Consider the following 1002330-nt stretch of genomic DNA (forward strand, 5'->3'; position numbering starts at 1 on the left):
TAAACAGGGACGCTCACTTAACGGATAAATTATATTTTCATAATCGAGAATCGGTTATTTCTGTAGGCCATTTCACATTTGCGACAGGACAGCTCAAACGACATGAATGTTTAATAAAAGGCCGGGACTAGGGTGAGGCGAGGGAGGCGCCCAGGGCACAAAATTTAGGGAGGCAGGACTCCGACCCTGAGAGCGCCTCCCTCGCCCACCTGCGGCCCGGTCCTCCGTGGGTACATGTAATAGGGAGTGCGACGGGCCTAAGGGGTCTGGACGGTCTTCCCAAGGGTCCGACGCCGTTAAGCCACTCACTCCAACCAACCTAGCAGCGGTTACAAAGTAGGAATTTGTTCAACAGAAACTGCCAAGGCAAACACTGTCCTATCAAATTCCGTCCTGACGTGACCGGCGTTGCCTCCGGAGGGGAGCCACCGAAACCTAAGCGAACACCGGCCCGTCAGCGCCGGCGTTGGGCAACTCGTCAAGCCCCAAGTCCCGAAGCCAGGTAGGCAGAGACCTCCCCTCCCCCGAGGGACACCCCGCGTCCCTTCCGCGTACTCAACCACCCGGCCCGGCCCGGGAACGCGCGGAGTGTCAGCGGCGGAAACTAGGACTCCGCCCCCAAACTCTAACCACCCGCGCCCCCGCCGCAAGCGTTCGCGGGAAAGGACGTTGCGCCTCGGCCAGTCGCCGGTTTCGGGAGCCGCGAGCCGCGTCCTCAGGCGGCCGGTTTCCGCGCTCCGCCGACTTGCAGCCACAGTGAGGACCCGGCCCTGCGAGTGAGAGGGGCGGCCGTCGCCCGCGCGGCCCTGGAGAGCCGGGGCCCTGAGGAACCCCGAGCTGTCGGCGCTGCGGGCCGGCAGGCAGCTCCGGGGGCAGCCCGCATGCTCCAGGACCCTGGCGGCGGCGCGGCGCGGCGCGGCGGGAACCGGGAAGTTTCAAAGCGCAGTGGTGGAGCTGCTGCGGGCCGCCGCTCCCGCGACATGAAGCTACACTGTGAGGTGGAGGTAGTGAGTCGGCAGCTGCCGGCTCTGGGAATGAGGAACCGGGGTAAGGGCGTCCGGGCGGTGTTGAGCCTCTGTCAGCAGACGGCCCGAGGTCAGCCCCGGGCTCGGGGCGAGCGGAGCGGCCCGCACCTCACCTGCCTGTTTATCTCCACCCTGAAGGACAAGCGCGGGACCCGCTATGAGGTGCGTGGACCCAACTGGCCCCGCGGGAGTCGGCCTTCGGCTCCTCCCCTCCGGGCCTCGCCCGCCCGCCCGTTGCCGAGGCTGGAGCCGGCCTGCGGGGTGCCTGAGCCCCACCACCGCCCCGAGCCCTGGGCGTCCGTCCGTCCGTCCCCCTGTGGACCCGAAAGAGGAAAGCTTTTGAGAGCGCACCTTCTCGTTTATTTTTCTCTCCCGTTTCTTTGGCTTTAAACCGACAGCCTTTCTTTTTACTGATAGATAGTAACCCTGCCCTTTTAAGGCGTCTGGAAACTCGGCCTGCGTGAAAGGAAACTTTAAATGAAACGACGATCCAGTTTAGGGGGCCAGTAAAGTAATCGCACTTTCGTTCAATAATTTTTTTTAAATCATTTTTTAAATCAATTATTTTATTCGTTGATTAATTTTTTAGGAATTTATTTCTGACTTTTTAATTTTTTTTCCTCCTACAGTTTTTTCGCTAGCTTTTTGTTTTGTTTTTAAGACTTTAAGGGGTGGTCTAAGGTCGCTAGACCAGATTAGTACAGCAGTAAAGCAATAATACTTCAGGTTGCATATTGATGTTTTTATCCATGTTACTGCATCTCTTTTCTCTTTTCTTAAATGTTTAATTTCCTAAGACTTGATTTTCTAGGGCTAGGACTCTTTCTCATCTGCACAGCAGTAGTAAGCTCTCTAGAAGGTGTTGGAAGTTGAAATAGAATTTTCAAAGCACAGGTTTTATAAAATCCTTTTCCCCTCATTTCATCAGGCACTGTTATTTTGTAGAAATGACTGGAATACCCTTGTGTCTACTATAAATAAAGTTGAGGGGGCAGCTCATCTCCCACCCTTGCATCTGAGTTTTGTCTGGATTTTGTACGGTTTCTGGGATTATTTCCCTTATGGTGGTGTACTCCACAGTGAATACTCTTAACTTGAGGGAAGGGGCTATTACCATCTCATTCAGAGACACTTTGTAATTGATATAGGCATTTGAAAGTATGCATAATTTCTCCCTCTTCGTGGAATCAACTCATACAGTCTTTCAACTTGAAAGAACTTCAGCAGTCACCCAACATTTTATAAGAAGTCTGTAAGATGACAGAAGCAAACTCAACAAGAGTTTTGTCTGTCTTTTCTTCACCGTTGTCTTCCCCAAAACCTCTTTCATGCCCAGCTCAGGTACTGTCTATTTTAAAAGTCTGTAATGATTTCTTCCTTAAAACTTAAGCTGCATTAATAATTGTAGGTGGTAATTCTAATCAAAATTTTATTGTGAACTGTGAGTTGAAGGTTTACTGTGTGCAAGATGCTATGCTAGGTACTGTGGGAGAATAAACTTGGTTTAGTCACTATCCTTACAACACTGGGAAGAAATAGAAGTAGAAACCGGTGCTTACAATACAAGTTGGACTATGATAAATGTTATAATAAAGGTAGAAGAAGAATAGTTTCAAAACAAAATGAGTTTGATTACAGAGGCTTGAGGAAGTTGTTATAGAAGAGGTGGTGCCATAGGGCTTGGGATGACATAGTAGGTACTCCATAAACATTTGTTGAATATATTAAAGTGGTGTTGACCCTGGGCCTTGAAGACAAGGTATTAGTGCTAGTATGGGAAGTACTTTAGGGATCTTTCGTAAACCAACTTTTCCATCCCATGATTCAGCTAGTGCCCATCTCACTGTGATTTCCAAGTCTGTATCTTTGGCTAGTCCTCTCCCTTAGTTTGCAACTTGGATCTTTTATAAATTGGAAATCTTCACTTGGATGTGTTGTAGCATTTCAAACTCAAGAAAATCTAAAAATTAATTTTCTTTACCACCTATAAACTTCCTCTTCTGTAATTCATTAAATAGTGCTCTGCTCTTGGGGCACCTGGGTGACACAGTCAGTCAGTTGAGCATCTGCCTTAAGCTCAGGTCCTGATCCCAGGATCCTGGGATCCAATTTTGGAGTCAGGCTCTGCAGAGGGTCTGCTTCTCCTTCTCCCTCTGCTCCCCACTCCCCCCGCCCCATGCTTTCACTTTCTCTCTCAAATAAATAAATAAAATATTTTTTTAAAAAAAATAGTGTTCTCTTCTATCCGGAAACCTTAAGGCTTTTGCATTCCCACATCTAAAATGTTGAATCCTTTTAATTCAACCTCCTACATTATCTTTCAGATTTTCATACCTCCTTCTGTCCCAACTGCAGTCTAAATTACCATTACCCCTTGCCTGGCTAGTCTCTTAAAAGATATTCGTATCTCTACCTGCCTCCATCCCCTCTCCCTTGCCCCAAAGTTCATTCTTACACTGTAGTTAACAGGAATTTATCAAAATATCGATCTAACTATGTTCCCAGCTTCAAGTCATTCAGTGGATATTGTTTGTAGAATAAAATCCAAAATTCTTTTTTTATTTTTTTAAGATTTTATTTATTTATTCATGAGAGACAGAGAGAAGCAGAGACCTAGGCAGAGGGGGAAGCAGGCTCCCTGCGAGGAGTCTGGCTTGGAGATTGGATCCCAGGATCCTGGAATCATGACCTGAGCCAAAGGCAGACACTCGACCACTGAGCCACCGAGGCAGGCACCCCCAAATCCAAAATTCTTGACATAGTTTACAAAGTCTTTCGCCATTCAGTCTTTGCCTGTCCAGGTTCACCTGCCTCTTTTCACCGAATCTTTCAGCCATACTGAACTTCTTTCAGCTGCCAACCTCTCTTGCCTTCAAGGCTTTGCACACATTTTTTCTTTTTGGTATGCTATTCCCTCTTTCCCCAGTACCTTCACTTGCCCAATATCTCCTAATCCTTCAGTTCTCACCTTCAAGGTCACCTTTTCCCTTGACCAGGTAAGGGATATCCATTTGCTCTATGATATGAGGTCTTAGAGCAACCTGTACTTCCCTTATCTTAATATTTGTTAGGCTTGTAATTATTTAATAATCTCTCATCAGACTGACAGCTTTGTAAATACCACGTTGGTTTTCTTTACTACAATTGTTTTAAGCCCCCTATCATAGTAACTGGTACCGAGTGAGTGCTCATCAGTAGTTGAAGTCTAAAGCAGAAGCAACATCAGTCATTAAAATTTTTTGAGCACCTATTATATATTGGCCACTATTGTGGCTCCATGGATACAGTAGTGAACAAAGGAGACAAGATTCTGCTTTCAAGGAGTTTATAATCTTGTGGGAGGTGTATCGACTTGAGAGTAATGAACTCAAGTTAAGAAAGCAAATAACTACTATTGGCAGTTCCTATTATGGCCACATAGTTGGAATGGGACTAAAGGAGCATTTTCCCAAACAGGATTCACAGGTAAGAGTTACTGGGCTAATAAAACAGTAATATCTACCATAAGCTAGATAAGAAATGTAGCTACCCAAATGCTAAAAGAAAAAAACCCAATGAAATTAAAACTAAAAACCACAGAACACCCAGACTTAAGGAGTAAAAGTCTGGCAACGTAACTGGCACATTCTAGTTGTAAATAATATTTATTAACTATTAATTATATTATCTAGTAATAAACATTACTGAATAATAATACCTGGTTTTGTCTTTTTTTTTTCCTTTTTTTTTTTCTCATTGGTTTTAAGTAGCTAAAGGAAAACATTGAGCAATTCTTCACCAAATTTGTGGATGAGGGGAAAGCTACTGTTCGGTTAAAGGAGCCTCCTGTGGATATCTGTCTAAGTAAGGTATGGTCTTTGTCTTTTTTAAAGATTTTATTTATTTATTTATTTGAAAGAGCACAAGCTGGGGGAGAGACAATGGCAGACTCCTTGCTAAGCGAGGAGCCCAACACAAGACTCAATCCTAGGACCCTGGCTTCATGACCTAAGGCAGATGCTTAACAGACTGAACCACCTAGACACCCCTAAGTAAGGTACAGTATTAAAAACATTAATGATTAGGTTGGTTGGCTGTATTTTCTTTATAGAAGAGTCTAAGCATCCTGATATCCCACATAGCTGACTAGAGTTGGATACTTGGCAGGTATGTTTGAAGAAGCAATAGCAGCTTCTTTGGCATGCTGGCATAGCTCTAAAAGTGAAGAGAGCCTGGTAAGGCTATGCAGGATGAGGAGGAAGGAAAATGACTTGTTTCTGTGTTCCAGGTGGAGTCTTAGGGTATTCTTAGAGGGAAACTCTAAGGCCAGGGGCACAAGTCTGCATTTTGTGAGCATAACCACAGTTTACAAATCTAAATTTAGTGTAAAAAAAAGATCAAATACAATTAGGATCATTTTAGGAGTACTTTATTTATTATTATCTTTTTAGAAAATACTTAAACCACTGAAATAAAACTTTGCTGTGCCCTATCTCCCCTTCTCCCGACCCGCTCCCAGAGGGTAGAAGCAAGATCTCATTCAACCTTGCATTATCCTCAACCCAAAGTGCTTTGTAAATAAGAAAGTTTGATGATAATTTAAGGTATTTGTAGTGAATGGAAACATTTTGTTCTACCTCCTTTCTTGCAGGTTTTCATTTTCTCTTGATACTCAGCCTTCCTTCTATTCCCTTCTACCTAAAAACAAGCTGAGGTCTTACCAAGTAAGAAAATAGAATAGACAAATTTCTAAAAAGACAAGGCCAAATCCATTGCCTCCACTTACTATCTCCTTTTCACTTTTGTTTTCAGTGGTTTATTCAAAACACTGTCTCAGAGATCACTGATGTCCTTCCTATTTGCCAATCACATTACCATTATTATTATTTTTTTTTAATTTACTCATGTGAGACACAGAGAGAGAGAGAGGAGGCAGAGACAGAAGCAGGCTCTCTGCAAGGAGCCCAATGTGGAACTTGATCCCTAGACTCGGGGATCACGCCATGAGCCAAAGGCAGATACTCAACCACCAAGCCACCCAGGCATCACACGTAGCCATTATTTTTCATCCTTTTTGAGCTCTGTAGAATTTGACACTGATGACTACTCCCTTCTTAATAAAACTTTCTTTTCCTAGCATCTGTGACAGGGCACTATTTTGGTTTACCTTTGGTTTTTCTTAGCCACTCCTTTGTCTCCTATCTCTGGCATCTTTTTTCCTATCCCCCAATTAAAGGCTTTATTCCAGTCCTTTGCCTTTTCTCTACCATACCTGCCTTCCATTCTCATAGCTCAGTCTTTGTCACTTTGAAATCTTTAAGCCATCACCCTGTACTAGACCTACTTGACCCAGGTCTCCAAACTTACCTCACACTACTTCACTGTGTATACTGCTGCTGAAATAATATTTAGCCTTGTCATGTAATTCTCATGCTTAAAGTTCTTCAAAGATTTCCCACAACCTGATCGTTCCATGCTCCTTACTTGATAACAGGTTCATCTATACCATCCCCATACTGTATTTTACATTTCTACAAAGCTCCTACGTTCCAACCAAATGAGATCACATACTGTTCTCAGACTTGCTACAAGTTCACTAGTCCTTCACATCTAAACTCTAGGAAACTTCTATAATATACTGCAAACATTAGTTATTTCTATTGATAACTTAGTTCACATATCACTTTGTTAGTGGTTTTTCTGTCCAGCTGGAAGCCATATCTCTTGCTTTTCATGTTTTCTAGCACTTGTTACAGTGCTATTTGGCTCTGCTTTTGACAGCGTTGTTGCTTTTCATAATTCCAAGTTTTTGTGTGAATGGCAGCCCTGGGTATTTTGCAATGCACAGCACCATATCAGTTTATCTCAGAGGCACTGGAGATTTGCCTTAGTTCATCTTTTTTTTTTTTTTTTTTTTTTAAGATTTGTTGATTTTAAAGAGAAAGTAAGAGAGCACGAGCAGGAGGGGCAGGGGGAAAGAAAGAGAATCTCAGACTCCACACTGAGTGCACAGCCCAACATGGGGCTTGATTTTACGACCCTGAGATCATGACCTGACCCAAACCATGAGTCAGATGCTTAACTGACTTCACTACTGACACACCCCTAAAGGTTTTGTTTTTAAGCAATCTTCTCACCCAACGTGGGGCTCGAACTCACAACCCTGAGGTCAAGAGCTACACACATCACCAAATGAGCCACCCAGGTGCCCTGTCTCAGTTCATTTAAACCCAAGTCTTAAGTAGAATCTTTTCATACTTTCCATCTTATTTTATACTCTTTTGGTTTCCCTTCGAATGGTTTTATTTAGAGTGTGTCTTTCAATATAATCTTTTTAAAAAAACTTTCAACATTTTTTGCATCTATATTGAAATTTAATGAAAGTAAAATACTAAAAAATTTATTTTTACAGCCATTTCCAAGAAATTATTGCATCATTTTGCATGTATAACTTTATAGAATTCATTACAGGATGAATTAGCATGCATATATTATCTAAAGTGGAATTTATAATTGTACAACTTATTTTTATTTATCTAGGCCAATTCCAGCAGTTTAAAGAGTTTCCTTTCAGCTCTGAGACTGGCTCACAGAGGTTGTGATATTGAAGCACCGCTTTCAACCTTCGCACCAGTGAAGACTTCAGAATTTGAAAAATGTAAAACTAAAATGGTTATCACATCCAAAAAGGACTATCCTCTAAGCAGGAACTTCCCACCTTCTCTGGAACATCTTCAGACTTCTTATTGTGGGCTTATCCGAATTGATACGCGTATGCTTTCCTTAAGAAACCTTAGGAAATTAGACTTGAGTCACAACCATATAAAAAAGCTTCCAGCTACAATTGGAGACCTCGTCCATCTTCAAGAACTTAACCTGAATGACAATCACTTGGAGTCATTTAGTGTAGCCTTGTGTCAATCTACACTCCAGACATCACTTCGGAGTTTGGATCTCAGCAAGAACAAAATTAAAGCACTCCCTGTGCAGTTTTGCCAGCTCCGAGAACTTACAGATCTGAAACTTGACGATAATGAATTGATTCGATTTCCTTTCAAGATGGGACAGTTGACAAACCTGCGTTTTTTGTCGGCAGCTCGAAATAAGCTTCCTTTTTTGCCTAGTGAATTTAAGAATTTATCCCTTGAGTACTTGGATCTTTTTGGAAATACTTTCGAACAACCAAAAGTCCTTCCAGTTATAATGCTGCAAACGCCATTAAGTTTACTGGAATCCTCTGCACGAGCCATATTATATAATAGGTAAGACTTTAATAGTCATAAAATGTGATATCTTTGTTAGCATTCTAGTATTTTCATCATCCTTATTGTTTTTGTTTGTTTTAAGATTTTATTTATTTATCTGACAGAGAAAGAGCATGAGCAGGGGAAGTGTCAGGGAGAGGGAGAGCAGACTCCCCGCTGAGCGAGGAGCTGGATGCAGGGCTGGATCCCAGAACCTTAGGATCGTGACCTGAGCCGAAGTCAGACACTTAACCTACTAAGCCACCTAGGCGCCCCTCATCATCCTTGTAATCACGGTCTTTAACATAGTTTACAGTGCTGTGCACAAATTGACCCTTGCTCCAGTGACCTTCTTGGTGTTCCTTACCTCTGCTTGGAGTGCTTTTCTTTTCTTTTCTTCTCTTTTCTTTTTTTTTTTTTTTTTTTTTTTTATATATTCATGAAAGACACAGGCAGAGGGAGAAGCAGGCTCCATGCAGGGAGCCCAATATGGGACTCGATGCCGAGTCTCCAGGATCAGGCCCTGGGCTCAAGGCGGCACTAAACCGCTGAGCCACCCAGACTGCCCTTGGAATGCTTTTCTTCCAGAAAGTTCCATAGCTCACTTTCTCACTTCAGTTCTCTTCCAGTGGCACCCAGAAAGGCCTTTTCTGACTATTTACAGTTTGGGGCAGCCCTTTACATAGCTTGACTTTTTTTGTCACAGGATTTGTTATGTGGCATTACATATATATATATATTTTTTTGGCATTACATATTTTTTAACATTTGTTTTCCTGTCAGCTTTCTCCATTAAAATGTAAGATCCATGAGTGCATAGGCTTTGTCTTGTTCTCCACCGTACGTTTCCCCAGGGTCTAAAACATGATATTCCCCTGTTCCTGCCATATACTTGGCACTTAATATTTGAACGAATGAATGGCAGTTGTTTCTCAAAATGTAATTCCCTGACCAACAACATCAGAATCACCTAGGAACTTTTGAGAGATTCGAGGTTTGAACTCCACTACAGACTTATTGAATCCGAAATTCTGAGGGTGAGATCCAGCCATCTTTTTTAATCAGTCCTTCCAGATAGTATTGATGCACTTTAAAGTTTGAGAACTCAAATCTGGCATAGAGGTCAGGTGTGGTCTTTGGAGTCATTCCTGGCTTCACCCCTTAGTGTGACTTTAGCAAGTTATATAACCTCTTTGATTCAGTTTTCTCATCTGTGAAACAGGAACAATAATACCCACTTTACATGGTTGTGAAGATAATGGAGCTAGTGTAATGCCAAAGCATTTGGCATATAGTAGGACTTAATATCTATTGGTTCTCTTCCTCTTGTCTTTGAACACGAACTGCACTTAGTTTCATGAGACACCAAACTCCAGTTATTCATTTGGTTCATGCTTCTTTCATAGAGGAGACTAAGATGTGGATGAAATTATTATCAAGTACCTATAAAATAGTAGGAACACCATATTTCAAAGATAGGATTGGCTTTTTAGTGGGGAGAGAAGGTCTAAAAAAAAAAAAAAAAAAAAAAAACCGGCATTATGGGCCTGGAAAAATATGCAGAATTTTGCATACAACTTTATAATGCTCATGGACTGTCATTGAAATTCAGTCCTCCCTCCTCATTTGTATCTAAGAGTGCTTAGCTTAAAGCGGTGATTCTCAAATTTTATTTCATATTTGGAGTCACCTGAGGAGTTTCTAAAAATTGTGATGATTCAGGGTACCTGGCTGGCTCAGGACTGACATTCAACATAGAAAAGTGCAATGGTGGAAGGAAAAAATAGGTAATCAAAATGTAGGGAAGGTAGAAAAATATTTTGTGCTGAATGATTTAGCGTTGTAGTATTGACATTGTTTTTTAAACTTGACCTCTACTAATATTAGGTTCTTGTAAGGCGACCTTAACTTTTACTTTGTATGTTTTTAGACCAACTTGTTATAAAAAGTGTAGAGATCCAAAGCTATGAGAATAATTTCTGTTACCAAGCTCTTGGTAAATTGTCCCAACTACGGGTAACAAACATAAGGTTATGGTCTATTAGAAAAATATGTGAGAATTTAAATTAGTAGGTTTTATTTATTTGTTAAAAAAGATCTGAACACCTATTATATGCCAGCCTAGGCTAGGACTAGAGAACAAAGAATAGACTCTGGAAGACAGACAAAGTGACTTGGGGCATGGTGAGTTTGGGGGAAGGAGTTGGGCAGTGAGCAAGCAACCTCAAGAGACCAGCTTATAGTGACTCATAGATGAGGGTAAAGAGTTTGACTTGATTTTAATTGCATTGGGCACCATTGAAGTTTTAAGTAGGAGGATAAGTGATTAAGCGAGGTGAGGTCAGCCTCAGACAGAAAGTAAAACAAATACCCCAAACAATATATGTTTTGAATCTATTTCACAGTTTAAAAGTCCCTTTTAACAGTGGATGCCTGAGAGAGTATTTGGATTTATTTATATAAATATTTCTTCACGGGGAGAACTCCATAATTTTCCCATTACCGATATGAGAATTGTGTAACAACTATGTATTTAAATGATCATTTTATATTGGTCAGACAGTATAGATGTAAAGGACAGATGACTTTTCATTTTATTCCATGGGTTTTGCTATTAAGTGACAGTGCTAAAAGATACTTTATGTGGTAGTATAGATCCTTTTAGGTTTATAACATCATATGGTATTTTTAGTATATTTTTCCCACTCTTAACTGTTTGGAAGAGAGGACAATATATGAGCCCCTTACTGGAGTAATCTTATCTTTCCATGGTTACAATTCAGTGTCCAGTAATTCATGATTTTTTACATGAATTTCTGAATCTAGTAGCATATTTAAACAGTATTTTTTTAAACTTTTTTTTTCCATTAGGATTCCGTATGGCTCTCCTATCATTCCTTTGCATCTTTGCCAAGATTTGGATACTGCAAAAACCTGTGTTTGTGGAAGATTCTGTCTAAACTCTTTTATTCAGGGAACTACTACCATGAATCTACACTCTGTTGCTCACACTGTGGTCTTAGTAGATAATATGGGTGGTACTGAAGCGCCTGTTATCTCTTACTTCTGTTCTCTAACATGTTATGTAAATTGCTGTGATATGTTAAAGTAATAGGTGATACCACAAAAAGAAATTCCGTCTAGTTACAGATCAGTTTGGGATTCATTTATGGTTTAACTGTGTCAGATTAGAGAAAGGGAAGCCTTTTGTATACTTACTTGAAGGGAAGAATGTGTTACTCTAACATTTTCAATCATTTGACTGTAAAACCTTAATTTCATTAAGACCTATATTATTTTATTGTGAGATAAACTTTTATTAGTTTATTGCACTTGTGCTGATATTTCCAGAATGGGTTGTGGAGTTATCTTTTTTTTTTTTTTTTTTTTTGGTTATCTTTTAATGTTAAACAGAAGTTGATGCCTACCACTCCAGTCATAGAATTTTCTTATCAGTTATATTCTTGAATTTCAATTAAAGAAATTGAGTTTCTGTATGCAAAAAATATACCTTGAAAGACTAAGATAGTCTAAATTTTAGTGAGAACTTCTCTGGTATGAATCTATGGTATACCATTTTTTGTGTTTTTCAGGTATATTCTACATATAGAAGTCTGTATTCAAGCATAAAGTTGGAGTTGCTTTGGGATAAACAGACATCAGCTTTTATAAGTTTTATAATGTAATTCACATAATCTTTGTTGTGATTTCTAAGTTTTTTAACTTTTAGAGTGGGAACAAGATTTTAGGGTTGGTTAGAAGGAGCAGAAAATTGCTACATTTTACTGACTACATTCTGTATTCAAGGGTTGTTCTTTTTTCTGTTTATTATTTTAGTCACTTAATATTTTTGTATTTTTAATTTAAAAAGTGGTAGTGATACACCGGCAAAACTATGATGAGGATTTGAGATAAGGCGAGGGAATGGAAAACGAAGCTGCTTGAAAAAATTGTGGAAAATGGAACCAGTAGAACTGTTCTATTCGGTTCATTCCCACTCCTCTTCAAATCAGCCTCTCTTTTACATCATTGAAATAGCTTCATAACTGGTTTCTGGGAACAAAGGAGGTGAAAGATTAAGAGTTACTGGAGAAAACCCCTCTCAGGTATTAGCATTAACCACTGCTGTTTTGGGCTTGGAGTTAGAGGTAATCTGTGTAAGACTATTTTTTAAGGCATAGGTAACTACTACTTCCTCTGTCCTCCTAAAATATTTATTTGGAGCATCCTATTCTTTTTCTGAAAATACAACTATTCCTCAGTAAATACTGTTTTAAATGTTAAGATTTTTTTATTAAAACTTTATGTATATGATCTCCAAAACATCTCTTCTTCTTAGAGCAGATTCTTTGATCCAGAGGAGTAATTCTTGGCTGACTAAATTTGCATTGCTTGTTGTCAATTAAATTCTTCCTGCAAAAGATTTCTATATAACTTCTAGTTTTTCATTTAAAAAATCACATATATAAAGCAAACATGGCTTAAATAAAAAGAGCTGCCATTTAACTACATCTTGTTCCAGGTGTTTTACATACATTATTTGATTTAATCCTCACAAATTACCCTAGGAGGTACTGTGAACCCAGATCAGAGATTTTAAGCCCAGGTTTTATATTGCCTTCTAAAGTTAATTCATTTTTATTCTTTAAAACTAAGAATTCTAGGGCGCCTGGCTGGCTCAGTGGTTGAGCACCTGCCTTTGGCTCAGGTTGTGATCCCACAGCCCTGTGATTGAGTCCCACATCAGGCTTCCCACAGAGAGCCTGCTTCTCGAGATCTTTGCCTATGTCTCTGCCTCTCTCTGTTGTGTCTTTCAGGAATTCTTTTAAAAAACTGATTTGCTGCGTATTTAACTTGTATCGAATTTTTTTTTAAAGATTTTATTTATTCATGAGAGACACAGGGAGAGGCAGAGACACAGGCAGAGGGAGTAGGCTCCATGCTGGGAGCCTGATGTGGGACTAGATCCTGAGTCTGCAGGATCACGCCCTGCACTGAAGGCGGTGCGAAACCGCTGGGCCACCCAGGCTGCCCGTGTATCCAATTTTTACATGTTCTTGTAGAAAGTTATTTTAAGTGGAGTTTTTAAATTTTAAGATTTTATTTATTTATTCAAGAGAGACACAGAAGCAGAGGCATATAGGCAGAGGGAGAAGCAGGTTCCATGCAGCAAGCAAGCCCTTTGTGGGACTCCATCCCCAGACTCCGGGATCATGCCCTGAGCCAAAGGCAGACGCTTAACCGCCGAGGTACCCAGGCATCCCTAGAAAGTCATTTTTCATCATCAACAAATCAAATATATCTATGTTGGGACAAAGTGCCAACCAGCTGTTACCCTTACCCCTTGCCCTTTGCCTTTGCATTCTTATTCATCTATGAGCCATCCCATGTAAATATCTTGGCCAAATTAAAATCTTTGTACAAAATGCAGAATTTTTTTCATAACCCATACGCTTTGTCACTTTTTTTGATACTCATGTTTTACCTCCCATGGGTTACAAGGCTCACTTGATTTTCAGCCTTCCATTCAATTTTCAGTGGTTTACTGCTTACTTTCTCAAACCTGTGACCAAGAAGTTGCAACATTTGAGTATCTCCCAAAATGATTTCTAAAAAATCTAGTTTGTGCCATCATGGACTCACATTTTTTTCATAGCTTCAGAATCTCTTGCTTTATTATTTTTTTAAAATTTTTTTTAATTTATTTATGATAGACACACAGTGAGAGAGAGAGAGAGGCAGAGACACAGGCAGAGGGTGAAGCAGGCTCCACGCACCGGGAGCCCGACGTGGGGGTTCGATCCCGGGTCTCCAGGATCGCGCCCTGGGCCAAAGGCAGGCGCTAAACCGCTGCGCCACCCAGGGATCCCCAGAATCTCTTGCTTTAGAACTGTTTTGAATTCCTGCCTTACATTCAGGACCAGTCTAAAAGGGTGCTATGGTGCTGTCCCAAAAACTATGATGGAAAGGTTATCTGTGTTGTCCAGTAGGGGTAGCCACTCAGCATGTGTGGCTGTTGAGCACTAAATGTAGCTAATGTAACTAAGCAAGTGCATTTTTAATTTAAATACCTATATATGGCTAGTGCCCCCCGTAATTTGCAAGTCAGCTTTTTATACCTCAACTTGGATACTCTGCCCCAGTCAGCTATAGGCAGGCCTAATTTATCCTCTTCATTTACTCTTTTCAAAATCTGATTTGAGACCTTTCCCAGCAGCTCATCAGTCCTGATTACGAATTCATCTAACACATAAATGAAATTGACCAGAAAAAGTAAAGAAAATAGTTTTTTTCCCTGCTAATGTGATTTATCTCCATAACCTAGCTGTAAAGTTGGGAGGTGGGATTCCTGTATTCTTTATATATAAATGCAAATTTCCAATTTTGTGGAACTAAATCTAAGAATTTGAGAAGAGGATAAATCTTAGTTCATTGACAAATTTGCTATCATTTCCCTAATTATGAATCACGTTAGGCATGTGATTCTATTTGGATTTCAAGAAAACACAACATATTTGAGTAAAAGTATCACTGCATTTATTTTCAAATGCGTAATTCTTCTACAGCGTCAACATTTTCCTCTCAAAATCGCAAAGCTTAGAACTGGATCACTTGGCCTTTTCTCTTCTTATCTCCTCCCAGTTCGAAATGCTTGCATCTCTTAATGGCCAGCATCCTCTTGGACCTGCAGTTAGGTTCAACGCATTCAAGCCTCAGCACAATCTTCTTTGTGGTTTTAGCCTTCTTCCGGAAAATTGGCTTTGTCTGCCCACCATAGCCACTCTGCTTCCGATCATAGCGCCTCTTTCCCTGGGCATAAAGGGAATCCTTGCCCTTCTTATACTGGGTCACTTTGTGAGGCTGATGCTTTCCACACTTCTTACAGAAAGTCCTTCGGGTTTTGGGAACATTGACCATCTCTGCAGTGACGTTGTCTGCACGACGAAAACTGGTGAAACATTTAAAATTACAGTAACAAACGTTAAACATTTTGAATAAAGTGCTCTAAGAATTTAAGAACACATTAATCAGTAATGTATAAACCCACCAAGTACTCCTTTTACATAGGAGTCAATACATAAACATAAGAGTGCACGCCTTTTGGGAATGCTTGGGGCATTAATGGAATTAGATTCACTAAAAATCCGCACGAGCAGCAGCACAGGGGCGCCCAGGAGACAGCTCCCCCTACAACCCGGGTCCTTCGGAGCTTGAGTGGTGGCGGTTGCCCAATTTTCTCTCTCGGAGACGGCCGCCGTGGTGGACTCTTCCTCGCAGCCCCTTCCTCCCTGTTCTAGCTCCTGCGTGGCCCGGCCCGGCCCGGCTCGGCCCGGGGGCGGGAGCGCTGCGGCCCGCCGCAGTTCCTTCTTCGGCAGCTGCCTCGTCTGGTTTCACTTTCCCCTCCGAAGCGCCGTCACCCGTCAGCAGCCCTGAAGGCTGACGTGTCCTTAGTGTCTCCGGCCCACTGGCCGCCATGCGTGAGGAGCCCCTTCCGAGGGGAGACGCCAGTCCCCTCAGTACCAGGCCAAGGCGGCAGGTGGGGCCCACCCCAGACTCCGAGCACCGGAGGCTCCCGCGGAGACCCCGGCCCTCCCGCCCCAGCTTACCGGGAAACTCGGCGTCCACCCGCCTCACCGCTTCGCTCGCGCCTCACAGGAAAGGGAGGACGAAGCGGAAGTAGGAACTGGGCGTGAGCGACAGCGCTACGGCCCAATAGGCAGCAGGCAGCGGCGGCCTGGCGTCTCCGGACGCGTCCGGGAAGCTCCAACCAGCGGCCCCAGGGGCGGGCCGGAGGGGTGTGGGCCCGAGGGCCGCGGCGCTCGGCGGGCCAGTCGCGGGTTGTCAGAACGGTCGCCGGCGGAGTGGGGCGAGGCTGCGTCGCTGGCTCCCGGCGGCCTGGGCCCGCGTAAGGATGAGAGAGCGGAGGACGCAGGGCCGCTGGAGGCGCAGGTAACCCCGCGGGGGTGCGGTGGGGCCGCGGCGGGGCTTCTTCCGGGACCCGTGCTGAATGGAGAGGACCGAGGCGACGCCGAGCCGCGGCTCCTAGCGGCGGGGCCGCTGCCCGAGCTGCCGCTGCCAGGCGAGGATGTGGGGAGCCTGGGCGGCTCGGGGGAACTGAGACCCTTCGGGCCCCAGGACCCCCGGGACCCGAGATGAGTTAGCTGGGGCAGCCGCGGGGGCCAGTACCGACTGCTACAGGCCAAGGCGACGGCCACCACCCGCCCGCCCCTTCTGTGCAGAAGCCGCTAGCTCCTTTTCGCGCCCGCCCGCCCGCCCGCCCGCGCTCCCGGCCCTGGAGACCATGAGGTTCCGCATCTACAAGCGGAAGGTGCTGATCCTGACGCTCGTGGTGGCCGCCTGCGGCTTCGTCCTCTGGAGCAGCAATGGGCGACAAAGGAAGAACGAGGCCCTCGCCCCGCCGCTGCTGGACGCCGAGCCCGCGCGAGGTGCGGGCGGCCGGGGCGGGGACCATTCTGCGGTGTCCGTGGGCATCCGCCGGGGCTCCAACGAGTCGGCGGCTCCTCTGGTCCCGGCGGCCCCGCAGCCCGAGGCGGACAACCTGACGCTGCGGTACAGGTCCCTGGTGTACCAGCTGAACTTCGACCAGACGCTGAGGAATGTAGATAAGGCCGGCTCCTGGGCACCCCGGGAGCTGGTGCTGGTGGTCCAGGTGCATAACCGGCCCGATTACCTCAGACTGCTGCTGGACTCACTCCGAAAAGCCCAGGGCATTGACAACGTCCTCGTCATCTTTAGCCATGACTTCTGGTCCACAGAAATCAACCAGCTGATCGCTGGGGTGGATTTCTGTCCGGTTCTGCAGGTGTTCTTTCCTTTCAGCATTCAGTTGTACCCCAACGAGTTTCCAGGCAGCGACCCCAGAGATTGCCCCAGAGACCTGGAGAAGAATGCAGCTTTGAAGATGGGATGCATCAATGCTGAGTATCCCGACTCCTTTGGCCATTATAGAGAGGCCAAGTTCTCCCAAACCAAACACCACTGGTGGTGGAAGCTGCATTTTGTATGGGAAAGGGTCAAAGTTCTTCGAGACTATGCTGGCCTCATTCTTTTCCTAGAGGAGGATCACTATTTAGCCCCAGACTTTTACCATGTCTTCAAAAAGATGTGGAAGTTAAAGCAGGAAGAGTGTCCTGAGTGTGATGTTCTCTCCCTGGGGACCTATACGGCCATTCGAAGTTTCCATGGCATTGCCGACAAGGTAGATGTGAAAACTTGGAAATCCACAGAGCACAATATGGGTCTAGCCTTGACCCGGGATGCCTATCAGAAGCTGATTGAGTGCACAGACACTTTCTGTACTTATGATGATTATAACTGGGACTGGACTCTTCAATATTTAACTGTATCTTGTCTTTCAAAGTTCTGGAAAGTGCTGGTTCCTCAGGTTCCTAGGATATTTCATGCTGGAGACTGTGGTATGCATCACAAGAAAACCTGTAAACCGTCCACCCAGAGTGCCCAAATTGAGTCACTCTTAAATAGTAACAAACAGTACTTGTTTCCAGAAACTCTAATTATCAGTGAAAAGTTTGTGGCAGCCATTTCCCCACCTAGGAAAAATGGAGGGTGGGGAGATATTAGGGACCATGAACTCTGTAAAAGTTATAGAAGACTGCAGTGAAAAATCACAATTACAAAAGCAAAAGTGACAGTCTTCTATTTTTGATATTTGTCCAAACAGAATATACAATTGAATAAAAGGGTTTAGAAACTGGTTTCTGCTTTAATACGGAAAAAAAAATTATTGTAAAAGGTGTCCAAATATGGTAATCTTTTCCTTCGATGTCTGATTAAAATTTAAACACAAGTTTTCGAGAGTTGGGTTTTAAAGTTCAATCTGTATCTGCTAAAGGTAATCATTGTTAATTGGTAAAAGAAAAATTTTATTTAAATTGCATCTATTAATCTTTTTATCTGGAACTTTGTACACTTTTCGACTTTCAAAACTTATTTTAAGTACAGACTTTAAAAGTGTCTTAGCAGTAAAAAGTATTACAATGGAATTATTAGAGTATTAATGGAACAAAGCCCAATTTCACTCAACACGGTTACTAGGAAGGGATTACTTCACTGGTTTTATAATTCAAAAGTTATGTTTGTTAAACACCCTAACAGAAAAGACATTTTCAGTATTACAGATTCCTGTATTATTGTGTTAAGATTTGCCTGTGCTTTGGAACCTTCATAAAACACACTTTCTTTTGGAATGTATTTGATTGATAAGAAAGTTTAAACACTGTTTTCACCTCAATGTAGAAATACAGTGGGTTTTTTTTTTCCTTTAGTGCTGCCAAAATAAAATACTCATTTTTGCATAAAAAGGTTCCCAGTTATTTTGCAGAATAAATTTTGTTGACTCTTTACACCAAAATTCAGTGAAGGTATTCTAGAAGTTTTAAAGTTTACATCTTCATATGAACTATTTGTATATCATATTCATATAAACTGCGTTTGAAATAAAGAAAACCCCACTCTTGACAATGCATTCCCTTTGGAAGAAACTGGCTTTCAAATTGGCCAGGCACAGATAATGAACAATAAAAAGCTGCTGTGTAAGTGAATACAGACTAAATTGTTTTCAAAAGCGAGAAATGATAGAAAGTTCAGTCATGCCAAAGTGAAACCTATTCTAGTGCCAATTTATTTTTAACTGAAATCATACTTTTTAAAAGGACATGGTAAATAGGGAACATGCTTAATATTTATTCCATATTTAATGTGGAAGTTTAATTGCTTGCATTCAATCAGAAATTACTCAGAGTCTAATTTCTGTGTAGCTATGACATCATTTCAGTCTAAGAATATTGTGTATTAAATGGACAATTTTGAAATTATTTCATCAAATAAGAGTCCTGTTATGGTTGAGAAATGCATATGGTCGTTGTAGGTGGAACAAATAATTCTTTTGCTTTATGAGCTACCTTTATATTCCCCTCACAGCCCAATCTCGTTCCAGATTTTATAGGGGTTATAAATGTAAATCAGGATGAATTGCCAGGCTTTGTGCTAACTTTTGGTGCTCTGAAAGAGCTAGTTCAAAGAACTAGAGAAATTAGTTAATTTCCAGGACGAACTTAGGCCAGAAGTTTGAATTAGTAGCTCTTTTGAATCAGAAATAGGTGAGTCAGCTCATGGCTTTGGGGTCAGCGATTAGATCAACAAAAAATTTCCTTTCTACATTTCCTTTCATGCTGCACTAAAAATTTTTGTGAGAAAAAGTCTATTTGGATTTTCTCCTGGCCTCCAATAAAAATATTAACTTAGCCACTGTTAAGATATATTATCTGCTGCCCTTTCTTAGATATTACAAAAGAAACTGATGAAAACACTGGCTTTTTTTGTCCATTTTCATGTTCTAAAATTCATAAACGTAGGGGTGTCTGGCTGGCTCAGTCGGTGGAATGTGCAACTCTTACTCTCAGGGTTGTGGCTCAGTCGGTGGAATGTGCAACTCTTACTCTCAGGGTTGTAAGTTCGAGCCCCATGTTTGGATGTAGAGATTCCTTAAAAGCTTTTAAAAAATTCATAAATGTATTCTGTAAAACCAAGAAAGGTCTTAATACTGTAACTTCCAAAAACATCTTTCAAGAAGTTGAATTTTCAAAGGCATCACTATATAACTTATATTTTATTTGTGTGAGCGTGACACACATAATACAGTTGAAGCAAAAATACTAAATATTATTCATTGTATTTGTATTGTGATTGGATGGTTAGTATTTGTTAGTAAAGTTCTAAGAACCTATTTCAAGCATAAATATATCCTATTTAGTGAAACATAAATGCACAGTTTTGAGATTCTACCCCCTACACACACATACTGATTTCTAATTAATTGCATTCTTGAGAATTACTTTTTGTAACACACACAACTTAGCGAATATTTACTTTGAAACTTTATTAAAGTAATGGTAAACAAAAGAAGCCAAAAACAAACAAGCAAATATATACAAGTTGTATTAAAACTAAATGTTTAACTGTCCATTAGAAAAAATATACATCAGAGGAATCACAAAAATCCCTGTAATTAAGGAAACTTTGTATAAACTCTACATGCAAAAAAATAAGTATCTCCAGTTTCCCCATTAGAGTCAAAATTGCAAATTTTAATTTTATATTTTCTTGAATACTTCAAGATAGTAGTTAACAGAAAGATCATCTATTTTAAGTCTAAAAAATTTTTACTCGTAACTTTTAAGCTCTAAAATTATATAGAATTAATCCAAGTCATATAGCAAAGAATTATGAAAACTGAATGCACATTGAGTCACATGATCTTTAATAAACTGCACACTACCGTCCTGTGTATTGGTTTCTCTTATGTTACTGAGACCAGGTAAATTGTGCACTGTAGTTTTGTTTAGTAATGAAGATCGGTCATCTCCATTTAATTCCTTCTCTTCTGTTATTACTGGTTCTTTTAAATCATCTTTTTCCTCATTTGGGTAAACAAGACTTTTTTCTTTCATAAATTCAGGTTCCATTTTTGACTCAGGTTGCTGAGACTTTCCAAATACCATGTGAGAAACATCAAGAGATCCTTGTTGCAAGCATACAACCGAACTACAACTGTCTGTTTCTAGTACTTTATCTGCTATAGATGAATCAGAATCAGTTGTTGAGGTGGCAGGATGTTCTCTATTTTCAGTTAGATGACTTCCTTCATTGACTTTTTCATCCTTTTCATGAAGCTGCTCAGAGTTACTACATTCTTGCAACTATGTCAAGAGAAACAACAAATTAAGAATCTTTGAAAAAAAATAGGAAATTAAATTGTAGTACTCCCTCGAAATAGGTTTGTTTTTTTTTTTTTTTAAGTTGTGAGGTGCTTGAGTGGCTCAGTGGGTTAAGCATCTGCCTTCGGCTCAGGTCATGATCCCAGGGTCCTGGGATTGAGCCCCATGTTGGGCTCCTTCCACAGTGAGGAGCTTGTGTCTCCCTCTCCTTCTGCCCTACCCCCTGCTCATATATGCTCGCTCTCGCTCTCTGTCTCTCATAAATAAATAAATAAGTAAATAAGAAAAAAAAGGTGTTAGGGAACAATGCTTGCAGATCTGCAGATAGGCTTCCAGGCTTCCCCCTCAAAGTCCTCTTCCAGATGCTGCCAGTTCTTTTTTAACAGTACAGACAGTGCAAACCTGGCACTAATTCTTGATTAATTCCTTTCAATGACTTCTTATCTCTTTCAGAATAAAATAATCCTGGCCTATAAACCCTTTAGTATTCATTCTTATAAAGACATTCTTGAATTTCTTAAATTTTCTTAAATTTCTGTAATTCTCCAGAGCCACTCTCCTCCCCAATTCATATATATAAGTCAATTGTGCTAGTTAGTAAATAATTTCTGTGTCCAATACTGAAGACTAAAAATAACCAAACTTAAGGTTCAACTAGAAAGAATGAGCAAACTGAATCACATAGCTCCTTCCCATGGTTTGAGAGTCAAAAAGCCTTGTCCCTAAAGTAGGACTCCAACTTCCCAAATGTTAGTTTCCCTGTTCCTCAGTGGAAAGTTATTTCCAGATTTAATGAGATATTTGAGAAAATGAACCACAAAATTTTAGCACATAATAAAATACATGCAAAAAAGGTCTTTACTCCTCTTGTCTTCCCAGCCATTCTGTACATTTTTTTCATTTTTAATATATTTTAAAAAGATTTTATTTACTTATTCATGAGAGACACACAGAGAGAGTCAGAGACATAGGCAGAGGGAGAACCAGTCTCCCCGCAGGGAGTCTGATATGGGACTTGATCCCGGGATCCCAGGATCACGCCCTGAGGCAAAGACAGATGCTCAACCACTGAGCCACCCAGGTGTCCCCATTCTGAACATTTAATTTCACTGAGCCACCCAGGTGTCCCCATTCTGAACATTTAATTTAAAGTTATGATATAAAGAAATCAAAAATTTTCTGTCAGGCTTTAACCTTGTCCTAAATCACTACAAAGGCCACCAAATCCTTACCTTAGCATGAATATGAATCTTACTCTCAGTAACCTCAAGAACTTCAATTAATGGTGGGGTTAAAGTCATTGGCTGATCAAGTGGAGGGCTCGGGACCTTTTCAAGAACCTCATCGACATTTTCTTCATTGACAAATAGCCTTTCCTAAAATAAAAAGAGACAAAATATTCTGCTTTATAGGTCATTCTTGACACAGTTGATCTAAAAACAGCTCATACAAGTTCATACTTCAGGATTATACTTTGAAAATATTTAATGTTATTCTGATGCTGTCTTGGCAGAAGAAAACTGTATTGTACAGAGCAGTAAGAATAGCAATAGTATATATATATATGAGCCTAAAAGAAAAAAGTCTTAGTTCCTTCTGTTAAGTCTTTGTTAACAATCTGATATAATCGTACTTACAAATGGTATTTTCCTCTCCTTTTTTTCTCTTAATATTTTATTAGAAGAATAACATCACCTCTAGAGCTATAAATACAGTTGCAGATATAAAATGTAATTTAATTTTAGAATACTTCCTAATGAGATAGCTAATAAATATATACGACAGAATTCATTCAAATCTTGTGACCAGATTGCCTTTTAGTTCTTAGCCAGTTAAGAGCCAAATATACTATTTAAGAGATGTATATTCTATTTTTACACATTGAGATAATCCATTGTGACACTAGCATATAGCTATTTATAAGAATGAAGCAGATTTCAAGAGGATGACATGGAAAGATTTCCAAACTATAATTAGGAAACGCATAAATCACTTTCGCCAGATTCCCAAACACAAACCAACTTGTGCATATTCATGTCAAGTGAATATAGGTATATAGTTAGGATGTTGAAGGGATAACCATATTTAAAATTCATAAAATCAGTTTAATATTGCCCAAAATAAAAGTACTTCCATAAAAATAAATTACCAAATAGTTCATCATTTAGTCCAAATAGGAGGGCAAAATCAGAAAGAGACAAGTTTAAGGTTCTCTTACATTAAACAGTATTTAAACTTAAGAACACCTACTGTGAACGCTGGGTACAGAAAAATCTTAACATTTGGAGTAATTTCCTCGCTATTACTTTAAAGTCCAGAATAACTGTATTAGAGAAATATCCCCCAATTAAATCATTTCTAAGGTTCCTGCCTGTGGAAAAGACACATTAATTGCACAAAAATAACCAAATACTTTGGTTTTTAGTTAGCCCAAGGAAAAATGATGTTTATAATGGAAATGGTTATGATTAAAACAAAGTATTTGCATAAAGTTGCCTATCCTGATGACTGATTTTACTCTTAAAAGATTCTGAATTTAGTGGTCCTAAAGCTCTAGGAAAATTTCCAGTGAATATTTAGGACTTTATAAATCTATTTTGTTGTTGTTGTTGTTTTATAAATCTATTTTGTACTTGTTTAGGTGTAAAGTAACAATTCTGACCTTGACAGTCACAAATCAGTCTCTTTAAAATTATTTTCATATAATGCATATAATCATTATATATGTCTATCCACCCATTACTCTTGTGATTTTTTTAAAATTTTACTTTAATATTTAGATCCTACCATGAAATATAAAGACAAATAACTGATTATTATGGTCCCATCAGCCTTACCAAATGTGATGATTAATGAAGTAATTATAAACCTATTTCAGGTATCAAAGATAGAAAACACATTTTCCCTAATCCCATTTTGGTCTAGTTTCTTTGGTAAAATAAGGTTAGTCTTCTAGAAAATCAAATTAAAATAATAGCCTTTAGGTATTCTTTCAACTGCTTATCCATAAAACTTTCTTCCCAGTTTTAAAGTTATTTTTACATTTATTAAAACAATTACAGGGGCACCTGGCTAGCTCAGTCCAAGGAACATGCAATTCGATCTCCCATAGTGAGTTTGAATCCCATGATGGGGAGAAGGGTAGAGATTACTCAAACTTTAGAAATAAATAGATAAATAAAACAATTCTAGAAAATGACTGCCCTTTCCTAAATTTCCCGCTTCTGATAATATAAACAGATAGTCAACTTCATATTCTCACAAAGTATCTTACTTCATTCACCCTGGCTATTTATTTTACCATTTGGGAGAGTTTCAAATTAATCACTTCTCACAGAATATACCCCTCATAAAGTGGAACTTATTATCAAGTATCTAAGAAAATCACAGGAAGGAGTGAAAATTTCTTGCAAGTTAAAGCCCAAGGCTAAAAACTTAATTCTCAACATATATATAATCTGTGCAACTAGTTTCATTTCTGGGAACTTAACCCTTGAATCTGTTAAAAGCTAAAAAAAAAAAAATTACATGTAACTCTGATACATATCTCAATGAAAACCACCAATTGTTAATTTATGAGTTTTAAAAAGTTTCTTAGAACTTAAAATTCACAAAGTTTTTTTTTTTTTTTTTTTTTTTTTATGATAGTCACAGAGAGAGAGAGAGGCAGAGACACAGGCAGAGGGAGAAGCAGGCTCCATGCACTGGGAGCCCGACGTGGGAATCGATCCCGGGTCTCCAGGATCGCGCCCTGGGCCAAAGGCAGGCGCCAAACCGCTGCGCCACCCAGGGATCCCAAAATTCACAAAGTTCTAAAAAAAATTATCAACAGTGGTGCCTGAGTGGCTCAGCAGGTTGAGGCACTGACTCTTGATTTCTGCTCATGTCCAGGTGTCTAGTCCTGGGGTGAGCTCAAGCTTAGGCTCCTGCTCAGCAGGGGACGTCTGCTTCTCTCTCTCTCCCTCTGCCCCCCTCCCTTTAAAAAAAATTTTTTTAAGATTTTATTTATTTATTCATGAGAAACAGAGAGAGAGAGAGAGAGAGAGAGGCAGAGACACAGGCAGAGGGAGAAGCAGGCTCCATGCAGGGAGCCCGATGTGGGACTGGATCCCGGGACTGGATCCCGGGACTCCAGGATCACGCCCTGCGCCAAAGGCTGGCGTTAAACCGCTAAGCCACCCAGGGATCCCCTGCACCACCACCCCCTTTGCATCAATCAATCAATCAATCAATTCTTTTGAAAAAGTCAACAGTACTGGAGTACTGAATCTGAAATTCAAGAACTCCAATAACCTAAAAATTATAGTAGCAACTAAAATAGAACACACTATTCATGCAAATTATGTCCTAAGTAAACTAGGTAATGCTCAGCCCTAAGTTCTGGAGTACCTGCCCACAGAGATGTGGCTGATCTTGATGTTAACGTTAACAAGTATGTATACAGTTGATCTCTCAACAACAGAGGGTTTAGGGGAACCGACCCCCACAGTTGAAAAATCCACCTACAACTTCTGACTCCTCCAAAGCTTAACGACTAATAGCCTACTGCTGACTGGATGCCTTACCTATAACAGTCCATTAACGCATATTTTGTACGCTGTATTATATACTGTATTCTTATGTGTAGAGAAAAAATGTTTTTAAGAAAATCATGAGAAAATACACTTATAGTATTGTCCTGTATTTATCAAAAAGTTCTGCTTATTTAGTGGATCCAGGCAGTTCCAACCTGTGTTGTTCCAGGGTCGATTGTAAGAGCAAATTTTAAAAGGGGGGTGGAATCTTTAAACATAGTTTAAAGAGTCTAGAAAGAACTGTTACCTCCAAAGAATCCTTGTTTAAACCGTAATACCACTCTCTCCAAGGTCCACGGCACTCTGGAGATTTGGCCAGTTCTATCACCGCATTGTTTGGAGAAATACTAGCCACAGGTTCTCTGGTACTCAATTTGTTCTCCGGAGCGAATTGCAAAAAGAAGGAATAATAAACTAAGTCCTGGGTGGAGAAGCATAATTTGTACCGGCAGGGGCTCACATCCCCTTGAAGACTTTGCGGCTGGATCCGAGGCACTTGAATTAGCAGGGTCAGGGATTCTTCATCCTGATTACACTGCAAAGGAGGACACAGAGGTTCCCTGCCGCGGGTCCCAGGCCCACCCATGGCTCGATCCGAGGGCTCCCGGGCCGCGGCCTCCCCGATCGCGCGCGTCTCGGCCCTGAGAGCTCCCGGCGCGCTGCCCCTTCCTGCGGAAGACCCCCTGTCACGGTTCCCAGGCGCAGCCCGAGGGGAGCCTCCTCCACCGTGCCCGGGGGCGTCTCCTGCTACGGAAGGCGGCTCCTCCTCGATGCCCGCGGTCCGCCCCGCTCGCGCGTCCAAGTCCCGCTCCTCGGGCTCGGAGGCAGGCCCCTCCGCAGCGGCGCCCGCGGCCCCCGCAGGCCTGCAGTCGCCGCCGCAGCCGCCGCAGCCGCCGGCACCAGCCCCCGCCCCCGCCGGGCCCCCCGCCCCCTCGCGAGCGGAAGCGCACGCCGAGCCGTCAGTTCCGGCCGCGCAGACGGCCTCTTCCGGCGCTGCGGCGGGCTCCGGGCGCGCGGCGGGGAGCGCCACGGGGAGCGTGACCACCAGCTGTCGCCGGGCCTTGTGGAACTGCGCCCTGCCGCGGCTGTCGTCCACCGGGTACGGGAGCGACAGCCGCAGCCGGTAGTCCGGCTTCCTGGAGTCGAGGCACAGCCGCTTTCCCGTCACCTCGAGCGCCGCCTGCTCGGCCGAGCGCAGCAGCGGCAGCTCGATGGTGACCACCAGCTCCCGGGGCACCGGGCTGGGGGCCGAGTCCCGGCAGCAGCGGTAATCCTGGAGGTCCACGTGGTGGCGCTGCACCACGCTGTAGCGAGGCTCCGTGGGGGCGGGGGGCAGGACCGCCTCCGGCGGGGAGGGCGCCCGGGGCCGGGGGACCTCTGAGCTCCCGGCCACCGCCGGGCTCCGGTAGGGGTAGGGGAAATCGGGGAGAGGGCTCTCCGGCTCCCCCTCGGGCCGGGCCGGGACGCCCCCGGGGAGGGGCGTGCGCAGCACGGCGGCCTCCGGAGTCCCCTTGTACTTGATCTTGAGGGTCTTGGCATTCCTGCGGTCCAGCTTCACCGCGAACTGCTTCTCGACGGCGTCCAGGGCCGTGGCGTCCAGCATCTGGCGGAAGCGCTCGTGGCGCCGGGCCAGCGCGAGCGCACTGGGGTGGAAGACGACGTCGTAGACCATGTAGCGGGTGCCTCGGCCCCCCGCGTACTCGCGGCCGGGAGCCAGGCTGTGGGGCAGGGACCACTGGCTGCCGGCCGCCGCGCCGCCGGGGCCCGGGCGGCCGCTGGGCGCGCCCACCAGCGCGTTGCTACACACGTTCACGAAGCAGCGCCTGGCGCCGTCGAGGCTAGTGCGCAGGACGTGACCCGGCTGCGGGTGCACGAACCGAACGTCCACTCCGCGTTCACGCTCCAGCGCGGTGATCTCCGCCTCGTAGCGCCGCCGGTTCTCCGGGTCCGTGAGCTCCTCGGCGTACTCGGTGAACATTCGCCGGAACTCCGGGTCCTGGAAGGCCGAGGTGAGCCGCCGGACCTCCTCTCCGCTCAGGTCCAAGTCCTCCAGCGGCGACGAGGCTGCCGCCTTGGCCATGCCGCGCCCGGGCCGGGGGGAGAGCGACCCGAGACCAGCTGGATGGGACGCGTCGTGGAGGCGCTGCTCTGCGGAGAGCGGGGCGGCCGAGTTCCGTAACCGCCGGCGAGAGCAGCGAGCTTAGGGCACGCGTGGGCGTTGCCATAGTGACACCGCCAGCAGCAGGGAGGAGGGGCGGGAATTGGAGAGGGATGGTGAAGGGCCACAACAGCCGAGTTTCCTCAAGTCAACCAACTACTCTACTCACCGCGTTCTTAGACACCTGTGCCACGGGGCAATTACTTTTGCAGAATCACTGTCGTAATAACTGTAATTTCCAGCATTTATGAACGTTATTCACCAGCTGGAACTCAAGTTTAAGCTTGCCTACGCTTTTTACTTTACCAAACCAACATTTCAGTTTTCTGGCCATTTCACCAATTTGTCCTATAACAACTCACATTTGGGGCAAGGGATATGGGCAGGCTATTCATAAGTAACCAATGATTAATAAACATACAAGGCATTTTTTAAAGTTTATTCTTTTTAGTAATCTCCACATCAAACCTGGGGCTGGAACTCAGGACCCCTGAGATCAAGAGTTGCATGTCTCTGACTGAGCCAACCAGGCACCCTGAGACTTTAATAATAAAAATGCAAATGTAAGATCCGACATATTACCTATCTGAATGGTAAAGGCTGTTTTTACAATTACTGTATTTCCTTGGTGGTAGTATATCCTTCCTAGAGAATAGTTTGCTATTCTTTAGAAGCTACATGCTTCTTTCATCTAGCAATTCCAAGTCTAAGACTGTGCTCAAGGCAACATTTCCCATGATTCTAAAGGCTTGGGAAAAATCCAAGAATTCAGTAATGGGACTGGGTGAGCAGATTTTGATACAGCCACACAGTGGGATTTTATGCATTCAGAAGTGATGTTCTAGAATAATATTTATTGACTAAGGTAGTTATTAATTGGTACTTGTTAAATACAGTGATTGTTTTTCTGTTCTCACTTTGTTGAAACTTTCATCAGCATTGCACACCGTTGATGTTGGCATTACCTCAGTGACAAGACACTTTGCAGGTTTCTCTCCTACTTCTTCAGACACTAGACACTATATAGTCTGTTTTGCAGGTGTCTGCCTCTGTTCCACTTCTAAGTGGAACTGCCTCAAGGCTGGGACCCTATCTCTTCTCCATGTACAGTCTCTGATCCTTCACAAATATATTTATACTCACAAATACCAGACCTATATATCAAGTTCTAAATTCCAGGCTGGTATCTCCAGTTGCCCATTTGAGGTCTCCATTTCAATGATTGAATGTTTATGTCCTTCAGGTTTGAAGTGACCAAAACTCTAACTCCTTTCCCAACCTCTGCCCTCCTCTTATGATCTCTTGGCTGAATTCAAAACAGTTGACTGCCCCCTCTTTGAAACATACTGTACTCTTGGTTTAAAGAACTCCATCCATGCTCTCCCATTTTCCTCCTTTCCTTGTTCCTCTCCTGCCAGTTCTCTAAATGTAGGAGTCACCAAAAGTTTGTTCATCAGCCCTCCTAATTGTATTTCTTCCCAGATGATCCTATTCAGGCTCACAGCTTGAAATGCCATCTAAGTTCAGATTCATTCTTCCATCAGATACTGCACATTTGCTGCATCTACTACCTATATAGGTAAGCCACTATTTTAGGCACTGGAACAAAACAAAATCATTGTGTTCCAAGGATGTAAAGCAGCTGGTGCTCTCGAATGCTGGAAGTGTCTATTGGATGGATCACTTTAGAAAACTTCTGTTGACTTTAGTGTGTATCTCATAACTAAGAAATTCTACTCCTAGATACATAGCCAGTAGAAACATATACCCCAGGCATCTGAATGGCTCAGTGGTTGAGTGCCTGCCTTTGGCTCAGGTCATCCGGGGGTCCTGGGATAGAGTCCCACATCAGGCTTCCTTCAGCGAGCCTGCTTCTGCCTCTGCCTGTGTCTCTGCCTCTCTCTAGGTCTCTCATGAATAAATAAACAAAATACTTTTTTTAATAAAACCAAAACACATATCCTTGTCAAAAGACATATGCTAGCATTTGCATATTTACAGTAGCACTATTTGTAATAAACTGTAGAAACTACCCAAATTTTCATCAACAGTAGGATGGACAAATAAAATGTATACATCCACAAAATGGACATGAATGAAGTGTGGACAAATGTTACTAACAAGGTTGTATGAAAGAAACCAGATGCAAAATAATACACCTGTATGGTTCCATTATACAATACGCAAAGCTTGTCAAAGTAAATCTGCTAGAAATCAGGTTAGTGATTATCCTTTTGAGGGGGGTGTGCTATTGTGATTGGAGGGCAGCAGGAGCAAGCTGCTGGGGTGAGGGTAATATTCTGATTCTTAATCTTGGTATTGCTAATAGGATGTGCGGTTTGTGAAACTTCATTGAGCTGTATACACTGATGATAAGGGACTTGTATGAATGTATCTTATAATTCAGTATAAAAGTCTTTGAATGTACTTGTAAAAAAAAATCCTTGCCTTCATGGATCTCATGTGGGATGAGCCTAGTGACTCCAAAATTTTATCTCCAGTCACACCTAACCTCTGAGCTCTAGGCTCATGCCATTGCCTACTAGATACCTCCACCTGGATGTGTGAGGTATCTAGTAGGCAAAGTACTTCAAATAGAAATTTTTTTTTTAAGATTTTATTTTTAAGTAATCTCTACATCCAGCGTGGATCTGACTCTAAACCCAGAGATCAAGAGTTGCAGGCTCTCTTGACTGAGCCAGCCAAGCACCCCTCCAAATAGAAATCTTGATTTTTTTTTCCCCTTTCAAACCTGTTATTTCCCCAGCCTCAGTAAATACTACAGTCCACCCAGCTGCTTAAGCCTAAAACCTGTGTGTCATCCTTGATTCCTCTTTCCCCCACCCTGCACCACTATTCAGTTACCAAGGCTTGTGGTCTCTTGTTACACACCCCAAATACATCCCCAGCTTCCATTTCTGGTCTGGGCCCCTGAATTGTCTCCATCGCAGACTTCTGTAGTAGTTTCTTGATTCGTCTCTTCAGCTCTTCCCTTCTTACAAGCTCTTCTCCGCACAGTAACCTTAGTGATCTTGAAAACCAGATCTGCTGAATGCCTTTCAGTAGCCCCACATCCCAATTTCTTAGTTGTGCCTATAAGGCCATCATTGATCCCTAGCCCTGTCCATACTCACCCCCTGGATCATTACACCTTAGCCTCCATGACAACTTCCATTGCTCCTGGGGAGCCTGTGCACAAGCCCTTGAATCTCAAGAACCTAAATGTCACTTTAGTGGCTCTCTGTGACATCTCTCTCCCATTTCCAAATCCCCATCTAAATTTGCCCATTGTTTTTATTTTCATCATGGTTCACATTTGCTGTTTGAAGGTACACAAATGACCTTGCCTTTCTTATTTACCACTGGATTCCTCCCTACCTGGAACATGTTAGGTCCTCATATATTTAATGAATGAATATAATACAGTAAATAAAATAAGTTCAGTATGTATAGTATGATTCCAAATTCTTTTTTTTTTTTAACCCAAGATACTTTTTTAGGAAAAAATGTATTTGTAGAGAAAAATATGGAAGGATACATACCAAAATAGTAACATTATCTCTGGTGGTGGAACTGCAGGTCGTTAAAACTTTTTATGATTACTTGTATCTCTTAATTTTTCTAAACTATGAACTTGTTTATTAATAAAAAATTTAAAAATAACCTGTCAGGTCTCAAAGATTTATATCTGAAGTGGCTTTGAGGCATAAAGATGACTTCTAGGTCTTTAAAACATGTGACAGATGCATAGAATTGCATCCTTCTCTATTAATCCTGATGGTCAGTGAACATAACCAGTGATTGGTTTCAGCATAAGTTACCTTTGTAACCGCAAAGTTTCATCCTAAAGGCATTTCCAAATATAAACACATCATAGTACACATATGACAACAGACTACACCTGGCTGTTTAGAAATGAGAATGACCTTCAGAGTTCCTGAACCCCGTGAAATTATGTGTGTCCGTGTGCTCCTATATGTGGATTTTTCTGATTAGAGGTCCCTCCCTTAAGCTTTCATTAGATCTTCTAAGAAAGGTTCATCCCCCATGACCCACTCCCCACCACCCCACTGCCAAATTTTACTTTTGTGACAGTCCCTTTCCCAAAAGAAGCTACTTGATAAGACAGTATGGCATTGTGGAAAAGCCCTGGTGCTCAAAACACATCTCTTGACTAAAATATAGGAAAGGCTATCCTTATTAAATATGAATGCCTTTTGGGTGAGAAGGATGTGAATATTCAGGCCCATAGTTCTTTATCTTATTTTTCAACAAATACTGCAACTGGGATTTTTTTTTAAAAGCTTTTATTTATTTATTCATAAGAGATAGAGAGGCAGAGACACAGGCAGAGGGAGAAGCAGGCTCCACACAAGGAGCTCGATGTGGGACTCGATCCCGATCCTGGGATCACACCGAGGCGAAGGCAGACACTCAACTGCTGAGCCACGCCTCCCCTCCCCCCCCTTTTTAAAAGTAAACTCTCCCCCCCCTTTTTAAAAGTAAACTCTACCCCCAACATGGGGACTCCGACTCAGGACGCCTAGATCAAGACTCTCATGCTCTTCCAACTGAGCCAGCCAGGTGCCCCACAACTGGGATCTTTTTAAATGCCAGCAAGAAGACTTCCCTTTGGGAAGTAGAGGTCCAAAGTGGATGGCCTAACAGCTACTGAAGTGAGACAGCTCTGATAGAACATGCCAACCTCTGACTGGCACAGAACGGAAACAACAGTATCCTGAAGCAATACTTAACACTGGAATTTTCTGTCTGCTATGACCTATTAATTTTAACCCACTGATGAGTTCAACCGTTAGTTTCAAACAGAGGTCCAGGGATCCCCAGGTGGTTTAGCACCTGCCTTTGGCCCAGGGCATGGTCCTGGAGTCCCGGGATCGAGTCCCGCGTCAGGCTCCCTGCATGGAGCCTGCTTCTCCCTCTGCTTCTCTATTTCTCTCTCTATGAATAAATATTTAAAAATAATAGATAGATAGATAGATAGATAGATAGATAGATAGATAGATAGATAGAACAGAGCTCTAGATAGATGATCTTGTATAGCTTCCGTAACGTGGTACAAGAATTACTGTTCAGTAAGGAAATGGAGAGGAGACCATATGAGATATGGAGCCAGCTTGGCTCTGACCTATACCAGCTGTGTGACCTTGGCAACTTATTTAACCTCCCTGTACCTGTTTTCTTCATGTACAAATTAAAGGTAATGGTGACCCAGTGGGGATTAAATTGCACAGTGAATAATCAACACTTAGCACAGTGCCTAGCATGGTAAACATTAACGGTACATTAAAGCATTAGAGCAGGGCAGCCCAGGTGGCACAGCGGTTTAGCGCCGCCTGCAGCCCAGGGCGTGATCCTGGAGACCCAGGATAGAGTCCCACGTCAGGCTTCCTGCATGGTGCCTGCTTCTCCCTCTGCCTGTGTCTCTGCCTCTCTCTCTGTGTGTGTCTCTATGAATGAATGAATAAAGCATTAGAGCAGTGGTTTACAACCTCAGTCCAAACCTGACCCTCTGTTTTATTCAGAAGACGGGTCTAAAAATGAAGCCCCAAGTATCAAGAACAATAAAAGTGGAGCCTTACTGGTTGCATATCAAGGGTGGCCTACACAGAAAACATGATTGTGCACAGGGTCAGTATAGAAACATTCTGAGGTTCCTGGGGTGGCTAAGTGGTTGAACGTCTGCCTTTGGCTCAGGTCATGATCCTGGGGTCCCCAGACTGAGTCTCACATGGGCTCCCTGCAGGGAGCCTGCTTCTCCCTCTGCCTAAGTCTCTGCCTCTCTCTCTGTGTCTCTCTCATGAATAAATTTAAATTAAAAAAAAAAGAATCGAAACATTCCGTTTTAATCTTACCTGTCTGCTCTGAGCATTCCCTACCATTAGAAGAGGACATAGAACATTACACAACAGATTTTGGTGAATGATTGGGACTCAACTCCTCTTACTTAATAGGTATATTTTATAGAACGAAAGATTGAGTTCCTGTGCTTATAAGGCAGAGAAAGCAATTTTTGTGGGCACAGTCCAGACTGTAATCATGTCTTCATTAGTACAGATTGTGATTTAAATCATCACTAAATGAAAAGTTAGGATGCTTTACCTCAAATTCAGATTTCTCCAAAATGGTCACCTAGGCTGGGCTTCCCACATGACTGACTGCAACTGGCTGAAGCAGAACAGCAGGCCCGTGGGTACACCTGTGTTCCAGTCTGCCCTTTCGTGCACCTGTGTGTTCCAGTCTGCACTTCCTGTGGTTTCCCCATATGAGACCAAGTATTGGTTTTCTCACAGTAGAGAAATCTGACCCACGCCTGTCTCCTTGTGTGATCCACCTGGACCCTGTTGTAAGGTGCACCTTCATGACAGTGCCTCATACTCATATTTCTGGCAGTGAGGTCAGCCATGCTACAGCTGATTAAGCACCAAGTCAAGGAACATACCACCTCCCTGATTTTCCCCAAAACAGAAGTGCAGGATACCCTCCCAGCGCTGCTCCTCTGCTGCCCCATCTTTTAGACTTCTGCTTTTCATTTCCGGACGATGCAGATTCCCACTCGGTTCTAGTTCCTGTCTTAGTCTAACACTTATTGCCTGGTCCTGGGAACTTACCTGCTTGTAGTTGACTGCCTCGCTTCATTTTCACTTCACCTTGCTAAGTCTTAAATGCACCCTGTCTTTCTAGCCACTAAATACAAAAAGATCTAAAATAAGCTCATCTTGAGAAACAAATCATTGAGGGGAACACTTTGTATCAATTTCCATTTATAACTCCTACCCGTCATCTTTCATATTTAGCTCTGGTTCTCATAACTGGGCCAACAACCTTGAAATGTTTATTTCACTACCACTTTCTAGGCCCAGATTGTAAATTTTCCAAGCAACATAGCTTTTGAACTTATGCCTTGATTTCATCTTTAACTGTTTCTAGGCTATTCTTGAAATTAAAGCTCAGTCTTGCTCTTGCAACATCAGAACTAATGTTCTCCCCAAATTTTCCATCTTCAAACCGCTTCTCAAATTACCACTTCACCCTTAACTAATTCACTTATCACTACATTCAGATTAAATTCCATTGAGAAATCTTCCCTTCAATATGTCATTTTTATTTCTTATCAGTCTCTCTTCCCCCAAAAAGCTAATTTCCTTTCAAAGATATGTCTTCCAATCCAGGCTCTTTGTAATAATAAGATTACTCCTACATTTGAAACATTCTTTGTACCCCTAACAACTTCTGTCTGTCATTCAGTTTCATTTTAGGCTATTACTACAATGCTGTAAACTAAAAGACAAGGGGATGGTATTAAGTAATCACATCCAAATAGCAAAACATGGTGCTTCAAAATAAACTGTGTCTACTAAATGTAAAATCAATGGGGACTCTGTGTTCTTAAATCTCCAGTCCCAAAAGATAATTAGGAAATGATTAGCTTAGTAATATCCTGACACAAAGGTTTTCACTATCACTAGAATAAATTCTGTGACTTGAAATTTAAACAGTTTGAAAATTGCTGAATTAGGATTCTTATGGTGATAAAAATCTAAGTCAGACTAAAATAAGGATTCAGAAAATCTTAAATACTTGTATTTTTCTTAAAATGAATATTAACATATGGCTAATCTAGAAATAATGAAACTTCAGTTTTTAAACATAAATGTATAATCAGAAATAGACCTTCATGCATACTTTCTATTAAGACAATGCAGAGAATATTTTTGCTGTAAAACTTTGTAGTGTACCATGTTTATTATAACTTAATACCAAAATTTCATAAAATACAGATTTAAGAGCATTCTAGAGTTTATCATACTTTTATTGGAACTTCTCAAAATCACATAAATATAAAATTAATTAGAAACTGATGAATTTTCTTTCTTCAGATACTCTAACAAGAATCTCAAAAACCTTGAAGTTTGCTGAAAATAAAAATTCATAAAATTAAATCTATTGGAAACCTAAGTTATTGTACATTTCTAAGTACTTAGTTTTAGTTAATTTTAAAAATAGGTCATTGCATGCATATTGTTCCAAATTCAAAAGGGGACAGTGTGAAAAATAAGCCAGTCTCACACTCTATTTCTGTTCCTGGAAGCAATTATTTTTCCTTATAAAGACAATCTAATCATCTAAAAGCACATACTGGGGGGGGGGGGGGCGCGGCGGTATATGATTTAAAAACACATACGTAAGTGGTAGAATACAATGAACACTATTCTATATCTTTTTTCAATTAATAATAAATATATTTATAATTTTTAAAACTAATCCTTTCCTTTATGGCTTTGAAATTTAAATATACTCGAAAAGTTCTGAGTAAGTACACACATTTAAATGGGTACCCACTTATTTTTTTAAAAAGATTTATTTATTTTAGAGTATGGGAAGACAGAGGGAGCGGGCAAGTCCCAAGAGACGCCACCCAGAGCCGCCCCCCCCCGCCCCCCCCCCCCCCCCCCGTAGGGCTCAATCTCATACCATGAGATCGTGACCTGAGCCCAAACCAAGAGTCAGATGCTCAGCCAACTGTGCAACCCAGGCACCCCTAAATAGGTACCCATTTAAACTGTTTGTTTTGCTATTATACAAACTACAATAAAAATACCTGTAGCTTTTATGCATAAGCCCAAGTTACTTGTAGGATAAATTCCTATAAGTGGAATTGCTGGCATATCCAGTCTAGGTCTTAAGAAATCCTGTCAAGTTGCCCACCATAAAGGTTTTTACCACATTTTATTCTGACCAACTATGTGTGAAAATGGGTATTTCTCCACTACATCACCAATACTGTGTTTTAAAATAAACAACTCTATGAGAGTCCCTGCTGAAACAGGGCTAGGCTTATCCACTTTGACTATGTTTTTGTGATTAACACTACAATGTGATTTCACAAATAGTCTACCACAAGATTTCTTCTTTGGAGAAATTACACAGCAGTAGGACCAAACAATTCTAATAAATCTTGAAATTGTTTCCTATTCTCTCAAAAAGAAACTTACATCAATCTGTTTGATCAAGCACTAAAAGATTCCTTCAATTATCACTACTAAATTATAGTTTGGAAATCATGTGAAGGCTTTTCAGCATCTGAGTCTATACAAGATAAAGGAATTTATCTTTTAATTTCAGCTATTCTTATAATTCCAGGTATTTCAACTCCATGAATGGTGAGCATCAACTCAAGTCAAGGGCTATACTAGAAGCTTTTAAGGAAGATGGGTACACACATGACTTCTAATATAATAATGTTGGGAACGATCATAAAATTCTGTAAAAAGTGCTTAGAACACAAACAATTGTGTATAGGAATCAGGCAATATTACCCGAAATGTAACTGAAGTGTCTTGTGTATCATAATTAATAAATCAGTTAATATCCTATTGTGGTTTACTTATTTATATCCCAGCTCATTTTATTTTATTTTTATTTTTTAAAGATTTTGTTTTTACATTTGACAGAGTAAGAGAACACAAGCAGGGGAAGCTGCAGAGGGAGTGGTAGAAGCAGGCTCCCTGCTGAGCAGGGAGCCCAATGCGGAGCTCAATCCCAAGACCCTGGGATCACGACCAGAGCTGAAGACAGATACTCAACCTACAGAGCCACCCAGGCACCCCGTATCCCAGCTCATTTTTTTAAAAGAATATAAAATGATTTGCAGAGACAGATGTAATAAAGATAAAAGTGAGGAAATTCAAGTAATGGGAAAATATAGTTCAGAAAATAAAGATGAAGCCAGGGTAATTCCTCTGCAGCTATAGAAGTGGGAGGCACATTTAGTTGTGCTTCCTAGCAGCTAGAGCAAAGGGAGTTTATTAGAGGATTCACAGTCTCCCTGAAGATAAAGAGTTGCTTGGGATAGATACAGAATCCTCTTGTCCTGAGACCTGCTAAAAGTTCCCAGTATTGGTTTTCCTAGCAGAGTAAGTTTCATATCAAATTGCAGTTCAGTAAGTCATTCTAAAGGTGGTTAAAATATGTTCCAGGCAGACAGCCCTCAGTAATCCTGGGGTCACAAAATCAAACACCCTCAGGGGCATCCAGGTGACAACAGGGAGCTGTGAAACGAGATGAGTGCTTGCTCTTACCTAAGGGCATTCCAAATCAATTTTGGTTTTATAGGATTCAGTGCGGGCTAGGTATAGTCCAACACTTTTGGGGCTTATAGAAAGGACTAGAATATCCGCAACCTTAATGAGGTTCTGGTCTGGTTATATTTATTCCAAAAACTAAGCAGTAAGTATAGAGTATAGTAAGAATCAAATATATGTCAAATGAGTGAATTCAAGATGAAAATTTACCATATCATAAAGTAAATGGACTTAGAATACTCCATGAGTATTGAGCAGCAAAAACAATGCGTAATTGTTTCTTCAAGAACTATCTATGGGCACCTGGGTGACTCAGGCGGTTAAGTGTTCATGATCTCAGGGTTCTGGGATTGAGCTCCGAGTCCCGCTCCAGGCTCAGCCAGCAATCTGCCTGAGGGTTCTCCCTCTCCTTCCCTCTGCCCCTCCCACTGCATAAAGGTGTGCTTTCTCTCTTCTCTTTTAAATAAATCTTAAAAAAAAAAAAAAAAAAAAAAAAAAAATATATATATATATATATATATATATATATATATCTCAAAGAAACTGTTATTCATGGTTTCAGGGTTAGGAAGCAAATGTATTTTTCCTTCTCAATTTTATACTTTAAGCATTATTTGAAATTTTCGTCATGTACTTGCATTCATTTTTATTTGAAGGAGTATGTTAATTACCAAAAAATAAAGACCACTGGGCTGTGTGTTCAAGATTAATTCTCTGACAAGAACCTGGAAGGCATTTATTTGGCCACTTGTTCTTATCTGAAGGTGGGAGCTTTTTCAAAATATAATTAAGAAATCATATGTTAGGATGCCTGAATCCAAGAGAAAGAGTGTCAATAATGCATATTCCTGGGCCCTACAACTAACTAGAGAGTCATCTGGTATGTCTGGAATGAGATCCTGGAATTTAATATTACCCCCACCCCAGGGGAGAGCACAAACACAGACCCTCACTACCATAAATTATGCAGCTAGATTTCCCACATTTGGGGGAATCGCAGGGATCAGCATGTATGGAGTGCAATGGATAAGCCTTGCTCTGGGAAAACCCACTTTCGTGACCATGGTATCTCCCCTGCCAGGGTAAGTGAGAAACTTAACATTTTTAACTAGTATCCTAGAGAATTCTGATGAGGGTGGTCTATAGATCACCCTTTGAAAACTGCTAATCCCCGGGTAATTATTCTTTTTTCCCAAGATAACACCCCAACCCCCCCCATCATCAGTACACTAACACCCTGCCCTGCCTGCACACACTTCTTTGCTACCAATTTAAGGCAGACTGCCTATCTTTTGAGAATTAAATACATGGAAGGTGGGGCTGACCTCTCAGAATAACAATGTTATCAGGAGTCAGCCTATAAAAGAACTAGCCCACTTCCATGGCTGGTCTGAGATAACCCTCAGAAAACACTTCTTCATCTTTTTTATCACAAATGTGCCATCAAATACATACAATTCTATATCCCACAGCATGACCAGAAGTTCAGCCTAGATCATTTCCAATGGACCACTACTGATATTTTTAAAAACCTCAACAAACCTACAGGGCACCTGATTTTCAGCCATACAACGCCAAAAGACAGGTCCTCGCTGTTTCTGGGGGTACACTTACCTATCTTCTACTGTCTTGTTGGATGGATAAAAAACTTTGAATGAAAATCCACTTCTTGGAAAAGAGCCCTTTGGGGAAAAAAATACCTGTAAGTGAATACTCAACTTTTATTTTTAAAATTCCTATTTTTAAGATCAAATCCCTTGGTCATGACTTAAAAATAAATGTATAAGGTGTGACTATAATGAGACGGATTTTTTTTCATCTTTATAGAGAGAAAGTGTTACTATTAAGTGTCTCCACTTGAAGCAAAAGTCTTTCAAAGTTGACTAGACAGTCACACTAACAGATCTAACTGGAAATGCTTAAGAGTAGCTCTACTCAGTGTACGAATAAACAGTACTGTGCAATGCTACATATGCACGTAAGACACTTGAATATCATGTTCAAGAAAGATTTCCTTCCTGTCTCTCCAGTGAAAAGCTATGTTGATGGCCCTCTGAGGTGCCCCCAAAGCAACTGAGCAGTAGCCATGCAGTGGTCGGTCTACTACTAAACTCTAGGGCAGAGACGGTCTTTTCCTTTCAGTCTCTGTATCCCTGGCACTAATTCAATGTCTGGCCCATTGCAGGCATTCATCAGTGTAAGTAACAAGATGAGATGAAGAGGGGTGCCTGGGTGGCTCAGTCAGTTGGGCATCAGACTCTTGATTTTGGACTGGGCAGTGATCTCATGGGGGATTGGACCCTCCATCAAGCTTCGTGCTCAGTGGGGAATCTGCTTGAAGATTCTCTCCCTCTGCCTCTTCCCCTCATCATGTTCTCTCTCTTCCTCTCTTTCAAATAAATAAATCTTAAAAAAAAAAAAAAAATGAAGGGATGAAACAATGTGAAAAGTAAGTTTTGGGCTTGCCCAAAAGGTGGTGCTTTACTAGCCCACAAAAAAGTAGAAAAATTCAGAAATAAGATGTTATCAAAAAAAGCATTAACTGTGAAACGCCCAAAGAGTTAAGTTTAAATAAAGAGGGTGCCTGGGTGACTCAGGCAGTTGAGCGCCTCATGCCTCATGCCTGGGCACTCATGCCTGGGTGACTCAGCAGTTGAGCGCCTGCCTTTGGCTCAGGGCGTGATCCTGGAGTCCCCGGATGGAGTCCCACATCCCTGCTTCTCTCTCTGCCTATGTCTCTGCCTCTCATGAGTAAATAAATAAAATCTTTTTAAAAAAATTTTAAATAAAGAAATGGCCTTATTATGAAAGAATATTGGAAAGTGAATAAAGATTCTAAAGAAATCAGGCCACACATTTCAAACCGTGAAACCAAATCCAGTGACTGTGCTCATCCTTTGAGCAGTTCTCAACCACAGAAAATTTTGTCCCCCAGGGGACATTCAGCAAATATCCTAAGACATTTTTGATTGTTACAACTGGGGGCTGCTACTGGAATCTAGTGGGTAGCCAAAGATGCTGCAAAACACCCTACAATGCACAGGATAGTGCACCATGACAAAAAATTATTTGGTTAAAAATGTCAATAGTTCCACTGTTGAAAAACCCTGTCTTAGAGGAAGTTGAACAAAATAAATGAGTATCTGAGGAAAGCAGTAACCAGTAGTAAGTCATGATGTTTCTAGAAATGACCTAGATGAAACAAAAACAGTATTAAGGTCTAAAATACACAAGAATCAAGGAAGCATAGATTAAAAATCACTAATGAAGATATTTTGTTTCACATCAACAGTGTTTATGCAGTAATATTTCCTAAACTTGAAAAGGCAATCATACTTCTGTTTAAGAAATTGTGTCTTGGTAAGAATTTCCACACTCATTGGGTTTAGATTTCTAGAACTTGTATGAATTTCCAAAACTCAAAATCATTCCACAAAGGACATTAATATATTTAAAGAGAATGAAATAGAAATTCTGAAAGCAATTCCCAGAAAGGAATCCCAAGGCAGTTACTTTAAAGGGGAAAATACTTATTTGGATTTATGAGCTTTGGTGTATTTTTTTTTTAAGTCACATTACTTTACAGTCACATGCTGTCTTGAAAGTTGAAGAACTGTGTGTACCAAATTGATTCAATGTTTTATCAAATAGTATATTTTTATACAACAGTAATTTTACTAAATATATATATATTAAATTTAAAGAAATAACACTCTAATCTTGACAAACTATGACTATATAATATATAAACTATATTCTTACAGGGTTTATGCAGAGGCATTCTGTATTGGTCAGAGTGAAAGGATCGTATTTGTCTGCGATGACAAGGAGATCAGGCACCGGGTACACTCTCAAAGCATAGTCATACGCCCAGTATACCGGGCTGACATAAAGGGGTAGAGGAGTCAGGTGTCCTTGGGATAAGATAGTCTTTACAAACTACAAAAGAATGATAGAAAACAACCTTCAGTTTATTTGTAAAAATTAAAATTGCTAACAAATCATTTAAATGAAATATCAAGTGCCAAAAGGATTCAGAAAATTTAAGAAACAATTAGGAGGACTTTGAATCACAGAGCTTTGGGAAACACTGATATGAAATGAAATAAGGGGCGCCTGGATGCCTCAGTTGGTTAAGTGTCTGCCTTCGGCTCAGGACATGATCTCAGGGTCTTGGGATCAAGCCCCTCGTCAGGCTCCCTGTCTGCTGCTGCTTCTCCCTCTACCCTCCCCACTGCTGCTTCTCCCTCTACCCTCCCCACTGCTCACTCTCTTTCTCTCAAATAAATAAATACAATCTATAAAAAAAAAAAAAAAAAGCAATAAAATGAACCATCCTGTACTTTAAGGAAAATCTGTAAGTTTTCATTTAGTATCATGTATCATAAAGCTACTCCCCTAAATGGTCATATTGGAACAACTGTACTTACAGCTGTATAATAAACTCAGTTACTAATTCTGTTCACCTAAAAATAATTCCATAGCTTGAGTAATGCCAAAAATAGATATGTAGCCTACATAAACTTTAAATATTAAAAATACTAAAAATGCTCTGTATGATCTACTTCCACATTTCCCAAGGTGGTACATGAAGGTACATATAGCCAGGGATTGATAGGTTTATATCAGGGAACCTTGAAGCTACAAGATAAAGACTACACACCCTCCTAATGTGGACATATCATATAAAATACTGAATGTTAGGAACATAAATATTTTTTAAAATAAATATATATTTTGAAGTATAATATAAGATTTATGAGTTTTAAAAGCAAAATAGGAAGCTTCAAAGAAATTTCCTGTTCATTCTAGGTTTTCCCCTGCCCAATAGGGGATACTTCAGTGAGAAAGTTGAGAAACACTCAGTAACAAAAATTAACTTACTGACAAAAATATGTTCAAGTTATTTTGAACCATAAATATAAAAGGGCAAATTATCAAGTGGCTTAAAACATTTTTATATAATGCAACACTTAAGATAGTTTAATGAGGAAGACTCTTAACTTACATGATTAGGAATATCCAAATTGCTACTAGGAAAGCGGACACAGTTTCTGCACATTTTATTCACTAAGTCCTCACGAAAGACAATAATTTCTTGTGTGCAATACTGAATTCTGAAATGAAAACAGTAGCTGAATTTGACTTCCTCAGGAAAAAAATATGAGATAGTTTAAAAGGTTAAAATGTTTTACAATACAAAGCCATTCCCACTTCCCATTGTTTACCACAACAAAAATGCAGCTAGAGTCTATCCACTAATCCATTCATTTGACAGTAATTTATTGAGTTCCCCATATGTGTCTGGCACTGTTCTACGGATGAATGAACTAAACAAAAACACCCCACTCCTCATGCAGTTCATATTCTAAGGATAGGGTAGGGCAGTCAGAGAAAGTAAACAATAAACACAATAACTATGTAAGCAGACTGAGAGATGATTAAGTGTATGGGGAAAAGAAAAACAGGCTATTAGGGATCATTTGTGAGAAAAGAAGGGCCAGAAAGCTAGAATATTAAATAGAGTAATCAAAACAGGTAGAGCTGATAATGGAGTCTGCCTTGAGCACAGACTTGAAGGAGGTAAGAGAGTTAGTCAAGCAGATATGCAGAGGAAGAACACCATGCAGGCAGAGAGCACAGGTACTGCAGAGGCCCCAAGATGGAGCATGTCTGGCATGTTAGAGGAACAGAAAAGAGACTGCAGTGACTGGAATGAATGAGAAAGAAAGATCAGACAGGGAATAGGAGGCTAGATCGTCCAGGGCCCTGACTACCACTGTAAGGCTGTGGGCTGTTACTGAATGGCACAAAGGGGATCTCATCTTTCAGAATCAGTAAGAAGGATGTGATATGCCTTTGTGTCAAAGGATTGCTCTGACACATCATTAAGACCAGACTACAGGGCAGCTCGGGTGGCTCAGCAGTTTAGCGCTGCCTTCAGCCCAAGGCCTGATCCTGGAGACCTAGGATCGAGTCCCACGTTGGGCTCCCTGTGTGGAGCCTGCTTCTCCCTCTGCCTGTGTCCCTGCCTCTCTCTCTCTCTCTCTCTGTGTGTCTCTCATGAATAAATAAATAAAATCTTAAAAAAAAAAAAGACCAGACTACAGAAGGAGGGCAGGGGTAGAAGCTTGAGACCATCTAGGAGGCTGTTACAGTAATCCCGACAAGAGAAGATGGTAGAGGGTCACAGAGGAGAGATTGTGAAAGGCAGCCAGATTCTGCATATATTTTGAAGCCTTCCTTCAAATTTTTGAAGGACTTCCTGAAAAACAACATGTGAGAAAAACCCAAAAGTTTTTGATCTAAGTGACTGGAAGGATAAAGGTGGCATGAACTCTGACAAGGAAAGGTACAGAACAGGTTGGGAGCTGACAGGCAATACACAGATGGTACTGAAAGCCTTGGGAGTGGATAGGTCACCAAGGAGTGAATATGGGCACAAAAGAGAGGAGAACCAAGGACTAGTGTACAGCCTATGATGACAGTGAGCAGCACATGCAGTAAATGCATCATCTTTTCACTTTTCCATTGCAACTTTTCTTAAAGGATGTGTAATGATTCTCAATTTTTAAATCTCCACCTGGTTTTCAGCTTCTCAATTCATTATTAGTGAATTAAATAGTGTTAAAATATTTGTAAAGTTTTAAGAAACCTAAAATAGAAATTTTCTCTTTATATTTATCTCACAATCATCAAAGTTCAGATACAGTTTCAGAATCAAGTTAATTTTGAAATAAAAGGGAAAAAAGTGTAATACAAAATGGTAATATTACCTGCAAGGATTAGTAGTAAAAACTGAAAATGGTACTCTTTGTCTGAATTCATTAGTGATGCTTTCAGCAATTGGTGGCCTAAAAAAACAATTTATGTAGTACAGAATATATTTTTGAATCATATAAAATTTTTTTTACTGTTAGAAAAATCTAAACCAAATTTACCTTGGTAAGATGGAACCAAATCCAGGATCCTCTGGTCCAGGTATAAATACAAAACGACTACTGTAGCAAAATTTAACATAATTCATTAAAAAAAAAATTATTGCAACACTATCCAATAGATTAAAAGCAAGTTACTGCCTTTAGTGAATTTTAAATATTGTTTTAAATTTTGTGCATTTTAATAAATTAATTACTACAAATCTCCAGATTAATATAGTCCAACAGCCCTTTCTACAGTGATGGAAATATCTGTATCTGCACTGTTCAATTACTGGGTGCTTGAACTAGTGTGAGTGAATTTTAAATTATATTTAACTTTAAACAATTTAACTTTAAATTTAAAGAGACACATATGGCCAGTGAGTATCATGTTGCAAAGTGCAGCTCTAGATACTTAAGAGTAATGTCACCAAAAATTCAAAATATAGTTGAAAGTATTGCTCTTCCTTTTAATATTTTCACCATGAATCTCTAGTACAGTGTAACATACATTATCATGATGTGAGGATAATTTTATCTCTTAGCATACTAATTTTCTCAAAATATTTTCCATTTATTTATTAATAATCATGGATACTAAACTTACAACTTATTTTTTATTAAAAAAAAACTGTTAAAAATACAGCAGTAGTTGGGGCACCTCAGTGGCTCAGTCAGTTAAGCGTCTGCCTTTGGCTCAGGTCATGATCCCAGGGTCCTGGGATGGAGCCCTCCTGCTTCTCCCTCTCCCTGCCATTCCCCCTTCTTATGCTCTTTCTCTCTGTTAAATAAATAAATAAAATATTTTAAAAATATATATATAGCAATAGAAATCATTACCTTTGGTGGATATTTGGATATTCACATATTATGTCTGCCAAAGTTTTTAAGGAATCTAAAATTTTAAAAAGATACACAATTTAATTTGCATATAATACAACCAAAAATCAAATTGTATTTGAATAGATACCACCCACATCTTTTGAACGAAATTAAAATATTATAGATCATTTCTTATCAGTTTAGTTTATATAAATGTAAAAACAATTATTTAATAGACCTTCAATACCTTTCAAAGCTTGAATCTGACTTTTTCCATATGGTGCAGATGAAAAATTACCACACATAATAAAGCAGGTTGGAGGTGCTGGTGAATAACCTAAAAATAAGAGAATAAAATGAATACCACCTTTTGAGTCTAGATATCAGATTAAAAGCCCTTTAACTATGAGGGTTTTTTAAGTAAGTCCTAGGTCCAACATTGGAGCTTGAACTCAGGACCCTGAGATTAAGAGTTGCATGCTCCACCAACTGAGCCTAACCATGAATTTTTAATAATAAAAACTTGCTAGTTTAATAACAACTCATTTTAATAACTATTATTTTTAAATAATAGTAGCAATGCTCCCCATTCATTGAGCATTTATTATAAACTAGGCCCTTCAATGGCTTGATTTTCATAAAATCCCAATAAACTGAGAGATTAAGTAACCTGCCCAAGGTCTCAGGCTGCAATTTCAGACTCCGAAACCCAAGATCTTATCTATTCTTATACTCTACTTAGGACTAATTCTTATTTCTTATGAATACACACACACACACACACACACACACACACAGATATACACACAGTCATTTTTCAAATGTAAAAATTTAAGTCTTTAAGATGGACTCATTTAAAATATTTCACTGCTAAAAAAACATTTACAAGAAAATAGACTACTCAAAAAAAAAGAAAAAGAAAAAGAAAAAGAAAGAAAAGGGACTACTCAAAATGATACATTTTTTAACAATTTAGTTTTAAGACCTGATCCCTTGTACTGAGTTCAAAAGAGTAGAAAAGAATGGCACCCACCAGAAAACATGGTGTGAAGTTTTCTCAACACTTCTCCTTGGTCTAACCAAACATCAGATATAAACACAAACATGGCATCTTTATTCTCCTCTTCTAGTTGTTTTAGTTTTGCAGAAGTCTTCACAGATGTATTAGAAGGCCCTCCAAAAAAGTTCACATTTCCATAGTATGCTCTAGATAATTATGACATAATATTAGTTTCTATCCTAATTGGAGATGTTTTTCTTTCTCTTTTCTTTTCTTAAAGATTTTATGTTTAAGCAGTCTCTACAGATCAAGAATCACATGCTCCACTGACCAAGCCAGCCAGGTGCCCCTTGTTGGAAATATTTTTCTAATAATTTTTCAAATTTAGCTTCTTTCTATCTAATGAGGTTATTTTCCCCCTCGGTGTACATAGTACCATGAAAATACACTATTTGTAGCACGTAAAAAGCAAACAAGTTTATTTAAGTGTCCTAAAAAAAAGAAATACAAAAATAGTACATACTTAACAAGCTATATCTGTGTCTTTTAAAAATGACTAAAGCAAATATTCAAATGGATCAGGAATGTGGGTGGCTCAGTGGTTAAGCGTATGCTTTCAGCTGAGGGTGTGATCCTGGAGGGTACTAGATCGAATCCTGCAACAGGTTCCTTCTGCCTCTCTGCATCTCTCTCTCATGAATAAATAAATAAATCTTTAAAAAAAAAATCACAATTTTCTATGTAGTTGAAAGTTGGAGAAATGGGTATTTGATTTAAACAATATCTAATAAAAGAGACTTTTAAACTAAAAAAAGGGACACCTGGGTGGCTCAGCAGTTGAGCATCTGCCTTCGGCTCAAGTCATAATCCCAGGGTCCTGAGATCAAGCCCCACACTGAGCTCCCTACTCAGCAGAAAGCCTGCTTCTTCTCCCTTCCCCTCTGCCTGCTTGTGTGCTCTCTCTGTAAAATAAATAAATAAAAGCTAAAATTAGAAAAGAAAAACAGCCCAAAAAATGTACTAACCATTTAATGGAACGATTCCACTTCTAGAAATTTATTCTAAGGGATTAAAGAGGTCTACAGAGACTAATCTACATCCCAGGATTGTGAAAATTTGGAGGTTACAAGCAAAGTATGCGTCCCTTTTTAATATTAAAAAAAAAAAAAGATACAGATCTGTGCATTCTTTTTTTTTTTTTTTTTTCAGATCTGTGCATTCATGCTTAAAAGAAACTCTCTCCTTGGATGGATGGATGGATGGATGGATGGATGGATATACATGTGGTTCCTAAGTAACATATGTACATATATAAACGCATCTCAGGTTATAGTCTTAAATCCTAAAAGAAACCTCATCTTGGTTGATTCTATTTTCTTTATTTTACAAAAGAGAAAACCAGGTTCAGGAGTGTTAAGTGATTTGCCTGTGGCCAGTTAGCAGGGGCAAGTGTCAGAGAGCCAGTGCCTGAGCTTCTTGCACTACTCCTGCTCTGCCTTCTATCAACCCCCTCATCTGGTGGCTCTGCATGAGGCTGACACAGAATGGTAATACTCATGGCCAGCTTCCTTGATTTTACCTCTCATTCTAGAGTAGTAATTTTGAAGCATATATGAAAATAAAATGCCCAAACAACACCAATCTTTCTTTAAATAAATTCCAAAGAAAACCTGTGTTGTAAAAAGCCACAAACTGGAACTAAATGCACTCACTTAAAAGTGAGCTGGCTTGATGAGGTCTTGTGCTCTCCTGAGCATAACCAGCACTTTCCCGTGGACTGCGCCCAACAGGAAGAGAAGCTGCCCTTCCAGTCACTCCCTGCCAGCAAACATGGCCTTTCCACCCTGCGTTTATATAGGTACACTCGAACTCAAATCTTAATCCTTAAAATTCTTGAAATCTTCACTGTCATCATAAATAGAAGCTCAAGATTAGAAGGCAACATTCATTCCCCCAGACATGGCAAACACAGCAACCACCTTAGGCAGCAACCAGCAGAGGCCTCGTAGGTAAGGAGCGAGGGTGCATGCCCCTGCCCTGCCCCAAGCAGCCAGTTCCTGCGGCAGAGTGGTAGCCAGGTGAGTAAGAATTCAGGTGCCCTGTTGCCAGATCTGGTTGTTTAAGGGAACTCAGAAATCTAGACTTGTATTATGAGAAATCTCCTAGTTTTTAAACATTGGGAACAAACTGTGTTTTAATACTTCCAAGGGAAAAAAAGAAGGGTCTATAGATTATATCTAACCCACAAGCCAGCAGCTACAACTTTTACACCATTATTTAGCCTCTGCTCAAATAACTGAGTGACAGGAACCTCTCTCCTCTCAGAAAAGGTCCTTTTGGAATAACTCTAATAGTTGATGCTTTTGCTTATATTAAAGAGCTTTATAATCTGCCTCCTATAACTTTTAATCATTAGTAGAAAACAAAAAAAAGGCTTTAAATTAACATGAAAATTATATTCCTCTAAGTGTTTTCCTATCTCTTACCTCAGGTGAACTTCCAATCATAGATAACTGATAGAGGAAGACTACAATCTTTCCCATAAAAAGCCAAGGTAAATGTGCTTTCAGTGGCATACACAGCCCAGTCTTCTAACTCACTATTACTCTTTGCATTGTGCACAAAGCCTGAGGCCTTATAATAACCAAGATATGACATCCTATCTTGCATTCATTAATGCCAGTATTAAAAGATTCCCATAGAGCTGCAGTCAAACATTTTATACCTAGTAGTGCTTGAGGGTTCCGTGGGCGGAAATCCGAAGGCATTGACGTGAAACACCCGATCTTCAAACCAACCTGAAAAAGAGAAGTTAACAAATCACTTTCATTTGTCCAATTCTTCTTGTTTGAAAGAAAAGAAACTGTGGAACACAAAGTAGAAAGCTAAATTATTGTCTCATCCCCTGTCAACTAACACAGAAGCTGCCACTCCCACCGACCAACGTAAAAGCTTTAGATCCAAAAAGAATCTCAGTTTTATCTACAAAAAGTCATGAAATAGAAATAGATTCCAAAGTAAAACTTTTCACTTCTCAATTTCATGATGCATGTTAGAGTCAGGGAGAGATAAGGTACAGAGATTAGAAAATGTTTCATTTTATGATCCTATGTAAAATCTAGGGTTTTTTTCAACTTTATTAAGCTATAATTCACGTATCCTTATGCTTTACACTTTATAAAGTATGTAATTCAGTGGGTTTTAGTATATTCACAAGTTGTACAACCATCACCACTTATTTCAGAATATTTTATTCACCCCAAAAAGAAACTCCAGGCCCATTTAATGTTGTCAAAAGTATGTTCTTATAAGCAATGTTCTCAAATTATGTCAAGCTCATATATTTTAACCAATGTAAAAACAGTTTTATTGTAGAATGATGAGGACAGGAAAAAAGTATACTAACTTACCTTCTGCTAAAACAAAGCATGACTCTGTGTATAAGCCACTATGGAACTGGTACACAGCAGCTGAGGAAAATATTTCTATACTTGAGGTGGTGATAAAGTCAACAGACATTCTAAGCCCAAAGCCCTTCTAAATAATACATTCAAAGACTTCACACTTGAAACTGAAGAGATCATGGCTTAAAAAATTTTAGGTTTAATGTCCCATGTCTGATTCTAAGATGTAGCTTAGTAATAATGACAGTATAGATTATTCTTAGCATGCTCTAGACTTCCTCAGTGATTTCTTTGGCTTCTCTAAAGAAGGGAGAATTAAAAGTTTTTTTTTGTCTCTGGCTACGATTATGTCTTGATTCCTACATCATCATCATCATATGTAAGTTACAAGGGGAACCCAAATAGGTTAACTTGAGAATGATATATAATCAATATCCCCAACTCATGCAACATAGATTTAAAAAAATAAAAATGAAGGATATAGCTTTACTAAGATCCAGTTGTACTGTGCCTGTAGGATCTTCCAGAAAAAATTTTCCCTAAAAAAAGTGAAAAGAAGTCAGTCTGTATTTGTGTAAAAATGAATACTAGAACGAAATCATTAAAATACAACTCTGACAACAGAATACAGTATAATACAGTGGGTTTTTTTTTAAAACGAGGAATTCCTAGTCCAGGCCTTTCCATTTGCTAGTCTGGTCGCCTCAGATGAATCACTTGATTAAGACTGAGACTCTTTATCGGTACACAGAGAATGACTACTGCAAATGAAAAGATGGCAAGACAGATGCTCATGGGCTGCCACAGGGCCTCACCAGGTGCCTCCGCCTCAAGAGTCTTCAATGTCTCTGACAGAGCAGGATGTGGTCTGCAGACTTGCTGGTTCAGAACCTCAGAACTCTCAGTTCAACCAGACACCACTGGGCTAATTTCAGGCCATGCAGACTGGTGGCCTGTATGAAACACTCCTTCCCAACATCTCCTCAGGAAACTGAATGCAGAGGCAAAGGCTACTTGCCAATTGAGGCAGGAGCCTTCCCTGGAGAACATGGCCCTGGATCCTCTGCAGGATTGCTAGAGTAACTGCCATTTCATCAGTCTGAAGGCTGAAAACAACAGTCTGAAGCTTATTAAGTTTAACTTACCTCTTTTAACTGGGTTATCATTCCAAGAACAATCACATCTCCAATTTTGGCTGTACTGCCCAGGAGGGTTTCTATTGTTTTAAGCTTAAAATAAGATAAAATAAATTCTTAAAGACTGAAAACACATTTTTTGAAGAAACTAATCTTTTTATGAATAAGTAAATTTTGAGTGTGAATTTTCTACTTTATAGTAGAAAATCAAATCGAACTCAGGAAATGTAATTTATCCTATAAGAAGCTAAAGTACTAACTCAGGCTCTTAGCAATGACTGTAGTCTCATACCATATTACAGCAGGTTCCCCCTTATCCACAGTTTCATGTTTCATGATTTCAGTAATCCTGTCAACCGCAGCCCAGAAACAGACAGTCCTCCTGAGGAATCGTCAGAAGGTCAACAGTAGTCTAAAGTTATATCATAATGTTTACATCATTCACCTCACTTCATCGCATCACGAAGGCATTTTATCATCTTAGTTCATCATAAGAAGGGTGAGCACAATATATTAAGATATTTTGACACAGACTACATTCACATAATTTTTATTACAGTTTATTGTAAATAATTGTTCTATTTTATTACTAATTACTGTTGTGACTCTCTTACTGTGACTAATTTATAAATTAAGCTTTATCGCAGGTATGTATGTGTAGGAAAAAACATGACACATACAGGTTTTGGTACTATCTGTGGTTTGAGGCATCCACTGGGGGTCTTGGAACATATTCCCCATGGACAGAGAGTGACTGCTGTGTTCTGAATAATGATAAGTGCATTTACCTTTAAAATACAAAAAAGAATATAAATTTTATTTATTTGGTCAGTATATGTTAATACACACATATATAATTTATAATCATACAGTTTTTGTTGTATTTGCAAAGATTAAGCCATATTATTGTATTATTATACAACTTAATTTTTAAAATTTAATGTCTTAGAAATCATTCCATTTAACTATGAATAGATATACTTCATTCTTTTCAATGAATGGAGATTACCTATTTTTTATATATATATAAAAATATATATTTTATACATATATATATATATACAATAATTTATTTTACCAAATTCCTATTAAAGGACACTTAAGTTGCTCCCAGTTTTCTGATAGTAAAACCAGTGCTTAATATTTCTTGCACCTCTCTTGGCCTACTGCATGGGTAGAACTGTTGGACAAATTTCTACAAATTCCAGAAACAGAACTGCTAAATAAAAAGGCATATAATTCTTCATTTTTATAGTAATTACAAGTGAAACTTTTATCTATACCATCTTATGTTTCTTATTACAAATAATGCCTGTTTACTATAAAAATTTTTAATATAAAACAATAAAGTCAAAAAAAAATAAAATAAAATAAAACAATAAAGTCATATATAATTGCATCAACCCATAGTAATCACTAACATTTGATATTAGATTTCCTCTTAAAAAACATGAACCTAACATCAAAAGGGGTAGTACAATGTACATGTAAAATAATTTTAAAAAATGAAATAATTAGGGATAAATCTGAAGAAAACAAAAGATATGCAACACCTGTATCCTAAAAACTGGGTTAAACAGATTTCTTAGAAACAAAACCAAAAATATGATCCATAAAAGCAAAAAATTAAGTTGGACTTTTAACAAAATTATGACTTAGGTTCTCTTCTTATTGAGAGAATAAAAGGACAACTGGGGTGCCTGGATGGTGTAGTCAGTTAATCATCCAATTCTTGGTTTCAGCTCAGGTCCTCATCTCAGGGTTGTGGGATCGAGCCCCATATCTGGCTCCACACTAAGCATGGAGTCTGCTTGGGATTCTCTTCCTCTGCCCCACCAACTCTCACTCTAAAATAAATAAATAAATCTTTCCTTTTTTAGTTTTAAGACTTTACCTATTTATTCATGAGAGACGCACAGAGAGAGACAGAGACACAGGCAGAGGAAGAAGTAGGCTCCATGCAGGAAGGCCGATGTGGGACTTGATCCCGGGACTCCAGGATCATGCCCTGAGCCAAAGGCAGACGCTCAACCGCTGAGCCACCCAGGCATCCCAAAATAAATCTTTTAAAAGAGAGAATAAAAGGACAACTTATAGACTGGGAAAAATATTGCAATTTACATTAAACAAATAAATAATTTACATTAAATAAGTAAGCAAAGCAGGAATACAAAGCTGTAACAAGTATTCCTGAGGACACAATTTTTGCAGTCAATAAAGGGAAATTACCATGTAGGTACCATACATAGCAGTTTAAATAGGTAAAGTTACCAACAGGAATACAGAATTAAAACAGCTTGGAAAGATTGAAAAGAACATAAATTACATAGATAAGTCTTAAAGTTACTAAAGTCTGGCAAAAAAAAGAGAGGAGAAAGAATGCTTCTGTGCGCATCTGAGTTGCCATAGGAAACCTAATATACATAAGAAAACATATAGATGGTCTTTGGTCAGGAAATAGAATGCCAATCTTCTCTAATAAAAATTAAAAGCAGAAACTATAAATGTTTTCTCATTATGGTGCTACCACCCAACAGTGTTACTGTTTTAGTATTTACCAGACTACTCATCATCATGACTTCTCATCTTCTGCGGCAGAGAATGTAACCTTACAAGAGGCTAGGCCTCTTCTGAACCTGTATGGAACCTCAGAGAAATGGCAGGGTCTAGAAGTAGCAGAAGACGTCCCCCAGCGGGGCTGTGTATGCTGAGAAGAACAAAGCCACAGACAGGCTGACAGTGACTAGGTGCATTGTGTGAACAAAAGTGAACAAAGGGTCTAAGAATATAAAAGTGGAAGGAGTACAGGTGACAGAAAACATTCTTCTCACCTCTTCCCCAGGCCCCAACAACCCTGTGGCCTGTCTGTGCTGTCTCATTTATCCTGTAAATGTTTTCCTTAGTGCCTCAATAAACTTTTTACTTCAGTGGACAGAGCACACTTTAGCTGAGTAAGTGTGTGGTGGTCACTAGAGGAGGCCTGGAACAAGGACTAGGATTTTGGAGTGTGAGTGAGGGGAGGACACTGTCTTTCTGATAGCTGATCAGAAAGCCAATGTCATACCCAGCAAATAGACCAAGAGGACTAGAGATCTGTGTTGATGGCCAGAAACTGTCAGGGGGCTACCATAGTCTCAGGGCCTGTCCCAAAGATGGAATCTCTCTTTTTTTAAAAAAAGATTTTATTTATTTATTCATGAGACAGAGAGAGAGAGGCAAAGACACAGGCAAAGGGAGAAGCAGGCTCCACGCAGGGAGCCTGATGTGGGACTTGATCCCGGGTCTCCAGGATCACACCCTGGGCCCAAGGCAGGCACCAAACCACTGAGCCACCCAGGGATCTCAGATGGAATCTCTTTTAGAGATTTACAGGACCCAGGACACAGGGCATCAACTTTATCAACAGGGAGCATGAACAGGTCAATTAGCCAGTTAAACAGCTTTCAGGGATTCATTTTCACTTAAATTTCAATAAATTAGAATTAAGCAATAAATATTTAACTTGTATTCTTACACCCCCTAAATAACTTAACCTAGTTATTAACATTAACATTAACCTATGTTCTAACCTGGAATTTGCTTCCGGTTTCATCAGGGTGAGAACCTATTACTGGAGGAGTAAATAATTCATGTCTGTGGGTCCTCTATAAAAAAAAAAAAGAAAGAGTCACATGAATTACTGAATCAGACATCTTAAACTAAAATTCATTACAATAAAATTTAAAAATTCATTGAAGTACTCTGACAAAACACCTTTAAACTAATGTTACTATTGCCTATTCTCAACAAATTTGAAAGCCGACATATCTTAATATACAAATATATAAATTCTAGGCAAAAATGTAATTCTGAAAATAAAAAAAATATTTAAAAGAATTTTTTTAAAGAGAAAACTCTTGTGTAGCTGACAGCAGTGCAGTCTCGGTTGAGGATATGAAGACTACAAACCAAGTATCATCCTCAGAGCACAGGGGTTTATGAGAGACAAAAGTCAAAGGCCACCATACAACAAAGCACCCCAGAGATAAGGGGGTATTTAATGAGATCCTAAACACAATAAATAAGACTTTGCTAGTAAGAAACCAAAAGAGACTGAGACAAGACTTTTCAGGGAGAGGGAGAGATGTGTCACAAGAGAGTTATGAGAGTAAGAGTATTTGGGAAGTGATGGGAAGTTTAGTATAGTTGGCTCATGAGGTGTACAAAGCAGAATGTTATACAAAGTAAGAGATTAGCTGGAGCCTCTGTTTGGGGAACCATCTCCCTCGTCTCACTGTGGTCTATAGTTTAGGCAGGGCTGTTGTCCTTTCCCCCTTCTATAGAAGACCACTAAGGCTAAGTGAATCAAAGTATTCCACCCTTAACCAGTGAATGGTTCAGGGTTGAGCAAGTGCCCCAAGCTAAGAGCTGCTAAGAGGCTGTTGCTAGGAGCACTGGAAGAGTGGAATTCTCTTTCCAGGTGCTGTTGAGGCTACAGGGGCCTCTGTCATCTCATAAAGAGAACTTGTTTGAGAGTAAAATCAATTTTTAAAAATTGCTAGGAGATGGAAAGAGGAAGAAGCCTCATGACTTGTGATATCCTGGAACCAGCCATGCTTGAAACTGGTGGACTCCTAGACCTTTCCACAAACCAATAAATGTCTCTGTTTTAGTCAGTCTGAATTTCTGTAATCTCCAGTAAAAGAGCCCTGACAATATAGACTTTGTATGCCAAGCCAGGAAATTTATCTTCCAGGCAATGGAAAGCAGATATTGAAGTAGAATAATAATAAAATCAGATCTGCTTTCAGGGAGATAACTGCAATAAAAATGTGAATGGACTAAAATTCAACCCTTTTATTTCACAGAGAAGAATAAATGAGGCAAAAAAAAATTTTAAATGAGGCTCAGAAGGGTTAAGTGACACACCCAAAATAATATAATAGACTTTAAAATGTAATTTATTTTTAAGGGGCACCTGGGTGGCTCAGTCCATCAAGCACGTGTGACTCTTGATTTCAGCTCAGAGTTGTGAGATCAAGCCCTAAGTCAGGCTCTGCCTTCAGCACAGAGTCTACTTGTCTCCCTCCTCCTGCTCCTCCCTCCATGTTCTCTCTCTCTCTCTCAAATAAACAGATTTTTTTAAAAGATTTTTATTTATTTATTAATGAGAGACACAGAGAGAGAGAGAGGCAGAGACACAGGCAAAGAGAGAAGCAGGCTCCATGCAGGGAGCCCAACGTGGGACTCGATCCTGGGTCTCCGTGATCACACCCTGGGCTGAAGGCGGCGCTAAACCACTGAGCCACCAGGGCTGCCCAAACATTTCCTTTTTGTTAACATATTATTCTACTGTCCTCCTCACTCAGACTCAAAACCATAATCATCCATTAGTCTTCATGCTCTCCCATCTCCTTCATATCCACTCAGTCACCATGAATGGTGGCTCCCACTGCTCCAGTGTGGTCCCATCTATAACCCTTGCCACTTCCTTCTCCCTCAGCTGTCACTTCTGTCAGGACTAACACTAGAATCCCCTAAGTGTTCTCTCACATTCATAACTCTTCCCCAAATCTGCTGGTAGAGAAGTGCTCACAAAATCCAGCTGTGATTGAAGCTCCCTGGTATTCTAAGGCTCCTTATACCAAGAAACTAGAATCCCAACTACCAAGAATATCATCCAAGGCTCCCATGATCTGGCTCCCACTTGCCTTTCCAAACCCATCCCTTGCCATTCCTTCTCATGAGCCTTCCTCTACACACAAAATGAACCAACTGCTCATCTTTTCCTCCAGAGTTCATTCTTTCCCTTGGCTGTGTCTTTGTTCAACACTGTTACCACCACCTTTTCCCCATTTCCACAAGATCAAATCAAGCAAGGCCCATCTCAAGGCTTTCCCAATTTTCCCAATGAATACATTCTGTTTGTATCTCTTTTACAGCACATATAAAATTCTACTTTATATTTTGTTTGTGCAAATGTCCTTAACTTCAAAGATTGAAAGCTGCCAGAAGCCAGTTTAGTATAGTAGACAAAGGCTGGGCTCAAGTCAGACACACTGGATTCAAACCCTGTGTACATTTACAGTATGTGATCTTTGGTCAAGTTCCTAAACTTATATAGGTCTCAGTTCCTCATCTGTAAAATGAGGATAGTAGTGGAGCATCTGGGTGGCTCAGTCAGTTAAGCATCTACCTTCAGCTCAGGTTATGATCTCAGGGTCCTGGAATCAAGCCCTGCTTCTTCCTCTCCCTCTATCCACCAACCCCAGTTTGTGCTTGCTCTTGCTCTCTCTCAAATAAATAAATTTAAAAAAAAAAATGATGGAAAAAGTGAGGATAATAGCATTTATACATACACTGATATTGTAATGATTAAATGAGGTAATGTCCATACACGCTAAACAGAGTACTCAGTATACTCAAAGCAGGCAATAAATGTTAGCTGCTATTTTTATCATTACAATTGTTTTCATTTCTGTTTCCCTCCATATGGTCTCAAACATAGACAGCCCAATGAGAGTCTACTGAATGACAAAAACTGGACTAGAAAATCCCATTCTTTAATTAACCCTGAGTCTCATCTAAGTTTAAACAGTCTCATTCCCTTCTCCCTGCTCAGCTTACCTGGTGTAAAATGGTATATCGTTCAAGAAACAGCTCTGCTTTATCCCTTGCTGTTCCAAATAAATTTGGTGCAGGGTGGTTGGTCATTAATAGACTAAAAAAAAAAAAAAAAAAAAAAAGGAATGCCTATTTATAACTATCTCAATACATAAAGGTAGGCCAAAAATGAATCATGGCTATATGCCTTCTGAAAGAAATGTACATATGAAATTAGCTTAAAATCAATAGATGGTATACTTACGGAAGAAATTTTTTTCTTTCTGAACTGTACACAAAGCGTGGAATATCAAATGCTCCTATGATATTGAAAATATGTTCTCTGAAAAACAGCCCACAAAACACAGACCTGATTTACTGAAACATAAGAATTTTAGGTGAGCACAAAAATTTGTATTATAATCTTATGGTATATAAATGTACTTTCCACGGGTCGTATACATAATTTCTTAGAGTGTCTTAATCTGGGGGTAAAATATTCCTCTCAGAGACAAGAAAGCATTGCCAGTACTGTCAAACAAAAATCATCATCATCATCATCAAGTTAACTTCTAATTAAGGATGTCATCTGTTGAAAAAGAACATATATGTATAAAAAATTATATCCTGAAAGAAATCTCTCCCCATGGGTACTACTTTTATGAGCTGTAATATTATTAAAGAATATGATTCATTTCCAACAATTTTTTAATCCAAAATATTATACGAAAGTGTCCCAGGAACCAGGTATAAAATAGAAAAAGAACTCCCAAAATACTGGCCATATTCTTGATACTTACAGTGTTAGAGGAAGAAATTCAACAAAATAACTTACTTTTAAACACTATTAATAACATATTCATGTTTGAATGAAGTTTTTTAAAAATTTACAGCACTACTGCATAAATATTGCAAGCTAGAAAATCTTCTCTAAAATTTTATCTGTTTATCTCCCAAATTGAATATGGTAAAAATGTTCTTGCTACCCTTGTGGTAGCACCTATTATAGAGTAGCAGAGAACCAGTAGATTTGAAGAAAACCTGGATTCCAAGTACGGTTCCACCATTTTCTAGTGGATCAATCTTGACAGGTTATTGGACTTGTCATGCCACTTCTTCATCTATAAAAATGAAAGCCTCTCTTATGCCATAATATAATAATTTTCTGACAATTGAAGTTGCAAAGACTGTTTACCATTCAGTCTCCCTGGACCTCTGCATTGGCTAACTGTGGCATAGAAAGAAATAGTTAACATTAATCCCTACTTTATGATTATTATCCTTACACTTCCATACAATCATTTTGAATTTCTATTGATGGCTTTAGGGATATGTCATTGTACCCTAGTATCTTAAATAGTGTGTTTGCAAAGTTAAAATTAAAATTTTCTTCAATTTTCCTATTTACTCAGCAGCTATCATATGGCAATGACCCCTATCAGTGATCCCCATTGCCCCCAAAGAGGAAAAAAACTACTAAAGTTAATACTTTCTGTCCATTTTCCTTGTTGTCTTCCTCCCAGTTAAACTTTGTGACTTTTGGGACGCCTGAGTGGCTCAGTGGTTGAGCGTCTGCCTTCAGCTCAGGGCCTGATCCTGGAATCTGAGATCAAGTCCCACATCAGGTTCCCTGCAGGGAGCCTGCTTCTCCCTCTGCCTGTGTCTCTACCTCTCTCTCACTCTGTGTCTCTCATGAATAAATAAATAAATCTTTAAAAAAATATAAAAATAAAAATAAAATAAACTTTGTGAATTTGGAAAGAAGTATCATATTCAAAAGAGGAAAGGAAAGAGGGACACTTGGAAATAAAACCCAGAAAAATTATTGCCATATAAATTTCTAAGTTCCCATAGTTTAAGTTAGTGGAAAGAATCATAAAGGTTCTACCCTCTTTGCCATTCACCATGTGACTCAAAGTAAGTACTGAACTTCTATGGACACCACACTTTCCTAAGAGCAAAAGCAAAATATATTTCTGAATATTCAATTCAATTTATTGGCAGCATACAAAATATAAAGTCATATCCAGTGGGTAGTGGCAGAAGGTAGTAATGGTATAAACAACACTGTAATCTCAAATCCCCAGGAAAAAATAGTAAAGATGAGCCACTGAATAATGAGGTTTATAATGTATTAATATTATATAATAAGAAACACTAAAAAATAACCACTGTAAAAATACTGACCATTAAATATTTCCCCAAGAAAATCACTTAAAATAAGCACTTAATAGGGACGCCTAGGTGTCTCAGTGGGTGAGTGTCTGCCTTTGGTTCAGGTCGTGATCCTGGGATCCTGGGATGGAGTCCTACATCAGACTCCCCACATGGAGCCTGCTTCTCCCTCTGCCTATGTCTCTGCCTCTCTCTGTGTGTCAAGGAAGGAAGGAAGGGAGGGAGGGAGGGAGGAAGGAAGGAAAGAAAGGAAGGAAAGAAAAGAAAGAGAAGAAAAGAGAAGAGAAGAGAAGAAAAAAGAAAAGAGAAAAGAAAAGAAAGAAGGAAGGAAAAAACTTAATGTCTCCAACAGAGGAGAAAAATTCATTTTATCCACATACATAGTTTCATCTACCAACTGACTGCATTCCTGGACTGCCGCTTCCACTACAGATCGTTCGATCATGTTTGATGACACTGAAAAGAGAATTTCAAAGTTCAATTTTAGAAACAGGCATAAAAATCACTTATTTCCACAGATAGCTTTTTTCCTAAAAATAATCTGTAAATACTAACTCTGAGATTCTCATTATATAGTTTTTAGGACCAAAAAAGGGTTGGGCCAGAACAATAACAAAAGCCATATCTCAAAAACCTTAATCTTCTACACTCAAATACTCTTGTAATATCTTAATACACAGCCAAATGGCTTACATTTCTAAATATTGTTTAATAATATAAATTCAGTTATATAAACGCTTCTGTAAACTCCTAGGTTTAAGAAGCTTACATTAGTATAACTTTCTATCATAAATGCTATGTTTCCATAGGCATGATAGTAACAGATATAACAGCTACCACTTCTTAAGCCCTTAGTAAATGTGTGACACTATGCTCAATACTTCACAAGCATTATTCCATTAGATTAGATGTCCTTACAGATAGATTGTTATTCATATGATAATATCTTAAGGGTGCAACTTTGAGAGACTGAATAAATTGCCCCCAAGAAAACAGCTGCAAAGTATAAATGGCAACACAAACCCAAGCCTGATTCCAGAGTGGGCACCCTTGAATACTTTATGTTCTCAGGCAGAACACCATGTGCCATCTTAAATGAATATATACTACTTTTCCACAATTCATGATTTTCCAAATTTTCAACTATAAAGCAATTTTTAAAAGCAAAGGTATATTTAAAATTCTGCCTTTAGAATAAAAAATGAAACGTAATGGTAATTTCTCCTGTATCATAGAACATGTTTCCTACATAATTGAAGAAACTAGCATCGATACAACACCTGAGAGCAAGCCACACCTGCTTCTATCTTTCAGTGTTCTAGAAACACTGGCCATCTGTACTTAGAAGAACTAGAAGAAGAACATTTCTCTTTTGTGGCCCATGTTTGCAGTAAAAGTTTAAATATTTAACCAAAAGATCCCCTCAAGAAAGGCTGGAGCCAGAAGGGAGAATTGGCCCTGCTCATTTACTCATTTCCCCCACCCCCCAAACTTTCAGGAGTACAGAACCCAAGTAAGACAAAGTAGTAGGCATGCTGAGAGACAAAAGTGACCATAAGGAACAGATGAAAATCAGAAGTCAAGTGCAGGATAGGTGGCAATGAGAGCTCCATGAGGGGGAAAAACTTTAAGAGTCTCTGGAGAACATCCCAAAGTTCTAACAGAAGCAGAGATTACCCGTTGGGAAGAAGTGCAACCATTAGTATGTCTCATAACGCTGGAATATCTCAATATGGAACTTCCACTTAAATCTATAAATCTAACTGAGGATGTAGAACAGGTTTTTTTTGTTTTTCTTTCTGAGGATGTAGAACAGTTTAAGAGCTATCAGAAAATGTTACTTACAGGGTTGCTTTTCAACTGCATCGATGATTTTTTCCAGTGCATCCTCAAGCTCTACTTCACTGATAGACTCAAGAGCTTCTGTCAGGTACTTAATGGCTTCACTGGGATGGAAAGAATAGGTGAGGCAGGTCATCGGTAACTGAGGCTCAAAGTTTAATGCCCCAAACTGGCACTCATCAATTTGGCATTAAAATTAGGATCTATTCCCTCTTCACTGTAAGCAGTGCTCACCCCTCCTGCCCTTTCTGAACAAATTCTTCTTTCTATTCTCTGCCAACATAAGCATTCTTAAAGCCCCCCAAATCACATCTTTCTTTTAGGAAGCCTTCCTTGACCAGCCCTACCTGCTGCAACCTTCTCTTCCTTCTGGATTATTAAAATGCCTATACACCTCAGATCTGATACATCACAATAGCCTTTTACCATTTATCACCTTACATTTAAGTCATGACTTCATCTGCTTCAATGTGCTGAAGATAATGAATATTTAAGTATATATTTATTGATTTGACAATGCATTTGCTTAAAGTAAACTTTAGTAATTTCATTGTTTTCAATTTTAAAATCAGAAAATTAGACTAGGAAAAATTATGACATATGGATATAGTCACAGAAGCAACACTCACTGAAACCACAAGAATCCCCCTGCTCCAAAAGAACTCAATAAAGCTGAACTTAAAAAAAAAAAAAAAAAAAAAATCTGGCCACATGCAGAAGAATGAAACCAGACCATTTCCTCACACCTTACACAAAAATAGACTCAAAATGGATGAAAGACCTAAATGTGAGACAAGAATCCATCATAATCCTAGAGGAGAGCACAGGCTGCAACCTCTTTGATCTTGGTTGCAGCAATTTCTTGCTAGACACATCTCCAAAGGCAAGGGAAACAAAGGCAAAAATGAACTATTAAGACTTCATCAAGATAAAAAGCTTTTGCACAGCAAAGGAAACAGTCAACAAAACCAAAAGGCAACCTACAGAATAGGACAAGATATTTGCAAATGACACATCAGCTAAAGGGGTAATATTCAAAATCTATACAGAACTTATCAAACTCAACACCTAAAGAACAAACAATCCAATCGAGAAATGGGCAGAAGACACGAACAGACATTTCTCCAAAGAAGACATACAAATGGCCAACAGACACATGAAAAAATGCTCAACATCATTCAGCATTAGGGAAATACAAATCAAAATCACAATGAGATACCACCTCACACCAGTCAGAATGACTAAAATTAACAAGTCAGTAAATGACAGATGATGGAGAGGATGCAGGGAAAGGTACACTCTTTCACACTGTTGCTGGGAATGCAAGCTGTTGCAGCCACTCTGGAAAACAGTATGGAGTTTCCTTAGAAAGTTGAAAATAGAACTACCCTATGACCCAGCAATTGCACTACTGGGTATTTACCCCAAAGATACAAATCTAGTGATCCGAAGGGAAATCAGCACCCCAATGTTTATAGCAGCAATGTCCACAATAGCCAACTATGGAAAAGAGCCCAGATGACCATCAACAGATGAATGAATAAAGATGTGGTATGTACATACAATGGGCTACTACTCAGCCAACAAAAAAAAAGAAAAAAGAAATCTTGCCATTTACAATGACATGGATGGAACTAGAGAATATTATGCTAAGTGAAAGAAGCCAATCAGAGAAAGATAATTATCATAATCTCACTCATATGTGAAATTTAGGAAACAAAAGAGGACCATAGGGGAAGAGAGGAAAAAAAAAAAAAAAAAAAAAGACGAAATCAGAGAGGGAGACAAACCAGAAGAGACTCTTAATCATAGGAAACAAACTGAGGGTAGGGGTAGGGGAGGGGATGGAGGGTGGGGTAACTGAGTGACAAAAAATAAGGGGAGGGGATGGTGGGACAGGGTAACTGGGTGACGGGGAAGGGATGGGGGGATAGGGTAACTGGGTGATGGGGAGGGGATGGGGGGACGGGGACCGAGTGATGAAAATTAAGGAGGCCATGTGATGTCATGAACACTGGATGTTATAAAAGACTGATGAGTCACTGACCTCCACCTCTGAAACCAGTAACACATTATATGTTAATAATTGAATTTAAATAAAATTTAAAAAACAAAAAATAAATTTTAAAAAATCCACACGAATTGCTGATTTAGATACCAATAGGGCTCAGAATGAACACTGTCTAAATAATTAGCTAATTGCATGCCATTCTGTTTGTAGCACACAACTTCACACTTCACATCAATGTTATTGTTATAGTCATCACACTAATTGTTCTTAACTTAGGTTGCTTATTGATTGTTCCATGTGTAGGTATTACATCTCTCCAATTTATTATGAATGATGCACCTTGAAAACTGGAATCATGCCATCCTCTGCAGAGTGCCAAGCATTCTGAAGGTGGTCCATAGATATATGATGATTAAGTCTCTAAAATCACACACATTTTAAATGAGTAAATGGTGGGACAGCTCTTAGGACAGATCAAAGCCTATAGACTTATATAGGATCTGCCCCTGCCAAATCTCATAAAGCTTCTTGAGGGCTCTCCTGCCTCAGGGCCTTTATACGGTCATTTCTCCCCATTCTTTTCTTCACCTACAAAAGTCCTGTTCATCCTTGAACAGTAAGCTCAAACCACTTTTTTTAATGAAACCCTCCTTTAACTCCAAAGTAGTCACCTTGTTATACATTATCAGAGCGCCTCTATCCTGAGATCCTTTTCACAAGTGAAACTAAATAACTGTGAACTACTTAATACCAAGGTAGACAGACTTCTAAAAAAACCCCTAGTAATCCATGCTTCCTGGTATTCACATCCTGGCTACATCCATGTGTAGCCCTTCCCCTTGGTTATGGGGTGGACCTAGTAACTTGCTTCTAACAATGGACTATAATTAAAAAAAAAAAAAAAAAAAAAAAAGTAATGGATCATTTTACTGTACTGTAATTTGAAAAGTAAAATTTTTAAAACAATGAGATGTCATTTCCTTGATTAGGTTACAAAAGATTGTGACTTGGGTCTTGCTAATTCTCTCTTTTGCTGGCTTTGATGAAGGAAGCTGCCATGTTGGAGAGGACCACATGGTAAGGAACTGAGGGTGGCCTCCAGCCAACAGCCAGCAAGGCCTCAGGCCTCGAGTCCAAGTGTCCCAGAAAAACTGAATCCTGCCAACCACTGAATGAAGTTGGAAGCAAATCCTGCCCAACTGACATGTGAGATAACCCCATCCTGACTGCAGCTTTATAAGAGACCCTGAAGCTGAGAACCCAGGTAAGCCTACCTGAATTCCTGATCCACAAAAAACATGATAGTAAACGTGTGCTGTTTTAAACCTCTAAGATTTGGAGTAATCTGTTACACAGTAATAAATAACTAATACACTATCTGTTCCCCAATCTCCAGTGTCTTCCTTTCTCTTGTACTCCTTGCCCCTGCACAGTGATCTTAGAATAGATCAAAGCCTGTAAAGCTATACATGATATGGCCCAGATCCTGTTAAGACAGGATCTCAGTGTATTTCTGACTAAATTAATTAATGAATGACAGTTGAATACTAGGTCAAATTCTAGGGGAAAAGAAAGAAAAGTTAATTGATCATCTGCTCATATTTTCAAAATGTCAGGGATCAGTGGAACAAAATTCATTATTTTCTCCCAGGGCATATCCACTCTTGCCCTTGTTCACCACTAAGCCAAAAGCAAAGTTAAAGCACTCATAAAAATCATTATTTCAAAAATAAACAAAAACTCTCCGCACTGAGCAAGAGCAATTACAACCTAGTACCAAAAAAAAAAAAAAAAAGTATATTCCATATTTAAATATGTACCAAAACACTATTGTATTCTAAAAAACAAAACAGATTTAGAGAGAAAAATCTTAGAAAAGTGCTTTCTGTAAGTACAAGAAAATACGATTATGGCCAGGAAACCTATTAGAGAAGTTCTAAAAGGAATGTTTAAGGAGGGAAGTGGAGGGAGACCTAGGAGGTCTAGGAATGTGCTTCAAACTTACCCACTTTTTAACTCTATAGGAATTCTCACTCAGGAATAACACCTGATCCAAATCTGAAAAAGGGGAGGGCTCACAATTTTCACAAAATAAGGTGACAACTACTGACACGCCTCTGGGCTTTCCCAGGTCGCCCACCTGATGACTCACTAACCACGTGAAGTTGCGCTTATTCCCATTCTGCTAAGGCAGAGGCTTGGGGGCAGGGGGAGCTGAGAGCTGCCCAAGTCACAGCGCCCGTAAGCCGCTGCTGCGACACAGGTCGCCGCTTCTCCGGCTCAACGTGGCACACGCAGGAGGAGAGCCATACAGCACCCGAGAGAAACGTTTCGACTCCGCGCGAAGGTCGCGGAAACCTGAGAAGATACCGCAGCCTTTAGACCCTACAGACCCTACCAGATCTGTTTCGTTTCTTAAAGCTTTTTAAGGGTCTCGAACTTAAGGCCGAGCCACCCATGGGCGCGCGGCGCGCACGGCTGCCTGGCGCGGTCGCCTGGCCCCGGCTCTCCCGCTCCGTAAACTACCCCGCGGAGACTCACCCGCGGAGAAGCAAGCCGCGCAGCTTGAAGGCAGAGACCATCCGGCTTCGCAGCCGCTCCGGCGCCATGTTCGCGTTTTGGCGCCACGGCCGCGGCCCCGCCCCTTCCGGGACTTGCCCCGCCCCTGCCCCGCCCCTCCGTCCCGGATCGCCCCGCCCCCTAACCCCGACCGGGCTGGTGACCCTGAGGCCGGGTGCCTGGCGGTCTGTACCCTGCAATCCTGTAGGCTAAAGGAGGAAACGATACCGCACTCTTGTTGCCCGAAGACTGAAAGGCGAAAGCGTCTTTTCCTGGCCTGTGGTTGGGAATGTGCTTGTCTATCCAACGCATCACTGACCTACCGTCACATCGCTGTCATCTTCAGGGACTCCCGTCCCGGCTCATCCCGAGCCCGGGGCCCCTATGTACTCCTGTTCTCTACTTCACACAGGCTCTGGAAATATTGTGGCGCCACAGGGTTTCCCTGACATTCCCTCGAAGTTGCTACAAATCCCTACCATTCCCACCCACCCTGCTTTGTATTTAAAGCTTCCTTTGTTCCGTGTGATGTCATAAGTGCTTGAAATGTATGAACTCTTGTGCTGCTTATAAAACCGAATGAGTTGTGTGCTATTTTTTCAACACCCTCATTTTACAGATGAGAAAACAGATGCAAAGACAGTAGATGTTTCCATCAAGATGAAATATTGAGTAAATGATGTGAATTTACTCTAATTCCAGCAAGTGCACTGTTAATCTGCCGCACTTTAAAAACGCTTGCTTCAGTGAATTGAACAAAACCATGGAGTGTTTATAAGTGAACATGCAGCCTTATAAAACATGAGGACGATTTCTAAGTACTTTCAGCTTACATGATTGAGTTTTAAAAAGCATGGTAAAGGAGAGGACCTAAGAATACACACATGTATATGTATTTACTTGGGTTTGTATTTTTAAAAACCTGAGTGTGATACTAGACACTGAAAAAACCGCTAACTGTATCCATTTTTTTTTTTTTAAAGTAGGCTCCATGTCCAGCATAGAGCCCAATGCAGGGCTTGCAGAAGGTACTCAGGACCCTGAGATCAAGAGTCAAAGGTTTAACCAGCAGAGCCACCAGGTGCCCAAAAAAATGGCTAACTGTAAAGGACTGGAGAGGATAAGGATGAAACTGAGGCTTTCTTTGTAGTAAAACTTTCTTTTCTTTAACATTTTATTTATTTATTCATGAGAGACACAGAGAGAGAGAGAGAGAGAGAGAGAAAGAGAGAGAGAGAGAGGCAGAGACACAGGGTCCATGCAAGGAGCCCGATGCGGGACTCGACCCCAGGTCTCCAGGATCAGCCCTGGGCCAAAGGCAGCGCTAAACCACTGAGCCACCCGGGCTGCCCTGTAGTAAGACTTTCAACTGTAGGCCTATTTATATGTTTTACATACTCAAGCAAATAGAAAAGAAAAACACAAATGTAAAATTGAAAGCACACTCAAATCAACACACCTACCTGTGCATTAAATTGGAAATATAACATCATAGAGAAAACTGATTATTGAACACGGTTCTCTATATATTTCCAGTGAACTATATTCTTTTTTTTTTTGGTATATTTTTTATTGGAATTCTATTTGCCAGTATATAGTATAACACCCAGTGCTCATCCCGTCAAGTGCCCCCCTCAGTGCCCATTACCCAGTCACCCCATCCCCCACCCACCTCCCCTTCCACTACCCTTTGTTCCTTTCCCAGAGTTAGCAGTCTCTCATGTTCTGTCACCCTCTCTGATTTTTCCCACTCATTTTGTCTTCTTTCCCCTATAATCTCTTTCACTATTTTTTATATTCCCCGTATGAGTGAAACTATATAATGATTGTCTTTCTCCAATTGACTTACTAGTGAAATATAATATGAAGACAAAAATTTTGAAAGGAAAATTTGAACTTATATGTCAGAAAGGTGAGGAAATATGGATCCCTGAGTGTCTCAGCGGTTTAGCGCCTGCCTTCGGCCTGGAGCGTGATCCTGGAGCCCTGAGATTGAGTCCCACATTGGGCTCCCTGCATGGAGCCTGGTTCTCCCTCTGCCTGTGTCTCTGCCTGTCTCTCAGTCTGTGTCTCTCATGAATAAATAAATGTAATCTTTAACACACACACAAAAAAGCTGAGTAAATAAAAATAGACATACAGTCTGATTCTCACTATTTGAAATAGTTATGTTCTATAAAGTCACCACCAACGCTGCATTAGTAATTACTTAGTCATTGCTACTAGAGGAAATGTAGGGTTAGGTTCTTGTGAGCCTCTGATCATAACATTTTCATCAACTAACCAATACATACCTTTGTTTTATGGAGTTTCTATTCCAAGACACCCTTACTATATGTCATTGATTTATTAACATTGAACTCAAGACCAACAGCACTATTATTTATGCCTGAAGGAAGCTTACACATGTATTTTCTTCTTAAGGCACATCAGTCCTCTCATGCCTTGGAACACTAGAAAGAACTTTAGTTCTATGTTTTAAACAACAAAATCACTATCAAAAATCATAAAAATTCAGAAAATGTGGTATTAAATGTACCTTAAAGAAGACACTTATGTATAGTAAGAGAGATGAAGAAAGAAATCAGTGTCACCTTGCTCAACCTCAGCCACAAACGTATGATGGGCAACTAAGATGTTTCACTGTTTTGTGCCTGTCTTCAAATAATTGTGACAGCCCCCAATATGATTTGAGAGTTACAGATAATTTTTATCAAGTAGGTAAAATTACAAACATGGAATGCACAGATAATGATCATTGACTGTATCTACTTAACCACTAGAAGAAACAGGAAACAAATGGTAATCTGTATGGAGTTAAGTGAAGGGAATAGGGTTATAAAATGTTAAAACCATCAGGTAAGAGTTTTAGGAAACAGATATTTGTGCAGTCCCAAAGTATTACCCTCCAGGTTACTAGCTGATAATACAAAGGAGAGAACTTACTTTTACAATGAGTCATTCAGAGGTAACCAAAAATGAGATTTAGCATCACTAAAGCAGGCTAATTTGAAGTTTTGTTACTGTTGTAATGCAATATGACATATACAGTGTCACCTAGGAATTATGCTTGCCAAAAATGTTAAGCTCAATTTAATCAAACCTAGATCTAACTTCTGGCTTAAGGGAACATGGAGGAGAGAAAACTAACTTAAATTACAACATGAGGAAAAAATCAGACAAATCCAGAATGTGGGACAATCTAAAAGCCCAGTGTCAATGCACCTGGATGACTTAATCGGTTAAGTGTCTGCCTTCAGCTCAGGTCATGATCTTAGGGTCCTGGGATTGAGCCCCACATCAGGGTCCTTGCTCAGTGGATAGCCTGCTTCTCCCTCTCTCTGCTGTTCTCTCTCTCTCTCTCTCTCTGTCAATTAAATAAATATATTCTTTAAAAAAAAAAACTGGCCTGTTCTCTTCAAAAAGTTAGTTGCATGGGAGGACAACAGATGGAAGCAACCATCCCGATTGTGGTAGCCAGCCTCTAAGAGAAATAGCCACCAATGATTTTTTATTCCTGGTGTTCATAACTTGTGTACTCCCCTCCTACTTTGAATATTACTGACCTGTATAACCAATAGGATATTGTAGAAAGAACTGGTCATAAAAGACATTGCTATTTCTGTCTTGCTCTCTCCTGGGTCACCAGCTCTTGGCGAAGCCAGCTGCCCTCAAGTAGCTTTATGGAAAGGTCTAGGTGTTATGATATCAAGGTTCCTGGCAACAGCCAGCACCAACTTGCCATCCAAATCTCCTTCACCTGGCTAGCTCATTGAGTCCTAGTATAACTCTGTGCTGATGACTCCAACATCTGTATTTCTAGCTCCTATTTCTCTCTGCTTCAAATCCAAGTCAATACGCCCCCAAATGAACTCACCATAATCCCTCCCAAATCTGTTCCTTCTCTCATGTTCACTACCCTAATTCCTCACCTCTTTACCCATTGACCAGGCCAGTAGGCTAGGCAGCATCCTTGACTCCTCTCTCTCCTTCCTTAGGTTCTACTCTTTTTTTTTTTTTTAAAGTAATCTCTATACATAACATGGGGCTCGAACTCACAACCCTGAGATCAAGAGTTGCATACTCCACTGACGGAGTCAGCCGGGTGCTCTGGATTCTACTTTTTAACTGTTTCTCAAACCTGTCCACTTCTCTCTGTCTTCATGACTAGAGGCATCACTCAGGACACCAGCCTCTCTAACCAGCAGTGCCTGACCTGCCAACTGGTCTCTTTATCTCTAGTCTTCTCTCAGAATAAACTTTCTAAAACATAATTCTTATGTCACTTTCCAACTTGAAACACTTCAAAAGCTCCCTAACGTTAGGATAAAGTGAGCAGGTTGTCTCTTTCCTCCTCTTCTTCCGTTTGCCAGGAACACTTCCCTCTCTTTCCCCCTCCATTTGCCTGAACAACTTCCACTTATTCTTCAGTTCCCAGCTCAAATATTACATTCTCTCAGGAACCTTCCCTCTGACTCTCCCAAATCTGAGTTAGGGGCTTTCCTGTGCAGCAGTAAGGTGCCCTGGACTTTTGCTGTCATCACACTTTCTACATAATAGGATAGTTGTCTATTTGGTGCTCTATAGTGACCACTAGACTTTCAGGCCCAGGAGGACAAGTGGACCATGTCAAAAATATAATATCAATATTACTACCAACAAGAAAATGATACAATAAGGGTGTTTTAAAAATATTTTTATTGAGGTATAATTTACTTTGCACATATTGGAAGAATGCAGTTCAATGAGATTTTTTTTAAGATTCATTATTTGAGAGAGCCTGCCTGTGCATGCACAAGCAGGGGGAGAAGCAGAGGGAGAGGGAGAGAGAATCTTAAGCAGGCTCCACACCCAGCACAGAACCCCAATGCTGGGCTCGATCTCATGGCCCTTAACCAAAATTAAAAGTTGGATGCTTAACTGACTGAGCCACTCAGGTGTCGAGTAGGTAAATCCCTTCTTTTCTTAAGACTGAATAATATTCCATTGTATATATATTTATATATCACATTTTCTTTATCCATTCATCCTTTAAAAATTATTTATTTATTTGAGAAAGAGCAAGAGAGAGTATAAGAGGGAGAGGGAGAAGCAGGCCCCCTGTTGAGCAGAGAGCCTGATGAGGGGCTCGATCCTAGGACCCGATCATTACCTAAGCTGAAGGTGGACACTCAAACGAGTGATCCACTCAGGTGCCCCTCTACTCTTCCATCAATGGACACTTACATTGTTTACATATCTCAGCTATTGTCTAATAATGCTGTAATGAGCATGGGAGTGCAGAGATAGCTCTTTGAGATAGTGATTTCATTTCCTCTTGATATATACCTAGAAGTGATATTGTCGGATCGTAAGATAGTTCTATTTTTAATTTTCTGAAGCACCTCCATACTGTTTTCCATAATGGCTATACCAATGTTCATTCCTAACAACCATGCAGAAAGGTTCCCTTTTCTCCACACTCTCACCAGTACTTATCTTCTGATGTTTTGATAACAGCCACCCTACTAGGTATGAGGTGATGTCTCATTGCAGTTTTGATCTGCATTTCCCTGATGATGATGATGAGCACCTTTCATATACCTGTTCTCCATTTGTGTGTTTTCTTTGGAAAAATATCTATTCAGGTTGTCTGCACATTTTATAATCAAGTTATTTGTTTTTTGTTTGTTTTTGTAATTAACTTGTATGAACTCCTCAGATATTTCACACATTAACCATAAAGGTTATATATTTTGCAAATATTTTCTCCCATTCTGTAGGTTGCCTTTACATTTTATTGTTTCCTTTACTGGGCAAAAGCCTTTTTGTTTGATGTAGTCTTAGTTGTTTATATTTGCCTTTGTTGCCTGTGTTTTGGTGTCATCTCCAAAAAAAATCACTGCCAAGACCAACATCAAAGAGCCCTCCCACACCTTTTTTTCCTAAGTTATACAGTTTGGGGTTTGTGTTTAAGTTTAATCCATTCTGAGTTGATTTTTGTGCATGGTGTAAGGTAAGGGTCCAGTTTCACTCTTTTTCATGTGCTGTTCAGTCTTCCCAATACTGTTTATTGAAGAGAGACACTTTTCCCATTGTATATTCTTGGCTCCTCTGTCATACATTAATTAACCATATATGTATGCATGGGCTTATTTCTAAACTCTATTCTGTTCCACTGATCTATATAACCATTTTTATGCTAATACTATATTGTTTTGACTATTATAGCTTTATAATATAATTCAAAATCAGGAAGATATACTTTTTTATAGTCATCAGATTGGCAAAATTAAAAAGATAATATCAAGGATTAAAAGCAATTGAACTTGTTATCCATTGATGATGGGCATATAGATTGTTACAATTGCTTTGGAAAGCAACTTGGTATTATCCAGTAAAGTTGAAGATGTTCATACCTTATAACCCGACAAGTTCAATTCTAGGAATATTTTGTAGATTGAGGACTAGTTAATTACAGTTTTGAGCCAAATGTGGCCCACCACCTGTTTTTGTACCCCTCAAGAGCTAAGAATTATGGTTGTTGTTTTTTTTTTTTTTTTAAGCGGTTAAAAAAAATCAGAAGAATGTTTTGTGGCACATATAAATTATATGAAGTTCAAATTTCAGTGTCCATAAATAAAGTTTTATTGGAACATTGCCAAGTTTGTTTGTGCATTGTCTTTAGCTATTTTCATGTGACAAAGGCAGCACTGAATAGTCCTAACAGATACTTTGTTGTCCGCAAACCCTAAAATATTTACTAATAACCTTGCTGTTATAGTAACAACTAGGAAGAACCTAGGTGACCTTCAACAGTACAAAGGATAAATATATTCTGAAATGTTCATACAATAAAATGTGACAGCAATTGAAAAAACAGATTTACACCCCTTCGCAAGCAAGTTAATTTCAGGCATATGTTGAGTGAACAAAAGCAAATCTTAGAAGAATATCTACAACATGATTCCATCTTAAAAAGTTCAAAAACGATCTATGTGGTAAAACTATGGAGAAGAGCTGGGGAATAAGAGCCTAGTGATTACTGCTGGGGGATGAGGGGGATGAGGGCAAAAGGCTGAGAAGAAGCAATGGCAAAGGGGTTATCCTCTTTTTTTGAAGGAGTGTGGTGAGTACAGAGGTGCTTGTTTTGTCCTTATTCCTTTTGCTTTATTTTTTTTTAAATATTTTTTTTAATTTTTATTTATTTATGATAGTCACACAGAGAGAAAGAGAGAGAGGCAGAGACACAGGCAGAGGGAGAAGCAGGCTCCATGCACCAGGAGCCCGATGTGGGATTCGATCCCGGGTCTCCAGGATCGCGCCCTGGGCCAAAGGCAGGCGCCAAACCGCTGCGCCACCCAGGGATCCCTCCTTTTGCTTTAAAATATTGTTTGTCCTTCCTTATTATGAAATACAAATCAATAAAAAAAACTGCAACAGCTCTGAAGGGAAAGTTGAGGCTTGCTCATGCCTTTCTGTTGTCTAATATTGATGGCGTTAAGACAAGAAGAAATGCTCTTAGATCTGAGTTGGGGAGTTTGGGATAGGAGTTGGGTAGCCTGAGTTCCTCTGAATGATAGAGAAGAATTTAGCATTCCTTGGGGACAGTCTTGGAGGGATAGAATAATAGAGAAGAGTCAGCAAAAGGTTCTGAGACTGGGGACTAAGGAGAGAAGACCAATGCAAAGGTGACCAAGACTCTCTTCTTGACCAAACTCAAGTCATGCTCTCCTGAGCACTCCTCTCAGCTGGGCCGCAATCACAAATGATTTTATCCCCCATGCCTTCCATGTACACACACTTAGAGACATGAACATTAGCACAGTTTCTAACAGCTCAAGGCCCAACCTCTAGAACAACCCCAGGACCCCTTAGAGTTGCCTTCCTGAGAAAGCTTAATGCTGCCAGGAGAATTTGGTTTGTTCCAGTCCCAGCTCTGGTAGGGAGATAGATCCCGAGCCCCCTCTTACAGCAGTTACTTCAGAAAGTTTGCAATTATAAATACTTTCCCTGCCTTTGAGATGTAAATCTACCACTCCAAGCCGTTTCTCTGAAGATGGGAGAGCTGTCTTTTGAATGTTTATTCAGGGAGATAGGCTCTCAATCCCAGTTCCTGAGTGGGAAGATAAAGGCTCAACTTTGGTAGATGCCTTGCTTTAATTGCACCACCAGCTCTGGTCATAAAGATAGAAGTTTGCTTCTTCTCTGGTTAGGCTCCAATTAACAAGCCCAGATGGCTTAGTCACAAGGATCACCCCCGCCCTTAGCACTCCTCGGTGCCTTCTCTTAGCACATCCCTGCCTTTCAAAAGTCTCCAGCTTTCTGTTTCCATGAAGTTGATTTCAGGTCATACTGGACCCTCTTCCTTATTGCAGTAGTTCACTACTAAAAAAAGAAACAAACAAACAAACTGCCCTCACCTCTTCAACTTGTGTCTGACTTTATATTTTTGACAAAAGCTGCAACAATGGGGTGGCTAATGGAGTCTCAGGAACAAGGGTATACAATGTTCTATTTGAAATTATTTTCTATGATATAAACCCTTTCTCTGTCATCTTTTTACTTTTATCTTTTATTGCAGTAAAACTTAGTAGATATGCAAATTACTTTTAAGAGTGGGTTTTAAAAGAAAATATGGTACGCCTCTGAGTTTCATGCCTGGAGTGATGCATCAGAGAAGGGATCTAGCATGCTCCATAGGTAGAAGATCCATAAATCTGTGAGTGGAATTTTGCCAGTAGCAGTAGGAGTTTTAAAGCCAGGGTGACTATGAGATTATAATCCTAAAAACTCACAGAAATCTTGGAGAGGGCTTTGGAATTCTACTGCAGGTGGAAAGGGGGTTCCTGAGTCAAAGACCCAGAGTGCACATGTAGGTTACATATATTAATAACTACTACTAGTGCTACCACCATTTACTGAGCACCTACTTTACACCAAACCTATGCTGGGTGCTATCCATCTTTCTGTCTTAAGCCCCACAATCCAAAGTAAATGTTTTAATAATTAAGTTACATTATTTCCCCCCCAGTTAAGACCATTTGGCCTTAAAGTGTAGACTCCCTGGCATAATGAACAAGGCTGTGTGATTGCTGTCCCAAGTTTATCCTGGTTGTTCTCTATAAGCATTCTAGTCATACTGAACTATCTATATGACTTATAAGTAGACTCAGGTGTCTCTCTTTGTGCATCCCCTTCCTCAATAGAGCACATCTTTCCTTCCGATTTTTCTGCTGTATTTTGTCCACATTTCTACTATATCACTTCTTATCCCACACTGCATGTATTTATATATATCTTCCCCTCTAACTGGATTTTGAAGCTTCTGTGGTAGAACTGTCTTATTTGTCTTAAAATTCACTTTGTTATTTAGTCAACAAATATTTATTTGCCATCTATTTGGTACTAGGTTCTGGGAAGTCAATACTACCTGATTCCTTCAGAATTTCCAGTCTAACAGAACCTGAGAACAGACTGTCTGCATTAACCAGGTACTTAATGTGTACTGAGTACATGAATGAGTGAACTTATTCTGAGTAATGGGCAGCCACAATCTTCAAAGAATGACTCCGGACAAGCACATTTACAGACACTGGTAGAATTATTATTTTCCTTCCTGATCATAGTTTGACTTCATAGCATCGTATAATGACAAGAGTTCGCCAGCTTTGTCTGTAGAGGGGCCAGATGGTAAATATTTCTAGCAGTGTGGGCTATCTGGTCTTTGTTGCAACTGCTCAAGTCGGATTACTCAACCCGATGGTTGTGTATAAGCAGCCTTAGTCAACACTTAAACGAATTAGGGTGGCTGTGTGCCAATAAAACTTCATGTTACGATGAACTTTGGATTCTTTTCATTTTCATGAGTCACAAAACAGCATTCTTCTCTTGATTTTTTTCAACCATTTAAAAATGTAACACCGGGCAGCCCTGGTGGCTCAGCAGTTTTAACTGCGCCGCCTTCAGCCCCGGGGTGTGATCCTGGAGACCCGGGGATCCAGGCTCACGTCAGGCTCCCTGCATGAGGCCTGCTTCTCCCTCTGCCTGCGTCTCTGCCTCTATCTCTGTGTCTCTGGTGAATAAGTATATAAAATCTTTTAAATAAATAAATAAATAAATAAATAAATAAATAAATAAACAAACAAACAAACAAAGAGGCAAACAAGAATCACCAGGGTGCGAGGCTCTGGGATACCTGCCTCTCTAAAAAAAATAAAAATAAAAATGTTAACACCGTTCTTAGCTTGCGGGCCGTGCAAAAACAGGCGGCCGACTGACTTTGGCCTCCTGGCCATTTGTTGGAAGACGTCTTTGAAAATTCCTATTCATATATAACATATAGTTTCTATTAAATACACACCAACATTCTTGTGGATAACCATCTTTGCTGGAGGTTGAATGGAAAAGGAAACCCACACAAAGCATGAATTAATAGGTTGATTACGTCACAGCAGCATCAACACTGTGGACCACAAGTCTATTTGTCCAGCGAATAAGACAAAGCGGATAAAGAGGTGGGTTGTACTATTGCTCAAACCACGCGATCCCGTGGAAAGAAATCAGCAGGTGGCAGGGTTCGCACGCCGAGGCACCTCCTCCCTCCCGGCTGCCTCCCGGCTCCGGCCCGGCCCGAGCATCCCTCACCGGCAACGCCAGCCTGGGCCGGGCTTCCCGGGCGGGCTGCAGGACGGCGCAGACGCACTCGTTCCGCCTTCCCACCAATCTCGACCCTCGACGCGTTCCGTTCGTGCGTGGAGGAGCCCGGCGGGAGGAGAGGCCGCTCCGTGGGCAGGGGCTGCGGCGCGCCCAGCGGCTGGACCCGGCGACGGCGCGGATGGCGGACTCGCAGCCGTTCTGCGTGGCGGAGGAGCGCAGCGGCCACTGCGCCGTGGTGGACGGAAACTTCCTCTACGTGTGGGGGGGCTACGTGGTAAGGGGAAGAGGCGGGACGGGGCGCGCTCGCGCCGGGAGCCCGCCCGGCCTCTCGGCCCGAGCGGACGCCGAGCGCCCGCCCACACCCGGCCCGAGGCGGGGGCCGGTCCGCGGCCCGGGCGAGGCGCGCCCGGCGCCCCCCGCCCCCCGCCCCTCCGCCGTCGGCCGCTGTCCCAGCCGCGCCCGGGCTTGACGCCGCCCCGCCGTTGCTTCCACTCTGAAAGCCTTCAGACCCGCCTTCGGGGCTCTGGCCACTCCCCGGCTCCCCCGACCCCCGCCGCTGTCCAGTAACCCCCGGTCTGACCGACACTAAGTCCGTCTCTGCGCGGTTAATGATCTCTAAATGCTTGCGCACAACTTAAAGGCGCAACGAGGACGCCGCGCTGTAGTTCGTAAATAGTTGTTTATTGCCACAGCGCGATTCGGAGTATTGAGATCACGGAAGAATTTGAATTTCTAAGAGATGTTTAGTGGCATTCCTTTATCAGTGGGTGACCTCGAAGTTCTTTCGAGTCTCAAAGTAGACTCCTATTAGCGGTACACTAAAAATTGCTTAAATGCTTATTACAGCGGAGGTTTGAATGTGTGTATTTTTGTTTCCATAATCCTGGGATTATAGAACCAAGGATTCTAAAGCCGGGAAACAGTTCAGGAATATATGCCCACCAACTCCAGTTTACAGGGGTTTTTTGTTTTTGTTTTAAAAAGCAAGCCATCTGGAAGTTCTGTTGGAAATAGAACCTACATTTCCTTCTTTTTTTTTTTTTTTTTTGTTTTGTTTTTACTGTCTCGATACTATTATGTGACAGATGTAACATGACTGAATCACTCACTGAAATAAAGTACATACAATCTATGTTAAATGATTCTCAGATCCAAGTCGGTTTTTGTTGTTGTTTTGTGTGTTTATTTTTAATTTGGTGCAGTATCAGGACGGGAAAATTAGAACTAACCTTTGAGTGCCTACTATACCTGGCATGTGCTAGGAACTTTCATATCCCTAACCTTACGTAATCTTTACCATACCTGGTAAGGTAAGTAATATCTCATTAAAAATAAGGATGATGAGTCAATGAGAATGAATAATGGCCTTTTGACCTAAAGGGCAGGAGATTCCAACCCGAGTATTGGATTTCCAAAGGCTTTTTTCTATGACTAACAAAAAGTAGACGACTGTGCTTTCTTAATGTGTAATATTTCCACCGTTTGTTCTTTATGGAAAAGGAGACTAGATATAATGATGGTTTTATGCAGAAGAAACATTTTGATTGTTTTTGAGCTCTGCCACTTGAAGATGTAGAAGTGTCAAACTCCCTTTGCTATACTGATTCTTAATACTGTAAAAGTTAAGTGAAAAAAATCTCATTTAAAATAGTAATCTGCAATATCTCGGATCTGATGACAGTGTACATTTATTTTGGGCCTACAAATGAAATGTCTGAATATTTTATCTCATTGTAATCTTGAAAATCATGTAAGTGATAAGATTCCAGGTGTTCAGGTGGCAGTCAGTGAATAGAATTACTTAATTTTCTACTGTTCATTGATCCAGAGAGTAGACTGTTACAAGAACCACTCTTAAAAGTGCCACACAGCTTTGGATATAGTTGGTTAGTAGGCATACCTTGGGTGTTGCAGGTTTGGCTCTAGACCACCAGGATAAAACTGGTCAAATGATTTTTTGTTTTCCCAGGGCATGTAAAAATTATGTTTACACTATAGTGTAGTCTATTAAGTGTGCAATGTCATTATGTTTTAAAAATGTACAAACCCTAAATTAAAAATACTTTATTGCTAAAAAATGCTAACCATCATTTGAGCTTTCAGCAGGTCATAATCTTTTTGCTGGTGGAGGGTCTTGCTTTGATGTTAATGGCTGCTGACTCATCAGGGTGGTGGTTGCTGAAGGCTAAATGGCTGTGGCAATTTCTTAAAGTAAGACAGTGTTGAAGTTTGTGTCATCGATTGACTCTTGCTTTCATTAATGATTTTTCTGTAGCGTGTGATGCTGTTTGATAGCATTTTACCCACAATAGAACTTCTTTCAAAACTGGAGTCAATACTCAAACCCTCCTGCTGCCTTATTAAGAATAGAAAATGTCATATTGTAAATCATTTGTTATCATTTCCACCATCTTCACAGTCTCTTCCATAGGAATAGAGTCCATCTCAAGAAACCACTTTGTTCATGTGTAAGAATCAATTTATCCACTGAAGTTTTTTTCCTCAGATTGCAACAATTCAGTCTCCTCTTTAGGCTCTACTTCTAGTTCTCTTGCTATTTCTACCACATCTGCAGTTCCTTCCTCCACTGAAGTCTTGAATCATCCATTTGTAAAATCGCAGTATCTGTGAAGCACAGTAAAGTGAAGTGCAATAAAACAAGGTATGCCTGTACTTTTTAAACTCCAGGGATTATCAGCAGCTAAAATATGTCTAAGGCATGAGTGGAAGGAAAGAGAGTGGGAGGCAAAAAAAGAAGACACAGCATATGAGAAAAAGAATCCTTTCGACAATTGTTTTATTCAGATCCTTCTGAACAGAAGATAGCTAAAAGGCTTTGGAATCTGGAGGTAATCCAGTAGTCTGTAGTTAAGAATAATGATCAAATAATTCCAGATTGTATGTTCTAATCACAGTTTCCTTCCTTATTAACAAAAACCAATGTGTATTAAAATTCACAACCATCCATCCATTCTAGAGCTTGAATGGCCCACAGATAACTCTCTAAATTACTCATTACTCTATTGTCAGACATACTCTGTAGGATGTTGCTCTTAAAACAAATCTACCTGTCTCGAGGTAAAAGTGGAAGTGCTGGAAAAAGTAAGAATATTCTTTTACTTATGGTTCTTCCATATCCTTTCAGTATTTCGGAACTTCATGAAAACTTTAGCACTGCTACTAGGAACGTTGAAGGGTTCAGAGTAGTTTTCCCAAATTTTGAAGGAAAAGCACAGGGGGCTAACATGTTTGTAGGTGGAATGCTTTCCTCATAGTGCTTAATAATTTGAACCGCTTTATTGCCCTGAGCTTTTCCTTATAGAAAATATCTGCATAAATGTGTTTACTTACATATTTCTGTTTTGGATATGGACTTAAAGGGAAGAAGGATCAATTTAGAATGTGTTTGAAAAGAATCAAAATGAGAGGCTTACAGTGCCAGGTATTAAAACATATCACAATACTGTAATAGTTAAATTGGTGTTCCTGATGCAAGATGAGATAGGATAACGTATTGGAATGGAAAAGAAATTTCAAACAGCTAAGTGTACCAGACTATTTTATATTTAAAATGTAGCATTTTAATTCTGGAAAAACAATTATCCAATAAATGGCCTGGAGATAACTAGAGGAAAATGATAGTGGAGCCTTAGGATTGAAGAGTTAAATGTAGGAAAATTAAGCTATATCATAACAGAAGAAAATATGTGACTTTAAAATCTTAAGTTGAAAAAAAATAAAAAATAAAAAAAAATAAAATCTTAAGTTGAGAAAAAAAATGAATTGGGTAAAACTATGAAAGAAAAGATTAGTAGATAAAACTTCTAAAAAATGCTTTTAGACACCATAAAGTGAGAAGGCAAATGACAAACTGGGGAAAATATTTACTATATATGGCAAAAATAAAGATTAATATCTATATAAATAAAAGTTAATATCTACATTGAAAACTGAGCAATGGATATGTACAAGCAACTTACAAAAGAAGAAATATAAATCAGAAACTCCCAACTGAAAATCAAATTTTCCTTCTTCAATCTGCAAATATTAAAAAGAATCTTTGAGAAGAGCATGGAGAAATGAATTAGTCCGGTAATGGAACTTAAATCTGTGTAACTTTTTAAAAAAGATTTTATTTATTTATGCATTAGAGGCACAAAGAGAGAGAGGCAGAGACATAGAGGGAGAAGCAGACTCCATGCAGGGAGCCTGATGTGAGACTCCATCCTGGGACTGCGGGATCATGCCCTGAGTCAAAGACAGACACTCAACCACTGAGCCACCCAGGCATCCCTTATGTACTTCTTAAGGAGAAGTTTAGTGATGTGTATCAGAAGCCTTAAATGTGTATTCTCTTTCACCTAATAGTTCTGCTGTACATATTTTTAGATGGTCATATGGGTCATTCATGTTATAGTCATTTATTCTTTTTAGATGCCCAAAATTTGAACCTCCTTTCTCTAATGTAGTATGGCCCACCAGACAAGTCTTGTATTTATTGTAGTTGACTAACTTCTACTTACCTCCAAAGAATGCAAATTCTGTGAAGATAAAGAATTTGTCCCCTATCATATTCCTAGTATCTAGAATTGTGAATAGCTTATAGGAGGTGACCTATAAAAAGAACCTAAGTTCTGCATATTCATTTTTCCAGCTTCCCTTGCAGCTATAGGCTGTGGGCAAGTGGCTTTGATTTGTTTAGAGGAATCTGTGCTAGATTTGGACTCAGAGCAAAGATGTCAAAATGAGGATCTGAAGAGGATTCTTATCCAGCAATAGAATCTGTAGGAAGATCAAGGTCCCTGGCAGTACTACAAGCTGCAGCGTATGGCTCCCTAGTGACAGCAGTTAGCTCACCAGACCTGTTCTATGGCATGATTTCAGAACTTGCTCTTCCTTACGAAGATCAGAGGCTGGTTCTCCAGGTTCCTTGATGATTTTGTGACTTAATACTCATTTCTGTAAATTTTATTTTCTTAATTTTATAATTCAAAATGTATGTACAAGAAGAATATTATAAACTATCATTTAAAAGTAAACATGTTTAACTTCCAGATTAATGAATTGATTAGAACCATACCTTAGAAGCTTTCTATTTGTCTTTCCCTGATTATAATGCACCTCCCGTCCCTACTTGATTTCCACTATCTTGGGTACCACTATCTTGATTTCCAGTAAATATTTTCTTTATAGTTTTGCCACGCACACATCTATTTCTAAACAGTGTGTTATTTGGTTTTGGAATCATAGCATACGTTTTCTTTTGTGACTTAATTTTTAAGTAAAAGTATGTATTTTAGACTCACACATTGCTTGTTTTCAGCTGGTGTGCCCTTGCATGGCCGTACCTGTTTTTACTTGGATGTCCATTCTGATTAGTCAGCTTCTGTACTGCCTGGTTATTAAATATTTTGAAAATCATCCCTGGATTTATTCATTTGATGTATGTCCTGTATAATATTCTGTTGTGTGAATTTACTGCAATTTATCAATTCTGCTATTGTTGAATATTTGAATATTTCTGGGGGTTTTTGGTATTGTTAAACAATGCTACACTGAGCATTCTTATAAAATGTCTCCTTCTAACAAGCACAAAGGCTTGCACGCTCTTAGGGCACATACCAAGGAATGGACTGCTGGGTCACTTGGTATACATATCTCCAAATTTACTTGGAAATGTCACTGTTACCAAAATATATGTATCAATCTACACTCCCATCAGCCTCCTCCTTGCTCTACATCCTTGACAACATTTGGTACCATCTGGCCTTAAATACTTCGCTAATATAGTAAGTGTGACATGATATTTCATTGTGGTTTTGTTTGCTTTTCCGTGGTTATTAATAAAGTTAAGTGACTTTTCATATGAACTATTATGAACTATTTGTGTTTCCTCTTCTGTAAAAATGCTGGTTCATGTCTTTTGCTCATTTGTCTATTGGATTGATTTTTTTCTAACTGATTTATAGGAATTCTTTAAAGCATATACTTGTATGAGTTGAATATGTCTTCTCAGTTTGTAGCTTATCTTTGTGCTTGCTTGATGATTGTCTTTTGTGCAATACAAGTTCTTCATTTTAATATAATTTCAATATTTTTCTTAATGCTTTGTGCTTTCTGCATCTTTAAACTTTCCCAATATGGAGACCATAAAATTTTCTATATTCTAAACAATTTTCAGTTTTGCCTTTCATGTTTAAAACTGTCTTTAATCTGAATTTTTTTGTTTAATTGGTTTAAGATAGGGATCTAGTTTCATTATATCTCTATATGGATAACCAGTTGTCCTTGTGTCATATATTAAATACTCCTTTCCCTGCTAACCTGCAAACAGTCCATCACACATCAAGTTTTCATTTATGTGCAATCTGTTTCTAGGTCATTTATTATGTCCAACTGGTCTGTTTATTCTTTTGACAAAACCACATTATGTAAATTACAAAAGCTTTATTTTAAGTTTAAATGTTAAATTAGAAGTTTAAATACTCTATCTGGTTCTTCAGGAATATTTTGGGATTTTTTTTGGAGCCTTTTGTGGGTTTTCTAATTTTCTTTATTTTTATTTTGTAGTAAAATATGTAAAACTTATTATTTGTCATTTTAACTATAGTTTAGCATACAATTCAGTGGCATTAATTACATTCACAGTGTTGTACAATATTACCACTATCTAGTTCATTTCTCTGACAGAAACTCTATACCCATTATGCAATATCTCATATTCCTTTCCTCAGTCCCTGGTAAATTCTAATCTTACTATCTTTGTGAATTTGGCTTTTTTCTAGATATTCCAATTAATTGGAATAATATAATGTTTGTCTTTTTGAGTCTGGTTTATTTTACTTACCACAATGTTTTCAAGATTCATCTGTGTTATAGTGTATATCAGAACCTCATTCCTTTTTATGGCTGAATAAGATTACATTGCATTATATACTGCATTTTGCTTATCCATTCATCTGTTGATAGAATACTTGGGTTGTTGCCATCTTTTGTGTATTGTGAATAACGCTGCTATGAAATTGGCATACAAATATTTGAGCCCCTATTTTCAATTCTTTTGAGTACCTAGGATTTGAAATGCTGGGTCATATGGTTATTCTACATTTAACTCTTAGAGGAACTGTGTAATTGTTTTCCACAGTGCTTCCTCATTTGTATAAACTTTAAAGTGAGATTATCAAATAAAGTACTCTGTTGGGAATTTATGTTACTGTATTCAATCATTAGATCATTTGAGGGTGACAGACATGTTATAAAATTGAGTCTTCTCCGATTATATAGTATATCTCTCTATTCAGAATTTTTTGTCTTGATAAAGTTTTACAGTGTTTTCATAGGGATCTTGTACATCTTTTGTATTTCTTAGCTTCTTTGTATTTTTTATTTCTATTGTTAAGTTTTTAAAAACTAAATTTCCTGATTGTTGCTGGTGTTTTGAAATATAATTGACTTTGAATACTTTTGAGTCTGGCAAGCTTTCTTAATTTACATTAATTCTCATAATTCATCTGTTACTTTTCTTTTTATTTTCTATGTAGATAGTCATATAATCTGCAAGTGATAACAGTTTTGTTTCTTCCATTCAAATCTTATTCCTTTTATTTTTCTCTGGTGGACCCGAAGTACAATGTTAAATAGAAGCTGTTTTTTTCTTGTTCTTAATCTCAAAGGATAGTTTTCAACTATTAATCATTAAGTTTGATGTCTGTGTTTTATTTGTAGATAACCTTTTTAAAATTGAAGAAGTTTTCTTCCATCTAATTTCCAATGATTGGGTGTGGAATTTTGGGGAGTGATTTTTCTGCATTATACTGAGATAATCATATTTTCTCCTTTAGTCTCATAAAAGGATAATTTATAGTGATAGTATTATGCTAAATTGATATTTCATTTTCTGGATTCAATGTAAGTTAGTATATTATTTTTCTTATACATTACTAGATCCTGTTTACTAATTATTTATTGGGAGGGAGAATTTTTACATCTGCGTTTGTAAGTAGACTGAGTATTGTTCTTTTATTTTCGGAGATGGTTTTTGTAAGATTGAATTAGTTACTCTTAGAATGTTTGGAAGACCTCATCTGTAAAACCATCTGGTCCTTACTTTGTAGGGGAGGTTTTAAATATGTGGCTCAGGGGATCCCTGGGTGGCTCAGCGGTTTAGCACCTGCCTTCGGCTCAGATCGTGATCCTGGTGTCCCAGGATCGAGTCCCACATAAGGCTCTTTGCGTGGAGTCTGCTTCTCCCTCTGCCTATGCCTCTCTCTTTCTGTGTCTCTCACGAATAAATAAATAAAATCTGTAAATAAGTAAGTAAGTAATAAGTGGTTCAGGGCAGCCCGGGTGGGTGGCTCAGTGGTTTAGCGCCCCTTCAGCTCGGGTGGTGATCCGGAAGACTAGGGATCCAGCCCCCACCTACGTCAGGCTCCCTGCATGGAGCCTGCTTCTCCCTCTGCCTGTCTTTGCCTCTCTCTCTCCCCGTGTCTCTCATGAATAAATAGATAAAATCTTTTAAAAAAATTTCTGGTTCAATCTATTTAAAGCCATAGATTGTTGAGATTTCCCATTTTTTTTTCTTGAGTCAAGTTTGGTAAGATTCCCTCACCCCCACCACCAACCTCAGGAGTCTATCCATTTCATGTAGGTTTTATTTTATTATTATTATTATTTTAGGTTTTATTTATTTATTCATGAGAGACAGAGAGAGGGAGAGAGAGACACAGGCAGAGGGAGAAGTAGTCTCTACACAGGGAGCCCGACTTGGGATCCGATTCCGGGACTCCAGAATCATGCCCTGGCCAAAGGCAGGAGCTAAACCGCTGAGCCACCCAGGGATCCCCTCGTGTAGGTTTTAAAATTTCTTGGCATAAATCTAAGTTGTCCATAATACACTCTATTTAATCTCTCTAGTAGCTTTAGGAATGTCCCTTTTTCCATTCCTAAAATGATTTAATGGTATCTTCCGTTCTTTCCTTTTTTGAATAATTTTGCCAGAGGCTTATCAGCCTTCTGAAACACAAACTTTTGGTTTACTTGATTCTCTCTGTTGACTTTTTAAAATTTCATTAATGTCTGCTTTTTATTTTCTTCTACTTTCTTTAGGTTTATTATGTTGTTAGTTCTTGAATTTCTGAAGTTGGATGCTTAACTCCTTCTTTTTGAGACTTTTAAATACTTGTGTGTAAGGCTGTACTTTTTCTTCTAAATACCTCTTTAGCTGTCTTCTTTGTTTTAATAAGCAGTATTTTGTTATTTTACAGTCCCAATATTTTATACTTTCCACGATTACTTCTTACTTGACCCATATGTTGTTTGGGAAAATATTTTAAATTTCTATGTTATTTTTATAGTTAGGTTACTGTTACTAATTTCTAACTTAATTGTGTGGTATTCTGAATGTGGCTTATGTCTATCTGTTGCCAGTCCTTTGGAATATGTTGAGGTTTGCTTTTCGGACTAGCATGTGATCATTTTCATAAAATATACCTTAGTACTTTTTAAAAAAAGATTTTATTAATTTATTTGACAGCGAAACAGAGCACACGAGCATAAGCAGGGCTGGGCAGAGGGAGAAGGAGAGGGAGAAGGGGAAGCAGGCTTAGCAGGAGGCCTCATATGGGGCTCTACCCCAGGGTCCTGGGATTATGACCTGAGCAGAAGGCAGATGCTTAAGCGACTGAGCCACCCAGGTGCCCCTGTACCTTAGTTCTTATAGAGAGTATATATACAAATTATCAGGTGAATATATATGTCTATTTTATCAATCAATCTTGCTGATTGTGTTGTTCAATTATCCTATATTCTTTTTTATTTTTTAATTTTCTGTTCTATCAATTACTGTAACAGGCATTAAAAACTACTACTACTCTGACTTTAGATTTGTTAGTTTCTCCCTGTGGTCCTGTCAGCTTTTACTTTAATATATTTTAGGCTACCTTTTTATGTGTATGTGAATTTAGAATTATGATATCTTTCTGGGTAATTGAATATTTTATTATTTTGTAATGATCCTTTTAATCCATAGTATATTACTTGCCTTAAAATCTGTTTTCTCAATATTTCTATACCAGCATTCTTTTGGTTGATATTTGCATGGTGTATCTTTTTCTATCTCCTGATGGAAACTTTGTATATCTTTATATTTTAGATGCATGTATTATAACCTGAAAATACCTAGATCTTGTTTCTATCTAGTCTGATACTCCGTATATTTTATTTGAAGGGTTTAGCCTATTTATACTTAATTTGATTCTGATATACTATTTTCATCAGATGTGGAGTTTTTAGAGAGAGAGAGGGAGAGCATGAGCTGGAGGGTGGAGCAGAGATAGAGAGATCATCTTAAGCAGGTCCCATGCCCAGTACAGAGCCTGATTTAAGGCTCTATCTCACCACCCTGAGATCCTGACCTGAGCCAAAATCAAGAGTCAGTCGCTTAATGAGCCACCAGGCACCCCAGGTTGTGTTTTATATTTGCCTCTCTCTGTTTCTCTTCCTCTTCCTTCTTAACTTTCTCATTTCACAGATTTCTTAATTATTGATTATATGATTTATTTCTAACCACGTAGTAGCTATTCTATTTTAGAACGAATACTTTGGGGATGCCTGGGTGGCTCAGTGGTTGAGCGTTGCCTTTGGCTCAGGTGGTGATCCTGGGGTCCTGGGATAGAGTCCTGCATCAGTCTTCCCCCCGGGAGCCCCCTCCTCCCTCTGCCTATGTCCCTGCCTCTGTGTTTCTCATGAATAAATAAATAAAATCTTAAAAATTTTTTTTAAGAAACCCAAATACTTCACAAAGTTCAGAGTTTTAATAGTTTTCCTTCTTCCCAGAGAGTTCAAGTACTTCAGAAAGTTTAAAATTCAATCACCCCCTTTCCCTAGGTGATTCTATTCTGTTTCTCTCCCTTTAAATTAGGCATCAAAGAAAAAGGTTAGCCCTTTTTATGTGTTTAAATTTACCCACACATTTACTAATATTTTGCGTGCTGTTTCTTATCACATTTCAGATCTTTAATCAGGTCATTTTCCTTTTGTCTGAAATGGCACAGCTATTATGATTTCTATAAGTGAAGGTTGATTACCAACTGTTGCAACTTTTTGTTTGTCTGAGAATTCTTTATTTTACTTTGGTTCTTAAAATACTTTTTTTTTTTTTTTTAACTGAGTATAGGATTATAGGCTGACAGTTACTTTCATTAAACACGTTGGCTAATACTTAGTCTTGATTGTTGCTAATAGGAATTCAGTCATTAGTTGCCATTTGTTTGAAGGTGATTTGTTTATTTATTTTGCAATTTTTAAGAGTACATATTTTTCTTTGATGGTCTGTTGTTTTATTGATGTGGCTTGCTATGGATTTCTATTAATTTATCCTGCTTGGAACTTGTTAGGACTTCCTAGATCTCAAGGTTTGATAATGTTCAACAATTTTGCAAAATTCCCACCCTTTGGGATCCCTGGGTGGCGCAGCGGTTTGGCGCCTGCCTTTGGCCCAGGGCGCGATCCTGGAGACCCGGGATCGAATCCCACGTCGGGCTCCCTGCATGGAGCCTGCTTCTCCCTCTGCCTGTGTCTCTGCCTCTCTCTCTCTCTCTCTCTGTGAGACTATCATAAATAAATAAAAATTAAAAAAAAAATTCCCACCCTTTGTCTCTTCAAATATTACCTTTTCCTCATTCTATTACATTCTCATGAAACTGTAATTAGACTAAGTTCTTCTCTTTCTCCATGTATCTTAACTTCTTGTTTATATATTCCATCTTTCTGGGCCATTTTTTTTTCTGGGCCATATTTTCAGATAAATCAGTTAACTAATTCTCTCCTTAAGAGTCATCTCAACAGAGCAATTTTAGTGGAATGATGGGCTCAAAAGCCAGATTAATCTGGCTTGATGAGAGAATGAGAAGTGGAACCAGTGGGGACATTCATTATAGTTAGTATGGAGTTTTGTGTGAAGGGAACTGAGATATAGAAGGATTAAGGGAGGGTTTGTTTGTTTTAAAGGTGAGTGATATTAAGGCACATTTGGATATCTATAGGAATGATCTAGTAGAGAAGGAAAACTTGTAGGAAAGAGGGGATGATTTAGGAATGAAATCTCTCAGAAAACAAGTAGGAACTAAGTCCAAATTTTTCAATTCTTTGATTCGTTTGTGTTTTTGTACCACCCTATTTAAAGATTAGTGAAAAGGATTTTTTTTTAAATCAGGCTGAGGTGAGCCTGCAGTCAATTTAACAAGTATTATTCAACTTATCCATTCACTCAATCAATCAACAAGCATTACATTTGGCTTTTATGTGTGGGGCACTGTGCTGGGTTCTGGGAACAGAATTATAACAAGAGAAACATGACCCATGCACTCATGAAGCCAATGGGTTAGTGGTAGTGGGTGGATGTGATACAGACAAAGGACTTGGAAGGGGAAGCACATTACTGTGGGAAAACATTTAATAGGGACTTTAATCCTTTATCCTTATTCTGGGAGATTAGAGAAGCAACATTTAAGCTGCTTTCCAAAGAATGAGTAGTTAGGCAAATTTTGGGAGAGCATGCCAAGAAGAGAGAAGAGGCAGATGAAGTCCCTGTTGGAACAAGGAATTTGCAGAAAATTAGGAACTGAAAGAAGACTAGAGAATAGCGAATGAAAGGGAAGATGAGCTTTGGAAGGATAGCAGGTGCCATGTAGTACAGAATCATAAGAATTTGAGACTATTCTGGGAGCAGTGGGGAAGCATTTGAAGGACTTAAGGAGAATAGTGACAATCTATTTTCATAATATTTCTGTTACAAAGGTGTGTACATGAGGCTGCTGGAGCCTGATGCCATTAAACCTTAGAATCATACAGTTATCACACTCATTACAATTATATGTTACTTATCCATCTAATATGACTTCCACAGTCGGACATGAGTGAAAGTTTCCTTGGAATTAATGGAATGATTTTTTGCTCTGGGTGTGTGGGTATGGGTGTGGGAGAGAGGAAGAGAGACAGATGGTAGGGGTCAGATACTTGGTAGTCAAGATACTATTTTTTTAAATTTAACAAACCAAAGAAAAAATTAACCAACTCTAGCGTGTTAATAATGTATGCATCCTACAGTCTTAGAAATTCTTAAACTGCTTTCTTTTAAAACTGTTTTTGAATTATTTTACAGACTCTAATAAATTATGATGAATTTGTGTAAGGATTTGTTTTAATACCTAAAGTTTTAGACTTAAAAGAAATGATTCTTTTTTCTTATTTCTCTTTTCATCAAAAATGTCAGAATGTGCTATTCTTTTTATGTTATCAGCTTCTTTAGAGATTATTCAGATTCTGAGTTGTCATTTTGACTAAATTTATCTTGATCCTTAGAGTCTATGTTTAATGAACACCTAACACTATGCCTTGCACATAGTAGGCACTCAAAAAATATGCTCAGTAAATCAAGATATCCGATACAGTGCTCTTAATATACCTTGTAAAAATTTCTTCCTTAATTGCTTCCTTTCACCCAAAACATATTGCCCTTTTTTTGTATTCATTTTCTCTTGACTTTGTAGTCTTCAGTATTCTACTCTGAATGTCATTATTTTTGCTATTTTACCTTATTCAGGATCCCTTTTTTAAGGTTCAATTGCCCCGAGTCTTTTTCTTGAGACTCATATATTTGCTATTTTGTATTCTAAACTTTTCTTATTTGCCCACTTTCTCTTAGAAAATGTCTTTTTTCCCTTCTTTTTAAATCTATCTTAATTTAAATTTAAAAACCCATCTTGGAGCCTGTTTCTGATTTTGTATTTTGCAGCATCTTAATCGCAGTTTTCCCATCCTGAGGAACTATTTAATTGTTACTGCGTAATTGATAAACATAACTTTATGTATTCTGTTTTTAGTCTATTGAAGACAATGAAGTATATTTGCCTAATGATGAAATTTGGACCTATGATATTGATAGTGGGTTGTGGTAAGTAATTTTAAATTGCAGAATGTCCAATCTTAATATGTTTTAAATATTTTCGTAGACTACAGGGAATTTAAGACCAAACTTAGAACATACTGCAACATTTATTGTCTTCCTTTCCTTTTCTTTGAATGCTTTATTCTCTCTGGCTCTTTCTTTCCCCTACTTCCTTCCTCTGTTCTTTGTCATTTGGCATTCCTCTCGAGCTAAGGCTGTCCCAGAAGACTTTGCTTTGTTCTACCAATTAATTCTCAATTCTAGTGATACATGAAGATTCTGCAATTTTTTTCCCAATAGGTTAAAAATCTTTACCATGGATCTTAGAGTTTTTACAGTGTTGGCTACCATTGCATTTCAATTGTAATTATCAGTGACAATTTTCATTGAAAGAGCACTCATGGAGTTCAAAGGGAATTTTAATTTGCCTTTCTGAAAAGTCACGGAATTCCATGTTATTCTTGCTGCAGGACCATGCACCTCATGGAAGGAGAACTCCCTACCTCCATGTCAGGAAGTTGTGGTGCTTGCATTAATGGAAAGCTGTACGTTTTTGGAGGATATGATGACAAAGGATACAGCAATCGAGTAATACTTTCTTTCAATTCAGGAATGCAGAAAAATGTATTATTTAGTGCATCTCACAAGTTTACAAATATTTAAAAAAGAAGAAATAAGTAGAAAATCTTGAGCTTACAAGGTTTTTAAAAATAGAGTGACAATGCAGCCATTGTGTTCTTCTCTTCTTCCACGTCTTTCTGCTTCTGAATTAGCTCCATGCTTAGTTGGTGTCTGTAGGGCAGAGCATGATGGGACAAGATCCATTTCAGTATGTCTTATATGTCATTTTTCTTCTAAAACACAGTCTCATTTTTATTAACTTTACAATGAAAAATTTTACCTTTTAAAGAGAAAAAAGTAGTATTATTAGTTCTTGGATCATATATCCCTCAGACACAGACTTAATTTTTAAATGGCCTATCTGCTAATGGTGTTCTCCTCTTTTAAAAGCTTTATTTTGTTAATTTGCGAACAAGAGATGGAACCTATGTTTGGGAAAAAATCACCAGTTTTGAAGGACAACCGCCCACACCACGTGATAAACTTTCTTGCTGGGTATATAAAGACAGGTAATGTATCAAAGTCATCTCATTAACTACACTTAAGTAAGGGTCATAGCTTGTGGCCTAAATGGAGAAAACTTGAAAGTCTGGATTTTTCAAGGTATAATTACAAACTTTTGACTCTGTCAGTAATGGCAGTTCTGCATCCTGGATAAGAGCCATGTCATAAGAATAAACATTGTGGAAGCAACTATTTGTTTTTCAAAATAAATTTATTATTTAATTAAACTTTCTGAATAGTTAACACATTCACATGGTTCAAAATTCAAAACCATATCAAAAAGTTGATCGTGGGGCAGCCCGGGTGGCTCAGCGGTTTAGCGCCGCCTTCAGCCTGGGGCCTGATCCCAGAGGCCCGGGATCGAGTCCCACGTCAGGCTCACTGCATGGAGCCTGCTTCTCTCTCTGCCACGCGCTCTCTCTCTCTCATTAATAAAGAAAATCTTAAAAAAAAAAAAAAAAGTCGATAGTGAAAGGTCTGCTCCCACTCCTGTCCCCATCCACTCTGTTCCCTCCCACCATGCACAAATAACTACTTCTACTACTTTCTTTTGTATTGTTACAGTAGTGGTTCCCAAACTTGGAATTCCCCTATAGGAATCACCTGTGGATTTTTTAAAAATTCCAAAGCCCACGTAATACTTTACACTAATTAAATGATAATCTCTGAGGTTATGATATTTTGAAACTCCTCAGGTGATTCCACTGGGCCATTTCATATTTCCACTGGTAATGTACACAGGTTCTAATTTCTCCACATCCTTACCAATACGTTCTCTTTTCTGTTTCTTAATTTCTTTCTTCTTTCTCTTTTTAAAAATAATAGCTATCCTAGTGGGTATGAAATGGTGTTCATTATGGTTTTGATTTGTATTTCCCCAGGCACTAATGATGTTGATCATTTTTTTTAAATTTTTATTTATTTATGATAGTCACACAGAGAAAGAGAGAGAGAGGCAGAGACACAGGCAGAGGGAGAAGCAGGCTCCATGCACCGGAACCCGATGTGGGATTCGATCCCGGGTCTCCGGGATCGCGCCCTGGGCCAAAGGCAGGCGCTAAACCGCTGCGCCACCCAGGGATCCCTGATTATTTTTTTCATATACTTACTTGACTATTTGTAAATCTTCTTTGGAGAAATGTCTGTTCAAGTCCTTTGCCCATTTTTAAAAATTGAGTTGTCTTTTTGTTGTTGAGTTGTAGGAGTTCTTTACTTATTCTGGATCTTAATCTCTTATCAGACATATGTAGAGTTTTTTGTTCTAACGTTTTGAGTTGGCTGGCCTAATAGAATGAGTTAGAAGTATTCTTTTTATTGGGGTGGGGGACAACTTCAAGAAGGTTGGCATTAATTATTCTGTAGGTGTTTGGTATAATTTACCACTGAAGCCATCTGGTCCTGGACTTGTCTTTGTCAGGAAGTTTTTTGTTTGTTTGTTTGTTTGGTTTTTGTTTGTTTGTTTGTTTGTTTGTTTTTTGGTCAGGAAGTTTTTTGATTACTGACTGAATTATATAGGTTTATTCAGTTTTTCTATTTCTTTATAAGCCATTTTTTAAAAAAGATTTTATTTATTTATTCATGAGAAACAGGGAGAGAGAGGCAGAGACACAAGCAGAGGGAGAAGCAGGCTCCATGCAGGAAATTTGATGTGGGTCTCCATCCTGGGACTCTGGGATCATGCCCTGAGTCAAAGGCAGACACTCAACCGCTGAGCCATCCAGGCGTCCCGCCATTTTTTTTCATTAGCCATTTTTGATAATGTCTTTCCAGAAATTTTTCTATTTTATATTTTCTACTTTATTTCTAACACCCGATCTGTTGGTATAGTTTTTATAGTATTCTTTTATAATCCTTTTAATTCCTATACTGTTGATAGTAGTGTCGCCTCTGTCATTTCCAGTGTTGGTGCTTTGAGTCTTCTCTTCCTTTTTCTTTGCAACCTAGCCTAAGATTTGTCAATTTCGTTGATCTTTTCAAAGAACCAACTTTTGGTTTGTTGTCTTTATTTTTCTGTTCATTGTTTTGCTTATTTCCCCTTTATTTTTCATTATTTCCTTCCTTCTGGGTTTATTCTTCTCTTTCTGATTATTTCTTAATGTGTACAGTTATGTTACTGATTTGAGATGTTTTAAAAAATTGTAGGCATTTATAGCTATAAAATTCACTCTGAGCACCTCCTTCACTGCATATCATAAGTTTTGTTTTATTGTATTTTCATTTTTATTCATTTCAAGGTAATTTTTATTATCTCTTGTAATTTTTCTCCATCTGTTGCCTGATAGTTTTTTTTTTGTTTGTTTGTTTTTTGTTTGTTTTTCTTTTTTGTCTTTCAGCACTTTAAAGATTTTACTACCTTGCTTTTGGCCTCCATTTTGCTGGTGAGAAATTCACTCTCATTCATGTTTTTGTTCCTCTGTATATGTCTTTTTCCCCTGGCTTTTAAAAACTTTTAAAATTTTTGCTTCTCATTGATTTGATTAAAATGTTCTTACTTGTAGTCTTCTTTGTATTTAACCTCTTGGAGTGTGCTGAGCTTCTTAGGTTGGTGGGTTTATATCTTTCATCAGTTTTGGGAAGCTCTTAGTAATTATCAGATATTTCCTTTACATGTTTGTCTCTTCTCCTGTGATTCCTGTTATATATACATTAGACCATTTGATATTGCTCCACAGAGCTTGGGCTACCTGAGTTTTCCCCCTCATCTCTTTTCTTCTCTTTGTTTTAATTTGGATACTTTTTATTAACCTCCTGACCTGTCTTCAAGTTCCCTGGTCTTCCCATTGCTATGCCCAGTCTACAGTGAAGCCTATTTAATCAGTTTTTTATTTCTGACATTTTTTTCCATTTTTAGCATTTGCATTTAGCAGTTCTTTTTCATGGTTCCCTATCTCTGCTGAAATTGCTCTGTTCTTCCTGCATGTTATCCACCTTTTACAAACTAGGTCTGTTAGCAGTTTATCATAGTTATTGTAGATGCTGATTAAATAATTAGAAAAATATTTATAGCTTAATTGGTAGGTCTTTGGGTCACTAGGGAATTCTTATTGTTCTCCAGTCCCACCTTTTGCTTTCTCTACCTTGGGAGATCTTTTTCAGCCTTGTACCTCCTCCCTTGGGCTTTTGAAGGCAACCATCCTTCAGATCTCCTATCCTGGTTTCAAACTTTTGTAGTCAAAAGCTCATATTGCTTCAAGGATGTTTGCTTAGTTCTCTTCTGCTTCCACCTGTTGGAGACTGACCCTGAGCCCTCTAAAGACCACATGAAAGACTTGTTGAGTGGATTAAAACTCCCACTGTGGCTGATTTTCTTAAGATTCTAATTTGCTATGCCAGCCTACAAATGGCTGTTAAAATTTTGGGTGATTTCTTTAATGAACCCTATCTGTCCTGGATTCCTCCTCCTCTTATTGTAATACCAGGAATGAAAGCAACCATGCCTAGTCTCTTCCCTTCTATTGAAATTTCATCACTTTCTGGAATTAGTTCATTTAGATTTGTTTGTTCCTTTCTCTCTTTGATTTTTTTTTTAACTATGTTGTTTTTAGTTTATTTGCCTTGTTTAGGTTTTTAGGGTGAGAGAGATGATCTCTTTCAACTTTCAATGAACAGACTGGAAATAGAACTTCTAAAGTGTGTTCTTTTGTTCTTGTTTTTCAGATTAATATATTTTGGTGGCTATGGGTGTAGGAGACACAATGAACTCCAAGACTGTTTTGATGTTCATGATGCATCTTGGGTAAGAGAGTAATCACTGTTTACATTTTCCTCTAATTTATTTATTTAATTTTTTATTTTTAAAGATTTTATTTATTTATGTATGAGAGACACAGAGAGAGAGGCAGAGACAGGCAGAGGGAGAAGCAGGCTCCTTGCAGGGAGCCCGATGTGGGACTCGATCCCGGGATCCCGGGGTCACGCCCAGAGCTAAAGGCAGATGCTCAACCACTGAGCCACCCAGGCGTCCCCCTTTTCCTCTAATTTAGTATCAACTGAAAGTCTTTAGAAATAATGAGCCCAATCTTTCTCAGTTTAACCTGCCATAATTGACACTATGAAAAAAATGTATTTTCTCATTTTTGGATTTAGATTCAGTTGGAGGAGTTTCTCTTACCTAGTAGTATTAGCCTTCGTGGCTACTGGCAGAGTAATTGCTTACCTTATTAATCACTTACATCTGCTTCTGTTAGATAAGTAGAGGTTTTAGGACAATTTGGAAAAACTTCATTCGTAGACAACCAGAATGGCTGTTGCTTAGGTATGTCCACCAGAACTGTTCATAGCTCAGGCTGACCTCTGTATGACAGTAAGTTGGTAGTGATATTACCCTTCCTATTTATTCTTATTGGTTAGCTAATAAATTGTTAACTAATGAAATAAGACATGACATAAAAACAAAAATCTTTTAAAAGATAACTTTAAAAACCATTGATCCCAGCACCAAGATACATAGTAGTTCTCTGGTTTTACCTTCTACTAGCATATATTATTATTGCACATTATAATGTAAATATATATGTACATTTCATGTGTATCTTTTTATATATGAGTATTTGAAAAGATTGCTGTGTATTTACATGGTTTCTGAGTTTTTAGAACAAAATATCTTTAAAGTTTTGCTACTTACAGTATTACTGATAATTTTCAGAAATATAAGTTCCCATTACTTACATCTACATATTTTTATTCATTCTTTTTCTCCCCTAGTACAGTTAGGCTAAGGATCATGTCCTGAAGTTTCTGGTATACAAGTAGATTTTTTTCATTTATATTTTAAGCTAAGTGAATTGTTTAGTTTGTTTGACTTGTTTGGCAAGTTCTGACAAAAATGAATGATGTATTAGTGGCATAGAACATAAAACTGACACAGGTGTAAGTAAAGTAGTAATAGAGGATTTCAACAATCCAGAGAGGCTAAATATAGTATAATTGCTAAGTGGTTGCCTTGCTAACAATTTTGTCTCTTTGAAGACAAAGAAGAGTGAGCACAAGTTTGACCTCTAAGAACAAATTGCTTGGTTAAGTTGAAGTAATTGGAACTTTTTGGAAAAAGGAACCTTGGTCCCCTAAAGTTCCTAATTGAAACGATTAGGAATTCTGAGCATGTACTCTAGGAAAACAGATTGCAAAATAGAAGTGTCATTTTGTCCTCTACAATTTTAAAAGAGACAATTCCTTGAGGGAATTGGAAGATTATCAACAAGTTATGACTCACTGCAAACAATGCTATGAGAAGAGACGTTGCCAGGTGGTGGCTGCTACTACTGGTTAGAGGCCACACTTTGTGAGTCACTAGTGTATGCATTAGCTTTATGACTATGGTAACACTTAACACTATTTTTTTAATGATGTCTATTATTCTACTGGTAAATATGCAATGAAATTTATTACAATAACCTAAAAATTAAAAAAGCTTAAAATATTCTAAAAATTCCTGTTTTAGGAAGAACAGATATTCTGGGGATGGCATAATGATGTTCATGTATTTGATACAAAGACACAGAACTGGTTTCAACCAGAAATCAAAGTAAGTATTGTAAAAAGTTACCTTTATATTTATATATTCATTGATACTTTAAAAGGATATTTTTTTGCTGTGTTATTTGGATTTTAGCAATCAAGTTTATGACCATATAATCCCTTAAGTACTGTCACTAATACTTTTTTTTTAATCACCTATTTTTCTCCAGGTTAGCTAAGGTTTCTAGAAAAATTTTCTGAAGATGGTACCGTCACCATTCTTTACCCACAAGTGTGACATCCTGATTCAATGATGGCACTTTTAAAATATCTTTTTATAATCCAGTCCACAATTTTGAAAAGCCCATATTTCATAAACTCTTGAAATCTACGTGCAGTTAAAGCATGACAAAAATACATTATTATACTCTTTCATGTGCTGGTGAGCAAACACAAGTTCAAATTAGCTTATGCAATAATGAATTTTTACATAGAGGCAAGGTATATTTTGGAGTGGCTCACACAGTGGAAAGCTGCAGGGACTAGGGCCTAAGGAGCTAGAGCAAGTTACTGAACATCATCACAACATCTTGCATCTGTCTTTGTAACTAGTGCACAATGTGATGATCTCAGAGACTCTAAAAAATTACATCTGCCCTCTCAAACTCTTGGTGTCTCAAATTCCACAGTAAGAACTTCACTCGTGCCTTAAGCCAAACAGTGCTTTATCACTTATTAAAACTCTTCCATTAACTGATAGCACTTTCCTATACTTTACTTTGAATAAATATAGCAGTTCTTTTCTCTAGAGAAGTTTTGGGTTGGTGGGAAAAGAGAATATAATGGGTTGATGAATGAATGAGATCTGAAGGAAACATCTGCATAATTTCCATATGTTCATGGTAGGTGCCTTTGCATATGCATTTCATTCCAAGTTCTGAAAGAACTCTTTAAACATTTTCAGTGCATTGGCTACTGAATGTGGGCATAGGAAATTTAAGCTCTACATCCAATATCACAACTTTTCAGGATTACTTGAATGACTGTCCTGAAGCCAAGACAGTAAGAAATAATTTAGATATTACCAATTTAATACTTAAATAAGTGAGAGAGAACTTTCTGAAATGTGGTTCCCAGCCATCTGGCAAAACACAATTTTTATTATTACTCCATTCCTGATCTGAAATTTTGGAAAAATTATTCTACTATATACACATTTATTATAAAATAAATATTGACCTTCTATCAAATGCATTTAATAGCTACCTAAAGCTTCTGAATAAGCTGAGTTCATGAAATAAATAAATAAATAAATAAATAAATAATAAAGCTGAGTTCATGTAACTCCAAACAAAAACAAAGAAATGGCATTTGTGTTAATCCATGTGTCTAACTGCCTAAATAATGCACAATGCTTATTAAGTTGCTTGAAATACTGAAAATAACTCAAGGATCTCTATTACTAATACATTGCTCTTAAGGGGTAAAAATCCCATGTAGGAAAAACACTTTCAACACTTCCATTTTATAGATGACACACTAAATGTCTTTCTAAAGTACACAGCTCTTTTAGGACAGAATTAGAATGCAAATCCATTTTTTTTCCAACTTTGACATCAACTGGTACACTCTACTATGCTGCCTTGTCTTTTGATGCTGATATTTGAGAATAATAAAGTACTTTAAGAATGTCTCTAAAAAATGAATAAAGTGGATTCCAGCTACAACTAGTCAGATAAACTTTTGGATAAAATATAAATAATATAAGAACTTATTTGAAGAAATCACCAGAGAAATTACAGTGAAAATATTGGTAAATGCAAACTAAAATAGGGTCAAGTGTATGTGAGACTGTTGGAGGGGGCTATGGACTGAGGTAAGAAGAGAAAGGAGTCAGAGAAAGACAAAAAGTAAAGATCAGGATGAGTAAATTTCATTATTTTTTAAAGGATTTATTTATTTATTTGAGAGAGAGAGAGAGAGCATGAGTGGGGTAAGGAGAGGCAAAGGGAGAGAAAGAAGCTCAAGCAGACTCCCCGCTGAGCTCAGACCCATGGTGGGACTAATCTACAATCTTGAGACCATGACCTGAACCAAAATCAAGAGTCAGGTGCCCAACCAACTGCCCATAAATTTCATTCTTGAAGAATGGTATTTGTCTGTAATCATTACTATTTATTTTTTTAATATATATTTTAAAGATTCTATTTATTTGAGAGAGTAGAACAAGTAGGAGGAGCAACAGAGGGAGACAGAGAAGCAGACTTTCTGCTGAACAGGGAGCTTGATGTGGGTCTAGATCTCAGGACCCTGAGATCATTACCTGAGTGGAAGGCAGATGGTTAGCCAACTGAATCACCCAGGTGCCTCTATAATCATTACTATTTAGAATGAACTTCTGCGTTAGGACTTTTATTGAGTTACAGAGGCAATGGTGGTTTGGTAGTCAGGCATTTCTTATACTCAGCATAGGAGTGTGACTTCCTTAGACTTCCTTAGAGATGTTTCAAGGCTTTGCCCTCTGTTTTCGCATGTCTTCTTGCAGGGTGGAGTTCCACCACAGCCACGCGCCGCGCACACGTGTGCAGTTCTTGGGAATAAGGGCTATATCTTTGGAGGACGTGTTTTGGTTAGTGTTTTTTAATGGATATGATATTTTTATATGTGATTCTTCTTAAAAAATTATTTCCTGATTTGGGGGAACAACTGAATATTCAAATTATCTAGATACTAAATTGCCATTTAATAACTATTATTTATTTTTAATCTCCTAAACAGACTATAACAAGTAATCACAGATGATTTATAAATCATATTTTAATGAGAGAATCCTTCAATGCATAACCAGAAAAGTTTAACTTAATATTTAAATCCTGTTAGTTTTTTTTTTAAGATTTTATTTATTCATTCATGAGAGAGAGAGGCAGAGACATAGGCAGAGGGAGAAGCAGTCTCCCTGCAGGAAGCCCAGTGTGGTACTGGATCCTGGGACTCCAGGATCACGTCCTGAGCCAAAGGCAGATGCTCAATCACTGAGCTACCCAGGCATCCCAAATCCTGTTAGTTTTCTTCTTTTCCCTTTGACACATTAATTGGGTAGCTCTATATTAATTTTATTAACCCTTAACATGGTTTCCCAACATGCAAACTTCTGATGTTAAGTAAAATGGAGATGGTCTATTTTTAATCTGAACTAATTTTAAAACTGAAATTTTAGCCCATAAAAGATGTAAAACACAGACTAATAACACACTTTTGTTTTAGCAAACTAGGATGAATGATTTGCACTATCTGAACTTAGATACCTGGACTTGGTCTGGAAGGTAAGTTTGAGATTTAAGTATATTTTAATCGAAAGGAGTGTGTGTGTGTGTGTGTGTGTGTGTGTGTGTGTGTGTGTGTGTTTGGGACTGTAATCCAAATTTAAGTCTATAAAACTGAACTAGTATCATTTTCTTCAGATTATATATCTAATATAGGAATATACAGATTTAAATTCAGAGTTTGTTCTTTAACCAAACCATATAAAACTTGAGAATACCAGCAGTTGAAAAGTGACTATGTAAAAGTACTGGTTTTATATTAAATATTCTTGAGAACTGGTCAGTAGAAGAAATAAAGGAACAGTTTATTGGGATCATCACAAGTAAACAAAATGAAGTTGGTAAAAGTCAGATTTTATTTGTAGTTCAAAATATATGTTTAACAATAGAACAAATCCATTTAGCTATCATTTCAGCTGTTCATGTAATGAGATGGAACCATAGCTATATATTATTCCAAAATAAAAATACTATTAAAAATGAAACTGTGAAAGTGCCAGAAATGAAGATAGCAGATTGTGTTTAAAATCTTGGCATAGAGAAAGTTTTTCTAAAGATGGTATAAACCCAGAATTCATAAATGAAAAGACTGTTAAGACCACGTAAGAATTAAGTTTTTCTGTATAGAAAACTATATCAAAGTTAAAAGGCAAATTGGAAAATTCAAACAAAAAACAAACTGGAAGTCATATTTGCAGTATTTTTAACAGAGCTCAAACCCACAGGAACTCAGAAAATCAGTAAGAAAAAGACAATCCAACAGAAAAGTGGACAAAGAACATAAATGAGCAACTCATAGAAGAAATACAAATGGGCAAAAATTATTTTAAAAAGATGTTCAACCTTAAAGACAATCAAAGAAATGGAGCTAAAAATAATAGTTTTCACTTACCAGATAAAGAGGATTACAAATGACCAGTGTGCTAGGTTGTAATAACACAATTAGTGGGAGTATAAATTAGTACAGTTTTTCTGGAAGATAGTTTGACAGTATGTTTAAAATGTAAAATCAAATTTCTACTTTCATCCAGAATTTCTCTAAAGACAATAATTGTGTGTGTGTATGAGTGCGTGTATTACAACATTATTATAAAAGCAAAAGCTAGAGGTCATCCCTCATGTTCACAAGCAGGGATTCTTTAAACCCTGGTTCATTTGCCCAGTGGGCCACCATACTTCCATTACCAAAGGAAGTTACACTCATAGAAATATTCTAAAGTATTAGTTGAATGAAAAAAGTTGCAAAGCAGAATATATGATCTCATTTATATATTTTTAATAGGCTAAATGTACATTAAAGCCTAAAGAGATATATACAAAATTATTACTATTTCCTATTGCTAGAGGACAAGATTATAAGAGCATGCTCCTTTTTAAAAATACTTTTGTGGTTGTTGAACATTTTGTAACCAAAATAATTCTTATAGTCAACACAAACAGTAAAAATAATTCCATTTTGGAAAAAATAATTTTATCTTTCACAAATGGCCCAGATTATTCTGGAACATTTCAGAATGCTGGAGAACGATATTTTCTCACCTCCTAAATTAAACTTTTGTACTTATGTTTGTTTTTTTTTACTTTATTTTAAAGATTTTATTTATTATTTGACAGAAAAAGAAAGAGACAGTAGAAGCAGGAAGGAATAGCTGAGGGAGAGGGGAAACAGGATCCTCTGCTGAGCAAGGAGCTAGACATGGGGCTCAGTCCCAAAACCTTGGGATCATGACCTGAGTCAAAGGCAGACACTTAACCGACTGAGCCACCCAGGCGCCCCATGTTTTTATTTTTTTTTAAGAATAAGGCAGTATTTTTTGAAATCTTTAGAGATTTATCCTGGATCTGGAATGGCTTATACCTTTATTTTGAAACTAGAATAGCTAGCATTTTCAGGTGAAGAAGCTTTGGGAAATTATACAGCAAGTAAACCAAAGTAAAAGCAACAACACCCAAATCCCATAATGTCCTTGAGGAAATCAACTGAATATACAAAATTGAACATCGGCCAACAGTAAAAAGTTACAGACATGAAAATAATTATGTTGAAAATTTGAGGAAGTTATATGGATTAAACAACAAGAAACTTATGAAATATGCCCTGGGAATTAACTGGGAATTCGCTTTGTAATTTTCAGTCTGTGTTCTGTGACCAGGTGGAATGGACGCTAAATAGAAAGATTGTTTTAAATGGAAAGATTGTTTAAATTCACCTAAGCATTTAAGAATGTTTTTAAAATCTTAATGGAAGTGAAGATAGTAAAATCAGCTTTTTAAAAAAGTTGTGAGGGCAGTTTTTTATCTGAGATGATCAAAAACCTTTTCTTTTTACTAACATAGTAAGTAGATTTATATATATATTTTTTTCCCCTTGCCACAGGATTCCTGTTAATGGAGAAAACCCCAAACATCGGTCATGGCATACTTTAACACCAATAGCTGATGATAAACTTTTTCTATTTGGTGGACTAAGTGCAGACAATATTCCATTAAGTAAGTCAATTAAAGTTTAGCCTACAATTATTATTTCATTCTTTTTTCTTAATCATATTTGATACTTAAGATGTCTTTCTTTTTATTTTTTTATTTTCAACTGTATGCTTGCATTAAGAATTAGAAGACCCCTTTGCTTTATTTAGTACCTTTGGCTCTCCATGTTCTCCTGTTTCCTAGGTATATAGAAAAGGAAGGGTGGTTGAACCTAGATGAATTAAAGCCCCTTTCATCTATAATATTCTGTGATTCTGTGCCTTCCTGATTTTTGATCCAGATTCTTACACTGTAGGCTGGAATGGGGATTAGAAGAACAGTCTTCCCCAGAAGGCTCTGGAAATATAAGGTGGGAAGGCCAGTTGCTTCTCTTTTTGTTCCAGAACTATAAAGGAAAGTGCTTAGCCAGAATCTTTAAACTCCTGTCATTGCTGATTCCAATGGCTAGGTTTTGTAATGTGGGTTTTTTTTTTTTTTCCCAGCAGTAAAATTGTGACATCAGTATAGACACATGACCAAGAGTATCCGTTTCTTAGTTTGGTATGTTAGATGTTTTGTGTTTTCTTAACCCAGAAATTTTCCATGACTAGAGATGTGTTCATAAGGGACTCATTTATATAATTCCATATAGGATCTGGAAACAGTGACTTATTTTTCAACAAAAATTGAGCATCAGCTGTGCATCTGGCAGTCTGCTGGGCAACAAACTCCAGAGGCTGGTTAGAGAAACAGGAGTTTCTAGTAGTGGATGTTAGTTACTGCGGATTGTTATGCTTCTCCAATTTGAAGGTTTTAATTAAAAGAGATTTGGAGTCTAATAAAAAACATCTATTTTTTTTTCAGTAGGGCTTGTTTAATATCATGTCTTTTTGAGCTCTAATGTTTTTAATTACAATTTGCTGTTTTGGGTCATTGATATGTGGGAAATTCCATGTCCTAACTCTTAGTCTAGTTGGTTTCCTCCTGTACAGACTCAGCCTAACTTCTGGCTAGTATGTGAATTCTTTTAATTTTGTTGACTATGATAGTAGCATTGTGGTAATGAGATAATGGCATTGTGGTTCTGTAAAAAAATGTATTTTTTAAAGCGATATTTACTGAAGTATATATGGGGAAAATGACAGGAGATCTAGGATTTGCTTTAGAGTAATTGAGCCACAAGAATAACAAAAAAAAAAAAAAGAGAGATAAACTAGGCACATGTGATAAAATCTTGGTAGTTGAATCTGCAATATGTGAGGGCTCATTGTCATGGTCACTCTACCTTTGTATATTTCTAAAAATTTTTTTGAGTAAATATGCATACATACAAAAGATAGTTGCATAAATGTAGCATTATAAATTGGGGAAATTTTAAATTTTATCCCAAAGACCTAATCTGAATTTCTGAACTGTCATAATATTGCAGGTGATGGTTGGATTTATAATGTCATAACAAATGGTTGGAAACAACTTATTCACTTACCTAAAACAAGACCCAGGTAAGTCTAGAAATTAATGAATAGTAAAATAGTTAAGAATTTCTGAAGTATTAAAATATAGCACTGATTTTATAGTGTTTGCCATTAAAATCATAAATCATCAAGAAAGATCTTTCAAATAAGCTTGATGTTACCTAAATGATTTAATTATCATTTTAATTATATCTGATTGTTAGAAATGATCTATTCTGTTTTCTTTTCTTTTTTTTTTTATTCTGTTTTCATCTATGTTTAAATATTTGAAAATGTTACTCTTTTAGGTAAATGTATAATCTTTCCTGATAAATATGAAAAGGCTAAGAAATTGGAAGTATCATATGTTAATTTTTTTTGATAAGTAGACAAGAATGAGTTTGGCTTTAGTAGTTATTTATTTTTGGAAGAGGTTTATTTCAATGTAATGAGAAAATTACTTTCATGTTGATCAAATAGATGGCAGATTGTTATTTTATTAACTGATGTATTCATTAATATAAATTTTTTGAAAAAGAAACATGTTATTTGTGGTATATTATAGAGTGAAAGTTGTAGAAACAATATATTTTTAGACCACAATTGATCCTTGAACAACATGAGTTTGAACTGCATGGATCTACTTATTATATGGATTTTTAAAATAAATACAGTACTGTAAATGTATTTTCCATATGATTTTCTTAATAAAATTTTATTTTTTAAAATATGAGTCTAGTTGACATACAATGTCAGCTTCACATGTACAACATGGTGATTCTACAACTCCATACATTGTCCTATGCTCCCCACAATTGTAGGAAACATCTGTCACCATACAATGCTACTACTGTGCCAGCAAGTATATTCCCATGCTTTACCTTTTATTTCCTTGAGTTATTCATCCATAACTGGAAGCCTGTATCTCCCAATACTCTTCACCCATTTTGCTAATCACTCCATTACCTTTTCCTTTCAATCATCAGGGTGTGTTCATAGATCTCATTTTGCTTTTTATTTATTTGGTTTTTTTTATAACATTTTCTTTTCTCTAACTCACTTTATTGTAAGAATACAATATATAATACATATAACATACAAAATATGTATTTATTGACTTTATGTTATTGGTAAAACTTCTGGTCAACAGTAGGCTAGTAATACTTAAGTTTTGAGGAGCCAAAAGTTATATGTCAATTTTCAACTCTGGGAGGTATCAGCATCCCAACCCCTACGTTGTTCAAGGGTCAACTGTACAAAGAAAACCACATTGGTATTGTAATTCTTTTTATTCTAATTTAAGTGAGTAGTATAATAAAAATACATTCATAAGAAATTCAGAGTCAGCACGTTATAATCATTAGTAATTTTACTCTTTTCCTTGCTATGTATTTCAGAATTTTTTTGCTATAGATTATGTATAGTATGAAGTCAACTTAATGGTATGCATTTCAGAAGTTTAATAAGTAGCAATGAAGCAACTTACTTGAGAAAAAGGCCTGAAAATTTTTGTATATATTTCAGTGCCTATATCTATATTAATATGCACGTTTAGAGTTTATCATATCTACATATGTGATTCTTATATTTTCATGTGTAAAAATTCATTGGAGTGTATTATTTTAGCAATTTGGATCTTTTGAAATGCATTTTTTAATTTAAAGAGTTTTATATTAAGATATGGGAGCCCAGAGTTCTAGTCCTTGCTCAGCCAAGTCACTTAATGAAACTGAGCAATAATTTCTTCATCCCATGAAATGAGGGAGTTGGACTAGAGAAGCTCTTAGTTCTCTTGCAGTTGTTTGAACAATCAATGAATTCTTCAATTAACGAATGCATTAATTTTGGACCAAAGTGATAGTAAGAATATGTTTAATTTTTAAATTGCTCCTATTTTATAATTCAATCCTTAATAAGTAATTAGAGCAACACAACTATTATCAATAATATATTAGTTAGAACTGAGCTATGTAAAGAGATTTCTTTGAATTCAGCTGATATGTCATGTAAATAATATGCTTTATTAGAATGTTTAGGTGATAAGTTTAGAGCAGCTGTGAGAGGACATAAACTATCAGTCTAGAGACAAAACATCAGGTTGCAAGCTAGATGTCACCAAAATCAAGGCAGGAAAGGCTTTCCAGTGTTCTTCGATGATGAAGTCCAGGCCAGAGTTTCCCTAAGGCAGATAAGACAGAGGCAAATCTATCTTCAGGTATGAGGTGAGGAGAAGAACAGGTGGGATACAGTTTAGTGTAAGGAGAACATATATATGTGTATGTGTACTAATTTTTTATGAGTGAGAATTTACTTAACATCTAAATACATTTTGTACAAATTGTTCCAAGTTTTGAAATGTAAATGGCCCAATTCTCCTCTTGTAATTCCACAGCAGGATTTCTTGACCTCGGCACTATTGGCATTTTGGACCAAATTATTCTTTGTTATTAGGAGTGTCTTGTGCACTGTAGGATGTTTAGCAGCATTTTTGGCCTTTATCCACTAGATGCCAGTAGTACTGCCCCCCCCCCCCCATACCTGGAATTATGACAACCAAAAATATTTCAGATATTGTCAAATGTTCTTTGGGGGCCAAATCTGCCCTGGTTGAAAACCACTGTTCTATAGCGTGGCACTCTTTTCTCCAGGTCTCACCATAGTTGGAGCAATGCTTGGTTGAAAGGCCATCTATATAGCTATATCTCATTGCCTGTAAAAGTGGCTGTCAGCAAGGACCCTTTTTTTTTTTTTTAACGTGTCTGTAAAAGAAGTCCAACAAAGTGTTGACCTATGGAGCCTCAGGGACTTCCTGTTGGATCCCATTACTATTGCTGAAGTTATACATGGCCTTCTCACCCTGGAAATTTAGCATTCCTTGTATTCTCTTCCTTTTATCCAATCCCCCTCCCCAAGCCCACATCATAATCTGGATGTCATGAAGACTTATATCAATTCATGTTCTACCATATAAGTTGGAGAATTGGGCAGAGTATTTCCTAAACAAAATCCCTTAAGACTCAGTTCTATCCTGGGTCCTGAGTGCAACTGTCGTTGGGTGTGTGAGCGATTGTTTGAGGAAAGTATTTAATTTAACACATTGTGCATAATCCTACTGTTTGCACTTGTGGGAGTTAAGTGAAAAGGTTAAATGTACTAAAAATAAGTTACGTGGTAATAAAATAATGTGTAATGAGGTGTCTTTTGCTTCAGCAATTTGGTCTGTTAAGGAAAGTCATCAAAATTCTCTCAGAGTCAGAGCAATGACTTTGTAAAATTCTTGATTTATCTTTTAAAATTGAGAAATTTACATGTACTTTTTTTCCTGAGAGTGAGAGCTCCCAGAAATATTGAATTTTATGAAACATAAGATTATTCTTTGTAAATAATGTGAAATTGGAGATGAATATGAGCTATTAGATCATTTCCACACCATGCTCTATTCTTATGAGATAATTTATTTAATAATTTAATTAAATATGGTGGTTTTGTATTTCCTTTTGTTAATTAGACTTTTTGAGCACCCACTGGATGCAGAACACCATATTTAGGCATTTTTAAAGAGAAGCATAAAATTAGATTACTCAAGTTCCAGTGGTGTGCTGGTAAAGGGTTAACAACTGCTTTCCAGGAAAAACAAAACAAAAAAGCCCTAATTTGTAGTGTTACTGTGGTCAATTTCAAGCTACCTATGTGATGGCACTGAACATGGATTTGGCAGAATTTATTTTAACTACCTGGTAAGCTACTTCCAGCACACCATTGTCAAATTTTGATCCAAGGATCTCATATGTGGACCTTTAGAAGATCCACACATCAAATAATTAAAGTAGTATATAGAACAGTTTATCTTCAAATGTAAGGCAGAAGATTATAAAATGAGCACATAAATGTTCAAAGGTGCTAACCAGAGAGGAAAGTAGAGCCAGTTTGTTTGGGTATTTTGACACTTCCTGGGGATTTTGAACCTGTGTTAAAGGCTCTGAAAGAATGATTTCTCATCCTAAACATAAGACACAGGGTGAGCAAAAGCCTACAGATAGATAAGCTTTTCTCTTAGGAGACACAAATAAATGAACTTGATTGGAGTAGAGGGTTAATTGCAGGGGGAGGAAGCTAAGAATTAAGAATTATGGGAAAAAGAAATAATGGTTTTCTTTTTAAAGAAATAATTGTTGATCGTGATTATGAGCCTAAGAAAAATGGCACAGTTGCTTCCTGATCAGGACATGCTCATGGTTAAAAACATGTGAAAAATATTATTTGTCAGCTAAATATAGCTGAGAGAGAGTAGAGACAGAAAAACCAATAATAATTCTGGTATTCTGTACCCAGAGTGCTAAGTAGTGTGACAGTATAAATGTGAAGGGATTGCCATGTTGGGTTTGTTAGGTGTTGGGGAACAGAAAACAGGAAAGAAAATTCAAAAGTGATTAAAAAAAAAAAACCAGTAACATGGCAGATCATAATAAGAAACTTGGGAAAGGGGACCATTTCACCAATAGGCTGATCAGTTTCTTTTTAATTCATTTTATTTCAGTGATAAAGTCTATGAGATAAAGAGGTTAGAAAAAGGTTGGGGAATATAATAGAAAAGAGTTATTGGGAGTTACCTCCTTAATTGACATGATTTAATGAGAATCTAATCTTTTAGTGATTCTAGAGGAATCTTCAAAATCTAATCTCTTTTAGGATATGCCAAAGGTTCAAGTTCAATCATGCCCATTTTGAAATAGATTAAAAGTGAAAATGTGCAGTTTAATATGGATTTATATGTCACATACAGTTTCTTTCTTCATAATATTTTACTCTGCTTATAATTTTCAATTATAGGTTATGGCATACGGCCTGTTTGGGGAAAGAAAATGAAATAATGGTATTTGGTGGGAGCAAGGATGATTTACTTTCCTTGGATACAGTAAGAAATTTTCATATCTAAATATTTCCTCTGAGTAGTTTTGTTAATCAAACTAAATGGCTGTTCAGTAAGATTGTTGATATTCCCACATTGCAAAATATGGAAGAATATTAAATGTTACTCTGTAGTGTGATTAATCTTCAGAATGAGTGGCTTTTGTGAAGCATTTAAGGATATTTTGAGTTTACAAGTCAAAATAGGTCTATTAATCTCATTAGTCAAATTATTAAGAAGATTTTACTTATTTATTCATGAGGGATACAGAGAGAGATAAGCAGAGACACAGGCAGAGGGGGAGAAGCAGGCTCCATGCAGGAAGCCCGATGCAGGACTGGATCCCAGGACCCCGGGATCACGCCCTGAGCCAAAGGCAGATGCTCAACCGCTGAGCCACCCGGGTCTCCCACGAAGAGGTTTTAAAGGAGGACTCTTCCTTTCCTCTTTGAGCCTCATCATAGTATGGGTGTTTTTAATTTTTTGAAATTAAAATATTTGCAAATTATAGATATTTCATAAGAATATATATAATGTATATATAAACTAAATAGAGTAATAAATACCCATGAAATTTGATGCCTCACTTAATAACTAGAACACCAATGCTAGCTTCTCCCATCAAGAGGAATGCAGTTTGAAATTTTTAAGTGTATTTTTCTTTTTATTCTATGTGTCTTTTGCCATTGCTTTACCCATTTTATATTTAAGATGAAAGCATTCCAGTTTTAAAATTCGATAAAACTAAGGTCAAAGAAATAAATTAATAACTTTTGGAGAGCATCATTCTTTCACTTCTAGCACCTCGGCCAATTCAGAGCAAGGTAGTCATGCCCATACTGTGTTGTGATGGGACAGGAGCTCAGGATCGGTTGCCCTGGTTTGTATAGGGCATTGGGAATAGCTGGCCTCTGAGCTGGCAGGGATAGGGTGCACCAGCCAGAATCCAGCCACCTTGGCGCCAGCTCACTGACACATGATCTCCAGAGTTGTGCCTGCCATGTGGCAAACCGTGAAATGAGCTGGCTTATCTCCAGGGAATTTGGTTTACTTTTAGTTTTGAAGCCTCTGATTTAAACACTACATACATTGAAAGTTTTAGAACTTTTCTTTGGCTGAGAATTCAGTTTTTCAACAAAAGATTAAAACCACGACTTTGCATTTAATTAAAAAGCAAATTTTGTGGTTTGTCTTCTTTTTCTTGGCACTAGAAATCAGTAGGATACAGAGTTTATCATTAAAACAGGAATTCTGGGATGCCTGGGTGGCTCAGCAGTTGAGCGTCTGCCTTTGGCAGGGTGGCATGTTCCTGGGGTCGGGCTCCCTACATGGAGCCTGCTTCTCCTTCTGCCTGTGTCTCTGCCTCTCTGTGTGTGTATCTCTCAGGAATAAACAAAGTCTTAAAAAAAAACAGGAATTTTGATTAAAATCATGATCATAAATTATGAAATTCTACAGACTTCTCTGAAAGGATTAGGGACATTTTCTGCTGATTCTTTGACACTAACTTTTAGATGAGAGAATCATTATTCATAAAATCTTCTGGATCTTTTGGAAGTAGATTTCCAAATGAAGATTCCCAGGATTTGGAAAAGAGAAACAAGATAAAGAAATTTTAAATAAGAGTCATTTGGAAGAGAAAGTTCTGCTTAAAAAACAAAAAAGCTTGAAAACCACCACTTTTCTCATTTTGAACTCACTGTTCTAAGAGAAGAACATGCATCTGAGTTTAAATTTGCAATTGTATAGTTTGTGATTAGGTAAAAACTTAGTCACTGAGAAATGGTAGCAATGTACCCAAAGTTTTTGTGGCTAGCAGGTGTGTGTATGCATATGTATGTTGTGTGTGCGTATGTGTGTATGTGAATAACTAGAGGGAGAGAGTTTTATTTGCTGCTTTACATAATTTCTTTTACATTTATAAAATAAAAAATTCAATTATTAATGCATTTTCATTCTTTTAAACACCTTGATAATTCTTTTTTTATGTTGATTAGGGCCACTGTAATGATTTATTGATCTTTCAAACACAGCCTTATTCACTACTCAGGTAAGTGAATTCATTATATATGTATATATATATATATACACTATTAATATATAATTTCTTTCATCTTTTTGGGAAGTGTGATAATTTTTCAAATAGTTTATGATTTGAATTTAAGAAAATGTTTACATCTTCCTAAAAGTATAATCAAATTTATAGTAGTGAACCACATACCAACAGGACTTTTAAAAATTAAAATACACAATACAATCATATTTTTATTTGGTGCATAAAATTGCATTTAGTTCACATGGGGAGTATTAAACATACTGTATTTCCTTGATTCTAAGCCTGAATTTTTTCATATTTTAACTTTTCTGAAATCAATGTGTGTCCAGTAATAGACACACATATATGTGCACTTAATTTAGTAAAATTTTTTTTTTTACCACCAAAAATGTTACTAAATTGGTGGTATGACTTATGGTATCTTAGCTCATACACTTGTGCTCTAAAAAGAATATATTCAAGGTTCAGTTGAAAGATTGTGGAAGAAGCCCCTGTTTCTGCCTGTGAGGGTCAGGAGGAAGGGTTTGAGTGAAGTAGAAGTTGCCAAGTGACCAACTGTAGTTATTTATGCAGGGGGAATAACACGGGTGAAGGCATGTGAGAGAGAAGCTGACATGCTAGATGTCAAGGAGTAGTCTAACTTCCAGACATTCTACAGCTTGAACTACTTGAAAACCACTGGACCAGCTCAAATTGGACCATCCTAATGGCTTTCTTAACTGCTCCTTCTGTTATTGTAGTGGTTCCTTCGGTTACTGCAGGTTAGAATCTCAGGGAACTTCAAAAAGTACTGATGCCTGTGTTCCATGCCCACATGTTATGATTTAATTGGTCTGGGATGTAGCCTGAACTTTGGAATTTTTGGAAGACCCCAACATAATTCTAACATGCAGGCAGTTTGGAAATTGCTGATGTCATGATTATTGCCTTGTATTGTTTCTTAACTTTTGCTGTGAACATAACTACTTTCCCTAAGTAGATTGCAAGTTCCTTATATTCAGGGATAATACAGTATTTGAGTGCTTACCTTGGGAAAGCACTATGCTATGAAGTGAAAAGTCATGTTCTTTTCCTTAAATTGCTAGTAAAATAGAAGGCAGGTTTTCAACAACTCTAAAAGAAAAATAAAATTGTTTAAGAGAAACCTATACAAAGATAATGAGACTGGCAAAGAAGACCCTCTATTCATGTGGTTAAGATGGAGAGAGTTAGGGGACTCTTTGCAGAAGAGGAAGAGTTAGAGACAATTTGCTATGAACATGCGTTGCAAGGGTGTTTGTACAAGGTATATGAGTATGGTATGTTCTGGAAACTGAATTCTTGAGCATTCCTAGACATAAGCATGAGATATGGAGTAGGAGAAGAAATCAGAAACCTTGTATCAATTAGAGCTTTTGTGTTTCATGCAGATGAGTTTACATTATCTTGTGGGAGATCAAGAACCACTGAAAAATCTGGAGCAGAGGAATAAGCTGATCATATTACAAATTAGAAAGCTCCTTTGAGAAGAATGTGGTTAAGAGATTGGAGGGATATGTGACTGGGTAATGAAAGTTAATAGAGACTTGCAGGGATCCCTGGGTGGCGCAGCGGTTTGGCGCCTGCCTTTGGCCCAGGGCGCGATCCCAGAGATCGAATCCCACGTCCGGCTCCCGGTGCATTGGGCCTGCTTCTCCCTCCGCCTATGTCTATGCCTCTCTCTCTCTCTCTCTGTGACTATCATAAATAAATAAAAATTTAAAAAAATTTAAAAAAGACTTACAGTGGTCAAGCATAAAGTGTGGGGCTGAAAAGTGGAGTTGGAGAAGGGCTAGAGATAGAATGGGCTTGGTAGGGGAAGGAGAGTAAAGAATAATAGTCTATGAAGAAGGAAGTGAGGGCAGCCCGGGTGGCTCAGTGGTTTAGTGCCGCGTTCAGCCCAGGGTGTGATCCTGGAGACCTGGGATCGAGTCCCACGTCAGGCTCCCTTCATGGAGCCCTCTCCCACTGCCTGTGTCTCTGCCTTTCTCTTTCTCTGTGTCTCTCATGAATAAATAAATAAATAATCTTAAAAAAAAAAAAACCAAAAACCTATATTAAAAAAAGAAAAAGAAGGAAGTGAGTTTGAAGGTGGGACGGCATAGAAAGATGAATTTGGTTTGGGGCCTTTTGAAGTTGAAGTACTTACAGTGTCTTTAATGGAGCTATTCATTAACTAGTCAAATATATGGAGAGATGTCTGGGCTAGACATAAAGATTTAAGAATCATAGTTAGGGGCTCCTGGGTGGCTTAGTTGGTTAAGCATCCAACTCTAGATCTCAGCTCAGATCTTGAGCTCAGGGTCATGAGTGCAAGCCCCATGTTGGAATCAACACTCCAGCTGGGATATAGAGCCTACTTAAAAAAAAAAAAAAAAAGGATCACTGGAGTATAGATTGGAGTTTTGAGAGCAAGGATGAAGCCAACAACTGAGCGCTAGGAACTCATAACATCTGAGGAGTTAAAGAAGCACAAGATAATGAAAGACGAATCAGGAGATAATGGGAATGCAAAATGGAGGGAGGAGAGAACTGAAGATGGAGAGACTAGTTGCTGGAAAGAGGTCACAGAATATCTGGATTGCAAAGTGCCATGGATAATTTCTGGGGAGCAGCACTGAAACCACAGGAAAAGTAAGGATACAGTTGACCCTTTAACAGCACCGATTTGAACTGCACAGTTTCACTGATATGCAGGTTTTCCCCGATAAATCCACACAGCACTGTAAATGTATTTTCTCTTCACTAGGATTTTCTTAATAGAATTTCTCTTTTCCAGTGCACTTTACTGTAATAATATGGTATATAATACACAACATACAAAATGTATGTTTATGGACTATGTTATGGGTAAAGTTTCCAGTCCACAGTAGACCATTAGTAATTACGTTTTGGGGGAGTCAAAAGTTAGGTGTGGATTTTCTACTGCATGGGGAGCCGTGGTGCCCCTAATCCTCAAGCTGTTGAAAGGTAATGGTTTATATGCTGAGAAGCTGCTACCAGGTTTTGGAAACAAGAAAACAAAGGAAAAATTGTCAGAGCAGGATCTTGAGGTGGATTTTAGTGAACAGGTAACTGAATTAGTTGTTGAGAAGAATACTTTAAAATAATGGGGAAAGTCGGAAGTAGGGATATAAAGGCAGAGGAATTTGTTGGCTGGGAGGGGTACAGGGAGAGGGCGCTGAGCAAGTCTTACTTGGTAGTGAGGTCATGGGGGGGAGAAAGAGGAGATGTGAGGATATGAACTGCGAGGGTTGAAGATCGGAAATCACTGCCTCAGTGGCTTCGAGAAGATAGAGACGAGGGCTGTGTAGCACAGCTGAGCACTGGGGAGGGGGTGGAGGGCTGAGACCAAGGAGAAGGGGGCAGGGACGGCCCGTCTGCCCAGCAGGCCTTTCTGCGGCGGCTCCGAGCAGCCAGGTGGCCCGGTCCACCGGGGGTCGGAGAAGGACGGCGGCCAAGGGGGGTAGAGTTGCTGGAAGAGAATGAAGCGCAGACGGCCCGGGCTGGGCAGGAGAGGAAGCTGAGGCTGGAGGGGCCGTTGTGGCTGGAGAACCGGGAAGCGAGTGCGCGTGGGCCCGGACGCGAGGCCACGGTCCAGGAGGGGCGTGTGCACGGGAAGCTTTCGGGGGTGGAGCTGCAGAGTGCGGCTCTCAGGGGCAGACGCGGAATCAAGGACGGGGGAAGGGGAGGGGGGGGGAGCCGGCGAAGTGACCGCAGCCCCGGAGCCTCAGGGCCGCGCTCCCCACCCGGCCGCGCCGTCAGGGAGGGGAACCGGGATGGGATGGGGCGCTGCCCCCCACACAAACGACGGACACCGATAGGCCACACAGGACGCGCTTGGGTCTGAGGTTGGGGCCGAGGCCGACGGCCGGCTTCGTGGCAGCGCCCTTTGCCCCTAGTGTGGCGCTTCTGGGAAGGTGCACACAGTGTTTTAAGGCTGAGCGAATTTCGATGCAACAAAGGGAATATAAAGGGCGCCTGGCTGGTTCAGTCGGTTAAGCCCTGTCTTCAGCTCGTCAAGATCTCCGTGTTCTGGGATCGAGCCCCACGTTCGGCTCCCGGCTCAGCGAGGAGTCCGGTCTTCCGCCCTTCCTTCTCTCTCTCAAATAAATAAAAGCTTTTTAAAAAGGGGTTGAAATGGAAGTTTTCTCAATATTGGGCTGCTTCCTCCTAAATAGTGCACACGAATAAGTATTTGTTGAATCAGTGAATGAATAGTAACAACAGAGTCCATCTCCCCATCTGACTCTTCCTTCCCCCATGTGGAAGGGGCACAGGAGCTATCGTGCTACCAGGGCAGCAGAGTGAAGTTGACATCAAGTGTAAGATTCGTGTCATTTGCTTGTACTTCTCCCCTATCTATGTAGAACGTTTTCATTTTTCATTCTCCTTCCTTAGACTTCCCAGAGTACAGAGAAAAGGCTTCATGAAAGTATGGAAGAAGATGCAAATATCTAGAGTGTATTTGTAAAAATGACAATGGAAGTTAATGACAGAATCAAGTGAATCTATCTTTAAACCTTTTTAAAAAGATTTATTGTTTAAAGTTTATCCGTTCAAACAGATGCTCTGATAGTTTTTTTTTTTTTTTTAAGATTTTATTTACTTATTCATGAGAGACACAGGAGAGAGAGGCAGAGGGAGAAGCAGGCTCCATGCTGGGAGCCCGACGTGGGACTTGATCCTGGGTCTCTAGGATAAGGCCCTGGGCTGAAGGCGGCGCTAAACCGCTGAGCCACCCAGGAATCCCCTCTTTTGATAGTTTTTTTTTTTTTTTAAGATTTATTTATTTATGATAGACATAGAGAGAGAGAGAGACAGAGAGAGAGAGACAGAGAGACAGAGAGAGAGAGAGGCAGAGACCCAGGAGGAGGGAGAAGCAGGCTCCATACACCGGGAGCCCGACGTGGGACTTGATCCCGGGACTCCAGGATCGCGCCCTGGGCGGAAGGCAGGCGCCAAACCGCTGAGCCACCCAGGGATCCCCTCTTTTGATAGTTCTTAATCAATTTTCTTTTGGTTTTAAAATCCAAAATCCTCTTCAAAGTAGCTGAAGAAAAAAAGGGAATTGTATTTGAAAGGACACTAGTCTCCAGGAGACTCAAAGGGGAAAAATGAACAGAGGGGAAAGCGGAGAACCTCAAGTGGTCTCTCATTGACTCTTCCTTTATTGCTGCTCCATTCCTCTCTTCAGACCTGCTGTCTCTGGGTCAGTGTAAGTCAAGGGTGCCAGTGCACTGAGTTACAGCACGGGAATGGGGAGGACCGGACCATATGGCATAAAAATGGATGTTAGATACTTCATCTTGGGGCAATGGAAGAAAAAGTTCTCAAGAAGATTAAGTAGTTTTTGGACTGGAAGGATAAACGAAAAAAGATAGACTAACCTGCTTTGAAATCAAGTCTGAATTTTTTCTGCTTAAATAACACGAGCCTTCCCAGATGGCTCAGTAGTTGAGCATCTGCCTTGGGATCAAGTCCCGCATTGGGCTCCCTGCAGAGAGCCTGCTTCTGTCTCTGCCTGTCTCTCTGTGTCTCTCCTGAATAAATAAATACAATCTTTTTTTAAAAATAGAAAAATAGGGGATCCCTCGGTGGCGCAGCGGTTTGACGCCTGTCTTTGGCCCAGGGCGCGATCCTGGAGACCCGGGATCAAATCCCACGTCTGGCTCCCGGTGCATGGAGCCTGCTTCTTCCTCTGCCTGTGTCTCTGCCTCTCTCTCTCTCTCTCTCTCTCTCTCTCTCTCTCTCTCTCCCCCCTCTCTGTGACTATCATAAATAAATAAAAATTTAAAAAAAAGAATCTAAAAAAAAGAAAAAGAAAAATAACATTTTGTGTGGTGCATGGTGAGTTGTAATTTTTGTTTCCACTGGATTTTGGTCACAATATGCTATGCTATATATGCTCCATGCTATAAAAATATATAATTATTGTGGTGCTCTGGGAAGAACATGTATCCTATCATGTTCCAAACAATACAGAGGAAATACATTACCATTTAAACATTTTATGATGATTTTTATTAAGAATACTTACCTGTAAATATTTTATGATTCAGGTTCAAAAACCAATAATTCTATTATGTTTTATTTACAGGTCATGCCTTGACTGCATTGGCAAAAATGCTATAATTTTAGAAAGTCAGATATCTTTATTACCTCCTAAACTTCTGCAACAAGTACTCAAAAAAATAACATTTTGGACTGCAGCTAATCACCGAGAAGAACAAAGAGCCCAAAAAGAAGAAACAGAAAATAAGTATCAGTGGATCATTAGCAATTAAATTGTCATATACTCTATATATTTAATATGTGTAAACATTTTAATCAGACTGTATATTTACCCCCCAAATTGGAGGCTTTATTTAGAAGATAAAAATTGAAACAAAAATGCTATGTTAAAGTGATTATATGTCATGAATATATGGGAATTAGATGTTAATGGAAGATTATATTTATATTTGTAAACTAATTTCCTAATAAGCTGCGGGAAGAAATATACTTTCTGAAAGTAAGAACAGTTGTAAGAGATTTTAACTCACTGTGTACTCTTTACTGGAAAGTTTACATGAATTTGAGGAGAATAAGAAATTAACCCAAGGACTTTAGAAATCCCCCAACATAATAATAGATAAAAGCATTATACATCAACTTTCAGGAAGAATGGATGTTCTCAAGCCACTTTAAAATTAAAGCTTCTCATTAAATAACCCAGTTATTTATAAAACTTCTCCTTAAATAACTGATCCAGCTGGGCAAAATGATAAAATTGGCAAACACTGATGTGTGTTTAGTACCGGCCTCCTACCCTTCTGCACTTACCTAGCAAAATCTTGTTAAGCATCGTCGTAACTTTTCCTCACCTTTATTTAAGGAGCGGAATACATGTCTTCAATTGTCCATTACTCCTAAGTTATTAGTTTGTCCAAATTTATATATATATATATAATATATATATATATATTATATATATATATATAAAGACCATGTTTTAAAGTGTCTAAAGTGGAGGTTTGCTTATCATACAGGCTTTGAAATATTGAGAAGCAGTAGATGTATTAACTTTTCAGACACATTAAAAAATACTTTTGCTTTGGAAGAGTGCTTCTAAAGCAGTTTTTGTAAGTAATGAAATGGGATGATAACCTAGTAATTTGCCTGTATAGAAACCCTGCTATTTGGCCCACACCACTCTACAGAGCTGGTACTCAAGACCCACGAACCTGGAAATATGTTCTCCTCCCACTGATGGTCAGTATTAACTGCCTCTACGGAAATGGCACACTGTATTTATCTTTATATTCCTTAAACTAGTACTTTTGCCATAATTAAGAAATTACTCATATTATCGGTTATACCCTTCCACTGAATTATTAATAACAATGAATTATTTAAAAGTTCAGTATATGAAATTATTCTCCATAATACCACCATTCAGGTTATCTCTAAAATTTAAAATGTTAGAGAGAATATATTTCTATATTGAAAAATATATGTAATTTATAATATAGTAGCTTATACTAGGTCATTACATTTTACAGGTATATTTTATATATGTACTGTATTTTGGATGTGTAAAGCTTCTATTTATGTATTGAAATACTTTGTGCTTACATTTTATTTATTATATGAACCATATATACTATTTTCCTAGTTTTGTTAGTGTGAACCAGTCATTAGAGTTGATTGTGCAAATAATATTTCAGTGTAAGTTTTATTTTTTACTACGTTTAGGCTGATTAACAGATATAGAAAATGAATCTCACAGGTAATATACATCTTAGAAGTAATTATTACATGAATTTCTGTTATCAGCATTTTTAAGGGAAAAAATATCAAAACCTATTGGACAGTGATAGATGACATTGAAGGAAATGAACATCTTTTAAAATGTGAATTATGTGAATTTAAATTCTAGATTATGTGAACACTTTCCCTAGCCTCTTAGAAAAGTGCTTCTGATTTTAAATGGTTTACTTAGAATGTGAAAAGTTGGGAGTAGCCTCCTCAAAATACACTATCATTTAGGCTTCAACAGAAATCTGTGATCTGTGGCACACAAAACTTTTGACTTAATACACTGTGCTGCCTCAGGAACCTGTATGTCCTGAGCAGTAGCCCCATGGTTGGAGTGGCAGGAAATTCTGATCTTTACCTTTAAGCTCCAAAAGTTGGATTAAACCGAGCTTGGCTTGTCTGCTATTAGAAATTCTTGGAGTCTGCAAAGCCTGTGTTGAAGTCTCAAAGCCAAATAGTATTAATTCCTCACTTCCCATCAGCTGATGGTTTGCTGTCAATTTTTGTGCTGCTGACCTGCTGACCTCCACAGTACAGAGGAACCCAAGACAGTAATAGCCCCATAACTTTCTCTCCGAGCTCCCCTCACAGGTGCTCTGTTTGAAAAATGACTCTACAAGGGTTGACAGTCTTTTTCAGATGGTTCACAGAATAGGTTTCCAGTCTGGTTCTCAAGGAAAAAGATTTCTGGCCATCTTTATTATGGTTATTCTCAATATATTCTTCCCGTTGCCAGGAAGAATTCTTTTGAGTATTATCATTTTTAGTACGATATAGTCAGTAACACATCACAGTTAGGGTACATTTTTTTCCAAATCACATCTTTGCACACGTAAAAAGTGATTAGCCTTTGGCTAGAAGCATATCCAAAGAACTTTATACCTTCTGTCTAGGCACTAAAGTGATGCTTTCACTAATACATTATTTATATTGTATGTGTGTGTGAGAAAGAAATAATAGAAACTAAGAGAATAATTTTCAGGATAGTACACACTGACAAATATTTTTTGACATTAGAACACTTCAAAAGAAAAGCAACTTTGAGAAACATGTAATACTCCCTCCCTGCTTTGTGCGTGTGTGCGTGCACATGCGCACACAGTCACACACACATGCCTGTTTTTCATTTTATTAATGTGATTGTATTGGCATTTCAAGTTGTTGAGGCTATCATACAGTCCAGTGTGGGAACAGCAAGAACATTTTTTATCATCCTGTTACAGACTGAATGTTTCTGTTCCCCCCAAATTCATATATTGAAACCCTGATCCTCAATCAATGTAGTAGTATTTGGAGGTGGAGTATTTGGGAGGTAATTAGGTTTAGATGAGGTCATGAGGGTAACAACCCCACGATGGGATTATTGTCCTTATAAGAAGAGGCAGAGACCAGAGCTCATTCGCTCTCTCACCTGCCACGTCAGGGTGCAATGAAAAGGCAGCCATCCGCAAGCCAGGAAGGGGGTCCCCACTTAAATCTGCCAGCACCTTGATCTTGGACTTTCCAGGCTCCAGAACTGGGAGAAATAAATGTCTGTCATTCAAACCATCCAGTCTGTGGTACTTTGTTATAGCAGTCACACTAAGACACACCTAAAGTCCAGAGTTTACATTAAGATTCACTCTTGATGGCATTTATCCTATGGGTTTAGATAGATGTGTAACAATATGTATCTACCATTATAGGAGCATATAAAATAGTTTCAGTCTCCTAAAAATCATCTGTGCTCTGTTCATTCATTTCCCCCACCCCACTAACCCCTGGCAACCATTGATCTTGTTACTCCATAGTTTTGCCTTTTCCATAAGTCATATACTTGGAATGATGGAGTATGTAGCCTCTCCAGGCTGGTATATTTCAGTAGTTAGAAGCATTTAAGTTTCCTCGGTATGTTTTCATGGCTTAAAAAGATAAATCACTTCTTTTCAGCACGGAATAAAATTCCATTGTCTGGATATTCTTTATCAAGTTGAAGAAGTTCCTCTGTACTCCCTAGTTTGCTGAAATTTTTTAAAAGATTTTATTTACTTATTTATTTTATTTACTTATTTATTTATTTTTATCTGAGAGGGAAGAGCATGAATAGGGGAGGAGTAGAGGAAGAGGGGCAAGCAGACTCTGCACAGAGCACAGAGCCCAACATGGAGTTTGATCTCAGGACCCAGAGACCATGACCAGAGCTGAAACCAGGAGTTGGATGCCCAACCAGATGACCCACCCTGGTGCCCCTTTCCACTTGCTGAGAGTTTTTATCCTGAATAGGTGTTATATAATTTTTCTGCTTCTATTGATATGATCATTTGATTTTTTTTTTTTAGCCTTTTGATATGGTAGATTCCATTAGCTGCTTTTTGAATGTTGAACAGTCTTGTATACTAAGGATAAGTTTTACTTGGTCATGGCGTATAATTCTTTTAAAAAATTTTAAAAATATTTTGAGAGAGAGAGAGAGAGAGAGAGACGGAATGAGCAGGGTGAGGGGCTGAGGGGAAGCAGACCCCCTCTTGAGCAGCGATCCCCAATCAGGGCTAGGACCCTGGGATCATCATGACCTGAGTAAGCTGAAGGCAGGCGCTTAACTCACTGGACCACCCATGTGCCCCTCAAGTTGTCTAATTCTTATGTGAGTTTTGGCAGATTGTGTCTTTCAAGGAATTGGTCCATTTCATCTAGGTTATCAAATATAGGGGCAGAGTTGTTCATAATATTCCTTTTAATGTTATGGAATCTGTAGTGCTGTCCCCTATTTCATTTCTGACATCATTAGTAATTTGTGTCCTTTCTCTTTTTTCCTTAGCCTGGCTTAGAGGTTTATTGATTTTATTGATCTTTTCAAAGAACCAGCTTTTAGTTTTTTTTGCTAATTTCTTGTTTTCTGTTCTTTTTCTGTTTGTTTGTTTGTTTGGTTTATTCATGAGAGACACAGAGAGGTAGAGACATAGGCAGAGGGAGAAGCAGGCTCCCCCAGGGAGCCTGATGTGGGACTTCATGCGAGACTCCATCCCAGGACTCGAGCCCAGAACTCTGGGATCACTACCAGAGTCAAAGGCAGACGCTCAACCACTGAGCCATCCAGGTGCTCCTTATTTCTGGTTTTCAATTTCACTGATATGGCTGTAATTTTTTTTTTAAAGATTTTCTTTATTCATGAGAGACACACACACAGAGGCAGGTTCCATTCAGGCATCCCATGTGGGACTTGACCCCCGGCCTCCAGGATCACACCCTGGGCGGAAGGCAGGCACTCAACCTCTGAGCCGCCACCCGGGCGTCCCAGCTCTAAATTTTTATTATTCTTTTCTTCCACTTGGATTTAATTTGCTCTTCTTCGGTTTCCTAAGATGAACACTTAGATGACTGATTTTAGATCTTTTTTTTTTTTTTAAGATTTTATTTACTCATGAGACACACACACACACACACACACACAGAGGCAGAGACACAGGCAGAGGGAGAAGCAGGCTCCATGCTAGAAGCCCGAAGTGGGACTCGATCCCGCGACTCCAGGATCATGCCCTGGGCCGAAGGCAGGCGCCAAACCGCTGGGCCACCCGGGCTGCCCTCTTTCTTCTTTTCTAATATATGCAATTCAGCGCTGTAAATTTTCACCTAAGCACTGCTTTCACCCATCCTACAAATTTTGAAAAATTATAAACATATAGGCAGTGACTAGGGAAGAAAATGAAAGGAAGGAACTAAGGGAGGAAATTTTCGGGCTATGAAAATCTGAGCCCGGAAAGCCTTTGTTACTGTTCCAAGTATTCCTCCCAAGCAGCGGCCCCAGCATGAAGATGGGGAAGAGGCCAGATAACAAAGCGGACTCCTCTCAGCAAACACGTCCAAGTACAGAGACACCATTGCGTTAGGGATTTAAGATGTATTCTGGCCCAACCCTATTTTACAGGTGAGGAATTCAAGTTTAGATGACAATAATTCCTAATTTTCTGACCTAGTTGAAATGTATCCTATAAAATATAAAAACTATTTGCCAGCCTCTCTTACGGGCGGGCGGTGAGGGTTTCTGAAGTACTTTCGAGTACGGTTTTCCAGACCGGGGGAAGCTCGCCGCGCTCAGGTCCCTGCTGAAGCGGAAGAGCTCACCGAGCGGAGGCGCCAGGGACCGCTCTGCAGGCGCCGGGCGGCACCGGGCGGCACCGGGCGGCACCGGGCGGGGAGCCCGCAGCGCCCGCGCGCGAGCAGGCGGCCTGGCAGCCGGCGGAGGCCCGGCGCCGCGCCTCGAGGCCCCGGGAAGACGGGGCAGAGACGTCTTTCTGCCTCTGAGACCAGAGACTACTGAGCAACGTCCCTACCCCTTTCCGGACCGTGAACCCTCTGAGAACATTCCTCAATCACCGAGGAGGAATTCTCAGTTTAAAAAAAAAAAAAATTATAATTTTCCGCGAGAATGTGGCCACGATCCTCCCCTCCTTGGGCGCCCGCAGGCCAGGCGGTCGGAGCGTGCTTGCAGCCGGACCGCACTCTGTCTCGCGGCCGGCGGGGGCGGGGGCGGGCGGCGGCGGCGGCGGCGGCGGGAGGACCCGGCGCTGGGGGCGCTGAGCGCCGGCCGCGCTTCCGGAGCCCGGCAGGCGGCGTCAGCGGAACGGGCGGTTCCGACCGTGGCGTAAACAAGGGCCGGCGGCGGCGGGCGGCGAGAGGCGAGCTGGAGGCGGGGCGCGCGCGCTGGAAGCCAGTCCCGGCCGGCCGCAAGTGGACCCCCTTCCGCCCTGCTCCCGGCGGGGCCCCGCCGCCGCCCCCGGCCCGACCCCGCGGCGCAGCCCAGGCGGCGGAGACGCTGTCCTCGCTGAGGAGGGGCTGGGAGGGCGCGGGCGGCCAGCGGCGGCCTTACCGCCGGGCCCTTCGCCGCCGCCTTCTGCTCGCCTCTCGCCGCCGTGCATTTCTCTCCTTTTCCTTTGTCTCTCCTGCCCTCGCGGGTGTGAGGATTGTTGGTGAACAGACGTGCAGCCTCAAGATGGCTGATGGCAACGAGGAGCTGCGGGCGGACGACTTGCCGGGGCCAGCCTACGAGAGCTATGAGTCCATGGAGCTCGCCTGCCCCGCCGAGCGCAGCGGCCACGTAGCCGTCGGCGACGGGCGCCACATGTTCGTCTGGGGCGGCTACAAGGTCAGTGGGCGGCCGGCCGCGGCGGGCGTCGCTCGGCTGCCCCCGCGGCGCCTTTGCTGGCGGGCGGGAGTCTCCTCAGCAGCCCCAGCCGGTCCCGACGCTCCGGGCTGCCCCCGCCCCCCCCGCCCCGCGCCCGCCGCGGACCCGCCGCTGAGGGGAGCCGGAGCGTTACTGAGGGGAGGGCGCGCTGGGCGGCTTCGACTCCGGGACGGGTTTTATTTTAAAAGGTTGCGGTGTGCGTGTGTGTCCGAGAGAGAGAGGTGACGTCGCGTGATGTCACTCGTAACCGTTTATCAGGCCCCTTGGGAGCCCAGGGCCCTCGGACGCCGTGGCCCGGTTATGGGGTGACCCGGCGCCCCGGGAGCGCCTTCTGCAGCCTTCCCGCCTCATCAGGAGTCCTAGCTGCACCTGTGCGGAGGGCCGGCGCCCTGATCGGAGCACTTCAGGGCTGGTTTCCTTTTGGTTTCAGCTGAGAAAGGGTTGACGTTTTGCAGAAAATTAACGGTAAAGCCTCCACCAGTAACCAAAAAACCAGCAGTATCAAGTGTAACTACCAAGTCAGCTCTTTGACCTCCAATCATAAGCCGTGTGATTAGTTCCCGTCCTCGAGCCAGCTGCATTCCTTGTTCCCGGGCTGGGGAATCCTACCCAGGTGTCTATTTAAACCTTGTTTACTAGTTTTCCTGCCCTTTTGCTATTAGAGCGTCCCAGTAACGCTCCACATTCTAGAATTGGCACCTTTCATTTGCTGAGGTGGCTCTGATCCATTCCTTCCAAAAATACTTTTTTGTCCCTTTAGGTTTTAAAGTTTATCTCCCCACCCCCAGGTGCTTGAAATTTGGTCCACTACATCTGTGCCTTTGAGGACTTACTTTGTGACTCTGGTCATAGATTTTTGCTTCTGGCGCAATTGACCTGATCATAGCTGATGACTGTCCAAAAAGGGCAGATGGAAGAAACTGTTGTGGCTGTCCTGACGAGCTCATTTAGTTTAACCACAGAGCATGGGGTTTTTTGTTTGTTCATTTTTGGCCAGTTCTAATTAATCTCTAATATTTTCCTCAGGCTCCAATGAACAGGTGTTTAGAGGAGGGTACTTACTTGGTAGGAAGAAAGGGCTGGCTGGTGTGTAGAAACGCTTATTAAAATATAAATAATTCCATTGGAGACATTAACCTGTTAGTCAATCACATTTTGGTCTAAACTGCTTATTCATAATTCTGTTTGTAAAAATCAGCAGCATTGAGGGAATGGAACTTTATGTTGGGGAGGGGGAGAAGGAGTGTGGTCAGGAATATTTTTGATGGTGATTTTTTGAGGGCCTGGATGTCTAGGACTTAGGGAGGTATGATCAGTGAAGTGAGTTAGTGGTTGCAAAACAGGCTGTTCTCAGTATTTTGGCTAGCACCCCGAGAAGCCCTTGCAGATTGTATTGATGGCAATAAACCTGAGCTTCCTACACAGTCGTCCATTTTCCCCTTCAAGTGAGGCTGGTCTGCTCTGGGTCAGCCTGCTGTCTTGCTTCCAGCCTTTATAAGTGGTGGACTAGAAAATGTTTACGTGGCCACCTCCCCTCTTCCTGTATAACACTTATTACACAGGCTTATTCCATTCTGACATCCATTCTCCATGAACTTCTGTTGTTGACATTGTTCAAAAAGTGACCAGCAAGGTTCAAAGGCTGGAGAGGTCGGGCTGTGACTGAAGTTGCAAATTCAGGGAAAGGAGGGTAGAATCCTGATTCCACTGTTACTTGCAAAGTAACCCTGGCCAAATTATTACCTCTCTAAAAAAAACCTATTCTCTTGTAATAGCAACTGCTTTTTAGGGTTGTTGAGAGGATTAAATAAAATAATCCACTGAAAGTGCTCAGCTAGTTCTGGCATGTGGTAGGCTCGCTCTGTTAAGAATTATTACCTGAAGGGAAATAGAGCAGAACGGGGAACTTAGTTTTGCATATGGACTTAATTGCCCCTGCTGTTTCTTGGTAGAGGATGGATGGATGACAGGAGAAAATGGCTAGAAAACGACATCGTGTTAGTGTGGGCCAGGCACTTACACAGTAGACGTGTCAGGGAAGCGCTCCTGAAGTCATGCCACTGAAAGTTGGTGCATGGTCTGTTCAGGATCAAGTGGCCTTAGAGATTTTTCTGGAGATCTCTGAACTTCCTGCATCATCACAACTGCTGTATCAAAAACTTGAGTTAAATGTCAGGTTGTCTAAGCATTACCTTGAGTATGGGACAGGGAAGATTGTCCATTTGATAGACCTGAATTGTAAGACCTACTTCTCATTAACTCTCATTAGTATCTCAAGATGGGGAAAAAACACATAGTGCCTCTTTAGAATGCCAATTATTTTTATATTTGCTTTTTTTTTTTATTCTTAGAGTAATCAAGTCAGAGGATTATATGACTTTTATCTGCCTAGAGAAGAACTATGGATCTACAACATGGAGACTGGAAGATGGTAACTGTGGATATTATGAGGGATTCTAAAAAGTTCAAATAAGATTGCAGATAAACTCTGGGGGTACCTGGTGGGTGACTCGGTCAGTTAAGCATCTAACTATTGGTTTCAGCTCAGCTCATGATCTCAGGGTTGTGAGATGGAGCCCCAAGTCGGGCTCCATGCTCTGGAGGGAGTCTGTTTTAAGATTCTCTCCTCCACCCATGCTCTCTCTAAAATAAATCTTAAACTCTGTAAAGCCCTTTCTAATATAATAAAAATATCTTAACAGAAAATGCAAAGCTAAAAACAATGTTCTAGTTCAGTTTAGCTGCTAAGCTTAGATACATTAACAAGTCTGCAGTAGTTCCGTAATTACTCAGTACTTTCATGACCTTTGAAGAAACTTCTATTCAGGGCTCTGTAAAGTATCGCTGTAATATTAAAGAAGTAGAGGCTTCATCCTGAAATGGAAATACAGTAAAAGTTCTCTGTATAATTTTTTTTCAAGATGTTTATATTTTCTGTTATATGGTAAATGAGAAAAGAATTTCTAGATTTTATCTGCTAGAAATAAAGGTGGTATTCTAATGAGCTCTAACAAAAATTACAGTGCATATCTCTTTAAAATAGGGTTTTTTTTTAAAACAAATTAACCAAAATTTGCCTTCCATACACCTGGGGATGTTCTGAAAAGACCTTTTGCCAGTCTCCTAAACAGTGGAACTCAAAAGAGTATGTTCTTGGCAGAATTAATGTGGTTTTCAAAATGCTGGGTTAGCATGCTTGGGGGTTTATAAAGTAGTCTCCATGGTTCGCTTTGAAAAACTCTGCATTTTGCATATTTTGCACATTCTAGATCACAGAACAAGGAGAGTAGTGGTCCCACCTGATTTAAGGGTTCAACTAAAGGACGCCTGGGTGGCTGAGTGGTTGAGCGTCTGCCTTTGGCTCAGGGTGTGATCCTGAGGTCTGGGATCAAGAGTCCTACATCAAGCTCTGTGCGGGGAGCCTGCTTTTCCATCTGCCTGTCTCTGCCTCTCTCTGTGTCTCTCATGAATAAATAAATAAAATCTTTAAAAAAAGAAAAGTTCAACTAAAAAGTCAAGATATTTCTGTACATAGCAAATCAGTTTTATCTGAGCTGTTTGCTCTTTTTTAAAAAAGAATTGGAAACTTACAGTATTTCTTTAATAGGGGAATTCTAGATTTTTAGAACATTCAGTCCCAAGATTTGTAAAAATAAGCCTACTAAAACTTAAAGTTTAGCATATATAAAGAGAATGTGGCCTACCGTTAAGTACCAGATATCTTGTAGTTTTACCTAAGGTGTGAATCCAATTCATTTGAATGACTAAAAGGTGACTGAATAAAAACACTTACCGAATTAAGCTGTCAGTAGTGGTATGACTCCTTTCCTTTTGGGTTCCTGGCCCCATAAAACCAAAAACAAAATAGCCACTGATTAGGTCAATAAAGAGCAGTTTGAGAAACACAAAATGGTATGCTCCTAGGATCACACAACACTGAGGCTTCAGAACTTCTTTCCTGCCTGTGTGCAGCACCAGCTGGCCCTGCCTGGGTAACCGGTGAAGAGGAGAAACCACATTCTGTGGATTAATTTTAGAGCTAGATGAGACCCCAGAGGTTATCTAGCTGGCCAGTCTATTTTATTTTTTCCCTTTATTGTGGGAATAGAAGAAAAATGAATAACCTTTACATTTCTTCCCTTTTGGGAAACATTTACATTCAGAGTTTTTTTTTGCCCCCAGGAAAAAAATTAACACAGAAGGAGATGTTCCTCCTTCCATGTCAGGAAGCTGTGCTGTGTGTGTAGACAGGGTGCTTTACTTGTTTGGAGGACACCATTCAAGAGGCAATACAAATAAGGTTAGTGTTTCTAAGGATTATGGTTTAAGGCAATTTTACTCTTTTTCAGACAACTTCAGATTTCTAAGGTTACCCCATACTCCTGTCCCAGTTAAAAAATATATGTATGTGATAATGGTGTGTATGTGCATTTTAGTATTTGTCTACCAGTCTATATTTATGTAGGCCTTTGGTAAAATCAACTTTGGTTGATAACTTGTGTGCAGAAATTTTCTAAGTGGTTTTGCTTTGTGCTCTCTGCAACTGCTTGGTCTCTTAGAACCCAGGGGTGTTAGAGAAATATTAGTAAACCAAATGAAAACAAGATGTAATCACGAGGGACAGGGTAAAAATTAACAGACCACCACTCAACTATAAGGATGAATTAATACTGACATTTTATATACTGATATTCCTATAATATGGCACATAAGATACTGTTGTTCAGACATTGTTTTTTTTTTTCCAAATAGGAAAAAAAGATAAGTTCTCTCAAGCCAGTAAGACGCAAATGTCAGTCAGGAAGGTGCATATGATTTAGGGATACTCATAAATTTATTTACCAACTTAACACCTTAAACGCTAAGCACTTGGTTAGACATTGGAGACAAAGAGATGAATGATACAGTCCCTGCCTCTGGGAACTCACATTCTAAAAGGGACACAACATAAGAAGTAGACAATTTCAGTAGCATATAACTAGATACATAGAGCTGGCTCATAGTATAATAGCTCAGTAAATATTTTTAAATCTGAAAAAGAATCCTTGACATTGTGTTTGGCAGGATGGAGGAACAGAATAAGGAAAGTCTTCACCAAAGAGGGTGAATTGAATCATAATTGGAAGGGGTAGCCAAGATACAAGTATCAAGAGGCAGAGGTATAAGCAAATATGTCTTATTCGTGGAAATGCCAAGTGGTTTGGTGTGGATGGAGCATATGGCTGACATAATTTCAAACTGTACTTCTAGGAGCTCTAGGGATTTCTTTGGCATGCCTTGGGCCACCTATGAGAGGAGCATAATTGGGCAGGGTCCAGACCACCTGTCCTGCCTCCACTTTAACAAGTGTAGCTCCACTTTGGTTAAGCTTTTGCTTAAGATTTTGTTTGAAGGGTTCTGTGCCTAAAAGATTTTGAGGTCTTGCTGTAGTGGAGCCATGTGTTGTTTTTCAGAGCCAAGGAGGAGAAAGATACTTCGAAGCGACATGAAGCAGCTTGGGAAAGCAGCTGTGGCTTTAGGGCTGGACAGAAGAATGGGAGTAGTTGCTATATCAAACAGCTAGCTTTGGTTATTTTAAGTTTGATCAAATGGAAGCCTAGGAGTCTTAAGAGAAGTAAAACGGTATATATAATGGTCAGATTTATTCAAGTACCTGAATGAGAACCCTTTGAAAGACCAGTACTTAACTGTAGCAGCTAAGGATAAATCTTAAAAAGATTAAGTAGGCACTTAAGATCTGTTTGTTAAATTTGAAGGTGAAATTGCGAAGTTCATTTTTTTTTTTTTTTTTTGGTAATGCCATACCCATAAATTAGATCAGTACAACTCCAAGTGCCCATGTAAGGTACAGAATGAAAATCCACACACTTCTATTCCTTCATCAAAAAAATGTGGCTGTTGGAAAAAAATGAGCTGAACAGGGTGCCTAGTGACTTAAGGAATTTATGCCAGAATGTAAATTACCTATGTAGACTCAGACCAGTTAAGTCTATAATTACACTTTTAGGAGAACTGAATTAAATGACATTCCTATTATCATTAAATCACAATAAAATTAAATGCCAAAGTTGAATTTCTTTAACATAACCAAATCTAACTGAAATCACTGCTTCTGACAGTTCTACATGCTGGATTCAAGGTCTACTGACAGAGTATTACAGTGGGAAAGGATTGACTGCCAAGGAATTCCTCCATCATCAAAGGACAAACTTGGTGTCTGGGTATATAAAAACAAGTAAGTTAGCAGCCCCACACGTTTGGGTTTTTATGTACAAAGTGGTTTGCCATTCAAGTACCCTTAGATAATAACCACTGTAACCTTAGAACATACCTTCTAGGGTCCATATGAGGGTTAAGTGAATTAATACATCAAAGCACTTACCATTGCACCTAAGACATAATTAGCCACAGTAGCCATTACTATGTGAGTAAATACTTTCATATATTCAGGTATGCCTTCTCAATTTGTAGCATAACAAAAGGAAAACTTGTATCTTCCTAACCTGTGGATGTTTGAATTTTTAGTGTCTTGTCTTTTTTTTGTCAAACAGGTTAATATTTTTTGGAGGTTATGGCTATTTACCTGAAGATAAAGTATTGGGAACTTTTGAATTTGATGAAACATCTTTTTGGGTAAGTTAGGTTTTGTATTTGTATATGGCCTTCTTGGTATATTGAAAATAACATATTTGCTAGTCTTGTTCATTTTGGCTTATTCATAAACCAGACAAAGCTATACAGACATTTGTAAAATAACCCAGATTCTTAATTTTCTGTAGAATTCCAGTCACCCAAGAGGATGGAATGATCATGTACATATTTTAGACACTGAAACATTTATCTGGAGTCAGCCTATCACTACTGTGAGTTACTGAAGAATACTGAATTATTAAAGCAAGGCTCCTTGGAGAAGGGTAGTTGGGAGGTGGTTAAAACTGATAGATCACTCATTTTTCTGGTGAGAGAAGATCCATTGCTGTCATTATTCTCTAAGGAGTCCATACCTCAGAAACAATGTATGGACTAACCCAGCATCTGTTATCTAATAGATGTTAAGTGTTACTGTTTGTAACTAAATAAATGACCTAGCACTGGATTATTCTTTGACACAGGTGTCACAAAATGCGCTACCTTTTATTTTAAAAGATAAAAATAAAACAAGCATTGTATTAACTAGTACATTCAGTAATACACCTAAAAAACATAAAATTATAGTTCCCAGTTTTAGTATTGCTGTTGACTAGACATCTGCACACTTTAGCTTAAAAGCTCAGGTGTCTTGCATGTCCTCATCCCATACCCAGAGATGACTCTGGTATTTATTTTAAAAGATTGCTTTTATGACTTCTGTAGGGTAAAGCACCTTCACCTCGTGCTGCCCATGCCTGTGCAACTGTTGGAAACAAAGGCTTTGTGTTTGGAGGCAGATACCGAGTAAGTGTATGAACAGTTTCAAGGACTTGCTTTTGAGTCATTCAAAGGATAATTACTTAAAATTACCCTTTTTCAGGATGCCAGAATGAATGATCTTCACTATCTTAATCTGGATACATGGGAGTGGAATGAATTGTATGTATCACTTAGATAATTTTTGTTAGTTTTTTTTTATTCTGTTATCAGTATATAATGTATTTGCTTAAATTTTCTATAACTGAGAATTTAAATATGATGACTAGATCCCTAAAGGTTTTTTTTTTTTTTAAATTGCCTGTTTCCAGAACTGTATCTGGCACCCAGCTTGTGCTCAAGTGTTTGTTGAAAGGTCTTCTAAGAACATAGTTCTAAAGCTTGTAGCTATTAATACCAAGAAGTTTTTTTAAATTTAAAGTCTTTTTCGTAATTCTATATGAACTTTAAAAACTTCTTCAGCATTTTTCTGTATTCAACAGTAGCTACTTTTAAACACAGATATTGGGGATCCCTGGGTGGCTCAGCAGTTTTGTGACTGCTTTTGGCTCGGGGTGCAGTCCTGGGGTTCTGGGATCGGGGTCCCGCGTCGGGCTCCCGGCATGGAGCCTGCTTCTCCCTCTGTCTTTCATGAATAAATGAATAAATAAATCTTAAAATAAATAAATAAATAAACACAGATATTGTAACCTAGCTGGTTTTTTTTTTTTTTTTTTTTTTAAAGAATTCCACAAGGCATATGCCCAGTTGGCCGATCGTGGCACTCACTAACACCAGTTTCTTCAGATCATCTCTTTCTCTTTGGAGGATTTACCACTGATAAACAGCCACTAAGTAAGTTTTAAAAAAATGTAAGAAATCATTATATATCATTCATATGTGATATATAGCTAGAAAAAAATCAGTCTCTTTTAGATGTATCAGAGCGCTGTAGGGTTGGTTGGAAGGTTTGCTATTAATTTTGATTCCATAACCTCTAATTGTTTTTATACTAGGATATCCATTCTGTCCAGTATAACCCTTAAAAGCCCTACTGAAGGGCTGTAACAGGCAAAGGGCTTACTTGGTTAATTGCAGAGAAAAAAAAAAAAAAAGGATATATACTTCCTGTTTGTACTCACGGTCTCATTTATTACTTCTCTTGCTAAAGCTGTGCCCTTTAAGTATCAGTGTCCTATCGACAAAATAACATACTTCATTTCATGGCTCTTCTTTTTTTGCTTCAATCAGGTGATGCCTGGACTTACTGCATCAGTAAAAATGAATGGATACAGTTTAATCATCCCTATACTGAAAAACCAAGGTATGAACTATTTAAAAAATAATTCCTGTACTGAATAATTGAGGGCCATAAAGATGTACAGTACTGGTAATGAGAGGAAATTGTGGCTGCATTAAATCTGTCATTCTTACAAAAATCCTAGCATTCACTAAGGTTTCACATCAAAAGAAAACCAATGTTATCCTATTATTGAATGCTTTCTTTCCTGTCACTGTGCATAAAAAGCAGAGCTGGACTTTGACTTTTGCTGCAGCTTTTATCATAAAATTGATGTAGTTAAAATTTATAATCAAGGTCTTTACTCAAGTGAATTGAACTGCTTCTAGGTTTGTCATTTAAAATAACTGGAGGGACACCTAGGTGGCTGTCTTAAGTGTCTACCTTCAGCTCAAGTCATGATGCCAGGGTTCATGGGATGGAGCCCCTCCTTGGGCTCCCTCTCAACGGGGAATCTGCCTCTCCCTCTTCATCATCTTCTCCCCCTACTCATGTGCTCTTTCTCTCTCAAATCTTAAAAAAAAAAAAAAAGTAACTGGAAAGGAGAGAATTCCAAAACCTTAAATCAAGAACTTTCTATTAGATTTGCAGTAGTGCTGTATAATAAATATTAAGTCAAATCACCACCACCACCCCAAAAAAGTTTTTTGTTAATCTCAAAAAGAATTGTTACAAAAATTGCTAAAGGATATGATATAGTCACAACTGGTATTCAGCACATTTAAGTAGGTCAGCCTGCATTTTTTCCCCCAAGCTTCTAATTTAAGTACACTTATGCACAAAGGCTTCATTTGGCACAAAAGTTTTTCCCATAGAATTACCAGGCCTGATACTTTGAGTATCTCAGGCAGATTCAGCATTCTTCAGATGTTTTGTATAAGGTCAACTGGCCCTACTATGAAAAGAAGATCGAGAGGGCATATACCACACATCTCCCATAAGATTTTTTTTTTTATTGCTAACAAAGACCTAGAGAACAGATCCAGTTCAAACCCCTCATTGCATAAATTAGGACTGGACCAGAGAGATAAAATGATAACATCCAGATAAAACAGACATTGATTTTTTTTTGCCCCCCCCCTAGCTTTTGCTATTTAAGATAATTGCTTCTCAACGTGTTTCTGGTCTATACTAAAGATCTCTAGTCTTTATTTCATCATTCTGGTTCTTTAGTATAAATTATCAATTTGGTGTTTGGGTAACTTCAAACTCAAGCTTTCATTTTAAACATAGATTATGGCATACAGCTTGTGCCAGTGACGAAGGAGAAGTAATTGTTTTTGGTGGGTGCGCCAACAACCTTCTTGTCCATCACAGAGCTGTAAGTATACTACACCTTATGTTAAAGGACACTTTATAATATTTCTGAAACTTACTTGTGGAGTACTTACTTTTTAATGTGTTCTTCTCTATTTTTCAGGCACACAGTAACGAAATACTTATATTTTCAGTTCAACCAAAATCTCTTGTAAGGTAAGTAACTTTTTACTAGGTACTTCATTTTAAATTAATCCTTTTGAAAAACCAGGTTTATAGATAAGGGCAATAACAAGCTTTCATTGATATAACTAACCAGTTCCTATTAAAACCTTTAAAGAAAGTGGGTTTGTTTTTTTTTTTGGGGGGGGGTTATAATTCTTCAAGTTAATGTGCTTCTAAACAGTAAAACAAATTATTTTTCTCCTCTACTTTCAGGCTAAGCTTAGAAGCAGTCATTTGCTTTAAAGAAATGTTAGCCAACTCGTGGAACTGCCTTCCAAAACACTTACTTCACAGTGTTAATCAGAGGTTTGGTAGTAACAACACTTCTGGATCTTAAGGCTTCGTAGATAATGCCTCTGATCACCTTGCATGGACAGCAATTCTGTAAACATCAGAGAGTGGCATTGTTTGTATAATCATATGCATTGTTGTAGTTTGCAGCTTTTTGGTTTTAATGTGCATGTGAATGGCCTAGAGAACCTATTTTTGTGTCTAAAGTTTACAATAAATGTATTTAACACCAGTAACTGTCTTCTGTTAAAGCAAAAGAAAACTAATATTTGGGCTTTTTACCCTAAAGAATGGTTATTATTATATTTCCTTTTTAGTAACTTCAGATATATAGCTGTAGAAACATTATACTAATTATTCCTACCACTATCAAAATGGTGACGTTATCTTTTTAAGTTAATAGTTTAAGTGGCAAGAGTAATCTATTGTATTTACAACACTAGGCTGTATTACAAAGTTTTCTTTTTTTTTTTACATTTAAATGGAAAAATATTCTCAATAGGACTAAGTTTGGAAGGACCACCAGCTTCAGTACTTTGACCTTAATGCTTTGGTACAGGGGCAGGGCAAGTGGTCATATTGACTGTAGGTAGCTACCGTCTAATCATTTAAGAAGTAAAAATTTTAAAAGAATGGAATTTGATGTATGACTTAATTCTCCATTCTGTTAGGAGATAGAAGAGGAGGAGCTGGGTCAGGAGTCTTTAGTGATAAGCCTGAAAAAGTGCACTTATGATATCTTAGGTTAAGATACTCTGTAACATGCTGATAATTACTAGAGGTAGAAAATAAAATGATACAGAACTGAATGAGATTACACAGAAGAAACCAGGATGAAAGTGAAGTATAAATGCATGGAAATGATCAATACCAATTTTTTCTAGGTGTTCTTTCTTAGGCTGAATTATGTGTATTTTAAATCTGGTCTAATATATTTTTGACAAGTATAAGTAAAGGCAGAAGCTTTCCAAGACTTAATCCTAAACGTCTACCCCCCAACCCCACCACACTGGGGAAAAGAAAAAAAAACCTTGTGACTGGCCCATAAGAGATATATTAGACGTTATATACGGTAGACTACCAAGTCAACAGTCTAAGCAATTGAGCCACTTCACTGTTCAGTTTCTTTACAACATGAAATGAAAACTTAGTATTAACCTCCCAAAGTTCAAGAAAATGTAGGAGAATAACTACAGATGTATACAATTAGCATTTAACTGTCCACAAATATTTTAGGAAATCCTATCATAGTGTTTCCTCTCTAAAAAACCAGAGGGGGGTTGGGGGGAAGAAGTCCTTTTGGCGAATATAGCAAGGCAATGTTTAGTTCATTTTTAAATGCGGAAGTCTTGTTACATGGTGTTTTCATCTCTGAACTTCCAAAAGGCTATAAAATTGGCTCTTCTCAAATATTTTAGGATTTCATTTCGGCTATTTCCTTTTTACATTCAGAAGATTGGGTGCAGACACTTTGACTTTGCCAGGAATGTTTCTTGATAAATCCGTGTCCTAAAAAAAGAGAATTGCTGAATATTTTCACATTCTATATAGTGGTCATGTATCTTTTATGACAGTTTGTGTCCTCTCTTGTCAAAAGAAAGGCATTTCCAAAATTTTCAACTGAAATGATTTTAATTGTTTTACACTTGCTTCTAGTAAGACATTTTCTACCAAAATAATAGCTGCAGCATGCATCTACTGAATAAAGAACTGAAAGTATAAAGTTGCAACTGCTAACATTTTTAACTACACCACCGATCTACAGACTTCCAGAGAAATACTTTACCTTTACACTGCGAAATAAGTCTTTTTCTCTTGCTGTTGCTTCTTTGGAATGCATGAAACTATTCAAAGCTGTTTTTGCAGCTGTAAATAGAAAATAGAAGAATCTACTTCTGTCCAGTAAAAAAAATGTTCAAAATCATAATTCAGAAGAATTTTAAATACCTTTTCCCTTTTTCTGAACTCCAGGAGTAAGTTTCACTTTGTATCTTTAAAGAGGAATTGCATGTGTTACTGAACAAAACTTGACACAATAGTGACTTATGAATGGTTTTGTAAACTATAGATGACTTACTTATAGTTTGTCATGGTGGTGTAAGGGGCACATATTGGAATGGCAAACAGTAATACATCTTCAGGATGTGGCTGCCCTGTCAAAGAGTCAAAGAGATTTTCCTAAAAAAGGGAAAACAAAAACAATCAGAAAATTCATACCAGTCCTAAAAAAGGAAAAATCTAATATCTCAACATATTTTTATCTTTTTCTGATAGACCTATATAGTTTTCAGCTCTGCTTTATATTTATAGCTCTAAAGAGTTTAAGACCAATGGTGTTTATATTCCTTACTGCTATAATTTTGTACAGCATAATGAGAAATAAAAATGATTTTCAAAAATGATCTTTGTAAATACATTTAAGAAAAGGGAGAAAAAAAATGGATATTTCTCATTGCAGAAAACTACTATGGATTAAAATGGTGTACAATAATGACCACAAATACATTTCCATTGCCTGGAAATGGGACTGATACTTTGGCTAGACCAGCAGTTCTCAATGAGGGGGATTTTCTAGGCCTCTCCTCCCCTAGACATCTGCCTATTCTTAAGGAAGTATCTTCTTACAGTTGCCCTTCGGTGGGCTGCCTACAAGATTAGCTTAGCAACATGAATACAACTCAGACAAGATGCTTGGTGCTGAAGTAGTGTTTACTATGTGCCATGGACTTTTCTAAATGCTTTATGTACATTCTCAAAACAACACTCTCCTGGTAGGGTCCAATCATCCTCACTCCTCAATGAGGAAACAGAAGCACAAAAAATAATGCTTCAGGGTTGCAGTTAGATGTAGCAAAGTTGGGATTCAAACCGAGAATGTTGGACTCCAGAGCCTGTAATCTTGTTTTAGAAGTCTTAGGTAGTTAGAAATTGTATATCAAATATTCTGAGACCTAGACTGTAGTCAGTGTCATAGTAGGGACCCCCAGCACAAAATCATACCTCATTACCCTGTTGATCCAGATCTTGCTCTTCCTGCTTGAAACAAAAATTTAAAAGTCAGCTATAACATAAATTGAAATTCCACATGATTAAAAACTATGAGGAGAAAAAAAATAAGACTATCACATCTAACCAACAGGTTATGGACCCTAAAACTGTGTTCTTCAGTGTCCCAAAACTCTGAATTAATTTGTGCATCTACTACTTGAGAGAATAATGCCATTCAAAGAGAAAAAGCACTTATTTGAAGTTTAAAAACTAAAGCTTTCATATGGTATACATGCTAAAATAGGGAAATTAAAACAGCGATTTTCAATGTAAAATGATAATTTAAAATGACAGCTAAATTTGATATGTTTGCCAAAGGAAAGTGGAGAATCCTGGTAAATAGAACTTTTATTTTTTAGTCTCTGTTCAATAGTTCTAGGATAAATTTTTCACATATTAAGGTAAGTTTACTTTTGTTTGCTCTTCTTAGATTATCTCTAAATAGATTTTTAATGTATGATTCATAACACCTCAATATCTGAGTCTATTTATAGAATAAATCACAGATATGAGAATAGTATAAAAATTTGAGGATCAGGGATGCCTGGATGGCTCAGGGGTTGAGCATCTGCCTTTGGCTCAGGGTGTGATCCTGGAGTCCTGGATCGAGTCCCACATTGGGCTCCCTGCATGGGGCCTGCTTTTCTCTCTGCCTGTATCTCTGCCAGCACCGGATTCTAACCAAAGCTTTAACTGCTATAAATACAAATACAGGTAAGGCCAATTTTTTTCCAATTTTATGAATAAATCCTCTGGATTTCAAGATGATATACTAAGAGCTGTGTTTGTTGTATTCAGTTGATACAATAATTAGGCAACTATCTTAACTGGATAAATGCTAACTTCTCGCTGGTTTTTCAACAAGGGCACTTGAACTGAATAGGCCCTTATATAACATAATACAGGCACATATTCCTATAGAAAACTCTAGAGAAGTGCAAATTTACTTTCTACTCATTTTTAAGACAATCTGAATTGTCTTATAACTAAGTTCCCACTAGAATCAAATAAAACCTCTCCATAAAATTATTTTCTAAAGGCTTGTAAAAAACTTACCATCTATGAACACAGCCATTTTTACACTTCTATCCTGGAAATTTAGTCTTTTAGGTTGTATTTCTAAGATGACCTTCCATTAACAATAAGGTTACCACTTGTCCTGCTTTTAGCACTGTAAGCCTCATGTCTTGGGAACCCTAATTAATGAAACAAAAGCCTACATACATATGTGTGGTAGCCCTACCTTGTCATCGTGTGGATCATCTACAGCCAAGTCTTGTAACTCATGAGTTACAACCTCAAGGGAAGGAGTTTCTTTCTTTATGCTGTCTGAAGCCCTTGGTCCACCTCTAGGTTTCTGGGGCTGTTTCTTCACAGGTTCATCCTTTGTTTTTCCTTTCTTCCCCTTCTTCCCTTTTTCTTCTTTGTTTGAACCTGCAGACTTTAATTCATAAAGGTAAAATGATGTCAACATGTCCAATATTGTCAATATTTTAACAAAAATGTATTAAATCCTAGCATATAATAGACAATAGTCTGGATGCCCCTCAAAAAGCAAAAGAAGGGGATCCCTGGGTGGTTCAGTGGTTTGGCACCTGCCTTCAGCCCAGGGTGTGATCCTGGAGTTCTGGGATCAGTCCCACTTGAGGCTCCCTGCATGGAGCCTGCTTCTCCCTCTGCCTGTGTCTCTGCCTCTCTCTATGTCTCTCTCGTGAATAAATGAAAAAAATCTTAAAAAAAAAAAAAAAAAAGCAAAAGATTTTTTTAGATGTTGCTTACCCCTAGCAATTTCATGATGAGTTCGCGTTCTTCTTCATCTTGGTCTTTATATTTTTCCTTCATTTTTTTCATCTTACTCTACAAAATCAAAAGATTTTCATTGGAAAAAATCAGCAGTTAAAAGCAACAAACGTTTGTAAAGAAAAAGTACTTCTATGCTTACTGAGATGGTACCATTATAATAAACAATATGGAAACTAAAATGATGAATAAACCATAATCCTCAGCCTCAAAGAATCTACCAAATTCTAAATACCAATTTAGAAAAAGAAGACACCTGTAAGAATAAGGATAAATTAACGTAACATACTCTAAATGCAAACATTTCGAAGATAATGCAGAGATTTCATTCAGCTTAAGCAAGAACTGTGGGGAAGAAATAAAGTACAACTTGAAAGTCTTAAAATAAGTAAATTTTATACTATCAGGGAATATAGGAAAAACAGGATTGTAAGGTAAAGACAGGACAGCATAGTAACAGCAAGTCCCTGTGTTTGGTTGAAGTCAGGATCTATATATAGAGGAAAAACAGGAAACAAGACAGCAAAAGCTAAGCTGGACAAAGGCTTTTAAGACTTTGCATTTTGTCAACTAAACTGGTGAGCTACACATCCAAATTACCTAGTAATTTTTAAAACTATAGACCTCTAGGCCTCACCTCCAAAGATTTTTGTCTTTATTAATCTTAGCTGGGGCCCAGGTAACGAATTTATAAACTTGAAGATTTCTTTAAACAGGACACAAGAACTCCTAACTATAAATGACTGATAATTCAGACTTCTAAAAATCTATACTTCTAATTCCTCTTCTATGTAAAATGAGAGCTTCTATCTAGATGATCTTAAAGGGACACAACACTGATCTCTATGTTCCACATAGGATTATTTTTTTGTCTACATCTTTTGTTTCACTTTAAAAAATTAAGAACCTCACAGCTTCATTTGTGAACTAAAGAGTACTAACTTAACAGTTCACCTTGAAGTTTTATTACCTTTTGTCCTCGTTTCATTGGCTGCACAGCTGGGATACTTTTGCTTGTGTTCTGATGAGTATCAATGTGTAGAGTATTTTCTTTTTCTTTGTCCTTTCCCTCTATCACTTCTAAATCCCCTGAGTCACTTGGAAGCTTTTTCTTCTTCATTTCCCTAAATAGAAATGAAATGGGAACATCTAATTCTTAGTGCCCTAAAATATTACATGATAAGGGGAACATGTACAATATGTAAAAGATCATGGCTTCTGCTTAACTTCATAATCACCAGGCTACAGTGTAAAAGCACAAATCAGCATATAGGTAAAAGCTGCAAACTCTTCTCACATGGATTTATCATTTTTTCTGTCATCCAGGCTTAACATTCTGTCAACACCTGACTTATCCTTACTCAGTAGCCTCGACACCTTGATGGCCAGGCACTGGGATTTGTAGTCTTTGTATCAGCATGGCCTTGGCAGATCTTAGGTATTCAATAAAATGTTGAGAGGTTAGCTGAATAAATAAATGGATAAAGATACACAGATTAAGGAGGAGGGGGAAACCCTATTATGGTGGGTGGTATATTTTATGTGCAGTCTCTTCTATTCTCAGTGCCACTGCCCTAGCCCTGGTCCTCATCACTTATTACCCAGACCTTCCTCCTGTATTTCCCCAGAAACTGTTCTACATGAACATCTAGATTTATCTTCCTTAATTGTTTACCTATCTTAGGTTCCCATTTAAAATTCTTCTAAAAGTGCTCCTCACATCACTTTCAGGATAAAGTCCTAAAATACTTAGCTTATCATTCTAATCACTTCTCCACTTTTGGTCCAAGTTCACTTTCCCAATCTTAACATTTACCAGTTCACGAACATGAACTTTTTGTTCCTTTCACCTCATTCTACTTTTCATTTCCCCCAAACACTATGCATATTACTTCCAAATCCCTGCCCTGCTTTGTTCATGCTAATTCTCCTTGGAACCTTTGACCTTATCTTCATTGACCTAAGTCCTAATAGATCTATAAAGTATACTTCTGATGGTATTTCTCAAAACACCTGAAATCACAGCAATTTCTTACTCCTGAACTACTGTATTCCTTCTGTTTGGCTCTTTCCTAAATCCAGGACTCAAAAACTCCTTTAAAAAGCACAGACTTTATTGTATCTTACATCTTTGTATATTCAGTATCTAGCACAGTGCCATGTCCTTAGAGAGTTTGCTGAAAATGTTTAATGACGATCTTTCTCAAATAAAAGGGTTTATTGTCCATTCCACTCTAGAGTTTCTTCCTAGACTCCTTTACTAGCTTTATAGCCTATTTTATCCTTTACTGGTTGTCTCACTTGTCCCTTTCCTTCGGCTTCTGCCTTTATGTTTGCCTCCTGAGGCCTGCTATGTTATAGTAAAAAGTATTCTCCTATTTTTTTTCAAGTATTCTGTTTATTCCTGCCAATATTATCCTAGAACCAGCCTACTTAATGTACTGCAATCCCTAATGCACTTATTTATCTAACAAATGGTCTGTCTCATGTTACTTGACCTATCTCATTGACTGTAGTGACAGACTAGGGTCCTAAAACAGAAAAACCTATTAGAGTTGAATTTTAAGAACTAAACAAGATTTATGCTAAATATTAGTAATTTTAATAAGGGAGGTCTTTAGAACAGCCAAGTCATCTGTCATAACTGAATCATCACTAACCAAAAAAAAAAAAACAAAACAAAAAAAAAATTTACATGCTTTCCAGTTAGATAACACAAATATGTTTACCTTCTTTCCTTGGCCGACAAATGTCTCCGGCTCTGTAATTTACTGTCACTCTATTAAAATTAAAACAAAAAAAAACACAAGCAAATACAAACAATAACATCACTACTATTAATTTTTCAGAAAGTAAAATTAAAAGCAGAAAATGATTCATTGAGAAAGACATGATGTTCTTCACAAAACTTTGAAAATAGCTTACCATATTAGAAGATTCCTCTTTTGAAGCCAATTTCTGGAGGGACCTATGAAAAACAGAAAGAGACATCTACTAGCCTGTAAAAGGGACTCATTTACAAAGTCCACATTGCCATAACATATCCTTAATTACTTAATTGGCAATCTACAAATTTTCAAATACTGATAAAATCTTTAAAAATCATATTGCTCACCTCATACTTTTAAACAGATCCTTAAATAGTGGACATGTACTAAACACCTATGTGCCAGACACTGCCAGGTGCTTTATATATGTATAATCTTCACCAAAACCCTATGAAGGGGGTTAACATTCCATTTTCACAGAGAAAGAAACTGAAGCTCAGACACAGAGTGACTTGCCCAAGGACACCCTAAGACTCAATTCTGGTCTGACTCCTAAGCTATTTTTAACTATTCCAGTGATAAAGCTTTTAAAAATATGATATTGTTTACTTGGTGATTGGTAAGACTTTAAAGATTAAAACACTTAAATTTTTTTAGTGGAATTGCCTCTCTTACATTATTGGCATTTAGAGTCATGTACTTATTTCTGTTTTGACCTACTTTGGCCACTTTTATGTTTTTGTTTGTTTTTAAAGATTTTATTTATTTATTCATGAGAGACACACAAAGAGAGGCAGAGACATAGGCAGAGGGAAAAGCAGGTTCCCTGCAGGGAGCCTGATGTGGGACTCGATCTTGGGACCCCAGGATCACAACCTGAGCCAAAGGCAGACGCTCAACCACTGAGCCACCCAAGTGCCCCCACTTTTATGTTTACTTTTATGTTTTATGTTTAACACTTTTATGTTTACTATATTTTTCTACCGTGGGTCCTGGAAATTTCTTTAGAGAGATCTACCTGCCCCTCCCATAAAATGGTGAAAAGATAATAAGACTGTAGAACTACAGAGAGTGAAAGTATTAAAGTCAATTTTGGTATTATTTTGGAAGGATTAATTCTTCCATCACTACCAGCTATAAAATGATAGTTTTTAATTACCTTTGGGATTGAAGGTGGGACAAGTCAATGGTAGTATCAGGATAATTTAATGTTTCTTCCCCTTCATCCTTCATTTCACCAAGAGGTTCCTGATCTTTTACCACATCTTCAGATTCTCCTTCATCTTCAGAGCTTTCTTCCTGAATTAGTTCATCATTTAGTTCATCTCCACCACTCTGAATAGTAATATCCTCTTGGTCAACCTGAGTCATGAGTTCCACTTCCACAGGAGTTTCATGTGATTCCTCTTTATCTTCCTCACTGCTACTGTCACCTCCATCTGTAGAAGTATTGAAAAGAAAGTCAGAACAATACCACTGTTAACAAAGCTAGATGATTATCTTGAAAACTTCCAAAAAACATTCTGTTGACTCTGTTTCTCCAAAAGATCACTCTCTCTCTCTCTCTCTCTCTTTCACAGAAACACACACACACATACACACACACACATAGCTGATCATCCTCAAAGAGTACTCAGACAAAAGGATACTTTTGTATCATAAACTTTTTGGAATAAATGCTCTCCAAGATACTTTACCACAATAAATTTCTTGGACATTGCAACCACTGCTACAATGAAAACTTTAACTTGTCTTGGTTAGGTATTTCCAAAAAGGAGGACAAGAGAATTAATTCCATAAGTTCTGCTGTTATTGTAACTTGCACATGTATAGTGAAACGAGACAATACATGTAATATAACTGGCACACAGAAGGTATTCACATTTTTGCAAAAGAAACCCTTTTTAGTAGTAATAATATACCTAGCTGCCTCACCTATAAAAGTAGATGCCATCACTATCTGACAAAAATGGTTGTGAGAATTCCATTAAAAATAATGTAAATAGAGAACTTTGTACAGTATTGGGAACATGGTAAAAATAATAATAATAAAAAAAGTCTGGTAATGCAACAGTAGTCATAAATGAAATAATGCAGTATTAGTCCTAAAAAGCAATGACCTCCAGGAAAATAACTGTAAAAATAATATAGAGGGCATACTTTCCCTAGTTCTTTTAGGTAGGTGGGTAAATTTATTCCAGCAACCACAGTTCCTTTCCACTTAAACCAAGTATATTATTAAATCAAGGAAAATTCTCATATGAGAAATTACACTTGTTATAAACTCATCTTTGTATCACTTCTAATTCTTAAATCTAAAATTAAATGCTGATTTGTAAAAACCTGAGTCTATTTCTGCTGAACACATTTACATTTGACCCATTAAATACCAAGGTTTTACTATATATGCTTATATAGTACATTAGTTACAGATCCAATTAAGTACTTTATAATTCATTTGACACTTCCGAAAACAATATTCAGTAAAACTGACAGCAAGTGTTGTTTTCAAATTTCAATTACCCCAAAGTAGATACAATCTTTTAAAAATTTAGAAGATAGGGGATCCCTGGGTGGCTCAGCGGTTTAGCGCCTGCCTTTGCTTTGGCCCAGGGCGCGATCCCAGAGTCCCGGGATCGAGTCCCACATCAGGCTCCCGGCATGGAGCCCGCTTCTCCCTCTGCCTGTGTGTCTCTGCCTCTCTCTCCTCTCTCTATGACTATCATGAATAAATAATAAAAAAAATCTTTAAAAAATTTAGAAGATAAACTAGACAAAAGGAAACACTATAAGCTACTTTATTAAAATCTGTAAACTACCTAGTTGTTCCATTTCTTCCGATATGAGTTCACTTGTGCAACTTGCCAGTGTTTCCATGTCTTCATCCTGCACTCTGACTTTTCGTTCACCCCGATGTCTCCAAACGCAAGACTCGTCTACCTATGGAAATAGTTCTTTTTCACTGATGGAACTTTAGAGAAGACTAATGAAAATCAGAAAAAAATAACAAAGAAGCTGAAGAATACCTTAAAGAGGAAACTAAACCCCATCATTAGATATGAGGGAGGAAGGAAATTCTTTTTTCCTATAAAAGATAATAAACAGAAATGTTAAAAATTCATTTTTTCCATTTTATGCTTGTAAATTATCTGACACCAGTGGTTATATTATTTTGTCATTTCTCTGTAATGAAGGAACATTTCCCATTCACAGAATTTGGCACTATGTATAGGAACAGGAATTAAACAAGCAAAAATATGAATATTTGCTCTCATCTTTAGGTTAATCAAGCCCTGACTATAATCTATTTTTAGAAAAAAGGTCATGCTATACATTCTTACCCTTATAACTGTATGTGAAAGAACATTCTCATCAAGAAAAATACATATGGAGAAGACATGACAAATGATAAATTTGCCACAGAAGTGCAAAAGATTCCTTATTTCATATATGAAATCAGAATAGCTTCCATTCTTGAAAATATTAGTAATGTCTCCATAATTTACCAACAAGCCGTTACCTCTTATCATGAAGCTTCCTGTTGTCAAATATTCTCCAGTTGGTGCTGTTTTAGACACCTGAAGAATACAACACCACATTATACTACTGTCTTAAGAAATATGTTATTTTCATTTAAGAAAGTCAAATCATATTCAAATAAACAGCACTGTCTCTTAAAAAGTTTGTAATTTAGTAGAAATTCTCAATGCTGAAATATCTTTTCAAAGGCAGGTATACCTTTGGCAGTAACAAAAGAAATAATGGATACACTACACCAAAAGTTTTCAAATGCAATGGATTAGAGTCAGGATTTGTCCACACGTTTCCTCTGGTTTGAGATGTAATGAGAAAAAGAAGGGTAGTTTAATAAGCTTATATCATAAAGCTATATTTTCTAAAACTATATCTATTAAATAAAATCCTTTCCTGAGATACTATTTTTGGGGGCAGTAAATAATCTTCCATTTTAGAAAATAAAGAAGACAGTAGATTTTTAAAAATATATTCTAATTTGGCAAAATAAGATAATTGCCAAATATTAATATTTAATGTTATCTGTGAAATATTTAATATTTTATGTTATCTGTGAAACTCCCAAATCTGAGAGTACCTTTGTTATAGTTACTGGATGGAGTAAAAGCACACTAATTTCACTCTTAAAAAACCTATTCAATAAAAGAATTAAAACCACATTTATAATAGTACTGAGGCAAAAAATATAATCTCAGAAATGATATTAATTTCCTGAAAATACATTATCACAGCACAGCAGAAAATAATGCATATAAATAGATGTAAAATGAACCTAAGGGAGGATAATGTATTGAATTCTTTATCTTGCTGCATAGCTTTAGGGCCTTGTAAAAGGACTGAAGTGTGGAGTGAATTGTCATCAAGTAAAATAGCATTAACCACAAAGAAGGATAATTACTAAAACCAAGTGAATAAAAAAAACACCGGATATAGCTATTTTCCAGGAAGGGTTAAAGAGAGATCAGAAAATTCCAACAAAGATGAAGAGGAGAAAGATCTTTTCAGTATGCCAGTCATAATTGGAACACTGGTCAGGTCATCTTGTGTAACTGCATGAATTATTCGCTCTCTTCATTTAGGTATCTGCTCAAATCTTACCTTCCTAGAAAGGCCTCTTGTGATACTTCATTCAAAATAGTAGCCCCTATCACTCTCTACTGCCTACTCTGCTTTAAAGAAAAAATTTTACAGTGCTTGTTACCAGAAGGTATTTTTCTCCACCATCAAAATGTTAGCTCAATCAAAGTAGGTACTTTGCCTTGTTCACATCTATATCCTCAAAATTTTGTACACAATAGCTCTTCTATTTCTTATTTTTTGGGAGCCCAATGTGGGGCCTGAACCCACAACTCTGAGATCTGTGCAGAGATCAAGAGTCAGACGCTTAACCTACTAAGCCACCCAGGTACCCAGTACACAACAGCTCTTAATAAATTAAGAAAAAGGACGACAGCCCTTATTACCTGATGATGGTACACCCACCAAGCACTGGTGATGACTCGTGCATCCCAAGCAGCACTGTAGCAAAGTGCCATTGTGCCTGCTTCTGTCAAGGTCCGAGGGGGAATGGGTTCGCCTGTGAAAACATTACAATGCTTCAGTACCTAAGTACAGACTTCCTACAGAGCAAGATATGAAAATCACATGCAGCATGACAGATCTGATCCTCTTACAATTTGAACACTGATACATTTTAATTTCAGTATTACATAGTTACTATTTTTTAATTTTATTATTTTTAATTTTATTTTTTAAAAGATTTTTTATTTATTTATTCATGAGAAACAGAGAGAGAGAGAGAGGCAGAGACACAGGCATAGGGAGAAGCAGGCTCCATGCAGGGAGCCTGACGTGGGACTCGATCCTGGGTCTCCAGGATCAGGCCCTGGGCTGAAGGCGGTGCTAAACCACTGAACCACCTGGGCTGCCCAGTTACTATTTTTTTTTATTAACAATGTGTTTACAACATCATTCACCATCAGGGAAATGTAAACCAAACCACAATGAAGTACCACTCACACCTGTTAGAATGGCTAAAATCAAAACCACAAGAAATAAGTGTTGGTGAGGATGTGGAGAAAAAGAACTCCTCCGCATTGTTGGTGGGAATGCAAACTAGTACAGCTACTGTGGGAAACAGTAGGGAGGTCCCTCAAAAAAACTAAAAATAAAACTAACCTATGAACTAGTAATCATACCACTAGGTATTTACCCAAAGAAAATGAAAACACTAATTCAGAAGGATATATGCCCCCCAGGTTTCTTGTAGCATTATTTATAATAGTCAAATTATGGAAGCAGCCCAAGTGTCCATCAATAGATGAATGGACAAAGATGTCATGTGTATATACATAATGGAATATTATTCAGTTACGAAAAAGTGAAATCTTGCCATTTGCAAGAACATGGATGGATCTAGAAAATATAATGCTAAGCAAAATAAGCCAGAGAAATACAAATACCATATGATTTTACTCAGACATGGAATTTAAGAGACAAACGAACAAAGGAAAAAAGGGAGACAAACCCAAAACAGACTCTTAACTATAGAGAACAAACATGGTTACCAGAGGGGAGTTGGGTATAGGGACGGGTGAAATAGGTGAAGAGGATAAGAGTACACTTATGTTAATGAGCACTGAATAATACACAGAACTGTTGAATCACTAATTGTACACCTGAAACCTACATAACACTGTATGTTAGCCATACTAGCATTAAAATAAAATTAGATAAAAAAAATAAACCAACAACAATAATATATTTACAAAGCAGGCTTCTAAATAGTCTAAGTGAATAAGTCAGAGAAGAAAGACCCTCTCACTTATTACATCAATAACTCTAACTTCATTCCAGAAAGAATAGTTTAGAGAAATCTATTCAAAGTTTGAAGACTTCCAGAATTACTAAAGATCACCTAAATTGTCAAAATGAAAAGCACATTAATAATATATCCCTACAGTTAGATTTCCCTTTTTTAAAAACATTTTATTTATTTATTCATGAAAGACACAGGGAGAAGCAGGCTTCCCATGAGGAGCCCGATGCAGGACTTGATCCCAGACCCCGGGATTACAACCTGAGCCGAAGGCAGATGATGCTCAACCGCTGAGCTACCCAGATGACCCTCTATAGTTAGATTTCAAATATCTTTTAATTGGGATATATAATTTACACACCATAAAATTCACCTATTTAAAGTATATAATCCAGTGGTTTTTAGTATATTCATAAAGCTATATAACCATTACCACTAACTCCGGAACATTTTTATCCCTCAAAGAAATCCTGTATCTTTTAATAGTCATTCCCCACTTTTCCAGCCCCTGATAACCACAAATATACTCAGTCTCTATGGATTTGCCTACTTTGGAATTTCATATCAACAAAATCATGTGTGTCTGGCTTCTTACTTGTTAGAGCAATTATCTGTACTTCATCTCTTTTTTAAGACTGAATGATATTCCATTCTCCCTCTGCTAGTGTCTTTGCCTCTCTATGTCTCTCATGAATAAATAAAGAAAATCTTAAAACAAAACAAAAACCAACCTAGGAGTGGAATTGCTAGGTCACATGGTAAATTCTATGTTCAACTTTTTGAGGAACCACCAAACTCTATTTATTCTATAGCAGCTGCATCATTTTCCATTTCTACCAGCAGTATACAAGGGTTCCATCTCTACATTCTTAGCAACACTTGTTTTGTATATTTTTTCATTATAACTATTCTATTGGGTATGAAGTTGTATCTCATTGTGATTTTTATTTGCATTTCCCTAACGAATGATGCTGAAGATCTTACCATGCGCTTATTAGCCATTCTTATATCTTTGGAGAAACATCTATTTGAACCCTTTGTCATTTTTAAATTGTTTTTGTCTTTTTTCCTTCTATTGTTCAGACTTAAGAGTTCTTTGGATACTGGTTTTTTAACAGATAAATGATTTGCCAATATTTTCTCTCATTCTGTGGGTAGTCTTTTCATTTTCTTGATAGTGTCCTTTGAAGAAAAGCTTTTAATGTTAAGTCCAATTTACTTGTTTTTCTTTGGTTGTTTATGCTTTTGATGTCTAAGAAATGATTTCATGATTCATTATGAAATGTATGCCTTATTTTCTTCTAACAGTTTTATAATTTTAGTTTTTAAGTTTAGGTTTTTGATGCATTTGAGTTAATTTTCATAAATGATGTGAAGCAGGGGTCTAACTTTATTCTTTAGTACATGGATATTAGTAGTCCAAGCACCATTTGTTGATAACATTATTCTATCCCCATTGAATGGTTTTCATATACTTGTTCAAAGTCAACAGACTATAAAAGAGGAAACTCAATTCTCTTCAGTGATCTATTTGTCCCTCCTCATAACAATACTTCACTGTCTTTATCACTATTGCTTTGTAGGTTTTGAAATCAGGAAGTATAAGTCCTATAATTTTGTTCTTCATTTTTAAAAATTTTTATTTTTGTTTAGTTCTTCATTTTTAAAAATGATTTGGTCAACATAGGTCCTTTGCATTTCTGTGTGAGTTTTAGGATCAACTTATCCATCTCTGCAAAAAAAAAAAAAAAAAAAAAGTATCTGGAATTTTGAGAGAAATTACATCAAACCTATAGATTAATATGGGAAGTACTGCCATTAGAACAACATTAAAACTTCCATAAATACTAAAAGTCTTTCCATTTATTTAAGTCTTTTAAAATTTCTTTCAGTGATGTTTTTTGTTTGGAGTATAGGTCTTACATTTCTTTTTGGTAAATTTAAGTATTTTATTCTTTTTAATGCTATTATAAATGAATGTTTTATTAGTTTACATTAGTACTGTTCACTGTGAGTGTACAGAAATACAGTTGACTTGAGGCACCTATGTGTCTCAGTTGGTTAAGCATCTAACTCTTGGTTCTGGCTCAGATCATAATCTCCTGGGTTGTGAAATCAAGCCCTCCATTCAGCTCTGTACTCAGCAGGGACTCTGCTTGAAGATTCTCTCACTCTGCTCCTCCTCCCACTCATGTGTGTGCACACTCTCCCTCTCTCAAATAAATTAAAAAAAAAAAAAGAAATACAACTGACTTTTATATGTTGACCTTGTATCCCAAACATTCTAAACTTGTTTATTAACTAATAATTTTTGGTGGGTTTCTTGAGGTTTTAAATATATAAGATCAAGTCACCTGCAAATGGAGATAGTTTTACTTGTTCTTTACCAATGTAGATATATTTTATTTCTTTTTATTGCCTAACGGCCTATTTAGAACCTCCATAAAAGGTTGAAAAGAAATGACAACAGACATGTTAATCTTGTTCCTGACTTTAAGGGGAAAGTTTTCAGTCTTTCACTATTAAGTTTGATAACAGCTGTGGGTTTTTCATAAATGCTCTTTACCAAATTGAGAAAGATCCCTTCTATATCACAAATGGATGCTGGATTTTTGCCAAAGGCCTTTTCTGCGTCAGTTGAGATGATCATGTGATTTTTGTCCTTTACTCTATTAATGCGCTCTATTATATTGATTAATTTTCATATATTAAACTAACCTTGCATTCCTGGGATAAATCCCACTTTGTCATGGTGTACAATCCTTTTAATATACTGCTGGATTTGGCTTTCTAATATTTTGTGGAGGATTTTTGTGTCTATTCATAAGTAATATTGGTCTATAGTTTTCAATTCTTGTGATGTCTTTGTCTGGTTTTGTTATTAGAGTAAAACTGGCCTTATAGAATGAATTAGGAAGTTTTCCCATCTCTTCTATTTTTTGGAAGAGTTTGTGAAGGATTTGTGTTCAATCTTCTTTAAAAGTTTGGTAGAATTCACCAGTGAAGCTATCTGGGCCTAGAATTTTCTTTGTGAGCAAGTTTTTTGTTTTGGATTTGTTGTTTTTTTATTATTACTCTTTCAATCTCATTACTTGTTATAGGTTTGTTTCGATTTTCTATTTATCCTTGAGTCAGTTTTGGTAGTTTGTTTCTTTCTAGGAATGAACCTGTCTCATCTAGGTCATTTAATTTGTCGCAATACAACTATATGTATAGCATGCCCTCACAATCCTTTTTCTCTTTAGCAAATGCGACTTCCAAAGATATTTAATAAATGCTCCAGATATAGACTACAGATCTAATTTTTATCACAGGGAAAAGTTCCTTCTTCAGTTAAAGAAGCCACTTTAACATTTAACATTTCCATATATCTGTGATTTTTTTTTTTTAATTTTTGAAATTTATTAGTGGTTTCTAAATGCACTCCATTATGGTCAGAAAGCTTACTTTGTGTGATTTCAGTAGCTTTAAATTTATTAAGACTTGTCTTATAAACTATTACCTGGTCTAGCCTAGAAAACACACCAGATGCACTTGAGAAGAATGAGTAAGTCTATTTTTGTTAGGGAAGGATACCGGTGATATGTGTTAGGTCTAGTTAATCTACAGTGTTGTTTGAATCTTCTATTTCCTTGTTGATCTTGTATCTAGTTATTCTATCCATGATTAAAAGTTAAGTATCAAAGTCTTGAATTATTACTGTTGAACTATTTCTCCCTTCAATTCTATCAGATTTTGTTTCATGGCTACTTCTAGGGCTCTATTGTTGGTTGCATATATGTTTATAATAGTTATATCTTATTGATGAATTGACCCTTTTATCATTATAAATTGTCCTTTATTAACAATTTTTATCTTATACTAAAAATATTTTAAATTAAGGAATTAAAGTTCTGAATAATAAAGAGAAATATATTACCTGTTGGATTCTTAATTACACAGCTAGTAGCTCCATGAAGATCAGCATGTACATAAATGTCCCCTTAAAGACAAATGAGAAATAATGCTTTAAGCCATGTTTCTTTCTTTTTTTTAATGGATTTTATGGGTTCAAAATCCAAAGAGTATAAGAAGGCATAAGTGAAAGTCCATTTTCTACCCCTAGGAGAGCTCTTACAGGCTTCTGTATAAGAAAGCCATGCTAATATGGTAGATTACAAAAATGGTCAGTTCCTCTCTTCCTTGTTATCCACACTTCTTTGTTCTATGAGCCTGAAGCTTCTCTTCAAGAGGTGGAGTCATTTTCCCATCCACTGAATCTGAGCCTGCACCATGACCTGCCTTGGCCACAACGTAGCAGCTGTGACCAAGTGCCAGTTGCGCCACCCAGGGATCCCCTCAGTCTAGGTCTTAATAGTCCTGTGTGCTTCTTCTCTTTCTCTCAAACTTGCTGAGTTACCATGTAAGCCAGTCTAGGCCTTTCTGCTGGAGGGTGAAAGACACATGGAACAGAGGAGTCATCCTAGAAAATGTAAAGGTCCTGAGGACCAGGGATGTTTGACATGTATGAAGAGAAGCAGTCAGAAGGGAAGACTGTTAAGAAATTAGGCTAGAAAAGAAGCCAAGAGGCTTGTAAGCCACAATGAGAGCTTCGAGTTATATTCTAAGTGTGTAATACCAAAGAATAACCTAATGAACAAAAAAATGCAGAAGTGAGATCTTTCCTCTTTTTTTAAGGGAAAAGTAAAGTACATGATTCCTAACAGGTAAAATGAGCAGCCACTGCTTGCCATGACAGTTTGTATGGGGTTTGAAACTCAAAAAAGAGAAAAACTCATACTACTCCAAGAAAGGCTCAGCTCACAATAAACAGTGCTATAGAAGACAGGAGACCAAGCTCTGAGCACCATGTAATAACTGGATACCTGTTGCTTCCTTCCTGGTTTGGGATGTTCAGCGGATTCAAATTAGCTCTGACTATTGATTTCAGATACCCACACTGAGGGTTCAACCACAATGAGGTATCAGCAAACAAAAATAAATGAGAAGTCTTACACCAAAGGGCTTAGGTCCTATTTCTAAATGTGAAAAAAAAAAAAAAAAAAAAAAAAAGTTTAAAACTTCAGCAGCACTAAAAAATTAAGCCTTTAAAATTTTAGGTACAATGACTTTGGAAGATTGAAAGCTATTTTGTTAATGTAGCAGAGACTCAAAAGTCTAATACCACAGATTAGTTCAACAGTACTACTTTAGGACTGTTCACTTAAAATGAGAATTAAGCGTCAAAGCACAAATTCAACAAACCATAAACCATCAAGATGAAACTCTTTCTACCAATTAAAACTGTCAAAGGAGTATAAGATGAAAATCCATATGTCATATTGAGATAACCGATCCAATTACTTATAAGAAAATTCTTTAAAATTTTAATCTTACTTACCTGTTGTCAAGTATCTTTTCACAATTATTTCATTTTGTTGTTGATCTCGTCCACCTATTATTAGATAGTTCTCTGAGCTAATGAACCACAGAAATTTCTCAAACCTACCAAATTCAAAGAAAAAAAGTTAATATTCTTTTCCTTTATAGTCACCTGAATTCACATCCTTTTGCAAACAAATAAACCCAGTGAAGCTATTCTACCTGCATGTATTAAGACAAACTGATGGTTTAATTTCTTAAAGCATCAAATTGAATTTTACTGAACTCTTGTAATACAAATTGCCCTAGGATATTCTTTAGAAGTAACTAAATTCAATGATTAAGAAAAGTATGTTCTCTCCTTATCTCACGCTCATACAGATCCTTCTTAAATTCAAGGATAATACAACAATGAATTACACAAAGCAAAAGCATAAAATGTCATATGGTCCCTAAGTTTAGCTTTCTTTCAGCAGGGTACTGGCTACGTTTTGGGGCTATTGATAAGAAAGAAGTTTCCCCATTTTGTTTTCAATTGAATGTTTACATATATGATATTCTTTACACTTTTTTTTTATAGAGCAAAAATTACCTTTGGAAGTATAAAGTTACAACTTTTCTCAAGGACAAAGTAATTTGGGTTTTCATGAGTAATATGTACCATCATGATAAAAACTAAAGAGTGTATATTACTATGACATTTAGAAAAAGACATAAAATAGAGATGAACAGAAATATTTCCTATATTACACATGACTATCAAGATAATATTTATGAAATATACAATTTAAAAACTTCTGGTTAAAAATGACAAATCAAGCATAGGCATTAAACTAAACTCTTTGATATCTCCCAAAATTATTCCTGTTTCCTAATCTGATTTTTTATTAATACATATACATGGTTCAGAAATTTTTAAAATTATGTAAAGGTATAGTCAGAGATCCTGAATCCCCTTTCACTTCCCATTACCACTACTAAACAGGAATCCATTGTTCTCAGCTTTCTGTGTATTCCTCTCTGAAGTTTCTTTACATATACAAAAGCTAAAATAAAATGCCTATCCTAAACCTTTTCTTTTAGACACAACACACACTATTCTGAAAATTGCTTTGTTTTTACTTAAAAATGTCTTCTTGGGGCACCTGGTTGGCTCAGTTGGTGGAGCATGTGACTCTTGATCTCAGGGTTGTGGGTTCGAACCTTACTTTGGGTGTAGAGATAACTTAAAAATACAATCTTAAAAAAAAGTCTTCAATACTGAATGGATGTACTATACTTATTTAACAATTTCCTATTGATGGTAAAGAGGTTTCTAAAATGACACAAAGCCACAAGGACAGAAAATGAGAAACATACGGATGTCTTTTGTAATCATCCTAGTAAAGGAGCATATAAATAACAGGAAAAAAAAATCAAAAGGCAAAAAGGCAAAAAAGAGTAAAGAACAAATACGACAAATAGAAAGCAAATAGTAAAATGGATAGATTTAAACCCAAATATATCAGAAATCGTGTTAAATGTAAATGTAGTCGATTCTCCATGTAAAATGCAGGGTGTCAGACTGGAAAATGATATACATACTCCTTTAAAATATAAGAATATAAAAAGATTGAAATACAATGATGGAAAAGATACATTATGCAAACACTAACCAAAAGAAAGTTGATTTACTTTTTAATACTTCACATAGAAGGGAAAAAGAAATTACAAGCTAAAAGAACATATGATTCCAGTTAATAAAAAGGCTCAATTCAACAGAAAGATAACAGGTCTATATTTTTATCACCTCATAAATAAGACAAAAATTAGTGGAAGTAAATGAGAAACAAATGCACAACTATGTGATTCTTTTTTTTTTTTTTTTTTACAACTATGTGATTCTTAACACAACTCTCAGTAATTGAGAAAATAATCATATAAAAAAATTAAAGATGCCAAAGATTTGAACATGATTAACAGATCTGACCTAATTGATATTTAGAGAAATGCACTCAATGACTATAGAACAGCACTCTCTTCAACATATGAAATATTTGTAAATAAAGTGGACCACAAATATGCTGGACCATAATGGAAGTTTCAATAACAAATGTTAAAAGGTTAACTCAGAATGTCATCTCTGAACATTATGTAAATTAAGTTAGAAATCAATGACAAAAATGGAACCAGAAAAGCTCCGTAGGTTTGGAAATTAATAAACACAATTCTAAATAACACACAGGTGAAGAAATCACATGAAAGATAATGAAATTACAACATAATAAAACTTTTTATTTTTATTTTTTAAGGATTTTTATTTATTTATTCAGGAGAGTCACAGAAAAAGAGGCAGAGACATAGGCAGAGGGAGAACAGGCTCCCTGCAAGGAACCTGATGTGGGTCTTCATCCCAGACCCTGGAATTACACCCTGAGCTGAAGGTAGATGTTCAACCACTGAGCCACCCAGGTGTCCCACAAAACTTTTTAGATATAGTTAAAGCCAGGCTTAGAAGGAAATTTACTCCCTGAAATACATATTAGAAAAGAAAAGAGGCTGGGAGAAAAAAAAATCAATGCACTAAGTTTCCACCTTAAGAAATCAGAAAGGGAAATGCAAATGAATTTCGGTGAAAAGTAGAAAAAGGAAAATAAAATAGAGAGCACATACATAACATAGGAGATCAACAGTCAAAACTGGTTCTTGAAAGATTAACACAAGTGAAAATCCTCTGGTCAGACTCATCAAGAAAAAGAGATGGCACAATGACAACTATCATAAATGAAAGGGGAGGGGAGCCTGGGTGGCTCAATGGTTGAGTCTTTGGCTCAAGCTGTGATCTCAGGGTCCTGGGATTGAGTCCCGCATGGGGCTCACTGTGGGGAGCCTGCTTCTCCCTCTGCCTATGTTTCTGCCTCTCTCTCTCTCTCGTGTCTCTCATGAATAAATAAAATCTTTAAAATAAATAAATACATACATACATAAATGAAAAGGGAGGGGATATTAAAGATGTTACGGGTGTTAAAAAGTTAAGAGGAATATTAAAACTTTATGCCAGTATTCCAAACTTTAGAAATAGACAAAGTCTTAGGAAATACTATCAACCAAAATTAGACAATCTGAGTTGTCCTTGTATCTACTAAAGAATTTGAATGTATAGTGAAAAAGTTGCCCATAAAGAAAACTTCAAGACTAGTTAGCTTCAGAGGTGGAATTTTGTCAAATACCCACGAACAACTGATAAAGGAACACTTCCCAATCTGTTTTATTGAGACCAGTACCTATGAAGAACATTATGAGGAATGAAAATCCTACTCCTCAACAGAAATGTGAGGAAAAGAAAGAAAGGAAAAAGAAAGAAGAAAAATGCAAGAACATTTTAAGAAATAGAAAAATCAATGGACAAGTGAAGGAAGTCAAGAAGCTGAAATCTAGGCTGACAAAGGAAAAAGCCAAGAAACAAATCAATCTCCACTGTGTAACCCATAAAAAGCTTAAAATAGCAGCACAACATGCTGCTAGAAATAGTTTAAGATGGGGTTAAAAACAGAAGAACTGGTCGAAAATCAGATCAAGAAGCAGTTACCTCCCTAGATCTCTTTAGTTCTGAACATAGTAGTAAGCTGCTCCCTCTTCCACATCCTAACAGAAGGCCAGAAGTTAAGGGAAAAGTAGCAGTTATAAGTAGAGGTAACATGTAAAATAAGGCAATTAAAGTACATGTATGAATTACTGGATACTAAGCCTCCCCAGTCTATTATTCTCACTGGGCTTCCAAAATTATAGCCAGGTCTTCACTTTCCAAGCAGGGGGAAAAAAATGTTTCCTGAAGAACGAGACCAGCTGAAGAGTCAAAAAGCTAAAGACATTAATAGTTCCATATAAAATGGCCCATGTACATCATTTTATAAGCCCAACTACCCACAGAGAACTTCCAATAATCATTTTATACTCTACAATAAAACGTAGAACAGACAATTCAGGATTATCAGACATTAATAAAAGTCTTTTACAAAAACTGAAGACAGGGATCCCTAGGTGGCGCAGCGGTTTAGCGCCTGCCTTTGGCCCAGGGTGCAATCCTGGAGAGCCGGGATCGAATCCCACATCGGGCTCCCGGTGCATGGAGCCTGCTTCTCCCTCCGCCTATGTCTCTGCCTCTCTCTCTCTCCCTGTGTGACTATCATAAATAAATAAAAATTAAACAAAAACAAAAACTGAAGACAAACTCAACAAATAAAACAAAACAGAATCAAAACCCAAAAACCTTAGAGAAGACCTACGAGAAAAGAATACTTTTAAATAAAATTAATACATCAAAACTATTCTTAGTATAAAGAAAGTGGAACAGGAAATTAATAAAAAACCAAAAATAGATGAAAATTAAAAACATGATAGCAAGGAATAAAACATGTAAAAATTCAGGGGAAGAACTGCAAGATAAAGAAATCTCTCAGGATATAGAACATAAAGAGCTGAAAAACAGAAAATGCAAGAAAACTGGAGGACCATTCAACGGGTCTCATATTTAATAAATAAGACTTCCAAAAGAAAAAGAAAAAAAGAAAACCAAAAAGAAAAACACAATCCACAGAGAGCTAAGAAATATTTATAAGAAAATTTCTCAGAACTACAGGTTTCCAAATTAAAAAGACTCACAGAATATCCAGCATAATAGATTAAACCATCCTCACAGATCTACAGGTTTAGAGAAAGGCAGAAACAAATTTTCAATAAAATAAAAACTATCAAAATGACATCAGACTTTTGGAGATCAAATCTGAAAGTTAATACAATGAACAATGACTTTCAAAGTCTGAAGAAAAGATTTTTAAACTAGAATTCTATACCCAGCCAGCCAATTAGGCATAAGGGAAAAAATGTAAAAATACATATAAAAATAATTTTTTATATATTGAGGACCTCAAAAACTTTACATCTTATATACACCTTCTCATGCAGCCTCTAGAGCAGAGAAAGGAAAAGGAAGTATGAGATCCAGGGACAGAGAATCCAACACAGAGAGGGTAAAAAGAACTTCTGGGATAAGAATAAAAGGAGATCTTAAGATGTTAAGAGTAACTGATCTAGAACAAAGTAGGTCAAAAAGCTCAGGAGAGACTTCTGCAAGATGAAACTGATTGAATTCCAATGTGTCTGAACGCACTTGGAAGAGGAGGGTAAATGAAATGACAATTATCACCTTTAGGGAAGACAAAAAGCTAAGCAGGGAAGGAAAAGAAACTAATTAAAATATTAATATAATATTAATGCTGAATATCAACTGTGACAAATTATGCTATACTTTTGTTGAGAGGCTAAGTGGTATATATGTGTGTAATGGAGCACAAGTGGAAAGAATAAAATCTTCACCTTGCACAGTGGGAAGTCATTAATAGATTATAAAATAAAAAAATTAAGCAGCAGCAATATAAACATATTAGTAAGAGAAAGGGAGGTATATACCAAAAGTAATTAGCTAAAAGAGCTAAAAAATAGTTTCTATGGAGAGAAGGCAATAAGAGTAGGGCTAAAATATTTAAGGGCTACTGGTGTTTGTAACAAGCTTTATAGAAGTGTGGATTTTCTAAACAATGTACATGTATAATTTTAATAAAAACAAAAAACTATTTCTAGGGGCTCCTGCGTGGCTCAGTCTGTTAAGCAACTGCCTTCAGCTCAGGTCATGATCCTGGGGTCCTGGCATTGACTGCATGGAGCTCCCTGCTCATCAGGGAGTCTCTGCCTCTCCCCCAGCTCATGCTGTCTCTCACGCTCTCTCTCTCAAATAAGTAAATAAAATCTTTAAAAACTATTTTTAAAAGGTATAACACTTACCAATACACTTTTCTTGCTTTCTGAATAGAGGTAACTGTTTGGACTTCTTTTAAGGTTTGCTTTGTTTTCTTTTCTGCTGATTTAAATGCCTATTCATAAGAAGAAAAGTTTTTAAATAATTTGTTAAGATCATATTTAAATAACATGAAGGGCCACATGGGTGGTTCAGTTGGTTAAGCATCTGACTCTCAATTTCAGCTCAGGTCATGATCTCAGGGGTCGTGAGATGAAGCCCCACATTGGGCTCGACGCTGAGCATGGAGCTTGCTTAATATTCTTTCTCCCTTTCTCTCTGCCCCACCTTCCCCCAACCCCGTGGGCACAGGAGTGTACACGTTCTCTCTAAAAAAGTAAAATATAAAGTAACAAGTAAATGGTAGGGCAAGAAATCATTTTTTAAATGTCACAAAATTGCACCAATTACACACATACTCCATACCCACATGAAATTAATGAAGAAAAGATTTTTGCCTTAAATATTAAAATAATTTAAGTCAAAGATTTACCACATAAAATATTTTCTTAAGACCTACAAATTACAGAAAGTATCATCTGTTTACCAGATACTGAGTATCTATCACATAATAGGTTCTGGACTAGATGCTGGGACACACAAGTGAACAAGACAAAGTTCTCACCCCCACTCCACCAAGGGGTCTAGGAGAAGATATAAATATAAAATATATTAATTCAAATAAATGTATGTTAAGTGTATCTATGGATGCTGTGAGAGTATACAAAGATAACCTAATTTATAACTTTATGGTCAAAGAAGGTATTTCTGAGGAAATGACATTTAGGCTGAAGTCAGAAGGGTAATGGAATTATCAAGACAAAAACAGGAAGAAGAGCCCTATAAGCAAAAAGAAAAGGACACCTTGATCAGAAAGTAGTGATCACAACAAGGAAAAATGTCAAGAAACGAGGATGGAGAGGCAGACAGAGGCCCAAGTCATAAAGGTCACTTATTTAACAGATATTATATGTTACTATGTCCCAGGAAATAATTCTAGGGGCTGGGACAAAGCAATAAACAAAACAAAGATCCTACTTTCATACAATCTACATTCTAGAGAGAAGACAGAAAAACATGTTGGAAAGGGTATTTTTTAAGAAGAAAAATAAAGCAAAGAGAGTGCCTGAGGGTAGTACTATTTTCGGTAAGAGTGGTCAAGAAAGGCTTCTCTTGTAAAGTCTTATTTTAGTAGATAGGCCAATGAATGGAGGGATCAAACCATGGAAATTTTGAGGGAAGAACAATCTCAGTAGAAAGAGCAGCAAAAGCACAAATGCCCTGAGGAGGCACCACAGGTCCCTGTTGCTGGAACAGCTAAGATCGCAGTGTAGCTGGAAAGAGTATAGCAAGAGGAATGCAGGTGATTAGATGGGAGGGGAGTGGATCATGTAGGACCTTATAGGGCAAGAGAAGGGCTTTGAACTCACTCTCTCTTTTTTTAAGATTTATTTGTGAGAGATGGCAGGTGGGGGTGGGGAGCAGAAGGAGAGGGAGAGAAACCCAAGCAGACTCTGTGCTGAGCGTGGAGCTCTCAACACAGGGCTCGATCTCATGACCCTGAGATCATGACCTGAGCCAAAACCAAGAGTCAGATGCTTGAGTAAGATGGGAAGCAACTGGATTTTGAACAGAAAGAAATAACCTCATTTTTTATTTAAAAGGATCATTAAGGCTGCTGCATGAAGAACAGACTGCAGGGGGAAAAGGGTAGAAGGAGAGAGACCCAGGAAGAAGCCACTGTTACAATCCATGTAAACAGAGATGATGGGGGCCTCAACTAATGAGTAGTGGCCAGATTCTGGTTATACTCTATAGGAAAGCTATGATATGCTGATGATGGACTGGAAATGGTTTAAGAGGGTAGAGTCTAGGATGAGCCCAACATTTTTAACCCAAGCAAAGGGAAAAAGGAAGGTGCTATTTACTGAGACAGGCAAGATTGGGAAGGAGGTTTGGGGAAGAAAATAAATACTGGCACACATATATTTAAAGCAAAATTAAATTTGAAAGATATATCTGAATTAGAAAACCTCACTTAAACAGAAGAAATAATTAAGGCCATTAAGTGAAAGCAAAGAAAAACAATTCACATTCACTCTAAGAAATATTAAGTACCTTTTCAGCAGCTTCAACAGTCTTTTGTGTTTTCTTAGCAGCATACCTCTTGTGATCATAGTATCTAAAAAAATATGTTTCTCTTAATTTTAAGTAAAATCTTTATTCTTTAGCTTTCTTATGTTATTTCTAATTTTAGATTCTCAAATCATATGGAACAAATTTTGTGCATGATGCAATTTTATGTTCTCTATGAAAACAAAGTTGTATAATGTACTACAAAAAGATTTAAAAGGTGTTTTCACCCAAAAGCACATATATATGTAATATGTATATATTACACCCAAACACACAAATATTATCTTTAATATTTTAATTGGTTTATTGCAGGTAATATTTTACCTACAATTCATACTTAAATTTAACACTTACTTTTTGGCATTGGCATATGCTGACAAGCTGAGATCAACATCAACAAGTAATGGCCTATTTTTCTGAGGCTTCTGCAGCTGTTTATTCTTTTGCTTTTTCTTTTTTCCTTTTGGTAGTTCGGTTTCATTTTTCTCAACACTGATGTCACCATCAACATCGTCATCTTCCTCCTCTGATAACAAGTATGGATTTCTATTAAAAATATTCAATAGTATTTCACTAATGTCAATGACATCACATTTTTTCAATTTTTTCCTCAGTGACATCATAGATTGTTTACTGTATTTAAATAGGTGCATTATTATGGGGCACCTGGGTGGCACAGTTAAGTGTCCAACTCTTGTTTCTGGTTCAGGTCATGATCTTAGGGTCATGAGATCGAGGCCCATGTTGGGGTCCACACTCAGCATGGAGCCTGCTTGGGATCTTCTCTCTTTCTCCCACTCTGCCCCCACCTGCCCCATGTGCACTCATGCCAGTGCTTGCACTCTCTCTCTAAATAAATAAAATCTTAAAGAAATTAAATCAACAGTTGCATTATTTAATGTAAATTATTTTTTCCTGTATCTGGAGGATAAATTTCCAAATAAAAAAGAAAAAGTTTTAAATGAATACAGTTGACAATTAAATAACAAAATAAAAACAAACATAAATTGCTTAACTAAGAATCAAACTTACCTTAGTAGCATTGTAACATGATTTGTTTGCAGTTTTAATTCTTTAATTGCATTTGCAACAGGGTCTCCTTGAGCCTGGGCTTCTTTCACAATTAATCCGATTTCTGTCCAATCTATCTGGTTGGCTAAAGCACTTCGAACAACCTGAATGGCTCTGTCAACTATCTGTAGGTTCATTTCTATGAGCTCTCCTTTAAGTTTGTCTATTTCCTTAAGAAATAAACAAAAATGTTTACTATAATGCCAGTTAAAGTTACCATTTTTTTAGTCTTTATTTTAATTCCACTTAGTTAACACGTAGTGTTATATTTAAAGTTACCATTTCTGAAATTTGAAAATGCTAAACATAATACCTGAGCCTGTTGAAGAGCTTCTAATCGGTTTTCATGATCCTTCCGGACATTATCTAATTTCTTCAATGCTTGTTTTTCCTTTTGTAGGCAAAACAGATTTTTTGAAAATTAGATTTCTCCTGCCTCTTGGAACTTTTCTCTCTTATGTCACTACCCCACTTCCACTTCAACCCTCTCAATGTTATCACCTCACTAGCTAAGGTTCCCATAGTCAGCCTCCCAGGTCTGTCCTACCCCAAAGTGTTTCATGCTCTCAAATTACCTCTCCCGACTACCTACCTCTCATTCCCTATACAGGAAGGTATTTTGATTACAGGTTACATCCTATGCAATATATGCCCCTAATGTCCTTGCATTATTCAAGCAGGCAGAATTCAAGACCTTGTCTTCCTATCACATAAAAGTGCTTTTGGGGAAATGCATTCTTAACATAAATTACCAAAATAGCTTTTTATTTTATTGCTGCTTTTAATTTTCTCAGCATCATTTCTACAGAATACTCTTTTTTCTAAATTAAACCCACAAAGGCTCATGGTAATTTACCTTCTATATAGCATTTTATCATATATCATTTATACCTTCAAGGTTATTGATTTGGAGCAAATTTTCTAACATTAGTAATAGCATCATCAATTAATGACTAAATGCTAGATGTAATATTTAAAAGATCTGAATTATAAGAATGATGACTATTAAAAGAACGCACAGTGATCACTAAAATAATTCATAGATATTCTGATGCACATAAAAACATGCAATTCAATGTTCCCACTAAATATCTGTTTACTAGTTCATGTGCTGCCACCATGTGGCAGTCACACTATTTAATTCATCCAACCCATCTGCTTTGAAATTGTGCTGTTAATTTTTTACAACACGGGGCAGGGATTCACATAATTTCAAATTCTTTCACACATATTTTAAAACTTAATTAATATTTTTTGAAAAATCAAATCCCCTTCAAATTAATAGTGACTGTGGCTAATTTCTGAAAGTGTTCTACAGCAGTGCTCCAAAAGCATGGTCATATGTGCTGGGGAAACAGTGCATACTCAACTCTCCTGTGGAGGTGGAAAGCCCACTTGAAAAGAAGAAGCAGTTTAATTATAAACAAATATGATTATTTGTACAGAGAGAACATTTCCCTCTCTGTTGGCCTATTTAAAAATCTCCTTGGAACAATATTCCCTTAACAGCAAAGTCTCAGAAACTTTGGGTTCCTGTAATAGCACAAACACTAGGGAAAAGTACCAGGCCTTATCTTCCCACTGTATTTTCCATTTTAGAGAGTATCTAACATACTGATGGAACAAATGAGGGAATCCTTTTGAACAATGAGACCTCTCCTGGACCTTTATCAATAAACCAAGGGATAATGGCATTCCCATACTAATTCTGAAAGGCTGCCCATCCCTATAATGAAAGCATCATCTACACAGCAAACCACACTAAGGCTAGTTGTTTTAATATAAATGCTTTTAGCAATACCATACCTGTTGTAAAGCTTTTAAATCTATTTTCTGACCTTCTATCTTGGAATAAAATTCATCCACAGCCTTATTTTAAAAAAAGAAAAAAAAGAAAAAGATAGTAACTAGTTTAAAAAAACAACAACAAAAATGTGGTCTTTACTTCAACTTACACACACAGAATTTTAGAGTCCATTTTGTTTTATAATACTACTCAAAGAACTTGAACAGATTCTTAGTAAATGTATTATATAGCTAAACAGCCAGAATCAAATTAAGTTCAAATCTTTGACTCTTCATCTTAAAATAAAATGCATTAATCTTTAATGCTCAGATTCACTGATTGTAAAACAAAAATATTTTCAAATTATCAATCAAAGCAAGTTAGTATTAATTTAATACCTCATACATGCTAACTGGTCAAAATGCAGAACTGGAAAACCCACCTTGTCAAATGATTCAAATTCTATATATGGACATTGTGAATGTTGAGAAAACAAGAAAGGATGAAATTCCTCATACCTGCAAAACATATTTATTATATCATTCAAGAACAATAAAAAACATCCAAAGCAAATTGACTCATGCCTACATGCTTACGTGAGTATGTCTTCAGTTGGTTTATCTACTTCCAAGCTTGGTTTTACTTCTCTTTTCTGAATGATGTATCCCTACAAAAATCCAATATTAAAACTCTTTCTTAAATCAATCAATCAATAAAATAAAACTCTTTCGCTTCATAGTTAACAGATTTACTCTCCATGACCGATACAAATCTTATTAATTTAACTTATAAAAGTATTCCAGGTTTAAATAATCTACTGCATTTGTTTATTGATTGTATCAATTCTCAAATGACACTTCTAGGCTAAGTATTATTAAAGAATACTGTTTTTTTCATATGGACAAGAAAAAATAAGGAATAAAGAAAATGAAAACTAGTGATTTAATAAAGTGGTGAGACTATACAGGTGCACTATGCTTTTTTCTTTCCATTTTTAGATGTTCTTCAACTTAAAAAAAACAAAAGCACTTTACTTCCAGCAGAAAAAGTCTTAGATTCACTTGGTAGGAAACTTTCACTCATTTAAAAAATGGGGCAGGTATATTTGCACTGAATTTAAGTAATCATAACTTTTTCTGAACTTCTGTTATAAATAAAGTTATACTTCGAACAGGGAAGAAAAAGAAAGTATGAGAAAGTAGGAAATTTTCACTCATTTAACAAATGGGGCAGGTATATTTGCACTGAATTTAAGTAATCATAACTTTTTCTGAACTTCTGTTATAAATAAAGTTATACTTCAAACAGGGAAGAAAAAGAAAGTATGAGATACAGAGGATGTTTACCTATTAGAGTGATATAAAAGAATGGGAAGAAATGAGAGAGAGCAAACCATGAGAGACTTAAACTTAACTATGGGAAAGAAACTGAAGGTTGCTGGAGGGGAGGTGTGTGTGGGGATGGGGTACCTAGGTGACAGGCTTTAAGGAGGGCATGTGATGTAATGAGCACTGGGTGTTATATGCAACTGATGAATCACTAAACTACCTCTGAAACTAATGATGTTCTATGTTGGCTAATTTAAATTTTTTTAAAAACTGAAAAAAAATTTAAAAATAGAGTGATGTAAATCACCAACTTTTAAAAAAGTGCTAGTAAATTAAAACGCGCTTCTCTATCTGAAAATCACCCTTTAAAAAAGTGCTAGTAAATTAAAATGTGCTTCTCCATCTAAAAATCACCCTAAGAGGATAGATTTTCAAATCCCTCAACTCTCCTGGTGTACCAATAATGATATGACTGGTACTTTCAAAAAAAGAAACAGAGGAAAAATTATAAACCCCACACCAATTAAAAAAATTAAATTACCTACAATATCACCGATGTTGAATTTCCAAATTACAACAAAAAACTTACATGTAGTAATCCTTAAATGAACTTCAAATTCTGAAAATTTAAATAAATAAAACCATAGCAATATACAATAAGTAAATGTGGTGCTACCTTTCCACTGAAGTTGGATGTTGTTTTCATATAGTCTTCTGCTTTCTGCAGACAGACAAGCACTTTTTCAATATCTAATAGAATAAAAATGGGAAAAAGGAGTGTCAATCAAGTGTCAACTACTATTAAACAACCATGTAGAAAACAGAAAAGTGCTGATGAAACGGTAAAAAATGTTCAAGAAAATTAGATATAGTTATATCAAGTTTATAATCAGTACACGTAAGTAAGAATATTTTTGGGGGGCGCCTGGGTGGCTTGGTGGTTGAGCATCTGCCTTTGGCTCAGGTCCTGATCCCAGGGTCCTGGGATCGAGTCCCACATCAGGTTCCCCACGGGGAGCCTGATTCTCCCTCTGCCTATGTCTCTGCCTTTCTCTCTGTGTCTCTCATGAATAAAAAAAAAAAAAAAAAAAGAATCTTTTTTGGCCAGCTTGTGATCTCAGTAACATTTTACTCTCATGTTATTTTTCTTCTCATGATCTTAAAGGTACTTTGTTCATACACTATATTCCCTTAATATATTTTAACTATTAAAGGGTTATATTCTCCATCATTACCATTCTTTTCCAGACTTTTCTGAATATTTTCACTTGCTTTTATTCCATAAGAATATCAGATTTGAAACAAAACACTACAATCGCAAAGACAATACCACCTGTTGGCATTTGATCAGGACTGCACTAAATTAGTATTTCAAATACTAAATCACTCACTACAACATTTAAGTTACATTTTTATTTTTATTTTTTAAGTTGTATTTTTAAACGTAAAAACATTTATAGCATAAAAATTACTCTCCCTAAACCGTAAATTATATATAATCCTAAAATATAAACATGAAGAATGATTTCTTTAGAATTTTACATGAGAATCTGCAGATAAATTTGTCAAAGACTAAGTCTTCCATTTCCCTTATATTTCCTCTAATTTTTTATTATCTTAATCTGGCAATTTAGTTAGGTTCTCTTAAGTAATTACAAAAGCATCATAAATCTACCCTACAGTTCTTACAGAATTAAAATGCATGAATATCGCTATTTCTAAAAGCACTCCAACTTCCTAGTCAGAAGGTGAATAATTCAACTCCTTCAAGCCTATACCAGAGACTATCAAGTTTGGTAACCACCTCAAATATTTAGAGAGAGGAAGAGAGAATATTCTAAGATTGATAGGTAATAAGGTAGAGACTGAACTGTGAATTACTAGGGATCATATGCCACATTGGAGGGGTGCCTGGGTGGTTCAGTTGGTTAAGCATCTGCCTTTAGCACAGGTAATGATCCCAGAACCCTGGGATCAAGACCCTGGGGTCAAGTCTCACATGGGCTCCCTGCTCAGCGGGGAGTCTGCTTCTCCCTCTGCCTCTGCCCTACCCCTAGCTCATGTCCACTCTCTTGAATAAATAAAATCTTTTAAAAATTAAAAAAAAGAAAAAAGTGCCACATTAGAGCAGGAAGCCAAGAATACCATATGGATAGAACATTCATAGGTCAATGTTTTTAAGTTTACAACTACCTGCTCACTTTTATTATTTTCCCAGAATTAATTTTCATAGTCTTTAATAAAGGAAATAAATGAAAGTGGACAAATCTTGTAGCGTGCAGGCATACCTTTGCTTTCAAATTTTTCATCCACTTTGACATTGCCAGAGAATCCATTTTCTATAAGACAGTGTTCAATGAGAGCTGGTCCATAGGCTATAAAAGCAGAAGGTTTCATTTTTTAGTATTTACTATAAAATTTAACATTCAAAATACATCCAAAATATATATCCCAGTATGAATATCTACTAACAGAAGACAGTGAAAACCATTTACTTATTTTGCTTTTTAAGATTTTATTTTTTTTTAGTTTACTTATTTTGAAATGATATTAGAAATAACAATTCAAGTACTTATAAAAATTTAAGGTTTTTTAAAGGCTACAATACAATTGTAGAAGTCCGTGTATAAGTTATAGAAATTTAATGGAATTGAGCCACATATAATGGACTATAAATCAGAAATGAAGGATTGTTTTAACCTTCAAAAACTGGTTAATGCAACACACCATGTTAATAGAGTATATTATTAAAAAGTCCAAACTTGGGATCCCTGGGTGGCGTAGCGGTTTGGCGCCTGCCTTTGGCCCAGGGCGCGATCCTGGAGACCCGGGATCGAATCCCACATCAGGCTCCCGGTGCATGGAGCCTGCTTCTCCCTCTGCCTGTGTCTCTGCCTCTCTCTCTCTCTCTCTGTGACTATCATAAATAAATAAAAAAATTAAAAAAAAAAAAAAAAGTCCAAACTTACAAATTTATCTGTGCTATACTAATAGTTGGAAAGTTGTAAAGATAATTTTTTAATGCCTTCGAATTTCAGGAGAGGATAAGTAACTCCCTAATGCTCAGTAATTGAGGATATCTCCCTGCTCGTATGTCCTCTCAAGATTCTTTACAGGGATGAATGATGATTTCTCAAGTTTATTGGATTATCTTTATCCTGATCAAAAGTACCTGGCAGATTCTGGGATGCCCCAAAACCCACCAGTTAAAAAACAAACAAACAAACAAATTCTAAATGGTTATTAAACCAAAGATTCAAGTGAAAAAAAAAATTCTCAGAATACTACAGTGGCACTAAAGTGATAGATAACATACTATTTGTTTACATAACTGTATTGCTCTTAAATAAAAGTTATTGGATAAAGGTCAAACTTTATGTGGTATAACAACTTTCTCTTTCCTTAAAAATAAACTCTTACTCAAAAGATAATCTTCAACTCTTTTCTATATTATCAAGTTGTTCTAATATTCTCCTGAGTTATAAAAGATTTAAATATATTCCTGAAAACTACATTTTCTTGCAAACACTTCACTGCTCTATTTAGGATTACTCACGAAGTAATGGGTTAAGAACTCTCTTCAGTAGTTCGCCCTTAGGTGCACTGGCTATTATTTCAGTCAATCTGTGAAAACAAAATTGACACACCTCTTACTAACTTATATTTAACAAATCTTACAGCAAAATTCATATTCACAATACTTTCATATGCATCAAATTGCCTGATCATCACTATACTCTAAAATACAAGAGGGATAACTTCACTTTGTATGTAAGAAAATGGGTTGTAAAAGTAATTTATCCAAGGGTAATAGGTTCCTAGCAGCAGAGTGGCACCCAAAACCAAGTATTCTAAGAAAAATCAATACTTTCTCAACTAAGTCATATTGCTTGTCATCATGCTCATCTATGACAGGAAAGTGATGTCTTTATGTAACAGGTAAACGTCTATAGGGCCTGGTGATATATCTTAATACTTGGAACGGTTTTACTTAACTATGCATCTAATAAGAATTCTTAACAATGCTGTGGGCCACTCTGGTCCCCAGATCAGCAGCATCAACATAACCTGAGAACTTGGTAGAAATGTAAATTCCTGGGCCTATACCATATCTGCTGAATCAGATTCTGGAACCAGGAGCAGCAATCTATGTTTTATCAAGCCTTCCAGGTGAACGTGATGCATGCTACATTTTCAGAACCTCTGCTATAGCTATTAGCCAGCAAAACCTTCCAGCTAAAAGAGTACAACTACAATTAGCACCTTATCCCACAGTATTCCCTTTTCCTAGCTAAACCATTTCCATTTGCACTCTGCCCAAGATAGCTGTCTTCTCACAGAAGAGCTAGTAAGTCCCCTCACTTTACCAAGAAATCATAAACATCTGAATTAACACCAGACTTAGATTAAAAAGATATACTTTTGCTACTTGCAAATGAAGCTTAACTGATTACATGCACATTTATGTAGTTCAAGCAGTCCAAATTTAGTTACTGTATGCCAGTAAATAAAATATTCTGTTACAGTTCTTTCATATCGACATATGACCTATTTTATCTTCTAATACAATATGAAGTGAACTTATAAACAAATATGTTACCTTTCCAAGGTAAGCAAAGGCTCAGCAGCTCTAGCATGATCAACTGGATAGCGTTCACGAACAGCAAATTTAACATCATCTGACTCATCAGTTCGAAATCTTAGGATATTCAAAATTAGGTACTCATAATCTGTAAGAACAATGTTTCCCTGTAATAGAATAAAATATGACTTATTGCTTTTCCCAAATCATTCTTGAAACTTCTTAAAAAGTGAGAAAATGTAGTCTCTTAAAAACTTAAGGCTACAAAAATGAAGTTATGAACAAAACCCATTTGAGTCACATCTAAACACTGCTCTTCGCATTTGCCCAGTACAGACTCTGAAATAAGATGAGCAAATAAAGGACCCCAGATTTGAAACATAATGAAGGAATATAAACCAACTTTAAACTCATTGTCTAATGGTTCTATAAAAGTCACTCATAGAAGCACAATACAATTATCCCCCAGTTTTCAAATCTTCTTTTTCATAAAAGACCTACACTAGTACCTGTTTTCACTAACCGAAAGAAATTTGAAATGGATTTTCATTTTTATGAAAAAAAAAAAAAAAAAAAAAAAGACAGTGAAAGTAGCCCCAAACTCAGGTTGGGGATGATAAGTTGCAAGATAAGTGGCTTCAGTAGATGGGGTCACCATTCACCTTGATTAGAGATACAGATAACCAGAAGTTATCAGGTGTTGAAAGAGTAATACCTACTGCTAAAAGTTCTGACTTCAAAGTATTCATGCATTTAACTTAACACAAAAGTTAACTGGAGAAAGAAAGCCGGGAGCTTTGGAAAACTGTCCATATAGCATCTAGTTCAGGAATATGTGATTTGGAAAACAGACCTGGCCACAGAGCCTGACACAAAGAAGGTGCTCAGTAAATGTTTGTTAAATTAAAATGTGCAGATATCAAGAACATCTGGAAAATTCCAGTAAAGCAGTTACTTCCCTGAAGTGTTTTTTTCCTTAGATCAAGTTTCCCAAAACTATTCTGTAAAATGGTTTCCCCTAACCCCATAAAAAAAGAATTCTGTGATCAAGTAAGTTGTAAATTTTAAATCACAAATCTCCATCTCTAGGAGATGTTTAAAAATCTTAAAATATAAATAAATAAAGGTACTGATAAGTCCTAGAGTTAAAGAATTTTTTAAAAATCTTACTTTATTCTCAAAGGTCCTCAAACTTTAATGGTTATGGGACCCATATTTCTAGGTACACCTATTAGCTATGGCAGGTGGTATCTAAGAAACATACTTTGGGAAATACTGTGTTTAACTCTGATATACTTAACAAACTATTTTCTGATCTTAACTTACTTTCTCCAGAGTCTCTTTACTGGAACTTTATTACAAATTAATAAACTTTCAAGATTTTATTTATTTATTCATTAGAGATACAGAGAGAGAGATAGGCAAAGACACAGGCAGAGGGAGAAGCAGTTTCCCTGTGGGGAACCCAATGTGGGACTTGATCCCAGGACCCTGGGATCGTGCCCTGAGCCAAAGACAGACGCTCAACCACTGAGCCACCTGGGCATCTCAATAAACTGACTTTCTTAAATGAATTTGAGCAGCAATCACCCCTTTACCTAAGGTCTGATCTGCTCTAGATACACCAATACATCAAAATTCCAGACCTGAAGGCTGGGAAATCAAACCCTGGTATAAAGAGAGAAGAGAGCAATCTTCAAGATCCACTGTAAGCCTACCTCTCTTAGATGCCACAGTGACTACTGAAAATTCCCAAGCACATATTCCCATGTACAAAATCCTTAATATCTATTTCCAACTCATCAATAACTGGATGTCTGAAATCTCACAGTATGCATGCCAATTGCTCAAACCCTTCAAAATAGAAAGGCCCTAAATGCAATGGGGTATCCTGGATTGAATCCCAGAACAGAAAAGGGATTAGTACTAGAAAAACTGGTGAAATCTGAAGAGTCTACAGTTTAATAGTAATGTGTCAATGTTAATTTCTTGGTTTTGACACATGGACTGTGATTATATAAGATGTGAGATGTTAATGTTCCTATAAACTAAATGAATGATATACAAGAACTTTCTGTATTATCTTTGCAACTTTTCTATAAACCTAAAATCACAAAATCTAAATCTATTATAAATCTAAAATTATTACAAAATAAAAAGGCTGTTTAGATTTTTAAAAAATCATACTAAAGATACACAAAGTCATCATATGGAAAAAAATTTTAAGTATCATCTAGGTCTAAATTAAATTGAAAAAGAAAAGGGGTGCCTGGGTGGCTTAGTTGGTTAAGTGCGTGACTTTTCATTTCAGCTCAGGTCTTGATCTCAGGTCATTCCTGCATCTGGCTCTGGCTCAGGTAGTAGAGTCTGCTTGGGATTCTCTCTCTCCCTCTGCCCCTCTCCCATCCACCCAACTTCCACCCGCATGCATTTTCTCTCTCAAATAAATAAATCTTAAAAAAAACCAAAAACGCAAAGGCCCATATCTGGTATAAGATTAAACTTAGAATGCATGCGTACTGAAGAAAACCTAAGCATGCCTGCAATTAGTTACATTCTAGAGATTTTCCCCTCCAAATGAAAAGAAAAGGGTTTTTTTGGATGATGGTGAGGAGAGGGAAAGAGATCATAAAGAGAACAACAATCATAACAGTGGTTACCTTGAGATGAGGAAATGATTTAGGCTAGGAGTGGTAAGACCCTCCATTTTAATTCTATGTACTTCTGTGTATACTGAAAATGTATTAATGTACTACTTATATAAACATGTTTAATTTAAATGGTAGTCTAGGTAATTCCAACCACTGTCCTACTGAGAAATAGAAAAACTGGACAAAATATACAAAACTCATCTTTTAAGAAAAAAAAATGCAAGCAAAACAGTAAACAGAACCAAAACCTAGGAGAAGAAAACTCAGAAAGATGAGTCCCACACTTGGGGCTAATTTTCCCCTAGGATCATTTGTCTAAGAGTTAAGAAGCAGCTGATGGGCTGAGAAGCTGAGCATAAATTTTGATAGACTTACAGGACAACTAAGGGGAATAAAAACTAGAGTTCAGAGTCCAAGTGAAAGGTGAGTTGGGAAGGGAGGGAAGTCTAGCTCTGAATAGTGAGTAATAAAGGCTACATCACAGGGGATGAGGCAAACCAGAAATATACCAGTTTTTCGAGGCCCAGCTTCTAACCAATTCAATGCTTGATTAGAGTGAAGTGATCTGGGGTTATTTGTACCCTTAACCACTTGTCAAAAGCAATTTTCTTTAAAGGAAGACAACATCATTCCAGATCTCACAATATAATTATTGTTTTTCCTACTCAATGCTTGGCACACAATACAATAATTAGGCATGTGAGGAGACAATATAATTAAAATCAAAAGAAACAATAGACTATAAAAACAGACACTGAAAGCAATTCCAAATGATTCTTGTCTGATAGCAATAAAATTAGTGAATAGGAAGATAGGTCAAAGAAAATATGGCTGAATTTCCCAAAACTGATGAAAAACATCAACTCAGTTCTAGAAGCACTATTAACTCCCAAAAGATAATTACAAATAAAAACTCAACTGGGCACACCACAGCAAAACTGAAAACCAAACAGGAAGAGAAAAAAATTTAAAGCATCTAGATAAAAAGGCCAGATTACCTTCAAAAGAGCTGACATTGATTTCAATAGAAACAATGGTTGACACAAGACAATATACTATTTTTGTAACTGTAAAAAATTTCATAAGAAAACCAACTAGATGGTAAAATTGGTTGTAAGAGAAATGAAATAAGTGAAATATTTAGAGTGACTGAGAGAATGATTGTATAAGATTGCCAATTCAGGGCAGTAAGATAAGACTAACCTTTGGAGATATCTTTTCTCTGGACAGATACAATTTTAATCTCTACTGAATGCAACTATTTTCATTGTACGAGGCAAGAATTATTTGTATTGCTCTCAGTTTTCTACAAGTTAAAAATCTACCTTTCTAGAGTTAAAAAACCTAATCAATAGTAAATAGCAAATCAAAGAGATATACATCCTTAAAATAAAAAATAATCCCCTGGAGAACCTGTTAGATAGCAGTTGGCAGGATACTAAAATGACATTTTGTCCCTTTTGCCTCTTTCCAAATTTTGATATATATATATATATATTTTTACAGTTCCCTTTCATGAGTGTAACATCTAAAATTACTGATGACAAATGTATACACACATAAGCTACTGCATCTTGGCCTGATTTATTTACATAGGTACAGCAAGAAATGTTAATTAACATAAACAAATCTCCTTGTACTATAGTCAGCAAATCTAGAGCCACAAGGTATGAAGCAATTACTAAAGCCATAAGTACTGCTACCTGGAGAATTCACAAGAAATCTGGGATTTTATTTTTGAAAGTTTCTGTTTTCCCAAAAGAAAATTAGTCTTTGCTTCTAATTCAAAGCTATGAAACCAAATGAAACAAACAAACAAACAAAAAAATCACTATTCATTGTGTCTGTAGCATACCTATAAAACAGGTAAATTCCTCTTTATTTTTTATTTTTTTTTAATTTTTATTTATTTATGATAGTCACACAGAGAGAGAGGGAGGCAGAGACATAGGCAGAGGGAGAAGCAGGCTCCATGCACCGGGAGCCTGACGCGGGATTCGATCCCGGGTCTCCAGGATCGCGCCCTGGGCCAAAGGCAGGCGCTAAACTGCTGCGCCACCCAGGGATCCCTAAATTCCTCTTTAAAGTTATTAAAACCTACAGATGTAACCTTCCTTACTACCAACAGGCTAGGATCCACAAAATAGGTAGAAAACCAGTTTCTCAAGGGGAATTTGTGGACATTGCTTCTGCATACAAAACATAACCTTTGTTCCTTAATGATGAGCTTGTCATCCTACTTAAATGAGACTTATTCTCAAATATGATAACCAAAGTTTGACTTTAGTTGCACAATCAATTTGTCTAATTTTATCTTGGTAAAAGAAAGGACAAATTCTTATCAAACCTATGTAAATATACACATTGCCATTAATAGTAAAAAAATCAAACAAACAAAAAAAAACTCAGTAAAAGATATTTGTTCCTAAATTCTAAGGGATCAATGATAGCAAGTTACCATTTAAAGAATATATCACTTCCATTTGCAGTAGTATAGACTACTAAAGATCAAGAGAAAGGTAAATGGCTTTATCATACACTACCATAAAACATTCATCATAAAAAAACACCAACAATATTCTGAAAAAAAAAATTAACCACACTTAGATTCTCTCCAGTTTATTAAATCCCTTGTGATTAATTCTGATCATCCTAGATCACAGGTTGGCACTTGATTTTCATGAAAGCATCTGCTCCTAGATTAAAGTAAGTCTTATAAATGCTAAATTAGTCCCCTGATACATTTTGGCATTTACCTAAGCAGTATTAGCTCAAATAATATGAGTCTATTATATTAGAGCAGGGTCAGCAAACTTTTCTACAAAGCTAACTCTGTAAAAGGTAAGACAATAAATATTTTAGCATTTGTGGCCACATATGGTCTCAGCTGCATTTTTTTTAAAGAGCCCTTTTAAAACAGAAAAACCATTCTTAAGCTCACAGGCTTTATAAAAACGGACCACAAGCTGCATCACAGGGGACGATCAACTCCTATTTAAAAGTATCTGATATGTCCTTTCCACCAAGGTTCTGTAACTGACTCTTTGTTGAAGACTCAATACAATGACAAAATTATAGAGACAGAACAGGTTGGCAGTGTCAAGAGGTAGGGATGGTGGGAGGAAGAGGGGTGGATAGGTAATATCATAAAGGTGTATCACCAAGAAGATCTCTGTGGTAATGGAAAATCCTATAACTTAATTGCAGTGGTGGTTACATGAATCTACAAAGGTGGGAAAATGCACAGAACTAGATGCATACATTGTACCAAAATCAATTTCCTGATTTTGATATTGTACTATAATTATGTAAAATATAACAACTGAGGGACACTGACCTCTCTCTTTGCAACTTCCTATGAATCTATAATCATTTCAAAACAAAAAAGTTTTAAAAAAAACTTTTAAAAGAGGTTATCATACAAATTTTAATTGACCACTACCTGAGACTACCCATTTCAAATGGGCTGCAGCTGCTGTTGCCTGCAGGGAAAGGATAGAACGTTCCCTGTCCATGTTTTACAGTACACTATTACACAAATACTTAAAGATAAATTATCCGTCATCTCATCTCCAAAATTTACTTACCCTATCATAGAGCTCAATGATTAAGTGATAAGCAGCTTCATCACTTCCAAACTGAAAATCTACAATTCTATCCACACCAAGCTGTTTTGCACTGACCAATCGCCGACTCTTCAAATGTTTTCGGCACTAGTAAAAAACAGAAGAAAAAGGTATTTATGTAAAAGTGAATTCCTAATCATTTGATAGTGGTTTGTAAATAATTTTCCTCTTTTTATTACCATCAAGAATAACACTTAAAAAGTAGTAAACAAAAGCTTGTGGATGATAATCAAAGGAAAAACACTTTATTGAGAGGACTGACTGCTAACTCTGAAATGGTATTTTATACTTTTTTAAGACAATAACATACCTATAGAGAAATTTACTTTGTTATTTATACCAGTAAGTCCCTTTTTCTTACCCTATGACCTCACTCAAAACTATAACCTTTTTTTTAAGCCTCTTTCTAGTCCCATCTTTTAAGTATCTCCAATTTCCTTTGTGTTCAAAATTAATTGGTGGTTTCCACTAATCTTCCATTTCAAATACAAATTCTGAACTATGAGCTTATTGGTATTCTATAAGTTAGTTCCCTATAACACCCAATTACCTTCTATTCCCACAAATTTAGTAATACAACCGAGACAGAATTTTTCTGGTACTGTCTCCAAAGCTTTTGATCAACCTAGCTCAAATCCAAATGTATTAACTTTCATTCCTTATCAAATCTCATTCTTCTTATCCCTAGTTATGATGTTCTTATTAGCAAACTAAAATTAACATTTTTATATCCAAATACAAATTACTTGGTACTTGATACTTCAGTCTATGTACACCCTTTAGTACAAATATTTAAGTATAACATGGGTCAAAAACAAGACTACTCTGTAGTGCCTAAAAATCTTCCAATTGTTTCTAATTCTTGAGTTTAAAAGAGCTCTTAGTCACAACCAGTAAGACAGAATGCTTTCAAGACTTAAATTCAAGACAAATTTTACAGAGAAGTTAATATAAAGTCACCTTTAAAAAAAAAGAAATACACAATCACTCTTAGAATGCCATCTCTTTCACAACCAAGACTCCTCCAGATTTGATAGTTTAAATTGACTAAAATTCTCATTTTATGTACTTATATATTCAGGCAGATATAATAACAATTTTCAAACTACTAACAGTCTCCCTTTCCTATATTCAATAGTTCTGACTTAGGAGTGGTCTATAATGATTTTGATTTAAACAGTGACCTACCTATAGGGCTATTTTTTTTAACTCCCCAGGGGAAAATCGCAATCCTTCCAGAGTTCCCTAGTAGTATTTTTATTCAAGAAAAAGTTCAAAATGGAGATAAAAGGCATACTTGAAAGGAACTAGAAATTCACACCATGGAATGGAGAAAAGGGAAGAGTATTTATCATGAGCACAGATGGGCATACAGCACATATGTTGTGCTTATTTTATTTCCCTATTACCAATTTGATGAAAACTGTCAGTGCCATAAAGCATTAACTGGCATCCCCAAATATGAGAATGAGGAACAATCTCTGTGACTTACCACAAACTGAGCATGACTGTGCCATATAACAGTAGCAGTTCTTTATTTTAAATTATTTATAATCTGTTTAACATTTTTTGCTCCATTGGAGAGCATCTCTCTATACATTCAGATTAATATATACACCTAACTCATAAAATTCTCTTTTTAGAGTGTTTAGCTTCCTATTGGTGTAGCCTGATTTGGGGATTTTTATCCCAGTATCATAAAACTTATCATCTGTTACATGATCTGTAAAACTAAAATAACTGTTCTTCATATTCACAGATATATTAAACAACTTAAAATAAACATTATCCACTTATTTTGAAAAGTGCTATACAAACACCAAGTGTCACCATTATTAAGGATAATTCCCAAAAGAACCATTTGGGGTTATTATTAAGTATATTAAACTTTTAAGAGTTTGATAATTTTGTGACAGGCCTTGTGATTTGGGAAACACTTACCTAACTTGTAATCCAAAACAGATTCTAAGTTGCTGGGGATAAGATTCTTCTCTGTAAAGCCTCTAATGAAATAACACAATGCCAAAACAAATAAATTTCTGAAGGAAAGTGAGGAGGAGAGGAAGAAGGAAATTAATACATATGGAGCCCTAATATGTGTCAGGCATTGTGTTAGGTGCTTTACATGTTACTTCAATTAATCCTCACCAATAACCCCATGAGGGAGGTATTATCCACATTTTACATTTAAATAAACTAAGTTTCAAGAGGTTAAGTAACTTTTCAGGGTTATCAAATTATTTAGCGGCAAAATCATTAATTCAAAGTTAGGTATATTTGATTCTAATGTCTTTCCTCTGTACCACATAATCTTTTAGAGTATCTGTTATGTCAACAAATGGATAGGTAACACGTCCACAAATGCAGAATCTCAGTTTTAATAGAAAAAACAAAAGCAAAGAGAGAAGTGAAAAGTAAAGATATGACTGGTAACAAACTAACATCACTGAGTATTTCAACAAAATACAGATCAGTAGCTCAAAGGTGAGCTGCAGAAAAGTAGGAAGGAGGGGGTGGGGCATATCATGGAAAGCCAAGAATAACAGGATATAGGATATGGATTCAGAAATTAGAGAATCATAAAAAGGTGAGAAAATGATGAAAGTAAGGCTTTAGAAAAATTCACCTTGGCCTAACACAATTGTTTTGATAACAAGAAATACACTGTAATTAAGGAACTGTAAGGGAATGTTATAAAAGCTTAAACTAGAGTAGTGACTGTGGGAACAGAAAGATTTGGAGCACAATGGGGTGTGAAGGGTAACAGGGAGAAGTCAATAAACAGCTACTGTATTCATCCCATTATCTATCAACTACTCTATTTTATCTCTACTTTATTCATAACAGTCAGTGAAGGAAAACCAAACATTTTAAAACTTAAATCGTTAGTGACCAATATCAGGGCCTTAAAATTTAGCTTCAAGTATAACTTAAAGTTACCTTCATGGCAAAACTAGAGGGCATCATATTCTTAGGCCACTCAAATTCTGTTGTGTGAATTCGTATGCCAGATTCAAGTAAAAGTGTAGCTTTAAAGTCTGGCCTGTAGAAGAAAAAAGTTAAATTTTTCTTTAGGGCATTTGTCAACGCTCAGTAAAACAGACTAAAAGTGCAAGTAAAAAAAAATTAATAATCTCATATTTAATTACCAAAGGTAAAACAAGCCTGTAAAATGCTCTTACTTTTGAAGACGAATAAGATAGGTCTTATTATCCACATCATAAACATTGTTTACTCTCATTCCTATTAAGCTGCGAAGAAAAAGGAAACATGTAACAACATTTGAAATACAAAACTTCACAGAATTTAAAGCGGCAGGCGGAAGCAGAGCCTTCGAAGGGGGGGGATCTTCAACTCTAAGGATATGGAGTCAACCTGGGATCATCAGTCTGAAGGCCATCAGGCATTCCACCCAAAACTTAATTTTAACTTTTTAAGAACTAGCGTTGTATACGAGCCCTAGGAAAACCATGCAATGCCCTTCGTCCTTGAAATGACCCAATATTTAAGGAAACATAGAAAAAGTCCAATACACTTTATTACAAAAGAAAAAAAAAAAAAAGAAGGCAAAATGGCAAAAATGGCAAAATTCACACTGCTTAATAGAAACCAGACTAGAATCTGTTACTTGCAGCTAAAATGCAGGTATTCCCTCTCCCAGAAGTAAGGAAGAGTGTCAAAGAAATCAGGCCTCCGGCCTGGAAACCCCCCGAGGCAAAAGACTACTGGAGCATCCCGGCGTCCACCCGGTGTCTCGTGTTCTACTCAACGTTTGCTGCCAGACCCGGGCAACTCGGGCCAACAAGGCAAGCGCTCGGTGAGGGCCCCGCCAAAGCCTGACACGAGACCTGGTGAGACAAGCAGCCCGCGAGAGCAGGGTGTGGGGCACGCGGCCGCTGGGCTCCCCCAGGTGTCCTGAGGGCCACGGGAAGGATGTCCCGCACTCGCCCACCCAGGCCTATGGCCAGGTCCGCAGAAGAGCGCTGGGGGGATGAAGGGGAAACATCAGGCTGGTCTTTCTTCAACCTTGGGGCACCGGCCTCTGGCTTCTGCATCCCCCGCACGAGCCTGGTCCCCTACCGCTCAGTACCTGGCATTCAGCTCCGCGAGTATCGCGCGGAGGTCAATGGTGCTAAAACGAGTCTTCATGGCGAGGTCTGAGGGTCGCTACCGCAGTTTTCTCCACGGACTGCCTGACTCAACGCCGCTACTCTAACGCGCAGGCGCACTTGGCCGACATCTACGGCCGCGCAGAAGACCCAATATTCCTCGAGGCGAACGTGTTTGCGTCACTTTTCCAAAGCTTTGAACTATCAAGTCGCCGTCATCAGGCTTTTCGTTATACCAAAACAATTCGCAATAGATCCAAACTATTCTCTTGAAACTGCATTTCTTCCTGAAAAGCTGACAGGCTACCCTTTCCCTCTTGCGTTCCGGGATTCAAGACCGACTCCCTAGCGACCCCTGCTGGTGGTAAAAATTTATGAGGCGCGTCCTGGGAGGATTTCCCCTGCATGGGCGGTAGGGCTCGGTGTGCAAGAGTAAGAACCCCTCTCCACTCGGTTAACTTGGACGAGCAGATTTTGAAATGTGACGAAGCGGAACTGTTTCATTCGCCCTACAAGTACCCTCAGCAATAAAGGTGAAGCAACGCTCAAAAAGGAGTTCCTGTTTTGATGGGCCCCGCTCTCAGAGGACTATTTTGCGATGTTTAGTAGGATTCTCATCTGACCTTGATCATGGCATCCCTTGCCTCAGCGTAGTACCTGGCATACAATAGGAACTCCATCAACTCTTGGCAACCTGAATATTCAGGTGTTTCGCTAGATAATCAAAAAGTAGGACAGAATAAGAGAAGACTGCCCCACCATGGGGGGGGGGGGGCGGGTAATAGGAAATAGGAAACCTGCCGTGCAAGAATAGAAGTATGCCCCTTTTCGTTGTGTTCAATATATACTATGGGAAGAAAGGATACTTTCAAGGTGAGAACTCAAAAGAGACGGGGTCTCGCTATGTTGCCCAGGCTGGAGTGCAGTGGCTATTCACAGGCGCGATCCCACTACTGATCAGCACGGGAGTTTTGACCTGCTCCGTTTCCGACCTGGGCCGGTTCACCCCTCCTTAGGCAACCTGGTGGTCCCCCGCTCCCGGGAGGTCACCATATTGATGCCGAACTTAGTGCGGACACCCGATCGGCATAGCGCACTGCAGCCCAGAACTCCTGGGCTCAAGCGATCCTCCTGCCTCAGCCTCCCGAGTAGCTGGGACTACAGGCGCGCGCCACCGCGTCCGGCGAGGATCCGGAGCTTGGGAGGATTCTCCAGGCTGCCGGCGGCGAGTCGTCAGAATTCCCACCAGCAGAAGGCGACTGTTTGTAGATGCTAAGGTGGGGGCTGCTATAGGACACAGGGCAGACAGCATTCATTGCTGCATCGTAGGGCACAGTGAACCATGCAGAATAGCTCAAAATGTAAAATAAACCATTTTGAGAGTTTAGGAAAGTGGGAGACAGCTATCTGTGGTCCTAACTGCAAAAAAAAAAAAAGAGGTTCCATCGGACATAAACAGTACTAAGGTTATTATGTTAGCCCTGAAGGCATTCCCAAAATATTGCCTAAATATCTTCCATAAAAGCATCCGAGTAAAACTCCACATTGAAAAGGACAACACTCAGGCGTTTCCTTAAAAACAAAACCTGAAATACTCATAGTAAAACTCCCAACTTAGGGCACTAGGCCAAAGGAATAGCAGCAGGAATAGTGATTTAAGTTCTACAGTGTACGGCTGCCTATCAACTAACTCATACATTACTTCTGCTTTGTCAAGGAAAGTGGGCATCAGAAAGAAAATGCAAGAAAATACCTAAGGGGAAAGGTAGATCAAGATAAGTATGAAAATTACCAGAGAACTGGATGATTTACTACTGAATTCGATCATTTCTCTATTTTGAGAAAATTCTGAGACAGGGTTACTTGAGGACTTCTGGGAAAATAAGAAGCAACAGGAGGTGAGCAAATCATCTTCTGATTTTCGAAGAGAAAAGTGACTATTTGAAACCACAGACAGGTACTATTAACATTTGGCACAACCAAAAATTTATTTTTTAATATTTCATTTATTTATTCATGAGAGACACACAGAGAGAGGCAGAGACACAGGCAGAGGGAGAAGCAGGCTCTATGCAGGGAGCCCAATATGGGATCAATCCCGGGAGTCCAGGATCATGCCCTGAGCCAAAGGCGGACGCTCAACTGCTGAGCCACCCAGGCATCCCACAACCAAAAATTTAGAGAAAATTATTAAGGAGTGACTTACAGGCACCTAGAATTATGATTCTCAAACTTTAGTGTGCACTCAGTAATTACTGTAGAGATAATTAAAGCAAATTCCTGGGCACCACACCCAGAGTAAATTTATTAACTTTGGCTCAAGATATCTGGATTTTTAACTACCAAGATGAAAGTGACCTATGGCCCATAATTGAAAGTTGATTGATTGCTAGAAGATGAAGTGGTGATCACTAGGAACCAATGTAGTTTCATTCAAAATAAGATATAATTAACCTTATTTTCTCTTCAACTCATAGAAATATTCTATATGTAGTTTTTGAGATTTTTTTAAAATATTGAGGTAAATTCACATGACATAAAATTCACCATCTTAACCATTTTAGAGTATACACTTCCATAACTCTTAAAATATTTACAGTGTTGTGCAACCATCTCCACTGTCTAGTTCCATAAAATTGGGGTGTATTTGTCATTTAAGACCTACTCACCCACCCTGGAAGTTTCCAGTGGACACACTTTTCACCAAAACAGTGAGAAATAAATTTGTGAAGGGAGCCTCAGCATCCTTGAAGGGCTCTGCAATCATCTCTCTGTAGGCCAGAACTTACAATGGGAACTGCTGCCACTGAATTGAGAAACCTAAATGCAATGAGAATAATTGGATGGTGAAGTGGCAGGGTCCAAATGGCAGTACTCCATCCATCACTAAAGGCAAACTGGGTATTGTTACCATAATGGGCAGCAGAGTCAAAATAGCAATCAAATAGTCTGACTTCTGGAGACCTGTGATGCTGGCTCTTTATCATGGTGTTCCTAGAAGAAAAAATATATGGGAAGCCCACTAAATTCTCACTTAATTTGTACAAGAAGAGTTCTAGCTCAAGTGAAGAAAAATCTAACTTAAATCATAAAAACAGAGTCGTAGCCCTTCAATCAATTTCCAGACTTGAGCCAGTTTACAGACCAGGAGCCCCTTGAATGAAAGGGAGACCATGTCTCCTTGAGGAAGAACCCTAATCCACTTCCAAATATTTATACTGTTAATCTTTCTCTTAGTCTTCCCCAAAGGGACCAATGGCCTTTTACCAGGGTAACTGTGCTTTGGGGAAAAAGGAAATGATCGGTAAATCATAAAAATTTTTAAAAATCCCTTTAGCAGGTTGCTGGACACTGACTCTGACCTGACACTAATTACAAAAGACCCAAAATGTCATGTTGATCTGCCAGTCAAAGTAGGGGCTTATGGAAGTTAGGTGATAAATGGAGTTTTAGCTCAGATCTGCCTCACAGTGGTCCCAGGATATCTCCAAACCCATTTTATTTTGTTGTTGTTATTATTTGAAGGGAGGGAGGGGGTAGGGAGAGGGACAGACTCTGCACTGAGCACAGAGCTGGACACAGGGTTCAATCCCATGACCAGAGACCTGGGCTGATACCAAAAGTTGGAAGCTTAAACAACTAAGCCACCCAGACGCCCCTCCAAACTCATCTTGTAGTTATTTTCCCAATGCTGGAATGTATGATTGGAATAGACATACTCAGCAGCTTTCAGAATCCCCACACAGGTTCTCTGGCCTATGGAGTGAGGCTATTATGGTGGGAGAGGTCAAGCCACTAAAACGGATTCTATCTAGGGAAATAATAAACCAAACACAATACCACACTCCTGGAGGGGTTGCAAAGATTAGTGTTACCAGGGGACAGCCAAGTGACTCAGTCTGTTGGGTAACGGACTCTTGGTTTCCACTCAGGCCATGATCTCATGGGTCCTGGGATCAAGCCCCCCACTGGGTTCTGCATTGAAGGCAGAGCCTCCTTGAGGATTCTCTTCCCTGTACCTCCCCCTCTAAAATAAATAAATAAATCTTTAAAAAAAATTAGTGCCACGATCAAGGACTTGAAAGATGCAGTGGTGGTAATTCCCCCCATGTTCCATTGAACTTGGCTATTTGGTCTCTGCAGAAGACAGATCTTAGAGAATGACAGTGGATTACTGTATATTAGACCAAATGGTGACTTCAGTTGGAGTTGCTATACCAGACATAGTTTCATTGCTTGAGCAAATCAACATACCCCCTCGTACCTGATATGCAGGTATTGATCTAGCAATGTTTGTTGTTTATTGATCTCCATCTTTGTTAATAAAGCCACCCACACCAGTTTTCTTTCAGCTGAAAAGGGTATCAATACACTTTTACTATCCTTTTTCAGGGGTATCAACTCTCTAGCCCTATGTAATAATTTAGTTCACAGGGATTTTGGTTGCCTTTCCCTTCTACAAGATATCACACTGTTTCATCACATTGATGACATTATGCTGACCGAAGCTAGTAAACAAGAAGTAGAAACTACTGTAGACTTATTGGTAAGACATTTGTGTCAGAGGGAGGAAATAAATCTGACAAAAAATTCGAGAGATCTACCTCAGTGAAATTTCTAGGAAATCCAGTGACACGGGATATGTCAAGATATCCCTTTTAATGTGAAAGATAAGTTGTTGCATATGGTCCCCCTTACAACAAAGAAGAGCCCACAATGCCTAGTGGACTTTTTTTTTTTTTTTTTAGGAGACAGCATATTCCTCATTTGTGTGTACTCCTCAGGTACATTTATAGAGGGACCCAAAAAGCTGCAGTTTTGAGATACAATAATGATTCCATTAAACTGAAAGTTTAGACAGGTGCCTAGTCACTTTGGGCTCCTCATATCTCTAAATCAATAGGCAAGAAGGAAGTTCTTATGCTTACTGGGGTGATTGGTCCTGACTACTGGGCAGAAATTTGCTACTCCACAATGGAAGTAAGGAAGAGTGTGTCTGGAACATAATAGATCCCTTAGAGAATCTCTTAGCATTACCACGCTCTGAGATTAATAAGTCAATAGAGAACTACAACAATATGATCCCGACAAGACTACTAATGGCTTAAACCCTTCAGGAAAGAAGGTTTGGGTATGGACCATGTTAAAGGATCAGTTAAAGGACCATGACCATTAGCTGAGGTAGGAGAAGCTAGTTATAAATACCACTTACAACCACATAATCAGTTACAGAAACAAGAACTGTAATTGTCATTATTTCTTCCTTATTTTGTATGTATATTTGTGTGTCTTGCTATATATATATCAAGGAAATATATTTGTTTATGTCCCTTTCTTATTTCTTTTTTATATAACATAAGATGTAATGATTTTATATCATAGCGTTTAAGGATTGTTAATTTTATATCATAGTATTCAAATTATGAGATATCAAGGAGAAGAGCAATCATCACCCGACAACTTTGCATTCTTTTTTGGGGGAAAATGTAGTGCATTTTTAGTTGCACACAGGATAGTTATATCATGTTAGGCAGAAGTATGACCTTGTTATTGCCTTTATTTAGAAATTAAGTATGATTTAAGAAGAAGTATGTGAGTATCTAGTTGACAAGCAATGGACTTGTGATAGTTGATTTTATATGTCAACTTACCTGGGCCACTGTGCCTACATATTTGGTCAAATGTTTGTATTATTGTAGTTGTTGTTTGTATAGTGAACTAAACACTTCAGGGTTGTTGTTTTTTTAAAGATTTTATTTATTTATTTGAGAGAGACAGAGAGAGCATGAGTGGAGAGTGGGAGAAGCAGATTCCCTGCCGGGCAAGGAGCCTGACTTAGGGCTTGATACTAGGACCCTAAGATCATGACCTGAATCAAAGGCAGACACCTAACTGACTGAGCCACACAGGCACCCCTGAGGTTTTTTTTCTGAACTTTTTTTTTGCACTTTTTTATTATGGTAAAACATACTCTATAGAAAATTTACCCTCTTAATTATTTTAAGGGTACCATTCAGTGGTATTAAAATACATTTTGCATTAAGTACATTTTATATTAAATATATAATGTTATAAATCATCACCACCATTCAACACCATAGCTCTTTTTGTCTTGTAAAGCTGAAGCTCTATACACATTAAACAATAACTAACTCCCAATTTCCACTGTCCCCAGCCCCTAGAAACTTGCAATCTACTGTCACTTCATTTCTGACTACTATAAGTACCTCATATAATTGAAATCATACAATATTTTGTCTTTTGTGATGGGTTTATTATACTTAGCATAGTGCTTTCGATTCGTCCATGCTGTAGCATGTTAGAATTTCCTTCCATTTTAAGACTGAATAATATTCCATTGTATATATATGCCACATTTTGCTTATCCATTCATCTATCAATGGACACTTGAGTTGCTACATTTTAGCTGTTGTGCATAATGTTGCTATGAAAGTGGGTGTACAAGTATCTCTTCAAGACCATGTTGTAAATTCTTTTGAATATATAGCCAGTAGAATTGCTGGATTATATGGTAGTTCGATTTTTAATGTTTTGAAGAACCACCGTACTGTTGTCCATAATGGCGATACTGTCTTACATTCCCACCAAGAGTGCACAAGTATTCTAATTTCTCTAGATTGTCACTAAGGATTGTCATTCTTATTTTCTGTTTTTTTTTCAAATACATATATGCCATTATAATGGATATGAAGTGATATCTTATTGTGGTATTAGTTTCCATTTCTCTAATGATCAATGATGTTGAGCAGCCTTTCATGTGCTTATTGGCCATTTGAATATCTTTTTTGGATAAATGTCTATTCAAGTCCTTTGAAGTAGAAATTTCTAATTTTCCTCATATATGCTTTTGAATGTCCTAGTCTTTGATATCTGTCTCTCAAAAGAAGAAAAAGAAAAAAAAAATGAGACAGGAATAAAAGGGTACTGACCCTTTTAATCCCCTGGAAGTTAGCAGTGGCTTCCAACACTAGTGTGAGCTGCAGCCACAATGGCCACCTGCCTCTTTGCACCTCTGTGACCAGAAGTTGTAGTCATTAATTAGAGCATAGACACTCAATATTTGGAAAATAGGATTTTTTTTTGCCCAATCTGACAGCCAAAAGCTATGTACAAGCTGCTTCAGGAACATGTACCTATCTGCCTGCTTTGGGGCTCAGAGCTGAAATTGACAAAAGTTAACCACAATTTACCATACAAGACTTTTTCTGGAATTTGCAGACATTCAGTGGACTCAGAATTCCAAAACAGGTATCCCAGACAGATTCTGCGAGCTGTCATCGGCAATTCTGCAATTATTGTCTAGAGTGATGTCTTTGGGGGTGAGTTGCTGTCCTGCTTTACTGGGCTCTGAGCTGGGTAGAGAGACAGATTCCTGGTGCTACCTACTCTACCATCTTTCCAGAATTCTCTCTCTGTGTACTAATTTTGTAAAATCTTTATTTGTTGTTAGTGTCCCCTGATGTCTCTATTCCACTAGAACAATCTGCCGCTAATGGTTTGATAGAGATTTCCTTAAATGCTTGTACCAACCAACCAACCAAACAACTGAAATAATTCTCTCTGATTTTGCAGAGTGGGCTATGTTGAGGCACTTCAACATTTAGCATGGCAGTTTAGGACCCTGCCTTAGCCTTCATTTCCTTCTTGTTCTGAGCCTGAAGGTCAGCCAGAGGTGAGAGCTTAGTCTTCTCAGGTCTCTTCTGAGCATGCATTTCTGACCTGGAAATGTGTGTGACCTTCTAGATTTCCTGGAATGTAGGAGAGCTTTCATAGTCTATATTCCTCTTATTATATCCTTTCTCAGCTTCTTTCTTCCTAGCCTTTTTGATCTATGTCTTGACCTGACTATTATCTCTTGTCCCAGCTGGCAGGAACTATACATTTGCCTTTAACTGCTTTCAGCAATTACTGCCTGTGAAGGCTTCCCAACCCTGGAAAAGACTTGTTAGTCAAAACAAAGACAAATTCTTCAACTGATCCTTTAGGGAGCCACCAGACAGTTCACAGCAAACTACAATTTTTTGAGAATTATGTCTGTACTTTAATTTCTTTCTTTCTTTCTTTCTTTCTTTCTTTCTTTCTTTCTTTCTTAGAGAGAATATAAGCAGGGAGAAGGGACAGAGTGAGAAGCAGACCCCTCACTGAGCAGGGATCCTGATGCAGGGCTTTATCCCAGGATCTTGGGATCATGACCTGAGGTGAAGGCAAATATTAACCAACTGAGCCACCCAGGAACTCCTGTACTGCTCCTTCTGCTGTCAGCACCTTGCACCAGGAATATAAACCAAAAAAAAAGTAGCGTTAGGAACAGGAAATTATTGCTTTGGAGAGATTATAGTATTTTAAAATCAGCAACATGTGTACTTTAAAAATAAAAGAGTTATAAACATTAATATGACTATTTACATGTTCTTGAGATGGGTGAGACCCTTCAAAATAAACACTAAAAGCAAAAACCATAAAGGACAAGACTACTAGGTTTGAACACATAAAATTTTAAAGTTACTGAATGTCAAAAATATTACACCATTAACACAAAGTCTTTTTTTTCAAAGATCATTTATTTATTTATTTGACAGAGAGAGAGAGAGCACAAGCAGGGAGAGCAGCAGGCAGAGAGGTAGAGAGAGAAGTCAAGTCCTTGCTGAGCAGGATGTCCAATGCAGGGCTGGACACCAGGACCCCAGGATCATGACTCAACCTGAAGGCAGAATCCCAACTGACTGAACCACTCAGGTGCCCAACACGAAGTCTTAAGAAAAAAAGTATGGTCAACTTCATGATATACTGAACTTCTTTCATGGATAGTGTAGGAAATTGAAAAGTATAACCCATTATCAGTGGCTGGTTGAAATTGACATTGTCTAATGGTGTTGAGTAAATGCCAAAGTGAATTTGTAACTTGCCTTAACACAGGAGAGAGTTTTTGGAATTGGAGATTTTAGGCATGCAGGAAGCTAATGAAATAAATATGGTTGGCAGAACGTCATGAGAACACTAAAACAATTTACATGGCTCATTTTAAAAAGATAGTCTCCTCATTCTCAACTAGACCTGAAGCTCTATAAAGGCAAAGACTTGTCTATATTGTTTCTGCTTACCTAGCATCAATACATGATTTGGTAAATATTTGGCACTTAAAACATTTTCTTAAATGGGTAGATAGATGAATGAAAGGATGAATTTTCAAAATGTTATGGTTTAAAGAAACACATACAAGAAAAATATAAACCCTAAAAACTTGTTTAAGATGAAAAAGTTCTGGAAAAAAGTACAAGTAAACTAAAGAAGGCAGTTACTGGAATGATTCCTTTCTGACCTCATGGGAGTTTTTCAGATACAGACTAACCTTGATAGGTCTCATGTATTTTCATGTGTTTTCTATTGCTACTGAAACAAATTACCACAGATTCAGTGGTTTAAGCAACACATGTTTATTATCATACAGTTCTGAAGGTCAGAAGTCCCACATGGGTCAGCAGGGCTGCATTATTTCTGGAGGCTCTAGGGGAGAATTGGCTTCCTTGCTTTTTCCAGCTTCCAGAGGCTGCCTACACTCCTTGGTTGGTTACATTGGAGCCACTGGGATATTCCAGGATAATCTCCCCATCTCCAGATCCTTAGTTTACTCATATATGTAAAATTTCTTTTACCATGTAAAGTAACACATCATAGGTTCCACATAGTAGGATGTGTACATCTTTGGGGAGGGGTCATTATTTTATTTATTTATTTATTTATTTATTTATTTATTTATTTATTTATTTATTTATTTTTATTGGTGTTCAATTTGCCAACATATAGCATTACACCCAGTGCTCATCCCATCAAGTGCCCCCCTCAGTGCCCATCACCCAGTCACCCCCACCCCCGGCCCACCTCCCTTTCCATCACCCCCTTGTTCGTTTCCCAGAGTTAGGAGTATCTTATGTTCTGTCTCCCTTTCTGATATTTCGAGGGGTCATTATTCTGCCTACCACACCTCAGTTCCAGAAAGAAGTTGAGAAGTTCTCCTAGAAGTGGTGGAAAAGATTGAAGCATAATAGAAACTGAAACCCCAAAGCTAGTGGAGGTGGCAATTGAAATGCAGTCCTTAGAGTCACAGCTAAGTCATTCTGGGCCATATTCAGGAATCTATGTAGTGAAGGGGGCAGGGGGAGAGATGCCTAAAGTATTTCCCTCCTATTTTCTGAGTGGAGGGGGGTAAAGATTAAAAAAGTAAAAAACTATCTTCGTGTATTTCCATTTAGTGGAAATGTATTGATTTGGAGGTGACTTTCAAATTCTTTAAACTTTGTCCTGAAGAATCAGAATAGGACTTATTCCATGCAGCTGTGGAAGGCGGACCCAGAATCATCAGAGAAGGGCCTTTTTTGAGTTACCTGTGTTCAAACGGAATGAATCACCTCAAAGAAACTGAATACAGTTAGCTTTATGAAAAGCTTACTATTTTGCCCCCTTTCCTTGTCATTTTACAAGTGGTAAAATCTGTGCTTAGTGCTTAGGGTCTTGAAACTCTCAATAGATAATCAGATTAATGTTAAGATCGATATGAATATTTGATCAACCTCTGTTGCCCCTCCAGTGTCTGAATTTAAAAGGGAATCCTCTAAAATAGTTCTTAAATCAAGGTGAGATCACGGTCACAGACAACCAAGAACTTCTGACAATTTGAAGCATTCTACTCTTTCATACCGTGTTCATTTATTTCCTTTTAAAAATGAGATAAGGACACGAGACTTGATGCGGCTCGGTCGGGGGCGCTCAGGTCTTGCTCTCTGCCAAATTGGGTTCAAGACTCAGCCGTGCACTGGGTGCTCTGAATTTCCTGCGCCCCATCCCATCCCATCCCATCCCATCCCATCCCATCCCATCCCATCCCATCCCATCCCTAACGTTGGCTGTTGGCAATCCAAGAATCCAGGGGGAGGGTAGGTGACGGCCTTCTGTCACCCTGGCCCCTCACCTCTGCTCTCACAAAGGCGTGTGGGCGCCTCATAAGTATTGTTTTGCCCCTTCAAAGAGGGTACCCCGTCGGATGCTCAGCCCTGTTGGGTTAACAAGTGGAGCGCAAGCACTGGGGTGCAAGACTCATTTGCCAGATCCTTCTTCGGCAACATTTGAAAGCAAAAACCTTGACCTGACAGTAGTGAAAGAAGGTAACATTTCCCGGCAGGAGGTGGGGAGGAAAGGTCGGGGGAAGCAGCGGTCACGGAGCAGCGCGCCGGGTGCCGCGGGGAGAACGCGGCCATCTCCACCAGGCGCTAAACGAGCAGCCCCTGTTGGCTGCGAGGGTGATAACAGCCCTTCGCAGGGGAGTTTCGAGGATGGCCCGGTAGGGGTCAGTGGTGAGGCGGCTTCTAAACGCCGAATATCCTGGCTCCCGGTCAGCTTTGACCCCAAAGGAGGCGCAAAATAGGCAAACACAGCAGGGGGGAGACCCAGGAAGAGATCAGTTATATCTCACCTACTGTTAGTGCACTATGAGTAGGCTCCCGAGTGAGTACATAAAAGATGTGGGCAAACGTGGCGTTTTTGTGTGAAGGCTGCAGGGAGGCTCCTCTATCTCTACATCCGGGAGAGGCAAAAGAGACGGGGTCTCGCTATGTTGCCCAGGCTGGAGTGCAGTGGCTATTCACAGGCGCGATCCCACTACTGATCAGCACGGGAGTTTTGACCTGCTCCGTTTCCGACCTGGGCCGGTTCACCCCTCCTTAGGCAACCTGGTGGTCCCCCGCTCCCGGGAGGTCACCATATTGATGCCGAACTTAGTGCGGACACCCGATCGGCATAGCGCACTGCAGCCCAGAACTCCTGGGCTCAAGCGATCCTCCTGCCTCAGCCTCCCGAGTAGCTGGGACTACAGGCGCGCGCCACCGCGCCCGGCGCTCGGAGGGCCGGCGAGGAGCTACTAGAGGCTGAGCCGCGATGACGCGCCCTGGGGGCGGAGCGAGGGCGGGGCTGCGGCTCTCGCCGGGGGAGGCGCCCGATGCGAGGCGCTGCGGAGGCGAGGCCCGGGGACGGCTTCGGGGGCGAGCTGCGGGCCGGCTCCCCTGGGCTCTGAGCCGGGGAAAGCCGTTTTCGCTGTTCCGGCCTCGGCTCTGCGAGTTTTGCTCCGAACGCGGTGTTCTTGTATTAAACCACGCTTCAGTAACGTGCTGCAACTTTGGGGGGGAAGTTACTTAGGAGGGAGCCATCTGACCCTAAAAGTCTCCTTGGTCCAGCAGGCAGGTGCCTTTATCGTACCAGGTATATAACCTTTAGTAGCCAGGGGGTTGGGGGTCTGCAAAAACATCGCAGGCCCACTCAGTTTTCACTATTGAAATGAAGCTTGAGGGAGTGGTCTACTTTCGTAGCCTCCGCATATTCGTTGCTGGTTACTGTAGGAAAATCTATCTAGGTAGGTAGGTGGGCGCAAGGATTAGGATTTGGCAGCCTGGAGTCTTTTTTTGGGACAAGTTTGGGTTAGGAGGGGGTAGGAGGAAAAAGGGAGCAAGGATTTCCAGCCATAGCGGATCTGCAACCACCAGACCTTTTATCTGTCCCGTCCCCATCTCTTTTCTCCTAGAACATAGTCCAAACTCCCCCCTCCACCTCCTCTGTTGCATCACATAACTTTGCTCCCTCCTTCATAGATAAATCAAGGCCATCAGAAAAACTCTAGCAAGTCCTTGTTACTCCCTCCTCTAAATTTGTGCTTACATATTCAAGAAGGGCAACTCTCGTAGCTTCCTATCTCAAATCCAGTGGGTAAAAATTTATCATTTCCACGTCCATCCTATCTCTTTCTCTTACTTGTTTAAAGAGATGCTTTCTTTTATCTTAACTCTCCTTTAACCTTGCCTCTCTTTCCAAATGAAATGTGTTTTGTTTGCATGGCTGCTTTTCTTGAAAGCTTGTTCTACAAATACTACATTCACTTTCTAACATTCTGTCCTCAGTCCACAGTCCACTGACCCACTAAAACTATTCTACTAAGACTTTCATATCTAAGGTCCTAACTCGCACATCTAAGGGACTCTTTAAGACCTATGTGATATAATTTATCACCCCCTCATCTGATCATTTGTGACCACTACCTCCTCCCTGAAATTTTCTTCTCCCTGGTTCTTGTCGACAGTCTCTGATAGGTCCTCCCAAGCTTTGCCAGTCTCTCCTCTGCCAACTCTAAAAATGTGTCTGTTCCTTGTAGGTCTCTTCTAAACCTTATTTTCTCGCCATGCTCTTCATAAGTGATCTCATCAATTCTCAAGGCTCTCAAATCTATAGCTCTAATCTGGTGCTCTTTCCACAACTCTAAAGCCATATTTTTAGGAGTCTACTGGATATCATCTTGAAATCACTCAAAATTGAACTTGAAATCACTTTGAACTGTACAAGCAAACCTAACCATCTTCTGATCCCTACCTATAAACTTGCCCACCCAATTTCCCATTCTTTACCAATATATTTAGTTGGACATTTCAGAACTCTCTCAGTCATCCTTGACCACTGTTTCATCCATTTACCACCAGCTATTTCTTTCTTACCTATCCAATGACAAGCTGTGTGCTAGATGAGAGAGACATTTGGGGGGGACAAACAAAAACACAGCAATATGTATATGCTGTGATAAGTGCCATTCAATAAACAAAGTGCTGAGAGAAAAACAATGATGGCAGGAATGGGGGAGCGACATACTTTACAAAAAGCAGACAGGTCAGACTCCTTGAGAAGGTATCTGTTGTGCTCAAGATTACATATCTGAGAAACCACCAAGGAGCCGACACCGATGCAAACACACGAGGGTTTATTTACAAGCTTGAGCTTCGGTCCAAGTATACTCCACACAGCAGAGCAGGGGCTTGGACCCTGAAGTGGGTTACAGCTGGTTTTTTTTTATGGGCTGGTCTAGGGGATTTTCAGAAGGGGTGGAGGAAAATTTTTTCCATTCCAATATGGGGGAAAGGGTGGGGGAGTTTCTTAAGATCTGATATGGGATTCTCTGCCGAGGGCATTCTGCAGTTTTTGCTGTAAAGTTCAGCTCTTATTCCCAGGGGCCTAAGATGGCTGTACTTGTGCTAATGCTAAACTTGAGGTGGAATGGCCTTAATTTTTCTCGGCCTCCACAGTATCATTTGAACTAGGGCTTAAAGAATGAGACATCAGTTAGGATACTTCAATTGCCAGAAATAAGGGCTATGTGTAAACTGAAGTAAAGGAACTCCTCTTAAGAAAGAACTGGGGATCCCTGGGTGGCTCAATGGTTTGGCGCCTGCCTTTGGCCTGGGGCGTGATCCTGGAGTCATCAGGCTCCCTGCATGGAGCCTGCTTTTCCCTCTGCCTGTGTCTCTGCCTCTCTCTCTCATTGATAAATAAATAAAATTTAAAAATAAATTTAATTTAAAAATAAATTAAATATTTAAATAAATTAAATTAAAAATTAAAAATAAATAAAAAAAAAGAAAACTGATTGGAAGACAGTGGGGCAGATGTGGCAGAATGGTAGTTGTCTGAGTCTGTTCTCACCTTTTACTACACTAATAAATTTTTAGTCGGGCAGATCAAGCCCCACCCAGAGACAGACATGATTTGATGTGGGGTCCAAGAGCAAATGGTCAAGAAAGAATTCTTGAAATGGTTGTGATGCAAAGATGGCAGTTTTATTAAAGCACGGGACATGGATCCATAGGCAGAAAGAGCTGCCCTGGGATTGTGAGGAGGGATTGGTTATATACCTTTAAGTGGGAGTGGAGGGTAGAAGCAAAGGAAGTTTCCAAAGGGATTTTCATTTGTTAAAGAACACTTACAGGATCCCAGAGGCCTAGCTATTGTCAAGCTAAGGTTGCCTTTTTGCCACCAGCAAAGCGTTAATATTTAAGATGGTTGGGAGTTCCTGGAGGAATGTCATGCTCTGCCTGTATCAAGCCCATTTGTCAATGGGCTGCGAGTTGTAAGGAAATTTAAGTTTAGCTACATCTCCTTTTGCCCTTGCTGTCCAAGTCAGAGACCACATTTCCCAGTTTCTCTTACAATCAAGTGTGTCCAAGTTCTCACCAATGGAATATGAGTGAAAGTGATAGGTGCAGCTTCTGCATCACTTGCTTAAAAATAAATCCTTTGTCCTCTACCTCTGCTTTTGCCCTTCCCTAGAGCTAGATGGCGCTAGGGCAAACCCACAGCAGTGCCCCGGCTTTGACTATGCAAATGAAGAAGATATCCCAGGCTATACCAGAGCTTCAAGAAGAAAAAAACCGAGTCCATTTAATTACTTAATGGAGCTGAGCCACCCTGCCAGCCCTGGCCACTCCTACCTCTGGACTGTTACAGGAGAGATAAAGTTCTGTTTCATTTAAACTGCTGTATTTGTGGGGGGAGGGTCTCAAGTTATTTATTGTAGCATACTCAGTACTCTAAACTATATAGGCAAGCTCACAGAGGAAACCCCTGACTAACCAGAACTCAGAAAGGTCAGGAACCAAAAGAGCTACAGGAATCTACAGCTCACCCTAATTGGATAAATCAGACTCAACCTCCTATAAGAAGAGTCTGGTTTTCTAGTTTGAGTCCTGTGTCCTCCTACACTCTCTACACTCTCTACATTCATATCCATTTTTATCATAATTATGTTGTAAAAACTTCTATGTTGTTTTTCTTTGTCACTATACTTTTAGTAGCAGCATGAGCCTCTCAATTTGATGCATACCTTATGATGATTTAAATTGAGCTCCTGTCGATTACACTAAGCAACTCATCATTCTATACACTTTACCTGCATTGTTTTATGAATTAGTGATATGCATAATATCCAATGCTAAGTCAGTTATTCACAAGCTCAAATCAATGTTTGCTTTTTTTTTTTGTTTAGGCTCTGCGACTTCTTCTTCTAGCTTTATTGAGGTGTAATTTACAAATAAAATTATAAGCTATTTAATGTGTACAACATGATGATTTGATATACATATATATTGTGAAAGGATTCCTTCCATAGAGTTAACACATCTATCACCTCACATATTTACTTTTTTCTCTCTTCAGTAAGAACATTTAAGTTCTCTTAGCAAATTTTAATTGTACAATACAGTGTTGTCAACTATAGTCACCGTATTAGACATTAGATCACAGACTTTTCTCATCTTATAACTAAAAGTTTGTACCCTTTACCAACCTCTATTTCCTCCACCTCCCAGCCCCTGCCAACCACTTATTTTTTATGAGTTTGACTTTTTTTTAAAAAGGTCTGACATATAGGATCCCTGGGTGGCGCAGCAGTTTAGCGCCTGTCTTTGGCCCAGGGTGTGATCCTGGAGACTCAGGATTGAATCCCACGTCGGGCTCCCAGTGCATGGAGCCTGCTTCTCCCTCTGCCTATGTCTCTGCCCCTCTCTCTGTGACTATCATAAATAAAGAGCAACTCCATATTAAAAAAAAAAAAGGTCTGACATATAAGTGATACCATGCAGTATTTTTTTCTATCTAGCTCATTCCACTTAGCATATATCTTCCAGTTTCATCCATGTCACAAACAAGATTTCCTTCTTTTTAAAGGATGAGTAATATCCCATCAAATTATATACATACATACATACATATATACAATACATATTTTTTTCTTTATTCATTCATTGATGGATACCTTAGGTTGTTTCCATACCTTCACTATTATAAATAATGCTGCAATGAACATGGAAATACAAATATCTTTTCCAGATAATGGTTTTGTTTCCTTTGGATATACATCCAGAAGTGGGATTGCTGGATCACATAATAGTTCTTTTTTTTTTTTCTAGATTTTATTTATTAATTCATGAAAGACACAGAGAGAGGCAGAGACATAGGCAGAGGGAGAAACAGGTTCCATACAGGGAGCCTGATGTGGGACTCAATGTGGGACTCGATCCTGAGACTCAATCCCAGGACTCCAGGATCACATCCTGAGTGGAAGGCAGATGCTTAGCTGCTGAGCCACCAGGCACCCCGACATAGTAGTTCTATTTTGAATTTTTTTTAGGAACCTCCATTCTGTTTTCCATAGTGGCTAAACCAGTTATATTCCCACTAACAGTGCAATATGGGTTTCCTCTTCTCCACGTCCTGGCCACTATTTATATCTAGGTTTTTTAAACCTGTGTGTGTGTGTGTGTGCATTTTTTAGAAGTTTATTTTTATCTAAGTAATCCATACATCCAAAATGAGTCTCCAGTTCACCACTCTGAGACAGGAGTCCATGCTTTTCTGAAGAGCCAGGCGCCCTTAGGTTGTTTACTTTTTATTAGTTCAGTAAATTAGGTCATGTTTGGCTATATAAGGTTTTGTTTCTTCAAACCGTAACCTGAATGGCAGTTAATATTGAGGGGCCTAAACATTGGAATAGATACTACTACACTCATCCTAAATGGTATGTCTCACTCTGTCTGAAAAAATCCATTCCATGTTGCACATGACCTTTATACATTAAGCCTTCTGGAACACTAAACGACGAAGAGCGTGGGCTCAGACGAAGAGGCTTTCTGCCCAGGTCTGGGAGAAAAGCTGGGTCTGAGCTTGCTTCCTCGGCATCCATCAGGCAAGAGCACCAGACAAGGCTGAGGCTGGCCGGGACTGCAGGGGCTCTGGAGAGGACATCCGAAGAGGAGGCTCCCTGCGGCAGAAGAAAGAACGACTCAGAGGTCACAGAGCGAGAATCTAGTGCGGGCTGGAGATTGTTGCCTGCCAGGACCGCCACTCCACTCCGAGAGCGCAGAACAGGCGAGGAACTTGGGTGGGGAGAGGCGGGGCCACCCTCGGAAAGGCGGGGCCTCCAGTAACGAGCCAGACGCGAGAAGGGCAGGGGAGGGGAGGGAAGGGGGCGACCAGGGGGCGGCACCTGACGCGGGTGGGAACGCCCAGGGGAGGAAAGGGAGGCGAGAGGCGGGGTCACCCCGGGGAAGAGAGGCACGGCCGGAAAGGGGAAGGGAGCGGGGCCGCCAGGGGGCGAGGCCGACAAAGTACTCACCCTGACCTCCGTCCAGCTCGTGGTGCAGAACAGGGCTGCATCCTCCCGCCCTTTGACACAGTCTGTTCGCCGCCGCCCACCGCAGGGGGATCACTTGTTGCTGCCAGCAGGATTTTCATCACGCTAGGTTATTTGCATTTCACAGACATGCCCCTGTGGGCTAACCCTGATTCTACTGTATTTAATAAGCGAACAATGCATTAACCAGAATTAGCATTTTGACAGAGTAAACGTTTACTTCTTGGCCATGCCTTACATGGAAGAAGAGCCTTTAATATGGTTAATACACAGTATCTCATTGATCCAGAAATTCATTTCTTGTGGCAGGTTTAAAAATACCAGAATTACCCAGTGTCATGCAGCTGGGCCTATAAATAGAAGTTAAATGTGTGTGTGTGTGTGGGGGGGTATTTTCTGTAACTTGAAATCATTTTGACTTTCATCTGACAGTTCTGAGGGAATACGTTAACATTTTAGAACTTAGAACTTTAGAACATCAGAGCATGGCTGTTTATTACATTGATTCTGATTTGACGTTGAATAAATCACATCCCCAAACCAAAACTTCACACATTAAAATCCTGATATTTAACACTTAGCCGCAAATATTGATTCTATCTCTTTACACCAGTGTGGCAAAAGCTTTTTGCTGCATTTAATTTATTCCTTTTTAAAGTGTTAGAATCCACTAGAATGTTTCACATTCATCAGATAACGTTTAAAAGAGTGCTTCCTTTGTTTGGGGACTCCTTAGACTTAAACTAATGTCACCTCAGACCAGAATAATACACAAATTGACTTACTTTTTTGTGACTTTCTATTCTCAAGATTAATTATTTGCCCAGGTTAATATATGGGAACAGCCTTGCTTTTGGTAGCAAAATACTTTAAATTGCATACAGCTTTCACTGACTAAGGTGAGAGAGGATCAAGATAACATTCTTTGCTTAAATCACTCTCATCCAACAAATATTTATTGAGCACCTGCTATGTGTTAGGTGTCCTGAAGTGTTAACCATTAGTTAATATTGGGGATAAAGGTTAGTTTTGAGAATAAAAGTGTAAACAGGGAAACAATGAATCTGCTTGACATGAAACAAATAGTCTAATACATAGGCTTATGTTTATTCACCTTGGACCCTGAGGAAAGGGCATAATTTCTGAGAGGAATGACTGGAAAAGTGTCTAATTTCACATGACTGTTGGCTCCAAGTATGACGAATATAAAAATTCTATGGCTTTTCCTACGTGGAGGTAGTGAGGAGGGTAAAATCTTCCCTAGATCTCCTCCCCTTATCATGAATCGGTGGAGTAACATTGAGGCCTCCTAAGGTTCAACCTATTTTCACTTTTATTTTGGAGGGGGAGATTTCAAGCTTTTCTCTGAGTGGCTCAGACAACTTTTCAGTATTACTTACTGAGATTTTATGATGTAATGGTTGAATATATAGTACCAGGCATGCTTGCTAGGGGATACTTTATAAATACATTGTTACCACAATTCACATCATTAATACTTAAAAATATATCAGATTACACTCTGGTTTCTGTATACGATGATTTACAATCAAAGTGATTCATGATTTCCTCAGGGAGTGCTTTTAGGGCTAATGTACCCTGAAAGTATCTCTTTTTACAGAGAATACTGAAGGCACAGGCTGCCTGTGCTTGTTCAAATGAACCCTCTCACTGTACAATGACAGAACTATAATTCATTTTATGGCATAGCTCATTTCCCAAGAAGGGCTAGGCCTGGCATGTGGCAGGAAAGAAGGAAAAGACAAAACCATTACACATGAGTTGCAACATTCTCTTAGTGGAGATAATTTATAGTCACTATGATGTATGGATAAACTATATTGTATATTACTAAAAGGGTATAATCAAGGCAAACATACAAATACTGAGGTATGATTTATCATTATCAAAACTAATGTTAATACTCCTATGCATTGACATAATTATAATATAAACTAGAAGAGTGATTTACCCTCTAATGACAATTTTTATTAAAATAGTAAGGCCCAGGGCCCCTGGGTGGCTCAGTTGGTTAAGTGTCTGCCTTCAGCTCAGGTCATGATCTCAGAGTCCAGAGATGGAGTCCCATGTCTGGCACCCTGCTCAGTGGGGAGTCTGCTTCTCTCTCTCCCTCTGCTTTCCCCCTCAACTTGTGCTGCCCACCCAAAGAAATAAATAAAATCTTAAAAAACACACAGAAAAATCCCCATTAAAAAAAAAAAAACCATTATGCTAAGTAAAATGAGCCAGACACAAAAAGACAAATATTGTATGACTCCACCTATATGAAATACCTAGAAAAAGCAAATGCATAGAGATAGAAAGCAACTTGGGGAAATTGATCCTTGTTTTTTAGGGCATTAACCGCAAATAGGTGCTGAATTTTGACAAATACCTCTTCTGCATTGATAAGTATAATTGTGCACTTTCTTCTTTAGCCTGCTAATATGATGGATTACATTGACTTTTCAAATACTGAGACAGCCTTGCATCTCTGAATAAACTCCACCTGGTCATGGTGTATGGTACATGTTTGGTGTATGATTTAAAAAAATACATATATATAGTTGGATTTTATCTAACATTGTTTTAAGATTTTGCATCCTGGGACGCCTGGGTGGCTCAGTGGTTGAGCTTCTGCCTTTGACTCAGGTCATGACCCTGGGGTCCTGGGATCGAGTCCACATTGGACTTCCTGTAGGGAGCCTGCTTCTCCCTCTGCCTATGTCTAGGTCTCTCATGAATAAATAAATAAATAAATAAACCTTAAAAAAAAAAAAAGAATTTGTCTTTCACTTAAGTTGTCAAATGTATGGGATCCCTGGGTGGCTCAGCAGTTTAGCACCTGCCTTTGGCCCAGGGCATGATCCTGGAGTCCCGGGATCGAGTTCCGCGTCAGGCTCCCTGCATGAAGCCTGCTTCTCCCTCTGCCTGTGTCTCTGCCTCTCTCTCTCTCTCTCTCTGTGTGTGTGTTTCTATGATGAATAAATAAATAAATCTTAAAAAAAAAAGTTGTCAAATGTATATGTGTAGAGTTGTTTGTAGCATTGTATTATTATCATTTTGTTACCTGCAGGGTCTATAGTGATATCTCATGGTTCATTTCTGATATTGGTAATTTGTGTCTTCTTTTTTTTGTCAGTCTTGCTAGAGGTTGTCACTTTTCTTTTTTTTTAAAGCAGGCTCCACGCTGGGCTTGAACTCATGACCCTGAGATCAAAACCTGAGTTGAGATCAAGATGCAGATGCTTGCTTAACTGATTGAGCCACCCAGGTGCCCTAAGATTGTCATTTTAATCAATGTTTCCAAGGAACCAGCTTCTTTGTTTCACTGATCTTCTCTATTATTTTTCTGTTCTCAATTTTGTTGATTTCTGCTCTTTAGTATTTCCTCCTTCTGTTGCTTTGGACTTATTTTGTTCTTTTTCTAGCTTTTTGAGATGGTAACATGGATTATTGATTTGTGACTTTCCCTCTTATTCTAAGGTATGCATTTTAGTGTGATAAATTTCCTTCTCAGCACTGTGTTAGCTGGTCCCCCAAATTTTGATAATGTTACATTTTCATTTTCATTCATTTCAATGTATTTTTCTCTCCCTTGAGACTTCCTCTTTGATCATGGATTATTTGGAAGTGTGTTACTTAGTTTCCAAGCATTTAGAGATTTTCCTGTTACTTTTCTGTTATAAATTCCTAGTTTGATTCCATTGTAGTTGGAGAACATACTTAGTATGATTTCATTCTTTAACATCTGCTGAGATTTGGGATGCCTGGCTGGTTGAGTTGGAAAAACATGTGACCTTTAATCTCAGGGTCATGAGTTGAGCCCCACATGGGGTGTAGAGATTACTGAAATAAATTTGAAAACTTAAAAAAAAATTGCTGAGATTTGTTTTATGGTCCATGATCTATTTTATGATCTATTTTAGTGTATGTTCCATGGGTACTTGGTAAGAATGTGTATTCTGTATTGTTATGGGAAATATTCTTTTTTTAAAAAAATATTCTATAAATGCCAATTATATCCTGTTGGTTGATGCCACTGTTGAATTTTTCTATATCCTTGCTGACTTTCCAACTAGTTTGTTCTATAAACTGTTGAGAGGTATTGAAATTTCCAATTATACATCTACAATCTATAATTGTAGATTTATCTATTGACCCTTCCAGTTCTATCAGTTTTTGCTTCATATATTTTTGTTGCTTGCTTATACAATGGTCTTTAATATATTTCCTCTATATACATTTAGAACCACATCAGATAATATTATAAAATTTTGATGCAATTATCAATGTAATTCAGAAAATTGAAGAAGGAAACTCTATTGCATTTACCTATATTTTTGCTTACTACATTCTTTCTTCTCTCCTGATGTTCCAAAGTTCCTTTAAAAAAAATTCTTTCTGGGGCACCTGGGTGGTTCAGTAGTTGAGCGTCTGCCCTTGGCTCAGGTCCTACATCGGGCTCCCTGTGGGAAGCCTGCTGCTCCCTCTGCCTATGTCTCTGCCTCTCTGAATAAATAAATGAAATCTTTAAAAAAAATTCTTTCCTTTCTGTTTAGAGAACTTCCAACTTCTGTTGGGCATTTTTTAGTCTAGGTCTTATGGTGAAATTCTCTTAGTTTTCTTTCATCTGAGAATGTCTTGATTTCCCAGAAAATATTTTACTGGATATAGGATTCTGAGTTGACAGTTTTTTTCTTTCAGCACTTAAAAAATGTTATGTTACTTACTCTTGGACTCTTTGTTTTCTGTTAAGAAATCCACTATTGTTTAAATTGTTTTTTTTCCCTTGTAAGTAAAGGGCTGTTTTTCTCTGGTTGTTTTCAAGATGTTTTTGCCTTCAGTTTTTAGAAGTTTGACTATAATGTGTTTTGATGTTTGTATCCTTAGAGTACATTTATCCTATTTGGAAGTTCATTCAGCTTCTGAACTATGTAGGTTTATGTTTTTTTGCCAAATTTGGGAAGTGGCTATCCATTACATATTAGGGGACTTTTTCAGCCCTACCTTTTCTCTCCTCTCCTGAGACTCCAGGGATATGAACATTAGAAGTTTTGTTACAGTTCCACAGGTCTCTGAGGCTCTTCTTACTGGTTTTTTCTTTCTTCTTTCTTCTTTCTTTCTTTCTTTCTTTCTTTCTTTCTTTCTTTCTTTCTTTCTTTCTTTCTTTCTTTCTTTTCTCTATTTTCTGTTATTCAGATTGGGTAATTTCAACTGCTATATCTTCTAGTCCACTAACTTCTTCCTCCATCCTTGTTATTCTGCTGTTGAGCCCAGCCATTGAGCTTTTTATTTTCGGTTCTAAAATTTCCATTTTGTTTTTCTTTATGTCTTCTATATATTTGCTGAGACTTCCTATTTCTTTGATGAGACTCTATTTTTTCAGTTGTTTCAAGTTCACAATTGCTCATAGAAGCAATGTTATGATGGCTGCTATAAAATCTTTGTCAGATAATTCTAACATCTTTGTCATACTGGTGTTGGCATTTATTAACTGTCTCTTCTCATTCAGTCTCATATCTGGTATGATTAGTGAACTTTGGTTGAGATCTGAATATTTTAGACATTATAAAACTCTGGACCTTATTTAACTTTCTGTTTTAGCTGGTTTCCTCTAACACTTCTCCAACAGGAACAGTGGAGCACCAACTAATTACTACCAGGTAGAAGCAGAAGCTCAGGTTCTTTACTGAGCCTTTGTTGACAACAAGGGGAGGCTCCTTGTTACTGCTGGGTCAGTGGGTGGGGGGAACTGGCTCCCCACTAGGCTTCATTTGGAAGGAGTAGGAATACCTCATTACAGCTCTCCACATGGTTTTCACTAATACCATACCACAAGGGATGAGGAATGTTGGGGAGAAGTGGGGTAATGGTGGGAGAAGGGGTGAGACTTCTTACACTGAAAATAACTGACTCTCCAATAGGCCTTTTCTGACATTACCCCAGCAGAGAGGGGGAGGGATACCTCCTAATTGTCAATGGAGGTGAAAGTCTAGGCTTTCATGCAGTGTCCATTGACACCAAGTGTTTGGGTAAGGTTTGTTTCCACCTGGTAGGGATGAAAGCCCCTATTTCCTATTCCACCTAGTGAGGAGAAACTCACTCAGAGTTCAGCAAAGGTGGAGGGTCACCTGGGTGGCTCAGTCAGTTGATTTTGGCTCATGTCATGATCTTGGAGTTCTGGGATCAAACCTCATGTCAGGCTCCATGCTCAGCAGAGAGTCTGCTTGAAGATTCTCTCTCTCCCTCTCCCTCTACTTCTCTCCCTGCTTGCACACACATGGTCTCTCAAATAAATACATAAATCTTTTTTTTTAAGATTTTATTTATTCGTGAGGGACACAGAGAGCAAGAGAGGCAGAGACATAGGCAGAGGAAAAAGCAGGCTCCCTATGGGGTGCCTGATGCAGGACTTGATCCTAGGTCCTGGGATCATGCCTTGAGCGGAAGGCAGATGCTCAACCACAGAGCCATCCAGGCATCCCAAAAAATAAATCTTAAAAAAAAAAAAAAGAGTCCAGCAAGGGTGGAAATCTAAGCTACTACCCAGCATTTGCCACCATGGGTGAATATGGGGTCACAGCTTTTTCTTTGGCTGGAGTATGGTGGTTATTTCCTGAAGTTTTCATCTTGCTAGGTTGTTCCTTTCAAAATCCTTTGGCTAAAGAGAGCATTCTTTTGTTAGGACCTTTTTTTTTTTTTTTTTTTTTAAGATTTTATTTATTCATTCATGAGAGACTAGAGAGAGGCAGAGGCATAGGCAGAGGGAGAAGCAGGCTCCCTGTGGGGAGCCCAACGTGGGACTCCATCCCAGGACCCTGGGATCATGCCCTGAGCCGAAGGCAAATGCTCAACCACTGAGCCACCAAGGTGTTCCCCCCCCCCTTTTTTTTTAAAGATTTTATTTATTTATTCATGAGAGACAGAGAGAGAGAGAGGCAGAGACACAAGCAGAGGGAGAAACAGGCCCCACGCAGGGAGCCCGACACGAGATTCAATCCAGGGACTCTAGGATCATGCCCTGGGCCGAAGGCAGGTGCTAAACCACTGAGCCACCCAGGTGTCCCCCACAGCCTAATTCTAATGGTGGTTTTATTTTTTAACAGTAATGTATTTAATTATTATGTATTAGGTATTAATATATCATATATAATTCTCCATAAAGCATTAAAGTCTGTGTCTTTGATACATTTACTTTGTTAAAATTTTGTTTTGCTTGCATACTATTTTATATTGTCATATTTTGTAAAGTTAGCATTTTTATTTGTAAGTAACAGTAGCCCATTGGAGCTTGCTTTAACAAAAAGAAAAGTAATTTTATATAAAGACACAAGATGTCTCATGAAACTCAAAGGTTGGTATGCAGACAGACCCCAAGAAGGGCCTGGAACTGTGGATAGAGCCTAGGAAATAATCTGTCTCTTCTCCTTTCTGTACCTCTGTTTTTTATTTTCTCCCTGAAGACTAACTTCTGTCTGCCACCCAGTACTCAAAATAAAATACTATTTAGTATCCTACTTAGTAGGATACAGATCCACTGGGAAAAGACACACTAATATGGCCTTCCTTCAAATATGATTTTAAATTCTCAGGAATGAGAATCTGATTAGCCAATTAAAATAATGAGTGTACCTGTGGTCCAATTGGTATGACCAGACATGTGTGTGTTGAGCAGTCACATGATGCCAGGAATCTACTCCTGTATTCCTATGGATGGAAGGTAGTTGTTTCCAGAGACATCCTAAAAGTGTCAAATATATTGGGTGACTTGTTCTACTGCTACAATCTTTGATATACTGTTAAGAATGTGTCCAGATCAAAATTGTTATTATGTCCCAGCTTAACCTTCTTATATAATCAATGTTACTGCTGGGTAAGCACATTGAATTCACAACTTATAATGTCAAAAAGATAGAATAAACAGCAGAAAGACCCATGTTTACATTTAAAAATGAAGTCCAACATTAGAAACTACTTTATTTTTTTATAAGTATTTTTTTACAAGATTTTATTTATTTATTTATGAGAGATACACACAGAGAGAAGAGGCAGAGACACAGGCAGAGGGAAAGCAGGCTCCTCACAGGGAGCCCGATGTGGGACTCTATCCCCAGACCCCAGGATCACACCCTGAGCTGCTGAAGGCAGAGGCTCAACCGCTGAGCCACCCAGGCGTCCCTAGAAACTACTTTAAAGACTTTAGAACATTTCTTTTTCAGCAATAATTAGCTTAGGAAGTCAGTACACAGGGTAGCTGATCTTCCTACCACAATGAAGAGAGCAGAGTAACTGTTGCCCTAGTTCACCAGAGAGCGTCCTAGCAACACAGACTCCAGTGTGTGAAATTGTAATGTTACCCCTGAAGCCAGATTTTGGCTCAGTAGGTTTATGTTTTCTATTACTGTGGACATATAATTCAGTAGGTATCTTCTAAGTTATTGGAACATTAATCTTTCCTACTTGAAATGGAAACAAGCCCATAAATTTTGCCCAACTAAGCCAGTGTTAAACTGGTTATAGTGTAATATTTACCTAGGGTTTTACAACTATTTCCACACTTACAAATCTTGGACACTATGCTCAAAAATTGTATTTTGGAGTAGGACCTACTACATATAATTGTATACTGACGGTCCAAAGGTACTCAACAGCAAAAGCTGCTCCCTTGTTTGTTCTTGGTACACATGTTACATGTGCATAAAGCAAAGTAAAAAAAGGTTATGGAGGAAGAAATCTCACATAAATCTACCTGGTTATGCTCTTCTATGGAATCTTTCCTTTCCAACCCCAAGCTAGGTTTTGGATTAGGTTAAGGTATCAGTTTACAAGATTGCCAAACTCTATTTTTCAATACAATTATCTCCTTTTTTCCTTTAATCCTTCCTTTTTTTCTCTCTTCCCATCTTGCTGCTGCTTCTTTCTCACTCACTTTTAAATTTATTCTTTTATTCTCTGTCTTTGAAGCAACACTGTGTGGCATTTATAATCATTTTATTTATTCAGTTTCTAATCCATAATCATTTTTAAATTTACTGGCTTACTACCTTTTCTTGAGATTTGGAAGATTCATTCTTTTCTCTGGGTTCTGTAACATGGAAAGTTCTTTTACCTTGCTTTTACCATCAACTTGGCCATTAGAAGGATCTCCTTGGGAAGCGAATTCCCTACCAGTAAGTCAGGAAGTAGTATTCAAATACAGAATACTATGCGAGAGGGGGAAAGAAAAGTAATATAAAGAGCTAAGACTGAATAATGTTTTAAATTAGTAAATCTTTTTGTTTAGTGCCATTATGACTCATTCATCAATCAGAAGTCAGTATTGTGTTTACATGCCATTTCCTTCATATATCTCTAACCACAGGAGGAAACAAAACAGAAACAAAACAAGATAAAGCAAAAAACAGAACCTATAAATTAAGAGATTTAAAGCTGGAATGACTATATAGACAGAACAAGGTTAATTTTAGCCCTCCATTTTTTGGTGTCCCTTGAATATCTTCCTGAAGAGCACACTATCCACACCAACACACAGCTATGTAATAACAACATATCTGAGCAACTGATAGTACAGAGCCCGACAACTCTTACTGTAAACATTACACACAAATTGTTTTATTACTTAATTACAAAGCTTGCAGGATTCAGTTAATTAAGCAGTCTTAATGCTTTAGCTTCTCTGTTCTTAAAAAACAAAATTCTTTTTCAGAAAATCAATATTGCAGTCTTGTCAGTTTAGAGAGAATAATCTTGTTTTAGCTTAAAAATACTTTTCTAATGTTAAAAACCAAATTTCTGACATTATATGCTTCTTTTTAAACAGCAAATGTTACGGTTATCACCAGGATATGAAATGTTTCCCATTCCAACAATTATAGTGATTCAAATGGTTTATATAAAAATGATACATCTGCGGATCCCTGGGTGGCTCAGCGGTTTAGTGCCTGCCTTTGGCCCAGGGTGTGATCCTGGAGACCCGGGATCGAGTCCTGCATTGCGCTGCCTGCATGGAGCCTGCCTCTCTCTCTCTCTGTGTCTCTCATGAATAAATAAATAAAATCTTTTAAAAAAAAGATACATCCGGGACAACTGGGTGGCTCAGCAGTTGAGTGTCTGCCTTTAGGCGAGGGTGTGATCCCAGAGTCCCAGAATCGAGTCTCGCATTGCGCTCCTTGCATGGAGCGCGCGTTCTCCTTTCTCTGCCTGTGTCTCTGCCTTTCTCTCTCTCTGTCTCTCATGAATGAATGAATAAATAAAATATAAAAAAAAATAAAAATGATACATCCATGTAATTTCATGAGAAGGAACGTAATTTTAGAAGGTTGGAAATGATTCTAGAATTCTACTTGTCTGACTCCATTTCCAAATGATCACCTAATGGGAAAATTACTAACTTAATCAGATCTTGTGATTGGGTACTTGTCCTAGTAACTCTGTAATTTTGAATCTCTCAAAATTCAAAGCCTGTAGTAGGACATTGATGAATTAATTGGCTGAGCCCAGTTCATTTACCTAAATCTTAGCTACTGGGGAAATAGGAAAAGGAATATGTCTATTTGCCCACCTTCATCTTTCCTTCTACCTACTTTGGGATTACATCAAATAGGAGAGGTATTTGCATACTGGGCAGCTATATGGCAAGTATCCACAGACAAGTTTTAATCTAAAGCTTACAAGTTTGATCATGCTATAGTTGCCAAGTATTCCATCTTATTCTTTTCATTGAATGGCATTGACTAGTGGATAGTGGTTCTATTAATAATTCAATAAACTTAGTTATAATTATAGTATGTTTTTAAAATACTTTTTTACAAGAATCTCAGAAAGATTTATGCCTTTGTCTGACAGGTCTATTGTCTTGGTAAGTTATCCCAGTGATTAAGGTATTATTGCACTAAACTATGCAAGAAATTGTGTGTGGAGGTATGTATTTTGGGGAAGAGAATAATAAAATTAGTAGAGTTCAGAATTCATAGACTTTTTAACATGAAGGGAAGTTAGCAATTAGTTCAGTGGTTCTTAATTTTAGCTACATTAGAATCATTCAGGGAGGCCTTAAAAAAATACTGGTGGGTAGAACTTCTACCCTAGATATTTTAACTTAATTGATCTGGGTTGGGGCCCAAGCATTTATGTGGTTTTAAAATGCCCCAGGTGATTTTAATGTGTAGCCAGGGCTGAACACCATTATCTAGTCATTTACTGAGTTCACACAATCATTTGTTACGATGGAGAAAAAAACAACAGGTTGGATTTTTTAAAAAATCTTAATTTGAATCTCTTTTGTACCATTTTATTGATCTTAAGAAAGTAGCTTATCCTCTCAGTGTCTCAGCTTTTCGAATTGTAAAGAATACTATATACTGCCCTAGTCAATTAAAAGAGATTTCTCCAGGGATGCCTGGGTGGCTCAGCGGTTGTGTCTGCCTCTGGCTCAGGACCTGATCCCAGGTCCCGGGATTGAGTCCCACATTGGGCTCTCCACGGGGAGCCTGCTTCTCCCTCTGCCTATGTCTCTGCCTCTCTCTGTGTCTCTCATGAATGAATAAATAAAATATTTAAAAAAGAGAGATTTCTCCATTGCAGGAATAGAAAAAAATGATCACTGAGGATGAATAACTTACCCAAACCTAATCACAAAATGTTGGGAGTAATTTAAGGATGTCATTTAGCTTTTTATATTCACTTGTGCCACTAGACTATGTTGCCTCTGTTTATGTTTATGGTCCGAAGCCCTATTAAACAATTTGCTAAAATGTCAACTATAATTCAATTTGTTTTTAGTTTTATCATTCCCACTTTTAATATTGCTAAAAATGAAGTCTTCATTCTCAGGCATAATTAAAGTAATTATTAAGGTCTTGATTGGGATATGACTTTCTTTTTTTTATGGTTAAACAGACGATCTAGAAAGTGGTTCCTTATCTGACACAGAAAGAGGACAAGGGAGTGAATGATTAATTTGGTTCATGGTGTCCCTTTAAATATTTTTAAATATTGGAATTCATTAAAGTTACCAAGAATATTTACAAATTAAAATTGTGTTTCCATTGTCTTAATTTGATTTTTTTAGTTTTATTTTTGAGTCTCCATCTTCACTGTATTATCATCAAAAAATATTTGCTACTTTACTACATGCCCTAAGGTGTGCTAGGGACTAAGGATTCAAAAATGAAAAGAACATGAAAACTTTCTTAGAGAGCTTATAAACAAATAGGTATAATACCAGGGGAGGGCTAATTCTCCCACCTCAGTGTTTCAGTTGGAAAAGATTAGAAAATTTTCTAACGATATACTTTATAATAGTTTCTTATTTGCTTTTTATTTCTACTGCTAATAGGTTTCCTGGGGCTCTAGGCTTCTTTCAACTAGATAGAGCTCCATGCTGGCTAAGTAGACTAAGGGCTCAAAATGAAGCCATAAACAAGGGATGGTACCTTCCTTAAACAGGTATATAGATTGACCACCTTTCTTCCCACATGGTCAGAACTGTACTTAGTGGGGCGCCTGGGTGGCTCAGTTGGTTAAGCATCTACCTTCAGCTTTGGGAGATGATCTTCGAGTCCTGGGATGAGTCCCGCACCAGGCTCTCTGGTCAGTGGGGAGCCTGCTTCTCTGCCTCTGTTGCTCCCTCTGTGTTCTCTCGCTCACTCTCTCTCAAATAGTCTTAAAAAAAAAAAATTGTCCTTAGCACAGCATGGGATAAAAAGAAATATATGACATAGTCATACAAAATGAATAAGAGCTTTAGGAATTTAGAAATAGGGGTAAACAGAATGAGGTGCTATTGTTAAAGACTTGTTCATTTCATTTTAAGAGCAAAAAGCTAAGCCATTTTTTTAGAATATTTTATTTATTTATTCGTGAGAGACACACACAGAGAGAGGCAGAGACACAGAGGGAGAAGCAGGCTCCATGCTGGGAACTGGATGTGGGACTCGATTCTGGGACTTCAGGATCAGGCCCTGGGCTGAAGGCGGTGCTAAACCGCTGAGCCACCAGGGCTGCATCTAAGCCTTTTTTTTTTTTTTTTTTTAAGATTTTTTATTTATTTATACATGAGAGACAGAGAGAGAGAAAGAGAGAGAGAGAGAGAGAGAGAGGCAGAAGGAGAAGCAGGCTTCAGGCAGGGAGCCTGATGTGGGACTCGATCCCAGGTCCCCAGGATCCCACCCTGGACCAAAGGCAGCACTAAACCTCTGAGCCACCGGGGCTGCCCTAAGCCATTTTTTAAAGTAAATATTTTTCCTATAACATAGAATTTCAGTCAGGAATATCAGAAGATAATATATGTGGCTGTTCAGCAGATTGGAAATTATGGTGTTTTCTAAAAGGGAGCCTGGTTTCATGTTGGAGAAATCTTTTTATTTATGGGCTTTAAGTTAAAAAGCAGAGATTTTTAATATAATTTTTATATAGTTTTGGAGCTTTCATTTGTGTTTGAAGCATAAAACAGTGAAACAGGGTACACTGAGAAATATAGTATTTTGTTTCATAAATGCAAAATTTAGTTTATCTGTAAAGTATTTCACAGAATGGAAATATTTTTAAATTTATCAATTTTGAATGAACTTTCAAGAAATCAAAAAAATGATCAGTGGTATGATTTAGTAGTTGCCTAAACTGTTACTTTTTACAGACATTTTGGTTTTATTGAAATTCACTTACTTCTCAACTGCTATGACTATATACAAAGTTAAATTTTTTCACTATCTGTATTTTAAGTTTCTGGCAATTATTTTGTTTTATGATTATTACTTAAAATAATTTATTGTATGATGAAACACTCTAGATATCCAATATTCTAACCCCAGACAAAATTAGTATGTCCCTTTCCTTTTCCGTTTGATCTTATTTGTAGTATAAGAGGCATTCATTCATTCAAATAATGATGTAACTTACATTGACAAGTCTCTGCCTCTATGAAGCCTGCATTCTGGGGGAATATAAACAGAGGATGGCTTTCAAAAATAAACTTTTTAGACCTAACACAGTATCAGTGCCAGGTAGACGCTGTTAGGTGCTTCCAGCTGCTTCTGTTTTTCATTATATTACTCCTTCCACTGAAAAATAAATCCAAGCCCAGCAGATCAATCTCCATCTACTTGGAAAAACTGGAATCTGCTCTGAGAAAACTATTATGTTGGTTATGTTGGAATGCAACAAAATATAATACCTCTATATGCCACATATAAAAAAAATTCCTACCTCAAATACAATAATAAGTACTATGGCACTTTATAAACCACTTTGAGATTCCAAACCACTGTGAGGTAGTCAGGGAGATACCATCATTAGGGGGCTAAGAGGAGGAGCTGCACATTTATGATTTAATCTCAGCTCTGTCACCCTCAAAAAACACCTTAACCTCTCTATTGATATGTAAAATGTTAATGCTCAAAATTACTTCATATGATTGCTGTGAGGATTAAAAATAGATTTAAAATATTTAGTACAGTGTTTGCCATTACAAACAACAAATGGTGACTATTTTTTTTATGAGTGATATTATCCTTCGTCTGATTTTACAGATAAAGAAAATGAAGATTAGGAAGGTTGAGGCCTAAGGATTCACAGCCATAAAACGGACAGGCAACACTTTGAACCCTAATCTTCTCACTCCAAAATCCTTCCTTCAGTTTTATGACAGTGGAAAGTAAGATGGATCAAGGCAGATGGAAAGTAAACTTGGATCAGTCAGAATATTAACAACTCCAGTAAGTTTATTTCAGCTGAAGCTTATAAGGTTATCACCTGACCCATCTACCATTATCAAATATTCTTATATTATGAAACAAGTATGTTATCATATGCTTCTATAGCATCTTCCTTAAAAAATAACAAACCCTATTTCCTGTTTTTCCTCCCCTTGGTTCCTTTATTTTAGGCTTCGCCTTACTTTAAGTCTAACTTGATCTCTAACTATTTGCTACAAAAAAGTTTCCGAAAGTCTTCCACAAACATTTTGTTATTTACTCTGAAACGGAGTACACAGAGCAAGGTCGGCACTACACTCGGTTTACACATGAGATAACAAACTTAGCAAGGTTAAATGCCTTAGATCCAGGTCACAAAAGTAGTCAGGCTTTCTGACTCTAAACCCTATGCTAAGATTATTATTGTCTGGGATTTTTTAAAAAATATTTTATTTATTCGTTCGTTCGAGAGAGAGAGAGAGAGAGAGAGAGAGAGGCAGAGACCCAGGCAGAGGGAGAAGCAGGCTCCACGCAGGGAGCGCAATGCGGGACTCGATCCCGGGTCTCCAGGGTCACGCCCTGGGCTGAAGGCAGGCGCTAAAGCGCTGGGCCGCCCAGGGATCCCCTCGTCTAGGATTCTTAAAGAAAAGCTAGGTGGTTAAGTTACTGCTCAACACACTAACTTAAGTATGAAAAGTTATCACCTTAAAAAGTTGAAAACGCAGCAAGGGACTGGAACTCTGGTTAACACTGTCATTTTTGAGTAACAGGGTCTGGTCCCGAAGAGATGTGTAAAGACAGGGCTCGAACACCGAAAAGCGGGGTTTCCTGGCAAACCCAAGCCTGGTAGAAGCGCCGCACTGCTTGGCCGACTCCACACCAAACTCGGGCCTCCCACGTGTCTTTCAGGAAATGCACAGAACACGCGGGATGAGGGAGGCCAAGGAGGGGCTGGGAGAGGTACAAACAGCATATAGGGCTTTCCCGGGTGACTGAGGACGCGCGGAGGCTGGGGCGGGCCCAAGGGAACTCGCTGAGCACCTGGCGGGCACCGACGTCCGGAAGCAGCCTGGGGGAGGCTTTCACCGCGGGAGAGGGCTGGCCGCGGGCCCCGCCCTCGGGAGCTCCCCAGTGGATTTGCTGCTCCGGTTCGAGAGGGCTGGGGGAGGCGAGAGCGCGCCACAGGGACGCAGAAAGTCCGCGTACAGCGCCAGGCGGGCACGGGTCAGAGTCCGAGTTTCGCGGGTCTGGGGCCTGACCGCAGCCGCGAGGCCTCCAGGCCGCCGTAGCCCCGCCCCCTCGCGCGTGGCGCCCATGACGCTGGGCGCGCGGGCCGCGCTCCTTACAGAGCTCGCTCTCACCGAACGGTCGGCCTTGCTGCGCCTGCGTGATCGGGAGGGGAAGTGAGGCGGTTTCTTCGGCGCCTTTTCCGGCGGCGGCGGCGGCGGCAGCGGCAGAGCTGGGAGGAGGCGGTGGAGGCCAGAGGGAGCCCGCGCTCAGGGCGGCGGCTTGAGGTAACCTCGCGAACTGAGCTGGAAGGACGAGTCACCTGGGCCTCCGCTCCCTCCTGGCCTGCCGGCAGTAACTCCCTTCTTCCTCTCTGTGTCTCTGCAGGCGGCGCACCGGATTCCGGCGAGGATCAATGACCTGACGAGGCGCCGCAGCCGCGCTGACTCTCGGGTGGCCTGGGTCGGTGGTGAGCCCGGTGCTCGTGGACCGGCGGGTGGGCCGGAGGGCTTCGACCTCCCGCGGCCGAGTGAAGAGAAGGCGGAGGAGCGGGAACCGCGGCGGCGCTAGCGCGGCGCTTGCGGGGGGAAGGGCAGTTCCGGGCCGGGCCGCGCCTCAGCAGGGCGGCGGCTCTCCCGGCGCAGACTCAGGGCCCCGGCGGCGGCGGCGGCTGGAGGAATCAAGTTGTGCGGTCGGTGATGCCCGAGTGAGTGGCGAGCCTGGGCCTCTGCCCCGAGGAGGCAACTCCCACGCAGGCCGCACGGGCGCCCTCGCGGCCGGGAGGCTTCGTTTCGGTTTCGCGGCGGCTGCGGCGTAGTTGGCTGAGGGGACCCGGGACACCTGAATGCCCCCGGCCCCGGCTCCTCCGACGCGATGGGGAAGGTGCTATCCAAGATCTTCGGGAACAAGGAAATGCGGATCCTCATGTTGGGCCTGGACGCGGCCGGCAAGACAACAATCCTGTACAAGTTGAAGCTGGGCCAGTCGGTGACCACCATTCCCACAGTGGGTTTCAACGTGGAGACCGTGACTTACAAAAACGTCAAGTTCAACGTATGGGATGTGGGCGGCCAGGACAAGATCCGGCCGCTCTGGCGGCATTACTACACCGGGACCCAGGGTCTGATCTTCGTAGTGGACTGCGCCGACCGCGACCGCATCGACGAGGCCCGCCAGGAGCTGCACCGCATTATCAATGACCGGGAGATGAGGGACGCCATAATCCTCATCTTCGCCAACAAACAGGACCTGCCTGATGCCATGAAACCCCACGAGATCCAGGAGAAACTGGGCCTGACCCGGATTCGGGACAGGAACTGGTATGTGCAGCCCTCCTGTGCCACCTCAGGGGATGGACTCTATGAGGGGCTCACATGGTTAACCTCTAACTACAAATCCTAATGAGCATTCTCCACCTATCCCCCGGAAGGAGAGAAATCAGAAACCCATTCATAGGATTATCGCCACCATCACCTCTTTCAATTGCCACTTTCTCTTCTTTTGAATTTGAACTCTGGAGTTACTGTTCTACGGTTGGGGAGGGGGGGGGTTTAGGGGTTTCCTTTTTTGTTTCTCTTTCTCCCCCCCCCCTTTTTTTTTTGCTTTGCATTAGGATGCTCCGATCTGACATTTGACATGACCACAAAGTGCTAGATGCTCTTACTGACTTCCAGCAAATGGGATGGGGGAAATATAGCAGTTTTTGGTAAAGTCCTTTATAATAATGGTTTGATTTTTTTATTTCGAGAGAATCTTTTTTGCAATGTATGCTTTTTTCCTTTTTGCCCAGTTTCCTTATCACTTGCTGTAGATGGCTTATTTTGCATTCATGCAGACTATGTTGCAAGTCTGTTTCATCTAGTAAACTGAAAATTATTGCTTAATCAAACTGCCGTTTGTCTTTTATATTTAAGGCCTTTACTCCTCCCTTATGAGTTTTACCTTTAACTTAGTAATTTCAAATGTGACCTTTTATATCTAAGACCAGTATAGTAAACTTAGCCTACAGTGGCAAATAATGAGTAATATCATTGTAATATGTTCCAGTTGCACATCAGTATGTTAAACAGGTAATGTAAGAAGTTCTTTGAAATGTCAGCTATTAAGTTCTGAAACATACATCATGCATGAGTAGGGCTAAAACGCAAGTTCCTTATTACATAGCTAACTTACACTGCATAAAAAGATGAAAGTGTAACCCGTCAACAGATTTTTTTTCACTGCAAAAGTTAGCAACTTTGCTGTGTTTCCCTCTTTTTTAACTTTAAAAGTAGACTCTTTCCAGAAAATGGAGCAATAATGGTGTAGGCCACACACAGATGAGATATCTGTAGATATTTTCAGTGACTTTGGGGCAAAACTGGAATATATACTTTTACCACATTTCAAATGTCTAAGACCAATAGTTTAAAAATTACTAGAATGTTTACTTTGTTCATTAATAAAAGCGTTTAACAATTCAAATTATACACATTTTCTACCTAGTTGAAAGAATACACATTCCTGTTTTCACATTAGAGCAACTGATTAAGCTGAAGATAGAAGTTTTTTTATAATTGAGTGATCCACATCTCCATTAATTAGAACACTGGAAAAGATGTTTTATAAAAAAGGTATTTAATTCTGTTTGATTGTAGGATTAACTCATACAAATAGATCTCCTGTTGGTTCATTAATACACTATCTCCTTTAAGGAAGGAAATGTGATGAATGAATGATGTGTAGACTTGAGAAATGACAAAGGGGAAGTAGGATGAAGAAAGAACCTACAGATGACAATGAATGTAAACTTATTTTTCTTCAAGGGTAAGCAGTGTGCTCACTGGTGATATCCAGATCCTAGCAAGATTACTTGCTTAGCTTGTTAGGACCCGTAACTAGCTTATCGAGACCACTATGATGATACCTTGAACCAAATGTTAATGCTTGATACAGAATTGTGAGCAGCATCTGGTTCTCATATAGCCTTAAGGATTAATTTTAGAGATCCTCAAGGAATTAAACGTAGGGAATTTAAGAAATGTAGACTGCAAAGGCAGTATACAGGAAAAGGTGGAGTGGGTTTTGTTCAGGAGGGTGTCTGAAAACTAAAATGGAGCGGGATATCATGGTACATAGTTGGACAGTATTGGTCCTTCGTGCTTTGGCCATATTGTATAATGGAGCTTTTACCAAAGATGTATGAGAAGCATAAGGTATAAAAAGTTAACTATTGAAAGTAAAACTCTGACACATTTTACTTAAAGCAGATGAGAAAAGGTGCTATGTTGTAGGCTCCTGATGGTGCAGAGGGATTTTTTAATACAAAATGCAACTAAGGTATAGAGTTCTCAGTTTTGCTTTAGAAGTATTTCTAGAAATGAAGCTGACAGACCCATCCGAGAACATTTTAGTTGCTTTTAAATTTCCCAAAGCTCCACCATAAATCTAATTCTTAGTGTTTTAAATGATTGCATTTTAAGGTATATAAACATGGGTTATACAAATATCAATGCTATAGTAACATCTTTAGACAAGACAAGCACAAAGGTATAAATGCCTAAACTGGAGGAAACTTGAAACCCTCATCTTAATTCCTAAATGTAGTATTTCTAACTTGTGACAGATTGATAGGCAGCCATTTTTTTGTGTTTTAAAATAACTGGGAGCATAGTTAAAATTTTATACATCAAGTGATTGCTATTGAATGTTGCAGGTGAGATGTGGTTATTTTTAGTTTATTTGAAATGTCTAACTGAAGGGGGGTGGGGGGAGCAAATATTTGAAATTTGGAAAACCCTAAACTTTTGGTAAGAATTTGTAATATTCATTTACATTTTCTTTAAGGATATACAAGGTTGGTAATTGATGTAGTTAAATTGAACCATAACCATTGGTGGTCATGGGGCAGGTAATTGTAGCCTGCAGAAAAAGTTATAATCTAGGAATTTAAAAAATAAGATCCTGAAGTTTTTGTTTAATTGCATCAATTTCTGTGTTTATGTGAATTTATAAACTGCAGTAAGTTTTGAATGAGGTTAATCTTGTCTAATATAAGTAAATGAGTCTGTAGACTTGTGATCTCCCCAAACTAAAAAAGTACAGTACTTGGAATTGTGTTCTTTATGGTTGTAGTGTTGGTAAAGCACTAATATGCAGAAAATAAAGGAATTACACAGTGCAGTTTCTCACGTTATGTTACTCGTTTGGACTAGATTAAGTGGGACATGTGTGTTGGGCCGTTATTCTCCAGGGATGTATGGTATAAAGTGACTCGATTTGGGAGTCACCAAGCTTTTATAAGAACAAAAAAGAATTTGGTTCTTACAGTCCTGGGTGTATAAGAAGTCTTTGTACTGATTTAGTTCCACCAAGCTTAATCTGATTTTATGATAACTTAGGACACAAAAGCAGTTGAAAATAATTTTTAAAAACTAAGGTTCTAAATAGTTTCTATCGTACCATTTTTCCAAAATCACAAACCTTACTGTTTTTAGGAATAGAATTTTGTCTCTAAAGAATTGGCCCACAGAGTTGTCTTAACCCTTGACAATTGACTTGGCAATTTTAAAGTTTGTCTTCTAAAAGCCAGTTGCTTGTCTCATAAGAATGACAGAATTGTAGCCACTTAGAAAACAAAATAGTTGAAGAATACTTTGTTGGATAAAAGGGTTTTTAAAAACATGTTCCCTTTTTTTATAAGCATTCCCCCTTGAATCAGCAATTTTTGCAACTTGATTTTAGAATGTCTTAGTGTGTTCTCTAATAGGATTTAACCCCCACATTGATGTTCATATATATATTTAGTACCGTGATTTGCTAATGGCAATCAAGTACCAATTTATCAGTGATAGGAGAAGATATTTTACTCTTTAGTGGGTTTTTATGTTTTTCATATGTTTATAAATACAGTAGTTATAATTTGAATGATGGTGGAGCTTCCTAAATTCCCAGTTATGTCCTCAGTACCTTCCTAAATTCCCAGTTATATTCTCAGTATATGTCAGGGTGTGGTAAGGTAAATACTGTCTCTTATAGGTAAAAATTGTAAAACATACATAGCAGTTAAAAAACTTTTAAGTCTGACTAATCACTGAGCAGAAAGTATTTGGAGCAGAACATTTGATAGAATATAGCTTCTTGTTTATACTGAATGGTAGACAAAGTAGGAAAGATCACAATATTAGGAAATTTATAAAAAGTAATGGTGGGACATGGAGCTGCAGAAGAGGTAAAGTAACTTTTCCCTGATTTGCTAAACTTTTAAAGTTGCCAAACTAGATTAGTGAGTTTCATAGACAAGGAATACATACAAGTGAGATCACAGAGGTGGAACAAGTCTGTAGAGAGGTTTAGGAATGGCAATTGAAATTTGTTATTAAATAAGCTAAAGTAATAATAACCTTCCTGGGAATTAGTCTGTAAGAAAAACCACTTTGTGGGACAGTAAGAAAATGCTTTAATTTTGAACATTTTTTTTCTCTTTAAAATGTTTTATGACTACTTGAAACAATTTTAAAAGGAAAGTATTTGTCAGCCTTGTCCTTAAATACTTTACCACTTGTTACATTATTTCATTTGGATATATAGCTCTTCCATAGTGTTTGTTTTATAACTGCAAGAATAGATTTATTTATTGAGAGCCTAAAAATACACCTTGCACTATTCTAGGTATAGGTGATCCATCAGTGAAGAAAAAAAGGTCTGCCTTCATGGAATTTATGCTGGTGGGGATGAGGGGGGAAGAGAACGACAAAGATCAGATGATGAATAAAGATATGTTAGGTGATGTACTATATTACATACTATGTTATATATATATATGGACAGGTAGGAATATCTTCAGAGGACTTACTGAGAAAGTGACATTTGAGCAAATACTTGAAAAATATCAGTGGAAGTGACATAGGAACAACAACTATATATATATATATATATATATATATATATATATATATATATATATATATATATTTAGTGTAAAGCAGGGGTGGGGCAGGTGGCCTAGGGCAAATCTGGCTATGACTTGTTCTTATAAGGAATGAGCTAAGAATGGTGCTTACGTTTTTAAAGACTATGAAAATACAAATGTGATTATGTGACACAGTATTTAGCCTGGAAAACCTAAAATATTTACTATCTGGCCCTTTATGAGAAACATTTGCTGACCCCAAGTCTAAGGCACAGTTGCTAAAATATTACCAAAATATATAGGAAATCCAACAAACCAAAGTAAAGACCATGGTTAATAAATGTTTTATCAAAACTTTAGGTAACAGTGGCTCATACAATTTACCACATTTGAACATTTAGTGATCCTTGAGACTTGTTATTGAGTAGTTTAACGGATTTTTTCCCCCCCTAAATATGTTTAAATGTGTGAAGTCAGTAGTTTTTCAGGTTGAATGTTAACATTCTTTAAGATCTTGTGAATCATTTCATTAAAATTATTTCCCTTATCTTTATGGTAGTTTTACTGATTTTTGGATATAAGTTAAATGTGTTTCTCTGTACAAGTGCCTTTTCCTCCAGATAACCTAGATTAGTTTGGAATAGGTTCAGCTAACCTCATTGAACTGACTTTTATTCAGTTAGTATTACTGTAATCAAGTCCTGAGTCTAGCATTTTATATTATGAAATTTTGTAAGAGGAAGTGTTTTGTTGACTTGGAAACTAACATGTTGCATGATATTTGGTTTCTTGTAGTGTTAGGAATATAAAGCAATATAAACTAGGAAATTCACGCATGAATTATTTCTTGCATGGAGAGTTGTTCTATACTTACTTACATGGTAGAATGTGAGAATCTGTAAATATCCTAAAAGAAACTAAAGAGTAATTTGACAAGAGTTATGGAAGTAAGTTTTATGGAGGACATTTACTGATGGGCTTTAAAAAAATAAAAGCACTTGTAATTCATAGAAAAATCTGTGTGAAACTGAATATTCATGACCACAAAAACTGTTTCCCATTATAGCCAAATAGGCTGGCCTAAGAAGGTCATAGCATTATGAGAAAAGAAAAAAACCAAACCAAAACACAACAAATTTAAGGGAGTTACAGAAGCAGAGATTTAGATCTTTGACGTTTATTCTAATTTGGCATACCAAGTGCTTTCTCTATACCTGTTTCTAAGTCAGTTTTGTGAATAAATCCTAGGTTGGAGCTACACCTAGAGATATCAGACTGGGAAACATTATGAGAATAATAAGAGCATAATTTGTTTACCATGTGCCAGGTATTGTTCTAAGCATTTCATGCATATTAATTCTCTTCATCTTCACAAAAACTTGGGAGAAAAGGCCCCCATTTTATAATTGAGAAAACTGAGGCCTAGAGAGGTATACATTATTAATAAGTAGCAGAGCCAGACTTTGGACTTGAGTAGTCTACTATACAAGGTGAACTAGTGGTTAACCATATACTTAATATTTTGTGTGTATTGCTTACAAAAAGGTCAGTTTGAATAATATCCTGTAATTTTCTTATATGATCATCACATGATTTTGAGTCCCTGTATAATTTGAGCCTTCTGTATAATGGAGAGCATGGTATTAGACTCTGTTTAAGAATTAGTTTTTTTCTGTAAAAATCACATGTGACCACTTGATTGTGAATTTTATGGATCATCATGAAAAAATAGGAAAAGTTAAAGTTTTTACAATGCTGATTATTTGCATGCTTAGAGAAAAAAGTTTTAGAAAATTCGGAGTATACACTTTATATTTTGTTTCTGATAAATTCATAACTACAGACATTTCAGGTATTGTTTAATAAGTGAATTTCTTGCTTTTTAGATCCTATTAGAGCTCACTTTTTATAAGTGAGGTTTACTTAAAGAACACTATATCCTCACGTCAGCAAGAACACGGAGTTTAAGGTCAGCTAGAGTGCTTTAATCATGTACTTAGGTGTTTAAGCAAGGGCTTAAGAGTAAAAGTCGATGATTTTGTTAAAATGCAAATGCCTTATTTAAATCCTATTTTGTCAGTAATTTCTATATGAGGTAGAAATAAAAGACTAGGTTAAGGTAAACACATGAAATGTTCAAGGTCAGTAATCAAGGGGTCTATCAAATACTAGACAGTGCAAAGAAGTATTATGTTGTGGGCTGGAATGGGCTAGAGAAGGCTAGTGGGAATTGAGTTGGACCCACAAATGCAGGGGTATTACTGTATTGTACTAGGCGTTGTTCTACGCTCATTGCTTGCATTATCTCACTTAAAATCTGTGAGTAAAGGTGCATGGCTAGTAATCTACATATAGTATTTGGGAGATAGAAAATAGACTTGTCTGTTAGGGTTGCCAGATTTAGCAGATAAAAATACAGGTGAAAGAGAGTGGGACGTACAGGCTTCCAGTTACCAAATGGCTATGTCACTGGGTTGAAAAGTGCAGTGTAGGGAATATAGTTAATGGTATTATAATAGCTTTGTATTGTGACAGATGGTAGCTAGACTTGTGGTGAGCGTAGTATAACATATGGAGTTGTCAAGTCACTATGTTGTACACCTGAAACTAATATAACATTCAATTAAAAAAATTCAGGGTGCCCAGTGAAATTTCAATTTCACAATTTTTAGTACAAGGTTTATCTCATGCAATATCCTAAAATTATATATATAAAATTATTGTTGGGGTGCCTGGCTGGCTCAGTTGTTTAGGTGTCTGCCTTTAGCTCAGGTTGTGATCCCAGCGTCCTGGGATAGATCCCCACTTTGGGTTCCCTGCTGAGCAGGGAGCCTACTTCTCACTCTCCCTCTGCTGCTCCTCCTGCTTGTGCTCTCTCTCTCTCTCTGTCAAAATAAATAAATAAAAAATTGTTAAAAATGATTGTTTATCTAAAATTAGAATTTAATGTCTTATCTGCAATCCTATGTTTGACTTGAGTGTTTGTTGGGGGAGATAACGGTTCAAAATAAGAGCTGAAAATGAGGCTTTTAGAAGGCCTCAAGAGGTAGAACAAGTAGTTTGGATATTATTGGGTATGTGATGGGAACCACTGAATTTTTAAAATTTTCATATAGCAGGAGAGAGTCACAATGTTTAGAAACATTAATCCAGTAGTTTTGTATAGAATCATGGATCAGGTCGTGGATGGATAGGGGCGGGAAGTCCTTACAAGAGACTTAATTCAAGTGAGAAAATGACAAAGAATACCATAGGGAAAATGAGAAACAAGTGAGATAAAATAAATTGGTGGACATACGTTACTTGTGGAAGGAGGGGCACCTGGGTGGGTCAGTTGGTTAGGCTTCCGACTCTTGATTTCAGCTCAGGTCATGATCTCAGGGTTGTGAGTTAGAGCCCCACATCGGGCTTCACAATGGAAGTAGATCTGCTTGGAATTCTCTCTCTCCCTCTCTCTCTTAGCCCCTCTCCCTTTCTCTTTCATAAAAAATAAGAATTAAAGGATTTTGATCCTCAATTCTTTTTTTTTTTTTTTAAGATTTTATTTATTTATTCATGAAAGACACACACAGAGAGGCAGAGACACAGACAGAGGGAGAAGCAGGCTCCATACCAGGAGCCCGATGCGGGACTGGATCTCAGGTCTCCAGGATCAGGCACCCAGCGAACTCCTTGATCCTCAATTCTTATGTAAAAGATAATCACATCATTGATAGAAACCAGGATATTCAGCAGTTTTGGATAGAGACACTTTGATAATTGGATAAAGCACCTCATTTGCAATCTTGAAAAGAGAATCTGTTTAGGCATACTCTATTTTGTAACTATTCTGTCTTAGAGCATTTTTGTCCAATATAAATGTAATGCAAGACACATAAGTAATTTTGTATGCTTTAGGAATCACATTTTAAAAAGTAAAAAACAGGTAAAATCAATTTTATTTTTATTTATTTATTTTTTTTTTTAAATTTTTTTTTATTTATTTATGATAGTCACACACACACACACACAGAGAGAGAGAGGCAGAGACACAGGCAGAGGGAGAAGCAGGCTCCATGCACCGGGAGCCCGACGTGGGATTCGATCCCGGGTCTCCAGGATCGCGCCCTGGGCCAAAGGCAGGCGCTAAACCGCTGCGCCACCCAGGGATCCCTAAAATCAATTTTAATACTGTTTTACTTTAAGATGTTATTTATTTATTCATGAGAGACACAGAGAGAGGCAGAGACATAGGCAGAGGGAGAAGCAGGCTCCATGCAAGGAGCCCGATGCAGGACTCAAGCCCAGAGCCCCAGGATCACACCCTGAGCCGAAGGCAGATGTTTAACTGCTGAGCCACCCAGGCATCCCGATAATGTTTTACTTAACCCAATATATCAAATATATTACCTCAATGTCACCAATATAAATAATTATTAATAAGATACATTCCTTATTTCATGCAAAATTTTTAAGAGCCAAGTGTACATTTTACACTCAAAACACATCTTAATTCAGACTAGCCACATTTCAGTGCTCAATAGCCATATATGGCTGGTGGCTATTACGTTGAACAGTTCATTCTTAAGGAATGATTATTTCTAATACCATGCCTACAATTTCAGAAACTGCACTAGAAGATTTTGATCTTGTTAAGATTATTGCGATGTGATGAACCATTTAGGCCAGGGATTCCCAAACTGTGGTACACGAGCCAAATTTGGCCCACTGCCAGTTTTTGTAAGTTTTTGTTGGAACCTACCATGGTCATTTATTTGTATATTGCCTAATGGCTGCTTTTTCACAGCAACACCAGAATTGAGTAGTTATGACAAGAGACCATATGGTCCACAAAGCATAGAACATTTACTATCTGGCCCTTTATAGAAGTTTGCCAACACCTTTCTAAGTCCTGAATTTTCAGGAATTTCCTAAGTTTCAGGAATAAAACATATATATATACATATATATATATATATATTTTAAGATTTTACTTGTTTATTAGACACAGAGAGAGAGAGAGAGAGAGAGGCAGAGACACAGGCAGAGGGAGAAGCAGGCTCCATGCAGGGCGCCCGACATGGGACTCGATCCCGGGTCTCCAGGATCACACCCTAGGCTGAAGGTGGTGTGAAACCGCTAAGCTACTGGGGCTGCCCTACTTTATATATTTAAATGAATTTTCAGAAATAGTCTTGAAGTAGTTAAAAGGTAATGTATATATTGATCCATTTGTTTACCAAGAATTTATTAACTGGGTTCTAGGCAACGTGGTAGGCCCCATAAACAGGAATAAATAAATGTCCTTAATCTTCAAGAAGGTCACAGACTAGTTGAAAATAAAGAAGTAGGGACACCTGGGTGGCTCAGCGGTTGAGCGTCTGCCTTTGGCTCCAGGAGTGATCCTGGAGTCCTGGGATGGAGTCCTGTGTCGGGCTTTCTACATGGAGCCTGCTTCTCCTTCTGCTTGTGTCTCTGCCTCTCTCTCTCTCTTGTCTCTCATGAATAAGTAAGTAAAATCTTTAAAAAAAAAAAGAATAAAATAAAGAAGTATACATAGATAATTACGAAGATGTACTAAAGCAGATGGTGCATTGAGTGCCAACCAGTGAGATATCTTCCTTTGGCTGGGGAATGGGAGGTAGTCAGAAGAATGGAAGGCTTCAGAAGAATAGGTCCATTTGAGGTGAATTTCATTTTAGGATTTATTTATTTTAGAGAGAGAGTGCATGAGCAGGGAGAGAGGCAGAGGGAGAGGCAAAGAATCCTCAAGCAGACTCCTGGTTGAGTGCAGAGCTTGACAGCAGCCTCAATCTTAGGACCCAGAGATAATGACGTAAGCCAAAATGAAGAGTCTGACGCTCAACTGAGCCATTCAGGCACCCCCACAGTTAATTTTAAAAGATGAATAAGATTTATTCAGATAGGAGGTAGAGGACATTTTAGGCAGCAGAACAGTTAGTTATGAGCAAAAGCCAGAAGGTATTAGCATACCACCATCAGGAATTGACAGCTAGCTTATTATGCCTGGATCATAGAGTAGACTGGTGTGAGATGAAGATGGAAAGGTGGTCAGAGGCTGGATCATGAAGTGCCTTTGTTTTTTTTAAGGAACTTTGGATGTTAAAATTGGGGTACTGGTACTATAATTCAGGAAACTCTATTTTAGATACAGAATCAACAAGTTTTGGCCAGTTGAATGAGAGGGAACAATGGGAAAAATCTGCAGGAATGACTACTAATGAAGATTAAATTTATAAAGATACAAATTATATGGGAAAAGAGCAAGTTTAAAGGGAGGAGGCTGTTTTATCAGCAAGTTTTAGGTGCCTATGGCATGGACATCTACATGGAGATAGATATGTAGTAGAGAGATCAGGAGACATCTGGTCTACAGAAAGAGGTTTACGAGAGAGCTTCTAAATGGTTTTTGAAACCACAGATGGTAGTGAGATTTTCGGGCACCTGGGTGGCTCAGTGATTGACTGCCTTCGGCTCAGGCTATGATCCTGGGGTCCTGGGATCGAGTCCCACATTGGGCTCTCTGTAGGGAGCCTGCTTCTCCCTCTGCCTATGTCTCTGCCTCTCTATCTCTCTCATAAATAAATAAAATATTAAAAAAAAAAGAAATTTTCTGGGAGTGAGAAAAGAATAAAGGGCAGAGAATGGAACCTCTCTGGAGAACACTAATGTTTAAGGGGTGGCTAGAAAAAGGTATTAACAAGAAGGACCAAGAAGACATGGGAGAGAATATCAATGATGTCATATCTTACGGAGAGATCAAGAAGGTTGAAGTTCAAAATGCTTTTTTTAAAAAAATATTTTATTTATTTGAGAGAGAGAGAGAGAGAGCACAAGTGGGGGGTGGGGAGCAAAAGGAGGGGAAGAAGCAGACTCCCCACTGAGCAGGGAGCCTGATGTAGGGCTCCATCCCAGGACTCTGAGATCATGGCCCAAGCTGAAGGCAGATGCTTAACTGACTGAACCACCCAAGTGCCCCTAAAGTGAATTCTTTAGAACTAATATTAGAAAGTCATCAGGACCTTTCTTAGATAAGTTTGAGTGAAGTGGCCAGAAATTAGTTTGCAATGAAAGAGACTGGAGGCAGTACAGAAGTTGCTAGTGAAGTGTTCCAAAAAGCTGGAGATGAAAGTACAATAGTAGATGTTAAGGATGTGATAGTAAGAGGGAGATGTGTGCAGAAGTTTATGAAGATACTTTAATACAGCAGGCTCATTTAATTTTCAAAACGCTGTTCAGATATGAGTGATAGATATTTGTTGTTGAGGGTAGGGTAGGAAATGAGGAACATGTGCTCCCTACCACCAATTTCCTAGAGGTAAAGAAAAATTGGAAAAAGAATTCATTTGAAAAATGGGAATCTTAATTCCTTAAAGCTGCTCCTTGTGCATAGTTAGGGCTCTCTTCCTAGAAACACCTACAAGGTCCATGCTCAAGTAATTCTAGTCCCATTACAACTACAGATATGGATAGTGGCATCCCTATCTCACAAATGTAGAAGATAAGCCACGGTGGCTATGACATACCCAGTAAATCATAGAAATTAGTGATGTAACTTGAAACTCAAAATTTCTCTGCATTTATCACTTACATAGTCATGGAGTAAAATTTAAAAGAATTTCTATTATGTAAGCATCATGCCGATTAACTTAACCCCTATTTAACTAAAATATAGAATTACCAATTTACTATAAAGTTTCTTTTAAGATTTGCACAGTGAGGTTTAATACTTGCTGTCACTATCAGTTCTGAACTTTGGGATCCTTTCTTCCACAATGATTTAGGGTTAGAGGGAAAAAAATCTATAGGATGACAAAATCAAATATAGAGTTAAATAGTAGCACACTTTATTGTGTGTCTGCCAATGTGCTACTGGCTTTAAATGTAATCCTCACAACAGACTAGCAAAATAGGTGGTATTCTCTCCCATTTTACAGATAAGAAACTTAATGCACAAAAATTTAAACAATTTGTTTATGACACTGCAACTATTCCATAGGAGAGCCTATATTCAAACCTGTCTTGTTGACTCCAAAAGAATAGATTTTTGGAGTCAACAAACTGTAATAATTTTTTAAAAAAGATTTTATTTATTTATTCATGAGAGACACAGAGAGAGAGAGAGAGAGAGAGAGGCAGAGACACAGAGGAAGAAGCAGGCTCCATGCAGGGAGCCAGACGCAGGACTCAATCCCGGGGCCTCCAGGATCACACCCTCTGCCGGAGGCGGCTGTAAACCACTGAGCCCTGGGTCTGCCCAATAATTTTTTTTTTTTTTTTTAATGTTGAATCCAGCAAGACATGGTGGTTGTGATCCAACAGATCTGTCTGTCATCAATCCAATTTATCAGGAGTCCTTGTGTGTGTTCCTGGAGACAAAGCAATTTTTTAAAATATTTATTTATTCACGAGAGATACACAGAGAGAGATAGGCAGAGGGAGAAGTAGGCTCCTCACAGGGAGCCGGATGTGGGGCTTGATCACAGATCCTGGGATCACGCCCTGAGCCAAAGGCAGACGCTCAATCCCTGAGCCACCCAGGCGTCCCCAAAGCAACATTTTTGAAGGGACAGAAACTTATTTGGAATGTTTGAAGAACATGCTTCCGTCCAATGAGTGAGAGAGTTGGCAATTTTAAATAACTCCTGAACATTCTTCTTTATATAGACACTAAAACCTGAGGGCCTGGTTGACAAGAAAGCCTTTGGGTAAGGGGGTGGAGCACAGATCCACGAGGAGAAGGAGGCGTTCTTCTCTCCTGTCCTATGTTAGATGAAGTGACATCAAGTTAGTTTGAACTATATTTCTATATGTCCTTGACCAGGGGATGGTTTGCAAGTTGCTCTTTTTCAACAATAGCATCAGGACACATGATTTCTGAACTCTTTCTAGCTAGATCTTGTATTGCTTTTACTTGGAGAGAAGGAGCCAGATGTATTTTGTATTCTGCTGTGCATTTGGCCAGGAATTATGGGCATGTGTAGACATGCCTTGGTGTATTTTTGTTTAATTCTCCTAATTTGTCTTTGTTGGTCTGGACTTTGTATTAGGTAAATTCATGAATTTATTCATAAAGAACTCAACATTTGAGATATATAAATATTTAAAGAATACATGGAAAAACAAGGTGAAGCACAGGCTTATTTTCAAAGTTTTGTGCAGGGTAGCAGAAAAATACACATTTTAATGAAATCATCTTTGTGCCAGTGACAAGTTAACTGTAAAAATCCCTGAATGTTTTCAACAACTTTTAGAAAAATCCATGCAACACGTATGAGTTTGATTTACCGTTAAATTATACCATTGAATTATATAATAGAACTTCAATATCAAAAGTGTATAAAAGCTTATAGAAAGTTTATTTAAAAGATTATGATGTGGTAGTACAGGAAAGCTAGTTTTATAGTATTAGTGGTTTATTTCCCCCAGTACTGAATTAAAATTTGAAGGGAGAGAGGAAGGCAAGGCAGTGTTAAAGCCAGGAGGTTGAATCATCTAAGGAAATGAGTCAGTGGCTATGAACCATAACTTTCCTTTTTCTGAGGCTTTGACTTTGAGAACTTAACATTGAATTATTTAAAAAATCTTTTTGCTTGTTATCAGTAAATTGAAAATAGAATTTTTTTTTAGAAATTTAAAGGTAACTAGAGATTCATTCATTCTTTCAACAATATTTAGTAGAAATACAGGGATTTAAAAGCAGTAGTTACATGTTTGGCTCTAGGCAACCAATACTGATTCTTTTTTTTTTTTTTTAAGATTTATTTATTCATGGTAGGGGGAGGGACCAAGAGAAATGGAAAGAGAGATTTTCAAGCAGACTCCCCCTGAACGCAAAGCTGAGCTCCACACAGGGCTTGACACAGGACTTGATTCCAGGACCCTGGGATCATGACCTCAGCTGAAATCGAGAGTTGGACGCTTAACAACAAATGTTGGAGAGGATGTGGAGAAAGGGGAACCCTCTTGCACTGTTGGTGGGAACGTGAACTGGTACAGCCACTCTGGAAAACTATGTGGAGGTTCCTCAAAGAGTTAAAAATAGAGCTACCCTAGGATCCAGCACTGGGTATTTACCCCAAAGATACAGATGTAGTGAAATACCAGGACACCTGCACCCCAATGTTTATAGCAGCAATGTCCACAATAGCCAAACTGTGGAAGGAGCCTCAGTGTCCATCGAAAGATGAATGGATAAAGAAGATGTGGTCTATGTATACAGTGGAATATTCCTCAGCCATTAGAAACGAGGAATACCCACCATTTGCTTCGACGTGGATGGAACTGGAGGGTATTATGCTGAGTGAAGCAAGTCCATTGGAGAAGGACAAACATTATACGATTTCACTCATACGGGAAATATAAAAAATAGTGAAAGGGATTATAAGGGAAAGGAGAGAAAATGAGTGGGAAAAACAGAGAGGGTGACAGAACATGAGAGACTCCTAACTCTGGGAAAAGAGCAAGGGGTAGTGGAAGGGGAGGTGGGTGGGGGGATGGGGTGACTGGGTGACGGGCACTGAGGGGGGCGCTTGACGGGTGAGCACTGGGTATTATGCTATATGCTGGCAAATCAAACTCCAATAAAAAAAATACCAAAAAAAAAAAAAAAAAAAAAGGAATCGGACGCTCGACTGACTGAACCACCCAGGCGCCCCCAAACAATAGTGATCCTTAATCAGCTTTTAAAACAAGATTTTTGAGGTTAATAATTGGTGACTCATTTATAGGTTTAATAGAACAAACCTGGGATGCTGGTAGCTATTGACACATATTTCTATGTGATACACTTGAGCTTTCTCCTAAGCCATGAATTGTTTCTTTGGAACCTCTAGCCCATAACTGAAATGAACACATTGCATTATGGGATATTTTTGAAACTTTAAAAATCTGAACTGTAATTATCAGGTTTGACAGTAAAGAGAGATAGATTATCTCAAAGTAAATACTAGTGGTATTATATGAAAACTTTCAGCTTTTTGTGGTTGATTGTTTGAGTTAAACTTTTTATATGACTAGATTGCATTTTTTATTCTTTTTAATTCATGAATTCTTAATTTAAGGTAGTGAATGCATTTCACATAAGAACCTAGTATTTAGAAAACTTTGTGAGGAATCTTAAGTCTTGTTTTTGTCACCCAGACAAACGTGAACTATAGAACAAAACAATAAATCTTTATTTTTTTATTTTTATTTTTTTGCTTTGTGTAATAATATGCTAGTGGCATCTTGGAGAATATATTTAAGTAAATGTTAATAGGTATTCTTTTATTATTTGTGGGATATGTCATTGAATGGAGATTTTAGACTAGTATGACAAAACTTCTAAATTACATCCTGGGTAACAAATCTTCCTAATTAGTAAGGTTGGCAGGGCTATTGTTTCCAAATGCTTTGACATGTAGATTTTTCTCCTTTCATACCTTTGGTGGTATCTAGGCTTTTTCTTTTCTTTTTCTTGCTGCATGTCCCATTCTAATAAAACCTAAATCATGTTGCCTGCTGGTACACCTCAGAGTCCATGTTGCTTTGCTAGGTGTCAAAACAGTAGGTTAATAAACCCTGTGACTTTTGAATTCTGAATTATGGTATTAGAAATACTAGAGAAATCAGGGTCTGGAAATATCCTGTGTATCATGAGTGAATGCCATTCATAGCACAGAGGGAAGACTGAAGGTAGAAGAGATCCCCCTTTCCTCAAAGTATCATATAAAACACTTCCTATCTTTTCACAGACATTTTAGTTCCCTGCCTGCCAGGGTTGATTTGGGGAAAGAGCAGAAAGGGCATAGGGCTTCAAGTAAGACAGACCTAGGTTTGGATCCCAGCCCCACTGCTCAATAGCTAAGTTGACATTTCAAAATTTATCTCGTTATCTATTTTCCTTTCTAAAAAATGGAAATAGTAATGTTCGCCCTGCAGGATGTGATCACCAAAAGCAGTAATTTAGGAGAAGCTCTCTAGCATGGTAAGCATTCAACAGAAGTTTTATTCTCCTTTTCCCCTCCAGTTTAATAATTAAAAAAAAACCAACAATAAACAAAAACAAAACTAAAGCAGAAATAAAATTCAAGATATATGCTAGCATCATTGAAACATTTAAAGATGAAATTATACGACTGGGGTTTATATTCAAATAATCTGGGAGTGGGATTACAGATGAAAATCTATACAATTGCAATTGTTCAAGTCGAGTGAATAGGTACATGGGCATTCATCATTTGTTTGAAATAATCCATAATAAAAAGCTTTAGGAAAAAAAAAGCTTTAGGGGCCCTTGGGTGGCTCAGATGGTTAAGCTGGGGTCATGATCTCAAAGTCCTGAGATGGAGCCCAGTGTCATCTCCAAGCTCAGCACAGAGTCGCCTTGAGGATTCGCTCTCCTGCTCTTGCCCTGCCTCCTCCAAAATAAATAAACAAATCTTTTAAAAAGAGTTCTAAAAACTACACTGTATATAAAGAAAATATTCAGGGGGTGCTTGGGTGGCCCAATCACTTAAGCATCTACCTTTGGCTCAGGTCATGATCTCAGGGTCCTAGGATTGAGCCCCTTATTGGACTCCCTGCTCGGTGGGGAGTCTGCTTCTTCCTCTGCCCCTCCCCCTGCTCATACTCTGGCCCCCACTCTGTCTTCCTCACATGTGCTTGCGCGCGGGCTCTCTCTCTCTCTCTCTCAAATAAATAAAATCTTAAGAAAAAATATTCAGCGAACAAAGACTTTGTCTGGTGATGAGGAACCATCTATTTGTTGATTGGACCTCTTTAAAGTTGATGATTGAGAACAGGCATTACTGATTTATGAATGGTGGTAGTTTTTTCCTCTCAACTACACAAAATGAATAGTTCTTTGACTAAGAAAAAGGAATGTCAAAAGGGAAGCCTGAAAAATCCTGAAGAAGTTTAAATGCTTTTGTCTAATTATCTGAGTCATTCCTCAGGGTGGAGGTGCTGTGGCATGGCTCACAGCCAACATAATTTTCAGCTGGAGAAAGAGAGCAGTTAGGCCAAGAAGCACAGTAACCAAAATGACTACTATGATATGGGAACCAACTTTATATACTGACATTTTCTCTGTTCTCTTAGGATAATAATGGAAATGTAACAGCATTTCTTTCTCTGAACCATATTAATTTTCTAAGAATGAATGTATACTGAATTACAAGCATAATTGAATAAATTCCAGAGAGCTAACAAATGTGGACTACTTACTCACACGGATATGACTGTTCTATAGAGCATTGAGATGTAAAAGAAAAAAAGTATGATTTTCATAGGTTTAATGATTGTTTAAAGGCACATTGATTACCACAGACAGCTAAAGATCTACTTAAAAAAAAAAATCCCTGCAAATCTTGTTAGGGTGAATTCTAGAGACTAATGCATTTGAGAAAACTGTTCCTGGAAAAAGAATTGCCATTGATATATTTAAACAATTGGCATTCATAATATAGGAATATAATTAATGTACTCTATTTTAATAAAACTTAATGTTCTTGACCACTAATTACTTATTTTTAAAGAACAAAATTAGAAGTCGTGTCAATATATAGAGAACAAGAACTTTCACTTTCCTGATCTTCATTTATAGAGTAATTATTTATTTCTTTAAGCTTTCTTAAAGACAAGGTTGTTGATATCCTCACCATAACTTGGTGTAGTAAACTAATATTTAAATAACTTTTCAGGGACGCCTGGGTGGCTCAGCGGTTTGGCATCTGCCTTCAGCTCATGGCGTGATCCTGGAGCCCCGGGATCGAGTCCCACATCGGGCTCCCTGAAGGGAGCCTGAGTTTCTCTCTCTCTGCCTATGTGTCTGCCTCTCTCTGTGTCTCTCATGAATAAATAAATAATAATTTAACAATAAATAAATAAATAACTTTTCATTAAAGTCTCAATTCAGGAATTATGATCATTCAACAATGACACTCACCTACAGAATATTACTATGAAGGAGGATGGGCACCGGAAGTGCTATGGGCACCCAAAAAGTTAATTGAATTCTAATAGGGTTGAGGAGTAGTGAGTGAAGGAAGAGACCTGGAAGGGAACCAACATTTATTGAAAATTTACTACTGTGGGTACAAAATCCTTTTATGAACTTTGTCTTATAAGAACTGCTTTGACATTACTTAAAATTAAAAGCAATTGTTACAGAATCAACGGCCTAGCTTCCTATCCTGATACATGAGACCTTGGGAAAAATTGCAAGTGACATCATTATTCTTTTCTTATCTGAAATTTTAAATTTAACTGAGTGTCCTTTATTTTATCTGACATCCTTATCACAGGGGATTAAGTTAAGGAAATCTTAGAAATTACCAAGAACAGTGCCTGTGCATGTAAGTGCTCAATACATATTAGTCTTTATTTTTGGAGTTATCCTGTCCCATTAGTGATGGAAAACTCAGGTTAAATAGTCTGCATTTTGTTCCATAGATACAAAGTACTTTACCTAGATTACAAAATTCTGCAGCCACTTTAGAAGAACAGTTTGCCAGTACCTCAAGATGGTAAACATCGAGTTACCAAATGACCTGGCAACTAATCCAGCCCATGCTCTAGGGGAACAGATCACACACCATAAATATGGAGAGGTGTGGGCACCTGGGTGGCTCAGTGATTGTCTACCTTTGACTCAGGAATGACCCCAAGTCCTGAGATGGAGACCCACATTGGGCTCCCCGCAGGGAGCCTGCTTCTCCCTCTGCCTGTGTCTCTGCCTCTTTCACTGTATCTCTCATGAATAAATAGATAAAATCTTTAAAAAATAAATATGGAGAGGTGTGGACCCAGGAGGCCATCTTGGAGGAAGTCTCCCATGGCATAGAATGGACATCTGTCCACCTCAGGACAGAGGATATGGCAATACCCTGTTCTGAGGGGTTGCCCATCACTTTTTAGAGGGAATACAGAAAGTTAAAATATAAAAATCTGAGAATTTAGAACTCCCTTTGCAGTTGCAGTAAAGGTGAACTAAACACTTATAGAATAACTTCAACATATTGCTATTGAAGAACTGAAACTCTCCCCTTAACTAATACAGATTAAGGATTTAATTGTTGGCTCTCCTATATTCTATGACTTTCAGAGAGAGTAGCTGCTGCAGAAAACCATAATTGGTGGACATAATATGTGACTATATATATTAGCCAGCTTTTTATTAGATACCTGTTTGAACTATGAGGTGAATGTTAATTTTTGTGCATAGATTTATTGGCTATTAGAGTATGTTACTATTTGAAAATATATAATGTGAGCATACCGTGCATATCAATTTGGAATATCTTCTGCAACAGCAAACAGCAAACAAACAAGACAGACAACTGTAGCCTAAAAAATTTGGGTCTTATTTTCTCCCATAGTTTAAGTGTAGATGTGGGCGGTCCTGGCCTGGCATAGACAAGGGATAGAATCAAGGACCCAGGAATCTGTGTTTTACCACCTGTAATCCTTAGTGTGCTGACTTGTTGATTAACCATCCCATAATGGCTGCTGCAACTCTAGATACCTGTGCCCATTTTTAAGGCAGGAAGAAAAAGAAAGCAACGCCATATGGCCTTTCCCTGTTCTAAAGGAGGCTCAGAAAAAGGGCACTGGACTTCTCCAGCCTCTCTACTAGAAGAGGACAAGGATGAAGAGGGTCAAGAATGGTTGAGTTAGCTTTATTTAAGGTATTATGGTCAAAAAGTTGACAAATGCTGCATTAAATGTTCATCAGGATTTGGATAAGTTTAGAGGAGGAAATTAAAAAGTAGAGGTATAACATGAACCAAGAATTGATTGAACACTGTATGTTGGTTCACAGTTCACTGAGAAGCCCAGTCCTAGTAGGTGGAGAATAATGTTGAGAAGTGATAGAATTGAGTGTGGGCTTAGGTTGGCTGTAATAATTAATAGGATACGACTGAAGGATTTTGAGCAGGGAAATAACATATGAAGAAGGACGTGAGAAATATTTGCCAATATGGATTAGAAGAAGGTGCGCTGAAAGGTAAGGAAGCCAGGAAATTTCTGTGATGATGCAATTGTGAAATGCCAGTTATTAAGAGTGAATCACATGTAATTCCAATATTCAACCAATTTTGACCCACAGCATCATTAGATTCATTCACATTTGAGGAGATGGTAGGATGTTCAAATGGAGAAATCTGGTAAGTGAAGGAAAATGGAGGACACAGACTTTCTGAGAGTAAAGTATTAAAGAAAAATGTGAGTATCTAGATAGAAGTAGGTACTTTCCATTCTATATTTCCTGGATGATTTCATTTCCTTTCAAGGCTGAAGCTATCACTTGTTAACGGCTTTAACCCTCACATTTATTTCTAAGCTCCACACTCTTATATGCAACTGCTCACAGGACCTCTGCCTTCAGATATTCCAATGGACTCTTTCAACACATCATGTCAAAATAGGTATAATTTTTATTCCTTCCCTTTGCTTCATCCCTTTCATACTTCCCTCATATTTTTTGTTTCGTTTAGTGATATCAACATTCAACTTGCTGACTATGCTAAAAAATTTGAATTTGTCTTTGATTGATCTTTCTCTTTATCCCCTCCATCCTTTTGTTCATAGACCAGATCAATTCTGCTTCTTGAATCCATCCTTCCTCTCCAAATCCTCTCCATGGAAGTCAGGGTCCCATGAGTTCTCTTCTGGATTATTAAAATGACTTTACTTGCTTCAGTCTTTGCAGGAGAACATCAAACTGCTACCCAAGGAACCATTTTAAGATACATATATGACCTTGTCTCTTTCTTGCTTAACCCTTTTTAATGGCTTTCAGTACACAATGAATAAAATCAGAACTTATCACCAGGGCTTGGAAGAAATCTCCACAACACTCACTTTATCTCCAACTTTGCTTGAACCCCTTTAAATTCCTTCACACCAGATTTCTTGTCCTTTTCCAAAAGTGCTGCACTGTGCCAAAATTCCATGCCTCTGCGCTTAACTACTCCCTTAGCCCGAAATTGTCATGTCCATGTTTCAACATTTTGGTCATTTTTTACTAGTATCTCCTTTTGCAAAGACTTCTCAGATGTCAGTCACACTCTTCTTTTTTCTCCCACGGTAATGTGCACTAAGGGCTTATCGCACTGTGTTGTCCTTACTCAAGTGTTTTCCTCTGGCTCAAGGACAGTATGGTCTTGGAGTGTCCTGGTGTCTTGAACAGTCCTGCCTCAGAGTTGGTGCTCAATCAATATTAGTTCAGTGCGTTGCCAGAATGTGGATAAGTTGTCCCCAGAAGAAAGACTGGGACAGAGGAGCAAAACTGATCCAAGGGGATGCTCATAATTAGAGGATGGAGAAAAAACCAACAGGATCAATCAATGAGATTATGCAGGAAGTATGCTGGTGTGTTAAGCTGGTGATACATTTGTTATGGCTTAGCTTTGTCTCCCGGTTACAACCAATCAAGATATCTAAAGCCAGACTTTTCGCTGATACTTTGATTTATAGTTTCGGAACAGCCTTTACAAGTCCTGTCATATTTCCTTAAAGGAACTCAACCTATAGGTTTTGGTACTGAAGTACAAATTAATTTTAATTTGGTGAGGAGACAAAGGGAAAATGCTTCAACCTAAAAATTCCAGAAGCAGGGATCCCTGGGTGGTGCAGCGGTTTGGCGCCTGCCTTTGGCCCAGGGCGTGATCCTGGAGACCCGGGATCGAATCCCACGTCGGGCTCCCGGTGCATGGAGCCTGCTTCTCCCTCTGTCTGTGTCTCTGCCTCTCTCTCTCTCTCTCTGTGTGACTATCATAAATAAATAAAAATTAAAAAAAAATAAATAAAAATTCCAGAAGCAAGTTCCTTCCTAGACACTTGCCAAGTTGACACAGTTCCTTCTTCACATTTTGAAATTATACACTTTCTAGGAATGTTATCCCCTATACTCACCATTGGTCTCCTGACTGCACTCAACAACCAAGGAGTGAAAGTAAGTACCAAGGATGACGTTGAATCCCTTCTTATGCTCACCAACCACTGAAGTGACATTACCATATAAAATCTCATTTGAGGTGAAACTGACAATTCTGCTCTAAATATTAATTTCCAATTATTTATAATCTAGTGCTTATACTGCATTGTATATGTTTTTGTAGTCTATTGATTGCCCCCAAATATGCATACTGTAGCAACACCTACACCGACCTACACTAGCCTTCCCATCCCAGATGTTATTTAGGTGATCACTATGTTCATATATTCTCTTCTGTTTCATTTTTTACTTCCTATTGGCCTTGACTTCTAGGACTCTTTAAACTATTCCTGTTGGGTTTGTGCAATAATATGTTTGATTATTTCTTTCTTTTTAAAGATTATTTATTTATTTATTCATGAGAGACACAGAGAGAGAGAGGGAGAGAGAGAGCAAAAGAGAGGCAGAGACATACGCAGAGGGAGAAGCAGGCTTCCTGCAAGAAGCTTGATGCGGGACTTGATCCTGGATCCTGCGATCACACCCTGAGCCAAAGGCAGATGCTCAACCACTGAGCCACTCACATGTCCCTGTTTGATTATTTCTGGATCCAGTTTTCCAAGTCATAGCCTCAGCAAACTGCTTCTCCTTTCAATAGCCTGTCTTACTGCCAACATCTGCTCTTGATCAAGCTCCAAGCTACTCACAAGAGATCCTGGCTTATTTAGCTTATTCAAAGTCACCCACTTGAATATTTTCCTTAATTTTCTTCATTCTTTCTAAAATTTCCTCTTAGATTTTTACTTTCTTTAGTCTTTCATTAAGTTTTTAAAATTATGGAAGTGAGCTATGATCTGTATGGAAAATTAGGAAAATACAAAAACAAATGGGAGGGAAGAGGAAAGCAGTTTATAATTCCACCATCCAAAGAAAAAACTACTAACATAGACATTTCTATTCTTTTTCAACTTTCTCTTAGCATGAAAATATATTTCCCCACATCACAAACACTTACAAATAATTTGTAATAGTACTATATGTTCCACTTTCAAGATTACGATGTCATTATTTTCTGTTAGAATTTTAAAAAATCAATTTGATATTTAATCACTGACATAATACCAAATTGATTTTTAAAAAAGATTTTATTGGGCAGCCCGGGTGGCTCAGCGGTTTGGTGCCGCCTTCAGCCCGGGGCATGATCCTGGAGACCCGGAATCGAGTTCTGCATCTGCTCCCTGCATAGAGCCTGCTTCTCCCTCTCTGTGTCTGTGTCTCTCATGAATAAATAAATAAAATCTTTAAATAAAAATAAAAAAAGATTTTATTTATTTATTTGAGAGAGAGACAGAGCTAGCAACAGAGAGCACAGGTGGGAAGGAGAGGGAGAAGCAGGATCTCCCCTGAGCAGGGAGCCCAATGTGGGGCTTAATCCCAGGATCCTGGGATCATGACCCCTAGCTAAAGGCAGACACTTAACCAACTGAGCCACCCAGGCACCCCTTGAAATTGCTTTCAAAGGGTATTAAACCAATGTATGCCCCAAGAATAGTATGTGAGTGCCAAACTTTTTGCATTTTTTTCCAGTATTGAATGTTATTATACTAATTTGATAGGTGTAATTTTTTTTCAATATTATCGAAGCCCTAAAAAACAACACCAAAGAACTTTTATAGCTCATAGAGTCAGAATGTAGGAGTCAGAGGGATCTACAGAAGCCATCTAGTCCAATTCCCTCAGGTATGGGGTATGGAGCCAGAAGTGTGCCCTACACAGATATTCAAGATGTTCTGTATCTCTTATGATCTCCAAATAAACTCAGCCTTAGTGATTTTTTAAAGAAGAGTTTCTGTTATGTTAGCTTCTAGAAGACCTGGTACCTCAATAATACTGGTGCCAACACACATTTCACCAGCTTGTTGCCCTCTTTTCATTTCACTAGTTTGGAATTCAGTAGCCTAATAGGAAAAGAGTGTGGGTTGTGGGCCATCTTTGTCTCAGAAAAGGCCAAGTTAAGCCAAAACCATTCCATTTTTTTTCCTCTCTGAAGTTTAGTTGTTGTTTAAAGATTTTTATTTATTTATTCATGAGAGACACAGTGAGAGAGAGAGGCAGAAACACAGGCCAAGGGAGAACACAGGTTCCTCGAAAGGAGCCTGATATGGGACTTGATCCTGGATCCCAGGATCACGCCCTGGGCCAAAGACAGATGCTCAACCGCTAAGCCACCCAGGCGTTCCTCTGAGGTTTACTTTTGATTTAGCACATATTGACCATGAAGGTCAAAAAATAGAGAAAGGTCAGTCAGTTGGGATGGCTGAGGTGCCCAGTGACTAGGTCCTGGAGGATATGGAGGGTGGAGAAGAGAACCCAGCTGATGAAAATGTAAGGCAGACTCTTTCCTAAATCAAATTTAAAGGGTGCCTGGGTGGCTCAGTTGGTTAAGCACTGGCCTCTTGGTTTCAGCTCAGGTTATGATCTCAAAGTCATGAGATGGAGACCTGAGTCAGGCTCCCTGCTGAGTGTGGAGTCTGCTTAAGAGTCTCTCCATCTCCCTCTGCCCCTCTTCTCATGTGTACTCTCTCTTTCTAAAAAAATAAATAAATAAAATCTTTTAAAAATTAAATCTACCAAATTTAAACTCCTGTTATGACCTACTTCCAAGAAGAGGAAAAGTAGTTGATGAAAATCTTATGCTTCAAAGCAGGTGGACTTAGCCAAAGAAGAAACCTTTGAGTGATGGAGAGGTAATGCATAATAAAGAAATTCTTTAAGTTGTAGAAATTACATTGTCTGATTCTTAAATATGAAAAACCCCTCATAAACCACAGATATCTTATTTTTCATAAATAGGACTTTGTGTTGCTCACCATAGCGTATGCTCTGGGTTTAGTGTCCCAGAAAGATAGTCCTCTCTCTCTCTCTCTCTTGCTCTCCTCTATGGAGTGCTAAAGCAAGCCAAATCCTGCTTATCTAGAGTTTATAATCTAATGAGGGAAGACAGTGAATAAAGAAATGAACAGAAGGATATTTTGGAAGAGTAAACCACTTCCATTGAATGGTCATGGGAAGCCTTTCAGAAAAGGTACTATTTGAACTGAGAGCCAAACATGGAGGAGGAATCAGCCTCGGGAAGATCTGGGAGCAAAGTGTTTCATGAGAACCCAGGAAGAATAAAGACTCTGAGTGGGGAGAAGAGCCAGTGTGTCCCCATTATGCAGCTTCGGGATTGAGTAAGAGATAGTTGTTACATTAAGAAAGTATCCATCTACTCATATTTTAGGGAGGGTTGTTATCAAAAGGTGATATTGCATTTTTATCAAATTCTTCAATAGCATCTATAGAGATGACTATATATATGGATTTTCTCCCTAGATCTATTGTGATGAGTTACATTAATAGATTTTCTTTTTTTTTTTTTTCTAAAAGATTTATCTATTTATTTGAGAGCGAGAGAGAGCATGCATGCATGAGCACATGCCAGCCGGGTTGGGTATGGGGGCGGGGGTAGGGGCAGAGGGAGAGGGGAGAGAAGCAGACTCCCCACTGAGTGTGGAACCCAACCTGGGGCTAGATCTTGTGACCCTGAGATCATGACCTGAGCTGAAATCAAGAGTCGAGCTCAACTGACTGAGCCACCCAGGCACCACCCATAAAGAGATTTTCTAATATTAAACGAAACCAGCATTCCTAGGGGGAAATCTACATGTTGTATTATTTTAATGCGTTGTTGGATTCTGTTTGCTGATAGTCAATATAGGCTTTTTGGCATTGATGATTATTAGTGCTATTGGTGGGTAGTGGGCTTTTTGGTGCTATTTTTGTCATATTTTGGTGTCAGTGTTGTAGTCATTGATATTATTACAAAATAACAATATTAATAATATTATAAGTTAATTATTAATTATACTTAATTACATTTATCAATTAATATACAAAGCAATACTGTCAGTAATAATATTAAAAAGTAAAAATTTACTTTGTAAATTGTTAACAATTAAAAATTTCCTTTATTTTCTACACAAAGGAGCAGTTTAATAGCATCATACATGTCTTTGACAATTTGTAGTTTTTAACCTTGGCTGCAAACTAGAATCACGCAGGGAGCTTAAAAACCACTGATACCTCCCAGAAATGTTCATTTAATTGGTTGGGGACACAGCCTGGGCTCCTAGATGTTTCAAAAGCTTCTCAGGTGATTGTAATGTACAGCCAAAGTTGAGAGCCTCTGGTTTAGTAGAACTCTTCCAGTGAAACCATCTGGGTTGTGTGCTTTTTGAGTGGAAGCACTGTTTGACCACTTTTTCTATTTCTTCTTTTTTTAGGATTTTATTTATTTATTCATGAGAGACACAGAGAGAGAGAGAGACAGAGACATAGGCAGAGGGAGAAGCAGGGCCTTGGCAGGTAGTCTGATGCAGAACTTGATCCCAGGACCCCAGAAGCAGACGCTCAACCACTGACCTACCCAGGTGTCTCACTTTTTCTATTTCTCTCTATAGTTTATCTGCTTAGATTTTCCTTCTCTCCTTTAGAAGTTTAGTTAAATTACACTTCCTTAGATAAGGATTCGTATCATTAAGATTTTTTCAAATTTCTTTTTTTACCTTTTTTTTTATAAAGCTTGCAATCATTATACTAAGTCTTAGTACTTTATTATTTTATTTTTAAAAAATATTTTATTTATTTATTCATGAGAGAGAGAGGGAGGGGGAGAGGGAGAGGGAGAGGGAGGGAGAGGGAGAGGGAGAGGGAGAGGGAGAGGGAGAGGGAGAGGGAGAGGGAGAGGGAGAGGGAGAGGGAGGGAGAGGGAGAGGGAGAGGGAGAGGGAGAGGGAGAGGGAGAGGGAGAGGGAGAGGGAGGGAGGGAGAGAGGGAGGGAGAGAGAGAGAGAGAGAGAGAGAGAACAAGAAGGGGGAGGGTCAGAGGGAGAAGCAGACTCCTCCCTGAACAGGGAGCCGGAGGAGGGGCTCTATCTGGAAACTCTGGGATGGTGACCACTGCTGAAGGCAGAGACCCAACCTACTGAACTACCAGGTGCCCCAAGATTTTTCAGATTTCTTTGAAAAGTTGAGAAAAGTAAACTTATGTGAATATTTTAATTTCTTCTGTATCCGTGACAATTTTCCTTATGTTTAATTTATTTTGTATATTCAATATTTCTTTTCTCCCCCTTGATTTATTAGATAAGATTTTATGCCTTTTTGGCTTTTAAAGCTTCAGCTCTTGGGATTTATTTCTATTTTTTCTCTGGTTTTTAATTAATTAATGTCTACTTTTATCTTTATTACTTTATTTTTTTCCTTACAAAAGAAACAAACCAAGATAAACCTAACATACTGAGTTGTCAGAGCATAAAGTTTTCATTTTTTATTTTCTTTTTAGGGAAACATAACTATTATCCAAGACTATGAGACTCTGTGGGGCCACTGTTTTAGTTGTATCCCTACGATCTAATTTGGAGTGTTTCATTGCTGTAATAATTCAGATATTTTTTGATTCAAGAATTATCTTTTAAGAATGGTTGATACAGGGCACCTGGTTGGCTCAGTCAGAAGAGTATGCACTCTCTTGATCTTGTTAGGGTCCTGAGATTGAGCCTTATGCTGGGAATAGAGATTACTTAAATAAACTTTTTAACAGAGTTTTTTTTTTTTTTTTAAGATTTTATTTATTCATGGGAGACACACAGAGAGAGGCAGAGACACAGGCAGAGGGAGAAGCAGGCTCCATGCAGGTAGCCTGATACCAAACTTGATCCCAGGACCGTGGGATCAGGCCCTGAGCCGAAGGTAGACACTCAACCGCTGAGCTAACCAGGTGTCCCTTTAAAAAATATTTTATTTATTTATTTGAGATGTAGAGAGCGTGTGCACAAGTAGGAAGGAGGAGAGGCACAGGGAGAGGGAGAAGTAGGCTCTCCACTGAGCAGGGAACCCTATATGGGGCTCCATCCCAGGACCCTGAGGTCATGACCAGAGCCAAAGGCAGATGTTTAACTAACTGAGCCACTCAGGTGCCCCTTAAATAAACTTTAAGAAAGGATCATTGGTATTATTCCGAATCCTCTATTTTCTTTAGCTGATGTTTATGCTCTACTAGGAATAATGATGAGATTTTTTGTTTCCTCTTTATCTCTCTTCCTTTTCTTTTACCACAGAATTTTAGCTATATTATCTATTATCCATCATCATATTATTATAAAAAAGATTGTGTTAATTATGCCTATATTCTCATTAATTAATTTCTCAGTTTATAGAAAACTTTTGGCCACGGGTATAAAAAAATAGAGAAATCAGTATTCTTTAACTTCCTACCTTTTCACCATTCCCCTCTCAGCTTCCTTATGCAAATTGTTTTCACTTTGTCAGAGTTCACAGCATTTGCATTTGGTTCTGTAATCCTAACTCCCATTTTGTTTTAGTTTAAGTCCAACAATTAAATAGATTCAGTGCTCACAGGCAGCTCTCTGCTGTAGGTTTTCCATTTGTCTTGGTTGACTGAAATTTGTCCTCTGATAGTCTCGTCAGAAAGAGCTCTGGGAACAATATTCCCTGAGTGTTTGCACGTTCAAAATAGTTGATTGCTTTTAGAAGTGAATGACAGTTTGGGGTATGTATTTTCTTTCTGGGAGACATTGCTATCCTCTCTAACAGTAAATGTCATTGTGGAGAAATCTGAAGCTAATCTGGTTTTTCACCTTCATAAATGACTCGATTCCTCCCCCCTCCCCCCTTCCCCCTTGTCTGCCCAAAGCATCTTTATTTTAAAGTAACCTTTTATCCTCAAAGTCCAGTAAACTCTCTATGACTATAGTGAGTTGAGATTTTTGAGGGATAGGGTATGCCATTTCAATCTGTAGTTTCAAGTCTCCCTATATATCCAAGAGAGGTTTTTTGAGGTATATCTTTAAACGTTCTCTTCCTTTATTCATGCTGTCTTCTTTAAGTCCTCTTATTTTTTTGTGCGCTGAATTGCCTACTCCTGCTTTTATATTTATAAATTTCTCCCTGGGTACCTTTGCTTGTATTTACATTTTGTTCTGTACCTTTTTTTCTCACTTCTGAGCCCTAATATTCCATAGCATGTATTTTTCTTTTTTTATTTTATTTTATTTTATTTTATTTTATTTTATTTTATTTTATTTTATTATTTTATTTTATTATTTATGATAGTCACAGAGAGAGAGAGAGAGGCAGAGACACAGGCAGAGGGAGAAGCAGGCTCCATGAACCGGGAGCCCGACGTGGGATTCGATCCCGGGTCTCCAGGATCGCGCCCGGGGCCAAAGGCAGGCGCTAAACCGCTGCGCCACCCAGGGATCCCTAATTTTATTTTTAAGCAATCTCTACACTCATTGTGGGGCTTGAACTCCCATCCCCGAGATCAAGAGTTACACTCAATGGACTGAGCCAGCCAGGAGCCCCCCATACTGTATTTTTACCCTTGCCCTGCTGTCAGTTTTGCATACATCTCTCAATGGTTTTCTTTTTTCTTTTTCTTTCACTTCTTTCCTCTGTCAGCTTAAATTTTATCTCCCTTAGTCATATCACCCCCACTTCTCTGAGTTGTTGTTTCTTTGTTTTGTCTTTTCTCTGGGAACAATGGCTTTGTTATATTAAAATTTTTTAAAAGATTTTATTTATTCATGAGAGACACTGCGAGAGAGGCAGAGACACAGACAGAGGGAGAAGCAGGCTCCCTATGGGGAGCTCGATGTGGGACTTGATCCCAGGACCTCAGGATCACACCCTGAGCCGAAGGCAGATGCTCAACCACTAAGCCACCCAGGTGCCCACACTTTTAAAAATTTTAAGACAAAATGTATGTTCAACATTTTCATCTGCTCTGAGGTAACATTTTCATGGTGACTTTTCATCTGCATTTGTTTTTCATTTTTGTCTTTATGCCTTTGTTGGTTCCCTTTTTTATTGCTCATCTCTGAATAAGGAGAGTTTTTCCTAGATTCACTATTTACAGGACGTTTGTTAGTCCCACTGCCTCTGCTGCTAATAACCAAACCTGGTCCAGGGAAACTCATGCTACCAGCTTACACATTTGTATTACATAGCTAGGGCTGACATTACAAAGTACCACTGACTAGGTGGCTTCAAACAAATATTTTCTCTCACAGTTCTGGAGGCTAGAAGTTCAAAGGCAAAGTGTTGGCAGGTTGGTTCCTTCTAGAAACTCTGAGTGAGAATCTGTTCCATGCCTCCATCCTAGCTCCTCGTGGCTGCTGACAACCTTGGAGTTTCTTGTCTGGTAAATGTATTACTCCAACCTCTGTCTCCATCTTCATATGGTCTTTTCCTCTCTGTATCTCCCATGTGCAGATTTCTGTCTTTTTTATGAAGACACGAGTCATTCCATTCGGCCCCACACTAATTCAGTATGACCTCATTTTATCTTGATTCCATCTGCATACTCTATTTCCAAATGAGGTCAGAGGTACCAGGGGTTAGGACTTCAACACATCCTTTCAGGGGACACAATTCAACTGATAATACCACCTCATTCTCATTGTTGTACAAACAGAACTATTGATTTTTCATCTCAGTATATGCATCTCATGAGATATGTAGCCTTGGGTGCCCTCTCTCAGCTCCCATCCATGCCTTTGCTCAAACTCCACTGCTTTTGGTATTCCTTCTACCTGTTCTATGGTTAAGAGCCTCACTTGTTCTAAACTTTTTATTGAAGATGAGGTTTTTATTCCTGTCCCTGTTTCCTTTGTTTTTTGTTAGGTGGTTTCTGAGAGATGACGGAAATGCCAATTTTATGTGACATCTTCAAACTGGAAATGCCTTGGGTGTCCCTCATTCTTCAGGGGTCAGCGACACATTGAGTTGAATAAGAAAAGAATGTACGCTATTTTTAGTACTCGTTTAATCAAAATAACCTTTTAGTCTCAGTCTAGCATGCCAATTCTACCAACAGTGCCTCATAGATAGGAATTAATAATATTTACTTATGTCAAGACTTACAAGTATTTCATAAGGATCATATTGAGCAGATATACAATTGTAATTATTTTTTACTTTTATGTAACAGTGTTACACACTTCTTTAATTATATGATAGCCAGTTAGGAAGTTAATATTTATTTTTCTCAGTGTATAAAAACTCTGTGTTGTATCTTTAGAACTATATAGTGTTGAAAGGTTTTTTTTTTTAAGGTTTAGATTATTTTTACTCTAGTTGAACCTTTCTAAAAATAAACATTTTAAGAAATCTAAAACTATTCTGTCAACTTAAGGGATTCATTTCCAGGAATAGCCACTTACTTATATATAGAATACTTTAAAGATTCTAAGCTCCAAAATATTGCTGGAATCTGCTGATTTATTGAGATTTATTCTTGTAATACTTTCTACTAAGTCTACTAAATATTTGATTCCATTAAATGCTAATAACAGGTCTGACTTTTCAAGTCTCTCCAAGCTTGTCAATTTTGAATTATTACTACTTCAGCTTCGTGTGATTCTTCTGAATGGCGATGTCAGCAGTTACCTTCTGCTAGGTAATGGAGGCACTCAACATACAGAACTGCTCAGAATTACAGAACACAAAGCAGCTCATTTTAACCATTTGACTGCTCAGGACTAGGAGAGGTATAATGTAGTTACACAAGTGATTTTTACCAGAGTTAGCATTTGGTGAAAATGTTTGCTTTTTGACTAACAACACTCTTGGCCTACCATTAACCTAATCATGTGAGAGCTAAATTTAGCACAGTATTTAAGGATGTAGACTTGGAGCCCCACTAGCAGGTTTCAGATATTGGCCCTCAAAGCTGTGTTAACTTGGGCAAGTTTCTTAACCTCTCTGTGCCTCAGTTTCTTTGCCTGTAAAATGAGGACTGGTGTTGCATTAAATGGATTAACATATGGTTATGTATAACATATATACATATGCATATACATATATACATGTATATATACATATGTGTGTATATATATATGCATAACATATATATATGTATAACATAATATATATATTCCAGCACTTTGAACTGTGCCTGGCCCACCTTGGGCGCTGTATGTTAGATATCGAGACAAACGTTAGTTATTGTCTTCATTTTCTCCCCGGAGCTGCAGCCAAACCAGGAGTGTAACAGCTACTGACGAACTACACTGACAATCATTAGCCTACTTATTAGTAGGTGTTCAGAAACCACGGTTGAAACAAGTCGCTGACTGGAGGAGTTGTGTGTGAAAGAGGGATACCAAGCTTGAACGCTCACCTCAGTATCTGCCAGACAGGGAGTTGCATTCAAGAAGTAAAGTGCCTCAAATCCCCAAGAACAGTGTGTGGTACCTGGGTGCTCTGTAGCTGTCAGGGGATCTGAAGAGTTAATGATCCTATTTCAAAGTGGGAATGTTTAAGCCCCTCATTCCAACTACAGGGAAGGAGGGGTAAGGTACTGAACACCCAGGAATGGATAATTTCTAGAGGAAAGAAAGAAACTCGTGACTCTGCAAGCATAGAAAAATTGTTAGTCCAGGAAATAAGCAACCAGATAAGATGAAAGATTAAGTAATAAGATTAAATTGCCCTATCTGCTCTGTTCTGTATTTTAACTCTTGTGGGTAAAACTTTTTCCTTTTAATTCTACAAACTTAAGACTTTTTAGCAATTAAAGTTCTGGGTAAGGTGTTTGGCTTCCATTTCCATCTGTGTAGAGAAGGCTAATATATGGCAGTTGTGACTGTCTATCTCCTCTATATCCCCAATCCCTCCCACAGACCTCACCTCATTGCTCCTTGTGAGATATTTCAGTTTTCTTGGGAGAGGACAAAGACCTGTAAAGCTTTGTTGGTACAAGTAATAGGAGGTCTTGGGATCAGATGGAAAATAAAAGCCCAGGTCTTATAGGTCCTTTAATAGGCCAGGTGGTATTATAAGAACAAAGGTTTTGGAGTTATAGATTGAGCTTCCAATCCAGGCTCCAGGATTTACAAACTGGTGATTTCAGGCAAGTTATTTAACCCTTTTTAAAAAGAAATTAATTAGTTAATTACTTTATTTATTTATTTATTTATTTATTTATTTATTTATTTATTTATTTAAAGTAAGCTCTACACCCAATGTGGGGCTTGAACTCGTAACTCTGAGATGAAGAATCACATGCTCTCCAGCCAGGCACCCCTCAAGTTACTCCATCCTTTTGAACCACATTTTCCCTATCTGAAAAATGGGGTTAGTATTATCTTCTGAGGCTGTGCTAAGGATGAAAGATAATCTCTGTAAAATGGTAGGTACAAAATAGGCCCTCAACTAATAGTAGTTTTCTCATTATTAACTGAAGACAGGAGCATCTGACCTGATCATATTTAAGCCAGCTTGGTATTTTCTGTCTCCTGCAGTGAGGTGAAAACTAGAAATAAGTTTTTTTAATATACATATTCTATCCACGATCTCTATGCATTATAGAATGATGGAAGAGCTATATTTTTAGAATATTATCCATTATAGCAAAGGATTAGCAATATTAGCATCCACATTTGCTCACAATGAAACAAATGAGTTTTGATGTTAGCTGCTTAGTGGTATGAAGTAAGATTTAGGTTCTGTGGGCGGAAACTATCTTCTTCAGGATTCCCGGAAACAGCTGCTCTTGTGTGGGGTACACAGGAAATGCTGAAAAATGCTTGTTAAGTATTTTATTAAAGTGTACTTTATACATATTTATACACACATACATTTTTATAACTCATTTCTGTACCTTTGAGAATGAATCTTAAAATAAAAAATGTAGTCAAGCAAAGCTTTTGCACAGATTGCCAAGACTAGGCTTGAACATCGATTCATCCTTTCTCATTGTCAAGAATTCCTAGTGCTTACAAAACAAGCTAGCCTGGGTAGCAAAAAGATGGGAAGGAGGTAAACAATGTGAACTGCCTGGACTTCAAGTAAGTTTTTTTACCTATGTTTTGATTTTAATGAACATATTACTTTTACAGTTTTAAAACTCTGATTTTTTTCCTCCAATCATGGACATATAAACATGGGTGTGTTCCTACCTCTCCAATATACATACTCTCTTTTTACAGCTACATTCTTGGCTAGGCTGAAGCTAAACTAAACTAAACATTAAATATAGAACTAAGGACTAAATGCAAGGGTCCTTGTTCTCTTGAGATTTAAGTACTGATGTGCTAGGGCTAAAGCAATTTGGTTCTTATATATACAATTTGGTTCTTATATATCCTTTATATATGTTACACACATCCTTATATAAAGGATGGATTTAGAACCCATCCTTTCGTCCATAATCTTAAATTTTTATGTTGGTTGAGGAGTCCAGAAAATATCATCGTACAATAGATTAGGATTTTTAAAATCAAAGTTGTATGAGTATATAGTATAGTGTGAAATCATTTTTGATGCCATTATCTATGGCTGCATAACAAATTACCCTAAAATTCAATGGCTTAAAACCATGATAAACATGTATTATCTCACTATCTGTGGGCCAAGAATTTGAGACAAGCTTATTTCTGGCAGTTCTGGGGTCTTTCAGGGTCCTTCATGAGGTTGTAGTCAAGGTATTGACCATGGCCACAGACATCTGAAAGCTTGTCTGAAGCAGGAGGATCTACTTCCAAAGTGGCTCATTCTCATGGTTGGCAAGTTGGTGCTGGATATTGGCAGGAAGTCTCAGTTACTCCCCTGTGGACTTCTCCATAGGGCTGCTAGTGTATCTTCACACATGATAATTGGCCTCTCTCAGATCAACTGAGCAGGGTGGAAGCTGCAATGTCCATTATGACTGAGCCTCAGAAGTCACATTTCACACAATGTTCTAATGATTACACAAGTCAGGCGTATTCATTGTGGAAGGGGATGACACCAGACAAGAATTTTCAGGATCACCTTGGAGGCTGGCTACCAGAGTTCTACAAAGTTTGATACATGCCCATACAAATCTCTCACATCTGTGGAGTGGAGGTGGGGTTGAGGGAGTGTGTGTTGGGGGGAGGGCAGATTTCTTCCTCTCCTGAGATAATTTTTTAAAAAACACTTTATTCATTTTTATTTGAGTGATTGAGAGAGAGAAAATGAGTGAGTAGGGGGAGAGGTAGAGAGAGAGAGGGAAAGAAACCTAAGCAGATTCCATGCTGCATTTGGAGCCCACTTTGGGGCTCAATCCCATGACCCTGAGATCACAACCTGAGCCGAAACCAAGAGTTGGATGCTCAACCAACAGAGCCACCCAGGCGCCCTTGAGATAATAATTTTTGATTTTTAGCTGATTTTTTTGGTATGCTTACTTTTGGTATAGATTTTCTCTCTTCAATTTTTTCACCACCCCACTCCATGTATCTATTTCTAAGATGCTCTCTCTACTCTTCTCATTCATATTCTAATCTACTTGGATTTGCAAGCAAATAAAAGGTATGGGGTGCTGATAAAGGGACTGAGGTGCTCTTCTCTGAGTGAAACATTTAAATTTCAGGGAAAGATTTCTCTGCAATGATATTTAAAACAAAACACAAATTGGACTGGTGCTTAAAATGAGGATGTACAACTCGTTCACCACAGAAAGGAGTAAAATTCATTCTCTGTATAATAAAGACGTTTTGGTATCAAAGACATCATGTGATTTGGTATCAATCACATCATCAGTTGTGATTCCTGGCCTCAACACCACTGACTACGGAAGAGCCAAGAGGAATTTAGATATTTGTGAAGACAGTTTGATGATTGCATATTCATTAAAAGTATATATCTACTTAGTTCCCATGTAAGCTTTTTGGTAGATTTACATTTGCCAACTCTACGGGGCTGTGTGCCATCCCTAGTGCCCTGGAAGACCCACTTCATGTGAAGATATCATCCTGCAGAGTTCACAGAAGGAGAGCTCCTTACTCTGAGGGCTGTCTGTGAATCGGTCAATGAAGAGCCATGGGAAGGGTGGACTCTGGACACCTCAAGAGTTCCCATGTCTTCCATTAACTGTTTCCAGGCTCCTTCTAACTCTACCAATTATCTCTCACCACTTCCTGGGGTCAGCTTTCACCTCACAGTTGCTTCCAAGTTTTTATTCCTTCAGAATTACTGTGGACCAGGAAGCAAAATAATCAAGCAGTATTTGATTTGAGTCTAAAAATTAGTATTAATACAGTTAAAAAAATGAGACATTTAATGCTGCTCAGTCAGGGACCACCCGGGATCCAGCTGTAGGTTGGAGGGAATCCAGTGCTGCGTAGGTCAGAGTAGCCAAACTGTGAGCTAAACCAGGGAAAATTCTGACCTCCTAGTTTGGGTTACTGGTGCAGAGCAGCTGCAAAGGCAGCATCACTGGGGCATTTCCAAGAGGCAAATGTCTGGTCCCTAGTGTGTGGGTGGGGGAAGGGGTAATAAGAAGGGCCTTTGAACCTAGTCAGTGCAGTTGCTTCAGCTTACTAGCTGTGTGACCTTGAGCAGATGATTGATTGTACCTCTTGAAGTCTTAACATCACTTCTTAAAAATGGGAGATAAAAAGTACCTAGCATGTAAGGATATTGTCAGAATCAATGAAAAATGTTTAAGGTGCTTAGCACACGGCCTGTCATATGATTAGCATTCAAATATTAGTGTTTGTTAAAAAACACATATATGCACCTTGGATCCTCACTGTATTTTCCCCTTGGGAGCCCGTTTTTAATAGGTAGGACATTTTAAAATGAGGATCCTCTTTTTTTTTTTTCAACATTTGAAACTTTTTGGTTATGGGGTGCCTGGGTGGTTCAGCTGGTTAAACATCTACCTTCAGCTCAGGTCATGATCCTGGGGTCCTGGGATGGAGTCCCATATTGGGCTCCCTGCTCAATGGGGAGTCTGCATTCCTCTCTCCCCTCTGCTCATGCTCTCCCTCTCACTCTCTCTCTCAAATAAATAAAATCTTTAAAAAAAATACTTCTTGGTTAAAGAGCAATGTTAGAGCAAAAATAGGTCTTATGGAATAGCACTTAGGTTGTGATTATGGGATGGAAGGCATCCACATATGCATACATTGAAAATGCTAGGTCTTTGGAAGGCATGGGTTACTATAGGAAGGGTCTCTTTAAGAGTTAGATTTTGACCTGAGTTTAAAGGGCTGGTGGGGAGAGTATGGAAAATTTTATACAAAGACCAAAAAAGGGCAGCCCAGGTGGCGCAGTGGTTTAGCACTGCCTTCAGCCCAGGGTGTGATCCTGGAGACCCAGGATCGAGTCCCATGTCGGGTTCCCTGCATGGAGCCTGCTTCTCCCTCTGCCTGTGTCTCTGCCTCTCTCTCTCTCTCTCTCTCTCTCTCTCTCTCTCTCTCTCTCTCTGTCTCTCTTGAATAAATAAATAAAAATCTTAAAAAAAAATACCACCAAAAAGAAGGAAGATAATCATCTAAGTAAGTTAAGCAGAAGCTGAGAAGGGGATGAGGTTAGGTGTTCATTAGTAGGGAAGCTTTCAGGGAAAGAACCACATCCTATGTAGCTTAAGCCCAAGCAGGACTTGATTAGATTAGCTCACGGAAGTGAAATCCAGGCTAATCTTGCTTGGCTCCAGCCAGGGCTGGATCCAGGGCTCAAATGGTGTGGCATGGGAGGGCCCCTACCTCTACCTGTTGGACAGATTCTCTGTAAGTGGTGAGCAAGACTCATATTCTTTAAACTCAGTGACTCAGGAGAAAGCCTTTTCTGAGAACCCAGTTTTCAAAGAGGTCTCTGGCTTGACATGGGTCGCTGATCCAACTCTCTCCGAGTGGCTGTGGTTACAGAGCAATTGGGGTACAGTGGAGGCTCAGCTGACTGAACCACATGGATGGGTTCACCACCACCAGAAGAGTTTTGCTCCCAGAAGACAGGGCAAAGGATGCTGGGTAGGCAAGAGGAACACAGCCAGCCACAGCAGGTAGTGCCATGCCTAGCCTCCCACACCATCTGCCCTTGCCTCATGGGCATACATACTTTCTGTTTCAGCTTGACACCAGCCTCCTGAGCCAATAGGACCCCCTGAGATGATTGTGGAGTCATGTGATCACATGGGTTCCTGGAAATCCCATCTTATAGCCATTAGTTGTCAAGAGGACTGGGTGTAGAAGGTTCTTTTGTTCCAAGGGATTTGGAGCTATGACAGGATTCACTGCATACAAAGTCAGCAGAGTGAAGAGTGGACTGACACTATTTCTCAGGAGGTATTAAGTGAATGCAGCCACCAGGACATTTGGGATCTGGCTGTAGGTTGGATGGAGTCTAATGCTGAGAGGGTCATAGTGGAAGAGTTGTGACTTAACCCAGGTAACATGTGACCTACTAGTATTGAGTTACTTTGTACAGCTTCATTTCCAGTGTCCTTTCAATGTGCCATATGTGATTTTAAGTTCTTTTTTTTTTTTGATTTTAAGTTCAATAGAATATTATTCTTTCTCCCTAGTAGAGAAATCTCATGAGCAGTTTTAGAGAACTGTTTATTTACAGTAGGAATCAGCACACATCCTGTGATTGATATGCATGCTTCAAAGACTTTTGGGTGAGGAGGTACATGGGGCCAGGGCATACATCAATGGCAAGAACAAGCACAGATTACTAGAATGCTTTAGAAAGCCTTTTCTGCTTCAGATAAGTGGCTAATTAAATTTGGGGTTGGCTATTGGAAAAGTGCCAATTATGGAAACAAGCATCTGTTGATCACACTTTGCCTCAAACGTTTGGCTCCTTACTAGAGCGCTGTTGGAGAGAGAGCAGGGAACCGCTGCTAGCACCACGAGAGGAAAACATGGTAGGAGGAGTGATTCATCATATTTACTTTCAGGCATTCGTCTTGTAACAAGATTAATTCAGTAGAATTCAACTTCCAGAGAAAAATGGACCGTTTATTGTTTTAGATTCAGGCTTAGGCATAGCAGGTGGATTTTCCAAATTGCCTCATCTGACATTTCCTAGAAATATAAGCTAACATTATTCCATTTTTTGGCAACTGTAAAGTTATATTTGAACATGCTACAAGTCAGTTGGCAGGACTGGGAATTTCGAGCACTTAACTATCACTCTTGAGCTTGAGCTTGATTTTTGTCAAGTGATTTTCAACCGTGAGACAGGCCTTTTTTAAATCTGGAAATCATCTCAGAAAATTTAAGTCATTTGCCAAAGGTCACTGAATAATATACAGATTAGAGCTGGGAACTGATGAATATTGATTGTAATCCAGTTTTCTTATGTCTCAGAGTCACTTGCAGCAAGTGACTGTAACTCATGATGTATATAACTTTGTTTGCCATATGGAATCAGTGAAGATTTCTGACATCCATCTTCTTCTGGCTTTTCCCCCTGGTACTTCGAGGGCTTGCTTATTGTGATGTCTGCTCTTATCACAAGTGAGAATGGAAAGCTGTATATCATGTTTTTTCTTCTTCTGGAAGCAAACTTTCCTGCTGTGTTGGGCAGACCCAACAGGCAAATCCACTTTGCTAGCAGTGATACCATAGTCCAGGTAATGATGTCTTTTGATCTCTTTAATTGCAAATGGTAGGCCTAAGCAAATTGAATCCAAGCAAGTATGATCAGTTAATGACTTCTTAATTGTTAGACATGTCTGATCTTCGTCAGTTGTCTCATCACTTTAATTCACTATTTTAATATATTCTTCTACTCCTTTGGTGTTTCTCTATTCAATAATCCTTTAGGTTATTCTTCATCATTTTTACTTGTTTGTTTTATGGGTGTCACAGATTCCACCCATATTAATCTGCATTTTTGTGGTTATTTATGATAACTGTAGTCTTTTCTTGCTTATAGATTTCCAATATTTGAAAATAACTCTTAGCTTAATAAGATGCAGGCATTTGCCAGAGGTGGGGTTTGGGGTAAAGATGGAGTTGATGAGTTTGGATTTAGACGTGTTGATATAGGTGTTTCCAGTACACTGGGCCAGATGTTGCCACTATGTTCTTATAAATGGTTTGGAATTCAGAAGAGAGCTCAGGGCTAAAGATTTTTGGAATAATAGGTTTATAAGTAACATGCGAAGCTGTGAGAACAGATGTAAATATCCAGAGGGGAAAAAAGCTAGTGTTAAGAGCAGCCAGGTGAGGTGTGAATGGTGAAGAGAGAGAGGCCAGGGGAGTGTTCAGGACAGGGAGTGTTGTCAGTGTTTCTTAGGGAGAAGAGGAATAGGGAGAGCTTATGGCAAGGGAAAAACTGAAGAACGAAGAGAATAGGGCCTGTTGATGACTTGAGGTTTCAGGATGGTAGGGTCAGGATCGGGAAGACCGTGGTGGGCCTTGCAGAGGGGCACATGTTCCTGTAGCTGAAAGGCTGGAGGTGAGTGAGACTCTAAGTTAGGAAGTTGCAAGTAGAGAAGTTGAAAGAGTGATTAGTCCTGGTGCCCTTCCCCTTCTCAACAAGGTGGGAGGGGAGTCTGCTGAGTGCAAAAGGAGCATTGGTGGAGTTTGGGAGCATCTTTATAAATAAAAATATGATATGCCTAGATTTGGCAAAACTCATAGAATACATTTCCATATTGGAATCTGAGTCATTTTTCACTTCTTCTGAGAGCTAAAACATCATGATCAGAAGTCAATAACTTATACCAAAAGCCATGGAAGTATGAGGGTCTCCATCATGGCTTGTAAAACTCATCCTGGGAATTTCTGACCAGCCCAAGGCTTGCCTTCAGATGCAGCCTGGTGTAATATGGCAAGTCTGTGCAGACCTATGCAGATCTGAGATGTAGAGATGGATGGCTGAGTAATTTACTCCTTAACTAACTCGATAAATTGACTTACTCTTTGACAATGTTATATCTTCTTTGCAGATAGAGTAAAAACTCCTGGGGGTAGGGAGTTTCTCTGAGAAATGTTAGTGTTCCTGAAGTAATAATAGGCTGGAAGGCCTTTTATTATGGATGAGTGTGACAGCTAAGAAACGGAAAGAAATAAATGTGAGTCATAGAAAAGCCTTATTTTGTGACCTTCAACCCTTGTCAATCATATTTAGGAAGATATTGTAAAGAATATTAATATTTTATATTTTACCTAATACTTATAAATGCTATCTACTTAAGCTTCACCTCTGATGAAGAATGAGACAATTATGTAGTTTTACTTTCTTCCTCTGTTTTAACATTCTTGCTGCTGTGTGAGGTAGAAGCTTCTTTAGAAGACTGATCAACCATGAGGAAAGGAACCCGGAGGAGATGGAGGCTCTTGTGGCTTATTGGAGCCCTTAGAATTTTAAAATTTGCTTATTTCTCTTTGGGACTTCTTACTTTGGCCTCAGGTTTCTTATTTTGGAGCCTAAGCTGGAGTATACCCAGAGCAGGCTCACCCCACACATCCACAGAACTCAGTAGCAGCATGCCTGTTCTTGTCCAGGCTTTACACAGTACCTCAGGGCTGAGTACAAAGTAGCTTTCAAAACCTCCTCAGGTACAGCCACCAGAACCTGTTTATTCTTGGCCAGTGGCCAATGTTGAGGCCACTGGTGCTGTGTCTCTCAAGGTCCTGCTAACTGGCACAGTCAGTTACACACTGGCTGGGGACAGGGCAGGGAGGCACAGCCTAGGGGGGCTTTGTTCTTCCTTTGGCCAAGCTAACAGCACAAGACCCTTGAATATAGAGTGAACAATGTGACAAAGTTAAGGAAAATTAATACAAGAAGCATTGGAAAGATTTTATCTATAATTAAAATTTCCAAACTTTTTCTTTGTTCTTTATTTTTTTTAATATTATTTATTTATTTATTTGACAGAGAGAGAGAGAGCAAAAGAGCATAAGTGGGGGAGCAGGGGGGATGGGGATTGGAGGGGTAGAGAGAGAATCTCAAGTAGGCTCCATGCTGGGCATGGAACCCAATGTAGGGCTTGATCTCACAACCCTGATATCATGACCTGAGCCAAAACCAAGTCAGGTGCTTAACTGACTGAGCCACCTAGATGTCCCCAAACTTCCTCTTTTTTAAAGAAAATTAGTTAATAAGCATTGATTGTACATTGATCATTTATGGCTTGTAAATACTTTCTAAGACTTTGTAACACTCAAAACTTACTAAGACTTTGTAAACTACAGCACAGCTGTAAGCTTTAATGTGCCCTTAGATTTCATCTATTTTTTCCCTTTCAGAACATTTGTCTCCTCTGTCCTGTCCTAGATCCTGATGAACCTCTAGGAAAAAAGGAGGTTCTTTTGTGAGACACCGATCCTGAGGCTTTTTCTTCAGTGCTGTCAGATATAAGAGAGGACTCCTTTCTTGTCTCCACCTATAGCGCCGGCTCTGTCCACTCACTACGTCCATTGCCCAAAGCTGGAGAAGCAGCAAGGAGCCATCACAGATATCAGAATGATATCTTGGCCATTGTCATGATCCCTTGAATATCTTCCTCCTGGGCCCATGAATAGATTTGCAAACAGTTTGTGAAACATCATTTATCTTGTTTTTATAAAGAGTTATTAGCAGTCTGGGTGGCTCAGCGGTTTAGCGCCGCCTTCAGCCCAGGGCGTGATCCTGGAGACCTGGGATTGAGTCCCCCATCAGGCTCTGTGCATGGAGCCTGCCTCTCTCTGTGTGTGTCTCTCATGAATAAATAAATAAAATCTTAAAAAAAAAAAAAAAAGAGATCCCTGTTTTCTTCTGACTCTTCAAACACATCTTGTGTCTTACTATTTGATGTATCAAGGATAGCGTTTTCCTGCTTCTGAAGAGCTTAAAAAACAGACCATATTTCTATTTTTCTGAGAATTTAGTTCTTCTAAATGTAAGGAAATGAAAATACTTCCTAGGTCTATAGTCCTTCAGTTTATCTTCCCTCCTCAGCTTTCCCAGGAAGCCAACAAGACCCATGTGCCTCAGGGTGGAGGTAAGAGGTAAAAGGTAAAGTGAAAAGATTATTTTGAACTTAGGTGTCTGCCAAGCATTTCGGTCCCTGAGCCTGGAGGATTTGCTACAGTAATCTAAAATCAACAGAAGAAGGAATCCAGGGCCAATGAGCAAGGCCAAGTACATGGCAGGAATCAGGGTCATGAGTGACAAATTGATCTAGGAGTGAAATTATGAGCCTGCATAAAGCTTTTACAGGGCTTGATTCCAGGAAATAAAGGGAATACATTTCTAAGGTAGTTAACTTAAGGCTGGAGCTTTCAGAACTCTAACATCCTTTCGTTTTCCCTGTTTGGGAATGTGGTGGGCACTCATCCATATTATTTTCTGCTCTGGAGGGAGGTCCCCATTGCATGTAGTATTGGAGAGGTGCAATGCTCTACACTGTATTAAGGGTGATCCCGCTCTCCCTAGCTCAGACATTCCGGGTAATGGCACAGGATCTAGGCTCAGCCAGTCAGACCCTTCTCTCTGGAATTTTGAATATCAAGGGAATGAAGCAAAGATTCAAAGATTCAAGAATAGTTCAGAAGCCACTTGTGGCTGTGGACAGGAGTGGACGTGCACACTGTCCTGTGGCATGACCTTGGCTGTGATCCTTACTGCTTATTCTCTCTTGACTTCCAGCACATTTCCTGAACCTTGTTCTCCAGCCCTCCTATCCATCCTGTGAACTATTCAACATCCTTCCACTACGTTCCAGCTTAGATAAATTTCACTAGGGTTTGCTTCTATTGCCTGCAACCAAGAGTTAGATTGGGCCATCTGCTGTTCTTGCCTTCAAATCCAAAGGATGCTTCCTCTGTTCCTAGTTGGTCTCTGTTTGGAATGGTCTGGAAGTAAGCCTGCTATCCCCCTTTACATAAGAGTAGCTGTATGTAGAGATTTTAAGACAAACCTAGAGTCAAGGGTTTGGGGTATGTTCCCAGAGTGGATACAGGTAACTTAGTGTAGAGAGAAATTTTGTCAAGAATGGACTCTAAAAAAAAAGAAAGAAAAGAAGAAGAAGAAGAAAAAAAAAGAATGGGCTCTAAATACTCAGTGTTTGCAGGTGTGAATCCCAGGTCACAAATCTAGGAGGCAAGAGATACTGAGTTTTTTTCATATATTTAAATCCACTTCATTTCAACTTCACATTTTCCTAAGCAGCAAGAAGGAAATGTACTCCCAGGCACAGTTGACTTTCTCTGTGAAGCGCCCCTTCACTCCAAGGGTGGTTTAGAAGCCCAGGGTCTCAGATAGACAAGATATGGGGGGAGGCCTTCTGGCAATCAGTCATTGACCTGTATGGGTGACTGCTGAGACCATTGTCCATTGTCTTGGCTAGTGCAGTCCCTTCGATCGTGCTGTTTCTGTTTTCTCCCTGAGAGACTTGAAGCATGGGGATCTTTGGCATGGCTGCTACCTAGGGTCCTGTCTCCTCAGGTGTGCCACAAAGGTAAGCCATTGAAGATTTGGTCACCTCCTTGGGGCACTGGTATGGAGATGGCTCTGGTCCCTGATGCTTGAGGAATGCATAGAACTCTGTCCCTCTCCCTTACCTTCCAGAATGTTTTAGTGTGATGAACATTCCATTCTCTTCATGTTTCCCTTATAGGAACCCCCAACCCCAATACCCGAATCAAAGGCTTCAACTTTTGAAAACAAAAGGCAAGAAGGGAACCATCTGACCAAAAACTTATGCTTTCTGCCCTGCCACAAACCTCCTCTGAGATAAGGAAGTACAGAACCTGTTCTTTGCTCAAATAAGAGAAGGGCCAGGGGTCACCACATGGTATGGGAGGAGAATAAAAACCAAATTCATAGATTAAGAAAAAGTCTTGTCAATAACATTTAAAATTAATAAGGGGAAAAGTAAAATAGAAGAGCTAGAATGCTATCTGCTGCCAAAGAGAAGGGTTAGTTGTATTTGTGCTTGGTGTCACTATCTTCTATGATTTCTTAAAGTTTCATAAAAGATGCAATCTCATCTCTGAGCTATTCTGGTATGAATAATATCACTCCTTCCTTTCCCATTCCAATTTTTTTAGAGTCAGGAATGAGGAGTGTTTCTTGTCTATATTCTGTAAACCACATCAGCAATTCCAGCTCTAATTAATATGGGACTTCCATTCCAGCTGGAAGCAAATATTTGTGTTACAAGTGAAGTAGTGTGTAATCCATAACCAAGTTTCTTACCAAGTCCCATGTCCCTGCTTCTTTGAAGTGCTTCTTTGAATAGAATCCACTTACTATAGGCTTTCCAACCTTGGATAATAAAGTGGCATAGGTGAAGTATCTCTGGTGGTATGTGAACCTAGTAATTCACCAATATATTTAAAATAAGCATATGATAAATATTAATAACAGAAATATCATATGATCCAATAATTCTACTACTGGATATTTACCCAAAGAAAATGAAAATGCTAATTTGAAAAGATATGTGCATCCTTGTGTTTATTGCAGCATTATTTACAACAGCCAAGATATGGAAGCAACCCAAGTGTCCATCCATAGATGAATGGATAAGGAAATGTAGATGTACATTTACATGTAGATTTACACAGCCATTAAAAGGATGAGATCTTGCCATTTGGGACAACATGGATGGACCTAGAGGGTATTATGCTAAGTGAAATAAGTCAGATTGAGACAGATACCATATGATTTCATTCATATGTGGAATCCTAAAAACCAAAACAAAATAGATAAATAAACAAAAAGCAGAATCAAACCTATAAGCACAGAGAACAAACTGATGGCTTCCAGAGGGGAGGCAGGTGGGAGGATGGGCAAAATGGCTAAAAGGGAGATACAGGCTTCCAGCTATAGAATGAATAAGTCATAGAAAAGTGCACAAAAAAAAAAAAAAAAGAAAAGAAAGAAAGAAACTAAGTGCACAGCATGGGGAATATGGGAATATGGTCAATGATAATGCAATAGCATCGTATGGTGACAGACCGTGGCTACGCTTGTGGTGATAGCATAGCATATAGACAAGCTGAATCACCCTGTGGTACATCTAAAGATAATGTAACATCGTGTATTGACTATACCCCCAAAATCATAAAAAATAAAATAGTGTATGTTAATTAAAAAATTCATTATACATGCTGATTCCAAGAAGCAAAGAATCCACATTTTGGGGAATTTGCAGGTCTAGTTCGCTCTCTACAGATGAAGGCTGGATTCTGGTAAAATTGGTAAATCACTGGAAAAGGGAAGGTCAGATCTTCATAAGCCCATCACCACTTCCTGATTATCATTTATCCAATAAAACAATATGTCTTCAGTGCCTGCTCTGGGCCTGCGCTGCTATAGTCCAGGCTGTAGAGTGGTGAACAAGCAGCGGAGTCCTAGCTCCCAGGGAGCCTGCGTTCCTGTGACAGTGCTGTATCAGATATGAGTGAGGAGTCCTCTCAGCTGGAGCTGATTGCCTGTGTCTGCTCTTCTAGAACTTACATTGCCTACATAATGAAGATACAGCATTTGCTACAGGCAGAGCATTGTTCTACATGCTTAACACATAATAACTCATTTACTCTTCACAACACCTCTCTGTGAGGTTAGGAAACTTACCAGGGGTTACAAAGCTAGTAAGTGATGAGTCTGCTTCCTTGAAAGCCAGGAAAGTAAAATTTTTAACACATTCTGTTTGGGGCAAACATAAAATATTTAAACTTAAAATAATGTGAGTTCTATTACATCTATTTTTCAATGTTCAATATTTTCTCAACTACATTAATGTCCTGGGGAAAAATTGACCTTTAAAAAATACGCTGAAACATGTATATGAGGATACACATTTTTTTCTTTTGCCTCAGGCTCCAATATGACTTGGCATAGCATTTTTGGAGTCTGTCTGTATTTAAACTTCTGCTATTTTGTGCATCATGAATTTTTAAAATATTGCATTTAAATACTATTTATCTTGATTACAGAGGGGATTATTTTGGGGCATCCTTTTAAATTCTGTGCCCCAGGTGAGTGCTTCACTCTAATCCTGGCCTGAGTGGCAGAGCTGGGATTCGAACCAAGGCAATCTGGCTTCAGGATTGTATTCTTGACCATTACAGTACTCAAGTCCTAGAATTATTGATTTTTTTTTTTTTCTTTTAGAGAAGTGGGGTGGAGGACCAGAGGGAGAGGGAGACAGAGAATCTTAAGCAGGCTTCACATCCATCACGGAAGCTGACATCAGGCTTCATCTCACCATCCTGAGATCCTGACCTGAACTGAAATCAAGAGTTGGATGCTTAACTGACTGAGCCACCCAGGCACCCCTGGAATTGTTGATATTTATATCTACATCTATACATCATTGCTTTTTCTAATTAAACTAAAATATCCCTTGAGGGCACAGACCATTTATTATGCTGCCTTCTTGTATCCACAAAGTATCCAGCATGGTGTCTGTTTGGCCCATTAGGGTGCTTGGCTAAAAGAAATCAAAAGAGACTTTTCTAGTGTGCTGAAATTTACCATCATCACCAGCTACTTTTACCACAATTTATAGTTTTGCTTTAATTTCCCTCTTATATGTTGCATTTTAATTTTATGAAAATCATTAACTGAATAACTCATCTCACATAAAAATGATGAATGAACACATATAAATAAAAACATTATGAAAACAAAATGCTTTCTTCAACCCAGTGTTCTCTTTTTAAGTGAAACTCTACATTTTTTTGGAAATCTATGGCCTCTGGGGAGAAATCCTAGAAGTTTTAGTTTTGTAAGTGAACAGACCAGTGTAATAAAAAGAAGGTGGCATGTACATTGACATAATTATCAACTCTTTGGTTACAGCCTGGGAGTTTCTGAAGTACAACAGTTATGTGACTTATGCTTCCCTTCAAGCTGGGAGCTCTGCTCCTCACTCCCACACCCGGCTGTGAAATCCTCCTCACCTGTGGGTGCACCCATCTCAGTTTAGTAATGTCATGCCTGGTTGGTTCTATTTTCTCCTAGCACTACTTCTGGGAATGACAGGAGGGGGTGAGCATTTTCTCTCCTGTCACTGAACTACTAGAAATGTGGCTTTTTTTAGGAGATGGGATCAATGCGGAATGCCAAGATTGCTTCAAGATGCATTATACAAAACCCTTTGAGAGCTTTCCTCAGGGTGGGAGTCTTGAAGACAAAATAAAGGAAATGAGTAGCACTAGGGAACATTTATAGCAGGTGACTTCTCGAGGGCTCCTCCTGCAGAGCAATGTCATTGTCAAAGGTTCCTAAGGCGCCTGCGTGGCTCAGTTGGTTAAGCATCTGACTCATGATTTAGGCTCAGGTCATGATCTCTGGGGTTGTGAAATCAAGCCCCAGCCTCAGGCTTTGCACTGGGCATGGACCTTCCTTAAGATTCTCTCTCCCTCTCCTTCTGCCCCTTCCCCCACTCTAAAAAAAAAAAAAAAAAAAAAAAGGTTTTCTAAGTCAAAGATTCCTACCCCCTTCTTGCCAATCCAGTCCTGGGCTGGGTTGAAAAATATACAAATCACTTTGATTTGTTTGTCTGCATGTTAAAATCCTCTGAGCAGGTTTTTGCTCCTCTTGAGTTTTATTTTTAAGTATTCTATACTTACTAGTTTATTTACTCATTTTTCAAAAGAGAATAGAGCCAGGCAAACTGTCACTTGCTTGAAATTTGGGAATCATATGGATGCTCCCTTATGCTCTTAGGTTCTGCAGGGAACAAAATACCACACTCAGTCTAATTCCAAAATCATATTATTATAGGATATAGTGTGAAGCATTGTGTATAGGTTATAGTGTGAAGCATTGTGTAAGCATGCAAACTGCAGCTATTAAAACTTGTGTAAGGTGTGTTTCACTATGAAGACATGGGGTGTAAGGGACACTGGTTAGAATTGTTAGTTTGCTCAAAAGATAGCTTTCTGAACATCACCCCATCAGATTTGTACCCTGAAAGCCCTGCTCCAACCCTGATGCAAACACAACTTCATGTATTTGGGGGGGAAGAAGAAATGCTCCTGCAGAGCATATTATTTTCTTGGTGCTGTCATTAGCTACTGTGGGGACACCTCTATATTCATCACCTGGACCACTGTAGGTTGTCATGGGGTGGCAAAAAGCTTAAGCTTAACCAAGATTCCACTCCCCTGTAATTTCTGTTTTAATAATCTGAGAAGAGAAAATGGTCAATTAGGTCCATCCAAGTGAGGGTAAACTGGTGAGACTCTCCAAATACATGAAGGAGAGTAACAAAAAAAAGTTGATACAAAGTGAGGAAAAAAGTTGTAAAGGGTGAACAGTGGCAGGGCCCAGGGCCAAGTGTTGGTACTGCCTGTCACCTCTCTGAGTTCCCAGGGAAGGCAAGAACAGTTTGAAAATAAGGCAGCCAGAACTCCATCTGCGGTAAGCCACACATAGACAGGGACACAGCAGAAGTCAATAAGCATCTACTCATCTACCAGAGTCAAGGCTGGTTCTAAGCACAGTAGCAGAGTGCTTGACATTTAAAGATGCAGGTCTTAAAAAAAAAATACATATATAGAGATCCCTGGGTGGCGCAGCGGTTTGGCGCCTGCCTTTGGCCCAGGGCGCGATCCTGGAGACCCGGGATCAAATCCCACATCAGGCTCCCGGTGCATGGAGCCTGCTTCTCCCTCTGCCTGTGTCTCTGCCTCTCTCTCTCTCTCTGTGACTATCATAAATAAATAAAAATTTAAAAAAAATACATATATATATATATGCTTCACATTATATCCTATAATATATATATTTTAGGATATAGTGTGAAGCATTGTGTATAGGTTATAGTGTGAAGCATTGTGTAAGCATGCAAACTGCAGCTATTAAAACTTGTGTAAGGTGTGTTTCGCTATGAAGACATGGGGTGTAAGGGACACTGGACACTATATATATATATATATATATATATATATATATATATATATATATAAGACACAGGTCTTAAAAGTGATAGCTGATAGCTAATTTTAGATTTAGATGTCAAAAGATGAAGAAAATCACAAATGGGGATGTCTGGAAGGCTGTGATTCAAGGAGTGTGAGTTGAGAGCCAGTCCTGGGACCAGGGCTGGAAACCCAGACTCTTAGTTAGACATAATGCTACCCTTACAGAGCTATGCTGTATCCAGAGTCATGTGTCTCATACTCCAGCCCACAACAGGTTTCTGAGATTGAATGGTGTTAGATAAATTGCAAGTACACTTTCAGAATCATATACTAATACGTATGGAAATTATTAGTAGAAAGATCTGCAATGATAGGATTCCCTTCGCTTCCCTCACTTTAGTGGTATTGCACACACTTCCAAATATTTTTGTATTAAAGATCTCCCATGCAGTGTTTCTCCAATACCTGCCTTAACTTTTCTCCTGCTGAGTTCTGCTCTACCATACATTTGCCTCCCCAGAGAGTTAATTATATTCCTGTATTTTACTTACAACAAAAGCTTGTGTCAAAAAGCAGCACATACCTATATAGAAATTTCAAAAAGTGTAATTCCAGAACAGTGATGAAGCAATGCTCTTGAATATGTTTGCCATCCAAATGGTGGTTCAAAGAAGTTGAAATAGTTCTGGTCAGGTCTGTGCTGACCACGTGGCTGCCTAATAAGTATTTATTGAGAATAACCATCATGATGATGCAATGACCTGTTACAAGCCTGTTTGGGACATTTTCTATTTATATGAAGAGGGAGAGAATCTCTGCATTCATCAAGAGCAGAGCTTGGGTTGCAGCAGCCTTGTGGGTAAGTTCACACCTTTACAGACCCATAAAGGTTTTCACTAGCTCTTCTCTATCTTATTTTTTTTAAATTTATTTATGATAGTCACAGAGAGAGAGAGAGAGAGGCAGAGACACAGGCAGAGGGAGAAGCAGGCTCCATGCACCAGGAGCCTGATGTGGGATTCGATCCCGGGTCTCCAGGATCGCGCCCTGGGTCAAAGGCAGGCGCCAAACCGCTGCGCCACCCAGGGATCCCAGCTCTTCTCTATCTTAAGAAATAATGTTTCTGATATAGCCGTGGCTTAGAATATTTGAACGTTGGGCATTACAATTTGGGTTTTTAATCATAGCCTTTCTTGCTAATGTTACGATCTCTTTTAGGTCTTCTGAGCCAATTCTGATTTTCTGGGATGCTATTCTCACTACCTCTTCTCCATTTCACGGGGTAGAAGGTGGAAGGGGTGGGGGGAGTAGACATAGGAACAGTATAAGTGTTTATTTACCTACATCTTGGATTTTGAAGAGGAAACTCAGACCTTCTAAAGTGTCTTTTATCATCTATTCCTGGTCTAGATTTCTGTAGAGATGCGCCTCCCCTTAATTCAAAACAAACAAAATCTCTTTTTGGAGCTTGCATGCACTTTCACATTTATAGATGGAAATATTCGTGGGACTAAAAATCTTCAAAATATCTGCCTTATTGCAGATCCTTAGTTTCTGTGGGATTATGTAAAACCTTGTGTCGCTAAAAACCCTCCTTCTGTCTTCCTTCCATCTTGAAGCAGTGTTGAGCAGTTTATGAAATTGACAGCAGAGGAATGTTTTACCTGCTTGACTTGTTCTTCCAATCTTATTCGAGTTTCAGTCAAATGTTTCTACGCTGTGCTGGGCGTGGGAGGCCATGACTCACCAGGAGAGGACACGGTTTTCGAGCACGTCCAGGGTGCTGCAGAATGATTGAGGGACTTTGCATTTGGGCTTCATGCCATTCTGTTCCTTCCCTTGTTCTCTCTTGGATATTTGCTTGCTACTTGTTCCCAAGGAGAACCAGTCAGTTGAGTATTCAAATATTAAATTAATTCCTCTTTCTGCACAAGTGGCCAAGCAAGTTTTTACTGGAAATGGATACCAGTGCCTGAGGAAAAATGGGGTGGGGAGGGGAGAGATTGAGTATAAAAAGGAAAGGGACCTACAGAAAATTGCTTTTCTGTCTAATTACAAGTTTTATGACGCTTTTCCATTGTCTGTGATTTTTGTGCACGAGTAGACAAAAAAAATGTTTCAGTGAGAGCAACCTTACATTAATCAGCTTGTGTCAAGAGGCTTCCTCTTTCCTGTTGGCACCATCTGCTTCGCACATTAGAGCTCCAAGAGGGACCTGACCCCTGGCCATCTGATCCCATGAGTCACATTTTGTACATAATACCTCCTCCTTTCACCCTTTTTCAGACTAAGGACTTGCCCAGAATTCTAGTGGCTACATACTTGGTGCGACTGTGGGGGGTAGCTGGCTGAGTTGAAGCAGCCTTGGTCAGGGAAGACTAGAAGCTGCACATCAGGGTACCCTGGTTCCTCCCCAGGCTGTGATGCCCTCCTCACCCTTAGAGGCTTGCTTACCCTGAGTCCCATTTCCCTCCCTCCCTCCCATTTCCCAAGTGGGCACTTGTGGCGCTAGGTAGAAGTCATGTTTCTTGGTTATATTTCTCCTTTTGAAAGCCTCATGTTGCTAGTTTGTCAAGAGTTAATATCCAAAAGGTATTCCAATTAGGTACTTTGGGTTACTGGTTCCAAACACAACTGTATATCATAGGAAGCAGGGAGGGGGGAGAGAAGCTTCCTTAGAAACACACAATTCTAGGGCCAGATGGCTTTCGTGGTGCATTCTACCAAAAATTTAAAGAATAATTAACAATAATTCTTCTCAAGTTCCTCCCAAAAATTCTATAGGCCAACTTTACTCTAAAACCAGAGCCATAAAAAGATGCCACAAGGAGAGACAACTACTGAACAGGGTCTGTTATGAATATAAATTCAAAATCCTCAACAAAATATTGGCAAATCAACTCAGCAACATATTAAAAGGATTATATACAATTACCAAAGGGATTTATTCCCAGAATGCAAAGGTGGATCAACATATGAAAATCAATCAATGAGGGATGCCTGGGTGGTTCAGGGGTTGAGTGTCTTGCCTTTGATTCAGGTTGTGATCCCAGGGTCTTGGGATTGGGTCCTGCATTAGGCTGCCCACAGGGAACCTGCGTCTCCCTCTGCCTATATCTCTGCCTCTCTCTGTGTCTCTCATGAATAAATAAATGAAATGTTAAAAGAAACCAATGTAATACATCACACTAATAGAATGAAAGGGGAAGAAAAACCCCACAAGATCATCTCAACTAATGCAGAAAAAACATTTGATAAAATTCAACACTCAGTGAACTTGGTTCAGGTTGAAGGAAATTCCCTCAACCTAGTAAAGGGCATATAAAAAAACCCTCACAGCTAACAGTTGTGAAGGTCTGAAAGCTTTTCTCTCTCTCTCTTTTTTTTTAAATTTTTATTTATTTATGATAGTCACACAGAGAGAGAGAGAGAGACGCAGAGACATAGGCAGAGGGAGAAGCAGGCTCCATGCAGGGAGCCCAACGTGGGATTCGATCCCAGGTCTCCAGGATGGCGCCCTGGGCCAAAGGCAGGCCCTAAACCGCTGCGCCACCCAGGGATCCCTGAAAGCTTTTCTCTTGGGCAGCCCCGGTGGCGCAGCGGTTTAGCACCTGCTTTCAGCCCCGGGGTGTGATCCTGGAGACGTGTCCCACGTCAGGCTCCCTGCATGGAGCCTGCTTCCCCTCTGCCTGTGTCTGCACCTCTCTCTCTCTCTCTCTCTCTCTGTGTGTCTCTCATGAATAAATAAAATCTTAAAAAAAAAATGAAAGCTTTTCTCTTAAGATCAGGAATAAGACGAGGATGTCCACTTCTATTAAACCTAATATTGGAAGTTCCAGCCAGCACAGGGAAGCAATAGAAAGAAATAAAAGGCATTCAAATTGAAAAAGAAGGAATAAAATGATCTCTGGTCACAGATGATGTGATCTTATATGTAGAAAATCCTAAGGATTACACACAGAGAGACACAAAAACAGCTCAAGGTAATAAACAAATACAAAGGTTGCAGGATACAAGATGGCACACCCAAATCAGTGCATCTCTATACAGTAGCAATGAAAACTCTGCAGTAAGGGCTCCTGGTTGGCTCAGTCGGTAGATCAGGGATGAGACTCTTGATCTTGGGGTTGGGGGTTTGTGCCCTGCTTTGGGTGTAGAGGCTATTTTTAAAAATTTATTTTTTAAAAAATAAAATCTTTAAAAAAAGGAAAGAAAAGAAAACTCTGAAGAGGAAATTAAGAAAATAATTCCATTTACCATGATATCAAAAAGAATAAAATACTTAGGAATAAATTTTTAACCCAGGAGGCTAAAGACTCATACACTGAAAATTATAAATCATTGTTGAAATGAATTAAAGAAGATATAAATAAATGAAAAGCAATCCTGTGCTCATGTATTGGAGGACCTAACATTGTTAAGATAAAAATACTACCCAGATTGCTCTACATAGTCAATGCAAACTCTATCAGAATCCCACTTTTTTGTAGAATAGAAAAACTCATTCTAAAATTCATATGGAATCTCAAAGGATTCTCGATAGTTAAAACAATCTTCGGGCAGCCCCGGTGGCCTAGCGATTTAGCACTGCCTTCTGCCCGGGGTGTGATCCTTGGGACCTGGGATCGAGTCCCGGGTCCGGCTCCCTGCATGGAGCCTGCTTCTCCCTCTGCCTGTGTCTCTGCCTCTCTCTCTGTCTGTCATGAATAAATAAATAAATAATCTAAAAAAAAAATCTTGTAAAAAAAAGAACAAAATACTTCCTGATTCCAAAGCTTACTATGAAACTACAGTAATCAAAGCAGCACATTATTGGCATGAAGACAGACAATATAGACTGATGGAATAGAGTAGAGAGCCTAGAAGCAAATCCTTGCATATAGGGTCAAATGATTTTTGACAAAGTTGCCAAGAGCATTCAATGGGGGAAAGAACAATCTTTCTGACAAATGATGTTAGAAAACCTGGACATCCACATGCAAAGGAATGAAATTGGGCCCTTACCTTATAACTTTATATAAAAATTAACTCAAAATGGACCGAAGGGCTAAACTTAGGAGTTAAACTATAAAACTCAAAGAAGAAAACAGAAAATCTTATGACATTGGATTCGATAATTTCTTATACATGACACCAGAAGTACAAGAAAGAAAAAAATAAAACAACTGGGCTTCAACAAAATTAAAAACTTTAGGGAACTGAAAGATAGTACCAAGAGAGTGAGAAGGCAATCCACAGAGTGGAAGAAAATATTTGTGAATCATATATCTGGTAAGGGATAAATATCTAGAATACATTAAAAACTTTTATATCTCAACAACCAAAACCCAAAACAACCTAATTAAAGAGTGGACAGAAGAGGGACACCTGGGTTGAGCGTCTGTCTTTGGCTCAGGTTGTGATCCTGGGGTTCTGGGATTGAGTCCCACATCAGGCTCCCTGCATGGAGCCTGCTTCTCCCTCTGCCTATGTCTCTGCCTCTCTTGCTGTGTCTCATGAGTAAATAAATAAGTAAATAAGTAAATAAGTAAGTAAGTAAATAAATAAATAAATAAATAAATAAATAAATAAATAAAATCTTTTTTAAAAAGTGGACAAAGGACTTGGATAGACATTTCTCCAAAGAAGATATACATTTGCCAATAAGCAACATGAATAGATGCTCAAGATCGCTGATTGTTAGGGAAATACAATTCATTTATTTTTATTTATTTATTTATTTATTTATTTATGATAGTCACACAGAGAGAGAGAGAGAGGCAGAGACACAGGCAGAGGGAGAAGCAGGCTCCATGCAGGGAGCCCGACGTGGGATTCGATCCCGGGTCTCCAGGATCGCGCCCTGGGCCAAAGGCAGGCGCCAAACCGCTGCGCCACCCAGGGATCCCCCGGGAAATACAATTCAAAACCACAATGAGATATCTCTTCACACTCCTTAGGATGACTATTCCAAAAACCAAAATCCACCCAAACAACCCCCCCCACCCTGTGCCTAACAGAAAATGACAAATATTCGTGGAGAAATTGGAACTCTTGTGAATTGCTGGTGGAAAAGTAAAATGGTACAGCTGTTGTGAAACAGTTTGGTGTTCCCTCAAAAGATTAAATATAGAATTACTATATGATCCAGTAATTTTACCCCAAAGAATTGAAAGCAGGTACTGAAACTGGTATTTGTACACCAGTGTTCGTAGCAGCCTATTCACAAAAAACAAAGGTAGAAACAACCCAACTGTCCACTAATAGATGAATGGATAAACAAATTGTGATACATACATACAATGGAATATTACTCAGCTATAAGAGGAATAAAATCCATTACATTTTATGACATATATAAACCTTAAAAACTTATGGTAAGTGAAATAAGCCAAACACAAAAGGGCAAATATTGGTGATTCTATTTTATGAGGTACTTAGAAAGTAGCACAGAGGTTACTAGGAGCTTTGGGGAAGGAAGGTGGAGAATTATTTAATGGGTACAGAACTCCTATTTGGGATGATGAAAAAGTTCTAGAAATGGATAGGGATGATGATGGCTCCTCATTGTGAATGTACTTAACGCTACCAAATTGTAGACTTCAAAACGGTTGAAATCACAAATTTTATACTGTGTATATTTTACCACAGCAAGAAAAAATATGCTTAATACACATCTCGGGCCCTATTAATGAGGCCAAGTGGCTTATATAGTAAATACGAGTTGGGAACCTGGAATCTGAATTTTTTTTAAAAGATTTTATTTATATATTCATCACAGAGAGAGAGAGAGGCAGAGACACAGGCAGAGGGAGAAGCAGGCTCCAAGCAGGGAGCCCGATGTGGGACTCGATCCCAGGTCTTCAGGATCACATCTTGGGCTGAAGGCGGCACTAAACTGCTGAGCCACCAGGGCTGCCCTGGAATCTGAATTTTTAAAAAAGATTTTATTTATTTATTTGAGAGAGAGAGTGAGTGAGTGAGTGAGCAGAGGGAGAGGAAGAGAGAATCTGAGGCAGACTCCCCACTGAGTGCAAGACTGATATGGGCCTCGATCCCACAACCAGGAGATCATGACCTGAGCCAAAACCAAAGTCTGTCACCCAACCAACTGAGCCACCCAGGCTCCTCTAGATTCTTTTTTTTTTTTTTTTTTTTTTTTTTATAATGCCTTCCTGTCTTTGACAGGCATAGCCAGGCTTAGAAATTTATGATTTAGTATCTGCCTGTTCTTTCCAAGGGGACTGGTGCCAGTCTCTGAGGAAATGTTCACCAGTCCATGTGAAATATGTGTGTATTATTCGTAAATCTGAGTATATTAAATTTAAAGTGCTGTTTTGGAATCTGAGATCACCATGACCACATTGTTTTGGTGTTCAGACATCTACTCATTTATGAAGTGATGGTGATAATCGTTCAGGTTGTTTTTTAAATGCTTATACTTGGCAAAGTATAAAGATGAATAATCCAGGGGTGCCTGGCTGGCTCAGTCAGTAGAGCATGAGACTCTTGAGCTCAGGGTCCTGAGTTCAAGCCCCAGGGTTGGCCCTGGAGCCTACTTAAAAAAAAAAAAAAAAAAAGGAATCCTGTGTTAGTCTTCTCAAAATTTTTTGAAATTTTAAGGGCTTGTTAAAATTCCAAAGTCTGGGAACCTTTGCAACCACTTGAAAATAGTGTAGCAGAGACTGTTCCTGATATTAACTCATTTGTACAATAAGAAATGGAAAGGATCTATGCATTTTCCTATTGTTCATAGGATCTTTGGACAAAAGATGGCAGAATTGAAATTGACAGTATTAAGATGTTATTTCTCCTGCTGCCTGTTGCACGGTTCTTCCTCAGAAGAGGGAGGAGGCTGGTCGAGGTGAGGCCAGGACAGTAAAGAATGGTAGAACTCTTCTGGAGAACATACTGTCAGAGGAAGTTGTTGGCCTGTCCTAGGTGATGCGTTGAAGGCCCTCCCCACCTTGTAGAGTTTGGGGGCTGAGGTAGGACAGGGGCTGAGGAACACCCATTTCTAGAGGATGCCTTTGCATTCCAGAGGAGGGCAGCTGGCAGCAGGGAGTGCCCAGTCTGTGGGAGCAACGCCTGCCCCGCCCTTTAGGCGGATTAGTTAGTTATTGAAAAGTGCTTTGGAAGCACAAAGGTCTGGAGAGACTCCATGTGCTGTTGCTCAGGCCTGTGTGGGAGCTGGCATTTCTGAGATGCTGAGGCTCTTCTAGGAGGCTGTGGGACAAGAAACGGTTCTTTCCTGTTGTGGTGCAGTTCTCAGGATGTAGAGACAGTTCTAGAAACTTTATGCAGTGCATTCTGTCTCAAGAGAGAAGTTCACTTTGTGGTGGGATTTGTAAGACATTTAGATAAATGAACCACATCAGATTTCAATTCTGTTTTCGTGTTTAAATCTTTTTGTTTATATTCAAGTCATTTATATATATAAACAAGATCATTTAACATGTTATTTTCTGTGACATACTTTTTTTTTTTTTTTGCTTAACGATATTCCCTGGAGATCTTTCTGTGATAGTGCATTTAGGCTTCCCCATTTTCTTTTCTTTTCTTTCTTTTTTTTTTTCAATTTTATTTATTTATTCATGAGAGACACAGAAAGAGACAAAGACATAGGCAGAGGGAGAAGCAGGCTCCCTCTGGGGACCCTGATGCGGGATTTGATCCTAGGACTCCAGGATCATGACCTGAGCCAAAGGTAGCCACTCAACCACTGAGCTATCCAGGGGCCCAGCCCCCCGCCATTTTTTTAAATGGATATATTGCTTCCAAAGTGTATGGCCCATATTATAGTTTCTTTACCTGCTGTAGGACGCATAGGTGGTCTGCTGTTTTTCCCCATTACAAACAGTACTACAGCAAACATTCTTGTACAAAAATTTGTGTGCTTATGTATAAATATTTTTGAAAGATGTATTTCTAGAAGTGGAATTTCTGGACCAAAGGGTATGCAAATTTCAGTTTTTGGTAAATAATACAGAGGTTGTCTCTGAAAATTCTGGTCTGATTTATGTAGCTACTATGATGATCATCAACACTGGACATAATCAATTTTTTAAATGATTGTCAGCATCATGTGTGGAAAAAGTAGTGCCATTTAAAATTGCATTTCTCTGGTTTACAAGTTAGGTTATGTATCTTTTCACCTAGTGACCATTTGGGGTTTTTTGAACTTTTCTCTTGAAGAACAAAATTACAAAAAAGGTACACAAGTCATAAGTGCACTGCCAAATGAATTAACACAAGGTGAACTCTTCTTATATCCACCCCCCATGTCAAGAAATGGAATGTTATCAGACCTTTTCCCAACACCCCAAAATTAATCACTATCCTGATGTCTAACCCCTATAGATTAGTTGTGCCTGTTTTTGGATTTCATACAAATGGAATAATAAAATATGCACTTTTACATCTAACTTCCTTCAGTCAGCATTATGTTTCTGAGTCATTCATGTACTTGCTTGTAGCTATAATAAACTCATTTACATTACTTATTGTATTTCATTATATGAATACACCACAATTTGTTTATCAATGGACATTTGGGTTATTTTTAACTTTTAGCCATTTGCAAATAATGATGCTGTGAACACTGCTTATGCATGTCTTTTAGAATACATGTGCATACATTTTTGTTGGGTATATATCTAGGGATGAAATTTTGGGGTCACAAGCCATGTTCTATAGCTTCACCAATTATATTTGTGAATTTCCTATGAATATTCCTTGCACATTAATTATTGTATGGTTTGTGTTTTATTATTGATTTGTATGTGTTCTATTTATCCTGGATGTTTATTCTGTGTTATTCTATTGGAAATATTTTCTCTTGGTTTTTATTTATATTGCTTTTTATTTCACATAGTTTAAAATTCTTACACAGTTGAATCTGTAAATCTTTTTACAGCTTTTGGTTTTTTTAAAACATATATTTTATTTATTTATTCATGAGAGACACACAGAGAGAGAGAGGCAGAGACACAGGCAGAGGGAGAAACAGGTTCCATGCGGGGAGCCTGATGTGGAACTCGATCCCGGGTCTCCAGGACCACGGCCTGGGCTGAAAGCAAGCACCAAACCACCGAACCACCCAGGCGTCCCATCTTTTGGGCATTTTATCTTGCTTAGAAAGTCCTCCCCTATCTCAAGATTATAAATATTCTCTTATGTTTCCTTCTAAAACTCATTTTGATTTTTACACAGGCTTTATAATTGGTCTGAAATTTAATTTATTTAATTTATTTTTATTTTTTTAAGTAGTCTCCCCACCCAGCATGGAGCCCAAGGCGCAGCTTGAACTCATGACTCTGAGATCAAGACCAGAGCTGAGATCAAGAGTCAGACGCTCAACCAACTAAGCCTCCCAGGTGCCCCAATCAGTCTGAAATTTTAATCAGTCTGAACTCACCCTTTGTAAGGGCGAGAGATAGAGGCTAATTCATTATCTAACACTTAGGGAGATGAATAAAGTTATACCATTTGCTGCCTTGATTTTTTAAAATCATTCATTCGTAAGAGACAGAGAGAGAGGCAGAGACACAGACAGAGGGAGAAACAGACTCCCTGCTGGGAGCCCCATGTGGAACTGGATCCCAGGACCCTGGGATCACGCCCTGAGCTGAAAGCAGATGCTCAACTGCTGAGCCACCCAGGCATCCCTGTTGCCTTGATTTTTTAATATTTATTTTCAAAATAGGCAATAACATTAAAGAACTAAGAAAAGGTAAAAAAGAAATGTATTTATTTTACTTTGGAATAGTCTCCTTTAAGTTAAGCCTGAGTTAGATTCTAAATGGAGCTAATGTTCTAAGTCGATGGTTGCCATCCCAAATGCCAGGCATATAAATGGTCAATGACTATTTATTCATTTCCTGTGTATTTATGGGATTTTAAAGTGGTATTCTTATGGACTTATGGTCCAATGAGGAGGAAGAAAGACCCCATTCTGACATCCTCAAGATAGCCTGACTGCACACTGGATACAGAATCTTGGGTCAGGAAATCCATGGCAGCTTTTTTCCTCTGAAGGCCTCTCTCCGAATCTCTGTAGATGCCCCACAGTGGATTATGTGCTCTGAGCCCATCCCCAGTATAAACAGAGGCCGAGCTCCAACTTTATTGTAACTCTCCAAGGTCAGCTCCTGCTTACAGACATGACTTCCCCAGTCAAGCTGGCCACTTGATGAAAACCACTTTCTTGGCTGGCCAGGTGATTGGTATAGGATCACATAATAGGAGAAGGGGGTTTGAACCTGTGGGACTAGCAGTGTTCAGTGCTCAGCATGGAATTTTTTGGTTGTGGGCTGCCTCTCTGGTTGCTCAGTGAGAAGTAGTTTTATTCTGCTTGTTCCTCTTCTTTCCTTCTTCCTCACACATTTTTGGGAAGGCCAATAACTTGTGATTTAGTTAACATGTTATAGGACTGGAGCTTGAGCAAGGGTAAAGAGAAGCAACGTCCCCCTTAGCTTGACAGGGAGCTTGGTTTTAGGCTAGTGAGCTGAGCATGCAGCTGTGAACTGTCTGAGCTGGTTTGCTTGGAAATTGCTCTGCTGGCCAAGCTCCAGAAATGCAATCAAAAGTGGCCTAAAATCACAAGTTTTTTTTTTTGTTTGCATTCTGGGTTTCACAATTTAGGGAGTTGGCAGGTGCCTATCCTAAAAGCATGGAATTTTCTACCATTTGTAACAGATGATTTGTGTGTGCATGTGTGTGTGTATGCATGTGCAGTGAACATGGGCTTGTCTGCACAAGGCATGTTTTACAGCTAAACCGTTTATACCTACAGGCAGGGAGTGATTAAAGAACACAATGTATGGCAGATTTTCTTTGATTTCAAGCATCAAATATCTGGATTGCAGGCTAGTGTCTTTGAAGAAATGCCATGGAGGATCTTGTGTATAAGTACAACTGATCCATTAGGTACAGGACCTTACCTCAGAAATACCCGAGGATAATTTACTTAGGAGAATTCAGTGTGCCATTTTTGGAGGAACAGGTGTATTTGGCCACACATGGGGGGAAGTGAAGACCTGAGCTTTGAGGAAGTCAAGTTTGAGGCCATCGGAGGCTGTTATTTATATCAGAGTGATGTGTATTGAAAGCTGAAGACTTTCATTCCACCACTGTCACGGAACTAGTTTAGAGAAGAGGAAGGGCATGCATTTTTGCCTTGTTAAATATCTACTACACTAAGAGCTTCTGGTGTGGTTCGGAGTTTTGGTAACTTGTACTCAGGCTCTGCTATGGACAAAAGGTGCTTATACTCTCTTCCTCCAGTCTACTTTGTGGATAAAATGGCTCATTTATGATTGGTTGATAGATGTGTGACTTGATTCCTGCCCCCTTTCCCAAGATGCGAGGAGCCTGGTTTGTGTGTTTTGGGGGAGTGGAGGAACCTTGCATCTCTAAGCTCAGGATGAAGACATCGGACTCTAATAACCAATGAAAACAGTACATTAGGGACTTTTGTGTTTGCTATTATAATACGTGAAGTCTCACATAACTCGCTTCTATTTTTAGATCTTTTGAGATCTAAAGACTCCCCCCACCCCTCAGCACACCACAAGGCTCTTTGGTTATTGGAAATGAGTGTGTTTTGGGACAAACATGTCAGAATTATGAGGCAGAAACTTGGCAGTGGAGCAAACCATGTGATATGCTTGACAAGAATTGAGAAACAATACATCTCAGATTTTCTCTGTCTTTAATTTTTGGTTCAGAAATATGACCAAAAAACCACAGAAAGGGAAGCCCCATTAGAGCAGTTAGTTTTTCCTAAGGAGCCAACAGAGGGTATTTCTTCACAGAAAGATCAGGTATCTATCTGTAGGAGAACTTAGTCCAGGTGTAGGTGGAAATTGAAAAGAAAAAAAAAAGACTTATGGGTTCTTGCTCTAAATAAAATCGGGAGATATATTTCCAAAAAGCAGAATATCCAGAGTGGCCCCAATAAGGAAGTGGTAGGTAGCGGGAAACAAGAGCACGTTTTCATAATGGTTGAGATTTTTCTGGGCTTGCCTAATCCCAGTCCTTTGGAGTTGGCCTTTTACGAGGGTAAACATGGTTTAATAGTAAGCAAATATTAGTTCACATAATTAAAACCTGTTGAGTGGAACAGGAAACATTCAAGGGGAATCTGCAGGTGCCTGCAAGCAAGGGTGACACTAGAAAGATCTTGGTATGTCAGCTCCTTCTCCCCCAAGGGGAGTGGCCCTGGAATGAAGCCACCAACGACAGGAGAGGAAACATACGGCTTGCAAAAAATAGGAGCAGCGTGGCAAGATTCTGAACTTATTAATAATCTGCTAGCCCCGGGGAGAGTGTAAAAGGCATCTGGGGTATTTGCATTTTTGTTTATTGAAGGCGGAGAGGCACTTCACAACTCTCTCTCTCTAATTTATCCAGGAAGGAAATTTCTGAGTTGACTGCCATCTTAGGGTTGAGCTGTTTTGAGCTCACTCCGGGTTCCAGTGTGACTTAAAAAAGAAAAGCCAGCCTGACTCTCACAATCCGGTTTTTGCATCGTGGATGCGTTTTCCTCCTTTCCTGCCATGTGATCTCTCCCCTTCTCACCATCCTGCATTCTTTTCATTCTGAGGCCTGGTCACATCAGGACAGAAGCCCTCATCCTCAAGCTCTCGGTGATGAATGGGAGGCGTGCCCCACTCTGGCTCTGCCTTAAGAGTGGAGACAAATGGGTGTGTAACTGAACATAATCTGTGGCAAGATATGAGCCCGACCATGAGAGAAGAGTAAACAATGTGCTGATGGAAAATGGATCTTATTAGGGGAGATTTATTTGTGGTGACATCTGAAATGAGCCTGGAAAACTAGTGGGATTTTGATAGGTGGTAAAGAAGTATTATTATGGTATTCATGTCCAATAATAGCTCAATGATAGCTGAATGAATCTGTGTCTGTTTAGGATATATGGAGCTTTTATGAGCCCTGGCCTCTGCACAGTGTTCTGCTGGCAGGAATACCCCAGCTATCCTTTGGAGGATCACCTTTCTCTCCCTCTCAACCTAAGTGATTGAATGGGGCTGACCCCACCCCCTGGGTCCCTTAGGCATGTGACCCAGACTAGCTAACATGAAAACCATATTCCCTTTACCACAGTGATGGGTCCCAGGGTGGGTGTGTGACCCAAGTTGGACCAGTTCTGGAGCTTTTTCTGGAACCACAGCCTAAGAAGCATTTTCTTTCTGCTGGTAGGTAGTAATTTAGGAGCTGCAAGGGTCCTGTTTTGTTACTGCAGAGAAGAACTGGAGAAACGGAGAGATTCCTGAGCACCTGGATCCAGCCATGCCTGAAACTCTACTGTTGGAGGTTTTAGTCAGTCAAGACAATAAATTCACTTTTTTTGCATTTATTGAATTTAAAGCCATTCTGTGCTTTTCTCTTGCAAACAAAAGAAGTCCTAACTGATCCAGAAGTTTTAAGTCATCGCTTAAGCAAACACAACCGTGGGGGTAGGAGGTTTGCAGATTCACAGAAAAGTTTCTAGCAAAAAGATCTTTCTGTTTCTAACACTTTCCAGGTCAGCTTTCTAGATTCTGGTAACTAAGACATTGGAAACTTTATTCTTAAACCTCCTGGTCTGAGGCTTCTCACCAATCTAGCTGACTCCTGTGTGCTGGATATTTTTCCATGAATCAGAAGTGAAATATGCAGCGCTGTTGCCACAAAGGAATGAAAACAGTTCATTTGCCTTTTGTATCTCTCCAAGCTTTGTTTTTTCTGGGTCACACGTTGTAAGTGAAGAGTCATAATGATAATGCTGTTTGGATTTATGAACAGTTGAACAGACTATTGAGAAAAGACTCGTTAATCAGCAGAAGCAAATTCCCTGTGGAAGAATTGCAGACAGTGGGACAACTACCTTGAGCCAACTAATTTTCTACTCCTTTAGGGAAAACTGTTGGATGTTTAAGTGCCACATCTACAAATCTGAGAAAGAGAATTATTTTTATTGTGTTCTTACTATGTCCTTGGTACTAAGAACAGTATTTTGCCTACATTTCTTTCCTAATTTCATCAAGGTGAGGTTGGTCCCTGTTTTGGGACATGAGGGAATTAGGCAGACCCTACCAGTTGCTACCCAACATCCATCCTTTCCATGTCTCCTATGGGACAACTCCAAGCAGTTACTGTTTCTTGTTCAAAGTTCAGGCTCTCGGGATCCCTGGGTGGCGCAGCGGTTTGGCGCCTGCCTTTGGCCCAGGGCGCGATCCTGGAGACCCAGGATTGAATCCCACATCGGGCTCCCGGTGCATGGAGCCTGCTTCTCCCTCTGCCTGTGTCTCTGCCTCTCTCTCTCTCTCTCTCTCTCTCTGTGTGTGTGACTATCATAAATAAATAAAAAAAAAAAAGTTCAGGCTCTCTGGGCAATTACTGCAGATATTTATCATTTTGCAAACATTTTTTCATTTCTGCCCTGCAGCCATGGATAGCCATGTGATAGTGTTCTGGCCAGTGAGTTTTGAATAGATGTCTTCTGAGGATTTCTGTAAAAGTGTTGCTCTCCTGATTTGGGCATTGCCCCTTCCTCCTTGTTCATTCGTTCATTCTTTCTTTCTTAAATATTTTATTTATTTATTCATGAGAGACACAGAGAGAGAGAGAGGCAGAGACACAGGCAGAGGGAGAAGCAGGCTCCCTGTGGGAGCCTGATGTGGGACTCGATCCCAGGACCCCGGGATCATGACCTGGGCCAAAGGCAGATGCTCAGCCACTCAGCCACCCAGGTGTCCCCTGTTGTTCTTTCATTCTTCCTGCTTGGAATGTGGGTGCAAGGCAGGTGGTAAAGTAGCCATATTGTGACCTCAAGGCAACCATGGGGAGGACAGCCATATTCTGAGGGTAATAGAGCAAGAAGATAAAAGGAAACTAGAATATCCTGGTGTTGCAAAACCAATGTTTCTGTCCTGGAAGTCCTACTTTCAGATTTGTTATATGAAAAAAGACAAAAAAGCAAAAAACCACAACCATTATTTGGTTAACTCAGTGAGGTTGTCTTTCTATTACAACTGAATGTACTCCCTAAATGACACAGGGAAACTGAACTAAAGGAGTTTAAGGACTTACTTGCATTTCCATATAAAGTGATGCCTCAAAGCTGAAGAAGAGAGAATCACCCTTAAATAGTTTAAGCCTAGTTTGGGAGGCAGAGCATAAAGAAACAGTTGCCATGTAATGTTGTTAACTCAATGATAGTGATTTGTCTAAAGTATCATCGTGCTTAGGAAAAAAAGAAAATGAGACAAAAGTGGAACAAAAGTTAGCCAGACAGAGGAGATAGGTGGGAAAAGAGATTATGGCTTGAATAAAGGCATGGAAGTGAGACACAGCATAGTAGGTGCAGAAAGCCACAGGCTGGTCTGACTTGTTCAGCATAAAGTATAAGGCAGGTGGTGGTGAGCCATGCAGCAGGAGAGGTGTTTCATTTAGCTCGTGCTGCAACGGCCAGCCCCAAAACTTAGTGGCTAAAAACTATAATACTCTATCCCTTCTCATAACTGTACAATACGAGTTTAGCTGGGTGATTCTTCTGTTCATAGAGTATCTGTTGGGGTTGAAACATTCAAGAAAACTTCCTAACTCCTATGTTTGGTGCTTGAGCTAGGATAAATTGAAACAGCTGGAGCTGGCTGGGCATTTCTCTCTCTCTCTCTCTCTCTCTCTCTTTCTTCACCCTCCCTCTCTCTTCTTTTCTTTCCATTCAAGTAGCTAGGATTTCCTTGTAGTGTGATAATCTCAGAGTAGTTGGACCTCTTACATAGTTGATGGTTTCTAATTAAGAAGAAGAGGAAGCTGCCAGCGCCTTTAAGATGTAGGCTCAAAAGTACCTGAACATCATCACTTCTACTGCACTTGGTTGATCAAAGCAAGTCACAAGGCCCATCCTGAGTCAGGGAGACAAAGTAGCTTCTACCTCTTAATGGGAGAAGCAGTATGCACATACAGGAAGAGATGAATTAATAGTGATAATCTTTGGAGACTGCCTACCACAAAGATAAGAAGGGTGCAGATGAAGGACAAACTTGTCTGCTTGTCAGGTAGGTTGATGTGAACACCGGACCTGGGGGATATGCCCTGCTTCATATCTGGGATTGGAAAAGAGAATGCCTCTCAGACTGACCTGACCCGTCTCAGTAAAACAGACCAAGAAGACTGATTAGGCAGAGAAAGGGCTGGCATTTGGCTTCTCTAAACCTTCTTCCGTTTCCATTTGGCATGGACAGGACTCAGAGGTTCCCATAGGTCATGGGAGATTGTTGAGTTGAGAGTCAGAGGGTTTACTCTGAAATCTGCAATGGTGAAGGGCCAGGTGAGCCCATAGCAAAGGCTGGGTGGACCACTTAGGCCACAGGCTGGAGGGGAGACAGGCAGAGAGCCCCTGGGGTTAGAATGGTAGAGGAAGCTGAGTAGGGTGACTGAGCCCTGGCTAAGCCGAGAGACCAGAGGAGGAGTTCCCAGCCACCCTGTAGCAGAAACCAGTGAGGATCTGGAAGACATGTTATGGTTTTGAACGCCTTGTCTTCTACCCTCTCAGCCTCTAGTCATAAGGTCGTAAAGGACAGCACCTCTCCCACCCAGTGAATTACCTGGACACCATGTTAGAGAGCAACAAGGGGGAAGAAGAGACAACAACAAGGAATGTGCCCAAAGAGACTCCGTATTTCAATGAGATCATCATAGTGCTTCCTGGACTGTACCAAAACCAAAATTTACCCAACAGAAGACATTCACAAGGAAGAATAAGTTATAAGGAAATAAATAAGCCATGTTAAGTAAAATTACAAAGAAATAATAGGAATAATGACAATGCAGGATAGCAGTCACTCCTGTGGGAGAGGAGGGGCATGTGGGAGTCACCCGAAGCTTTGGCTGTTCTAGTAAGGTTTTGTCCCTAAAGTGAGGGGATGGGTACATGTGTGTTGCTATATTCCTTCTTCCTTTTTGTGGGCTTTAAACAGTTTGTAATATAACTTTGTAAAAAGCTGCACTTCTGAATAGAATTGTGAGCTCCCAACACCAGGTTTAGGTCTTGAACATGTTATATGGGGATGGGGGCATAGAGAAAGAGGCTTAAAATAAGTCAGATTTGTGTGTTAGGAAAATTACCTTGGCTGGATTTGAGGAAGACAAAAGTAGAGAAAGGGAGGAGGCTGCCATACTAATCCCGTGAGAGGTGATAGTAACCTGGCAGTGGTTGGTGTTGCTTAAGAGTTAAGTTGGCAGGACTTGGTAATTGGCAAGATGGGGTTAGGAGGGTGGGCAAGGTCACCCATTTGAGTGAGCTGGTGCATGTGAACCCCTCCATTGACTGAGATGAGAGAACTGAAATGGAGGGTGTATTTCATTGTATATTTATTTATTTTTAATTTTTTTTTAGATTTTTAAAAAATTTATTTATTCATGAGAGACAGAGAGAAGCAGAGACACAGGCTGAGTGAAAAGCAGACTCCCTGTGAGGAGCCTGATGCAGGACTTGATCCCAGGACCCCAGGATCATGCTCTGAGCCAAAGGCAGATTCTCAACCGCTGAACCACCAAATGGGGAATGTATTTAGTTGGAATGGCAAAGGGTTCAGTTAGGACAGGTTGGGTTTGAAGGGCCTGTAGGATGTCCTTGTGGGGATGAGTGGCTAGAGGGTGTGAGTCTGAGCCCCAGAGAAGAGATCTGGGAAACCTCAACATTGATGCAAATTGGAGCTGTAGAAGTAGGTGAGATGCCCTGAGGAAAACTGAGTAGGAGAGGAAAAAAGAGGACCCAGGACAGACCAGATGCAGCATCCCCTCAGCGACAGAAAGGGAAGCTCTAGCTGTCCCTGGCTCTGTAGATACCCACTTGCCATCTCTTCTGGTAAGTGGAAAGAAACACCATCCACCACTCACTACCACACTCACCACCACCCCTGCCATGAGTGCCCTCCTCTGGCCAATCCTGTGGTGGTCCTTCCCTGCCCCTGCCAAAGTGCTGTCTAGGTTTGCCTGCCTGCATGGGGGGCCTGCTTTCCTTTCTCTCCAGAATTATTAAAAGACACAGAGAGGAAGGCTTCCCTCCACAGCCCCATGAGGTCCTTACCCAGGAAACAGAAGACCCAACAACCCCACAGAGTCCAGTGAGACCCCAGATATGGGAGGCTTCTCTGAAGTATGGTCCTTAGTCTCCCAGATTAGATGGCAGTTTTCTCCTGGGGGGTCTGTTCTGTAGAAAATGACAGAAAATGAGAGGACTTTGATTCTAGGTGTGATCCTGGAGGATGAGGATCTGCTGAGTCCAGCTTGGAGACCCTTGGGTGCCTTGGTTTCTGTCAGCTTCCTTGGCCACTGGGGGTGCCCACTTTTCTGTGTGTGCCAGGAATTTCCAAGCTGATGGCCTCTCCAACTCCTTCATCTCCAGACAGACCTTTAGGGATTCCTCTTGCACTGCCACAGTGCCTTCAATTTGAACTTTCTTTCTTTTTTTCTTTCTTTCTTTCTTTCTTTCTTTCTTTCTTTCTTTCTTTCTTTCTTCTTTCTTTCTTTCTTTCTTTCTTTCTTTCTTTCTTTCTTTCTTTCTTTTCTTTCTTCTTTCGATTTTATTTATTCATGACAGAGAGAGAGAGAGAGAGGCATAGGCACAGGCAGAGGGAGAAGCAGGCTCCCTGGGGGGAGCCCGATGTGGAACTCGATCCCAGGACTCCAGGATCACACCTAGAATCAAAGGCAGATGCTCAACCATTGAGCCACCCTTCAAATCAAGGGTGATTTGAGTTTCTGAACGCAGGTCTCTGTGGAAATCTCATAGGCCCAAGTAGCCAACACTTGGTGGGATTTTCTCCTCTTGACCCCTTCCTCTTTCGAAGAAGAGCTAGGACATTTCCTTTATGATGGATTCATTGGCAGTAACAGAACATGCGGAAGTTGGTCAGAGCAGTTTGGGTTGATGGCAAGCTTAGGGGAAGTGGATATAACAAAGACTTACAGCCTGGCCAGGCCCTTCCCATGAGCCTCCCATCCCTCTTTAGTTTTTGTTATCCGGAATGCAAGACAGTGTGTATCAGCCTGTGTTTGTCCTTGTTGACAACCTGGGTGTCTTCTTTTCCAGCCTATCCTTGCAAATCTCTTTGCTTTTTAAAATTTGGGGTCTGATGTGAAGTTTACATTCTGGGTTAGATAGGGAACTGCTCTAAGCTCTAGAGAAAAAATGCTTCTGCCCCAAATTAGATGAAGAAAATTTGGAAAAAGCCAAAACAACAAAGTTGACTTCAGAAATACCAATCTCTCAAAGCATTTCTCTAAAAGTCTATTTCAATGTATTTGTAGGAAAGTTAGAGGGTTTTGGGTTCCTAAAACCAACCCTATAGGCAATACAGCTACAGAATAAGATAGTTGAGAAAGGAAAGCTTTCATATAGAAAACATGTTAATGCATCATTCCAAACCCTTGTGGTGCGTCTACTCTTAGAATGGCTTTCAGAGTGATTTGTGTGCCAGCACTTTAGAACTTACCTGTACAAACTGTAAACTTCTGGTATAAAATGTATGCCAAGAAGAAGAGGCATGTGCAAATAAGCAATATCCATTCTCAAGATCTTTATTTTCACCCTACCATTGGACTTTGATTGAACTATGTAGGAGATAGCCAAAGAAAGGTCCTTGGGTTCGTTCCTCTGCCTTGGGACTGACTCTAAGCCACTTCACATAGCAGGCAGCCACTCCCTTTCAAGGACTCCTCTGGAAACCTGCCCACTGCTTGGGATTTTGTTTTCCTTATCTTGAGCATCTGGTGATTTTTGACAAGCGTTCTAGCTCTCAGGACATTCATTGGCACCACTCTTATTCTGGGCTTGCCCTTCTGGGATGGTAGCCCTGCCCCAGACCTTCCATCTGTCCTTATTCTGGACCAGACATTAACAGCAAGCTGATTGGAACATGCTAGTGGGTTCAGTGTGGTACTTTTCCGAGGTAATATATTTGTATTTTAATAGGAATCCCCTGGATAGGGGGGTAAGTGGGGTGGAGCGAGTTAATCTAAAGAGATTTAATTTAATTTAAAGAGATTTCCAGGCTTTGGAACCAACTGGGGCCTGTGTGTGTGTATGTGTGTGTATTATGAGAGGAAGAGACAAGAGAAGGAGGAAGTGGAGGAGGAGGAGAAAGACAGTGGCTGCTATTTATCAATGTAGCAAAAACAACATAGAGAACCTTCTTTGTCCCTCCCATCCAGAGATAACTACTGCTAATATCTTGGTATATATCCTCTCAAGCACCTAGTGTTGTAAACGTGAATGAACATCCTTATCTCTAGCAGTCAAATTGAGACACTTTTCGGAAACTCCAAAGTTGCACACATGGTTTCTATGTATACCTTTTAATAATACTCCCACTTCTAGGAATCCCACTTCTAGGAATTTATCCTAAAGAAAAGTCTAGAATAAAAAGACTAGCATTAGCTATCATGTATTGAATTTAAATTGTGTACCAAGAATTTTACATTAATTGGTTCATTTAAGTCTTGTGCTGAGCCTGCAAAGCAGATGACACCATCCCTTCCCTGAGGCTGAAGAAGTGAAGGACCTTGTCCAGGGCTCTGTGCTAGCCAGCTGGTTTGGAGCTGGGGCTCAGTGTCAGGGAGGGTACTCCAGGAAAAGGCATCATTCCACCTGGATACTCTCAGCGGTGAAGGTTTCCTCTTGTCCCAGAGTCTCCCATCCTCCCCAAATGTTCCAAAGGCCCTGGGTGGGAGGAATGTGGTCCAATATCTTGCCCTCCCCTTCACGGGTGGGTGGCAGCAGGTAACAATGCCTGCTGTGCCTCCCACCTGTCTCGTCTCAGCTCTTCTTTGAAAGCTCCTCTTCTGTTAAAGCTTTCCCTTGCCTTCTCTGACCAATTCTGTCTCTCCTTTCTCTGTCCTACGTCAAAATAGCCTGGAAGATATTCTACTGCCTTCCAGCTCATCACAGTGTTTCTCAAGATGTGCTCCTAAGATCCCTATCAGAATCATCTGGGGAGCTGTGAAAAGTGCAGACCAATTAAATCAGAGTCTCTAGTGGGGGATCAGGGATGGGGGGTGGGGGGCGTGGAGGTCCAGGAATCTGCATTTCACAAGCATTTAGTGGCGCTGGTATCACGCTGGAGCAGGAGAGAAACTGCGCTGGCATTTATGTCTTTTCAGAGCTGGGACTGACGCATCGCCCTTATGTTCTCTGTGGCTTTAGCACAGTGATGTACAGCACATGGAAGTGGTGGATTCCATGCAGAGGTGCATTTCTTAGTAAGTAAACAAGAGTAGAGGAGGTGGAAAAGGTGGGATAATGGGTGCAGAATAAACGAAGAGGGTGTAACATGAGAGCTTTTACAGAAGAGTCAATGAGATGGGAAAACTCAGGGCTGATTTGGGAGGCCCACTCTTGGGGTCCTTTGAGGACTACCAACAGATACGCAGTCAACATCTTTTCCCCTCCTTTTTTTTTTTTTTTTTCTTTTTAATTCTCACAGATGCGTACTTTAGTCTCAGGAATTTTTTTGAAACCTGAACTTTCAATGCCAGCATGAGTAATTGTGTATAAAGTGGGTCACAAGGAAGTGATAACTAATGCACAGACTATTTTAACTGCTGAATCAGAAATCTCTATGCTATATTATGAAATATGCAGGAAGGAAAATAAGCAGATGATAGGAGTGGAAGGAATCCTAAAATAATATTTTCACAAACAAATTCTGGCCTACCATACACCCGGGGTGGTGGTGGTGGTGGAGCAGAGCTCTGATGATACACACTCCTGAGAGTTAAAGAATTGGAATAAAATCGCAGAGCTAGAAATCTTTCCAAGTGACATAGGACCTCTTGAGGCACATGACCACACAAACACACAGCTTGAAAGGCTTTGGCAATGTTGTGGGGGCATCTTACCCTGCTTCATAGCATAGGCAGGTGGGGCTTAGAGAAAGCAAAGACAAACAAAACAAAACCCACAAAATTGTAAAATCTGTTCTATTTGCTTTTCCTAAAACACACAAACAAAACCCACCATTTCTGATTTAATCTGTTTCATCAATATTTTTTCATTTGGTAAAATATACACAATAAAAATTACCATTATACCATGTTTAAAGGTACAATTCAGTGGCATTAATTGCAATCACAATGTTGTGCAACCATCACCACTATCTATTTCCAGAACTTTTTCATCATCCCCAACAGAAACCCTGTCCACAGTAAACAGTAACTTCCCATTCCCCCATCCCCCCATCCATGGTAACCATCATTCTACTTCCTGTCTCTATGAATTTGCCTATTCTAGGTACCTCGTATGAATGCAATATTTATTTCTTTATACAAAAATATTGCAATATTTGCTGTATTTTACTTAGCACAATGTTTTCAAGGTTCATCCATATTGTGGCATGTATCCGAATTTCCCTCCTCTTTATGGCTGAATGATATTCTATCTTATGTACAACATTTTGCTTATCCCTTCACATACTGATTGACAGTTGGGTTGTTTCCACCTTTGGCTACTGTGAATAACGCTGCTATGTACAGGCATCTGGTTCAGTCCTTATTTTCAATTTTTGAGTACCTGCCTGGGAGTGGAATTGCTGAATCCTATGATAATTCTGTGTCTATCTTCTGAGGATCCACAGGCTGCTTTACACAGTGGCTGCACCATTTAACTGTCCCATCAGCAGCGTACGGCAATTCTAGTTTCTTTCCATCCTCAACACTTGCTATTCTCCTTTAAAAAAAAAAAAAGATAGAAAAAAAAATAAAAAAATAAAAAAATAAAAAAAAAGATCCTATTGGACATAAGGTGGTATCTCATTGTAGTTTTGATAGATTTTTATTTCATTTATTTATTTATTTATTTATTTATTTTTTAAATGACACATAATATAGTTAATTTCACATAGTTTAGGTTTTAAAAGCAAACTGGAGTCATAAAAACGACAGAAAATAATACTAAAGAATTACAGGTTTTTTTTGTTTTTTAAACAAGTTTTTTCTAAGATTTTATTAATTAATTTATTTATTTGAAAGAGAACGAGGGGGGGGGTGGGGTGGGGGCAGAGAGAGAAGCAGACTCCCGGCTGAGCAGGGAGCCCAGTGCAGGACTTAATCCCAAGACTCCAGGATCATGTCCTAAGCCAAAGGCAGACACTTGACTGACTGAGCCACTCAAGTATCCCAAGAATTACTGTTTTTAATTCATCTTGTTGTACATCGTATCTTTGTGTTTGTCCTATTTTGGTAAATTTCTAAATTGCCCTCCTATATTCTCATCTTGTATATTTTTTTCTTGATAAAAATTTCACATTTTGTCTAATCTTCCAAACATAATTTTTATAGATGACATTAAAGGTATTTTAATCTCTGGTGACAATTGTTATTACTTCTGGTATCATATTGAACCAGCCTTTGAGCTTGAGCTGATTCTTTTAATTCCATTGTTATGTTATGCAGCATTTTGTAGTAATTAGGGACAAAGATAAGAAGTTGTTGCTTTGAAAATGAGCTGTGATCTTTTCTCAAAACACTGTAGTCAAATGATTGATCCAGTGTGTTGAAATACTTGTTAAATCTTAATTTTTGGGGGGTCATCACATTTGAAACACACTTGACAAAGAGAAAGAATTCGTGAACACTTGGTCAATAGATACTCGAGATCAGGTAATTGAGGGCCTACTATGAGCCAGCTCCAGTGCTGGGTGGGGTACACACAAGTGACAAAAGAGACCTTGTGGCATGTGGTAGAAGTTTGAAGAAAGAATCCTATTGCTTTTATTGCCTTCTTGACTAATAACTGAAGGGATAACTTGTAGAAGTTCAGGAATAAATCTGGCCCAAGACTAAATTGTATTTATTGGATTGATTTTACATGTCTTTCCCAAAAGGATTTGAGTTGGCTTATTAGATAATGTTAATACACAGAGAGGTAGAATCAAGACCAAGAAAAAAGAAAGGTAGTAACATATTAGAGCCCTAGGATGCTCATGATTGACACAATTGCCATCATGTAATTATTATGTTACTATGTTTGATGCAAGCTCTAGGCATGTGTTTGCTTGCGGGGGTGGGGGGGTGGGGGGGTGGAATTTAACATGGACTTGAACAAGTAGAGCTTAGCTTATTTACCTTATATATCAAAAAGCCTGAAATTTTGCAACCCAGGGCTAGCACAGTAACTATCTATCAGGCACCCAGTTTCTTCATCTTTCTGTTCTGCCATCTTTAGACGTACACCTTTGTCTTCATGCGTCATGACTATATGATCCCCAAATGGTTGCTGTATCTCAAGGCAAGAGAAAGGAGAAGGGAAGGGGCAATAGCTTTTTCCCCATTTTCCTCTGACAATCTAGATGGACCCCAGAAATGCTTGTATACCCCGTGAGTTGCCTTACAGAAGAGGATCCCGGCACTTAGGGACCCCAAACCTTATATAATAGGCAGTAGGCAGGCCCTCTTTGCTCTGGGGTGAAACATTGCTCTGTCTTCCCAGGTTCCAAGCAAGCCTTCCCTTTGCTCTGGAGAGACAGTTTGTCTGTTTTCCAAGGTTATATGCCTTTAAAACATGCTTGAGAAGATAATCTGAAACAAAAGATGGTCAGTGCCTCCAATCACAAGATATACAGAAATGTGAGACCACAGAAAATTGCTTCCCAACAATACCCTCCTTGGGGACTTTTGCTGTATGTCACTGGCTGGAACTGTATCATATGGCCACCTCTACCTGCAAGGGAGGCTATGAACTTGAGTATTTGGGGTTGGGCACATTGTTGCTCTAAAATTGTGGTTCTGTTAGTAAGAAAAGGCCAGAAGGGATGGAGCTTCACAAGAGCAAGGAAAAAACTGTGCCCAGCTGTTTTTGTGTGGCCAATGTCTTTTCCCCATTGCTTAACAAATTTTATGACACTGTGTTTTTTGCTCCTGCCAGAAATAATTTGTATGACTGAGACAAAAGAAAATTCTCAGTCAACCACCATTTTACAAATCTCAATACTATTGGTAGTTTAGTGCAGAATTTTAATGTCACAATTGTGTAATATCCAAGTGAACAAGCTCATAATTCTTAGAATTCTTCCCATTTAAGAAAAAAAATCTGTATTAGTTGTTTTGACAAGCCATTTTTGGGGGGGTAAGAGTTAAAGTTCCTTTAAGAAAATGTTGAGGTCATGACACTTCTCCCAATCTTTGAATATCTATTGCTTAAAGAACACATTCTACTTTGTGAACAGATAGGTGTTTGGTAAGAGGTTTATAAATATACCTTTTCTGGTTTCATTTATTTTAAGAGGATTTTTTCACCTCATGACAGTCATTTGGGGCTGACAATGTTACCATGGGAACCATGTTCCAAAATGCTGGTTGCCAGTGAATATTGATCCTTAGCACCTCAGCACCTTTCACTACAGTGCTCACTCCCTTACGCAAAGGAGGCTTTGCTCAGAGCACATTTAGGCCAAGGAGTCCGCACTCGGTGATATTTAGGTACTGTCACAGGAATCTACTGGATTTTTCTTCCAGGAACCAATCTAAGGATTCCAGTGAGAATCCAGGCCCACCCCACATCATTTTGGCTTGTGTTTTTACTGCAACAGGTAGAGATGGAGGTAGAGGTAAAACTTCTTTGTTTCCCCAGTTAGTTTAGAAGCTCAGTCAATACAACACAGGAGGCCTTGGGGGGAAATTTTGCACACGAATGGACACGCCTTCCCCAGAGGCAAAGAAGTTTGGAAACTACTTTTCAAAGCCCATACTATGTGATTTTGAAATAAAAAATGCTTCTCCTGAAAGAGAGGGCAATATTTTAATCTGGGCAGTGTACTAGGGACTTAAAGGTTGAGCCAAATTGGAGTCCAAGAGTGTCGTGGAGGTGACGGTTCTCAGGGCTGTGGCAGGAAAATTGCAGATGGACTTTGCCTTCTTCCCCATAAATGGGGGACAGCCCCTCCCTTCAGCAAGGTTTCGTGCCTGAGAAAGGGGAGGCTTGTTAGAAAGAGCAGCTTTGAAACTTCGTTCTCTTTGCCAAGAACTAATGGATTGTCTTCAACGTGCATGAAAATATGTTCAGCACGGTGACCAGAGAAGCCAAAATGAGGCCTCCGCAGACCTAATTTGGCATCAATTTATCTCCACGTGAGAAGATCTGGATGCACTTATTTTACTCTCTGCTGGAACTAAGAAAAAAACAAACAAACTCCGCAAAGATTCACTGAGACAGCAGTCAGTCACTAAAAAGGAATTTGAACCAAGATAACGTGAGTTACATTTTATCCACATGTTCCTGAAGCCCCAGCACTACCAGTTGAACAAACATGATTTAGCCTTAAAACTTAACCAAATCAGCATAGACTTTGTGTCATTCTAAGAATCTCCATACACAAACACATGTGCACACGCGGACATCTTTCAATACCTCAAGGATTCTGACAGAATTAAGGAGACACCAAAGACAAGGTGAGATGTTTCACTTTCTTACCATCCATCTTTGTCCTGTGTTTGGAGAGGCCAAAGTGTGTTTTCTTGAAGTGGAAATCCAGGGAGAAAAGGTAATGGAAGAAATTGCTCACCTATTTCTCGTAGCGAAAGCGAGCCTTAATGGAGCCCTGACTATGAGGCCGAGATTGCTCTTTGAGAGGATTTCGTTGTCTGCTCATTAACAGTCCCCTCAGGTAAATGTGACTGTAACGACCATTTCACAGTCATGGCGGCTGAGGCACAGAGAACTGACGCGATTTACTCAACATCACACAACTCGCGCAGGACCCATACATCTTGCGTCAGATTATAGACCCCCCCCTGCCTCCCCCCAGCTTCATGGCTCAGGGTCCTCTAAGCAAAATGCTCCAGCAGGAAGGGGAGAGGAGATCAGGCTGTGCTATATGGGGAGGGGGTGGGTTGGGGTGGACAAAGAGCAGCTCATAAAGTCAAGGCAAGCACAGCCTCTCCAAGGACAGTGCAATTTCTCCTCCGTGAAGTATCAGTCAAGTTCCCCAGCCTCAGAGGCCTGTCCAGGGTTTCTCTGCTGCCAGGGTCACATTGCTCAACCGCCTGTAGGGGTTCTACAGCCCTGGAAAGAAGCCCAGGCTGTAGGGCTGCCAGGCCCTGCTGGTCTTCCACTCAAAGACACAGGAGAATGTCATTCCTGGGTAAATTCTCCTTCAAATGACCTTTCTGAAATATGTCTTGTCTGCTTCATTGTCTGCCCTCCTTAGCGTATCTCCTCCGACTCCAAAATGACACATCCTCTGATACCCAACCACTTCCCCTGATGTGCTTGGGTACTGGTTGACCATGTGCTCCTGGGAGTTGGGGGTAGGGAGTTGGGGGTGGTAGGGTCATTCCCACTCTTGTTTTTCTGCAGTGATTCTGTCCTACTGATAGTGCTGTGACGCCTGGTACCAACTGGCTTATCAGCAAAATGTACCTCTTCTTAATTTATGCTGCTGGTTTTCCCTGAAGAATAAAGCTCCATCTCATCCAAACAATATATGGGGATTGTTTGTAACTGTGATGTCACTGTCTGTTGTTGGAAATTAAAAAGCAGAGAGGACATATGCCAACACCTTCCCCTGAGATTTCTTTACCTGTCTCTCAATATAGCAGCAAAGCCTCTTAGATCTCAGACCATTCACCACTTACCATTGGTCATTAAAAAGATGACACTCTAGCCCTAAAACATGCACTATCACAATCATTTGGTTTAAAAATATAGTTTCAATAAAAGGGATGATTAAATTAATAAACTTTTTTTTTTTTTTTTAAGACTTATCTGAGTGAGAGAGTGAAGGTGTGTGAGCATGGGGAGGAATAAAGAGGAGGGGGACTCCCTGCTGAGTGCAGAGCCTGATGCAGGGATCAACCCCAGAGTGGGGGAGCTCAACTAGGGCGAGCTCAACCCCATGACCCTGAGACCCTGAGATCATGACGCTGAGATCATGACCTGAGCAGAAATCAAGAGTTGGACCCTGAACTGACTGAGCCACCCAGGTGCTCCAATCAACAAACTTTCTGAATCCAAAGTCAAGCCTTCTTGGTTAAACCTATAATATAATAGACTTATAAGGTTTCTTAGGTTTGCTTGTTTTTGTTTTCAACAGAAAGATTCCTTCATAAGGGTGAATCTGGAAACAGAGTGCTGGAGTACAGCCTCAGTCACGGTCCCACAGGAGGCAAGAAAGGAGCAGTGAGAAGAACCAGCACATTCCAGGGCTCACGTCACACTGACAGCCAAGCCAGGGATGACTGCCACGTACCTCCCTGAAGCTCCGCCCACCTGCTACTGCAGTCAAGAACTGCATTGCTTTTAATTTGTCATTTTTGCTCATGGAAGATAAAATATACCATGATGACAGGATTTGAGCACAACAGTCTCTTTCCAGTCATGCTAGATATAGACATCCAGCTCTTGGTGAGAAACAAAAGTTCAGTTGAGTTCTCTTGCAAGGACCAGTGAGGAAGAATTTTTTCTAAATGATCTGTCGAAATATTTGTATATACTTGGAAAAAAAACACAAACCCACCAAGACAACTAACAGTCCACCCTGTGCTCTCTATCCCCAGAAAAACTAAGAATTAACACACTTCAAAATATGCAATAAAAATTGTAGTGTAATACTCAGAAGCAGATGGTGGACTTGCCAGGGTGGGCAGGGGGAGAGAAGCAGATGCTCTGCTTAGGAGCAGGGGGTGGCCTTGGAAAACTGAGTGGACATGCAGACAGAAGCATCAAGAGGACACACTGCCAGGGAAGGCCTGTTCCCTTCCGTGCTCTCTCCTCCAGGTAGGAGGCATCTCATCACCTGCATGTTGACTTCTCAGGACTGAGGAGCCTATCCCTCCCTCTCCACCCACTCTAGTGATCTGCACAGTAAATTTTGTGGCCTCTGACTAAAACAGGCGTAGGCCAAGAACTGAGGTCTAACTCTGGAGGACCCCAGTAGGCTTCCTTCAGGCTCTTCCAAGCAGGAAGTGCATGGGATGCTCACTTCCCCAGGCATCTGTGAGGCATGAAGGGAGAAGGTGAAGAAAGGAGAGGCCTGATGGCAGAAGTGACTAGAGCCACAGTGACTCTGGACCTGGCTCAGTTTTGTGGGTAAGACCTGCTGCCCCTGCCACCTTATCCTTGTGCTGAGGACAGACTGTGATAAGTCTTCACAGCTAGGAGTGACCTAACTATAGTCCATGCTGCTTCCATATGTGTATACCAATATTATTTTTACCTGGAATAAACGCAACAGATTCAGGTTCTTTGCTGTAAATGTTGGCTTTCCTGCCCTGAGGACTCTGCCTTCAGGCCCACCACCAGGCGCATGCTAGCTTGTCATCTGCCCTGCCCACCCTCCCACCCACCATGAGAAAGTGGCCCCATGATGGGCAGAGAGGATGACACACAGCACAAGAGGTGACTGGAAGGAAGGGCCACCTCACAAGACCCCTAACTCTGAGAACCTAAGGAATTGTGAAGGACTCAAAGAGGGAGCTGAGAATCAAGGTCACTGGTTTTTAACTGCAATTGAATCACTCGGACAGGATGATCTTAGTCTCCAGAAGGGACAACCTAGAAATCAAGAGAGCACTCATCATAGGAGCCCTGTCTGCGGGTCTAGTGGCGGTGCCTCAAAAGCTTGCCCCTGAACTCCTTCTGGCCACCGTGGCAGTGTAAGATCTCATAATAAGTTCCTAGCCATGCCAGGCTGGCTGCATCCTCCAACCAAACCTAGTAGTACATCAGTGGCTGTCACCACGGCTCCCATGGTATTCCATTCTGCACACCTTTGCCCATCTTCCAAGAATCCTGCCATCACTGTCCACCTGTGTCCCAGTAGCACCTCACTGGTTTCGTAGCAGTCGTCCCACACCCACTTGGGCAGTGACTGGGTCTTGGATGAACCGCTGTCACAGAAGCCTCCCCATGGGCCCGGCAGTGGTGCTTGGTGTCATTATCTTTAAAGGATGTAGCTCACTCATCGCAGCTCTAGCAGGCAGGGGTGATCTGGTCCATCAGCCAGAAATCATAGCACTGATGGGCCCGTGGCTGAGCTCAGACACCAACGGAGCCACAAAGTTCAACCCATCCAAGAGGTGCCAAGCAACACAGTGGTTGTCTTTCAGAAACGCATCCATTGCAGGCCCCACAGGCACAGTCTCGGTCTGCACTCAAGTATCCACAGGATCTTGGTTTCCAAACTACTATTGCTGGCTATGACAGACCACATCACACTTCGGACATTCGAGCGCATACCCAAACCAGGCACAATTTTTGAGACCCATCCAGGGGGAGCTGGTGGAAGCAGATGTCCTGGGCACTATGCTGGCTTCCTTGCTGTTCTCACAGCAGGCCTTGTGGGTATAAACTCAGTTGGGAGTACCTGCAGTGGCCCCTGACTTCATGAAATACTCCTTTCCTATGATTCCTGTGGTCCTTACATCCAGCCCCACAGCTGAGGCCCCAGGAGGAGCAGGAGAAGTACTCATCTGGAAAATAGGAGTTGTGTGCCATCTGGGCATGGGGTCTCACTGCTGAAGCGATTGGTCGCTCAGTGCCTTTGGGGCTTTGAAGATGGCTCCAGGGTGCCGGGGAGAATGAGTAGCGGTGCAAAGCCTGCTGAAGCCCAGAGAAGTCTGTGAGAGGCTTCTAAGTCTCGTTCCCTTCTAGTGAATGGAATGGAAGGCTTCAGAGAAGCAACCCAGCTTCCAGAACTGGTCTTGGCAAGCTTCTCTGGCACCTTGAAGGCTGATCAGAGCCCAGCAGATGAGTGTGCTCAGTGTCATGGAAAGTGACAATAGCAATGCCCGAGGAGGACAAGGGGACATCCAGGACACAGCAGGCAGGAGTAGCCATGAGCTCCTGGGTGAAGTGCTTCCAATAAGCTTCAGAGGTGTCCCCAAGGCACCCGAAGAGGTCGTTATGCATCCCACCTGCCTGAGTTCGAAGGATGGTGAGGTCTGGGGTGGCCAGGACCCTCGGCAGCAGCTGTGTTGCTTGGTGGGCTGCACCGGAGCCCCAAGGAGCCTGTTCCCTCCTGCTTTGTGGCCTGGGTCCGCACTGCCCATACTCGCACGGTGCAGGGGTCCCAGGCAGGGGAGGTTTTTAAAGGCTTCACGGCCATGAAAGAAAGTATGGTTGAGGTGTGAGACTTTCCATCACCAGTATTTCAGAAAATGGAAACCACCTTCCAGTACTGACCAGGTCTGCAGTCCAATTTCCTAGTTGTCCTCTTCACCAGTGACTGGAATGTGTCTTCTTCTCTTTCCACTTGGAGGAAACTCACAACTTTCCCAGTCGTCTTTTCCTCCTTGTCTCATCCTGCTCTTCTTTCTTCAGGAATCCCTGGACCTTGGTGACATGGTACACAGTAAGGGGGTGTTTCCCTTTGGTACCCCTCACCCCACCATGGTGAGTCCTCTCTTGCGCCCTGAGGCTCAAGTTGATCTTACAGGTCTCCCTGCACCCTCTGCTTCACTCCTGGCCCTGGTGAATGCCCCTTGGGGCCCTTGCTGGGGTCACTAAGGGGTGTGGCCTACTTGGAGTCCTATCAGCTCAGGGTTCCTCAGGTGCTCCCGCCAATGGTGCTCCTTTTCATACAGGAGACACTGCTGCCGCTGTACTCACCACACCAAAGCCAGCTTGGTCAGCCCTGCCACCGGCCTAACTTTCCTGCTACATCAGCTGGGAGTTCAGGCCTTTCTCTGCTGGAGGAGTCTGAGCACTCAGACTCAGATTAGTAAGGAAACCATCCACCGTGCAACCATCCCTGGGCTTTCCCCATGAGTGGAGACAATGGCTTTGAGTCTGAAGCCTGCATGGAATTTCCACAGGGTTCTGAACACCTTAAAACAAAACAAAACAAAACAAAACAGAACAAAACCCTTTGTTATTCTATTAGAATACTCACAAATGTTCAAATTTAAAATTTTCTGCTTCCAAAATTCTTGTATCAGCAGCAATGTTGATTTGGTTTGATCCTCTGTAAGGTGTAGGCAAATAGGTGGTCACAATGAACTTGAAAGGGTCTTTTATGTTTTGGGGAGATCTGATGGGTACACTAAGGTGGGCTTATCAGTTGGGTCTCAGCCACAAGATTTTGGTAATGAAAGAAAGGCATCAGGAGCTTTTCAATATAATCCAATCTCAAGCCAACATTTTGAGGGGACCCAGAGCACCTGGGCAAGGGCCAGGTGGGGTTCGGCAACAGTGGGGCACTGGTGGGGGCAGGGGCTGTTCCTGGGGGCACCAGTGGACCCATCCTCATCCCCATCTCTGTCTCCCTCCTCCTTCACTGCCTCCTGGGCTCCTCCTCCCTTGTTGTCAGTTGGAATCTGCTCATAGGTTTAGTTTTAAACCAGTGATTCAAAGCACAATTTAGCTGTTCCTCTGCAGACTTTAACTTAAAAAAAAAAAAAAATCCACTGGGGGATAATTGTTCACATCCGCCTAATGATGTTTCTATGTGAAAAGACATAATAGAATGTACAATTTTGAGTTACAATAGCTTTCAGTTTATAATTAAAATCAAAAGGGTAAAATTCAAGAATGAAAGAACTAGATACTTCAGAAAGGTATTCTTCATATGAGGACTCAAGGCAACATGTTTTGTTAGCAGTATCAGACTTTGATTTTTTTTCCTGATTTTTTTCTACTTTTGTGCAGGTAAGGTATGGTATGAAGGAGCAGATGTTTTGTGTCCAGCAGGACAATAATTCACTTCCTTATGACTATTTGGCTTCCCCTTGTTTGTGCTGTTCATTGCTAACAGAGGCCCATGATGCTGTCAGTGGGGTCTGAATATATGGTTTGGAGCCAGAAAGCCTTGGGAGAACTGCCAAAGAAATCATTGCCCTGGGCTCACTCAGGCACCTGTTGTCCATGAGGATTCAGAGAAACTCAGCTTTGACTGAACTGCTGTTACTGGCCACAGCCCTTGTTGCCCTGGACCCACAAGGATCTCGGCCATAGGACTGAGAATGCTAATGCTAAGCAGACACCAATGACGGAAGGTCAGGCTTGTGTTGGAAAGAACATAGCTCTAGGGCAAGGCTGGTGAATGAAGAAGGGTAAGGGTGGATAGCTCTGACTGGGGCATGATGGAGAAGTCCAAATGTGCTGACTCCAGTGAAAGACTAACATGGTCTAATCATAGACAGTAGGTGCTCAATGAATGCTTCTTAACTGGATAAATCGGAAGACGTTGGTCAGATGGTCCTGGGTGGGTTGGGCTAGGGAACCATCTGGGGTTGTTAAGGGTCTGTGGAAAGATATATTGCAGCTTGAACCAGGGGGCTTCCGTAGAGGAGCAAGCACCAAGCTACAGTGGTTTTTTTTAATATAAAAGCTGGGCTTGTTTAAGCAAGGTTGGGGTAGAAACTCCTAGTTGCCAACCCAGCATCTACTCTCACCTTTTTCCTTAATAACACAACCCATATTTTAATTCAGGTGGCAATGTGCCCAGTTGAACGATACATTCATCTGCCACATTTACAACTGGGATGGTCATTGAGGTATAAGCTTAAGCTGTTGGGTGGGTCTTCTGTGAAGATTCTCTAAGAGATGCTAGTCTACTGACATACTCCTTTTTTTCCCCTTCCCCCTTCCCCTGTGCCTTCCTGGAATAGGAAGATCAGTGTGATGGCTGGTGCTCTAGCTGCCACATTGGACCATGAATTGAATGTGAAGATGGAAGCTATATGCCAAGAATGGTGAAACAAAAAAATAGAGAGAAACTGGAACCCTGATGACACTATAGCTCCCATACCAGCCAGACTCTAGCCTTCTTTTATGTGGGAGAGAACTAATTTTCTCTCTTGTTGAAACATCTGTTGTTCTTCATTCACCTGGGACATCACAAGCCTAGCAATCCTGAGAAGACTTTTAAGAGGGAAGAATTAGGGTTTTTATTCATTTGGGAGGTTTTTTTTTTGTTTTGTTTTTGTTTTTGTTTTTGTTTTTTTTTGGTGTATTTACTTATGTTTAGTAAGCTATAAGATAAAGGTGATTTAAAATGACAAAATACAGTCTGCTTCTCTAAGCTCAGTCACAAAAAGTAACCAAGGGGTTGTGTATTATCGTGTTACATAATTTTTTGGCTTAAATAAAAATAGGCTTTCTTCTCTCATGTAATTGAGATGTCCAGAGGTCAGGTAGACTTGGGATGAGGTCCGATACTGTAGCTGAACAAAGGAATGAAGTCTCAGTATCTTTGCATGTCAGTGAAGACATTAGTCTCACCTGACCACAAAATCCCTGAAGCTTTTGGCAAAGTCTTCTTGTATCCAGACTGGGTCCCCAAGCCAATCACTGGGGTAGGATGGCTAGGACAATGGAGCCCACTAGATGATCCCCTCAGGGGATTGTAACAAGGTTTTTCCTCCTAACAGAATGGTTGGGGAAGTTTGGGACCTTGCTGGGAGGAAGGCAAAAAAGGGAATGTGGGTGAGGAGGCCACCATGTGTCCTCTACTTCTCCCGGCCATCCTCACCAGCCAGTATTATTTAAAGGAGGTCCAGTTTTTAAAAAGACAAAGGTCTTTTGCTCTCAAATGCGTTTTTGCTAGCCTGGAAGCCAGCAATAGGCTTATTGGTTTGAGATAAGCATAGATTTTCCAGACTACCTTTGCTACTCTTACTTTCATTCATTGATTCAATAGTAAATATTTCTTGGGTGCTAGTTACATGTCGTACACAGCCAGCAGGTTGTGCCCAAGAGGATAGGCACATATTAAGCCATTAGGATTGATGGCACTAGCAGACGTGGATGCTCAGACTCCTTAGGAATGTCAGAAAGCAGGCATGAGGGCATGGGAAATAGGACAGGTAAGTCTTTCTAGTGATAAGGGAAAAGGACTAGCAGTTAGGCATAGGGCGGTGCCCAGAAGGAGCGCACCTGGGCAGCCTGAGTGGCTCAGTGGCTTAGCGCAGCCTTCAGCCCAGCACCTGATCCTGGAGACCTGAGATCGAGTCCCACGTCAGGCTCCCTGCATGGAGCCTGCTTCTCCCTCTGCCTGTGTCTCTGTCTCTCTCTCTCTGTGTGTGTGTGATAAATAAATAAAGCTTAAAAAAAAAAAAAAAGAGCGCACCTATTATAGAGCCATCAGCAAGTTCCCTGGGTAGGTTGAGTTTCGTGAACCTGAGAAAGGGAAGGTTGGGGGGGTTGTGCATATGGAGACTTCAATCTGTGCTTGTTTTGCAGTCTGATCAGGGCTGGCTTGGTGATTAGGGTTCTGGATCTCCCTGGTTTGAAAATCTCTGGAGGGGGGGAGAATGGGTCAATAGTGGTTCCCGGTGTGGGTTTTGGGGGTAAAATGCTAGAAAGTAAGAGTAAATCCCTGACACTCCCAGGAAGAATTTTTCCCAATCTAGCTAATTTGCTGCTCTTCTGACCCTGGAACAGCTTGGGGGTTTTCAGTTTATCATGACACAATTCTTTTTTCCTGCAAGAGTCAGAGAATAGGGCTTCGTAACCCAAATAGTTCGCAGTATGGTATTTGTCTCTATTTAAAATCATCTCCCATGGGGTTCAATTAACAATGTACATGTCAAATTATGTCACACCTATTACTTGCTCTAATTTGGTCAGGCTGGGTCAGGCAGTCCCTGAACTGAAGAGAGCTGCTGGGCTCCCAGCAGACAGCCAGAGCGGCAGTGCCCGAGCTGTCCTTGGCCCAAGCTGCGTCAGGGTGTAACATCCCACTAGGAACTGCCAGGCAGCACTACGTGAAAGGTCAAGCTCATGACGACAGTGCTCGGTGATAAAGCCCCCTTTATCAGAGCTTTGTCCCTGGAGACTGTCGTATGTGGGTCTGAATCCTGGCTCCATCATTCAGTATGTGATCCTGGGCAAGTTCTTTAACCTTTCTGAATCTCATTTGCCACACCTGTAAGGTGGGAATACTCAGAACACCTCATTTATAGGGCTGCAGCTGAGGATTAAATGAGATAATGCATGTAAAATGTTTGGCAGAATGCCTGGCACTTAGTATAAGAACTCCGTGCTAGCTACCAGTAGTAGTAGTAAATTTTTTATCTTGTTCAGTCCCTCAAAACTGGGGCTCCTCCCAAGATGACCCACAGGAAATATTTCACCAGCCCTCCAGAAACTAAGAGTAGACAGGCAGTCCTTTCTGGAGGTTGTGCAGGGTAGCCAGAGAAGCCACAATGGTATTTTGACATCAGAATTATTAAAAAATGTGGCAAGAGCAGCCTTGACCTCTGTGCGGGTACAGAAAGCTTTTATCTCTGTCATGTGTGGCTATTCGACTGTTCTGCAGAGTTCCAAAGAAGCAGATGTAAGGGGGCCGAGTCAGTCATTCTCTCCATTTTAAATAGAGGTAAACTGAGTCAGGGAGCAGTTCACATACCCAAGTACAGTTCTTTCCCCCACTTCTCAAAGGACAAGTGAAACTGTGGTAATTATAGAGCTAGAAGCAGAAGCTACTGCCCAAATGACTTGGGACTGAGGCATCTGGGTCATCTACCACAAAGGAAGCCAATGTAGGGGAAATTATCTGGGGTTACATACACAAAAGCTATGCTTCTTACTCTCTTCCACATCCCAAATCTCTAGAGTAGTGCAGTGGCCCCTTTGTGCGTATATCCAGGAGGTGGGAGACCGCAGGAAAAGCCCTGGATTATATTCAAGAGACCTGTACTCTGACCCCAGTCCTGCCAAACCAGCTGTACGACCTTGGAAAGATTATTTTACCTCAGATTCTCCATCAGAAACGGAAGTGAAGGGTTTGGATGGCATCAGTGTTTCCCAAGCCTGAAAGCTCATGACTGTGCACTGTGTGTGTCCGGGGAAGGGTGGTGGTTGGAGATCTGAAGCCTGGAAATCTGTATTTTGCAAGTGTTCTAGGTGATTCTAAAGAGCAGTCGCCATTGGGAACTCTGGACAGATGCTATCTGAAGTGCCCCAGCTCCAATATTTTCTGACTCCAAACCCCTATTAGCACATTCCACACAATTCCACACAGTTCGGGCCACAGGTGGCCGCTCTCATGGTGAACCTCCATGAAAAAGTCAGTGTGTAAGCCCGGGGAACGGCCAACTCGGCAGAGCATCTGGCTAGGATGGTGTACGGACAAGGTGGCCGCATGTGCTGGGACTTAAGATCTCTGCCTGTTTCTTGGCCTGTTGAGTGTTGGAGGCTTCAACCTGGGCCTGCCAGGGGTCAGCAGTCCTTTGACCCTGACTGTGACCATTCATTGCCCTACTCCAAGGGCCTGGGGCCTTCCCACCATGAGGGTGTGGTCTGGAACCCCGAATACACCTGTCCTGAGACTGAAAAATACGTCAAGAATCCCAACAAGCCGGCCTTGCATCCTTGAGGCTGGCATCCTTCACATGAGCTTTTGAAATCAGTCATGTGTCTCCAGCTGTCCCAGAGTTACAAAAAGTCCCTGTTTTAATGAGGAGCTGTGGAATGCTAAGGCTAAAGCTGCCTTTAGTTCTTTCAAAAGTTTCAATTATGGGTTAATCCTGACATTCTTTGGCTTTACTAAATGGGCAGGAGGCTTTCGTTGGCGGGTGGTGGTGGGAGGGGGGAGGGCAGGAATAAATTCTGGCTCCCAGGTCTGAATTTGATCCAGGAAATGTGTGTCTAGGCATCCTCTGGGTGGCAGAGAGAATAGGGGAGTGGGGATCCATGGCAGGAGCTGTGCTGTGGCCCTTCATGCCTACAAGATACCCTAGAAGGAAGGGGATGCTGCATGGGTGCGTTGGTGGGGTAAAGGGAGGGTGTGCCTTGGCTAATGGGGTTGGCCACCACTTGCTCATGCACATTACTGCCATGCAACAATGAGAGCCTGGCGTTGCGGACGCTTCTGATTCTTGAAAAAAATTCAGAAATCTCGATTTTACCTGAATTCTACTAATTTTAAAATGCCGAAACATTTAGTCTAGAAAATTCTTCAGACCAAGTGAATCATACCATCTAGCCACAGACTGAGACTCTGAGTGGAGAGCCTGGCCTCAGGAACTGATCTAGGTGTTGCTCTAACATTCAGCTTCCAAATAAGCAGAACCCTCAAAGGAGATTCTCAAGTCTTAAGACCTAAATCCACCTCCTACTTGGCAATTTCTATTGTTGGCGGGAAAGAAGGCCCTAGCTATCTGAAGTTCTAGATATTCCCTTTCTCTGCTGCAGTGTAACACCCTACTGCAGTGCCATGGATCTATAGCCTGTACCTTCCCTCTCCCTCTGTCTGCCCTTCCTCCCAGGAACCCCCCAGTAACAGAGAACCCACTCCCTGGACCACGTCAGGTGGGTGGGACACCCAGTATACAGGCTATATCACTGTCTCCATTCCCATGCCAGGAAAAATTCAAACCCAATGAACAGAGGAGTACCTTATGGACAACCTTGAGCTATCAACTTATTTTTTAGAGGCAAAGTGCCTGTGTACTTTGGTACTCTATCAGAAACAACTTACTCATGACACATGTTATAGAGGATGAGTAGTGGCTCTAGAATTTCTATAGAGGAAAGTCTTGAAGGTAGCTTTTGTTTGGAAGCAAGGAATAGCCCAAAGGACTTTTCCTAAAACTACAATCTATATTAAACTCTCTTTGTACTTAAATTGCACATTTATTTAAAAAAACAAAGAAAACCTCCAGAAGCCCTGTCACCGTCATTGGTCAGGACATACACAAAGGCGACAAGATAGGGAGAGACATACCCCTGCTTCTACATGGGGAGGGGAATGGGCAGGACGAGGTCCCAGAACAATCCAGGTACAACATAAGCCCCACAGCTCAAGAAAATATTCAAATTGGAGGTTGAACATTTGAGCCTAGTTCCTGAAAATGTCCTGGATGAAAAGGATGCATTCTTACCAACAGGCTGAGCCATTCTGGACGAAACCAAACTTGCTCCTTGGCAAAGGTCAGTGGTAATGCCAGAATGTCCCAGACACCTGCTCCCATGGGCTTCTTCCGCCAGGCAGCCAGATGGCTCATTATGACCAACATGCAGCCCTCCAGGCCTGGTGCCCTGGCTTGTTGGCAACAGATGGCCTGGGGGACAGGGACTTAACCCCATCGCTCAGACTGTATCCCAGGGGATCCTGTCCATGGTCCCCTTCTTAGGATCAGCCAACTCAAGGACACCAGGGAAAATGTTCTTAGCATTTACTTCAGAATAACTTTCAAACTCTAGAAAAGTAACATAAAATGTAATACTCCTGACTTGCCAGGAAGTGGTCAAATTCTCTCTGTCACCATAATGCCACTATTTGGTATTATTTCAAGTAAGTGATCCATGTATAACGCAGAGGGTTTCAATATTTAAAAATAAACAGGCCATTGACCCTTCACTAAATTGGTGGCTGTCATCACACTTAATGACTGCCTCACGAGCACATCATTCCCTTCTGGAAAATCAGTCATCAGTGACTGGCAAGAAATCACACTGTTCTTGTTTAAAATTTATCTATTAATGGAAGGATTGACTTTACTTTTTTCCTTCGACTTTTTAAACAGTAGTAATTCAACACGGAAAGAAATGTGGTGTTTGTAGCTTATGTTTCTCCCCGGGGAACGAAGAGATCTCATAGGACATACACGCGGGTGTGAACCTGCCTTCACAGTTATGCACTATTAGTATTTTTTAGTTGGAGCATGTCTGAGGGATCAGGGGTCAAGAAAGCCATTTCAGCAGGGTGGTCCCCAACTGCGGCTTCCTCTGTCCTCAGCCACCGCCTTGCAGTCACCCTTGGGTGTGTTGCTGCCATCTGCCTCACTCAGCTCCCCACAGCACTTCCTCTACCACCGCCGCCGCCCCCACCCTCAGGGCAGGGAGGCCAGGAAACCCGGCCCCAGCAGAGGCTCCCAGCTGAGCATCCTCAAGGCCCCTGAGCAGGGCAGAGGCAGCCAGTGACATCAAGGACAGGAGGAGGGCTCTGGGAGGGGCTTGTGGCCGCTTGGCTGGACGATCATCTATCTTTTAACTTTTCATCTTGGTTTAGAACGCTGTTGGATTTCTTGGTCTCAAGCGCCTTCATCAGTCTGCAGGTCTCCTGGTTTGCTCTGTGTGAGTCTGCTAAACACAGATGAGAAGATGACAGATGAGACATGAGTTTTGGTAACATCAGTTCCTGGTGATAGGAGACGTAGATGATATGTGGGTACTCTTTCAACATGCATTTAGCCTGTTTAAGAATCAAAACTCACCTAAGTAAATTTCAAGATCTAATTGGCTTTATTCAACAATTTGTGAAACAGGCAGTGTCCCATCTAACAAATAGGAGGGTGCTCTGAGGAGCTGTACAAAATGGAAGGTTTTTATAGGCAGGAAAGGGACAGGACAAAGAAGTTATTAGTGAAAGAGAAGAAAGGATTGATTCAGACAAGGTCATCTTCCCTTAGGGGTAAGGGCAGGGGTCTTGGCAGATGCCCTCACTAGTGCTGATCAGGAAAACACAGGCTGATTGGTTTAAAATCCACTCCTGGGAAAAAAGACTGAAACTGTAATAAGGTTAGGTGCTAAGTCTAGAGTTGGACTTAACATAAGTGACTCCATTTTGGATCTGTAGTTTCTTTTTTTTTTTTTTTAAGATTTACTTATTTATTTTAGAGAGAGTGAGAGAGCACGGGGAGGAGCAGAGAGAAAGAGAGAATCTTAAGCAGACAGACTCCCTGCTCAGCTTGGATCCCGCCAGTGAGGGGCTTGATCTCATGACCCTGAGATCGTGATCTGAGCCAAAATCAAGAGTCAGGCACTTAACCAACTGAGCCACCCAGGCACCCCTCTGTCGTTTCTTTTTTTTTTTTTTCCCTTTGTTTCTTTTTTTAACAAGCCTAAACACTTGTACAAACAGCATATTGAGAGCAGAAACTGACTTTAATTTCTTCTCTTAGGTAATGACAGTAAGTGTTCTCAGGCAATTTGTGTTTTTTGCATTCCTATTTTCCAGCCACTACTGCAAGACCATGAAATTCAATATCAGAAAGGGACCTGAACTGAATGTGAAAGACATTCTGGCTAGCAAGTACAAACCAAATTAGTCTTCTTCTCATGGGTAGGGTCCCTATAAGCAGGGGAAAGAAACAGCCTCCTAAGGCAGGGCAAGCAGCATGGAGCCATGGGCTACACATGGTCTATATTTTCTTGGAATCAAAGGTCCTTCAAAAACCGGCTGGGAACATTAAGGTGTTTTTAATTAAAATAACCACAAACCCCTACTGTGGAATAGCATGCAAAAATCAGAGAGCCCGCCCCACCCCCCACTTGGAATCCCTCCTCCACCTGTGTCTCCTAGTGGAAAGGGGGCTGCTGCTCAGGACCAGGGATGGGGGGGGGGGCGGATACAGTGGTGGGGAGGCAGGAGGGAGCAGGGACAGTCCGAGCTGCGGGTGGGAGGAAGGGCAGAGGCACTAGAGAAGCTAAGTCCCTGTCAGGCAGAGGTATTACTGTGGAGGTCTGGAGGGCCCTAGGTTAGAGGGGGAAGCACAGAAATGCTTTGGGGAACACTGAACTTCAGCAGGGCTTCACGTTTCAGTAGTGGGGGAGAGGCAATTGCTTGGAACTGCAGATTTGGAGAAGGCCTGTCTTTGAAGCAAACCCAGGGTCCTCTCAGTGGGGGCTTGTCTGCTGTGAAGTTCTCCTCCCCTCTCCTAGGGAAGTGGGGAGGCTTGCAAGTGACTGAAGCAGAGAAGTTGCGTAGAAGAGAAAGAGCCCAAAGAGGTACCTTCTGTCCCCCAGTACGTCACCGCCAGCCACCCAGCAGGAAGCTCTGCTGAGTAACTTTGGTTTTAGTTGGAAATCTTTGGTCATGTTCCCGTTCACTCAACAGTGTGGGGGAGTGTGGTTAGATTTCCTCCTTCCTTGGGGCCGGACAGGGACGGTGGGGTGGGGGCATGAAGCAATGGGTAAGTGGTGTTTGCCTGCGGAACATGACACTGGAGATTTTAGAGAAGGGATCCACCCAGTCCTCCTGACTTGTGGCTTTAATTATCCAGTTAGTCATTGGTTTACTGTCATCCAAGTTTAATAAGCTTGACTGTGACCTGTGAGCAAAAAAGGTTGGACAGGTGGGGGGTGGGGGTGGGGCTAGAAAAGCCATTCTGGGCTGTCCTGAACGAAGGCTGAGGCTGGATTCACAGAGCCCACCAGCCCTGGGGGAGTGGGACTGCCTTCCTTTTCTTTTCTTTCTTTGCAGCAGTGATCTCGAACACGGGGTCCCAGGCACCGACCAGGCCAGCTAAACAGGAAAAATTTAAGAACCAACAGCTTCTAACTAATTGCTCAGAGGGAAGTTTCGCGGGTACAGAGCACCTTAGGAAAGCAGAACCTGATTTACAAGCCAGGGAGGGTGTGGGTGAGGTGCTGGGATCCTGACTGCTCACCTAGTTTTTACAGGAAGCAGCAGATCCCCTTGGCCCTGGCCCCTTGCCCGGGCCCTGGAGGAACGAGTGTGTTTGAGTGGCATCCTCCTGGAGGGGGATAAGTAACGTTTTGTCCCCCTGACCTTGGAGCAAGGCCTGAAGTTCAGAATGCACAGGGCCTGCTTCCATTTTGAGAAACCTGATCCTTTCGACCTGAACACACTGCTCTTTGTGTTTTGCACAACAGGACAGTCCTGCTCCTAGTTCAGCTCAGCCAATGTTCTGGCTTCCAACTTCCCTCCTGAGCACCTGGTGGCTGTCGGTTTACTGTGGTTTACTGTGCCTCACTGCCGTGATATCTGCCTAGGCTTCCATTTCCAGCATCTCACCAGAGCTTTCTACACAGAAGCTGCCAGGCCAGCAGGAGAGGAGACCTCCAATCCATCTGTCAGCATTTGAATAATTTCATCCACACATACTTCTCTTCCAACCACCGGGACTATTTTAGTTTCCCTGAACCATGCAAGCCAAAGGCGCCTGTCAGCCTGCTCCCTCTCAGAAGCAGGACACATTCCCCGTGAGTGCTCCAGGAGCCCCAGCACACTGGTTTCTTTGTGAGGTCATCTTTGCAGTGGTTTCCGGCTACTCTGGCCTCCTTCCTGGTAGCTTCACACATTCTGGTTTGCCAGAGTTCAATTCAGTAAGAACATAAGGGCCTTCGGAGGGCTCAACCCTCTGCTGCACGTGGTGGAAGATATAAAAGTCACCACAGGGCCTTTTGGGGGATATAGTGTAGTCAAGAGTCATCCAAGGTGTGTCCCAAAGAGAAAGAATTCCATTGTCAGATTGGGGAATTTTGGTAATTCAAAACACACATTTATATATTAAAGGTTCTAAGAAGTCCTGTCCTAAAGAAATCTTGTTCCCCAGTTTTAATCTACCATTTCCCCAACCCTGCATAATATTGACCATGAAACTTTGTATCACAACTGCTACATTTCAAGGAACTAATTCATGTTTTTTGTAATATATTTTAGGAAATGATGGAGCAATGGTTTGCAACCTAAGGAGGCACCTCAATCTCAAGAGTATATGATACAGGTGGGGGCATTTGGGGCTGTCACAAAGATGGGGAGGTGCTCTGGGCATTTACTGCACTGGGGCTAGCAAGGCCAAACCCCTCGCGGGGCAGCCCAGCCTGTCCTCACTGGGCCTGGGAGATTGTCCTGCCCCAAATACCACAGCGCTCGTCTCCCCCACTGAGAAGCAGTGGTTGGACAAATGCTCAGCATCTTCTTTAAAACCCTCTCCGCGGGCCCAAGCACCTCCTTGCTAACTTCCTGGCCTCCAGATTCCTAGGTTCCTTGGTTGGCATGCCTGCGAGGCTCCTGCGGGTCTTCAGGGAGTCTGGTCTGAGCTGGCGTCCACAGAGGCTCCCAGAGGGCAGGGCTCCCTGGTTCCGTCTACTCTGGAGATGAGAGAAAGGGATGTGCTCAGGGGCCCTGGGCCGGGTAGAAGGTGCGCCCACCTGCAAGTCCTCTCCCCTCACCCGGCAGAGAAAAGGGTGCCTCGGGGCTGCGGCCTCAGTGAAAACACCTGGCGCTCAGCCCGGGTCGGGGACCTGAGAGACCCAGAGAATGGCCCCACGGCACCCCCACCCGCATCCCGCCCGTCCTGCTGGAGTGAAGCCGCGAGGAGACGCGGACGTCCCCGCGGGCAGCTCCAAATCCAGGCCTTGGCGGTGCCCCCGCTTCTGTCAAAACAGAAAACGCCCCTGGCGACCGGCAAGTGTGGCCTGAAACTGCAGAGTGTGTGTTTACCAAAACGGGGGTGGCTCATTGACAGTCGCCCGGCGGGAGCTGGCCCGGCGCCCGCGAGGGGGGGGTCGAGGGGGGGGAACAGGGGGAAGGGAGCAGGGGGGCAGGGGGTAGAAGGGGCGGGGGTGGGGAGGAGAACGGGGGTAGAAGGGGCGGGGCGGGGGTGGGGAGGAGAACGGGGGAGGGAGCAGGGGGGAGCAGGGGGAGCAGGGGAGGTAGAAGGGGCCGGGGTGGGGGGAGGAGCCCGCGCGGGCAGCCCCAGAGCCGCAGCCCCTGGGGCGGGCGGGACCCGCGGGCGTTGGAGCAGAGGTGCGATGGCCTCGGGTCAGCCGCGTGTCCCTCGGTCGCCGGAACCGGGCCGTTTCCGTCCTCACCGCCCGCCGACCCGCGACGCTGGGCGGGGTTTTCGGGAGCAGATCAAAGGGTCCTCTCCCGGGTCGGGTCGGAAGGTTTGCCCGGGAGCCGCTTCTGTGCTGTTTCCCCTTCCTCTTTCTCTCTCAGGATTAGTGTGGTGAAGGGGGTCGGCGCAGTTTTTTATTTTGAAAGTGACTTGGGGCGACCGTCGTGCCAAGTGTGCAGTCGAATAGCCCCATTTTATAGATGAGGACACTGAGGTCCGGGGAGGTCAGATTTGAAGTCAGGCTGCTGGTGAGCGGCCACCCCAGGTGGAGAACCCTGGCGCTCGGGCTCCCTGGGCGTTGGCCCCCCACATTCGCTATTGGTTTCCCTTCTTTAACACCCTCTGAAGCAAAATGTCGTTGATTTTTCTCTCTTAAGAAATATTTTCAAAACTTGGCAGAGGGTGGGAGGGTGAGCAAAAAGTCCTTTCAATATTAGAGCAATGTCTTAGGCTCACCTGGGAGCCTTCTGGCTCTCTAAGGGGACGTAACTTTGACTTCATAGTTACTGTTAATTGGAGTCCAGGCATGCATAGCTCTGTAAAATTAGATGACACTGTGTAGAAACTGTTAAAATGTAAATGACTTCTCTGTTCAGTAGAGATGCAAATGATTTCTATCTGGTAGAAAAAAATAACCCTGAAGGTTATAGTTTTGTTGTCCTGTAGGACTTTGACCAGTTTTGTATGGGACTTTGCAGCCTTTTAACATGCCTTCTTGTGCTTTGAGTACACAAAATCTTTGTTCTCATATCCTATTTTAAACCAGTGTTAAAACCCTGCAGGTTTTCTCATTAATGGAGTAATTAAATCACTGGCACATACTCATCATCTCTTGCCAAGGCTTCACGTTCCCCTTCCTCCCCACTTCCTAGGCCCTCCAACCCACTATCAGCTGGAATACACACTGAACACCCACTGCTGATTTTCTGACCCAAGTGGAGCATACACATGACATCAGGGGGACCTGGGATATGCACTCACCAACTCTGCAGATTAAAAGAAATCTCTACATTGTCAAACACACTAGGACTGCCAGAAGTGTACAAACTCAACATATTATTTCAAATAATCTGTTCCCCTCCTCCTGTCTCATCTTTTTAATCATGGCATGTCTATGACTAGGGGCTGCGGGCTCTGGCCTGCAAGATACCTGCTCTGGTCTCAGTCCCACAAAAAAAAAAAAAAATCTCTGCCCACACACAGAGCTATACCTATGACCTCACCATACTGGACTGGGCACCTGGTCCAAGCAGCAGCCCACTTACTGATTGGTTGGCCAGTGAAGGCTCAGCCTAACTACGCTAACGAGATCTTCTCTCTTGGCAAACTTGACAAGGAAATCCTAGAGTGAACACTTGGTGGTAAAAGAACCAGAGAAGGCAGGCATTTGGGGTCCTGAAGCAGCTGCATAAATAGGCAGCAAGAAGAGCAGTGGCAGAGCATGAAGGCCAAGGATGGATGGAACCTGCTGCTGGGCTGGCCAGGAGCTGGAGTGTCTGTGTTTTAAAGCTGTTTGATCTTGAAAGACCTCTTGGTTCCTGACCTACATCTAGGACTCTGTCAGGCTCCATACAGGTTCTGTTGCTCCTGTTCCTCCCAATAAGTGAGCTGTGTGGCTTGTCCTGGGTTGCCATTAGGTCTGTCATTTGGTCTGTGGCCTTTGCCTTCTTATTTGTGGGTGGCCTTAAAAATAAACCCCACAACACTGGAGGGAAGCTAGGCGGTCTCTGCTCCTTCTAATCAACAGACCTTGGTTCATCCTCTCACCTTTTCTAATAACTTAATAAGTAATAGCACACGAGTCTTTATTACCTTTTGTTCAGCCAACTCTGCCCAAGGACATCAAGAATTTTCTAGGAAAGAGAAAGGTTTTCTTGGGTAGAGCTGTCCTTCCCCTTCTGCCTCCCTCCACTGATGTTTGATCGTTCATTCATTCTCTCCACAAGCACATCATTGATTCTAAAATAAATGAGGCAACATTCATGCTTTGAAAATGGATGCAACAATCTTGTAAGGACAGGGTTAAGGGACTGGGGTCAGTGCAGGAGTGAAGTGAGAGGATGGGTGCTACATGCACCCACAAGGTTGGGGTGGGGAGGGACACCCCCTGCATTAGCAGCTTCTCCTCTTGGCTCTCCCACGAACTCTGGCTTTTATGCCTCTGGCCTGGAACCACATGTAACCAAAGCCATATGTTCAACTTGGATTAATTAAATGGAGGCTTCAGCAAATTTCTGGTGCTGCTTCTGGTGCTTTTGCACTATAGTATTTTTAACATTTGTTACTATATGTTGTTTGTTATGTTTAACCCTGCGGCCCAGATTCTATTAGTCTGTAAAGTTTAAATGGTGAGAGACTTCTGGTCTTGAATTTTAAAAATTAGGAGTACTTTTTGTTTATTCCATGAGAACATGTTGTGTCTACTCCGGGTTTGACGGGAGAAATTCACAGTCCTCATTTTTCTGGGAGATGACTGTAATCTTCGTGGATTTTAGGAAATGCTGTAAGAAAAAGCTGTGCTATAAACTTAAAGTCCTGATCCTCAGTTCTTAGCCCCAAAGTGCAGAAAAAATTCCCAATCTAGTTTCTAACCATGGGTGTCCAAGCACCCAAGATGTCAGGCAGAAGGGAAAAGGAGGTGCTTTTTCTGGGAATAGGCATCTGAGGCTTGCCGCAGCCCTGGGCAGGCAGCGGAGGCCGGCAGTACTTGCTCCCTGGCCTGCAGATCTTTGCAGAGGCAATGGTGCTGCTTGTTCTGGACATTTCCCACTCTCCTACAAGGACCAATACCAGTGCTGGTGATGTGATGGCAGATTTGGTCATTTTTTATTTGGGGAAGAGTTGTCACAGTGATGAAGAGTCCCTTTACCTTGTGCAAGTCCCTGAAACTGCAGGTCAAAGTCTCAGCTTCCTCTTCTGCAGTATGAGCAAGAACGCCTGCTCTATCAGGTGACAGTGACAGGGAATGGGGGGCGTGCAAAGAGCCCATGGTGCTCACTAGTAGTATCTTTGGGAATAATTGTGGGTAAGGGGCGTTTCTGATCCTCAAATCTGTAAATGTGACCTGGGGCAACTTTCAGACACAGACAGGGCACTCTTGGGTGTGAGGCCTGGTATCTTCCTTGAGATGGGACATCTAGGCATTTCCCTGAGGCTTCTTGTCCTTTTTTTTGGCTGGGGGTGGGGTGAAGGAGGGGGTTGACAGCCCTGCTTCCCACTTTGCTGTGTGTGCCATGGGATCTAACTGCGAGTCTTACTGGGCTGGATCTACAGGAGCTGGGGTTCCCCTTGGGCCTACCCACAGCAGGCTCCTCATCCCCTCCCCCAGCTCTTCACATTCCAGCTCTTGTGTCCAGGGAGATTTAGCAGCGATTTCAAATAAGCAATTACAATTTCAGAAGACATACTTAGGTGTGGTTAGCACCCAGGCCCCTGCTCCACAGTACTAGTGGCTACTCCCTTAGCATCTCTCTTGATTAACTCTTTGTAGCTCTCAGCTTGGAAAACAAGGAATTCCTATCTGTATGGGCTCCATCTTTCCCTCCTTCTTCTGTTTCCCTTCTGGGTCTCTACCGAAGAACACTGAAATTAGTAAGTCAGGTCTGCCTCCTGGGCAGGATTTATGAAAGCCAGGTGCCCCTGGATGTAACAGACTTAAGCGCTTTGGTTTGGCTGCTCTGCACTGTCCTGATTTTTCTTGGACAGAAGGGACTGGTGACAGGTCCCCACCCAGGCTCAGGGCTGACACATGACCTCGTCCTGGCCGGTCAACATCCATCCACGTGCCCATCAGCAGTGCATTCAGACACAGGCCCCGGCTTCAGTCAGTCACCGAAGAGGCAGTTTCAGGATTTTTGCTAAGAACTGAGAACGAGGTCCTGGCTTTCTGCAGGGCTTGCTGAGCCCAAAGAAGATGGTCCTAAGGCCCCTAGTGGCTGTCTTGCCACTGCTTGGGTGGGGAGAGCTGAGAGATAACCCAGTGGCCCTGTGTAAGCCCCTGAACCCTGCTAAATGTGAAGCTCCTGGACTTCCCAGCTATATGAACTGATAAATTATTTTGCCTTAAGTCTGTTGATTTGGAATTTATATCGCTTTCAATTTAAAAAGACTTGACTGCTAGCTGGCCAAAATATAAGCTGATTTCTAGCAATCAAAGATGTGATTCCCAGGTAAAGGAGAGAAAAGAGAGGCAGAAAGAATAACAGAGAAATCTCAATGGAGAGGCTTGAGTCTGGAAAATTCTGCCTTCTGTTTTCTCATTACATACTACACCCCCGCCCCCCCCCCCCCCCCCCCCCCGCTGCCATAACCATGTAATCTGTCCCTACCGTGCTTCTTGGAACATATCCTTGAAAAGGAGGCTGAGAGACTTGCTCTGGTCCTGCAGAATTTATAGACCATAGTGAGGTTTTCTCCCCAAGGATTCTTTCTTTGAGAATCCCCTCTGGAGACTATTCTGAACTCCCACACTCACCCCAAGCAGATCTGCATCAGCCCTTTGACTTGGATCCCCCTGCAACGACTTGGAAACCAATTCTTGGAGTAAAGTGTTCCACTTACAGAAGTCTTCAAACCATCGGTGGAACAGCAGCCCCATGCCCTAGCCAGGTGCCAGAGAATGAGATTCAGTTTTTGACAACCCCACCACCCACCCCTAAATGGCTTAAACAAGACAAAATCTGTTTTTTCTCATGTGAATGAAATCTAGATGTAGGCTTCATGAAGTTGTCCAAACCCAGTATCTCCCTATCCTACCTTCTCACTGTCCCCAGCAGTGGGCATCTGCTTTCCACTACTCCCTCCCCCCTCCAACTGCCTCTCCCACCCCCCATACCACTTTCACTTTCATCATTGGGCAGGTGTAGAGATGCAACCAGCCAGGAAGACTGGAAAGGCACCCTTTACTCTGTATGCAGCTAAATATTGGAGGGGTCCACTCCTAAGGAAGAAAGGTAAAATGAAAACTGAAGGACACTAGGAGTCTCTACCATATGGGTTACCCCATGACGTGCCACAGTGAAACCCCTCACAGAAACAGTGCCACTGCTGGTGGTGCCCATGAGGGGAAAATCATTAATTCCAGATATATCAGTACAGATACCTTCCTGTTCTAAATGCTAAGAGAATGGCCTGGGACCACCTGGGGAAACCTTCCCTATCATTATCTGTCTTTGACATTCAGGGGTCACCCTGCCTTAGGGAAGAAGGTTTCCAGTCCCATCTCAGCTCCTCAAGGACGGCTGGACTAGAAATGGCATTAGAGCCCCAGAGACATCTTAGGAAACTTCCAGGGAGCCAGAGAGCAGACAGAGGAGCCCTGTCCCTACGTGACCCCATCTCAGCTGAGATTAGACAGTAGCAGCTTTCTTAGGGAAAAAATAAAGTGGGGTGTGCTTCTTGATATATCCTACCATTTGATGTGAAGGGTCCGGTTTTGAATAAGGGAACTGTGGGATTCTGTACAAGGATGTTTGATCCCAGGGCTCCTTTTGCAGCTCAGGAGAACTGGAGCCACATTGGCAGGTCACCCACAACCATGTGACAAACTATCTTTAGGGAAGGATCCCAACCTCCCCCACTCACTGCTTAACATTTGCAAAGCTCTGAGAATGCTGGTTCGTACTTGGTAGGAGCTCAGTAAATATTAGTGTAATACGGGTCTGAGTGTTCTGGGTGAGGAAAGCACTTATTATGGGGTATTTATGACGCGCCTACTATAGATAAGGGATTGGTCAAAGTGCCATGGTGGGTCACAGCGATGAAAAAGACACCATCGTTGCCCACAAGGAGTTGACCGTTCTAACAAAAGTTGTTTCAAAAGGCTGTTTATTTCATGTCAATTATCAAGACAAAGCAAAAAATAACCAACTGAAGCTGGGGGTCCCATTTCCTGCATTTGTCATTGTGTCTTTGAAGAGAGGGGTTTCTAAATCCCCATGTCTGCTCTTGGAAGAAATGATAAGGAGTTAGTGTCGTTCACCGAGACAGGGGTTTGAGGAGTCGAAGACAGAATACTGGCCTTGGAAACAGCCACCTTTTGTTTATTTCTGTCACTTCCCACGTCCTAGCTGAGCCTCTGTCTCAGTTTACCCCTCTCCAAGGTGAGAGCAGCCACATTTGTTTCTTCCCAGCTTCCCCATTCCCTTGCACTCTGAGCTGATGGAAGCAGTGATGTTTGTGAATCACATGGATCCCAAGAACAGGTTTTACATTAAATCTTTCTTGGGAGTGGAGGTGGGGGTGAAAGAGCTGTCTTTTCAGACTGGCTGGTTTGTTTTGAATTCATCTTTACACGAGCTCCTCCCAGGGTATGACAGAGTGGGGGACAGAGGAAAGGATTAAATACCCAGGGGAGAGTAAAACAAGATAGCAGAAGACCTGGGAGAAGGTCAAAGATGGGAGGGTGGCTATTTGCCCTCTAGACACCCATGTCCTCTGGACACCCTGTGCCTTGGGCAGCCAATATCCCTACCTTACTGCAGCAAGTTTGCTATGGCCTTGATCAACGGGGACTTCAAAATCATCCACGTTCATGTTACATTCACTTGGTGACTCCTTTATTCATTCTATCTCCTCATTCAATGTATATTGCGCACCGGTCGGTGCCATCTGGAAATATTACCCCCATTTGCTATCAGGAAGGGTATGTATTTGCATCAACCTTCTACACAATTAGTTTCATTTCCCAAGAGTGGTTTTGGACTTGAAAGTAGATGTTGCTCAGAACCTTTTCTGAAAGTTGGGTCTCGAGTTCTCTGAGAGGGGCCCGCTTCTCCAAAGGAGCCTTCCACATCCTTGGCCCCCGGGGAGCACCCATCTTCCTGCGCATCCTCACAGGCATTCAATCCCCGGAGCCTCTCTGCGAAGTCCTGGCACAGCTGTAACCAACAAAGACTCTTTGTGCAAATGGGGCAGTGTCACCTGACAGGTTTGAAATGTAACTTCCTCCTCTGAGCCAGGGGAACTGAATCTGAAAGACTAGAAGGATGGGCCAAAATGAAGATAAAATTTAAAGCACCAGAAGGAGAGTTTTGTGCTTTGTGATGAAAAGAAATATCTAAAGCAAGAAGGAATCCCGTCTTGTCGGAGTTGTATGTGAAATTGACGTAGAGATTTCGGTTGGCTGCAAGCTCCGTGTGAATCAAGGCTGAACTGGCAGCTGGAAACCCAAACAACCTTTGCCTGTGTTGGCAGAGTCACAGGTGTCTAGAGAGGGAGGTGGGAGCCCCCCGGGCTTGTCACAGGGCAGGCTATATCTGAAATGTTTAGGCTTAGCTCTGGGTGCACGTTTTAACACTTGAACATCCTGGCAGGATCCCCTTGGAGGATGGTATTTCATGCAGAAACCACACCACATGAGAAACCAGTGATGCTCAGTCTATAAAAACAATTTATGGTCAGAATAACTTTCTTCAAATACTTCATTGGTTAGATGGAAGAGGGAGCCTGGAGAGCTGAAGGGTTGAGAAGGGCTATGTCATTCTCAGATGATTGCAGACACCTGGTGCGGACCTCCACAGCTTTGAGCCCCTTCACCTCCAAATGTGATTTGCATCTTCGTCCATCCTTTCATTTCCTCCTGCCCCAGAAGAAGAATAGTCCCTCCTCCCTTAGGAGGTTCCCCTCATCCTCTCCCATCTCCCATCTCTAGGACACACCCTGCCAATTACCAGCCTTCCAAAATCTTTAATTTTCCCTTCTCCACTGGCTTCTTCCCACAAGCCTGCAACTATGAGGAAGATAATGACTTGGGTGCTTATTATGTGCCAGGTGCAAAGAGATTTATGTGCCTTGACTAATCCTCACACCAATCCAATGAAACAGGTGATGTCTTCTCCATTTAGAGATGGGGGAACGGAGACTTCGAGTTGTTCAGTGGCATTCCCAAGCTCACAGGGGCTAGGTACATCTCTCTCTAATACTCTGAACTGCACTTGCATTCAGGTTGTTATGCAGTCCCCTCCCTCTCCAGTGGAATTCCCTTGCAGGAGCCTCTTCTTGTGTCTACTGCTTCATCTCCCACCTGTCCCTCTGCTGATGGCTGTTCTCTGCCTTTTCCCTCTGCAGAGGCAGCTCCCCCAATGGTCATCAGTGACCTGATGGTTAATCCAACAGCCTTTCCTCAGTGGTCACTCTACTGGGCATTGCTGGCCACACTCCCCTTTCTCCCCACCTCCTCCCACATGTAGCTGAGCTTACTCACTCCCACTACTTTACTTCTCATCTTTTCATCCCCATCCAGGTCCCTCCTTCCAAGTGTCACTAGTCATCTTAAAGGATCTGAGGACTCAGCGGAAGTTGGAAACCAGGGACCTGTGAGTGAAATTTCCCTGGTATGTGTAAGGGTATGAGATGGGGTCCATGGAACTGAGCACTCCGGAGGGCACAGTTCCAATGACCTCACTCACATTGGGTGGAGTTATAGGGGAGAAACAAAGGGACCAGGAATCAGCATTGGTATAATCTCAAAAAGCAGAGAAAGCTAGGAGAGCAGAAGGCAGTGCTTAGGGAATAAGATGGTGAAGTTCAAGGAGAAAGCAAGCTGAGACCTTGGGGAAGGATGACTGTCAAGATTCCAGATTGTTGGTTGGCTCATCAAACACCCTAAAATCATGGCAGGAGATGGGTTTAACTTTCTCAACTTGGGCCTGCGTCCCATGTGAAGCTGTGTCCTCAGCAACAACAAGATTTTGTATCCCTTGGACTTGTCTTCAGTTTTTTAGTTTGCCAGCATTTGGCATTCCCGTTCTGGTTAAACAAGGCCACGAATCCAGTGCTGTGCTGAGTGGCATAACTCCAGGAGGGCCCTCTACAAGAAAACCACTCCAATAGCACAGTGCCTGGGCACTGAGGCAATTATTGAATGAACAGAGGTTGAATAAATTCATTTCCAATTCAGTTCAACAACATTCTTTGAGCACCCACTGATGTCAGGCTCTCTACGAGGGCCTGAGACCAATCAGGATAGGAAAAGTGAACAGGGACACAGCCTGCTGCCCAAGTGCTACTAGACTCACTGATTCTAAATTAGCGTGAAACCTTAGAGGCTTCCAGACAAAGCCTTAAGCTCCCTCTCCTGGGCTCAGCATTTGCAAATTTCCTTTAGAACCCCAGAAACTCTTTAGCTTGATAAAAAAAAAAAAAAAAGTCCAAGAATATTTGGCCTGTCTCAGGGAAATAGAGTCAGAATGTGTGTGCCTGGGACAGAGCTGCTGCTGGATTCTTAAGGGAAGACCCTTCAGGCTCTACCCAAGAAAGCCCCTCTGGGTTCCCTCTTCCTGGTCCCCAAACTGGGAGGGGGGGCATTTACTACTGATCCCCTCTGCTTCATCTCTTACTCATTTTATTCAGAAAGGGGTCCGAAGATCTCTTTTCATTTTCACATAGAAACAACCCCTGTTTCCCAAACTCCTGCAGTGTTTCATAGAGACCTATCTAGGGGCTGGGAACAAGACCTATCTCTTGTTTCTAACAAGAGCTAGTGCATACAAGAGTCTTCTCCTTCTGTTTCCCAGAAGGAGAGTTCAGGAAAAGAGCCTTCCAAGGAGACCCCCTAGATCCCTTCTTGCTGCTCCCATGTTCAAGTAGCTGGTTCCCCTTGCTCTGTGAAGCAGTGAGGCTTCAGTAGAGCAGGGCTGGGGATTTAGCTAGACTAGGACAGCTGCCAGCACGGCTCTGCCCTTGGAGACTTCCAAAAAAGCTTCCCACTCTGTTATTTGCCTGGGTGGTCATTAATGTTCCTGCTGCAGGCCCTGGGTGCCCAGGCTCCAGTCACATGAGCTGTAAAATCCCACGTGAAACTGGAGCATCCAACTTCTGTATGTTCAGTTTGGGCTCCAGGCTTCCTTTGTCAGCACTCCACCTCTCCCTGCCTCAAACAGAGAGACAAATACAGCCTGCAGGGAAGAAGCCAGAGAAATACAGGCACTTAGGACACTCGTGAGGACGGACCTGGTCTACAAGACATTGGGGAATCCCTCTACACTGAGGCCAACTTTGATATGGAGATGGAGCAAAGGAATCCAGAAACCCTCTGTCTGAGTCCCAGGACTCTGGTTCCATTTAGACTTCTAGGGTCGTCCACTCCAGAGGGAAACCCTGGAACTGGACCAGCTAGGGGGATAACTGGCAACCCTCAGGACACATTCATCTACAGATACATCACACAGTATCATCAGAAATTTGATCCAATCTATAATCTATAGATTGGAAGAGTTATAGATTTATGACTTCTTTTGCAGGAAAAAAACAATCAGAAGATACTGCTCACCTGGACTCTCATGGCAAAACGTGCTATTTAGAGTGCACGTCTGACAGCTCTCCGCACCCCCCTACTCTCCGTGACAGCCCTCACACGGGGACAGGGGCTGTTGACTTTGCACTTGCAATGCCATTTTTCTTTAGTAGAACAGATTTCTCTATACATCCTTAGCCATCAAAAGTGATTTTTCTGCACTTGACCTAGTGATTCCTATTGGCATTTGAATTTGCAAACCCTGATGCCAGGCACCTAGAATAGCCAAGAGTGTTGCAATTGGACAGAAAATTAATCCAAATAACTTAAACAAAAGCAAAAAGAGGGGTTGGCTGTCTTGTGCAGCTGGAAGAGTATCTGGGCAGCGACAGAAGTGATGAAGGGACTGTGGCAATCAGAGAGAAGGGCCATGCACCCCTGCCAGGATTCTCTCTCTAGCTCTTCCATCTGCTGGTCCCTGCTTGTCTTTGCATGTTGCCCTCATTCTCTTTCAGCAGAGGTGCCTTGGTCATGTGGTGAGGATCATGGCCATTAGAAGCCCCAATTTAGAAATTCCTGTAGAAAAAAGAGCTTCCTTTCTCCACTTCTGAAAAATCAATCCCAGGAAAGGATGCCAGCCTCACTTGGGTCATACACCTTAGAGCGGCAGGATGTTTTCTTTTTAAATCCAATATGTAAGTAGCTTGTCACTGTTCTCAGTAGGTCACAAATATTAACTTACTTAATCCCTGCTTTTTTAAAAAAAGTTTATGAGTTAGTCCAATTACTATCTCTATTGCAAATGAAGAAACTGAGACACAGATAAGTGGCCTTCCCAAGGCCACAGAGCTATTACTTGGTAGAACTGGGATTTGAACCCTGGTGCTCTGGCTCCAGAGTCTATATTTGTATCTTATGGTTGTATGGTTGTCCCCCTGAACTATAGTTGTGCAGATTTGCACGGCATAACTCTAGGGGAACAAACCCTGGACCGAAACAGAGCATGACCTCATAGGCAACATGGAGGACAGGGGCAATCACTGGTTGTCAGGGTTAGTGGGAGACAGACCAATGGTGGCTCATATCTGGTGGGTGTGGGGGGTGGGTGCTGTGACAGCCCCACTGGTCCACATTTACTAGGGGCAGAGGAGTTCCCCAGTGAAAGAAGCCCAGGCAGACAGTGATAACATATGACCATCTCATGAGCATCCAGGGTCAGTCATGACTATAGCATCTGCCTATCTTCCTGCTCCCTAAAGACGTCTAGGTAGCAAATAACCTCTGGGAAGGACATTCTGGCCCATGGTCTCTTCTTTAAGGAAAAAAAAAATAGAAGAAAATATTTAATCAACCAAACAATAAAAGGCAAACAGAAATAGCTCAATGTCAACAACACAAAAAAGGCTTAAAAGAAAACTCTCATAATCACCGTTAACATGCTGAGCCTTTTATAACTCCACTTTTTAATTGACCCCCCCCAAAAAAAATTACCTAACCTTTCTGAATCTCAATTTTTTCTTTCCTTTAAAAAAAAAAAAAAAAGATTTTATTTATTTGAGAGAGAAATAAAGAGAGAGCCCAAGTCAGGGTGGGGTGGGGAGAGGGCAGAGGGACAAGCAGACTCCCCACTGAGCAGGAAGCCCAGTGCAGGGCTCAATCCCAGGACCCCAGGATCATGACCTGAGCTGAAGGCAGACACTTAACAGACTGAACCACTCAGGTGCCCCTGAATCTCAATTTTTTTCATCTGTAAAGTGAGAGATAAAGCCTATCCAGGTTGTTAGGATTTGGTGAGATAAGCTGTCACAGCTCATGGCACATAGAAGGCTCTAGAAAATGGTAGCCATTAAAGAGCCAATTTTCACCTTGGCTCTCATGGGCAAGTGTCATTCAGAACCCTCTCACTTACAATCATATCTAGGGTATCCCTCTGATAATTGCACAGACTGCCACCTCTCCTAGTTTAGCCTCAGTTTCTCAGAATGAAACACAAGATATCCCCTAAGGAGCCTTGCAAAGGGCAGTGAGAGAGTCATGTGCTGGAGATGGAGTGGGAGGGAGGTGTCAGGAGAGGGTCAGGGGGGACTTGGTACAAGAGACTGAAGGAATACTAAGAGCTCTCATGATGAAATGTCGTGGCCATAAATAAGATGATACAAGAAGGAAAGGGAACAGGAAAGGGGTGGGGAATGCAACTTTGAAATAGATAATTGTGATTACTGCATTTTAGGATTAAAGGAAACTTAGGATCCAGTGAGTGGTTAGTCTTTTTTAAAAAAATAAAATCTTGCACAGAATCAAAATCTGCAAAATAGATAAAGGCGAGCCGCCCTGGATAAAATGAGAGCTCGGGGAGCAGTTGGTTTGGTTTCCATGCAGGGCTGCGAGGAACAAAGTTTGAAAACCAGATCTGGGTCAATGCAGGAATCCAACACCACCACAAATATCCACTCAGCTTGCACTTCCCAAATGAATTACCTCTTGCATTGTCCACCCCCAAACTTAGTGTCTTAAAACAACGATTTTATTTGCTCCTGAGTCAGTTGGGCTGAGCACAGCAGGGAGTCTCTAGGGGTTACCTCTGCAGCTGCATCATCTGGAGGCAAAAAAGGGGGCTGGATGGGCTAAGATGGCCTTACTCACACATCTGGTAGTTGGCACTGGCTCCCTGCTGGGCTTCTCTTCCAGGAGAACCACTCTGAGACTGTACATAGCACTGAGTTCTAAGGGGACAGGCTTAGAAGCTGGAAGTTCTTTAGAGATATGAGGTAGGAAGTCCCATAATATCACTTTTGCCACATCCTACTGGTCAAAGCAAGTCACAAGAGCAGATCAGATTCAAATTGAACGTATGGAGAAATAGACTCTTGATGGGAGGAATGTCAGAGTCACATTGAAAAGAGTTGCTTGCACAGGAATGGAATTTGGGGCTATTTTTTTTTTTTTTTTTGCAAAATACCACATCTCATTTTCTGCAACCTTTTTTTCAATAAGCTTGGCATATATCTGGTATATGAAGATGATAACTTGTAGTATACGTGGGTGAATGTGGCAAACCCTGCTATTATATAAACCCTCTCATTATTTGTTCTCCATTTTTTTCTTATTTACAGAACCTCAGTTCTTTTTTTTCCAGACTGGCCATGTGCCCAGTTACAAATATTCACCCTCCCAGATTTCCTAATAGCTGGAGTGAACACATGACCCAATTCTGGCCAGTGAATGTAATCAGTAGTCTCCTGGGTAGGGTCTCCAGGAGAGCTGTTGTTTTCTTGATCAAAGGGAGCAAGCTCTCTGGCACTTGCCTTTTGCATTTTTCCCTGCTCCCTTCCTGTCCCCCTCCTGCCTGGAACCCATGTGGAACATTTACAGGTGGAGCAGCCATTTTGAAACCATGAGACTAGATGAATAGAAACACAGAAGAAGCTTGATCTCCAATGGCATCATGAGACATCTTCTCTAGTCACGGACTCCCTATTTCTGAGCTTCTCATTCTCTGAAAAAAATAAACCCTACTTAGTTAAGTCTGTTAGAGCTGTGGTTTCTCCTATTGAAACAGGGAATGACAGTAAGATGAGACTGGGAAGAGAACAGAAGGCTGACTGACCATCAAGGCCCATGACTGGAAGACACCATCATTGCTATGCACACTGAAATGAATTTCTGCCTTTTGCTGTGCTCATGTGTGTTTGTGTGTATTTGGAGGTGCCTGAGTCTAGAGATAGATGGTTTCGGTATAGGGATGATCATTTGTATATAAGGAAATGCTGTTGTTTTTGCAAAATTTAAAATCAAATTGGAGTCCAGAGTTTGAAAGGCTGAAATAAATTGAAAGTGAAAAAATAAGTTCAGTAGTAATGACTATAAATGCTTGTACTTAGATTTTTAAAAAAGATGTCAGCATGGGAGAGCTTAGTTTCACAGCCTGAGGGTTGGAGTTGACTGCAAAGGCTTAGAATGAGCTCACAGAATGAGCTGTGAGTGCCAAAAGCTCTGGCTCACCCTCTATGATGGTTATCTAGGCTCCAGAATGCAGAGAGCAGACGTCCCTCAGCCTCTACATGGTCAGAGCATTGGAGGTGAGCATATGTCCATCCTAGGACTGACAAATGGAGCCCAGCCAGAGAAAGACCAGGATGCCATCCAGGACCTGGGAAAGTTTAGCTTGGACAAGAGAAGACGTGGAGGAGCCTGAAATGATAATAGCTGTAATAAGTCATCTATCACTGTATACAAACCACACCTAAAACTGAGTGGCTTAAACCAACAACAACCATTCATTTGCTCAGGATTCTGCAGTCTGGGCTGGAGAGATTTTTTTCTCTGCCCCATGTGGTGTAATGGGAGTTGGGCTCAATCACACACTTGCAGCCAGCTGGCAGGTTGACTGGGGCTGGAGGAGCCATGATTGCTTCACTGGCATGTCTGTCACCTCGGCTGGGATGACTGGACTGGCTGCACCCCTCTGCTTCTTGGGCCCTTTCAAACCAGTTCTCCACATGGCTGTCATCTGCAAGGAGGCAAGCCCAGGCTTCATGGCTTCTCAGAACGGTAAGAGTGAAAGTGGATGCTACAAGGCTCTTGATGCCCAAGACTGGAATTTTTGTAACATTACATTGGACCAAGCAAGTCATAAGACCAGTCCAGATACAATTTGGAAAGGGACCACACAAAAGTGTGAATTTAGGAGTGTGATTCACTGGGGGCTATTTTGTAGCAGTCTTTCAAAATAACTAATATTCAGTTTTTCTAGAGTCTGTATAGTTCACAAAGGACATTTTCTTGTCCTATTTGATCATTACAACTTCATTGAGATTATGGTAAGGGTATGGTGGTAAAAACAATAATAAATCAATAAAAGCTCTGACTTATGGCATTTGTCACTCACTTTCCTTGGTGTAAATACTCCCACCATGGCTCATTTTAAATGACCAACACAAGATCACTGAAAGCAGAAGTGAGAGGAGGGCCACTTGGCAGCTGGCTTTCACACACCACTGTATACAGTGGGGATTAGCTCTACTTGCAGATGAGGTGATGAGACTTTCTCAAAATCACACACAACCAGTAGTAGCAGATCTGGAACCCAACCCAGATCCAAACTGTATAGGGTTATAACATCACCCTATCTCATAGCAATTTTCTTAAACATCTGAAGGGCTGCTATAGAGAAGGAGTAGTCCTATAAACCTATAGTTTAGGTTGCCTCAGAAGGCAAAATAAGTGTCAATGTGAGTAAATTTCAAAGACACAGATTTCAGTGTAAGAAAGTCAGTATGAAAATGGATTCTGTAATCATTAGCCATTCAAAGAGAATGAATTACTTTGTGCCGTAGCGTTGTCCCTATCTTAAAGGGTCTGTCAGAAGCCGGATCTTTGAAGATTTCTGAATCAGAGGAGAGGTTGAAGGTTGAACTAGAGAGCCTCTAAGACCCCATAAGTCTTAGATTCTGATTGTAAGAATGTTCTTAATTCTCAAATCTAGAACAGCTCAATATCCTATTGAGACCAAAGAGTGTGAGAGAAGGGGAGAGAAGAGAAGGTGACTGTTAAATCCTGGGAGGAGCTTGGCCAGAAGAAACCTAGCAGTCCTGAGGAGATAGGTCTCCTGAATACGTTCAGGTGGGAAAATGGGTCTTAGGAGGGTAGCTCTGGTCCAAGTGACAGAACCATAGGACTCATAACACAGAAGCACAACTTTTATTTTAAAGTCAACTCAAACGACAGCCCCCAGAACTTGAGTCTGAAATGTCAGGATGTTCTCAGGGTAGCAGAATGCAGCTATTGATATCGCCTAGCTCTGTGGATAAGGCTGGCTTTCTAACTGGGCTTCTTTAATTTTTGCTGAGGATTTGGCATTTAGTCTCCGGCTCAGCCAGAACCTGCTGCTCCTGCCTGGCTGTGCTGCCCCACTTTTGCTTGGGGGTCTGGCATTCATGGGCACTTTCCCCTCAGCCCTGGGGGCTTCCTGAAGCAGTTAAAGATTCTAGTTTTATAATGAGAACCACAAAACTGGAAGCTTTCCCAAAGGAACAATTCAAAACTTGAGGCATAAATCTCAGCCATTTGAGAATACACACCTGGGATGCTTTCCGGGATGACTCAGGCATCACTGGCCATGCCAAGAAATTACTCAGGTAATCATAAATCCCAGAAGCTTCCAGGGAATGCCCAAGACCGTTACTGAAGTAGATAACTCATCTCTAAGAGCAAGTCCTTTGACTCAAAAACGTACAAGTCCATGCATCTCTGATTTTGAAGAGCTGCTATTTTCCTGTGCTAAACCCAAAGGAAGGAAGGCAAGTTGACCAAGCCAAGCCTGGTCTTGCTCCTTCAGCTGGCAGCAACCCCAAGTGAGACTAGCCCCATCAGAGACTTTCAAAGATGCTTTCACATCAAGGTTCCCAGATTTACTGAGTGACATGCTCCCCAAAGTCCAATACATCCATCACTCATGTGTAGAAGGGTCTGGAATGGCTAGGCAGGATGTGAAATAAGAAGAAACAATGGGGGACTAGTGGTAGGGAAAGCAATGATGGTCCCCAAAGCCACTTCCCTGGAGACACTTTCCTTTAGACCATAGGAACCATCATCAAAGTACACACAAACCACTGCCAGCTCTAAAAACCAGGGGAACCCTCTCCCCAGGCTCAGAGTGCCTTCAGTTATCTTTGGTTTGCTCCTGCACAGAAATAGGTCTGAAAATGTCAGCAAAACAGGGTATCAGCAATTAAATTAGAGCTTCCTGGGATGCCTGGGTGGCTCAGTGGTTGTTCCTGGGGTCCTGAATCAAGTCCCAAATCAGGTCCTGGCAGGGAGGTTTTCTCTCTGTCTATGTCTCTGCCTCTCTCTGTGTCTCTCTCATGAATAAATAAATAAATACAATCTTAAAAAAAAAAAAGAGCTTTCCATTTCCTCACTCAGCAAATGGCTGGATTTGGGCATCCATCCCGATCATGGAACTGTGGGACGCCTGGGCCTGGGGCTGAAGCCAGCTAAGGGCTCTGGTGTTGGGGCTGCTTCATGAGATCCAAGTTCCTTTCTGGGTCTACTTCTTCTCTTTTCCACTCTTCCCCTCACCAACCTCAAATCACAGACCACAGTAAACTTAAAGATCATGCTAGTTTGAGCACCTAACTTTATAGGAAAGAAAGTCCCAGGGAGGAGGAGCAGAGATGCTGACTTTTGAAGGACACTCAACTAGTTAATAAAAAAGTCTATAATCAGATGGTTGGTACCACTAATCTTTTCAGTGCATGACCCTCTGCCCCACTTCTCTCTTTCCCAAATAAGGCATGGGTGCCAGCCTCCAACATGGCAGTCACACCCTCACATAGCTCTTCTCTCATGAGAGTGGTCTGTTTAACCAATAGAACATAGCAGATGGGATGGGATGTCACTCTGAGATTAGGTTATAAAACTATGGCTTTTGCCTTGGGCTCTCTCTTTCTCTTAGATCACTTACTCTGGGGAAAGCCAAGTGCCACAGGCAGGCAGGCTATGACAGGCTCACAGGGTGAGGGAATGAAGTCTCTGGCACAACCAGTGAGGAGCTAAGGCCTGCTGACAATCACGTGGCTAAGCTCCCAAGCAGACCCTACCCCAGCTGAGCCTTCAGATGGCTGCAGCCCTGGCCAACAGCTTCACCACAACCTCATGAGAGACCATGAGTCGAAAACACCATCTGAGCCTCTCCTGGATTCCTAATTCACAGAAACTGTGAGATGATCAATGTCTATGGTTTTAAGCTGCTAAGTTTAGGAGTAATTGGTTATATGGAGTAGATTAAAAACACTGGGGTTTTTTTCTTGGCTGTTTTTCCCTCTTGGAAAGAGAGAGAACGAGAGAGAGCTATGAAGGCAAATCCCAGTTTACCAGTCAACAAGACCCTGCACTACACTATTTTAAGAGATGAAACTGTGGCAAATCAGGGAAAAAAAAGAAAAAAAAAAAAAAAGGAAGCTTCCCTGGAGGCTTGGGGCAAGAACCTCATTAGTGCAGGATTAAGTGTCTTCCCAGGCCTCAGTGAAAGAGGCTGGGCTGCTAGAATGCACCAGCTCCCTTTATAGAAGTTGTGAGCCTGTGGCACATGCAAGTGCTAACTACATTAGATGCATAATGTATAAACCTTTCAGAGCTTTTGAGACGGAGTTACTCTTTGGTGGCTATTTTGTGACTTAAGGGTGCAACCTTAAGTTAAAGATGATTTCCTGTGATTCTGGTTTCCCATCTGGGGGATGGGGTTGGGATGGAGTTTCTGTGTGGTTTTCAGAGGCTTCAATGAAGGCAGAGCCAGCACTCGTCCTCCTCACCCTATTCATTCCCAAGTGGACCAGTCCAGCCCTGTCTGCCCAATAGACACATCCAAGAGAAGCTCTTTGAAAGGTGCCTCAGCAAAAAGCATCCTACAAATGCATACATTCCACAGAATGTTGTCTCAGGGGTGCTTTCTGACAGACTTTCTTGTTGGAAACTCCAAAATCTAGGGTCCTTATGCAATAGTCTCTATCCTACGCACTCTACCCTATATGCTCAAAAGTGAGCTCCGTCTTGTTTTCTATCCAGAAAACCTATAGCTGGAAGCATAACGGGCTTTCCTGTGCCCAGAATGTGTTTCCTAAAATATAGCTAAACTAGGTTAATGCCTTTTTTCTTTTCTCTCTTTTTTTCCTTCTCCCCCCTCCCCCCCCCCCCCCGAAGTGTAGATTTAAAGCCCCTGGGAAACTTCCTAGCTTTTTATTTTAAAGATACAACAAGAACATAGCTGTACCTTCACTTACCGGAGGAATATCAAGCAGACAGACCAGAAAGGTGGGCCCTGACCAGCATTCCCAGGTCAGCCAGAAAGAGTAAAAGCTGGCCAGGACCCACTCCCCAAAGCCCTGGGGTCTCACTATATGCAGTGATAACTAATTCATTTGGTGCAGGCGGGTGGGGCGGGGGGTGTTCTGGAGGCACTTCCAGAGCTATTGTTTGCGAGCCAACAACCTTGTCTCTCCAGCTGTTCCTTAGTCTCTTCAAGAGACCAGGAAGTAGAAGAAAATGAAGAACTTGGAGCCAGAAGTCAGTCTCTGCCAACAGGAACAATGGGTGCAATTGTGCTTTTCACAAAGCAGCAACTGCTCTCCAGGAGGATGAAATGAAAGCATGTGTGTGCTATTGCAATCATGAGGATCTCAGCATGGGGACTTCCGGATGGACAATTCCAGAATCTTAGGGTGCTGGGAAGATTATCCTTCCAGAGAGATTCTATAGCAAAAGTCAGAGAGTGGCTAGTTGTTGGGTGAGCTCTCCAAGCAAGAGAAAATGCAGGTATGTGCTTTCTTCAAAACCAAGGTAGGGGAATGATGCTGCTGGACGGTCTTCATTTTAGTTCCTCCTCTTTCTTCTGTCTGTCTAGTCTTGCTTTCTCTCTTCAACGTGGTGTTTGTGTTCTGTTTCTCACAACCTGCTATATTTACAGATCAAAAGACAAATTTCTAAAAACTCACTGACCCAACTCTCTCACCTCTGCTGATGACTCTCAAGAGTCTGTTTCTAGCCCTGACCCCATTCCCAAGTGCCTGCTGAAAATCTCTAGCTAGATGTCCACCCTAAGTTCCATTTTTTCTAAAAGGCCATCCTTCTCTCAAAATGGTTCCAACTTCCAACTATGATAAGCTAGTAAATAAGGGATATGTTTTTTATTTTAAAAAAATATTTTTTTTTACTCTTCACTCTCTTTCATTCCCCATTCCAACCTGTTCCCAAAACCTGGTACATCTTCCTTTAAAATGGCTCTTGAAGTTATCTCATTCCTTTCCAGGTCTTCTCTTGCGATCCTGCTTCAAGTCTTCCTTCTCAGACATTTGGTTCCTATCCCTACTTCTCATTACCTCTTTACCTCCACCACTCTCTCTCCCATTTATTTGAACACAATGTGATCTTCCTATCAGTCAGACAAGTCTAGGCTATGCTGTGATAACAAATCACTCCATGGGCAGCTCCGGTGGCTCAGCTATTTAGGACCGCCTTCAGCCCAGGGCCTGATCCTGGAGACCTGGGATCGAGTCCCACGTCGGGCTCCCTGCACAGAGCCTGCTTCTCCCTCTGCCTGTGTCTCTGCCTTTCTCTGTCTCTCATAAATAAATATCTTAAATTAAAAAAAAAAGTTTAAAAAAACCCAAAAAAAACAAATGACTCAAAAATCTCAAGCTTAACACAATAAAGGCTAACTTCTTATTTGCATTATATATTCATCATGTACTTGCTGTAGCTCTGCTCCAAGTTGTCATTCTGGGACCTAAATGAATGGGACCTTCCCTGTTTGGGACCATGTCGTTCTCAGTGCAAAGGGAAAAGAGAACATGTGAACCATGCTACAAGCATCAACACTTTTGCCTAGAAATGGCACATATCCCTTTTATCTTTCATGGACAAAAGTGTTGCACAAGTCTGATGTTATCTAGGCAGAGATGTGTAAGCCTTTCATAGGAAAAGGAAATAAATGATTGTCACTATAGTCGGCCCCAGTACTTGTTCCTACATTTCAGTTTTCCTCTTCTCCCTAGGACTTAAATGCCATGTGTTGAAACCCCAGCCATCTCACTGTCCTGTTTACTCTCTTTGGCTCAGAGTGATTTCTCTTTTCCATGACTTTTAATTGACTTTATAATCAGTAGTCCCCTTACTGGATTTGTTTTAGGTGCCTACCTGCCCATGGCCCTTCAGGTGGTCTTGTGATCCGCTACTCCTGGCCACAGCTCACTGGATCTTCAGGTATGGCAAGTGACCCAAGGATAGCCAAAATACAGGCTCATTGAAGCCAGTGATGATGATGGCTAGGCTTCAATGATGAAGCCATCATCATTGAAGCCTAGGGCCTGGGCCAATCAAATATAGAAAGAACTACCAAACAACTACCCAAAACAAAAGGAATGTAATACCACTTGGAGTGGTTGTTAAGGCTGAAAGGATGCTTAGAGGTAGAGTCAGAGCAGGTGGGAGATCTGATTCAGTAAGCTGAGGTTAGGAGAGAACAGCAGTTACAGGAACAGAGGATGTGGCATTAGAGGGAGGAGCAGAGACACCACGAGAGGGTGCAGGGCCTTCTGTGAGAGTGGCAGGGGGGCTCGCCAGCCCCCCATCCTTCTCCTTTCCAGTGTCAAGCACATGGGCACTTACAATAAATCCTTTTTGAGACAATTTGAGGGGGTCTCTATTTCTATTAACAGCAAATAAAACCACCTTGCATTTAAAGAAACATTGTCAATTTGTTTCATTTGAGTTTAGTTTGACCTGCCCATTTAGACTTCAGGCCCTCAAAGCAAGGTGCACGTTTGTGTCCTCTGTGAGCCTGCTCTAGTGCGGCATAGGCTTCCACACACATTCTATGAGTGGCTTGCCATCCATGTCCACAGATCTTTGCCTCATTGTCATCATCATCATCATCATCTTCTTTGTAGCCAACTCTAGAAAATCAACCCAAAGCATTACTGCTGAATAAATGGGAAAGGAAATACACATTTCCTTACCCAGGAAACTGTCTCTAGGTCCACTGAGCACAAATTTCTGGGACCCTCATAGTTGACGTGCTGTGGACAGTGGGCACAGAGTGGACACTTCAGAGCTGCTGTAGTCGCGTCTCCAAGCCTCTTTCACCGCCACCCCCCCTTGGTAAGTTGCCGGATCTCAAATTAAGCCTCTTAAAAATGGGGTTACATCTGGTTATGGTGAGAGGAAAATATTAAAAGTGAAGAACTATTAGCTGAAAAGAAATGACACAGACGCTCCCTGCTCCTCACTCTGCTTAATAAAATGCCCTGTGTGCTCAAATCAGCCTGATAAAGTGAGTGGAGCCGGGAGCCAGCTCCTGGCCACTTGGACCACCCATCTGCTTCCACGGAGCCTTTGGATAGCTTTTGTTCCTCTTCTCCTATCCTTTCTGCCTTCCAAGCTCCCAAGTGGAAGGCAAAGTTGGGGAAACAGGGGCAGGAGAGTCCACAGACAGCTTTTTCATGTGTGTGTTCATGCACACACAAGAATTATTCAATCTAGAAAGCCTTTAGTTAGAGTCTGAAAAGACCATGCACCACTTTCCCCTTCCCCTAAACATTGATTTGGGGTGAAAAGGAAAAAAAAATAGATGATAGAGATAGGTAGATGACAGATGATAGAGGGATAGTTCGATCCACAACCAGCCCTCTCCAGTTAACATCAGCCCTTCACTCCTGGGAAGTGTACTTGTATGATTCCCAGGAGGTGAGCAGAAGAGGCCCTCCTGAAGGATTTGGCCCCACTCAATAAGCCGCTGGTTGTCTGCAAGTGGAGAGAGGACCACTTGGGTTTCTCTGTTAAGTGGAATGATGAAGAGAGAGACTCCAGTTGCTCTCATGGTCTTCAGAGCCTATGTGAGGCAGCAGGGAAATCAGCTGAGACCAGTGGCTGTCCCCAAGCTCCTCTGTTAGTTGACACTTAAGGGACCTTGTACTAGTTTGCTTGGGCTGTCCTAACAATGACCCACAGACTGGGTTAATTGTTAAATAGCAGAAATTTATTGTCTCATGGTTCTGGAAGCTACAGGTCAGATAAAGGGTTGTCAGTAGGGTTGGTTCCTTCTGAGGGCTGTGAGGCATAATCTCTCCCTAGCTTCTGGTGGTTTGCTGATATCTTTGGCATCCTTGGCTTGTAGAAACATCACCCTGTCTCTACCTTCACGTTCACTTGGTGTTCTACCTGTGTGCTTGTCTGTTTCCAAATTTCCCCTTTTTATAAGGACACAAAACATGTTGGATTAGGATTTACCTTAATGACTTCATTTTAACTTGATTCCCTCTGTAAAGACCCTATCTCCAAATAAGGCCATATTCTGAGAGTGGGGGTTAGGACTTCAATGTGTGTGTGTGTGTGTGTGTGTGTGTGTGTGTGTGTGATGGATTCACCATTTAACTCACACCTCATCTGACCCAGTATGTGAGGTCTGCATCCCCCCCCCCCCCCCAGCGGCCCTGAGTTTTGTAATCAGACATACTGACCTTCTCCCTTTGAGTCTTGACCTCTTGGACTCAATTAGCCAGAGGCTTCGGAAACAGGCTGATGAAGGCTGGTACTGCTTAAACAGCTCAGTGCAGGGAGGTTCCATTAAAGCACTTCCAATAATTTTTGCAGGTTTTTCAAATTGGTGCATGTGATCAACTTTGCCTGCTTTTTCTAACTCTTTAAGCTTCTTTGGAAAGGATGAGAGGGAGCCTGGAAGGCTGACTGCCTCCCTGAATTTTGTGTGACTCTGTAGCAGGACTCTCATCAGGTAGCCACTGAGGGAAGATAGCAAGAGCTCAAGAATCTTTGGGCTGTGAACTTGTCATTCATGGAGGTGGAAACACTGAGGTCAGGCCTAGCTCTGGTGTGGGACTTAGGAAAGAGAGGAGGTACAGAGGCGAGGGGAGGACAGGTGACCAGGGTGGGGGTGCAGGGGGTCAGGAAAAGAGATGTTATTTTTCCAGGCTTTTCTATAAACTAGGTAATTGTGGGTTGTGCCCTCAAAAGAGATAAACGTTCTCTTCATTGGGCTGAAGGGAAGTTGAGTGTAGTCGTTGGGATTATATTTGGCTTTGTGTAACAGAAAATCTGAAAATAATAGAGGCTTTATAAAGATTGACCTTTATTTTTTTACATGAAAGAAGCCTGGAGATAGGCAATCCAGGGCCAGTATGGCAGTCTTATGATCTTCAGGGAACAAAGCTCCACTTAATATACTGTTCCCCCAACCTTAGCATGTCTCCTCATGATCCCTGATGGCTGCTCAGCCACCGGCCATCACATCCAGATACCAGCTAGCAAAAAAAGGGCTTCTCAGAGACTCCACACAGTTCTGCCTACATCTCATTGGCCAGGTGGTCATGTAATCTTTTCTCTGGGTAGCAACATAACCACAAAATCTGGGGATTTGTTATTAGGAACAGAAGAAAGAATGTTGAGGGGCAAACAGTGGTCTCCACCACCACACTACATATGAAGAGGACCCAGTTACTACCTAAATTTCCAAGATCATCCCCCAAAAAAGGATGTTTCTGAAGCATAAATTCTTTGTGCTGGAGAATCTCATATCCCACTGAATGTGAATAATCCCTCAGGCCTCAGCGTCAGACTCAGTTTCCCCAGGAATCTTCTGGGTCCCTGAGCCTACCTTAGCCTCTTTGTCATATGCTCTCACCACACCTTGTGGTGCCCACGTCATTTTTGAATTATTGCAAGTTATCTGTGTGAGGACCGCTTTCCTTGTATGCCTGGGAGGGCAGGGGCTCTTCCTTGCTCACCATTATGTCCATAGTTGATGTAGGAGAGGAAACACTTGCCTCTCCCCTTCTAGGTTCTGTAGCTGGACCTAAGAATTAAACTGACATAGTAAGGCAGATTAACAGGAGAAAAAACACACATGTTTAGTTTATGTTTTTACATGTACCCAGGAGTTTTCAGAAGGAATATGAGGAGCTGAAAAAGCTGTTAGGCCCAAATATACTGTGGGGAGAAGATAAAGAGGTTTGGACTAGAGGTAGTAAATTGTGGGCCGGTGACTAAGAAATGTATGGGGGAAACCAATAAAAGATACTGATATTAGTATTGTTTGTACAGGACCTTTTTGGCATCTTCTTCCAGTCTCTGGTGAGAGACACCTGTCTCTTCTCAGGGGAAATTTTATGATCTGTTTTTAGGTAAAAAAAAAAAAGGGGGGGTGGGCGGTCAGAGAACCCTTCCTGGTTCTACTGTTTCTCAAGTGACTTCAGGTCAACATAATCATTAACAGTGGCATATTTTGGGGTAGCATGTTCTGAACCCCTACATAGACCTTCAATAAATATTCATTAGCTGACTGACTTTGAGTGATTAGAACAATAAAGAAGCCTCAGGTTCAAGGCCATTTCCCATGAGACTTTTCTTTAACAGATTAGCCTAGCTGAGACGGGGGCAAACCTGGATTCTCCCGTGCTGCACACCTGTCAGGTTTCGGGCAGCTCCAGCACCCACACCGATGTCTGGGAGGGATGTGCGCTGAGGCTGTCAGCCGAGCCTTTTTGAGGACTCCCATGGTAAATCTCACTTTACAAAACCAGCTCCTGGGGCACCTGTGTGGCTCAGTGGTTGAGGTCTGCCTTTGGCCCAGGTCATGATCCTGGGGTTCTGGGGTCGAGTCCCCGCATTGGGCTCCCAGCAGGGAGCCTGCTTCTCCCTCTGCCTATGTCTCTGCCTCTCGTGTGTGTCTCTCATGAATAAACTAAAAATCTTAGAAACAAAACAAACCCCAAAACCAGCTCTAGCCAGAAGCATGCCCAGGAGGGCAGTAGAACAGAGACTATAGTGGTGCGGGTGAGTTTTAGATCAGAAAATGCAACTGGCTGCTCAATGTTTTGGGAAGAAAAGCAGGTCACCTTCCTATGCTCAGTTCAATGGCAACCCCAGGCCCTAAAGGGGAAGGAAGGGTTGCGTGATCTCTGATGTCACAGGAGGCAGACAAATTTGGTCATGCTCAGCTTTATGAGAACTACCTGCCCCACCCCCTGGCCATTCTCAAGACTCCCTAAAAATCAAGAAAAAATCTGTCCAGGCTTTTAGGTCTTGGATACAGAATCTTCCCGGGGCCAAGTTTTTAAAGAAAGAGTTCATTTCAGCACCACCCAAACCAAAAGGCAGAACCCAGAATCCAGAATGGCTCCCAAACCCTCCATTTTAAGCTTGTCCAATTAAAGAAGGAGCATTCTGCATTCTGGCTTAGGATCATGGGGTTTTAAAGGAGAGAGCAAGTTTGTGGGAGCCCTGGCAGGGAGCCTCAAGAGGCCTCAGGGTGAAGCGCTGCCATGAGGCAGGCAGAGGAGAGGCTCTGTGGACAGGCCCCCTCCCGTGCCCCAGCCCATGGAGAGAGGAGAGTGAGATTGAGAAATGAAGACTGGGCTCCAGTTTGGCCAACAAAAGCTCCTGCGTCCTGTCCTTCCACATGCAGCGCTGTGATATGAGTCATAACGATCCGGTCATACTTCAACCGCTTCTCCTTCTGACGGAGAAGCTGAAAGTGATGTTCCCCCTCAGTGTGATTTGGGGATCCTCTGGGGCAGGACGGATGAGGAGGTGCTGGCGTTGGCACCCTGCGGTTTGCAAGAGCCAATTACAAAATGATCAGACCTTTTGGAGCCTCTTGTGAAACCACTGGTAACCTGAAATCTGGGGAAATCGGCAGATATCACAAATTAGGCTTTTTTTATTCCCCTTTTTTTCTCCAGAGAGCAGCTTTAGCGGCACACACTGCGTTAGTCATGAGGCAGGAGGCGCCCTGAGTGGGCCTGAGGACAGGGCGGGATAGGACTGGAGTGAGCAGTGCTGAGCGCGGGGCTGCCCCTGACATCCTGGTGACACCATCCCTCTCCATTCCATGTGCATTTCCTTGGGGTCAGTGTTTTCTCCGTGGAAACACCAAGGGCTTCCACTCCTGCTTTATCAGGGTACGGGAAGAAGTTTACTCTCACTGGCCCCTCTGCTCAAGGGCTCCAAGAGGATCATTTTCTTGCAGAAGGAGGAGAGAAGGAAAAGCTAGAGAGATGCCTCTACTGGCAACAAGTCACCAGAAAAGCAGATTATGGGCAGCATGACAGTCAAAGGCGGGCTTCCTTCATTCACATCCTCTGACAAAATCGGCAAGCCAAGGGTGCCATGAAGGCCACAGGTGACATTTCTTGTATGTGTGGATCCCTCTGCTTCAGACTCTGTTTTCAGAAGTCACAAAAGGTTGAAAAGGAAACAAATTATTTTCCTGAAAAGGATAATAAATGTGAATAGGAGGGGTATAGAAAAGGACTGTTAAATTTTATTGCACTGGCCAGCCTGGGGTAGGGGGGTGCTTGTGGAAAAAGATTTCCAGGACTTTTCTCTGAGAGGTTTAGACTCTAGAGATCTAGAGAGGAGACCAGAAATCAGTTTTTTTTTTTTTTTTTAGATTTATTTATTTATTTATTTGGTGGGGAGAGAGAGAGTGAGTATGCACAAGCCAGGGGAGGGGCAGAGGGAGAGCAAGAGGGAGAGAATCTCAGGCAGGCTCTCCACTGAAGGCGATCCCAGAACCCTGAGATCATGACTTGAGACAAAATAAAAAGTCAAATGCTTAACGGACTGAGCCACCCCAGTGCTCCTGAAAATCACCTTTGTTTTAGAGCCCTACTCCTCCTCTTTGGTCAGCTGCTGGCGGCCTCAGGACTGCACTCTGAGAAGCTGGTTAGAGATGGTCCCCAGGGGGATATATCAATGGTAGACTGATTCCTGGGCAGGACCCTCCCCAGTGCCCAGGCTCTGCATTGCCTCACATCTTCAAGAGTCATCCACTGATACGTGGGCCCAGCAGCGTGCTGGGAATTACTGGAACAGCATAAAAACACGACAGACTGTTCTCTTCTCACCACTGTGAGTGGGGAATGGGGTAGAGCCTGGGAAAAGTAGTCCTTAGGCTCTGAGAGGAACATCTGGGTTGCCGTGGTGGAACCAGTGACCTGTAAGAGAAGTAGGGACCTCTAAGAGGAATTTAATCATCCTGATTAATTAATTAATTAATTAAATCATCCTAAAGGATTATTCTGCTGAAACTCTGAGTAGTAAGGACAAAGCACTGGACGATTTGGTCAAAGTCAATGTGCCAGGCCTCAGTCTCTAAGCCCTGCCATTAGCTGCTCTCCAGCCCAGGAAGAGGCAGAGAGGGGAGTGTAGGGAAGCTCTGGGCTGTGCCCTTCACCTATAGGAGGTCAGCCCTCCAAACTCCTCTCCACCCACATTGACCACCCTGTCTGGAGCCACAATGCCCCAGGGCCACGCAGGGTGTGAGACAGCCCCCCCCCCAATACAGCCCCTTTCCCCCCAGGGATCTAGGGATGACAGTGAATTTTCATATCTCAGCATAAGTGCAAGGAAGTCCTTCCCCCATGGGCTCAGGCAACCTTCTGGGAACTATTAAAAGCTGCCAGAAGTCAGTTTTTCTGTTGGAAGCACCTCTTTATAAATGTAAATGAGAGTTTACATTTATAAAGCTTGGCAAAACTCACTCTAAGAACCAATTCATTTGCAAAGATGAGGTGAAAAGGGGCCATGGCTTCTCACAGATGGGCTCACTCTGAAGGGAAGCTCCTGATCCACAGTGGTCCCCCCCTCTGCTGTTCCCCCAGGAAGACACCCCACTCCCCATTCACATGGCCCAGTCCTGCCAGAGGACATCACTGCAAGAAAAGAAAGAAAAGAAAGAAAAGAAAGAAAAGAAAGAAAGAAAAGAAAGAAAAGAAAGAAAGAGAAAGAAAAGAAAGAAAAACGCCAATCTTCACCTTTGCCTATTGTACACCACACCACCCGAGAACTCTACTGCAGCCCTTCCTTGACTGTGCACTTTATATTTATTCGTAACCACTTCCTGTTTCCATTTCTAGGTCAGAAACCAAGCCTACAGATGCACTCAGCCAGGTGGCCCAGCTATTATCACCTGTCAGAGACCATGGCAGTCTATCAGGGATGGATCAGAGGATACAACTTGGAAGGACAAGATATTGGTTCATTCTTAGGAACACATATGAACATTCCTAGGCTTTTTGGAATGCTTCATGCCTAGGACCAGAAGGTTGGCATGCCTGGAAAATCTGTGACTTGCTTGGTTTGCATCTCTCTGCTGTGCCAATGTGCAACTCCTCAGCCCCCTGGAGGTACTAAACAAAGGCACTTTGGGAAGGCTTTTTGTAAAGACCTGGCTGCAAACCTTGTTCTCCCAAGGAGCCAGGCCTGCCAGACCATCATCAGGCAATAGCTGGTAGTCCCTGAGGAAGACATGAACAAGAAGCCGTTTGAAAGCATTATCTTCTAGAAAATAAATTTCAAAACAAGGAAGAAACCACAGCTCAGACAGACGTGAGCGGATGTTCAGTAACCTGGGTTCATGGGAAGACCATCAAGAAGAGGTTTTGCACAATTCTTGCACCTTCCCTTCACGATTGCTGAGCAGTTTACTCAACCTGATTTCACCCAGATTATTCTGATGTGACACTGAGTGCGAAGGACAAGGCACTAGATGGTTTGGTTAAGGTCAATATGCCAAGTCAGTATGAGTCGCGATTTTGGCTTCTCAATTCCACTCTCTGAACCTTTTTTCTGTGGAAATGTAAGCTGGAACCCACCTGAGATGACCCAGAAAACGCTGAGCGCCAATCTTCTCCCTATGCCTCTGAATGAATCAGGCATTCAGGGCTGTGTGGGGCCAGGGCCTTGGGGCAGAGTCCCTGTAAAGGAGAGGTCTCAAGTGACCTGTAAAGGTTGCACATGTTGCAGACTCCTGCATTACATTTTCTTCCACAGCAGGGAAGAGGGAAGAACAGGCCCAGAAAGGCCCAGAAACTCAGGCCAGCCTAGGAGATAGGGATGAGGGCTGCTATCCTGAAAGCAGTCAGGAATGCAGAGACTGGCTCTCCAGAGAGTACCGTCCTGAGTTCAGGGAGGTAGCTCCCAAGAGAGAAACATATATTCTGAGTCTAGTCATGCAGAGAAGCAACAATGCCATATGCAGCTCTACAGAAAACAGAACACAAAAAATGTCTTCCTTTTAATTACTGAGGGTGTAGGGAAATAGGAACTCACATACTCTGCTGGTGGGAATACAAACTTGGAAAAATTTGGTTGGTTGGCAACTTAGTAATGTATGTTGGAGGCAGAGACAATGCTTTGCATTCACCAAACTCTGTGTTTTCTTCCTGGATACATAGGAAAACTGCATTTCCCACCCACGGTTGCAGTTAGGAGCAGTCATGTGATCGAGTTCCAGACAACTGGAAACTGGGCAGAAGAAATGTTATGAGTCAATTTCAAGTCTAGCCCTAAAACCACCCGTGCAGTTCTCCATTCTCTCTTTTCCTTCTCCTTCTCTCTCTCTCTCCTGCCCTCTCTCCTGCTCCCTCATTTTCTCCTTCCCCTTTCGCCTATCAGCTGAAATCAGAGGATCCATTGAAGAACTCTAAATCTCTGGAAAATGGAAAGTCATCATATGAACAAATCCTGGATCCAGCAAACTGTATAGAGCTCCTTCTACCCCACAAACAGATGACCTACGCTGAACTGTAAAATAAGAGAGAAATACATTTCTTTATTGTGCTAAGCCAATGAGATGGGGAAGGGGGGGCGGTGTTACAACATTTAGCCTATCTTGACTGATGTGATATCAAAATCCTTTAAAATGTCCAGAAGCTTTGACCTGGCAGTTACATGCTTTGGAACATAGCCAAAGGAAATAATTAAGAATAGTCACTATAGTATTGATCATAAAAGAAAAAAAAAAAGTTGTAAATAACACTAACTTCCAACAATGAGAGTCATTAAAGAATAATACAACTCTGCAAAGAAATTTTATGCACTGAATATGATTGAAATACATTTGTTGACATGAAAAATTTTCATGATATGTACATGAGAAAGAACAAATAACAAAAACATGGCAAGCATGAACCTATAACCATTTATACACAGATATACACAGAAAAATGTCTGGAAATATACCACAATAGCAGTGATTATTTCTGGTAATAGGATTACAGATGGCTTTAAAAAAAAGATTTTATTTATTTACTTGAGAAAGAGAATGAGAGTGAGAACAAGAACGAGAGAGAATAAAGGAGAGAGAGAAAGAGAGAGCATGAGTGGGGTGGGGAGGGGCAGGAGGAGAGAGAGAAGTAGGTTGCTCATCCAGCAGGGAGCCTGATGTAGAGCTCAATCTCAGGACCCTGGGATCATGACCTGAGCCAAAGGCAGACACTTAACCAACTGAGCCACCCAGGCACCCCTATAGATGGCTTTAAAAAAAGATTGCTTTTTTTTTTTTTTTGCAGTTTTATGCTTTCGACAATGAGCATATATTTCTTGAGTTAAAAAAAATTTTTTTTAAAGTAGCCTGCTGGAAATGGATAGATCTCCTTCAAACTTGAAACCTGGCCTTGCTCTGAGTATAAGTGTACTGTGTGCAAGGGGAATCCAGGTTCCTTGATGCAAGACTGGTCAGGGACTAAAGCCCCACCATTTATGGGGTTAAACATCCATTTCATCTCCATCCATGGGAGAACTCTCAGGCCCTTTGCCCAACCCTAGGGTCAGTCCAACTGACAAACTGCCCTGACTTTAAGGAAGGAAACCTTTTTCCATCACAAGGTTTTCCAAAATTTCCTCAGAGAGTTGATGGGGCTCCAAACTCTCTTCTTTTTGGATCTGAGTTTGGATGATTTGGGAAAACTGTGGCCACATATTTCCCGCCCCTACAATGAGCTGGGTGAGGCAGCCTGTGCCCCTGCTGTGGGGGCCAGGGCAGGAAATTACACTCTAACTATAGGTCTTTATTCAGAAACCCAGCAGCTTCACCACAAAATCAATTTGAGAGCCCTGAAGCCTTGGCGCCCTGACCTACAAGATCAAAGAGTCTCATGCAATCTCTCCAAGTGAACTTTGAACAAAAAGCAATGTGGCAGGGTTTTGTTTTGACCTTCCCACCACCTGATCATGCCAGAATGAAGTTGTGACTGCAACTGTTTTTCTCCTGCCGAATTATCCCCTGTCCTTTTCAGCAGACCCTCAGACAGAGAGAATAAGCCACTGAGGTTTCCTGTTGAGGAAGGTTCATTGTGTTCTGTGAGGGGACCAGACATTAACACAACCCATGCATAAGTTTTTGGTGTAGTAAGAGCTATTTTAGTTGAACTTAATGACTTTTTGACAAACCGCATGTCCCCAAAATGAAGACATATGAGGAAGAGAAGACTTATTTCTGACATGAGATCCTGACGCATTGCGTCAGGAAAGGGGCTTCCCCTAGAGCCAATGAAGAGTGAAGCCTGAGGGCCTGAGAACACCTACAAGAAAGCCTTAGCAATTATTTTCCATCCCTCTCCATGACTCAGATTCCACCTGCCCGTTGAGGCCCAGCTGAAGAGAAGGCTCACAAAGGCCTCTGAAGGCAAGTTAGGCCCCACCACTCATGCTGCCTTTCCTGTCTCCAATCCCTTTCCAGCACAAAGGTTGTCCCAAGCCTGAGTGCCGTGGGCTCCACGTGAACACTTTCTGGCCCAGCACAGTCTGATTCACCTCAGTGTCCAGTTTAGGATCACTCAGGATTCCTACCCACTCCGGGTCTCAGTCCCTTGAAGATTCCTCTTTTCCTCGGGTGTTGGGAACCCACAGTGATAGCTAAGCACATAGGCGTTAGAGCTGGAGTGCTGTGTGAGCTTGAGCAAGTCACTAGCTTTCTCTGAATTTTTGTTTCCCCTGGCTCTCTGTGAAATGCTTTAATAGTTGTGAAAATTAAATGAGAGAATTCATGTACATCACACTCAAAGAAACATAGTGTTTGTTTTTAAAAGTGGCCCCCAAATTCTCTGACACACCTCCTTGAATCTGGTCTCTGAAACTGCCTGACTAGTAGAATATAGGGAAGAGATGCCACACCAGTTTCTGGCCTCAAGCTTCAGAAACTGGCAGCCTCCGTGTCCTGCCTCCCTCTTGGAACCCAGATGCCACTGTGAGGAGTCTGGCCACACCGAGAGGCATGTTCTGGCAGGAAGCCCCAGCTGAGGTATAAACCAACAGCCAGCATAAAAGTGAAGAAGCTTTTAAGATGACTCCAGCTGCAGCCACCATCTGACTGTAACCATGGAAATTGAAGAGCACAAGCCCTGAGCAAGAACCACCTCGCTAATCCCAGTCAACCCCCAGAAGCACAAGCCATGAGAATAAAATGACTGTTGTTGTTTTAAGTTCCACTGGTTTTATACTCAGCCACAGATCTCAGAAGACTCACATTGGTCCAAGCCATCCTGGCCCTCGTTGGCCGTCCTCCTTGGCAGCTGGATGCCAGTCATGCTGTTTCTTCCTCTCCAGCTTTGCCCTTCCCTGCCGACACGATTGCAGGTATCTGAAGCCAACTGTGGACCGATTCAAGTTTTCTCCCCAGAGGAAATGTCTTAGCTCCTATATAAATCAGTGCATTCAAAGAATTGCTTGGAGGAAAGGGTACTGCCCAACTCTGTGACAAAACAGCCTCCTAAAATCATGTGCTGCCTTGGTCTGTTCACTGTATTTTCCATGGATATTAGGTCTCATTTTTCCAAAAAGAATGTTAGTTTCTTTAAAAAAAAAAAAAGATTTTATTTATTTATTCATGAGAGACAGAGAGAGAGAGAGAGAGAGAGAGAGACAGAGGGAGAAGCAGGCTCCCTGTGGGGTGTCTGATATGGGGCTCGATATCAGATCCCAGGACCCTGGGATCAAGACCTGAGCCAAAGGTGGACACTCAACCACTGAGCCACCCAGGTGTCCAAAAATGTAAGTTTCTTAAGGGCAGGGACCCTGTTTAAATTTTATTTTTTTAGCAAATTGTAATTTTTGAGAAAACAGTGGTCACAGCTAATTGGAACCAGTTGAATCTATGAAAAAAAGCCTAAGTCCATGATGATGCTCAAAGGGGACAAATGGTCAAAAGTGGGCTACAGAAAAGTCACACTGCCAATATGAGTCTACTGGTGCCCAAACTCAATAAAAGAAAAAAAATGGGGATAAATTACTCTTTCATTAAGACAGGATGAAGATGGTTCATATAAATGAAAAGTCCAGGGATTGGAGAGTTTCAATTGTTTCAGACTGTTTCAATAATGTCCCCTTACTAGGTCATTCAAGTGGTTATTGTAGCCTGTCCAAGATGTTAGAACTATTTTACCTGCTGAGGTGATAATTGCAAAAACCTTGACACTTAGGTCTGGGGCTGGATTGCATGAATAGTCAGGCCTGAATGATATTCAGTGGCCACGCTGGGGGCTTGGGGGATGAAGGTGCTGCTGGGGAGTGTCATGTACTCCACATGATGGCTTATGTACAAGCCACTATCTGGAAGGATCTGACATGATGTCTCTTGCTCTGTTGGAACCATCTCTGTATCTTCCCCTATCGACTGCCAACCAAGAAGCTTAACCTGCTCTGTCCCTATTCACTTCCACTGGTCAATCAATGCCTCTCCCAATGGGACAACGCTGCACTGTACCCACCTCCATGCTGGGTGGCGGCCCCTTTTCTCTGCCCCAATGGCTTTCCCTCCTTAATTTTATCCCGATCATTACTCTTCTGTGCTGTGTCTGCATGTATACCTCTCTCTTCAACAGACTATGAGCTACTTGATGGTCCTGACAGTCATTTGTTTTTCTCTTTTTGGTTCACAGGAAGTAGCAGGACCATTCCCTGACACTAAATAAAGTTTTTTTTTTTCCCAGGATTTATTTATTTAAGAAGGAGGTGGGAGGGGTGGGAGAGGGAAAGGCAGAGGGAGCAAGAGAAGAGAGAGACTCCCAAGCCGACCCTCACTGAGCGGGGAGCCCGATGTGGAACTCAATCCCACAACCCGAGATCATGACCTGAGCCAAAATCAAGAGTCAGACACTTAACTGACTGAGCCACCCAGGCACCCCTAATAAAGTTTTAAATAACTAAGTGAATGAATTAAGTTCCCATTATTTCCTTAAAATTTCAACCAACACAGACTACCTGCTTTTTTCCTCATGTGCTCTGTTTCCTAATCTCTGAGAGAACTGTGTTTTCTGTTTCGTGAAGCTTTCCCAGCAGTACACACAACAGGGTGGCAGCAAGATCAGCTGCAAAATTTGTCAGATCCAGTGAAAAACGAAAATGCCTAGTCACAGTGTCTGTGGGAATCCTACTTCAAAAACTATTAAGAATTTCAAACATGTGACAGCAGAGCACTAAATCAAGCACAGTGTCCTAAGTACTGGGTTCCCTGTGGCTGCGGAGGTTGCATATCTATAGATGTGAGGAAACCACCTTTCCCTTTCCATGTGTCTTACACGGGACTGATGCCAACACTGCGACCCCAGGGGCGGGTGATCCTGGTCTGGTGAACGAGGGCATCACACCACCCAGGTCACGATTGGTTCAGGGATGGGCATGTGACTCCAGCTGAACCAATGAGAGCCATACCTCAGAATTTTGCTGCCCGAAGAAAGGTACTTTTTGCTGGTGAAACCAAGTTGGCAGGAAGTAAGCCTAGAGCCCCCTGGGAGTCACCCACTGGGGAAATTCTGCCTGAGATGAAGCTAATCCTGAAAATCAGAGCTGAGAAGATGGAGCAGGTAGGGGAGAGATTCTTGCCAGCATCATTTAAGTAGCTGGTTGAGCCCACTCTCTGGATTTTTCATTTTTAAAAAATCTGTATAAACCAATACATTTCCTTAGCTTAAGCTACCTGGCCTTGCATTTTAGTCACTTGTAATCAAAACAGACCTCCAACCAAAGGGTTGGAGCTTAATAAATACCTTTCAGTTTGAATAGACCAGCAGGGCTTGAAGGAATTCATTGTTTCCTTCTAACGCTTGTCCTTTGCTTGGTTCCATTTGACTTGAGAATCAGGACAAGACACAGAACAGTCCAGAGAGACTTTAACTGTGTTATTACAGTTAAAGTAATTTAATAATATGTTAAGGACTTATCTCTTATTCGTGCTCATTGTTTTGTGTCTAGTGGGGGACAGGGTTAGGAGCACGGATTTGAAGGCTTTTTTGCTTTGAAAAGACATTACATGCTTTACTTTTACAGTATGAAAGAATGTAGTTTATTATTTAAAGGATTTGAGAAGATGTAATTCAAGCCAGTTTACCTTTCCACAGCCTGGAAGGGCACCAGTCCCGTACAGGTCATGCTGACTAGACATGCTAACCTTTCATCTAAAGCCAAGTTTGTGGAGCACGAGTCCAGGCAAGCTCTGCTCTCCCTCACCCCCAGGACTCAACCCACTACTTCCTCCACTTTCTGCTCAGAAGGGCTGTGCCAGGCCAGGCGGCCTGCTGGATATGTACCAGCTTGGGCCTAACCATGCCCCACCTGCATCCTTTCACATTTCTTTTGGAATCCTGAGCAAAGGTCTCAGATTGCTGACCCTATTGCCAACAGCAAACATGATCTATCCTTTGGATATGTTGGCAGGAAAATAAAATTTTGTATTTTATTTTCAGGCTGGCCAAAATCTGAAGGCCAGTCACCTTCCCTCATGATTTCATCCAAGCCATCCTTCTCTTCTGCCCAGAGTGAGAGCCTCATCTGTGCTCTGCTTGATTCTCAGAAAGCCCAGCATTGCTCTCTGATGCCCCTACACTTGTCTTTCCTGCTGCAGCCTATTGGACAACTGCTTCCTTTGGGTCACCCTACCATCTCCGTTCCACCACCAACCATCTCTCCATCCTACCCCTGCAGACTCCTCACTGAATCCTTTTTGCCTTGGTTGAAACTAGATTTTTACAAGGACATCACCTTCCCCCATGGGCCCCTCATAATTCTCAGGTGGAAACTTCCAGTGCCTCTTCCCACTGCTGGTCCTGTCATCATCCTGGGAAAGTTTAATTTTCCTATGGGTGTCTCAGCCAGTATCCTACCTCAAGTTTGTTTACTTTCTCAATTTCAGTGATCTTTGTCCTCTACCCACCTCAGCCACATCCATATCCCGCATGTTCTCCAACTCAGAACTGAAGTGTTAAACTCCGACATCCCTAAACTTGTTAAGACAAACAACAAACAAATAAAAACCTCTGATATCCCACTTTCTCACTTCTGTTCCTTGGTAACCTGCATTCACAATGTCAAACATCGCCATCATTGCTTTATTGAGATTTCTGGTCAGTGGTCAGCTCCATCATCCCCAAATTCTTATACCCAGCAAGTATCTACTGGGTCTATGGGTACTGCCAGGCAAAGCTTGAGAAGCTTCACTCTAGTGGGAGGGGGTTTCAATTACCTCGTGCTGCATAACAAACATCCAAGACTTAGTGACTTCCAGCAATAAAATTTATTATGTCTCACAATTCTCTGGCCAGGAGTTGGGTCAGGGTTTGGTTAGACAATTCCTGCTGCAATGAGTGTCAGCAAGGCTCACTAACTCATCTACATTCAGGCATCACGACCTGTGTGTCACTGCAGTGCTCCTCCACATGGAAGCTTAAGCTTCCTTGAGGCATGGTGGTCTCAGGGTAGTCAAACTCATTACATGGCAGCTGGCTTCCAAGAGTAAAAGTGGAAGCAGACAGGGCACCTGGATGGCTCAGTGGTTGAGCATCTGCCTTTGGTTCAGGTCGTGATCCCAGGGTCCCGAGATCGAGTCCCACATGGGGCTCCTCTCAGGGAGCCAGAGTCTCCCTCTAGGTCTCTCTCTCTCTCTCTCTCTCTCTCTCTGTGTCTCTCATGAATAAATACATAAAATCTTAAAAAAAAAAAAAAAGCGGAAGCAGACAACTCTCCTAAAAGTTAAGCCCAGAATTGATACTGCATTTCTTTCTGCCACATTCTGTCAGTCAAAGCAAGAAATAATAATATTAATTATATTAATAATAATAAGAAATCAAAAGGCCAGATTCAATAGACAAAGAATTAGACCCCACCTCTTGGTGAGTGGAATAACGTGCATACAATGAGGGAAGGAATTGTTAGCCACTGTTTTTTGAGTCTATGGACTACAGAGGAGGAATAAAACAGATATATATGCAAATAAACAGGAAAACACCACATAGTAATAAGAGCTGCTAAGAGATTTGAAACAGGGTGATTTGTTAGAGAACCACTGCGTAGCTCCTGTATATTGAGGGGATTCTCAGGGAAAGTCTGAGAAAATGGTGTTTCAATTATGGCTTGAAAGGCAACAATTGCCAGCTGTGTGAGGACCCAGGCAGGAGGAGGAGCCAGCACAAAAGGACCATGTGTTAGGAGTATAGACAAGGATAGAGAGTGCAAGTGGAAATGAGGTCAGGTAAGTGGGAATGGCTGGATCAGGTGCACCTGGGAGAGGAGATTGGCTTGTATTCCAAGAGCAGTCAGTGGAAAGCCACTGAAGGGCTTTAGCAGAGAAGGGACATAATACAAGTTACATTATTAAAAGGTCCTCTGGCTGCCCTGTGGGGAACAAGCTGTGAAGTACAAACAGGAATCAGCAAGACCAGTGAGGGGCTCCTGTGGGAGTCCACAGCAGGGTAAATAGTAGCTTGTTTGGCAGCTGACTGTGGGGAGAAGAATGATGTCATGGTGTGATACTTTGTCTGTGGTTCCTAGTCACAGAAGACAGAGAATAAGCTAAGTTAGAGTAAGACAAGATGGAGTCACAGGGGCCAAAGTGAACTCCCATATTAGTTGCTTGTTAACGACCAATGTAGGATTTCGAGTGTGCCCCCTATAGATAAGCTGTGTGAGGGATAGTTAAATAACATTTGTTTGGAAACATCTGTGGAAAGACAAGTGGGACCAAGACCATGCTGATATATGGCAAAGACCATTAGGCATAACCATTGGACCCAACTAAGCAGACCCTTAAAAGAAGCAGTGGCTTCCAGGCCAATGCACCACCTGGACTGAACCTGTTCTGAGTTGCCCGCACAGAAGGTGACCTGAACGCAGCCCAGGCCAACGCGTGTCACCAGGCCCTCGCTGTTTGCCTCCTCCGCAGGTCCTCTTTGGGGTGGCTCATTAATCCTTCTAACTTTCTTGTGTGATAAAGTTGTGCAATAAACCAAGTGATTCTTGAATGGGATGTTGGTGCTAGGTGGTCCCTTGAGACCTGCGTGCCTCAGTCCCAGAACCTTACCTGGTCTGGCCATTCTTCCGGCTTCAGGAGACGTGCTAGAGGGTTGGGCCATGCAAAGTGCTTGGGGCTCGAGCCTGTTCCCTCTTGGTTCAAGTCCCCTTCAAGCCTGCGTGATCCCTGGAAAAGCCTCCTGCCTGGTCCTCACCAATGCACCCTGCACCCAGCCATCGCAGTCGACGCCCCTCCTTCACCAGGCTCCTTAGAGTTTTCCGGAGTGTTTTAAAATTCCTTATCTTTGCCTCCAGTGTGATTCTTCTGGATAGGCCCTGCTCCCCTCCCCACGCGGGCTCCTGTCCAGTCCCTGTCTGCTGTCTGTTGGTTTGATCTGATTTGCGATCCACTTGTTTATGACAAAAATGAAATGAAATTGTCTTTTACGAGGAAAGTTGTTTTAAGAGTGAAGTCAGCTGTGACAGGATGTCATCCTCTCCTCTCTGCAGCATCGCAGCCCAGCCCCCCCCCCCCCCCCCCCCAGCTTCTCAATACACACGCACTGAAGCCGCTTCTGGGGCGGGGGGCGGGGGGCACTGGGCTATAAATACCCAGAGCTTGCGAGCGCGATCTGAGCGTTCAGTCTGGCCGTGGAGACTTTGCTCATTTAAGTAGCTCTCTGAAGGCCTTGGGGCAACTAGCTCCTGCCGGTAAAAGTGCTTCTTTTACCGTCACGGGTAAAAACCGGTGCAGCAACTCCCGAAAAGCAGATCCTCTCTGAACCGTGCCCGCGTTGCCTAGCAACGTGCCCTGGCAACGGGGACTCTTAGCGCTGCGCGGGCCGCCGGGGGCCGCGGTGGGTTGGCCCGAGCTCCTGCCGCCCGAGCTGCGACCGCGGGGCAGGTGCGCACCTCCGCGAAGTTTGGACCTTCTTCCCGTCGTCTCCGCTCGCTTGGCCCAGCAGCGTGCTTAGCCCACCACTGGTTGGGAGTGTGTTATCGTTTTATTGGCCTATTAAGAGACACTATCCCGTCTGCTATTGGCCTGTGGAATTCTCCCAGTGAACCTGTGTTAAAGACCAGCTGGGTCTCCGGGCATTAATTTACCTCCCGGAACAAAACTCTGTTCCGCAGGTGCCCTGTGCTCCAGCCTAATTATTCAGTGTTCCCCGACAGCCTCCTAGTTTGTGAACCTGTGCCTGGCACGTACTGTCTTCCTAGAATGTTCCTCCTCCACCTCCATTCATCATCATCCACCAACTCCTAGTCCTCCTCCTAGATGTAACAGGTGGATCATCTCTTCCACAGAGCCCTTCCCGGAACCCCAGTTTTATGTACATGCACCCAACAGCACCACAGATGTCCAACTGCTTGTCTCCTCCAACTGACTGTGGGTTCCTTGAGGACTAGGACCTAGCGCCCGGCTTGGTAAGCGGAGAAAGCGAGAAATTTAAGATGCTATCATGTTTACTATGATTTACCCTTTGAGCCTGGAAACGTACGTGACAGGGTCCAGTCACCACAGAACGAGGATTTGCTAGATCCCCTCATCAAGTTCCTCCCGCCTCCCAGACTGATTCTGAGCAGCAAAATTCATTACTTAAAAGACCATAAGGCCTCCAAGGCATAGAACTTTCTTTCCTTTCTGCTCAAGATTCTCCAGGAAGGGTCTCTGCGTAAAGTATCAACATCATTGCTAATCAGCATACTGGAGAATTAGTACCCAAATGCCTTTTCCGCCTGCAGACGGAGTCTCTGGGAAAATCTGAAAAGCCTAATACTTGCCAATATGAAATTCATGGTGACTTTTAATGGTTAATACATCATAAGCTGCTGAGTTTCAAATCTATACTTAGGTCTGGCCTTGCAGTGAGCTTCAGACTCTCAAATCTGGTTGCCCACTGGACTTCCTTATCCAATGTCCCTCAAACTTGGGAGACTTAAAATCAAACTCCTCGTTTCTCTTGCTGGGAGTCTACCAGAAACTCACCAGTGAGTCATCAATGAATATTTCTTGAGTTCTCTCTTTTCATTTCTATTGCCAGGATCCTGACCCAAGTGCTCAGCTTCTCTGGCCTGCACAACCACATCAGCCCCTTCCTCGGGGGCCCAGCTCCTAGCTTGGCCTTCCCAGTTCCCAGGGAATCTGTGTGAAATGCAAATCTGATCTTGTCTCTCCCTTGTGTGAAACCCACAAATTGCCCAACACAGGTTGTCAAACCAGTTTGTGTCTGAATCACCCTGAGAACTTCTTAACTTTGCAGATTCCCTAGGCCTTCTCCAGAACCAATTAATCTAGGATATGCTGGGTGGGGCCCGAAGGATTCTGATAGAGCTGAAACGGGTCCAACCTGAGAAACACTGAAAGCCATGGACGGAATATAAACTGTCATTCATTTACCAGACCTTTCTCACGTGTCCCTTGCCCTCTTAGGAGAGGTCCTCCTCGCCTCTCCACCCTCATCCGCCTCACCCCACACACCCTGATCTCCATGGTACTTTTCATCTTTGACCTTTGCTTGCTACTGCCAAGAATATCATCTCTGAAAACCTCTTTCAAAGGGGGGTAATTCTTACTCCTCTTTCGTAACTTTGCTACTCAAAGCATCTGCATCACCTGGGAGCAGAATCTGGGCACCTGGGTGGCTCAGTGGTTGAATGTCTGCTTTTGGCTCAGGTCATGATCCCAGGGTCCTGGGATGGAGCCTGCTTCTCCCTCTGCCTAGGTCTCTCATGAATAGATTTTTAAAAATCTTTTAAAAAAGAAAGAAAGATGGGATGCCTGGGTGGCTCAGTGGTTTAGCGCCTGCCTTCAGTCCAGGGCCTGATAGAATCAAGTCCCACGTCGGACTCCCTGCATGGAGCCTGCTCCTCCCTCTGCCTGTGTCTCTGCCTCTCTCTCTCTCTCTCTCTCTGTCTCTGAAGAATAAATAAAATCTTAAAAAAGGAAAGAAAGAAAGAAGAAAGAAAGAAAGAAAGAAAGAAAGAAAGAAAGAAAGAAAGAAGAAAGAAAAAAGCAGAATCACAGTCATCACTCCAGCTCTACAGAATCAGAACCCAGGGGATTCCTATACATGTCAGAGAATAGGAAGCACAACTTTATAATTCAGCTCAAAAACCACATCTTCCAGGAAATCTGACACATACCCACCAAGTGTTCTTCCAAACTAATACTGGGCAGCACGACTACTTCACTTATAACCTTTCACAATTTAGGGCTCCTGTAACCCAGCCCTGGGCTGCAGCAGAAATGCCTCTTTCTATTCTTGCCCCCACCTCCCCAAGTCCTCAAACAGCGAGTGTCCAGTTCACTGCTGAATATCCAATGTGTCCTTCACAAGGTAGGAAGAGCAATGGCCTGGGAGCCAGAGGCTAGTTCTCACAAGTGGCTGTGCCACTAATTGCTAATGTCAACTTGGGCTGTGCTAATGTCACCTTTTGCTTCTTTGAACCTCGAATTCTTGGCCTATAAAGAACGAATAGTAAAACTTGCCTAGTCTACCTCACTCCTTCCATAAGGTATTTCTACTGAGTCACAACTATGCCTGGGTGTGATGTGCACATGCACGAACACACATGTGCTCACACACACACATTCACATTCACAGCCACTTGCTCTCTGTGCTGTTCATCAGACCAAATAAAACCTAGCAAAGCCCCTGTCTTTCCATGCCACCCTAATGGTGCTCATGCACGTCCAAGCAGATGCTCTCAAGGGCACCAACACCAACCAAAAGAAAGGCAAACACTAGGTTCTTTTTAGGTCATGTTTCATAGTCATGGTCCAGTTTCTAACCATGGTGATGAAGCATGATTACATTGATGAATTTGAAATCCTTGTTGGTAACAGCTGGGAAAATATTTGTGAGCCTCACAGGAGGTGAAGCAAGTGTGGAGCTCCAGTTGTGATGTGCAACTCAAAGATCTAGAAGGATGGTAGGACAATCTGCTCCTGTCCCTTCAGTTTGGTTTTATTATACTGATGATCTCAGCTGGCATTATGGATTAAAACACACAGAAGGAAAAATCCTGGGATTATTTTTCTAGGGGTGTAATACATACAAATAAAAGGTCTCAGTGGACAAGAGAGATTGAGAGAGAGAGCGAGAGCTAGAGAGAGCGCAAAGCCCTTGGTCAGCTGTCTGCCAGCTGCTGCGGAGTCCCAGCCAGAGCGCTGGGTGAGGAGGAACTCAATCCCTTGGCATCCACAAGAGTGTCTAGACTGGAGATTGTCCTGGGGCAGGCCAGGCCTCGGGTACATGTGGAATTCTCACTGAGGAGCATCCTGGAGCCATTAGCATAGGCAGAGGGACACTGGCCATCCAGGGAGCCCAACCCAGCAGAACCCCAGGCTTGCTTCAGCAGAAGAGAAAGGGACTATGGGCCCTTGATTCAGGGTGCTCACATAGGACATCTCTGGTGTCTTTATCTCTTACCAGCCGAGTGGAGAGCTAGAGGATGCTATAAACTGATACAGGGCCAGAGAACACAGGTTTTACTTTTGGAATGGTTAGAATTCTTAGGCAGTGGGGCGCCTGGGTAGCTCAGTTGGTTAAGTGTCTGACTCTTGATTTTGGTATAGGTCATGATCCTGAAGTAGAGAGATTAAGGCCCCTCCCCTCTGTGCTCAGCCATGGCATCTGCTTGAGATTCTCTGTCTCCCTCTGCCTCTTTCCCTCCCTCTACTCCAACTCTCTCTCCAAATGAAGAAATAAAATCTTAAAAAAAAAAAAAAAAAACACTTAGGCAGAGATGAGATTTGAAACTGGTCTATTCTCTCCTCTCCCCCCCAGGTCCCCATTTTGTTAGCAACAATGATTTATAACGCATCTACTATGTGCCATGCATAGCATCAAGCACTTATGTTATTTTAGTTTACACACTCTTCTAACAAAGTTAGAAATGAGGCCCAGGAGCGCATATGAGTTTTAGAACCTAAAACAGAACTTGGAGTTTCCAATTTCCAACTCCATATCACTCACGCTTTGGCTTTTCCCAAAGGGTTCTCAGTAGGATGCCAGTCAGGAAGGAGCTTCTGCAGTCAAGTGAATTTGGGACTGTTTGCATTTTGTGTCCCTTTCGGTTTCAAGATGCTTTAGCTGAACAACACAGAACAGCCCGTGGCCTCAACAATGAAGAAAGAGACCCAAGGGTTAATCCCACAGTTTAACAGCATCAGGGATTGAGACCAGCTTCTCTGAGGTGTTCTCAGCTTTTCACGCATCCAATATGACTGCAGCAGTTCCAAGCTCCTGTCTGTGCACAATGGTGTCCAAAGACAGGAAGAGGCAAGTGCCCGTATTGTCTTTGTTTCAAAAGTGAGGAAAACCTTCCTAGAAATTCCCAAGTCTGATTTGCCTTACATCCCATGGGCAGGGCTGCATCTCATGCCCACACCTCGAGTGATCACTGTCAAGGGTGGTGGGTCAGATTAACCACCATGCCTCCCGGCACAGGGAGGAGCCCACGAAACACAGGTATGTAATCAAATAAAATCCAAGTTATCAGGCAGCCCGGGTGGCTCAGAGGTTTAGCGCCACCTTCAGCCCTGGAGACCCAGGATCGAGTCCCATGTTGGGCTCCCTGAGTGGAGCCTGCTTCTCCCTCTGCCTGTGTCTCTGCCTCTCTCTCTCTCTCTCTCTGTGTGTGTCTCATGAATAAATAAAATCTTAAAATAATATATCCAGGTTATCTGAGCAAAAAAGTGGAGCAGAGAATGGTATTGAGGAGGAAACCCACAGGATTTTCCGCACGCCTCTTAAAGATTGACATTGTTCATTAGTACGCTGAAGGCTCTGCATAGTAAAGAGACCCATTTTACTTCTTTGAATGCCATTGTTTCCCAAAGTATGTTTTCCTTCGAGTTCTTATTAACTTCCTGCAGACACACTGAGAAAAACTAGATCCCCCAGGCTGCTTGTCCCCAAGACAGGACTGTCCTGAGAGCTTTTGAGCGCAGCCCCGGAGCCGTACAGAGCTCTATACAAACACAGAACAATGAGAATAGCTCAGTAATTTGAAGGAGAGTTTTCTTTGGCTCAATTAACAGGAAATAAAAGGAGGGTTTTTTTTTTTTTTTTTCTGCAGACTCATTTTCTTTTTGGCCATTCGAAATTAATAGGTCTGAGACATTACTTTTAGTTGAATTTCTTTTCACTAACCTTGCCACCAGGGAGGGAGAAAATGATGGCTTTTTTTTTTTTTTTTTTTTTTTTTTAATGATGGCTTTTAATAACGACGAGAGAGGGCTTGATGGTTAGGTCAAACCAGGACCGCGTTTCCTCCCGTTCTGCATGTGCATCAGCATTAGCAAAGCCTGCAAGAATGCTCTCCTGACTCACGGCTTCCCGTGGCCGCTTCTCCAAAGCCGAGGGCTGACCAGAAGCCTGGATGGCAGGCAAGCTGCTCTCACATCATCCTCAGCTCGGCAAACCCCTCCCTTTCCCTCCTCCTGCCTAATCCTCCTGCCTACCCCTCCTCCTTTGTGCTCCTTCCCTTGTTGGATGTTTCTTACTGGTTTACAAAAAGGAAACCATGAGGTCTCTTTGACATTGGTATTTGAATGAAAATAGAATCCCAGCTGTAGTCCTTTGCTTAGGAGGACAGCCAGGCAGGAAGGTCACTCTTTGCATTCAAGATAACTAAGGTTCAGGTTGATTTCACAGGTAAAACCACTGTTCTTTCTCCTCTTCATCCCTGGGTCCTCCTATGCTCTGGCCTGAGTTCCCATTCTCATATGTGTGTTTTAAGAGGCCAAGCCATGCAGGCGGGCATGGCAGGGAAGGACAGGCACCGTCAGCCTTCCTAAGCAGTCCTGCAAGGTGACAAGCGGAGCCCTCTAGGCTAGCATCTGGAGGAGAGACTGGGCAGGTAAGGTACAACTCCCTAGGATGTGGAGAGGAGCTCAGCTCACTCAACCTGGCTTATCCAGACACAGATCCATGCAATCAGATGCCATTTGCAAAGCTGGGGTTCCCAGACCTTGGGCTTTAGGCGGGTCTGTGATGGACCCTGCATGGGCTCTTGCTCTTCATCTTGCCTCCACTCTGCTGTACACATCTTCCTACTCTCTGACTTCAACCTCTGCCCAGTTGAACCTTCCCACTCCCTGGGCTCTTCCTTCCTTGATCTCTTTATCAACCATTTCTTTTACCCTATGCTCCTAAAACGTCTCTCATCCATCTGCTTCTCTCCCAGGACCTCTACTAGACTTGAAGTCACTATCACCTCCCACCGGCACTGGTCAGCCACATTTTCACTCCTTCACAGCCCAATCTACTCTCCACGCTGTAGCCAGTGAGACCTAAAATGTTACTCATCTGCTTGAAACCCTTTGGTAGTCTCTGACTGGATGAAGAATAAAATGCAAAGAATAAAATCTTTGCAGGGACGCACAGATCCTCTGGCATTATCTGGCCTGTGCCCCTCCTCTGCTTCCCACTACTCACTGTGATCAGTCATGATGCTGGCCTCCTCTCAGTTCTGAACAGGGTCAGCTTCATAGGCCTGAGACAAGTGCAGCCCCTTTGGGCCTTACACTCAGAAGTGGGGGTAGGAGGGTTATAGTTGGATTTTAATACCCTGTGGTCACCATCTTGAATTTTTTTTTTTAAAGATCTTATTTATTTGAGAGAGAGAGAGAGAGAGCACCAGCCAGGGTTGGGTGGGGGTGGGGGGCACAGAGGGAGGGGGAGAAGCAGGGAGCCTGACGTGAGGCTCAATCCCAGTATCCTGAGATCATGACCTGAGCCAAAGGCAGACGCTTAACCAACTGAGCCAACCAGGCTGCCATCTTGAATTTCTTAATAATTATCTTTGAATTTTTGTTTTGCAAGTGAAGCCTGATGGGTCAATGGAGCAGGCCATTTGCACTAGGCTTAGAGTCTCAACTCATCTGTCATTGTGTTTCCTACCACCTTCTGCTGCCTGGGGCCCCAGGTCCTCCTGGCCTACCTTTACCTTTTCTCTCCATGTCCTCCCTATGACCACTGCCACCCTCTGCCAGGCACATTGCCAGGGGGAGGCCCACATTCTGCTGTCATCCTTCAGCCCTGGTAACAGGCTGGGCAGGGTAGTAGGGAGGGTCAGAGTCGGGTACCTGATGTGACACCTCAGGACAGGGCACAGCAGCAACCATCTCCACTGGGGCTGACAGTCCCATGGCACATCTAATCTCTCACCTTATCTAGATCCAGGCAGGTATCATGCATGTCCTAGGACAGAGGCTGCAATCCTTTGGGGATCCCCCCATCTGCTGTAGGTTAAAGCATTAAGGCCCTGGGAGGGGGATATTGACTTTCCCACCACTGGCTGGAGGCCTGCATTTTCCTTTGTACTGGCTGGAGCCAATTATACAGCCATCCCTGATTCTGAGATTCTCTGGGCCTCTGCCCAGTTTGTTCTTCCCATGGTTGGTTCTTTCTCATCCTTCAGGTGTCAGCTCACAGCTCACCTCCTCAGATCCCTCAGCCCTGCTCCTCCTACTCGAGGTAGGTCACACCTGTTATCCCTGCTTTTCCTTCATGTCACTCATCATGATCCATAATAATGTATTTGCTCCACTGCTTGTTTTCTGTTGACCCAGGAAGTTAAACTCCATGAGGGCAGATTGCTTGTCTGTCTTGTTCACAATGACACCAATATCACCTAGCACCATCTTTAGTACAATGTCTGGCAAATAGTATATGCTCAACATATATTTATCTAGATGCAGTGTGGTGAACATGGTTCTTATTTAAAGCAAATGTGGCAAAAAAAAAAAAACAACAACAACTACATAGTGGGTCTACAAGTAAACGTTTGTTATTTTATTCTCCAAACTGTCCCGTATGTTTAAGATGATAACATTTTCAGGAAGTTTTAAAAGGAAAACTAAAGTTTTTGGGGGTGTTTATATACAAATCCTATAGGTATTATTTTCAACTCATGAATTTCCTCTCAATAAGTCTGTGGGTGTCTTTCCACATCAGTTCACATAGACCCATTCATCATTTTTAAATTGTTAAATACTTTCCCAATGTGCTTAGCAGTGGCACTCCTTATTTAGCTGTTTCCTTGTGCCTAGACAACAAGACTATTTAAATTGGCTTTTTGCTGTTGTGAGCAATGCATCCCTGCATGTGTATGAACATTTCTCTAAACCAGATAGCAGAAAGGGGACCTGCTTGGTTCCGAGGGCTTGCACATGTTTTAATGTATTAGATCCATGCCTTTAAACCTAAAAACTTGTCTCCTTGGCACAGAGGGACATCGTGGAAGACAAGGTAAGTGAGAAGATGTGTGTGGCTCTGAGCCCATTGGCTGGTGACCTTCGGTTCCCTTTCCAGACTCACACTTGCTGTTGCCTTTCCCTCCCTAATTCCTTATAGTCAATATGGGGAAGGTCCTGGTAGTAATTTATCTCTAGAAAAAAGAATGACTCCCCCCCCCCCTCCTCCCCCGTCTTTGTTTCTGCTCAGAGTCATTTCCTCTTCTCTGTGGGGTAGGATGGGAACTGGAAAGACTTGAGAAAAGTCCTTTATTTAAAAATAGTAGAGAATTGGGGTGCCTGGGTGGCTCAGGGTGTGATTCTGGGATCCTGATCGAGTCCCACATCGGGCTCCTTGTGGGAAGCCTGCCTGTGTCTCTGCCTCTCTCTGTGTGTCTCTCATGAATAAATAAATAAAAATCTTAAAAAAAAATAACAATAGTAGAGAATTGCTGCTTGGCATTTTTCCTGATTTTTATATACTGAAAAATCTGACTCTAGCTCCAATTGAGTTCAAGATTGATGGTGGAAATGTGTGGAGCCATGCCAGAATCCAGTATGCATTTATCCAAAAAGTCTGCACTGAGCACCTCAGGGGCACAGAATGGGCAATTAGGAGGTCACTGGCCCTAATGTAGAAGTGGGATTCCAGAAGCCCCTCTACTGTATGCATCAATGCCAGGATGGTTAGTGTTATGGATTGAACATTTGTGTCCCCCCCTCCCCCCCAGTTCATATGTTGAAGCTCTAATCCCCAGTGTGATGGTATTAGGGATGGGGGTCTCTGGGAGGTAAGTAGGGTAAGATGAGGTGATGGGGTTGAGACCTTGGTCCAATGAGATTAGTGCCCTTAGAAGAAGAGACACCAGAGAGTTATCTCTTTCTCTCTCCCTTTCTCTGTGGATATGTGTGTAGGGTGTGTGTGTGTGTGTGTGTGTGTGTGTGTTTGTACACAAGAAGGCAGCCATCTGCATTCCAGGAAGAGAGGCTTTGCCAGGAATCTCTCCAGGAATTGAATTGGCCAGCCCCTTGATATTAGAATACGAGCTTCCAGAGCTGTGAGAAAATACAGTTCTGGGGTGTCTGAGGGTTCAGCCAGTGAAGCACCTGCCTTCAGCTCAGGTCATGATCTCAGGGTCCTGGGATCAAGCCCTGTGTCAGGCTCCCTGATCAGTGGGGAGTCTGCGTCTCCTCCTGCTTCTGCCCCTCCTCCCACTTGTTCTCTTTCTCTCTCTCAAGTAAATAAAATATTTTTAAAAAGAGAAAAGTATCATGATATCAATGATTTATTTTCAAGTGGTTCAGGAAGAGAATGTGTACATGCATACAGAGAGAACACCAATGTGGCTAACTCGCCAACAGTTGGTAAACTGGAATTTATATATGGATGAATGTATGGGTGTTCATTGAATAATTCTGTAAACTTCCCTGTAGTTAGATTTTTTTTTTTTTTTTTAAGACAACAGGTTGGAAACAACAGTAGAGAATCCTGGTGACCCTGCAGAGGGTGAGTTGGAGAGAGGCCACAGTGCGGACTCGGGGAGGCTGAATAAGGAACTCCATCTGTTCAGGAGTTCTCTTGCCATCATTCATCAGCATGGTCTCCCATCCTGCTGTGGATGGACTTTTTCCAGGCAGCAGAGCACATGACCACAGGCCTCCCAGCTGGTAACCAGAAAGGAAAGGGATGGGGTGGTCCAACTCCCTGTTGCCACTTGAAAAATCCTGGGAAAGGGCTTTGATGGGCTTGGCTTGGGTCAGGTACACACCCTGGTCAGAAAAGGGCACCGTGGCCAGGACCCAGTACCTGCTTGTACTCCAGGTGGTGGGGGAAACTGGGGGCCCTCATGAAGGCCGTGAGGATCAGTTACACAGGGAAAGCAGGAGGAGGAGTGGAGCCAAGGAAATAAAGATGATTCAGCATTTGCTAACTACAGTGACTAGGTGAAAGTGAGGTCATTAACTAAAAGGGAGAATACAGGAAGAAAAGTCTGGAGTGTTCTATTATGAACTTGAAATCGGAAGACTTGGGGGCATCTAAGAGGAAAAACTTCATAGATTATTGGAAATATAGTTCTGGAGCTCGGAACAGTGTTGGCAGTCCCAGCCACCTGATGAAGTCATGGGCGTGCCAACTCCATACCAGAAAGGTGGAAGGTGCCACCTTGTCTGGCAGCCTAGAAGCAGAGGCCTCTCCTTGTAAGGAGGCCCCTTGGTGAGGGAGACGTTGGCTCATTACAAGGAAGGAGAGGTTGGAAGTCATTAGAGGCGCGCTATCACATTTCTGTTTAATGCCTCAGCATCCAGTGACTCAGCAGGGCCGCTCCTGCCACTTATTCCAAAGCACTGGGAGTTGTTGGGCAAATATTTGAATAGCATTCAGGTCCTAAACCTGCAATGCCCTGACTTCTCCCCCACCCTCTCTGTTGCAGAACCTCCTGCCTCTGTGTAGACACCCTCTCAGATTCTTTAAACCCAGCTACAGCAGGGGCCATTGAACCACTCAAAGCTCAAGTCTTTGAGCTTCCACAAACAGCCCCCTACCAAGGAAGATGTCACTGAGGGAAAGAAGGAAAAAAGCAGTATCACCAGAAGGTCAGGGTACTGGCACCCTTCTCCCATCCTTGTCTCCTGAAAACAGAAGGCTCTCCTTTACTATCATCCCTATCATCCTTCTGCCTTCTTATTCTATGCTTAGGAGAGGCTGGGTCTGCGGTTCAGCCTTGAGATCCAGGATTAGTCAGATGTGGGTTTGGATTCCAGTTTCTTTATCTACCAAATAGGAATAATGACACACCTTCCTCCGGGGAGTAAGCGAGAGTCAGTGAGACAAGGCAGACGAGGAGCTCTGCGGGCTGGGCGCGGGGACCCTGAGGCCAGTGTTCGCTCCTCTCTCCCACGGCGTCTGAACAAGGTCCCAGGTGGACACCTCCATCCCCTGTGCCTCTCAGCCCTCCCCCGGGACATTTCCGGTCACAAGGTCACAAAGCAGAGGAGATGCGCCTGCAATCAAGCCCCCGAGGAGGCTGTGGGGAGGGAGGCTGGGACTTCACTTGTGTGAACTGCACACCCAAAATAAGGCCAGGCAGCAGACTCTGGGAATTTCCTATACTCTTCGCTACGAATGTCCTATTTATAAAGCTGAGTCACTGCAAGCCGTTGTTCCGCAGCCGCTCGCTCGTGTGTGGAGATGGGCTGCAACAGGAAACGAGGAGCACACCCCAGGACGGCCTCACCCGGGCTTTCGGGGATGCCCTGGCTCCAGCCGGGCCTGGCTCTTCAGTGCGTGGAAGCACTTCACAGGCCCAGGCATTTGTCACTCCACCAGGCTTCTCTCCACCCCTCTTTCCATTGACAACTCTCTCTGGCTTCTTTGCTCCAGAATAGCTTCCTCTGTTTTGAGGTGATACGTCGACAAAGCAAGCCTGCCTTCTTTATGACTTGCTTCCAAGCAGAGCCAGGCCTGTCTCCCCACTGAGACCCTAAGGGGTCTGGCATCTGAGTGGGATTTGAAGGCATCTGTCTGCTTCCCGCATGAACAGACCTGTCCGGATGGCTCTGCTCCTCCCAATCTGTTAAAAGAAGCAGATTCTCTGAGGGGAGTATTCATACACTCAGGGCTTTGGGTACCAGGGGTCAGAATTCGTGAAAGTAAAGGGGCAAAAGGGGGAGCACAGGTGGGCAGAGAAGAGCTGCATTTAATGCACTCATTATTCAGTCCTGGGCGAGCCCTTGAAGGAGGGACAGGGAGGGAATGGCCTCCTCACTTCCTGCTTTAAAGTCACTCAGCCGGTGACTAAAATCAAGGTCACCAATCACAGCTGTTAACCAAGGCCTCTCCACTCTGCCTCCAGCAGCCCCATTAGATACTGTGCAGGGCAGGAGGCAGCCCCATTGCACCGTCTCTCAAGCGTGCAGAGATGTTTCCAAATCAAAGAACCCTTAACGTTCAGTATGGTTACTCGTTAAACAAGGCAGACAAGCTGCCCAGTTAAAACATTCTCGACTCCTGGACTTCCCTCAGTCAACTTCTCTTCAGTATCCATTGTAGGGTCCTCAACTTGGCTGCGCCTTATAGATCCAGCTCTGACTTGTGGGAGCTGTGGGGATGTAGGGAGATGAGACTTGGGAAAATCCCAGGCCCTCTGGCTTGGGGCTGTCGGGCCCTGTGGCTTGGCTGCAAGGGGGCAGCAATCATGGGGCAGGGCCTCTACTGGGGTTAGCATGGCTGGAGGTAGGCGGGTGGTGATTGGAGGTACTTCCTCACCCCTACATTAGGTGACCAACACCTCCCACGGCTTTTTGGTGAAACCGTGGGATGGTGGGTCTCTGGTCCAGCTACTCTTCTGGAACCAGAGATTCTTTTACCATTTACTGATTCTGCTATTTCCCAGGCCCCAGACAGATCACCGATCCTGTCAAAATGCCCCTCAAAAGAGTCTTTCCCTTTCCTTTGGCTTCTCCCTTCTTTCTAAATCCCTCCCTCTCTCTTTTGGGTGACATTCCCTCCTCTTTCCTGTTATCAGAGAACTTTTAGTAATCTTTTCTCCCACCACAGTAGTGGAGGGTAAGACTCCGAAGCTGTCAGAGTCACAGAGGACCCAGCCCTCCTATAGTGGGGGAAGAAGGAAACATTTTCCACTCCTCCCCAGTGAGTCATCCCCTTCGAAAATTATCACCACTACCTGCCACAGAAATTAAAGGCGGGGGTGGGGTGGGGTGGTGGTGCATGTGTGTTTCTTCCTGTAGCAAAGCAGAGTGTCACCTTAGAAAAAAACAAAGATACAAACAAATCAGAACTAGTAAGGTTCAGTTAAGTCTCCCAGATATAAAATCAACCTGCACAAAGCAGCGGCATCTCTCCTTGCTCACAATAGCTACTAGAAAATATTACTAAAAAGATACCATTCACAATAGCAACAAGAACTACAAAACATCTAGGTATTAGCCAAGAATACACAAAACTTCCATACAGATTTTAGAAATTCTAATAAAGGAAACAGAAAATGATCTGAATAAATAGAGCACATTCCATGCTTTTGGACTGGATGACCTAATATAGGATGACCTATCTTGGATGACTCTATAAAGACCTAATTAAATCAATGATTAACTTAAAAATTCAGTGCAATCTCACTCAAAATGCCAGCTGGATTTCTTTTTTGAGGAACTCAATAAATAAATAATTAAGTTAGTTTTTTTAAACAGGAAGAATAAAGAAGGAAGACTTCCTCAATCCAATACACTACAAACCATGGCAGTATCAGCGTGGTGCTGGCTCACGAACAGCCAGCTAGACCAGCATAATGGAACAGAAAGTTCTGTGACACACCCATGTGCTATATGTGTACAGAAACTGTACATAAAAACATACCTTCTCTATGGGTTAGGCCACAAGTTAAGGTTTTGCTGAGACATTCTGGTATACCAATATAATTGTAACAAGCATACCTGAGGAATAATGAACTATGTTTGTTGAGGTCCCTGTGTGGCTCAAGATGAGCTACCTAAAACTGTATGTGGTGGGAACAGCACTCAATGCTCTACAGGCCTAACTTTCTGGAGCTCTCTCCTGAAGTTGTAGTCAGCAGTGCATCCCCGCAGCATGAGATATAAGAAGCCAAGGCACAGAAGGCTGATGGAGGTTGGTGCACAAAGCATGGGGCACTCGGCTCCCTACCTGGAAACTGATGTGTGGCAAGGGACAGGATGAGCTCCAATGGCCAGAAGGGTGGGGGCATGGTGGGGGTGAGTCCAAGAAGGTGGATCTAGGTTGAGAAAAAAGACAAGGATTCCACAAAGCAGTTCCATTCTGAATGCTTAGCAACTTCTATATCTGCTAATTCATACAGATGTTCAGCTCTCCTGAATTCCTAAAAAGCATAAAAAACTTTAAGAAAAATATGACAGGAAAACCAAATCTCCTGAATTTCATTTCCATGCACTTCACATATCTGTCACTCCATGGCTTAACACAACTTGCTCATACTACATGTCCACCCTGTGTCTGCCAGGTTTATATTGCCATTTTGTCCTCATGGAGAGACACAGGCTTGTGAGCTTCCACTACTTGGAACATTGCTGGTTATGTGGGATGGCAGGGGAAGAACCACAGGGGAGCATTGTGATGGCTTATAAGGCTTTTGCCTGGAAGTAAAACATACGGTGCCGTTCATCTTTCATTGACAAAGCAAGTCACACAGCCATGCTCAACTTCAGTGGCTCAGAAAAATATAACCTACTATGTGGTCAGTAGAAGGAGAACAGAAATATTTGGTGACAAGCACTAATGATTTCCACAGCCCCCAAAGGGATATGCATTTGGAAATTAATTAAAGGCAGAAAGGTTTTCTGATATACACCCTAGTTTGTCCTGGTGGATTTTACCCCCAAACAAAAAATGCTCAGCTTTCTCACTTGTGATAAAACACTCAAAATTATACCAAGATTGGGAGTTCCACAATGACAGGGACAGTTTACCTGCCTTTACCTTTCCAATACAGAGCACCCGGTCGTGTCTGTACCAGGTGCAAAATCAAGATTTGCTGACCTGGGGGCTCTTGGGTGGCTCAGTCGGTTAAGTGTCCGACTCTTGGGTTCAGGTAATGGTCTTGCAGTGTGAGATCGAGCCCTGCATCAGGCTCTGTGCTCAGCATGGACTCTGCTCGAGATTCTCCCTCCCCCTCCTGCTCACTCTTTCTCTCAAATAAAAAAAAATTCTTAAAACAAAAAAAGATTTGCTGAACTGAAGAGGCATTGGAGGCAAGCAGGGTGAATTAGCAGGCATTCTCCTACAGAACTCATTGCTTAGCTTTGTTCTCCCTTCTACCAAATTCTGTCTTAGGACATTTCCGGGCAGTGCAGGGGAATGGGCCAGCGCTTTCCTAGCACCCTGGGTTATTACGGCTGTCCTAGGTGGCTAGTCTTCCTCAGCTGAGAGCCTGAGTTTGAACTTGCCCATGTCAGAAGCTCCAGAAGGGAGCCTCGGGATCATCCATCCTGAAACATGCATCTTACAGGTGAGTAAACTGAACCTAAGAGAGAGCAATGACTTCTATTTGCTTGCAGAGTCTGCCTTGGCCTTAGCATTCTCCAAAATGCTTGTGGCTGAACGAACTTTGCAGTCTCTCATCCTGGACCCCAGGGAGTATTCCGTCTGCCATATTGTACTGAGCCATGCTACACGTGTGTTCGGCAAAACTAAAGAGGGAGAGAGGGAGAAAGAGAGAGAGAGAGAGAGGAGGTTGGGGGCTGGGGGAAGAGAGCACTATTTAAATAATACAGGTAATTCTGCCTACATTTCCACTCAGTGAATGGATATGAATCTGCTGTTCCCAGTAGGTCTTGGTTTCTGCCTTCTTCTCATTGTGTAAGAACTAGCCAGGCCTGGTGTAGCATAGCCCCTGGACACAGGCCAATCCTTCACTGGGGACTCCACTGAAAAGACCATATTCTGTTCCAACACTGGAGGGATAGCTGGACCCACTGGACTTACCGGGAAATGGTTTCATGATCTCCAACATGGCAACTTCTGAGCAGATTTCCAAAGGTCATTTGGACCATCCTAACTGCCTTTAGAACCTAAGCCTGAGTAAGATGAGCCTCTGCTAGAAAGAGCAGATGATAAGCCTCTGCTAGGGTGACTGCCAGTGCAGGGGACTGGCTGCCAAGAAAGGACCCGGTCAGAACAGGGCCGTGTGTTCAATAAGCCTTTGGTGAGCTCTTGCTGGAGCATCTTGCGGGCAAGGAAGCAGGAGGAGGGTGCAAACTTGAACAAACCTACACATCGCTGGACTATAAAAATCATTAAAATATTAAAGAATTTAAAGGTTTAATGACCCAGCAAAGCTGGAAAGTACTTTCAAATGCAGATCTGAGTCATTAAAAATGCATTTACGTGCCACATTTACCTCCTGTGAAAACAGGGGCAAAACACATTTCAAGCAAGATTGCTGCAGCTCCCCAAAGAGGGTGGGCTAGAAAAGCTGAGAGTGACAGTGCTCAGGGAATGCCGAATAAGGTGCAAGTTCTCAGGTGCCCAGCCTCTCTCTCTGTAGGGGCTGGCGCCTCTGCCACCAATGAAGGCCACGCCAATTCACCACTCTAGAGACTTCCGAACTGTGCAAGATGCAGAAAGCATCTTTCTGAGTGAGATCCCGTCATAGAGAAAGATGCCAAAAAGAGTCTGGTTTGGCAGAAGCTTCGAGAGGTAAGGTGGTAGGACAAACGTATAGGGCAAAAATCACCGAGGGAAGCAACTCATCACAGAGACCGAATAAGTCTCCTACCAATGCATGGTTTGTTTTTGTTTTTTCTTACCAGACCTTAGTTTCTATATTAATTTGCTAGGGCCACTGTAACAAAGTGCCAGAGAGTGGGTGGCTCAGACAACAGAAATATACTTCCTCACAGTTTTGGGAGCTGAAGTCTGAGATGAAGGTGCTGGCAGGCTTGGTTTCAAGGCCTCTGTCCTTGGCTTACAGGGGGCCCACCTTCTCTGTGTCATCACATCACCCCCCACCCCTCTCTGGCCTGTCTGTATCCAAATTTCCTCCCCCCCCCCTTTTTTTTTTTCAAATTTCCTCTTCCTAGGAGACACCTATCATAATGGATTAGAGCCCACCCTAATGACTTCATTTTAACTTAATTACCCTTTAAAGACCCTATCTCCAAATTGGTCACACTGAGGTGCTGAGGGATTAGGATTACAACATATGGATTTGAGGGGGGACATAACAGTTACTAATTTATAATACACCCAAAGGAGACTGTGAGAGTTTTTGTTTTGTTTTAGAAAATGAAAAGTTCTTGTATGGAGTGGCTTCTCAGATGTTTGACTTAATGAAACTCCAACTCACAAGCACCCCTATTGGCATGGAAGTGAGGGGGCAAATGCCAAGGCTGTTAGCCACAAACCAGTTATGGGATCGAGATCATAGGCACATATGGACCTCGCACATACCTAGCCCTCCCAGCCTCAATCTCCTTATTTGTAAAACAAAGGAATTGAGCTGGAGAGTGTGACAAGCACTCCAACGGCCTTGTGGAGCTTTTCAGTGTGGCAGAGACAGGAAACCCAAAAACTAAACTTCCCAGATTTCTTTACAGCTAGAGTTCTGTTGATGAATTGGGTCACTCCAATAAGATGCACAGGTATGAAAGTGGGAAGACAGAAATGAAGTAGAGACTGCCTTTCTGTTGTTTCTCCTGTCAAGGCCTGCCCCATCACAAGAAAAGGAAGCAGGTGGCGGAGTTAGCATTCCAGTGTCTGTAACCAGGCCTAGGGCAGCAGCAGGAGAGTGCCTAGGAATCTTCCCCGAAGATACACTGGCAAAACATGAAAACCAGGCATTAGCATGTCTATCACTGCACTGCTATAGTATGGGACTGGCAACAACCCCAACATCCATCAGTGGAGAATTGGTTAAATCAGCTATGGTACATCCACACACACAATAGAATGTTCTGTGGCTCTATAAAGGAATAAAAAGAATATTTCCATAGGCTGCTATGGAGTAATCTTCAAGATATATAGACAAATGAAAAAAGCAAAGTGGAGAAAAAGACATAAAGTATGCTACCATTAAGAAAGGGGCGATAGGTATGCATATTTAGAAGAAATCTCAGAAGAATAAACAAAAAAAAAGAGGTAGCCCTAAAGATTTCTTTTTAATAGTAAAAAAGAAAAGGTAAAAGTAAAAATAGTGTGAGTAAGATTCCAAACTCTGGTAGTGAAACCAGAAACAAAGGGACAAGCGTGCAGGCCCCTGTTCTCCCCACTGGTTCAGACTAGAGAATGAGGAGGGAACAGATGGCCGAGGAGGCAGGGAAGGGAAATGAACATTTATTTACTCAGTGTCTGCCCTCTCCAGCACCTGGGCCAGGTGCTTCAAATACATCTTTTCCTTTAATCTTCTCTACGTTTGGTTGCAGGTAGGTAATTTTACTGTCCCCATTTTGTAAATAAGGAAAGGAGAACAAAGAGAAGTTGAACAACTTGATCAAATTCATAAAGCAAGTAGTGTTACCAAATAGGGCTTTGCGCCCAAGCCTTTGGGATCAGCGATAGCATCACTCTCTTGCTGGGTCCCCAGATGGAGTCTTTAGGCTGTAGCCACAGGGAGAGGACACCCCATTAGGACTCCAGTTTCTGTCTCCTTCCTTTACACACCCCTAGAGTGGGGTGCCAGGCCTAGCCAGGGCATCTCCCAGCTTCCCAAGCCATCCCCATCTGGCTCAGGGACAAGAGAGTGCCTCTAAGTCAATCTGATTGCATATTAAAATCACTGAGGAGCTTTCAAAAATACTCATGCTCAGGTCCTATCCCCAGAGACTCTGATTTAGTTGATATTGGGTTGCAGCCTAGACATGGGGTTTAAGGGAGTTTCCCAGGTAATCATAATGTGTGGCAAAGTTCGATAACCACTTGCCATTGGCACATGCAGTTGGGTTCAAGACCACTGGCATCAGCTGGGAGCATGTTAGAAATGAGAAACCTGGGACACCTGGGTGGCTCAGTGGTTGAGCATCTACCTTCGGCTCGGGTCATTATCCTGGAGTCCTAGGATTGAGTCCCGCATTGGGTTCCCTGCAGGGAGCCTGCTTCTCCCTCTGCCTATGTTTCTGCCTCTCTCTCTCTGTGTGTGTGTGTGTGTGTCTCATGAATAAGTAAATAAAAATCTTTAAAAGTTTTTGGAGAGGGCAGCCCAGGTGGCTCAATGGTTTAGCGTCGCCCTCAGCCCAGGGGTGATCCTAGAGACTGGGGATCGAGTCCCACGTCGGGCTTCCTGCATGGAGCCTGCTTCTCCCTCTGCCTGTCTCTGCCTCTCTCTCTCTCTCTCTCTCTCTCTGTGTCTCTCATGAATAAATAAAATCTTAAAAAGAAAAAAAAAAAAGAAATGAGAAATACTGGGCCCCACCCCAGACCTACTAAATCAGAAACTTGTGGGGAGGAAGGAGCTCAGGGAAGGAGGCAACGATCTCTATTTCCTTTTCTTTTCTTTTCATGATTCTATTTATTTGTTCATGAGAGACAGAGAGAGAGAGGCACAGGCAGAGGGAGAAGCAGGCTCCACGCTGGGAGCCCAATGTGGGACTCGATCCCAGGTCCCCAGGATCACTCCCTGGGCTGAAGGCGTCGCCAAACCGCTGAGCCACTCGGGCTGCCCAACGATCTCTATTTTCACTAGCGTTTCACGTGATTCTAACACCCTAAGGTTGAGGACCACTGCTCTAAGCAACAAGGTAGCGACAGACCATCGGGCGCTGTGGTTTATCAACTACCACACAACTGCTAAGCTTATTTCAAAGTATGATAAATTTGATGGCCCCAGGCAATGAGATTGTCCAGGCCATTCCCCCAAGAGCAAAACTTTGAGACATGTAAGAATGTGTTTAAACGTCACTTGGAATCATCCGGAACTCACTGTAGCTTCTGAGAAGGGGAACGGCAATATCAAAATAAAATCTACCAAAAGCTGCCAAAGGGAGCGTTGACAGACAAGAGAGAATAGTCCTCAAGGACAGATGGATCAAGGAGAGCAGCCGAGGTGAACCAAGAGATTGGCAATCTGTCGTACCAAGGCTTCCCAATTTGTGTGGTGTATTAATCTCTCACGGTTACTATAACAAATTACCACAAATTTAATGACCTAAAACAATAGGAATCTATTCTTTTGTCTGGAAGACAAAAGTCCAAAATCACGACATTAGCAGAGTTGGTTCCTTCTGGAAGGCCTGAAAGAGAATGTGTTCTATGCTTCTCTCCTGGCTTCTGGCAGTTGCTAACGACACTTAGAGTCCCTTAGCGTGCAGACACATTGCTCCAGATCTCTGCAGGGCTTCCCCTCTGTCTCAAATTTCTCTTTTTTCATAGGACCATCATTGGATATAGGGCCTACCATAAATCTAGGGTAGATTATTTCAAGATCCTTCACTTAATCACATCTGCAAAAATTCTATTTCTAAATAAGGCCACATTCACAGGTGTGAGGCAGGGCAGGAGGTGGTCATGGTGGTGTTAGGACTTGGACGTTACCTTTTTGAGGGCCACAATTCATCCACTACATGGAAGTGGATGAAGCAAATTTCACTTTCTTTAAGATTTTACTTATTTATTCATGAGAGACACAGAAAGAGAGAGGCAGAGACACAGGCAGAGGGAGAAGCAGGCTCCATGCAGGGAGCCCAATATGGGACTCCATCCCAGGATCACGCCCTGAGCCAAAGGCAGACACTCAACTGCTGAGCCACCCAGGCATCCCCAAATTTCACTTTCTTACAGCTACCCTCCCTGATGCTGATTCTGAGCAGAGGAGTTTCCTGAGGTAACTCAAGACAAACACGATGGGTCTGCCATACAGCACTAATTATTGTCTTCACAGAGTTCTACATTATACAAAATACTTTCATGTGTGCTCACTTAAGGCTTACTGCAAAGCTGGGATGTTTTTGTGTGATTGCATAGGAGGAAACTGAGGCATAGGGAGATTGAGTGACTCACCCAAGCTCCCAGAACTGACAAACTGTAGTCCTCCCACTCTGAATGCGCTGCCCCTTCTGTTGTGACCAGCAACTGTCAGAATCACGATTTAACCCCACTGTCTTCAAGAAAGTAGGGGGCATGGAGATCTCTTACCCAAGGCAGTGGTCTAATGAGACTCAGAATTGCACCAGCCAGTTTATCACCAGTGGTTCAGGGGGCTGGTCTGCTCAATTGCTCCTCAGTTTCCCCTGACTTTTCTCAACTCCAGTTCTACAAACAGAAAGAGCCTTGTTCATGCCAGGCTCTTGGCCTTTTGGGAGAAACTCAGCAATTGTGGATAGAATGATTTTGTTTGTTTCTGGCCCTAGCTCAGCAGGAACCTGTTTGATTGAATATGCACCTCCTCCTAGGGGTTTATCTAGGGGACCTCAGACACTCTGTCGTGTAATGATAGCAGACCAATGGGTTCTCACATCAGTCTCCTTACTCTTGTCAACTCAGAAATAGATGAAAGCCCGTAACCAAGCAGCCAGGACACTAGTGTGGGAGCCTAGTTCATGTGGTTTGGTCAGTGATGTGATGTCGGCTTCATCATTAGGGTCTTTATGCCTGAGCCCCAAGCCTCAAGTGAGCTTGCTCACCTCCACCATGGCTGCTGTTTCTCTCCCTTCTAGGAGTCCAGAGACCCATGTGGCTTGAGTAACCTTGGCCTCCCTGTTGGTGCCAGCTCTCAGCCCTTGGGTTTACAGCCACCAGTAGGACTAGCCCACGATCATTTCAAACTATCAAAAATCACCCCTGTCTTGCCCTTCTGAACTTTTTCAATCTGCTTAATGGCACCTGCTTTAATGTCTGGAAAACAGACATCATCGTCCAGCCCTCTCCTCCCCTTTCTTCTAAAGCAATCTCTGCCCAGGAGACGGGAGGCCGGGCACAGAGATCAGTAGATAAGGAAGGGAGCCAACATTTTTGAGCACCTCCCACTATGAGCCAGACCGTGCACCCTATGCTAACTCACTGAGCTCAGTAATCCAGCCAGCTGGGGCCAGTACTTCTGTCCTAAGTTTACAGGTGAAAAAAGGCTCAGAACAATTCAGGGTCTCAAGGCCACGCCACTGTAAGGCAGAGACAGAATCCAGCCCGTGCTCTCTGGCTCTACTGCGATATTCGTCCTGACTTATTCCTCCTTTGCAGACTTCCGAGTGTGCTGTTCTCCGGTTCTCCGCCTGTGCTAGTGCTACCCTAGTCCAGCCTCTACCCACTCCTTCCTGACTTGCTGGACCAGCTGCCCAGCTCTTCTCTTCTCTGCACTGATTGTTTTCTGCTCTGATTGCCTGCTTTATACTTTTTTCTCCCCCCACTTTTTTTAGAGCGAGGTGGGGTGAGGTGGGGCAGAGGGAGATGCAGAGAGAGAATCTGAAGCAGCTTCCATGCCCAGCGATTAGCCTGACTCAGGATTCCAACTCACTACCCTGAGATCATGACCCGAGCTGAAATTAAGAGTCAGACACTTAACCGTCTGAGCCTCCCAGGCACCCCCTATATTTCTTTTGTATCTCCCATATTGCCTGGCCACAGACTGGACATGGGTAGACAGCACATTTTGTTAACAGAATATGGGTGTGGCACAGCAGGAAATTTATTTTCTACTAAGTATGATTGTAGATTAGGTTAGCTGTCACCTGTAAGTATCTTGAGAGGATCACACCAGATCCGGACTAGGTTAGTAATGTGGTTGACTTATTACCATCCTTGGTCATGAAGGATGAGGGTGGAATTTACGCGGAAGTTCACAGCCAATCTACAAGGCTTACCCTGGCCGATAGCTTTCATCTCCTCCTCTGACAAGTCTGTAGCCAGCCTTGTTTCTCTACTGCTGTACAGCTACAAGTGAGGACAGAAAGTCCCAGGGCATCATGACCAACACACAGAATTCTCCAGACTAGGTGGGAGTTTGTGGAAGCCACACATCAAAGGAACTGCTGGATTCTTGGGAGACTTGAATGAACCTGACCTAGGAATGCACACTAAGATGTACATTTCAGAGGGAAAGGTGGATTTTATGGAGCTTTCATGTGCTTATCTGATGTAATCAGTAAGTGTACAAGCTTGAATCACGGATATTTCCTTTACCAACCCAGGTGAAGTCCAGAAGAGTTACGGAGTTGGGAGGTCCCAGTGAGATATGGCAAATATTCCATACAAGTCACCAGCTGCCAGACCTGAAAACCACATCCAATTTTTCTCCTTTGCCATGAAATTGTCACCGCCAGAGGTCGATCAGACTCCCACCCTCCCACTCACCAACTCAAAATATCTTGACTAAAGCACCTATTCCATTCCATATATTCATCATCGGACTTACCTGTTATACCACACAGCAAAGCTGCATTTCCTATGAGAATTGAGTCAGATAACAAGGGTGTTAAACTCAGTGTTGAAAATTTCTTCTCACTGAGAGTAAGCTGGTGCAGCCTCTTGCGGGACGATTTGGAAATATTAGAATTTAAAATACAAATATCCTCTGACCTAACAGTTCTACTTCCAGGAATTTTTTTTCCCCACAATAACAAAACCAAGGCAAAACAAAAACACATACAAGCATGGAAATAATAATTTCAGCATTATTTGTAAGAGGATGAAGATAGACAGTTATGTCCTTTAATACGGATGATGGTTAAATAAATTTGGATATATCCAAACAACGAAACTCTATGAAGTCTTGAGAAAGGAGGTGGTAAATTTTTATGTGATGATATTGCATATAGAATGTGCTACAGGATATGTTAAATGAAAAAAATAAAGGAGCAGAGGAGTGGGCACAGTGTGTGCAGCACGTTATTGCAGTATGCTCCCTTGCACATAAAAGGGGTATCAGAGGCACACCTGGGTGGCACAGGTGGTTAAGCATCTGAGTCTTGGTTTTGGCTCAGGTCGTGATCTCTGGTTCATTGGATCAAGTCCTGCGTTGGGCTCTGCTTAAGACTCTTTCTCCCTCTTCTGCCTCTCTCCCCTGTTCTCTCAAATAAATAGATAGAAAATAGATAGATAGATACAAACATACATACATACATACATACATACAGAAATGTATCAGAGCATTTATTTATTGATTTAAACTAAAATACAGCATGGGCCTCTTCTCCATGTATTACTTGGAGATTTATTGTAGATTTCTGACAACTCATATAATTTAATTTGTCCTAAGAGCAATGATATCATCTCTGAATCAGACAGAAAGGGAAAAATGGCCTCTTTATAACCTTAGGGGGGAAAATGGGGTAGATTTGCTGCTACTGCACCCTTTCCTTGTTCTCACTGAAACACCCTGCTCCCTTTCAGCTGATATTGGTGGGTTCTTGGAGGCAGGTTGATGTTTAAAAAGTTGATCTTTAAAAAAAAAAATCCAATACCGAATCCTGATACTGGCTCCTTATACCCTTTGTGGATGGAAGATCAGAGCTGGGTACTGATTTTCATCCAGCAGCATCCAGGGGTGAATACTGGAGATTATAAAAGACTCATCTATGTTTCTGGGGAATTTCCAGACCAACAGTATGGTAGGGGATGCTAGACTAAGGCATTAGGGACCATGAGATCCAGTTCCATACTCTTAACCTTGGAATAGTAATACAATGAAAAGTATATTTTAATAAGGAATGTCACAATAGTTCTAGTCTTTTACATTTGGAACCTGGGCTCTCTCAAGGTGCCAGAGCATAGTGGGTAAGAGCAAGACCCTGTAGCCAGATTCCAAGATTCAGTCCCAGTGATGCCATTTATTAGTTATTTGATTGTGAATGTTACTTTCTGGTTTTAGTTTTCTCATTTGTAAAATGGGATAATTCTGACACCCATCTCCTAAGACTCTCATGAAAATTAAACTTGTAAATATAAGTAAAACACATGCCAAGTACTCAATCCTTAGGAGCTAATCTGTTTCAGAAAAAGTCGTATTTCTGCACTGTGAGCATTAAAAACTTCAAACCCCTTACTGCCTCTTCCCTCTCCAAGCTCCCAGAGGCCAGGAATTAAGATAACAGACATGATCTTCGTCTCCTAAGTTCAACAGAGCAGTTTTTCCTAAGCCACACTGTCTAGTGCAATATAAATTAGTGTAGACTATTCGTTTTATCTCAAAATCATGTCAAACTCAGACTTGCCTTTGTGCTTAATTATTAGTTCTTCTCTCAGGAGTTGAGAATGTAGCACTTTCATTCACTTACAAGAAGTTTAAGTGCCCACGGTGGTGGTGCTGGTGTGTGAAAGGACCCAGCGGAGCTCTGCTATTGGTGTGTGAGCAACCACCTTGGTGGTTTCTAGGCTACAAGGCTGGCAGTTTTGTCACTGTGTAGGCAGGATATGGGATTCCAGAGGAGATAGCTGTGAGATCCTGAGGAAGCCCTCACCTGTCTGCATCCGAGTCTCATCATCTCTAAAACAGAAGGACTGCATTAAACAGGCTAGTGGTTCTTTCCAGTCCAAAAGACTCTAAGTAGATAGGAACCCTGTCTCAGCTGTTTTTTTTTTTTTTTTAAACTACACCAAAACACTCCCTGCTGACCCCAACATTGCCACCACATACCTAAACACACTCTCACAGTGAAATAATAACAGCTTCCCTTTTCTGAGTGCTAAACGCCAAATACTTCACATACATCACTGCGCTTAATGCTCACGATAGGCCTCTGGGGCAGCTGGTTCATTTTTCAGATACCCAGAGAGTCCAAGGTAAAGGCCAAAGTAGGAGCTGGGAGTCTGGCCCCTCCAGCCCTATCCTATTCTCTGTATATAGATCCAAGGGACTCCCAGGCCTTCCAAGGCAGCCACTGTGTGGTAAGGGTATTAGAACTGAGCAATGGGATTCCCTTGACATTTCAGGTATCAAGTGGCAGCATCATCCTTGGATTTCTACTTCCCCAATTTATTCTGTTTCAAGCTATACAGGTGTTAGGAAGCAGGGCCCAAGGGGTTCTCCTCCAGCCCTCCAGAACCCCCCACAGTGGACAGGGATTCTGTACATTTGATCCCAAACCTCCTCCCTGCACTGTTGCACTCAGGAGCAAGATGCAGCTGGGTTCCCCTCCTGTGGGCTCTCTACCTGCGTCAGACCTCAGGGCAGGGTGGGGCCCGAGCACCGGGAGGAGACCTCACTTTTTGTGTCTGGTTCAATGCACCTATTCCAATCTGACTCTCCTGCAGCTGCACACTTTCAGAGCTTTTGTCTTCCATTCCTGCCTTAAGCACTTCAGTCTGCCAGCCAATCTCTCTCTCACATGCGCTCTCTCTCTCTCTCTCTCACACACACACACACACACACACACTCACATTCTCATTCATCCTCTCTTTGAAGACATTTCATAGCTGAAAATAAACATATCAAAATGAAGACTGTGCCCTGTGACAAGAAAGCATATACAAAAGAATTAAAAGCCAGAGTTCTTAAAGCCTCAGTCATTAAGGAATGTCTCTGGAACCATCCTTCTCTTTTACAGGGTGGAGAGCCGCAATAAATAGAACTCATCAGAGACTTAGACATACTCAGAATAAGAAATGCACACATTTATTATGAGCAGCTGCATTCAGCTGAGTTCCTGGAGGGATGTGGGAGAAGCCTGGCATTCATTCACTGCTCTGGAAAAGGCTGATGACAACAGCACCCAAAGGAGCAAGTTCCTGGCACTGTGGGTGGCACCCACTGGGCAGCAGTGTCCACACAGGTGAGGTCGGCCTCATGCTGGGGCTGGGCGCATTCGGCCTCCCCGCCCCCACCCCTAGACCACCAAGGGGCAAGCCACTAACCCTTACCCTCTTCTCAGGCCTCCAGTTCCTCAGGGGTGGGGTGGGCTGTAAGGGAGAGTTTCCTGAGCAGCTTCCCTAAACCCTCCGATGACACAGTCCATCGACCCTCAGACTGTGGCCTGCCTGTGGAGTGGGAGAGAGGCAGGACCCAGCTGGGCAGCCTGCAGGCCTCTCATCGGCCCCTCAGAGATGAGAATCCTGCTATTTGTCAAAGGAAGGCACCACCTTGCTTCCCATTGTGCCTTCACTTGCGGTGGGGCCTTACCTCTGGATAAGCATCAAGCCTCAGAAATACAGAATACCCAGTCAAATTTGAATTTCAGATAACAAATAATGTTTCAGTATAAATATGTCCCAAATACTGCACGGGGCAAACTTATGCTAAAACATCTTTTGTTATTTATCTGAAATTCAAATAAAACTGCGTGTCCTGTGTTTTAGCTGGCAGCTATACCTCCCTTGCAGTCTTTCCTCCCTCTAGGCCTTCCCAGGGAGTATTTATTCTAGAGATGGGCTTTTAAGCAAAAATTCATTCAGTTCTGATTCTCCTGGGTTTGTTGATGAAAAGGAAAGACTTCAGGGCACATCTACTGAATAAAATCTCTGTGGGTGGGTCCCAGAAATGCACATTTTATCAAGTTGTTATTTAGGTGATTCTGATGCACATGTGTATTAGTTATCTTTGCTTCTGGGCAAATTATCCTCAAACACAGAGGCTGAAAATAAGCGACATTTATTAGCTCAGAGTTTGTAGGAGTCAAAAATAGGAATGGATTTAGCTCTGTGATTTGGGTTTAGGGTCTCTTATGATGCTGTGGTCATGTGTTGTTCAGGCTGCGATCATCTCAAGACTTCCCTGGTATTGGAGAATTTCTCCCAGGCTCACTTGCATGGCCTCCAATAGGTTTCGGGTCTTTGCTATTGGCTGGAAACATCAACTCCTTATCACTTCGGTCTCTCACTTCCCCCAGAGTTAGGGATCTGGGAGGTGGGGAGCGGGACTTCCTCAAGACAAATCTCAATTTAGACTATACACAGAGCGAGAGACTTTCAGAAGAGCATGAATACCAGGGGGCAGGAATCACTGGGGGCTAGCTACCCCTCCACAATATCCAAGTTTGAGAATCACTGATACAGATCAGTCCTCATCATACTGCAACCAAGGCCACCTTTTAAAAATGGGACCGACATAAATAAATAAATAAATAAATAAATAAATAAATAAATAAATAAATAAAAATGGGACCAATCCTGTTTCTATCCTTCCTCCACATCCACCCCTTGGGAATTTGAGACAACAATGGAGAAGAAATGAGGGAGAAAAAATAGTCAGAATGACAATCTTAGAATAGCAAAATGTTAAATTTTAAAATGCTTGCCAATATTGTTTGAGGAGAAGTAAATTATATGCAAATCCCATGCATATGTAACTGTCATCCTAAAAATTTTACCGCTCAATGTGGCTCCTGAGGAATCTCCTATGAGGATTTCTGGTAACATAATAAGTAGGGTGACTAGTTGTCTACTTTCCCCAGGAGTCTCCCATGTCCTGGAAAATCCTTCAGTCCCATGCAAAATGGTCTCTTTCTTTTCTATTCTCTTTTCTTTTAAAGATTTTATCCATTTATTTGAGAGAGAGAGAGAGAAAGCATGAGCAGAGGGTGAGAGGGAGAAGGAGAAGTATGACGTGAGGCTCCATCCCAGGACCCTGGCCAGAGTAAAGGCAGATACTTAACCAACTGAGCCAGCCAGGCATCCCAGTTGGTCTCCTCCTTAACAAGGAGCCAACAAGAAAGGTATCTGTCACTCTGCCCTTCTCCACAGACTGTGGGTCCATCTACCTGGTGCTGAAGTAGAGAGAGCACAGGCTTTGAATGTGTGCCCTTTGCTGTGGCCTTAAACTAAGATGGGCAGCATAAATCAGCATTAGTGAGGCTTAAATATAATGATGCACATGGGGTTGCTTCGTAAACTGAGAGGTGCTGTACAGACGATGCTCTTTAGTGCTATTCTGTAAAGAGCCACTCCTAGCATGAAAAGTGGGGCCAAAAAAATGACCCCTTCACAATGTGGCAAAGCAATCAAGCCTGACATTTTCTCTTTCAACTAGGCTGGCTTTGCTGACCTCCCTAAAAGGGAAGTGTAGCCCACAAAGGCCACATTACACAACTTAATTTTTATTTTATTTTATTTTATTTATTTTTAAGATTTTATTTTTATTTATTCATGAGAGAGAGAGAGGGAGGGAGAGAGAGAGAGGCAGAGACACAGGCAGAGAGAGAAGCAGGCTCCATGCAGGGAGCACGATGTGGGACATGATCCTGGGTCTCCAGGATCAGGCTCTGGGCTGAAGGTGGCGCTAAACCGCAGAGCCAACGGGGCTGCCCTTAAATTTTATTTTAATTTGCAATTTTGTCCCCAGATTGATTTACTCTGTTTCCTCCAGAAAACCCTAAGCTACCGAAAAGGACAGTCCTCTCTATTGGATCCTCAATGACAGGTTTCCCAGAAAATCTGTGCGAAGCCTTGATAGAAAAGACATGATTCATTTTCACAGCTCTGCTGGTGTGACTCCCTCCTCTCAGAGAGAAAACCTGTCACCAGTGCCGCTCCTTCCTTCACCCCTCCTCCACTTCCACTCCTCGAGGATTGGGAGATTTTTTTTTTTTTTGTTGGTGAGAAAAGCAGTAATCTGTAAATTGTGTTAAAGTGCTCATCTTTTCTTTTTTTCTTCTGCCTTTATCAGTCCCGTACATGGGTATGATGGGAAGTCACTAAGTCAAAATAGACAATACGATTTTTCAACAGATTCGATTTTCCATTGGGCCAATAAGCAACAATGGCCCTCGTTTACTTTTTGTCTTTCGTTCTCCTCTACTCACCCCTGTACCCTTAGACGGAATTGTGTGTCCCAGGCTCCCCAACAATAGTTCGGAATGTAAAAGAAAGACCATGTGGGTCTCGTGTTCCCTGCTGCCCTATAGCCCTATAACCTGGAACTTCTCTTACTGTCAATAAGAAGAATGATACCTGGCCTTCCTGTGGTAAGGGGCAATGAAGTATAAGGGTTTAGTTTTTCTGGAGTCCTTCCTTTGGCATGCTTTAGATGTCTGGCCCACTGAGTATTCCTCTAGGAATATTGTTTGCATTGTTTACTAGAGGAGAATTTCTACTTACCAACCTTAGCAAGCTTACCTAATAATTGTAATCATCTTAACACTGCCACACAGCTATTGCCTTATGATTTCTGTGTTATAGTTTTAACACTTAAAAGGCTGATTTTTGCCCAAGCACTTTAGGCCAGTCTCCAAGATGTGTCCTTCCCCTAATGTCCAAATGGTGAGATTTCAGTCTATGCAGAATTTAGCTTCAAGTTTCAACAACAATATAGAGTGTTATAAAAATCTATTTGTGAAGTCAGCAATTCTACCTCAATAAAATTGATTTTTTAAAAATGAACAATGCTTAAGTAAATCTTAATACAAGTACCATAATTAAGAAGATTATTAATACATTTTCCCTCTGGTTCATTAAGTTGAATGCAAGTTTATAGTTAATATATAATGAAAACATTACAACCCTATCAGAAGAAATGATGAAAAAAATTGCTCACCTCTAACCCTCCAGTCTGATACAATAAAGTAAATTGTGTCATTCCAGCATTTTTCTTCTGAAGGAAGAAAGATGGCCCGAGCAGGGCTCAAGACTCAGCCCTCTCCCATAGCCCTGCCTCCCTTTCCTAGGACATCTGAGGCCTAGGGGTGAAGTCCAGTGGCACACATAAGCTCTCAGAAAATTCTTGATGGAGCTGGGCAAAGATATTGTGATGGTGAGTCTTTTATTTGTCAACTTGGCTGGGCCACAGAGCCCAGATATTTGATCAAACCCCATTCTGAATGTTTCTGTGACGGTGTTTTTAGAGGAGATTAAGATTTAAATTGGTGGACTTTGAGTAGAGCAGATTGCCCTCAAGGTGGTAGGCTTCACCAATCAGAACAAAAGACTGGAGGGCCCAACTGAGTCCCTCACCTTCTCTCAGCCTTGATTTCCTCATCTCAAGAGCGGAAAGCACTTTGGAAACACTGCTATATAATGTCTGATGTTATACTTACTTACCATATTTTCTAAATTGATAGCAACAGCTAACATTGGAGGACTTTGTACAGGCCAGACTCTGCCAAGCACATATATTATTTTATTTAATCCATCCAACAACCCCATCTGGTGAATAGTTGTATTGTTCCCATTTTATAAATGAAAAAACTGAGGTATAGAGAAGTTAATCCACTTGTCTTAGGTCACACAGCTGGGATACAGCAGAGCTGGAACATAACGTATCTAGATCTATCAGGACTAGGGAATGTTCTCCCCAGTGATTAGCTCTGCGACCATGGGGAAGTATTTAACTGCTTTAAGTTTTGATATTCTTCTATGTACCATGGGATACCTGTCTATCTCCTCAGTCTATTTATTGTGAGAATTCAGGGAACAACATTTGGGAAGGTATCTAGCATAGTGTCTGGTGTGTGCTCAAGGAGTGCAACGAGAATTTCCATATAGACACCCCACGTCCCACACTGACAGCCCCCCTGCACCGAGGACAGCCTAATTACATGTAGAATAGGGAAAGCAGCCCAATTTGCTGCAAACCAAGGACCAATCTGCTACATTCAAACATTTAAAACAAAATCTTGTTTTAAGAAATATTCTTCCTAAAAAGAATCAATGAATTTGAACAGATTTATGTTAAGGCTTTTAAAATGTTAAATGAATATTTTCTTCTTGAATATATTTGAGGAGACTAAACTGCTCTAAAACTCAAACATTTAATACAAATCAAACATTCCTTAAAAAATATTAATGAAATATATATTATATTTTAAAATATAGTCATAACATTATCGTGTTAGTGTGTTAGGGCCACTCATAACATATTACCACAGACTGGGTAGCTCAAGCAACAGAAATGTATATTCTCACAGTTCTGGAGGCTAGAAGACCAAGATAATGGTGTTGGCTTGGTTTCTTCTGAGGCCTCTGTCCTTGGCTTGTAGATGACCATCTTCTCCCTGTGTCTTCACATCGTCTTCCTTCTGTACCTGTCTGTGTCCTAATCTTCTCTTCTTATAAAGATACCAGTCATACAGGGTTAGATCTATTTGATGACCTCATTTTAACTTAATTACATTTTTAAAAACCCTATTTCCAAACAGTCACATTCTGAGATAATGGGGGGTTAGGACTTCAACATATGCATTTTGGAAGGGCACAATCCAGCTTATAACAAATTCATATTAACTATACCCACAAGAAAAATATATTCTTCTTTGTTGGACATCTTCAGAATCATTGACTATGCATGAAGAATATATTTATACTCACTGACTATATTTGAGAAAAATATATGCATGAATATATCCAAAGAGTACTCCTTGAAACAAGCTTTGGGAAACTGGTTATTTTGGTAAATTTGACAAGTTGGCCATATGGCAAATTGACACTTTGCTGAACTGCCTCTCTGAGAATTAACAATTTGGTATACTGATCCAGAGCTGATGTAAAGTCTATATGAACCAAAATCTACTGGGACCTCCCCACCCTTTAAAACTATCACAATTATCTGAGAGAGAAAAGTACCCAGAACCATGCACACCTACTGAAACAAGAGCAACACTTAGTTGATAGGTAGCTGGCAAAGGGCATTCTGAGGGAAGAGGGGAGGTGGGGCCAGGTTAGTGGGGTACTCTCTGGGGGTTTCAGGATCCTGGTACGTGGAAGGGGGAGAGTGGAGAGGAGAGAAAGATGATCCTCGGGATAACTCTGCTTCCCAACTTTGCTTCTGCTTCCCTTTTTCTGCATCTCCCCCAATCAGGCCACATGGGCATTTCTGTGTCACAGATGGCACTTCTAAGTCACCCACCAAGGATCCTTAGCAGCATAAGCTCCTTAATCTCAGGACCTAAATCTCCTTTTTGATTCATTTAACAGTGAAAACCCAAGGACATTGGTGGTGAACCCCCTTCCCTTCGACATCCGTGTCCAAATGCAGCTTCATCTCTTTCCTTCACTCCATTAGTCTACTGAAGTAGTGACCCTCTTCTTTCCAGAATCAATCCATTTGCCTTTGTTCTGGATTGCATTCCTTCTATCTGGGATCCTCTAAATCTCACTTCATAAATTACGTAGTGTCCCATCCCCAGTAACCCCACATTATCTTCAGCCACAATCTCTCTCCCTTCACCCTCTCCTACCTGCTTTCTCTCAATCCTAAGGCTCTCACTCCTACCAAACTCTATGAAATAAGCTACTACTCTTTCTCCACTCTTACCTTGCTTTTCATCCACAACTGCTTATGTCTGTATTCCAAGGACCTAGTCACACATCATAGGTGCCTCAAGAAAAGAAAGTTGGATTATTACTAAGCTGGATAATGGAATATTCCTCCAGCAATAAGTGCAAGAATCATACAGAATGTAAGATGCTGTTCTTGTTTTTAAGGAGGGGGCCATGGAGTTAGCACGATACATGAAACAAGAAACATGAAAAAATGTCATCAAAGCCACAATGTGAACAAACAGAACAGAATCTTTAAAATGAAGGCATCTGGAGAGGCCTCTGGGCTAGATGAACACCTTCCTGTTTCCACCCAGCACTGACATAAATGCAAATCAACAAAGTCAGAATAAAGTTCAAGGACCAAAGGGGATCCTTAGCCACTGTGCCACAACTAGGGGTTTACATAAAATGAATATAATGAGTATTTTGGATTTTCGTACCCAAAGGAGGAAGGCGCCAGGGGATAAATGAGCTCTGAGCAGTGGTCAATTCAGAGCATATATCAGCATACATGGCACTTCTTCAGTGTCTAGAGGCCTAAAGCTGGAACCAGAAGCCAGCTGTTCCTGGCTCTCCCTGGTGGTATACCCCTCACTGTAACAGGTGGGGTGATGCTTTGAAGATGGGAGTATGCAAGGCAATCTCAGGATTCTCTGCCCTCTGCACGTCCTCCACCACCTTCAGGACCCACCCATCCAGGCAGCCACAGAACTTCCTTTTCTCTGAGCAAAGCTGGCAGCTGAGAGCAAACCCCAGTGGGTTCCTGCAGCTGAACCCTCCTGTGACCTTCAGCCCTGAGGAGAGCCCTGTCTGATGAACAAGGACCCGAGGGGCCTCGGAACCCCTGCAAGTCCAGTGTCTAATGCTCTGGTCTCCAATGGGCTGGAAGTTCCCATAAGACAAAGCACTGTTTATGGCCTGCCCTGGAAGTCCTTTAACCCTAAGGCTCCCAGGAACAATGAAATAAGCCACAGTGTTGACTTGAGGAGTTTTTTCATTTGATATGTTGGAGAAGCCAAAGGAAACATATTTGCAAAACCAGGCCAATCCTCTATGCTCCTATAGTAATAAGTATTTATAAAATGAGTGGCATGTATTGGGCTCTGTCCCATAGCACTTAACTCCTTTCAGGAACTAGCTCCTTTTCATGCCAGCCAGCAGCTCACAACTTGCTGGTATCCCTGGCACCTACCACAAGGCCTGGCCCACTGAACACAAATGAGGAGAGATGGCGACTCTGCCTCTCCATATCTCCTGTGAAGAGAAAAAGTGAGGGCAAAGATTGATAAGGTCTGCCGGAAATCACCTAGGGTCTGAGGGAAGAAAGCCTGAGGGACCAAGGGGAACTGATCCACAATCTATCCCCACGCCCTTCTGCAGACCCTCAGATAGGCACACCTGTTCGTTCAGAGATGAAGCAGATCCTCAGGCAGCAACTGTGAACTGAGAAAGCTAGTGGTCCTGGCAAAATGATTGTTTATTCTCAAATGTGGAGAGGGCCTGACTGAGTGGGCTGAAGAAGGAATCACAGCTTTTGTCAAAGGTGAGCCAAACACAGTAACTCACACTTCCATTCACCTTTCTTTCTTTTTTAAAGATTTTATTTATTTATTTATTTATTTATTTATTTATTTATTTATTTATTTATTATTTATTTATTTATTTATGATTTTATCTATTAATTCATGAGAAAGAGAGAGAGAGAGAGAGAGAAAGAGGCAGAGACACAGGCAGAGGGAGAAGCAGGCTCCATGCAGGGAGCCTGATGTGGGACTTGATCCCGGGGCCCCAGGATCAGGCCCTGGGCTGAAGGTGGTGCTAAACTGCTGAGCCACGCAGGCTGCCCAGATTTTATTTATTTATTCATGAAAGACACACACAGAGAGAGGCAGAGACACAGGCAGAGGGAGAAGCAGGCTCCATGCAGGGAGCCCGATGTGGGGCTCATTCCCAGGACTGCGGGATCACGACCTAAGCTGAAGGCAGATGCCCAACCGCTGAGCTACCCAGGCGTCCCCATTCAGCTTTCCAACTGACATTTGGCTCTCATATCCATTTTACTGTTTGAGCCTCTAAAGAACTCTGTGGGTGGATAGAACAAACGTCACCACCATCATCATCCCCATCTTACAGATGAAGAAACAAACTCAGATCTAGGGACTTGCCCAAGGACTCATGGCTTGTCAACAGCAGGGGTAGGAGGTCAGCCTTCGCCTTCTGGCCTTCATCTAGCCTGGAATGTTCCCACCAAGAGGTGCTGAGGCAACAGGGGCTGGGTGGTTCAGTTGGTTAAGTATCTGCCTTCAGCTCAGGTCAAGATCCTGGGGTCCTAGGATTGAGCCTTACATCAAGCTCCCTACTCAGCAGGGGGTCTGCTTCTCCCTCTCTGTATTCTCTCATCAATCAATCTATTTTTAACAAGTGCTGAGGCAAGTCTTTAGTCAGGAGAGGGACAGGCCCATCTGAGGTGGCTCTGAGTGGCTACTCTGAATCACAATCAATGCCTGGTAGCAAAACGCTCTGGAACCTCATGGGTCACCCAGAGAATTGCTTGAACTCTCCTGTGGTTAAAGAAATATTTCTGAGGAGATTCATAAGCTGGAACCATTTCGTGCTTGATGAGCAGGTCCTTGGTTCTTTCTTTACAGAAGTCTACTTTCCTTGCCAGGTCCTCATGGAAGGACAGCAAACAATGCCATTTTTTTTTTGCTCCAGAATAACAGTCACATTTTTCAAGGCTATCTGGCAAGGTGTGCCTGTGCTTTAGAGACACTGGTAAGAAAAATAAAGCTCTAGAATTCTTCCAGCTCTTTATAAATTAATTATAAACCTACTTACAGCCTTCACCCTCATACACACATACCATCATTCTCTCTGCTCACATTACACAGGTCTGGGCAGAGATCTTTATCTAAATGCAAAACTCTGAATTGCTAAGTGGCAATATTAGCTTGAGTCTTATGTTAGCCCTGATCACATTAAGCACGATCACATAAAGTAGCACTTCTATCAATTTTGACAGTCTTGAGCCCATCCAGATGCAACCCAACATTTAATCTGGTTTCCTACTGGTTGCTAATTTAATTTTCCTTTAACTATATCCAATCATCTGTCAATCATCAAAGCTGTATTTAAAATCAACTTGGGCTCTACAGTGGGAACAGTAAGTGAATGGTTGTCTGAGGTCTTTCATATACTAGCCCTTGTGAGACTCAGGGATCATTCTAGAAGCTTTTGAAATGGATGCTTTTATTTTAGATTTCTTTTTTAAAATCTCAATTTGGTTTTAGGATGCTGTATAGTCCTAACAGAAAAACATTAGAGATCCCATAAAAGAAATCACAATCTTAAAAACTACCTTACCAACTTATTTGGAGTAACATGATATAACCATGAATTGTATTGATAGTCTTGAATCTAGTAATATAAAAAAAGATTAGGCTACTTGCAATCTTTTCAATGCTTTGCTCTGGACTAGTCCATCTAAAGTCCGGGAGAATGTGTACTGCATCTGTAACATCTGTACCCCCAAGGGTCAACTCTACCTCTGTTCCAGGGCTCCCCACTGGCATATACTGGGAAAGGGGAGATTTTTATCCTACAACTCTCTGAGTGGCCAACCCAGTGTCGGTGCTTTCCTTGGTTCTTCCAGCTCCGCCCTGCCCGTCCAGACCTGTCTCCATGCAGAGGATGCTACTCCTTTCCCATGAGCATCGCCAGAGGATAATGTGGGCACGTGTGTTTCTTACACTGGCCTCTTCACTTTCTGCTACCACAGGAAGGCTATACCCAGGTGTCACTTTCCTGAAAGCTATGTAACTAAAGAGAATCACAATAAAAGAGAAATTAAAACTCCACACTAAATGTGGGCTTTTCCCATAATCCAGGCAAAAAGCAGCAAGGAAGTTTAACCTTTCTTAGATGACACTTTCCATTCCTCACTTTGCTCTCTGGACCTCAGACCTCACCACCGAAGGACCTCTCCTAATGCAAGTTGTAACCTTTCCTCCACTTTTTAGGCACCCCCTAACCTTGGGGGTTAGTGGAGCCCCAGCATCTATCCTCTATCCTAAGCAATTCATCTTCCTCACTCCTGAGTTATTCCCTTGAAATAATAATTCCAGGATGGGGACAGAAAAGTGGAGGCTTGAACATTTTCTAGGTGCAAAGGCAGTGGATTTGCTCTTCTATAACATTAAATCAAACTTCCCGCAAGTTTTTGTTTCCTTTTACTTTCTGACTAGTTTTATGATGTTCCCTTTTGTAGTTTGGTAGGTTAAGCTTTCCATAGTAGGATCAGCAACCAACACTATTCTAGAAAGCTTGTAAGTCAACTGCTAAGGTGATTGGGTTCGTATTATGGACAAAATGAAGACTTAAAAAGCAGATCACTTCCTGAGAAAAGTACTGGTTGTAAAGGATCTTAAGATAGGGGTACGGTTTGAAGAGCAGGAGAGCTTGAACACTCCACCAATTAGGACCTGCTCCACTCTGGGGAAGAGGAACCCAATCCCAAACCAAAGTTAACATGGTTATGTAACTGGGGAGTCCAGGAAGTACAGCTGGCTTTAGGCATGGTTGGTTGCAAAGGCTCAAAGTGAATCCCAGTTTCTCTCTTTGCTTCTAGACTCTGCTTTTCTCTGGGTTGACTTTTATTCTTGGAAACTCAAGGCTTATTTCATCACTAGCATTAGCTATCCTAAAAAAGAAGTGCCTCTTATCCAGAGGGCTCTGTGGGGTTAGCTTGAGTCACATGACACCAACCCCTAAATTGCAGCTGAGGATATGAAGCAATTTGGGCTGTGTTTGGCTACAGGGAGGGCAGAGGGGTCAGTGCAGTGGGTTCTTGGAAATTTGGTCTTTATCATAGACAGTTGGGAGAAGGTCTGATGGGGGACTGAAGCTATTGCTATGATTGCCCACTACATGAAAAGATCATGAGTAAAGACAGGAGCAGTAAAACACACTGTATATCCAGAAACATCTGCTTTGGCAAGAGAAAAAGAGGCAAGTAGAAGGAGATGTACTGGAAAGGGTACTGAACACCCAGCAGGCTCTGGGGATGTTTCTGACAGGATGATGAACATTTGGAACTCCAAGTTAGGAAAGTCCTCTGCCACCACTGTTTGCAGAGATGTGTGTAGAGACACACTGGAAGTGGGGGACTATGACACGAGCATAAATTAGAGGTAATGAGGCCTGAACCTGAGGTGGTAGCAGTAAAAACAGAAAGGGGAGAAGGACTGGGAGTCCCTCTGATGGGGGATTCTATACATGCTGGTTTTACGAAGGGGCAGAAGGAATTAAAGATGGTGAGAGAATGGTACCATTAGTAAAACTAGCAAGCAAGGCAGAAGAGTCTAAATGGCAGAAATTGTGCTCAAAATGGACACATTGCTGCTTGAGCAAGCTGAGGAAGACAGCAGGCAGGCAGCTAAGAGGCAAGGCCAGAGCTTCAAAGGGGTCAGAGCCAGAGGTCGAGAGAGAGTAAGAATCTATAGTGAACTTGTAGTTGGAATCATGAAAATCGTACCAGCTACGAAGGAGAGTACGTAGAGCTGAGCTGTCAAAGGACAGAAGTCTGGGGAATCGTGAGGCAGGCAACAGAGAAAGGAACAGGATGATGACTGACAAGGAACAGCCAGACTCTGGGCTGAAGGAGAAAGTCTGAACCTCTTGAAGTCAGATAGGAAGGAAGTTCTGTTCCCAAAGAGAAAATGAATCATACCCTCGTGTTCAACATTAAGACATCCAGTGTTGGTTTTGTACTCTTTATTTCATATTCTTCTTGTTCTTTTCTTTTCTTTTTAAAGATTTATTTATTTATTTATTCATGACAGACAAAGAGAGAGAGAGAGGCAGAAACACAGGAGGAGGGAGAAGCAGGCTCCATGCCAGGAGCCCGACGTGGGACTCGATCCCAGGACTCTAGGATCACACCCTGGGCCAAAGGAAGGCGCCAAACCGCTGAGCCACCCAGGGATCCCCTTTCTTGTTCTTTTCACCAGTGAACTCACAAACTAAGTCCAACAAGGAGGCAGGGAGGCTAAGATTTCCAGCTTTCTGAGAACCAGTATTTCCACCTTGGTCTAGGCTACATTAAATGTGAGACCTGAGCTTCCTATCATTCCTTTTTTGGGTCTTCTCTCATTTTTACAGAATATGAACCACATATTAAAATCATTATCCAAGCACCACTACGCTGCCCACAACAAAACTGTTGACCGGCAAGCAGCATTACTGTGTGGATTTGGGGACAGAGGTACAAAATCTAAACCTGGCCCATGAAAGGTAGGCTGGAAATATTGGTGTCTGAAGTACACACATAGGAGTTATATGACCATCAACGTATTTGAACAGAAAACTGTTTGTCCCTAAAGCCAAAGGAGAAGACATTTCCAAGATTTCTCTTTTGTTAGCTCCCTTGTTTCCAATTATTCCTTGGATTCTGATATTTCCCAGGATCTTATCTTGGATTTTTTTTTCAATCTATACATTTGGAGTTACCTATAAGACCTTACCCTTCACTATTCACCCTCTTTTCTACCCTAAACCTATATATTTAGCTATTACATTATATCTCATGAGGGCTGCAGTGTGTGGTTGTTCTGTGTACTGCAAAAAAGTGCCATTGAAAGGGGACACCATTCACATGGTAGATATTATTGTTTTGAAGTTAAAGGAAAAAAAATTAATTATAATTTGATTCCAAACTTGTACAATTTGTATACATGATGAGTTTCTGGTAGATGGCAGTAAAGTCTCTAGTTCTGATAAAATTAATATCACATTTTTCCGTAGGAAGTATTTTTTAAAAAAAGAATCCTATCTGATGTGCACAAAGACACTATGTGGGCTGTGGAGGCTCTGACTCTACCAGGATGCTCCTTGGGCACCTACATCATTTCTTATTCAGTATAGGCCCACAATGGCTCTTAAATCCATCCCTTGTTGTCCATTCTCACAAATGCTCCCTAATTTCAGACCCTTTATCCCCATCCCAACATCTCTTGGCTGGGCCATTTGTTAATACTTCCTTCTTGATCTCTTGGCCTTATATTTTGTCCCAGGACTGTCAGATGATCCTTCTAAAATGATTTGGCTCAAGTGATTTCTGTTTAATATGTCTCATTGCCCAACTTATACTCCTGAATATGGCATATAAGACTCTCCATGTTCTTCCCCTGCCCTTATGTTCCAACGACACCAGATTACCACATTTGATGCAGAGTTAACCACACCCTCCTTTGTACAGCCACTGTAGCTAATTCATACCTTTATTATTATACTTCTCCCAGAGTTGCAATTCATTTTGCATGTCTATCACATTATGGATAAGTGAGCAGCTTAAAGCTATAAGATTGCATTTTATTGATTTATTTGCCCCTAGTACCTAAGAGAGTACTAATGTGTATACTGGACACGTAGGGATACCTGTTTGCTGACTGAGTGAATAAATGTGTCAAATATTTCCACGAAGTCATGGAGGGTGGATATGATAATGGGAGAAGGGAAAATAACTTAAATGTCTTGAGGATCTTTTACATCAGTTGTTATTCTAGACACTTTAAATATGAGACCTCAGCTTCAGGTTAAATGTGGAAAAACCAGGGGCCCCTGAGTGGGTCAGTGGTTGAGCATCTGCCTTTGGCTCAGGTCATCATCCTAGGGTCCTGGGATCAAGTTCAGCATCAGGCCCCCCAGCCTGCTTCTCCCTCTGCCTACATCTCTGCCTCTCTCATGAATAAATTAACAAAATCTTTTTAAAAATTGTGGAAAAACTAACAGCAACAAGGCATATTTCATTTGCTGTCCCCTTTACAGTATTTTGAGAAGACTCCAGTAACTTCTCTGCTAAATTATGCTCTTGCCCTCTGCAGCAAGATCTTTGTGGTTTCAAGGGGGCTATTTCTGTTTTGTTTTGGTATTACATTCTACTGGGAAGTACCAAACCAATAATACCTAATATCTTATTAATGCCTTAACACAGTTTTTTTGGGTAAGAGCAACCTCTGGAGTCTTCTTCCCATGATCTCTTCCTCCCTTCCTGTGATGAAGGTGGACTCTAAAGAGGAGGTGAAAAAGTCAGAATGGGACATAAAAATAATTGATAGGCATGCTGCAAAACGGAATCCCTCCTTTTTTGACAGTTGAGGCTTTTGTTTGTTTTCCCCTGGACCACATTATGTATTGTTTACTTAGGATGACTTCTTTCACACTTCTCCATTCTGTAAGAGTTGACCAGTCTCAATTCTCAGAGCTAACAGTTGAGGCTCATGCTGGGAAATGCCTTCCTCTCTGCTCTTGTTCCATTTATTATCTGGTTTAGCACACAGTGCTAGCCAGTGTGCAGCATTCTCATTTCACAGAAAGGGACATTAACATTCAGAGAGGTCAAGTTGCTCAAGGACAAACAGCTAGATTAGGTAGTAATCAAGTGAATGATCTTCTCAAGAGAAAAACATAATGTTCAAGTTTGGGTGCATAACGGAAAGGTGACCAGACATAGAGTAGAACTGGGGCTGTCTCCCAGGGCTAATGGGGAACTCTGTTCCTACTGGCCACACTAAGCCACTACTGTGCTCTCCACTTCCTTAGGATCTCCGGTTAACAACAGACACTTCAGACAGAGAGCAACAGACTGAGTGTGGGTGTCATATATATGCTTGAGATGCAAAGAGTTTTGGAACAACGGGATTTAAAAAAAAAAAAAATCTTTGTGACAAGATTTAGAAAGAAGATAGCTATTTTAAAAGCACATTTTTGGGGGCGCCTTGGTGGTGCCCAGTCAGTTAAGCATCCTACTCTTGATTCCAACTCAGGTCACAATCTAGGAGTCATGAGGTCAAGCCCTGCATCAGACTCTGCACCGGGCATGAAGCCTGTTTAAGATTCTCTCTCTCTCTCTCTCTGTCCCTCCCCACTTGCCCCCCCTCTAATCAATCAATCAATCAGTCAAACAAAAAAATAAAGGCACATTTTTGTACCTACATTCACAGAAATCTGAAGACACTTGCTGGTTAAACATTTATTATCTGTGAGAGTGTAGACTTATATTTCCTGTTTTTAAGTTTTGGGAAACCAGGCATATGTTTGATGTAAATTATATGCCATGAGATTCTTTAGATTCATTCTGAATGCAACGGTAAAGCTTCTCATCTAAGTTTTGAATAAAATATGCTATTTATTTATATTTAGAGCACCCCAATACACAATTGTATTGTGCATGCAGTACAAGCAGGTTTTTTTTTTGAAGATTTATTTATTTTAGAGAGAGTGCAAGTGGGGTGGGAGGAGCAAAGGGAGAGGAGAGAGAATTTCAAGCAGACTCCCCACTGAATGCAGGGTCCCATACAGAGGCTTGATCTCATGATCCTGAGATCACGACTTGAGCTGAAATCAAGAGTCAGATGCTTAACCAACTAAACCACCCAGGTGCCCCACAAGTGGGTTTTCAGGGCACATTCCTAAAACAAAGTCAGGTATTGCATGTAGATACATGGATGTTTGTATTGTATACTCTTAACTCCAGCAATGATTTACCAAAGTAATGATGAGCCAACATGTGGACCTGGAACTCACACTGCTAATGCCTGGATTTTAGTAAATTAATAGATTGCAATAAAAGCTAACTTTAAAAAAAGAAATCACCCAAGAGTGTTTAAGCACTGATCCACCAGAGGCCTAAGGGACTGCTACCACTACTTCATTAGACCTAATAACATGAAGGAAATCTGCTAACTATTCAAACATTTAAGCCTATAAAAATCTACATCTTGAATAGCTCTTTTCCAAAAATCTTATTTTTGCTTTGCAAGGGAGAAACAGCAGTTTTCAACCTTGTGAATATTAAAAAGTGCAAACTTATTCTTCACCAAAATAAGTTAGTGTATTATAGGCAAGTAATAAATTTTTCTAAAAATTAAAACCAGCTATTTAGTGTTCATGACAATCTTTTCCATCCATTGAAAATAAAAAAGGCCTTGAAAATTTAATAAATGCAGGTAAGCCCATGTGCCTCTTTACATTGGCTGATGAAGAAACAGGTCCAATTCAAGGTTCTCTCGCTCTTATCTGTTGGCAGACACAGCCTGGTAGCCCAAGGCATTAGCTAAGCTAAGCTCCTGCAACCCATCATATATACTCATTACATGGTAAAAGACTGTTTATCTGGGAGGTTAACTGCTAACGTAAGTATTTTACAGTCACCTTGCTCTTTCAGGGTTGATATATCCAAACTTTGAAAAGAATTATATAGATACATCAAGTCTCATTTCAGAAAAATGACCTGCTGCTATACTTCAATACCTGCCACCTAAGTGGTCTCAGTTTTACAGAGATAAGAACCACAGAAGGAAGATCTGGCTCAAGGTCCAGGGAGGTGGAATGTTAATCCTGGAGCACCAGCCAGCAAACCCAGGCTCCTGTATTTAGAAATGAGTCTCCTGTTTCAATTGGCTTTTAAATGGCCATGGCACTTACTTAAAACCATAAAAAAGAGGGGCAAATATTTTTCTGTCACCCCATTTTCTTCCACTTTCTTAAATTGCTTACTTGTTCAAATAACAGGGGTGTAGAACAGCGTTCTCATCCTTCTTCTACTCCAGGTGCCATTCCCATCATGATGGGGGAGTGATATTTACATGGGTCCTATACTCTCAAAAAGATGCCCAGATTTTGCACTGCAATATAGATAAAAATTGATTTATATTACATACATTTTCCTAGTCCCTATTTGTATAGTAATTACACCTCTACTATAATCACATTTACTGAACACTTAATATGTGCCAGGTACCTAAGCGTATTACATATATTAAATGGATTTAATTCCTGTGGCAAATTACTATGTAGGTATTATTATGACCCTCACCTTACATATGAGAAAACAGACACAAACAGTTTAAATAACTTTCTCAAGGTCACACAGCTAGTAAATGGCAGAACTGGAATTCAAGCCCAGATAATTTGGTCTTTATGCTCTGACACGTTTTTTAGAATGCACATGAGAAAAAATTATCATGGAGATAATTTGCTCTAATACATTTTAAAGTATATTATTTGAAAATTATCTTGTTATTAACAGGGAAATTATATAAAATCTATCTCACAATTGATGACTCACTAGATCTTCACAAAACGCCAACCAATACTTAAGAACCTAAGACAGTATCTTAAATGACCCCACATATGTAACAGTTTTAACCCAACAAGTATACACGGTTTGAGAATTCACTGCTTTCTTACTCAAAATTATGTAAAGTGAAAGCTTTGCTTCTCCATTACTTGACTAATTTTCAGTAAAATTTTGTTGCCACAGTTTTTTTTTTCTGTATTAGCTTGAAAGTCTCTATTATCAATGAATCAAAAGCTCTTTCAAATCCTGATGTTCCTTGAGGAAAAAGACAAAAAGTCAAATAGATAGCCCAAGCCTACAGGACTGTGGAAAAGGCAAAGACAGAGCTTCAGTTTTTTCACGTAAAAGCTACTTATTACTCTGTAAGGAAGGTACACTGGTTTGAAAAACTACTTAAAATTAATTAGAAGTTTCGAGCGCCTCAAACATAAAACCATACATTATATAAAAGGTACTTTCATTTTCAGAACCTGACCAACTAATTTAGCCTCTTAAATGTCTTTCTCAGAAGACATCGATAGCAGAGAAATGGTTTATGAATTGCAATTTCTGTAGCTTTATGAATAATCAGATATTCAAAAGGCATATCAGAATGCAATGGACATAAAGATAAATCAAATACAATTTTATAAGAAAAAACTTCAGCTTTACCTATACTATTGTTATGATGTGAATGCTTGTGTGTCCACTCCCTGCCACCACCCTGCCAAAAATCTCATGCTAAATCTATTCCCCCAGTGTGACAGTATTTGGAGGTGGGCATTTGAGAGATGAGTAGGTCATGGGAGTGAAACTCTCATAAATAGGATCAGTGCCCTATGAAAGAGACCCCACGGCAATCCTTTGCTCTTCTACAGTGAGAAGACAGCTACCTATGAGAAAGTTGGAGCCTAGATTTTGCTGGAACTTCCCAGCCTCCAGAACTCTGAGAAATAGAATTCTGTGGTTTATAAGCCACCCAGTTTATACTTTGCTCTAGCAGCACAAACACACTAAGATGACCACGTTATACTCAAAAGCAGCTCATAAGTAGTTTGATTCTTTAAAATCTAATGCAAGTGTGATTCCATTTCAAAATACTCTATTTTAACAACTTCCTTTTTATCAAACGTCTAAAGACAAAGTCAAGCAATGCCATCTACAGGGAAACTTTAGAACAGTCCTATTTCTATAACCGACACTTCTTTAAATTAATACAGTATTTACAGTCTGAGTTAATATTGCATTTGGCATCATTTAACAAGGAAACTTTCAAGAAAAAGGTAGCCTTGTAAAAACCCCACTAACAATCTGGATTAATACTTCTTTTTTTTTTAAGATTTTATTTATTTATTCATGAGAGACACAGAGAGGCAGAGACACAGGCAGAGGGAGAAGTAGGCTCCATGCAGGGAGCCTGATGTGGGACTTGATCCCGGGACTCCAAGATCACGCCCTGGGCCAAAGGCTGTGCTAAACTGCTGAGCCACCCAGGGATCCCTGGATTAATACTTCTTAAAATAAGCAAAAATAACCTAACTTCACTCTCAAGTTCATGAAACGTTAAGATTCACAGACCCTTGGTTATGAACTGAGATTCCAAGTTATGCAATCTCAAAGATCTTTAGTTGTAACTGGTATACAGGGGAGACTCAAGTCATTGGAGACTAACTTGTAATAATTTCATTTTTCCAGCTACTGGACTCCGCTTTCCTCTTGAGTTGCATCACCTTTAACTTTCTGGCCAGGTTCTCTAAATATTCAGGTGAACAGTCAATTTCTCAACCTCAGTCTTATTTTAAAACCTGTTTCATGGGATTCCTCATTGGATTCAAAGCTCTTTCCTTCCTTACGCAGTATAGGCCTACTGTAATCATGGATGGTTTATTTCTCCTCCCTTTGCTCTCTTCTCCTTGGGAAGTAGGTGCTAGAAGAGGTTTCCTTAACAAAGCAGTTCTCAATTTAGGCTAAACAGTCAAACCACCTGGATCCCTTTAACAAAAATTCTGTGCCTCTTAATTGAATTGGGACCTGAACATGGCTTTTGTTTGCTTTTAATTTTCCAGGTGATTCCATGTGCAGCCTAGTTTGAGAAACACTGCCTTACAATGGGGGCTCCCTAATCAGCTATAACAGCATTCTGGTAACTGGTCTATGGGTTTTGTGATGCACAGTGGCAACCCCCACCTCACCTAGAGGCCTAGAAGTTCATTCCTGAGCTGTACCCCAACCTGCCCCAAGCCCTGGCAATCCCTTGAGATTGGAGCTGGCTGTTTTTTGGTTGATCCTGTCTGTGGTGTCACACCTCCCTCATCTACTGCACCTGCCTTTGAATTTCCCCATATTGCTGCCCGAGTCCTCTGACCTTCAACTCCTGTGTCAATACTCTGGCTGGCAGGACCCATCTTTCTCTCTCTGGGTGACAGTCCCCACCTCTCCCAATTTCATTCCCATGCTCTGAAATAAAAACACAGATATGCTATTCTGCTGGGTACATCCAACTAGGTGGAGGGACACCTGGGTGGCTCACTGGTTGAGTATCTGCCTTCAGCTCAGGTCATGATCCCAGGACACCCTGGGATTGAGTGCTGCATCAGGCTCCCCGCAGGGAGCCTACTTCTCCCTCTGCCTATACCTCTCTTTCTGTGTCTCTCAGGGATAAATAAAATTTTCGAAAAAAAAAAAAATCCAACTAGGTGGAGGAAATATTGGGTTCCCCTTCTTAGAAGAATCCAAATCTTGAATTGTTCTTTCACACCTCCCTTCTGTTTCTGAGTGCAGATGCCCCCTGTTCCCTCCCTCATAAGAGCCCAAAGGACTACCTACCTCCCATTCCTCAGCACTGTACTCCTCCAAAGAGACCTCTCCCAGACCTCTTTGGCTGTCTGTGAAATGGTGGTTCATGATAGGGCATGTTGCTTCAACTGGCAGCCTTCAGTAAGCCCCACAGTGCTCACTGATCCTAACTATAAGTGGTTCTCTGATCTCACAATGTGGAGACTTGGTAGCTTTTTCTAATTTGAGACTTGGTAATTTTTAATCTCTGCTTTGGCCTTATTCCAGAATAGGAAAAAAAAAAAATCCCATGATTTAATGTTACAAATTACTTAAATCTAGTCAGTAGCTTAGGTCATTTCTCCAGAACAGATGGCGATGAATGTATGCAAGTGACATATTAAGGAGGTGATAAATCAAGTAAGAGAGTGGGAATAGACAGGGAAGGGAAGCACACACAAGTATAGGGTAATTCTGGCAAAGCTCTAGAGACTGATCTCAACCCCACTCCTCCAGAGGATTTTGGAGTGTACGGCACACCTATGTAAAGAAAAAGGAGCTAGGCTTTCATATGGGAATGTCATGGGGCACTTCAGGCGGAAGACCCAGAGGTACTGAATATTAGAAGTACAGTAAAAAGAGGAGGAGGGTGAACAGGGATCTGAGCATTTGGGTGGACTACTTAGCTGGTCAATGTCAGACTTATTTTTTTAAGTTCCACAGCATTATGGAACAGGCTAGAAAGTAGTCATTTGTGCCAAGACTTAACTAGTAATTAACTGATGCTATCTGTAACTAACAAAGAATCGTATATTTAGTTTATACTGTTTGGCAAACAGCTTAATGAAATGCTAAGGGCAGCATGAACAACGTACTTTCCAAAAGAACAGCAAAACAAACTTTAAAGACTGAAGAAAGCCTGAAGGAAAGAATGGTTCTTCTGACTTGGATCTTCAATTTCTCTAAATAGGGCTGCTTTTGCTTTTTCTGGAAAGCCTGCTTTAGATGTTCATTTTCTTCAAAGCTATTTCTGAAACATTCACAAAATCACAGGATCTCAGAAACAATGTTTATTTTAATACATAAAATGTGCCACCTAGCACCAATGCCACAAGTACCAGAATTCTATTCAGTTAGTATTACTCTTCATAATTGGTATGACTGAAGTCTTAATAGACCAGTCTGCGAGCAACTGATTATCATGACATAAAACAGAAAATACACAGAATCAATTATCACTTGGTAAATGTATACAGCAATACATTTGTAGTTATTTTAAAATCTTTGTTTCATGTGAACAACGCCAGTGATTTCAGCCATTTTCCTGGAAGATATACATGAAGAAAAGTGCAAGAGCCATATAGGTGCACAAGCCTAAAACTGGACTTTTTATTATTGTTCCATTCTCCAATAAAAAAGTTTATAAAGATATCTCTTCCTCCCTCCTGATTTCTTACTTTCATTCCTACAACTCATTACAATATAATTTACTATCTGACTCACATAGACAAGAATGGTGGAGGAAAAGAATAAAACTTTGGCTAATGTAAGTATACAAAACAGTATATTCAGGTTTTCTTTTTTTTAAAGTAAAAGAACATTTAAATACAAAAGCTATCTTAATAATAGCAATAGAGTAGAAGATACATATGACAAAAACCACTGCATAATTAAAATAAAAACCAAACTTTAGATTTATCGATCTTATAGACAACTAAATTTTACTAGTTGCAACTTAAACAGAATTACATAGATGTCTCTTTAGAAACTGGACCAATTTATCTCTAGTTTTCTGAAAATAACGCCAAGTCAACCATGCCACTTCACTGTTTATTTTTGGCAGGCTTTTGGCAAACCTCAACACTTATTTTCATTTGAGGAGTGACTGATAAACAATGTTCTTTTAAGTGGAACTTGATGCTAAGCTAAAAGTAAACTAAGTTGGATTTCAAGCCCACTGGCAGGCAGGCAGTCAGTAATCATTTTTCAAATTGCAGGCAGCCCATGGTGGTTGTCAGTTATATATTGAATCTCTATGGACATGCTGGAAAAATCTGTGAACACAATCTTCCCATGCTGTATTCATATGCTCCATTCACATCTTTAGCTTACCCAGGTTGTTAGAGGCTTGGGTAAGATGGCTAAAGATTTCATGATGGAGATTTCTATAAGAAAAAAAAAATGGAACCTTTAAAGATTGATTTCTTAGGAAAAAATTAAGAATTTACTGGGTACTTGCTACTAAGTAATATGCCTAATAATGGCTAAATGCAATACAAATGAGTAACTGTACATAACTTTTAGAGATGGTTTTTTTGCTGATACCTAAAGCAAAGCAACCAAAGACAAATCAGATACACTAGACATCATCAAAATTAAAAAGCTTTGTGCTTCAAAGGACATACTATCAAGAAAAAAAAAAGAATAAAAGATAAACCACAGAATGGGACAAAGTATTTGGAAGTTACGTATCTGGTAAGGGTCTAGTATCCAGAATATATAAAGAATTGTTATAACTCAACAGAGTTGAGTAAGAAGACAACCCAATTTAAAAACAGGCAAAGTAAAAAAATTTTTAAAAAACAACAAAAAAAAACAGGCAAAGTATTTCTATAAAGATACACAAATTGCCAATAAATACATGAAAAGATATTGAACATTAATCACTTGAGAAATGAAAATAAAAACCATAATGAAATACTACTTCACATCTACTGAGATGGCTATAATCAAAAAGATAGATAATGACAAGCGTTGTGAAGCCGTGAAGAAATTAGAACCTTCAGCTGTTGCTGGTGAGAATGTAAAAATGGTACAGCAGCTATGAATTAGAGTTTGACAAATTCCCTGAAGTTAAACAGTTTCCATATGACCTAGTATTTCTACTCTAGGTATATACCCAAGAGATCTGAAAATACAAGTCACACAAAAATTCATAGCAGTATTATTCATTATCGCCAAAAAGTGAAAAACCACTGAAATGTCCATTGACTGATGAATGGATGGATAAGGTGTAGTATATCAAAAAAAATATTAAAACTGTATTTTACTTAAAAAACTATAAAAAGGAGTTAAGTGCTTATGATGTGTGCTACAACATGGATAAACCTTAAAAACACAGTGCTGACTGTAAGAAGCCAGATACAGGAAGCCACATAATGTGTGATTCCACTTCTAAGAAATGTTCAGAACAGGCAACTTCACAAAGAACAGATGGGTGGCTGCCACAGGCTATGGGGAGGCAGGACCAGGAAGTGACTGCTAATGAGTATAGGGTTTCTTTTTGGGGTGATAAAAAATATTTAGAATTAAAAAGTGGTGATGGTTGTGCAACACTGTGAATATATTAAAACCACTGAATTGTACATTTTAAAAGTGTTTATCAATTTTTAAAAAAAGAAGTGATTCTTTGAAAAAGAAAAAAGCCTTTACATTTTAGGAGACACAAAATCTTTATGCCTCATGAAAAATTCTACTTTTAAAACTACCCAGCAGTTTGAACTAAAACCAGATTCCTTAAGGCATAAAACATTTTTAAAATTTATCTTTGTATGTCTAGCACCATGCTAAATGAAAGTTAGTAGATCTGAATTGCTAATCTCACCACCTCACTTTCCTCATAGTTTTAACATCTAGCCTTGATCCCTCAAATTATAAGTAATTTGCTTTTGGCTAGAACTCACATAATCAAAAAACGTCATCACGAATAAATTCAATCAAAACAAAGATAAATAGTAACAAATGTGACTTACTAAATTTAGCATCCTTGATTCATAAATTAGATCATGTCCTTGTCTTATAGTAGTCACATATAAAAAAGGTGTTACATAATGGATGAGATATAATTCTTCCTTTCTACAGGTGCAAACTCAAGGCATACAGAGGCAACTTACATAGAATATAATTATTGTAACAGGTAATAAAGCAAGCAACAAAAAAGCGGGACATACATAAGCTCTGTGTAACTGAGTGCATTTTTATTTACTGGACAGATCTACCTTAATATACTTTATTTAAAAAAATTGAATGGTTGGACAAAGTTCACAAAAGTCAGAACTGGCATTTTTAAATCTCTGAGATTATCAGAAATGTAAAATAGCTAAGTTATTTGCCCAAGGTAATGCCCATCATAAAGCTCTATTATTTGCAGATGGGAAGGGGATCTTTATTAAAGAAGCCTGGTTTATTTTAGAGGAAGAATACAAGACCAGATAGATTAAGTGATCGAACGCTCAGAGTACCTGACTCTGGTGAGTCATCAAATGTTTCCCTACATAAAAATCAACACAATACTCCACACATTAGCCCAGAGACAATGCCCAGCTAATGAAATCTCAGAGGATAAAGAGCTGGGAATGTATTTACCGATTTTTTCTTTCTGATGTATAAAATATGAATATCCTCGCTTCGATATTCTTCATCGTGTTTCTCCAAAGGAATTTTTTCAAAGTCAAAGTCTAGCTGTAGGAGCTATAAATTTAAAAGAGATATACTTCAAATTCAAGAATAGGAAGTTTCCTGTGGGACAGAAGTCAGAACAACAGTCAACTTTGGAGGAGTACTGACTGGAAAAGGGCACATGGGAGCCTTCTGACGTCCTGAAAAATGTTCTATTTATGGAGGGTGGTTACTTGGGTGTATACATATGAAAAATCGAGTCAAGCACTTGATATATATGCATTTTACATGTGTTCTGACTCAATATAAACTGTTTAACAATATAGAATTTTCAATTATAGTCTCAAAAGTTCATTAACATTCTTTACTTTTAAGAAAAACATGAAAATTAAAAACCATTTTAGCACATATCTGAGGCAGAGTCAGGTATTTGCATTCTTATTCAAGCAAAGTAGTCTTTTCAGTGGATAAATTGCAGAGCTGTATAGATATACCCTCAAGAGGAATCACTCGTATTATGATGGATTTTTGCCATCAAAAGGGTTTTAGATGACCACTGGGGGAAGATGGATGAAAGAAACATGGGGCTCTATATACTAATTTGCAACTTCCTGTGAGTCTTTATTTAAAAAAAAAACAAAAACAAAAAACACAAAAACACCCCATCCCAAAACCAGAAAGTAAAAACATAATCACATATGTTTCTATGATGTACTTTCCAAAAGTAATACACACGTCATTAGTAAGTTCCCAAAAGCCAGCATCACGTTTAATAAAGAAACACTGAAGGATGCCTGGGTGGCTCAGTGGTTGAGCATTTGCCTTTGGCTCCCGTCATGACCCTGGGGTCCTGGCATTGAGTCTGAGTCTCGAATCAGGCTCCCCACAGGGAGCCTGCTTCTCCCTCTGCCTATGTCTCTGCCTCTCTCTCTGTGTCTCTCATGAATAAATAAAATCTTTAAAAAAGAAAAAATAACCCACTGAACACTTTCCCAGAAAGCACAAGGGTGTCACCATTATCATTTTAAATTGTTCTGTAGATACTATATCAACTAATTAGAAAAGAAAAAAGAAAGGATCAGAAAAGATGAAAAAGGTTGGTGGGGGGGCAGGATGGGGGAGCTTAATAGAATGCTGGGCAATAAAGGATTTTCTCCTTGGATTTAAGCAAGCAGAATGTGTTCTCCACTCAAAATTACCATAACATACTTGAGCACATAGTCATATAAAGCCTCGCTGAAGGGTTAGCACTACAAAACAGATCTAGTACTTACCTCAAAATATTTTTTCTCAATTTCTGGATTTTTTCCCATTGTTCGTTGTTCATAACAACATATAATACAAGTCTCAAATCCACTAAGATCTTTTAGAGTTTTCAACAACGGCTCCAAAGACTGTTCAAAAAGGAATATCACTTTTACTTAGGATTTTTAGAAATTTATATTTTTACTATAAAAAGGGGGTAGGGGAAATGGAGGGTAACTATAACTCCCCTCCATTTTATCTATTTTTGAATCAATCAACAAAGTACATGTGCTTAAAGCTCTGTAACTAATGATTGGTACTCTTAACTAATTAACCATTGTATCGATTTGTTTCCAGGTGACTACATTTTGGTATTCCCAGGGGAAAACAAATAGAATTATCTTCACTCTTAAAAAATTAATTTTATTTAATCTATTTTAACTTGGGATTTTACCGTACTTTACCATACAAAAGTGAATCTAACCCTAACTTGAACATGTTAGTTCAATGTTTTATTTTAAAAATGAGTGATGCCCACAATATACACAAACTGATATTTTAAAAAGTATCATTCTGAATCAATCTTGCCATAGAGCAATGAATTCTTTACGACGAAACTTAATTTTCAATGTCATGGTTAACACCTTCACCAAGAAGAGCTTAAAAAAACCTTAGCTTTTCATAACAGATCCAAATGACAAAACCTTTAAAAGAAGATTTTTACAGAAGCCTTTAGTAAAATGCTAAAAATGCAGGCAACACTTCTGTCAACATGTTTCACAGGTCTATATGTTTAACCTGAGTGTATGTAGTTGTTCCTGGTAAACTTTATGTTCCTTACTGTGTCATCAATTATAGGAAAACTATCCTGCATTCAGTGATGTTAAAGTGGGAAGAAATGTGCACTATGGAATCCACGAATTATAATACAACTTGTAAAGATAATGACTACTTACCTCTTCGTAGTATATGCAGTCGGCCATCAGTATGTAGTCTGGCGGAGAAGGAAAGTCTTCTATTTCTTCCCCCCTTGAAAATGCCAACAAATATTTTAACTGTTGCTTTAATAATTTATTGTTTTATAAAAAAAGTTCTGGAAAGTCCCCTTTGTATTAACTATGCTTTTAGCGAAACGCAATTTAAAGCAAACCACAAATCGTTATCTTAAAACAAGCTGAAAGGCCATACAAACCATTTCAGTACCTTGGCTTGAACAGAACCAGTGACAAGATGCTTGTTCATATTAATATTCATCTTCAGCAAGTCTTGCAATTCCTCCAGATCTGTGACCACCACATCGGCCCTATAAAATAACGTCGACTGAAGTGTAGGCACAAGCATGGTAAAGCAGGAATCCTGGTTTCCCAAACAAAGCGGCACCCCCTCCCGCCAGCTCTTACCCGAGAGTAGCAGCCATGAGCCCCACGGCCCCGGTGCCCGAGCCCAGCTCCAGCACCGACCGCCGGCTCAGAGCGTGGGGCCCATCGCCGGAAAACCCGGGCGTTTCCAGGTACTTAGAAAGAACGATGGCAGCGTCCCAAACAACGCAGCCCACGCCGCCGGAGCCATATTGCTGCAGTCGTAACACCGTGCCATCTCGCTTTTCCAAAACTCGAACAAAGTTCCGCAGCGGGTCCTCCACGGAGGACTCCACGGTAGCCGCCATCGCTGCCCGGCAACAAGATGCAGCGTGCGCAGTGACGTCACACCCACACGCGCCTCCCCACCGCGGGCCTGGACAGGGCCCGGCGCCTCCTAGTGGCGAAGTTGGCGCCATGACGCGTGCGCAAAGGCACAAAGCTGGGAAGGCAGCATTACCTGGGCGTGGTCGAGGGCCTAGCCGCCCGCTTCCCCAGAGTGTAGGTCCGCCTCACGCCTCTAAATTACAAGTGTGGCCTAACAAGCAGGCAGCTTAAATCACTTTTCCAGACAAAGCTGATATTGTAATCTGCTCTTTAAAAGCCAAAGGCAAACTCAAGAGTGTGTTTACCTGGAGACTAATTCATACGGTAGTTATTGGGCTTTAAATCCAGGCAGTTTCCAAGATCCTACCGAGAAGCAACAATCCTCTCTCATCAAGTTTCCTAGCATGCTCCTGATTTTCATCTGAATGCATAAAAATGGTTGCTGGAAGTTTGCTGATCGCGTTTTAACAGGGCAAAGTTATCCTTCTAAAATTTACATCATTTAAATTCTTTGGGATTATGTAATTTAAATTGCCCAAAATAATGACAATAATGTGGACATGTCTATGTATTTCCACAGAACTCAACAAGCTCTCCCCTTGTTACTTATAATGAAAACACGTATTTTAAAAATTAAGACTGGGGTGATTTATTAATCTTGTTAAGAACTCTGATACAAAGCACAGTTAAAAGGCCACAGACCAGTAAATAAACAACAACGTGGCTTTTGGCTATTTTACAACTGCTGCTACAGCACTATCAGCAAAACACGCTTTTTCATCACTTTGAACTCAGGAGTCCAAATGGCAAATAAAAGTTTTACTTCTCTGAATAAAAAGTTTAATAAAGCTTTAAGTATGTTTGCTGGTTTAAATGTTACCAATCTAAAAAAAAAGTATTTAAAAAAATTGTAGTTAACATGAGATTTATAGAGAAGGTTACTAGGATTTGAGGGCAAGGCAGTTGGTTCCTATGCCATAAGAAATTTTCCTCTGAATTTCTGAATTAGTAAAGTAGCAGATTGTATTATAGGCCTCGAGTCACTTAAATTTATATAGTAAGTTATTAGCATTCTTTAAATATACAATATAAACAAAACTGTACATACTTGGCATATTAATTAACTTTGTTTTCCAAAACAATAGGCAACTCATTAGCTAAAGACACCATAGTCTCCAAAAACAAAAGGCACATCTGAATGAGATACATGCCCTTTTTCCCTCCATGATTGGGTTAGGTAGTCTCTGTATACATTTTGACAAAATAATAAACAGTGCATCTATTATTTTCATTATATTTTTCATTTTTGTCTTCAGCAGCAAATTCTGGCATTTAAGACATGGCATTAAAGTTTAAGAACAGTGGGTGTTTTTCACAATTCCCCTAAATGTAAAAACTAGAAGATGGTCAAAGAGTTTTAAAAATCAGTAATACTGTACACCCCCTATATTTGTGTAAATTCACTGCCTTAAAAAGGCATCTATTACTCAAATTTGAAAAATTCCACAAATGCACTATCCCCTTTCAGTGCAATCAATGTTACTTTAAACCATATTTTAGCAGAGTCTACAGTGCAAATATAAATTCTTTATACTGGCCTTTTGGCAGCACTGAGGATCCAAGACAAGGCAATGCTACTGATCACCTGAGGATAATGATAAAGGACTTCTGTATTTTTATTTTTCCAATTTTTAAAAGCTTATTTGATCAGTAGCATTTTTGTAAGAGCATTATTCGTAAAAAGTACTAAAATACTATGCCTTTTTTGAATAAATTAAAAAAAAAAAAACCCTTTACAAATACCATTCCAGTGTCAATGACTACATATGGCTAAGGTCATTGAGGAGTTTCTGCATTTTCTAGTAAAGGCAGTCTGTATGACGGGGGGTGTGAAAGCTCCCGTTTATAAGTCTTTGGTGGCAGTTTTGGTAGGTGCGGGCTTGAGTTCTGCCTCGGTGGCACAGGGGGAGCTTGAGGATGAGCAAGGTTGTTGTGACTAGAACTGAGCAGGTAGCATCGACGTGGTACTCTTGGAGAGGGCGTGCTGGGAGGAGTATTTGGCGAATTTGGGCAGGTACTAACGTCTCTGAACCAGTCTGGATCTCTGTGCAGATGTCCTAGTGGAGGTGGCTGAAGATTAAATGGACAGTTTATAAAGTGTTCTGGAGGACGAAGGGGAACTGGCGGAGGGGTATCAGGAAGAGGATCTCTTGGTGGCGGTGGAGGTGGACTATGCAGAGGCCCATCAAATGCACCAGTAGGAGCAGGAACTCTAGGTTTTACCTTTGGAGGAGGAGGTTGTCTTGGTGGAATAGCAGGGGGGTCATCATCAGATTTCATATTTCCCTCAAAAAAAAAAAAATTAAATTATATTTCCATTCTCCTGAAAAATCTGTTAAGTTTTAAAACAATGAAAAATTCTTTTTTTTTTTTAAGAATGAAAAATTCTTATGTGTTCAGTTAAATCCAGAAGCTCCAAATAGGTTAATCTGACTTAAGCCAGATTTCTGAGTAAAATGCTCCCAGTTTAATTTGGGGCCCAGTTTAATATTTTTATATATGAGATGTTTTACTTGAAATTTTAGAACAAAAAGCCTCAGGGTATCTTGATTTATACACCTTTCAAAAATTTATGCATTTTAATTATAACAGGCAAGTGAGTGAAAGGAATACATAACTTTGTAGACATTAAAGTACATGATGTCAAGGGGACTCAATGTCCAGCTTCTGCTTTCTGGTCTTCTACTTTTACTTTCCCCAGGGAGGCTTACTGGGATGATTCTCAAAGTGTGATCCAGTAACTAGCAGCATCAGTACCAGTAGGGAACTTGTTAAAAAAAAGCGAATTCCTGGGTCCCACCCTAGACCTACTGAATCTGAAACTTGGCAATAGGGTTTTAACAAGCCTCCCAGGTGATTCTGTTTGAGAATCTGGTTTAAAGTTTGAAGAATGCTTTGACTATTAAAGTTTTTTTCCATTTCTACCAGAAAGTAAACATACTTCTGAGGATCTGTGAAAGTCTGCCCAACCTTTGTTGAAAAAAAAAAAAAAAATCAACGAGAATTAAGTGATTATTTCAAGTATTTTTTCAAATATAACAACTGAAGTGTTTAAAAACCCTAAAGGGTAGCCAATTATAATTGACAGACTTTTTATAAGAACAAGAACTATTTTGAAGATTCACAGCTTTGAGTAAGTTGAATAAGTTAAGGCAAACCTAAGTCTTATTGACTACCTTGGAATTTGAAGCATCATGATCAAACTTTTTTCGAGGAGGAAGAGGAGGAGGAATCAGTGGCTCTTCACTTAGTTTATGTAAACTACCACATGAACTGAAGAAAGACTCTGGGGGTAAAAAAGATTAGTTTAGCCACAATTCACAGTGCAATCATGAGACAAGACTTAATTTCAATCTGTGATCACTTCTGCTATAGCAAATGTCAGACTGTATTACAGTTAACTGTTGGTTTACCTATACTCTTCATTAAACTGTAAGCTTTTTGAGGGCAATGTGTATTTATTTTTGTATCCCTAAGCACTAGTACAGTGGTATTGCTTGGCATATGGCACATACTATAGCTATATGAAAACATGCAACTTAAATAAGATTAATAATGAGATTCTGCTCTCTGAAAAACCTTTTTAAGTCTAAAACAGACAAAACATATTTGTATAAACTGTAATAACTTCCAGAGAAAGATCATACATAATCAGAGACCTTGGGTTTTTGAGGCAGCTAGTATCAGATACATTTCTACACAGGTAATAAAACTTTTAAATAGGAGACCAAAAGGTAGGGCTGTATCAAATAACCCTTTCTCTTTGCAAGTTTTGCAATAATAAAGGACATGTTATATAACCACGTTACAGAGAATTTACAAAATAATATAGTATTCAGGGGTAAATTCTCTGCCAAACAGACACAGAATAAGAATTATTTTCATTTATTTTTGTTTCATATGATAAAAAAAAAATACCTGTAGTTAATGGACCAACTTTATTTGTTGACCAACACTTGTAACCATGTAACTTGTAACAACAGTAACCATGTCTTGTTTATCATTATAATAAGACTGGGTTCAAAGAAACTAGTTGGGAAAGTTGATGAGTTTAATTCTAAACACGCTGAGTATGAACGCCTTATGTGATATCCAAGTAAAGCAGCCAATCTCATTCCTCCATGTAAAAAACTGCTGTCCTGTTCATGTCACTCTGCAGTCACCATATGGGTCCTGTTAGCTCAGGGCATCAAAAGTAGAAAAAGGATTCCTATAGGGTGTTGGCAGATGGTGTGGGAGGTTAAGCAGAGAACCATCTGTTGTAGATATAGCCCTTTTGTCTGACCAGCATCTTTTGCCCTGTCTTTGGAAGCAAACCACTCCTGGTGATAGTGAATCTGTCCCATGTGGTTTAGTTGGCCAATTTGGCCCAGTGCACCCAACTTCAATCAGAGAAATAGCAAGTGCTGGTGAGGATGGTAGAGAATAGAGAACCCTCAGCACTGCTGGTGGAAATGTAAACTGGTGTACCCACTGTGGAAAACAATATGGAGACTCCTCAAAAAAATCAAAAAGAGAAATACCATATGATCTAGTAATTCCACTACTACTTACCCAAAGAAAAGTTAAACACTAATTGAAAAGATGTATGTACTCCTATGTTCACTACATGATTTACAATAGCCAAGAGATGTAAGCAACCCAAATGTCCACCAATAGATGGATAAAGAAGATATTATGGTGTGTGTGTGCGTGCGCGTGCACACACACACGCACACACACTGGATTATTCAGCCACACACACAAAAAAATGACACCTTGCCACTTGCAACTATATGGATGGGTACTAGGCTGAGTGATATAAATCAGACAGAAAAATACAAATACCATCTGATTTCACTTACATGTGAATGCTGAAAAACAAAGTAAAACAAAAGAAACAGACTCATAAATACAGATAACAAACTGGTGGCTGTCAGAGCAGAGGAGGATAAAGGGATGGGCAAATAGGTAAAGGAAATTAAGAGGCACAAACTTCCAGTTATAAAATAAGTAATTAGAGAAATAAAAAGTACAGCATAGGGAATATAGTCAATAATATTGTAAATAATATATGGTGACATGGTGACTATGCTTATGGTAAACATTGAGTAATGTAGAGAACTGTCAAATCACAATGTTGTACATCTAAAACTAATATAATATTGTATGTCAACTAGACTTCAATATAAGTATTTTTTTAAATTTATTTATTGGGGACACCTGGGTGGCTCAGTGGTTAAGCATCTGACTTTGGCTCAGGGTGTGATCCTGGGGTCCCTGGATCAAGCCCTGTGTGGGGCTCCCCACAGGAAGCCTGCTTCTCCCTCTGCCTTTATCTCTGCCTCTGTGTCACTCATGAATAAATAAATAAAATCTCAAAAAAATATATTTATTTTTTTAAAGTAAGCTCTATGCCCAACATGGGGCTTGAACTCATGACCCTAAGATCAAGAGATGCATGCTCTAACCACCAAGTCAGCCAGCTGCCCTAATAATAAATGCTTTTTATAAAGCAAAAAAGAAAAAAAAAAAAAAGAAATGGGCATTGGCCTCATTCTTCACCTTAACATGATCAGATTTTTATATACCTTCCTTTTCATGTATACAGCCCTGTGCTTCGAGAAAGCTGACCTTATCTCATAGCTCCAGAGATGGGGCCTAATTAGACCAAGTCAATCAAAGTAATCCATTCCTTTAGCCAGAGTGACTGATTTAGCTGTAGGCATGTGACCTAGTTCAGACTAGTGAAATGTGAAAGATTTGCTAGCAGCTACTAAAAAAAAGTCCACTGTCCTTCTGGAAAAGCATTCCGCCAGACTGTCTCTATGCTTCTCTCTTTACTTCTTACCTGACTGAACAAAGAAGCACATGACCATTATTGTTCCTGCCACCACTTATAAGACCTTGACGGAAAACAGTCTTACGTACAGTTGATAATTTGGACAAAATAACGAGTTGAAAAGAGACCTGGTCTCTGATAACATCGTTGAGCCACTGACTCAACAAGTCTTTATTTCCTTTTAATTTTTTAGATATTTTATTTATTTATTCATGAGAGACACACAGAGAAAGGCAGAGACATAGGCAGAGGTAGAAGCAGGCTTCCTGCAGAGAGCCTAATGCGGGATTTGATCCCAGGATCATGACCTGAGCCAAAGGCCGATGCTCAACCACTGAGCCACCCAGGTGCCCCTGACTCAACAAGTCTTAAAGCAGTCTTCCTCTAGACTTCCAATTATGTGAGTTAGAATGCTTTCTTATTGTTTAAGTCAGACTTAGATGGGTTTTCTCTTCCCTTACAGAAATACACACTCATGGAAGCAGAAAATATCTGAATGATGATGGAAAAGCTGTAAGAGTTTTTGATTATGGGTCTAACTCTACAGTCAGACCACTTGACCGCTATGTTATATCTCTCCATAGCAGGCACTCAATAACCCTTGATAAAGTGTTCACACAATTTTATTTTCTATCAAGAGCACTTATCTACAAGATGAATTTTTGTGTGCACTTTAAATAGCTTCAGTGTTCCAAACTAATAAATGTAGAATAATTTATTAAGTGATTTCTGTAATATTAGTTAGCTATGTAAGTTACTTCTAATTTTTTGACATCCGTCCATCCATTTATTCAACAAATACTGCATACTTGCCACAGTGTCACGTGCTATTCTAAACACTATAGCAATATAGTAGTTAAAAACAACAGCCAAAAATTCATGTCCTTATGGAGCTTATATTCTAGGTTGGGGAGAGAGAATGGATTTGATAATTAAGTAAAAGTATTATGGCTATAAATTAGAATATTAGGTAGGGAAGGTGGATAGGAATAGATAGGAGATTTTAAATAAGGTGACTAGGAGAGACCTCCCTTAAGTGATACTAGGCAAGGGAGCCTACAATGAGGCCAAATAGGTGAAAAACATTCCAAGCAGAAGGAATGACAAAAGCAGAAGTTTTGATGTGGTAATGTGTCTACTGTGTGCAGGAGGCAGAGTAGCTGGAGCAGAATAAGTAATGGGAGAGAACAGTAGATGATAAAGTCTGACATCAATAGAGGCTAAAATACACAGAACCTTCTGGGCCCTTTATTTATTTTTTTGTTTTTATTTTTTAAAAAGATTTTATTTATTTATTCATGAGAGAGACACACACAGAGAGAGAGAGAGAGAGAGAGAGAGAGGCAGAGACACAGGCAGAGGGAGAAGCAGGCTCCATGCAGGGAGCCCGACGTGGGACTCAATCCCGGGTCTCCAGGATCATGCCCTGGGCCGAAGGCAGGCGCTAAATCGCTATGTGGAAAACAGACTGTGGGGAAGGTGGGAAGTTAGGATGCTACTATAATAAACCACTTAAGAGATTATGGTGGTTTGGATCTCAAGGTGATAGCAATGGAGATGGTGAAAAATAGATTCTGAATGTATTTTGAGGGTCAACAAGATTTGTTGATGAATCACATATGGAGTATGAGAAAAAGAGAGAAATAAAATATAACTCTAATATTTTTAGCCTAAGCAATTAGATACAGTTTAGAACTGGGATCAGGAGGCAGTAGGAAGAACAACTTTGGAGGGAATGAAAACAAGTTCAGTTTTGGAGAGGTTAAGTTTGAGATTCTTATTAGGTATCTAAATGGAGATGTTGAATAGGTCACTGAGCATACAAGTCAAAGGTGAAGAGAGAGGTTCTATGTAGAGAAAAAAAATTGGGGAATTATTATATAGATGATATAAGACTGAATGGGCCAACTGAGTGAATGAGAAGGGGTCCAGGGACTGAATCTTGCAGCCTTCCAATCTTTATAGATTGGGATATAAAGAGAAATAGGCAAGAGAGACTAGGGAGCTGAAAGTACACTTAAGAAAACCAAGAGTGTGGGATGAACAATGTGATCTTCATGTATATGACTTCTTCCCCAAATTGGTATTTTGTATAAATGAAGGCAGAAACTTGTCTTTTTTGTTTGCCACCGAATCTATAGTACCTAGGAAGGTAGCTGGTACAATGCAAATATTCAATTTCTTACTGAATAAGTCCAAAGGGTATGAATATTTTTATGGTTTGACACGTTTACAAATTTCCTTCCAAAAGGGTCATACTAATATACTAATTTACAAGGGATAAGTAATGTATGAGAATAACTTTTAACATAGGCTTGCTCATACTTTGATGTGAACTGTCTATCAATGTCCATTGTTAATGGAGTCTTGGTGTTTTTCCCATTGTATGTGAGCAGTTTTCATACATACTATGTTCTTTCTTTCAGGATTTAGGAAAGTCAGAATTTTATGCAGTTACTCTCAACATTTTCCATTACATTTCAAAATGAACTTTTCTTTACCATATGGAAAACATATTTTACTACCATCTAAAATAATGTCTAGAACTCCTGGGTCTAAAATTGCTTGGTGTTATCATTGTGTCCCCCCAAAAGATATTCTGAAGGGCTAACCCCCAGGGACTGTGAATGTGACCCTTATTTAGAAATAGGGTCTTTATAGATATGTAATCAAGTTAGGATGAAAGTGGACCATAGTCCCGTATGATTGATGTCTTTAGAGGGAGAGGAGAAGGGACAAAGAAACACAGGGAAAAGACGGCCATCTGACAACAGAGGTAGAGACTGAAATACGTACCTAAAGGATGTCGAGGACTGTCAGCAATGGCCAGAAGCTAGAAGAGGCAAAGAAAGATTCTCTCTTACATGCTTCAAGAGGGAGCAAGGCCCTGCCAATACCTTGATTTTGGGATTTATGGTCTCCAGAACTGTGCTCTTTTAAGCCGCTCAGTCTGTGGTACTTTGTTAGAGCAGCACTAGACAAAACATAGTAAATTCATTTCCATTTTTTACTATTGCCATAGTAAAAAACAACAACAACAACAAAAAACAGAACAAGGAAAATAAGAAACATACAAACTTCAGTGAAGCCAGGAAAGATCTGAATCCTGAAGCTTCAATACATAAAGGTAGACTACAGTGTATATGAAGGAAACAAATGGAGAAGGATGAAACCCAAATGTTTATATAGTGATATTGACAAACAGCACTTAATGTGTCCCCATAGAATGAAGGGGGGATTAGGAGTTATAGCATTTGGTATAATGGAAGACATGAGTATGAAAACAGAAGACTTGATTAAATCTATATAATGAGCAATTAAAACTCTGTCGGAGACTGGGGGGTGGTTATTTTCTGGTAAATCTAAACATCAGACTGGGGCCACTAGACTGTGCTGAAAGCACAGATTATCACACTAAATGTTCAGACCCCCTAGACAGAAGATTCAACAGATCTTTCCTTGGAAAAATTAAACAGTCCTAGAAAAGAGGCCTCACAGATTTTGATATTTGGAGATTTCCCAAGTAAAAAACTTCTCATCACTATATTACTCTACAGTGAAACCTACAAGTCAACAAGCTCTGCCCATGGATATATATATACCATTTCCTATCAGTTTATACTGCCTCCCTCTAAAATGCTCTAAAATGTGGAAAGGTAAGGATACCACACAAGAAAGGAAAGCCTCCGATATGAAAGACAAGAGACTAAACTAATAGATGAAACTCAGAAAGGAAATAATACCAGAAATAAATCTTTTTCAAAACATCATAATATCCTATGGAAGATAAGACAGTGAATCCATGAAACCAGAATAACAGGATAATATAAAAAATGGCATGAACAGAGGTAACTAGAGAGAATTTCTTGGAAATTCAAAATCATGATAGATAAAAAAACAAAACAAAACAAACAAACAAACAAAAAAAACCCCAGAACAGTTGGAAGATGAAGTGAGCAAATCTTGCAGAAAACAGAACAAGAAAACAAAGAGATGGAGAAGAAGAGATAAAAGACATGAAAATTGGAGGTTCAATCTAGGATGTAAAATATAAAAAAGGAGCTCCAAAAATGGAGTCAGAGAACACGTTTGGGGGGGAAATTATACACAAAACAATTTAAGGATCACTTTCTAGAAATTAAAGACGTGAATCTCTAAATTTAAAGGGCTTAATAAGTAGACAGCAGAATTAAAGAAAAAAAATGACCCATATTAAAGCAGATCACTGTGAATGTACAGATCATCAAGAATAGAGAGAAGATTCTAAAAGTTTCTTGGATATATTGTGGCAGAAACTTCTATCTCCCAGTGTACCTTTCCTTTTCTTCCTTTTATTAATAGGATCCCATGTATGTTAGCAAGACAAAAGGCTGCCTAGCTCAGACATCTCTTAGTATCCTTTGTAGTTAAGTTTTGACCAATGGAATGAGAGCAGGAGTAATGTGAAGGAATTTCTAGGATGACAACAAAAGAAAGTTCTAGGATGGCAGCTGGGTGAGAGGCCAAGAAAGTAACCAGTCCAAACTGGAGCAGAACAAAAGGGCACCAGGAAGGAGGTTTCCAAGTTAAACGGCAAAACGAAAATCCTGACAACTGTTCTTGGTGGTCTGCCTTATGGAAAACTGTGCTGAGAAAGGGTATGAGAAGACTGAGCAATAGATGTTTAAAAAACCAATCAACAAACAAAAAAAACCCCAAGCATTAATGAATTTATCATTAACTTTGTGAAACAGAGCTATACAAGAAAGGAAGCATAATTGTAGTATTCACTTCCTGATTTAATAGTGAATAGTATTTTCCCCCAAATGTGACAAGTATATTAGCCAGAATAAAGGGCAAAATTCTCATCTATTGTAATAGGAAATCATGACAAAATATCTAAAACTAATGATTCAAAAAAGAAAAATATGAAAACACCATTTAATGTGAAAGTGTCGCTGGAGAACAAGAAAAGAAGTGGGGTGCCACAGGGTAGTGAACTGCTATTAATTTCATTTTCAATGTTTAGCACTATTTGCCTTTTAAACTGTATACATATATCATTTTGATAAAAATTTAAAAATTAAAATGTAAGATTATAAACATTTAAAAGACTAACCTTACTTTTCTCATAAGAAAGGGACCTTCTTGCTACTAAATTATATACATTTTAGTATGATAGAAGCAGAAGTCCTCCAGATCGGGAGAATTATTCCTGAAACTACTCTGTCCTCCTTGGGTTGTTTTAAACAAATGCCCATAGAAAGAAAGGTGATAGCATTTATGTCATAAATTATGAAATAACTGAGAATGGCAGAATAGTGTTTTACTTAAAGTAACTGCCTTAATTAAATAAGATCATATGAAAAAACAAGTGATTAAGGGCTTGTCTGGGAATCTCATAAACACTTAAGTATATTATCCACCTGGGAAAATGAGTTGGGATGGGAAAGAAGAGAGGCAACTGGTATGAAGTCACTGTTCATTCTGTGCCAAGTAATATGCTAGGGGCTCTACATCGTTATCTCATTTGATCCTTAACTGAGTTGGAGGTGCTAAATAATTTGTTAAGGTCACACAACTCCTAAACCATAGGTAGGTTGTAAAATGATGAAAATGAACTATTGTAAAGTTTAAATAGTACCCAATTGTAAGCAAATAACTTATTTATAAGAATTTCATTCATTTAAAAAATATTTTAATGTTGCTAAAACCCAAATACTCATGTCCAAATTTAAACAACTTGTTTGGTTTCATTAGAATCAATTCAAATCCTTACTTACTTGAATGCGGCAAGAGGACTGGAGCAAAGATGCTATTGCTGCCTATTGGAATGAGAAAAATTAATTTGAAAAGAAAGGTAATATGTATGGTTTTATTTTTAAAATATTTTTGCATAAAATAACAAATATAATAACACAAAGAGTACAGAATTTTATCCTCTATTGACATGTTAGTCTTAAAAGAAATGAACCTGGAATGTTGCCTTTGTAGCTGGCATGTTTTTCCTTTCTTAGCATAAGTAGTTCCCTATCACAGTTTTTTTTAAGTTTCCTTCATAAAACTTATCTGTGTGTTCTCTTATTCTCTATCGCTCCCTATGGAGCTGTAGTGGGGCCCAAAAGGTACTAAATATATCTTTGTTTAATGAATTAGAAAATACTATGCATAAACAATGCATAAATGATGCTTTAGTCCCCTGTGTTAATTATTATTTTCACATTTAAATGCCACTTTCCACACTAGCATAGTGTGCAAAGGATTCTATGGTTCCCTAATCAAAATGATGAGAAGAATTATCTGAAACATAACATTCCTCTTTTTATGGTTTACATCGTAAATGATTTACATCAAATACATACCACAGGAACTGTTGAGATCCACATCTAAAAACACACTAAGGTCTGAAGAAGCAGATACTGGTGGAGTAGATGGTGTATTTGGAGAGGTTGGTGCTGACACAGTTGATTCAAGATCAGTTTCAGCAATCCGACTAAAGCTTATTTTATATGGTTCTCTTTCTAACGGCATTGGATGACCTCGTAAAGTGCCTGAGGTAGAGCCATGTCGGCCTGTATTCGGCCGTATTCCAGGAGATTTTAAAGAGAAAGTTGATTTCCTAGGCTAGGAAAAGCAAACATAACTACCATTACTAATGTGCACATACTTTATTTTTGTGGCTTAACTCTACCTTATTAATTCTTAGCATATTGTTAAAAGAGTACAATAAAATCCCAATCTGCAAAACAGCCTGTAATATTCTAGTAGAATACTTGGGGATTTGATTGGCTTAATTTTAAGAGGGACCTGAATACAAGTAAACCTCTTTTCATTCTGCAGAAATAAAATTCTTGAAACTCTGTGTGAAAACTTGTTCCTCCCCAAACACTTAAACCTAAATTTCTTCAAATCATTGATATCAATTTTACATGTATTTACTGTAGACATAATACATGCAATATATGTTAGGTGCATCAGGAAAAAAAAAAAAAAAAAAAAAGAGCATTTTTTTTCTTTCTAACAGTAAATGACCAACCTCCATTAACAGCACTTTCAAGTTTTTGGAGAAAATGGTCTCTCACCCTCCACCCCCCTTTTTAAACTCTCACAGTAGTAACCTAATGAAAAAACATGGACTCAGATTTAGATAACTTGAGTTAAAATCTCAAGTGTGCTGATATCTAGCTTCGCAGCCTTAAAAAATTTATTTAATAACTTCGAGCCTCAGTTTCTATGTTTGTAAAATGAGAATAAGATCTATATCATACAACTCTTGTGGAGATAACATGAAACTATCCAGCTTACTGCTTGGCCCAATGTAGGTATGTTGTAAGTATTTTTAAAGGTTTTATTATTTTTTATTATTTATTTGAGAGACAGAGAGTGTGAGAGATCATGAGCAGAGGGGAAGGGCAAAGGGAGAAGCAGACTCCCTCCTCCTCAGCAGGGAGCCTGATACAGAACTCAATCCCAGGACCCTGGGATCATGACCCTCATGAGCTGAGGCAGACGCTTAACCACCTGAGCCACCCAGGCATCTTTATAGGTGTTTTTCATTCCTTCCACATCTTGCTTTCTGTTCAACTACTTAGAATTGGTCTTCTACTACTTCTGTTGCCACTGGAAACCCAAGAATAACTAGGACCTGTAGCAGCAAATTTTAGTGTGAAGTTCATTCTAGTGGCAACCACAGACTATGGCGCTCTAATGATAGGCCAGGCCAGAAGAACCATGATACATACACTTGCTTACTCCTTTTCCTGGTCTTTTCATTTCCTATTCCATTCCCTGGTCATTTACAGCTCTCATTTTCTGAGAACATTCCCTCTTATACCAGGAAGGCTTAAAAGCTGACAGATAAATAAATCCTACTAAGATAAAGGTTAATCCAGATTTTATCAAAAAGCTAACATTGCTTCCTATAGTACCTACCACTTTAGAAATAGTATAGTACTGCAAAACAAAGGACTGAAAAAGTTATTTGAATAAATCAGAATTTTAATAGTAATACGTTATTAAACAATGAAGATAATATTGTTTTAACACACAATTTTTCCAAAATTGTACTGAACTTACAAATCGAGGTGGCTGTTTGCAGTTTCGGGGCTCAATTTCTAGTGACTTGTTGAACAAATAATCTGTAAACTCCTTTTCAGAAGCATTTCCCATGGGGTTAAGGTTTTCAAAGAATCTCTGGAATTAAACAAATTTTCCTAAGTATATGTTTTAGATCTTACTGGAATATGTATTTCAGCAGTTTAAAACAAAAAAAAAAATATATTAACAAGTTAAAGGACTGTAATATCTGAGAGTTCATAAGAATTGTTGATTCTAATCTCTCTACTTTCAAATAAAATTGTACAATTTCTATGGGAGTTGTATATTCTAGTCTTCATTTTCTATTAAAAAGATGGACAGATTTTCATTTGTTACCATCTTAATGGTTCAATATCCCTCAATATTATCCCTAGTCATTATAGCAAGATGATTATCACCAGTAAACTTATCAAAAGTGTTGATAGTTTAACAGAATTATGGTTATAATTCACAATGAGACTTTTTTAAAAAAAAGATTTTATTTTTAAGTAATTTTTACACCCAACGTAGGGCTCGAACTTACAACCCTGAGATCAAGAGTCACATGTTCCATCAACTGAGAAAGCCAAGTGTCCACAATGACACTTTTTTTTTTGACACTTTTGATAATCAGAAAAAAAACAGAGATAAGCTGGATTAAGTTCTAGTCAGAAGTAATTTCGAGAACAATTATAAATCTATCTGTGATAGCCTCTAGTAAAATAACCCTTCTGTTTCAAGAAAAAGAAATTTTCTAACCTTGTATTTAAGTTTTTAGATTGAAAATTTAGATGATTTAGCAAAGGATAAAAAGTAATATAAATAGTAATCTCACCAACCAGAGATCTGTTACCATTTTACTCTTACAGAGTATCATTCCAATGTTTCTACTGTGTGAATATATGTATATATACAAATATTCGTTTTGTTTTTTCTTTTATTTTGCAAAATTGGGCCCACACCAGTTGTTTTTTAACCTTTTTTTAGTTTATGTTCAATATTTTCCCATGTGGTTTACTTATTTTACAAATACAAACTTTAGCTCTACAGTCTTTAATCATATGGATTTTCCAGAATTTATTTCACCAATCTCCACAGTGGTGCTTTCTAATTCTTTGTATTACAATAATAATTATATTTATTAACTTCTAGTGCATAAATTTTTCTGTACATTTTGATGATTTCCTCAGAAAAATTCTTTAGAAGCAAATTATTGGATTTAACTTTATTTAATTTTGAAGAGGTTCATAAGTATATATAAAAATAAGTACTGGGTTTTCACTTTAACGGTGGGCAAAATGAGCTATAGATTTTCTGATAAAAAATTCTCCCACTTTTCAGGCATTCTGCCAATGTCAAGAAAATTGTATTAGCTCTTTAACATTGAAACAACTTGTTCTTATATTCAAGTTAGCTGTTCATATTAAATCATATGAGCCAAGAGTAATTTAAAGACTTACAAAGTTCTAATAGCAGTGTTCTTGATTTTCTCATCCTTTACTTTTTAATACAATTCATTAGCTTGATTAACTATGGCCTGATAAGTGAATGTCCCCATACCTCCATAAAGAATGCTTTAAATGATGGCGGAAGTCTAGACCAGATCATAAAAACCTAATGGAGTTACTGAGATATGAATGTTAAAAGTACTATTTCAAAAATAAATAAATAAATAAATAAATAAATAAATAAATAAATAAAGTGCTATTTCAAATATACCCATCTATAATTTAACATGATTTTTCTGGGAAAATATATTATAAACTCCGCATCACAGAGGGTTGGCCCCATGATGAGGGAAGAGAATGACATATAGGACGACCAGCAGCTTGTCACCATTTTCTTTAGAGTAGGTAACTGTCTACATTTTCATCATGGTACACTTTAGGTCATTCTTTCTTAGGGCTTTAGAGTATTTTGTTTTAAACTGGGAACAAAGAATAGTTACCATCTTACAATTTAGGAGGGTGAGAGTCAGAGTGGCCATTTTCACTTACTATGCCTGACCTGCAGACTAAGTCTGAAAGTTGAGCACAATTTTTAATGTGACAGGTGAACTGATAAGTTATATGTTCTGAATTTCAAATAAGTATAACACAATTCACTTGACATACATAGTATCATAATTTACTATGATTTTGAAGGTATCCGACATTTTATAGTACCACAGAATCAATGTTATAAACTATTGCTCAAAATAGAATATCAGGTAGAGTGTTTAAAAAGAAATCATTTTTTGCTCTATCAAACTGACCTCCTCCTCTATTTAAACCCAGTTTTCTTATGAAGAAATTAATTATTTAATATTAGATTGGCACATGTAAAATATCTAAAATGGGTATCAACCAATGACAGTACTAGCAGTGGATTTTCTTTTTACTACATGGACAGAGAGTTTCATTCCATTTCATCATTCATTTTTTGAATCATCATTCAGTTTTATTATTGAAAGTATTACTTGAACCAGATGCATGAAGAAGCAATGCTCTCAAGAAAAAGTACCTAATAATATGTATTTTTTAAGATATTATTTTTAAGTAATCTCTACACCCAACATGGGGCTCAAACTTACAACCCTGAGATCAAGAGTTATCTGCTCTACTGAATGAGCCAGCCAGGTACCCCAGCACCTAGAAATATTCATAACTGTAGATTATTAGCACAGAATACCTAATATTTACCACTTCTATCTAATGATTAATTATTAACTTACTATATTATTTTTATAGTAAAATAAGTAGCATAATGTGTGGTTATGATATTTCTTACAGATTGCAGAGGATTTTAAGATAAGCAAAGAAAATATTTACCCTCATTTCTGGTTCTATCCGTAAACAGTAAGGTTGATTCTGATACTGCTGAATTTCTCCAGTAATTTCAGCTACTTTCCTCCTCTTACTGAAATTGATTAAATCTTTCCCTTTCTTTTTTAAAAAATCATTATTCCCTTCTTCAGTTTTCAGAATATTTGTTAAATATATTCCTAGTAAAAAAGAGTATTTGAAGAAAAGTTATAAAATTTGTTACTTAATCAATCATTTGAAAAAACAATTGATCTACTAAAGTTGAAAGACATCCTATAATCCAGCAATTCTACCCCTATAATGTTGGTAAGACTCTGATAGGCTTATTAATTAATTTTACATTAGGAATTTTTTAACATGTAAAGAATTTAAAATAAAAAGAAAATTAGGGTTTAGGAAAGGCTTAATTTATTCCTTAGACTAACAGCTTAATATAACAGGAAGGATTCATTCACAAAATCGGTGTTAAATCTGTTCTAACCATTTTAATATTTGATTATAAATATTTAATGCCAATGAACTTAAATAATGATCAATAAATTAATTTTAAACCAATTCTGGTGATAAGATTATAGATCTATAAACTAATTCTGTTTTTCCAAAGCCCACCATTTAGATAGAAAAAGAATTATTCCTCACTCTGGGACAGTAAGAAAGTTTTTAGCTCCTTTCTCATACATAATTATGGATTCATTTAAATCAATGGCTCAACTGGGGGCAATTTTGTCCCCTAAGGACTATTTGTGATCGTCTGGAGACATTTTTTATTAACACAGCCAGTGCTGCTCTTTGTGTGCGTGCATGTATGTGTGTGTGTGTATACACAGGCATGCATGTTTGAACGTTCAAAATTCCTATGTTGAAATCCTAATGCCCAATGTGGTATTAGAGATGGGACCTTTGGGAGGTGCTTGAATCCTGAGAGTAGAGCCCTCATGAATGGGATTAGTACTCTTCTAGAAAGACCTCACAGAGCTCCTTACAACAACACTTTAATTATCATAACCTCTATTTTAAAGATAAGGAAATAGAGACCTTAAAGTTTTATTTATCAATATAAACAGCTAATAAAAGTAGATATGTTCAGATATAAAAATCACGACAATTTGCTTTTAAAGGCTGGTCTCTTTTGGCTACAACAAACTATCTCAAAATATAAATATAAATCCATATTCAGTAACTTACCAAAAAAAGGCACACAAGGTGGATTGATTGACTTAAGTTTTACTAGGTATTTTTTAAAGTGATCTTGACTTAATTCCACAGCTTCATCCAAAATTCTCCTTTTTCTTTCCTGCAATGCCTTTAAAATATATAAATTGAGTGTAATTTGTTTTTTACAATTCAATCATATTTTATGAACACAAAGCTTGGAATTTTATAAAATTTTGCACGTATCCAAAAAACAATTTTTATTTTTAAACTTTTTTTTTTTTTAATTTTTATTTATTTATGATAGTCACACACAGAGAGAGAGAGAGAGAGGCAGAGACACAGGCAGAGGGAGAAGCAGGCTCCATGCACCGGGAGCCCGACGTGGGATTCGATCCCGGGTCTCCAGGATCACGCCCTGGGCCAAAGGCAGGCGCCAAACCACTGCGCCACCCAGGGATCCCCCAAAAAACAATTTTTAAAATTAAAGATGAGAAGTATTTCTTCCAGCACCTGCCTGAAATAATTTCTCATATCTATAAATATAAAACTAAAAACTTAGTTTTTTCTAATATAAATTAGAAGATTAAGCAATAAAAAATTCTTCCTTAGGACCTTATTAGTTATAAATCTGATTAGCCAGCATTTCAAATTACAGTTTATAGGAGAGGATAGAATCCTGAAGCATTCAAATATTTTTCTACTGAGAGGCCTTTTGGGGATAAGTGTAAGGTTTTGGTGAGGAGGAGATGGCTGGGGGAGGGAGAGAAAATTGAACAAAAGTTTAGTAAACCAAGTAAGCAAAGATATTTCTTTTATATTTCATTGTTACATTTTTTTGTTACAAATTAATTATTTTTAACTTGGTAAGTACATACAGATACACACACACACACACACACACACACACAGGCACACACAAATCCACAGCAAGCATTACACTTAATGGAAAACTGTCCACTGTATTTCCTTTAACTTAAGGAAAAAGCAAAAGTGATTACATCCTAACTTCTATTCAGTATTCTACATCAGTCCTAACACGGCATGAATGAGAAAAATAAAGAAAATGAAAGAAAAATTGTCAGTATTCACAGAGGATATAATAGTCTGTGAAAAAAAAAATCTACATATGGAGTGCTAATGAAAGAATTTAGCACTGTTGCTGGATATAAACCGACCAACAGGCAAAAAATCAACTGTATTTCTAGGTATCATCATCAATAAAGATAAAACAAGATCTTAAAAAATATTCTAATATAAATCTAACCAAAGAGGTAGAAGATCATCAAGAAAACCGTAACACTCTATTAAATGAATAAACAAATGGAAAGATATACATGTTCATGGTTTGGAAGACTCACTGTAAAATTGTCAGTTGTTCACCAGCTGAACCAATACAATTTATAAAACCAAAGCAATTTCTATCAAACTTTCAATAAATATATGGAAGCAACTGGCTAACCATATGGAACAAAATATGAAATTAGACTCCAACCTCACCCCATGCTCAAAACTTATTTCAGTTGAAGACTGAATGTGAAAGACAAAACATTAAGATAATAGAGGAAAACTGGTTAAACAAGGCACCAAAAAGCACAATATACAAGATAAATAAATTTGACTACTTTAAGAACTCTTGGTTCATCAAAAGACAGAAAAAAAGGTGAAAAGGGAAGTTTCAATCTGGGAAGAGGTATTTACAACACACATAACTGAAAAAGGATTGAAATCCAGTACGTAGGAGAACTCATACAGATTCAAAAGAAAAACTCAACAATCAAAAAGTCAAAAAATTTCCATAAGAAGAAATACAAAGAGCCAATAAACATTTAAAAAGAGGTTCAAACTCAGTGAAAATCAGGGGTTTATGTATCAAAACCACAAGATTGGAAAACGAAAAGAACTGACAAGATCAAGTCCTGGTGAGAATGTAAAATAACTAGAAGTCATACATTTCTGGTGGGAGTATAAACTGGTAAAATTATTTGAGGAAACAATCTGGCATTATCTAGCCATAACCTATTACGCAGTAATTCTACTTCTAGGTAAATAACTTAGAGAATTTTGTGCAATAGGATACACCTAGAAATGTTTGTGGTACTATTACTGATAATAGCCCCATACTGGAAATAATCCAAATGGCCATTAACAAACAAACAAATAAAATAAAATTTTAGTAAATTTATTCCTATAATATGATACAGCTATAAAAAAGAATGAACTATAGCAGTAAGAAACAACCTGGATGAATTTTAGGAAGATAATAATGTTGAGTGAAAAAAGTCTTTGAAGAATTATATTCATATATAATTAAGAAACATGCAAAATGAAAGAGTACATTGTTTAGAGATATAAATAAGTAAAACTATAGAAAAAAATAACAAAATTCAGAAAGGTAACTGAAGGAGTGAGGATGGAGATGGAATTGGGAGGAGTTCTTAAACTGGATACCAGGTATATCCAGTTCTTTGTATTTTTATCCTTTCTGCCTTATATATATTTTATAAATATTGTTCTGTACCCAATATTTTATGAAACTAAAACTTAACCTCTCAAAATAGAGATGCCTGGGTGGCTCAGTGGTTGAGCATCTGCCTTTGGCTCAGGGCGTGATCCTGGTGTCCAGGATTGAGTCCCACATTGAGCTCCCTGTGAGGAGCCTGCTTCTCCCTCTGCCTATGTCTCTGCCTCTCTCTCTCTCTGTGTCTCTCATGAATAAATAACCTCTCAAAATAAATACACTACTTTAGAATTTTCAAAATCAGAATTAAAATTATTAATCTGTTAAATAGATTAGTGTTTGGCAATATTCCACTATTAATATTCTTCATATATAAAAAGTTCATACAAATCAATAAAATGCAAACACCCAAATAGAAAAATACATATATAAAAACAGTTTGCCCTCCACTCTCTTCTGATCATAATCCATCAAAAGAACTAATGTTAAGAAAAGAGTATCTTTCCATACTCTTCTCAATGCTCATGCAATTCCACTAGCATGCTTAGGGTTTTTTCTGTTTTTATGTTATATAAAAACAAAATCATATTATATTCATTATTCTAAAGGCTTTTTATGGCTTTCTCCCTAAAATATCACAAATATTATTTTAAACAATACACACAGATGCTATTCGTTTTTTTTTAGCTGAACAATATTCTACACTATAGATGTAGAACAACATATTCAGTCATCCTATTCAAGGACATACAGGTTGTTTCTTGTTTTCTACTACTACAATTAAAACTGTAGAAACTACATCTTTGTACATTAACTTTACAGTCTGGCACTTTTATTTCTGGGCCCAGGAGTATGTGTATTTTGACCTTAACATATATGTTCTGTATCTTCTAAATTTTCTATAACAAATGCTAAACATATACTATTTTGTAATTTAAAAAACTTTTTTAATTTTAGAAAGATTTCTCTCCATTTACTCTTTGACTTTACACTAAAAGGTGATTAAGTTCTATATTTATATCTAAAATGTTTGTCATTTATCTGAAATAATCAGTGTGCCATTGGAAAAATCCATTTGGAACTTTATAACATTTAGGTAAACATACTAAACAGAGTCACAAGCCCCATATTCTTTGATGAATTCTAGGCACACTAGCGTATACTAAGGTATTTAAGGGAATAAGATGATTTGTAAAGGATTTAGTCAAAAGATTACTGGTAGAAGCAATTTCTTTTACCATCAATTGTATCTCCCCCAAAAAAGATGAAATATTTAAGCCTAAAACTTACCTCAAAAGTATGGTCTAGTCTGTACACTGATACTGAATTTACTGCACTGACTATCTCCAATACACCATTGAAATTATTCAAATCTTGAAAAACTTGCAGAATTTCTATAATTCTGCTTAGTATTGCCACCCGTTCTTCAAAATTTTCTGCTTCCACAATGCACCTAACCAAAGAAAAAAAAATTTCATGGCTTAAAAAGCAATTTCCTCACCTCACATAAAAAAGAAACATATTTTTAGCCAGAATTTAAGCTTATAGATGACTGAGAATTATGATTATTAAGAAGTAGTAAGACACAATAAGTAAACACTTACTTTTCAAACCAAAGGGTGAGATTCGTGGTATGGCGAATCATTTTTAATAAATTTGGAGAATTTATTTCTTTATCTTCTTTGGTCCATACACTCCCTACAAGTTCAGAAGGTTGGACTTTCCTGTGGAATAAAAAAAAAATCATGCAACTTAACCTACAAAGGATTAGCATGAAAATTATTTAAAGATCTCTTAACACTGAGTAAGACAAAGATAGCCCAAAAGATAAATGGACAAACACATGAACAGGTTTAAATCACAGAGGACTTGACTCAAATAGTCACATAAACATGAAATAATAGTTTCTCTCTTATTCAGGGAAGAGAACATTAAACCACAATAAAATCCCATTTTATTCCTGTCAGACTAATGAAAGTCTAATAGTACCAAATGGGTAAAGATGGACATCCAACACTGATGTACAAGTAAAGACTGATACAGCCATTCTGTAAGGCAATGTAGCAATATCTCATAATACTGTAGATATACATATTAGATCACCCCACCCTTCTATCTAGACACATACTCTGGAGACACCAGGTTACAAGAAAACATTTCTAAGTATATTCAGTTAAGCAGTCATTATTTCCAACAGTGAAAAAAATCACAACCTAGAAGCTCATCATCACGAGATTGGATAGAATATGGAGCATTTATTTTATTTTTTTTTTAATTTTTTTTTAATTTTTTATTTATTTATGATAGTCACACACACAGAGAGAGAGAAAGAGAGGGGCAGAGACACAGGCAGAGGGAGAAGCAGGCTCCATGACCGGGAGCCCGACGTGGGATTCGATCCCGGGTCTCCAGGATCGCGCCCTGGGCCAAAGGCAGGCACCAAACCACTGCGCCACCCAGGGATCCCTGGAGCATTTATATAATAGAATACCACACAGTAATTAAAATAAGCAAACCATACTTATATTCATCAACTTGATCAAATGCCAGAAACAATTTTAGTGCAAAACATGTTGCTGACTGATACATAAATATCAACTGTTTTAAAATCTCCAAAACAGTGTTATATATTATTTACCAATGTATGTATGTGTATAAAGACAAACATAGGAATAATAAACACCAAATACAGTGTAGTGGTTATTGGAAGAAAGTAGAATAAAATTGGGAAGAATTAGTCAGGATTTCAATTGTATTTGTAAGGCTTTTGCTGTTCATGGGCCCTCATTATATAATTTTCTACATTAAAAAAAATACCTGAATTACTCAATAAAAAATTGAGAAGAATAGATTAAATTACTGTATATAGTGAGCTAGGATACCTAATTTAAAAAATCTACCAGTGGCATACCCATCAATATCCTATAGACTTTGGCTATTAATTAAAAAAAAGTTTTTAATCAGTAGATTCAAATACAGTTTTGCTAACAGTTTTTAAAATAAGTTTTCTTAGGTGATTCTATGGTTTCACCAGAAATTTAGTTTATAAACCAATGTCAATGTTTTACATGTTACTCTTCTTCCATAATACATATATCACTTAACAAAGGTATATTCAAGATTCTTGAAAATAGAGCAGCAAATGAACATTAACGGTCTACCTGTAGAGATCAGATTCCAAAAGTGTCAGCTGACGTGCAATTTCTATTGGATGCAGTGTCATGAGATCAAATGTTTCAAACTGTCCTGGTCTGCTGATATGCCATTCAATTGGTGGAGGTGGACTTTCAAAGGTAATATTATGGCTTATTCCATTTGCCTGAGCTTGTTTCTTCCTCTTGATGATCTTAGCAATTGACTCTACCCATTTCTTCATAGCTTTTCCTAGATAAGAACACAAACAAAAATACCTTTTAGTTGACAGACATAATGGCAAAACTTTGTATTAATATTTAACAATTATCAACTCATGACCAATTTTTGTTTCACCTAACCCCACTCATGTTCTCCTTCTACTCTCTAAATTATTTTGAAAGAAATATAAATTTGGCTCAGTTGGAAGAGCATTCAACTCTTGATCTTGGAGTTGTGAATTTAAGCCTCATGTTGGGTACATAGAATACTTAAAATAAATAGTTAAACTTGAAACAAATGTCCTATTATTTCATTCATATTTAAGCATGTATCTAAAAATTAAAGACTTTTTTTTTAATTTAAAGACTTTTTAAAATGGCAATAACATTATCATACATATAAATGACAATAACTTCTTAATATCATCAAATATATAATTAGTGCTTAGATTTCCCTGACTCCTTCATAAATGTTTTCTAACAGTTGGTCTGTTTGAAATAGGGTCTAAAGAAGATCTACAAATTGCAGTCAATGTCTCAAGTCTTTTTTAATCTATAGGTTCTCCTTTTCTCTCTCATTTTTGCTCGCAATTTACTTGTTAAAATGGAATCATTTGCCTTGTGTTATTTCTCAAGTCTGAATTTTTCCAATTCTGTCCCTGTGGTATCATTTGCATTGCTTCTTGGTCTCCTATTTTTTCTCTAAATCAGACACACACAGACATATTCTGATTCAGGATCAATTTTTTGACATGAACACCTATAAGAATATAGGTATTCAACAGCAGGCATATAATGTCCAGTCGCTTCTTTATAATAGTACTAGGGAGTTGAAAAATATTGATATTCTAATTCCATCATTCCTTCTTCATTTATTAGTTAAAATACATTTATAAAAAGAAACATCCCTCAGGGTGCCTGAGCAGCTCAGTTGGTTAAGCAGCCAACTCTTGATTTCCGCACAAGTCATGATCTTAGGGTCCTGAGATTGAGCCCCACAGGGCTCTGCACTCAGTGAGGAGTCCACTTCAGGATTCTCTTTCTCCCTCTGCCCCCCCTCCACTTGCTCACTCTCTCTCTAAAATAAATAAAAAGGTTTTTTTTTTTTTTTTCCATTTTAAGATTACTTATTTATTTATTCATGAGAGACACAGAGAGAGAGAGAGAGAGGGAGAGACATAGGCAGGGGGAGAAGCAGGCTCCCTGCAGGGAGCCGGATGCAGGACTTGATCCCAGGACCAACCCTGAGCCAAAGGCAGATGCTCAACCACTGAGCCATCCAGGTGCCCTATAAATAAATAAGTCTTAAAGAAAAAAAAAAAAAGAAACTTTTCTTCACCAACTATTTAGTTATTGCGGAGGTATAACCTATTCAAGAAAGGCCTTTAAAAAAAAAAAAAAGAAAAAAGAAAAAAAAAAGGCCTTTAGACATTAACATAACCATTTACTTGTGTTATCCTAATACGTGTGTATTTTAGAAGTTTCTTAAATCATATATAGTCTAGCACCTTCATTAAGAACATAATGCAAAAAAAAATAGTAAAAAAAAAAAAGTACCATAAACAATTTTAAGGCAAACATGATAAAAATATATCTTAAACATCTCAAAGTTGAAGCAAAGAGATCACATTCTCTATTTTAAGCAAAATTCCCCCTAAGTAAGAAAACAGTAGGATGAGATAAGCTAGGCTTAAAGTATTCTTTTTTTTTTTTTTTTTTAATAGTAAGCTCCACACTGGGCTTAAAATATTCTTTTTTTTTTTTTAAAATATTCTTAATTAGTGTTTTATCCTGTCAGATAAATTTTCTTGATTCAATATACATTTGTTTAAAGGTTCATGGTCTAGAGTTTCATTTCATTACTGTGCTCTAAAATTTTAGGTAGGAAACTCCTACTTTTTAGTAGCTAAAAATATACTGAAAACTTTTATGAGAAGTAAATATTATTATTTTTAAAGATTTTACTTATTGGGATGCCTGGGGGCTCAGTGGTTGAGCATCTGCCTTTGGCTCAGGGCGTGATCCTAGAGTGCTGGGATTGAGACCCGATATTGAGGCCCACATCGGGCTCCCTGCATGGAGCCTGCTTCTCCCTCTGTCTATGTTTCTGCCTCTCTCTCTCTGTCATGAATAAATAAATAAAATCTTAAAATAACTTTTTTTAGTGTATTAAGTTTATTAAAGAAGACTTATGACTTCTTTTAAAGAAAGATTCTCCTAAAAAACTTGAAAAGGCAAGGTTCTAAGACTTCAGGTGGTTATAACATATATGAGCTCCTTAGAGTCTGTAAACTATACTGAATGTTATTATAGTTGTTTAAAAATAAAAAAGTTTAGCTTCTTAAAAGTCACAAAAATTTAAAAATAAACTCATTTGCAACATAAGGTTCAATCAAACCTTTAAATAATATACCTCTTACACTTGAAATGAAGGATTCTAGTCTTTCAAGCAACTCCAAATCCCTTTCAAAGTCATAAAAGTGGTGTTCAACCCAGTGCCGAAATACATTTAAGATCCTGAGAAAATGGAAAGAAACACATTTCAGTGAAACCTAAGCATTCAGTTATACTTCTTTTACTTCTCTAATACTATGGTGACAACTTTATATACAAGGGCGAATATAACACTCAGAGACTCCAATCTGTATTTAATTAAAACCTAAGTGTTTCAATGATGTGAAACAGATCCTGACTAATTTACCATTTAAAAATTATATTTTAAAAATACTTATAAGCATAAAAATTGTGGTCTCTTTATTTAATTACTCCCTAATGTATAGGAAAAGTAACTTTTTTGTACATATATAAAAATTCATACTTTGTATACTACAAAAGCTATTTTTAAATTCTTAAATTGAAAAAGATTTTTTTAAAAGTTGAAAACAGAGCTACTCTGTGGCCCAGCAATTGCACTCCTGGGCATTTACCCAAAAAATATAAATGTAATAATCCAAAACAGCACCTGCACCTCAATGCTTATAGCAGCAATGTCCACAATAGCCAAACTATGGAAGGAGCCCAGATGTCCATTGACAGATGAACGGATAAAGAAGACACACACATACACACATACACACATACAAAATGGCATATTACTCAGCCATCAAAAAAAATGGTATCTTGCCATTTGGAATGACACAGATGGAACTAGAGGATATAATGCTAAGTGAAATAAGTCAATCAGAGAAAGACAATTATCATATGATTTCACTCATATGAATTTAAGAAACAAAACAGAGGATTATGGGGGAAAAGAGGAAAAAAATAAAGACAAAATCATAGAGGGAGCCAAACTATAAGAAACTCTTAATTATAGGAAACAAACTTAGGGTCACTGGAGGGGAGAGGGGTAAGGGGATGGGGTAACTGGGTGATGGACAATAAGGAGGGCATGTGATGTCATGAGCACTGGGTGTTATATAAGACTGATGAGTCCCTGACCTCTACCTCAGAAACCAATAATACATTATATGTTAATTAATTGAATTTAAACAACAAAAAAAGGAAAAAAAAAGATAAAGCAAAAGCAAAAATAAAGATCTATATTGAGGGCAGCCCGGGTGGCTCAGTGGTTTAGTGTCGCCTTCAACTCAGGGCGTGATAGTAGAGACCCAGGATCGAGTCCCACGTCAGGCTCCCTGCATAGAGCCTGCTTCTCCCTCTGCCTGTGTCTCTGCCTCTCTCTCTCTCTCTCTCTTTCTGTGTCTCTCATGAATAAATAAAATCTTTAAAATATATGTATAAATTGATATATTTTTCACATAAAATGGAAAACAAAGATTAGTGTATTTGTTCCTAAATTCAAGTGCTATCATCAAATTTCTGTTATCTACAGTTATTCACATGCTCCTATTTTATTTCAAAAGACAAAAATAGTTCTCACAGAGCTATTTTGTTCTGCAGTACCCTCAAGGTGATAACTTATAACCTTGCAAGTGGAGATTTAATCAATCTGTACAAAGATAACATTCTACTATCCATCCCATTAAAGTAAATTAATTACATTAATTTTTTTTCATTATTTTAATAAATGACTATTTCTAGGTTAGCTTCCCCACCATCACTCCCAGTTGACATTAGCTTTTCTCCCAGGCTAAATACTGCAAGAATTTAAAATACTTTAAATTCCCTATCTCTGTCATGCTATCTATAATAAAACAGCCTTAAATCACTGTGTCCCTGGCACATTTGATGGCTTAGAAAATATTTCAAGATATCACAAAATTGTTAACTTCTAGTTTACACTTAGGCCAGTTTAAATAACTCTGGGGCCATTTTCTCTCCTTCCTAGTTTCTACAGCATCTAATGGAATTTAAAAATTACTGTTATGTAAAAGAAAAAAAAACCCTCATAATCAGATTCCATCAAAATTAAAAACTTCCATTTATCAAAAGACATTGTTAAGAAAATGTAAATAGACAAGCCACAGACTGGGAGAAAATATTTACAAAACTTTTTATCTGACAAAAGGCTGGCATCCAGTTCTATTCAACATACTCCTAACAACTCAATAATAAAAAGAAAAATAACTCAACAAAAAATAGGCTGAAGATTTTAACAAATTCTTCACAAAATAAGTATGAATAGCCAGTAAGAGACTATAAAAACTTCCTAACATCATTAGTCATAATAAAAAATACAAATTACAACAACATAGAGATACCACTATACCCCCACCAGTTTAGCTAAAGTATAAAGACTGATATCACAACATGTTGGTGAGGATATGAAACAACTGGAACTCTGATTCACTGGTGGTGAAAGTGTAATATAGTACAACTACTTTGGAAAAAAGATTTGGCAGTTTATTTTAAAACCAAAAATACAAATACTCAAAAAACTCAGTCATGTGAAAAAGGCATTTGAAAATATACATTCACAAAAGACTTGTAAAATAAAGCTCATAGCAGCTTTATTCATAGTAATAAAAAACTGAAAAGAACCCAGATGCCCTTCAGTGGGGAAAAAAAAGGTGGTATATTCATATTGCTACCTTAGGAATAAAATAGAACAAACAACTGATATAAGCAAAAACATGCTCAGAAGCATGATGAGTGGGAGGCCTACGTGGCTTAGTGGTTGAGCGTCTGCCTTTGACTCAACTTGGGATCCCTAGGGTCCTGGAATTGAATCCCACATCAGGCCTACTTCTTCCTCTGCCTCTCTGTGTCTCTCATGAATAAATAAAAAAATAAAATCTTAAAAGAAAAAAAAAGCATGATGAGTGAAAAAAGTCAGACACAAAAGGGTATATGAAAGAATCCATTTACATTAAGTTCTAAAACAGGTAAAACTAATCTATGGAGGAAGATGAGTACTGCTTTGGGCAATGAGGACAAAAACTGATTAGAATGGGCATGAGGAAACTTTCTGAGGTGATAGTAACATTTTATATCTTGAAAGGAGTTTAAATTATAGAGATGTGTGCATTTGTTAAAATTCAAAGCACACAGTGTTTTACTATGTACATATTTTAAGACAAAAGAATAAATACTGTGCTGTTAATGATATCCAAATTGAAGTATTTAAGGAGAAGTGCACTTTGAAATACATCCCTAAAATTAGACAATTAATGGACCAGCAGAAGAATAATAAAAGAATATATATGTAATAAAATAAATAGAGCAAAATGTTAACAGTCGATATAGGCGGTCTACTGTAAAATCCTCCCGAATTTGCTTTAGGTTAAAGATTTCATAATACAATGTTAGAAAATGTTAAAATCATTATAAAAATTACTATCATTGCTAAAAATCTTTCAATGCTTACAAGACTGCTTTAACAACTTTAAGTCCATCTTCAATTCCACCTCATTCCATATAGTTAATCTCATCTATTACTTGCAACACAATGTCTTCATTTCTGTTGAGTCAATTTCCTTACCAAATTCCTCTGCACACTATTCTTATTTCTGCTTTCTTGCCTTTGCTCATACTATTTCTCATGATCTTGAATACGTATAGTCACTTTCTGCCCACCTAAGTCCTATATACCCTTTACAGACACTCTCGTATTTCACCTCTTCCAAGATGCTTTCTCTAATTATTATAGCTTAATCTTAGCTATTCCTGAAATTTTACAGGGATGTATTTTTTTAAGCCACTTAAACATTTAAGGTAGAATAATACACAACTGTTTCATGTATCCCTTTTCCACAATATAATCATAATATCATGGTGGTAAAGATGATATTTCATGTTATTTCTATACTGAGAACACAACAAGTGCTTAGAAATAAATAAAGAACATAGGTGACTAAGAGTTTAAGATTATATTTTGCCCCATATAGCAACTTTATAAATTTGTGCCTTATGTCAAGAGGTAATGAATTTGTGGGGCACCTGGGTATCTCAGCTGGTTAAGTATTGTACTCTTGATTTCAGCTCAGGTCATGATCTCAGGGTTACTGGAATGAGCCCTGGATTGGGCTCCCCAGTCAGCATGGAGTCTGTTTATCTCCGCACCTTCCCCCTTGTGCATGTGCTCTCTAATAAATAAATAAATAAATAAATCTTTTTTAAAAAAGTTTAATCTGGGTGTAGGGGAGTATAAATGCATTGTAGCTAGTACAAAAAAAATTACTTCTGGGATTCCCTGGGTGGCTCAGTGGTTTAGCGCCTGCCTTTGGCCCAGATTGTGATCCTGGAGTCTTGGGATCGAGTCCCACATTGGGCTCCCTGCATGGAGTCTCTGCCTCTCTCTCTGTGTCTCTCATGAATAAATAAATAAAATCTTTAAAAAAATTATTCCATTATTGCTGATGGGTAAATAAGATTTTTTTTATTAAAAAAATTTTTTTAAATATCATCTTCTTATACAAAGAAAGACATGTTAAAAGTTTTGGCTGGGAAACATATCATTAATATGACAGAACTCTATCATTCCACTAAAAACTGCATTTATTTGTGGCAATTATCCTGGAAAATAAATAACATATTCAGTTCCAAAGCTGCAATTTATTAATCAAGGTACCTTCATATTCAGATGAAATATGAAAGAAAAAATATTAGATCATGTACAATTAGGGACTATAAAGAAGGCTAATGAAAGGAGCCTCCAATTTTCAATGCCCCGTGGTAAGAAAAAAAAACCACTGACTTAGAGGAAGTCAGAAAGATTATGGCTTTGAATCCTGTTCTGCTAATCACTCTGTGATGACCTATCTCAAATTACATTATCTTGCTAAGTTTCAATTTCCTCATATATAAAGTAGTAATTGTACTGTCAGTATGAGATAAAAACAATAAAAGCACTTAGGCATTCCTAACAACTAGCAGCTGTTATTATCAAATACAATTTTAGGAATTACTGGTTTTTTAGATGAATTAATAATTTTTGTGGGAGAACAGTGGGGAAAGAGCTAAAAATGCCATAAATATTATAAACTAAAAAAGTCCAGGATTACTAGATGATCACAAAGGGGGGAGGGACAAGGTTGACAGTAGGCACATGCATATGAAATTTACAATTTTTACTTAATAGGTATCCTGGTCAATAAGCATAATATATCACATGCCAGAGGTATCTGATGCAAATAACACGGTATATTTTATTTTACTTTTTTAAAGATTTTATTTATTTATTTGAGAGAGAGAGAGAGAGAGAGCGCGCGCAAAGCAGACACCTCACTGAGCAGGGAGCTCAATGCAGGGCTTGATCCCAGGACTCTGAGATCATGACCTGAGCCGAGGGAGACATTTAACCGACTGAACCAGCCAGGCGCCCCTAACACAGTATATTTTAATAATTAAATTTCTTCAGGAATTTAAGGGTAGCTTCCCATAGAACTTTGGAAGTTAGGGGCACCTGGGTGGCTCAGTGGTTGAACGTTTGCATTTGGCTCAGGTCATGATCTCAGGGTCCTGGGATTGAGTCTCACATCAGGCTCCCTGTGGGAAGCCTGCTGCTCCCTCTGCATATGTCTCTGCCTCTCTCTCTCCGTGTCTCTCATGAATAAATAAAATCTTAAAAAAAAAAAAAAAGAACTTTGGAAGTTTAACTATTATGAAGTATAACAATACCTATATCTGAATTAAGAGGTAATAACTTATGAGTTAACTATATTTCAAAAACTGAATGGTCATAAAAATATAACATTCAGGCCAAACCTAAGTTGTACTGGTTGGACATATTCCTTGCGAAACCTTTTAAGGTCTGCACTGATTGGCTGTTCGCCTTTCTCTACAGCCAATTTATCTGCTTCAGTAGGTTCCGGCTCTGGGATTTCAAATCTAAGAAGAAAAGAAGGAAAGTGAGAGAAACTTTTTGTTGTTCATACACAAATGAAAAGGATTTCAAATATAACAAAAAAAATTATATTAAGCAACCATCTTTCCTACCACTTATGTGAAAGTACAATTACTGATAAACTTCCCTTTAAAGTGTTACTTATATAGGAAATTGCCTTCTATCTATACAGTAGGAAGATTCAATATTCTTACTTTTATGAAAAATTGTTTAATAACTAGCACTGAGCAATATAGAAAAGGTCAATGGAAAAGACCTATAGAAAAAAAAATCTGTTTTCTATAAATCCCTAATATTTATTTTCTTAAAATGAAAATAAACTTCTTTAAATGAATATAAATGAATTTTAAACAATAAAGGACATAAAGTGGATAAGTTAATAATCAAAGCTTAAAAAAAAAAATGAAACCTTGCCCAATTATAGGAAAAATAGCTAAAATATAAGTCTAAGAAGTATGCTTCCCTTATTTTGGACATGGAAATACAACTAAGTAGATCTTCATAGCACATTACAGTAATTCAGTCTGGTGAACTTTAATTCATAATACAACATAATGATACAGGTCAAGATAAAATTCTGGTATTAAGTTTTTAAATGTGAACCAAAAATTACTTTGGAGCCCAGATGCTATCTAAAAAAGAAAAATTCAAAACTTAATTTTTAAAAACTAATCATAATAAAAGGAACTGTTAATTTTTTTAGGTATAATAATGAGATTGTGATTGTGTTTTTAATAAGAATACTTATCTTTTGGAAATACAAATGAAAATATTTACAGATGAAATATGTTGTCTAGGATTTACTTCAAAATAGTCCCAGGGTTAGGGTGTTGAAGACAGTGGGGAAACAGCTGAAACATGGATTGATAATTACTGAAGTTGGATGATGGTTTACTATACTCTTCTATGTTTTGAAAGTTTCCTTAATAAAAAGTCTGTTTAAAAGTGACAAGTAAAAAAGTCTCTTTTAAGGAAATAGTTTTATTGAAGAGAACAGTAATACTATTAATTTAATGCCAAGTAAATTATGTTCAAAAACTAGTTGAGTACATACTAGTACCCACCACTTTGCAAGGAACAAAATAGTTAACTTTTTATGAAACGTTAATGTAAGTAAAGTAAATATTTTTCTTACCGTTCAATCAGTAAGCTTAGCAATTCCTGTGGTTTACAAAATGAACGGTATGTAGTAAGAAAAGTACGAACAAAATTGGGATCTGAAAAGAGAGTATAAAACAAGTTGTATGTTCAATTTATTCAGTTTCTTTAATTCAAAGTAGCATATTTTGGAGGCCTTCCTTCCTTTTTCTCTTTATTCTGGTTCCTCCCACCAGAGCCTTCCCGTCAATCATTGTATTACTTGATTAAAGCGGATTGTTTTCTGATTCAAGATTCATACAATTTTTAATGAATATTTACTAATTAATGAAGTCAACAATATTATAGTGACATTTAATTACTTATTTATTCCTTTTGATTCTACAGAATTCTTTTTGTATTTCAGAGGCAATCCATTTTTTCTGTGCCTCAAGCATTTTTGAACAACCCTGAGAAGGTTTTTAGATTCTCAGCCCTAGGTAAGTAAGCACTTGGAATGAGTTTCACATACCTGCATACATATGATATGTTAATCTTTCAATTAATTTCACCACAGTTCCTCCTTTAATAATGGGAATTCCACTTCTACTTTGCAAGTTGTCTTCAAAAACAATGTTTTCCTCAGAGTCTTTTACCACAAAACGATATACTTCAGGACTTGGTAATCTCAATGGTTGCTCATTTTCTTCTTTCAATAACACTGAATCTAGCATTCGATCTAGTGTACTACGATAGTGAAGAGAAATAAGTGCGGCCATCCAATTATTTTTCTCTTCAGCCGATTTAGCAGCAAATATTATGCTGTTTTCATCTTTGGATATCAACTCAAAAGCGTGTTTGCACTCACAAGTATCTTCTTTATCACATATCTGTGTCTTCCTCATGATAAATTTTTCTTTTAATCTGTATTCTGCATTACTGTAACCTGGAAGGCGTGACTGGCTATGATTGGGCTTACAGCTAATCATTAAGCCATCAAAGAGAAAAATATGTCGTTCATGTTTAGCACCAATTCGTGTCAATGGACCTTCCATAATGAATTCATTACAACACTGTCCAATATCTTTGCCTTCCCACCCATCTATGTTTTTCTGAATTTCATTCATTTTTTTAATAGCTAGATGCTTGCTTCTTAATTGACGATTATAAAAAGGGCAAACAGGATCCCTAAAAAAAAAAAAAGATAAATTTAGCTTTTTCAATGACTGAGCAACCCAAATTTCTTTAAGTGTAAACCACCTCAAATCAAGTGAGAAAATATTAAATAACCAAACACTAGATTTTGCACATAGCATTTACTATCTTCTACTAACTTTGCCACAACTGATACATGTGTCAATTTCATTATTGTGAAAGAGAAGTACTAGAGAAACTCTGCATTTCATTCCAAATGCCATACTAACTAAAATTACAAAGAATCCTAAATTTCTTATATAACATGTACAAAACTATTAGTTATATCTTTTAAAATTTTATTAAATATATCTTAACAATAAGACAGTGCCAATTTTCTGCAACTAAGAGACCAAAAGAAAAATGTAAAACAAAAGTATAACTCTGAAGAATGCAAGTATAACTACAATAATAAATGAAGTATGCAGAAACATTCATATTTTCAACAGTTTGGAATTACCCAGGTCGGCGTCTAGGTGAATACTGCTTATAAATTCGGTCCATGCTACCCTGGAGATTCATAAGAGCTGTAATAGCTTGGTTCAAACATTCTCTGTCTTCCTGCTCTTCACTACATGCTTTCAATTGCTAAGAAAAACAAACAAAAATTAAACCTGTATTGTTCAATTCTTTTCCTTTTTTGTAGTTAGAGGAAACAGCAACAACTATTATAAACTCAAAATTTAAATATACTTAATAAAACCAGCAATAATTTTATTTAATTATGTATAACTGATCTTTCAAAACCAACTCTCTTTCTACATACGTAAATATAATACAAATATAGATCACTACTGCCAGAACAATAAAGAAAAAAAGCAACTGTGAAAACCATTTGGACATTTTCCAGATATATAGAAATAGTTTAAAATAGCAAAACATGAAGCTTACAAGTTGCTTTTGTTAGTAACTATAAGATAAACACAGAAATTATTTCATATTCTCTAATGATTAAGTTCTTAAGTTTCAGAAATGCCTAAAAGCCTCCATATCTGTTATACAATATAACCAAGTATGCTAACTTTAGCACCCAATCCATTATAAACTTTTCTGCAAATAGCATCTGTGAAATTCAGCTGATATTTTTTACAACATAAAATTCAACCATTGTAGTAAATAACAAGAAACCATGAAAGTTAATGTTCTCTCATCAGCTCTTAGAAATAAGGCTTATAAATTACATTATTAATTCTAACAACTCTGGTTTTACTGGATTTATCCAAAGGTTTCTCTTGTATCTTACTCTCAACGTGAAAGAAAATTTACCTTATAATAAGTAATTTAGATTGGATGATGCTCCAATGTTTCAATTTGTTAGAAGTTAACAGTGGAGCATCACAGAGATATTACATACAGATTACATAGATACAATATAAATACATTCATGCAAGAATATGGAAAACCTACAACCACTTATTTCTGAAAATTTTTTACCTTCTGAAAATTGTTAAAAACTTAAATTTCATGATTTTAAACTACCTTACTAGAAATTTTGTGATAAAATTTTCTTATATTCCAAGAACAGTCTGAAAACCATTCAGCAATGATTCCCTTTCCTCAGCAAGTAATTGAATAAATACTGTTTGAGTTCTAGCTCCATTACCTTTTTTTTATAAAAGATTTTATTTATTCATGAGAGACGGGGGGGGGGGGGGAGGAGGAGGGAGAGAGGGAGAGAGAGAGAGAGAGAGAGAGAGAGAGAGAGAGGCAGAGACATATGCATAGGGAGAAGCAGACTCCATGCAGGAAGCCTGATGCAGGCGGGACTCGATCCCAGGACTCCAGGATTATGCCCTGGGCAGAAGGCAAGCGCTAAACTACTGAGCCACCCAGGGATCCCCCGCTCCATTGCCTTTTTTAAAAAATTATTTTTTAGTAATCTGTACACACAACATGGAGCTCAATCCCACAACCCTGAGATCAAGAGTAGCATGTTTTTCTAACTGAACATAAGGTCTTATAGGTCCATTATCTTTCATTTATATGTCCTAGAAATTATTTTCTAGACTACAGAGCACCTGATATTTTTTGATATACATGCAGAAGTCTTGCTATCAAAAGATCAGCAATATAAACAATTAAGGTGACTCTCATTAGAAATAAAACCTTAATCTATAGATTAAGAAATAAAAGGATGAAAGGAAAAGAGGCAAAATACCAAAAGAAGTTTGGAAAAGGATCAGTGGTCATTCTGCCTTCAAATTACTAGCAAAATCATTTCTTTTGCTAAAGATTTCTTACAGAAAGATTCTTCTCAGCTCTATTCTACAATATTCCTTACAAACATGGATACTGATGATATAAAATGCTTAATTATAGGTTTTTTCTTACTAGTTTTGTTGATCCAAATTTCAAATTATCTCTAGTAAGATCCTCTCATCTATCAAAATGAGGACTTTTTTTTTTCTTTTCTTTTTGAGAGCGAGCGAGAGGGCATGCAGGGAGCCAGGGTGGGAGGGAGAGGGAGACAAAGAATCTTTTAAACAGGCTCCATGTCCAGCATGGAGCCTGACACAAAGCTTAATCTCACAACCCTGAGATCATGACCTGAGCTAATATCGAGAGTCGGATACTTAACCGACTGAGCCACCCAGGCTGCTCTCTGATAGGTGCTTTTTTATTTAGTTATATGAGGATACTAAATTTCTATGGTCTACTTGGTCTTAAGGCTGCTCAAACTCTTACATATAAATGGCCATGTTATTCCCAAATATCCATGTAAAGGCTGTCAAGGAGTGGGGGGAAAAAAAGGATATTTAAAGGATATTTCAGGATATTTAAAACAAGATTTCCTAGTAATAGAAGTATATAAAGCAGTGGTTCTGCCATAATCTTAGCCCACTAATTTGCTAAATGTTTTCTGAATTTTAATAAACACCAGATAAATAAATATTCAAGCTAATTGTCTACAGACACTTAAAATAATGTATTCAAAGCATCTTATATTAACATAGAAATTACCATACTGAACTACTTGCAAATAAGTCATGCTCTTTCATATCCCTGTGGCTTTCTACATATCTGCCTCTGGTTCTCTTTCTACCCAATGAATTAGCCTCTATGATAACTCAAATGCATCCTCTCTATAAAACTCTTCCCTTTTCTCTCCCTTCCCTTTTTCTTTTGAACTAATATCAAATTTTTACAAAAGCTATGAAAATACAAATAATTTCTGCATACCACTAGTCACCAATTTTTAACATTTTGCTACATATGCTTCATTATTCTGTGAGTGTATGTGTACCATTTTTTCTCCTGAGCTATTTGAAAGTAAAGACTTTCGGTATTCTCAGTCTTTGCTGAGGAAGGATAACAACTGCTAAATAGTTTTGAGATTGTTTTTGGAATATGAGGAAAACTCAAGTGATATACAAATTACTCTCAAAGAGATAGTATAATTTCCCTTCACTCCTTTAGTACGTCAGTAGTGTGGTCTTAGAACAAAGATACTCTTTAATGGTATAGGGATCAACTTGAAGAGATTTAACATTTATGAAGCTCTATTGTCATCTAATTTTGTGCATATCCAATTTTGTCAAATGTCCCAATAATGTCCTTTAGAGTAGTTTTCTCTCCAATACAGGATACAGACATGTTTTTATTGGCTCTCTTTTTTCCAGTTTTATTAAGATATAATTAACTGACATATAGCAGTACATAAATTTACAGTGCACAATATAATGATCTGATTTACATATGTTGTGATTTATTTTCTTTTAATCTACAATAGTTCCTCAGCATTTGTCTTTCATTGCTCCCAAACGTAAATAACATACACAACAGAATAGCAGGATAAATCCCTATATACCCAATACCCATATTAATTTTTTTCTTACTTCCTTTGACAGAGTTACTCTTGCCTCAATGATTCCATTGTACTACTTCTTAGACACTCACTACACGTATTTGTTGTAATTATTTAATATGCATCTTCTCCTCTAAGCCATGAACTCTTTATAGTCTGGTATAGGTTTTATTCATTTTTAGTATAGTAAAATGTAAAACCTGCACATGGTAGGTACCTAAAGGTAATTAGAATGAATGATGGTTGTATAAATATTCACAACTTTGTTAAGTGTTTAAACAAGTAACAATAAACATTTATAGAGTTTTTACTCTGTGCATGTTCTTGTATGCATTACCCTATTAAATCTTAGTTACAACTCTATAAAATAGGTACTATTATTAGATGAAGAAACCAAGGCACAGAGAGGTTAGGTAATTTACCCAAGATGAACAGCAGAATCTGTATTCAAACCCAGAAATTCTAACTCCACAGTCCATATGTTTTGCCACACACTACACTGCCTCTCTACCATGAAACCAGGTAATTAAGCAAAATACTGGTCTATGCCTAAATCTGGTGACCATGAGTAGAAGGGGACCCCTTCAATGTTCAAATACACTGGATAATTAAGCAGTTTAAGAAATAAAATGAAGTTGGTGTGCTTCAGGAAAGAGGTCAGAGAATAAATGCCCTTTCAATATACACCTAAATAAGCAATAAAGTGGAAGTGATCTTGCAATAGGTGTAGTACCTTATGAACTTGACTGAAGAATATATTCCTTGCTTACCTGATAATCATTCTCCTTATCTGTCTATAAGTATATCCTGCCCAAGATTTTATACTTCGTGTAAGTTTTTTCTTAACTCTGCAAGACTTCTTGAAATACTTACCATGCTTCTCTTGAATTGCTATAAAATGCTGTATCTACTGTGGATGTCTGTGTGCCTAAAGGTAAATTATAATAAATTATAAATTTGTTTCTAATTCATTACTATGGTAGTAGAGTCTGGATGTGAAATAACACATGTGCTTAAATAAAGCTCTCTCTACATTTTCATAAAAATAGCATTTTAGTAATTTGGTGGCAAATTCATCTCATTAAAACCTATCACTTTTCTTTATGTGCCACTAAAAAAAATGCATTATTATTCCTCAGGACATCCTTGAATGATTGTCAGCCCTGAAAGAGTATTTATTATGTAACAAAATACTTCTTATAGTCTTTTTCAATAGCCAGAACATTAATTTCAATAGGGACTATGACAACCTTTTAAAAAAAGATTTATTTATTTGAGAGAGAGCAGGGGGAGGGGGAGAGACAGAATCCCAAGGAGACTCCCCACTGAGCATGAAGTCTAATGCCAGCCTCAAGCCCACGGCCCATGAGATCATGACCTGAGCTTAACCTTAAGAATCAAGCTCTCAGGGCATAAGGTGCCTCATTGGTTGAGCGTCTGCCTTTGGCTTGGGTAGTGATCCCGGGGTCCTGGAACTGAGTCCTGCATTTGGCTCCCTGGAGAGAGCCTGCTTCTCCGCATATGTCTGTGCCTCTCTCTCTCACGAAAAAATAAATAAAATCTTAAAAAAAAAAAAAAAAAATCAAGCTCTTAACGTTATAATACACTCATAGGAACAAAACAGTGACAAAGCAAATGTTACATAATCTCAATTAGTGAATCCAGGTGTAGGCAGCACACTACACTATTTTAATAACTTTTCTCTATGGTTCTCAAAGTAAAAGGTAAAAGTATTACATAAAGAAACTCAACTGTCTCATATTGAAATACTGGCTTATCCTTTCCAATGAACCTCTTTAGAATTATTAATAGGTTTTCCTGTTAGGCTTTAAATTAAGAAGGATTAGGTTCTTTTGAGAAGACAATTTTTATTCTATTCATGACTAAATTTCCAAGGAATGACCAGAGTTAAAGAATATTACTTGAGAAGTGCCTGGGTAGCTCTGACAGTTAAGCAACAGACTCTCAGTTTCAGCACAAGTCATGATCTCAGAGTCCTGGGACTGAGCCTGTGTCGGGCTCCACATTCAGTGGGCATTCTGCTTGAGATTCTTTTCTCAGCACTTCCCACCACACACTGTCTCAAATAAATAAATAAATCTTAAAAAAAAAAGAGTTACTAGGCCTTGAATATGTCAATTCTCAACTGAGAGACCAGATATATTCTTATCAACAGAAGGATAAATATAGAATATGGTGGAATTTAAATGTAATAAGTATATTATAAAGTCACTTATGAATCAGGAAATGAATTGATTTTTTCTTGTTCCTCTTATATAAGGATTAAATATACATTAAGAAAAAAATCTATAATTTATCTGAGGAAGAAACACAAAATGAAAGTACTTTGTGATCAGCCTCAGAAGGATTAAATTTGAGGAATGCTTGGTGGTACAGTCGATTGAGTACCCAACTCTTAGTCGTGATCTCGCAGTAGTGGGATCAAGTCCCTTAGCTGGGCTCTGAGCACTTAGCGTGGAGTCTGTTTGAGTTTCTCTTTCCCTCTGCCCCATCCCCCTTGTTCACTTTCATTCTCTCTCTAAACTAAACAAATAAATCTTTTAAAAAGGGATAAATTTGAAAAAAACAAAAAATATATTACCCATAAGATGAACTTTAAAGTATTGCTATGAATAACAATAATTCAACAATGTACTATAAAATAATTTCAAGCAAACTGCATGTAATATGCTATAATTTTTCATTATGTAGTAATTTTTCTACCTTGTTTATCATAAATTCTGGTTCTGGGAAATAAAACTTGAATAATATTTAAATGCTGTGTCCACAAGTAAATCCTTCTTGGTATATGACTGAACAAATACTTCAGATTAAAATAGGCTTAAACCTGCTCCAGGATTGTACTTTCTATTCCCTAAGGAATGTGGCAGCCTTAAATTACATTGGTCCAGCCTTCTTTCTTACGGTTCTTATCCAAAGTAAGCTTAACATGAAATGAAATTTCTTTTGGGTGAGTACTTGAGCCAAAGAATATCACAAAAAGGCAATCTACAGAAATGGAAGAAAATATTTACAACTGATATATATGACAATATATTTATACCCAGAATATATAAAATGATAAAACCTCACAAACAACCCCCCAACATAGCAAAGGACTTAAATAGATATTTTCCCCAGGAACTTACAAAATGATTAACAAGCACATGAAAAGATGCTCACCATCACTAATCATTAGAGAAATACAAAACAAAACCACAATGAAATCTAACTTTACATCCAGCAGGATGGCTACTTTCAAAAACCAAAAATACATAAAATAACAAGTGTTGATGAGGATATAGAGAAACTGGAATGCTTGTGCATTGTTGGTGGAGATGTCAATGGTGTAGTGCTATGGAAAAAAGTACAGTGTTTCCTCAAAAAATTAAAAATAGAATTACCATTTGATTCAGCAATTCCTGGGTACATATCCAAAAGAATTGAAAGCAGGTTCTCAAGGAGATATTTGTATACCCATATTCATAGCAGCATTATTTACAGCAGTCAAAAAGTAGAAGCAACCCAAATTGTTTAGTCACATTGCATGCATAACAATATATTTAACACTACTGAACAGTATACTTAAAACAGTTAAGATGTTAAGTTTCATGTTATATATATTTTACAACTACAAATAAATTAATATTTTAAAAAACCAATAGTATCACAGTCAGAACTAATTTAAGAGTAAAAAGTAGTTTCTCATCTTCCCATGTGATAATCCATTTAGTTTGTGTCTAGAATTAGTCCTTATTTCAGTATTTTTCAAACTGCAATGATGTCATAATCCATTAGAGGATCACAATTACTTTTTAAAAGAAAGAAATGGAATAGAATAAACAGTGGACATTGTATGAAATGGTAAGTAGCATTTCATGAAAGTTTTTATTCTGTGTATGTGCATATATACATATATGTATATATATACATATATATATGATGTTAAATGCATTTCTTACTATGAGTTATTCCCACTGTATAACATAAAGACTGAGTCCCATAGTACAATAAATGCTAATAACTGGACCACATTTTAGAATATTTAGGCTCTTCTGATCCCACTAATTGAATTGCATGCTTACCGAGAACCAGTTGTATATGTTCCCAAATATGTTTATGCAAGTTGGGCTTATATTGTAATTATGTAATTTAATTACTCATTATAGAAGTCAAAGAAATAGGAGTACAAAAAAAGATATTTATAGGGGTGCCTAGGTGGCTCAACTGGTTAAGCGACTGACTCGATTTCAGCTCAGGTCATGATCTCAGGGTCGTGAAACTGAGCTCTGCATGGGGGTCTACCCTTAGGTGTGGAGTCTGTTTGAGATTCTTTCTTCCCCCTCCCTCTGCCTCGGTCCCTGCTCATGCTCTCTTCTTAAACAAGATTAAAAAAAAAAAAAGATATTTATATGAAAACTCAAGTAATTTTAAAGGCAAGCTCCATTAAAAAGGTATAAGGAAGATACTATAAAAGATTTGGAAAAATTATAAAAACCTAGGTTTCTGCACTCAAATGGTTTTACAAACATCTTTACATTCATGTATCACCTAAAAAGAAATGGGAAACAGAAATCACAGAAGACAATTTTTGTGATGTAAGCAAGAAAGATTCATGTTCAAAGAAAAGATTTTACCCTAAGTCAACAGATTAGCACATAAATACATAAAAATGTCGATCTATAGGGGCTTTGTGTTTATTAAAATAAAGTGTATATTTTTTAATGATTATTTTTTAAGATTTATGTATTTTAGAGAGAACATGTGCATGTGAGGTGAGCAAGGGTCAGAAGGAAAAGGAGAGGGATTTCTTAAGCAGACTCTCCACTTAGTGCAGAGCCTGGAGTTCAATCCCATGACCCTGAAATCATGATGTGAGCCAAAATCAAGAGTGGTCCCTTAACCGACTGAGCCACCCAGTCACCTTGATTCTTTATTTTATTTTTTAAAAAGATTTTATTTCTTTAAGAAAGAGAGACAGAGTGTGAGCATTAATCAGAGGGTAAGGCAGAGGGAGAGGGAGAGGGAGAGGGAGAAGCAGGCTTCCTGCTCAGTGCAGGGAGCTTGACAGGGGGCTCAATCCCAGGATGTTGGGATCACAACCAGAGCCAAAGGCAGAGGCTTAATCAACTGAGCCACCCAGGTGCCTCATGATTCTTTAATTAGCTGACCAACTACTAGTCCCAATTATGATTAAGAGGACACAGAGTCCAGTATTTAATTGGTGGCGAAGTAGCTAAGGCCTCAGGATGAGTTAGGCTATCATAGTTAATGTCCTGATCTTAGATGCAGACATAGTAGTTTTAAGATCAACACTGAAGATTTTAAAACCGATCATCCAGACAGGGATAAAAATAAGCTTCAATTATAAAGTCAAACCAGGATTTTTAAATGTTGGCATAGATTTGAAGGCAATTATAAGACTAATAATAGGACTTACAATTAGACATCATCCTCAAAATTTTAGAAATCCTAACATACATCTGGGACAGCCAATGTATTATTCATATGAAGCCTACAATCATTTTTATGAGTTCTTTATGGATCCTTTAGTCTCCATAGATATTCAGAATCCAGTTGTTCACCTATTTGTGCTCAAAAGCTAGTGAGTTTCAGCGTCACACATTATGGGTAATAAGGCTTCAAAAAAATTATTGATAGCTATTCATTAGAAATCACCAAATGAATTCCTTACCTGCGTGCCTACAATATACAGAATTATCCTAACTTTAATATTATTACTAAAGAGTTAGATGAAAAAAGTCTGAATGAGTCGTCTAAAACCAACAACTTGGTATCCTAAAGGAGAGGTACAAAATACTCAGGTGGAAAGATGCCTAGCTTCTAAAAACCAATTTTAAAAGTTGTAGAAGAACGTTTTACTGAGCAAGATATTTTGAAATTATGGGGCATCCAGATGCCTCAGTCAGTTAAGCATCCAATTCTTGATTTCTGCTCAGATCATGATTACAGAGTTGTGAGACCAAGCACTAAGTCAGACTCCACACTCGGCATAGAATCTGCTTGTCCCTCTTCCTCTGCTCTTCCTCTCGCTTGCACTTGTGCTCTTTCTCTCAAAGAAAATCTTTACTAAATAAGTAAGTAAGTATAAAGGGTTCAAGTTTTACCATAATATTTTGTTACATGTTGCTTGGGTCCTTGCTAAGAGAGGAAGAATACTATACTGCATTGTTTAAAAAAAAAAAAAAGTCAGACTTAAAAGTGCTTTTCTTAATAAGTTAAAACAAGATGGAAATCTAGACCACTGCTATGCATAACAGTTATTAACTACTTACATAAAGAGTTAAAACAGTGTTGCCTCCAAAAATTAAAGAAAAAAGTAAACTCTATATTAATACTTTGAAATTCTACATTATGAAATGACAGATAAAGACATACTTTTCTCTATCTACTACTCTGAAATAATATGAAGAAAATACAGGCTTTTTTCCATGGAAAAGAAGGTAAACATTTGAATTACTTTATATTTATGAATAAAAAGCATTAAAAATAATATGACCAGATCAAAAACTAGTTCTTAAGTCTCATAAATCCAAGTACTTTTGGCTCAGGAAGCCTTCACCTTACCTTTAATAATTCAAAATAGTGCCAACAATGATAAACAGGCACTAGCATAAGGCGTGGAAGGACATAACGAACTGCCTCTTTAAAACCATCAGCAATGGACTGCAAAGCAAAAAGATGTAACTGTATATCACTGGTATCAAGAATATATAATAACAATGCCTAACAGAATAACTTAAAAATACATGATACAGACTTAACCAAAACTATAATGGAAAGCATGTTCTACATGAAAATTAAAGTGCCATAAAATGAAGGGCTTTTTCCTCCTTTAAGTTATTTGATAGGTATATACATTTCATTACTTCTTTTATACAGCCAAAATAACTTTCACAGTAGTCCTATACAACTTTTCCTCAAATGTTTTGGCTTCCCCATATCCTAAAAGAATTTTGACAGCTATGTAACCTCTTGTATATTTTTACATCATCATTTGAAACGTTTTAAGTTTAAATAGTTATGAAGGATGTATTTTGGGGGATGCTGTATATTGTAGATGTAATTTAAATATGTTTCACCAAACAATGATTAAACTTCAGATCTAGCTTATTTATTTTATGAAAAATGCCTGTCATAATTACATTGACAAAGCCAATTTTCACTGTCAAAATAGAGAGCTAGATCAGACAACTTCCACAGAAAGTCTAACTTCATTCTTAAACTCAAGTATACACATTAATGTCATAGCCTAAAGTATAGGAAGCATCTGGAAGAATCTATAACTGCTTCTAACATTGTACCCCCAGGTATGAGAACTTCACAAACCTACCCTCTCCTTCATTCCAATGTCCAATGAATGATGAGGTACTTTAAAAAAAAAATTTTACTCTTGTAACAATGATCTCACTTAATCCTTTGTTTCTCAAGACATAGATTTAGATATGATATGACATTTTAGCTACTAAGTTTTTATTTTTAACATAGTTACCCCACATCCTGCTTTTAAAAACTCTTTTGCTTTGCACTCAATGAACTCTCTCCTTCAAGAGCAAGTTTTTTGTTCCCCCTGGTTGGGACCCTATAGGTTTTTATACCTTGGATTAATGCATAATGGGAAATTCAATATGGCAAGGCATAATGTGTAAGAGAAGTTGGAAAAGAGAACGCAAAAACAAACACAAGGTAGAAAGCAGGCTAGAAACTGATTTCCTTAAAGAGCTGTCTGTGCCCTTATATGACCTGGAAAACCTTTGTGTGATATCTAGGGGTAGTTATATCCCAGTTTTCAAAACTAATCATCTATAGAATAAATGATTTTCTAGAATGTGTAAGAGATTTAAAAGTCATTCATATTGATTTTAAATGCCATTAACATTGACTTATTTAAACTAGTATTTCTCATCAGATAAATAGACACAACAGTAATATATAAGGAAAGACTGTCATATGATATTTCTTAAAAGTGAGGATTCTTTTAAGAATGGCAAACACTCACATAATCCTTATAAATTGTTAACTGAAGTTAAATTATAATTTGTTCAATGGGGGCACCTGGGTGACTCAGTTGGTTAAGTGTCTACCTTCAGCTTGGGTCATGATCCTGGAGTCCTGGGATTGAACCCCACATCAGCCTCTCGGCTCAGCAGGCTGTCTGCTTCTCCCTTTCCTGGTGCCCCTCCCCATCCCCACTCATGCTCTCTTTCTCTCTCAAATAAATAAATAAAATCTAAAAAAAAAGTTGCTCAATGGACTTGTTTCCATATGTCCAGTCATTTTCCTGAAGATTAATTTTTTTTTTTTAATTTTTATTTATTTATGATAGTCACAGAGAGAGAAAGAGAGGCAGAGACACAGGCAGAGAGAAGCAGGCTCCATGCACCGGGAGCCCGACGTGGGAATCGATCCTGGGTCTCCAGGATCGCGCCCTAGGCCAAAGGCAGGCACCAAACCACTGTGTCACCCAGGGATCCCTGAAGATTAATTTCTTTCATCATTTGATTAAAGATAGTGATGCGAATCCCTCTAGATATATTTTTGTATATTTTACATATAATACTTTAACTGGAACCAAGATGAAACTTTAAAATTAAGTCTACAAAGATCATTTATATTGTTAATTGGCACTGAAATGGCTATTAAAGTGTATTCTAAAATGCTAATGAGATGTGTATTTACAGTGTAAGAACTATAAATAAAACAAGTGAATGTTTGAGTATTTTAATATATGCTAAATGTGCTTAGTGTATTCTCATTTGATATTCACAAAAACTATAATCATCATCATTTCACAAATGAGCAAACTAAGTCTCTAAGGTTAAGTGACTTGCTCTGAAAAACATAATTACTGATTGGCCTGAAGCCAGAAGTTCTCACTCCAAAGCTCATTCTCAAAGTGTGCTATGTATCTTCTAAAGAAGTTTGTTTTATATATTTTTTTAATGAAGCATTATCTTCTTCACCTCACACTAAATGGATATTTTTAAAGTTAATATAGTACAAACGAGTTTGGCATGAAAAGGGTTTTTATCTAAGTCTTTAAATTTCACTAAATGCCTGGAACAATAGTTAAATAATTAGGTCCTATACATTCAAATCCCATATTAAGAATTTCTAATAAAATAGTAATCAAATAAGAAATGTTAGTGCTTTTAATGATTATGTGAAGATCTTATAGATACATTGTCCTATTTAATCAGGATTTACTTTATGGTTTATATGAATATATAAGATTTAGCTTAAGAAAATTATTCCTTCATTGATGTAAATTTTGAAAATTAGGTATAATTTTTATTCCAAGTTGACAAGTTATTGAGTAGAGTAGAAGACAATAATGGGAATTCACAGTAAAGAAGGCAGAAAGAAGACGGTAAGTTCAGCTTTGAACATGTTACACTTAAAAAAAAAAAAAAAAAGAACATGTTACACTTGAAATGCTTGTGGGATATTCAAGTGAATTAGTTCAAGGGGCAGCTAGTTATATGAAAGTATATATACACACACAGTGCTCATAAGAGAGTTAAGGCATGAAAATACAAACAGGAAGTCACCAGCATATATGCAATATCTAAAGCAGAATGTATGGATAAAGTTATCCAAGGAGAGTACAGAGGGGCAGAAAAGCAGGGGCTGATAATAGAAATTGGAGAAGACCTGCAATTAAGGAGACAAAGAAGAAACTAAAGAAGATGAAAATTAGGAGAAAGTACCATGAGAGCTAAAAGGACAAGCAGGGCATGAACAAATACCACAGGCATTAATATGAAATCGAAATATCCACTGGACTCGGCAGTTAAGTTTATTTGCAGGGGCAGTTTTTAATGTTATATCCTGATCAGAACACAGAAGGTTGCAGTTTGATAAAGAATGGTAGAAAGTAATATGAAGATAACTGGCTAAAAATGGAAAAAATGAAAGGGGGAAAGAGAGTGAAGAAAGTTTTTATTTATTTGCTTGTGTTAGGACAATCAAGACCATGTTCCTTTGCTATGGGAGAAAAGCCAGTTGAGATGCAGGAAGTTTCCACAGCAGTAAGTAGTTAAAGATAAATGCCAACATAACTTTTGGGTGTTAATGTAATTTTGTCTCTCCACTTTCTTTCATTTCATTTAACTGTATTACTGAACTAACTAACCTGCATAGTCCCCATTAATATATTTATCTCTTTTAAATTCCAGGCCTGGTAGAGAAGTCAATATGGATAGTAAATGAGGATATTCTCCACTCTTTATGATTTCTGTTCTAGCTCCTGAAATAGCTCTGCATATTGATCTCTATATCCCAGATCTAGAACGTGCCAGATTCTTTTAGCCAATTAGTATGTGCAATAATATTCTATAAAAGATTTCTACATTAAGGAATGACTGAAAGAACTCAAAAAAACAGAAGATAATCTAATACAAGCTTCAATGAACAGATTTTGAAGGACTGGAAAATTATTTCATCATGTGCTTTATGAAAGGATTCTAGAATTTACAATTCTAGATAAGATGGTGAGATATTTTAGTTGCTTTATTAAAAAAAAGGAACATTCAATTTGAGTTTACCTGAAAGTGTAGAGCCACTGCAGGTCTGGCCATCAGCTTACTGAAATGTTCATTAAATTTTGGAGAAAGAATGTCCTGTGATAATGTTTCATAAGGATCAAATGCTTGCTCCTATTTTTTTTAAAAAAGGAGAATATGTTAGGTTTAAAAGAACATATTTTCTACTAATATGGCAGATAACTTAATGGCAGATTTTTATTCAACTCCTCAACTAATTTCACAACTTTTTGTTCTCTACTTTCAGAAGGCAAACAATAAGTAGGAAATTTTTTAAAGTGTAAGTAATGACCTTCAGTGATAGATGACAAGGTCTTAAGGTTTTAAAATAGGTCACTGAATTTGTGGTCATAAGTTATCAAATTACTAAAATGCTTATGCACATTTACTCCCAGTAAATGAAGAGTATTTATTAGTAAAACAAGGTTTGAATTTGAAATTTCAACCTAGGTAAGCCTAGGTTGAAACGAGTTTACACTTAAGGTAATTTCAAAGGAAGCAAAATCTGGTACCACTGTTTTATCCACTCTACACTTTTCAAAATTAGAAAAAGCAAAGATTAATAAACATAAAATGATAATACAGAAATTTCCCATATTTCATAAATGTTTATATCTAAATAAATTCCTATTATTTGACAATAATCAATACCCCCAATGTTTAGTTACAACTAAGGGACTTGTTTCATCTTCGTATTTTAAAAATACATTGTTTTTCAGAAAATAACAAGTATTGGTGAAGAAATAGAGAAACTGAAATCCTCATCTACTGCCAGTGGGAATATAAAATGGTGTAGCCCTATGGAAAACAGTTTGGCAGCTAAACAAAAAATTGCCCCATGACCCAGCAATTCTACCACTGTATATATACCCCAAAGAATTGAAAACAGAGAGACTCAAGCAGATATTTGTATGCTAGTGTTCACTGCAGCATTATTCACAATAGCCATGTGTCCATCCACCAAATAAATGGATAAGCAAAATGTGATATAGATATATAGATATACAATGGAATATTATTCAGCCAAGGAAATGGATGGAGTTCTGATACATACTATGATGTATGAACCCTGAAAACATGTTAAGTAAAATAAGCAAAAACAAGAGAATACTGTTATGATTCCACTTATATCGAGTACCTAGAACCAGCAAATTCATATATAAAGAAAGTAGATTAGAAGTTACCAGGTGTTAGGGAGAGGGAAGAATAGGGAGTTAATACTTAATGAGTGCAGAGTTTCTATTTGGGGTGATAAAAAAGTTTTGGAAAAAAATAGCAGTAATGGTCATATAACATTGTGAATTTAATTAATGCCACTGAATTATAAACTTAAAAATGGTTAAAATGGCAAATCTTACAAAATGTGTAATATATATTTTATCACAGTAAAAAACAAAATAAAAATTAGAAAACACATTGTTTTTGAACCATGATATCTTTAAAAGAACAGGAAACAACTAGGTTACAGATTAATACACTAAGATACAAAAACTTGCTGATAAGAATCAAGGCTGAATATTTTGCTTAGGTATCAGTAACTGTATACTGATACTATACTTCTATACTATCATTTTCATTGTCTCTAAAATGGATGTAATAAAAGTGATCTATATTTTTAAAAAATATAAGCAAAGATTATAAAACTAGGAAATCTTTTACATGAAAACTGAAGAAAGTACTTTTAAGAGTCTGTTTTCCAAAAGCAATAAAAAATGGCCAATGATTATAATACAAAGATGTTCAATATGATTAGTTTAAAAATAAAAGCTTTTTTTTTCTCATTAGACTGGCAAAAATGAATAGAATAACACCTTGAGTTAGTGAAAGGGTGGGGAAAAAGAGCAGCATATATTAGCGTTTATCTAGAAGTAAATATGGCAAAATGTTCCAAAGTTCTAAAAATTTCCTCATCTTTAAGACTACAATGCCACTTCTAGGAATATATTCTAAAATAATTATTAGACTATGAAGACAGAAGAAATATATTTGTTGCAATATTATTTACAATAACGAAAAATGGAAACAACCTACATGTTTATTAACAGTAAGGAGTTAAAATATGTTATGATGTCTCTATATAACATGGACTAATTTAGACTTCAAAAACTGTTGAAGGGAGGGGCAGAAGTGGATGAAATAGGTGAAGGGATTAGAGGTACAAACTTGTAGTGAGTAAATTACATGAAAAGCACAACATAGGGAATATAATCAATAATACTGTAACAATGTCGTATGGTGACAGATGGTAACTACACATATGGCAGTGAACACTGAATTGTTGGATTTCCATGTTACACACCTGAAACTAATATAACACTGTATGGTCAACTAAACTTCAATATATTAAAAAAGTTGTGTGGAGGTCTATTTATTAACATGAAGAATTCTCATGATATGTTGAGAACAGGAGAAAATAGTCTGTTTTGGTAAACAAACAGGTTTATATCTATAAGTAGAAAAATATATTTAAGGATTAAATAATACATGTTGTAAGGATAAGTTATCTCTGGTTGTTGCAAAATTGAGTGATTTTCATTTTATTTATATTTGCCTCTATCTTTCTGAATATTTTTACAATGAGTTATATTACTTTTACAATCACTTAAAAGACAAAATAGGGACTGCTAGGTGGCTCAACGGTTTGGTGCCTGCCTTTGGCCCAGGGTGTGATCCCAGAGTCCCGGGATCGAGTCCCGCATCAGGTTCCCTGCATGGAGCCTGCTTCTTCCTCTGCCTGTGTCTTTGCCTCTCTCGCTCTCTGTGTCTATCATGAATAAATAAATAAAATCTTTTTTAAAAAATGACAAAATGATTTTCACTTTGCGGAAAAAAAATTAAAATATAACCTTTTCAATTTTTGGAAATTAAGACAAAAATCTACAAAAGTTAAACAGCTAATGGTCAGTAAAATTTATTTTCTTTCATCTTAATGTGCGTGCATTAAAAAAAATCCTAAATGCTACTACTCAATCAACTTTCACTATAAATATTATCATAAATACACCATAAAGTAAGTGTCATTAAAAATATAGACAATGTAATTTTAGTTTGCTACTGGTTAAACCTTAAGTATTGTTTTATAGCAGTCAGCAATGTCCTCTAATTTTCACAAAGAGTATCTTACTAAATTTCTTAATACACCATTTAGGACTTTAATGAGAATTACAAAGTAGCTTTGTAAACTTACCTCTGCCAAATCTTCAAAACAGCTGCCAGCTAAGGGATGAGGACTGCTTTCATCAGTCATTTCCACTGTGTCTTCAATCAAACCTAGAAGTTTCACAGTCAATTCGTGTATATCTGAAATGTTACTGAAAATTCTGTCAATATCCTGAAAAAAAAAAGAAAAGAAAGGTTAAGACGTGAGGTTGAAGTTTAAAAAATGCTAAATATATTTTTAAAAAGGCTAAATATAGGGACGCCTGGGTGGCTCAGTGGTTGAGCATCTGCCTTTGGCTCAGGGCGTGATCGCAGAGAGTCCCGAGATTGAGTCCCATATCCGGCTTCATGCATGAAGCCTGCTTCTCCCTCTGCTTATGTATCTCTCTCTATCTCTGACTAAATTAAATAAAATTTTTAAAATGCTAAATATAACTAATGTAAGTGCTAAGGGTATATTTTCATCCAATTACATACTATTACATTCCAAGACATATAATATATTCTACAACAAAGCAAAAGTCCATCATGAATACAGAAGTGAAATTTAAAAAACCTCTTGGATTACAAACAGTAAATTTACTCAGAAATAAGACTGTAGATAGTTTTGTTCAGTAATTCTAAAATCTCATATTGTGGATAAATCTAAGCAACTCCTTACATAGAGAATCCTGGCATTTGAGTATTTTAAAATTAGCTAAGAAGCTACAAATCTTGATCAAGGTCTTATAGAGTTGGTTAATAACAAAAGCTGAGTTCAAAATCTGACTCCTCCAGATACAATCCAGTTTCACAACTTGTGGCCTTTCTCCTGAATTTGAGGAGGAATTAAGACTTCATTCAAGCTTCCATGTGTGAATTAAATCTGGATTAAGAAATGTTAAATCCTCTGGACACAGATAGACCATATGACTGATGATGCTGGTTATGGCCAACTTTCATTCATTTTTCCATCTTCATAATAGAAACATCACAGGCTGTGGAACCTGGTAGATATAAGCATGTACCTTGGCCCCACACCTGTTAGATAAATGACTCTGGATTAGGTCACTTATTAGGTCTTAGACACTATTATAACATGTTATTTCATAATAGCCTTATTAGATAGGTACTGTCATCATCCTCATTTTTACAAATGAGGAAACTAGCTCAGAGCAGTTAAGTAATTTGCTCAAGGTCACACAGCTGGTACACCAATATCTACCTTCATAAGGTTCTTAGCAGGATTAAATGAGGTGACTTCTACAAACTGTTCCTGGCATATATTAGGCCCTCCACAAATGTGAGCTTTTTGAAGACAAAGGGGTAGAGTCTAAAAGAATAAATGAAGATTAGTTTTAAATGACTCATTCCTTTATCAAATATTTGCTGAGTACTATGCTCTGATCTTAGATGGTCTCTATCTCAAAATTCATAGTCTTTTGAGACTAAAAAATACACTAAATATAGCGAATCCATATCTAAATGCTAAAAAAAGTTTACAAAGGTACAATAGAGGGACAGCCCCGGTGGTGCAGCGGTTTGGCGCCACCTGCAGCCTGGGGTGTGATCCTGGGGACCCGGGATCAAGTCCCACGTCGGGCTTCCTGTAGGGAGCCTGCTTCTCCCTCTGCCTGTGTCTCTGCCTCTCTCTCTGTGTCTCTATGAATAAATAAACAAAATCTTAAAAAAAAAAGGTACAATAGATACAAAGAAAGAAAAAAAAGGAATTCTCTCTTTCTCTTGACCGTTAGTATCATAATAGAAATTTTCTATCAAATCAGCACTAATTCAATGAAAAGAGATCCCATAAAAATTAATTCCTGAGGAATGAAAACTAATGGGACAAAGAAAAGGCAAAGAAGACAAAATCAGCTACCAGCATCTGTTAGGTTTTTATTCTTAGAATTCTCTTAGACTGTGGTATAAAAGAACTCAAGTTCAAGTTCAACCTCTATAACTAACTTACCAAGTCATAACCATTTTGTGTCAATTTCCTCACCAGTAAGGTAGAGATGATAATATCTGCCTTACCTATCTCAGAGGAGTGCTATAAGGGTGACATAAAATAGGCAGTACTTTGAAAATGACAAAATGCTGATTACTTAAAGCAGTGTGTCTAGTGGGAGTTGCTATAAAACATTAAGCTAGACATATATACAAAAAAAAAAAAAAAAAAAGGATAGAAGCCTACTAAAAAACCTTACATTATCACCGAAATTCATGCTTTTGGAAAAGAATCAAAGAGGCTAAATCACTTCCTAATCTTAAACACTCAGCCAGCTGTGTCTGCACATTCACTCATGTAATAGTTATTTGAGGGAGGAAGTCAGGAGGTAGAAAAATGGCTGAGTATTTAAAGTGAAGGGCAGACACACAGACATCTAAGAAAAAATAAATCATGGGATAAAGAAGGAAAGACAAACTTTTCTTAAAGACAATATTTGTATAGCTGGACTCCTTAAGTTGACTTTAGAAGCTGCAGAGGTTAAGAAAAAGAAGGACAAGGCTCCCATCCTATTCCCACCACTCCTAATCCATTTTCCAATAGAGCAGCTCCGCCTTTGTTTACATGGCACTCTGCATGAATTTTTTTCTCAAAAAGTTCCACTGTTAAAACTTTAAACTAGTGCCTTAAAGTACTTACCAAAAGTACTTAATGAGTGCATTAAGTCTTTCTTTTCTGGACCATACATCTTTTTCTTTTTCACTATGTTCAAACGAATGACTATAAACCTCAGATCCTGCACAGCTGAAAGATTTCATTCCAGAGTAGGCCTCCTTTCTAATCACGGCAGCTGTGTGCAATTGTGTTTGACTTTCACCGTCACTACCCTTAACATAGTATAACAATTCACATATTTTAAAAATTATAAACATTACATAATAGAATATTTTTGTTTTACATACTCTTAAAGCATAAAAAGTTACTATTTATGATTTTAAACTCCTATTTAACTTTTGGGGTACAGAATTTCAAACCAAAAAGGTACTTACAGAAGGTTTAAACAGATTTCTGTCCGAAAGAAAGGCTTCTCGAAACACTTTTATGATCATATTTAGTTCCCGTAGATATTGCCTTTCTTCTGCAATTTCAGTTCTGACAAGGTCATAGTAGTTTAATTCACCTGAAGAACTAGGTTCATCTTCACAAAGACAAACCAAACCTATGTCATCCTGATCAAACATGTCCATCAAAACCTGAGAAATATAAATCAATAAAGTAGAAATTTATTTTCTGAACTTTTATAAAATGGTCTCAAGGTACTTAGAATTAAAACATTATTAAACAATGAGAGTTGTGTGCATTACAAGCTAATTTATATAATTGAAATAAGAGAAATATGAAAGGTTGGAGGAAAAAAATGTTCAAATAAAACTAGATATGCAAACATAAATAAATATGGAAATAAAATAAACCTAATAGTGAAATATATGTGTGTGTATACATATATATGTGTGTATATACATACACACACACATAAACACACATATATAATAGCAAAAAAGAGCATACCTTTGAAGGACAACAATCTGAGCCAAAATCCCGGTTCAACCATTACTCACCTGTGATTACAGACAAGTTATTTATTCTTTTGAAAGCAGATTCCTTCTATGTAAAATGTAACTGATGAAAAAATTCAATGAGGTAATGTACATAAAATGCATACTACTATGTCTGGCAAATAGTAGGCATTCAAAATGGTATTAGTCCCTTGTCCTAGTGTAAGGAAAGGTGTATGCACTTGGGAGAAAAATATAAGGACACTATTGTAAAAGCACATGATAGAGCATAGTGTTATGTTTTTCTACTGCATATTTACTATATCAGCAAGTGCTGTGAAGCAGTTAAAGAAGGCGCTTAGACCATTGCAGGAAGAGAGGACTGTTAGGAGATTGGCTACAGGGATGCCTGGGTGGCTCAGCAGTTAAGTGTCTGCTTTTGGCTCAGGTTGTGATCCCAGGGTCCTGGGATCGATTCCCACATCGCCCCCGCCCTCTCCCCCCCACCCCCCACGCAGGGAGCCTGCTTCTCCCTCTGCTAATATCTCTGCCTCTCTCTCTGTGTCTCTCATGAGTAAATAAATAAAATCTTAAAAAAAAAAAGAGAGGTATCTTTAACCTAGCATATGATACCCATTAAAAAAAAAAAAAAAAAGATTAGTTACATACAGAAGAACTGATCAAATAAGAAAATATAGTAACAAAAATGGGAGCCAGATTTCTGTCAAACAAGGCAATTACAAATATGAAAAGGGGAGGCTAAAATGAACTCTATGGTATTAGTTTTGGATTGGAGAGATCTGTGAATTCATATAAAGATCTATAATTTTTTTTTGGTAGAAACAGGGTAGTCCTTGAGTTAGAAGCATAAGCCTGAGAGAATGATAAAGCAACAGGTTTCACAAAATTGTTCTACTAAGTCAGAAATAGGTAAATAAAATACTATCTTCTAAGCAAACTGGATTACCATCTGCCTTATAGGTCCACCTCCACCTAAATGTAGGTTGGTGCTAACTTATCACCTATGCTGGAAAATAACTTGTGAAAGTACACACCTGTATTAGTTTTCTTTGGCTGCCATAACAAATAGATAAGAAATACAGATGTGTATATATACATATAACGTATAAACACACACACACACGCCCCAATTCTGGCCTCTAGAGACCAGAACATGTACACTCTAATAGCAGTGAGCTTATCTAGCATCCAGATCTTGGTTTCTAAATACTATTCTCCACTAAAAGAAACCCAGAGTTTCTAGAAAATGACTAATCCCAGGCTTGAGCAGCATGTAAACAAAAGTTGAACCTAGAACATTTTCTGTCAAAAGAAAGTGTCCAAAGAATGATACAGACAGAGAAGCCAACTTAAAGAAGCTTCCATTGGCCAAATCTGGGACAATTTGAATATCAAAATAAGTAGTGAAATAATGGATAGCATATTAAATAAGAATGCATGAATCTATATTAAAATAAACAAATAAATTCCAAGTGCAATGAGAAACAAGATACTCACAATCCCAAAATATTCCACAAAATATTTATTAATTACATAGTACTTTAAGGCAGAGAAGCCTAGAAGACAACCCCTTAAATCAAGTGATTAAAAAGAACATCACCAGTAATGGGACATATCAAAATTGTGTGCCATGTGAGAAATACAATGAAAAGAGTACAGCATTATTTCTATGATATTCTTGGCCAAAGATCCATAATGAAAAAGAAAATATCAGAAAAAACTAAAGTAATGGACATTTTTTTTAAGTTCAATGCAGGGCTTGAACTCATGACCCTGAGATCAAGACTTGAGCCAAAATCATGAGTCTGAGTCAATTTAATCTACAGAGCCACCCAAGTGTCCCAGTAAGGGACATTTTAAATAATAACTAATGTAATCCTCAAACGTATCAAGACCATAAAAGTTAAAGAAGAATGAGGAACAATTCCAGACTTAATGATACATGACTAATTCTACACTAGATCATTTTGCTATAAAGGACATCAACTGGGATGACTGGCAAAACTTGAATGGGGTCTAAAAGTTAGATAGTATAATGTATCAAAATTAACTTTTTGGATTTTGATTGTCATATTGTGAGTATGCAGAAGAATGTTTCTGTTTGTAAACTATGTTGGCAAATTACTCTCAAGTGATTCAGGGCACAGGGGAGTACCTTTTATTGTATTTGCAACTTTTCTAAAAGTCTGAGATAGAAAAAATTTTAAAAGCATGCAATCATAATTTTAGAAGTCAAAATGGAAGTATCAAGGAATTTCTACTATGAAATTCAAGTGAAAAATCATATTTGAGACCACGGCAGAGTAGAGCAGATCTCAACCATAACTGCGTATCAGAATCACCTGGGATGCTTTCAAGATATACTGAGGCTTAGAGTCTTAACCCAGGTCAAGTATATCAGAACTTCTAGGAGTAAGATGCAAGCAAGGATCAATATTCTTTCTGGTAATTCTGATTTACAGTTGAAGTGAAGAACCACTGGCATGTGGTTCTGGGGTCATTCACCCTTAGTTGTCTAGCTTAGGCAACCTCTCTATGAAGTGTTCCTGGCTTGTCCCATGGCAGAGGTAACTACTTTCTCCATTGCACCTTTGACTTATAATAGTTTTTAATCACACTATGATGCAATTATTTTTTTTACAATATTTTTATTTCTCACTAAGATAAATTCCTTCTAACAAAGGAATTTATTATTCTAATACTATCTTGTTCAATGTTGTATCATTAATGCTTAGGACAGTGACTGACACATTGACAGATACCCAAAAATGTTGACTTGAAAAGGTAAAAAAAAAAAAAAAAAAAAAGTAGTAGTAGAAAGAAAAGAAAAGGAAGAGAGAGGAAAAAAAGGAGAGACTCAGTTTCTTCCCCAGTGGCTTACAGCCAGGAAGCAAAACAAAGTAATCAACAAAAAAAGTATCAGAAGGAAGAAACACTGGCATTGCAGTCTTTTGCTGTCTACCTCTGAAACCAATGTAAATTTTTCAAAATTACTTATACTTAAAAGTATTTGAATGCTCTGTATATATTTTCTTTATATTTTCTGTCTAAAAAGATAAAACTCAAATTATTTTTCTTAAATTGGTCTGAGGCTTTAGATGTTTCTTCTTGTAGGTAAAAGATTCTTAATGGGGGGGGGGGAGATTCCTACCATGTCATATGCTAAAAATCCTGAAAATATCATGGCTTGTCTAATAAGTCAGTATTTTTCTGTCTTCCAATACCAGGAATTATAAAATTACTAATATAAATATGTATAAAAAAGAGGTAGAAGTGACATATAATCACTATTATTCAAGTTAAGTTTAAATACCTTTTAACACTTACCTTATCTGCACACATTGATACTTTAATGTCCTGCTGAGATATTTCATAATGTCGGATATTAAAAACATAATTACCAGCCAACTTCAAAATATCAGCTGAGATATACTCTAGTACAGCCACAATATACAGGGATACGTGATAGTCCACTTTGTACCCTAAAACTTCCTGTGGAAAAAATAAGAAATTCAAAAAATGGCACTGTCAAGTATTGGTTAAACACTTAAAAAAAAGTTTATCCAACATTCTTGCTTACATAGAACTTTTTATAAGCCAAATGCTTAAACTTACAGGTATTACAGGATATAGAAAGAGCCATTGGTCCCAGTATCAGGGGCTTTTTATTTTTTTATTTTTTATTTATTTATTTTATTTTTTATCAGGGGCTTTTTAATGAGACCTCTAACAAATCAGCCTTCAGTATTAAGTAAGAGGGGATTATTGATTTTAACATAGACATCTTGGCCAGGACTTCACTGAAAACCTATTAATATATTACCCAAAACCCATTTGGCAATATCTACAAATAATGATTTATAACCAATATCCCCAAATGACAGTGGTTTTTGTCAAGGGGAGGATGTGTGCATATGAGGGGAAAGTTAGGGGAGGTCATGAAATTGCTACCAAGGGGGCATTCAAATCTATGTACACCAAATATTTTCTATAGACAAAATAATATTCCCTAGCCTTTTTTCCCCAATGTATATAAAGACATGTGTGATAAATACAAATTACTTTAAAAACCGTTCTGAACTCACCATAGCTTTTGACAATATATAGTATCTTAATGAGAGGGTGAGAATCAGTCAGGGGTAGTACTCAACAGAATATACCACAAAGATGTATTATTGCTTATCAATAACTTTTAATATTATCTGAAAGGAAATCTGATTTTTTCAGAGTACATTTATTTTCATTTGTACATAAATATATATGTATATGTACAAGTACACACACATGCACGTGCACATACTAACACACAGTGCTATATAAATACTATATAAATACACCAATACCTTATGAAGTGTTATTCATTATAAAGAACTTCCCAATGTTTTATTTTTTTTTTTTTACTACCTTCAATGAAGGATGGATTTTGTCCACAGGCAGTAAGAGAGGATTTCTTCGTTTTCGTTTTTCTATGGCAGATTGTGCATCAGCAATAGCCCATTTATCAATTGGATGAGGAAAGGTCTTTTGAACACGTTCCTGTTCAGATCACAGCAGTACTATTGTTAATAGAAGTGTTTATAACTAAAAAATTCATACAAAACTAAACTTTATCATCTTTAATGCTAGCAGGTAACAGTGATGTAACATGTTCCAATTCCTGTAATCACTAATTTTTTTAATAGGACTCTCAATATTTTTCCACATAATTCCCATGCATAAAGAAAAAGATGAACTTTAAACAGAAAGTTTTAAGCATAAGCATAATTAAGATGGAACTAGAACTAGGAAACAGTAGTAACATTAGGAGAGATTAAAACCAGCATGAAATACTCCCCAGTAATTTTACAGTAAGGTTCCTAGAGTTAAAATTATTTACATAGCAGAAATTGTTAAATCATTATTAATAATTATTATGCAGTCACTCTTCTTTTGCTAACCTTAGTTTCAAATATAGAAAATAATTTTTTTAAAAGAAGAGATGTTACGTACTTCTTAAAGGATCAAGTAGGTGACAAAGCTCAGAATGGCTTAAGGAAACACATCTCTTGGCAAAAACAATCTAAGCCTGGGACGCCTGGGTGGCTCAGTGGTGGAGTGTCTGCCTTTGGCTCGGGTCATGATCCCAGAGTCCTGGGATCGAGTCCCACATCAGGCTCCCTGCGAGGAGCCCGCTTCTCTTTCTGCCTATGTCTATGCCTCTCTCTGTCTCTCATGAATAAATAAATAAAATCTTAAAAAAAAAAAAAAAAACAATCTAGGCCTTTTAGATTACTATTATGGCTCATCTAATCTAAATTTAATCAGTGGTTAGCACAAATAATGAGAACTAAAGTGAATTAAACTCTAATTTTTAGTGGGACTTCCTGTTTTTTAAAATTACCCTTCTTTTAGCATATTTAGCTACTGAGAAGTATGCCTTTTTTTGAAGATTTTATTTATTTATTCATGAGAGATAATACAGAGAGGCAGAGACATAAGCAGAGGGAGAAGAAGAGTCCTTGTGGGATGCCTGATAGGGGACTCCATCCCAGGACCTCAGGACCATTACCTGAGCCAAAAATAGATGCTCAGCCACTGAGCCATCCAGGTGCCTCAAGAAGTATGCTTTTTAAATACTTAATGTCTTACAGCTGAGAGTAGGGAAACAAATACTTTAATCCCAGGAGTCCCTGAAAATCTTAATAGCTCAATTACTCCAAATTAAGATTTTCCTTCATACTGGAAGTTGCTGCCTTATTATAGAAACAATTTTCAAAAGAAAGGTGATGTAAACAGTATAGTACAAAAGTAATTTTTGAAAGCTGTACTAAGAGATATTTCTAAAAATCTAAAAATATTCCCACATAACTGAGCCAAAACAAATATTTTAGCACCAATTCACACAACTTTTTAGAGCTGTGTCTGTGTGTGTATTAATCAAACAGTAGATATCCTTAAGATTTTTAGTCCTTTATTGAAGTAGTATTTATATGCAGTAAAATGCACAGATCTTAAGTATACAATTTAATGTTAAAAAATGCTTTACACTTGTGTAACCATCACCTTAATAAAGATACAGAACATTTCCATCATCTCACTTTCCACCCCTCACAGGCAGCCACCACTCTGATATCACCATTAATTTTAGCTGTTTCTGAACTTCATATAAATGTATCACACCAAATGTACTCTCTGAAGTCTGGCTTCTTTTGTTCTATATAATGTCTGTGAATTATAGCTATGTTATTGCACATATCAATAGTTCATTCTCTCATTTTATTATTGAGTAGTATTCCATTTTATAAATTAACCAAAATCTGTTTATTCACATTCTTGTTGATAGAAATTTGAGTTGTTTCTAATTTTTGGCTATTATGAATAAAACTACTTGGATGTGCTAATAAGTCTCTTTGTGAACATATATTTCCATTTCGCTAAGGTTAAATACTTAGGAGTAAAACTGTTGGGTCATAGGCTAGATATGTTGGGTCATAGGCTAGATATACTGTATATTTAACTTCATAAGAAACTACCAAACAATTTTCCAAAATGGTTATAGTATTTTACACTCCCACTAGCAATGTGTAAGAGTTGTAGTTAAGCTACAACACATTTGGTGTTATTAGTCTTAATTTTCGTCCCTTAAGATGGGTGTGAAATGGTATCTCAATATACGTTTTAATTTCTATTTCCCTGTGACTTAAAAGCTTAAAGGGCACCTGGCTGGGTCAGTTAGTGGAACATGCAACTCTAGATCTCAAGGTTGTGAGTTTGAGCCCCATGATGGGTTCAGAGACTACTTAAAATAAAATGGAAAAAAAAAAAAAAAAAAAGCTTGAGCACTTTTCATGTGCTTATTGGTCAATGCCATATCTTCTTTTTACGAAGTGTCTGTTCAAGACTTTTCGCCTGTTTGGGGGAGGAAGCTGTCATTTCATTACCGATTTGTAGGAGTTAACATTATGTATAGATATCCTTTGTAAGGAATATATATCAAACACGTTCTCCTGGTTTGTGACTTACGCCTTTTTCACTTTCTCATTAATTTTACTCTTTAATACTTACTGTGTTTTGAGTCCTTTGTAAAAAAAAAAAATATTTGGTTAACCCCAGGTTAAGTAGATATTCTCCTGCATTCTCTCCTAAAACTTTATAGTTTTAGCTTTTATGCTTGAGACTATGATCTGTCTTGAATTAATTTTCATGTGTAATTAATTTCAAAGGTTTTTCTCTTATAAATTTATCCAATTATTCTAGCACTTTTTCTGAAAAACTTTACTTTCCCCATTGATTTGCCTTGAATCTTTGTTGAAAATTAACTTAGCACATATCCCACACATGACTTCAATGGTTTTAGTTTCCATAATAATATAGAATGATATAGATTTATTTATTTTTTCTTTTTTATTTTTTATTTTAGAATGATAGATTTAGATTAAAATGTTAATTTGTACAATGATTCAGTGACTTTTTGAAATATCAAAATAGTTTTTACCTCCACATCTTGAACAGTCCTTGGTTGAGCCATGCATAATTTATTAAGCAGCTGAAAAATCAGCTCTTCAATATAATAGAGAGACTCTTCATTAGCTGAGAGATTAGGATGTACTTGCTCCTGAACCTTTAAAAAAAAAAAAAGTTCTCAGTTAAAGTATAGGCAAAAACATTTATGACAAAGGTCAGTCTTATTTATAATTACTAATATTTTACTAGGCTGGTAATTCAAATACAGACATAAAACACAAAAAGTGGGGAAAACCCACCTCTAATTGGTCTTTGTAAACTTTTCTTTTTTTTTTGTAAACTTTTCTTAACCCACAGAGCAGTGTTTCTTAAACTTTTTTGTATTCTATGAAAATCTATTGAAAGCCACTGGCCCCTTTCTCCTGCTTACCACCAAAAAAACCCTATATACAAATAAAATATTCTGTACCATTTCAGAGGAATCATGAATACCATATCCTTAAATTACTTAAAGCTACTACAAGTGTCTGAACACTAGGTCATGACCCTCAGCAATGGAGAGATCTCTGAAAAACCACACTACTGCTGCTCCCTGCAGGGAACCCACTTCTCCTTCTGCCTATATCTCTGCCTCTCTCTGTGTCTCTCTCATCAATGAATAAAAAATCTTAAAAAAAAAAACAACTAAAAAGTCTGATAATACCAAGTGTTAGTGATTATGTAGAACAATGGGAACTCACACACTGCTACAGGAGTGTAAAATAAAATAGCTCAGTCGCTTTATTTTTATTTTTGGCTCAATCACTTTAAAAAACTTTGCCATTGTCTACTAAACCACAAGATATGCAATACCTTATAATTGATAATATTGTAAAAACTTTGTATGTTAACAGATGGGAATTAACCTATTGTGGAGATCACTTCATAAAGTACATACACCTGAAACTAAGAAAAATACTATATGTCAATTATACTTCACTTCAAAAAAATCAAAAATTTGTACTCTGGTTTCTCTTCAGATCAAATAAGTCTTTCGCCTTTTACTTTAAAAAATCAAAAATTTAAAAAAGACATGCATACCCTATGACCTAGCAATTCTACTGCTGGAGACATACATATATGTTTAGAGCTATGCAGTCCAACGTAGCAGACACTAGTCACGTGTGCCAATTGAGCAGCTAAAATGTAGCTCCACTGAAATAAAATGGGCTTTACATGTAAAATACATGCCAGATATCAAAGATTTAGTATAAAAAAGAATGTCAAATAGCTCAGAGTTTATACTGATTATACACTAAAATGGTTAGATTAGGCTAAATTATTAAAACCAAATTCATGAGTTTCTTACTTTTTTAATGTGGCTTTAAGAAACTTTAAAATTATATATGTGACTTACATTATATTTCTATTGGACAGCACTATTCTAGAGAAATATGCACGGAGGTTTATTAGAAGACATGTATAAGAAGGCTCATAAGTAACATTATTAGTGATCTCTCCAAACTAGAAACTCAAATATCTATCTAGAATGGAATAAATTGTAGTGTATTCATACAATGGAATACAGGAAGAAAAATGAGTAACTATAGCTACATAAAATGTGGCTATATGTTGGAAATAATGTTGGCAGAAATATATTTCTATAATATATTAAGGAATATATACAATGAAATAAATCCATTTCAAGATCTGACAAAATTAAGCAGCAATGTTTTAGGGATGCCTGTTTAAATGGTAAAACTACAAAAGAAAAAGCAAAGCAGTGATTACCATAAAAGTGGTTACCTTCTGGAGATTTCTGTTGAGAAAAATGCTGAATAAGTGTTTCTTAGGTTGTATGTTTATATTTTATGCATTTTTTATTGCTTATCACTTCACCATAAATAAGGTTTTTATTTTTTTAATATTTATTTATTCATGAAATACACACAGAAAGAGATAGAGAGAGGCAGAGACAGAGGCAGAGGGAGAAGCAGGCTCCATGCAGGGAACCCGATGTGGAACATGATCCTGGGTCTCCAGGATCATGCTCTGGGCTGAAGGCAGCGCTAAACCGCTGAGCCACCCAGGCTGCCCTAAATAAGGTTTTTAAAAGCTGGAGAATCATCCAGCAAACAGAAAATCAAAGGATAAAATTACAATAAAATAAGTCAAAAGGGCCCTCTAGTCCCTAGCTAATAAATGAAATTAAAATGTCAGAACCCTAGAGACAAAAGAATATCCTACAAGTTTAGGGTGAAGTGAAGAAGTAGGTCAAAAATAAAGTGACATTAGATTAGTTCCAAACTTCAACTGTAACACTAGAAGCTAAAAGGCAGAGATTTCCAACCTAGAATCAGATCCTAACGAACTATCAATCAAATGTCATGGTAAAATGAAGTCATGTTTAAACATAACAGGTCAAAACTTTTAACTCCCATGCACCCCTTCTCATTAAGCTTTTATAGTTCATACCACAGTAAAATTGCGTAAATCAAGAGAAAAATATAGCATATACGAAATGAAGGAAGCAATACAGAAAAAAGGCCGAAGGCGTACCCAGAATAAAGTGAAGGGAAATTATGAGAGCTGTACAATAGGCATAAGGTCACCAGTTCAGACTAGAGAAACTGTCTCAAGATGAAATTGAAGGGTGCCTGGCTGGCTCAGTTGAAGAGCATGCAACTTTTTTTTTTTTTTTTTTAAGATTTATGTATTTTAGGGCAGCCCAGGTGGCTCAGCGGTTTAGTGCCGCCTTCAGCTCAGGGTGTGATCCTGGAGACTTGGGATCAAGTCCCACGTCGGGCTCCCTGCATGAGCCTGCTTCTCCCTCTGCCTGTGTCTCTGCCTCTCTCTCTCCCCTCTCTGTGTTTCTCATGAATAAATAAATAAAATCTTAAAAGAAAAAAGATTTATGTATTTTAGAGAGAGAGGGAGAGCATGAGCAGGAGGGGCATAAGGAGAAGGAATTCTAGAGCTGACTGTGCTGAGCATGGAGTCCCATGTGAGGCTTGATCTCACAAGCCTCAGATTACCACCGGAGCTGAAACCAACAATCAGATGCTGTTAAACCGACCATGCTACCCAGGCACCCTAGGCATGCAACTCTTGATCTTATCAGGGTCACAACTTCAAGCCCCACATTGAGTGTACAGATTACTAAAATAAATAAATAAAAAATTTAAAAAAAGAGATGAAATTGATAGAGCATGTGATGGATCTAAAAATCTTAGGATATTTAGACAACTGGTAGAGAGAGCTTAAGCTTGAATTAGAAGGTACATAGAAAAATACACAAACAAGAAAACAAGACAATTATTAACTCCACTAAAAGTAAAGGGCTAGGTAGAAAACAAAAAGTGGTTTATCTCCAACAGCATTAACAGTCGTAACAACGTAAACTTTGAATATTGATCCAAACAAAACTATGATATAACCATGGCTTGGGGTGTGAGGCAGGAAGTATGCATATATGATAAGTTGTGTTTGGCTGGAGGGAGGAAATGTATATTTATATTAAAGAATATTAGGGGCTCTTGGGTTGCTCAATCAGTTAAGCATTGACTGTTGATTTCAGCTCAGGTTATGTTGTCGGGGTTGTGAGATCTAGCTGTGCTTCAGCTCAGCATGGAGTCGGCTTGAGGTTCTTTCCCTCTCCCTCTGTCCCTCCCCCTACTGTGCACACTCTTTCTTTAAAATAGATAAAATCTTAAAAAAAAAAAAAAAGAATACTAAATCCTTATCTTCCATGGTAGGAAGTTAACAGATAATGGTCAAAACAGGAAAAAAATGTAAGAATAGCAATTTTTTTCCCTTAGAGACACAGAATACTGAAATGAATCACTTTGGAAGTTAAAAGGAATTGTCTCTGGAAAGCAGAAAATTTTGTGAATGGGAGAAGGTACTGCTATTTTTTTTTATAAGCCTTATAAAGTTACTTATATTTTTATTTGCGGGAATAATTTTGATAAAATACAAACTTACAAAGAAACATAATTTGAACTGGGGAAGTGGGGAAGAGAAGGATACATAAAACTAGAAATATCAAATACTACTTTTTAAAGAACTTTGGAAAAGAAGAGTTTAAAGGAAAGCAGTTAGATATTTATAAGGGACCAATATCCAGAAAGCCAGGTTTTATATTTCTTTATAAACTCAAAATAGGTTGTAGGGAAACAAATATTTTCTCTTACATGCACTTCTTTAACATGACAAGGAAACTTAATTACATCTTACCACAGATTTCTATTAGATTAATAGAATTAAGACTTTTTTAATTAAAAAAAAAAAAAGCATTTATGTTGGAAGTTTAGCAGTGGCATTCATAAGGCTGTTTCTTATAACAACCTTCCATAAAAGCCAAGTGCCCCACTCAGTGAAACTGACTGTGCATGAGAATTAAGATAATGTCTAACTGGGATGGGTTTTTTTTTCCTGTGATTATGATTTTAAGTAAATAGCCTACAAAGTAACTTTAACATTGAGCATCAAAATTTCTTAAACCAAACCTCTTGAAGTAATTGTAAATTTGAAAAGTCATAAAAACAAATATATAATGTTAAAATCCCACACATAAACACTAATAGGACATCAAGTTGACAATGAAAGGTAACCAACCATACTTTACACTTGCACAGTATTTACTATCTTACGCCCTAAGAGACAGTAAACATAAAATTACCACATCAGAACAAACTCACTTATTTCTGAAAGACCAGTCAGAAAAAGAGCAATTAAAATAATTTTCAGTCTTTAACAGTAGATTAACAAGTCAGACCTGTATTTTAGTTACAACATATTTTCAAATTGCCAGGAGGTATTTCCTTATACACACTGTAAGAAGAATAGTCATACTATATGTAGATCCATGCATAAACACATATAAAAACATTAAACTTTACATTATTTTCTATCCAGATAAACACTAGATTTGACATGTTTCAGAAATGTTATTTCCTAATTTATATTTTTCAGTTCTCCATATTCACAATCAAATAAAAATCTTGCTAGTGCATTTGTTTAATCAATTAACATTTGAGCTCTTGGTACAATGTAGAAATAAATCTCTTTGGCTACATAGTATGACATTTATTTATGCCAAATTATTCATTCCATTGCCAAGATTTTTGCAAGGATACAAATATCTTAAACATCAATTAAGAATACTGGAAGTTTTTGTTGTCATAAAAGAATTAAAATTCCATTTAAAAAGAAAAAGCAACAAATTTCATTCTAAAAATATACACAAACAACTACAAAATATTGCTGACAGAAATTTTAAAAGGCTTGAGTAAGGGCAGCCCGGGTGGCTCAATGGTTTATCGCTGCCTTCAGCCCAGGGCCTGATCCTGGAGACCCAGGATCAAGTCCCAAGTCAGGGTCCCTGCATGGAGCCTGCTTCTCCCTCTGCCTGTGTCTCTGCCTCTCTCTCTCTCCCCCCCCCCTTTCTCTGCGTCTCTCATGAATAAATAAAGTCTTTTAAAAAAATAAATAAAAGACCTAAGTAAATAAAAAGATAAACTTTATGAGCTGGAAGACTAATAATTATATAATACCATCAAGATGTCAATTCCTTTCAAATGATCTATAGATTCAACATAATCCCAATAAAAATTCCAGCAGGTTTTTGTGTAGTAATTGACATCCTGATCCAGCCACTCTATGGTTATTACCCAAGAAAAAAGGAAATATATATCCATACAAAGACTTGTACACAAATATTCACAGCATTTTTATTTGTAATAGTCAAGATCTGAAAACCAAATGTACATAAATAGGTGAAGAGATAAAAAGTGGCATATATCCGTACAATGGAATACTGCTGAGCAATTAAAAGGCATGAACTATTATGTGAAACAAAATAAATAAATCTCAAAAATAATGCTGAGTGAAAGAAGTGAGACAAAAAAATAGTATATATTGTATATATGTAAAGAGTATATATTGTATGATTCCATTACTACGAAACTCTAGAAAAAGCAGATCAGTAATTGCTTGGGTATAAGAAATGGGAAGGAATGAGAGGGAGAATTAAAGAGAGTCAAGAGGAAATTACAGGGCTGAAGGATAAATTCAATATTTTTATTGTGATGGCTTCACTGATACATTTATATACATAAAAACTTACCAAATTGTATAAATATTTTTAGTTTATTACATCAGTCATACTCCCAATAAAGTTTACAAAAATAATATAAAAATATAATATTCTAAGGTAGCAATTTTTTTAGTAGGGTGAATAACAAAAAATTGAAACCACAGCTGTAGGACTATCAACTCTTCAATTCAGAACTATTTCTTATGCTTTTGGCTTCCTCCTATTTCCCCACCCTTTTATTTCTAATATACAGGTAACCTAGCACCATGCTTTGCATAAAGAAAGCACTCAGCAAATACTTGTTAAATAAATATATTCATGGTAGCAAACAGATTTCTTGGCCTCATTTAAATTTGGGGACTAGGAAAAATCGAGACCTCCATTAAATTTGCTTTTATTTCACATGTACCGAGAGACTCAGTTTTCCCATGTAACATTAAACATGAGGAGATTCCCACTCTATGCTCCTCTATTCCCACTGTTTTTTATTATCCACTTTTTCACATAGATTCGGCACTCTTAATTAGGGGCTTTCTTGAGGGGTTTTCAATGTAAGTTTATTTAAAAAGGAGATAAGTATAGGCCAAGAATCTTACTCTATGTAGCTTAATATTAGGTGACAGTTTATCATAAAATAATCACAACAGGGGTGCCTGGACAGCTCAGTTGGTTAAGTGTCTGCCTTGGGCTCAGGTCATGATCCCAGAGTCCTGGGATCAAAGCCCCACATCAGCAAGCTCCCTGCTCAGCAGGGAGTCTGCTTCTCCCTCTCCCTCTACTGTTCCCTCTGCTTGTGCTCTTTATCTCTGTCAAATAAATAAATAAACTCTTTAAAAAAAAGTAATCACAACTTGTAGACAATATTATAATGGAAGCTAAAATTTTTGTCATTAAAGTTTTCCTTGAATGAAATGAAATGGCACATGATCTGTAAGTACACTCTCATAGAGACAGGCCATTAACCTGTAAAGCCAAGAAAGTGCAGGCTAGAGCAATGGTTCCTGACTAGTTCCTGTGGCAAAGCATTTGGAAGTCACAGAGCTCTTTGCAGAATATGAAAATATTACAACACATATATCATCATAGAGAGTACAAGTAATATTAGTAAAATGACTGTATAAAACTGAAAACTATAGGCACTTGTTTGCAAGAAAAAACAAAAAGTATCATAAACTGTTTTTCCTATAAAGCCTCTGTATCTCATTAGCTTTACAATCTTCCATTACTCACTAGCAAGTAAACAGCACCAGGGACCACACCACAGACAAGAAAAACTTATGAGTAAAAAAATAAAATTGAAATTGAAAAACATTAATATTGGCTTTTTCCCCCTGTGAACTAGGAAAAGATCACTATTCTAAATATACTTTATTCAAAGTTTAAGACTCCCTGGGCCAAATATCCACTTCCTTCATTATACCACCAAAACTACCATATCTACTTTCTCTTAAAGAAGATCTACCACGGGGCACCTGGGTAGCTCAATTAAGTGTCTGACTCTTGATTATCAGCTCAGGTCATGATCTCAGGGTCATGGGCCTGAGCCCCATGTCCAGCTCTCCACCTAGTGGGGAGTCTGCTTAAGATTCTTTCTCTCTCTCCCTCTGCCCTTCCCACCACCCCTGTTCTCTTTCTCAAATAAAGAAATGGTTTAAAGAAAAAGATAATCTGCCCGACAAGATACCTGCACTCAAGGAGAAAACAGGCTCTTTCTCATCTCTTCTTCCCAACTGCCCTCCTCCTACCTTACTGAAGAAGGGCAGATCTATTACTTACTCTGATCTCACTAGGGTATGCTGCCCTGGGGTGCAATAAAAAATACATAATAAATTCTAGGACACTGAACAAAGAGACAACTACAAATATTTTTCATTTAAGTACCTTGCTTCTTCAATCCCGTAGCCTATCAAACAACAACAACAACAACAACAACAACAACAACAAAAAACTCACCACAGCCTTACTAAGGAGAAAAACTTATGGAAACAAAAGAAAGCATCTTTAAGAAATAGTAAAAAGTAACATTACCTTCTTTCACTCAAGAGAAGAAATTAAAAGCAAGTTTTCACACCTTAACTATTTTTCTATCTTACAATTAGAATTCAGAAGTGGGATGTTTGGCATGTTACATGTATTAACACATTCATTTGAACTGAAAAATTAAGTCAGACCTTGTCTCAAAGAAGATAAATGGGGATCCCTGGGTGGCGCAGCGGTTTGCCGCCTGCCTTTGGCCCAGGGCGCGATCCTGGAGACCCGGGATCGAATCCCACATCAGGCTCCCGGTGCATGGAGCCTGCTTCTCCCTCTGCCTATGTCTCTGCCTCTCTCTCTTTCTCTCTCTGTGACTATCATAAATAAATAAAAATTAAAAAAAAAAAAAAAGAAGATAAATGATGATGAGGGTGGCTGGCTTGACAACAAAACTTACCAATTTGGTTATGTGGTGGATACTTTACATTAAATGGATAAGCATAGTAGGCAGAATCCTAAAGTGCCCCTAGGATTCCCACCCCTTGATATACATGCTCTGTGTACTCCTCTGGAGTGTGGACAGGATCTGTGAATATGATGGGATATCATTCCTATGATCAAGTTACCATAGAAGGTGAAAGTGACTAAGGTCCCTAATCGGTTGACTTTGAATTAATTAAGATTGTCACCTTAGTTAGGCCTGACCCAAATGAGTCCTTTAAAAGATGATCTAAAAGAATGAGCTAAGAAACAGCAGCAGATGCATTCCTCCTGGCCTTGAAGAAGCAAACTGACATGTTAAAGCAGCCTCTAGGAGCTGAAGGCCTCAGACATACAACCGCAAGGAAATAAATTTTGCCAATAACTCCATGAGCTTGGAAGAGGACCCCATGCCTCAGAGAAGACGGCAGCGCCAGCCAAAACTTTGATGGAGACCCCAACAGAGAACCTAGCTAAACTGTACCTAGACTTTTAACTTACAGAAACTGAGACAAATTCGTGTTGTAATAAGCCGCTAAAGTTTGTAATAATTTGTTAAGCAGCAACAGAAAACAAATACAATGAACTAGAGATATAGTTCCAAGGATTCAATGAAAATATGTTTAAAGAATATGATAAGGTAAAATACATGTTATTAATAAATATCATCATAGTGAAGTGTACTAAACCTAACACTATTTTCATTTTCCCAAACTTTCTTTGATATGTTGGACTAAACAAAGTATCTTTAAGCAAAAAAAAGTAATAGTTATAATTACTAGTCTTTGGGCATGTCCTGGAAAAGCTAGAAAATGAAAAAATGAATAGTTTTAAAGACAGGCAACAAATCATTCTGCAAGTCAGGTGGTTTCCAATTTTTTACCTTAAAATTGCAGTAGAACCTAAATGAGCTACTGGCTTACATATCATTAAGACTAACTTTTTGATAGATAACAAAATGATTTTGGGGGGACGCCTGGGTGGCTCAGTGATTGAGCATCTATCTATCTGTCTGCCTTTGGCTCAGCGCATGATCCCGGGGTCCGGGATTGAATCCCACCCACATCAGGCTCCCCTCAGGCAGCCTGCTTCTCCCTCTGCCTATGTCTTTGCCTCACTCTGTGCCTCTCATGAAAAAAAATCTTTAAATATATATATATAGAGAGAGAGAGGCATATAATTTTAAAGAAGTTTTAAAAATAAGCTTGAGGGATGCCCGGTGGCTCAGCGACTGAGTGCCTGCCTTCTGCCCAGGGTGTGATCCTGGAGTCCCAGGATCGAGTCCCACATCAGGCTCCCTGCATCGAGCCTGCTTCTCTCTCTGCCTGTGTCTCTGACTCTTTCCCTGTGTCTCTCATGAATAAATAAATAAAATCTTTAAAAATAAAAAAAATTAAAAATAACCTTGAGTGCTTTAAATTTTTCTTCTATTTATGTTAATGAGGGTTCTCAGGGCTTATATCTCCAGAAATGGGAAACAAGAATAGAATTGATGCTGAACTGTGATTCACTCCTGCAAGACCCTATCTCATTCTAGCAATAATAGTCACCCATGAAACATGAACTAATTTAAAACCAACGCAAACAACCACATAGATGTCACTGAACAATCCATATTCAATAAAGCTTTCTAAGTACTAATTTTCTAAAATCCATGACTTTGAATTAATCAAGATTGGCACCCTAGTTAGTTAGGCCTGACCCAAATGAGTCCTTTAAAAGATGATCTAAAAGAATGAGCTAAGAAACAGCAGCAGATGCATTCCTCCTGGCCTTGAAGAAGCAAGGTCTTTTGACCAACTATGTCCTAATAGCAATTCAGCCTAAAAGAAATATATATTTTTTAAGATTGTATTCATGTATTTGAGAGTGAGAAGAGAGAGAGCAGGAGTGGTGGTAGGGGAGGGAAGAGTAGAGGGAGAAGGACAAGTGGGCTCGCTGCTCAGCAGGGGTATGGTCTCAAGACCCTAGGATCACAGCCCAAGCAGAAGGCAGATGCTTAACCAATGGAGCCACCTAGGCACTGTAGTAGAAAAATTTCAATGCTTCACAGTCACTGAAGAGATTTTTAAAAATTCAAAAAGCAGACATTTTTGTTGTTGAGGAAAGTATAATGGAAGGATCAAAGACTCTTAAGTATAAACATACTGTATTAGAATTATGCAGAGGAAATAGAAAAGTTCACAGAGAATAAAGTATAATGTAAAATTTCCAACTGTTAAAAAAAAGCACTTTGTCCCATTTGCAACGACGTGAAGTATAATGCAAAGTGAAACAAGTCAGAGGAAGACAAATATATGATTTCACTCACATGTGGAATTTAACATATAACAAATGAGCAAAGGGGAAAAATTTGGAGAGAGAGAAACACCAAGAAACACATAATTAAGAATAACAGAGAACAAAGTGATGGTTACCACAGGGGAGGAAGATGGAGGTTTGAGTAAAATAGATGAGGATTAAGGAGGGCACTTGTCATGAGCACCAGATGATGTATGGAATTGTTGAATCACTATATTGAATACCTGACACTAATATAACACTGTATGTTAACTGGAATTAAAATAAAAAAAAATTTTTTTAAAGCACTTTGTCATGTATAAAGGATCAATGGTGGATATCAACATGTTATGGTACTTAGATTTCACTGGATATATTTAAAAGACTGATGGAGGGGCACCTGGGTAGCTTAGCGGTTGAGCGTCTGTCTGATTGCCTTTAGCTCAGGGCGTGATCTCGAGGTCCTGGGATACAGTCCCACATCCAGCTCCCCGCAGGGAGCCTGCTTCTCCCTCTGCCTATCTCTCTGCCTCTCTCTCTCTCTGTGTCTCTCATGATTAAATAAATAAATAAATAAATAAATAAATAAATAAATAACTGTTTTATTTTAAATATCAGTATTTAGAACACATATAAAATTATACTGCAACTATCTGAATTTGAAGATGAAAATTTTTAGATGTCAACATAAAAACGTGCAATTAAAAAATTCTTTGGGAGATACATAACAAAAAACTAAAGAAAAAAAACCCTCTGATTTAGGAGAAAAAAATCAAGACTCAATGTTGATTAGATCTGAGCCTTATGTGAGATGGAAGACAGGATGATGACCAGATTTCTGGGTTCAAAACTGAGTATATCATTTATACTGGAGGTTTTAGAAAGTGATAATAAGCTTGGATTGGGTTTTATGGTAAACATCTATATAGGAATGTCCAGGAAGCAAGGGATGCAGTAGCTTTAAATAGGCTCCAAGAAGAGTCCTCTTTAAATGATGTTTGTCTTGGGGATCCCCGAGTGGCTCAGCAGTTTAGCGCCTGCCTTTGGCCCAGGGCATGATCCGGGAGTCCTGGGATTGAGTCCCACAACAGGCTCCCTGCATGGAGCCTGCTTCTCCCTCTGCCTATGTCTGTGTCTCTCATGAATAATTAAAATCTTTAAAAAATAATAATAAATTATGTTTGTCTGAAAATGAAGGAGGTACAGGGACATAATCTCTGGGATGGTTGTTCTAGGCAGAAGAAATAGCAAGTACAAAAACCCTGAGATTAGAATACATCTACACATTAATATGTGTCTGCAGATACAAGGAAGCCACTGTAGGGAAGGAACACAGCAAAAAAGGGAAAGTAAATGAAGTCAGAGACGGAAAAGTAAGGGGGCAGCAGTGGAGTGCAGTAACCTATTGAGAGGACTTAGACTTTTATTCTGAGAAGCAATGAGAGTTGTGAACAAAGAAATGAAAATATCTCACTTATTTCTGCTGTGTTGAGAAAAGGCTGAATGGCGGCAAGGGCAGAAGAGCCAAGACCATGTACAGGTTATTTTAACACTCAAAGAGATTAATGATGGCTTGGTCCCAGGTGGTAGAAGTGGAAGAGTAAAAAACAATGGTTGAGTATACCTACAGTTTCTGAAGTAAAGCTAAACAGATTTAGACAGATTAGGAAGACAAGATTCAAGAATAGCTCCAGATTTTTATTTGGAGTAATGAGAAGGACAAAGTCGTTAGCCATTTACTGATACAAGAAACACTACATAAGGAGCAAGTTTTGGGAGGAAGAGAAGGAGCTCAGAATTGGTTGAGATTCCTATCACACACCTATGTGGAAGTCATCCAGAAAGAAGTTGGTTATCCAAACACAGGAAAGAGGACTGAGCCAAAAATAAAAATATGGAAATCATCAGATACAGATGACATGCGAAGCCATGAGGCTGGATGGGATCTATGAGTGACTGTAAGTAGAAATTAAAGTCCAAAAACCGCCCCTCTGGGGAGGTCAGAATGATATAGTTTGGGTAGAAGAGGAGGAGGACCTAAAAGGAACAGCCAGAGAGAAAAAGCCTGCAGAGGTTGGTGTCCTGGAAGCCAAACAAGGAAAGGATTTCAAGAAAGAAGAGTTCAACTGCCAAATGCTGCTAATGGGTTATTTTTAAAAGAATTATAAAGTGCTATAGAAGAGGTAATGTTTTAGTTTACAAACTGATTTAGTGAAGAAAACAGGAAGAATCAAAACTTTACTTAGAAGAGAATACTAGAAAAAAAAAGAATACTAGTATTCATATCTAGATCTAGATGTTATTTTCATTGTTTTGCTTCATCTCCATACACTAAAATGTGAAGTGTATAACACATTACATATTTCAAAGGCTTTCTACTATTATATGTTCTTATGTGAAAGAAGAAAAGAGTTTTAGGTTGTTAATTTTTAACGTGACTACATGAGATAATGCTAAATCCATTAGTTCCATTAAAATTCCTTCCTGATTCAAATATGCAGGCTAACAGAGGATATAATCAAACTACTGTTCCCTTGAAAGAGAGGCCATGGTTAATATAAAAGACATATACTTGATTTATGTCAAGTGGTAACACAGGTAATGCTTTGGGTAGTCAGCATAAAACACTTTAATGGAATATTATTGCTCCAAATATACCATACCAAAATTAAACTGAAAATAGAGGGCGACTACTAAATCATGGCTGACAGGGAGCTAAATGCAGCAAGTTAAAATGCGTTCCTAATGCTCATCCAGTTCTGGCTGAACCCCTTGGGTCAGTTTGGGTCATTATTAGTTTGGAACAATTCCAAATGACTCGCTGGAGTTCTACTGTTATATTCAGTGGCTTTAGGAAATCCAGGACAGGCCTGACGTCACATACACAAAAATCATAGGATATCCTATTCATTTCTAGCTTTTGGTTGGAGTGATCTTTTAAAAAAGCAATTTTGATCAAGTTAATCTAATTATTTTGTTACATAAATAATACTACAAGGCTTCTTATTCTCAGGTAGAAACCTTAACCTGGTCTACCAACTAGCCTCTTCTTTTCATTTTGTCTTAGTTTTTTAAAACCAGTCAAAATTTCTCTCAGGCTCAAAACCTTTCTTACCTCCCCTTTGTCTTGTTAATTCCTATTGATCTTTCAGATAATAGTCCTTTATTGTCTGTCCTTCCCAGGCCTCTCCCACAGAGACATTTAGAATAGAAGCTTTATGAGAGCGGGGGTCTCACTACAATCTCAGTATCAAGAGTAGTGCAGGACACCCAGGAGCCATTCAATAAATACTTAAACATATCCTCCAGAACTCCGCACAAGTGTTACTTCCCTAGAGAAGTCTTCCTTGAACCTCTGATGTCAGTGACACCAATTTTATTTTCTCAAAGCACCCTATCCTTTTCTTCTGGGTCCAGAAAGATCCAGAGTAGTCTTTTAAAATGGTTCCAAGACACTGTAGTACAAAGGCAGAAACACTAAAATCTTTCAGAGTTCACAAAAACATTTTTTTAAAGATTTTATTTATTCATTAGAGAGAGAGAGAGAGAGAGAGAGGGGTAGAGACACAGGCAGAGGGAGAAGCAGGCTCCACGCAGGGAGCCTTGATGTGGGACTTGATCCCGGGACTCCAGGATCAAGCCCTGGGCCGAAGGCAGGCGCTAAACCACTGAGCCACCCAGGGATCCCCACACAAAACCATTTCTAAACCAAAACCTCCTATCCTCTTCTTCCTTGCCATAGACTGCTATTTAATTAACTCAGACATTGTCTCATACCTCTTACATTTTAGACAGATATGTAAAGGCAAACTGTAATGTTTGGGACTGGGAGTTCATATTTAACCTGAATTAGAGTCAGGAACAAAGTAATTCAATCAATCCTTTCTAAGTCTCATGACATTTGTAACTACAGATAGAAAAACGAGAGATTTTCTTTTCCACAATTAGCCTGGTGAAGAACACCTGACAGAAAAGGCATCTACAAGGAAGTATCAGGAACTAAAAAAAACTTTAAGGCATGTTTCCCATATGTAGAACGCTTACACTGATTTTTTTCAGCATATAATCAATATACCTACACAAAGTACCAAAGGCATTTCAAAGACACAGGTAATAAGCTGCATTTACAAGTATATCCCCACGCTTTTTTTCCTCCCAAGTAATACAATAACTTCAATGTTCTTGGGGAGTAGTGGTAAAGGCATTTATGTTTCTGGCTCTTTTAAGGAAGATACATAATTTAGCAGTAATGTTAACAATCCACGTATTATCTATTAGTAATGTCATTTCCCTCTGCTTTACCCTTTGTAGTTTATGTATTTAAATGCTCTACCTAAAGTTGTTTTAAAAGTTAAAAAAAAAAGTTAAATAAAAACAAAACAAAAAGTTAAGGAACACATTTCTATTTCCAAAATTATTTTTCCATAAATCTATTATGTTTGTGTTTCTATGTAGTGAAATAAATATTTAATGTTGGTGTAAAAAAATTCCCTGTATTTTCGGGGTCAACAACAGTGATTTCACCATATAACCTGATTTTCATAAAAATTAGCCAAAACTTGAAAATAAGCAAAGGATATTACAGGTGTTTTTCAGTACAATGCTGTGCTCAAACCTCTGAATACGCTCTACGGACTGGACTATTTTGCAAATCTGTAAGATTAACATTGAGATTTTTGTCTGGTACAGATACAAGTAATTTCAAATCGGTGGAAAAGACAATCCAAAACTTACTGTTTATATTCCTACAGGATATTAACTAATTTTGTATCTAACCCAGCAATCCTATCTTAATATTATTTTATTAAATTGCCTATAAATACTTACCTCCTACAATTTTCATATAGTTCCCTTATTAAATAATAAGTTGAATCAAAATCATGGACACACATTCATTTATATTTGTGTGAGTCATGATTTTAGCTTCCAGAAAATTTAAGTTTTAGAGGTTTCACCAAGATGCCCAAGTAGAATCGGATAGAACCGATTAAACTATATTGCTCTTTTCACACACACATATATTCATTATGTAACTCTGAGCTCCTAATTGCTATCTATCTCATTTATATAAACCAAAACCAAAAAGTTTAAAATCTTCTAAACACCTTTAGAGCAGGTCCCCTGCTTTTATGTATCTTTGTAATCTTAGTTCCAGCATGGTGCCTACTGCCTAAGATGTGTTCAATAAATGTTAATGTCAATTATACTTCAATTAAAAAATACAAGGATAAAAGTAAAGTTCAAGAAAAAAGAAAAAAAAAAAGCTAAATGAAGTGTCCCACATGTTTAATGGAGGAAAGAGCCAACTGGAGGAGAAAAAACCCTAGTAGTCCAATACTACTGCTACTCTACTACTACTAATCTCAGTAGTCTTTGAAATTGTTAGCTGGAAGAAGGAAGCAAGCCAAGTTCTACATGCTTTGAATGTAAAGACAGAGCCTTTCTACAAATGGTGGGATTTTTCATTGTACTAAGGTATGGCTGGCAGGTACATTCCAGAATGTAACACATCCTACAAAGGAAGAGTGAACCTTGAGCTCCTTATGAGCAATAACTCTTAGCAGGCTCCATAAACCTACGTGTTGCAATACCACAAATACCCAAATGCTACAAAACTAGACATAATCCAAATTACTAACACCAAAAATTTTCCAAAAATATGAAAAATGTCTTCCGTAGCAATATATCTCAATTCTGTAACAGTAAATTAATGAATAGAAGTTGTTTTCTGAATTCATTTCACCACAAAAGACCAAATTTTCTTAGATGTATTCCATAAGCAAAGGATCTACGAGAACTGTGGTACAAGACAATACAGATCTGTAAGACACCTGAGCTCCAGATAAAGGAGCACAGCATAAAATGCAAATTAACAGTCTCAAAGCAATGGACTAGGATGTTTGTTCTGGCTTTGTTGTCAGCCTAATCTGAAGAAGTAAATCTGTCTCTGTTCATGGGGGATTATTAGGGTCAAAGCTACCCAATGAATAAATTATGCAACACACATTCAAATACTATTTGCTACCAGAAAGTACCAATAGGTAGATACCTGCATCACACTGCCAACAATACATGCCTACCACCTTCTGCTGAGTGCAATTACTCACATCAGAGTCGGTTACTATCTAAGCATATCCCCTTTTACTTTTCAGCTCAGGCTGGTGTTCATTATCACCACTCAGCAGGCTTCCATTTCTTTCCCTCTCCTTGTAGAATCAGGCTGCCCATGGAAGTAAAGTCAATTAACTTCAACACCTAGTATGCCAGTGAAATGATAACAGCCCCTAGTTACCTCCACCAAGGTATGAAAAGGCACGACTTTGGGAAGCCCGGGTGGCCCAGCGGTTTAGCGCCACCTTTGGCCCAGGGCCTGATCCTGGAGTCCCAGGATCGAGTCCCACCTCAGGCTCCCTGCATGGAGCCTGCTTCTCCCTCTGCCTTGTGTCTCTGCCTCTCTCTGTCTCTCATTAATAAGTAAATAAAATCTTTAAAAAAAAAAAGAAAGAAAGAAAAGGTATGACTTGGTGTTTGGCCCAATGAAGGCAGTATCTCCTTGCGAGAATTATGAAAACAATGGAAAATCTGAAACTCTGAATGTATGAGGAAAATGTTCTTACCTTTAAAATATACTTCTTCCTTTCACTTATAGAAATTATACGAAGATTTATTTTCAAGTTCAGTCTTTTAAATTAATGTTTATTTTTTATTACTTTAAAATTCATTCTTGGATATTCTGCACAAAATGCAGACATACTAACCCCTTTGCATCAATGGCAATGGAAGCCCATGTTAAGCAGGATTGATGTCTAATCCTTCAGTCTCTAAATTCGTCTTGACCTCATAATAAGGTTTATTATAAAAATAATAGTATGGTTATTACCTAAATTCACAAATGAAGGCTCATCTCCAGGAGAGAGATGCACCCAGGGGATACACCCAAACTCGAAAGGTTGATTTTTTTTTTAATGGGGCGCGTTTTTGCCTCCTTAAAACATTTCAATTTCTAAAGTGCACCCACTGAAGGAACACCAAATTTCTTAAATCTCTTGTAAACAAGTAGGACACCTTTCGCAGGAAGTGAGGAAGCACTTTAAATTTCCCTCAAGAATTGTAAAACGAGTGTGTGTATCAGGGCTCCCTGACATTTCACACGTGAAACACACCGAGCGTACGAAAAAGTACTGCCTCATCAGTGGACGCTCTTGACAAGCCAAGTGCATAAAGGAACACCCCCAAAGTGCCTGATTAAAAGTAATTACCGGGCCTGGATATGAACTTTTGTTTTAGAAACTGTGTAAACACCAGCGAGACTTTCTCTTGCCCTAATCCAGCCTGAGGACAACAAATTGGCCAACGGCGGAAGTTGCCTGACGAAACGACTGCAACATGAAATCCATTTTTACGATCATAACAAAACCTTCCTTCCGGGGCCAGGCAAAAACTTGAGAAAACGTCCTTTTGGATGCAACAGGCAATTCGGAGCCCCCCAGACAGGGCCGGCCCCTGAGCAACGGCCCGGCCCGCGGGACCCGAGCACTGGGAGAACGCGCAGCTCCCCGTTAGAAGCCCGCGGGGGCCCGGGCCCGGCACCCCCGCCCCCCGCCCCCGCCGCCGCCGCCGCCGCCCGGCTCAGCCGCCGCAGCCCCCGCGGCCGCCCGGACACCAGCACTGACCTTCCGCAGGGCCGAGACCAGCAGTCCCCGCCATTTCGGACTGTTCTCTTCGCTGAAGAACTCGTACAGCTGCGGCGCCTGCTGCATGGCCCCGGCCGCAGCGCCTCCGCATCGGGGGCGGCCCGCGGACCGAGCTGGGCCGGGCGGGCGGCCTGACAGGCAGGGAGCGGGCCGCGCCGCCTCGCCTCGCCTCGCCTCGCCTCGCCTCGCCTCGCCTCGCCGGCCGCCGCCGCCGCCTCCCGCCCGGGCCGCAGCTCCGGCCGAGGCGGCTCGGGGGCGGCGCCGGCGGGCGGGCGCTCCGGGGGCGGTTTCCTCGGCCCCGGCGGCCTCGCCTCGCGCGGCGTCCGCGGAGGAAGCGCGGCGGCCCGAGGGCCCGGGCGACCCCGGCTGCGACCGAGACGGCGGCCTCCTTCCCCGGCGGCGCTGGCCCGCTCCTCGGGCGGCTCCTCCTCCTTTGTCTGGGTTCGCCCCCCGGCGCGGGGCACTGCTGACCTCGCCCCCGCCCCGACTCCCGCTACGGCGGCGGCAGCTCGTCTCCTCAGCGCCTCATCCCCGCCCTCCCGACAGGCAGCGCCGCCCGGCCCGCCCGAGTCACCTCCAGAGGGCCCTGGGGACCGAGCGGGCGTGCGCTTCGGGCGGGCGAGCCCCACTCCCGCGCACAGCGCTGGCGGCCGCCGTCGGCCCTGCGGCAGCCGCGCACCGCGCCCGGGGGCAGCCGCCGAGCTCCGGGCTCCGGCAGTCGCCGCTCGGCCCGCCCCCTGGGCCCGGCGCTCATTATCCCGGGTCGCCGGAGAAGCCCCGCACGGAGCATGCGCGCCGCGGAGCGGGCTGAGGCGCCGGCCGGTCGCGGGGTGGCGGGGCGGCGGGGCGGTGGGGGCTCCGGGGCCGGCCGGCGGGGCGGGGGGGGTCGGCCCGTGCCGGGGCCTGCCGGGGGCCCTTCTCACAGACCACCCCACTCCACTGCGTTTTACACACACGCTCCCCTCTCTCGACCTTCCCGAGACGGGCCTGATTCGATGCCACTCTCGGAGCCCCGGTGTCGCGGTCACGGGAAGAGGTTGAGGATGGAGAGACCGCGTTCGGGCCGTGTGCTCTACAGGGCTGTTGTGTGTCTAGGAGATGGTGAACTGTCTCGTCGAGTGAGGTCTCGGGGATTGAAGGCGGTGAGACGTGGGATCAGCAACCGGCAACGAGGAAGGGAAAGGCAGAGCAGGGTCGGGGCCGGGGGGCGGGGAGTCTGTGCTACACTTCACTTCCACGGTTGGTAACTAAACGATTATCCTTTCCCAAAACACAAAACACAGACCAATTTGTCATTTGGCAAAATCAGAATGGCAGAGCTGGAAAACTCATTTTTCTAATCCAAGTATCCACTGAATCACGATTTTCTTCTAATAAAGCCACAGACATCCGCATTCCGAGGTACTTGGGAAAAAAGGATAGTGAAATGCTTGCATTTCTCCAATTACTTTTTCAATCAGTGATGGCAAAGACTTTGGCTTATAGAGACTGTCTTCGCTTTTTTCTCCTTTTCCGGAACTCCAGCTGTATCCTAATGGGGTGTCAAACTATTAAACTGTGATTGTATTTTCTTATAGGAGAGTGAAGTTGTTAGCGGTAAGTTTCATTGTTGGCCAAGGATATTGGAAGCCTTCTCTGAGCCAAATCTGGCCTGAAGACACTCTGTTTATCCAAACTATATTTAAATTTTAAAACTGCTAACATTTTAAAATCAAGAGATTTTATATAAAAATGGATTTCCAGCTTCTCTTGACAAAAATCTCACAACACCGGGCCCTGCTGCACTCCTGCAAATAAATAATCATCAGGCACTGGGTTGTGGCTGTCCTCTTTAGAAAAGTACGCCATCCCATTTCCAGTTGGCTATACTCCCTACCTGGCACTCTTCACCCTTTTATATAACCTGCCTAGTCTCTACAGGCATCTGAGTTGTGATCTCTGGGCTAGGCAAACAGAAATATGATCCATGTGCATGTGGGGATAATCCAAGAATGACACCCATAAAAATCGCAACCAGACAAATGGGCCATCTAGAATAAAATGTTGGATCCGAACCCCACACTCTACACTAGGATAAACTGCAGAGTGTCAAAGACTTAAATGTAAAAAATTAAAACCATAAAATAATTTGTTAATAAGTACAAAAGACTTTTCTACTACGATATAAAATCTAGAATATTGATAAACTGACTTTAAAAATGAATGGGAAAAAATCACAAGGTAAGCCAAAAGGTAGGTGACAAACTGGAAAAAAATATTTGCAACTCATTTTCTAAATAGTTCATTTCCCTAATATCTAAGAGTTCCTACAGGGGCACCTGGGTCACCAGAATTTTAAGCATCTGACTCTTGGTCTCAGCTCAGACAGGTCTCAAACTCAAGGTCGTGAGTTGAAGCCCCTTGTGGAGCTACACATGTGGCCTACTTAAAATAATTCCTATAAATTAATTGGACTAAAACTAAAGGGAAAAATGGATAAAACATGAAAAAATGGTTCACAGAAAAGGAAATATAAATGTCTCTTAAGTATATTAAAAATGCTCAATTTCACTCATATTACAAAAAATTTACTCTATTAATTTTGTACCTATTAGAATAACCACGCACATCAAAAAGCCTGATTATATACTATCTTGGTGAGACTATGGGGAAATGGGTACTGTAATATATTATTCATGAGAGCTTAAATTGGTTCAACCTCTACCAAGGGCAACTTGACCTATCAGGAAGTTGTGCCCTTTGACCCAGCAAATTCTAATATGTCCTATCGGTATATTCGCTCACATGTGAAACGATTTAACAGCTATTCACTGCAGTACTGTGACAGCTAAAACAAAAGTACCCCAGAAATAAACAATTTAAATTATCGTCAGTAGATATAAGGACCTGGTTCAACAAATAATAGTAAATTTATAGAAAAGAAGCTGCAAAATCATTCAAAAAGAACCAGGCCAGGGATCTCTGGGTGGCGCAGCGGTTCGGCGCCTGCCTTTGTCCCAGGGCGCGATCCTGGAGACCCGGGATCGAATCCCACGTCGGGCTCCCGGTGCATGGAGCCTGCTTCTCCCTCTGCCTGTGTCTCTGCCTCTCTCTCTCTCTCTCTCTATCTCTGTGACTATCATAAATAAATAAAAAATTTTAAAAAAAACCTTTAAAAAAAAAAAAAGAACCAGGCCACTGTGTTCAGGCCACTTGAACATTATCAGAGACAGTGCAAAGTGAAAAGAGCAGGGCATATAACATAGTATGTAGAGTATCCTACCACTTGTGTAAAAGAAATGGAGGAAGAATTTTATTATATATACCTCTATGAGGCTGAGCAAGAGATATTGACAATTTTTGTTGCATCAGGAATGAGAACTAGGTGGCTTGGAGGAGAGGAGATATTTTCATTGAGTACATTTTGGGGACTTTTGAATTTTCAACCATTAATGTTGTACTTATTCAAAATGTTAAATTTTTAAATAAATTTCCAACCCCATTATAAACACTTGCTTCAAGTGTTAAAAAATAAATATTGGGGGACCTGGCTGGCTCAGACAATAGAGCCTATGACTTGATCTCAGGGTTGTGTTTGAGCCCCACGTTGGGTATAGAGATTACTTAAAATCTTTTTTAAAAATGAAGTATTAAACACAAAGATACTATACTTGATCATAAATTTGAGTTAAAATTAATATGCTATATTAATTATTTGATAAATAGTAATTTTGTCTTTTTAGAATTTAGAATGGCTTTTGGGAGATAACTTGAATAATCTAAGCACATTTCAAATTTTAAAAGGCAATGAAAATTTTACCACTAATATTCTCTCACTGAAAAGCATTTTCAAGAAGGACTTACTCAACATTTCTCCTATTTACTCTCTACTTCCTCAATTTATTTAAAGCTACAAGTGCTGCCAGTCAGAAGCAAACCAAAGCAATGCCACAGGAAACAATAAATGTCATTGTCACTCACTTTCATGGTTTGTTGCTGTAGCTAACTCTGGTCCTCTTACAGTTCACCTGCTAAAAAGAGCAAGCTCTCAGACTGATCATTTGCCCTATAACCCTTACGGGAGGCTTATACCCAGAAACCCAACCCTGTAAGAGATAGCATACCAGAATGTCTTCCTCAGAGAAACTATAATTATTTATGAAACTCCTATTTGATTGATTTATTGTCCCTTCCACCTGTAAAGCACTGTGTGTTTATATGTTACATATATATACTCTGCTATGGAACAGAAACAATGTTCCCTGGTGCTCTCCAGTATGAAGACATTGAGGTCAGCCAGATGGTGCCACCATTACCGAAAGGAAACTAAGTGGGGAAGTGCTCTACTTTTTACCTAAAATATAAACCTAATTTTTATATTATACACAAATATACTTTTTTCATTTTTTAAGATTGGCTATATAAATGATAGTTAATGAAAATATGATAGTTCATATTTCACATACAAAAAACTTACCTGAATCAGAGCTTCAATGAAACAAAAAATTATGTTCACAACACCAAGGCTCATTAAAATATTTTAATATTAATTTACATTTTTCCTCTCTCAAATACACAAAACTTTTAAATTTCATACCAGTATTACACAACAAAACCCGATTAATATAAATATGTTTTACAAACAGAATAACCTACACATTCAAAACACTTTCAATCATCTTTTTCACTTGTTTTTTTGGGGTATGATATAGACCCAAATGGAATAAGGGCTGTTTTAATTTAGAAGAGCTATTTTTGTAATTTCAGTCTTTCACAGCTTAGTATATATGCAATCTCACTGTTTATGAAATAAAGAATTGTAAAATTTTCCATCTCTTAATAGTCTTGTAATGGAACAGAAAAATATCCTGTGTGTCACATTTCTTGGAGGAATCAGTTGTTATGAAGAACCATTAAGGCTGGCTTCTTCTGTGAGTGGTTTCTGAATGCTTTCAATATGCTCATCCCAGTGTCAAATAATTGCCTAGTCTATACCTGGGATGTGCTACTTCTCGAACATGAGCTGGTGATGTAGCCTTTCAAATTAATGGCTGAGGTAGCTCAAACAATATAATCACTGAGGCTTGAAGTAAAAAGGAAGAAAACAGAAGTTTTTCCTATCAGTCAATATGCACATCCTTACTCATCTATCACACAGATTTGATGAAATAAGAAAGAATGAAGAGTAGAAGATTAATCCTGAGACAGTATATATGAGGGAATGGATGAAAATGTCTCACCTAAATAGTGGTTCTGTAATAAAAGTTTCCCCAATCAGTAGGCTGCCATAAATTCATTTATATTTCTATTTTCCAACTTTCTGAACTGCCAGAATTATTTCAACAGATACCACACATGTATATACAGTATACAGTATTGGCACTGGGCCACAATAGAAAATACTCATGAAGTATACATGAACGTAAGGCACTTTTGCGGTTTACAAAAGTGAATGCCTCAGTTAGGTATTTCTCCAAAATAAAGAAATATCGTCATAAAAGTTCATAGGATCCCTGAAAACCAAGTAGGCATGAATAATTAGTGATCTTGGCCAATATTTGAGAAAGTTGGTATGACTGAAAAACAGAGATATAGAGGTAAACAATTTTTAAAATTAGAGTTCTATATATCAGCATTCAGGATTCTAAAACTGCTCTCATAAAAACCTATCAGTTCTAAGTTCTTTTAGTTTCTCAACCACAAAAGACTAAAGAGTAGGCAATTAACCACTCATACGGTAATGCTGTTTGGATTTAGTGGTAACTGCACACTAAGTCAATTATAAAAAAAAAAAACTGGGAATAATAAAGGCTTTATGTTTCTTTTGCAAAGTCAGTTCCTGCAAATATTATAGCTAAGATAGAATCTTATTCAAACTACTTAAAAATGTGAAATTTCATATATTTCCTTTAAATTAAGAAGTTTAAATCTCCAAATACAAATACTGTTGCTCTAAATAATATGAGCTTTCCTATACTCTTCAAAATTAAAAGGTTTGCAACCTACAACACACTATATTTTTTTTGTTCAGTAGAGAAAAAAAAAGCTTAGATATTATAAAGGCAAAAAAATGAAGGGGATAATCAATTTTTTGTGCCATCGTTCCCAGAAATTCTAGAAGAGCCAAATATCTAGATCATGGTTAGTGAGGAGAGGTCAAAAACAAAAGTCAGGGATTCAGGACAGATACAACTGTACCTTGCTTCTTTATTCACAAAGTAAAAGAGCATGGACTTTAAAAAATTATAATTTCTATGTTATAGCATTCTAACAATTCAGTTATTACCTAAATGAGATACCTAAAAATGAGATTTTCAAATCATTTTCCTTAAAGAATGCAATTGGTATATTCTTGTTGCTGAATGTGGAAACTAAAATGCATATCTAGCTCCTTACATTATTTACAATTTAAATCTTTGTTGTACTTCATCTGCAATCATTCCAGAAATTGCAAGAGAAGAAGTAGCAGCAGGGGACGGTGCATTTCTCACATGAAGAATGCGATTTCCAATATCCCCAACTCCTCCATCAAATACAAAATCTTCTACCAGATTTCCATCTCTGTCCAGGGCTTGGGCTCTTACTCCAGCTGGACCTCTGCAAAAGCAAAAGTAGTAGTCAACTGACTGGAAGAAATTGGGCACTTTACAAATTGTGGGTTTCAAAGTATTCTTAAATCAATAAAGTATTCTTTTTTTTTTTTAAGATTTTATTTATTTATTCATGATAGAGAGAGAGAGAGAGGCAGAGACACAGGCAGAGAGAGATGCAGGCTCCATGCCAGGAGCCCGATGCAGACTCGATCCCGGGACCCCAGGATCGCACCCTGGGCCAAAGGCAGGCACTAAACCGCTGACCCACCCAGGGATCCCCTAAAGTCTTTTTTCTTCTAAATGCACAATTATGTGGAAACCCAACAGGTAGGTTTGTGTTTAGCCAAAGGCTAGAAGTTTGTTGCCTGTCAAATATATCCTTAGCCTAGAGCATAATGCCTACCACACAACAGTGTCAATAAATGCTTACCAAGGAATATTTACTTATAAATATGTATTTTCCCCAAAGTATCAGAGAAATCCACAATTAGAATAGATGTATTAATTTGGCTTTATAAAATGAATTTATTATAAAATCAATGGGAATAAATAAGTCTCTTCAGACTAATACAAAGCAAAAAGTAAGAGTTATGTATGTCAGTTGCATTCCTAAATATCCACTGCAGAATTGTATTAACTTTTGTACTTTGATTGTAAATTAAAATTGATGGAGAGCGGTATCTGCAAATGGCAGCAAGTTATTTTTTGTAGTTTGTTATTATTTTTTTAATTTTTATTTATTTATGATAGTCAGAGAGAGAGAGAGAGTGAGAGAGAGAGAGGCAGAGACACAGATCAGAGGGAGAAGCAGGCTCCATGCACCGGGAGCCTGATGTGGGATTCGATCCCGGGTCTCCAGGATCGCGCCCTGGGCCAAAGGCAGGCACTAAACCGCTGCGCCACCCATAGATCCCCTGTTATTATTTTCTATAGTTTACCCTTCACTATCAGGATAACCTTCGATTTAACAGAGATGATAGGAAAAGCACAAAAATGAATTAACTTGGCAGCATGTTAATACAGTAAGAGCCTTTACTACTATAAGTGCTTTATAACACTTGAGTTCACAAATTAGTTTTTTTAAAGACAGTTAAAATTTACAGATGAAATCTGAATAAAATATTTTTTTGTATATTTTTTTATTGGCGTTCAATTTGCCAACATATAGTATAACACCTAGTGCTCATCCTGTCAAGTGCCCCCCTCAGTGACCATCACCCAGTCACCCCATCCCGCTGCCTGCCTCCCCTTCCACTACCCCTTCCGTGTTCGTTTCCCAGTTAGGAGTCTCTCATATTCTGTCACCCTCTCTGATTTTTCCCACTCATTTTCTCTCCTTTCCCCTATACTCCCTTTCACTGTTTTTCATATTTCATATGTATTTCATATATGAATGAAACCATATAATGTTTGTTCCTTCTCTGATTGACTTATTTCACTCAGCATAATACCCTCTATCCACGTTGAAGCAAATGGTGGGTATTCGTCACTGAATAAAATATTTTTTAATCCAAAAGTACCTCCTGTATACAAGACCAAGCAAAGTGGTATCATATAGTGGATTCATGTGCAATATGGTGGCCAAAAAAGCCCACTTCCTAAGGGTAAGACAGGGCAAGCCTGTCCACCATGGTGTTAAACAACTAAAGTTTGCCCAAAGCCTTCAGTCTGTTGCAGAGGAGTGAGCTAGATGCCATTGTGGGGCTGAGAGTCTTGAATTCTTACTGGGTTGGCAAAAACTCCATGTACAAATTCTTTGAGGTTATCCTCAATGATCCATTCCATAAAGCAATCACAAGAAATCCTGACACCTGGTGGATCACCAAACCAGCACACCAGCATAGGGAGACATGAGGGCTGACATCTGCAGGCCACAAGAGTCGTGGCCTTACAAAAGGTCACAAGTTCCACCACACTATTAGTGGTTCTTGCTATACAGCATGGGGGATGATGCAATACTCTCTGGCTCCACCATTACTGCTAATAACGTTTGTGAAATTCTTACCTGATAAACAATTAGGACAGTTATGTCTGCTTAAAAGTGTTCTTTATTAAAATCAGTTGTCTACAGGCTGTTCCATAAATGCATTATCAAAATTATTAAAGTTAAAGTGCAATAATGTTTGAAGATTGGAAGAGATGGTGTATTTTGTTTCTGATAAACACTTATGTCTTTGCTTTATCTTATTAGGGAGTTTATATGCCAATGTTTAAAATATTGTTTGGTGTAATAGGTGTAAAATTCTGTAAAAATGGAATGCAGAAGCTAGCCATGTCATTTGTTGGTGCATAGAATAACATCTGCACTTCATTGGGGGTGATGTAGTACTCTGCTGGTTTACTCTCAAATAGCTGTTTTTAGAAGTTTGATAAGAACAAACTTTTTAAATTGGAATTTGCTTGGAAATGTGAAGAACATCTCAATCTTTTGTCATATCATATGCAGAATAATAAAGCTAACTAGGGCCCACATTTTTAGGTTGAATCCAATATTCTATTTATGTAACTGCTGTTTCTAAAAAGAATAGTTTAAAAGAATGCCACTATTTTTAGGAGAATTGACTAAACCTGTTGTAAGAGGATCCTCATACAAACGAAAATAAATCCTGCTTAACTTAAAAAAAAATTACCTCCCTTAAAACTGTTCAGAAAACAGAGTTTGAAGACAGCTGCCTTAGGAATGTCTGGCTGGCTTGGTTGGTAGAGCATGAAAGTCTTGATCTTGGGGTTGTGAGTTCAAGCCCCATATAGGGCATAGAGCTAACTTAAAAGAAAATAATAATTAAAGAAGAAAGAAAACAGCTGCCTCTAACACACCACCAAGACTCAAGAAATAAGAAAACAATGTTAAACATTTTTAATGATTCTGGGCCAATGAAGGTAAGTATTTGAGGAAGATAGAACACTATAACAGCACTGCCCTCTAATGATATTAGGATAATGATAACTATAATTTACTAAGTGCTTTCTCTGTTCTAGGAATTCTCTTTAATCCTCACAACAATGTAAGAGGCTGACACCATTTATATTTAACAACAAATAAATAACTTGCCTAAAGTTACACAGCTATAACTGTTCCTTTGTAGAGAGGCAAGGTTGAAAGCTAAATAATCTGCCCTAAAGAAGCCTGCAGGGAATCTGGGCTGGAGATGTGTAAGGTGTAAGGATTTCCAAGAAAGAATCAGATACAACACTTAGAACGCAAAGAGAACTGGACTGAAGCTAAAATTTCTTCGGGTAAGGATACAGATCAGCTGATACACCATGTTATCAGCCAGTGCGTGCTCTATTTTGCACATTCTGCACTTGTAGCTTATCTTAGCTCATCAATGCAGCATTTTCCCCCTCTTTTCCTGAACAATGCTGCTGTTGCTCTTAAAAGCATCTCTATAAATTTTCTTGTTCTCCTCCTTTTACCTGGCAGAAGGCCAACATGCAGAAGGCTGGCCAACATGACCAGCCATTGATGTTGAGTAATCAAAATAAATCTTTCCTCTCTTACAGAGGTTTAATTAGTACATTCCCTTGACTTCCCCTTCTAAGTAAATATGTTAATACTGATTAGCTACAATTACAAATGTGCTTATACTTTTTCTTACAAACGCCAATTTTCTTTTCAGGGTCCCCTCCTGCCCAAGTATTCAAAGTGTAATCCAAAGTGTAAAAAACAATATATAATATTGTTTCTCTAAAAATCCCACTTTAGCTCAAACTAAAGTTAACTATTTAACATGAAATGTTTAAAGTACAAAATTCTTCATGTTCCCTTTTCAGCACTTAATGTAACTTCACGGTTTTTCTTTGAATGATTACATATAAGCATTCCTCCCACAGAATACCTTCTCTGGACATGAGCATTATACCTTGAAATTTCAGGTAAACCATAAATTTCTTAAGGGCCAGCATCTTATACAACACCCCTACTTCACCCTCAAGTCTAGATTTGTGCCTTGTACATAGTAAGTACTCAATAAGGCTAGAAACTTTTAATTTTTTAACTTCTAATTTTTTTAAAGTAAGTGCAACAACAACAACAACAAAAATAAAGTAAGTGCAACACCCAGCGTGAAGCCCAACATGGGGCCCTAACCCATGACCCTAAGACCAAGACCTAAGCCAAGATCAACAGTCAGACGCTTAGCTAAGCCATCCAGATGCCCCTTAACTTCTAATTCTTTAAAATTCTATTTTAATACCTGAAAGACATGTTAGCAATTTTAATACTTGTGAATTCAGTTACATTGACTTGCTTAGTGCTATCTGTAGTTATGTATTTTGGTATATTTATAGCTAAATTTAATGGGAATGTAAATTCTAAACCCTTAAATATGTCTAGAAACAAAAGGTGAATATGCAACTAATGGCATTCCTTCATTTGAAAAGTGCTGTATTTATTGCTGTATTGTTCTGTGGTAGGCATTATCCTGTGAGATGGAAAAGAGCTATGAAAGGCTACAATTGACATCTTTGACTAGTTCCAAATAGCACAATTTAGTATTTTATAAAACTCACCATGGGATCTACTGTTAATCTAAAAATAGAAGTTCAAAAAAAAATAAAAATAAAAAATAAATAAATAAAAATAGAAGTTCACATGAGCATATTGTACGGGGAAAGTAAACTATTCCAACTCAATTTCCAAACATGAAGGAGGGGTATTTTTGTTACTAATCTTCACCCTAATTGCATTGACAAGAGAACATGGTTTTTCTATCCTCAGGTTTTGAATTTTCTTGAGAACTTGATTTAGGGATTAGAACTTTTTGAACCTTTGTATAGGTTTTCTGAGGACCTGAATAACAGAAGCATTCGGTAACGGGAGTTGGGGAGTTCTATACATCCATTCAGTGTTTTACTTGTGTTATTTAAATCTTTTAATATTTTACCTGCTTGATCTATCTTCTAACAACTGACAGTTCTTAAAAATCACCCACAACTGTGGATTTATTGATTTCTGCTTGCAGTTATGTCAATTTTTGTTATCTGTATTTCATGTGTTATTATGCAACAATTTATAGGGACCTTTATCGCTAACAATAGTTTTTGCCTTCAAGTATATTTTATCTAAAATGACAAGTACTGATCTTTCTTTTTTTAAAAAAGATTTTAATTATTTATTTGAAAGGGAGGGAGAGAAAGAAAGAGAGAGAGAGAGAGAGAGCAAGTAGTGGGGAGGGGCAGAGAAAGTGGTAGAGAGAGAATCCTCTCTAAGTCCCCTCTAAGCGGACTCCACATTGAGCATGGAACCTAATGCGGGGCAGGATCTCATGATTCTGAGATCATGACCTGAGCTGAAACCAAGAGCTGGACACATTCAACCAACTGAGCCAGCCATGTGCCCCCTACTCATTTTTCTTCTAATAAGCAATTTGCCTAGCACATAGATGAATTTTTTTAATCCAACATGACAATTTCTGTCTGAACTATTAAGTACACTTACATTTATTGTAATCACTGATAGGTTTGATTTCTACTATATTATTTTATGCTATTTAACTTGATTTTTCTAGGTCTTTCTCACTTCCTTTCTTGACTTACTGAGTTTTCTTTTTCTTTTTTTTTTTTTAAGATTTATTTATTTTAGGGTACCTGGGTGATTCAGTGGTTGAGCATCTGCCTTTGGCTCAGGTCGTGATCCTCAGGTCCTGGGATCAAGTCCTGCATTGGGCTTTCTGCAGGGAGCTTGCCTCTCCCTCTGCCTATGTCTCTGCCTCTCTCTCTGCATCTCTCATGAATAAACAAAATCTTTTTTAAAAAAAGATTTATTTTAGAGAGATACAGAGAAAACAAGTGCACGTGCAAGCAGTGGGGAAGGGCAGAGGGAGAGGGGAGAGAAAATCCCAAGCAGGTGCTGCTCTGAGCATGGAGCCCAACTTGGGGCTTGATCTCCCCACCCTCAGATCACAACCTGAGCCCAAGTCAAGAGAAGGACGCTTAACCATTGCGTCACCCAAGCGCCCCTTGAGTTTTCTATATTCTTTTTCCACCTGTACAGTCTCAGAAGTTGTATTATCTATTACCATTCTTGTATTTTATTTATTCAGATGGAGTTCACTGTGCATTCTATGAATTTTATGTCTTTTCATTAATTACAGGAAATTTTCAAATACTCTTCTTCAAAGTATTGCCTCTTCTCAATTTCTCTGGAAATCCTGAGATATAGCCTGCAATTTCTCATTTTCTTCTCCATATCTTTTAATTTCTATATCATGCACCTTCATTTTGTAATGTCATTCTCTAAATTATCCAGATTTACCTTTTAACTTACTAATTTTCTGTTAAGGGAGGTCTAACCAATTGTCTAACTTAGTCATTTGAGTTTTAAAATCTAAGAACTGTATTTTTCATTTCTAGAAATTAACTTAGTCATTTGAGTTTTAAAATCTAAGAACTATATTTTTCATTTCTAGAAATTCTAAGGGCACCTGGGTGTCTCAGTCGTTTGAGCACCTGCCTTCAGCTTAGGTCATGATCCCAGGGTCCTGAGATGGAGCCCTACATTGGGCTCCCTGCTCAGTGGGGAGCCTGCTCCTCCCTCTTCCTCTGCCTGCCACTCTACCTGCTTATGCTCAAATAAATAAAATCTTTAAAATAAAAGTCAAATAAATAAAATCTTTAAAATAAATAAATTAAAGTTTAAAAATTCTAATTAGGGCAGCCTGGATGGCTCAGTGGTTTAGCGCCGCCTTCAGCCCAGGCATGATCCTGGAGACCCAGGATCGAGTCCCACATCGGGTTCCCCGCATGGAGCCTGCTTCTCCCTCTGCCTGTGTCTCTGCCTCTCTCTTTCTCTCTCTGTGTCTCTCATGAATAAATAAATAAAATCTTTAAAAAAAAATTCTAATTAGTTGGTTTCCAAAATTGCTCAGATATTTTGGGGGAGAGGGTCTTATTCTTTTTCATGTTTTTTGTTCCTTTTTGTTTTGAATTTGCTGAGTTATTTTATGGTTTCTGATACTACTCTCATCCATTTAAATTCACTGGGTTACTTTATGGTTTCTAACATTACTATTAACCAAAGTTATTAGAGATCTAATTCTGGCATTTATTCTGTCTGCTTATTCTCACATGTGGTGCTTTATAACTTTTGATGGCAAGGTCCTGTTCAGCAGGACTTTATCTAGCGGTATTCAATAGATATTGGGTTGAGGTTATATCCCTCCACAGAGGTCTTACATTTGCTTCTATCTCAGGAGTATTACCATCCTCAGAGCACTTTTTTTTTAATGGAAATTTTAAAACATATGCAAAATTAAATGAATGGCATAATGAAATGCTATGTATATATTACCTAGTTTCAACAATAATCAACATGCAGCTAATTTTGTTTCATCTACATCTCCACTTACTGTGCACCTCTCTTGAACTGGATTATTTTAAACCAAATTCCAGATAGCATGTCATTTCATTTCATTCCTTTTAAAAAGATTCTTAACAATTCAAAACTAATAACTGCTTTGTGTCAACAATATTCAGTCTGTGGTCAAATTACCCTGATTGACTCTTTCTAATTTGTTTAAAGTGAGAGAGGGAGAAATCGTTAGTTTGAAGCAGGATTCAAACAAATCTGGATCTACTTTTTTTTTTTTTTTTTAAGTAATCTCTATACTCAATGTGAGGTTGGAACTCAACATTCATTAATCAAGAGTTGCTATGTTCTACGAACTGAACCAGTCAGGCACTCCTGGGTCTACTTTTTAAGCTAACTTCTCCCCTTAAAATTCCTAGATCAAGCTGGTGGTATAAATTCAAACTCCACACACTCATGAGGACAGGCACAGGCTTCTAGATTTCTAGATTTCCCCTATATACCCCATGATCCCCCTACTCCCAAGACCAGGACAGACAAAATTTTCCTTAACACTTCCTGGTGCCAAGGGCATTTTTTCCCTAGATTTCCTCTTCACTGAGTGTATAGCCTTTCAAGAGTCCCTGGCTTTACACAAGGGTCTCAGTTCCAAGTTCTTACCTTTTATAGACAAGCCTCCTTCCCCTTAGCAGCAATTAAAATATAAGTTCCTAATGTTTTATTTCTTAGTAAATACATGAGCTTACACCAAAATCCACTGAGTACTTAAGATCTGGATATTTCATTGTATGTAAATCATACATCAATTAAAAATAAAACTCAGTTATATTTGTATCAAATCAGCAAATCTACCCCACTCCCACTCAGAATAGCATCAGTACCAATTCCTCTTAGTACATAGGTTTTCAATTTCCTCTATGTTTTTCCTCCTTGGATGCCCCTTACTTTCTTGCATTCACAACCGTATACATTTCAAGGGATTTTTATATTTTCTCCAGACTCCCTAGTATTTTGTAATGTGAGGGTGACCAAATTCTCTGAATTAGTTGTTCCCAACCAAGGGAGATTTTGCCCCCTAGAGGACACTTGGCAATGTCTGGAGACATTTTTGGTTCTAACTAGTGGGTACGGCTGGCATTTAGTGAGTAAAGTTCCAGGGACACTGCTAAACATTCCATAATGAATTGGACAGTCTTCCACAACAAAGAATTATTTGGGCCAAAATTTCAATAGTGTCAATATTGGGAAAGCTTGACCTATATCACCTTAATTGTAGGAATGTTTGGCCTTCACCTTTGCCTTCCACAATGACATATTACAATCTTTACCTATCACTCGCCATGAAAATGTCTTTCCTGAAAATTTGATTTAAAATTCCCCAAATAAAACATTTTTCAAAATGAAATGTGGGGAAAAGAGGGGATCTTGGCATATGGGTCTTCATCTTCTCCACTCTCATAGTACTAACAGATAAAAACTGTTGTTGGATAAGCATGTCAAAATTAGTCACAGAAAAAAATAAAGGACTTCGGAGCTAAAATTAAGAACCTTAGAAATCAAAACTTAACAACGAGAAATTTATATACCTAACACATGTATTTGACAGGTTATAACTTCACATTCCAAGCCAATGTTCACTGGTAAATTATTGTCCCAAATGCTCTGGCTAGGCTAAGCAGTAAGGAATAAGCTGGATGCCCTTTGGTAGCAAATTTAAAAACACTGTCTTAAGCTAAACACCCCACTGAAAGTGTAGCTTCAGTTCTCTTCAACTATCTAAAACTGCTTAATATGCTTCTGCTTCAATATTAATGATAGAGCATTTATTGTTTTACTACACTGAACCACAAGACAGGCAGGACTTAAGCTTCAAAATGTGGGTAAGTCTATTGATCTTATTTTATTAATATTATTTAGTATTGCAGGCATATTATGAGGGACAGAGAATAACATAATAAACACCTATGCTCTTACCAAACACCTTAAGAAATAAAGTTCCTAGATATGACAGTTGCCCCCTACAGAACTCTGTTCCCATCCCCTTCTCCCCAGAGGTAACCACTCTCTCAAGTTAGGGGTTCATCACTCCCATGCTCTTTACTATTTTCACATGACATATATAATCCATAAACTATACACAGTATCATTTAAACTGATATAAATGGTATCAAACATATTTTCTACAACTTCCTTTTTGTTACTGATAATTTCCTTCTTTTAATAGCTATAGGAATCAAGAGAAGGAGCATACGGAATTGCTGAATGTGTTCAGCTTATGTCTCCAAAGAGAAACTCTCTGATTAGGTTGAATTTGTCCCTAAATGTACCTGTCTACAGTGCTCTGTGCCCTTTTCTACTACATGCTAATGGATCTGGAAAATGAAAATTCATAGCCTTACCTCCAGAGACAGGAATATTCACCAAAACCCAGTTCTACCATATGAAATCCACTGTTTTAAAGAATCTTCCCTTTCTACGAAAGGGTGGTAATAGAATATGGGTAGTGACTTCACTGCAATTGTTTATATACAGAATTCACTATATCTTGTTATTGTGTTTCTTAAGAAATATTAATAGCAGTAACATACCTGATTTGACCCATCTATTTTCAGATATAAAACATAAGAAGTCTGCTAAAGCAGACCACTGAAAACACAAAAACCTTTATTTATAGGTGAGCAAAAGAAAAGAAAGCCTAGATATTTTTATCCCTTCCACATCAGCAGGTGAGTAGAAGAGGTGAGAGAGATAAGAGTAAAAATATTAGCTGGGTTTTAATAGTTCTTCTAAGGATTCAAGACACTAGTCTGAGAATGATATCTTAGAGTCAGATTTAGACCATGACGCTCAGCTCCCCTAAGGGAGACAGCTGACACGATCATTGCTCTTTCCAGGCAAGTTCAGCAGCTGTTACTGAGAAGACAGATATTTAGTGCCCTAGAGATTCATGAAGGGATGGATTCATGGACAGAGAGTACTTCAAAGTACACTCCTGATTAGGCCTAACAATAGCTTGGTCAGGGAAAAAGGTGAACACCCTAAAATATCACCAAATAGAAAAAGAAAATAGTCTTGGCTAGTATTTAGGACAATGTACAGTTCAAGTCCAGAGAGCCTTTTATCCTTGAGCAAAAAGTTATCCTTCCTTTTTTTTTTTTTAAAGATATATTTATTTATTTATTCATGAGAGATACAGAGAGAGAGAGGCAGAGACACAGGCAGAGGGAGAAGCAGGCTCCATGCAGGGAGCCCGATGTGGGACTTGATCCCGGGTCTCCAGGATCACGCCCTGAGCCAAAGGCAGACGCTCAACCCCTGAGCCACCCAGGTGTCCCTTATCCTTCCTTTTTAAGTTAAGTTATCCTTCCTTGGTCTCACATCCCCAATGCATGAGGACTCAGACCATTAGCACACTACTTCTCACTTCCATCCTGCAACCAGAATCCCTGAGCAGAATAGAACCTAAGAAAGAACAAAAGAGGACGAAAGGAAGATGTCATGTATAGAAGTATGTCTAAAAGGCTGTAAAAAGTAATCAAAATATACTGTTTTCTATGTTTATTACCTAGTTAATATGGTGATCGGTGATCTTATACAGAATCAAAATCAAAAGGCTTTGCAATGACAAAAATAGACAGGGAGATTAAAAAATTTCAGGCAAGATGCTTTTATCACAAGTGATAGCTAGACAGCAAGGTGAAGGTGATATCACAATACACCTGCAGTGGAGATTTGAGTTTAATGCCATAAGGTGATCTAGAAAATTTTAAATGCACCTAGTTTCGGCACTAACAGCCATGAGACAGCAAGGCCTGACGCATGCTCTGCAAAAGGAAAGCAACAACTTGCTGGGAAAGAGAAGACATACAAAGATTCAGTAGGCACACTGATTCTGAAAGTGTGCTTATGAATCACCAAGTCAGAACCACCTCCCAAGTCACCTAGATCATGACCATATTTGCAATCCTCAGCTTTTCCTTACCTAAGTATATCACTGACAGTAATTTCAGGGATAAACTTCTGAAGGTGCTTCACTGTTGCACTGAGAAAACAGGCTTTATACATTTCATTAACTCCGTAGGAAAAATTCTGGAACACCAATTTAATCAAGCCACTGAAAATAAACAAAAAATAAAATATGAGAGAAAGGAATTCTTTATTATTACAAGAAACCTTTACAGCTCTGAGATTTTGAGAGGTGGCATCAAAGAAACATAGGCAAAATCAGAAAAAAACACCTATTAAAAGAAAATCAACTTTTGGTCAATATAAGGAGGATACTTCATCAAAGGAATACATTCCAGATTTAAATTCCCAGGGAATGCTGGTTTCAAACTGGAATTCTATAAAGCCTGCCAACAACAAGGTTTTCTTTTCTTTCTTTAAAGATTTTATTTATCTGACAGAGAAACAGCACAAGCGGGGAGAACAGCAGGTAGACAGAGAAGCAGGCTCTCTCTATGCTGAGCAAGGATCCCAACGTAGGACTGGATCCCAGGAATCTGGGATCAGGACCTGAGCCAACGGCAGATGCTTAATGCATTGAGCCACCCAGAAGCCCCACAACAAGGTTTTCTAAGGCAAATATTACATGCTTTCAAATTACATCTAAAAGTTATTAACATATCTTTAAATCAGAGCCATTAAGCAAACAGAAAATCTACCCTACTTTTCTTTAGTCAGCCAGAGGTCAGATACTCCAGATCCTCAAGCTGAGACTCTATGGAACCTCCATGTATGTATATGTATATGTATTTTTATAAGCACACACGCTAGAAGGCCCATCCTAAAATTTCTGTTTCAGAATCAGTGAAGGGTGAAATTCTAGTATAGCTTAATAAGCTTTCTAGTGATTTTAATGTGAAAACCTCTAGTGTACAACACTGTTAAACAAATAAAATACCTCACTGAGTTATTTCTTATAATAAAGAATCTGCCATCTAGGTCAATACAATTTATTGTTAGTTTTCCACAAAAGGAAACAACTTTGGTTATCAGCAATTTCTCCAGTGATTTTAAAAATAAGGTGACTGGCTTTGAAATGATCTTATCAAAGTAAGCCACTACTGATTTTGAAAGAAACTTTTTTTTCAAACTCAACTAAAAGATTAGGCAAACAAGATTTGGATTGTCAGATATGTGTTTGGCTTTTGGTCTTGTTCTTTTTGACCAAGATACTACCCTGGCTCATCACAATTTTTTTGAAGAAGTTAAAACATTATTCCACAAAGCTCTTAATCTGGATTAATTAAAAAAATCAATATACCAATCACAAATATGAGGATTTACCCAATAAACAGAACATCAAGAAAGATGAAATTTCCCATGTTAAAATATACGTGTATGAATTTTTTTATGTAAATAAAATTACCTCTTGATAATTATATCCATAACATCTCTGGCATTGAAGTCAAAGGGTTTGTAGCCCTCTCGTTTAAAGGCAAGAACTGCATTAGGTCCTAGCCAAATACTGCCGTCCATCCGCGGTGTGAAGTGAACCCCTAGGAAAGGAAACCGGCTATCTGGGACCTATGAATTCAATACAGCAAAGAGTTATTAGCTCATTTCATATTGCATTCTATTATACATGCAAACACTCAGCTGATAAAACTCTTTCTTCCAATGCATTTAAGTTGATTTCTTTTGATCTGTTACTGAGATATTCTTTTCTATATTTACACACTTCTGCCTAGAAGTGCCACACAATAGCAATGCTATTGACACCAATATACATTGTCCCATGTGTCCCTCTTTCTGGATTAAAAAGAGAGAAAGAGAGAGAACTGTCTTGGTAACGTTATTCCCCACTTCCCAGCTCCTTACCCACAAACTAGAAATGTATATGGCTGGCAAGTAAAATCAGAGCTGCCAGGAGAAAAACACACATTTATAGTGTAGGCTTTTAGAAAGTGGAAATACATTAGGTTGAAGCATATGATATGTATGTTTTTGGCACCATCAAAAACATTAAATAGCTGAATAGTGGCAATTTCATCTAGTTCAACCTAGTAGTTCCAGAGAGAAGAATGAATTCTTCGTTTAAATGTCTCTGCCTAGATCATGAAACTAGAGGGTGGCCACATTCCCTTTTCTGCACCTATCCATATTGAACTGAGAAAGACAGCTGGGTATCTGGGCATGCTATAAGGGAAAGTTCTCTTATGATTGTTCCTTCCCCCAGAGAGGGGGAAGAATTGGGTTCTTTCTTGATAGCTTTTTCCATGGAAACTCATGCTTTCTAGAGACATGCACTTGTAAGCCATTAATTACAATTTCATAACTATGATTTCAGAGTAAAGATTTAGGGATTAAATGACAAGAGAAACAGGTGAAATGCTTACCCAAAAAGCACTTCAAAATATTACTTCTGACCCAAGTAAAAGTTTTTGTTTCATTCCCCCCTCCCTTTTTTAAAGGTATTATTTATTTACTCATGAAAGACACAGATGAGAGGCAGAGACGTAGGCAGAGAGAGAAGCAGGTTCCTTGCAGGGAGCCCAATGCGGGACTCGATCCCCAGACCAGACCTGGGATCACACCCTGAGTCAAAGCCAGATGCTCAATCGTTGAGCCACCCAGGTGCCCCTGTTTCATTCCCTTTTTTGCCCACAACTAATTTTGAGAAGGGTGAGAAGGCAGAAGCTTCATTACCTACCGGATAAATATTTCCTTTTACAAGATAGCATTTTTCTGGCTTCAAGAGCAGGTAATCTCCCCGGAATGGTACAATTTGAGGATCAGGATTACAGCCACTCAACTCTGAAATACGATCTGAGTAAAGTCCTGCACATGTCACAACATACTGACACTGAACTTCCTCTCCCTAGTGCAAAAGAAAATAAGAGTAGGTAGTAGAGAGGGAAACACAGGTCAAGGGGGGAAAGCAGATGATAGAAAAGATAATAAGGGTACAGAAATGGGTCTTTTCTTATTTATTTTAAAAGAGTAAAATTAAGTACAAGTATCAGCAAAATAAGTTCTCCAGCATGCAAGGAGGTGTCACCTTAAACTTTGTACTTTAGAGGTACAATCATTGACTGTATCAGGATACTTAAATCAGACAAATATATACCCCCCTATTTTACTAAGATTTACCATGAAACTTAACTATTTGTTGTATAAGAAGCAAACTTCATTTAAATGGGTAGCCTCCGCCAATATGGCCTCCTCTGTATTTCAGACTTCTCCTGTCTTATCTATGAGCAACTATCCTGCTACTCTTAGATTGCTTCACACTCAATAATCTTGCTCAATTCCAATCCACCAACCAATTTCTCTTTCCTGATCAATATTTACTTTGCAAATCGAGGCTACTTTTGAAATTTCATCCTTTCAATCCACATTTACTGAGAACACACACTATAGAGTTAAGGCTTGCTTTAACAACTAGGAGACCACTAATCTTAGGCTGTTACATTTTCCTATAAATTTTATTTTGTGATTATCTGCATATTTTTTGCTTTACTCTGCCAGCATTAGCCAATTTGTCACCCTGTTTCCTAAATGATTTCATTTAACCCCAATTCCCTACCATGTTCTAATTTCCCTCTTTAATTCTTACAAGAGTAAACAACTAGGACCCCCTGCTCCAGGTAATTTCCTGTTCCTAGACTTCTTTCTTGGAAAACCTGTTTCTGAGACCTCAGACTTATCTGTCTCAACATTCTTTCCAGCTCTTACTGATTCAGTCTTATTCTATCTTTACATTCTATTTTGTCTAGCTACAAAGGTAAGCCTCTTTTCAAGTTATACAACTCACACTTCTGACAGAAATCGGATGGAACTTTTTCATAAAGAACTCAAATTAGCTAGGCTAAAACATGATAGTTTTAAGATCCTTGAAGTCAAAAGTGCTATGTCAACAAAAACAAAAAATGCCTTCTTCTAAATAGGCTAACATCTTCCTGTTCATCTAGAGGTATGCCACAAGTACATGAAATATTCTTATGTGATATAAATCTGCTAGTTCCTACTTGAAAGGTCAGCAATTCTTTTGTTCTTACAACATAAAATGTAAATAAGACTTATGATAAATGTAAAGATATGAGAATTTGTAGAATAGTACTAGCATACAAAAACCTAGAATTTCTCTTTTAAAAACTCAGGGAATAGTACTACAGAAAGGAATGACTAAAAACTGTCATAGGTCCCTGAAATAACTTTATAATATCCATGAAATAATAATTAAATTTAGTAACACATTAACTTCACATCCAAAATTGAAATTTAGGTAAACACACTGAATGATATATTTGTTCAAATAAAAATTTCTTTAAAAAAATAAACTATGCATCTCTACTGCTATTTCAGAAGTTAAACAGACTTTTTCCCTATATGCAATGCATTAATCTTTAGTTTGCAAATCCTCTCCCCTAAAAGTATTCTTTTTTTTTTTTTTTTTTTTACAGAGGGAGGAGAGGGAGGGGCAGAGGGAAAGGAAGAGAGAGAATCTTAAGCAGGCTCTATACCCAGCACGGAGCCTGACACGGAGCTTGATCTCACAGCCCTGAGATCATGACCTGAGCTAAAATAGTCAGACACAAACAACTCAGCCACCCAGGTGCCCCCTCGCCCCCCAAAAATTTATTCTTAATTTAACCTCTTTTAGCTTCTCATAAAAGCACAGATGTCCAATTTGGTAAGCTGACTTAAAAAATTTAATTATAAAAAATGTTTAATTATATTGAACTATATTAAAGGTAAATGCCAAAATAAAAGGCAACAGCTACAGCAACTGTGGGTAAAATACATATTCGCTGGAATCCCAGAGGCCCCTGCATATCTTCCATCACATAATGCCATACTCTAGTGAAAATGGCCCTTCGATGAGGGCAGGAACAGAAACAGACTTTTAATCCTTCTTTGAATGGAGATCCTGGATGCTCTGTCAGTCACTTGGAGCACATGACCCTGTAGATCTGATCAGGGTGTCTGTGGCAGACAGCGATGTTTTATGGAGACTTTGGTAGGTCCCTATAGGCAAATCACAACACAGAACTTTAGGATTTTGGAGGAAATTTATACCATCCTCTGCAGATAACTGTCTTCCTTTTGAGAAAGTGTATCTGGCTTTGACTCAACACTTGACCACAGGTCAGTAAGTTACCACGTGAACTACCCATTATTGATTGTATGTTGTCTGATTCACCACGCCCCAAAACTGGGTGTGTACAGCAGTATTCTGTCATCAAGGGGTAGCAAAATATATAAGATGAGGGATGTATAGGTCCTGCAGGCACACATAAGGTATAGAGGCAGGTGGCTCAAATTCCCATGACCCCTAGTCCTGCTAAATTACTTCCTCCTTCTCAAGTTGCCCTGTGGCCCTATGAGAAGTTCTCTACGATCATCTGGTCAAGGAAGAAAAAATACAGGCCTATTTTATAAATGGTTCTGCACAAATTCTGGTTACTTGAAAGTGAATAACTAAAACCAGAGCCCCACTTAGGAATGACCCTGAAGGACTGTGATGCAGGTAAAAGTTCCCAGTGGGCAGAACTTTGAACACCATACCTGTTGTTTATCTCACCTAGAAGGAAACGTGGATAGAAGTATGGATCTATATTGCTTCATGTGCAATAACTAATGCTATGGCTGGTTGGTTAGGAAAAGGAGCTCTGAAAAAAAGGTATGTGAATGGACCTTTCCAAACAAGCTCAAAGAGTGATATTTGAGTTCCATATAAATGCTCATTGAGAGTAGCCATGGCAGACGAAGATTGTGATAACCAGTAGACAAGATAACCTGCTCTATGGATGTTAATAAGCTTCTTTCCCCAAGCACCCCTGTCCTTAATGGCTTCATGAACTAAATGGCTATAGCAAAAAGGATGGAGGTGATGCCTGGGTTCATCAACACGGACTTACTTCCAAGGCTGATCTGGCTATAGCCACTGCTAAATATTCAATCTGCCAACTGCAGAGATCAGTAGAGCCACTAATATGGTCCCTGGACCACTTCAATTAAAAAAAAAAAAAAAAAAGGCCAGCACTTAGTCCTCACTGAAACAGATACTTGCTTGAATATAGATCTGTCTTCCCTGCCTACAATATTTCTGAGGAAACCACCATCTGTGAACCTACAGGATGCCTTATTCACCATTATGGTATTTTGCCCAGAAGCATTACTTCTGATCAGTGAGCTTATTTCACAACAAATGAAGTATAACAATAAGCTCATTCTTGTGGAATTCACTGATCTGACCATTTTCTCCATTGCCCTGAAGCTGCTAGGTGACAAAAAGTACAATGTGTTTTTGAAGATTCAAAACAGAATTCACTGGCTAGCAACACCTTGCAGGGCTGGGACAAAGTCTTCCAGGATGCTCTATATGATTTACATATGGTATTTCTCCCAGCCAGGATTCACAGGTTTGGAAATCAAGGGATAGAAAGGGCTAAATTTAATAGTAAATTTAATTTACTATTAAATTAATCAACTAGTGGAATTTTTGCTTTCTATCTCCACAATTTTGGACTCTGATATTTAGAAGTCTTAGTTCCCAAGGGAAATTGCTTCCATTAGAGAATAAAAAACGGTTCCATTAACCTATAAGTTGATACTGCCATACCTAACCACTTTGGGTTCCTTGTGTCAGTGAATCAACAGGCGAGAGGATTACTGTCCTGAAAGGGGAAACTGAAAATGAGTCTCAAGGAGAATTAGAGTTGCTACCACACAGAGAGCTTGAGGATGATAAGCAGAAAGATGTCCCCAATATAGATCTCCTGGGGGTTTCTCTTAGTATTTCTATGTATTGATATAAAAGTTCATGGAAAATATCACAACCCAAAATAGCCAGGGCTACTAATGCCACAGACACTGCAGGAATGAAGGTTTGAGTTATCCCACCAAACTGGAACATGACTAGTTGAGATGCTTGCCAAGGGCAAAGGAGCTATGGAATACTTAATGGAAGAAGGAAATTATAAATATCAGCTAACCATGTGATCAGTGAGAGAAATGAAGAATGTGTAGTTATGAGTATTCTTTCCTGACTTTGAAATAAATATATTTGTCTATATATTAACCAATTCTTTCTTTATCTTCATTATTATGGACTGAATTGTGTCCACCTCCCACAAGTGCATTTGCTGAAGCCCCTGCTCCTAATGTGACTGTATTTGGAGATAGAGCCTTTGGGGAGGTAATTAAGGTTAAATGAGGTCACCTAATCTGCGCTTATAAGAGTAAGGGATACTACAGACTGCTCTTTCTGCACATGTGCACGCATAGAGAAGAGGCCATGTGAGGACACAGCAAGAAGGCCACCATCCACAAGCCAAGAAGAGAGATCTCAACAGACACCAAACCCGATGGCACCTTTATCTTAGACTGCTAGCCTCTGGAACTGTGAGAAAATAAATTTCTACTCCCTAACCCATCCAGTCTGTGGTATTCTGTTGTGGTAAACAGGAAGACTGATACACCCATTTCTATGATTTCTCCATTATCTAACACAGGGTTTTTCAACCTCATTGCCACTGATGTTTGGGACCAGAAACTTCTTACTGTGGGGCCTATCTCTCACATCTAGCATCCCTGGCCTCTATCCACTAAATGCCAGTAGTGCTTACCTCCTCCACCAATTGTGACAACCAAAAATGTCTCCAGATATTGCTGAGTATCTCCTGGGTGGCAAAGTCACCTCCAGTTAATAGCTATTGATCTAATATATTTAAATAGTGGTTAGTTAGCCTTATATCTCAGTATTTAAGTTAAAGGATCACAAGGAGGGAATGTGACTCAGCTAAACAGAAATGAAAATCACAGAGATGGATTGAGTAGACTTCATATCTTTTTTGGAGAGTTAGCATATTTTCAGCTGTATATAAAAGACGGTTGCATCTTGCAAATGGAATCGTAATTTTACTACTGTGTGTATCTGGAAGTTAGATGTGGTTATAAGGGGTGTGAATGGATGCCAAGTTGAAAAGGGATGGCCTGCAGGAGTTTAACTGTCAATTTGGTTAAGCTGGGAACTATAACCGACACAATCCCTTTCCCTGTAATGGTTCTAACTTAAAGTTGACCAAAAGAGGAATTGCATATGATTTGTCAGGCATAAGAAAGGCAGCAGCCATTATTCTCTGAAGGTCATTCTAGTCCAATGGGGTGACAAAAACCCACTGCTAAGTGAATTATAGCTCCATATCTAGCTCTGCTTCCCAACTACTAATCCTACAAAGTACTGCCCTAGCCCTCTACTTGAGTGAGAGGCAAGAGCTCCCCCAGAATGCCTCATGAGCTTCCCATTTACAGTCCCACTTTAGCAGATGGACACACTTGGCTTCCCAGACTGGCTGGAGATGCCTTTGATCTACCAATTCCCCTTCTGAACTTGTGCTTCTCCAGATCACTTCACAGCTGTGTAAGATCTAATTCCTATAATAAATCCTATAACCCTCATGAATGACTCTGTTCACATGATTGAACTCTGATCATTCAGGGAATATATAGTGAATGCAATGCTCCTATGCCATTCAATAGCTCTCATTTTAGGCTCGTGGAGATGAAGGAAAGCAGTTCATTTCCTTCTGAGCAATCTGCCCTCCACCAAAGTCCTCTAACTGGTAGAGAGTTAATAAGTTAATGCAGGTAAGTAGGTGGAGCAATAAAATATTTATCAGTTTTGCCTGCAAATGCTAATAATCCTATTCTTTGCTGGCACAATCACTTCGTGACATTTCCAAGTTGATACCCTTTTAGAAAAAAAGTAAGCTTTAAATTGCTTTCAAAGAATTTCTCTCAGAATAACTTCTGCATTAGACAAAATTCACTCAAGGACATAGAAAACAACATTGTAATTAATTCAATTTTTTAAGGGAAGAGAAGAGATGAAAGTAGATAACATAGATGAAAGTAGTGTTAACAATTTTTACCTTTGTATTCCTAATAATGATTGGATATTTCATCTCTGAAAAAAAAAAAGAATTAGTGGAAGATTTATTTTTAGTAAAGAAGGCCTACATTTTTGATACACTATCCTAGTAACAAATTTAAACAATTTTCTTCTGTTGTAACTATGAGTGCCTCCTACTTTTCATTCTAATGCTCTTTACAAAGTAATAAAACTAAACTAGTTCATATTTGATAATATATAAAACATTTAACAAGGTACATTTAACATGGGGCTCAAACCCAAGATCAAGAGTCACATGCTCTTCCAACTAAGCCAGGCAGGAACCCTGAAATCTGCATTTTTAATAAGCATTTGCAAGGAATTCTGACTGTAATCTTGTAATCTACAGAATAAGCAAGTGTCTGGAGGCTAGTTTTCCATTAACAGCCTAGGCAGTTCAGGTTTTAGCATCAGTCAGTAGTGTCCAATCAATGCTAAAGTTCTATCACCACAAGACACCAGAAGCTCCGGTTCTCCCAACATCCAATCCCATATTCATCCCTTCTGCACCTGCATCCAGTTCTGCACCCTACTTTAGCCTAGCCCCTGGTGGCCCTCCTGTCAGTACCATCCCAGCCAAAAACAGTCCCAAGTTCATTCAGAAGTCAATACAAGTATTCAAAAGAAAAGATAAGGATGCCTTACCATCTTTACTTCTTGAAGGAATTTCTTTAGCCATTTCAATATCTTTTACTTCAAAATTGGTCAAGACAAAGCCACCTGCTTCTTGGAAATCCTGGGCAAATGACAAAGCCACCTGTCGATAATCCACAATGCCAGTGTATGGGCAATCAATAGCCATTAGGCCCTAGGATAGGATTATGAAAAAGTCAAGATCATACAAATAAAAATCATCGAGAATAAGTTGTTCAATAAATTTTACTTGGGACTGAATTTTTTTACTGCTAATTTTGATAGATAGCATTCATCATCATTTCAGGCAGAAATTCAGTGCCTACATGAGATGTAGGCATGATGAGATGAACACTGGGTGCTATACTATATGTTGGCAAATTGAATTAAAAAAAATTTAGGGGCACCTAGGTGGCTCAGTGGTTGACTGCCTGCCTTTGGCTCAGGTCATGATCCCAGGGTCCTGAGATCAAGTTCCCTCCAGGGAGCCTGCTTCTCCCATTGCCTATGTCTGCCTCTCTCTCAGTGTCTCTCATGAATAAATAAATAAAATATTTTTAAAAAGTAAAATAAAAATAATATAAATTTTAATAAAAAAATTCAGTGCCTAAATCTGATGTTGAATATGTCTAAGAAATAAATAATATTAGCTAAATAAGAAAATCTCTGTACTCAGGAAATAATTCTCCTCTGTAGGGGAATTAATTTTGCTGGGTTCTTCTAGCTGCTACAATGAGTTTTTCAGTTTTATTCATCCCTCATCATACCTGATTCTGACTCATATCTGAGTCAAATTCTGTATAACCAAATGATTGTTTTAAATAAACTCTACTGAGATTTTCCCAGTAGTGTATCATATGTCATGCACACTCAGTGAAGACTCAGAGTTGTTCTATTTACAATGTTGCAGAGTGCTGATTCGATTTACTACAGACTATCTTCAGGACTACAAATACTGAATGGAGATTTTATGTGGTTAACTCACTTTCTCTTCAGATAATAGAGAAATTAACAGCCTGAGCTGCTTGTTGTTATTGTTGTTATGTTGTTATTGTTGTTGTTTTGTGGGGTTTTTTGTTTCTTGTTTTGCCACTCAAGACATGCTCAAACTCTATAGATGAATGATTTATAATCATACTTATCTAATTTCTTAGAATAAATGTTGAATGTTCAGTGGCCTTCTCAAATTCTTAAGAACAGAATTTCACATACCAACTAATGACTAGACTTTGGTGAATCCTTGGAAACAGCATCATTTTTTGTTGCCTTACTATGTATGTGAGTATATCAGTTCTCCCAATCTGTTTCCCCTAAGAGGGTGGTAGACTGGATCCCAGGACAACTAATGCCCAGAAGCTATGTGTGGCTGGTAAATGCTGCCATCTTCTCGTTTGGTCAGCATGGAACTGGTGTTGTTGCAGTTTTACAATAATATCTAATAGTATTATTTTAAATGTCTCATTCTCGTAATCAGCCTCACCCCTACTCCAGTACATTTACCTGCTTAACCTTTAAAGCTTTTGACTTTGCCACCCATCCCTGACCACTAATTCCAAATGGCCAGATCACACTACAACTAAAGGCTCACAAAACACACAATAGTCTCTTGTCACAAATTGAAAGTAACATATGTTAAACTTGACCCTTGCTTCCAGAATATGAAATCATTTGCCAAACATAGATGTCATTCTGTCTTACATAGTAGATACATATTTAAGATTTTTACATAGACCTTATATTGCCTGACCACCTCCAAATTCACATGTCAATGGCTATAATCCAACTTCAAACTATAAATAGTATTTGGGGTACAATAACCTTGGAAACTAACTTAGGATAATATCAAGAGCTTAGTCACAGAAACTTCTCATCTCACATAAAACTACATGACAAATAAGATAAAAGAGGGATAAAAACATGCTGTAAAAGTGCTTATATCAATAGTTTTTTGGAATCCCAAATATCTTCCTTATTCATCTTATTTTCCTATTACCCAGCACAATGCCTGACACACAGAAGGCACTCAAATATTTACTGAATGAATGAACTTCTGAGGGCTGTCACCAAACATACTAAATTTCTCCTGCATCTAGACCTTCGCTTAAAGGTCTCCCTTCTTTCTTTCTCTTTCTAGTGTTGGTTTTGTTCCTCCTCATGAGATGCTGGTATGCCCCACTATACATGTATGTTGGGGGAATGTAGAGTGAGTCATTGCAGCTAAGCAGTCCAATGCCCTGGCCCAGGATGGGGCTGGTAGACAGGCTGGCTGTCAGCCAGGAGGCTGGGCAAGCATTGTACAGGTTAGCAGGTCAGAGCTTGAAATCTGAGGTTACTGTAGGTCAGTGGCTGGAAAAGAACCAGGCAAGCAGGACACAAAATTGGGAGTTGGAAATCAGTCAGGAGGAGAGAGAGAGGAACAGACGAACGTGTGGTTGACCAACAGCGTTAAAGAAAAGGCAAAAGGATCATAAAAGCTAAGGTGAGAGTGAGCAGTCAGGATTTGCACAAAGAGAGGACTGTTGAGAGAAATCCTCCAAAAACAAAGTTTACAAAAACTTCCAAGGTGCCCCTTTTGGGGATATTTAATCTTCTTAAAGAGATCTGGTCCAAAACACCCTTTAGAGCTGCCCTGATAAACTTTTTCTTTCTGGAGAGCCTGGAAGAAACAGAAATGAACCCATATACTAGAAATTTTGCCCCCTACTCCTGGTAGTAGTAGTAAGGTTTAAGGACCAGGAGAGGATTCACTCTAGACCTTTATGAAATAACCATACTAAATTTTCCACCATACCTTTCCACCACTAAATACACCTAGGCATAAATAATTATAATGTGGCATTATATAAAGTATCAGACAATGCTAATGTGGCATTATATAAAGTAGATCAGTTCTGCAGAGTCCTCAGAGAAAAGCAGGCTATAACTCCTTTATAAGTTACACTCCTTATTCATCTTTCAAGTGAAGGCTCATCTCAAGGCTTTCCTAAATTCCTAGATGAAGCTAAAAGCTTTCCCTTACATTGATATGACAGATTATCAGTTCTATCAAAATACTTATCTCTATATTAAAATATTTTCTGCTGCACTATACCTTTCTTTAGGCTGACCACCATATCTTACTCATCCTCATATCTACAGTATCTAACAAAGCGTTTGGCACATAGTTAAGAAGAAAATGTTGGCTGAACAGAACAGAAACAATACCAGTTCTGAATTAGATCTGAGGGCAGGGACTCTTTAGGACCTGTGTAATCGTAGGAAAGTAACTGAATCACTTTCTTCATTTATAAGACACAAAATTACATGTAGATATGTAATTTGATTATCCACGTACACATAGCTCATCTACTCATTCTGAGACCTGTGAAGATCACATGGTCAGGTACACAGAACAATACCCAGACTCATCCTTCACCTTGTGATGTGTGAGAAGCTGGTTTGTTTGTTTTTTAGGAGTCAAGCATGATTATAAAGCATGGACTCCTCTTCCTATTCCTTCCGCTCCTTAAAGCCCCTCACAGAGGTCCACAACAGACAATGACTGTTGTTCCAGCTGGCTCTTGCCCCTAAATCAAGGTGCCCTTTTTCCCATGTCCAGTCCAATTCCATCCTATGTATCAGAAACTTGATTAATTGTCCTAAATTGGCATATTTTACATGCCATTCTCCTGCCCAAATCCTTCAGTAGCTACTAAATAATCCCAACTATTTAGACCAGAGCCTGGCAATCTTTTCTGTAAACGGCCAGCCACTAAATGTTTTTGTTAAAATGGGGCTTATGATCTCTAGTGCTACTACTCAGTTTGGCTATTTGGTACAAAAGCAGCCAGAGACAATACAAAAAATAGGTGTATTCCTACAAATATCTCTGGACACTGAAATTTTAATTTCATGTAATTTTCTGTGTCACAAAATACTCTTCTTTTAATTTTCTTCAACCATTTAAAAATGTAAAGACTATTCTTAGTTCATAGGCCATAAAAACAGTTAGCAGTCTGGATTTGGCCCACAGATTGTATTGCCAACCCTGGCTTAGACTGGTAGCATTTGCCCAAAGCCTAAAAGAAACAGACAACAAAAATAAGATATTTGATGAATGTGCCTTGTTGTTGTTTTTTTGTTTTTGTTTTGTTTTGTTTTGTTTTAATTAGTCATTCATTCACCATCTCAGAGAGATATTGTCTTTGCTTATGTTTTTCAGATTTGGTATTTTCTCAAAGGGAAAGAAGAAATCAGATGTTCAGAAATGTGGCAATGCCCTCTTGTGGCTGTTACCTCACTGTCCCAGAAGTAGGGATTCTTGCTTCCTGTAAATTTACCCTCAGCTTCCATGTCACAGGACCGAGCCCTAAGTGAAAATGTCCTTGTGAGCAAGTATGTGGGGTTAGTGAATCACTTACCCTACAATATGGCTCCTTCTTCTTTATATCCTCCTGTTGGATTAGCCTCAGGCCCTGGACACCATTCTGGAGGCCTCTCTCATACAGGGCCTGAAGTCTGGGAATTTCTTCTTGTTCAACAGCTACTATAAGCTTTGAAAGAAACCCAAAACCCACAATAAGGAATATAGCAAGTTAAACATATGATCAGCTATAAAAGATAAAGTCAATAAAAATAAATAATCACATGATTCAAATTTGGTTGATTTTTATCTACTTCTTCCTTTCTTCATGACCTCAATTTCTTTCCTTCTCCATTAAAAAACAGTTGTCTTAAGAACACTACATTAGAACAAATTTTACCCAAAAATGAGATGTAGCCTCAATTTCCACTTCTGCTATCATAGTTGCTACATGAATCTTGGCAACAGCAATTGTTACTGCCATCACTCCCTCAATCCCAAAGGGGAAGGGTAACTTTGGCAGCATAGTTTTTACAATTAAAAAAAAAAACAAAAACAAAACAAAAGCCCAAAACCAACAAAAAACCAGAATGGCTTTATTTCTATAAGAGTATATAAAATATCAATATATCAGAAAGTCAGGGCAGCCCCGGTGGCGCCGCGGTTTAGCACCGCCTGCAGCCCAGGGCGTGATCTTGGAGACCCGGGATCGAGTCCCACGTCGGGCTCCTTGCATGGAGCCTGCTTCTCCCTCTGCCTGTGTCTTTGCCTCTCTCTCTAGCTATGTCTCTATGAATAAATAAATAAAATCTTTAAAAAAAAAAAAAAAAAAAAGAAAGTCAGTGGTATTCAGTATAATGGGATATCACTAACAGAAAACTACCAATTATTTTTCCTGGAATAAAGTATATATAAACAATTTACTAATGCATTCTATTGCAGAGGAAAAAAAACAGTAAATTAATCAACTTTCCTCAGGATTCTTTTTCTATTTACTTCTGGGCAAACTATCGGTTTGAGGTAGTTTCTTAACATCTACTGGCAAAGAAAAGCAACAGATGCATGTTCAAGGTACATTAGAATTCACAAATTGCTACTTTGTAGCAAGAAGTTACCAGAATTTCATGAGATAATACTTTTTTTAAAATATTTTTTCTTTATTTACTTATGATAGTCACACAGAGAGAGAGAGAGAGGCAGAGACACAGGCAGAGGGAGAAGCAGGCTCCATGCACCGGGAGCCCGACATGGGATTCGATTCCGGGTCTCCAGGATCGCGCCCTGGGCCAAAGGCAGGCGCCAAACCACTGCGCCACCCAGGGATCCCAAGATAATACTTTTAATCAAGGTGTAAAGGTTATTTAAATCAACAAACAGGGGATCCCTGGGTGGCTCAGCAGTTTAGCGCCGCCTTCAGCCCAGGGTGTGATCCTGGAGACCCAAGATCAAGTCCCACATTGGGCTCCCTGCAAGGAGCCTGCTTCTCCCTCTGCCTGTGTCTCTGCCTCTCTCTCTCTCTCTGTGTCTCTCATGAATAAATAAATAAAATATTTTTTAAAAATAAATAAATCAACAAATAACTAACCATAAAAATAGAAGTGGAATAAAAGGACACTATCAAGAAAGTGAAAAGCAACCCAAGGAATGGGTGAAAATATTCACAAATTGTATAGCTGATGTCTAATATCCAGAATATATAAAGAACATAAAAAGTGTAAATACTGTTTTATATCTTGCTTTTTTCACTTAACTCTATGTCAGGATCATTATTCCACATTATTTTTAAAAAGCTTCATAGCATCTTTAATAGCAACAAGAAATTGTTATTCTTAAAAACTACATGAAGACTTATAAGGCATTATTATGAAAAGTACATAGCAACAAATTAGATAATCTATATGAAATGGAAAAGTTCTTAGAAAAACACAAACTTCTGAAACTGACTCAACTAGAAAAAGAAAATCTGAATAGGCCTATAACAAGCAAAGAGACTGAATTAATGACTTTAAAACTTCCCATAAAGAAAAGCTCAGGCCCAAGGGCTTCCTTTACACATGAATGCTGCCAATATGTTTAAAGAAAAATTAGCTCCAATTCTGCATAAACTCTTTCAAAGAACAGAAGAAGAGGGAATACTTCCTACGTAATTCCATGAGGCCAGTAATAGCCTGATACCCAAATCAAACACAGATATCAAAAGAAAATAAATTGCAGACCAATATTCCATATGAATATTGATGCAAAAATCCTGAACACAATACTAGTAAACTAAGTGCAGTGACATATAAAAAAGATTATACACTGTGACCAAGTGGGATCTATTACAAGAATGTGAGATCAATTTAATATAACATCCAAAAGTCAATTAATGTAATATACCATATTAATAGAATATAAAAACATGATTGTTTCTCAATAGGAGCAGAAAAGGCATTTGAGAAAATCCAATACCCTTTCATGATAAAAAAAAAAAAAAAAACTGTAACAAACTTGGGGTACCTGGCTGGCTCAGTTGGCAGAACATGTGACTCTTGATTCCAGGTTGTGGGTTTGAGCCCCATGCTGGGTATAGAGATTACTTAAAAATCTTGAGAAAAACAAACAAAAAAATTTAGCAAACTAGTAATAGAAAGGAATTTCCTCAATCTGATAAAGGGCATCTACAAAAAACCGACAACTAGCATTATATTAAATAGTGAAAGATTGAATGCTTTCTCCCTAAGATCAGCAGCAATACAAGGATGTCCATTTTTACTTCTCCTATTCAACACTGTATCTGTGATTCTACCCGGAAAATTAGGCAAAAAAAAAAAAAAAAAAAAAAAAAAAAAAATATATATATATATATATATATATATATATATATATGAGGCATCCAAACTGAAAAAGAGTAGAACTATCTTATTTGCAGATGACATGATCCTGCATATAAAAAATCCTAAGGAATACACACATACACAAAAAACTATTAGAATGAATTTAGCAAGGTTGTAAGAGAAAGGAATATATAAAAAGCAATTATATTCTATACATTAGCAATGAATAATCTAAAATGAAATTAAGAAAACAATTCCCCTCACAAAAGCATCAAAAAGAATAAAATACCAAGGAATGAGTTTAACAAAAAAGTGTAACACCTGTACACTGAAAAATACAAAACACTGCTGAAAGAAATTAAAGAAGATCTTTAAAAATGAGAAGATATTCCCATTTTCATTGTTTGCAAGATTTAGTATTGTTAAAATGGCAATACTCCCCAAATTCATCTATAGATTCAGCATGATCTCTATCAAATTTCCACTGTTTTTGTTTTTGCTTTTTGGAAAAACTGACTAACCAACCCTAAAATTCATATAGAAATGCAAGGGACCCAGAATAGCCAAAACAATCCTGGAAAAAGGACAAAGTTGGATGACTCACACTTCCTGATTTCAAAATATAATAAAAAGCCATCATAATCAAGATACTATGGTATTGGCATAAGGATAGACACACATCAATGGAATGGAATTGAGAATCCTAAACATGCCCTATTACATTGATGCTCAGCTAACTTTTTAAAAGATTTATTTATTCATTTTAAGGAGAGAGAGAGAGAGCATGGAGAGGAAGAACAGAGGGAGAGGGAGACTCAACTAGACTCCTCGCTGAGCGTGGAGCCTGATGTGGGACTCGATCTAATGACCAAGATCACTTCCTGAGCTAAAACCAAGAGTCAGATGTCTGACTGCACCACTTAAGCGCCCTCAACCAACCTTTAATAAAAGTGCCAAAACAATGTAGAAAGAATAGTTTTTTTAATAAATGGTGCTGAGACAACTGCCTAGTCACATGCAAAAGAATGAAGTTGAGCCCCTTCTTCACACTATATACCAAAATCAATTTAAAAGTGATCATATACTGGAAGTACAGGTGCAGGCAGTGGAGTAGGGGACTCTGCTTCTGATGGCAGGGTCTCAGGAAAGAACAGTAGGCCAGCTGTGAAGCTGAAATAGCCAAAGAAGCAGGCTAAGAAAATGAACTAGGAAGATAAAGCACTTAAGCAGAAACAAAAAGAGAAGACATTTGAGGGCTAAAAGTGAAAGCTGCAGAAAAGGATCTTCTGGCCACAGTTGGAATTAAGAAATCTGGCAAAAAATAAGCCAGATTTGATCCCAGGCTTATGAGGCAAAGGTGATCCCTCATTCTAAATTCCTGTTTACACATCTAGATTACCTACCATATCTGTTGCCACCTACAGCTAGAATAAAGTGTCATCTAGGATCCTGTTGTACATTTAGGAATAAACTTCTGTTAAAAAAAAAAAATCAGACAGTCGCTCATCTTCTCTTTTTTTCTTTTCACTCAGTCATTTCTACCTCAGCTCTGAGTCAGAGTAAGCCCAGCCCAGACTCCTGCCAATCTACCCTAATTCTGAACCACCTGGAATTAAACCGACTCATGGGGGGAGGGAGTGTGATCATAGATCTAAATGTTAGAGCTAAGGCTATAATAAAACTCTTAGAAGAAAAAATGTATGAGTAATTTTTCAGGTTAGGCAATGATTTCTGAGACACATCACAAAAACTATAAGCAACAAAAGAAAAAAAGATAACTGGGCTTCAAAACTAAAAGCTTCTGTGCCTTAAAATATATCATCAAGAAAGTAAAAAGGAGGGCAGCCCGGGTGGCTCAGCGGTTTAGTGCCGCCTTCAGCCCAGGGCCTGATCCTAGAGTCCCAGGATCGAGTCCCACAATCGAGTCCCACATCAGGCTCCCTGCATGGAGCCTGCTTCTCCCTCTGCCTGTGTCTCTGCCTCTCTCTTTCTCTGTGACTGCCATGAATAAATAAATAAAATCTTAAAAGAAAAAAAGGAAAAATCTATAGGAGAAAATTTTTAGTATCATTTAAAATATTATTATTACTATTATTACTATTTTATTTTATACATAAAAATTTAGTATTTTTGTAATGTTTCAGTAAATATCATATAGCTAATAAGGGGCTATATCTAGAATATATGAAAAACACATACAGCTCAAGAATAGAGACAAATACCCCAATTTTTATTTTTATTTTTATTTTTTCAAATACCCCAATTTTTAAATGGACAAAAGATTTGAATAGACATTTTTCCAAAGAAGATAAATGAGTGGCCAATAAGCATAAGAAAAGATGCTCAGCACCATTAATTACTAGGGAAGTGCAAATCAAAACCACATTGACATACCATTTCACATCCACTAGGATGGCTAAAATAAAAGAGACAGACAATAACAGGTTTCGGCCAGGATGTAGAGACACTGGAATCATCATTAGTTTCTCACGGCAATTTATTTTTTAAAGATTTTATTTATTCATTCATGAGAGACAGAGAGAGAGAGAGAGAGGCAGAGACATAGGAAGAGGGAAGAGCAGGCTCCCTGTGGGGAGCCTGATGTGGGACTCCATCCCAGGATCCCAAGATCACACCCTGAGCCAGAAGCAGCTGCTCAACCACTGAGCCACCCAAGTGCCCCACTGACGGCAATTTGAGCCACCCAAGTGCCCCACTGATGGCAATTTAAAGTAGTGCACAATTTTGAAAAACCAGTTTGCCAGTTCCTAAAAATGTTAAAATTGGAGTTACCAAATGACCCAGGAATTTTACTCCTAGGTATGTATCTGAGAGAAATGAAAACAAAATAAGCCCATGCAAAATCTTGTACATAAATGTCCACAGTAGCATTATTCATAAGTCAAGTGTGGAAACAACCCAAATGTCTATCAACTGATAAAGAGGTAAACAGAATGTGGTATACCTATACAATGGAATATAAAAATGAATTCTGATTCATGCCATAAGATGAATGAACCTTGAGAACATTATGTTAAGTAAATGAAGCCAGTCACATAAGACAACATATTGTAGAATTCTATTTATAGGAAATGTCCAGAATAGGCATCCACAGAGACAGAAAGTATATTAGTGGTTGCCAGGAGCTGGGGAGAGGTAGAAATAGGAAGTGGGAAGTATTGGGAACAACCATTAATGGATACAGGGTTTCTTTTCAAGGTGATGATTATGTTCTAAAATTAGAGCTGATACTTGCACACTTTTATGAATATACAAAAAATCGAACTGAACACTTTAATAAAAGGATGAATTATATGGTATATGAATTGTATGTTAATAAATCTATGTTTAAAACTACATGGAGTTAGTCATACCACCTTTTCTAAAGTTATTTCCTAATATTAGATTTTGAAAATTACATAAAGAAAGAAAAGCCAGTTTTTAAAAAAATTCAACACTAAACATCATTACAAAAATGCTAGTTCTAAAAAAAAAAAAAAAAACCCAAAAATGCTAGTTCTAAGTCAAGGCCCTAGGAAAATGCCTTACCTTGCCACATTGCTTGTAGGAAATTCCCTTTTGCTTACAATACTCATAGATGAGGGCTGCACCTTGTACACACAATTTAGCTTTCAGAGATTCAGGTTTGTAGTAAATGCCACTATGTATGACACCACTGTTATGTCCAGTCTGGTGAACAGCTACCGGACAAGAGAAACAAGGTAAGAGAAACCACACGGTGCATAGAAAACCTACAAAGTGGAGGAACAAACCTAGCTAAAGCTATTAGAGACCACATTATTGAAAATTCCGCCTGACTTTGTTCTTACAGGCAGAGTACTGGTAACTTCTAGTAACCATGCCACATTCCCCCCAGCCCATCCTTGACTTCAGTTACAACTCTGGTACACAAACCCACCTCTCACTACAAGTAAACCACTTCAAGCATCCACTATAGCTTTGGGCATTCTGCCCCAGGGCCTTTCCTAACCAGTGAAGATGTGAGGGGAGAAAAGACTATGCCTCAACATCCCTAGGGGTAATCCTCAGACAGTAGAAACACTAGCTGATGGATAAATGTGCACAATCCCTTGAAATGTTTATGTAGCTCCTCAGAGGTCCCAGAGGAATCAAGCTCACAACAGCAACCTTGATAATGTACCCTCCTTGGCTTTTCCTCCTTTCCGGTTTACTCTGCACACCCCCTCACTCCTGCCTCCTAAACAACCTCTCAAATAAATCACCTCAAGTTCTAGTTTGAGGCTCTGCTTTATGAAGAACACAAACTAGGGTACAAACATCAACATTCAACACAAAAGATGTAGAACTGAGAAAATGAGCAGGTACTCAGGTTAGGCCCAAAGAGCAACATTGATATTATACATACCTAGATGTTTCTCTTTTTCCAGAACACCAATGGAAAGTGTTGGATGCCGCAGGATGAGTGCTCTGGCAGAGGCAAGGCCCACAATTCCGCCACCAATAATGACTACGTCAAATGAGCTTTAAGAGAAAGTCACCTTTAAAGCATATTTACTGTAGATCTCATCAAACTTCGTGTGCACAATTTTCATGATCAGTGGACGATCAAACTATTAATTTGTAATCATTAAAATCAAATATTTATTGGGCTTTATGCTATTGGCTTCTTAACAGAAAAGCCTTTAAGAATTACGGCATTGCTGGGTCCGTAGTATAACAGCTACACCCAGCAGGCAGGGTAGCAAGTTCCCCAAGCTGCTCTCAATCTCTAAATCTCCATAGCCCTCTGCCAGGACTGGCTGCATCTGCAGTTACTGTGTTAAGCATCACACTCTTCTCTACCATCTATTCACTTGAAACTCAAGTACAGGGGCACCTGGGTGGCTCAATCTGTGCTGCATCTGATTCTTGGTTTCCGAGGCTCAGGTCATGATTGTGGGTCATGAGATGAGCCCCCTCGCTCAGTAATGAGTCTGCTTGAGGATTCTTTCTCCTTCCCCCTTTGCTCCTCCCCCTGCTTGTATGCACACACCCTCTCTCTCTTAAATGAATAAATCTTTAAAAGAAAAAGATTAAGAAGGGCATGTATAGTCTACCAATTCAGCAACAAGAAGCAGAAAAGATTACCTTTAGCACCTACCTCATGGCCAACAAATCTAGTTTGATAGGAACATGGCCAATCTTGCCTTTTCAATACCCCACCTATTTCATCTCCTTCCTGCACTAAATTATTTTGATGCAAATTCTAAACATCATTAAATATTTTAATATGTTATTTCTAAAAAGCCTCTTTAAAGCATGCACATAAACCAATATTCTAAATTTTTTTAATTTTACTTTTAGTTTTTTGTTGTTTTTTAATCTTAACTGGCTCCACACCCAAAGTGGACCTTGAACCACCCTGAGATCAAAAGTCACATGCTCTACCAACTAAACATGAATCTTTGCCATTAATTGAATTTAAATTAAAAATTAAAAATAAAAAAAATAAATCTTTACCATCGTATAACACACTCCACTCAAATCAGATAATTGCTTTAGGCCTTGATGGTGGCACAACTTCCTTTGTTCTGTGCTCACTCATATGCAGGAAAAACAGATCTTTGGGCTTATATCTTACCCAATTTGGGCCACATAATTGGTCTCCCACTCTTCCTCAGGCCATTCTTTGGATTGTTGAAGATGTTAAAGGATATAATGGTCCCTTTTTTAGTCCCAAATATGGACTCCACCCATCTCAAGTCTTTCTGTAAGGGAAATTCTAACATTCAGAACCTGGATCCATGACTTCATGTTTTATACTTTCTTGGGAACCTCTGGTGTACTTTTCTTTTATAAATCAATGCTCAGTATTTCTCAATGGATATTCCTCTTATGGCCCTACATTAAAAAACATGCCTACAATGAAAAAAAATCAAGCATGTACTAACTAAACATGACTGAGCAACTACGCTGCTGGGCATCTATTTCAGAAAAATAAAAACCAATGTTCATACAAAAACCTGTACATAAGATGTTCACAGTAGCTTTACTCATAATAGTCCCAAATTATAAACAGTCCAGATGTTCTTCAAATGGTGAATGGTCAAACTGTAATACATCCATGCCATGGAACAATTAAAGGGAATACACTGTCATTATAGGCAACATCTTGGATGAATCTCAAAGACATTATGCTGTGTGAAAAGAGCCAATCTCAAAAGGTTATATACTGTGTGGCTCTGCTTATACAACATGCTCAAAATGACAAAATCTTAGAGCTAGAGAATAGATTAGTGGTTGCCAAGGGTTAGGAAGGGTGGAGAGACGGGATGTGAATATAAAGGGATTTGGTAACACAAGAGATGTCTTTGTGGCAATGAAACATTTCTTTATTTGTGGTGGCAGTTACACAAATTAACATGATTAAATTGCATAGAATCACACACAAATGAGTGCATGTAAAAACCGATGAAATGTGAACAAGGTCTGTGGATTGTGCCAATGTCAATCTCCTAATTTTGATATTGTACTATAGTTAGGTAAGATCCTATCACTGGGGTAAATTGGCTGAAGGATGCATAAAATCTGGTGAGTTTTTTTTCAATTTCCTGTGGCTCTATAATTATTTCTTTTAACAACTATAAACAAAACCATCACTAATCCTACTTCTCTTCCCTTAAGAAAAGCAATCCCAAAATAATTGTCTACGTACCCCCTTCTATGACTCACAAATTCTATGCCACTCTAATCCACTAACTAAACCACTAACACACACAGCAACCAGTCAAATTTGGAAACCTCAACATTTAATCACTCCCTATTCTTTAAAAACCCTTTAAAAGGCTCCCAATGCTCTCAGAATAAAATTCACTATGTGGCTAAAATAAAATCCCTGCTGTGATGCAGCCTCTCTCCAGGGCCATTCCACACCACCTCTGTTCCACTAAGCTCTGGTCACGCTCAGCTCGTCCACCTTCCAGTTCTTGAACTAGCCAAGAGCTTTCCAGCTGTAAAGCCTCAGCATAAGCCGTTCCCTCTACAGAGAGCAGAGAAAGACAGTGGCTTCCAAACTTCAAATGGGATCTCCATATGGGAGAGATGGGATCTCCAAACTTCAAATCACAGGACACTTACTTGTGCAGGCTTTGATTAGCAACTGCACCGCTTCTCACAGGGGCAACTCTATGCAGTGGTTGCCAGGACCTGATGGGTTTAAGAACGGTTTCAGGCCTTTCGAGCAACACCGCGCAGGGATGCCAGCTAATAAACAGTATATTTGATCGCTTGGTGTGGTAGGGCCTTGAATCCTTAAAAGGACCACCTACAGGAGAGACTAGGCTCCGACTCACAATGGAGCCTTTAAGGAGCTTAAGTGACCCATCCAAGAACTGAACAGGAGGTGCAGGGACAGTATCCAAAACCAGAGCTGCTCTGGACCTCTCTACTCCACACCGCCTTACTCTTTTCATCCGGCACACAAACACAACGAATGAATCCTAGAAGGAAACTGCTGGGATCCGAGGCTGGGATCCCAGGCTCCACCGGATCCTGACCTTCTCTCACGCCCGGGAGAGGGAAGCAGAGCAAGGGCAGAGGTCCAGCAAGGGGCGCCTCAAGGAGAAGCAGCAGTAGTAGCACAGGCGACGAGGGCAGGCCAGCGGCTACTCACCGGGTGCTGGCTCTGCGGCCACCCTGGCACAGCGGCCAGGGCCTCCCCTGCGCCGGCCTGCGCGCCGCAGAGAAGCCCCCGGGGAAGCCCCCGCGGGCCCGGCTGCAGGCTCCGCTCAGGTAACGCAGCGCCGGCACCATGGCCTGCGCCCCCTCCCCGGCCCTCCCCGGCCCTCCCCGGCCCTCCCTCGGCCTCCAGAGCCCGCCCCCGGAGCCGGACGCGGCAGAGCTCCCGGCGCCGCCTGGCCCCGCCTCCCACTCAAGGGCCAATCGAGCGCGCACCTTCGCCCCACGTGGGAGCGGCGCCAGTGGCCAATGAGCGCGCGCGGCGGAGGGCGAAGGGCAGGCCGGCGGCGCCGAGGACGCGGGGCGCGCTCGCTTCCTCCTGCGCTGTGAGTAGCGGAGCTGGGCCCTGAGCGGGGCGGCGGCGGGCGGGTGGCTGCGCTCCGCTCTGCGCTTTCCCTCTCCCGCTGTTGGGCTGGCGGGAAAGCTGGTCCGTCGACTCGCGCGTCCTCGGTCCTCGCCGCCCAGCGTCCTCGGGATTTGGGGAGAAGGTCTGGGCGTGACTGGGGTGACGGGCCCGGCGGCCTCCCCGCCAGGCCCCCCGAGGCCCCCCCACCCCCCGCTAGCTGGAGGCCGGCTGCGGGCCGCGGGCCGCGGGCGGAGGCCCACCAGGGGCGGGGCCTGTCCCTCCCTAGCTCGGGGGCGGGACGGCCACGCCGGGCAGCCTGCAGCCTCCCGGACTTGTTTTTGAGCCGCTCCTGGCGGGGTCATTTCTTGGTGCTGTAAACAGCGAGCGTCTAGGAGAACCAGACGCGCGGTCTTCGCCGTCGTGTAACTGTCTGTTTCCTTATCTTAAACGCTGGGTGGAGACGGGGTTTTAAATATGCTGTGCGGGGCTGCGGACGCGCCTCCCTGGACCGCGCCCTTCACCCGGTGGTCCTATCCGTAAGGCGAGAGACGTGGGCTACGTAATCCCTAGACGACCTCCTGACCCTAAAGCTGTGTGATTCACCGTCACCGTGGCAGTTGAACACCTGTACTCTGTGCTTAGTGGCAGTTTTTGATTTTTAGGATCAGAACAGCTGAACGCAGGGGCACCTGGGTGACTCAGTCGTTCAAGCGTCTGCCGTTGGCTCAGGTCATGATGCCGGGGTCCTGGGATCCAGCCCCACATGGGGGCTCCCCGCTCAGCGGGGCCCTGCTTTTCCTTCCCCCTCTCCCTCTGTCTGTAGCTCCCCCTGGTTGTGCTCTGTCGGTCAAATAAATACATAAAATTTAAAAATTAAAAAAAGAAAAACAGCTGAACAGAACAAAAATAGAATGTTAAAAACTTTATTGCTGGAAGGACTTTGAATTTGGTTCCAGCCCGTGGTCTGGTTGCTTGTGAATCTCATTTCACCTCTTTGCCTTAGTTCCTCCTCTGTGAACTAGGAGTAATAATGTCCCGCTTATAGGGCTGTTGTGTGGATTGCAGGAGATAAGGCTCATAGGTGTTTAGCACAGTGAAGTACAGTTGACTTTGAAGACCAAGGATTTGAACACTTAAAAGAGATATTTTTCAATAAGTCCCATACAGTAATACAAATGTATTTTCCTTGTGATTTTCTTAACATTTTCTTTTCTCTAGTTTTTTTTTTTTTTTTTTTTTTTTAAGATTTTATCCATCCCTTCATGAGAGACACATAGAGAGACAGAGGCATAGGCAGAGGGAGAACCAGGCTTCCTGCGGGGAGCCCGATGAGGGACTCCATCCCAGAACTCCAGGATCACCTGAGCCAAAGGCAGAGGCTCAACCACTGAGCCACCCAGGTGTCCCTCTCTAGTTTACTTTATAATACAGTATATAATACATATAACATGCAAACTATGTGTTAACTATGTTATTAGGCTTCTAATCAAATGGGAAGCTGTGAGTAGTTAAATTTGAGAGTCAGAAGTTATATGCAGATTTTCAACCCCTGGAGTAGGGGGCGTTTTAATCCCTGTGTTTAAGGGTAAACTATACTGGATAAATGACTACTCTTATTATGTTTAAATAATTTTACTTTCTAGACAGTTGAATACTTTATTTATGAACACAAGGTAGAATGTTACCTGCTTTTCCCATTACAAATAAAAAAAGAGACGGTTGTTTGTTAAATTCAATTTTTTTTTGTTTTGAGATCACTGTAGAGTCCCGCACAGCTATAAGGAACAATAGAGATCCTGGATATCCTTTACCCATTCTCCTCCAATGATAACATCTTGCAAAATTGTAGTGTAGTATGATAACTAGGAAATTGACATTGACACATTCCATTGATCTTATACACATTTCCCCAGTTTTACATTTTTGTATTTGGTTCTATGTAGGTTTTTTTTTTTTTTTTTTAAGGATTTTTAAAAATTTATCCATGGGAGGCAGAGACATAGGCAGAGGGAGAAGCAGGCTCCTCACAGGGAGCCTGACATGGGACTCCATCCTGGAACCCCAGGATCACACCCTGAGCCAAAGACAGGCCTTCAACCACTGAGCCACCCAGGTGTCCCTGGTTCTACATAGTTTTTATCACATATGTAGATTGTCGTGTTGCCACCACAGTCAAGCTACAACACCCATCACCACAGGGATTCCTCCTGGTGCCCTTCTATAAATACACTTCATTCCTGCAAGGCACCCCTCCCCAGTCTATCTCCCTTTCTAAAATGTTGCCATTTTGAGCATGTTCTATAAACCGAATTACAAAGTATGTAAATTTTTGGATTAGCTTTTTTTTTTCACTCAGCATAATCCCTTGAAATCCATCCAGATTGTTGCAAGTCTCAAGGGTTTATTCCTTATTGCTGAGTATAGTATTTCAAGGTATGAATATACCACAATAGGTTTAACCGTTCACCCTTCGAATGACAACTGAGTTCTAGTTTTAAGCTATTTGAAATAAAGCTGCTATGAACATCAGTATACTGCTTCTTGTGTGAACCTGTTTTTATTTACGTGGAATTAATGCCCGAGAGTCCAGTTGCTGGGTCATATAGGATAAGCACATGTTCAGCTTTGTAAAAAATTGCCAGACTGTTTTTACAAAGTGGCTGTGCCTTTATATGTCCTACCAGCAATGTTTGAGTAATCTAGTGTCTCCTTATCACCAGCAATTGGTGTTGTTACTATTTTTTATTTAACCATTCTGATAGGTAGGTAGTGGAGATGGTTATTTTTTTAGTTTGCACAAGATGTGGTGGATTTGTTATTAGGTTAAATACAGAATTATACATTTCTGTGGTCTGTGGTCAGACTTTCATGGGTCACTTGAACCGAAAGTAGTGACTTGTTTACCATATGATTTTGAGTACATGCTGCTTAGTTTAGCAAGGTGAAAAAACAATACACCTGCTCTTTGTATAAATTTTTTTTTCTGTTATCCCCTCGCCTAGGTTTGACTGTACATTAATTTGTTTCAATTAAGTGATTTCAAATCAAAAGCTCACCTTACATTCATACACCCCATGATGTCTTTAGTATGACATCTGTATTCATGTCCCTACCCTCAGCTGAATAGTCATGTTCATTTTCCATCTGTGTCAGAACCCATAAGGTGTTACTTCAATGAGCCCCCTGTGATGCTGGCCTAGGAATGACTTTGGGGAACTTTGTTTCCAATTCCTCAATTCCTAATGAATTCTTTAGTTCTATCTCACTAGACTTTACATACCTCAGGAATAAGAATTGGCATCAATATTGGGTAATCTGCAGTGAGGTGGGGCTATAATTTGGGGAAAGACTTTCCCAATTCCAATAACACCCCACCCCTCCAAATTTTATTTACCCTCAAAAACTAGTCCCCCCCCCCCTTTTTTTAAAGATTTTATTTATTCATGAAAGACAGAGGCAGAGACATAGGCAGAGGGAGAAGCAGGCTTCATGCAGGGAGCCTGATGTGGGACTTGGATTCGGGACTCCAGGATCATGCCCTGAGCCAATGACAGAAAGTCAAACCCTGAGCCACACAGGCATCCCCAAAAACTAGTTCTTTAGTTCAGTCTTTTGACCCATTTAGCCATCACTTTGAATAGCCCTGCTAAGTAAAAACAGAACTTCCACTTAAACAAAACAAAACAAAAAAAACTTACTCTTTTTATGCAAATAGGGGAACTCTCAACCAAACCTACTCAGAGACATTTTGTGTATATACTATTTTGAATTAAACCTTAGAAGTCTGGCCTCCTCTAAGTAACAAGCAAAATTGTAATTTTTAGAAATGTGCTCCAAGCCAGGTTCTGATAGTAATGAAGGAGCTTTTTAAAATGATTTTAGGGGCGGCCCTGGAGGCTCAGCGGTTTAGTGCCGCCTTTGGCCCAGGGCCTGATCCTGGAGTCCCAGGATCGAGTCCCACATCAGGCCCCCTGCATGGAGCCTGCTTCTCCCTCTGCCTGTGTCTCTGCCTCTCTTTCTTTCTCTGTGTCTCTCATGAATAAATAAATAAAATATTTTAAAAATAAATTTTAAAAATAATAATGATTTTAATTTCTGGATTATTTATTGAAAAAATAATTTAGTGGTTATTTTTCTTAACTTGCTGTTAACTTTTTTTTTTTAATCATTAGAGCTAAATTCACCAACTCACCACTAGAGGTCTCCTCTTTCCTTATAGAAACCATTCCCAGAGGTTGCTGCTTAAATTCATCTGAAATTTCTAAAATCAATTAGCACAGGCACATTTGAGAATGTAAAAACCTACCAATTAATTTTTTTCCTTTGTTGCCAAGGAAAAATTTTCTTAAATTATTTAAAATATAACATCTAATACTTTTAGAGACCATAGTGGGAATAAGGTTAGCCTTTCCTTTAAGCTGAAATATGAGGTAAACAAAAGTGAATCAAGTACTCGATTTTCACAGACCACTAATTTACCCGGTTAATAACAGTCTCTCTGATTTTGCCTTTCTCTATGGAAATATATCAACCACTGAAGACTACTAATTGGCAAATATTTATTAAATTTTTTCATTAGGGGGATGGAAATGTGCTAGGTGCTATGAAAAATGAAAATGAGTAAGATGTGATCCTTGCTCTCCTTTTTGCTCTGCATACTTTTTTTTCTGCCTAACTTGAAACCCTTAATTATCCTTTAAGCCTCATCTCAAAAGACACCTCCAGGGTGAAGCCTCTTCACTTCCTCCTCTAGGCTTTCACAGAATTTGTTCATACCTCTATTAAGACATATTGCATGCTATTTATTTGTTTATATGTTGTCTATCATACTAGACTACATTCTATGAGGACAAGGAACTTTGTCTTTCTCCTCTGTTGTTTTTTTAATCTTACCATTGTATCTCTGGCACTAAGTATAGCAGACATTCAATAAATATTTATTGAGTGAGTGAATGGATGGATGGAGATGGCATTTGAATAAGCTCTTGAAATTCCACGGGATGGGAATGGGGTGTGTGCGTGGGGAAGTAAATAGAACAGCCTAATTGGATGCTGGAAAGCTCAGATAAATGAGATTGGCAGCCAGTGGAGTTATCAGAGGTGGACATAGGTGGAGAGAGATTTAACAAAAAGCTAGGAAGGGCTGAGAACAAGAGAGTGATAGCGGGGAGGTTTTGGGAATGAAGGCAGATAATGGTGGAAAAGAGATGAAGAGGGAAGATGGTTCCAGCTTCTGTCCTCAGACTTCATCTCTCACTGTTCTAGAACCTCAACATCTTCGATCACTCCTCGGTTCTAAGGTGGTTCCCACTCAGACCTCTTTCTTGTCTCTTTATTCCCCAGTTCTAGTACCATCCAGGACTGAGGAAAAAGCCATGGACTGGTGGGAAGAAGAACTAGGTTCAAGTTTCAATGCTGCCACCAATTAGCTATGAAACATTGAGGAAGTCCTTTTAAATGTATGCATTTATTAATACCCCACCTTGTTCCAGAAGGGATTTAGAGTGTCAGCAAGTTACTTGATATCAGGGCTTCAGTTTCCTCATCCCTAAATGGTCTAGGAGGTCTAAGTTCATTCCAGTTCTCCCACTTTGTGCTTCTGATTCAAATGATTTGTTGATTATCTCCACTTAGAAGTTCTGCTAACCCTTCATATTGAGAATATGAAAAACTGGGGATAGAGGTGGGGGAAACTACAATTTGCCCTCCTGACACTGATTTGTATTAATGGCATCACCATCCAACTGGTGACCTGAGACCAAAACTTAATGTCATGATGATACTAGCTATTCTAGCCCTTGCCCCAACATCTCAGTGAGCCATGTGGAATCCACCCTGTATTGTCATTCTCACTCTTTCCCCTACTTGGTCCTTTCCCATGGCCACATGTAGTTGAAACCCTTATTAGCTGTCTTTCTGTTCTGTTCTGTTGACCCTCAATCTTGATAATGTTGCTGAAGCATAGCTCTAACAGTGCCAGTGCTCTTTGCTAAAACCTCAGTGACTCACAACTACCTGCAGAACAGTCCAGACTCCCTTGCTGATCAGGCAAGATCCTTCCTGAGGTGACTGTGTAAATTGTCTGCCTCCTTTTCTCAGGATCCCCATGTACTAACCAAACTGAACTACAAAGTGCCTTGAACATTTCTGCCTCATCTAATCACCTGATGTACCTTCTGGCATTTTGCCTATTGAAATCATGGTCTGTTCTTATTTTAATTCTTTGAGGGATTTTTCAGGTTCTATCATTTATTTTAACTACCTGGTAACTTGTTTTAGCTCACTTCACCCAGCACTAAATTTTCAGCGACTCAAAGGCAGAAACCACATTTCATTTATCTTTGTTTTCCCCTGACTTAGCACACTACTAGAGAAACTTGAACTGAAATAAATCAGATTAAGACTCAGTTTAGAAATCACTTTCTCAACTCATGGTTATAAATTTTTACAGCTGGAAATCATCTGAGCAAATCATCTTATTTTACAAGTGAGAAAACCAGGGGTCAGTGAGGTGAAGCTACTTGCCCAGTCCTTCCTAGCTTCCCTTGCACAATTCTTTGTTTGCACTATTCTGGTGATACTATGTGCAGCCTTGGCATAGAAAATTCTGTTTTCGGGGATCCCTGGGTGGCTCAGTGGTTTCGCGCTTGCCTTTGGCCTGGAGTGCGATCCTGGAGTCCTGGGATCCAGTCCCGCGTCAGGCTCCCTGCATGGAGCCTGCTTCTCCCTCTGCCTGTGTCTCTGCTTCCCTCTCTCTCTCTCTCTCTCTCTCTCTCTATATATATATATATATATATAAAATCATGAATAAATAAAATAAATCTTAAAAAAAAGAAAATTCTTTTTTCATGTCTCCTCTCCCTTCCTGGATATAAGCGTCTTAACCTCAACACATTTCTCCCTAGGTGATTTCAGTTTGTCATTTTGATGTTGGAAATGTAGACTGGGAGTAGAGCTGGTTTCAGCAAATGTGTAGGTTCACTGCCTGCATGGCCATCTGGTGGCAACACTGCAGGCTGACTCCAGTTGAGGGTTGAAGAGTGAAACTTAACATTAGGCTGGAAGGAACCTTAGGGACCGTCCAATCCAGCCCCTCTTTTCTGTAGGAAAAAAAAAAAAAAAACAGGAGTGTCTTGCTCAATAACTCTGAGTGGCAAATGACTCACCAGCTTTGCTGGCACAAGAGCATTGACTTTGAGGTTGTAAAGTAAGTTTACTGTATGTATGGGACTCTGATTGCCAGCTGATGATCTAATATGAATACTATTTTGTGTGTCTAGATCAAATGATGCTGTTTGGAAAAATTTCCCAGCAGTTGTGTGGCTTAAAGAAACTCCCATGGTCATGTGACTGCAGAAACTTCTGGGGCTGGTTGAATGCAGTGTTTAATAAGTAAGTTACTCCAGCTAAAGTGAAGAAACATGGGGATTATTACAGCTAGATGAGTTCCCAGTAGCTAATTGGTTATTTCTTGTATTTCAAATGCTTTTTTGTACAGTGTGTGAGATATGATACTAATTTGTTTAAAAACCAAACATACATAGAAACATTGAATAAAGACCAGAAAAATAGATTACAAAGTATTAATTGACCAGGTTGCAGGATTTCAGTGATTTTTCTTATTTGTCATTTTGATGCTTTTCAAGCTGTCTAAAATGAAAATATATTATTTTTTGTAACCAGAAAAGCTTACCGAATGTGATTTTAGAATATTCTCTGGCTTCTTAATTAGCCTTTTGAATACTACCAAGGGGACTCAAGTTTTTCAAAAAGCAGGTGGCATGCTTCGAAACACCATTTTGAAACTAATGGAACTAATCTCCTTGTTGCTTAATGTAGCATTAACACCACTAACTAGAGAAAACAGCATATGTAGAAATTAATAAATATCACTTAATGAGATTAATTTGAACACGGACTCAAATTATTCCCTTTTATATTTTATCATTAATAAAAACAATAACCAAGTGTGGTCATTCACTCACTACGTAGTTCCTGAGTACCTCCTGGTGTCAAGCACGGTGCTACATATGAATCAATGAAGACTCACATCTGCCTGATAGCTCATGTAAAAATAATAGGCCTTGACAAGAGTTCATTTGGAAACAAAAACAAGGTAGCAGGAAGAGCCAGCATATGTTGTTTTTTTCCCCATGGCTCTCACTAATATACTTATCTCCCTCCTTAGTCATTTGAAAGGAAAAGTTATTGAAGTGCCTTATTTATGTTGATGACTAGAGTTAATCAGCTAGTGATCACACTAAAAACTGACTGCTTTTGTTGTCCTGCCAACAGAGTGGATCACGAACGCATTCGGGATGTGGGACCCGACCGGGCAGCATCTGAGTGGCTGCTGCGCTGCGGCGCCATGGTGCGCTACCACGGCCAGGAGCGGTGGCAGAAGGACTACAACAACCTCCCCACAGGACCTCTGGACAAATACAAGATTCAGGCGATTGATGCCACGGACTCTTGTATCATGAGCATTGGATTTGATCACTTGGGTAACTACCCTGTCATTGCTTCTGGGAAATGTAGGTGATTTGCAGTGACATTTTGTTACAGTGGATTCACTGTCAGAGTCATAAGTGTGTCCTTTTTGCCCTTTCCAGTACAATCCAGTCTTTTTTCCTGTGTGTGACTTTTAAAACTTATATAGAGGTTACAAACACTTTCTTCGCTCTTCTCCTTCATTAAGCTTGTCTCTACATGCCTTTATTTCGTGTTTATTGGTTTAAAATTCAAGGCCATGTTTACCAAACTATTTTTGTCAAATTTCTGTCATCTGAGAAACCCTCAATAGTGTAAGAATTATTATACCCATACAGCTTCTGCTTGTATGGCTTTTTTCCCTCTAATACATAGGCATCTGATTACAGAATGGTCCTGTCCATCAGTACAACCTGTATAGTGAATACCTTGTATGGTTAATAGGGTCACTAATCATCCAAGTCTTACAAGGGACTAAAAGGTTTTCCGGAACATAGGATTTTCAGTCTAAAACCAGAAGAGTCCTGGCCAAACTAGTTATTTTAATAGTAGAGCAGATTCTTAAAATGTACCTTTTATCTCCCAGAGGGCCTACAGCATGTTGAAAAAATAAGACTATGCAAGTGTCATTATATTGAGGATAACTGTTTGGAGAGACTTGGTAAACTTGAAAATTTACAAAAAAGCATATTGGAAATGGAAATAATTTCATGTGGGAATATCACAGACAAAGGCATCATGGCTTTATATCACTTAAGGTAAGTGGTCAGTGCTAAAATGGAAACTTAACCATATAGGTCAAAATGAATAATTAGAATTTAAATTAAAACAATTTTTTTTAGTATATGTGCTGCTGAAGTGAGCACAAAACAAAAATTTTTAAAGTAAACTCTACCCCAATGTGGGGCTCGAACTCACAACCCTGAGATCAAGCATTGCATGCTCTTATCAACTGAGCCAGCCATTTGCTATATGCTTCCTCTCAATGTTTTAAAGCATTTTTCCCCATATTCTGACAGTAACCTCAGTATCACAGGAAGTTTGAGAAATTTTAAGTTTTTGTTTTTGTTTTTTTATTAATTTCTGTACCCATTGTGGAGCTCAAAGCCACAACCCCAAGATCAAGAGTCGCATGCTCTTACAAATAAGCCAGCCAGGAATTCCCCTCACCTTTTACTTTTAAGCTTATTTCTTTTTAGCAGAGAAATTTTAAACATTAGAACCAAAAGTGGTAGATTATCTCTTACATTAGTTGAGGCTTTGAGGTGTTATCTTTTAGTAACTTTAAGAACTTCCCTAATTTTTTTTCCTTTCTAGAGTAAGATTCATTTTTTGTATTTCTCATGCAAAGGATTTCTATGCCATAATACATATACAGTATTTGGAAAGATTCAGCTAGAATTATTGATGTAATTCAGAACGATTAAACTTCCCAAGGTCTGGCTTGGTTCCTAGCATGAATTTCATTTAAAGTAGCACTCTTAAAATGGCTGTTCTAAGAGTCATTTTGAAAGTACAGTGTGATATAAATGCATTCTGTGTGTAATTTTTTCTAAAAGCCATTAACTAGGGTTTATTTTTAATGCTTTAAGAGTAAAGGCCAAAATGAGGTCACATTTTTTTCCTTTTCTTTTTGCAGAAACCTCAAGTATTTGTTGTTAAGTGATCTTCCTGGAGTAAGAGAAAAAGAAAACCTTATCCAAATCTTTAAGACAGCACTGCCTTCTTTGGAACTAAAATTAGACTTGAAGTAAAATAATAATATTCAATAAGTGTCTTATTTCAATATAAAGTATCATTTGAAATTGTTGGTTCTAAACAGCAATAACTATTTTGTAATCATCCACAGACCGTAAGGATGTCATATCATGACATTCCAGAAGCAGAGTCCATCATGTAGAAAATAAATATTCAGACATGACTCACTGAAGGTACTAGGTTGGAAGAAAAAAAACTTATGCACATTAAGTCATTTTAAGAGAAAATGGAAACCAGGTAGCAGTTTAATTCTAATATATTCCTCATTTTATATACATATCTATATAGATATCTCTTGATGTAGATACTGACATAGAGTTCTTTAATGTGATTTAAATGTGCAACATAAATGTGCCATAAATGGGCATCTGGGTGGCTCAGTAGGTAGAAGCATCTGCCTTCTGCTCGGGTCATGATCCCAAGGTCCTGGGATCGAGCCTTGCATGGGGCTCCCTGCTCAGCAGGAGTCTGCTTCTCTCTCTGTCCCACACACTGCTTGTTCTCTCTCTCTCTCCCCGTCTCTATCTCTCAAATAATAAAATCTTTTAAAAAAATAAATGCACAAAACAGATATTCTTTATCAGAAATTTATATTACTGTTACCTTTTAAAATTATTGAAGAATGTTACTATACATGTACAGTTATGAAAAACTGAAAGCTAAATTTCAGATTCATTGGTGGAGTGAATTATGAAAGGCGGTTGGTAGTTGAAGTATTCATAATGCTTCCCAGGATTTGCATGCATTTCTCATGACCCTCATTCCTGTGTTCTTTATAACATGCACCTTTCTCTGAATGAATACTCTCTGCCTAATTTGTCTATTTTGTAAGCTTACTCTGAGGTTTTATTAAAACTAGACATGAAGACTTGACTGAATTCTAATAGTTTTGCTGACTGCAGTAGAACAGAGGAAATGATCATGAAGACCAACACAGTTACACTTATGTTTTGCTTAAATTAAAATATTGCATTGAATAGAGAATCTTAATTAGAAACTAATTTTTATTCCCCATATTTTGGATACTGCTTCCTATGAGCTCAGGGACATCAAAAAGAAGTATAAGCACAAAATTCAATTTATATCTAGAAAGCAATGACGAAGAATATCATAAACAGATAAAAACAGATCTTTATTTTTACCTGCTTGAAATGGCTCTGGTTCTTTTACTGTTAACTTGTAGATTTCTGTATGTTTGGTTTGAACATTCAGCTCTTGACTTGACAGGAAATAATTTTAAAATAAACACTGTATGATGCAGCCTTCGGATAGAAAAATGAATTTCAGTTGTGTTTAGAAGAGAGGCTTATGTAAATAGCACATACCATAAATGATATACCATCTACAAATAAAATTGCCACTGTCAACTATAAAGGCAGAAAACAGAAAATTAAAAAAAAAAAAAAAAAGGCCTAGGCTATAGACCAGTGTCCTGTGAAACAGTGGTGATTCCATGCTGAACGAAAGGTTACAGCTACAGTTAAATCAAGCATTAGTACACATTTAATACAACTCATTAGAAAAAAATGAACGCTTCCATCTCCAATTTGTTTGATTTTTGTGTGGTGAGGCAACTGATTCACTACAATTTAGTCTGGAACTACTTTTGTATTCTGAATGGTTTTCTATAGAACTACTGAATGAATTAGGCAGTTACAGTCATCTGCCTCGTCAAGTGCGTTGTTTGGGTTAAAAAGGAAAAGAGAAAATGTAAACTAGTCACAGAAGTGGGATGGCCTTCCTTGTCATTTGAATCCAAGCCCCATAAGAAGAATTAGATGATGCTAGGACTAGTCTTTAACCCATTGTCAGCTCTTTGCAAGAAGCTACATACATCAGAAGCCTTAGGATATTAAACTGGCTGGAGTAGCCAAAATGATTGAGCAGATGCCCAAGTTTGATGAGTTACTCAGCAGTAACTGAATAAAGTCAAATGCTGTCATGAAGGAAGTTACTGTAGCAGTAAACTAGTAAGAGCACAGAGGCAATGTTTTGAAGATAAAGTAAAATACACTCCCAAAACCACAGCTGGGAACCAGTAAGGGAACAGCAGTAGCACATCAACCAAAACTGGCAAGGAGCTTTCAAGAAACAGACGTGAGCTTCATGTTGCCCTTGTGTTCAAGGGACGAGGGTGAAAAGCTTTTGAAATAGGAGCGGTAGAGTAAAAGTTAATTATATGTCATCATTTTAAGTACCACGATACAAAACTAGGAATTTTGGACTACTTGTTATCAGTTCTTAGCATAGTATAAATATGTGTACACACGTATGTAGGTATGTATACTATACATACATATAGTACAAAGGTGTATTTCAGGGAAAATATCAGTTTACAACCTAACATCTTTCATGATCCAAGTAAAAACTCATAAGCAATTTCTTCCAGAACCCAGAACACTATAGTCCTGCCTCTAGATCTGTCTCTCAAGTCGGCGACTGAGCTGGAGAGAATGAAGAACTAATTACTTTCAGGCTGATAGTCTCAGTTCCCATTAAGTCTGTAGATCTTGTTCTACCCACTGACTGCCTTGGTCAGCTGCCAGGCAGGCTTCACACCATGGTTTGCAGGGGGAATTGGGTCACCTGTAGATGGGTTATGTAAACCCATCTTGCCTGCAAAAATGACGAAGATGCATCCTTTACTACAAGGTAAAGATAAAAGCATATGTAAAAATGCCTACAAACATTAAAAACATAAGCAAATAGATTTTGTTATGACAATCCATGATTTTAAGTATTTTGAACAACTCTTAAATATTCCAAAAATGTTTTAAACTATAAAAATTAAGAGAGCAAGCAGAAAATAGAATTTTAAGCATTTTGATTTCAGGAACTAAAACTCTTCTTGAATATGATGACAGTCTGAAAAGGCAGGGGATAGGACTCAAGGCAGAAGCGCTACAAGAAAAATACATAAGGGTGTTTTGTAATTCATTAACATTGTGAGTGTTTTCAAGCAAATGTACATGTTTTGTTTTCTTCAAATTACTGATGAATTCCTTTTTCATCTTCCATCTCCAAGCTCCTTAAATGTTTGGAAAATGGTAGTTAAGTTTCTTCATATTCCAGTAGTACTTCTTATTATCCAGAGCTGGAAGGAAGCCACTGCTAGTTAGCTGAGGTAGGCACTGCAACTGCAATTACAAAACACAGGATTAGGTTCAATGCCAAGCACTCTTTTCGTTATTGAGAACATCTCACAAAAGAGGTAAATAAGTCCGTTTTTCAGCACAAAAATACTTTTTCTGTACAGAATCCAGGACCTAAGGGAGGACAAAATGTTTACATTTGTTCTCTTTTTCCTTTTAAAGATTTATCTTGTTAAAAGATTGTATTTATTTGTTCATGGGAGACAGAGAGAGGCAGAGACATAGGCAGAGGGAGAAGCAGGCTCCCCGTGGAGAGCCCAATGTGGGACTGACCCCAGGACCCTGGGATCATGCCCTGAACTGAAAGCAGATGCTTAACCACTTAGCCACCCAGGTGTCCCTTAAAAATTTGTTTTATATTAAGCAAGACATGCACATTCTAGAAAATTTAGAGAATATGAAAAAGAAGGAAAAATTGACATGAACATTATTGGAAAAAAGACCTAGATTTACAGGAGGTAAGAGCCTGCTGGGACCTGAGGGATCATTTAAAGCAATGCTTGGTCTGAGAAGCAAAGAAAACTGATGCCTGGAGCACTTCAATTTGCCCCCTTACCCTTTAGTTAAAAAGGCAAAACTGTTCCCTCCATGCTCCCAGAAAATGTTTGAATTTATTGTCAAATGAAAGTAAGGAGAACATAAAAAGAAATATAATTATACTATATGGCCTTAGGTATCTGAAAAGCAGTTATTTTTTAGCATTTCAAACAGTTGTATCCTTCCAGTCCTATATGCAAGACATCAACTAGTGGGTTTCCCTTCTTTCAAGTAGAAATATTCCCACCAAGACCCTTTACTCTTGAACACAAAGGAACAGCAAGCTAAGTGGTAACTCTGGGCTTGGGGGCCATTGTCTATTCTGGCCTGTATTGCTACCTGGGTCATACACGACAGAGAATAAAACAAAGCTTTCTTAATTTTGTAACTCAGGTCTGTCTATCTTAGGACCCCACAGTTCATGCTGCCCCTGATCCGTCGGATTGTCCATCCTCTTCTTTCCTCCAAACTTCACATACATATCCCCCAGATGCCATTCAGCACGCTGCGTAGGGGGGCTGCCAAGGGAAAAATCATTTATAGAGGAAGGGCTACCTAAGCAGATCCAGAAGGGACCAGGAGTAGCCAACTCCTCTCAGTCCATTCTCAATTACTACAGCTATGGGCTTACAACAGGACACCGAATGTAAGGCTATTTTGCGGACTTCATACCAGTCCCGTTTCTCCACGGGCTGCCGTGGGCAGCGTGGACGCTCTCCTGTAAGATAGGCTGTTCTGCTGATATCACCGAGAGCACTGCTCGCCGCACCTGCCTGGCCAAGGCTGACCATTAGAAGACTGGGGGCGAAACGGTGCCATTTGGGGATGACCCTAGGAGGTGAGTCAACACTGAAAGTAATGTGATGACAGCGAGCTGCCGGGGACAAATCGGATTTCGTTCTCCAAAGTACAAAGAGCACGCTCAGCGGGACTCACGCCCGTGGACCTGCCTGAGACCTGTGCTCACGCGCCCCGGCCGCTCTGAGCGGCTCCGAGCCGCAGGGCAGGGGCGCCTTCGGGACCGAGCGACACGGGCCTCGGAGGCAGGTGCGTCTGGCGCCCTTTGTCCTCGTGCTGGGACGAGGGTGCTGGAGCTGCAAGCCGCCGCCGCCACCTCAAGGAGAGGTGCAGACTGCACCAGGTGGCCGGCGTGAGACCACTCGAAACTGCAGCCCGGGGGCTTCTGTAAAGCAGTGCCCCACTTTTACCCCAGGCAGGTGCTTTCGGCTCTGTCGTAGGGTCTTCCTTGTGGGTCTGTCAAGTTCTTTGGCCGAATCCCCCGTTTCTCTCATGCTGTCAAAATACGGGTGCTGCAACAGCTGTTCACAGGTCAGCCTCTCAGCAGGATTCATGTGGAGACAGCCCTGAAAGGACAGAGAAGTCCCCATTCTTACTTCTTTAAAATTGTATTAACTTATTCAGATCGTTTTTCTTCTTCTTTGACAGATCAAGCCCTTCAGGTGGGAACAGGAAGGGGGAAAAGTAGGAAAAACACACCAATTATGATTTCAGTTCCTCCCACAAATATTCCTAAATGGGTAACCACACAATAAGTAAATAGTTTCTAGAAATGGTAACAAAAAATCCTTTTCCCCAGGAGGCAGTTCTGTTGTGGAGGCAATTGGTGCTCTGCCCTGAGGGAGTAGGAGATGATTTTTGAGCTTGTCTCAGTATCCAACTGGAATAATCCACTTAACCAGTTTGGTCCCTTGTACATACTTTGTAAAAATTAGGGTTGTTGGTTTTTTTTTTTTTTTTAATTAGGGTTTTTATTTTAAAAAATAATACCTACATGTGGTAAAAATAAAATTCATACAGAACACAGCAAAGCCTCCTCACCACTCTAGTTCTTCCCGTTCCCCCTTCTAGATTCAGCTACTCCTTTTTCTCTGGTATATTCTTCCAGAAATAACCTATGCATTACAGGATATATATGCATGCGTGGAATGAGAGGCATAATATACATGCCTTTATATTACATCATTCTTAACCATTTGCTTTGTCATTAAGTAGGTCGTAGGGCTCATACTTGGATAGATTAAATCTCACAATTACATACCCCAAGGAACTGTCTCAATTTTTAAAATTATATTATAAAGGCATTGGTAAATATACAGTTTGAAACGGATGGAGCATGGATTGTAACTTGCACGTGTTTTACTTGGTACTCGACTTTACATAAGAGCTATATATATCTGAAAATCGCAGTTTTAAAATCAAAACCAACTTCAAATATACTAGGGGGGTTGGCTATTTAAATGGATCCTATGGCCCAACAGTTTTTGAAGAAAAGGATCCCTTGGTAAATAAAGCAAGTACTATCCTCTGAAATTTCTATTTTCTGCAAACTTAGACTTCAAATACAGAGCGTTGGGTTTATTTAAAGTGGAAAACGCCTACAGATGTTTTCCTTATAACTGAATGTGAACAAAAATTGAAAGTCCACTTTTCAAAGGAGAAGGAGAATTCTAAAAGGAACACTTTTCCATTCGTGGAAACTGACATAAATCATTCAGACTCCCCAGTGACACCAGCTACTGTGTGCTTCCTGGTCTGTTAGAAGCTATGATTTTACCTTCAAGAGCCCGAGGGCAGGATAAGAGATGTTTGGAAATTTTAATTCAAGTGGTTCCTGTTTTAAAAAGAAGAAAAGAAAAGGGGTTTTATTTACAGTATGTGTTTAAAGATAAGGTGACCTCAGACTGAATGTCTTCTGAGTGAGAAAAGCATCTTCCTGGCACCACCTTTCTTGCCTCCTCCACCCTCTGCCCACCTACCTCCCAGCTGAAACAACCTCCTATGCCTGTTTCACAAGCTCCTTCTCTCTCCACCTCCAAATTTCTCTTCTAATGTTCCTCCTCACCGCTCCCTTCACTTCCCGGAGAACTGACGCAGGTAGCAAATTATGATAGAACATTAATGAAAGAAGGAAATTCACTTTGTGTAGCAACTGTTATTTCCTTTATTCTGCCTCCATTTATGTAACTTGCCTTTCCTCAGAATAATTTTTGGTATTTATATTGGCATTTAAAAGAGCTCCTAATTTTTGCATTTATTGACAGTTACATAAAGGAAGCTTCAAAATAGATTTTTTTCCCTACTTAGGTGAACAGATGCTTCTAGGTTTTTCTGGAATAAACACTATTTCCTCCTCCCACAAGAGCCTGCTGTTTCCCTGTTCATCCTACTGTTTTTAAAAGAGTCTCCAGGGCAGACATTTGTCAATCTCCCTTTGGCCATATAAGGCTATTTTGCTCCAGTCACATGCTGGAGACAATCAGGAATCACAAGCACTATAAAGCAGGAGGAATGCTCAATGTCAGGCGGATGGACAGGCCAGTTAAAGAGATATGTCACTAACGGAGGCTAATTAAGGAGGGCAGCTGGAGTGCACTGTATGCATAAAAAGATGGCAGTTGTGAGTCCTGGCCAGAGTAACTGGCCAGGCTCATCTAACGAAATACGACTCTGGGTGCTATGCACAGAGTTATTCTGCACAGGGAACCAGCCCCCAACAACCAAATTCTGAGGGTGCACTTACTAATCACTGATGAGGGTAAGAGCTAAGAGCCTCTGTTTTAGAGCTCCCTAAGACCACCAGGAAAAAAAATCCTACAGCAGATTTGTATGAGAACCTTGAGAGTAGCCTTCTCCTCCAACCCCCACCCCCTTATCTTACATATTTCTCTTGCTATTTCTGTGTTAAATCTGACCACTGCTGGGGGATTGACATGACACTGCTGACACTGCGCTCTGCTGTCTCAGCAACAAGGCCTGGGATGAGGCCGGCTGGTTGGCTGTGATATGAGGCCATCCTGCCTGCTTAGCCGGTTTCCCGGTGCCAGAAGCCAGCAGGCCTCCCTCTAGCAGGGTGAGCGACCAGCAGAGGGCCTCAGGCACAGATGTTCAACGCGGGCAGCCCCCGCACTGCTTCTTCCTGTGTTTCTGTCAACAGGAAATCCCCTGCAGGACAACCTCTGGGAAACCTTGGGAAGCTTTTTACATGGATGAAGCCTGGGTTGTTTCTGAGTCTTCACTGGTAGACGAGAGAACAGGAAATCACTAAGGGATATTTAGTGTGGAAATGGGAATGTCCAGGTCACAAGGGAGCCAGCTGGGTCACCTCCCATATGCCAGGTGTCATTCCTGCCTCTCTGGCCCAGCATACTCCCAGCATGACCCACTTTTCCTATTCCTAGTGGTGTAGGGGAAGGAGGCAGTGGGGAGGGTGAGAGCCTCCAACTGTGGGACAAGCCAAGAGGCTGAGCGAACAGAGAGCTTGAATGGAACTGGACAGAACTTCCATCTGGAAATTGAGCAATCGGAGGCTTAGTTTCAATTCAAAAGTACCCTCCTTAGACAGTAGAAACTCATGACTTCACAAATCTTAATTATGTTCTGAAATATTTTTGATTATAATACAGCCTCATTCGAAGACATTCAAAAAATATTTTAAAAACATAAGGAAAGAAAGAAAACACACCACCACAAAGAGATACCCAGTGTTAATATTTTGGTCTATATCCTGGCAACCATTTGTTTCACAAATGTTAAAAGCTTTGCATGATTTTCCAGAAGTTGCCATGTTATTTTTTTATTTATATGTGTAAATATATGTATACATGAATTGTGTATTTATCAAACATTTGTTAATATGTTGTCAAATTATATATACTGTTTTATAGCCTTTTTTTAAAACTTAACAATACATTGGGAACTTTTTTTCAGATGAATACAAATAAATCTAATTATTTGTACTGGCTATGTGGTATTTCTATAGTAAGAATATACCATAACTTACTTAATGAATCCCCTGCTGATGGAACACTAAAGGAAATAATTTCTATTGAAGAATACCACATATTTATGCCCCTAATGGTTTCACTGCAATAAATTCTCGAAAGTGGGTTAAGAGAATGCACATTTTAAAATTTAGTTTTAAAAAAATTGAGTGTTTTCTCATAAAGACATAATGTGTCTCATAGAGGACAGGTACCCAAATGAGGCTGGCCATGAAAGTTCATCACTGTTTCCTGTCATGGTCTGGGCAGTAAGAGCACAGTGGAGTGGGGCACTTGGGCAATGCTGGATTTTCCTGGATAAGTCATTGTGTGAGCTACCTTGCTTCAACTGCTGGAAATGATGAAGAACAAAGGAGGTTAGAGCAAGAAGGTCTGCATTTCTGCATTTCTGTCCCACATGCTGGCTAGCCTCTGCTATCAGCAATTTCTTCTTCTTCTTTTTTTTAAATTTATTCATTCATGAGAGACACAGAGAGAGAGAGGCAGACATGCAGATGCAGGGCTTGATTCCAGGACCCCGGGATCATGACCTGAGCCAAAGGCAGACATGCTCAACCACTGAGCCACCCAGGTGCCTCTGCTATCAGCAACTTCTAAATTCTCACTGGAGGCAATGGTCTTTGGAGCCAATTTGCCCCACCATTCTTTCTCACTCTGAGACTGACCTTCCAAGGCAGAGTGGGCCACAGGGCTCAGGCCAGTGAATAACTACCAAAGCCTAGCTAGCCCTGCAACTCCCCAGGTAACGAGAATGGTCACCACTTACACACCCTGGTAACCTTGGCCCCAACAGGTAGAGCTCTTTTCCAAGTGAGTCACTCACCATATCTTCAGGGTCTGGAATTTTCACCCCACTGAAGTACTGATTCATGCTAAATACTTGTTGGTGCCTAGGAATGAGATCTCCTTCGGACAAGAAGAAAGAGGTGGGTAAAGTGAGATCAGTTAGCAAGTGCAGACCTATGGTTCCCCTCCATCGGTGCTGTTTCTGTATCTACAACCAATTAAGGCTGTAGTCTGCCCTTCCAGGCAGACGGAGGCACTGAGGCAGCCCCCCACAGCATGTGCTCAGACCTCAGGGGACTGAGCACTGTGTCAGGTGGACAGGAGGCAGCATGCATGGACACTGGAGGCAAGAGCTTCTTGCCCTTCAGGGGCTCACAGGGTATTTGAGGATTCCAAATGGCTCAGAGGCACATATACACACACACAAATTTAAAAAATGCCTGTTTAAAAAAATAGCGAAAATGCAACAACTACAAAGCAAAATCATATTAATTGAATTTGGATGGATCGATATGAAAGTGTTTTGGCCTAGCACTTAGAATGGTGCCTATCAATAGATGAGGAAAGAAGTGGGGTAAAGAAGAAGAGAGGAAGGAAGGAAGAGGGATGAAAGGAGAGAAGGAGGAGGAATGGAGGGATAGAGGGAAGGAGGGTAGGAGGGAAGGAAAGAGAGAGGGAAGGAAGGAAAGAAGGAAGGTAGGTAGGTCACTCAGTCAGTCATGGAAGATCTAGCTAGAAGGAATACATTTCCAAATTGGAACCACCTTTTCTTGTTTCATCAGATAGTAATCACTTGGAAATCCCATTTTATCTGCTTAGAAACTAGTTACAATTTGATTCAATGAAACAAAATAGGGATTCCTATATTCTGGGGGGTTATGTGAGGCTCACCTTTCAGCCAAATCAGCTAAAATCACCCTTGTGTAAAATTCTAGAGGTATTACACGTGAAGAGCAATTTTGTTCAGAGAATAAGGCACACCCAGGCTCTCTTGCCAAAACAAAGTGAACAACCAAAACCTCCCAACCAGAGCCCTGGAAATGCTGTGACTGGACTGGAGTTCCTATCCCAGGATATCAAATTGCCTAATTTTACTGATTGGTCTTGGAACTATATCTTTTACTGAAATCTAAAAGCTGCTGTCTTGCTCTATTTTGTACAAGTGGCCAAAATATACTCTCTCCTGCCTTGCTCCTGATCTCAGTGAGCTTCATCATGAGCACACTGCTTGTACCTTTTTTTTTTTTAATTTTTTTACACTGCTTGTACCTTAATAACTTTCTTCCATCAGGGACACCTTGGTGGCTTAGTGGTTGAGCATCTGCCTTTGGTTCAGGGCGTGATCCCAGAGTCCTGGGATCGAGTCCCACATAGGGCTCCCTGCAGGGAGCCTGCTTATCCCTCTACCTAAGTTTCTGCCTCTCTCTTTCTGTCTCTCATGAATAAATAAATAAAATCTTAAACACACACACACACACACACACACACACAACTTTCTTCTACCGGAGTGCTGGAAGCGGGGACATGAAGAAGGTGCCCTAAAATCATTGACGGAAACAGCAAAGGAATGCTGATTGCACCTGGAAGTGCTCCAAGGTGCCTTACAGGTCACTCAAAAAACCTGTCAGCAAAGACTTACAGCTTACTGTGTGCAGACACTGGTGGAGGATGTATAGAAAGTAAGACATTAGCTCATCCTCAGGTAGCTGACAGGATCTTTGGGAGATAAAAGCACAAGACAAGACAGGGTGAGGGCAGGTGCTGCAAGAGCTTAGAGGAGGAAGTTTGCTTTAAACTGGGGAGTAGTAACTTAACTCCCTTTTTTTAGGCTTTTTTTTTTTTTGAGAGAGAGAGAGAGAGAAAGAGAGAGAGAGAATAGGACGGCAAGCACATGAGCAAGGGGAGGGGGAGGGGCAGACGGAAAGGGAGAAGCAGACTCCCCACTGAGCAGGGGGCCCAATGTGGGGCTCACTCCAGGACCCGGGGATCATGACCTGATCCAAAGACAGATGCTTAACCAACTGAACCACTTAGGGGTCCCTAACCTCCCTGACTTTTGAAGGGAGCAGTCACTGCTTATATATACATCTTTTCATCGATCCCTCTCCAAGTCTCTCTTCTCCTCCTCTTCCCTTCCCCATCATATGGCAAGAATAGAAAGACAATAATTGACACCAGAAGATCCAGCCTTTCTTCCTGACACATAGAAGGTTTTAGAATCTTCTTCTATGGCATCTGAATGATACAATGTAGCCTGGCAGGCTAGTGGGAAGGATCCCCAAAGAACGAACTACTATATCATAACAAATGAAATACAACACAGTTGCATTCTGTAAACTGCTAAGCCCTTACAGAAATGTAAGCTTTTATTGTTGCTATGATTATTATTCAGAGTTTAACTTGATCCAAACTATACTGAAGAGAGAACCTTGTGTCCTTTTGGACAATTAGTATGAACTCACAATCGTTAAAATTCTTTTTATTAAAACAAATGTGAACACTTTTTAAAAGTAATCTCTATGCCCAACTCCAGGCTCAAATTCACAACCCTGAGATCAAGAGTCATGCATTCTACAGACTGAGCCAGTAAGGTGCCCCCAAATGTGGACACCTTTAATGAAATTATTTAAGTAAGGCTCCTAGAGTACCCCTCCTTCGTAACTGTAAATAGCATTGAATGAGACTGGGAACTTGGCTCTGTCCTATATCGACATGGGTAAAACTATTCAGTTTCCCAAAAGGCATGACAAAAACACTACTTACCCAAGGTTTTCCGAATCAGATAGAGCTGATCCACATCTGATTTTCCTGGCCACAGAGGTACCCCTGACAGCAGCTCAGCAAAGACACAGCCAATTGCCCAAACATCTACTGGGGGGCCATACTGTGTGTCCCCCACCAATAGTTCTGGGGAGCGGTACCACCTAGTAGCCACGTAGTCTGTGTAGTAGTCACTGGGTCCAGCTGGCCAGTGATGGCACATGGAAAATAGAACAACGGAATACTGGAATCAAAACTGAGGGGGGGAAGACCTAAGAAATCAAGCTTGTGTCCCATCTTATGGCTTTTCTAAATCAACGGTTTCTCAATACTGGTTGCACATCAAAATCAGTTGGAATACAGTATTTGTTAAATTACTAATGCTTGGGCCCCTTTCAGCCCAGTGAAACAAGAAATTTTGGGGGAGAGTCTGGGGAGGTATCAGTATAGTTTTTATAGTTACAGCTTATAGTTTCCCCAGTTGATTCTAATCCGCAGCCAAAGTTGAAAACCACTCTTCTAAAATAGTACTTCTGAGAAGTGCTAGCTTAGTGAAAAAAAAAAAAAAAAAAAAAAGGTAGAAACCAGGAGAATAATATATTTTTTAATAACCACTTTCCTGTGGTATAATTTACATATAGCATACATTTTTAAAACACTATAAGTATCTACATATTTTCAGTAATTACAAGTTGTAATTTAGGGCAAGCTCAAGCCCAAAATATATAAAAAGTAGCATTCTATAGCATCTAGAGCCTTTCTCATATAAAGAATCTTTCTGTCTTTTATAATTACTTAAGGAAACATCAGTACTTACTCAAAAGTCGGGCAAATCCAAAGTCACAAAGCTTAATCACTGAATGTTTTGTGATGAGGATATTTTCTGGCTTCACATCTCTATGTATGCACTAGTCATAAAAATCAAAACAAAAACAGATTATCAAGGAGCAACTATAATATACGGGATTATGAACTCATGAATATTTCACAGACATTTGAGAAATCATTAAAACCTCTTACTGGTCTTTTGGATAAAAGTTTTTTGGCTATTTTTGCTATTTTGCAGCCTAAAATTAATCTAATACCATATTCATTATGGCCCGAATCATCCCAAATTCCTAAAGGGCCCAGAAAGGACCAAAAAGGAAGAATGGAAAAAAATGAAAGTAGGGTAGCCCGATAAACAAGTAAGGTTTTAGTATAAGTATACCCCCATGAAGTTTTCGTGACATGTTTATACCAAAAAATTATGATGGTTTATCTGAAATTCAGATTTAACTGGTGCTTGTACGTACTCTGGTAACCCTAGATGAAAGGGAAAATGTGAAAGACTCTGGGCGAGGCCTGCATCATGGCTGCAGGAGCTGCAAGTTGATGCATAAGCAGAATTCACAGATCAGTTGTTTAAGTGAGAACAGAACACGGTCCGCCTGGTAAACAGGACAAGCCCTGGGTCTGCTGAGATAAGCTAGGGAAGAGAAGGGCGGGAACGAGGAGCTTGCCAAGAGACCTCCCTTCCAGCTCTTGACATTCGTCCTGACAAGATAAACAGAGTAGGCAGTGCTTAACCTCTGGGGAGAGTCGCTAGATGTCAGCTCTGTCCCACACACAAGTGTTCTTAGAACTACATCCACCCCCACGGGATGTGGCCCCCATTCCATAATTTAGACTCCAGTCACCTGTGGTTTCCAAACCACAGCTGACATTGTTTAACAGGCTAATGTTAGAAGAAAGTTTATGACTCTTCACATGATTTTCTTATTAAATAACAATTCTCTTGGCAAAAAACAAATCAACAACCTAATTAAAGATTACATAAAAACAACATTTGGGTCAAAATCCTGTTGAGGGTTCCTAATACTCCTTCTTCCAAGCGTTTTCCTCTCTGGAGAAGAATGTTGGATACTGCTGGAATCTGGGAGACCCTCTTCAGCTTGCAGCTAAAACCCTGGGGTATTCTTGACTTTCTAGAATTTGGAGAGAGGACAGAGGTTCTTCTTGGGCTTGGCCTACTTCTCCCTCCAAAGGACTTACAGGGTGGGAGATCAGTGACAGTGTTTTCCCATGAGTATTACTCTGGAAAATTTGGGGCAGAGACAATTTCTGAATTATTTGTTTTACTATCTATCTGGTTTTCAGCAATTAATGGCTCTGAGATCGCCATTCTTTTATCACCGGCTTCACATACTACTATAAACGGGTACACCCATGAATATCACGATGACAGACGGTCAGAAGTACTTGCAAGCTAGAATGTGTTCCAATTCTGTTCTGAGAATTCTACACAGGTTTCTGCATCCTCCCCAACATCAGTACATGTGGCTGACCAGAGCTTCAGGGACTCTCCAGGAACGGTGAGTGGTATGTGCTGTATCTGATTTTCTTCACCAGGGCCTTTATGAGGTCTCTCTTGCTCCTGAATCCTAAAACCTGCTTTCAGGAAAATGCTAACCTTCACTTGCTATAAATAGCAATGTAAGGTGTCCACATAACCTAGAATCCATGCATTTTGACCAGGATGGTAGCCTTCAGCTAGGTTGAGGCTCACTAGGGAGAAGTGCTGGCTACTTTCATATTTTCTACTTCTCAGGAGGCAGCTTCAGGAAAAAATCATTTAGAACAGCCCAGGGCAGGGGATTTAGCCCCACCAGCTAAATTGACCCTGGCAGTAGATAAGATGACATACTGCAGGCAAGCTGCCCTGGTGGCCAAAATGAAGCTCTAATATTGGAATCTAGCTTCTGTGTGCAGGGAGTGGGCAGTGTCGTACTGGAGGGAGCAGCCACCTTTCCAGTATCTGTGGCAACTCATCTCATGGGTAGCAGCTTGCTGTGCCTCCTACCCAGCCTCGCTATAGCCAGGAGTATCAGAGGTGTCCACTGGGCTGCTTTGCTCCAGACATGGTGCTCATATCTCACCAACACAGACACTAACGTTTGAGCATAGTGCTTGGGACTCCACCTACTGCAACTCAAAAGGCATGAGCCACCTGGGGTTCCCCTCCCCGATTCCAAAGCATCTTGATGGTCCCAGACCAATACAGAATTCAAGCGAATGGGATTCTACTTTAAAGCTGAGTAGTTGCTCATCAGTATAAATCTGTAACTTCTTCCTTAAAATCATAAAAACACATCTTTTATGTAACCTGAACAAGAATGGCTAGATTGGTATTTTTAGCCTCTACTGACCACAACCAGGCTTCTGAAGATTAGAGTGAAAACCTATATCCACAAAAGGAGGATACAAATTTTGTACAAAGGCTCTACCTCAGCTTAAAGGCAGCTTTCTGATTTTTCAAGGATGATCATGAGACTTACATCGTGTTTATGGCAAAAATTCACAGCTTGCAACGTCTGCCAAGTTATGTTCTTCACAAGATGTTCTGGTACCCTAATAAAAATAAAGAAGCGACACAAACACATTCTTTAGTGTAGCCATGGAATTCAGCTCAAAAATAGAAAAAAGAAAGTAAGACAAGCTTAAATAGTGACATATCCATCCAGTCATCTAAGGCACAGAGCAGGTCCGGAGTGTAAAGAACATGGGCTCAGCATACCGCTGGGTTCTAGGGACGGTGAGGTAAATACAACAGCAATACAAACATCTCCTTCTACAGGAAGAGACCATGAAGACTCATGGGGTTTCCACAAGTATTTATGTCCACCTACCTCAAACACCTGTGATGCCATCGGAAACCCGCCTGCTAATTTGAGCTTCATTTCCACAAGAAGCTTTTCATTGATGGAAAGTTAGTTAATAGATAGTATAAAAGATGTTGCTATTTTTTCTTTTTCTTTTTTTCCAAGTTGCCCAAACTAATGCCTTGAGACAGAATTCATCTTTCATGCATGGGCACATGGTTTCTCCAGACTCCCCAGGCAGCAATTTTTTAGGTAATGAAAGATTTTACTGCTGATAGAGGTCTACATTGCACACCACGTAACAAAAGTGAATAATAATTTAAAATTTACATGGGCATCTTGGTTCTTTCCCCACACTGCTTCTCTCTGGTAGCTAGGTGCATCCCACTCTCCATCTTTCTGCTCTGTCTTCGCTCACAGTGTCTAAACTTGGTGCCACTGCTCCCAGCACTTCTTCCCTGACACTCAGCTTATATAACCTAGGTAACCAATAGCCCTAGCAGATCCTTCACGTGAATTAGAAAAAGGCACCCTTATTGGCAATTGGCATGTTCTTTACCGCCTGGTTCTTCGTTTATGAGGTCACCTCCACCAAGTACACTCGGGATATCTACAAAGAGCTCCTCATCTCCTTGGTGGCCTCACTCTTCATGGGCTTTGGAGTCCTCTTCCTGCTGCTCTGGGTTGGCATCTACGTATGAGCTCCCAAGGGTTCCAACAAGGTGGCTTCACTGAACTCCTGCTTTTGTAAATTAATTTTTTTTACTATTGCTGGAAGTGTCCCACCTGCTGCTCCCAATAAAAGCAGATGTGTGACCGTCAAAAAAAAAAAAAAAAAAAAAAAAAAGAAAAAGGCACCTTGGGGCAGCTGGGTGGCTCAGTTGGTTAAGCATCTGCCGTCAGCTCAAGACATGATCTCAGGGTCCTGGGATTGAGCCCTGGTCAGGCACTGCTCAGTGAGGAGTCTGCTTCTCCTTCTTTCTCTACCCCTCCCCCTGTTTGTACACACACTCTCTCTCTGTCAAATAAATAAATAAAATCTTTTTTAAAGGAAAAGGTACTTCTTCTGGGAGCATTTAAAAAATATATTGAGCAATGAGTGAAATGACTACAGAGTATTTTTAGAACCCCCCACCCACCAGCTGGACTTACTGTTTTTATGAAATAAACATTAAACAATGGTGTTGTGATCCTCAGGCAGAACTAATAAGTAAACCAGGGAGGAAGCTCTTGGGTAGTTGTGTTAAAGTGACCAAAACAAGTCACTTCTAGGCTCTGGGAAGGGGCTACAAGGCCACTGTTGTCACAGACCAGATGTTCAGGAAATCCTTTCAAGAAGATCAGAGGACGCTTGAACAGAGGATGGGCCAACATGGAGGAAACAAAGAGGCCACTGCCAGGAAGAAGAGCTGGGACGTTTCTGGTCCAGAACCACATCCCTAGGCCTGAATTTGCTTCTTTCCAAATTCTCTCCCATGTCCTAGTGCCACACAGGTACAATGCTAGGAAAACTTACCTGTTTAGAAAGAAGGCCTAGAAAAATACAACTAAGATGAGGCACATTTTAGGGAAAATGTTTCCCCCGGCCTCCACTTCTTGTCCAGAAAAAAAAAGGAACATATTTTGATTATTTAGTGACTTAAACATTAATTTAAGGTTATCAGTGCCGGGCCACATTAGACTCTAAAAACATTTCCCAAAAGAAATTATGCAAAAGGAGCATTTAAAAGTAAATTATAATAGCATATTATTAATCCTTCTCTAAGGCTGAGCTCATTATTACACAATCCTCAAACATCAAAACCACCTAGTGTCATCCTGAGTTAGCTGCTCATTTCACTTCTTTATTACCCCGGTTCTTTGAAATGCCAGGGCCTCAGACATTATCTCTAAGATCCTTTTTGGCTGATGATGATGATGATTGGAGCCAAGTTTTTTGGCTGCTGAAGAAGGGAGTTATGAATATGGAAGGAAAAAAAATAGAATCTGTTCTGTGGTGTTGGGCTGGAATTGGATATACACATACGTACAGAAGCTACTGTGCCAGAAAGGGCACCTTCTTACACAGGGTGCTCCAGAAAGCTTCTCTGCTTAAGTCAACAACTGAAGTAGTGGTTACAGTGGTGAGAAGGGCCAAGATTGGGGCTATATTTTAAAAGTAGAGTCTTCAGGATTTTCCAAGAGATTGAATATGAGAGACAGAGAGGAATCAAGGAATGATGCCAAGGTTTTAGCTTGAGTAGCTGGTCCATGGTGGGTCCCTTTCCTGAGGAGAATGCTGAGGGAAGAGCTGGTTTTGAGAAGGGAGGGGTAGATATATTGAGATGCTTATTGAACATCCAAAGGATATCCTGGGTAGGCAGTTCTGAATTCACAAGGAAGGTAAGGTTGGAAATATAAATATGTGAAGCCTAAACATATGGATGGCATTTGGAGCCCAAGGACTGGATGAAACCACTTAAGGAGTGAATACAGAAAAAAGAGAGAAGGTCAAAGTCCTGAGGCCCTACAACAGGTAGAGTTCAGAAAGTAGAGAGAGATTCAGCAAGAGACTAGGGTTGAGCCTGGAGGAAAACACAGTAACACTCAGGAAAACAGTGTCACTGAAGCCAACAGAAGAAAGTGTTTCAAGGACTTCTGGATTAAGACGCTGGGCTGAACAAACCCATCTAATTTCATTCCATCTCCAAACCTGACTATGAATACACTGACAGATTTTTTTCTCAAGACAAAACCTACATGGCCAGAGAGAACAGGAGAAGAGGTAATAGCAACACATTTTGGAATCTGGAAAACAGGTAGATGAATGAAAACTGGCAACAGATTCTGGAAAGCTGAAACCTAAGCCAGAAGTGGAGAAAGTGGAAGAGCAATCCATTTATTCCAAAAAATCCTCCAAAGGTGCAGAAACTGGCCACCAAGATCGCTATGGAAGTGGGAGCAAAGGGGGAGTGTAGAAAATCTGTTTTGGAAACCATCAAATCCCTAGATCCCTTCCCCCATTTTATTCCAATAGGGAGCACTCCTTCCCCTACCTAGTAGAAGGCTAGAGTTTTGTTTTCTGAAGAGTGTAGCATAGAGAACATTTGGTATAGCTGAGATCATGAGTACTGTTCCAAAAATGGAGGATTAAATGATTATGTACATACATACTAATGCTGAGACTCCCCAGCCTTTTTCCCTCACTACCTTCTGACAAAGTTGGCAGTCAGACTTCACTTTCCAAGGAAAATACTGGAAGACTTTTTTGGGGGAAGCTCAGGAGGAAAGATCTGAAAATTCTGACATTGGGGTACCCATCAAATGAACCAGCCAGATAACCCCACAGTGAAGCCCAGAGCTTCCAACAGCACCCTACTCTTAACCATGGGCAGACAACCAGAGTCTATATGATGCCCAAGAAAAGCCTCAAATGAGAAAGGTAAAGGCCAAAACCAACAGAAAAAAGCAACTTAAGAGAAACAGAAACAATGGATAGTGAAGAGAGCATTAAAAAAGAAAAACAGGGGATCCCTGGGTGGCTCAACGGTTCAGCACCTGCCCTTGGCCCAGGGCATGATCCTGGAGTCCCAGGATCGAGTCCCACGTCAGGCTCCTAGCATGGAGACTGCTTCTCCCTCTGCCTATGTCTCTGCCTCTCTCTCTCTCTCTATCATGAATAAATAAATAAAATCTTTAAAAAAAAAAAATCCTTTCAGCCAGAACTGCCATCTTCCAGTAATTCACCAAAATGACCAACACAAAGGGAAAGAGAGGTACCCACTATATGTTTTCTAGGCCTTTTAAAAACATGGAGTTGTTCCTTTGGCCACATACATGTGAATCTGCAAGAAAGATGATATTGTGAGGAATGGGCAGTGTTCAAAAAGGAATACCACACAAATGTTACCACGGCAAAACTAGAAGAGTCTACAATGTTTCTCAGTATGCTGTTGGCATTGTTGTAAATAAACAAGTTAAGGGCAAATTCTTGCCAAGAGAATTTATGTACTCATTGAGCACATTAAATACTCAAAAAGCCAAGACTCCAAGACTGCTTCCTGAAATGTGTGAAGGAAAATGATCAGAAAAAGAAGGAAACCAAAGAGAAAGGTACTTGGGTTCAACAGAAGTGCCAGCCTCCCCCACCCAGAGAAGCACACTTTGTGAGAACTAATGGAACGGAGTCTGAATTGCTGGAACCCATTCCCTATGAATTCATGGCATGATAAATGTAAAGAAAATAAAAGACCTCAAGATTGTAAAAAAAGAAAAGAAGAGAAAAAAGAAAAGAAAAGAAAAACATGAGTATTCTCAGAGAGAAAAGGAAAGCTGTTGCATCCATGAAATAAGAACAAGATACTATAAAAAAGCAAGAGGACCAGTCAGAATCCAGAATCCAAATAATAGAAGACCCAGAACAAGAAAATAGAGAAACTAAAGGATAGGACATCAGTAATAGCTCAAAATTTTCCTTCTTGGGTAGAAGGGGCTCACCAAGTGCCAGCATAAAAGATGAAAAGTAAGGCTCATGATTTTTATAATTCAGAATTCTGTGAACAAAGAGTGTTCCCCGAGCTTCAGGAAATAAAAAAAAAGAAACAGGACTTCATAAAGGAGTGGAAAATAGAACGGCAACAGACTTCCTAACACTGGAAGATAGAAAGCACTTAAAAAAATGCCTTCAAACTTTTGAAGGCGTATTATATTTTACCAAAAAACAAACATACAACCTCTACCCAAACAAAGTATTGGTCAGATTGGAAGAAAAAATAAAGGTTTTTTTAAAATGCAAGTGCAAGGTCTCAATCTAACTCTCTTTTAAACCTCTCCTACGTTGTTTCTCAGGAAGCCCTTGGACCATGCACCCCACCAAAAAGAAGTAAACTATAAAAAAAGATTATTGGAAACAGAGAAAACTGGACATCTGACACACAAGAGGGAAGTGATGGGAATGTCCAGGAGGACAGGGAAGGGAGATGTCATATGATAAGGACATTCCAGGTACTGAAAACAACCCATCCAGATTGGAATAGCATGATGCAAGAGCAGGCATGTTGAGGGCTGCTCAACATGTTGCAGGGTGATGTTGAAGTCATCACCATGCCCTCTGCCTTATACTGTCTCAAATAAATATGAAAATATTTAACTAAAAAAAGCTTTGGAAGAGTCCACATTCATGTTCACATACCAGCTCATGCTTTCCTTGTAGGCTGTTCCATAAACAAAGTCAAGTTATAATCAGAATGGTATAAGTAAAATTCAGGATGAGGGAAAGTAGGCAATTGGGTTGTTGTCATTAGGCTGAGCTCCTTACTTACATCCATCCCCAAATTGGGGGGGTCTTGACATTAGAGAAAACATACAATCAGTCCAATCTAAAAAACCAGCAGCCATGTTTTGCTTTGCCTGATGTAAGTTTACCTCTGCCCTGATGTGTTGGTTTCACAAAATGACTCTCAGAAAATAATCTTCTGTCTCTCCCTTCCAAGATTTTGAGTAAAGGTTATACAGTGACCCTAATGTCCTAATAATAAAATTGAAATGAGAAACATAAACAACTGCTGTATGATAATGAAGAGATCAAACTCATTTTTAAAAATATCATCAGATACATGAGAGATGGGAGAGACGATGAAGAAAGAACATAGATCTTTTCCAGCATTCTTAACACTTCAGCCATCCTTCCAGCTACTGCTCTTCTAATGTGAGACAGTACAAGAAGCCAAAAAACATTCATCAAAGCTTTATTTCTACACAAGGCTACAACAAAGATGGGGAAGCAAGGACTGACCAAGCTCCTAGAGAAATAATATGTTCTTAGGAATTTATTGATAGAAATATTTATGCCAGTGGTTGTTCATTGTAGTCTTGTTAGTAATAGAGAAAATCTAGAAACAATCTAAATATTTATCAGTGGGGGATTGAATAAAGAAATTGTGGTATTTTTCTATAGTGGAATGCCATGCAGCCATTTAAAAAAATACAAAAGTTGATGTTTAGAATCGAGAGACAGCTCCTGAATACACTTTAAAAAATGCCTAACTGGGGCAGCCTGGGTGGCTCAGTGGTTTAGCGCCTGCCTTCGGCCCAGGGCGTGATCCTGGAGACCTGGGATCGAGTCCCAACATCGGGCTCCCTGCATGGGGCCTGCTTCTCCCTCTGCCTGTGTCTCTGCCTCTCTCTGTGTGTGTCTCTAATGAATAAATAAATAAAATCTTAAAAAATAAATGAATGCAAATAAAAAATGCATAACTGTATGAGGTAGAATTCAATCCATTTAAATACAGATATGTAAAGAAAAATAATTAGAAAACAATTTCTCAACCTGTTTATTTTATTTTTATGTTCCTGTGTTGCTTGAAACATCATTGGAACAAACAGTATGTCACTTTCGATCTAAAAAGAGATTTTTATTTTTTAAAAGATTTTATTTATTTATTAGAGAGAGCACAAGGTGGGGAGCAGCAGAGGGAGAGAAAGGGAGGAGCAGAATCCTTGTTTAGATACAGGGCTCAACCCCAGGACCCTGGGATCATGACCTGAGCTGAAGGCAGACACTTAACCAACTGAGCCACCCAGGCACCCATAAAAAGGAGAGATTTTCTCTGTGTGTGACTATCATAAATAATAAATAAAAAAAATTTAAAAAAAAACTTCTGTTAAAAAAAAAGGAGAGATTTTTAGTGTTTTTATAAAATTTGTGGAATTCCACTGCCCAAAACTGAAAATATGCAGTAGTAGCCTTTTCCCACCAGATGTCCTTTGCACAAACTGTATTAGAGTCAGAGGCAGACCCAGGGGTAATGGAAAAGAATCAGTATTGTGTCTGGTAGCACTTACAGAGGAGTAGAAAAATGAGGAGGGAATATAGAAACTAGTCATTTACCAAACTTTGACAGAGGAGAGACCAGCAGTTGAAAGAATAATAAGTACAAAGTGTATTAAGTTCTGCAGAAGATAAGGAATGGAAATACATTTGTTTTGAGAGCAAATACAAACAATATGAGCACAGCACTGGGAATTATAAGGATATATATTTATGTCACTGTAGCAGGATATATATCTTGGGGCACAAACTTGCTTATTAGTAGCGACATGAATTTGAATCTTCTCCAAAAGCTTTCCAAAAGAGTCCAAGAAGTGACAGACATGATAATAAAGATATGAATTAGCGTCCATTTCAGATTCAAAGTAGACAGATCTTTGAGTTTGATTTGGCAAGAATTATTTTTATTATTTTACTAATTAAAACATTACTATAGTGATAAATGGAACATGGAGGAGATATAAAATACATAAAATAAAGAATATCTATTACAATGAAAACTCAACAGTATCACTATTAAGATATTAATAGTGTATTATTTTTCTTTTTTCTATCTATATATAAATTCTATGAAAATGAATACATTTTTATTATAGCATTTTTATTCATTTTGCAATTACTCATGAACATTTTTCTATTTCAAAGTATGTTTTATCTATAAGCATGATTCTTAGTGGCTCCACTGTATTCCATTGTAAAGATATGCCATAATTCACTTAACCAATCCTCTATTATTGGACATTTCAGTTGTGTCCAATGTTTTCACCATAAAAAAAAATCCTTTAACAGTGTGCCTGGCTGTATCAGTCAGTAGAGCATGCAACTCTTGATCTCAGGGTCATGAGTTGAAGCTCCATGTTGGGTGTACAGCCTATTTACAACAATTTTTTAATTAAAAAATAACATTAAAAATCCTTTAACAATAAACACTTTTACAACTAAACCTTCATGCATGTCCTCAATTATTTTCTCATGGTAAATTGTTAGCAGTAGAATTGCTTAGTCTGAGATTATGTCTAAGGCTTTTAATACATGATAGCACACTGCCCTCTGGACAGGGTGTTACAGCAGTGTACGGATAATTCCCTTTGACAATATTAGGTTTTAGAGTTTTATTTTTATTTTTTTTAAAGATTTTATTTATTTATTCATGAGAGACACAGACAGAGAGAGAGAGAGAGGCAGAGACACAGGCAGAGGGAGAAGCAGGCTCCATGCAGGGAGCCTGATGTGGGACTCGATTCCGGGTCTCCAGGATCACGCCCTGGACTGAAGGCGGCGCTAAACCGCTAAGCCACCAGGGCTGCTGGTTTTAGAGTTTTTAATTAACATAACTATCTTTTTTTTTTTTTAACATTTTTTAAATTTTTATTTATTTATGATAGGCACACAGTGAGAGAGAGAGAGAGGCAGAGACACAGGCAGAGGGAGAAGCAGGCTCCATGCACCGGGAGCCCGACGTGGGATTCGATCCCGGGTCTCCAGGATCGCGCCCTGGGCCAAAGGCAGGCGCCAAACCGCTGCGCCACCCAGGGATCCCAACATAACTATCTTAAAAGGAAAAATCATCAAAACAGTATTATTATTATTACACTTCTTCAAAATCATTTTGTAAGTATCAGTTTATTGGTTTGCTAACTTGGTCATTCCACAAGTACTGGGGCTGTACCAAGTGCCAAGAATTAAGCTACGAGATGCTGGGGATACACAGGGGAGGAAGGCCCAGCTCTTGCCCTTGAAGATTTTATAGTTTCCTGTGCAAATGGGGTATGTAATGGAAACAATCCCAGAAGATGAGATGGATGTTAGAGAAAGGAACTCCTGACTCCTCAGTGTCAGCTAAAAGAGTCACCACACAGAAGTCATATGAGTTGTATCTGAGGTGTATCTGTACCACCACAGAAGGGTGGTAGCCTACTATCGTCCTGCCATCAGATGTCAAAGCAAAGCTCTACTTTGCAATCACAGTTATCTGGTAGAGGAGAATACGTGGATTTATGACAAACACAATATACAGCTCCATTTTGAATTGGAAATAAATGTTTCTGGATAGTTCTGTTTGATAGTGCCCATTTTACTGCTGCTAATACCATGGTGAATCAGGATGCTTAGCAGGTGGTGTGAAAGATGATTTGAAGAGAAACTGATTTTAAAATCTGCTTCCATGCATACCTATCTTCATCCCTGACAGCCACTCACCATGAGCCCGCCATTTTACCTTCTGATTACAGGATTTAAGCAGAGGACTGGCATGATCCACTCTGTATTTTAGAAATGTATGCACTCAGAAATACACGAATAAAGTGATCACAGGACATTCTCGGGCCAAGTGTACCACCCTATGGAGGACCTCACCTGACCCCAGGATGGGAAAACAGTGGCGTTAGCACACTCTCCTTTGTTGATATTGTTTAACAGAGGCTGAGGAGAACAGCAGTCTTCTGACCATTAGGGTATCACATCCACAATTCACAGCATCACAGACCTGGAAGTCCCCTTCAACTCTATCTGGTCCTAAACTCATTTTCACAGGTGAGAGTGCCTGGAAGCAACTTGCCAAAGGTCACACATGTGACGCCAACCCACTTTTCCTGGGAATGTGCTTACAAAGTGTTATTTTATTTTATTTATTATTTATTTATTTATGAGAGATAGAGAGGGAAAGGGAGGCAGAGACACAGGCAGAAGGAGAAGCAGGCACACAAGGAGCTCGATGTGGGACTCAATCCCAGGACCCCGAGATCACTCCCAGAGCTGAACGCAGATGTCCAACCACCCAGGCGTCCCACAAAGTGCTATTTTATTGTATGAGATTCCTTAATTGAAAAAAAAATGTTCCTATGAATTTCAAAATCATTAATTGATGGTTTAATGACATTTATTCCTTAACAATGACAAGCAAAAATTCGAAATAGCATTTAAAATAGTTTGGAGAATTGCCAAATAGTATAATGGAAAGTAACTTCTATTTTTAAAACAAACTAACAACGACAACAAAAAAAAAAACCCTTTAAACTTCAAAATAAATGAATATAATCTGGCTTAGAATAAATCTTATTTTTCAATTTTGCTCATTGATTAGCATTCCTTAGGTCAATCTTATATTTGACAAACCATGGCACATTGTCATTTGGAAATGTTTCTTATACTTAACCACATACATATCTACTGGTCTTCCATTTCCCTTATCCACCTCCATTTTAAAGTAGTTTCTATTTCCTGGAACTATATCACATATTCTAGCCAGTGGAGTTAAAAAAAAAACAAAACAAAAACCTGCTTTCAAAACTCTAATCACTCCTCACCTTGTCCTTTTTTCCTTTTGCTCAAAGTATATTCCAGAAAACTACTCACTCTCACCTGCCTTCAGGCCCCCGTTAATCAGTGTTTCTAAGTATTTTCCAAGTGACTCAATCTAAGACGATTAGTCAGACTACCTGCAACATCTTCCTAGTACCACATAGCCAGGAATAATTTATACCAGTAGGTTTAATTGAAGTGTCAGTTGCAAGATGTCAAATGAGCAAATATCAACATATTAAATGTTTTCTCCTTTGAACATGATTTCTCTGTATCAGTGACTTTCTGAAGGGAGATGCCTGTTCTCTTGGCCCTCTCTGGCGGTGTAAATTAATACCAAAAGCCTATGCCATGGTCACTTACAAACCACAAGACATTTTAATCCTATTTGCCTGGATATCATGGCTGATCATATGAGTACCACCACAGGCAAAGCGGAAGCTCTTGGTCAGGGCTCGAAAGCATTGTTGAAAGAGCCACAGCTTCCAGTCACTGGAGTGTGAATGTAAGCAGGAATGGGGCGCCATTCTACCCCTCTGATATCCAATGCCACTCTGCGTATTATCCCCAGCCAAAGCTGGGCTCCCAGGAGCCCAGTAAAAGGAGAGGATGAGATATCCTTCTCTGCTCACTTGTTTTAAGCCTCCTCACCATTCAACTCAAAGGCCACTTCCTCCAGGGTGATCTTTGACCCCACTTTGAATTATATCTTCCAGGGCCTGCTAATCATTCTAGCCTCTCCATCTGGCCACAGTGATTGGTCCCAGGGGTAAGCTGCATTGCCTGAACCTGAAGCAGTAAGCCTTCCACTGAACTTTATAGCAGATGCTACATTCTTCTAGGACTTTCCTCTGGTAGGGCTAAAAGTCCTACTTCCCTGTAGAAGGGCTACACAGGGCTACACAGGGCTACATGGCCTTATGGCCATGCTTCCTAGTTCAATTTTTTCCTTCCATCACATGCCACTTGCAAATCCCAAATCCTCCTTATAAGACTCATCTGCAAGGTAGAATGAAGACAGAATAGAGAAGAGAGAGAAAAAAAAAAATCCACCACTGATGGTCCTCTGCCTTTGAAACATCCAGCTGAGGAGGAATGGGTAGGCACCAAAATCTAGCCTATGCTCTGCTCACCAGAGGAAAGGACACACACACCACCACCACCCCTTTTTTTTTCCAGACAAACCTGTCTGCTTACCAAGCCTTCTTGTAATACACACAAAGCAGCTGCATGTGCTACAAAGGGATGTGTGATAAGATCATCAGAACCTCCAGAATCTGCCCATCCTTCCTGCCACATTCTTTTTTCACTTACCCTTGCCTCAATGGATTCTTATCACTTGTCACTAAAGAATTCCTGATCAATACAGCAGACCAGATATCCGGATCGCTCTGAATGAAATGCCACGTTCGTTCTAGCCTAAACCTCCTGTTGGCTGTTGTCTTTGGACTCTTGCTTTCAGTCTCCAAGTCCTTACAACTCCCTAATCAGGCATGACTAACTAATAGTCTTCCTTTTCTTTCTCAGAGACACAGATAATATAACAAAGAAACCAAGTTCAACCTAACAATGTTGCTGCTTTTTTTGTGAATATGATGAGTTATGATCTCATTTCCAACCTTTTCAGTAACTCTTCCGCTGTCAAGCCCAGCAGCAGAGAATGCTGTGCAAACACTGGCTGCTCTTGCCTGGTCTGCAAAAGAGCCATTGCAAATCTTAAATCCTGGTGTGTGGTGCTGTGTTTCGTGTGTAAGGAATGATTACTCACCCTCTTTGGTGTCTATCCAGCTCATGGAGAACCGTGTGGTCACAGTACTCAAACACCAGGTGAAGCTTCCGCTTCCTTCTGAAGACTTCGAGAAGGTTCACGAGGTTGGGATGTTTGAGTTGCTGAAAATACAAAAAACAAGATGCTAAGCTGAGGCTGTGAAGTCTGGCTTTCTCTAATTCTGATCCAAGAAAAAGAGGGCTGTTCGTTCTTTAGGGAGTTTCTTGCCTTGGGTTGAAGGAGACTGTAGACAATGATCCTACTTCTCTTAAGGAGCTGCTCATTAGCAGCTTATAAATGACGACAGCTTCACCCAGACGGATGGTGAAGGCAAAGAGAGAGATAAGAAGTCCAGAAACAAATTCTTTCAAAGAACCAACTCCTGGTTTTGTTGATCTGTTCCACAGTTCTTCTGGTCTCGATTTCGTTGAGTTCTGCTCGAATCTTTATTAACTCCCTTCTTCTCTTGGGTGTAGGATCTATTTGCTGTTTTTTCTCTAGCTCCTTTATGTGTAAGGTTAGCTTTTGTATTTGAGTTCTTTCCAGTTTTTGAATGGATGCTTGATGGAACTGGAGGGTATTATGCTGAGTGAAGTAAGTCAGTCGGAGAAGGACAAACATTATATGTTCTCATTCATTTGGGGAATATAAATAATAGTGAAAGGGAATATAAGGGAAGGGAGAAGAAACGTGTGGGAAATATCAGAAAGGGAGACAGAACGTAAAGACTGCTAACTCTGGGAAACGAACTAGGGGTGGTAGAAGGGGAGGAGGGCGGGGGGTAGGAGTGAATGGGTGACGGGCACTGGGGGTTATTCTGTATGTTAGTAAATTGAACACCAATAAAAAATTAAAAAAAAAAAAAAAGAAGTCCAGAAACAGGGTGATTTTTAGTTAATGCAAACTTATCCTGTAAGGCTCAGATCAAATGTCCCTTCCTAAGGAGGTGTCCCCGAATCTCCCCAGACTGGTTCGGCGTCCCTGCCTGCCTCATAGCCCCCCCGAAAGATGTCTCCTTGGTGATCCTTTAGAATTACTAAGTAATAGTTCATTTGACTGTTCAATGTCCTCTGCTATCAACAGATAACAATAGATACAATTCACTGAAAATAAGTATCATGACCTCAAGATTCTCTTGTTTTTTCAAAATGATGTGGCTGAAGTCCCAGCATGGGGCCTCACACATAACAGACATTCGATAATGATTTCTGAATGAATGAGTAAATCATGTTTCCTAGGTTGATGAAACACTTTAAAACAGAAGAATGAGGGGACACCCAGGTGGCTCAGTGGTTGAGTGTCTGCGTTTGGCTGGGGTTGTGATCCCGGGTCCTGGGATTGAGTCCTGCATCAGGCTCCCCGCAAGGAGCCTGCTTCTCCCTCTGCCTATGTCTCTGCCTCTCTCCCTGTGTCTCTCATAAATAAATAAATAAAATCTTTAAAAAACAACAATAGAAGAATGAGGAAGACTGTAATCTTATGTGCCTGAAGGTGTATATCTAGAGAAAAAAAAAAAAAAGAGGTCAGGAATCAATCTTGTGTTGCCAAGGATAAGTCTTGTAGTTAGCTTCCTGGACCCTTCTGTCCATAATCCTATCAGAAGGACAACAATTAGGCAAATTAATTATAGAGAGGAGAGTCAAAATGATTAACTTCCTTCAGAGTGTGAAGGCCTTCAGGCAGCAGTTTAAGAAACAAAAGAGGAAGCCGTAAAGTTTCTTAAGACCTAGTCTCAGAAGCCAGATGACACTACTGCTGCCTCAATTCTAGCAGTCAAAGCAAAGCACAAGACACCCCCTGGCCCCAGATTCAGCCCTGAAGAAGCCCAGGATGAAGTACCTGAAGAGGAGGGAGGCCCAGGTATCCTAGCTGAGCTCAGCCCCCAGCCAACTCCCACCTATACTCAGCTGTAAGAATGAACCCAGGCAAGACAAGCTGAAGGAACACTCCACTGAGCCACAGAATTGTGAGAAATAAAACATCATTCTTGTTTGGAGCTACTAAGTGTCGGGGAGGTTATGTACCATCAAAGCAACAGATAACTTGTACTGGGTCACAAGGGGACTTCTAGAAACTACGGATGCCCAAGCCCCATCCCCAGAGACCCTGAATTGGTCTTAGGTAGGGCCCAGGCCTCTGGCTTTTTCCTCAAAATTCTCCAGATGATTCAATATGGAACTGGAAGTATTAATCATGGACAAGCAGATACTTCATAAGTAGTAAAAGGTGGAAGGAAAAAAAGTGAAGATTCTGAACTACCTGCTGCATCACATTTGTGCCGGCAATGAGAAGAGAAGTGGCCAGCAAGAAATACTAAATAAGACAGTTACTTTCTCGTTTTCTTTGTAAAATCCCTCTGTATCTTCAAGTTGTGAAATTCCTCCTCTAGATAGTACATATGATGAAACAAATATAAAACAGCTACGATACCCTAAGGGCTGTTAGTCACATGCGGGCTTTAGAACAGAGGGCACTCGAAGCTACAAACCCCACATTTATGTCATCGTACCTGGAAACTTTTAGCCTGAGCTAACATTTTCCAGAACAGTAGGATAGATTTGACCACTGTCTCAAACCAAAGAATTGCATCAGCTTAGATGTCTCAAACAGAAAGCAAAAAACCAGTTCAAACAGGCTAAGTGGCAGCATGATGACAGAATCGACTAAAAGAGTTTTGCTTTCAGGCTGGGAAAAATCATTGTCCATAGGTCCAGTTTTCAAATCTTAGATTCTTTAAAAAAAATTTTAAAAAAATATTTTATTTGAGAGATGGGAGTGTTGAGGGGGGTGGGAGTGTTGAGGGGGAGGGAGAAGCACACTGTCTGCTGAGCATGGAGCTGGACGTGTGGGACTCAGAGCTCGATCCCAGGACCCTGGGATCATGACCTGAACCAAAAGCAGACACTTAACCAACTGAGCAACCTAGGCATCCCCAAATCTTAGATTCTTTTATTTTTCCATGTTCCATATGTAGTCCTCCCTTATATCTCTAGCCAACCTTTTAAGCACAAGTACAAATATATCTATTAGTTGAATACCCAGACTTTCTCCGGATTCCAAGACTGGTACCTCCACCCTGTAACATCTGGATGTGCAGGGCACTGGTACCTCAGGGTAAAACCCAAAGGCCTTCTCAATTTGGACTCTGCTTCTGTCTCTAGTCTCATCTCTCATAACTTCCCATCAAATGCAGTGAATTTCTCTCAGTCCATTGAAGGCTATGCTCCCTCTCTTCTCAGGACCTGTTCACCTGATTGTCTCTCTGGAACACACCCTCATCTAGACGTCACTTTCTCTGTCCAGCCTCCTCTCCCTAGCTCTGCCACACCTAGCACGAACTAAAACAACTGTAGTGCTGGAACCGAAGCATGGATACCCCACAAAAGGTGAAGGGCACCATCACAACAGTATCCCCTGAACCAAGTGGGTCTGTAAATATACTACACCCATTTTTCTATTACTATTCACCTTTGGAAAACCTGACCGTAGTCACTGTAAGATATTCTCTTCAAATAACATGTAGATTTCTTTTCCAATTTGTGGCTGGTGTAAGTAAAATGTTGATGAACTACTTACTTGCTGGTTGACCTTAACTTTGAATAATGTTGTCCCTTAATTTCCATCCACAGGAGTAGGAAGCCAAAGGGCTGCCATGACAAGCCACATAAAGCATACTCAACAGCTTCAGGCACACAGCTCTTCGTGAAGGATAACTGCTAATATTATTGGGAGGTAGATCTATTTTTATTTTCTCTATTCAGTGTATTCAACATTTACTTACTTATTTATTTTAATGTGCATAAAGTCCTAAGGATATGGAGACAAATAAAGCAAGTCCCTGCCCCTACCCTCATGGAGCTTGGAACCTAAGAGGGAGAATAGATATTGAACAAGTAATTACAGATATGATAAATGGTACCAAAAGCAGGTTAAAGGGTGCCTAGTTTGTGGATGGTGAGTGGTCCAGGGAAGATCTCCTTGAGGAAGTTAGGTAGACACCATCTAGAAGCACCAAAAATACAACTTTATGGCTCTAGAGATGGCCAAGTTGCTTTCCAAAAGGATCATTCATATTTACACCTGTGTCACGAGCATGAGAGTACTTTTACCATATCATGGCCAGCTCTGAGGTTCATATAGACATTTAAGGTTTGTGATGTATATTGTCAAATCACTTCCAGCAATACAGGTCGCATGACTTTTAAACTGCTTATCTCTCCTAACCCCCTCTAAGAGATAACTTGTATATAATAGAAAATGGCCAATCACTTATTATTCCACTTATTTTCAGAACAAATTTACTTGAGAAAAGTTGATCACTAAGACTAACTTCTAATTAGGATTTATAAATATTAAATTAGAAAAAACTTTAAATTAATTAGTCACTGCATCTAGGCTGCCAGAATTCTGAGTGAGCAGAACACATTCCAGAGTAGAAATATCTAGAAGTCATTCCCTGTTCTGGCTAATGCTCAACAAAGATTTAACAAAGATCTACAGAGCACCTGCTCTGCCTCAGGCACTGTTCTAGGCTCTAGAGACACATTGGTGAATGGGGCAGAAGTCTCAGGCATTAAACAAAGGAGTGTCATGAAGAGCTCTGCATATAGAAGACATTGGGCTACCTCAGAGAAACTGTTCCTGAGGAAGTGGCCTTGAGCTGAGTCCTGGAGGGTGAGAAAGTCAGGAGTGGTGGGAGAGGTGGCTTTCCAGGTAGAAAGGGGAATTAGGCCACTTAAGGAACTGAAAGACAGTGTGGCTTGAGGGTCAAGTGCATGGAACTGAGGCCAGTCTGACAGAAGCTGAGTCCTGTAGGACCTTGAGGGCCATGCTAAGAAATTTACACTTTATCCTAAGTGTAATGAGAAGCTACTGGAAGGAATTTTAGCAAGATGTGATATGATAGTACCATTTAGGTGTTTTGAAGCTCCCTAGAGTGGCCAGATACAGAATGGCTTGGAGGAGGCAATATGGTGAGAGAAGACCAGGGCAGACCCTATTGACAGCTGAGAGAAGATGGTGGCTTGAACCAGGCAGAGGCAGGAAGAGGTGAGAAAGGCACTGTTGGGAGACATATTTTTGTTATTAGAATGTTCAGGGGGCACCTGAATGTCTCAGTGGTTGAGTGGCTGCCTTTAGCTCAGGTCATGATCCCAGGATCCAGGAGCCTGCCTCTCCCTCTATGTCTCTACCTCTCTCTGTCTCTCATGAATAAATAAATAAAAATATCTTAAAAAAAGAATATTCAGGATGCAGTGATAGACTGGAGGTGAAGGATGAGGGAGAGGGAGGTATAACCACTGTTTTGGGCAGGTTGGCTTGGCAGGGACTCCAAGAGAACAAAGCAGAGTCGTCAGGTTGGCTGGAGTCGGAGCTGAAGATAAAAGCTGGGGAATCAGCATGAGTGTAAGTGAAACCATGGGTAGATGCAATTTCCCAGTAGAGCAAGCAAGAAAGGAAGAGGACCGCAGAACCTCACTACCAGAGACGTGTGGTGGGTGAGGAGGAAGCAGAGGAGAAAGGGAAGAAAGTCCCCCAAGATAAGAGAGAGGACAGCAGAGCATAAGGGATGGTATATCATGGAAGGAGGAAGTGGCCCCAGTGAGGTGATGGAGGCTGCTCTAAGGTCAAGTGGGGAGAGGCCAAAGAGGCATCCCCTGGGTGTGGATGCCTCTTTGGCCTCTCTATAAGCAGCGTCAGTGCAGGACTCAGACCAGGATCCAGGTCCTATGGAGTTAGCATGTCAACCTTATCTGTCCCTGTCTGTTGACCTTTAATTATAATTCCTTCCTATTTCTCAGTGTATGAAGCCAAAGCCTCAGGCCTGGTCTTATTTGTCAGCATCGTGATTTGCACAGCACTTCTTACCAGTCGGGCCACACCAGCCTGTAGTTATTCCATATGGAGAAGGCTGGCCTGCTCAGACTCAGATCTACTTTCTCACATATAAAGTTGCCACCTTCATTGATACTGTTCTATTTTGGCTTCCCCTTTATTTTCTGTTTTGAAACACTGGTATTTCACATTATGCTGTGCAAAGAGGAATTTTCTCCAACACTGAAAAAAAAGCACTCCATTTTGTCAGCCAAATTGAACCTGACCTTTACTTGGTTTCCCCTGAAGAGATGAGGATGCTACATATCCTTCTTGGTCAGCTTCCTCTATCTGGTCATCCTCGCTATGTCTTCACCCACCACTGGCCTGTTGTGATAAGTGCAGGTTTCTCCATTTGCCAAGGGCAAATGTTTGGCTCGTTCAGCCCACAGCACTTTTTTTTTTTTTTAAGATTTTATTTATTCATGAGAGACAGAGAGAGAGAGGCAGAGACATAGGCAGAGGGAAAAGCAGGCTCCCGGCAGGGAGCCTGATGCAGGACTCAGTCCCCGGACCCTGGAACATGATCTGAGCCAAAAGCAGATGCTCAACCACTGAGTCACCCAGGTGCCCCAAGCCCAGAGCACTTTGAAGAATTTTGTACTGGTTGCCAACATTTCAGATCAGGAAATGTTACCTCAAAACCATGGTTACCAGGATTCTCTTGAAAACGCGGCAGATCTAGCGATATTGGGCCTGCAGTCTTTGTGGCATCAGTGAGCTAGGGCCAAGAGGCAGCTGTGCACTGTAGATAAGGCCCGGACGCTTCAGTTCACCACAGACCCCACCACTGCCTACCGTTCCCAGACACTAAGGTCAAGTGAAAGCTGTCCTTTCTCATCACTCTTGTGTGATGAACTTTCTTACATGACAGTTAAAAGTGAGATATTTAATGTACCCATGTTTCTATCAAAAGTGAAAAAAACATATAAGCAATAGAAATGACTGCAGGGGCACCTGGGTGGCTCAGCCAGTTAAGCATCTAACCAGCTCAGGTCATGATCTATAATCTCAGGGTCTTGGAATTGAGTCCCCTGTGGGGCTTCCCGCTCTGTGGGGAGTCTGCTTGTCCCTCTTCCTCACCCTCTACCCCCCCACCCCTCGTGCTTTTCCTCTCTCTCAAAAAAATAAATATATAAAATATTTTAAAAAATAAGAAATGACTGTATATCTGAGGCAATTTACTTGCAGAAGTGACACATTTCTCCCACACCTGTCTGGCCCTTGCAGGTAGTGGGTTTGTGACCTCTAACCTAGGGAGTCCTTGATGGTCACATGTTTCCAGATTGACCAGTACACAGACTGTTACAACCATGATCTCTCCTATCCTTAGAGTGTTAAGGATTCTCATTCTTTGTGTGGCAAGTGGAGGGATATTTATCCTGTCTGTGCTGTAGACAAGAGCAATGGTCTATTTTCTCAATGATCATATCCTGTTTTCCTTTCAATAGCGTTCTTCTCCCACAACTGTGACATAATAAAAGAAGAGACATTAAATTTTAGGAAGTGGGAGCTGGCTTAGTAAGATGTTTTTTACAGGCCTTTATAATTCTTGAACTTGACTCTGTGTCTTAGTTACACATATACATTTGCAGGGATCTTTTATCAGTTAGCATTCACACAGAATGGAGCAAACTGATGCCCTCCTCCTTTATAATGATTAACCCTGAGGACTTCCCAAGGATTCCCAGGTCAGCATGTTACAGCCCTGTCAAGCACTTGAGATCCAGCAAGGTTTAGAGCTCATCCAAACCAAGAAGTAGAGAAAGAACCAAGTTCTTCATATTTCGCCTTACTCTTCCTTCTCCCCGCAATGAATGCTCTTAAAGAAATCATGAAACTCAATGTACAAGTTAACAGCTGCAGTACCCAATTTGCTTTGATTCAGAAAGAATGCTCTAAATTTCATCTTAACCCCATTTACAGACTTGTGAAGTACCCGGTATGGTCTCAATAGAATGATGCCACTGAAGAATTCACATCATAAAAAGATCAGTTCTAAAAATAATATGTAGATATCATGCAATTCTGATCAGAATCCAAAAAAAGTTTTTGTGGACTAGATAAAACGCCCTTAACATTCCTACAGAACTATAACTGTTTTAAAATTCCCAAGGGAAAAAGACAGTTGGGGCAACTTGCTTTACCAGATGGCAAATTTTTCAATAAAGTGCCTATAATCATTATCATCAGCATCAGCAGCATCATTAATAGGCCAGCAGGCTATTGACAAAGAAATGAACAAACTGAAGAAGTAATACAAAGTCTAGAATTAGATCCACTTAGTCAAGGGAAATTAAAATATAACTAAGGGAGTACTGCAATACAGTTGACAACAGTGTGCTTTATTTAAAATTGATTCTGGGAAAACTGGTTACCTATTAGGAAAAACAGAACCATATCTTACCACTCTACGTAAAAGAATAATTTTCAGATACATTAAAAATTTTGGTATAAAATACCATAAATATCAGAAAAACATTTAGGAGAAACTTCCTATGACCTTAGGATGAAAGAAAGCAATCCTAAAAAAACAAGAGATCTAGAAGACAAAAAGATGAGATAGGCAAGTTTGGGCACAGAAGAATAAAATAATGTTGGGAAGATGACAAAAGTTCTGGAGCAATAGGGATGTCTAGTGGCTCAGTCGGTTGAGCAGTCAACTCTTGGGTTCAAGTCCTGCTTGAGGACTCTCTCCCTCTGCTGCTCCCCTCATTGTGCTCAACTGTGTGTGAGCTCTCTCTCTCTCTCTCTCTAAAATAAATAAATAAATAAATCTTTAAAATAAAAGTTCTGGAGCTGCATAGTGGTGATGGTTGCACACTAATGTGAATGCCCTTAATGTCACTGAACTATACACTTAAAAATAGTTAAAATGATACAATTTATGATATATTTATTTCACCTTAATAAAAAAAATAAATAATGTTGATTTGGTAAGAAACAAAAACACTAGAAAGAATGTTGAAAGACAAATAATTGGCAGTGAAATATTTGTTATCACAAATAAAGGGCTACAGCCCTCCTATTACAAAGACATCTTATGTAGTATGAAGAAAAAGACACCCTAGTGGGAAAATGGACAAAAGATAAAAGCAGATAGGGACACCTGGGTGGCTTAGTGGCTGAGTGTCTACCTTTGGTTGGTTGTGATCCCCAGGTCCTGGGATAGAGTCCTACAGGAAGCCTACTTCTGCCTCTGCCTATGTCTTTGCCTCTCTCTCTTGTGTCTCTCATGAATAAATAATTAAAATCTTAAGATAGATAGATGGATGGATGGATAGATAGATAGATAGATAGATAGATAGATAGATAGATAAAACCAGAAGAGGAAATACAAATGATCCAGAAACATGAAAAGACAATTTCACTAGTAGTCAGAGAAAGGCAAATTAGAGCAACAATGTGAAACAACTTGTTTTGCTAACAGACAAACGTTTCACAAATTGGTAACGTCCAGTGTTGCCAAAGATATAAGGAAATGGACTTTTTCACACTTGGCTAGTTAGACTTTTGGGGAAAGTTACTAGCAGTATTTATTAAAACAAATGACCCAAAAACCATGGTCCAAAGATCTGAGCACATATTTTACCAAAGAAGAGATACAGACAGGAAATGAAGATATGAAAAGATGATCAATATATTTTTTCACTAGGGAATAAGAATTACAGAAACAATGAGATACCATTACACACCTATTAGAATAGCTAAAATTCAAGATCAGCGATGACACCAAATACTGATGACAATACTGAGCAATGGGAACTCTAATCCACTACTGGTGGAAATGCAAAATGGGGCAGCCACTGTGGAAGGCAGTTTGGCAGTTTCTTACAAAGCTAAACATAGTTGTACCATATGATCCAGAAATCACACTCTTAGGTGTTTACCCAAATGATCTCAAAATCTATGTCCTCATAAAAACCTTCTCACAAATGTTTATAATGGCTTTATTTATAATCACCAAAAATTGGAAGCAAATTGTCTTCCTATAGGCAAAAGGATAAAAGATTATGCTCCATACATACAATGGAATATTAGTCAGCAATAAAAAGAAATGAGCTATCAAGCCATGAAAAGGCATGTATGAAATTTAAATGCATACTGTTAAGTGAAAGAAGCCAGTCTAAAAAGACTACGTATTGTATGATTCCAATTATATGACATTCTGGAAAAAGCAAAACCATGGAGACAGTAAAAAGATTAGCGATTCCCAGAAGTTCAGAGGACTGGGGGAAAATCACAGGCGAAACAGAGTTTTTAGGGCAGTAAAATTATTCTGCATGATATTATAATGGAGAATATGTGACATTTTGCATTTCTCAAAACCCACAGAATGAGAGAAGCCTAGGAACACATGACAGCTAAATGCAGTGTAGTATCCTAGATGAGATCCTGGAACAGAAAAAGGACATTAGATAAAAATTAAGAAAATGTGAGTAAAGTACACACTTTAATTAATGATAATGTGTCATACTGGTTCATTAGTTATAACAAATGTACCATATTAATTTAACATGTAAATAATAGATAGAACTTGGGGCAGGGTATATGGGAACTCTTTGCACAATCTTTTCAATTTTCTATAAATCTAAAATTATTCCAAAAAATAAAGGTCATTGAAACACACACAGAAGAACCCCCATCTTACCCAGCATATCACTTCTGGAAATATACCCTATATAAATAAAAGCACAAGTGCTTAAAGATATATTTACAAGGATATTTATTGCAGCACTGTTTGTAAAGGCAAAAAATTAGAAATAACACAAACATCCTTTGATGAAGAGGATGGCAAAATAAATTGTGGTACATTCAAAGCATGAAATAATGAATATTAAGCAACTATTAAAAAGAACAAAACTAACAGAGGCTTATCTATTGGCCCAATGACAATGATGTAATGTTGAACAAAGAAGGTAAGTTACTGAGTAATTTTATAAAAACATGAAAATAGAAGTTAGAGTAATTGTATTAAAAATATATAAAAATAGGGTGGGGAGATAGAAATAGGTGAAAGGGATTAGCAGGTATAAACTTCTAGTTATAAAATAAGTAAGTCACAGAGATTAAAAATACAGCATAGGGCACATAGTTGATATTTTTAATTAATTTTTTACTGAGAGAGAGAAGGCAAGTGACAGGGGGATAGGCAGAGGTAGAGGGAGAGAATCTTAAGCAGATCCTACACTGAGTGCCAAGCCCAACACAGGGCTCCCCCTCATGACTCTGAGATCATGACCTAAGCCAAAATCAAGAGTTGGACACTTAACCGATTGAGCTACCCAGGTGCTCCTAGTCAATAATATTGTAATAACACTGTATGGTGACTATACTTACTGTAGTAGCACTGAGTAATGTATGAAACTGTTGAATCGCTATGTTGCACACCTGAAACTAATATAACATTGTCTGTCACCTATACTTCAGCAATAAACAATTTAAAAATATATACGAAAATAGAAAGTATATGAAAAACTATGAAAAAGTTCTATTTTCATAGATTCTTTTTTTATATACTATTATTCAAAAACATATGCTAAGCCCTACATTGTACTGAACATTATTCTAAGCTCTGGGATCACAATGCTTAACAGGGCTAACAAAATGCTCTCAGGGAGCTTATGTTTGAGCACTCTGGATGGTGATAAGTCTCATGGATAGAAATAAAGAAGCTAGGGGGCACAGTGGGATGGTAGGGGGTGCAGTTTGAAACAGGGCAATCAGGGAAGACCTCAGTGCAAAGGTGACAAATGAAAAAAGATCTGAAGAAGGGAAGAGCCATGGAGCCAGAAAAATACCCTAGGCAGAAGGATCTACTGGTCCCAAGGGTCTCCCATGGTACCCTGCCTGGAATGTTTGCAAACAGCAAAGAGGTCAGTGAAAGCCCATCTTTTAATTCAACTGTTGCTGCAGCAAGCAGCTTCCAGGTGGATGTCCAACCCCCCTCCTCCCAGCTGCACAGTGTCCTTTGCCTCCTGCCTCAGGGCTTCTAGGGTGCTGAGGTACAGGGAGCTGGTGGAAGATTCTAACTTGCAGGAGTTCACGCTCCATGGGGTAACCCTAGAGATTCTGGAACCAGATCCGTCAACAAGGGCCCCCGCTGCTGGTGGTGGTAATGAGGTGAGCAGAAGCCCTAAGGAACCACAGCGATGCAGTCAGAAGAGTATCGCCAGTAGTGGCTTTCAATGAGGTGCGGGTGGCTCATACAATAGCAGTGGCATGTGAATAGCATGGGCCCAAGGGAAATTACAGGGATTACTGAGTGAGCTGGCTTTTGTTGATACCTTCAGGTCATTGAAGAAAAAAAGAGAAAAAAATGACAGATTTGGGTTAGCCACCAGTAAATTACGAGAGTCAGAGGCCTCTGTGGCACTTTTGTTGTTGTTTTAAAGATTTTTTTTTTATTATTAATTCATGAGAGACACAGAGAGAGAGAGAGGCTGAGACATAGGCAGAGGGAGAAGCAGGCTTCCCACAGGAAGCTCGATGCTGGACTGTATCCCAGGGCCCCAGGATCACGACCTGAGCCAAATGCAGATGCTCATCCCCTGAGCCACCTAGGTGTCCCAGTGGCAGTAGTTAAGGAGACGCTGATCTCCTGCAGACACAGGATAGCCTATGCTCAAATCAGGCTTAAGACTTCAGAGTAGCAGAGCTACAGAGTAGACAATGTACAGCTTCAACAGGTCTCTTATGCCAAAGTCAGGGTCCTGGTGAGAAAAAAGAGGGGCCCTGGAATGGAGACATCTAGGGTAATGAGCCTGAGAATCCTAAATTCTCAAACTTCCCTGAACCCTCTGGGCTGGGAGGAGCAGCTTCTGCCCTTTTGCCATAGATGAAACATTTCCTCTCATAGAAACCCTGGAAGCACCAGAAGTATCCCTGGGCAGGTGTCTTCTGGGCAAGATGATGCATGTCCTCCTTAGATCTTCTCCCCACCTGCTCCAAGGACCCACAGATTTGTATAACCAGGGCAACGTGGCCAGTGGGGCTCAAGCAGGGCAATGTGACTCTTGCTTCAGGACGAAACAACTAACAGAATGACCACACTGGCTCATGTGTACCAGCAGGAAGTCTGAGGGCCTTACACTATGGCAGTGGTGAAATATAAGGCTGGAGAGGAAGAAATCCAATGACACGTGGGCACTGTTCTGGGACTTGAGACTTAATTCCTGACAAGAAAGAGACACCTGAAGATAGTCTTTCCTTCCTCCACTAAAGCGGTAAGGAAGGCATGGGAAAGCAGGTCACTGGCATCTCTGAGCAGCTCAGTGCTGGCTGTCCTCTATATGCTGGAGATGCCATATAGATGGAACTAGGCTCTCTCGTTCCAACTGGAGTGAGAAGATTCTGGTGCTGACAGTGGCAAGGTATATGTAACTATCATCATGGGAAGTGGGGCCAAATGCCTTATTTCCCAGAAATCCATGCTGATGCACAGACAGGAACTCACCATGGAGTTCTCATGGGTGAAAGAGAAGAGCACCTGACAGGTGTGCTACTTAACTTGTGTTACCAGAGGAAATTGAGAGATGGCAAGCAAAAGGTTGATGTTGCCTGTCAGAATGGAAAACTCCAGGCAGCCCAGGTGGCTCGGCGGTTTAGCGCCACCTTCAGCCCAGGGCGTGGTCCTGGGGACCCAGGATGGGGTCTGACATCAGGCTCCCTGTATGGGGCCTGCTTCTCCCTCTGCCTGTGTCTCTGTCTCTCTGTCTCTGTCTCTCTCTCTCTCTCTCTCTCGTAAATAAATAAATAAAATCTTAAAAAAAAAAAAAAAAGAATGGAAAACTCCAGTTGCTCACCCAGTTTCTAGATCAAAGTTGGTGCATACAGCAAAGTGCTTTTGATCGAGTGACCGTACTGAGGGATCCTCAATGCCACCACAAGTATTCCTCAATCCTTTCCCAGAGGGATCTGTGGCTATTTACCAGAGTAACTGGGGAAAGGGAAAGTTTCAGAACTTTCAAGGGCTGTGGCTGGCTACAAAGTCTGAGCTGGCACTAATGTATAGAAACCCAAAATACTCTCCTGGCCCCGGGTTAAAGAAATGCCTCACAGTGGGCCTGATAGGTCCCTAGATTCACTCTGGAGGTTATTGCCTCCATGCCCAAGTGCATAATGAGGATGAACTTAGTCGTTCACAAACCTTCACATTGGTTCCACGACCTGTGGAGTAAGGGCCAATATGGCCGTAAGGATCAAAGAGACGCCTCTGAAATTGCACACCCCCCACAATACAACACTGGTCAGTAAATCAGAAGAAAAACGACATTTCATGAGTAAATGATGGATTAGCACCATTAAAGCCTTAAAGATGCAGGGGTGGTAGTCCACATCGTATCCCCAACTCAGTTCTCTGGTAGACCACTATAAACTCAACCGAATCATAGCTCCAGTTGCAGCTAGAGTGTCAGATGTGGTATCTTTTCTGGAACAGGTCTACAAAGTCTCTGGCACCTGGCATGCAATTCATCAACTCATGCATTCATCATTAATCTGACAAATATATTCTTTCCAGTCCCTATCAGTATGGAGGATCAAAAGTAGTTCACTTTTTGTGGAATGTGGGTTTTGCCTTTACTGCCTATACCACAATGGAAGTCCACACAACATCAGACCAAGAGGCCCGTTTTACAGAAAGGAGACATGACAATTAGAAGATGGCCATGGAATCCACTAGTTCTATTATATACCTCATTGTCTACAAGCAGTCAACCTAATAGAATGACAGAGTCTGTACCTAGGCCCTTCAGGAATATATTCACCGACTCACATGGTGCTGTGTCTTCTGTGAGCACAGAGCACCACTGTCTTCTGTGGTTAATCCGTGGATCTGGGAACCAGGAGCGGAAATAGGATTGGACTCTCTCATTATCATACCCAGTTATCTACTTATGGAAATCATGCTTCCAATCCTCAATAATCTCTCAAATTTGTACAGTTTTAGATGTAGCTGATTGACCAAATGTCTATTAATAGGTGAGTAGTTAAATAAACGATAGGATTTTATATTACATTCAAATGATAAAATAGTATGCAGTTGTTGAAAGAATAAAGCCAATCTTTCTGTGTTAACTTGGAAAGATGTCCAAGATATGGTGTTAAGTGTAAAACTGAAATTACAGATGTATATACAATATGACAGCATTTGAATCTTTTTTTAAAAAAAAAAATGTATGTCTTTGTGCAAGCACAGAAATCCCCTGGAACGATACCTGAGAAAGAAGGGCAATTTCAATTTCCTTTTCACTTATATTCTTCTCTACCTTCAGTTTTTTTCTTACATGAGCATATATTACTTTATCATACAAATGGTTTTTTAAAAAGATTTATGTGTCTTCCCTACATTATAAAACCAAAATAAATATTTTGAAGTTAGTTTCAGAGAGCTGTCTAACACAACACCTTTGGTGGGGAGGAAACTAGTTTCATTATTTAAAAAGCTATTTAATTACTACCAGCATCTCCAACCTAGAGGAAAATATTCTGCATCCCTCATGGGATTGCTGAGGAATAATTCTTTAACACATTTGGTAAAGGAAAGCTTCATTTCATATTTCCTCCAAATGCCAAGAATCCCACAGTAGACCAGGCTAATGTTTTGTTTTGGGGCCAACCAGAGAAGGAAAGGGAGTGACATATGAAGTGGGAGAGTACAGGGATAGAGAGGTGCCTGAAGTTTATTTATTATAAGTTTCCTATAGACAACATGGATGGAACGGAGTATGCCAGGCTGGTCCTCTGGCCACAGACCTAGGCTGAGATCTCTTCTGGATTCCTCTTAAGACCCAGCACAGGCTAAGGATGTACAGGGTGGATGGTCGATTTGTTTTGCTGACTTATAAAGTACATGAAAGATTCCAGAAAAGAAGCAATGGTACAAATGTGGTTAAAATGAAAATATACAATGTCATAGCCAAAAATTAATGCAGCAATGTACTAACAGTCACAAAATAAATGATCTGTTTCGTTTATACACCAGTTGATAGCTTCCACTGGTTTGGAAAGTCACTTTTCATCATTTTAACAAAAAAGGAATTAAGCTCGAAGTTTTCAAACAGGCAATTCTATCCAATAGCATTTTTACTCAGTGCTTTTAAAGTTAGTAAGTAATAAAGAAGGTTAATAATTAGCAAGAACATATGCCTGTGAAAGCAAATTTGTGCCTAAGACATCAATCTTGCCAAATTAAAAGGTGAATTAAAATAGTAAAAAAAATTTAAAGGGAAATTAAATATAAGCCTGGCCCATTAAAAAACTTTTTTTCCATTCTGTATAAAAAGTACTACCTTCTAGTACAGTTTCATTATTTTATGATGATTATATGTAACACAGGTTGTTTACTTATAAATTTCATTTGCTGAAAATACTAGTAATATAACGGCCAAAAAAGAAATAGCATAATTGTATATATTATCAGTGTACATTATAAAATCATTTATTTTCTCCTCCTGTTCTGTGATATTTGATTCCATGGTCTCAGGTTTAGGAAGGATGTGTGCAGAAGCATTTAGGGCACTGACACATACTGCTATGTATGTGCTTAATCTCCCTACAAACTCAGTGTCTCTACGAAGGTAATCAGCCGTCAGCTGTTGATTTCTGCTTCTTTTGTTCCTGAAATATTTGTGTGGCAGCTTTATTGCTTAGCAGTTCACTACACAGCAGAAACACAATCTTTCTGTATAAACAAACTGTGAGCTAAACCAAAAATTCTTGTAGTAAACAAAACAGCCTGTTACTATTTGCAGTTAGTATGTTATCTCGTAAAAATAAAATTAAACAGGTCTCCACTTGTTGAACAAATAGGGAAAGACAATGATAAGGGGGATTCGTTTGGTTTCTAGCATTGTGGGCAAGGGAATGCTCTGCTTTATATTCCACCCTATTGATGACCAGTTCCCATAAACTCCCAATATCTATCTAGATATTAGTAATGAACATCAAAGAATCAGATCTGCCAGGCTCTAATGAGAACATCTGCATATAGTGAAAGCTCTACAGTCCAAAGGCCCGAAAATGAGTCTGTGGGCCAAACATTATCTGCAGATGTGATCTGCTTGGCCTGAAGGGTGTTCAACATTTTAAAAAATTACTTGTCAACATTTCAAAATCAAATTTCATTCTCACTAGAAGGAACCAGGGATTCTTGGAAAAGTGGCTGATTCTAGCAGGGGCAGGATGAGCCTGGTACATTTTGTGGTGACACACAGGAAAGTAGCACTCAAGGAACAGTGGCATCTATCAGGAGAAAGGAGCAGGATCAAAGGAGCCTCACACGGCCCAATGTGTGACAATTTGAGAATCAAAAAGGACGACAGTGATGGCTTGTAACAAGCTGAATAAAAAAAAAAAAAAATCCACGAATTCTCTGTGATACTAAAGCATGTGTATATGAGGTGGGACGGTGGTATACGAAGGAAAGATTTTTTAACAGGAAAACTGTAAGTAATGAATGTAGAAAGAATCTTTGAAAATAACTACTTTACAGTAACTCTTATTATAACTGATTCAGGCAGAGCTCACTGGGTGAAAGTTGTAGGGTCACACAGTTGTGGTCACACAATCTCAGCATATCTCTCCACAGATTATGCACTAACTATAAAAGGGAAAACTTTTCTTTACTATCAGGAAATAAGGGAGACCCATCTTGATAAAGAGATCAAAGCTGAGAGCACCAATCACGGGACACACTGACACCAAGTACTTCCTACCGACAACTAGAGTGATGGACACAGCCTCACACTTGCCGTGGAGACAGCCAGACGGTCTATGTTGAAGCACATTCTGAGAAACAGCTGGCCTGCACTTTTCAAAAATGCCACTGTTAAAGGAGACTAAAGAGACATGACAACTAAATGCAATGTGTGGTCATGGATTAGAACCTGGATTTAAATATACACTTGCAGTTAGGGTTATGGTTGTAGTTACAGTTATAGAACTATTACTGGGACACTATGAGAAATCTGAGCACAGCCCGTATGTTAGATAATGGCACTGAGTCAATGATAAACCATATTGTGGAAATATATTGTGGTTACACAGAAGAATTCTAGCAGATTCATGCTGCATACTTAAGGAAATGATACAGCCAAAAAAATATGGTGAGGTGTGTGTGTGTGTGTGTGTGAGAGAGAGAGAGACAGGGACAGAGACACAGAAATAAAAATGAAGCAGAATTTTCACAACTGATTAATGAATCCAGTTAAGGGTATAGAGGTATTCATTATATTATTCTTTATACTTCTATATATTTTATAATATTATTTTTCAAAACAAAGAGTTGTGGGGGAAAAACCCAGGAAATTTTACATAAAATTCTGATTTCTGGCTTTTTATTTTTTATTTTATTTAAATTCAATTTGCCAGGGGTGCCTGAGTTGCTCAGGGGTTGAGCGTCTGCCTTCAGGTCAGGTCATGATCCTGGGGTTCTGGGATCAAGTCTTGCATCGAGCTTTCCGCAGGAAGCCTGCTTCTCCCTCTACCTATGTCTCTGCCTCTCTCTGTGTCTCTCATGAATAAATAAAATCTTAAAAAAATAAATTCAATTTGCTAGCATACATTATAACACCCAGTGCTCATCTCATCATGTTCCCCCCCTTAATTGATTTCTGGCTTTTTAAAAAAAGACTGTGAGAGGTGCCTGGGTGGCTCAGTTGGTTAAGCATCTGCCTTTGGCTCAGGTCATGATTCTAGGATCCTGGCATTGAGCCCCAAGGCGGGGTCTCCTCTCGGGGGGCGTCTGCTTGTCCCCCTTCCCTTTGGCCCTCCCCCACTCATTCTCTCTCTCTCTCTCTCAAATAAATAAAATCTTAAAGCAAAAGAAAAACAAGACTGAAAATCTAGCACCCTGGGCTTGCATACTGTGGGCAGAGCAGTGGCCACCTGCCTACCCTTTGAACCATGAAGTCTCCAGCCTGTCCCTGTCCACCTCTCCATCTTGTCTTACACTCAGCCCACTGCACTCCTTTGTGTCTCCACTGTGATCCCCACAGACATTTGAGTTTATAACCTCATATAAACCATAACAGAGAATGCCAAACATGGCTAACACAATTTCTACAAAGATGTTACAAATGCATTTTGACAAGCCAATTAAACAAGTTGAAGAGAAGGGACCTCTCTTCATTACCTCCCATAGTAATGGCACCTATATTAGCAAGAGCAGGACCTAGTAATGGCACCTAGTAATGGCACCTATATTAGCAAGAGCAGGACTTCTTAGCAATGTCTCAGAATTTCCCATTGAGACTTTTATTGAGTTGTGAAATATTATTCAACTGATATTGGGGAAATATTCCTTCAATAATATTAGGGGAGCAGAAGCCATTAAAAGTTATGCAATCTCTAATTAGAGTCTAGGGCTAGGGAGCATTTCCATGGTACTCTGTCAGCATTCGGTAGAATGAGCTCTGACAAAAGAACACATGGAATTAAGCACTTAACACACACTTTGGCTAACAGGGACCCTTGACAGTTGTACTTGCCAGAGCACCTTATCATCCCTGGGATGCTAACTTGCCAGCAAAATTTCTGGCCTGATATTTTACAGCAGTGAACCTCTAGGAACAGATCATGTGAAGTGCTTCACGACCAGTGCCCCCCTTTCTGCCTTCCCACCAATGTGTCTTTCTCTCCTATGCTACTGTCTTTTTTTTTTCTTTTCTTTTTTTTTTTTACTTTTTTGACCCTCCACTTTCCTGCCCTTGTATCGTTAAGCTTGCCTGACCATGTTAGATATTTGCTCAAGAGCACTCTTTTTCCCCTCAGCAAGAAGTCAGGGTAGCAATGCCAAACACACATAAATCAAAGCAGTTGGGTGAGCCTTCTAAGCTGCACTGGAGCTTTCCCAAGGTCATCCAACAGCTCTGAGCTGATCAGAAACTGCATTTCTTAACTGTGGATCCTGTCCCCAGGCAGTACCAAAGCCCCATAGCCTCCCTGGAAGGTTACTGAAAGTGAGGAAGCAATAGGAAAAAAAAAGTGTAGGGTTGGGGGAATGCTTTGAACATTCGGTAGGTTATTACTATTCATGATTGATTGAAATCAAATGAAAGCATGTTTCTGGCACACAGAATACACTAAACATTCTCATCTTCCCTACCCCATGGGCTTCCCCCACCCCATATTTAGCCCCAAGGGAGTCTTTTTACACATTTTTTCCTGATCACCTCATAATGAAATTTTTAATTCTACAAATATACTGTACATGTGTATATGTGGTATATGTAATCTGTGCTTTATAGGGTAGAAGTTACACTCCCCTCACCCATTCCCAAAAACCAATTTTCATCCTCTTGAGGGTGATACTGTTCTCATGAAGAAGGCATGTGTTATAATGTTTATAGTAAAGTTGTAAATGGCCATTTTCCCCCATGCTTATTCTCATCTTTGTTGGTGGCAAACCCTAACTTTTACAGTTGAAAATCATCCACAGGGTTAAGGAACAAGAGTTGGAAAGAATTGTTGTTACTGTAAGAATCTATGCCCCAGGCTCCCTAAAAGCCATGAGATCCACAGTGAAGGCCCTGTTGGAACAAAAGCAGGATGGAGCCTGAGGACAATCACTGAGAGACTCTAGGGTTGTGGTGCTGGGTGTAAAGGGATGGTTCTGATGTGTGGGAGCAGCAAGGCATGGACATGGGGACAGATAAATCTGGGTCTGCGTTCCCATTTACTATAACCAGGAGGCCATGGCGAATCATTAATCATCCTGAATCCATATATGAAATAACAATACGCACCTCCTGAGGTTGTGATAAGTATAATTTGTGCATCCTCAGTAATGATACTTGGCAACTTTGCCCAAGTCTACTGGGTTACCGAATGGCATTCATGATTCCTTCTGCTTGCTTGTATCTTGTTTTCTTGTCTTCTGGAGGCGAACTATTTCAATGTCCTAGCTGCTGCTTTCAGCGCTCAACTGATGCTCATCTAGTCTACTCTAAGGTCCCCATACCATTTGCCACACTGCTGAAGGTCTGCCCAGGTACCTCATAGTGGCACTGTCTGGTCCGGTCCTTTACCTCAACTCCTCCATGAGCATCTACTCATCCAACCACTGCTGTAGGAATTCTTTGCTTTCTCCTCCAACTATTCTACCATTTTCATTCCATAGAGAGAAGGGTTAGCATAAAGGCTGGGCAACTTTAGTAATAAAGTCAGCTTACATTTGTTTTGAACCACATAGCCCTTCCCTTGCTGGACATATAGAGAGTCCCTAGAAATTGGGCTGGGTTCAGTTAAGCCATCTGCTTTATGCAGAGCCAGTATTCACTTCTCACGATAGGCCCTGTCTATCCAGCCTATCACACCAGACTCCAGCCTATCACGCCAGACTATCACGCCAGACTTCTTGATGTAAGGCGATTTTCTTGCTGGAATTTTGTCTGTGTAACCTAGCTTCTGTCATGACTGCTCCACTTCCCATCCAAAATATCTTTATATGCTTGAACCCTAGTTATGGAAAGGGGTTGAATTTTTCCTGTAGGGTTCATGGGCCATATGCAAATCAGAAGATGTAACACATCCAGGGAGAAGAAATTCTATACCACAGCTTGGAGATAACTGTGGGTCCTGTTACATAAAGATTAAGGACAGTGTATATGAAAAACCTAGCAATATTCCAGTTAAAATAATTGATCTTTTATTACACTATTATAGCTATTTTTGGCCATGGTCCAGGTTAGTAACCCAATTCCTGTCATGGCTCCAGGAATTCTCTCCCTCCAAAAGTATCAAATTTTCTCTCTACTGGATTCATACCATTAGCATATAAATATACTGATTCACCCATATTAAAAACAACAAAAAAGCTCTCTCTTGATCCTACATCCTTCCATTTCTCAGTTTCCTTTTGTAATCCAATTCCTCAAAAGAGTTGCCTGAATCACCATCCCCACTTTGTTCTTCTTGTCCTCTTGTGAGTCCTCTCTGATGAAGCTTTCATTCCTACCACTCCACCTAACAGCTCTTGGAGATCCCAAATGACCCTTGTATCTTCAAAGCCAATGGCTAATTTGAAGTCTGCACTAATCATGACTTTTGACACTGTTGACCATCCCCTTATTCTTTTTTTTTTAAGTTTTTATTTGAATTTCAGTTAATATACAGTGTAATATTAATCTCAGGTATACAACTGAGTGATTCAACACTTTCATACAACACTGGGTGCTCATCACAAGTGTATCCCTTAATCCTCATCACCTGTTTCAACCATCCCCCCACCCACTCCTCCTCTGGTCACCATCAGTTGTTTTCTGGAGTTTCTTGGTTTGCCTCTCTCTTTTTCTTCCTTATGATAATTTGTTTTGTTTCTTAAATTCCAAGTATGAGGGAAATCATGTGGTACATCTTTTTCTGATGGTCTTAGTTTGCTGAGTGTGATACTCTCTAGCTCCATCCACATCATTGCAAATGGCAAGGTTTCATTCTCACCATCCCCTCATTCTTGGAACATTTTCTTCACTGAGATTTTCAGAGCATTGCTCTTGGGATTTTCCTACCTCAATGATCACTCCCTTTTTCTTCTCCTTTGTTGCTTTCTCCTCTTCTTCCTGACCTCCAAATGTTGGAGCTCCAGAGTTCAATCTTTGGTATCTGTCTCTCCATTTGCTAGGGGAACCCAGTTCTCAGGGCCATAGATGCCACTGTTATGCTAATGTCTCCCAGTTCTACATCTCTAACCTGGACTTCCTCCCAAATGCCAGATTTGTGAACTTAAATGCCTACCTACCTGTCTCCTTAGATTTGCATCTCAAATTTAGCATATCCAAAATAGAATTCCTGATTTCCTTTTCCCCAAATTTGTACCTGGGTCTCCCTCTCACAATGCATGATCTGATTTCATTGTTCTTGTAGTTACTAAAGTCATGAACACTGGAGTCCTTCTTGATTCTTCATCCAACCATCAGATTCTTATGTACATTTCTCTCAGAATCGATCTTGTATCTGACCACCTCCGCCACTACCACTCTAACCCAAATCCCATCACCTCCATACCTGGATTGCTCCAATAGTCATTTTTGTTTTGTTTTAAGGTTTTATTTATTATGAGAGAGAGAGAGAATGAGAGAAACACATGCAGGGAGAGGCAGAGGGAGAGGGAGATGCAGACTTCCTGCTGAACAGAGAGCCTGACATGGGGCTCCACACAGGGACTCCAGAATCCTGACCTGAGCCAAAGGTAGGTGCTTAATGGACTGAGCCACCCATGCACCCCTCTCCAATAATCTTCTAACTGATCTTCTTGCTCATGGAGCTGGAGCAACAAGAAGCTAGAGGAATCCTTCTAGAATGTATGTCATGCTAAGGCACCCCTTTGCTCAAAATCCTCTGATGGCTCCCATCTCATTCAAAGTAAAATCCATGATTCCTACTGAGGCACACAAGGCCCTCGTGTCTGATCCCTTACTCTTCTAACTTCATCTCCTATGACCCTTGTCCTTGCTTACTGTGCGGTAGATGCACTAATCTCTTTGTTTCTCCTAGAACACACCAGAACATGCCTAATACACATCACTTGATCCTGCCTGTGGCCTTCATACTCACTCGTCCCTCTGCCTGGAATGCCTGCATCACTCATCTCTTCCCATTTCCTTCTGGTATCTCTTCAAATGTCATTCATCAGAAAGGCTTTTCCTAACCCCTCTCTATAAAAAAGCCCCTTCATCACTGTTTACCCCTTTATCCTACTTTATATTTCACTACTTGACATTTAATTATTTGTTTACTGTCAGTCTCTCCTTACTTGGAGGGTAGGGGCCATGAGCATTGTCTGCTACATACAGGGGTTCTGTAAAAAGTTCCCAGATGAACACATGCCAACTCTCTTATGCACAGGTGTCTCATCAAAAATGGTGACTGAAAATATTGAATTCTTCCCCCCCCATTGGAAAGTGACTGAGAAAGTGTAGGATAGCTGCTTTGAGCTCAGTATTGCAGTATAATTTTATTACTGTCACTAAATGGTACTTAATTTAGAGTATGTCCTTAGAGTATGAGCTGACTGATTATAACTGCTACAATTGTTTATATTTTTAAAAGACTAACTATGTAAGTGGGAAAAAATAAGATTCAGAATTAAACATTAAATGGTTGATTGCAATAAGACCTCTTGGTGAACAGTGAATTATAATTAGTTTAAAAATCAGCTTAGGGGGACACCTGAGTGGCTCAGCAGTTAAGCATGTGCCTTCAGCTCAGGATATGATTCTGAAGTTCCAGGATCGAGTCCTACATCAGGCTCCCCGCATGGAACCTGCTTCTTCCTCTGCCTGTGTCTCTGCCTCTTTCTCTCTCTCTCTCATGAATAAATAAATAAAATCTCAAAAATAAAATAAAATAAAATAAAAAGCAGCTTAGGGACGTCTGGGTGGCTCAGTTGGTTAAGGTTCTGCCTTCGGCTCAGGTCATGATACTAGGGTCCTGGGATCGAGTTCACAAAGCAGGGAGCCTGTTTCTCCTTCTCCTTCTGCCTGCCACACTATCTCTCTCTGTGTCAAATAAATAAATAAAATCTTAATAAAAATAAAAAGCAGTTTATTAGGGGGTACCTGGGTAGCCCAATCAGTTGAGGATCTGACTCTTGGTTTGGGCTTAGGTGGTGATCTTGGGGTTGTAGAATTGAGCCCACTGTTGGGCTCCATGCTCAGCATGGAGTCTGCTTGGGACTCTCCCCCTGCACTGTCCCCCCTCACTCTTTCTCTCTAAAAGTAAATAAATGTTTTCTAAAAAGTTTAATAGTACAAAGACTAGATTTGTCTCATAAAAAGGTGTCATGCTTTTTTTTAAATGGTACAAAATAATGTTATTTGAAAAGTTTCAAATTTTCAGAAAAAAAATGTTTTCTAAAACTATTAGCAAAATCAGTTTTTGGATAATATTCATCACCTCAAAAGCATTTACCAATGGATGGTTACATCCTCATATATGTTTCCATACCAAAAATGGGAAGCATTGTAGGTATGCTGCCTTGAAAATTATGCAACTGACTGCTAGATGATTCGTTCCTGTGATCTTATCTGCTTCAGAGGAAGAGGAAACAACCATAATTTTTTAAAGAGTCCAATAGCAACTACTGGGAGTTGCTCTAAATTGTAAAATAAACAGCTTTAAAAACACACAAGGAATTCTCTGAGGATGGATAGAAGCCAAATTCTATTACAAATCTGAGGACAATTCAGTTCTTTTGTTGTGCAAGTGTTTCACTGTCTCAGCCACAGACTCTATAAGCAGGACAGCACCTGACCTGTGGAATCTTTTCGTTCCCAGACACAGTGCTAACTTTCAGGCCATTTAGGTTGCACAAAGTAAACAAGGTGACCATTTTCATCAGCAGACAGCGAAATGAGAAAAATAATGGTACACATACACAGACATACACATAATCACACACATTATTCACCCACTACAGAAAAGTAGCTACACAGATGTTATTTGTACTTGTCAACCATCCTCTCAGGAAGACTGTGCTTCTGTCTAAAATTGTGTCTTGGGCAGCCCGGGTGGCTCAGTGGTTGGGCACTGCCTTTGGCCCGGTGTGTGATCCTGGAGTCTTGGGATAGAGTCCCACATTGGGCTCCCTACATGGAGCCTGCTTCTCCCTCTGCCTATGTCTCTGCACCTCTCTCTCTCTCTCTCTCATGAATAAATAAATACAACCTTTAAAAAATAATAAAATTGTCTTTCCTTTTTAAAAAAATATTAAAATGTCCTTTCTTTTATGAAATGATGGTGAGGGTAGTTGGTTTTTTAAAAATACTGACAACACTATCCCAATTTGCAAAATAATAATAATAATAATAATTTTACAGATCCAAGAAATCCAAAAGTCTACATGAGATATATATATATATACACACACACACACACACACACGTGTGTGTGTGTGTATGTGTATAATCAAATATTATTTAGCCATAAAAAGAAGAAAATCCTGCCATTTTCAAGGACATAGACTTTGAGGGTACTATGCTAAGTGAAATAAGTCCGAGAAAGACAAATACTGGATGTTTTCACTTATACATGGAATCTAAAAAAGCTGAACTCACAAATATAGAGGGCAGAATGGCGGTTGGCAGGGACTGAAGGGTGGGGAGATTGAGTACAAACTTCCAGGTAAAAGATGACAAAGTTCCAAGTGATCTAATGTGCACATGATGACTACAGTTAACAATACATATTATATACCTGAAAGTGGCTAAGAGAATATATCTTAAATGCTCTAACTACCAAAAAAATGCGGGGTGATGGTTAGCTACCTTACTGTGGTAATCGTTTCATAATACATATGTGTAACAAATAGCATACTGTAGGCCTTAAATTTACACAGTGTTACATGTCACTTAGTAAATCGGGGGGGGGGGGGGGCGGGGAGGGCGGTTGTAGAGAAGAAAAAAAATCCAGAAGTCTACAAATGACAACTGTCTAATTAGAAAAAATTTGGCTGTCTTCTTGCTTTGCAGGAGAAAGCCAAATTCCTTAGCCTGGAATTCAAAGCCTTCTACACCTGGTCTTAATCTACGTGTCTTCTTCTTCTTTTTTTTTTTTTTTTTTTTTTTTTTTACCATAATAGGAGCGGTCAGGGGGTCAGCCCCTGCTGGTCCCCACGTGCTTTGGCTAATGTTACTGAGGTAACCTTCAGCCTCAATCCTCCTAGGTCCTGACCTTAGCAGGGGTCATTAAAAGCACAGCTCTACAAGAAGTGTGCCAGTATAGTGCCAAGAACTCAAACTCACTGAGCAGCAAACTTCCCCGGGGCCCACACTCCTGTGCTTTGTTCACAATTTAGGATTCCTCTTCCCACAGGCCACTGGAACTCTCCCTTGAATTCCAGCTCAGATGTGGGCCCTAAAACATCTGCCTAGATCTCCTCAGTTTCCTGTTCTCCAGGACTACAACATGTCCCCTGGAGTCAAGCGCCAGACCCCAAAGGCCACCTGGGACCAAGGTATAGCTTTGTGCAAAGTGTCAGTTATCCCAGGCCACACCTACATTCAGGAAATTCCTCACACTGCCTTCTACTGAACCCTGGCTTCCTTTTTCCTTCTCTTCCTGGCCCATTAGCACCCAGCAGGCAATCTTGGCTAAGACTTTAGGGTTATAACCTGTATTCCCTCAATATATTGCTTTCTACTTATGCACCTTTTCCTAGGAGAAACTGCCCTGAATGCCTTCTCATTCCATGCCTTCCTAAACACTTCGAAGTCTAGTTCAAATGTGCCTCTTAAACACTTTTATTTAGAGGGTTCTTGTCAGGAATGGAGACATAGGAATCCAGTTTATCAGGAGTGACAGCCAAGAAGAAATTTATCTTACTTCCCTTCCATGAGTTAACCATCTGAAATTTATTTTATACTTTCATATAAACATTGTTTTAGGGGCACCTGGGTGGCTCAGTTGGTTGAGCATCGGACTCTTGGTTTTGGTTCAGGTCACAATTTCAGCATCGTGAGATCAACGAGGTTGACCTCATGCTGAGCACAGAGCTGGCTTGGCACTCAGCGGGGAGTCTGCTTGAGATTCTCTCTCCCTCTCCTGCCCCTCCCCCTGCTCACGTGCTCATTTGCTCACCCTCTCTCTAAAATAAATAAAACCTTTTTAAAAAACATTGATTTAGACACAATGAGGCTCTATACAATTTACTGAAAAATTACATGGAGAAAATGTGACTTCATTTAAGAAACTTTCAATTCACTATTTCAGCAAATATTTAAGTACCTGGTAAATGCTGGGAACATCACAGCATGCTGAAAAGTTAGGGCTTTGAAGGACACACACTAACAGTCATCTAGTCCCATCACCTCATATAGTTTGGGGGAGTCTACCTCTGTGCACTTCATTTTGAAGAATGGGGTGCTCTGTGCCTCGTAATCAGGCTCCTGTGCACACAACTCCTCTAGATAGCATCAATAAGAGAACACATCTGACTTCTTAATTCATTGGCAATAACCACCCTACCTAAGAGCTTATTTTGTTAACATTTTTTTTCAATCTACAGTAACATTTATTGGAGGCCTACTATGTGCTTAGTAATCCATACAGAGACACAGAGGTCCCCATCCGGAAGCAGCTCAATTAATTCAGAGGGCTACACTTGTAAACCCAGTATTGAAGAGGGTTGAGAGGCATTCATAGGTGACCTTCAGAATCAGAAAAAGTATCTCTCCACTAGAAACAGACTGTCTTTTCTTTGGAGTAAATGAATCCTTTGAAACTAAGTTATCACCTTCTCCTCTAGGGAAAGCCTGAGAAAGTAAAAAACACAGATCAGCCCAAAAGAAAAGGTGAGAACCTGTCCCTGTAGTCGGGGTAAAAGGAGAGCAGTCCAGGGCATGGGCTGGGCAAACACTGCCAGTCTCACCCTTTCCTAGGGGATACCCTATCGGAGTGGGAGTAGGGGAACCTTGGAAGTGTCTTCTCAGAGTAGATAACATCCTGCTAGTAGAGAACATCCCAAACGCAAAGAGAGAGGTTTTCCATTACCCACCCATTTAAATTTACCCAAAGCCTGCTAATTCACACCAGGATCCTTATTCAGAGATTACTCCACACACTCAAGCCATGGGCAAGAGAGACTTTTAGAGACGCCTGGAGAAAACAGAGGCAAGGATAAGTGAAAATCTCCTGGATGTTCCCCTTACCTCCCCCACCAGTTTGCTCTCTGCTTGTCATATAGTTGATTGGTTATATGTGTCCCAATATAGAGGCCTCAACTGTCTGAGACCAAGTTAACCTCACTGGGTTCATACGTGTCACACTCTATGTTGGGATTTGGGTTTCCTCTTCACAGAAATTCAGAAAAGCAGCCTCTTTCTATTACAGGAAAAAAATATTTTCAGGTAGTAATAAACAACTTTTTCCACCGCTTCTTATTTCATGGTCTTCTAGGGTCAACAAACATTTTAAAAGTGATCATTTTGTTTCTTTAAGACGAATCTTTTTGGGGTGCCTGGGTGGCTTAGTTAAGTGTCTGCCTTCGACTCAGGTCATGATCCCAGAGTCCTGGGACTGAGCCCCACTTTGGGGCTCCTTGCTTAGTGGGGAGTCTGCTTCTCCCTCTCCCCCTGCTTGTGCTGTGTGTCAAATCAATAAGTAAAAAATCTCTTTAAAAAATAATTTTTTCGGGCAGTCTGGGTGGTTCAGCACCACCTTTCGCCTAGGGTGTGATCCTGGAGATCCGGGATGGAGTCCCACGTCGGGCTCCCTGCATGGAGCCTGCTTCTCCCTGTGTCTTTGTCTCTGTCTCTATCTCTGTGTGTGTGTGTTTCTCATGAAAAAATAAATAAAATATTCAAAAAAAATTTTTTTCTAGAGAAAGGACATTATGATGTTCAGCAGCAGATAAATGTAAAGTGTAAAGAAAACCCGACAGCTTCCTAGCAGTTTGAAAACAGGTGAATGATTATCTTCAGGGACTGAAATGTTAACAGAAGATGGCCTGAAAGTTTAAAACTCACGAATGGTAACCAACTGGGGTTGTGGTAAGTTTCTGCAGTATCAAAGTTGATGGCTCTTGAAGTACCAGGTCTGCAGCCAACCTGGGAAAGAAGCTATGGGGAAGAAAAATGAAACGTCCCAACAAGCATCTCTATCTTTCCCTGCACTGGTGTCCCTGCTTTCTAAAAGCTCATTATGTAATTGGTGACCTGTACAGGGACGTCCTGTCTGTGTCCATGAGGACAAAAGCCCGTGCAGGAAAGAGATGTTAACACATTTATTCAACATAACAGCAGTCAGTTTAATGTTTTTAGTCCCTGGAAATTCACTTTAAAGAACCCATTACCTTGAGCATGCGGATTTCTCGAAGGGCGATTTTCTTTATGACAGGGTCATCTTCTGACTCCAAAAATCTCTTGATGGCTACGATCTGACCCGTGTCCCTGTTTCTGCACTTGAACACAACTCCATAGGATCCTTCGCCAATTTTCCCGATTTTTTCATACTTCTCCATCATAGAGGGCTAAATCTTAAAACGGATCTTCACATAGTCTGAAAGTGTCGCTCACGAAACATCGGCGCGAGCGGCCCGCCCTGGGGCCCGGCTCACCCACGGGCCTGCGTGGGGCCCCTGGAGCAGGAGCGCGCTCGTCCACGAGGTAGGGACCCGCAGCTTCCTTCAAACGTCACCCCGCGGCGGTGGCTGCCCTCGGGGACCGACTCTAGCCGACCCGGTACACACCCTGCAAGTTAGAATACAACCCGTCATCCAAAAATGAACCGCCTTGTAAGGTAATCGGTCTCGTTGAACGTCAGCTCCTGCGATCCAAGACACCTGAGCCGGCTGCGGCCTGGGAAGGCTCCGGGCCTCCCCGGTTCTAATGTCGGGTGTCGGTCCCCCCCGCCCACCCCGGGCAGGGAGACGCCGGCTGGGTCCCCGCGGGGGCGGGGATGGGGGGGAGCCCGGCGGGAGCAGGGCCGCGCAGTCCCGCCCCCCCCCCCCGCCCCGCCCTCCGCGCCCCTGGAGCCGCGCACCTGGCGGCGGGGCCCGCAGTCCCGGCCCGCGCGCCTCCCCAGCCCGGGACTCACGGCGCCGCGACCGCCCGCGGGCCCCGCCCCCGCCGCCTCCATCCCCGCGGGCCCGGGCTGGCCTGGGGCGGGCGGCCGCGCGGCTGCGGGAGGGGCCCGGTGGGCGGCTGCAGGGCGGGGGCCGCCCGCGCCACGAGCGCCCCGCAGCCCCCTGCGCTCTGACTTCGCCCGCGCGCCCCGAGAGCTGACGGCTCCCCTGGTCTGCAGCGGGGGCTGCAAACGCCGGGAGGGCGAGCTTCTGCGTCTGTCCACACCCGCTGTAGCATCCCGTCGAAGCCTGCCTGCCGAAGGAGGGGCGCCTGGGGGCTCCAGGGGTGAGCGGCTGCCTTGGGGTCCTGGGATCGAGCCTGCTGCTCCTCTGCCTGTGCCTCCGCCTCTCTCTCTGTGTATCTCTCATGGATAAATACATTGAATCTTAATAAAAAAAAAAAAAAAAAAAAAGAATGATGAATGAGCGAAAGGTAGAGAGAGAGGGAGGTATGATGACTGAAGCTGGTCCAAGTCGACACTTCCTTCCATTTGCTTGGGGATCCATCACCACTGACTTCCTACATAGCTGGGCTTTCTGATGTGGGAGGTGGAGATCTACAGAGCCCACCTTGGTTTTAGGTTTTGTTTTTTTTTTTCCCTTAAGAAATCTCTATACCCAATGTGGGACTCCAATTCAGGACCCTGAAATGAAGAGTCAGTGCTCTACCCACTGAGCCAGATGGGTGTTCTTCTTTTAGGTTCCTTATTCTCATCCTTCTCCAACTGGCTCCCATTCTCTCAGGTCACAGCACAACGGTGGGAAGTTCATGGACCTGGGGAAATCATGAAATAGTTTGCTACTAGGCAGATTGCCACAATGCCTTACCACCAATCCCATGCAGTATGCCCAGCCCTGAGATGGGTGGTTTGCCCCAGAAGTGATACCTGAGGAGAGAAAAGTGTCATACTGTCTATGAAACAGGAACCAATCCCGCACCAAGCAGCATGCCCTAAAGGTAAATCTGGTTAGGGTTCAGGAAGGAGCTGGAGCTCTGAGGAGAGGAATGGGTGGCTGCCTTGACCACGGAGTAGCATAGAGATGGAGTCTTGGGATGAGCTACAGGTGGTCTGTGAACCTCCTAGAAATTGTTTGCAAATGGCAACCACTGATTGTCTCTGTAGTTTTGCCTTTTCCAGAATGGCATATAAATGTCCCCTTTTGAGGCTAACTAACCTTCTTTTACTTAACATAATGCGTTTGAGATTCATCTATGCATTTATAAGTAGTTCATTCATGTTTATTGCTGAGTAGTATTCCATTGTATGGATAAACCAGACTGTTTATTCCCAGTTGAAGAATATTTGAGTTGTTTCTAGTTTTGTAATCAGGCCACTGTGAACATTATGCATGGTCTTTTGTGTGAACATTTGTTTTCCTTTCTCTTGGGAAAATAATACTTAGGAGGAGTACTGCTGGGTTACAGGATAAGTGTATGTTATTGTAAGTAATTGCCAGAATATTTTCCAAAGTGACTGTGCCATTTTACATCCTGCCAGCCATGTTCCAATTACTCTGCATCTTTGCCAGCATTTGGTATTCAGGTCTTTTGATTTTAGCCAGTCTAATAGGTAAGTAATTGTCTGTGTGTGTGTGTGTGTGTGTGTGTGTGTGTGTGTGTGTTTAAGATTTTATTTATTTATTCATGAGAGACACAGAGAGAGAGGCAGAGACATAGGCAGAGGGATAAGCAAGGGGGACTCATGACGTGGGACTCATCCCAGAACCCCAGGATCATGACCTGAGCCAAAGGCAGGCGCTCAACCACTGAGCCACCCAGGCTTATCCCGTGTCATTCTTAATGTTAGTAATTTGATTTTTTCCCCCTTCTTTCTCTTTATCAGTTTGACTAAGTTTTATCAATTTTATTGATCTTTTAAAAGAAACAACTTTTGATTTAGTTGATTTTTCTCTATGATTTTTATGTTTTTCAATTTCATTGATTTCATCTCTTATTTTTTCTTTCTGCTTGCTTTGCTTTTAGCTGCTTTTTCTAGTTTTTTCTAAGATGGAGACTTAGACTCCTAATTTTAGATATTTCTTCTTGATAATATAAGCCTTTGACGCCATACATTTTCCTCTAAGCCCTACTTTAAGTGCATCCCAGAAAATTTAATATGTTGCATTTTCATTTTCATTCATCTCAAAGTATTTTCCAGTTTATCTTGTGACTTCCTGTTTGACCCGTGGTTTATTTTGAAGTGTGTTGTTCAGTTTCCAACTACTTGGGGGCTTTCGAGGTATCTTTTTATTACTTATTTCTCGCTTAATTCCATTGTTTTCAGAGAAATCTCTTTGTATGACTTACATTCTTTGAAATGTGTTAAGATTTGTTTTATGGCCCAGCAACTGATCTATGTTGGTGAAGATTTCTTTTTGACAGTTAAAAAAATTATTTTTAAGTGATATGGCAAAGTCAGTGTGACTTTCTCCAGAGCTGCCTTGTATGAAGTTCATACGAGGTTGCAGTTAGTCTGGAAAATTAACTTTATGGACTCTACAAGGTTCAGTACCCAAGGAGCCTGGAGTTGAGCCAAGCCAAGCCCAGTGGTAGTTAAAGTGAGGAGCAAGTGTACCATTTATTTACGTCTAAGTAGGCAGTGAACCAGAAAGCCAGCCAGTCACACTGGCAGCTGCACCAGTTGTTTTGTTTGGAGGAAGTTGGAGCAAAATATTAGAGGATAACTTTGCAAGGGAGACAAACAGTTGATGGCACCATTAGCATCAGAGAGGATACTGTGGTCTCTCTGGTGTCAACTGGCCTCTCAACTGTCAAATCACAGGCAGTGCTTTTGATTGGCAGGACTGAAACTTATTGTAGGTTTTTGTTGTTTGTTTTTTAAAAGATTTTATTTATTTATGCATGAGAGACACAGAGAGAGTCAAAGACACAGGCAGAGGGACAAGCAGGCTCCCTGTGGGGAGCCTAATGTGGACTCATCCCAGGACCCAGGATCATGACCTGAGCTGAAGGCAGACACTCAACCACTGAGCCACCCAGGTGCCCCTGAAACTCATTTTGGTAACCGAGAATGATAACTCCTGGGAAGTATAGTTCTTGGGAGCTAAGACATAGTCTGATATGTGGGTTCTTTTTCTCAAGCAAGAGCAAAGAACAGTGATACAACATTGTCTTTTTCTACTAACAGTGACCTTTTATTTGTGGCTCTGCATAATTAGAATCCTTCAGCGTCCCTGGATTACAGAAACAGTCCTGAGGTATTTTAATCACTGAAGAAAGCAATAAACATTCTGTAGAGCTATTACACATGGTAAGAGAAAGAGCCTGGGATCTGGAGTCAGAAGACTAGGATTTCTACCTTCTTACTAGTGTTTGATACTGTGCAAGATAACTACTATTGCCAAACAACAATAGCAACAACTAGTGTGTACTTTGCGGCAGGCATTATGTGAAGACATTAATGAAGACATTATTTTCTATGTGAGCCTCACAGTAGCCCTGGGCGATGGGCATCAATGTTATCGCAAGGAAGGGAGTTTTAGAATGGGTAAGTCATTTTTATTTTATTTTTTTATTTTTTATTTTTTTTAATAATAAATTTATTTTTTATTGGTGTTCAATTTGCCAACATACAGAATAACACCCATTGCTCATCCCGTCAAGTGCCCCCCTCAGTGCCCGTCACCCATTCACCCCTACCCCCCGCCCTCCTCCTCTTCCACCACCCCTAGTTCATTTCCCAGAGTTAGCAGTCTTCATGTTCTGTCTCCCTTTCTGATATTTCCCATCCATTTCTTCTCCCTTCCCTTCTATTCCCTTTCACTACTATTTATATTCCCCAAATGAATGAGACCATATAATGGTTGTCCTTCTCCGATTGGGTAAGTCATTTTTTAAAAAAAAGATTTTATTTATTTATCCATGAGAGACACAGAGAGGCAGAGACATAGGCAGAGAGAGAAACAGGCTTCCCTAGGGGAGCCTGATGCAGGACTTGATCTCAGGACCCTGGGATCACAACCTGAGCCAAAGGCAGAGACTAGAATGGGTAAGTAATTTGTCTAAGGACACACAGCTAGTGAGTTGCAAAGCAGGGATTGGAATGTAGGCAGTGAGTCCAGAACCTTTGCTCCTAACTGTTTTGCTAAAACTACCAAACGTGTAGGGGTGGTTGTCAGGATTTTGAATGAAGGTATGGGACACTGGGAGTTGACCTACAATGCACGATGTAACGCCCCTTTTTAAAGCTGCCTGGAAGAGGAGTCTTGTCCACATGCTTCTTTCTCACAATAACCCAGCAACTTCCTCTGTGTGCAGCTCCGACACTCTGGGGAACTAACCTCCCCAGGCTTGGGCAGGATACTGACACCTCATCTGAGCGCTGAATACAGGGCAATGCTGGAAGCCTTTCTTTTCTCCCCCCAATTATATTTCCTTAAGGAAAAGGAAGTTGAGTCATTGTGATCTTAAGATGATACTATACAGCTGCTTGAGGAAATACTTGAATTTACTTTCCCTGCTTTAAGTGAATTTGGAAAGGAAATCATTTTGTGGACACAGACAAAAAATAGCTAATACTACCATTTAGGGACACTTAGGTTTCCAGCTCAATAACCACACTATCTCAAATCCTTATAACACTCCTACACGGTTGGATATATTAACTGGTTGGAATTATTAACAGCCCCATTTTATAAAAGACACAGCTAAGGCTCTGAGAGTTTGGTCACAGTAGACAAGCCATCCAGCTATCCAGGGCAAAAGAAAGGCAGGTTTCAAGCCCAACCCCACCTATTTCCAAAGCGCAAACTCTGGAGGTGCTACATGGAATAGTGACAACTAAGAACATTTGTGAATAGCCTAAAGAGACAAATCACTGCGAACCATTATAAAACCAGGCATGTAAGTAACTTTTCCCCCTAACTGGAGACTGGTGAATTAATGTAAATATTGGAAAATAAATGTAAAATAAGAGCCTATCATCCTTGACTTTTTGTGAGCCTAGCCAACAGTGAAATAAAGTGTTTTCATCCCTAATTAACATACCCTTAGTTGTTCTATACTTTTTCTCTTTAAATACTTATTGCAGGGGCACCTGGGAGGCTTAGTAGGTTAAGCATTCAATTCTTGATTTTGGCTCAGGTCATGATCTCAGAATCCTGAGATCTAGCCTTGAGGAGGGCTCTATCCTCAGCGTGGAGTCAGCTTGGGATTCTCTCATTCTCTCCCTCTCCCCCTCCTGCCATCATATGTGCTTTCTTTCACTCTCTCTCAAAAAAAAAAAAAAAAAAAACTGCATTTTACATATGGCAAGCCATCCTTTTAAAGCACCTCTTCTAAAAGCCTTCTTTGTTCCTGAATCTCCTTTAAAAACTTCAACGTCTTTTTGCATTTCCAGATTTTAAAACAACCACCCAGTACTTTTGCCCTTGAACCCAAATGCCATAAGAGCTCAGCAATATTAACACTAAAACCTTGGGAGAGTTATGTGGCTGGCCCTGGGCTACCTGTGGATGAGTCACTGTGTACGATGATCCTTCTTCAGGAAATTGTTTCAAAACCTCAGGTGTACATCTCTTTGCCACCTTGGACAGCTGATTGCCAACCATAGGTATCTTAAATAAGGCAATCTATGTACATTTCCGTGTTTTATGATTTTGAATCCTTGCATTCTAGGAAAAGAAGGTAAATTTCCAAAGGTAAATTTATGAGACTGAAGAAATAGGAAAGGCACATTAATGACTTTCTGAACTTCAGCTTAAAGCCATGACACAGAAGCAGCTATTTGAAAAGCAGGCTTTTCCTGAGAGCTGGCATGTGTCGGCCACCATGCTGGACACTGGAGACCAAGAAGTGACTTCCCTGACCTCAAACGCCATGTCAGTGTGCATAGCCAGTGCTCCTGCCTCCCCACCTTCAGCTGCTGCTTTTATAAAATGAGGCTGTTAATAATTCCAATCAGTTAATATATCCAACTGTGTAGGAATGTTATAAAGATTTGAGATAGTGTGGTTATTGAGCTGGAAACCTAAGTGTCTCTAAATGGTAGTTATTAATTATTTTATGTGTGTGCCCACAAAATGCTTTCCTTTCCAAATCCACTTAAAGCAAGAACTAGATAGGAGAACACGGAGGACTTTCTAAAATACTTCCCAAGGGTCTGTGAAGATGAGAAGACACACCTGGCATTTGAGGAAACAGATACAGAAAATGTTTACAAGGCATTCAGAGTCAAAAAACAAATTGGTGTGTGCCTGGATGGCTCAGCAGTTGAGCGTCTGGCTTGGGCTCAGGGCACGATCCCATGGTCCTGCGATCAAATCCCATGTCAGGCTCTCCTCAGGGAGCCTGCTTCTCCCTCTTTCTGTCTCTCTGCCTCTCTCTGTGTGTCTCTTATGAGTAAATAAATAAAATCTTTTAAAAACAAAACAAAAACAAAAACAAAATTTGCTTTAGGTAGCAAACAGGCCAAGAACCTGGATCTCAATTCTGATTTAAATACTCTCCATCTGCCATATCACACTGAGGCTTCAAATTAGGTAATTCTAACATGTGGCTAAAGAGATAGAAATCTGCCTTAAGAAAACCCAGTATCAAAATAGAAATATTCATGGGTGTGACAAGGTAAGGGAGAGGACAGGGAATGTGAATTATTTGCATTTAAAAAATACTCTTCACTTAAAGTGAGATTTCTTTTCATATAGATGGTTATAAAACTGCATTTGTTTCTTGAATGCAGCCAATACTTTAAGTCCTCTCAACTTTCCCTCCCTTGTAGAGACGTTGTGATGCTTATTCACTGGTGTCTAACTCTTTGTACAAACAGAAACCATTGGCATCCTAGATACATCTCCCATGTCAACCATTGAATTTTTAGGCATCTGTTGATCCAAAAGATCTAAATAGTTTCATAAGATCATCTTTAAGCTGCGTACATGTCAAGGATTGAGTGGAGATCATAGTTACAACCACAGGAGGAAATCCTTTATTGTAAGCCGCTTTCACAGGAATGGCTCATCAAGTATTAGCCGTTGAGGTATTGTGGGGGCATCTTAAATGAATCCATGTGTGGGTCCTTCTAAAATATACATATTTAAACAATATTTCCTTCAAACAATAAGAAATCCCGCACCTTACACAGCAACATATTTATTTTTCTACAGAATCATCTGACCTGCTTTCGCTAGTGAAAGCGTGAGCCCTGGAGCTAGACCGCACTCCAGCTCTCCTATGAGCCATCTGTGAGGACTCAGGGCAAGTTGCTCAACCTCCTTACGCTTCATTTGTGTCCCCTGCCACGTAGCAATCAGCTATCTTCCAAGTCATTGCGAGGGCTGAGCGCTAAAACCGTGTTGCCTTTACCGTTTCCATCACCACGCTAGTAATAATCTGCGTCTTGTTTTGTGTTCAAGCGGGAGCTCCATGTGCTAAAATGTATGGCATCCTTTACTGAAAGCGTGTAAATTCATAGATGCACTCAAAGCCTGCCATTCCAAGAACATCCTTTAGTCACCCAGAGTCCTAGGCTACAGGGCTTGGGTTCTTCTCAGGAAGCCAGGGCTTCCCGCGGCCAGGGCAACCCTCTTTCTACCAGGCACGAGGCTGCTCAGCGGCCGGCCCGAGGCCTCAGAGGGAGGACACAGCACGTGATGAAGGGCCAGTCAGGCGCGGGTTCAGATCTGGATTCCACCTTTAACGGCCGTGTAAAACCAGGACAATTACTTCTTGTATTGGTCTGGGAATTTTTTTTTTTAAAGATTTTATTTATTCATGAGAGACACAGAGAGAGGCAGAGACACAGGCAGAGGGAGAAGCAGGCTCCCTGAGGGGAGCCCGATGTGGGACTCGATCCCGGGACCCTGGGATCCCGACCTGAGCCTAAGGCAGCTGCTCAACCGCTGAGCCACCCAGCTGTCCCCCCCTTTTTTTTTTTTTTTTTTTTTTTTTTAATTTTTATTTATTTATGATAGTCACAGAGAGAGAGAGAGAGAGGCAGAGACACAGGCAGAGGGAGAAGCAGGCTCCATGCACCGGGAGCCTGATGTGGGATTCGATCCCGGGTCTCCAGGATCGCGCCCTGGGCCAAAGGCAGGCGCCAAACCGCTGCGCCACCCAGGGATCCCTGTCCCCCCCTTTTTTAATTAACTTTTTTTTTCTGAGGTAATTGCAGATTCATAGGCAGTTGGAGCGATCCTGTGAAGTGCCCGGCTTCCCCCAAGGCTAACATCTTGCCGAACTCGGGGACTGTACCACGGCGGGACATGCCCACGGCTGAAGCAGCCTCCAGGACAGCGGTACCAGCGCAGGTGCCCCAGTGCTACCCCTCCCCTGTCCCGGGGCCCCGCGCGGGAAGAAGTCCTTCTGCGGGCCGAGGTGGGTGAATACCCAGAGCTGGGATGGCAGGATTATACAGCAAATGTATATTGAACCTTCCAAGGCGCCGCCATATGATTTTCCGAAATGGCTGAGCCATTTGCTTGCTCCTCAGCAAGACAGGAGAGTCCTGGTTGCTCCACATCCTGACCAGCGCGTGGTGCTGTCAGTCTTTTCTTTCTCTTTAAATTATGGTAAGAGGCACACAACAGAAGATTTACTACCTTGACCATTTTAAGTGGACATCTCAATGGTATTAAGTGCCTTCATGTTGCTGTGCAGCCGTCTCCACTATCTTAGAGCTCTGTTCATCTTGTAAAATGGAAATGCTGCGATGCACCCAGGGGACAACGGCGTCCCATTCCGGCCCCTGGCCCTGCCTTGCCTGCCCTCTCGCTCCTCCTCACCACCCCTTTGCCTCCTCCCGGCCTCTGGCAACTGGCCTTCCATTTTCTGGATGTACTTTTTTTTTTAATATTCTATTTATTTATTCATGAGAGACACACAGAGAGAGGCAGAAGACATAGGCAGAGGGAGAAGCAGGCTCCCCGCGGGGAGCCCGATGCAGGGCTCGATCCCAGGACCCTGGGATCGCACCCTGATCAAATGCACACTCTCAACCGCTGAGCCACCCAGGCATCCCTGTGTTTTGACTACTCTAGACACCTTTCACATTTTAGCTATTTGAGCAATGCTGCTATGGATACAAGTGTACAGATATCTCTTTGAGACCTCGACTTCACTCTTTTGGGTACACCCAGAAGTGGGATTGCTAGATAGTAGGGTAATTCTACTCACAATTTTTAATTTTGTGAGGAGCTCCCATACTGCTTTCCACAGCCATGGCGCCATTTTACATTCCCACCAATAGTACACAAGGGTCCCAATTTCTCCGCATCCTCCCTAACACTTATTACTTTGTTTTTTTTTTTTTTAATTTTCTTGATAGTAGTCATCCTACTGGGTGTGAGTGAGTGGTATCTCACTGTGGTTTTGAATTGTGGCCTGGGATCTTAGTTGCCAACCACAGAAGCCATTTCAGCTAGTTTAAAAAGAAGGGGATTTATTAAGGGATATTAAACAGTTTGTAGAATCTCCGGGAAAGGCAGATAGTGAAGTCTAGAGGCTGCATAGCCAGAAACAACACCAAACCGTCCATGCAGGACTGCCTTGGTCAGGCCTGAGCGCTGCTGCTGCCGGTGGTGCTGCCGGCTGGCTATCACACACAAGGCTCTCATCATTCCTGTCACTGAAGACCAGACTCCTCTCTACTATCCAAGCCAGAAAAGTGGATGTGGGATAGCACCGCTTATACATGCTGCTCTCATCCTGACTTTGACTGAGACTTGTACCCTGACTGTGAAGGTGCTGGGAAAGGGAGTCTGAGTTTCTGCCTATGAATCTGAGATTCATAATGTGGGAAATTACTCTAGCAGAGGAAACATTTTCAAAGATAGCCACAAAGCATAAGAAATATATGCAGTGCTTCCCCACACCGTTTATAAATAGGGATAATTACAGCTACCTAATGGACTCATTTTAAAGATGAAATGAGGTCCCACAGGTAAAGTGTGTAACACAGTGTCTGACACATGGCAGATGCCAATCATATTATCCTTCTCCTTTCTCTCAATAAAATGTAAGCGGTTAGTTACTTCCTGTGTGCCAGAAGGTTGTTAGGTAGGCCGCTATAGGATACAATTTTTAGGAACCTCAAAAGAGCTCTAGGATTCCCCTAATATCCTATCTAACATAAAGTTTCATGTTATTATTTTTGCTTAAGTTCTGATCTTGAGAAAATACAAATACCTGAAAAAGGAGGGCCATTCTATGGATGACACATTAATACAAGGCCACATCATATGCTGGAAAGAACACTCACTTGGGCATTAAGAGATCTGAGCTCAAATCCCATTTCCTTATAACTGTGTGATCCTGAGCAATTGGTTACCTTCTTTCAGCTTTTCCCCTCTACTAGAAGGAGAGGGAGGTACCAAATCACCATTGAGTTCTTTGGTGCCACACTGCTATTAGTAGAGGCTCTGGAAAGCAGGTTCTGATGTGCAGCAGAAAAGGTAAAGCTGAAATGTTGGGGCCCTTAAAGGAATCTCAAACTCCTGGGAGAAAACAGGACACCAAAGAACCTCAAAATGATGGGGTGTGTGTGTGTTGTGTGCTCTTCCCAATGCCACTGTGGCTGCTATGTAACGTGGGATTTAGTAAAAACATCAGCACAATAAGTGGCAGAAAAGTTAAGATTCTGGATTACCCTTTTCTCAGGCAGCCAGAAAGATTCAGACTGAGCCTTTCTACCAAAAACAGCCAACCACCTTTCAAAATAAGAAGAGGGGCTCCGCTTGGAGGAACTAGCAAGGAGAAACCCCTGCGACACTATAGAAACATGGATCTGGTCTTTAAATTATCCAAGGATGCCATCGAGGGCACCTGTATTGACCAGAAATGCCCCTATCATGGTAACATCTTCATTGGAGGGCGGATTCAGTCTGGTGTGGTGACCAAGACAAAGATGCAGAGGACCACTGTCATCCTCTGAGACTATCTCCACTACATTTGAAAGTGCAACCACTTTGAGAATCGCCTCAGAAACATGTCTGTGCCCCTGTCGCCCTGCTTCAGGAATGTCCAGATAAGTGACAGTTGTTACCATGGGCGAGCGCCAGCCCATGAGCAAGACTGTGTGCTTCAACGTGCTCAGTCACTAAGGCCACTCACACCAGGAAGCAATACCAGAAGTCTTGAGACTAGACCTATGTTCACACCCCTGAAGAAAATAATTTTTCTAGAGACACCTGGGTGGCTAGGTGGTTGAATGGCTGCCTTTGGCTCAGGGCGTTATCCTGGGGTCCTGGGATCGAGTCCCTCATCAGGCTCCATGCAGGGAGCCTGTGTCTCCCTCCACCTATGTCTCTGCCTCTCTCTCTCTGTGTCTCTCATGAATAAATAAATAAAATCTTTAAAAGAAAAAAAAAAAGAAAATAACTTTTCCAGTAGAAAGATTTTGTGGATTACTTAGGTATCTTGAAATTCTGTCCTTCTGGATGGGACAGATGTAGCCTTACACTGCTAACTGAACCGCTCTATAGTCCATTCCTTTGTTTAATAATCCATGTCACTCTTATCTTTGATTTATCATGAGTTCCATAGGTTCATTGTGCCCAAGTGTGACAAAAATAGGCTCTAAAAATATACTTTGTGGTACACAGCTGGTCTCTAACTAAAGTTTGTTGAATAAAAATGCCACTTGTGGCACTAGAAATGGGGTTTAGTGCATTGTTCATTCACTGCTATTCATTTCCCTAACAGTCTGAAGAATGTTCAGAAATTATAAAAATAGGTACATTACGTGTTACTTATTGGAGACACTGGTCTTTCAAACAAAAATCCCACGAGTTGGGTATAAATTGATGGGAAAAAGATTCTTTGTCTCTGTACTCAATGATGGAATGATAGTAATGGAGATTAATTATTATTTATCAAGTAACAATTTTCTGTAACCTACTATAGATGTATAGTCTTTGTTCTTGGGCATTAATTCCAGAGGGGAACATAGAAATATAAATAATTAGAATATAGTATGGTAAGCTTTAATAAAAGCAAGTACAAAGTGTGGTACTATATTATTTTAAATCATCTGCATTTTGGGGAGTTGTATATAGAAAAGGCAACGATTTTTAAAAAAAGTCTTCGTTTTCTGTGGTCTAGTGATGCCCATCATTACAATCTTAAGATCAAATGGAGAGTTTGATAAAGGAGAGTGTGTATGCGTAAATCTAACACACACACACACACACACACAATTTCAAGTTGGGAAGACAAGATTTTAATGTGAACTATACTATGCTTGATAAATATTAAGACTATTTAGATGGCAATGGCAAAGCATTCTTCGACTTGTCTCAAAAAGTGAAACCATCTTTAAGACACAGGTCAAACGCCACATTATACAAAAAGTCTTAACAGGTTCTCCAGCTGGTCTCCCCCCACCATGCTGCCAGTCCACCTGGGGTTAGAGCTCTTCCGCTTTTGTCCGTTTCAAATTAGACTGTGTGCTCGTTGAAAGCAGGGACTTGGTTGACACATGTTTGTATCCCTCCAAGTACATTGCCACACCAACGGTAGATGATTGTTATGCATATGCTGAGTTAAGTTGAATATTGTTGGAAACCTCTCTCAAAAAAGGATATGATATATGCTGGAATCTAGACTCCATATTCATTTTCAAAGGTTGAGAAGCTAACCATTTGAATTTATGGAACCATAATGAAAAAGAATGAGTTACTGTATTTTGGCTTATCATAATTGATTAGATAACGTTTTATTGATTTTAAGATATATGTCAAGAATATTAATTTATTATTGCTTTACCAGATACTTGAAAATTTCTGTTTTAAGTTGCTCTTGCCAAAACTTAGTGGTGTAGAAATATAGAGAATTATGTGATAATACAAAGAGAAAGTTATCTGCAGAGAAGTCACTTAGACATTAGTTGCCAGTAACTATCACATAAGTCTTTTTTTATTAAGTCTTCCTAAAAGCACTGTTTAGATAAAGGAGGGTACAATAAAATGAGAATAAAGCAATTACACCTTCTTTTGGTGCCTTTAAAATTCCAACTTTACAGATAATAGAAAATAAGGGAAAGTGACACATATAATTTATTAGTTGCCACTCTTGCTATTTGCATTGATTTAGATATTGTGTTAGTCCCTCTTTTGGCGATCATACCTGAAGTGGTCCCTCCATAACAGTCTAGGTCATATATTGCTCCTAGATATATTATTTGGCTATTTAATGTCTTTTGGGTCCAAACTAATCCTTTCTCTTTTTCCTTTTTTTTAAAAAAAGATTGATGAATGAATGAATGAATGAATGAATGAATGATAGAGAAGTAAGCATGTAACCTGGGGGCCGAAGGGAAGAGAGAGGGACAAGCAGACTCCCCAGTGAGTGTGGAGTTCAATGCGGGGCTCATTCTCGTGACCTGAGATCACAACCTGAGCCGAAATTGAGAGGCTGATGCCCAACCGAGTCACCCAAGTGCCCCCAAAACAGCCTTTCTATATTCTATTCTGTTATGCTGGGGCTGCAAGTCTGCAAATGATATTTTCAGAATCCATTCCAGTAAGGTTGGACCAATTGGAGACACGAGGAGGAATGGGGAGTAGAAAAGGAGAAAAAACTTTCTTTTCATTTCTTGCTATTCCTTACCTGTGAAGTTCTCCATAGCTTCAGTTTCTTTTGACTCTTCTAGAGCCTGAATTATTACCCACCTTCAGAGGTACTGGCATTAGCCAGGCATCTTCTCTTCTCAAGCTATGAGCCCCAACTTCATGGGGCCCTTCCTCTGAGCTCCCAATGAGCTTATGGCAGCCAGTTGGCAGCCACTCCACAGAGAGCACCAATCTTACGGGCTTTTCTCTGAGTCGCCAGCTTCTAGTAATGCCAAACTGGACCTTTTTGTTCCTCCCACTCTACTGGTGGTAACTTCTTCCTGCAGTTCTCCCTGGGTTCTCTTCATGTCCTATTTCCGCTCTGTTAGTCCTCTAACATCTGTGAAACAACTCCACGTATTAGTTTTCTAGTTAAAATACCTAGTGTAGTTTCTTGTTTTGTTGCCTAGACCCTGATTGATATTCTTAGACTCAATAATTTTAACTAATTTACTCCCAATGCTTTCCTCATTTTCAGAAAATGGGAAGGTATTTGCAACATATCTGCATTTTGCAGGAGCAAGACTCTTAAGAGTCAAAGAAAACTTTTACTAGTTATACACGAGTGAGTTACTGCATTACTGACTCATAATGTTCATTCTATTGTAGTTTAATACAACAAATATTTGCTACGTACCTACTACATGTCAGGAACTATTAGGTGCTGGGGATCCAGATATAAGTGTCATTGTTCCTTATCCCTTCAAGAGAAAGGAATTCCTACCTATTATGTGGTAATAGGAGCTTTCATAAAGGATGCATAAGAGGTTGTGGGATCCTGGAGAAGGAGACTGTACACTGGGCTTTAAGGAATTTAAGTAGACACTGATATTCACTGTGGGCTTTCAGAAACCATAAATAGAAATCTATACTTGGAAGCCAGATATAGTCAGTGCTTTATGTGCAGTAGTTACATGTCACAGGGTTGGGATGCTCTGGCAGGTGCTCAAGGACTAACATGGATCACTGGATTCCGTGTGTCCTGTAGTTATCACAAATGACCACAGTGAAGTAATGAATCCAGGAAGATTTAGATTTGAGAAACAAGACCAGGATGAAGTCATATATCCAAAATTAAATGTCATACTTAGAGTGTGCTAAATTTTGCACTTACCAACATTGCTAAGGAAAGAATTTGTGGGTGAAGATCATAATGATTTAATGAACTATTTCACTCACATATGATGAGTGGTTTGGGTTCTCTTAAGCTTCACTAAGTGATGGTTTATAACTACACAGGGCATGTGTTGCTTTTACCAGCTCAGCATCCCTTTATCCTTCTGTTTAAAGCCCAACATTCCTTCCTTCTTCTTTGGTTATGTGTCTCAGTGTGACTGTTGTTCAAGGCACCTTCCCCTCCGTGGCCAACGGATAACCAACCCAGGCTAAGCAGATTCTCTTCCCTGAGAACCTGAATCTTGCAAGAACAGGCACTGCAGAAGTGAATTCCTCCTGAGGTTCCAAGGGGCCATGCACTGGCTCCTGCAACTACATCTTCTCTGAGCCCAGTTCTGCAGCTTTTTCTTGAATCTATAACAACCAAAGAACAGCCAAAGAACAGATACAGAAGCTTAACTCTCAATTACGTTTATTTCACATGCAATTTCTTCTGCCTGGAATGCATTTTACTACCATCTTTCTGTTTCCAAATACTATATTTTCTTCAGAGATATGGATTGATATGGCTTTTGTAGATATTTGAGCTATACTTGGTAGGTCTCCATTTATATGGTCATAAAGGGACTATCAGGATTCAGATACATGAACCTGGAATTCACCCCAATTTTCCAATTGACTTAGTGTTCGAGTGTGGCAGCTATAGATAGGTGCCGATCAGATCTCCCCTCAAGAGAGAACCTGTTGCAAGAGACCAGTTACCCTTCAGAACTCAGCTCAGCTTTGTCCAAGCTTTCCCTTCGCTGCTCCCAGCTAATGACTGAGTTCTCTATGGGTTTGAAAGCTGAGCCAATCTTTTCTAATATGAAAATCTGCTAATGGGCAGTCTTTGCTCTGGGGGCTCCCCCTTGACTGGTCACAATGCTCAGCTCACAGAGCTGCATTGCAGTCTGAGGTTCTAAAAAATCCTTCTTTTTCCTCTTCTCATTTCACATGTGTCAGATCTGCCTAAGCCTTCCCGCTTACTCCTTCTCGTTTATTTTCCACAGCTCTTTCCCCAAGTCTCCTGCAATTCCACCTTAATGTTTGCTTCTAGAGATCTTTTTTTTTTTTTAAGATTTTATTTATTTATTCATGAGCAACACAGAGAGAGAGACCGAGAGAGAGGCAGAGACACAGGCAGAGGGAGAAACAGGCTCCATGCAGAGAGCCTGATGTGGGACTTGATCCTGGGCCTCCAGGATCACGCCCCGGGCTGCAGGCGGTGCCAAACCGCTGCACCACCGGGGCTGCCCCCTTCTAGAGATCTTAATCTGTGATAACGACTAACCTCTTTGGTTTTCTCATTTTTAAAGCAGGAGCCCCACTTTTGATATCATAAAGTTAATGTTGAAAATTAGACAATATTCTCCCCAGTACAGGTCTTGGCACAGACTCTTATAAACATTTTTTATTGAAGTACATGCAAAAAAAATGCACCAATCATCAGCGTACAGTGTGTTGAGAAGTGAAAAATGGAACACTTCCAGCACCTCAAAAGCATCTTCTCATGCCCCATCTCAACCATTGTGCCCTCACTCCTCTGCAAAAGTAACCACTATCCTGTAGTGATTTCTAACACTACAGATTAATTTGCCTGTTTTGGAACTCCATTTAAGTGAAATCATACAGTATACTTTTAATGTTTTTAATGTCTAGATTCTTACCTGGAATCTTATATTTATTTTGGGGGGGGGGCAGGTGTTGAAGTGCATGTTGTTGTTGGTAGTTCATTTTTTTTGAATTGCAGGGCTTGACTTGTGAATATCCCACGACTTATCCTTTCAACCCTAAATGGACATTTGGGTTATTCCCAGTTTTTGGCAACTATGCAGAATGCTGCTATGAACAGTCTTATAGGTCTTTTTGCAAACATATTTTTGAGGTGTACACCTAAGACTGGAAATACTGGGTTCTGAGTTGTGTCTGTCCAGCTTTAGTTTTTCAAAGTGATTGTACCAATGTACACTCCTACCAACAGTATAGGAGTTCCATTGTTGCACATCCTCATCAACACTTCATATTGTCCTCTTTTTTCACTTTAGTCATTTTGGTGCTATGTATAATAGTATTGTACTGTGATCTTATTTCATAGTGGCATTATTGTTTCAATTTGTTTCTCTGGTAACGAATGAATTTGAATACCTTTACAATGTCTATTGACGTCTTGGATGTTCTTATTCTGTTTAGCTTTATTCAATAATATTTAAAATACCATAAAATGTAGTCATTTTAAGTGTGCAGATAAATGACTTTCAGTAAGTTTACAGTTGTGCGGCTATCACCAGTGTCTCATCTTATTTTTTAAAAGATTTATTTATTAGAGAGAGAGAGAGAGAGAGAGCAGGGGGCAGGGCAGAGGGAGAAGGAGAGAGGTCTCCAGCAAACTCCACTGAGTGTGGAGTCTGAGGTAGGGCTCCATCTCACATCAAGATCAGGACCTGAGCCAAAATCAAGAGTCTGACACTCAATTGACTGAGCCACCCAGATGCCCCCAGCCTTATTTTAGAACATTCCCATCATCTCAAAAAGAAATATCATGCTCAGTAACAGTTACTCTCCCTTCTCAACCCCTGCCCCTAAGTCTACTTCTGTCTCTATATTTACCTTTTCTGACATTTCATATAATCATTACAGTATGGGATCTTTTGTGACTAGTTTCCTTTACCTAACATGTTTTTGAGGTTTATCTGCATTGTAGCATTTATCAGTGTGTTGTTCCTTTTCATTGAATAGTATTTCATTGCATGGTTATTAATACATATTATCCCTTTACCAGCTGGTGGGTAACTTCCACTTTTTGGCTATTATCAATAGTGTGACTCTGGGCATTTGCATACAAATCTTTATGTGGACATATTTTCTCTCAGGTAGATACCTAGATGTAGAATTGCTGGGTCATATGGTAAATCTATGTTTAATACTTTTGAGAACTGCCAAACCATTTGCCAAACATTTTCCAAATGTGCTATTTTACATCCCTACTAGCAATGTGTAAATGTCTTGGTTTCTCTACAATCTCACTAGAGTTTGTGTTTGTCCGGCCATTTTGGTGGGTGTGTAAAAGTACTGCATTAATTTGTATTCCTCTGATTACCAAGGAAGTTGAATATATTTCCATATATTTATTGACTACTTGAATGTTACTTTTTGTGGAGTGCTTGTTCAAAATATTTTGCCCATTTTTCTATTGAGTTGTCTGCCTTTTTTGTTTTTAAAGATCTTTTTTTTGTTTTTTTTTGTTTTTAAGTAATTGCTACACCCAATGTGGGGCTCGAATTTCCAAACCTGAGATCAAGAGTTGCACACTCTATCAACTCATCCAGCCAGTCCCTCCTCCATTTTGTGGCTCATCCTTTCCTTCTTGTAAAGGTGTCCTTAGATAAAAGAGTATCTTAATTAAGTCCACATTTTAAAAAAAGATTTTATTTATGAGAGAGAGAGAGAGAGAGAGAGAGAAAGCAGACATAGGCAGAGGGAGAAGCAGGCTCCCTGAAGGGATGTGGGACTCCAGGATCATGCCCTGAGCAGAAGGCAGACATGTAACCACTGAGCAACCCAGGTGTCCCAATTAAGTCCATTTTATCACCTTTTTCTTTTATGGTCAAGGTCTTAATGTTCTGTTTGGGAAATCTTTGCTTATCTCAGTTTGTGAAGATAGTATGTTTTATTGTACAAGCATTATAGTTTTATATACCTTAAATTATTTACAATATTTGGTATTTTCATTGTGTAAGGTAGATTCAAGATTTCCTTGACTTTGTTGTTTTCAGTAAAATTTCAATATAATTAATTGAAAAATCTATCCTTTGCTTCACTCCAGGGCAATATATCTGTCAAAAATAAGGTAAGTGTGGGTCTGTTTCTGGACTTATTGTCTCTCTTCATGCCAGTGTTACCCCATCTTAACTGCTAGAGCAGCTTCATCATCTCTTGAAATCTGGTAGCCTAAGACTTCCAGGCTTGTTTTTCCTTCTTTGAGACTGTCTTGTGTATTCCTGACCCATTGCATTTTATGAAATTTTAGAATCAAGTTGTCAATTTCCATAAAAGTATCTGCTGGGATCATACAATCTTTAAATCAACTGGCAGCTTTACAGTATCTAACCTAATTTGTCAACATGGCATCATCTGTCATTTATTTAGGTCTTCTTTAATTTCAGTGATGTTTTATTAACTTTAAGATACAGTTCTTACATTTCATTTTTTATATTTCTGTATTGTAAATGGAATCCTTCTAAAATTTTGTTCTCTATTACAAGTATATGTATATATCATGTTGAGAGTGCACCCAGATGTTTTTCCAGATTCACTTATGATTTCTAAGTTTATATCCAAGTGGTATTTTTATTCCTTTCCAAACCTTTTAATCTTTTATTTTTTATATTTCTTAGTTTACTAGGTTCATTGAAGTGACTAGAATCTCTAGTACAATGAATAACAAATGGTAAGAGTGAGAATACTTGACTCATTCCTGATGTCAACGTAACCATCTTAAAAAAATGTTTCTTGCTTTCTCCTAAGATCTATTAGGAACAGTCTGAAATTTCTCAGTAAAATCTAACATGATTCCTTCTGCTAAGGTTGGTATGGGAGTTTCTTGGACTTTCAATACAAGATACTGGGTATTTCTGTAATGAAATAGGATATAAGAAACTTGAAAAAAAGCAGAATTTAAAAAACCCCGTGGTAAGTCCACCAATGTATGATTATACATACTGAAAATACAATTAAAGAATAAAGATGCACTCTTTAGGCCCTTAAGTGAGATTCTTGGTGAAAAATAAAGGAGCCAACTTCTTTTTATGAACTTTATGAACATGATCTCACTTAATCCTCCTAACAGCCGGGTGAAGCGGCCATAATTTCCAATCAACAGATAAGGAGACGGAGGCCTAGGCAGTGGTAAACTGTCTGAGTGTTAAGTGCTATGGTTCAGCTGGTGACTGAGTGTTACATGGACATATATAATCTCTATGTGCTGTAGAAATTCTGAAAACCAGAAAACAGTCTGGCTTAAGCAAATGAGAGCTGTCATGTAAAAGTTCTAGTTTGAACTGAGTGCATTGAGTGAAGTAAAAGGTTTACATTTTTGGTGACAAACCAGAATTTTGGGGCGGGGGGTAGCGTATGAGTCAAGCACAAAAGCTGGAATAATCATGGCTTCTATGTTCTAGGGTGCTTGGTGGAATTGTGGGAAAGGATAGACAGGAGGCTTAGCCAAAAAGAAAAAAGTAGTTTGATGAAAATATTTTCTCTCACAAGACCTTGTGGATTTACTTATCCTAGTTTTTCTTTCCCAAATTACTATGCCTCCTTCCACATTATGTATACATTAGCTATAATCAGTTAATATTTATTGAATGCCTACTATGTGTATGGTACAGTATAGCTGAACTGTTTGTTTATTCATACTGTTTGTTATGTAGCAGTGGTTCATGCTTTTATTTTTTTAAAATAAATTTATTTTTTATTGGTGTTCAATTTGCCAACATACAGAATAACACCCCCACTCCCCGCCCTCCTCCCCTTCGGTTCATGCTTTTAAAGTTAAAACTTTTTTACATCAAAAAACCCCAAATGTAGGCATGCACATAACCAGAGTCCTTAAGGTTTGTCACCCAAAATGCATGCCCCTCCCACACCCCTCACCTCAAAAACAACTTTTCCTTCTTTTAGCAGATTATTTTACTTACCCTGTCACTAAATAAGCTATTTCTTGACTTCTAATTTTTAGGTATTATCCACTGATTTTCTACTGTGGAAAATGACAATCTAGATTAATTTTTCTACCTACTTCCACAACACCATGTCCTCCTCTCCCACTACAACTATGCTGCAATTTTTATTAGGTTAATATTCACTGTTAACAAGGTTATGCCCCTGGTCACAGTTGGCTTTTTCTTCTCTATACACCATTTTGCCTTCCTGGAGTTAATAACTGCCAGTTTTTTGTTTGATTTCAGATTTAGATAAGGAACAATACCATCTCTGATTGAACCCTGGGATCTGGAGAAACATCCCCTCCACCCCGCCTCTGATTGCCACTGAGGCAGTAGATCTAAATGGGCTCAGATTTATCTCATACTCTTTCGGCTTTCTACCCTAGGGCTTCCTCTGACACTTAAGGAGCCTACTTGGACAAGTGCCTGAAGCAATCTGGTACACTTCAGGAGGTAACGCCCCGGCAGCAACTTAATCATGAGGAGGGAGAATCCGTAGATACAGGCACTGACCACTGGTCTTTCAGGAGGCAATTGTGGGAACTATCACACAGCTTGAAGACCTGCTAGAATCAAGCTGCCATTGTCTACATGGCAAGGACTTCAATAATGAACCCCTATATCAACTTTTCCCACTTCTCCATCTCAGTATTGGAAGAGATAAGTCTCTCATGCCTATTTTTTGGGGTCTCTAAAGGAAATGATCTTACCCTTGTTCTTTTCTTAGTTTGTTTTAGGAGAAACCTCTTACTCTTTGCTAGTTGTTTAACTCTTAAGGTACTGAGATGCATCAGGGATTTTATGTTTAATCTTTCTGAAACAGTCTCTCCAGGAGCTTTTATTTTTTAAAAAATTTTATTTGAGAGCGAGCGAGCGAGCGAGCGTGCGAGCACACCAGCAGGGGGAAGGGTGGAGGGAGAAGGAGAAGCAGCCTCCTCACTGAGCAGGGAGCCTGACTCCGGGCTCCATCCCAGGGCCCCTGGGATCCTGATCTGAGCCGAAGGCAGAAATTTAACTATTGAGCCACTCAGGTGCCTCTCTCCAGGAGCTACTAATATGCTTCAGTTAGGTTCTCTATGCCTGGTGCACTGTCATCCTTACATCCCATTGCCATCAACCGGGGATTTCCTTCATCTCCCTCCTGTGGAATCCCATTTTCTGCATCTTATGTCTTCATTCATGCCCTTATTTTTATGAAGCGACATCCTCTTCTAGCTTCCTGAGAAAGGCTATATGAGGTAAAGTTTCTTTTAGAGCTTGTACCACTAAAAATATCTTCATTTTTAACCATTAGGTTTGATTAATAGTTTATTCAGATCCAGAATTTTAGGTTGGAAATTTCTTTCTGAATTCTGAAGGCACAGCTTCTGTTGAAATTTGATCCTGATTCTTATTCCTTGGTATATAACTTGAACTTTTTCTTTGGAAACAGCAAATATTCCCTTTGACCCCAGTGTCTCTGAAACTTTACAATGATGTGCTTTGGTATAGGTTTTTAAAATCTACTGTATCTTTTCAATCTAGAATCTGAAGTTCTTTAGTACCGGAAAAATTTCTTGAAATACTCCACTGTTTTTTCTTTGTTGTTTCTTTTTGGAGAGACTGGATAATGGGCCTCCTGCGTTATTAATCTTCTTAATGTTTCCATTTCCTTTTATTTTCTGAGAAACTTCTTCAACTTTTTAATGTTTCAAGTTTTTATTGAAATTCTAGTTAGTTAACACAGTGTAATACTGGTTTCAGGAGTAGAATTTAATGATTCATCACTTGTATATAACACCCAGTGCTCATCACAGAAACTTCTTCAGCTTTATATTCTAAACCTTCTATTCATTTATCCAGCTGTGCTATCATACTATTTTCTAAGAGCTTTTTATTTTTTGTAAGCTCCTTTTTTCGTATCCTACCCTTGGTTCATAGTTGCACCATCTTCCAGAATATATTTTTTTCTTTGACATTGTCCTGGATAGTCTATTGCCTCTAAGAGCTTTTATCCCCCCAAACTGTTTCTTCCTTGTATGTGACAGGTTTTCCTCAGATATTTTAGAAGTCTTGGTTGTTTTATCATTATTAATAGCACAGGACCACAAGACTAACTATGAGCTCTGGATGCATGGAGTGGTGGGCACATTAACTATGATTTTCATGTCACTTGAACTGGCTAGACTGCACAGAGAAGACTTCGAATATTGTTGCGATGGAAAAGTCTGGCTGCCAGGATTCCTGGAGAGAAGGAGGACCTTGGTCTTTGTATCTAGTATGTAAATATTTAATTTTGAGTATGGTCCCCTGCCATCTCGTGTCTTTCAGTTCAGAGGCCCCCTTTACCATGCCCAAAGTAAACAAGCACACACTTACTGAAATCATATCAAATGTGCATTTTTACAGAAAATTTACTTTATATTTTATTTGCATAACATTTTATTGTTTGCATATTGCATAGTGAAAAGAACAGAGTCACAAGACTCATGGTCTGGCTCAACCACCAACTTGCTGTGTGAACGGGGTAAATCTTAACCTGGCTAAAACCTTATTTCCTCATCTGCAAAATAGAGATGATAATACTACCTATTTTACAGAATTGCTAAAGACTGAATGAGATCGTTACATTGTTTTCCTCTCAAGTAACTGCTGAAAAGAATTTATACTTTGTTATTGCTAACTCCTTGTTCATCATCTCCATGCTAACTGTTCTCAGTAAATACATTAAGACAACAGGTACCAATGTGATGTTTTAATTTTGAATACTAACAATAGCAAAAGAGAAGCAAAATAAAAAATGGCCCTATCCTTTTTTATTTTTAGAATACTGGTTTTTATAATACTTATTTATACTATTTCATCAGGAATTCAATTTCATTTAAAGATTTTTTTCTTAAACCTACTCAAAACAAATACCTACATATGTGAAAAAAACCAAGATTACACATGTAGCTGCTTTACAGTTTCCCCTCTGGTATAGTAGAAGTAAAATACATATCACGGGCAGTTAAATACATCCCTCCCTACATTAGGGATGATAATATATGTGAATATTAATTTATTATGCATGATCCCTAATGTAAAAAAAAAATCACAGGTATATTATACTGCTTGTCAAGAATACATACACATGGTAGTCATATCTAGACATACATACCCCCTAACAATATTTCCAACCATTATCAATATCTTCTGTATGATCCCCTACAACTATTATAATTGAAAACACAAAACTCCCTTTTAAGGCAATTCTGGATGATACTGTATTATAAAATATTTGTGTTAAGCAAAACTGCATGTATGTCCTGAACCCAGACATACTGCCTCTAACCTCTTAAAGTACTACTCTTAAAACGTAAACAAAATTTTTATACATTATAAAAAAATTTAAGCTGCTCTGAAACCTTCCTCTGCTAAAAGTTACATACATTACACCACTCCAGCAAGAGATTAATAAATAAGGATTAAATATTCTATTTTACAAAAACATACAGAATGGCCAATGTAAAAGTGAAAGGCTTATCTGATAATTTCTTTATCAAATTATGTTCATTAAGAAGGAATAAAACATGGTATAAAATAAGAAAACTGTCACTAAATTTATCTCTCTGAAGATAATCATGAGTTATCTAAAAATATCATGGCATCCTTGTTACAAACATTATTTTTTTAAAAGACTGTGTTTCCTGGAACTAGAGGACTATTTGTCTCATAGCTTTTATTAAGCAAACTTGATATAACCACCACACAGTGGCAAGAGATAGAATAGCTGTTTCCAGCTACAGAAAATACTGAATCTACCTTAAAGTACAGATCATTTGAGATATAACTCATAAAAGTTAAAGTAAATCATAGTGTAGTTTGTACTGAACTTAAGATGTTTTTGCTTTCAATGGAGTATAGTCATTTTCCTGTATTTGAGATCAGTTTTTGTTGTTTAGTAACTATTTTCATGTCCAGCCAAGATGTAAAGATTGCTGTGTGCAGTAGGATTTTCTGTTGGCCTACTTTCCAAAACGACAACCCTGCAATTAAATAGAAACAAAAGGCTTGTTTAAGGGTAAAAACAGAGATTGTATGCTTCATTCAAATACTAATATCAAACCAGGAAAGAGTATCATTGTTCATATTCTCATAAAGATCACAAGTGCACTGTCAAATTTAGCTTTCCACTTTATAGCTTAAAAACAAAACAATAAGAACTGATGAATTTATGAATATACAATACTGAAAACATTTCAGGATAGTCTCATTATCTACTCCAACTAAAACCAAAGTTTACTTATATATGCCAACAAATGGTATAAAGAAAGCTTTAGAATACAACTGGCTCTAGATCATGAGGGTTAGGGGTGCTGACCTCCCCACCCCCCAGAGTTGAAAATCCATGTCTAACTTTTGCCTCCCCCCAGATTTAACTATTAGTAGCCCATTGTTGACTGGAAGCCTTACAGATAACATCGACAGTTGATTAACACATATTTTGTATGTTTTATGCACTTATATACTGTACTCTTACAGTAAAGTTGGAGAAAAAAGTTAAGAAAATCATAAGAGAAAATACATACATTTACAGTACTGTACGGTATTTATTGAAAAAAAAATCTGCATTTAAGTGGACCTCTGCAGTTCAAACCTGTGCTGTTCAAGGTATATCAATGATATACGCTAGCAAGAAGAGGGTGAAATAAGAGCTTAGAGAATAAAACAGGACTCTAAGAGATACCCATCCAAACACTGATTCTGTGACCAGCCTGAACTGAAGACCAGAGGTTCTCTGTCCTTGCCTCACAACTGATGCTTACTATAATTCTGCTGCAGTAACAACTTTTGATGGGAAAATAGGAAGAGGGGTGTATTTTATTAGTTGTAGAGGTAGACAATACAGACTTTGGAGAACAAAGGCTAGCAAATTTTTTTCCTAAGATGGCACAGTTTAGGAATTTGTCTTTCAAATTTGTCTCTGTGTCTTTGATCACAGAGATCACAAAATTCCTAATTTAGACTTCAGAAATGGAGTCAAAGGTTTTCTTATATAAAAGCAAATGTCAGGAGGTGCATATTATTTTGGGTTTATGTAGTGATAGTTAATAGAAGGTAACAAACTAGAAACAAATGATGAAAAAGAAGAGACTTGAAATATGTCATGGTACTAGGGATATAAACACTTGTATTAACACATTTTGTTTTGGTTGACTAGATCTCTAGAGTCATGATCCTCATGCTGGTGAAAAGACTACACGGAGATTTCTTTAAGTTTCTGAGCCTTCTAAGAATTTTGTTTGAAACAGTTACAGGGCGATAATATAATTAAGAACACAACTACTGCACTCCTTTGGTAATGAAATTAAAACAACCAAACTCTTACCTGTCTGATCCCAATAAGCGGAACACTCTTGTTTCATCTGAGATCTCCTGGGTAACCTATGAAAGAAAATACTTGTAGTCATACCTTTGTCCCCAATCATAATTTAAAAACCATTTAGACAAAAAAAAAAAAAAACCATTTAGACAGAGCAATTATTAAACACAAGGATAATTTTTGATAGGCTCAATTCCTGAAATGAAATGAATTTTGGTAAGATTTTTTTGAATGCCCTACTAGAAGAAATAAATCAACATTTATGGAACATCTGGTATGGGTCAAGTACTTTCCTTAGAAGAACTCTTTGTGATATATAATTCCCATATTACTGAATAACACTAAAGCTCAGAGAAGTTGAATAACTTGCTTAAGATTCTATCACTGGTAGACCCAGGATTTGAATAGAGTCTTGCTAAACTGTAGAGCCCCTACTCTTCCCTTTGCATCAGTGCAGATGCTTTAGGTAACACTCCAGAGCCCACCTGAATTCCACAAAGCTGTGCTGGGCACTCCCACGTGCCAGGGTCTTACATCAGTGTATCTGTGTTGTTCCTCGGCTGTTTTCTCCAAAGCTATAGAAGGTACATAAACTCATGCGCAGGTACTATTCCACAGTGTGGGGAATTTATACCCCTGGGAATAATGCTTAATCAAAAGACACATCAGTTGGTGTATAATTGCACCAGCCTCCCCACCATCAAATGAGTCTACTTTGAAGTGTGCTCTATCTCCTTCCTCAGTGGTCCCTTTAGGGTTAAGCCCTGGTGCCCACCGTAGGAACCTGTTTATTAATATGCTCTTTACTGGTTTTTTGTCCCTCTCTATCTTATGTTCCTCACTCCATTACTTGTTTTCTGGGATCTACTCCCAATGAACTGCCTGCACTTGATTCTTTGTCTTTGGGTCAACTTTTGGAGGAATCCAAACTACAGCAGTGTGTCTATAAAATAAGTATGAAAATAGCCTGTTTTCAATGAATTTGCAGTCTAGCTGAGAAGACAGATAAATTTGAAGTAGGAAATTAATTATGTGCTTTACTACATGGAGCTGACTTTCAGAGTACTAAGTTGAGAAATGTTCCAATCATTATGGTTGAATGGTTGAGTATTACTTTATGAATATCACAGCTAGGCCAAAAAATAAAAGATGAGAACACAGAAAGAAAGAGGTAAGCAAGATTAGTTAAAAACAGGAAACAGAATTTGCATGTGAGGTAGTGAACAACAAGTATTTTCTATAGATTTCTAATCACAGGAATGACATGCTGAAAATAGGATCTAAGGACAATTAATTTTATGGCAGTAAGTAGGACTATAGGTTATATTAATGCAGGGACCTGGTGACATTTAGTGACATGAGTAACTAGATAAACTGACATATCCAAAGACAGCTGATTTATATCATTTTCTCTTGGAAGCATTCTAATTCAATATTCATATAAGAGGTATAAATAATCAGTCACATATAAAATAAGAGCATGGAAAAAACTAAAGATAATTCAAATAGAAAACTTGAATAAGCCTTAAAATAAGTCCACAAATGTATGAGATGATGGTATAAAAGAATTACACAGGTATTTACATGAATAGGAAATGTCTACGTTAGTATCATCTTAACTATTAGGATGTATCTGATCAAGGTGGGATTCCAAGTCCCTCTCCTGCGTGAAATGTAGCCTGATTATCTCAGCTAGAAGTGATTTTTGAAGACCCTTCATCCAGACTCTGCCATTTAACTAGCCATTTAACTCTGGCCAAGATACTTAACCACTCTGTACCTGTAAGAAATGGGAATATAATAGTACCTAATCCTACTGGATTATTAACTTCAAGTAAGCTAATATTTGTAAAGTGCCTAGAACATAGATATGCTAAAGATTTGATATTATTTATAATTATACTTCATTATGCTTTATAGTGCTATAAAAACAGTATCTTGCATGTTGTTGGTACTCAATAATTATTTACTAAATGAGTTAATTTTTTTAGATTTTCCTTAATCCTGTGATCTAATATATATTCATTTAGAATTTTAAATACTAAAAAAAGTATACACTTACAGGTTATGGAAAAGGCTTATTAAATTTAGAAAAGCTTAGTAACCTTGGCAACCACATTTACAAATTAGAGAACTGAAATTGTGCAAACTCATGTTTGACAATTCCTTGTGGTCATTGAGAATCATACAATGAATACAAAACATTATCTGAAGGGAAAATACTGGCAATTTTGCTCTATCAGTTCATAGCACTAAAGGCACTAAACAAAGTAATGTGGGTTCAGAAAGAAAATGCATAAATTGAATGTTTCAGCATTTAAAATCTTTTGTGGGAATCATGGGAGGTAATGTGAGAAGCCTTACCTCATCTGATTTGAAGCTTTTACCCTGCATTCCATGTTTCCAGAAAGCCAAAACACTATCTTGAAGGCATACTAAAAAAAGATTAGAGAGAACAGAAACTAAAATAAAGCACAGAGTAATTCTTTATACATTTTCCTTCACTGTTTTTAATAAATACTAATGTAAAGCTCTCCAAGTGCTTGGTGCAAAATTCCACTGTCTAGACCATCAGTTCCCAACATTTTTGTGGCTAAGCCATGCCTAAGCTCAAATAATTTATTGAGGCAGGGTCATGCAAGTTTTCAAAGATATATATAACAGACATTCATTTAAACAGGGACTAACTTCTGCTGAGCTGGATATCAACATATTAACTTCTCTTTAATATACTATCTTTTGTCTTAGGTAAATAAAATAAATAAAACATACATAATTGGTTTTTTGGATCAAAAACATGGTTATTTAAATATTGTCATATATTTACGAGTAGCTATTAAGGAAGTGTCTTTTATTTATATTTCCCTACCAGAAAATTTATTTTAAAACCTAAATTATCTTACAATCCAAAATCTAACCACACACTGAATACTTAAGATCTGTGAACCAATTCTTATCAGAGGGACTTCCAGTTATAATACTCACTGCTGCAGGCTTCAGCCCTGTGGGCTCCCCCTCCATCTCTTCAGGCCTCTGGAGCCCCCTGGGACTTTGCCCTGGACTTGCAGGCCCCACTGCTCCCATGGTGGTTCACAGTTAAGCTTGCCCACCTTCCCAATGACTTTGGATTCAGAAGTAACCATGACCTCAAAGTGTGGCCACCACAAGACATGCTACAACCCCTCCTGCTCCCTACCCATCTCCCATGCTCCCCTGGTGTGGCCTGAAGGTCTTGGAAGGAAACCTGTTCCTGCTGTGCCTTGTCCATCTCTATGTTCTGCTTGGTTTCAAGCGATAGGCCTAGACCCACTGAGGCACCATTATGGGTAACTTAGAGGTTCAGAAACAGAGTAGGCAGGCCCCACAATTGTGAGGGAGGAGAGTAGGGTTTCTAGGCCCTTCCTGGTCAGACACTGTAGTCATTAAAGTGCAGACAGTGAGGGAGGGAGGAGAGAACGACGGAGAGAACCCATCTGATTTTTGGAGAGTAAGCCATATGCTCTACGCTGAAAGTGACTGAAGCATTTTGTTTCTTACTAGAATATGGACTCTATAAAAAGTTAATGTAAGAATGTTTGGGGAATATAAGTTAGCTCAATAAAAATAAAAGTATTTTACAGTAACAAATCACATGTTTCACTAACTGTGACAAATAAAAGACCTAGTTACTGGTCTTTTTTTTTTACTTTACTTTTATTTTTTTTAAAGTAATTTAAAGGGACTCTTTTTAACCCAGGAAGATCCTTGTGATTATTTCAAAGTTCAGTAGCAAGGAGAGATGGTAGCTTAAGAGGAACAAACTTTTGTCTAACAATCAAAATTCCCTAAAAAAAATGAGGCACCCATGAAAAAGTTTAGGTACCAGTATATTTCAGTTAAAATGAAAAGGAACTAAAGACCTATATGTCAGAATTCCTATTGAAAATATTATATCTTAGAAACTGGTATATGCAACATCCAGCACATAAAGGAGTAAAAAAAGAAACTAATTTCAAAATCCCTTTTGTCCTATCATCTGTAGAATGTTCAGGTTTCCTGCTTCAATAAATTAGATTTTCCAATTGCAAGCAAATTACTTTTATGCAAAATGTTTACATAGAAGGATGAATGTACACTGTGATAGGGCAAAATTTCAGTTGAGAAACCATTAAAATATTTAATAGATAAAACAGAAACTTTCTAAATGATGAGAAACACCTTTTTAAAAGAATATACATTTAATTATAAAATACATGTATTTTTTATGGTCCAAATAAAAACTGTCAACTTGGTTTTAACTATTTTTCACTTATAGTAGTACAGTCATATCATAAATTGTTGTAAAATGTTTCCAACTATGGTGTTTTTTTCATAAGTTCTATCATCCCCGGGGAAAATATTTACTGACATAACCAGTGAGAATGTAAACAATAATAGAATATAGTAATTTTTATCACAAAACCAATGAGTCTTGCACAGAGTAAAATACTCATTGACAAGGAAGCAAATGAAATGGCATCTTAATTTCCAACTCCTATGGAAAAATAGTTATTTATAAATATAAATGGACCGAGAAGCAATAACCATCAACACAACACACACCAACCAGAACTTTTCATGGCAAAGGATTATAGCATATCTAATACCATTAATCACATCACACAAATACCTTCATGATTTGGAAAAAAAAAACTGGGAGAAGTACATAATTCACTTCATGCAGCAAAGGGAACAATGAACAGAAATTTTTAAAATGATTTCAAGTTTTAAATACCCAGAAAACAACAGAAGATTTATTAAGGTCTAGACCTGTGCTGTCCAATATGATATAGCAACTAGTCACATGTAGCTATTAACACTAAAATTATATTAAAAGTAAAAAATTAAAATGTAGCACTAGCCATGTTTCAAGTACTTAACAGGTGTGGTTAATGACAACTAGATTTAAGAGCACATAGAACATTTCTATATCACTAAAACTTCTACGAGACAGTGGTGGTTTAGACAACCCTAAGTATGGAATGAACAAAAAAATCAAGTATTCTAAATACACATTGTTAAAAAAAAGAGGCTTGGGCAAAATAGGTGAAGGGGATTAAGAGATACACACTTCCAGCTATAAAGGAAATAAGTCACAAGGATATAATGTATAATACGGGGAATAGTCAACATCACTGTAGTAACTTTGTATGGTGACAGATGGTAACTAGACTTATTCTGGGGATCACTTCACAGTATATAAAAATATCAAATTACTATGACATATACCACAAATAGGATATTGTATGTCAATTAAATTTTTTTTAAAAAGCAGACTTACCTACAGATTCAATGCGAAAATCAAAACTTAGCTCAGAGGCCAGTTTCTTACTTGATTTTAGTTTTCCTTGTAGATTTACAATTTTTACAAATTCTTAAAAAAAGAAAAAGCAAGTCAAAATGGGAAATGCAAATCTTAATGTAAAACTTAATGTAACTTGATATGTGGATTTTATATGGATACAGAGCAAATATTCTTAATAAAGTTCAACTATTTATCATGATTCAAGTATGGCCACTGAAAAACAGTCATTAGTATGTATAAAACTGTGTTATAAAATATAAAAGTTAGTAAATGGCAATTCTACTGCTATTTTTTCCTTTCCTTTTTCTTTCTCTTTAGGATATACTGAACATATACATTCTCATTTTTGAAAAGCAGGAGTTTCAAAGTGGCGACCTTAGTAGCAAGTACTTAGCAATCAAAGTTGATTTATTCCCTTACAAATTATATAACATATGATAAATAATATTTGTAGTAACTCATAACTTTAGTATATGAATAATATCATACAGAGGTACACAGGGGCAACAAATAGTACTTCTCAAGGGTCATAATTTCTTCTGGGATGGTGGGTACACACAAATCTATTTTTCATCTATTTGTTTTTAATTTAACTATCTTTAGCTCTGACTAGGAAAATACCTTCTCTCTGTATTACTTACTTTTTATTTATTTTATTATTTTTTTTATTTTTATTTATGATAGTCACAGAGAGAGAGAGAGGCAGAGACATAGGCAGAGGGAGAAGCAGGCTCCATGCACCGGGAGCCCGATGTGGGATTCGATCCCGGGTCTCCAGGATCGCGCCCTGGGCCAAAGGCAGGCGCTAAACTGCTGCGCCACCCAGGGATCCCTCTGTATTACTTTCTTATCTGTCTACCATGATTTATGATTATAGGCCTATCTCCACTGCTGCTTACTAAAACTGATATATACTGTATAGTTGACAACTCATTTTTAAAGTCTCATTTTGCTTCTTTAAAAAAACCTTAAAAAATTCAAGAAAGTCACCTTTCCATTTACTTTGAAAAATAAGAAATGGAGAACCTACCTAATCAAAGGTTTTTAATATTTTTTGATAAAATACATAAATCAACAAAATGAAAACTAAGTGCGATTTATTTCCTTAGATGACTCAGAAGGTTTTTAGGGATTTCAACATTAAAGGTTCAACATTATTAATATTAAACTCTGATTATTTGCTTAATCAGTACTGAACTTCCTACTTGTTTGGATAAAAAAGAATTTATCAAATTCACTTAAAGGTAACAGAATAATACTCCAACCTTACCAGTATTCAAAGAAACAAAAGTACTTAAAGGATGATGGGTGAATGAAACTGAGTTTTAGTTTTCTTGTCTATAATATTAGATGATCTTTATGACCCTATAAGGCACGGCCACCAGAGAACTTTTCAGAGAACAGAAATTTGAACAAAAATACAGGCAAATTCATCAGTTGAACAATTTTAAAAATTACCCTGATCACCTATGGGCAAGTTCAGTAATTTAAAAAATATTGGACTGGATCAAATGTAGCAATAATTGACAAGTTTCAAGTATAATTGTAGGTCTGGATGAATTTCACTTTATATGATTTACTGCATAAAAATAAGGCGGGTTTTAAGAATCAGACTTCTTTGTTTGAAAATTGAAATGATTCCTGTTGTTGAAGTTTTTTCTGCTTCTCCACTGCTTATAGTATAATATATACTTAAAACAATACAATAATCTATCTCCCTGCATCAAAAGAAACATGACTAGCAGGTAAAGGTATCAAATCTGTCTGTACATTAGATTCTCACTTTTACAGGACTCCAAAAGTTCATGTTATATGACAAAGTGACCATACTAGTATAATCTTCTATTTTTTCCATTAATTAGAATGAAGTAGGGAAAAAACTCTCAGAATAGTTTTGTACAGAATAGTTTTATACAAAATGTTACCCCAGGATTATGGCAAACTCCTAATATGTTTCCAAGTAGGTCAAACAAGATAAAGAAAAAGTCAGAGAATAGTATTAACAAACAGATCAATTAACTACTGTATCTGTAGCCAATTTAGGTTTTTCATCAATAAAAAAAAAAGCCACTTTTAAGGTGAAAAAGTGAAAATCTTGAATATTTTAATAGAATTCCACGAAAAGAACTATTATTTTTTTTTGAAAAGATCTATTATATCAAGTAGTATACTCAGAATAAACTTTAAAATAGTACTTACTATCTAAACACACTAAAACGGTATCTCTCTCCAACTGTGTTACGTGGATGGAATCTAACTGTTGGCTGCCTTGGAAGGGGAAAAAAACAAGGTTAGCATTCTGTAACTTCTATATGCTTTAAAAACCAGAGCTTAAAAAAGAAACACAAATTCTGATTTTTTTTCTGTAATTTAAAACTAGTCTTTAAAATTAGCACAGAAGTTTTATTTTGTAATTATGTTACCTTTCAAAAACTGTATGTAGGTCAACTTAGAACAAACCTAAGTCCTAAGCATTGCTAAGTGAGCTTGAGAAAAACTCCACTTTGCATTTAATGGATACCTCAGGTAGTTATAGAAAGGTGAGTTACAAACTTAAAATGAAGCCAAGGGTAAATATGGGAAAGAAACTAAATGCATGCTATACAGTGACTAGATTTTGCTGCGTATTTTATAGTAGCCAATGGGAGGATGGAAGCCAGATCAACATCTGAGATAAAAATAGTCAGTAATTAAGAAAAAGCAAAAAGAATAATGAAACTATGATCAGAGAGAAACTTTCCTGGTGTTGGGGTTGTATGTGTAAGTGGGACTTCCTTTTTAAAAAAAAAAAAAAAATTTATTTATTCATGAGAGACCCAGAGAGGCAGAGACATAGGCAGAGGGAGAAGCAGGCTCCCTGCAGGAGCCCAATGTGGGGTTCGATCCCAGAACTCCAAGATCACGCTCTGAGTTGAAGGCAGACGTTCAACCGCTGAGCCACCCAGGTGTCCCTAAGTGGGACTTCCTTTATTAAGAAAACAGAGTAACATAATCAACAATATTGTCAATAGCATCTTTGCAGGAAGCAACTTTCATAACTTCACTGATATTCACAGGGCTGCTCTGCTAACAGATGTGATGACATTTTTGTAAAACATTTTGGGAAAACAATTCATTTTAGGCACTCAGTTTGCCTGAATGGTCTAGCTGAATTGAAGAAAAGATTTTAGATAATTTAGAGCAGCCATTTTTAATGACATCTCTTTGGGAAGCCCATGGATCCTCTCCCTTAAAAACTGCACATTTGAACATAAACACAAAGTTTTATATATTACTTTGGGTGTTTGTGGACCTTCCAAAAAGCTCATACCAAGGGAAGCATTTAGATCTACAGAACCCATAAACCGTTGGTCCCTTGGGCAACACTCTAAAATATAGTTTCCCTCAGTAGATCTATATACATCTATATACATTCAACAAATATTGAGTGCTGATAATATGTTAAATATCATCCTTGGAAATAAAGATAGAGCAATAATAAATCACACTGAGACTGAAAGAGTCTTAGGAGTTCATTTGAACTGTTACAATGTTGCCAATTCAAGGCCTGACCTCAATAATGAACACAGATGGGAGGTACATTAACATCATTTGCAAAGATAGAGAAGGCTAATGCTAATAGTACAACTTCTGCAGGAGGGTGATTTGAATGATTACCCTTAAGCAGAGTCCTGGCTCTCCTCAGAAAGTAATTTTGGGTCTGCCTTAATGTTAAAACTGAATAGAATAGTACCCTTAGGCATTTAAAAACAAAGCAACAACAACAACAAAACACCTCAAAGCCCCCACCCCCAAATTCACAGGAGGACTAACTAAATGTCTACCCTGAGCAATGAAATCTCTTCATAGATCATACAAAAGAAAGTGGTTGCCAATACAGATCACTGTATGAAATGACTTGCTCCATACTACCATTATATACTAATCAGAAAAAAAAAAAAAAGTTGGGGCTGTCTGCCAAAAATTATCTTGGTTTTTAAATAAACTGATCTGTAACTCTTCTTTTTAGCAGTAACTACATAATAGAAACATGTTTCTGTTTGGGCTGCTTATATTTCATGATAATAAACGTCATTCACACCTTTCTGTTAGCTATACAGGAAGTGGTGCTTATAACCCAACTAAAACCATTTAAACAATAAATTCAGAAGAAAGGTGGAGTGTAGATAGAGGTGGGAGGGTACAGAATACAATCTTTTAATGTAAATCATGACTTGGTCCATAAAGAGAGCAATCATAGATAGTCCAGTGCATGCTGGAACTGGGCTTGTACTCGGTTGTTAAATTTTCAGGAATTTTGTGAGCCACATGACATCAGGTTGGTAGTTTGAAATATTCTCTTGATGGGAATATTTACGCCCCACAAACTGAAAAACACTACAAACCAGGCTTCTTTGCACCTCAAGTACCTGTTGTTAAACATTTATCAAGATGCCACTGGTTCATATTGATTCTTATTCTCAAAGTGACACTGGTATTGTTCTACATTAACTTCAGTAGCTGGATTGTATAAAGAATTCTTGTAATTCAGCCTATAAATGAGCAAAAGCTGAAAAGCATTTGAATTTAATGATTGTAGGAAGTGTTGGGGAGAAAGCTGATAGGAAAGAAGGTAAATCTCTTTGCTTGAGAAGCTGATAAAATTTGAAAAATATCTTAGAAAATTTAATTATTTAGTAAGTTAAAAAATTAACTGATAACAATTAAGACTTTTATATGTCAGGAATCGTTAAAATTTTCCTTGAAAAAATAATCTGTATCAGTTGCCTCAGGCAAATAGAGATCATAAATAATATGTACATGTTCCTCTGGACTCACTTGGGAAACTATATTGATTGACTCTTTGAACCAGCCCATGCTTATTCTGCTTTTTTTTTTATAGGCAAAAGCATCAATAGTTTAACATAAGGTTAAAAACACTTACCTGCACCAATTTCTGTAAACCATGAAGATGCAGAGTTCAAATTGATTGTCTCAAACTGAACAACCTGATTTGATTCGGTGCCCTTGCTAATAGCTACACAGACCATAGGATATTCCTGTTCTGGTATTACCAGCATTTCAAAAACATTCAAAGGACTTGGCAAAGGAAAATCAAAGTGCTACAAAAAATAAACAACAGAAGTATAATTTAGAAACAATCTCCCCATTCATACTATTGAATAAAGCCAACAGATAGGCTTTCATTTCCTCCTTGATTGATCTACTTCTAAAAAAGGATTACCCCTAAAATGATCATGATAAGGATGAGTTTTCTATAAAAATATGTTTTAGAGAATTGGCCAGATTCATCTTTATGTCTGTGATGCTTCTGTAAGCTTATTAACATAAGTTAAAGAGGAAATCTTAACAAGAATACAAAAAAACCCTAAACTAAGTAAACATCCATAAATAATTATAAATGTGCTGACCCTAGATAGTAGCATTGATATCATATAATTTTAAACATTTTATTTTAATTTTTTTTTAGAGAGGGAGAGGAGGGGGGAGGGGCAGACAGAGAGGGGGAGAGAATCTTAAGCAGGCTCTATGCTCAGTGCAGAGCCTGAGGAGGGTTTCGATTTCAACACTGAGATCATGACCTGAGCTGAAATCGAGAGTCAAGACACTCAACTGACTGAGCCACCCAGGCACCTCAAGGTGATATAATTTTAGCTTCAGTTATACCACTAATGTTTTTTAAAAAAGAAAACTATAAACAAAGTCATATATACCTTTATCAACATGAATTTCTGCATTGGCTCATACCATTGAAGTAAAACAATTCCAGACTGTAAAGCTCCACAGAGGTATTTATGTCCTGTGTAAGGGTTTCTGACTGGAAAGAAAGAAATTAGACACAACTGAAACCCTGAATACCTTGATATGAACACATAATTAGTTTAGTTCATTAAAAGTAACAACTGAGGTATGCTCATCTAAGAGCTAACTCAAACTTTATAAAGGCAGTGCTAAAATAAATAAATAAATAAATAAAGGCAGTGCTGATACATAGAAAAAACAATGAAATATGGCTTGCCATTGAACCCAAATATGGATTGAAGAAGAAACTATTTGAAGTAATTACTTAGCTGCTAAATTAAAATCATTGTTTCTATTCACAAGGATAAGAATAAGAAAGATAATGTTTTTTCTTTTGGCTTTATTACTCTTTCCTTATCTCAAATTTAAATTATATACATTTACTTCTAAACATCTTTAATAGACCAGGTTGTTAAACATAGGAACCTTCTACAAGTGACAGTATTTTAGGTCACTAAAACACCTAAACTAGTATGTAATCTAAAGAGCTGTCTTTTAAGTAAACTGACTGAAACAGAAGGTCTAGGAAGCAACTGAAATAATCTATGATTTCATCTCTGTTGTAGTAGTTTATAGTTATCTACTTAAGATGAAAATAAACTATTTTACATTTTATTAAAGATGTAACTTTACTCAAAATTACAAAAACTCATATTGGTCTTTCCTTCTCAATTTGACTCTCATCAACGACTATGTATATTGACTATAAGAGTAGTTATTTGCAAATAAGCTCTATCTTAATATATTTATGAGTTTGTATCTTAGGTTGTAAGCTTTTAGACCTTTCTTGAGTCGCAGATATTGGGAATCTGAGAACAGATATGGACCTGATTCTCCCTAGAAAAATGCTCATGAAATTTATTTATAACTAAGAAAGTATTCTATGGAACTATGCAGCATGAAGATCATTGAATAAGCTCATTACTTCAACAAATAGAATAAAATAGGAAGTTAAGAGCCCAGGATCTGAAGTCATGGACCGGGTCTGATCCTAGGTTCTGTTTCTTACTAGGAATGTAACAAATATCATGGGGTTGTTTGAAGGTTAAATGAGATAAAATAATTATATAGTATAAAATTTAACCTTACCCCAAAAGAGGTCTGGCCTCTCTTCCCCCTTTGGGAGGTAATCTCTAAACTTCAGGAATGTCATGTCTGATGGGAGTATTTTTGTTTGCCTAGGGCCTTGGGTCACTGAATAAGTGGTATAATCTAACACTATGATTTAGGGTGAGGGCTCTTGCAACACTGGGCATCCTTGAGGTGAAGGATAGGCATGCCAAAAAGACTAACAATGTGATTTAGGATAGGGGCTTTGGGTCATGCAGTGTCAAATGACCTTCAGAGGGACTAGATATTGAGATCAATCATGTGGACAACCATCCCTGTGTGATGGAGCCCTAATAAAATCTCCTGAGTATTGAGGTTGGAGTATGCTCCCTCAATGGCAATGCTCCATGTGTACTGTCACATATCACTGCCAGAAAATTAACACTATTATTCCATAGGGAGAGGACAACAGAAACTATGTTTGGTACTATTCCTAGACTCTGCTCTATGCTCGTCTTCTCTTGGCTGATTTTAATTTCTATCCCTTCTCTGTAATAAATTGTAACTATGAGTATAACCACTTCCAGTGACTTCTGAGTCCTTCTAGAGAATTTTTTTTTAACATGAGGGTGGTTTTGGAAACTTCCCAAACTTGCAATTGGTGTCAGAAGTAAGGGTGGTCTTGTGTGGATTGTTCCTTCTAACTTCATAGTTAGCTAAACTCCTATAATGTCTATAAAGCACTAAGCAGTAATGGTTTCATAATTGAAGGTGTTAAGTGGTGAGTAATAAATGGTAAACTAGGATATTAACGAGACACAGCCTCAGGGACTATGGTTAAAAAACTCCAGGAACACCATACTCTGGGAAAGCATTAGAGCTATTATCTCCAAACATTTTTATGCCCTGTCCTGCCACACAGTCTTGTGCTTCAACGGCCCCTTAACTCCTTATTAAAAACAGATATAAAGCCTACCTTCCTTCCTATTTGATACTATGACTTTAGTCTTAAAGAATTTTAAAAATGTTCAGTTCTAGTTATCCAGTTTTAAAAATAGCGTTTACTCACCTATACAACATTTGTGGCAGCCTTTAGTATCAGGAATCTTTGTTGTTAAAGCAAACTTTCTGTAACACAGGACAATATAAATGTACTCTACTGCAGCAACTCCCAGACAATGGGACTTGTGAACTGGTTGCACCAGATCCAGTCAAATAGCTTTACCAAACCAATCTTAGACTCTGACCCCCAAACTGCCTGATTCTCTAGGACTGATAGAGGGCCTGGGAATCTGTATTTATAAAACTTCTAAAGGTTATTCTCCTGGACAGCCAATCTAAGGAAACACTGATCTTTTGAATTCTATGTGAAGTACACTTTAGTGTAAACTACCTTTCAAAATTAGAACAAAGCAGGTTTTTTAGTGGGCAAAGAAAATTGGCTATTTTAAAAATAAACGCTAATGCCCCTCACCCCCAACAGAACTAAAATATTTTGTACCTTGGTAGTATACGGTCTGGAAACCTATGGGTTTGAATATGGGCAGCCAATCCTGGTTTTTTGGCTTGTTCAAACAAAGCTATAAGATTATGAGAGTAGAGCTGAAAGGTTTTTCCTGTAAAAGAGAAACATGTTACTTTTATTAGGATCCTTTACAGTGGAAAAACAAGAATCTTCAAGCAAAAGAAAACATAATTACCTTCTAAAATATGGAGTCCAGAAATGTTCAAAAAGCCAAGTAAAATAGCAAAACACATAAAAAAAAAACAGTTAATACATTTTGAAAGATAATAGTTTTAGGTAGATAATTGCATTTCGTAATATACAAATTATATATATTTTAACTAATAGGTGATCTGGGCAGAATACTTATAAGCCTTAATGAAGCCAGCACAGAAAGAAAGACTGTTCAACACTGTTGTTCAGGGAACTGATTTATAATGATATGCATATGAATATTTTAGTATAACATGGGAAATTCTGTAAAACTCTATTACATTATCTCTCTGGGATAGACCTATTTATCAAGAATTTATCAAATTACCTTGGATTAAAATTGTGAATGAATTCTTACTGCAACAGATTAAAATACTAAGAAAAGCAAAGCAAACTAATATTATATGCCATAATACCAGGACAATGGGGCTACAATTTCCATATAATCAAAACCCAGATATGTTAAGAAGAGGGAGATAAGGGAAACATCTTCTGACTCCTTATTATACATGGTATGGTATTATAACAATACAGAACAGTATTTATCATTTTACTATTAGAAAACAAATAAATAAATAAACAGTTGACCCTTGAACATGAGTTTGAACTCTGTGGGTCTGGTTATACATGGACCTTTTCAAAAATAAATACAGTACAGTAAATGTATTTTCTTTATGATTTTCTTAATAACATTTTCTTTTCTCTAGCTTACTTTATTGTAAGAAAACAGCATATATAATATATGTAACATATAAAATATGTGTTAACTGTTTATGTTATTGGTAAGGCTTCCAGTCGACATTAGGCTATTCGTAGTTAAGTTTTTGGTGAGAGTTGGGACACTTGGGTGGCTCAGTGGCTGAGCGTCTGCCTTTGGCTCAGGTCATGATCTTGGAGTCCTAGGATCTAGTCCCACATCAGGCTGAGGATCTAGTCCCACATCAGGCTCCCTGGAGGGAGCCTGCTTCTCCCTCTGCCTATGTTTCTGCCTCTCTCTCTCTCTCGGTGGCTCATGAATAAGTAAATAAAAATCTTTAAACGTTTTTGGAGAGGGCAGCCCGGGTGGCTCAATGGTGGCTCAATGGTTTAGCGTCGCCTTCAGCCCAGGGGTGATCCTGGAGACCGGGGATCGAGTCCCATGTCGGGCTTCCTGCATGGAGCCTGCTTCTCCCTCTGCCTGTGTCTCTGCCTTTCTCTCTGTGTCTCTCATGAATAAATGAATAAAATCTTAAAAAAAAAAAGTTTTTGGAGAGTCATAAGTTATACAGGGATTTTCAAGTGCTCCGGGGCTCAGTGACCTTAACCTCTCCATTATTCAAGGGTCAACTGTATATGATATAGTCTTATGATACAGTTTTGAGTCCTATCCTCAACAGAATCCTCTGTATTTTCTTAGAATGTAAACATTCTGCTTAATACCATGCCACACCCTTTCTCTCTCCATTCCCCTCTCTGTTAGCTAGGTAGGCAGCTAAACACAAATATACATATATGTGTGCACATCCACACAAATGCAGACACTCCGGCAGGATAATGTTTTCTCCTATTGAGCTCTGTTATTTACTTTCATTCACTTTTATGGGTAATTTTAACTAGAATATGGAGAGAACTAATTTATAGGCTAACTTTCCCGTTTTCCTATAGTTATTTTGTAAATATATAAAATGTATTCTGTGTGGATTTTAAGTTTATATCTAAAGGTCAGGAACGAGTAGGGATAAAAACAGTTAAGAGAGTCAGAGGAAAGTAATTTTATATGTATGCAATTCAGAATTATTAAACAGAATTGAGTTTATTTTCATAATAGTATATATTAATATTTTGGTAAATGAGAGTAAAAAAAACTGGGGGGGGGGAAGCATAATTAAAATCAAAGCAGTTAAATACTTTTTCAAGGACCCCAGCTTTTTAGAAGTTATTTATGTACAATCAAATAATGTGTTCTTTGTAAACACTGTCATCAGCTCAAATATACAAATTTCTGAAGAATCTCTATAAGGCATGGTTAGTGGAAGAGTTCAAGTTATACAGATACACTTAAAATTATAAAAATGACATTTCTTAAATTAGGCCACCATTCATAATGTAATGTTCTGCCTATCAGTAAGGCTATATATCAACACTGATACTTTAAAGCCTAAGTAGCCAAAAAGTACAAGTAATACCAAAAAGCCTGACAGCATAGTACATAAGAGCTGGGATATAATACTCATAATATATACAATATATAGAGAAGAACTGAAAAAAGAATTGAAAAAAATTTAAGAAATAGAAAAATAATTAGTTATTCTAAGTAGAGAGAGGAGTGAATGCTATTTTAATAGTTGATAGCATTAGGATTATTAACAGACAGAGAGAAACAATTAATCAACTTTCTTGTACTCTAGCAGAATGAAAATGAGTGGCAAACCTCCAGGTAGTCACTTAAATCCAAAATTTAAGAAAAGAGGTTTTGGTGGGTAAGAATTAAAAAAAAAAAAAAAAAAAAGCCCCCAATACCATCTACGCCTCCCCCCAACACCACCAAAAAAGAAAAACACAAAATCACAAGTATAATAAGCTGCTCTGGAATACACTTGTTTGTAAGAGTTTAAAACATCAGTCCAAAAAATGGTTATACCATCTGGTCCATGATAACTTGAATGCTGTTGGCAAACACTGGTGTAAGCCTTCACTGATTACTAAGCACTCCCTATCATCTCTAAATTTAATCCTCATGGCAGCCTCCTAAGGCTGGTATTGTTACCATCATTCTTATTTTACAGTTAAGAAAACTGAGGCTGATTCAAGATCAGAGAGAAAGAAAGCTTCTATATCCTCTGATTCTTTCCCTTCACCTGTTAATTCTCAATGGAAGGCAAATGATGATGGGATAGTTGACAGGGAGGAGTCTGAGTGGAAGGGGATGGCCTCAGGTGACAATCACTGGGGTATTCCTCAGGTGTTTAGATCCTGGCCAGGTTTGGGAAGTGCTACCTTAACTGAACACAGGTCCTTTCTCAAAGTTTCTTTCCATTCTAAGTTGGTAGAAAACATCTGCAAGTCTCAACGTTACTATAACTACCCAAAATAACAAACATTTTAAAATGCTGCATATTAAAATTACATTTCTCTTGTGTCAGCTATACTTCAATTAAAAAAAATTACATTTCTCTGCTTGTCTATGGCTTACTTTTCATATTATTTTTGTTATATACATACCTGATAATGACATTAAAGTATTATTGATAACATATAGCCAAGTACATTTCCGTGGAAATAACTATAAAGAAAAAAGAAGGTAATTAAAATTTTCATTCCCTTACATTTTAACTTCTAAATTCCAAAAGTCTGAAGTAGTATAAAAATATTTTCTTTTAGTAAATTACCAAAGCTTTATAGAAAAAAATCTTGTAACATGAACATGTAAAGAGTATAATTTCACCTCCTTAAATATTTAAATCATAAAAATTAAAACTGAGGCCCATATAAGTTGATTTAAAATTAAAAGATTTTTTATTCAATATACCCAAACTAATTTCTTGAGTTAAAACTCCTAAATTACCTGTTCCATCGTTGCCTCATGTAGCTCATTGAGATTCAGTGTGTAAATACCATCTTCAGTTCCAAAAATAATGTACTGATCTAAAATAGTTAAAATAAATCACCAGAATTTACTATCATTTTCTGAAATAATTCAATAAAATGGCTTTATACTTGAATGCTTTTATTTTTATTTTTTTTTTTACTTGAATGCTTTTTTAAAAATATTTATTTAGATGAAGAGTGCGGGAATGGGAAGAGGGGCAGAGGGAAAGAATCTCCAGCAGACTCGCCACTGAGAATGGAGCCTGAAGGGGGAGGGGGCCTCAATCTCCTGGACCCTGATATCAAGACCTGAGTCAAAATCAAGAGTCGGATGTTTAAGAGAGTGAGCCACCCAGGCGCCCCTTTAACGGTATTAAGAGTCAGACAAAAAAAATAAAAAAAAAAGAGTCAGACAGCCACCCACCCAGCCAAAGAAAAACTGTTCTCTAAAATTCATGCCATATTCATTACCCCTTTCTCCAATTTTTTAAAAAGATTTTATTTATTTATTCATGAGACACACACATAGAGAGAGGCAGAGACATAGGCAGAGGGAGTGGCAGGCCCCATGCAGGGAGCCTGATGTGGGACTCGATCCTTGGACTCCAGGATCACGCCCTGAGCCAAAGGCAGACACTCAACTGCTCAGCCACCCAGGCATCCCTCCTTTCTCCAATTTTGATCTCATTTTTTAAAGCAGATATATTCTCTGTTCCTCATTCACTCTGGCTTTATCTTAATTTATGTAATTCTTCCTTCCAATATAATTATCATGTCGAAAGATTTTTCATTATACCTATTTTTGCTAGATATCTTAAATACTCTTGGAAGAAGGAAACTATAAATTACATAGAAATTATAAATCATGACACACCAGAAATGACGAGCACACTGAGTGTCCAGATCTTGGTTCCTAAATTCTACCTTCCACTAAAAAAAAGAACCAGAAGCAGAGCTGCTTGGAAAAAAATTGATTCCAACCTGAGGCAAGGAAAGTGTAACATGAGCCTAAAAATCTTGCTGTGCCAGAAACTAAGGAAATGATCAAGTATAAGTATTAAATAAAAGAACATAGGAACTCCCACTGCTCAAAAATTCTGGGACAATTTAAGTGCTAAAATAAAAAACAGTGGTGGATCATATCTCACAGAATAAAAATAATAATTCAGAAGTTCAAACTAATACAGGTACACAAAAAAATGGGAAAGAAGGGAAATTGTCTATAGATTTCAATGGATTGTCAGTGAACTGTCACAAATGCTAAAGGCAGTTGATGAAAAGTCTAATGAACACGAGGATATTTACAGAGTCTAAGTGTATTCCATACTACTCATTAATTAGCTTAGGAAATTAAGCAATTACTAAGCAATTAGAATGGGAAAAATAGCAACTGACAATGAAGAAAACTAGTGAACACTACCTTAACCAAGAGGTCAATGTTAAGAACTAGTATTTGGACAAGCTGATAGAATGTGCCTTCTGATAAGATGCACTGAGAAGAGCACAATAACATTTCTTTCATATTCCCATCAAAAATACATTATTACCTGATCTCAGCATATGGACTCATCAGACAAACACAAATTAAGGGACATTCTACAAAATAAATAGCCTCAAAAATGTCAAGATCAAGAGAGATAACGAAAAGGTAAGGAAATGTTTCAGGCTAGAAGAGATTCAAGAGAAGTGGTAGCTAAATGAAACATGGGATCTTGAATTGGATATTGTTGGACTGGGGAAAAAGGAAGAGGGAGACAATAAAGAGTATTCTTGAGACAATAATTTCAATATGATGTCAATTATACTTCAATTTTAAAAATGCATACATATGAACTGTGGATTACATCAATTATAAATTTCCTGATCTTCACAATTGTATTGTGGATATGATTTTTGTTTCTAGAAAACACAAAATGAAGTATAAGGAAGCACTCTCAAGTAATTCAGAAAAACTGCACATACAGGTAGATAATAGAAACAACTGAAGATTCTGAATATAGAGGAGTTTCTTGCACTGTGGTATTTTCTAACTTTTCTGTAAGTCTGAAATTATATCAAAATAAAGTTATAAGCACTCAAAAAAACATTTTCTTACTGATAAAAATATTTTTTTCATGGTGCCTGGGTGGCTCAGTTGGTTAAACGTCTGCCTTCGGGTCAGGTCATGATCCCAGGGTTCTGGGATCAGTGTCCCATCTGGCTCCCTGCTCAGCAGGGTATGCTTCTCGTTCTATCCCTAGCCCTCCCCCATCTTGTGTGCTCTCTCTCTTGCAAATAAATAAAATCCTAAAATTTTTTTTATCTGTCATACTTTCCAACAATAGTATTTAAAGTACATAATTATATGACTTGTCTTTATTATGGTGTTAAAGTGGAAACGAACATTTCTTGAACACTCTTTACTGCTTTATGGCTATCTGCTAATTGCCAGACACTCAGAGAGGTAGATTTCTTCCTTCCTTGCAATAAGGTATTAAGAGTACTTATTTATAAATGATCACACTGAGAACCAGAGATGTTAAGTATTTTTCCCAAGTTATATGATAATGAAAGAACAGGAATTCAAACCCAGATCTATTTGATTCCAAATTTTTACCTCTATGTATTAGGCTTCCTCACTTTAAAAATATACAGGATAGATTTTTAAAAATAAATTTTGTTATTTTGCTATCATTTCAGATTTACAGAAAAGTTGTAGGAGTACAAAGAATTCCTGAATATCCTCCTAAAACATGGATTCCACAAATATTAACATTTACTAATTTTGCTTTATCCTTTTTTCACTCTCCATATGCTTTTTTTTGTTTTCTGAACTATTTAAATTACAAACACAATATCCATTTATTCCTAAATATTTTTTATTTCCTAAAAAAAAAAAGTTTTACATAAACATAGTACAATGATCAAAATCAGGAAATTAACACTGAAACGATAATATTATCTAATCTAATGACTTTACTGATTGAGATTATCAATTGTCCTAATATTTCTGTTCTTTTTATAGAACAGAAAATTCCTAAGCATGGTTGTAATCACTTATGATCTCTATTCAGTCTCCTTTAATCAGAAAATGTCCTGTGTACTCTAAATTCTAATACCTTAAACAAAAACTCTGTTTACCTATTTAGGTTGTTGTGGGTACCTGCACTATTTAATCTCTAAAATCATAGTTTTAAAGTAAACAACCTCAGTTCACCAACCATAAAGATCCTTCCCCATAACAAATATTTTATTAGAGATTGTGTGTAAAGGTTCAGAAATGTTACCTTTTGTATCAGGATGTATCCAGGATGTTGCACAATTAATTTTCAAAGGGCAGCCATCAAAAACTTTGGAAAAACATGCTCCCATCTTATTTATAAAGAAAGAAATGTTGACTTACTTATATAGTCTTGGAAAATAGCTAAGATTATTACAAAATGCTAAACTGACTCTTATTTAAATGTTTAAGGTCTCATTACAAAAGAAAATTCCTATATTAATATCGCTAAACACCTTCTACCAAGAATCTATTCTTTCTGTGTGTAATCCACTATTTCAGGGCAAAAATGTCAAATTTATCAAAACATCTACATATGTCAGTGATACATTTTAGGAATTCTAAGTCACCACTTATCTTTAGGACTAACATTTAATAATGTGAAACAATGGATGATATTTCTGAGAGACATCACAGTGATTATAATTGCAGTATAATTCCATTAATAGTAAATAGACAAAAAGTCTAATATTTACATCACATATTAGACTTTTACTGAATAAAAAGGTACAATTTTTAGAGCATCCCATTCATGATTGGCTGAACCACCTTGAAGAGCCAGAGAACAAGCATTAACATAAGCCTCCCTGTTCCTTTTCACTGTGTATAGTTCAATGTGAAAAACGGCTTCAGGGGTAGAAAGATACCGAACTCACATTATGAAGAGGACACAGTACTATTGATATCAAATTAACGTTAAATTGGCCTTTGAAGGCTAATCTGAGAACCCAACTGCCATATCATATTTACAAAAAGTGAAACTCTCCAAATTTTAACCAAGGCACTCAAATTAAGGTACATGATTTGATCCATGGTATATTAAAATGCATTTAATGCCTTTGTATTTTGTGAATCCTTCTTTTCAATACCTCAAGATACTTAACAACAAATAAAAAATCTGCTGCATCTAAGAGATGAAAATTGGCAAATGGTTTACATAGAAATATTCCTTACCAGCACTTTTGGGGTGGGTGGAAGGCCATTGATGGCTGGTTTCTGTTGGAAAAATAATTTTTAATGCTATAAGATCTCTTAAGCATTAAAAAACCCCTCTACTTTTAGAAATTCAGTTATTCAAATTCTTGAATTAAACAGACTATGCCCCCCTGCCCACCAAAACAGACATTGCCTCTTATATGATGGACATGGTAATAGTTACAACTAATCACCAAACACCTGTTATACCTACTGGGAAATCTCGTTTGTCCTTTTTCCGTGGTAACTGTGGTGCTTGTGCTGATCCTTCTGTATTTTCACTAATCAGTTTTGAAATACCATCACCATTTCCTAAGAAGAATCATGGTTAAGAGCCAAATTAACATACAAATAAGTACTTTCCATGAAAAATAATTTTCCCTTTCTCCCAATATAATTCCATTTGAGTGATCCTTTACTGGGAAATACTCTCTATTGGCAGATGAGTCCCAGTATCTTTGGTGTCTTTCTCTAGATTCTACAGAGGTAGCACTGCATCTTTGCATCTTTATCAGTGGTTTAATCCATGAAAACACGAAATGTCTTTCCATATTGTGAGAAGAAGAAATGCTATACGAATGCTATGCTGATATTCAAGGTGTTTCATAAGTGGTCTTCAATCTACTTTTCAATTCCTATCTCCCAGTATATATCTTTCAAAAACCCACACTTCTCCTATACTAGACTATACAATCCAGATTTTTATGGTTCAGTCACTTGTTTATTCCTTCTTGTTTATCAGGAATGCCTGTCAGCACTGGATCCCCTAATGAAGGCTAAACCAAAGCCCTTTAATATTCTGCAAGGGCCCATTTCCTCTATTCCCTATCATTATCTTCCTTAAAAATCTCTCATCTTGTATTACATATAGTTAATTATTGTATGAGACACTTATACAAGCTAATTGTCTAATGTCATGGGTACATGGGTGTATCTTCTACTACAAATCCTGAACTTCTGGAGGATAGGAATATCATCATTCTAAGACCCTATCATATTTAGTAAGGGATCAAATTAGGGTTGAATTGGACTGACTCTATTTATAGCCCATCCATGTAGAATTTTAAAGTAACTTCAGAAAGCTTTAAACAGTTATAAGATTGACTGAAGACATTCTTTAAAATATGAAAATGGCTTTCTTTTCAGTTTTTGCTTTGATTTATTTACCCAGATCATAGTATCTAGCTGTATGCACTCCGGGACTGCTGATACTGCTAGCCATACCAATAGAGGAAGTCTCAGCTACAGGACCACAACTTGGGCTACTCTGTCTTCGGAGAAACTGGGGAGCTCTATTCTCTGAATCAGGACAACGTTTTACAGTTGATGATTTTTCTTCATCTAGGAGGTTGTCTTCAGGGTAGCTGTTTATCCTTGGCTGGTGATAATAAGACACAAAAGTGCTTTAATAAATTTGGATATAAAACAGTAACACTCCATTATCATTATGCATCAAAGACTTTTGCCTTTTTTCCTTTCTTCTATATAATTTAATCATTATGCTAGGTAAACAAAGTAAACAAGAGTTGAATTACTGTCCCAACACAATTAAGAACTTGCGATGTGATTTATTTAATCATCCCTAAGTCAAAACGGTTTTAATTTTAACTGATAAAATTATATAAACAATTCACAAAATATTTAATAGTAGACACAAGCAAGGACTTAATGAAGTATGAATCCAATGAAATGTCAAATTGTAGTAGAAAATGAGGATTATAAATGATGATCTCTTTCCATTTCCTCTCCATGCAGCTGAGTATTTTCTTAAATGTGTATAACTGATTTTTACTTTTCTTATAGCTATTCAAATATTATACTTCTCATGAAGTCTTTATATTTTGTAATACTTCTTAAAGAAAACTGTATTTATGTAAAATATATTTAGGAGAATTTTGAACAAATTCAGTAACATTTTTTAATTTAATTATTGTATTACTTAAAAAGCATTTATTCAAAAATTTTAAGTAGCTCACCTTAGGAGGTAAGGGAGGTGGTATTGCGCGTTTTGAGGTTGATCTAACACAGAGAGAAACATGCAATTCAGATAGTGATAAACGATAACATAAAACAGAGCCTCCATCAAATGTGCATTAAAATGTTTATATTCAGGGGATATAAAAGACAATTAGATCATGAAGAAGAGTATTTTTAAAACCTATAAGAAGACCTAAGAGCTCATTGTGTCAAACTGTACTAGTAGGACTGTAAAATAGATTTTTATAAAATGAATACAAAGTCTTTACTTTATGGTTATGCTTTACATATGAAGTATATAATAAAAATTAAACTTAGCAGTAAAACACGATTCAGAATTTTAGAGCTGGAAGCCACTATGAATCTATATCATCAAACCCTTTAGCTACCCTAAGTGGGGTCTGCATATCAGCAAACATCTGCATCACTGGAAAACTTTTGTATGTACCCTCTAGACCTATGGAAAATCAATCTTTAGGTGATCCTCCAGGCACATCAATGCTTGAGAACCACTGATCTAGACCACTGGTTCCATACACTTATCCACAGTTATTGCAATCTATCAGGAAGCTTTTAGGATTCTTAGATTCCAGTCCAAAAGACTACATCCTACTGCAGGGGTTGGCAAACTTTTTCTGTAAAGGCCCAGATAATAGATATTATAGACTTCAGTCTATACACTGGTCAAAACTACTTAACTTTTTTTATAATGTGAAAGCAGCCATACATAATATATAAACTAATAAGCATGTTGTGTTTCAACAAACCTTTATGGACACTGAAATGTTCATATGGTTTTCACATGTGACAAAATATCACTCTTCTTTGGATTTTTTTTCAACTATTAAAAAATCTGAACACCATTCTAGTTTGCAGATTGCACAAAAAATATGCAGTGGGTCAGATGTGGCTTATAGGTCATAGTTTGCCAACCCCAGATCTATAAGCTGAATTTGGGGATGCCCAGAAATTTGTATTTCCAAATGTGTATTTCTACTACAGTGCACAAACAGGTATGGAACATCTAGGCTGGCTCTATAACTTAACTGTTGAGGGAAGACAGGTCTAGAATATGAAGAAACTACACTGCAGAGATGGAATTGGGGCTTTCCAATTCCTCCTATAGTATTTCTTCCCATGATATCATGTAACTCCTCTTTCAATAAATTAACATTACATATACTAAGTTCTGATTTAAAGAAGAAAAGCCTAAAGACTTTAATGATTAACACATGATACCTTTTGGTAATTAAAAAGGCAGATTTACACTGATAAAAGGCACAGCACAGTTTCTTTACGAATGAAAATTACAACTTATTAAAATAAATCACTCCCTCTCAATACTGTTCTTATATAATCAAGTAAAATATACTTATTAAGTTAAAAAATAACTTACTTGCCAGTATTTGCACCATCAACAAAAGGATTCCACTGTAATACAAAGTTTGGGTCTGATGACACTCCCTATGAAGGTACAAAAATCATTTAAAATGTTCCTTTATAACAGACATTAATCATCTTATTTGATTCAAGAAAATATTCAGTATCATGATTGTTAATCATCTTGGCATTGAATCAGTTTTTAAATCTCCAGCTACAGTTGCTGTCGTTTGACATATTTAGGTCAATGACTCATTATCAGTTGACTTATATTTAAGGAGTTCCATAAACATATTACATAGTTTGAAATAACAAGCCCTCTTTACCAATGCTAGTATATTCCAAATAAAACAGAAAAAACATAACTTAATTATCTGTATCACTTATCCATTAGTGTGGAAACTACATATCATATTATTAAACTATCATGAAATTATTGGTGCTATTTTTTCCCAATGGCATGGAAATTGAGAATTTTATATATATATATATATACACACACACAGTAAGAAGAGCACTACTGCCAAATGTTAAGAATGAAGAGATCTATTAATAGAAGACAATTCCTTTAAAAATTATACTTTGCCAAAACTGAAAAAATAAAGTAAATGTTACAACATCTAGGCAACTCTAATAATACCTTGTTCTATTATTTCCTTTTAGATAAAGAAAGGTTTAACCTAGTAACCTCAAAATAAGAGCAAAAGTTTAAAAACCAGCTATATTAACAAGCAAATATTAAAACCAGTAAGGTAATGCAAAAATATACTATAAACCTAGAGTTGATAAGAAAAAAGATCCTGAGAGCTTAAAACTGAGCATCAAATTCATTTATTTATTTATTTATTTATTTATTTATTTATTTATTTATTTAAAAGATTATTTATTTATATATTCATGAGAGACACAGAAAGAGAGAGGGAGAGACATAGGCAGAAGGAGAAGCAGGCTCCCCGCAGGGAGCCCGATGTAGGACTCGATCCTGGGACTCCAGGATCATGCCCTGAGCTGAAGGTAGACACTCAACCATTGAGCCACCAAGGCGTCCCCAAATTCATACATTTAATAACTTCATGTAAATCCTTCCAAAGACTCAGAAGGGTCAAAATGAATGGTTAAAACAGTATACCATATATAGTACCCTATTCAAAATATAACTATATGCTTTTTCAAACTTTAATGTGTGAAATGTAGTATCAAAATTATTGCATAGAAGAGTATATAACTGTTCCTTAGTCAAAGTATACCTAACTACAAATTTTCTCTAATTTTAATTTGTAAAGTACTTCAAAAGTAATAATTCCTACCATTTCATCCCGTGCTTCTGTTTCTTTTCTCAGAGGAGGTTCGAACTGTAATTTGTCAACTGCAAAATATGTAATAGATATTCACAAACTCTATCTTAAAGGGTTAATCTCAGAAATATAACAAGAAGCATTTGTATTGAGGAGAAGGGAAGGGAGAAAGAAAAAAAAAAGACAAAATCTTTTCATCTTTTACTGCAAGAGTACCCCTTTTTTTTATATTTACCAAAAGAAGGTAACAATTTGGTATTTTCCTAACAATTCTACTTCATTCTCACTTGGAGTCAGGAAATTAAATAGCACTTTTTGCGTATAAGAGATTGCAAAAAATTAATCAAAGTTATCTACTTTGACCAAAAAAAAAAAAAAAAAAAAAAAAACTTTAAGGATTTTGTGTCTCTACTGCACACTCCGTTCTAAGGCTACATACAACTTTATGGCAGGGATGAACCTCCCTAAATTACTGTAATTATTTAAAAAGAACAAACAGTATTTAATTAAATGTTACAATGGTATTTAGAAATTTAATATTCTATTTTGCTTAATGTATATTTTAAGTGGCCTGTTCAAACTTCTCTTATGTGAAATATTCTAAAACAGAAAAGGATGGCTTATTAAAAAAAAAGGTGGCTTATTATCTACTCATAAAAGATGGTTTATTATCTACTCACAGTTTTGGGGGGTTTTTTTTGTAAGTAGCTTTTTTTTGTAAGCAGCATGGAGCCCAATAGGAGGCTTGAACTCATGACTCTTAGATCAAGACCTGAGCTGAGATCGAGTCAGATGCTTAACTGACTGAGTCACCCAGGAGCCCCATAAAGCACACAGAATTTTAAGATTATAAAATCCAATGTGACTAAAAAAACAAAAAAAAAATTTATACTTGCATCATAGAAATGCAAGATCCCCAAATACAATCTTGGCAAAAAAATATATTAAAAAATCATTTTCAAAAAGGATCTAATTGTTCTTATCCCTAAAACAAGATTTGTAAAATAATACAAACTGCATATATAATTCATTAAATAAAAACACTCTTATAAAAGTTTTCAATAAAAGATTGAAAGACAATTCATAAAACATTGTATCTACTTTTCAAAAATAACCTAAAATAAAAAGCTCTCACTTTCTAATGAATTATTTCTTAACCTAATTTAAAAATACTGTAACTCAAAACACACTATTCTAATTCACTATTTCAACTCAATTTGAGACAGAGATGAGCTAACTTTTTTTCTGTCACAACTAGAAATACTGGCAGGCAAGCAGGTGTAGAAAAGAAGAGAAAAATGTCATTATTATCTTTAACAGTAAAAATTATATATCAAGCAAATTTCAAGACTTATAAGAAATTCCTAGAAAAAATGAGTTTCATAAAATACTTAAGATGTTTTAACACATAAGAAAAATACTCCTTAAAAAAATCAAATTCCTTATGACTATTATAAAACTAGTGCAACCACAACTTAAGGCATAGAAATACTAGAGCTTCCAATATCATTATTTTATGTAGTACGCAGGACCTCAAATTGTTTTCTTTTAAAGAAAATACTGACAGTACCTTTGGTCATATCTTTGGCCTACAAAAGATGGGGAGGTCTTCTACTATACATATTCATTTATTTCTGTAAGATGATGTAGGTTCTAGCCATAATGAAGTAAAGGACAGGAACTGGACTTATCCTTCTGCTTTAAACTACAAACTTGTAATATCAATGTGTGTACCAAGTATATGAAGCAATTATTTTGGAGAAGTGGATAACAGATACCACAAGGTTTTAATCCTTGAAAGAAGAGAATACATAGTGGTAAGATCCACATTCACTCTGGCTTTCTGCCTGGAGGCACTTTCCAAAGTAGGGCACAAGAAAGTGGAATCCAAAGAGAAAGTAACGGTCTTAACTGTGTAGGAAACAAAGACTGGAGATTGGGGCTGCTTAGGTAGAGGGAATTTGAAGACCAGAGTGCCAAAAAACGAGAAAGCTACATAAAGGAGCTCCAGAAATATGCCAAGAGATCTTTTTGTTTTTGGTTGAATACTAAATTGCCCATGAGCAACAACAACAACAAAAAAAAGCAAGACTGAACAAACTATGTCATAAACAAAGTACTGTAAGCTAAATGTAGATTCTGGTGATCACAAAGTACCAGGAAAGATAGCTGACTTTCTAACCAGAGGAAAGAGCTTGCTGAATACTCTGGTAAAACCCGACACAAGCCTTAAAAGGATCAAACTGACATACCAGTTAACTCTTTAGAATAAGAGGACACATCCAGACACTCAATGTTGCACCCCAATGTTCAAAACAGAATAATAATAATAATAATAAAATAACCAGAGAAGCAGCAGGAGAATAGAAACAACAACCAGTTGAAAAATATATAGAGGACTTCAAATAAAGGGGTTTGCAAATACAACATTCCAAGTTTCCAAGAAAATAGGCCTTTGGGTCAATTTTTACAGTATTAGACCTAATATTCACCCTATCATAAGCATCTCTTTTTTTTGCATTAAGTTGTCACACTTCACTTGAACTCTACTCTTTCCAAAACCCTCTAACTCTTCTTTTTCTTTGTTTAATGAGATGTTCCATAGTTCCACTCATAGATGTTTTCCTTCACTGCAGGGAATCAACAAACTTGATTTTACTGGATTATACATTCATCCTTGGTGGTTTTAGACGAGGCCAAGTCCATAATAATTATTTATGTCCACTAAAAACACATAGTAAGAATACTTATACTAGTCACTATAGCCAAAAACTAGTAACAAATCAAATGCCCATCAACCAAGGAATGGATAAATTGTGTTAGAATCATACAATAAAATATACTACTGTGAAAACAATGAACTATTATTATACATGACATGAATAACTCTCACAGACATAATGTTGAGCAAAAAAAAAAGCAAAAAGGGTACAAATTGTATATTCCATTTATCTGAAGATCCAGATGAAGGTAAAAACCAATCTATGGTGGTAAGTGAACAGAACGGTGATTAGCCTGGGCATTGGAAAGGGCAGGGGGATATAAGAAGACAGAAGGGCACTGACTGTGAAGCAGCATAAGGGAAGAGGCTTTCTGATAATGTTCTATATTTTGATCTGGGTGGCAGTTTCCTGAGTATATACCTATTTAAAAATTCATCATATGTTACACCTATGCATTTTACTGTATGTAAGTTACCAGTTCAAATTTAAATGAAACAGAAAACTAAGAATAAGTGTATATAACATCTATTAAACAAATAAAAACAAAGCTATAAAATGTTCTTGACAGACACAAAAGAAGACTTGAGAAAATGTAAAGATAAATCACAAATAAAATGACCTTCAACTTTAGTAATTTTTTTTTCTGGTACGTGAAGCACACAGAGCTTACTCCATGAAGTTAATCAGTATCCCGGGGGTTCGTGAAAGAACTAAGTCTTGGGCTTACCTCTGAAAAAGTCTATTTTAGTTAAGAAGACAGACTATCATAAAGGGGTCAACTCTCCCCAACTTAATACATGAACTTTTATGAAGTTTCAGTAAAAATGCTGAGAATTTTTTTTTAACTAGATAAGCTAATTTTTTAGTATGTAGGAAAATAAATAGCCAAATATAACAAAGAACAAAACAAGATATGTATGGGGAGGGGGGCAGTGAGGGGAATAGGAGGAGGATTAGTCCAAACAGATTTTAACAGGTAATATAAAGACAAAATGATCAAATTACGCTATTGGCACATGATTAGACATACTAATGCAATGACAGAATTTCTGGAAAGAATAAAAAAATATTTATGGTCATTTAGTACATCATAAAGGTGGTATGTCAAATCCACTTAAAAATACTAAGTTTTTAATAATTAGCATTTAGACAAATGGATACTCATTTAAAAAGAAATTGAAGCTAAATCTGTACTTCATACCTCTTACCAAATAAATTAATATCTTATATCAAAGATTTAAATATTAAAAAAGTAAAACTGTAAAAATAGAAGAAAAATAATAGAATTCTTTTGTAATCTTAAAATCAGGAAGGCTTAAAAAAATCAGGAAGGCTTTGCTAAATATGACACAAAATCCAAAAGCTACAGAAGAATATATAGATAAGCTAGACAATATTAACTGAATACCTATATACCTGCATAAAATAAAGATAGCTTTAAAATGGAATAGCAACTTTGCTAATTTTCTGTATGGTATTTGAAGTCCAGAGAGTTCACTTGGGATTATATAAGAAGACAGCATAAGAAATATCAGCAATCTGGGACTAACAAAGAGATAAAATCTTGAATTACCGGTTTAACTAAGAAAAGGTCTGATTGAATGGACTGATATGGGAAGGACATTCTAACTCTCCACTGACCTAGATACTTCCAAAGCTGTATCCAGAAAGCTAAAAATATCTGGGTTCAGGTAAACTCAGACTACAACAAAATGCTCATCTGCAATAATTCTAATTAGTTTAAACATTCAATAAATTATCTTCCTCCATTACTGTTTATAGTTTTTAATCTCATTTTATTGTAAACTTTTTAAAATATCTTTTGAAGCAAATATGCATTTAGGTCAATATACTCATACTGAAAATTTCTTTGTAAATCTGTTCTTCTAAATTAATTGGGCTAAAAATGACAAATATCCTTAATATAAAATATTTGTAAATGATTAATTTATTGAATAAATAGCAATTTCCCCTTTTAAGTATATATTTTAGAAAAAGATTCCATTCTCCTGTTAACCTGACTAAAAAAAAACTGAAAACTCACCCACCCAAATGTCCAACAACAGGAAACTATTTAACTACAATACATCACATTGAAGAAAGATGCAATCTTTAATGGTTATAAAGGCTAAGCCAGTATATTGAAAATGCTTCTGTTAAGTAAATTCAGTCATGCATAAATTCAGCCATAGAAAAAGATGAAGGCAATTTAGCCAAAATATTATCTGTGGGTTGGTACCAGTGATGAGATTATGGGCAATGTTAATTTTTTTCCTCTCACAAATTTTCTAAAACGAACATACATTCATTACTTTATAATTAGTACATAAAAACCATTTAACTAAAAAAACAACAGAATTCTATTACAAACCAGAGAAACCACCTCTATTTTAGAGGTATTCTGATTATGTTAAAGCATGTAGCCTCAGTTAGTCTGAAATTTTATTTTTCCAAAAGACCCACAAGAACACTCAGCTCAACCCTCCAAAACCACCAACTGAAAATGTATACCAAACACATACAATTTATTTCTGAAGCTGTCCGTTCAGCTCTGGCATTCCTGTTTGTAGATCTAATGGTATGACGAATGATTGCATGGGGCTGTGAATATAAGCATAATATACACACTTTAAAAAATTTCAGTGATAAAGTTAAAAGGTCAAACTTTTCAACTAAATGATCATTTACTAACAAACATGACTACCTACTAATAAATTATAGGATAAACATAATAAAATGAACACTAAGATACTTTAAAAGTTATTTATGCCATTTTTATACTGTATAAAATACTGAAAAGATGCAAAGAAAGATAAATTTTATCTTCAAGGAGTTTATAGTCTAGGCAGTTAAGACACACAAATACTTAATAAGATTAGAAAATGGTGAAGGCCATTCATTAAGACAATTACTAATAATGCCCAGATGAGAAAGAAATGACTTCCACCTGAAGGGGTATAGAATTTCTTCATGACAGAGCTGTAATCTGATCTGGGCCTGAAGGACAGTAGGCATTGATGTGTAGCAGTGTGGGAAGCATTCTAGACAGCAGAGAGAATGTGAATAAAGTGAGGCAAGAAAAAGAAATTGTAGCATTCAGGGGGACTGGAGTTGACTATTATTTGGCTTCAGTGAAGATTAAGTGAAGAGATAACAAAGCTGGACAGACAGACTGGGCAAGAGCCAGATCATAAAAGACTCCAAATGTCAGCCAATGGCTCTCAATTTCATTTTCTCAGCAAATAAATTTTTTGGTGATTTTTCAAAAAAGTATTTCGGAGTCAGATTTAAGAGGAATTGGATAAATGTCAAAAGGTACAGAGGGGGAGGAATACTGGATGCAAGGAGACTGAGTAAGCATATTGTAGTAAATCAAGTGAGAAGCTTGCTACGTTATACCCTTTTGCATAAGCTCCTGATCCTTTGAAACTATACCTCCAGCTCAACTGCCACCTACCAAATTTCTAATGACTCACTCTCATTCACATGATGTATAGTGGCTCATGTGTTTTTTTCCTCTACTTCAAGACCCACTATCATACCAAGGGACTTCAACAGCCCATTGTTTGGGACTTAACTTTTCTGACCTCATCTCTAAAGACACCCTCCCAGACTTCAATACACTCTTGATTCCTAAGATCACACTCTGGACCTTGCCATCAGCTCTGATACTCAAACCCACATTATGCTCCAAACTTCTCACCCTTGAGCTCACTCTCACTCCTATTATACTATTTTATGTTCACATTAGAATCCCAAGTCCATTGACCCATTACCTTGTTACCTTCCATCAGCATTTATCTGGTCTTCACTTTTCTTCCTATCCAGTTTGTATCTCATGGTCTACAATTTCCAGCAATCTCTTGCCAATATCCTAAATTCCCTTTCCCCACTGTCCTTCAGTACTCTGTCATGCCAAAATGACAACCATGGTTGAATTAAGCTAAATTAACTCTTTGTGTTTATACGGGGATACCAATCACTACTGGAGGAAAGTCACTCAGCAGACCACACTGAAAATTCATCTCACCTGAGGCTTCAGCTTTGCCCACAAACACTTGCTTAATCATTTAACCCAACCATTCTCAATTACTATTTCGCACCTTCTCTCCATACTCTTCAAACCACTCATTTTCCCTCAGATTTTCAAGAGATGACCTTTCCATTTACTTCACAGAGAAAACTGGAATCATCAAATAGAAGATATCTTTTAGTGGCAAATCTCAACTATCCTCCTCTCTAACACAAGAGAAGTGTTTCATTACCTAAAATCAAGTGTCTCATAGTCTATATTCCAGCCTTTTTTCCTTTCTCAGAGACTTTGCCTAATCATCTGGTTTCTCTTAAATCTTTCCTATTTCTATCTGTTGGATCCTTTTCATAAGCATTTAATCTTGTTTAAAATTACTTTCCCCACATAAACAATACCTAATTAAATAAATCCCCCACCAACTCATTTTCCTCCAGCTACTGTTCATGCTACCTCTCCCTTTCACAACTAATTTGCATAAATGTATTGCTATACTTACCTTTCAAACCACTCCAATCCAGTTTCACCTCTATAATTTGAATATTATCCTTTTAAAGAAGTAATCAAGCACTACCACCTAAATCCAAAGATTTTTTAAAATTATCTTCTAGGCAATATTCTTGTTGAAACTTTCCCTCCGTCTTTTAATGGTCTTTATCAATCCTTCACCATTCCTTTTAACCTACTTGATTTTTTTAAAGATTTATTTATTTATTTGAGAGACAGAGCACAGAGGGACAAAGAGAGAGGCAATCAGAATCTTAAGCATATTCTGCTGAGTGTGAAGCTGGACAATAGGGCTTGATCTCATGACCCTGAGATCACAACCTGAGCTGACACCAAAGTCAGACACTTAATGCCACCCAGATGCCCATTAGCCAAATTGATTCTTAAATTTTGAAAAATCTCAGGATGCTGTCTTAGGCCTTTTCTTTTCTCACTCTACATACTTCTCTTGAGTGATCACATTTACTCCCTAAGGTATTAACTACTTCTATACTTAGTGACTTCCAAATTTATATCTATAGTCTAAACTTTCCTCCCTAATGTATAACCACTTATCTAATTCCTCATGAAACCTCTCTGTTTGGAACTCCTATGCAACCTCAAAATTACTCATACATAAAACTGAACTCATCTTTCTTTCCAAACCTGGTTTTACTCTAGTGTTCCTACCTCAAATCTTTATTCATCCCCCACCCTCACATCTTCATCAAATCCCCAACTCTCACAGAGAATTCTTGAATTAGTCCACTTTTCTTCATCCTTGCTCTCCACTCTTAGTCTAAAACACCACCGATCTCTATCCTAGATGACCTCAACAGCCTTTTAAAAGATTTTCAGAAATGGAATTCTGAGGTCATAGAGATCTTTTAAAAAATGCATATACAACTATTCCCTTACCCTTTAACGGCTTCTACCACCTTAGATAAAGCCCCAAGTTTTTAAAACGACTAGCTAAAGCTCTGTAACTTCATCTCCCACTATCTTCCTTACCTTGTTTTCTACTCAAACCAGACTTTCTTTAGTTTCTCAAGTATATAGTCTTCTAAACTCCAGGTTTTCCAACATGTTATTCTCTCTGCTCAGAACAATTCTGCTTGCTCTCTTCCTCTAATTTCGATTTCTCCTTCAGGTTTTCAACTTACATATCACTCCTTCAGCAAGTCCTTTCCCATCCATAAAATATGGCTACACAGCACACCATATTTCCCATTCCATAACAGTTACCACACTTGTAAATTATTTGTTGGTATTCCTGAGTTTCCTTTGAGACCATACCAGAAGTTCTCTGAAGGTAGGGACAATGTGAATCTCATACAACACAGTGTTCCCAACTATGAAGGCAGAGGATTTTAAGAACTGAAAAGTATGGTGATATCATTAAACAGAAATGGAGAACTCAAGAAGGGAGAGTGGATCTGGGAAGCCCAGCAAAATAATGCGAGGAATAGAGTCTGGTTATTTGCATAACCAGTGTAGACAAATTGGGGAATCAAGCAAAATCAATTCCATATTTAAGCTACAACAATTTTAATGATTTTTAATCATTTAAGGGATTAAAATCTTAATTATTACAAATCTTCAAATGAAGGTTTAAGTAAAAAATATCTATGAATGGCGAGTTTATTCCATTTTTTTCAGTTAAAGTTCATTTAACACTCAACAAAATATTCATTAGTATCTAATGACAAAGACTATACTATACACTAGGCAGTGATGATTAGTTTTTAAATATTAGTTTTCAAAGATCATTTAATGTCTATTTCTATTAAATACATACATGGAAATGATGTGATATTAATTAAACAATAAGCTTTGGAGTTCGTTTGCCTTGGATCCAAATACTGGTTCCACTTCTTACTGGCCATATGATCTTGGGCAAATTACTTCTATTTTTTCTCATTTATAAAATGTGGATAAAATAGAATCTGTTGCAAAGGACTGTTTTTTGAGTATTAGATGAGTTAACGTGAAAATTATTTGGCCTAATACTTGATACACAATGACTACTCAATGAGTGTTAGTACTTATCATGATACTTACATGGTATAATTCAAAACTTAAGAACATAAAGTAGAACATTTCTTCCAACAAATAATAATACAAAAAGTCTGGTTCTATAGTCTTGCCAGAGTGGAGGTAGAGATATAAAAGGAAATAAAGGCATAAAGAGAAATGACGAGACAAATTCAGAGAATCACAGAAATAAAAAGAAATCCTAAAAAAAAAGAGGAAGAGAGACTGGTGGAAAAGTACAGTCGTGTCATACAAACATAATAGTTACCTGCCAATGAGCAGGAAGCCCCTCATTCCTGATTTACAGGTTTTGTTGTTAAATAGAATATATTCAAAAATAGTTTACAGTATTTTCAGGGAAGGAAAACACCGGAACAGTATTACATGTAATAATATAAAATATAATAGTCTCCAACAAGTATTGGAAAGGATAAAATTCCTTTGGGAATCTCAATTTTTAAAAATTATTTATCTCCTGTTAATAATCTGTGTAATAGAAAAACTAGAAAATGACCAATTGGATTTCTAGAGAGTCTCCTTTGTGAAAAATAATATGTGCTCTGTCTAAATTTTTTGGTTTCTTGGTCCAAAGCAATGTTCCTAAAAACTTTTATTTCCTTAGAAATAGAAATAGAAAAAAAAAAAAAAAGAAAAGAAATAGATGTCCTTTCTCTTTACAGAAAGATCAAACTCTCACTTCAGAACCCGAGATTTAGGGAGAAGGGAAGCACTTCTGGATTTCTGGGAGGGGAAAAAGATCTGATTCTAAACCTTGGCTACCTCTTAATAACTTTGGGCAAACCAACTATGAAAATAAAATGATAGTAGTTTTAATTAGATTAATAATCCTCGTTCTTTCCAGAAAAAGTGTCAATCAGTTATGTTATGTATGTTATACTGCAATTTTTTTTAAAGTATCTATCAACTGTTAATTATATGCAGGATAAGTTAAGTTTACATTGCTAATTAATCTTTGTGGCTAAATCTGTTACAACTAAAGGAATAAATTAGAAAACAAACTCTCAGACCATATTAAACATTTATTTTCAAATATAAGACTGCAAACACTCTTTACCTCAAAGTCATCGTCATCTCCCTCAGTGTAATGTGCATGGTTGTCTGGATTATTCACTTTGTCCAACAGCTCAACTGCCAGGGCCCTAGAGAGACCTGGCTGCCCTACAAATGTATGCTAAGTGAAAACAAAACAAAATAAAATTTCATGAGTATGCTTTTACATCAATGGTTTATAGAAAATGTTATCTGTGCTTTTTCATCCAGTAGCTATAAAAGACAAGCATATGCGAGTCTAGTAATACAAATAAATGAGAATGTATTTAGTAAAAATATTAATCAGAGAAACCACAATCACATATTATCAAACTAAAGAACTCTTGTGGAATAAGTTTATAACATGAATAATTTTTCTAAGTTATCTGATCTACATTAGGTTGTAAAATTACAACCTTGGCTATAACAACTAGACATACATTACTCATGTCATTATAGTGAAATGTATGCAAATGAATACTGAGGTACAGTCCATATCACAATAAGAAACAAGTAAATGTATTCCAAATTTGCATACATTTAACTCCGTAATATTATATAAATGTACAGACATATAATTCAATTTTTACATTTAAATAAGGTTTCCTTAAACCACTGTAATAATTAACTTTTTCTAATATAAAAATATTTTATAATACATAAAGACACAGAGCATTCTATAAATTTACATAAGAAACCAAGAAAGATGATAGCAACACTTTTTAAAGTTTTCTCTAGGCAGGGATTGGCAAACTAAAGCCAATGGGGAAAATCTGGGGCACTGTCTCTTTTTGTAAATAGTGTTGAGTATTAAAGCAATACTAATTCAAGTATACTGTCTATGGTTGCTTCAGTGCTTCAATGGCAAAATTTAGTAGTTGCAACATAAACCTTATGGCCCCCCCCACAGCCTAAAACATTTACTAGCTCTTTATAGAAAGTTTGCTGACCCCTGCAGTAGGAGATCACTAAATTTTTCTATTAAAAATTATAGATACTTTTGTTCAAGTGATATTCCTACTTACTGCATGACTACAAAAAATTCCCCTATAATTTAAATTGACTTACAGTCAGAAGTCTTTCAGCAGTTGGTCTTTTTTTGGGGTTTTTGGTTAGTGCTATTTTGACAAAATTATGGAATGTTGATGACCTTCAAATAAAAAGAGACATGTACAAAAATATTTCACTGATATTAGTTTTTTGGTGTTACTAAATAAAACTAGTTTAGAAGAAGTTAGAAAGTCTGAAACATACAATTTTTCTCTTGGCTTCTTAGCTCTACATAAGCCAAAAAACAAAACTCAAAGCACAGTATATTTCTTGAAAACAGGTGTCAGTTTTATCTATTAAGTAAAATGAAATTAGGTAATAAAACAGCAACATACAACCTCTAAAAAATACAATAAAAACTAGAAATGGGTAGTTGTGTCATTTATAGGATTTATAATCTTGTGTTCTAGGTGCCACTTAGGATCAAAATGGCCTTTTCTCAAAGGTTAATTTATATAAAATATAAATGTTTTCCTATACCAGAAGAATGGCATCGAGGGATAGTGGGTAATATACATGATTATTTAAATCTTAAAAGGTCACTGAATTTCTAAGGAACGACGGCAACCACATAACAGTTCTCTTGCGGAGAAATCAAATCACTGTATTATATTTGGTGACTTGTGGAGATAACATGGAGTCAATAGAGTACCCTGAGACTGGAAAATGTACTCCAATGACAATGACTGCTCTAGAATCTGTGAATTTAGCCATAACAGCTAGTAGTCACTCATTCCTGAATGAATATCCAATCATCCCTGCCATAAAGTCCTCCAGTTCCAGGTGCTTAGGAGCTTAGGGTAACAAGGATTAGGAAGAAATCCATATCAACATAAAAGAATACAGCCACAGTAGAATATATATGTGCTGCTGAAGTGAGCACGGGCTACAGTAGGATATAAACTCCTTTATTTCCAGAGTGATTTTCCTTTCACTACTGGCATCATCCCCAGAATGGCTTGGCTCCTAAGTAATACTTTGCACAAACAGGCCAATAAAACATAAAAAAGTAGTTTAGAACCTGTTTGGGGGACAGGCCTCTTAGAATTTGAAACAAAATACAGACTGTCTCCCTAGAAGAATGAATATACATACAGAACTCTCCCCGCATGAGAAATCCATTAAATCTAGATGAAGAATTCCTGAATTTAAGAGCTTGGAAACTTATGTGCATGGTTTCTTTTATTAAATGTATGGGAAAACATTGTCAGAAAAATAATTTTCAACTTTATCATCCAATTAAAGATGTGCTAATGGACTTTAAGAAGAGGTAAACTGCTTTACTTAGTAAGAGAAAAAAGAGATTAGGATGAAAATAAATAATAACCTTTTTGACTATTAGATAAGGAAGGCAGAAAAAGTCAACAGTCATAAAGTGTCATGGTACCTGGGAAACCTTTTAATATCACCTTCCATAAAAGTCAGCACATCATTAACAGAATAGAATACAAGGCAAAGATATGAATCTCCAGAATTTTAATATATTCATATCCAATGCTTTCTCCCACACCTCTTATCCAAGCTTCCAAAACTCTAACAATATGATCAGAGTTTTACCAGAGCAGTAGATAATAAAAATCTTTTGGATTGACATGGATTTCTTCCTATTCCTTGTTACTCTAAGTTCCTAAGCAACTGGAACTGTCAAGGAAATAAACCTATATCCCTGCCACAACTCTGCAAATAAATTAGAAATATAACTTCTGGTAAATTATTTAATAGCTACAGGCTTCAGTTTTATCGTCTATAAGATAAGGGAAATGAACCTGTCTCCTTTTCATCTGTAAAATTCCAGATATATATAAAATCTCTATACATTAACTTACCATTTTGTTTTGTCCTTTAGTTTTGGAGGCTGAAAATTACTTTTTGACATTAAGAAGAGGGCCCTGGAACAAAAATTTCAGTTAAAGAGCAATATTGAAATACTTTTACTACTTCATCTAATAATCAGAATGAATATTCTGTAATACATTTATACAAATTATTAAATATGTAGGCACTGATAAAAACTGGTATGGAATATGTAAGTTAAATTTTTTAAAAAAGACTTTTTTTTAAAGTTTACTGATGTGACTTCATTCATTCATTCATTCTCTTCTATACCCAATATGGGGCTTGAATTTACAACCCTGAGATTAAGAGTCGCATACTCTACCAAGTGACCCAGCCATGTGCCCCTGAAAATTAAATTTTTTATATTTTAGATACTCTACAGAAAACCTCTCCTAGCTATAAGAGAGGATATTTAAATGTCAAACAAGCTCTTTATTTACAAGGTAAAGCTATCAAATGTTGGAGAAGGATTTTATTACAATACTGTTATCATACATAACTAGCATTGTATCTTAGACATAAGTATATGTAGTAATTATGGATCATTCTGTAACACAGAGATGACATGTTACTCCAGCATTTGGTTGTATGCTTAATGGACAATCTGTCTCTATAATTATTTTGGGTATAGGTAAATTATATCCATTTCCTAGTCTTTTCCCCTCATTTGGACAAAAAATTTTCCACATTTTTTTATAATGAAAGATAGAAAAGTCAACCTGCAAGAAGACTTTCTCTGTGAATTCACTTCTGACTCATTTTCTATGGCTATGGGGCAGAAAGATGGAAGATTTAAGAAGGAAGTTCTAAAATGCTCTATTTCAGTGTTTCCTACAAAACCCTTATGGGTTTCTAAGCAAACTCCTTAGTCTTTTTTTTAAATGTCAAAGATATTTTCTCTTTTAAAAATGAAGTGATTCATATATAAAGTTCACATTCCTAGTACACTGAGTCATTATTTTAAATCTTCTGCTCTTCTCTAGTCTTTATATAACCAATTATTATAATAATATTAGGTAATATTACTTTTTTCACTAATAACCAATTTTCTATGTAGCTTTGGATTATACATATGTAACAGCTGCTCTTAATGCCTAAAAATTTAACAATTCATCAACCTAAAAATAAAACTAAAAACCCAATTCACCAGCTATTGGACATTTAAATTTTTCACCCTTGTTAACCTGAAATGGATAATTCTTAGCTTTTTGTTTTCTTGGATTATTTCCTAAGTATAATTTTCCAAGTAGTAGAATCAAACATTTGTATTGCCCATAACAGGCAAAATCAAATTATTTTCCTGAAGGTCTCTACTTATAATGGCATTCCAGCTAAAAGTAGATACCTTTTAACTTGTGTATCCTTAGTTACTTGTGAGATCAAATAGTTTTCCAAGTTTCTTTGTATCTGGTACTTGCTCATAAACCATGTCTTTTGCCTATAGAGTCTCTAAATGAATTCCTTATGTAATATACACTAATCCGCTATTATGTTAGAAGAACACATTCCCCACTGTTGATTTTCTTTTCAACTTTATACTATTTACTTTAAAAGCTCAAATTTTAGCTCAATTTATCCTTTCCTTGAAAATATTAAAAACCCTTTCAAAGGCTCTCAAATATTTTTTCTGACAGACATATGCCCTAAAATGTAAATAATAATTATGCTAGACATAATTACTTCTTCATTATCCCTTGACAAGAGAAAGAAAAAAAAATAAAAAAATAGAAAAAAATCTCATCTACATCTTTTATCATTTACTTATAATTCTGCTTAGAACAGAAAAAGAGGCTCAGTTGATGGAAGAATCAATGTAAGGACTTAAAAAAACCTTATTTGTTAATTTTTAAGATTTTTATTTATTTGACAAAGAGAGAGCACAGCAGGAGGAACAGCAGGCAGAGGGAGAGAAGCAGGCTCCCTGCTGAGCAAGGAGCCCAATGTGGGTGGGACTCCTGAGCCAAAGGCAGATGCTTAACTGACTGAGCCACCCAGGTGCTCCAAGACTTAAAAGAAACTTTTTAAATGATAATTGCTATGTCTTTGTATGATTATTAAAGGAGATTTGTTTTATGGAAAAACCTCGAATAGTACAGATCATTCACTCTATGCTACCTTAGGAACAGCAACAAAGGAGAGCAGGTGTTAGGTTCAATTGATTATCCCTAGGTTCCTTACAACACCTTTACTATTTTGACATATTTGAAAATGAGCTGGGAACACCCAAGTTATCAATATTTCATTCTCCCCAAAGACTTTATAAATAGTTGTGTAATTGTAGATAGTGAGAACACCTCATTGGATGAAGATCAAACATAGGCGGTTGAAGTTCTCCAAGTTCAATCGCAGTTATTCCCACTGCCCAGATATCACAGAGCTGGTTGTAGCCACCATTTTTTTCTACTGCTGCAACTTCTGGGGCCATCCTAGAAGGAATCAGTGGATGTAACATCTTAGCTTTTTTTTTTTTTTTTAGATTTTGTTTATTATTTATTTATGAGACACACACACCGAGACAGAGAGGCAGAGACACAGAGGGAGAAGCAGGCTCCATGCAGGGAGCCCGACGCGGGACTCATCCAGGTCTTCAGGATCATGCGTTGGGCTGAAGGTGGCGCTAAACCGCTGAGCCACCCGGGCTGCCCAACATCTTAGTTTTTAAAATGATAGGCAATCTGCTATTTTTTGTTAAATAACTAAGAGGGAAAGAGGCTGATAGACGCTTACTAGGAAAGAATTAATATCACATATATACAGAAATACTCTTTTAAAATTCATTATTTAAAAATCTTCGATCTTCTCTGAAGACTGGTGCTCTGAGGAAAAACTGTGTTGTCTTACTTCAGTTTCTGTTTTGTGAATCTTGCCATATACGGGAAAAGAATACCTAAATCCCCATGAAGGTCAGAAATGTTCCCAAAGGAGGTGAGACTTGAGAATGAATCAGCAGGGGGTTACAGCAGGGTGAGGAGCCTCAATATTTTAGTCAGAAGAAACAAGTGTAAATGTGGGAGACAGAAAAGAGCATGGAACACCTGGAAAGGTAATAGGACAGCACTACCCAATGTATGATCTACAGTCTTACACAGAGCCATAAACTGTTAGGAGTCTATGATAAGTACAGAAGTTGACAGCATTAACTCTCGGCCAAATATATGATCATTTTTTAGTAATTCATTTCTAAGCAGGGAATTTTATTTTTTTTTATTTTTTTTATTTTTTTTTAATTTATTTTTTATTGGTGTTCAATTTACTAACATACAGAATAACCCCCAGTGCCCGTCACCCATTCACTCCCACCCCCCGCCCTCCTCCCCTTCTACCACCCCTAGTTCGTTTCCCAGAGTTAGCAGTCTTTACGTTCTGTCTCCCTTTCTGATATTTCCCACACATTTCTTCCCCCTTCCCTTATATTCCTTTTCACTATTATTTATATTCCCCAAATGAATGAGAACATATAATGTTTGTCCTTCTCCGACTGGCTTACTTCACTCAGCATAATACCCTCTAGTTCCATCCACGTTGAAGCAAATGGTGGGTATTTGTCATTTCTAATAGCTGAGTAATATTCCATTGTATACATAAACCACATCTTCTTTATCCATTCATCTTTCGTTGGACACCGAGGCTCCTTCCACAGTTTGGCTATCGCGGCCATTGCTGCTAGAAACATCGGGGTGCAGGTGTCCCGGCGTTTCATTGCATTTGTATCTTTGGGGTAGATCCCCAACAGTGCAATTGCTGGGTCGTAGGGCAGGTATATTTTTAACTGTTTGAGGAACCTCCACACAGTTTTCCAGAGTGGCTGCACCAGTTCACATTCCCACCAACAGTGTAAGAGGGTTCCCTTTTCTCCGCATCCTCTCCAACATTTGTTGTTTCCTGCCTTGTTAATTTTCCCCATTCTCACTGGTGTGAGGTGGTATCTCATTGTGGTTTTGATTTGTATTTCCCTGATGGCAAGTGATGCAGAGCATTTTCTCATGTGCATGTTGGCCATGTCTATGTCTTCCTCTGTGAGATTTCTCTTCATGTCTTTTGCCCATTTCATGATTGGATTGTTTGTTTCTTTGGTGTTGAGTTTGATAAGTTCTTTATAGATCTTGGAAACTAGCCCTTTATCTGATATGTCATTTGCAAATATCTTCTCCCATTCTGTAGGTTGTCTTTGAGTTTTGTTGACTGTATCCTTTGCTGTGCAAAAGCTTCTTATCTTGATGAAGTCCCGATAGCTCATTTTTGCTTTTGTTTCTTTTGCCTTCGTGGATGTATCTTGCAAGAAGTTACTGTGGCCGAGTTCAAAAAGGGTGTTGCCTGTGTTCTTCTCTAGGATTTTGATGGAATCTTGTCTCACATTTAGATCTTTCATCCATTTTGAGTTTATCTTTGTGTATGGTGAAAGAGAGTGGTCTAGTTTCATTCTTCTGCATGTGGATGTCCAATTTTCCCAGCACCATTTATTGAAGAGACTGTCTTTCTTCCAATGGATAGTCTTTCCTCCTTTATCGAATATTAGTTGCCCATAAAGTTCAGGGTCCACTTCTGGATTCTCTATTCTGTTCCATTGATCTATGTGTCTGTTTTTGTGCCAGTACCACACTGTCTTGATGACCACAGCTTTGTAGTACAACCTGAAATCTGGCATTGTGATGCCCCCAGCTATGGTTTTCTTTTTTAAAATTCCCCTGGCTATTCGGGGTCTTTTCTGATTCCACACAAATCTTAAAATAATTTGTTCTAACTCTCTGAAGAAAGTCCATGGTATTTTGATAGGGATTGCATTAAACGTGTATATTGCCCTGGGTAACATTGACATTTTCACAATATTAATTCTAAGCAGGGAATTTTAGAAAATTGGTTGTTCACCACAGGTAGTTTGAGAGAGTCTAAAATGTATTTGCAAAATGAACCTCAGAGGTAGGAGCTAGATAATGAAAGGCCTACTGATTATACAAGAAGTTTAGTGAAAATGGGGTAAGGTAATCTTGGGAGGTAAATTTGATCTAATACTCAAAGTAAAATGAAGGACAGTTTGAGAGTAGGTAAAAACAGAGTCCAGTGAATGAGTTGGAAGACTATTTCAAAAATACAAGGAAAAATAGATAAGGGACTTTTCAAAGGCAGTGGCAGAGGGGATGGAATGAAAGGGATTGACTGAAGAGACTGATTTGAGTATAAAATGCTTGTGGATATTAAAGTAGAGCTATTATTAAATAACTATAAATTTACCTAAGATTGAAAGTCAACTTAGAAGCTGAGTTGGAGTTCTCTGGGATTCACTGGTATATAACAATGCCATTTGAAGTTATAAAGTATAAATAATACTCAGGGGAAATATTATTTTTTAATGTTTACTATTTTAAAATTATATTTATATTAAATATCCATAAGATAGAAGTTGCTTTTATTTTTATTTATTTTTAAAGACCTTATTTATTTATCTGAGAGAGAGAGAGCAGAAGCAGGGTGGAGGAGCACAGGGAGAGGGAGAAACAGACTCCCTGCACAACCTGGGTGGTTCAGTGGTTTAGCGCTGCCTTCAGCCCAGGGTGTGATCCTGGAGACCTGGGATCGAGTCCTCTGTCAGGCTCCCTGCATGGAGCCTGCTTCTCTCTCTGACTGTGCCTGTGCCTCTCTCTCTTTCTCTCTCTGTATCTCTCATGAATAAACAAATAAAATCTTAAAAAAAACAACAACAACAACAACAGTTTCCCTACTGAGCAGGGAGTAGGATGTGGAGCTCTATCCCAGGACCCTGAGACCATGACCTGAGCCAAAGGCAGACATTTAACCAACTGAGCCAACCCTAGAAGTTCCTTTTATAGGTATTTAGATTACAAAAAGTTACATAGCACAATGTCTCTCAACTTAAAGGTGGTTAAGGATATAAAATATGTATACTAAAAATACTAATATGTAGATGTACCTGGTATATGCAAATACTATATACATAAAAATGGATATAGGAGTAAAGAGAAGAAAATAATCACTACTATGGAACAAAATGACTAAGAGCAAGTTTCAGAGAGGAAAGCTGAGCTGGAACCTAGAGAAAGCATGTAAGTTTCAGTCCTTCTGCTCACCATAATCAGTTAGTGGTGGGTAAGTGGAGCACCAAATTGACCAGGAGTGTTGCAATTCCTGGCTCAGTGGAAAGCAGAGCTGTGATCTATCTGGCTACCATGGGTGAAGAAAGGCAGAGTATGTGCCACTTTTAAGACAGGGCAGGACTTAAGATAAACAGAGACAATAGATATACTAGGGAGGTAATAAACAATACCTAATATAGTTAGTGTACAAAAAACAAATTTTGACTAGAGGATAATGTTCCCGTGGGGAGAGAGGGGGACAGTCACAGAAAGAGACTGAGGAAGGAAATCAGCATATGATGAAGGAAATTCTATAGGTAATCTAACTTAGCTATGTTTTCTTTAAACTTTTATTTAAGTTATATTTATTAGGGCTTCTTTTCTGTTATAATTGATATGTGTTGGTAAAGAGAATTTGGAATATATGGAAGAAAACATGTCAAAAATCCCACTCAATAAGAGCCACTGTTTCACATATTTACATCTGTAAATTTTATTTATACATGCATCTTCTTAACATGGCATTATATTATGCTACTTTTAATCTTACATGTGCTATTTTTAATCTTGCTTTTTTGAATAATAGTATATCATGAATTTGTCCACTGACCATTCACCTTTTACAAGAGGATTTTTAATCCCAGCAATTCATTCCATTGATCTGAATAAATGTTCATAATTTCTTTAATTCTTCTCGTATATATATACCTTCCCTCAACCTTTTATTATTAAAGTACTGTGATAAAGCTTTTTATATAATAATCTGTGTATCTCTCTGAGAAATTACTACAGCAGAATTAAGACTAAAGAATATAAACATTGTGAAAAGCTTATGAAAAACATTATTGCCAAATTATCCTTCAAAATTGTTCTACCAATTTCCATTTCCACTGTCAAATATTTAGTGATGATAGGTATTACCCATGATTCCAAATATATTCTAATTTGATAGTAAAGAATTGTTCATTTAATTTACATTTTTTGGTCATCATTAGGGGAGACATTTTTCATATTTCAGGATATCTTTTTTTTAAAGATTTATTTATTTATTTATTCATGAGAGACAGAAAGAGAGAGAGAGAGAGAGAGAGAGAGAGAGGCAGAGACACAGGCAGAGGGAGAAATAGGTTCCATGCAGGGAGCCCAATGTGGGACTCGATCCCGGGTCTCCAGGATCACGCCCTGGGCTGAAGGCGGTGCTAAACTTCTAGGCCACCGAGGCTGCCCATATTTCATATCTTATATGTATTATTTTAATAACTCTGCTTCTAATGAAACATTTTTTATTGATTTATTAAGAACTTTTATATTAAAGATATTAAACCTATTTTGTTATATTTTAGTGGATATTTCCTGATTTGTTATTTGTCTTTCACTTTTGTTCAAGCTAGTGAATGTACAGAACCTTTAAATTTTCACGTAGTTAAATCTATCAATTTTTCCCTTTAATGTTTTATGCTTTTATGTAAATAAAGGCTTACTCAACTCTTCCTTTAAGATTTTATTTATTTATTTTATTTTAGAGAGAGACCAAGTGAGCAAGAAGAGGGGTAGAGGGATAGGGAGAGAATCTCTAGCAGATTCTGTGGTGAGCACAGAGCCTGACACGGGGCTTGATCTCATGACACTGAGATCATGATCTGAGCCCAAACCAAGAGTTAAATGCTTAAATGACTGAGCCACCCAGGCACCCTGGCTTACTCAACTCTTAAAGCAGATGGGCACTGATAGTTCATTTGGTTTCACTTTTATATTTAACTATTTCCATATATAATTTATTTTGGCATTAGGTATGAGGTATGAAGAAATTTTAAATTTCCTTCCAAATAGTAAGTTACCCAAACACTGCATATTCAAAAATCCAACCTTTCATACAAACTTTAACTGTCACCTTTTATAATATTCACTAAATTATTTTACTTGTTAAGGTTTATTACTAGGTTTTCTATTATTCTTATACCTGTCTTCATTGATGAAAGCAGTGTTTTAGAAAGATCATCCTGTCAGTACTTGGTAAGATGCACTGAGAAAGGTGGCTGTTGCTTTATAGATTTTAAACAAAAAATAGAATCAATACCAAAAGAAAGTGTACTAAAACGACAAGAGATTATAATTAAGAGTCTTTCTTTTGAAAAATCTCATACCTATGTATGCTCTTAATACAAAATTCTAGGGACAGCAGGGATTATTAGTACTTTAACAGAGTTGGAAAGCTGGACAATAAAAATGGGTATCAAAGTTCCCTAACCCAATCAGAAGTACAACAGTATCAAGGAGCATGCAAATCTCCAGACTTTCAGTCAACCATCACTTGTATCACTAAGTATCAATGCTGACCACCAACTCTGAAGAAATGAAAATGCACAAATCCAATCATAATAGTATCTTACCAGTAGGGAGTGCCAATGAAAGATTTTCTCTTTGCAATGGTAGCTGTTATTTTTGCAGCCACGCCAAAGTCAGCTAGTAAGGGAAAAAAAATTGAATAAAATTTTAATTCTTTCAATAAAATCACCCACAATTCTAAATTTCACCCTTAGGCATGCCCTTATTAAGAAGTCAGACAGTAATGCTAGAGAAATGTATATAAATTGAATTCCTAAATCTTTTCTTGTTTGGTTTGTAACATATTCATTAAAGAAAAATATTTTTTGGCACTTTACTAGAATGAAACATACTTTATAAATAATAAAGTTAATAAAAAATTTATTACAAGCACACTGAAGTTAATTAGGAAAAAAAAGATAAATAAACCACCCACCTGGATGCCTTTTATTTTGACACAACTAGGGTAGTATTTTGATGCTATTAAAGAGTCTTTTTTTCTCTATATAAATGTTTTTATTGTTGTTACACAGGACTGTAAAAACTAAATATATATATATATATATATACAGTTCATTTTTGTCATTTAACTAACATCTCAGGGAATCTACTCTTGTTCTCCTTAACTATTAATTTTGATGACTGAATAATGTTCCGTAAGTGGATTTATTACCTTTTAACAGTTTTTTTTTTTTTTTTTTTAGATTTTTAAAATTATTTAGGAAATGCGTGCGCGCGCACACACACACACACACAAAGGGGAAAGAAAAAGAAAGAGAAAGGGAGGGAGGGAGGGAGAGAAAGAGAGAGCATAAGGAAGAATAGAAGGGACAAGCAGGCTCCCCACTGAGCCTGATGTGGGGCTCAATATCAGCACTCTGAGATCATGACTCGAGCCAAAACTGAGTCAGATACTTAACTGACTCAGCCACCCAGATGCCCCCAGTTTTTCTATTGCTAGCCCTATGTTTGTAATTTTTTCTATTATAAATAATGTATAATTAATACTTCTAAGAATATAGATTTTTTCTTTAGGATTAATTTCCTTAAACAGAGTCTCAGAACATAATTACTAGATCAAAACATGAACATTACTGGGGTTCTTGATATTAATATTAAGCTTGTATAATGTTAATTCTTATTTGAAATCTTACTAAATCTTTTTGGGAAAAAATGTGAGGAACATGAAGTAACATACCTAATTTTACATCACCATGATCTGTCAATAAAATATTTGCACCCTAAAACAAAAATAAAAATACTATTAAATTAGCATAAAACTCCTTCTAATAAAATTATCAATTTAAGTATATTAAAAGAACTTACTTTGATATCTCTATGCATTTTGCCTTTAGTATGCAAATAGGCAAGACCCTGAAAGTTAAAAAAAGTATTCATTAGCAAAATTGCAAACTTAACACCTATATCATCTTTGTTTTTTAAGATTTACTTAACTGTTTTAGAGAGAGAGTACACAGGTTAGGGGCAGAGGGAGAGGGACAAGCAGACTCCTGGCTTAATGTGGAGCCTGATGCAAGGCTTGATCCCACAACCTATGATATCATGACCTGAGCCAAAACTAAGAGTAGGATGCGCAACCAACTGAGCCATCCGGGTGCCCTAACACCTATATATCCTACTTAAATTCTCACTGAATAAGAAAAACTAGAATGTCTTTTGAGGGGAAAACATACAAGAATTTCTTTTTACTAATCAATGTTTACTGTATTTTAAGATTTCAAATTCATTTCCTGGTAAAAATATTTTACTGTAACACCATCACTACAATCAAGATAATGAACATAACCAGTCATTTCCAAAAGTCCCTCTGAGACACAAACACTGATCGGGCTTTCTATCATTACAGATTTAAGTTTTCTAGAGTTTTATGTAAACTGAATTATATACTATGTTCTTTTTTATCTGGTCCTTTTCATTCACAATAATTAATCTGATATTCCTTGTTAATATATATATCAAGAGTTCATTCTTCTTTATTTTTGAGTAGTATTCCATTGTACAGACCAGAATTTGTTTACACATCCACCTATTGATAGACATTTGGATTGTTAGGTTATTTAGTTTTTGTCTACTATAAATAAAGTTGCCACTAAGATTCATGTACAAGTATTAGTATGATTTTTTCCCTCAGGTAAATACCTAGGAGTGTAATGGCTGAATTATATTGGTAATAAATTTAAACTTTTAGGCAACTGCCAAACTGTTTTCCAAAGCAGCTGTACCATTTTATAATGAAACCAGCAGTGTATGAAAATTCCAGTTAATCTATAACCTCACCAACCTTCTTAAGGTAAGTCTGTTTAATTTTTAGCCATTTTTTGAAAGCATCTGTTCAAATCTTTTGTCCATTTATTTGTTGGGCTGTTGTTTTTTATTACTGAGTTCTGAGAGTTCTTTATGTACTCTGGATACAAGTTTTTGATCAGATATATACTTTACAAATATCTTCTAGTCTGAAGCTTCTCTTATTCTCTTAACAGTGTCTCTAGTTGAACAGAAGTTTTCATTTTTAATGAAATCTAATTTACCAAATTTTTCTTTCATGGATCATGCTTTTCGTGTTATATCTGAAAATGCTCTGCTTAATTCAAGACTCCAAAATTTTCTCTTGTTTCCTTCTTGAAGTTCTAGTTTTAGGTTTTATATTTAGATCTATGATTACTTTTAGGTTTTTACATGTGATAAGAACTACAGCTTAAGGCTCATTTGTTGGCATATAAATGTCCAATTATTCCAATACCTTTATTGAAAAGTCTATATACTTTCTTCACTGATTTGTCTTTTCAACTTTTTCAAAAATCAGCAGTCCATATATGTGTAGATTTATTTCTAGACTTTCTATTCTGTTCCACTGAGTTACTTTTCTACTCTTAAGCCAATACCACCAAGTTCTGATTATTATAGTTTTAGAAGTCCTAAAATTACTACTGTTGGCTCTCAAATTTTGTGTTCCTTTTAAAAGTTATTTGACTATTCCAGGTCCTTTGTATATTCGCAGTAGTTTTAGACTGAGCTTCTCAATTTCTATAATTTTTTAAAGATTTTATTTATTTATTCATGAGAGACACACACACACACACACACACTGAGGCAGAGACATAGGCAGAGGGAGAAGCAGGCTCCATGTAAGAAGCCCAGGACTCTGGGATCAGCCCCGAGCCAAAGGCATATACTTAACTGCTGAGCCACTCAGGCGTCCCAAGCTTCTCAATTTCTACAGAAAAAAAAATGTTTCTGTGGATTTTGTTTGGGATTGCACTGAATCTATAGGGGAGAATCTACTTGGGGAGAACTGACATCTTAACTATTTTGAGTTTTCCGATCCATGAATATGGCATAGTTCTCCATTTAATTAGGTCTTCTTTAATTTTTCTTAGCAGTCTTGTAGTTTTTAGCATGCAGGGGTTTATGTGTCTGTCATACACATTCCCTTAAGAATGTCATATTTTTTGGTGTTGTTATTATAAATAGTATTGTTTTCAAAAGTTCTGATTGTTGTTAGTGCACAGAAACCCAATAGATCTTGTACCTGGATCTTGAATTCTGCAAACATTCTAGCCTCACTCATTAGTTCTAGAAGCTACTTTGTATAGTCTATTCCATTTTTTACATATATGCTTATGTGGTCTGTGAATACAGTTTTACTTCTTACTTTCTAATCTGGATGCCTTTAATTTCATTTTTTTTCTTATTGCACTGGCTAAAACATCTAGTATGTTGTTGAAAAGAAGTGATGAGAGCAGACATTCTTGCACTGTTTGATTGATCTTGGCGGGAAAGCATATAGTCTTTTACCATTAAGTATGACTAAGTTGTAGGTTTTTCATAGGTGTTCTTTATCAGGCTGAACAAGTTTCTTTCTATTCCCAGTATAGTCAGAATCTTTATCAGGAATGAATGTTGGATTTTGCTAAATGCTTTTTGTGTCTATATTTAAGATGATCGTGTGGTTTTTTCATTTTGTTTGCTAATATGGTCAATTACCTGAAATAATTTTTGAGTGTCAAATCAAAATTGCATTCTAGGATAAACCCCACTTACTGATGATGTATTATCCTTTTAAATATGTTGTTGGATTACCTTTTCTAACCTCTTAGTTTCAAGTTCTGAATCTGTGGCTATGAAGGCTATTATATTAGTCTGTAGTTTTGTTCTCTTGCAATATTATTTGATTTTGGTTTTGGAGAAATGCTAATCCATAAAATTATTTGGGAAGTATTCACTCTTTACTCTTCAATTTTCTAGAAGAGTATATGTAGAATTGGCATTATTTCTTCCTTAAATGTTTGGCACAATTTATCTATCCACATCATCTGATTTGGAGTTTTCTTTGTGGGAATATATACAGAACTATTCAGATGATTTCTGATCGAGTGATCTTTGGTAGTTTGTGTCTCTCAAAGAAATTGTTCATTTATTCAAAGTTATAGCTGGCAGAAAGCTACTTATAATATTCCTTGGGTACTGAATATCCTGGTTTCTTTCAATATTTGTAGATTCTGTGGTAAAATCCTTATATTCATTCCACATATTGGTTATTTTTGATTTTCTCTTAGAGGATTATCAATTTTATTGATCTCTAAAGGATCAGATTTTGGTTTTATTGATTTTCTCATATTTTTCTGCTTTCTATTTCACTGATTTTCACTATTTCATTTTTTTCATTTTTGTTTCTTAAGGTAGAACTCGAAGATAATGATTCAGACCTTTATTTCTTTCTAAAGAAGTGTTCAGTGCTATAAACTTCCTTCTAAGTATTGCTTAAGGAACACCTCAAATTTTCATGCATTATGTTTTCATTTCATTTGGTTCAAAATATTTTTTAGTTTCTCTTCTGATTTCTTCTTTGACTCATGGGTTACTTAACGGTGCTTTATTTAGTTTCCACATATTTGGAGATATTCCAGAAATATTTCTGTTGATTTTTAATTTAATGCAATGTTGTCAGAGAATATGCTTTGTATGACTTAAATCCCTTAAAATGTATTTAAACATATTTGATAGCCCAAAATAAGGTCTATCTTGGTAAGTGCTCTATGGGCACTTGAAAAGCATATGTATCACACTGTTGTTAGACTAAAATGTCAGTTAGGTCAAGCTGATTGGTTGTATTGTTCAAGTCTTCTACAGGTTGCATCGTTCAAGTCTTCTACATCCTTACTGATTTTCTGCCTACTTGCTCCACAAAATTATTGTGAGAGGGGTATATCTGACTATAACTGTGTGTCTATCTTCCTGTAGTTCTATCAGTTTTTGTTCATTCATTTTGAAGCTGTATACGTAAACACTTACGGCTGTTACGTCTTTTGATGAAGTGGCCTGAAAGAAGTAGTCTTAGTTCTGAAGTCTACTTTGTCTGATATTAACATGGCCATTTAGCTTTTTTTTTCAATAGTTAGTGTATCTTTTTCTTTTACTTTTGATCTATTTGTATTTTCATAAAAGTACATTTCTTACAGGCTGCATCTAGCTGGGTCTTCAATTTTTCCATTCAATCTCTGCACTTTTTATTTAAAAAAATTTTTTACATAACAAAATAATACATATAAAGATGTACAGCATCATGATTTGATGTGATTACTGAACAAGCTGGTTAACATATTATCAATTCATAGTTACTGGGGTTTTTTTGTAACAAGAGCACCTGAAATTTACTCTTAACATATTTCCAGTATTCAGTACAATGTTACAGTTGTCATGCTATACATTAGTCATCAATATATATGGCTGCTACTTTATAGCCTTACATCTCTCCATTTCTTCCCTCTGGCCCCCAACCTCCTAATAATCATCATTCATTTCACTCTCTGCATCTCTAAGTTTGACTATTTTAGGTTCTACATATAAGTGACTTATTTATGAAGTATTTGTCTTTATGTGGCTGGATTATTTCATTTAGCATAATATCTTACAGGTTCAATTATGTTGCCACAAATGACAAGATTTCATTCTTTTTCACGATTGAATATTCTGTTGTATATATACACTATACATTCTCTATTCATTCATCTGTCAATAGACACCAAAGGTGGAAATTTGTCAGCATAACATAATTTTAAAATACTGAAATTAATCTTGAAGGGCATCCTTACCAAAGTTCATTTTATTCTTGGGGAATTAGAACCATAAAATAGATTGTGGTCATATACCAGGGTCAAAATGCAAACTCAAGCTTTTGTTTTGTTTTTTACTTCTATTTAGTACTGTATCCATCACTTAAAAAAGCAATGACCTTTGGAAATTAAAATTTTTAAAAACCTGTCAACAATTCTCTGCAATGAGTGTGTTTTATAGTTTATGTGAACACAAAGTAGATTTCTACTTTATGAGATTACAGAAATATAAATATATGTGAGTGTATATATATATATATATACACATAAACGTATATATGTGTGTATATGTGAGTGTGCATACATATACACATATACATATACACACATATATACTAAACAAATTTACTTTCACATATTTAACATTCAGACTTGACACAGTATGTCTTCTAAGCATGAGGAAACCAGCTCTTAGAAATGACTAGAGTTTTCTCTTAAATCAAGTGAATCCCCTAGTTTCTAAAATATGGAAAAATACATATAGAACATCAATTTCACTACCCAATCTAGGAAATGCAGGGATAGAAGTATCAATTAACAATTTTCAGTTGTAAATTACCAAAATAAAAAACATAATCACTACTAAATTCCTAATTTAAATGTTTTAAAGGATATGAACAAAATCACTACTTGCTAATTTTCTTAATGAGTTTTTCAAGGTACTAAAAAAATAAATAAATTGGGAGAAATGCTGCATACTCTCTATCTTTATCAAAGAGTCACAATTTAGTTTAACATACAAAAAGCTCTCACAGACTCTGAAATAAAGAAGTAAAGAAACTTCAGTTTAATGCAATGTTGACCAAACTTATAAAATGGGGTTCTGCTATCAATGATACTTAATAATCACACAGAACTAGAAGTTCCAGATAACATTCTGGGTTATGATTTGCTAATTTATTCTCATTTTGGGAGAAACAGTAAGACTTCATGTCTTATGCAAAAGAATTCCTTCTATTGTCATAAAACCTAAAGGAAAAGCTCATACAACTTGTTATGTTTGAGAGTTTTGGTGATTCATTCACAAAAACCAATTCACACCTGTGGCTTTCCTTAGCTTTGCAGCAACTGAGGGCTGAGCCTGACAAAATGGAACACCAGACATCACCACTATTTATACCAGCATCAGCTTAAATGAATTCTTGTGACTCATTCATGAAAGAAAGAACTCCAGGCTTATAGAATTACAATATGAGAGGTTAATAAAAAATCATTTGGTTTACTCTTTTTCCTTAGGGCAGATCATCATTTTATAGTTTTCAATTGTGAAACTAGAACTGCCTTTTTATCCATATAAACAAATGTATTACCTGTAAAGTTTCTCTGCATACATAGGCTATTTGCAATTCTGATAATGGCCCAGTAACTAGGAAAAAAGAGAGACCACATTATTATACATTTCAATATAACATATTAAAAACAGTCTACCTTAAAAATGACAAGCTATTATAAAACTTCTATACATATCACACTAGGTGACCTCACCATGAGCACACATTGTCCTTATAAACAGGAAACAAAAAAAAGGTAAAGTTGAGAACATCAAAATATATTTTAAAAATGGAAGACTTATTCTGTAACAACTTTGGTCAGTGGAAATATAAACATTCATTATGTGCAAAGCATAGTACTAGACATCATAGGACATTCTATAGAAAAGACTAGACATGATCTTAATTCTGAACAATTTTTCTAAAACAGATACAAGAAAGGAGATAAACTACATAATTAATTACAGTTGCGTAGAGAACCATAAGAGACCAAATGTTGAAATATACTGAAAGACAACATATACTTTATTAAAGGTCAAGTTATTATTTCTTTAGTGTAATTCTTTACTATATTTTTCAAAACAGCAAAGCTTGATCCAACCCTTTATCTAAGAATTTAAAAAGTAACCAGGTAACTACCTTTTAAAAAAAAAAAAAAAAGATTTTACTTATTTTTATGTTAGGGAGAGGGAGGACATGAACAGAGGAGAGGGAAAGAGAGAGAGAGAGGGAGAATCTCCAGCAGACTCCATGCTGAGCACAGAGCCCAGGGTAGGGCTTGATCCTAGGACCGAGATCATGACCTGAACTGAAACCAAGAGGTGGTCACTCAACAAAATGAGCCACCCAGGCATCCCCCTCTTCTTCTTCTTTTTTTTTTTTTTTAAAGATTTGAGAGTGAGAGGGGTTGAGAGAGAGAAAGTGTATGTGCAGGCACCCTTGAGAGGAGGGAGCAGAAGGAAAGGAGAGAGAATGTCAAGCAGACTCCCTGAGTGTGGAGCCCTGCTGGGTGGGAGAGGGGCAGCTTTGATCCCATAATCCATGAGATCATGACCTGAGCAGAAATGAAGAGTCAGATGCTTAACTGACTGAGAAACCAAGGTGCTCCTAGGTCACTTCTGACAACGAGATCTCTAGTATGAAATATAAAATCCTTCTGTAAGTACATAACCAGACACCTAAAAAATATGCTTTCAAAGGGTGCCTAGGTGGCTCAGTCGGTTAAGTATGGGACTCTTGATTTTGGCTTAGGTCATGATCTCACGGTCTGAGATCAAACTCCCCATTGGGCTCTGTGGGTCCTTTCTCCCTCTGCCTTTCCCCCACATCTTTAAAAAAAGTGCTTTCTAATACCATGAGAATATTTGAAATCTGAGGTGGTGTTTGCCATATCAAGTACTTACATATAATCTTCCCTTAAGAGAACTATTTTACTGCATATTTTAGTCACTGGCTGTCTATATCTATACAGGAACATAAAATTTTGATTTTTAGTAACTTGATGGAATATTAATAAAAGAAGGGAAGCCACATTAACAGTTAATTTTAAGTGTAGATATTCTTGATTACTATGCTATCTAGTATATAATATACAAGGATGGATACTTCTTAGATTCAGTTTAATTCAACAAATATCAGGTTTAATAATGGAAAGTAGAAATTTTATAAAGAAATAAGATTAATGTCTTAAAACAATTCTCAAGTTGTTTTAATTAATTTAACTTAGTTTTAAAAATGCCAGATATATAGCTTGCTTTATTTATTTATTTATTTATTATTTATTTTCTTGAGTTTTCAGTCTGTAAAAGTGTAAATAAAAATAATTGTATAAAAACTTTTCATAAAAATGATAATTCTTCATAAAATCATAGAAAAGAATTTTAAATTGATTGGAATAGAGCCATTGTCTACCAATAATTCTTTAAAATCAACAACAGGATAAAATAAAAGAAAACATTAATTCTAGTATGATAGAATACATAAGAAAATGACTAGTGTATATGAAAATAAAACTCACGTTTCTTTGAAAAAATGGGGTTAATTTTTTTTCCCAAAGATTTTATTTATTTATTTATTTGACAGAGAATGAGAGAGAGAGCAAGCACAAGCAGGTGGAGCAGCAGGCAGAGGGGAAGGGAGATGCAGGCTCCCTGCCAAGCAGAGACCTTGAAGTGGGCTCGATTCTAACCTTGGCATCATGACCTGAGCTGAAGGCAGACACTTACCTGACTGAGCCACCCATGTGCCTTTAGGATTCATTCTTGTTTTAAAAACTCTTTATAATATTTTATATATTTGTAATATTTATGTATTAAATATTATTTTAAATAAAAAGAGGCAGTGTCAGAGTTTAGACATCCATCACAACTATTTTTTTGTCATGGATGTTATGTGACAAAATTAGATAATTATTATATTTCTTAATTTATAATTAAATAATACAGCAATACATTTTTATTATAATTCAAAATTTTACCTAAGTGCCCCACTCACGTTCTCCTCCCCTAGAAGTAATGGTTTAATTTGATACTTATCTTTTCATTTTGCTGTGCATTAACATTCATATATAATGTGAACATAAAAAATGATATTTTTAAAAGTCTAAGTGTGATTGATTATGTTATACATATTTTTTCACAATCTACTTTTTCCATTTAAAAAGAGGCCTTGGGGCAGCCCAAGTGGCTCAGCGGTGTAGCACCGCCTGCAGCCCAGGGCATGATCTTGGAGACCCGGGATCGAGTCCCACGTCAGGCTCCCTGCATGGAGCCTGCTTCTCCCTCTGCCTGTGTCTCTGACTCTCTCTCTCTCTGTGTATTCTCATGAATAAATAAATAAAATCTTAAAAAAAAAATAAAAAAATAAAAAGAGGCCTTGGAGAGATATATCCAGGTCAATACAAATGGAGCTACTTCATTTTTAAATGCTGCACAATATTCCATATTATAGGTACCATGTAGTTTAATTAACCATTGCTCTATTGATCAATATTTTTAAGATCTGGCCTCTACAAGCTACAAATATTATTTAAACTTGAATACCACTTATTTTTACATCTTCTATGGTTGTATGTGTAAACTGCATGAATGAAATTTGAGAAGGCTGTCAATATAAAGACTTCAGCACATAAATGTTTGAAAATATTTCACATAATTCTTATACTATGCAGAGTTGCAATGGGAGTTTATTCCATATTCAGTTAAATAAAGAAAAGAAAAATTGTTTTATAAGGATCTCTGATTAGTCTCATAAACTATAAAATTGGGAAACTGTCAAAAGCAAAAAAAAAATTGGAAGCTTAATTTTTAGTAGAGCCAATATGAAGACTTCCTAAATAGTAAAATCTAATTCAACTCAGAAAATGGCATAAACTAGCAGAATTTTCAATAAAAAATACTTCAAATTTTTAAAAATATATACATTTTGATTATAAAAATATAGCAATAACTAAACTGCTTCCTTAGTTAAGTGATTTTTAAGATAGATATACAATTTCTTTTACATAAGAGTTATTAGCCTTTGTATTTCAATTCTTACTTACAAGGAAGTTAAGGAAGTTTCAATTGTAGATAAAATACTTTCTTAGAGGCTCATAAGATATCCTAGAGACTACATCTAAACAGCAAATTTGGGTTGTACAAGAACTCTTAGAAAAAAAAAAAAAAAAAAAACAAGAACTCTTAGATTTCTCAGTTCAGGCTTCAGCAAATTTAAGTGGATAACCAACAAAAAGAAAGTTTAAATTTCTTTTATGCAATAATACTACAGCAACAGAATGGAAGAATATAAAACAGTGTATCTACATACCAATATTCCTGGTTAACTAGAAATCATAAAAACAACAATCATTAAAGTCAAAGTCAGTTTTAAAATATAAGTCAAATTAACAGTACCATGGTAAATATCTTGAAGTGATCCACCACCACAGTATTCCATACAAATCCATAGTTTTTCTCGACTAATATGAAAGAAAAAGAAAATTTTATTAGCTAGTAATTCTTAATCACTGAAATACTCTGAAGGCTTTTCCTTGTCAGTACACCAAGAATTAGAATGGATTACAGGGTATAACAGGAAATTGTACTGACAAGCTCTCTTCCAAATACAGAAAAGCAAAGCAACCACTCATCTTAAATGGTTTAGATTATAATCAGTTTTATAAGCTAAAACATTTATTTGTAATATTTATCACCAGATAAGACATAATTGCATAAACAGAGGTGTCATTAATATATCAGGGGAGACAATGAGAAAACTTCAGGCAATATAACTTTAAAAATTTATATATAATAGCATTTACGTGAAAAGGAGGGAGAGGGATAGTAAAAAAATATAAAATACAAGGAGAGCAGATTTTTTTTTTTACCTGAGATAGCTCCCAAAGTAGGCAACGATGTTACAATGTTTACATTCTTTAACCATAAATATTTCTTGTTGAATCAAAGAAAAATCATCTCCTGAGAAACAAAATGATAAAACTTAGTCACCAAGTTACTTTTTGCATCTTATATATGGGGAAAAAGAGAGGAAAACTTTACAAGAAATGTTAGAGATGAGGAATTAGACAGTCTTAATACTTTGGTGGGAATATAAACTTTCTAAAACGCAGAAGCCTTAAAAATATATAAAATCTTTGAACTCATAATTTCACTTCAAAAAATTTTTTTCAAAAAAAAAAATTTTTTTTTCTGAAGGAGATCTGCACAGAGAGGAATGTTTTCTACAGTGTTAACAATGAAGAACGATTAAATAACTTATGGTACAGTTGTAAATAATACATGTTAAAATGTTTTGATATGAAAATATGCTCATTATATATATTAAGTGGAAAAGGGATGTTTAATATGTAAGTACATATGTATACAGAAAAAAAGTCAAAAAACATACAATGTTTATGTCTGGGTGGTAAAACTGAAAGTAGTTTTGCTTCTTTTTATTTGTATTTTCCAATTTGTTCATTACAAACCTGTTTGAGTTATTTAACCAAGAAAAGTTATATTAAAATGAAATACTGATTAGTTATGGGAATTTCAGTTTATTATAGGAATACCACCTAAAATGGTATTGTTGCCATTGAACTTCATTCTGTACAGTAGTCTTCGGTGGGAAGGGGGGCTTTTTCAGTTTTTATTTTAATTTCAGTTAGTTAACATACGTTAACTATCTATATTAATATGTTTTAGGAATACAATAGTGATTTAACAATTCTATTCATTATTCAGTGCTCATTGTAAGTGTACTCAATCCCCCTTCACCTATTTCACACCTCCCCCCGCCACTCATCTCCCCTCTCGTAGCCACCAGTTTATGGTTTTCGGTTTGTTTCTTTGTTCATTTGCTTAGTTTCTTAAATTCCGCATATGAGTAAATTCATATGGTATCTTTCTCTGACTTATTTTGGTTATTTCTTAATTGTCTGCCAGTAGAATGGGCTCAATGGAGATAATCCGGCAAGTTGCAGTATAAAGCCTGCCCACCTAGGTCTAGAGGTTTACTTTGTCCACTCCTGGACACCAGAATGCGGTTTCTCCTTATATCTCTTGTCTTCACCTGAGCCTTTTCCATTTTGGCATCAAAGGTGATTTACACATGTTAATCTCTAACAGGTGGGCTAGATAGATTCTAGCCTATCCTTCACTGTACCAGAAAGCCCTGAATTACAAAGGAAGAGTATAGAATTCCCTAACTTTGTTTATATGCTACTCTTTTGATTTCAGCCTACTCACTTATAAATGTATACAAAAGTCATATCTGAGCTGTGCTGAAAAATGCTCCAAATAAGTCTGGGATTTAGAACAGATTTTCTCGCAGGAGTAACTTCACAAATGATGTCTAACTTCTTAATGGTGTCTAAATTCTTAAACTGACCTTTAAAAACCAGTAATATGGCTGAATTAATACTAATAACAAACCACTACTTCCTGGGGAAATTTAGCTGAGTTCCACTCCACAACTGTGGTTCCACCAGAGGCTACGTGAGATTTCTGCCAGAAAAGGTGGGGTCTTGTTGAGACTGAGCAACAGTTTTCTACAGCTGTAGCTGGAAGCTAGAGTTCACAAGAATAGGTCATTAATAACTCATACATTTGGGGCTGTGCCTTCTTTGATAAACTTAACTTAGTGAATAAACTCCAATTTTGAATATATTCTTCATATATCTGTTTCACCAATGTCTTAAGCTTTAATCTGAAGTGAGGTGAATCTTCTTTGAATTGAAACTATACCATGGAACAGACTTCTTTAAAGATACTATTTTTGTAATCCTGAAAAGCGGATAAGCTAAATATGGTTATTTACCACAAATGTAATTATTCTTTGATGGCTTATATTAGCTTCTTGAAAATGATCTAAATTGGGGTTCACTTTATTCTTCTGATTAGGTGATGACAGTCTACCATTTCCTTTTGAGATACAGCATAAAATCCATGCCTCAGGGCTATAGGTTCCAGCTCTGCTGTTCATGTATAAATGGGTTTTGAGGAGTTTATTTTCTCAAAAAAAAAAAGTTTCATTCTTCATACTTATGCAATGTAAGGATGAGACTAGCTGAGAAATATAGAACCCCATATCTGCAGTATTGACTAAGTACCTGTTATTTCCAACTGGATGTCTTGCTAGCACCTTAAATTTAATATGCTCCAAGGTACCAATATCTTAAGAACCAATTTTCTCTGTGGACTTTCTATTTGTGTTAATGACAGTTTTTTCCCTAAAGGACTAACCTCTGGCAGCCTCTTCATAGCCATCCTAAGAGATCTGACCTCTAGCAGCAAGAGCTAGTTTGTGTCATGTCATATTTTACTTGCTGAAGGCACTGAGGTAGACAACAGACCTAAAAAAATGGGATGAGCTAATCACGTCTGGTGTCTTGAAAATTTGAACAATGGAGACTGAGTAAGTTGTTAGTAACCAGGAGAATCACATTAAAAGTGGAATATCCTTTTCCATCATTCTATGAATAATTGTGGCTAAGGTTACTAGAGATGTACTGAAAAACCTGGCTGGTGAATATATCCTTATACAAGAAGGAAAAGATCCACCAGGGACTGAATGTGTACCAAAGCATAGGCAGAGATAGCTAGGAAATCACCGAGACCAGAAGCTTATTACCTTAGGCTCTTTTAAGAGAGAGAGAGAGAGAGAGAGTGTGTGTGTGTGTGTGTGTCTGTCTGTCTGTCCTAGGGAACTCAGGCTGATTTACTCCTAGGGAAAAAGAATGACAGTCTTTAGACAGAAAAGTGATAGATTCATAATTCATAGGGAGCAAGAAGGATGGTAGTTCTGTGTCTGAGATGGCTGACATTGGAACCAGTCCTATTTCTTAGGAAGATGTTGTTGCTTATTTTATAAATAACATGAAAACAAACTCTGTAGGACAGCTAAAAGGTACTTTTTTATTAGTATCATCCAACTACTATGTAAAGGCCTATATATTACACTTGTAGTTTTATCCCATTAAAATTCTAAATTGGATATCTTAAAGCACTGTCTCCCCATTCTTAACTAATCATAAAATCACCTATTAACTAGAGATTCCTAGGCTTACTCTGTGCTTTCTGAATCAGAATCTTCAAGGGATTCCTAAATCAGGCAAGTTTCAGAAATACAGTTTAAAATAATTGTTCGGGGGCAGCCCGGGTGGCCCAGCGGTTTAGCGCCACCTTTGGCCTAGGGTGTGATCCTGGAGACCTGGGATCGAGTCCCATGTCGGGCTCCCTGCGTGGAGCCTGCTTCTCCCTCTGCCTGTGTCTGTGTCTCTCTCTCTGGGTCTCTCATGAATAAATAAATAAAATCTTAAAAAAAAGTAAAATAAAATAATTGTTTGGATAAGTATTTTGAGTTATAGTACCTGATTTATAAACAGTTTGTAACAACAGCTATTTATATCGACAGAACAATTCCATTCCAAGATTATGCATTTTCATTCTTTGCTTTGGAGAACAACAAACCTGTCAATGCAGGTTTAACATTTGGCTACTGATAAACATAATTATTTGATTTTTTAAAATATATATTTCTTTTACACTCCTTCCCTTCATCCATTGGGATGGTAGACAGAAAAGAGGGCAATGAACATGCATATAAATAATTTCTGTCTTACCTTCTGACAGTTAATTCCATATCAGGCGATCTTTTTCACAAATACATATATTTTCCTTAATCTTCTTATCATCATTGCTTATCATCTTGCTGTCATCTAATTCCTGGTCATTTACTATAGGAAAATCTCACTGTCTATGCTCTTTGTTTTATGCTTGAAGCAAAAAACAACCCTAAACATGATTAGAAAATTTAGAAACTACTATTGTAACATCTACTCAAGAAAAGGAAAGCCAAAGTCCTGAAGTTACATTGGACCAACAAACACAGAACATACCTGCTACTACTAAGTCCTTGGCAAGTGCCTAGATAGCCTCTTCAAAATGTCCTTAAGATCTGATCTTCTAATATCTTGTGGAGAGTTTTTACATATATGTTTATGAGAGCCACTGGTCTGTAGTTCTTTTTTGTACTGTCTTTGGTTTTGGTATGAAAGTTATAATACTAGCACTATAAAGTGAGGCAAGCACTGATGCTGTCAAGCACTGGGAACCTATGAGTGAAAAAACAAACAAACAAAACCAGACAAAACACTAGCTCTCTGGGTGGGTGTCAAAAAGTAAAACAAGTGAATATATATGTCAAATACTGTAAGTGATGGAGGAAAAGTTAACCAGGGCTTAGGAACAGAGAATGATGGAATTAAGTGCTGTTTTACACAGACTAAAGGGTCAGAAAGGCCTTTATGATAAGATGATGTTTGAGGAAATAGATGAATGTAGTGAGGGAGTAGGTCAACTGGATCCCTAAGAGAATAGCATTCTAGGCATAAAGAACAGCAAATATAAAAGCTTAAAGGAGTGTGTCTGGCACATTGGAAAACAGAGAGAAGCCCAGTGTTTCTAAAGTGAACCAGAAGAATGGTAGAAGATGAGATGAGCCAGGAATTAGAAGGCCAGATCAGAAATGGCCTTTTCTGGGATTCCTGGGTGGCTTAGTTAGTTAAGCATCTGTTAATTCTAGTTGAGGTCTTGATCTCAGGGTCATGAGTTCAAGTCCACATGGGGCATGGAGTCTACTTAAAATATAAAGGGGGGAGTGCCTGGATGGCTCAGTCAGTTAAGCATCTGACTCTTGACTTCAACTCAGGTCATGATCTCAGGGTCGTGAGATCAAGCCCTGAGTCGGGCTTCCTGCTCAGGTAGGAGTCTGCTTGAGATTCTCTCTCTCCCTGCCCCTCTACCCCTCCTAGAGTGCACATGTGTGCTCTCTCTCAAATAAATAAAATCTAAAAACAAACAAACAAAAAAACCGGGATGCCTGGGTGGCTCAGTGGTTGAGCATCTGCCTTTAGCTCAGGTCATGATTCCAGGGTCCTGGGATCGAGTCCTGCATCAGACTCCCTGCAGGGAGACTGCTCCCTCTGCTTATGTCTCTGCCTCTCTGTGTGTCTTTCATGAATAAATAAAATTAAAAAAAAAAAAAAGAAATGGCTTTTCAGCCATCATCATAAGGACCTTGGATTTTAATCCAAGCAAGATAGCAAGCCTTTGAGATTTCTGAGTAATATAGTATAGTATCTTAGTTTCAGAAGTATTGCTCTGGTTTCTGTGTTGAGAACAGCTTCAACACAGTGCATGGGGGTGAGTGGGGAGGGAAAAAGTTGGGGGAGTGATATCTTAAGGTCTAAAGCAGAGTGATCATTGATACAACTCAAGCTAGAGTTGGAGTGGCTTAGATCAGGATGTCAGCAAAGAAAGCGGGAAAATTAAGAGTCTGGATATATTCTGAAGGTGGAGCTTTTAGAAGGTCGGAATGTTTGTGTTTTTTCAAAAGTTCCACAAATGGGGGGCAGCCTGGGTGGCTCAGTGGTTTAGTACCTGCTTTCGGCCCAGGGGGTGATCCTGGAGTCCTGGGATTGAGTCCCACATCAGACTCCCTGCATGGAACCTGCTTCTCCCTCTGCCTGTGTCTCTGCCTCTATGTCTCTCATGAATAAATAAATAAAATCTTAAAAAAAAAGTTCCACAAATGATTTTTATATACCCTCCTTCCCTCAACTGAACCACTCTGTAATTCCTAGTAACCTGCCTGAATTTATGTAGTTATTAAGTGGCAGATCTGACTCCAGAGCTCCAAACTTATTCTCTCTCTCAAACCCCTAAAATTCTGTTCTTTTCATGTGACAATGTTTGAGGAGAGGGCTATAATCTTGACTAATACCAGCAAAATATTCCTTAATATATACCAAACGAAATTTCAGAAAGTTTAGCATATTTTAATATTTCCACAAAAAGTGAAAACAAATTTTCCAATTGTTATCTCACCAAATATCAACTGGTTTATGCTTCTTCTATCTACTAAAAGTATTTCTAGTATAAGTATTGTTCGTATTCCCTACTTTAATCCTCCATTAACAAATTCATAGAAAACTATCAGACACATGTCTAGTTCTATATGGGCATCAATAATGGAAATTACTTTTTTAAAACTAAATAAAACTTATTTTATTTCTTATTGTATAACCTTAATATTTTTATAACAATCAGCCAATGTGAAAAAAATATAAAGAACAAAATAGAGATCACCCATAAATCCAGTATCCAGAGACACTCCCCATTCACATTTTGAAGTTTTCTTCCAGTCCTATAAAGTATAAGGTTTCTCCCACCATATATACAAACTGGACTCCTAATGTACAATTTCACAACCCAGTCTGTAAATTGTATGTGTCATTAAGAATCATTTAAAAGGTATCCAAATTAGGAAGGAGGAAGTAAAATTATGTTTGCAGATAATATGATCTTATGTGTAGAAAGCTAAAGAGTCCACAAAAAAACTTTTAGAATAAACAAATTCAGCAAAGTTGTAAAATACAAAATCAACACAAAAAATTAGTTGTGCTTCTATATACTAATAATGAATAATCAGAAAAGGAGATTAAGAAAACAATTCCACTTACAGTTGCATCAAAAAGAATAATACACTTAAGAATGAGCATAACAAGGGAGGTATAAGTACACTGAAAACTACAAACCAATGCTAAAAGATAGTAAGATGACACAAACAGAAAGATATCTCATGCTCAGGAATAAGATAATTTACTACTGTTAAGATATCAATAAAATACCCAAAGCAATCTACAGATTCATCACAATTTGTATCAAAATCCCAATAACATCTTCTTGGGAGAAACAGAAAAAAACATCCTAAAATTCATTTGGAACCTCAAAGAACCCCAAATAATTTTGAAAAAGAACAGAATTAGAAGAATCACACTTCCAGATTTCAAAACACAATACAAAGTCACAGTAATAAAAATAGCATGCTACTTCTATAATGACATTCAGATCAACAGTACAGAGAGCCCAAAAATAAACCCCTACAATTATGATCAAATGATCTTTGACAAGGGTGCCAAGACCACTCAACAAGGAAAAGAGTCATTTCAACAAACAATGTTGGGAAAATTGAGTATCTTCATACAAAAGAATGGAGATAGACCCTTACTCTATGTAGGTACAAAGATGAACTCAAAATAAACTAAAGATCTAAATGTAAGACTCATAAAACTCTTAGAGAAAAACTTTATAACATTGGATTGAAAATGATTTCTTATATACAGAGCCAAAACACAAGCCAACAAAGGCAAAAACAGATAAATGGGATTATGTCAAACTTAAAAATTTTTTTCATCAAAGAGCACGATCAACAGAGTGAAAAGACAACCTGTGGAATGGGAGAAAGTATGTGCAAACCATATATCTGATAAGTGGTTAATATCCAAAACATATAAAAAATTCCTACAATTCAACAACAACAAAAAATTAAAACCAATTAAACCAATTAAAACATGAGCAAAAGGGGGATCCCTGGGTGGCGCAGCGGTTTGGCGCCTGCCTTTGGCCCAGGGCGCGATCCTGGAGACCTGGGATCGAATCCCACGTCGGGCTCCCGGTGCATGGGGCCTGCTTCTCCCTCTGCCTGTGTCTCTGCCCCTCTCTCTCTCTCTCTCTCTCTGTGTGTGTGACTAAATAAAAATAAATAAAGTTTCTTTAAAAAAAAGAAAAAAACATGAGCAAAAGACTTGAAAAGGTATTTCCCCAAAGGATATGCAAATGGTCAACAAGCTTATGAAAAGATGTTCAACATCACTAACCGTCTGAGAAATGCAAATCAAAACCACAACATATTGCTATCACCTCATACTCATTAGGAAAGCTATTATCAAAAAAAAAAAAAAAAAACAACAGAATAAAAAGTGTTAGTAGGGACATGGAGAAATTGAAACTCTTCTGCACTGTTGGTGGTACTACAGAATGGTACATCATTGTGGATACAGTATGGCAGTTCCTCAAAAAAAAATTTACTACCGTATCATCTACTAATCCTACATCTAGGTATATATCCAAAAAAATTGAAAGCAAGTATCAGAGATATTTGCATGCCCACGTTCATAGCAGCACTATTCATGATAGCGGAGAGATGGAAGCAACCCAAATGTCCATCAACAGATGTAAAGAGAGAAATCAATGTAGTTTATACATACAGTGAAATACCGCACATCCATTAAAAAGGGAAGGAAATCCTGTTACACACTAATTACAATATGGATGAACCTTGAGGATATTATGCTGAGTGAAAAAAGTCACTCACAAAAGGACAAATTATAGGAAGTATCTAAAGCAATCAAATTTATAAATATAGAAAGTAGGTGGTGGTTAACCAGGGACTGAGGGAAAGGAAGCAAGGGAATTATTTAACAGATATGGACTTTCAGTTCTACAAGATGGAAAAGTTCCAGAGATGTATTTCACGACACTGTAAATATACTTAACAAAACTAAACTATAAGCTTAAAAATGGTTAAGATGGTAAAGCTTAATAATACATACTTTATCATAATAAAAATAATTTAAAATTATGTGAATATAGCCTAATTTATTTAACCATTTCACTACTGTTGGATATTGAAGTTTTTAAAATTACTGTTTTCAAATACATGTTTTAAAAATAAAAATCCAGTAACCTAAAAATTTTGGTATCATTTACAGTAAAATTACAATGCAAAAAGTAGCCCTTTAATTAGTATTTGTAACACTTAGCAATGAAAAAGCTTTTTTTTACACTAGTAAGTACTAAATACATTTCTGAAGTTTATGAAATGAAATCAATGCTAAAGACAGATATCAAAGAAAACTGATTTTACTATATAGCTAATACATTAACAGTATCATTTCCAGAAAACCAATTAATTCAATGCTAAATATTATCAGATAATTTTCTTCTTGCTTTCTTTGTTAGTAATAAGGAAATATGAGTTTTTTCCACTGAGCAAAATGAACAGAGAATGTAAATAGAACAGTTATTTCTAACAAAATATTTTCTTTGGGATGCCTATCTTAGATTCTGAAGACTCATCTACAGCGAAAATCCCTATCTGTTTTAAATTCACTAACTTAGAACCAGACACTGAAGTTCACCTTTCAAATTATATAGTTACAAAAAGCATCTTCATGTTATCTTGTATTCAAAAAGCAAATTGGGATCTAACTGAAACCGAGTACCCTAGTATGACAAAGTGATTTTTACCTGTAAATTGGCAGAAAATGTCTATTTAGCCTTTATTAGTTTTTTGTATTATTTAAACTCAATAAAAATAATACTACTGATGGGCATTTGTAACCTCAACTTAACTATTCCACCAATTCATACTTGAACTTCCCAAATAGTGAAGAAAGGATACTTATTTTACTTAAGTAATATTAATACTTAATTTCACAGATTATTTTGAAAAATCAAAATTCTTAGATTTTAAAATAGAAGTTAAATACTAAAAAAGAACATACCACTTAATGAGAATAGCTGATATTTGTCCTATTTGGCCAAAGCTCTTACTTTGGGATTTCTTCAAGAACAAGGTAAACTAATGGTCGTTTAAATCTTTATATACATTTGATTTTTTAAAAATTTACTTTCTCCTGCTTATACTTCTAGCAAACAAGATGAAGTATTATAAAACAAAACTGAGGGGTGCCTGGGTGGCTCAATCGGTTAAGTTATCTGCTTTTGGCTGAGGTCATGATCTCCAGGTCCTGGAATCCAGCCCCATGTCCTGTCAGTCCAGCTTCCTGCTTGGTGGGGGGTCTCCTTCTCCCTCTGCCCCTCCCCGCCACCTGCACATGGTGCATGTACTCTCTCTCTCAAATAAATAAATAAAAAAGAATCAATGGAGAAAAGTTTTAAGCATCCATTCAAAGATACAGATTCCTATTCATTTTAAATAGCGTCTCAATTAATGAAGTACATTTAACTTGTTATTTTACCTAAAAATGCTGAATTTTTTTTTTAATTTAAGATTTTATTTATTTATGAGAGAGAGAGAGAGGCAGAAACACAGGCAGAGGGAGAAGCAGGCTCCATTCTGAGCCTGACGTGGGACTCGATTCTGGGTCTCCAGGATCAGGCCCTGGGCTGAAGGCGGCGCTAAACCACTGAGCCATCCGGGCTGCCCAAAAATGCTGAATTATTTCATGAACATTTTCAGTTCAGCATTTTAAAAAACAAGCACACAAACAAAAGCTTACTGCATTAATCACCCTGGATAATGATTTTATTTAAATTGTATCCACATAAGCAAGGCTCACAGTTTTATTTTGTTTTTAACTGAGGTATAACTGACATACATTATATTAGTTTCAGATGTATAACATAATGATTTGATATTTGTATATATTGTAAAATGATTACCACAATAAGTCTACTTAATGCTTGTTAGTAATTACAACATTTTTTTCTTGTGATGAGAACTTTTAAGACTGTACTATCTTACTAACCTTCACATATGCAATACAGTATTATTAACTATAGTCACTGTGCTAAACATTATATCCCTATGACTTATTTTATACCTGGAATTTTGTACTTTTTGAATCCTTTCACCTATTTCACTTACCCCCACCCAACCTCCTCTGACAACCACCAATTTGTTCTCTGTATCTATGAGCTTGGTTTTTGTTTTTATTTAGAGTCCAAACATAAGTGAAATCATGTGGCATTTGTCTTTTTCTGTCTGACTTGTTTCACAAAGGATAATATCCTCTAAATCTATCCATGTTGCCACAAATGACAGGACTGCATTCATTTTTTTTTACATCTATACACATCTTTATCCATTTATCCATGGACAGACACTTCATATATATCTTGGCCATTGTAAAAATTGCTGTAATGAGCATGGGGGTGCATAGATCTTTTTGAGTTAGTGTTTTCATTTTCTTCAGACGAATACTCGGAAGTGCAATTGCTGTATTATAGGATAGTTACTATTTTTAACTTTCTGAGGAACCTCCACACTGTCTTCCATAGTACCAATTTAATTTCCACCAACAGTGCACAAGGGTTCCTTCACTAACACTTACTTCTTGCCTTTTTGATAAGAGTCATTCTAACAGGTGTGAGGTAATATCTTATTGTAGGTTTGATTTGCATTTCTCTGATGATGAGAGATGCTGAACATCCTTTCATACATCTGTTGGCTATCTATGTCTTCTTTGGAAAAATGTCTATTCAGAGATTTTGCCCATTTTAAATCAAACAGTTTGGGATTCTTTTTGCTACTGAGTTGTTCACAGTTTTTAACAAACTATCATGTGCATAACTTTAAAATACTACCCTTTAGTTTCACCAGAAAAGAGAGGTAATAATGGGAGAAGAAAATGAGGAGAGGGAAAAAAGGATTCTGGTATCAGCTTTCCCAGGAATCTTGCCTCTGTTCTGGCTGTTGGCTGCCACTTAGCTACAGACTTGTTGAGCAAAATGAGCATCTGTAAAATGAGTTAGAGGGAAGGCTGCAATTCAGACACAGACAGGAAAACATGGTGACATGCATCATCGTATCTGCCTGCTTTCTTAGGGCAGTCCTTATGTCTGACCAAAGAGTGGAAAATGAAACTAAAATTCAAAATGGTATCATTAGTATCGTTTATTTTCAATACTAATCACTAGGTAAGCCAAACTTCATTTGAATGTCACCATTTGTAAGATAGTATGAATATTAAGTATCTACTATAAAAATAAGATATAGAAATGATTTAATCATTCTTAAAAATAATCATTTGTCTGTGTATACGAGGGCAACAAAAATATGGAGACAAAGGAAGGAATGCTGACATTTTCTTTTTCTACTGTTTTTGGGCTAATTAAAAAGCCAATTCCCTGTGCTAATTTACTTTTAACTCTATGTTTCACTTAGAATTTTTATGAATATTAGAAAGAGTTGCAAAAGCAATCTGTTTCAGTGAAATTTTAAATATTACAAGATTAAATTGTGAGGCAGATCTGTAATAAAATTCAAGACTGTACAATTAGTATAAACCTCAATAATCTATTTTTAACTGGGGTGAAAAGTATTATTAAGTTTACAGCTGACATAACATTTAGTTAAAGAACAAAAGTCTTGTTTATGTTTTACCCGACACAAGGCTTTTTCTAAGTCATACTGGCAAATAATTATCTTTTCAGGTCTAAATATAATTCTAAAGCAGCTCATCTGTTAAATCAATACAAGGAAGCACTTCTGTATTATACTGGCTTTACTGCAATTTTTTTTAAAAGCTACTGAGTACAGTTAAGAATTCATTTCTGAAATACAGCTGTCTCCAGAATTACTTGAAGTATCTGAACTGAATGTTGGGAAAATTCACTAGCCTGACATATTTTTACCTAATCATTCCCTTAAGTCTTTCCAAAAATGTGAAAAACACCATCTACTTTAGCTTTACTGAAAATGCTTTAAAAAAAAAAAAGGGCAGCCCAGGTGGCTCAGCGGTTTACGCTGCCTTCAGCCCAGGGTGTGATCCTGAAGACACGGGATCGAGTTCCGCATCAGGCTCCCTGCATGGAGCCTGCTTCTCCCTCTGCCTGTGTCTCTGCCTCTCTCTCTCTCTCTCTCTCTCTATCTCTCTCTTTCTGTGTCTCTCATGAATAAATAAAATCTTTTTTAAAAAAAGATAAAAATTTTGGTCAACAGAAAAACATTTTTTTTTAAAGTGGCAAAATACAAAAGAAAGAATCCACAAATAAAACAATAAAACCCAATGAATAAAATGAATAAATATTGGAATAAAATGAATGAAATGAATAAAATCCTTGTCATAACTAGATCAACTCAAATTCTAAAGCACAGATGATGAAAATCAATGAAACTATTTATTAAAATGAAAAGTATATGTATAGTATAAGAAAAACTTTTTGTTGTTATTTACTAAATTTACTAAAATTACAATTACTATTAACCATGAATTGGAATCTGAAGATATAATAAATATTTTCTGAACATCAGAGCTTATAGAAGATAAGTAGTATTAGTGCTGCAAACAGGCAGAAGCAGCAAGACCTGCAGAGGAAAAATGCCAAGACAGCCTTACAGTTTTCCCAAACACTATACATGGAGAAAATGTCTAGACATTTTTGAGGGTGGAAGAATGCATGATACAAATAGTACTTTATCTAGTCAACTGGTCATTCTTATTCAAAGACCAAAAAGCAGACATTTATAATATTCATTTGTACAAAGACTATCTGAGTGTCTACTGTGCTGTATTATATACTGTTTCAGGTGCTAAAATTTAAGTCAAGAGAGAACACTATATATTCATTTATATTTATTATATAAATACATATACATACATAAACATATAAATTTTATTTCAGAGAACTAAAATAACAAGGGCTTGAGTGGTTACTTTAAATTAGGTAGTTAGAAATGGGTCTCTCTGAGGACATGACTTTTAAGCTGAGATGTAAATGACCTGTTCAACAGATATGAAAACCAGTACTTCAGGTAGAGCGATGGGCTGTTTTAATCTTGGGCTGTTTAAATAAAAAGAAAATGAAAGCAGAGTAGAAAAAAGAAAAAGTTACACAATAAGTTCAGAGAAGCAGACAAAGCAAATCATGTAGAAGATTTTATAAGGATTGTTAAAAATGTGAATATTATTCTAAGTGAATTTGAAAGCCTCAGGGAGGTTTGAAGCAGGAGTCACTATGAGATTTGTATCTTAAAAAGATCAGTCTGGTGGCTTTGTAGCAGCTAGATGGTAGAAGATGGGAGGTGTGGGAGAGGCAACAGGGAGACCAGGAGGGTAGAGAAAGCAATAAAGAGAAGTAGACAGATGCAAGATATATTTTAGAGGTAAAGTTGAAGTAACCTGCTAACAGACTGACTATGGAATACAAATAAGAGAGCAATACCAAGGACAATGCCTAGATTTTTGGCTTGGCTAACTGCTTATCAAAATGGGGAAAGCTGAGAGAGGAGCAAGTTTGGGGTAAACAATTTGTGGATTCAAATTATACTACTGCTAATACGTACAGGAAAATGTATGTGATATGATCATTCTATTAATAGCTAATATAAAATAAGCCAGTCAGAATGGCAGGGACATGGCCTGAAAAGACCAACAGTGAGCACTGAATCCACTTAAGTATAAAACTAAGCCCAAATAATTAGTATATTATAATTATTAAAAGATATGAAGACTAACATACACTCAATGCCCCAGTATAATAAAAAAATTCTCAGGCAAAAATCTCCAAATAAACTAACCAATGTCTGAAAATTGGGGATGAAGAGGCAGAAAGATACAAATATGTAAAACTCAACATCTTTAAACCTAAAAGTCAATGACTTTCATTTCTTAAGTTAATAAACATACACTTAGTCACGTTAATCAAAGTCTTGTAAGCCATCCCCTGTTAAAAGTAGACTGTGTACCTTTCAAATTTTCAGCAATAAAGATAAGAGAAACCTCAGGCATAATTTTTTAAAAGCTTCATTATTAAAAACAAAAAAACATAACAAAGGATCAAACATCTCACTAAACAATGATACAGTAATAGACTCATCTACTAAAAGGAGAAAGAATCAGATTGGGTTATAAAATAAAACTCAAGTATGATTAGGAGAAACATTTAAAAACCAATGACAAGAAAAGATTAAAGTAAAATGACAAGCCCAAGTATAGCAGCTCTATTTGCTATATGCCACACAAATATAAATAAGAAGGAGGGTTGGCAAAATCAATGTTTGATAAAGTCAAATTAAAGGCAAAAGGGCATGAAAAGCTATCTATGAAATGCCATGTATGAGAAGCTATCTGCCAGAGAGAAAACAAGTCCAAAAAAATCAGTGACTTACATAATTATCAACAGTAACCAACTATAAAGTTTAAGGGGGAATATGCCACTTGTTAACAGCAAAAAATATCATAAAGATGAATTATTTGGCAAGCTATAATACACTTTGTTCGAAGACCTGAATTTCTACTCCTAAAATGACATATCTTCTAAATTAATCTCAACAAACTTTTTTCTCTTCGACAAAAATGATTTTAAAGTTCCCCTGAAAAAATATTATGAAAACAGAAAGGAAATAACTGAAAAATAAAAACAGTGAAGATTATAAAATGCAATGAAAAGTTAGAGTCATCAAAAACAGGATAGCACAGGGGCACATGGGTGGCTCAGTGGCTGAGCATCTGCCTTTGGCTCAGGTCATGATCCTGGGATCCTAGCATCGAGTCCTACATCAGGCTCCAGGAGGGGAGCCTGCTTCTCCCTCTGTCTATGTCTTTGCGCCTCTCTCTCTCTCTGTCTCATGAATAAATAATCTTAAAACAAAACAAAACAGAATGGTACTAAAGAAGAGATAGGAAGGAAAGGCAATCAGTTGAACAGAAAACAAAACCCATGGATACATGGAAATTTAGTTTACGACAATCGAGGCATTTTGAACCTGTGAATAAAAGACACAAGTCTGTGCAAACAACTCTGGGAAACTGTCTAGCTACCTGAAAAAGAATAAACTTAGAGCTCTCCTTCACCCTGTAGAACAAAATTGCTCCTGATGGAGTGAATATATAAATGCTGGAAGAAAATAAAGAAGACTAGAAAAAATTACAGTTAAATAGTTTTAGAATTGTCTATTAGAAAAAGCCTACTGAGGAAAAGCAGAATAGTGAAAGGAAAACCTAAACTCATCTAAGAGGAAAGAAATAACTTTCACACAGAAAAGTATCACTAGAGAAAAAGCCACTTGCAAAAATTTTGAAGAGACACTAGTGAAGAGTCATTATTCTCAAAGTGCAAATAGCATCTAAAAATTGGTAATAAAAGATAACTTGGTAGAACTGGGCAAAATGTACAGGCAAATAACAATGTAAAAATGATCAAATATTAAAATCACATTATCATGCATTTATTGAACTTCTATATTATTCTTTTTAGGGGGAGAATTTAATCATTTGTCAATCTTACATATGAATGAATTCTGACATAAGGTCAACAAAGCACAAAAAAATTCAAAGCTTTCAAACTGTCTTAATTAATGGTCCAACCACTAACCCTTGTGTGTTAAATAATATCATATGATAAGTTTCTCTTTTATGACTTATTAAAAAGTTGGTATAGTAAGATTTTTAAAAATATATTTATTAATTCATCATATGAACTATAGTCAAAAGCCATATATCTTCATCTTAAATAAGTGAAACTATGCTAAAACAAGTCCAGTTCACTCACTGAGGGCAGAGAAGGGATAAACATCTTTGTTTCCTCTGAGAACTCAACCCATTCATTATCTGGACTATAACCATACCTTGAACATAACTTGAATATTTGCTCAAGTGACTCCTCCAAAAGAGGCAAATGCTTGCATAGTTGTGTTATGCTCTCTTCTATTTGTGTTAGTGACATCATTGGAGATCATTCTATACTTACTAGATAGAACTTAATAAGAGAACTCTAAGAGAGTATTATAACAATTTCGAATACCCAGGGGAGAAAAGGATATTGTGTTTTATATGGAAGCTTATTTTTAAAGTGTTACAGCATATGCTACCCTCAGTAATATCTAATGAATCATACACATAATGATGAAATATTATATCTGAAATGCAAAAATATTTTAAATGCTCAAATTAAGAAATTGTTTGGCATAATTAGTCACACAATTATTCTACATGTCTAAGTTTATGAAGCAGCAAATGAATAAATCACCAAATATTCATCTACCTGGTCAAAAATTACTATTCCTTATCCCAATAACATTTTTTTGCAGAAATAGGAAAAACCAATCCTGAAATTTATGTGATATCTCAAGAGACCCTGGATAGCAAAAACAATTCTGAAAAAGAAGATCAGAATTTGATGATTCACATTTTCTGATTTAAAAACTTACTACAAAGCTACGTTACTCAAAGTAGCGTGATACTAGCATAAAAACAGACATCTGGACCAACAGAGTAAAAGAGAGAATCCAGAAGTAAGCCCTGCACATATGGTCAAAGGTTTTTTGATCTTCAACCAAAAAGATTTCCGACAAGGCTGCTAAGACTATTCCATGGAGGAAGGACAATCTTTTCAACAAGCGGTGCTGGGAAAATAGATATCTACAAACAAAAAAACAAAGCTGGACCCTCACTCAACACCATATACAAAAATTAACTCAAGATGATCATAGACTTTTTAAGACCTGAAACTATAAAACTCTCACAGTAAAGCAAAGCCTACTGACACTAGATTTGGCAATGATTTCTTGGGTATGATACCAAAGGCACAGGTAACAAAAGAAAAAATAGGCAAGCTGGACTTCATGAAAATTTAAAAATTTTATGCATCAAAAGACAGTATCAACACAGTAAAAAGCCCATGGAACGGGAAAAAATATTTGCAAATCATATATCTGATATGGGATTAATATCCAGATTATACAAAGAACTTCAAAAACTCAACAAGAAACAAACAACCCAAATAAAAACTTGGCAAAGAAATTAAATAAACATTTCTCCATAAACAATATACAAATAAGCACATAAAAAGATGCTCAACATCACTAATCACTACGGAAATGTAAACAAAAGCTACAATGAGATACCCCCCTCATATCCATTAGGATGGTTGCTAAAACAAAACAAAACATAAAAATAACTAGTATTTGTACAAATGTAAAGAAATTGAACACTTGAATACTGCTGGTAGGAATGCAAAATTGTACAGCCAATGCAGAAAACAGTACGGTGGTCTCTCAAAAACTTAAAAATCAAATTACCAAAAAAAATTAAAAAAAAATAAAATAAATAAAAAAAATCAAATTACCTCTAGCAATTACTCAAAAGAATAAAAGGTTTGGAAGAAATATTTATGTGCTCATGCTCATATAGCAATATTATTCACAATAGCAAAAATGTGAAAGCAACCCAAGTGTCCATCAACATATGAACGGATAAGTAAAATGCGATCTATGCATTCAACGCAATGTTATTTAGTCTTGAAAAGTTAAGAAATTCAGATGTATGTGACAACTGGATGAGCCTTGAGGACGGGACATTATGCTAAGTGAAATAAGCAAGCCAGTCACAAAAAGACAAATACTGTATGCTTTCACTTAAATGAGATACCCAGAATAGTGAAAATCAGAGACAAAAAATTAAATGGTGGTTGCTAGGGACTAAAAAATAGACTGGAATGGGAGTTACTATATAATGGGTATAAAGTTTAAGTTTTTAAGACAGTGTCCTGAAGATAGATGGTGGTGATGTTAGCACAACATTATCAATGTATTTTGTACCACTGAACTGTATGCTTAAAAATGGTTTTGATGGTAAATTTTCTGTTATATGTATTTTACCACAATGAAAAAACTGGAGGAAAAAAGCTACTATTGCTCTCAGAATCTTTCAGGTTACCAAAACAACAAAATTGTTACAGGTTTTACCCAAAGCAAATTACTCAGTATGGTTTTGTTTTGTTTTTGTTTTTGTTTTTTTTTAAAGTAATCTCTATGCCCAACAGGAGGCTCAAACTCACAACCCTGAGGATCAAGAGTTGTGTGCTCTACTACTGACTGAGCCGGCTATTTTAAAACAGCTTTCTGATACACAGAAGTGTCAAGGAAAAAAAAAAAAGCATTAGGCTAAGACCAGAGTTATTAAATTTAAATCAACCAGCTAAGTTATAGCAAGCATATAAAATAACATTATCTCAAATATTCTCAAATATCTTGCCCCATCCATAAATACTTTCCTAATTAAATATTCATAAAAGCTAAAATTGAAGTTCAAATATTTCACTGCAACCTTAAAGGAAAATTACTTAAGTAACTTTAAGTCTTCCAATTTCCGAACATGCACATTTCAAGTTTTATTTAGCAACAAAACTATCACACCAAACTCATCTCTAACTAACAACCTCCAATGGAACTTAATTATAACCATATTGGATATTCTACTGCCCTGACAACAAAGACTTCTTTTTGGAAGAAGGGAAATAAGGACAAAAATATGGAATGTGCTTGTTAAGTCCTATATTTATGAACTACACAAGAAAAGTATTCAAAAATTATCTTGAGAGTTTTAATACATACCAGGCTCCAATTTGATAATTTTTACTGCAGCCAACTCTCCTGTATGAATATTTCTAGCCTAAAATGAAAATAAAAATGTTTTTAAGTTTGTTAATTATATAAAACTTATTTGGCACTAGGTTAATTAGTTGCTTATTAACCATGCTTTGAACAGAACTAAAAAGCAAACCCTTTATTTCCAACAAAATGAATATATTCATTTTCTCATTAAAGAAAAATATAGAAAAGATACATATACACACAGTTACCTTTAGTTCTGCCACTCAAAAATAGCTATTATTTACAATTTTTGTTATACTTCCACTAAGTGTTTTCTCTATACTAGAATTAATATATTTTTAAAGATTTTATTTATTTGAAAGAGAAAAAGTGAGGGAGCACAAGCAGAGGGAGGGGCAGAGGGAGAGGGCTCCCTATCTAGCAGGGAGCCTTAACTGGGGCTCAATGCCAGGACCCTGAGATCATGACCTGAGCCAAAGACAGATGTTTAACCTTGAGCCAGCCAGGTGCCCTTAGAATTAATATTGTCCTTAATTAAAAAAATACTCATGGAGCGGCACCTGGGTGGCTCAGTGACTGAGTGTCTGCCTTTGGCTCAGGTCATGATCCTTGGGTTCTAGGATCAAGTCTTGTATCAGACTCCCCACAGGAGACTGCTTCTTCCTCTGCCTATGTCTCTGCCTCTCTCTCTGTGTTTCTCAAGAATAAATAAATAATCTTAAAAAAATACTCATGGTTTAATAAAAAATAAATTTTAGGGCAGCCCGGGTGGTTTAGCGCCGGCAGACCAGAGGTTTAGCGCCGCCTTTGGCCCAAGACATGATCCTGGAATCCCAGGATTAAGTCCCTCATCGGGCTCCTTGCATGGAGACTGCTTCTCCCTCTGCCTGTGTCTCTGCTTCTTTCTCTCTCTGTGTCTCTCATGAATAAATAAATAAAATCTTTTTAAAAATATAAAATTTATATATTATTATTTTATAAATAATAGATAATTAAGGAAAAATTTAGAAAAACACATTATCTGTATTTTACTACCCAGAGGAAAAAAGTTAATAGAGCATGTGTTTCCCTTTTTGCCCTGTGTAGATATGTATACTGTAGAAGATGATGCCATCATACTCTTCCACAATGTAATCTATAATGCTGCACAATTTTCTATTAATGGGAGATAGATTGTATTTCACTAATCTGGCATTGTTGAAGAAGGAGGGTTTTAAATTATTCTGTAGTAATAAACAGAGGGATAAATATATCTTAGCTTTATTTCTATCCACAGCTTTATTTCCTACAGATAAATTTCTAGAAAAAACTATTCACTACTTAATCAAAAATCATGGACAGACTGTTTTTTTTAAAAAAAAAAGATTTATTTGAGAGAGCATGTGCACACACACACAAGTAGAGGAAGGGACAGAGGGAGAGAATCTTGAAGCAAACTCCCCCGAGCTGGGAATGCAAGGTGGGGCTGGAACCCATGATCCATGAGATCACAACCTAAGCAGAAACCAAGAGTTGATCACTTAAAGTGCATCACCCAGGCACCCGTGGAGAGACTTTTTATAATTAGTGCTGCAATGATTATAACTGCAAATATTTTGGCACATATCAGAATTTATCAGTAAGGCAACCTACAAGTATAATTGTTAAGTCAAAGGTATGTGGATTTTAAGTGGATGTATTGCCATAGTGCCCTTCAACAAAACTATGTGAATTTATACTCTCATCAACCTTGGATATGAAATCTACATTTGCTCAGTTCTCTTGTAGGTCCAATTTTTAATTGTTTTTAAAATTATGTACCTTCTCCATGTTATATATAATTTTAAATGGCTACAGAATAGTCCATATAATTATTCTCCCTTATTGTTAGAGATTAAGAATGTTACATACAGTCTTTTCATTATTTAAGATTATTTCTTTCAAATGGATTCTAGGGTTTGAAATTAACTAGGTCTAAGGGCATGCATATAAACATTTAAGGCCATCAATACATACTACCAAAACAGTCTAAAAGCACTGTACTGTTATGTTGTCACTGCTACTATGAGTGCTCATTTTCACTGCATTCAGTGGCATTCCATATGTGGAATGAAATTTAATAACAATGTATTTCATTTACTATATTAGATTCAAATGTAAACTTTCATACTTGGCATAAAATATAACATATGATAAAACAGAAAAGTAAAATCACACCAATTTGCTGGATTAAATAAGTAATGTTACAAGAGGAAAGAGGAAAAAAGGGAAAAGAATAGAAGGATGACCAAGAAGGTAGGGAAAACAGCCTTCAAAGAATACTTTTAGAAATGACATATAGAAGGTGAAGAAAAGAATAGGGGAGAGGGATACGGAAGGAAAGTCAAAACAGGAAGAAGAAAAAAATGATTTTCTACAGAAGTCTCAAATATGCTATGTTGTGATAAGTTCACATTTTTCTCATCTATTATAGTAAATTAGGGTAAGGAGGGGTCTGGGAAGAGAAAACAGACATTTTAACTCCCCCCATATAATTATCCCTCACCCAATGCAAACATATTTAGAGACACAGGAACAGGTCAGCCAAAAGCCTCACACAACTACCCTCTCCTCTTTCTTGCCCTTAGAGAAGAGAATTGTCTATTAGCTTTAGGTCTTGTCCCAATTCCTAAGATCTTTCAGTATCTCAGTTCTTCCATGGGTTATAGAAAATTATGTGCACACAAATTTAGGCTGTCCACTACTCAACATTTCACATGCCAGTGAGATTCTGGTACAGAAAACATGGCCAGAAGTTATAAGTAGTAATAACTGACCTCTTGGGAATCTTGTTCAGTGGGTTATAAAATGTGTATTAGAAGACAAATTCCATAATAATGATGTAAATTATATTTATAATTGCTTTATAGTTTGAAGGAACTCTTACATTCATTACTTAATTCTGTTTATTTAAACACAAAGACTTAGCTCAGTCAAGTTAGGGGACTGGCTCTAGGCTATTTTACTGGCCAGGGGAAAGAGAAGGAGTTAGAACCCAGTAACTATATTCTGTTGTCAAGGTTTCACCGCTCCTTTCAATAGATGAGAATTCTGTTTTCCTTTTTAAAATGCAACTGATACCAGAGAAAAGTATTAATTTCATAATATCTAATAAACTTGAGGGATGACTTCTGTTGAAAATAATGTACTAATCATATTTTACATTAAATTATTTCCTATGGTGATTTTCAATGTAAGAGGTTGTGAACTCTTACATATTTAAGATCTTAAATTTGAGAGTTGAATTTGATCCAAGGAAAATATTATTATTTAAATAATCTGGAAAAAGTTACCAAATAAAAATCAGTAGCCTTCCAAAATGTTTAAAATCTATCTTATAGGATTGGGAAAAATATCAGCTGACAAGATTCAACTTATTCTTCTTTTAAGGCTCCTGCAGTATAATCTAGCCAACATAATTCATTTTCATCCCTACATGTTGATACATTTCCTGGTTTTTCCCTCTTTCTGTATTTCTCTAAACAATAATTTTTAAAATATCCCTGGAATCCCATAGAAAACAAAAAGCACCTGTGGATATATAGTAGAAGTTTATATACTGGGAAGAAAGATTTAAGTGTAAGAGACATAGATGCCACAAGTAACATGTATGTACACTCACAAACAGTGACAGTTGAACCATTCAAGGTTCTAAAATTCAGATAAAGAATGCAGTATTTAACTCTTTTGACAGTGATAGATGCTGACACATCTCCAGCAACAAAATAACTTCAGGGTATCCATTACTTCAGTTTTCAAAGCAAAACAGGTGTTAGGGCAATACACTCTGCTAGTCACTAGAAACCAAAAGAAAATATGAGCCCATACTTCCCAATTACAGATTATCAAATGAGTACCAACAGCATGAAAAAAAATCTAATATGCTTCTCTGAGAGTATGAAACAATTAATTCTGGTTTTTAAATCCGATTAACCAGAAGCAAATGTCTTGGTCTCTAGTTTGAAAGCACTGTCCTCATTCTGGTACCTTCTCCTTCCCCTGCCTTTCTCCCCTCCAAATTAGCCTAGTTATTTCAGATTTCTCCTTCAGAATGAAATTTAGATATTATGGACTCCAGGAAGTTTTGCTTGACATCTCAAGGCTGCATGAAGTGTGTTCTCTTTTTAGCTATAGGCAGGATTCTATGAAGAACTATGCCACAGGTAGATGCTCTATAAATTTGTTGGACAATTATGATTGTAGTAAGGTATTTGTTCTCTTTACTTAAAAAATAAGAATATTAAAATTCTCCACAACTAGGAAGTGCTATGACACTAATAATATACTGCTTTAAACAGTCTTTGTTTATTCATGTTAATTTGGTTTCAATTTTTTTAAGGATTTACTTATTTGAGACAGAAGTAAGAGAGGGTATGAACCAGTGCGTGGAGGGGCAGAAGGAGAGAACCTTCAAGCAGACTCTCAGCTGAGCATGGAACCTGATGTGGGCTCAATCTTATGACCCATGAAATCATGACCTGAGCTGAAACCAAGAGTCGGACACTTTAGCCAACCAAGCCACCCAGATGCCCTTCACTTACAATTTTTATTACTGTGCATTAAAATTAAGAATTTTAGAGAAAAATTTTATTTGTAAAAAATCATTACAAAATATTTTGTTCTAAAAGATTCAAATATTATAAAATGACAGTCCCTCTCCCCCATTTCATCCCCCTGAGTAAGTACTGTAAATTGTTTAGAATATATCCTTCCAGATTTTTAATTAGGTTGATTCTTTTTTAAAAAATTTACTTATTTTAGAGAGAAAGAGAAAGAGATTAAGTGGGGAAGAGAGGCAGAGAGAGAGAGAGAGAATGCCAAGCAGATCTCACAACACTGAGATCATGACCTGACTCAAAGAGTTAATGGCTCAACTGACTGAGCCACCCAGACACCCCAATTAGGATGATTCTTAAGAACATACTGACAGTTTGAGAGTTTCTTACAAAGCTGCTTAGCTTAGTCTTACTTAGTCTAAGCTTACTTAGCTTAGAGTCTAAGTCTCTGCATAGTCTTACCATATGATCCACCCAATTAAGTTAAAAACTTATGTCCACACAAAAACTTATACAAGAATGTTTATAGTAGGCATTATTCATAATCACCAAAACTAGAAACAATCAAGATGTCTTTCAATAGGTAATGATAAACAAATTGTGGTACTTCCTTCCATACAGTGGACTATTATTTAGTGATTAAGAAAAATGAGCCATCAAGCCATGAAAAGATAAGAACTTTAAATGCATACTGCACTAAGAGAAAGACGCCAGTCTAATACCATATGATTCCAACTACATGACATTCTGGAAGTGGTAAAACTCTATTACAAACAGTACAAAGAACAACTATTGCCAAGGGTTTGGGTGAAGAGTGATGAATACATAAAGCATAGGGGGTTTTTAGGGTGGTGAAACTGTAGTGATGAAATAAACATCATTATGTACCTGTCAAAACCCGTACAACAAATGAATCTTAATGTAAAGTATGGACTACAGTAATACTATATCAATATTGGTTCAATAATTGTGATAAATGTACTACACTGATGCAAGATGTTAATAAAAGGGGAAATTGTGGGTACATGGGTGGATAGGAGTAGATGAATGTAACTCTACATACTATCTGCTCAATTATTCTGTAAATCTAAAACTGTACTAAAATTTAAGTCTACTGATTATTTCTAAAGGAATATATATAAAACTATTTTTTTTAATATACAAATATTTTCACACTCTGGAGTCAATTTTCAACACAAATACGTTGTTTGAATTTAGTAGAACCAAAATAAAGACACAGGGCCAAGGACACTTTGGGGTTTTTTGTTTGTTTCTTGTTTTTTAGAGATTCTGAGGGGTTCAGAAAGAAACAGCTAATTGGAGGATATGAACAACAATTACAGAACCATATAAAATAAAGATGATATTTTAACATTCAGCTATACCAGGCAGAAGCCAAAATATATTTAGTAACAGAAGTAAAAAGTAAAGAAAATAATGTAAGCTAAAACTCCCACTGAGAGAATACTTAAATGTCAGTCTCCATTTTGAAGACATACTTCTGTTCTCTCCAAATGAAGAACCGATGGGCAAATTTTCGTACTCTGTAATTTTCCAGCTGGATTTTAAAAACAGAAAGCAGTACCAGGCTCTTTTATAATAAAAGGCAAAAGAGGCTTTCAGAAAAAAAAGATCTAAACAGAGACTTTACAGATTCAATTTACTAAAGAGATCTTTCAGAGATTTAACATATAATTTCACACTATAATCCAGAAGAGTCATACATAATACTGGCTTTTGAACCCTAACTATTCCCTCCAACAAGTTTGGTCTGATATTCTCAAGCATTTTTGTTTTTAACACACAGAATTTGAAGATCCTGCATTATGTTAAAAGGAACTAATGGAAGTACCACAGCACCTCTCTACAAAAAGGATCCAAAAATACTTGATTCCAGTTATTTTAGTAGGTTATCAGTATTTACTATTCAGACTTAAAGTATACTAAACACCCAGAACTCTAATAAAATGTTACTATAACTCATCTCTTATTTTTGTTTAAAGATTTTATTTATTTGAGAGAGAGAAAGAGAGACAATGCACATACACAAGCAAAGCAGGGGGCAGGGGGAGAGGGAGAAGCAGACTCCACACTGAGCCTAGAGCCTGGCACAAGACTCCATCCCAGAACTCTAAGATCATAACTGACTGAGCCACCCAGGTGCCCAGCTTATGTCTTATTTAACTCTTATTGAATAGGAATTGAAATTAATAGGTTAGAAAAGATAAATAATAAACAGGATCAATGTCACAATAAAATCCATTAAAGAGCCTTTTCAGTTAAATTAAGTTTCTATTCTCATTGCTAAAGCATTTCCCTTTAACCAATTACATTTCTAGAGCAGTCTTTTGACTCTAACTATCCAATGGGTGTTGAATTTTTAAACTTACAGTAAAAAGTTACCCTTAGGGATGCCTGGGTGGCTCAGTCAGTGAAGCATCTGCTTCGGCTCAGGTCATGATCTGAGTCCTGGGATCAAGCCCTGTGTCGGACTCCCTGCTCAGTGTGGAGTCTGCTTGTCTCTCTCCCCCTCTGCCCCTTCCTACCATTTGTGCTCTCCCTCTCTCAAATAAATGAATAAAATCTTTAAAACAACAAAAAAGTTATCCTTAGATTTCCACTTGTGCAAAGGTTAAAAAAAAAGATGCTGATCATCCTGATTAAGCCATTTCTATTTCAACAATATCATGCAGCTGTCAGTTTTCTCAACCATGAGCTTCTTTATGTGCTGTGAAATTTTTAAGGTGACTAAAAATAATTAAAGGAAAGGTCTTGTATCTACACATTTTACACCTACAAGTTTTTAAGAAATAGTAGGAAGATAAGACTTAATGAACATTACACTCCTGTTGCCATGAAGTTACAAGGGAACTTCTTAAAACTAAGTCAAAAAATTAAACTGGTAACTAATGACAGTCATCTAAAAACTATGGCAACCAAAACAGTCATCATGAAGGTAAGTGAGGTCAGTCTTTCTTTATTCACAACTTCATTGTTTTTCATATTAGGCCCTTCATCCTATCTCCAATTAGCTTCCTTCCAGCATATTTTTAGGGTCACAAAACTTTTCTGTAAAGCCAACTGGGGGCACCAGTTTTACATATGCCCCCTTCCTCCAACAATACTCTTTAACATAATAGAAAATCAAGACATCTCTGTATTTAACAAGCTACCTCTAGTGGCAGGGTGAGAATTTCTCAGGGTCAGGGTTATGCAACCCAGATTTAAGAATATGAACTACAATACAAAAGCAGCAACACAGTATCTGTAAGGTTTGAAGAATACAAAGTACTGGTTCATGCACACAAAAAAGTAAACAGTCAATTATGTCATAGGCTATAAAACCTCTATACCTGAATCTTTATGGAACACTGTTTTTGACTGGTTTATTCATTGAACAAATATTACTGACTATGTGCCAGGTTCTGTTGTTGATACTGGAGATTTAATGAAACAAAAAAGTTCCTATCTTCTAAGGCTTTCATCAGCTGAAGAGAGAGAGAAGCAAACAGTAAATACCATACAGCATGACAAAGTCCTCAAAGGTGATATAAGACAACACAGAAGGGTTCTGAGCCCAGTTAAAGCTTCCAAGAGAAAGTAAACCTAAACTGAGACTTGATGAGAGACTCTGGGGTTGTGGGAGGAGCATAGTGGTAGTGGTAGTGATAGTATCACTATGGCAGAATTCCAGGCAACGGTGTCCAGATAGCAGAAAACATGGGCATCTCAAAGAAATAAAATTATCTCATGTTAAGGGAACCTAAGAGTGTAAAGAAGGTAATGATGAGACATGAGATTCCTCTGAAGCTCAAGACAGACTGTATCACCCACTGCTGTAGCTACCATCTACTAACTTGGTCATCCTCCCTTGTTCATTCAGATTTTATAGCCCCTTGCTCACAGTCTTTCTCTTCACCCCTTCTCCTGCCTACAAGAGAAGTCTTAGAGACTTCATCTTCCAGATCTACTTCCTCACTTTTCATTCTTTGACCTCCTATCTAAATCCTGTCTTTAAACACTGTATTTCCTGGGCAGCCTGGGTGGCTCAGCGGTTTAGCGCCGCCTTCAGCCCAGGGCCTGATCCTGGAGTCCCACATCGAGTCTCACGTCAAGTCCCACGTCAAGTCCCACGTCGAGCTCCCTGCATGGAGCTTGCTTCTCCCTCTGCCTATGTCTCTGCCTCTCTCTCTCTCTCTCTCTGTGTCTCTCATGAATAAATAAAATCTTAAAAAAAAAAGAGTAAACACTGTATTTCCTGATAATGACCTATCCTTTCAGTTCACTAGGAAACTGAAAATCCTTTTTTTTTTTTAAGGTTTTATTTATTTATTCATCAGAGACACAGAGAGAGGCAGAGGCATAGGGAGCCTGATGCAGGACTCAATCCCAGGTCCCCGGGATCTTGACCTGAGCCAAAGGCAGACATTCAACCACTGAGCCACCCAGGTGCCCCTAGTCCTTCCATTTTTGTCAAAGCATTCCCCTACAGCCACCAATTACATCTCAATTCCTCACATTCTCTTTACTTTCAGGGTTTCATGGTCCATCACTCCATTTACAGTCACTCTCTTACAAATATCCTTAACTTCTTTCCCATTTTCCCCTGTATCACACTAGCTGGGCAAAATCCTGATTTGATAAACCCAATTATCCACTCATTCCATACCAGTATTGAATAGCTAGCTAAATGCTACTATAAACAAATTACAAAATAATGTTCACTGGTCTTATTTTGAAATCACAACACAAATTTCAAATTACAACTTCTCCACTAGGTTTGATTTTCCACTCTTTATAAGAACTATTTTACTCCTCTCTCTTCAAACCTTTAATAGTGCCTCAGCCTTTTTGTTATTCCCTTTTCTTACCTATTCTGAGTGAGGACAGAATTTCAGTTTTTCTTTATCTAACATTCTCCTATGTAATCCTATGGCTTTAATAACCTTCTCCAGGACAAATCTCTCCTTACTCAGCTCCAGATTCCTAAATCTATGGAAACCTGACAGGCATCTCAAACTTACAATGTCTAACACAGCTCCGTATCACTTGCCACCAGGGAACTACAAATCAAAACCAAAATGAGATACCACCTCACACCAGTGAGAATGGTAAAAATTAACAAGATAGGAAACAACAAATGTTGGAGAGGATGTGGAGAAAGGGGAACCTTCTTGCACTGTTGGTGGGAATGTGAACTGGAATAGCCACTCTGGAAAACTGTGTGGAGGTTCCTCAAAATATTAAAAATAGAGCTACCCTACGACCCAGCAATTGCACTGCGGGGGATTTACCCCAAAGATACAGATGCAGTGAAAAGCCAAGACACTTGCATCACAATGTTTATAGCAGCAATGTCCACAGTAGCCAAACTGTGGAAGGAGCCTCGGTATCCATCGAAAGATGAATGGATAAAGAAGATGTGGCTTATGTATACAATGGAATATTACTCAGCCATTAGAAATGACAAATACCCACCATTTGCTTCAACGTGGATGGAACTGGAGGATATTATGCTGAGTGAAGCAAGTTAATTGGAGAAGGACAATCATTATATGGTTTCACTCATACAGGGAATATAAAAAATAGTGAAAGGAATTATAGAGGAAAGGAGAGAAAACGAGTGGGAAAAATCAGAGAGGAAAACAAAACATGAGAGACTGCTAACTCTGGGAAACAAACAAGGAAGGGGTAGTGGAAGGGGAGGTGGGTGGGGGAGTGGGGTGACTGGATGATGGGCACTGAGGGGGGCACTTGATGGGATAAATACTGGGTGTTATACTACATGTTGGCAAATGAAACTCCAATAAAAAAATACACATATAAAAAATGTCTAACACAGGACACTTGATTATCCCTGCTCCATAAACCCATTCATTCCCATATCTTCCCAATCTAAATAAAATTAATTGCATCCATTCAGTTGCTTAAACTCAAACCCAGAGGCATTCTTCATTTCTTTCCTTCACATTCTTTACATCTGATATATCAGCAAATCCTGATGGCTTAAAAATATAAATCAAATCCATTCACTTTCCTTTATCTCCTCTGTTATACTCTAGTTCAAGCTTGTCTCCATTAGAAACTGGTAAGCAATTTAATAGGAAATGCAAAGAAACAGCAAGCTAAGCATAACCTCTAGTTTTGCACTGCACAGCTAAGTGGACAGTGCGGTCCCATTCACTACAACGACAAAGAATCTTATGTGGTGAGACAGGAAGGTAGTGAAAGGGCATAGATGAATGGTTCGGATTTGAACATATTTAAATTTTAGGTTCCGATGGAAAACCACCTGGTGATATCCTATAAGCCACTTAATAGGTAGCTCCTGAAGCTCAAGAGATATTCTGGATTGGAGGCAGATTTGGACATCATCAACATTACTAAATCCAAGTCAGGTAGATGAGATTACTTAGGAAGAATATGGAGAATAAGAAGGAAAAGAAAGTTAGGAATAGAATGCTAAAAAATCACCCACATTTAAGGAATAGTGAAAATAGACAAAACTAAAACAAAAACTACTGTTCTGTTAGAGTTCTGTTCTATTAGAAGCCCAGTTTGGAGAAACTTTTGGGAATCACCCAATTCAACTTCATTCCAAAAAACAATTCTCATATGCTGGCAAATTGAATTTAAATAAAAACTTTAAAAAATTCTCTTCTACTTTGAGGCAGTAATTTAGTCAATCTAATACATTCATTTTTAGGATAACTTTACTTGTATAAAGGCTTTTTATGACAAGTAAAATCCACTTTCCTATAATTTCTCCAGTGGTACCAGTTTTGGACTGGTAATCAGATAATACTGATTTAGAATATTCTTCCTACTGTGACAAATTTCAGGTATCTAAATTTATCAATTTATTTAATAAGTATTTATTATAATCCCTATAGCAGTCAGGGGCTAGACTCTAATTTTAACCCTGCTCAGAGAAAATATATAAAAGCTGAGGTACTTGGGTGGCTCAGTCAGTTAAGCATCAGACTATTGGTTTTGGCTCAGGTCATGATTTCAGGGTCCTGGGATCAAGCTCTGCATCAGGCTCTATGCTGGGTGAGTCTACTTGTCCCTCTCCCTCCTACTCTATTCCCCGCCCCCACTTGCAAGCTCTCTCTCTCAAATAAATAAATAAATAAATAAATAAATAAATAAATAAAATCTTTAAAATAAATATATGTATAAAAGCTCCCTTCTAACTACAAACACCGAATCCCTTTAAAATGCCACATAGAGGGGATCCCAGGGTGGCTCAGGGGTTTAGCACCTGCCTTTGGCCCAGGGTATGAACCTGGAGACCAAAGACTGAGTCCCACATCAGGCTCCTGGCATGGAGCCTGCTTCTCCCTATGCCTGTATCTCTGCCTCTCTCTCTCTCTTTGCCTCTCTCTCTTTCTGTCTTTCATGAATGAATAAATAAATTTTTAAAAATGAAAAAAATAAAATAAAATGCCACATAGTTTCCAGACTCTTCTCACCATTTTGGTTACTATGTACTTTAAGTGCTCAAAGTCTGATGTCCAACAAAAATGACAGCAGTTATAACATTAGATTCATGGCATTAAAGGAGATTCTTTTGAATTTTTATAAAGTTATGATAATTTTAAAATTTAAAAATAAATGTTGAAGGTGTTATATTTGAAACAGAATGGAATACTTTACCCTCCAACAAGAGCAAAGTAAAGCACTTTATCTTATTTCTCTATAAATCCTTTTAGGAAAAAGGGAGGTTATAAACACTAGACATATTATACACTACATAAATTATTATATGAATTTCAAGGAAATTATTTCCAATAAAACTATCAAATTTATGGGAACAAAATATAATAAGGGTGGAGTCATTATAGTATAACCTCCATATGAAAATTTAAAATAAAGATTAGTCACTCATTATTTTAACTTTTTTTTTTTTTCATTGAGCACCTCTTATACATCAGATACTTTAGATATCAGGGTAATATTGCTGAAGTGAGAGCAAAGAATTACAAAGATGTATCTGCCCTGTTTGAGTTTCAATGGGACAGATTATAGACAGTACCTAAAAAGGAACTGACTGCTTCTAAACATAGTATGTCCTTACTGTTTAAATAAGTTAAATGACCATTTGTCAAGGATAGGGCTTGGGATTTTTGCACTGTATGAGAGGTACCTGCCAACTCACAAATTCCTTAATTTTTGTGGAGTATTTCCAAGCTGCCTTCCACACAGTTATACAGGTCTAGACGAGGGATCTTGCTATTATAGAAAGAGACGGCATGGCAGCATTTCCCTGAAGACATATTCCCAGGCAGACATATTCAGAGCCTGAGGCCTTCCTGTTAGGGTTACTCTAAATCTGTCCACATGACTTACATCTCAAGACACACTAAAACTTCAGCCTGTTAGGACACTTACTTGTCTGTGAAAAACATTTTCCTAACCTTTTCTTAGAACAGATTGATTTTATTAAAAGGAGGGTTCCATCCAGAAGATTACTTAAATTGAATTAGTTATCTGGATGTCCTAATGGCAAAGAAAAAGGAAGAAAGGATTTAAGATTAAAAGAGGGAATCATTGTGGTTGGGTGCAACATTTTTGAGGAATAACTGGTTAAAATTTACTAAAACTTCAAAAAGCTTAGAAAATTTAATTCTAGAAATTTACTTAAGAAACAGTTTTCTTGAGATGCCTGGTTGGCCTAGCGGTTGAGCGTCTGCCTTCAGCCCAGGGGTAATCCTGTAGTCCCAGGATCGAGTCCCACGTCGGGCTCCCTGTATGGGGCCTGCTTCTCCCTCTGCCTGTGTCTCTGCCTCTCTCTCTCTGTCTCTCTCATGAATAAATAAATAATTTTTAAAAATTTTAAAAAAAGAAAAGAAACAGTTTTATTTGTTTTTGTGTTAAGGATTTGTTCAAGGATGCTGATCACAGCACTGCTTATAATAAGGAAATCCTGGAGTCAATCTACTTGTTCAACAATAATGGATTAAAAATTGTACAATGAAGTTTCTAAGTGAAACATATATAAGAAAAACATTTTTTAAATTGTACAATTATACAAGGAAATAATACACAAATATAAAATGTGTATATTTACTAACATAAAAAGTTGTGATACACTGTTAAATTCATTTATATATATACTGCATTCAAATATATACTATATATTATATATTGTATACTACATATGTGCTTATACATATAACTTATGTACAAACCCTTAATATAATCTTTTATTTCTTTACTTTTTAAATATTTTATTTATTTATTCAAGAGACAGAGAGAGAGAGAGGCAGAAACACAGCAGAGGGAGAAGCAGGATCCATGCAGGGAGCCCAATATGGGACTCAATCCCGGGTCTCCAGGATCACGTGCTGGGCCAAAGGCAGCGCTAAACCACTGAGCCACCAGGACTGCCCTTAATATTATCTTTTAAAAGTCTACAAAGATATAAATAGCAATGTTTATCTTTTAGCAAAGAAGATACTGGTAATTTTTCATTTGTTCCTATATCATAGTTTCCTAAAATGAACACATTATTACATAAAATGTATTTTAAAAATAAAAGGTAAGAAAGAAGGCTATTTATGCCTAGGCCAGGAAGAGAAAGGCAAAACAGGAAGACAAGTCCTACTCATGGATCTATGCTACTGCAGAAATAATAGGAAATTACTTCTGGAAAAAACTGGTAAGAGACCCAAGTATCTCCATCATCTGATACAATTAGTAACTGAAAAGCTTAAAATGTAAAAGTGTAGGGTGCCCAAGTGGCTCAGTTGGTTGAGCGGCTGAGTCTTGATTTCAACTTAGGTCATGATCTTAGTGTCCTGGGATCAAGCCCCATGACAAGCTCCACCCTTAGCAGGAACTCTGCTTGAGATTCTCTCTCTCCCTCTGCCCCTGTCCCACTGCACGTACACATATGCATGCTCTTTAATAAAAACATAAACAGGGACGTCTGGGTGGCTCTAGTGGTTGAGTGTCTGCCTTTTGCTCAGGGCATGATCCGGGAGTTCCAGGATCGAGTCCCGCATCGGGCTCCTTGCATGGAGCCTGCTTCTCCCTCTGCCTATGTCTCTGCCTCTCTCTTTCTCTGTTTCTCATGAATAAATAAATAAAATCTTTAAAAATAAATAAATAAATCTTTAAAAAAAGAAGAGGGAAAAAAGAGAAGAAGAGGGAAAGAAGGCACAGTGCCCCTTAAAAAGGAGGTGCATGTGTGAAGTAATACACTGGTTCACAAGACAATGCTAAAAGTCACATCCTTCTCAGACAGTCCTATTTACCTTAAATAGAAGCACAGAGAAGTAACTAGTTAATGATATCTGCCTGAAATAATTAGTATTTTATTTTAATTTATAATAGCATTACACAATACAGTCTATGGGACTCAGTTAATCTGGGTAACAATAAGCATACATCTAAAGTTCAGACAAAACGAGGGCAGGAGAGAGCACAATAGAAGTGTCCCAACAATCAAGATAAAGGATAGATTATCTTTTTAGCTATTTACCTCGTAGTGTGACATGAGCTGAGTCATCCCCACAGTAACGGCAAATCAACCCTGGGTTCCGATTAGGAAAATATGAGGGTAAAAATAATGACCAGAAGGGGTAACCAGAAAAAAGAGCCTCTTAAAATTGGTGCCGAGAACTGAAGCATATATGCGTGTTCCAATCCATCCAAAAAATCCTTCATCTCTCAGCAGAGGCGTGAGGACACCAAGTTTCACCTGACCATAATTTGTATAAAGTTTATTATGTAATAAGCAATGTGTTAAGGGCTGTGTCCCAATGATTTTAAAGCTATATCCCCCAGGCAGCTGAGTATAGTGGAAAGAACAGAAACTATAGGATCAGAAAATCTGGATCCAAATCCCCATAGTACCATGTACTCACAGTAAGATCCAGGAAAAACAAAGTTTTTTCTTGGGTAAACCAGAGATGATAATATACCTGTCGCTACTTTATAGGATTATTGTAAGAAACAAATAACATACCGGTTATGAAAGAGCTAAACAAACATTAGTCACTTTTAGTCATTTTAATCGGACTTTATTTTCGTAAAAATGTTGGAAGGTGGAGGCCAGTATGATTCATGAGCTCAAACCCCTCCAAGGATAGGTCAGGCTATCTGCCTGGCTTCCCAATTCATCTTCTCAAAATCTCAGTGGGAGATGACATTTAACAGAAATAGAGATACATTCGACCTAATTTCATCTTGCCCCTCACAGTAACATTTTTAAATAGTACTTCACATAACTGAAGAGAAACAGCCTTCTAATAACACTCAAATGTACAAACAGTCCAGTACGGCCAAGTGGAAGTGCCTGCTCCAATTAATAGAACTTGGACTAGTTCTCAACAAAGCTCTGAAAATGCAACTTATCACTTGTTAATAAACTTCATATTTCTCTTCCTGTATATTTGGTCTGAAACCACAATTTAAAGTTAAGAAGTGAAACAAATTTTGAAAGCAAAAGCAGAATAAGAAATCTAAGTCAATTCACAATCTAACCCATTTGTTTTTATCAGAAACACTGGAAATGATGGTTATAGTTAAAATGATAAATGTAATACAAACTAACAAAAACACTTAAATGTATTATAAACCTAAACTGAAGGCTATAACCACAAGTCAATTCTGGAACTAGGATTTATACAACTGCACCAGTGATGGCACTGTTTTATGTCTATCTTCACCAAGATGAAAGTATTTTAAGGACTTCTTTTATAGTTTTCACAACATTTCTATGAAGATAGAAAAAGAGTTTTTAAATAATTTGTCTTCAGACATGGTCCAGAGCTTCATATCTAACATCAGAATCATGTTCTTTTTTTAGGCAGTCATAAAACAGGCAACTTCTGCACAGTAAGAAAAACAAACACTAAATAAGATTTAACCAGATGATTTATAAAATAGTAAACATCTGTAACAGTACACTTCATTGTAATAGCACACTTTATTTTCATAGTAACCTTACATAATGCTTAACATAACATCTAATAAATAACTTTTAATAAGATACCCACTAGCTTAATAAAACATGTAATTTAACTAAGATTTTTGAAACACGGTCCTTATTTTTTGCTGTTAATTTATTTTTGCAAGTTATTCACTCTCCCTCACCCTAACATGAAAACCCAATAATCTTTTATGCCAGCCTACCAGGGCACAGGAAGGACAGTATATTCAGATAAATGGTATTACTATCAAAAAAGAGAGAAAGAAAGTAGGTGATGCTTTGATATCAAATGTCAGAGAAATAATAAACAGCATATACATCCATTTTCTATCACCTTCATATTTGGGGTCATTGGCACGCCTATTTATTAGTATTTAAATATTAGAGAATGTTGGTAGAGAGACACATAGTAGAGGCAGCTACATATTTATTTACAAAATTATGCTTAAAAAAATGGTATTGGAATGGGCAACACATTCAACAGCTGAACTTAATTTAATTAAAATCACAATGATCTGTATGTACTCTTGTACCAGCCAATAAGATGGGATGATGGCAATGGCAATGACTATGTCTGAGTTCTAATTCCAGACCTTAAAGTTTACAATTTAGCTGTAGTAATAGGGTCAGGTGATTCAGTAAGATCAAGAGATATTTAAGACTTCTGATTACAGAGACAGCCACATAGCTAAGTCCTTCATTTGCTTCAAATATCGGCTCAAATCTAACCTTCTCAATGAGACGTACCCTGATGATCCTCATATAATTCCCCAACCTGCTCCCCCTCCCATCCTGGCAATCCTGATCCCCCTTAACCTGTTCAACGTTTCCTTCTTTCCATATCTTCAATCACCTTCTAACACATACATACACAACTTACTATGTCTATTGTCCCTCTTCCCCTACTAGAATATAAGTTCCATGAGAGCAAGAATTTTGGTCTACTTTGTTCACCTATGTATCCCAAGGCCCCAGTATAGTGTCTGGCACAGAAGAGGTCCTCTCTAAATATTGGTTGAATGTTAAATACCCCTTTCAAACCTATCATCACTTGGTCCCCCACCCCAGCTCCCCATTTATCAATGTGCCTCATCATAACCATACTTGTAGGGAACCAACTGGGGCTGGAAATCAATAGAGGCTCTACTTTAGAAAGGAAGAGGGAGAGAAAAAAGGAGGGAGGGTAGAAGAAAGGGAGGGAAGGAAGCTTTAAAAGTATTCCCGACATTCCTAACAATCTCATCCTAAGTTTTTGCCTTTTATCTTTCTAAATTTTCAATTCCTCTCAAATCCTTTGTCTTGTTTTCATTCCCTGTTGAATTCCTTCTCAAAATTCAGCAACACTCTTGGTCACTTGGGTGATAAAACAATCTTGAAGAATAATAACTGAAAAACTGTGATCAGTCTCAATGGGGAAAAAGAAACAGTAGAAGAAATGTCTGTCTCATTTCTTTTTCCTTTCATAGCTACATTCTTCAAGGAGGAGTCTACATTCCCTCTACTTCTTTACTTACCATTTATATTTACACCTCAATAATTTTGCTTTTAAAAAATTCATTTTATTTTTAATTCAAGTATAGCTGCTATACAGTGTTACATCAGTTTCAGGTATACAACCTGAAGAACAACTCCATACTTTATGCCATGCTCACAAGTATAGCTACTATCTGTCACCATGCAACACTATTACAATACCACTGACTATATTCCCCGTGCTCTACCTTTCATAACTACGACTTATTCATTCCATAACTAGAAGCCTGTACCTTCCACTTCCCTTTATTCATTTTGCCCAACCCCCTACCCCTAACCCCTCCCTGCTGTCAACCACCAGTTGTTCTGGGGATTTGTGGCTCTGTTTCTGCTTTTTTTGTTTGTTCGTTCATTTGTTTTGTTTTTCAGATTCCACATATAAGTGAGGTCATATGGTATTTGTCTTTCTCTGATTTATTTCACTTAGCATAATACCCTCTAGGTCCATCCATGTCATTGCAAATGGCAAGATTTCATTCTTTTTATGGCTGCATAATATTCCATTGTGTAAATCTATACCACATCTTCTTTATCCATCCATCTACTGATGGACCCTTGGGATACTTCCATATCCTGGTTACTGTATATGCTGCAATAAACAGAGGGATGCATATAATTTTTTTGAATTAGTGTTTTTGTTTTCTTTGGGTAAATACCCAGTAGTGGAATTACTCGATTATATGGCATTTCTATTTTTAATTTTTTGAGCAACCTCCATACTCTTTTATACAGTGGCTGAATCAATTTACATTCTCACCAACAGTGTGAGAAGATTCCTTTTTTTTCTACATCCTTGCCAATGCTTGGTATTTTTGGTCTTTTTGATACCAGCCATTCTGACCGGTGTGTAAGGTAAAACTTTATTCGGTTTTGATTTGCATTTCCCTGAGGTTACTGATGTTGAATCTTTTGCTTCTAATGAACCCTTTTGATTCCTTATTTGTATGACTGTCATGTTGCTCACTCCTTCAAAACATATTCACTGAGCACATACTATCTGGTAGGCACTATGCTAGGCTAGCCAATTGAATGGTAAACACAAGGTCCCTGTTCTCATGCAGTTTGAATACAGCATGACGACTGACAGCAACAATGATCTATGAAAATGAGGAGTATTAGGGTAAGAAATCATACAGCACAAAGATATGACCTTATTTAAGGGACAGAAAAGCCCTCCTTGAAAATGCAATGTTTAAAACCAAACCCACAGGTGTGTGCGTGGCTGAATTAAGGAGCCAACTTGATTTCAGCTCAGGTCATGATCTCAGGGTGGTGAGATTGAGCCCCTCTTCAGGCTCTGCACTCAGTGGGGATTCTGCTTAAGATTCTCTCTCTCCCTCCCTCTTTGCCCCTCCCCTGCTTGTATGCTCTCTCTCTCAAATAAACAGATCTTAAAAAAACAAACACCAAAACCAAAGAGTAGAAGATAGACAGTTGAGAAAGAAGAGGAAGAGAATTCTAAGAAAAGGAAATAGTACCTACAAAAACCTGAAGGACAGAGAGTAGAGTACATATAAGGAACTAAATAAAGTTCAGTATGGTTAGAATGTCAAGATAGGCAAGGCCTTAAAATGTGTATTATTCTAAGGCTTTATTCCTTGGACATGGAGAATAAAAGAGGAATGACACAAAACTTCAGATTTATAATTTTTGAAGATCAATATATTTTCCTAATTGTTGTCAGAGCAGAACGGAGCAAGAATGGATGCAGGAGATGATAAAAATAACCTCTTAAAATCTTTATCCCCAGTTCATCTCTCAAGCCTAGAGCTACATTTCCTACCACCTATTAGATACACCCACCAATGTAATGCCATATGTTAAAAACCAGACACAAGATCCAGACCCACATATTTAGTATTTCCTAGTTTTGTTGATAGCAGCAGTATCACCACCCAAGTCAGAATTTTAAGTGCTATTGATTACTTGTTTCCCCCCATTAATCACCAGGTAATTTTGACCATCTTTTTTTTTTTATCATTTTATTATTTATTTGAGAGAAACAGCAGGACGTCAGGCTCAATCCCAGGGTCCTGGGATCATGACCTGAGCTGAAGCCAGATGCTTAACTGAGTGAGTCACCCAAGCACCCCATTTTTATCATCTTCTAAATAGGATTCAAATCCATCTCTTCCTTTTATCTCCAGTTCCAGTGCCTAAATTTAGGCTTGCACAAACTCTCATTTGGATTATTCAATCACTTGTCTTTACACTTCTAGCAACTTTACCTAATCCAGCCTCTACACCATGAGAGATTCCCTTCTTCAGTGTTTCTTCAGTTTATAGAAGTCCAAATTCTTTGACATGATATATAGATCCATTATCTTATCCTTTTCTGCCAGAAAATTGCCTGTATTCTCCATCTATGACATCTCTGCCATATTTGGTCACACCAAATCTACAAATGCAGATCCCTCAAAATTCATCATAGTTTCTCAAGATGTCAGGTGTTTGCACCCACTATTCCCATAGCCTGAAATATTTTTCCCATCTTGTCCACCTGAAAATTACCCCATATTATTTTACAATCCAGTCAATGCCTCCTCCTCTATTAATCCTCCCTGGTTCACATTATAATTCTTTCTCTTCTCTTCCCTTCCCCTATTCCCAGTAAAGACAGAATTATGTATTTCTTTGACTTCACTTCTACAACAGCACTTTCAATATTATAACTGTTTACATGTCTGTTTTCCTGACTAAATTATATGTCCTCTGTTGATAGTATACTTTCTTGTGTCTCCATCCACATCCCCTAACATCCACTTGGCACTGAATAAGTATATCCAGAATAAATGAATCTATACGATGGGATCCTAGGATATGCTTCAAAATGCCTTAAGTTATTTTAGAATTGTGACTTCTGGCTTAAGGGAGAGATAAGGAGGGTGTATATAAAAAAGGGATTCACAGGATCCCTGGGTGGCGCAGCGGTTTGGTGCCTGCCTTTGGCCCAGGGCGCAATCCTGGAGACCCGGGATCGAATCCCACATCGGGCTCCCTGCATGGAGCCTGCTTCTCCCTCTGCCTATGTCTCTGCCTCTCTCTCTGTGTGACTATCATGAATAAATAAATAAAATCTTAAAAAAAAAAAAAAAAAAGGGATTCACCCCAGTTCACCCAGCACCCAGAAGAACCTATGGAAGTGATAAACTACATAATACATAACAAAGATTTCTATACAAAGTATACATTATTTATTTATTTATTTATTTTTATTTATTATTTTTAATAATAAATTTATTTTTTATTGCTGTTCAATTTGCCAACATACAGAATAACACCCAGTGCTCATCCCATCAAGTGCCCACCTCAGTGCCCATCACCCATTCACCCCCACCCCCCACCCTCCTCCCCTTCCACCACCCCTAGTTCGTTTCCCAGAGTTAAGAGTCTTTATGTTCTGTCTCCCTTTCTGATATTTCCTACCCATTTCTTCTCCCTTCCCTTCTATTATCTTTCACTATTATTTATATTCCCCAAGTGAATGAGAACATATAATGTTTGTCCTTCTCTGATTGACTTATTTCACTCAGCATAATACCATCCAGTTCCATCCACGTTGAAGCAAATGGTGGGTATTTGTCATTTCTAATGGCTGAGTAATATTCCATTGCAAAGTATACATTATTTATGATCACAAAAAAGTTTTCTCATTGAAAACAACAAATATGAATAGAATCATTCATTAAATGAGTGTTTGTTCAACAGATCCTTTAAAAATGGTATTTTCAAAGAATATTTAATGACCAGAGAAAAATGCTAACTGTTCCAATTAGAGTAGAAAAAAGATCTACATTGTGATCCTTAGAAATGTATCAGTTTAAAAACATTAGGAAAAAAATCTGAAATAAACTATACTGAATTATTAACAGTGTTATGTCTGGGTAATTTTCTATAACTATTATCATTTGACAAATACTTTTTGAGCATCTGTCTGCTATCATACAATGATGAACAAGAGCCATCTAGTCCTTCTTTCTTGTAGTTAAACATGTCATACTACGTAATCAATCAGAAAAAGCATGCAAGTTAGAAAAAAATACATGGGTTTGCCCTCTCTGAATTTATATCCCACAAAAGGTTTAAAAAATTCCTAGGGATGCCTGGGTGGTTCAGTGATTGAGCATCTGCCTTTGGCAAAGGCCAGGATCCTGGGGTTCTGGGATTGAGTCCTGCATCAGGCTCCTTGCAGGGAGCCTGCTTCTCCCTCTGCCTATGTCTCTGCCCCTCTCTCTGTCTCTCATGAATAAATAAATAAAATCTTAAAAAAATAATTCCTAGATCTTCTCTTGAATGGAGGTTGGGGACAATTTTGATACAAATATTTTTATATTTTTATAAAGACCACCCCAATGACTTGGGACAATTACGAACTATATCGTATACAATAACTGTCTAGATTACCTGACATGTCTAGTTCTTCTGTGGACCAAAGGTAGTGAAAACTCTCAATCTCTAGACTTCTTCTTCGGTTGGCAGATTTAAATATTAACATTAACACAAATAAAATTTGCTCAGCTGAAATTTAATCCGTCATCCAACTTCCACATTTCTTTTCTCTTTTGTGTTTCTTTCCCCTCTACCATTTCCTGCTCTATATATCTAAAAGAATTCTTACACGTTCAACCAGGGAATATGCAGCTTAAAATTAAGCTCTCCCCCACTGGAGATTCTCAGGGAAGACAGGAGATTGAGAGGGGAATCTATGTTTTTGAAGAGCATATATAAAAGTTACAAAGAGTCTCAAAGCTGGTTTTTTAAAGCTCCTGCTTCATAAGATACTTGCTTTTCCTTGCAAGAATAAAATCCTGCTCCAGATAGTTGCTGTAGTTGTAACATTTATTTAGAAAAGTAGATAATACCTGACTAGAATGTAACTAATTTACCTTCATTATTCTTCACTATTATTATTTTACTAGTTTGTATCACTGACTGAAAATACTTCTAAAGCTTCCAAGGATTTTCAGCTCATCAGAAACACAGTGATAGCAAAATTACTCTAACTGCTCTGAGTTTCAAAACTTCAGCACTACATTCTGACTGTTACATATTTTTAGGTATATAAAAAGGAATAAATACAAACTGACACAATTCTGTAAGGTTTAGAGAGCTGCAAATGGATATGCTATGAAATAGTTTTCCAGAAATATTTTTCCTAAAGAACTCAAATAATTAAAATTTGTACTAAAAATATATAGCTGGATATCTTAATAGACTTTATAGACAGACACAGAGTCTTAAGTGCTGAGTGTTGTGACGTCAAAAGACAACTAGGTGACAGAATTACTGAGAGTTATTCATTCGTTCATTTATCGAATTTTTAGAAGCACTTACTCTGTGGCAGGTATAATTCCAGGTACTGTGGGAGGAGTGAAAACAGATAAAAACTCCTGTCCTCATGGAGTATGTTAGTGGATTGAAACAGATAATAAACAAGAAAAAAATAAAGATTATGTTATGTGGTGATTAAGTGCAAAGAAAAAATACATTAGTAAAAAAAGATGTAGTGTAAAAGAAAGAAGGGAAGGGAGCAAGTCATGGCTGTCTGAGCAAAAACATTCTGAGCAGAGGAAAATGCAAGAACAAAGACCCAAAGGTAGGAAGATGCTTATTATGTTTAAGGAAGAGAAAACAGACCAGTGTGGCTAGAACAGAATGAAGATGGTAAAGAGTAATAGATGAAGAGGGAGAGATAAGAGGAACAGCTGGGGCTTCCTGGAGGAGCTTGTGAGGAAGATTTTCAAGGACAGGTAAGAGAGGTAACATTTGAAAGGGGGGTGGGAGGTGATTCCAGGTAATTAGAACAAAGGAAAACAAAAGATAAGGAACCAGGATATTGAGGATGTTTAGGAATCAGAGACTAGCCAGGAGTGGAATCAGTATACATATGTAAGTGCGAGGAAGCATGAATGTGGTGAGTAAGGAGATGGGGGGGAGGGGCGGTGAAGATGATGTATGATAAATATTCAGTCATTGATCCTCTCTTTAAGAGATGCGGAAGAGAGATGGGGCAGGGAGGTACCCCCTTTGCTTTTCCTGGCAAGAATAAATCCTGTTACAGAGAATTGCTGTAGTCATTATATTTATAATAATAATAATAAAAAAGGTGATCTTGAAATTTTTGTGAAGAAAATATGTTAAATTTTCTTGTAGTAGGAAGAAAAAATATGTAAGAACTGGAATTTAGACTATTTCATTAACATGAACTGAATTGCACTGATCTAATACATAGTGACTCGTAAGATGAAAATGACTAAAAAGTAGGAATGAGAAGACAAAATAAGAATTTCAATTTTTTAAAGAGCATTCCACAAAAGGGCTAATTCATGGCTAAACAATGCAGAGTTAATTACCTCTAATTCTACATAAAGAAGATTCTGTTATTTTTATCCACTTCGAATTCAAAGGTATTCACAACAGGGCAAGAATTGGGACTTTCCTCACAGTTCAAAACCCCATTCCTGTAACAGTGCCTAGCATAGAAGACTCAAATGTCCTTTTAATGAATAAAAAGCCTACCCATCACAGTCCATCTCAGTAAAATGACACAGTGCTAGAATTGTCATGTACTACTTCGAATCATTATTACTAATAGAACAATAAAAGCAGAAAAGGAGCTGAAAGGCAATGTTTTCTTTACATTCTACCATCTGTGCAATAAAATGACATACCCCAGAAGAGTCTACGGTAAATTACCCATATGACAGAAGACCATTTAAGCTATACATGCAGGAGCGTTGCTTGGAATAATGAGATATATATCATATTAAATCTAATGAGGAAAGCTGTTGCAAAAATCAAAGGAAATTTCCCTTAATATATCCATATGAGTTACATTAATGCTTCTCTTGAAATAGAAAAAACAAAAAGCATAAACCAATCTGAAGCGATCTCTTTCCTTTTAATCCTTCAAGAACCCAGTGGATTTATGGAATTGTTTGCTTCTCTATAATTTTTCTTTAATATTAAATTAACAGTACCTCACCCTCTCATTTGTCGCAAATAATGCCAGGGAACACAATTAAAAAGACAACAGCTCTTATCCCCTCTCCGGTCATGGAATGTTCTAAATCCCTGAGAGAGGAACTGCTAAAGTAGGGGGAAAAAAAAACCAAACAAACCACCAAATACAAATGATGAAACATCTGCCAGGAAAAGCAGAATCCTACATAGGATAATGTTTATGCACACATCATTTTGATTGGTATTAGACCGTTTACAGTGAAAACTGACAGATCTGGTTTCATTATGACTTTTAAAACTCAAGCTCAACCAGGTAAGAGTTTTTTTTTTCTTTAAACGCAAACGCCTCGTGTCAATATTCTTTCTCACCTACTGTCTTTGATGCAGCATTTTTCCTTGCTGAGGCTGGCACGTCCTCAAGTGCAACTCTAGAAGCAGACTCGAACTCCCCCTCGATACCACAAACAAACGTAAGAAGCCTTCCTAGCACACACAAAAGTACAACAGTGGTTTTGCAAAGGTCTGGTTAGTTCTGCGTGTTGGCAGCGATCAGAGCAAGGAATGAAAATAAGGTGCTCTGAGCGGAGTGAAAAGGAAGCCTGGCCGCTTCATCCCCACGATGCGACAATAAAAGCATCCTCCCCACGCCTCACACTCGGCCGGGAAAGCGGCGCGGCGCGGCCCGGCCCGGCCCGGCCCGACTTACCTTGTAGACGTCCCCGTAGGTGCCACTGCCGACCCTCTGGACGAGCTCGTAGTCCTGCTGCGGGTTCCGCCTCAGGATGTCCGCGGCAGGCCGCAGCGGGGCCTCCATCTTCGCTCAGGGCCCGGCCCCCGCCGGCTCTGCCCCCGGCGCCCCGAGTCCCGCTAACGAGGATGAGCGGCGCCGCTTCCCAACATGGAGCCTCTGCCCGCAGCTCCGCCTGCACGAGGGACGAGCAGAGGCTGCAACCCCGGGCGGCCCGGCCCCTTCCCTTCCGCCCCGCCGGGGAGCGCGGACGAGCGGGCCTGGAAGGGTCCCCGGCGCCCCCTAGTCCCGTCCGGGCGCGGCCCTTCCCCCTCCCGGCCGTCCGCGAACAGCCCGCCGGCCTCCCCGCCCGCCGGGGCCTGGGGCCGGCTCGGTACCCGAGGGGGGCGGCCCCGCTCTTTGTTGAGCGCGGAGCCAGGGACCTACTTCCACGCCGGCGCCCGCGTCCCGCGTCCCGCGACCCGCGTCCCGCGACCCGCGACCCGGCACCCGCTGCCGCTGCGGACCCTGCGCCGCCGCCGCCGCCGCCGCCCCGCACGTCCGCTCGCAGGCGGCGGAGGCGCGTACCGCCGTCGCCGCCGCCGCCGCCGCCGCCGCCGCCGCACCACGTCCCCCACCCGGGGCTGCGTCACCGGCTGAAACGTTCCCGGCCAGCGTGGGTCGGCGCCCAGCGGCCCGCCCGAGCGCGCCGGCCGCGGGACCAGAGTGCCGCCCTGAGGCCTGGTCGGGACACGACAGCCTCCCGGCCGCCAGGCCACCGCGCCCCCCCCCCGGCCGGGGCGCGTCCTTCCTCCGCCCAGGCTGCGCTCCCCGCTGAGGTGACGGACGCCCCCCACCCCCACCCCGGGCGGGCCTTCGCGAGCCTACCGGCCTCCGCTAAACCGCCCCCCCAGATTCGCCAGGTAAATTTGGAGGGTGACGGGTAGAGGGGGGAAGGGTGGGCGCGAGGGCAGCCTCTCCAGGCCAACACGGAAAAGGTAGGTAGGCTGAGGGCACTGGGCCAGAAGTCACCTGGCCGCGGGGGCCGGGGAAGGAGGTCGCGGGAGTGCCGGCCTGGCCGCGCCGCGGCACACCCTACCACTGCACCTTCCTGTTTTGCAAATCATTCCCGGTGGTACCAGTTTGAGGCTGCACTACACACCTACCTGCACAACCTGTCTTCTCCTGAGTTTTTCCACGACATTTCCGAAAGCCTGAATTCCCAGGAAGCCTCAGTGGCCTTTATCCCTGTTGGCGATACACGCTATGCCTCATGGCGGGACTGCGCCTTGCATGGGATCCGGAGTTCTGCAGAAGATAAAAACAAAAGCAGAGACCACAACCTGCTTCTGGCTCTACCACCTCCTCAGTAGGTGATCTGGGGCAGCACATCATATTTGGCGATATCTCAGGGTCGTTATCTGCTGCTTTTGGGGTTAAGGTTTTGTATCTGGCACACCCCCCCCAAAAAAAGTGTTTATAAGGCGTCTTACAGAATTATAGAGAGGGTTAATCCATATAAGAGGTCATAAACTACTTCACAGTGCACAGAGTATGGAAACAGGAGTTCGAGGAAGTCATTGGGCTGATGTTTCACAAGCTGTTTTGCAATTTCAGTTCCAGTCCTGTTCGTTCTGAAGGTAGAAATAAAGTTGCCAGATTTATGTATTTCAGTAGAAATACATAAAAGATATTTCAGTAGAGGTTTCGAACAGAAAAGCCAGATAATGCTCAGCCAATGCGTTTAGTAACTGAAAAATCAGGAAAGAGCAAGTTGCGGATGTTGGCTTGTGAGTTTGAGCATCCAATTCAATTCCGTTCTTGGGCGATATACTCCTTGTTGGTGATCATTGTAATTAATTGTATAATGTAGAAATTAAATTTGCACCTTAACAGGACGAGGAATATATGTATTTTCTTGTGCTCCCTGCACAAAAGGCACTTATTTAGCGAACATAAGTAAGCTCAGACTTACATGCTCTATGGACAAAGCCTATGTGTTTGCTGCATTGAAAAAATTGTTGAAGAACAGTTCCTTCTTTCAAAGCTTCTTGGCACTTGTTTTGGTGGGCACATACTTTTGGCTTCAATGACTCAAAATCTTTTCAAATGTTCTATTGGCATCCTAGTACTTGTTTACAGTCATAAATTCTTTTTTTTCTTCCTTTGACCCTATAAGCATTGATCCTTTTTCTAGTCTGGAGTTTATTCTTACGTATTTATACTTGCATTATTCCAGAGAATTTGAGGCAGCATACAGAAAATACATACTATTACACAAGATAAAAATAGGTAAATGAAGAAATAGGTATGATGTTAAAGAGAGGGAAAAGAGGATACTAGAGCAATGCAGCAAATTTGCCAAAGCAGCGGGGTTTTATAGTGTTTTTGAGATCACAGTGAAGCAGTTGATCAAGAGAGGCACATCTTGTCCTACTACGAAGACTTTAGAGAATTTTACCTCATGAGCCTTCATAAAGTGGAAACGCTGAACTCCCAATTTGAAACAAGGGTAAGTGTCTGATAATCCTTCAAGCATGTTATTCTTGAAGCACAATGTTTGATACGAATTGAGTAATAAAAAGTTTGAGGTCATAGGCTTCAACAAGACTCTGGAGTGCAGATATTTTTATGTTGCCAGCAATGGCAGATCCATATGCTTTGACTATCAATTCAGAGGCGGATAGCATGGAAAAAGTTGAAATTTTACATGGTGATTTAAAAATATGTCTGCTATAATCATTACTTGTACTGCCATTGATGCAAAGAGGAAAACATTTGTTTTATTCTAACTCCAAAAGAATCTTATTTAAAAATCTTTTTTAAAAATACTGGTTGAGTTCATTTAAACAAGATCAGTGAAATCATAGCTGGTGAGTTAAATATTACATGGTTGGTAGAGAAATTCAAGTTTAATATCCATAAAATAAACATATGGCACATAAATTTAATTTTACATTCTAAACAATTAAGCACAGAGCTTTCAATAATATAATGTAATAATAATAATTTTAAAATTGTAGCTAGCAGTTTCTTACAAACTGCTGAATGTTATAACAAAGTATGGAATAAGAATACGTATAACTTGATAAGCCCTTTATCTCTGCCTCATTATCATATATTCTTTGTGTCTTCATAATATCTGACATGTAAAATATCTTCCAGGTTTTACTCTCATCTACATAACAACCTGTAATGGTTTGCTCTGTGTTTTGTAGTGTTTTTCCATTCTGTCACAGTTCTTTAGTAAAATGCTAATTGTAATCTGTGGCTCCTAGTTTCTTCAGCCAAGGCTGAATTAAAAAAAAAAAAAACTGGGAACATAAAATTTTTAACTTCTACCTAGGTAAGGTTTGCAACTAATTATCCAAGATAGAAAGCCTTATCAAAACTCAAGTGTGACAGAACAGAGCATGAGGACATTAAGTTTTGTGTATGGAACATGTAGGCTTAACCTGTATAATCTCCTGATGAACCTTCTGGCATAAACTAGTTGCAAAATGTAACACTGTGTGATTGAGTTTATTGCTCCATGGATTTGTTAGATATAATTAAATTTTGGAAGACATCTTCTGCCACAGTTATGATTTAGATTTTCAAATAGTTCAGCTATTCTTTCTGTTACTAATTAGAGTCGTCTATTGAGGGAAGAATCATGTTTTTGAAGAATAGAAGAGCTCTATTTTGTTCTGGACAGCAGTAGACCATGTATCTCATTCAGAATCAGTATCAAGTCAGTATGAGGGGAGTTTTAAAAAAGAAGTGTTGGGGGTACCTGGTTGGCTAGATCAGTGGAGCATGTGACTCTTGATCTCAGGGTTGTAGGTTTGAGCCTACATTGGGTGTAGAGATTACTTAAAATCGTTTTAAATTATAAAAACAAAAACTTAAAAAATAAAAAAAGAACAGTTGCATATTCCTTTTTTTATCCAGCTTGAAATGATCATCTGATATGTTAAAATTAACCTTGATTCCCAGGATGAATTTTAGGTTTTTATCAGGATTGGTAGCAGGGTTCCTGTATTTGGCTCACAACTTGATCCCGTCTGCAAATTCAGTAACTAAGAAAAAATGTAAGTTATAAATAATCTTGCGTTGTTCCTTGATTTCCTCACAGTATAATAAGTATAACATTCAGAAGGGATGCTTAAAGTTTGCTTATACCTCATATAAACTAATGTTTCAAGAAGCCCTAATGGTCAGAAGAGACCACAATGCCTCACTGTGGCCCTATCCTATACCTCTACCACTCTTACAGTGTTCTAACTAGCTCTTTTTTTCCTTGCCCCTTTAAGATGAGTATAATAACGGCATTCCACTGTTTCTAGTCTCAGGGTGTTTCACTATCCCTTATTAGTTCCTTAAACCCTGTTCTCATTTTTAAAAATAGTCCTTTCATTAGATTCTCTCTTTGTGCTGTATCTTTCTTGCCAGAACCGTGATTAATAGTTACAGGTATTAGAAGAAACCTCAGGAAAGAAACCCTTGCTTTGTGGGATGGTATTACTCACATAATCTGGTGATTACCTATATAAACTTCTTGCCATGGAAAATGAAACAAGGGTGTCACAATTACTGAAATAACCATCAATAGTGACAGGAGATGGAGGGCGCAGCAATGGAAGGCCAATATCTAGCACTTAGCTGCTTTGGTAGTGATGATCACTAAAATCATGCTGTCACTTGCTCTGATTGCCTCTGAGAGAATACTTGGGGGAAAAAAAAAAAAGACAAATGGCCTGAGTTCCAAACTGAAGGCATGAGTAGAAAATCCAAAAGCTTCTTTGACAGCTTCAAAGAAACCTATTTCTCATGTAGCTGAAGGGGAAATAATGGCTGAGAATCAAGCCCATAGCTGAATAGTAAAGGCTCTTGAGTTGCAATAGTATTTAAATGTGAGACCTAGATCTGTTATGCCAAAGTAAGAGCTCTGGTATAGAAGTACTGGGATCCTGCAACAAGGATGGGGGCATTTGGGTAGATATAAATGACACTGAGAACTTTGAACAAGAGTAATGTTTCAAATAAGTGATAGACATTAAGGAGTGCACTTGTGATGAGCACCAGGTGATGTATGGAAGTGTTGAATCACTATACTGTACACCTGAAACTAATATGACACTGTATGTTAACTAACTGGAATTTAAATAAAAACTTTAAAAAGCAGAGAGATTTTAGCATAGCCCTGATGGAAAAGGACAAGACCTGTTCTTGGAGAAGAAAACTTTTGCACTGCTGGAATTACAGGGTCTTGCCAAATATCTGTGATTCAGGTTGACTTGAGCAGTGGTAGTCTTTCTGAATTGGCTATTTGAAGTTGGTAGTCTCTATGCTGAGATGCAAGAACTTCCAAGACATACTGTAGAGGAAGGAATCTGAAGATTCACGGAGATGGGAATGTTGAACTTGCCCTTTTATATGCATCTGGCTTAGTAATGCTCTATCCATACCATCCCTATAAGGGCCTATAATATCTGCCTTTATCAAAGCATTGAGATAAAGGGCTACAGATGTCCTTGAAAAATTATTTGGTGGCTGTCCTAATTGGTTGGAAATGATAATGGAGATGCCACAACGAAATCAGGATCCATGATTTCAGTGGGAATATTTGAGATCCTGGTAGAGTCCAGGTGGGACTTAACTGTCAAAGGCATGTTCAGCGCAATTACCATGATAACCCTCAGGAGGAAGTGATAATCAAGGGTGTTTGCAAGGATCTTCGATGGTGTATGATCATCAATGTCAATTAATTAAACCAATAGTCTACCTAAGTGCTACTTGACATATGTAAGCAGAAAAATTTCAGGTCTGATGAGAAATTGAACTCAGGTCACTGTGATGGTGATTCAATACATATCACCCAATTCTTAAACTGTAACCAGTTCACAAGTCTAGAGTACCTGAATTGAGGGAGAAGCCTCACAGTTGTATTTCTACATGTGGAGTCTTTACTAGAGCAAATCAACACAGCCCTTGGCACCTAGAATATAGCTATTGAATTGACACTTAGAATGTAGATTTCAGTTCCCTTTAAAAGAAATAATCAGAAGCAGTTTGCCTTCACATGACTTGGATAGCACTGTCATTATCTTAACCTCAGACCCATGTAAACACTTCAGTTATAATATGCTGTAATTCCAGAGGGACCTTTGTTTTCTTGATATCTAGTAGAACATCCTGTTAGTCTATTACCTTGATGACATAGTGCAAACTGGATAAGTAAACAGGAAATAGCAACTGCCCAAGATACCTTAAAAAGACCCTTTTATCAGAGGATGAGAAATAAACCTAGTTCAGAGACCTGTGCAATAGTGAAATTTCTAAAAATCAGTGGAATTACTGTGTTCTACATCCACCTCAAAGAACAATACACAGTGCTTGGTTAGACTGTTTGGATTTTGGAGCCACCATATTGCACGTGCTGCTCTCTGACCCATTTACCATGTAAATCATATGGCGGCCAGTTTTTCATAAGACTTGGAAAAACAGAATGTCCTACAGATGGTCCAGGTTATTGGCACAAGCTGCACTGATAGGGTTTTGGTACAAGAATGTGCCCTCATCTCCTGACAACTATTCTCCATTTGAAAGGTAACTCTTGGTTTGTAACCAGGCCTTGGCAAAAACTAAACACCTGACTGGGGGATACTGAGTGACTATGTTTTGTGAACTGCTCTTTAGGAACTGGGTGTTATCTAATTTACTGAATCATTAATTGAACATGGGCAGCATAATTTCATTATCAAATGGAAAGGTGTATACTGGGGTGACCTGAGCAGATATGGAAGGCATGGACAGACTTCCTTTGTACCCATCCCTACTTCTTTGCCACCACCCCCCCCCCCTTTTTTGAACTTTTTCTCATGGTCATATAGCAGAGGAAGGAAAAGCTTGGGCCTCGTTTATTAATGGTCTGCATGATATACTAACACCAACTGGAAGCATATAGCCTCTGAATTATGGCACTACCCTTAATGAGGTGGCCTTGAAAAATAGGGTTGAAGAGAAGTTCTCCCCATGGGCATAATATTGAATAGAACATCTGGTTGTCCTCTTTGTTAGGAAGGAGGTATAGATCTATATACATGGCCTGAAGTTTAGATCTATATTTATGTAAAGTGGCTAGTAGGTGGGCCAGTAACTTGGAAAGAAGAATATCTGAGAAAAGGAAATAATGGGAGAGATAATACAGATGGATTCCCAAAATGGACCCAGAATGTGAAAATATCTGTGAACCACATAACTGCCCACAAGAGGGCATTCATTCCAATAATTAGGTTTACAAGATGATCTATTCTATGGTTGTCAGCCTCTACTTGATCACTCTGGTGCTAATTCAGTGGGCCCATGTACAAAAGAATGAAGTCCAAATGTGGATTCAATAGCATGGACTTCCATTTGCCAGGGATAATATTACTACCCCTAGGGAGTGTTTAACTTGCTTATAGCAGAGGCCATTGCAGGGGCCCCATTATGGTAGTATTTACTAGACAGACCAGTCAACCACCTGGTGGCAATTTATTATACTAGATCCCTTCCATTATGCAAAGAAAAGGGATTCATTCTCATGGAAATAGATACAGATTCCAGATACAGGTTTACCTTCCCTGCCTGGAAAGTTTTGTTTTGTTTTTTGTTTTTTGTTTTTGGGTTTTTTTTGTTTTTTTTTTTTGTTTTTTTTTTTTTGTTTTTTTTTTGCTAGTACCACAATCCATGGGTTTACAGAATGCCTTATTTCATCATGTATTATAACATTAAGTTTAAGTGAGAAACTCCTTTTACTTTGAAGAAAATATAACAATGAAATCATGACCATGGAATTAACTAATCTTACATGAAATTCATCACTTAGAAGAAGCTAGTTTGAGGGAATGGAAGAAAGGTTTGCTGAAGAATCAGTTGTGGTGCTGGCAAGGAGATAACCCAGTGAGGATATGAGATAGGACTTAACTCTGTAGCCATTGTATGTTGCCATCTACCCTACATTCAGAATGTGTGAGCTTAGGAACCAAGGGATAGAGTGGTAGCTCTTCTACTATTCCTAACAACTCACCTGAAGAATTTTTTTCTCTACAACTTTATAATTTTGTCTTTAAAACATTGGGCTTAGTGGATCTTAAGGCCCAAGGGGCAGATACTCCCCAGTAACACAGTCACAATTTCATTAAATAGGAAACTGAAACTGTCAGCTGACCTATAAGAGGCCTTTTAGCCATTGAGGCAACAGTTAGGGGATCATTGTACCGATTGGAGTGATTGGTCCTCACTATTAAGGGAAATTGGTTGTTGCTCTACAAAGAAAACAAGAAGGACTATGTCTGAGACCCTACATGTGCACTAAGATACCTCTTGGTATTCACGTGTCTAATATTACTGAACGATGGGAAGCTGCAGCAACCCAGTAAAGATAAGGCCACTAAGGACTTGGACCTATGGAAGTAAGTTTTGGGTCATCCTATCAGAGGAGATACCACTGAAGGATGGGGAAAAAAGGAAAGCTGTGATTATCACCTTAGGCCTTGTGCTCAAAAACTATCTTCTCTCCCTGTTTCCTTATTATCAGGACCACAGTTTTATTGACCTTTTTTGAGTGGCTATGTCTATCAGATGAGACAGAGACCCTCCCCAATGCTAGGGGAGAAATCTCAATTGGCCTAGCCTCATTTCTCTTACTACAAGGATGGTTTATGATAGACAATTCTAGACAATAACAGGTAAAGTCTAGGTAAAGTCTATGGGAGTGCTTCTGGAGGGTTTTCCTTGTATTTATCAAGGTACATAAGGCACAGACATGCCTTTTTCTGTTTCTAGGCATGGCTAACTGTGCTGATGACTAGAATGGCAGATGCCATTTTGGAACCCTGATAGGAGCCCACATTACAAAATAAGTCCACATGCTAAAGGTAGTGAAGTGCAAACTTGGTCCTTGTGGCCAAAGCCTGCTGTTATTCTCCAAAATCCATTTCCCTTCATTTAAAAAAAAATATTTATTTCAGTAATCTCTACATCCATCATGGGGCTCAATGACCCTGAGATCAAGAGTCACATATTCTTCCAACTGAGCCAGCCAGATGTCCTCCCTTCTTTCTTTAGTATTAGGTCTTTTACATTTTAGTTAGATACACATATACATAATATATTTATCAAATAAGTGAGACATGTACTGTCAATGGTATTTGACTAGAGATGATATGTGCCGCTTTTGGGTTATATTTTTAGAATGGAAATATGCCCTTCTTTCCTTTCTTTCTATTTGGCTGAATGAGGATGCAAATGCCCAAGTAACAATCTTGGCTTATACAATGGAAGTCCAATATTAGGTTCTTTGATATTTCAAAGCTACCATATTAGCCCTGGAGGGTTTATGTTCAGATTATATCAGGAGAGAGAAATGAATATCTGTCTTAAGCCATTGTAATTTTTTACAGCAGCCAAATCCATGTCCTAACTAATATTGTTAATGATGTTAAGCTGCTGAATTAATCACCACAGAACAAACCTGTCTTCAAAAAAATTATGTGACAGTAAATGTCCATTTGGATTAAGCTATTTTGAGTTACAGCCCAAAGCATTTTAACTGATATACTTTTCCAAGCTTGCTAGTTATACAGGGAAGGAATGAGTTGTAGCATCAACTACTGAGAAACTTGTGATTGAGAGAGCCCTTTTCATTCTTAAGGAGGTTACATTTTATTTTATTATTTTTTCTTTTTTTATTGAAGTATAATTAACACAGTTATATTAGTTTTAAGTGTACAATATTAAATAGGCCTAGGCATTCCTCAGTGCTCAGTGAGTATGCTCTTGATCCCCTTTATTTCACGCATCCGCCAGTCACCTCCTCTCTGGCAACCACCAGTTCTCTGTATTTGATTCTGTTTTTTTGTCTTTTTTGTTCATTTGTTTTTCTTAAATTCCACATATGAATGAAATCATATGGTATTTATCTTTCTCTGTTGGACTTACTTCGCTTAGCATTATGCACTCTAAGTCCATCCATGTTGATGCAAATGACAGAATGAAGAGAGCCTTTTTTTATGATGGGGAGAAATGAGCATGGTGAAGGAACTGATGGGAAAAAAATCATTGAGGATATAGGAGGGAAGGAACAAAATATGGAGTAACATCCCAGAGAAGTCAGGATGAAAGGAGAGCTAGAGTACTAATGTACAAATACCTTTTCTTCTTTTTTTCTGATTTAAAATAAACTTGACTTTAATTTTTTAAAAGCAGCCTAGTAATATATACCATGCCATATAATTCACCAATTTAAATTGTGTAACTCAGTCATTCTTAGTATATCCACAGAGTAGTACAGAATTGACTTCAAACATTTAAAAAAAATTTAAACACCCCAAAAAGAAACCTGTACTCACTAGCAATCACTCTCCACTTTTTCCTTAACCCCTCTTCCACCCTCCTGCCATAGGTGACCAGTGATCTACTTCCTGTCATTATAAATATGCTAATTCTGTACATTTCATATAAATGGAGTCATACAATATGTGGTCTTTATGATTGACTTCTTTCAGTTAGCATAATGTTTTCAAGATCCATGGTGTAGCATATACCAGTACTTCATTACTTTTTATGGCCAAATAATATTCCATTATTTAGATATACAATGTTTTATTTATCCATTCATCAGTTATTTGGCATTTAGGTTATTTCTACCTTTTGGCTCCTGTGAATCATGAGTCTTCCTGTACAAGTTTTCACATAGCATATGGTTTCATTTCATTTGAGTATATATGAGTGGAATTTCTGGGCCATATGATAACACTATGTTTAACTTTTTGAAAAGCTGCCAGACTGGGCAGCCCCGGTGGTGCAGTGGTTTGGCGCCGCCTGCAGCCCGGGGTGTGATCCTGGAGACCCAGGATCGAGTCCCACATCGGGCTCCCTGCATGGAGCCTGCTTCTCCCTCTGTCTGTGTCTCTGCCCCTCTCTCTGTATCCATGAATAAATAAATAAAATCTTTAAAAAAGAAAGAAAGAAAAGCTGCCAGACTGCTTTCCAAAGTAACTGCACCATTTTATATTCTCACCAGCAGTGTATGGGTGTGCCAAGTTCTCCACATCCTCACCTACTCTCATTATTGTCTTTTTCATCCTAGTAGTTAAGAAGTAGCATTTCATTGTGAGTTTTTTTTTTTTTTTTTTTTTAAGTAGGCTCCACTCCCAGTGTGGAGCCCAATGTGGGGTTTGAACACATGACTCTGAGAGAAGCTTGAACTGGTATCAGGAGTCAACTGTGCCACCCAGGTGCCTCTCTTTGTGGTTTTGATTTGCATTTCCCTAGTGACTAGGATATTAATCATCTTTTCATGTGTTTTTGGCCATTTGTACGTCTTCTGTGGAGAAATGTCTATTTAATAGATCCTCTGCCCATTTTTAAAAATTGAGTTATTTGTATTTTTACTCTATCATACTAATACTTCAGATTCCAACTCAACACCACAGTATTCATTCTATCCTTACCCCTTTCTTTATTATAACTTCATCTTAAAAAGCAAGAAATCTGGTTCTGCTTATGTACCATATATTTGTTCAATCCTAGTGCATATATAAAATAATTTCAGAATTGCTAGCCCATGTATGACTTGGGAGGAAAAAATATGAAGTATCTTGTATACTTGAAATTAATGTAACATTGTATATCAACTATACTCAAAATAATTTTTTTAAGTAAACTGGAGTATGATACTTGTATACAATTTCTGTCTCTAGTATTATAGCACATAGTCAAAATACTGTTTTCTAAAGTTTTTCAGATTAATTCTGAAATTAATTTCTCAGATTAATTCTTCCTACACCTAGTTATGTTATTTACCTGTAATATAATTCAGTTCACTTAAAAAATTTTATTATTTACTGTTTGTAATTCCATTTTGAGGCCTCCCTCTACCCCCATATCTTGGTTGGTTTCAATTATTTATTTATTTTGGAGAAAGTGAAACATTACCATGGCTCTCAGAAACAGCTATATAAAAAGGTTACATCTAAGAAAGTATCAGTCTTCCTCATCTCTACTACCCTGTTCCCATTCTCCCATTACTTTCACTCTATTCTCATCCATCCTATAGGTAACTGATCTCACTAGTTTCTAACTTATTCTTCTTGTATTTCTTTTGTGTGGATGAGCAGATATCTTTGTTCTTTCATATCCTTTTCTTTCTTTTAAGGATAGGTAAAGTATTTTCACTGTTCCCCCTTCCATTTGATAGTATTCTGGAAATGAGTCTGTATCCGTTCAAAGAAATCTTCTTTATTCTTTTTTATAGCTGTGAGGTGTTCATTGTATAGACATATTCAACCACTCTCAGATACAGGTATCTAAGTTGTTTCCAGTATTTTGCAATTTCATAAGATGCTGTAATAAATAACCCTGTATATATGTATTTTCATATGTATTTCATATGGTTCCTATGTATTTGGACTAGATTAAACTCATTGTTTTAAAAAATAAATACGTTCTTTTTTTTATTATTTGTTTAAGAGATGAAGAGGGACAGAAGGGGAGAGACTATTAAACAGGCTCCACACCCAGCATAGAACCCAACTCGGGGCTCGATTATATGATCCTGAGATCATGACCTGAGCTGAAAACAGGAGTCAGATGATTAATTGACTGAGCCACCCAGGTGCTCCCTAAAATAAATTTTTCTAACAATGTCTACTGTCAGAGTCTAGAAACAGTGAAATTTCTGCTAAGAATGAGCACAACTAGCACCAGATCTTGGTTTCTGAATTTTTTTTTTTTCTCATTACAAGTAGGCAGAATTTCTTGGAGAAGTTGGCTAATTCTAGTCCTGAGGCAGGGAAAAATACAAGGGAAACTTGAAGCATTTTCTTATGCCAAAAAATAAGGAAGTGATCAAAGACAAATAAACAGACGTTAAGAGGACATAGATGTTACCTTGAAGGGATTCCCATTGGTGAAATTTAGGGCAATTTGAGAACTAGAAAGAATAATGAGGGTAAATAACACAATAAAATTTTTTTGCTTTAGATTTCATAAATCCATAGTGGTTCTCAACAAAGATGGGAAAGGGAATGCCAGCTGCTAACTGTAAATGTAAAAGAAATTATATAATTATTTTAAAATCATGATTTAAAAATCACTAATATAAACTTGATTCAGGGAAGGGTATCGATGGATTCTAAAAACCATTGAGTGAAGTTCTTAGCCAAGATAGTCACACAGTCTCAAGTATTATCCTACGATTACCTATTAATTACAAAGAGGTTTTTTAAAAAAATAAATTTCTTTTTCAGTTAAAAATATATATTGTAAAGGCCCACATATAGGAAAAAAAAGGATGTGTATTGAATTATACAACTGTGTGTGTGTGTGTGTGTGTCTGTGTGAGTGAGTGTACTATAATTTTTTAAATGAGATTCACTGAAAGGGATTATCAGACTGGAATGTGAGCTGAGAATTATAAATAAGATATATAAGAAAAGCAGAACACACTTCTTTTAGTCTATGAATTTGGTTTGTAGGTACAGGATTGAGATAATTCCTATCTTCCTATGTTGTTTCATTAGTGTTTAGGGAATGTATCTCTATTGAACATAGTCCCCTTTAAAACTATAATGTAAACTTGGTTTACAGTGTTCACAGCTCTGAGGTCACTAGAACCATTAACCAAAATATGGAATGTATAAGATTTGGCAGTGGTGGTGAAGTAGTTTGGGTTTTGATATGTTGATTTTGAAGTGTCAGTAGAAAAACAAAGTGGGGCAGCCCCGGTGGCTCAGTGATTTAGTGCAGCCTTCAGCCCAGGGTGTGATCCTGGAGACCCCGGATAGAGTCCCACATTGGGCTCCCTGCATGGAGCCTGCTTCTCACTCTGCCTTGTGTCTCTGCCTCTCTTTCTCTCTCTCTCTCTCTCTCTCTCTCTCTCTCTGTGTGTGTGTGTGTCTCTCTCATGAATAAATAAGTAAAATCTTAAAAGAAAAGAAAAGTGAAGATGACCTCAGACAGTTATAAATTTGGTTCTGGTATGGTGATTTTCTCTCTTTAAGAAAGCTTAAGACTAGGGATGCATAGGTGGTTCAGCAGTTGACTGCCTGCCTTCAGCTCAGGGCGTGATCCTGGAGTTCTTGGTTGGAGTCCCACATCAGGCTCCCTGTATGGAGCCTGCTTCTCCCTCTGCCTATGTCTCTGCCTCTCTTTCTCTGTGTCTCTCATGAATAAATAAATAAAATCTTTAAAAAAAATTCTTTGAAAGAAAGAAAGAAAGAAAGAAAGAAAGAAAGAAAGAAAGAAAGAAGAAAGAAAGCTTAAGACTAGAAGAATAGATTGGGGAATTATCAGGATGGAGATCTTGTCTGAAGCCATGATAGCAAGTTATATTGAGTGAACGTAGAATGAGGAGTTGCTTATGATGAAGAATAAGCAGAGACCAAAGATCTGGTAATTAAGAGACCGAAGTAATCTTGTAGGCAAAACTGATCTGTAGAGTGTGGGCAACAACCAAATGCAGGAGAAAACTGTGTGAAGAATAGGACGGATAATTGTATCTTGAGAGTCAAATAGCATGAAAGGACTGTTTCTAGAGAGATTGAGAATTTTTTTTAAAGTGTTTATTGCATTTTGCTTTCTATTCAAAACTGCAACCTTTGTGTCTGCCAAGGCTCACTCAGACTATGTAATATGATTTTACTTAAAATATTTGGCAATATAGGGATACCTGGGTGCCTCAGCGGTTTCAGTGTCTGTCTTTGGCTCAGGGCGTGATCCCCAGGACCCAGGGATCAAGTCCCACATCAGGCTCCCTGCATGGAGCCTGCTTCTCCCTCTGCCTGTGTCTCTGCCTCTCTTTGTGTCTTTCATGAATAAATAAAGTAAATCTTTAAAAAATATATATGTATTTGGCAATATAACTTCAGAGTTTTTCTTTGCAAATCTAGTGAGTAATTTTGCCCACTATATGTTGGGTTAGTTACATATTATGATGGATCTCCAGCTTTCATTTATCTTGATCTTGATCTAAATTTTGCTGTCCTAATTTTAAAAGTCAGGCCTGTTTGGTATACAGGTACAAAAATGCCCAAAACCCTCTTTACCAACATGACCTTGCTTTTAAAATGGGTGGGGGGGAGGGGTATAATGCCTGGTAGGTAAATGCAGATTATTTTAACGTTTTTATAAATGTTGCCTGCATATTTTAAATGTTGCTTGCATATTGGCACTAATGTGTAACTATGCTAGAAAACGGGTATTTGAACATCCTGAATAATGCAGTATATTGGTTTGTGTAGTTCTGTGACTGGCTAATGCTGTTAAATTCTTTGAGAGTGTGTTTGAGGGGGGTGCTGCTTTTTGTTTGTATGTGTGTTTTCCATTGAAAATGTTGCAGTACATCCTCTGTCCCTGTCTTCATGCTATGCGGGTGGGCTGAGGTAGGGAGGGTGTGACGCCGGTATTTGTGTGAACTCAGGCTTGTGATGCTGAGCTTGGTTCATCCGCTTTCTCCTCCCTTCTCCTCCCCACTCCTTCTCACCAGCGCCACAGCAACATCCTCAGAGTCTCAGCGAGCTGCGCCCAGCGCGGGCACAGAGCCTCCCACTGCCAGTAACCTGCGGCCAGGGAGAAGAGCCAGCGCAGTGACAGCGCCTCACCGCCACCAGTCCCCAGACCACCATGGCCAAGAACCGCAGGGACAGAAACAGTTGGGGTGAGTAGCATATGGTGACTTCTGCAGCCTGCACGGGGACGCTTTCTGCTTCTGGGGACAAGAGGGCCAAGGGCTGATCGGCGCCAGAGCCCAGGGCTGGGAGACGGGCCACAACCGAGCAGCTCCCCGTAGGGCCGGAGAAAGCATGGCTGAGTGGTACCGGTGTAGCCGGAATCGCGTTGTGGGGCAGGGCTGCGGCTTGGCGAAGGCCGGAGCCCCCTGCTTCTCCCCCACCCTCCCACCCCCAGTCCTCCTCCTCGCAGCATTTGGACAGCACCCGCCAGGCGCCTCGGGGGACTCGTTGGTTCCGCTTTAGCGATCCGTAGGCTGGAAGGCGATGGGAGTAGGCAGGGGCTGTTGTTACCCAGCCGAGAGGGGTGAGGGGCGAGGGAGTGAGGATCCCTAACCACCATCCCCTTCTCGGGGAGCTCTGAGCCCTTCCGCCAGGCGGGGCGCGGGCTCCTGAGCGGGCGGCGTGCTGGAACAATGAGGCAGACCGCGCCGGGCCGGGGGCGGGTGGGGTGGGGGGGGAGGTGCAGGGGAGCGTTGCGGACCTGAGTCACCCAGGAGAAGGGGCGTCCGCTTGCGAGTCCCCCAGCGCTGCAGTTCTTGTTTTAATATGGGGCTTGGCTGGGGAAATTGGGAAGAAGGGAAGCAAAGTTGTGGTTTCCAGCCGCGGCTCCACCCCAACCTGGTACCCCATTGAGGCCAGCCCTAAGGGTGGCATTGTTCTTTGGTTATACCTTTTGGAGATATTGGACTCATGATTCAGCACCAGGCCGAGGGGAGGGGGGAGGAGAGGCTCGGCCCAGTGGGTTCACGCCGCGAGTGGGTGGGCGGCGCTCACGCAGGCGGAGAAGGGAGAACGCAGTGATGCAGGAGAAATCGCGGCCCCGCCCGCTCTCCTGCTCCACACTTGCTTCAGGACGGATAGTGTGGGCAGATTGGGCGTCTTTTTCTGCCTTAGGCTCTCGTTTTCTTATAGCCACAGTGCTAGCCTCACTAACATCTTAGGAACGAAAGCCTTTCAGGGCATTTTATTATCTGAACCAGAGCAGATCGTGGGCCACTGTTACTTGGCGGGTAAATATTTTGCTCATTACCTTTAAGTTGTTATATGGAAAGTTTACATCCACTAGGAGTTTGGAGCTCCTTGATTCTCTTCTGTGTCTCAATGAGGTCTCTTTTATAACTATCTTTCAGACCAATAGGTATAAATTTAAATTTTAATTGGTTGTTTGGGGCTGACTTTTAACAAAAGACTGTATTTCTCCTTGCCTCTCTGGTCACAGGGCCAGCTTAACTCCCACTAGGCAAGGTTTACAACTGAGATAACCCAAGGTTTGTGGTCAGTGTGGGGAGATGGTACAGGGAAGTCTGTCTTTAGTTGTCTGAATTTAAGAGAGAGCAGTCCCATTTTCTGATATTACCAAACCCCAATTTTAGTAAGTGTGACTATTGCAGTAACACGGTTTTCTTTGCTTCTTATGAAATTATGAGTGAGCTTTCTCGGTGTTCTCCTACCACCACCACCCTTTGCCTTGGCTACCAGAGTAGGAATTTCCTGAACTCACAGTTAAGGTGTGTATGTTCAAGTCAGTTTTGTCTTGATCCCTGTGCATTGCTGACTCAACCCTGTTAAAAGACATACATGTGAAAATTTATTCTAAGTATTAAGATTTTTCTCCTTCGTGAAGCTTTAGATCATTATTCTTCATTATTTCTTTGGGTATGGATTTCGTATTAGTGGAAGCTTTTTCTGTCTTGGGGATGTGGTTCTCAAAGGGGATTTGCATAAAAATCACATTGGGAACTTATTAGAAATGCATATTCCCACATCGTCAAGCCAGAATTTTTTAAAAATTATTTTTATTTATTTTTTATTTTTTAAAGTTTTAATTTTAATTTGTTAGTTAACATAGTGTTATATTAGTTTCAGGTGTACTATATAATGATTCAACATTTCATACAACACCCAGTGCTTATCATCACAAGCACACTGCTTAATCACCATCATCTGTTTCACTCATCCCCCACCTTCCTCCCTCTGATAACCATCAGTTTGTTCTCTATAGTTAGGAGTCTGTTTCTTGGTTTGTCTCTCTCTCTCTCTCTCTCCTTTTTATCCCCTTTGCTCATTTGTTTTGTTTCTTAAATTGCATATATGAGTGAAATCATGTGGTATTTGTCTTTCTCTGATTTATTTTGCTTAGCATAATACACTGTAGTTCCATCCATGTTGCTGCAAATCAGTCAGAGTTTTTCAATCAATAGGTCTGAAGTGGGGTCTAGGAATCTGTCTTTTAATTAGCATTTTAGGTGATTGACAAGCATTAGATTATTTATATTTAATGGGAACATGTCCCAGACAGTTAATCTAGAAGTCATCAAGAGTTTCAACTCAAGTGATGAATTAGAAAAAGGAATGCTGAAGTCACTGTGTGTTCATTGGATATTTTCACAGAAAAGAAAAACTGAAATTGTAAAGTCTTGATGCTCTGTGGAAATGCTTTACTACTGAGGTTTTTCTTTGCTATAAAGAATAAATCTCTTAGAAAAGTGTAGCAAATGGAGTAGGAAATAGAGGTCTTTGATGAAGATGTTAGCCATATTTGTCCTGATTCCATTTTATTACTAGCACCTAATGCAATAGCCAACATGCAATAGGCATTTAATAATAATAATAGCTACTGTCATTGAGCTAATATCATATGAAGTAGGCATTCTAATCCTCATTTTATATATCAAAGATAAATGATAAAGCCAGAATTCCAATTCTGGCAGTTTGACTTCAGATTCTTTTATCTTCACCACTGTGCTCTACTGCGTCTTTGCTGAATTGGTAATAATTTCTGTGTTGTATAGAACTACAGTTTTCAAGGCATAGTCACTGGCATTATTGCATTTAATCTTTAGGTTCTTTAGTTGCCAGGACATAGCCTTTTGCAAATAAACTAAATCTCAGGTAGGTTAAATAATTGGCAAAAATCATATATTTAGTAAGTTAGAGGTACTGAAATTAGAACCTAGAGTTGGTCTTCTACTTTACTATCTTTTTTTCTTTTTTTTACTTTATTATCTATAACATAATACTGTGGAATATTTTGTAAGGTAATGGGACATGGTTGAGGGTAAAGGGAAAGCAGGCTCTTGTAGAAGCCAGGGGTCTGTGATGAGAAAAAATTCAGATGATAGCTTGTAAAAAATAAAAAAAAAGACAGTGAACTAACCTTGTCATCTAGCTGAATACTTTCCAGACTAGTTAGAAAGCAGTGGGTGGAAGTCAAAGGTAGACTACCCAGAATTGGCAACTATAGTGATTTCCAAGAAAAGGGCAAGAGAGATTTGCAAAATCTGTACAGGAAGCCTACAATTCAGAGAATTCTGTAGGACCATATCACAACTAATATTTTTTTTTTTACAACTAATATTTTTATCTGAGTATTCAGAGACCTGTTAGGTTCCAATAGGGCCATGGAAACTACAAAGCAGAAAAGCATCTCTTCTAACACTCAGAAATGGGGTGTTGTTTGAGGATCATACCCAGAGATACAACTGAGAAGCAGGTCTATGAGTAGAACTGAGAATCCCGACACCTGTACATAAATCTACACTGAACCAGAAGTTTATTTTTCTTATTTTTAAAAAAGAGTTTATTTACTTGAGAGAAAGATAAAGTGAGTGAATGAGAGAGAGAGAGAGAGAATGAGAATGAGTGGGGGTAAGGGCAGAGGGAAAAGGAGACTCCCTGCTGGGCAGGGAGCCTGATGAGGGGCTCAGATTCCAGGACCCTCTGATCATGACCTGAGCCAAAGGCAGATGCTTAACTGACTTAGCCATCTAGGTGCCCCTGAACCAAAAGTTTAAATAAATTTAAGCATTTGAAAGTCCATTCTTCAGAGGTAGACATTATTATGCCCATTTTAATATATAAGGAATTCCAGACTCAGAGACCATGAGGATATGTGCCAGAGGTCGCTTAATTTATGTTATGAATCCAAGATTTAAATACAGGATTGTTTGCTTCCCTAGTCCAAGTGATGAAGATGAGGAACTAAAATAGTACTCCAAAAAGGTGCTGCAACAAGCCTATCTAGGTTTAAGCTGGTATGAGAAATCAATGCTCTATAAATTTGATCGTCTTGGACTAGAAAAGAAGGCAAAGAATATACTAGTGTGGAAAATAAAGGATACAGATAACTATCAGAGGCAGTAGCCCAGAAAGCAGTCTTTCAATGTTGGGCTTAGAGTTTAAGTTCTACCAGAAATGCATCTTTTAAAATTTGTTTCTGTTAAGTCATGAGAGTGGAACCTTCTGAATGAGAAGAATGGGATTAATAATGCACTCTTAAAAGAGGCCTCACAGAGTTCCCTAGCCCTTTCTACCATGCCAGGATACAATGAAGAATCTGTGACTTGAAAGAAGTCCTCACCTGACCATGCTGGCACCCTGATCTTGGTCTTCCAGCCTCCAGAACCGAGAACTAAATTTCATTGTTTGGGGATCCCTGGGTGGCGCAGCGGTTTGGCGCCTGCCTTTGGCCCAGGGCGAGATCCTGGAGACCCGGGATCGAATCCCACATCAGGCTCCCAGTGCATGGAGCCTGCTTCTCCCTCTGCCTGTGTCTCTGCCTCTCTCTCTCTCTCTCTGTGTGACTATCATAAATAAATAAAAAATTAAAAAAATAAAAAAATAAAAAAAAAATAAATTTCATTGTTTATGAACTTACCTAGTCCAGGGATGCCTGAGTGGCTCAGTCAGTTAAGTGTCTGTCAGCTCAGGTCATGATCCTAGAGTCCTGGGATTGAGCCCTGCATTGGGCTCCCTGCTCAGCAGGGTAGTCTGCTTCTCCCTCTCCCTCCTCCCTCCTCCCCCACTCAAGTGCACAGGCCCACAGTCTCTCTCTTTCTCTCTCAGATAAATAAAATCTTTAAAAAACCCACTTATAACCTACCCAGTCTATGGTATTTTGTTATAGCAGCCTGAACTAAGCATTCTAGAACTATTTTCTTTGTGGTTACTATAAGGATTACATTTAATATCCTAAAGTTATAGCATTCTAATTTGAAATTATATAAGTTTAACTTCAGTAACATACAAAAACTCTGTTCCTTTATAGCTCCATTTGCACCCCTTTTAGTAAATGATGTCACACAATTACATCTCTATACATTACGTGTACAAAAACATAAACTTAATAGTTATTTTTTAAAATGCATTAGTCCCCAGAGAAGACCTGCTGATGGCCACAAATGAAAAGATGTTCAATATGACTAATCTTTAGGAAATGCAAATAAAAACCACAATGACGTATAATCTTGTACTTGTCAGAAGGGCCAGAATAAAAAAGACAAGAAATAACAAGTGTTGGCAAAAATGTGAAGAAAAAAGGAGCCCTCACACAGAGTTGGTAGGAATGTAAATCAGTGCAGCCACTGTGGAAAACAGTATGGACGTTCCTCAGAAAGTTACAAATAGAAATACAATATGATCCAGTAATTCCACTACTGGGTATTTACTCAAAGAAAATGAAAACCGCAATTTGAAATATATGTATTCTGTGTGTATGTATGTGTGTGTAATAATATTCAACACACTGGAATATTCTTAAGCCATAAAAAGATGCAGTCTTGCCATTTGTGACAGCATGAATGGACCTATAAGATATTATGCTAAATAAAATAAATCAGACACAAAGACAAATATCATATGATTTCACTTATATGTGGAATCTAAAAAACAAATGAATAAAAATAAACAGTCCTATAAATACAGAGAATAGACTGAACTGATGGTTGCCAGAGGGAAGGAGAGTGGGGAAGATGAGTAAAATGGATGAGGGGGGCAGGGGACCTAGGCTTCCAGTTATGGGATGAATAAGTCATGGGGATAAAGGTGCAGCATAGGGAATAGAATCTATGGTGTTGTAATAGGGTTGTATGGTGACAGGTGGTAGCTACACTCATGGTGAACATAGCCTAATGGATATACACTTGTGGAATCACTATATTATATAGCTGAAACTAATGTAACATTGTATATCAACTATACTGTAATAAAAAATGCATTAGCCCCTTAAATTAGATAGAAAACAAAATGTGAGCTTACAAACAAGTTGTAATAACAGTAGTTTTTAAACAAGTAATTGCTTTATTGAATATATTGGTCTCAAATCATGTAGAAAACAAGGGAGTTACAAATATTCTAATAATACTAGCTTTCATAATTGCCCATGTATTTACCTTTACTGAAATTTTTATTTCTCTTTTTTTTAAGTTTTTATTTTTTCATGAGAGACACAGAAAGGCAGAGAGACATAGGCAGAGGGAGAAGCAGGCCTCCTGTGGGGAGCCCGATGCAGGGCTCAATCCCAGGTCCCCAGGATCACCACCTGAGCCAAACGCAGATACTCAACTACTGAGGCGCCCAGGTGCCCTGAGATTTTTATTTCTTCAGATGGTTTTGAGTTACTATCCGGCATGCTTTCATTTCAACCTATAGGACTCCCTTCAGCATTTCTTGCAGATTAAGTCTAGTGGTAACAAACTTCCTCAGCTTTTGTTTATTTGAGACTGTCTTAATTTCTTTTCAAAGACAATTTTGCCAAATATAAGATAATTGTTGACAGCTTTTTTTTTTTTTTTTTAAGCACTTTGAATATATCAGCCCACTCACTGTATTCTGGCCTCCAAAGTTTCTTAGGAGAAATCTTCTGATAATCTTGAGGATTCCTTGCAGGTGATGTCAAAATTGTCTTTGTCTTTCAACAGTTTGTTACAATGTGTCTCAGTGTAGATCTCTTTAAATTTATTGTGCTTGGAGTTAGTTGAGCCTTAAATGTTTGTACTCATGTCTTTTATCAAGTTTGGGGAGTTTAGGGCATTGTTTCTTCGGAAAATTTCTCCAACTCTTTCTCTCTCTTCCGCTTGTACTTTCACAGTGTGTTGGTCGGCTTGATGGTGTCCCACACATCCTTAGGCTCTGTTCACTTTTCTTCAGACTTTTTTCTTTTCTGCAGCCCTGATAATTTTATTTGCCCTATTTTCAGCTGCTGATTCTTTCCTCTATCTGCTCAAATGTCCCTATGATTCTCTCTTATGAGCTTTTTAATTTGGTTATTGCACTTTTCAGTTCTGGAATTTTTTTTTTTTTGCTTCCCTCAGGTTTCCTATTTCTTTACTGATATTTTCATTTTGTTCAATCATTGTTTTCTTGACTTTTTCTGCATTTTCCTTTAGTTTTTTGAGCATCTTTAAGACAGTCTTATTTTATTTTATTTTATTTTATTTTATTTTATTTTATTTTATTTCTTAAAGATTTTATGTATTTATTCATGAGAGACACACACAGGGGGAGGCAGAGCTATAGGCAGAAGGAGAAGCAGGCTCCCTGCGGGAAGCCCAATGTGGGACTTGATCCCAGTACCCCGGGATCATGCCCTGAGCCCAAGGTAGACACTCAACAGCTGAGCCACCCAGGCATCCCAAAGATTTCTATTTCTTCTTGACTCAGTTTTAGTAATTTGTGTTTTCCTTGGAATCTGTCCATTTCATCAACTTGACATAAGGTTGTTCCTAATTTTCTGTTATTTTTTCTGCTTTTGTGTTTTCCTTGTTATATCTTTTATTGTTTAATCTCTTTTTTCTTTCTTTTATATTCTTTTTTTTTTAATTTTTATTTATTTATGATAGTCACAGAGAGAGAGAGAGAGGCAGAGACACAGGCAGAGGGAGAAGCAGGCTCCATGCACCCGGAGCCCGATGTGGGATTCCATCCCGGGTCTCCAGGATCGTGCCCTGGGCCAAAGGCAGGCACCAACCGCCACCGAGGGATCCCTCTTTCTTTTATATTCTTAATCTCTATTATTTCCCTTTTCCACTTTCTTTAGTTTCATTCTATATTTTTTTAACTTAAAAAGTTGGATACTGAGCTCATTAATTTTCAGCTTGTTGCCTCTTTCTAATATATGTACTTAGGGCTATAGATTTTCTCTAAATACCACTTTTGCTATATTCTATATATATTGATATGTAGTAGATTATTTCTCATTTAATTTCAAGTACTTTAAATGTCTGCAATGACCTGTTCCTTCAGTCATGAATATATAGAAAGTATGGATTTTTCAGGGTGCCTGGCTGGCTCGGTTGTGGACCATGTGACTCTTGATTTCAGGGTTGTGAGTTCAAGCCCCATGTTGGGTATAGAGATTACTTAAAAATAAAATCTAAAAAAAAAGAAAGTATGAATTTAAAAAAAATTTTATTGCTCATTTCAAACTTAATCCTTCTTTAGTCAGCATTATATAGCAGACCACCTACTGTGGTCATACAAATGCTCCATGTCTATATTGTCCAATATAGTAGCCACTAGCTATATATAACTTTTGAGCAGCTGAAGTATCACTAGTGAGAATGAGAACCAAATGCTTACTTTTATTTAATCTTAATTAATTCAGTTTAAACAGCCAGTTGTGATTATTTGCTACAATATTGGGCAGTTCACATTTATAGAACACCCATGCTGTGCACCCATGCTGTACACTTTGTTGAAACTTGCTTTATGTTCTAGTACATGTTAATATAAATATTCCACAAAAGCCTGAAAAGCATCTTATGTTTTCTAATTTCTGATACAGTGTTCTCTGTATCAAGCTTATGTTCACTGGGTCAAGCTTATTTAAAAAAAAAAAAGAATGAATAATGGTTTTATTCAAAGATAAATAAATTAATATAAAGCACTTTAAGGCTATAATTGATGTGAAATCATGTTTTTAAAATTTTAATTCCACTGTTGACATACAGTGTTATATTAGTTTCAGATGTACAGTGCAGTGATTCAGCAATTCCGTATAGCTCAAGCTTAGTAAATACACTGTTCATGTCTTCCATACTCTGATTTCTGGACTGTTTGATCCACCAGATAACTGATATCTGATAGATACCTTAAAATTCTAGTAGAGATTTTAAAAGATGACTGTGGATTTGTCAATTTCTCTTTGGTCTTTTGTCAGGCTCTTACTAACTTTTGAGCTGTGTTAGATGCACACAAATTTGGACTTGTTACATCTTCCTTTTTTTTAAGATTTTATTTATTTATTCATGAGAGAGACAGAGAGAGAGGCAGAGATAGGCAGAGAGAGTAGCAGGCTCCTCACAGGGAGCCCAGTGTGGGATCATTCCCTGGACTGGGATCATGCCCTGAGCCAGAGGCAGATGCTCAACTGCTGAGCCTTCCAGGCATCCAATTGTTAATCTTCCTGATGAAATAAGCCTTTTATTTCTATGTAGTGAGCCTCTTTATCTGGAGTAATGGTTTTTGCCCCAAAGACTATTTTATTTAATATTAATGTAGATGCTTCATATTTTTTTTAAGATTTTTTTATTTATTCATTTGAGAGAGAGTACGAGTGAGAGCACAAGCATGGGGAGGATCAGAGGGAGAGGGAGAAGCAGACTCTCTGCTGAACAGGGTGCCCAGTCCAGGGCTTGATCCTACCTAGGACCCTAGGATCATGACTTAAGCTGAAGGCGTATGCTTAACCAACTTAGCCACTTAAGCACCCCTAGGTGCTTTGTATTTCTTTTGCTGGTTTAGTCTTTGAGCCTGTTGAGCAGAAGTGGCTGCAGTAGGAGGCTAACTGATATCTACAAAATGAGTCATCTTGTCCATCTGATTTTTGAGCACTTCCTCTATAGTGAATGCCCTCTGGTGAGCATTCAAATGGGACTGAATATATTTACACTCTGTGCCCATTCCAAAGGTCTACACATACTTCTTTGAAGTACTTGACCATCTGGACAGGATGTTAGCCACTCTCCATGAATTCGTACAATTCCATATCTTTGGCATGTGCTGCAAGCCTCATGGGTGCTATCTACTCTCATATCTGTCCATTCTGTTAGAAGACAATAGAAGTTTCTTCTTTGCTGTCTCTTCGAGAGGTCATGAGTGCCTTTCATGGACAAAACCTAAATCAGAACTCTGCTAAGAAGGGATTATAAGAAAGAAAAAAAAAAGGGATTATAAGAATTGTGTGCTATATAGTTCTCACACTTCCAGTCTCTACAATATGAAGAACACCTTAAAATGGTAGAGATATAGCTGAGCATGACATAGTCAATGTTCAGCAGAAAGAGAAGCCAACATTTTCCAGATGGCTGACTCAAAGATGATTAAAGGACCAGACAATTGCTTAGAAACCAAATACTTCAAAAATTGACTTTTTCGGTAACTGTAAATGTGTGTGTTTTTGTTTGTTTTCCTTAATGGGAATGACACTTCCCATATGCTTTTTTCTTAAAATATGTGAATGTATTTTCTTATATTCTTTTGATTAGGTATTTTTCTATAACATGATTTCAAATGGCTCCATATTTTGCATAGTGTAACTGTGACATAATTTATTTACATTATCTTACAGGTAGGCATTTAGATGGTTTCCAGTTTTTCACTCTATAACTAATGCTATAATGAATCTTTCTGTGGATAAATACATATCCACAGTCGCAATGATTTCCTTAGGATAAATTCCTGGAAATGGAATTGTTTTATTAAAGGGAATATTTATTTTTAAATGTTTTTGAATGTTTCCAATTCTAAGTATATAATTGACCCTTGAACAACATGGGTTTGAAATATACTGGTAACACTTATATGCAGAGGTTTTCTTTAAAGATTTATTTGAGATAAATGAGATTTATTTATTCTATTATTGAGATTTATTTATTCTATTTAATATAATAGAAATATAACATAAATAGTATATATAAACAGCCTGTTAAATGACTTACTCATTCCTTCTAAGACTCTGATGTTGCAGGACTTGCATTATTCCTTGTAATCCTCTTCCTCAAGGGCATTGCTAACAAGAGAATGATCTGAGAGTTTGCATTGTAGTGTTCTGAAGTCTGCTATCTCATTGTAGCTCATATGTCTACTCTTGCTCAAATACTCTTGTATTCATTTTTATGAGTTAATACTTTGTTTTTGGTTCCTTATTTGGTCCCTTTCTATATAAACTCCGTTTTGTTATGATGTTGAAAGTCATTCTCAGTCATTCAGACAAATAAATGTTTTCACTCTTCCAAGTTTGTTCGAAAGAGACATAATAGTTTAAGAAAATATATTTCTTTTTAATTTTAGTTGCCAAGAAACAGTTTCCTCGGTGTGCTATGTCTTTTCTTTATAATGGCTCAAATGTACTCATAATCCATCATCTTGTGAGGTTTAATTTTCCTGGAAAGATGAAGCATAATTTTTTTCAAAGTTTACAATTAAGAAAATTAGAAATACACACCTATAGCATTTCCAGTATGTTAAAATTATTCTTTTCCATATTTAAAATTTTTGAAGATTCCCTTTCAACATATATAAATTCATAGCTGCATGGCCAGCTTCCAGTGATTTAGAATGCCACATAGAGTAGAAAAGCCCCAGAAGCCCCTTTAGTGAATATAAGATCCAGTATGTAAAAAGGTGAAACAATGTTATTTTTTGGTTCTCTCCTTGTGAGCCATGCATTTTATCATCCATAGTAAAATGCTAATTCTCATCTGGTTTGCTTCTAACCTGTTTTCTGTTTATTCCCCTTTTAAAAATTTGCATTGTGTTCAGGGAATTGCAACGAAGTTTAGTTTAGCAAAACATATAAGAGGGTAGAAATCTGGTACTAAAGAAACTTGGCATGCATTCCAAGGATTTTTGGATTATTTTATAACAAAGAAAATGTTAATTGCTTCATTGAAATATAGTTATGAACAATGAATCAAGCACATAAGATTTGTTCTTAATAATACTGTGCATTTCAGTACTTTTCAGAGTTATTTTATATTAAATTAATGTAAATATTTATTGGGTACCTACTATGTGAGCTTCTATTGTAAATTTTTTCAAGAAGTGCAAACAGTCTCTGTTCTCCAGATATTTTTAGTCTGTGTTTTCAATTTTGACCTTTTTTATAGAAACTGAAGTTTTTCTAAATAGTATTTTAACAGTTTTATTGAGATATAATTATATGCTACACAGTTCACCCATTCAAAGTGTACAGTTCAGAGGCTTTTAGTGTATTGAGAGTTGTTGTGCATTCATCACCCAATTTTATAACATTTTATTAGCCTCAAAAAGAAAACGTACATCTCTTATACATCACCTGCTAATCCCCTCCCACTCTCCAGTCCTAGGCAACTACTCATCTACTTTCTATCTCTATAGATTTGCATATTCTGGGAGTTTAATATAAATGAAATCCTATAGTATGTGGTCTTTTGTGACTGGCTTCTTTCCTTTATCATTGTGTTTTCAACATTAGCATAGATAAACGTATAGATTGCTGGTTATGATAGATTTCAGAAAGGAAACCTTTCTTCACTTTAGGTAAGATGCAAACTATGTCTATAAACATTCCACAGATTCATTCTATTTTATTATTCATTCTATTATTTAATAAAAATTATTTCTGTATTTTTAAAAGTTTTCTTACCAAAAATAAATATTTAATATGCTATTTTGCCTATATTGTATGAGACTTCTTCCCATAAACTATTTCATTATTTTATGGTCATAATTCAGATACTTATTTTATTTTACTACATACTTATATCACACTATGTAATTTCCCTTTTCTTCATTAAGTCCAATGTAGCTCTCCAAAGCCTTAAGCGTATAAACTAAAAGTTTGGAATTATCTATTCATTCACACTTAGTATACAAAGGTAGAGTGGGACATGACAATCATATACCAACATCTACTGAAATCTTTTTTCTTCCTCTCACCCCCAGTTTCACTCTGTAACAGTTCTTTCAAATCTATGCCTTAGTCTTTTGATTTGGTCCCCTAGCAGCTTCCCAGCCTGCTCCATCCATATAGTATTCCTTCCTGCTCCTCAAACATGCCAAACACATTCTCCTACACACTTTCCCCCCAGTGATACCATACTGTACACATTGCTTTATACCTTGAGTTATTTTTCATAATATGTATTGGCAATTTATCACATTTCTGATCTTTGTGAATCAGATATATTTTTAAAAGTATTGATCTATCTTTTCCTTTTTAATTTACATGAGAATGAATATGTTTTTATTGTGTGGGACCATTTGATATTGCTTATTTGTATCTTTTTCACTTTTCCTATTTCACATTTAGGTCTAAGATTTATTTGGAATTGATTTTTATTTATGGTGAGAGCAAGAGGTAAAGATTCATTTTTCCCCCCATATGAATATCCAATTGACATAGCATCATTTTGGGAAAAGATCATCCTTTCTTCATTTATTGCAGTGACATCTTTGTTGTAATTCAGATCATTGTATATGTGTGGGTTTGTTTCTGAAATCTCTAGTCTTTTCTATTTTGTCTACTTGTCTATCCTAGTGACAGTAACATCCTGTTTTAATAACTGTAGATTTTAAATACCCATTGGTGTCTCTTAGAGTATATCCCCCAATTTATTCTTCTTCAAGGTTGTCTTTGTTATTCTTGGCTCTTTGCCTTTCCACTTGAGCTTGTTAATCTGTAAAGAAAAATTTACACAAGAAACTTGCTAATTTGATTGGTATTATAACCAATCTGTGGATCAATGGGGGAACATTGACACATTTATAATACAGAGTCATTTCATCTGAGAACATGTATGTATCTCTTTCAGTAATGTTTTATGTTTTTCTGTAGAGGTCTTAAATATCTTCTATTATATTTCAGTAAAACATTGGAGGAGCTCACACAAGCCCATGAGAGCTGATTGGATTCATCTCTTCCTAATTCCATATGCAGTGAGTCATGTTGGTAGATTGAAATGGCCCATAATGGCCACAGAAATTGGCAAACATCACAAATCAGGACTTTTCTATCCCACTCACTGCTAAGAGATTGTTGTTAAATGTTTAGTAGCACATCACTTAATTACTAGATATATCAGGTTTTATAATGACATGTAAATAGTACTTTATTATTAAAAATTAATGTGTCATATAGTTATAGTAAAATTCATGTGCTTATTTTCCATCCATTTGTTTTCCTTAGTGAAGTGTTGGTTCAAGTCTTTTGCTCATTTTTATATTGGGTTATTTGTTTCATTATTGAAGAGGTTTGGTGTTAATTCTTTAGATGTTTGGTAGAAGCTGCCTAATCCTGGAGTTCCCTGTGATGGCAGATTTTTGATTACTACTTCAAGCTTTTTACTTATTATTGGTGGCTATTCTGTTTCTTCTGACTCAGTCTTGGTAGGCTGTGCATTTTTGGAAATGTATCCATTTCTTCTAGGTTATATGATTTGTTGGCATGTAATTATTCACAGTAGTCCCTTATAATTATATTTATTTCTGTAGTATGAGTTATAATATCTCCTTTTCATTTCTAATTTTGTTTATTTGAGTCTCTTATTTTTCTTAGTCTAGCTAAAAGTTTGTCAATTATACCTTTTTGAAGCACCAGCTCTTAGTTTCATAGATCTTTCTATTGTTTTTCTGTTCTCTCTTTCTTTAATTTCTGCTCTGACGTTACTATTTCCTTTCTTCTGCTGACTTTGGGTTTAAAGTGCTTATAAACTTTCAGAACACTTTTATACTGCCTTCTACAGTATTTGATATGTTGTATTTCCATTTTCATTTATTATGAGATAATTTTTTGTTTCCCTTTTGATTTCTTTTTTGACCCAATATTTGTTTAGAAGTGTATTTAGTTTCCACATATTTGTCAGTCTTCTCACTTTCCTCTTGTTGATTTCTAGTTTCATACCATTGTTGTCAGAGAAGATAGTTGGCATGATTTCAGTGTTCTTAAACTTCCTAAGATTTGTTCTGTGACCTATCATATGAGCTATCTTAGAGAATGTACCATGTGTATTTGAAAAGAGTGTGTATTCTGTTACTGTTGTATGAAATGTTCTGTATATGTTTATTAAGTCCTTTTGTTTTAAAGTGTATTCCACTTCAAAATCTGCTTCTTGTTTTTCTGTCTGGATGATCTGTCAATTTCTAATAGTGAAGCATTGAAGTCCCCTACAATGATCTTATTGTTATATGTTTCTCCTTAAGATCTGTAACTATTTCCTTAATATATTTTGGTACTTGGCTTTTGGGAGCATATATATTTATGATCTGGTATACTGATCTTTTTTATCATTATATACTAACCTTCTTTGTCTCTTGTTATCCTTTTTTTTTATTTTTTTTATTTTTTTCTTGTTATCCTTTTTGACATGAAGTCTTTTTGTCTGATATAAGTATGCTATTCTCACCTTCATTTTGTTTCCATTTGCTTGGAATATCATCCTCCATTCTCTTTGAACCAGGGTGTCCTTAGAGCTAAAAGGAGTCTTCTACAGGCAGCATATAGTTGGGTCTTGTTTGTTGTTGTTGTTGTTGTTGTTGCTGTTTAATCTATATAACCTTTTTTGTGCCTTTTATTTGGTAAGTTCAATTCATTTATATTAGGGCTATTATAGATATACAAGGATTTACTATGGCTATTTTATCTTTTGCCTTCTGGTTATTTTTTTCTTCATTGTTTCTTTTTCCTTCTGTTTCTTTCTACCTTTATAAGTTGGTGGTTTTCCAGGGTGCTCTGCTCGGTGTCCTGTTCTTTTATGTTTCATATCACTGGTTTAGATTTTGCTTTGTGCTTACCATGAGGTTGACATGAAACATTTTGTAGATAAAAAAGTCTTTGCTCATAGTAGTTTATCTTCATTTATCTAAAGAAGTCCCATCCTTTTCCTCTTATTTTTTGTGTAAAAAATTTTTTATGCTATGACTTCATTACCAACCTTATGACCCCAAGATTAAGAGTTTCATGCTCTACAAACTGAGCTAGCCAGGCACCTCTCCCAAGTCACTTCTAGATTCCTATCTTTTAGCTTGCTAATTCTCTCTTCTATTTTATCTGTATTTCCAATGCATTCTAATGTACTCTTCATTTCATTTACTGAGTTCTCCAGCTCCAGAATTGCTGTTTTATTTTTTTAAGAATTTCAGTCTCTTTGGTAAACTACTCTTGTTCATTAATTTTATTTCTGAGATCATTATATTGCTTCTCTGAGTTTTTTTTTATAGCTCATTCCAATTCTTTCATAACAGCAATTAAAAAAAAAGGTTTATTTTATTTGAGAGAGAGAGCAAGCATGAATGGGGGGCACAGAGGTAGAGGATCTTCAAGCAGACTCCCCACTGAGCACAGAGCCCAGTGTGCTCCATGAGGGGCTCAGTCTGATCCATGAGATGAAACCTGAGATGAAACCAAAAGTTAGACACGTATCCAACGGGGCCACAAGGCACCTCTATAACAGCAAATTTGAACTCTTTATCAGATTGTAGTATTCCATGTCTTTGGGGGCTAGAAAATTATTTTCTTTTTGTCATACCATATTACCTTGACTTTTTTGTGCTGTTTGATAAAAACTGCCTCTGCTACCACATTTGAAGTTGCAGATACTTGTCTTATTTAGGCAAGGTTTTGCTTGCTTTGATTCTAACAATTCGTTTGGTAATTAGGAATCTTCCTTTTGTTTTCCAGATGGTGGCACTATAGCACAAGTTTTTTATTTCCCTTACAGGAGCTTTTAAATATTTAAATATATGTAAAGCTGGTGGGGGGGGGTTGCTGTAGAGTTGAGGTAACTCTTAGGATTTTGGATGTATGCATAGCTGGAGCCAGCCCTGTAGGGACTCCTGGAATGGAAGAGGGATGGTCCCGGAGGTCCCTGGGTGGTCCTTTTGCCAGAATCCTGAGGTGAACAAGAGACATTTCCCTTCAGTTCTCATTGTCTTCCTACTTCTCTTTCCTTTCCCTCCCTCCATTCCCTCCACAGTCTTACCTCAGAATGCAAAAGTCTCTTCAGCTGCAGAATGTAGAATCAGCCTGGCAGAGCCCCACTCACTGCCTTTACCCTCCACCTCTTTAAAGGTTTGTGCCTGGCCTCAGCTACTGTACTTGCTGGAGACTCTACAGCCCTAGGTTCCATGGCCTCTTCTGCTCTCCCAGTAGCCTCTTCTGTGGTCCAGTCCACTCACTTTTTGTGCACAGATGGATGGATCTCTTGGGTGTCCTAGTAAGCTGCAGGAAGGCCCTTTCTTTTTCTTTCTTTCTTTCTTTCTTTCTTTCTTTCTTTCTTTCTTTCTTTCTTCTTCTTCTTCTTCTTCTTCTTCTTCTTCTTCTTCTTCTTTTCTTCTTCCTTCTTCTTCCTTCTTCTTTCTTCTTTCTTTCTTCTTTCTTTCTTCTTCTTTCTTCTTTCTTCTTCTTTCTTTCTTCTTTCTTCTTTCTTTCTTCTTCTTCTTCTTCTTCTTCTTCTTCTTTCTTCTTCTTTCTTCTTTTTCTTTCTTCTTCTTTCTTCTTCTTTCTTCTTCTTCTTTTTTTTTTGGTTATAGATGTCCAATTAGTTGTAAATCAAAGAGGAGAGAAAAAAGGACTAATATCACCATGATGCTGATATCATTCTTCTCTTATTATCTTTTAAATATCTGTAGGATCTGTAGTGATATCCCTTTTTCATATCTGAAATTGGTGATTTGTGATTTTTTTCTCTTCTATTTTCTTTGATTAGTCTTAGATTATTAAATCATTCTTCTTGATCTCTATTTCTAGTTCATTAGTTTCTGACATCTTTATTACTACTTTTTCTTTGCATTTAATGTTACTCTGTTTTTACTTAAGATGAATATTAAATTATGATTTTTCAAACATCTTTTCCACTAATTGCATTTCAAGGTATAAATTTCCTCTAAGCAAGTTTCTGTTATATTTTCACAATTTCTGTATAAATAAGATACTGTACTCCAACCTACTGATTCTAATATTTATAGAGAAGGAGTCAAAATAGCTATAACTGATAATAATTAGAAGATGGGATGGGCTTGTCCTACTATGATGACTTTTCATAAAGCTATTTTGACTAAGATAGTGTATGGTATTGCTGATGAATGGATCAGATTTATTAGATTATTTGGTTTACTAATTTCTATTATATTTTCTTTTATCCATAGGTTATTTAGAAATTTAGTGCTTAATTTCAGAGTATTTAGGAATTTTCTAAATATGTACTTGTTATTTATTTCCAGTTTAATTTCTCTATTGTCAGAGAACATATTTTTTGCAATATTTTAAAAATTTGAAATGAACTGAGATCTGATATATGAACCAGTATATAGTCTATTTGGTAAATATCCCATATGAACTTTTAAGAGTATATGGTTTTGCAATTATTAGATGTCAACTTGGTCAGTTTGGCTAATGATACTGTTTAAATGTTCTACATCTTTACTGACTTTTTGTCTGAAATTTTGGGCAATAGAGAAAAATTCCTAGAAAGATAAATGTACCAAAAAATTTCTCAAGAAGAAATATAAAACTTTATTAGTACTAACATAACTATTGCATCATAAATGTTAATGAAATTAAGATAACAGTTAAAAATCATCAGTTTTATAGGCAAGATCTATCAAAATTTCAAAGAACTGTTCACCTTAATTTTTTGTTACAAACTCTTTTTGAAGATAGGGAGACTTCTAATTAATTCTATAAAGCTAATATAACTTTGAATATTAAACTAGCCAAAGACAAAATGAGAAAGGAAAACGATAGACTCAGTTCACTGGTGAATATAGATGCATAATTCCTAAGTAAGACTTTAGCAAACTGAATTAACAGTATACAAATAAGATATTATGCACTGAAAATATTAGGTTTGACAAAAATGTAAAAATGTATTACTACATTAACAGAATAGAGGTAGAAAACCAGGTGATCATTTCAACAGATACCGAAAAGACTTGATAAAATTCATTTCCCATTTATGATTTTTGAAAACTCATAGTAAGCCAGTAGAGAAGTTCCTTAATATGATAGGATAAAGTGTATCTACCAAACCAAACCAAACTATGAACTCAAATATTAGAAGCAGTCTCACTAAAATCAGGTTTTGCTCACTAAAATCAGAAGTCATGTCCACTATCACTTCTGCTATTCAACATTGTACTGAATGTCCAATGATACAAGAAAAAGAAATACGTAAAGATAAAAAAGGTGAAATAAAACTTATTATTTGTAAAACTTATTTCTGTTTCTACACTAATGAAATCCAAAAGTATCTACTCAGAATTTATAGGGAATAGTAGTTTATTTATTTATTTATTTATTTATTTATTTATTTATTGGAATAGTAGTTTAATAAGTGTTTCAGTATGAGGCTAATCTATTAAAGTCAGTTACATTTCTTTACCCAAGCAACAGCTATAAAACATAATTAAAAACAACAATGAAGCCAGTTATAATTAGCAACAAAAACTAACATACCTAGCAATAAATGTAACAAACCTACTTTCCCCAGCACCCCAAATTATAAAAACTTTATTGAAGAGAATCAAGAGAGATATCCCATGTTTATGGGTTGGTTGTAGATGTAGATGTTGGAATAAACATGAATAAACCCATGTTTATGTGTTAGAAGACAATATAACAGTATTGATTCCTTCCAAATTGATCCATAAATTTAATATAGCTTCAAAAAATTCAACTAACATTGATTCCCATAGTTATATGGAAAGAGTCAAAATAGCTAAGACTGATAATAATTAGAGAAATATGGTCATACTATATATAATGACTTTTTTTAAAAAGCTGTTTTGAGGGACACCTGGGTGGCACAGTCGGTTAAGCATCCAATTCTTAGTTTCAGCTCAGGTTGTGATCTCAGGTCCTGTTCTCAGGTTGTGATCTCAGGGTTATGATCTCAGGGTCATGAGATCAAGCTCCATTTCTGGCTCCACGCTTAGCACAGAGTCTGCTTGAGACTCTTTCTCTTCCTCTGCCCCTCCCTGCTCCATGCACTCTTGCTCTCTAAAATGAATAAATAAAATCTTACAGAAAAAAAATTGTTTTAATATCAAAAATTTGTTTTGATTATCTTAATCAAATTGATGTTGATGTAGACAAATTATTGATTTGATCAGACTTGAGAGATCAGAAATAGTCATTATGTGTGTATATGTGTATAAATGTATATGTGTATATATTTATGCATATGTATACATGTATGCATATGTATTCTTATTTATGACAAAGATCACATGACAGATTACTTGAGAAAGGAGGCTTTGATAGAATTATGAAAATTTTGTTACTCGTTGAAAAAATCAAATTTGATTTCTATCTCATACCTTATACAAATAGTCACTTCTTGCAGATTAAGAACTTAAATATCAAAAAGAAAAACTTAAAAACTAGAAGAATGTATATAAACATCTTCACCTCTTGTATAAGGAATAATTTCCTAAACATAATATACAAAGTGCTATTCATAAAATAAATTATTAATAAAATCTATTACATTAAAATTAAAAATACTTTTCACCAATAACAGTTTAAGGAAAATAAACAGGTAAGCTCTAAACTGGGAGATTTTTGCCATGCAAATAACTAACAAAGGACTAGCATTCAAAATATATAAAGAACCACTGTAAATCACTGAGAAAAAGACACACCGAATAGAAAAATGAGCAAAAGGCATGTGTTCACCTCATTAGCATTTAGAGAAATATGTATCAAGACCATAATGAGATACCACTCACTCATTTTGGAGTATTTTTAAGATTTTATTTTTATTTATTCATTAGAAACACACAGAAAGAGGCAGAGACATAGGCGGAGGGAGAAGCAGGCTCCCCTCAGGGAGCCAATGTGGGACTTGATCCCTGAACTCCAGGATCACGCCCTGAGACCAAAGCAGAGCTTAACTGCTGAGCCATCCAGGCATTCCCCAACTCACTCACTCATTTTGCACCTTTGCCACTGACAATTAAGAAGTCAGACAAAACCAGATGTTGGAAAGGATATGGATCAATAGGATGCCTAAGAAATTGAAAGGAGTGGGTGGGGAATAAAAAATGGTACAATCACTTAACAAAATTGTTAAGTGCTGTAAAGTTGAATATTTGAAAACATTACAACTCAGAAATTCCATTCAGAGCACCTGTTACATACATGTAGTTTGATGTAAACAATCTTAGACAATTATTTCAGTCTGTAGAAAGTGGTGATATAGTTTTCATCTCGGAAGATATTTTTCTGTCCAAAATAGTGTTTAGCCCAGATCCCTCATTCATATCAGTTATGTACTCAGATCCTAAACATGATAGGCAAAGAGTTTAATCAAAGAAAATATATATTTGCCATCCTCAGAAAAAAAGACCTTTGTGCTGAGGCTGAAGTTAGGTTGGTAGGTAGTAGTGGAATAAACTATGAAAAGATAATAAATAATAGCATTAATAAAAGTCACTATTAATAATAATATTATTAGTGGGATGCCTGGGTGGCTCAGGGGTTAAGTGCCTGCCTTCGACTCAGGGCATGATCCTGGAGTCCCAGGATCGAGTCCCACATCAGGCTTCCTGCATGGAGCCTGCTTCTCCCTCCTCCTGTGTATCTGCCTCTCTCTCTCTCTGTCTCTCATGAATAAATAAATAAAATCTTTTTAAAATAATAATAATAATAGTAATAGTATTAGAGATCATTATTAAGCATGTACTATTTGTCAGGGTCTTTGGTTTTCATTTAAAGAACATTATTTAATTGTCACAAAACTTTTCTGATATAGGTACCATTTTTAATCTCATTTTTCAGGAGCCCATGGGTGGCTCAGCTAGCTAAGAGTCTGCCTTTGGTTCAGGTCAGACTCCCTGCTCTTTGGGGAGCCTGCTTCTCCCTCTGCGTGCTGCTGCCTCTGCTTGTGCTCTCTCTCATTCTTTGTCAAAGAAATGAATAAAATCTTTAAAAAAATAATCTCATTATTCAGATAGATGGTAGTGAGTCTTGGGAGGTTAAATAGTTTCCACAGCTTCTTATGTTTAAGTTGTGAGGCTGAGATTTACACAAAGATTTTCTGACTCCAGCATAGAGATAAGGCAATATGGAAGCTATCATCCTTTGGATATAAAATCAATTTTTCTTAACTACTGAGAGAACAACTATCATCTATGGCTATAAACAATTGTCCTGTTGTGTTCAGATGCTTTGTACTGTTGTTCAGAAAGTATTGGTGTATGTCTGTCTTCACTAATGAAAAACTGAAATTATATATTAGATTTGCAATATTTTAACAGTACTGTCTTCAAGATGAACAGCAATATAGAGAGAGAGATATAGGTAACAATGTTGTACAATCATATATATATGTGTGATCTGAAGTCTAATTTAAAATTATGCTAAGATATATGATTGCCTTATTTTTCTCTAGCTGTAAGACTTCTTAAGTACAAAGCATACCTCATTTTGTTGCACTTTATTTTATTGCACTTCACAGATACTGCAGTTTTAACAAATTGAAGGTTTGTGTCAACCCTGTGTTGAGCAAGTCTGTGTAGGCACCACTTTTCCAACAGCATTTGCTTGCTTTGTGTCTGGGTCACATTTTAGTAATTGTTGCAGTATTTCAAACTTTGTAGTTTGATGACTGTGAGGAGTTCAAGACTTCAGTGGAGGGAGTAACTGCAAATGTGATGGAAACAAGGAGAGAGCTAAAATTAGAAGTGGGGCTTGAAGATGGGACTGAACTGCTGCAATATCAGGATAAAACTTAAATGAACGAAGAGTTGATTCTTACAGATGAGCAAAGAAAGTGGTTTCTTCAAGTGGAATCAACCCCTGGTGAAGATGCTGTGAAAACTGTGGAAATGACAACAGAGGATTTAGAATATGACATAAATTTAGTTGATAAAACAGCAGGAGAGTTTGAGAGGATTGACTCCAATTTTGAAAGTTCTGTGTGGATAAAATGCTGTCAAACAGCAAGTATGCTACAGAGAAACATTCACAAAAGGGAGAGTTAATCAATGCAGCAAACATCATTAGTTGTCTTATTTTAGGAAATTGCCGTATTCATCCCAGACTTCAGCACCCATCACCCTGATCAGTCAGCAGCCACCAATATCAAGGCAAGACCCTCCAGCAAAAAAGATTACAACTTGCTGAAAGCTCAGATTATGGTTAGCATTTTTAGCAATAAAATAGTTTTAAATTAAGGTATATATTTTGTGGGTTTTAGACATAATACTATTGCACACTTAATAAACTTCAGTGTTATATAAATATAACTTTTATATGCACTGGGAAACCAAAAAACTCATATGACCTACTTTATGGTGGTGGTCTGGAACTGAATCCACAGTATTTCCAAGGTATAGCTGCAGACATAATGGAGGATGTTTATTTAAATATATTTTCAAAGATTTAAATGAAAAGTTATTTAAGAGCCCAGTTTTGTTCACAATACTATTAAGGGTTGATTTGAGGCTAGGTCATATATTTGATCTGAAAAATTAATTGGTATATGTTTTGACTTTGTGTTTTTTGGTACAAAGCAAATGAGCCCATTTATGTGGTCTGTAAGAGTTATTTGATTTCCGCTAAGGAGACAGAATGTTATAGTGGAAAGGCCTGGGATTAAAGTTTAGATACCTGGGATCTAATCTCAAATTGACAGTTACTATGTGAACTCGTATCTACCCCTTACTAGTGGGCGTGCTCTTGGAAAAGTTACTTAACCCAATTCTTAATTTCCTCATGTGTCAAAAATACAGATAATAATGAATACCTTCCTGGAATATTAAAAAAAAACTAAATAAATAGTTACACAATCCATGGTAGATTGCTTGATATAGAAATTCCATATCCTTTTCTTGGGCAAAGTCAGTTACATCTTTGGCTTTCGTTTCCTAAATCTATAATAATACTAATAGCATTTACGATGTGCCAGCCACTGTTCTAAATGTGTTATGTGAATTTATTAATTCATAGCAACCTTATGAGGTAGTCATAGAGAGATTAAACTTGCTGAAGGTTACTCAGCCAAAAAAAATGGGAAAGCCTTTGTTCAAATCTCAGCACTCTGGTTCCAGAGCCTGTGTTTTTCACCACTACACTGTTCGGCCCTTCTAAAGGAAGGAGTGTTGTAGGCTGAACCAGTAAGTAGTTTATTGCCTGTTATGCTGCTCAATAACCACAAAACCTCAGGGGCATAGAACAGTAAGCATTTATTGATCACACATGTTGAAATAGTTGTTAGGCAACTGTTGATCTTGGCTGAGGTCCCTCACATGGCTTAGGGTTGGTTTGCTATGGGGCTTGGTTGGGACTGGGCTGTTTGCCTTTGCTGCAAGTGTCTCTCATCCTGCAGCAGACTAGCCTGGGAATATTCACATGGTGAATGGCACAAGTGAAAGAGCAAAATGGAAAAACACAAGTGCTTTTCTAAGCCTCTGCTGTGTCATGTCTGCTAAAGCAAATCACATGGCTGACCCCAAAGTCAAAGTGGGAGGATCTTACAAAGTTACATCACAAAGGCAGTAGATATAAGATTGTGTCACTTGACACATTGAAGTTGTTTTGTAATATACCATAAATGCCAAAATTTAGGGTTCTAAAATTCTTGTATCTTAAGAATTAATTGTAAAAGTCAAAACTGACATTTCTGCCAATTAAATAGAAAACTTTTTTCCATCTTACATATGAAAAAACTAAGCATCAAAGTTTCAAAAAAGACTAGACAAGAGAACAAGATTTGTTTATATTTTTGTTTTTACCTTTTGACCCTCTCTACCTGTGTCTCCCACCCTCAACTCCCCTCCCCCAATTCTGGCAAGTACCAACTGTTCTCTGTACCTATAAGCTTGTTTTGTTTCTATTTTTTTTAATTCCACATATAAAAGACAATACAATATTTGTCTTTCTCTGATTTATTTCACCTAGCACAATGCCCTTGAGGTCCATCTATGTTGTCACAAATGGAAAGTTTTCATATTTTTTATGGATAAGTAATAGTCACAGCCACACACATCATCTGTATGTGTGGCTGTGTACATACACAGGCACACACATATACATAATAATTTCTTTATCCCTTAATTCATCAATGGACACTTAGGTTGTTCTTAGGTTGTTTCTATATCTTGGCTATTGTAAATAATTCTATAATGAACATAAGGGTTCAAATATCTTTTTGAGTTAATCTTTTCATTTTCTTCAGATAAGTACCCAGAAGTGAGATTGCTGGATCATATAGTCGTTTTATTTTTAATTTTTTCCATACTATTTTCCATAGTGGTTTCACCAATTTACATTCTCATCAACAGTGCACAAGGATTCCTTTTTCTCTAAGTCCTAGCTAGCACTTGTTGTTTATTGTCTTTTTGATAATGGCCATTCTAAAAGGTGTGAGGTGATATCTGTTTGGTTTTGATTTGCATTTCTTTTGATGATTAATGATATTGAGCATCTTTTCATGTGTCTGTTGGCCATTTGCATGTCTTCTGTTATAAAAAAGTCTTCTCATATCCTCTATCCACTTTTTAATTGGATTGTTTGGTTTTTTTGCTGTTTAGTTGTATCAGTTCTTTATGTATTTTGGATATTAACCCTTTATCAGATATATAATAACTCTGAAAACATGTACACACACAGATTTCTGGAAAAATCAGCAGAAACTTCTTATAGGAATACTTAGTTTGGTCTGTGATGGTAATGGCGGTGATGAATAGCTAACCTTTATGAGTAAACTATGTGCCAAGCACTGATCTCAGCACTCTACAGTGGCTCTATAGCCACTCTATAGTGGCTCCCTTAATCTTTCCAACAACCCTATTAATAGGTGCTATTAATAGTTTACATTTTACAGCTGAAGAACTGAGGGGTTTAGTAATTTTCCAGGGTCACGTAGCTTTTATATAAGATCTTCACACAAAATAACTTTCAAAAGTGTCCTTTTTTTAAAATGAATTATGTCTAGACCTCTTTGCTATGGATTTGAAGGTTGCCCATAACCTGGCCTACCCAATTTAATTATCTGTAGATTCCATTGCTATGAGGCATAATTTAAAATGAGACATTTAAGAATCTAGAATTTGTAGATGGCATGCGTGTATTGAAGGGAGCTGAACTAGGTGTTGTAAAAATTTATTCCGATTTCAGAAATATGTGATTCTGAGTTCCTGTATGTATTTCCTCCTGTGTATGTTCAGCTTTAAAAACTGTTGCAAGGATCCTTTATGTGACTAAGTAAACTTATTTCTAGAGGATAAAGAAATTATGAACTGAAGTTATTTTATTCCTGTACTCCAAAAGTAGAATCTTCGGCTTTGATTTTCTTTCTCTCTCTGCAAACAGAGATCTTTGCCCTCACTTGAAGCTTTCTTGAGAATAAAATTCCATTTGATTTGGTCACAGAATTGGAAAGACCAGATAGAAGTTTTTCTGAGACATAAATCTTCCTGAGACATTTAATGACATCAGCGTGTCGTTAAAATGAGCATTTCGGGGCACCTGGGTGGCTCAGTGGTTGAGTGTCTGCCTTTGGCTTGGGTCGTGGTCCCAGGGCCCTGGGATCAAGTCCCACATTAGGTTCCCTGCAGGGAGCCTGCTTCTCCCTCTGTATTTTTCACAAATAAATAAAATATTTAAAAATAAATAAATAAAATGAGCATTTCTAATTCCACTGTGCCTCTGTTTCAGATATTTGAGAATTGAGAGGTATTTTACATTTCTTGGTATTTTGAGATGATTAGCTGAATAAATTGCTATTTTATTCAATAGGTGGGTTTTCAGAAAAGACATATGAATGGAGCTCGGAAGAGGAGGAGCCAGTGAAAAAGGCAGGACCAGTACAAGTCCTCATTGTCAAAGATGACCATTCCTTTGAGTTAGATGAAACTGCACTAAATCGGATTCTTCTCTCAGAGGCTGTCAGGGACAAGGAGGTTGTTGCTGTATCTGTTGCTGGAGCATTCAGAAAAGGAAAATCATTCCTGATGGACTTCATGTTGAGATACATGTACAACCAGGTATGTAAGAAGTGCTTCAAAATGTTTTCTTGTTTCTGTGCTTTTGTCACTTTGTGTTTTTATTTAGTAGTGCTCAGTATTTCCACTTACATTTGTTATATACCCTAAATATGAACTAGTTTAAAAATGCGGTGGTATAAAAAAAAAATGTATAACCATTCGACCTTCTGTGCTTTGGACACCAAACACTATATAGGCCACTTTTATCTGAAGTCACTTTGCCACATTTCCCGTAAAATATAACATATTTTTATTCTTGGGTTGCCTGGGTGGCTCAGTGGTTGAGCGTCTGCCTTTGGCTCAGGTCGTGATCCCAGAGTCCCGGGATCGAGTCCCACATCAGGCTTCTGCATGGAGCATACTTCTCCCTCTGCCTATGTCTCTGCCTCTCTCTCTGTGTGTGTGTGTGTGTCTCTTATGAATAAATAAAAATAAAATCTTAAAAAAAAAAAACATGTTTATTCTTTTAGAAAGAGACATGGCATAGTGATATGATTATCAATCTTACACATTAGAATGTTTAAAATGTGTCAAATAACTTCTATCATAGCTTTTTTATCATAATCATTTTCCCATGGCATTTATTATGACATTTTTCTTTTTTTTATTATGACATTTTTCAAGCATGCAGCAAAGTTAAAAGAATTTTACAGTGAACACCTAGGTATTAACTACCTAGATTTTACCATTAACATTGATATTCTTGCTTTATCACATGTGTCTCCAGCTGTTCTTCCCTCTTTATAGCCATCATTGCATCTTATTTTTTTATTCATTTCAAAGTAAATTGCTGAGATTGGTACACTTCCTCATGAATATTACAATATACATCATTATCATGTATTTCAGTACTTGGTTTTTTTCTTTTGTTATAAAATTTGCATTACAGTTACATACACAAATCTTGGGTGTACATTGCTTATTATTATTATTTTTTGAAAATGCATAGGCCAAATGGGCCCAAATCTATCAAGTATATCTTGCTGTTACCCCAGGAAGTTCTCTCTTATGTTTTCCCACTCGATTCTCATCTTAGCCCACCCCCAGAGGCAACCAGCAGTGTCATAACATTTGACACCAATGGGGCACAGAAATGACACTTTAAGGGATCTAGGATAAACCAAAAGTAGAAGGGTATAGGGAGATCAGAGTTGAGGAACAGAAGATTGGGCATGGAGAGCATACCAGTAATTTTTTTTTCCATCCTTTTACCCATAGCAGTTCTGTTGCAAATGTGGATGTGGAGGCAGAGAAACTTTGTGTTATGTTTTTATACCATAATTATTCATTTGGGATTGATCTTTTTTATAAAAATATTTTATTTGTTTATTTGAGAGAGATAGCAAGAGAGCATAAGCAAGGAGGAAAGGGAGGACCAGGCTCACCTCAAACAGGGAGCCCAACCTGGGGCTCCATCCCAGGACCCCAGGATCATGACCTGAGCTGAAGGCAGATGCTTAACTGACTGAGCCACCGGGCACCCCTGGGATTGATCTTTTATAGTTGGGTTTTTTTTAATAGTTTTGTAAAATTAACTTTAATATCTTCTATCTCTAGCTTCAGTTCAAACAAATCAGGAATAGCACTACCAAAATACTTTAGGCTTTGAAACCAAAGAGAAATCTTGTCATTCTCTGTTTGTAGTGTATCCACAGGAGTATACTACTTAACACAGGTGGGAAAATTAAGTGAACAAAACTAGTATTAGTATTAGTTTCCATTCTTTGGGACTATAAGTTTTAGGCTATTCATAGTTTTAACTGTAAAATAAACATGAAAATTAAATGCTCAATAACACTTGTCATGTTGCTTGTGTTAAATAGCACTTGCCAGATTTAAGTAACAGATTTGTTGTGTTTTTGTTTTTGTTTTTCTGAAGCGCACTACTAGGTGCCTCTCCTCTTGCTATTCACTCCCTCCACCCCCAATACCAAAACTTTTGTGTATATTATTGTGTATATCCTGACATAATTTCCTTTCTCCTGTCTTTATTTCTTTGCTTCTAGAATGCCCACTCCAAGTTTGCTCACCTGGAAAATTCCCAAACATTCATCAAGTTGTAGCACAAATACCACCTCTCCTATTAAGTCTTTCCTGACCAAGAGTTAGTTATTTCTTTCTTGTGCTATCTATGCCTAATGTACATGGCCATTTTGGCATGCATATGTTGCAACATGATGGTTTATTAGCATGTCTGTCTTTTTTATTAGGTTGTAAGCTTCTCTGGTCTAGAATGATATCTTTGTATTCCCAGGACCTCCAATATAATATAGTAGATGGTGCTTGTCTAAATATAATAAATATATAAATATATTAATATATTATAATAATATATTAATAAATAATAAATATAATAAATATATAAAATATATAAATAATAATATTTTAGATGAATAAAGTAGTTGTATCAACACAATATATGTGAATATGTTGTTTCCTTTTGACTATAGTTGGAGACAGATACAAACCAGAATTGCTGTGTAGAAAAATCTATATCACATATCCAATTCCATATCACAAAATTTCTTAATTTATAGGAATCAGTCGACTGGGTTGGAGATTACAATGAACCATTGACTGGTTTTTCATGGAGAGGTGGGTCTGAACGAGAGACCACAGGAATCCAAATATGGAGTGAAGTCTTCCTTATCAATAAACCTGACGGCAAGAAGGTATAATGCAAACTTCATAAAGAAAATTGAGTTTGCACTTACAAGAGCTACCACTTTTCAAGGTCCTCAAAAATGATCTTTTGAAAACTAATTTTGGCTATTTGACATGAAGATTAAAAGGGAAGTGGGGTGGGTAGCATCCTATTGTGTGTTCCTATTTCTCTTTCTATTGATCAAGGTGGCAGAATCATTGGGACAGTAGAACGGCAGATCAGCAAGCTAACATCTATACTTTGTTTCAATGCTATTCCTATTATATTGGATTACCTGTGAAAATTCATCATTATAGTATTGAGCTAATTAATATTTTTATTTTCTGTGGCATTCATGGCATATATAAAAAAATTACCTATTAAGTATCCATTGTTCATGGTTTGCTTTAGTCCTTACAGTGTTAACTTTGTAGTAACCCTAACACTACACCTGTCCTATAAAATATCAATGATGTACTCTACTTGCCTACAGGTTGCAGTGCTATTGATGGATACTCAGGGAACCTTTGATAGTCAGTCAACTTTGAGAGATTCAGCCACAGTATTTGCACTCAGCACAATGATCAGCTCAATACAGGTATGGAATAAGATAAATCCATTTTGATGGTTGTTTCTTTAACTAAAACTTATGAATATATATATTCCTATATACATGTGGTAGTAAGACAACAGAAATGGTAAATAGGTTATTTGCCTCAATTAGCATACAAGTTTTTATGATTTCCATAAGAGTAGAATTGTTTTGGTAACTGTCATCTAATTTCTTATCAGTTTTCAAACTGCCTATAGTCAGAACATTTTGTATTATCTTATTGATAATTTTTTCTGTTTAAAGACTACAACAAACTCAATAATATTGTCTTATAATATATGCAGATAGATATGAAACTACCTATTATAAGTTACATTTACCTTTATGTTTCAACAAGATTTATAAATGTGATTTTATACAGCCAGTAGAAATATTTCTGAGTATAAAAACATTTATATGCTTTCCCAGCTTTTTTTTAGAGAGAGAGAGCATGTATGAGTGGGAGAGTTGGAGAGGGAGAGAGAGGATCCCAAGCAGGCTTCATGCTCAGCACAGAGCTTGATGCAAGGCTCTCAATCTCATGACTCTGAGATTATGACCTGAGCTGAAATCAAGAGTCAGATGCTTAACTAACTGAGCCACTGAGGCACCTCCTTTTTTTCTTTATAGATGCTTTCCCAACTTTTTAAAACACTTAACAATAAATAAATAAATAAATTAATTAATTAATAAAACACTTAATATACATTTAGCATTTAGGTAAGGAAATGCCTTACAAAATTTTTTATCTTTGGGGTGCTTAGGTGGCTCAGTCATTTGAGCCTCTTACTCTTGATTTGGGCTCACGTCATAATTTTAGGATCCTGGGATCAAGCCCCACACCAAGCAAGCTCTATGCTCAGTGCGGCGTCTACTTGGTATTCTCTTTCTTCCTTTCCTCTGCCCCTCCTCCTGCTTCTGTGTTCTATAAATAAATACAATCTTTAAAAAAAAAAAGTTATCTTCCTTTCCTTTTTTCTTTGTCTTTTTAAAGTATTGTTTTTGAGGTTATTGTAGGCTTTACAAATTGTCCTCAAAGTCATTGCAGAGTTTTACTATAGCCATAAAACATATAGCATGAAAGATTTTAAGACAGTTTTTAGATATTTTCTGTTCATTAGAAAGAGCAAGAAGAAACAGTGGCCAAGAAACGGACATTTAGAGAGAGGTAAGATAGTTTAAAAAGGTAGGGAAGGCAAAGTGGTTGGGATAAATAAGTCAAGGCTGGAATTATAAATGAGCAGAGAATGAAGCTAGTGAACCAGCAACAAGGGTTTCACGTGGTTAGAACAACAAGAGGGTGGATAGAAGGAAAACTGAATTTTTTTTTTTAAAAAGCTTTAAGATGTAAGTCATGATTGTAACCTGTGTTTGACTAGCTTTTAAAAATAGACCTCTTGAATGAGCCTTTAAAATACTGGCTTAGGGGATCCCTGGGTGGCTCAGCGGTTTGGTGCCTTCCTTTGGCCCAGGGCGCGATCCTGGAGTCCTGGGATCAAGTCCCATGTCAGGCTCCCGGCATGGAGCCTGCTTCTGCCTCCTCCTGTGTCTCTGCCTCTCTCTCTCTCTGTGTGTGTGTGTGTCTATCATAAATAAATAAATAAATAAATCTTAAAAAAATAAAATACTGACTTAAAATCTAATTTCTTCATAATCAACAGTATAAGCAAGCCAATTAAGATAAGATTGATTTTGCCTTTTTAATATTTATATATTTTACCTGAAGGTATTGAATATTTTCACTGAAAAATTTAAGTCCCTAGTAATGACTTTTTATTATCTGAGAAATAGTCTGTTATTTAAATAAGTACACAAAGTATACTCTTTGTGTCAATACATAAAAATCCTTAACTTTTTTTGAAATTACCTCCCCAAAAAAAACAAAGAATGTTATCTTAGTGCTGTGATCTGTTCATGAAGCAGTAGTGTATATGGATATGAGCATGATATTCAGAGCCTAACTTCAATGTGATAGAACTTTCTATAGACTTAACAATTCTTTTGAAGATTTTATTTATTTATTTATTTATTTATTTATTTATTTATTTATTTATTTATTTATTTATTTATTTATGAGAGACACACAGAGAGAGAAAGAGACATAGGCAGAGGGACTCAATCCTGTGGGGAGCCCGATGCGGGACTCGATCCTGGAATCATGACCTGAGCCAAAAGCAGATGCTCAACCACTGAGCCAGCCAGGTGCCCCTAGCCTTAACTAAATTAGTCAATTATGAAAAAGTCAATGTAGTTTTTCTTTTTTTTTTTTTTTTTTAATTTATTTTTTATTGGTGTTCAATTTACTAACCTACAGAATAACACCCAGTGCCCGTCACCCATTCACTCCCACCCCCCGCCCTCCTCCCCTTCTACCACCCCTAGTTCGTTTCCCAGAGTTAGCAGTCTTTACGTTCTGTCTCCCTTTCTGATATTTCCCACACATTTCTTCTCCCTTCCCTTATATTCCCTTTCACTATTATTTATATTCCCCAAATGAATGAGAACATATAATGTTTGTCCTTCTCCGACTGACTTACTTCACTCAGCATAATACCCTCCAGTTCCATCCACGTTGAAGCAAATGGTGGGTATTTGTCATTTCTAATAGCTGAGTAATATTCCATTGTATACATAAACCACATCTTCTTTATCCATTCATCTTTTGTTGGACACCGAGGCTCCTTCCACAGTTTGGCTATCGTGGCCATTGCTGCTATAAACATCGGGGTGCAGGTGTCCCGGCGTTTCATTGCATTTGTATCTTTGGGGTAAATCCCCAACAGTGCAATTGCTGGGTCGTAGGGCAGGTATATTTTTAACTGTTTGAGGAACCTCCACACAGTTTTCCAGAGTGGCTGCACCAGTTCACATTCCCACCAACAGTGTAAGAGGGTTCCCTTTTCTCCGCATCCTCTCCAACATTTGTTGTTTCCTGCCTTGTTAATTTTCCCCATTCTCACTGGTGTGAGGTGGTATCTCAAGACAAAATTTACATATGGGTTATTCAGATCTAGATTATTATTTTGGTGTGCTTATAAGAATGGTTATTTTATTGACTATTAAGTTAGGTTCATAAATAATTTTAATATCCATCTCCAGAGCAGGTGGCTGTTGTATTTCTGGAACAATTTTATGAACATTGTACATTGTTTATTGTCTGTCAAGCTTTCTTTACTACTCTTTCAAGATCTTATAAATACCATTATATAAAATACATGTAAGAGAGTTTGATTTTATGAAAATTAATATTTATAAAAATAAAGAATGACAAAGTGTGTGCTTCAGATTATGCTATTTATTTTACCATTTTGACTTTATTTCTTAATCAAGGTATATAACTTATCCCAGAATGTCCAGGAGGATGATCTTCAGCACCTCCAGGTAACAATATGTATATTCTTTTTTACATATTTGGTAATCTTTTGAGGGTGTATTTTGTTGGGCCTTCTACTTGAACACTTAATACAGAAAGATTTAAAAACATAATCAAATGGAGGTTGTCCTATTTCCAGGCTTCTTGTTTCAGCCCTATATGGTTATGTTCTTTCTGATTCAGTTTTCATACTTCTTTGTTAACTGTAAAGCTACTTGCTATTGGCCCTATATGTGAAAATATATGGCAAATTAGAGTAGAGAAAAGAATCTTTGGTTTAAAAATGGCCCAAAATGAGAAGTTGATCTAGTTTTAAAATAAGTTACTCACAGAGGTGAAAAGTACACCATAGGGAATATAGTCATTAATATTGTAATAATGTTGTATGGTGACAGTGACTATGCTTATCATAGTAAGTATAGCATAATGTACAGGATCATCAAATCACTGTGTTGTACACCTGAAACTAATATAACATTGTATGTTAACTGTACTTTAATAATACATTTTATAAACATTTCTGTTCTATATGCTGTCCTCAGAGTATTGTTACAGCAAAAATGCAGAGAAAAAAAACCTGAAGTTGAAGGCTTATGGTCAGAGATTTAATAATTATAGTCTGATATCAGTTGTATGCCAGACTTCTTTTCCTATGGACTTATACCTAAAAACTATGAAGAGCTGGGGGATCCCTGGGTGGCTCAGAAATTTGGCGCCTGCCTTTGGCCCAGGGCGCGATCCTGGAGTCCCGGGATCGAGTCCCACATCAGGCTCCCGACATGGAGCCTGCTTCTCCCTCTGCCTCTCTTTCTCTCTCTTTAGGTCTATCATGAAATAATAAATAAATAAATAAATAAATAAATAAATAAATAAATAAATAGTAAGTAAATAAGTAAATAAATAAATCTATCTTTTAAAAAAAACTGTGAAGAGCTTCCTGATGATAATTCATAAAATTCTACTTTAGATCTGAAAGAGACTTCAGTAGACACCTAATTTCCCTTTCATTTTTACAGATGAGGTAAATTTGGCTGAAAGTAGTAAATGACTTGCCTAAATATGGGTAATTGGTGGTAGAGTGGGACTAGAAATCTGGGCATCTCCTGGGCTTAGGGCTCCTTCCACTCTCCAAGCAACATTTAAATCTCAAGTAAAAGATTAAATATTTCCTTAAGATAGTTTACATCTCTGTAACACTTTCTGCTCCCTTTCAACGCATGTTATTTTGGTTACATATCAAAATCTATTTCTCTGATAGCTTCCCTCTGCATATTTTATAGAAAATTTTGCTTTAAATATATAATCTATCTTGGCAATAAAGGCCATGTACAAATTTAACAGACAACAAAGGATGATAAAGCAAGGTAACCTGTAATGTTGGAAATAGCATTTGGAGTTCATATCGAGAATTGTTCCCACGTATATTTCTAGTATATCACCCTGATCATTTACGACAAATAGGCAATAAACTAAATAATTGTTTCTTATAATAAGTACAATTTACTTCTTCAGGCCTGTGTCATAACCTAGCCAATTATTTTCCAAGTTAATGGCATAACACTGTTCAATACCAGTGTAGGGATTCCTTAAGAAGGCTGACTTTGGACTTTGATATTGAGTAAGTAAACTTTTTCTGAGACCATTTAAAATTTTTCCTGTAAATGACAACACCTCAGCCTCCTCAGAAAAAGATTGTGAATTCCAATTATGTTAGTAGATGTTTCTAATCAGAGTGTTAATCACTGGACCAGCTGCCTTTTAGACATGATATTCCAGACTTTCACTGAGTCACTCTAATCAGATGCTTAGTAATTACCCTTGGCTTCCTAGATGCTTCTGCAAGAGAGGCAGGGTGGTGCTGTGGGAATTATCCTAAAGAGGAAGGGGTGGGAATCCTCTGTGTCAGTGTTCCACCTTGGCTCTGAGAAGCCACTTTGGCTTGTCAGTCTTGTGGATGAAGTGGCATTTCCTGTGTACAGCTGGGGAAACCCAGTGGGCTGGTCTGGATGAACTGCTCAACAGAGGCCTAATCACAGTCACTGCCTCAGGTCTTTGTTCTCTGAGACCTTACATTTCTGGCAACACAAAAACTGATATGGTGCCTCTCAACTGGGAGCAATTAAAAACAAGAGAAGGCAGTACATCTGATTGTATTTTTCAGCCAAATACCTTTATGCCTTTGTAGTAATTTAGTCCGTTGTGCCATTAAATTTCCTCAGGCAACAACTTTTATAAATATGTCCAACATAGTTTATGGCCCTCTGGTCTGATCTGTGCAAGTTCTGCTTTGAAAGGTTACTTTCCATGTTACTTTTTTTCCTGTCTTCCCTACAAAAAACTTTTTACACTCTTGATATAAAGGTATTAGCCTGAAGTGGAAACTTAATTTTTAACATGTACTTTATGTCCTTAATTTTTTATTTAAAAATTTACTGTAGTTCTGCTTTATCTAATACCTAGTTCCTTAAAATGATTATTGTAACCTTACTAATACAGTATTATGTCTTAGCGAGGAAGAAGAAGAATGGAAAAAAGCACAGAAGTAAAGCTTTGCTGATACTGATATTTTCTCTATGTGTGTGTGCGCATGTGTGTGGATGTGTGTGATTTTCCATCTAGCTTTTCACTGAGTATGGCAGACTGGCAATGGAGGAAATATTCCTGAAACCATTTCAGGTGAGTGGAGGGTAAAATGGTGGTAAATTCTTATTAAATTTTTCTGAAGAGTATAACCAAGTATCTTAATTGAGAGGGTCACTTTTCTTCTTTTTTTTATTTCATTCAAAAAGTTCTTTGATAACTTTGTTAATGCTACTTGATGCAAGTAGGTGATTAAATAGGGAAACAAAGCTGAATTAACAGATAAAAATGATTCTTAAATGAAAAGTCAATTTATATCAAGCAAACAAAATATCTGTTGTATTTAAAAACTGTTTTTAAGAAGAGAACTAAAAGTGAAGGGAATTCAGTTTAAAAGCAGTATTATAGGGATGCCTGGGTGGCTCAGCAGTTAAGCATCTGCCTTTGGCTCAGGACGTGATCCTGGAGTCCTGGGATTGAGTCCCACATCGGGCTCCCTGCATGGAGCTTGCTTCTCCCTCTGTCTATATCTCTGCCTCTCTCTCTCTATGTCTCTCATGAACAAATAAATAAAATCTTTTAAAAAAAAAAGCTGTATTAAAGTGTAAAGTTTAGCCAGTGGTGTGCTGATAAATATTTACAACTGGCTGGCAAGGAGGGAGGAGGTGGTTCTGATTGAAAGCATTTGCGGATTTCTGAGGTACAAATACCTTTACCACAGCTGATTTCAAGCTGTCAACATGATGTCAACTGACTCGTAAAATTCTTCAGACTTTCACAGCTGGTCCTTGTGAGCCTATAAGAGCCAGCTCTCCACTATTTAGCACACTGAGAAAGTAGAACCCATAGCAAGACAGATCATTTGAGGACTGGATTAGCCATGGGGCATACCCTGGCAGAGGGCATCTTTGGTATGGGAATTCCTAGTAACAGAGAAATTGGATGGTGTTTCTCTGTGCATTTGTATGTACAAGTGGTTAGTGACTTGAGGTTTACCTGTAATAGGAAAATTAAGAAGGGTTAAACCTTAAAAAACCTTACTGCACACAGACTTTAATTCTCTTCTCTTAGAAGCTTTATTTCATTCCTCAGCACATATTTTAGGTCTACTTACATGTATTCTCTGCTCTTTCACCTCCTTAGTGTTAAGTACTTCACCTTTTGGATTAGTTCATTCATCCCAGTTTTCTCCCATAGCATTTTTATTAACCGTTTTCATATGCTTAAAGGCCTTCCAAACCCTAGGCCTTAGAAATAGATTTGACTCACCACACACACACACACACACACACACACACACACAAATGATAAGTATGTGAGGTGATGAATATGTTAACTAACCTTATTGTGGTAATCATTTCACAATATATATTCACATTATCATATTATAGATCTTATACACAACATTGTAGGTCAATTATATTTCAGTAAAGCTGGGGAAAAAAAGATTTGAATCCTCTTTGTAAGATAAAATAAAACCCAACTTTTCATGTCTCTTTTGGTGGAGATTTAATTACTAGTGAACAGCTCAGTCCATGCCAGTGTTATGGTTAAACTGAAAATTGGTGGGAAATAACATTAGAGGAGGCACATAATAGCATATTGTTGTATTAGGATACACCTCCTGTTTCTCACAATTTCTCATTCAGATTGGGCCTATATATGGAAAATTGGGAATTAGTTTACTTTATTATATTTAAGGACCCTTTATTCATACAATTTCAAAACATTCATCTATAGAATAAATTCTTTGATAGTGATTTCAGCCACTTTAAGGCAAAATATTCTTGGTCAAATATCCATGGTGACTGTAATTGCCAAGTCCTACCGGAGAAAAATACATGACTTCCCTGAGGAAACTAAAGGCTCCTGTTTGCCTGCTTGGGCTATACATTAAAGGATGAGATATGATGATGGGGCTGAGGAAAAGAACAGCTGTCTAAGCAAGCTACTTTATCCTGTGTTCCGTCCAGAGAGTGATTTAGGTGCTCTGAAAGCTGTACAAATCGGAATAAGTATGCATCTGGCTAGATAGAATCAAGTCATTGGTATGCAACAGGATTCTCCCCGTGCCCACGTTTAGGTCCATGAAATGTCTAGAAAACATGTATAACAATAATTTATTGAGCATTTATTTGTGCCAGGTACTGTGCTAAGAATGTTTCTTATTCAATGCCAGTCACTATAGTTATATAAAAATAAATAATGTTGTTGCTTCTTTGCTCTTTCTCTTTTTTAACTGATAAGGAAACACTGTGGCATAAAGGAGTTGAGAAACTTGTTCCTGGTCATGTAATCTCTTTTAAGTTGCAGAGCTGCTCATCAACCTAGGGAGGCCACAAGCTCTACACCCTGGCACATCCACTAGCCTTCAGTGCTTCTCCTCTCCTCTCTAATCCTAGGCACTTACTGAGCTATATCACGTAGTATTAGATTTGAATGTGCATATCCTGTCTCACTAAATTATAAATACCTTGAGAGCAAGAGCTTTGTAATTTACTTTTTTGTAATCTAGTACACCTAAGTTCGCACAGCAGATGTTTAATGTTTGCTAATCATAGTGATATATACATATTTGGGATTGTATATAGTTTGCATAGAAGTAAATCCATTGGGCTCAAAATTGAAAGACCTGGATTCAAAGTCTGGTTTAGCTATTACATATCCATCCTAGTATTACCTCTTTATTTTTTTAAGATAAGATCCATAAACAGTATTAAGTCATAAGTTGGTCTGAGAGTGTCCAAAATTTTTGTACTGGGCATGACCCCTTGAACTGGAGAAACACAATCACCAAGTTCTCTTTTAGTAGGTAAAGGTAGTAGAGTTTCTGAATTGAAAGTATTAGTTGTTAAGGGTGCCTGAGGTGGCTCCATTGGTTAAGCATCTGACTCTGGATCTCAGCTCAGGTCTCGAGCTCAAGGTCATGAGCTCAAGACCTGCATTAGGCTCCATGCTGGGCGTGGAACCTACTTAATTAAAAAAGTATCAGTTGTTGGGTGGCAATACGGAAAAAAATAAAATAGCATTTCATTAGTTAAAACTAACAGAAAAAGGTTACATGTTTTCAGTTAGCAATAGTGATCCTCTATGGTATACCAGATTTAAAGGGGATCCTAAAGATGTTTCAAGTAGTTAGACAAGACTGCAACTGCTCTGAAGCAAGGAGATAAACCTTGGCTACTGGATCAGGGAATAGGCCATGAAAGGCAATGGGTCGTTGATGCATGCATGTTGTAATTTAATATCTGCTCTGGCCTATATGTAAAAAAGAAAGATTTATGTGCTTTGGAAGGTATTAATCTAGACTCTTACAAATTCTTCTCCAGTTTTTCTGCTTATGTCCTTGGTGATTTGCTCAGAGAGATTCTTCACTTTCTTTTTGAGTTGTACAGCCTGTAGGTATTTTTAGCCAAAAAGGGACATTGGGTCTTCAAGTGGATTTTTTGCTTGCTCTATCTGTAGGTGTCCCTATTGATGGGTTCCCAATTCTTAAAGAATAGAGGCTATTTTGTCTTGTTTTTATCTCGAGGGCCACAAATTTGTTTTGATTTCTACCTTGCTGACTATTCCAGCCCCTATGAAAAGTCAGCTATATATTGGAAATTTTTAAATTGATGATTTCTCATTCAAGTTTTTTTCTTCTGGGCCTGAGATTTAAAGAGAGAACAGCTGGAATGTCACAGTGAGAAGAGTTCACGCTTCTATCAAGTACAACTGGTTTTTCGCCACTCTGCACTGGGCAAAATGACTAGAAGGAAAAACTCACCTCAAAAGAAAGAATCAGAAACAGTCCTCTCTCCCACAGAGTTACAAAATTTGGATTACAATTCAATGTCAGAAAGCCAATTCAGAACTACAATTACAAAGCTACTGGTGGCTCCAGAAAAAAGCATAAAGGACTCAAGAGACTTCATGACTGTAAAATTTAGATCTAATCAGGTAGAAATTAAAAATCAATTAAATGAGATGCAATCCAAACTAGAGGTCCTAATGACGAGGGTTAATGAGGTAGAAGAATGAGTGAGTGACATAGAAGACAAGTTGATGGCAAAGAGGGAAACTGAGGAAAAAAGAGAAAAAACAATGAAAAGATCATGAGGATAGGTTAAGGGAAATGAGTGACAGCCTCAAAAGGAAAAATCTATGTTTAATTGGGGTTCCCAAGGGCACCGAAAAGGACAGAGGTCCAGAATATGTATTTGAACAAATCATAGCTGAAAACTTTCCTAATCTGGGAAGAGAAACAGGCATTCAGATCCAGGAAATAGAGAGATTCCCCCCTAAAATCAATAAAATCCGCTCAACACCTCGACGTTTAATTTTTTTTTCTTCTGATTCCTGTATTTTATGTGTGACCCATTTGAAAAAGAGAAGACCGGGTTCCCTTTACTTCAGCTATTTAGATACCCAAAAGATTGTTTGAAAATTTCCTGAAGTCTATTTATAATATTTCCTATGATTGATCTTTATATTGTTTACAACTTTGAATCTTTGACCAATTAATCTGTAAAAAAAAAAAAGTCTAATGAAAGGTCTTACGTGGTGTTTTGTCTATTTTTTCTTGCCCTCTAAAGGCTATTAAAATGTTTTAATTTATTATTCTTTCTACTACTACTATTATTTTGAAGAGCTGGGGTTTTTTAAATGTTCTCCTGGTCTTTTTCTACCCTCCTGCTTTTAAGTACTTTTTTCCCACCTGAGGGACTAACAATTAAGTGAACTAGTTGGAACAAAACTGATGGTTCGGGTCAGTAAGTATCTAACAAAATCCTGAATTCTGCAGATTTCTGTCTTCTTAGGTTAAAGAAATTCCTTGAAACTCAACTCTAGACCAAGGTTTAAATTCAGCTTCTAGAGAACAGCCTTCTGGTCTAGCAAATTGAAGTTGTTTGGGGCAACACAGCCAGTCCCTTTCTGCAAAAAAGTCCCTTGAAAATCGTTTAGGAGGTCAAGGGAAAGAGCAGAAGGAATGAAGGGGTACAGTGAGTGAGTGTTGAAGATAAAACAGAGATAAAAAAAAACATATACAAGGAAGATAGGTTTCAGAAGGTAAGAGTCAAATTGAGAGATGCTGTCTTAGATTCAGCATTTTGTTTTGAGGTCTCAGTTTACTAATTAAAGATGCTAACTAATGAGTGTTTGACATTTCATCTTCTAATTTTTATGAAACTCCACTTAACTGTATTAGTTATTTATTTTGGTATGTACGAAGATCACCATAATGACCACTGTTATTCTGAATTTTTTTGAAAAAGGTATTTTTTCTTATAAGTATAACAGTTAGGGTTATAGTACAGTACAAATAGAAAGCAGGCATCTTTCCAGGAGGAGGGTCCAGCTTGGATATATACAAGCCTTTAACAGGTTAGTCAAATGTGCTTTGAGGAGCAGCTTGGTTCCTCAAGCAGAGGTCAGGACAGTACTGTACGAGCAATAATCTCATAGTCATTGCTCCTGTGTTATGGACTCAGCACAGTGACTCACAAACTGACAAGATTCTGACATAATCAACACATGTATTTATATATTCCACATATTTATAATATTAGTAGCTATTAATATGCCATAATTTAGCCATTTTCCTGTTGTTGAGCATTTGGATTTTTTTCTGTTTTTCTCTACCATTTATACTAGTGCTGTAACACTCTTGAATAATTCCTGAAGGATATAGCCTCCAAAGGAAAGTTAACAAAGATAATGTTTTTGATGATTAAAAAAATATATGTGATCATTAGTGGGATATGCATAGCATAGGTCCCATCATTTGCCCCATTTGCTGGACTGGAATTAATTCATTAAAAAAGTATTTATGACCTCAAATACTTTTATCTGAGCAAATTAGGATAATCTGTATTTTTTATTTTTATCTCTACTTGTATGTAAGAGCAAATCAAGATTCAGTATTGTGGAAAAACTGATGACTTTGACATAAGAACTAAGATTCATAGAATTCCATACATGATAAATATAAAGCATACAAATTATCTTGGGAGGGGATGGGACTAGTGAGTATGCTATAGCTATCTTATTATACCAATTCATGAAAACTAATTAGTAAATATTCAGGAATTATATAAGCCAGTAATTAAACTGCTAGTAGCTTGAAATGAGCCATAGTGGGCATATTTAAACCACAGAAATGGTCAAGTGTTAAAAAAAAATCAAGGCATTTTGTTGTTGTTCTTGGAGAGCCAGTTTACCAGCACATCATTGGATGGGAACTTGGGAAGTTGATACTGTAGACAGATGGATAGATAGAATATAGGTCACTGATTTCAGAAAGTAAGACTTTGTATTTGATCCTGTTCTACACATGGTCCTCATTATATCGAATTAGGAAAATGCCCAGTGAAAAAGACCAAAAATGAAACTAAAGTTTCCCAAGAAAAATGCAAAATATAGCCAAATCCACATACTTGGTTTCATTTGTCCTAGTTCATGAACTTCTGTTTGCAAAAATTGCTTCCTAGCTAACGTCTGTTTTCAAAATACATATTTTAGGTAGAAATGTTCTAAATACAAATTATTATTTTATTCTGATGAAAATGGGCATCTATTAAATATAGTGAACTGTTTAAGATAGCAAATGGGGTATTTTATTTTTTAAAGATTTTATTTTTAAGCAATGTTTATAACCAAAGTGGGGCTCGAACTCACAGTCCCCCCAAGATCAAGAGTCACATGCTGGATCGACTAAGCCAGCCAGGTGCCCCAGTGGTATTTTTAAACTCTCCTCTCCACAAGAATCTCTTCTTTCCCCATAAAAGTCTGGGGGAAAAAATCCATAATGCAAACCAAGAAGTGTCCTGGTTTTAGGAGAGAAGATGTGAACCAAAGATTTTATATCCAGCAAAACTGACTTTCAAATAGAAAGTATAACAACAGTTATAAAAGATCACAAACTTATCAACATGTAAGAATGCAAAGAATATTGTTTTCATGAGCCCTTAATGAGAAAGCTACTGAAGAATGAACTTCAGATTAACAGAGATGACATAATTTCACCAAAAGTAAGATAATCATAAACTCTGTGCCTCCTGATAGAAGAGCAGTCCACCAAAGAAATACGACCTGAGATCCAGGCTCTGTACCCAGCTGCCAATTTGCAGAAAATCCAGAGGACAGAAGAAAGAGCATGTTGAATTGCCTGTGAATATGCAGTAGCAAGATCCGAGTTATGGGAAACTTTACAGGTCAAAGTCTTAGATACTTTAATAGATAAACTGTAAGGGAAAAGAAGAAAGGAGGACAAACCCAGAGATCAAATGAGAATTAAGAGACATATTAACAGGGGCACCTGGCTGGTTCGTAGGTTGGGCGTCTGACTTCACCTCATGTTTTCAGGGTCCTGGGATCAAGCTCCGCATCAGGCTCCCCACTCAGTACTGAATCCACTTCTCTCCCTCTGCCTTGTGCGCACTCTCTCTCAAATAAATAAAATCTTTAAAGATATATCAACACATTTTAAGACTAAAGATTCTGTTAGAAACTCAGAAGGTATAAACTTTTAGAAAGATCGTTTAAAGATAGCAAACTTCATAAAAATTAGTGATTTTTTTTCTCAATTTTTTAAGAAACTAAAATTTGAAGTATCAATCTTATAAAAGCATGCTTTTAGGGGCATGTGGGTGGCGCAATCTGTTAAGCATTCAATCTTGGTTTCAGCTCAGGTCCTGATCTCAGGGTTGTGAGATTGAGCCCACGTCTGGCATCCTCAGCACAGTCTGCTTGAGAATCTCTTCTTCTCTTCCTCTGCTCCCTCCCACTCGTGTTCTCTTTCACTCTCTCTAAAATAAGTAAATAAATCTTTTTTTAAAAGCATGCTTTTGTCAAACTTCAGGTTGTAAACTACAGCACATGTTTTACACTTCCAGTTGAGGCAATGCGGCAGGGGTTTTGAAGTAGCCCAGGTTTAAATGCTAGCTGTTCCATCTCAATGCCTTTCGCCAAGTCACCTATTGTCAGATGGCGGGGATTTTTATATTATCGCTTCTGAAAAGGGTTATAAGTTATAACCTATCTCTTGGCAGTTGCAGGAATGCATGAAATATCATGTGTATAATCCCTGGTATTATGGTTGACATATAATAGGCACTAAAAGGAAAGCTGCTATTACTTTGGTTTCAAGAGGTCTGGAGTGGGACTTAAGAATTCTATACTTTTAAAAGCCTCCCAATGATTCTAATGATTGTTCTAATTTTAGAAACTGCAGTCCCTAAAAAATCCTTCTGGATGTGAACAAATATTCAGCTTCAAGGATGCTTATCAATGCATTTCTTAGAATAATAGAAAAACTGGAAAACATCTAGGATGATGGCAAAATAAACCATGGTCTATCCATTTGCTAAAATATTTGGCCATTAAATATTCACTTTCAAGCCCAATGTTATATTCTTTTTCCTATTGAACCCTCCCTTCAACAGATTATATAAGCTTCAGGCCCCATAAAACCTGGATTCCTATCCATATGCGTATGTATGTATACTGAGACACTCTGAAGAAGCAAATGGGACAAATGTAATAGAGGAAAAATATTTAAAGAGGTGATAAAACTGTCCTGAAATAAAACTTTGAACCTTCATAAAAAGCTGTCCCCAAATTGTCAAGATAAATGCGTACCACCAAGAGATGAGAGACAGAGGTGCCCTCAAACTGGCTGAATAGCTCTATGTAACTACAATCAGTTTTGGTGCAGCTTTCTGTTTACACTTAGAACAGGGCGGATGATCTCAGAGGGAAGAGATTGCTCAGAAATTTTCAAGGTTTTATGTTTGGTTTTGTAATTCCATAGTGTGGTATAGAAAACTATTCAAATGATAGTAGTAGCATTTAATTGGTTTCAGTGTAAAGCCCAGGGAGGCCATTTAAAGTCCCCTTATCAGTTCGTTCTTCTTCCTGTTTTGTAGAGTCTGATATTTCTTGTTCGGGATTGGAGTTTCCCATACGAATTTTCATACGGAGCTGAAGGTGGCTCCAAATTCTTGGAAAAACGCCTCAAGGTTTGTTGTTTACTTGCATGAAATTTCACCAGTAGTAATCTAGAATTTTGTTGAATGACTTGTAGAATGGGTACTTATTAGATACAATCTTATTTGATCCTTCTAGTGTCTCTATGAACAAAGATTGATATTTAATACAATACTTTCAAAGTTATAGTTTTAAATATTATCAGTAATTATGATACATAGATATCTATAAAGCAATGATTTATTCCTCAAGATAAATCTTTTATTTTGGATAATTAAATCAGTTCAAGGCTGACAGTACAAATATCTGGACTCATGTTTTAGAAGTTTAAAAGTCAATTTAACAGAAATATCTAATTTTGAAATCCCCAAAGTCAATCTTAGAACATTTTGCTAATAGTTCACAAAAAGTGAAATTAGAGGATTGTCCATTTTCAATGTCAGGATAGTTCAGTATTGAATGGATTGTTTACATTGGACAGATATCACAACAAATAGCTACTGAGAAAAATTTTTAAATCAAGATTAAATAAGCTTTCTTGATAATCAAGATTTCTTTTTAAGTTTATGATTACTTTTAGGGTACCTGTCAAATACATTTAAAAAATCAGGACAGTTTAGCTTATAAATACCCAACTATTCAGATGCCTTTCTAGAATTTAAATGTATACCTACCAGGTGAGGAGAGGCTATCTTGAGTCTCTCCTGAAAGGAAGGTAGGAATATCTTAGGATCTATTCATGTTTCCTAAGTACTTTGAATTAAAATTGGCATTTGTAAGAACTAGCGAGAATAAAACCCCACTAACTTATACTAAAAAATGGGAAGGCCCACCTAAGTTAGCCTAAGAGTAAACATTTGTTAATTCTAATAATAATGCTATATGTATGCCATATTTAGATAAGGCCATCCACTCAAGACTATTTTTTCTTCAGTATCAGCCCTGCCATGTCATTTTTATCATTGTAGGACCAGACAGACATAGCAAATATGAGATATAACAGAATTCTTCTGGAATTCAATTTATGATGAATGTGGTTTAAACTTCAGAATGATTTGCTGCAGGTCTCAGGGAACCAGCATGAAGAACTACAGAATGTTCGAAAACACATCCATTCCTGTTTCACCAAAATTTCCTGTTTTCTGCTACCTCATCCTGGCTTAAAAGTAGCTACCAATCCAAACTTTGATGGAAAACTAAAAGGTTTGTCTTTTAATGAATATGTTTCCATTACTTAGTCTGGTTATAAAATTGTCATTTTTATCTGCCAGGCTTACAGCTGCTAATCTAGGTTATCCACTTAGTGAGGCTGATGATTAAAAATTATCAAGAGAACTGGGAATCCTGGGCTGGTGCTAGAACACCTCCTTAGTGAACTGTAGGATTCTATGGGTACTGAATACATCCACAGAGAAAATAGGCAAAATCCTGTGTTCACCTGGGAGGCAGTGACTCCCCCTTTTCACACATTCCTGCTCAACTTTGTACATTGAGAAGTGTTCTTTAATGTCTTCCTGTTAAATTTTCCTTCTTTACAGTAGAGGAGAAAAATAGCTATATTATTCCAATGTTATAAGTTCTATAATTATTGTTATAGAATAACAATTCTAAATTATTAAAAGCTTCACTAAAAATGAAATCCTCTTCTGGATTTCATTTCTGAAATCCAGTTTCTGGAAAATCCAAAAGCACTAGAGTGTTTTTGAAATAGTGTATATTAATAGTATATAGTTGGCTTGTCAAGCAGAGGCATTACTAACATTTTAAGATTCCAAAGCAACTCAACTTGTTAGAAAAAGTGGTGGGGTAGGGTAGAGGTAGAAGTCTGAAAAAACAGAAGTGAGTATTTCCTTATAAATAATCACCAGGTCTTTAGATATTTGCTTTGTAATTAATAACAAAGTAGTACAAAGACATTTCTGACTTTTTAATTTATAAGCCTAGCATTGAGTACACATACCACTGATTTCAGACATTTCCTTAATTTACCATGGCCTTTCTGCATTGTGCCAGGGTTGGTGAGACAGAGATATGACAAGCTTTCAGCACAACTGTTCTCAAAGGGCTTTAAAATTACTCTTAAAAAGGGACAACATAACATGTATCACTTTTATAGAATTGGCAGGTTTGAAAAGCAAACCTATTTTTTACCCCTGTATCCATGCATGACATTTATACTTAGATACCTTATATTTAACTATGACAGTATCCTAAATAGAATCCCAAATTTCTCAATCATCAGCGTTATTTCTATACACGTTTTGAATTATCTTTATATAACAGAACAGATAGCAGTAGGCACATAGTAATGTATGAGTTGCAGGATCCTGTCACTTCACTATCACTTATGAATTCCAGCCTACCAATGAGCCCACAGACCTCTTGATACTGAGCAGTTACCTAATGCCTTCATTGTGTTTTGAATACATTTCATAAAGACAGGGCTCCCACAGGCCCCTCTTTCTTCTCTGGAGTTGGGGAGTCGTAAACAGGCAGGGGGTGGGTAGGCTTTCAACAATCCTTTATTGGAACAAAAAAGTACTCTGGCTTGTTCCATTCTTGTACTATACAGGTACAGTTCTTAAAGTAACTGATATATTTTACAATGAAAGAGCTCAAGGAGAGAGTTTAAGACAAATCACACAGATCTAGAACCCCCATTTTTTAACAGATTTGTTTTCCATCAACTTTTATTCAAATGTCTAAACATACATTCACCCACACAGTTGTTTTACAGGTACCCCCAAATTATGAGTATACCAAAGTAGCTAGCCTGAGAGAAAAAGAAATGAAAAGCAGCTTCAGGTGCCCATCTAAGTTGCGTTTTGATGAGGCTTTGTAGGACTTCTGCTGAATTTCTGTGTTCAAATGTGTGCCAGAATGTTCTAATGAGCCTCAGTTTCTCCTTGGGCAGTTTTGAAAGTCAGCTATCCACATTGTTTTTCCATCCCATTCTAAATCTTGTAAGTTGATGTGGTTTCTACCCATGGTGTCTTGTCCATTAGCTATGCCATTTTCCAGAGGGTCGGCATCTTAGTAACTTTCTTCCTCTAGGAAAGAAATGTCTCTGAATAAAAAAACTGTACAAAAATTGTTGGATCATAATTCTCAAATACACTTTCACAAATGTATAGAAATAACTTTCTAGCTCACTATCAATCATAACTATTATAATTACTATATTTGTTCATGGTCCTTCACATTGAAATTGTCTTACCATTTCCCATGTTATATGAAACTTACAATACTATGATTCAAATTAACTGTTAGTAATTTAACAACTTCCCACATAGGAAATCAAAAGGATTAGGTTCATTTGTGCTACAGTCAACCAGTTCTTTCTGAGTCCCCACTGAATACCTCTCTTGACTTAGTGAATCTAATCTTTTAATTAACAAGGTGTTATCTTTCTTTTGGAGGTTGCTCTGTGTTACAGTACCATACGTAGAATGACCAGGTAATCAATCACATCATAAACTCTGGCGATACATCCTTAGCAGCTTCAGTTAGACTTCTGGAAGCATAGCCAAACACCATTGCAAGAGAATTCATTTTAAAAAGGTGTTTCTAATGCATTGTCAGTCAGGTAATCCTGAAAAAAAAAAAATCTTCCTTGGTTGATTTACACAGCAGTGCTTCACCAGTGCATCTGCCCTGCAGAGCTCTTATAAAGTATGTTATCACATCCCCAGTTATTGTGACAGATAACCACTCTGGCCCAGCCCCTGAATTCCTGGCAAAGTTTTACTCTTGTGGCAAAAATTATTGAAGAAATGATGGAAATAGAACATCATTCCAAATAATAATCTGGGGGATCCCTGGGTGGCGCAGCGGTTTAGCGCCTGCCTTTGGCCCAGGGCGCGATCCTGGAGACCCGGGATCGAGTCCCATGTCGGGCTCCCAGTGCATGGAGCCTGCTTCTCCCTCTGCCTGTGTCTCTGCCTCTCTCTCTCTCTCTGTGTGTGTGACTATCATAAATAAATAAAAATTTAAAAAAAAAAGAGAGCCTTCTGTCTCTCTTTAAAAAAAAAAAAAAAAAAAAAACAACAAATAATAATCTGCCCACACATATTTATTTGAATACTTGCAGTAGGCCAGAGCTGATTAGTAATTACTGTAAACTGATCTGGTCCATAGATGTTCTGGGTCATGTTTACTGTGTTGAACTAATATCGTTAGCAAAGGCTCACCACTTGTGCATGTTATGAATCTTTAGTTTGTACTTGCTGAATCCAAAACTGGAATACTGGTATTGGTCTCAGAACAAAGATTGTGGCTCATGCCATCTTCAGAACACACTTTTAATCCAAATATATGGTTCTATGCTGGTTACTTTAATGATAATTACACTTGCTGGGGCAATAAATACACAGATAGATATCATCTTATTCCATTCCCATTTTATAAGGGAATGAGGGGGTGGAATTTAAATACATGTGTTAGAAGTGATCTTAAAGTAATGTTATAACAAGGTTTTTGTTTTATACAAAAATTCAAGAAGAATTAATACATTCTAGATATATAGTAATATTTTACAAATGCTAAAAATCACATAAAGTTGTATAGCAAAAAAGAAACTCATCAGTATCAGTGAATACTGATGCACAGCAAACATTAACATGGAATGTGGTAACATAATACAAACACCAGTATTATTAGTGAATATTGCTAACTAGAAAGCAAACCACAATAATAAATTTGAATAAATGCATCTGAATAAATCAAAATATAATACAAAGCAAAATTATCAATAAAAATTGGTACAATGCAAACAGTGAAATACATTTGAATAAACTCCTATACAAGTACTCATAAAATATGGTCACTAAAATTTCAAAGGTGTACAAAACATGAAGTAAAAAAAAGTCTGAAGGGTTTCCAACATTATGCTCATACATCACATAAAAGCAGCAAGCAAGAGAAGAGAAACATGAATTCTTATGTAAATTGCCATTTCAGTGTATAGTGGCGTTGTAATAGCAAGGAAAATGCGAACACAATCACTATTTGAATCATTATCCTTAAGACCTCAGAAATCATCAGTCCTAAAGCTTGAAAACTCAGTGACTCTGCTGAAATTCAGATTTTTAAAAATTATAGGCAATTACTACATTTACTTAGATATTAGATTTCTGGACATATCTAGCTTTTAATGTAGGTGTATTTTTCTGTATCTTTTAAAATAATTTCAGAAATTATCAGTGTTCAAAAGACTTCTCTGAAGATGTGTCTTCTGTGTTACTTCACTAAATATGTAAGGTTAAGCTTAAACCTAATGCTATAACACAGGAATGTCATCAGTTGTCCTAAACATGGTAGGTAAACAGCTTAGATAGACATCCTCTGATTTGTCTTCATGGCCTCCTCTTGCCACGTTATTTTGTATTGGTGAGTTTCACCACCAGAGGTGGTATCACCATCACCATCCTTCTGAACTTGAGTTCTACTTAGTACACCTTACCCAGTTCTAAATGCTTTCATAAGGTGGGTACATGAAAAACAGCAATTTTGGCATAGATTTTCTGGAGGGAAGACATCTTATAAGCCAGTAAGTATCTGGCCTTTTCCCCATTTATAAAACCACCAACAAACTTAAGTACATCAGAATACTTAAATGGTTATGTGAATAGGGAGTAAAATATTTGTTTAACATCAAGAAAGCTATTTTATGGTTGGAGGATAAGTTAATATGTAATTGAAATAAAGACTAACAGTAGTTTAGTAAGGAGGATCGATCATTTATTCCAGAAAAGTGGTCTTCAGGAGTTGTTTAGATGATGGGAAAATAAGTGATGGCTTTATCACTGGGGAAGAAATGGAGGATCAAAGGATGTTTTATTGTATAGCATGGAGGACTGGATTAGATTTTTAAAATAATGATGTGCTTTTACTTGTAGAAATAGATGATGAATTCATCAAAAACTTGAAAATACTCATTCCTTGGCTACTTAGTCCTGAGAGCCTAGATATTAAAGAGATCAATGGGAACAAAATCACCTGCCGAGGTCTGGTGGAGTACTTCAAGGTATCACTCTCATTTCTAGAGCATTGTTTTGGAATGCAGTTCCTACTTGAAACAATCAAATTATAGACTCTGTAATATGGGGACAAAGTTATGAGGAATTTATAAAGATTAAAAAAAAATCATGAGACTCCCAAGAGGAGCTTGCTTTCTGAAATTAAAATTTTAAAGAAAACTCTTAGAGTTAACTTTATCTTGAGAGCAATTTATTTTGGAGTATGAATATATCTGAGCTGGTAAAGTCTATTTTTTTGCTGGGGGAGAAGGTGTTGCTCAAGGTCCATAACATGTAGTAGGCCTCAGTCATTAGCCTTACAGAATTTTACCTTCATTCTGAAGATGTTCCCAAAGGGGTTATCTTTGCCTTCCTATTGGATAAAATTCTTAACGCATTTCGTCTCTCAGCACCAGGGGCCGATTTGAAGTACCATTATTTGCATTTATTGCTTACGTTAAGTAGCACTGAATACTACACTTTTTTTAACCAATCCACATATACAGTGGGGAATTTCAGTTACCAATCTAATTTGTGGATGGATGCTCCAAGGATTAAAATACCAATTTTTTAAATTCACATTTTTGTCATTTAAAATACTGTCAACATACCTCCTGTGTATTTATCTTCATCACTCATAGCAATAAATGATGTTATTTATCTATTAAAATTTGAAATCTTAAAAGAAAATTGAATTCTCACTGTGCCTAGCATTATGGAGGAGCTTAGAATTTAGCAGATTAAGGACCCTTACAGAAATTTCTTCCATAACACTTATGACATCAACAGGTACAAATGCCTGTGAGTAACTGAAAAAAAAAAGGTTACTCCTAGCAGAGGGATGTGAGAAAGTTTTAGAAGAGTGAGTTTATTAAGTAAGCCTTTAAAAAGGGTAGGGTTGGCAAGTGGAGTTACATGAAAGGGGCACTTCAGGAAAAAGCAGAACTAAGAAAAGGAGAATTAACATGAGAAAGATAATAGTTCCTAAGCCTGTCAAGACCTTAGACCTTAGAATACAATTTAACAGAATTACAAAAATATTGAATGGAATTTATTGAACATGAATCTTTTTTTTTTAAGGCTTATATAAAGATCTATCAAGGTGAAGAATTACCACATCCCAAATCCATGTTACAGGTATTTTTTTTTTTAATGTTACAGGTATTAATCAAGAAGCATGACATTTTAAAACCTGCTTGTCACTAAAGCTAAGGTTTCCTTAGCTTTATATTTATAATAAGCTAAAGATATGCTCCAATCTGGCCGTCAGAAATTAGCAAACAAAAATAGTGGAATGATTTATTGGAAGATTATTTTTCTGTTAACTGTTTGTGTCTTAAGCTAAACATTTTCATATACACATAAAGGAGCATCACTTGTGCAGACATACAAACACTTTATACCAAAGCTTTCATAATTCTCTCTGTACAAAATTGGTTTAGAAAACAGACTCATACCGTGGTTTAGGTTCACACATTAACAAGCAGAAAAAGAGGTCCAGGCTTTAAAACAAATGGTCTCTACAAATAAACATTTAAGAAAGGAAAAACTAGCTTTTTCCTTATCTAAAAACTTTCAGTTAATAGTTCTTTTGTTACCAGTGATCCATTGTTCTATCAGTATCAGTCCTTAAACCTAAGACATGTTTTTATATATGTCAGTTCATACAAAATGAACTATATATTATTTCCCATGTGTTTGGGTTTGTAGATTTTCCCCCTACATTTGATGAAAGGCTTAAAGATATTTTTTTAAGAGGAAAAAAATCTTCCAAATGAAAATTCATTTTTATAACTATGGCTTACTGAGTTAAACTATGTTTTATGTATTTTGAAATTTTAATTTTACAAATTTTTAAAAATATAGTGGAAATACTTTAATCCTTTCAACTTATTTCATGACCTTGTGTTCTTGTATGTTTCTTTCACAATATTCAGAAATAAGAATTGCCTGTGAAGGTTTAATAAATATGAATTCCATTTTACATCATATTTTGTACTTTGTCCAAAGGCCACAGCAGAAGCTAACAATTTAGCGGCCGTGGCAACTGCCAAGGATACATACAACAAAAAGATGGAAGAGGTAAGAACTAAATAATATTTTAAATTATGTTTTAAATAAAATCAGTATTTCTTAAAAAAAAAATCAGTATTTCTTCCATGAGCTCATTCTTTTTTCTTCCAAGTTACACTGTCTACACGTATGCAAAGAAGTGGCATTGACTTATTCTTTCTCAGCCTCTGTATCTCACATTTCTATTTATTGTATTCCTAAAATATTTTTCAGGAAAGTAACACTATGCACAATTTAATACACATTTCAAATGTGTTTTCTCTATATTAGAGATACTTTTATTTTTTGCCACATCTTCCCACAATTTATAAGCTCTACTAATTAAAATAACATGTGCTACCCTCTCTTCACTACACCTCCCTTCATGCAATAATCCCAGTATTTCTATTTTAACTATAAAAACCCATTAAGGTGCCTGGGTGGCTCTGTTGGTTAAGTGTCTGATTCTTGATCTTGGCTCAGGTCATGAACTTAGTGTTGTGAGATTGAGCCCTGCATTGGGCTCCACACCAAACATGGAGCCTGCTTAAGATTCTCTCTCTCCCTCTCCCTCTGGCCCTTTATCTCATCGTGCTCTCTCTCAAAAATAAAACAAAACCCATTAGGAAAAAAAAGAAATTAAACTTTAAGAGCCAGTGTTTCTACATACTGCATTTCATTCCTCTTAACATTCTGAATTAGGATGCATCTAATAATTATATATCTACTAATAAATACAAGTTTTCCCTCTGAAAATATTTCTTATATAAATTACATCCAAAATTGATGGGAGTCTTAGGAGTCAAGGGAAATACAGTATATGGAATGGTATTCACAACATAACTAAAGGGTAACTAGAATGAAAGAATGCTTAATAGAGTTAAATCTCAACCAAAATGATAGTTATGGGTAACAGATTTCCCTTGTAATTTTTGAAAAAACTGAAAATGTGGTCCAAGAACACTGAATATATACATCCATTTAGTTTCCTGAAGAAAATACGGAAAGGGCTCCATTCAAACAAAATCAGTGAAACGGACAACAAACATGTTTTTCATTTTACATTTTTTTAAAGGTTTTATTTATTTATTCAAGACAGACACACAGAGAGAGAAGCAGACACAGGCAGAGGGAGAAGCAGGCTCCATGCAGGTAGTCCAATGTGGGACTCGATCCCAGGACTCCAGGATCACATCCTGAGCCAAAGGTAGACGCTAAACCACTGAGCCACCCAGGGATCCCCCCTACATTAGAGTTTTATAGCATTGCTATTAAGTTGAACCTCACTGGCCAAAAATACTTCAGTATAGGTAGAATAAATTTCCCAGAGGATCTTGAATGTAAGTAGTTTATTTGAATTTGGATTCATTCTGTGAATGAACTCAATTTGCAGTTCACTTTGAATCATGCCTTTTCATCTTAAGGAACTTGGATTTCTAAGTCTTGGATATTCTTTTCCAGGTCAAAAAGAAAATAAAAATTAAGAATGGACTTATATAAGTCATCTATTAAGTACTGGTCCCACTTTCAGTTATGCCTTATATGGAGTATGTAAAGATACAGGCTGACAAAACATTTATGTAGACTCCTGATTATAGTGTTCTAACAAATTCAACTAGCGAAGTCGAAGATTTTGATACAGTTGCTAATTTTACTGTGCATTGCATAAACAGCACTTCTCTATCTGATACAGATTTGTGGTGGTGACAAACCATTTCTGGCACCTAATGACCTACAGACCAAACATTTGGAGCTCAAGGAGGAATCTGTGAAGCTATTCCGAGGGGTGAAGAAAATGGGTGGGGAGGAATTTAGCCGTCGTTACCTGCAACAGCTGGAGAGTGAAATAGATGAACTTTACATCCAGTATATCAAGCACAATGATAGCAAAAATATTTTCCATGCAGCTCGTACCCCAGCCACACTGTTTGTTGTCATCTTTATCACTTATGTGATTGCTGGTGTGACTGGATTCATTGGTTTGGACATCATAGCTAGCCTATGCAATATGATAATGGGACTGACTCTTATCACCCTCTGCACCTGGGCATATATCCGGTACTCCGGAGAATACCGAGAGCTGGGAGCTGTAATAGACCAGGTGGCTGCAGCCTTGTGGGACCAGGTAGGAATACTTTTAATACTCTTCAACTAATTGCAACACACAATTGAATGCCATCTGTGTACCAGACACAATGTTAGATGTTGGAACTAAACAGGTGAACCTGACTTGGGCCCAGACTTCAAGAGCTTTAAAATCTGTCAAGATGGCTAGATACAAACAACTAACTATAAGACAACATATGAAGTCTTACACAAATGTTTTCCAGTTAACATTTCAGTATTTTCAAATATCCGTGGATTAGGCAGTTTGGTCTTTCACTTTTTTTTTATCCTAAAAGTTAAAGTTGTTAAAAGTGTGAGAAAGCACAGCTGAGTTTTTATTGAGCTGATTGTGACTTGTTTATGTGCTAAGATTACTTAATACTTAAAGCTATCATTTGATTAGCATTTTGCTTTGCTAGAGGTATATGTGAACCACTATCATAAGTTGTTGTATCACTGTGTCTTTTAGTATAAACTCCTTAAAAGCAAGATCTGATTACTTCAGATTGTTTCTATTTGAAGTAGGCATTTGTACCAGGCTGTAGCATGAGTCCAGGTCAACTTCTGCACCAGCTACTTATGTCAGTTGTCCTTTATGCTTCAATTAACCATGGCCTAGTCAGGGTCACTGTGGTCCACTGTTCAAATAATTGATTATGGATAGGGAAGACAATTATAAACACACCTAGAACAATAATGAACTCACTCTCTCATTCTGGAAGTGTCTTCAGTAACATGAAAATTTAGGGGCATTTAGTGAAGCTAAAATTGAGAGGTTTCATAAAATTTAATGTTAAGACTTTTGAACATTTATATTCTGCAGGTAGCAAGTAATAGTTCTAATTTTCCCAGCATTTATACTTACATATATTCTTTATAATAGAATTTTAACTAATGAATTTACCATGTGCCTTTGAAGAATCTAGTTAAGATAAACTAATGGTAGCACTCTGGGTAAAGAATGGATCCTCTAAAAAAAAAAAAAAAAAAAAAAAAAAAAAAAAAAGAATGGATCCTCTGAGCCACTGTCTAAAATAGCTCCCCCAACTTTAGAAGACTGAAGAGGGCTATATCAAAGCTCTCCTTGAATATGATGCTGAACCCTATGAGAAATATAGAATTGAGTTCTTCAAAAGGTTCTAAAAAATATGTAATCTTAATCTGAACTAAAAATATCTGTAATATTTGTTGTTAAATGCTCAGAAAAACTGTAAACAAAGTTGAATTATCATAATGCTATTAATGAAGCAAGATATATGCCTTTTTCCCCCCTTTTAAACTGCCTTTGCCACAGGGAAGTACAAATGAGGTAAGTTAAATTTTTTTAACTTGAGAGCTATATATTTATAAAGATTATGATATTCTTACTGTTTAAGCCAACTAGCCATTAATGGATTAAAAAAATCTTTGATGTAATGAGCACTGGGTATTACATGCAACTGATGAATCACTGAACTCTACCTCTGAAATGAAGAATACACTGTTAATTGGTATTAAATTAAAAAAAAATCTTTTGGGCAGCCCCAGTGGCTTAGCGGTTTAGCGCCACCTTCAGCCCAGGGCATGATCCTGGAGACACAGGATCGAGTCCCACATCGGGCTCCCTGCGTGGAGCCTGCTTCTCCCTCTGCCTGTGTCTCTGCCTCTCTCTCTCTCTCTCTGTCTCTAATCAATAAATTAAAAAATCTTAATAAATAAATAAATAAAATAAAATAAAATAAAATAATAAAAAAAATCTTTGGTGACAGCTGCTCCCATTTCTTCAAAGATTCACAATTTTAACTGTGAATTTTCAACATGGGATTAAAATATTCTATTTATTCTAGACATCTGAATGTGATTTGATCTGTATATGAAACATACGAGTTGATTATCAAGAATATCCTGTTTTATGTTTTATTTCCTAAATATGTAGGAGATTTCAAGATTCTTAAGCTTCAACATTGTGTATTTTGTTCTACTGCATAGTGAAACAAAAATACAGTTATGAATCTTGAGGAAACTCAACTAGTAGACAGTATTTAAATGGAGCTACAACCCTTAGATGTTTTTAAAACTTGGGCTTTTGAGTGAGTTACCTTTACCACTTTTAAGCAGGTTCCAGGCAAGGCTAAAGTATAACTTTAACATACCTCAGACTGACCTGTAATTAGTGTTCATTTCTACTACTACACATGGGCAAAACTCTGAGGAAAGAATCTGAACCTGCAGGAAGCAATCATTTGTTACCTAAGAAAAATGATCTCTGTAGAGTTATTCTGGTCATTATCTTCAGGAAGCAAAACTGATCTCGAACAACTCTGAGATAGTACATCATTCTTTCCTCGGTTTCTGCTGTTCTATATAACTGGAGTATGTCCTCTAATCAATATTAATGATACATTTAATACTTACAAGTCAATAGAGAAGTATTTTATATAAAACTCAATAAAACAAATCCATTAAAAAAAACAGGAATTAAATTGAATGTTAGAATTATGATAGATCTAGGACAGTACCATGTTACACCAATATGTATTCATAGAACTGATGATGGTATTATTTAGACTTAAAAAAACAGCCATCAAGAGTTTAAAAAGATAAAAATTAATTTCCTGGGCATTGGTTATTATTTAAAGGATATCAAGCTTTTAAAAACATTCAGACTCTACAGACTCAGAATTACATCAGAAAAGTTGATTTTATTTTTTCTCCTTTTTTTAAAATTCAAATTCAATTTACCAACATATAACACCTAGTGCTCATCCCATCAGGTTCTCCCCTTAGTGCCCGTCACCCAGAAAAGTTGGTTTTAATGGAGTATTCAGTATGTGAGAGTCCAAAGAGGGAATGAATGTTAGACATTCACTGAGTGGGAAAAGGACAAAAAGGACAGCTTTAATGAGAAAAGGCTTTTCTGAGGCAATGCTTCTGAAAAATGTTTTGTAAGATATGAATCAAGTAATGGAAACAAGGAGGAGAATATGTTTAAATGAAGGATCCCAGTGTATCAAGGGGGAGGGGCAATGTATGTATTTGTTTGCATGACCATCTCAGGCAATAATGGAGAAAAAAAAAAATGGTTCCATTCTGAAAAACCTTTAAAGAAGCCTGGATAGCAAGTGGTCTAGCCATGTATAATAAAGTAGCTACTGGCAGTCAGAAGTTATGAGCTCCTGTAATTACTCTAGAACTGGTAGTATTGGCAATATGAGTTCTCAAGTCATCCCTGGGGCACAGTGTTTAGGAAGCTCTGCTCCAAAAGATATGCAAAGTAAAAGAAAATGCAGTCAGCAAGAAACCGTTTACCACAGAGATCAATCTGCAAAAGCAAAAACATACACATACTGGAGAAGTGAAAATACTTTTGAGTTCTAAAATTATTAGTTATTAATTTATATCTTAAATAGACTGATATATAAAGATTCCACATTTAGCATACTAATTATATAGTACCATAAACTAATTACACTAAAAAGGAAAAATTTTACAGCTGTGTTTATCATCTTGATTCTTGTATTTCTAGGCTTTATACAAGCTTTACAGTGCAGCAGCAACCCACAGACATCTGTATCATCAAGCTTTTCCTGCGCCAAAGTCAGAATCTACTGAACAATCAGAAAAGAAGAAAATTTAATCCAGATTTTTAGAAGTACAGGTGCATGACCAGTTGTCAGTTAAATATTCAGTTTTATGTCTCCATGCAAACATTCAAAGTGCTTCTATCAGGACAGAGTAAAATACCAAGATCCTCTGAAAACTTCAAAAAGGTTTAGTTCTTTTACTTCAGTGTTTAATAAGCAGATGTATTTATGCATGGTTATATCATTTTGTTAACATGTACAGTTTCTTAATTTGGTCTTCGAATATGCTGTTATAATTTAAAGTGTCTATTTATGATGACAGTACATGTGTTCTGCTTGAATTTACTAAATTCTACTACTGGGTTATAATTAAACCATGTAGTAATATTACTCTATGTTTGGATATGCTCATTTAATTTCTACAGGAGAATTTTTAAATTATTTCACATAGTCATCCATGTAAGCATAGCATAACTCAACAGGCTTGATTCAACCTATATCACCATATATATACCATGAGCTTTTATTTTTAAAGACATTTAGGAGAGTTTTTCAGTTGCTTTATCAAAAACTACTGCTTCTTTTATATTATGATTTAATATAGAATATAAACTTGATCAAAAATGCACAAAAAAATCACTTTGTATATGTACTTGAGTTTCACTGCATTGTATATTTTTTCATTTGGTACACAAAGAAATGTATTCTTCATAGGTCTATTCTTTTAACATGTGAACTATTATTAAAGTTTACTCTGGTTCCTAAGATTAAAAACAAATGCTTACTGAATTTAGAAATGTTTGGGAGGTATTGATATAGAATCATAGAGGTTTATCGCTCTTTTTAAAATTAAAAATGCATTTTCTTCAGTGTTGACACCATTACAAATCTGTTTCCACTTTAAAAAACGTATGCTAATCCCTTTTTAGGTACCTGAGTTCTTTTAAACCAGTGATTCCATAATCTGGGAGCTCTAAAATAGTAATTTTTAACTTCCTTAGAGATAACCCATGTTTAAATTAAACAGTAATATAAAATAATGAGTAACAGAAAAGAGTAAGATAGGAAACTATGTGAGAGTTCATAAATATAAAAGTTTACATCCTAGACAAGTTTGATTACATGCTCTGAAAAATAACTTTCCCAACTGATGAAATTCTACTGGTTATTTTCATTTTTTCAATATCTCTTTCATTATACTGCTTCCTTTGCTTTTGGACTTTCTGAATGGAAAAATCAAATATTTTTGGCAGTACGTAAAAACATGGATTCAAACATGACACGTTTAGTTTCCACAAAAATATATTTAATAATAAGCTTGTTATATAAAATCAAACATTTAACATTTTTAACATTTTATCAATTCAAACTCACTGGTGACTAACTGGGAGTGCTTTGTAATTTTGGAAGATTACCTAAACTAAAAGTATATTTACATAATTACAACACATGTAAATATAACTGAATAGCTACTTCAATTAATGTTGAAATTCACAGAATCCTAGAGACTTATATAAAGGCTAAAAGTGCCATAAATTTTTCTATAATCAAATGTACTGCACTAATTATGAACAATATCTTAACTATTAAAAGGAAAACACTGGGAAGGAAATGATGGGTTTTAAAGTTGTGACAAATTCTTAAAAGATAAAAAAATATGTAAAATCAATTTAATGACCAAGATATCTAAATGAATCCCTGATTGTCATTTTTGGCAGCTCAACCCAATCTGTTGGGATGGCAGTGTTTATATGCTGTCAGGAACCCTCCACTGTCTCATTAGAGCCATGCTCCTAAATGCTGTAAGAGCCCTAGTCAAAAGTTAGGAAATAATAGCAACTTTGAGTGCTGTACACATCTTTTCCATACAGGCTACGGCTTTATGCCTAAATTTATTCCTGAAAGATTACAGGCCCTTTACCTTTTCATACCCAAAAATATGTTCTCAACATGTTTAAAAAGGGTTTTTACGTTTTGGGAAGGAACTCTATATATTACATGTATAAATGTAAATGTATCACAATTAAGGTCCCAAATCCCATTTTGTGTTTGGAACTACACAATGGTAACATTTAAACCATCTGATTCCAGACAATATTCCCCATTAAAGCAGTACACTTCTTTTTTTAAATACTGCATAGGTTCTCTCTTTTTTAAAAAGGGTACTGCTTACCAAGTGATCATTTCCTATTTAATATCTGGTTATAATGAGACATTTCTTGCTGCATTTATCTCCACAGAATATTCAAAGCAGTTTCTATATTACATTTAGAAGTGTTTGCTATGTTGGCTCTTAAAATGATAATCATTTTTTTTGCTCAATAAAATATTTTTAATAACAAAATATATGTAAAATTAGAATTTTATAATTTCCAAAAAACTGCCTTTATTAACCAAAGTTCTTGTTTGCAGTTTTCTGTGAAAATATTTTAAAGCCCTTAAAAACCTAAATTTTATTTTTTAAAAATTCTTGCCATGTTGCTGGGCATACCACTGCTGTCTCTGCTTGCGGTTTTCCAACTCCGTGAGAAGAGCCTGTCTGTAGGCTTCATACATTTTAACAATCTGTTCCAGTTCTTTCATGAAAAGCAACTTTAGCATTCCCTGGTATGTATCCAGGTCAGCCAGCTGGAAGAGTTCCCACTTCAGAATGTGGTCATATCTGTTTTAAAACATAATCATGCATATGTTCACAACACATACATAAATATGTATTTATAGAAACAAACTCGTCTATTTTTATAAAGATCAACTTTATTATATCTAAACAAACCATAAGCTTTAATTAAAAATAACTGAGTTGTTAACTTAGTTAAATATACTATTTTTTAAGGGAGAGGAGAAAACTGATACTACTTCATATTGATTTAAGTTAAAAAATACCAATTTATCAATTTTTCTGTTAACGTTAGACAACAGTAGACACAGATTTCAAACCACTGTGGTTCTATAATTTCAGAAGAACACATATTTTATGCTATTCATAAATTCACCTAAAATTTACCAGGAACTTAAAAATGCTTTAGACCACAAATGCCTGAAGATAATACACAAAAACGGGCAAAGTCACTTGTGTTATTACTGTTGATAGAGCTTCCTGAGGAATGCTGTTCACAATAGCAAACAAGGAACTAAAAGTGGAATGAAGACCAACCATTCATTCATGGGCTCTTTTCCTGAGGTTGAGTATACAGTATTAAAAGAGAAAAACTCAAGCAGAAAGGGAAGAATAAGTTCTTTTCAAAATGAGAGTTAGTAGATTATAGAAATATGTGGGAAAGACTCCTGTTGGATTGTATTTACATATACCTCAGGCCTTTTAGTCCTCCTTCCCATACCAAGATCCCATACCAAGAGGGAAGTAAGCAACAAAAAGTAGTAATCTACATTGAATTGAAAGACCTAAAGACATCACTCAGATCCAATTTTTCCATTTTACAAATGAAAAAACTGAAACCGAATGGGGCTATATATTTCTTGCAAAATTGTTTAGTGACCAAGAAATGAGAAAGGCAGAGTTGTGGACCAAATTACTTCAGAGTAATAGTTTTGAATGTTGAGATTAGATAAAGAACTTGAACTACAGCAGGTCACATACCTGTATCATATGAAGTGACACTTCTCAAATCACATTGCAGAACAGATATAATGGGAAGCTTTGATTGTAAATTCTAGTAAATTTATTTTTAATAATCACAATATTTCCACCTAAGGATCCTTTGGTAATTCATTTAATATATTATTCTAAAAGGATCCTCTAATATTTATTCATTCATGAGAGACAGAGAGAAGCAGAGACCTAGGTAGAGGGAGAAGCAGCTTCCCTGTTGGGAACCGGATGTGGGAATTGATCCCAGGACCCCGGGATCATGACCTCAGCCCAAGGCAGACACTCAACCACTGAGGCATCCAGGTACCCTCTAAAAGGTTTTTAAAAAGGGAAACAGTAAACAAATAATGAGTGGTCAGTATGAACCACAGACTGTTTGGCACACTTAAATTTCTGTACAACTTGGGTACATGTAACCAGGAATGCCAGGAGCATAATATGCAGAACCACAAGGTAAACAGATCTTGTTGGATCCCAAATTTACCCACTTAATTACCTGAGTGCTGCAAATCTAATAGGTATACTTGGTGGAAAGCTTTATATTCTCTTTAGTGAGAAACTCCAACATAAATTAGATACTATAAGAAATATTAAGCCTCTATGAAGTAACAGTTGTTACCTCTGCCATTCATGTAGCTTAAGATCTTATTTGTTTGAATCAAACTCATAATTCCTAGCAGAAAACCTTAATCCTCTACAGTCAGAACTACCTAGCTAAAGGGTAATTTTAGCGATGTCTATTGATTCAAGATGCTTAAATTCATGCCAGCTGAACTTCTATAAGAACATTAACGCTCACTTATCATCTGTGTACTTTCTAGCAAGGAAAAAAGGAAGAATAAATTGGTAAATATCATACTTGTTTTAAGATATGAGAATCATTCTGTATAAACATTCAAGTTTTAAAAAAAGGAAAAAAAAAAAGCTTCAGACAATTTTCTGACTTCCCAATCACAGCATTTAGCATCAAAAATAGGATTAAGGGTAGAAGCAACAAAATCAGAATAATTACAGAAAATCATTTGAGAAGAAAAAGCATTCCAGAAGAACAGATGAGAAAAGTATGCAGTGTGCCAATTTGCATTCCAAAATCTTGCCCCCTGCTGCTTCTATGGAGTTACTTCCCTTCTCATATAAATACTTCCCAATATGCTTTTTTGTTTTTTAGGAAAAATAGAAAATTCTGATTCTTCTTAACTAGCCAAATCATCTAATTCCCTATGTTTAATTTTAGTCACTTATGGTTTAAATACACAGGTAGGGCACTTGGGTGGCTCAGCTGGTTAAGCATTGTTGAACTCTTGATTTCGGCTCAGATCCTGATCTCAGGGTCTTGGGACTGAGCCCCAAGTTGGGCTCTCTGCTCCATGGGGAATCTGCTTGTCTCCCTTGTCCTCTGTTCCTCCCACCACCACGTGTGCTCTTGCTCTCTCTCTCTCTCCAATAAATAATATCTAAAAGAATACATACAGGTGGGGTGCCTGGGTGGCTCAGTTGGTTAGGAATCTGCCTTAGGATCAAGTCATCATCTCAGGGTCCTGGGATTGAGCGCTGTTGGGCTCCCTGCTCAGTCTACGTCTACTTCTCCCTCTCCCCTCCCCACTCATGAGCTCACATGCACACTCAAATAAAATCTTAAAAAATATACATACACACACACACACAGGGAAATCATTCAGAATATAGGCTGTACACTACTTCAGTAGCCTATGCTTATTGTATCATTTTTGTTGTTTTTTCCTACGGCAGTATTCTACTTATAAATAACCCATATATGCAAACATCAATTGCTATAATCCTACCAAAAAATATGTTCACACTCTAAGGAGCCAAAAAAGTGCTGCTATTTCAAGCTCTAGGTATCACAAGCCAGCCTAAGTCCCTTCCCTGTGCCTGTCCTCTGTAACAGTGTGCCCACTCTTCCTTTGTACCTTCACCCAGAGCTGGGGCAATGATGACACTGCAGGACTGCCAAGCCATAGGAATAAAATACAATCCGTGCCACAAGTACTATTGTGGACTGGTGTTGGGGTGTGTGCCCATGAGGAATAAACGGAAAGTAAGTATGATCCTGATGTTCTCTTTCCTGTTATATACTAACCTTATCGTTTACTCTGTAGTTCAGCTTGATTACAATTGTATGATACATTACAGACTTTTGGGAGCAGTCAGAAACATAACTTAAATTCACAAATAAAAATTTAGAACATAATCTAAGTTCTGGAAGTACATGCAAAAAATGTTTTGGTAAGTTACTACTAGATCTAGAATTTTAAAATTTCAGGAAGTCAGAAAATTGGCAATTGTTTAACAAAAGGAAAAAACACTGGTCTTTTTTTTTTTTTTTTTTTTTTACTAAAACCCCTCCTTTTGTTAAGTAAATGATTCTTCAGTATCTACTTATAGATAACAGCTCTTTCTTTGTTGACAGAACAATATCAACCATTTCCATCTTCTTTAGGGGCAAAAATTTTGGACCAACTAAAAAGCAACAGGTTCCTAAACCTCTCATTTTAAGTTTTTAAGCAGTAAAGAAGTACTTGCTCTCTTGTTCCAGTTTGGCCTTCTGAGACAGTCCTGATCTATTTGGAAAAAAACTAAGTCGGTTATTTCCTCAAGTTTTATAGCTAGCTCACAGAACCAGACTGAAAGGGCTATAATCTTTGAGAGTCTGTTTCTCAGACTCTCAGCAAGGAATTCCATTTAAGTATGCTCTTTTCCCCCCAAAATGAATGCTTTTTATATTATTTCTCCCTAATGATGACTATAAAGTAGAAAGGATAATTCTCCTCAATCTTATCAACCCTCCAGAAATAAAAAAAATGCAACAGTTGGGCATATATTCTTCCAAACTTAAGGAAAATATAAAGACATATTCTATATGACATAAAATCAGCGTATGAACAAAGGCTCTACACTGGTAGGTCAAGTGGTATCAATAGTGAAAGAAGAGCGGGGGAAAAGGGAAGAAAAGTCCATCTGCCATCATTCCTTATTCCATTCCTATCCTGGATGAATAGGATGAGATAAAAGAGGCTGCAGCAGGGTTAGCCCAGACACCAAGCTAAGCTAAACCTCTACAGATAAATGTGTACCTAATTTCAAATAAACTAAAACCAAACATTAGAAAAGCACTGTTTATATCTTGCAAATAATACCTATAATTAAAATATTTTTAAAAATTACATTCTCAAGGCTTAAATTTGAGTTAGAGGGGAAAAAAAGAACCAATGCTTTTAGACTACAACCCTGGAAGATGGTTCGTCTCCACATCAGACCACGGATTAACAGCTGTGAATTTGGAGACTGAGAAGAATGTTTATGTTGGCCAAAAATTAAATAATTCACAGTAAATGACCCTTAATTTTATACAAATGTTAATCTGGCCTAAACGAGCAGAATCATCAAATAATTGTAAGACATATCCTTGAGGTAACCAACTATTCAAATTAAAAGCCTGAAAAGAAGCTAATAAAAACAAATGGCTTTAAGACATTTATTAGAAAAATCAGCCAGTTATTTAGAAAAATAACTTCTAGAATCTTTAGGCTAAAGGCATAAACATATGCATGCATAAGCGTGTGCACATGTGCACACACATACAGGGTTGGTAAATACATAATAATATGATAAAAATTTAGATCAGAGTTGGCTTAATCCCTTACAAATTTTATTTTAATGATCACCGTTGAAAACTATGGAAAAGAGTTACTATTTCAAAAAAGTATATATGAAAGATTTTACATTCCTTTTATAGAGATTTAACTTTTTTCCCAAATTCACTGTCCAATCATCTTAAGCTCTCTAAAACTCTTAGCTATTTTATGCTGTTAATTTTGGTTTCTGAGATACAAAAAGGAAATAAAGAGTGAGGCCGCAAAAACTAGGAACTAAATGTTGCCTTACAGAGTTGTTAAAATGTACATGCAATTATATATGAAATGCCTAGCAAGTATAACAAGAATTTAATAGCTACTCAGTATACAGTAATTATTAAATAAGAATTGTTAATGACAAATTAAGAGCATGATCTTTGAAACTGGAGGTCTGAAATCTATCACTTAATAGTTGTATGATCTTAGCAGAGATAAAGCATCCGTTTTTTAACCTGTAAAATGGGTTTTAGAAAGATTATATGAGGTAACATGTGAAAGTTTAGCATTGTAAGATATACAAAAGCAGCACTGGATAATCAATAACCATTCACTTTCAAAAACCCTTTTTTCTGAAGTCATGACAGTCTGTATTGACCAGTGTTACTAATCCTTATCATGCTGGGTTATTGATCTGAGTATCTACTTCTATTTCAGGAGAGAGAGAAGCTCTTTGTGGCAGATGTCATTTATGTATGATTAAATTTCAAGAATAGTTCCTACTATGGCACCTAATAAATATCCTCAAGAGCCTGGCAAATTCACAGGCATCTTTAAAAACTAGCCCACATATTTTCTTCTTCAGTGCAGCTTTCCTTGGTCCACTAATTATAAACAAGAAACTTTATACAAAAAGTGCTAATGCAAGGCAGCTACCATGCCAATGTGCTTTAAAATGCGTGATCATTTATTCTCCCATAGTTCAGTAGAGGAAAGAAAAAGACTTAAATCTAAGTTCAGTGACTTGCCCAAGGCCATTCAGTATGCAGGTGATGGAGCCAGAAATCAGACAGTTTCCTTCCTGAGTGATCTTGACCATTATTCTATACCTCTACCTCCCAGTAATCATCATCATCATCTTTACTAAGCTCTTTTAATGTACAAGATATTGTTATAAAAATACTTTATATACACTATTTTACTCAATTCTTAATAACCTTAAGAGTAGGCACTATTCCTATCCCCAATTTATAGAAAACAAAACGAAGTTAAGCATTCTGTGCAGGATTAACAGCTAAAAACAGTTTGAGAACTCAAATCATCATATCCCAGAACCTGCGGCCACTACTTATATTATTTCCTCAACACCCCTGTGTCTCCTGCTGTTTCATTTTTGTACTAGGATTTCCCTGGGTCCTTACTTTTATCACAAGACCACTTATTTAGAAGTTAATCTCCCCTATGAGAATGTAAGCTACTACTATAACACAGGTTTGCATACAAAGAAAACGAATAAATGTTCGCAGAACTTACATTCCTAGTCAATGATTTTCAAACATTATAAAATATGATAGTCCTTCCTCAATTAAAATATTACTTAGAAGCCCAATATGATCAAAAGAAAAAAACAGTGCCATGTGGGTTAAACAGCCTGGAGACTCCATTCAGGCTCCACTCACCACTCAACAAAATTATACTGTAAATTCACTTACTTCACAGGGGCTCGAGCATAAACCTGAAGCCAGTCAGGAATTTCTGCAGTATGATATGGATTTGCAGGTACCAGAAGGGACTGATTTCTTTCAGTTTGCTGTGGCTGATATGTGACAGGAGGGGGTTGGTCATACCTAGGTACGCTAAGAAAAAAAGAATTGACATTTATTAGGATAAACACTCTAAATCTAAACAAGAAATTGTAAAGAACAAATTAATATTTAAAAGTTTTTCGATATGCCTCTTGCCCAAACTGAATTCCTTCTACCACCTAAAAAACATAAAGGTCTGGTGTTTTTTTGTTTTTGTTTTTTACCACACCAGAAGGTGAAGTAAAATCCACCTTCTCTTGGAAACTAGTAGATCATTAGTGGTATAAACCTAAGCTAAATCTTTACAAATTTTTTTAAGGATTTTGTTTATTTGAGAGAGACAGCACAGGTGGGAAGAGGGGCAGAGGGAGAGGGACAAACAGACTCCCCACTGAGCAGGAGCCCAAAATGGGGGCTTAATTCCAGGACCCTGAGATTATGACCTGAGCTGAAGTCAGAGGCTTAACCAACTGAGCCACACAGGTGCCCCAAATCTTTACATATCCTTAAGAGATTTCTTGTCTGGTATTTATTCTTTTTAAGGAACTTAAAAGGAAGCTATAAAAAATTTGGAGCTAAATTATAACCTTTATACCAAGGCTTAACACTAAAATAATTTTCAGTAATAACTAGTTATAACTAGCTATAAATTTATACTGGAAAGATAAGTAATTTCTCTCAAAATGAGAATGGCTACTTTCTTCCTCCTTTAGGCTCAAAGGAAGCTTTGGAATATCTATACAAGTAGGAGTGACAACTAAGCTTGAGATATCCACATCAACTATTTTCTGCTTTTACCAATTTATGAGAACATATGGGATTTAGAGTTGATTAGAACCTATTTTAAATCACAGAGAAAAACCAAACCAGATCATGCTTTTAATTAGTTCTAATGGCCTAGCTGGTGGGACAGAAAGAACACCAAGGTGGGGAGGGAGTTGTTATATGAGAAAATGCTAAGGAAAAAGCACTGAATCACTTGAAGCCTAAAGACTGAAATTTGGAAGGCCAAAATGATCTATTCCAGAATAGGAGACAAAACTGGAACAGACTGCTCCAAATATCCATATTTATGTGTATGTCAGAAAAGGTCATTGCAGTACTAAACTACGATTAAAGAAAGTATCAGACTGTGATTAACAATTTAAAGATCAATGTCCAAATGACAATGAATTTTATCTTTACCTCTTGTTTCATAAGTAGGTACAAAGTGAAATGTCCCCTCCTCCATTTTTAAAAAGATTTTATTTATTTGACAGAGTGAACACACAGGGAGAGGGAGAAGCAGGCTTGATCCCAGGACCCTGCCTAACCACCCAGGCACTCCTGAAATATCCTTTGATAGCACAACTGGGGAGTGGGAAAGAACTGAAGCTTTGAGGTCAGATATGTCTGGAGAGTTTTAACTTCAGTTTGGCAATCCCTCAAGTTATATGAATGTGGGCAAAACTGTTTACTCCACTTATTTATAAAACTGGAATAAATTCTACCAAAGATGACTATTCTCAACAGTAAATGAACTAATAAGTGTTCTGTATAAGGAGTAGCATAAGAGACAATCAAAGTTACTTTAATACTATCTTATATGAGCTTAAGAAAAGTATTTATTCTCTCCTGTTTAATGCCTACAGAACTGCTAAGAGAAGCAAATTGTGAAAATGCTTTGTAAACTCTAACAGTTCCATAATATGTAAGGTTACTGATGATAAACAGAAAAGTCAGCTCAATATACTCTCCAATCTGATTGTCTGGACCACAAAGTGTTCTGCACCTGGTGACAGCAATTTGTAATCATGTTTGGTTCTTTTTTTTTCCTTTTTGCATTTTCCATCATTCTTTATCCACAAACATCTGGCTGCACTCCCACTATGTGCCTGTCTGTGTGTTGGATGCTGGGACACAGCAGGATTAAGTGGAACTCATTCCTGTCCTTGGGTGGGAATTGTGATCAGGTAGGAGGGGGACTCTCCCTATTACTCCCATGTCACAAGCCTGAAAATAGAGGCCAGGGAGGAGAGCAGCTTGTCTGAAATGGTTTAGAGCCCAGCCAAAGGGACTAGAGCCCAACACAGGCCGAGCTGGTTTGATTCTTTTGAAGGGACAACAATTTCAGTTGTTCAATATACACTATCATTAAATGGAATCACGGGGGAAAAAAAAAAACTTTTTAAAGTTGAATTAATAAACCCAAATATGTAAAACTGAAACAACACAATAATGATAAAGCTTAGTTTTCTAGGTGATAATATTACAGTGTATTTTCTTTTTTTTTTTTTCCAAAGATTTTATTTATTCTTTCATGAGACACACAGAGATAGAAGCAGAGACACAAGCAGAGGGAAAAGCAGGGGAGCCTGTGGGGAGCCTGATGCAGGACTGGATCCTAGGACCCCAGGATCATGACCTCAGGCCAAGGCAGATACTCAACCACTGAGCCACTAGGCATCCCTACAGTGTATTTTCTTAATAATTTTAATGGTTCTAAAAAATGGAAAAGTCTGCTATAACCAAAGATCTATATTATGCTAGATAATACTAAGGAACATCTATCAACATGCTGATGATATTCTATCCATTTTAAATCTTATGGCTCAGAGGTAGTTAAAAGGAAATATTTGTAATGTCATGACTAAATTAATTACCTTTTTATGTACTTTGAATTCCAGTGTGTATTTTACATTTACATACAGCACAACTCAATTTGGATTAATCATCTTTCAAGTGCTAAATAGCTACATATGACAGCTGGCTACAAATATACACAGGGCTAAAAGTTTGGCCATAAATGAGACCTATTGATAAGCCCAAAGGATCATTGGCTACATTTGTTAAACAGATCTGGGATATTTTGCACAGTTCCAATTTTCACTTTCTTGCCTGGCAAGGTAAGAAACAACATAAAAAGTCAGAAATTGAATAAAACAGCAAGATGTTGTAATTCAGAAGTGTATTTGGACACATTAGGAGTGAGGTCTAAATTTATAGAAATTTAAATGGAAAGAGACAGATGTTTTAATTGTTTAAATTTCTGGGTATCTACAATAAAAACACTGGCATATTAGAGCAGAAACGGATCATAAGAGTACTCATCATGTTTTCTGAGGCTGTTTTATAAGTTTTTAATTATTAAAATCATTACCAAATATAAATTCAAAGAAAAATATCATAAATTTGAAAAATAAAGCTTTCAAATATCAAACCTCAGGGTGCCTTTCTCTTAGATGAAAATATGAGTTCAAAGTCTAACATTAGACAATCTCAAAACAAAAATTTGAAAATAAAGGTGATACTATACCTAGGAGCACAGGGATGCCTATATTGAGCCTTCTTATTTGTGTGATCTACATAATAGGTTCCAAATTCTGATGACTCAACTCGCTCCCATCCTGGAGGAAGTCCTTCTCGCTCAAGTGGATGGCTCCAATGAGTTGTATTTGTGTTGTGATCTATGAAATATTTTCTCCCTCTCATTGTCCAGTCCACAGACCAGCCGGGAGGAAGAGGTAAATCTTCAGAACCATGGTTAGTTAAATTTCCTAAAGATGTAGCAGCAACTCTCCCAATACCTGAGGAGGAAAACAGAAAAAGAAGAAATAGAACAATAATTCAAAGCTTAAAAATATGCCATCCAAGAAACAGTTATAAAATTAATTATCCTAACTGTACTCTTCTGTTAAAATTCATGATTTTGTAATTATAAGTAAGAATTTTCATAAAACTAGCCAGTATTACTAAAATTTAATTACAAAAAGAGGAAGGAACTAGACTCCCTCTTTGAAATTAGTTTTGGTTGATGCCTCTATCATCAGGCTATACAAACATTTAACTATTAGCAAGGCTACTAAGTATGTATACTGCTTAAAGAAAAGAAAGGAAAAATTTCACCTCATTAAAGATTTAAGATTTGACATTTCACCTAAAACAGCAAAAATAAACTTGTAAAGTTGGGCCTGGTTTATAATTTCTTAAATATAATCTAGCTGTTCCCCAGAACCATTAGCAGCATATAAGGTCAACATATAAAAATTAAATATGCATATACTAATAACTGGAAAAAATTATACCACTTATTATAGCTCAAAAAAATCAAATGCTTACATATAAAATAACAAAATACAGACAACAAAATATGTGTAGAATCTGTATGCTGAAAACTACAAAACACTAATGAAAGAACTGAAAGACAACCTACCATGTTAATGGATTGGAAGACTCAACATAGTTAAGATGCCAATTCTTCCTGAAATGACCTTTAAATTTAAGATAATTCCAATCAAAATTCCAGCAGGAGTTTTGGAGATACAGACAGAAATAGGTAAGCTCTTAAATGTATATGAAAGGCAAAAGAACTAGAGAAGCCAAAAAAAAAATTTTTAAATAAGAATAAAAGTAGGAGGATTCATGTTACCTGATTTTTTTAAATATGAACTCATGACCCCAAGATCAAGAGTCATATGATTTCTACCAACTGAGCCAGCCAGGTGCCCCTCATTCTACATGATTTTAAGACTTTCCATAATCAAGACACTATGGTATTGGCCAAAAGGCCAGACAGATCAATAGAACAAAGAATCCTAAAATATGCCTACATATACATAATCAATTTTTAAAAAGGTGAAAAGGTAATTAGATAGAAAAAAATGTAGTTTTTTCAACAAATGGTGTTGGAACCACTGGAATATATGGATGTTCCATATGCAAAAAAATTAATCACAAACTATACCTTCCATTTTCTATAAAAATGAACTTAAGATGGATCCTATATCTAAATGTAAAACATAAAAACTATAAACCTTTTAAAAGAAAAAGGTGGATAAATTTTCATGACCTTTCATTAGACAGGTCTTAACCATGATGCTGAAAGTATAATCCATGAAACAAAAATACTGGCAAACTGGACCTCATCAACTTAAAAATGTTTGCTCTATGAATGACATTGTTAAGAGAAAAAAAATGAAGCTACAGACTGGGAGAAAATATTTACAAATCACATATAAGACAAAGGACTTTAATCTGGAATTTATAAAGAACTCTCAAAACTCGACATTAGGAAAATAGTTTTTTTAATGGGCAAAAGATTTGAACAGGCACTTCAAAGAAGATATTTGATAGTAAACGAGAAGATAAAAAATGCTCAAATCATATTAACCATCAGGGAAATCGCTAAAAAAAAAAAAAAAAACCTGCAAATTAAAACCACAATGAGAGGACATACACATCTATGAGAATGGTCAAAAAAGAAAAAATATCTGACAAGTTGTGATAAGGACTGGAGCAAGTGAAATTCTCATACAATGCTGGTAGAAACATACAAGAAAATACTTCAACCACTCTGGAAAACACTTCAAGGTCTTACACCAAGTTAAATATACGTTTTTCACATGATGTAACAATTGTTCTCAAATATTTAACCTAGACAAATAAAAATGCTTCTTCACACAAAAACCTGTATGGGGATGTTTACAGTGTTGAAAACAGAAATAACCCACAGGTCTTTCAAGAGAATAAACTAGTACAATTATACAGTGGAATCTACTGTAAAAAGTTTTTGAACTACTTAACAAATACATGCAACAACATGGAATGGATAAATCTCAGAGGCATTATGCTGAGTGAAAGGAGCCAGGCTACTCTGCATGGAGCCTGCTTCTCCCTCTGCCTGTGTCTCTGCCTCTCTTTCTCTTTCTCTCTGTGTCTCTCGTGAATACACAAATTTTTTTTAAAAATCTAGAAAGAAAGAAAGAAAGAAAGAAAGAAAGAAAGAAAGAAAGAAAGAAAGAAAGAAAGAAAGAAAGAAAAGAAAAGAAAAGAAAAGAAAGAAAGAAAGAAAGAAAGAGAAAGAAAGAAAGAAAGAAAGAAAGACAGACTCAAATGGCTGTAAATTGTATGATTCCATTAATATGAAATAACTGCAAAGGCAAAAGTGCTAGGACATAAAGTTGTGGTTGCTAGGAATTAGGAGTGGGGTGGGGACTAACTACAAAGGGACAGCAATGAGGTATTTTTAGGAGTGACGGGTGATGGAAACATTCTAAAAACTAATGGTGCTGGCACTACATAGATCTAAAATTCATAGAACTCTGTACCTTAAAGAAAAAAACCACTTAAGTTTACTGTATGTTATTTGGGGGAAAAAAGAATAGCCTGGCTGCACAGTTTTATTCTTATATAATAACTGTGGATAGTTAATCACTCCGGACTCCAAGATTTATTTAGTTTGTGTCCACAGGTTAATGACACAGATTGAGCTCAGTATGAGTTTTTCCTTGTTGTTGTAAAGTGTACAGGGGATCTCTCTGCATTATTTCTTACACCTGCATATGAATGTACAATTACCTTGATAAAAACTTCAATTAAAAAAAAGGAAGAGGTATAACATTCAGACTCAATATACATGTAAGAATTGCCAAAAACATGTCAGATAGAACAAGAACATTAAGAAAGAAGTGAAGAGAAAAAAAAAAAAGAAAGAAAGAAAGAAGTGAAGAGGGCAGCCCAGGTGGCTCAGTGGTTTAGCGCCGCCTTCAGCCCAGGGCGTGACCCTGGAGACCTGGGATCGAGTCCCGCATTGGGCTCCCCATGAGGAGCCTGCTTCTCCCTCTGCCTGTGTCTCTGCCTCTCTTTCTCTCTGTGTCTCTCATGAATAAATAAATAAAATCTTGAAAGAAGAAAGAAAAGAAAAGAAAAGAAAAGAAAAGAAAAGAAAAGAAAAGAAAAGAAAAGAAAAGAAAAGAAAAGAAAAGAAGAAAAGAAAAAAGAGAGAGAAAGAAGAAAAGAAAAGAAAGAAAAGAAAGAAAAGAAAAGAAAGAAAAGAAAAGAAAAGAAAAGAAAAGAAAAGAAAAGAAAAGAAAAGAAAAGAAAGAAAGAAAGAAAGAAAGAAGAAAGAAAGAAAGAAAGAAAGAAAGAAAGAAAGAAAGAAAGAAAGAAAGAAGCAAGCACTGTGAAAAACAATTCTGGTAACTTCTCCTTGTCCCTCCACAATTCTCCACCTTCTCCAGCAATCATAGGAGGTGATTTCAAATAATTGGCAAAGGAAAACTAAATTTACTTAATACATATAATATAAACAGCACAACATCAACCTATAAGGAAAATTTTAAGAGTTCTGTAAAAAGGTACAAATTTATTAAAAGAACAGCCAAAAAAATGTTCCAAAGCAAAGAAAAAATGCAACTAGATATTCTCCCATTAACTAAAAGAGAAAAAGGAAGCAATCAACTCCTTGAAGGAAGACCACAAAAAAAAAGCAAGAACCCAAAAGATAAGATGGTAAGGCAACAGAGATAAAACCTGTGCTCAGGAAAGGAATAAAGATGAAGACAAAACTGGAAAAACAAACATTCAGTGTTTGTTATGATGGAGAAATCTAGCAAATCTTAACAAAGTATGAATGTTAATATCAACAATAACGTCATATGCATATCATGTATCTCCCTATATTTGACATGATGAGAATATTTCACCTCTGTGGTATAAACAAAAACTCAGTCTAAGCATACGAAAAACATGGGACAAAATCTAAAATGAAAGACAGTTTACAAAATATGACAAGTATTCCTCAAAACTACCAAGGTTAAAAAAAAAAAACTACCAAGGTTATGAAAAACAAGGAAAGATGAAGTAACTGTCATAGACCAAAGAACATTAAGGAAATACAGCTAAACGTAATGTTGTACTGATTGGATCCTGGCACAGAAAACTGACATTAATGAAAAAAACTGGTGAAATCCAAATAAAGCTTGTAGTTAAATTAAAAAAAAAAAATTCTTGAGTTCATAGATACTAAGCATGAAAATTCACTGTTCACCTTTGGAGATAGGGTGCCAATTCATTATTCTAAAAAATAATAAATAAAGGGAAAGATTTAGTATTTATCCTTTCTTATATGAATAGCAACCAAATAACTGGTAAGAGCTAATTCATTATAGAATTCCAACTAATAGAGAAGAAATGACAGAATTAGAATATCACCATTTGCAGCACTAATGAAATACTAGATCTAGCCAATTATCATTCATGGCTGCCATATCAACAGGTAAAAGGCTGATGGAGAACTTCTTGATGAATGAACTGTGCTGACATCTGATCCCATCATGAATGAATTGTAGTATCCAAAAGAAATTTGTGGTTATATGCCTTTGGAACTGATGTAATAGAATGTGTCTCTGGAAGTGATACAGTAGAATGTATACATCATCTATGAACTATTCTGACAAAAAGAAAAATGCAAGAAAGAAAATAAACACAACCATAGTATCCTTTGAGAGGAAAAATATGTATTTCTAAAACATATGGGAAATATAGAACAAAACAAAGCTAACAAGCCTTTTGGTGAAACTGATCTTGGCTCCTGTCAAACAGCAACTGAAGTGTTATTTAATAAGTGTAGCTGAAGCAATTTCTGTACTTAAAGAAAAAATGTTTAAGCAAAAAAGAAATAAGCCAAAGTACCAAAGACACATTGCATATAGCAAATAACTTCAAAATTACATTTTATTTATTTTTTTTAAAGATTTTATTTATTTATTCATGAGAGACACAGAGAGGTAGAGACACAGGCTGAGGGAGAAGCAGGCTCCGTGCAGGGTGCCCAGTATGGAACTTGATCCCAGGATTCTGGTATCATGACCCGAGCCGAAGGCAGATGCTCAACCGCTGAGCCACCCAAGCGTCCCTAAAATTACATTTTAAAGCTGCAATGGGTTTACGTGTTCTCATACTTCCATCATGAAAACTGTTGCACTACTGGCCACAACCAAGGACAGCAATTAAAAAAAAATTATAGTCAATTCACTGTACTCATACGGAGTTATTCATAAGAACCATTAACTTTTTGGCCAGCAGAGGTCCTACTGGAAATACATCGACAGATTTCTAAATACAGCATTTTTTAAAGCAAAAGCTCTTATAGTAAATAGCAATAAAGTAATAAGAACTGTACAAGCTTAGAGATTATTAAGGTTGTGACTGGAGAGGCCTGGGTGGCTTAGCAATTGAACGTCTGCCTTTAGCTCAGGGCATGGTTCCAGAGTCCTGGGATCGAGTCCCATGTCGGGCTTCCTGCATGGAGCCTGCTTCTCCCTCTGCCTGTATCTCTGTCTCTGGCTCTCTCTCTCTCTCTCTCTGTCTCTCATGAATAAATAAATAAAATCTTAAAAAAAAAAAAAAAAGATTGTGACTGTATTTGGAGACTGAGCCTTTAAAGAGGTAATGAAGGTTAAATGAGACTGTTAGGATGGGGCTCTAGTCCAATATGACTGGTGTCCTTATAAGAAAAGGAACAAGGGATAAAGGGATGCCTGGGTGGCTCAGTGGTTAAGCATATGCCTTTGGCTCAAGTTGTGATCCCAGGATCCTGGGATGAAGCCCTGCATCAGACTCTCCACAGGGAGCCTGCTTCTCCCTCTGCCTATGTCTCTGCCTCTCTCTGTGTATCTGATGAACAAACAAATAAAATCTTTAAAAAAAACAAAAAAGTTGTGACAATTTTATTCATCTGAGAAAATCCAAATTTCCATATACTGAACTTGCCTGAATCTAGAAACACGTATACCTGTACATTTAAACAATATTAGGTACTAAACACTAGATTTAAACTGTGATAAATACGAAATTCATATTTAGAGGAAACATAAAGACCTTTGTAGAAACTCTTATTTTTCAGAATTAAACCTCAACAATTTGATAAGGGAGCCAAGATGTCCTCAAAGTTTCAAACAACGTCCTCAGGTTTACCAATGCCAGGTAAAACAATGATTCCTAACCTTTCCATAATACACTCTGCCTATACTTTCTGAAGGTGCCACGTGCACCAATTTTTTTTTCAAACTATTTGGGATAATTTTATAAAACCTACTGAGAGGGATCCCTGAGTGGCGCAGCGGTTTGGCGCCTGCCTTTGGCCCAGGGCGCGATCCCGGAGACCCGGGATCGAATCCCACGTCGGGTTCCCGGTGCATGGAGCCTGCTTCTCCCTCTGCCTGTGTCTCTGCCTCTCTCTCTCTCTGTGACTATCATAAATAAATAAATAAATAAATAAAAAATAAAATAAAATAAAATAAAATAAAATAAAATAAAATAAAATAAAATAAAATATAAAACCTACTGAGAGAAGAATATACAGTACAAAAAGACTATAAATAAGATTTAAAGCAAAACATTCCTAGAAATAAAACAGGTCTAGAAGACAGGGGAAAAAAGCGACACCAAGCTCTAATACAAGAGACCTCTGCTCTAAGTTCAGAAAGTTGAAACTTCAATCGCCAAACATGCCAAATCTGGAAAAAGCATAGACGACCACATAACACTTTTATAAAGGTCACAAGCACTAACAATTACGAGTATCTCCTCTGTCCCTGGCCCTTTTCCAAATGTATGATTTCGTATTTAAAATAGTTCTATCGGTAGTAGTATCACTACCAATTTACAGATGAGGAAACAAAGGTTCAAGTTATTTCTAAAGCCACAGAATTGATATACAGTCAAAAGACAAATTTATTACTAATAATGTAATCAACAAACAAAAGATCAACTGTAATTCCCCAAAGAAAAGAATGCTGCTAATAAAAAGCTATCTACCAATTTTGAATTCAATCAGTGGAAAAATAAGAACTTGTTTCTGAGATACAGGGGGAAAAAATTAGTTTTCCATTATTTCAGTTAGTCCCAGAAAAGAATGAGTGGCATTCATAATCCTCAAAGTAACTTTCATTTGTAGGGATTAACTACACAAATTCCTTCCATTTGTATAAAGTAATACATTCATAAGCTAAAGATATGATTTCCCAAACATAAGGATAAAGTAAGTACTATTTTGTCTCTACACCAAGACTTTACTAGATATGTCTCCAAAGAATTTAATCTCATACAACCAGGGAGATATCTGTAAAACCTGCTCTTAGAGACAAAGCTCAAAAATTCTGGTTTACTTATTTTGTAGCGGCTACAGAGAATAAAATGGAATCCGGAACTCTAATGAAGATCCACAAGCTTCAGGGTAATAATAAATGCTGAACATCATAGCCCTAGTTACATTCAAGATGCTGATAAAGAGATCTAAAGAAACCTACCTTTTCTCCCCCTCTGCAAAATAATTACAAATAATGTTGTGTCCCTAAAGATTATTAACCCCTTCTCAAAGATAATTCTGGGTTCATTAAATATTGATGTAGTTCCTGGAGTAAACATAGCTTCAGTGTTTCTGGTTAAAGCTGACACTGCTCAGTTTGATTTTGGTAACTTGATTCCTTTAGTTATCTTCAAAAATAAAAGTTTTAAAAGTCTGTTACTTAAAACTGTATAGAACTAAAACAAAGGAATTCATTCTGCCTTTAGTATTCCAGCTGAAGACTTCCTGTTAACAGCAGAATTCCTTCCTTTAGCACAAAGAGTAGGTGCCTGCCCAGTAAGTACATTGACCAAAATGTTAAAGGTCAGATTTCATAGCTAAACCTAGAACTTGCTAGGTCCTGAAACCCCCTGAGATATTATATGACCTATTTTTAGCTGCTGCCAAATACAATAAAATAAAGTTAACTCTTAAGAGAAGGCATTTCCTTAACGTCCAAGTAATTGGAATCAAGTCATTATCAAACTCTTTTCTTCCATACTTTCTTAATGTTTACTACATTAGTAACAACCATCAAAACTTAAAGGTTGTGAAAATCAATCTGTCTAGAGCACATCTTTACCCTCCCACAAACTTACTTTCTCCTTCCCATTTACTATAATTCCTTGAACTCTCTTCAGTATTAATTCTGAAAATATGGTAAGTTTCAAGTCTTTTTAAGATGAATTCAAGAAACTTCCAGCTATTGTTTCATATTCAGATTTTTCCTTCTGGAAAAGACAGCTGTTAGGCTTTTCTGCTTGGTTAGTAACCGGTTATTAATTCTTCCCTGACGTCCTTCAAACTCCTTCAAAGAAAAACTTTTTTTCTAAAAGGTAAAACATGAAATCTTATTGCCCTGATATAAATTAATCCTATTAAGTGAAATTTCTCAAGCACATTATCACTGCTCTAACAAACACTAATCTTTTTTAATGACATTCTTTTTTATTTTTTTAAAGATTTTATTTATTTATTCATGAGAGAGACAGAGGTAGAGACAGGCAGAGGGAGAAGCTGGCTCCCTGCGGGGAGCCTGATGTAGAACTCGATCCCAGGACCCCGGGATCACCATGCAAGCCAAAGGCAGATGCTCAACCACTGAGCCCCTAAAATGACATTCTTTGATTTTAAAAAGTATCCAATTGTATTTTATTTCTAACTTATGATTGCAAAGTTATTTTGAAGTCTGTCATTAAACTTATAAAACCTATGTCAGGCTGCCACCAAGAGAGGATCAGTAGAAATTTAGTTCTTGCAGTATTTCCTCAATGATACTTTGTGAATCAGAATTTCAAAACAATGTTTTAACTTGGTATTATTTATTCTTCATACTTTCATTTAGGCAGAAAACTGTTATGAACTCTCAGTGATGTTTGTAATGTAAATGCACATGATAAAAGTTAGTGTGAAGAACAATCTGTATTCATGGTAAACAAACTGTTACAAGCTATTATTCCTCCTACCCCTCAGCCCCCAAAACCGCCTAAGACTCCAGACTTGAAATCTCTGGATTCATTCACTTAGTCAACCATTTATGCAGTCAAGTGCTATGCTAATCCTATCTGAATCTTCTCTTTTCCTCATCTCTTCATATTCCATATGTGGCCAAGTCCCATCAATGCAGATGTATCCCACTTCTCCTCTTTCTAAATGTTTGCAGCACAGGTCAGGTCCTCATTAACATTTTAAATAACAACCTCCAACATGCACCTAATGGAAGATTATGGAGTCAATGAAACTACTCATAAATAGTGTATAACATTAAGAAATTCATTCAAGTAAAAAGCAGGAATATGAAACTGTACAGAATATAATCACAACAATGTAAAAAAGAAAAGAAATAAAAGAATGCCATAAAAAAAGATGAAGGAGTGAAGCGTGGGTGGCTAAGTGGCTGAGCATCTATCTGCCTTTTGGCTTAGGGCAGGATCCCGGGGTCCTGGAATCAAGTCCCGCATCGGGCTCCCTGCAGGGAGTCTGCTTCTCACTCTCCTAGTCTCTTTCTCTCCGTGTCTCTCATGAATAAATAAAACCTTTTTAAAAAAAAGAAAAAGATGAAGGAAATAACTGAAATATGAAGAATATCTGGCCTGCTGGGCACTTTCCCTTAGCTTTTCTGCTTTTTGAAAATTTTCTACAGTAAGCAGCTATTCCGCTAAAACATGAGTTTATTTTTAAAAACTTACTATTTTGGTTAGGTAAGAAATCATTTCTGAGGTTTAAAACTATTTGATATTAGAAACAAACAAAATAGGGATCCCTGGGTGGCGCAGCGGTTTGGCGCCTGCCTTTGGCCCAGGGCGCGATCCTGGAGACCCGGGATCGAATCCCACATCAGGCTCCCAGTGCATGGAGCCTGCTTCTCCCTCTGCCTGTGTCTCTGCCTCTCTCTCTCTCTGTGTCTCTCTGAATAAAAATTAAAAAAAAAATAAATAAATAAGTTGGCATTTTAAAAAAAACAAACAAACAAACAAAATAAACACCAAAGTATGCAACTATCTAATCCTTTAACCAAGATGTTCTTTAAAAAACAAAAAGGCACTGGGGTCCCTGGCTGACTAAGTTGGTGGACTATACAACTCCTGATTTCAGGGTTGTGAGTTCGAGCCCCATGCTGGGTGATTACTTTATAAAAAATCTAAAAAACAGAAAGACACTCATCCATGCTCATTTCTATATGCCTAGAAAACCTCTCCTCTTCCATGTCCCAATGAAATTACAATGTCAGCTCTCACAAAATAAGCTGTTCTTACCAATCATTCTTTATCATCCCTCGATTTTCAAAACTCAAGTGATTTACTTCTCCTAAACCCATAATTAAGTCTTTTACCCTTAAAAGCATCAAAGACTTGCCCTTTCCTCTTCAATACCACTGTTACCTGCAGTCATTTTTTCTCTAGCAATCTATCTGAGTACAACTAGTAATCTTTAAACTCTTTCATAAAATGACTTGTCTTTTTGAAATCTGCAATGGCGCTGTTTGACTCAAGTTTAAATCCTTCAGCATGTTGTTGGATTACAAATATCCATCCTACCTCACATCTTCTTTCTTCATTATTGGCAGAACTACATAGTTCCTTGGATTTACATGCCTACTCTGTCTTCACTGGGCTATTCCAAATTTTCTATCTAAACTGCCTTTCCTCTGCCCTGTTAACCTAAAGTCCAAGCTCAATCACAGTTCAAGTCCTACCTCTTCCAGCCTACCCTGATCTCTCTTCTGACTCCCTATTGTACTTACAGTCAGTACCACAGAGTATAACAACTGCTCTACTGTGCATATATTGGTTTTGTTCCCCAAGTAAGATACCAGTAAGTCAGAGAAAATGCTGGACACATAAATTGTGTGTTATTACTAAATGAATAAGGGCACCTGCATGGCTCAGTCAGTTAAGCATCTGACTGGATTTCAGTTCAGGTCATGATCTCAGGGTTGATATCAAGCCCTGTGTCGGGACACATTGGGCATGGAGCCTGCTTAAGATTTTCTCTTTCCCTCTTCCTCTGCTAAAAAAAATACTAAATGAATGTTTTCTACATTCCTGCTCCAAACTGTTTGTTTGGTGGTGGTGGTTGTGAAAGAGAGAGGAGAGAGAGAGAATCTTAACCAGGCTACACACCCAGCATGGAGCCTGATGCTGGGCTCAATCTCACCACCCTGAGATCATAACTGGAGCCGAAATTAGGAGTCATACACTTTTGACAGACTGAGCCACAGAGGCACCACTCCAAACTATTTTTAAGTCATCTTGCTTGAAATTTCGTAGGTTAAAAAGTGTCTCTTGTATTTATTTTTATTCTGCCAAGATTTAAAGCCTGCAACTTACCAGGAAAAAAACTATCAGATAAAAAAGTTTAATTTTCAGCTTGCTTCAGTTTATCTAGTGTAATTCAGTACTTTAGGAATAAAGTAGAATTGTGCGTTTCTCCTACCTTTTCTGGTTGTTGTACAAGTATCCTCAAGTTAGCAAATATGGAAAACACATTTTAAAAAATTATATGGCTAATATTTTTGTTCCAAAAAGACAGAATTAACACACAATTAACCTAACCATTTGACAGTAAGTTTTTTTTTTAACCAATCTGGGAAATAATTATTCACCTGGGAAAGCAGCTTTGTTAAGAGAAACAGTACAGGCTGTAGCTGAGGAATGATGCAGTTGCCCATGTTATCTTTACCACACCAAATTCTTCCTCTCCACCTTTCCTTTCTCAGGTCTGACTCCAGGTTCTTTGAAACTCTTCCCATTCTACCAAACTTAAACCTAGATTTAATCCAACTATAGACATTAAATTCTCTGGGTTTTCAAGGTTTCATAGTGTTAACAGTCTACACAGCCTTCAGGTAAGTACCAACTTTTATTCTTTCACTCAACATAGATTACTAATTATTTGCAAGCTGGCTTAACAAAACTGGCAAAATGGAAAAGTATTTTTCTAGGAGTGTCTGTTGGGTTCCCAAGAAAATCCAGAGAAGAGCATCTTTTTAATTTTTAATAAATCTAAACTAATGTAGAATTCATAAATTTAAGTTACCTGAAGCATGTCTCCCCTGATTCTGTGGCATTCTTTGGAAGAGATCATGGTTGTATTCATAATATCTATAGTCTTCATGTGCACGATCTCCAAGTGGGCGCCTTCTCTGACCATCAAAATAATTATCTGAAAAATAATATCGGGAACCAGAGTCTCCATTTTCAACAGCAAAATTAATTTCTGTTAAAAATGATTGAGAAGAGCCATACTCCCTAGGGACATCTGCTAGACTCCTGGCAAGATAAGAAGGTGCAGATAATCTGTTGCTTTCTCTTCTCATTATTTCATGAGGTGTTCTTTGAATTGGAGTTCTAAGGAAACTCTGGTTTCTTGAAACTATTCCATCTCCAGAAGCTGAAAAGGCATTAGGACTTGAGTCTGGCAGACAGATATCAGTTCGTCTTGGAATTGTTGGACCATGCCGAATAAATGAAGGCATGAGATCTACAATAAAACAGAGTAAAATGATCACTTGAGTAAGTAATAACCACACTTCTCAAAAGTTGTAAAATGATCACTTGAGTAAGTAATAACCACACTTTTCAAAAGTTGTTCATTTATATCTATTACCCCAAAATGAAAAATTTCAATGGACTTAGGCAAATACTGATTTAAGATAGTGCTTAGATATTTTAAAATTAAGGCCGATATTTTCCCACTCAAATTTATAATTTGTATGAATGGGATAGGTGTAAACTCAGTCAGAATCAAGTGTATTCTGCACACCACCATACATATGAAATGTCAGTAAGCTTAATTATGGTTAATACTCATGAATAAATGTGTGAAAATAGAAAATAATTTAACAGATACACAGTTACCAACATAATTTAAGATTATTCTTTGTTTTGTTGATTTTACTTCATTTTTAAAATTCCCAAAAATCCTTTTACAACCCCAATCATAATTTCAAAAATATAAACAGAACATAATGCTACTCCCAAACATGTAAAGGTAGATTTCTTTAAAAAGACTTTAAAATAATTAATCTGGTTTCCTCTCAGAATTATGTAGTACTAGTTAATCAAAAGCTAGAAAGTAAGAAATTTAGCTATGAAAATTAAAAAAAAAAGATCTCATTTCAAAGAGGCACATAAATGTTGAATCCATTCAAAAATGCCAAGCCTAAAACTGGCTCTCTTAAGAACAAGTAATTATCATTCAAAACAGAAGATAACAGTAGAACAATGGCCTTCAGGATACAGTACTTCTGAATACAGAACTTAAGTGGCTTAGATAGGACAGGTTACAAAGCAAATAACTTTATAACATTAAAAAACTAGATTTGGAAACTGTTGCATTCGTTTATTAAGGAAAGAATATAAGAGAACACTGATTATTAAAAAGCTTCAGAAGCTAACTCTAGACAAAAATATCCAAATAAACAAGTCTCAAAACTCGATGAAATTAAAACAAAAACAAAATACCATATGAACTTATTTGCTTTAAAGTATAGCTAATATGGGGTGCCTGGGTGGTTCAGTCAGGTAAGGATGGTCCGGACTCTTAGTTTTGGCTCAGGTCATGATCTCATGGGTCCTGAGACAGAGCCCCACTTGGGGCTCCACACTCAGTGGGAAGTAAGCCTGAGATTCTCTCTCTCCCTCTCCCTCTGCCCCAACTCCTGCTCTTTCAAATAAAGGAATCTTTAAAAAAAATAATAAAGTATGGCTAACATAGTTCATGATTTTAAGTAATGTTTAATAAACTTTATTTGCAGCAAATTAAAAGCTATCATAAATTTAGCTGAAAACCTAAGAACATATGTAACTGAAAAATAAGCAAATAAAAAAAGGTTTAAAAATCAATTTTCAGGGATGCCTCGGTAGCTCAGTCAGTTAAGCGTCTGACCCTAGACTTCAGCTCAGGCTGTGATCTCAGGATCGTTGTGAGATCAAGTACCCTATCCAGATCAGAGCTCAGGGGAGTCTACTTCTCTCTCACTCTCTCTCTCTCTCCCCCCCTCCCACCCCAGCCCCTCCTCCTGCTCGGGCTGACTTGGGCTCTCTCCCTCTAAAATAAGTAAATAAATCTTTAAAAAAAAGAAATTGGGATGCCTGGGTGGCTCAGTGGTTGAGCATCTGCCTTTCAGCTCAGGGCATGGTACTGGAGACCCAGAATTGAGTCCCACATCAGGCTCCCCTTGAGAAGCCTGCTTTCCCTCTGCCTGTGCCTCTGCCTCTCTCTGTCTCTCATGTATCAATAAATAAAATCTTTAACAAATAAATTTAATTTAAAAAGAAATCAATTTTCACAGGGGTCCCTAGCTGGCCTAGTAGGAAGAACGAACAGCTCTTGATCTCAGGGTCCTGAGTTCGAGCCCCACACTCTGTGTAGAGATTACTTAAATAAATTTTTTTAAAAATCAATTTTCCGGTTACTGATGTACCCACTGATCTTTTTGTTCTTTAAGAAAGCATTGCAAATAAACGGATAAATCTCTAAGGCTGATGATGTGGTTATTATTTTAAAAACATACGAGTGATGGGCACTGAGGGGGGCACTTGACAGGATGAGCACTGGGTGATATGCTATATGTTGACAAATCGAACTCCAATAAAAACATTTTTTAAATTTAAAAAAAAATTTTAAACCCTAAAAAACAAAAAAACAAAAAAGAAAGGAAAAAAAATGCTCTTGGGATGCCTGGATGGCTCAGGGATTGAGCGTCTGCCTTCAGCTCAGGTCCCAATCTTCTCCCTCTGCCTAGGTCTCTCCCTCTCTTTCTGTCTCTCTCATGAATAAATAAGTAAAATCTTAAAAAAAAAAAAAAAAATGCTCTCCACACCTTTCTGTGTGATCTCGGGTAAATACTTCTATGAACAACTTTCCCAATTACAGAATGAGGTAATGCTTAAGTCACAAGGTCAGTAGGAGCTTCCAAGATGGGCACTTACACAAAGTGCCCACTATGCAGTATGAACAAAATACTAGTTCCTGACCTCACAAATGTCTGAACACACAAGCAAGAATTAAAAATTCCAAAGATTCAGCTGAAAAAGCAGAGTCAAATGCGTAAATTGAAAAGTATGGCGGGGAGGCAGAGAAACAAAACTATTAGAGTTAAAAAAAAAAAAAAAAAACTTTTGTCAATTTCTCCTAAAGTACGATAGAAATCATTTTTGCATACTTCGCCTTTTTTTTGGGGGGGGGGGAGTCGGGGAAGGGGGTGGTATTTGTAGCAATTCTCATGAAAATAGCCAGCCAGACACACACGAGTTTTGGCTTCTCCACTCCTAAGACTGATGAAACTTTGGATAGCGGCTACAACAGTGACGGCCAACTGTCACCTCCTCACGTCTGCAACCAGCAAAAGAATTCTACCCGAGTATGTACAACTTCCAGCACGGATGAGTGACATCCGAAATGTTTGCAAACATAAGCCCTATCCCGAGGTATCTACAAAGAGGAAAAAGTGTGCCCCAGTCTAATCACTTTCACCCCTATAGCATCAGGGAATCCTCCATCTAATTGTTTCCGAAACAACCTCTTCTAGTAATCAAAACGAAACACCACGCTGCCCTTGCGGGGCACGGGGGGGCGGGGGGAGGGGGACGGGAAAGTTTGTTATTTTTAGGGAGGCCCACGGGGGAGGGGCTCCTCTAAGTTTCTTACACTTTATCGGCTTTCAAACAATGACCGCCACTTCAGGCACAATACAATTAAAAAAAAAAAAAAAAGTATTTCACAGAGACCGACAAGAAAGAAAAGCCCCGGGGAGCCGCGTCGGGCCAGGTGTGGATGCGCCCCACCCGACACTCACTCCGCAGCAGAGGCGACGTCTCCTTCTTCACGTACTTCCCCTGCACCTCGGCGGGCTTGGACACTTCGTTTTTGGTTTTCTTTCGGGACAGCATCCTTGTCGACGAGGCTCCAAGCGGCGCCAAGCAGCCTCCTTAGGGCTCCGCGAAGGGCGCCGGCCGGCCTCGCCGCCACCTCCGCCGGCGCCGCCGCCTCCTTCCCTCCCGAGCCGCCGCCGCCGCCGCCGCCGCCGCCGCCGCCGCCTCTCCGCAGCCCGGGGTCGCCAGCAGGGACTGCCGCATGTTCGGGGCGCTAAGCGCGCCGGCCGCAACTCAGTCGCTTGTCAGTTCCTTCTCGGAAATGTACTCGCTCCGCGAGGCTGCCCGAGGACACCGTGAGCAGAGGCCAGAAACGCCCGGCCAGGGCCATGGTCCGCCGCGGGCCGCCTAGTAACCGCTACCGCCGCCGCCTCAGCCGCCGCCGCCGCCGCCGCCGCCTACGTCCCGTAAACTTTCCCCGCGGCCGCTGGGAATTCTGGGAAACTCGACGCTGCGCGAGCGCCGCCGCGCCCCTCCCCCACCCCAGCCCCGGGCGCGGCTCGGGCCGCGGGACGCCGGGCGGCGCTGTCCGCTAACGGGCCGGCCCCGCCGCCGCCTCCGAGAAGAAGCGGGTCCTGCGGCCGGGAGAGGACGAAGGACGGAGTCCGCCAGACTGAGCGCGGGGCCCCTGCTGCCCACAGATGTTTCCCCGGGCCCTTGAGGGAGCGCGCGACGCCCCCCGGAGACGCGTTCCCGTCGTGGTCCCTGAGTGAGGACGTCCCTCCTGGAGTTTCTTGGGCGGCTCAGTCCGTGACAACGCAGAATGCGGATAGGATTGGACACTACTAACCCCGAGGCTAGTGCGGTGACAAAAAAATTCAAGATGCCTCTTTCTCTTGAAAAATTACTCTGTTCAGTCCTGATTACAGATAAATCGATCATCACCTGTATGCCACGAAGCATCTCTCTGATAAAAGAAAAACAGGAAGAAAGCAAAATGGAGTTTATACTACCTTTTACTTCGCTAAATTTGATGTTAGCCTTATAGCTCATCGTCACTTTCATTGTTACATTGAATAGCCACATATTTCCGCTTGGAATTTAGTATTACAAAATTTTTTAAGGATTTTAGGAGCACTAAAGGTCAAGACCTGAAATTTTTAATTTAAAATAGAACTTAGGGGGATCCCTGGGTGGTGCAGCGGTTTGGCGCCTGCCTTTGGCCCAGGGCGCGATCCTGGAAACCCGGGATCGAATCCCACGTCGGGCTCCCGGTGCATGGAGCCTGCTTCTCCCTCTGCCTGTGTCTCTGCCTCTCTCTCTCTCTCTGTGGCTATCATAAATAAATAAAAATTAAAAAAAAAATAAAATAAAAAATAAAATAGAACTTAGGGGCAGCCCTGGTGGCTCAGCGTTTTAGCGCCTGCCTTCGGCCCAGGGCGTGTTCCTGGAGTCCCAGGTTCGAGTCCTCCCAGGATCGAGTCCCACTACATGGAGCCTGCTTCTCCCTCCGCCGATGTCTCTGCCTCTGTGTGTGTGTGTGTCATGAATAAATAAAATCTTAAAAAAAAATAAAACAACTTCTGTTTAACTTAGAGGAGCTGCCAAATGTACACAATAACATTTGGAAAATAAGGGGATGCATTTCCTAGTAAACAGGGTAAGGCTTTGATAACGGAGAATGATTTTCCTGAGGTCGAAAACATCCTAAAAGAGATGTAAAACAATTTTAAAAACAAGAAGTTTTTGACTACGTAAGATTAGGAAGATGATCAAATTTTGTTTTGCCAAGCAAATTAGATGTTTTATCTAGTGTCTGTCTCCATCTTTGTATGCTGTTATGCTCCCTTGGTACAGAGTTTCTCACAATTAATTCCATAGCCAACAAATACATATTGAGCATCCACTGTGCTAGGCACTGTTCTAAATGCTTCAGATATAGCAATATATACAAAAGAGACAGGAATATCTACTCTCATGGGGAAGAAAGACAACAAAGAAGGAAAATAAGTAAAATATACTGTGTTACATAGTAAAAACTGTGGAAGTGAAAATAAAACAAGAAAAAGACGGTCAGCGATTTTAGACACTGGTAGAATGACCAGAGAAGGCTCATGAGAAGGAGATACTGGAGTTACTTGGCAAACTGGATCAGGAAGAGTTAAGTAGCTGGAGTAGAAGAAATTAGTGGGAAACAAATTGGGTAACAATGGCTAGGGCATTCAAGTGTCTTGTGGCTCATTGCAAAGAATTTCACTCTGAGCAGAGGAGTGACATGATCTAACAATGTTGTCATAAGATCACTTTGGATGCTGTGTTGAGAATGGATTGAAAGAACAAGAGTGAAAACAGGAAGATCAATCAGAAATTCTCGCTCACTTGGAGCAGGGTAACAGCAGTAGAGAGGATGAGAAGTACTCATATTTTGGACTTAGAGCAAACAGAATTTGCTCACAGATTGAATATGAAGTGTAAGAGAAAGAGAAATCAAGGATAACTCCTGTAAGAATGTAATATTTTTAAATTTTATTTATTCATGAGAAACACAGAGAGGAAAGAGAATGAGGCAGAGACACAGGCAGAGGGAGAAGCAGGCCCCATGCAGGGAGCCGGATGTGGGACTTGATCCTGGGTCTCCAGGACCACACCCAAGGCTGAAGGTGGCGCTAAACTGCTGAGCCACCGGGCTGCCCTGTAAATCTTTTTTTTTTTTTTTTTTTTTTAAGATTTATTTATTTATTCATTCAGAGAGAGCGAAGAGAGAGGCAGAGACACAGGCAGAGGGAGAAGCAGGCTCCATGCAGGAAGCCCGACGTGGGACTCGATCCTGGGTCTGCAGAATCACACCCCGGGCTGCAGGCGGCACCAAACCGCTGCGCCACCCAGGGATCCCAAAAATCAGAATCTTATAGTAGGAAAAGAATTCTGAGATCAGCCAGGCTAACCTCATTTTATCAATGTGAAACAAAACTGTAAAAATTAAGTGTTTTGCCTCTGATTATATTCCTAGTTAGTGGCAGACTAGTCTTCAGAACTGGAGTTTTCTGTTCCCATGTTGTGCCTTTTTCTGCTGTGGCACAGTAAGAATCCCACTATTATGAGTCCAGACTCTCTCTAACATCCTTTTGAAAGCCATCTGTGTTCCCTACTAAGTACTCTCCCTTTGCAATGCTATTTCAATTCTTTGAATTACAGCACAGAGAAAGCCTCAATTAGGTGCTCTTTTTGAGTTATAATTTGCTGCCTTATCAAGGAGAGTACATTCCAGAATCCACAGTCTGGAGACAATCTCAGCAGTAGCAACGCATAGCAGTATGTAAATTTTTAATACAAATCCTTAAATCCAGAGGCTTTGAATTCACATCTGTTTTCTAGAAGTTCCTGGGCTGCTGGGAGTTTTTATTACAGAATCCAGACTTTGCATTTATAATTCTCCAGATACCGCTTTTGGGAGGACTAATACTATATTACATAATAGAGATATTTTCCCCCTTGCAGGTAGTTTCTCAGTGGAGAAAATCAACAATTAGGGACTTACTCATGTCTTAACTATTTTTTTTATTAATTTAGGATTAAAATTTATTTTAAACAAAATGATAAGGTGTGACTCTGGGCTAATCTCATAGCTCTGTGGGTCATAGTTTTCCCATCTGAAAGTGAAGAAATTGGACTAGTTGATTTTCAAAGTGTCTTTCAGCCACACATTTTTGTGCCAGGTAGGCAGGAGGAAATATACAAAAATTAAAACAGTTGCCCTAGTAGGACAATGGGCATATAGGTGATTTCTCATTTTAAAAATATATTTTTTAAGATTTTATTTACTTATTCATGAGAGACACAGAGAGAGGCAGAGACACAGACATAGGGAAAAGCAGGCTCCCTGCCCTGGGATGATGACCTGAGCCAAAGCTCAACCACGGAGCCACCCAGGGGCCCCTCATCTTTAAAAATATTTATAGTTATTGTTGTTTTCACTAAAATTAAAGAAAGTAAAAGTTACAATATCAGCATTATATAAAATCATCATTAGCATAAAAATAAAATTCCATGTCTGATTGCTGCTTTCAAAGAGAGTCAAGGTTCTTATGCTATTTTTATTTTCTCTTGCTATAAGTGTGTAATTTGAAAGGGTAAATTATCTGATAAAGGATTGTTCAAGAAAGAACCAAATGGCAGTAAGCCTTACATATGAAGCTTCTTCTCAAAAAGGAGGAGAGGAGTGTCTACTCTTTAACCCTTTCTCCTGGGACATGTAACAAGATAAACTAAATATGAATCAGGAGGAAGTGGTAATAACTATGTGAGGACCTAGGGCTCTTCAAGCCTATAAAGTTTTGTTCTTCCCCTTTGAAGTAGAAGCTTTAGTTGTTTCCTATGAAGGATAAGGATGTGTGATGTTTACACGGTTCTTTTTAATTTAGTTAATTAATTTCTTTGACAGGGAGAGAGAGTGAGCAAGAAGCAAAGGGAGAAGCAGGCTCCTCGCTGAGCAGAGAGCCCAAGGGAGGGGCTTGAAGGGATCATGACCTGAGCCAAAGGCAGATGCTTACCTGACTGAGCCACCTAGGTACCCCTGTTTACACCATTCTGAAAATGTAAATGCTTAATATTAGCAACTAAGTTGGATTCCCAAACTCTTATTGCCTGATAAGTCCTCCCTCCCACCAATAATGTAGAGGTTTAGTATGGTAAGTCTGATCAAAAAAAGTCAAGTTCTGTCCCTAAGTTTACCTCTTGTTCCTATATATTGTTATTGCATAGATTTAGAGGTCCTCTGAAACCTTGACAGGTAGCCAAAATGAGTCTTGTAGGTTGACAATGGTAGTTTTTAACTTCAGTTGTATGTCCTCGTAGGCCTTTCTGTATATCCCTGTCTCTCTAGCCCTAGCAACTTTTTTCTTCCAAAATTAGGTCTTATATTCAGCCATTTTCAGTTTTATTTTTAACTGTTCTTTGCAATTATCAATTTTTACTTGACCTATAGTGAGAGGTTGTTTTTTTTGTTTGTTTTTGTTGTTGTTGTTGTTGTTTTGAGAACTCATTAAAAATTTTCCCAGGGCCGTCATTATGGGGGGTGGGGGGCTGTTGACATATACCTAAAATGTGGAAATACCTGCATCCTTTCCTCACTACATGGGAGCCAAGGGATACTTAGAAACACCATCTTTATTCCATCTGCCTAAATAAGCCACACCACTATTTCTCTTTTGCTGTAGCTACTACATGCTGATGCAGAGGCCTCCTGTAAAGATGATGTCCAGAAGTCCCAAATGGAAATTGAGACAATACATTCATCTGTCTTCAGTAGCTATTGGAGATTTCACTAGTCTTTTAATACTGCCATCTCCTACTCCATCCTGTGGCCTCCTCTCTTCAGAGTCTTCCTGCCTCAAATGCTTTACTTCATTTCATATCTTGTGGGAACTTCAATTATAAAGCAATGAAAATCAGACTAGCATCAGATTTTTCATCATCAACAAAGACTGCTATAAAACAATGGGACAATGACTTCAAATAAATGAGGGAAAATCAGTTTTAGTGTATAATTCCATATCTAGCCAAAGTGTCAATCAAAAGCAAAAGGAGAGTAAAGATATTTTTTAGTTCATATGAAGGAACTCAGAAAGTATACTTCCCATATATCCTATCCTAGTAAGTTACCAAAGGTAACTTCTTCCAAAATGAGAGAATAAACTCTCACACATACAGATGACAAGCAAAACAAAAAGAGAAAAATAAGAGTTAAAGTAGTGAATCTAATCCAGGAGACTAATGAATGTAAATCTGTGTATCACAACTGGATAACTGGAACTCAATCCAGATTGGAATTGGAATTAAGAGAACTCTAGGAGGTAGTACCTAGGAAAAGATAGAATTTAAGAAATATGTAAAATTTGGAACAAATTAAGATGATAAAGGCTGAAGTTTCAGGGATAAAAGAAAAGCAATGAAACACAGAAAACTTGTGGGAATACAATAGCATGGCCCTTCTGCAAAGGACCTACTTGAGGGTGAAATCCAATAAACTAAGAGATTTGTCCAGATTTAAAATTGAGGGATGCCTGGGGGGTGCAGTTGGTTAGGTGCCTAGCTCTTGTTTTGGGCTTGGGTCATGATCTCGGGGTCATGGGATTGAGTTCCATGTTGGGCTCTAGGCTCTGTGCTCAGTGCAGAGTCTGCTTCAGATTCTCTCTTCCTCTCTGCCCCTCCTGCTCCTGTTTGCACCCTCTCTCTAACATAAATAAATCTTCTAAAAAGTTTGAGATTGGTATTGGAGGAGTAGTTGAAAATGAACTGGTGGGTAGCATTAAAGACATTTTACTATAGAAAAGACTAAACAGTTGTGGGAATTAAGACTGTTAAAGAAATCAGGCTTTTGTCTTGTGCTTTCTTATATCACTACATCTTTAAAATATTTTACTTTAAAAAGCTTAGTGTCTTTAAAAACTTAATCCAGACCTTGAGTTTAGTCAAGACAGGTCTAAACAGGTCATTAAATATCAGGATCCTTTGTCTTTGGCTGGTGATGCTGTTTACCTCATGCTAAACAAGTTGAGGAACTAGAAATAACAATGTAGACAAAGAGCAGATTCAGTGGCCTGAGGAAATGGGAGGGCATGAATAGGAGGTTGTAGTCAGAGGGGAATTTTATGAGTTTAAAATGATAAGTTACCAGTTGTGAAACTTTAGCCAGTAGTTGGGAGTAGAGTGGAAGTGATAGAATTGAGAAAGAAATGTGAAGATATCATATCAGAAGACATGGAATCTGGCAAAAAAACAAAAACAAAACAAAAAACTATGAGCCATTGAAAAAGAGTGAAGGGAATGTCTCAGAAATCACTGGAAAAGAATGATGAAAGGATGGTATAAATAAAGGGCATAGAAAACCCAGATTTCTTCCTTATGATTAATTAATGTATTACAACAAGGCCTCTGAATTTTATTAACTTCTATTGAGAAGTTCTGTTTGGAACTTCTATTCTAAATCATGCAGTAGTAACATTCAAATACTATATTTCTCTGATGTATTGCACTGTTAACTTCATAATGCTATTAGGCTTCTAAACTGACATTTGGAATTTCCATAATAGTCTCCTCCAAATTAAGAACGCATATAGACTTGATGCCAAGCCTGACTATCTTATACATGATTAATTAATAGAACTGAATGATCATATCTGGCAACCAGGAGAGTTTTCTTAATTACAGTATCAGTGATTTTTCCAGTGACAACATTGAGGATATTTCTTACATGGGTTTACAATGGCTGAGAATGTAGAGGGAAGAAAGGAATTTCAAACTCCTTTCTTTATTGTCTTCATTTCTCTTACCCCATAAACACATCATCCTTCACATAAAAACTGCTCCCTTCTAAATCCCAAAATTTATTTGATTCTAATAGTAGTATTAATAAGTAATATTTGAACTCTGATACTACTGAGTGCAATATGAGGATACATGGTTGGACAGTCCAAATAAAGAACAAGCAGTGTAGCTTTTGTTGAAGTTATGGAGAAATTCTTCCACAATCAAGTTAGTGATTGGTTTCTCATGTGAACATCCTTCTAGTTGAATCCCTGTGCATATTTCTATGAATTAAGCTTTTAAAATTAGAATCCTTGGGTCAGAGTGTAGTAGGCTAGATAATGTCACCCAAAAGGTGTCTACATCTTAATCCCCAGAACCTATGCATATGGAACCCTAACATGGTAAAGGGATTTTGGAGATGTGATTAAGGATCTTGAGATAGGGAAAGTAGCTTGGATTCTCCAAGTGGGCCCAAGGTAATCACAAGGGTCTTCATAAGAACAGAAGTCAGGGCAGCCCCGGTGGCGCAGCGGTTTAGCACCTGCCTTCGGCCCAGGGCATGATCCTGGAGTTCCAGGATCGAGTCCCGCGTCGGGCTCCCTGCATGGAGCCTGCTTCTCCCTCTGCCTGTGTCTCTGCCTCTCTCTCTCTCTCTCTCTCTCTGCATCTCTATGAATAAATTAAAAAAAAAAAAAAAGAACAGAAGGCAATGTAATGGTGGGAGCAAGGGGTTGGAGTGATGTATGAGCTGTGAGCTAAGGAACAGATAAGGAACATAGGTTAGCGTTGTCCATAAGCTGAAAAAGCCAAGAAAGTTAATTCTCCCCTGGGGGTGGAGGCTGAGGGGGTGGGGCTCAAGAAGGAACCAGCTGTGCTGACACGTGGACTTTAGCCCCTTCAGATGGAATTTGAACTTCTAATTGTGAGTGGCAGATTTGTTTTGTTTTCCACCACTAAATTTGTGATAACTTGTTAATAAAAACTAATGCAAATAGCTTGCAAATAGTTTCAAGGTTTTGATCACTGCATTTCCTATCAGCATTGTGTGAGAGTGTGTCTCTTTAATCTCCTAAAGAGTTCAGAAAGGGGGAATCCCTGGGTGGCTCAGGGGTTTAGCACCTGTTTGGCCCAGGGCGTGATCCTGGAGTCCCGGCATCGAGTCCTGGCATTGGGGATCGAGTCCTGGGATCGAGTCCCGCGTCAGGCTCCCGGCATGGAGCCTGCTTCTCCCTCCTCCTGTGTCTCTGCCATTCTCTCTCTCTCTCTCTCTCTCTCTGTCTATCATGAATAAATTTAAAAAAAAAGGGGGGGAGTGCAGAAAGGAGTGCGGCCCTGACAATATTTTAATTTTAGCCCAATGGGACCTATGTTACACTCCTAACTTAGAGAACGAAATTGTTTAAGCCTGTAAATTTGTGGTAATTTGTTACAGCAGCAAGAGATAAATAATACATTGGCCCATGTAGTTAGAATTTCTAGTACTCTTCATTTTGTTGTTGTTGTTTTTTAGATCCACATTTCTGATTGGTATAATTATTTACCTATGTAAAAGTTTTCCTTTAATATCTTTAGTAGTGTAGGTCTATTGTTGATTTAATATTATAGCTTGTTTATATCTGAAAAGGTCCTTTGACATTTTTATTTTTTATTTTTATTTTTATTTTTTTTAATATTTTATTTATTTATTCATGATAGAGAGAGAGAGAGAGAGAGAGAGAGAGAGAGGCAAAGACACAGGCAGAGGAAGAACCAGGCTCCATGCAAGGAGTCCGATATGGAACTCGATCCCAGGACTCCCAGGATCATGCCCTGGGCCAAAGGCAGGCGCTAAACCGCTGAGCCACCCAGGGATCCCTACCTTTGACATTTTTAAACAGTTTTTTGTTTTTATTTTTTCATTGGGTAAGATATTCTAGGCTAGAATCCTCTTTATCTTCTTAGTAGATAGTATTCCAATACATTGCTTGCATTCTTTTTGATGAAAAAAAATTGTTGTCATCTTTACTTTTTCCTCTTTATGTAATAGGTCATTTTCTCAGGTTCTGAAAAAATGAGTGGGAAACGGATTTAAAACCAATGGTTTATGATACTAGATATATGTATTCTTTGGTGAAAAATGAAACAAATGACAGCAGATTGATAAAATTATGCTTGTCTGTAGGCTAAATATAAATAACATATAGTAATCGTTCTCAAACTTTTTGGTCTCAGGACTACTTTGTACTCTTAAGAATTATTGAAGACATTAAAGAGATTTTGCTTATATGGATTATATCTGTCAATATTAATGACCATATTAGAATTGAATTTGAGAAAAATTTTAAAGTATTATTTTATAATAACATTATATGTTAACACAAATAATGTATTTTTGTGAAAAATGACCATATTTCCAAAACAAAAATATTTGGTGAGAAGAGCTATAAAGAAATCTCTTTAGGGGTACCTGGCTTGCTCAGTCAGTAGAGCATGCAATTCTTGACTTCAGGGTCATGAGTTCAAACCCCACATTGGGCATGGAGCCTATTTTAAAAAATGAATAAATAAAAGAGAAATCTCTTTAAAGTCTGGGTTAATACACAATAGCTGAATTATCTCATCTATTTCTGCATTTAATCTGTTGTATATATGCATTGTTTTGGTGGAAGTTATGTGAAGAATGTCTGGACTCACATGTTAAGTAGTTGGAAAGAGGGTGAATATTTTAATATATTTTTCAGATAATTGTGGATATTAGTCACTGATACCAAACCACATTCAACAAACAGTAGTTTCTCAAAAGTAAGTTGTTGGGTTCTTTTTAAAGATTTTATTTATTTATTCATTAGAGACACACACAGAGAGAGGCAGAGACACGGGCAGAGGGAGAAGAAGACTCCATGCAGGGAGCCCGACGTGGGACTTGATCCCGGGTCTCCAGGATCAGGCCCTGGGCCAAAGGCAGTGCTCAACCGCTGAGCCACCCGGGCTGCCCCTCAAAAGTAAGTTGTAATGTGGAATCAGAAACTAATGAACTTTTTGGGTTCTCCTACATTAATATCTATTGTCTGTCCTAGACTTTGGATCTTTTTATCTTGGCAAGATTTTTCTTTCTTTCTTTCTTTCTTTCTTTCTTTCTTTCTTTCTTTCTTTCTTTCTTTTCTTTCTTTCTTTCTTTCTTTCTTTCTTTCTTTCTTTCTTTCTTTTTCTAGAGAAAGAGAGAGAGAGAAACACAGCATGAGCTGGATGGCGGGGGCAGAGAGAGAGGGAGAGATAGAATCTTATGCAGGCTCTATGCCCAGTGTGGAAGCCTGACCCCAGGGCTTAGCTTCACCACCCTGAGATCATGACCTGAGCTGAAATCAAGAGTTAGATGCTTCACTGACTGAGCCACCCAGGCACTCCTTGGCAAGATTTTATAACCTCATGCATTAATCAAATATTGCTTACTAAATTGCGTACATCTTCTAATTCTGATGTATATCATTATATAATATCTTAAAAGCACATTGTAAAAGATTACCACTGATTTAACCCAAGAAGTCTATAAGTATCAGGAAGTATGGCAAAGCCACCATGGCAGATATAGGTTTTTTCAAAATTCTAGTTTTCTCTTGAAAGCTTAAACTTAGCCATTGACAACAAATATAATCAGTTCTTTTTTTTTTTTTAAGAACTATTTATTTATTTATTCAGAGAGAGAGGGGGGCAGAGACACAGGCAGAAGCAGACTCCATGCAGGGAGCCCAACGTGGGACTCGATCCCGGGTCTCCAGGATCACAGCCCGGGCTGCAGGTGGCACTAAACCACTGCACCACGAGGGCTGCCCTATAATCAGTTCTTAAAATTGTAGGCTTACTTCATTTTTATGAACTGTCCAAATGGATGAAGAAGATGTGAGATTATATATATATAATGTATATATATAAATAATGGAAACTACTCAGCCATTAGAAACGGCAGATACCCACCATTTGCTTCGACATGGATGGAGCTGGAAGGTATTATGCTGAGTGAACTAAGTCAATCAGAGAAGGAAAATCATCATTTGGTTTCACTCATATGGGGAATATAAAAAGTAGTGAAAGGGATTATAGGAGAAAGGAGAGAAAGTTAATGGGAAAAAATAGAGAGGGTGACAAAACGTGAGACTCCTCTATCTCTGGGAAACGAACAAGGGGTAGTGAAAGGGCAGGTGGGCAGGGTAATGGGGTGACTGGGTGATGAGCACTGAGGGGGGCACTTGACAGGATGAGCACTGGGTGTTATACTATGTGTTGGCAAATCGTACTCCAATAAAAAAATATGTACATGTATACATATAGAACTGTCCAGATATCAAAATCTAAATAATTATAGCTTGTCTGCCTGTCATTCTCCACCCCCCTTTATTGAGGGATAATTGACATGTTACTTTGTAAGTTTAAGGTGCACAACTTGATGATTTGATATATGAATATATTTTGAAATGATTAACATAATTTTAGTTAACATATCCATCATCCTATGTAGTTATAGTGCATGTGTGTGTTGAGAATTCTTTAGGACTTATTCACTTAGCGATTTTCAAATAAACAATACAGCATTGTTAACTATAGTCACCATGCTGTGTACTACATTCCCAGAATGTGTTCATCTTATAACTGGAAATGTATACCCTTTGATCACCTTCGCCCATTTCTTCCACCTCCACCACAGCTCTGACTCTGGCAACCACCAGTCTACTCTGTTCTATGAATTTAGTTTAATTTAGTTAGAATTTAGTTTCTTTCTTTTATTAGATTCCACATAAAATGAGACCATATGGTATTTGCCTTTATTTGACTTATTTCACTTAGCATAGTGCCCTCAACATCTATCCACGTTGTCACAAATGGCAAGATTTTCTTCAATTTTTTTTTGTTCTGGCTGAATAATATTCCATGATACATATACACACAACACCACATTTTCTTTATCCATTCATCCCTTGAGGGACACTCGAGGTTGCTTCATGTCTTGGCTATTATTAAAAAGTGCTACAGTGAACATGGGGGTACAAATATCTTTTTTTAATTTTTTAAAAATTTTTATTTATTTATGATAGTCACACAGAGAGAGAGAGAGAGAGAGGCAGAGTTGACCTAGTCAACTAAATGAAACTAGTGTTTTCATTTTCTTCAGATAAATACCCAGAAGTGGAATTGCCAGATATATGATAGTTCTAGTTTTAATTTTTTTAATGTCTCTATTTAATTTTTTAATTCCAGTATAATTAACATAGAGTATTATAGAAGTTTCATATGTACAATATAGTGATTCAACAATTCTGTATATTACTCAGTGCTCATCATAAGTGTAATCTTAACCTTTACCTACTTCACCCATTGCCCCACTCACTTCCCCTCTGGTAACCACCAGTTCTCTATATTTAAGAGTCTGTTTTTGGGTTTTTTTGGTTTGTATCCTTTTAAAATTTGTTTCCTAAATTCCACATATGAATGAGGTCATATGGTATTTGTCTTTGACTTATTTGACTTAGCACTATACTCTCTAGATCCATTCCTATTGTTGCAAATGGCAAGAGTTCATTCTTTATTATGGCTGGATAATATTTCATTATACATGTATATATATATGGCACATCTTTACTCATTCATCTATCAATGGACACTTGAGTGTCTTCCATATTTTGGCTATTGTAAATAAATAGCAGTAAACATATATGTACATATATCTTTCCAAACTAGTGTTTTTTGCATTCTTTGGGTAAATAAATACCATTTAGCAGAATTATTGGATCATATGGTAATTCTATTTTTAATTTTTTGAGGAACTTCTATACTGTTTTCCACAGTGGCTCTACCAGTTTGCATTCCCACAAATAGTGCACAAGGGTTCCTTTTTTCTCCATATCCTTGTCAATACTTGTTGTTTCTTACATTTTTTATTTTTCCATTCTGACAGGTGTGAAGTTATATCTCATTGTGCTTTTGATTTGCATTTCCCTGATGATGAATACTGTTGAACATCTTTCCATGTGTCTGTTGGCCATCTGTATGTCTTCTTTGGAGAAATGTCTATTCATGTCTTCTGCTCATTTTTTAATTGGATTATTTTTTGGTGTTGAATTGTAGAAGTTCTTGATATATTTTGGATGCTAACCCCTTATTGGATATTGCATTTGCAAATATCTTTTCTCACTCAGTAGCTTGTCTTGTTTTTTTTTTTATTTTATTTACTTATTCATTAGAGTCAGAGAGATTCTGGCAATTCCACTTCTGGGTATTTATCAGAAGAAAATGAAAACACTAGGTCAAAAAGATATCTGTACCCACTGTAGCACTTTTTAATAATAGCCAAGACATGAAGCAACCTCGAGTGTCCCTCAAGGAATGAATGGATAAAGAAAATGTGGTGTTGTGTGTATGTATCATGGAGAGAGAGAGAGAGAGAGAAAGAGAGAGAGGCGGAGACACAGGCAGAGGGAGAAGCAGGGTCCATGCAGGAGCCTGATGTGAAACTCGATCCCAGGACTCCGGGATCACACCCTGGGCCAAAGGCAGGTGCTAAACCGCTGAGCCACCCAGGGATCCCCAAGTTGTCTTGTTTTCTTGATTATTCCCTTTGCTATGCAGAAATTTCTTGTTTTGATATAGTCTCAATAGTTTACTTCTGGTTTTGTTTCAGTTGCCTCAGGAGATCAGTCTAGATCAGCCAGTGTCAGAGAAATTACTATGATCTCTTCCAGGATTTTTATTATATCAAGTCTCACATTTAGGTCCTTGATCCATTTTGAGTTTATTTTTGTTTATGGTGCAAGAAAGTGGTCCAGTTTCATTCTTTTGCATGTAGATCTTCAAGTTTCCCAGCACCATTTGTTGAAGAGACTTTCTTCTAATTGCATATTCTTGCCTCCTTTGTGGTAGATTAATTGACTGTATAATTGTGTATTTATTTCTGGGCTTTCTGTTCCATTGATCTATATATCTGTTTTTTTAGTGCCAGTACCATACTGTTTTGATAACTACAGCTATGCAGTACATCTTGAAATCTGGGATTGTGATACCTCCAGTTTTGTTTTTCATTTCCAAGATTGCTTTGGCTATTTGGGGTCTTTTGTAGTTCTAGACAAATTTTAGGATTATTTGTTCTAGTTCTGTGAAAAATGCTATTGGTATTTTGTGGAGATGATATTAAATCTAGAGATTGCTTTGGGTACTGTGGATATTTTAACAGTATTTATTCTTTCAATGCATGAGGATGGAGTATCTCTCCATTTGTTGTGTCATCTTCAATTTCTTTCATCCATGTTTTATAGCCTTCAGAGTACAGGTCTTTCACCTCCTTGGTTAAGTTTATTCCTAGGTGTTTTATCTTTGGTACAGTTACAAATGGGACTGTTTTCTTAATTTCTCTTCTGTTTCATATTGTTGTATAGAAATGCAAAGGTTTTTTGTATATTGGTTTTTGTATCCTGTGACTTCACTGAATTCATTTGTCAGTTCTAGATTTTGTTTTGTTTTGTTTTTTTATGGAGTCTTCAGGGTTTTCCATGTATGGTATCGTGTCATCTGCAAATAGTGAAAGTTTTACTTCTTCCTCATCAAAGTCTGGATGCCTTTTATTTCTTTTTCTTGTCTGATTGGTGTGGCGAGGGCTTCCAGTACTATGTTGAAATATGTTGAATAAAAGTAGTGAGAGAGGATATCCTTGTCTTTTCCTAATTTTAGGGAAAAAGCTCTCAGTTTTTTTGAAAAACTCTCATCATTGAGCATGATGTTAGCTATGGTTTTCCATATATGGTTTTTATTATGTTGAGGTATGTTCCCTCTAACTGCATTCTGTTGAGAGTTTTATTACTAATCGTTGTTGTACTTTGTCAAATACTTTTTCTGCATCTGTTGAAATGATTGTACGGTTTTTATCCTTTCTCTTGTTGGTGTGATGTATCATGTTGATTGATTCATGAATATTGAACCACCCTTACATCCCAGGAATAAACCCCAGCTGATCATGGTAAATGATGTTTTAAATTGTTGGATTTGACTTGCTAATATTTTGTTGAGGATTTTTGTATCCATGTTCATCAGAAATGTTGGCCTGTAGTTTCCTTTCTTGTAGTGACTTTATCTGGTCTTGGTGTCAGGGTAATGTTGGCCTCATAGAATGAATTGGAAGCTTTCCTTCCCCTACCATTTTTTGGAATAGTTTGAGAAGAATAGGTATTAACTCTTCTTGCTTGGTAGAATTCACCTGTGAATCTCTCTGATCCTGGACTTTTGTTTGTTGGGAGTTTTTTGATTACTAATTCAATTTCACTGCTGTTCAAATTTTCTGTTTCTTCCTGATTCAGTTTTGGGAGGTTATAGGTTTCTAGGAATATTTTTAAAAATATTTTATTTGTTTATTTATTTATTTATTTATTTGAGAGAGAAAGTAAGAGAGAGCATGAGCGGGGGCGGGGGATAGTTCAGAGGAAGAGAGAAGCAGACTTCTCTGTGAGCAGGCAGCCCAATCCAGGGCTCAATCCCAGCACCCCGAGATCATGACCTAAGCTGAAAGTGGACACTTAACCAACTGAGCCACCAGGTGCTCCAGTTTCTTCTAGGTTGTCCAGTTTGTTGGCCTATTATTTTCTATAATATTCTCATATAATCCTTTATATTGCCAAGGTGTCAGTTATTATTTCTCTTCTTTCATTTCTGATTTTGAGTCTCTGCTCTCTGTCTCTGAAGAATCTGGCTAAAGATTTATCAATTCTATTGATCTTTTCAAAGAACCAACTCCTGGTTTCTTTTATCGTTCTTTGGGGGTTTTGTTTGTTTTTTTAGTTTCTTTATTGTTTATTTCTATCCTAATCTTGATTTTTGTCCTGCCTTCTGGGCTTGGGTTTTGCTCGGTCTTCTTTTTCTAGCTCCTTTAAAGTATGGTTATGTTGTTTATTTGAGATTTTTCTTCTTGATTTAGGCCTGAACTGCTTTAAACTTCTCTCTTAGAACAGCTTCTGCTGCTTTCCAGAGATCTTGGACCACTGTTTTCATTTTCATTTGCCTCTATGCATTTTTTTTCTCTGTGATTTCATGGTCAAATCATTCATTGTTTAATAACATGTTATTTCATCCATGTATTTGTGCTCTTTCCAGATTTTTTTCTCTTGGTTGATTTCTAGTTTCAAAGTATTGTGGTTGGAAAAGATGCATAGTATGACTTTAATCTTTTTTAATTTATCAATATTTATCTTGTGGCCTAACGTGATCTATTTTAGACAATGTTCTGTATGCACTTGAACAAAATGTGTATTCTGCTGTTTAGGAGAATATATCTGTTAGATCCATCTGGTCCAATATGTCATTCAAAGCCCATCTCTTTGTTGATTTTCTGTTTAGATGATCTATCCATTGATGTAAATGAGGGGTTGTAGTCCCATACTATTATTGGATTACTAATGGTTACTTCCTTTGTTAATAGTTGCTTTAAGTATTTGGGTGCTCTCACATTGAGTGCTGCATATTTACAATTGTTTATATCTTCTTTGGATTGTTCCCCTTATGATTATGTAGTCTCTTTCTTTGTCTCTTTTTATGGACTTTGTCCATTTTGTCTGATGTCAATATTAAGTACTGCTACCACACCTTTCTTTTCACTGCCATTTGCATGATGAATGTTTTCCATCTCTTCACTTTCAACCTGCATGTGTCTTTACATCCAAAGTACGTATCTCATAGGGAGCATATAGATAGTTCTTATTTTTTTTTATCCATTCCATCATGCTGTGCTGTCTTTTGATTGGAACATTTAGTCCATTTATATTCAAAGTAATTATTGATAGGTATGTACTTATTGCCATTTTGTTACTTGTTTTAGTGATTTTTTTATAGTTCTTCTCTGTCCCTTTCTTCTCTTGTTCTTTTTTCTTGTAGCTTGATGTATCTTTTTAGTGATATACTTGAATTCCATTCTCTTTATTTTTTGCATATCTATTACAAATTTTTGTACTTACAGTTAGGTTTATATATAGCATTTATCTTATATATAGCATGTATCAGTCTCTATTAAGTTGATGGTTGCTTAAGTTTGAACCCATTCAAAAATCACTAAATAGGAGGAATTAAGATGGCAGAGCAGTAGGGAGACCCTAGGCTCGACTCATCCCTAAAACACAGCTAGAGAAGTATCAAATCATTCTGAACACCCAAGAAATCAATCTGAATGCTGAAATAACAAACTGCAGAAATAGAGGAAGTAAAGAAGCCACATTATAGTAGGTAGTAGGCATGGAGATGTGCTTCTAGGCAGAAAAGAATTCTGGATGCTGCAGAGGGGAGGGAGCCTTGATATCAGGGAGAGGAGAGAGAGAGATAAATAGAAAGGAGTGTACAGAGGATTGCACAAAACCATTGACTGGGAAAATTAGAGCAGCTGATTTTCACAAGGTTATACAAGCAGTGGAGCCTAAAGTCTGAAGTTTTAGAAGTCTGCACCACTGAGTGGAGACTGGTAGGCATAGTGATGCTCCTGTAGGGAAGGAGGGAAGAGGCCCAGGAGCAGGCAGTGTGGTTTGAAGATCCCCTGGGTAGCACTGGGAGAGGCAGTTCACCTTCTTGGAGTGCGTTCAGGAGAGATGATGAGGCCTCTCAGGGGACCAAAGAGCTGGTGGGTGCCAGCATGCTGCTGTGTTCATTAGTATAGAAACAAAGATACCTGCTAAGGGTAGCAAACCTTGGTGCCTCCTTTTTGCTGTGCTGTACCATAAACTCTAAGCTGCTGCATGATTGTACAACTGCTTTCCTAGGACCAGCTGGCACCAGCTGTAGCATGGCAAGACCCTACCCCAGAGGATCAACATGGGTCCACCCTGTACCAGGTCCCTAAAATCTGGAGTTTTGATTTTATCTCAGGCCATGCGCCTGAGATAAAGCACAGGAGTACTGTACTGCCTGGCAGGCAGACGGCTTGGACATAGACAGGATGAAGGAAGGGATCTGACAGAGGCCAGGGACACAAGAGGGGAGATTGTTTGCTCTTCTATGAGGGATTCCTGAACAGTGGAGAGTGTGAACTCCCCACTTGGAGGGGTTGTGAGAGTGGGGTGATGCCATTCTCCCCTACCCTCATCAACACTGACAGACCAGTGAGCAACATAGCACTTCCAGAAGCCAATTACACCAAGCATCTTCATTCTTCCCAACTCCCATACCCTGCAGGTGTATCTTTACTAGGGCAAGTTAGTTTAAGGACCACCACAGCAGGCCTGTTCCCTAGAAACTCCTCCTGCACACTAGGTCTACTACTCATAGAGTGCTGCAAAACTTTAGCTCTAGGGGAAATACGATCTAGCCTCTTAACAAGCAGACCAAAACACACCTAGTTAAAACTTGCGACACTATGGACAAAGTCCAAACATTCCCTACTGTAGGCAAGGAGAAACTCTGCAGAGGACTGACCCGAGGGAAAGAGCAACCAAAGCAGAACAGCAGAATGCATAGTCTGAAACACTTCCTGAAGCACCAGGTCCTGGACAGTATAGGACCTCTTGCTAATTATAGCCCTTACTCTTAGAAGCAGGAAATATAACAAGCTTTCCTAACACACAAATAACATGACCTAGACAAATTGACAAGATGGAGGAATTCACCCCAAAAGAAAGAACAGGAAGAGGTCATGGCCAGGGAACTAACAAAACAGATACATAATATGCCTGAAACAAAATTTAAAACAATCAGTGGCACCTGGCAGCCTCAGTTGGTTGAGTGTCTGACTCTTGATTTCGGTTCAGGTCATGGTCTTAGGGTTGTGAGATCGAACCCCACATCAGACTCCAAACTGAGCATGGAGCCTCCTTAAGATTCTCTCTCTCCCTCTCCTTCTTTACCCCCCCCCCCAAAAAAAAAAACCAAAATCCTAAGGATACTAGCTGGGCTTGAGAAAAGCATAGAAAACACTAGAGAATCCTTTTCTGCAGAGATAAAAGAGCTAAAAACTAGTAAGGTGACAATAAAAAATGTTATAACTGAGATACAAAACTGGATGCAATGATAATGAGGATGGATGAATCAGAGGAACAAATCAGTGATACAGAAGATAATATTATAGAAAATTAGGGAAGGTGAAAAGAAGAGGGAAAGAAAAGTATTGGATCATGAATGTAGACTTAGGGAACTCAACAACCCCATAAAATGTAATAACATTTGTATCATAGGAGTCCCAGAAGAAGAAGAGAGGGGAAAGGGGGCAGAAGGTTTATTTGAGCAAGTTATAGCTGAAAACTACCCTAAACTGGGGAAGGAATTGGTCATCTAATCCAGAAAACACAGAGAACTCTCACCAGATTCAACAAAAGCCAGCCAACACAAAGACACATGGTACTACAGGTTGCAAAATAAGGACATAAGGAAAGAATCCTGAAAGCAGCAAGGAAAAAGAAATCCCTAATTGACAAGGGAAGACAAATCGGGTTAGCAGAAACCTGGCAGGACAGAAAGAATTGGCATGATACCTTCAACATGCTAAAGGGGAAAATATGCAGCCAAAAATACTTCATCCAGCAAGGCTATCATTCAGAATGGATGGAGAGATAAAGAGCTTCCCAAACAAAAAATAAAGGGCTTTGTAACCACTAAACTAGCCCTGCAAGAAATATTAAAGAGGACCCTTTAAGTGGGGGGAAAAAAAAAGACCAAAAGCAACAAAGATTAGAAAGGAACAGAGAAAATCTCCAGAAACAGTGACTTTACAGGTAATACAATAGCACAAAATTATTATCTTTCAATAATTACTCTGAATATAAATGGACTAAATGCTCCAACCAGAAGATACAGGGTATCAGAATAGATTAAAACAACAACAACAAAAAGACCCATCCATTTGCTGCTTAAAAGAGACTTGTTTTAGACCTAAAGACACCTCCAGATTTAAAATCATGCTAATGGACATCAAAGGAAAACCAGAATAGCCATACCTATATCAGACAAACTAGATATTAAACCAAAGACTACAACAAGAGATAAAGAAGGGTACTATATCATAATTAAGGGTCCTATCCAACAAAAAGATCTAATAATTGTAAATATTTATGCCCCCAATTTGGGAACACCCAAACATGTAAATCAATTATCAATGAGTTTCCTTGTGTTTGTTAATAATACAATAATAGTAGGGAATTTTAACACCCCACTTCAAGCAATGGACAGATGCTCAAAGCAGAAAACCAACGAGGAAACAATGGCTGTGAATGACAGATTGGACCAAATGGACTGAACAGACATAATCAGAATATTTCACCCTAAAGCAGAAGAATGTTCTAGAATAGATCACATACCAGGTCACAAATCAGGCCTAAATGAGTACAAAAAGATTGATATCATACCATGCATATTTTCAGACCACAATGTTATGAAACTTGGCATCAACCACAAGAAAAAATTTGGAAAGACTGCAAATACATGGAGGTTAAATAACATCCTACTAAATAATGATTGGGTTAACCAGGAAATTAAAGAAGAAATTAAAAAATACATGAAATCAAAAATGAAAACAGGATGGTCCAAAATCTCTAGGATGCAGCAAAGGCAATCATAAGAGGCAAGTATATAGCAATACAGGCCTACCTCAAGAAGCAAGGAAAGTCTCAAATACATAACCTAACCTTACCCCTAAAGGAACTAGAAAAGGAACAGCAAAAGAAGCCTAAAGCCAGCAGAAGAAGGGAAATAATAAAGATTCAAGCAGAAATAAACAATATGTAAACAAACCCTTTAGAATAGATCAATGAAACTAAGAGGTGGTTCTTTGAAAGAATTAATAAAATTGATAAACCCCTATCAGACTTCTCAAAAAGAAAAGAGAGGGCAGCCCCGGTGGCGCCGCGGTTTAGCGCCGCCTACAGCCCAGGGCGTGATCCTGGAGACCCTGGATGAGTCCCACATTGGGCTCTCTGCATAGTGCCTGCTTCTCCTTGTGCCTGTGTCTCTGCCTCTCTCTGTCTCTCTGTCTCTCTCTGTCTCTCTCTCTCTCTCTGTGTCTCTATGAATAAATAAATAAAATCTTTAAAAAAAAGAAAAGAAAAGAGAAAGAAGCCAAATAAAACCACAAATAAAAGAGGAGAGGGCATAACCAATGTCACAGAAATACAATTATAAGAGAATATTATGAAAAATTATATGCCAACAAACTGGGCAATCTGGAATAAATGGGCAAATTCCTAGAAACATAGAAACTACCCAAATTGAAACAGGAAGAAATAGAAGATTTGAACAGACCCATAGCCAACAAAGCAATCAACAAAAGTCCAGGGCTAAATGGCTTCCCAGGGGAATTCTACCAGACATTTAAAGAATTAATACCTATTCTTCTCAAACTCTAAAAAATAAAAAAAGAAAGAAAGAAAGAATGGAAAACTTCCAAATCCATTCCACAAGGCCAGTATTACCTTGATGCCAAAACCAGACAAAGACATCACTAAAAAGGAGAATTAAAAAAAAAAAGGAGAATTATAGGCCAATATCTCTGATGAACATGAATGCAAAAATTCTCAGTAAAATACTAGCAAATCAAATTCAACAGTACATTAAAAGAATGAGCCACTGCCATCAAGTGGGATTTATTCTGCAGGGGGGTTTAATATTTGCAAATCAACATGATCTACCTAATTAATAAAAGAAAGGATAAGAGCCATATGATCCTTTTAATAGGAATGCAGAAAAAGCATTTGACAGAATATAGCATTCATTCTTGATAAAAACCTTCAACAAAGTACGGATAAAGGGAACATACCTCAATATCATAAAGGCCATATCCAGAAGATCCACAGCTAATATCAGCCTCAATGGGGAGAAACAGAACTTTTCCTCTATGGTCAGGAATAAGTTAGGGATGGCCACTCTTACCATTACTGTTTAATGCACTGGAAGTTTTAGCTTCAACAATCAGACGACAGAAATAAAAGGCATCCAAATTGTCAAGGATGAAGTCAAACTTCACTATTTGCAGATGACATGATAGTCTATGTAGAAAACCTGAAAGACTCCACCAAAAGATTACTGGAACTTAAACACGAATTTAGCAAAGTTTCAGGAGATAAAATCATTGTAAAGAAATCCATTGTATTTCTATACAACCAATAATGAAGCAGCAGAATGAGAAATCAAGGAATTGTTCCCATTTACAGTTGCATTGAAAGCCACAAGATACCTAGGAATAAGACTAACCAAAGAGGTAAAAGATCTATGTTCTGAAAGCTATAGAACACTTATGAAGGAAATTGAAGAAGACACAAAGAAAAGGAAAAACATTCCATGCTTATGGGTTGGAAGAAGAAATATTGTTAAAATGTCTATACTATCCAAAGCTTTGCACACATTTAAAGCAATCCCTATCAAAATACCACCAGTAAAAAAAAACAAAACAAACAAACAAAAAAATACCACCAGTATTTTTCACAGAGCTAGAACAAACCATCTTAAAATTTGTGTGGAAGCACAAAGGACCAAGAATAGCCAACGCAATCCTGAAAAAGAAAAGCAAAGATGGAGGTATCACAATTCCAGACTTCAAGCTGTATTACAAAGTGGTAATCATCAAGACAGTACGGTACTGGCATAAAAAGTACACATCGATCAATGAAACAGAAAAGAAAACCCAGAAATGACCCACAAATGTCTGATAAACTAATCTTTGACAAAACATGAAAGAATATAGAAATAGAAAAAAAGATAGTCTCTTCAACAAATGATGTTGAGAAAACTAGACAGCAACATGCAGAAAATTAAACTGGATCACTTCATTATATCATACTATAAATTCAAAATAGACGAAAGACCTTAAATGTGAGACAGGAAACCATCAAAATCCTAGAGAACACAGGCAGCAACCTCTTTGACCTCGGCTGGAGCAACTTCTTACTAGTCATGTTTCCAGAGGCAAGAGAAACAAAAGCAAAAATGAAAGATTGGGACTTTATCAAGATAAAAAGCTTCTGCACAGCAAAGAAAACAATCAACAAAACTAAAAGGCAACCAGTGGAATGAGAGAAGATATATGCAAATGACATATCTGATAAAGGGTTAGTATCCAAACTTTATAAAAATTTATCAAAGTCAACTCCTCAAAAACAAATAATCCAGTTAAGAAATGGACAGAAGACATGATTAGATATTTTTCTAGAGAAGACATCCAGATGGCTGACAGACACATGAAAAGATGCTCAACATCACTCATTGTCAGGGAAATACAAATCAAAACCACAATGAGATGCCACCACACACCTGTTAGAATAGCTAAAATTAACACAGGAAACAACAGATATTGGTGAGGATATAAAGAGGAACCATCCTTCACTGTTGGTGGGAATGCAAACTGGTGTGGCCACTCTGGAAGAGTATGGAGGTTCCTCAGAAAGTTAAACATAGAACTACCCTACAACCCAGCAGTTGCACTACTGGGTATTTACTCAAAGGAAACAAAAATACTAATTCAAATGGGCTCATGTTTATAGCAGCATTATCAACAATAGCTAAATTATGGAAAGAGTCCAAATATCCATTGGCTGATGAATGAATAAAGAAGATGTGGTATATATAGAGTGGAATATTACTCAACTATCAAAAAAGAATGAAATCTTGCTTTTTGCAATGACGTGGATGGAGCTAGAGTTTATTATGCTAAGCAAAATAACTCAGAGAAAGACAAATACCATATGATTTCACTCATGTGGAATTTAAGAAACAAAACAGATGAACATAGGGGAAGGGGGAAAAAGAGAGGGAGAAGCAAACCATAAGAGGCTCTTAACTATAAAGAATAAACTGAGGGTTACTTGGCGGGAGGTAGTGAGGGGATGGGCTATATTGGTGATGGGTGTTGAGGGCCCTTGTGATACATACTGGGTATTATATGTAAGTGATGAATCACCAATTTTTTTTTAAGATTTTATTTATTTATTCATGAGAGACACACAGAGAGAGAGGCAGAGACACAGGCAGAAGGAGAAGCAGGCTTCATGCAGGAAGCCCGACACGGGACTCGATCCCAGGTCTCCAGGATCACGACCTGGACTGAAGGCGGCGCTAAACCGCTGAGCCACCTGGGCTGCCCGTGAATTACCAATTTTATACCTGAAACCAATTATTACCATATGTGTTAACTAAGTAGAGTTTAAATGAAAACAAAAAAAAAAATGTTTAGTATAGGGACACCTGAGTGGCTCACTGGTTAGGCATCAGATTCTTGATTTTGGCTCCGGTCATGATCTCAGGGTCATGAGATTGAGCCCTGTGTCAGGCTCCATGCTTGGTGTGGAGCCTGCTTAAGATTCTTCTCTCCCTCTGCCCTTCTGCCCTCACACCCCCCCGTCTCAAAATTATATGTATGTACATTTATATATATATATTTCTATATATCTTTCTGTATATTTACATTGATATACAAAAGCACTACATTTTTCCTTCCCTCCTCCATGTTTTAGGTATATGGTGTCATATTTCACATCCTTTCCCTTTGTGAATCCTTTGACTGATTGTTGTAAATATGCTTGAATTGATTTTACTGATTTTCTGCCTCTTACTCTTCTAACTCCTGTGTTTGGTCTTTCCATTCCATCTAGTTTTAATTTTTTTGAGGAACTTCTGTTTTGTTTTTCAAAGTGACTGCACCAATTGATGTTCTCACCAACAGTGCACAGGGTTCCCTTTTCTCTATATCCTTGCAAACCTTTTCTATTGTCTTTTTGATGATAGCTGTTCTATTAAACTGACCCTCACCCCCCTGTGTCTCTTGCAATTACCCATCTGTTCTCAATATATATGAGCCCCCCACCTCCACTAAGATTCTGTATGTAAGAGAGAAAATACAACATGTCTTTCTCTGACTCACTTCACTCAGCACAATGACCTCAAGATCTACCCATGTTGTCACAGGTAACAACATTTCATTCTTATGGCTGTATAATATTCATGTGTGGGTGTTGTGCACATGTGTGCGTTGTATGTATTCTAATAGGTGTAAGGTGATATTGTGATTTTGACTTGCATTTCCCTAATGATTAATTATATGAATATCACCTTTCCCTGTACCTATTGGCTGTCCAATGTCTTCTTTGCAAAAATGTCTATTAAGATCTTTTGCCGGTTTTTATTTTAATTTTAGGTATTTATTTATTTTTGGAATGTATTTATTTATTTTTGGAATCTCAATTACATCATTTACTTACCTTTATTTCGTGTCTGGCAATTAGTAGTCATTTGATATACTGCAACTAGTATTACTGACATTTCACTTAACCCTTGCCACATAAAATGTGGGATGTCAATTAATTTGATTCAATCCTCATGCAACAGAATTCCCAAAATCTTAGTAATTTTGGTTGTCTTTCTAGTTTTCTCTTCTACCATTAGATCTCTAAAAGGAAGGAAGAAAAACAAGTTCTGGCTGCAGAAATCCAATAACATGTTCTTGTAAAAAAAAATTGAAAAATACAGAGTTCTTGTTTTTAAATTGGAGCTTTAGTTTTTGCTATTGAGTTATAGGGGTTCTTTATATATTTAAGATCTTAGCCTCTTATCAGATAAATCATTTGCAATTATTTTTCTCTTTATTAGGTTGCCTTTTCATTTTGTTGATTTCCTTTACTGTGCAGAAGTTTTTTAGTTTGATGTAATCCCACTTGTTTATTTTTACTTTTCTTGCTTTTGCTTCTGTTATCCTATCCAAAAAATCATCACCAAGAGCGATGTCAAGGAGCTTACCACCCATTAACTTCTAGGAATTTTTTGATCTTATGTTCCCATTTTAAATCCATTTTGAGTTGATTTTTGCATATGGTGTAGGGTAGTAGTCCCATTTCATTCTTTTGCATGTGGCTTTCCATTTTCCTAGCACCATTTATTGAAGAGACAATATTCTTGACTCTATAGTTATAAACTAATTGGTGATATATGTGTGGATTTATTTCTGGACTCTCTGTTCTGTTCCATTGATCCAAGTGTTTGTTTTTATGCCAATACCATATTGTATTGATTAGCTTTGTAATATAGTTTGAAATCAGGGAGCATGATGCTTCCAGCTGTGTTGTTCTTTCTCAAGATGGCTTTGATTATTTGGGGTCTTTTTGGATTCATATAGATTTTGGGATTGTTTGTCTTATTTCTGTGTAAAATGTCATTGGGATTTTGATAGGGATTGCACTGAATTTATAGATTGCTTTGGGTAGTACAGACATTTTAATGATATTCTTCCAATCTACCAGCATGGAATCTCCTTTTACTTATTTGTCTGGTATTCAATTTTTTTAAATCAGTGTCTTTCAGTTTTCAGTGTACAGACCATTCACCTCCTTGGTTAAGTTTATTTCTAGATATTTTACTGTTTTTTATATATTTGGGATTGTTTTCTTAATTTCGCTTAAAGTCTGTTATTAGTGTAGAGAAACCAATAGATTTTTTGTGTATTGATTTTGTATCCTGGAACTTTTCTAAATTTATTTGTTAGTTGTAAGTTTTTTGTGTAATACTTAGGATTTTCTATATCATGTTCTCTGCTAATACCTTCCTTTCAATTTGGGTGCCTTTTATGTTTTTTTTTTTTCTTATTTGTTTCTTATTTTTGCCTAATTTCTCTGGCTAGGACTTCCAATACTATGTTGAGTAAAAGTGGCATCCTTGTCTTGTTCCTAATCTTAGAGGACGAGCTTGCAGCTTTTCACCATTGAATATGATGTTAACTGTGAACTTGTTATCTGCGGCCTTCACCAAGTTGTGGTATATTCTCTCTGTACTTGTTTTATTGAGAGTTTTTGTTGTAAATTGTTGTTGACATCATGTCTGCTGTGGTTTTGATTTGCATTCCCTGGTGATTAGTAACGTTGAGTGCTGTTTCATTTAACTGTGAACCATTTGAATGTTTTCTTTGGAAAAATGCCTATTCTGGGTACTTAACCCATTTTTTAATTGAATTGTTGTTTTACTATTTATGCCCATCATTCTTTTAGGTAATAATGGTGTTTTATGAAAAAAGCAGTTTTGGATACTCAGAGTCACATAAGTGGTTTTCATTGAGATAACCATCATGTTTTGGTATTTGCATTGTACATAATATTAAAAAGATGTATATGGAAGGGTCAAACTTGGATAAAATTCCATTTTTATTGCTTCATCAAGGATTGAGGAAACCTTTACATGAAACTGCCTTTCATCCCTCCAACATTGAGAGTATGGGGTAGAGAAAATCACAGTGTTAGTGTGAATCAAAACAGTAGTACCAAAGTATACTAAGTTTTAGAAATTCCTGATTTTGTCCTTACTCTGGTAACACTTTCTGATATTCTAGACTCTATGTTCCTCACTCCAATGTGCCCTTAGTTTGTATTCCTTATTAATTCCAATCATCAAATTTATAGCAGACATCTGTTTTGTCAGGTAACATGAAGTCTTCTGATATATTCCAATATTACTTTCTGGACTACCCACCTTCTGCTCTCAGTATGTTCAGTTTGGGCGAAACTGTCTTCGGCCAGATTGCCTCTTTCCTACAATGTTAAAAAAATCCCAAGGACTTTGTGTCTTTTTCATCTACATATTTCTAGCTTCTAGAATAATATATTGTACATAAGATCAAATAAGTAAAATATTACTTAAGTTACTTTATTTCTCTGAATCTTCATTTTTGTCATCTGAAATAATATATAAATATTTATGTCACAATGTCCTCTAAAAATAAAAACAATGTAATGATATTGATAGTATTTGGTCCATGTTAGATGACCAAAAAAAAAAATATATACTCACCGAGGGTTAAAATCACCAAGAAGACAGAAATAACAAGTAGGGGAATCACTGCTCTATATTTAATTACAAGCAATAAGGAGGAATTGTTGGCAAAATCCAGTGATAGGAATCAGGAAAACTGACTGATGTTAGAAACAGAATTCTAATAGATAAGGAGAGAAAAATTGGACATGGTCATATTTATTGCCAAGACTGTAAAAAGCATATTTCACAAAATTCAGAAAGCAAGATTATATGACATGGAATCTTGGAGAGAAAGAGGGGTAAAAAAGAATCACAAACTCTCAAAATCTGAAAGTACAAATGCAAATGCTTTCAAAGAAAGAGAAAAATTCTTTAAATCTTGAATGGTTGAAACAGATTTTCCTTGATCTCAGGTTTAAAAAAATTGTACAAAAAATAGAACTATAATCAAGTAAGAATATACAAAGGTCTAGTACCAGAAGGCCACCATTCTAATACCATACGGGTGATTTTCTAGTTCTACCTTTTGTTCAATGAGACTCAGACAGTCTTTTTTTTAATTTAATTTTAATTTTTTTTATTGGAGTTCAATTTGCCAACATATAGCATAACACCCAGTGCTCATCCCGCCAAGTGTCCCCATCAGTGCCCATCACCCAGTCACCCCAACCCCCCGCCCACCTCCCTTTCCCCCATCTTACTTTATTCGTTTCCCAGAGTTATCTGTCTCTCATGTTCTGTCCCCCTCACTGATATTTCCCACTCATTTTCTCTCCTTTCCCCTTTATTCCCTTTCACTATTTATTATATTCCCCAAATGAATGAGACCATATAATGTTTGACCTTCTCCGATTGACAAGACTAAGACAATCTTATTTAAGGGCCAGAGTGTAGGCAAGTTACTTGAAAAGTAGAATCTAGTGACTGTCACATTGGATATCCATGTAAAAATAAAACTGCTGCACTTAATGAGGTTCCAACACTGCAGCCTGCTGTTTTTCTCTCTCAGAATTCTACTTTTGTCTTTACCTAGTAGATAGATCACCTTTAAAATAAAATTTACCCTGCTCTCTCTAGGAAAGTTACTATAGAATTAGAGTCTTTCTTGATCTTCTCCATCTTTCACAGATTGTCATGCATCTTACATCTTCTCTAGGCTCAAATTAGAAGTTCAAGATCATACCATGCCATCTCAATATCCAACTACCTCCTGATCTCCATTGGGATTAGGTTTGGCTACATGTGACTGTAAAATCTAAATTAACAGTGGTTTAAACAAAAGCTTATTCTTTTTATGTAAAAGTATTTTATAGATTTCTTAGTCTTAATTTCCAATATGTTTAATATGGATCAATATAACCTTATAAACAAAACTTTTTGGAGTCTTCACTACTTTATTTGTTATTGAAATAAAATTGACATAACATCATATTAGTTTTAGGTGTACAACATAAACAATTTGTTATTTGTATACATTTGAAATGATCTCCACTTATAAGTCAACTTACTGTCCATCACCATATATAGTTATAAACTTTGCTTTTTGTGATGAGAACCTTTAAGATCTACTCTCTTAGCAAATTTCAAATGTGTAATGCTGTATTGTTAATTATAGTTACCATGCTGTAATTGCATTCCCATGAGTTACATATTTTATCACTGGAAGTTTGTTCCTTATGACCCCTATATCCATGTCGTCTTCCTCCCCACCCCTTGCTTCTGGAAACCACCAATCTGTTCTCTGTATCTATGAGCTTGTGTTTTTTTTTTTTTGTTTTGTTTTTAATTCCACATATAAATGAAATCATATGTTATTTATCTTTCTCTGTCTGACTTATTTCACTTAGCATAATGCCCTCAAACAATCCATATTGTCACAAATGGCAAGATTTCCTTCTTTTTATGGCTAAATAATATTCCACTGCAAATGGATTCAATTCATGCCTCATATGACACCTACATGAACTTGTCAGAGATATCAGCCCTTTGCAGCAATCTGCTCTTCCCTCTATAGGATGAGGCCCTCACCTTTGTGGTCCAACAAAGGCATGGTATGATCTAGATATGGTCTAGATAGCTGCTAGATCTCCAGTCATCATCTTTACTCCAGATAGTAGGAACAAAAAGGTATATCTCATCCCCTTTAAGACATTTTCTCAGACTTCTTACATATCAGTGGCCAAAACTTAGTCATATGGCCATACCCAGCTACAGAAGAGGCTAGGGAATGTAGTCTCAAATTTGGATAATTCCATGCATGGTTTAATTTCAACATTCTTACTTTAAGGAAGAGGCAAGAATGGTTAATTAGAGGCAACTATTTGTTCTGCCTTTCCCTCCCTACTCAATACACAGACATAGAATAGTAAGAGACAGCCTTGTCCTTTGGGAAGTTGACCAAAGCTTAGTATGGCTTAATTGTGGGACATGGTGGGGGCCAGTTACCAAGGTGTGAAGTTAAGTTCTGAGCATGAGGGCTTGATGTAAGCCATGTTAAAGAATGGGGACTTGAGCTTGAGGATATGGAGAGACACTGGAAGACTTTAAACAAGAGTGTGATGTTCAATTTTGTTTTAGCGTGGCCTACAGTTCTGTTTTGGAAGGACTACTTTTGGAGGCTATGTCAAGAACAGGTTGGAATGGGGCAACTAGAAGAGTGACCTTGACAAGTGCAGTTTTGGTGAAATGATGGGAACAGACGTCTGATGGAAAGCAAACATTGACCTTTCAGATCCTTGATCTCTTCATTTCTCTTGATCTTTTCCTCTCCCCACATTATGACCCTTATGTGTATTAACTCAGAAATTCTTTTAACATCCCACTCTTGGAGCATCATTTTGTACATTTCTATTCATTTATTTTAGCGCCCTCACTTCAAAAAGCCTTTATCCCAAAACTCTGACTCTACTTCTTTTTGATATATGTCAACCATTTACCCACATCCAACTCCTGTCGCCACTGCTCTCTTCACCTAGCTCAGATTCTGTGCTCCTTCTCTAAACCTCTACCCTGGACATACCTCTAAACCCCTTTTGTCCCTTTATCATGACTAATTTATCTGTTATTCCCTCCTTTTGTACTCTCTTGTCTGATTTCCATTAGACTCTAGTTTGATACTTAAGTATCTCCTAACTTGAAACAGTTCTTCTCTGTAGGCCATATCTACCTCTTACTCTCTCTCCTCCCTTTCATAGCCCAGCTTCTCAAGAGAATTGCTGCCTACCCTCTTTACCTTCCTTGGACTCTTGTCATTTATATGGAAATTCATAAAATTCATAAAAGTCACTAAGAATATAACTGGAATAGTTCTCAAGAAGATGATTCCAGCTAGTGTGAAATTCTATAATAAATGGGGGTAATGGAGGGTAGTGGCCTAAAGGTTAGTAGATGGGACTCTTTCTTGTACAATTTTATTTTATTTTATTTTATTTTATTTTTTAAAGATTTTATTTATTTATTTATTTAATTTTTTTTTAATTTTTAATTTTTTTTTTTTATGATAGTCACAGAGAGAGAGAGAGAGAGAGAGAGGCAGAGACACAGGCAGAGGGAGAAGCAGGCTCCATGCACCGGGAGCCCGATGTGGGATTCGATCCCAGGTCTCCAGGATCGCGCCCTGGGCCAAAGGCAGGTGCCAAACCGCTGCGCCATCCAGGGATCCCTCTTGTACAATTTTAAAAAGGAGGCAGACCATCCAATTATGACAGATTGAGGAATTTGAAGTTAGATTTACACTAGTTAAGGAAAATAATGTGACATTTGTTACACAGGAGAATTACTAAACAAACCATATATATGTGTGTGTACATGTGTATGCACATGTATGCATATACTGTCCTTTACATAAAATTGTGTGACTGCATGTGTGCATATATGTACATATGTAAGCATAAAATTAGATCTGGAAGAGATTTCGCCAAAATATTAACAGTGGCTCCTACTGGGTATTAGGATTTGGGGTAGTTTTTACTTTATAGTGTTTGAAAAAAATTTTTTGGAATATTCTTCTAAAATATGTATCAACTTTGTGTTTTTTTTAAAGATTTATTTATTTATTTATGATAGACAGAGAGAGAAAGAGAGAGAGAGAGGCAGAGACATAGGAGGAGGGAGAAGCAGGCTCCATGCCGGGAGCCTAATGTGGGACTTGATCCCGGGACTCCAGGATCGCGCCCTGGGCCAAAGGCAGGCGCCAAACCGCTGAGCCACCCAGGGATCCCTATGTATCAACTTTGAATTCAAGAAGATGCAAAAGTTATTTTTTTTTGGAGAAATTTTAATGAATTATTTTGAAGTGGTCCTGGTCCTTGCCTATCTTCATTTTAAAGGGCATGTCTAATGAGCAGAAGAATAGAAATAAAGAAGTGAATGGGAAGAGACTGTCTTCTTACATCATGAGATTGCTAGGTTTAAGCGAGTGGGTGACAGTTTATCGTAGGAAGACCTTTAAATCACATCTAGACACAAACCTTGAGGCAAAGGCTGACCCCATTGCATGCAAGCAGAACATGAACCAACTTTTCAGGTTTTGCTTTTATCATAAAAGTGAGAATGTTGCAATTTATTGAATAGCAAAGATTAAACAATTTGTAACATTATGTGAGATAATTTAAGCCCAGTGCCTCTATAAAAAAGAATTCACTAGAATTTTGCCTTTTCTTTAGAAGAAATGGTATTTAACTTGTTCTACTATCTTACAAACCATTAATCTAAGTAAATGTCATGAGCTTTTACTACTTTTTGTCAGTTATTAAACTGTGATTTATGGGCCTGGAAAACAAATGTACACTTTCAACTAACTGCTGGAATATAGCACTTGATTTTATCATGCTAAAAAAAGATTTTTTAAAATTACTTTGAAAATTTTCTGCAACTTTTTACTAATATATTTTTTAAATTTTGGTCCTTGAATAAACACTAAAGACTGAGAAGAGCACCACTAAATTGTATACATAAGATAATTGGCTTACCTACTCTTTTGTGAGTACAGTGCTATCACAGGACGAAAAACTCAAAAATGTATACAACTTTACCACCCATGTAATGAATGTTAATTGAACAATTTTTTTTTTCAGGCACTGAGTCGGGAACTGGGAATATCTTAAGATATCTTAGAGTCTAATGGCGATGAGACAAGTAAGTAGGCAATTACACAGAGTGGTACCAGATCCACCTGGGAATAGTGTGCTTATGTGAGCTCATAGGAGGGGCTCCTACATCAGACTTTGAGAGTAAGGGAAAATATCTTGAAAAACTTCAATAGAATTTCTTTTATGCATAGTTTTAACTCAAAATTTAAATTTTTAATTAAATTTTAAAAAGACCTTTAGACACTGAGGTTCCTTCCACAGTTTGGCTATTGTGGACATTGCTGCTATAAACATTGGGGTGCAGGTGTTCCAGAATTTCACCGCATCTGTATCTTTGGGGTAAATCCCCAGCAGTGCAATTGCTGGGTCGTAGGGCAGATCTATTTTTAACTCTTTGAGGAACCTCCACACAGCTTTCCAGAGTGGCTGTACCAGTTCACATTCCCACCAACAGTGCAAGAGGGTTCCCCTTTCTCCACATCCTCTCCAACATTTGTTGTTTCCTGTCATTAATTTTCCCCATTCTCACTGATGTGAGGTGGTATCTCACTGTGGTTTTGATTTCTATTTCCCTGATGACAAGTGATGCAGAGCATTTTCTCATGTACTTGTTCGCCATGTCTATGTCTTCTTTGCTGACATTTCTGTTCATGTCTTTTGCCCATTTCATGATTGGATTATTTGTTTCTTTGCTGTCGAGTCTAATAAGTTCTTTATAGATCTTGGATACTAGCCCTTTATCTGATAGCTTATTTGCAAATATCTTCTCCCATTCTGTAGGTTGTCTTTTAGTTTTGTTGACTGTTTCTTTGGCTGTGCAGAAGCTTTTTATCTTGATGAAGTCCCAGTAATTCATTTTTGCTTTTGTTTCCCTTGCTTTCATGGATGTATCTTGCAAGAAGTTGCTGTGGCTGAGTTCAAAAAGGGTGTTGCCTGTGTTCTCCTCTAGGATTTTTTTTTTAAAGATTTTATTTATTTATTCATAGAGATGGGGGCGGGGGGGCGCAGAGACACAGGCAGAGGGAGAAGCAGGCATCATACAGAGAGTCTGACACGGGACTTGATCCAGGGTCTCCAGGATCACGCCCCAGGCTGCAGGAGGCGCCAAACCGCTGCGCCACCGGGGCTGCCCCTCCTCTAGGATTTTGATGGAATCTTGTCTCACATTTAGATCTTTCATCCATTTTGAGTTTATCTTTGTGTATGGTGTAAGAGAGTGGTCTAGTTTCATTCTTCTGCATGTGGATGTCCAATTTTCCCAGCACCATTTATTGAAGAGACTGTCTTTTTTTCCAGTGGATAGTCTTTCCTGCTTTGTCAAATATTAGTTGGCCATAAAGTTGAGGGTCCACTTCTGGATTCTCTGTTCTATTCCATTGATCTATGTGTCTGTTTTTGTGCCAGTACCACACTGTCTTGATGACCACAGCTTTGTAGTACAACCTGAAATCTGGCATTGTGATGCCCCCAGCTCTGTTTTTCTTTTTTCAATATTCCCCTGGCTATTCGGGATCTTTTCTGATTCCACACAAATCTTTGTTCCAACTCTCTGAAGAAAGTCCATAGTATTTTGTTTTTTTCGTTGTTGTTTTAAGTCCATAGTATTTTGATAGGGATTGCATTAAATGTGTAGATTGCCCTGAGTAACATTGACATTTTCACAATATTAATTCTTCCAATCCACGAGCATGGAATATTTTTCCATCTCTTTGTGTCTTCTTCAATTTCTTTCAGAAGTGTTCTGTAGTTTTTAGGGTATAGATCCTTCACCTCTTTGGTTAGGTTTATTCCTAGGTATCTTATGCATTTGCATGCAATTGTAAATGGGATTGACTCCTTAATTTCTCTTTCTTCAGTCTCATTGTTAGTGTATAGAAATGCCACTGATTTCTGGGCATTGATTTTGTATCCTGCCACACTGCCGAATTGCTGTATGAGTTCTAGCAATTTTGGGGCGGGGTCTTTTGGGTTTTCTATGTAGAGTATCATGTCATCTGCAAAGAGGGAGAGTTTGACTTCTTCTTTGCTAATTTGAATGCCTTTTATTTCTTTTTGTTGCCTGATTGCTGAGGTGAGCACTTCTAGTACTATGTTGAATAGCAGTGGTGAGAGTGGACATCCCTGTCATGTTCCTGATCTTAGGGGAAAGGCTCCCAGTGTTTCCCCATTGAGAATGATATTTGCTGTGGGCTTTTCATAGATGGCTTTTACGATGCTGAGCAATGTTCCCTCTATCCTACACTCTGAAGAGTTTTGATCAGGAACAGATGTTATTACTCAGCCATTAGAAACGACAAATACCACCATTTGCTTTGACATGGATGGAACTGGAGGGTATTATGCTGAGTGAAATAAGTCAATCAGAGAAGGACAAACATATAGTCTCATTCATTGGGGAATATAAAAATTAGTGAAAGGGAATAAAGGGGAAAGGAGAGAAAATGAGTGAAAATATCAGTGAGAGTGACAAAACATGAGAGACACCTAACTCTGGGAAATGAACAAGGGGTAGTGGAAAGGGAAGTGGGCAGTGGGTTGGGGTGACTGGGTGATGGGCACTGAAGGGGGCACTTGGTGGGATGAGCACTGGGTGTTATGCTATATGTTGGCAAATTGAAGTCCAATTTAAAAAAAAAAACTTTAAAAAAAGATCTTTAACTTTTGCCTTCCCTGTCTATATTTTGAATAAGTTGCTATAGGATTGCAATGCCTAGGTAGGTTATGGTAGGTGGTATTTATTATACCCACCGTGACTAGGATGGACACCCTGACAAAGCTCTGTATGTGATAATTGGGAGAAAATGTAGGAATCAGGGGAAAGGAGTAGGGGCAGGGAACAAGGACAAAAGATAGGAATAACATGAGCAATAGTGAGCAGCTACTTTAGTCACCAGGTGGCATTTTAAAATGGTACTTACTTTGAATAGGCTTCCATAAAAATGTGAGTAAACAGAAAAATCTGTCTTTGAAATCTTACCTCTTAAAGCCATTTTTATCCACTGTCTACACATCTGAGGCCCAAATTTCCCTCACTGTCCATCATAACCCCTTATCTGAGAGTATTCTGTCTCATGTGGTAGCCTCTGCAGCTTATACCATTCCCCAAGACCCTGACCCTTGCTGTCCATGGTTGATTGACCAGGCAGTCCTTTCCATAATCTACTCAGATTTTTAAAAAAGATTTTATTTATTTATTCATCACACACACACACACACACACACACAGAGGCAGATGGAGAAGCAGGCTCCATGCAGGGAGCCTGATGTGGGACTCAATCCCAGGTCTCCAGGATCAGGCCCTGGGCTGAAGGCAGCGCTAAACTGCTGAGCCACCCGGGCTGCCCTCTAATCAGATTTATTTTTTTAAAGATTTTATTTATTTATTCATGATAGACAGAGAGAGAGAGAGAGAGAGGCAGAGACATAGGCAGAGGGAGAAGCAGGCTCCATGCACCGGGAGCCCAACGTGGGATTCGATCCCGGGTCTCCAGGATCGTGCCCTGGGTCAAAGGCAGGCGCTAAACCGCTGCACCACCCAGGGATCCCTCTAATCAGATTTTTAAAGAATTTGGAATTGTGACTTGGAAGTAATTGTTGAACTGTATTTGGCATTTGAACAGGATAGTGACAACAGGAAAGCACTACTGATGCCATCCCCACTACCAAACAGGTGCAGAGCAAGAAGCAAAAATGAGACCAGGTGACAAGAGATAGATAGGGATAAAGATGGAGACTGAGTGGCAGGGAGAGCACCAAAGGTCTTTGATTTGATACCTCATGAAGTCTTTCTGTATTTTCTACCTTTTGGTTCCATGAAACAAATATGATTTCTTATAGTAAATCCCCTTTTACTTTAGCTGTCACAAGTTTCTGTTTCTTTGAATCCTATTCTCCCTAGGGTACCAGGAGAGTACCAGCATTTGTAGAGATGGGTAAAGTGTGTTTTCTACTTCAGGAAAAAGAAATACTTTTGTGCTAACAAGTGAAGAACTAGAACAGGGTGCACTGTTTATCCTGCTCTCCTACTGACCTTTATATCTTGCTTTAGGACTGTCATTTGTGTATAGAGGGGGGATCAATTTCCTCAACAACTTCTCTTGGACCCTACGGACCCCCCTCCCCTTTGCTTCCTTTTGGCTTTTACCTCTTCTGCCAAGTGCCTCCATCTCCCTCATGTTTTCCCATTTCCTAGGTCTCCAAGGAAATAGGAAAAATATCTGATTCTGCCAAACTTCACATAATAGACCATAGGCACATGGATAGGCTGCCATACATTAAATGCCTACTACCACATTTAGTAAATTTCTATTTTATAGACAGAAAAATTTTATTTGGAAATAATTGCAAATTTAAAGGTTGCAAGAATATTACAAATACTTGCATACCCTTCCCCTATTTTAAAAAAGATTTTATTTATCCATTTATTTATTTGTGAAAGAGGAGGAGCAAAGGGAGAGGGGAAGTGGGCAGGGGCACCCACTGAATGCAGAGTCCAACTTGGGGCTCAATCCCACAATCCTGAGATCACAGCCTAAGCTAAAATCAAGAGTTGGATGCTCAGCTGACTGAGCCACCCAGGCACCCCTCCCTATTTTTTTTTCAAACATTTGGTTTCATTGCTTCATTAGTCCCTTTGTGTCTTGCTCTCTAAAGGCAATGTAAGGCTGATATAAAAGCTTTGAGGGACACCTAGGTGGCTCAGTGGTTGAACATCTGCCTTTGGCTCAGGTTGTGATCCCGGGGTACTGGGATTGAGTTCTGCATTGGGCTCCCCACAGGGAGCCTGCTTCTCCCTCTATGCCTCTGCCTCTACCTCTCATGAATAAATAAAATCTTTAAAAAATATATTAAAAAATTATAAGCTTTGAAAATAAACTAGTCTTGAGCAATGGCTCTAGTTTGGCCACCATTTCTATTTTACATTTCAGTATTCAACATAGTGACAATGTATTTTCAGGCTTTTATGTCTATACTTGTATATATCTCATCACTCACGAACAGCTTAACTAAGACAGTCTGAGTCACTCATAAAGATGGCAAAGTGAGACAACGCCATCTCTGAGGCACCCAAAAACCCAAGTAGGGCCTTGCCTGAGGTTGAGTCAGCATTCTAGAAGTAAATTATGAACCGCTGCAGAGTACAGGGATCCCAAACTGGCCGGTGTGAAAGTCATCAACTCTGTAACAGAAATGGGTCCCAATGCTCTAAATCACATACAAATCACTTGGGAATCTTCTTAAAATGCAGAATATGATTAATTAGGTCTGGGGTGGATGCTGAGATTCTGCATTTGTAGAATGTGTTTAGTGCAGTGTTTTGATGCTTTTAACTCTAGAGACCAAACATAAACATACTGACACTGTTTATAAAAATTCAGGATACATAGAAAACAAGAGCCATGTTTGCAAAATTCTTTATTTACATTTTAAGCTCACATTAAAACCTTTAAGATAGAATGGCTAAGATAAAATAGACAAAGTCAATATCAACACATACACATTATTTTTATCTCAAATGAATCCTATTGATGGCTTTTGATGAACTCTGGGTTTTTCACAAAACCAGTGTTCCTTTAAATCATGGTGTGAAAATGTCTTCCCATAAGAATAAAGTTAACTTAAATCCTTCAAAAAAGCTGAGAAATAAAAGGCTAACTTTTATTAAACAGCTATCCATATGCCATAAAAGTTTTCTATTTTAAAATGTTGAAATATTCAAATAGGTCCAAATATGATAAATAAATTTTAAATATGGAATGCTTTGGTTATTAAGCTTTGACTTGGCTTTTGGCATTCCTTGATATTATTCCAATGAACCATTACAGGTAATCCATTCAAAACAAGACTTAATACTATCAATTCTCTTTTCCTTCACTCAGAAAAAAAAAAAATCACAAAAATAAATTCATTCCCACATGTTAAAGTCCACCATAAAGTGGACTTTATATTCATTATTTAAAAAAATGTTCTTAATAACTGACCTGGGTATTGATATATTACTGAAACACTAGACCTGTAAGAGCTCCTTTTATATCTTGAAAGCTTATGATTCTGTGATCTATTTATGTAAAATATGCTCAAGATTAAATGCATAAGCAATGTATTCGAAGCTTCTGGGAAGGATTCACATTTAAAATAGTTTTAAATCCAGGTTTTTAAAGAGTTTTAGAAAAATAAATAAAATACTGTGATTGATTCTACCCCCCACACACACACACTTTTCTCTCCTCACAATTTGAGCTTAAGAGTTTAGGCTTCTAAAAAGCAGAAAGAAGCAAAATAAAACAATGTAGGTTTTGTTATCCACATTTTCCTTGTCTTAGTGTAACATATTATCACAAAGGCAAACTTGACTCTTTCCTTGAAATGAATATCCCATCTTTTCAGATTAATTTAAACTCTTAAGAAATTCAAAGGAAGTTTAACCAGTGCTTTTAATAAACAAGTAGCTAAATGCCTGTAAAAGATAACTTGTGATTTTAAAGAGTGCTATTATAAAGTCTGAAAGCAAAACCTAAACATTTAAGTTCAAATTTAATCTTTTAAAAGATCTTTTGAAAGCTGTAAATGCTATTATAAATTGCCAGTTAAATTCCCACTCTAGGCTACAAAAATAAACTGCAGAAACGTATAAATTTAAGGTAACTATTTCTCATGTTGATCTTTTTTCCTTTTATAAGTGCAGTAAACAAAGAAATTAAGCACCCAGATGTTGATTCAATTAGCTTTCATTTGAGCAGCATTTTGATTTTGGATAAAGGGATTCTAAATGTAGTCTAAAACTTTCCAGAAAATCATATTTACATTCATTATACAGTATTTTATATACACATAAATACAGATTTATGAGAAATTAACCTACTTTTCATAATGTAAAAAATTAAAAATACAACGTGATCACATGCTAAAGCCAGTTATTTGAGAAATAATGTTTGGTGTTCAGTTTTGATAGCAATAACCTTGAGTAACTTGAAGCATATCACATGAATACACCACAGATGCATAGTTTATTTATGACCTTAGTAACTTAGGTCTATCCACAGTTTTAAGTGAAAAAGATTCTTTTAAAGTCAATGCCATACAAGTAGTTGCGTTTACTGGTAATGTTTCCACTGGGAAGAAAGATTAGTGAAGACATGATAGCAGATGTTAAATGTTTTGAAGGATAATTATGGGGAAGGATTAAAGTTAATTATTTTTCCAGGGGGAAATCAGGGCTTTCTGAAAATAAGAGCTGTCCAGACCTGAAAAGGTTTGCTTCATGAGTGTGAATTCTGGTCCCAGAAATGGCCATGCCTTGTCAGAGCTCTTGTAGTGAGCACTTCTGTGTTGCCCCTAACTTGTCAGGTGGGACCAATGGATGGTTAGGCCATGAGGACCCCTAAAGTTGCTTGATGCAAATTATTTTGTTGAGATTTTTTAATATCACATGACTTTTTAGGCAGTTTGCTTGAATCTTTTGTTCCTGCCCATAAAGCAGTGTATGATTTTGCTGTTACCTGTCTTGTAAATCGATGGGCTTAGCCTTCTAGGAATACATCAGAGTGAATTTTTCTTACCTAATTGCTGTCTCACAAAAACAAATAGGTGACTATAATGAGCTTTGTTAGTATCCTAAACATAAGTCTTCCACCAACGGCTGGCTGGCTGAAGTAGGCTAAGAAGCAAAGATTTGACTTGGGGGAAAATAAAAGTTACCCATCCTCAAAAGGTTGACTGCTACTCTATAAAGTTCCAGTCTTGAGAACTGAATGGAAAATCCTATTTCACACTCTTTTACCTCAGAAGGCATGCCAGTGCTTATTGCAGAAAGAAATTCTTATCAGATTTGAAGTGTTAGAAGAATAGGAAGCATGGAAATTTTAGCCTATGTTAAATAAGCAAATAACAACTCTTCCATAAATTCGGTTAACTCTAAAATCAAGGCTTTTCAGAAGAGTAAATTCACTAAAAATGTGAAAATAAAAATTATAGCTCTAAATATAAGACAAATAAGGTCACATGGTTTATGCATTTCAAATTCTTAAAGAGGCCCCTACAGTGTTTCAAGAAGACCATTCAAAGTATTGTTCCCTGAGTTCTTGGAGCAACCTTGCATGTGAGTTCATGAACTCCAAGACTTGAGAGAGAAACCCACATCATTTGCTTATCTCTCTCCTAAGAGTAGCTGTTTACTCCAAATCCAAAGTGATTTGTTCAGTGCTTTCTCTATAGTTCAAATGCTTTAAGAATGTGGCTTTATCCATTTTTTTAGAAGATAAGCTCTCAAAGTGAAACTTCTAAGGAAAAATATGTTAAAAGAAAGTACAGTTTTAATATTAGTTAACAGTGCAGTTGAATAAATCAGTTTTACATCTATAATACATCAAGAGTGGTAATACTGTCATAGGTGTTAGAAGGTAGAGTACTATGGACTCTGGCTTTTCTGACTTCTGTGGTTATTAAGCCCAGAGGTCTGTTACCAAATAACCCAAATTATTAGAAACAGAATGACTTTTCCATATTTGAATATGTAAGAAGACATACATGTGGTTTTAAATAAAGATCAAAAGAATAATCAGATCTCAAAATATGTGGAATTTACAGAGATTCATACATGAATATTTTTTTTTTTTTTTTTTTTTTTTTTTTTACAAAACTCATTCACAACTGGGGTTGTAAGATTCTTGCGTTGTGTTCATATATCTACCTTTTTGGTAGCTATTAGAATATTTTTTAAAAATTCAACACTTGGGAATAATTTAGTCTCTTTAGAAAAACTAATTACAATGAATGGAGACTCCTGTTCTGTTCCTGGCAGCTTTAGGTTGAGCTAGACTTTAAACCATTAAAGGTTTAAAAAAAAATGGTCGAGAGAACCTACTGAAACGTTCCATCCATTTCAGTAAAGTGCACAAATATGAGTGTATCCTTTGGCTTGGCTATGACCTCAAGGGAGGTATAGACGTCAGTGGTGCTGGTGCCAGATTCCTGACTATATTACTGAGGCTGGCAATCTTCTCTTCCAGGAGGTAATTTTTCTTCTCTGCTGTTTTTTGTCGCTGTTCAGTCATTTCCAGAGCTTTCAACAACTGGGCATTTTCAACATACAAATCCTTCACCACTGCATCTGCTTTAGTGTTCTTGCAGAGCTAGAAACAGAACCAGAAACATCTTGACTCCATTTCTGTAATTAAGTTTAAGGTCTGACATTAGGACAGCTGTTCATAAAGGCAAATGACTTCTATCCATTATATTCTTTTATTTTACAACACGGGTTTAACACCAGACCTGGCATCGGAGATACAAGTAGAGCAAATCCGCTTATTCCAGGCTGTTTCTTTGCATAATGTTTGTAGAAGCCACTAAGAAAAAGAACAGATTGATATTTGAAGGCTCAAAACTGAAAGTCTTTTTTCACCTAAATAAATTAGGCGTTACTTTCTCATTGTTCTAAAAAATAGCAAAATACTTCTTTTAGCTTCTGAGGTATAGGGTGTGAACTTTAATTCTGTTCTTAACAGATGTTTGAGCTTCCCATTTTGATTATTTTCAAATTTGGTCCATGAATTACATACAACAAAGAGGTAAGATTTGGGCAGTTACTTTTCCTTAACTCTTCCTCTTTTGCATAGCAGAGCTTGTCTAGAAGATATATCTTAATTTTTAGGGTTTGAGTAGATGGTCTAATTTGGGGTGGGAAAATATGTCAGCAGCCTTGGGATTGGTTTCTGATGGTTCCTATTAATGTATTCCAATCCCCCTTCCTTCATCACACCTTCTTTTACACCCAGTTTTAACCAGGGCCTCTAAAGGTTATAAAGGTTTAAGGGAATACAGAACATCAGAAGCTTAGCTAATTTATTAGCATTTCAAAAGGCAATGATAAAGATGGTAACACTGAAGCCCAGGACCTAGATGACTGGCAAGTGTAACATAAAAACCTACTCTACTGAACTGTTCCTGTTGCATCATGCCCTCTCTCCTTTCCTTCCTTTTAAAAAACACTTCGATGGCTGTTCATCACCTACAGAATGAAATTCAAACTCCATAGTTCAGCATGCACCTAAGGTTCCCTACTGCCCATTCCTCCCTGTTGCTCTAGATTCTTCTGCTTCTCTGAGGCCAGTATGAACTATTAAGGCCAAAACGTTTGTTGATGTCCACACCTCATATGTTGTCATAACCACGTGATGTTCCCATAGCCTAGAGTATCCTCCTCACATTTCTTCACTTGTTCAAATCTTACTCAGCATCAGTACTTGGTTTAAGAGGCCTTCAGGAAGCTTGCTTTAAAGCCCTGAGTTGGAGGAAGTATTTCTTCTCTATGTCCCCCTCTGCCGAAGTGGACTCCATTTTCTTTATTTTTGAAACTACCCCCTTGCCGAATATTCGATACCTTGTAAGTGAACTGCATTCCCCATGGGCTGGATTTTGTGTTCTTCTCTGTTGTATCCCTAGTGCTCAGAACAGGACTTGGCACATAGTAGCTATGGTTTGAAAAAGGAGTGATTAAAGGATTGAATCAATGCTTATTGTCTAAGACTTTCCTTTCTTTCCATTTTGTGATTAAAACATTGAACAAAGGAAAGTTCTCTCTCCCTCTGCATTAAGACCTTCTCATGAGGTTATTCTTCTTCAGTTTTATGTATCTAGAAAATCGGGTTGGATAATTTCTGCCCTGACCCCTCAGTTCTTAATCTTAGTTTCTAAAGCATTAGAAGACATTCCTATAAAGTGGTCCCTTTTTTTTTGCATGTCATCAGTGGTCACACAAGTGCTTTCTAAACATGGGCCACCCCTGCCACCAGCAGGTGAGAAGGATCAGTCCAGGTTAGTGGTCCTGGAATTCAGGGTCCCTATTTTAATTCAGAGCACAGCCTTTTGGGGTATGGTTATAGCCATAAGGTGCTTTTTGAGGGTGTCATAGCTGTTGTAGACAAGAAAGCTAAAGTTCCATTTATGATCCTCCAATTTTTTACCAACATAACATTCTACTTAAATAAACAGAAAATTTTCCTGTCTTGGGCAAATAAAAAAAAAATCTACAAAAAATTACATCTAAGCTACTGACCTTTGTTAGGAATTAATGCGTTGGGTCTGTGTGGGTCTCTGTTAGCAAATGTATGTTCTTTAAATTGCAGACAAACCTGCCTTAAAAGAGCTTTGGAAAAATAACACAGCATCCAGAATCCATCCTTTTGAAGTGGTAGGGGGACAGTGAATCCTAAATTCTGCTGTACATTCATAGTAGAATTTGCCTTTATTTGACAAGAGTGACCGAGCTAATGGCAACAAGGGAATGGAAAACTGGCACTAAGAGTGGAGTATGAGGTGGGTGGGCAGAGGTGACCTGGGAGGCTCACTTGTTCTTTGAGCTGATTCACTTTCTCCTGAAGAAGCCTCTTCACCAGTTTCAACTTCTGTTCAACTTCCATCATTCGTTCTTCCATGACAGTCACTAGTTGTTCCTGGTTTCCCTGAAGGGAAGAAAAAAGAAGTGTATTATCATTTGGAATTCATGCCACACTGAAAAGAAAATGCTAGTAATTTCTTTTTTCCTTACAAGGTGCCTAAGAGAAAGGGCAGTCAACGTTTGCCTTTGTAACTGGAAGGGTAGATTTCTGGTGAAATGGGGGTTCTAAACACCGCATGAGTTACACCTTAGAAAAGAAGCCCTATCAGAGAAAGAGTCAAAGATTAAAAAAAAAAAATCTTACCTGTGTTACCATCTTCCCCTGAGATAAAGCAAAATTCTTAAAACCCATAATTTAGTACCTGTGTGCACTTTTAGTAAAACAGGTATCCAGAGAAAATTAAAATATGGTTAGCAACCTTCCATCTATGATTTGGGCTTTTGTAATATTGTGGAGTCTCTCAAGAACCAAACACAACTGAGTTTATTCAGGATCACTTAACCTTTCCAGTCAGCTTGTAATCTGCATGTCCATTGCTCCCATGTGAAATGGCTGATGACTGTGAGGGTATTAGTGTTCCTTTCTTCATAACAATCAGCCTCTTCCTGCCAGTGCCTCGAGTCATCTGTTTCCCAATCTGACTTGTCAGTGTGGAGCAAACATCTGGATTGGAGGATGGGTTTATCATAATGGATTTAAAATTAAGAATCCTCTCCCCACACACAACTCCTAGATAAAACAGTAGGGCAGAAGAAGAGGCCTGGCTGCTCTTCCCCTCCTCACACAACAGCAATAGATTAAGGACTTCTGTGGGGTTTGGAGAGCCAAAAGACCCAGAGGGAGATTTAGAACACAACGAACTGCCCCTTCTGGCAGGCCATTAAAATGTCCACCTTTCAGATTTATAAGGTTCTTCAAATGTTTAAGCAAAACTCAGGTGTTAATGGCTGATGGTATAACTCCTTCTAAAAGCATGCAGAATGACTAAACATGGATTGAAAGCCAACATTTGTTTGGATAAAGTAACAGCATTTGTTCAAATATAAACAACTAAACTATGTGACTAATTTGAAGACAAAAACTGTAGTAGGTAAAAATCTAACACAGAAAGTAAACTTCAAGAAATCAGGCCTTGAGAACATCTAGCTTTAAAAAAATACTATATTTTAAAAGATATAATAGCTTTTTAAAGTTCAAACATAAATAGAAGTGTCTGATTTCTACTTGCCTGAAATAAACAAAACAAAGCAAAACAAAAAACCCATAACATAATTTGAAGAACATGGAATGTAGCAAAAGAGGAAAGAGGAAAAACAGAGGCAGTCATATATTTAAAATTTATTTTATTGTTTTGTCAAAATTTTCCTTTTTCCTGTCAAAAAAGCATTATACATCTTTTACAAAACAGTATAAATAACCCGAATTTTCTTCAAATTCCATATATAAAAGTAGTATCTCTTGTTAAAAATAGTTACAGCATATGGAATGAGAAAATATATAGAATACATCCTTTCAAGAATCTCAAGTCCACACTCTTTAAATGGTATAAATAAAATAATTCAAAACAAGCTGAAATTCGTGAATTTGATTCACAAAATCTGTCATTTCTACATTAATAAATAAGAGACATAATACTGTGAAGGCTTAATAATAGTAATAATTAATAATAATAATAATTTAAAAGAGCACTTGATTCCAAAACAGTTTCCAGCTTATGTCTCTGTGTTTGTGTGTGGGTGTGTGGGTGTGTGCATTTGAGTATCTGCCATGGTTAGAAATGTCATCAATAGCAGCCCAGTTTTCACAGGTGCCCAATCCTTCTGTAGGAATCTGCATGCACTGCTCGCGGCTCCGGTAGCAAGGCCTAGAGAAAGAAGGCAAGTGGTACACTTCACCCTGATGTCAAGATTATGTTTTGGGAGGAGTCTAAATTCACACATTGATAATGCAAACAGTTTTTAAAAGCACACACATTAACACTACATACGCAAGCAAAGCAACACAAAGGCAGAAGAAATCACATCACTCCACACACAGAAGTAACGTGCAGATTCTAATAGTCTGTCATCTTAAAATTAGCGTCAAGTCAGTTACCAGAACTAGGAGACTCTCACAACAGTGGCAGTCTAGTTAGAGCAGTAAGTAGTCTACTCTGCCACCTGGCTGGATAATTTTATTTTTTATTTTTATTAGCACAAAATCTAAACCGTTTGTCTATCTAATCCTGAAGTAATTGGAATAAAAGGATATTATTTTTAAAATTGGTGGGTGGGGTGGAAGCACAGGCTTTGAAAACTGTGTGTAAAAAAAGAAAAGAAAAGAAAAGAAAAGAAAAGAAAAGAAAAGAAAAGAAAAGAAAAGAAAAGAAAAGAAAAGAAAACTGTGTGTATGAGAAAACAATGGATAAAACCTTGGCCTAATCATTTGGTTTCAAATGTCTGTTAAAGACTGAGGTCAAAGTTTTATGACTCAGTTCTGTAATAAATCGTTGAAGCATCTGTTCAACACCCCAGTAAGCACAATTTTACTGTTTGGAAACTGAGGTAAATAGAGGAAGCTTCCAAAAACGTGAATTCTTAAAGCACAAAAGACAAAAATAATTTTAAGGTTTTGTTTGAAAGAACAGGTGACAGAAGCATGTCATGACAAAGCATAGATATGTACTACTAGAAGAGGAAGACAGAACTGCTCCAATGTATCATTAGAGTGCTAATCTGACTTCGCAAAGCCACTTTGAGACATTTACAGAAAAGGAGGTAGGGAAAGTCCTTATTAAAAGTCAACTGAGAAACAACAGAAGAAAAGCATCCAAACCAGAAAGAATTTAGGGAAAAAAAAAAAAAAAACTTAGTTTGTATATTTTATTCCTAGTTGAATAAACAAATTGGGCAAGCAAAAATGGTTAAGAGACTTCTGAAAAAGCTTGACTATGAACGAAGCACTTAAGAGAACTATTTGAAAACCCAGGTTATATCAGATTGTGTCTGTGGTGAGCGAGGATAATACTAATTCAAAGGAAAGGGGAAAAGATGTTTACTTTCTTAAAGAGAGGTTTTCAAACTTGATCATTTTTAAAAACTAGGTTATATGAAATACATCACCTAATGGCAATGACTGCACACCCTATTAGTTGTTTAAAGGCCCCGTTGTGAATTCTATGGAACTCAGCAAGTTGTGCCCCTCTAGTACAGGAAAACCCAGGTTGCTTTGTTAATAATGCCTGTCCTAGAGTTGCACTTGAATTCTGTAATATTTTTGGCATCGGACAAATGTTAAGTCAAAAGATCTTAGGTCAGTTGTACACTATGCTCAAGTGATCCTGATACTTCTTCAATGATGAATGTGCAAAGGAGGCCCCGAACGCTTCATTACCCAGCTTACAAGCTGAGAGCTCGAGTGCATCACTACAGAGAAACAAAAGCAAAACCCCCAAATAACACTGCAGTTCCGCAGACGGGTAATACAGCTAAGGTGGAGCTCTCTGACAGAGATTTAGAGTCTTTATCCCTACCTTTGAACTGGTACAACTTTCCAATAAACAGGTAAAATTAGGTGACCTGAGTTAACCGTTAGGGAAAAAAGAGCCTCATACCTGCGGGGTGTTGGTTTCGGAGGTCCTGTTTTCAAGTTCCTCCTGCAGGCACTGGTTTATCCTCTCTGCCTGCAGCAGCTGTTGTTGAAGCTGCAGAAACTGCTCCCTGGGCACCGTGGGACAGGCTTGCTGCTGGCGCAGCTGGAGATCCCAAGCGTGAGGGGACGGGCTAAGCATCGCAGTGGACCTCAGGTGCTGCATCTGGAGGCAGAGGCGAAGCCCTGGTCAGCTGAGGTGCTTTCCAGCACAGAGCGACTCTTAAAAGTGTCAAGCACAGTGAATGAAGCTGATGAATTAATGAATGACTTCTCAGACCCACTGATTACTTGAAAACAGGACTGTACATGACTTGAGTAAGAAGTAAATAACTGGGAAGAGTCACTTTCCTTAGGAGATAATATAATTAATGAAAAAGCAGGCCTTCTTAAAGGTTTTTAAGGTTTTAGACTTAAAAAAATTATACTTCTTCACTCTTTAGGGACTATAAGGGTATGAGTAGACAATATACATGTGTCTGAATTCTTCTTCATTGTCTCCTTACACTAGAACGTTCCATTATGCCTCTTTATTTTTTAAGATTTTATTTATTTATTTGACCCAGAAAGAATGAGCGAGCACAAGCAGGGGATGCAGCAGAGGGACAGGGAGCAGCAGACTCTCTGCTGAAAACAAGGAGCCTGAGGTGGGGCTCAATCCTAGGACCCCAGGATCATGACCTGAGTCGAAGGCAGATGCTTAATTGATGGAGCCACCCAGGTGCCCAGGTGCCCCAATTATGCCTCTTTAAACAAAAACACAGACAGGGTTGGAGTAGGCAAAGGGGAGAAAGTGGTTATGTGTTAGGGTTTTGCCACATTACTTACCATTCATAAAGCTTCTTAAAAGCAAATGTTCAAGGACTACATATTTTCCAGGATAGCAAATTTTTCAAAGAATCTCATATCTGAAATTATTGTAACCTAGTTTAGTTTAACAATGTTAAACTCTTCAACAGCACTAGAAGATAAGAAATCCTGGGACACAGGGTGATATCCTAGAACCCCAGGGAACTGAAGTACATGGAATAGAAGTATTTGTTCATGACAATGAGGAAATGATATGCGTATCACATGCCAAAGTTGGAGAGAGGAAAGAGGAAGAGGAGAAGGCACTGCATTTGGCCAGTGAAGCATGCCACTCCACATTTGTCGACACATTCAGCAGACAGAGGACTCAACAGAAGGCATGCAATGAACATGACCAAGTACCAGATTCAAGAGGAAGCACCTCTAGGCTTGTGGGAAGGGAAAAAGGCCCTCTAAGACACAATTATAATTAAACGCTGTCATGAAGCTTCAGAGCCACTATCCATTTCCTTAAATCTAAATTTCTGAGGTGGGAGGTTACAATCCATTTTGAAATTTTCGAGTTGTAGATTTAGAAACCCACCATTTTCAGGAATAAAAAATAGGGAGAATGATGATCCCATGATTTTATATCAGCAGGATGATTTTCTTCATCTACGTTTTTAAATACTAAGGAAAACCCTGAATAAATGTAAATGGAGACCTATTCCATAGTTAAAAGCAAAATGAAAGTGAATACTGGCTCTTAAGTATTTATTAACTGTTACAGTGAGTGGAAATGATACATGAACAAGGACTCTGATGAGATATCTCCATGCTATGAGATTCATTGAAAGCAAATGTTATACCTTCACACACTATCTCAGGCAGAGAACTGCACCCTTCTCTGCTACTTCCAACCACAGAGTTCTAGGTACAGGTTAGCCACAGACAAAACAAAAACAAAAGAAAATTACAGGAGTCATAAAGAGAGGAAGAAAAGTATGAGTTATAAAAAGAGAACAGTTAAAAACCGGGTATATTATATACCTGAATATGTGTGCTACAGTCAGTAAGAACTTACAAAGACCAACATTTACATTTCTCTGTGTATCAATTTTACAGGTATTAAAATGTCTTGTAGTTCTAATCCTGCAACTGCTGCCTCACCTACTGTGATTTGGTTATTAGTTTGTGAACTCACCACCTTACCTCTACCCAGCCCAATATAGTTATTTAGAAGATTCCAGTATGGATGGATCTGATGCTGAAGACTTTTGTTTTATAGTATATATTCTACATCTCCAAAAGGCAATTTTGTTGTTCAAGTGTTGGAACTGTTGGCTATGGAAAGTACACTGCAGACTTGAAAATTGCTGATACAGACTGTAACTCTTTTCTTGAATGTCCAAAATGAATTGTTCATAGGACATTGCCTCCTGTAGTGGGAAAAGCCCTGGAGTGGTCTTTTTCATTAGACTATGAAATAGAAGAATTTAATTGCCTTAGGGTGTGGATATGTACTGTATTAGCTCAGTGACTTTTTTTTTGTTTTGTTTTTTTTTTAGTATTTTATTTTTAAGTAATCTTTACACTTGAGCCTACGGGCTTGAACTCACAACTCTGAGATCAAGAGTAGCACACTCCAATGACTGAGCCAGCCAGGGACCCATAGGATCGGTGACTTTTAAATTGGCATAGAAGGATGAGGAGAAATTCTTCCCCCAAGAGAGTACATACATAAGATTAGAATCATCTCGAAAGCTTTTCTTAAAATCCCTGATCCCAAAGATTCTGATGTAGGAACATCTCCCTGCCTGCACCTAGCCACTCACCCAGTGAGAAGAACGTACCTGTCCCTCAGGGGAGGTGAGCACAAAAAAATGGTGTGAAAACCACTGTAATGTACCCCAAAGTGGCCTAATATATAGATATCAGAACATAAATAAAAATCCAATTTGTAGGGCTGGTGGGATGGGGAAGTTATTGCTTAATGGTTAGAGTTTTTGGGGTGATGCAAATGTTTGGGAAGTAGTGGTAATGGTAGAAGAACAATGTGAATGTAGTTAATGCCACTAAATTTTAAAATGGCACACCTTGTTATGATTTACCGCCATTTAAAAAATGAATATACCAAAAGTCATTGAATTATATACTTTATTATTTTTAAAAGATTTTTTTTGTTTGTTTAAAAAAATTTTTTTTTTTAATTTTTATTTACTTATGATAGTCACAGAGAGAGAGAGAGGCAGAGACACAGGCAGAGGGAAAAGCAGGCTCCATGCACCGGGAGCCCGACGTGGGATTCGATCCCGGGTCTCCAGGATCGTGCCCCGGGCCAAAGGCAGGCGCCAAACCGCTGTGCCACCCAGGGATCCCTATTTTTTAAAGATTTTTTAAAAATTTATTCATGAGTGACACAGAGAGAGGTAGACACACAGGTAGAGGGGGAAGCAGGCTCCCCACAGGGAGCCTGATGTGGAACTTGATCCCAGGATTCTGGGATCATGACCAGAGCCAAAGGCAGATGCTCAACTGCTGAGCCACCCAAGGCCCTGAATTATATACTTTAAATAGGGAAACTACATGGTTTTCATTAGAATAGCGTATGAGATGTTCTTTTCAGTGTTCCAATGGAAAATTCATGCTTTTTCTTCAGTTATTCAGTTCATTCAGAACATTAGATTTACCTCACCCATTAGCAAAAATTTACTACTAGATCAAAGAGAAAATAATGAAGGGAAATTGCTTGTGATGGCTAATCTTGTAAGGTGGGGTCAGGAAGAGACAGGGGTTTCTGAGGCCCGCTAGAGCAGGTAGGAGAACTGGCCTGTTGGCAGAACATTTGGAGAAGATCTACCAGTGACTAAGTATACCCTGTTACTTTTCAGTTTGGTACTAGACATGTGGAGCTTAGCTTCAGCTATCTTATCACAATATATAATTATTTCATCAGAAAACATGTCTACATCTAAACACAGCCTGCAGCTCAAGCTTTGGAACACATTTATTATACGCTGTCAGAGAAAGAAAAAATGGTTTGGATTTTACTATTTATAGTTTAATCTCCTTATTAGTGGATAAATCAGAGAACATAAAATTGGCAGAAACCTCAGTGGTCATTTAAATGTCAGTGTAACATATTTGCCCATATTTCACACTTGAAAACCATCTTTTTAAAGTCACCTTTGCATGTGTCCAGCTCCATAAAAGAAAATATTTAAATCTCTGTCATCCTATAATTCAGCTTTAAAATATTTATATCCTTTGAAAGTACAGAAAGACATTTTCTACCCATGCCTCTCTACCTTAAATAAATTTTACAGTTCTTTAGATAACATTTTCATTCACTCAAAGCAAAATATCTCTGGAAACTTTTACTTATTAAGGAGGATTTGTACATAAGTTGTTTTATATCCTATACCAGTATTTAGTATTCATGAAGAAATCTAGAAGCCTGGAAACTCGTGTCTAAGCTAACAGGTTTTACAACCCCATTTTTTTTTAAAGATTTTATTTATTTTATCTTTTTTTAAGATTTTAAGATTTATTTATTTTTTTAAGATTTATAAAACTTAAGATTTGTTTATTTTTTATTTTATTTATTTTATCTCATTTATTCATGAGAGAGAGAGAGAGGCAGAGACACAGCAGAGGAAGAAGCAGGCTCCATGTGGGGAGCCCGATGTGGGACTCCATCCCAGGTCTCCAGGATCACACCCTGGGCTGAAGGCGGCGCTAAATCACTGAGCCACCCAGGCTGCCCTACTACCCCATTTTTATGTTTAACAGATGTACCTCCCTCAAGGCAGTACTGAGTTACAAATGTAGTAAGGAAAGATGGCAGCGCTTGAAGATTAAACCTCTAAATGCTAATGCTCCCAAATTCCCTGCATGGGTTCCCCAGCTAAAGAGGTTGTTAGCAATCCACCTGTAAAGCACTACAATATAGAAGGTAGATCAGGAAACAGATAAAACCACAGCAGGGGGCGGGGGAGCTCTGGGCCTCTTGGCTAATATCAGCGAGAATCCCTGCCTCCTGAATTTGTTCCAGTACAGGTTCCTGCATTTTAGGATAGTCAACGTTACCCTTTCCTCTGTCAGGCCATATGAATTCCTGTGACTGTGCAATAAGCAAAAACGTCTATCAAACTTGGTAAGACACACCAAAGAATTCAGCTTGGCAGCATACCTTTTCACTTTTCTTCATAATAGGAATTCAATGTTATGCTAGTCTCTCCCAACAAATGGTGCATTCAGGGATTAAAATATTCTTCATAGCTAAGGCCATTTACTTAAAAACTTACCTCCATTAGCTGCTCATCCAGTTTTACTTGTTTCTTTTTCAGGCCTTCATTTTCCAAATGAATCGTTTCTAATTCTCTTTCAAGGGAATTCATCTGACTGACCTGCTGAAGAACAAAAAAAATTCCCGATTAAAAAAGGAAGCCCTTGAGTTGCTCTACTTTATTTTGACAAATTGATGCTAGGCAGAAATCTTAACCCTTGGAAGAAAGTGGAGTTCACTCATTGAAGGAAAATAATATAATTCAGTGCACGGATTACATTTAAGTAGTATGGTTTTTAATCACCACTGCTTATAGAGAACAGATTCAATAAGGCACCTGGCTTTCAAACATCAGTGCCATTATACATCCAGGACATAAGCCCATGCCCATATTTACATATATATGCATAACCAGTAAGTACGCATCCCTGAAAGAAAACTTCCACAAAATATTTATCCTTACCATGAGCCATGTACACTGTTATTTTCTAGCATTTTTTATGAATAAAAAAGGCTGGTGCTTCACTAAATCGATTTCATGATCTTCTATTCTGAATCCGCAGTGGGAAAAAACATGGGAAAAAAGTGGGCCTTGGGGAAAAATTTAAGGTTTAACACTGAGAGTACATAAAACATGAGTTTAGAACTCCATTCTCATTTATAAAGATGAAATTAGAAGATTTTTATGAGATTTTTGGAAATCTCTATTATAGGAAGAATCTAATGACCTACATGACCCTGGAATTTACAATATTGCTAAGTAGAAAATATAGCCACACTTCTAGAATGCTGATTTTGGTTTCTATCAAAAAGAGCTGAGGAGAGGAGTAAGAATTGTTAAAGAGAAGCATAAACTTTTCGGGTTAAAACCCATCATTAGACTTTTCCCTTAGCAGGTGGATGAAACCCTTTGTCTTTCTGAAAACTTTACCTGAATGAACCTAAAATCATATAGTATTTCAGCTTTAGAGCACAAACCAGTCTTCTTATTGCCTATGGTCATGGAAAGGTTCACAAACCTAAAACTTTCATACAATTTTTATAACAGAAGGGAATGATCATTCGTCATTCTTCCCAGATTTTTATACAAACCATAATCTTCAGAAGAGGAGGGTAACGGTGAAAACTCTTGAGTTTTAGTTTAGAAGAACTAAGAAAGAAAAACAAGTAACAACAAGAACACCCAGGGTAACATTGGTCTTAGAACTCCTACTTCATGGAACAAAGTACAGAAAGCGAACTGAACTTGGTCCAGTCTCCAGCATGGTCCCTAAAGATCTCCACTTCTTGGTGTTCATACCTCTGTGTAGTTTCCTGTGTGAGGGTTAGTCTGTGTGACCAATAGAATAGAGCAGAAATGATGGGTGTGGCACTTCCAGGATTACCTTATAAAAAGCATTACAGCTTTTGTCATGATCTTTTGGGATCTCTATTTCTTTCTCTCCTATCACTCCCTGCCCTGTCCTGGGAAAAGGCCCAAGCAGTGAGGAGCTGAGGCCTCTGGTAGTCAGCCAGCAAGGAACAGAAGCCTCCTCCTCACGGTTACATGACTGGACTTGGAGGTGAATCCTCTAGTTCCAGTGAAGCCTTCAGATAAATGAAGTCCCAGCTGGTATGTGGACTGCAGCCTCATGAGACCCTTAGCCAGAACCACTCAGCTGAGCTGCATCTGAATTCCCCACCTACAGAAACTGTGAGACAACCAATGTTTGTTGTCTTAATTTGTTATACAGCAACATGTAACGAATACAGATCATGTTAAAATGTTTCTAATATTCAGGATATATATATTAAAAAATATATTCTACTAATTTAAAAGGGCTTTAATACTCCTGAAGATGATTAACCATCTTCATTATGTACGCTTAAAGTTAACTGCTCCTTTTCAACCATCACTCAATCAAAAAGAACTATAACCCTATTTGAGAAGATTACAAAGGTACAGATATATAGAAGAACCAAAATATAACTCTGTAATCATTTCCTTGGAAGCATGCAGGGAAAGAAACCTACGCCTATGCTCAGGGACACATCATAGTAAGGACATAGATACATGGAATAAACTCTCAAAACTCACCTTCCTATTAGTAGGAGGCTGTTCCTTTGGAAACTGTTCACACTCTCTCTTTAAGCTCAACTTCTCTTGCTCTGTGGGCTTCATAGTAGCTGATGGGTTTAGATGTTTCTGATGCTTGGGAGGAATAAGGCTGGATTCCAACTGACGGACCTAATAAGAACATATGTGAGAGGAAGAAATATTAATATAATCATCTGGCAAGAAAACAAAACACAACACAACACAACACAATGACCATAAGCAAAGTTTTTTTTTTTTCAGCACTTGGGTTTTGTTGTATTAAAAACTTCTTTTTTTTTTTTTTTTCAGTCAAGTCTGCCAATTCTGGAAGAAATGATCCTTCTAGGTAAATCTATTTTTACTCTGGTTGTGTCTAAAAATCCAACACTGTAAGGATCAGACAAAGAAAAGGGGGCCTCTGGATCTACCAAACTGCTAGAAGTCAATAGTGTGACTGTCCAGAAAACAGATGTAGTCCCAGGCACTTTCTCTCTGACATGAACATAACTTGAGTCAATGAGGTGATCAACTGAGTCAATGAGGTCCCATCAACTTTGTATTGGGACTGTTCACATCTGAAACAATGCACTGATCTCAACCAAGTTCCATGAGGGCAGCGACCATGTCTATCTCGTTCAACATTGTTCAACTGAGAGCAGAGTTTCTGGCACAGAGTATGTTCTAAATGACTCTCTATGGCTCTTCGGAGAGCTCTTCCTTCAAAGAGATGTTTAAGCATAGGTTAAACACAGTTGGTCAGCTACTTAGTAGAAGTAAAGAATATAAACATCAGTTTAGTGGCTGGAAAAAGTCATCCTTAGAGACCATTCTAACCTTGAAACGCAGAGTCTTTAAAAAGGGGTACCTTTTCTCTTATGAAGAGCTAGCCCAACAAGTTGTGAGTCTAATTTTGCTATTTTTGTACTACCAGTCTTGGCGGTTAATCTATTTGAATGAAGGATATATGATTAACATAATTTCCATGAGGCTATTTTGGAGAGGAGGGTTAAAATCACTGATTTTAATATAGAACTGATTATACAAAATGAAAAATATTGTCTAAATGTACCAGGATAAAATTATTTGCAAGTAAATGATAAATTATGTATTCTTATTTTAAAAAGATTATTCATTTATTTATTCATGAGAGACAGAGAGAGAGAGAAAGAGAAAGGCAGAGACACAGGCAGAGGGAGAAGCAGGCCCCACGCAGGGAGCCCAATGTGGGACCCGATCCCGGGTCTCCAGGATCACACCCCGGGCCAAAGGCAGCGCTAAACCGCCCAGCCATCCGGGCTTCCCTAATTATGTATTCTTAAAGCAAGTCTGTCATAGCAGAATACTCAAACCCACACCTTAGAAGCATTTCAATCATATCAAACATTCATTTTCATATCAAACTAAGTACTGTCAAACATTTGCCACCATGTGTGGCTTTTTAAGTCACCTTCTCCCGGGAGTGCGTGAGCTCTGCTTTGGTGTTCCGTACCACGGTATGGAGTTTCTCATTCTCTTGCCAAAGCAGCTGTTGTTCCTCCTTTACCAGATGATCCATCTTGTCCCAAGTCAGCCTTTGCTGCTGGTTATGGAATCCTGATGGATGGCTGACTATTTCTGGGGCCCAGTTCTTAAGAGTAAACTGAAGAGTTAAGCCTTGAAAACAAGCTGATTTCTGTTTTGAGTATATTTATTCAATGATGAGCCCCATCAAGTTTAACAGCAAAGAGAACTGTAGGGCAAGTCCCAATTCTATAGAGAACCCAAGTGCATAGAGTGCGGTGGCCTTAAAAATTGCTTCTTACTTATGGAGTTAATACTTTGGCCCCAGAGAACCATTCTTTTGGTTAAACAGAGGACACAAAGAGAACTTCAAACTCCACGGCTAACTTGAAAGCTTTCACAAGCTAAACTCTTTTCACATTTGCAATCAGATCCTTTCTTAGAATCCTAAGCACAAACTGTCCATGTAATTGAGGTCTGAACTCCAGAACATGCTTTTAGCTACCAAAGTGATTTTTTAGGGGGTCCTGGAAACTGCTTTAAAAAAGGGAACAAGTAGGTAAGGCTTTTGCTTTTAAAGCCAAAACATGAAAAAGAAAAGTTACAATCTCATTTTGAGAAAAATGTCAGCCCAGAAGTTAAAAATGGAAACAACTATTTTCCTTAAAAAAAAAATAAAATAAAAAGAAGGCACCTGGCTGGCTCAGTTGGTAAGAACATGCTGACTCTTAGACTCTTGGTCATGAGTTCAAGCCCCACATTGGGTGTGGAGCCCACTTAAAAAATATTATATATTACATATATATATATATATATATATATATATCACCAAGATATAAAATAACTGGATTAAAATAACTGCCCTACTTTTATGGTAGGACAAAATCTTAATATCTCCACAAGGCTGACATCTGTAATTCCATTTCATTTATATACACATAGATGAAGCAGAATTGTGAAATATTAAAATGAGACAACAGACTTTATACAACATCGAAATATATGCTTTGTTACTATAAAATAACTCAGCATGGTCTTCTGTCTTACACAATACAAAAAAATAACCTTGTCACTACAGTTCCATTTATATGAAGTTCAGAAACAGGCATTCCTAACCTATGGTGGCAGAGGGTAGAGAAGCGGTTCCCTTGTGGTTATCAACTGGAGGGGGGACCAGAGAGACTGCTGGGTGCTGGAAATGTTCTATATTTTGAACTAGGAGGTGTTTACGCAAATATAAACACATGCACATACACTGATAGGTATGTAAAATATACATACTGGCCTTTGAACAGCACAGGTTTGAATTGCATGCGTCCACTTGCACACAGATTTCTTTTTTTTTTTTTACAGATTTCTTGATAAATACAGTACCATAAATGTATTTTATATTTTCTTTTCTCTAGCTTTATTGTAAGAATACAGTATACAACATATGTAATACACAGAATATGTGTTGACTGTTTATATTATTGGTAAGGCTTCCAGTCAACACTAGCCTTAGCTATTATACTTAAGTTTTGGGGGAGTCAGAAATTATATGTGGATTTCTGACTGCACAGGGAGCTGGGGATCCTAACTCCTACATTGTTCAAGGGTCAACTCTATATTTATGTCAATACATGTATGCATCTATAAAACTTAAGTTATAGTCTTAAAATCTGTGCACCTTACTGTATAAAATTATACCTCAATAAAAAAGAAATTACCTTGTCATCAGCATTCTGAAGTTGCTTATATAAAGACACCACTTCTTGTTTTAAAGCCTCCTTTTCCTGCTGAGTAACTCGAAGGTCAGATTTAATCAGCGACATTTGCAAGTTTACATTCTGCAGGGTGTCTTCTAAATTCTGGACCTGCATCATAAGAACAATCTTGCACTGTGATACAGATCCTCGTGGTCTTACCAAAGCATGCCCAGAAACAAATGAGCTAGGACAAGAGAATTCCAAAGTCCCTTCTGTTTCTATTTACTATATACAGCTCTTTTCAGTAGCTTAGTGGAAATCCCAGATATTATACTGTATTATAATCCCAGGATGTTATATTTAGGTCAATGATGAACTGTGTTCTATAACAAGGTATTGCTGATATAGTCATCTGGTATATTACCAAGTGGTATCTTATAGAACCAATGAGAACCAACTGGCAAGACAAAAGATGGCCTTACTGAATCTCGTAGAAATTGTGTTTTAGCCAGTGGCGTTGGTTAGCAAAGGACCTCTTAGTTGAAAATCAAAATCCATAGTTGTTAGAACCCTACTCCATGCTAACATCTAATATCTATTTTAATTAAAAATAATTTAAATTTGTAAAAGCAATGTTGATAGAGATCTTTAACAGGGCATGAATCTGCCTTAGAAATCCTTTTTCTAGGGGTGCCTGGGTGGCTCAGTCGTTTAAGGTCTGCCTTCAGCTCAGGTCATGATCCCAGGATTCTGGGATCCAGTCCTGCATTGGGTTCCCCGCTCAGTGGGTAATCTGCTTCTCCCACTGCCCTCCCCTACCCCCGCTCATGATCTCTCTCCCTCTCTCTAATAGTAAAATCTTTTAAAAAAGAAATCCTTTTTCTTAATGAGAAACAAGCAGTCATTTCTACACCTTATGATCAGATAATCTCATAATTATAATAATGAGCTTTGAGGGAAGTGTTCAAATTATTTCATCACACTATAGCATGTGACAGATATGAGTCAAGTTGAATCATTCTGAGCCTTCCTGGGCCAAGTCCACCTAGAATATTCTTTCTATGGGGAGCTCTGTTGGAATATGTAAGAGAATATTAACTGCGCAGATGAAACAAGAATTGTCCACATACCTTTTCCTGTGAAGCCACTAGTTGGGACTTTAAAGTTTCACTCTGGTGTTCCCAAGACTTCTGTTCTTGCTTCATAGTAGCTATTCTGTGCTCTAAAAGACTTGATTTTGCCAACTGTTCCAGGAAAAGAAAAGAGGTAACAAGGGCATATTTGCATCTAGCCTCAATTTATATACTTCTGCATATGCTGAGAAGATCAAGCACCATCTATTTACATGGTGGAGCAGGGCAAGGTGAAAGAAAGGTGTTTTCCTGATTCCCTTTCTAACTTTAACTTTGAAGAGTCTCCTTTTTGGGGGGCAATTTCCATTTTTCTCTCTCCCTGCCTCATTGTGGGTGAGAAATGGTTGGAAGGCAATTAGAATTTTCAAGGAGCCCCTGGGAGGCTCAGCCAGTTGGATATCTGACTCTTGATTTCAGCTCAGGGTTATGAGATTGAGCCCCACGTTGGGCTCTGGGCTGGGCACAGAGCCTGCTTAGGATTCTCTTTTTCCCTCTCCCCTCCCCATACCTCCCCCTCCAGTCTCGAGAGTGTACCATAATAGGAAAATATGGAATGCCTATTAGGGCAGGTGGGACAAAAGCAGTATTTTTGGGGTTTGCTAGGGAAAATACAATAGAAAAAAAGTGTCAGTGTAATAGATCTCAGATTATTAAATGCAACAATATTTCTATCATATGTTAATAGTGATATATTTAAATAACATACATTAAGGAGCATCTGGGTGGCTCAGTCGGTTAAGGGTCTGACTCTTGATTTCGGCTAAGGTCCTGATCTCAGGGTCGTGAGACTGAGCCCCAGGTTGGGCATGGAGCCTGTTTAAGATTCTCTCTGGCCCCCTCTCCCTCCGTCCCCCGCCTCTACTTGTGCTCAAAATAATAAATAAATAACAAACAAATACACAGACATTTCAATAATACATATTAAGTAGCATGGTTATATATTAAAATAAGATAAACTATATATATAATAATTATTAACCAATGTAGACTCCTATCAAAATCATGACCTCAGGAATTCTGAGGTCACATAAGGGCAGCCGAACTGCTGCTCTCGGAGACCTTGGAACAATTAGGGTGAAGTAAGAGGCCCATGTGCCACTGTCCAGAGAAATGCTCATTATGGTATATACTGTACAATAGTGGTAAAAAGTCTTATGTTTACTACCTTATCCACACAGCTTTTTAATTCTTCACTCAGAGCTTCCTTTTCTTTCAGCAGTTTTTCATTGTAGCTTAGAACACTAGAAAGTTTTTGCTGGAAGTCAGTGAGATCAGGACATCTGTGCAGCTGTAAGAGATAAACAATCCCATCATATCTCATGGCTGTACTTATAAAGAGGTATTTATAAACAGGGCATTTTCGTGGCTGCTGCTATTTCCCTATCTGCATGGATATTTCAGGGGACATATAAACTCTAGGGAATTAAATTTAACAAAATGTTCCCTGCTAGATTCTCTCCAATCTCTAATGACTGCCAAAATATCTGCCCAAATAGATTCACACAGATAGACACCATTACATAGTGGTCCTGGCTTTCCGTTTTTACCTTCAGGGTAAAATACTGCCATTCTGTTACCAGTATAACGTGTGTATGTCTATAGCACAATACATTTTCCTCACACTTTTTTAACTAGAAAAAAAATCTTTTTCAGAAGTCTCAGTCTAGACTATAGAATCAGTGAACCAAGTACAGCGCATCAAAGGGCAAGTTTTAAAGCTAAAACAATGAGCATTTTCCCTTTGGAAGAGGCCAAAACTGCCTTGCTTAGTAAAATGTTAATGGTGGACACACTGGCTTCCTCCTCTGTACTGGAGTCAAGACAAACCAGACCGTTCCTTTTCTGTTTCAGTATCAGCCTTACTAGGATTGATGCTTTTGGTCAGATAATTCTTTGTTTTGGGGGCTGTGCTGTGCACTGGAGGATGGTTAGCAGCCTCTCTGGTTTTACCTATCAGATGCCTGTAGCACTCCTCTCCCCACACACCAGTTGTGAAAACCAAATATGGCCCTAGACATGGCTAAATGTCCCTGGGTGGAGGAGTAATTCGCATCTCTCCACAAATACTGCCTTAAAGAGACTGATGATTTCTTATACTTCTTTCCCAGAGTTCATACATTTTAAATTTCCCTCTGTTTCACCTGGCTTTCACATTTTCAATTCTTTATTATTCATGATGATTTTATGGCCATCATTTTACTTCACACTGTAAGTTCTTACACATTTAGCTTTAGGAATGACAAAATAGACTTTAAGGGTGGAATCTTGTCTTCAACTGACAACAAATCCAGCATACCTTACAAATCTAAAGTCAGAAGGACATAGGAAAATGTATTTTAAAGTAGCTAGGCATTGGTTTATGAAAGGACCGGTCTCCTTTGCTAGCTACCTTGCTTTCTCGCCCCCAGACCCTCATAAAACTTGGTACTGTTTTGAGTGTACAGACTGGCACGAGAGTTCTGCTGATGCTACTTGTATTTCTTTTCTGTGCAACAGAGAATTTCTCATTCACAAAATACTTTTACTTGTATTAGGTCCTACAGAGTGGCACATACTTCCTAGGCCCAAGCTGTACAGCAGCAACAATGGGCTGGAAACTGTCCTACTGTTGTGATCCAAGAGAGTCCAGGTGCCACGAAACAACTTCTACCAAAGGCAGAAAGGGCTCATCATTTTTCCACTTCACTATTTATACCAACGCCTCTGTAAAAAATATACAATAAAAATGTGCTGAATGATGTCCTCCTCATGCTATTTTACTCCCCGATCCACTCCATTTCTTCTGATCTTTAGCTTAGTGAAGTCACAAAACACGCATTTCCCATGCTATGGATTTGGAGCCCATCATTAACATCTTAAAGACTGAACAACAGATTTTCAAAAGGTAAAGGAGATAAGTATGCCCATGGTAACAAGGATGAACTTGGTCATAACAGTTTTAGAATACTTGTGCACTATAGAAAGGCCCTTTTAATTTCTGGAATGTTTATCATGGCAGACAGCTTCTGTTATGGCGGAACAAATGAACCTTGCATAGCAGCACCTGACTTGAAAGGGTTCTTATAAAGCTCCTTATCAGTTACCAAACTAGGTATTAGGAGAGATACAAATTCCCTGGAAGTATTACAATCCTATTAGGAAATCAAGACTCATAGGAGTCAACAGATCAACACCAACATAAAATTCCGTGGCAGAGACTCAATATTTCAGCATTCAGAGGATGCCATTATGCTCATAAGCTGAACAGACACAAGTGAGAGAATTTTATAATCTAAGGATGTCATAGTATCAAAGTAAATCTATGGTGAAGCAAATTAAAAAAGCAGAATCCTGATTTATAAATCAGGAGTGCTCAAAGTTTGTTCAGAATAAAGAATTTAAAAAAGGACAACATTCAGGATATAGCTTTAAGGTGAACCCTCTTATATTTAAAATCAAGTCTTTGTTTCAAACTTTGAAATAGGTTTCTTAAAGCCAAATTGCTAAGTGAGACTGCATCCCTGATAATGTTCTAGAATTTACTCTTTTGCCCAGGAGAGATGCCTCAAACTTTCTATAAGAATAAAGGGAAAGAGGGACGAGCTTCACCTATGTCTCACAAATCTAGATGAATAGTTACTAAAGTTACGAACAAGAGAGTCACTCTCTTTTAGATAAACTTATATTGCTTTATCACCTGGCCAGAAGAGAGCAGAACAACAAATTTCTAAATTGAAGTGGTTGTGATTGATTTCTAGTAACAGAATTCCAGTCTACAACATATGTAAGTTACACAACTAGAACAGCATTCAGAGAATTAGCACTAGGAGCCCTTTCTTATAAGTGGGCTCATTCTGCAAACCCTCAGTTTTACTAAGCAGGTTGACAGGACTCTATAGAAAAGATATTTGGTGGCTAGAAAACCAGACCATCAGGTGCCATATTGTTCTAGGAGTTTCCCCGCTGCCACCCACTCCAAGCAGCACAGTCTTACTTGTTTCATTTTCTCCAGTTCATCTTTGAGGAGGAGGTTTTCCTGTTCCACCATATGAGTCTGTATTTTAACTTCAGAGAGCTCTGCCTCCAGAGAAGACACTAAAGCTGAGGACTAAGAGGAAAAATTAGAAAGTCAAGTAAGGGACATCTTCCTGTAGCTTGGGGAAATTTACTAGGTTCGCAAAAGGCAGAGGTCAGGAAACCCTAGCCCAAATTCAGGGACACACTTTTTTTAAATTTAAATTTAATTAATTAACATATAATGTATTATTGGTTTCCAAGGTAGAGGTCAGTGATTCTCAGTCTTAACAGCCAGTGCTCACCACATCATGTGCCCTTCTTAATGCCCATCACTCAGTTACTCCCCTAACTCCCTCCCCTCCTGCCATCCCCAGTTCGTTTCCTGATTAAGAGTCTCTTATGGTTTGTCTCCCTCTCTGATTTCATCTTTTCTTTTTTTCCTTTCTTTTATGAACATTATCCTCAGTCAAAACTATCTTTTGAAAGATCGTGCACCTAAACGGTATGAACGTGATTTCTCACGTAGGTTTTGCAGGTTTGTCCACTGCAAAGCTACCTTCTCTCGGGGGAGATAGCTTGAGACAACAAAGATCGTGTTTCTCTTGAAACTCCTGTTGGTTTACTTCAGTGGATTTTTGCCTATAACAGTTATTAACTCTCGTGTTTGCCTAATGATGACTTTCTATTTCCTTCTTTCTTTCTACATTTATTAACTGGAATTTTGCCGTGAAGAAGAACTGTTATTGGGATCCCTGGGTGGCGCAGCGGTTTGGCGCCTGCCTTTGGCCCAGGGCGCGATCCTGGAGACCCGGGATCGAATCCCACGTCGGGCTCCCGGTGCATGGAGCCTGCTTCTCCCTCTGCCTGTGTCTCTGCCTCTCTCTCTCTCTCTCTGTATGACTATCATAAATAAACAAAAATAAATTTAAAAAAAAAAAAAAAGAACTGTTATTTCTCCCTCATTTATTTAACTTTTAATATCAGGATGTACCCATACAAATTTATATTTATTTTATGCTATACTAGAATTACTTATTTTGTTGATCAAACCATTCCAGCTGTTAACCAAACCATTAGAAGCTCCTTCAGGTGGGGCTCTGTGTCCTTTTAATATGCCCTCTTTTTTTAAACACTTTTTTCTTTCTGATACCATGAGGTGTTCCAGGCACATCCTGCATTTTCCCTGCTCCTGCCCTGGAATCAATCATTTTCCAAGGAGCCCTGATTTCTTCTATAGAAGAATGGTGTTTAGACCCCAAGATCTGGGCACTCTATCTATATTCAAATACCTAAAGCTTTGTCTCAAGCTGTACACATATTAAGAAATGTGAGTTTATACTAATGCCTCAAATTCCAGCCTAACACCATAGGGTTCATTTTAATTTCCCCATTTTCTTACTTGGAGCTTCCTTCTCCAACAGTGAGAGACTCAGTTCTGTTACCTATAATCCACCTAGTTATTTATTCAATTCTAACATACACAGTTTCGGAATTACTAATTTCTCCCCCATGACAAACACATTTACTGACTAGATTATTACAGCATTTGTGTACACATCTTTCTATCTTTATCTACAGTATGAAGTCAGATGATAATTTCCAAATTACTTAATTATTTTCTTCCCCATTGTAATTATGTTACCCATTTATAATATGGTTAGGTTCATTTCTTAGTGTTTGTATTCCTTGTTGGTATCCCCTGCCATCTTGATTGATTTTAATTGTGCATTTATTTTGGGGTATGTGAAGAGCTTGTAAAACATTGCTTGATTCTAAGAGCCAGAGCTATGTGAAAAGATATACTCAGGGTAATGGTACTCCTTTCCCTCACTCCTTTGACAACATTCCTATTGCTCTCTTCCATCCCTTTCCCGCCCATTCTCTACAGGTGACCGAATCTTTAGTTTCTGGTTTATCATTCTTGTGTTTCTCTCACACAAATGAGCAAGTATATGTGTATTTTTCAACGTCCCTTTCTCTCTTACATGAACAGAGGCACTCGGTACTTTTTCGTGCTCTTCTTTTTCACTTAACATTATGTCCTAGAAATAATTTCATATCCATAGAGGTCTTTCTCTCTCTGTTTCCCTCTCTCCCTTCTTTCCTTCCTTTTATAGCTACATATAGTACTTTAAGGTGTCACTGTATCCATCATATTTATCCAACCACTCTCCTATGTATGAACATCTAGGTTGTTTCCAAGCTCTGTACATATGAATACTCACATTGTTGGAAGTGTACCTTTAGGGTAAATCCCTAGAAAGAGGATTTTGGGGACAAATGGTAAGCTCATATGTAATTTTGTCAAGTAGTGGCAAATTTCCTTCCAGAAGGATAATGCCATTTTACACCCACACCAGCAATGTATAAAAGTACCTGCTTCCCCAAAGTGTTGCCAATAGAAAGTCCTATTTTTAAATTGCTTCCAATTACATAGGTGAGAAAAGATTTATCAGCATTTTTTTAATTTACAGTTTTCTAATTATGAGTGATCTGGGGCATTTTTTAAAAAGATTTTATTTATTTATTTGGCTGAGAGAGAAAAAGAGAGAGAAAACTTGAGCAGGAGGTGGAGCAGAGGGAGAGGGAGAAGCAGATTCCCTGCTGAGCAGGGAACCCGACACAGGGCTGGATCCCAGGACCCTGAGAGCATGACCCGAGCTGAAGGCAGACGCTTAACCAAGTGAGCCACCCAGGCACCCTGATTTCGGGTATTTACCATGGGCTTGAGGGCTATTTTTATCTCTCTCTCTCTCTTTTTTTTGGTGAATTATTTATTCATGTTTTTTCTCAGTCTGCAATCGGATTTTGGTCCTAAGTCCGTGAATTTTTAAGAGCTTTTTACATAGTAAACATATTAGCCCTACTCTCTGTGGTATGTGATATAAATATTTTTCTCCTAGTTTGTGAATTGTCTTTTGACTTAGTTTATGGTATTTTTTGCCATGAAAATTTTTTCTTAATAATTTTCTTTTTTTTTTTTTTTGGTCTCTGGTTTATGAGTCATAGTTGGATGGCTTTTCTCTACACTAAGGTCAGACAAACTCATCCATGTTTTCTTCTAGTACTTACCTAGTTTTGTTTCTGATATTTAGACTCCTATTCCAATTTGAGTTTATCCTTACGTACTGTATAAGGTATGGATCTAATTTTATTTGTTCCCACATGTCCACAGAGTTGTCCAGGAACCACTTATTTAAAAATATATATATTCATCTTTACCCCACTGATTTGAGAAGGTACCTTTGTTATATACTAAGTTTCCATCTCCACTGGAGTCCAATTCAATACTTTCTATTTGCCTGTTCATCTGCTGGTACCAAACTGTTTTAATTATTAAGACTTTATACATAAATTTAATACCAGTGTTGTTTTATTTCTTGGGATTTCCTCCCAGAAGACTGTAGGGTGGCCATACTCCATACCTGCGCTTTGCATTGTTCCAGTTCTTCTTTCAGATTAGACTTTTCTTGTTTCCATTCCTCAAATGTACTGTGTCCTGGCTCTTCATCCTTCTGGCATAGCATTTCTGCCAGACGTTCATTAAGTTCTTGCAGTTCTTTCTCATTTTGAGAGTTCTTTTGGCTAAGTTCTATATTTTCCAAATCCAACTGTTGGTTTTTGGTTTTTAATTCTGAAATCTAATTAAATTGAAATGAATTTTAAAAACTAGTTACCCGGCTTGTAGGAGAAAACAGATATAGAAAGTACCTGGTTCTTCCCTCTATGTAGATAAAGATTTATATGTATATACGTACACACACACCCTTAATAATAGAAATAATACAGTGCTCATTATTACATATTCAATCAGCTGGGAAGTGTATGAAGAAGTGACAGATCCTCAGTTCAGTCTCACTCCACTGTTCACAGCTGGGTATGTATCTTTCCAGACTGTTTTCTATGTATATACAAAGCTCGTATGCACATAGATGTTTTTCTCTTTATAACAAAAATTTGAATCATTTCAGATGTTTGGACAGCCTGCTTTTTCCCCTTATAGCAACTTACAGACTTTTATCTTTCTAACTCAGTCCATTCAAAACCACCACATGCTGTTTTTAAGTGGCTATAGTATATTCTATGTGTCAAGACATTCCATTCCCACATTGACAGATGTATAGGTTTGTTACCATTCTTTTTATTATGAAGATACAGAACAATCTTTTGAAAAATTCATTTACACATGGTAGCATTTTGTATTTAGGATCATTTTCTTAGAAGTAAGGCTGCTGGTTTAGAAGGTCTGCGTACACATTACTATTTTTGTTTTAAGATTTAATTTATTTATTCATGAGACACAGAGCGAGATTGAGACAGAGGCAGAGGCAGAGGGAGAAGCAGGCTCCCCGCAAGGACCCCAGGACCCCAGGATCACGCTCTGATGCTCTGAGCTGATGGAGGATGCTCAACCGCTGAGCCGCCCAGGCGGCCCATGAGCCACTCAGGTGCCCCCACATTACTGTTTTGATAGGTATCTCCAAAGTACCTTCCTCATATTGTTGCCAACTTATAGTCCTATCAAGAATGAATGAGTACATTCATTTCCTCACACCTTTTAAAAGTCTAGATGCTATGTTTAATTTTTGCTAATCTGAAAGATGAAAAAAAAGAAAATTAATTTGTACTTCCCTAATAAGGTTATCTTTTTATATGTTGTATTTTTTCCCTTTACTTGACTCCTCAAATCAATTATCTGCTTTCAACTGGGTTTTGCCATTTATTTGTAAGAGTACAGAATATATTTTGGATCTTAAGACCTTGTCTGTTTCAAGTTCTGAAAAATGCTCTTTTCCCAGGATATCCTTGTCTTTTGGCTGTTTCAGACAGATTTTTTTTTTTTTTAAGATTTTATTTATTTGAGGAAAGGGGAGCACACAAGCAGGGGTAGATGCAGAAGGTAAGGGAGAAGCAGACTCCCCACTGAGCTGGGAGCCTGATGCAGGGCGAGATCCCAGGACGCTGGGACCATGAGCCCAGCTGAAGACAGCTACCTAACGAACTGAGCCACCTAGGCACCCTTGTTTCAGACAGATTCTTAAATGGCCTTCGCTTGCACAACTGCATGTTGTGAGATTACACAAATTGGGCACTGAATGGCTCAAGCTAACTGAATACGTTGTAATTCTATGAAAAGATATAGTGATTAACTATTACTCTATATCTGAACTTAGCTTTCTGGTTTCAATCATGGTGATTAAAGAGGAACAAGATAACATTAATTGCAAGAATGTGAGGGATAGAGCTAGTATCTCAGAGATATGGTTTTAGAGGTATCATCTCCCCATTCCCACTGATTATAAAGCTTGTATTAAGCACTCAGAATCTAGAAATAATTTGTAGATTATTATATTCACCAAAAAACAGAAACCTAGTTTAGAGTCAGCAGGGATGAGTTTCCATTCTGAAACTCAGGATTTACAACTTTACCATCATTAGCTACATGTTAATGCAGTAGCATGTCCTATAAATTTATAAATAACAAATAAAGACAATTTCAGAATCAAAAAACACGGGGAAATACTAAGTATCTCCTCCTTACCTGTTTCTTTAAATTTTCAGCCATCTTCTGAACTGCCGCTTTTTCCTGTTTTACAGTTTCTATTTTTTGCCTAAAAGGACAGTGAAAATAGAACCTAAGAGTTAGGCTTTAAAAGTGGGAGCAAAACAGTTTTAGTCCTCACAAAAATGCCTTAAGAAAATTTAAGTATATGTCTTACCACATTTCTTCCTGAGACCCATTTAATTTCCCTAATTTCAGGTTAGAAATGCTATCTTCTTCATTTAAAGTAGTAATTTCATTTCTTAAAATAGAATTTTCTTCTTGAAGCTTCTCAGATTCATATCTGAATTACAGAGATAAAAAAATAGTTATAATAAGGCAGTCATCTGGCATCTTTGGAAAATGCTTTCTAGTAATTTCCAATAAAACAAGTATTCCATGCCAGTTAAAAAGAGAAGTCTAAATTAGTAGACTCTTAGTAATGGAAGTCGAGCTATGACATATTGACTCATTTCTTTTGGGAAGTTAAGAATTTCACTAAAAGACGTTAGGGAAGTGTGGCTAAAACACTTGAGCATGGAGACAGGAATTGAGACTCTGCCCACCATGGTTGCTAATTTTCTCAGTGGCAAGCATACTGCTTTGAGCAAGTAATTTCATTTATCTCAGTCTCAAGTCTTACTGGCTCTGAATAGGCATAAGCCATCTTACTAAGCTGTATTTAGCTTTAGTTACAGGCCTCAGGGTACCTAGGGAAAGAAAGTTCCCTTCATAAATAAAAGACCACACTGAAATATGTACACTCATGTTTACTTTGTGATTTTTCCCCCAACTCATTATATCCTGATTTTTAGAACTAAAAATGGTCCGAAGAGGAAAAACTACATCCAGAATTAAATTTTCATATCATTAAGATAATTCAGAAACATGTAATATAAGTTTTTTAAACCAAGTTTGTTAAGACTATTGCAATCATGTTGTATAAAGTCAAGTGAGCAATGGTTCAGATTGGTTTCATTTTTGTTTTTATTTCGAGCACAATGATTAGAATCTGATCGCTCTTCAATAAAATGATACATTCTAAGATAAACTTCCATTGTTTAAAGAATACCAGCATGTCCTTCAAGTGATATAAGTGAAAAACTATAAGCCACAAAAAGCATGCTTCCTATATTAGTATGAGTTCTTATCTACTAAGTGAGTTAATAAACAAAAGGCATACTTATAGAACACGTTCTACCAAATGAGGAAAATAACTAACATTTAGCAAAAACAAAATAAAAAAACTATCCATCCAAAGAAAATGCTAGAAGAGAGTTAAAGACTTGAAGTACATTAATGATGCACGTGGTTAAACAGCAAACACTCTCCATTATGCCACCCCAAATGAACGACACTTATTTCCTATAGAGGAAGGGAATGCCTCCTAGGCCAGGTTATTCTATTTGTTAATACGACACAGAAGCAGGAGAAAGTCTATGGTAGTGCTCCCTTCTTGAAGACTAACAGGTTAGTTTCTCTAGGCATAGCAAGCAGTGGAAGTTAGATGTTGTGAGGTGCTGTTGGGATTCCATGAAGTTTACAAGGTGTATACGTTACCTCAGAAGTTCAACTTTTTGTTGCATCTCACTGCACGTGATTTGCAAGTCATGCATCATTGCCTTCAGTTCTTCCTCGTTTTCTCCTTGAGAAGGAACATCTTTTTGCCTAACTAAAGCAGCAACCCTCTCCCTCAACTTCCTAGTCAGCTCTTGCAGCTTTTTTTTCTCCAGTTCTAACTCTGCGATGGTGGCCCCATGTGGAAGATGTCTGTCTTGAAGGCCTAGGAGAGCAGTGTCTTCCTCCAGTATAACCTGGTTCTGTACCTTGGGCTTTTCTCCATGGGTTCGGATTGTTCTGTGTAGCCAGGCAATTTCACTTGCTTGTACTCTTTCCAGGAGCTGTGTGTTCTCCTGCTCGAGGTACTGCTCTTCTATAAGATGATGTACGTTCATCACCTCTGGCACATGCTCATCCAGTGTCTGCTGTAGTCCAAGCACCTTTCCCTCAGGCTGGACTTCCAGCTTCCCTAAGTGGGCTTCCCACAAGGAGAAGCAGTCACACTGTAGCACTGCTCTTTCCCGAAGCTTCTCCATCTTGCCTTGAAGTCTCAAAACCAGAACGTGCAGCTCCTCATTTTCTCTTCTGACCTCATCATAACTCTTTTCCAGGCTGAGGAATGTTTCCGTCACCTCTTCCACTTTCTTTAGTTCATCCTGCAGTTTGAACACTTGGGAAGTGAGCTCCTGGTTACTTTCTAGTGCTTCATCGTAGCGCATCTCCATCACCCGCAGCTCTTCCTGGAGACAGTCATTCTCCCTGCTGGCATCTTCATATAACAATTTATACTTGGGGGAGGCCTCAGGGATCCTCTCAAGCATCTTCAGTTTCTTTTTCAGCACAGAAACATCAAAGAGTAGGTCCTGTTTCTTTTCAGAAGCTCGACTGCAATCTGCACGTAAGATCATTAGCTGTTCCCGAAGCTGACAAATCTGATTCTTCAGGTCCCAGCTCTCAGTCCTGGTCTCTTCACTATTTTCGAGCTCGGAAAAACTCTCTATTGATGCTTCAGATGCCTCCATTTTGACCTCCTGTCTCTGAGCAGAGCTCGTCCCTGTACTTCCCAGATCTCGCGCCTCGTCGTCTTGTAGGTCACTTAGGACGCATGGCGTGCTTCCACCTTCTGCTTGCTTCATTTGATTTTGTAGTAAAAAGGGTTCTGTTTGTTCTGCAGAATTTCCAAATAATCCGGAAGCTGGCTCATCTAGACAAGACGACATTACCGACCCTGGCTCTAATTTTTGCAGTTTCTGTTGCAGTCTTGAAATTTCCGTGGCCATTTTCACGTTTTCTTTCACAGCTCGCTCATGAGCTCTCTGCAGGCTTAAGAGGACATCTCCATTCTCTTCCAACAACTGCTCTCCTTGCTGAACCAGGGACATGGCTCCACTTCCTTCTGCCTCCTCCCCTGCCACTGCCTGGCAGCCACTCTCTCTCCTGGAGAGAGAAGCCACCACCTGCTGCATTTCTTTAATTTTGTTCTGAAGCCAGGAGATTTCTGTGCTCATCTCAGCCCTCTCCTGATCCGCTTTCTCACAGGTCACTTTGTGGACACTCTCCATGGCCTGAAGTTTGGCCAGCATTTCCTGCCTCTCCCGGTCACGTTCCATTTCTAGCTTCTCAAGCTGCTGGCTGGCCAGCTCCTCGGAGGCCCCTGCCTGGCACAGGCCCTGTTCGGAGTCCTCCACCTCCCTTTCATGACTGCCCTTCAGCTGAAGTATGTGGTCGGAGAGTAGGCTTTGTTGACTTCTGGACACGTTTCTTAGATCTTCCAGGTCTTTGAGTAGCTGCTCCCTTTCAACAACCATACTATTCAGATGTTCCTTGTATGTTTTCTCCAGCATCTCTCTCTCCTGGGCCAGGACCAGAGAAGTTGCTTTCTCTCTCTGCAGAGTCTCCTTAAGCTGCTCCTGGGCTTCCATGCACTCCTGGGTGAGCTCATCCTTCTCAAACTCCCACTGGGATCTTTCCTCAAGCTGCTGCTCCAGGAGCTGCTTCAGCTCTTGGTGGTAGTGGCTCTCGAGGCTTCGCAGGGTGTTTTCACAGCGCTCAGTGACTTTCTGACAATCAGCCTGAAACTGTGCTTCTATCTGAGAGGTTCTTCTAGTACACTCAGTTTCCATTTTTTCCCTAAATGTAGTCAACACACAGCATTACTGAAACTGCCACCAACTCCAGAAGCAAACAAAAAACATTTTCCCATGCATAGAAGAAGCTGACAGGCAAACAATTTAAATGCTCTCTGAAAATGGTCTTCACTTATTCCTATGTAATGAATTTCATACAGAGACAGGATCTCATTTCTGAGAGCTAAGACCGGCAGCCATAATTAATTAAAAGACTTACCTCTTTCTGCATTTAGAGGGAAAAGTTAGAAACCAACTTCTTTGGCATTCTCCTGAATGTATTTGTTTATGGAAAATGTAAACTGCTGTTTCACGTTAATGATCAAATGCATCTTAACCTAATCCCTAACTTGGGAAATATATACAATTCCTTCTTTTTACTTAAGTATACATTGGAGGACAGTAGTCCTATAAACCATATCTATTAACTTATTCATTATATGTTTCCTTCTTATTTAATAAAGCAGCACCCAGTTAATCAGAGAATGAAGCATCAAAGCCCTCAAATGTACCTTAGATTTCCTGTGAGGAAGGTAAGCACAAAGCGGCATAATTTGGGGAGCAATAGAACTTAACCCAGAATTTAATTTACAAATAGCGTTTCTTAGCACACAATAATTATTCTCATCCGGAACATGAAAGGATGCTTGCTGATACAAGAAGTATGGTCTTTGAAAGAAACAGAATAGTTCCAATAACCCCAGGACAGACTTAGGTCTAAACAATGGCAAAAGGGGTTGAGAAACTAACGAGTCTAGTCAAAGTCTCTTTAACTGGCTGGAACTTCTGGCGCCACCAAGGGACAGTGCCCAGGTTTTCTCCATTTCCCCCATCTCTTACCTTCCCTCTTGAAGTTCCCTTTGGTGTTTTTCCAAGAGCTCTTTTCGCAACTCCTCTTTTTCCAGACTGTGCTTCTCCATCAGGCTTTTCAGCTGCTCCTGGTGACACTGCTCTAGTTCCTGAGTCAAGCCTCTCACCTTCTCTTCTGTCCAGGCGCCATTTTGAATGAGTCCCTCTCTCTCTTGGTTAAAGCTCTCCTCGGCCTGCTCCAGGCTAGCCTTGAGTTTCAACTCATATTCCAGCTTCAGTTTCTCCTGCAGGTGAGTCTTTTCCTCATCCCACTTCCTTTGCAGTTGCTTTTTCTCATCCTCGTGTCTGCAGATAGTTGTACGTTGTGCCTCCTTGAGCACCACTGCCTGGCCCTGAAGTTCTGCAATTTCATTTTTAAGGTCACTTATTTGTTTTTCCAAGACATGCACTTCATTCTCATACTTTTGCTTCATGTTCTCTTGCTCCTTTTCACAGGTGACCTTGGTTTCATCTAGCTGCTTTTCATAATGGTGCACCTAAAGTCAGAAAATGAAACCACCACAAGGTTATTCAACTCCAGGCCGTGGAGAGGTTACTGGGGCTGTAACTACTTTTTCCTATGAGACATTCCTCAGTTTTCCCATTGTAACAACTTGAAAACACGTTGAATAGGATATATTTGAGTCAAGCATTATTTCCTTTCCTTTTTAATTTGGTTGAATTTTATTAGTTTCTTTTTAAGATTTTATTTATTTATTTGAGAGAGAGAGCAAGCACGCATGTGTGCATGAGTGTGGGGGGAGCATAGGGAGAGAATCTTAAGCAGACTCTGCACTGAGCAGGTAGCCTAATACAGGGCTCCATCCCACGACCCCAAGATCATGATCTGAGCCAAAATCAAGAGTCTGACAGTCAACCAACTAAACCACCCAGGTGCCCCAAATTTTATTACTTTCTGAACAACTCTGATAAAAACGACTAGATTTTCACATAGATACCATTTGTCTTCCCAGGCATCCTGTCCAACTATAAATGTAGAGACTTAAAATAATTAAATTCACATGTTTATTGAACATCTATCATAGGCACATCGTGGGCCTTGTGGGGACACAAAGTTGGGTAAGATATAGTCCTTCCATCAAGGAGAAACCACTCTAGACATGGTTTTGACAAGTGCCAACAAGTATATTACAAGGCAGAATGAAAAACATAAAAGGTATAGAAAACAGAGCTCCAGTGTAAGTTGGAAATCCAAAGAGGGGGGAAAAAAATCACATTTGGTCAAGGGTATTCAGGAATGGGTTCATGTAAGAGGTAGCATTTGATATAAACTCTAGAGCGTAAGTAGACTTTCAAGAGCTAAAAGAAATAATACAGCATGTAATAGCATGAACAAATGAGGATGGTCTGATGCAGAACAGTGAACTACTGGTTTGACTGGAGGAGAAGGGAAAAGAGAAGACTAAAAATATATGTTGAAGCAACATGGTGGAGGGTTCAGACCTTGTATCTAATGCTAACTATATCAAAGGGCTCTTTTGGTTTTATTAAGATGTTTTCGAACCAGTTGGAAATAACCTATTGACCTTCAAGTTCCACGCTTGCTAGAGCTGAAGATAATACATTTTGGAGAAACTCTCTCCGAGGAGGACAAGGCCTCATATACCCAGCCTATGAAACCATCCTGAGGAAGGGGGTTTTGGGTAGCCAGCAGACCCAAGAGGAAATGTATAGAAAGTGAAAAGAATTAAGAATGTCCTACATGCAAAAGCTTGTCAGACCTCAAAGAAATGAGAGGACACGGTAAGAAGGACTTACTTTATCTTCAAGCTCCTGTCTTAAGTGACATAAGTCCCTGTGATGTTGTTCTTTCATCTGTTCAATGACCAGCTCCGCCTCGATGCTCATATTCAATGGATTGCATTCTTCAGAAGCGAGCCCTGAAAACACATGGGATCTGTTGACCCTGAAGTAGGTGCTTTCAATAACACAACTGGCATCTGAGGAGGGGCATCCAGTAAAACCAAGAAATAATTTTTGGCCTAAATTACCACTAATAAGATCTATTAGGAAACCATAGAAGCCAAGAGGTTTTCTGTTTTCAAGCATAAAAATGAAGGTGAACAGGCAGTACAGTAAGATTCCTTCATGTGCAGACTTTGTACCGAATTTTAATAGAATCCATCTTTTTTAAGAGTAGATGGAGGTAGGGGTGGAAATTATTCAAAGGTGACCTACTAATTGAAAATTCTATGGAGTGAGTTAATTTGTTTAAACCAACCAGCCTTCTATCCATCCAACAAACACTAGGTGACAAATTAGCAGAGGGGCACTGTGGCAGAAGATGCCTGGAGGCATTTGCTTCATGGGTCAAGCTATCAAACCCACCACTCAATTACAGAAGATTGAGTATTATAATATTGATTTCCTATAGTGCAAGTGGAACCCCGTGTTAAATTATCAGCTGAAATTTTAAAAATAGGGCGCTGGATAGGAACTTGGATATAGGCAGTTTGGGAGAAAAATTCTCAACTCACACATATGAGTTCACTTCCACAAATGCCGTGATGGTGACTGAGAAGAACACTAAAGCAAAAACTGGACGCTGAGCTAGTACACAGACAGATGATTATGTCTAATACTATGTGGAAATCTCTCAAGGCAAGGGATTCAAAAAGGTTTTTCAGGTGGGGGTCCATAGGCAGTCAGGAGAAAGGGTATAGCTTGCATCTGGGACTGACAGTCTTGCCTTGGAGTTTCTTTTCATATATTCTTTCTTTTCAGTTGGCATATCCCCAACTGAGAAGTGATACTTGGGGTATAAACCACCCCAAGATGGCACAGCTTCACATATCTAGGAGGAGAACTCCCAACACTATGGAACACAGAAAACCTTCTGAATTGCATCATATGATCAGCTGGGGTCCATCCTCACAGTATAGTAAGGCTGCCAACCACATACTTAGAATCACAGGAAAGGTCTTAAGCCCTCTTCCTGTCCCCTCCCCAATCTCTTATTTATTCTAGAATAGATAAGAAAAGGATTAAACAAAACTTGGAAGAACCTATACTTCTATAACAGTGGGGAAGACTATGACAGAACAATTTATTATGAGCCCTTTCTGAAATTCAAACTCAAAATAGTGAGGAAAGAGAATACTAGGGGCTTCCAAACAACTCTGCCTTTCAACCTTGCCACTCAGAATCTTCCTCCAAGGCACAGTTAATCAATACTTACTTAACTTATTTGTTGTTTTACAGAGGCAATGCTGATATTTAACACAGCCAGCATGAGAAAACCAAATCCTGGTTTCTGGTTGGCCTGTTCTCCAAAACCATCATTAGACCAGTGAGGCACTCCTTAAGAAAGGGAGGATTCAGCAATAGCTCAATGTCTGAATTCTAACACTCCCAAGGCCTGGATTCTCAGACTTGTGGCCAGTTGTTGTTGTTTTTTTTAACAAAGCAAATATCCTTGTGGTTTGATTTTTCCATTCCTTTGTTGATGCATTTAAAAATCAGATAGAAATATTCTCATAAAGACTTTAAAGACAAATGAAAAACAGACCACAAGTGAAACAGCTCAAGCAAACAGTATTGCCAGGGGTTTTTATGTTTTGTTTTGGTTTTGTTGGTTGCCAAAGTTGTGCAATTTTACATTCAAACATGGCCCAAAAAGCAAAAACCAAAGGCACAGCCTCTGAAAAGATGATGTCCTAATGGCTTACCCTGGTCAGGCTCAACGCAATCCCTGCTAACATCAAGTTCTTCTGACAGAGAGTTCTTCAAGGGAAGTCTCAACACTTTGCCTTGTGTACGAAATTCTTCCAGCTCCGACTGGAGTTCATCCACTTGGTCTTGTAATACCTGGAGTGTAAAAACCAACACCAGTCTTATATGTGACAGCAAAAGCACAAGCAGCAAAAGAAAAAATAGCGAACTTGGACGTTCCCCAACTAAAAACTTTTGTTTTGAAGGATGTTATGAAAGTAAGAAGACAACCCACAGAGTGAGAGAACAGCTTTTGCAGATTATGTGGTCTGCTAAGGGACCTGTAACTGGAATATATAAGGAACTATTACCACTCAATAATAAAAAGACAATCCATTTAAAAATTAGACAAAGGATTTGAATAGATCTTTCTCCAAGAGATATGCTGATAAGCATTGGATATTTAAAATCCTTAGTCATTAGGGAAATGCAAATAAAAAACACAGTGAGGTACCACTTCATAACCCCTAGGGATGGTTAGATTCCAAAAGACACAGCAAGAAGAACTATTGGCAAGGATGTGCAGAAATTGGAACCATCATATTGGTAGGAATGTAAAATGGTGCAAGCCCCTTGGGAAAAGTTTGGCGGTTCCTCCAAAGGTTAAACACGCAATGATCTTATGACCCAGCAATTCCCTTCCTAGATATAGACTCAAGAGAAATGAAAACCTATCCATGCAAAAACTTGCACACAGATGTTCATAGCAGTATTATTCAAAATAGACTAACCCCAGTGTTCATCAACTAATGAATGGATAAATAAAATGTAATATAACCATATAATGGAATATAATGCAGCCATCAAAAGAAAAGAAGTGCTAATACATGCTACAACATGGATGAACCATGAAAACATTATGGTAAGTAAAGGAGGCCAGCCACAAAGGACCACATATTGTAGGTTTTCATTTACATGAAATGTAAAGAATAGGCATATCTACAGTAGAGTGTTAGTTACCTATGGAGAGACTATAGCTAAGTGGAGTGGGAGTTTCCTCATGGGGCGATGAAAATGTCCTAACATCGATTATGGGGTAAGGATTGTACAATTCTGTGCACACTTTGAGTGAGTTGTATGGGTGAATAGTATATTAATATATTTTACAAAAATAACTGAATGGATTTGGGGAATTTGGGGAGATAGAGATGACAGATTTTACTAATGAAATCATAACTTTAAAGATCTATAAGGAAAACACCTCTACTCGATTTCAGCGAAGAGCCAAAACTTAATTGTAAAAGCGGCATTGTTTCACTTTTCTCCAAATGTGTACATATACTTCCTAGGAAGACAGCCTATGAGCAACCTCACAAGGAAGTGATGGTTTTCCTTACTTCTGCACAAGTACAATTTCCATCTAAAGCAGTCAGAACTCAGTTATACTTACCCTTGTTAAAAAAAATCTCAAATTCCTAAACTTAGGAGAGTTACTTTAAAGAAAGAAGTCAAAGATTCGTATTATTTATAAAGACATTTTTGTCTTTTCTGGTAGGTATTGGTAATGACTTACTGGCTGAAGACTGGAGTTGTTTCTGCTTCATTTGCATTTAGTAAATAAAATAAGGAATGTGTTCAGGAAAAAAACCCAAAAGCCACAAGACAAGAGCAAATTACATCAGATTAGGTCTGAAGTATTTGATTAAGAGAGGCTCATTTTGGAATAAACTCATCAACATGACCACGTATTTCTCCACTTGGAATAAAACTATATTCTCCTCTAAGCACTAGCAATTTCTGACTGAGATAAAGCAGACTTAAATGTAGTTTGCATGATTCCCTAATATTTGGGGGATACTGAATAATAACAGCTAACATTTTGGTTAAGTGCTTATTATGTTCCAGGCTCTGTTCTAAGCACTTTATATATATTCACTCATTAACTCTTCACAACAACCGAGTGGGTACTCTTATGTTTACCATCTTACAGATGAGGAATTGAGGCACCCACAGATTAAGTGACTTGCTTATGGTCACTAGTAAATGAGGAAATGGGATTTAAACCCAGGCCCTCCTCCACTATTAGGTTCTCTGTAGTCACTTACCCTACACTGCTGCTCATACTCATTTCTCATCTGTGTCAGCCTCTCTTCTTGCAGAAAGAATTCAGCACTGCTGGGATCAAGGTCACCAAACTAGAAAAAGAAAAGGACATAGCTTTCATTTTCCCCAACTGTCACTCTTAGACCTTTAACCCACCAAAGGCCCCAGTTTCTGGTGTTTGCCCAGAGTATGGTCTCTTGAGTATGAAAGGAATGTGACATTTAAACAGAACATTACCAACTGGATGATGGGAAGAACATACTAGAGTGATGTGTTCAACTAAGGCAGGGATCACTTCTCAGCACTAGGCAATGTTTACCTCGGATCCAAGCTCCAAAATTATATCCCTGCAAAACTGATGGCTCCCTTTAGACATCTAAATACTTCCCTAATAGAAATTTCCTTGGTGGCATTGCTTCTACTCTTTTGAGTAAACTACACTTTGGGCTGTGTATCAGGAGATCAAATTTAAACAGATTTACCTTTTCTGCTAACACATTTTCCAAATTTCGCTGAAGTTTGTTTGTCAGATTTTCATATTCGGCCAGCTTCTCTGCATTTTCCAGAAGCTCATTTTCTAGACGACTGTTTTCCTGAAGATATTTGGGGAAATTAAATGGGTGCAGAAGTAAAAACAAGCAAACTATTACACCTTTTTATGTGATACATAAAGTAGTGCTCTAGACTGAGAAAATCTGTTCATCTTGAAGGTTTCAGTAGATGAGAGAAGACAAAAGTAAATATAAAAAAAATTGATACTTAGCTTATAACCCAAAAGTCTGCCTCCTCTTTCTTTGATCCTACAGAACTATGCTGTATAATATGGTAGCCACTAGAAGTCACATGTGGATGGTGAGCACTTGAAATATGTATATAGTACAAACTGAGATATACAGTAAGTCTGTAAAATACCAGATTTTGAGAAGATAATGCAAAAATGTAAAATGGCTCAATAATAATTTTTGTATATTGATTATGTGTCAAAATAATGTTTTAGAGATACTTGATTAAATAAGATGATTCAGAATATCACCTGTTTCATTTTATGTGGCCATTTGGAAATTTGAAGTTCCGTATATAGCTTGCATCATATTTCTATCGGGTAGCATTGCAATATAATATTTAATGACATGAAAAACATTGTCAAAATTGGTTGCAGGATAAAGGTATCCTGTTCATCGGATAGCAAAAGAGAACTAAGAAAAGTATAAAAAGTAGAATAATGAAAATCCATTTCACTTATATTTACAATTTTATTTTGGCTTAAGGATGTAAAAGCTGCATATCAAGGTTTTTCATAACTTGTATGTTTAAACTATTATAATAAAATAACACATCACAAAAGGTCCACAAAAGATTTTATATATATATATATATATATATATAATACTAACAAGTATTTTTTTAACAAGAGATTTTTTACCCACATTTGCTTAAAAAAATAAATAAAACCACACAGACGTGCATTTTGACATATGTTCTATTCCAGTGTTAAAGGCTGATTGGAAGAACATTCTTTTCAAAGTATATTTTGCCAAAAGAATATAAAGCCAGTATATTTTTAATACATTCTAGTTCACACCCTCACATAGCAATATGGAATAAAAAAAGAATGTGCTTGAAGAGTTTTCTTCTTAAAAAAAAAAAAAAAAAAAAAAAAAACCTTCTCCCAAAATGCCAGTTCTAAAACTCTAATCTTTCAAAGCATGTCTAAATTTAGATGTCCAAACAGGAGCAATCTCTGTGTATCAGGCCCCTGTTGTGGCTCTGCAAAGTCACAAATTAGATTCTGCTACTGACCACAGGGAAAATACAATCTGGACCTTGGGGAGGGAGGCAGACGTAGATCCAATTAATTATCTGTGATGTGCTATCTTCTGGCAAGAAAAAAGTAAGCATAAAGGGAGTGAAAAAGCCATGTGGTATGTGGTGTTGGAGAAAGCAGGGGAGGAGCATAAAAACCCACAGAGGAAGTGAGAGCGCCAAGGGCAGGTGCAGCAGGATTAGGGGCATGGTTCGGGGGCAGGATGGGAGGTTGGAAGTGTCTGAGGCCAGACTCCCTTCCAGGGGCCGTTGGTGCTACCAGGCTGCACTTTTACGAAGGGTCACAGCATGTTCTTCAGTCAGCTAACTCTGGTGGCCATAGAGAGGTTGGATGGATAGAAGAAAAGATGCACATAGGTCAGCTGAGAAATCCTGATGAATCCTGTTCAGAGGCTGCAGACATGGAAAGGAAGCGGATAAATTGGAGAGACCTCTCAGAGCATCAGCAGGTCTTAGAGACTGATGAGTGAGAGTGACCAAGATTTTAGCTTCTGTGACAGCACATGGTAATTGTGTAGATTAAAGAGAAAATTCGGAAAAGGACGCAATCTGATGGTTAGGGTGGGAGAAATGGCTCAGTGTTTGATGTACGGAGTTTCTGGAACAATAGTTAATAGTCTATGTCTATTTATTACCTTCCAAACACAGCATATGCAGCGTCTCATTTAATCCTTATATTAAATACACTCTGAGGTAGGTATTACAATGGTGCCCATCCCGTGTGTCAGGAAACAGGCTGGGATAACGTGATCAAGGTTTTCCAGTAAGCAGTGGTATCCAGAATGGACCTAGGCAGTCTGAGTCCCCACCTCACCCCCCTCTATCTCTAGACTACACTGTATCATATCAGAGTCCAATAAAGAGAAAGATCACTTCCTCTCTTGAGACACAGGAAAGGACAGGAGGATGTATAATAAGGCAAAAGACATATTGGGAAGCAAAGAAACAAAGCTGATGAGCTCTGTGTGGCAGGAGACAATGCCATCTGCTCTGAACTGGGGATGGGGGCTGAGGTGGTGGAGACAGGGAAAGAGGAGGGCATTGACCAGGTGCCCAACGGCCCTAAGGACTTAGTGTAACTAGGGGGTGGGGGGGGGTGGGGGAAGAAGAGCAAGATATGCTAATCAATAGTGTCTGGCAAACCGGAAGCCTGGATACTCCTGAAATCTGGATCCCAGCAGGGACTCTACCATGTGTGGGTCACGACCCAGCAGGGCAAACTTAACAGGAATCGTGGGACTGAGCCCTGTGCAGACCCGTGGCCTTCCCTGCCGTATTTAACACGGACACAGGCCTGAGCACTAATAGGGTGATTACCTTTAAAGAGAGGGCAAGGCGGTCCCGGATGTAGTTCTCTTCTGTTTTTGCCTTTTCAATTTCCTGCTCAAGTTCCAAACGCTGCTTGCCCACCTGCTGCAAGATCTGTTCTCTCTCCTTTCGGAGTTCATTCTTTAGGGCTGCTATCCGTTCCTTGTACTCTTCGTCCAGTTTCCTGTGAGAGGGAAAGACCAATGAGCTGCTGTTAAACCCCTCAGAGGTCCGGTGCGGATCCACCAAAAAATGGAAACACAGAGTCGAAGAGACAGGAAGCTCCTCGAAGTATCGAATGTGTCCTGCTTTCCTTGAGGCTTGACCACACCTCCATCCCTCCAGCTGGGTGTGGCCATGCAGGCAGCAGGCTGAGCTCCAATGCCCTGGGCCAGGGTGGAGGGAAAAGAGGGACCTGGCCCTATCCAGTCGCACCTGAGGTTGTACTCATTCCGCCGCTCTATGGCTGCATGGTGATCATCCACCTCCGAAGCCATTAGAGACTTGAGCTTCTCAGCCTTGTCCAGATCTGACCGTAGCTTCTCTTTTTCTCTGACGACTTGATCAACTCGCTCCCTAGAATGGGCAAGAGACCGAGTCAAAGGGAAACTGTCTCTAAGCAACGAGTAGACCCAAAAAAGCTCTTGCCTGGCTTGCTCCGACACAAAAACAAAGCCAAGACAACCCAAGCCCTTCCAAAACAAAAAAGATGTTTCCACGGCTCCCTTCACAAACCTAATGCAAATCTGAGTGTTACCTTGTCTTCATGGTAGTGAAAGGATAGGAGATTAGCCACATGTGCATACAGAATGTGTGCCACAGGCATCTGAGGGATTTGCTGCACCAGCAGGGAAGGGAATGGGGCAGGGGAATCATCCGCTCAACTCACAGTAAATGGCGGATCTCAGCCTTAAAGCTGGCCAGCGCTGCCTGGTGAATACCACTTTTGGTGCCCAAAAGTTCATTTTCAAGAGCCAGTGTCAATTCTGTCAGGTTCACATTTCCATCGAGACTGAAATCCAAGGCCTAGAAGTGAGAACAAGTTGAAGACGATCACATGTTCTGTCCTCTAAAATGGAAGCAGTCAAGGGGAAACAAACTCAGAGAAGTGAATGTATAGTCAAGAAGTTGGAGGATTACATTTCCTTAGTGATTGCATAGGGACAATCTTCAATTTTCTAAGTTCTAAGGAAACAGTAACATACTTATTTGCCTGTTTAAAAAAATACCACCTGGCACTGTAAATAAATACAATCGTTCACTAATCTTTACTAGCCAGAGATCAATTAAAAGCATGGCACTTGTCAATAGTTTAGGAGTTAAAAACATGGAAAGTAGTTAGCAACAGACTCCTGGCTAAAGGGGATAAGAAAAGTTACCTCTGATCTCTGAGATCTTGTGAAAATAAGAATCATTAAGGAGAAATCAATTCAAGTCAGTTTCAAAGGCATTAGAATATGGACGCCTTGGTGGCTCAGTGGTTGAGTGTCTGCCTTTGACTCAGGGCGTGATCCTGGGGTCCCAGGATCAAGTCCCACATCAGGCTCCCCACAGGGAGCTTGCTTCTCTCTCTGCCTATGTTCTGCCTCTTTCTCTGTGTCTCTCATGAATAAATAAATAAAATCTTAAAAAAAAAAAAAAAAAGGAAGAAAGCATTAGAATTTTTCAATCCTCCCCTAATTTGTCATTTTTCTCCCATTTTAGCTGCAATACCTTCAGGACCTCCTGGCTGTTCTCAATGCCCTCTTCTTGCCAGGAGTCGAGGATTTTCTCCACCGATGCATAGCCCATCCCATCGTCCAGGCAGGAGAAGACCCGAAAGCCAATGGTACTTGTCATCACAGATGGGGTTGTGGTTCGTCGTCCACTTTCATCGAAGGACTAGAAGAGGAGACTTGAGCTGGGTCTGACATTTCAACCAGACATTGACCTAAACTGGATAGTCCTGACCACGATGAGCAGAAGGCATGTCTCCCTAACACTACCAGAAAAACAAGTCATGCAGCCCCTTTGATCTTTCTTTCCAAAGTGAGTTGAGAATGCAAAACTTATCAAAAACAGTTGATCTGGTGGGGAGTTCCTTGACACAGACATGTCTCCACTTAAAACCAGGTTTCTTCTGACCCACAGCTACCATTAAGGGGCATAATTAGTGGCTTCCCACTCTGTCATTTATGGTCACTTTTCAAACCCAACTTTTCCTTCCCAATGGTTTAGTCGTTCTTTTTCTTTTGCTTCTCTTTTTCTCCTTATTCTTCTCCAGACAGCAGACTGATTCATTAGAAACTACTCAAATGGGTTTTAACTTCTACTCACAAAGAAATCACTTCCTATTTATTTCTTACCTGCATGGAGAGGTGCCTTTTCAACTGTCTGTATGGCGTAGATGCAGATGGTGTGAGGGATTTTCCATTTTTGAACAAGCCATAGAAAAAGTCTTCCACACTCATTGTACCATCAGGATCAAGATTATGGAAGACTTCCTCAAGTATCTAGAAAAGAATAACCACTTACTTTCAATATTTTCCTCGAAATAACATAAGGCCCAAAGTACATCTGTGGCCAATAGAAATCGGTCTCACTGTTGACTCTAGGGCTGCAGATGATAGAACATGTACCTTAATTCTCATTTTATAGACATTTATTTACTTTTCTGGTAATCTCTCCTTCCTCCACAAACCAAATAAATGTCCATTTTCATAATCATGCAATTTAGCATTTGAATGATTGAATGTTCCTTCTCCTATTCGTACTCTTAAAATGGGTAATCTTTAATGTAGCTATACATTATTCTATGGATTAAAAAATTACTTTAAAAATATAAAGGTACAGCTTTCCAGTGTTGTCATAATAGAAGTAAGTTTGAACTGGGGGCACCTGGGTGGCAGAGTCGGTTAAGCATCTGACTCTTGATTTCAGCTCAGGTCATGATCTCAGGGTCATGAGATGGATGGAGCCTTGAGGCTGGCTCCACCCTGGGCATGGAGCCTGCTTAAGTTTCTCTCTCCCTCTGCCCCTCCCCAACCTTTCTTAAAACAGAGAAAGAAGAGAAGAGAAGAGAAGAGAAGAGAAGAGAAGAGAAGAGAAGAGAAGAGAAGAGAAGAGAAGAGAAGAGAAGGTAAAAGAATGAAAAGGGAAAAGAAAAGAAAAGAAAAGGAGAAAGAAAGAAAAGGAGAAAAAGAAAGAAAAAGAAAGAAACAAAGAAAGAAACAAAGAAAGAAAGAAAGAATTTAGACAGTCATTAAGTCATTATATTGCAGTGTTACTACATGATATTTTGCTTATACTGAATTTTTGCAATTGGTATGTTAGCACAGCAGAATTTGGCCTGGGACAGATTGCAATGATCTATGAGTTTGGGTCTGAAACCCAAGACTTGGGATTTAGAGTGCTACTTGGAACAACACTGCACGTTTTGGGTTTTTATTTTAATGCTTTAACACAAGAGAAATGAAGATCAGAGAAGACGGATTTTGTGTGTGCCCAATAGAAGGATCCAAGAGATGTAAGAGAATTTTGTCTGGTTATTTTGTATCCTCTAACAGTAAGCAAGGAGTCATCGTGTAGAGAAGGAGAGACTGGACTACAGTGCCTTCTAGGGGCTTGCCTAGGAGGTGATTTGTCCCCTAGCTCAACAGTGGAATATAAAGGGATGAATAAAGCAGCATGAGTCATTGATACCACAAAACAGGGAGGAAAGGCAATGACCTCCTTTTTCCTGGTAGCTGGATTCCTCTTTACCTCAAGGGCTAAAGTTTTTCTCTACAGAAACTCCTCTGTTGTACAAAGCAGATCACCTGAGGATCTCGTTAAAAAGCAGACCCTGATATAGTTAAATCTGGGGCAGGGGACTGAGAGTCTGCATCTCTGACAAACTCTCAGGTGATGCCCCTGTTGTTGAATGGTAGGGAAAAAGGATAAGCAGCAAAATTACTCTTGAGGCATCAGTCTGCAGTGGGGTCCATTCGAACAAAGGCTTCTCTGTGACACATCTTCAAATTCTGAATATCCATTTCATAAGTCTGGACTATTACTAGGATTTGTCATCTCATAACTACTGATTTTATTCTTCATGTAAGTGCCTGAGGCATTGATCTCAAATGCTTCTTTCCAATTCACACCCAATAGAAAACATCCATCTCTATTCTTTTTTAAATACCACTTCCTCTAGGGAGGACTCTGGAACAAGAAACCATTCTAAGGAGTGGAAATCTTTAGAAGAACAGTTCCTAAGAGAGAATTATATGGAAAACCAATGGAAAGGTATTTGGGGTGAAATTCTGAGGCTATTAAAATCCCTTAGCATTTCTCTTAGCATTTGTCTCATTCTTACCAATCAAAAGAACACTTTACTTTCTTGGAGGAGGAGGCTCTCAGGACCATCAAATCAGAAGTCACAGTAAAATCCAGGTGCACTGACAAGTTAACAGGCATTATTTCGGCTCTAACCTTAGCTCTACACTGCTTGGTCCTGTGATCTTGGCCAAATCAACACACAGATTCCGTACTGCCTAAAAACCCATCACCTCATCCACTCAAAGTCATGGAGCAAATGAGTCCCGCCAGTTACTGTACGCAGGGGAGTGGGGAGGTGGTGAACAGATGGCTGTGGATTCAGATGAAGGCAGGGTTGGGCTGAACAGAATGCAAGTCATATGTGTAATGGGGGCATCCTTTGCACCCTGTGTAGGAGCCAAATCTAGAACCCTGAGGACATTCTTACTCCTCATGACATACCAGCCGGGTCTTGGATGGTTGATTTCCCATTGGGAAATGATGCACTAGGCTAGGGATAGTAAACCCAAATACCCAGAGAGACCAGGAGGGCAACACAGACCAATAAGGCAGGATGGTCTTGAGATGTCACAAAGTGTCACCACTTAAAGCAGGGGACTGAATGCGTGAGTGCATACTCCATTCAAAGGAGCTAGCCAGCCACCTCTCCCTGCTAGCACAACGGAGTCAAATACTCTGGTTCTTAGAACTAAATTTCCTGATTTAAAAAAAAAGAAAAAAGTGTAGCAAAAGTTTAATTTTTAAACATCGGGCAGGCCAGAGGGGGGAAAAAAAAACAAACAAACCCAAAACTTTGAGCCATATTTGGTATCTAGAGTGACAGCTTGCCATCCCTGCCCTACAGTTGTCCTTGCTTCTGCAAAGCAGGGTACGTGAGACAGTGAGTCAGTTCCCCTTCATGGTAATGGCATCAAGCAGCAGGGACATCATTTTATCTATGAAATGGGGAGGGGACTAAATCTAAAATTGCTTTCAGTCATAAAACCCTATGATCCCAAACTCTTGATGAGATTATCCTGAACTTTCAGCTCCTCTGTGGTCTAGAGTCAGTAGTATAAAGTACTACAGTATTTCATGCTTTTTGAGGGGTGGGGGCAGGAGAAACATGAAGTAAAAGCTATTTTCAATGAGCAATCTTTTACTCATCCTCAGATCCGAGGAAAATAACTCAATGTGCTACTTCTTTTCCAGGGCTTTGGAAACTCCACCACTGAAGAAAATGCAGCTCCCCACAAATGGTTACAGTTTATTCCAAGAATTGTTCTTAGATAAATAATCCAAGTGTATGCAATATTTCTTGGCAAAACAACCCAAGGTTCTGTATACTGCACTAGTTTATAATTTAAGAGGATGAATGTAATTTTATGACTCAACAACCAACACTGAAAAATAAATGACCACTGAGCCATTAAAAAGGTAGTCCCCCCCCCCCCCAAAAAAAAAGGCAGTCAAAGGGTACAGAACAGTCACATATTCTAGGGAGGGGAAAAAGCTTTTCTGCAAATTAGGCTACTTGGCAGCTTTTGATAATAAATGTCTTTCTGGTTTAGGAAAATAATACCACCAAGCAGACAGTATGGTTTCAAATATCATTATGATCAAAGATTCCCCAAACTACAACTGTAGCCCTAACCTCTGAGTCCCTCCTTATTTTCAGCTCTTTGAAAGACATATCTTAGAATTATTTATATTCTTATGTTTCATGACTGTTCATGGACTCAGTCCTGCCAGTTTGCCTCTTAATTTTTCAGAAAACGCAAAGCTCAGAATTTTATCAAGCTGGGGTCTTTAAGAGCCTCCTTCAAGATTCTTCTGTATATCTTCAAAACCACCAACCTACCCTTTTCCATTTCCTCATGACCAGAACATTGTAATGGCTCCTGGCCAGTCTCCAAGTCAAAGGGTGTCCTGACACCAATATACCCCACAAAAGAAGCTCAAACCATTCCCAGTAGCTGTTTTTCCTATATACTACTCAATCTGCTAAAGAATATCACACTTGATATTGAGATTTTCTCTCCCAAAACCTAAACTCATAAGCCTAGCCCCTGAAATACTCTCCCAGCTCAAATCTTCTGAACTCCTTGTGTAATCCATCTTCCAGGCCTTTCCCACACTTTGCTCTGTGAAAGCCACTTCTACAAATACATCTGACATCGTGGCTGCACCAAAGTAGTATCTAATAATGTGGGGTAACATGCTTAGCACAGCAAGGGGCATGTAGTGTGGGCTCAGAAGGTGTCAGCTATTATCAGCGTTCTTTTTTCCAGAACACAACATGAGCTACTCAAAGAAAGGATTGTCAGTGGCTTGCTTCGTAGAGAAGAGAAAGAGACTAGACTCTCTGTAACATGTTACAGGAAGTCAAAATAGGGCTGTTCCTAGCCTATGGCCAGTCTAGATTTCATCATGACTATTATTTCTGAAGAAAAATATGATGCAAGGCTTACCTCTCCATCAATATTCTGCAGCCCATACTGTTCACAGATGGAGACCAGCTTCTTTCGGTTCAGGTGACCATCACGGGTGATTCCCAAATCTTCACAAACCTCCTGCAGTTTCTCTTCTATCCAGTCTTGGGGAGCGGACGACCCACTCTGTGAGGCATTCAAGTCATCTGGGTTCCAAAATCTTAACTGGCCTGAAATCAAAACATATATTGTGCTGTCCCCAAAGGAATTGCAAAGAGGGGGAGCCTATCCTCAAAGAAATTGTGCTTTTTAAAAGTAAATATTAAAAGAAAGAGACTATAAATGCTGATTCCATTTTGGTTTAAATCTGCAAGTTCAAATGAAATGGAACCCTTGGAAAAAAAAAAAAAAAAAAAAAGAAATGGAACCCTTGGTTCTCAAGCTGCAACTAGAGCAAACCAGCACTTTTTTCTATACCATGTAAGAGACATCTGTGCAGGCATACCAAGGTTCTAGGTTTGTTTTACTCCAACTGAAAACATGCACAGGCTTAAGGCTTTGGTGTGACTGGAACAGAAGGCTAGTTGAGAACTAATCCAAAGAGATTTATTTGCCCTGCCTCAACTTTAGCTATCAGACTTCATTACCGCCACTCTTTCTAGTCTAAGCACTAGAACTGCTTTTACTGAGAAGGAAATGATTTCATGATAAATATCATAAAACAGTCATAAAAGTCGTAGGATCAGCCTACGAAATCTTTACAGCTTTAAATATTCTGACCTACAGATACACCAATTTGAAAGAATAAATGGTTGTAAAATGCAAGTTACCAAAAAATAAAATAAAATAAAAATAAAATGCAAGTTACCAATTATCTATACATTAAGCGTAAGTTTCATTTGAACACTTAAGGATCAAACTTTTAGTTTAAAAATCAAAATTTATCCTCTATTAAAAGTTCTCACTTCTAATTAGATTTTCCACTTACATATCGGAGATTTATAAAGTCATTACTTAATAATGAGATAATTACTAGTACAATTTTGGGTGCCTTGGAAGAACCTTAGGAGGTTGAGAAGAGCATTTAGTGCTACCTTTACTATTTATTGAAGAAACCAAGCTTATCACTGCTGTGTTTTTCCAGGTTAGAGACCTGGAGGATGCACAGTAATTACACCTAAGTAGAGTTATGCCCAGTAAAGTGGGCTGTGAAGTGAGGGGAGAGTCCATCCCCTGAACCACAGTGCCATCTGCTGGCCCCAGCAATTCAACATGTTTCAGGGCTTCTTAAATACATCTGAAACTTGTCAGTGGGTGCACTTTAATAGGTCTCTAGTTTAGGACTGCTCATAGATTAATTTGAAAGTTTGTATAAGAGAATAATTAGTCCATAAGTAAAATTCTACATTTAGATGCCATACCTTGAATGAGGTTCTATGTTAGGATTCTAAACCTATGAACTTTCCACTGGGAATGAATTTTTGGGTGGCTGATGTCTTAAGGTGACTTTTTAGTTGGCCTCCAGCATGTGAGGCTATTGGGGAGAAGGCTCAGAGATGCACAAAGGGGGGTATGGGGAGTGCCCCGTGAATGGCAGACCTCAACACACATTCAGTTCCTACCTTCTGCTTCATATTCCTCACTGCGTTGTGTCTTCCAGTGCTAGAGAAGGCAAGAGAAGATTAGTGTGCTTTAGTACGTATTCAGTTTTTCCAAGATCAGAGCACTCTCTGGCTCTGCAAGCATCACCTGAATGAGTCACATGGTTCAGAACCCTCCAGGTGGGCTCTCCTGAGTCAACCAGCCAATTGAGAAGAGACTCCTAAGAAATGCCACGTAACCATCTGTGCTATTTCACTAGTGATTTGCCTTTCATGTTTGCAAATTCACATATTCAGCAGTAAAACTTATTACAACCAATAAAACCAAGCCAAAGCAAATATTCAGAATCCATTGACCAACAAAAATTCATACCATGCATTTATAAATTTGTTCTTCAATGTGTACTGGGTGCCAGGTATTATGATACATCTTCAGAATACAACTATGAACAGAACAAACACATTTCTTGCCTTGAGAAGCCTATATGCTAATGAAGACATGCAGACAAGAAAGTGGAAAGTGCAATATTGTACAGCATTAAGTGTTACGACAGGGAAGTTCAAAATGTTATGACGGTACCTCAATGGGATCCTCCAGATTCAGGAGATCAGGGCAGACTTCCTGAAAGAAGCAACATCTAAACTGAGACCTGAAGGGTGAGCTGAAGACAGCCACGTGAAAAGGAGGGAGCAGCTACTATTTGCTGAAGTACGGAGGCAAGAATGAGCTTAGTGTGTTTGTGACACAGTGAGGAAGAGACAGAGATGCAACTCGAAACACTTAGGCTGGAGAGCTCAAGTCAAACAAAATATGATACCAGTAAATTGCATTAGAAGCTGTGAAAGTGGGCAGCCCCGGTGGCTCAGCGGTTTAGCACCTGCCTTCAGCCTAGGGTGTGATCCTGGAGACCCGGGATCAAGTCCCACATCAGGCTCCCTGCACAGAGCCTGCCTCTCCCTCTGCCTGTGTCTCTGCCTCTTTCTCTGTGTCTCTCATGAATAAATAAATAAATAATCTTTTAAAAAAAAAAAAAAAAAAAAAAACGCTGTGAAAGTTACCTGAATGGGACCATCTTGCCCCTATTATGCTGTTACTACTGGGCCTTTTTCAAGTCATAGCATATATTTGTGGTCCGTGTACTACACAAAAGCACCCAGCCAAGGACACAAATTGGCACCAAACTCCAGCCCTTGCTTCACTGGCCAACCATAGCACAGATCTATTCCCAGTCAACGGCAACACATAGCTCCACAATGGCCTCTGGCTGGCCAGCGAGCTGCCTAACCACTCCTGTCAGAAGGTTCTACAACCATCGTAGGAAACCCTGTTGAGAAAAGGTGTATCTCCCTCTCAAAACCTGGCTGCTGTCTCAGAAGAGATCTAACTTGATGGAATGAAGCTGCCTTTGATAACAAATACCTAGCCTTTTCTCTGGGATGGTTGAACTATTCAGGATGGTCTGATTTCTTGAGCTTCTAAATAAACTCAACAGGATAATTAGCCTGATTAACTTCAGTGTCCAAGAGCTTGGATCCCTCATGGCAGTGTGTCACCCAAAATCCTCAGCTTGAATGTTGACTTTCAGTATCTCATTCAAGCTGAGATGAGTTGAGGTCACCTACTTTCTTCCTCCCCATATGCACTTATGCTGGTCCTCTCCAATTAACTAAAGGACAACTGTCTACCAGGATTTCACAGTTCTATATTTTACTTAGAAAGATACTGAAGCTGCCACCAGAGAATTTCCCCAGTTCCGCTACACTATACTCCAACTCCAAAGTGACAATGCTGAAATGGATCATTCTTGCCGTGAAGACAACATTACAAGGCCATGACTCAAAATGCAGAAGTTCACTACAACTCCTTCAGGTAACAACTACAAGTCACTAATACACATGGTAGTTATGGAAACAGAATTAGGGACAGTGTGATGTTTGCTTGTTTGTGATTACAATGTTAGCAGTACACATTTCCTCATAAGATGTATTTCAAACCTGGTGGATATATGGGGCATAGTGGGGGTGGGGAAGGAGCAGTGGGGTAAAAAGTCCTCCATACATCTTACATTATTGTTTCTGGGCACAATTCAACTGTTTTCATAGGAAATGATTCAATCAATAAAGCTCCACTAATAAAAGCATCCTGCCTGTCTGTCCTGGCATATTTACTTCCTCACCCACAAAGCAAAGATTTAAATTCTTATACTACTTTGGCACCCCAAATTGCAAAAATTCATTATTCAGCATGTAAGTTGGAAGCACCCTAAAATGGAATCCCTTAGTCCACCTAAAACAAATTAAATGGGTTTCTATGATCTAAGAACCATTGTTCAAAATAAAACCTACTAAATCATGAGCAGGGGATGAGTTTTAACAGTACAAGCAGACAGGAAAAAATAACAGGAGAATATATATCATCAGTGGACCCAAACAACAAAGGGAGCCCCCACTAGGAGACACAGATGGAAAAACATAAACACATACCTTCAAAAAACCCTTGGTAACAATTCCTAACATAATGAGGTATGTATACTGACAGAAAGGTTTATTTCTTACATTTGCTCACTTCTCAATTCATTTTAAAATAGTGAGCAATTACTTCAGAGGTACAAGAGGCTCCAACCTACTGTTTCAACTATCTCCTGAGTCTACAGGACTAGATGCTTATATCTGATTCACTTCTCAGGAAGTACTGCCCCATTGCCCTCCATCCCTGATTCCACCCCCCAACACCAACTAATAAGAGTGTGGGGACATGGGAGCCAGACACCCTTACTTACTGAATTTAGCCTAGACACATTTATGAATTGCTAAATTGCTTAGTTTCTCCATCTAAAAAATGGGAATAAAGTAAGACGTATTTTACCAAGCTGGGTAAAATGCTTAGAATCATGTGGCACATAATAAGCACTATAAGATCTTATTTTTACTGGGCATGTATTTATGCACCCTTCATTTCTTATTTTTGCAGATTTCATTTTTATTACCATGTTTAAACTTTAGGGCGTTCATTTGGGTGGCCCTGGGAAAGTATCAGTTATTCATACAAATTTGTAAGAACAGTGACAAGTCCAGCAGAATACAGACAGACAATTCACATAAAAGGCAACACAATTAAACAAATATGGGGAAAGACTCATTTCAAAAGCAAAGTATAAATTAAAACCAAGGAATCACTTTTTTCCCCTTAGATTAGCAGTATGTAAAATAGGAGTCCTATTACCGTCAAGGTTATGATTTAAAATAGGTCTGTTTATATGTTACTGGTAGCGATGTGAATGGACATTACCCTTTTAGTAAAGAAAATTGCTTTGTCTCTGAAAGCCATAAAAATGTTCATGTTCTTTGACCCAATAATTCATATGATTTCCAATGACAGTAAAATCAAAGGAAAAATGCATATGCATAGATATGTACATTTAGCACTTTTTGTAAAAGTACTGAAAACAATTTATACAAAAATGGAGCACAAAGTACAACTATACATCATAACATAATCGTTAAAAGTATAATTATAAAACCATGTAAGAGATGGAAAAATATCTCATAAAATGTTAAATGAAAGACCATATCAAAAATGCCATCTACACCATGACTGCCGCTGGCAAAGATATTTATACAATTAGACAAAGACTGGAAGGAAATAGACATAATCAAAATCGAGGCATTTGGTTGAGGGAATGTGGGAAACAATTATATTTCCTTTGCTATTCTATATATTTATGCAATATAAACAAGTACAACCTCGATTATTGTTTTACCCACCTTGCCCTCATATTGTCACCAAATGGGGGCACCTGGGTGGCTCAGTTAGTTAAGCATCTGCCTTCTGCTCAGGTCATGATCTTGGGGTCCTGAGATCGAGCCCCCAAGTTGGGCTCCCCACTCAGTGGGGAAGGACCCCAGAAGAAGGACCTACTTCTCCCTCTTCCTCTTCCTGCTGCTCCCCCTGCTTGTGCTCTAATAAATAAGTCTTAAAAAAAAATTCTCACCAAATGAATTTCCTGTGACATGGGGGTGGGGAGAAAGGGAAGAACTCTCCCTTTGCTACACACCTCCCTGTGACATCGGCAGCACCCTCCAGCACTGTGACCTGCGACAGAGGAGTCTTCGCGGGAGGCCAGGTGCCCTTCAGGAGGGTGAGAGCTGCTGACGCCAGTGCCTCCCGGGCTTGGCAGAGGGTGGAAAGATCAGGGACACTGGCGCCCCGAATTGGGGTCTGAGACTGTGACATCCTGGAGGCGGCTTAACCCGGCGGCATCACGTACAGCACAGCCTTCTGAAGCCCAGGCAGCATGGGCAGCTTACACAATTTCACACGGACTCTGAGTAAGCGGTGATGAACCTGTTAAAAAATGGCCAGGGGTGACAGTTTCACACACATTTCTCCCGTGGCCCGGTGTAAGAAACCTAGATCCAGCTAGAACCTGCTTGAAGCAGCAAGCTTATACTGAACAGCTAGATTTTCACTCCAAGACCATTTCAGTTGGAGATGGAGTCTGCCCCCCAGAAACAAGGGCTGTGCTTCTCCCCAGTCTCACCAAGGGTCTGTTCCTTTAATAAGGGGGAGGCAAGCACGCTGCAGCTGAATGTTTGTTATTAAATTGCAATTTTAAGGATGGGGCGGTAGGAGGGGAGATTCAGCTCATTCATAGCTCATTTTTATTCCCACTGCCTGGAGCCAGTAGTTCCAATTAAAAAGAAGGGGGAGAGGGAGGGGGACGTCAGGTTAGAAGGTTGTGGGGATTAGATCATTCGCCCACTAGAGCAACGCCAATAAAAAGAGGCATCATTCTGGAACAGGGTCTTTTAATTGCTGCCGGTTTACCCAGGGCAGTGAAAGGCTGGCAGGTGGCCTCGAGGCACAGATCAGCCGTGAGCATCGGAAGGCAGAGAATCCCAAAGATCTCCGGAAAAGTCGGGGAAGAAAGGAGGGACAATTGCTGGCCTGTGTTCTCAAGACTAATTCATGAGAACGGATTTTTAATTCTTCCCCTGAAATCTTCTGTCACCTCGCACGGGAGAAATGGATATTAGTAGATGTTTTAAAATCATTCAGTGGTATTCAACTACTGTGGACTCTCAAGGCAGAACGACAGAGGGCGTGAGCACAAGGGCTGAGCAGAGGGACGGGGCCAAGTCTGGCCCGGCCACACTACGGGACCCCGGGCACCTTCCTTCGTCCACAGAGGGGATGAGCCACCCGGCGCCGCGCCGACGTGGAGGGACACCCCCGGGACTTAGGAACTGTCAGCCACTGTCATTAGTTCAGCCAGAACGATGAGGTGGTTAAGGACTCGGGCTCCAGAGCTGGGCCCCCAGAGGTCAATTTCAGCTCCACCACCCACTTGCTGCTCGACCTCGGCCGCGTTCCTTAACTCGGGGCCTGCCTCGGTTACCTCAGGGGGAACAGTAGCAACGCCCGCCTCCGAAGGTGTGCAATGTGGGATGCACTTCAAACGGTGCCTGCTGCCGATGGAGAGCTAAACGTCTGTCAGTAAGTAGATGTTCCGGTCACTACTATTATCTGGGTGTCCAAAATTAGGCCAAGGGCAGAGAAAAGAAACAGCAGATAGACCAGCGTCGGCTTTAGGAGCAAACCCAGAAGACGCTCTGTAGAAGCTACAGCTTTGAACCCGGCCGCCGTGAGGGAGCCGTCGCCTTCCGACTCCACTCAGGAGCGGCGCCTCCCGGGGCGGCCTCCCCGAGGTCGGCGGGGTGCCCTGGGCGGCCGCAGCTGGCAGGGGCCGCGCGTGCTGCTGGCCAACAGCCCCAGCGAGAGCAGACGGAGGGGACGGGGTCAGGGCTGTGCCTCTCAATGTCACGCCGGCCGTTGTGGCCAGTGCTCTAGCTGCCCTAGAGCCGACAAGGGTGCCCCGCACACGTGGGCCACACCAGCAGCACCGCTTTCAGGAATGCTTTCTTTGCAGGGCCACCTGCTTTGCCGGACTGCAGAGCAGATGGCCCGAGGCTCGCGGTCCCGGGCTTGCAGCCTGCAGGTCTGCCGAGGCCCCCGCCCACAATAGCCCAGGCCCGGCCCCCAGCAGCCATCTGCTCCAGGACAGACCTTGTGCCCTGCAGAATGTATGGCTAATTAAAACGATTATGGGGGCACACACGGGGTTATTCTTTCCCAGCAGAGGTTGCTGAACTGAACTCAGCAGCCTTAAGCAGATGTTTGGGTTTTTCTTTTTCTTTTTCTTTTTTTTTTGGAAGGGGAAAGCCTTGCAAGCCCAGAGAGCAGAGGAAGGAAATTTGCTGGGATAACAACGCTCCCCAAACAAACTGAGCAGCAGCGTCCATTTTACGAGAGTAGCACACTCAGCTAAGCACAGGAAGTCTCTGGAAAAAACAGTGATCGGTTTAGAAGAGTGCCTGCAACCAGAACTTGAAGACTTTGAAAAACATGGCATCTATGGCATATCCAATAGTCCCAAATAGCTACAAAGCCCTTGCTCTGAGCCAGGTCCTGGAAGCCGCACTTCCTGGGACTTCATTTCTGCCACCCTGCCTTGAAGGCAAAACGGGCAGCAGAGGGCCTGACTGCCCAGCTCCCAATGTCTCCTCTCCGAACCCAGGGACAAGCTGCTCAGTTTGCAGGGTGATCATGACCAGAAAGCGAATCAGTTCCTTTATCTTTAAAAGCCATTAAAAGGGATCCCTGGGTGGCGCAGTGGTTTAGCGCCTGCCTTTAGCCCAGGGCGTGATCCTGGAGACCCGGGATTGAATCCCACGTCAGGCTCCCGGTGCATGGAGCCTGTGTCTCTGCCTCTCTCTCTCTCTCTCTCTGTGACTATCATAAATAAATAAAAATTTAAAAAAAAAAAAAATAATAATAAAAAAAAATAAAAAAAAATAAAAGCCATTAAAAGCTACAAGTACTGGGGACAACAGGAGTTACTGTATGATTTTTAAGTGCACACACATTTAGGAGAGCCCTGCTACATTGCCAGGAAGCCTTCGGTACTGCCAATGTGGAGAAATGCTGAATTTAAAAAGACTTTGAGCCTTAAGCCTCTTCCTTTACCAAGGCTGGGGAGTGTTCTCGGTTCATTGGATTTTTAAAGTCCCTAAAGGAAAGGGCTCTTTTCATATATCTGCTCATGGTATCTTATTCATCAGAGCTGCTTCCGGTGGAGAGTGAACCCTGTTTTTCCATTTGGAAAATATACTTAATGGCATAGCTGGAAAATGTTACTATTACCATTAAAATTAACTTGTTAATATTTTGTTGTCGGTTTTATTTTCTAGCTAGAAAATAATTACTGGAAGTTGTTGACCTGGAAGGAGGTGGGGGTGGGGGCTGGACGCCAAGGGAATTCCCTCTGGGATCAAGTCAGGAAGACTTTACCAGAACAGCAAAGCCTCAAAGTCTGCGTGAGAATGAGAGCTACCTTATTAGCTCTGAAGGGACTTCTTTATATCACTTTCAAGTGGTCTACAATCGCATCTTGAATGAGTGTTTCACCTCTGGGAATAGCCAAAGGATCTAATAGACTTAAGAAAAAGAAAGGGAAATGCTGGAATTCCATTAAAAAAAAAAAAAAAAGCTATCCTGATGATGTCATATCGTTTGATGGAAATAGATGGCACATCAGTAATGACACCGCTTACTTTGTCAAGAACTAGAACCAGAGAATCTGATGAGAGGAACGGGAAAATAGGTACATTTCAACTATGGAAGTTCTTAGCAGAACTTCGCTCAGTTATTAAGAAGTTTGCTCCAGCATCAAATATTCCCTCTATGCAATATAAATGAATAATTCACGAAGGTTAATTGCAAAGTTACACATATAGGAAAATGAACGTAAGGGGACCAGAAGTCAGTTTCCCACGGCTTGAAGAAGTGTGATTTTACATGAGGTAGTAAAACCAGTTTTGGGGGGGTGGTCTGTTCATTTTTAGTTCTTAAACCACCACCACCACCACCACCACCACTCCACACCCCCCACCGTGACACGGAGCTGTGATTTGCTCCTCTGTTGTCAAGCAAATGAAACAACCAGCTTCAACTTTTCTCCCAGGTCCTCACTTAAACTGTCTGGTTTTGGCTTACACTACTATTGTCTGTAGTTGAAGAAATAATTGTTTGAAGCCTCCTGCTCTCGATAATGATCTTACTAGACCTGATACATTCTCTCTGGAGGAAAACAGTTAACAAGGTGTCCCCTGTTTTCAACGAGGGCAGAAAGCAAAGTGGCCCTGCCCCAATTATATTCGCTGAACAACCTCTCCTACCAGGTGTGAGTTAACACAGAATAGAACTGGGCATTAGTTTGGTTTCTCACCCCCCCCCCCCCATCCACTTATCCTTAGAAAAAAGCACAAAATTCAAATTCAATGTCAGTTCAGTAGCCATTGCAGGTATGTGTAGAAAAAGGGAGGGAGGTACTCTTTGGAACCTAAAATCTCACTTCTGTTTCTTAACCACGTAAAGCAAAACAACCACCAGAACATTCTCATTCATCACACCTTATGCTGGAATCAAGAATGTGCCCTTTGTTGGTCTGGATTAATTCAGAATAGAATGTCCAACTAAACTGCCTTGAGTGAAAATGATCTCATTAAAAAAAAAAAAAAAAGAAGAAAGAAAAATCACCACTTTCCTTTCTGTGTCACCTGAGATGAGAGGTCGGACTCCCAAGGGAATCCATTCGTTGGATAAACACACTACATTGGAAGGTGAATGCACATTTCAGCCTCATGGTGGAAATTACTTGTCACTGGTGAATTAGCACATTCTGCTTCAGGGTTTCCAAATGAAATTCTGAAATACACATTTTAGTGCTGAAAATTTAGAAAGAATACAGTGGTCTTTCCCTATGTGATCGCTTTATGGCCTTGTGAACTAGACGCATAGGGGAGGCATGCTTAATAGGTAGGTTAGAGATTGGCTACTTCAGCAGGAAAGAATCAAATTGTCGGAATAAAGGTGGACTGAGAGGACTAAAATGTGTACAGTTTTTATTAGCTCAATATATACGAACTGAAACAAAAGTCCAACACAATCAAAAGCACCTGATAACAAGGTTTATTCTCATATATCCCATTCAGAGGATGAGGTCAAGGTGGTGGAGCATTTGGTAGCCCCTAACAACCACATGCATTCTCACCCAAGGCGTTCCATCACAGTGATGTACCATGAATGGTCATGAGAGGGATTCCAGGTCACGGTAATAAAGGAAGCCAGAAGCTTCCCATGGGACTTAGAGTAAAAATAAATTTAGGGGGAGCCTAGGTGGCTCAGTCGGTTATGCGTCTGCCTGCCCAGGTCATGATCCCAGTGTCCTGGGATGGAGCCCCACATTGGGCTCCCTGCTCAGGGGGAGTCTGCTTCTCCCTCTCCCCCTGCTTGTACTCTCTCGCTTGCGTGCTCTCTAATAAATAATTTTTTTAAATAAATATATAAATTTAGTTGCTTGAAAGCAAACTTTACAATAATAGCATCACTCTCATTTGTCTGCACTTCTATGTTTTCCTGGGTGGAGTTGCAGAGGTACAACTCCTGAGCATTATCTGTAATTTTGGTTGTACATATGGGAGAAGGTTTCCCAAATAAAGATGTTAGAAAAACTGTTGTGAGCCACTAACTCAGGAGCACAGGCTTGAATTGTCAATCCACAGCAATTCCCCTATTATGGAATAACCCTAGAAGGAAGGGGAGGGGTATTGTTTTATCCCTTCAGGTAACTGCTCACTTGTCTCTATAGGATCGGTTCCTAGAAGGAAGCAAGGTATCCTGAGGACACCATTCCATTGCCCATCCCTCTCCAAGTACTCACATAAATAAAATAAGAGTTCATCTTAGAGCAAAAATTGGTCTGTTGGGTAGCAACAGGCAGGATTCCACCCCATGTAACTTTTGACACAAGTTCAGGTCCTTTCATCATCATCCAAAAAATTCTCAAGTCTCTTTAGGAAAAATCAGGCATGTCTGAGAGCAGCAGAGACTGTAGTCTGAAGGCAAACTAGGATTCTCACCTTTCCCTGAGCCAGGACCCAACAGCTGAAGGAAACCCACAGTCAAAACCACGAAGGCCCATTTCCGGCTCCCCATCTGTCTACTCTTAATGAATTATTCACTCACGTCAAGAGACACCCATCCCCACTTTCCTCCTTCAGTGCTCAGTAGCATTGAGATGAAGGAAGAACACTGGTAACAAATATACTCAGGAAATAAATTTTTAACACCCAAGGGCAGGAGACAAACGGCCTCAGGCAACCAAAAGGGGTGGGGGAAGCCAATGGAAGAGTAAAGAACTCCTGACAGATGCTTAACTGCTTATAAGTTAAGAATAAATAAACTCCACAGGTTATTAAGAATGTTCTCCTCCCTATCGTTCCCACATGGAGACAACTCTAGAATAAGATTACCAGGCACTCTATGGGAGCACCTGGGTGGCTCAGTGGTTAAGCATCTGCCTTTGGCTCAGGGCATGATCCCAAGCGCCTGGGATCAAGTCCTGCATCAGGCTACCCAAAGGGAGCCTGTTTCTCCTTCTGCCTGTGTCTCTGCCTCTCTGTATCTCTCATGAATAAATAAATGAAATCTTTAAAAAAAAAAAAAAGGAAGATTACCAGGCACTCCAAAGACAAAGGTATTTCTGGTGCAAGCTGCCCAGAACATGAATTTCTATTGGCCAACTGAGTGGTCCTAAATTGCTGAGGCTCCTGTGGAAACTGGTCAAGAAAGGGATGCTATTTTGACACAACAGTGTGCTGTAAGACTGACATCCCAAGGAAACTATGTCACTGGACTGTAGATATCTGTGAAGGCAGCGAGCGTGACCTAGGAGCATGGCTGTGACACAAAGCCTGGACGGGCCCCCTCTTGTCAACAACAGGGATTTCAAACATGTCACATGTGAAGCTATTGAATTTTTTTTTTTTTTTTTTTTTTTTTGCTATTGATTTTTTTTAAAGTGATGAATCCCTTTGAAAACTGGCAGGGTCAATTCAGCTCACCAAACACTTCATTTTTAGGCAAGAAAGCATCTGGGTGAGCTTTGGTTTGAGTCCACTCTGGACAGAACAGACTCGCAAAGTCGGGGCAGTAGGGGGTCCTCAAGGAGAACTGACATGGAAGAGAAAGGACCCTTCCAGGCCTTTATTTGCTATTCTATTGAGAGAGGTTGTTGATCACTAAAGCTTCTATATACAGTGTCAGAAGGTCTCACCGAAGAGGTTCTGAAAGATTAAGGGAAGCTGAAGTACATAGGGGGCTGGAGGGGAGGCGGTGGTGGTGGTGTGTGAAATGGTTTTCCTGGCATGCCCTTCTACTAAGACACAGCAGCAAGATTTTGCCCAAACTCTGGCCTCTTTATTTATACATTAGCCCAAAGTCTCACTTTTTTTTTTTTTTAAGACTTTATTCATGAGAGACAGAAAGAGAGGCAAAGACATAGGCAGAGGGATAAGCAGTCTCCCCGTGGAGAGCTTGATGCAAGATTTGATCCCAGGACCACCACCTGAGTCAAAGGCAGACACCCAATGACTGAGCCACCCAGATATCCCAAAGTCTCAGTTTTAAACAGTAAATCTCACTGGAAGTTGATAGGTAAGATAAATCAAGAGTATAAGAAAAATAAGCTGCCAGCAACAAAATCAGTTCTGCCCAAGAACTTTCTGGATGTCTCCAGGTAGTAACTAGAAACTATCTCACCAAAAACTAAGTCGTCGTTTTATTTCTTAGCACCAAATAATAATGCCTCAGGCACTGAAAGTAGTTGGGAGAAAGGAGATATTAGACTTAAACATGTTTTCCAAATAACAAAAGCTTACCACTCTAAAGTGTTGAGACACATTTTAACCATTTTTCCCCCTTAGGGAAGTGTCTCAGGTACATCCCATACTACACAGGGTCATGGAACAGACTTTATGTAATCAAATGATACTCTTCCCGACAGAAAGGTAAATCTGAACACAGCAAGAACTGAAATATCTTTGAAATGGGATATGCAAAAATTTTTGTGCATGTGAGTACATGGGTTTTACTGGGGAAATCTAAATCCTCACAGGGACCTGAGATAGAGTCTGAAACTGACTGAACCCAAGCAGGGGAGTAGCCTCTGCTCCACACCAACTGGCCCCAATGCCATGATGTACCAGGCAGTGTTGTCATCTTTGCTTCTTGTGGCTTCTTCTGTCACTTCTCACCCATGCGACTCTTACACCATTTGGGGGGTTTCTAACTTTCTTCTCTAGCTGTTTCTTCCTCTCTTCTCACTCCCATGTCTGCCACTGTTCTCTCTCCTCTGGTGTGAGGACGGGTATTCCTTATCTTTAAAACAATGGTGCAAACTTCTTGGGATCGGCAGGCTGGTCCTGTGTCTTCTAGATTGCAGTACTATGGCTGGTTTCCTTTCTGTTCAGCATCTGGGCTCTTTTCAGTTAACTGTGGGTTTGTGGGCATTCTGGAAAGCTGAAGAGGCTGGATGTCTGACTGCTGGGGACATTATTGGAGCAAGTTTCCTGTGGACTTTAAAGAGCTGACCATAGGCATTAGACAGCAGTGAGCACATGTGCACACGTGCATACACACATACCTCCATCAGCCCACAATCGACAGCTACTGAGAAAGTTGAGGCGCTTTGTCTTTTTTCCAGCTTATGTTAATATTTGAAATATTTGCATCCCCAATCTGAGCTGGGATTTGCTAGAAATACTTAGAACTTGCTCAGCATGGCATTTTCAATCATGTTCTGTAAATGGCATGCTGGTAAATGAGCCGTAAGAAAAGAATAAAGAAAATGTTAGTGCTTCTCCTTTACTGGTAGATTGTGGTGTTGTGTGTACAAGGGAGATGAGGGAAGCTCGTGAATTCGACTACCAGGCATGCCTGGGTGCCACACTCCCAGGGAGGAGAGCCGTGGCGACTGCCGAGGCCACAGAACCAAGTCTGAAAGCTGCTTTCTCCCACCATGAGAGATAAGGCGCGGCTCTCAAGAAGATAAGCGCACCGCCTTCCTTTCCCTACCTGCCACGGATGCTGGCTTACAGATTGTGCACCAGGGGGTCAGCTTTTTACACAACTAAAGATGACAGTGCCCTGAGGAGTGCTGCAAGTGGCAGACTCCAGATAAGGTGAAAGGATCTGAATTATAAGATATATCAACATAAAGCTTGCACAAAAATGTCAGCTCTCCGGAAGCTGAAACAGAGAGGAAAACATTCAAACAACAGAAAAATTAGCCATATATACCCCCAAAGGCAAGTGGTAAGATTAGCAAGTAGCTGGTAACTGAGAAAAGCCATAAACCCCTGAGTTCTCCTGTCCCTGCCCCACACCTGTGGGCAGGTGTGAGTCTCCACACCTCTGGTCCAGATGGGTGTGTCCATCCAATTCCTTACCTCACCGTGGTCACTGGCTGGGGCGTGTGAGGGCCGTGCTTCTTCATCTAGTGGCTCGATCTCTGCAAACTCTTCCACAGATTCTTGAAACTCCGGTAAAGACCTTCGTCCATAACGCTTCCCACCTTTAACATATTTGGGCTGAGCTTCTAGTGAGCAGTCTAGGCAGGGAGACAAGAGTTGAGGCCACATTATATGACAATCTCAGCCCTTGGCTGACACTCACAGCTGTCAGGCACAGCCTCTTATACTCGCCCCAAAATAAACCACCACTGTTAGCCAGTTGTGCTGGATGTGGGCGTATAGATGAGCCACCAGGTCAGATTCTAATTCTGAATGATTGACAGCACCCCAAGCACATCTCTGCATACAATGGGAGACAGGCAATACCAGCAAGGAAGAGTGTCTGACTTAGAGTGCAGAATTGAGATCAGGATAAAGTGAGGAGTCACATTTGTTCTTCTGTTTATGAAACTGGTATCTTGCAGAGAAAGGAAAAGGGAGAGACACATTGGAGGAAGTCTTGGAAAATAATGAAAAACCAAACACCATATCAGCCCTATTCGTATTTCCACACCCCTCTTGTACCTCAGTGACTCCTTTGTTAACCCTCCCACCTTCTGATCTAGCAGACAAGCAGGATGACAGAACAAAGAAACTGACACAGTGGATCCTGATAAATTAATGACAGCCCATCGCTTACATGAAACCTGGCATCAAGATCTCACTATAAAATTAAAAGCTGTGGAATAAAATAGTAAGTGCACAACTGTATAAAGAAAAACAGTATATTATGTTTTATTCTCGTCATGAGCTACGGTGTTGTATGAAATAAAAAGGAATATGCAAGAGGGGAGAGTCATTTCTTGACCTTAAAGGACCTCAGCATTCTGATGTAACATGTTGAGTGCAACATTCACCACCTTCACCAATGCTGCTACCACATTGCTGCCACCATCGCCACCACCACCACCATTAAAGCAATAAATACTTCACTCTATGCAGATGTCAGCTTAGATATATTTTTTTAGCACCTTCCACAGAATTAGGAGCAGAAAATATTCTATTAACATACCAAAGATTGGCAATACTTTGATTTCGGTTCTTAACATCCATCCACAAGAGCCTAGTGTCTCTCAAGAGAACATAGTGTGGGTTCTGTTTGAACATGACAGTCTTAACAAGATGTCTCAACTCAGACATGTAGATTTTCAGACAAGGTATGTACACACATCATCAACACAAGGGTGGTTGATGAAATAAGAACTAAAAGAATGAAACCTCCTTTACCACCATGGAAACCACATTAGGGGTTAGCCATCACTTTGTAGCTTCCCTGGAGGACCAGTGATCCTGTTTGATTAACTCTGCCCTTCCTCTGGTATAAGCTCAGATTTCACAGATGTGGTCAAAAGCATTCTGAAAATGCTCAGCAAAGCTCAGAGTGAAGTATTTATGCTTGCTCTATAATTTCTAGTGATATTTATATCCAGCTTTTTAAAAGTCCCAGCCAAGTCATTTTATTCTGGTTGAGCAGTTCTCTTGCAGGAAGGGTTTTTAAGCATACACAATTTATACTGAAAATCACATGCATATTTGAAGGTACCTTTCTTCAGAAGAGAGTGTGTCAGCCTGTGAGTATTCAGGAGCGGCCCAGACACCCGAGCTACTTGTTGGCAGCTGACACCCACAGATGCTAGTCAGATAAGAGGCAATGCAGAACCATCCTTAATTTATTACACATTCTTAAAGTTTACTGGCAGACAACAAGATACACCATTAGTTGATGATGGGGGTGTGGGTTTGGAAAAATGGAACATGACATTTTCCCAGAGTGAGAACAGTTGTGGTCTGGGGATGGAAGTGGCAAAGGAGCTCTTACTGCATGCTGCGCTTTTACAGCGGAAGACAGTAGTGGGACAGAGCATCCAGCTTAAAACAACTATTGTAATTTACTCCAAAACCCACCTGTGGGTGAAATGATTCCCTAGTTATTTACCACTACCTCATGCCATGCAGGGAGCCGAGGTGAATTTTAATAAGAGACAGAAGGTAATAGATTGTGAGCCATTAGGAGGGACCCTGTGAAATTTGGATCTACTTTGACTTATGTTTGCATTGCCAAGAATTTTTAAATTTTTTATTTACTTTATATTTTATTACTATAATTAATTTGAACAAACTTTAAGTTAGTATCTTTGACAGAATTTAAGTACATCATCACAAAGTCAATTTCTAGAGAAATCTATTAAACCGTAAACTCTTTTTTGGAATAAAGACATTAGCATACACAAAAGAAAGATGGGATGTTAATGTTATCTCATACCAAATTTCCCAAACCATCTATGTGACCAATAAAGAATTAGACTAATCAAACCAATTATAGTTACTTCTTTGACTTATATACTCACCTATCTCTCTCCTATTTAGAACATGAGTGTCACTGTATTTACATGATAAGAAGTGAATAAAATAGCAAAAGTAAGGATGTCCAGAGAGAATACTCATGGTCAACAGTCCATGTGTTAAACATTTGAAAACCATGTTTCTTTCAATCAGTCTCAACCAGGCCTTTAAAAGACCACAGTAGCAGTCCACCAAATGAATCTTCAGACACCCTTACATGTATTTTATGAGTGCATCCAGATGTAACTTACACATTTCAGGGTTTCATCATGGAACAATGATGCCGGATAATATGGTGTTGATTTACTTAGAAATGAAATTGTTTGCGTCACATAGCTTTCTTTAACGTAAGTGTAAGTAACTGCTCCAATCATGTGCTCCAAGGAGGAAGATGAAAATGCCAGGAAACAATATAGAAAGGATAGCCAAACTTTCAATGTTTTATTTCCTTGAACATTTATTTATGATTCTATCTGGACTGCCAAGCTTCAGAGTCATTTTTGTTTCTTTCAATTTTCTATTTCTCCTATTTGACAAAAATAAAAATGGGCTTTGAAGGAAAGAGGACAAGCCCAGCTTGCGCTTGCCTAGAGTCTTGGACCCCATCCTCGGAGAATTTGTTATGAAATACACCAGTCACAGTAAGATGGCTTTGAAGCAGTCCTACATGACTTAGTTTAGATGATCTGAGTCTTATTCCATAAACTAAACATTTGATTATGAGTAGGAGAAAACAGAAAAATCTTGATTCACTCCCCTAAAGACTGCTGAGAAATATGGAAGCAACTAACAGTCTCTACAGAGCAGATGGGGGAAAAAAATCTACCTGGGGAATTCAAAAGAGATACCATTTCTCCCAGCTTTAGAAATTAAAATCTGTAAGCTCAGACACCACATTCTTTACTCCTTATCTTGTCTGTCCCAAGAAGAGAAACTCCAGACCTGTGATAATGTCCACCTTCCAGAATCAGGATGAACCACCATGCATATATAAGATTTATGACCAGAAGGTCTTGCACTTATAATAAAAGGAAAACTGAAATGCAGTCCAGTGAGAATGACCACTCAGGGGAGAAGGCAGCTGCAGGCAGGGAAAACCAGATACCCACCTGCCCACCCCTCTGGACTCCCTCCCTGGCTCAGCTCTAGCGAGCAGTACAGAGTACGTCATCCTCCCCCTCGGACTGAGTACAGCCTGCTGGAGCTAGGTCTCCACTTGCAACCTCTGCTCTCCAAAGGGTAAAACAATGAGAATCCCAAAGGAAGCTAAAATAGTTACGGGAAAGCCTAGGCACCATTTATTCATTCAATGAACAGGAAGTTAAAGGAGAGTTTCAAAGATACACTCCAGTATCAGGTAGATTCATTTAACTTCTATTTACTGAACACCTGCCACGGACAAAGTATTATACTGTACCTGTTGAGGGACAAGATGGATATTTTATCACTTTTCGATTTAAACCTCCCTGTTCCCAAAATTGACCTGAGGATATTTCCAGGATGAAGAAGAAAGCTTTGCCTTTTTGGTGCTGATACTTTTTTTTTTTTTTTTTTAAGATTTTATTTATTTATTTATTCATGAGAGAGAGAGAGAGAGAGAGAGAGGCAGAGACACAGGCAGAGGGAGAAGGAGGCTCCATGCAGGGAGTCCGACGTGGGACTCGATCCCAGGACTCCAGGATCACACCCTGGGCTGAAGGCGGCGCTAAGCCACTGAGTCACCCGGGCTGCCCTTTGATGCTGATCTTCTTTTTTTGAAATTGTTTGTACAGACCCTTGCTTTCTCCTTCCCTTCTTGCCTCATTCAGTTATCCTGGACAATCATCCCCTGGGACACCAGCCCCTTCCAAAGCCAAAGGCCCTCAGCACAGAGTAATGCCAGTCTGAGGCCCTCCATAATACATTTCTGCTGAGCTCATGGGATTCCTGAAACTCATTTAAAACTAAGGAATCAAAAATGAAGCACAGGCAAGCCTCAGGACGGGCAGCCCCAAGAAGCTTCCCTGGGAAAGAGCTGTCAGGCAGCAAATGAGCACCACCCAGCCCCATGGCACATCCCCACCTCCTTGCCTCCTGTGAATACCCTCACATGCGGATTACACAGAGCACAACCCCATACCTGGTATTAGATAAGAGAAAAGGGAAGAGAAAGAACTAAAGGAAGACCAAGACCGAGAGAGAGGGAGACATGGACAGACACGGTGGGGAAAGGGAGAGGCGGCGGGAGAAAAGAAGGCAGGGACCCAGAGGCCGACAAGGGTGCCAAGGATGGCGGATGGGCGTGACCAGCAATCCCCAGGGCTGAGTGGTCTGACTAGATGGTCTAGGTCGCCCTAAAGCAGTTGAGGATCAACTGGAAAATGCTTTGAGTTGCAAACCATGGTATGATTGTTTCCACAGCCTTCTCCGAGGGGAATCAGTTGGCTGATCCTTGTTGGAAGGCCATGCATCTTGAGCTATTTGGGGGAAGAAGGCAGGGATTCATATTTCACTTAAATGAATCCTCCCTGTTGTTCCAGGTTCAACTCAAAACTTATTTCTATCAAGTAGCTGCTTAGGTCCAACTTTCATGGAACCTTTTCTCCTATGAATTTAGTGCAACCCATATTGTTGATAGCTCCTGATTTCATAATGATGATGGTTATATTTTTCTAAAAGCACTTTACATGTTAGAATTACCAACCCAGCAGATCTTCATGGAAAGAGGCTGGGCTTTGATTCAAACAGACCTGGACCAGGATCCTCAGTCCTTACAAAGATTAGGAGTACTTAATGTCATAAAGGCTTAGCCTACTTATCTGGAAAGGAAAACAATAGGAGCTCAGTGGGACAGTCACTGTTCTGTCAAGTAGCTCCTGACCTTGAAGCTCCAGACATACTGCATATCACAGCATATCGCATATCGGGTCACCCCAACCCAGACTTCTGTGGGACCAAAGGTGGCCTGAGGTCAGTGGGCTGGGCCAGTGGAGCAAAGTCAGAGAGTTCATAACCCCCAAACCTGCAGCAACCTTCCTCAACCTCATTTTTTTGTACTGGGTAAGACTGGTGGCAAATGAGTGATGTTGTTACCCAGTCTGTCATCTCAGAAACTGGAGCCACCTCTGTATCATTCTTGTCCTGATTTTCTCTTCCTTGTCACCTCCTTCCCCTTTACTCGTGGGCTGATATGAGAGGGACACGTCAGTTTGCTAAGACTCTGTAATTATCCATGTTCCTGCTTTGGAGACCTTCTCGGACTCTGGAGTTGACATAAACTTACAACATCAGCACAACTTCTGAGTCAACTGTTTTCCTCACGTGAGTATTTTGGGTTTTTTTGCGTAACGTGTATTTTTTAAATGAATGCCTTCTTGCCCTTAGTAAAAACGAAGCACATGCAAAATCATCACAGGTATTCTTAGTAAAATCATCGTAAGCATTCTTCTGCAGCACACTTGAATTGTTATTTATTCTTTGATTACAGATACATCACAATTTGCCTAACTATACCTTATCAATGATTTATTCTTGATATATATTTTCCCACTATTTTCAGTGACTATCCTTATACACATATCTTTGTGGACATCCATAGCATAAAATCTAAGAACTGCATTGATCAGCCAAAGGCATTTTTACATTTTCTGGTGCCTGTTCATTGTTTCATATAATTCCAGGAAGGTCCTATCATTTTATGTGACCAGCAACGGGCATGAGCATTCCCAATCCCCGCCCCCTCCCCCAACCTTAGGAAAAGACTTTTTTTGATGGTGGTGGTGGTGGTGGTTTTATTTTGCTTTTAACTCTTGGAAAAAATGTTCTGGTCCTCACTGTTAGCATTTCATAGATGCCAAGGGAATGGGCAACTAAGTTCTTACTTATCTAACTCAACCAGAGAGAGGACAAGAGAACATAATTCTTGGGCCACTTGTGTGTATGTCTCCTAAAAACAGGGCTCTCGGCCAGACTTTGGTGCCTATCCCAAGACCTCTAAATGCAGTGGCAAACACACATCTTCAACTGCTGCAAATCAGGGTCTAGCCTGATGCCTGGTCATTAAGACCTGCTTCAAAAAAAAAAAAAAAAAAGACCTGCTTCACTGCACACTTGCTGAGTGAAAAGATACGTTTACTATATTTCCAGCTTCTTTAAAATATAAGAAAGATAATTAAAGTAGGACAGCTCCTAGAATTAGGAATATTATTTAAAAAAAAAAACAAAAACAAAGGGTCATCTGCCCTAAAACTATGTACAGTCTTACTTTCCTAATGATTTGGCTTTTCCAGATCTGAGTTTTCCCTCACCAGGTAAACAAAGGGAAGATTTTTACATTAACCATATCAGGGAGAGAAAGGGCTTCCAATATGATGCTAACATTTACTACTGAACAGAAATCTAATGCAAGATGCATTAAACAAGGACAAAAATCTCTGGAGAGCAGATCCAGACAGTACGTTGATGCCATATAGCTTAGAGCCCACGCCAGCATTTCCATTACAAAAATCCTATAAACCAAAGCCAGAGAAAATTGAATAAATAATAATCAATAATTAAGCTTTTGTCCTTCTTTTATTCCAGGAAAATAATTTTAAAAATTAAACTATACATGTAGATATGAAGGAATTATGTCACTGGTGTTAATCAGCTAGGAATTTACAATTCCCTACATCCCCAATCTATTTTCCTGTCCCTAACTGGGTATTAGCATTTTTCATTGTGGTGCTGGTGGTGGTGTTTTTAGGGGAAAAACTCTTCCCTAAGAGTCTTAGAATCATAAATTATCAGGGTAAAAAAGATGCTGAAAATCATCTAGCATGAAAAATCATCACACTAATTTAAAAAATAAAGAAACTGTACCTCAGAGAAATAATAAGTGGCAGGATCCAAGTCTATGGAAATAATGACTTAATTCCATTTTTTCTCAAATTCTTTTTTTTTTTTTTTTTAAAGAGGGAGTGAAAGAGAGAGGAGGCAGGAAGGCAGAGAGAAAAAAATCTTAAGCAGGCTCCACACCCAGCCCAGAGCCTGACATGGAGCTCAATCTCACGACCCTGAGATTGTGACCTGAGTCAAAACCAAGACTCGGACACTTAACAGACTGAGCCACCCAAGTGCTCCTTCTCTCAAATTCTAATATAGTTTTGCTTTTATTTACATATAACTGTCTTTTATTAGAGGAATATGAAAGCATGAAGTCCACTAGGCATTTGTCCTCAGCAAGCAGAACTTCATAGTGTCCATTTGTGTTACATAAAATCTGGTTAAGAAACACAAAGCTAGCCTTTCTCATAAACTTAGATGTCATTTCAATATTCAGAGATGACACAACTGACTCTTAGAGCTAAACAGATTTTAAGTATTTTCCAGGACAACCTCTTTCATATATAAAGTGACTAAAGACCACAGAGGTGGTGATATACACAGCCACCCAATTAGAGAAGCAGAGCCAGTATTTTATAACTCCTGGCTCAAGGGCCTTTCCACCATATCAAGCTGGGTTTTCTATATTTTAGTCTGGTACAGCATCTGGTATTTTTAACTTATTAAAACCTTGGGTGTTATAAAATAGCCATTCGTGACCCATTCTGTTTCAAAGGCTGTGCACTGTGGCCCCATTTTGTTTTCAGTCACCTTCCATAGTTGAAGGGCAATCTTTTCTCTCAAAGTCTAGCTGGCCTATTGAGTTCGAAGGATAAGACAAAAATACCACAGGTCTGGCCCTTACGGTACAAGCTGAATTAAGTACCAAAAAGCCAACGAATGCTGTAGGCACGGCCATTCCTGTCACTAATGATCAGGTGAAACTTGCTCTTTCACTCCTTCCTGCTGACTCTGGCCAACTGTCAGGATCTTTTTGGCCAGGCTGTACTGACTGAGGACTGGGTCTGCCCCCCGTTCATCCATCTGGGGGTTAACATTCTGAAACCAGAGCTTCCTAGAGAGGACTAGCCCCCCTTGGTGATATAGTGTCACCATCCTCCTCTGCGGCCATCTGGGAGACATCAATGAAGCAATGTGCCTCTTCGGGCCTCGTGTGCTCATCCATAATGTCAGCACCTTCTCCAGCCCCATGATGACATGGTCTATGACTTAGGGGATAGTTATCTTCATAAAGGGGAATGGGGGGTGAACTCAGGTGGACTCTTGATACCGCATTTGAGTCCTGATCCTTCTTTCTCTGTCTCTCGCCAGCCAAGCAGTGAGCCTGTGGGGGCTGAATCACATTTTCGAGTGGGTGGGAGAATGTTTCAGTGGAAAGAACTGCATGATCCCCAGGAACAACTGGAAGGGCCAGAAAGAGACGGGCAACAGACAGAAAAAGCAGAGATGCTCAGGAGCAAAGCGGGGAATGTGGGAGGCAGGGCTGACTCACGCTTCCTAGGAGATAACAGACTCTCTGTGAGGTGCTGGCTCAATCCTAGACTTCATTCTACCAGGCCAAACACGGGGGGACGGGGGGTAGGGAGGCACGTAAAGGCTGCAGAAAATGCTCCTGATAAGTACTTTGCTGCTTCATTATACTGCTTTGGGGGGTTTGCTTTCATCAGCAAACCTGATGAAGGTTTGCTGCAGCCTATCCAAAGGACGGAGCACACAGAGAAACGATAAAATCCCTTCTGTGTGTTGTCCAGGAAGACATATCCAAATTACGGTCTCAACCTGCACAGCAGTGGGGCACACACATAACTCTGAAACTGCCATCTGGAGCTAGATTCATAAATGTTACTTTTCGGCTATTACCAAGCTCAGCCAGCCTTTGTCTACCTCCTTCTCCTCCTATTATTTACATCCCAACACTGAGCAACTCTAGGTGGTACCCCTCACATCTGTGGTCACCAGAGAACCGTACATTTATTACGAGAATATTCCGGCAGGTGACAGCACAGGTTTTGAAGAAAGGGCAGCAAAAAGATCATGTGGGCTAGCGGCAGGACTGCCCATTCCAAACCCACATAAAGGCACATGATCCACACAACAGAACAACAACAGACTTAACGCTTAGGTTACGGAGGCGCTTATTAACTAAAATGGGGACATGTCACCAGAGCACCACTCAGGATCCCTAAAAATAACAACAAAAATGTGGGACCTCATAAGAGTAAAAGCCCATGTTCCAGCAGTGGTGATCTCTACAGACATTCTCAGTCTAGAAAATCCCCAGAAGGCAATAACCTCCCCCACCAGCTCACTGTGCGCTTCTAGAGAACTCTGGCAAGCCCCAGAGTTGTTGATAACCTTCTTAGGGATAGTGACAATAGGCAGAAAGGGGAGATTCGATCTCGAATCCAAAACACTGCTAAATGCAATGTTCATACATGTGACACAAATCTTGAGCATTCCAGAAAGTATAATGAAGAACTAGATCACCAGTGAAGAAATGAGTTCCCATCTGTGCTTTATCTAGATAGGTCACATTGAAGGAGTCTTTGTAGTGACAAAATGTTAATGATTTCTCTTCATTCTCAAAAACTGGACTATATTTTTGGTATCTTTTTAAAAATAAGTTTTATTGAGATATAATTCACACCATAAATTTCACTCTTTTAGTGCCCAAACCTATGGTTTGGAAAAACTCCTACCTGTAACTGCCATCACAATCAAGATATGAAACCGTTTCATCACCCCAAAAATCTCCTCACACTCCTTTATAGCCAACCCCTAGCCTGACAACCCATAACTGGATAAAATTGGACTGTATAATACAAAGTTCAGCCCTATTTAGACTTTCCTTTAAATATTTACCATATTTCACTGATCCTAAGACAGACTCACAAGCACTATTGTTATCAAGATGAAAGACAACCTTAAATAAGTAAAAATACCAACAAACACCACAAGACACCCCACACCCCCAGATTTGAACACTGACATTAGGATAGGTCTTATAATCAATGGCATTTTACTATTTATAGCTGGCAAAAAAAAATTTCAGAGATACATAAAATAATGATGTCTTATAATCAATGGTGTTTAAAAAAAAACAGTGACGTGTAACATTCTTTTATTTTTTAACATCCGTTGAACATTTATTACGTGTGAAGCATTCTACTCGACACTGAAAATACAAAAATGAACATGGTTTTCAAGAACTATCGCTTGAAATATATATTATCAATTACAATATAATGTGATAACATCTATAGTAGAGTGTTATCCACCTACTAAGACTAAATGAGATTATCTCTAGATTGGCCACCCTTCTTTCAGGCAAAATCCTCCCCCCAACTCAGATCCTTCCATGTATACCGGAAGTAGGATAAAGGGAGCATCGTTCGGCTTCACTCTGCTCATTCCAAGAATGAGTTACTGGCATGCCATCTGACACATTGCCTAGAACAATCCAATTATTTGTTCTATAATACTATGTTGTGGTAGGGAAGCCCCATTTTAGTGTTTGACAGCTGCAAGGCTCTTAGGATAATATCAAAAGACCAGTCACTGGAAATAACTGTTTAATCTGTAAAAGGCAGATGCCCAAATCTTTCATGGACATGCTTCAAGGTCCCTGAATTCTTCCCTGGACAATTTTTAAAGGAAAATGTAGAGAAGAAAAGATAATGAATGCTCTTACCTGGTTCTTGAAAGTGCTCTTCATTTGACAGAGTTCTAGACAAGATAAGTATTAGTGCTTCTTTAAATTGGTCAAAATGCACCTAAAAATAAACAATTAAAAAATAAATTCAAAACAGTTTCTACAGCCTTAAGGAAGTAAATCCATCTTCAAGGTACCAGAACCATTTGGTAACATCCTGACAACCTTGAAGTGAGTCATAACCTGCTTTTGTTCCCTTTTCTTCGTTTCTTTAAAGCACTGGAGGGAAAGTGGACTGATCATTTCTGACATCCCAATGTCATAAACACTAACGTTAGTATCAATATTTATTCAACCCCGAGGGGGAAAGCTATAGAGCAAAACCCTCTTTGTAAACTCAGAAAAAGATCTGTTTTGAGCTCAACTCCTTTTATTTTTCTGAACAAGACCACAAGATGTTAGGTTAGATATTAGGAAAAACTTCCCAAGTAAATGATCCATTGAAACAATGCTCCAAAGATGCTTTCGTCTCTAAAGACATTCTAGAAGAGAGTCTGTGACCGTTTGAGGATGACTTGAATATAGTCTTGCCTGAGGCAGGTATATAATATTTATCTCCCAAGGTGCCTGTGATTCTATAAACAGAAAGAAACCAATAACAAACACAGAGAATAAAAGAAACTTGGGAAGCATTTTCTTGAATTCTTAAAAATACAATTTCCTTGATGGAAGGATGAAAAGCATGAGTTTTATTTAAGTAACTACTCAGAATTGGGATATTGCTTTGGTTGAAGGGGTAAAAGAGTTTTCTTCATAGCCAAGTATATTCTGTAACTTAAATTTATGTGATCTCACCATGGGGCAGAAGGGAAAGATGGTATTTCTTTTTGCCATAATTCTAGTTTGATAATGTGGCACCTATTTATATAGAAGCCCATACGTAAATATAAAGTCAGTAAATTTGATATTTGTGTTGCTATGGGTCTCTTTGGACATCATTACAAAACATTGCCTAGAAGTTTAAATAGAGGTGACAGATAAAAACCACTTCGAAATTACATTGGAAAAAGAAGCAAACCTCATTAGTAATCTAAACAATGGAGGAAAGAAAGCAAATGCCTTACCCATGCAAACTGATACAAAGGAGAGGAGTCCACTGAGGTTCCTATGTCATAAAATTGTATATGCTTGCAATGCACCATACTCTCCCAAAGTATATGTGATTTTTCTGCCACATCCATTTGGATCACTTAGAACTACTTTCTAAAATTATGTTCCTTTAGATAGTATACACTAAAAATCAGTATACTCCATAAAGCCAGAGCAGAAATCTGTCAAGGCAGGGGAGCCTGGGTGGCTCACTGGGTTGACTGTCTGACTCTTGGTTTCAGCTCACATCATGATCTCAGGATCATGAGATTGAGCCCCACGCTGGGCTCTGCGCTCAGCAGATAGTCTGTGTGGGATTCCCTCTTTCCTTCTCCCTCTGCCCCTCCCCTGGCTCCTCTCCCTCTTAAAAAGAAAAGAAATCTGTCAAGGGAGGCAGGGCATCTGCTAGGGAGCCAGGGCCCTGCAATCAACGAAAGGTTAAGAAACTGCAAAAAGGGAAGTGGTGTTGATTAGGGTTCACAAGGGACAAATCACCAAGGAGCCTGCAGAAGGGAAGAGGGCCATGTCCTGCTAATTTGCCCAAAGTCTGAGTGTGGGCTTCAGGCACTGTGGCATCCTGGCTCCTGTTTACAGGGGCAAAGCCATCTTCCCAATCAGCCAGTCCACAAGCAGCACATATTCAAGGGCTCTCCCAACCAGGGACACTTGCCAGGCATTTACTACCTCCTATTAGAATCACTCCTTCCTGGGCTCCCTGGGTGGCTCAGTGGTTTGGTGCCTGCCTTTGGCCCAGGGTGTGATCCCGGAGTCCTGGGATCGAGTCCCATATCGGGCTCCCTGCATGGAGCCTGCATCTCCCTCTGCCTATGTTTTTGCCCACCCCCCGCTCTGTGTCTCTCATGAATAAATAAAATCTTTAAAAAAAAAAAAAAAAAAGAATCACTCCTTCCTCTCAGGCGATCAGTAGGAGGGATAGGAGCACAGGCTCTGTGCTGACCCTGCCTCAACCACTTACTTCCTGCTCCAAATCAGCTAAATTACTAAACCTCTCTGAGCTTTAGTTCACACATGTGTAAAAATGGGGATTTCTAATGATTTTTATGATTCATTCAACAAATATTTATTGAGCAGCTGCCATGTGCCAGGCACTATCCTAGGCCCTGCTGACAGAGCCATGAACAAAATAACAGAGAACCTGGCATCACAGAGTGCATCTTCTCAGGAACGTCACAGGGAGCCTGGGCAGCTAATGTGTTAAAAGCACTGCATGTGTTTTATGTTATTTATAATGACACCTCCCTCACAGTGGCATGAGGAAATTAAAATGAAAGTTATGTAAGGTGTCTAGAATTTCCAGGGAGTTATCAGGTACTCAGCAAGTGATCATTAATATCACTTGATAGGTATATGGCATGACTGTTTCCTCTACTTTTCCAGAGAAATGGCCACATTTTCAAGCAAAGCAACTGGCCATGAAAAGAAACCAAGATACCCAAGTGCTGTGGGTGACAGCAGGGGTCTTGCCTCCACACCAGGATCCAGACAGTTGATCAACATGAGAGGAACTGATCCAGTGTGCCGTGTTTAGGGACCTCAGCTCAGGCAGGCAGGGAGGGAGAGGGGTGTTCTTCTCCCTTAGGATACTGATGGTAATGACCTGAAGGAAACCTTGGTCTCTCCTTGCCTGTTGTAGGTTGAACAGAAAGAGGCTCCAATTTGAAAAGGAGGTACTTGCCTTGAAAACTTCAAGTCCTTTATCTTTCACTTGTGGGTCTCTGCTGGGTCTTCTAAAGGTCCAAGGTTTGACAGAGGTTATTAGAGAGAGCCCTCCTGAATCTAGTCCTTACACAGTTCCATTCAGTGAGTATTAGCCAGGAAGGTTGGCCAGGAGTCTATGCACCTCAATTTGACTCCCTCTGAAAAATGACCTATACCTATAATCTGGATATTAATTCCATTCAACTTCCAAGACTTTGTTACACCACATTGTAGGGACACTGAGGCCTCATACAAACACACCACCCTTCGAGGTAGTAAAACCTCATCTCATATGAAGATTGCTTATCAGTTAATGGAAGAGCAGACAGTTGGAAAACAAACAAGTTATGTCCAAAGCTGAGGAAGGCATCAGAAAGCCCACATTCTTCTCATAGAAAATGCCATAAAACCAGCTCAGGAGTGATTTATTCTCACTTTACCTGATTTATTATAAGCTTTGTTTTCCTGCTTCCCAACCCAGTATAGATTGAAGCAGAAAATAAGAGAGAGGAGTGCTCTGAGGTGAATACCTCAGAAGTAACTGCTGACATCTTGGGGTTGAGTAAAGACATGAACTATCTTCTCTCGAGCAAAAATAAAGTATAATTTTTACACTTAAAAAAACCTGGTTTTAAAAACTACACCAAGGACACTTGGGTGATTCAGTGGTTGAGCTTCTCCCTTCAGCTCAGGGTGTGATCCTGGGGCCCTAGGATGAGTCCCGCATTAGGCTCCAGGGAGCCTGCTTCTTCCTCTGCCTATGTCTCTGCCTCTCTCTCTGTCTCTCTCATGAATAATAAAACCTTAAAACACACACACACACACACACACACACACGCAAAACTATACCAACTATTTAAAAAGACATGCATTCAAAACCCTAATAGGCTAGGATTATCTAGTGTTGAGACAAGGATCTATGTGCCAGTAAGGAAGTGCAGGGAGTATGGCTCTTATAATATAAACAAATAACTGATTGACCAAAAAGATTTTAAATAATCAAGAAAAGCACCTTATGATGTTTAATAAAAAGTTTGAAATCCCAAATGGTTAACTTTATTTTTAAGACTGTCACTAAATGGGGTAAGGGATCCAGTTGTTAGAAAATTGGATTAATGTGCATCCTGGATAACACGAGATGAGCAGGTATATTATTGCAGGTTCATGCTTTCCCGGGCATTTGATCTCACAACACCCACGTGAGTCAGTCAAAGCAGGCATCTCCCTGTAGAATTGAGAAGACAGAGCACAAAGAAGGGATGTGCCTTGCTAGATATAGAGGCCTCCCTTCTTGAAGTCTCGGGGTTACGTGCAGAACCCAGGACTTCTGACTGGACTCAGCAAAGCCCAGCAGCCCTGCATGCCCCAGGCATGCTTCACTGCTGGTCTGGCCTCTCAGGGAAATCCCTGTGCTACTCCGTTACATACTCAACTTGACACAAAGCCCATGTAAAGCAGTACACTGGGACCCCAGGGGTAAAGAATCTGGAAAGAATCTTGATTGTGGGAGGGCAGAAGGGGAAGGGAGAGAAGAAAGTAGATTAGCACCTGTAAAGCAGAACCTGGTGAGTGCTTCCAGAGATACAAGAACAAGCTGGTGGGACAGCTTTGTGATTTTTGGCTTCCCTAAGATATTCACAGGCAGAGCTTAACAGTTTCTGAGATGGACCTATTAAATCAGCCACATTTTTTTTTAAAGAAGGGTCTGTAAAAGACTAAACATGATTAACTTGGAGGTTCTTCATAATCCAGCAATCTGTCTGATGGACCTCTTCCCCTCCCCTCCCCACACACCCCTAAAAATCCAAGAATGAAAACATGGCAAGCTGATCAAAACAACTAGAGCAGCCTTAAGTCTTAAATTGATCTTTATTTTCCATTCTACAGGGGCAGACAGACACTAGACCTTCCACGTTAAATAACAGTAAATTCCACATCTTCATCTTCCAAGAAGATAATTCTATAACAGAGGCAGGTGACTGCTCTTTCCTACAATGCTCCTGAATACTGATATGCTGGAAGAGCCCCTTAGGGCACATCCCAGAACCAAAATGTTAATAAATGCCCTCTATCGGGAAGAAATGTGCATCAATGGGCTCACTAAGTTGGGGAACTAGAATTTGTAAGTACTATTTTTCTCCTCCAAGGGAGCTTTACCATTGCATTATGTTAAAATTTAGAAATCCCCACAAATACACAATGCAATTAAATCTCACCCGGTAACAAGCCTCCAAGCTGTGCATCCCCTGGTTGGTACCCCCTCATTTGAATAATAATTGCTGCCATTCATTTTACAAGCATTCCTCTATCTTGTATGCCTCAAAGGGCAGTTTGCAGCAATGGGAAAATTATGTGATGGGCTAAAAACACACATGACATTTAAACTAAATTAACAGGAAGACTAGTCAAGTCTGATTTTTTTGTCATGTGTCACCACCGCTTAATAGAAATTTACCTCCTTATTTTTCCTCTCCAAATTTCATTTGAATGCTTTTTTAGAAACACAACTTGCCTTTCTGAAAAAAAGAGAGTCAAGCACCCCATAAGAAGGAAACGTTACTTCAAACCACACACACACACAAAAAAAAAACCCTGCAACAGGAAGTAGAATAAGGAACTTAACGTTGCATAAAATCATCTCATGCAATGACAGAGATCAAATACATACAGTTTCCACATGTGTGCAGGCAATACTTCAAACAGCCCCAAGATGAGAGGCTTAAGCCAAGTGTTCAACCAAGTGATCTTATTAAACGAGACAAAGGCCCATGTAACTATCATCACACCAAGGAGGTTCGTATCTAATACAAAGGGAAATTGATGAAAGAACACTCAAAACATGAAGTGCTAGCTGAAATCGGTAGAGAAAATAGGGCCTCTTCAGAAGATCACTGTGTGGGAAAATGATGTTTACAGGATTATGCAAAAGAGAAGAGACACAGTTTCATAATGAAAGACAATTGTGAAAGATTTTATTCTAAATAACGCATGCAAGTTATTGTGGTCATTTACTGCAGACAATGTGAAGGGAGGCGAAGTCCATTTTAAAAGACAAGTCCAAACCTAAAGCAACTGTATGAAGTCATATTCCAAGAGTGATCCAAGAGGCCCTGCCTATAAATGGAAATAGATGTAAACTGCTGCCACACAAGAGAATTTCTAGCAAATCCATTTTCTACTCCTATGAGCTTTCTCAGGAAATCATTACTGGGAAGTCACTATTTATCAAAGACCCATTCTGGGTATGTAAGGGAGGGAGGGAGAGAAGCGTACAGGCAGACTAGAACATAGTAATTAACCGTATGGCTGGCTCTATGTTAAGTCTTTGACACATACAATATAATTCAACCATCATCACGATCTTGGATGGACGGTATTATTTTTCCCATTACACAGATGAGGAAAATTTTTTTAAGATTTTATTTATTTATCTGTGAGAGACATAAAGAGAGAGGCAGAGACATTGGCAGAAGGAGAAGCAGGCTCCCCATGAGAAGCTTGATGCGGGACTCGATCCCAGGACCCCAGGATCATGACCTGAGCCAAAGGCAGACGCTAAACCGCTGAGCCACCCAGGTGCCCCCAGATGAGGAAATTTAGGCTCAGACTATATAAGGTAACATGCCCATAGAACTAACAATAGCAGGAATCAGTACTTGAATCCGAGTCTGACTTCAAACACTGTGCTCTAATGCTATACACTGTCTTGATGTGGTAGCAGTGGGGGCAGGAGGGTGTGGAGAATGAGATTTATTATTGCACATCTGGAGTCTGAGGAGATCGTGAAGACACACATTCAAATTCAGGGATGGAGAAATCTGGGTTTCTATCTGGCTGCTGCTTGAAATGAGCTGCCTGACCTTGGACAGGTCAATGTACTTCTCCAAGTTCTGGGTTCCAAGGTTTCTCTGCCATATAGATGAACACTAAAGTCTAAAATCAGTGATGAAGGGGCACCTGGGTGGCCCAGTGGTTGAGTGTCTGCCTTTGGCTCAGGTTGTGATCCCAAGGTTCTGGGATCGAGTTCCACATCGGGCTCCCTGCAGCAAGCCTGCTTCTCCCTCTGCCTATGTCTCTGCCTCTCTCTGTGTCTCTCATGCATAAATACAAATCTTTAAAATAAAATAAAATCTGTGATGGACACTAAAGAACTGCCCCCTCTATCCAAACAAGAAGCTACTCATAAGAGTATTGGTGGAATACTACACAAATCAAATGGGCATTCTGGACCATACTTTCTCCAGAGGAAGAGACAGTCATTACTGAAATAAAGCAGGTAGAAGAGGACAGCCTTTCCACACCTGTTCCTACCTCTCATTGAGAGGTGCTAGTTTTCCCAACAGCCCTCCCCTCACCCTGGTTTCCCTCCAGGCTAAATACTTCTGAGGGGCTCGAGGTTGGCAGCATGTCAAACTAAAGTTAATTTTGCAATGAGTTTGGCAACAAAGTACTAATACAGAATAGAAGCAAGTCTTGCAGCCTCTTAACCAGAACGTCTTCTTGTCTCTAATTGGGAACCACAGACCCTTAGGAGTTCAGACCCAGTGGAGACTGTTGTAAAGAAAGGGAGTGATGGTTTACAGAATCACAAGACAAAATAGGAATCAGAAAATACCTTTCACCATTTCAGGTTAAACTATGGTGGTTAAACAAGAAGATAAAGCAACTTCCAGACATTTAACAAGAGATGCCATGAGAAATGTTGCCATCCTTTCCTCCAACCCATTAAGAGCCTCAGATTAATAATATGAAACAGAAGCATGAACATTGGGTAGTTATAAATAGACACTATTTGATGATCAAGCGTAATTTTGCATACAGAGCACACGTTGAGATAATCATGGCCAGAAGGTACTTCTGTATTTCTGATTAACTTTACAAACAGTTAAAGTACATAAGAGAAGGAAATCTTAAAAAGCTTTAATGGACTGGAAACAAACAAGCAAATCCACCACATGAAATTAATCATAATATTTATAAAAGAAGCCCCAAGCACTTTAAAATGAAGGTGGGAAAACTGCACTAAATGATTTTTTTGTAAAGCTATCAGATTTTAACACTAAAAATTTCAAAGTGCCTTTTATGAGCAAAGTCCACACACCAATGGGACTCTTTGGAAGCCAACTGTGAGTTCTGTGACCAGGTGGCTTGTTCTGATTCTAAAGAGTGCCCAGGACATGGAGTACTTCGGCAACCAGATTCGTATCAGAGAATACAGCAAGGAAACTCCTTAGAATCTCAGGGGTCTGTTTGGTTTCAAAGTTGCTATATTCCTTAAGTAAAGGATAATACATTTTTAAAAATGATATAACTAACAGCTTCAATAAAACCAAGGTAGACTATCATATGTCTTGATTTCTAATGAGAGGCATATGAAAACATTTAATTGAAAGGACACATTTAAGAAACAAAGCAGATAAACATAGGGGAAGGGAAGGAAAAATAAAATAAGATAAAAACAGAGAGGGAGGAAAACCAACAGACTCTTAATTCTAGCGAACAAACTGAGGGTTGCTGAAAGGGAGATGAATGGGGGAATGAGGTAACTGGGCAATGGGTATTAAGGGGGGTACATGATACAATGAGCACTGGCTGTGACATGCAACTGATGAATCCTATACTCTACCCTAAAACTAATAATATATGTTAACTAACTTGAATTTTAAAAAATAACAATAAGGGGACATCTGGATGGCTCAGCAGTTGAGCATCTGCCTTTGGATCAGGGCGTGATCCTCAGTCTGGGATTGAGTCCCACATCGGGCTCGCTGAGGGGAGCCTGCTTCTCCCTCTGCCTATGTCTCTGCTTCTCTGTGTCTCTCATGAATAAATAAAATCTTTAAAAATAATAACAAAAGACAGAAAACATGAAGCACCTGTGACCAATATCAATTGCTTAGATGAAAACTTGGTTCAATAAGAAAGCCAATGCTGTTCTGTTTCCTTATATGTTTGTAATATTTGCTCTCAGGACCATTCAGCTGCCAGGCACATTACCTGACCAGACTAAAAGGTCTTCAGTATCGTAGGAGTCCCTGGCCTTGAGCTCCCACCCACCTGACAGGTGCCTAACAGATGACCAAGATGTGGATGGAGCCCTTGTGATAATGTAGCAGGAAACACCTACCGGCAATGTCCTGCTTCCTTCAAATCAGTGATCCACAATCATCAGGTATTTCAAACACTTATATGGTGAGTACCATGCTCTGGGGAATACGACTTCAAGTTATAAAGCAAGATCAGATAGATGAATTGAAACATAATTTGGAAAAAAGAAAAAGAAAAAAGAAACATAATTTGGGGGGTAAATGGCCTAGTAGCAAAATGCATGAAAATGGCAAGTCAATTTCAATCGTTTTCCTTAACTGTCAAAAGAAATATTAAGCTTAAAGAAAAAACAAAGTTATTACAGATGGATTTTAAAAGAAAAAAATAAACAGAAATATTCATATTCTTATTGAGGAGAACAATGCTTTTTATCTTTTTCAAGAAAAAAAATAATTCATTCAGCTCAATTCCAATAAAGGTAAACTTGGAAGTTTTGTTTTATTTAAAAACTCTACTTATTAAAATTTAAAGATAAATTTAAACTCTAAAAATCCAGGAAGCTGTTGGATATTACTATATCCAAAAGCCAATCTAATGGAAAACCTTATCTATGATAAACATAAATAAGTTGCACCTATACCATAGACTAGCAGAATGCCTGACATGCAGGACCCCGACAATACACATTTGTTGAATTAATGAGTAGTTGAATATATTTGGATTTGTCGTGCTATTTCTTTGTCCTTGCGTATGAAGCAAACTGTGAACTCTTATATAAGTTTTTCTATAAATACCTGCTAAAGAGAGGAAGGATGACTGGCATTGAAAAGAAACTTATAAATTTCCAACTTATGATCCATACTCAATATTATCATGAAGGTTTTGGCACTTAGAATTCTGCAGTGAGTCCTAAGGAATTTTTTCCTTCTAATTTAAAATTATAGACCATATAGAGTATCTTAAGAACATATGGCCAAGTTTATGTGATCATCTGAGGAGAATAATTCCGTTTCATAAAAAATGCAAATCGAACAGTAGTGCATTAATTCATGCCAACCCTGCTCTCAAGACAGTCACCAGGGACCTCCCACATGAAATCAATATGCATACATCTATTTAACTTTTATCACTGGCTCACTAAGTAAATATCAGGCTATAGACCACTTAGGTATTCATTATTCACAAGCAAATAGCAAACGTAAAAAGCGGGCTGATAGTGTCAAGTCGTTAACAAATCAATCGATAACTGTTCCCTTGTTTTAGTTTGCTGAATGAGGGCAAAGATGTGCAACATCTGGAGAGCAGACTGTTAATGTGCTACCAAGGTGCAATCTGTTAACGGCAGAGGGTTGTATATTTACGCTGACTCGGAGACAACCTCTCAAGGAAACGTGAGGTTGTATCTGTCTTCTCAGGCTTTAATAAGCGCTGAGACAGATCCACTCTTGGTACTACTCCTGTATACCAAAGGGTTGAGATCTCCAAGGACCACAGTGGGAAGCGAGACTCCCTTGCCTCCCCAAGGTGTCCGCGAATGAGACAGAACGAAAAACACATTTGAGTGCCTTGCATGATGAGGAGCAAAGGATTTCATCCCCAAACCTCCCATTTCTATGGCTTCTGAAGCAAGATTTCAGCATTTTTCAGAGACCACATGTATCCCCAAGCAACTAATCCCTCCCCTCCCAGAGTGAACAAGGATGGTTCCAGTTTCGTAAAACACCTCACATTTGTTTTTCCTAAGTGTGAGCCCTGATAAACATGACATTCACAGTGCCAAACCCCTGAGAATAGCATCCTTTGTACATTCATTTTAGGATGATCGCTACTCCCGTCTGTCTTGTGTCACAGACAGCCAATACGTCGTGCTGTATCTGAGGTCACTTACCCAACGTGTCAACGTGTCAACTAAGAGACAATGAAAATGAAACGAAAAAAAGGAAATTCAGTCACTGGAATAAAGCTGAATTTCACAACTCCTTCCCCACTTCATACCACATGATAAAAACCATTGTCTACAAAGTGTCATCAATGACAACAACAGAGCTCGGAGAATTGCCCACTTTTCCTTTCATCTGTTCTAAAAAATCAATAGCAAGACTCAAAGCCATACAAATGATGCTCTTAGAATTATAAGAACTAAAGACAATATAAGGTAGAGACAGAGAGAACATCCTTCCCACTAACAGCAAGAGTTCAAAAGGTCCCTCTTCACCCTGTACTCATTTCTGTGACTTGATCTGTGGGGACAACACTGACTATTTGTTGTCAAATGCAGAAGTTACCATCAGCATAAGCACATATCCCTGCTGGAAGCAAGTCGTGCTGGGTTTTAAATGAACCTGCACTGTATTTACTTACCCTCCTGTCTTATTTCCTAGGTGAAAGGTTTAATTAATACTTCACCCCAGAAGCAATCTGCACAAGAAACAGCTTTATTGGGAGTAGAAGTCATAACAGCAATCCGTTCATTCTGTGAGTGGCAATTTTCTTACTGTGTTTTCCTTCTCTTCAAGGGAGATCGTGGTCCCCTCCTTCTGCCCCAATGATAAATGCAGAGGCCATAAAATGATCCACAATGAACGAGCATTGGAAAACATGCTCTCATTGCCCCTTTTTCTGTCTTCATCTAAGATGCTCAGGGCACCCCTTTATTCCAGAGCACAAATCCAAGCAGGCCCTCCTCCATAACACGAGCAAACCACACTGTTGGGTCCTGCCATTACATTTTCTCTGTTTATCAGCTTGGCAGCTAGGGGCACACACAGCCAGGATGTCAGAAGCAAGTTGCAACACGCGTGCTCTGCACACACTCTACCCCCGCCCGCCCCGCCAGCACCTGACAGAAGCTGCACCCACTTCCCTCCCGCTGCCTGCCTTCTCCCCCTCCCCACCTTACCCTGCCCAACAGGTTGTCCTGAAGCAGCGTCTCCTGGAGCACGGGGGCCACCTCCTCCAAGCTCAACATGTGGCAAAGGTCGGTGAGTTCCTCCTGTCCCAAGGACCCGGTGCCCGTTGTATCAAAACTGTCAAACAGCTCCTTGAGTCGAGCCTCATGCTGGTCCTGCTCCACCTCATCCATCCCATAGCCCACGGCGCTCACCTGTGTGGAACAGAGACAAGGGCGGGTTGTGGCAGCCCCGGGAATCCCACCCGTGCCCTGGCCAGCCCCTCAGGAATGCTCTGTGTGGCCTGGCCCCTGGTGCTGGTCGATCAGGACCTCAGTGGAGGCAGGCAGGAGAGGTGATGCTGCCCCCCGCCCCCGCCATCCCCTGCCCCAACCCCCAGCAAGACGGTAGGGCTCTCCAGGAGCCAGCCCTGGCCAGCCCAGTTCCCACAGGCACTCACACCAGGGCCACAGCCACAGGCCGGGTCACGCGGGGTAACATTACCAGAATGAGGGAGTCTCCTCTCCTGCCTGGTCTTCAGGCGGGCAGCCAGTCTCAAACTCAAGACCAAAAGAGCAGTTCTCTTATCAGCTCATCTGGCCCTGGACTTACAGAAGGTGAAAGGCCACTTCGGATACTCAGTGCTTTCGAACTACTTGGTAGACCAATAGGCTGTGGGGCCTGAGCTTCCATGCAAGTTGGCGAGCTCCAGCCCGCCTGCCCAGATGTTGCAACCCACCCCTGTGGCCAGCCTATTTAGTTCCACATCGTTCAGCCTAGATGCCCCCCACCACTGTTGGCCTGAAGACTTGCTGCGAGAAGCACTAGATGAACATGTCTGATACAAAACCACCTCCCTGTTTACATGAGACACACGCCTTTTACACAAGTTCCTCAAAAAGCAGCACAATTAACTTCACTGGTGCAATTACATGAGGTGTGACAGGAAGAGCAGTCCCTGAAGCTCACTTTAGTCCCCAGGAGCTTTAGGTAATGCCTAGTTGCCTAGAGAAAGGGGAAAACACTACTCCAAGCTTTCAGATTATGAGGTTCAGAGGAGCCGCAGACCAGACGAATCATACAGAGTCTCAGGGAACCTCCCTTATCCAGACCATCTCACATCTGCACACCTGGTCAACCTGTTTTATGTCCTCTGGACCACCCCCAACCCCCAAACCTTCTGTTTCTCTACCTTTCCTGGGATCAATAAAAACATGGACTCATGATGAACTCAGAATCATTTTTGCTAAAAATATACATTATGAAATTCTAGGTTCCTCCTATCTTAAGAGTGAAATCTGGGGTTTTTTTGCTTACACAGTATTTAATTTTTAATGTGGTGTGGCTTCCAGTAATAAGCCTGAAACCTGCCCATCTGAAGCTCCCTTCACCATGATGCAATAGAGCCAAACACAGCGTATACCCTGGAGACGGTGACCTCAGCCATCTGAAACAAGGCTCTCAGAATCAGCCCCTTGACTATAAGCAGCACTTTAAAAAATATATTTTCTTGCCAATACATTTTTTACTATGATTAAAAAAAAACACATAACATGAAATTTTACAAAAATTTATTAACAAAATGTTAGGTGTGAGGACAATCTTCACTATATGTTGTGTTGTTGTACAGATCTCCAGAACTTTTTTCATCTTGCATGACTGAAACTGTACCCACCACAGAGAAACTTCCCACTGCCCTCCTCCCCCAGCTCCTGGCAATCACCATTCTAGTTTTAAAAGCAGCACCTCTGAGGCACCTGGGTGGCTCAGTGGTTGAGTGTCTGCCTTTGGCTCAGGTCATGATCCCGGGGTCCTGGGATGGAGCCCCACATCAGCCTGCTTCTCCCTCTGCCTAGGTCTCTGCCCTTCTCTCTGTGTCTCACATGAAAAAATAAATAAAATCGTAAGGAAAAAAAAAAAGGCAGCACCTTTAACAAAAGCCCTGAGTGGGCAGCCCTGGTGGCTCAGTGGTTTAGCGCCATCTTCGGCCCAGGGCATGATCCTGGAGACCCAGGATCAAGTCCCACATTGGGCTCTCTGCGAGGAGCCTGCTTCTCCCTCTGCCTGTGTCTCTGCCTCTCTTTCTCTCTGTCTCTCATGAATAAATAAATAAAATCTTAAAAAAAAAAAAAAAAAAAGCCCTGAGTAAGGGAACTCTCTAACTTAGAGGTGATGTTCATAGAGCAGATGGGAAACACAGGCAACATGCAAGTTCAGGTGTTGAACATGGACAGGACTGAAAACGAGAGAAGCTTCCATCACACGTCAGTGCCACTCTAGGCAGTGCTTTCTTCCCACAGACACTGTTCAAAATACTACCAGCTAAAACAGAGCCTTGACCATCCCAAGAGTTTCAGCAGAACTAGGTGGATTCAAATAGTTCCACCACTCTTCAGTTTTTACTGAGGCCACTCATTAAAGCAATGTAGCACCATCTAGATCCAGGCTCCTGGTCCGGGTGTGTGTGTGTGTGTGTGTGTGTGTGTGAGAGAGAGAGAGAGAGAGAGAGAGGAGTGGAGAATGGGTCTTCTAATTATCAGCTTTTCTATTACTAAGGTGCTGCGGGCTCTGGCTGCCTTCCCAGGGTTGGTCTGTTGGGTTAACTAATCACCATGCAAATGTTTTCAAAATAAGTTGAGAGTGCTATATAAACATCAGAGCATCAGAAAAGAAACACCAAGGTGTTAAGCAAAGCCACAAAAGTTAGGAATTTAGAGAGGGCCAATGCCTAGCTAATGAGATTTACTCAGAGTCTGCACGTTGCTGTTGGCTAAGATCTGAGAACACCCAGGTGTGCTGGGATTTTCAGGGTTGCGAGAGCTCTCAGCCCCACTCGGGTTTTACAGTCCCAGTTTTACAGGCTACAATCTGACCAACTTCATAAAAGGCCGCCTATTCGACTTTCACTTGATTTTGCATTAAAAAAAAACAAACTCAAAAGTGAAAGAATTCTAACATTTCCTCTTTTTCAAATTATTTTTAAGGGGCGGGGATAGGTTCATTTAGACCAATGAAAGAAAATCCTAAAACTCATCATGTACTGCAAAGTCCTGATCTTATCCATAGCTCTGAATTTCATAAACTATCATTCCCTGATCTTTGGGAGGTCATTGGATTTTCACTAAATCAATCTCTTCACAGCAGCTTTCCTTTTCTATCTCTTTATTTCATCTCCCTCCTTCCCAAGACACTGTGCTTCAGAAAACATTCTTTTGACTGAAGGGGTGGAAAACAGCCCCAAATCTGCGGAACAAATGAGCATACGGAAACATCCAAACGATGTTACATATGGTGACAAGTTGTCAGTCCTCATTTGGCACAGAATGCATTTTTACTGGTTGATATTATTCCCCAAATGTTCATGAGTAATTTCATGTGCAAGAATTTTTTTCTCCTCACTTGGCAGAAATTTCCTTAAGGACAAGGTCCACAACTCATTTCTTTTACATCCTCCCCCAAATGCATAGTACAGTCTGTTCCTCACACCAGGGACCCAGTAAACATCATGGACTGACAGTGTAGGGAGATCCCTTGAGTGGAAACTTTACTCTGAATGAGTGATAAAATGAGCATATGAAGACTTTGAAATGCCTGTTTCTTCCACAAGCACACCTCTCCTTCCCCATCCAACCCTTTTTTCAAAGGCATTTTCAGTCTTAGATGTAACTAAGCAGTAGAAAGCCAGAATCCATCCCAAACTGTAGCATCCAGAACTGGCTGGAGTTTAAGGAGTTAGTAATTAAGCCAATAGATTCATAAACTTCAGCTGCATTTGCAGGGATTTGGGGGTGGGGGTGGGGGGTGGGGGCGGGAATTCTAGGACATGACTTTGGAGGAGAATCTAAACTAAACACTCTCCAAAGTCCTCTTGTTTATAGAATAGGGATAATAATACCTATCTGAGGGCAGCCCCGGTGGCGCAGCGGTTTAGCGCCGCCTGCAGCCTGGGGCGTGATCTGGAGACCCGGGATCGAGTCCCACCTCAGGCTCCCTGCATGGAACCTGCTTCTCCCTCTGCCTCTCTCTCTCTCTCTGCATCTCTATGAATAATAATAATAATAATAATAAATACATAAAATAAAAAAAATAATACCTATCTGAAAGGGCTGTCTTGGGGGTTAAAGATGGCAAGCAAGTGACAGGACAGTCCCTGAGAAAGTTGATACAAGAGTAGAATTGAGAAAACCACTAAGAAAACAGGAGCGACTGACAAAGGAGGGGTAAACTGAAGAAAGGTAACTTAGTCAACCAGCCAGAGATCGGCCTTCAGAGAAGCAGAGCAGAGGCTGTGGAATGCCTCACAGAGAAGAATGCACAGAGCAGGTAATGCATATATAAATAATATTATAAGGGCAGCCCTGGTGGCGCAGCAGTTTAGCGCCGCCTGCAGCCCAGGGCCTGATCCTGGAGACCCGGGATCGAGTCCCGCATCGGGCTCCCTGCGTGGAGCCTGCTTCTCCCTCTGCCCCTCTCTCGCTCGCTCTGTATCTCTCATGAGTAAATAAAATAAAATCTTTATAAATAAATAAATAAATAAATAAATAAATAAATAAATAAATAGTTAGCGGCAGCAAGTTAAGACTCCATGCCTCCTCCATCTTTAAAAGCAGATTACTGGGATCCCTGGGTGGTGCAGCGGTTTGGCGCCTGCCTTTGGCCCGGGGCGCGATCCTGGAGACCCTGGATCGAATCCCACATTGGGCTCCCGGTGCATGGAGCCTGCTTCTCCCTCTGCCTGTGTCTCTGCCTCTCTCTCTCTCTCTCTCTCTCTGTGACTATCATAAATAAATAAATAAAAATTAAAAAAAAAAAAAACCTGAAAAAAAAAAAAGCAGATTACTGATACATTTAACATCAAACAAAAGCAGAAAGGCTGAAATATAGTTGGAATTAAGAAGAAACTTTTTTTTAAACTTCTGAGCACCTACTCTAAGTGTGGCCTACACTGAATACTTCACATAAATGATCTCATTTAATCCTTCTAATTCTTTAAAGTAGACATCATAATCCCATTTTAAGATGTAAAATCAGGCAACTCGTCCAAGGATACAGTGCTAATATGGGGGTGGAGCTGAGATCTGAACTCTGGACTCTATAAATTATGCTCTCAATCCTATGCATGCACACACAACACACGAATGTAACCACTGAAATGACATCAAGGCAAATCCCTTATCTCTACCTTCATGTGTTAATCAGCTAACAAAGAGTACCAAGTACCAGAAACCACCATGAAAACCTGATGGCCACAAACTCCTCCAAATTGGAGTGAGGGGAAGGGTGGGGTTTCTTCCTCCCTACCTCTCTAAACCATTTACTGAATAATTATAGCCTATAAGGCATAGTGATACACAGAACAAGCACTCTTTTTTTTTTTTTTTTCCAAAGCAGAGTTGGGATTTAGAGCAAAGAAGAAATGCATTTTTTTTAATAAAAGTGACCGGGAAGAGTCCCCTATCTTCAACAGTGGGCACAATCCAGAAATTGATCATTGTTAAATTACTTCCTCAGAACACTTAAGTATGTCTAATCTGTGCCATCAATGCTTTCCAGAGTTAAAGCCTACAGACACCCACCAGAGACAGAAATCTTACTCAGAGATGAAGAAAGTTGGGTTTTGAGTGACAACTCCTCCTTCAAATCACAAAGGACAATTCCAATTTTATAAAGCCTACCACAACCCAGGGCCTCTCCTCACCATCTACCTTCCCCATCAAACTGACAGAAAGCCTTTACAATTCCGTTGGAATAGAAGGGCGAGTGTGGCAATATTTTGGAGTTTTAACCTAGGGATGGATAAATAAGAGGCAGATGCACAGAGCCATTTATCAAAACATTTACCACCCAATAACCACCCATACTGAGAACTATTTGGAGCATTTTCCTTCCAAATAACTCAAAACAGGGCTGCCAAAATGCGCAGCCCCTGACAGGGATGTCCATTACAGATCTGTGTTACTGCGCTCCGCTCGGCAACCCTGGCTGATGAATACAATGCCAACTGGGCCTGGAAAAGAGGTGGAGGTACAGCTGGAATAATGAAGTCCCCAACATAAGGCCAACATGAAGTGGATACATGAACTTATGAACTTTCCAGCATCCGAGGTACAGAAAGGAGTTTGTAAGAATGGCACCCCAGCCAAAGGGGAACTCTGTTCTGGGCCAGAGGGAGTGAAAAAGGGACAAAGTCTGGCAAGGGAAAACCAAATAATAAATGAACACAATGCCAGAGCCCCTAGCCCAGGCCTTTTATTTCCCTCCAGATGGTCCAGCAGCTGAACAGCTACGAGGAATGTCTGGATGCCCCTCTTGGCTCAGCCGCTCTCCTTGGGTATCATAAAAGATGCTTTTAGATTTGTGTTCAGACATAGCTGTTGGGGGTCCACAGACCAGGCAGTGACCACCAAGTGACTAATTTAGTTACTTTATAACAAAAGGGGTGAACATGGACAAACCTTACTTTGGGAAAGCTTTTCATTCATGCCTTCGGCTTTCACCATTTGGCAAGTCAGAGCCTCCCAACGCCAATGATCAAATTAAAATGTTTCTTTTTCTTCTCTTTTTTGCAAACACTTTAATTGCAAAGATTTCCAGTCTTGTCAATTTGGACTCACTTCAGCATATAACGAAATAGTGACAAGAATAAATTCAGTTTCAGTAAAGGCTTTAATAGAAAACGCAACTGTCCCTATTTACATATCTCTATAGGATATTTCTGCCAGAAATTATTGCTGCTCATCAAAATGACTCCTGTGAGGTAGCCTCCTCTCAGTTCCCGGCAGTACCTCAGTTCTAGCTGGATACCACAAGCACCAGAGCATCACCAAGAATAAAATCATGGCAGAAAGAACACAAAAGTTTAAATGCCACCACACACACAAAAAAAGTCAGGTTACATAGATTTGAAAGAAAGTAACCACCTTTGCTGATTACATCCTACTTGCATTTATTCTAAAACATTCAAAATATTTTTCATATTTTACTATCCTGAATGATGGGCCAAAACCAAGCTTTTGTTAAATCTAACAGTGAGGTAGATTACCAAACAGGGAGTCAACTCAGGGTAGCTGGAGGAAGAAAATCATTAGCCTCGCACGTTCAATCAATAGCCTGTAATCAGCTACTAAGAAAATTACAGAAGCAGAAAACATGTTTGTTACTTTCTTGAAAGAGACTGCTTATAGCAACTTTCACTTCTTGAGCCGTATTTACTGGAATTAATCCAGAATGCCTGCAGCTATGAGCACAGTTCCCCCAGGGAGAGCTTCTCTTCTCACATCTATAAACAATAGTTGCCCAACTTTGTTTTTTTATGTGAACATTAGAACATAAATACTTTGTAATTTTTCCATCCAAAAGCTTGAATAAATGATTAACTGCTGATACAGATTGCAACAAAGAAGTGTTCTAATTTTGGGGGGAAAAAAAAGTTGCTCACTTACATATTCCCATAATCTTTTAAAAATTCTATTTGTAATAAGATAAAAACATCTTTTTGCAAGCCTCAGTTTCTCCACCAGCTCCTGCCCAGCAGATGTAAGCTCAATAGCCAGAATTCAAACCACATAATTTACTGGCTCACAGATGAATTGGCATCTATAAAAATAAACCTCCCAAAGAGGCTGCTTGAAGCCCACTAAAATGCTCTGGCTCAACTTGCCAACCCTTTATAAATGTAAGACTGATAAAACGTATTTTCATTATCAACAGAAAATGGAAGCATCAAGATTGGTGAAATGTTAGTTTAGAAAGTCATTTGCAGTGACATTTAAAACAATTTATTTTAGCAACATTTGACTTAAGATAAGAATATTGCCTATTAAATCAAGGTTGGCTGTTGAGAATTCACTGGGGCCCTATTCTCCCCCTCTGCGGCAGTTAACATCTTTTGACATTATGGGTCATCACATATCTAAAATGAAAAAAAGATGACGAAAGACACCAGGCCATTCTGAGCAAGTGCCTATTAAAATGACTGATCTTTGACATTTTAATGCAAAGACTATGCCTGTGATGGCTTCCCTTCTATTGCCCCTGTAAAGGCTTCTCCTGCCTTGGCAATATCTTTATTGATGCCCAACCCATGTGGAACATCTGTAAGTCCTTCCCTTTATCTCTGCTGACATTAAGAATGCTTTCCCCTGCGGAATGGCCAGAGAACAGGTGAAAATAAACCTACAAAGGAACTCCCCAGGAGTTCACTTCACCTCCCTAAGAACATTCACAACAGGCTGAAGAGATAACTGGTTTTTCAGCCAGCCTGTCCTGTTACTTTTATGCACGGCCTGGAAATTCTCACAAACTCCAGAGCAAGATCTGCCAATATATCAGGTCATCCACCAAGACGCTAGCCGCTAGAGAAGATTCAAGATAAAATTAAGCTGACACAGGAAAAATACATTTCCTTGTAGACTGTCAAGCCTCTGGAAACAAGCCGACGTAAGATTTTGTCAACATATAGAAGGGAGCCCAACTGACAAATCGTCCATGACCTCAGAAGCTCAGCCCATGTGCCACGATGGACTTTATCAGGATTCTAATCCTAAAAGGCTACCGTGTCACAAAAGATAACCATGCGATCGGTTTTGATTTCACAAATTCAGGAGTTAGGTTGTATTTGCCATACGAGTCCATCTCAAGAATTCCTCTGCCCCTGTTAAATAAGGAAGGCACAGGATCTCCTGATAGCTAAGTTGTCTAACAAGGTACACGGTAGGGCAATCTTTCCAGCTCCCGTTTTATGCGCACCTCTACCCGGGTTTGTCCAGGGCTGAGACTAGGAAAATGCCTCTCCCTCTCCCTCTAACTTCACGGAGGGAGCTTTCAGCAGTGAAGTGTTTCCAGCAGCTTTGTCCTTTTGTCAGAGACCGGTCTGGTCGTTGCAGAAGCCCAGCCCCGGGAACCCTGGAAGCCTCCCCCGCAGCGCTCCACACTTGCACGGCGCTGGGCTGGCCAGCAAGGCTTCCAGGCAATAACCGCGTGTCGTGTTGTCCTTTTCCCCTTAGTTCCTAGTGACTGCGCTGGGGAAGTCCTATATGCGTTTTCCCCACACACCTTCTAAGACCCCCTCGCCCCGTTTAAGGGCCGCAAACTGCTCCGGCTGCTCAGAGCGCCCAGGCTCATCACCTCGGGTCTCCCCCCGCGTCTCGACCGCAAGTCGGCCCGGGTGGCACAAGGCGACTGGACAACCCCGCCTTCTGCCGCCTCGGGGACTCCGCGCGCTGCGGGCCCTGCACACGGGAGCGGCCTTCCGCGGGCGGCTGCGGCCGGGACCACGCGGGTGGCGGAGGACCCCGGCCCCGGCGACCTGCGATGCAGATGCAGCTGCGCCTCCGCTCCGCCAGCCCATCGCACCCCCAAACCTCAGACGCCCCATTGTGTCACCCGGCAGCGCACAGGCTCGGCCCCCGCCGCGCTCGCCTACCTTCTGGCGGCCTCTCCGTTGCGCCCGCGCCGCCGGCCGCCCGCCTCCGGTGCTCTGCAAAGCCGAGGGGGACGCTTTGTTAGGGCTCAGGACGCGGGACAATGCTTCGCAGCCGGCGCCGCGGGTCCAGGCGGGCGTCCTTCAAAAGGACGCGACTGGGGACCCGCGCGGGCGTCATTTCCATATGTAAGGGGCCGGCGCGTACAAAAGCGCGGCTCTCCGGGGCCGCGGCGCGCATCCTCCCCGCCCCCGGCCCGGCCCGGCCCGCCCCGGGCCCGCCCCGCCCCCTCCCCGGCCCCGGGAGCGCCCCGCGGGCACAGCTCCCGCCCGGCCCCGCGCGCCGCAGGGGAAGCCCCAGCCCGTCCCGCGGCGGGGGGCGGCGCGAGGCCTCCGCGCACCCCCAGGCCGCGGGGGGGGGCCGGGAGCGGGCTCCTGCTCACCGCGTCGCGGGGCTCAAGCGCCCGGGGCCGCCGCAGGGACCATGGCCGCGGGCGCACTCTGGGCTCGGAGGCGGCGGCGGCGGGACGGCCGCGCCCAGCGCGCTCGGCTCCCGGCTCGGCCGCGGCCACCCGGAGCTCTGGACGCGGGGAGGAAGGGCCGGGCCCGGCGGCGCGGCGGGGAGGAGCCAGGGCGGCGCCGGGGCTGCCGGGGGAGGAGCGCAGAGCGGCCTCCCGGCCCCCGCGGGGTCCGCCCCGCCCCGGCCCGCCCCGGCCCGCTCGGGTCGCGGGAACCCGGGGAGCCCCGTCCCGGCTCGGCCGCCGCGTGGCGCCTCGGAAACGCCCGGGTCCGCGCGGTGCAGGTGGGGGAGGCCGGCGCCTCGAGGCGGCCAAGCCGGGGCTACGGCTCCCCCGCGCCCCCCGCCCCGCCGAGCCTAGGACACCCAGGCAGCCGCGGCTCCGCGCGAGGAAAGGCCCCCGCCCCGGGCCGGCGGGACCCTGGGGTGGGGGTCAAGGTGCCCTTCCCGCCCCCGGCGGTCCCGGATTTCTTGGCCCCTCGGCGCTCCTTGGCCGTCCTTGGAAGAGGGCTCCGGGGGACAGAAGAGCGCTGGACTTGGCTCGGGGCTGAGTGACCCTCCGTGACCCTCCCACCCCGTCCAGGCCGGCTTCGCACCTGCCCACCGTGTCCTAGAGGCTCCCAGCCCGTACCCAGCCTTCCGCGGCTCTTCCAACCTCCGTCACTGGCCACACTGTTCGGAAATTCCTTGGAACTGGCAGTTCTCCAGCCAAGGAGTGTTCAGTACTTACCACCTCCTACCCCTACTCCACAGCTCCCCCCCAAATCTCTCCTTTCTAACCCCCATCTTTACACTTTGATTTGGACCCCAAGTCCAAGCCTGTAGGCAGCAGCTGTGGGCAGGTGACGTCCACTGTGCTGTCTTTGAACTGCAGGGTTAAACGTTACTGGCCTTGAAGAAGGAGCCGCTTCATCCGGATAACCCCTAAGTCTGCTTATTTCAGGAAGAAACTGGAGAACATTCCCTTGCTACTGAAAGAACAAGGGATAGAAAGGAAGGAAAGTAGCATCTATTGAGAATCCAGTGTGCTGGAAACTTAGCAGAAATGATCTTACCTAATTCTCACACCACCTTTAGGAGACAGACATGCCCATTTTGCAGATGAGGAGACTGGGCCTCAGAGAAGCTAGGGCGCGCATTCAGGGTCACACAGCTAGTACTAAGCACAGCTGAGATTCAAAAGCAGAATCGCACTAAACTAAATACACAAATGAGAATATACAAAACTGGTGACATTTTGAATAAGGCCCTACGACTGTATTAATGTCAGTTTCCTGGTACAGTTATTCAAAATATTACCATTGGGTTAAAGGTCCATATACTATTATAAAGTTCTATATATGTTACACTATTTCTTAAAACTTAATGTGAATCTACAGTTGTCCTCAAATTAAGTTTGGGTTTTTTTTAAAAAGCATATCAGTCTTGGGGGCACCTGGGTAGCTCAGTGGTTGAGCATCTGCCTTCGGCTCCGGTCATGATCCCAGGGTCCTGGGATTGAGTCCCACATTGAGCTCCCCTTGAGGAGTCTGCTTCTCCCTCTCCCTGTGTCTCTGCCTCTCTCTCTTGGTCTCTCATGAAGAAATAAAATTTTAAAAAAAATAAGGCATATCAGTCTTATTTTAGAACCCAGTTCTCTTTCAATGCATGCTCCTCCGCCCCCTTCTTAATACTCTTGTGCACACACATGCTCATGTACTTAATGCACAGTTGTTCCATCCAGTAGTAGTTATACAACACACAGACACACAGTTAAGTGAATAGCTAATTTGTTAGCGGAATACTTACAGAGCTGTCATCTTAGAAGAATGTTCACTGGGGAAGGAAACAGCCAACAGTCTCAGAAGGTAAGAATGAAGACATGTTTCTTGTTTCACCTAATTTCTGGCATGGGAGCCTCATCCTACCGGTTCTCTCTCCAAGCATCCCTTTTACCTGCAAGAATCCTTAAGGTTGGGATTGCTCATTAATTCAAAATGGTGATTCCTGGGAGCTAGGGGATGTTGGAGGTGGTGTTCACTCTCTATGGAGAAAGGTCAGAATTGGTGGGGGTTGTGTGATTTGAGAAACACAAGATACTCTTTCTTGAGAGCGGTGAACGGGGTGGAGTTAATGCTGGGACCAGACACTTGAAATGACATCCAATCCCCAGGCTTGCTACAAAGGAGGGGAGAGTGTGGAGCATGGCTACTTTGTGGTGTAGCTTTGCAAGGACAATCTTACCAAGGCAGATAATTTAATACCATGTGCCTGCGATTTAGGTTGCATGGGGTGAAAGGTCAATTTTAGTCCAGCATACAATCATTGGGAAAAAAGCAGGGTCTTGCCTTAGAACCTATCACTTGAGCTTTCCTCTGTTAAACAAAAATAAAGATAGTAGAAATAGTAGCCAGGCTCTGATTCTACATTATATGCAATAGAAGGAAAAATGAAAAGAGACATAAACATTTACCCAGCCTGTACAGACTACATTTCACTCGAATCTGTTGCAGTTTATCTGCCTCTGATATTAAGAGGCACTTTACAAAGAGCCTGTTCAGGGACTTGGGACGCTTAACGAATTAAGGCAGGTGATGTCTTTGAGTGGCTTTTTGCAACATTTTTCAGTATTGGACTGGCTTTCTCAGGTGGCTAAAAGCTCTAAAAAGTTAACCAAAGAATAATCTAAGGTAGAGAAAGTCTGTTTCTTCTTGAAGTAATTTTGTAATGATTAAAGCCAGGACAACAACAGTGGATTTTTTTTTTTTTTTTTTTTTTTAAAGGAGAGAGAGAAAATTCAGGTGTTGTAAATTTAATAGGATCTACAGAGTCACTTCTTTTCTGGGTAAGGAAAGCTTATAGTTCTAACCAAATTCAATCTACCCTCCCCCAAAGTCACAGTTGGGGATGAGTTATTTCTTACGTACAGTACATTTAAAAACCAAACAAAGCAAAAATGCTTCTGTCACTCCATAGTAACTCCCATCTCCTTCTACACTTCTTTAATAAATGCCTTTCTTATTTCTCTGACCATATGAAGTGATCAGAACAATCTTCACGTAAGTGACACTGCATCAGGGAGGGCTAAATGGTTAAAGTAGATCATCATTTCTAATCCAAGCCAGGGACTGTGTGGGTAAAGGGACATCATACTCTCCCCGAGGACCTAAGGAAATGGGTGGTGAAAGAAGGAAAGGGGAAATCTGGGTTCCATCCAGATGCATAAGTCAAGGGCTAGGAGAAAGTTTCAATGACAAAATGATGGTGGTAAGCACCCAGGAAGATGCTGGGAAGAAAGGAGATAAACACAGAAAAGGGACAGGAAATAGAAGGCAAACTGATTTACACTTTTGCCCCTGAAGAACCCATGTTAGGAATTAGGATTCTCCATTTTCCCTCATGAAATATACTAAAGACAGGACACAGGGACTTAGCATAATTTACCTTATTATTTTTTAAGTAAGCATTGAGTACCTACTCTGTACCTACTACTGTCCTGGAAACCATGAGATATTCAAAAGAAACATCAACCTTGGCTCTTGTCCTCTCTGTATCATTCATTCTCCCTTGGGTAAGCAAAAAACATGCATAGGAGAGAGTAACAGAATAGTGTGAAGTAGCATTAGACTCTAATCAGATCTTCCAGTTGGGAGATAGATAGATAGATAGATAGATAGATAGATAGATAGATAGATAATCTCCATATAAAACATGACAGGGAAGAGAGGGATGAGTCCCCTCAAACATGGCTTCTGTTAGATCATTCAGCCCATCTTCTTTCATGTCAGGTCCTAGATCTCCTTCCTGATAGGCAAGGCCCTCCCTACTTGATCCCTGCGGATGAGTGTTTGCTCAGTGTCCCCAGACAACCTACCCTCCTTCTACTCTGCTCTTACATGTGCCGCTGAATCTTCCCTGTGCTGCTCTCTCTAACCCAGATCATTAGTCCTAAGGCATATTTTATACCTTGTCTCTGTCTACTGTTCTTTATTAGACTCAGCAGTTAATGCACAGCAGGAAGTGGTTATTGAACATGTGCTTTCTGGAGCTCATGAATTGAGCATTTAGGTGCTTTCCAAATACTTGGCACTCAGTGGAGAAGAGATGTTGCATGTGTGTGCATGGCAGAGGAGGAGGACTGCTCTTCACTTTGGGAAGCGTCTATTTTCATGTGTCTGCAATCTGGAAACGTCCTACTGTTCTAAAAATTAAAAATGTCTCAAGACTGACACTCTAGCTTCACTCAAAGTAGAAGGAAATGAAATTCTAGTTTAAGGACCATTTCTCTTCCTTCCCCTTACACTCTCTTAAACACTTAGCCAACATGACATGAAATTTTTACCTTTTTACAAAAAGATCTTTGAATGGAAAATGATGCCATTCAAGACAACTTTAAGTTTTCTAGAATTTGATGTGCATCCAGAAGAAATGGGAACCTGGGAACATATATTTTTATATAGGTCAATAAATAAATAAATTTTAAAAACTGTTCTGTCCAATAGAAAGGTAATATAAGCCACATGTATAATTCCAAAATTTCTAGTAGCCGCAATTTAAACGGGAAAGTAGTGAAACTGTTTTTATTTTATTTAACCCAATATACCTCGAATTATTATCATTTCAACACATAACCGATATAAAAAAATTTTTAATGATATAACTTACACCAGCATTTGTACTGAGTCTTGGAAATCTGGTGATTTTTGGCACTGGTCACCCATCTCAGTTCAGACTCACCATATGTGACCATTGGTTACTGTAGTTCGTAGTGAAATATTAGAACAATAAGAGGATTCCAACTTCATCTAACCTCATTTCTTGTTACAAGGAATCTGGGGTTGGGAGGGTTACGTGCCTTGCTTTACATAATCTCATAGTGATTGCATCAGGCTTCTAGGCAGAGCCCATCCACCCTCACACTCACCTTCTGTGGTGAGTCTGCATGGATGATGCAGGCAGCTGCCTCAAAATGAAGCACGACGTTTAGAGATTTTTTTTTAAATCACCACCTTCTATAACCCTTGGACCCCCCAGTAGTATATTAAAATAAAATTTCAGAAGAAAATAGCCCAACACATACTATTTTAATACTTGGAAATGACAGCCCTGTAGGCCATTTGCTAATGTGTGCCCCATGGCCCACGTGTTTTCTGTTCAGCTGTATCTGAGTCTGCAGGGCACCCAGCAGAGAGAGAGGGCTAGAGGCCCAGAAGGCACTGCTGTGCATTGCCTTCCTCCAGGGATGTGTGGGAGTGGTACTTCTCCATCATCTATCCTTCATCTCACCCACATCAGCTCCTGCCAGCATCCTGAGGACCAGGGTTCTGCTTTCCACGATTAATCTCAAAGACCGTCAAATAACTGAGTGACCCTTTGTCTTCAATCTGCACATTTTGCAGTGCTTTATATTCTGAACCAAGCCAAAGCTGCTTGTGGGGAAAATGACCATTTCAAAAACAGAAAATGAGACCAATAGAAAGAGAGCATCGCTTCCAATAATGAGGACATCTGGGAGTAAACGGAATAATGAGGGCATCCTTGCACCTGGATTGATGAGACAGCAATCAGCCATGTCATTTCAAAAAAACAACATAAATCTTTGATTTGTATTTTGTTTTCAATTGGAAGAAAATGAGTATGGTTCTCTAGGGATATATAAATTAGAGCTCTTTATACCAAAATACTGAGGCCAAAGAGATGATACACTTTACATAGTGAGCTCTGTGAGTCATATTTTGATGTACAAAAAAATGCCATCATAGAGGCTAAGGCTTGGGGCTACTGTTGAGATGCCCAGACACCATACTCAGACTTTAATAAAAATGTACTATGTCTGATTCTTCATTATTGATTGTATGATGAACAACATCATGCAGCCTGAAGTATAAATAAAATGAAAAGAGAAATAAGATCAGCAGAGAGAAAAATCAGTGTCTATTTATGTGTGTCTGGCCACAGGTCAAAATCAAGAACAGGACAAACTGTGTGTGTGTGTATATGCGTTTATGTGTGTGCACGTGCATGTGTGTGTGTGTGTGTGTGTGTGTGTGTGAAAGTAGGTAGATAGATATGTTGGATAGCTTCTGTTTGTCCCTCTGGACGCCCTGTCTGCTCTTCTCCACCTGCCCTATGCCCTAAGAGGCCAGCTTAGATGTACTGCACAAAGGGGCTCTTTTGTACCTGGCTTCCGTTCTTTTCAGCTGGTGGGGTCACTGGTAAAAGATGGGAAGAATGAAGGAGCATGAGATTGGGGTATTTATTTTAGCCAGCTTGTTCTCTCTAGGGTCCTTTAGGCTGGCTGCACCCTTTAAGATCACAGCTTCTGGGACACCTGGGTGGCTCAGCAGTTGAGTATCTGACTTTGGCTCAGGTTGTGATCCTGGGAGTCCCAGGATCGCGTCCCAAGTTGGGCTCCCTGCATGGAGCCTGCTTCTCCCTCTGCCTGTGTCTCTGCCTCTCTCTCTCTCTGTGTCTCTCATTAATAAGTAAATAAAATCTTTAAAAAAATAAGATTACAGCTTCTGTCACACAGTCCTCTCCATACAACTCTGTTACCAGTTCCCTTCTTGCCAGTGGGGCCTTGGGTTGGTAATGGCACCCCTTGTTATCAGTTTCCAGGCAGGCACTATCCTTGTTTCTCTGCACCCAGCCCCACTCCTTTATACTCAGTCCTTTTATTAACTATTCTCTAAATATCTAATTTGAGTTTATCCACTATTTCCTTCTAAATCTCGATTGATAAAGTAGGTATGCATACATTTCTTGCTCCAGAAACAATGGCTCTTCTCTCTATCAGCATGAAATGTCTTGAATTTTTCCATTGCACAGAATTTTAAGTCATTTCCCCAGAAGCAGACCCTGAGTTGAGGATTTGTGTGCAAGAATGTTGTTGAAGAGATGTTCCTTAGTTCTGTAAGGGAGTGTGGTGGAGAAGAAGGATGGGGAGGGAGAGGCAAGATAGGGAAAGTAGAAAAGAAGGAACCAGCTAAGCGTATACTTTCAGGCAAAGTCCCAACCTCAGCTAAATCTTGAATGGAGCTCTGGTGCATAAACCACATCTTGGAATGTGCCCTCACTTGACTCAGGGGAGCTGGGCTTTCAGTTTCCTGCACCAGGGAGTCAGGGACCTAAGAGTACCCAGGAGAACACCATCAATTTATACTTCATATATATTCCCTGTAATATGAAAGTAGTTAGGGAGAAAAAAATGAAAACTAGAGAAGGGGTGCCTGCTGATTATTAACTGGCTTAATAATAGAGTTATTAGGAGAGAGGAATGAGAACTGCCTCAGATGCTAAAAAAGCTTACAACAGATGCTAAGGGGATACATCCTTTGAGAAACACTACATGCAATCAAACAGTATTTGCTTTCAATGGACTCAGTTAATGTACTTTAATATTAGTAAAAATCAAATTAGAGCTTAGTCTTCTTAAAAAGCAGAGGCATCTTTGTGGGAATCTTAATTACCAGATGCAGGTAGTATTTCTATGATATGTGTGCATGTGTTGGGGGGGGTACGTGTATCAACACTTGCCATTTCCCTCTGAAGCTTCTAACACTTGGAAATTTGTCATAGAAGCTTTTCTCATCTGCAGTTCAAACACTTTTTTCAGCAGGAATTTAGCTGAAGTTGAAATCACCATCTGGCATCTCATATTGAACCAGGTCCTTTGTGTGCCAAGAACTTCTTCTTTTGGCAATGACGTTGACTGTGATCTTTCAAAAATGTTTCTTGGGTTGGCAGTCTTGACTGAACAGAGCAAGCAGCCTGTCTTGGAATTTAGGAAGAGATATGCTGAGCAAATTTTTGCCCTGGGAAGAAAAGTGCAAGGTGAAAAGTTGAACCTTAGGTTTTGAAACCCCAGAAGCCCTATCTTTTATTACTGAGCTAAAACCAGCTAGGGGGAAAAAATCTCAGCAATATAATTAGTAGCAGCAAAACGTTGCACACGACCAACAAAGGGGGTATTCAATTCAAACCAATAAATGCTCTTTAAGCACTCTCTAGGTGTGAAGTATTATCTTCCCTGCTGTAGGGGAGGGGTCTCCCTCCCAAGTAATTCACTACCTGGGGGCTGAAGGTGCTTAGGTAGAAACAAAGAAGCCTATACTGACAAGCGAGCGAGCTGTAGCTGACACTGTCTGCCTCCTCCTGAATGCCTAGGGATCCCTTTTTACCCTTCCTGTCCTCCTGCATCAGTTTTGACATACTTTGCTTCCAATGGTTTGTACCTATGACTCTCCTGGATCGGATGTCCTTGAGCACTACAAACGTATTATTCCAAGAGAGGAAGTGCTTAGGAGCAGAGTTCCTTGCTAGGGACTAGTTGGTGTAGGGGTAAGAAAGCCCAGCCCCTTGCCTTGGAGCAGGACATAAAACAATGTCCGTATTTCTCTACTAAATGAGGCTGAGCCACTCCCTCTGGGACTTTGTCTAAAGCCTCACTTGCTCAGTCCCTTTCTCTTGTCTGCTTCCTTCTTTCATTCACTTGCCAATCTCTTCTGGGAACATTTCCCGTAGAAAACACTTTCCTACAAATCCTCCTCTCAGGATCTGTTTCTGGGAACCTAACCTAAGACAGGAGCATAACAAGAATAGAAACAAAATGCTAGGAGAGCAAAGAAGAAATGACTAATTCTGCATGGATACCAAGGACCTTTCCATAGGTATTTGAACAAGGCCCTGAAGGGTAATTTGGATTTTGCCAGGTAGATAGAACTGAGGAACATCACAATATATCTAAGGATGATACATATATGTGCAGCTCTAAGGAAGGTAATAGTAGGGGGTGATAGGAAATGGGAGTGCTAAGGCAGGCTTGGAGTAACTGAAGATGAATCTTGAATGTTATTAAAGAGTTTAGACTTGTTAAAAATTGGTGATAGTGAACCATTCATTATAGGTTTCTGACCAGGGAAGAAACATGTTACATCTCACAGAAAATAACTGGTTGGAAAAACAAAAGATGAGTTGGTAGGATAAGAGATACACAATGGAAGCCAGTGGGGGGCGGGGTGTCACTTCAATATTCCGGGTGAGGATAATGAGGGACTGGCTTAGGGCATGGGAAGGAAAAGGGAAGGATGGATCTAGAGGTTGAATGAATAGGCTTGTCACTAACTGGATGTAAGTGGAAAAACAAGAGCTATCCAAAGTGACTAAATGTTGGCTTGGATCAAAGAGTGAACGGTGATGCCTTCAACCAAGAGATAGAACCTAAAAGGAGAGAAAGACAGATGGGAGAGAGAAATCAGTGAGGTCATTTTTGGATATATTGAAATTGGATTAGACGTCTGAAAAAAAAATCCCTAATAACTCAAAAAATTTTTGAATGAAATCTGAAAATCATCTGAGAATAAAAAACAATGAAAAAATGGGATATTGGGGGAAATTGGGATATTCAGAGACTCATGAAGTTCTAGTTCAAGGTTAGACCACAGAAACACTTTTTAAAATTAGCTGCCTGAAAAAAAAATAATAATAAAAATAAATAAATAAAATTAGCTGCCTGGGCGGTCAGTAAATTAAGTATCTGCCTTCAGCTTAGGTTATGATCCCACAGTCCTGGGATCAAGTCCCGCACAGGGCTCCCTGCTTAGCAGGGAGTCTGCTTCTCCCTCTCCCTCTGCTCCTCCTCCAGGTCATGTTCTCTCTTACTCTCTCTCTCTGTCAAATAAATAAATAAAATCTTTTTTTAAAAAACTTCGACACCTTTAAGAATAAGAACACTTAAAAAAAAAAAATAAGAACACTTAAAATTCACTTGTGACAACAGCGCAATGATTCAGTTTAACCAGGATCTTACTTTGCTGATGAAAACTAGAGTGCGGGTCTATATGGTCTGAAGATTAGATCTAATGTATTACATTTGTATGACTTTTTGGAGCATTCTGCAAAAGCAGACCCCCATGATACTGGTGCTGAAACAAGAAGAAACATCATGCTTTTAGTGTTCCCAACCTGTCATTTATCTACTGTAACACGTGACTGGCGGAGGAACTGCTAGAGTAGTATTTCCATCAACTGACAGTGGCCATTTCCTTAATTATTGCTGTTCATTTGTTGATGGCCTTGCATTGACTTAAAAAAATAATTCAATATGTCCATGCACTGTATTGACATTTCAAGCAGCACACAATTAAAAGCAAAAGCTTCGGTTACAATGTTTCAGTTTAAGGAAAAAATCTACTTTATAGAAGATACATTGTTTCAAAAGCCAAATAATTTATAGGGCTACAGAAGGTCCCCCTACTCTGCAACAATGTTACATTTAAACTCTTCTCTTTGAGAACCCTTGATACTTAGAGCAACCAATACTTCTTTCTACCTTAGGTAAGAAGTAGATTTTTGACACCAAAATACTCCTAGAAATAACACAGGAAAAGATGGTAGAAAATGTAAGGAGCAAGAGAAAGAGAACATTAACTGTGTTTATTCATTCATTCTCTTTTTCTCCCTCCTTCCTCCTCTTCCTCCCTTCTTTCCTCCCTCCCATTCCCCCTCCTCTACTTCCAGGAACATATGAGGATCTACTGTGTGCCAGAGAGTAAACTAGGAGATAGAGACACCATACTGAGCAAGGGAAACATATGTGATCTCCATCCTCAGAGAATTTAAGTCTATTATACTTGATTTCAGATTCTACTTGTAAATAAAGGATAATATCACTTGTCCTTCACTCCTGTTCTCTCACGTGTTCATATTGTATATTAAAGCATACTAGGTTCACCCATTTTGGGGGCAAATATGTCATGCATAACCCAACTAGGCTACCTTCACTTGAAATTCAGTTCTATCATTTTTTTAAAAAGACTTTATTTATTTATTCATGAGACACACACACACACACACACACACAGAGGGAGAAAGAGAGAGAGAGAGAGAAAGAGAGAGAGAGAGGCAGAAACACAGGCAGAGGGAGAAGCAGGCTCCACACAGGGAGCCCGATGTGGGACTCTATCCTGGGACTCCAGGATCACGCCCCAGGCCAAAGGCAGGTGCTAAACCGCTGAGCCACCCGGGCTGCCCCGGGATCCCCAGTTCTATCATTTAATAATTGTGTACATTTGGCCAAATGACTTAACTGTTTGACCCTCCAACTCTTTATGTATTAAGCATAGATAATAGCATATGCCTTGTGGGACAGTTGTATTACATTTAGAACTTAGAATGGGCTCTGGTACACAGTGGGCAATCAACTGGTGTTACCCATTATTATTTTTGGCATGCACAGGAATAAACAGAAGAAATAGGCCACATCTTTCAAAGAGCTTATCGTTTTGCAGTTGGAGACAGGTACACAGATAAAGGCAATAAAGTGTGGTGAGTGAATGATGAAGAAAGAATATTTAGGCTATAGTTGGGGGTGGACACAAAGAAGGGAGTGGTGAATTCTTTTAGCCAACTCTTTTGAGATGGATGTAATATCAATCCCAAGTAGTTTCTTATTTCCCTGACTCTCAGGTAAATGATCCTTCCCCATTAGATGCTTGTTTTGCTTGCTTTATTTGCCCATAGTTATTTGACTGTGAATAATTATGTAAGCACAAATACTGGCCTAATTGTTGTTCCTCTTTATTTACACCCTGAATAAAGGAGCTTACCATAATTGGTAAAACTGGGTTAACGTTTTCCTCATTTCTTATGTTCAGTGACATATTTCTTATAGAAATCGGAGTTCTTTGTACAAAGGGAAAATAGGCCTTTTCTTATCCCAAGAAGTGGTTTTCCTTTGGCTCATGACTGGCTAAGTTATAGTCATCTGATTTAATTATGGCCAACAGGAACCAAGGTAAGCTGGAGGTTCTGGGAAAGATTTTTCTTAATACTATGAGACTGGTGGAAGGAAACACTAAGTATTCTTCTCTGGATGTTATTGGTCTGCACGTGATGGCTGGTACTGCTGCAGCCATCCTGTGACCATGAGGAGAGATATTGTGGATATCCTAAGGATGGAAAAGTAAAAAGATGGCAATAAACTGGGTCCCTGAAGACTCCTTGAGCTACCAGATTTACCAACTTGAGACTTGATCCACCTCCAAACTTCTTGTTGTATGAGAAAATAACCCCTTAATTGTTTAAGCTGCTTTTAGAGGGGTTTTCTGTTAACTTTCAGTTAACTCCTTTTGGTAACTTGTCCCCAGGTATTTGGAGGCACTTCCCTGTAGAAAAATCATACATACTCTCCCTTTTAAGCCTAAGCATAGTCATATGACTCACTCTGACAAAAGAAATATGAACAACATGATGGGTCATTTTTAGGTAAAAATTCAAGAGCCAACATGCAGTTTGTCACATTTCTTCTCTACTATGATCCGGGAAGCCTATTGAGATGGGGCCTCTGCCAGTCTGATTCCACAGTAAGCAAGACCTTCTTGTCCCTTCCATGGGGGACTTCTAGCATGAACAAGAAGAAAACTATCATTTTAACCTGCTGTAATGTGTTGTGACCACAGCTAATCTGGCTTAACTGCCAAACATCCCAAAAGCTATAGTGAATCAAAGAAATGAAGACAAGAGTTTGAGATACATAAGCTCAACTCTGAGTTACTGCAAAAATCAGGCTCTCAAAAAAAAAAAAACAAAACAAAAAAACAACAACAAAAAAAAAAACAGGCTCTCCCTGCCCATTCGACACACTTCCTGTTCAGTGAGATGAGCCTCAGAATGGTAGGGAATTTAATCTGAAGAATGCTTTAAAAATGCCTTCAAGTGGATGCATTATTCAGAGTAAATTAATCACAACTTATTAAGTGTCTCTTCAGTGAGCTCACCTTATCACTTTGCCCCACCATGCTCCTCTGTAATGACCCCACTGTGCTCTCTTCTAACCACATCTACCTATGTGCACCACCCCCAGGGGGCTGGGTAATGTCTCCACAATCATAGAACTGAATTTTCGATGCACAAATAAGAAATGAGGGTGACACCTTGGTGGGTGAGACAGGAAGATAGTGCGGGTGATAGCTAACACTTATATTGCACTTGTTCTATGCCAGGTGCCATCCTAAGCACTTTATACACAGTACCTCCCTTCCTCCCCACCTTAAGTGGCAGATATTGTTATCTCCAATTACAGATGGACAGAGGCACAGAGAGAGAGGTGAAGTGTTTTGTCCAAAGTCAAGCAAATAAAATCTGGTGACACTCAGATTCGATTTCAGGCAATCTGGCTCCAGAGTTGTGCTTTAAAAAAAAAAAAAAAAAAAAAAAAATATATATATATATATATATATATATATATAGAGAGAGAGAGAGAGAGAGAGAGAGAGCACGAGCAAGCTGGGGGAGGGGGGTGCAGAGGGAGAAGGACAAGCTGACTCCATGATCTGAACTGAAACCAAGAGTCGGACGCTCAACTAACTGAGCCATCCAGATGCCTCCAAGAGTTGTATTCTAATTATGATGCTTAACCAAGTTCTTGGGGCCACAGTTCCTGGAGAAGCAAGAGGTTAAGAGCCCAGTTTCACCTGACTGAAAACCCAGGTGGGTATTGTTTCACAGTTTGCAAACATGTCTACATTCCTGGTTTTCCCAGCTGTAGGATGGCACTTTGTGACATAACAGGCTGGTGAAGACCCCAGCATTGAGCTGGGCCTTGATAATGTTATTGGGGCTGCCGTAGCTTCTAGGAAAATCCCCCCCAGGGGGGGTGGGGAGCAGAAGTCTTGGGCTTTTGAAAAGTCATGCACAAATATGAAATGATTGGGAATGTCCCTAGGAGTCTGTCGGAGGGTATGGATGGTAAGGTGACAAGACCTAGGAAAGGCGGTGTGGAGAGTCATTTCTGAGATCTGCAGACAGAAAAGCAGCTGATCTGTACTTGATGCATTGGAAGGAAGGCTAGATAAGCCCTCTGGACCAACTGTGATTTAAGAGGTTTGGGGGCAGGGTGGCATTTTCCTGAGGCCTAAATGGTGTGCATGCATTTACATGCATATGCATAGGGAGGTAAGAGCAAGGAGCTCAGAACCTAAAATTGTTTCAGAAAAGCTTTGGAAGTGTGGCTCAAGAGAGAGAACTTAGTTTGGGAAAATGCAGTTAACTACCAGCAAGTCCTTTAGGTTGTATCTCTAAAATGTATTTTGAATTTGAACACTTCTCACCATCTCCACTAGGGCCACTGCCAGCAGCCCACTTGGGGTCACCATTGTGGCTCTCCTAGACTCTCTCATCAATCCAGCTGGTCTCCCTGCTTCCATTCCTGCCCTTGTCCCATCCATTTGCCTCGCAGGAGACAGAGTGATCTTTAAAAGTATGCAGTCAGTTCCTATGGCTTCCTCTCACTCTTAGAATAAACTCCAAATCTTTACTACAAAAGCTGGCTCTGCCTAACACCCGCATCTCATCTCTCACTACTCTTCCCCAAAGTCCAGCCCCACGGGCCACACTTCGGTCATAGGGGCATACCAAGCTCCTTCCTGCATTAGTCGTTTCCTTTGCCAGAGGTACCCCATCCCCACCCCCAGCTCTTTGCATTGCTGGCTCCTTCCCCTCCAGGGATCCAAACATGACTGCCTCCAATTCCCCAACCACCCTGTTCCCTGCCCCTCACCCTCTCTCAGCATCCTCTATACCATTAGCAGATTTCCTTTCCTTCACAGTACTCAACACTGTCTGAAATGCTCTTATTCATTCATTTGCTTATTTACAGAGCTGTTGCCAGTCTTCTCCACCCCCCAATCCCCCCCACCCCCATTAGCCTGACTGTGCCTTGTTCATGGCTAGTATCCCCAGCACCTAGATAAGTTTCCAGTGCACAGAGATTCCACAAACTAAGAAGTAAGTAATTTACATTTAATTTCCATCAGTAATACATTTCAAACAATTTACTTATACACCCCGGTGGAAAAAAGGAGAAAAAATTAATTTTATTTACATTTAATTGAATATTGATGTATTCTTTGGATGATGGAATGGAATAGTGATATCTGAACACAATTTTTTTTTCTGAACACAATTTTGTGAGGTTAATCTACCCCTAGAAAATCTGAAATTACATACGGTTCAGAATAAATTAGTTTTACATAGAAAATTAAAAACCCAGGAGCCACGATTGATAGGTTCTTACGTTTAAATATTAAGAAACTATAATATTAAAATACTACGAAAATGTAAAATATAAGCTACAAGGTGTCTAATAAGGAGTTTATACTTAGGGCAAACAATACAATGTCAAAATCCAGCTAATCATATTTTCTTTACTGATTTCTTTGAATAATATAATGGTACTGAATGTTTATTTGGAGCCAGTTGAAATATTAACATTATACTTGGGTATTAGCTGCATTTGCTCGTTTGCCTTAGTTCTGGATTGGATTCAACATTGTTATATTTAAAGATTCTTAATGGAGAGCTCTCTAGGATATATTCATCTTCAATCCACATATGACTAAATTTGGTCATATTTGCTGATTGTATATAGAGCCCTTCCTGAGAAGTAAATATTAATGCTGACTGGTTTTGAAAAAAGAACCCTTGGGGCACCTCTTCTTTCCATTTTTAGACACCTCTGTTAGCTGCTTTAGCACTTGGGTAGAAGTGTTTTTAAAGGAGCTTGTGAAGATTTGGAAAAGATTTTATTTTTAATATCCCAGATTGCATTCTCTGCATTTGGTTGGTTTTGTTACATGTGCTCCATCTGTCTTGGAGATATGGAAGACTCAGTAGGGAAAAATGGAAAGGGCAAAATTGTTTCCCTAGCTCCATAAAATATCTAAAAATTACTTCACATGTAGGATCTGGCGCATGGATTCCTCCACTTCTATCTTCTACACTACCCAGGTCCTGTCCATCTTCCCTCCAAAGCAGGAAGAGAAGAAATTGCTCAGTTACTCCCTGGTTAGAAAGTGTGCAATGGTGGGATGCCTAGATGGCTCAATGGGTGAGCGTCTGCATTCAGCTCAGGTCATGATCCCAGGGTCTTGGGATTGAGTCCTGCATCCTGCTCCCTGCAGGGAACTTGCTTCTCCCTCTGCCTATGTCTCTGCCTCTTTCTCGGTATCTCTCATGAATAAATAAATAAAGTCTAAAAAAAAAAAAAAAAAGTTGGGACACCTGGGTGGCTCAGGGGTTGGGCATCTGCCTTAGGCTCAGGGCATGATCCCAGGATCCTGGATCCAGTACCATGTCAGGCTCCCCGTGGGGAGCCTGCTTCTCCCTCTGCCTAAGTCTCTGTGTCTCTCATGAATAAATAAATAAATCTTAAAAGAAAAAAAAAAGGGTGCAAGGGCAAAAGCCTTTCACAAAACGCCCACTTTGAAAGACTTCTTTAAGACTTCTTATCATTTCAGGTGAATTTAATGAACATACAAATTGGTTCTTTTATGATGAATACTCTTAAAGTAAAATAAATTTCCTCACTGGCTACAGTTGATCTGGGATTTCTGATATCATTCTTTAATGTTTCAGGCTAAGTACTGGATGAAAAAACCTGAAAAACCAAACAAAACATTTCTTTGCCTATCCCCAGCTGCACCTGATAGAGAAAGAAGTGGAAATCTTACTCCTCATTGGACATTACATCCAATTTCAAGCCTCTATTATCTTTTTTAAAAGCCACTGGAGAATACCTAGTAAAGTTTTTTGTTTCTTGGAAAATCAGCCGGTTATATTGGTAATGGGAGCTCTTCATGGACAGGGTGTCTGGGAGATATAAGTACTTTTATCCATCCCACCATTGTTTAACATTATATTTGTGCATTTATTGAGGGTCTTGTAGCCTTAGAATGTGCACTTTTGGAGACTACAGATCTTCTATGATATTTGGAACACCCAATGAAATATGGATTCTTCAGTATCATCTTAAAAGGGACTTAATCTGGAGCTATGAAGTAATACTTCTTTGGTGTGTGTTTATCTGCAAATGAACAGAATTAATTCAACAAGCAAAACAGCCCTGACTTTATAAGCCTACTGAATTGAGATAATGCTAGTATCCTGGTTTGTTAATTTGGGGAGGATTATTTTTTTTTTTTAATTTTTATTTATGATAGTCACACACAGAGAGAGGGAGGCAAAGACACAGGCAGAGGGAGAAGCAGGCTCCATGCACTGGAAGCCCGACATGGGACTCGATCCCGGGTCTCCAGGATCGCGCTCTGGGCCAAAGGCAGGCGCCAAACCGCTGCGCCACCCAGGGATCCCTGGGGAGGATTATTATTTTAGAAAGATCAGAAATAAAGTATTGTCAATCAAAAGTAGATTATTAGAGGTGATATTTAAATACTATATGATATTTAAGGCTGGCTTTACAGTTTACAAATCATTGCTCAAGCTAATAAACTTACGCATTAGTGCCTACCTCATATAATATCAAATTTTCTCATATCCTATGACTCATTTGAGAGCTCTGTTCACTTGTCATCAATATCTCCTATCCTGTTACAAGACCTTGTCATCACCTAGAACTGTTTCACCTCTGGCATCTTAAACTTTGAAATTCCACTCTGACCTCAACCTTATACCCTCCCTCCCCTAACCACCATCCTTCCCATCTTAGTCTTTTTTTTTTTTTTTTTAAGATTTATTTATTTATTTTAGTGAGAGAGTGAGCAGGGGGAGGAGCAGAGCAAGAAACAGAATCCTGAAGTGATTCCCTGCTGAGCTTGGGGTCTGACATGGGGCTCAATCTCAGGACCCTGAGATCATGACCTGGGTGGAAATTGAGAGTCAGCTGCTTAACGGACTGGGCCCCTCAGGTACTCACCCATTTTCAGTCTTGCCAAGGCATCTGGCCTTCAGCCTCCCCAACTAATAGCCTCCAACCCTCTTGGTTTGAAGGACATTCTCATTATCAGATACAAGCTCTTTACCTTTGACTTAATGGCACAGCCAGTCAACAAATCCTCAACTTTGGATCCATCTGTTTTCTTTGGCCCCAAGTTTTACTGGAGAAAATCACATAACACATAATCATGCAGTCAGGTGCTAATACAAATTTTGAATTTCATACTTCAACCGGGCACTCAAGAGGACCTGCAATTCAAGACCATCTGATCACTCCTAATTGATTGCTTGTGTAACCAACCTGATGTGAGACACATGGAACTGGATAACACGAATCACAGACACTTAGGACAGAGCTGTATTGAATACATTATATATATTAAAAATAGTAAGATTCATTCCCCCACCCTGGATTTCATGTGGGCCAAAATTTCCCCATTTTTTGGTATGTATTTCTTATTTTCACTTTCTTTTGCAGTTTTCCAAATAGATTACTTCTTTTTTTCCCCCCCAAATAGATTACCTCTTTAAGCGTTTAGAAGAATAGAGGTGCCTGGGTGGCTCGGTTGGTTAAGCATCTGGCTTCAGCTCAGGTCATGATCTCAGGGTCCTGGGATGGAACCCCATATCTGGGCTCCCTGCTCAGCAGGGAGTCTGCTTCTCCCTCTCCCTCTGTCCCTCCTTCCTCCCTCCCTCATTCATGCTCTCTCTCTTTCAAATAAATAAATAAAATATTTTTTAAAAAAGTTTAGAAGAATACTAAAGAATTTATGATAAATAGGTACACCTGGGTGGCTCAGTGGTTGAGCGTCTGCTTTCAGCTCAGGGTCATGATCCCGGGTCCTGGAACTGAGTCCCGCATCGGGCTCCCTGCATGGAGCCTGCTTCTCCCTCTGCCTGTGTCTCTGCCTCTCTCATGAATAAATAAATAAAATCTTAAAAAAAAGAATTTTTAAAAAACAGAAAATATTTACTATATATCCACTGTGGGCTAAGCAATATTGCAGGTGTAGGGATACAGTAGTGAGGAAAATAAACAGTTCTGCCCTCAGAGAGTTTATATTTTAGTAGCAAGGAATGGAAAATAGGCAAATAAGTAAAATATATACTGTCAGAAAGTTATAGGTGGGCCTATAGAATCCTAGGAAGGGAGTGGAGGTTGTGAGCTATGCTGTGGAGAGGCTGCTTCCCATACTGGGTACAAGTATGAGCCGGATTGCTTGGATTCAAATCCTATAGGTCTGGCACTTACTATATGTGTGGCGCTGGACAAGTTGCTTAATGTCTCTATGACTCAGTTTCCTTATCTGTAAAAGGAAGATTTTCATAGTACCAATATCACAGGACCATTAAGAGGATTAAATGACTTACTACACAAGTAACATATCCCCTGATAGACACTACACAATAGTCAGCTAGTTTAAATAGCTGTCTCATCATTGCTCTCACCTCTCTCCTTCACAGCCTGTGCCCTCGAGGCAGAGATAGAATCACCTTGAAGGGAATGCCCCTTGCTTGGTGAAGTCACTCACTTCCTGGGCCCTCAGACAGGCCCTAGCAATGTGTTCATGTGGTGCTTTTATCAAGTTTGCGAAAGTAAGATACATATTTTTTTTCAGTAGGATAATTTTTAAAAGATTTTATTTTTTATTAGAGAGAGCATAAGCAGGGGGAGCAGAGGCAGAGGGAGAGGGAGAAACAGGCTCCCAGCTGACAGGGAGCCCAAAGTGGGGCTTGATCCCAGGACCCTGGGATCATGATCTGAGCTGAGGACAGACACTTAACCGACTGAACCACCCAGGTGCCCCTAAAATAAGATATTTTAATTGCACTGGTTAAGACGTCAATATTACATAGCACTGAGGTGGCTTTAGGGATCTGGGGATTCAGCTAAGGAAATAAAATTGGAGACACATTTAGTTTGAGTTTAGTGGGGAACGTCTATGTGTTTGGTCACTTCCACACCAGTTTCAGTCACTGCTGGCCATCACAGTGTAGAGGCAGCTTCCAGGCCTCCTACCACCCACTGCGCGTGCCATAGGTGCAGGGTAGGACCGGGTGAAGGGAATGTGTCCCATATAGGGTGACAGCAGATGTGCAGGGGTAGAGGGGAAACCAGGGTTTGAAATGTACAGAGCCAGAAGTTGGTCTTCTGGAAAGTTGGAAAGTTCTTGTAATACTTTGATGTATAAAATTATAAGTAGAGGATTTGGTTCTCAGGGCATAGTCAAGGCAGCAATCCTTCCCTGTCAGGAACATACTAGATAATGCAACATTAATAATTATTAATGCATTTTGATGGATTGAATGTTTATGTGACTTTCCCCCCTTTATATGTTGAAGTCCTAACACCCAACATAATGGTATTGAGAGATGGGGCCTTCTAACTCAGTTTAGATGTGGTCATGAGGGTAGGGTCCTTATGATGGAGTGAGTGGCCTTCTAAGAAGAGACAGAAGAGGGGCACTTGGGTGGTTCAGTGGTTGAGCATCTGCCTTCAGCTCAGGGTGTGATCCAAAGTGTAAGTCTGAATGACACATGATCTGAGTCCTACGAGCCACTGGAAAATAATCTAAATGACTGGCTTGATAACATAAAAACAGGAATGTGGGGCATCTGGGTGGCTCAGTGGTTAAGCTTCTGCCTCCGGCTCAGGGCGTGATGGTCCTGGGATCAAGTCCCACATCAGCCTCTCCGCACGGAGCCTGCTTCTCCCTCCACTGATGTCTCTTCCTCTCTCTGTGTGTCTCTCATGAATAAATAAATAAAAGCTTTAAAAAAAGAGAGACTGGAGACCTTGCTCTTTTTCTCTTTGCCGTGTGAGCATACAGTGAGAAGGCAGCCATCTGCAAGACAGGAAGAGGGCTCTGACCAGAATCTGACCCTGCTGGCACCTGATCTCAGACTTCATGGTCTCTAGACCTGTGAGAAATAAATGTCTGTTGTTTAAGCCACCCAGTTTAGGCTATTCTGTTATAGCAGCCTAAGCTAAGACACACTTTAAACTTGTTTTTTTCTATTTTAATGGGAATCATATTAGAGAGAATTGTAATTCCTGCATTTGCAGACCAGAACCCCATAGCAGTACCACAAACAGCAGGTGGTCTGTGTGTGAAGTTGTGAGCTTTATGCATCCCACCCATCAATAGTAGAGAAATAAATTTAAACCAAGCACATGAGAAGAAATCATTGAATTCTTCTTCTACTCTCTCTTTAGAAAATATTACAAAGTTATTTTCACTTTAGAGATGATCAGAGTCTATAGCCATACATGTAGGGGAAAATAAAGTATTGTAGGGACATGCCAGTCAACAAATATAAATCATATAATTTGTGTGATTTCTTTTCTCATTCTAAACAATATCCACTTTGTCCCTCACTTTGATTTTGTAAATTGTGTGTTTTTTCTTAAACAGGCCCTCCTCCCGAACAGGCACGCAAGACTGGACCTACTTCCATCAGGAGGAAACAGGAATGAGGGAATGCCTTGGCTTTTCCTTCTCACCTCTCCCAGATGGATCTGTGTGTTCTGTTGTACTTACCATCCTTTGTCTCAGAAGGGGAGTGGATGGCCCTTCTCATTCCCTTCATCTGTACACTGATGGCCCCTGGCCTCTGACCCTATCACCCACCTCTTCCAGTGACTCTCTCTCCTCACTGATGTCCCCACCTCTGGATGAGCATGTTCCTGCTCCTTGCTGGCTTCCTTTTGAGCAAGCATGCTCAAAAGTGTCATCCCTTGACTCTGACGCCCACCCCCTGCCTTCCTCTGTTTTAGAGGCTTCCTGACTCTTGCCCTCTCTCCTCATTAAATGTTTTGAAAGACAAGCTCAGATATAGGGCCTCCGCTTCCTCATTCCTCATTGCATTGAGATCTGGTTTCTTGCAGCTTTTGGGAATCGTCCCCTAGACTTGCCACTGCTGGCCTCTGGCCTCAGATTAGTCTTCATCTAATGAGGCCTCTCCACTGCCTCTGCCAATGTCTTCACCACCCTCTCCTGCATCCTTTCTGTTCTGGCCCCCATGGCCGGTTCTCCCCATTCACCTCCTTCCCCTTGGACCACTTGATCTCGGTCTCTTTTTTTGCCTCCTCTGCTTCCTGGGTTCCTGGGTTCCCTGCCAGTGTCCCCCAGGCTCCGGCTCAGACCATTGGTCTCCCATCTCACACACTCTTCCTGGATGTGCCTGTTTGCTCTCTCACAAATCTCTGCTGTGGACTCTGTAATGAGATTTCTATTCCCGTGGTTGCTCCTGAACTTTGTAGCCACATTTCCAGCTTGCCACTAGAAAGCTCCAACTGCTTCTTGTACCTAACACCTTCACAAATGAAGATCTTCCTTCACATCCTTCCTACACCTCTCCTTACCCATGTTCTCCAGGGTAGAAGGTGCCACCGTTGATTGCTAAGGTACTCTTGAAGACTCCAGGCTTTCCTCCTTCCCCCTCACACCTCATCGCTAATCATTAACAAGCATTACTTATTTACCTTTCAGTTAGGTGTTCTTAACCTTTTTTTTGTTTTTGAACCATGAAGCCTCTTGACTGTGTGGGGAAGACTTTGGATTGCTTCAAGAATAATGCTTTTTAGAGCATGAAACAATACAAAGGGTCACAAAAGGAATAATTTTTTGAAAATATAGTTTCCAAAGTTATAAAAAGTTTTGGTATGGTAACACATGTAATAATGCACTAATATACTATTAAATACTCAGATCCAATGTCAGGTCTAATTACCATCATTTTCAAGTAGTGATGAACACAAACAATACTCAGATTCTCGGTGAAATGTGATGTGAAAAATCTGTAATTTCTGTTAAGGACAAAGCCATAAATATTGCTAACGTTGCTACAGTAGTGTTCTTATATTAATCATCAGAGAATAAAACACACTTTAGTAAGAGAAAAGTAAAAATAAAGATATAATATTCCCCCCCCCCCCCCACAAGTTTACAAACCCCTTGAGTTCTTTCCAAGTAAAGAATGTCCGCTTTAAAATGATCTCTGGCACATGCTTCCTCCTTTCCAATCCTCCGGCCACTGACCTAATTAGGGTCCTTCTGTCCACATGGAGGCCCCTGATTGGCTCCTCCTCTTCCTTCACAGCCTGATCTTATTATTGCCGTTTTCCCAGCATACCTGAGCAGAGCTCCCCCCGCCCCCCACCATCCAGTCACCTAAACTGGGTGCTGAGCATCAGACCTTGTCTTCTCAGTAGAACTCAGAGTCATCTGCCTTCTCCACCTGGCTTGACAGCCTCATTTGCATCAGATGGCTCACAGCCACCTTACTGCTGCCCTAGCTTTGCCCCATCAATCCTTCCAGAAACACAGATCTCTCTAAAACCCAAATCTGATAACGACTCCCCATTGTTTCCAATCATCTCCCCATTATCAGTATAAAATTTGGGCCCCCTAGCATCCTGTGGCTTTTGCCCACCTTTCCACCCAGCTTCTGCAACTCTGTTCCAGCCACTTCTCACTTCCAGAATGACCCAAACTGGAGGATCATTGGGGGTTAGAGCAAGGGCTCTGAAGCCAGACTCCCTCAGTTCAAATCCTGACTGCACCACTCACTCAGTGTGTGACCTCGAAAAATCACTCCATCCTCTGTGCCTCAGGTACCTGAGCTTTAAAATGAAGTCATAAGGGATCCCTGGATGGTTCAGTGGTTTGATGCCCATCGTCTGCCCAGGGCATGACCCTGGAGTCCCGGGATCAAGTCCCACATCGGGCTCCCTGCATGGAGCCTGCTTCTTTCTCTGCCTATGTCTCTGCCTCTCTCTCTCTCTCTCTCTCTGTGTGTGTCTCTCATGAATAAATAAATAAAATCTTAAAAAAAAAATAAAATGAAGTCATAAGAGCACTTGCCCCACAAGGTTGTGAGAACTAAGTGTAGGACACATGCCAAGTGTTCAGAATGGGGCCATGATGTATAGAAAAGCTCAATGACAGAAGGACCCTGTCACTATGCCATGTTGCCCACCTGGGGAATGGCCTTTCTCATTTTCTGCGTGGCCAACTAGTCCATTAAGACTCAGCTCAGGCATCTCCTCCTCCTGAGAACCTTCCAGGACCTGGAAGGACCGGGCAAGGCTTCCAGGCTGGCAGGACAGGGCAAGGCTGGGGGCTCTGTGGCCCCCACCCACTCACCACTTAGCTGTATCCCACACAGAATGTGTGGTCCTCTGGGTGCAGGGTGTGGCTCCCTCCCTTGGTAATCCAGGAACTGCAGAGAGCCAAGCACAGGGTGGGTGTTCAGGGAGTGTTTAGAGGCTGAATGGATTACAGAGAGAATGCAAATCAAAGGACAAAGTGTTAAAATAAAGAGGAGCCAGTTCTCTCCTACTCTCCTGACAATTTGCTTTTTCAAAGTATCGTATACAATGTGGACTTATCTTACCGTCTTTCTGAGTGGTCCTGTCTGTAGTGAGCTCCTCCCTGGCCAATTCTTGGGCCTGATAGCATCATGCTTCTGAAACAGAGGAAAAATGCAGTGTGTGGGGATGGGGGATGGGAGGGCGGGCAGGACGCTGGGCAACTAGGAAGCCCTCAGGACAGGACTGGCACTTATATTCTTTTAGCAAAGGAGACTACAACAGTAGAAGCAAGAATTGAAGCATATTTTTAAGAATGGAAGAGAAAAAACCTGCTGTGCTTTTCTGGCAGAGGGTATATCCAACATGGCAAAGGCCCTGACTTTACTCAGAGCTGTCCTCATTCTTTCCTTTTCAAACATGATGAAATAATTCATGTCTTGGGAAAAGGTAAAAACAATGCAGAAGGGTAGAAATTAAAAACACAAACACAAACTGCCTATTTCCCATAGGCAATCTCTGCTTCTGTGCAGATTTAAAAATACACACAGGGAAGCTCGCAGTTGCAGGTTCAGTAGGGCTACAACCATGCTCAAAACATCAGAAGTGTAAAATTACGCCTGGATTTGTCCAGAGAGACAACACTGGAAGGAAGAAAACAATTTAAAATATGACCCGTCCAGGAACCCTTTCCATCAGAGATAGTCTGCGGGTGTAGGCACCCAGAAAGGAGGGCAGGCTTTAGAGTTTCATTCTAGGCTGTGTCCTTCTCCTTGATGACCCTGGGAGAAAGGGTCCATCCTCAAAGAGCAGTAAGGAGAGCCTAGCATTTCAGGATGCTCTAGGCAATCAGGCCACCCACCCCTGTTAGTCAGGGAGGCTGCGATTTAGAAATGCCTGAGTTGGGGAATCTGGGTGGTTCAGTGGTTGAGTGTCTTCCCCTGGCTCAAGTCATGATCCCCAGGTCCTGGAATCAAGTCCCCCATGGGGCTCCCCACAGGGAGCCTGCTTCTCCTCTGCCTATGTCTCTGTCTCTCATGAATAAATAAATAAAACCTGAAAGAAAGAAGAAAGAAAGAAAGAAAGAAAGAAAGAAAGAAAGAAAGAAAGAAAGAAAGAAAGAAAGAAAGAAAAGAAAGAAAAGAAAGAAAGAGAGGATCCCTGGGTGGCGCAGCGGTTTGGCGTCTGCCTTTGGCCCAGGGCGCGATCCTGGAGACACGGGATTGAATCCCACGTCGGGCTCCCGGTGCATGGAGCCTGCTTCTCCCTCTGCCTGAGTCTCTGCCTCTCTCTCTCTCTCTCTGTGTGACTATCATAAATAAATAAAAAATAAAAAAAGAAAGAAAGAAGGAAAGAAAGAAAGGAAGGGGGATCCCTGGGTGGCGCAGTGGTTTAGCGCCTACCTTTGGCCCGGGGCCTGATCCTGGAGACCCGGGATCGAATCCCACGTCGGGCTCCCGGTGCATGGAGCCTGCTTCTCCCTCTGCCTGTGTCTCTGCCTCTCTCTCTCTCTCTCTCTCTCTCTGTGACTATCATAAATAAAAAAAAAAAAAAAGAAAGAAAGGAAGGCCTGGGTTGGAGGCCCACAGTGAGATGAGGGAAGGCTGGCCTCTTTGGGGCTGGGCTGGGCACGGGGATGTGGGTACAAGGAGGGACCTCAGCCCAGGTGCCACCTTCCCCAGCTACCATCACTCCTGTGGCTCGTCACGCCAGACAAGGGCAGAGGGAAGCACAGCCCCCGCCCCGTGGGTCAAGGATTGGGCAAGCAGAAGCAACAGCTGGGCCAGGGATTGGGCAAGCAGAAGCAACAGCTGGGCGAGGGGAAGCCCAGGGCCAGAGCCAGCAGGGCAGCCTGGGAGGAGCCTAAAAATAAACTCCAGCCTGCCGGCCTAACAAAGGCCTGTTGTGAGGCGCAGCAAGGGAGGACTGTCCTGGGTGCTCCTTGCGGGCTGCTCCAGAGCCACGTGGGGAGTGAGCCCAGCCCCTCCCTTTTGCTGGGGTGTCATTCCCAATATCCCCTTGGGCTCCACCAGCCTGCGCTCAGTAAACACCCCCATCCTTTGCTTCCAGGCGTCTCTCTCACCCTCACTTGGGGGTTAAAGACAGACTGGCCGTGGTACCAGTCTGAGGTGCCCAGTCGGTTCTCAGATGGGCAGGAATGAGAAGACTCCTCTTTGGGGAGGAAGAGGAAGTGCCCTGTGTTCTCTCCTAAGGAGGGGCCCTTGGAAACCAATTTGCCCTGAGGGGCACTGTCAGGAGGCTCCCCCAGGAGGCGGTCCTTGTTACTTGTGCACCTCGGGGAGCTTGCTTTCTGGGCTACTGGGCTAGGGACATCCTGATCCACTGGCTCACTCAGTAGTACAGCATAGGAAACTTATGATCTCAGGGTGGTAAGTTCGAGCCCCACGTTGGGTGTGGAGATGCCTTGGAAATAAGAAAAATCTTAAAACAGAAAATTGTCAGTAGGAAAAGCAAAAAACATTTGGGAGGTAAGGAAATCAAGCTCTAACAGGGAACAGAAAACATAAGCTACAACAGTAAATTCTTCTAATGTTTAAAGTCTTCTTTTTTAAAAAAGATTTTGTTTATTCGTGAGAGACACAGAACACAGAGACGCAGAGACATAGGCAGAGGGAGAAGCAGGCTCCTCACAGGGAGCCCCATGCAGGATTCGATCCCAGGCCCCTGGGATCACGACCTGAGCCAGAGGCAGACTCTCAACCACTGAGCCGCTCAGGTGTCCCTAAAGCCTTTTAAATAAAGTGTTTCTGTTCGGGTAAATGATTTTAAACAGCCAGGTTGCTTCTCAACATCCAGAGTCAAACTTTCAGCGGTTGCCATTGTTTAGACGCCTCATTGGCTCACTGCTGCCTCCCTGTGTCTGATCTAAGAATCAGAACACAGTTTTCTTCACAAATAAAATGGTGGAAACCCCCCACCAGTCTATTAGCCCCCATGAAAATAAATCCCATAGAATGAAAGCAATGCTTAAGCTTGTTAGTGAGAACTGTGTAACCCAGGTGAGGGTTTAATAAGTCTTTCATTTTAGAAGACGTCCTTGTATCACCTTTTTTTCTTCTTTTTTTTCAATTCATCGTGCCTTTGCTGGAAGGATACATTTAAAATTTAATCCTTAGAGGGAGGGGTTATGATTATATTATCAACAGAAGTCTAACTAATGATACCCCCTTGTAGAGAAACCACATGACTGATTCATTGATGTGCATTATATTTTATACCATTCAATAAACATCTTATATTCAGGATGATTGCAAGCTTGTACAAAGAGTCTCTGATGTGAAATAATTCTGAAAAATGGCTCAAACAAATACACATCAAAGTGTGACCTCCTTGTGCTCACCTGGTACCTCTGTCTTCAGTGAGCTGATCGGATCCCTGTCTTGATGTGAACTAACCTGCCTCTGTGGGATTGTAGGGAGCACCCATTCTTCTTGTTTCTTGTTCTTCCATGTGGTTTATTTCATTGCTTCTTGCTTCACAGAAACTGAGAGCCACACAGAATACCATGTTGTCCTAGATGGAATTTGGAAAATGCCTCGCATCCTACACAGATCAAAGCGTTGCTCCCTTTTGCAAAAACATCACCTGCATGGAGGAAATGGCCACCTGCTCCTAACACTCATCCCAGATTCTTTCTATACTGTAGTGGCAGCTTCAGTGTCGCTTCCCAAAGTCACCTACTACCTGCAGCCTTCTGTGGTTCCTGAGTGCCTGTCTGTGGATCTTATCGATTTTTCACCGCTCAATCCAAAAAGAGCTCTGCAGGAGAAGACATGGGCTTTACCTCCTCCAAAGGAATTGAACAAATCTAGTCAAATTTAGTGACCATGTAGGATGCTGTAGCTTCCCTAAGGTAGATTGTCTTACATCCAACCCCATGTCTGCTCCCAAAGGGAAATTGTGAAGGGCATGGAGTGAACAGACAGCCAGTATTACTGATCTCTTCAAGTTTGAGTTCCCACCCGCACGACTTTGAACTTGCTCTTCCCTCTGGCTGGAACTCTGTTCTCAAGTCTTGTTATTAAGATCTCAGATAAAATAGTTTCTCCATGACCTCATTTCATTTTAACAGCACTTATCTGAATTTGTATTATGTATCTGTCTGTATGATTACTTTTTGTCTTCTCCGTTTGGACTATCAGCATCATAAGAGCAGGGAGGTTCTTCACATTGAATCCCCAGCACTTAGAACAGTACTTAGCACATAATGCCCAACAAACACTTGTAGAATAAGTAAAGAATAATGCAGAGTTTCCCTTACTATAATCTTAGCTCTTGAGATCAGAGGTCATATTTTCTAATTTCTGCTCTTCTCCACTGCGCCTGGCATGGCATAACATATGCAGTTGGATTCTTAAAAATGCTTGTTGAGTGAGATTGCACAGAAGGCATATGTGTCAAATCCTCAGATGGGTCAAAGGCAGAGTGGGGCAGGACCCCACCTTTACAGAGTGCATGATGGCCATACTAAGCTTGCAACACGGTGCTGGGTGGGGAAAGTGAGAACAAGGCAGTGGACCCACAATAGGCCTCTAGAACTTCCAGCACTTTTGTGTGTCTTGAGCTCTACATTCCCATCATTGTGCAGTTCAGAATTTTATAGGTGTGAATCAGAGGACGCCAGAGTGGCCTATGAAGAATGTATGGTGATGGGGAGATTGGGATTTTGTGGCACTGGACTGGCTGCTGAACAGAGTAAAGTTTTCCAATTATTCATTCATCTTACAAAATACCTGCTTTGTGCCAGGCATTATGCTAGGTGCTGGGGATACCAGTGCTGTTCCCCACTTGACAAGGAATGTCAAACACAACAAGTGAGTCATATATTGCAAGACTATAGGATTGTATGCTAAACTCTATAGCCCTTCTGCTTAAAAATTCCTTAGCAGGTCACCTCACAATGCTATTCAACACTCACCTTTCCGGAGCTGGTGTTTGCTAAATAATTTGTGACTGCTGGGTTGGGAGGGCTCCGTTGGGAGTTCCTATCCTTTTTGACACTTAGCAGGCAGGAGAGGGAAGAGCATCCCCTGCCCCCACCCCCAGGCATTCCTTTGTCTCTCTCACACTGTAGGGAAGGAAGAGAGTCTCTTGTGATATCAATTTTTAACTCCTTTTGGTTGGTGATGAAATAGATCGGCCATGTGGCCTCCTCTGTACAGCTGTGTAAGTATTAGTGTTTATTAGTCATTAGATTTCTATGTTAGTCTATAACCCATAACGCTGATGATTGTGTTTTTAAACGAATGCATGCAAATCTGCCTAGGAGCTGGACAAAGACAGTATCAAATACATTCATTAATAAGTAATCTCAGTACTGCCCATTTGCAGGCTGATAATTTTTTGACTTCAAAGAAGAGCTTTCATATCTATGATCTCATCTCACACTACATATTATTATTTTAAAACTCCTCTCTAGGGACAGGTTGTTCTCTGCATGCAAAGCCAGGCCGGGCCAGGATAATGAAGCCCCGCCTCAGGCTCCCGACATCAGTCCAGTGCGCAGGTCCTTCTGGTCCCCAGGGGTCTCTCCTGGCTTGTTGAAAAACTAAAGACAAAGATGAAAAAGTACACTAATTTCAAGCTGTGCTGGGAGCACACAGATGCTCAGGGCACGAACAGGGGGACTAAGGCAATGAGGCCACTTTCAGGACCGACTTTGGAGATTCTACAAACAATGAGAAATAGATTACTTCAAACTCCTGCCAGGCATCCAGAAAGCACCGAATTGGAAACCTCTCCTCTCCTGGGATTGCAAAACCAGTTCCTGTTTATCTACAGCTGTGACTTTTTTCCTGTCTTCGGCAATTTCTCCAGGAGTGTGCCTTCATTTTCAGGAAGATAAATGTATTTTCACCCCTTTGGTTAGCTTTTCCTGTTAGGCTTCCTTGGGAGTAAAAACCCCATGTCATTGTCTTCCTAAGATTGGGCTGTGGCTATGGAAGTTCCCTTCTCTGAATTTGTTAGAGGGACATTTAGAAAATAACTCAATTAGAAGCAGGGAAAAAAAAAAAAAACAAACCAAAAACAACCCTGAAGGTGATACTTTCCCCCAGCCCTGTCTGTGTTGTCCTAATACCAACCTGCAGTGTTTCCACTTCACAATAATTCAGGCCACGTCACCTTCCCTTGAGTGGACACAGTAAAGATTTCTTCAGCATCTCCTGCCTGGAGATCTGATGGGATGATCGGGCACTGTGGGTGGTAGTGACTTCTTCCACCCTCATTACTCACCAAGCAGAAATAACTAACCTGTGATTAACTCTTTTAATTCTTGTATTTTCAAGGGTAAGTGGAAGGACTAGTAACCCAGATTATAACCCACCAGTGGGTCCCTCAACTCTGCCATCACAGCCCTGTTCCTGAGCTGCTTTGACACAGGTCAGTTTCTTACTAGACAGCATGTGCCCTTTGGTAATTGCTCTCACCTTGCCTGCTGTTTTGCATGACTGTAGCCTCTGCTATGCCTTTGCATGCAGTGGGCACTCAATAAATACTGAATGAATGCAGCTCTACTGCATTCATTCATCTATCATTTGGTCTCTGGAGGTAGGGAGTGAGGGGGTGAGGGTGGAGGTAGGGCTGGGGGTGTCTCAGCTTCCTCTGTGTAAAATGAGAGTATTGGCAAATGACTGCTTACATGTCTTCCAGTGTTCACATCCTCCGAGGCCTTTTGGATAGCCACTTTAAATTACCTTCCATTAGGAAAGCTGTTTCCAAGCAACAGAACAGTACTTCCCTGACTCCTTGCCTGACCTCTTCAGCCCACAAAGATGTTTCTCCATGAGCCTGCAGCATATTATCTGTAATGCATATTTATTTATTACCTTGTGATACAGCTCAGGTTGTGACTGACCTTTTCGTGTGTATGGGTCCTGTCCTTGGGATTATAGGGTAAGCCTCTCAAGCCAGATACTATCTAAAGTATGCTCAGCAAATATTTGTTAAATAAATAAATATTACAACAAGGAATAATCTTCATTCTATCCAGAGGGAATTCTGGGCTTAAGGGAAGCAGCAGAATCCAAGGTGAATCCCAGATCTGTGGCTTGGGAAACCTGGTGTGTGATGAGCCATTCTTCAAGACAGGGCAGGTTTAGGGGAAGGAGGAGAAGAGACGAATTTGGAGATAAGCAGCATTCTCCTTGAAATTCTCAAAAACGTTGGCCAAGTAAAGATTCGGAGACATGAGATCCTGGCCAAAGGAATACATTTTATTGTGTTTTGCCCCAAGCTTCCCAAATAATTGCATGTGGTTTTGGAAACACTGGTATGGGGGCACCTGGGTGGCTCAGTGGTTGAGCATCTGCCTTTGACCCAGGGCGTGATCCCAGGGTCCTGGGATGCTGTCCTGCATTGGGTTCCCTGTGGGAAGCCTGCTTCTCCCTCTGCCTTTGTCTCTGCATCTCTCTCTGTGTCTCTCATGAATAAATAAATAAAATCTTAAGAACAAAAAAAAAAAAAAAAAAAGGAAACACTGGTATGGCATAAGAAGAGAAGCAGGGCTAGGAAGGAAGCCTGGGGAACAAGTCACTTTTAAGGAATGGCAGGAGGAATTTGAAGTGAGCATCCAGAGAGGAGGAGGACTTTTGCTTGTGGGGCTTTAATCCTGGCTCAGTGCTTCCACTGATAAGGGGAAAACCAGAGTCCCATCTCTTGCCATGGAACAAGGGAGCCCATGGGCCACGTCTGGGAATGTGCGGGGTTCTTGGGAAGACAGAGGCACTTCCTGTTTCAGCTCTCCCATCACCCTCTCTTCTCAAAGAAATCACCTCTTTTGCTAAAATGAAGCTCATATTAACACTCTCAAGTTCAACCCAAGGAAAACCACCTACTCTTGTAACTATAATAAATCAGTCCTTAAAGTAGATCTGATATAGGTGAAGACAAGATAAACTTTAACAGCATAGAAAAACAAGTGTTCTGAGTGAGTCACCTCACTCACTGTCCATCACCTGAGACTATCCCCATACTCCCTTTAATGCTTCATTTCAACCTCAAAAGCATCAGTTTGCTTGTTTTTGTAATTCCCTATTTGCACCTGGGAAGCTGAGGAGGGGTGAGGAAGATGAGGAGGGGCTATGCCAGGCGCTCATGCTGGTGGGATTGAACAATGGGGTAGCCACTTTGGAAAAGGGTTTAGAAGTTCCCCAAAAAATTAAACACAGAAATACCATGTGACCCAGCAAAGGGCATGGGGCTTCCCTTTTGGAATGAGGAAAACATTCTAAAATCAAATCCTGATGACAAATATGCAACTCTCTGCATATACTAAAACCTCGGTATTGGACATGTCTAAGGGTGAATTTTATGGTCTGTGAATTATGTCTCAATAAAGCTGTAATGTAAAACAAAGAAGAAAATGCAAGGGGGATGAGTATTTTGCTTTCAAGATAAAATTTTCTCTAAGTCATATAAAATTGGTGATTTGTTGTTTGCTACTTCTTTGCTCCTCAAATGCTTTATTACCAGCAGTTTGCCTTCACAGCTGTGTGGCAGCTGAGAGACAGTGTTATCTCCCATTCCTTTTTTCCAGAATAATTCTTTTTTTTCTTTTTTAATTTTTTTAATTCTTTTTTTAAAAAAAGATTTTATTTTATTTTATTTTATTTTATTTTATTTTAATTTTATTTTATTTTATTTTATTTTTTTATTCATGAGACACACACACACACAGAGAGAGAGAGAGAGAGAGGCAGAGACACAGGCAGAGGGAGAAGCAGGCTCCATGCAGGGAGCCCGATGCGGGCGAGACTCGATCCCAGGTCTCCAGGATCAGGCCCTGGGCAGAAGGCAGCACTAAAACGCTGAGCCACTCAGGTTGCCCCCAGAATAATTCTTCTTAAAAATTTATTTATTTATTTAAATAATCTCTACACCCCACATGGAGCTTGAACTCACGACCCTGAGATCAAGAGCTGTGTGCTCTTCTGAATAATTCTTGGTGGTAGAATTTATCTATCTTTAATTGAGATTTCTTTTCTACCAGAAGTGCAAATAACAACAATATTGGTTTCTGAAGTATTTGTACCCACAGCTTTGTCTTGACATTTCTACAAAATCATGTAAGACATGTTTGTTTATATAATTCATCTGCACATTTCTTAGAACACTTTTCCAACAGTCAAGTATGTTGAGGTATAATTTATATTCAGTCAAATTCACCCTTGAAAGGTTTCCAATTCTATGAATTTTGGTGAAAGTTTATAGTCATATAACCACTACCACACTTGAGATATAGACTGTTTCCATCACCCTATAGTGTTCCCTCACATCCCTGTGGACTCAACCTCCTCTTCCCACATCCAGGCCCTGTGACCCTCTGATCTGATTTCTGCCCTTCGGGCACTCTTCAATTCCTATTTTGTGTTCTCGTGATTTCTCCTGAGATAAATCTATCAGGCAGGATCCTACTTTGTACCCAAAGTGGTAGTTGGCACCTAGAAGTTGCACAGTAAATAGATGCTGAGTAAATTAATGAATCACTTGTGTTTTCGATTCAGCCAAATCAAATCAGAGACTCTGCTCTCCGAGTTAGAGGATGTGCCATTTGAAAAGGGGCTATTAACGTTGGGGAATGCTTTCTCCGAAACTTCCTAATTTATAGAGTCTTTTTTAGAAAAAGGGGTCAGAGTGATTTCCAACTTCAGAGATTTTGCTGAGCATTCGAACATTTCGTCTGACTTGGGGCGTACAACATTTTGGCTTAACCAGCATCTGGAC

At 39.0% G+C, this 1002330-nt stretch overlaps 18 protein-coding genes, 11 long non-coding RNA genes, 1 other non-coding gene and 2 pseudogenes across 92 annotated transcripts; 16 read left to right on the forward strand and 16 right to left on the reverse strand.

Annotated features, from left to right (window-relative positions):
• The first annotated feature begins 650 nt into the window (after nt 1-650).
• LRR1 (leucine rich repeat protein 1) lies at nt 651-15183 on the forward strand. 6 transcript variants are annotated; one of them, XM_077909205.1, is made up of 5 exons: nt 924-1047; nt 2174-2366; nt 4775-4873; nt 7545-8266; nt 11120-15183. In XM_077909205.1, exons 2-5 carry the CDS (start codon nt 2283-2285, stop codon nt 11358-11360), a joined length of 1146 nt encoding a protein of 381 aa, XP_077765331.1. In that variant the 5' UTR covers nt 924-1047; nt 2174-2282; the 3' UTR covers nt 11361-15183. The 6 variants fall into 6 exon arrangements, with proteins under 6 accessions (XP_077765334.1, XP_077765329.1, XP_077765333.1 ...); XM_077909204.1 differs by lacking the exon at nt 924-1047 and adding an exon at nt 1051-1187; XM_077909206.1 differs by lacking the exon at nt 924-1047 and adding an exon at nt 1051-1187 and having other exon boundaries at nt 2226-2366.
• On the reverse strand, nt 14763-16015 carry RPL36AL (ribosomal protein L36a like). Of its 2 annotated transcripts, none has more exons than XM_077909215.1 (2): nt 15856-16015; nt 14763-15197 (listed from the first exon to the last, which is right to left on the reverse strand). In XM_077909215.1, the coding sequence occupies exon 2, from the start codon at nt 15164-15166 to the stop codon at nt 14846-14848; it is 321 nt and encodes a 106-aa protein (XP_077765341.1). In that variant the 5' UTR covers nt 15167-15197; nt 15856-16015; the 3' UTR covers nt 14763-14845. The 2 variants fall into 2 exon arrangements, with proteins under 2 accessions (XP_077765341.1, XP_077765340.1); XM_077909214.1 differs by lacking the exon at nt 15856-16015 and adding an exon at nt 15297-15615.
• Nucleotides 16016-16545: 530 nt separating this feature from the next.
• Nucleotides 16546-18831, forward strand: MGAT2 (alpha-1,6-mannosyl-glycoprotein 2-beta-N-acetylglucosaminyltransferase). Its single transcript, XM_077909201.1, has one exon. The coding sequence runs from the start codon at nt 16551-16553 to the stop codon at nt 17889-17891; it is 1341 nt and encodes a 446-aa protein (XP_077765327.1). The 5' UTR covers nt 16546-16550; the 3' UTR covers nt 17892-18831.
• Nucleotides 18832-20148: 1317 nt separating this feature from the next.
• On the reverse strand, nt 20149-27754 carry DNAAF2 (dynein axonemal assembly factor 2). The gene is made up of 3 exons (XM_077909190.1): nt 25828-27754; nt 22239-22382; nt 20149-20988 (listed from the first exon to the last, which is right to left on the reverse strand). Exons 1-3 carry the CDS (start codon nt 27658-27660, stop codon nt 20488-20490), a joined length of 2478 nt encoding a protein of 825 aa, XP_077765316.1. The 5' UTR covers nt 27661-27754; the 3' UTR covers nt 20149-20487.
• Nucleotides 27755-35548: 7794 nt separating this feature from the next.
• Nucleotides 35549-77180, reverse strand: POLE2 (DNA polymerase epsilon 2, accessory subunit). Of its 10 annotated transcripts, none has more exons than XM_077909197.1 (20): nt 66616-66728; nt 61726-61826; nt 60261-60336; nt 57971-58075; nt 57730-57823; nt 54693-54767; nt 51804-51911; nt 51133-51216; nt 50470-50526; nt 49994-50042; nt 49309-49381; nt 46617-46789; nt 45831-45920; nt 45602-45656; nt 44783-44842; nt 44618-44695; nt 42850-42958; nt 41604-41780; nt 39456-39523; nt 35549-35672 (listed from the first exon to the last, which is right to left on the reverse strand). In XM_077909197.1, the coding sequence occupies exons 3-20, from the start codon at nt 60323-60325 to the stop codon at nt 35654-35656; spliced, it is 1539 nt and encodes a 512-aa protein (XP_077765323.1). In that variant the 5' UTR covers nt 60326-60336; nt 61726-61826; nt 66616-66728; the 3' UTR covers nt 35549-35653. The 10 variants fall into 10 exon arrangements, with proteins under 10 accessions (XP_077765323.1, XP_077765319.1, XP_077765318.1 ...); XM_077909193.1 differs by lacking the exon at nt 66616-66728 and adding an exon at nt 66275-66375 and having other exon boundaries at nt 57971-58048; XM_077909192.1 differs by lacking the exon at nt 66616-66728 and adding an exon at nt 66275-66375 and having other exon boundaries at nt 44783-44839.
• On the reverse strand, nt 38766-38931 carry LOC144321480 (U1 spliceosomal RNA). Its single transcript, XR_013387135.1, has one exon. It is a non-coding gene; the product is annotated as a U1 spliceosomal RNA (small nuclear RNA).
• LOC144320544 (uncharacterized) lies at nt 51472-66863 on the forward strand. Its single transcript, XR_013386171.1, has 3 exons — nt 51472-51622; nt 64782-64997; nt 65865-66863. It is a non-coding gene; the product is annotated as an uncharacterized LOC144320544 (long non-coding RNA).
• On the forward strand, nt 76826-119727 carry KLHDC1 (kelch domain containing 1). Of its 5 annotated transcripts, none has more exons than XR_013386170.1 (13): nt 76826-77204; nt 90811-90881; nt 91346-91463; nt 91887-92005; nt 95658-95736; nt 97441-97524; nt 100003-100086; nt 100722-100780; nt 103158-103270; nt 104676-104748; nt 106728-106922; nt 109531-109615; nt 111607-111659. XR_013386170.1 is itself a non-coding variant. In XM_077909210.1 (13 exons), exons 1-13 carry the CDS (start codon nt 77109-77111, stop codon nt 113076-113078), a joined length of 1038 nt encoding a protein of 345 aa, XP_077765336.1. In that variant the 5' UTR covers nt 76830-77108; the 3' UTR covers nt 113079-113400. The 5 variants fall into 5 exon arrangements, 4 of the variants coding, with proteins under 4 accessions (XP_077765335.1, XP_077765336.1, XP_077765337.1 ...); XM_077909210.1 differs by lacking the exon at nt 106728-106922 and adding an exon at nt 113075-113400 and having other exon boundaries at nt 76830-77204; XM_077909213.1 differs by lacking the exon at nt 106728-106922 and adding an exon at nt 117784-119727 and having other exon boundaries at nt 76842-77204.
• A 4420-nt stretch (nt 119728-124147) lies between these two features.
• Nucleotides 124148-135335, forward strand: KLHDC2 (kelch domain containing 2). 3 transcript variants are annotated; one of them, XM_077909220.1, is made up of 13 exons: nt 124148-124605; nt 126996-127075; nt 128827-128944; nt 130764-130879; nt 131196-131277; nt 131424-131507; nt 131998-132078; nt 132155-132213; nt 132776-132885; nt 133282-133354; nt 134564-134651; nt 134751-134803; nt 135026-135335. In XM_077909220.1, exons 1-13 carry the CDS (start codon nt 124453-124455, stop codon nt 135147-135149), a joined length of 1221 nt encoding a protein of 406 aa, XP_077765346.1. In that variant the 5' UTR covers nt 124148-124452; the 3' UTR covers nt 135150-135335. The 3 variants fall into 3 exon arrangements, with proteins under 3 accessions (XP_077765346.1, XP_077765347.1, XP_077765348.1); XM_077909221.1 differs by lacking the exon at nt 124148-124605 and adding an exon at nt 124902-125109; XM_077909222.1 differs by lacking the exon at nt 124148-124605 and adding an exon at nt 125126-125257.
• Nucleotides 129460-181694, reverse strand: NEMF (nuclear export mediator factor). Of its 2 annotated transcripts, none has more exons than XM_077909218.1 (33): nt 181536-181694; nt 180628-180696; nt 180386-180488; nt 177407-177532; nt 171187-171335; nt 170143-170210; nt 168875-168961; nt 167263-167336; nt 165855-165925; nt 165701-165776; nt 165279-165341; nt 163786-163863; nt 163434-163642; nt 162756-162947; nt 162384-162447; nt 160253-160341; nt 154452-154555; nt 152991-153053; nt 147717-147829; nt 146240-146297; nt 145746-145804; nt 145539-145659; nt 143879-144158; nt 142877-142919; nt 142681-142730; nt 140922-141075; nt 139931-140008; nt 139395-139592; nt 138104-138136; nt 137181-137281; nt 137051-137094; nt 136890-136969; nt 129460-136612 (listed from the first exon to the last, which is right to left on the reverse strand). In XM_077909218.1, the coding sequence occupies exons 1-33, from the start codon at nt 181592-181594 to the stop codon at nt 136535-136537; spliced, it is 3234 nt and encodes a 1077-aa protein (XP_077765344.1). In that variant the 5' UTR covers nt 181595-181694; the 3' UTR covers nt 129460-136534. The 2 variants fall into 2 exon arrangements, with proteins under 2 accessions (XP_077765344.1, XP_077765343.1); XM_077909217.1 differs by having other exon boundaries at nt 138104-138139.
• A 33652-nt stretch (nt 181695-215346) lies between these two features.
• ARF6 (ARF GTPase 6) lies at nt 215347-219651 on the forward strand. Its single transcript, XM_077909223.1, has 2 exons — nt 215347-215777; nt 215878-219651. Exon 2 carries the CDS (start codon nt 216364-216366, stop codon nt 216889-216891), a length of 528 nt encoding a protein of 175 aa, XP_077765349.1. The 5' UTR covers nt 215347-215777; nt 215878-216363; the 3' UTR covers nt 216892-219651.
• Nucleotides 219652-297366: 77715 nt separating this feature from the next.
• Nucleotides 297367-306932, reverse strand: LOC144319921 (zinc finger FYVE domain-containing protein 1 pseudogene; annotated as a pseudogene).
• Nucleotides 306933-309262: 2330 nt separating this feature from the next.
• On the reverse strand, nt 309263-312198 carry LOC144320548 (uncharacterized). The gene is made up of 3 exons (XR_013386172.1): nt 312119-312198; nt 311624-311766; nt 309263-310406 (listed from the first exon to the last, which is right to left on the reverse strand). It is a non-coding gene; the product is annotated as an uncharacterized LOC144320548 (long non-coding RNA).
• On the forward strand, nt 310418-311767 carry LOC144320549 (uncharacterized). Its single transcript, XR_013386173.1, has 2 exons — nt 310418-311110; nt 311336-311767. It is a non-coding gene; the product is annotated as an uncharacterized LOC144320549 (long non-coding RNA).
• Nucleotides 312199-312422: 224 nt separating the features above from the next.
• Nucleotides 312423-326115, forward strand: LOC144320550 (uncharacterized). Its single transcript, XR_013386174.1, has 4 exons — nt 312423-312564; nt 317375-317467; nt 320758-320830; nt 322757-326115. It is a non-coding gene; the product is annotated as an uncharacterized LOC144320550 (long non-coding RNA).
• Nucleotides 326116-331727: 5612 nt separating this feature from the next.
• On the forward strand, nt 331728-344146 carry LOC144320554 (uncharacterized). Its single transcript, XR_013386187.1, has 4 exons — nt 331728-332061; nt 333434-333507; nt 334281-334404; nt 341178-344146. It is a non-coding gene; the product is annotated as an uncharacterized LOC144320554 (long non-coding RNA).
• LOC144320553 (uncharacterized) lies at nt 339931-352291 on the reverse strand. Its single transcript, XR_013386186.1, has 3 exons — nt 351392-352291; nt 345569-345738; nt 339931-340256 (listed from the first exon to the last, which is right to left on the reverse strand). It is a non-coding gene; the product is annotated as an uncharacterized LOC144320553 (long non-coding RNA).
• Nucleotides 347778-366044, forward strand: LOC144320557 (uncharacterized). The gene is made up of 3 exons (XR_013386190.1): nt 347778-347903; nt 359755-359810; nt 362028-366044. It is a non-coding gene; the product is annotated as an uncharacterized LOC144320557 (long non-coding RNA).
• On the reverse strand, nt 361959-406486 carry VCPKMT (valosin containing protein lysine methyltransferase). Of its 12 annotated transcripts, XR_013386182.1 has the most exons (9): nt 406125-406459; nt 405917-406027; nt 405681-405753; nt 404754-404873; nt 403447-403551; nt 395745-395872; nt 366249-366336; nt 365254-365333; nt 361959-364140 (listed from the first exon to the last, which is right to left on the reverse strand). XR_013386182.1 is itself a non-coding variant. In XM_077909229.1 (6 exons), the coding sequence occupies exons 1-6, from the start codon at nt 406388-406390 to the stop codon at nt 401232-401234; spliced, it is 690 nt and encodes a 229-aa protein (XP_077765355.1). In that variant the 5' UTR covers nt 406391-406446; the 3' UTR covers nt 400137-401231. The 12 variants fall into 12 exon arrangements, 1 of the variants encoding a protein (XP_077765355.1); XR_013386183.1 differs by lacking the exon at nt 365254-365333; XR_013386181.1 differs by having other exon boundaries at nt 361959-365333.
• A 547-nt stretch (nt 406487-407033) lies between these two features.
• SOS2 (SOS Ras/Rho guanine nucleotide exchange factor 2) lies at nt 407034-487750 on the reverse strand. 3 transcript variants are annotated; one of them, XM_077909225.1, is made up of 23 exons: nt 487594-487749; nt 469142-469267; nt 466072-466203; nt 464995-465159; nt 461140-461343; nt 458192-458335; nt 455008-455118; nt 451028-451126; nt 441095-441222; nt 439973-440628; nt 439499-439580; nt 438225-438347; nt 432529-432632; nt 429924-430146; nt 428367-428486; nt 428053-428215; nt 424335-424452; nt 423156-423328; nt 420346-420462; nt 418632-418893; nt 418053-418094; nt 409646-409755; nt 407034-408755 (listed from the first exon to the last, which is right to left on the reverse strand). In XM_077909225.1, exons 1-23 carry the CDS (start codon nt 487678-487680, stop codon nt 408246-408248), a joined length of 3999 nt encoding a protein of 1332 aa, XP_077765351.1. In that variant the 5' UTR covers nt 487681-487749; the 3' UTR covers nt 407034-408245. The 3 variants fall into 3 exon arrangements, with proteins under 3 accessions (XP_077765351.1, XP_077765352.1, XP_077765354.1); XM_077909228.1 differs by lacking the exon at nt 407034-408755 and adding an exon at nt 415087-415123 and having other exon boundaries at nt 409645-409755; nt 487594-487750; XM_077909226.1 differs by lacking the exon at nt 451028-451126.
• On the forward strand, nt 416750-473118 carry LOC144320556 (uncharacterized). 2 transcript variants are annotated; one of them, XR_013386189.1, is made up of 4 exons: nt 416750-416927; nt 418030-418129; nt 454424-454491; nt 472908-473118. It is a non-coding gene; the product is annotated as an uncharacterized LOC144320556 (long non-coding RNA). The 2 variants fall into 2 exon arrangements; XR_013386188.1 differs by lacking the exon at nt 472908-473118 and adding an exon at nt 454639-456089.
• Nucleotides 487751-488488: 738 nt separating the features above from the next.
• LOC144320561 (uncharacterized) lies at nt 488489-493429 on the forward strand. The gene is made up of 2 exons (XR_013386191.1): nt 488489-488756; nt 488898-493429. It is a non-coding gene; the product is annotated as an uncharacterized LOC144320561 (long non-coding RNA).
• On the reverse strand, nt 492119-529998 carry L2HGDH (L-2-hydroxyglutarate dehydrogenase). Of its 3 annotated transcripts, XM_077909230.1 has the most exons (10): nt 529821-529997; nt 526575-526690; nt 525737-525888; nt 519430-519561; nt 515042-515204; nt 514377-514411; nt 508151-508318; nt 506867-507024; nt 505478-505609; nt 492119-494190 (listed from the first exon to the last, which is right to left on the reverse strand). In XM_077909230.1, the coding sequence occupies exons 1-10, from the start codon at nt 529958-529960 to the stop codon at nt 493995-493997; spliced, it is 1392 nt and encodes a 463-aa protein (XP_077765356.1). In that variant the 5' UTR covers nt 529961-529997; the 3' UTR covers nt 492119-493994. The 3 variants fall into 3 exon arrangements, with proteins under 3 accessions (XP_077765356.1, XP_077765357.1, XP_077765359.1); XM_077909231.1 differs by lacking the exons at nt 514377-514411; nt 515042-515204 and having other exon boundaries at nt 529821-529998; XM_077909233.1 differs by lacking the exons at nt 525737-525888; nt 526575-526690 and having other exon boundaries at nt 529821-529954.
• Nucleotides 529999-530096: 98 nt separating this feature from the next.
• DMAC2L (distal membrane arm assembly component 2 like) lies at nt 530097-541463 on the forward strand. 2 transcript variants are annotated; one of them, XM_077909236.1, is made up of 5 exons: nt 530097-530211; nt 537512-537623; nt 538527-538735; nt 539308-539479; nt 540361-541463. In XM_077909236.1, exons 2-5 carry the CDS (start codon nt 537517-537519, stop codon nt 540473-540475), a joined length of 603 nt encoding a protein of 200 aa, XP_077765362.1. In that variant the 5' UTR covers nt 530097-530211; nt 537512-537516; the 3' UTR covers nt 540476-541463. The 2 variants fall into 2 exon arrangements, with proteins under 2 accessions (XP_077765362.1, XP_077765363.1); XM_077909237.1 differs by lacking the exon at nt 530097-530211 and adding an exon at nt 530635-530653.
• A 129-nt stretch (nt 541464-541592) lies between these two features.
• CDKL1 (cyclin dependent kinase like 1) lies at nt 541593-598500 on the reverse strand. 2 transcript variants are annotated; one of them, XM_077909235.1, is made up of 10 exons: nt 598385-598500; nt 597696-598092; nt 568034-568155; nt 555834-555906; nt 553334-553424; nt 552520-552720; nt 549794-549876; nt 546744-546800; nt 545377-545532; nt 541593-543616 (listed from the first exon to the last, which is right to left on the reverse strand). In XM_077909235.1, the coding sequence occupies exons 2-10, from the start codon at nt 597864-597866 to the stop codon at nt 543509-543511; spliced, it is 1062 nt and encodes a 353-aa protein (XP_077765361.1). In that variant the 5' UTR covers nt 597867-598092; nt 598385-598500; the 3' UTR covers nt 541593-543508. The 2 variants fall into 2 exon arrangements, with proteins under 2 accessions (XP_077765361.1, XP_077765360.1); XM_077909234.1 differs by lacking the exon at nt 598385-598500 and having other exon boundaries at nt 597696-598277.
• Nucleotides 598501-601933: 3433 nt separating this feature from the next.
• LOC144319922 (small ribosomal subunit protein uS17-like) lies at nt 601934-610526 on the forward strand (annotated as a pseudogene).
• Nucleotides 610527-621285: 10759 nt separating this feature from the next.
• On the reverse strand, nt 621286-730134 carry MAP4K5 (mitogen-activated protein kinase kinase kinase kinase 5). Of its 4 annotated transcripts, none has more exons than XM_077909239.1 (32): nt 729995-730134; nt 728808-729024; nt 703091-703148; nt 683994-684084; nt 683521-683585; nt 679667-679722; nt 673549-673596; nt 673421-673463; nt 672288-672360; nt 666103-666234; nt 663799-663861; nt 661991-662072; nt 660948-661064; nt 655845-655923; nt 650612-650670; nt 649321-649388; nt 647924-647966; nt 647115-647325; nt 646162-646259; nt 645927-645968; nt 644980-645064; nt 641691-641770; nt 641348-641408; nt 637931-638045; nt 637499-637557; nt 635292-635395; nt 634502-634679; nt 631777-631845; nt 629554-629646; nt 626619-626689; nt 624261-624316; nt 621286-622917 (listed from the first exon to the last, which is right to left on the reverse strand). In XM_077909239.1, the coding sequence occupies exons 2-32, from the start codon at nt 728913-728915 to the stop codon at nt 622830-622832; spliced, it is 2595 nt and encodes an 864-aa protein (XP_077765365.1). In that variant the 5' UTR covers nt 728916-729024; nt 729995-730134; the 3' UTR covers nt 621286-622829. The 4 variants fall into 4 exon arrangements, with proteins under 4 accessions (XP_077765365.1, XP_077765366.1, XP_077765364.1 ...); XM_077909240.1 differs by lacking the exon at nt 729995-730134 and adding an exon at nt 729276-729378 and having other exon boundaries at nt 647172-647325; XM_077909238.1 differs by lacking the exon at nt 729995-730134 and adding an exon at nt 729276-729378.
• Nucleotides 729553-803621, forward strand: ATL1 (atlastin GTPase 1). 5 transcript variants are annotated; one of them, XM_077909242.1, is made up of 15 exons: nt 729553-729751; nt 744343-744513; nt 771087-771334; nt 773872-774006; nt 774472-774576; nt 777901-777951; nt 780563-780619; nt 789433-789525; nt 790558-790696; nt 795391-795518; nt 796591-796647; nt 797521-797592; nt 799256-799687; nt 800963-800977; nt 803174-803621. In XM_077909242.1, the coding sequence occupies exons 2-15, from the start codon at nt 744480-744482 to the stop codon at nt 803282-803284; spliced, it is 1677 nt and encodes a 558-aa protein (XP_077765368.1). In that variant the 5' UTR covers nt 729553-729751; nt 744343-744479; the 3' UTR covers nt 803285-803621. The 5 variants fall into 5 exon arrangements, with proteins under 5 accessions (XP_077765368.1, XP_077765372.1, XP_077765370.1 ...); XM_077909244.1 differs by lacking the exon at nt 729553-729751 and adding an exon at nt 729768-729826; XM_077909243.1 differs by lacking the exon at nt 729553-729751 and adding an exon at nt 729866-730197.
• On the reverse strand, nt 794419-831870 carry SAV1 (salvador family WW domain containing protein 1). The gene is made up of 5 exons (XM_077909247.1): nt 831649-831870; nt 827886-828329; nt 815535-815805; nt 812147-812290; nt 794419-805893 (listed from the first exon to the last, which is right to left on the reverse strand). The coding sequence occupies exons 1-5, from the start codon at nt 831740-831742 to the stop codon at nt 805692-805694; spliced, it is 1155 nt and encodes a 384-aa protein (XP_077765373.1). The 5' UTR covers nt 831743-831870; the 3' UTR covers nt 794419-805691.
• Nucleotides 831871-841779: 9909 nt separating this feature from the next.
• Nucleotides 841780-885385, forward strand: LOC144320568 (uncharacterized). Its single transcript, XR_013386195.1, has 3 exons — nt 841780-841953; nt 864751-864811; nt 884927-885385. It is a non-coding gene; the product is annotated as an uncharacterized LOC144320568 (long non-coding RNA).
• Nucleotides 870164-968551, reverse strand: NIN (ninein). 16 transcript variants are annotated; one of them, XM_077909252.1, is made up of 33 exons: nt 968491-968551; nt 968051-968104; nt 958638-958841; nt 946862-946943; nt 937508-937597; nt 935902-936062; nt 922573-922612; nt 920990-921180; nt 916589-916735; nt 915957-916124; nt 915133-915269; nt 914679-914819; nt 914253-914427; nt 911594-911704; nt 911114-911203; nt 909026-909164; nt 907116-907237; nt 905328-905833; nt 902362-904491; nt 900980-901105; nt 900802-900871; nt 898685-898900; nt 895237-895350; nt 892429-892551; nt 891261-891374; nt 890152-890298; nt 888390-888581; nt 886943-887092; nt 884885-884989; nt 879754-879954; nt 876111-876224; nt 874036-874109; nt 873724-873896 (listed from the first exon to the last, which is right to left on the reverse strand). In XM_077909252.1, exons 3-33 carry the CDS (start codon nt 958818-958820, stop codon nt 873863-873865), a joined length of 6393 nt encoding a protein of 2130 aa, XP_077765378.1. In that variant the 5' UTR covers nt 958821-958841; nt 968051-968104; nt 968491-968551; the 3' UTR covers nt 873724-873862. The 16 variants fall into 16 exon arrangements, 14 of the variants coding, with proteins under 14 accessions (XP_077765376.1, XP_077765375.1, XP_077765374.1 ...); XR_013386194.1 differs by lacking the exon at nt 874036-874109 and adding an exon at nt 875144-875234 and having other exon boundaries at nt 873763-873896; XR_013386193.1 differs by lacking the exon at nt 873724-873896 and adding an exon at nt 875144-875234 and having other exon boundaries at nt 874072-874109.
• Nucleotides 968552-975907: 7356 nt separating this feature from the next.
• Nucleotides 975908-994413, reverse strand: LOC144320569 (uncharacterized). Its single transcript, XR_013386196.1, has 4 exons — nt 993990-994413; nt 992673-992744; nt 992423-992545; nt 975908-976357 (listed from the first exon to the last, which is right to left on the reverse strand). It is a non-coding gene; the product is annotated as an uncharacterized LOC144320569 (long non-coding RNA).
• Nucleotides 994414-1002330: the final 7917 nt, after the last annotated feature.

Source organism: Canis aureus, chromosome 9 (genome assembly GCF_053574225.1).
Source record: "Canis aureus isolate CA01 chromosome 9, VMU_Caureus_v.1.0, whole genome shotgun sequence".
NCBI classification, from domain to species: Eukaryota; Metazoa; Chordata; class Mammalia; order Carnivora; family Canidae; genus Canis; species Canis aureus.

Coding starts and splice junctions, on each gene's coding strand:
- LRR1 (XM_077909207.1), top strand. CDS start 882: ATGCTCCAGGACCCTGGCGGCGGCGCGGCGCGGCGCGGCGGGAACCGG. Junction 1,188..4,774: donor AGCGCGGGACCCGCTATGAG/GTGCGTGGACCC, acceptor GGTTTTAAGTAG/CTAAAGGAAAACATTGAGCA. Junction 8,267..11,119: donor CGAGCCATATTATATAATAG/GTAAGACTTTAA, acceptor TTTTTCCATTAG/GATTCCGTATGGCTCTCCTA.
- RPL36AL (XM_077909215.1), bottom strand. CDS start 15,166: ATGGTCAATGTTCCCAAAACCCGAAGGACTTTCTGTAAGAAGTGTGGA.
- MGAT2 (XM_077909201.1), top strand. CDS start 16,551: ATGAGGTTCCGCATCTACAAGCGGAAGGTGCTGATCCTGACGCTCGTG.
- DNAAF2 (XM_077909190.1), bottom strand. CDS start 27,660: ATGGCCAAGGCGGCAGCCTCGTCGCCGCTGGAGGACTTGGACCTGAGC. Junction 22,383..25,827: donor TAAACAAGGATTCTTTGGAG/GTAACAGTTCTT, acceptor TTTTTATTTTAG/GAAAGGCTATTTGTCAATGA. Junction 20,989..22,238: donor AGATTCATATTCATGCTAAG/GTAAGGATTTGG, acceptor CTCTTGACATAG/TTGCAAGAATGTAGTAACTC.
- POLE2 (XM_077909191.1), bottom strand. CDS start 66,342: ATGGCGCCGGAGCGGCTGCGAAGCCGGATGGTCTCTGCCTTCAAGCTG. Junction 51,217..51,803: donor CACAGATAGTACCAAAACCT/GTATGTGTCATG, acceptor TCTTATTTTAAG/CTTAAAACAATAGAAACCCT. Junction 46,790..49,308: donor GAACCCTCAAGCACTACTAG/GTATAAAATGTT, acceptor ATAATTATCTAG/AGCATACTATGGAAATGTGA.
- KLHDC1 (XM_077909213.1), top strand. CDS start 77,109: ATGGCGGACTCGCAGCCGTTCTGCGTGGCGGAGGAGCGCAGCGGCCAC. Junction 97,525..100,002: donor GGTTTCAACCAGAAATCAAA/GTAAGTATTGTA, acceptor GTCTTCTTGCAG/GGTGGAGTTCCACCACAGCC. Junction 100,087..100,721: donor TCTTTGGAGGACGTGTTTTG/GTTAGTGTTTTT, acceptor CTTTTGTTTTAG/CAAACTAGGATGAATGATTT.
- KLHDC2 (XM_077909220.1), top strand. CDS start 124,453: ATGGCTGATGGCAACGAGGAGCTGCGGGCGGACGACTTGCCGGGGCCA. Junction 133,355..134,563: donor CCCTATACTGAAAAACCAAG/GTATGAACTATT, acceptor TTTTAAACATAG/ATTATGGCATACAGCTTGTG. Junction 134,652..134,750: donor TTCTTGTCCATCACAGAGCT/GTAAGTATACTA, acceptor TCTATTTTTCAG/GCACACAGTAACGAAATACT.
- NEMF (XM_077909217.1), bottom strand. CDS start 181,594: ATGAAGACTCGTTTTAGCACCATTGACCTCCGCGCGATACTCGCGGAG. Junction 147,830..152,990: donor TGTAATTAAGAATCCAACAG/GTAATATATTTC, acceptor ATGTTTTCACAG/GCGAACCCATTCCCCCTCGG. Junction 137,095..137,180: donor ACCACCATGACAAACTATAA/GTAAGTCATCTA, acceptor TCCTCTTTAAAG/ATACAAAGTGAAACTTACTC.
- ARF6 (XM_077909223.1), top strand. CDS start 216,364: ATGGGGAAGGTGCTATCCAAGATCTTCGGGAACAAGGAAATGCGGATC.
- VCPKMT (XM_077909229.1), bottom strand. CDS start 406,390: ATGGCGGCTACCGTGGAGTCCTCCGTGGAGGACCCGCTGCGGAACTTT. Junction 405,754..405,916: donor CAAGCCAAGGTACTGAAATG/GTTTGTATGGCC, acceptor GGCATTTTCAAG/GGGGGAAGAAATAGAAGACT. Junction 403,552..404,753: donor TTGAGAAAAAATATTTTGAG/GTAAGTACTAGA, acceptor TTAAATTTATAG/CTCCTACAGCTAGACTTTGA.
- SOS2 (XM_077909225.1), bottom strand. CDS start 487,680: ATGCAGCAGGCGCCGCAGCTGTACGAGTTCTTCAGCGAAGAGAACAGT. Junction 441,223..451,027: donor ACTATTTTGAATTATTAAAG/GTAAGGTGAAGG, acceptor TGTTTTTCTTAG/CAATTGAAAGCATGTAGTGA. Junction 439,581..439,972: donor AACATATCATATGTATGCAG/GTATGTGAAACT, acceptor CTCTCTTTTCAG/ATCCCAATTTTGTTCGTACT.
- L2HGDH (XM_077909230.1), bottom strand. CDS start 529,960: ATGGTGCCGGCGCTGCGTTACCTGAGCGGAGCCTGCAGCCGGGCCCGC. Junction 515,205..519,429: donor AGAAGGAGCCATATTGTAGG/GTAAGTGATTCA, acceptor ATCCTATCCTAG/GGCCTAATGGCTATTGATTG. Junction 507,025..508,150: donor TAAAAGGAAATATTTATCCG/GTAGGTAATGAA, acceptor TTGAATTCATAG/GTCCCAGATAGCCGGTTTCC.
- DMAC2L (XM_077909236.1), top strand. CDS start 537,517: ATGATGCTGTTTGGAAAAATTTCCCAGCAGTTGTGTGGCTTAAAGAAA. Junction 538,736..539,307: donor CATTGGATTTGATCACTTGG/GTAACTACCCTG, acceptor TTTATCTCCCAG/AGGGCCTACAGCATGTTGAA. Junction 539,480..540,360: donor ATGGCTTTATATCACTTAAG/GTAAGTGGTCAG, acceptor TTCTTTTTGCAG/AAACCTCAAGTATTTGTTGT.
- CDKL1 (XM_077909235.1), bottom strand. CDS start 597,866: ATGATGGAGAAGTATGAAAAAATCGGGAAAATTGGCGAAGGATCCTAT. Junction 553,425..555,833: donor ATTTTTGCCATAAACACGAT/GTAAGTCTCATG, acceptor TTTTATGACTAG/TGCATACATAGAGATGTGAA. Junction 546,801..549,793: donor TTCCAGACCCTGAAGATATG/GTGAGTGACTCA, acceptor TTTTTAAAACAG/GAACCACTTGAATTAAAATT.
- MAP4K5 (XM_077909239.1), bottom strand. CDS start 728,915: ATGGAGGCCCCGCTGCGGCCTGCCGCGGACATCCTGAGGCGGAACCCG. Junction 673,464..673,548: donor AAATGCATAGAGATATCAAA/GTAAGTTCTTTT, acceptor TTTTTGTTTTAG/GGTGCAAATATTTTATTGAC. Junction 622,918..624,260: donor CGCTTATTGGGATCAGACAG/GTAAGAGTTTGG, acceptor ATTTAATTGCAG/GGTTGTCGTTTTGGAAAGTA.
- ATL1 (XM_077909242.1), top strand. CDS start 744,480: ATGGCCAAGAACCGCAGGGACAGAAACAGTTGGG. Junction 789,526..790,557: donor TCTTGGAAAAACGCCTCAAG/GTTTGTTGTTTA, acceptor GATTTGCTGCAG/GTCTCAGGGAACCAGCATGA. Junction 796,648..797,520: donor ATCCCAAATCCATGTTACAG/GTATTTTTTTTT, acceptor CTTTGTCCAAAG/GCCACAGCAGAAGCTAACAA.
- SAV1 (XM_077909247.1), bottom strand. CDS start 831,742: ATGCTGTCCCGAAAGAAAACCAAAAACGAAGTGTCCAAGCCCGCCGAG. Junction 815,806..827,885: donor TCAGGGGAGACATGCTTCAG/GTAACTTAAATT, acceptor TTTCCTCCTCAG/GTATTGGGAGAGTTGCTGCT. Junction 812,291..815,534: donor AGGCATCCCTGTGCTCCTAG/GTATAGTATCAC, acceptor TTTTTTTCTTAG/CGTACCTAGGTATGACCAAC.
- NIN (XM_077909248.1), bottom strand. CDS start 958,820: ATGGATGAGGTGGAGCAGGACCAGCATGAGGCTCGACTCAAGGAGCTG. Junction 905,834..907,115: donor GACAGGAGCTTGAAGATAAA/GTAAGTCCTTCT, acceptor TTCTGACTTTAG/GTGCACCATTATGAAAAGCA. Junction 904,492..905,327: donor AGGGAACTTCAAGAGGGAAG/GTAAGAGATGGG, acceptor GACTACATTTAG/GGAAAAAATGGAAACTGAGT.